The following is a 1,056,486-nucleotide window of genomic DNA, read 5'->3' as shown; positions in this document are numbered from 1 at the left end:
ACTGGGATTCCCATACTTTAAAAGGACTAGATGGGATAGAGTTTGTCAAATGTGTTTAGGAAAATGTCCTTAATCGACACATAGAAATCCCAACGAGAGAGCAGGCGATGTTTGACCTGCTTTTAGTAAGTAAGATAGGGCAGGTGACATAAGTATGTGTATTGTAGGAGAACACTTTGCATCTAGTGATCATAATACCATTCATTTCAAAGTAAATATGGAAAAGGATAGGTCTCATCAGCAGGTTGAGATTCTAAATTTGAGAAAGACCTATTTTGATGGCATCAGAAAGGAGCTGGCAAGTGTGGATTGGGACTGGTTGTTTTCTGGCAACGATGAACTTGGTAAGTGGAAGTCCTTCAAAAGAGAAATTTTAAGAGTACAAAGCTTGTATGTGTCTGTCAGAGTAAAAGATGAAGATAACAGGATTAGGCAGTCTTGTTTTCCAAGAGATATTGAGGCTCTGGTTAAGAAATAAAGGAAGTGTATAGCAGATATGAGTAGGTAGGAATAAATGAGGTACTTATGGAGTATAAGGAATGCAAGAGAACATTTAAGAAAGAAATCAGAAGGTATAGAAGAAGGCATGAGGTTGCTCCAGCAGACAAGGTGAAGGAGACTCCTAAGGTATTCTACAGATATGTTAAGAGCAAAAGGGTTGCAAGGGACAAAATTGTTCCTCTGAAAAATCAGAATGATTATCTATTTGTGGAGCCAAAAGAGATGGGGGAGATCTTAAGTGAGTTTTTTGCATCTGTATTTAATTCAGGAGATGGACACAGAATCTACAGAAGTAAGGCAAAGCAGCAGTGAGGTTCTAGACCCCATACAGATCATGGAGGAGGAGGTGTTTGCTGTCCTGAGGAAAATTAGAGTGGATAAATCCCCAGGGTCTGACAAGGTGTTCCCCTGGACCCTGTGGGAGGCAAGTGCAGAAATTGCAAGGTCCCTAGCAAAGATATTTAGATCATCTCTAACAACAGGTGAGGTACCAGAAAATTGGAGGATGGCTACTGTTGTTCTGCTGTTTAAGAAAGGCTCTAAAAATAAACCAGGAAATAATAGACTGGGGGGCCTGACATCAGTAGTGGAAAGTTATTGGAAGGTATTCCAACAGACTGGAAAATATGAGTATTTGGACAGACATGGACAGATTAGGGATAGTCAGCATAGCATTGTGTGTGGTAGATCATGTTCAACCAATCTTATAGATTTTATTGAAGAACTTTCAGGAAAGTTGATGAAGACAAGGCAGTGGATGTTCCCTACATGGACTTCAGCAAGGCATTTGACAAGGTCCCGCATGGGAGGTTGGTCAGGAAGGTTCAGTCGCTTAGCATTCAAGATAAGGTAGTAGATTGGATTAGGCATTGGCTTTGTGGGAGAAGCCAGAGAGAGGTAATTGATGGCTGTCTCTCTGACTGGATGCCCGTGACTAGTGGAGTGCCACAGGGATTGGTGCTGGGTCTGTTGTTGTTTGTCATCCGTATCAATGATCTGGATGTGGTTAACTGGATCAGCAAATTTGCAGAAGACACTGAGATTGGGGGTGTAGTGGACAGCGAGGAAGACTATCAGAGATTGCTGAAAAATGCCAGATGAAATTTAATGCAGACAAGATTGAGGTGTTGCACTTCAGTAGGACCAATGAGAGTTGCTCTTAAATAGTGAATGGTAGGGCTCTGTGGAGTGTGGTAGAAGAAAGGGGTCTGGGAATGCAGGACCATAATTCAATGAAAGAGGTGTCACAGGTAGATAGAGTTGTAAAGAAAGCTTTTGGCACATTGGCCTTCACAAATCAATGTATTGAATACGGGAGATGGGATGTTATGTTGAAGTTTCATAAGATGTTGATGTGGCCTAATTTGGAGTATTGTGTGCTGTTTGGTCACCTACCTACAAGAAAGATATAAATAAGGTTGAAAAGTGCAGAGAAAATTTACAAGGATGTTACCGGGTCTGGAGGACCTGAATTATAAGGAAAGATTGAATAGGTTAAGATGTTATTCCTTGGAATGTAGAAGATTGAAGGGAGATTTGATAGAGGCATACAAAATTATGAAAGGTATAGATAGGGTAAATGCAAGCAGGCTTTTTCCACTGAGGTTGGGTGGTACTACAACTAGAGGTCATGGGTCAAGGGTAAAAGGTGAAAAGTTTAAGGGGGACATGAAGGGGAACTTCGTCACTCAGAGAGTTGTGAGTGTGGAATGAGCTACCAGGTTTAGTGGTACACACAAGCTTGATTTCAACGTTTAAGAGAAGTTTGGATAGGTACATGGATGGTAGGGGTATGGCTGCTATGGTCCTAGTGCAGGTCAATGGGAGGTAGCTAGTTTAAATGGTTCTCACTGAACTAGATAGGTCGAAGGGCCTGTTTCTGTGCTGTACTTTTCTAAGACTCTATGACTCTAAACATGGGAGGAGTTTATAGTGTCTTTATACTGATCCTTAAACATCATAAAAGCCATTGCATCCTGCATAAATTTTGTAAACTCCAAAAGGAGTTCCACTATATGCACTTGTCTATAACAAAGTGTCCTATCACCATTACCATGGCATCCTGTTATCAATTTGTTGGTACCTAGTCACTAACTGAACACTATTCCATGATATCCTAGCATCAATCCCACAGTATACTGTTATCAATTTAACGGTATCCTTTTGCAGTTACATACAATCTTGTTCAGTTCTATGGTCGCCATTAGTAAGAATAAGGAGATTTTGGTCCAGTTTTATAGGGCATTGGTGAGTTCACTCTGCAAATACTGTACTATTAAAGGATGTGGGGAGCATTGGAGACAGTGTAAAGGAAGCTTACCAGTCTAATTCCTAGGATGAGGAGACTGACAAATCAAGAGTTGCTAGACAGTTGGCGGCTATATTCCTTGGAATTTACTAGAATAAGTGGCAAATTTCTTCAAACATACGGGATTAATTAAAGGGGCTTGGCAGAGTAGATTTTGATATGTTCTCACTAGTGGAAGAATGGCATTAAAGAGGACATAACTGTTAAATGAGAGGCCAGTCATTTAAAACAAAGGTATATAGAAATGTCTTTTCTCAGAGGGTAGTAAATCTTGGGAATTCTCTGCCCTTTTAGGGATGAGAACAGATCATTCAATATGCTTAAGGTGGAGATAAAAAAAATTCAAAAGATTGAAGAAATGAGGATATGGAGAACTGGCATTGAAAAGGCATTAATGTCAATTTAGATCTGCATGATCATATTGAATAGTGAGACAAACTTAAGTTGGTCTATTCCAGCTTGTATTTTCTTACATTCTTTTTTCCTCCTATATGATATCACCAATCTTGCAGTGTCCTATCATTAATTCTGTGGCATCCCATCACAAAATACATGGTATCTAATCACCCAAACAGCACGTCATCAACCTCATGGCATTTAACCAGTTAGCTCATGGCTTCCATCATAAATTGCAGGAAGTTATTTTTTCATGATTTGTTCAGATTTAAGTTTGTTGTCACCTGAGTGTATATATATACAACCAAATGGAACATCGTTCCTCCAGACCACGGTGAAGCCACAGAACATATATCACACACAGCACATAAAAAAAAATTAACAGAAATATATTAATAAAATATAATTCAAAATGCATGTGAAGTGTGCAACGCTGTTGAACAGTAAACAGTAAATAGCTCACTGTCCTAGGAGCGAAACCTTGGTGGTGGCAGGGTATTCATTAGTGTCACGGCCTGGGGTTAGAAACTGTTACCCTATCTGGCAGTCGTAGTCCTGATGCTCCTGTACCTTCTTCCTGACGGTAGTGGGTCAGAGATTGTGGAATGGGTGGTAGGAATCCTCAACAATGCTTTGGGCCCTTTGATTACAACACTCCCAGTAAGTGGCACAAATAAGGGAGAAGGGAGACCCCGGTGATCCCCTCGGCAGTTTTTACTACAATCTGTCGGGTCCAATGCCTTGCAGCTTTTGTACCATACAATGATGTAGAAAGTTGTTAGAATGGGATCAGGGAACATTGCATGCCTCTTTCTCTTCGAAAAGTGTCAATGCTGCCGCGCCATCAATGATTTGGATGAAAATATAAGTAGGCAGATCAGCAAGTTTGTGGATGACACCAAAATGGGTAAAGTTGTGGACATATAAAGTACAAAGAGCACAGCAGGACATAGATCAGTTATAGGTATGAGCAGGGGAGTGGCAAATGGAGTTTAACCTGGACAGGTGCCAGCTGTTGCATTTTTTGAGGTCCGGTGAAAGGAAAAAGTATGTAGTTAATGTTAGGTCTGTAAAATCATTGAGGTACAGAGGAATGTTGAGGTGTGGGTCCATTGTCCCTTGAAAATGACTCCGCAAACAGATAAGATGGTAAAGAGGGCGTATGGTATGTTTGCTTTCATTGGCTAGAGGTATTTATGTACAAGAGTAAGAAGTCACACTGAAGCTGTATAGACTTTAGTCAGACTACACAATGTTTTTTGTGCATTTCTGATCACCCCATTATAGAAAGGATATGGAGGATGTGGAGAGGGTGAAGAAGAGGTTTACCAGGATGCTGCCTGGATTAGAGGATGTGAACTATAAGGCTGGACAAACTTGGGTTGTTCTCCCTTGAGTATTGGAGGCCGAGGGGAGAAATGATGGAGGTTTTTAAAATATGAGATGCAGAGATAGAGTGAACAGTCAGGATCTTTTCTCCTGGGTAGAAATATCAAACACCAGAGGACATGCTTTAAAGGTTAGAGGGGGAGGTTTAAAGGCAATGTGAGGGGCAAGATTTTGTGCTAAGAGTGGAAGGTGCCTGAAATAGGTTACCAGGGGTAGCAGAATCAGACAGTTTGATGGAGTTTAAGAGGCTTTTACATAGACACATGAATCTGAAGGGAATCAAAGGATATGGATGATACACAGGAGGAGGACACTTAGTATAAAATAACTTCAAGTTTGGTACCACATAGTTGGCCAAATGACCTGTCCAGTGCTGTACTGCTCTATATTGTCTCTCACTCTCACCATTATTTGTTATATTTGCTTGTCAGATGTAGGTGGCAGCAGATTTAGGTAGAAAAAAAAGAACATGGTACAGTGGATAGGTAAATGGTACATGAGATTTATTTGAAAGAAGAATGAAGAAATCTGCATTGACAGGAAGGATAAGAAAAGCAATATAAATGAAATGGTAGAGCTTTAAAGGAATACTGGAACAGGTATCCTCAGGGCACAAAAGACCTTTGAATAAATAAGGAGGAAATGAGAGAGCAGTGGAATAAGGTAGCGAGGAGGAAACTGACAGTTATAAGGCAGTAGACGTAAATGAAAATATGCAAAACAGCAAATTCAGATTTGTAAATAACTAAAAAAAAATCAAAGCTTTATGTTATTTATTTGAATGCACATAGTATCTGCAAAAAGGTAGATACGTTGATAGCACAGACAGCAACATATAAGTATGATGTAATAGCTATTAAGAAATGTGGTTGCTAGGTGACCAGAATTGGTGCTCAATATTCCAGGTTATATGCAGTTTCAAAAGACCAAGACAAAGGGAAAGGCATGTGGGGTGGTGTTATTAATTAAGGAAGGTACACAGCAGTTGTACCTGAGTTGTGATATGAAGGCAGTGGATAGTGATGTGGAAATAGTTTGGATTGAAATCATGCATTGCAGGGGAAGGAAGACATGGGTGGGTGTAGTATATAGATCCCCATAATGTGATGTCTCAAAAAGTCAGAGCATAGCTGAGGAAATATAAGTAGCACATTTGAAGAGGACTGCAATTGCATGGGAGATTTTAATCGATATATTGATTGAACAGACCAAAGTGGGTATATTCATAGTAGAATTTGTTGAACGCATCGGAGATTGCTACTTAGAACGTACCTGGGAGTGGGAAATTTTAGATTCATTCTTGGGTGACATGGACATTAAGGACCATGGGTGACAAAAGACATTAAAGACATCCTGAACGCTAAAAAGGTGTTTAGAGATGGAAATAGGGAGAAGCTGAGGGCAATACAGAGTGACCTGAAAGCCAGGATCAGGGAGGCTAAAGACAGGTACAGGAGGAAGCTTGAGTGGAAACTCCACAGAACAACATGAGAGAGGTCTGGAGGGGGATGAGGACCATCACTGAGTTCCAGCAAACTAGCAACAGAGGAGTGGAAGGCAGTGTGGACAGGGCCAATGAACTTAACCTGTTCTTTAACAGATTTGACAGTGTGGCCCCTGTCCATCCCACACGAGCCATCTGTTGTCGGCCCCCAACCAACACATATTCCACTCTCCCCTTCTACCCCTCCTCACAGTTCCCCACCCTGCTCTCATGACTATACCCCTTCCCCACAAGAAACCACCACGGTGGCTTCACAGCTGAACAGGTGAGAAGCCAGCTGAAACGTCTCAACCCAAGCAAGGCTGCAGGACCGGATGGTGTCAGTACCAGGGTGCTCAAAGCCTGTGCCCCTCAGCTATGTGGAGTACTTCGCCATGTATTCAACCTGAGCCTGGGGCCCCGGAGGGTTCCTGTATTGTGGAAGACATCTTGCCTCGTCCCTGTGCCGAAGATGCCACGCCCCAGCAGCCTCAATGACTACAGACTGGTGGCATTGACCTCCCACATCATGAAGACCCTGGAGTGACTTGTTCTGGAGCTGCTCCAGCCTATGGTCAGGCCACTCTTAGATCCCCTCCAGTTTGCCTACCAGCCCCGACTAGGAGTTGAAGATGCCATCGTCTTCCTGCTGAACCGTGTCTATGCCCACCTGGACAAGCCAGCGAGCACTGTGAGGGTCATGTTTTTTGACTTCTCCAGTGCATTCAACACCATCTGCCCTGCTCTGCTGGGGGTAGAAGCTGACAGCGATGCAGATGGATGCTTCCCTAGTATCATGGATTCTTGATTACCTGACTAGCAGACCACAGTACATGTGCTTGCAACACTGTGTGTCCGACGGAGTGATCAGCAGCACTGGGGCACCACAGGGGACTGTCTTGTCTCCCTTTCTCTTCACCATTTACACCTCGGACTTCAACTACTGCGCAGAGTCTTGTCATCTTCAGAAGTTTTCAGATGACTGCCATAGTTGGATGCATCAGCAAAGGAGATGAGGCTGACTACAGGGCTACGGTAGGAAACTTTGTCACATGGTGTGAGCAGAATTATCTGCAGCTTAATGTGAAAAAGACTAAGGAGCTGGGGTAGACCTGAGGAGAGCTAAGGTACCGGTGACCCCTCTTTCCATCCAGGGGGTCAGTGTGGACATGGTGGAGGATTACAAGTACCTAGGGATACGAATTGACAATAAACTGGACTGGTCAAAGAACACTGAGGCTGTCTACAAGAAGGGTCAGAGCCGTCTCTATTTCCTGAGGAGACTGAGGTCCTTTAACATCTGCTGGATGATGCTGAGGATGTTCTACGAGTCTGTGGTGGCCAGTGCTATCATGTTTGCTGTCGTGTGCTGGGGCAGCAGGCTGAGGGTGGCAGACACCAACAGAATCAACAAACTCATTCGTAAGGCCAGTGATGTTGTGGGGATGGAACTGGACTCTCTCACGGTGGTGTCTGAAAAAAGGATGCTGTCTAAGTTGCATGCCATCTTGGTCAATGTCTCCCATCCACTACATAATGTACTGGGTGGGCACAGGAGTACATTCAGCCAGAGACTCATTCCACCGAGATGCAGCACTGAGCGTCATAGGAAGTCCTTCCTGCCTGTGGCCATCAAACTTTACAATTCCTCCCTTGGAGGGTCAGACACCCAGAGCCAATAGGCTGGTCCTGCACTTATTTCATAATTTACTGGCGCAATTTACATATTACTATTTAACTATTTATGGTTCTATTACTATCTATTATTTATGGAGCAACTGTAACAAAAAACAATTTCCCCCGGGATTAATAAATTATGACTATGACTATGACTATGACTGACTATCGATGAAGGATTAATAAGAAATCTTGTGGTTGAAGATCATCTAATGGGTAGTGACCGCAAAGTGATAGAATTCCAAATGCAGTTTGAGGATGAACACAGGGACAGCAGATGCTGGAATCTGAAGCAACAATCAATCTGCTGCAGCAACTCAGTGAGTCTAGCAGCGTCTGTAGGGAGAAATGAACTGTCGCCACTTTGTGTCCAAACTTTGCATCTGGACTTAGAGTGGAGAGGGGAGATAGTCCCTACAAAGAGGAGATTTGCAAACCTTGGGGGGGGGGGGTAGGGGTCTTACAACTCTTTCCTTCTGCCCACACAGAATTCTGCTCCAGAACCTGTCAATGACTCACTGACCTGGGGGGGTGGGGGGCCCTCGTCCACTTTCTGCCTGTTCAAAACCTGACATCTAACCACGGATACCCGTGTTGCTAGCTTTTGAATGCGGAGCAGAGACTCAGACTCTGGGCTAATTCCCCCATATCCCATAATACCCATCTTGGCTTGTTCAATCAATATGTAGATTAAAATATCTCAAAACAAGAAAGTAATTTCAACAAAAATTGCAATGAATAAATTCTTTACTACAGGTATATAGTATGAAAGATCTCCTTGGGGTTCATTCCGTCCATTCAGTTGCTGTCATATTCTCATAGACTAGTTTCAGAAAGCATGGATTAAATATTAAAAAGAGATCTCAATTCATGAACTCAAGAAACAATGTAACACGTTCAGGCTAAATGTTGAAGGTGATGGTTTGGAGTTTGTCTCCTGGTACACCAACTTCTTTCCACTTAATTCCCAAATCTACATAGCCTTCCGGGTTAAAAGTTCAGCATATTTTTTATTACACTCATTATAAATTTAATCATTAAAAATTGGAACAAGTTTAGTTAACTTGTTTGGTGGATATAGAGAATGTAAAAATAGTCTTTTATAGCAAAATATTGTCTGAGAAGTTTAAAGTTTAATTTTCAGGATATGGGCTTGGCTGGCAAAGTCTCCATTTAGGGCACATGCTTAATTTGCTTTCTAAAGGTGGTCATATGCTGTCTTCTTGAACCACTGCAGACTTTCCAATGTACTCATGAGATGCTGTCTGGAGTTCCAGGATCGAACCAGCGACAATGAAGGACTGGCGATATATTTCCAAATCAAGATGATGTTCAACTTGGAGGTGAACCTGCAAGTGGGGGTGTTCCCATGCACCAACTGACCTTGGTGTTGAGGTCAAAGGTTGGGAGGAATGTGGGTGAGCAACTGCGGTGCATTTTGTAGTTTGAGGCCTGTTGCAGCCACTGTGCAGCAAGTGCATACATAGGGCTGGAGTTAGGATAGCAGTTTGTTTTGGATGGTGTCACGTTCCCTGAGAGCTGCTAGAGCTACAAACACACACACAGACAAATTAAAGTGTTCCATCACACTCCGGACTTGGGCAGGATGGCTGAAAGGCTTTAGGGGTGTCACAAGATGAGTCACTAGCTGTGGGATACCCAGCCACTAAACTGCTCCTGTGGTCACTGTTATTAAAGTGGCTGGTTCAGTTGCGTATCAGGTCAATGGCGATCTCCAGAATGTCGATAGCGGGAGTGCAGTTATGATAATGCCATTGAACACCGAGAGAGGGTGATCAGACAAACAAATATGCTGAACATCTGTTGTCACAAAGAGATTGCAAACTGTTGACTTTCCCCTGAATTGGTAAATTGTCCTGGAAGATCAGAATGGTGCATCTTTCTAAATTATTTACCATTTTACCGGAAGTGTTGGTTTATCATCTCAACTCCTCAGTTTGTATTGCCAATTCAAGTTGAAAATCTAACAGGCAGTGCAAAAAAAGAGAAACAATAATTAGACAACTCTAACAAAAATATTAAGAATTCATGCCTGATGGACATTTAATCATCTAATTACTTAAAAATTAGTAACAGTACACAGATTAAGTTATAGAGCTTATTTACAAATACAGTCAACTCTCTGTTCGGCACAAATGATGAAAAACATTCTCAAACACAATAAAAGTGTCAACCTTATTGTACAGTACATGAAGGAAAGAATAAAGTACATCTTTATGCAATGTCATTTCAGGAAAAATTTCAGCACAGTACGGGGCTCTGGCAAGAAGAGCAGCAGCCTGCCCTGGAGCTCCAGCAGCAAAAAGGGATGGGAAAGCCTGGAGCTCTGGCTGTGATTTGACAGCCCGATTCAAGCAGTAACCAGATGAGAGGTGGCCCAACCCAAACGGGTGGCTCTAGTTGGGTGAGAAGCTTGTGGGGGAAGGAGGATGCAGGTTGGATCGAGGTGTGATGAAAAGTGTTTGGGAGAGGAGGGTGTTAGTGTTGGCATAGCTGCTCACTAAACAGGATAATCCACTGCCAGATAATCAGGGGGATTTTATAGGCAGCAGACTAGGCTCTTATTCAGTTACACAAACCAGGAAATCCACAGTATTTTTCTGAATTGACAGGGACTTTTTTTCATGGTAGGTTACCTCAGCAACCAAGGGAGTAGAAATTCCACTCATGATCACTCTACAAGTTTTCCAAAACATGCCTGCGCAGGTGTGTGTGTGAAAACAGGTTGGAACTGACATGCTGTGCTGATCATTACACATCATCAGGAAGCTCCTTTACTCAAAGTTCAAAGTAAATTTATTATCAAGGTACCTATATATGCTACTTTGAGATTTATTTTCATGCAGGCATTTACAGGAACAATAGCGGAATAAAACAGAATTGATGAAAAGCAAAACATAAACTCAGACTGACAAACAACTGAAGAGCAAAAGAAGACAAATTGTGCAAAGAAGAAATAATACTGAGAATGAGTTGTAAAGAGTGTTTGAAATGGAGTCTGTAGGCCATAGAATCAGTTCAGATTTGTGGTGAGTGAGGTGAAACCTGATGCTTGTGGGGTAATAACTATTCCTGAATCTAGTCTAAGGCTTCTCTACCTCTTGTCTGATGGCCTTAGTAAGAAGAGGACGTGGTGTTGATGGCAGGTGTCTTTGATGATGAATTTTGCCTTCTCGTGGCAATATTTCATGTAGATGTATTCAATTGTGGGAAGAGCTTTGGCTGAGGTGCACTAGGGCTTTCTGTGGTGTTTTTCATTCCTGAGCACTGGTGTTTCCATACCAGGCCACAATGCAGCCGGTTAGGATACACTCCACTGTGCATCAGTAGAGCTTGTCAAAGTGTTTGGTGACATGACAAATCTACTTTCTTAGAAGTAAAGGCTCTATCATGCATTCTTTGTGATAACACTTACATGCTGGTCCCAGGACAGAGTGTCTGATATGATAATGCCAAGGAATTTAAAGCCACTGACGCTCCCCACCTGTGATTCCTCTAATGAAGATTGCTCATGGATCTCCAGTTTCTTCCTCCAGTAGTTGATAATTAGGTCTTTGGCTTTCCTGACTTTGAGTGAGAGTTTGTTATTGTGGCATCACTCAAATGGATTTTTAGCCTCCCTCCTACATGCCTTTGAGCTGGCCAACAATAGCGGTGTCCAAATGCACTCAAAGTTCAAAGAACATTTATTATCAAAGTATGTATACTATATACATACTTGAAATTTGTTGCCTTACAGGCAACCACAAAACAAAGAAACTCAGTAGAACCCATTTAAAAAAGAGGACTGTCAAATACGCGACGTGCAGGAAAGAAAAACAAAGTATGCAAACAATAAAAGTAGCAAATAACATTCAGAACTGAAGTTCATGAAAGTGAGTCCACAGCAATGAAGCCAGTCATCGCTGCAGCCGATTCCGAAGCCCGTTAGTTGCAGACCATGGCCTCAGTTCCACACAGAGACAAGAAAATCTCACCCAGCGACGAGCTGAACCAGCCCGTCCCTTGCCTCCAGCCCCAAAACCCTGACCTTTTCAGTCTGGCCCAGTGCTTAATTCTCCAAATGCCAGGTCATTCCTCACTCTCGGGCCTGGGCCCTGCTGCCTCGGTTCAGCCCATACCCAACCTTTCCAATTCAGCCCAGCATTCAAATCAGTCAAACCTTGGGTCTTTCCCCACTCTTGGGCCGGGGTCCAACACCCGCTGCAACCTTCCTGCACCTTCAAGACGTCAATTCACACTGCAAAAGTGCCAGGTTGTACAGACGGTTCAAAAGCTCATCTCCAAAAGGGAAGTTACTGGCTATTGATCGCCGTGATAGTATCCAAGAAAAAGTGTTATTATACAGTAATTTATAGTTTTGTTTGCTTCCGGACAGTCATCACTGTGCTTCACCAGCACCAACCAGAAGTGTGTGAGTTGGATATTGTTACGATGTTTCCCATGAAATAACACAAGTTGTGGTTAGAAGTATAGTTAGCAAATGGTAAATCTTGTTCCAGGCGATTTATGAGACCAGATACCTCACCAAATGGGGACAGAGAAACATGGTGTCCTTATATATGCTGTACAATTACACATTTAAAATGGGTTTTCTCTTTCAAATGCAAATGAGATTAATGAAGAGGAAGAGGAGCCAGACTGCATGGCAACAGAAAATTCCGTGTTTGCCTAAGAGGGAACTGGGTGGATCATGAACTGGTGTCTCGAGCATGAAAGCATTTACACAGAATTATAGCCTTCTGCCTTGAAGCAAAATAATTTTGACAAGGAATGTAAATTTAACCTGTTATAGTACTTCAAAATTTCCATTGTTATCAGATTGAGATAAGAATTATACTGCTAGGTGTTACTATACAACAGTCAATAAGTAGTTACACTTACGACACAGCCATGAAGCAGGGGGATGGAGGCTGAAACTGAACTACATTTCGATCTATAAATCTTAATCTGGCAGAAACAAGAGAGAATCTGCAGATGCTGGAAATCCAAGCAACACACGCAAAACGCTGGAGGAACTCAGCCGGCCAGGCAGCATCTATGGAAAAGATTATGGTCAATATTTCGGGCCGAGACCCTTCATATGGACTGCAGAAAAAAAAGGATGAGGAGTCAGAGTTAGCCGGTGGGGGCGGCGGGGGGAGGGTGGTGGTGTGAGGAGAGGAAGAAGCACAAGTTGATTGATGAAAGAGATACGGGGCTGGAGAAGGGGGAATCTGACAGGAGAGTCCAGAAGGTCATGGAAGAAAGAAAAGGGGGAGGAGCACCAGAGGGAGGTGATGGGCAGGCAAGGAGATATGATGAGAGAAGGAAAAGGGAATATGGAATGGTGGGGAGCTCATTACCGGAAGTTTGAGAAATTGATGTTCATACCATCAGGTTGGAGGCTACCCAAATGGAATATAAGGTATTATATTCCTCCAACCTGAGTGTGGCCTCATCACGACCGTAGAGGAGACCATAGACTGACATGTTGGAATGAGAATGGGAAATGGAATTAAAATAGGTGGCCACTGTAAGATCCAGCTTTTTCTGACGGACGGAATGTTGGTACTCAGTGAAGCAGTCCCCCAATTTACGTTGGGTCTCAGTGATGTACAGGAGGCCACACTGAGAGCATACAATAGATGACACCAACAGACTCACAGGTGAAGCATAGTCTAAACTGGAAAGACTGCTTGGGGCCTTGAATGGTAGTGAGGAAGGAGATGTAGGGACAGGTGTAGCACTTGTTCCACTTGCAAGGATAAGTGCCCAGAGGGAGGTCAGTGGGGAGGGATGTATGGACAAAGGAGTCACATAGTGAGCGATCCCTGTGGAAAGCAGAAAGTGGAAGGGAGGGGAAGATGTGCTTGGTAGTGAGACCCCGTTGGAGACAGCGGAAGTTATAGAGAATTATGTGCTGGATGCGGAGGCTGGTAGGGTGGAGGTGAGGACAAAAAGTACCCTATCCTTGGTTGGGCAGCAGGACAACGGTAGAGGTCAGATGTACACAAAATGGAGGAAATATGGTTGATGGTAGCATTGATGGTGGAAGAATCAACCATCCTTCCTTTGAAGAAGGATGACACCTCCTTCATTCTGAAATGAAAGGCCTCATCCTGAGAGCGGATGCAGCAGAGAAGGAGTAATAGAGAGAAGGGGATGGCATTTTTACAAGTAACAGTGTGAGAAGAGGTATAGTACAGGTAGCTGTAAAAGTCAGTGGGTTTGTAATAGACCTTAGCAGATAAGCTGTCTCCAGAGACAGAGACAGCGAGATCGAGAAAGGGGAGGGAGGTGTCGAAAATGGATCAAGTAAATTTGAGGGCAGGGTGGAAGTTGGAAGCAAAGTGGAGGAAGTTGACGAATTCAGCATGGGTGCAGGAAGCAGCACCATTGCAGTCGTCGATGTAGCAAGTTGGGGAGTGACACCAGTGTAGGCTTGGTACATAGACTGTTCCACATAGCTGACAAAAACGCAGGGATAGCTGGGACCCTTGCGAGAACCCATGGCTACATCCTTTGTTTGAAGGAAGTGGGAGGATCTAAAGGAGAAATTATCAAGAGTGAGGACCAGTTCTGCTGATGGAGGGGAACTGGTTGATTCTGGTGTCCGTCCAGAAAGAAACGGAGAGCTTTGAGGCCTTCCTGGTGGGGGATGGAGGTGTATAGGGACTGGACATTCATAGTAAAAATAAGATGCTCAGGGCCAGAGAACCTGAAATCATTGAAAAGATGTGAAGGGACACGGATGTATGTAGAAGGGACTGAACCAGCGGGTTAGAACAGAGTCAAAGTATGCAGATATGAGTTCACTGGGGCAGGAACAAGCTGAAACAATGGGTCTACCTGGACAGGCAGGTTTGTGGATCTTGTGTAGGAGGTGCAGGGTGAGGGAACTATGAGGTTGGTGGCAGTGGCTGGGAGATCCCCAGTGCTAATAAGGTTGGTGATGGTGTGGGAGACAATGGCCTGGTTCTCCTTAGTGGGATCCTGTTTGAGGGGTTAGTGAGAGGAGGTGTCTGACAGTTATTGCTGGGCCTCAGCAAGGTAGGGGTCAGTCCGCCAGACTACTACAGCAACCCCTCCCCTTCACTATTCCCCGTTCCCTTTTCCCTCTCTCACCTTATCTCCTTAACTGCCCATCAACCCCCTTTGGTTCTCCTCTCCCTTTTCTTTCTTCCAAGGCATTCCGTCCTCTCCTATCACATCCTCCTTCTCCAGCCTTTACTTCACCCCTCCCCCCACCCCCGCAGTTTTACCTATCACTTTATGCTTCTTCCTCCCCTCCCCCACCTTCTAATGATGACTCCTCATCTTTCTTTTCTCCAGTCCTGAGTCTTGGCCCAAAGTGTCAATTATACTCTTTTCCATGGTTGCTATTACAATCTGGCAGCTTAATTTAAAAACAGTGCTCTGGAAAACAATCGAAGTGTACTGGCATATCTGGACAAAACTGCTCCAATAACTAGTTGTGTGTACTGTTCCCCTTTCAAAAGAGAAGTTATTCTCTTACCACGAAACTGCATATTGATTTCCATACTTCATTATGACATAGAAAGAGGCTATTTCACCTATCAAGTCTATGTCTGGTCTCAAAGCAATCCCATTTCCCTGATAATTACCCTGAAACCTATTCTCCCCACCTTCCCATGATATTTATAGATCGTATACACTCAGTGGTCACTTTATTAGGTATAGCTGTACACCTGCTTATTAATGTACATATCTAATCAGCCAATTATGTAGCAGCAGCTCAGTGCATAAAAGCATGCAGACATGGTCAAGAGGTTCAGTTGTTGTTCAGACCAAACATCAGAAAGGGGAAGAAATGTGACCTCAGTGACTTTGACCATGGAATGGTTGTTAATGTGAAACAGAGTAGTTTGAGTATCTCAGGAACTGCTGACCTCCAGAGATTTTCATGCACAACAGTCTTTAGAGTTTACAGAGAATGGTGTGGAAAACAAAAACATCCAGTAAGCATCAGTTCTATGGGCAATACACCTTGTTAATGAGAGAGATCAGAGGAGAATGGTCTGACTGGTTCAAGCAGACAAGAAAGCGATAGTCACACAAATAACCACGTATTACAACAGTAGTCTGTAAAAGAGCATCTCACAACATGTTGAACCTTGAAGTGGATGGGCTACAGCAGATGAAGACCACAAACTTACCATCAGTGGCAATTTAATTAGGTACAGGAGATACCTAATAAAGTGCCCACTGAGTAGGTATTCAGATATGATACCTGCATTAATTATACAAATGAAATAAATACAGCAAGCAAATATGCAATATCACCACTATTTCCAATAGCAACTCACTGGAAAATTTACATTAGTTCCTTAAAATCTTGCTAAATTTGTTGACATGCAGCATATCCTGATGGGAGAATGTTTTAAGATGGGGATTTTCTTGCTGGAAATTTCAGGGATTGCCACTACCCTTATCATAATTAATTCTGAAAAAACACACTTGCACCACTTTTTGGCAGATTTTGTCTGCCAGTATAATTGCTACTGACAGCTGCTTTTATATCACTGCCTGGTTCTTGAAATGTATGTTATGCACCTTTTACTTCTTTGACATGTCATTTACATATTCTCTCTTTTTCTGCTTCCCATCCATTCCTGTTCTCCCCTTCTCTGTCCTTCATTTTCTCCCTTCAGTCTTTTCATCCCCTCTCTTCTTAGTTCATCCTTTAAACTTAAATATCAACACTTCCCCTCCCAGCTATCACAGTTCTATTCATCTGTCCTGCATTCTGTCATCCCTCCTCACCTCACCCTTTCAAACCTAGTCGTTTCCTGATTCACTTTGCTGCTTGGGCCATTCCATTTCCTTCATCTGCCTCTCTTCACCTTGACCCCTGCTTCTTCCCATTCTCCTCCTACCTCTACCTCCATATCCTTCTCATCTATTTTTGTCTCTCTTCCCCTTCCCTATCTTTCCCTTCTTGTCCTTTCTTCTCTCTCATGCTCTCTCTTCTGTTCTCTCTCCTCCCTCCCATATACCCTTCATCTGCCTTCTCCCATTTTTCTCCTCCAGTTTAGATGTCTTCCCACCCCAAATTCCCCCAATCCCCAACTTTGCAATACCTGTATTCAATCACCTTCACTGCAGCCACTCACTCTTTTACTTCCCTTCCTTCTTCCGTCATCTGTGATGTGCTTCCAAAATTCTGAATGGCATTTACTGTACATTAACAATGGGAGATTTGGTTACCTGATCCACAATGAAAAGTGATTGCTCTCCAGTGTGTAACTATAATCACATGAAGCAAAGAGTGTAGCATACAACAATCCTGTCCCAATCCATAAATGTGAAGGACACATCAAAGTGATGCATGACTTATCCTGGTGCTGCCCATGTGTTGCTCTATATCTGCCACATGAGAGAAGAAGGAGGGCATCTGGCTGAGACCTGACCAATGTTTTATACATGTAACATGCTGTAAGTTTCACTGCTAATGTAATGGTTTCTCTGTACCAGCAATGTTTGGGTTATGACTAGAGATAACGGGGTTTTGGAATGTGGGGGCTATCCAATGAGAGAAATATTGTCCTTCCTTGTGAGTCTGGAAGAAAGATTTTCGCAGTCTTTTGCCGGGGAGAGATGAGGAGAGAAGAGGTGAATGGGGAGAGTTGGTAAACTGCCAGACGGAGTGGACTTGGAGCCCAGGGTCTGAAGGTCAGCGACAATCGGAGGAGGTCGATGGCGGAAGACCAGTTTATCAGTGAGCTCCAACATTTGCGCATTAGATTAGATTAGATTAGATTATGAGGACACGCAGTCCTCTTTTATTGTCATTTAGTAATGCATGCATTAAGAAATGATACAATGTTCTTCCAGAATGATATCACAGAAACACATGACAAACCAAGACTGAAAAACTGACAAAACCCACATAATTATAACATATAGTCACAACAGTGCAAAGCAATACCATAATTTGATAAGAACAGACCATGGGCACAGTAAAGTCTCAAAGTCTCTCGAAAGTCCCATCATCTCACGCAGATGGTAAACCTCCAGCGCCGCAAACCTGCCGGTGCAGCATCCCGGAAGCATCCGACCACAATCCGACTCCGAGTCCGTCCAAAAACTCCGAGTCTCCGACCAGCTCTCCAACATAGAGCACCAAGCACCATCTCTGCTGAGACCCCGGCCCTGGCAACAGGTAATAGGCAAGGCCGAGGGTTTGGAGCCTTCCCCTCCGGAGAATCTCGTTCACACAGTAGCAACGGCAGTGAAGCAGGCATTTCAGAAGTTTCTCCAGATGTTCCTCTGTGCTTCTTCACATCTGTCTCCATCAAAGCAGGATTGTGCACGGCCCCCTACTTCACAGATACGATAACATTCGGAACGGCCACGTGCGCTGCGCCACGCCGTCTTCTCCTCCCTCTTAGACTGTTTCATGAGAATGGGCCCTTTTTCTTTTTTTTTTTGTTTACTAACCGTATAGTCAAATTAAGAATTATAAAGCTCAATTGTTTAATTGCATATTGTGTACTGTTTGTTGTTTCAGGGTACTGATTTGTAACAGGGGACACATCACACAGCATCCACTCAAGCGAGATTTCTTAAGTTTGGCCGGGCCAGGGGCTATCACCCCCTATATTAAACCGCTAGCCCAATCGAGAGTTACATACAGGTCGGGGCCAAGGGCCCATATGATCTATTTCTAGCAACCTTCACAACTTATCTGGTCTTTTCTTCTCCTATCCTTCTCCCTAATTTCATTTCCCAGTTTTCCATTTCATCAGTCCGTCCATGCCTTCTGAAGTCTGCTACAATTCTCCTCACTGTCTACTGCACATCCAAGATTCATGTCATTTGCCAGCTTTAAAAGTAATACAAAACTTCTTACTTCACTGGTTGATAAGTTGATTTTAGTTCAGTGGTTGGTAAGTTGATGGAGAAGATCCTGAGAGGTAGGATTTATGAACATTTGGAGAGGCACAATATGATTAGAAGTAGTCAGCATGGCTTTGTCAAAGGCAGATCATGCCTTATGAGCCTGATGGAATTTTTTGAGGATGTGACTAAACACATTGATGAAGGTAGAGCAGTAGATGTAGTGTATATGGATTTCACCAAGGTATTTGATAAGGTACCCCATGCAATTTTTATTGAGAAAGTAAGGAGGCCTGGGATCCAAGGGGACTTGCTTTGTGGATCCAGAACTGGCTTGGCCACAGAAGGCAAAGTGTGGTTGTAGATGGGTCATAAACTGCATGGAGGTCAGTGACCAGTGGTGTGCCTCAGGTATCTGTTCTGGGACCCCTACTCTTTGTGATTCTTATAAATGACCTGGATGAGGAAGTGGAGGGATGGGTTAGTAAATTTGCTGATGACACAAAGGTTGGAGGTGTTGTGGATAGTGTGGAAGGCTGTCAGAGGTTACAGCGGGACATTGAAAGGATACAAAACTGGGCTGAGAAGTGGCAGATGGAGTTCAACCCAGATAAGTGTGAAGTGGTTCATTTTGGTAGGTCAAATATGATGGCAGAATATAGTATTAATGGTAAGACTCTTGGCAGTGTGGAGGATCAGGGGGATCTTGAGGTCCGAGTCTACAGGACACTCAAAGCTGCTGCGCAGGTTAACTCTGTGGTTAAGGCGGCATAGGATGCATCAGCCTTCATCAATCATGGGATTGAGTTTAGGAACCGAGAGGTAATGGTGCAGCTGTATAGGACCCTGGTCAGACCCCACTTGGAATACTGTGCTCAGTTCTGGTTGCCTCACTGCAGGAAGGATGTGGAAACCATAGAAAGGGCACAGAGGAGATTTCCAAGGATGTTGCCTTAATTGGGGAGCATGCCTTATGAGAATAGGTTGAGTGAACTCGGTCTTTTCTCCTTGGAGCAATGGTGGATGAGAAGTGACCTGATAGAGGTGTATAAGATGATGAGAGGCATTGATCGTGTGGATAGTCAGAGGCTTTTTCCCAGGGCTGAAATGGCTAGCACAATAGGGCACAGTTTTAAGGTGCTGGGGAGCAGGTACAGCGGAGATGTCAGGGATAAGTTTTTTATGCAGGGAGTGGTGAGTGTGTGGAATGGGCTGCCAGCAATGGTGGTGGATGCAGATACGATAGAGTCTTTTAAGAGACTCCTGGATAGGTACATGGAGCTTAGAGAAATAGAGGGCTATGGGTAACCCTAGGTAATTTCTAAGATAAGGACAAGTTCAGCACAGCTTTGTGGGCTGAAAGGCCTGTATTGTATTGTAGGTTTTCTATGTCCTATGTTCTAAAACCTTCTCACTAATATATGTTAAAAAAAAATGTGGTCCTATATTGACATTGGGAGAATGTTGGTGTATCCTCAAGTCATCAAAAAATGCATGAAAAATATCAGCAAATCGGGAAGTACCTGTGAAGGGAGGAATACAGAAGATGTTTGGATTGATAATTATTCATCAGAATATGGAGAAATTAAATGTAACTGGGGCACATAGAGGCAGATAAAGATGTGAGATGGTGGAGAGAACAAAGGGACAGACAGGTGGGATGAATTGAGAAAAATAGGATGGTAAAAAAGAAAGGTGGGAGGTAAAAGAACAAACAGAACAAAAAGATAGGCAAGAAGTAATCTTAATGGGAATAGGGAAGAAAATGCCCACAACTGCTCTCCTTTGGACAGTAGTTATTATTTAGAAGTCAGTATTGAGCCCAGGAGGCTGTAATGTACTCCAATGTTCAACAGAGTTTGTTTCTCGTTTGTGGTGTGAGAGGGCTGTTGAGCATTGTTATCCTAATGAATTGGAAACAGACAAAAAGTCAGAGAAAAAATATCCAGCAAATTGACAGATAAACACAAACTTGAATTTGTGCTTTGTGATTTGAGCTTGAGCTTTGTGGTTTGTACCTTGCTGTTGGGAATGAATAGATCTGATGTATCTGTGTTAAGTCTCTAATTAGTTGGAAGTCAAAACACTCGCAGGTAGTTAACTAATTCATTATGTTGTTAACATGCTTCCAAAATCTGATATCCGTTATAGTTCCTTCATTGGCAAGTGGATCTGTTAGTTGATAATCCTCACCTAGACCATGGAAGAAAGTAGGTGGGGACTGAGTCTGCACAAACTGATATCACCGTGAAGGGCCCATTGGCTGCTGTGGGTTTTAACTGCTGTAGCTGCAAGTCCACGATCAGAATATCAAAAATGGAACACTGAATGCCACCTTGTCCATCTCAGCGTGGGCATCAGAGGAGAACACAATTGGCTGTGATGCTAGAATGACCTGCTGGTGGTTTGTGACTTTGCTGGAAACCTGGTAGTTTCAACAAAGACCAATTTCTGGTAGCGGGAAGATAAAGTGAATGGGAGGGATGGAGTTAGCAGTGTAACATGTGCTTTGATGGATCGTCTTGTAATTTTGTTCATGCTTCTGAATTGATGTGCCACTGTTCATATTGTGGCATCTGACATATACTGTACCATACTGTAGCAAGGAAGCACTGAAATTCAGTGATATTCTTGGGTTTTCCAGCCACAGCAAAGGCCTTGGCTGTTTCCTTGACTGGTTGTGCCTTTGCATCGATTCTCAGGCTAAAATAAACAACTTCATTCTGCACAAGTGCAAGTACTTTGCTGAAAGGGTAAATGAGGTAAAAGCAGTCAAAACTATGAAGGTATTGCAGTACGCGCTATGAAGGGAGAAGGATGAGATCACAGGATAAGATTCTCATGTTGAGATGCCAGAGGTGTTGATACATCAATACTGAGTCTTCAAAGAATCACGAAGCAACACACACATTATGCTGGAGGAGCTCAGCAGGTCAGGCAGCATCTATGGAAAAGAGTAAACAGTCGACATTTCGGGCCAAGACACTTCATCAGGACTGGTTCAAAGTGTCAATATCACAGTTATTTGGATCAAAGAGAAACTGAAATCCATTTACTTTGGTTAACTTTAAATTTGTAGACTTTCCCCATATTACTCTGCAGAAACTGCACCAGAGGCAAGGAACCCACAAGGGCAGCTCATTAAAACATCTTTACCATCAGTCAATCTGTTTCAAGCTCAGTGAGGTAGAGGGCACCATTGTGCTATGCTTTGTCATCCTCGACCTTGAAGGATAGCCTCAGAGAGAAAAGCAGATGGGAAGAGAGTAGGGAATGGAGAGTAGGAAACACACACTCACTTTTTAGTGAGAGGGAATATGAAAGAGGATGGTCATCAGCACTGCCAGCCTAAGCACCACCCTAAATACTGTGATTAGTTTCCATATGCTGTGAGCGATAGCTTCTGACTTTAATGAGGACAGTTTGTAAATTCACCACTAGGTGTCCTATTGAGCCAAGTACATTAGAAACTCATTGATTTTGTCCCAGGTTGCCCTGACTTAAATTATTCTCATTCTCCCTCCTTCCAATTCCACCTTCCACTCTCACTTCTTTCCTTGGTTCTTTTGTTCCCCTCCCATCCTCGTTTTATGTATTTGTTGGATCTGATAAGGGCAATTTTCTTCTTCGAAGGTGTGTCCTTGCAGTGTATGTGGTCAAAGCACTCCCTGCAGTTAACAAGGACTTTGCACGTGCAGACAGAGGTGCTTCATTACCCATTGACTTGTGAATGCTATCAAATACCGTGAAACCATCAGCAAGCATCCTTCACCCGAAGCAGCTCCTTTTAATTGACAGCAAACATCCCGGATTGAGACAATATGTAGAAGGGAAAGTCATTTATTAAATTGCCAGATAGTTGGGATTGATCCTTTATTCTCCCTTCCTCTCACTTTAGCTAAAATATTGACTGTAGGGATATCATTTTTAATCTACCAAGTAATCAGCCTCTCACATTGCAAACATCAGTCCTCTAGGGGTTGTAATTTTAACTTGGGTTTACCAGTCTCTGCCATTTCCAACTGTATTTTTTAATTGACAGTTAATACTAAGTTGTTTCTTTTATATTGCAATTACCTTGTTAACTTCTGTCACTTGTTTGATCATTTTTTGGCATTTTATTTATTTATTTGTTTGTTTGTTGAGATTCACTGTGGAACAGGCCTTTCCGGCACTTCAAGCTGTCGCCCAGCAACCATCGATTTAACTCTACAACCATGGGACAATTATTTTACCAACAGGTACATCTTTGGACTGTGGGAGGAAACCCGAGCACCCGGAGGAAACCCACATTGTCATGGGGAGAACATGCAAACTTCTTACAGACAGTGGCGGGAATTGTTCTGGCATTTTTTACCCACTGAATATTGAAAGGCTGAGATAGAGTGGACGTGGAGAGGATGTTTCCAATAGTGGGAGAGGCTAGCACTAGAGGGTGCAGCCTTGAACATTCCTTTAGAACAGGGATGAGAAGGAATTTCTTTAACCAAAGGGTGGTGAATCTGTGGAATTCATTGGCACAGATGACTGTGAAGATCAAGTCATTTCGTATATTTAAAGCAGAGGTTGATAGGTTCTTGATTGGTAAGGTCATCAAATATCACTTAGAGAAGGCAGGAAGAATGAGACTGAGAGGAAAATATAAAGCAGTCATGATCAAATGGCAAAGCAAACTAGATAGGCCAAATGGGCTAATTCTGCTCCTCACAGAAAGACTTGTTATACAGAGAAAAAAAAAAATCACTATTCAATAGAAATTTAGTTTACAGTGGACTTATTATTCATTCTGGCTCTGTACAGAATGACAATATATGCAAATTCTTGTAGCAGACAAAGCCAGTGTTCAGAGGGAAATTGTAGATTGTTAACTGTGCAGAGGGCTTCACTGGAAAACTAGATGGAAGGATTTACTGCGTAGACAAGCCCACAGTATCTCTGTACAAGGGTTCTTTTTTTGAGATCAGGGCTACATGGTCTTTCTCTATTTGAGTTAAGGTGATACTTATTTTAATCAGTGATTTGTATATTCATGTCACATGTACTGAGGTACAGTGAAAGGCTGTGTTTAGTGAAGGGCAGAGTTCAGAGTAAATTTATTATCCAAGTACATACGTCACTATAAAATACCTTGAGATTCATTTTCTTGTAGGCATACACAGTAGAACAAAATACAATAGAATTAATGAAAAACTACACATTGCCACAATGGGGGTGGTGGCAACAGACCCAAATGCAAGACATAGACACTGAAGTACAAGGAACAGGACTTGACTAGAGTAGGGACATGACAGGATACAGACAAGGAGCAGGGACAAGAACACAGACTTGGGCCAGGACATGGACTAGACAGGGAACCCAGACAAGGAGCTATGAACTAGGAGCCTGAGCTTGGGCTCCAAGCCAGAGACCAGACAAGGACCCAGAACCTGGGTCTTGCCTCAGGCTTGCGCCCCAGAACCAGGCAAGGACATGACAGGATGTGGCTGGGGTCTTGGGATGTAGAGGTTGATAACTCAGAGGCTGGAGCTCAGAGACAGACTGGGAACTGTACATCAACATAGAGCCAGGACTTATCCTTCAAAAAGCTGGGACTCATCTTTAACACAACACTAACATGAGACTGGACAGTACATAGAGATAGAGCCAGGACTTAAGACAAGTTGGGACTCAACCTCACCACACCAAGGTGGGACAGGACCATCCATTGGGTAACAGCAGAACAGCCAAACTTACCCCACAGAGGCAAGGACAAGACAGATCCCCCTGCAGGGCAGCAGGGCAACAGCTGAACAGAGGCAAGGGCAAGGAGAGACAAACACCAAAGAACAGCAGACAGTTCTATCTCTGCATCAGAGTTGCTCCAAGTAGCAGTTACAGCCAGTAACCTTGGCTGGCTACAGAAACAGCTGGATCCCTACCTAGCTCAGAGTGGCTCATAGCCACTCAGCTAGCTCAGGAAACAGCTGAATCCATACCACAAAGACAGCTCCTACTACTGACAGCAAGGCTCCATGAGGGGGTGGTTCCCCAGTCACAACCTAAAGATGACAAGTGGCCACTCCAGCCTTCTACCAGCAGGTTACTCCTAGGATATTTTGACAAAACAAACCAGTAGCACACACTCAACCCCAAGGCCACTTATATTCCAAGCCTCAAGATGGGAATCAGGTGCCTATGATTAACTCAAACAAACAAGGGATAGCTGGAAGACCCGGAGTCCTGATTCCACGGACCGGACTGTGAACTGGAATGCACTCTTCATTGTTCATCTGCAGAAGTTTGTCAAAGTTTTACATGACACACCAAATCTGCACAAACATAGAAAATAGGTGCAGAGGTAGGCCATTCAGCCCTTTGAGCCTGCACCGCAATTCAGTACAATCATGGCTGATCATCCAACTCGGAACTCTGTACCTGCCTTCTCTCCATACCCCCGATTCCTTTAGCCACAAGGGCCATATCTAACTCCCTCTTAAGTATAGCCAATGGACTGGCCTCAACTTTTCCTGTGGCAGAGAATTCCACAGATTCACCACTCTCTGTGTGAAGAAGATTTTCCTCATCTCGGTCCTAAAAGGCTTCCCCTTTATCCTCAAACTGTGACCCCTTGTTCTGGACTTCCCCAACATTGGGAACAATCTTCCTGCATCTAGCCTGTCCAGTCCCTTTAGAATTTTATATGTTTCAATAAGATCCCCCCTCAATCTTCTAAATTCCAGAGAGTATAAGCCTAGTTGATCCAGTCTTTCATCATATGAAAGCCCTGCCATCCCAGGAATCAATCTGGTGAACCTTCTTTGTACTCCCTCTATGGCAAGAATGTCTTTCCTCAGATTAGGGTGCCAAAACTGCACACAATACTCCAGGTGTGGTCTCACCAAGGCCTTGTACAACTGCAGTAGTACCGCCCTGCTCCTGTACTCGAATCCTCTTGCTATGAATGCCAGCATACAATTCGCCTTTTTCACTGCCTGCTGTACCTGCATGCCCACTTTCAATGACTGGTGTACAATGACACCCAGGTCTCGTTGCCCCTCCCCTTTTCCTAATCGGCCCCATTCAGATAATAATCTGATTTCCTGATCTTGCCACCAAAGTGGATAACCTCACATTTATCCACATTAAATTATATCTGCCATGAATTTGCCCACTCACCTAACCTATCCAAGTCACCCTGCATCCTCTTAGTATCCTCCTCACAGTTAACACTGCCGCCCAGCTTCATGTCATCCGCAGACTTGGAGATGCTGCATTTAATTCCCTCATCTAATTCATTAATATATATTGTAAACAACTGGGGTCCCAGCACTGAGCCTTGCGGTACCCCACTAGTCACTGCCTGCCATTCTGAAAAGGTCCCGTTTATTCCCACTCTTTGCTTCCTGTCTGCCAACCAATTCTCTATCCACATCAATACCTTACCCCCAATACCGTGTGCTTTAAGCTTGCATACTAATCTCCTGTGTAATTGCCCCAATGGTAAAATTTTGGGGGCAGTAGAGCAGGATGTGGGGAAAATAGAATGGGTTTGCTATGGAATTATTGCTAATAGTTTCATGATGATGGCACGGCTCGATGGAATGTATGGCCTGATTCCATGTTCTATGTACATTTTGTCATTGAGAAATTTGGTTTGTTGACTGCTAACATTAATACCCTAACATTTAACTTAACCTAAACCGGAATCCCAATTTTAGAGGAAAAATATTCAGGCTGTTCTGAAACCTATCTCTCATCGGTTGTGATCACTCTCCTGAGTGCATAAAATTGCTCAGTCTAGGAAAAGTTTGTAAGCAAACGACATGCAGTGCAACTTGAGACACTTCCTTTGAGAACCAGTTAATGAGTAGAACACATTACATGGAGGCCTGCCCAGGCTCTGGAATGTAAACAATCCAAACTGTTACTTACCCTTGGAAATTGCAACATCGGTATGTAGTTCTGGGGTTATCTAACAATGAATCAATTAATGAGGTACTGCCAGGTTTTGAGATCTATAGCTAATAGAAAGGAACATTTCTGTGACTAGAACAATGCAATCTGTTCACAGCCCTGGTACTATTTTGAGTTTTGGACTTCCCGTCCGTGCAAAGATGTTGTCAGCATTCCCATAAATATATAATTAGCCAACCCAGATGCTCCGATAAGGGGTGGATACCTTCATTCTTTCTGAGCTTCTGGAAAAGATCCTGCAACAGGGAAGGTGCAAGCTCTGCCAGTTTGCTGCTACACACAGAAAAACAGAAGTACACTTGTCATACAGTGATCCTCCTAGCAGGGGCCACATGAAGAACGCTTTCGTGCCGGTGCCTCACCAACCAGGCCTGAACTAGTCACCTCTTAAAGACAGCCTTAACTGTTGTCGTAGGAGGAGATCGACAGCAGCACTGTTCGGAAGTGGAAATCTGTTTTCCTGTGCAATATCAGTACAAGAGCACCTGTATCCTCGAGATTTTCTCTGTGCCTTACCGACAGGGTCTGAGCTCAGCGGTGGACTTAGCGACCCTTGACCAGGAGACGGAGAACGGATATAATAGGCAGGTTTCTGCACGTGGCAGTGAGCACCGGCCACTCAACATTGATCTTAATGTAAATTGAATCATACCTTAGAGCAATCCTCCAAGCAGGAGTTTCTTGGAACCGCTGAGATCACTTACCATTAGCCAGAACAAGTCCCACCCACTGTGTCTTCCCTGCGTCCTGCTGCTTTGAGCTGTGCATTTTGTTACAATACTTACGGTTTCATTCTTCTGAACCTGACGTTAGCTCGCATGGCCAGTGTTTATTATCCTTCCCTAATTCCTTTGGGAAGATGTTGCTGAGCTAATTTCTTGATTTATTGCTGTCCTTCTGGTAAGACGCTCCCTCAGTGCTGAGAGCACAATATGTATCCATCAAGGATATCTAGTTCTGGTCAAGATGGTGCCGAGCTGTGGTTTCAGTGGAGGACATGGCTCAGACTTTGTTGTTTTTTAAGGTCATAGGAACGGTTTTGGGGATAGAGAGGGGAATTAGGGGTCATGTTAGGAGTCTGGAAAGGAATGTGGGGAGTTAGAGGTAACGCCAGAGTCTCAGCCCACACTCCACGTTGGAAGGCCTGCAATATGGATGGCTGAAGAAGGAAATCCAAAGTCTGGGCCTCTGCTCCACGTTTGAAGGCCAGCAATGTGCGTAACTAAAGACGTGCATGGTTGACTGTCAGGCTGGCAGATCAGCAAGTGCTGGTCGAGTTCTGTGAAGGCAAGAGCACAAGCAACAGTGACACCTAAATTACGCAAATCAGTGAAACTGGAATTCTAGGCCGAGTGTTCGTGGTCCTGTCTTTGAAAGGTCTGGAGTTTTGAGTCCTCATTGCTATTGTTGTTTTGTTTGGTTGCTTGTTGTGTTCTGTGTTGTTCTTCTGAACAATGGGGGACACTGGAATGTGTGGCGCCACTTGTAGGATGCCCCCAGCATATCCTTGGGTGTGTTGGTTGTTACGGCAAATGGGGCTTTTCACTTTGTGTTTCAATGTACATATGATAAATAAATGAATCTGAACTTCCATGACTTAGACCCAGCAATCATGAAGGGGCAGAAGTATCCTTTGAAGTCACGTTACAAGTTGGAGGAACACTTTGATGGTGCTGCTTCCAAGCCCCGGCTGCATTTGTTTTTATTGGGTATAAAGTTCACAAGTTTGAGATGTGCTGTCATTTTTTGTCTTGTCATTTTTTTTCTTGAATGTGGTCTAGATTTGAAGTAATGAGTGAGAGAGAGAGAGAGAGAGACAGAGAGATATTGTTGCAAGGCAGAAGCCATTTGAAAAGAACAAGTCTCGCTGTGAGGGAGTTTTACTTGAGCCAATGAAAAGAAGTGAAGTGTAAACAGAATGGCCATTGTTGGAGGGGCCGTGTTAGAGTGGCAGGTTTTGGCTCAAAATGTTTGGGCAAGCACAGGTAGAGGTTCTAAGTAAGTTACTGGAAAGTTTTTTTCTCTCTCTCTTTCTTTGTCTATTAGGACAGGGGTCCCCAACCATTTTTTGCAGCACGGACCGGTTTAACATTGACAATAGTCTTGCCGACCGGCCGACCGGGGAGGGAGTGTTCAAGGGGTTAAACTCACCTCAATGTGTCTTTTACAGTTAGCGTTGCCAACTTCCTCACTCCCAAATATGGGACAAAAGTAGCAGTCAAATCCCAGGACACTTCAACCCAGGAAAGACTACCATGACCATGAAGCCTTGCGCGGGCACCTGTGTGCGCATGCGTGATGTGTGCGTAGACGTGCGCATGCGCGTATGTGCTGATTTTTTTTCCCTACACATCGGTTTTGCCTTCATCTTCCCAACTACACTGTACATACATTATTTCTGCTTTATATAGGCTGTGTACTTATCATATCATTCCTGCTTTCACTATATGTTAGTGTTATTTTCGGTTTTATGTGTTATTTGGTATGATTTGGTAGGTTATTTTCTGGGTCTGGGAACGCTGAAAAATTTTTCCCATATAAATTAATGGTAATTGCTTCTTCACTTCATGCCATTTCGGCACGATAGGTTTCATAGGAACGCTCTACCTTAGCGGGGGAAATACGGGACAAGGGCGGTCCTGTATGGGAGAAACCAATTTAGCCCAATATACAGGATGTCCTGGCAAATATGGGACAGTTGACAACCCTATGTTCAAGTTCAACAGTGCATGACAGGGAATGAGGAAAGGTGCAGCTGACTCATGTTGTTTCCTCGTGGCCCGGTAGCACATGTTCTGCCTGGTACCGGTCCACAGCCCGTTGGTTGAGGACCACTGTATTAGGACATAGCTAGTGTGCTGAGAATGGGTCCAGAGTTAGTGGTATGCCCTTTGTGTGAGATATGACAACGTTGGGAGACTTCGAGTCTCCCTGGTAACTACATCTGCGGGAAGAGCATCAGGCTTGATCTCCTTAGAAACAGTATTAATGAACTGGAGCTACAGCTCAATGACCTTTGGCTCTTACAGAAGAATGAGGAGGTGACAGATAGGAGTTACATGGAGGTAGTCACCTTTCAGTTTCAGGAGGCAGGTACCTGGGTGACTGTCAGGAAAGAGAAAGAGAATAGAGTACCCCAGTGGCTGTTCCCCTCACTGCTGTGGGCATACATCTACTGATGCTTCTGGACACATCTTCAGTGATGTTCCTGGAATCATCGGGTGTTTCGGGTCTTTCAGCATCATACACCCTCCTCCAGGTGACCCAGCCGGGGCTGATCAGACCCCAGCTTGTGTCCAGATAGCTAGCTACTTATGAATCCATGGCTCCCCTCTTTTGAGCCACAGCCATCTTGAGGCCCTCTCTGCCGCATCGGTGGTACTGCGGATGGCTCTCCTCTTCCTCTCTCCCTTGATGCCCAAAATGCTGAAGGCTCTAGCTAAGGAACGGGCTGTGAATCTCCTACAACCAACCTCCACTGGGAACCATTCAGCTGCGATACTGACAATAATTGTTGTCATGGCTTGTAGCTTCCTATCAACCTCTCCCTTCGCCGTTGCTGCCAGAATTTGGTTAACATCTTCATCAAACTGCTTCTACAGTGAAGTCATGTTAGCTGCAGGCCATTTGATCTGCCTCCTGTTAGACTTCATGTTCGAGGGATTAGTTTGCAACACTTGGAGGTTCCGGGCACTATGGGGTGACTCCGGGCCTGGCCCCTCCTTCGCCTCACCAGGTTGGACACCTGCACGTTGTGCTGCTCCTGCTCCCGCCAAACACTTCATCCTCACTTGGTGGGTCTTCAAACCGCGATCGTTCTTGCAGATTTTGCCACATGCACACTGCTTCCTCATCGTCATTTGTTCATTTCCTGGGTCTAATGCCATTATGTCCATCCGACTGGGGTGCTCTTCCTCCCCACCTCTCGGGCACCCCTGGGGGTATCTTTCCCTTAGATTCTTTGTAGCTTTTGTGGGGGTCCTCCTCTCAGAGGACACAGATTGGGTTGCCAGCCCGTTCAGCCCCAGTTGTCGTCTCTCCGGGCTGTCACTGACTCTCCAGTCGTCACCACTCTTTTCACGGTTGTCACCCAGTCTTTCCTGGTTGTCACTGATGAACTCAGGGTGTAAGCTGTGTACATACATCTATTGATGCTTCTGGACACATCTTCAGTGATGTTCCTGGAATCATCGGGTGTTTCGGGTCTTTCAATATCATACACCCTCCTCCAGGTGACCCAGCCCGGGCTGATCAGACCCCAGCTTGTGTCCAGATGGCTAGCTACTTACGACTCCATGGCTCCCCTCTTTTGAGCCACAGCCATCTTGAGGCCCTCTCTGCCGCATCGGTGGTACTGCAGATGGCTCTCTTCTTCCTCTCTCCCTCGATGCCCAAAATGCTGAAGGCTCTAACTAAAGAACAGGCTACGAATCCCCTACAACCAACCTCCACTGGGAACCGTTCAGCTGCGATACTGACAATAATTGTTGTCATTGCTTGCAGCTTCCTATCAACCCCTTCCTTCGCCATTGCTGCCAGAATTTGGTTAACATCTTCATCAAGCTGCTTCTACAGTGAAGTCATGTTAGCTGCAGGCCATTTGATCCGCCTCCTGTTAGACTTCATGTTAGAGGGATTAGTTTGCAACACTTGGAGGTTCCGGGCACTATGGGGTGACTCCGGGCCTGGCCCCTCCTTCATCTCACCAGATTGGACACCTATGCGTTGTGCTGCTCCTGCTCCCGCCAAACACTTCATCCTCGCTTGGTGGATCTAATAAGTACACCACTTTGGAAACTGTTGGTGGGGGGTGAGGGGGAAAGTGATCTACCAGGGGAAGCTGCAGTGACAGGGTCTCTGGCACTGGGTCTCAGAAGGGATGTGAGGAGAAGAGGAGTGCAGTAGTGATAGGGCATTCCATAGTTACAGGGACAAACTGGAGGTTCTGTGGATGTGAAAAAGACACCTGGGTGGAATTTTGCCTCGCCTCACCTCCCCTCCCCCCAGATGCCAGGATCAAATGTCTTGGATCAGGTCCACAACATTCGAAAGGGGGAGAGTGAATAGCCAAAGGCAAAAAAAAAACTGATGGAAGTTATACACAGGCCTCTGAATAGGAAATGGGATATAAATTACATTTAGAGGTAGAAAAGGCATGTAAAAAGGGCAATGTTACAATAGTCATGGTGGATTTCAATATGCAATTAGATTGGGAAAATCATGTTAGTATGCTGGATCCCAAGAGAGGGAATTTGTAGAATGCACTCAAGATGACATTCTAGGGCAGGTTGTGGTAGATCCCTCTAGGTGAAAGGCAATTCTGAATTGGGTGTTCTGTAATAACCCAGATTTCATTAGAGAGCTTAAGGTAAAGGAAACCTTAGGAGAGAGTGATCATATTATCACAAACAAGAGAAAATCTGCAGATGCTGGAAATCCAAGCAACACACACAAACTGCTGGAGGAACTCAGCAGGACGACTGAAGCCCTGCTGAAGGGTCTTGGCCCGAAATGTCGACTGTACTAGTTTCCATGAGTGATCATAATACGATAGAATTCACCCTGTAGTTTGAGAAGGAGAAGATAAAGTCAGATGTATCAGCATTACAGTGGAATGAAATGAATTACAGAGGCTGGCCAAAGTTGATTGGGGGGGGCACTAGCAGGGATGACAGCAGAGTAGCAATGGCTAGAGTTTCAGGAGGCAAATTAAAATGTACAGGAAAGATACATTCCAAAGACGAAGAAATATTCCAAAAGGAAGATCAGGCAACCGTGACTGACAAGGGAAGTCAAAGACAGCATAAAAGCAAAAGAGAGGGCATATAATGTAGCAATAATTAGTGGGAAGTTAGATAGGGAAGCTTTTAAGAACCAACAGAAGGCAACTAAAAAGCCATAAGGAGAGAAAAGATGAAATATGAAGAAATTCTAGCCAAAAATATAAAAGAGAATATCAAAAGCATTTCAGATATATGAAGAGTAAAAGAGAAGTGAAAGTGAATATAGGACTGTTGGAAAATGACACTGGATGTAGTAATGGGGCAAAGAAATGGCGGTCAAACTTAATAAGTATATTGTGTCAGTCTTCACTGTGGATGACTCTAGCAATATGCCAGAAATTCAAGAGTGTCATGGGGAAGAAGTGAATGTCATTGCTATTACTAAGGAGAAGGTGCTTGGGAAGCTGGAAGGTCTGAAGGTAAATAAGTCACCTGGATCAGATGGACACACCCATGGTTCTGAAAGGAATAGCTGAAGGGACTGTGGAGGCATTAGTATTAATCTTTTAAGAATCACTGGATTCTGGAATGGTTCCGGAGGACTGGAAAATTGCAAATGTCACTCCACTCTTCAAGAAGGGAAGGAGGCAGAAGAAATGAAATTATAGGCCAGTTAGCCTGACTTCAGTGGTTGGAAAGATGTTGGAGTCCACTATTAAGGTTGAGATTTCAGGTGATAAAATAGACCAAAGTCTTCTTAAGGGGAAGTTTTCTTAAGGGGAAATCTTGCCTTAAAAAGTCTGTTGGAATTCTTTAAGGAAATAATAGATAGGATAGACAAAGAGAGTCAGTGGATGTTGTTTTCTGGGATTTTCAGAATGTCTTTGACATGGTGCCACATGTGAGGCTGCTTAACAAGTTAAGTGTCCATGGTATTACAAGAAAGGTACTAGCTTTGATTGTTTGACTGGCAATAATGGGGAATAAAGGGGGCCTTTTCTGGTTGGCTGCTGGTGATTGGTGCAGTTCTGCAGATGTCATTGTTGGGACTGCTTCTTTTCACAATATATGTCAATGATTTGGATGAAGGAAATGATGGCTTTGTGGCCAAGTTTGTGAATGATAAAAGATATGTGGAGGGGCAGGTAGTGTTGAGGAAGTAGGAAGTCTGCAGAAGAACTAAACAGATTGGGAGAATGGGCAAAAAGTGGCAGATGGAATAAAGTGTATGGAAGTGCACTTTGGTAAAAGAAATAAAGGCGTAGGTGATTTTATAAATGGGTAAGATATTCAAATATCAGAGGTGTAAAAGGAGTCGTGTGGGAGGTTGAGTTGGTGGTGAGGAACGCAAATGCAATGTTAACATTCATTTTGCAAGGACTAAAATATAAAAGCAAGGATGTGATGCTGAGTCTTTTTAAGGCACTGGTCAGACCACACTTGGAGTATTGTGAACAGTTTTGGGCCCCTTATCTAGAAATGATGTGCTGGCATTGGAGAGGGTCCAGAGGAGGTTCAAGAGAATGATACTGGGAATGAAAAGGTTAACATATGAGGAGCATTTGATGACGCAGCACCTTACTCGCTGGAGCTTAGAAGAATGTGGGGTGATCTCATTGAAACCTATCAAATATTGATAGGCCAAGATAGCGTGGTTGTGGAGAGGATGTTTCCTCTCATGGGTGAGTCTAGGTCCAGGGGGCACAGCCTCTGAATAGCGAGATGTCTCTTTAGAACAGAGATGATGAGGAATTTCTTTAGCCAGTGTGTAGTGAATCTGTGAAATTCATTGCCACAGATGGCTGTGAAGGCCAAGTCATCAAGTATATTTAAAGTGGATGTTGATGAGTTCCTGGTTAGTCAGTGTCAAAGGTTACAGGGAAAATGCAGGAGAATAGGATTGAAAGGGATAATAAATCGGCCATGATGGATTGATTGGCTGAGAAGACTCGATAGGCCGAATGGCCTAATTTGCTCCTGTGTCTTATGGTCTTATAGATCTTACTGTTTGGAGGCATGATCTTCTTCATTTGCTTATGAGATTCAAATGGATTGGAAGTTTGTGTAATCAAAACCAAGCATCTCATTTATGTTCTGAGCATTGATGAAGCTGCTGAAGATATCTGGGTCTGAGGAATTCCTACAATGAAATCCAAGGATGATTGACATCAATAACCACAATCGTCTTTCTTTATGCAATGTGTGACTCTAGCCATTGGAGTGCTTTCCTTTTGATATCATTTTACTAGAGATCCATAATGCCTGGGTCAGTCAAATGCTGCCTTCATGCCACAATTGCCTCACCTCTGGAACTGTGTTCTTTAAAACATGTTTGCATCAAGGCTGTGATGGAGCCTAGTGTTCTCAATCTAGACACTGGTGAGCAGGTTACTGATGCTTTAAGTATCTCTGACTGCAGTTTTGACTTCACCTTCCCGTTGATAATTGAAGGTAGACACTTTGGACAGTGACCATCTATTCAGCTTTTTGTGAACAAGTCAGACCTGTTCCACCTCATAGGGGGACGCCCGTGCTGTAACTATTCTGCCATAGTTTGTCTAGAGGTGAGGGTAATTCTGGAACATGATTCTACCCAAGAAATATTGGCTGATTTAATTGCTTTTGCTCTATCCAGTGTCCCCCTGATGTCATGTAGAATAGAGTTGCACTGATTGGAGAATGGCTATTATTTCAGGAAGAATTCAAGATGTTTCATTCATCTGATACTCTTGGCCAAACACGGTAGCAAAAGCTACAGCCTTTTCTTTAACATTTCTACTCTGGATCCTGAAATCATTGAGGATGGGAATGTTGACAGAGTCTCTTTCTCCTCCTGTTAGCTTCCCACAACTTGATGTGATAAAGAATGCAGAGGTACAATCGGGTCCATTGATTGTAAAATCACCGAACTCTATGTATTGTTGTTTGTTTATGCTTCACTACCAGATGAGGCTCCACCCCTCCCCCTCCTGTCTTCTCCTGTCATTTTGGATCCCCCCCTCCCACTTTCAAACCTCTTACTTGCTCTTTCTTCAGTTAGTCCTGACGAAGGGTCTCGGCCTGAAACGTCGACTGTACCTCTTCCTAGAGATGCTACCTGGCCTGCTGCGTTCACCAGCAACTTTGATATGTGTTAACTGATGAACTTGTTTATTTATTATGATTATTATTATCTTTATTTTTTTCTCTTCTAGATTATGTATTGCATTGAACTGCTGCTGCTAAGTTAACAAATTTCACATCACATGCCGGTGATACTAAACCTGATTCTATTCTGATTGTTGTTCATCTTCACTGGGTTGATGCTCTCTGTCGCTGTCCCTGGCTTGCTTTTGTAATCCTATTGAACTGCGGTTGATTTCTCAGGCTTGATACTTCTGATGAGGTAAGCGATATGCTGGCCATGGGATTACAGATAGTGGTGAACATTACTGCTGCTGCAGGTCATACCCAGTTTTGGACTATCAGCTTCATTCTGTTTATTCTATTTAGCATGATTGTAGAGTCATTCAACAAAATTCAGTGTCCTTAGTGCAAATTCAGGACATTGCCTTCACAATGACAGTAGGTTGGTCCCATCTCCCAATGTTGTTGTCAATGGATGTACCTGTTATAGCTAGATTGGTAAGGATGAAGTCAAGTATACTTTTTGACTTGTGCTTGTTCACTCGCTACCTACTTTTTTTTAATACTTTACTTACAATTTTCAGTTTTACAAAGACAAAATAAATTGAAGACGTTCAAAACAATACAAAGGAAATACAGCTCCAGGTGGAGCACAGCCAAAACAAATCCAGAACAAAAAAACCAAAAAGGCTGCCAATTTACAAGATTACATCAATAAACTTTCAGATAAAGAGTTGACACAATAGTGACATCACGGAAGCAATGTGAAGTAAAATGAATAAAGAAATCCGGTTAGGCACCACACCCACTCACGAGACTAGACCGGTCAAGCTCACTATGTACGTACTCGTGACCTACTTTTGACATAGTCTGGTGACAATGATGTTCAAGATTTGACCAGTTTGCTCTGTGGTGCTGTTAGCCAGACACTTGGTGATGGGCATCAAACATCCCACCCATAATATTGTGTAGTTCTGCATTATTAAAACCTTGTTTTAAAGTTAATTTTGTGGTATTGTCAAGTAATGAAGAGATACAGTGCAGAGACATCCCTTTTCAGCTCAACTCTGCACAGATCATCAATCACACTTTTACACCAATCCTACATGAATCTAGTTATTAAAAATTCTCTTCAGCTCCTCCCATATTCTACCACTCACCTACAACATGGCCAATTGACCTAACAACACTCATATCTTTGGGATAGGGTAGGCAGGAACATCTCTGACTCCATCACACTGAGCACTGGATCCCCACAAGGCTGTGTGCTTAGCCCATTGCTGTTTACACTGCTAACACACATGACTGTGCAGCCAGATTCAAGGAGAACCTGATCATTAAATTTGCAGATGATACCACAGTGGTGGGGTTCATCAGCAAAAATGATGAAACTATGTACAGGGAGGAGGTCAAACACCTAGAGAGCTGGTGCAGGGATAGCAACTTGATGCTTAATGTCACCAAAACCAAGGAGATGATCGTCGATTTCAGACGGTCTCAGCCTGAGCACACACCCCTCAGCATCAGCGGCTCCACAGTGTAGAGAGTGGAAAACATCAAATTCCTTGGGGTGCAGATCTCAGACAATCTCACCTGGTCCAGGAACACCACTGGGATTGTGAAACAGGCCCAGCAGAGATTGTACTTTCTGAGGAAGCTTAAACAAGCATCACTCCCCACTAACATCTTAACTACGTTCTACAGAGGCGTGGTTGAGAGTGTGCTGACCTTTTGCATCACAACCTGGTACTCCAGCTGCAGTGCTGTCGACAAAAAAGCCTTGCAGAGGTTGGTTAGGGGAGCAGAGAAGGTTATTGGGGTCTCCCTACCTTTTGTCCAAGATCTCTTTCAGAGTCGATGCCTCCAGAAGACACAGTACATCATTAAAGACCCCTCACACCCTCTCCATGAACTGTTTGTTCTTCTGCTATCAGGCAAACGTTACAGGAGCATCAAAACTAAAACCACAAGGCTACTAAACAGCTTCCTCCCACAGGCAGTCAGACTGCTAAATAGCTGCTCTACCTGACTCTGCTTTGGACAGTCTTAACTTGCACTGGACACTTATAACTGATTTTAACTGACATGTGGCTGTTGTGTTTTACTATTTATTGTTATGTTTATTACTTAGTGTTGCATTTGTTATGTTATGACTACACTGCCCCTGAGAAACGCTGTCTCATTCTGCCCTGCAGAGCTGATGTATGGTTAGAATGACAATAAAGTTCTTTGAATCTTTGAAAGCGGAAATTCCAGAGGAGATCTACATGGTCATTGGGAGACTACAGAAACTCCATGTTGGCAGCACCCAGGTATCTGGCATTATAGTTGGACATAATTGTGGTTTTAGAAAGTCAGGACTTGGATGTGTCAATAGAAATATACAAAAGTAATGAATTGATATAACAAATTGTCTTCATGCTTATTTTGAAGTTTACTGATAACTCTTCTCTTGACAGCACTATCAAAAATATAAAATATGTCCAACTAAAATACAAAACATTTTTAATTGAATGAGGAAATTTTTTTTGGTATATTGTTACCCCAGTCTTCTATTTACTGCGCCTACAAAAATTATTCACCCCCTCCCTGGAAGTTTTCATGTTTTATTGTTTTTCAACATTGAACCACAGTGGATTTAATTTGGCAATTTTGACACTGATCAACAGAAAAAGACTGTTTTGTGTCAAAGTGAAATCAGATCTCTACAAAGTGATCTAAATTAATTACAAATATAAAACACAAAATAATTGATTGCATAAGTATTCATTCCCATCCCCCTTTTAATATGACACACCAAATCATCACTGGTGCAGCCGATTGGTTTTAGAAGTCATATAATTAGTGAAAGGGAGATCACCATGTGCAGTCAACGTGTTTCAATAGGTTGTAGTCAAAATACACCTGTACCTGGATGGACCAACTGCTGGTGAGTCAGTATCCTGGCAAAGACTACTCCTTGAAGACAAAAGAACACTCCAAACAACTCTGCAAAAAAGTTGTTAAAAAGCACAAGTCAGGAGATGGATATAAGAAAATTTCCAAGTCACTGATTACAGGTGTCCCCCGCTTTTCGAACATTCTCTCTACGAAACCTCACTGTTACGAAAGACCTACATTAGTTCCACGTTTTCGCTAACAGAAGGTGCTTTCACTGTTATGAAGAAAGGCAGCGCGTGCCCCCGGATTCGGAATGGCATTCTCGCCAGCATTGCTTAGACACGTTCCTGTGAGCAGCCATTAGCAAGATCAGTTCTAAAGTATCGGAAAAGCCTAAAAGATCTCGTAAGGGTGTTACACTTAGCGTAAAACTAGACATAATTAAGCGTTTCGATTGTGGTGAATGAAGTAAGGACAAAGTGAGTTTGGCTTGTGGAAGTTGACGAAGATGATGTTGAAGAGGTTTTGGCATCCCATGACCAAGAACTGATAGATGAAGAGCTGATGCAATTGGAAGAGGAAAGGATAACAATCTAAACCGAATGCAGTAGCGAACGGACCGAAAGTGAAGTCGTCCAGGAACTGACTGTGAGGCAACTACGTGAGATTTTCGCTGCAATGATAAAGTACAACTTTAATTTTGAAAGGGTACGTAGCTTTAGGGCATATTTGCAAGGTGGTTTGAGTCCTTACAAAGAACTGTATGATAGAAAAATGTGCAAGGCTAAGCAGTCATGCAAAGCTTCCATATCAGCCACAGCGGACGACGAACCTCCACCTTCGACATCGAGGCGGGCAGTCATAGGATAAGATAACCTGCTTGCCCTGATCGACGATGAGATGACACCCCAGTGTCCCACCACCCCAACCCCCAGGCCGCGGACAGATACCAATTCGCGGAGAATGCAGCAGTAGCTGGGAGGCACACAGCACATCTTTAAGAAAAAAGCTGAAATAAACATGCTAATTAATTAGGTGCCGCCCGGCATGTAAATGTTGGCCCAGATCAGAGGCGATTGCCAATTGCGTCACTTCTGATCTGGGCCAACATTTACGTGCCAGGTGGCACCTAATTAATTAGCTTGTTTATTTCGGCTTTTTTCTTAAAGATGTGCTGCGTGTGTCCTGGCTACCGCTGTACCCCTGCATGCCTCGCGGACTGGTATCGATCGGTGGCCCGGAGGGTGGGAGCCACTGCACCACCCCAACTTCCGACAACTCAGTCTAACACACCATCATCAGTGTGCTCCGCACTGTCTTCCCAATTCCAGTAAGTGATACTACGGTGTACACATATTATTTCTACTTTATATAGGCTGTGTATTTTTATGTTATTTGGTATGATTTGGCAGCTTCATAGCTGAAAGGTTACTGGAGAGAGTGTTTTTGCCAACAGCGCTTGCGTGAGATTTTCGCTACGGAGAACAGTGCCGGCAATGATTATGGAAAAGTATTTCTACTTTATATAGGCTGTGTATTTATCATATAATTCCTGCTTTTACTATATGTTACTGTTATTTTAGGTTTTATGTTATTTGGAATGATTTGGCAGGTTATTTTTGGGTCTGTGAATACTCACAAAATTTTCCCTTATAAATAAATGGTAATTGCTTCTTCGCTTTATGACATTCCGGCTTACGAACCATTTCATAGGAACGCTCTACCTTCGGATGGCAGGGGAAACCTGTATCCCTTGGAGTACAGTTATGTCAATCATTAAGAAATGGAAAGAATATGGCACAGCTGTAATTCTGCCTAGAGCAGGCTGTCCTCAAAAGACTGTGCAAGAAGGTGACTAGTGGGGGAGGCCACCAAGAAACCAATGACAACTCTGGAGAAATTACAAGCCTCAGTGGCTGAGATGGGAGAGACTCTGCATGCAACAACTATTGCCTGGGTGCTTCATCAGTCACAATTTTATGGGAAAGTGGCAAAGAGAAAGCCACTGTTGAAAAAAAGTCACATGAAATCTCAGCTAGAGTTTGCCAGAAGCTTGTGAGAGACTCTGAAGTCAGCTGGAAGAAGGTTCTATGGTCTGATGAAACCAAAATTGGGTGTTTTGGCCATCAGACTAAATGTTATGCACATAATCAAAAACACACCATTCCTAGGGTTAAGCATGGCGCTGGCTGCATCATGCTGTGGGGATGCTTCACTGCAGCAGGCCCTGCAAGGCTTGTAAAGGTAGAGGGTAAAATTAATGCAGCAAAATACAGAGAAATCCTGGAGGAAATCCTAATGCAGTCTGCAAGAGAACTGCAACTTGGGAAAAGATTTGTTTTCTAGCAAGACAATGACCCCAAACATAAAGCCAATGCTACACAGGAATGGCTTAAAAACAACAAAGTTAATGTCCTGCAGTGGCCAAGTCAGAGTCTAGACTTCAATCCAATTGAGAATTTGTGGCTGGATTTGAAAAGGACCGTTCACTCATGATCCCCATGCAATCTTGCAGAACTTGAGCAGTTTTGTAAAGAATAAGGGAGAAAAATTGCAGTGTCCAGATGTGCAAAGCTGATAGAGACCTATCCACACAGACTCAAGGCGGTAATTGCTGGCAAAGGTGCATCTACTAAGTATTGACTTGAAGGAGGTGAGTAACTATGCAATCAATTATTTTGTGTTTTATATTTGTAATGGATTTAGATTACTTTGTAGAAATCTGTTTTCACTTTAACATGAAAGACTTTTTCTGTTGATCAGTGTTAAAAAAGCCAAATTAAATCCACTGTGATTCAGTGTTCTAAAACAATAAAGCATGAAAACTTCCAGTGGGGTGAATACTGTTTTTTAGGCACTGTAGTAAAATGATCTTTGTTTAACTAGTTAAACGTAATAGAAACAGCTCATGCTTCCCATCAGAAATTCATTATCACCATTTGGCCAGGATGGTCACCACATGAATTAGATTTGGAAGGTGGAAAGCCAATCCTCTGACTTTGCAGCAAAACTTTGAACTGGATATCTAACAATGGAATTAATAATACATAAAAAATAAATCTCAGAGAACAGTTCTCTGTTGAAGTATTGCAAGACACAGCAACAAAGAACAGATTTGGTGAAATACAAATATCTGTGGTTTCTTCTCATATTCCTTTTACCAACATGATAGTTTTTCTCTTTATCTCTTTCCACTGATAGTGCCTGGCCTGCCAACCATCTCCAGCATTTTCTCCTTTATTGTCAGATCAGGTGAAACTACTGAAGTGAACCAGAAATCAACTCAATCAGGTGAAACCTAGTCTGCAAATTGCTTAAACAAAGTGCTAGGAATACTCTGTAAATCAGGAAGCATATGTCACAGGAGAAAAAGAGTTTATACATCACGTTAATGACCTTTCTTCAGAAAAGCTTTATCGCAGTGGAAGAGTTATCACTCAGTGCTCCTTTATGGAGGCATTAGTGAGAAAAGTGCAAAAAAAAAGACATTAACTTAAATTAGGGCCAAAAAAAAGGCATTTAAATATGCACATACTACAGAGTTGTGACCAGCTTGTTGAAAGTGAACAAAATGTATAGATTTAGTGGAGATATAACTGATAAACTGTGCAATCAATTGATTAGTATCGTATAATGTGATCCAATGTGTATGGTAACACTGGGAATAGGAAAGCAGAGGAATGTGTTAGAAATAGTAAATACTTGGTCCATAATAATGAGAGACATCTGGGGTTACTGCACAATATATTCCTGAATCCCTAAAAACAGTGGGATTGAATACCACAGTTGGGGAGAGAAATTAGGACCACTCATTCACAGAAAAGCTATGGTCATCCTGGAAAAAGTCATTGATTTTCATAGGCTATTTTTCCAATGTCTGACAGCTTCGACTGTGTATGGTAGCTATTTATCCAAGACCACAGCACACCATAAAACATTTCTAAAGGTCTTCAAGAATGTAAAGAATGTGCCATCAATTCTGTTCCTCTTTCATGATTCAGTCCAGAAACTGGTACAACTTGCTTCTCCTGGTATCAGGTAACTAAGTCAAACATTACAAGAATATTTTATAAAGTGAAACCGTCAGGAACGTATAGTTTTTGTTCAGACAACATCCTGCTTGTACTTCTCTGGAACTACTATTTAAATCAAATGTTTATGAGAGTTCTCCACCAGTGAAATATCTACATTTCACGTATACTACAGTCAACAGTTTGAGGCAAACATACCCTAAAATAAAATAAAATCAAGACTGTGATATATATTTGATGTTCTTCAAAATACTTAAATTTATTTTAATTTTTCACAGTTTTTTACTCTTTTTGCTTTCTTCCTCTAATGTCATTTATCTGTCTTTTCTTAAATGGAATTGAATGAGTTTCTGCCAATGATTTTCTTGACGAAATCTGTTGAGGATGCCCAGAAAATCATAGAGTCATAGAACACTACAGCACTGACACAGGTCCTTCGGCCCATCTAGTCCCTGCCAAACTATTAATCTGCTGAGTTCCATAAACCTGCACCCAGACAATAGCTCTCCATACTCCTCCCATCCATGTACCTATCCAAATTTCTCTTAAATGATGAAATGAAACCAACATCCACCACTTCTGCTCGCAGCTTGTTCAACATCTCACCACCCTCGGAGTGAAGAAGTTCCCCCCTTATGCTCCCCTTAAACATTTCACCTTTCATCCTTAACCCATGACCACAAGTTCTAATCTCACCCAACCTCAGCAGAAAAAGCCTGCTTGCATTTACCCTATCTATACCCCTTATAATTTTGTATATCTCTATCAAATCTCCCCTCATTCTCCGGTAGCTGAGATGTAAGCTTGTTTGGCTTTTACATGGTTCAATTGGTCACTAAATAATGCAGCATGCAGGAGCTTTGGGAACAATGATAAGCTTTTCACTTGTAGAATTTACACCAGGTCCTATTCCGGTCAATAACATCTGTAGTGCATCATTTATGTGTGAAGAGTGAAGATGTCAAATATTCCTTCTGGTGTCCATGCTTTATTCTGGGAGCTTTGTTTTCTCAAGATGACTCTCAAGGTAGGGGAAATATAGCCCTTTCACTTCCTTGTTCCTCACTAATAGTGCGTCATCTTATCCCATATAATTGTTTTAAGTATAAACAAATTAGAGATACAACATGAACATCCCTTTGGCTGTTTCTGATTTTCTACATTACACTGAACATTCATTTCTCTACCAAGTCATTTTTAAAGAACTATATTAACCACTTTCATGAGACAAAGTGCATTTTAATATTTTGATTAGTGGACAATAATTCCTAATCACTGTAATATAAATACTACCATAATCAATACTACTGTAGTATGTGGTCAACTGAGCTCCTGTACTGAAAGAAGGCTACAATCAGCTTATGCTGAATTTGTCAGAGAATCTGCATGTTACAACGGCATAGTCAATTATTTTCTACAAATATGTTTATATTTCTTGAATCAACTACAGTGGTTTCCAGGTTCTATCTTAATGTTTTCGCACTCTTCAGCCTTCCACTTTGTCCCAGGAATTAGCCCTGAGAAGGACACAATTTTACACTTATTGGTAGTTCTCCAGTTTCTTGCTGAAGCATGCCTAATTAGTGGGGGCTACTATTAACACTGTTACAGGCCGAATCATAGGTGGCACATGGGAGGAAGATTGAAAATCTGGTTGAATGCTGCCGCAACAACGATCTCTCACTCAACATCGGCAGAGCTAAAGAGCTGATTATTGACCACAGGAGGGAGAAATAGGGGGTCCATGAGCTGGTCCTCATTAGGGGATCAGAAATGGAGAGGGTCAAAAAACTTTAAATTTCTGAGCATTATCATATCAGAGGATCTGTGCTGAAACCAGCACCCAGGTGCCAGTAGAGGCAATGCCTCTACTTTCTTAGAAGTTTGCACAGATCCAAAATGTCATCTAAAACTTTGACAAACTTCTATAGATGTGCAATGGAGAGTATCCTGACTGGCTGCATCCTGGTCTGGTATGGAAAGTCCCATGCCCAAGAACAGAAAAGCCTACAAAAAGTGATGGATACAGCCCAGTCCATCACGGGAAAAACCTTCCCCACCATTGAGCACACCTATTTATCAAGGACCCCCACCAAAGTTCCCTCTAATTTTCTTCTTACAGCTGTGCAGACCAACCATTGCAGGAAGGTTTTACACTGCTCAAAAACTGTGTGGCACTTTAAATGTCTTTCCTGATGGGGGATGGTAGTATAAAAGAAGCGTAGAGCTTTGAGACCTTCCTGATAAAAGAAGCGTAGAGCTTTGAGACCTTCCTGATAAAATGTTTCTTTTTTTTAATATGCATACTATGAATATTTAGAATGAAAATTGAAAAATCACATGGTTTTGATTTTATTAATTGAAGGGTAAAATGGAATAAAGTACAACAAGGACAATCTTTCACAGTTTGTAAACTTATGCCAGCTGCGTCCAAAGGCCACATGCATGGAAGCAATTCAGTTACTTCACTGCTGGGCACCCACGCAGCATAGAAGAACAGAGATCCCCACTATCCATGCCTTGCTCTCTTCTCTTTACCGCCATCGGGAAGGAGGTACAGGAGCCTTAGGTCCCATAGCAGGAACAGTTATTACCCTTCATCCATCAGGCTCCTGAACCAGCATGGATAACTTCACTCACCTCAATACTGAACTGATTTAAAGACCTATGGTCTCAACTTTCAAGGATTCTACAACTCAAGTTCTCAATGTTATTAATCTATTTATTTTGGTATTTGTAGTTTCATACATATCTCCTTTTATACACTGATTGTCCATCTTTCTTTGTAGTTTTTCCATTGATTCCATTGTGTTTCTTTGTACCTACTGTGAATGCCCGCAAGAAAATGAATCTCGGGGAGGTATATGGTGACATATAAAATATGATAATAAATAAGCTTCGGTAATACATTTCCTTTAAACTGGTAGCGGTGCCTTTGTAGGCAAGCCTATTAACCAGTACCTTTTCTGAGCCACTCTTTCAACTTCTCTCTCGCTCCAGTAAAACGACTCCGAAAACCTGAGATAAATATCTGCCTTCAGGTCTTATTTCGTGTCTCAGATCAGTGCTTTAACGCACGTGAGGAAATGTGGATCGGCTTTTGGCGTTCTAAATAATCTATTTAAATAAACGTTGGACACAAGAATATCTGTACTGAGAGCTCATTTGACTCCCCAAGCCCTGCAGCCCTTTCTTTTTAATCCTGATGGGTTCCCAGCCCCCCAAACAAGCCCATTGCTATTGACAGCACAGCCTCGCCATGCGTTCCTTATTTGCTGTGTAATGCTCCGCTCATTTCCCGACACTCTGGGACCTGAAGCAGGCGGTAAATCGGTTTCAGGTGACACTCACTGTGATTGGTACTCAGACTGGTTTAGACCTGCACCTGTCGCATAGGTTGTGTCTCGCTGACTTCATTTGCTTTTCGTCCCACTGAAAAGAATTGCTGGTTTTTCCTGCTAACATGAAGATTGTTTTATCGCTGTTGGCTGTTTGGGTCCCATGCATCTTATGCGACCGTGAGTTGATTGCTTGTGTTTACACTCAGATTCAAATAACTTTGAAATTGTTTGTGTGTGTTATCCCACCACGTTAGTTTCAGGCTATTTTAGAGAGAGAGAGAAGTCAAAAAGTTGTTGAATTTGTATGTTTTAGCTATGAACTTCAAGCCGGAAATCCCGCTGACTACTTCTTTCCGGGGTCTCCGCACTGCTACCACCGTGACCCTAAGCAAGCCTGTCTGTGTCTTTCTTGGCGGCGATATCGTTGAAGTTTTTGGAGTGCAATCTACCGCGCCCTGTGAGTATTGAGCAAATCATGCTTGGCTAACTGGGCTTCTCTCGCGAATAACTAGTTTCTTTTCGATCTGATGTCAATTCACCAAGAACTTGAAAGTTACTATCATGAGGCTTGGAAACTTCCACAAATGGATGTATAAGAACAAAGAAGCAGTAATTGGTCTATTAGTCCCTTGTAAGCGCGAACTTCCTTCAAGTTTTTTTGCACACTAACCACGTATCCCTTAATGTTTTTTTTAAATATCGATCAATGGAACTACTATAGTTTGATTTAACGGAAACCTGGAACTTATCAACTTGTTTTGAAGAGACATCCTTGATGTAGCGAAACTGTCCCGCTGAAACTCTAGGTCCCAGCCCATGGTAGTCTTAGATCAAATGTCTCAGTTTAGATGGGTATTTGTTCTAATTTCCCGTGTTCTTGCTTTCGGTACAGTTGGGTCTCATTTGTTCAGGTGGTAGCTCAAGTTGAAATTCAGGATTCTAGAATGGGCGTGATGCTTGCAGAGTCATTCTAAGTTCCTTAATATCCCCTGAGTTGGCAGTGAAATAATAGAAGAGGTTCTTAAACTGACAAAGACCCAGTCCGTAGATGGTTGACAAAAATCCCAAGCAGTATTTCTTTTTCTTCGTAAGTTTCACCTTGGTGTCCTGTCCGACAAAACAAACTTTTCTGGTCAATTATTACTTGGTGTCGTGAGAGCTTGATGTGAGCATGGAGATTGCCATGTTCCCTGTATTATGGATATTTGAGCATCAGAGCTGAGGATATCTTCAATGCAATGTGGCAGGTGTAATATAAAGGCAGACGTTTTTATATGATTGCAAGGTGGCACTGACATCTTCAATAGTTTATAGACATTTCAGACAAATTTGTTTTGCTTAACTCTGAGACAAACTTAGTGTCTCAGCTGCTACTGCTGAAAAGATATCAACTAGGACCTATTAAATATTTTGTTTTGGATGCTATTAACAGGTTTGTCACCTGGCCAATCTTGTTCTCTCCAAACTCACTAACCAATGTTTTTGTGCTTCTCAATGGTCACAGTCCAGTAAATTGGACTGTGTCTGCCTCAGCACTTGATGCCCATCTGAGTTTCCCAGAATTTTGGTTTTCACATTTGTTCTCTCTTTTGCATTTCTAATGACAGGTCAACAAAACGTAAAGTTAACTGTGTATCTCTCCCCTGATCCTGCCCTGCTTGTAATTGCTATTCCTGTTATTAGGCCATGAATAAATGCAAATCAACTGTACGTCCAACTACAATTTGTTTATTTTATATGTAGTGATGCACTAAGATCACAATAGACATTGAGATTTTAGCCATCTTAAAGTTCAGACTAATGAAAAGCACGTTTAAATATAACTAAAAATAAATTTCAGTGAGTAATTGCTTAAAGGAAAGTGTTCACTGTTTTTAACTGATAGTTCAGAGTACTTACATACATAACCCTGAGGCACATGGTCTTGTGGGCATACTCAACAAATCTATTGAATAATAACTGTAACAGAATTCAATGAAGGACCAGGTGTACTTTAGTGTTAAACAAGTGTGTAAAAGACTACAGACTAAATACAAAAAGAAATGAGTAATTATTTGAAAAAAAACAATAAATATTGAGAACGTGAAATGAGTCCTTGAAACTGAGTCTATAGGTGAGGGCTAAGATCCCATTTTGGAGCTTGTTATGTGGTGTGGAAATTTGTCTGAGGTTGGAGTGCTGGGAAAATTAGGACCTAATTGGACCTTAGTATTGCCCCTTGTTTTCCAACTGAGATATTAGGGAAGCTTTTTGGGATTACGTTCTGTTGGGTTAACTATAAAAGTCATAACAATTCAGAGTGATAACTAGATTTAACTGGTTTGTACAAATATGCTTCTTGCTTTACAAGGAAGCTTGATAATTAAGAGCCAATGTCATTGCAATTCATCAAATTAAGATTGTTTTCATTTTTTTTGTTTCCTTTGCATTTGCTGTTCTGGTTTGTTTTTATAGCTGAGATTGGATAAGAAGGTATGAATTTTTTTTTTTGGCCTTCTTTCTCTAACATAGCTTGAAATTGCTTTCATCAGAGTAGGTAATTTTCCCCAGGACCCATGGAATGTTGAAATGTAATGCTGCTGGCCCTGATCTACAGCTGCTGAATTGTCTATCACTGATTTTTTTTTTAATCTGCAGTGTGTGCATAAATTAATATAAACTATTCTACTTGAAATTCAGGTTTGCAAGAGTCATTAACCTGAAGCGAGGGAAGGCAATGAACCTCTGAAAGTACTTCTAAATAATTTGCTCCCTTTTGTCATTTAATAAATTATACCCCAAATAATTTATCAGCTTTTAGATACTGTATCTCAATGAACTGAAATAGCTGAACTGATCATTTTAAAAATGTTTACAGCAATTAAAAATAAAATTGGCAATAGCAAAGTCAAATCTTACCAGGAATCCCGAGGTGGTGAACTTGAACCATATCATGCTGGAAGATTTGGAATTCCACTGTGTACATCTCCACCATTCAGGATAAATGCAAATCCTGTGTTGAGCCCAGCAGAAATAGATAGCTATCTCTTCAGAGCTGGAAATGATGTTCAGTGTCTGAAGAAAATTGACAATGGTTCTGGAATCTGCAATGCCCCACTTAATGGAAAAGCATCTTACAGGTAAGCAGATTTACAAAATTAACATAGTTGTCATTATTTTTACCTACATATGTCCGAAATGTGCTGGAAGACTTGATTAGGCATGATGAAACAATTTTTAGAAGTTCAATTTGCACTAAAGGTAGATTTTCATTGGATGTTATGTCTTTTGTGGAGCTTTGGTGGGTATTTGGGAACTGTGCCAAGGAAATCGAAACGGTTGAGGAGCAATAATTCTAGGGCAGATTGTAAGCTGACAATTAAGAGTATGACTTTGCACCAGATGTGCAGAGAGACGGGGTTAGATAGATTTGTTATTTTAAAATTACAAATGTAGTTCAGATATGTGACTTGTCCAGAAACGCACCTGTCTCCCCAAATGCATCTGACCTATTTATTTCAAAAACTTTGAATTGCATTAGTGGTAGTAAACTTTCTGCCTCGTGTGAAAACAACTTGATCATCCCTGAGCTTAGATTCAAAAAGATCAACTTTTTTGATATTAACATTGTCTTAATAATAGTGACTTTAGATTCTTTTACACCTGATGTGGGATAGAATGACCTTCAGAAAGGTATCACCTATGGTCAGGATATGGATTTGGCCCAGATTAATGTTATCTTGGCTGAATGTTTCCGAAGTATTGTAGTGAAAGAAGTTCCATCCATTCACTGGTTTTGGCTATTGCCAATCCTGCAAATATCGACTGGCATCTCCCTAGGGCAAGGAGTTTAGATGGGGTGGAGTTTGTTAGGTGTGTTCAGAAAGGTTTCTTGACATAATATGTAGACAAGTCTAGAAAAGGAGAGACTGTACTTGGTATTGGGAAATGAACCTGGTCAGGTGTCAGGTCTCTCAATCGGAGAGCATTTTGGAGATAGTGATCATAATTCTATCTCCTTTACAATAGCATTGGAGAGAGATAGGAACAGACAAGTTAGAAAAGTGTTTAATTGGAGTAAGGGGAATTATGAGGCCATCAGGTAGGAAATTGGAAGCTTAGATTGGGAACAGATGTTCTCAGGGAAAGGTATGGAAGAAGTGTGGCAAATGTTCAGGGGATATTTGTGTGGAGTTCTGCATAGGTACGTTCCAATGAGACAGGGAAATAATGGTAGGGTACAGGAACTGTGGTGTACAAAGGCTGTAATAAATCTAGTCGAAAAGAAAAGCTTACACAAGGTCAGAGAACACACATCAAAGTTGCTGGTGAATGCAGCAGGCCAGGCAGCATTCCTGGCCTGCTGCGTTCACCAGCAACTTTGATGTGTGTTGCTTGAATTTCCAGCATCTGCAGAATTCCTCGTGAAAAGGTTCTGAGAGTTAGTTAATGTTAGGGATCTAGAAGATTATAAGGCTAACAAGAAGGAGTTTAAAAAGGAAATTAGGAGAGCCAGAAGGGGCCATGAGAAGGCCTTGGCGGGCAGGATTAAGGAAAACCCCAAGGCATTCTACAAATGTGTGAAGAGTAAGAGGATAAGATGTGAAGAATAGAACCTATCAAGTGTGACAATGGGAAAGTGTGTATGGAACTGGAGGAAATAGCAAGGGTACTTAATACTTCACTTCAGTATTCACTATGGAAAATGATCTTGGTGATTGTAGTGCAGACTTGCAGTAGACTGAAAAGCTTGAGCATGTAGATATTAAGAAAGGGGATGTGCTGGAGCTTTTGGAAAGCATCAAGTTGGATAAGTTGCCGGGACCAGATGAGATGTACCCCAGGCTACTGTGGGAGGTGATTGCTGAGCCTTTGGTGATGATCTTTGCATCATCAATGGGAGATTTCAGAGGATTGGAGGCTTGTGGATGTTGTTCCTTTATTCAAGAAAGGGAGTAGAGATAACCCAGGAAATTATAAACCAGTGAGTTGGTAAGTTGATGGAGAAGATCCTGAGAGGCAGGATTTATGAACATTTGGAGAGGCATAATATGATTAGGAATAGTCATCATGGTTTTGTCAAGGGCAGTTTGTGCCTTACGAGCCTGATTGAAGTTTTTGAGGATGTGACTAAACGCATTGAAGGTAGAGCAGTAGATGTAGTGGTGCAATGGCATCAGCACCGGATGCCGGAGTGAAGGCTCCCGAGTTCGAAACCAAGTCAGGCCATACCGCCCCCCCCACCCGGCCAAAGCATGCTTTCCATCCGTGCCAGGTTGAGTGTCGAGCTAGCCACTCGGCTTTGTATTTATTAAAAAAAACTAAGGGGGGGGGGTTGAGTCAGGAACATTCATATCGTGACCCAGTTAATCCAAAAGGAGACCAATCCTGTCTCCACACGCAAGACAGGAATGGCTGACTGTCTGGCACGATATGCTTTTAAACAAAAAAGTAGGTGTGTATATGGATTTCAGCAAGGCATTTGATAAGGTACCCCATGCAAGACTTATTGAGAAAGTAAGGTGGCATGGGATCCAAGGGGACATTGCTTTGTGGATCCAGAACTGGCTTGCCCATAGAAGGCAAAGAGTGGTTGTAGACGGGTCATATTCTGCATGGAGGTCGGTGACCAGTGGTATGCCTCAGGGATCTGTTCTGGAGCTCCTACTCTTTGTAATTTTTATAAATGACCTGGATGAGCAAGTGGAGGGATGGGTTAGTAAATTTGTTGATGACACAAAGATTGGAGGTGTTGTGGATAGTGTGGAGGGCTGTCAGAGGTTACAGCGGGACACTGATAGGATGCAAAATTGGGCTGAGAAGTGGCAGATGGAGTTCAACCCAGGTAAGTGTGAAGTGGTTCATTTTGGTAGGTCAAATATGATGGCAGAATATAGTACTAATGGTAAGACTTTTGGCGGTGTGGAAGATCAGAGGGATCTTGGGGTCCAAGTCCATAGGACGCTCAAAGTAGCTGTGCAGGTTGACTCTGTGGTTAAGAAGGCATACGGTGCATTGGCCTTCATTAATCATGGAATTAATTTTGGGAGCTGAGAGGTAATGTTACAGCTATATAGGACCCTGGTCAGACCCCACTTGGAGTACTGTGCTCAGTTCTGGTCACCTCACTATAGGAAGGACGTGGAAGCCATAGAAAGGGTGCAGAGGACACTTACAAGGTTATTGCCTGGATTGGGGAGGATGCCTTATGAAAACAGGTTGACTGAACTTGGCCTTTTCTCCTTGGAGCGACGGAGGATGAGAGGTGACCTGATAGAGGTGTATAAGATGATGAGAGGCATTGATCATGTGGATAGTCAGAGGCTTTTTCCCAGGGCTGAAATGGTTGCCACAAGAGGACACAGGTTTAAGGTGCTGGGGAGTAGGTACAGAGGAGATGTCAGGGGTAAGTTTTTTACTCAGAGAGTGGTGAGTGCATAGAATGGGCTGCTGGCAACGGTGGTGGAGGCGGATACAATAGGGTCTTTTAAGAGACTTTTGGATAGGTACATGGAGCTTAGATAAATAGAGGGCTATGGGGATGTCTAGTAATTTCTAAGGTAGGGACAAGTTCGGCACAACTTTGTGGGCCAGAGGGCCTGTATTGTGCTGTAGGTTTTCTATGTTTTTAAAGACATTGTGTAAGGTGGCCAGGAAGATGCTGTTCACTCATTGGCTAACTACACAAATCCACAGATTTTACTAGATTCCATTAGAGTAATCTATCAGCAAGTACTGCAATGGTACCATCACCCTGCTCTGTAATCTGAATATTTGTCACTCTCGTTTGCACTTTAGCATACATTGAGGTTAATTTTTCACATTTTAAAGCTGACAACTGCTCATTATGCTGCATTTACTCCAATATTGCTAACTTCAACCATTTTAATTCCTATCCCCATTCCCATTCTGACATGTCGGTCTATAGCCTCTTCTTTTGCCACAATGAGGCCAATCTTGGTGCAGCAGCAACACCCATATTCTGTCTAGGTAGCCTCCACCCTGAGGGCATGAACATCATTTTCTCCTTCCAGTATTTTTTTTGTTCCCCCTAGCAGCCTTCATTTACATGGTCCATTCTTCTTTCCTATCAGCTTCCTTCTCCTCCAGCCTCTTACCTTTCCCACCAGCCTGACTTCACCTATCACCTTCTAGCTAGTCTTCCTTCATCTCCCCCACCTCCTTAATTCTGGTATCTTCCTCTTTCGTTCCAGTCCTGAAGAAGTGTCTGGGCCTGAAATGTCAGCTGTCTGATCATTTCCATAGATGCTGCCTGATCTGAGTTCCTCCAGCATTTTTTGTGCATTGCTCTGGATTTCCAGCATCTACAGAATCTCTCGTGCTTCTAATATTTATGTTTTGTATTATAGGTTTAAGTTTGCTCTACGTAACTCTACCACACATTCAATTGTAAGTGAAACACTCTGGTCAGAACCCATCTCTCTTATACAAGGTGAGTGCACTTGCATCTGAGAATGCATTTAGTAAGCAATATCATGATGTCATTGCAGCTCAATGTTTGCTACTGAAGGTTTTCAGAACTTCGACAGACTTTTTTCTAACCCCTTCCCTCAGCTGTGGTACACTGCAGACTAAGAAGTTTGCTTTAAAATGGGAAAGGATGCAGGCAAGTATCTTACAAGAGAGGATTGTACCAGCCCTACTTAAAAGCTTCATAAAGGAGGAGGGACAAATGCCCTATTGTAAAGGTGCAAGTCATGGTGATATAGGGTGAAGGTAGACCAAGTCTGTGCTGACCATTTAAGCACCTGTTTACATTAGTCCTATTAAGTTCACTTCTCATTTATGGCCTCACTCAATGCACTGCTGTCATTGTCGTGGCTATCCCTTGAGGTAGAGGATGATGGTCTTTAGTGCTCCCGTCGCCCTACCCCTGATTGCTGAAAGACTTGAAGAAGTGGCCCACAGAGCGAAGACACCTGCGCGTGTACTTGTTTAACGTGTACTTGATGTTGCACTCCAAGAAGCACACGATCCTTCACAAATCAACCAACTGATTCCAATGGCATGGAAACCACGACGATTGGAGCTGATGGATTTGTTGCAGCCTTCATCCGCCTTCACAGCTGTGGAATTCGAAGTAACTTCATCTGTCTGTTCCACCATTGAGGTCTTGGTTGGATTGTTCTTTGTCAGGGACTTCACCCTCAACCTTACCGCCATGGGTGACCCTACCAGGAGCATAGCTCCAGACGGCATCGATCTCAGGACCACACAAGCCTCTCCACTGCGACAAGGTGACAATCCCCGAGAAGCGCTGCTGTAGAACCACCTGACTGCAATTATTGTGGGCTGTCGCAAGCCAGTGAAAATGCCTTCCAGGTCTGCCTTAATCCTTGCATCATTTTAACATTTTAATTAAAATCATCCCTTAAATTGTCTGCTTGCATCTTCACCTGCACCGCTCTGTAATGTTCCATTATAAAATAATAATGTACATAGAACAATTTATTCACTGCTGTTGTATACCTGGTTAAATTTGTTATTTAATGATTACATGGAGTGGTGTGGATTCAGGTTCTAATTTTGCTCCTTTGAGTCAAATGGTGCCCTGGAAAATTTCCCTGAAATGCTTTGTTTTCTGGTAGTTCTGACAGCTCACTGCATTTGGAGTGCTGCAATGGAGGTGCATGTTTAAGCCCTTGTTCCTTTGGAAAGAAATAAAAATCTTGATAGCACAACTGAAAAGCAATAGTTATTTCTGACACCCTGGATCGTAGTTGGTCCTAGCTGGTCCTCAGGAATATTAGTTAGATAATTCCTATGTTGTCAGAGCTTGCTATGTGCAAATAGCTTCATATTGCAAGCAAAATCTATATTTCATTGGTTGGAAAAACAACTGAGGATTTGCAGTGCTTTAAAACAAATCTATGTATTTGCTTTACATGGAATAGAACTTTTTCCAGAATATACATGTAAGAAAAGAATAGAAAAGTTTTGCCAGTCATGTTCGGAGAAGTTTCATTTAGTTTTTAGAAATCAATAGACAATTTAGTTTATTTCTTCCTGGCATCTTCCATTATCGCTTTGAATCTGCAGACCACACTCCCAAATTGTCTAATGGTGAAGCAAGAGTCACTCTTGGCCTTGAACACATTTGTACGTGGAGACAAACATGAGAAAATCTGTAGATGCTGGAAATCCAAGGCAACAAACACAAAGTGCTGGAGGAACACAGCAGGCCAGGCAGCATCTATGGAAAAGAGGAAACGACCAAAGTTTTGGGCTGAGACCCCTCATCAGGGCAGTCCTGATGGAGAGTCTCTTGGCCTACGGAGTACCCCTTCCCCGTACACATTCTGTGAAATGAGAATGTCTGCCCTGACTGGGGCAAATATTCTCAGATGATCTACCATATTAACTTTCTCCAGATCTGCAATCACTTTCCTAAAATCTTCCCATGGATTTTGTCCCTTAAAGATGTTGGTAGAAAACTGGGAATGCAGGTATTTGTAAATCACATGTTAACTGATATATGGCTCTAATACACAGGGGAATTGGGCTCTCAATGAAATTTCACCGTCTTTAAACTGGAAAAAATACTAGAAATTATTTGAAATGCATGCATGAAGTACTATCTCTTAATAGCAATACTATTCCTGGCTGTTCCTAATGATAAAATAGCCTAAATCTGCCCCACTGCCAACTTTGCACTACAAATTTTGCAAAGTGTTATAACTGTGTTATCTGCTTCCAGATAGAGAGACTAGGTACAGGTTGAGCACCCCTTGTCTGAAATGCTTGCGACCAGAGGTGTTTCGAATTTGAGATTTTGGAATATTTGCATCTATGTAAGAGAGAGCTTGGGTTTGGGACCCAGGTCTAAACATGAAATCAGTTTACATTACATATACAGCTTATACATATACCCTGAAATTATTTTTACAATAGTTTTGATTCTGTGCATGAAACATGTGTACATTAAACCATCTGAAAAGGTAAGCTAATACTACCTCGGCTGTTCAGGTGGACTGTCAATGGCTGTTTGGCATCACCATCATTCCCAGCTCCGAATCTGTATGCCACTGGTAAGCAGACTTTGTCCTGTACTTGTTCACACATGTATATAACAATAAAAATTATTATATACCATAAATATAATGTGTGGAGGGTAACAAAATCACAGAAGCATCAAGAGAATACCTGAATCAGCTGTTGAACAACAAACAATGGCAGGCTTTCAGTCTCCATCTACAATGCCATGTTTGATTTAAAAAGTTACAGTATACTGTATTTGTATTTTACTTGGGTTTTATGCAAGATAAAACAGATTTAATTATAGGGTAACTGTAATGAAAACTGGTGGGGGGAGGCAACATTTCATTTTTAATACAATAATGACGCTGGTCCTTTTGCACTCAGACAAGATTTTAGGTGTAGATGAAATTCAGATTTCGTGCAGAAACAATGTTTTTAACACCAAAAAAAATTCTTACAAAAGAAAGGTGGCACCAAACACTACAACTACATCTGGTGTGAGAAATTTGAGGGAGAGGATACATTACCATTTTGAGGAGGAACTTCAGAAGCGGTTGAGGGACTTGGAAGCAGATGCTCTCGGGTTCAGGAGGCACTGTGCTGGATGACTTATTAAAATGTTTTTCCAGTGTTGTCTGTCTCTGACAAGGGCTCTTGTTGTAATCTGTTTTATTTTATAAACTGACATGGTTTCTTTTTCTGTTCTAAATACACACAGCTCTAGCCCTTCAATAAGTCCATCACACATTTTCACCATGTTGTCTAAGGACACCTTTTCTACTGTGTTAACAATATCATCTTCACTATTTGTGATCAGCAGGCACTTTATCACCACAAATCTTTAAAATTTTAATCCCATGCCTTAAATTTCTGCAACTAACCCGATGGATATTAAGTTACATTCAATTTTCATTTTGTCGTGATAGATCTTCGCTTGTTTCATGAACAGTGTACTATTAAGTGGCATATCTTCACTTCAACACTGAATCCACTTTTTCAATATGAAATCAAGGTCTTCATTTTTCACTTCACTTCAGTGTTTTTCTATTTTCCATTAACTTCTGTTCATTGCTTTCAGCAAAGAACTTCCTACAGTTTGTTCTTCTGTTTCTTCAGGTCATAGATGGTGGTTGTTCCAATGCCATACTCCTCTGTCAGATGCATCACACTTACACCACTGTCAAGTTTCTCCAACAACTTGACTTTCTATGTTTATAGATAAACATAAATGCTGCTTTTCCTTTTCACTATTACTCACAGGGGCAACTGTTGGCCTTTTTGACATTTTCAACAATATTTCAGAGAATAAAGGCAAATCACATGGTAATCACTGAGTAATGCACAAAGGTCTGGCTTTGACTGCTGAAAACTGGCACAAGCAGAGTATTTGAGGTCACTTCTCAGAGCAGTCTGATACACAAAGACCTGCGCATCACCTGGGAACTGTCCCGGCACCTTGTGGAATTTTCCATTTGTGGCATCATGTCATGGTGAACAAGAATTTTGTGATCTTTCAGATTTTGGATTTTTGTACCTGTAAACGTTGAAGTATTTGCAACATTGGTATTGCACCAACACGAATGAGGACAGGCGAATCATTTATCTAACAGTGAAATAATAATGGAGCAAGCTTGTTTTCATTGCTTTTTAAATGTTACCTTTTGCAAACGAGTTGTTATTTTCGCTTTTCCTGCAGTGCCATAAATTTTGCTGGTTATAGTGCTTGCATCTTCACTCTAGGATCTGTAGGGTTATTTTACATAACTATTCTAGATCCATTTTATCTGCGAATGTTGCCTAATTCAACCTTTGTCTTCAGCTTCTGATTATAGAGTTATCAATACCCAGATAGGCTACAGAACAGGAGGAATGGTGGTGATCACAACTATTCTCGTCATTCTTCTCTTCCTTATCCTGTGTGCCTTTGTCATCTCGCTTGTGATTTCGTGAGTATAGAAAATCTCTGAACTAATACCTTGCAATTTTAAATTCCAAGCCATGTTTCTAGAACGTGAATCGTAAAGCCTGGATTTGACTTTTACGTTTTGGTTTAACTAAATGCTTTTGTTAGGTGCTTTTACTTATTGATATCACAGATTTGTGTTTCTTTGATAAAGCTGCAAATGCATAAGTTTAGTTTTATAACTGTTAATAAATTCATAATACTTATGCAGATTTTCTCTTCTGTTGTGACCTACTCAAGTGTTTCCACTGAGTTGCCCAGTAACAATGTTGACAATGTAGTATATTCCATTGCATGTTTGCTGATGCCCTACAATTGACACACAGTTGGTGTTCCTAACTTGAGGTCTCAGTGTTTCTCTAGGATCGGTACAGCTCTACTCATTTCTCTCCTCGCCCCCCACCCCAAAAAAAAGTGAGAAACTGAATGAATAAAGGCTGATTTTAATTGTGAACAAGCAAAACCTGGCCTTCCAAGTCCAGCAATCTTATTGCTGGTGCTGTTTAGTGGCAGAATTTCAGACTCTCCAAAGTTTTTATTCGTAACTTCTGTCTAAAGCAGAACTTTGGGCACTGTTTCCTTGTGCCCAGCTTTAATATAAAGAGGAACCTGTGTTGTAACCAAGTTTATCCAAGGCCTTGTGACTCCCTGTATTTTGTAGTAATTACTGGAAGATACTTGGCCATGATCACATTTTGCAACCTTGCTCAAATTTGTGGACTATTATCTGCAAAAGGCTCCCTTCTCTTACCTAAAAGAGCAATAATGAACAAACTAAGCTCTCTGGTTGCTTAAGTATTTATAAACTAAATTTAAGGTTTTGAGCTTGCTCTCTAAATGCATTTCATCATGATTACTAGTCCACTGCCACATATCTAGCTGTTCCAGAACCTTCCTAATTATTGGCTAAAGCTAATTATTGTGACTCTCAGGACCATGAAAAAAGTACTGGCATTTGTTTGGAAGTTTCTTCAGGATTCAGGAAAATCCATGTACAGTATAACTAATCAGTGGATTTGACAGAGAGGGGGAGCCAGTATTTCTGAAAACTGGTCACTGGAACAAGTTATTATACCCCCTGGTGTTTGCTTCAATCTCCCATTTAATGAAATTGTATTTAATGTTGGCAATCTGCTGTACCTTCAGTTATATGAATGGAGAGGGTCCTGCAATAGAACAGCAACCGATTCCCAAGACCTACGTTGCACATCACAGAAATGAAGACTACGCCGAAACTCTCCCTACAGTAGGACCCAGATCTACTGCCCAGCTGCCAACTGAGCCGTCACTTTATCAGGTTATTGAGAAATCAGCTTAAGCTCCAGGGAAAGGTTATGAAAACATCTAAGAGGCAAGTGCTTATTGCTTGGGTACTCTTGGGTTGTGTGTTCAGAAGCTTAAGCTTTAATTAATTGGTGATTTCTTTAGGTGGGAGGTGGGGTTCAGCAGGAGAATAGGCCTAATAACTGGCCTAAGAGAACTCTTGGTGTTGGATGCACTTTGAATCTGCTGTATTTCGCTTCTCTAAAATTGCGTTTGCTAGTGAAAGGATCATGTGGACATGAGCAGTTTCATACCATTTAAGGGTGTAAGTTATTGGAGTCTCAGACTGAATCTTCTGTTTGCTAAGATAATTGAGAATCTGAGTTTGAATTTTCTAATTAATCCTTAGACCTCAATCTTAAAGTGGTTGTTTGCTGCTGGAAACCTAACCTTACTGATGAAGTGTGAGATTTGCCAGGGGTGGGGGTGTTCCCCTGGGTCTGCAGGATTCCTCCACCTTCTAAAGGCATGCATGTTGGTGGTTATTTGGAGCTGTAAATTATCTGTTTTACATGGAGGGGATAAGTTGGGGAAATTGGGTTACAAGGAAAATTGAAGGAATGGGATGGTTATGTTCAGTCACCAGACATTGAGGAACTCTTCTACCTGGATCGTTTGGTGCTTCAGATCTTGGTGATTACAGCTGGTGGATTTAGATCAGATTGGTGGAAAATTGGGTAGATTTGAAAGCATTTTTCTCATTTAATGTCCAGTTCCAAATTTTAAAGTGCAGAAAAGGTTCTATGTTAAAGGGAACTTTAATCAAGTTGGTTCTACTTGTTCTAGTCCTTGTTCTTGAGTTTTGTGAAACTAGCTATTGTGGGTGGATAGACATCTGATACTGAATTAGTGGGTGACTTCTATTATGAAACATTTACTGAAACTTCTACAATAACATCTCAGTAAACCCCTACCTTGTCTACCTTCTTCAGGTCTTAAAAGGCATAAAACATAGAAAACATACAGCACAATATAGGCTTTTCAACCCACAAAGCTGTGCTGAACATGTACTTACTTTAGAAATTACCTAGGGTTACCCATAGACCTCTATTTTTCTAAGCTCCATGTACCTATCCAGGAGTCTCTTAAAAGACCCTATCGTATCCGCCTCCACCACCGTCGCTGGCAGCCCATTCCACGCACTCACCACTCTCTGAATTTTAAAAAAAAAAACTTACCCCTGACATCTCCTCTGTGACTATGTCCAGGCACCTTAAAACTGTGCTCTCTCATGTTAGCAATTTCAGCCCTGGGAAAAAGTCTCTGACTATCCACATGATCAATGCCTCTCATCATCTTATACACCTCTATCAGGTCACCTCTCATCCTCCATTGCTCCAAGGAGAAAAGGCCAAGTTCACTCAACCTATCCTCATAAGGCATGCTCCCCAATCCAGGCAACATCCTTGTAGAGATTAAAGAATTTAGAAATGTAACAGATTGCAATCCCTGGGTTCCATTTAACTCAAATTTACTAAGATTGAGGCTCTTTCTGGCTGCAATGCTGCCATTTACAGATTTAGTTGAAACTTGCTGTAGTGCCTGGGGCAGCAGGCTAAAGGTGTTTCAAAATTTGAGATGTACAAAGTTGTGTGACTAGGGCTAATTTATGAATTTTGTGTGTGACGCAGGTGAAGAGGGGAGAGAAAGTCTCACAGGATAAATTTTATGAGAACCTGTTGTAAAACGGGCTTTTATTCCTAATTTCCTTGCCTCTGCAGGTTCGCTATTTTGGGTTGAAGACAAGAATCTGCAGTGAGAAAAACACTGATGTGCAACACGGCTTCCTTGCCTTCCTTCAGGCTAGATTGCTAACCTGTTTGTACATATTCTGTGTAATGCATGGTGACTGTATGGGGGGAATTAAATTCTAATTGTGATTCAGTTCACCTTCTTTGTGTACATTTGAAATAAAGTCCTAGTTGCTTGGGTTAGTGTGTTGGGCCAGGTTTCACTGAGGGGCTTGCCTCTGATTTGTATCTTTGATATATATGTTTCAGCTGCTTCTCAGTTTATTATTTGTTGCTGCTAAAATTAGATCATCTAGTCTCCATACCAAAATGAAAATGTTATTCTCTTCAAAATACAGCAGCCATTTGTGGGCACATGTTCTTTACTCAAGCCTCAGGTAGATGCCTTTTAATGCTCTGCGTTCTCCATCAGTCTGTCCAGATCCCTCTGAATCTCTGGACACATTCTTCCAAAGTATTCTTATTATTGAACCACGCAGTCTTGCAGCAGCACACTCTAGGAATGTGTTATGCATATATTTTAAGGGATGGTTCCTGAGGTCACGTCAGCAAGGCTAACTGCTATGAGAATTTGGGTAAAGTACAAATGATGGCATATACTGAAACTGACTGACATTGTACAGGTGTTTTGGAAAGTTCTTTTAAATAAATAAAATCTCAACCATAAAGTTTCTCATATCAACATGTTTCTCTCATTGGAACTAAAATTTTAAGTATGTATACTATATTGCCAAACTTATTTATCATTTCCATTCACTACTCCTTTACCATGATTGTAGAGAAATAACTACATAATAGTAATAATACCTTATTTACAGAGTATTTTTCATACAAATTATGTAGTTCAAAGTACTTTACAATGGGATAGAGTGCAAACATAAAACAATGATGTTAGTTAAAAGCAAGTTTAAATATATAGGTTTTGAACTGGTGCTTTAAGTGTCAACTTGAGTCTGCAGCCCTTGTAGTTTTAGGTATTGAATTTCACAGTTTCGGAGTGTTGTTTAAAAAAAGATAAACCAATGATCTTTTGAGGGAGAATGTTTAAATTTAAGAAACTGGAAGGAGAGCTGAAAGCTCAAGTGGGATTACAAAACAAAAGTGATTCTATGATGTACTCTGGTCCCAGACCATTCTAAACCTTAAAAACAGAAGAACTTTTAAAAACGATTTTAAAAGGTACAGGAAGCTAATGCAGAGTAGATGGGATGGGAGTGATGTGCTTCCTCATCCTGTTTTAGTTAAGTCTAGTAGCAGCATTCTGAATGAGTTGAAGGTTATCAATAGATTGCTTTTAAAGTTCATTACAATAATCTAGTCTCAACGATTATAAAGATATGAATTAGTTTTTCAGTATCATTTGCATGACAAACAGAAGCATCTTTGCAATATTTCATAAGTGTAGAAATGATGCTCGAGTCGTTCTTTGTAGGCTTTAAAATTCAAATCTGAATCAAGGATAACACCCAGGCTTGTACTTCTGTTTTTACAAGGGGAGCCAAGTTCTCAAGTTTATCAAAAAGTTTACCTTTGCTTTGGGACCACCTAAAAGTTCACCTTCATTTAGTTTTAGAAAATTGCTTGTCCACTTTGAGGTAAAAGTGAAACCAATTAAGAGCGCTACCAGCGAGGCCAACCCAGTTCTCAAGGTGATCTGGGAGAATGTTGTGGTCAATTGCGTCAACAGCAGCGCTTGGATCTAGGAGAGCTGTAACTGACATGCTGCTTGCACCAGTGCTGAGCCTAAGGCCACCTACAATTTTGATATTAGTTGTCTCTGTGCTCTTTTTTTTTCCCCTCTAAAACCTGACTGAAACTTCTCTAGAATATTGTTCTCATTCACATCTAGTACAATGACTTAGTTATTCTGTAAACCTGTGTATTTCATAATGTTTCCTGTCTTACCTGAACATATGAATCTTCAATTTATAGGGAAGATGTAAAACACTTACCAGTTCAGAAACAATTGGCGATTGCCCACTCTTGCATGGAACGTGTGACCTTTCAGGTTTAATTTTGGAGTTGTCCATTTATAGGGGTTTTAGTATGATTAGCCTCTGACACAGGAGCTTTCAGTTCTTCTGAACCTGCTTAAAATCTTTCAATCTCTACCATTTTCCAGTTCTTGTAACGTCATCAACCTGATATTGTTCCTGTGCCTACTGATGAGTTGATTTACTGTCATATTTCCAGAATTTCCTTTCGTCATCCAGATTATTCAGTCTGGTGAACTGCCCCCTCTGCTGGCTGTACCTGGAAGGAACAGGAAGAAGCTGTTCCTTTTTAATTCTTTGCAAAGCAAGGATTGGTGTTGGTGGGGAAGGAGGGATTTAAAAAAGAAAGGAAGCAGGAAAGTAGTGGAAGAGAGAATTGCTGTTCCTAAGAGTTAGGAGAAATATTAGCAATAAAATCTGAAGAATTGTGATGTACTAAAATTAACTGGGGGTTGATTTGGCATAAGTATTTATTACTGAGATATTCCAGAGTGAATTATGTTTGAGAGTATAAAGCTGCAGGTTTTATAGTCACTAAATAGAACTTGTATATTCTGCTTGAATTAATAAGTTAAACAATTACCCAATTGCTGAAAAAAATCTAGTTTTATTTCCCTCAATTATCAGTTCTGGGAGCAGCAGGAAGCTGAAGCAGTTGTTTATTACGTGTTTTTTTTTTGATTAAGAAAAGCTGGGAATTGTCTATGCATGGTAGATTTGTGTGGAATTCTGGGTTTACTCTTGAAACCCTGAAAGCATGATGGTAAACAAGGAAACCTAGCAAACACAGAGCCACACAATGACTTAACCCCCGAGAAAGATGGCAGCTTAACAATTGTAGCTACACTTGATGAAGAGTAGTATAATTAAAAATAACTACTGCTATGAGATTACAACTAATGTAGGCCAAATTCAGTAATTGTGAATTTTCCCACTGACAATTATTTTCTGGTAAGCTACAATTTAAGGCAGTGAATCATGTTTTAAAGTAACCACTTTGGAACTCTGGTTAATTTCATAGAATACACAGTGCCTCCTGTGCTTTCTGTATTGTGCCTTGATCCGCAGTGATGCCCCTGCTCACCGGTCTGGAGTTCCCAACTCTCGTTCGCAGGATGGTGTAACCAGATTGAATTATTGTCTTTAAAGTTCAAAATAGATTTAGTATCAAAGTACATATGTCACCATATACAACCCTGAGATTCATTTTCTTGTGGGGCATTCACAGTAAGTACAAAGAAACAACAGAATAAAACAGTAAGTGATAAATATTAAGAACATGATGTGAAGAGTCCTTGAAAGTGAGTCCATAGGTTGTTGAAGTGAGTGAAGTTATCCTCACTAGTTCAAGACCCTGATAGTTGAGCAGGAATAACTGCTCCTGAATCTGGTGGTGTGGGACTTGAGTCTCCCGTACCAACTTTCTCATGACAGCAATGAGAAGGCAGCATAGCCTGGATGGAGGCGGTCTCTGATGACGGAAGCTGCTTTCCTGCGCTAGTGCTTCTTGTACATGTGCTCAATGGTGGGAAAAACTTTAGCTGTTGTCATCTGAGCTGAATCTACCTACTTCTGTATTACTTTCTGTCCAGAAGTATTGATGTTTCCATACTAGGCCACAATGCAACCATTCAGTATATTCTAATCTACATACTGATAGAAGTTTGACTAAGTTTCAGATGCCATGCCTCAACCTTTGCAAACTTCTAAGAAAGCAGAGCTGCTGCTATGCTTTCATTATAATGACGCATACTGTACCCAGGGAAGATCATCTGTAGCGATAATGCCAACAAATTTAAAGTGGCTGACCCTCTCCTCCTCTGATCTCTGATGAGGACTGGGTTGAGGACCTCTGGTCTCTGGTTAAAACCAAATTGGATTAAATATTCAAAGGGAGTCGGTGGAAGAACATGAGAAAAGAACTAGATACTAGGTATACAACAGGAATTCTGCAGATGCTGGAAATTCAAGCAACACACATCAAGGTTGCTGGTGAATGCAGCAGGCCAGGCAGCATCTCTAGGAAGAGGTACAGTCAATGTTTCAGGCTGAGACCCTTCGTCAGGACTAACTGAAGGAAGAATTAGTAAGAGATTTGAAAGTGGGAGGGGGAGATCCAAAATGATAGGAGAAGATGAGGGGGAGAGATGGAGACAGGAGCTGGACAGGTGATTGGCAAAGGGGTTACGAGAGGATCATGGGACTGGAGACCCAGGGAGAAAGACAAAGTTGGGGGGAACTCAGAGGATGGGCAAGGGGTATAGTCAGAGGGACAGAGGGAGAAAAAGGAGAGAGAGAGAAAGAATGTGTGTATATAAATAAATAACGGATGGGGTACGAGGGGGAGGTGGGGCATTAGCAGAAGTTAGAGAAGTCAATGTTCATGCCATCAGGTTGGAGGTTACCCATTCGGAATATAAGGTGTTGTTACTCCAACCTTAGTATGGCTTCATCTTTACAGTAGAGGAGGCCGTGGATAGACATGTCAGAATGGGAATGGGATGTGGAATTAAAATGTGTGGCCACTGGGAGATCCTGCTTTCTCTGGCGTACAGAGCGTAGGTGTTCAGCAAAGCGGTCTCCCAGTCTGCGTCGGGTCTCGCCAATATATAGAAGGCCACAGCGGGAGCACTGGACGCAGTATATCACCCCAGCCGACTCACAGGTGAAGTGTTGCCTCACCTGGAAGGACTGTCTGGGGCTCTGAATGGTGGTAAGGGAGGAAGTGTAAGGGCATGTATAGCACTTGTTCCGCTTACAAGGATAAGTACCAGGAGGGAGATCAGTGGGGAGGGATGGGGGAGACGAATGGACAAGGGAGTCGCGTAGGGAGCGATTCCTGCGGAAAGCAGGGAGGGGGGGAGGGAAAGATGTGCTTAGTGGTGGGATCCCGTTGGAGGTGACTGAAGTTACAGAGAATAATATGTTGGACCCGGAGGCTGGTGGGGTGGTAGGTGAGGACCAGGGGAACCCTATTCCTCGTGGGGTGACGGGAGGATGGAGTGAGAGCAGATATATGTGAAATGGGGGAGATGCGTTTGAGAGCAGAGTTGATGGTGGAGGAAGGAAAGCCCCTTTCGTTAAAAAAAGAGGACATCTCCCTCATCCTGGAATGAAAAGCTTCATCCTGAGAGCAGATGTGGCGGAGACGGAGGAATTGGGAGAAAGGAATGGCATTTTTGCAAGAGACAGGGTGAGAAGAGGAATAGTCCAGATAGCTGTGAGAGTCAGTAGGCTTATAGTAGAGATCAGTGGATAAGCTGTCTGCAGAGATAGAGACAGAAAAATCTAGAAAGGGGAGGGAGGTGTCGGAAATGGACCAGGTAAACTTAAGGGCAGAGTGGAAGTTGGAGGCAAAGTTAATAAAGTCAACGAGCTCAACATGCGTGCAGGAAGCAGCACCAATGCAGTCATCGATGTAGCGAAGGAAAAGTGGGGGACAGATACCAAAATAGGTACGGAACATAGATTGTTCCACAAAGCCAACAAAAAGGCAGGCTTAGCTAAGACCCATATAGGTGCCCATAGCTACACCTTTAGTTTGGAGAAATTGGGAGGAGCCAAAGGAGAAATTATTAAGAGGAAGGACTAATTCCGCTAGATGGAGCAGAGTGGTGGTAGAGGGGAACTGATTAGGTCTGGAATCCAAAAAGAAGTGGAGAGCTTTGAGACCTTCCTGATGGGGGATGGAAGTATATAGGGACTGGACATCCATGGTGAAAATAAAGTAGTGGGGGCCAGGGAACTTAAAATCATCGAAAAGTTTAAAAGTGTGAGAAGTGTCACGAGCATAGGTAGGAAGGGATTGAACAAGGGGGGATAAAACAGTGTCGAGGTAAATACTAGGCATGACTGCTTTGATGATATATCATGGACATGCCTGGTGGAATAGGCTCTTTGTACTGCATTTTTAATAATATAAGTCATTTCAAGGAAATCAGCGAGCTTTGGGTTCAAATTATCTTTGAGCATCTTTACACACCATACTGTATCTCCAGATCTTGGACCTTCCAACTAGATACAAATGACACACATCAAAGTTGCTGGTGAATGCAGCAGGCCAGGCAGCATCTCTAGGAAGAGGTACAGTCGACGTTTTGGGTCGAGACCCTTCGTCAGGACTAACTGAAGGAAGAGCTAGTAAGAGATTTGAAAGTGGGAGGGGGAGGGGGAGATCCAAAATGATAGGAGAAGACAGGAGGGGGAGGGATGGAGCCAAGAGCTGGACAGGTGATTGGCAAAAGGGATATGAGAGGATCATGGGATAGGAGGCCCAGGGAGAAGGAAAAGGGGGAGGGGGGGAACCCAGAGGATGGGCAAGGGGTATAGTCAGAGGGACAGAGGGAGAAAAAGGAGAGAGAGAGAAAGAATGTGTATATATAAATAAATAACGGATGGGGTACGAGGGGGAGGTGGGGCATTAGCGGAAGTTAGAGAAGTCAATGTTCATGCCATCAGGTTGGAGGCTACCCAGACGGAATATAAGGTGTTGTTCCTCCAACCTGAGTGTAGCTTCATCTTTACAGTAGAGGAGGCTGTGGATAGACATGTCAGAATGGGAATGGGATGTGGAATTAAAATGTGTGGCCACTGGGAGATCCTGCTTTCTCTGGCGGACAGAGCGTAGATGTTCAGCAAAGCGGTCTCCCAGTCTGCGTCGGGTCTCGCCAATATATAAAAGGCCACATCGGGAGCACCGGACACAGTATATCACTCCAGCCGACTCACAGGTGAAGTGTCACCTCACCTGAAAGGACTGTCTGGGGCCCTGAATGGTGGTAAGGGAGGAAGTGTAAGGGCATGTGTAGCACTTGTTCCGCTTACACAGATAAGTGCCAGGAGGGAGATCGGTGGGGGGGGGATGGGGGGGACGAATGGACAAGGGAGTGGTGTAGGGGGCGATCCCTGCCGAAAGCAGATGGGGGGGAGGGAAAGATGTGCTTAGTGGTGGGATCCCGTTGGAGGTGGCGGAAGTTACGGAGAATAATATGTTAGACCCGGAGGCTGGTGGGTTGGTAGGTGAGGACCAGGGGAACCCTATTCCTAGTGGGGTGGCGGGAGGATGGAGTGAGAGCAGATGTGCGTGAAATGGGGGAGATGCGTTTGAGAGCAGAGTTGATGGTGGAGGAAGGAAAGCCCCTTTCTTTGAAAAGGGAGGACATCTCCCTCGTCCTGGAATGAAAAGCCTCATCCTGAGAGCAGATGCAGCGGAGATGGAGGAATTGCGAGAAGGGGATGCACAGCGTGAGAAGATCAATAGTCCAGATAGCTGTGAGAGTCAGTAGGCTTATAGTAGACATCAGGAGATAAGCCGTCTCCAGAGATAGAGACAGAAAAATCTAGAAAGGGGAGGGAGGTGTCGGAAATGGACCAGGTAAACTTGAGGGCAGGGTGAAAGTTGGAGGTAAAGTTAATGAAGTCAATGAGCTCAGCATGCGTGCAGGAAGCTGTGCCAATGCAGTCGTCGATGTAGCGAAGGAAAAGTGGGGGACAGATACCAGAATAGGTTTGGAACATAGATTGTTTCACAAAGCCAACAAAAAGGCAGGCATAGCTAGGACTCATACTGGTGCCCATAGCTACACCTTTAGTTTGGAGGAAGTGGGAAGAGCCAAAGGAGAAATTATTAAGAGTAAGGACTAATTCCGCTAGATGAAGCAGAGTTGGGGTAGAGGGGGACTGATTAGGTCTGGAATCCAAAAAGAAGTGGAGAGCTTTGAGACCTTCCTGATGGGGGATGGAAGTATATAGGGACTGGACATCCATGGTGAAAATAAAGCAGTGGGGGCCAGGGAACTTAAAATCATTGAAAAGTTTAAGAGCGTGAGAAGTGTCACGAACATAGGTAGGAAGGGATTGAACAAGGGGGGATAAAACCGTGTCGAGGTATGCAGAAATGAGTTCAGTGGGGCAGGAACAAGCTGAGACAATAGGTCGGCCAGGACAGGCAGGTTTGTGGATCTTGGGTAGGAAGTAGAAACGGGAAGTGCAAGGTGTGGGAACTATAAGGTTGGTAGCAGTGGATGGGAGATCCCCTGAGCGGATAAAGTCAGTGATGGTGTTGGAGACGATGGCCTGGTGCTCCTTAGTGGGGTCACGATCGCGGAGTAAATAAGAGGAGGTGCATTCACCAGCAAGTTTGATGTGTGTTGCTTGAATTTCCAGCATCTGCAGAATTCCTCGTGTTAGATACAAATAAGATCAGTTTGCCATAATTCAGCATGGAAGCTCTTGAACTTCTGTTAAGTCATCTCCCACCAGCCTCCACCATAGCTTCTTCCTCAACTTGGTCACTTCTGTTTTCTTTGAGGTTGGCTTAGTCGTCTACTTTCAGTTTCAGCCAATATACCACCTACAATTCCATAAATTAAATGATTTCCTGTGAAGAACAGGACTTTCACCCGTCCCCCTGGGTAGGAAGCAGAACTACCCTTATGCAGGCAGTTTGCTCTCAGGCCCATTTTAACAAGAGGGAAAGTGCATTAGAAACCAGCTCCAAGGCAAGCTTTCAATCTTTCCTTGCAATACATGTTAATGAGATTTGTGTCTTTTCTTTGTAATGCTTGAGTGACTGTAAGATTGAAAAACAGAAAAAGGCCACAATTGTGCTACTTGAGGTTCACTTCAAATCAATTTGAGGTTTAATAATTCAGTGAAAAACAGCAAAAGGAGATTGTGAGAGTACGCCTCCATTACGTATTTAATTGCAATCTACAAATTCATTATCTTTAATACTTTCTCTGTTCAAGGTCTATATTCTGACATTTTATTATGAAAGCAACATTTCAGCGTCACTAATAATGTCATAGGATCTAGACTGTGTTCAGGTTGGATAATGACTGAATTACTGGAAAAACAATCCCCTAAGCAATTGTGCTTCAGCCGTTTAATTTGTTCACTTCCTGGAGAGATATAGGATGATCATCTTTAACTACAGTCACATTGTTAAAAGACCATCTGCCCAGCTAAGCTTCATCTATAATTTTCTCCAATTAAAGCCCAATTAATATTGTCAAGCCTGAAGTGGAGATTGTTCTTCTTCGTGGGAAGGGAGAATAGAACAGTACAAATGGACTAACAAGTGCTAACAATATCCCAATAATGAGTATTCTGACTGGTTGCATCACAGCCTGGTGTGGAAATACCGATACACAAGAATGAAAAAGCCCAGATCATCACAGGAAAGCTGCCGCAAGAAAGGACCCCATCCTTGGAAGAAGAGGCCATGCACCCTTCTTGTAGCTGCCATTGGGAAGGAGGTACAGGAGCCTTGGGTCCCACTCCACTAGGTTCAGGAACATTTATTATCCTTCAACCATCAAGTTCCTGAACCGACGTGGATAACTTCTCGCATCCCAAGACTGAATTGATTCCACAGCCCATGGTCTCACTTTCAACGACTTTACAACTAAAGTTCCCAGTACTATTTATTTATCTATTGTTATAATTTTTGTATTTGCACAGTTTGTCTTTTGTACATTGGTTGCTTTGTATCTTCTGTAGTCTTTCATTGATTCTATTGTATTTCTTTGTTCTACACTGAATACCTGCAAGAAAATGTATCTCAGGATAGTATATGGTGACATATATCTATTTTGATGATAAATTTACTTTGAACTTTAACGATGGGCATCTTCAAGCATGTCTTATCACTCCTTGAATTTGCTGACCAACTCCAGCATCCAATAAGTGCATATTCTTTACTGAAAATTAGCTGTGTAGCGCAGAACATATTGACTGGCTGCATCACAGCCTGGTATGAAAACACCAATGCATTTGAATGGAAAATCCTACAAAAAGTAGTGGATACGGCCCAGTCCATCACGGGTAAAGCCCTCCCCATTATTGAGCATATCTACAGGGAGCACTGTTGCAGGAAAGTAGCATCCATCATCAGGGACTCTTCATCTCATGTACTTGATATTTATAGTTCATTTATTTATTTTTATTATTACTTTCTTTTTGTATTTACACAGTTTGTTGTCTTTTGCACACTGATTGAATGTCCAAGTTGGCCCGATTTTTCATTGATTCTATTATGGTTTTTATTCTATCATGGATTTATTGAGTATGCCTGCAAGAAAATGAATTGCAGGGCTGTATATGGTGACCTGTATGTACGTTGATAATAAATGTACTTTGAATTTTGAACCTTTGGCAAGATCTAACATACATAAAACCAACAAGAGGGAACTGTCAGGCAGATTTTAAAAGTTGTCTATTTTTTGATCAAAATGAAGAACTGCTAGAAAACCAATGATCATATTTCACCAAAGGAGCCAATTCAGTATCTTCCCACTTTCTGGTGCGCTGGGAATGTACATGAAGCTGATTTTGTCATCCCTAATTAGCTTAGCAGCAAATTAGCCCTGGAGATGAGAGAAAATCTGCAGATGCTGGAAATCCAAGCAACACACACAAAATGCTGGAGGAACTCAGCAGGCTAGGCAGCATCTATGGAGAAGAGTACAGACAACGTTTTGGGCTGAGGGCCTTCAGCAGTGCCGAAGGGAAAAAGATGAGGAGTCAAGATTTAGAAGGTGAGGGAAGGGAGAAACACAAGGTGATAGGTGAAACCAGGAGGTGGGGGGGGGGGGTGGAGGGTTGAGGGTGAAGTAAAGAGCTGGTGAGAGAGATACAGGGCTGGAGAAGGGAATCTAACAGGAGGGGTCAGAAGGCTGTGGAAGAAAGAATATGTGGAGGAGCACCAGTGGGAGATAAGGTAAGAGAGAGGGAAAAGCGATGGGGAATAGTGAAGGGGGGGGGTCGAGGCATTACTGGAAGTTTGAGAAATCCATGTTCATGTCATTAGGTTGGAGGCTACCCAGATAGAATATAAGGTGTTGCTCTTCCTACCTGAGTGTGACCACATCATGACATTAGAGGAGATCATGGATTGACATGTCAGAATGGGAATGGGGAATGGAATTAAAATGGGTGGCACTGGGAGATCCTGCTTTTTCTAGTGGATGGAGCAGAGGTGCTCGGTGAAGCAGTCTCCCAATCTACATCGGATCTCTCCGATACAGAGGAGGCTGTACCAGAAGCACCGAACACAACAGACTCACAGGTGAAGTATTGCCTCTCCTGGACGGACTGTTTTGGGCCCTGAATGGTAGTGAGGGAGGAGAGGTAGGGGCAGGTGTACTACTTGTTCCACTTGCAAGGATAAGTGCCAGGAGGGAGATCAGTGGGCAGGACTGAATGGACAAGTGAGTTACATAGGGAGTGATCCCTGTAGAAAGCAGAGAGTGGGCAGGAGGGAAAGACGTTCTTGGTGGTGGGATCCCGTTGGAGATGGCAGAGGTTTTGGAGAATTATGTGCTGGACGTGGAGGTGAATAGGATGGTAGGTCTGACAAGAGAAACTCCATCCTTGCTGGGGTGGTGGGAGCATGGGACAAGGGCAGACATGCACGAAATGGAAGAGATGTGGATGTGGGCAGCGTCGATAATGGAGGAAGGGAAGACACTTTCTTTGAAGAAGGAGGACATCTCCGTTCTGGAATGAAAAGTCTCATCCTGAGAGCAGATGCGGTGGAGACGGAGGAATAGACAGAAGGGGATGGCATTTTTACGTGTAACAGGGTGGTAAGGTGGTTCAGGTAGCTGTGAAAGTCAGTGGGTCTATAATAGACATCAGTAGATAAGCTGTCTCCAGAGACAGAGAGATTGAGAAAGGGGAGGGAGGTGTCAGAAATGGACCAGGCAAATTTGAAGGTTGGGTGGAAATTGGAGGCAAAATTAGATTAGATTAGATTAGATTCAACTTTATTGTCATTGTGCCGAGTACAGATACAAAGCCAATGAAATGCAGTTAGCATCTAACCAGAAATGCAAAGAATAGTGTTATTTACAAAATAATGGTGCATAGTTCCCTGAAGGTGGAATCTCATGTGGATAGGGTAGTGAAGAAAGCTTTTGGTATGCTGGCCTTTATAAATCAGAGCATTGAGTTGAAATTGTATTTCAATTATACAAGGCATTGATTGGTGAGGCCAAATTTGGAGTATTGTGTACAGTTTTGGTCACCGAATTATAGGAAAGATGTCAACAAAATAGAGAGAGTACAGAGAAGATTTACTAGAATGTTACCTGGGTTTCATCACCTAAGTTACAGAGAAAGGTGGAATAAGTTGGGTCTTTATTCTTTGGAACGTAGAAGGTTGAGGGGGGACTTGATAGAGGTATTTAAAATTAAGAGGGGGATAGATAGATTTGACGTGAATAGGCTTTTTCCATTGAGAGTGGAGGAGATTCAAACAAGAGGACATGAGTTGAGAATTAAAGGGCAAAAGTTTAGGGGTAATATGAGGGGGAACTTCTTTACTTAGAGAGTGGTAGCTGTGTGGAACGAGCTTCCAGCAGAAGTGGTTGAGGCAGGTTTGATGTTGTTGTTTAAAGTTAAATTGGATAGATATATGGACAGGAAAGGAATGGAGGGTTATGGGCTGAGTGCAGGTCGGTGGGACTAGGTGAGAGTAAGAGTTCAGCACGGACTAGAAGGGCCAAGATGGCCTGTTTCTGTGCTGTAATTGTTATATGGTTATAACTGCGAAGAAAAAGTAAATGCTACAGCACACAAATATGAAAGTACTGAGACAGTACAATATGGGTGCAATACTGCTTAGTGCTGTGATGTGAGGTTCAGCAGGGTCACAGCCTCAGGGAAGAATCTCTTCCTGTGCCTGCTGGTATGGGAGCGGAGGCTCCTGTAGCACCTACCGGATTGGAGGAGAGCAAAATGTCCATGGTTAGGGTAAGATGCATCCTTGATAATGCTTTCCACCCTGCCTAGGCAGCGTTTATGGTAGATGTTCTCAATGATGGGCAAGTGGATGCTGATAATCCACTGGGCAGTTTTCACCACACGCTGGAGTGCTTTGCAGTCTGTTACAGGACAATTGCCATACCACACTGAGATGCATTTGGTGAGTATGATCTCAATGGTACAGTGGTAAAAGTCTGTCAGTATCCTGGGACAGAGGTGAGCCTTCTTGATGCTCCGCAGGAAATAAAGGCGCTGTTGCGTCTTTTTGATCAGGATGAAGGAGTTCAGGGACCAGGTGAGATCCTCGGAAATGTGGACACCAAGGAATTTGAAGCTTGATACACGCCCCACTACAGCTCCGTTGATGTAGGTGGGGATGTTGATAAAGCTGAAAGGCTCTGCATGGGTGCTGGAAGCAGCACCAATGCAGTCGTCATTGTAGCGTAGGAAAAGTTGGAGGAGTGACACCAGTGCAGGCTTGGAACATAGACTATCCCATGTACCTGACAAAAAGGCAGGCATAGCTGGGACCCACATGAATACCCATGGCTACACCTTTTGGTTAAAGGAAGTGGGAGGAGCCAACGGAGAAATGATTGAGAGTGAGGACCAGTTCTGCTAGACAAAGAGAGTGGTGGTGGTGGAGGGGAACTGGTTTGGTCTAGCGTCCAGAAACAGAGAGCTTTGAGGCCTTCCTGGTAGGGGATGGAGGTGTATAGGGACTGGATGTCCATGGTGAACATAAGATGCTCGAGGCTAGGGAACGTGAAATCATTGAAAGGATCAAGGTCTTGTGGAGTATCAAGGATGTAGGTAGGAAGGGACTGTACTGGGGGCTGAAACAATGGGTCTACCTGAACAGGCAGGTTTGTGGATCTTGGGTAGGAAGTAGAAACGGGAGGTGCAGGGTGCGGGAACTATGAGGTTGGTGGTGGTGGATGGGAGATCCCCAGAGCTAATAAAGTCGGTGATGTGGGAGACAATGGCTTGGTGCTCCTTAGTGGGATCCTGTTTGAGGGGTAAGTAAGAGGAGATGTCTGTAAGTTGTTGCTGGGCCTCAGCAAGGTAGAGGTCAGTCCGCCAGACTACTACAGCACCTCCTTATCTGCATGTTTGGTGGTGAGGTTAGGATTAGTGCAGAGGGAGTGGTGAGCAGAGCCTTCGGAAGGAGTGAGGTTGGAATTGGAGAGAGGAGAGTTGAAGTCAAGACCTTTATTGTCCCGTCAGCGGTTGGCAATGATCTAGAGCAAGCAGAGGACCAGAGCGGGGTGTCCAGAAAGAGGAGGAGGGTTGAAGACAGGAGAAGGCGTTATCAGTGCGGGGTGGAGACTCCTTCCCAAAGTAGGCACGGTGACGATGGCGGCCAAAGAAGCGCTCAACATCATGGCGGGCGCGGAGCTCACCGAGGTGTAGACACAGGGCGACAAAGATGAGGCCCTTACTGAGGGAATTTGTAGAATGCCTACGAGCTGGCTTTTTATATAACGATATAACAATTACAGCATGGAAACAGGCCTTCTAGTCCGTGACGAACTCTTACTCTCACCTAGTCCCACTGACCTGCACTCAGCCCATAACCGTCCATTCCCTTCCTGTCCATATATCTATCCAATTTAACTTTAAACGACAACAAGGCCGGAGTCGAAATTGAAGGTTGCACAATCGGCACTTTGAAGGTGTCCAAGGTCGCTGGAACCTGTATTGATGGCGGTGGAGTCCGGGTATTGAATCTGCTTGGAATCGTCAGAGCCTTGGGGTCGACAGTAGGGGTTGCGGTCTGGAGACATCCGTGCCTCTCGGCGTTGGAGACAGCAGGTTCTGCGGTGTAGACGGGCGATCTTCGGATATTTGCAGGAGGTGAGAAAGTCGAAGAACCAGCGATTGAAAGTGTTAATCCGACGGAAGATAAAGTAGCAAACAGATCCATTGCAGGCGGCGGAGGGAGAATCCCGGAGCTGTGGAAGTGACTGGGCCGCCTTGGAGATTCATTTTAAAGCCAAGCAGCTCACAATAGCCAAATTTTCTGATCTGTTTACTTTAAGTGGGTTAATAGGGTGACTGGAAAAAATATAAAATCATGGTCTATTTATTTTGACTTGTTGCAGAGTAACACAGAAAATTCTTCATTCAGAGTTATTTTTTGGGGGAGGGAACTCCTTTGAAAGGCAGCCTAATTGGACAAATGCACTCTGCAAAGTAGTAACCCAGATATTAGTTATTAGAGTAGCATGAAGGGATATTTATCCTCCCATCTGGTTATGAGATGTCTGATCAGGAAATGCTTAATACAGACTGCCCAGAATAGAAGTGCCCTACTTTTCACTGTCTCGATTTTTATAGAATGCAACAAGGGCCAGAAATAATAGAAGAATAAGCACGTGATGGGGAACATTTGGAAAAGGTGAAAAACCATGCTGCAGATAATTGCTGGACCCAGCACTAAATTTCTGGATGAAACAGTAGTTAGGGAGATGGCTTTGTCACTGAGCTGAGCATTACTGGGAATGTTCAGGGATGGTTGTGAATGAGCTAACCTGTTGGGATGTTAATGTGTTTTGGAGGCTTTCTTTACTTTGATCATAAATCTCAAACGTAAAACATTGGCTCCCTGAGAAAGAGTGATACCACATTAAAATTCACAATGAAAGGTGAACATAGCCATGTTTCTCAAGTTATGTGATTATACATTTTAAGACAGACAAGAAAGTCTGAGAGAGAAATGGGAATGTTGGATCAATGTGATTGTGAGCTGGAATGCTGTTTGTAGAATGCAAAGTAAGGCATCTGGAGTTCCTGACCTCCAGTGGATCCATTGGAATTGTGTAAGAGCAGGAATGGGTTGACTATAATCCTCTACGACCCTCACTAATACCAGTCAGTACCCACTGCCGGGGGAAAACCAGGAAGTACAGATACTGTGTTTAACTTCATGAGATTTCAGAGAGTTATAATGGAGGGTCACTGTATGATCATTCTGATACCGTAATCTGTAATCTTGGTAATGGTCTAGATTTGTGGCCGCTGTTTACTGAAATTGGGAGTAATTGGTGAATGATTCAAAAGGTGAAGAAAACCCAAAAATGCTCTGCTGCAAGGAATAAGTACCTTCATCAGTTATTGTGAGATGCATAAGTAGCCCAAAAAATCATTGTGGGTAGATAATCTCAGCAAGTGAATCGTAATCTGAAGGTGCACACAAAGCTGAACAACCACTGTGACGGTAAGTCCCTGTCTACCTGCTGGCCTCCACTTTCTGCCCTAGGGCATTCAGGAGGTGGAAAAATATGTAAAAATATGGACAATGGTTCAAATTCACTTTTGGAAAAAGTGATGATAGTTGAATTGTATTAATAACTAGACAATGGGGTGACCCATTGGGGCACCCTTTGAGAGAAGGGTAGTGCAGTCTGATGTGACCAGAATGAACATCAAATTTTCCTGAATGCTATTGCTATCTCTTTGATTTGGAAATTAAAGAAGAAAAACTCAGCTTATTAAAGAAGAAAGATGCATAGCAAGACAAATATGAGACTAGAATGAACATTAAACATCCATGAAGTAAATTTGAAGGAATCGGGCTTGCTGGTTCGGGTCTGGAATTAAATGTCCGATGTAATGATGGATTTGGCCTTGAATAATCACAGAAGGATTCCATCAATTCCTAGTTGGAATGACTTCTTTGGCACCAAAGGATGTCATTTGGAAGAGGCAATTGTATTGTCTGATGTTCTTCCTGAACTCGTTTGCAACAGGTTCATCACTGCTGCACAAATTGAGGAGTTCATTAGGTAGAGGCTGCAAGTTGCCTATCCTGACCTTTCCCTTCATACAGCAGAAATGTGCGGTTTCTCCAGTGAATAGGAAGGCACGACAGTGAGGGCATACTCTGGTCATCCAACCAACATCAGCAGAAATGTGACGGCATGCGGGTTGTGCATTTTGCCTTGCTCTTTCTCTGTCGAGGTATTGTCGTCGAAAGTGGCCATTGTCGTCTTCAGTAACTCTCGCAATAATTACTTTGTGTCACATATTCTCGAGTGAATCTTTCCTTTTCTCCTCGGTCTCCTCCTCTCTCCTCCTTCTCTGCCTGTTTTTGTCATTCTGGAGACACGCAGCCCTTTCATCCTTAGTCTCTTCATCGCTTCTACCATTTGTTCTTTCTCTCTGATCCTGGACTCATGCGGCCCTGGGCTGATCAGATTCCTGTTCTCTCCCCCGTCTGTGCCTATTGTTATCATTTTGGAGACGTAAATGCCTGTCCTCTGTCTCGTCTTCTCTCATCTTTTTTGTCCTGACTCTTTGATCCTGGAGTCGTGTGGCCCTGGCCTCATCCGATTGCTGTTCTCTCCCTCTCCTTGCTGCTTCCGTACGATGTTTGGCGTCATCTCTTGTCCATAATGTCCCCCTTCTCTTTCCACGCGGCATAATTAGGCTATCCATATATTTTTACCCTAATGCTTGATAGAAGATAGGAAGCAGTAACACCAAAGCCTCCAAGCTGCTGAGGTTGGCTGTGCGCATGTGTTGGGCTGTGGCGTCACGGTCTCCATGAAAGGTGGAAGCAGCTCTGTCAGCATCATGAGGCGCTGCTGAGGCTGGCCGTGCACACGCGTCAGGCTGTGGCATCCCGATTTCCATGATAATGAGCAATTTTATATGAATATATAACCCTGAACTTTGCCTGCATTCTGTAAGTGAGCGCATTTTAATTAGATTTAGCCAAAAAAGAGCCGCTGTAATGCACCGTTTGCGCTAATTGGAGGTCACAGACAGACAGAGCATGAGAGTTTAGTAGTATATAGATAGATACAATCCCTTTACTAAGTAATTATCTACATACAGCGCCTTTACTTCATACTGCTGCCTTTGAGAGATTGCTCCCATGTTTTATTTTCAAAAGTTTCACTTGCAACTTTTCTAGAATTTCCAATAATATGTGTAGCCCCCCTGGCCAGCCTCAGGGTCGCTCGGCTCGCTGTCGTCTTGGGAAACAGCCCTCGGACCTGCCAAACTGGGGAATCAGTTTGTGTAGATGCTGTGTGATGTACCCCACCCCACCAAAAACAACAGACAATACACCAGATACAATTAAATGATTTACAGTTTATAGATATTACTGGAACTATATAACTAATAGAGAATAAAATTTAAAAGGAAAATAAAAGGCACCACACTTATCAAAGTTCAATCTCTTCGTGCACAAACAGTTGGAGCTCAGGACCCAACTTCTCCTTCACCCTGCAACCCCTCGGATCACCTCGACTGGCTGCCTGGGACCACCACCGGTGGTCGACCAGATGCTTCACACGAGTCCGTCTCCGTCTCCTCTCCTCGCTGAATGCCCCGCTCGGGGTCCGACCCCATTAGCAGACTCACAGCACCTGGTCCATCCTCTGTCTCTCTCTCCTGCCTTCTGCCCCAAAACCCCGCGTATACAATATCTTACAGATACACCAAAAACATAACAACTATCGCAATTGTTAATTGTCAATTGTTACCGCAATTGTTATCAGTAACGTGGTTCAAACAAACTGCTAGCGGGAAGGAGTTTCTCAGCAGTTAACATAACAAAGAAGCCCTTTCAATTATAACATAACAAAGAAGCCATTTTAATTAGACTACGCAGTGACATAAAAAAAAGAAGCCCCTTACACTCTCCCCCCATCAAATAAAGTCATGTCCTCATGACTTCTAAATAACTCGCCAACCAGTCCTACAGACACAGAAACCCATCCAGATACACACAGTGACATTGCTCCCCAAACAGTGGACCTTCCGCCCGTCCACGGGCGCTACATAGGCCAACCTATCTGAGAGCTTCCTAGTCCTCCGAGACCTCCGTACCCCCTCACCTAAACCCTAAAGGCTCAGACAATACTAGGGATACCTCGGGCCTGCTTGCTGACTCCTTTCTCACTCAACTCAGAGCCCCCTGTCCCGTGTCCGGGGCCCCGCTTCTTTTCCTTCCTGGTCCTGCCATAACTCAGACTGCCCACAGCTAGCCCTCCCCACTACACCTGACTCAGTGGGAGAAGGGCTAAAGGTCTCTTCCTCAATCACGGGGAAGTTAGCAAAAGGCAGCATGTACCACATGTCCAGCACATCATCCTTTGAATCCGTATTCTTCCTCATTCCCTCAATCGGTAGCTGCTGTATGAGTTTCTCCATGCTGAAACATTTAGCTGGAGCTACCCATTCAGCCTCCTGAAGTCCAGACGTCTGCTTCTTCGGGGACTCCTTCAACTCCCGCCACAGCCTCAGTAGCTCTGACTCAGGGTTCTTGGCCATCTCCATCTGGGACGCAGTTACCCCACCGGCTTCTTCCACCCTGACCTGAAAAGCAGCAGTTAAAGGATGTTCAGCCTCCAGTTTTTTCTTCCTGATGACGTCTTCCAGGTCAACTTTCAGTTTTTCTGCTAAATTTAAACTGTCGATAGTCATCTTCAGGTTCCTTTCAAGCATCTGCCCCCTTTTTCCGAGATCTGTCCTCCATTTCTTCACCTCCTCGGGAGTGTAGTCAAACTCCCCTCCTTGGGCTCTTGGTTTTCTGTTGGCCCTTGATCTTCCCCAACTTGTAAGTCTTACAATCTTTTCTGAATCGACGTCTTGAGTTTCTGCTGATCCCTTCGAAGGTGGGTCATTGTTTCTTCCTGCTGGATTAATTCATCAGTACATGACCGCAGTGTCGGCTCGGAATTCCGTTGCTCCTCCACGTTGACGAGCGTGAATTCCAAGTCTGCAATGATCATCCCACAAGTGCAGCACTCAGTCTCCGGCCAGCATTTCTGAGCACTTAGTTCAGCGGTGCAAATCCCCTCTCTCCCCTGTGTCTCATTCAGATTGACAACCTGGGTTTCCATCCCCAGGTCCACCACCATCTGTTCCAACACCAGGAAGTTCAACTGGTATGTCGGGTCATTTTTCTCACATTGCACCAAACTCCTCCGGCCAAAAACTCCTCCACATGTGACACTTCGCTTCTGTTTCCCGGGCTAAGCCACTCGCCTCGCCTCATAATCCCCCCAGGCGAATCCAAGCTCTAGGCGGTCATCCACATACACCAAAACTCCACACACCTTCACTTCCCCCATGGTCTTCCTCCTGCCCCACGGGAAGGATGCAGGGGCTCCGGATATGCCCTTGGGCATCTTTTCGGATCGGAAGAATCCTAGGGAACTAATAACGGCCGTCTTCCGCTCAACAGCTGCACTCCTCAGGATCTGGCAACATCCACTCTTCAGATCCAGCACATTAAACCACGTCATATAATCCACACACATGCTGCCTTCATCTTCCACGGCGCCAGGGTCCAGTTGCCGCGACTTCTCTCTCACTGAGGTGTCTTCAGCGGTCAACTCCCCTCCCTCGTGGTAGTTCGGAGCGTCTACTAAGAGGGTCTCACCCTCAGCTACTTACCCCAGGCTGTACCACTGCTGGGTCTTGTTTAAATTCGGTACCGGCTCAAGGCTGCTACACACGTCCTCAGAAGCAACTCAACACGCTGGATGCCCAGACAATGACCCCATGAACTCCAGGGTCATTAACCAATCATCGTCTTCTGGATAATTACTGGCACTGGTACCCAAAGTCTCCGGTGCCCTTGTGGTTGTCAAGGGTAAATGCTTTAGACACCGGTTGTAAAACGAACTGTACAACAACTTGACCTGCGCCCCGGGGTCGAGGATGGCTTTAGCATCGCTTCCCTCTATCCATAACGACACCCTGAGGCGTGGTCCCACTAAGCCCTCAGGAATAGGGTCTTCTCCTTTCGGAAGTTCATTGGTACATTGCTGGGAACGTGCTTCCCCAGAGACCCCAAGCCGTTCGCCCACTGGGCCTCCACTAAGTTTCCCAACACCTCTCTGATCAGCTGATCAACTGAAGGAGGGGCTGACCCCCTGAAATGATCCCCCTGGCACTACAAGCAATTTAGCAACCCCCCTAGCCAGAAAAGACACACTGAAAACTTTTCCCCCTCTTTCAAATAACTGACAGCTGTCACTACGGTGTAAGTGAACCTGACAGCTCTAACACCGTCATCAGCCCGCCTACTTAAACTTTCAACCAATCCCTGTCGCTCTCCCTCAACCGAGCACTGCCACTCATCTGACAACTGAGAGATCCGCTCCACCCACGTCTCGCATGCCTCCGCCCCTCTTGGGGTGGACACTATCCCAAACGCCAGGCGGAGCCTGCCAGAGCGAGACTATTTATTCGCAGACTCTACCTCCAAATCAGACCACTCTTTCCTCTCTCTCTCCCAACAGCATGGACAGCCCCTAGTTCCACCTCCAACTCATCAATGCTAGTCTGAACTCGAACAAAGACCTCACCCACCACACATGCAGCAACAACCAGAAAATAACCCACAGAGACACACATAACTGACTTAAACAGGGCAACCACGCAGCATACCAGTACATCCAATCCTGGACGAACCCCCAGTGTAGCCCCCCTGGCCAGTCTCAGGGTCGCTCGGCTCGCTGTTGTCTAGGGAAACAGCCCTCGGCCCCACCAAACTGGGGAATCAGTTTGTGTGGATGCTGTGTGATGTACCCCACCCCGCCCAAATAACAGACAATACACCAGATACGATTAAATGATTTACAGTTTATAGATATTACTGGAACTATATAATTAATAAGAATAAAATTTAAAAGGAAAATAAAAGGCACCACACTTATCAAAGTTTAATCTCTTCGTACACAAACAGTTGGAGTTCAGGACCCAACTTCTCCTTCAACCTGCGACCCCTCGGACCACCTCAACCGGCTGCCTGGGACCACCACCGGTGGTCGACCAGCCGCTCCACACGAGTCCGTCTCCGTCTCCTCTCCTCGCCAAATGCCCCGCTCGGGCTCCAACCCCGATAGTGGACTCACAGCACCTGGTCCATCCTCTGTCTCTCTCTCCTGCCTTCTGCCCCAAAACCCCGTGCATACAATACCTTACAGTTACACCAAAAACATAACAACTATCTCAATTGGTTCATAACATCTCCTTATCAGTAATGTGATTCAAACAAACTGCTAGCGGGAAGGACTTTCTCAGCAGTTAACATAACAAAGAAGCCATTTTAATTAGACTACGCAGTGACATAAAAAAAAGAAACCCCTGACATATGTTTGTAATATTATGATTCCAATGAAAGATCATAACTTGGTTTCTCTCTCTACTGTGCTTGAATGGCCTGCATTATGGTTTTACTTGTATTATGTTCAGTTACTTGGCACTATATTATTGTCCAGTGACTTAACTGTTACCATGACTATGATTTCTTTTTCATTTTGTCATGGATGGCAGTGTAAGCGAATGTTCACTGTTATCATAAACTGCAGGAAGATTACCACAGTTCAATAGTATTCTACAATGTTGAATGATTTGGCTTCAGTAGTACCTCATATGTACACTTGGTGTCTCTCCTGCTACCTATGGTAATGTCTCTAGTTTCAGAAAATTTAGTGTGTCCTTTAATTTCGAGTTTATCGTCACTCAACCATATACATAGTTGAAAGATCAAATCAACGTTCCTCCAGACCAAGGTACACAATACAGTACATGTAACTCACACACACAACACATAAAATAATATTACCACAAATAAATTTGTAAATAATAAAATATTTTCCAGAAGATTGAAATCAGCATAAGGTGCATGTACGGCACAAATTAAAAAGTAAACAGTGTAATACTGCTGGTGCTTAATAAGTGAGGAGACCTGGGTGTGGCAGGGAGTTCAGTCGCCTCGTGGCCTGGGGGAAGAAGCTGCTTCCCATCCTAACCATCCTTGTCCTCATGCTACAGTACCTCCTGCCTGATGGTAGGGGGTCAAAGAAATTGTCGGATGGATGGGAGAGATCATTGACAATACCAAGGGCCCTGAGCATTCGGTGCTCCTGATAAATATCTCTGATGGGTGGAAGAGAGGCTCCAATGATCCTCTCAGGAGTCTTTACAATCCTTTATAGGATCTTGTGGTCAAATGCCTTGTAATTCCCGTACCATTTGGTGATGCAGCTGGTCGGGACACTCTCAATGCTGTTCTTGATTATTATGATTCTAAGGCAAGGGCATGTATTGCATTCTCTGGACAGGTAGACTTGTGCATTACAGACAGCTCACTGCCCAACTAAAATGAAAATAGAATTGTTAATTTTGATTCAGACTAATTATTTTATAACCGGATTATTTACCGTATATCCTGATGCTGTTCATACACACTACCATTGCGAGACTCCAGACTCAACACCCCAATGCGTTCATTGCAGTATTGGGAGACTTCAGCCATGTTTCTCTCTTGACAACCCTACCCATCTTCAATCATTTTGTCAAATATCAAAGAAAAGAAAAGAAAAGACTGGATCTCTTGCATGCAAATATCAAAGATGCATACAGTTCCACAGCTCTCTCCCCACTTGGAATATCAGATCACAGCCTGGTTCACCTCATGCCCTTGTATAAGCCCTAAGTACAGCAACATCTAGCTACCACCAAGACAGGAAAAAAATGGTGTCCAGAGGCCATCGAGGCCTTGAGGGCCTGCTTTGAGGTTACTGACTGGAATGTAGTTTGTGAACCATATGGGGAGGACATCCTGTGCCATGTGCGAGTGAGGCGAGGAACAGAAGGATTATACAGATCAATACATGGCTGAGACGATGGTGCAGGAGGGAGGGCTTCAGGTTTTTAGATAATTGGGCTTTGTTCCAGAGAAGGAGGGATCTGTTCCGACGGGACGGTTTACACCTGAACTGGAGGGGTACTAACATTCTTGCAGGAAAGTTTGCTAGTGCTGCTTGGGGGGGCTTAAACTAAATTTGCAGGGGGCAGGGATCCAGAATGTGAGAGAGGATTGTGAGATGAAGTATAAAGGACAGTTGGGGACTACGCGGTTCTGGAATATTAAGTGTGAAGTAGAGAAAGGTGAGGCAGAACGAGTGGAAAGGAGGCTACATGTGCAGAGGGATGGTCTGACGGAGCATGGAGTTAAAAGTGCAGAAAGAGTAAGTAAATTTAAGAAGGACAACAAAATTCAAGGGGCGTATAGCCTGGTGAGAGTGCGGGGAGCTGGGTTATGCACAATAGGCAGCGATTTAAACAGAGAGTGGAGAAATGGGTTAAAAATTCTATATCTGAATGCACGAAGTGTCAGAAATAAGGCAGATGAGCTTGAAGCTCAGGTGCGAATGGGTAACTATGATGTTGTTGGGATAACGGAGACATGGCTGCAGGGGGATCAGACCTGGGAATTGAATGTACAAGGGTATACGTGCTATCGAAGGGACAGAAAGGTAGGCAGAGGGGGTGGGGTGGCCCTGTTGGTGAGGAATGAGATTCAGTCCCTTGCAAGGGGGGACATAGAATCAAGAGAAGTAGAATCAGTGTGGATAGAAATGAGGAACAGTAAGGGCAAAAAGACCCTTATAGGTGTTATCTACAGGCCCCCAAACAGTAGCATGGATATTGGGTGCAAGTTGAATAGGGAGTTAACAATGGCATGTGGCAAAGGAAATGTCGTAGTAGTTATGGGGGATTTCAACTTGCAGGTGAACTGGGAAAATCAGGTTGGTACTGGACCCCAGGATAGGGAGTTTGTAGAGTGCCTACGGGATGCATTTTTGGAGCAGCTTGTACGAGAGCCGACCAGGGATAAGGCTATTCTGGATTTAGTGTTGTGCAATGAACAGGATTTGATAAGTGATCTTGAAGTAAAGGAGCCATTAGGAGGTAGCGACCATAATATGATAAGTTTTTATCTGCAAGTTGAGAGGGATAAGGGCAGATCAGAAGTGTCAGTATTGCAGTTGAACAAAGGAGACTATGGAGTCATGAGGGAGGAGCTGGCCAAAGTTGACTGGTCGGATATCCTAGCAGAAAAGACAGTGGAACAGCAATGGCAGGCATTCTTGGGAATAATGCACAAGGTGCAAAATCAGTTCATCCCCCAGAGAAGGAAGGATTCAAAGGGAGGAAAGTGGCCACAGTGGTTGACAAAGGAAGTCAGAGATAGCATAGCATTAAAAAAGAAGTATAACAGAGCTAAGGTGAGTGGGAAGATGGATGATTGGGAAATTTTTAAGGAGCAACAGAACTTAACTAAAAAGGCAATACGGGGAGAAAAGATGAGGTATGAACGCAAGCTAGCTAGGAATATAAAGGAGGATAGCAAAAGTTTTTTTAGGTATGTGAAGAGAAGGAAGATAGTTAAGAACAATGTTGGGCCCTTGAAGAAACAGTTGGGAGAAATTGTTATGGGAAACAGAGAAATGGCAGACGAATTTAATAAGTACTTTGGATCTGTCTTCACTAGGGAAGACACAAGCAATCTCCCAGATGTATGGATGGGCCAAGGACATAGGGTAACAGAGGAACTGAAACAGATTGACATTAGGAAGGAAACGGTGATGAGTAGACTGATAGGACTGAAGGCTAACAAATCCCCAGGTCCAGATGGTCTGCATCCTAGGGTACTAAAGGAGGTGGCTCTGGAAGTTGCGGATGCATTGATGATCATTTTCCAATGTTCCTTAGATTCAGGATCAGTTCCTGAGGATTGGCGAATGGCTAATGTTATCCCACTTTTTAAGAAAGGAGGGAGGGAGAAAACAGAGAACTATTGCCCTGTTAGCCTAACATCAGTAGTGGGGAAGATGCTAGAGTCCATTATTAAAGATGAAATAGCGGCATATCTTGATAGCAGTGATAGGATTGGGCCGAGCTAGCATGGATTTACCAAGGGCAAATCATGCTTGACTAATCTATTGGAGTTTTTCGAGGATGTAACCAGGAAGATAGACGCGGGAGATCCAGTGGATGTGGTGTACCTTGACTTTCAGAAGGCATTCGATAAGGTACCACATAGGAGATTGGTGGGTAAAATCAGAGCTCATGGCATTGGGGGGAGGATATAGACATGGATAGAAAACTGGTTGGCAGATAGAAAGCAAAGGGTAGCAGTGAAAGGGTGTTTCTCGGAATGGCAGGTGGTGACTAGTGGGGTGCCACAGGGCTCGGTATTGGGACCACAGCTGTTTACGATTTACGTCAATGATTTAGAGGAAGGCATTGTGAATAACATCAGCAAGTTTGCTGATGATACGAAGCTGGGTGGCAGTGTGACATGTGATGAGGATGATAGAAGAATTCAAGGTGACTTGGATAGGCTGGGTGAGTGGGCAGAAACTTGGCAGATGGCGTTCAATGTGAATAAGTGTGAGGTTATTCACTTTGGGAGCAAGAACAGGAAGGCAGATTATTATCTGAACGGTGTGGAGTTAGGTAAGGGAGAAATACAAAGAGATCTAGGAGTACTTGTTCATCAGTCTCCGAAGGTGAATGAGCAAGTGCAGCAGGCAGTGAAGAAGGCTAATGGAATGTTGGCCTTTATTACAAAGGGAATTGAGTACAAGAGCAAGGAAATCCTTTTGCATTTGTATAGGGCCCTGGTGAGACCACACCTGGAGTATTGTGTGTAGTTTTGTTCTCCAGGGTTAAGGAAGGACATCCTGGCTGTGGAAGAGGTGCAGCGTAGGTTCACTAGGTTAATTCCTGGGATGTCCAGACTGTCTTATGCAGAGAGGTTAGAGAGACTGGGCTTGTACACGCTGGAATTAAGGAGATTGAGGGGGGATCTGATTGAGGCATATAAGATTATTATGGGATTGGACAAGATAGAGGCAGGAAATATGTTCCAGGCACTGGGAGAGTCCAGTACCAGAGGGCATGGTTTAAGAATAAGGGGTAGGTCATTTAGGACAGAGTTGAGGAGGAACTTCTTCTCCCAGAGAGTTGTGGAGGTGTGGAACGCGCTGCCTCAGAAGGCAGTGGAGGCCAATTCTCTGGATGCTTTCAAGAAGGAGCTAGATAGGTATCTTATGGATAGGGGAATCAAGGGTTATGGGAACAAGGCAGGAACCGGGTATTGATAGTAGATGATCAGCCATGATCTCAGAATGGCGGTGCAGACTCAAAGGGCCGAATGGTCTACTTCTGCACCTATTGTCTATAGTCTATTGACATTAACGGACTTACTGATTGCATCATTGGCTACATCAAGTTCCATGTGGACATTGTAATACCATCAAGGACTGTTTGCAGCTTCCCTAACAACAAACCATGGAGCACCAGTGATCTAAAGGCACTTCTCAACCACAAAAAGGGTGCCTTTAGATCAGGAGACAGGGAAGTATTGAAACATGTGCAGAGGGAGCTAAAGGAGAAGTTCAAGGTGGCTAAAGAGGAATACAGGAGAAATCAATTCTTTAATAGATTTGACAATTGCCCTGGTCTCACCCCACTCAGCATACCAGCCCAGGTGCCAAGGCAGCCAATGCTCCCTCAGTATCAAAGCCTCCCCTCCTCCCTTCTCCCCCGTCCAGTTCAAAATGTGATGAATAACGCAGGCTGCCACTGTCCACATCCTCTCCTTGCCTGCACCTACCATCCACACCTTCACATACCAACTACTATCATCCTGATCTTCACCTCCCCTAGCCCCCACCTTCCACCAACTCCCCAGTCATCATGGACTCACCTTCACTACTGAGTAGATGAGAAGGGCCCTGGAGAAACTCAGACACAGCAAAGTATTGGAACTGGATGGTGCGAACCCCAAGGTCCTGAAGGAGTGTGCTGAGCAGCTGTGTGGAGTTCTCCAACACATTTTCAATCCGAGTCTCAGCCTGGAAGGGCTCCCAACTGCGTGGAAAACATCATGTGTGGTTCGAGTACCCAAGAAGGGCCAACTGAAAGTATTGAATGACTACCATCCATTGGCCCCGGCCTCACACATCATGAAGACCCTGGAGAGTTGGTCCTGGCTCACCTCTGACCCCTGGTCAGATCTGCCCTCGATCCCCTGCAGTTTGCCTACCAGGACCACATTGGAGTCAACGATGTTGTCAACTATCGGCCGGACTCCCATTTGGATAAGCAGGGCAGCACTGTGAGGATCATGTTTTTTTGATTTCTCAATTGCCTTCAATACCATACAGCCCTCATTGCTGGGGGGGGGGGGGAGCTCAGTTCAATGTAGGTTGGCACTTCCATTGTATCCTGGATAGTGGACCATCTGACTGGCAGACCTTAGTTTGTGCGGCTTCAGAGCTGTGTGTCAGACATGGCTGTAAGCAGCACTGGGGCCCCACAGGGGACTGTATTAGCTCACTTCCTGTTTACTCCGTATACCTTGGATTTTAGATACAACACTGAGTCATGTCATATGTAGAAATTCTCTGATGACTCGGCAATAGTTGAGTGTATGAAGGGAGGACGGGAGGATGAATACAGGGCGCTTGTGGAGGACTTTGTCAGATGGTGCAAGCTGAATCATCTGCAGCTCAACAACATTAAGAGAAAGGAGATGATGATAGACTTTAGGAAGACTAAGCCTGCACTGATCCCCATTACTATTGATGGTGAGGATGTGGATGTGTTGAGGACCTACCTGTACCTGGGAGTGTACCTGGATGACAGATTTGAGTGGAGCACCAACACAGAGGCTGTGTACAAGAAGGGCCAGAGTCACTTCTACGTCCTGAGGAGATTGAGGTCTTTTGGAGTACGTAGGCCTCTCTTTCACATGTTCTACCAATCTGTTATCGCCAGTACAATCTTCTATGCGATAGTGTGCTGGGGCAATGGCATCAACACAGGTGATGCCAACAGGCTCAATAAACTGATTAGAAAAGCTGGCTCTGTTATAGGAGTCAAACTGGACACACTGGAGGTTGTGGTAGAACAAAGGACCCTCTGGAAAATCCTGGCAATTCAGGACAATGTTTTTCACCTTGGTTGAAAAGAGGAGCACATAGACTACGGTGCTACAGGAGCCTCCGCTCCCACACCAGCAGGCACAGGAAGAGCTTCTTCCCTGAGGCTGTGACCCTGCTGAACCTCTCATCACAGTGCTAAGCAGTATTGCATCTGTATTGTACTGTTTCAGTACTTTTATATTTGTGTGCTTTAGCACTTTTTTATTTGCAGTTATTTTGTAAATAACACTATTCTTTGCATTTCTGGTCAGATGCTAAATGCATTTCATTGGCTTTGTATCTGTACTCGGCACAATGACAATAAAATCGAATCTAATCTAATCTAGATGTTTTTTTGATTTCTCAAGTGCCTTCAATACCATCCAGCCCTCATTGCTGGGGGAGAAGTTCTGTTCAATGCAAGCTGACACTTCCATTGTATCCTAGGTATTGGAATATTTAGTGAAAGACAACTGCACTGTTCCAAAGAGCGCTATATGAGGTCATTCTCACCCTGGCCATTAGGCTCTATAATGAGTCAACCTATAACCAGGGAAGTGGTAGCACCTCCTGTTAGACTGAGGTAACTTTTTTTTATTCTTTCTTACTTCTCTTCTGGTATTTGTATATCTGTGCACTTGTAATACTACTGTGACTCTGTTATTTCCTTTGGGATCCTGTCAGGACACTGGAGCAGGGATCCAATCACAGACCCAGTACTGTGCACACAGTGATATCAATTGAGTAACAAATCCCGAGGTGCAAGCAAAGTCAGTGTCAAAATTCAGGCAGAAATCAAAACAACCAGAGAAATCCAAAACCAGAATCAGGAAACAAGCAGAGTCGCTATTTGGACAGACAGAGTTCAGATACAAATGCTGGAAAGGCTCAGGAAAATTCATTGGCATAATCTGGCAAGGAACAGGTGAAAATACAGGACTGAGATACACTGAGCAATAAACAGAGTGGCAGATGATAGGTGGAGCACAATGAGACACAGGTGGCAGCAATACAGGTAATAATGAGAGACAGATGAGAGACGGAGTACTCGGTAATACAGGGACCAGAGTAGAGCAGGAGTGGGGACAGGAGCACACGGCAATACAAAACCACAGACTTGACAGCTAGAGGGAAACACACAAAAAGACAAGAGTTAACTGGAGGTACTGACAGATCAATAAAGTATCTATCTCTCTCTCTATCTGTGATCACTATTTTAGATGGCTATGAAATACAATCATTGGTCTGTTAAAATTTCCTAGTTGAATTTCTGGATGTATTATGTCATGTTGGACTTCTTTATGTTCAACAGGTGTAGCACCTACCCGGGGTATCACAACAGTGGCTATCTGTCTATGGGACGACTTACTCAAAGCAAAGGGAGCCCAGTATTTTCATAACCCATGCTTTCAATCAGTATGTACATAAAGAACACTTGTGAAACAGCAACACAGAGTGGCTATGTTTACCTGTGTGCTATTTTTAATTGTAGCATTCTTCTGCACCAACCAAGAGGAAATTTGGTTCAGCACATGGCTCACTGCTCCACCTGGTGGTGGCTTTGCTCATTAGGACATCGAGCAGCTTTATTTAGAAAAGTATGTGCTAGGGAAAATTCACTCAAGGTTGCCTCCTGCTAAGCTTTGCAGCATAGTACTGGTCTGGTAGGTATCCCTCTGAACTGAGTAAGGATGTAATAGTAACATTAAATGGATGGACACGATAGTTGTGGAGCTCATCATCAACAACCATGAGATGGCCTACAGATAGGAGGAGGAAGAGCTCGAGGCGCATAACCTCTTCCTCAATGTCAACAAGACAGAGCAGATGGTTATTGACTTTTGGAGAACTCGCTCCACTCACACCCCTCTTTATGTTGGCAGCACGGCAGTGGAAATTGCGAGCAGTTTCAAACTCCTGGGAGTGCACATCTCGCACAAACTCGCATGGTCCCAGAACACATTCTACAAAGCAAGAGAGCTCACCAATGCCTCCACTTTTGGAGGAGGCTGAAGAGAGCTGGACTATGCACATCAATACTCATGTCTCTATACAGATACGCGGTGGGGAGCATCCTAACAAGCTGCATCACTGCATGGTATGGAAACTGCACAGTGGCGGACGAAGGCTCTATAATGGGTAGCCCAAGCAGCTCAACCCACCAGCAGCACCAGCCTACCTGTCGTCAAGGATGTGTGTACAGAAAGGTGCTGGAAAAGGGGCGCATCATGAAGGTTCCTACCCACCCTGCCAATGGACTGTTTGTCCCACTCCCATTAGGGAGACCAGGTAGCATCCACACCAGGACCACTAGACTCAAAAGCAGTTATTTTGCTCAAGCAGGAAGGCTGATCAACACCTCCACCCACTAACCCACCCAACTACCAGTCAGCCACCTTATGTACAGACACTCCTGTACCTAGCATCACCTTATGGACAAACAATTAATCTATGTATATAAGCTACCTTATGCGATAAATATCTATATTTATTGTGTTCTTTATCTTATTGCGTCATTTTTGTGCTGCAATGGATCTGGAGTAACGATTATTTAGTTCTCCTTGACACTTGTGTACTGGAAATGACATGAAACAATCTTGAAGAAGGGTCCTGCTGAAGGGTCTCATCCCGAAGCATCAGCTCATTAACTCTTTTCTACAGATGCTGCCTGACCTGCTGAGTTCCTTCAGCATTTTGTGTGCGTTGCTTGGATTTCCAGCATCTGCACATTCTCTTGTGTTTGTGATTAAACAACCTTGAATTATATTGTTCATAATTGATGTACTTAGTATCTTTAATAGTATCAATAACTATTATAATTTGCCAAAATATGTGTCTAAAGTGCGAAATATTTTGAATTCAGTCACATCTTTTAACATGGAATTGATTATTCAGAGCTGTGGGTCCAGGCTCTGTCTGTCTCCCTGGCATACCCAGAAGATCTCTTCTTTCTCTCCTCCTTCATACGTTCTCCTGGTTCATTAATGATTATATTGATGCTGCTTGCTGCCCTTATACTGAACGCAGAAGTTTCATCACCTTTTGGTGCCATTTTTCACCCTGCTCTTACAGTAAGTAGGTTTATCTCTGACTCATCCCTTTCACTTCTCTATCTATATTTCTAGGGATTTTGTACTGACCAATATCCATTATCAACCCACTAACCTCCAGCGCTTTCCCTCATACATGTCTTCCAACCCTGTTACCTGCAGGACTTAATGCAATTCTATCTGTTTCTCTGGTTCCATTGTATCCATTGTGATGAGATCACTTTCCATGTTGTTTCCAAGATGCTTCCCTTTTTTCCTAACTCTACGCAGAGTTGACAGGGCTATTAAACTCATCGGTTTCACATCCTGCACCTCTGCTCTCACTCCCTCTCATCACATCCAGAGAAAAGGATTCCCAGGTTGTCATGCCCTGCCCTCCACTCTCCACTCCCCCTGTGAAATGTCCAGCAGAGTCTGGGATTGTGCTGGGGGCAGCCTATAAGTGTTGCCATGTTTCTGACATCGACATAGCATGCCCACAACTTACTGACCGTAACTAGTATATCGTTGGAACGTGCGAGGAAACCGAAGCACCTGGTCAAGCCCAGCAGTGACACCTACCTGACAATCCGGAGAATTGTCTGGGTTGACCTGTCCACTAAAAGTAGCCAGAATCAAGTTCAGCCAGTAACTACCTCATCAGTCATAATTCTCAACAAAATAATGAGGTGGGAAGATGGCGGCGCGACGCAGCTCGCAGCGGCCACTCCGGTGGTGATGTCTGTTATTTGTCAAGTAGAGTGCCGTGCACAATCCTGATTTGATGGAGACGGACATGAGAGCACAGAGAAACATCTGGTGAAACTTCTGAAATGCCTGCTTTGCTGCCGCTGCTACTGTGTGGTCCAGAATCTCCGGAGAAGAAGGCCCTGAGTCCTCAGCTTTGCTTGTTGCTCGGCGGCGGGGGCAGGGTTGAAGCGCTCGGCAGAGGATGGTGCTCGGAGAGGCTGTGTCGGAGGGGCTGGTCAGAGGCTCCAGGTATTCGGACGGACTCAGAGTCCACTGTGGTTGGATGCTTCCAATGGTGCTGCATCAACAAGTTGGTGGCGCTTGGAGGTTCATGGCAAGGAGAGTTCCTCCCTTCTGCCGCCTGCATGGGATGATGAGTCTATCGGGACTTTGAGACTTTTTTTTACCGTGCCCATGGTCTGCTCTTTATCAAATTATGGTATTGCTTTGCACTGTTGTAACTATATGTTATAATTATGTGGTTTTGTCAGTTTTAGTCTTGGTTTGTCCTGTGTTTTCTTATGATATCATTCTGGAGGAACGTTGTACCATTTCTTAAAGTAAGCATTTCTAAATGACAATAAACGGAAACTGAACTGATAATGGAAGCTGTGCAGCCATGTAGAGCTTAATCACCATTAATGTGTTTGGGTTTAACCAAAATCACCCAGCTGCAGACTTCATTACAACCATTGCTGTGTGGGAGGAGGAACTGAATTCCACAGAGTGAGATGAAATAATTGCTCTTGGTATGAAGACAACATATGACAAGCATGGCATTAAGGAACTCTGGTAGGAATCAGACATAAAAGCCTCCACTAGTTGGAATGAAACCTTGTTCACTGAAGATGTAGTGGGTGTAGGTGATAAGTTATTTCAGGCACAGGAAACTGATGCATCACTCCAAGGGCAATGTCTAATGTTTAATCATCTACAACTACTTCATCAACAACCTTCCCACCGTTGTAAGGCCAGAAGTAGATATACTCTATTCATTGATAATTAATTATGTTCAGTCCTGTCCGTGCTTCCTAGGATAATAGGGGCAATTTTCTGTTGCCCTAAGATCGCTTACTACCTGCCCCTAGAACCATGCTGGTTTTGCAGATTACTTTGCCTCCCAGGGCATTGGGAGGCTGCATTAATGTCGTTGAAAGTTGGGAGGGGTTTCGATCCCAGACATGGATGTCAAAGTCTCAGTGTTACTTAATGTTGTCAATGTTGCACCTAGCAGCACTCAGAACAGGTCAAATTTAAAAAGAACAATTTAAATAATTACATTTAAGTCACAAAATATATTTGGACACTGAAAAGCAATTAAGAACACCAAAATTAACTGAAGTGAATAATAAAAAATTTCTCAATGTATTTGGTTTTTTTTCCTGTGAACTCTTTTCCCCTATACAATTGAACGGGGATGCTATGCTTGTTGGGAGGGTCACTGGGAAGGCTTTCTCTGAGAAGATCGGCTCAGTGCACTCCACGAAGAATTTACTGAGCAGTTGTTGCCAGTGATGTAAGTGTGGAGGATGTGGCCGCTACCTTAGGCCAGATCCGGAACTGCTCACTGGGACCTCATGGTTCCAGTATATGTCCTGCCACCGGGGCAAAAAAATCTGCCTCTTTGGAACAATGTGTGCCCGCATATAACTTAACCTGGGCAACATTGAGGTTTGTACTGCCAAGTGTATGGAACCCCCTTACACAGTGTCAGACTACCATCAATAGAATGAAATTTAAGTTATCTCTTATTAACATTAAATGGCATTGCCATCTTCAACTTGAGCACTTTCAATATCCTGGCATGAAGACTCACCAGGATTCCCAAAAGGAATTGCCATGGATACAGTGGCTTCAAGAAATAGCCAGAGACTTAAGTATTCTACAATGAATGACTGACCTGTTGAATCTTCAAACCTTCTCCACCATTTGTGATTCACAGCATGGAGGTGTGATGGTAAATAACTTGTAACCAAATCCAAAATATTCATCACTATCCAGAACTAAACAGACCACACCTGGCAGTTAGTTGGGCCACTAGTGTGCCATTGTGGCAGTGTGCAACTGCAGCAACTTACCAAGACACCTATTGCACCATGACCTCTACCTCCAGGAGGAACAAGTTAACAACCAGCTCATGGCTGCTCTCCAAGTCACAAAGCATTCTCATTTGAAATAGATCACTCTTTCTCCATTGTCACTGAGCCAAGTTCCTGGAATTCCCTTTGATTGGAAATACCTTCACCACACGGAGCACAGTGGTTCATGAAGCAAAGTGTTGACATCTTTCTCAGTGACAATCAGGGATGAACGCTGGCCTTGGAAGAGACATCCAATTCTCATGAATAAATACAAAATAACGTGATATTTGTTGAATCTTTAACATTCCGGTGCAGAGAAATCTTACAGATTGGCTTCTGGGCTGATCAGTGCATTGCCTGTTAATTACTGGCCTTAAAAAGTTTATTGCTGTTGTGAAGTCAGTCAATTGCTTGAATTTTGTTATCATTGTACTGATGCTGTATGAGAGAAAGAGGAGACCTTCCCACTTTCAAATCTCTTACTAGCTCTTCTTTCTGTTAGTCCTGATTTTATACTTATACTTTATACTTTATACGTTTGTACTTTATTGTCGCCAAACAATTGGTACTAGAACATGCAATCATCACAGCGATATTTGATTCTGCGCTTCATGCTCCCTGGATTACAAACTTAAATACTAAAAATATTAAAAATAGTTAAAATTAGTAAATATTAAAATTTAAATTATAAATCATAAATAGAAAATAGAAAAATGGGAAGTAAGGTAGTGCAAAAAAAAAACCGAGAGACAGGTCCAGATATTTGGAGGGTACGGCCCAGATCCGGGTCAGGATCCGTTCAGCAGTCTTATCACAGTTGGAAAGAAGCTGTTCCCAAATCTGTCCGTACGAGTCTTCAAGCTCCTGAACCTTCTCCCAGAGGGAAGAGGGACAAAAAGTTTGTTGGCTGGGTGGGTCGTGTCCTTGATTATCCTGGCAGCACTGCTCCGACAGACGAAGGGTCTCGGCCCAAAACGTCAACTGTACCTCTTCCTAGAGATGCTGCCTGGCCTGCTGCGTTCACCAGCAACTTTGATGTGTGTTGCATGCATTTTATCAATAGTTTTATTAATAGTGACCCCAAAATTACCAAGTTATGGGAAAAGCCCATCTCATTCACTAATTAATCCTCCATCCCTGCTTGGTCTTGTCTTTATCTGACTCCATATTCATCAACATGGTTGGCTCTTAATTGTCATTAGAAATAGTATTGTCAGCTCTGTCTGCAATACGTAGCTGGAAACACAAATAAAGTATTCTGCATTAAGAGACTGTCCCATTGCCTCTGCCTACCAGTCCCATTGACTTTGATTCACAAGTTAGAAGTCTGATGGCATCCACTCTATTGTCTGGATGGATACTGCTCCCACAACTATTGAAAATATCATTGCCGCACAAGACAAAACCGTCTGCATCCCAGGAATATTTACACTCTTCATCAGTGGAACACCATTGATGCAATGTGGACCATTTACAACCTACAGTCCAGCAACTAGCCAGGGCTTCTTTAGTGGCACCAAATTCTGGGGGAAATTAGGTGTAATGCAGGGGTTCCCAACTTTTACCAATACCGTTAAGCAAGGGGTTCGTAGACTCCAGGTTACTAACAGTTCTGTTGCTATGGAGCAAGGCAGCTTCTGTAATAATGTAACTCTCACACTCAGTGTAATAGCACTCTGACTACAATTCGATGAGTCTCACATTCAGAAGTGCAATATGCTATTAAAATACTGGGTGCTTCATGGGGCCCAGGATCTGGGTGTGATAATAGCCAGATACAAGCACATTTCTTTTTTTTTCCTGCCAGTAAAATGGGGCTCATTTTTTTCAAAATAATGTGCCTTTTGCAATGCAATTGATAGGGCTCTAGGTGTGATGCAGTTGTGGGCAGCTGTAATGGGTCTTCTTTTACACTGAGTAGTGTGCTTCCAACACCAGATATGACAGGGACCTGGCACCAGGCACGGAAAGAATCCAGAAGTAACAAAATGGAGTTTTGGCTGAGGTGAAATCGGTTTCCTGAGCTAAGCATAATAAGGCTCAAGCATGTACGTTCTTGGACCTGCCAGTGCTAGGTGTAATGGGGACCAGCAATAATTGCATTAAGGGCCCAGAGCTGTTACAAAACATGAATGCCAATGTAATCTGACCTCTATTTCTAGTTACAATAGGGTGTCCAATTCTCCTGCACAATATGTAATAAGGTCTTGTGCCAAGGGCTCTGTCAATATTTGTAAGAAAACTCACACTCTGTTAATAGGTTTCTTGTTCGATGTGCAGTAAAGCTCTGACTTAAGCTATACTGGGACATTGGTGTTGGGTGTTAGGTATGTTTCACACTGGGTATATTGAGCCTTTGGCAACTAGCTAGCTTAAGTAATAGAGTGACAGCAGATGGTGAAGTGCATCTGTGCAATTGTTATAACGAATCTTGTGCATATTACAATGGGACTCTGGCACTTGATGTAATAATTAACAGAGTGTAGTGGGTTTCCTACTCTGGGTATAATTGAGTTTCAGAACAAGGATATATGCAGCACACAGTGTAATGGAGGTCATATGGTTGATGCGATGAACATCAGATACAATGAGGATCTAGCAATCATTGTGATGGTTCACCAGAAACAGGAATAATGCATGCTGATATCAAGATAAACATTATTTATAATTGGGGCTCAGGCATTGACTGTACAGTGAAGAACCTCCTGCAAAGGATGAAATGAATTTGTCACACTGGGTGTTGAGGAGCTCCTTCACAGGGTGCAATGGGCAATAAAGCTGAGGGTAATGAAGTTCGATACTCATGAAATTTGGCTCCAGGGCTATATGAAATGGGAGCCTGTAATGAGGGGCCAGCAACCAATGGAATGGTTAATGCACCAGATGTAATGGGGCTGTGTCAGAGAGTGTAATGAATCACTTGCACTGGCTGTAATGAGGCTCTTGCTCTCTTGGTCCACCACTCATTTGTAGAGATTGTTCCTCACAACGTACAATTGATGAGTTGCCCTGGATGTAATAATATTCCAGTATCAGATGTAACTGATCTACCACACTTGGTATAACAGGTCTGTCACACTAGGATAAAGTGTCTCTGGCATGACTGCAATAGGACTCCAGAAGCTGAGATATTGGAGCTCGAGCTCATTGCATGACAGAGTCTGGCAATGGAAGTAATGGAATTCCGGGGTAGGTTTAACGGGTTTCTCATGCTGAGTGGATATGGGCTCCAAGCTAGTTACAGAGGATTTTGGTACTAGGTATAATCAGCACCAGACTATCTGTATAGGACAGGGACCACAGAGATTAGAATGCTGCTAATTTTATGGATGCTGAGTGATATGTGGCTGGTCAAGAGTCCTGGGAGAAGTCACATCCTAGAGTGATAAAGACATGAATTTTGGCTGCAGATGATCTGAGTTGATCAATGGTATATAGTGGACTTCCAGATGGGAGCAGGTGCTGTTTCCACTTGTTCAACGTGAAAGACTGCGTAGAGTTCAGTCCCTTTATCTAAAAAGAGAACACGCTTGCCTTATAGGGAGTGCAACAATGATTTGCCAGAATGGTTCCTGGGCTGGCAGTTTTACTGAACAGGTAGAAACTGAGCCTAGCAAACTAGAAGAATGAAGGGTGATTTTATTGAAAATTACAACACTTATATAGGGCTTGACTGGGCGAATGGTATAGAGAATATTTCCCTTGGCCGAGGAGCCTTGAACCAGGGTCTCAGTCACAGAATAAGTGCCATATACCACAAAAATGAGGAGAAACGTTTTCATAGAGCTATAAAGTCAATCAGATGATAAATCTGTCCCCAAGAGGGCTGCAGAGGTTCACTTGTTGAATTCATTCAAAATAGAAATGGACAGATTTGGCAGATATTAAAGAAATGAAGGGACGTTGAGTCAAAAAATGGAGGTGGAAGATAGCATTATCTTGGAAGAATAGCAGAGCAAAATAGTCTCCCCTTGCACACTTCGTCCTAACCTTTTCTCAGGTTTAAACTCTCAGAGTCTAACTAACTCTAACAAGCGTTTGTAGGGAAGGAGAGTAAAGTTATTGGACAGGGAACAGCATATGTGGGAAACCATCCCAGATTTTCGGTCAAGAGTTTTTCTGTTCACCCACGACCGGTTAATGAACGAGCATCGTTCAAATGAGATGGCGTGCTGGGGTCATAGGAGCGGTAGTACAAGGAAGGAGCTGGCTGTTGTCAGCACACGCCTAGAACTTGTTGCATGTTTCCAGACGGCGTTGCTGAGATGGTAGGTGACTGCGACAATGGAGGGGGATGGTATTAGATCCTTGGTGGACACGAGGCCATTGCCGAAGAATGAATGGAGAGGAGGGATGGAATGCTTTACCAGCCGGCAGAGGGTGGAAGGGAGAAACGGGAAGAGGGTGTTGGCCAAGAAGGATGAAGAAGGGCGGTGTGCCATTATCGCATAGCTGACCATTTGTGGGTTTGATAGGAAATTATGACTCTTTCCCGCCTTTGCCACTGAACATGGAAATGGATGCCTGGCCCATCTCTGGGATTGAACTTCCATCCTGCGACAGTGACAGTCTCTATCTAATTTAATTGGTTTACACCGGGATTGCGGAGGATTATTGCTCGGGATGATGGGATTACCCAGGCAGAGCAAACACCAGGCGCACCAGTTATTGGATTATTAAGTGTCGTTGGTTCTGGGGGATGATCCCAGCTGCGGTGGGGGATTCTGGAACTGAGTTGCTCCAAGGACCGTGAATTCAGGCGGGGACGTGAGCAGCGATGCTGAGGTGGGCGTCAGCGGCTTGGGGGTGATCTGCCTGTGCTGGGACGTTACCAGGGATGCTCAGGCTGCCTTGGCAATGGGTTTATTCCGCCGCCGTTGACGTCATGAGGCAGAGGGAGGTTCAGGCACTGCCTCAGCCGAGATGGCGGCTTGCTTCAGTCCGAGGAAGGTGCAGTCGTGCTGAACGGATCCACCGATAGAGGAGGCCGGCCAGATGATGCTGTGGGGTGGAATTTTGCCGATGCAGAGGCCGTGAATCATCTGCTCGCCGTCATTCCCCCTCGGAGTGCGTGTTCGCGGCTGCAGCGAGCCGAGCCGGGCACGGCAGGTGGATCATCGCCCCGCACCCTTGCACCCGCTCGGGACCATGGCCGCAGAAGGTGAGCTGCTCAAGTCGCAGAGCGTGGAGCAGTACAAGGCTGAGATCGAGAGGCTGGCCAAAGAGCTGTCCGAAACGACCCACGAGAAGATCCAGGCTGCAGAGTACGGGCTGGTGGTGCTGGAGGAGAAGCAGTCGCTGAAACAGCAATACGACGAGCTGGAAAGCGCCTACGAGACCGTCAGACACGAGCTGGAGCAGCTGAAAGAGGTAGGTGGGGAGGGACGCCCAGCCCCGGGCAGGCAGAGCGGAGCCGCCTGATGCTACCCTCCCCTCACCGTCTCCGCGGCTCCGGTCTGTGCCCGCTCCCCCTACACGGGACCGATGCGTTGGTGTTTTGTCTCATACCCTTTCAGGAGCTGGGTTCACGGTCTGCGGCAGAGCGGAGTTCACCTCAGTGATAGAGCTACGTGGATTGAGACCCTAAGATTGTACGGGCCCTGCCTCTACTCTCTCTCTCCGCTGCATCGCCGTCCGTGGAATTATCAGATACTATCCGCACTATAGGATATTAGATCCCGTCCTGTCTGTTTCTGCATGAACGGTGGGGTCGAGCTGATATTTAAAAGAAATATAGTGACTGTGGGATAGGATTGCAAAACCCAAAGGCGTTCTCTTGACATTAGTCATCAAAGTAGACCCGCTGCTGTCTGCTTCACGTTGATTTCACACAAGATTTGCCGTCACCGATCCTGCAGAGAGGCTGGGGTTAGAGAGCAATGTTTGCCAGCCCCGGACTCACCAGCGCGGAATGGGTTTCTTCGTTAATAAGAAAATGATAGGCCACGTTTACCGAGCGGTAGCCGTTGAAGGCGATGCTTAAAGGCGGGAAGCTCTCTTTCTAAAGGTGTGCCGATGATATGTTGAAATACACAAAAAAAATCAACAACTCAGTGTTAGTGCGGTCAGTATCCGGGTAAGCTGCCATCTATCCCATCGCTTCTCTTAGTGCAGGAGGTCAGATGGAACACACAGAGAGACCATGAAACCCCTAATGGTCCTGGCTGGAGAGCAATAATGATTTACAGTTCGCCCCTCCCTTAAACTGTGCTCGCAGAGATAACGGAGAAAACAAACGGCAGGGAGCGAGTCATTTCTGTCAGATATCTGCCAAACGAGCCTCCTGAATCTTCCTCAGCTGTTGACTTAATCCCAGTGTTGGCCGGAGAATCTGTGATAAGGATGGTTTTCCACACAGAATAATTGGGATCTGGCGATGGTGGACGGCGGTAATTTAATCACAGGGTTTTACATGACGAAAGTGAAATCAGAGTGAGTCCTGGCGATCACCTGAACCCTGAAATTGATTACACTCTTGAAATCCTCCAGCTATTTATAATCACACCTTGTTACCACCTTTCTGCTGTGACATTTCATCGCCTCCATCGGTTTTTACTGCACTGTGACCTTGATGCCATATGTTAATATTGATAAATAATGATTTTCAACTGTTTAGCAAAGCTTTCGGCAGTTACATTCTCTTGTATTTAGCGTTGGATGCACAAGTCACACTAGTGAAATGATTTGCACTGACACTTTCATTGTCACGTATGGAAGCAGTGAAACAATTAATACTTCTGTGCGTTTGGGGGTTGTGGGTTTCGTTTGGCAGCCCATCCCATTTTGCCTCTGAACTGTGGTCGTTTACTCCTTTCAAAGGTATTGGTGGATCAGCGCGTTGTTGTGGGTTTGGGGGTCACAGGTAATGATGGAGGTTTACTTTCTGGACTGAAACAAATAGGCTTTTTACGTCAGTTTGATAGTTTCATAGACAATGATACCAGTGACTTGTTACATATTCATTTTATTGCTTGGATACTTGGATTTGATTCATCAGTTGAACTTCTGTCTCCAATACACCAGGCTTCTGGAAACCAGTCCAGTAACATTACAATTGTGCTGGTTATGGGTGCTGGTGTTTCCATGTGTTTGAATAAATGATAGATGGGGGTGGGCTCTATCATTATTTGTAGGCCTTTTCTATACAGTAATGTGCTCAGAAATATACCTGTATTGGAAATAATTCAGAAGATGTGAAGCTTGGGTACATGCATATGCCTGCTTGTACTGAACAGTTACTTGCACTCATTCCTGTTATGAGAGAGGGGAAAAAGATGAAGTCATTTACTGACAGAAAATAACAGCGTAAGCAACTTGTGACTGCAGAACTTGTGTCTTTTATGTTCAGTGCATCTGTAAGGCAGCATTGCCCATCCTTAGCACACAGTGACTGGTGCAGTGTCATAATGAGGCTTTGTTCCTTCCCCTGCCCAGTTGCTAGATGAGCTCAGTGTGCCAATGTAATATGCTGTCTGGACTGGCAAAAGGAAAATAAACACCAAGAGTTGTGAGGCCCCAGTAACCATAAACTTACCTGCAGCGTCTTTCTCTCGAAGAGATGTTGGTAGTAGCACATGGAATGTTGGTACACTGGGATTGGGTGAGGATCATAAGATAGAAATAAAATCTGTGGCCAATTTATTGCAAGTTTACAAGGAGGTGCAGGAAGAAAGAGACTGGGATGATTGTGTTCAAAAACATTTGACTGTGGGAGGGTAGGTTGAAAAAAATTAAAATGTAGAGGGTATTGAGGATCTAAAGGACAAGAGCAAGGAGGCTATCTTGAAACTTTGTAAAACACAGATGACACCACACTTTAGGAAGGATATGGAGAATGAACAAACAATTCAATGGAATGGTTTTGTGGAAGAGGAATCCCAGCTACAAGGTTAGACTGAGGAAGTGTCTTTGTTGGAACATAGGAGACGAGGAGAATTTGATAGAGGTGTATAAAATCATTCCTGGTTTTGACTGGGAAAACAGAGAAATAGCCCTGATTAGCAGAGTGCTTGAGAGTATACAAAATTAAAAGTGAGTTGGGCAAAAATATAACATGCAAGCCTTTTTCATCTAGCAAGAAGTTATAAACTGAAAAAAAAAATTTACCTGTTAATATGGTGAGTGCATTCAAATTGGAATTGGAGAGATAAAAGTAAAAAGCAAATTATAGGGCAATGGAGAAAGAGAGGGAATGGGATTCATAGGAATGATGTACAGGGACTGGCAAAGATTTGATTGTCTGAATGGTTTCTTTGTATGTTGTAACAAGTCTCTTCTCTGATTCAATATGAAAAGTTACTGTCTTGGCAATGGGAATAAGAGATGACTAAAAACTGAAGTGCTGAAATTAATTTAGTACTCTAAGCTAAAGAGTGAGGGAAAGTCAGTCAGAGTACCTGGTCATTACACATTGTAAATCTTCTTACAAGTGCATGGATGTTAGGCAAGGTTGGCCACAGCGATGGCAACAGGCTTCGCCACAGTGCTTTGGGTACCTTATGATTGTATTTCAGGAATTAGTTTGAGTGAGAGATTAGTGTAGAGGTATAACATGGAATGGAGGGATACTAGAATTTGAGGGACAAACCATTTATTTATTCAAGGACCCTGCTAATGAACATGAATGTAAAAGTAAATCACTAAGTTCAGATACTGAACAAAAACAAATGTTATATTTGCAGTATGTAAATTATACATTGACATTGTTTGAAGTTCTTCCCATTTCACCTTTGTACTTTACATCCCAATCCACGTGCAACAATGTGACATCACTGGAAGGACTACACTCAGGTCTCCTGATGGTGAAGCTACATCCAATTGTTGTTTTGTGGTTTTGTAAGTAATAGAATTTCATTCTGCAGAAATCTTTTCTCATTTTAACAATAATGGGAAAAGGAGTTGGATGTCCCACTCCTCCAATGAATGAATCTCTACATCCTTCAGGGTAGAGAATTCCAAAGATTCATCCCCTTCTGAGTGAAGAAATTATTCCTACTACTTATTCTCAAATTATTCTTCCTGGTCCCAGACTCCACAATCAGGAGAAACGTCTTTGCTCCATCTAACTAGTCAAATCTTTCAAGAATTTCAATGTGACTCTTATTCTTCTCAATTCTAGAATCTCTCCTTATATGGCAAACCCTCTACTTCTGGAACCAGTCCAATGAAATCTTTGCTGGACTCCCACTATACCAAATAAATCTTTCTTAGGTGAGGAGAACAACATTGCACACAAATATTGAGGTGGGGGCTCACCAAGGTCCTTACTCAACTAACCAAGCCCTCCCATTACAATGGTTAACACCCCATTTAGCCTGCCAATTGCTTGCTGTATCATCACATTCACTTTCAATGGTATGTGCACATGCATACTCAGGTATCTTCCATCAGCATGATCCAATCACTTACCACTTAACAATAATCTGCTGTTAGTTCACCAATATGAATGACCCCATATTTTTCATCATTATACTTCATTGGGTACGTTTTTGGCCACTCAGTCAACTTGTTCATATCCCCATGAAGCTTCTTTATTAACTCTTTATACCGACAATTTCACCTAATTTAGTATCATCAGCAGGCTTGGAAATATGACATGTGGCCCACTCAACCAGATTACTGATATAATTTGTAGATACCAGTACCCTATCACTCGCAAACTGCCAGTCCTTTGTACCCTCATTGTGCTTTCTGTCTGGTAGCCATCTTTCGATCCTTATCAGTATATTGATCCTGATCTTGTTAATTAAACTTTGTAAACTTTATCAAATGCCTTCTGAAAATCCAAATCCCGTGGTTCTTCCTTAACCATTGTATGAGTCACATCCTCAAAGAATTGCACTCCAATAGTTTTTTGTTAAAATATCCATATTTTAATTTTCCTTATGACATAGAAGAGGCTATGCAGCCTCTGTGTAGTTACTATTAAATTATTGGCTCAACAAAATACTGGGAAAATGTCTTGCCTCATCAGCATCATCATTAAGAAAGAACATAACTTGGATTTAAATCCTGTTAAACTCATTTAAACTTATCCTAATCAGACCATGTTGACCATACACTACTCCCTTTAAAGATTGCATCATCTATCAACATAATTACATATTCATAAACATAGATGGGCAGTAATTGAAAGTTTTGATGCAAATATTATGTAGTCACTCTGGAACAGCTGACAAAATGCTTAATTTTCTGACGATGAACTGTGTCATCTAAAAGAATGTCTGCAATTGAATATTTACTGCATTTACTTTCACAACTTCTCAGTAGGTGAAGTGACCCTTGCCGGGATTAGCAGGTTTGAATAACGTTCAGGCATGCACAGATAAGTGGCAAGTAACATCAGCATAAGGCCTTAGTCATCACCAATAAGACAAGTAATATCAATACTTTTTGTTTAATTGTATTGCCATTATCTGATCTGCTACCAATTTCCTGGATGTTTCCTTGATCAGGAGTCTCAATATTGCATAAATATCAAGGCTATAAGAGCAGTCTGGAGACTGAGTAAGCAGTACTAAATGATAACGCTTCCTGTTCCACCAAATTCTTTACACTATCTATAAGCCATAAATCAGGAGTGTGATCAAACACATCAAATACTCTCCACTTTCCTGGAATAATGCCACTCTGTCAACTTTCAACACCATCCAGGACCAAACAGTTAACTTGACTGGCACCTCATTTACTCACTCCATCACTAATACACTGTGTCTGAGTTGTTTATACCACCTTCAAATTTATTGTAGTTACTTACTAAGGCTTTGTTGACAACCAAGTTGCACAGTATCCTATTCTGAAAATATCACACCTGGTAGTAGGCAGAGGGCAGAAGGTTGCTTTCAGAACTGGAAGACTGTGGCTAGTAGTGTTCACCAATGCTTGGTGCTTGGCCTATTGCTATTTATCATCTATGTTAATGACTTGGATGAAAATGTGCAAGGCATAGTTAGTAAATTTGCAGATGACACTACAATAGGTGATGTTATTGAAAATGATCTGTGCTGCTGAGTAAGGAATAGCATACGGAGTTTAATTTTGATAAGTGCGAGGTTTTGCACTTTGGGAAGACAAATCAGAGTAGGACGTTCACAGTGGACGGTAAGGCCCTGGGGAGTGTTGCTGAGCAGTGAGACGGAAGAGTACCGGTATGTGGTTCTCTGGTGTCACAGGCAGACAGGGTGATGGAGGCTTGTTGCATTCTGTCCTTCACCAGTCAGGGCACTGAGCATAGAAACTGGGACATTATGTTGCAGTTGTATTGGTGAGGCTGTGTTTGAAATACTGCTTCAATTTTGGTCACTCTGCTGTAGGAAATATGGTATTCAACTGGAAAGGGTGCCGAGGAGATTTACAAGGATGTTTCTAGGACTCAAAGGACTGAGTTATGGAGAGAGTTGAACAGGTTTGGACTTTACTCATTAGAACATGAGGGGTGCATAAATGCTACTTTTAGGAACAATGTACTTGTGCTCTTGGGTTCCTCTGTTCCACAACACTCCCCATTCGCTGTGAGAGTCTTGAAGACAAATATACCTCACACTTATCCAATTTAAACTCCATTTATCATTCCTTGGCTCACTTACACAGCTGATTAACTCACGTTCACTGTCTGTAGAGATCTATAAAATCATGATGGGCACAGATTGCCAACGTGCGCAATCCTTTTCCCAGGGCTGGGGAATCAAGAACCAGATGATATAGGTTTAGGGTGAGACGAGAGAGATTTGATAGGAATCTGAAGGGCAACTTAATCACCTTAAGGGCGGTCAGTACATGGAATGAGCAGCCAGAGGTAGGTGCATTAACAACATTTAAAAGACACTTGGACAGGTACATGGATAGGAAAGGTTTAGAGAAATATGGACCTAACGTGGACAAATTGGTCTAGCAATGATGGGAATATGATTGATATGGACCACTGGGGTCAAAGGGCCTGTTTCTATGCTGCCGTATGACCTTATGTTGGGCATAGTATATCAAATATTTATGCCACATTTTTCAGGATGTTTGCTTTTGTAAATAATGACATAGTAGGCAGGGCTTACGATCAGTAAGTGATGTGCTGATTGAAAGTAAGACTCCTTAACTTTGCTGCTGATCAGGACAAGCCGAGCCACTGCCTTCTCCTTTGGTGATGGGTTCCTCTTTTTTCTGAGGCCACCTCCATTATCTTATTACTTGTTTTTATAACTAGGCCAGCTGAGTGGCCCATCTGCCTTGCAGATCCAGCGACTCGCGTTCAACGTGGACATCAGTGCTGTCTGTGTGGAGCTTGCATGTTCATCCTGTGCCTCATCCAGAACTTGCATGTGGCCTCTGTAAACTGGCTCCAGTGTTTGGATGGGGGGGGCAGAAGGTGGGGGAAATAGATGAGAATGTGGAGAAAATAAAATGATGGGGTAGGATTCGTGTAAAATTGGATGCTTGATTCAAGGCCAGTTTTCTGTACTCTGTCCATGATTCCTTAACTCTGCCTTCAGTTGATTCTTAGCTATTGTTTTTTTTCCAAAAAAATGTTCATGTGAATGTGGAAGTTGCCGTGAATGTTAGCTTCTGCTGTCTCTCACTCGTTGCCCCATGAACAGAAATGTTGGCTGGTCACTTCAGAGCCCTGTTAAGAACCTGCCACAGATTTCCTTCCCTGAGGAGATGAGAGGACTGGATGGCTTTTTATGACATTCTTGTAGTCTCAGTGTCACTGTAATGGTAGTAGCTTTTTGTTTCAGATTTGCTTAGATTTAAAAAAGCCACAGCTGCTATAACATGAATCAAACTCACACCTCTGGATCAATAGGCCAGGCTTCTTGCTACTTGCCCAGTAACTTCCCCTATCTGTGATGGAAGCTTTAATTTCCTGAGGTAGTGTGAGATGACTGGAGGGATTTAGGATGATGATTGTGTATCTGTGTTTCAATGTGGGTTATATAAACTGGGGAAAAGAAAAAAGGGATGATAAAGCATATTTGCTGGAAGTGCAGCCAGTTGCTAAGAAAGTGATGGAGTTTGATTATATTTCTCCTACAAGAGTACAATACCCAAAGCTACAATTTCCAAGCTTGGCTCCGTAAAAATGGCCACTTTAGTATAACTGCTATTGTTGTTTAGTCTAACTGCATTAGGATGCAGTATGTTGCATTATAATATTGGATTCAGTGAAACACTAACTCAAGTTCAATTTAATGGATGTCTTAATGCTTGAGTGTGTATTTCAAAGGAGTACTGATAAAGTGGTTGGAATTTTTCTTTTGCATTTAGGTAATCATATTCAATTAAATGACTCACGGTGCATCAGGTTGAATCATTAACACACAACCTTCCAATGCACTAGCAAAACATAGTCCATTCTCCCTTCAAATTTTGTGCCAAATACTTAATAATGAAGGCTGCATCTTTAAGTTTGAGGGTTATCTTTCCTCTATAAACCTTCAACAATAAATCAATACCGATTCGGAGGAAATCGCAGAGGGATTAGATGATTTGGTGATTCTGTGCAAAAGGCAACTTTCAGAATCTTGTTAAAAAGCACCTACAATAATTGGAGTCCTTGGTCTGTTTTTTCCATATGTAAGATCATGTATACCCCCATTCCCTTGTGCTAGCCAATCCATCCTGTACTCATTGATAGCAAGTAATGGTGTGTTCCTTTCTTTCCTACAAGTCCCAAGCCGGTATTTCTGTGTACCAGTCACAAAGCTGATCTGCAATGATCCCTGCTGTACTTTTATGTTTCCTTGACAACCATTATGCTGTCCAGTAAAATGGCTGTACGCTCAGACGGAGCGACCTCTCTGGGTCCAACCAAGGTGTGATTGATTGCCCCTTACCCTTTTTTATGATCGTAATATTAAGAATATTAAGTACTGTAGGTCTACCCCATCAGCAAGTTGCTTGATAGCAGTGGAGCTGGACTTACTGCATATGGTATTACCTATTACAGCCAGTCAAGGAGGAATGGGTCAAAGGGGGTGCGTGGAGGTAGTGTATTGTGGTCCAACAATTGGAGCAAATGATTGTCTTGGGCGTTTTCCTTGTGATTGCAGGATCCTGTTGGATATTGATAATGTAGAATACTTCAAGTCTGGTTCACTGAGCTGCGTGGCCTTGATTGTTGTGCGGACCAGGTCTCATGCTGTGGAGTCGCCTGTTGCAGCCACCCAGAGGAGGAGATGCTGGAGGCGGTGTGGCATTGCAGGCGACCATGCCGGGTTGGGGGGGGCGGGAGGCTAACCCTCTTGTCAATGCTACCTTCCAGTGTTCAGTCAGATTGCATCCATCTGCGGTTGCATTAGGTCGTGATGAGAAACTGTCGTGTATTTGTTATTGTAGAAACATGGCTCCAGGACAAATTCCCGTGCACCATCAATCTATAGGGCATGATACCTTGGCACCTGGGGCTATATTATTTATATTTTTGTGGCTGTATGTGGTACTGCTACCGTAATTATGTGCTATGTGTGGCCTGTATTGTGTGTGACTGTTACTGTGTTTTGCACCTTGACTCTGTTTCATTTGGCTGTAATCATGTGTTTGGTGGAATGACAATTAAACTTGAACTTAACTTGACCAGAAAAACTGGGTATCCTGCAGTCGTTATTCTGCAATGTGAGACAGTCCTTTGGAATTGCTCCCAAACTGAGGATCTCCCTTCACTGGGCAAGAACATCTAGTTCAACAATGGAAAGAAAATGTTTTGTTGTAGGAGGAACATGTTGTTTGCTGCATTGCTCTGGTTGCAGGGAATTGGGGGTTCATTGGTTGCTGAGCACTGTTCTCTCTCAGCTATGCGAGTGCGTAGCTGCGCATTAACTGAAATGCTCCTGTGCACATACCCTTGGTTGCTGCACAGCTGGAATGATCTTTTATATAATGTTTTCAAGCCGTGTAAAAAAATTTTCAGCTCAGAGCAAGGGTTGATTGGTGCAGCTGTAAAATAATATTCGAGGGAACATTGTTGCTGAGTCTCAGTTTCAGCTGCAAACAGTTGTCTGTAACATGTTTTTAACATTGGATCTTGCATTTTCTAATTGTTTTTCTCAGAGTTAGAGCAATAGTATCTTATAGAATGGAAGCAGGAACTCTGGTCCAGCTCGTCCTTGTCAAGTGTGTTGCCCAGAGAGCTAGTCCCATCTGCCAGTGTTTGGTCCATTGCCCTCTAAATCTCTCCTATCCATGTGCTTATCTAGATGGCTTTTCAATGATGCTAATGTCATGGCTGAAAGAAGGTCATAGTTGGGAGCCTAATATCAAAGGATATACTTTGTATTGAAAAGATTGAAAAGACAGGCAGGAAGACAAAGATGGTGGTGTGGCAATGTTGATAAGGAATGGAATTACATCTTTAGAAAGAGGTGATATAGGGTCAGAGAATGCCAAATCTTTGTGGGTGGAGTTAAGAAACTGCAAGGGAGAAAAAAAAACCGTTATGGGAATCATATATAGCCCTCCAAATAGTAGCCAAGATGTGGGGTTGAGATTGCAAAAGGAGCTGGAAAGGGCATGTAATTAGGGTAATGTCACAATTGTAATGAGGGACTTCAATATGCATGGGGTTGGGAAAATCAGATTGGTGTCAGATCACAAGAGAGGGAACTTGTAGAATGCCCCTGAGATGGCATTTTAGAGCAGCTTGTGCTTGAGCCTACTAGGGGAAAGACTATCTTAGATTGGGTGTTGTGTGATAATCCAGATTTTATTAGGGAGCTTAAGGTAAAAGAACCCATACTGTGATTTGAGAGGTAGAAGCATAAATCAGATGATTCAGAATCACAACAGAATAAAGTGAATTACAGAGGCATGAGAGAGGATCTTACGCAGGTGGATTGGAGGGGGATACTGGCAAAGATGACTGCAGAGCAGAGGTGGCTGAAGTTTCTGGGAATAGTTCACAAGGTGCAGGATAGATATGTCCTACAGATGAAGTTCTTAAATGGCAGGGGTAGGCAACTGTGGCTGACAATGGATGTTAAGGACTGCATAAAGGCCAAGGCAAGGGCATATAAGGTAGCAAAAGTGATTGGGAAGTTGGATGATTGGGAAGTTTTTAAAATCCAACAAAAGACAACAAAAAAAAGCCACAAGAAAGGAAAAAGTGAAATATGAGGGCAAACTAGCCAATAATATAAAGCAAGATACTAAAAGATTTTTAAAATTATTTAAAGAGTAAAAGGGAGGTGAAAGTTGATATTGGACCACTGGAAAATGACGCTGGTGAGGTAGTAATGGGGGACAAAGAAATGGCAGATGGACTAAATAAGTACTTTGCATCTGTCTTCAGTGGAAGGCACGAGCAGTGTGCTAGAGGTCCGTGAGTGTCAGGGGTCAAGAATGTCTGCCATTGCTATTACAGAGGGAAATGTGCTAGGCAACCTGAAAGGTCTTAAGGTGGATAAGTCATCGTGACTAGATGGAATACATCCCAGAGTACTGAAAGAGGTTGCTGAAAAGATAGCAGATGCATTGGTCGTGAGCTTTCGCAAATCACTTGATTCTGGCATGGTTCCAGAGGACTAGAAAACTGCAAATGTCACTCCACTCTTTAAGAAAGGAGGAAGGCAAAAGAAAGAAAATTATAGGCCAGTTAGCCTAACCTCAGTGATTGGGTAAGTTTTGGAGTCTATTATTAAGGATGAGGTTTCAGGGTACTTGGAGACTAATGATAAAATAAATCAAAGTCAGCATGGTTTCTGTGAAGGGAGGTCTTGTCTAACAAATCTGTTAGAGTTCTTTGAGGACATAATGAGCAGGGTGGAAAAAGATGCAGTGGATGTCATTTACTTGGATTTTCAGAAGGCATTTGATAAGGTGCCACACATGAGGTTGCTTAACAAGATAAAACCCAATGGCATTACAGGAGAGATACTGGCATGGGTAGAGGAATGGCTGACAGGAGGCAGCAAGTGGGAATAAAGGAGGCCTTTTCTGGTTGGCTGCTAGTGACTAGTGGTGTTCCTCAGGGGTCAGTATTGGGACCCCTACTTTTTACATTGTTTGTCAATTATTTAGGTAATGGAATTGATGGCTTTGTAGCAAAGTTTGTAGATGATATGAAGATAGGTGGAGGAGTAGGTAGTACTGAGGAAGCAATGCAATTGCAGAAGAACTTAGACAAATTTGGAAGAATGAGCAAAAAAAGTGGCAGATGGAATACAGTGTTGGGAAATGTATGATAATGCATTTTGGTAAAAGAAACAATAGTGCAGACTATTATCTAAATGGGGAGAAAATTCAAACATCAGAGGTGCAAAGGGACTTAGGAGTCCTCATGCAAGACTCCCAGAAGGTTAATTTACAGGTTGAGTCTGTGCTAAAGAAGGCAAATGCAATGTTGGCATTCATTTCAAGGGGAATAGAATATAAAAACAAGGTGATAATGCTGAGCCTTTATAAAACACTAGTCAGGCTGCACTTGGAGTATTGTCAACAGTTTTGGGCCCCATATCTCAGAAAGGATGTGTTGTCATTGGAGAGAGTCCTGAGGGGGTTCATGAGGATGATTCTGGGAATGAAGGGGTTAACATATGAAGAGCATTTGGCAGCTTTGGGCCTGTACTCACTGGAATATAGAAGAGTGCAGGGGGATCTCATTGAAACCTGGTGAATGTTGAAAGGACTAGATAAGGCGGATATGGAGAGGATGTTTCCCATGGTGGGTGGGTCCAGAACTGGAGGGCATAGCCTCAAAATTGAGGGGTGACCTTTTAGAACAGAGGGAAGTAGGGAACTTTTTAGCCACAGGGTAGTGAATCTGTGGAATGCTCTGCCACAGACTGCAGTGGTGGCCCAGTCTGTGGATATATTTAAAGTGAAAGTTGATAGTTTCCTGATTGGTCAGGATATCAAAGGATATGGTGAGAAGGAAGGTGTATATGGGGTTGAGTGGGATCTGGGATCAGCCATGCTGGAATGGCAGAGCAGACTCAATGGGCTGAGTGGCCTAATTCAGCTCCTATGTCTTATGGTCTTATGGATTTTGCTTCACCTTTCCTGCCAGGTCCTCCTCCTATCCTCTTTTAGCCCTCTGAAATTCTGTCTTAGTTAACAGGTTTAATTAAAGGACATTGCACCAAATCTAGTCGTCTCTCAGGTTCATTAATCATGATGGACCAGTGATTAGCAACAGGAGTGGAAAATTGTCCATATTTATTTTTCTTTTACCAACTTTCTTCTTGTAGCAGTGTTGCAGTTAATGCTACGTCAGCTGAGAGAAACTAAGTCAGTACTTGAGCCGTGTGGGTCTGAAATTGAGTGACTTATTATAGACCTCAGATGAAATCTTGGAACTTATTGTCAGGTGTAATTACCTATTTAGTCGCAGTGGGACTGCCAGTGGCTTCAAGAAAATAATGGGCTGTTCTCTCAAGATAATGGGCTTTGTTGTTCTTGGTTTTCCAGAGATTCAAGTTAATTTCTCCTCCTACACTCTATTAAGTTGATTTTCCTTTGTATGCCACACCTCCTCAGCTTTGCCTCATAACAACTGTTCCATCCTGGTGAACAGCTTCCTCTCCCCAGCACAGCCATTTCAGCAGTTGTTCAAGATAACACCTTTGATTTGTGTGTGTGTGTGTGTGTGTGTGTGTGTGTTTGTGTTTTGTTCCACTTTCCAACAAAATACAATGAATGCTCTTGTCACTGTTTTCACTTTTAAGTGCATTGTCATGTTTTCTGATTGCTTGCATGACAATCTGGAGCAAGGCAGGTCCAGGAATGAGCAAAGCCTTCCTGGGCTAACCCAGCTTCAGGAATTTTTTCATCCGCTGCTGCTGCAGCTTCTCCTGCTTTGGTTCATCAGACAACACACATCAAAGTTGCTGGTGAACGCAGCAGGCCAGGCATCAAAGTCTGCAGTGGTTTATCATCGAGACCTCTGCATTTATTGTTGTCATGTTATCTGATTCCCCTCCACCCTGTGGTTCCCAGTTGCCACATCTCTAATGCATACCTTCCTTATCTCCTGCCTTGATTTTACCAGCCTCCCAATCTCTGCCACGTGGAACATCAACTCTTTGAAGACAACTCCTTGCTGCCAGTAACCTAGCTTTGACAAGCATTGCATTTCCAATGACTTACTGCTGGCATTGGCTCCACATCCCCAGTGTACTGAATCCTTAGTCCTCTTTACTGTTGATAAGTTCTCCTATGGCTTCCCCCTCCTAGCTGTGTAACTCATGTAACTCTACTGGATGGCTTTTATAGTTCATGTTTCTGACACCAGCCCCTTGTAAGTGTTGTCAAATGATTGCTTCAATCACAAGAAGAGCCTGGTCTTCACATGTCCAATGTACAAGCAGTTGCACTTTACTGATGGGGCCATTACACAGTGAACAGGTCCTCCAGCCCTAGCTTGGTGGTTCCTCACAAGAGTCCAGGGTGCTGGGACCTATTCTACAGATGAGATTGCCTCAATTTATCTTCAGATGATTAAGCTCTGACAACATGTTCAATTGAAATATTTAATTTTCATATCTGTAGACTCAGTAAGGATAATGTTGCATTTAGTTTGTTAGTAATTCTGTGCTTCTCAATATTTAGTGTTCTAATTCCCTAAATGGTGTATTACAGAAAGGCCTGGTAACCAAAGGTGTCAAATGAGACGTGTAGTTGATCAGTAACTTGGCTTGAAAGGGCTGATATTTGGCTAGCCTCCAGGTTGGGTGATTGTTGTGCTGGGTTTGTTGTTAGACAATGATAAAGATGTCATCACAATGATATAAAGTGCTTTGTTCCAACTGTATGCAGAGCAACAAAGTTTCTCTGATTTGCATTGTTCTTGACGAGCAATATTTGCATTTCTCCAAAAAAGAAAATATGTAAAGGAAGGTGATACTTGATATTTTTACAGATGATGTTTTTATTTTTCTTTGTTTCTTTCCTTCCTTGCTTTTTGCTAGGGTATGGTTATAAAAATATCAGCCATCTTGGTACATGGCCTCAGCAGACAATGATCTTCTGAGGCTTGCTGGTGAAGATTCTGAAAACTATTAAACCATGGAGATGAGATTCCTGCAAACCCGCTCCTGCCTTCCCTCAGTGTGATTCCAGGGTGGCAAGCTGGATCCCTGGTTTATTTTATTTTTCCCTAAATCAAGGGTCCTAGGTGCATTGTAGTAGTCCAGTCTACAGCTTACCTTAAGTTCCCTCTAACCAAGCACCATTTTAAGTGGGTTTTTATCAATTTTTGGTGAGTTTGTATATACACAACCAGACATCTTTGAGGAGTATCATTTCCCCAAGTTGGGAAGCCATACTGGAGAAGAGAAAGGAAAGCAAAAAGTTTAAAATTGGTTAAATTTCCTTAAGCGTAAGGCTCTGAGATAAAAATATATACATAACCAACTCTCTTTCATGCAGTTGTTTTTCAAAAAATAAATTCAATGCTTATGTTACCGATGGTATAAATCTGTTCTACAAATTGGAACATGATTTGGCTTTTAATGGATCTTGCATATTAATATCAGTAATATTTATTGGAATTAGTCATGAAAGTGATATGATGAGTCATTTCCAAATTCCCACTTAAGCTGCAATTTTACTGGAAGTTTGAATGTGTAGAGTACTTCCTATCAGTGGTTATTCCTTCAGTCTGCCCTTCATCATGACTTGTAAATAATGGTAAATTACTGTTTGTCTCTCTAATGCCTTTTATTTAACTCTGCCATTGTTGTTTCGGTGATATTCTCGTGATTACTTTAATTACTTACTGTGGAAGAGCCAAATGTTTAAATTTACCCCAATAGGTACATATCCACTAGTTTGCATTTGATTTAATTTCATTTGACTAATCCAGTTGGTTTTGATGTTTTGAATTATGCAGGAGCATTTAACACACTGAAATAAATTGCTTCGTACTATTTATCATTGGCCCCTACAAAGAAACACTTGAACGCAAAGCTTGAAAGCGTAGATTCCTACCTTCAAGAGAATAATTAATAATGATTCATCAATAAGTCATGGATATGCAATTAGTAGGATAGCTGGAGATATTTCTGAACATAAATATTAAATGCTAAGCATTATAAAGTAATTTTCAGTATTCACCGCAAAGGCTTGCTCCCACCCAAAGTATTATAGATAGATACTTTATTGATTCCAAAGGAAATTACAGAGTCACAGTAGCATTACAAGTGCACAGATATACAAATATTAGAAGAGAAGTAAGAAAGAATAAAAAAAAGTTACCTCAAACAATCTAGTAGGAGGGGAGTCATCACTTCCCTGGCTATAGTTTGACTCATTATAGAGCCTAATGGCCGAGGGTAAAAATGACTTCATGTAGTGCTCTTTGGAGCAGCTGAATGGTCTTAGTCTATTACTAAATGTGCTCCTCTGTTCAGCCAAGATGGAATGCAGAGGATGAGAAACATTGTCCAGAATTGCCAGGATTTTCTGCAATGGAATGGATTGTGGTGAGAAAAGTTGGAGGGAGAAGCCATTGAGTGTTTTGGCATAGTTAACAGAGCACAGTACAGGCCTTTTGGCCCACAATGTTGTGCCAACCTTTCTAACATAAATCTAACCCTCTCTCCTACATAGAGCTCCATTTTGGGGAACTATGTAGGATGGATGTTCATCCATCTGATATTCATTTAAGAAACAGGTTTATCTCAAAATATTTAGGCCTTATGTACTTGTAACTTGGTAACCTTTCAAGAATGAGAAGTAATATTCCTAAGATAATGTAATGTGTTTACTTTCTTTATGTTGAATTGATGATGGGACAGCTATGTGAGAAGGATGTTATCGTTGTAGGAGCTTCTGAGTAATATGGATCCCATGTAATGTAAGTGGAGACTGTTTATTGGTGGCTGTGGCTATATTGTTAGAGTGAAGTGGTAGTATTGCATTATTAGAAACAGGTTATAACAGGGAAATGGAGCAGCATTTTCTGTTTGATTCTTTACGGTGATCTTCAGAATCAGATTTATTATCTTTGACTTATGTACATGATGTGAAATTTGTTATTTTGTGGCAGCAGCATGATGCAAAGACATAAAAATACTGTTAAGTTACCAAAATAAGCGGTGCAGAAAAAAATGGAATAATGAGGAAGTGTTCATGGACTGTTTGGAAATTTGATGATGGAGGTGAAGAAGCTGTTCTTGCATTGTTGAGTGTGGATCTTCACATTCCTGTACCTCCTCCACAATTACAGCAATGAGAAGAGGGCATGTCTCAGATGCCCACCTCTTGGGGCACTGCCTCTTGAAGAAGTCCTCAATGGTGGGGGTGGTTGTGCCCTTGATGGAGTTAGTTGAATCTCCAACATCTTGCAGCCACGTATACATTGAAGCTTCCAAACAACACCTGTGATGCAACCAGTCAGAATGTTCTCCATCATTCATCTATAGAAATTTGTAAGAGTCTTTCATGGCAAACAGTACTCCTTAAGCTCCTAACAAAGTTAGAGTGCCTTCTTAATGTGTTGGGGCCAAGATAGATCCTCCAAGATATTGAAACTGAGGAACTTGAAGCTGTTCACCTTTTCCACCACTGATCCCTCATTAGTTTCTTTGTGGACTAAGGTTTTGTTGTTCAGCTCAGTTTGCGGCTGTGCTTTATCATTTGAATGAAATTGTTTCTCTGTCAGTACCTTACATGCTAGCTCTGCTGAAACCCTTAACTGAAGCACGGTTAGATGATTAGATTGCTAGTTGGTTTACTAATGTCATACGTACTGAGATACTGTGAAAAGCTTTGTTTTTATACCCTCCAGACAGATCATACATTGGTACATTGAGGTTGTAAAAAAGAAAACAAATGCAGAATACAGAATATAGCATTATAGTTACAGAGAAGGTGCAGTTCAGGTAAACAAATAGAATGTAATGACTATGGCAAGGTAGACGCAGAGATCAATAGTTCATCTTTAGTGTATAAGAGGTCCATTCAAGGGTCTTGTAATAGCGGGATGAATACTGTGTTTGAGCCTGGAGCCTACTCAGGTTTTTATATCTTTGCTTGGGGTGGGGTGGTGTGGGGAGGAGAGACAATGACTGGCATGGGAGGGGTCCTGGAGCCCTTGATTATTTTTTAAATTTCCCATACCACAGTGAAAAGTGAGCATTAGAGGACTGGCAGTTCATTCTGAACACTCCCTGATTTTCCTTGGCATTGGAGAACAGACCAGCAATTATCTAAGAGCCACTTCGGACTTCCAGTTAGTGAGTGTGAACCATGTCCAACTTTGGATCCATTACTTCTGGAAGGATATCAAGGCCTCAGAGAAGGTGAAGAACTATTCAATAGGAGAACACCAAACATGAGGGGATTTAGTGATTTAAAAAAAAAGTTGAGAATATTGAGAGGAGATCCAAAATAATGACTTAATGTTGAACGGCCGTTCAATTGTTAGAGATAAACTCTGAAATGAATCCTCAGCAAGAAGCTGCAGATTCAAACTCAGCACCAAAACAATTGAGGGATAGAAGGACATAATAAAATGCAGGGGAAAAGCATTCACACAATTGTATCTATGCCAGCCGAAAAACAGTTTCTGTTTCCCTTCTCAGCCCTGGTGTATCAAACACAGCACAGGAACAGGCCTTTTGTCCCATCATGTCTGTGCTTAACACAATGTCAGTCCAAACTAATTTCATGTGCCTGCACATTGCTTATATTTCTCCATTCCCTGTTCATATGTATGTGTAAGTTCCTCTCAAACATTCTTATCATATATGTTTCACCCACTTCCCTGTCAGCAAGTTCCAGGCACCTACCACTCTACACTACAAAACTTGCTTCATAAATCTCCTTCAAACTTACTCCTCTCACCTTAAAGCCACACCCTCTAGTATTTGATAAGACTCCATGGAGTCATAAGCTCAAAAACATCCCGGGCCAGTTGTGATTATCTTAAGAATTGATAGGGCTGGTTCTATTTGCCTTCATTAATTATCTAAAAATAACAAAAGAGGGATAGTCGATCTTTGATAATGTTTGTTTATTTGAGGCTGTGAATACCCCTGAGGCTTTGCCAGTAGTGGGTGCTGTGTCTGCAGTGCATCGGGAGCACAGATTTATCAGCAGTTAGTCACTGAAATAGACACATTGCTAGTGCAGACCTTGCTGTAGAGGATTGGGTAGGAGACATGAGAATAACACCAGAGTTCTCTAACCGTGCTTCTGGCAGCCACTTGCTGTCCTTGTAATCACTGCTGGGAAATACTAGACCGTCCATTAACCTGCTTTGATTCGCCAACATAATTGTAAATGTTCTTTGTTGCATGTTTCCCACCTTCTCATTGCCAAATAGGGACCTCTTCTTTGGTATCTTTTACTATCTGTCTTCAGAATGTTTTATTCTTTCTCTCTGTAAAAATACCAGATGGCTGTTGTACTGTAAAGAAATAATCCTGGTGGAGGCAGTTGAGACTGTAGGTGCTGGGATCTGGAGCATAAAAAGTACTGGAGAAACTCAGACTCTGTAGAGGGATCTGGGCAGTCGATGTTTTGGGTCGTCTAGACTATCATATCTAAATAGTTATAAATCATGTGATCTTCATATGTAACTGCAAAAGTTTAATTTTGATCAAGTATTGCATACATCTCCAAAGGTGGCTTTGCTGAGCTTTTGTTTTTGGAACATTTTTACATCTCAGTCAGTGAGGATTGGTAGCAACAGTTCTTCCTTGCTGACCATCAACACAAGTGCTCCTCAAAGCCCTCTGCTCTACTCTGTATGCACATGCGACTGTGTGACTAAGTGCAGGTCCAATGTAATCTTCAAACTCACTGATAATGCTACCGTCGTTGGATGAATCACACGTGGCAATGAGTCAGCTGACTGGAGTGAGATATGTCACCTGGTTGAGTGGTGCCTCTCGCTCACCATCAGCAAGACTAAAGAGCTGATTGTTGACATCAGGAAGGAGGAGGAGGGAAAACATGCACCAGTCTACAATGGAGAAATCAGCATTGGAGAGAGTCAGCAGCTTGAAATGCCTGGCTGCTAACATATCCGATGACCTGTTCTGGGTCCAGCACATTGATGCAATCATAAGGAAAGTGCACTGACATCTTTCCTTTCTTAAGAGATTCTAAAGTTTGGCTTATCAACAATAAACTCCACTTTGACTTTTAACTTTGGTATTCTCTTAAACTCCAGACCTGTAGCTTGTACGTGGATTGAAGTGCTTGGGGAGATTTCCAATTGTCTCTTCAGTTTCACAATCTCTAAGGGTGCCATCATTAGTGGGTTTTCCAGTAGATAGCTTTGGAAAAACATAAACTTGCATGCAGCTTCAGGCAGAAGGCTGAGAAGTTGATCCATCTTGGCTTCCTTAGTATTCCAAATGCTGTCTTATCAAAGTAAATTTATTATAGAAGTAAGTATATCATATACAACCTTGAGATTCATCTTCTTGCAGGCAGCTACAAAATAAGGAAATGGCATAGAATCCACACAACAAACACCAACAAGCACCCAGTGTGCAAAAAAACCAACAAATTGTGCAAATAATAAAAAAGCAAACAAATAACACACAGAACATGAACTGCAGAGTCCCCGGAAGTGAGTCCACAGCCACGGAGACAGTTCAGTGCTGAGGCAAGTCAAGTCAAGTCAAGTCGCTTTTTATTGTCTTTTCGACCATAAATTGCTGGTACAGTACACAGTAAAAATGAAACAACGTTCCTCCAAGACCATGGTGCTACATGAAACAATACAAAACTACACTAGACTAAGTGAGACAACACAAGGCTACACTAGATTATGTAAGACAACACAAAAGCTACACTAGACTACAGACCTACACAGGACTACATAAAGTGCACAAAACAGTGCAGGGCAGTACAATAAATAATAAGACAATAGGCACAATAGAGGACAAATTACAATGTAATAATAAATGATGTAGATGTCAGTCTAGTCTCTGGGTATTAAGGAGTCTGCTGGCTTGGGGGAAGAAACTGTTGCACAGTCTGGTCATGAGAGCCCGACTGCTTCAGTACCTTTTGCCCGATGGCAGGAGAGAGAAGAGTTTGTATGAGGGGTGCATGGGGCCCTTCACAATACTGTTAGCTTTGCAGATGCAGCGTGTAGTGTAAATGTCTGTAATGGCGGGAAGAGAGACCCCGATGATCTTCTGAGCTGACCTCATTATCCACTGCAGGGTCTTCTGATCCGAGACGGTGCAATTCCAGAACCAGGCAGTGATGCAGCTGCTCAGGATGCTCTCGATACAATCTCTGTAGAATGTGGTGAGGATGAGGGGTGGGAGATGGACTTTTCTCAGTCTTTGCAGAAAGTAAGAGACGTGGCTGTGCTTTCTTGCCTATGGAGCTGGTGTTGAGGGACCAGGTGAGATTCTCCACCAGGTGAACACCAAGAGCACCCAGGAGCCCGACGGCTGCAGGCCACAGCTGTGGAGTCAGTGCAGCACTGAGGTGAGGGAAGCCAGGGGCCCAACGGCCGCAGGACAACAGCTACTCCCGAACCTGGCAGTGTGGGCCCAAGACTCCTGCACCAGCCACCCGACATTAGCACTGAGAAGAAAGGGAGACAGGTCAAACCCAGGCAGACAGGATGGGCACAAGTGGAGGATCTTGGCTGACACGGAGGAGTGAGCTGGGAACAGTTCATCCTCCGCCCTCGGTCTTGACACCTCAATCTTTTTAATCAGGGCCTTATGTAATTGCAAAGATATTGATGATAAAGGCCAACACACCACTTTCTCCCTAATTGCTTTCTGTACCTTGACATTAATTTTCAATGAGTCACATATCAAGTCTTCCTGAACACTAACACTTCAATCTCACCATTTAAAAGCTACTCTGCCTTTCTACTTTTATTCTACCAGAGTCAGCAGCACTGCCAGCCGTGCTGGGGGATGGGAGGGTGGGAAGCAGTTGTCCTGGTGCTGGTTGAGGGAACTAGGCAGAATAATAGTTCAGCACAGTCTAGATGGGCTGAAGGGCGTGTTTCTATTCTTTCGTACTCTATGCTCCAGCTTCAGGCTGATACAATGGAGAAGAGTAAAGCTGGTGGCTAGGGAAGTTATCAGTAGTTCGAGACGATAAGAGTCTCCCTCCTGTGTTTTGACTGGGTGCCATGGTAGTGTAGAAGTTAGCCCGATACTATTACAGCTCTGAGCATTGGAGTTTGGAGTTCAGTTCCAAAACTGTTCTCCCCATGAATGCGTGGGCTTCCTCCGGGTACTCTGGTTTCCTCCCACGTTCCAAAGACATACTGGTTAGCAAGTTAGTGGGTCATTGTAAACTGTCCTGTGATCAGGTTAGGGTTAAATTGGCAGGTTGCTGGGTGGTGTGGCTCATTGGACTTTAGGACCTGTTCTGCTCTGCATCTCTAACTATTCCTTCCAGCTCACTTGTGGGCAATCTGTGTTAACGATTCCAGACAGCCATCAAATAAACTGGAAGTGTTCTGGTCGAAAGTAATGTGTTAAAATGGAATGTGCTGAAGGAGGTTCATTACCACTTCTTGAGAGTTATGTCATGATTTGAGCTGGAATGAATAAACTTGTAAGTTGGCAAATTCAGTTATTCTTCTAAACCCTGCATTACACTGGGAAGTGATTCTGTCTCATGATCGCTGTTGGATGAGGATGACAGGGCTGTGTTGTAGTGGATAACACTTTCACTCATGAACCAGAAGAATATGGTTGAAAGTACCTCCACACCAGCAGCGGTAATTAAACATGTATGTTGTCACTGCATTCAGGATGCTCAGGATGTGCTTCCTAAGAACATCAGAGAACAAGACTGCAAAGATAATGAGTGGTCTACCAAGGGTCTGTGTGCAGATCGTAAGAGGCCCATCTGAAACTCTGTGTTGCAGTATGTGTGATGTGGCCAGCCCTTTGGTACTGAGGATTTCCCCAGTTCCCTGGTTGATATTTCCCCAAACAATGTCACTACACCGTATTAACATACTGGTGTTTGTGGGAGCTTGCCATATGTAATGTTTCCTACAGTAATATTCAAGATCACTTAAATGACTCTGATGCACTTTAGAGTGAGTTATTGAAAGGTGCCTTTGTGTGTGGGCATATTGTAAATGTATTTATATAATGTGCAAGCTGGAGAAGGAGGAGTGACATCAGATTGTAGCAAGTAAGAGCCAACCAAACTAAGCTTACACATCGAAATGCGCTTTCATATCATTCCTAGGAGCTGTATCTAAGGTGACAGCTTTCAGATCTGGTTGTTGGTGTCCCATGTTATATGGCATTCCATTGCTGTTTGTACATAGTTTGTATGTCCTCCCCATGACTGTGTGGGTTTCCTCTGGGTACTCTGCTTTCCTCCCACATGGGGGTTAATTGGTCACATGGGCATAATTGGGTGGTGCAGGCTGATTGGGCTGGAAGGGCCTGAAACTGAGCTGTAATGTGGATAACGATCATAATCCTCGACAAAGCCCAACCATAGCAAATTAATGGAGTTTGGCTAAATTTATTGGCACAAAATTGATAACCTATTAATAACAACATAAAATTGATAATCTTTGTTCTTCCAGAGGTGGATATTAATGTCAATCCTTATCACAGGAATTTAAAATGGGAGGAAGAGAAGATGGCGGCGCGATGCAGCGCGTGCAGCCACTCCAGTGGTGATATCTGTTATTTGTCAAGTAGGGGACCGTGCATAATTCTGATTTGATGGAGACAGACATGAGAGTACAGAGGAACATCTGGAGAAACTTCTGAAATGCCCGCTTCACTGCCGACTGTGTGGTCTGGAATCTCCAGAGGAGAAGGCCCTGAATCCTCGGCTTTGCTTGTTTCGGCAGCCGGGGCAAGGTCGAAGGCGCTCGGCAGAGGATGGCGCTCGGGAGGCTGTATCGGAGGGGCTGGTCGGAAGCTCGAAGTTTTCAGACGGATGGACTCAGTGTTGGCTGTCGTCGGGTGCTTCCAAAGCATCGGCAGTTGCCAGTGCCTGGAGGTTTATGGCAGGGAGTTTCTCCCTTTTGCCACCTGCTATCGGGGACTCGGGAGTTGATCAACTCGGGACTTTGAGACTTTTTTGTTACCGTGCCCATGGTCTGTTCTTTATCAAATTATGGTATTGCTTTGCACTGCTGTAACTATATGTTATAATTATGTGGTTTTGTTAGTGTTAGTCTTTGGTTTGTCCTGTTTTTTTTGTGATATCACTCTGGAGGAACATTGTATCATTTCTTAATGCATGCATGCATTTCTAAATGACAATAAACGAGGACTGAGTTTTCTCATAATCTAAAAGAGTTTTCTTCTCTGTATAAAAGCAGGAGAACACCATATGTCCACAAGGCCTGAAGGATGTTTCTGTGCCTGTTATATAGGTACCTCTTCAATCACTTCCGTCTGACTAAAAATGGAAGAAATGAGACTACACTTAGGTTATCATCCTGCCTCTTTTAATGCTGGTGAACTACAGTTCAACTGTTAAGTTTCAATTCATTCTTCTTAATCAATACAACTTTGTGGAATAATATAAAATAATGGGCAAACTTTGCTTTCCTACCACCATGAGTCACTTTATCTGGCTTAAACTGAATAATAACCCATCTAGCGAGTCCATCTCCAATTTTCCCTGTTTCAAAGTCATTAACTGTCCTTATGATGTTCCTGCAATAAAGCTTTAGCCCAGTTTTAAACATCTTCACATACTATGGAGATGAAAGAGTGTGTGGTGAGATGTTTCATCATATGCTTAGAAAATCTAATGAATACCTTATTTTTTATTCTCTAAGGAGGATTTTCACCAGAGCTGTTCAATAAAGATTGTGCACCAGCTGACGTACAAAGACTCATTTTAACTACATTGATTAATGTTAGGTGAAAACCAGTTAGCACGCAGTGGAAGTAAATATATCTTACATATTATAACCCATCATTAATTAACAATCAAAAAGTTATCACTCATATTCACACTGTCTTCTTTATCTGACCATCTTGACATCAAATTCATAAAAAGCTGAAAGTTTCCTGCACTGCATTTGCAATTAGTGGTGTTATATGTATGTAGTCGAACTGTGAGTTTTTAGTTTATTGAAGTTAGTTACATCCTAATTCCCATTTTGCCCTGTAACAGATGTATCATACCTATATATGGACCTCTAAACTTTTATTTGAGAGCTTTTTTTCCCCTTTTTAATTTGCTAATACACTGTACCTTAAAATAACAAATATTTCCTGCAGGTTAAGGTCAAAATGTTGTCGGGAAATAATTAAATCCTGATCTCGCACCCAGATTACCAATCAGTTAGTAAATTGAAAACAAACCAGCAGTGAAACAGTATCAAAGCAATAAATAGCAGGAGAATCGAAAGGGCTGCAGTAAAAGCTGGTGTTCCGCTGGGCGATTTCATTGGTGAAATGGGGCCTATTGTTGGAACTGATGACACGTGGCCTACAGTGCTGCAGGTGTGTTTGATTGGTGGTGCTGACCCTGCAGTTGCCATTTGATTAGCTCCACTGGGACTGGAAAGAGAGATGCAACAGAAGGGCAGACCAGGGGGTTGCAAAGGAAACAATCCCTTGAAAGAGGGAGAGGAATATGTGTCTGTTGCCGGATTCTTCCTGGAAGAGGCTGGTGGATGGAAGGTAAGAATCTGGGGAACTCTGCCTTGCTCTGGCCAGTGATTGTGACTTGATTAATGGTAATGGAACTGCAGCTGAAAGTTGATTGGGTGGCATTTGGTACTTGATCAGTGATACTGGGAACACACCTCGTCTTTGATCAGCTTGCTGCTGGAATTTGATAAATGTCACTGGGACTGCTTGGCCTTTGCTATTTGATCCTGTGGGTTGAATGTGGTGTTTGATTGATCCGGCTTACTTTGGTTGGTGATGTTGTGCAAGAGCCACAGGTTGTTCAGACTTCAATCCACGGAATGTGAGTGGCTTTGACCAAAGCGGTAAGATCCCTGTTTCACTGCAGTTTCTGCTGATGGGGCATCACAAACAACAAAACTCTCTCTTTGGGAATATTGAAACAAAAGGTAATATGTATAGAGGCCCATATTGTCAGCACACTTTTATTCAGAAGAAAGCTGTACGTAACTCTTTCAATAGGATCTAGATTTTCCACTGACTACTTGCTCATCACTTTTGGTTTGTGCACTCTTGCACTTTAGTCTCTTGTTTTCACAGCAGTCTTTATTCTATTCTATCTTATCAGCTGAGTGTACTTACAAATATCCATTGGTAGTTAATTGGATTTGTTTTTTACGTAAGCATATTTTTTTATTGCGCAGCTAATTGATGAAATCAATCCCCTGGTCTTAGTGTACCGATGACACAATATTTCTTCAGACTTCTAGCTAAACAGCCACGGTAACTTTAGAGATCCCAGGGCTGTAGTTACAATGACATATATCTGTGTTACATAGAACACTTCATAGTACACATTCATTAACAACAAAGAGCAGTAAAAAATATATCTTAGGATGGTTGTTAGTATGCACACTTGTTCATTTCAAATGAGTGAGGATGTGGCAGCATTTGTCAGCAAAACGATAGTCTTGTCTTCAGCGGGTGAGGGTCAAACCTTCTAAAGAGTAAATTTTTATTTCTTACTACTTCATTTAGAATACCTGGAGCTGAAATCGCCAGTACCCATGCACTGATATCTCGCAGCAATGGCTACAGATGCTTGCGATGTTTGATGCAGCACCAACTGATCTGACAATGATGGCTGCAGTTTGGGCTTTAGTCAAGCACAGTCATGTGAAATTTGAATTAAGTTACTGGAATTTGTAGAAGTTAGCTCCTGAAAATCCTTGAACTTGAACAGTGAAGTTTCATTGTGTGCATATTTCAATTAATCACAGATTGTCCAGTGGATCTTGGTCACTTTAGAACCACATTGGATTTACTTTGTGTAGTGGTAATCTTTGTGATGTGGCTTCCTTCTTCCAAGGATTTGCACTATAAATATACAAGAATACAGAAACAAAATGCTGGAGGAACTCGGTGAGGCAGTCAACATCTGTGGAGGGAAATGGACAGAGGATATTTTGGGCCAAGATCATTGGTGCTATAATTTTAGTTTTGTTTAAGGAAGAGACTAATGCAACACACGCTTACTCTCTTATAGAAAACCTATAGTACAATACAGGCCCTTCGGCCCACAAAGCTGTGCCGAACATGTCCTTACCTTGGAACTACCTAGGGTTACCCATAGCCTTCTAATTTTCTAAGCTCCATGTACCTATCCAGGAGTCTCTTATAAAATCCTATCGTTTCTGCCTCTACCACCCCATTCCACGAACTCACCACTCACTGTATAAACAATTTACCCCTGACATCTCCTCTGTACCTACTTCCAAGCACCTTAAAACTACTGTATGCCCTCTCGTGCTAGCCATTTCAGCCCTGGGAAGAAGCCTCTGACTATCCACATGATCAATGACTCTCATCATCTTATGCACCTCTATCAGGTCACCTCTCATCCTCCGCCGCTCCAAGGAGAAAAGGCCGTGTTCACTCAACCTATTCTCATAAGGCATTCTCATAAGAGATTTTGGATCTCCCCCTCCCCCTCCAACTTTCAAATCCCTTACTCACTCTTCCTTCAGTTAGTCCTGACGAAGGGTCTCGGCCTGAAACGTCGACTGCACCTCTTCCTACAGATGCTGCCTGGCCTGCTGCGTTCACCAGCAACTTTGATGTGTGTTGCTTGAATTTCCAGCATCTGCAGAATTCCTGTTGTTTGCTCATAAGGCATGCTTCCTAATCCAGGCAACATCCTTGTTCTGAAATTTAACTCTTGTATCTCAGTGCTGCCTTTTACTGTGGTGCTGATTCATTGTAAGAAATGAGGCAGGAGTATCGATACCATTATAATGACTCATGTACTGGAAAATGGGATTAGTATAGATGGCTACATGATGGGCAGGCCAGACATGGTGGGATGAAGGGCCTTTTTCAATGGTGATTATCTCAATAATTAGCAAGTGCTACCTCTTTGTCTGTGGCGCAGTAAACGATGGCAGAGGGAGTGACATGCACCACAGATGATGCGGAGGCTTTTCTCTTCGCGCCACGCTTGTCGGCAAGCGTTCCATTCACGTTTCTTGGGTAGAGCTCTGCTCATACTTCTCTGCAGAGTTTAGAAGTCCTAAACCCTTTGCTCGGGTGCTGTTGGGGAAAATGAAATCGTAGTTTGTTTAAAGGCTTGGCTGCCTGTCATTTTATTCAGGATGATTGAGCTAGAGACTGAAAATGGAGAAGATGTTGAATTACAAAGGGGTTTGTTTCTGTGCTGGAGATGGAATCTGCAGTGGAGGTAGTGGGATTTTAGGACAGATGGATGTGCCTGGACAGAAGTTTCCGTAGCATTGGTGTTAACGTAGCAGACAAACATCTTACCTGTGTTATTATTTGGTAAAATGATGTGCATGTCAATCAGCTACAGAATGCTCCTTGAAATTCTGGCTGCCCAATAAAATATTGTAGAATGTGCTTTCTTTGGACCATGTTGATGCATCACATTCTGATCATACAGCAGTATAGGTTGTGGTCTGGAAGCGTGAAGCCAAATTAAAACTAAACAACAGAAGGGTGGATCCTGCAGAGGACAGAGAATGGGACAGGATTTAGTATGGAAATTACATGTATCGTGTACAATTCCTTAGGGAAATTGAACTGCATTGCACATTCTGCATCTCATTAAAATGCCCTTATTTCACAGTATTGTGAAATGTATTGTGAAATATGCTGTAATAAGACCATCAGACCATAAGACATAGGAGCAAAATTCGGCCATTTGGCCCATTGACTCTGCTCTGAATCATCATGGTTGATTTGATTATCCCTCTCAATCCCATTCTCCTGCCTTCTGCCTGTAACCATTTGTGCCTGAATAATCAAGAACCTATCAACATCTGACATAAATATGGCCTCCACTCCTGTCTGTGGCAAAGAATTCCACAGATTCACTACCCTACTGGCTAAAGAAGTTCCTCCACATCTCTCTTCTAAATGGACGTCCCTCAATTCTGTGCTGTGTCCCCTTGTCCTGGACATACTCACTATAGGAAACATCCACCCTATCTATGCTCAATTTTTGATAGGTTTTAATGAGAATCTGCCCCCCACCCCCGCATTCTTCTAAATGCCGGCAAGTTTTTTTTCCTATGGTTTCTATATGTGCAGGTCAGTGGGACTATGCAGAAAATAGTTCGGCACAGCTAAGAAGGGCCAAAAGGCCTGTTTTTGTACTGTAGTTTTTCTGTGGTTTCTATGGTTTCTAAGTACAGTCCCAGAGCCATCAAACATTCCTTGTATGTTAACCCTTTCATTCCTGAACCTCCTTTGAACCTCTCCAATGCCAGCACACCTTTTCTTCGAAAAGGGGCCCAAAACTGCTCATAGTACTCCAAGTGTGGTCTAACCAATGCCTTATAAAGTTTCGGCCTTGCATCCTTGCTCTTATATTTTAGTTGTCATGAAATGAATGCTAACATTGCATTTGCCTTCCTTACCACTGACTCAACTGGCAAGTTAACCTTTAGGGAATCCTGTACAAGGACTCCCAAGTTGCTTTCCACTTATGATTTTTGAATTTTCTCCACATTTAGGAAATATCTACGCCTCTATTCCTTCTACCAAAGTGTATTAACATGCACCATATTCCATCAGCCGCTTCTTTGCCCTTCCACCCAATCTGTCCAAGTCCTCTGCAGACTCCTACTTCCTCAATGCTACCTGCCCATCAACCTGTCTTCGTATTGTCTGCAAACTTGGCCACAAAGCCATCAATTCCTCCATCCAAATGATTGATATGCAAAGTGAAAAGAAGCAGTCCCAACACCAATCCACGCAGAACATCACTCGTAGCCAGCAGCCTATCAGAAAAGTTCCGCTTTATTTTCCCACTCTTTGCCTCCTGCCAGTCAACCAATCTTTTATCCGTATTATAGTACCTTTGCTATAATACCCTGGACTCTTATCTTGTTAAGCAGCCTCATGTGTGGCACCTTTCCAAAGGCTGCCTGAAAATCCAAGATAAACACCATCCACTGATTCTCCTTTGTCTATCCTGTCTTTTATTTCCTCAAAGTATTCCAATAGATTTGTCAGGTGATATTTTACCTTAAGAAAACTATGTTGAGTTTGGCCTATTTCCTTCAGGTACTCATCCTTAATAATGGGCTCCAACATCTTCCCAATCACTGAAGTTTGGCTAACTGGTCTATAATTTCCTTTCTTCTGCCTCCCTCCCTTCTTAAAGAATGGAGTGAAATCTTCAATATTGCAGTCCTCCAGAAACATTCCAGAATCTAGAGATTCTTGGAAGATCATGATTAAACCCACCTCAATCTCTTCAGCTAGGTCTTGCAAAACCCTGGTGTGTAGTCCACCTGGTCCAGGTGACTTACCTGCCTTCAGACCTTTCAGCTTCCCAAGCACCTTCTCCTTAGTAATCACACTACACTTCTGGTGCCCAACACTCATGTTTCTGGCATTCTGCTCGGGTCTTCCACAGTGAAGACTGATGCAAAATACTTATTTCTTTGCCCCCATTACTAGCTCTCCAGTGTTATTTTTCAGTGGTCTGATATCCATACTCTAGCCTCTCTTTTACTTGTTGTATATCTAAAAGAAACTTTTTGTATCCTCTTTTATATTATTGGCTAGCTTACCTCCATATTATATTTTTTCTCTTTTTATGGCTTTTTTAGTTTCCGTCTTCTGGTTTTTAAAAGCTTCGCGCTGAGTTTTTGTATATTATATGCCCTCTCTTTTCTTTTTATGCGGTCTTTGACTTCCATTGTCAGACATGGCTGCCTCATTTTCCCTTTAGAATACTTCTTCATCTTTGGGATGTACCTATCCTGTGCCATCTGAGTTGCCCCCAGAAACTCCAGCCTTTCCCATTCTGCTGTTATTCCTGCTCGATTCCCCTTTCAAACAACTTTGGCCAACTTCTGTCTCTGATACTGATGAATGCTGATACTCCTGACTTTGCAGAAAGCGGGGTGAAATCTATCACATTATGACCTCTTCCCCCTAAGGGTTCATTTACCTTCAACTCCTGATCAAATCTGGTTCATTCACAATACCGAATCCAGACTTGCCTTTCCTCTAGTGGGCTCATACACAAGCTGCTCTACAAAACCATTCTACAAATTCCCTCTCTTGGGATCCAGCACCAGCTTGATTTTCCCAATCTACCTGCATATTGATACCCTCCATGACTATCGTAATACTGACCTTTTTATTTGACTTTTCTAACTCCAGCTGAAATTTGTATCCTTGCTACTATTCAGAGGCCTGTATATAACTCTCACAGTTTTTTTACTCTTGCAGTTTCTTAACTCTACCCACAAGTATTCTACACCTTCTGATACTATGTCACCTCTTTCCAAGGATTTGATTTTACTTTTTACCAGCAGAGCCACCCCACCCCTCTGCCTACCTGCCTGTGTATCCTTGGATATTAACCTACCAACTATAATCCCCCTTCATCCATGACTCAGTGATGCCCACGACATTGTACTTGTCAATCTCTCACTGCGCTACAGGATCACCTACCTTATTCCGTATTCTGCATGCAGTCAAATATAACACCTTCCGTCATCTGTTCACCACCCTTTGTGATTTTGCCCCCATGTTACACTTCACCTCATCCACTGACTGTAATTTTGTCCTTTCATCCGCCTGTCCTTCCTCACTGTCTCACTACAGACTACATCCGATTCTATACCAACTGCCACATCCTGAGCCCTATCTCTCCCGTTCCCAACCCCTTGCTGAATTAGTGTAGTCCCTTCCCAACAGCTCTAACAATCCTGTCTGCAAGGATATTGGTCCCCCTCGGATTCAAGTGCAACCCATCCCTTTTGTACAAGTCATACCTTCCCCAGATGAAAAAAACATTGATTTAGGAATCTGAAATCCTGCCCCCTGTGCAAATTGCTCTGCCAAATCATCTGATTCTTACCCTCAATGGTGCTTTGCACAGGCAACAATCCAGAGGTTTCCACCCTGGAGGTCCTGCTTTTCAGCTTTCTACATAACTCCCTGTATTCTCTCTTCAGGGCCTCATCCCTGTTTCTACCTATGTTGTTGGTACCAATACGTACCACGACTTCTGGCTGTTCACACCCCCCCCCCCTTTAGAACGCTCTGGACCCGATCAAAGACACTCTTGACCCTGGCACTTGTGAGACCAAAATACAAATTGGGTTTCTTTTTCATGTCCACTCAATCCCCTGTTTGCTCCTCTTAACTATGGAATCCCCTATCACTACTGCACTTCCCTTTTCCCTCCTTCCCTCCTGAGCCACAGAGCCAGACTCTGCGCCAGAGACTCATTCGCAGCAGCTTCCCCCGGTGGGTCGATCCCCATCCTAGCGGTATACTTATTATTGGTGATATTGTTAACCTTTCGTCGCCATGAACTTTTCTCTCCCTGATGATTGTTGGAAAGCTTTATGATTTTAGTTTCATGTTTACTCTACTTGATCTATTCTACTCTATTGAAAATCACCTGAGTATCTCCACATCTATCACCGTCATTCATTTCTTTTGTCCTTCCACCATTTTTCCCGTTTTTCTGTTCAATCCATGTTGCAGTCAGCAGGTAGAGAAATAGAAATATATTTCTAGAAAAGCTAGACATAGGCCTGTTTTTTCATTGACATAGACCGAAAGTGACAAAGTTGTTTGTATTGTCCAGGACGATTTTTCATCTAATGGTATTTCAGTGACGGAACTTGAGCTCCCAACTGATACATTTTGTGTCAGTCTCTGTGTAGTGATTAAACCGAGGATCGCTTAGACATATTCCTACTGTTCATTAAACGTTGCCTTTGTTTGAGTTGCCTTGTGAAGATAATAAAAACAAAAGGTTGTATGGTCTTACCTTAATGGTCATAAGGATTGGTACTAAAGTTTTGTTGGTGACATTCTGTCTGTCAAAGTAGACGATTTGTAAATGTTTGAGGGAATGAGAAAATTGAACACAGATATAAGGTTATTTATTTGGACCAGGAATAAGAGAAACATTCTTTCTGTTTGGTTTATAAATGCTGTTACGTACCCCGTAACTGGGTTGCCAAACCAGCAGAAATAGATCACTCAGTTGGAGTCTGGATTACTAGAACTAAGAAAGTTTTATTAAAGAAACAAGCAACACAGTACTCTAATCAAAAGGATAGTAAATGCAACAGTTCAGCAATGATAAACACACATGTACACAGAATTAGGATAACAGGATCAATCAAGCTCTATCGTCGTCTAGGGGTAAATGACCAGTTTCAAAGTGACGCAAAGTTCAGTTCAATTTAGTTCAGTTCAGTTCACAGTAATCACTGCCATGGGAGATGGACAGTGGGGGGAAGGAGAGAGAGAGCAAAACGAATGAATATTCGAACGGCTTCCACACAGACCTTCGATATTCTTCGCAGTCAGGTTTCGGGCAAGCTCTTTGTGATGTCTTCTGAGGTCACCGACCGTGACCCCTCTGTTTCCAGATACGATCATTTCTCTGTGGTGAACCTGGCACCCAGGCAAGGGCGGACACACACCAGGTTCCTGCTGATCGTGCCTTTCCACCCTGTGCGTCTATGGCTTGGTCCCGCGACCAGCCCATTCCAAAACTTCCCACCGACTTGTGGGAGACGCACCGCTTCCAGGGTCTCGTTACCTCGGGGTGTCGTGTGTGTCTTGCCTTAGCGAACCTGTCCCTTTTTATCCCCCTGCTGGAGTATCGCCTGTCCATCACTTCAAACAGTTCAGGGTTCAAAGGGGGAGCCGACCTTGACAGCTCTCCTTCCGTTAAACTCTCCCGTCCCTTCATTAACATCTCCAAATGCTGCTCCATTGTTTTCCTTATCTCTCTTTCTCCTGAGGACAGGTGGCAGACCAACTGCTGATCCCACTGGTGCCAGCACAGGACAGCTAACATCTTAATCTATGTGTATTCTCGTCACAATGCCTAAATGGAGCTTGTGATGGAAGCTGACACGTAGCAGTGGACAAGGTAGGTCATTAACGTAAAGGGATATATGATCAGTAAAGTTCTGTGGAATTTGGACTGGTGCCGCTTTTGGAGCAGAAACATTTTTTGTTGGCTTCTGTTTCCATTCTGTGATTTCCATGTAATTTGCCTTCATTTAACCTTGACTATATGGATAATAGGACGATTTTTGGGAAATGGTAATCATGTACTGTGCCATCCGTTTAGTTGACAGAGTACTGTAATGGGATTCCAACATGACTAAATATCGAATAACAAACGTGATTATCATCTATCAGGCATGTACACAAACAGTATTGGAAAGAAATACTCAATTCATGGGTTTAATATTCCATGTCATGTGACTCTGATATTTTATTATTCATATGGAAATTTTCCAAGAAAAATTACTTCCACAACCAAAAACTGGTGAGATGAGATGAGAATAATTTAATGCATCTTTTTATTCCTTAACTTTCTTTGGAACATACTAAATACTTCTACTGAAAATTATCACTTTGAAAGAAATGAATTTCTGTCTATAAAAAAAATCATTAAATATCTTGCATGATTTCATGTTAGATTCTTCTTAATTCAGATTATTCACATAATGCTTACTCATTACTCCCAATTGTATACTCCAAAATAAACAAAATATACTCCAATATAAACAAAATATTACAGGTAATTGGATTTATCAGAATTGGTGAGTGAGCCCCATTTTCTATCTGGCTGTTATTTAATTGCAATCTTTTGCAGGACAATGCTGTTACTACAGCCCCCAAACAGGAAAACACAAGGGTAGTGCATCTGAAGCACAGCACGAGCCTCCTCTCCGTTACATGTGCTACCAGCTCCTACTCCACCTAGACACAATATTAGCACATTTGGAAGATAAAAATAGGGAAGTTCTATACTGGGAAACAAAATCCCATATAAAATAACACCTGCCATATTTCCAATGTTCCACAAATTGCCTAGCACTCCACATTTCCCCAACATTCTACACTCCTTGTGTCCCCAACACCTGCTGGAAACCCCAATACTCCCCATATCCCCAGTGGTCTATAAAACACCACACTCTTTATATCCTCACACTATTTGAAATGTCAACATTCTTATTTTGCCCAACATTCAACAAAGGCCCCACGCATTAGGTATTTCCCAACATTTTGCAAATCTCGTGGCACTGCTCACATTCCTCTGCAGTCTCTGTATCACAAATATCCTGTTTATCTCCCAACATTCCGGAAAACCCCATCTCCAGGTACCTGCCAACCCATGATACTTCCCCTAACGATTCCTGCATTCTGATCATGCCCCCAATTCCTTACACCCAGTATTATCCCCCAACTCTCCTTGTATTCCCTGACTCACTAGCACTCCTGACATCTGTGAATATATAAAACAATGCAAAATTTAATGTGCAGGACTAGAGTTATACTGTGTTTAACACAATGAATGAATACGATTGACTTGACTCTGCGCGCTCATTATCCAACCAGGCTGTGTATTTCTAAACTGAAATGGTTGCCAATGCAATCTAAGTCACTACTGGGCCAGTCAACGGCTTACTGAGTGTGGGCTCCAATTATAGAGGATTATTCTTTTACTAGATTCTTGAAATTCCAGTGCAAGTTCAAAATTTTTGTGTTGTATTTGCAATCACTTTGCTGGTTTTATTTCATTCTGGTGTCTCGCAGCCATTTGACAAAAGCAGCAGCTTCAGCAGAATCTCACAGAGCAAGCACGTAATAGATTCCTCACAGTTTATGTGTAGGAATGGATGGATCTGGTCCAGTCTGTACTGGGTTTGCTGAGTCAGAGAGAAGATGGACCAGAACAGTGTACCCTTAGCACCACTCATTGCTGAGATCACACCCATTGTTTACATGAAAATGAAGAGTTTACATAATGTATAACTTGACTGGGGTTAGCATATTGTGATTTGGCTTGTAAATCAGCAAAATGCCTCACATTCCACATTAAAACAATCATCCTTTTTAGTGATCTAGATCATAATCATTCTTGATGTGCGAATATTCCTTGTGTGACTTTCTGAAAATCAGTCTAATTTTTCCAGTGTGAGAGGCATACTGATAAATGATGCTTTGGAAGAGGGAATCTAGTCTTTCAGCATGTTGCACCCTTTGTCCTTCAGAAGGTTAATTGAATTTTCCAGATGCCTCATAAAACATGGATTATTTTTTAAAAAGGACACGCTGGGCTTGAAATCTTGTCGATAAAATACGATGTCTGTGCCTAAAGGCTGCAGTGTGTTTAACCCTGCTCTCCCAGCAATGTCTACTTCACAGCAAATATTCAGTGGCTGCACACACGTACTGTCTGTCTCCCAGGCTCCATTATATAAGCAGTCAAGAGTGACCGGCAGCTCAGCCTTCTGATGAGTTAGTTGCAGAGAGCTCAAGGAAAAGCATTGAATGAATATGTTTACGATCTTTCTCATTCTTCCAGCTACTATTATGCCACTATTCTCCTTCCTTCATTCAAGGTCTTTGAATATGCTGTCATCTCCCTGCTTCATACTTTCCCCTTCTGCTCATCCCTTTCCCATGCTGTTGGCAGGATCAAAACAAGCCTAAGAATGCACTGGGCAAGGTCACCAGCAATCACTGTTCCCTCTAAGCTGTGTGGGCGCGTGGCGGCGCAGTAACTAAAATGCTGCCATGCACATAGCCTTTGTTGTCGTGCAGCTGGAATTTTCTATTGTAGAATGTTTTATTAAAGTGGCGCACAGTTTTCAGGCCGTGCAAAAATTTCCTGCTCAGTCTGCCCGGTGGTGTAAGAATAAATACATTGGAGGGAATATTTTCAGCAACGTCCTCATTGATTGTGACCTCAGAACCTCAACCTCTGTGAGCATTTCTCTGATGTTTGATGTGGTAATCAGTGCCAATCCTTCCTCCATCTCTTCTTGGTCTATATGAGAACGGCTCCACACTGCCGATGATCCTGCTCCAATGAAGTGCCCAACTCCTGGTTGGCCACCTGGAGTTCTTAACCGTCCACTGTTGAGCCATTGTTATCCTGTATGCTTATGCTGTCTCTCTAGAACATCTGGTGATGGGACCAACACCAACACGCACCCCTTACCTCAACCCACTGGCTCAAACTCTATTCTTCTTGTCCCACGATCAGTTTTCTGCCCTGAATTCCCTTGAGAATTTCCATATTCTAAATCTGCCCTGTTGACTTGATGCAATTTTGTTGCTTCGTATTAGTGTGGGATTTGCACAAACTACCCCCATCTTTGCTCAACTGTGCTACAAATTTTGCAGCACAGAAGAGTTTCAATCCTGCTGTATCTCCATTATGAATATGTAATTGTTACAACAGAAGTATATAATGTTTAGTCCAATTGTTGAGTATCAGCCACAAGAGTCTGTTCCTAGATAATCAATTTTGTGCTGGAGCTGAGGAAATAATAGATTTGAGTTCCTACCTCTCCCCTAAGTACAGAACCACTGATGTAATGGTCCACGTTGCCAAAATTAAATGGGAACATTTGGAAGGGGGCAGCTTTTTTGTAGGATCTATTGAGGCAAGATTGTGACCTGCTCTAAAATTACCCCATTGTAATCCAATCTGACTCACAGTGAGGGGCCAGAGACTCTTGGAAATTCATGGCCAACATGATTAACGTAACACATAAAGTGAATGAGTGAATAATCAAAACTTCATCCACAAGATTAAAACACAAATCATCTATCTAAAGGCATCCATTTCAAGTTTCAATTTTTATTTTAGGATTCTAGGGCTTATGCTACACCTATTGTGAAGGTAGTTCCATGGATCGGTTGCAATGTGTAAGAAGAATGATCAATCAGAACTTGTCTTCACCCTGACATTCATTTTCATGAGTGGGAAATTTAACTTCACCATTTCTTAACTCTGTCTGTTTGTAAGATTTCCTGTTGGATTTTCTTTCCAAGTTGTGCAGCCCAAATTTATCAGTATTTTCCTCAAAATTCCGACCTCTGACCCTGGTAGTTGTGTGGCTTTTGACAATGCCTGGGTAGGTAATATTAAAGATGGCGCTGATGGTGCCCAGTTTACATCTCTCTCGTGAAGTGAAACCACAGGGTAGAGGTGGAAAGGCAGGTTCTTTTCATTAACGGTGAATGAAGAGAAGGAGGATGATAGAGATTTGATAGATTTCAATTCAGCGGAATTCTATAGGGCATTTGGACCGTTGGAAGGCATTTTAGAATTGTTTATACGAAGTATATAGTGGAAGAGAGAAACTTTTCTTTCAATTTCCAAAGGAACAATGCAATATTGTTTGTTGTTAACATCATATTAAATATGGAATACCATTCACCAAGTGGTAACCCTTCTTTTGGTTTACAGTAACCCTATATTTATGAAGTGGCCAGAAGAAAGAAGGATACTTCTGATGAATGTATCACCAAGCAAGACTATAAACAGGTTTCAATAGGATTTTGTTCCTGTGAACTGTTCATAATCCAAGCAGTTCATAAATTGAAAATGCAGTGACAAACCAAATTCTAACACAGCAGAAGATGCCTGCAGACCTGTAGCAGCCAACAATTCCTTCCCATTGATCTCCTGAACAGTTAACTCAAATATAAGGATCTTTGTACACTGGGGAAGGCCTTTTATAAGAAATCAAATTTGTGATGTTGTTAATTATAGTCAGCTGATGAAATCGCTCCTCTTGAAGTTAGTTAAATGAAGTAAGGCATTTATTTTTCCGTACCTTTGCTTTAAAATGTGAGATATGTTTGTGAATTTTTCAAAGCATGGTTTCAATGGTAATAGCTCAGGGGTACTCTTCATGCAAGTCTGTGAACGTCTTCACTGAATTTGGTAGGAGGTATTTCAAGCAGCAGCAGTACCAGTGATTGAGTGACTAGGCACCTCAAAGGGACTGGAGTACTTCTGGGGAAAGATGAGAAGACATCTGCTGAATAGGAATAAAGAAAACTGTTCAGTGAAAGAGTCACCATGGCAGGGCAGGGATAGACACTGTTAGCAGCCAGTATTTACATTCTCCAGAGCAGCACCAGGTCTTAGGAGGCACTGTATGGAGAAATTTCCCAAAAAATGGTGTTGATCACTTGAAAGAATTTCCTTCAGGCTTAATAGTTAAAAGAATGTATCTAGTCCATAGCTTTGTAATGTGATCTTATTTAAAACTTAGCCAGAAAACAGAAAAGAATTTAATTAATATTGTTGAATTAATAAGATTATTTCAAGGGAACAATTGATTCATTATTACTGAATGCAGCTTGGTACAGCTTGGAAGAGGAGGAGAAGATGGCGACGCGACGCAGCGCGCGTGGTCTCTCCGGTGATGAATATCTGTAACCTGTCAAGTAGGAGGCTGTGCACAATTCTGATTTGATGGAGGCAGACATGAGAGCACGGAGGAACATCTGGTGAAACTTCTGAAATGCCTGCTTCGCTGCTGCTGCTACTCTGTGATCCAAAATCTCCGGAGGGGAAGGCCCCGAGTCCTCGGCTTTGCTTGTTGCTTGGCGGCTGAGGCTGGGATCGATGTGCTCGGCAGAGATGGTGCTTGGTGCTCAGTGTCAGAGAGCTGGTCGGAGGCTCGAAGTTTTCGGACGGACTCAGAGTCGGACTGTGGTCAGGTGCTTCCAGGATGCTGCATTGGCAAGTTTGCGGTACTAGAAACTCATGGCAGGGAGAGTTTCTTCCTTCTACCGTCTGTGTGAGATGATGGGCTATCGGGACTTTGAGACTTTTTTTTTACCGTGCCCATGGTCTGCTCTTATCAAATTACAGTATTGCTTTGCACGGTTGTAACTATATGTTATAATTTTGTAGTTTTTGTCAGTTTTAGTCTTGGTCTGTCTTGTGTTTCTATGATATCATACCAGAGGAACATTGTGTCATTTTTTAATGCATGCATTTCTAAATGATAATAAACGAGGACTGAGTGTCCTCATAATCTAATTTAATCTACATGATCTTCACAGGCCTCTAATGAATGATTGTGAAATAAGCCTCCCTCTTTCTTTTTATTCTTCAGGAACATTTTTATACCTTTAGACTTAAGGCCCATTTTAACCATCTACAATGCTATCTTAATTTACCAGTGAAAGAAAAGAAAAAACTTGTTTTTATGAGGTCCTCTTCACATATCATCTTTTGTGCTCTCCAGCCAACCCAGTTCAGTAGCAGCTCAATTTTCAAATCTTTGTTATCTTCAGGACCTTTGGTCCTCCCTACCCACGTAAACTTCTCCCTTCTCATGAGAGTCCTGAAAACCATTTGGTAGCTGCTTCAGTTGTTGATTCAAAGTTCAAGACTTTCCTCCCTCAACCTTTCTTTTGTTTTATCTTGCCTCAATCAGAATGCTTCTTAAAGCCTATCTCTTAATTGTTGCCCTAATATTTGGCTTGGTATCAATGCTTTGTTTGAGAATTCCACATTTTGCTTTCTTCCTTCTCCATCCTTAATTGGAGGCTGACTTTGGGCACTATCAGGACACAAGAAGCAGGAGCACGAGGGAGCCATTTGCCACTTGTACCAGCTCAATAGGATCATGTTTGCTCTTTTACCTCAGGGAACTACCCATATGAATACTAGAAATCTATTGGTCTCTGTCTTGATGATTATCAGAAATTGTGCCTTGACAAGCTTCATGGGAGAGAATTCTGGGTGAAGAAATTCCCATCTCATTTATCTCCTGAATGTCTGACCTCTTATTTTGCAACTGTGAGTGAATACTGGCACTGTTGTGTAAGTTCACACCCACCACTGGAGCCCAGTCTGGGCCACTGTCACAGAGATCAGCCCATGTTAGAGCAGCAACCCTACACTTGTTGAACCTCAGATAGAACAATTCCAGCAGGAAAGCACTTGGCTGACAGTATTTCCCAACAATGTTTGACACAGTGTTTTGTGCATGATCATTTAATATCTGGTTTAATAATCTCCGTGTAACTTCTCTGGTTTTGCAACTTCTGTTCACCGTAGCTAATCGAGTAACTCGAATGCTTCCATTGGTGAATAGAAGGAAAAAAGTCTAATGTCAAGTTTATTGTTGTGTGTACAAGTACATCTGTGCATAGGTGCAATGAAAATCATCACAGACTCTTCATTAAATTTGTTTTCAAATAAGAAATATAAATTATGTGTAAACTGTACACTTTTTTTACAAGAAGGAGCACAATTAGAACAAAAAAAGTTCATTTTAGTGCAAAGTGATCAAAATGGTCATGGTGCTGATTAGGGTTTTGTTGGTTGGTTCAAGAACTAAATAATTGAAGGGAAGCCGCTATTCTTGAACCTGTTGGTGTAGGGCTTCAGGCTTTTGTATCTTCTGTTTGGTAAGACATGTCTCCATTGTGCTGAGTCTGGTCCACGGCTGATACTTATTCCCTGCGCCATTTCTGAGGCAGCATCTGCCTTCCAAGATTCTGCAGCACCAGTCACACTCCGGGCCCCTCTGTCACAGTGATCCCAGAAGGTGGAGTGAACCGTCAGCTGTAAGCAAGCTGCATGTGGCAGAACTTGAGACTCAGTCTCTGAAATGCCCTGTGGGCCTTTGACAATATGCTGTGGTCAAGGACTTCTGAAGTAGTTCAAATGAATTTAAAGAAGTTTTGAAAAATTTAAAAGATATATTTAATCTAAACTTCTTAAGGTACTAGATATTAATAAAACACAAAGATGTAGTAAAATATATAAAAATGAATAAATCACACAACTGCAAATATTTTCAGTTACAGTTGATAAACACAGTCTAATAAGTGGAGCTACTTGACAGATGCCAGCCAGCCCTTGTTTAAACCCTTGTTCAAGAATGGCTAACACAAGGAGGCATAGTATTAAGGTGTTTGGAAATAGATACCGAGAGAATGTCAGGGGTAAGTTTTTCACCCAGAGAGTGGTGGGTGCGTAGAATGCACTGCCGGTGGTGGAAGTGGATACAATAGGGTCTTTTAAGAGCCTCTTGGACAAGTACATGGGGCTTAGAAAAATAGAGGGCTATATGCTAGGGAAATTCTAGGCAGTCTCTAGAGTAGGTTACATGGTCGGCACAACATTGTGGGCCGAAGGGCCTGTAATGTGCTGTAGGTTTCTGTTCTATGACACCCCTGAGGCAGTATCTGCTGGCCCTAGACTCTCCCACCATGGAAGCATCCTCTCCACATTCACTCTATCAAGGCCTTTCACCATTCGATAGGTTTCAATGAGGTCATCCCTCATTCTTCTGAATTCTAGTGAATACAGGCATAGAGCTATCAAATGCTCTTCATATGACAAGTCATTCAATCCTGGAATCATTTTCTTGAACCTCCTTTGAACCCTCCCCAATTTCAGAATATCCTTTCTAAGTTAAGGGGCCCAAAACTGCTCACAATACTCCAAGTGAGGCCTCACCAGTTCTTCATAAAGTTCAACATTACATCTTTGCTTTTATATCCTGGTCCTCTTGAAATGAATGCTAACATTACACTTTCCTTCCTCACCACAAGCTCAACTGGCAAACTAACCTTTGTGCCTCAGTTTTCTTGTATTCTCTCTCCATTTAGAAAATAGTCTACCTTTTAATTTCTTCTACCAAAGTGCATGACCATATACTTCCTGGCACTGTTTTCCATCTGCTACTTCTTTGCCCATTCCCCTAATCTGTCCTTCTGTAGCCTCGTTACTTCTTCAAAACTACCTGCCCCTTCACCTATCTTCATATTGTCTGCAAACTTTGCAACAAAACCATCAATTCCATCATCCAAGTCATTGACATATAATGTAAAAGGAATCGGTCCCAGCACAGACCCCTATTGAACATTGCTGGTCACTGGCAGCCAGCCAGAAAAGGCTCCCTTTATTTCCATTGTTTGCACCCTGCCAATCAGCCACTGCTTTATCCATGTTAGAATCTTTCCTGTAATACTATGGGCTTGTAACTTGATAAGCAGCCTCATGTGTGGCACCATCTCAAAGGCCTTCTGAAAATCCAAGTACACAACATCAACTGATTCTCTCTTGTCTATTCTGTTCGTTATTTCTTCAAAGAATTTCAACAGATTTGTCAGGCAAGATTTTCCCTTGAGGAAACCATTCTGACTATAGCCTATTTTATCATTTGCTTCCAAGAACCCTGAAACCATATCCTTAATAATCAACATCTTTAAATATATGGCTGTTTTGTGAATATAAAACAAATATAAGCTTAGACTAATAAGAAGGAACATCAGGCAAGGGTGATTTTTAACCACGGCATAACTAGTGATATTTTTGTGATGAGAACCACACTGGAAGGATTGTGATACAGCAAATGAAAATCTCACTAAACAGAATAGGAACTGAATTTCTCAATGGACAGTTATAGCACTATGTTACTTTATTGAATTAAATTCACTTTAGTTCTTACATCCTTCACATACATGAGGAGTAAAGATCTTTACGTTACGTCTCCGTCCAAATGTGCAATGTGCAATCATAGTAATTTATAATAATTTTTAATAAATAGAGCAGACAATGTAATATAGAATACACTCAAATCAGCGTAAGTTAATTAACCTGATGGCCTGGTGGAAGAAGCTGTCCCGGAGCCTGTTGGTCCTGGCTTTTATGCTGTGGTACCATTTCTCGGATGGTAACAGCTAGAATAGATTGTGGTTGGGGTGACTCAGGTCCCCAATGATTTTTCACACCTGTCTTTGTAAATGTCCTGAATCATGGGAAGTTCACAGCTATAGATGCGCTGGGCTGTCCGCACCACTCTCTGCAGAGTCCTGCGATTAAGGGAGGTACAGTTCCCATACCAGGCAATGATGCAGCCAGTCAGGATGCTCTCAGTTATGCCCCTGTAGAAAGTCCCTAGGATTTGGGGGCCCATACCAAACTTCCTCAACCGTCTGAAGTGAAAGAGGTGCTGTTTACTCCATTTACTCCTAGTTTTAGCTGTACTACAAAGTGTTTTTTTTTAAATTTCCTAAACTAAGTGAAGAAAATTTTAAAAAAATGGAAGTCTTTGGGGTTCTCAATGCTCTTTGATTAGTGAAATGCATAAATAATATTATAAGCCAAAAAGGGCTTTCAATTTAAAGACAAAGGAATGAAAAATACCCCAATTTAGAAAGAGCTCGGCAATGGTATGTAAGAATCTTATCTCTAACAAAATGTCACCACCATGGGAGTAAGTGTATCTTCCCTCAGTATTCCTTATCTGGAGGACTGCCTTAATATTTATCAGGATTACTGGGATTTTAATGCAATGGAAGAGGCAGACCCAGCCTATCAAGTAAATTAATCAAGGAATTATAACTCTTTAGTTGTTGAATACGATAATGCAGGTGGAAACATTTGGCAATGTTCCTGGAAGGAGCTATATAATAGAGAATGTAAAGTGATTATAGACATTAATTGAGCACCTTTAACAAAAAAAATCCCCCAATTTTGCTTCTATGAGAGCCATTACTATTAATGAAATTTCCAGATATTTTAGATAGCTTTTCAGTTTAGAAGTGGCAAACTTGGGCAAAGGCAGGATATTTTGAAATAATGATAATCAATTGGAAAGATCTCTGCCTATCAGTAGCTTGACAAATAAATCTAAGTGGCAATAGTGAGGAGCGTAACCTAATCCAATATAATACATAATTGATTTTGAGGACTGTAAATGAAATCCTATTCTGCAATGCTTCCACATCTTTTGCAAAGTCATTCCTTAAAAATTCATATTTGTGCATGGGTTCATCAATTCAGCCACATCCTTAAACGCACTTGATCAGTGATATCAGGCCATCCCTCAGACACTTTCAATAAGTCATGTCCATCTCCTCTAGCTCACTGATATGGGTTGCTCCACTGAAAAGGTGTTTTAAAAAAAAATAGAACACGGAGTATTGAGGGTGATATACCATTGGTGATGAAGAATTGGATAATGGGAAAAACCCACACATTTCATTTCTGGGTCGGCACTTTCCATTCAGGGGGATTCATGCTAGTCTCTATATAATAAAATCAGTAATTTGAATCAGGGCATCTATTGTAATAGTACATCAATGTTTCTTGATACAACTGACGTGACAATGTGGAGAAGCTTCTACTACTACGTCGACCTAGGCGTAGGGGGCCGGCGTCGGGCACGATGATGCACTCTCTACTTCTCCCTCTCCCTCATCAGTGTGTTCAGTTCATCTACATTAGCCACGCCGCTGTCTTCTAGGAGCATGTTGACCATAGTCTTGGGAGGGCGCCCAGGGTTCATCCTCCCGTGCTTGGGCTCCCATATGATGACTAGGCTGGCAGGTAGCTCGGGTGGCATAGACAATGCCCCACCAGTTGCAGTCTTCTAACAGATGGAATGTGATATAGAAAAGTGTGAGATTATCTATTTTGGTGGAGAAAATAGAACAGCATAGTTTTTTAATGGTGAGAGATTGAAGGGTGTTGATTTTCACTTTTACATGAACCAATAAATGTTAACCTGCACATTTAGCAAACAATTAGGAAGGTGAGTGGTATGTTAGCATTTATTGCAAGTCTGGAGAAGAAAAACTCTGATTTTAAACCTTCGCTGCCTTGCGACCATACCCACCTATGGGAAAGGCTTCGGGAGTAAACCCCGAGGAAGAAATCTGGAACCGGCGGTCCCTAAGGGAGTTTAATGTTGTTTACAGCTTCACTCTGGCAACCTCTGCGACGACACCTGTGCCAAGCTGTATCGGCGCTTGCCCTTCCCTTGGGCTACATCAGTGACGTGGAGAGGGAGAACCCACTGCATGGGCAACAGCCAGTTCTTCAAATCTTCCCACCCAGGCTTGTGCTCTGGAGAGGACACAGTCCACCACAGGCGCAAACCCATGATCCCCTGGGATCAACGGCTACCTACTTTGCAAGCAGACCTAAGCATAATAGTACAGAGATTAAGGACCAGCATCTGGGCCCTGGTTTATCATATTTGGGAATAGTTCACCAGTGTTCACCATTGTCAGTATATTCAGATTTTTATACATGTGCTGATAATTTTATAAAGCCCTACAGTGTTCTCCATACTTAAGGAAGGATATACTTGAGGAAATGCAGCAATGATTCACCAGGTTTGCTCTGTGGGCGTGCTTGTCATACAAGGAAAGAATAAGCAGGCTGGGGCTGCGCTTTAGTGCAATCAGAGGTGAACTCTCTGAAACGTGCAGAAGTTTTTATGAGGCTTGACAAGGCCGATGCAGATTGGATTTTTCCATTGTCTGGAGGGTCCAGAACAGTAGTCATAGAATCAAAAGGTCTGGAATTTTAGGACAGTTATGGGAAGATTTTTTTTTACTCAGCATAGTGAATCTTTGGAATTATCTGCATGTTAGGAAAGTGGAGCTTCTGTCACTGCAGATAATAAAGCTACAAATTGGTTTTTAAACTTAAAGAATCAAGGGATATAGTGTTAGCAGAGGAAAATGAATCTAAAATAAAAGATCAGCAATGATCATACTGAATGGCAGAACAATGGCTCCCTCCTGCTTCTTGCATTTACCAGAAAGTTGTTTGTGGGGCTTTTGCGAGAGCAAATCGATCCTCGGTTTATTGTCTCAGGTGAAGCAATGTGCATTCTTTTTGAACAGTAGTAGTAAAGATTAGAAAGGAATGGTATTTAAGTAATGAACATGGAACTAGCTATGGCATCTTCACAAAGGTCAATCAATTAGAAAAAGAAGGATTATGGCATTAGCAGCAAGATGAAAATGACCCAGGCAGATTCGAAATGTGGGTGTAAGTTATTTAATATTCTTAAACATAATAAGCCAAGGCTAATCCCTTCTTTACTAGACATTTTAAAAAGATTGCGAATAGCAAAGCTTGCATTTTAAAGTCAACATTGTAGAAGTTATCAATTACACTGTAGATACGCTGTGCATTATGGAGCCTAACTGACATTTAAAGACAATTGAGAATTGTTTTTTATGTTAGCGGTGATACATTCTTTTACCCTGCAAAGGCCAAATAACCCATGGGGTGATCACAAAGTCTATTGTCTGTGTGTTCACATATTTATACGTGAGCTGATAATTTCACAAAGCGTGGCAGGGGACCTTTGCAGGTCTGTGCAGTCTCAGTGAAAAATCGTTGTTGGAAATTGTTCTTGTTAAAACAAGATCCTAACAGTGGCAGGTCAGTCCTGTTGAGAACTCGCTCACTAATACTTTATGCCCAGGCTGGGAAAGTAAGAAGGGATGGAATTATTCACAACTCTGTTCTATATCAAAGTACTTTTGACTTAAAAAGTAAAAGTGCTTGTGCAGTGAATTCCAAGCCGAAACAGGAGAGTTCAACAGTGCGTTCCTTGCCATCTCTTGAACTCCACAGTGCAAAGACAAGCATTCACCACAGTGTATTCTTTGAGCTTTAATCTTCTGATTTATAATCGTGGTTCAGTTTAGAGATATTCCTTCCATATTCAATAGTGCTTAGCAAAATTGAATATCTTTGGAAATTAAGAGATACACTTGCGAAGTGCAGCCATGTCAACATTAGTTATAATAATAATAATTGCATCCTTTTACTATTCTGGTCTTTTTCAAAATATTCATGCCAGTGAGAGTGTATTCCATTGACATTTGTGTTTGGATAGTGATCAGCATGAGTATTTTATAAGCTATGTGCAAAATTCTCAAAGCAATGTAAATAAAAATGCAACGTCTGCATCACTGATCTTTATTGCTGACACAGACTTTTACTGATGGAAATAAAAATGGGAAGTTATTTGCCAGGTAGGCACCTGGGGATGCTTTCTCTCAAAGCTGAAACTCCTAGACACTGTATTTTCAATGAAAATTTCTTAGAATGGGTGAAATAAAACTCTCTAATATATTAAAAAATGAAAAATGTTGCCCTGGCCATACTTATATTCTTGTTTAATGGCGAAACAAGCTATTGCTCTTAAAACTGCAACTTGTTTATCAGCATGTGCAAAGTGACGCTGGGTGAATAAATGAGTTAGTGACTTTTGTATTTGAGGAGAAAAGTGCTGAGAATTTTGAAATGTAGAACAGAAACTGGCTAATCTGCCCACTAGTAGTGGACACCACCCAGTCCATCACGAGTAAAGCCCACATCATTGAGCACATCTACTTGAAACACTATAGCAGGAAAGCAGCATCCCTCATCAGGGACCCCCACCATCCAGAACTGCAGCCATCAGGAAGAAGGTACAGGAGCCTCAAGACTCTCACCACCAGATTCAGGAACAGTTACCACCCCTCAACCATCAGGCTCTTGAACCAAAGTGGATAACTCCACTCAACTTCACTTGCCCCATCATTGAAATGTTCCCACAACCAATGGACCCACTTTCAAGGACTCTTCATCTCAAGTTCTCAATATTTATTTGCTATTATTATTTCTTTCTTTTTTGGATTTGTACAGTTTGTTGTTTTCTGCACACTGGTTGGAATGCCCAAGTTGGTTCAGTCTTTCGTTGATTTTGTTATGGTTATTATTCTGGTCTGTGGCTCGGAAGGGAAGAGGAAGAAGAGGAGTGCAGTAGTGATCGGGGATTCCATAGTTAGAGGAGTAAACAGGAGATCCTGTGGATGTGAAAAAGACACCAGAATAGTGTGGTCCCAAGGTCAGGGATGTCTCAGATCAGATCTACAGCATCCTGAAGAGGGAGTGTGAACAGCTGGAAGTCATGGTGTTTATTGGTATCACTGACATAGCTTGGAAAAGTGATGAGATCCTGAAGAGAAACTATACTGAATTAGGTAGACAGCTGAAAAGCAGGGCCTCTAGGATGGTAACCTCTGGAGCACTGCCTGTGTCACACACTAGTGAGGGAAAGAATAGGAGGATTTGGCAGATGCATGCATGGTTGAGGAATCTCTGCAGGGAACAAGGTTTCATTGGGATCAAGGTTTCAATGGATCATTGGGATCTTTTATGGGGAAGATGTGACCTGTACAAAAAAGGATGGATTATACCTAAACCCAGTATCTTTACAGTCAGATCTGCTTTAGCTGTTAGGGAAATTTTTTTCCAATTTGGGGATGGAACTGGAGTGATAGGGCTGAGGATGGAGAAGTTAGTATACAAGTAGATGCAGTGTGTAGTGAGACTGTGAGTAATGACAGGTAGATGAAAGAGCAAAGTTGCAGTCAGTAGGATGAGTTTTGTAACATTGGGGGATAATCGAAAAAGGTGAAAACAGGACTGAAGGTTTTGTATTTGATTGCATGCAGTATACGGAATAAGATAGATGATCTTGTAGTGCATTTAGAGATTGGCAGATATATCGTTGTGGACATCACTGAGTCACGGCTGGAAGAAGGTCATTGTTGGGAACTTAACATCCATGGATACACATTCTATTGAAACAACAGGCAGGTAGGCAGATGGTGGCCCTGTTGGTAAAAAATGAACTCTCATCCTTAGAATGATGTGACATAGGATCAGAAGATGTAGTATCCTTGTGGGTAGAGTTAAGAAACTGCTAGGATATAAAGACTCTGCTGGGAGTTACATGCAGACGTCCGAACAGTAGCCAGGATATGGGCTGCAAATTACAATGGAAGATAGAAAAGGCGTGTAAAAAAGAGCAATGTTATGATAGCCATGGAGGATTTCAGTATGCAGGTAGATTGGGAAAGTCAGGTTTATACTGGATCCCAATTGAGGGAATTTGTAGAATGCCTACGAGCTGGCTTTTTAAGGCTGCTTGTGGTTGAGCCCACTAATGAAAAGGCAATTGTCAATTGGGTGTTGTGTAATGAAACAGATCTGATTCATGAGTTTAAGGTAAAAGAACCCTTAGGAGGCAGTGATCATAATATAGAATTCACTCTGCAGTTTGAGAGGGAGAAGCTAACGTCAGATGTATCAGTACAGTATCACAGTGGAATAAAGGGAAATACAGAGGTATGAGAGAGGAGCTAGCCAATGTCGATTGGAAGGAAACACTAACAGGGATGACGTAAGAACAGTAATGGCTGGAGTTTCTGGGGGCAATTCATAAGGCGCAGGAAAAATACGTCCCAAAGATGAAGTATCCAAAGGGAGGATGAAGTGACCATGACTGACAAAGGAAGTCAAAGACAGCATTAAAGTAAAAGAGAGGGCATATAACACCACAAAAATTAGTGAGAAGTTGTAGGATAGGGAAACTTCTAAAACCCAACAGAAGGCAACTATAAAGCCATAAGGAGAGAAAAGATGAACTATGAATGAAATCTAGCCAATAACATAAAAGAGAATACCAAAAATTTTTCAGATATATAAAGAGTAAAAGAGATGGGAGTGGATATCAGACCATTGGAAAATGAGAGGTAGCAATGGGGGACAAAGAAATGGAGAATGAACTTAAGCATTTTGTGCCAGTCTTCATTGTTAAAAACGCAAGCAGTATGCCAGTAATATGAATGTGACAGGGAGCGTAAGTAAGTGTAGCTGCGATTACTAAGGAGAAGGTGCTTGGGAAGCTGAAAGGTTTGAAGGTAAATAAGTCTCCTGGACCAGATGGACTAACCCCAAGTTCTTAAATAGGTGGCTGAAGAGATTGTGGAAGGATTATTAGTGAGCTTGCAAGAATCACTAGATTCTGGAATAGTCCAGAGCACGGGAAAACTGTAAATGTCACTGCACTTTTTATGAAGGGAGATTCAACATTCAAAGTAAATTTTATTATCAAAGTACCATATACAACCTTGGGATTCATTATCCTATGGGCATACTCAGCAAATACAGTTAATATGAATATAGAATATTACATAAAATAGTAACTATAACAGGGTCAATGAAAGATCAACCTGAATGCAGAAGACAACAAACTGTGCAAATGCAAATATAAATGATTAGCAATAAATGAGAACATGAGATAAAGAATCTTTAAAGTGAGATAATTGTAGTAGGAACATATCAATGATGGGGCAAGTGAATGTAGTTATCCCCTTTTATTCCAGAGCCTGATGGATGAAGGGTAGTAACTGTCCTTGAAACCTGTGGTGCGAGTCATCAGGCTCTTGTACCTTCCACCTGGTGGTAGCAGTGAGAAGAGAGCATGAAATGGGTGGTGGGGATGTCTGACGGATGCTGCTGTCCTACAACAGCGTTTCATGTAGATATGCTCAATGGTTGGGAGGGCTTCACCTGTGATGTACTGGGCTGAATCCACAATCTCTTGTAGGATTTTCTGTTCACAGCCATTGATGTTTCCATACCAGGCCATGATGCAGTCAGTCAATGCATTCTGGATCCAGGACAGGACCTCTGAAGTAGTAACACCAGGAGTTTAAAGTTGCTAACTGTCTCCACCTCTGATCCGCCGATGGGGACTGGCTCATGGACATCCGGTTTCTCTGTGCGGAAGTCCATAATCAGTTCCTTGGTCTTGCTGACATTGAGTGAGAGGTTGTAGTTATGACACCATTCAGACAAATTTTCAATCTCCCTTCTGTATGCTGGTTAATTACCACCCGATTCGGCCACAATAATGGTGTCACCAGCAAACTTGAATATAGCATTGGAACTGTGCTTGGCCACAGAGTCATAGGTATAACGTGAGCGGAGCAGGGAGCTAAGCACACAGCCCTACAGTGCATCTGTGTTGATTGAGATCGAGGAAGAGATGTTGTTGCAATCTGAACTGACTGATGTCTACAGGTAAGGAAATCCAGGATCCAATTGCACAAGGAGGTATTGAGGCCAAGGTCTTGGAGCGTATTGGTTAGTTTTGAGGGGATGATGGTACTGAATGCTGAGCTGTAGTCAATGAAGAGCCTCCTGCTGTATGCACCTTTGTTGTCCAGATGTTCCAGCGTTGAGTGAAGAGCCAATGAGATGGCATCTGCTGTGGACCTGTTGCTGCAGTAGGGAAATTACCACAGAAACCATAGAAAAACTACAGCACAGAAACAGGCCTTTTGGCCCTTCTTGGCTGTACCAAACCATTTTCTGCCTAGTCCCACTGACCTATAGAAACGATAGAAAAACATAGAAAATTGGAGTGGATCCAAGTCGCCTCTCAGACACGAGCTGTTATGTTTCATCACCATCCTCTCAAAAGACTTCATCACTGTAGATGTAAGTACAAATGGGTTATAGTAATTGAAGCTGGTCACCACAGTTTTCTAAGGCAGAAGAGATTATAGGCCACTTAGCCTGCACTCAGTGTTGGGAAGATGTTGGAGACCATCACTAAGGTTTCGGGGTACTCGGTGGCACATTATAAAATAGGCCAACGTCAGCATGGTTTCCTTAAAGGGAAATCTTGCCTGACATATCTGTTGGAATTCTTTGAGGAAATAACTGGTAGGATAGACAAAGGAGAGTCAGTGGATACTATTTATTTGGATTTTCAGAAAGCCTTTCCCAAGCAGCTGCACATGAGGCTGCTTAACAAGTTAAGAGCCCATGGTATTACAGGAACGATGCTAGGTTGGATAGAAGATTGGCTGAATGGCAGGAGGTAAAGAGTGGGAATAAAGGGAGCCTATTCTGGTTGGAGGCCGGTGATTAGCGGTGTTCCGCAAGGTTATGGTTAGAACTGCTTTGTTTCACATTATATGTCAATGATTTTGATGACAGAATTGACGGCTTTGTGGCCAAGTTTGTGGATGATTCAAGGATAGGTGGAGAACGAGGTAGTGTTGAGGAGGTGGTGGCTGCAGAGGGACTTGGATAGTTTGGGTGAATGGGGAAGGAAGTGGCAGGTGGAACATAATGCAGAAAAGTGTATGGTCATGTGCTTGGCAGACGGAATAAAGACAGACTATTTTCTATACGGGAAGAAAATTCAAAAATCAGAGGTGCAAAGGGATTTGAGAGTCCACATGCAGGATTTCCTAAAGGTTAACTTACAGGTTGAGTCAGTGGTGAGGAAGGCAAATGCAGTGTTAACATTAATTTCAAGAGGACTAGAATATAAGAGCAAGGATGTAATGCTGAGACATTATAAGGAGTTGGTCAGGCAAGACTTGCAGTATTGTGAGCAGTTTTCAGCTCCTTATCTTAGAAAAGATGTGCTGCCATTTGAGAGGGAACTGAGGAGGTTCTCGAGAATGATTCTGGGAATGAAAAAGTTAACATATGAGGAACATTTAATGGCTCTGGGGCTGTACGCGCTGGGGTTTAGAAGAATGAGGTTAGATCTCATTGAAACTTAGTGAACATTGAAATACCTGGATATAGTGGATGTGGAGAGGATGTTTCATACAGCAGGTGGGTCCAGGACTAGAGGGTACAGCCTCAGAATAGAGGGACATCCATTTAGAACAGAGATGAGGAGGATTTTTTTTTAGTCTGAGTGTGGTGAGTCTGTGGAATTCTTTGTTATGGTTGGCTGTGGAGACCAAGCCATTGAGTACATTTAAAGTGGAGCTTGATAGGTTCTTGTCAAGGTGTCAAAGGTTATGGGGAGAAACCAGGAAAATAGGGTTGAGAGGGATGATATATCAGCCATGATGGAATGGCAGCACAACCTCAATGGGCCGAATACTGTAATTGTGCTTTGATGTCTTATGGTCTAATTTGCAAATCAGGGACAATTAATTTACTGTGGCCAATTAATCTACAACGTGCTTGTTTTTGAAATGTGAAGTGAAATCGAAGCTCCCTGACAGGAGCAGGTCAGGACTGAACCTAGGCCACTGGATCTGTGTGAAGGCAGCAGCATTACCTCTTCTGGCCACTGTACTCATCTAATTTAACTAAAAATGCTTTTAAGAGGTTTGCACTTCACATGAAGTAGTAATGTATGACAGAACAAAAGAGGAATCTTAACTGACACTACAGATCTTATTGAATGGCAGAGCAGGCTTGATGAACCAGATGGCCTACTCCTGCTCCTATTTCTTATGTTCTTATGTTCTTATTTGAATTTTCTCAGTTGCTAGGTTGGAGTAACACCAAGAACTTCTACTTATTAATGCCCAATGTAACAGATTTATCCCAGATTTCCAACAGCACCATATCAGATGAAATTTGACTCCAAAACTTCAAGAATTAATAGGGTGAATTACCTGAAGCTTGGTCAAAGAAGTAGGCATTATGGTGCCTTGAAATGAGGACACAGTTCACTTATTACAATGGAGAAATTGTCTTGTTTCATTCTCATGGCAAGATGTATTAAGGGATTGGCAATTGGAATTGCCATCTGCACAGGCAGAAAATGATGCTTGGAGCCGACAAAAATCCCTCAATTCAGTTCTTCAGCTGAATGAATTTTTGGTAAAGTTGTTATAAGCTATCACAGCAAATTCCCACAGGCTTCACTTAAAGGCTAAGCCAAGCACTAAGTAGCAAGCAATGCCATTCGAGGTTATACCTCATTGCAAATTGCTTCGGTTCATTTCTGCATCCAATTGCTGGTTGGTGGAAGACTTAATAGAGCATATGCTTTCTTCCTCTGGTCCCTGGTGGAGGAAGTAACACAGAAGTTAATCATCCCAAAGTGAATCACTTTACAATATTTTCTAAGGGAAAGGAAGCAGCTGATTTGTCCCCCATATCTGTTGGACAATCAAGGGGAGTAGTCATTTGGTTGATTAGGACGAAACTGAACAAACGTTAAAGGACTCGGACCCACCCAGTGATATTAATAATCAAGTCAATAGTCCGTAGGTGTCAGTAGTGCTATCAAGCTGCATTCAGTAACCAATAACCTGCTCATGTGTTAAGTTTAGGTTTCACCAGGACTATTTGATTCCAGGCCTCATCATCCCTTGATCCAATTGTGGAAGAAAGAGCTGGATTCTAGGGGAAGGTGAAAGTGATCTCAAGGCAGTGTTTAACTGAATGTGACATTAAGGATCCTGTTAAAACTAACGTCAGTGGGCATCAAGGAGAAATCATGCTGACATCTGAAATCATGCTGACATCTGAAATCATACCTGTCTTGAGGGAAGATAGTTGTGGTTATTGAAGGCCAATTATTCAGTCCCAGGATATTCCTCTGGGCCACATGCCAGGTCCCTGAACCATATTCAGCTGCTTTGTCAGTGACCTCCCTTCCATCACATGATCAGAAATGTGGATGTTCACTGATATTTGCAAAATTCCATTTATACCTACGCAGAAAATGAAGCAGTCCGAGCACACATGCAACATGTTTATGTGTTCAGTGTGGGCTGCGAAGTGGATAAGTGGCAAGTGACACTGATTAACCAAAAGTCACACTATGATCATTTCTAAGTGGAGAAAATCTGTCTCTGACATTCAATGATACCACCCTACTCCCCCATCAACATCTTGCAGGTCAAAATTCACATTATCTCAAGTAGCCACACAAACACTGCCTGCAGGAGCGGATGGTTATGGTTATTGGACGTCCTGCCTCGAATGGCTCATATCCTGACTCTCTGAAATGTTCCCAGCCTCCTCACAGCACAAGTGTGGAGCATGACTGAATACTCTCCATTTGCCATGATGAATGCAGCTCCAACAGCTCTCTAGAAACTCCACGCTTTTCAGAACAAAGCAGCCCACTTCATTGGCACTCCATTCATCACCCTAAATGTTCATGCCTTCCACCATTGACAAGTGGCTACCATGTGTACAGTCATCAGAATGCACATCAGTCACTTAGCTCATTTAGTCTGATGAGCCTCCCGCACCTCTGACCTCTACCATCAAGAAGGATGGGAACACCACCACTTCCAGATACCCCTCCGTGCTGCACACGATCTCAGCTTGGACATTTATCCCTCGACCTTCAGTTTTACAGAGTCTGAATGCTGGACCTCTCTCCCCACAGAGCTGTGGGAGCACCTGCACCTGAGCCAAAGTAGGAATTCATTTATGGATGGGCAATAAATGCATGAATTCCTAGAGATGTTTAATTAGACCAGGGGTTGCAAATCTTTTTTAGAGCATGTGCTCAAATTGGTGATAATCTTCTGAAATATTTTCTTGTGTGCATTGATAATTTTGAGCAGGGCTCATAATTGATTAATGAATTAGTAACAATAATTATGGTCTTTTCAAAGGAAAAAGGACGAGTCCTTATGTGTATTCCTCATTTTAAAACTTATAACAGAAGCAGATTGAGTGAATCATTTTAGAAATTTGTTAAAATATTTAATATTAATCTTTTAAAAAGGCAATTCAGAAATAACATCATTTCTAAATAGTATTGTTATTGTAACTGTTTACTATCTATCTGCGAGGATTTCAAAATGTATCATCCAATGTCACGTGCTTTCATAACCGTCTAGCTGGTGCCAAGCTAATGTGAGACGTTTCCTGCGAAAACTGTTCACTGTTCTCAGGTTGTAAAAAAAAACATTCATTGCTTCATTTGGTAGTAAAGACTACCTGGGTATCTTTTCATATTGGTGGGGTTTAAAGAATCAAGGGGCAGCACCGTATGTCGCCTGCCAAACAAATTTTTGCACGTGCCATCCTGGGCACAGGTTTGCCACCCCTGAATTAGACTAGCCACTAGTATAATGTTATAATTTCATTGGGCTAAGTCTTAAAGACATAACATCCTGCTCTATAGTCCAGAGGAAGATGTTATTGGCCCTCCACTGCCTGGAGTGTATTCATCATCATCATTATGTGCCGTGTTATATTTCATAGGCAATTATGTTCTCATGACCGTGATTGTTCTTGGCAAATTCGTATACAGAAGTGATTTGTCATTGCCTCCTTCTGGATGGTGTCTCAGTCCTAGCAACAGTGAAATAAGCCGATGGAGTGATGCGGCCCAACCTTTGACAGCTGGCAAAGTTAACTAATAGCAAAATTCATTGTACTTATTCAAGTATTTGACCACATATAATCTGCATTTAAGAATATGAATGTGAAATTAAATACCTCAAAATATATAGCAATATATAAAAAATTAAAGTTAGCTAACAGTCACCAAAATTAATCCCAGTTTAATCAAGTAGTGATCAGATACAGATAACGTAGAAAATCCTCATTAGTTCTGCCCATTAGACAGGGGTTAAGTTGTTAACTAATGAGAAGATCTCAAGTGATCCCATTCATTTTGCTTAATTCAGGCTGTATCAAGGCTTTTTGTACCCTAGAAACCACTCCCAATAAATAAAATATCTACTGAGTGCTGAATGGGTGGTGAGGAGGAGATGCGTCTCTATCAAAGATGGTGTAAGGCGCTCCTTCCCTCCACTAGCCTGCAGCTCACCCTTGGGCAAGGTGTAGCACCTATATTTAGCCCCTCCCCCCGCCTGAATCAGGGTCACAGGAAACCATGGGAGCAGTGGTGGATGGTCGTATGAGCAGCTGTTGCATATCACAAGTCCTGGTTATGCGACCACCAACACCAGGCCATCTCTGAAGAGTACTGATAATGGTTGGGTCACCTGTCTTGTAAAGAGCATAATCACCCATGTCAAACAACATGGCACATAACGAATGAACTAAATGCTGAAAAGTGGAATCTAGTTAATTCCCTAATATAGATCAGCACTGTATTCTCAAGCTGCCAGAAAGTGAATACTTATATAATCTCAAATTTGTTTTTCTAACATCTGTGTGCGAATGTTTTAAATACATTCCTTTTATGGTGCTTTAAAATTATTTTTAAGCTTATATGAGAACTAAGAACTGCATTGTTATTTTTTGTATTTTTTTTATTAGACAGTAGATGAGGGGAGGATGCTTTCTATAATGGGAGTATCTAGGGTCAGAGGGTGCATCCTCATATTAGAGGATGTCCCTTTAGAACAGAGATGAATAGGAATTTCTTTAGCCAGAGGATGGTGAATCTGTGGAATTCGTGGCCACAGACCACTGTGAAGCTCAAGTCACTGAATATATTTAAAGTGGAGGTTAATAATTTTTTGATTAGTAAGGATATAGAAGGTTATGGAGAGAGGGCAGGAGAATGGGGTTGCAAAAGGTAATAAATCAGGTATGATGAAATAGCAGAGCTGGCCCATTAGGTCAAATAGCCTAACTCTGGTGGGGTTAGGTTTTATGGTCCAGGTTCAGCTTAATGTCTTTAGCCCAAACCTTGTGTTCTGTCAGTGCTGCCTGATGCAGATCTGAAAAGTTCTGGAGCTCGTGGTGAAGTGCTCATTTTCATTCTGAATCACAGGTTCTTTATCAGCCTCATTTGACAGTCCTATATCAGACATTAAAGGCTATTCTCACAAGAAGCATAGGGTTTCCCAAGGAAGCTTAATTTTGTTCAGAGCATTGCAGGAAGGACTATACCTCACAAGTTGTTTAAATCCCATGACAATTAAACTTATTTTTAAAAAAATTAGAAAAAAGTGAAAGAAAAAAAAATTAGTGAAAGTCATCCCAATTACTCAAGCATCTGATCAAACACAAGCTTGCTTCTCATCAATGCCAACTGCCTGGTGACAGGGGCTGGTTGTTAACTGTAAAAGAAGTTCCACCATGTGGTTATGATATCATGACTCAAGGAAGTTATCCAAATCGCGTGTATTGTCAATGTGAAATGTACTACTTTGCATTTGGAGTGCTCAGCACCAAATCTGTATGGATGCACCTTGCTGTAATCCTTCTCATGTGGAAAGAGGTACATTGACTAATCCATTAGCTGTTAGGAGAACCATTTACTGTTTACTTTCAGGTGAGAACCTGGAAGTAGGTTAAGCTCATTTCATTGGGGAAGGCAAAAGAGATTTTTATATACCTCTTTTTACTCACTTGTAGCATCTAGGTTAACTGATTATTGTGCAAAGTGATCAACAATTGAGCAAGATTACGGGACTCCAGTAAACTTGATTTGTTTAGCTCAGTGTCTGCTCATCACTTTCTGGAAGTTTCTACAAAGATCCTTACCATCCAAGACCATCTGAAATTTTATTTGAAGAGGGAACAACCTTAAAGTATGACTTCAAACAACAGAAATTCTGCAGATGTTGGAAATTCAAGCAACACACATCAAAGTTGCTGGTGAATGCAGCAGGCCAAGCAGCATCTGTAGGAAGAGGTGCAGTTGACGTTTCAGGCTGAGACCCTTCGTCAGGATTAACTGAAGGAAGAGTGAGTAAGGGATTTGAAAGTTGGAGGGGGAGGGGGAGATCCGAAATGATAGGAGAAGACAGGAGGGTGAGGGATAGAGCCAAGAGCTGGACAGGTGATAGGCAAAAGGGGATACGAGAGGATCATGGGACAGGAGGTCCGGGAAGAAAGACAAGGCGGGGGGGACCCAGAGGATGGGCAAGAGGTATATTCAAAGGGACAGAGGGAGAAAAAGGAGAGTGAGAGAAAGAATGTGTGCATAAAAATAAGTAACAGATGGGGTACGAGAGGGAGGTGGGGCCTTAGCGGAAGTTAGAGAAGTCGATGTTCATGCCATCAGGTTGGAGGCTACCCAGACGGAATATAAGGTGTTGTTCCTCCAACCTGAGTGTGGCTTCATCTTTACAGTAGAGGAGGCGATCCCACCACTAAGCACATCTTTCCTTCCCCCCCCCCCCCCGCATTCCGCAGGGATCGCTCCCTACACAACTCCCTTGTCCATTCGTCCCCCCCATCCCTCCCCACTGATCTCCCTCCTGGCACTTATCCGTGTAAGCGGAACAAGTGCTACACATGCCCTTACACTTCCTCCCTTACCACCATTCAGGGCCCCAAACAGTCCTTCCAGGTGAGGCAACACTTCACCTGTGAGTCGACAGGGGTGATATACTGCGTCCGGTGCTCCCGATGTGGCCTTTTATATATTGGTGAGACCCGACGCAGACTGGGAGACCGCTTTGCTGAACATCTACGCTTTGTCCGCCAGCGAAAGCAGGATCTCCCAGTGGCCACACATTTTAATTCCACATCCCATTCCCATTCTGACATGTCTATCCACGGCCTCCTCTACTGTAAAGATGAAGCCACACTCAGGTTGGAGGAAGAACACCTTATATTCCGTCTGGGTAGCCTCCAACCTGATGGCATGAACATCGACTTCTCTAACTTCCGCTAAGGCCCCACCTCCCCCTCGTACCCCATCTGTTACTTATTTTTATGCACACATTCTTTCTCTCACTCTCCTTTTTCTCCCTCTGTCCCTCTGAATATACCTCTGCCCATCCTCTGGGTCCCCCCCCTTGTCTTTCTTCCGGGACCTCCTGTCCCATGATCCTCTTGTATCCCCTTTTGCCTATCACCTGTCCAGCTCTTGGCTCTATCCCTCCCCCTCCTGTCTTCTCCTATCATTTTGGATCTCCCCCTCCCTCTCCAACTTTCAAATCCCTTACTCACTCTTCCTTCAGTTAATCCTGACGAAGGGTCTCAGCCTGAAACGTCGACTGCACCTCTTCCTACAGATGCTGCTTGGCCTGCTGCGTTCACCAGCAACTTTGATGTGTGTTGCTTAAAGTATGACTTATTCTTTTTATAAACAATACTAATAATACACTGTTTCCTTTTGACATAAAAGAAAAGAATATTTGCCTAAATTCATGTACAGTTACAAATTCGCTGATTCTCTGGGACCTTCTCAGCAATATGGATGTAATTCTTTAGCATTCACTTTGGATGCTGACTGATTATCCACTTTAGGTTTCACAATGTCTCCTGGCTCTCAATCTGGACACCACCTACAACTTCTTTGTGTTCCACTGAAGGTACATAAAACAAACTGTTGGAAGAACTTAATGGGTCAGGCAGCATCTGTGGAGACAAGGGGGATGGCTGATGTTTCTCAGTCAAACCCCTGCGGCAGGACTGGTAACTGTAAGATCTCCTTCTGTACACTTGCTGATTTGTGACTTTAAAGAAATAACAGATTTATGTGAACCTTCCTGAGTTTTCCACTAACTTTCAGTCAGTAACTGTTGGTTTCATAGACCTCATGATTTCTCCCATATCCCACAAAGATATCTGACCAAGTCTAAAGGCTTGCAACTTCTCATCCACTTCAAACTTTTTCTTCCTTGGCTGGAAATGTCTCTTTGCATGCCATTTCACCTCTTCCACTCTTCACTAAGTTCAACTAGGCCAGGCTTCACCTTGTTCTAGGTCAGCGGTTCATTATCAGCTGAGCCAGGGTTATTCAGTGATGGGAAGGGTTTTGTCCTAAATACCCTCAGGACGATTGCCTTCTCTGCCACGTGGACCTGTCCACCTGCAACAGTTCTTTCTTTGGAGACTCTTTCCCAGACTCTATCGGTGTTTCTGCTCAGCATTCTCCGGTTCATTGTTTGCTAATAGTTCTTCTGGCAGTCTAGCTGTAATGAATGAAGAGCAAAGTCTGGATAATGTGTGGTTTGGAGAGGAACTTGCAGATGCTGTTGTTCTAATGCACTTACAGCCCTTGCCTGTCTTGGGGAGAGATATTGTGGGTTTGGGAGTGTTGTTGGAATAGGTTGGGGTGGTAGCCATTGTGTCTTTTGTATGTTATGCACATTTCAGGTTTTGTATAGTGTGTCTGTGCTGGAGGGAGTTAATATTTGAAGTGGTGGATGGGATACTAAGCTATTGGGCTAAATGGTCTGTCTGTTCACTGCATCAGAATCTTGTCCAAACCAGATGTACTGCACTGGGAGAACATGTTTGTGGCCAGTTGAGCTTGAGTGCCTTCAGTCAATCACTGACCATCTTTGTTGGTCCATGGGTGGAAACTGCTACAATCACTGGCAGTTTCTTCATCTTGTGTAGAACAGTGCACTACACCATTCTGTCCCAGTATCTTCAGTACTTCATCTAAATTTTGTATGCACCTAACAACATATTTCTACTACAAATGTAATCCTGCTGAATTTCAGATTGTATTTGTTCACCCATAACTCAGCAATCTGCAGGTGTATCCAAATAATCCCAAGATTTTGACCATTTAATGTGATAGTGGTCTTGAAAGTTCGATTGGCAACAACTCCTCCACAATCACCAACAGCACAGGTGCACCACAAGACTGTATACTTAGCCCCCTGTTATACTTACTTTATACTTATGACTGTGTGGTTAAGCACAGCTTCAATGCCATATTTAAGTTTGCTGACGACATCACTGCCATTGCCTGAATCAAAGGCGGTGGTGAATCAGCATACAGGAGGGAGATTGAAAATCTGGCTGAGTGGTGCCACAACAACGGCCTCTCACTCAATGTCAGCAAGACCAAGGAGCTGATTACTGACTACAGGAGGAGGAAACCAGAGGTCCATGAGGCCGGCCTCATCACGGGATCAGAGGTGCAGAGGGTCAGAGCTTTAAATTCCCCATTGTTATCATTTCAATGGACCTGTCCTGGATCCAGCATGTAAATGCCATTGCAATGAAAGCACAGTAGTGCCTCTGCTTTCTTAGAAATTTGCAAAGATTCAGCATGTCATTTAAAACTTTGACAAACTTCTGTAGATGTGCAGTCGAGAGTATATTGACTGGTTGCATCACAGCCTGGTATAGAAACACCAATGCCCTTGTACCAAAAAGCCTACAAAAAGTAAGGGATACAGCCCAGTCCATCACAGATGAAGCCCTCTCCAGCAATGAACACATCTAAAAGTAGTGATGTTGCAGGAAAACTGCTTCCACCCAGCCAGGCCATGCTGTCTGATCATCGCTGCCATCAGGAAGGAAGTACAGGAGCCTCAGGACCCATACAACTAAGATCAGGAGCAGCTATTACCCGTCAACCATCAGACTCTAAAACCAGAGTGGATAACTTTCCTCACCCAAACACTGAAAGTTCCTACAACTTATGGAAAAGTTTCTCAGTATTTATTGCTTATTTATTACTATTCTGTTTTCATGTATTTGCACAGTTTGTTACCTTTTGCACATTGGTTGTCTCATGTGCAGTTTTCATTGATGCTATGCAGTTTCTTTGTAATTACTGTGAATACCTGCAAGAAAATGAATCCATAAGACAATGAGACATAGATACAGGATCAGCCTATTGGCTCATCGAGTCTGCACCACTATTCCATCATGGCTGATTTATTATCCCTTTCAAACCAAATCCTCCTTCCCATAACTTTTGATGTCCTGATTAATCAAGAACATACCAGTCTCCACCTTAAATATACCCAATAACCTGGCCTGTACAGCCATTGTCGCAATGAATTCAACAGATTCACTACCCTCTCACTAAAGAAATACTTCCTCATCTCTGTTCCAAATGGATATACTTCTATTCTGAGGCTGTGCCTTCTGGTCCTAAATTTCCCACTATAGGAAACATCCTTTCCACACCCACTGTATCCAGACCTTTCAATATTCGATAGGTTTCAATGAGGTCCCTCCTCAGTCTTATAAACTCCAGTGAGTTCTGGCCCAGACCCATAAAACACATTCCTGGGCTCATTCTCATGAACCTCCTCTGGACTCTCTCCCAAACCAGCACATCTTGTCCTAGATAAAGGAAAGGTACATTGCATCTGGAGTTTCTCCGGTTAGCGGACGATTTCACTCCACGCCTCTCTGACGTAGTGGGGAACCGCGTACGAGGCAAGTTACAGCCTCTGCCAGCAGTGGTTTGCCATTGCCTTCTGCCGGGTGAGTTTCCAAAGAGATTACCAGCTCGTAACCCAGCACAGATGGAAAGCGTGCAAGGGAGCCGGCTGGATTCGAACTGGATAAGGAGCCCAAAACTGCTCACAATAGTCCACGTGTCTCACCAATGCCTTGTAGAGCCTCGGCAATACATCCTTTCTTTTGTATTCTAGTTCTCTCGAAATGAATGCTAACTTTGTATTTACCTTCATTGCCACTAACTCAACCTGCAAGTTATCATTCAGGGAACCCTGCAAGAGGACTCCTAAATTCCTTTGCACCTCTCATGTTTGAATTTTCACCCCATTTAGGAAATAGTCCAACACCTTTATTACCACTCTTTGCCTCCTGCTAGTCAGTCAATCTTCTATCCATGCTGGCATCTTTTTTGTAATCCGACGGGCTCTTATTTTATTGAGCAGCCTTGTGAGGCACATTGACAAAGGTCTTATGAAAATCCAAATAAATAACATCCACTGATTCTCCTTTATCTATCCTGCCTGTTATTTCCTCAAAGGTGCTAACTGATTTGTCAGGCAAGATTTCCCCTTTAGAAGACTTTTGCCCATTTTGTTATGTGCCTCCAAGTTCTCTGAAACCTCTTCCTTAATAAGAGGTTTCAGAACATCTTCCCGACTACCGAAGGCAGGCTAACTGGCCTGTCATTTCCTTTTCTCTGACTTCCTCGCTTCTTAACGAACGGAGTGACATTTACAATTTTCCAGTCCTCAAGAACCATTCCAGATTCTAGTGATTCTTGAAAGATTATTACTAATGCATCCGCAATCTCTTCAGCTACCTCTTTCAGAGTCCTGGGGTCTAGTCCAGCAGGGCCAGGTGACTAGCCTATCTTAAACACCTTCTCCTTAATAATAGCAATAACACTCACTTTTGCACCCTGACACTTGCATTTCTGCTAGAGTCTTCCACAGTGAAGACCGACTTATTCAGTTCTTCTGCCATTTCTTTGTCCCCCCATTACTACCTCTGCAGTATAATTTTCCACAGTCAAATATCCACTCTCATGCAACACACATCAAAGCTGCTGGTGAACACAGCAGGCCAGGCAGCATCTCTAGGAAGAGGTACAGTCGACGTTTCAGGCCGAGACCCTTCGTCAGGACTAACTGAAAGAAGAGCTAGTAAGAGATTTGAGAGGGGGAGGGGAGATCCAAAATGATAGGAGAAGACAGGAGGGGGAGGGATGGAACCAAGAGCTGGACAGGTGATTGGCAAAAGGGATATGAGGGGATCATGAGACAGGAGGCCGAGGGAGAAAGAAAAGGGAGATGGGTATAGTGAGAGGGACAGAGGGAGAAAAAGGAGAGAGAGAAAAAGAATGTGTTTATGTAAATAAATAACGGATATGGTATGGGGGGAGGTGGGGCATTAGCGGAAGTTAGAGAAGTCAATGTTCGTGCCATCAGGTTGGAGGCTACCCAGACGGAATATAAGGTGTTCTTCCTCCAACCTGAGTGTGGCTTCATCCTGACAGTAGAGGAGGCCGTGGATAGACATATCAGAATGGGAATGGGACGTGGAATTAAAATGTGTGGCCACTGGGAGATCCAGCTTTCTCTGGCGGACAGAGCGTCGGTGTTCAGTAAAGCGGTCTCCCAGTCTGCATCGGGTCTTGCCAATATATAGAAGGCCACATCGGGAGCACCGGACGCAGTATATCACCCCAGCCGACTCACAGTTGAAGTGTCGCCTCACCTGGAAGGACTGTCTGGGGCCCTGAATGGTGGTGAGGGAGGAAGTGTAAGGGCATGCATAGCATTTGTTCCGTTCACAAGGATAAGTGCCAGGAGGGAGATCAGTGGGGAGGAATGGGAGGGACAAATGGACAAGGGAGTTGCGTAGGGAGTGATCCCTGTAGAAAGCAGAAGGGGGGGGAGGGAAAGATGTGCTTAGTGGTGGGATCCCGTTGGTGGTGGCGAAAGTTACGGAGAATTATATGTTGGACCCGGAGGCTGGTGGGGTGGTAGGTGAGGACCAGGGGAACCCTATTCCTAGTGGGGTGGCGGGAGGATGGAGTGAGGGCAGATGTGCGTGAAATGGGGGAGATGCGTTTGAGAGCAGAGTGGATGGGGGAGGAAGGGAAGCCCCTTTCTTTAAAAAAGGAGGACATCTCCCTCGTCCTGGAATGAAAAGCCTCATCCTGAGAGCAGATGCGGCGGAGACAGAAAATTGTGAGAAGGGGATGGCATTTTTGCAAGAGACATGGTGAGAAGAGGAATAGTCCAGATAGCTGTGAGAGTCAGTAGGCTTATAGTAGACATCAGTAGATAAGCTGTCTCCAGAGATAGAGACAGAAAGATCTAGAAAGGGGAGGGAGGTGTCAGGAATGGACCAGGTAAACTTGAGGGCAGGGTGAAAGTTGGAGGCAAAGTTAATGAAGTCAACGAGCTCAGCATGCGTGCAGGAAGCAGCGCCAATGCAGTCATCGATGTAGCGAAGGAAAAGTGGGGGACAGATACCAGAATAGATTTGGAACATAGATTGTTCCACAAAGCCAACAAGAAGGCAGACACAGCTAGGACCCATATGGGTGCTCATAGCTAAACCTTTAGTTTGGAGGAAGTGGGAGGAGCCAAAGGAGAAATTATTAAGAGTAAGGACTAATTCCGCTAGACAGAGCAGAGTGGTGGTAGAGGGAACTGGTTAGGTCAAAAAGAAGCAGAAAGCTTTGAGACCTTCCTGATGGGGGAATGAAAGTATATAGGGACTGGACATCCATGGTGAAAATAAAGCGGTGGGGGCCAGGGAACTTAAAATCATCGAAAAGTTTCAGAGCGTGAGAAGTGTCATGAACATAGGAAGGAAGGGATTGAACAAGGGGGAATAAAACCGTGTCGAGGTATGCAGAAATGAGTTCGGTGGGGCAGGAGCAAGCTGAGACAATAGGTCAACCAGGACAAGCAGGTTTGTGGATCTTGGGTAGGAGGTAGAAACCGGAAGTGCAGGGTGTGGGAACTTTAAGGTTGGTGAAACGGGAAGTGCGCGGTGTGGGAACTATAAGGTTGGTATCCACTCTCATCTCCCTTTAACTCTTTATTTATCGGAAATAAATTTTTGTATCCACTTTTAGTATATTATTGGTTAACTTACCTTCCTATTTAATCTTTTCTCTCTTTATGGTCTTTTAGTTGCCTTCTGTTGGTTTTTAAAGGCCTCCCAATCCTTTGCCTTCCCACTAATTTTTGCTGTATTATTTTCCTTATCTTTTCCTTTTTTGCTATCTTTGACTTCCCTTGTAAGCCATGGTTGTCTCATCCTTCCTTTAAAATATTTCTTTATTTTAGGGATGTGTCTTTCCTACACCTTCTGAATTTTTGCCAGAAACAACCAGCCATTACTGTTCTTGCATCATCCCAGCGAGTATCCCCTTGCAATCAACATTGGCCGGCTCCTCTCCCATGCCTCTGTATTTCCCTTTATTCCACCGTAATGCTGATGCAGTTAATTTTAGCTTCTCCTTCTCAAACTGTAGGGTAAATTTTCCCACATTATGATCGCTGCCTTTGAAGGATCCTTTACCTTAAGCTCCCTAATCAAATCTGGGTCATTACAAAACACCCAATCCAGAATTGCCATTCTCCTCAGGGGCTCAACCACAAGCTGCCCTAAAATGCTATCTCATAGGCATTTTATAAATTCCCTCTCTTGTAATCCAAAACCAAGCCTATCTACCTGCAAACAACAGGAATTCTGCAGATGCTGGAAATTCAAGCAACACACATAAAAGTTGCTGGTGAACACAGCAGGCCAGGCAGCATCTCTAGGAAGAGGTGCAGTCGACATTTCAGGCCGAGACCCTTCGTCAGGACTAGTCACCTCTTCGTCAACTGCACCTCTTCCTAGAGATGCTGCCTGGCCTGCTGCGTTCACCAATCTACCTGCAAATTGAAATCCCCTATGATTATCACAACATTGCCTTTTTTCATGCTGTTTCTATCCCCCATTGTGATTTGTAATCCACATCCTGGCTACTGTTCAGAGACCTCTGTATAACTCCCATCAGGATCTTTTTACCCTTGCAGTTTCTTAACTCTACCCACAAGGACTCTACATCTTCTGATTCTGTGCCACCTCTTTCTAATGATTTGATTTAATTTTTTCTTACCAACAGTGCCAGCCTAACCCCTCTGCCTACCTGCCTGTCTTTTCAATACAATGTGTATCCTTAGATGTAAAGCTCCCAATTATGATCTTTCAGCCATGACTCCGATTCCCACAGCACCATATCTGCCAATCTAATCGTGCAACAAGATCATCTATCTTATTCCGTATACTGCATGTGGTCAAATATAACACCTTCAGTCCTGTATTCATCACCCTTTTTGATTTTGACCCCTTGCTGCACTGTAACTCATCCCACTGACTGCAATTCTGCTCTAACATCTACCTGTCCTTCCTCACAGTCTCACTACACGTGGCATCAACTTGTATACCAACTGCCCCATCCTTACCTCTATTACTCCAGTTCCCATACCCCTGCCAAATACCCTCCCCAACAGCTCTAGCAAAGCTGACAGTAAGGACATTCGTCCCCTTGGGTTCAATTGTAACTATCCTCTTGTACAGGTCATACCTTCCCCAGAAGAGAACCCAATGATCCAAATATCTGAAACTCTATCCCTTGCATCAATTCGTCAGCCACACGTTCATCTGCCAAATCACCCCATTCTTTCCCTCACTGGCATGTGGCACAGGCAACAAACTAATGATTACTATCCTGGAGGACCTGCTGTTTAGCTTTCTGTTTCACTCCCTAAATTCCCTCTTTTGGACCTCCTCCCTTTTCCTATCTCTACTGTTGGTACCAATATGTACCATGACTTCTGGTTGTTCACCCTTCCCCTTTAGAATGCCATGGAACCGATTCGAGACACCCCTGACCCTTGGCACCTAGGAGGCTACATACCATCCAGGTATCTCTTTCACGTCCCCAGAATCTGCTTCATGCTCCTATAATTATGACATCCCTCATCTCTATTACATTCCTTTTCTCCCTCCCCCTCCCCATCTGAGCCACAGAGCCAGACTCAGTGCCAGAGACCCTGCCACTGCAGCTTCCCCTGGTAATTCATCCACTGCCTGACAGTATCCAAAGTGGTCCACACTGGCTGCCTATCCCGATATCCCCTCTCCTGGCAGTCACCCAGGTACCTGCCTCCTGCAACTTATGTGCAACAGGAAGGTAGTCTCCTAAATCTATCCCCTGTCTTTTTTTTTCATATAAACTGGAGGTCATCGAGGTGCAGCTCCATTTTATAAACACAGTCACTAATGAGCTTCAGCTCGATTAACTCCATGCAGATGTAGTTATCAGAAAGATGGAGGTCTCCCAGAGTTCCCACATCTCACATAAAGAACACTACACCCGGACCCGTTCCCAGCACATCAGCTTACTTAGAACCTTCCCCTATGCTCACCCAAGCGGTACTTGTCGAAATCTGTTGGGCCTAAACCGGACCACTCTAACATTGCCCCACTCCAACAATGGCCACTCTGCTCACACCTCCTTTCTTTTTATTGGATCAGTGCCAATTGCAGCCCACCAAGAAAAGAGCCAAAAAGCACCCAAGCAACTTTTAACTCTTGTGCTGCATCATCACCGAACAACCCCTCACACTGTTTGCACCCCACTGAATCTCAGCATTGTATATGATGATATATATGTACTTTGATAATTTATTGGCACATTGAACTTTGAAATAATGTTTATTTTGTTGCTACCAGTCGTGTAAATACTATTTACTCTCTATTCCTCATTATCTTCATTCAGTTCAGTATTTGGCAGAGTCCCTATATTGTGATTACTTTATTGGTGTATGGACAGTGATGTAACCTGACAATCAGCAAAGTAATAAATAAGTTTAGTAGAAGCTTTAAGGAAGTGTAAGATCAGACCGGAGGACCTGGAGGACGTTGCTGCTGACCGTACCACGTGGCGACAGCTGTGTATGGACGAGGGAGATGGAAAGAACAACCAGAAGACAGCAGAAGAGAGACAGGAGAAATGCAGCCATGGTTGCCACCACTACCACATATACATGTCCCACCTGCAATAGAGCTTGTGGGTCCAGGAAAGGACTGTATAGTCATCAAAGATCTCACCGTTAAAGGAGTGGACGTCGTCATCAAATTTCGATGGACAACCGAAGAGAGAGTAGAAATGTATTACTGTCTGAAGTTGCTTTCTTTGGTTATAGGCTTTACAAAACAGTGATGGCTTTAACTGACAATTTAATTTTACCTTTAAATTGGGAGTATGCTTCTACCACAATCTATCAGTGAAACTTTGTCACTAAAATGTCAGACCAATACAACAAACTGGCTGTTGGTAGCTGATTCATATCTAAGGCCAGGGACATAATTGTAAGCTGTTGTGTAATTAATGGCATTTAGCTCATTGAATATATTTAAGCTTGTATCCTTTGAGTCTATTACTTGTGAGATTTTGCCTGTAATGGCAATTTAATTCTACAAGGTAGACCATTCCCATGAATGGGGCATTTCTTCACTCTATGGAACCAATGTAACTGAAACAATTCACTTGTTATTGTTGCCAAAATCTCACAATATATCTTCATAATATTTGGCTCATGGTTCCTTCTGAAGTCTCTTCATTTTAACTCATGGTTTGAACATTGAGGCTGAAATAATCTGAATGGTTATCCCTATTTTAAATTATGTTCTTGTTTTCTATTCTTCCATCCCTCTATCCTACCAATCATTCATCCATCTGTTCATCCTTCCTTCCTCCTTCCCTCTCGTTCAAGCTATGCCACCCAGTAATCACCAATTTAATCCTAGCCTAATCATGGGATAAATTACAATGGGCGATTAACTTACCAACCAGTACGTCTTTGGACTGTGGGAGAAAACTGGTGCTTCTGGAGGAAACCCACGTGGTCAAGGGGAGAATGTACAAATTCCTTACATGTTAGAATTCAAGAGGGAGTAAGTTGTAATGTTATTTTTGTATTTCTTGAAGACCCAGCTTGCTTTCATTAGAACTATGAGTTTTTTTTAAAGAAGCATTATATACTGCTTCAATGATACATTGACAAAAAAAGAGAACTGGTCATATACAAAGCAAAATAACATCAGATCATGAAACCCTATTGCTTCTGTTCCCTCTTGCAGAACTTGAAAGCTTGGACATTCCCCCTGTTAAAAATTGCTGAGTTTGGAATATTGGAAAAGACTGTTTCCTGTCTGATTAACAGAGTGGAGGCCTTGATTGCTGGATTCAGCTTACTTAATACATGGGCTGAACAGGCTGAATCAAAGGAGTACTTTGTAAAGAATTGCAGGCTAAGATAGATGGATATTATGGATGTTGGAGATTTATTAATAGTGTGTAAGACTCCTTGAAATTAAATGTGCTGATGCTACAACATGAATAGTGAAGAATAAAACCTGATGAGTCATGTTTGGCAACACCCTTAAAAGTATTTTGATGAATTCAGAAGGACCTTTTAGAAAATCATAAAATTGGACAATTTGATAAAGAAATTAGAATTATCTTAATTTAAGAAGAGTTGTTATCATTTTGCAAATTAAAATAATTCTTGAGAAATCAATGTTTAAGATCCATTATCCAATCTTTTAAAAATAAAGGCCAACAGGCTGCCAGACCTATTGTAAGATATACAAAAGGCATGTTTGCACAAGTATTTAATAGGCCTCCCCTTAGAATCTATTTATAATCAGTTCTTATTGTCCATTATCAGATTCAATAGTAATAATTAGTACTTGTGAAAATGGAAATGAGGCAACAACTGTGGGGAATCTAGAACTAAAAGGTCACAGTTTTAAAATAGGGAGTTTGCAACATTACCTCATTTTAAAATTTTGTTTTCTCTCTTGGAGGGTCGTCAGTCTCTGGAAATCTCTTTCTTAAGCGTCTTAGATGAAAATAAAGGCTTGGAATATACTTAAGGCAGAGTTGGAGAAAGATATGATAAACAAGAGGGTGAAAGATTACTGTAGGCATATGAGATTATAGAATTAAAATTACAGTCTGATCAGCCATGATTTTATTAAGTGATGGAGTATATTTGAGGGGCTGGGTGGTTTGCTGGAGTTTCTAATTAATATGTTCCATATGTACACGAGCGTGGACAGAAGAGAGCATTTCTCCAGAAGTAGTTGGTTTTGTGGAAAATGATCTGTGAAGACCAGGTCAATAATCTCATCTCATTAGCAATCTGTTCACACAATAACTGTCTGGCAACAACAAGGCAGACATAAACTCCAGGGATTTTAAGGTTCTCCAATAAAAGACTTTACAGGTGAATTTGTGATGTGATGAGGCAAGATGCAGTTCATTTTCAGTGAATGCCTTTTAATTTTCTTTATTCTTTTGAAAACAAACATCAAAACAGTCTTCCTGCTGTTCTGTGGGCATGAATCAGTCAAAACCATACGCTGCCAGGAACTATCCTTCTGAGTAGCCTCAGTTGTATGCGCAGCCTGCTGTGTAAATTGCATCATAATGTCACCATGATAACCATCACACAGAGTGTATACGGCAGCTGTTTTTTAAATCTTAGAGCCCCCTGGAATGGACAACTGAGGCAAATGTAGCTCCTATTATTCTATCTGTATAAACCAGAAACTGAGCCCTGGTCTCTAGATATTTTTTAATCGCAGTGACTTTACTCCATTAATTATGCTGCTTCCCTCCTGCAGTAATTGACCAGGCAGTAAATCTCATTGAAATGAAATTGTGTCAATCAGCAGCTACAAGGGGAGAGAATTAACTCAAAATGCCAATTATTTGAGCACTTCGGTATCTGTCCTTTATATGACTGTCAAACATCAGCAGGACCATCTCCACATTGTGGGATTTAGCAGTGGAAAAGTGAACAGACTGGGGCCATAGGGATTCACATGGTAACCCAGAGGGCCATGTAGTTTTATGCTAAAGTACCGTGTATTAGCCGTCTCAGCTTTGATCAATGACCAGAGCACCAACACTTGCTGGGATGAATTCAGCAGCTTCTTATGAGAAGATGTACAAAGGTGTAATTGGATTGCCTTTACAAGTTGACTGCCTTTGGTAAGAAACATGTTACTGCAATTATCACTCATTTGCTGCTTCTGGATTTTGGCTAATCTGATGGTGTATGTTCAGCATTCCCAGTCAATTCTTGTTCAGTGTCCAAGAGATTCCTGCCCCCATTCTTCTCCTCCACCAACATTACTTGCCATGTAATGGATGTATTAACCAGAGAGCTGCCTGTACTCATCAAGCACAATGGACAAGATTTTCCAGGTGGCAGCCCTCTGTATCTCAAAAGGATTCATTCCCATTTAGCCAATGAGACAGGTGTCAGTGCTGGGTAGAAAATCAGTTGCCTTGCTCTCTTGCCCTGTCATGTAATTTAACAGTAACAGCCCACTGATACTGTGGACGTTCATAGTATCTCTGTCCTGCTCTAAAAGCCAGAATCATTCCCAACTGTGGTATAATTTGTTACACATCATTTCTCACACTAACTATGCTGTGGCCTTTTATAGTGAAACTGGCAAATTAGGCTCAATTACTGCAAACAGTGGCTTTCTCCTGTGGAATAACATTGCCTAGGAACTAAGCTGATAGAAGTGGAGTCCAAAATACCATGAGCAAAAAACGGTGTACCTTATACCTATTTGTTTAATAGCCATTCACAATATTAATATTCCTTCAAACTAATATTTTAGCTATAAAAAAAAACTACTTGATTCTTGTCAGGAAAATAAAATCTGGAGAGGCAGAAAAAAACAATGTTTTACATTTCCCAAGTTCAAGATATCTTCTGAAAATCCTTCTGAAACTGTATTGTTTCTAAAAATTAAGTTAAATCAGATAATCTGGTTTCCAATGCATTTAGAGTTTCAAGGATTATTACTAAATATGGATCAGCAAAATGCTGCTTATTCCTTGATACATGTATATGTTCAAAAATAATCTTTTGGGGAGAAATATTTCCCTTAAATGTTAATTTCTGTGTCATCATTTTGTTGTGGCAACTCGCAGTTGAACTGAAAATGTTTGATGTTTCCTCTGAGATTATAACAATGGCAACCTGTTTTCCTTTGATATGGCCCCGGAAATGTTTAGAACCACATGCAAAGTAGATAAAAGAGGAGTCAACAAACAAAGATGCAAAATCTCCATTTGTGCTGTGATCCTATAGATTTCTGGTTCTTCCTCAGAGTTATGCAGCAAGCCAGCTTTTCTAAGTATTGACATTTACCACAAGCTTCAAAACAGGAAATATTTGCAACTCACTGGGATGGTGGGAGCCGTGGAAACAGAGAAATGGCTGATTTCCTTCAAGTGCAGGAAATTTTGCAAATACTTTCAAAATGTTGCTGTTTCTGAAAGTGAAGCTGAACCATTGACGTAGAGAGCAATACCGAATAAAGCAATCGGGTGCCCGACACCTGGGAGTCTGAGCTGGGGACTGGAGATTGGAGGCCCAATGTCTGCTAGTCTGAGAATCTGGGGCCAAGAACAGGGGGTGGCCTTTCCTGAGATTGGAGACCTTGTGAATGGGAGGGAAAGGGGCATGTGACAAATAAATAAATCTGTATCTGGAAATATTTGCAATGTACTGGGATGGTGGGAACTGGGAAGGAAGAGAAATTGTTGATTTCCTTCGAGTGCAGGATATCTGCAAATTTGTTGCTGCTTCCAAAGATGAAGTTGGACCATTAACCTGGAAAGCCATATTGAATTAAAAAAACAGCAGCGACAGAGCAGGAACACGTCAGCGAACTTTGGGCTGCAATTAATCACTATATTTACAGGTAACATGGATGAAAATACAGGACAGCACATGTCAAAGATCAATGATAAAGGGATAGTTGGTGGTATAAGCTGTTTCTGGAAACAATAATTTACAGGGATATGTTTACAGATGAATTAGATGGGAAATACTGCAGCAACTGGATTTCTATCCATACTCTGAGACCCCACGCATTGCACCTAGAAAGTTTAGAACAATGTAGTTTTTAAATGCTGAAAAGCCCTAGAGGTCCAATGCTGAGGGATCCAGGACTCCAGATCACTGGAGTATAATGAGTAGATGTGAAAGATAATCACAAAGACTAAAGGACTTCTCATCTCCACACTACATGAACAGAAATGCAAGGGAAGGGAGATGGTGCAAGTTCAAAACAAATCCCTGGCAGGACCACACTGGACTACCTGTGGGAAGTTCCATGTATCACACTTTCTGAGGGTGTTAGCCATGTATGAACTTTAAAGATTGCTGTACTTTTATTAAGTTACAAATGGAAATTATACAAATTGCCAATGAATGAGAAGGTTAAATGGTGATTTGTTTTCGGGATATTCAGGGGAAACTGGTTGAGTGAATAGAGAGAAATTGATTCTGCTGCTTGGGCCATAAACTACAACTAAAGCCCAGCCATTCAGGAATGAAGATGGAACACACTTCCACACTCAGAGTGGTGGAAATTTGGAACTGTCTTCTTCGATAGATATTTGATAGAATATGAACTGTAGGCTTTGAATCTGAGGCTGACTAGTCTTCAGTACTAAGGAATATAAGGAAAAAGCAGAAATATGAAGAGGCCACAGTCCAGACAAGGTCTTGGGGTCTTGTGGCCTCTTACCATCCCTAAGTTCCAATGGGTTGAAAGAGAGAGTATGGCCTGTGAACAGTCTTGATTCATTCCCCAAAGAGGCGAAAGAGGGCATTCTATGCTGGAGGTCCATGGATGATAAAGATAATGCAGTTCCTGCCCAAGTATCCCCTTGAATAGAGCAAAATAATGCTATTGACATGCCTATCTCTGAGTAAGTCTGCTTGTTCATCATGTTTCCCTCTTATCACTTCTAGTTAATCCAGGCATCCAACATCCAGCAGGTAAAGGCTAAAACTTGTGAAGTGATCTGAGACATTTTAATCCCTAACCATTGCTACTAATTACAAATTCTTGTCTTTGATTACACAGGTTTAATTTACAGTATCTACAGGAAGGTGTGATAAATTACAATGTTTTATTATGTACCACAGCTTAGAGAGAACCCAATAGATCCCAGAGCTATTATGCAACTGCTGCAGTTTTATGCTGATGCTAGCTTGGGTTGTTTTTTTGTGTCAAGAGATAACACTACATACAATTTACTTAAGCTTGAACAATTATTTAAAAAAACATTAACATTATTAAACTTGTCCCAAAATTTAAGAATGCTGCAGTATGGCTGTAGTCATTTCAGTGCCATCTCAGTATAGCTGATGGCTTGGGAAAGGAGGAAATGAGAGAGTTTTATAAACATGGGATGGTATACATCTCCAACTGAAAGACCCCAAATTTAGAGCGTATATTTATCAGTACACTGGTCACGACCTTGCCTATTGAGACACTAGCTCCCTAACCGAGTTGAAGGGGAAATTCGCTTTTTAAGATCTGGAGATGACACTTAGATACATACAAAAGAATCATTTTAAGTTATGACAAATCTTTATTTCCAATTTCCTTTTGTCCCTCCATTGAATGATTTCTTGAATTATTTTAGCCTGTGGTAGTGTGCTTGATTCTGACATGTCTTTGCAAATATTCTATTTTGTAATATTCACTTTCAATAACTCGTGACTCCATGTATTTTCTCTTACCTAAGTTAGATATTGAGCATTTTCTATTTAACAAGTTGAATTAGTTTAATTGGATAGTATAACTCAAATTCAAATATAAATATGAGGTTAGGGTACTGGTGCCAGTGGCTTTCTGAATCAGAACACAAATGTTTGTTTTCACTCATGCAGTGGTTTCCACTTAATTCGGACACATTGGGACCAGTACATTTGGTCCAATTAAGCAGCCAAAGTTTCATGGAAATAGTTAAAAAGGTGTTAAAAAAAAGATAAAATGACTGTTCAACTGAGTAACAAATTATGTATTTAAATGAAATACAGAACAAACGAGAACACTACCAACACTAGTACAGTACTATAATCCTAATAGTTCCTAATTGTTATTGTCGGAGGAATTCATCTCATGTACGCTGTCGTATTCTTTATATTGATTTAAAACAAATTATAAAACAGAACGATCAAAAAATCACTATTTTTTGAATCAGTGCCCTTGGCCCAAATGGAAAACATAACACAAGCACATGCATCTGACACTATTTAAAAACAGATTGCGCTAAGCACAGTGCAATGTCTAATGGCCACACTGACACCCAGTTAACTGTTCATCACGTCTCCTGTCCCAATTAAGTGGTATAGTGTCCCAAATAAACAAAGGGAATCCTGTCTATTTTCTCACTTAGTTTTTGTTCTTCGTGTCTTGTCCCAAATAAGTGGCCACCCCAATTAACCGGAATCCACAGTTAATGAGGGACTCTATTATAACTAATTTTCATCTCTCAATCTGCTATTACCACTAACAGCACAGCCTTATTTTCTCTCCTTCTTTGGAGAAACTAAACAAGCAAGGATTTCTGGCCCTGTTTTCCTGCATCCTTTCCCACAGTGAGGATTTTATATTCAAGGCTGACAGCTATACCAGATTGCACACAGGACACCCTTAATGAAATTAGTCATAACTAAAATAGAAACAGAAAGTGTAAGAAACGTTCAGATTTCCAGGCAGCATATAAAGATGAAACTGAGTGTTTGAAGCTGATGGCCTTTCACTGGGCTAACTTTACAACAGTAGTCACACGTCAGAGGTACTTCATTGGTTGTGAGGCATCTGGAATGTCCTGAAAGCAGCCAGATAAATTATACACAGTGTCAGCCAACCATTCTGAAATCCAGTCATTGGCATTTAGCAGACTGTTCATTTATGCAGTCTTAAAAGTGAGTCATTTCACTAAAATAGGCCAATTCTGCCAACTATAAACAATTACATTTGAACTTACTTTACTTGGGAGTGTTTTTCATTTGTTCACAGAATGTAAACATGATGGGCAATTTTTTTCTCTTATTGTCCATCTCTAATTGTCTCAGAACTAAGGGGCAAGCTAACAGTCAGTCATATTGGTAGGTTTGGAGTCAGGTACTGCCAGACCAGGTGAGAATGATAGATTTCCTTCACTGAAGGCCATGAGTGAGCCAGATAGTTGTTATAACAATCTGTTGCTACAGATGCTAGCTTCTTATTTACACTGAATTGAAAAGACATCTTCTATAGGTAGCCACTCCTTGTGGATGCATTCATCACACAGATTTCACCAGTTTGTGAAGGCAGAGCATTACCACCTCCTCAAGTACAGGGGTGGGAGTGGAAATTAACCATAAATATTGGTCTTGCCACTGAAGGCCAAAACCTATTAATTAATTTAATGAGAAACAAATATTACCATAGAACTGTAGCATAGTAAAATGTGAAAGCTGAGGACCAACATGCTTTGTATCTCTCTCTCTCCCCTCCTGCACCATTGGCATAGAAAAAAGGATAAGCCATGATTGAATGGTGGAACAAACTCGATGGGCTAGATGGCCTAATTCTGCTCCTATGTTTTATGGTCTTATGGCATTGTTGAATCATGGCCTGGAATTGCCACTGTATTGTATATATTTTAAATTGGGATCAATAGGCAGTTTTGTCTGATTGTGTTGACTGAAAATATGTAAGTGCTTTGCCATTTGTGAAGTAGCTATTCCTCTTCTAAGGCTGTACTCATCCAACGACTAGTGCCACTCCCTTTGAAAGTACAAGGCTGCATTCTCAATCAGGCATTGTGCTGAAGCATTGGTGTGTCATGATAGATCCATGCAGTTAATTGATGTTGGTTTCCTCAAACTATTCACTCTGAGGTTTGAGACAGGACTGTGAGGTCACTGTTTTCTGTCAATTTCATTGCAGTTATACTTATAACCTGATGATATTAATTTTTCCTCATCCTGGTCAATACACTTCTGAGATTTCATTGGACTACTGTATTCCAAGTTGGCATGGAGCATCTCTCTAAATTGATATTTTCAAAACTTTCTGTCCATTTCTCTGTAAAACAGGGGGAAAAGTTACGCTTCAAAACACTGGATTCTTCTAAAAGATTATTTCACTGCATCTTGAGACAACTTGGCTCCACAACAAAATTAAAAAAAATCCATTTACCTAGACGTGGTTTGTCTTGTTGGAGACAGGGTTGGTTTGTCTGGACCATTGAATGGAAACATCCACTCTGCTGCTGCTACAGCATTTAGCTTTGACCTACGAGTACCTTGTGTGAAAGATTGGCTTGGAACGGAATGTTTACTCTTCAGTGATGGTGAAGGACTGGAGAAAGTTTGAGTGTTAACAATGTTATGAACCATAAGTCTCCCACTTCTAATGGTGCTGAAGGCAGCTAATGGAACAACTATTTCAGAGCAGCATCACAGAAGCGCTGACACAACATCAACATAAATCATGATTTATTTAACCTTCTAGCAGAGTGATTTAAAATATATCAACTGGTTAAGCATATTCAGGCTTTGTCTCCCACCTGTCCATATCAATGGTGTCCATCTCTTGTTCAGCATTAAAATTTGAATGGCTTGTTTTAATGAAGATGTAAGGCTGCATTTGCAACTAGGCTTCATATTTACATAAAATGGTTCCTGTGTGGTATAAATTAAAGAATTGGCTTGTTCTGATGCATGAGGAGATCTATACTGACTGCAGAGCACCGAAGCCATGAACAGCATATAAGACAAATCTTTGTTTCTGTATTACTGCAGAAAGAAAATAAGTTAACAAATTTCACATTACATGCCGGTGATAATAAACCTGATTCTGATTCTGAATCTGTGGTGAGAATGTAAAGGCAGCCTGGCACTGTATTTATAATGTAATTGTGTAATATTTAAAGAATGAAGTAATTCACTTTTGTAGAAAAAAAATCAGAAGCCAAGTGCCCCAGTATGTACTTAATATTCTTGTTAAACCAGATTGTCTGGTCTCTGCAATCTTTGCATTGAATAGACTATTACCCACAGACAGATCTGTCAGCTGTATAAGCCTATATGCATAAAATTCCACATTATTTTTAAGCAGTCTGGCAATCTTGATGTATTAATGGAAGCACCTGTGTTTCAAATAGAAAATCCACATGAAATATAAAAGCTGACTTTATTCTACACTCCCTGGTGGCACTGTGATCGGTGTGTGGTCTCACTTATTCCCAGCCCAATTTGGTACAATGTGCTATTTAAAAAAAACTATCATTTTCTTCCGTCTGATACTCAGTATTCGTGCCTACTTCCACATGCACATTACACTGGGTAAAAGTTGACAATTAATCTTGCCTGGCACAGACGTCTGTCAATTCTTTGCCAAGAAATTCACTCAACATTCTGCTCCTTTGAAGGAACATGTAACATGAACATGGCAGAATATAGTATTAATGGTAAGACTCTTGGCAGTGTGGAGGATCAGAGGGATCTTGGGGTCCGAGTCCATAGGATGCTCAAAGCAGCTGTGCAGGTTGACTCTGTGGTTAAGAAGACGTACGGTGTATTGGCCTTCAATCGTGGAATTGAATTTAGGAGCCGAGAGGTAATGTTGCAGCTATATAGGACCCTGGTCAGACCACACTTGGAGTACTGTGCTCAGTTCTGGTAGCCTCACTACAGGAAGGATGTGGAAGCCATAGAAAGGGTGCAGAGGAGATTTACAAGGATGTTGCCTGGATTGGGGAGCATGCCTTATGAGAATAGGTTGAGTGAACTCGGCCTTTTCTCCTTGGAGCGACGGAGGATGAGAGGTGACCTGATAGAGGTGTATAAGATATAGATGAGAGGCATTGATCGTGTGGATAGTCAGAGGCTTTTTCCCAGGGCTGAAATGGTTGCCACAAGAGGGCACAGGTTTAAGGTGCTGGGGAGTAGGTACAGAGGAGATGTCAGGGGTAAGTTTTTTACTCAGAGTGGTGAGTGCGTGGAATGGGCTGCTGGCAACGGTGGTGGAGGCGGATATGATAGGGTCTTTTAAGAGACTTTTGGATAGGTATATGGAGCTTAGAAAAATGGAAGGATGTAGGTAAGCCCAGTAATTTGTAAGGTAGGGACATGTTAAGCACAACTTTGTGGGCCGAAGGGCCTGTATAGTGCTGTAGGTTTTCTATGTTTCTATGTTTCTAAGTTCACTGATAACGCAAGTGCTCAAATGGGTTTAACAATAAAATACCAGATGCATAGTGGTCTGCAAATTGCCATTGAAAGTGACGAGAGCATCCATTGCTTTTAGATTAGATTATGAGGACACGCAGTCCTCTTTTATTGTCATTTAGTAATGCATGCATTAAGAAATGATACAATATTCCTCCGGTGTGATATCACAGAAACACAGGACAGACCAAGACTGAAAAACTAACAAAAACCACATAATTATAACATATCGTTACAACAGTGCAACAATACCATAACTTAAACATAGAAAACAGGTGCAGGAGTAGGCCATTCAGCCCTTCGAGCCTGCACTGCCATTCAGTATAATCATGGCTGATCATCCAACTCAGAACCCTATACCTGTCTTCTCTCCATATCCCCTGATCCCTTTAGCCACAAGGGCCTTATCTAACTCCCTCTTAAATATAGCCAATGAACTGGCGTCAACTATTTCCTGTGGCAGGGAATGCCATAGATTCACCACTCTCTGTGTGAAGTAGTTTTTCCTCATCTCGGTCCTAAAAGGCTTCCCCTTTATCCTCAAGCTGTGACCCCTCCTTTTGGACTTCCCCAACATCGGGAACAATCTTCCTGCATCTAGCCTGTCCAATCCCTTTAGAATTTTATACATTTCAATAAGATCCCCCCTCAATCTTCTAAATTCCAGAGAGTATAAGCCTAGTCGATCCAGTCTTTCATCAGATGAAAGTCCTGCCATCCCAGGAATCAATCTGGTGAACCTTCTTTGTACCCCCTCTATGGCAAGAATGCTTTTCTCAGATTAGGGGACCAAAACTGCACACAATACTCCAGGTGTGGTCTCACCAAGGCTTTGTACAACTGCAGTAGTACCTCCCTGCTCCTGTACTCGAACCCTCTTGCTATGAATGCCAGCATACCATTCGCCTTTTTCACCACCTGCTGTACCTGCATGCCCACTTTCAATGACTGGTGTACAATGACATCCAGGTCTCGTTGCACCTCCCCTTTTCCTAATCGGCCACCATTCAGATAATAATCTGTTTTCCTGTTTTTGCCACCAAGGTGGATAACCTCACATTTATCCATATTAAATTGCATCTGCCATGAATTTGCCCACTCACCTAACCTATCCAAGTCACCCTGCATCCTCTTAGCATCCCCCTCACAGCTAACACTGCCACCCAGCTTCGTGTCATCCGCAAACTTGGAGATGCTGCATTTAATTCCCTCGTCTAAGTCATTAATATATATTGTAAACAACTGGGGTCCCAGCACTGAGCCTTGCGGTACCCCACTAGTCACTGCCTGCCATTCTGAAAAGGTCCCGTTTATTCCCACTCTTTGCTTCCTGTCTGCCAACCAATTCTCTATCCACATCAATACCATACCCCCAATACTGTGTGCTTTAAGTTTGCATACTAATCTCCTGTGTGGGACCTTGTCAAAAGCCTTTTGAAAATCCAAATACACCACATCCACTGGTTCTCCCCTATCCACTCTACTAGTTACATCCTCAAAAAATTCTATGAGATTCGTCAGACATGATTTTCCTTTCACAAATCCATGCTGAATTTGTCCGATGATTTCACCGCTTTCCAAATGTGCTGTTATCACATCTTTGATAACAGACTAGCATTTTCCCCACCACCGATGTCAGGCTTACTGGTCTATAATTCCCTGGTTTCTCTTTCCCTCCTCTTTTAAAACTTGATGAAGAACAGGCCATGGCACAGTAAAAACATTCAAAGTCTCTCGAAAGTCCCACATCTCACGCAGATGGGAGAAGTCTCCCTGCCATGCCCGACCACAGTCCGACTCCTGAGTTGTCCGAAAACTTCAAGCTCCGATCAGCCCTCTGACACCAAGTACTGAGCACCATCTCTGCTGAACGCTTCGACCTCAGCCTCGGTCGCCAGCAGCAGACAAAGCCGGGGATTTTGGGGCCTTCCCTCTGGAGATTCTCAATCGCACAGTAGCTGCGGCAGCGAACCGGGCATTCGGAAATTTCTCCAGATGTTCCTCTGCTTCTCACATCTGTCCCCATCAAATCAGAATTGTGCACGGCATCCTACTTACAAATACGATATCATTTCAGCGGAGAGCTGTGCGCATTGCGTTGCACCGCCATCTTCTCCTCCCTCCCGAGCTGCTGTTATTTGCATCAGCACTGCGTAATCCTTCAGCATTATTCTATCTTCATGTGGCCTGAAAGGCATGTCTGCAATAAGCAAAATACATATTTTAGTAGCTCAAGTGATCCTCTGAAGGGTGATTCTAGAAGATCCTATGGTATGATACAAGTGGTAGTGGAATTCAGCCAGGAGTTAGACCCCTTTTACCAAAATGCAATAATATAATCAGATGGTCTGATCTTTCATCAAACAGTTAGATAGTTCCAGTACTTGACATTTCAGAAGTGCTTTGTTGTAGAGAGATTGCTCAAGGTGTTTATAAATGCAAATTATATTTCATTCTTATTTGCTAGTAAAAGATATATTAGTTGGACTACAGTGTGCACGTTTAGGAATTCAAGCCAAATTTTCTGTTCACCATATGGTGCTTTGCAGGGAAACAATAGTAACAGGAAGACACTTGTGATATCAGAGCTACTTAAAATAAATGTGAAGATGAAGCTCAAATGAGAAATTTTAAGTTTCTGGAATCATTTGATGGAGTGGTGGTTGTGATTTTTCCCCAGTTACGGGATGATGTGCATAAAGTTATTACCAAGAAGAGGAAGCCAGGATAGGAGCTTTTGGTTGATTTTACGCTGAGGATTGCTGTAGATACTTTGCCACAAACTGTGGTTGGGGTAGAAATTATTGCATAGTTCAACATAGATGAAGCCACATTACAGAATACCACAGATTGAGAATTGGAATAAAAATAGCAACTTTGGAAATACTCAAAAGGTCAGGCAGCAACTGTGGTGACAGAAACTGAGAAAAACTTAAATCCTGTTTTTGTCTCTACAGACAATTTTTATGTTTGTTGAAGAAAAATCCATTCCAATATGGTGATGCTTTTGACGAACAGTCCTGTACTCCCTCTCATACCCTGTATCTTTAAATCACTAATTTTTAAGAGAAAAATTGGTAAGATATGAAGAAATTACAGTTACAATCTACATAGAAACTTAGAAAACCTACAGCACAATACAGGCCCTTCGGCCCACAGCGTTGTGCCAAACATGTCCCAACCTTAGAAATTACTCGGCTTACCCATAGCCCTCTGTTTTTCTAAGCTCCATGTACCAATCTGTTGGAAAAGAATAAAGGTTTTACTTTAGATTGCTTTAACAAAAAGCTGGCACAGATTTGATGGTCCGTAGTCTCGTTCTATATCATAAACACAAAATAATCTGCAGATGCTGGGATCAAAGCAACACTCACAGCACGCTGGAGGAACTCAGCAGGTCGGGCAGCATCAATGGAAACGATGAGTCGACGGTTCGGGCCAGAACCCTTCGTCAGGACTCAGCAAAGAAAGAGGGGGAAGGATTTGAGGAATGCTTGTGGGTTCAGTTGAAAGACCAGTAATTTGAAATTCAAAGGGGTGGGGAGGGGAAGCACGGTCATCATAGGCAGGAAAACAATGGGTAGTAGAAGAAGGAGGCAGAACCATGAGGGAGGTGATAGGCAGCTGGGGGAGGGGGCAGAGTGAAATAGGGATGGGAAAAGGGAGGGGGAGGGAATTACTGGAAGTTGGAGAATTCTATGTTCATACCAAGGGGCTGGAGACTACCTAGACGGTATATGAGGTGTTGCTCCTCCAACTTGAGCTTAGCCTTATCATGGCAGTAGAGGAAACCATGTATGGACATATCTGAATGGGAATGGGAAGCAGAGTTGAAGTGGGTGGCTACCAGGAGATCCTGTCTGTTGTGGCGGACGGAGTGGAGGTGCTCGACAAAGTGGTCCCCCAATCTGCGTCGGGTTTCACCGATGTAGAGGAGGCCGCACCGGGAGCACCAGATGCAATAGATGACCCCAACAGACTCACAAGTGAAGTGTTGCCTCACCTGGAAGGACTGTTTGGGGCCCTGAATGGTGGCAAGAGAGGAGGTGTAGGGACAGGTGTAGCACTTACGCTTACAGGGATAAGTGCCGGGTGGGAGATTCTTGGGGATGGATGTGCGGATAAGGGAGTTGCGGAGGGACCGATCCCTGCGGAAAGCGGAGTGGGGTGGAGAGGGAAAGATGTGCTTAGTGGTGGGGTCCTGTTGAAGGCGGTGGAAGTTGCAGAGGATAATATGCTGGATCCGGAGGCTGGTGGGGTGGTAGGTAAGGATAAGGGGAACTCTGTCTCTGTTGTGGTTGCGGGAGGATGGGGTGAGAGCCGAAGTGCGGGAAATGGAGGAGATGCGGGTGAGGGCATCATTGATGATGGTAGAAGGGAAACCACGATCCTTAAAGAAAGAGGACATTTGAGATGTCCTGGAATGGAAAACCTCATCCTCGGAGCAGATGCGGCGGAGATGGAGGTACTGGGAATAGGGAATGGCATTTTTGCATGTGCCGGGGTGGGAAGAGGTATAGTCGAGATAGTTATGAGAGTCAGTGGGCTTGTATGTTGAGGTAGTTATGAGAATCAGTGGGTTTGTATGTGGAGGTAGTTATGGTAGTTATTATAGTTCTATATCATATGGTTAACCCAGGGTATTCTTTCAATTCATTGGAAATTCGAAGAATTCAGAAGTAATATTTTGCCCTTATGTATGTGTTCTGTGAAAAATTTTATATATTCAGTACTCTCCCTCTAGACTTAATAGAAACATAGGAAACCTACAGCTCAATACAGGTCCTTTGGACCAAGATGCTGTGCTGAACATGTCTTTACTTTAGAAATTACCAAGCGTTACCCATAGCCCTCTTATTTTTTTAAACTCCATGTACCCATCAAGGAGTCTCTTAAAAGACCCTATTGTATCCGCCTCCACCACCGTTGCTGGCAGCCCATTCCACACACTCACCACCCTCTGCGTAAAAACCTACCCCTGGCACCTCCTCTGTACCTACTTCCAAGCACCTTAAACCTGTGCCCTCTTGTGTTAGTCATTTCAGCCCTGGGAAAAAGCCTCTGACTATCCACAGGATCAATGCCTCTCATCACCTTGTACACCTCCATCAAGTCACCTCTTATCCTCCGTCGCTCCAAGAAGAAAAGGCCAAGATCACCCAACCTATTCTCATAAGGCATGCTCCTCAATCCAGGCAACATCCTTGTAAGTCTCCTCCACACCCTTTCTATAGTTTCCACATCCTTTCTGTAGTGAGATGACCAGAACTGAGCACATTACTCTAAGTGGGGTCTGATCAGGGTTCTATAAAGCTGTAACATTACCTCTCGGCTCTTAAACTCAATCCCACAGTTGATGAAGGCCAATACACCGTATGCCTTCTTAACCACACAGTCAAACTGTGCAGCAGCTTTGAGCGTCCTATGGACTCTGACCCGAAGATCCCTCTGATCCTCCACACTGCCAAGAGTTTTACCATTAATACTATATCCTGCCATCATATTTGACCTACCAGTATGAACCACCTCACATTTATCTGGGTTGAACTCCGTCTGCCACTTCTCAGCCCAGTTTTGCATCCTATCAATGTCCCGCTGTAACCTCTGACAGCCCTCCACACTATCCACAACACCCCAACCTTTGTGTCATCAGCAAATTTACGAACCCATCCCTGTTCCTAACTTCCACCCACATAGACTCAGTAGACAATCCCTCCATGACTTCCTCCTTTTCTGCAGCTGTGACACTATCTGTGATCAGCAGTGCCACGGCCCCACCTCTTTTGCCTCCCTCCCTGTCCTTTCTGAAACATCTAAAGCCCAGCACTTGAAGTAACCATTCCTGCCCTTGAGCCATCCAAGTCTCTGTAATGACCACAACATCATAGCTCCAAGTACTGATCCACGCTCTAAGCTCATCCACTTTGTTCATGATCTTCTTGCATTAAAATAGACACATCTCAAGCCATCAGTCTGAGGTCATCCCTTCTTTATCACCTGCCTATCCTCCTCTCACACTGCCTACAAGCTTTCTCTATTTGTGAGCGAACCACCCCTTCCTCTGTCTCTTCAGTTCGTTTCTCACCCCCCAGCAATTCTAGATAAAACTCTCCCCAATAGCCTTAGCAAGCCTCCTTGCTGGGATATTGGTCCGCCTCGGATTCAAGTGCAACCCGTCCTTTTTGTACAGGTCATGCCTGTCCCAAAAGAGGTCCCAATGATCCAGAACTTCGAATCCCTACCCCTGCTCCAATCCCTCAGCCACACATTTATCCTCCACCTCACTCTATTCCTATACTCACTGTCGTGTGGCACAGGCAATAATCCCGAGATTACTACCTTTGAGATTGTGCTTCTCAACTTCCTTCCTAACTCCCTGTAGTCTGTTTTCAAGACCTCCCTTTTCCTACCTATGCCGTCGGTACCAATATATATACCACGACCTCTGGCTATTCAACATCCCTCTTCAGGATATTGTGGATGCGATCAGAAACATCCCACACCCTGGCACCTGGGAGGCAAACTACCATATGTGTTTTTTTCCTGCATCCACAGAATCACCTGTCTGACCCCCTATCACTGCTGCCATCCTCTTCTTTTCCCTACCCTTCTGAGCCACAGGGCCAGACTCTGTGCCAGCAGCACGGCTACTGTTGCTTCCCCCAGGTAGGTCGTTCCCCCCCCCATCAGTACTTAAACAGGAGTACTTATTGTTAAGAGGAACAGCCTCAGGGGTACTCTCTAGTATCTGACTCTTGCCCTTCCCTCTTCTGACTGTTACCCACTCTCAAGGCCCCGGTGTGACTACTTGCCTATAGCTCCTCTCTATAACCTCCTCACTTTCGCTGACCAGACAAAGGTCATTGAGCTGCATCTCCAGTTCCCTAAGGAGCTACAGCTCGACGCACCTGGCTCAGATGTGGCTGTCCGGGAGCTTGGGAGGCTTCTGGACATCCCACATCTGACACCCAGTACAGAACACCGGCGTCTCAGACATATTTCCTATTCCTCACAAGTAGCTTACCTTGGGTCGACCTGTTAACACCGAAGCCCCGTTGAACCAAAGCCCTGCTCTGTCGCCTGCTCCTCCAGCACCCACTTTATAAAGCTGCCTTCTTTTAAATCCTTCCCGCCAGTCTAACTGGCCGACGTCCGCACACTTGCGCAGTCATGCCTCGATCACACCACTGAGGAAAAAACTATCTTCTTTTAAATCCTTCCCACCGGACTAACTTAATGTTGAATGCTTTTAACTTTTCTCCTAACTCTTTCCCTTTATCCTTATTTATGATGATTTTTTTCTGTGATTGCAAATGGTTACGCATTGTATTTTTACTGCAGTTTTGCCATCTAACAACTTCAAAGGGCTACATCCCATAGATCCCATGTTTTATTATTGAGTATGAGATAGCCAGAAACTGCATAATGAAAGATCCTGAATTCCTCCAGAGGTAACCTGCTTCTGATGTGCCCAGCATGGCTCTTGAGCTAAATATAACCATACAAATGACTGGCAGTACGTCATTAATACTTAATAATCTTGACCAGTGATATTCAAAGCTGCATTTCAGTGATCTGCAATATGGCTTAAGGCATTTATACTGCATTGATTTTATAATAGTGATTGGGATCTATGAGAGCTGTTCGTAGAGTTAGTAAATCCCAGTTGACCTTCAGAACACCTTGGATTTAACAATCATTTCTAGAAAAATGGTTTGCTAGTGATTGTGTTTGGATCTGCTGATTCCTAATTCAGGATGGATCAGCAACTGCTGGGCGGCATGAAAAGAAGTGAGAAAACTTTTTAAATTTTTTATATCTCTCAAAATAGTAAAAATCTTAACTTCTCAATTTTCTGAACTAGAGGTTGTTTAGAAAGAAAGTTTTTTGAAAAATCCCAAAGTGATTCAGAACCAGTGAATTATTTGTGAAGTGTCTCAGCCGTATTGTACACAGCAGGCATTCATACAGAAAGCAGCAACTAATAATGACTAATCAATCTGTTTGAAAATATATTAATACAGTGATAAATATTTGTGAGAGAGCAACAGATAACTTCCACACTTTAATTTAGTACTGTGGGACCTTCCCAATGTTGGCACTTCTGATAACGTAGCACTCTCTCTACAGTGTGTGGAGCAGCTACCTAGGTTTCAGCACATACATCTCTGCAGTTGGACTTGAACTTGAAACTTTTTGACTGATCAATTGTGCTCTTCAGTAAACCACATGTGCAATGCCATTAAAACTTTACTTGGACAAGCCACAACATTTTTGATCAAGTTTCGTCAGAAAAGGCAACGACGTTGTGGATGTCCAGGTGTTTCAGTGTTGAGTCCTTAGCAATGAATGAATGGCACTTCTCCTGAGAATTAGACAAACCCACGACACCAGCTTTCAAAACTACATGTTTAGATATATCTTTGTGGCTGTAGGAAGCTGCTGTCTACCCTTTGCGCCATTAACGTTAACTGCCTCAGTTATTTTTAATCAAAAGTCAGAGCCAGAATTTATATCAATTTGTTTTTTGCGCAACCAAGGTTAGACCCTTTCATAACTGCCAACTGTTTTCATGGTAGTAAAAATAACTATTTCACATTCCATTTTGGATTTGTTTCTACAGGCTTTGGGGTGTTTATACTTTGTGTAACATTGATTCGTTTTATGCCATGTAATTCCCAGGCACGTGTCAATCAACTGTCTGTTCCTCTCCATAGATGGTGCCTGATCTGCCGAGCTCTGCCACCATTTTATATGTGTTACTCTGGTTTTCCAGCATCTCTTGTGAAGGTTTAACTTCACCCACGTTAATCAGTTGCAGTAATGCTGAATAACTCAGTGTGTACACAATCAAAAAGGATTAAATGTTTCAATGTCTTTATTTTTCAGGCATTTGGACAGGCGTATTCCAACCATCGCAAAGTCGCAGAGGATGGCGAGACCCGTGAGGAGACTCTTCTGCAAGAGTCTGCTTCGAAGGAAGCGTATTACCTGAGTAAGATTCTGGAGCTGCAGACAGACTTGAAGCAAGCCAGGACCGTTGTGGCAAACGTGCAGTCTGAAAATGAACGGCTCAGTGCTGTTTCATTGGATCTGAAGGAGGTAATGATGTTGTCTTTGATGCTCCCGGAGCAAACAGCGTGACACCACATGTAGGTGAAGTCCAGGGGATCAGGATAGGCCAAGATAACAACAGTCACAGAGCCAAGAGTGCACTGTACGCTGCTCTCTTGTTTTCCTCTGAGATGACATGTAGGCCCTTTAGGGATTGAGTTCTGTTCCAAAGTGTTCTTTCGTTTCTGTCTAATGAGTGCTGGGCTGTAGTTACACAGGTGTTCACAGACCTACAGTATTTTGAGCAAGTGGTCATTTTTCGCTAATAGCTTCACTTAATGGTTTAGGCGACCATCTGATTACAGGATGGAAGCATAATTGAATCTGTTTCCGCTGGCTGCTTCCCAGCTCAGGTCTTTTCCTAGTGCAGGACCTAAAGCCAAACATAGCTTCCCTACCTCCACCAGAATGTGAACATTATATATTATTTAATATATATCACAATGGATACACCCACCATTGTAACATGGAATACCTTTTAAAGCAACAAAATAGTCAATGTCGTGATGAATTGTTTGCGATATCTATACATAATAAATCATTGGATCAAGAATATGACCTATATATTTGTCGTTTTAAATACAGATAAACCTCTGTAAATACATACCCACTACCTGTGTCCATGGGCACTAGTTACCTTGGCGAATATATTCAAGTTTCTGAGTCATTTTATTTTGGAGTCTATCCTTTCTAGGAAATGTACAAATGAGTCTAAGTGATAAGCTTATTAACTCTTGAGTGCAGGGATTAATTAGGGAAGCATGTTACCAAAAAGATTCAAACATTTTTATTTATTAATCATTATTTGAAGCTTCATTCTTTACAGAAAATGGTATGATAAGAAAATCAGTGGTTTGTATTTATGTATCTTTACTGTTATTTCTCCCCTAAATTGTCATTGCTTTCAGTAACTTTCACTGAACTATTCACAAGTGCGTCTGAGAATGCGTTCTGAGGCATACAGTATCTGACAAAGCATTCCTTTGGCAAATGAACTCAAATTCCTCCAACCTTTCCTTTTAGGGAATCAAAGCCTAATGTTTGTAAAATCTTTTGGTAATCCAGTCTCAGACCACATCAGCATTCTGTACAATGTCATCTTAAGGTTTATTTCCCAGAAATGTTCTCAGGGTCAAACCAGGGCATATTATAACAGCAGCAAAAATATGAGCCAGCTAGTTTTTGGGATAGATATTATTATGGTTATCCTTGATTATGCTGCTACCTTTCAGTAGTCTATGCAGATGGACATTCAATTATATTGTCCAAATCATTAATAAATAAAGTGAATATTTGAGATTCTATTTGCAGAACACTGGTAGTCACTTCCTTCCATTTGGAGTATAAATATACTGCATACTGCCTGCTGTTTATTTTTGTCTTTCAAATTCATCTCTAAATCAGATCAATAATTTCCTTTAGTCTTCTAAATTCATCTCCAAATTGGATTAATAATTTCTTTCTGGCTCTATGGGCTTTAATCTAAGAAAATTGTCTTTTATATGAAATGATTTCTGAAAGATCATCTAAACTACTACCACAGACATTCCTGTTTGCTGCTTTAGGTACTTCAAAAATACTTGTTAGGTACGACTTACACATTACCAGCCATGTTTTCTCTCATTAGCCCAGATTCTGCAAGTCTTCAGCTGCTTTTCCCTAAAGTGTGAATTCCAATAATGATAAAAGGTGCTGATCGACCGAAGTTCCCACTTGGAGTATTGCAGTTTACCTTGTTTACATATTCTGGCCTTTATGTGAATGCAGACCCACAAAGTGATGAACTCACAGCTGCCTGCTCAGTTCAAAGGAAGCTAGTCTGCCAGCATTGCCGCTGACATCCACAATATGTGAACAATTAAATGAAAAAAAAGTCACAGCGTAAAGGACAAAATACCGATCAGAAAGAGCTTTGGAAGATTACATCTAAAGCCTCTGCCATTTCCCAGTCAATTATACCAACCAGGCTTCACTCTTTAAAAGTCAGGGTGAAGCCTGATTGGTCACTTAAGGTCACTATTTTTCAAACTGTTTTCTTGTTTATGTTAACTTTAGTGAATTTCAGTTTTTAATTCATCATCAGCTTTCTTCCAATGTTTGTTGCACTGATGGCCTTGCAACATGATACCTGACAAAAGCAGCCATCATCTCTGTAACTGGTGCAGCTCCCTGCAGAAACTCACTTAAAAGCACATGGAAGTTGAAGAACTGGACCACGTATGGGATGGCTCAAGTGTTGCCATCTTTATGATACTGAATTTGTTTTCCCATTTATTTGTAGAATCAGCTTTGAAAACCTTTTAATATTACTTCAGTACCTTGAAATTTTCTGAATAGACACCACGTCTCCCCTCCTCTCCCCCTCACCAGAGGATGACAGACATGTTTGGAAAAAAATCAATGTTTGCTCATTCACAGGAGCTAAGGTATTTCAGACCACAAGAACTGAGCTCTGCCGGTGGTTGAGAATGCCAAAGGGTATTCATCTAGCGCTGCTTATTTTGGAATCTGATTCTCCACAACACTGGCAACGTAACTTCTGCTTGCCTGCTGCTGCCTGATTTTGGCTGCAAGTACACAATTAGCTAGTTAACTTAGACAACATTACATGAATTTTAAATCTATCTTTTTGAAAAAGGTGTTAACCATCACAGTTGTTGCACCAGCAAAGGAACAAGTGGAAAGCCTTCAAGAAATTCCTTGGAAAACAAAGGCGAGATCATGGACTGTGTCTTCCTAATGAAAATAGTGAAATTCAAAGGTGGAATTTTAATTTCATAAAATTAATTTCATTTTGATATTTTTCCTACATTCTTTTTGGATTAAGCAACTTGGAGAACAAAGCTATAGTTTTGCTTCTTGGTAGTCTATCTTGGGAATGTTTAGTAAATATGAAATGTTCAGTAAATAGAGTCACTTCCAAACTTTGCTTTCCCTCGTGGCAGCCAAAATCCACAAGAACATTTATCCGTCAAAGCCTACTTCGGCTTTCCAATATTTCTTATCTGTCCCCAGATATTACAATGTATTCACTTCCCTCTTAGTGTAAATCTCATTTTTCCATCAACCTTGTCCAACATTTGCTCCAAGCTTTTCCTGATCTGCACGAGCTTGATATGAGTTTGGAAGTCCTCCGTTCTGGGGATATTTAATATGATACTGATGCTCCTATGACTTGGAAGAGCTTGATGTGATCTCGAGGGCTTCCTGCACCTGATCTGCAAGGGTGTAATACTGATGGGAAAATTTAGTGTAGTACTGAGTTTGTCTGACTTGGGAAAGATATGACATTGACTTCCCTCAATAACTGACTTGGAAGCTGGTGTGGTATTGTGGACACACTTAGCCTGACTAGGAAGATTTGATCCTGATGTGGAGAGCTTCTAATATGTGATCTGTGGTAGCTTGTTACGATATTGATGCTGCTCAATGTCACTATGTTCAGATATGGCTCAAGTGCGGCGCAAGAGACACTGAAGCAAGTCGATAGTTCAGGGACTTTAATGTGGACGGAGCTAGAAGGAAAGGAAAACAATAAACACTAGGCCGAACAGGGCTGTTAACTAAAACTCTCAAATGGAAAATGGAGCCAACACTGCGGCTAAAAGGAATAACTAAATATAAAATGAATACCGCTAGTCTTCAGAGTCAGTTGACTCGACAATCCAATTTCTCAGGCAAGGCTGAGTGCAAGCAGGCAGTGAAATGTTGCTGTGCTTTGCTCAAGTCTTGGCAAGCACTATGACGAAAAGAATGGAGTTAAGTACCATCACAATGAAATAATAATTAGCTGACACGTGCACATTCAGGAGCGCAATTGCCATATCTGCTGCGATGCCGAATCTGTGGTTGTGACACCCGATACCTGACCTGGAGGTGTTGTTGCTAACATTGTGCACTTCCTGACCTGGCTTTCTGGCCTAGCAGAGCTTAGTGCATAGCAGGAGTTCCCTACATCTGACTTATGCAAGGTGCCCTATGTATGGTGTTATTCTATTTTGCCCCAGCTACAATAAACACAACATTCACAAACGTATGATTACCATCCAAAGGATAAAGTTAGAAAATGGAAGCTTTCTATTAAGCATGGAATTATATTGACTTCATGACCCTGTATTTCCACAGAGCAGTGTAATTCATGTAATCCATGCCAGTCAGCAGTTAGCAGCAGGTCAACAGTTCAAACGCAGGTCACAACATTGCCACTTCAATTATCTGACTGAAAACCAGTACTGAGTGACTTAAATAGTGTACTATTGCTGCCACATGCTGGAGAGTGTGAAGTGTTGAGCTAATTATGTCATTATACCTCGATGAGCAAGATTTTGAGGGAGAACTAATAAAGAAGTTCTCGCTTGTGCCTTTATTAGCACATAAAGCAAATCTAAACTTCCAGCATCCCCACCTGGGTGGTTAGTTGTATGAATTTATACTCCTCCGGAAAATGAACAAATTGAAATCTCACTGAGAGATTCGGCATTGAACTACAGTGGCTGTGCAGGCTTTAATTAAAAGTAGTCACTAAACAACCAGCAAAAAAGTAGGGCTGGTGCATTTAGATGTATTTGAATTTTTTTAACAATGCACTTAGTTACTGACAAACTGAACATTAGCTTTAAAATTATGGAGATTTAAAAAGCAAGTTCATTACATTGCCTCTCTATTTCTCTTATTTCTCATTCTTAATTTTCTTACCCCCTCGGTTTCTTTGTCAGAAATGTTTCTGCACAGTCTGATATCCTGATTTAGGTACTGCCTATCTAAATGAGGACACTTTCACCCAGTAAAGAAGACATGACATTGTATCACGTAGGTTCCAGGTCCCTTGTTCAGAGAGTTATGCTGTTTTGATTCTCTAGTAATCACAGTCCAGTACAAAAGCCCATAGTGTGATGAAGAGCTGGTGCTGTTCATTTCCTACTGCCTCAAAATCCAGACATTGAATAACTGCTGATTTATTGCTCTTAAGCTTGCAGTACATGTGCTGCAATCATCACTATTTCTACATAGATGTCATTGGTAGGGCAAACAATTTATTGCAACACTGCCTTGTGTGACCTTGTAAAGAATTCTGCAATTTTGCATTAAAATATCTGAAGTAATTAAAAAAATCATCATGCCTCTGCTTGATGACATGATTTGGTTTCCAACTGAGCAATGCACTAGTTTTTAAAATTTCATCATGGCTTTCAATTCTCTCACTTGCCTTCTAGCCTCTCCCACACCCCTCAGCCCGCTATTCCTTCTGAATCTCTGCAACTGCTTGGAGTTGTTCAAGCACCACCTCACCGTTGCTGCCCTTCCTCTCCCCCACAAGCTAGCTCCCCTCCTCAGTTCTGTTCTTTTGATTATCCTTTGTTCAATTTGTTCCTCTTTCTCTAGCTGCTGAAGTCCAGGCCTCGGGAATTTGCCACCTTAGTTGTGGCCTCTTTTTTTCCCTTCAGTCTTTTTATATGTTCCCTGAAAACTACCCTTTGGACCAATCTTTTGTTCATTGCTTTAATATCACATGGCTCAGTGTCAAATTTTAATTGGAAACACTTTTGTGAAGTGTTTGGAATTTTTTAAATGTATAAATGCAAGTTGTTGCTTGAGTAAATCTTTGTCATTGTTTGTGTCGATCTGGGGTGTACTTAAAATGAGGCTCCAGATCTTGGTTTGAATAGAGAATCTGGAAGTTAATTTTCCTTGGAGAGTTTCCCAATCTTCTGCCATGATTTTGGCACTCTATCTATTGGAAACTGAGAGATGCGGCAAGACCAGCCATTTATCCAGATTTTCCCTGAAATTACAACAGAATATCAGGAAAATTCTACCGTTCACTTTAATGGTCTTAAACTGGAACCAGTGAGCCACACTGCCCAGCAACCCACCTATTCAAACCTAGCTTAATCACAAAACGATTTACAATGACCAATTAACCTGCTAACCTTCTCCCATGTTATTCAAACACACAGAACTGCATAATAATTTGTTGAATAGTCAATCTCTTCAACGAAGAGAATCTAGAAATGCTGAGGACATCTGAATGCTTATTTTGAATTTATTTCTGGTGTTCTCTCCTTCCTGATAAAGTTGCAGTTGCCTTTTAGAGGCCAACTTTCCAGAGGTCCATGTGTTCTGTAGTCCCTCAATCAAGTCATCATCAGTCAATTATAAACAGTGCAGGATCTCATCCATATCCACAAACTTGGAAAAGACAGAACCAGCAACTGTGGCTGATATCTCTCTCCCTGACACAGGTGGATTGACATCATATATTGTCCTTACTTGTGCCTGGTCAAAGACCAGCTAATGACAACACACTGAAAAATGAACCTAAGGATCTTTCTGAATTGGTTGGGTTTGCCATTCATTGTCAAAACATATTGAGTCATTGAATCTTTCTTCATTTTGAATCTGATGGAAAATATTGGGATAGGTGACTGAAGAATTGTCAAATTGAGGGAGTGATAAGTGGTATGAGGACAGCCCTGACTCGCTATGGAGAGAGATAGTAGTCCACAAATTAAAGTCTTAGCAAGGCTCATTTTGAAGATGTTAGAGAAGAACTTGCAAAAGTTGATTTGGAGAGGCTCTTCGCAAGGAACATCTGTCAAGTGGGAGGCTTGTAAAAGTACAATAGGGAGAGTTCTGGGCCAGCATGTTCCTGTAAGAGTGAAGGGCAAGACTGATGGGATTAACAAACCCTGTGTACAGGGGATTTGGAGAGTCTGGTCAGAAAATAGAAAGCATACAGGCAGCAGGGATGAAGTGAATCCCTTAAGTAGTGTAAAGGTTGCAGGAGTATACTAAAGAACATCAGGTGGACGAAAAAGGGGACTTGAGATACTCTTGGTAGACAAAGTACAGGAGATTCCTAAGACACTATAGGAATATTAAGAACAAATGGGTAACAAGGGAGAGAACAGGTCCCCTTAAGGATCAATGGATTTATGTGTGGAGCCACAGGAGATGGATGAAGTCTTAAATGAATACTTTTCTGAATTTTCAGTGGAGAAGGTCATGGAAGCCAGTGAATTCATGAAAAAGAGCAGGGATGTGCTGAAACATATTGATATTGTGAACAAGGTGCTATTGATGGTCTTGAGGCACATAAAGATGTTTAAATCTCCAACATGTAACCAAGTGTACTCAAGGACAGTTTGGAAAAAAACTGCTGGGTCTCTGACAGAGATTTTTGTATCTTACTTAGCCACAAATGGAGAACTGGGAGATTTGATGTGCTAATGTTGTGTCTTTGTTTAATACAGGCTACAAGGACAGGTCAGGGAATCCAGGTAAGTGAGCTAAATATCAGTGATGGAAAGTTACTGGAGGAGTTTGTGAGAGATAGGATATATCTGCATTTGGAAAGATGAGGAGTGGCTTTAAGTATGGTCAATTGTATTTCACACACTTAATCAAGCTTTTTGAAGAAGTGACCAAGAGTATTGATGAGGGCAGAGAGGTGGACATAACCTATATGGACTTCAACAAGGTTCTTGACAAAGTCCTGCATCAGATGCTGGTCCAGAAGGCTAGATCAAATGGGACCCAGGGTGAGCTAGCCCACTGAATCCAAAATTGACACTGGAAGGAGACAGAGGTTGGTAGCAGAGGTTTTTTGTCAGATTAGAGGCCTGTGACCTGTGGTTTAATGATTTGAATAAAGATGTCAGTGGACTGGCTAGTAAATCTGTGGATGACACCAGATTGATGATAAAGTGAACAATGAAGTAGGTTGCCTAAGGATGAAAAAATAAGCAAAGGAATGGCAGATGAAATTTAACTCAGACAAGTGTGAAGTGCTGGATTTGGATTAAGCTAAAACAGGGCAGGGAAGGACACCATAAACGACACAGCCATAGAGAGTGTTGTCGAACAGAGAGGTCTAGAGTACAAGTACAAAGTACCCTACAGGTAGTCAAGGAGGTAAATATGACATGTGACATAAGGCATATGACATGTTTGCCCTCATCGGATGAGACAACAAGGACAAGAATTGGGGTGTCTTTCTACAGCTGTGTAGCGTGAAAGTGAGATGCACCTGGAATATTGTGTACAGTTGTGGTAGCCATACAATGGAAACAACATGATTAAGCTAGAGAGGATGTAGGAAGGGTTCATAAGGATGTCACTAGAACTGGTGGGTAAGGAGAGACTTGAGAGACTGGACTCTATTGCCTATAGGGACAGATGCTGAAGGATGACCTGATAGAGGCTTTTAAAATCATGAGGGGCATAGAAAAAGTGGATTTTTGCAGGAGAGGGTAGTCTAACATTAGAGGGCATAGGCTTAAGTGAACAGGCCAACATTTAAAGGGAACACAAGGACCAAGTTTTTCCACTGAGGTGGTGGTGGATTCATGGAATATACTGCCAGAAGAAGTGGTAAAGGTTTATAAAAGACAGGTACTTGGGTAAGAAGTCATTAGAGGGATATGAGCCAAACACAGACAAATCGATCCAGCTCAGGAAGGCACCTTGGTCAGCATGGAAGAGTTGAACCAAAAGACCTGTTACTGTGTGTATAACACTATATCTAGAGCAGAAAAATAGCAGGCAAACTAGTATCGTCTAACTGTGGCACACCAATGGTCACAGACCTCCAATCTGGGGAGAAAAAAGCCCTCCATTATCACTCTCTGATTGTACTAGTGCAGGTAAGGTACACAGTAACATGGCTTTGCCAAGCTACTAACAGAATAACAACAGAATGTCATTCTCTTCAAGCTTAAATTGATATTCTTGGCACAGAGTAGCTTGTCGCAGGCTCTTTGTTGTACATTATACTAGGAATTTAAGATAAAAGAAAGAATGGCAGGAGCCCTGTTGGATATCACTTGGGAATAAATACTTCAGTATATCTTGTCAAAGCAGATAATCTGCAAGTACAACTGATCATTGAAGGTGAGTTCCTGGCTGTTTTATGTATTAAAGGTGCTCTGAAAATGGCCCTTGAGTTATGAAATGTACCGACAGTTGTCTTCAGCTCTTTTTAAGTAAGTAGAGCTGGGAATGAAGAACATGTCTGAGGGGTTGAAGGCTTTGAGAAACCAAGGTGATATCTCTGTTTCCACCCCAGTCCTCCACTTTTCTACAGCTAATTTCAAAACCGAAGATGCACCAGAACGCTGAAGTGTAGAACAGATGCCAGTAAGACTTACAGAGCTAAGATAGGTTACAAAGATGGCAAAGTGGATGGGGAAGGATCAGAGGATGTAATGTCACTGAACTTTTGACAAGGTCCCATCTCGGAGATTAGTGCACAAAATTAAAGCACATGGGATCGGGGGAAATGTACTGACACAATGATAGAACATTTTGACAGATAGGAAATAAGGAAGAAAAATAAACAGGTGTCTTTTGGCTGACAGCCAGTGACAGGTTGGGTAATGCAGGGTTTAGTGTTGGGACCCCAGTCATTCACAATATCTGTTAACTAATCAGATGGAGGGATTAAGTGTCATATCTCCAGGTTTTTAGATGACACAAACATGAAGGGTAAAGGGGTTGCAGATAAGCCCTGATGTGATTTGTACAGATTGAAGATGTGGGCATATAATGTGAGTAAATGTGAGGCAATCTGCTTTGTGGCAAAAACAAGAAGGCAATTATTATCTGAATGGCGTGAGATTAGGAAAGGAGGTACAACAGGATCTGTACACCACTCGATGAAAGAAAGCTTGCAGACATGGCAGGCACTTAAGAAGTTAAATGATATATTGGCCTTCATAGTGAGAAGATCTAAGGAAGGGAGCAGGGATGTCTTACTGCAATTGTGCAGGAGTTTGTTGAGAACCCACTATGAATATTGGGTGCAGATTTTGTCCCTTTATCGAAGGAAAAATGTTCTTGGTATGAAGGGAGCGTGGTGAATTTTCACTGCACTGATTCCTGGAGGGGCAGGACTAATGTACAAAGAGAAGTGGGGCTATCAAGATTATATTCAACAGCATTTAGAAGAATGAGAGGGGTCTTCATTAAAACTTATCAAATCCTGTCTGAACTGGAAGGGTTAGATGTGGGAGGTTAGCCCATGATGGCAGGGGAGTCCAGGGAAAACACGAGTCACAGTGTGGGATATGCCATTGAGAACTGAGATGAGGAGAAAGAGTATTGAACTATGAAATTGTCTACTACAGAATGCAGTTGAGGCAAAATGATCTACATTTTTAAAAAGTTAGAACAAGAGTTAGCTATAGTTCTGCTGGCTAAAGAGTTCAAGAGATATGCGGGAAAAAAAGCTGGAACTGGGCACAGTGGTTTCCAAAGTGGACGACATTACCTCCTGAGGGCAGTGGGAGTTTCTAAGGGGGCGATAAAGATGAAGGGGGTTGGTTGGTAGCAAGTGGTGCAGCTGATGGATTACTGGCTTAATTTAAGAAATTAATGAGTTATTTGATCCTCAGTGCCTCATAATTGATTACAATGATCACATAATCGCCTCATCCCTGGCTATTCCATTATTCGCATAGATTTTGCTTGAAGTATGTTGTCATTGTTGAAAAGCAATGTGATACTTTGGTAACACACATCAAAGTTGCTGGTGAACACAGCAGGCCAGGCAGCATCTCTAGGAAGAGGTACAGTCAACGTTTCAGGCCGAGACCCTTTGTCAGGACTAACTGAAGGAAGAGTTAGTAAGAGATTTGAAAGTGGAAGGGGGAGGGGGAGATCTAAAATGATAGGAGAAGACAGGAGGGGGAGGGATGTTGTTTGCGTGATACTTTGGTGTTTGGCATATCATAAGAAATCTGGACTGAAGAAATTGTGTAATTTCTGGGCCCGGCCTCTGCATTACTGCTGTTTATTACTGTGGTACAGTGTTAGCTCGTAAAATTCCCATACTCTAATCACACAGTGACACAATTCCTGTGAAGAATGGCATTCAATGGGTTAAAGTTCAGAACCTGCTCTTTTGAATGGTCTTGACTGCATTTCTCTAACCCATGGGCCAACTGAGATATCGCTGCTCCATTTAATGTACCTTCGGGCAGAGAGTCAGGTTTTGCCTGAGCTATGATGATGTCATAACTTTCCCCTTTATTGATCGCAGCACTTGACATTGGACAAACAGTAGGCGATTACTCACGTCATTAATCCATAAAGAAAATGGCAGAAGCAGACCAAATGAAAAAGAATTTTAGACAGTATAGTGTGTAGTATCTGAAATATGGATTTATACCAGCACCAAGCAACCAACAACAGCCAATGCGTCTGCTGTGTGAAAAAGTTCTTTTTAAATGAGGCATTTAAATTGTCCAGGCTCCTTGAACATTTGATGGGGATAAACTATGACAAAGCATACAAGATCTTGACTTATTTTCAGTCACATTGTGCAAATCTTCAGAAACTGCAAACATTTCAAAACATGCTTGCCAACACTTCACAACAAAGTAGTGATGATCTGCTTGCTTCATACAACATTTCAATACTCAATACTAAATTTGGAATGCCCCATAAAATTGGAGAAGAACCTATTCTACCAGCAGGAAGGGAGGTTCTGAGTATAGTTTTGCATAAGTCACTAGACCAAATAATTAAAGTGATTCTCCTCAGTGGCAACTCTGTTCAAAGGTCAATACATGAACTATCTGAGAATGTGGAAGACATGTTGTATAGCATACTTCGATAAGTTAACTTTGCCAGGTAATGAGCCTTTGGTTCTTGGTTGTGCACACTTTATAAAAGATGAGAGCATGGTTCAACAGTTGTTACTTGCAAGGGAATTAGAGAAATGAAGGGGGCGTCAAGATTTCAGGTTGTTGAGCACTTTTTCAAAGAGAAGTCACACACCAGCATTCTTGCTTGTGCAACAGTTGGGGTTTCATCAATATCAGAATGTCACCCTGGGGTTACTACTTTCTAGAAAAAAGATAACCTAATATATTTACCATTCACTGTGTAATTCACAGACAATATCTTGTCACAAAAAAAACCTATTTTGTCTCAGGACCAAAAAACAGTTCTAAGTTCAGTTTTTATCAAAGTATGTATACTAAATACAAACTTGAGATGCTGCTTCTTGCAGGCAACCACAAAATGAAGGCACACAATGGAATTCATTGTGCAAAAAAGAAGGAACAAATCATGCAAACAATAAAAAACAAACAATCCACAGAAAGTGAACTGCAGAGTCCCCAAATGTAAGACCGCAGTTCAGAACTGTAGCCGGTTCAGGAAGCTGATGGCTGAAGCCCACAGTGCATTGCCAGGTTTAGTGCTGACTACAGGCTGCAGCAGCAGAGTCAGTTTAGCACTGAGGTGAGTAAAGTCTCAGAGTAAAGATCCAAATCCTGGTTTGTCCTCTGCCCTCGGCCTTGACACCTTAATCTTTTTAATCTGGCTTGGTGCTTAAATCGGCCAAACATCGGTTCGTTATCTGCTCACAGGCCCGGGCACTGCCACTTTAGTCTGGCCCGAAGTTTTTAGTCTGGCCTCAAATCTGCTCCAGCTTTACCTGTATTCTCGAGAACTCAGTCCGTTGAATATTTCTGAATACCTCAAAAACACTAGGTCATGCAGACTGTTCAAAAGCACACCTCCCAGAGGAAATTTCAAGCTGCGGATTACAGTGATCATAGTTCCTGGAAAGTATGATTTAGTATTAGAATTGTTTGCCAGAACCATATTCCTTAAAATCGTGCTTTTCTGATAGGAGGCAGGTCCTCCCATCTTGGGCTCCAACAATCAATGCTTAGATAAGCATTGCTTCTTCGAATTTGCTTGAGGGGAATATCTTTGTACTTGTGTGTCTGCAGGGCTAAGGTCAGCCTGATGATGAAATCATCTACGTTCTTGTCACGGATCTGCCTTAGTTGTTTAAAGCTTCATATATGTCTGTCAGTTCAGATGTGTTCTATAGGTGTGGAGCATCAAAGTATTTCTGCTCAGTGAACAACTTGAAGTTTTTTTGCTTCCTCCAGCTTTGCTACTGGTGCTGAAATTGGTAGGAGTTTGATGTAGTCTAGGAAGGTTGTCTTCCATTGCAGCCAGATTCCAGCAATCAGTTTTGCCATAGCTGTGGCCCAAAGTGGATTGGTGCTTGTGGTAGAGCAGCCATTGTTGTTTTGATCCTTGTCACCAACATGTTACGTATTGGGCGGAGCAAGCACTACAACAGAATGGTATGATTTAAAGTTGTTACTGAGTTATGTTAATAACATTACACACTGGACAACTTACAGTGTGGGAGCTATGAACTGAGCCTACTGAGATGAAAGTCATGTGCACTCAAAATCCTGTGCTCAAAGGGGAATGCTTCCTGCATGTAGGAGCCCTAATCAGTTCACCACAAGATAAAACATCTGCATGTGCATTCGCCACTCTTTCACAATCTATCTGATGCGGCACAGACACAAAAGTTGTTGCTTCATTAGAAGGCAATAGAAGCTTTTTTTTCCAAGAATATTCCCATCAGACTTAGTAACTTGCTACAAGAAGAGGTTTGTCTAGAATTATTCTGTTCATTGTTTCCTGATTTCCTTGTCTTCACAGCATAGCCCAATTCTGCTCTAGTTTTCTCACCTCCAGCTTTGAATTCTGCAGTTTTCCTTGCAAAACTCCCATGTTCTACACTCCAGTAATTTCTGAACCTACATTCTGGCCTGCTCATTGCAAAGAACACACGGAGCTGAGTAGCTCAGTAGATTCTACTTTGGAGAGTTTGGGATTTGTGATCTGTAGGACTGACAGAGGTTCAAGTCTTGGTCCCTATAGGTAACAATGTGAAGGCAAGCACAGCATACTGATCTGACAGTGCACTCTGCGAACGTACTAATTGGAATCAGAAAGCGGATGCAGCGCTACATACCACGGCTGTTGTAATATGTCTTCATGCATATGACTGACCAAGAAACTATGCAAGTATTGATAAAGATGGTCAGACTGCTGATAATGATCAATCCAAATGACTGCTGTCCCCGTACCTCCTTCCCCACCTCCAAGCCACAGAAAGCAAATGCAGCACTTTACCATATTTTCTGGGAGTAGATGTCAGGACAACTTCTTTGAGTCTCATGCCTGGGAATAGGGAAACATCTACCTGCGTAATTTAAGCTGGAGCGATGTGAGATGTTGTCACTGCTTCCAAAATCAAACCACTTGTTTTCCTTTGTGAAAAGGTGGCTTGTCACCATGCCGAAATGAAGACAGTGCAGAGGTCGTTTTGCTTCTGCAGTACATTGTGACATTTATTGCAGTAGGAGGAATAATCTTCTCCACAGAATCAGACTGAAATTGAATTTACAGAAACTGTTTAGCTATTCATGATGCCAATATATAGGATATTGACTTGACTTAGCTTTAAGGAATATTAGATTCATGGTAATAGTCATACTTGTTTTCTCATATTTCTTTAAGAATTTGCTGAAACCTGTCAATAATTCATTAATTCTTGTACTCATGTATTGCTGGAGGGTTGTTGATTCAGATAAATGTCAGAACCCTTTGCATTGATGTGATGGGATTGAACTGCTGCTTGTAACTTCACTATGAAATGGTCTGATTAAAAAGCTGAGAGATCAGTCAGGGCAGTACATCTCTGCAGTCATTACAAACACTAAATGTGACTTTTTAAAGGGGCTTTTAGAATAAGATATTATTAGTGGTGCTAGTTCCATGTACAGAGCTTCAATACCATAGATAAATTGGGTGCATCTTGAATGCTACTGGCAATGGGGACCTAATTTGGTTTCTCGCAGTCTAGGTCCACTTCTCAGGATCAAACAGCCCTGGCTTTCAAAGATTCAAAGATTCAAAAAATGTTACTGTCATTCTAACCATACGTCAGCTCTGCAGGGCAGAATGAGACAGCGTTTCTCAGGAGCAGTGCAATCATAACAACAAACGCAACACTAAATGATAAACATAACAATAAGTAGTAAAACACAACAGCCACATGTCAGTTAAAATCAAGTTATAAGTGTCCAGTGCAAGTTAAAAGTGTCCAAAGCAGAGTCAGGTAGAGCAGCTATTTAGCAGTCTGATTGCCTGTGGGAGGAAGCTGTTTAGTAGCCTTGTGGTTGTTTCACCACCCTGCAGCAAGTCAGTCTCATCATCCAGCTTTGCCTCTGAGATATGAGACTCCCCGTTGCATATTGATTTTTAATTTGCCGTTTCTTGCTGACCTCTTTAATCTGGAAGAGTAAAGTAGTTAATGAATATAAGCTAATACTGCACTTATTAACCACAACATGCTAGCCAGCATTGCAATGGACTTGACAGTTGATAACACAAGAGATGAGTCTCCTACAATACACTAAGAAAGAATTGCAGGCATGGCCTGTGTTTGGTAGAATGAAAAAGAGAAACTGCTGGAAATACTCAGCAGGACAAGCAGCATATATGGGGAAAGAATGAGTTATTATTTCAGAATAGTGAAAAGTTAGAAAGCAGGCATGGTTTTAGTTGCAGAGAAAGGGGAAGGGTGAAGGAAACAAAGGCAAGATCTGTGAGAGAGTGGAAACAGTAGTACCGCAGTGGTGGGTAGCTTGTAGTCAGAAGCACATGAAACAGCAGAGAGCAGGAGTGCTGCCCGTGACTGCATGGGTTTATAGACAATAGGTGCAGGAGTAGGCCATTCAGCCCTTCGAGCCAGCACTGCCATTCACTGCAGTCATGGCTGATCATCCACAATCAGTACCCTGTTCCTGCCTTCTCCCCATATCCCTTGACTCTGCTATCTTTAAGAGCTCTATCTAACTCTTTCTTGAAAGAATCCAGAGAATTGGCCTCCACTGCCTTCTGAGGCAGAGCGTTCCACAGATCCACAACCCTCTGTGTGAAAAAGTTTTTCCGCAACTCTGTTCTAAATGGTCTACCCCTTATTCTTAAACTGTGGCCTCTAGTTCTGGACTCCCCAACATTGGGAACATATTTCCTGCCTCTAGCGTGTCCAATCCCTTAATAATCTTATATATTTCAATCAGATCCCCTCTCATCCTTCTAAATTCCAGTGTATACAAGCCCAGTCGCTCCAATCTTTCAACATATGACAGTCCCGCCATCCCAGGAATTAACCCAGTGAACCTACACTGCATTCCCTCAATAGCTAGAATGTCCTTCCTCAAATTTGGAGACCAAAACTGCACACAATACTCCAGGTGTGGTCTCACCTGGACCCTGTACAGCTGCAGAGGACCTCTTTGCTCCTATACTCAACTCCCCTTGTTATGAAGGCCAACATGCCATTAGTTTCCTCTGGGTGCTCCGGCCCCTCCCACATGCTACAGAAATGCCAGCTGGCTACATTGTCCTCTGTCTAAGTACGTGGCAGGAGAATGGGAGGAACCGGTGAGCCTGCTCGATTAAAAAGCAGGATGAGAGAAAACAGACTCCTAGTGGTCGGCACAGAAATTGTGGGCTAGAGGACTCGCTGCTTTGTGTGTGTCTCGTGGTCATCAATAGGGCTCTGTCTGTACTTCTGTGTACCTTTCTAAAGATGAGCAACCCCTCACCTTGTCCTTGAGTTTGTTTGCTTTCTTTTCGAATTAGTTTTCTTCCTTTGCAGTCCCTTCTTTATTCTAGCAGTAGACATCCTTCAATGCCTATACATCCGAGCTAATCTTGGATCTGTTTCCAGGATTTTTAAGGATCCCCACGTCTATTATTATTTCCTTCTTTGATTCAAGCAGTATGCGTAACTGCTTTCACAGGCTAGAATTTTATCATCGTCTTTTTATTCAGAACTGCTGTTAAAATAATCTCACGTCCGTGAAGCTGTAGTAGTACGTTCATGCATTGTTGGGCTTATGATGCTCCAGGCCACTGTATAATCCATCTGCCAATTGATGAGTGGAGTGGATATTCCTTTTGATGTCATTGCTCTGATAACCATGAATGTCAAGATGAGACTGTTAAATAAATATTCTCTCTACTATGCTGAGCTGTGGATTGGCAGCATTCTGGTCCTAGAAAGAACGTACAGTTCAGCATGTTCAGCGACATTCTGAAACATTAACTATTTCTTTCTCCACAGATGCCTCCCAGACTTGCTGAGTATTTTGAGTATTATTTTTTGTTTCCATTCCAAGTACATTTAGTGGGCTACATAGTTGAAAGAATTGTTGATCAGTTCTCGTGATCTGGCAGACTACACATGCCTGTACAGGAACAATGAACCAGTTCATATCCTGACAAAGGAACCGTGTGAATCAGAAAAGGCACAAAGGTAGCTGGTGTGGGAAACAGAAACATCCCATAGATTCAGCAGGGAGAGCTGTTCAGAAGTTGCATAAACAACATATTGATGGCAAGGAGATCAGTCAATATCTGATCCAAACTTAATTTAACATGACATGTAGAAAGCAGATGATGTTGCTGCCCATGCAAAAGAGTGTATAAACCATGTCAACTTCAGTAAAAGCCCATTTACCAAATTGATTTTGGATAAATTCTACATCCCAGGTCACAACCAGGGACTCTGCTATGGAGTCTGGGTGCTTTCATAGGCGGGCAGTTGAAAGGGATTGACAGTCATGCTCATAAGCATGCACATTCCAGCTAATTAGGGTTTATTTGTGGTTGTACTTAACTCTTTTCCTTTTGCTTCAGTTTTGTTCAATCTTGACCAAAGCCCAGTGAAAGTAACACTAGATGTGAATAGCAAATTAATGAAAATGGAATTGGACACCAGCTTGGCTATTTCAGTTATTCCACAAAATGAATTTGAATGGCATTTCAAAGATACTAAACTGAAGCCTGCAGATATCCAACTAGGAACTTATACTGTACTGGAGAAAAGATAATTCTCTTGGGAATGACATTTGTAACAGTGAAATACAATAACCATTAAGCCACATTGGGCTTGTATGTGGTAAAAGCAGAAGGACCAGTGTTGTGCAGATGTGATTGACTGAGATGACTACCCCAACTTGATTGGAGATCCATTCACCACTTGCATGCCATATCCCCTGCAATAGAGTCAACTGGAAGTGAATAAAGAAAGATACTGGATGATACTACATCTGTACGCCATGAACCATTGCCCCACAAAGGGCAAACAGGCATTGGTGCCAACTTCTATGCCTCTAGTTGAAAAACAAATTGGACCAAGGAAGGACCATGCTGCTCAGAGGAAGTGTGAAAGTGACTAAAGTACTAATCCAAATACCAACAGTTTTTGTAGGCAGCATATCTGAGAAAGCTTCTGATATATTAATCAGGCAGTTACCTTGTGAAATGTGGCTTGGGTTTAAGCTGCAAGAGAGTTCAAGGAGCTTCATTAAAGTTGCAAGCATTCAGCTTTTGTGAGTATAAAGAACCAGAATCTACTCTAGATGCATTAATGTAGAGTAATGTGGAGGAGGAGAAGATGGTGGCGCAACGCAGCTTGCGCGGCCACGCCAGTGAATGATATCTGTAATCTGTCAAGTAGGGTGCCGTGCACAATCCTGATTTGATGGAGACAGATGTGAGAGAACGGAGGAACATCTGGAGAAACTTCTGAAATGCCTTTTTCGCTGCTGCTGTTACTGTGTGATCCAGAATCTCCGGAGGGGAAGGCCCCGAGTCCTTGGCTTTGCTTGTTGCTCGGCAGCCGGGACGAGGTCAAAACGCTCGGCAGAGATGGTGCTCGGTGCTCAGTGTCAAAGGGCTGGTCGGAGGCTCGAAGTTTTCGGATGGACTCAGGGTCGGCTGTGGTCGGGTGCTTCCATGCATTGACAGTTGTTGGTGCCTGGTGGTTTATGGCAGAGAGAGTTTCTCCCTTCTGCCGCCTGCTATCGGGGACTATCGGGAGTCAATCGGAACTTTGAGACTTCTTTTACCGTTCCCATGGTCTGTTCTTTATCAAATTATGGTATTGCTTTGCACTGCTGCGACTGTATGTTATAATTATGTGGTCTTGTCAGTGTTAGTCTTTGGTTTGTCTTGTTTTTTTGTGATATCACTCTGGAGGAACATTGCATCATTTCTTAATGCATGCATGCATTTCTAAATGACAATAAACGAGGACTGAGTGTCCTCATAATCTAATGGTATTGCATTAATTTCAAGTGGGAGACAAAATGCTGCTTGCAAAAGTAGCTGCAAAAACCAAAGCCCAGCTGGATGAATGGAAGGCCAAAAAGGAAGGAGTCAATGGAGATATGAAAACAGAGAATTTATCAGATGGTGCTGTGGATGAGGAAACCAAGAGGAGAAATCAGATCATAAGGGGAGCAATAGAAGGATGAATAAGAGAATACTCCAGTGAACGGAATGCACCTTCTCAAGATCAAAGAGCACAAACCGGAGGAAGAAAAAGGAAGAAGAAGAAAGGTAGCTGCCACTGTCAGAAACACTTCCTGCAGTCTCAGAATCATCTCCTACAGCCACTAAGGGTGAAGGCTCAGATCCTGAAATTGTTTCACAGCTGTAAGTCTCACCTGCCAAGCACAGTGATCCCCTCTGTCAGGAAAGACGTTGTCCCACAACAGTACGAAATCCTCTACAGTGATTAAATCTTTAGGCCTGAATGGGATAATTTAAAATTTACTATGTTGTAGATGTCTGAAAATAGTAGCTGTATTACATTTGAGATGCATTCTCTATTGAGTTGAAGTTTATAGCTAATCGGGGAGGAGTGTTGTGCATTTAATATTTCAGTGACATTTGAGTGATCTTGTGTGTGTATAGATATAGATATATATATATGTATATATAGTTTCATTAACCAATCTTGTTAATTTAAATAAATAATTACAGGTTATATGTAAAAACAAGTGAATTACATACATCATGATGCTACCACGTGATACGTGCGCACCGCGCTTAAAGTAAACATGAAGCTGGACCTGTATTCTGGACTCACGTATCTTCCTTTGAATTAGTTTAATATTACAAAGCTTAACAAATTTTATTTAGCAGCCCTATTGGCCTAGCGTTTGTTCTTATTAAAATTCAGTAAACTGTTCATTCTGCTTGAGAGTCTTTCTCTCTGCACTTGGGCTGTCCCTGCACTCCTTGTCACCCCACCTCACATTGTGCTCTCTGATCTGAACTGTACTGTCACATTTGGGTTATGTTGTGGTTTCTCCTGTTCTTGCGTTGGCACTGTGGGCCTCTTCTTGATAAATAGTCAGTGTCTTAGCCGAAGAGATGACAGAACATCAAATAGACAAGCTGTTTTGGAGTGAATTACAGGAGGTGATTGCTTCAAAATCAGATTTATTATCACTGATTTATATGAAGTGAAATGTGTCTTGCAGCAGCAGTACTGTGAAAAGACATAAAAATCTCTAAACTCCAGAAATAAATGAATAGTGCAAAAAGGGGAAATAACGAGGTGGTATTCATGGATTCATGGACCATTCATAAAATCTGATGCTGGAGGGAAGAAATTATTCCTAAATTGCTGAGTGAGGCTCATCAGGCTTCTGTACTTCCTCAATGATGGCAGTAAAGAGAAGGCTTGTCCTGGATGTTAAGGGTTCTTCATGATGGATGCTGCCTTTGTGAGAGACCGCCTACTGAAGATTTCCCCAATGGTAGGAGGGTCCTGCTCTTGGTTGAGTCTGTAACCCACTGCATCCCCTTGTAGTCATGTACACTGGACGCTCTGTCCTGCAACCAGTCAGAATGCTCGCCAATGTACTTCTGTAGAAATTTGCTAGAGTCTTTGATTATATGGCAAATCTCCTCAGACCCCTAATGAAGTAGAGCCACTGGAGTGCCCATTTCATGCTTGCATCAATGTGTTGAGCCCAGGACTGATTGTTTGGGATGTTGACACCCAGAAACTTGAAGCTGCTTATCCTTTCCACCACTGATCCCCCCCCCCAATGAAGACTGGAGTGTATTCTTTCGAATTCTCCTTCCTGCAGTCCACAGTTAGTTTCTTGGTCTTGCTGGTATTGAGTGTGAGGTTGTTGTTGTAACCACACCCAACATCAGCGGTGTCATCGACAAATTTATAGATGACATTTGAGATTGGTTGAAATCATCTTTTGCTTTATACCTCATATTTTAAATAGTATCTGGAAAATATAGTCCAGTTACTTTAGGAACATTTTTACACATACTGAAAGAAATGCAGACTCAATAGGTTCATTATACAGTAAATTACTAGACAGAAAGCTATTCTTGTTGAAGTGAATTGATGAATTAATGAAGTGGCTTTCAAGAGCTGCCCCTTAGATTTGCCAATGCTAATCACTGAATTGGCCCATTCTGTACTCACATTAATTATGGTAGTTATACACAGGAATAACTCTGTAAATTAGTATAGCTGGAAGTAATTAAGGTTCTGATTGGGATATTTTTCAGAACATTTGACATGGTGGGATGGAGGGGACAGTGCTGACGTTACATGCTGTAATGGAAGAAAGGAGGAGAGGTTAAATAGTGGACGTATCTCACTGCAAATAAGACACTGGTATTAAAAGGGACAAAGTTCTCATCAGTGGCGACAACAACCACATTATTGGCACAAAATCTGCATTAAGTTTGTTAATCTGCTGTTAAACAGCTGTGCAAAGTATCAATTTGGGAGAGAGCAGCACACATCAAAGTTGCTGGTGAACGCAGCAGGCCAGGCAGCATCTCTAGGAAAGAGGTACAGTCAACATTTTGGGCCGAGACCCTTCATCAGGACTAACTGAAGAAAGAGCTAGTAAGAGATTTAAAAGTGGGAAGGGGAGGGGGAGATCCAAAATGATAGCAGAAGACAGGAGGGGGAGGGATGGAACCAAGAGCTGGACAGGTGATTGGCAAAAGGAATATGAGAGGATCATGGGACAGGAGGCCCAGGGAGAAGGAAAAGGGGGAGGGGAGGGGGGAAACCCAAAGGATGGGCAAGGGGTATAGTCAGAGGGACAGAGGGAGAAAAAGGATAGAGAGAGAAAGAATGTGTGTTTATAAATAACAGATGGGGTACGAGGGGGAGGTGGGGCATTAGCGGAAGTTAGAGAACTGGATGTTCATGCCATCAGGTTGGAGCCTGCCCAGACGGAATCTAAGGTGTTGCTCCTCCAGCCTGAGTGTGGCTTCATCTTTACAGTAGAGGAGGCCGTGGATAGACATGTGAGAATGAGAATGGGATGTGGAATTAAAATGTGTCGTCACTGGGAGATCCTGCTTTCTCTGGCAGACAGAGCGTAGGTGTTCAGCAAAGCGGTCTCCCAGTCTGTGTCGGGTCTCGCCAATATATAGAAGGCCACATCGGGAGCACTGGACGCAGTATATCACCCCAGCTGACTCATAGATGAAGTGATGCCTCACCTGGAGGGACTGTCTAGGGCCCTGAATGGTGGTAAGGGAGGAAGTGTAAGGGCATGTGTAGCACTTGTTCCGCTTACAAGGATAAGTGCCAGGAGGGAAATCAGTGGGGAGGGATGGGAGGGACGAATGGACAAGGGAGTCGCGTAGGGAGCAATTCCTGCGGAAAGCAGAGAGCGGGGGGAGGGAAAGATGTGCTTAGTGGTGGGATCCCGTTGGAGGTGGCAGAAGTTACGGAGAATAATATGTTGGACCCAGAGGCTGGTGGGGTGGTAGATGAGGACCAGGGGAGCCCTATTCCTAGTGGGGTGGCGGGAGGATGGAGTGAGAGCAGATGTGCGTGAAATGGGGGAGATGCGTTTGAGAGCAGAGTTGATAGTGGAGGAAGGGAAGCCCCTTTCTTTAAAAAAGGAGGACATCTCCCTCGTCCTGGAATGAAAAGCCTCATCCTGAGAGCAGATGCGGCAGAGACAGAGGAATTGCGAGAAGGGAATGGCATTTTTGCAAGAGACAGGATGAGAAGAGGAATAGTCCAGATAGCTGTGAGAGTCAGTAGACTTATAGTAGACATCAGTAGATAAGCTGTCTCCAGAGATAGAGACAGAAAGATCTAGAAAGAGGAGGGAGGTATCGGAAATGGACCAGGTAAACTTGAGGGCAGGGTGAAAGTTGGAGGCAAAGTTAATAAAGTCAACGAGCTCAGCATGCGTGCAGGAAGCAGCGCCAATGCAGTCGTCGATGTAGCGAAGGAAAAGTGGGGGACAAATACCAGAATAGGCACGGAACATAGATTGTTCCACAAAGCCAACAAAAAGGCAGGCATAGCTAGAACCCATACGGGTGCCCATAGCTACACCTTTAGTTTGGAGGAAGTGGGAGGAGCCAAAGGAGAAATTATTAAGAGTAAGGACTAATTTCACTAGACGGAGCAGAGTGGTGGTAGAGGGGAACTGATTAGGTCTGGAATCCAAAAAGAAGCAGAGAGCTTTGAGACCTTCCTGATGGGGGATGGAAGTATATAGGGACTGGACATCCATGGTGAAAATAAAGCGGTGGGGGCCAGGGAACTTAAAATCATTGAAAAGTTTAAGAGCGTGAGAAGTGTCACGAACATAGGTAGGAAAGGATTGAACAAGGGGTGATAAAACAGTGTCGAGGTATGCAGAAATGAGTTCGGTGGAGCAGGAGCAAGCTGAGACAATAGGTCTGCCAGGATAGGCAGGTTTGTGGATCTTGGGTAGGAGGTAGAAACGGGAAGTGCGAGGTGTGGGAACTATAAGGTTGGTAGCAGTGGATGGGAGATCCCCTGAGCGGATAAAGTCGGTGATGGTGTGGGAGACAATGGCCTGGTGCTCCTTAGTGGGGTCACGATCAAGGGGTAAATAAGAGGGGGTATCCGCGAGTTGTCACTGTGCCTCGGCAAGGTAGAGGTCAGTACACCAGACTACAACAGCACCCCCCTTTTCAGCGGGTTTAATAGTAAGGTTAGGATTAGTGCGGAGGGAGTGGAGAGCAGAGCGTTCGGAAGGAGTGAGGTTGGAATTGGAACAACGTGTGGTGAGGTCGAGATGGTTGATGTCCCATCGGCAGTTAGCAATAAAGAGATCCAGAGCAGGCAGAAGACCAGAGCGGGGTATCCATGAAGAGGAGGACGGTTGAAGACGGGAGAAGGGGTCATCGGTGGGGGTGGAAGAGTCCTTGCTGAAGAAGTAGGCTCGGAGAAAGAGACGGCGGAAGAACAGTTCCACGTCATGGCGAACGCGGAACTCGCTGAGGTGTGGGCGAAGGGGGCAGAGGTGAGGCCCTTACTGAGGACAGAGCGTTCTGCCTCAGACAGTTGAAGGTCGGAGGGGATGGTAAAGACCCGGCACGGTTGAGAGCTGCGATCAGAGGGGGGAGGGGGGAGGCTGGGGGTGTCAGTGGAGATGGGAGGGTTGGGGTGAGAGGAAGATGAGCCTCTGAGGGCGCAGGAGCTGACGGTGGGATCTGAGGGAGACGGGGTTGCAGAGTGGTGGTGGGGGAAGGGGAGACGGGAGTCATAACAGCAGCACATAAAGACCCAGCCTGGAGTTCAAGGCTGAAGTCGCAGTTGGTTGCGGAATTGCTTTGAAGGTGTCCATGGTCAATTTGGGAGAGATGTGGTTTTGGAGGTGTGGAAATCAAACACCAAAGGCTAAGTGCAGAACCTGGCCCTGAGCTGAACTGAATACTTGATTTATAATTTAACCTTTTCAGTGCAAGTGAAAGGTAAAAAGTTCTCAGTCTCTTACCAAACTCAAAGATAACATTGGAAATACTCGGTAGGTCAGAAATCCAAGCAACACACACAAAATGCTGGAGGAACTCAGCAGGCCAGGCAGCATCTTTGGAAAAAAGTAAACAGTCAAAGTTTCGGGCTGAGACCCTTCATTAGGATGAAAAAAAAGGTGAGAAGTCAGAGTAAGAAGGTGGGAGGCGAGGAGGAAGAAATACAGGGTGGTAGGTGATAGGTGAAACGGGGAGGAGGGAGGGGTGAAGTAAAGAGCTGAGAAGTTGATTGGTGAAAGAGATAAAGGGCTGAAGAAGGGGGAATCTGATAAAAATGTAGAAGACTCTGGAAGAAAGGGAAGGAGGAGGAACACCAGAGGGAGGTGATGGACAGGGAAGGAGTTAAGGTGAGAGAGGGAAACAGGAATGGTGAATGGTGAAAGGGGGGCAATTACCAGAAGTTTGAGAAATCAATGCTCATGCCATCAGGTTTAAGCCTACCCAAATGGAATACAGGGTGTTGTTCCTCCAACCTGAATGTGCCCTCATCACAGCAGTAGAGTAGGCCATGGATTGACATGTTGTAATGGAGATGGGAAGTAGAATTGAAATGTGTGGCCACCGGAAGATCCCGCTTTTTCAGGTGGACGGAGCATAGGTGGTCGGCAAAGTGGTCTCCCAATCTGTAGTGGGTCTCACCGATGTACAAGAAGCCACACTGGGAGCACCAGATACAGTAGATATACCCAACAGACTTACAGGTGAAGTGTCACCTCACCTGGAAGAATTGTTTGGGACCTTGAATGGTAGTGAGGGAGAGGGTGTAGGGACAGGTGTGGCACTTGTTCCGCTTGCAAGAATAAGGGAAATCAGTGCGGAGGGATGAATGGCGAGGGGAGGGCAAGCTGTCTGTGTGATCAGTAGCATTGATCAGCAATGAAATAAGGTCTAAAATAATTCTACGGTATAGATGAACATTAAGGTGTAGACTGTTAGTGTTTCATGTATACATAATGTATATAGTGATTTCAATTCCATAGCATTGTGTGCAGCATGGTGTGGACTATCAATGCCTTCTGTAATATGGATGAGCACTGCAGTCCACATTGTTAATAGATTACGTAGCAAGGCTGAGCAGTGATAATCCGGTCTGCTACCGCATTCTGTAGCATTTCTGAGCAGTGAATTTTAGTGAATGAATTTTGTTGTACTGAAGATCAGTGTGGTACACACTGTCAAGGTGCTCAGTGGGGAGCTGAATGCCAATTCATTCTTTTGTATTAATGAGCTGTAAGTTTCAGATTGTCATGTTGGTAATAATTGATCCAAAATATAAAAACAATTGGTGCAGTGGTTGGTGAGGCACGGATGCTTCCATAGCTCTGATGATCAGTGAGATGCGTCAATGTCTTCTGTAACCTTGACGGACGGATTTGTGGACTGTAAAACCATTGTGTGTTGTAGATGATGAGTGAGTGGCAGACATTCAGTTTCTCCTGAGGACTGATGACAGGCAAGCTGCATACTGCCAAATCACCCTGTAGCATTGGTGATACATCAGGCTGGGCTGCCAATACATTCTGTAACCCTGACAAATTATGCTAAATCCCAGCGTGAGGTGTAACATTGGTGAGCAGTGGGACATGGGCTGCTGGTGTGTCCTGTAGCACTGAACATGAATGAAGTGTGAGCTGTTAAGTTGTTCTGGATCAATGAGAAGTCAGTGAGAAGATTAGACTTTAAATACAATTTGTACCATTGATAAGGACACACATGTGGATCCTCAGTGTGGCGCGGAATATCAATGTGTTTTGTAGTATTCAAGAGCGGTGAGTTCTGGATGGCAAATGCACGTGTAATATATTTTTATTCATGGAGAATAGACTGTCACTGTGTTGTCAACATTGATAAGCGGGGAGATGTGAATTGGCAAAATCTTCAAACGCGCTTGATTGATAATATGCAAAGTACAACTGCAGCATTAATGAGAGATGAGGTACAAATTGTTAATGTGTTCTGAAGGATTAAATTGTTGCCTGTTCAGGTATTTATCAATATTGAGATTAATAGGTAAGGTACAAGCTGTCAAACTATCCTGTAGCAATGATAACATATTTAGTGTACTTCCAATCAAGATGGCGCCAGTGGATAACACTGCCTTGGCCACATCTTCCAGGTAACTCACAAAAATGTCTTTTATACTTCTTTTACATCTGGGAATGTTGGAACATGCAATTTACAGTTTGGAGATTGGTTAAATGATAAATGTCGGTGATATCGTAGGATGGTATCGTGGTTCTGCATTTATGGACTGGACTATTGCACTTATGGACCACGGACTTTTTCAGACTGATGGCTTTTATATTCCGTGTTTTTTTATCACCCATTCCTTTTCCATTTTGTTGTGCGAGCGGAGGGGGGTTTCGGGGTTGATGTTCTGTTTGTGCCTGTTAGTTTCTTTGTGCGGGGAGGGCTTATTTTTGGGGGGACGATATTCCTGTTCCTCTCTGAACAACTTTCACGCTCTTTCTTTGTTTCATGGCTATTTGGAGAAGATGAATTTCAGAGTTGTGTACGCATACATGCTTTGATAATAAATGAACCTTTGAAATGTAGTGTGAACTATTGATACATTCTATGGCACTGGCAAGCAGTAAAATAAGATTAAGATCTTAAGATCAGCTTTATTTGTTGCATTTACATCAAAACATAGGGTGAAATGCTTAGTTTTGCTTCTGAGGTGTGCTAGGGCAGCCCACAGGTGTCAGCTCACTTCGAGTGGCATCATGGCATATCCACAACTCATTAACTCTAACCCGTGCGTCTTTGAAGTGTGGGAGGAAAGTAAAGCATTCAGAAGAAACCTACATGGTCATAGGGAGAACGTACAAACACCTTACGGACAGCAGCCAGAATTAAACCCCAGTCTTACTGCAGGCGCGTTGTAAAGTGTTGCACTAACACGGAATTGAAATGTATTGCAGCATCGCTGGTCATAATGTGTGCGAAGCCAACATACTTTGCAACCTTTATTGAATATCCTCCTCACCAGTCAATGCATGGATTGTATTGTATTTTTGATCAGTATTACTGAACATCTTGACAATCTGCAATTTATAGCTCGTCAATCCAACAGAATGTTTCGATAGTCAGCACCACACTGATTTGTAACATCACCAAACACATTGACAATGTGTACCCCACTGATCTTCATTGCAGACTGTCAATGCCTCTTGTAACATTGACCTATTGTAGTATTGACAATCAATTTGTTTTGTAGTATTGATGTGCAGCAGATCACCAGGGCACTCAAGCATTTTACTCATACACTGAATTTGTATGATTGACTGTCAACAGTTCTGTGGCATTGATGAGTAATTGATTCAGGAGTTGATTTTCAATACATTCTGTATAATGCTGCTTTAATGAGCACTAAGGTGTAGATCATCATATTGAAGATTTTTCACCTGTTTATTCGCCTCCATCGATGCTGCCTGACTTTCTCCAGGATTTTGTGTGTATTGCTCAAGATTTCCAACACCTGCAGAGTCACTTACATTTCTGTGTAGATTATCAATATGTTTTATTGCATTTACACACAGTGAAGTGTGGACTATCAAATCACACGCAGCACAAACAAACAAAAGTTGTCTGTCATTGACGATTTAGAGAGCAGACTGGGTCAGTGTGTTGGTGCAGTACTGATGAGGAGTGTATTGCAGACTGTCAATGTGTTCTACAACACTGAATGAGCAGTGTGCTAATGAAGGTCAATACATCCTTTAGTATTGATGAATATTTACATAACACAAGGAAGCCACTCAGCCCAGCTCCTCATGTCTATATTGTTTCTTGGCAGAACAACCCTTTCTGTCCCATGGTTGAAACCAAAATATCTGGCAGAAATACATGTGGTCACAGGGAGAATATATAACATTCACCCAGACAGCACCTGAGGTCAGGATTAACCCTGCTCCATGGAGCTGCCTCGCAGTTAACTGCTGGGCTATCCAGCCACATCGAGATGCTCGTTGTAAATGCACTTTGCAGCTTTCCTGAGTGGTGAGAGGGACTGATAAGAAGTGATTAATGCATTTTGGATTTTGTATCACCGTAGCCTTGAAAAGCAGTGGGGCGCAATATCAATTCAATCTGTCCCAAGGATGAATGGTAAGGCATGGATTGTAATTTGTGCAAGGACTAAAAGATGAAATGTGAACTTTGAATGTGATCTGTTCCATTGCTAAGAATTCAGGTGTGGCTTATGATTGGATTTGTAACAAAGACAAGCATTTTGATATGGTCAGTTAGTGACATGGAGAAGCAGTGAGGTGCAGATGGTAGATGCCTTCTTGTAGAACTGAGAAGTAATAGGGTTCGACTGTCAATATGTTCAGTGGCATTGATCAGAAATGAGGTGTGCACTATCAATACATTCTGTAGCATGGATCAATGAAGTAATAACTGTCAATGTGATCCATACCACTGAGAAGAGGTCTATGGGCAGTCAATACACACCGTAGCACTGATGATCTTGCACCAAATGTTTTTGCTTTCTATACCATTAATGGACACTGGGAAACAACCTGTAAGTGTACTCTGATTAATGGAGTGCAGATTGGTAGTTTGCAGCACTATCAGTATGTTTTTGTGGTACTGGTGCAGAGTGAGCTGTGGACTATCAATGTTTAGTAGCATTAAACTGCAATGCTGTACATGGGTCAGAGTTTAAGCATTGATCAATAATGCCTTATATAATGCTGTGCATTGTGCTTGCATTGGAGAGGGTCCAGAGGAGTTCCACAAGTATGATTCTGGGAATGAAAGGGTTAATGTATGAGCAATGTTTGATGGCTCTGGGCCTGTACTCGCTGGAGTTTGGAGAGAATGAAGGGGGAACTCATCGAAACCTAGCAAATATTGAAAGACATTGGATATATTTAAACAACACACATAAAAGTTGCTGGTGAACGCAGCAGGCCAGGCAGCATCTCTAGGAAGAGGTGCAGTCGACATTGCGGATATATTAAAGCAGAGGTTGATAGGTTCTTGGTTAGTTAGGGCATTAAAGATTATGAGGAGAAAGCAGAAGGATGGCATTGATCTGCCATGTTGGAATAGTGGAACAGACTTGATGGGCTGAATGGCCTAATTCTGCTCCTGTGTCTTATGGTCTTATAATATTGCTGATCTGTTATATAAATATAGCCAATATGTTCTAAAACACTGATGAGCAGTGAAGCCCAGCTTATTAAGCCACTCCGGGCACTGCAGTTCTGCAGCATCAATGAACAGTGAGATGCAGACGGCCGGTCTGTTTTGTACCATTGATGAGCACTGAGATATGAATTAGTAATGTGTTATGTAGTACGTCTGCACGAGTGGTGTGGCCTGTCAATGCAGACAGTGACTGCTGATACTTACACACTTGTTAGCAGTTATGATTTGTAAGTTGCAAAATGGTTCTGCAATATTGATGAGCTGTGAAGTGTGAACAATAAATTTGCTTTGTAGCGAGAGGAGCAATAAATTTTCTTGCATTGATAACTTGTGAACTGCATGTAGTCAACGACGGCTTTAGGATCAGTGTGAGACAGTCAGTTTATTCTGTAGCACTGCGGAGCCGTGAGGAGACCACTATCAATGAATTCTTTCAATTTATGAGCAGATTGTCAATGCGTTCTGTACCTTTGATGTGTTGATTGTCAATGTGTTCTTCAACAATGTTGAGCAGTGTGCATGAATGGCCAATACATTTGTTAGTACCGATGAGTGGTGAGATGTGGACCATTCTGTTGTATAGCATGACCAGACAATGAGATTAAGATAAGATTAGCTTTAGTTATTACATGGACAATGAAACATACAGTGAAATGTGCTTGCAACACACATCAAAGTTGCTGGTGAACGCAGCAGGCCAGGCAGCATCTCTAGGAAGAGGTACGGTCGACGTTTCAGGCCGAGACTCTTCTGACGAAGACCTCTTCCTAGAGATGCTGCCTGGCCTGCTGCGTTCACCAGCAACTTTGATGTGTGTTGCTTGAATTTCCAGCATCTGCAGAATTCCTGTTGTTTGCAGTGAAATGTGCTTTTTGCAATCCATCAAATCAGCGAGGACTGTGCTGGGCGGCCTGTAAGTGTTGGGCAAAGATGCTTCCAGAGCATACCCACAATTCGCTAACCCTAAAAGGGCTCAATATAGTGGATGAGGAGAGGACGTTTCCCGTGGTGCGGGAGTCCAAGACCAGAAGACACAGCCTCAGAGCAGAAGGATGTCCATTTAGAAGGAAGATGAGGAGGAATTTCTTTAGCCGGAGAGTGGTGAATATGTGGAATTCATTGCCACATATGGCTGAGGAGGAAAGTCATTGGGTGTGTTTAAGGAAGAGGTTGATAGGTTCCTGATTAGTCAGGTCATGGAGGGTCATGGAGGGTTATGGAGAGAAGGCAGGAGAATGAGGCTGAGAGGGAAGTGGATAAGACATGATGAATTGGTGGAGCAGACTCGGGCCAAATGGCCTAATTCTGTACCTATACCGTATGGTCTTATGGTCAAATGAGCTAGGGAAGGTGGGAGGAAACGAGAGCACCCTGAGGAAACCCATGTGATCATGGGGAGAATGTACAAACTCCTTGAAGTTCAAGTTTAATTTTCATTCAACCATACCTGAATACCCATTCATCAAGCCAAATGATACAATCCACCAGGGCCAAGGTGTGAAACAGTGTACCAACAGTCACACACAATACAAGGCGCATATAAGATACGATATAAGATATCTTTAAAATATAGTCACGCAAAAAATATAGTCTACGACCCTGAGTCCAGGAACATTGCAGAAATCTGCAGTCGACCACAATACAGCTGGTTTTCTGCCAAGTGAATACTGGAGGGGTGGGGGTGGGGTGCAACAACAACGCCAGCATGGATGCTGTGTCACACCACCACACCGCCTCCAGAGCAACGCACGGACTCTGACGCCTATCCCCGGGCGGCTCTGAACAGGCAACGCTGCAGCTTGAGGTCTAGTCCTCTCTGTGACCGAGGCCATCTGCTCCTCCATCCACCAATAAATCAGTGCGTTGGACTTGCAGCATTCCACATGAACAATGTCCAGCAGGGTCTTGTGATCACAAGAAAACTGAATAAGACCATCACTCGGTGTTAGAGTGCGTACCTACTTCGCACACTGACTCCTCGCATGCCTCTCTGCCGTGGGCAGCAGTGGTATCCGCACCAAGCCCAGCTCCTTCAGGTTCTCCGCCAATGAGCAACTCGCTGATGGGGTAGACCGGCAGGACTTTTAAGTTCTTAATGTTCAGCAGGGTCTAGCAATTGTGGAAAAATACATTTAAAAAAGACAATAACACCTTTGGTTGACCCCGTAGAAGCTACATGATTGAACGTGTCGCCATCTTACTGGAAGACAGTGGCAGGAGTTGAACTCTAATGCGACAGCTGGTACTGTAAAGCATTACACCAACCGCTACGCTGTCATGCTACCATGGTGGTGAATGCGACGATGTCCCTATTGTCAATGCATTTATAGCACTACTGATCTGTGAAGACAAATAAACACCTTAGAAAGTGTTGATATGTAGCGAAGCACATTATTAATGCTTCCGGTAGCACTGACAGGCAGCGAGTGCAGGCACTAAATGCATTCTCTAACTGTGGGGATTTGTAATGGGAAACGCTTAGTGTCTTCTGCGACATCAATCAGCAATGGGAAGGAACACACATAAAAGTTGCTGGTGAACTCAGCAGGCCAGGCAGCATTTCTAGGAAGAGGTGCAGTCAACGTTTCAGGCCGAGACCCTTCGTCAGGACTAACTGAAGGAAGAGTGAGTAAGGGATTTGAAAGTTGGAGGGGGAAGGGGAGATCCAAAATGATAGGAGAAGACAGGAGGGGGAGGGATGGAGCCAAGAGCTGGACAGGTGATAGGCAAAAGGGATATGAGAGGATCATGGGACAGGAGGTCACCCTGCCCTCAAGTTTACCTGGTCCATTTCCGACGCCTCCCTCCCCTTTCTAGATCTTTCTGTCTCTGTCTCTGGAGACAGCTTATCCACTGATGTCTACTATAAGCCTACTGACTGTCACAGCTATCTGGACTATTCCTTTTCTCACCCTGTCTCTTGCAAAAATGCCATCCCCTTCTCGCAATTCCTCCGTCTCCGCCGCATCTGTTCTCAGGATGAGGCTTTTCATTCTAGGACGAGGGAGATGCCTTCCTTTTTTAAAGAAAGGGGCTTCCCTTCCTCCACTATCAACTCTGCTCTTAAACGCATCTCCCCCATTTCACGTACATCTGCTCTCACTCCATCCTCCCGCCACCCCACTAGGAATAGGGTTCCCCTGGTCCTCACCTACCACCCCACCAGCCTCTGGGTCCAACATATTATTCTCCGTAACTTCTGCCACCTCTAACGGGATCCCACCACTAAGCACATCTTTCCCTCCCCCCCCCCACTGCATTCTGCAGGGATCGCTCCCTACGCGACTCCCTTGTCCATTCGTCTCCCCCATCCCTCCCCACTGATCTCCCTCCTGGCACTTATCCGTGTAAGCGGAACAAGTGCTACACATGCCCTTACACTTCCTCCCTTACCACCATTCAGGGCCCCAAACAGTCCTTCCAGGTGAGGCAACACTTCACCTGTGAGTCGGCTGGGGTGATATACTGCGTCCGGTGCTCCCGATGTGGCCTTTTATATATTGGCGAGACCCGACGCAGACTGGGAGACCGCTTTGCTGAACACCTACGCTCTGTCCGCCAGAGAAAGCAGGATCTCCCAGTGACCACACATTTTAATTCCACATCCCATTCCCATTCTGACATGTCTATCCACAGCCTCCTCTACTGTAAAGATGAAGCCACACTCAGGTTGGAGGAACAACACCTTGTATTCCGTCTGGGTAGCCTCCAACCTGATGGCATGAACATCGACTTCTCTAACTTCCGCTAAGGCCCCACCTCCCCCTCGTACCCCATCTGTTACTTATTTTTATACACACATTCTTTCTCTCACTCTCCTTTTTCTCCCTCTGTCCCTCTGAATATACCCCTTGCCCATCCTCTGGGTTCCCTCCCCCCTTGTCTTTCTTTCCGGACCTCCTGTCCTGTGATCCTCTCATATCCCTTTTGCCAATCACCTGTCCAGCTCTTGGCTCCATCCCTCCCCCTCCTGTCTTCTCCTATCATTTTGGATCTCCCCCTCCCTCTCCAACTTTCAAATCCCTTACTCACTCTTCCTTCAGTTAGTCCTGACGAAGGGTCAGGGCCTGAAACGTCGACTGCACCTCTTCCTAGAGATGCTGCCTGGCCTGCTGCGTTCACCAGCAACTTTTATGTGTGTTGCTTGAATTTCCAGCATCTGCAGAATTCCTGTTGTTAGCAATGGGAAGGGACTGTTGATGAAGTGTGGGACATCAGAGCATGTTGTGGCATAGCTGTGAAGTGTGCCGTGGACTGTAAAGGTACTTTTTTAGCATGCATGTGCAGTGACTTGTAAAAGTGCATTCTGAAACTTTGAATAGTGAGCTATTCATCAAAGCATTTTGTACCATTGTTAAACATTGAGGTGTGACCAGGGACCAACAAGCAAGCTTGGGAACATTGGCAAGCAATGAGGTAAGGTTAGATGGTTTGTACTGTTGGTGAACAGGGAGATGTGGACTTCCAATATGCTCTCAAGCAGCAATGATCAACACATTTATAAGACGATCAATGCATTCTGTAGAACTGCTGACATAGTGTAAGGTTGCCATAGTTACCTACTGTCGCTGCATTCTCTACTACTGAATAGTGAAGGTCAGACTGAAATGAGCTCTGTAGCGGTGATGATCAGTGAAAAGTTCACAGAAACTGTGTTTTGTTGTTTGGTCAAATGATAGCACTGGCAACAGTGAGCGTCGACTGTCAGTACACAATGCTGTACAATGACATATTGTGGGCCCAGGTATCCATGGAGTAGGAACGGCAGTGTACACAGGTCAATGGGGCATGTCCAATAACAGTAGGCCTCTCAGGGACTTCAGGCTAATGTGGACAATGATAACCATATTTTAACTTGAAACTGTAAAAAGTGTGTTATATTGAAGAATAGTATCTTACTGTAATGTTGTAATTATTTGAATAAACCTTTGTGTATATATCTAAAAATTAGGTATAATATGGTACAGAGGAATGAATTATAATGTTGTTATGTTTATAGATGAAGTGTGAGCAGAGAAGAGAAAGTGGTTATTGAGTCAATGTGGTTCCTGTTCTCTAACTCAGCTTGAAACTGGCTATTTGTATTTGCCAGAGACCAGGATGGGTGTCATCTATGTCTTAGCCAGAAAGTAAAATAATGGAATCTAAGTATTAGAGATGACAGATAATATCTGAAAATAATCCTGTAATGAGGCAATGCTGAAATGGCTGTTTAACCTAATGTGCTTCTGCTAGCTTTTTGATTAAGCTACCAATTGACACCACTTTTCTATTCATTCTCAAAATTCTGTATTTATTTTCACCAAGAAATAATCCAATTCCTTTTTGAAAATGATATTTAAATCTGCTTCTACTCATTATAGCTATCAAACTCAGTATGTCATTAAAATGTTTCTTCTCAACCTGTATTATTTTATCAGTCAACTTAGCTCTATAGTTACTGGTCCTTTGGCCTTTGAAGAACACGTTTTCTTAATAATTCAAACTAAATCCTTCAAACTTTAAAATACATGTTTGTTATCAAATCTCCTTTCAACTTTCTCTGCATTGAAGTGAGCAGCACCATTTCTCTCATCTCCATGGAAGCGGACAACTACACTTCGAGTATATTTGGATAAATCCCTCTCTATCATCTGTAAGGTCTTAAAATCCATTATAAATCCTACTGCCCAGAATTCTCCATAATATTCTAGAAGGGCACAATTCGTGGTTTATAAAGCTTTAGCATTGTTTATCACTAAATAATATATTTCATAATGAAGATGCTGGAAATCTGAAACAAAAACAAATGTTACAGTTTAAAAGCAATCTGTTTCTCTTTCCTGTTTGATTTGCTGAATATTTCCAGCATTTATGCATTTATTATAATAAATTTACATTTGGGTCTAACTATTTTTCCCTGTACTTGACGTCAACGGAGTTTTGTACTTCCAAACTTCACTATTTAGTGTAAGTGACTGGGATGAATTTCTACCCCTGTACTGACATTAGTAGATCTGAGAATTCCTTGTGTTTTTCTTTTTACCAGCCTCTCAAATTTTCCTGTACCCACATCTGAGTCCATTTGTATTCCTTTACAGCATTTAAAATTGTGCACCTCCTTTAAAATTCTATTATTATTCTTCGAACCAGTAAGTATAATTTCAAAGTTCCCAACATTAGACTTCACCTGCAAAGCATTTACCACATGCCATGGCTTCCTGAAGTTTACTATTCTCTGCGGATTGCCTAGTTTTGTGCAATCAATCCTGAATCTGTAAGTCTATATTCTTAATTAACATTGTAAAAGAGCAATGGTCTGAATCCTGACCTTTAGAAATACCACAGTATTTTCTGCTTTCTGCCCTTTATACCAATTTTATTCAGAATATCCTTTTAATTTCAAAGCCATTAATTTATTTGGTACTTTCTCAAATGAATTTTAAGAGATTATGTACACAAGATCAAGTGCATCAGCTGAATCAATCTTTAATGATAGCTGAAAAGAATGATCCTCAAAATATATTTGACAGAGAACCACTGCAGCATAATGTGTAATATATCACATCACGCGAAGATATAAGTAGCAATGTTTTACGACTGCGTTTGGTATTGAGTTTCATTACATCATGGTCCTTTATTTATTCTGATCATTGATTTGTGATGCAGTCATTATTTTTAATAGTTAATAGTTTTCATCACATGCAGTCTGTCCTGGAAAACAATTTATAATCCTCTGGCAGGTGGTAGGATCAGGCAAGTAGATGACTGCAGTCCCCCATTGATAACAATTCTGTGTCTGCTGAAAAGAACTGCAACCCCTTTGTACAGTCCAGGCAAAGCCTGTCATCTTTGAAAAAAAGCGGACAGAAGCAAAAGCAAGAGCTGAAAAAAGCAGAAGTACTGGTAAATCCCATATCATGCCAAGAGAAGATGTGCATGAAACCATTGCTCCAAAAGTCTGTGATATAGTTTATAGGCTACGCCAACACTACAGGTGAGACAACAATAAAAATAACATTTTATATCTGACCTATTGAAACGTTGAGCAACACACTCAAAGTGTTGGAGAAACTCAGCAAGTCAGACGGCATCTATGGAGGGGGATAGACAGTCAACATTTTGGGCTAAAACCATTCATTAGGATTCTGCCCAAAATGTCGACTGTCTACCCCCTCCAAAGATGCTGCCTAGTGTGCTGAGTTTCTCCAGCAGTTTGTGTGTGGTGCTCAAGAATTTTAACATCTGCAGAATCTCTTATGTTTTTTTAATTGAACTTTTGGTTCTATTTGTTAAAGAAAGCCAAGCAAGCTGCATTTCAGCTTCATTAACATCAAGATTATTTATTCTTTTTCAGAAAGAAGAATGATAGAAGGTATTGAATAATACAAGTTCATATTTAAGATTCAACAGTATACAGGGAATTCAGAGGTTTTGCAATGAGGATGAACTGGATTTCAGAATATTTTAAGATTTCAAATCCTCAGAGCAAATCAAAGCAAGTGGAAAATCTTGAGTGGAAACTTTCTCAGAGGAATTATTTAGGAACAAAAGGTTTCAGGTTTAAAAGATATGAAAGATTAGAGATGTTTAACAGATAATTTTGTATTCAAGTCTCATTTGAAGTTTATTCACTCAAATTAGGCTCTATGTATTAATTAATAATTGATGAAATATTTGCAATTTGATATTACTCTATTGACTTCTGGTTATAAACTAGAAATTTGGGTTTGCATGCAATATTTCTGAAGACCTTGAGTAGAACACATTGAGTAATAATGAATTTTTAAGCAATCATCTTCAAAAGCAATACTGATAGTACTAAATCACAATCTGCATAACTGAGGCAACAGGATAGGAGACAAATGATGGTCCGGTCAGCAAGGTGGCTCATTTCAGATCTCCATATCCAATAAAATGGAATTAAAATTTGAATTGATAGTGTGAATTAAATAACTGAATTCTATTGATAATCCAGGGAATTTGAATATAGGCAGGATCTTTTACTTCTCCCTCTGCACTGAGAACTCAATGAGTCCAACCTATTAGTAAAACCTAATGAGTCAGATTTTTTCTAGAGTGATGTCTGAACAATGTATAGCATTATTAATAAAACACAGACATAAATGTGAAACATGAATAGCAAAAAGATCATATATGAATTTTGCCAATATCACTGTATGCTCTTGCCAACCCTATCTTCTCCTTGGCTGGTTGATTGGGTGAAGCAAATAATTCACAGCATCGGTGTCCTGATCAACCTTTCATTGAAATTTAAAACTCATAATCTGCCATCAGTGTAGTGTATATAATATCTCAATAATATTGTTAACTATATTGTTTGAGTAAGCATTCTTTGTTTACATAATTCATTATGGGTTATATGTAAAAAGTACATGAATGGAATATGTCATTACATCACCATGTCATATGTGAGTGCCTCACTGAAAAAGGAAAAGAAAACCTAAATAGATGAAACTCATCCTGGCTCCTGTGTTTTTCTTTTGATTAGTTTCTTGAGTTGCAAAACTTAACAGTTGCCATGAGAAAGTTTTAAAATGAACCCGTAATTACTTCCTATTTGTTGAAGCACGGCATGTTTTTCTTCGAAAGGCAAAAGTTTGAGTTAAAAATAAAAGGCAGAAAACTGCTGAAATTAACAAGCAACAAGTATGGCCAAGGGTTCATAAACAGTGAGAACCAACTGATGATAATAATAATAAATAAATAAATAGAAAAGCAGAAGTAGCTAGCTACATCGCAAAGATAGACACGTTGGATTACACAAAAGATAACCGGATAATGTAGACTGAACAAATTAAACTGCACTTTGAAGCAAAGTGACTGCCAGTGTTGCTGAGTGAAATGGGTGGAAAAACATAGGTTACTTAGAAGTTTAACTGCTCCAACCAAACCAGCTGAAGTGAGTTTTACTGATATCGTGAACATAATGCAGGAAGATTTAGATCCAAAACCATTGTTATTTGCAGAACACTTTAGGTTTCATAAGCAGAATCAAAAGGAAGGGGAGTCCATTTCAGCTTACATGGCTGAATTCCAGAAATTGTCACAGCATTGTTAGTTCAGTAATGGGCTGAATGATTCATTGAGAGATTGTTTAGTTTGTGGATCTTACAAGAAAGCATTCAAAGATGGCTCCTAACTGAAGCACAACTCACATTTAAAAGAACAATTGAACTCATTGTATCAATGGAAACAGCAGCTAGAGATGCTATTGGTTTGCAGTCAGGAATGAAAGTGAGTGTGAACAAAATGGCAACATCTAAACAGAAACCTGCCTGGCCAAACAAATTGTATTACCAGTGGGGCTCCCATACTCCAGACCAACTCAGGTTTAAAGGCGAAACTTGTAGAAAATGCAACAAAGTAGGACACATACCTAGATGATGTCAGACAGAAAAAAAAATAAGTGGACTTCACAAGGAAGAGAAAAAGATTAAAAGTTAACTGTCTTTTTCAAAAAGAGCACAAATCTGCATGCTGCTGATGAGAAAAACTGATAATGATGAGATTGATACAGACCAGCTAGCCTTGAGATTTGCATTGTTAAAAGAGGTAAGCAATATGGCTTACACCGGAAGTGAATGGCAAAGTAATTAAAACAGCCACTGGCTTGCCTGCTTCAGTTATTCCACTAAATGAGTTTGAACAGCATTTCAAAGATACTGAACTGAAGCCAACAGATATCCAACAAAGAACTTATACTGGAGCAATGATAACTCTGGTGGGAATGAGAATTGTAACAGTGAAATACAACAACCAACAAGCCACATTGGGCTTGTATGTGGTAAAAACAGGAAGGCCAGCGTTGTGGGGCAGTGATTGGCTGAGAGAACTACAACTTGAATGGACATCCGTCCACCGTTTGCATGCTACATCACTTGCAATAGAGTCAACTGAAAGTGAATTAAGAAAGGTACTGGGTGACGCCACAGTAGTGTTTAAGAATAGCATTGGAAACTCAAACATATCAAGAGTAAAATAGTGTTAAATGAAAAGGCCATACCCAAGTTGTACAAAGCTTGTCTGGTTCCTTATACCATCTCTGATAAATGAACCAGTGAGCTAGATGGTATAGAGGCTGTAGAACTCCTTTCCACGTTTGAGTGGAGCCCCTGGGCAATGCCAGTAGTCCCAATAGCCAAGAAGGATGAGTCTGTCGGGATCTGCAGTGATTTTAAATTCTCCATTAACCCAGTACTGAAAGTAGATCAATACCTCTTCCCGGGATGGAGGATATCCTTGCAAACCTTTCTGGAGGGAAACACTTCATCAAAATGGACTTAGCTGAGACTTACCTACAGATGGAGATGGAAGAAGAGTCCAAAGTGTTTCTCACCGGAAGCATTCACAAAGGGCATTATCACTATAGTAGGCTTATATTTAGAATAGCAACTGCACCTGCACTCTGGCAGAAAGCTATGGACCAGGTGCTGTAAGGTTGTCCAGGTACTCAGTGTTACCTTGATGACATCATTGTTACTGGTGAGGATGACAAGAAACACCTCCTAAATCTCAGGACAGTGTTATAAAGTTTAGAAGATTATGGTGTCTAAGCATGATGCAACAAGTGTAGATTCTTCAAACCAAGTATCATTTATGGTGGTCACAGCATTGACGCACAAGAATTATTTAAGAGTCCTGAGAAAATCCAAGGTCAAAGGACATGGTACAGATGTGGTCCTTCTTAGGTTTTGTCAATTACTGTAACAGGTTCCTGCCAAACCTGGCTACTGTGCTCTATCCCTGGAACTCATTATTGCAGAATAGGAAGAAGTGGCAGTGGTCAAAGCAGTATGAGGTGGCTTTCCAAAAGGTAAAGGAAATGGTGACATCAGACACTACACGCACATTATGATCCACATCACCCAGTGAAGCTTGACTTGGTCGCTTTGGTCGTATAGGTGAAGTCAGGTCGCATATGAGTGATGGAAGTGAACTCCCCATAGCCTTTACATTACGTGCCCTTACCACTGCAGAGGAGGATTACACACAGATTGACAGAGGGGATTTGAGTCTGATTTGAGGTGTAAATTATTTCAACCAGTACTTGTATGGGAGAGAGTTTGCCCTCATTACTGGTCATCAACCACTAGTGTCTATTTTCAATCCACAGTGGTGTTCCGCCTACAGCAGCAGCACAGATCAGTTCTGTTTCTTGGTGGACACAGTTACAAGGCTGAATTCAAGAGGACAATTAATCATGAAAATGCTAATGGATTGCCCAGTTTACCCTTGAAAAAGGAAATATCTGAAAAATTTACAGAAAAGAAGACTCCTATTCATGTGTTCTCCCTAATGCAGATCAAAAGTCTCCTTATTATGGCAGAGATGATCCAAAGGGAAACTGGAAAAGACCCCACACTGTCTCAGGTCTACATGGCAACCCAAAATAGCCGGAATGTGCAGCAGAAATTCCCGGTCCCCTGTTTTTACCTGTGCTGGGATGAACTTCCCCTTGATAAGGGGTTTGTCTTATGTGGGGATTGAGAGTTGTACCACCCAAGCTGAGAGCTAAGCTGTTAGATGAGCCACATGCCAGTCATCTAAGTGTGGTCAAAATGAAAGCATTATTTCAGAGCTTTGTCTGGTGGTCTGGGATAGATCAGCAGATCGAGCAGCATGCACTGTTTGGGCTGCGAACACATCCAGAAGATGCCAAGGGCAGCACCTTCCCATTCCTGGGAAAGGCCAGCATTGCCTTGGCAGAGGATTCATGTGGATTTTGCTGGCCCATTCATGGGCCCAAATTTCTTGGTAGCAGTGGATGCAGCTACAAAGTAGCCAGAACTGTTCCCAATAGCTTCCACTGCAGCCTTGCACACTGTTGATGTGTTAAGAAGCCTCTTCTCAAGGACTGGTGTTCCAGAACACAGGGTCAGTGACAACGGACCACAGTTCATTGTGTAACAGTATCAGTCATTCCTGAAAATAAATGGAATAGGACATAGGACATGGCCTATCAGTGGTTCCAACAGAGCTTTACCAAGAGGGATTTCTCGCAGGCTGACGTCAGTTATTTAAAAAGGGAGCTTTGAGAGCATTTGTCCATTGTACGTGGCCTATCAACGGCGTCAACAGAACCACTGTTGGGGCGGCCATTATCAGGAGGAGGCTCAAACCAGGCTTCGGCTCGGAGGAGGCGTCGGCTCTGTTTAAAGCTTCTGTTAAGGTTTCCTTTCTGGGTTTTTTTTCCCCTCATACTGTATCATTTAAATGGCTGTGGTGTGCTCTTCATGCCAGATGTTGGAGAACTGCGAGACCCAGAGTCTCCTGGGAAACTACATCTGCGTGAAGTGCATCTGGCTGCAGCTCCTTGAAGACCGTGTTGGGGATCTGGAGTAACAACTGGATGACCTTTGGCTTGTACGGGAGAGTGAGGAGATAATTGATCAAAGTTACAGGGAAATAGTTACCCTGAAGTTGCAGGAGATGAGTAGCTGGGTGACTGGCAAGAGAAATGGAAATAAGCAGTTAGAGCAGAGCACCCCTGTGACCATTCCCCTCAAAAACAAGTATACCACTTTGGATACTTTTGTGGGGGATGACCTCCCGGGAGAGTGCTATGGCGACCGGGTTACAGGCACTGAGCATGGGTCTGTGGTGCAGAAGGGAGAGTGAAGAAGGGAGCAGTAGTGATAGGGGACTCAATAGTGAGGGGAACAGACAGGAGATTCTGTGCACGAGAACGGGACACCGGGATGGTATGTTGCCTCCTAGGTGCCAGGGTCAGGGATGTCTCAGATCACGTCCACAACATTTTGGAGAGGGAGGGGGAGCAGCCAGATGTCTTGATACATATTGGCACCAATGACGTAGGAAGGAAAAGAAATAAGGACCTGAAAAGAGAATTTAGAGAGCTCTGTAGAAAGCTGAGAAGCAGGACTTCCTGGATAGTAATTTCTGGATTGCTGCCTCTGCCACGTGCCTGTGAGGGTAGAAACAGGATGATTTGGCAGATAAATGCATGGCTGAGATGCTGGTGCAAGGGACAGGGTTCTTGGATAATTGGGATCTCTTCTGGGGGAGGTATGACCTGTTCAAAAGTGATGGGTTGCACCTGAACCCAAGGAGGAACTAATATTCTCGTGGGCAGGTTTGTTAGAGCTGTTGGGCAGGGTTTAAACTAATTTGGCAGGGTGGTGGGAACCGGAGTGAAGGAACTCAGGAAAGGACAGATGGTAAAAAGTAAAGATAGCATGCAGTCAGACTGTCAGGAGGGGCAGGCAGGTGATGAGACTTAGTTGCAGCCAACCGGCTGAGTACCAAATCATTAGGGATGCAGAGTCAGAAAGGATTGCAAATACAGTACTCAAGACGTTGTATCTAAATGCAGGTAGTATAAGAAATAAGGTGGATGATTTTGTTGCAATATTGCCAGGTATGATATTGTGGCCATCACTGAATTGTGGCTGAAGGATGGTTGTAGTTGGGAGCTGAATGTCCAAGGTAACTCGTTATATTGGAGGGATAGGTAAGTAGGCAGAGGGGGTGGTGCAGCTCTACTGGTAAAGAATGGCATCAAATCAGTAGAAAGATGTGACATAGGATCGGAAGATGTTGAATCCCTGTGGGTTGAGTTAAGAAACTGCAAGGATAAAAGGACATTGATGGCAGTTATATACAGGCCTCCCAACAGTGTCTGGGAGGTGGACCACAGGTGACAACAGGAAATAGAAAAGGCGAGTCAAAAGGGCGATGTTATGGTAGTCATGGGAGATTTTAACTTTCAGGTCGATTGGGAAAATCAAGAGCGTGAGTTTGTTGAATGCCTAAGAGATAGCTTTTTAGAGCAGTTTGTCATTGAGCCTACTAGGGGATCTGCTATACTGGATTGGGTGTTATGTAATGAACTGGAAGCAATTAGGGAGCTTAAGTTAAAAGAACCCTTAGGAACCAGTGATCATAATATGATTGTATTCAACTTGAAATTTGATAGGGAGAAAGTAAAGTCTGATGTAACAGTATTTCAGTGGAGTAACGGAAATTACAGTGGTATGTCATAGTTGGATACATCAGCAAGGGAGATGAGGCTGAGTACAGGGCTACGGTAGGAAACTTTGTCACATGGTGTGAGCAGAATTATCTGCAGCTTAATGTGAAAAAGACTAAGGAGCTGGTGGTAGACCTGAGGAGAGCTAAGGTACCAGTGACCCCTGTTTCCATCCAGGGGGTCAGTGTGGACTTGGTGGAGGATTACAAATACCTGGGGATACGAATTGACAATAAACTGGACTGGTCAAAGAACACTGAGGTTGTCTACAAGAAGGGTCAGAGCCGTCTCTATTTCCTGAGGAGACTGAGGTCCTTTAACTTCTGCCGGACGATGCTGAGGATGTTCTACGAGTCTGTGGTGGCCACTGCTATCATGTTTGCTGTTGTGTGCTGGGCAGCAGGCTGAGGGTAGCAGACACCAACAGAATCAACATAGAAAAAAAAACATAGAAAACTCATTCATAAGGCCAGTGATGTTGTGGGGATGGAACTGGACTCTCTCACGGTGGTATCTGAAAGAGGATGCTGCCTAAGTTGCATGCCATCTTGGACAATGTCTCCCATCCACTACATAATGTACTGGGTGGGCACAGGAGTACATTCAGCCAGAGACTCATTCCACCGAGATGCAACACAGAGCGTCATAGGAAGTCATTCCTGGCCTGTGGCCATCAAACTTTACAACTTCTCCCTTGGAGGGTCAGACACTGTGAGCCAATAGGCTGGTCCTGGACTTATTTCATAATTTACTGGCATAATCTATATATTACTATTTGACTATTTATGGTTTTATTACTATTTATTATTTATGGAGCAACTGTAACGAAAACCAATTTCCCCCGGGATCAATAAAGTATGACTATGACTATGTATGAGAGAGGAGTTGGCCAAAGTATATTGGAAGCAGCTGCTGGCAGGGATGTTAGCAGAGCAGCAATGGCATGCATTTCTGGGAAAAATGAAGAAGGTGCAGGACATATGTATTCCAAAAATGAAGAAATACTCAAATGGTAAAATAGTACAACCATGGCTGACAAGGGAAGTCAAAGCTATTGTAAAAGCAAAAGAAAGGGCATACAACAAAGCAAAAATTAGTGGGAAGATAGAGGATTGGGAAGTTTTTAAAAACCTACAGAGAGCAACTAAAAATCATTAGAAAGGATGAAATATGGAAGCGAGCTAACAAATAATATCAAAGTGGTTAGTAAAAGTTTTTTCAGGTATGTTAAAAATAAAAGAGAAATGAGAGTGGTATAGGACCGCTAGAAAATGAAGCAGGGGAAATAATAACGAGGGACAAGAAGATGAATTGAATTGACTTTATTTCTTACATCCTTCACACACATGAGTAAAAATCTTTACATTACATCTCCATCTAAATGTGCAATGTGCAATCATAGTGATTTATAATAAATAGAACAGTCAATGTAACATAGAATACACTCAAATCAGCGTGAGTTAATCAGTCTGATGGCCTGGTGGAAGAAGCTGTCCTGGAGCCTGTTGGTAATGGCTTTTATGCTGCGGTACCATTTCCTGGAAGATAGCAGCTGGTATAGATTGTGATTGGGTGACTCGGGTCCCCAATGATCCTACGGGCCCTTTTTACATACCTGTCCTTGTAAGTGTCCTGAATCGTGGGAAGTTCACAACTACAGATGCGCTGGGCTGTTAACACCACTCTCTGCAGAGTCCCACGAATACGGGAGGTACAGTTCCCATACCAGGCAGTGATGCAGCTAATCAGGATGCTCTCAGTTGTGCCCCTATAGAAAGTTCTTAGAATTTGGGGGCCCATACCAAACTTCCTCTATCGTCTGAGGTGAAAGGCGCTGTTGTACCTTTTTCTCCACACAGCTGGTGTGTACAGACCATGTGAAGTCCTCGGTGATGTGGATGCCGAGGGACATAAAGCTGTTTACGCTCTCAACGCCAGATCCATTGATGTCAATAGGGGTTAGCCCATCTCCAATCCCCCTGTAATCCACAACCAGCTCCTTTGTTTTTGTGACATTGAGGAAGAGGTTGTTTTCTTGACACCACTGTATCTGAGAGATGACTTCTTCCCTGTAGTTCACCTCGTTATTGTTTGAGATAAGGGCAATCAATGTAGTGTCATCGGCAAATTTAATTAGCAGAATAGAGCGTTGGGTAGCAACACAGTCATGGGTATACAGGGAGTGAAGGATGGGACTTAGTACACGGCCCTGATGGGCTCCTGTGTTGAGAGACAGAGGGGTGGAGGTGAGAGAGCCCACTCTTATTACATGCCGGCGATCTGACAGGAAGTGTCAAGGTGGCTGCTGAACTAAATGAGTATTTTGCCTCAGTTTTCACTGTGGAAGGCACTAGCAGTATGCCTGATTTTGTAGTGTGTGAAGGAAGAGAAGGGGGTGCAGTTACTTTTACGAGAGAGAAGGTGCTCAAAAAGCTGAAAGACCTAAAGGTATATAAGTCAACTGGACCAGATGAACTGCACCCTGGGGTTCTGAAAGAGACTGTGGTGGTGTTAGAAATGATCTTTCAAAAATCATTGGACTCTGGCATGGTGCCAGAGGATTGGAAAACTGCAAATGTTACTCCACTCTTTAAGAAGGGAAAAAGGCAGCAGAGAAGAAATTATAGACCAGTTAGCCTGACCTCAGTGATTGGGAAGATGAATCAATTATTAAGGATGAGGTGATGGAGTACTTGGTGACACAGGACAAGATAGTACAAAGTCAGCATGGTTTTCTTCAGGGAAAATCCTGCCTGACAAACCTGTTGGAATCCTTTGAGGAGATTACAGGCAGGATAAATAAAGGGGATGCAGTGGATGTTGCATCTTTGACAAGGTGCCACACATGAGGCTGCTTACAAAGTTAAGAGCCCATGGTATTACAGGAAAGTTACTAACTTGGTTAGAGCATTGGCTGATTAGTAGGAGGCAGTGAGTGGGAATAGTAGGATCCTTTTCTGGTTGGCTGCCAGTGACTAGTGGTGTTCTGCAGGGGTCAGTGTTGGGACCAATTCTTTCCATGCATATAAATGATTTTAGATGATGGAATAGTTGGCTTTGTTGCCAAATTTGCAGATGATATGAAGATTGGTAGAGGGGCAGGTAGTCTTGAGGAAACAGGTAGGATGCAGAAGGACTTAGACAGATTAGGAGAATGGGCAAGAAAGTGGCAGATGAAATACAATGTTGGAAAATGCATGGTCATGCACTTTGGCAGTAGAAATAAACGTGCGGACTGTTTTCTAAACAGGGAGAAAATCCAGGAATCTGAGATGCAGAGGGAATTGGGAGTCCTTGTGCAGAATATCCTGAAGGTTAACTTGCAAGTTGAGTCAGTGGTGAGGAAGGCAAATGCTGTGTTAGCATTCATTTCAGGAGGTCTAGAATACAAGAGCAAGGATGTGATGCTGAGGCTTTATAAGGCACTGGTGAGGCCTCACCTTGAGTATTGTGAACAGTTTTGAGCCCCTCATCTTAGAAAAGATGTGCTAGTATTGGAGAGGGTCCAGAGGAGGTTCACAAGGATGATTTCAGGAATGAAAGGGTTATCATTTGAGGAACGTTTGATGGCTCCGGGTCTGTACTCGCTGGAATTCAGAAGGATGGGGGGGGGGGGCGGGATCTCATTGAAACCTTTTGAATGTTGAAAGACCTAGACAGAGTAGATGTGAAAAGGATGTTTCCCATGGTGGGAGAGTCTAGGACAAGAGGGCACAGCCTTAGGATAGAAGGGCGCCCTTTCAAAACAGAGATGCGGGGAAATTTCTTTAGCCAAAGGGTGATGAATTTGTGGAATTTGTTGCCACATGCAGCTGTGGAGGCCAGGTCGTTGGGTGTATTTAAGACAGAAATTTTTAGATTCTTGATTGGACATGGTATCAGAGGTTACAGGGAAGAGGCCAGGAACTGGGGTTGTGGAGGAGATAGAAAAAAGGATCAGCCATGATTGAATGGCAGAGCAGACTCAATGGGCCAGATGGACTAATTCTGCTCCTATATCTTATGGTCTTATATTACATTTGCACTATACCACCCGGCTACAAATGGTCTGACAGAAAGATTTGTCCAGTGTCTAAAGAACACACTGCGAGCAATGTCAGCAGAACACAGTGACTCAGAAGCCTGCCAATTTCCTCTTTGCATATCACAATGCAGCACACTTCACAACCAGCAACTCACCAGTTCTGCTGTTCCTCTGTCATCCCCTGCACTTACGCTTGAATCTCCTCAAACCCAATCTCAGAAGGAATATGCAGGACAAACTGAGGCTCCTCGTACAAGGAGGTTTAGTGTTTCACTCCTGGACAAGCAGTCCTGGTGAGGGACTACAGAGATGATCAAAAGTGGGTACTTGGAAAGATTAAGGACAGAACTGGACCACTGTCCTATACAATGGAGATTGTGTCTGATGCCATCTGGAGTCGACACATCATTCTCCTTCCAGTTTTCCTTATCCATCATCAACATGATCCTAAAGCAAAATACTACAATTGTTGAACATCTGTAACAGAAGTCAAAAGTATTCAGTAGATCTGGTGGCATCTTTGTGAATTGGAGAGAATGTTAGACAGATAGAGGGAGTGCCTCTGTGAGCTGGGGAGATCGTCATGGTGACAGATTGTCTCTGCCGACTGTAGAGATGGTCAAAGAGAAGGACCATCTCCATAAACTCGGGATATGGTTAGAAAGAGGTTGGGTTGTTGTTCTGCTGGTCACACAAATGGTCCAAGAAGTTGACTGCCCAGTGCATAATAATCATTTTACCATCCAATTGAGAATGTGCTTCCCATTAGGTTGTACAAACCCACAGGGAAAAGGCCAGGACAGATTTCATGAACAACCAGAATAATTGTTCCAGAGTTCTCTTGTGTCTACAGACAACTAAAAGAGTAAGATGAATGAGGATCTCAAAAAATTACTATCAGTAAAATATTAGTAATGCAGAGGTTAATGGGGCTGAAAGGCAGTAAGTACCTGATTACCTGCATCTGGAGCTTAAATGGATGGATGTCATGGACATTGAATCCCAAAATTTCTCTCAGTTGGAAGGTACCAATGTAGCCTCACTCTTTGAGAAAGGAGGGAAAGAGGAAACAGGACTTATATGTAGATTAGTTTGTTTAGCATCAGATTAGTATGAAAAATTGCTAAAATCAAGTGTTAAGGAAGGAGTAACATGGCACTTAGAAATAATGGCTAATAATAATTAGTTAATGGCTTGTAAATAATAAGAGTAAATAGGTAAGTTTTGATTTGGGTGGGTGTGATATGGGATATCAAAGATATTGATAATTTTGAAGAAGAAATCAATTATAATGTATCCATGTTTATTAATGATACAAAGTTATTTGGCAGTGTAAGCTACAAAAAGGATAGAAAAGAGGTGTGGGGGAGGGGCTGGAAATTGACAAGTTCTATGAATGGCAGGACATACAGATGAAATGTAATGTGGAAAACTGGGAAATCGACAACTTTGGTCGAAAGAAGGAATTTTGTTTAGATGGTGAAACATCAAAAGGGGTGGGTGTTCAGAGTAAATGGTCTTTGTACACGAATCTCTGAAAGTTAACAAGCAAGCACAATGGACAGTTAGGAAGGCAAATATTATATTGGCTGTTTTTTGCAACATCTTACTGTATCCTGATGAGTCTACTTCTGGAATATGGTCCACAGTTCCAGATTCACTATCTAATCATTGACAAAGTGCAGCCAAGGCTCACAAAATTGTTTCTTGGAATGGTGGATTGTCACATGAGAGGGCATCTATCCCCTTTGTTTCTGAAATTATTTTTGAATATCTCCTTACAATGTTGGTCGACCCAAGCTGACCTCAATAAAATGAGGTCCTTGGTACACAGTCCCAAATGGAATTAAATGAAATTAAAGACAGTATCTGACTCAAGAGCAAGAATGCAGTTTACTTTTTATCACTGGTTGATAAACATACAGTCCAACAAAGTGCTGACCTGTTCGAATGCCATATTCACTGAATGACAAAACTTGGCTTGTGGGGTAGCCAATAAATCTATGGCACAATTCAAACCGTAGTGAAGTCTTTTAAAGTGTACGTGAGGAATGGCAACTTTTAGAGCACCAGGATCTTGAAGTTATTTGTTTTGCAGCATAAATACAATAGAGAATATCATCACTATTTGCAAATGAGATATAAGGACCTGGTTCCTCTACCTATTCGTATGTACGATCCAGCTCAGAAAGAAGCCTAATGAATTCCACATTTCTGCTGAGTTAAAACATCTCAGATGGAGTAATGATAGACATCCAATAGTCACCCTTTATACTGTTGAACTAAGGGCAAGAAAGATCACCAGACATACTTTATAGTAATGACCTATTAGTGAGTGCAAATGTATGGACCGTAGTCCTGGACATGTCTTTGGCGAATGTAAAGAAATGTAATATGGAAGCTGCAATACTGATTCACGAAGTTACTCTTCAGGGGATAATGTTGGGGATAAAACATTATTTTAAGAAAATTATTTTTCTTCTTTTAGTTCTCAATTATGACATCACACAAGGGAAGTCTCTGTTGGAAAAGAAAATTAATTGAATGTTGAACGTGTTTTGGAAATTCAAGCCAATGGCAGCCTCTATTAAATGTTAAATAGCAATCATTCTTATTTCTTTCTAACTGGCACCAAGTTTGAGAGAAATTATTTTACAAACCTTATCCATATTTATTAATACAGACTAAGGGTAATTGAATCATGTTTTGCAGTAGTTTGTGTGTCACTCAAAATGGTGTATGGTTCTTCAGATAATTTCACTCCTCCTAGAGTGAAAAGGAAGCCCATCAAATATATTGCCTCAGGGACATGGTAGTTCAGCAACTAGAATGAATCAGCTTATCTTTGTCTTTCTTATTTCCTACTAAGAATAATGAAATGTTGGAGCTGCAGCGAATACGAATGAAAGATGAGATTCGAGAATACAAGTTTCGTGAAACGCGACTACTGCAGGACTACACTGAGTTAGAAGAGGAGAACATCACTCTACAGAAGCTTGTCTCAACCCTCAAGCAAAATCAGGTATGTGGCACTGGTACGGATCTATTAGATGCTGTCAACAACTTGTACAATAAAAACTAAAATGTGTTTATAATTGTTAGACTTGGAACAGCTGCACTTCAGTTTCTCTTGAGAACTTTTCTGATTTTCTTTTGCATGTGTTGGTCAAGTATTAGCTATGGTACATCTGTATGTAAATTTACTTTTTGCCTGCTTGTTACTACTCATGCAGAGTCAGCAGGTTAAAGGTGCAGAACACTTACAAAGACACTGTATGGACCCCAGTGGTATAGATTCCGTGAGCTATTGAACTAGAGGTACTACTTTATAAAGGAGTTAAATTTGTTAATCCTTAGAGTATTATGCATAACATTTTTTCTGCTCATTCAACAGGATAAGGGTTTAATAAACAAGAATAATCCACATGTAAATTTATATAAATTTCCTGAAGTTTTTACAAGATGATTTATCCACTTTGAGGTGCAGAAAACTATGCAGCTTCAATATTGAATCTGACGTCTGGATATACACTTCAGGTTACAGATAGGCAGAAAAATATTGCTGATCTCCCTCAGTCTATATTCATTTAGTATATATGCTTCTAGTTTATTCTTTTAATATGTGATTTGCAGTTCAATAGATGCCATATATCTGAGCAAAATGAAGCAGAGTCCATTTCTTCATCCAAAGCATTCTTAACTGTAACAAAACTGCAGGAATATCTGAAAAGGGCTTTAGTTGCTTGTCAGATTAAGTATCCAATGGCAGTATGCATAAACTTCATGAGTTAGTTGGGGGTACTTATTAAATTAAGGTAACCAACATTTTAATTTTCATCTCTGGGTGCCTGTTGAATATTCAGAAGACAAAGTGAATTTGCTTGTTAGAAATTTTAAGGTGGGTTTTAGAAACAGTCCTAAGGATATCCTGATATTTATTTTTTGATGCAACAATATTCTCACAGCAGTTCAATGCAAATACACCATGACAAATACTGAGCTTTATGCACCAGTAAAGTGGAGAGGGGGGGAATTCAAAAAACAAAAGAAACTAGATTGAGTTAGATGCCTTGTGCAAGGTTTTGATATGCAAGTTATGGCTAGTGATTGTCTTCATATTTATACAGCAGAAAAGCAATGCTAATTAATACTGATCAAATGTTGGGCAATGGCAAGACAAATATTCCTAAATTGATGCCTTCTACAACAGTATCAACTTAACCCTTACCCTGTTGATTGAACAGAAATGTTTGCACAAATGACATGATAAATGACAACGATATAACATACTGATATTCTCAAGCCTTAAAGTGTCAATATCTGTTTCAGCTAGGAATCTAGATACTTTTGATGCTTATGGGACAAAATGTTGGCCACATGTAGAAACCACAAATTTTAAATCAACTTTAATACCCTGTCATTTTAAGGGACAATTACAGTACTTTATATCACCCAGAATTTGACCCCAACATCGGCAGAGGAAGAGGCAGCAAACCTTTGCCTCTCTATATGTCCCGCGATCAATTACTGGGCTCCACTGCCAGAAGGTGGTAAAGAGGTTCATTCCCCTTCCACCTCTGTGCTACAAGGGGAGGCCTGGCTATATGCAGTCTGCAGGGAAGAAAAATGGGAGAGAAACCAAATAATTTTTCAAATGCAAACAAAACTGAGAAAATAAAAGTGAAGTCAAAAAGGCTTTTTTTTTAGAAGGAAGTTTTGGAATCCTTGCTCCCGTTGCCACTGATTTCCCATTTTTAAATTAATGTGCAGTGATGGCTAAGTGAGTTTTGTCACGTGGACAGACAATAGACAATAAAACCAATGAGCGTGATGTGGTAAGCAGTGTTTCAGTGAATGGAAGGTGGGACACAAAACTGGCAGTGTTAATTGGATAATGGGGCTCAAAGTCTCTAATTAATGGACAACTTGCATAATTCATTGCCCTGGATTTTGTAGTCAGCAGTGAAGGAACAGCACTTGCTGGTCATAAGGTTCTCTTGAACAGCATCCTGCTATCAATTTGGGCTTCTCATTCATTGCGGCGCTCACACAGAATATCTATGACTTGAATGAGTAGTGAACTGTAGAAATGAAGGCTTTAAACTGGGACATATAGGAGATACAGTTTGAAAGTGAAAGCAAAGGGGCTAAGTGTGATGCGATAAGGAGAAAGAAAAAGTGCAGCTTTTTAAACTTATTAATCAAAGTCTTAAGATGATTTTTTTCCTGATATTATTAATGTTGCTTGACAATTAAAAAAACAGTTAATCCCGAATATCTCAGCTCTAACTTCCTCTGGAATAAATTAAGGTTATCTAGTGAGTAAATTTTGCAAATTTATGTCTCAAGGATTTCTGAGTTTTTAATAGGGAACTTGTTCAACTTATGGAGCGGCAGGACCTCTGAATTTAACCTCACTTAACAGAATCTAGAAGGAGCGGTCTAATAACAATGGTTGCTGTTAGCTTCATAATGCATCACCTTGGGATATATCTTTTCCAAGAGTTGCCTTTATACCTAAGGTCAACCTATTGCTGCCCATTGCTGGAATTTAAAGCCCTGTATTTCTGGATATAAATTGAATTGTAGCTTATGTGAAATTGGTTAAAATCAAAAGTCAAGAGGAACTGACCGAAGAAGTCCCTTTTCTGTAATCCTATTTAAAAGCGACAGTGAATATGTGGGTAGTGAACAGACAGACAATATGATTTGTCCTACATATGATTAATCTAAAGAGGCTTTCTTTTAAAATTAATGGATGTGTGCCTTATGGACTTCTGATTTTGCAGTCCCTCATTCCAACTTTTTGTAATTTGGTGAAAAGTAATTGAGGTGCTGAAATAATCCCTACTTCAATAGGTAATATGTTGCTCTTCATGTTCTTCTAGCTGTCAAGAGGATTGTGAACTCCTTGTCCCATTGCATGGTATCATGCCTCCATCTTTGTCACCCATGTTAGTTATTCAATAACCCTCACAATCCTACGCATAATCCTCCCTTCTTGAGAACTCCACTCTCTTAGAAGCATTCACAGTATACAACATGAGCAATCTCTCTTCCCAGAGGTCACCCTGTTTAGTAAGCCTTGCTTTCAGTCAGATGGTAATCATTCTCAAGGAGAAAAAACAGAATAAAGTGACTCTGATACCTGATCCCAGAGTGGGATGGGATTGGGGAAGGGTGTGGTTGGTGGTTCGTAGAGGGGGCTAGTGAGTGGTCTATTAAAATGCTCAGATAGGCGCACTCCAACTGTTAATGGTCCAGAGCCAGTTATATGCTTACTGAGTTTCTCCTCAAAGCCGTTCTGATATAGCCAGTGATGGATTTTCCGAAGCCTGAAACATATGATCATCAATGTTAATGTGCAGTATCTGAAGGTTATAGCCTCACTGGCAATCTTAATATGACATCCTACTCTAGAGATTGTGTTAACTACCTTCCCCTATTCCGCATTCGTAAAACACATGGCAGTAAAGTTCCAATAATACACTGTCTGGCCATTTGTAAATCCCATTGGTTCAATATCTGTCTCACCAAATTCTATTTCTCGAGGACTTCCTTTCTACTGACTGGAGCTCAAGCTCTCATTCTCCCTTACTCAGTTCACTGCAAAATTTATTCCAACTTTTATTCTCTTTATTATGATATCTCCCCCTTTCCATTTCAGTCCTGAAGAATGACATCGGACCGAAATGTCAACTGTTTACTTATTTCCATAGATGCTGCCTGACCTGTTGAGTTCCTCCAGCATTTTGTGTGTGTTGCTTTGGATTTCCAGCATCTGTGGACGTTCTTGTGTTAAAATTAATTCTAATACTGCTAACATCTAAAAAAAAGCAAATTAAAAGTCTATGGGATATTAATAGAAATAGCATCTGGTTGACCAGAAAATTTGCTTGTCCGGCACCAGTGAAGTCCTGACCTGCTGGATTATTGGAATTTTACTGTTGGAGTAGACTTTCAGACATACTTTCTTTCCCCTTCACACATAAACAAATACAATTGCATGGTAAAATGCCCACCTGATATCTATAATATAAAAAGGTAATCTTTGAATCTTTTAACCTCTCACTTTGTGTAGTGCACAGTGTGATGGTGGAATAGGCTGTGGAATAGGCTGTAAATCAGAAATATAAAATGATAGTGCACACTGTCAATATTTTTTAATTCTTCTTCGTTTAAAATTATACTAAAATACTGGAGAATGAGGAAGAGATAAAGCCTAAACACCCCCGGAGGATTAGCAGGCAGCCTTTGTCACTGCCCAGTTTTCATTTCCATTCATGTCAATTAGGTAAAGCAAATTCCCACTTCACTGTTGTTCACATTGCATCATTGCACCCTAGAGTCTCAATGTCAATGCATTTCTCCCATTTGATTTACAGCATATTATCCTAATCTCAGCCTGACTTCCAGGCTGTGACAATCAGTAACTGTATGTTCCAAGTGGCAGGAATAAAATGCTAACTGAGTCAATGAGGATGATTTTGCCCTGATTCTAGCACTCAGCGATGAAATGAGTTCTGGCTCAAATTGGGGGCCGAGGACAGCGAAGGAAAAACTGTGGCCTATATTTTTTTTGATTGTCATTTGTGGACAGCATCAGAGAAAAGTGCATAGGTGAAGGAACAAAACTCAAATGGGGGCAGGAACCAGAAGATACAAGGAAAGGATTTTTGTTTTTTGTTGTTTTTTTTACCAGGAGCTTTGACATTATACAGTGTATATCTATTACATTGTTAATTGTCAACCACGAACTCTAGTGAACTTAAAGTATCACCAAAGCGAATGGTGATAGGAATTGGAGGAAGACTTTAGAGCAGTGGACATTTTATTGAACTAGTACCATTTGCAAATACACATATGCGAGTCTTACCTGTTTTGAATATGCAGTTACTCAATTTACATTAAATTAATTCCACAGATTTTTAATGAGCCACACTAAAACTAATGGATAAAATAGAGAAGTCATTATATTCCCACATTACATCTAACTTGCTTTGGCATAATATTGATTTAATTCTAGGGCATGGATCAGACTTCGATCTAATCGCTTGCAAATTTATTCAGTTCATGTGGATGATTAATTAACATTTTGTATATTTAGGCAGACATATTAGTCATTCATTTTAAACAATTGCTTTAATTAACATTTAGTCCTGGGAAGAGTCTAAGACCTTGATGACCCTGGTTAAATTGTTTCCCAGCAGTTAACTGAGCAAAGGAGAAGTCTTTAGCCAAAAATCAATCTCTTATATATTGTGAACTGTAAACACTGATCATAAATTGTATGTGAAGAGAGAATACATTTCTGTGAGATGTGCTGTCACCTCTTTAACTGTGTTTATGGTCTTGTTTCCATTTTTATATTGTGTGTGAAATGTGCATCTTCTCTTTTGTAAATTCCTAATTACATCTCTTCTGATGCAGGTCATTGCACTCTATCTCTCCATTGGAAAAAGTGTGAGTGATATCACCAGAGCAGAAGGCTGTTGTTAGATTACGCACTGTGCTTCTCTTATGCTGCTGTGGGAGGGGCTTGTCCTTCACTTCAGGCTGAATACTTGTAGGACTTAGTTTGGTGAAAGGACATGTGTAGATCCGGAAGTGGAACATTCACCAAAAGATCACAAGCTGAAGTGACTTCTCTAAATTATTAAAATTTGGCCTGCAATATTTTTAAACATGCAATGGAAGGTTACATGTTTATTCATAAAATTCTAAATTCTATTAAACTTTTTCAAGGATTTCCTACATGTACTCAGGGAACTGGGGAAAGTTTAATGAGTGATACTGTTACAGACACTATTTCACAGCCACCTGCAAAACATTTCTCTTGAATTGCCTAAACATTGACTTCAGTGGAAATGAAAACCAGGTAATCATTCTGCATTCCCCCCCCCCCCCCCCACCACCACCTTCAATCAAAATGATCCCGAGCTTCTCTAACGAGGCTTATTTAATTTCCTCTTACAGTAGCTGTGCCTTCAGCCTTCACCTGTTAGAGTGGACAGTTTATTTGTTCCCAGGTAGTTACAACAATAATTACATTAGAATAGCATTGATTAATTGACCCACTGTTTCCCCCATGCTGCCTTTGTTGAGTGTTACCACTTATCCTGAAAATATTGTGCACAAAATAATCTCACCACTCTGCTGTATAGTTCAATAAAGTATCTGTTTGTCTCTTAGAAGGAACAGCTTAAGATTTGGTCTGATACAATAATGCAAGTGATTTGCACCATCACTATTGTTCCCAGTAACAACATGGTGAGAGCAAGTAATTAACTTCACTTTTAAAAAGGTTGTACATATGTAAATGAACTATACAATTCACTTTTAATACTGTAATTTTATAATATTGAAATAGTTTTGCTTTTTTTTTAAAATGCTTGGGTAATGAAGAGTGAAGTAAGTGCAAGGTCTAAAATGTGTCCTGTACTTTCTGCTGAGATCCTGACAATTTTCCAAACACTTCTCTCTAGTTGGGAAATGTTCCAATGGTTTAGAAAACTGTTCTGATCACTGGTATTTAAAAAAGAGCAAAAGATGGAAAGCAAGAAATCAGTAATCCCAATAATTATGGAAGCAAAATGAAGACATAACATTTTCAAACTTATTATTGAACAGGGATGAAATTGTAAAGCTTAGGTCATGCTCAACAAACTTGATTAAATAGTTCAAGAGTGGATTAAAGAGGTCAATAGGGAACTACCTTGTGATGTCATTTAAACAGATTACCATAAGCTATATGATGAAACTCACAAAACAGGCTGTTAGCAAAATTTGAAGATGTGTAGGAAATTGGTAGTGGGATATGATTAGTAACTGATGGTAACAGATAGTTAGTGGTGATCTGTAAGAATCTGTATTGAGCCTTAGCTATGCATCTGATTCATAAGCAATGTGGACAATTAGCCAAAGTTGCCAGTGACATAGAAGGGAACACTGTAAGACGTGGAGATGTGATCAAATTGAAGATATTAGTCAACTGAGCAAAATACAAAGGATGGAAAGCAAATATGAAGTCATTCACTTTTGACCAAAAATGATGGACTATTTTGTGAAGGATGAAAAGCTGGCAGACAAGAAATTCCATATGCTAAAGATGTGCAGCTTAATTGGCGATGGTAAAATGCCCGAAGTGTATCGGTGATTAGTAGAATCTGGCGGAATCTCTGGACTCTCCATCTCAGGAGAATCTCACGAATACATTTGTGTGTAGGCCATGCATTAGCTGTTAAAAGTCATGGTTAAAGCACAACAGGTGTGCCGTCTGTAGTTCTGAGCACTGGTTTCAAGATATTGAGGGATAGCCTACCAAATGGGTAGATAAATAAAAATTCTTTCTGCTTGTTTGTGAGTCTCAGACTGGTGTCTGGCTTTGAATTAGAGCCAGGTCTTTTATTAAAATTTGAAAGAACTTGACATGCAAAGAGCGAGAAAAGTTTGGAACTCCCTCCGTCAAACTGAAATTAATTCTTGATTAGCTGGTATTGTTATATGTGTTCAATAGACATAGTGCGATTTTATGGGCTGCGATATCAGATCAGTGACAATCTTTTTGAATGGGGTTGAGAGACTAAATGGCTTCTTTTCAATCTTGTATTCCCAAGCTCAGGCATCGCTGGTATGCTTGTAAATATAGCAATTGTAGGTCTGAAATGCCTGATTATAGTTGAGCTAAGATCTAGGACACACAAAACAGGAAACATTAATGCAATTCTTGTCTTAAAAGAATACTTGTTGAGTGCCCACTTCAATCTCAATAATCCATATTTCACTCTAAAAGCAATCAAATCCAGATGGCAAGATCTGCTTTTCTCTGCCCCTTTATTCCAACTTCACCATTTGTTACTTGCTAAAAAATACAAAACATTTTGTTATTCACTATTTGCAAACGTTTATATAATTCTTATTAACGTTGATGTAAAATTCAATTGTTCTGGTGATTGTTCAGAATGTCACATCACTAACACGGCTTTGCTAGTTTACATACACTGCTGGATTCTAAAGTCTTGCTTCCCTTTGCATTGAGCTGACAGTTTGTGACTTCACCTTCTGCCAATATTCCTAATTCCTTGGATGAGTGCCCCTCCTTCCTTTTTCCTCTCAGCATTCTTCCTTCTCTTTTGCCCCCTTTGGTGGTGAATAGAGAGGGAAATCTTTGTCAGAAAATGTACCCCATTATTAAAAGTTTGCTCCTGTTACTACAGATTTTATCAAATGTGTTCCATTGAGGAATGCTCTGCTTCATTTGTGGAAAATGTCCTTGCAAAGAAAATCATTTAAAAAATCAGATATTTGCTCTAAAGGTCATTGTATTGAGAGTCACTCCCATTTTTCTCACCCTTGGAAAAATAACGAACTTTCTCTTAAGAAGTGAAAGAGATTCGGGTCCACGTAAGCACAGAGCAGATGTTGGAAAAAGTTGACGCCCCTGAGGTAACCCTAAACATCAATTAGTCTGCTAATCATCTGCTTTAGCTGTCTTTGTGTGCTGCACTGTAAAGATAACCGATCTTTCTCCTTGGGGGTAAAAGAAAACTTCATGATTTTTGAATCTTATTCATGCAATCATTTCTCAAGTTATGTTTTATTTTAAAATTAATGAATTAATATTTTTGTTTATTGGCTGATGTTCATGTGCACAGAAGCAGCAGCTTATCAGATGTCTGGAAATGATCATTTATTGTGACCACAAAGCAGGCTTCATGATTTTGTGTTCTGCATGATTATTTTAGGTGAGTTAACTTTAAGACAAGAGGTACTGCTGGTGAGATTGTAAGTACAGCACAACTGGAGGGTCAGTGTCCTTCAGGCAGAGGTTGGGCCGTGCACACAACGAGGTTCCCAGCTTGCAGTCCAATGATGTGTGATGTACATGCCAGTCTATTATTTTCATTAACTTCACCAAAACTGTCAAAATAAAACAACAGATGACATCAAGTTAACATTTTAAAAAATGTAGCCAGAAGATTAAACATTACACATGCTATGGAAAAGAAAATAAAACTTTGAGCAATTTTTCAACAAGAGCAAAACTAATGTATTAAGCTGCTTCTGAATTTTTTTCTGCCTGTCTACTATAGTCCGAGTTCCTTATGTACCGAGGAGACATTGACAAAGGAATTTGCCTTCTTCTAAAATAGGAGTGGAATATAATGGAACATGAAGCAGAGCTATTAGCATCAATAAAAGGGAAATGGTCATTTCTATCTCAAATTGAACAATGAAGAATTGTTCTCTGGTCAAAAAAAGTTCTACTTAGGTCAGGTTTTCTAGCATAGCCTTGTTATTAAAATCAGGGGTGTGAATAGGTCAGTTACTCTTAAAATAACCAAAGTATATGTTTTATAGAATTTGTATTCACAACGTTAGAGGAACACAGACACACAGTAACTCACAAAATGCTGGAGGAACTTAACAGCTCAGGCAGCATCCATGGAGGTAAATGAATAATTGAAATAAATTGCTGAGACCATTCATCAGGACTGAAAAGGAAGGGGGCAAAAGCCAGAATAAAAAGGTAGGGGGAGCACAAGCTGGCAGGTGAGTGCAGTTGAGGGGGAAGGTGAGGTTATTAAAGGAACACAGATTTTCATTGGTGCAGCTTTATCTAGCTGTACAGCAAATTCACTAATGTTTCAATGTAACATAACAATTTGGAAGGATAGTTGAATATTACTCAGTAAGTTGAATGTTGGTGGTATAGTAATTGTAGTGAACAGTTTTAAAAAATATTAGCAAGTTAAACTTGTTAGATTTCTTTTAAAGTTAGGAAAGAAAGTACAGGGAGAGATAGAGAGAGAAATTCCATCTTTTTACTGACCATTTATTTGGAGGAGAAGGAACAAATTCATTAAGTGATATCAAGGTTTGGAAACAAGACTTAAAAATTAATTGTAGCAAATCCACAAAACCGTACACTCATTGCAACTGAGAAAAAGTATTAAGCTAATTGGGTGTAAATCAACACTCGGGTCTCTCTTTCATTTGCGCCAGAATATTTGATACAGTAATCCATTCTCCTTCCAAACTTATGTTGTCTTCTACACAACTGTCCTCTGAGAATGTAAAACCTGGTGGCAGCATTGTCAGTATAAAACAATCCTCTGAGCATAACACCTTTACTACTTTCTATAACTGTTATGACCACTCAGCAAATGTATCAGGTATAGTTGGGATATGCTCTGTTAATTTAGTCGTACACTGACAATGGATTTGCTGGAAATGAGACTTTCTGAAAATCGATGCTTATTTGGAGTATCATCTTCTTGCACAATTTTTTGCTGAGACAAAAATCAGTATAGGAAGCTTCCAGCAAATTCATTGGTTCCACCACTGGTTCCTATGCCATTAACACAATAATAATCTGCATGGACGTCTAGCACATAAGGACTAAAGCTCCAGGAACCAACATCAGCACCTGCCTCTGGCGTACCAGACCAGTTTAACATGATCATCTAGCTGATGAGCTCACCAGTATTTTGACAGTTGGGTGCATGCTAACACCCCTGTTATACTGATGATCTTGGTATGGGAGCCAGCTTCGCCTCTGCCTGCTTGGTGACACTCCAGCTATTAGGCTTCATGCTTTGTGTGTTGTGGAAGCCTAAGTAGGTTCACCAACATCAATACTTCAGTGCCTCCTAAGTATTTAAAGTATAAGTTGCTCCTTAAGATCTGTGTGGATTAATGAATAAATCAGGTGACAATTGCAAAAGGCTAAATGTTTGTATTCTGTCCAATCAGGTAGAATATGAAGGGCTCAAACACGAGATTAAACGTCTGGAAGAGGAGACAGTGCTGCTCAATAGTCAGCTGGAAGATGCCATACGGTTAAAGGAAATTGCTGAACATCAGTTGGAGGAAGCACTGGAGACTTTAAAGAATGAACGTGAGCAGAAGAATAATTTACGCAAGGAGCTCTCGCAGTATATCAACATGAGCGACAGCATGTACAACAACCACATAAACATTGCTGTCGATGGACTAAAATTCTCTGAGGATGGTAATGAGCCCAATAACGATGATAAAGTAAATGGACACATACATGGCTCATTGGTAAAACTCAATGGCGATTACCGAACATCTACAACCAGAAAAACTGACAACCCAGCTCTGGTCTCTGATCTGTTCAGTGAGCTCAACATTTCAGAAATGCAAAAACTAAAGCAGCAACTTATACAGGTATTCACCGCTGTTCTTCTGCCCATTCTCATTCATTTTATCCTCCAACTACTTTTTCTTGAGTTCTCTGCTATTTTTCCCCCATCTTCCTTTCTAATCATTTTCCCCTTCACTCTTTTATCTTCTTTTCTACTATGCTAATTTCATCTCTCCTTCTCCACCTTTCAGAAGTCTCATATTAGTCTTCTGTAACCTGCCACAACTTTCTCAGCAGCTCTTGTTACAGTCAACAGCTCTTGTTCTGTAAGGAGCGCCAAACAAATCCTCTGCAAAGGAACTCCCTGTGCTGCCAACATAACCTTCTGTTGATTTGACAAATAAAAGCATTTGTTGATGTACTTAAGTTTTTGACCCAGTGACTGTTGAAATGAACAAAGATTTTATGTTGAATTTTCTCTACTAAATTATAAAGAAACTCCAATCTAGTAATCTGCTGTAAATCTGCAGAGTTTCATCCTGAGTTCTGCAGTCCCTCTACATGATGGCACATTAGAACATCATTGAGGCATTAAAAGTGAGAGTTTGCATACAAGATCTGTTTCATAGTTAACCTGGGCTCACCGTTTTCCACGGAACATAATCAAGAGGCAGGTAACAAACATCAGCCTTTTTGATTAGTACGGATTTGGGAAATTTCGATGTAACTTACAATCTGCAACTTAAGAACCTGTAAATGAGCAGAGAGTATAATTTTACAATTCACTTCCCCCTGCGATAGTCTAACAGCTACTTGATATGCCACAGTTTGCACCTACTGAGCAAAATCAATATAAATTTCAGTACATTGGTTTCTTATTTGTAGTGATCCAAAGTTCAGACTCAAGTTAGTGGACAGCAATAAATATTCATAAGAAACCAAAGTTTCCAGGATGGTACTCAGCACTGATTCTCTGTAGCATGATTATTATAATGGACAATGCAGAAGATACAGAGATGTTGTATTTGAATGTCACATTGCGGAACCAAGAGGGCTTTTATATTCATTCTTGTCTGACTTTGCCAATGATATATTGTCAGTCAAACCAATGATAAAACAGTTTGTTGCACCCAAGGTATTGACAGCTCATGCCACAAACTCATGACTACAAGTTTACCTTTCCCATTCTTCAGCAAAAGATAGCAGGAGCATGTGAAGTTACACCACATATTCTCAAAATCCTCAGCAACTTTCATTTCACTGGTTCTGATCACCTCATTTTCACCATGGATATCCTGCCCCTATATACTTCTATCCTACAAAAAGAAGGCCTTAAAGCTTTCCACTTCTTTCTCGACAACAGTCCCAACCAGTTCCCCTCTACCACAGCCCTACTCCCATCTGCTGGAACTGGTCCTCACACTCAACAATTTCTCTTCTAGCATCTCACACTTTCTGCCAACTCAAGGTGTAGCATGGGCATCCATATAGGCCCCAGCTCTGCCTACCTTTTTGTAGGCTACGTGGAACTGCCCATGTTCCAAGCCTTTCCTTGGAAATGCTCCTCAACCCTTTCTGCATGTTGACAACTCCATTGGTGCTGCTTCATGCAACCATGCTGAGCTCATGAATTTAATCAATTCTGCCTCCAACTTCCACCCTGTCCTTAATTTCCATTTCTGACACATCTCTCCCCTTTTTCAATCTCTCTCTCCATCCCTTGAGACAAACTGCCTACCAATATCTTTTATAAATCTACTGACTCTCACAGGTATCTTGACCATACCTCTTCCCACCCTGTGCCCTGCAAAAATGCCACCATTAGTTCTGCCCTCACCTGCATCTCCTCCATTTCCACCCTCACCCCATCTTCCCACTGCCTTAACACTTTGTCATGCACGTTCATTCCATCCACAAATAGCGAGATTTCCCGGTGGCCAGTCATCTTAATTCCAACTCCCATTCCCATTCCAGCATGTCGGCCCATGGCCTTTACTACTGCCATGATGAGGCGGCTCTCAGGTTCGAGGAGCAATGCCTCATATTCCATCTCGGTAGCCTTCAACCTGATGGCATGAACATCCATTTCTCTAACTCCTGGTAATTTTTCCCTCTCCTCCTTCCCTCTACATCATTTCATCCCCCTGGCTTCCCTTTTTCCTTTTCTTTTTCCCTCACCTGCCTATCACTTCCATCTGGTGCCCCTCCTCCTTCCCTTTCTCCCGTGGTTTCCTCTCCTCTCCTATCAGATTCCTCCTTCTCCAACACTTTACCTTCTCCACCTATTAACTCCCTGATTCATATGTCATCCTCATCCCCACTCTCCTGGTTTCACCTATCACCTTCAATCTTGTACTCCCTTCCTTCCACCTGCCTTCTAACTCTGATTCTTCCTCCTTCCTTTCCAGGCCTGATGAAGGGTCTTGGCCTAACATATCTACTGTTTATTCATTTCCACAGATGCTGCCTGACTTGCTGAGCTCCTCCAGCATGTGTGTGTTATGATGGAGATTCAGCTTCCGCAGCATCCCAGACAGTTCATTATATATAAAGACCCCTGTAACCAGTAGCCTATTTAAGCATAGTTGTAAAAGCTGGAAAGAGACCACTCGTTGGTATAAGTACTGCAAAGTGCTGCTCTGGAATTTGGAGAACTCTCCTCAAAGGCAATTTATTCTCAGAGGATACCATACGTTTTTTCAGGTATATAAACAATAAAAGACAAGTGAGAGTGGATATTGGTCCACTGGAAAATGCTGCTGGAGAGATAGTCATGGGGGACAAAGAAATGCGGACAAGCTTAGTAAGTATTGTCCATCAGCCTTCACTGTGAAAAACACCAGCAGTATGCCAGAAATATGAGTATCAATAGGCAGATGTGAGTGCCGCTGCTATAACTAAGGAGAAGATTCTCAGAAAGCTAAAATGTCTGAAGGTAGTTAAGTCACCTGGAGAGATGGACTACATCCCAGGGTTCAGAAAGAGGTAGCTGAAGAGATTGTGGGAATTTCAAGAATCACTAGATTCTGGAATGGTTCTGGAGGAATGGAAAACTGCAAATTTCACTCCACTCTTTAAGAAGGGAGGGAGGTAGAAGAAAGGAAATTATAGGTCAGTTTGTCTGACTTCAGTGTTTGGCAAGATGTTTGAGACCATTATTAAGGATGAGGTTTGGGGGTACTTGGAGGTGCACAATAAAGTAGGCCAAAGTCATCATGGTTTCCTTAAGGGGAAATCTTGCCTGACAGATCTGTTGGAATTCTTTGAGGAAATAACAAGCAGGATAGACAAAAGAGAGTCCTTGGAAGTTGCTTATTTAGATTTTCAGAAGGTCTTGGCAAGGTGTCACACTTGAGGCTGCTAAACAAGTTAAGAGCACATGGTATTATTGGAAAAATACCAGAATGGATAGAAGATTGGCTGACAGGCAGGAGGAAAAAGTGGGAAAGAAGGGAGTCTATTCTGGTTGGCTGTTGGTGACAAGTGGTGTTCTGCAGTGATCAGTATTGGGATTGCTTCTTTTCACGTTATGGGTCAGTGATTTAGATGACTGAACTGATGGCTTTGTGGCCAAGTTTGCAGACAATACAAATTTAGGTGGAGGGGCAGGTAGTGTTGAGGAGGCAGGGAGTCTGCAGAAGGACTTAGATTGGCTGAATGGGCAAGGAAGTGGCAGATAGAATATAGTGTAGGGAAGTGTATGGTCATGCACTTTGGCAGAAGGAATAAAGGTGTAGACTATTTTCTAAGCAGTGCAAAGTGACTTGGGAGCCCTCGTGCAGGAAGCCTGAAAAGTCAACTTGCAGGTTGAGTTGGTGATAAGGAAGGCAAATACAATATTAGCATTAATTTCAAGAAGACTAGAAGACAAGGGTGTAATGCTGAGCCTTTATAAGGCATTGGTCAGACTGCGAAATACTGTGATTGGAATACTGTGAGCAGTTTTGGGCCTCTCATCTAAGAAAAGATGTGCTGGCAGTGGAGAGGGTCTGGATGATGTTCATGAGAATGGTTACAGGAATGAAAGGTTTACATATGAGGAGCGTTTGACGGCTCTGGGCCTGTACTCACTGGTGTTTAGAAGAATGAGAAGGGATCTCACTGAAACCTGTCACATATTGAAAGGCCAGGACAGAGTAGATATAGAGAGGATGTTCTGTATAGTAGCTGAGCATGGGCACAGCCTCAGAATTGAGGGACATCCATTTAGAACAGAGATCAGGAAAAATTTCTTTCGCTGGGAACTGGTGAATCTGTGGAATTCATTGCCACAGACAGCTATGCAGGCCAAGTCATTGGGTATATTTAAGGCAGAGGTTGATAGGTTCTTGATTAATCAAGGTGTCAAAGGTTATGGGGGGGTGAAGAATGGGGTTGAGAGGGATAATAAATGTGATATGCTGGAGCAGACTCAATGGGCCAAATGGCCTAATTCTGGTCCTGTCTTATGGTTTTAGGAATCCTGGTAGAATTCGGGTGAAAGTGTTCAGGAAATGAAATAGTAAAAACTCCATTTCACTAACGATAAATAACACTGCTATCAATGGCACCACATGAAAAAGATAGTTATAAGGTATGAACAAAACAAAGGGAGAAAAGATACTTAAATAATTATAAATTTAATTTATATAGCATCTTTAACACCCTAAGTGCTTCATAGCAGTATTATCAAGCAAAACAAAAAGACAGTGAGTTGCATCAGGATGTATTAGGCAAGATGATCAAAGGCTTGATCAGGGTTATAATCATCTTAAAGAATTAAAGATTACTAATGTGTTCAGTGAGGGAATTCCAGAGTTCAGCACCATTACAGCTCAAGGCATAGCAAACCATTTCATATTTGCTAGGGAACGTGACGAAGTCTGTGTCTACTGAATGAAGTTTCTGACAGGTTCTGAAGATATGCTTCAACCATCATCTTATTTACTTGGAGGAAGTTTCTGGTCATCCAGTGAAGATCACTAACTATCCAACAACTTGGTGTCAATGAGATCAAAATAGATTTGCGAAGCAGTAAATTCCAGTGCTAACAGCATGCATGAAGAAACTGAGCTTGCCTTTCCAGTTGATTTTGCCCAGAGGCAGCACGTGGGAGAGAAAGAGAATGAGGCCAAACACAAGGAATTCTGCAGATGCTGGAAACTCAAGCAACACACATCAAAGTTGCTGGTGAAATGCAGCAGGCCAGGCAGCATCTCTAGGAAGAGGTACAGTTGACATTTTGGGCCGAGACCCTTCGTCAGGACTAACTGAAGGAAGAGCTAGTAAGAGATTTCTTACTAGCTCTTCCTTCAGTTAGTCCTGATGAAGGGTCTCGGCCCGAAATGTCGACTGTATCTCTTCCTAGGAATGAGGCCAAAGACAGATCTTTGGGGGTGAAGGGGAGCATCAAAGATAACGGGTAGGAATTGAAGCCATTGCTGGTTCCTTTGTGAGTAAGACCAAATGGATATTGGAACCACCCATTTGATGGAGAATCACTGGAGGGGAGCACAGTCAACTGTGTCAAAGACCACAGAGAAGTCAAGAAAGGCAAGCAGCAAAAGATCACCTTGGATACAATCCTTTGAATGATATTGAACAGTTTTACTTCACTTCTGTGATTTCACCGAGATAGATTGATTTAAATAAGGAAGGAGGGTTAGATATGTGGGGAGAGGGGGTTCACTTTTTCTTTGTGGAAAAAGATGCACAGTGCAGAGAAAGTTCACAAATGAGTCAATTGTGATGGTTTTTCCATACATTCTTCCTCCCTTTCACCAAAACAGGCAGCCAGTTGGCCCTCACTTAAATGCTTAAATGCATTAAAATCAAAAATCAACTTGTCTCATTACCTACTTTTCCTGTTGCCTAACCATTTTGTGAAGTAGTAGACACCTGAACTGGAGATGCCTGTGTTTGGAAGTGTGTGCCATGTTATAACTTCTCCAAATGGCTTATGTTAATGCAGGTGGAGCGGGAAAAAGCCATACTCCTGGTCAATCTTCAGGAATCTCAGACACAACTGGAGCACACCAAGGGTGCACTGACAGAGCAGCATGAACGAGTCCACAGTCTGACGGAGCACGTGAATGCCATGAGGAGGCTCCAGGTCAACAAGGACTTAAAGACTGACCTGGAAAATGAGAAAGGGCGCGAGTCTGGGGAAGAAACTCATGACTATGAAGTGGACATTAATGGACTGGAAATTCTGGAGTGCAAGTACAAAGTTGCAATCACGGAGGTAATAGACCTCAAAGCAGAACTTAAAAGTTTGAAGGAAAAATACAACAAGTGTGTGGAGACATACACCGAAGAAAAGACCAAATACGAAAACCGCATGCAAGAGTTGGACAAGCAAGTGAGCTGTCTGGAGAAGATGAACAAGGAATACGACGACAAGATCATACACTTTGAAACAGAAATCAAGTCGTTGACAGTCATGGCAAACGAGGGACATAACACACTCAACGCAGCGCAGGATGAGCTGGTGACCTTCAGCGAGGAGCTAGCACAGCTTTACCACCACGTCTGCTTGTGCAATAATGAGACCCCGAACAGGGTGATGCTGGACTACTACCGGCAGAGCAGGGTGACCCGCAGCGGGAGCCTGAAGGGACCAGACGACCCTCGGGCTATCTTGTCTCCACGGCTCGCCCGCAGAGGCCTAGCTTCGCCGGTTGACTCCAGAAACTCACCAGAACATTCACCGAAGGAGTCCGGGAAAGACAATACACAGCAGAGCCCAACCAAGCCGGTGAGCACCGTGGGCTCACCAGCAGTAACGGCGCCTCCCTCCTCGCCCGTCTCCGACCCGAGCGACATCAGGAAAGAGCCCATGAACATCTACAACCTGAATGCCATCATATGGGACCAGATAAAGCATCTGCAGAAGGCAGTGGACCGGTCCCTGCAGCTGTCCCGGCAGCGGGCAGCCGCCCGGGAGCTGGCCCCCATGATTGACAAGGACAAAGAAGTTCTGATGGAGGAGATCCTGAAGCTGAAGTCGCTGCTGAGCACCAAACGCGAGCAGATAGCGACCTTACGGACAGTCCTGAAGGCAAACAAGCAGGTAACTGGGATTGACTGCGCTTGCTTGGTTGTGTATGTGTGTGTGGTTTTGTGACGTATCTGTGAATGACCATTGGAGACTGTGCTGCAAACCTAATAGGATGACAGAACAATGCAAGAATCAGTGAGTGTGATCTCAGTGCCGAGAACCTCCCTTGGTCTGTTGGGGCAGTGCGGGTAGATGCCAACTGCACGAGTCGGGAAAATCTTGTGAGAGTAAAAAGATAACATTTAATTCATAGATCTTTCATCTCCAGTAACTGGTAGATGGATTAGGACATAGGACAGTACAGAGAGAACCAGGTCCTTTGGCCCATGATGTCTGTGATAAACATGCCAGTTTCAACCAATCCCAACTGTCTGGACACGTTCAATATCCCTCCATCCCCTGCCTGTCCATGTGCCTGCCTAAATGTTGTTTAAATATTATTATCATTACCTGTTTCCAACTCTTCCTCCGGCAGTGCATTCCAGGCAACTGTGTGAAACAAACGTCATAGATCTTTAAACTTTTCCCCCCTCGCCTTAAAGCTATGTCCTCTAGAATTGACAACTGGGGTGAAGATTAATGGAGGAGGGTGGTAAAAACTGCACCCGATGTGTTAGAGGGAATCTGGAAATCTCTGCCTGGAAGAACGATAGAGGCAGAAGCCCTTATCACACTTATTCCATGACTAAAGGCCAAGTGCTGAGAATTGCGAGAAGGGGCTGGAGAGCTTATTGTTAACGACTATAGATATGACTGATGGAATGGCTTCTCTCATTTTCAAGTCCTGTCGTTCTGTAGTTTCTAAGCTGAAATTACCTGTCTGGGAACTATATTCATTGTTGTAATGGGGTCTAATCATGTGCCGTAGGGAAATGGCTAGAAAGCTAAAGTTGAAAGCCAGAGGAACATGGTGTGGCTCACTGACCTGTTCTAGGCCCCTATTTTTTTTAAACTACATATAGCTAATCTTTTTGAAACTGAATTACATAAATTAGGTTTGATGGCAATGCTAAGGTAGGAAGCAGATTGTGGAAGTTAGTAAAGGAAGTTATACAAAGACATATATATAGGCATCCGTCGGTCTCATGAGACCATGGATTTGGGCCTTGCAAGGTTTCCAAGGCGCAGGCCTGGGCAAGGTTGTATGGAAGACCAACAGTTGCCCATGCTGTAAGTCTCCCCTCTCCACGCCACTGATGTTGTCCAAGAGATGGGCATTAGGACCCATACAACTTGGCACTGGTGTTGTTGCAGAGCAATGTGTGGTTAAGTGCTTTGCTCAAGGACACACACGCTGCTTCAGTCAAGACTTGAACTAGCGACCTTCAAATCACTGGACAAATGCCTTAACCACTTGGCCACGTGCCAACAGGGACATAGATGAAGTCAATACAACTATTGCAGATATTGTTTGATGTAACTACATGTAAAGCAGGAAGTTTATTTGTATTTATATTTCTACCAAGGCCAACGTTTGCTATCCATTTCTAAATGCCACATCCCATTAGTCCCTGTGAAGGTCAGCTCATGGTGCTCTAGGGTCTGACGTTCTAGTGTGATGAAGAATGCCTTTATTAAAGTCAAGAAGCTCTGTATGACTAAAGGGAAATTTTCAGGTGGCGGTGAACCCATAGTTCTGTTGGCCTTCACCTTCTAGATCATGGGCTTGAGAAGTGGTGTCAAAGAATCCTTGGTAAGATGTCACAGTTTATTTTGTACAATGTGTGTATCTTAGATGGGCGCACAGTGGGGAAGCAGCCTGTGGCAGAGGGATTGAATGGTAAATGAAACTGTAATAAAGTGTCTAAGTGTAATAAAGTTTAAAAGGAAATTAAGAAGTGTTTTGCAAACAGAAAAAAATTGATAGAGGTAGCTAATTGGCCACATCACCACGTGTAGAATTATGGAGAGAAACTGCTTCTGAACTCATGGATATATCTCCGCCCATATTCCGTGGCCTGGAATTTACTGAAAAATGCCAGAAATTCCATCAAGTCGCAACAGGTTGAGTGATTTGCTAACTGTTGCCTAATGTTAGACTCCTTGCGGTGTGCAGTAACAGAGAGTGAACCTGCCTTAATTTGCCCGCACTTCCACTAGTAAACCTACTGAACAAATCCCTGCCATTTGAATATCATTCATTTTAATGGAGAGAACAGATGTGCTGGACAAGAATAAACACAAGGCAATTTATTTGTTACTTAATTGAGTTTGTTTAGAAGTGTTTGCTCTTAAATGATTAATTTTTATTTTAGTAAACATAGAAAACCTATAGCACCATACAGGCTCTTTGGCCCACAAAGCTGTGCCAAACATGCTGTTACCTTAGAAATTACCTAGGGTTACCCATTGCCCTTTATTTTTCTGAGCTCCATGTCCAGGAGTCTCTTAAAAGACACTATCGTATCTGCCTCCATCACTGCCACCAGCAGTCCATTCCACGCACTCACCACTCTGCGTAAAAAACTTACCCCTGGCATCTCCTTTGTACCTACTTCCACACACCTTAAAACAGTGCCCTCTTGTGCTAGCCATTTCAGCCCTGGGAAAAAGCCTCTGACTATCCACACGATCAATGCCTCTCATCATCTTATACACCTCTATCAGGACATCTCTCATCCTCTGTCGCTCCAAGGAGAAAAGGCCGAGTTCACTCAACCTATTCTCATAAGGCATGCTCCCCAATTAAGGCAACATCCTTGTAAATTTCCTTTGCACCCTTTCTATGGTTTCCACATCCTTCCTGTAGTGAGGGACCAGAACTGAGCACAGTACTCCAAGTGGAGTCTGACCAGGGTCCTATATAGCTGCAACATTACCTCTTGGCTACTAAACTCAATCCCACAACTGATGAAGGCCAAAGCACCATATGCTTTCTTAGCCACAGAGTCAACCTGCGTAGCAGCTTTGAGTGTCCTATGGACTCAGACCCCAAGATCCCTCTGATCCTCCACACTGCCAAGAGTCTTGCCATTAATGCTATATTCTGCCATCATATTTGAGCTACCAAAATGAACCACCTCACACTTATCTGGGATGAACTCCATCTGCCACTTCCCAGCCCAGTTTTGCATCCTATCAATGTCCCATTGTAACCTCTGACAGCCCTCCACACTATCCACAACACCCCCAACCTTTGTGTCATCAGCAAATTTACTAACCCATCCCTCCACTTCTTCATCCAGATCATTTATAAAAATCATGAAGAGTAGGAGTCCCAGAACAGATCCCTGAGGCACACCACTGGTCACTGACCTTCATGCAGAATATGACCCGTCTACAACCACTCTTTTCCTTCTGTGGGCAAGTCAGTTCTGGATCCACAAAGAAATGTCCCCTTGGATCCCATGCCTCCTTACTTTCTCAATAAGCCTTGCATGGGGTAGCTTATCAAATGTCTTGCTGAAATCCATATACACTACATCTACTGCTCTACCTTCATCAATGTGTTTACTCACATCCTCAAAAAATTCAATCAGGCTTGTAAGGCATGATCTGCCTTTCACAAAGCTATGCTGACTATTCCTAATCATATTATGCCTCTCCAAATGTTCATAAATCCTGCCTCTCAGAATTTTCTCCATCAATTTACCAACCACTAAAGTAAGACTCACTGGTCTATACTTTCTTGGGCTATCTCTACTCCCTTTCTTGCATAATGTAACAACATCCTCAACCCTCCAGTCCTCCGGAACCTCTCTCGTCCCCATTGATGATACAAAGATCATCGCCAGAGGCTCAGCAATCTCCTCCCTCGCCTCTGACAGTAGCCTGGGGTGACAGTAGCCAGGTCCCGGTGACTTATCCAACTTGATGCTTTCCAAAAGCTCCAGCACGTCCTCTTTCTTAGTATCTACATTCTCAAGCTTTTCAGTCTGCTGTAAGTCATCCCTCCAATTGCCAAGATCCTTTTCTTTAGTGAATACTGAAGCAAAGTACACATTAAGTACCTTTGCTATCTCCTCCACTTCCATACACACTTTTCCACTGTCACACTTGATTGGCCCTCTTCTCTTACATCTTATCCTCTTGCTCTTCACAAACTTGCAGAATGCCTTGGGGTTTTCCTTAATCCTGTCTGCCGAGGCCTTCTCATGGCCCCTTCTGGCTTTCCTAAATTTATCTCTTAAGCACCTTCCTGCTAGCCTTATAATATTCTAGATCTCTATCATTATCTATCATTATTTAGTTTTTTGACCCTTCTATAAGCTCTTCTATTCTTCTTGACTAGATTTACACACAGCCTTTGCACACCATGGTTCCTGTACCCTACCATCCTTTCCCTGTCTCATTGGAACGTACCTATGCAGAACTCCACGCAAATATCCCCTGAATATTTGCCACATTTCTTCTGCACATTTCCCTGAGAACATGTGTTCTCAATTTATGCTTCCATATTCCTGCCTGATAGCCTCATATTTCCCCTTACTCCAATTAAATGCTTTCCTAACTTATCTGTTCTTATCCTCTCCAATGTTATGGTAAAGGAGATAGCATTGTGGTCACTATCTCCAAAATGCTCTCCCACTGAGAGAACTGATACCTGACCAGGTTCACTTCCCAATACCAAATCAAGTACAGCCTCTCCTCTTGTAGGCTTATCTACATATTGTGTCAAGAAACCTTCCTGAACACACCTAATAAACTCCACCCCATCTAAACCCCTCACTCTAGGGACATGCCAGTCGATACTTGGTAAATTAAAATCTTTCACCACGACAACCCTGTTGTTATTACAACTTTCCAGAATCTGTCTCCCTATCTGCTCCTTGGTATCCCTGTTACTATTGGGTGGTCTATAAAAAACACCCAGTAGAGTTATTGACCCCTTCCCATTCCTAACTTCCACCCACAGAGACTCCGTAGACAATTCCTCCATGTCTTCCTCCTTTTCCGCAGCCATGACACTATCTCTGATTAATTACTTTAAAAAAAATGTTTAATTTTAATAAATTTCTATTACTCCTGAATGTCAAGGACACTATGGACAGCTAACAAAGCCTGAACCCTGGCTTAATCAGCTGCCATAGTCTTTTCAGTACCTCCCCAGCTCCTCAGCCCTGTTATAGCTTTACATAATGCAGAACTTCCACGTTTTTGAATCAGGATAGCACTGGACACCATTAGATTAGATTAGATTAGATTATGAGGACACTCAGTCCTCGTTCATTGTCATTTAGAAATGCATGCATTAAAAAATGATACAATGTTCCTCCAGAATGATATCACAAGAAACACAGGACAAACCAAGACTAAAGCTGACAAAACCACATAATTATAACATACAGTTACAACAGTGCAGAGCAATACCGTAATTTGATAAAGAGCAGACCATGGGCACGGTAAAAAATAGTCTCGAAGTCCCGATAGCCCCATCATCTCACACAAACGGTAGAAGGGAGAAACTCTCCCTGCCATGAACCTCCAAGCGCCGCAAGCTTGCCGATGCAGCACCATTGGAAGCACCCGACCGCAGCGGACTCTGAGTCCGAAAACTTCAAGCCTCCGACCAGCCCTTTGGCACAGCCTCTCCGAGCACCATCCTTTGCCGAGTGCTTCGACCCCGCCCCGGCCACCGAACAACAAGCAAAGCTGAGGACTCGGGGCCTTCCCCTCCGGAGATTCTGGATCACACAGTAGCAGCAGCAGCGAAGCAGGCATTTCAGAAGTTTCACCAGATGTTCCTCCGTGCTCTCACGTCTGTCTCCATCAAATCAGGATTGTGCACGACACCCTACTTGACCAATAACAGACATCACCACTGGAGTGGCTGCTGCAAGCTGCGTCGCGCCGCCATCTTCTCCTCTCCTCTCCATTAGATGGAGACAAATTAAGTACTTGCTTGGTATGTGTGTCTGCAGCAAGTGTGGGTGGCTCACTGCTTGCATCAGGCTCAGCATGAAGCTGTAATCACAACATGAGGTCAGGTCTGTGGATAACAAAAAGAGGAAATATTGCAATAGCACCGAAAGACCTGGTCTGACCTCGCTTACTCCATGTTCCTTGTTTATTTTTAAGGGAAAAGGGTAGTGTGGACTTGGAAGAAGCATTTAAGAAGATGATTTGTGGTGAAGGAGCAAGTGTGAACTTACCCAGTTCTGTGCTGTGCAAACAATCAGATTTAATGCTGGATTATATATTCCCAGAGGGAAAATTTATAGTGATAATTCAAATGATGGTCAACGTATTTCAGGGACTGTATTTCAGGGCAATAGATAAGAAGTGTGGCACAGCACACTGAGCAGTTGGTTTTGATCCAATTTATATTTCATTCGAGGGTATACTACCAAAATTGCAGAGGGAACTGGATAAGTTTAGAACAGTGTCAGATATAGAGGGAGAGAGGTTCACGGTTTGGGGGAGGAGAGATAACCTGTATAATGGTCAAGGCCATTAATGGATGGGTCAGAGCTGGAACTGGGAGAGTGGTCAGGCCCGGTGTTTGGCAGAGCGATCGGGATGAAGTTTGGTAGGGGTTGGACAAAGAATGATGGATGTTAGTAGACGGTTTTGGGGAGTGGGGCTTTGGTCTCTACAGTTTAGAAGAAACTTTCAAAACTTGTTGAAAGGCTTGACAATCTAGATGCAGGGAGGGTGTCAAAGAGGCCAGGAGAAATATTGAAAATAAAGGGCAGGCAGTTGAGGAAATGAGATGAGGAGAATTCATTCGGAAGGTGGAATTCCCTGTCCTGAAGGTTGTGGAGGCTCAGTCACCAATTCATTCAGAACCATGATTGACAGATTTCTGAATATTAAGGAGAGAGTGCTGGAGAGTGGCATTAATGTAGAAAAATTAGCTGTGCTCTGGATAAGTGGTGCAGCAGAAGGTTAGCATGGCCCAATTCTATTCCTTTTTCTTGTTCTTGTTTTCTTAAATGTCTCTTTGAGGGTATGATCAATAGGAGCAAATTAGCTTTTACCGCTACCTTGGTTTATGTTCACCTGGGGATTTCTTTGCATATCTGGTTTCTTTTGGGTTTCATGACTGCAGCTGTTTACATCAAACTGCACCGTCAAGTATTAGCTGAAGAAGCTGTCAGTGCAGCTCTGCATCGTCAATCCAACTGCTTTTTATCTGCTTTCTATTGAAGAGCAAAGATAGGGAAATTTCTTTTCCTAGTAATCTACATGACTCACAGCATGCTGGAGGAACTCAGCAGGTCAGGCAGCATCAGTGGAAACGATGAGTCGGCATTTCGGGCCGGAACCCTTCGTCAGGTCTGAAGAAATAAGGAGGGGGAAGCATTTGAAGAATGCTTGTAGTTTCAGTTGAAAAACCAGTAATTTGAAAGACAAAGGGGTGGGGGAGGGGAAGCAGGGACGTCATAGGCAGGAAAACAATGGGTAGTAGAAGAAGGAGGCGGAACCGTGAGGGAGGTGATAGGCAGCTGGGGAAGGGGGCAGAGTGAAATAGGGATAGAGGAAGTATGAACATAGAATTCTCCGACTTCCGGTAATTCCATCCCCCTCCCTTCCTCCCTCCCTAATATATATCGTATATATGATGAAGGGTTCCGGTCTGAAACGTCCACTCATCGTTTCCACTGATGCTGCCTGACCTGCTGAGTTCCTCCAGCGTGCTGTGAGTGTTGCTGTGATCCCAGCATCTGCTGATTATTTTGTATCTACAATGACTATTGTCTATGCTTTACACAATCTAGACATAGAAATAATTGTTGAATGGAATCACTGGGATAGAAGCTTGCCTTGGTCAATAAGCATCAGATAGATTGTTAATTTTCTTTTACGAAAGATAGGCTGCTTGAGGTATCACCTAAGAAAAAGACAAAGAGGCATAGTTGAGTCATTAGCATGGGACGTAGTGCCAAAATATTGATGTACTGTTGTTGGAAAGTTCTTTACCAGCTTACAGAAATCTGCATATTCTCAAAATATTACATTTTATCATGAAGTCACTCAAAATATATTTTGACAACACCATAAAATTAAGCAATTTTTTCAGCTGCCTTACTTTGCCAACTTTTAAGAGACCAGCTTACCTAGGTGGACCTGGCCTAACCTGTTCCCATGACCGATCCACAAATTTCATTGAACTTCGTTTACTCTCAAGCTACTTATTGGAATGCATTCACTCCCTGATCTGAAATGAGCTGTCCTTAAGTAGATAACTTTGTAATCAGGACTGTAAAACAAAATAGAGACAACATGAGAAACTAAACGCTGTTTCTCATGCTCTGTTTTACTGAAATTGAACTTGCATAGTTTGATGGAAGGAGGCAGCGGCATTGCAGGTGTGAAAGAGGCATAACCTTCAATAGGAGTTGTGCCTCATTTGGACTGGTCACCAGAGAGTTAGTGCTTTCTGTTACCTATAAGACTATGCTTACTGTAGTTTCTGAGATCCAATACTGTACTATTCACAAGGAACAATAAATTGCCAAGGTGCATCACGCTGCAGATTCCAGTTTGGCAATTTGACAAATTCATCCAAGTGCTTACTTGTTGGAAAATTAACAGACCACCACTCAAAAGCCACAATGGCAAAAATATAACCAGTGTTTGCTATTGATTTTTAAATAGCCTTGCTTCCTTTACTATCCATTTTAAATGTTATCTCACTGCACTTGTATTTCTCAAAATGGTGCCACGATTGCTGTTTATTTATAAAATTAGAGAATCAATACCTTAATCTAGCCAGTATTCTTCCATTTCTGGGAAAAATTGATGGGGCGTGTTATGAGGGATTCGTTGTGTATGACCAGCAGAAAAGTTTTCGAGGTGTAAAGGAGATTTAAATGAATCACAATCAGATTCAGGTTTAGTATCACCGGCATATCTCATGAAATTTGATAACTTTGCAGTGGCAGTACAATGAAATACATGATAAATATAGGAAATAAACTGAATTACTGTAAATGTATATTAAATAGTAGTGCAAAAACAGAAATTTAAAAAAAACACAGTGAGGTAGTGCTCCATGGATTCAATGTCCATTTAGAAATTGGATGGCAGAAGGAAAGAAGCTGTTCCTGAATCGCTGAGTATGTGCCTTCGGGCTTCTGTACCTCCTCCCTGATGGTAACAATGAGAAGAGGGCATGCCCTGGGTGGTGGGAGTCCTTGATGATGGACGCTGCTTTTCTGAGGCACGACTCCTTGAAGATCTGCATCCTGCAGATGCTGGAATCTGTAGCTAAAAACATGATTTTCCAGAAGTTAAGACTTGTGCTATTACTCGTTCTGTTATTTGTTCTAATATTTTCTGTGTTCAAACATTGCTAATACATTGTTGTTGTGAGTCAGTAATTTCATGAAATGATTACAAGGTCGGTCTGGAAGAATTATTTCTCTCGAAGAGTAGAGGGTCGAACGTTAGGAGAAACTGAACCAAGTTAACCCTGGTTGATTTAGGCCTTGGCCTTGGTAGGCGGACAAACACAAATAAATAGAGAAGAAAATAATTTAACGAAATGCAGAAAAATGGAAAGCAGTGTTGGGGGAATTGGTACCGGGCAAGATGCAATGCACTTGAGCAGAGATAGCACAGATATGGTAGGCTGAATGGCCCCAACTTAAAAGTTGGGGTTCCCAACTTTTTTTTATGCCATGGACCCCTGCCACCAACCTAGGGGTCCGTGGCTGGGAACCCCTGCCCCCTATACAGTAAGCTTTATGAGATTTTTTTGAAACAGCATTTCATCACTGGCATTCTAGTAGTAATTTTCTAATTACAAAACCGATGAGTGATATTAGCTGAAAGATGGTGAGGCTTTTCAAATTACAGCAGCTCCCCACCGAGCTTTGCCACGGACCTGTGGGCTGCTCTGCATCTTCTGTGGCGAGGCTGTGGCTGGGCCTTCTGCTTAGCAGCGCACGGGCTGCAGGATTTTGGCACTACTCGTTGGCCCCTCGTGGAGTCTAACACAACTTTTGCAGATGTTCCCAGGTGTCAGGCTGGGCGATCTGCCCACTGAACCAGTGCCAGGTTAACCTGATAGAAATACAAGTCCACTGAACGCAGGGGAGTAATTGCCAGCAGGAGAAATGTAAGGGAAAGTTCATCTTTTATTGCCTTCATTAATTTTAACTATTTTAAATGTTTTAGGTGTGTGCATTTTAACCCTTTGGTTAAGTAATTTTATTAATGCTATTTCAAATTTCTGACAGGTCAGGAGAGACTGGGCTACTCTGTGCTGAGAACAAGACCTCAGTGGAAGACTCTGTCCTGGACCATGCTGTAAGAACCAATATGGTCCAGGACGTGCAAGGGGTTGCAGAATCTCTACCCGGGGGTCACATCTTGGGCTGCCAGTTTGGAACTAATAAGAATCCAATTTCCATTTCATTTCTGATTCATGTTGCTGGGTGAATATTGATAGCTGATAGCACTTGGCAAGAAGATGCAAACAGGGATGGAAGAGGCAATCAATAAAATAATTTGCTTCTCATAAAGGTACAAACATGTGAATCAGGAGCAGGACCAGAGCCCTCAGCCTAATAGCTGATCTGATTGTAACCCAGGCTCCGTATTCACCTGCTAACCTTTCACCCCCTTTAACTGAAGTGTCGCGGGAGATTGAAGCATTGAGACAGCAGGTGTCAAGAGAAGGCCCTTGAGTTAGAGGAATTTGAACAGGAAACGCTGCAGATTGTAATGATGAAATGCCGAGCTATTGGTCTCCCTCTCATCTGTTGCAGGAGTGATATCTCTCTCTCACTAGTGAGAGAGAGAGCTTGTTTGAGATGTTGAAGTGTGGGATGGACAGCAGTTTTTGAGGGACTCTAGTTCATGGTCTGTTGGGGGGCTCTGCTAGTGCTTGCGTGGTGGGGGCTGGGGTTGATTCTTTTTCTGGAGCAAGTGGGGGAGGGTTGATGCTTTTGCTACTGTTGTGCATGGGAGAGGGAGGGGAGAGGTGCTTTGGGGTTCTAAAGTTTTCTGTCATTCATTCTTTGGGATTTTTCTGTTTTGTGGATGCCTGTGAAGAGTAAGCATTTCAAGTTGTATTCTGTATACATTCTCTGATATTGAATTGAACTATTGAACTGAGCCACTTCTGGATGCAGCAGGGATTGGTTTCAATTATAGTTCTCGTATACTGGAATGGCCTCATTGTGAAGACAGACTGACAGGGCAAGAGCTAACTGTGCTTAAGGAGAAAAGTGAACCAATGTGTCACTCCGTTTTGGAAATTCTGCTCAATTTATGAAAAACCAATTCTGTTTGTGGAAACCAAAAAAGCACAAGAAAATTCGTGCCTTTCATAAGCGCTGTATAAAAGCATGATTGGTAAAGCCAGATGGAGGTTGTGCTGTGGCTGACAAGATCTATGTTCAAATTCCAAACAGTCTATTTGGATTCACCTCAGGAATGTCCAAGTTTGCTGGAAGGGTCTGTTATACAGATTCCAGAGTGCACAGATCAGGAACATATACATGAGGATAATTCACACTATTCTCTGAAACAGTGATTTACCAGGTCACAATCCATGAAAACCACCACCAGCACTAATCTGCCCCTGATCCCATCACCGTTCAATTATTGCTCTCTCGCAGATTTCTTCTCTCCTCACAATCACCACTTATCAGCTAGTCTCTGGCTTACACTCCAAATAGCTGGGTCTGCTGGTCCCACTTCTGCCACAGCACCCTATAAATTGGACCTGAATTTCAAACTATTAGAAAGAAATGAGCTGGAGAGGTTGCTGTGCATTGGGCCTAGAACTTGGATACACTGGGTTTGTGTTGATATTGCATCTTTTACAGACATTTCCATTAAGTCGTCTTTGCAATTGAAGAAGAAAGCAGAAATAGAAACTATGTGGAAAGATTTCAAATTTTTCGAGAAGGTTAAGTTTCAGGTTATTTATACTTTTCCTACCCTTGCTCATTATTAAAGAGATAAATTGTTCTTTGGTGATGTTTATAGGTAACTAGGAAAATCACTGTACAGTAAAGATATATTTAGAATTGTTAGTATATCCTAAAAATGCAAGAGTGCCAGCACCTGTTTCTCTTGCTGCACTCCTGGTGGTTTTGGCTTTGTAAGTGTGCTACCAGCCCTCCTTTCGGAGACCATCTTCATGTGGTGAGGTGGCGGGAATTGAGCCCAGCAGTCCCTGCAGTTTGGAGGGCATGTCAGAAAATGTAGAGGAGACTTGGCCCAAAAGCAGAACACTGCAGGTGATCCAGGGATGAACAATAGCTTTATCAATAAACTGTGAGAATAACAAGCCATGAGGGGCCACAAAACAAGAGAGGACACAACACATTAACTGAAGAATCACAAACATCAGAAATTCTGCTGATATTGGAAATCTAAGAGAACACACACAAAATGCTGGAGATACTCATCAGGTCAGGCAGCATCTATAGAAAGCAATAAACAGTCAACATTTCTGGCCAAGACCCTTCATCAGCACTGAAGGCGAGGAGCAACTGGTTGAGGCTGGCTGGTTTAATAGGTGAACAATGACTGTGGAGGAGAGCTGGGTTGAAATAGGCTGCACGTAATGAGTTGGAAACAAGTGGCAGGTAGCTCCTGTTAACTACGTGGAGACTGGGAGGTGCCTGCCTGTGCAGGTCTGACAGGGTGAAACAGAGATCAGCTGATTGTGGGGAAGAGAAGAAATCTGGGACAAGGGAATGCTTGAATGGAACTGGCAGATCAGAAGGAGATTAGGACTTGCAGGTTGCTCAGTGGTTGGTTTGCGGTTTTTACGGGCTGCAACTTGGTAATTCCTATTTAGAGCTGTTGTGGAGGAAAATCAGGAACTGCACGTCAGTGTATCATTCAGTAATGGAGGTTGATCAGGATGGAAGGACACCAACAGTTTGGACAATGATTCACTGTGGTTGGGGATGGAAATGTGCTTGGGATTCAGGTGATTATGAGGTCCAGGAAATGGACAGGTGGGGGGAAGACCCAAAGGATGAAGGTAAGTAATTCATTTAACTATGGGTATCAACTATCGTTGGAGAGTCTAGCTGTCCTTGGAAAGACTAGCAGTGATTGTTCCCAGGATAACATCCAGGATCTCCTCTGCACATGAATAACATCACCCCAGTGCACCCCAACATGGAAAATGCATCAGGGTTGCAAGGTTGACCATGTTTAAAATACCCAGTCAGATTTGCACAGCGGTGCTGAACAACTTGAGGAAAGTCATTGTTGCATTGCACTCCAGGGGGGGAAATAAGTTTTTTGGTTGCTAAAAAACAGCATTGTGCATTTGTTTGGCTATTACATTTCTTGTTGAACTCCAAGAATCAGGAAATTCAAATTCTACGCATTTATCTCACAATTTATTTGCTCCAAATGACTCCTGAAGTGCTTAACTTAGGACAGATTATTTTTGAGTTGGATTATTCAGATGGAAAGTACAAGAAAGGACTGATCATCTTTTCACAGGGGCTGACAGAATAAATCCCATAAAACCAAATGCAGCTTTTGATCCTTCGTGATAGATATAGATGCTTTTAACCAGATTATAGTGTGAACAGTGTGGGATATTAAGTGTGTTTGGTTATAACTCCCAACCAAAATTTCATACCTGACGATTATCCAGTATTGAAAGCATTAGTATATTAGTAAAGGTTGAGTACCCCTTATCCAAAATTACAAAATCCGAAAACCCCAAAATCTGGTTTTATTTTCAAGTGCTGATATGATATCATAAATGAAAAATTCCACAAGGTGATGGGAAGGTTTCTAGGCGATGCACAGGTCTGTGCGCACCGCTGTTCTGATAAGTGACCTTGTATATGTATTGAACAGAAGTGAATCAGAAATAGAAAATGTTGCATAAAGCAAAAACTGAAGATCTCAATTGTATATTTAAAGAGTGGATTTGTCAGCACCGGAGTGAACATATGCTGCTTAATGGTATGATGATCACAAAACAGGCAAAGATCTATCACGACAAACAGAAAATTAAATGCAATATTGAATATTCAAAAGGCTGACTGCAGAAATTTAAGGAAAGGCACGATGTTAAATTTTTAAAGATTTTAAAAAATTTAAAGATAAGGCATCTGCTGATTAGGAAGCAGCAGAGAAAATCATGGATGAGTTTGTGAAGATTGTCGCTGATGAAAATCTAGAACACCGGAACAAGTCTAAAATGCTAATTTATTTTATACCTTACGTAAACCTAAAAAAAAGTAAAATACAAATGCAGCGTACTGTAACTTTTTAATCAAACATGGCATCGTAGGTGAGACTGAAAGCCTGCTGTTGTTAGTTGTTGTTCAATCCCTGATTCAGGTATTCTGCTGTGCACACATTATATTTTCATTATATTAATAGCATGTAATAATTTTTACTGTTAAGTGCATACGTGTGATGAACAAGTGTAAGACAAAGACTACTTACCAGTAGCACATAAATTCAGAGTTGGAAATGATGGCGATCCAAAGCTATCTTATTATATATTCCAAAACAAAAAACACCTGAAATCCAAAACACTTCTGGCCCAAGCATTTCGGATAAGGGGTACTCATCTGTAGTAGTATTTCAAGGCCAGAAGTAGGTTTGAAAAGTAAAGTTGGAATGTTATGAGCCATGTGCGCGAATAAAACAATCCATGTTTAGTAAAAGAATGACCAATGGATTTGTTTTTTGCCACAAGGGTGGTCCTTATTCTAATCTTTTGCATTAATCCTTGCAGACAGCAGAGATCGCCCTGGCAAACCTGAAGAGTAAATATGAAAATGAGAAAACCATGGTGACCGAGACGATGATGAAACTGCGAAACGAACTCAAGGCCCTGAAGGAGGATGCAGCGACCTTCTCGTCCTTACGTGCCATGTTTGCCACCAGGTGTGAAGAGTTGAATTTCCTGGCTGTTGGAATTTATATACTTTAATAATTTTTCTGGAGGGGAATGTATTCCAACATTTGTATTAAAGGGGTCGTATTACTCTTTGTTATTAGGTAGTTGGATTCGCATTTTACTCTGGCAAATAAAAAAAAATTAACTGCAGAGACTGAACATCTAAAATAAAATAATACTGGAAATCCTCTGTAGGTCATGGCACATCTGTGGGAAGAGAAATAGAGTTAATATTTCAGCTTGAAGACCTTTCATCAGAATTGCAAAAGCCTATTAGAGACTCTCCCACCCCATCCTTCCTGTGGCTTAAAGAGCTTCTTTTCTCTCTACCCAGTTCTGATAAGGGCCTTCAACTTGAAATGTTGACTCCTTTTCTCATCCCACAGATGTAGCCTGACTTATACAGGCTGGTCTTTCTTAAAGGTTATTTTACATAGAACAGAACAATAAAGATATAATGAGATGGTGGTGCTTATATTCAAACATCTGTCAGGCGAAGATAATGCAAAGGATAATAATTAATGGAAAATAATTTGGATAGCTTCTCTATAGTTTGTCTCCTGCTCAAGCACCAAGATATATACATAAGTTCCATTGCACTTTGCTGACTGGCAGATTAGCTTTAAATCTGCCTGGTGTGTATCCTGATTAACAAATTCAGTGATTAATAATGACAATTAAAAATTACACTGCTTTTCCTCGGAGGCTATAATAATGCTAAATTCAGCTCCTCTTTCTGTAATGCATATTAAGTGCCTTTGCCATTTTTTCATTTTATTAATTTAAGTGTATATTAAGTGCATAAAATTAACATGATAAAATCTCTTAGTTTCTATAGCCAAGACTTAACTTTCTTTGTTGGGCCAGATTACCAACACATAAGGGAATGTAGAAATCCACATGGGTTCCTCTTTAGGTGCTCACTTTAAATAAACATTTTCTTGTGAATCGTCCAATGAGGCTTAAGTAAAACATCAGTCCTGGGTGGGTCAGAATAGTGCAGGGGATCCACGGATCCCTTGGATCATGGTAGGTGTCCATGGCATAAAAAAGGTTGGGAACCCCTGGAATAGTGGGATGGGTGGGGTGGAGTGGTTAGTGATGGGAATGACAGTGGATGGGATCCTGTTTTTATCATTTGTCTCAGTCTGTTGAGAATCAGGAGGAGCGTGTTCCCCAGGTTTCTCGTTCTGAGTCACCATCCAAAAAACCCGCCACTGTGAGCATGTGTTGTTGTGAAGAGAGGGTAAAAGCATCATCCTACTCTGAAACCAACCCTGTAATCAAACTGTTTGCTATCAAGGTTAAAGCAGAAAGGGGCAAAGTTCCAGTGGAAGTGTACTCCAGCAAGGAATCATTGGATTCCAGAACACGGAAGATGTAGGAAAGAAGAAACTCTTTGACAAGGAAAAGAAGCCCATTCAGGAAATGCTGGAAATATATTTGTTAAACATGGTAACACCATGGTACTGGGATATGCCTAACTAAGTAGAAAGACATGTATTTGTTCCTTTTTGAATCATGTGTTGTTTCTAGTGTCATCGTTTGGAAGTGAGTTAAATGTCAAGTGGGTAATTGCCATAAAGAGATGAGGGAAGGGCTCGTTCAGGGATGGTTAACCTCTGGCACGCATGCAAGATGACACACACAAATTTTTTTTTGGCATACGGCACACAGTGCCACCCCTTGATTCTTTAAACCCTACTCACAATCAAAAAGGATACATAATGATTATCTTTACTGCCAAATGAAGCAGCAAACGATTATTACAATCACAGAGAGCAATGAGAACAGTTTGACACCAGCTAGATGTTTGTGAGAACCTGTGACATTGGATTATATGTTTTGAAATCCCCGCAGACCTAGTGTGCACACCATTATTCAGATTGTAAATGGTTGGGTCAGTTGGCATTGGCTTTGCTCTGTTTATATTTTTTTCTTCTGTCATTTGTGAGTGAACATTGGCTATCCAGTGATAATAGTGGTAGATAGCATATGTAGTTTAGCACCTCCATGAACACTTATGAGAATTATTGTTTTCAGTGATGAACTGGGTCAAGCATAGTTATAGGATGTACGTACATAGCTCTCAAAACAAATAAATACAAACGGCATATAAAATAATTGTCATCGTTCGTGCAGCAGCACAACTCTTACTGAGAGTAAGGTGTGTTCAATTTCCTTTCCTTGATCTTTTACAAATATGCACCAAATCTCATAATTTAATGTCCACATTAAATTATGTTATGCACTGAGTGGCCACTTTATTAGTTATCTCCTGGACGTAATAAAGAGGTCACTGAATGTATATTTGTGGTCTTCTGCTGCTGAAGCACAACCTCTTCAAGGTTCAATGTGTTATGTGTTCAAAGGTGTTCTTCTGCACACCACTGTTGTCATGTGTAGCTATTTGAGTTACTTTTGCCTTCCTGTTAGCTTGAACCAAACTGGCCACTTTCCTCTGACCTCTCATTTACAAGGGATTTTCGCCCACAAAACTGTTGCTCACTGGATGCTTTTTGTTTTTCACACCATTCTTTGTAAACTCTGGACACTGTTGTCTAGAAACTGCTGATGTTTCTGAGATATTCAAATCACCCCATCTGGCACCACAGTCAAAGTCACTTAGATCAGATTTCTTCCTCATTCTGATGTTTGGTCTGAACAACAACTGTAGCTTTTGACCATGTCTGCATGCTTTTATGCATTGAGTTACTGACCCATGATTGTCAGATTGGATAGTAGCATTTAAGAGCAAGTGTACCTTATAAAGTGTATGTGAGGTGCAGTAACAATACTATTTAGAAATAATGTTATTCTTCAATTGTCTTTTTAAAAGACTAATATTAATAATTTTGGAACAGGTTTTCTAAAATGCTTCATTTATTTCAATCTGTTTCAGTTATACTTTTATTAATAGTAAAACAATGAAAACATGCAAATAAGCAACAGGATTCACCCTTGTTCCTTAAAAAATTCCTTAATTATTGTTACTAACTTGTTAATAACTGATAACTCTGCTCAACATTACCATGGCAGGCAAAAGAATTTTTTTTAGAAGATTATCACCAATTTGGGCCCACACTCTCAAAAAGGTTCACTACCCTGAGCACAACCATCAATGGCCGTGTATGTTCCAGCCAGCAGCTCATGAGCAGTTGGACAGAGTGGTGGAGTGCAGAACTCACTCATTTATCCAATCAGTGACGTGTGCCTGATGCCACATAGAGAAGGCAAGATGAGCCTTATGGCATGCTGCACCGATGAGGCACACTGAAACATATTGTCATTGTGTGCATGTATGTATTTGTTCTGTAAAAATAAATTTGAAAAACAATTCCTACTCTTTGCACTAACTGGTGTTTGAAATCTTATCCCTCGAGCATGAGTAAAATTATAGGGACACAGTCTTCATAAAAGTGGTGGTTTTGCAAACTTTTCTTTTCAAAACAAGTTGTCTGAAACATAAATGGCCATTTGTCCCGACCAGTTTGCCCTGCTCTTTATGTGTTTCACATGACAGAAATGGGACAGCAACAAGGTGCTGCATAATTTTATTTACGATGTCGAGTATATGCGACACAGTGATTCATTGGTATATTTGTGAACTGAGGAAAAGGTTTGCCAAACACTCACTCATGAAGATGATAACTCATGGCAGGTGAAAGGTCAACGAGAAGAGACTTCACTACCTGCTTTGATGCTTGAAAATTACTTTCCCAACATTCTCAGAGAAGGCAGCTGGTGGGCAGAGCTTCTGAGGAACAGGGCAGGTAGACGGATTGCCTCAGGAAGCCACTCCACTGAATGCTTTCCCCTCATTTTAATCCCAACTCAAGTGCTCAGTGTAACTTTTTATCTGAGGTAAGATTTTCAAGGACTTTATCTTTGCACCTCCCTCCTTTTGTACTTAAACAAACACCCCCTTCCTCCTCACTCCCTTTGCACATTCACGTTGACAATATTTTCAGCATAACAAAATTAATTCCCAATCACCTTTCAGTCTCTTACACCTTCCTCCAACTTTTCAAACATTTCACCTTAAACTTCAGGTGGAGCCAGAGTACTCATCAGTGAGTATAACGATGCTTGACAGAGTGAAATGAGGTATTAGCTGGGAAAAACAAAAGCCACAGTTATATGATCTCTTAGAGATTGAATGCAATGGATGATTGAACACTGCTTATAATGACCTGTGGCAAAATATATTCAACTTTTAGGACAAGGAACTTAGAAAGGGGTCGGATCATTCAGGAACATTTAAAATATTGAAAACTTAAACTGTATAAATAATTAAATGAAAAATTAAAATGATTAAAGCTTTAAGGAACAACTGATACTAATAGAATACATTTAAATCAAAATCAGAAATAAAGAGAATCACTTTGTACCTGAACTTCTGTCCATAGCCATTTATTCCATGAATGGGCTCAGTGGACCTGCTTCATGTTAACGGTACAGAATGTGCAGTTAGATTACACAGCCTAAGGACTGGGGAATCTCTGGCAATCTGCCCTCCCCCACAGGAGCCCATGAGGGGAAAAATCCCAGAAATCCCATCATTTTGTAGGAGACGATATTTGGAACACTCTGCATAATTTTAGTATGCACACGTTAGGAAGAATGTACCAGTCTGTGCAGAGCAGAGTCACAGGGCTGATTCCTAGGATAAGGCTTTGGTCATTTGAAACGCAATTTAGGAATTTAGTAGACTGAGAAGGAATTTCATTAAGCATGGAAGATTGAGAAGGATTGACAGAGTACAGGCTGGATGGTTGTTTCTATATGGAGAGGTTTCTAGAAATACGGGACATCGTATTGGTATGAGGGATTGGCCATTTAGGCTGAGATGACGGCAGTTTTCTTTACAGAGCCAATTGTTGCCGATCTTCTCTGCTTTGTCACTGAGTACATTTTAAAACCTTGGTCAATAGATTTTTGGACATTAGAGAGATCTGGTGATATGGCAACAAGGCAAAAATGAAACAGCTATGATCTGACAAGAAGTAAAAAAAACGAGTGTTTATTTTAAGGGATCTATGCCACACTCCTATGTTTTATGTTCTCAGCACTGTTAGTTTAGTGGAGTATTACAAAAAGTTTCAAAGAATGTTGTTAAAAGAAGGCTGACACCAAGGCCCATAAAGCTATAATGAGAAAGAACTTGTTCAAAGAGGTAGGGCGGGCACAGAAGCAGGGAGATTAGAGACGCCGTGGCATCACTAGCATGGCTATCGAGGTGGCATTTTGGTGCAGGTGGCAGAACTGCTGCCAGAAACTGGGTTTGATTCTGAGCAGAGATACTTATCTGTTTGGAGTTCTCCCTGTGATGCCGATCCCTCCAGGTGCTCTGGTTTCCTCCTGCGCCCAAAAATGTGTGCTGGTGGCTAGGGTAACTGGCCGCTATTAATTGTCCCCAGTGTGTAGGAGTAGAATCTTGGAGCGGGGAGAGAGGGAGTTAATTTGTTGACATACAGTACAGCGCAGAGTAGGCCTTCCTGCCCTTTGAGCCACACCACCCAGCAATCCCCCAACTTAATCCTAGCCTAATTATGGGGCAATTTACAATGATCAGATAACCTAGCAACCGGTACATCTTTAGAATGCGGGAGGAAACCAGGGGACCCAGAGGAAACCCATGTGGTCAGAGGAGAATGTACAAACTCCTTACAGGCAGTGGCGGGAATTGAACCCAGGTCGCTGGTGCTCTGAAGGACTGTGGTAACCACTATGCTACTGTGCCACCCCAGTGGGCATGTGAGAAGAATACAAAATGGAATTAGAATAGAATTAGTGTAAATGGCTGTCTGATGATTAGTGTGGTCTCAGTAGACTGGAGAGCCTGTTTCTGTGGTGGATATCTCTATGAGTCAATAATTCTGTCGATGCTTGGTTAAGCTCTGGGACATGGAGGAGACCAAATCAGTTGGACACTGACAACTCAGAGGAAGTTACAGAAGTAATTCAGCATGAGGCCATGAAGGGATTTGAAAATATGGAGGACAGTTTTAAAGACAAGTCCTGGGCAATGGAGGTCAGCAGGCATGGTGGGAAAGGAGGAAGGGGTTTTTCTGCTGGTCAGACTACGGCTAGTAGACGCTGTAATAAGTTTAGGTAGGCTTGATGATTCAAGTCAGGAGATCTTTGAGTTTTCAAGATATCAAGCAGTTTATAAACTTGCAGAGTGGACTTCAGTGGAATATTATGAAACAAAATGTTACATACAATGCAGAATGAGTTATTTGAAAGAAACAGAGGAGCAGAGGGTCTGGAAGTACACTTACATGACCTAGCCTACCCTTTACTAAGGCCATCTTTCACATCCCAGGCAGGATGAAAGGACAGCTTGCCCAATGATCAGCTCTTTCACTTTCTGTATGTAGCCTCCTTATCGCCCCAATGAACTCCTGTAGTCTTTCGATACTTGCTTGGTGATTCCTTTTCCATGTTCTACTCTGTGCTTTCTTATCCCTTTTCTTTATAACCATGGATCATTGCCGACTGTTCGGACTTAGAGTTCTAGAAGTGTCACCAGCTTTGAGAAAAGGCTGATGACGGTCAAAGGGTAAAACATAAGAATACAGGAAATAAAAGCAAGAGTAGGCCTTTAGGCCTTTTGGCCCACATTTCCATTCAATCATATCTGTGCTGATCTTTTCCCTTAGTCTGCCTTCCTCCACAAGTGCATTTCCAATACTCTTAATACCTAAGAACGATGCTTGAGTGTGTTTGTGTCTGTATGTTGTGTGTATGTTTGTGCTGGCTGGAGGAAGACATTGAGGCTGTTGTAAAGAAAAGATAGATTTAAGCAAGGATAGTGCAAACTAAATTTCTTAGAAAAACTAGGGATCATGAGTGATTGCTGAGAAATATTTAGATTTTAAATTCATTAGCACGAATGACAGCTTTCAATTATATACTGATACCTTTATACAGAAACACTTCTCAGGAAATGCAATCAGAAATAAATTATACCGATCTAATCAAGCTGGTAATGAGAGGAGGGAGCAAAAGCTGTGCAAGGGTTGAGATGTGAAGAGCTCCACCCAAGGAATCCCAGAATTCAGTGCTGTTATTGTCAAAGGCATGGCAATCAACGAGAGGGCCAAAGTGGGGAGGGAGGTGGTTGGTGCAGGCTAGGGTATCAGACATTTGAATGAGCTAAGGTTGGGAGAAGGTGAAGGAAACAAAAAGTCATGGGTGAAGAGGTTTGCATGTAACTCCACAGCATCTTCACCCTTTTTTTGCCTCTAATTTCTCATTGACCTTAAAGCTACAGACCATTCCTCATTTCTGCCAGAAATCTGTCATCCCATTGTACAGATCCGTTTGTTAATTTCAGCATCTTCCACTGAAATATTTTATCCTCTTTTCTTTCTCTACTCAGTGCATATGCACTACTGGCTTTTCAGGAAAATTCCATGTAACCCTGACTTTGTCTTTCATTGCTTATCTATTATTTATCATAAATTAATCAATATCTGTCAGCAGGTGAGTGACTTCATCAAATTTCCATAGTTTACATTCCAGCTCAAGGGAATTTGTTTCCAAAGCTTTCTATGCCTTGTGGTTTATGGTACTCAGCTAAAAGTTCATTGCAAATTCCTCCAATTGATTAGCATGTCGTACAGTTATACAAAACATGGAGCTACATGGCCTATTAGCTATATCAAGCCCAATCCGGTGTTGGTCAGTGCTGAGACGGTTAATCACAAGCAGGAACACTGTAATTATTTTGAATGCATTTGGTTAAAGAATGTGAAAAGCCCACTCTTGATGACTGTCTAGTGAACAGTCAGCTGGAAAGCATGGATGTGGAAGCATATCAGGTATCGCAGTGAGGAGCTGTAGTATCCTGCCATAAAACCATAAGCCATAGGAGCAGGCTATTCAGCCCATCAAGTCTGTTCCACCATTCAGTCATGGCTGATATATTTTACCTCTCAACTCCATTCTTCTGCTCCTTCCCGTAATCTTTGATGCCCTTACTCATCACGAACCTATTAACCTCCATTTTAAATATACCCAATGACTTGGCCTTCATAAACGTGTATAGCAATGAATTCCGCAGCTTTGCCACCCTCTGGCTAAAGAAATTCCTCCTGTAAAGAGATGTCCTTCTATTCTGAGGCTGTGCACTTTGGTCCTTGACTCCCCCAGCACAAGAAATATCCTCTCCATATCCACTCTATCTAGACATTTCAATATTTGGTAGGTTTCAATAAGATCTCCCCTTAATCTTCTAAACTCCTGTGAATACAGGCCCAGAGTCATCAATCACTCCCCATGCATTAACCCTTTAATTCCTGGGATCATCTGCATAAGCTTCCTCTGGACCCTTTCCAATGCCAGCACATCCTTTTTTAGATATTGGGCCCAACACTGCTCTCAATACTCCAAATGTGGTCTGACCAATGCCTTATAAAGCCTTACTATTGCATCCTTGCTTTTATATTCAAGTGCTCTCGAAATTAATGCAAACATTGCATTTGTTTTCCTTACTATTGACTCAACCTGTAAGTTAACCTTTGAGGAATCCCTCACCAGGACTCCCAAATTCCTTTGCACCTCTAATTTTTGAATTAACTCCCCATTTAGAAAATACACTATGCTTCTTTTCCTTCTATCAAGGACCATGACCCTACACTTTCCTACACGGTATTCCAACTGCCACTTCTTTGCCCATTCTCCTAATCTGTCCAAACCTTCCTGCAGACTCTCTGCTTCCTCAACTTTACCTACCTCTTCATCTATCATATAATCCACAAACATGGCCTCGAAGCCATCAATTTTGTCATCGAGACCATTGATATATGAAGTGTAAAAAAGCGATCCTAACACTAACCCCTGCAGCCAACAAGAAAAGACCTCCTTTATTCCCACTCTTTGCCTTTGCTTCCTGCCAGCCAGTCAATCTTCTGTCCATGCTAGTATCTTTCCTGGAATACCATGGGGTCCTATCTTGTTTAGCAGCCTCATGTGCAACACTTTTAAAAGCCCTTCTGAGAATCCAAGTAAACAATATCTTCTGACTATTTTGTCCAACCTGTCTGTCATTTCCTCATTAAGGAAAATATGCTGGCTTTGACCTATTTTATCATGTGCTTCCAAGTATCCCAAAACTTCATCCTTCATAATGGACTTCAACATCTTGAAGTCCAGCTAAATAGCCTATAATTTCCTCCCATTTGTCTCCCTCCCTTCATAAAGAGTGGAGTGATATTTACAATTTTCCAGTCCTCTGGAATCACTACAGAATCTAATGATTCTTGAAAGATCACCACCCTATACCTCCACAAACTCTTCAACTACCTCTTTCATAACTCTGGTGTAGTCCATTTGTTCCATCTGACTTAACTACCTTCAGACCTTTCAACTTTCCAAGCACCTTCTCCTTAATAATAGCAACCACACTCATTTCTGCCCCCGAAATCCTCAGAGTTTCTGGCATGCTGCTGGTGTCTTCCACAGTAAGGACTAACACAAAATTCTTTAACAGTCTGTCCACCACTTTTTCATTCCCCATTACTACTTCCACATATGTTGTCTAAACTTGCACAAAATGAATGAAGTTATGGCAGGCTAAACAAGGGGAAAGGATATTTTGAGACAGCTGGCTCACTTCCTAACATCCTAAAATCTTTCAGCAGCCACAAAACCCAGAGTGTGTTGGAATATTCTTCACATGCATGGATGAATGCAGTTCCTGCATCAGTCAGGAAGATGAACACCATCAAGAGCAAAACATACCATTTATTTGCATCCTATTAGGTATTCAGTCACTTCACCATGTTGCATTGAGGTTGGACTTTGTACTATCTACAAGATGCACTGTAGAATCTTGCCCAGGCCTCTTCAATCCAAACTCATCACCCCCCCTGCTTAGACTTTAATAGCAGACACAAGGAAACATCTTGTTCCTTCATTGTTACTTTGTTTAAAACCCTTGAAAGTGCTTATCCAACAGCAACATAAAGTTTTACTGACTTAAGAAGTTCAGGGAAATACTTCATCCCAGGGGCAACAAAAATGCTTAAGTATGCACTACTAGGAGAGGAAGAACAAAAGGTAAAAATTAGGGCAACAGTGGTATTACTACTTTTCGAAAATGGCACTTTAAAGGAGTACAAGTTTCATCAAAAGTCTCTGCTAAAGCTTCTTCAACTTCTTTTACAGGCACTTGAAGCAATGACATAAATTTCATTCCTGCATCACTTGTGCATGGCACCATCATGGCAAATTATCATTAACGCCTTCTTACGTGTTTTTTCCTGCTCAGGAACTCTTTTGTCAGGTCGATAAGTGTGACCAGTAATGACTTACCTGAATTGCAATGGTGAAATAAAAAGAAGCAGCAGCAAGTCTGACCTGGGTTCCAACAAGCAATACGAATTCACTATTCCCAATACTTATCTCTGGAGGTCCTTCTCTGTGATTCGTGATAAAGATTAATGATCTTCCTCTTTGAGCCTTTTTAAAGAAGAAATTAGATTTGCAAAGCTTACAGACAAGTATAAATGATTGACAACAAAACGTGTTCTGGTGTCTGACCGCTTGGTGTCCTCAAACCCTTAGGTGTGACGAATACGTGACGCAGCTGGATGACATGCAGCGGCAGCTGGCAGCGGCCGAGGATGAGAAGAAGACGCTGAACTCCCTGCTGCGTATGGCGATCCAGCAGAAGCTGGCCCTTACGCAGCGGCTCGAGGACCTGGAGTTCGATCACGAGCAGTCTCGGCGCAGCAAGAGCAAACTGGGGAAAAGCAAAGTTGGCAGTCCTAAAGTAAGTGTGGAAGCAGAGGCAGGCAGCCTCCCTTTCCCAGCTGCCGTTGACATTCTGACTCTGATTGCTCAAAGGTCAGAGCAATAAGCATGCGTCAGGCAGTCAACAGTGGTGCTTTAAGGATGGGACCTTGCAGTGGCATTGGTAGGACTAAAAGCCAGTGTAAAAGAGAGTTGATCACGTGCGTCAAAGAGGAAATCTGCAGCAACATTCCTCGTTGAGAGGGAATAATTGTTCCTATTTTTAATTTTTCATAACCTGACATTTGTGCTTTTTTTATATTAGTATGTGATTTTAATTGAGCTTTCAGGAGAGTGGCTTTTTTCCTAACCCTGATAGCCCTTGCAGTTTTCAAGTATTTATATTAAACACTGGCAGAGAGTAACTGTGTAGTTGCAATGTATGATACGATGCCTGTCTCTGGAGACCCCTACACTTTCAAACTAACCTCACCCAAAGGAAGAGCTTTACTCTCACATGCACTGCTCAGATGTATCAGAATCAGATTTATTATCACTGTCTTATATAACTTGAATACTTTTTAATGGTGAACGGAAAGCATTAGTAGATATCTGCTGGCTTTAACAAGGCCCCAGTTCTGACCCCTTCCCGTTCTAAGAGTGAGGATGTGGGTAAAAAGGGATCTGTTGTTGCCTCTGTACCAAAATACCATTAACACTCATCTATAATGTTGCTTTTTATCCAGCCCTTGAAATATATTCGTCCATGACTAATCCAATTAATTGGGAAGGAAACATGGTCTAGGCTGTAGATTTCGCTGTGGCTGCTGTGCATGATGAGGTATGAAAAGTAGTCCTGGTTAAGATTCCAGTTAATAATGTTAGCCAGTCTGAATAGATAAAATCAACGTTCGGAGAACAGCCTTGCCCTGGTTTGAAAATGATCAACTTTTAAGTATTAAGTATCTTTTAGGATCCATCAGGTCGTAAAGTATGATTTATGAAGTGTGGCTGTAGGTTGAGGTGTAAGACTATAAATTCCACGAGAGAGCTCTGAAAATACCAAAAGCCATTAGTGGTCCCAGAGTGGGTTATCAATCTCTCATTAGCAAGTGAAGAAACTGTAGCCCTCAATATGGTACGTAGTACATCTGGTTTTATGTGAAACATTTATTGTACGTAACCTTAACATTTTAAGTTTATTTGTATTTGGAATCAGTCTTTTTATGCTGAAACAGTTTTTGCTATCAACAAGATGATTGATAGGAATACAATCATCATGGTAATTTTAGGTGGAGTTACATCAGGAAATTACTGGTGCTCAAAACAAGGGTAGTACAGTAATGAACGTGATTTTTCTGTATTGAATCCAATATACAGTAATAGAACATAGAACATTACAACACAGTATAGCCCTTTGGCCCCAATGTTGTGCTGATCTTTTAGCCTACTCTAAGATCAACCCTTTCCTCCTCTATAACCCTTCATTTTCCTATCAACCATGTGCCTGTCTATCAAATCCTTATATGTCTCTAATATTGGAGGAACACTACATACAGAACACTCAAGATAGTTTGCTAGATGCCCATGTACAGAAATTAACTCGGTAAGACTCAGTATTGTGCAATGAGTCAGGACTAATTAATTACTTTGCAATAGAAGAGGATCTGGAGTCATAGGCTCAAAATAAGGGATCAGCCATTCAGAAACAGAGCTAAGATTTTGTTTTGCTCAAAGAGTAATGAATCTTTACAACCCCCTGCCCCAAGGACTATTGATTTTTAAATGCTGAATATTAAAGACAAACTTGATTGATTTTGTATGTGAAGAGGGTCAAGGGATATCGAGGTGATGTAGTTAGTTAGAACAGAATAGAAAGGAAGTCATGATCATCATGTAAGGCAGAACAAGTTTGAAGCACTAAATGGCCCACATTGCTGACTTCATTTAACAAAAACAGCTAGAAAATTTGTCTGATATCTATTTCTTATGATATTTTAAATTTATTCTGAAATAAAGTATTTATTATTTTGTGAATAATATAAGAAACAGGAGGAAGAGCAGGCTATCTATCAATATCTAACAATTTTTCACCTCAGCTCCATGCAAAACATCCTCACAGCATCTACCCTGGCATGACTCCTTAGAATGTTACATATTTTAATGAGGTCATTCTCATTCATCGATCCTATAATAAGTACTGGTCCATTCTGCCCTTACCTTTCTTCATATATCAATGCATTCATGCCATCAATTTAGCTGATGAACCTCTGTCACATTACCTTGAAAGCAAAAATACCGCATTAAGTAAGAGATCAAAACTGAACATGGCTCTCTACAGATGCAGCAAGACTTCCTTTATTTTGTATTCATTTACCTTTCTTTTTACCTGTTCTACCTGGGTGTTGACTGGTCTCCTTGAACATTATGATGTCACACCCTTTAAATATTAGTTTTCTTCTCTATTCTTCCTGCTAATTTTCCCCATAAAACCCCATCCATTGACCAATCACCCAATTTATCTCTGTCCCCCTGCAGCCCCTTACAGTGTTTGCTTGTTCTAAATTATAGCATCCAAACCGTTCTTCCCCAACCATCCTTTTGTAATGCTCATAAACAGCAGACACTAGAGGGCACTTCAAGCACTTTAACAGCATCATGAATGTGGATGTCAAGGTTGTACAATACTTCATTTCTTCACTCACTGAATCTTTGTTTCAAAACTTCATTCAAACAGTAGTTTAGAATTAAATCTTTCATAAAATATCTTTAAAAGATCATGACTGTTTTAGAGTCATTTACTTCCAGATACTGAGATCACAAGAGAGAAGTAATCTTTTGCGAGACTAATCTTTGAGAAATAATTTATTTTAAAGCCATGTTTCAGAAACTAGCCATGCCAACAGTCAGTGGGACAGGACCGCTGAATATTCCAATATTTACCAATCTGGTAAATAGCCTTTCACAGACTTAGTTTGCAGCATTATTTGTTTTATGATTGTGGATTATAGTTCTATGGTGCATGGAATAATAATTTCAGAATTAACAAATTGGAATATCCATTTAATTATATTAAAATACAGTTGAGCCCTAATTCATGCAGGCATATGTTCTAGAAAAACAGCATGAAAATTGAAACAGCATAACTTGAAGCATTAATTCCCCTGAAAATATGACCAAGGATCTGATACTAAAACTTAATAACTTTATGTCATACTAAAAGGATTCAAAGACAAATAATGGAATAAATATCATTAAACTTCACTTGCCAACAACAATGAAATTATATATTAATTTCATATGAAGGGATAGACTGCAGCTTGAAGTATAGGTCTGAATTCTTGGTCAATTTCTTGTGGGAGTCCTTATAACACAAACGGTCTGATCTGTGCCCCTTTTAAAACTGAAGCTATTTTCCATGATGTGGCCTGCTCCTCAACCTTTGCTTGAGTGCTGAGTCTACAGCAGTGATTGTTGGTTAGCAGATCCTGAATGCAGCAGGCTACTCATTTTCCTCAATTGGCGGGAATAGATCAGTTAGACCATCTCCACATCCGAAATGTCTTCAAGTGCCTCTTCTTCCAGCTGTCTTACTGGCCTGACAATTTGTTTGATGGGAAACCTCCAAAGTATACCAAAGATTAAAGAGTTCTGAGGAATTCTAGTCATCAACCCTTTCAAACTCATGAGAGTTGCCACATTTACATTTACATTTACATTAAATGAGTAATTTTTGCTCACTTTTAATGACACACACATCTTTTAATGGTACACACAGTCAGATTCATTTAAATTGTATTAGTGAAAAGTTCAATATTGCACTATTGCCTTGTACTTTGTCAGGGATTTCTAATTTCTGGGCCAGGGTAATAGAGTTCGAGCACTTTTGGCACAACATGACAAACACTTTCAATGCTATTTTCACAAGCATGGAATGTGAAGCTGAAAGACAACTGACTGGGATTCTGCTGAACTGTGTACAGTATAAACATGAAGCAACAAATCAGTTTCAAACATTATTCAGAATGTTTATATCTGAATTTTCTGTTACTCAGAACCATTTAACTAGGGTCCAGCTCAACTTGTTTCACACTTACATTGGTTGACCTTACCTTTTCGATATCTCATAAACAAAATGGATGTAAATGAGGTTTTTTTAAATCCTATTTCATACGAAATATTTAATCACTATTGTTGACAGATTTTAATGCGTAAATATTTAACTCTTGACAAAATAATTTTTAAAAGATCTGTTCCCATATTTAAAGAATTGTTTCACTAACTTTTTGTCAGTTTAAAATCAAGGTGCTCAATGAATATATGTGATATGTGGCCTTCAGTTGGTGTACCATCTTCATTTCATATTTTCATAAACATTTTAGTGAGAGCTGGTATGGTGAGCATTACTGCTTCTGTAAATTAATTACTAAAATAGTTTATTGTATGCATAAGACTATCTGTGAACAAGAGAGTATTTAGGGAATAGAAGAATCAGGAAGTAAATTAAATACCCAATCTTTGTAATGATTGGCTTTGTTTATTTGCAATAGAAATGTTCTCCTAGCTGTGTAATTCTGGATACTCAGAGTTTGCTGAATTATATCCAATGAGTTACAGTTTCGTTGTAGGAAAATGCATGTGATAGAGATCTCGTGGCATGTTGGTCTAGAGATATAGGAGATAGCTATCTGAGGTTCCTACACCACTATGTAACTTTTTGCGTTATTATCATTGATGCAGTTTTCCCAAATGTAACTTTGAAGTTTCAAAAAGACACTGATTACATGCGTGTCATGCCAATGTTGGTCTTTCTCTGTGGGCACCATTTATTGGGGTAGATCTTAGGATTGTATGAATGTGAGGAGATAGCTGATTTTACATTCCTCTTCAATTTGTAATTGAAGTCAATGGAAATAAAACTCAGGGGGTATGAAAACAGATTTATATATTGCACGTTTTATGCAAGTCAAGATCTACCCCATTACCCTGAAGAGTAAATGTTTGAGCATTGAATACACCTAAGTGGTGAAGATAATATGGGATTTGGGATGGTTGAGATGAAAAGGGCTGTCAGGGTCAAAGGATGTGGATGGTGTTATATTAGCAGTGATACTCCACCCACCCACAGGACACTACACTGTCTTTCCAACACTACAGAGTTAAGAGTTTCAGGTTGAGGGGAATTGATGCATCTAATGGACCGTACCATCAAATGTTTAGGTTTTATATTGATGGAAGCCTTTAGTAAAACTATTCAGTATATACTGTGGGCTTCATTAAAGTGTATATATATTTCATTAAAGTGTGTGCTTTTTCAACATAATATGTGGAAATCAAACTTCATAGCATTCTTTTTATATAGCAAGAACTATTTTCATTTTTATGAGCAGTATTAGCCAAGTAAGTCACATTAAGATTGCATTGTAGTTCAAAGAGAATCAGGTAAATTTATGCAGTGAAACATTAATATAATTTAAACTTTTACTTTAATTATTTCAGAATTCCTTCTCATGCCCATGCAGCCGAATAGCCATCCATTAAATTAAGTTCAAGGTGGTCCGAGGTGAATATAATTACAGACTGTACCAGACTAACAGTGGGCATGGAGGAATTCCATGCCTTTCTTTTTGCCACAGTTACATTCCTTATAGAAATATGGGGATACAGAGATACTTTGAAGAATGGTTTTGAAGTAGAAGATCTGGCATGATTTAGCTGAATGGGAAGCAACCTCAAAGGGTTAACTGGCTATTCCTGCTGATGCTTCTTGCATTCAAAATGTTTGTTTCCCTCATTCTCAAAGAGAATATTTTACTCCTTCATAGGAAGATTACCTTGTGTATATAAACCTACAAAAGTTTTTAGAGTTGAATCTATTGATTACCAGTATGGTGATCTCATCCCTTAGATTATGAGCTGCCTTCCAGTACTTCTTCGTAAGAAACTCTTGATTATTTTCCATTTTCTTAAAGAAATCCTGTTTTATTAAAGTGTGTGCTTTTTCAAGATAAAAGGGGTTGGTTCAAAGATCCTCCACTGATAAATAGGTGTCCTTAAAGTATTTTATCTAATTCACTACATAAACCATGCAAAGCTTCATACATTATTTTTAATACGGCTTAATTGGGATACATAGTTCACAACCATTCAATCGCCCAAGGATAAATACTCCATATGTTTTCAAAACTGTTTAAACTGTTGAAATTTGGAATTGAAAATGGTTGAGAATTCCTGAGACCATGGGCATCAGATATATTCAAGATCAAGTACAGCCCTTTTCCTCAGTCCAGTAAATAGAAACATAAACGTAGATACAAGGAGAAATAAATATGTGGAATGATTAAGTACTACATAATGATATAGCAATTCATACTGCTGTCCTGTTATGCTTAAACAAAACTGATCCAGCACTTGTATGCTGTTATGTCCAGCTTCACTGAGATGCAATATTTTGTTGAACCCCTTTTCACCGGTATTCCATGATGTATTAAACCTTTGTGTTGAATGCTCTTGAAATAAATCAAATCAGCAGTTTTATTTTGGTTTTGTTTCATTATTTTTGCTGTATCCAACTTTCTTCTGCTTTGTTTTTTTTTTGTGCTCATTTTACTTCTGAGGGTTTTGATGACTGACACTTCCACCATGTTGCTCCTCAATTGGTACTTGCATGAAACAGGTTGCTCATCTCTGCCAGCTGAATCAAATATAGCCTTACTTTTGTAGCAACTTGAGCAGATAATACATTTCATCTTTGATCCTTCTATAAGTATATGACAAATATATATATACACACACACACACACACACAATTTTAAAGAGAGATCTAGATAAGATTCAGGACCAGATTTAATATCACCGGCATATATCATGAAATTTGTTAACTTTGTGGCAACAGTACAATGAAATACATGATAAATAAATATAGGGAAACATGAGTAACATATATATAAAATAGCTTTAGGCTTCTGTACCACCTTCCTGATGGTAACAATGACAAGAGAGCATGTCTTGGGTGGTGGGGATCCTTAATGATGGATGCTGCTTTCCTAAGGCACCACTCCTTGAAGATGTCTTGGATACTACAGAGGCTGATACGCATGACAGAGCTGACTAATTTCACAAGTTTCTGCAACTTATTTCAATCTTGTGCAGTATCCGCCCCCCACCACCATTACCAGATAGTGATGCAGCCAGTCAGAATGCTCTGCATTGTACATTTGCAGAAGTTTTTGAGTGTTCTAGTCGACAAGCCAAATCTCCTCAAACTCCTAATTAAATATAGCCACTGACTTGCCTTCTTTATAGCTGCATCAATACGTTGCATCCAGGATAGGTTCTCAGAGATAATGACACAAAGGAACCTGAAATTGCTCACTCTCCACTTCTGATCCCTCTGAGGATTGGTTTGTGTTCCCTCATCTTACCTTTCGTGAAGTCCACAATCAGCTCTTTCATCTTACTGACATTGAGTACAAGGTTGGTGCTGCGACACCACTCCACTAACTGGTTTATCTTGCTCCTGTACGAGATCAAAATCTTCTGTAATTATTTACACTGCAGGCGATTGTGCGGTTGATGCTGGCCACATCGCTTGTTTTTAGCATCACCCATCATCCATTTTAAACCCAGAAGGTCACCTTCAGAGAGGGAATCAAAGCAAATTTCCTCTTCCAATCTGATTCAAATGTCTCAAAACATTGATATTTAAATATATTTTCCAAATACTCTGTATAGGATATTTAAATATTCTTTATATATGTTGGTCCACAATCAATTTGGGAGAAGGATGCATTGAAATAAAATAAAATGTAATTGTGCCAAAATAAAATCATAAGTGCTAGATACCCTCAGTCACCAGGTCAGATAGCATCTGTGGGAATGTTAATGTTTCATGTTCAGAAACTCTACGAAGTCCTGGATTGAAATTGTTAACTTTCACTTTCCACACCTGCTGCCTGATCTGCGTGTTTCAGTATTTTGTTATTGTTTCAGAATTCCAGCATTTAGAGTTTTTTTCAATTTATTATATTTTATTATGTTTAGGAAAAATCTTAAAGGCTTGCCTCTAAAACCCTGTGAAAACTGCTATCATTTTGACGCTTTACTGCAATGTGCTGTACATTTGCAAGCCAGTTTAAACCATGGATTACAGCAGTGCACCTAATCATGTTACACACATCAAAGTTGCTGGTGAATGCAGCAGGCCAGGCAGCATCTCTAGGAAGAGGTACAGTTGACGTTTCGGGCCAAGAACCTTGTCAGGACTAACTGAAGGAAGAGCTAGTTCAAACTTAGTCCAAACCAGCAACTTTGATGTGTGTTGCTTGAATTTCCAGCATCTGCAGAATTCCTCGTGTTTACACCTAATCATGTTAACAGCTTTCTAAAATTGCTCTTTGCATGGTGCAAGTGAGTAGGATTGATGAAAAGGGTGTGGGTAGAATGGTGTATGTGTTCATGATGTGTGTGTGTGTGTGTGTGTGTGTGTGTGTGTGTGTGCAGCAGAGCCTGGTCACCATTCATCTTGGCTCTCCTTGCCATTGGGCTAGGACCTTTCTCTGCCAAGTTCTTGTGAGAGTTCTTGCAAAAGCCACTGCAAGTGAAATGTCCTGATGCAGCCTGCGCTGGTCAGAACTGCCCAACTTTGATCCTGAGGGACTGCCTAAGGAGTAATTCTCAATTCACCCTTAAGCAAATTTGTGAGGATTTTTTAAAACATATATCGGCAGTGAAAAAACGTTGGCTTTCTGTGACATGAATACTTCAATAAATGCTCCTTCAATACTTTAGTTCTGAGAGTAAGATTAAGATAGCAAATTTACAATCTGCTTTTTCTCACAGATATTCTTTAATTAGTGAAATGTATTCAACAATTCAGGTGATATTGTCTGGTGTGAATTTCTTCACAACAGGGGCACTGCACGCATTTTTAAACCCTAGTGTGAAGTGATTGCTGTTTTGTGGGTAAAACTGCATTTCTGCTAATGCAGGCCTTGAATTGTTATCAAGGTAGAAATGTGTGCCACCATGTACCAGGTAACACTGATGGTTTGTCTTAAAGCACCACTGTCTGATCTTCAAACATAGTTATCTTGTTATACAGTGCTGGCTTTCATCCAAAAGAACTTTATGGACTGTTAAATCACTCCATACATGAGCATTGTAAGCTTTATAGACACAATTCCCGAAAGCAAGAAATATCGAAACAGCTCTATTTATTGGCTAAGATTTGTATGCAGAGTTCTGGGAAAAAGTATAAATGTTGATGAATAATAGTCTGGTTAATCTGACGGCATTCTCCTAGCTGACTGAAATTTTACTCAAGTTGTCCAAAAATGAAGCCTTTCAGAATATTTTATTAACACGACTAAAATTCATGATAATAACATGAAATCACTCTAATAAATCTCTAGATTAAAAACCTCACACCTTAAATAACATTTGACTGACAGCTACAAAGAGTTCTATTTCTAATAGCAGTGTTGCCCATGTGGTAGCATTCATTGGCTTAACAAGAACTGATGATGATTCTTACCAATTAAAGTGCATTTGAAGGACAGAATCCTTTTTATTATGTTGCGGATACAGTCTCTGGAGTACGTTAAGTAACGTTTCTGTCAGCTACACATATCTCAGCCTCAACTCTTCAGCTGATGTACTATGCATACAAATCAGTGACATTCAGTACAGTGCTTCTTTGGTGCAAATTAACAAGATGCCTTTGAACTGTTGTATATCCCTTTTGTAAAATAAACTGAAAATAGCAGGTGTTTAAACATATATGTTAAATGTTGTTCTGTGTACTGTGTTAATGAAATTAACAATATATCATTAGACACCAATGTTTGGTGTTTTTTTTGTTAACCTTTAGCTAATTACTAACGTCATTTGTCAAACATTTCCAGAGAGATTTAGTGAGGATTAACTTTTCTTAAATGTATTAATGATTATTAAATACGAAGATCTATTAAATACTAAGGTTAAAGATCCTTTGTATCAAAGGTTTGTGCCAATTTATACAGAGCTGTGTGAAACCTAGGATTTGACACAGTGCTGCCAGATCCAGACCTACTATAAATCACTTGCCAGTTAGGCCATCCTCATTCTTGTGATGCCTGATTAATTCAGAAAACTTTCTTTTGACTTGTATTTATCTGAAAGTTGAACACCTGGTTCCTGGTAAGTTTACATATATCGCTGGGACTTGGTGTTATACTTTCAAGATTTGCACTGTAAATTGTGAATTCAGTTACGTAATTGTTAAAACGAGCACCCTGCCTCAGTTTTTTCCATTCACTGACTATTATTTGACAGTGCAAGTGATACATAATGGTTACTTCTTTTTTGATAGTGGGAGACAGCGCTCAGTAAGCCGATGTAACTCCAGTTGCAGTTCAAGACTTATTAGTATTGAATCAAACCAGACTAAATATATTCGACTGAGAGTTTTGAAACTTTGTCCATGATCTTCACAAGCTGATGATTTGTCAATATTACATTATAGAATGATGCATTGACAGAAATTATAAGCAAAAAATCTTATTGACTTTTACAGTAAATTGCTGTTGATCTATTGATTCAGTATTGATTAACAGTCATATGTCACTTTACCCCTTTCAGGTATTTCTTCAAGATATAGTTTGGAAAAGAGTTTGACAGGTCTTGCTTTTCAACAATTTCAATTCTGTTGTATGATTTACAGCTTCTCAAGCTTCCAGTAGAGTTAAAAGGTTGAAATTTAATTCAAAGTACTGCAAAAAAAAATTGAACTGACCAAAATGGATATCAGCATGGCTGTCATGACACAAATCCACAGGTAACAGAATGTTATAAAAGGAGCTATTTTATAACATTCATTTAAAGAATAGCAAGAACTTTAAAAGAGTTATCCAGTTGATCCATATGCTCCTTCGAGATATATCAGTTTGCTTGTATTTATGGACAGCCACACATTTTTCAAACCATTGCTTATAAATGCCCTAAATCAACTTTACCCTATCTACAGAACTTTTCCCACCAGCTGACAAACTCTGGGCTTCCTCTTACCTTTGCTGACTACAGATGCAGCCCAGTAATTCTCCAAAACCAGAATTTACAACAAGTTTTCTGAGCCACTCATGGGCCATAATTTCTGATTCTAATTTTCCCCCCCAATGTTTTTTTCTTATTTTCCTTTTACTCCTAGACTTTTTCCTGTCTTGTAGTCTACTTTAATCTCTTCCCTCCTGATAACTCTCACTTCAGCTCTTTAACAGTCATAACATTCTCGTCTCCTGCTGCCATCCCCCACATGACTCAGTCTTAGATAACTGGGCCTCGAGACAATTCTTTCCTCTTCTGTGGCTGCCACCTACACTTACTGCTTCTCATTGCCTCAGAGCATTTCTCTTCTTTCTACTGTGAATCTCATTGAATTTCGAACACAGAATCCTCTAGAGTGGGCACTCCTGTGCAGTGATTTGCTGCAAATGAATCCTACTTGGATAACTTGCCAGAAATGGGAGGCAGTAGAGAAGAGAAAGGAACAGGCCTAGAAATGCCTTTTTGCAAGTCACTCTCGACCTCCCAGCCTCAGGAACTTTCTGCTGCTGCTGATCTCTGCCATATCTCACACTTCAGTGCTCACTGCCACAGCTGCAACTTACCCAGGCACCATACTCAGGGAGAAAGGACCTCATCTTCATTTCTTTTAGTGGAGAGAAACTGGCTGAAAACAAGAATTTGCTGGAATTTTTGCCTTTTCCAAAGTGCGGACATTTGTGTAATTTCACTCACGTGAGGCTTTACTGTTTACAGAAACTTCCTGGTAAGCTCCTGCTTGGAGTGACTGACTGTAGTTGTGGAGAATCTCTATGTAAAAAGCACATGGAATCAGCAGGCACTGCCCTTCCACAACCTGCCCCAGTTTCATTGATTCACCCCGCCCCCCCCCCCCCAGAACACTTGCTTGACCCCTCCTATCAGTTCAACGTCCACGTGTGGGGTAGAAACACCCCAGTGTAGATGAAGAAATGCTGCCTACATTGCAGCATGTCCCATGAGAAATACTGGCAGCAGACATCATGGCCATGAAGCCAAATGCTGGCATTTGCACAGTTTGCAGTAGATGAGTGGAATGGACTGCATTGTAACTGACACAGTCAACCAGTCAGTGTTTCACGTGAACCTCTTGTCTCTGTCCTGTTCTGTAACAGTGTTCAAAGATTGCAAAGCAATATCTAGGCTCCCATTTCTTTGAAAGGGTGTAGGTTAGTGGAGAAGATTAGCTTTATTTGTCACATATATGTCAAAACATTGAAACATACCGTGAAATGCATCATTTGCATCAAATCAAATTAGCAAGGATTGTGCTGGGCAGTTCAGGCGTGCCGTCACGCCTCTCACACCAACACAGTTTACTAATCCTAACACGGGCGACTTGGAAGGTGGGAGGAGACAGGAGCACCCGGAGGAAACTCACAGGAGAATGTGCGGTCTCCTTGTAGGCAGTGGTGGGAATTGAACCCCAACTGGTGGTTGCTGGTGCTGTGAAGTAATGCACTAACAGCCATGCAGATAGCAAGAGGATAGGGGAGGGAAACTTTTAGTAAGTGGCAATTCATTGTGATCTGGCCTACACTGCAGTAATAATTTCCAAAAGAGATTGGTTTTGCAGCTGAAATGAAAAGAATTGTAGAATTATAGAAAATGGATGAGGACAAATGTGTAGCCCATACTTAATGATATTAGCAACAGATCTCTTCTAATAAATTTCATTAAAGGCAAGTACCTGGCCCTGCTAGCAAAAGTGCACATCTTACTGGCTTTGTATGGCATCCAACTTGGAGATGTCCCATGACATCTGCTTACCTCTTACCAATGGTGCTGGATCTCTTGTCACCCCTGTATACTTATATGTCTCAATCTCTATCTTTTTCCATCTGCCTTCTTTGTAAATTTCTCTCTGCCTATGTATTTTTTCCTAAATGTGCCCTACAGATACATCAGCCTGGGAATTTATGCATGAAGAGCAACAGGGGATTGCTCTCTGCCTCCAAAATTCATTCCATTAACTTCAATTGAACACATTTCTTAGATAGAGTAAAACACACTGAAGGAGGGTGAATTTCTGATTAAAGATGGTCAAAGTATTCTGTCATTGCGAATGTCAATCATTTCATTGACAATCTCCTTGAGTGGAACTAGGAGATAGAACATAGAACTGTACAGCATAGTACAGGCACTTTAGATTTAGATTATGAAGACACGTAGTCCTTTTATATTGTCATTTAGTAATGAATGCATTAAGAAATGATACATTATTTCCTCCGGTGTGATATCACAAAACACAGGACAGACCCCAAGACTGAAAAAACTGACAAAACCACATAATTATAACATATAGTTACAACAGTGCAACAATACCATAACTTGATGAAGAAGTCCATGAGCACAGTAAAGTTCAAAGTTTCTCAAATGTCCCACATCTCATGCAGACGGGAGAAGGAAGAAAAACTCTCCCTGCCATGCCGACCACAATCCGACTCTGAGTCATCTGAAAATTTCGAGCTCTGATCAGCTCTCTGACACCGAGTACTGAGCGCCATCTCTGTCTGAACAATTCAACCTCCTTCTCGGTCGCCAAAAGCAGGCAAGGCCGGGGATTTTGAGGCCTACCCTCTGAAAGATTCCCGACCACACAGTAACGACAGCAGCGAACGGGCATTTCAGAAATTTCTCAAGATGTTCCTCTGTGCTTTCACGTCCATTCTCCATCAAATCAGAATTGTCCACGGCCCCTATTTAACAGATACAATATCATTTTTCACCGGAGGGCTGCACACACACAGGCGTGCCATCTTCTCCTCCCGCCTCTTTAGCCACCATATTGTGCCAGTCTTTTAATCTAACCCTTCCTTCCTAGTCCATCTTTTCTCTTTTATCAATCCAGGTTCACCTTTATGATTCAGAATTTAATCCATCAAGCTTGAAATCAACAATTTTGTTCATTCTGCAGCTGAAGTCCCACTTAATCACAAATTTACTGGTAGTCTGAACTTGAATAACTCTTCTGAGTATAATGCAAACTTTTCACAACTGAAGTCCCAAAATACAATGGTTCTCAACATATTTGAGAATCTAATGGTGGGATTTATCTTGTGTAAGCAGACTTCATTTGGGTTAGGAACTGGTGTCAATTTAATAAAGACTGATGAAAAGGTATCCTTGCTGTGGCTGGATAATTAGATTGGGAATAGCACTGCCCTGTGTACTCCATACAAAAACACTGTTGGCATTACCTTCTACATGCACACGCGAGCAATAAACTGTCTTCTGTACAGAACCCCTTTCTCTTGGCCTAAACTTGATTGGTAATCTGATACACATTTTGATCGAGCTGCAGTTTCACAAGCAGGAGTAGGTCACTCAGTCCCTTAAGTCACGTTTGCTAAGCATGACCATAAGACCATAAGATTTGAGCAGAAGTAGCCTATCGAGTCTGCTCTGCCGTTCAGTCATGAGCTGATCCAATTTTTCCAGTCATCCCCACTCCCCTGCCTTCACCCCATACAATTTGATGTCCTGGCTAATCAAGAACCTATCTATCTCTGCCTTAAATACATCCAATGACTTGGACTCCACAGCTGCTCGTGGCAACAAATTCCACAGATTTAACACCATCTGACTAAAGTAATTTCTCCGCATCTCTGTTCTAACTGGACGTCCTTCAATCCTGAAGTCGTGCCCTCTTGTCCTAGACTCTCCTACCATGGGAAACAACTTTGCCATATCTAATCTGCTCAAGCCTTTTAACATTCAGAATGTTTCCATGAGATCCCCTATCATTTTTCTGAACTCCAGGGAATACAGCCCAAGAGCTGCCAGATGTTCCTCATACAGTAACCCTTTCATTCCTGGAATCATTCTCGCGAATCTTCTCTGAACCCTCTCCAATGTCAGTATATCCTTTCTAAAATAAGTAGTCCAAAACTGCACAAAATACTCCGTGTGGTCTCACTAGTGCCTTATAGAGCCTCAACATCACATCCCTGTTCTTATATCCTATACCTCTAGAAATAAATGCCAACATTGCATTCGCCTTCTTCACTACCGACTCAACCTGGAGGTTAACCTTTAGGGTATTCTGCACAAGGACTCCCAAGTCCCTTTGCATCTCTGCATTTTGAATTCTCTCCCCATCTAAATAATAGTCTGCCCATTTATTTCTTCCACCAAAGTGCATGACCATACACTTTCCAACATTGTATTTCATTTGCCACTTCTTTGCCCATTCCCTAAACTATCTAAGTCTCTCTGCAGGCTCTCTGTTTCCTCAATACTACACGCTCCTCCATCTATCTTTGTATCATTGGCAAATTTAGCCACAAATCCATTAATCCCATAGTCCAGATCATTGACATACATCGTAAAAAGCAGAGGTCCTAACACTGATCCCTGTGGAACTCCACTGATAACCGGCAGCCAGCCAGAATAGGATCTCTTTGTTCCCACTCTCTGTTTCCTGCCAATCAGCCAATGCTCCACCCATGCTAGTAACTTCCCTGTAATTCTATGGGCTGTTATCTTGCTAAGCAGCTTCATATGTGGCACCTTGTCAAAGGCCTTCTGAAAATCCAAGTACACCAGATCTACCGCATCTCCTTTGTCTACCCTGCTTGTAATTTCCTCAAAAAATTGCAGTAGGTTTGTCAGGCAGGGTTTTCCTTTCAGGAAACCATGCTGGCTTTAGCCTATCTTGTCATGTGCCTCCAGGTACTCTGTAATGTCATTACTAAAAACAACTGATTCCGACAACTTCCCAACCACTGATGTCAGTCTAACAGGTTCCTTTCTGCTGCCTCTCACTCTTCTTAAATAGCAGAGTAACATTTGCAATTTTCCTGTCATCCGGTACAATGCCAGAATCTATCAGTTGATGACTGATCTGTTTGTAACTTCAACTTGGCATTACAGTTTATGCAGTAACTTTTCATTCACTTACTTATCAGGAATCTACCTACCTCTTTCTTGAAAATGTTCAAAGGCTGTGCTTCCATTATCCTTTCAGAAAATAGGTTTCAAAGATATGAATCTTTGGGACAAAAAGTTGTCTCATTTCTGTCTTATTTTTAAATCCCTAGTTTTAGATTCTCTCACAGAAGGAATTATCCTATCCTCTACGCATCTAACCAATCAATTTATGCAGTCTCAACAGAAGGAATCATTCTTGAGATTAGCTGATGTTTATTAACAATGATAACAGCTGATAATAGGGCCTCAAATCTATCAACTATTATTGCTGAGATATAATTTCCTTTGGATAATATAGTTCCCAAAATGTGATGACAGCTTAAATTTCAATGTGGTATTTACAATGGAATGTTAGATTCAAATTGAGAAAACTTGTGAACATCTTTACATTATTTTCATAGCAATGACAGTGGGAAGCCCATGACCATAAGACAGCAGCAGAATTAGGCTATTCAGTCCATTGAGTCTGCTCCATCATTCGATCATGGTTGATTTATTTTCCCGCTCAACACCATTCTCCTGCCTTCTCCCCATTTTTTGAGTATACCCACTGACTTGGCCTCCCCAGCTGTCTCTGGGAATGAATTCAACAGAATCACCACACTTATTTGTCTGAAGAAATCTAACCTTATTTGTTCTAAAGAGACGTCCACCCTGGTTCTAGACACTTCCACTACTGAAGCATCCTCTCCACGTCCGCTCTGTCTAATAATAATAGGCACCCGTTAGTCTCGTGAGACCATGGATTTGTGCCTTGGAAAGTTTCCAGGGCGCAGGCCTGGGCAGGGTTGTATGGAAGACTGGCAGTTGCCCATGCTGCAAGTCTCCCCTCTCCACGCCACCGATGTTGTCCAAGGGAAGGGCACTAAGGCCGATACAGCTTGGCACCGGTGTCGTCGCAGAGCAATGTGTGGTTAAGTGCCTTGCTCAAGGACACAACACGCTGCCTCAGCTGAGGCTTGAACTAGTGACCTTCAGATCACTAGACCAATGCCTTAACCACCTGGCCACGTGCCAACACTCTACTGTTGCCGCTCTGTCTAGTCCTTTCAATATCCAGTAGATTTCAAAGTGATCCTCCTCATATGTTAATCCTTTCATTTCCAAGATCATTTTTGTATACCTCCCCGGACCCTTTCCAATACCAGCACATCCTTTCTTAGAAATGGAGTCCAATACTACTCAGAAACTCCAAATTTGAGGCATTAATCGTGTGGATAGCCAGAGGCTTTTTACCCAGGCTGAAATGGCTAAAACAAAGGGGTATAGTTTTAAGGTGCTTGGAGGTAGGTACAAGGGGGATGTCAGAGGTAAGTTTATTACACAGAGGGTAGTGGGTGTGTGGAATGCACTGCCAACGATGGTGGTAGAGCTGATACAATAGGGTCTTTTAAGAGACTCTTAGAGAGGTACACAGATCTTAGAATAATAGAGGGCTGTGCGGTAGGTAATTTTAGGCAGTTTCTCGAGTAGCTTACTTGGTCGGCACAATGTTGTGGGCCGAAGGGCCTGTAATGTGCTGTAGATATCAGTGTTCTATGTTCTGTATTCAAATGTGGTATGGCCAATGCCTTATAAAGCCTCAGTCAGAAAGGGGTCACTTTATTCCCAAACTTTGCCTTCTTCCAGTCAGAAAGTCTTCTGTCCGTGCCGCTATCATCCCTGTAACACCCTGGGCTTGTATCCTGTTTAGCAGCCCCTTGTGTGGCACCTTGTCAAAGGCTTTCTGCAAATCCAAGTTTAAGATGACCTTTGGCATCAGGTGAGATCACTGGCAAAGCTAGAGTTTATTGTCCCAGTGATATTTTTTATCCACCTGTATATGCTAGGCCCTGTCTGAATACAGGCATCGATTGATATGAAAATTTCTGAATATATTTCATTCACAGTTGTGATGTGCTCATTTCAGATGGTCTGGTTTCCTTGCCGGATAAATATTGTTTCCATTATTACCTTTGTTAAAGTCTACCATTGTATCACACATACTTCCTCAGTAGCTCAGTAGTAAATGTACCACTGTTTTGCAGGCCAGAAGAGCCTTAGATGATATCTAGCCTGTTTGAGATTTGACCATCATGACTGGGCAAACATATGAATATTACACTTGTAATGGCTTGTACACAGGACCATAGCAGCAAAGTCACACTGGTTGACCACATGATCCACTATTATGGTAATAGTTTTCTTGACAGGAAGGCCAATTTTAAATTCTGGCGATAAATGTTTGGCTGACCTTTGTTCCTCAAAATTACAGTTTGGTTTCCACGTGTTATTATCAGAGTTTAACATGCAAATAAAGTTGTCTCTCTCCTGAAGTAAACATGCACATTCCCTCCCCCCCACCACCACAACAGGCCCTGCAGTACAATTTGAGGCTGTTACCACTCCACTTTTACAGTATGCTGAATCTCTACAGTTAAAATCAGTCTTGGTAATTGTCTTGGCTTGCGTTAAAGAGTGGCTACACTCTGCAAAGCTGTGGAGAACCACTAGAATCTGTGAAAATTGCAACCCACTACCTTTAGCTGGAGAAATCATGAAGGGAAAAGGGAGCCGTGGTTCCAAGGCACATGCAAGAGATGGAGTTCACTGCAAATAATGCATCTGGGTTAAAACATACTGAAAGTGAGCAGGAAGTATTCTGCTTTTTTATTTTTAATGTGTTTTTTTAGTGGCAATGATGTTACATTTAAAAAACAATTGTGATTTTATTTGCTTGTGGAGGGAGAATTTTCACTATATTACCAACATTCCAAGTCGTAGAGTTCTTTGGTTTGTTTTGTATTTTGTCTTATGTATCTGTAATTATTGGAACACAGTTACGTCGATCAACTGAACTCAAGAGTGTAGTTATTAATAAATTAATTAGTAAATAAGGTGAACAAAACTAAAGCTTGGGGAATACATTTGGTTTCAGGTATTTTCACGTAGTCATGTAAATCGATATCATGTGTAACAGATGTTCCAGTGATGTGCACTAAAACCTTGTCTATCCCTAAACATCCATGTTTGTTTTGATACAAGGCAGTTTGAAAGACAATCCAGGAATGTTCCACCAAGCTGTAAAATTTCCGCCTGTGATCAAAGTAAAGTGTTTAGAACACAAGGACACACAAATCTTCTCAGTGATATGCTTTTTAAAGACTAGTTTGGAGACATTGTATTGTTAGCAGTGACTCTGAAATACATCCTTGCCACAAAAAGAAAAGCAACGTAAAACGTTTGGTTTGAAATGAATGCAAGGTCCCATTGTAGTAAATGAAAAACTTATATTGGAGAGTATAAGGTTTTATTTGGTGTTTTCCTATCACAGAATGATTTGATACTAACCTAGATTTTTTGAATGAGCTCAAGCCCAAAAATCCAGATTTTACGTTCAAGGTGTCTAAAGATCTTTCCTTGTGAAAGAGGAATCTCTTCATTATTACAAGTTAATAGTTTCTATCTATTTAGAAAACAAACTGGTAATAGCTTCTGTAATAGACATGCAAGGTCAACAGCAAGGCAAAGGGATCTCAACATTGAGCGTTATGCTCAGAAAACTTCTAGAAGGAGAATGAGTTCTGATTGTACAGGAGAATTTGCAGGGACCGGTACTTGTATTTTCATACAGTTCTTTGCTGCTTAAACATTATTTGGAGAGTATTTTATTGATTAGTTCAACACTTTCAGTAGGATGGCTACCACTACATGGATGTTAACATTTTTTTTGCTGTTAGTACAGCCTCATTAGACCTGCATGAATGAAAGGGTGGAATTTTGTTTCTTGTGAAGGAACTATTCATTCTTGGCATTTGGAAATGCAGATCTAATAACTATGAATTAAATAAACTTTTGACAAATAAGTTTAGAGTTTAATGATAGCTTTGAACCACTGCCGGGGAATTATTAACCCTCTGGACAGTGGAAAAAAGACAAAGTGTTCTCAAAAACAGCTGATCAAACATAATTGTTCCTTAAAGCAGTCACTGCCATAAATGATTTCAATAACTTGTCATTTCCAGACACTAGGCCACACCCCTTTGGCCAAATGCAACTTCCTTCACTGAGAGTTCATGGTAGTCCATCTGAAGCTCAGCCAAAGAAGACCGCCGGTGGTATCCTGGACTGCAATCTAGAGTCTTAACAATTCTTGTTAAAATTGATTTAAACATGACATCCCTTTGCTTCTTAAACACTCTGTCAAATTGTCCTAAGATCACAAATGGTATACAAATTCATTTTGGAATTCTGTAAAAATAATGAAATTAATGTTTGAAATCTGTCTTTCTTTTGTTTATTTGTGCCACAATGTTTATAGCAGAAGAGCAACTCTATTTATCTGGGCTGGGTGGCATTTACTCTGCAGCCAAATTTTTCAAGCTACAGGAGAGAGACCCAGTCCTCTATCTACTACTGCCCCTGTTTCCTGTTCTTCACTAAACCTTTAAAATGGTCTTGTGGTTATAATCCCTCAAAACCAGGCATAATAATGTTAAACCCTTGACCATCTAATGTTCACCTTACTCTTCAGTTTTCTACTGTTGGATAAATAGATACATTCTGGTTTTGGCAAGCCAGTGGCCTTGATGATCCGACATCTTGTATCACCCATCCATCTCTATTTCTTTTCCCTAGGCTTGTCTTTCCCACACCTCCCTCAATCTGGTTCCGTCTGTCCATCATCCCTTTTGTATCTAGTTCCACATCACACACCAGCTTCTGCCACTAAACTCTCCCCTCGCACTCTCCCATTCATCTCCTTCTGTCCATTATCCATCCCTTGATTAGACTTATCACATCCAGCCTCACTCTCTACCTTCTCTGCCCTCCCCAACCCCCAACTGGATCCAGCTGACCGTCATTCATTACCTTACCTGACCCCCCGTATTGTAAATACAAGAGATGCTGCAGATACTGGAAATCTTGGGCAACAGACACAAAGTAAGTAACTCAGCAAGCCAGACAGCACCTATGCAAGGGAATAAACAGTCGATCTTTTGGGTTAAAATCCCTCATCAGGATTGGAAAGGGGGAGGACAGAAGCCAGACTAAGGTGGAGAGAGGGGACAAGTTGCCAGGTGAGGGGAAAGTGCAAGGGAGGAGGGGTATGAAGTAAGAAGCTGGGAAGGGATAGGGGGAAGAGGTAAAGGGCTGAGTAAGAAGGAATCTGATTGGAGAGGATAGTGAACGATGGAAGCAGGAGGGGAACCAACAAGAGGTGAATGGGGACTAGAAGAAGAAAAGGAGGTGGGGGGAAAATTTACCATAAGTTACAGAGATTGATGTTCATGCCCACAGGTTGGAGGCTACCCAGATGGAATATGAGATATTTCTCTGCCAAATTGAGTTTGGCCTCATTATGGCAGTGGAGGAGGCCACAGACATGTCAGAATGGGAATGAGAAATTAAATTGAAAGGGATGGTCACACGGAGACCCTACCTCTTACCTATCAGCTGCCAGCTTCCATCTCACTCCTCCCTCTTACTGGCTGTCTTTCCTCCGCACTTTCAGGCCTAATGCAGGGATTCTAATCAAATCATCAACCACACCTTTGCACCCGTAGATGCTGCTTGAACCATTGAGTTGCTCCAGTCACTTGTTTTTTGATCCCGTCTCTGAGCGTGCCTTCACTTTTTCTACTGAGGATTATAAAGAAAGGCTTGGGGTTTGGTTTGCATTTGGATTTGGGAAGATGGCATTCTGTCCAGCTTGAAGTAAATTTGTTATAACATTATCTCCTTTTGTTGCATTTTCATGTCTTTTAGTAAATGATAAATGCAAAATGAAATGCCATAATATGTGCTAAATTCTAAGTAGAACATGACACATTAAATTATTGTTATCCCAACATGTATAATTTAACAATGTTGATCAGTAATATCGCAGGAGTGCATTTTTTGTGATAAAGAAGGGCTGTCATTTACATAGCAGCATATATCTCCCTTTCAGTTTGTCCCAGAATACCTTAATAGCAATGAAGTACTTCTGAAGTGTGATTGTTGTTGGATTACAGAAAATGCAACAACTCCACAAACAGTAGCATAATAGTAACTTGGTTTATTTTAATGACATTGAGATATGTATTGACCAAGACACAGGGATTAACTCCAGTCCTACTGTGGGATTCTTTTTACATCTACATTACATGAAAAGTTTAATGTTTCATCCAAAAGGCATATGCTGCATACATCTATTTCAGTGAGATTGCAAGGGTCTCAGTCATTTAAAGGTAATCAGATAATATCTACTTAAGTGTTGTGAAATCTCACAATAATGACAAATCGAAAAAAGTGAGCAGACAGGTGCAACAAGCAGTTGAGAAGGCAACTAGCATATTACCTATTTTTTCAAAATGATTGGAGTTTAGAAATCGGGAAATGTTGTTACAAATCTACATGGAATTCTTGAGGCCACACTTGGAGCAGAGGTGATTCCCATGTTGGAGGGTGGGGCGGGGGTGGAGGTGAAGGTTGCACTTCTAGAAACCTGTCGGAATTGGGATTTTCTGTAAAACAAAGGTAGGTGGCTTGCATGTGGATCAAGAAACGCAAGTTGAAAAATGATATTGTGTTTATTTATTTACTACTTTTGTATACATTCTATGACTACATTTTATTCTATATCTTAACTTTTTGGCCAGTGATTTGTGAATTTTGTAAGGCTGAACTTCTGTTACCTGACTGCTATAACATAGGAGTTGCCTGCACAGTGTACAGTTTTGTTCTCCTTCTAGAAGAAGGTATTTAGTAGTGTTGGAGAAAGTCCAAAAGAGAAGCAGCATGCTGATCAGTAGCATGATGGGATTGCCCTCTCATGAGAGGCTTAAGAATTAGAACACACACAGAATGCTGGAAAAACTCAATAGGCCAGGCAGCATCTATAGAAAATGGTAAACAGTCGATGTTTTGGTCCAAAACCCTTCATCAGGACTGAAGTAGTGTCTGTTTTCTTTTCTGTTTAGAAGGGCTGTGTACAATAATATCATAAGGGGGTCTGACAGAATGGCTATTGATAGAAGAGTCTTGAAGAAGTCATAGTTACAAGGTAAGGTGGGGTAGTCATTTAAAGCAGAACTGTGTAGGAATTTCTTCTCCTGGGGGGTAGTACATCTCTGCAATTCTCTGTCCCAGAGGATCATTAGGTGTAATTAATGAGGAAGTCGATTTTTTGGAATGATTGGGAAGTGAGGGCTGTGCATAAGAGAAGCTGAGACCAGGGTGGATAAACCACGATCATATTTACTGATTGGGCAGATGATTGATTGAAGGGCCAGGCTGTTTACTCCTTCTACTATCTTCTTGTGTTCTTGGGATTAACAGCATTGTTTTTACCTAGAAAAGGCTTAGCAAGCCTCATGCTTTACTACTGTAACTTTGACAGAAGCGACAAATTAGAGAAATTTAGAGGAAATTCATGGCTGCTGTTCATATTGAAAATACTTTGCCCTTCATTGCATTATTGAATTGCTTTTTAATCCTTAGACTGATCGACGTTAAGCAAATAAGAATCTTTGAAATGAAAGGGCTGGATTCATTCATCTCAGGTCCACAGAATTATATTTATTTTTTTAAACAGTTTTTTCTGTAAAGTTCTCAACTTTGTAAAGGTAATGTTTTTCAACATACATATGTTCCTGTTTTGATGCATTTTGAGGTTCTTAGTTATTAGGAATCATCCATGGGGATGTAAATTCCGATATATTTGGTATCATGAACATGATTACATCTGTTTACATCCTCATACCCATTGTGCCAGAAAACATGATAGTTATTTCTGTATTTTAGCAGGCCTATGTGAGTCTTACTAAAATCTATGCAGAACCTTAATCAATAACAATGTCTTTTTTTCCTAAAGCAGGGACATGGGCTGTAATGGTAATTAGAGGCATTCTTCAGTGGCTTGTCTCATTTCCATCGTTCTTTATCCATTTGTGAGTAGTAATGCAAAGACCAACAGTTGTTTTTCTGAAAATGTTACGGTCATCGGCTCTCTACTTGCCAAGTGTACAGAAATTATGCTCACAGTGTGCACAGGATTCATTAGGACAATAGCATTTATTAGAATGTAACTCAGCCCTCAAATCCTACAGGAGCCATAATTATTCACCACTCATCATAAACAAGTGCTACTTCAGATCACCAGAACAAAAACTAACAGCCTTATTTATTTATTTATTTATTTATTTATCTGTCTATCTTTTTTATCGATCTGTCTATATACATGTTCATTTGTTTGATTCATTTATTCCAATTCAATTCAAGTTTAATTGTCAATTAATCATATATGAATATTCATGAATACAGCCAAACAAGACAGCGTTAGTACCGGGTCAAGGTGCAAAGACACGTCACCAACAGCCACACACAGTAAGCACGCACAAGATCACAAATAGGTAGTAAGAGTCCTGACACCGCAGCTTGATGTCCAGTTCTCACACGTACAACTCAACAAACCCATATAAAATATCAATAAAATTATTTAGCACAAGTCAGGATTTTCTGGCTCAATGAGCCCTGCCTCCCAGCAGTCCACCTGTTTAACAGCAGCTTAATCGTAGGACAATTTATAATGACCAGTTAACCTAATAAGTGGCACATCTTTGGATGGTGGGAAGAAACCACAGCACCCGGAGGAAACCCATGCAGTCACAGGGAGAGCCTAATCCTTTATGACCAAGAGCCACTCAACGTTTGCTACTTTTGAATAGAAGAGTTCAGATTTTGAAGCTGGGGAATTAAGACAGTTATAACCACGTTAGCCTTTAGTTAATGTTTCTTTTTGATGAGGTGTTGTGGCCCTGGTTCCACACCTGTTTAGAGATGACAACAAGTTGTGCAGTTAGCTTTGGGATCATATTGCTGAACAGCTCCTCTGCAGTAATATTGTATTTGTTGTTTCTGTGTAACATCGTGAGACAGCAACAGAGTTCTATTAAAGGACTCACATAGGAAGTAGTTATTGATAAACTCATAAAGAGCTTCAAAAATAAATTTTCCACCTGCATCCATAGCCAGCATTAATTTCTGATATTAATGACATAGTTCTAGTATTGTAGAACATGGCAGGTGATTTTGCCTGCCTCTTTTCCAAAAGGTCAAAGTTCATCTACAATCTTTTCCAGGGCATTAGTTCTCTAATCCTGGTTTCACACTGTCTCTGCTGGACAAAGGCTCGGCAATATGTACATTTGAATAAAATAAATCGGGCAGCAGAATTGAAAAGTGGAAACTCCTCACTAAATCTCTCAGTTCTGTCTTTTTCTATTTACTAACCCACTTTGATGTGTCATCTCTCTGTATATTTGTCTAATTTGTCAGTTTTTTGCAGATTGTCAGCAGTCTGCTACATCCATACCGCCACACTGCTCACAACTAGACAGAGGATGTGACTCAGAAACTGAAAGGTAAAGTTTTAATTACCTCTGAAATCAGTCCAAAGCATGCATTGTCCATGAAATACATGTCAAAAGTGGCCCATCTTATCTTTGCTGCATTTTGGCAAGCTGTTTTCTTCTCACTTCACTGCATGCTGGGATCCTTTCCTTTGAGGGTTTATTCCTCACAGCTTCAGTTCAGTTTCAGGTCTTTACACTTCCGTCACAATGTACTTTACCATAGTGACTGAACAAATGTTCTTGTAATCACTGTCAACTTGTGTAACTTTGCTTCTTTTGGATCATTCCATACACCCTACATTCTCTCTTTGTTATATCTGTTCTTTTAAATCTTTCAACAAATAAAAAAATAATTTGACATTGTGTCTATGAACTAATTCCCTAGTTGGCCATTTATTCCTTTAAAAGATTGAAAAGTCATTATGTTTTGTCTTTGTAACTATGAATGTCATAGCATGATGCCTCGTTTGTAGTTCAGCATTGGGCAGCTGCAAATTGTACAAACCTTGTGACATTTAACAGTTGTAAGATTAGATCTAAAAATAAGGTATGCAAACTTCTTATTATTAGCATCCTTACTATTAATAGCCAACAGAATATGGCTATATATGTTGTTGTGTTCATCAGTTACAGATATGGTATTTGTTTAGCCAAAGTAATATATATGTATAATTTTTAGGGTAATTTGGAACCACTCGATTATGGTACATTCTTAGTAACTACTGCTCATTTTTGTGATGGAAGTGGAAACCTGTAACATTGACGACAGTTTCTTTGTTATTATGTTATCTTCTTAAAGTCCTAGATACATAACAGCTTAGATGTCAAGATGTGTCATTTTGGAGATGGGTTCCCCATGTTTAGAGGTACAGGATGGATGGGAAAATTGTAAAATGGAGTAGTACCGTGTGAGAAGGATGCAGTTTGGACTGAGGTTGATGATCTCTTTGCTGGTTGTGAGAAATTGCTGCATGTGGGGGCAGGAGAAGCTGGTTTGGAGGGCTGAGGGACTGGACTTCGGGGCTTGTAGCACAGTGCTTGTGGTTCCAGAGATTTGGAGACTACTGGCTTTGGGGAAAAAAAAGGATGGACAATGCCATTGTGCCACTGCCCTAAACAAGTCCTGAAGAATCAAGAGCTCCTCTTCAGAAACATCTTTATGTCAATGTCCCTTGAGCAATCTACTTTAAGTAAGCAATTATGTTCTACCCCCTGTCATATTCCTCTCCTCCATCCTAACCCCATCTCCTCCACATCCCACCATGAAGGTCCAACTTACCAACATATATTACATATCTATGGGTAATAGTGGGGTACTTTCTAAAACAACTTGGGTCTGTGGGGTGAAGGTACTCACTTAGCATTAGGAAACTTCAGGATTTTGATCAAGCAGTTATGACAGTACCAGGATAAACAGTATACCCAAGGCAACGTTATGTGTGACTTAAGAGAGAACCAAAGTTTTGGTGTTTTCCTGTCCATGTTAGCTGGTGGGAGGAGCTATAATAAAATTAAACTAATTACAGTTACTGATTGCCATTGGTAAAAGGAGTCTATGCTGACAGATACATTACTGGTTGAGTAGAATGGTTTTGCTGGATAATAAAACGTTACTTGAATGCTCTCTCTGAGCACAATCCTGACTGATAGTAGGGAGGCTCTGAGGAGTCTGGCATTAAGCTGCACACCTCACGGTAGCAGACCTCTTTTCTGCACTCGTAGTCATATTATTTAAATGTATGTATTTATTTATTTATTGACATACAGTGGGGAGTAGGCCCTTCCGGCCCTTTGAGCCATGCCCCCCAGCAATCCTCCAATTTAATCCTAGCCCAATCACGGGACAATTTACAATGCTGAATTAACCTACCAATCAATGTCTCTTTGGACTGTGGGAAGAAACCGGAGCACCTGGAGGAAACTCACATGGTCATGGGGAGAACGTTCAAACTCCTTGCAGACAGTGACAGGATAGCTGGCCTTTTTAAATGTTTTGCTTTGCTCTGCCTGCTCTCTCTCTCTCCCACTCACCCAGAAAGTTGATGATTATGCTGATGCCAGTAGGTGAGAAGGACTGGTAATTAAAAAGATTGCGTTCTTAAAACTTCTACCATCAGCTCAAGTCAGGGCAATGCTTTTCATAACCAAAGTACTGCCTTTGAAGAGTGGCCACTATTCTATCTCAGAGATATTCTTTTGTAAGTTTACTCTATTTTGTTAGAGAGTGTCATTGTCAGCTACATGTTTAAAATGAATGTTACTTACCATATGTCACTCAAAACTAACATGATATCCTGGACTTGCTGTCAGTATGCACTGATTGATAATCTGCAGAATTTTGAATGAGGATGAATACTTTGGAATTGTCTACTTATCAATATGATAGAGTGGAGAGTACTGATGAATCAAATCAGGGCAGTTAAATCTAGGACATGCCCTTAAAAACTTCTGCAACGATATACTGAAGACCCGAATAATGAATGTCCCAAGTACACCCATCTTCCTGCAATGCACGGCATGACTCCAGCCATTGCAGAATTCTGTCATCAACTCCTGCTGACAAAAGAATAAACTGGTGCCACATCCAACTATTGCTGCCTTGAGCTCAAAGGCAGAGACTCTCACTTAGAATTCAAATGCCACATCTATGCTTGGACCAAGACTGAGGTTCTCACCTCATGGTCCCAGAACACAAACTGAGCGTTGGGGAGCAAGTGCAGCTTGCTACCTTGTTCATTCTTGCCTCTTGATAAGTAAGTCAACAGGACTGTAATTTGGATTTTTGGGAAAATTCCACAGCTTCAGCTGCTGGTCGGTGTTGTAGATATACCTGTTTCAGGAACATTGATATTCAGACAATGGTATTGAAAAGGTTGGCAGACTCTATTATGTCCAATACAGTCATTATTTTTTGGTAGCACACGGAGCCCAGCTGGCTTGCCCAAAGACTGGAATCTGTGATAGTGGGAGTCTCGGGAAGAGGTTGTGAAGGATATTGCTCTCAGTGGTTGTGCTTGAAAATGGATGAGTCTGCTTTAACATTAACTATTGACTCACATGAGTTTTTGAGGAAGGGCCATCATGGCATGTTTGATTTCCATTGGTTGCTTAATTGTCTACCACGATTCCTGGCAGGTTACGACAGGACTGCGGAGCTTGATGTGTAGGTGGTGGAGTTGCTTTGCTCCATCTACAAGCTGCTGCTTCTGCTTAGCATCTCAGTCATCCTATGATGTAGTTACACACCCAAAACTGGTATTGGTGGAGACCTCTGCAACTGGCACAGATCAAGTATTCCTCATGTTCTCTGATCACCTGCCACAAACCCTATCCTTCTGGCTGGGATGAACTGAGGTTTGACAGGATGAGGTCTTGGCATCTGGAGTCCCAGAAATGATCCCTGCTAGTCAGAACCCTGATCTGAAAATGGCCCAACTTTTCTTACTCTATGTTTTCTCTCCATTCATCAGTCAGTAATCCATGCCAGTATATCAACATTTATACCATATTCTCTAATTTTGTTTAAGAACTTTTTGTGTGGCATTTTATCAAAGGCCTTTTAAAAGACCAGCTACATCACAGCCACTGGTTCTACATTATCTTCTGCTACTCGCATCCTGTTAACTGATTTGTGAAACATTGCATCGCATTTATAAATCCATATCAACTCTACCCAATATTAATGTCCCTATTACCACTTTACGAATAATAGAATCTAGAAATAATAGATCTCTTCCTAGCAAGCATTTGAATTTGAACCAGACGGCCAGGAATCTTGGCGAGCTCCAAGATCAGTATTGGGCCAAATGAATTAATATTATTTTGAATGCGATTCTCAATCTCTCTCCCACAGTCCGCCTTTGATCAGCACTAGCCCAAAAGCTGGTGAAGCGCTTGCTCGCACCATTTTTAATCTCTAGAACTGACATTTGACTGCACTTCCGTGTAGAATTCCTCATTCCATGCCTTGAAAATTTGAAACGGTATGATAATTGGCTGCCTATATTCTAACAGCAGGACCGAGACCCATTCATTCTGTACTTACTGACTTACATTTGGTCCCATTAGCACTTATTTAAAATTCTCATTCTTGTCTATAACTGCTCTGCTCCCCCACTCACCCCAACCCAACCCCACCATGGTCTGGCCCTGCCAAACTTGTGTAATCATCTAGTTTTACACATTCACATTCTTTCAATTATGGGCTCCCGGATTTGCCTGAATAATATCAGCCTATCATTGGCAGCTGTACCTGCAGCTGCTAGAGCACTAAGCTCTGAAATTTCCTATCTCAACCTCATAAGTAACTCAGTGTCAATTTCTGGTTGTGCAACTCTCCTATTAAATACTGTATGATGTGCCAACAGAGATACTACATAGGCAAAAGATTTCTCAGGACTGGATGTCTACTTCTGGTGAAGGGTGTCGGCCCGAAACATCGACTGTTTATTCATTTCCATAGATGCTGTCTGACCTGCAGTTGTGTGTGTGTGTGTGTGTGTTGCTCTGGATTTCCAGCATCCACAGAAGCTCTTGTGTTTATGGTAAAAGCACCCGCCGATAAATCCTGCTTGTTAAATTCTCTCCAAAATAAAAATTACACTCAATAGTAAACAACTAGCATCCACTAAGGGTGTGTGACCATTCGGAAGTGTGTAATTATACTGAGTAGATTAATTGATCAATGTAAATTGTCCTGTGGTTAGGCTAGGGATACACAGGGAGGTTGCTGGGCAACGTGGCTGTTTTGGCCTGAAGGGCCTATTCCACACTAGCTCTGAGAAACAAAAATCACCACCATCCAAAATGGCGAGATAAATTCACAGGCAAACAACAAATTTTCCAGTTACTTAATTTCTAAAAAGCTGAACGCATTTATTTTTAGGTATTTAATCCTTTGTAATATTGTTATAAAGATTATTAACACACTTCCATTACTTTCCTTTTTCCTCATTAATTAACCTTGAACCCTTTCAAGATTATTTCATTACCTTGTAAAACATGTTCTGTTACTTACAAGGTCTATGTTTTAAAAATTCTTTTACTGACATTTTTCGTACAAACTTTATGTTGCTGTGTTGGAATGTTCATTTTGAAGGATTATGGATTGTGAAATGTTACACTATGCATGTTGAGAAATAATTTTGCAGTAGGTTGGATGTCACAAGGCTGGCAAACACAATGTTTAAGTTAACTGAGAAGGTCATAGCTTTGAACTTTTCTTTTTTTTTTGGATGAAATAGTAAACCAGCCAAAATGGAAGTAAGGATATTATATCAAAGTTGCTGGTGAACGCAGCAGGCCAGGCAGTATCTCTAGGAAGAGGTACAGTCGACGTTTCAGGCCAAGACCCTTCATCAGGACTAACTGAAGGAAGAGTTAGTAAGAGATTTGAAAGTGGGAGGGGGGAGATCCAAAATGATAGGAGAAGACAGGAGGGGGAGGAATGGAGCCAAGAGCTGGACAGGTGATTGGCAAAGGGGATATGAGAGGATCATGGGACTGGAGGTCTGGGGAGAAAGACAAGGGGGGGGGGAACCAGAGGATGGGCAAGGGGTATAGTCAGAGGGACAGAGGGAGAAAAAGGAGAGAGAGAGAGAAAGAATGTGTGTATATAAATAAATAACGGATGGGGTCCGAGGGGGAGGTGGGGCATCAGCGGAAGTTAGAGAAGTCAATGTTCACGCCATCAGGTTGGAGGCTACCCGGACAGAATATAAGGTGTTGTTCCTCCAACCTGAGTGTGGCTTCATCTTTACAGTAGAGGAGGCCGTGGATAGACATGTCAGAATGGGAATGGGATGTGGAGTTAAAATATGTGGCCACTGGGAGATTCTGCTTTCTCTGGCGGACAGAGTGTAGGTGTTCAGCAAAGCAGTCTCCCAGTCTGCGTTGGGTCTCGCCAATATATAGAAGGCCATATCGGGAGCACCGGACACAGTATCTCACCCCAGCCGACTCACAGGTGAAGTGTCGCCTCACCTGGAAGGACTGTCTAGGGTGATGAGGAAGTGTAAGGGCATGTGTAGCACTTGTTCCGCTTACAAGGATAAGTGCCAGGAGGGAGATCAGTGGGGAGGGATGGGGGGGACGAATGGACAAGGGAGTCGCGTAGGGAGCAATCCCTGCGGGAAGCAGAGAGCGGGGGGAGGGAAAGATGTGCTTAGTGGTGGGATCCCGTGGAGGTGGCCGAAGTTACGGAGAATAATATGTTGGACCCGGAGGCTGGTGGGGTGGTAGGTGAGGACCAGGGGAACCCTATTCCTAGTGGGGTGGCGGGAGGATGGAGTGAGAGCAGATGTGCGTGAAATGGGGGAGATGCGTTTGAGAGCACAGTTGATGGTGGAGGAAGGGAAGCCCCTTTCTTTAAAAAAGGAAGACATCTCCCTCGTCCTGGAATGAAAAGCCTCATCCTGAGAGCAGATGCGGCGAAGACGGAGGAATTGCGAGAAGGGGATGGCATTTTTGCAAGAGACAGGGTGAGAAGAGGAATAGTCCAGATAGCTGTGAGAGTCAGTAGGCTTATAGTAGACATCAGTGGATAAGCTGTCTCCAGAGATAGAGACAGAAAGATCTAGAAAGAGGAGGGAGGTGTTGGAAATGGACCAGGTAAACTTGAGGGCAGGGTGAAAGTTGGAGGCAAAGTTAATAAAGTCAACGAGCTCAGCATGCGTGCAGGAAGCAGTGCCAATGCAGTCGTTGATGTAGCGAAGGAAAAGTGGGGGACAGATACCAGAATAGGCACGGAACATAGATTGTTCCACAAAGCCAACGGAAAGACAGGCATAGCTAGGACCCATGTGGGTGCCCATAGCTACACCTTTAGTTTGGAGAAAGTGGGAGGAGCCAAAGGAGAAATTATTAAGAGTAAGGACTAATTCCGCTAGACGGAGCAGACTCTGTAGGGCCAGTTTGAAGAAATCCAGTGAAGCGCGGGTAACCAGCGGGAGTAACTATGACTCTCTTGTCGAGGTCGTCCAGGAAGCGCAGACCCCAAGTGTCATGGACTGTGTGGGGCACCCGAATCCTTGCACCATATTTTACAATCGTGCTGTGACCCGTCGGGCACAGTGTGCAAGGCATAATCGGGTTGCCCGTCTTCTGGCGAAATCCCTGCAACGTGCTGGTTTGAGGTGCTTGAGGAGCCCAGGATCTCCACTGCACAGACACTTTGCAAGCCCGACCTAATTGTCCATCAGGGTCGGGCAGCGATTGTTATGGACATAGCTGTGCCTATGGAAGACCGTTTTCTGGAGACCTGGGACTTAAAAAGACTCAAATAATGCGAACCCTCTGTGGAAAGGGCCATCTTGGACTATGTTAAGAACTTTGGCTGGGACATTGGGGAGATACGCCATGGACCGGTGGTGATTGGGTGCCACAGTATTATGTTTAAGAGATCTTCATCTGCACTCACTTCATTGGGACTTTCGTATCTGGTGCGGTCGGACACTGCTTTCCTTGTGATACGTGGGTTGCTGGGGTGTTATGATCTGTACATGCAGAGTGTGGGCGGTGGGCACGGGTACTTTCGGGACACGGGTTAAAATGGATGATGTGGGCCCTTTATAGGGTTCCTGAATGATCTGGCTCTTGGGTTGTTGTACATACGTACCACGTTCTTGGATGTACATTCCTTTCTGTATGTTTATCATTTTGAAAGTGATTGTAAAATCTGACATCCAAAAATAAATGTAATAAGGAGGCGGGCCCATGGGCCAACGAGGAGTTTCTGATAAATATCGGCTGGGACATTTTGACGGTGGGGCATGAACCAATTGTTACTGGGGATGAAGGATTTGTCCTCAGCTGGTTGTTTATCGAATTGTCAGGACCGCCGGGATGGTTAACGATTTGCCCGGGCCGGCTTGGTTAACGATTTGCTGGGGCAGGGTTGGTTAACGAATTGTCAGGAGTGGACGCGCTTGGTTCATGAAATTGCCTGTTCCGAGTTTCTAGAGCATCGTCAGGCCCGGCCGGGTGGGTTAGCGGGTTGCCAGGGCCAGTTTGAAGAAATCCAGTGAAGCGCAGGTTACTGGCGGGAGTAACTATGACTCCGTCTAGCGGAATTAGTCCTTACTCTTAATAATTTCTCCTTTGGCTCCTCCCACTTCCTCCAAACTAAAGGTGTAGCTATGGGCACCCGCATGGGTCCTAGCTATGCCTGCCTTTTTGTTGGCTTTGTGGAACAATTTATGTTCCGTGCCTATTCTGGTATCTGTTCCCCACTTTTCCTTCGCTACATCGAGGACTGCATTGGCACTGCTTCCTGCACGCATGCTGAGCTCGTTGACTTTATTAACTTTGCCTCCAACTTTCACCCTGCCCTCAAGTTTACCTGGTCCATTTCCGACACCTCCCTCCCCTTTCTAGATCATCCACTGATGTCTACTATAAGCCTACTGACTCTCACAGCTATCTGGACTATTCCTCTTCTCACCCTGTCTCTTGCAAAAATGCCAACCCCTTCTCGCAATTCCTCTGCCTTCACCGCATCTGCTCTCAGGATGAGGCTTTTCATTCCAGAACGAGGGAGATGTCTTCCTTTTTTAAAGAAAGGGACTTCCCTTCCTCCACCATCAACTCTGCTCTCAAACGTATCTCCCCCATTTCACGCACATCTGCTCTCACTCCATCCTCCCGCCACCCCACTAGGAATAGGGTTCACCTGGTCCTCACCTACCACCCCACCAGCCTCTGGGTCCAACATATTATTCTCCGTAACTTCGGCCACCTCCAACGGGATCCCACCACTAAGCACATCTTTCCCTCCCCCCCCCCGATTCTGCAGGGATCGCTCCCTACGCGACTCCCTTGTCCATTTGTCCCCCCCAATCCCTCCCCACTGATCTCCCTCCTGGCACTTATCCTTGTAAGCGGAACAAGTGCTACACATCCTCCCTTACCACCATTCAGGGCCCCAGACAGTCCTTCCAGGTGAGGCGACACTTCACCTGTGAGTCGGCTGGGGTGATATCCTGCGTCTGGTGCTTCCGATGTGGCCTTCTATATATTGGCGAGACCGACACAGACTGAGAGACCGCTTTGCTGAACACCTACGCTCTGTACGCCAGAGAAAGCAGAATCTCCCAGTGGCCACACATTTTAATTCCACATCCCATTCCCATTCTGACATGTCTATCCACGGCCTCCTCTACTGTAAAGATGAAGCCACACTCAGGTTGGAGGAACAACACCTTATATTCCGCCTGGGTAGCCTCCAACCTGATGGCATGAATATTGACTTCTCTAACTTCCGCTAATGCCCCACCTCCCCCTCGTACCCCATCCGTTATTTATTTATATACACACATTCTTTCTCTCTCTCTCCTTTTTCTCCCTCTGTCCTTCTGACTATACCCCTTGCCTATCCTCTGGGTCCCCCCCCCCCCACCACCTTGTCTTTCTCTCCGGACCTCCAGTCCCATGATCCTCTCATATCCCCTTTGCCAATCACCTGTCCAGCTCTCAGCTCCATCCCTCCCCCTCCTGTCTTCTCATATCATTTCGGATCTCCCCCTCCCCCTCCCACTTTCAAATCTCTTACTAACTCTTCCTTCAGTTAGTCCTGACGAAGGGTCTCGGCCTGAAACGTTGACTGTACCTCTTCCTAGAGATGCAGCCTGGCCTGCTGCATTCACCAGCAACTTTGATGTGTGTTGCTTGAATTTTCAGCATCTGCAGAATTCCTGTTGTAAGGATATTATAATTGTCCTAAGTCTTCCAACTCTACAGGACAGCATTGTTCCAGGGTAAATAATCCTGCTGAAGTTGCATCAGAATTATTGGAATGTTGTCTGTCTTCACTATGGGGCGTGTCACATTCTAACGGCTGGTTAGAACCCTAACTCTTTGTATCTGTGGATAACCACTGTCTTCAGATCTCATCCCTAGACTTACTCAGTGGGGATTGGTTGAGTTCATATTGGGTACTCACCCATTTTATATCTAGCTCGATTATTCTTTTCATTGAAGACAGGGAGCAAGGAGGACAACAAATCTGATCTCTTCACGTTCCTGGTAGTTAAATGAGGTTAGGATTACATCAAGAATCTTCAGTAAAAGAGTGGGAAGATTAAAAATAAGGGACATTTAGAGATACATTAATTTGCAATTAATTACTGGAGAGTTCATTGGCCAGTTTATCTAACATCTGTATTTTTTCCAACAGAGTCATTTTGCTTTGTAAGTGCATATATTTCTTACTGCTTGTTGTTTTTTTTTAACTTTGCAGTCCTAATATAGCTCTCCAGGAAGAGCAACCACATTCCAGATCAAAATGTGTCCCTCTCAGATGTATTTCTAAGGCTCCCCATTCCTAATCATGCCACAGGATGTTATCCATTGGAGAAGAAAGCAAGATTCCACTGGCACTGATGTGTTGCCAGGAAAGCCCAAAAGCTCCTCCTATGTTGCTTCAGTGCTGAGCCCCAAATCCTATTGATGGTGAGAACAAAGAAGAGAATGTTGACCAACGTGAAATGTGAAGCACTGAGCATTTGTATGGAAAAGCTTGTTTGCTGTTATTTTCCCCTTCCTCCATCTCTTATTTTGGAGTATAAAGGCTAACTAACTTTTGTGAAACAGTAGTTCACAGTCACTTGGTTTTTGCCCATGAAACACAAATAGAGATCGGAAAAAAGAGGGCAGAGAAAAGCACTAAAATAATTAATTTGCAGACGATGGACATCAGTCGTTCAGCATCTGAGATTAGAAACAGGAATGGATTTTGATGTGTGTTTCAGTAATTTTGGAAGCATGAGGTGATGCATTTATTTTGTAAGTTTGTCCTAAATGATGTTTCATTAGTTGTGCACTTACATGTTTGTTTGTTTTTACTTATTGGATGATCTTTGGTAGGAAACTATTATTTGGAAATGATGTTGTGATTGTCTAAAAGTAAAAAAGCAGTATTTTGACATGGTTAGCATTCCTAGATTATGCTGTTACTATACCGTGAGTTGGGCATCATAAGGGTCTGTGGCAATGGTCGCAACTGTAAACCAAGCATCAGTTCTTCTTTTCTGATGCTAGAGATCTGCTATTGTATTTTTATTTATTCATTTTTCCTTGTATTTAACTTATAAATGGATGCATTTGATTTATATCTTTTCATAAAACCAGAGTATTAAGATATTTATTTGATGTTTGGACTAAGGTAGCAAACAGAGATTGCTTGATCTGCCATGTGTTTTTTTTTCAAAAGGTTGATACTATTATTGTTGAATAGCTTTTTTTATTGCTTCCAGACATGGTATTATTAACTTGTTGCCACTGTTCAGCAAAAAAGAAAAACAGGATATTCTTGCCAAGATACTATCTTCTAGATAACTGGCTATGTAGGCTACAAACATTTTTCTATTTTGTGTGCCAGGGCTTGAAACATTTATCTGTAAGTATAATGTCTTAAGGGTGACAAGTTTTACTTCTTGTTAGATAAATGTATCCAAGAACCTGCATAGACTGGTGTTGATACTTGAAATGCCAGAATTATCACCATGGATCTGTATTAATAGAGTTTGAAGAGCTCTGAGGCTGAGCAGAGCCTGGGAACATGTGAGCAAGTACGTGAAAGTCATGGATAGTACTGTTATCAGAGTAGTAATGATGGGAATCTTACCGACTATTCCCTTTTTACAAAATGAATATTCCTTTCACTCATACAGTCAAACATATTTCAGCTTCTCATGAAGCCAAGAGTTTTCTGTCAGAGATGTTTACATTTTTGTTTTCACCAAGGTGATGTTGGAAAAAAAAGCTTTATATCTGTTGACTTTCTGTTTTCTGTTTGGCATATTTCACTATTTGCACAATTCACACACAGTTGTGTTATTATAGAATTTAATTGATTTATAATTATAATTTAGTTTACTTAGTTAAACAACTTATTACTGGATGTTGTTTTGATTTGTAACTTTTCATAAAACAAATGATATATATATATATATGAAAATAGCAAATATTATGCGTGTGTATATATAGATACCAATTTGTAATTATTCATTTCTATTAACAAAATTCTGGGAATGTACTGTATCCACACCAGTGGCATAACTGTATTGCACTCATGCCGTGCAAAATATTTGTTGTGCACATCAACCTTTCTGTGGTGTGAAAGCAACTTCAGCCTAATAGTCTTTTTTTTTAATGCAAGACTATTCTCAGCACTGCCATCATAAGGCAATGGAATATATCATATTAAAGAATCACAGTGAAATAAAGGGCAATCAATTAACAAAGGGAAGATAACTATTTGGGAAAAATTAATTTTAAATTCGTGGCAAATAGAAAAATGAAGTACATGAAAGTACTCATGTTATTGGAGCTGGATATCATTGTGCTGAAAATACTACACCGTTCTTCTTGGTCTAAAAATATTTGCCAAATAATTCTTCCTGACGACAGTGCCCTATTATGGATTTATTACTATAAATATTACTATCTTTATACAAGCTAATAGGTTACATATAACAATCTGAGACTAAAGTAAGAAGCAATTAGAATTTTTAAAAAAGTAGTTTCATAACAAATCCATGCCAGTGTAGTGAGCCACAGGAAAAGAACTGTTTAGATTCCTTTTTATGCTCATTTGGAAACTGAGATCTGATCTACAGCCCACTCCTATCCACCACAGCTGCAATGAAGGCAGCAGGGTCATATGGGTTGGGAAGCCCCTGAAGCTGAATTTTGGCAATTAACTGAAATGATTTCCCTCAATTTTGTACATACCCTGAATCAGGATAGTGAATCTGCTTTGGGCTCCTTCAGCTGAACAGAGTAGGTAAATAAATGATGTGGCAGCTGAAAAATTCTGTGAAACTACAGTTTTGAGAAGAACACAGATTATGTTGCAGTCAGTTTGTAAATATTTGTAATTTATACGAAAATCAACAGTTTATGCTAATTATGTGCAGTTATCTACACTGAACATGCAAATTGTGAATAATGATTTAAAAGAATGACATGATCATCATTCCGCATTCCTTGCCTTCCAATTTGTTGATGTGTTGATCACTACAATCATGATTGCTCTCAGCTACTGTCCTGTTTTTTAACAGTCCATTTGTGAACAATGACAAAAAATTCTATTATTACTGACATTGTTAAAGCATTCTGACATAATATCCTTAGTTAGTCTGGACTGTTATCAAATGGTGTTGAAACAAAGTTCACAGTGTGAACAGGATTGTTACTGTAAAGAACAAGCTGAATTCAACTGAACTTAAAATTGCGCACAAAATCTATTTTTTTGTTAAGTTACTTTATGCATATTTTTATATATCCAACAAAATAAATTAGTGAGATATATTTTCCATGGTATCCAGCTGGAATGTCAAATACTTTTGACATAGCAGCTGGATGTCGCAAGGATAAAGTGGTCTAAATTATCCACCCTGTCATATATATTATATAAAGAATTTAACAAATTGCAGTATTAACGTTCTGTCACTTAATGTTACTGGCACATTAAGCAAACAGTATGGGCTACATATTTCTCTCTGGTAAATTGAGCCACAGAGAAAAATGTATTTCAATGTCATATATAAAAAGCACACAAAAGACATTTAAAGACAAAATATTATTACTGCACTGATGTTCTTTCCACCATTAACTCCTGAATCCAGTAACATTGGGCTCATGTAAAATTGGATATTGAAACATGAGAGATTATTGACTTTGGAATCCTGGAGATAATAGTTGTTTGCATGTTGTTAGCTATTTTACAGCAAGGGTTAACTTTAAGAAATTTTTGTCTTCAGTGTTAATGTTTATGTATAAAACTTCATCTGGTGATCTACTACACCCTGTACCTCCACGCCCATTGTCAACCATCCCTTGCGTTTTTTTTTTGTCCTGCCTTAAAACTGAGCACCTAGTTCAAGAGCTCTTACTGAAAAAGGATACATTGAAATTGATAAAGAACTTGATTCTTCCTTCCACTGGAGAATGGTTTCAGTTTAAATGATCAGTTTTCCTGACATTGTAACCTGTTTGCAGCCATTGTACTTAGCCAGAGAAATCTTGAGTTCTCAGGGTTGGCAAGGTCATTCACCGTAGACAAGTTTCTTTTCCAATTTTGCTCTCAACATGTTGTACTAGCACAATCAAAATCAGCAGCTCCAAAAATATTATCTCAGACTTTTCATAACAGATGTAACATTTTAAATGTGTTATTTGATGGGAACTTCCTTGTGGTCCTATCCAAAGATAATGGTGTGTGTGATTTTTTTTTTAAATTACAGTATTTTTGAAGTCCTCCATGACCCTGAGTTCCAAAAACTCCTCTATTCACTTCAGCAAGTTCTTGTAAACCAATAATATTTTCTAGGTATTTGTGTTTTTGCTTTTTGTTGCTATAAATCCAGGAATGAAGAACTGCAAAGTATAATAGGCAACCAGTGGGTTTTATAATGTGTAATAACTACCTTATTAAAGTACAATCACACACACTAACTGCTCAAGGTGTCTCACATGAACACAGGCAAATAAAAGTAACTTATAAAGTTATGATTTATTAAAAGCGTACTGAAAATATGATTGAAAGTTCTTTTTCTGAGTCTATAATGCATACTTTTCATTTCTGGATACTATTTAAAAATTTTTGGGCATTCTATTTGAACATTCAATATTGTAGAGGTTTAAGTACTGTCTTCTAGAACAATGATTAAAACTCTTACAATATAATTATTTAAATTTTTTCAGCCTTAAATTTGAGTTTTTAAGTATAATACACACACACACACACACACACACACACACACACATGAGAAGACAATGAATCCAAACAAATTACTCTCTTTTCTACAGATTAGCTGTTCAATATTCTCTCTATGGTACTATAGCTGTATCCACCAAACCTATACCATTTAACTTTATTTCATATCTGCCTTTGGTACAATAGCAAGTGTCTTTTATAAGAGGCTTGGTACATTTAAAATTTTTCTCCCTTAAAAAAAAGTTTTGTTACACAACAGACTGCTTGCCTGAAGAATGGTTCATATTAAAAAGAACCATTCTTGATATTAATTTCATAGCTAATCAAATGTACAAAGAGCACCAACTCATGAGTTGAAAGTGAAGTTTTATTTAATGATCAGTGTCCACTGTGACCAATCCAAGTGCAGAAATGAGATTGCACTTAATAGCAAGAAGACAGGCACTACTGCTAGAATCTCTGATTTACTAATCATTCAATCCACTTTCTCAGTATAGAAATGTTTTTAAATAGTCTTTTTAATCATTGTTCTGTATGACATAGGCTGTTTTGGGGCTGCTATAGGTCATAATTAATTTAAACATTTATGGTAACAATTGTCTTTAGTAAAAATGTGATGAAACTTCAACAGAAAATCAGAGATGGTTTGGTTGATAGATTATACTTATTATATGCTATGATTCTCAGGTCAGTGGAGATTACTATTTGACAGGTCTCCACGTGTTAAAAGTACTGATGTCATCTTAAGGTAGACCACTTAGCAATCTATCTTCTAATGGCATCATTCAGGCTACAGTGATTTCTATGCTGGAACATAACTTGACCTGATCGAAATCATTTAGTTGTATGGCGACCTTCTTAGCTTTGAACTCTGCTTTGGTCAGTTCTAGCCAAACTCTCAGAAATTTTGCTTTACTCTGTGACAGTCTCAAGGCCAAACTTACATATCATTTATTCCCCTTCCCTTCTCCATTATAGAAGTAAATCTGGAGTCATTTTCTATTCCAGCAGAGAATATCTGGAGTCTGAACTATTATTACAAAATTAATTTGTTTAGAACATTAATTGTTCCATGCCTATTTTGTGCCTTTTTGCAAAGTCAATAAAGTCATAAATTTAAATTTGCATGTGCTAAATACCTGAAAAACAGCTATTTGTTTAACTATCCTTAAAAAAAAGAACATTTTATATAGCATAATGCACATAGCCGAGAAGTGCAGATAAGTTGATGTACTATATGGTATGTACTACCCAGATGGGTTGGTATCATAGAAATTCTTATACTTCCATACTATTCATATTCAGCTTCATAAAGTATTCATCTCCCTTGCTGAAATTTGTAATTTGGGATGTATAGTAACTATTTGGTTGATTCGTAGACTTTAGGAATGGTATTAGTGGATTGATCCTTTGAATTTAATGTGTTTGATTCTGGTCTGTATACAACTATTGAATTTTTTCCCCTTGGATTATAAAATGTAATGGAAGTATTCCTTTGTGCTAAAAAAAGTGAATTCCTATATTACTGTGTATATTGTAAAGCAGACAATCTAAGATTCCCAGCTTTGAAATTGGCTCCCTTTTCGTGTGACCTAATTTGAAATTAATCCTACCAAAGGTTGAAAAGGGAAATCAGCCACGAGGCCTTTGATTGATTTGGAAACGCGAATCTGGAGCGAATCTTTAATTGAGTGGATGTAGACTGACAGCACCATCGTGGTGTGGTTTTAATGCCCAGGCTGCCCATTCCTGCCCTTGAAATGGTGAAAAGGCTAATGAAAAGCTTCAGAGATGAAAATAAAGCAATTTATCTGTTTTTAAATTATTTCTTAAAAAGCAACATAAAACAGTGTAATGTGTAATTGTTTCCAATAAAGAGGAGACAGTTTGTTTCTTGTGATCCTGTCCTTCTGTGCGTCTGATGGCTTATTTAAGAGGTGCTGTGTGAGTTACATTTCTAATCATCACCTGTATTCTTACTAGTAAGAAACACAATATTAAAAATAAAATCAATATAGTGATGTGTCTCATCCACTACTGCAAGGAAGTCACAACTAAGATACTAAAATATCAAACCAATAAATACATGGGATATCTGAATAAGCACAAAGATTGCAGTTATATTCTGCCATTACCAGGTTCAGAATTTTATTTTTACGCTGTCAAAGACTTGTATTTATGTTGCATCTTATTAAATATTTAAGAAATACAAATAACAACTTAAAATTAGTTGTAGTAAGAACAATTTGACATAGCAGAATCTCAATAACAAGGTGTATACTGTTTGAGGCAGAAATACTGACTAAGAAACTCAGAATCTGTTTCAATCATCTCCATTTAGTTCCATGGTATCTTTACCTATTTGTCAACAAGACCACTGCAACAGACTCTTGTTTAACTTCTCAGGTCAAGAAATAAAGCCTCATCGTTCAATAGCCCTTCAACTCTGAAATATAATGCCATATCAGTTTATGACTCAAATCCCTACTACATGATTCACCATTGAATTGAGAGATGAGTTTGCTTTCTACTATCAAACACAGAAAGATGTGGGAGTTTTTATCAGGCTGCATTAGTGAATACCTCTGTTTCCGTTTAATTAACTTTCATTAAGGCTCATTGGCCAGAATACGAACTCTGCAATAGGATCAGGACTGGTGGATTTAAGCACTTAAGAGTTATTTTATACTTGCTGTGACGGAATTCGATATTGAGGAAAGTTGAACATGAAGTGTCAATATTAATTTTATATGGTGGTGAATCACAGCATGACTCTGGATGGGATGGAGATTTTGAAAAGTTTTTTTAAGTATTAGCCATCTGATAATGTTAACTTTAGTATAATATAGTGGAACAGGTGAAGGCTTCAGCGGTTTGGTATTAGAGAAACATTTTTAATGTCCAAACAAAATACAGCAAAATTGCATAATTTTATATATTTTACAATAAAAATCGCTTGTCTATCATAAATATAATGATTCATGCCTTAATCATGGTTAAATCAAGCAACAATACAATTCCTACATGTCACACTGATGACTCCCATAGCCTCTAATTTTCTAACTTCTTTGTCTTTAACTTTCTTATCCATTTGAATACTTCTTTCATGTTTATTAATATAGTAACCCAATTCAAACCACACTTTTTTCTGCTGTTAGATCCTAGTGTTTCCGTGTTACTCTTCTACCTGCCTTTCTAACATTACGTAAGTATTGGCTCAGACAGCTTAGTCCCACATCGTCTGATTTTTTTGTACTCTAAACAGGAATATCCAGCAATTTTACTGCTCATGGGTGATAATCCAGAAATGAAAATCCAAATACAAGTAATAATGCTTGATAGCTGTCATTAAATTATTTATATGTGTATTTTTACTCAGTATAGAGCTGGAAGAAAGACCCAGTCATCACCACATCACAGGTAAGTTCTGTTGTAAGAATTACCTCTTAAAACAACGATTAGTGAGGCACAGAGAGATCTGTATTTACTGACAAGCACCTTTATTGTTTCAGCTAGCAAGTACGTGAATTCATACAGTAAATACCTTGTATGTACACCCACTAAGGTTCCCTGACTTTCCTAAATAGTCAAAGGTATTACCCAGGCAAAGGAGTCTACGCTGGCCAGGCATGCCTCGTTGTCCCAATTCACTCACCACACGTTTCACGCAGGATTGCTCATGTTTGTATCTGCGATGGTTATCCTTCAAAGTTACCACTGCCAGCACACATGAAGCATCCACTTTTATATCTATTCCTTACCAATTCAAATATTGCATTCCAGTGTCATTGGCCACAGGTCATGTGTCTGTCCTTTAATACCTTGTTATTGGCTCTACTCCAAGCCAGCATCCATTTATGGCCCTCTTCCCATCAAGAGACAGTGGATAATTTATAGCTTTTTGTTCTCAATCAGCAATAAGCTCAAATCACTCCAGGCAGGCACCAACCCCAACATTCACAAACCTGCATATTATATCCAACCAAAGAACATCTCTCAAATAACTTCTTATTTGGAAATGATCTCCAGTTAAGCAGATTACCTTAAGAATCATTGTGTCTTCTTTAAAACATTGATCATGCTCACAAAATGGAGAATAGAGTGTCTTCACAAAATGGCGGCCTCCATCCCCAAGCACATAGCAAGAACAAAGACAATTAGTCTGTCTGCTTCCACTGTCCTTGACTCATTTGAATTCACTGATTTGTGGACTGTCATTCTTTCTGGTCTACAGTTCCAAGACTCGTTTTGCATTTCTGACATTGGTTATTTCACACAACCCTGAGAGGATGCAATAACTCACCAAGGTCAATACTGAAATGGAATGGAAGAAAATTGCAACAGTATGTACCACCTATAAATGTGAAACATCTGCCTGACTAACTGGAATAACTGGTGTCAAATGGAGTATCACAAAAAGGAACGAATAGGTAGGTGTTTGATACCCTGGGAAAAGGAACCTAGAGAACAAGTTTTCATGTAAAAGATTTTCAAAATCTTGTTGCTAATACAGTATTTTATTGTTGAGCTTTTGAAACGTACAAAGGCTTGAAGTAAAGTAATCACTTAATTTGATGGTCCATTAGTTCAATGTGACAGTTTGATTGGACGATAGTGCGGGACTTGGGATAGTCACTTCTAGCTTAGTGATTCTAAATATCTCATTAATTTCTAATGATGAAATAAAAGCATCCTGTTGAGTTATCTGAATTATCAGAATGACTAAGATTATTGCAGACATCTACACAATAATATTAACTAAATATTCTGGGCTTCATAAGAAGATAACACCAATTACTGCAATTGGCTTTCTCACCAAATTGCAGTGGTCAGCAGAGAAAAAAAACATTTTTCAATATGCCTGGGAATCCTGTACTGAAACAAGACCTTGCCTGATTGGCAATTTGCATAGGGTGAGCAACAGACTTTTAAATCTCCATGTCACTCCTTGCTCTTTATTGGATAAGATTGTTACACTGAAGTGAAGAGGCAACCTGCTTACTGAGATTAGTCTTCCTTTGATTTTCATTGTTGCTTCTTACTAAAGGAACCGCATCTTGACTCCACATCTTCGAAAAATAGGTCTAGGCCATCAGTCAATGTGTATCCAACCTCTCCAATTCTTTTATCCTTGAAATACCTTTTGGGGAATTACACCATGAGAATGAAATAAACAGAAATCACAATAATACACAGTGAATATCCATTTACGTCTGACAAACATATCTGGACAAACACGAGAGATTCTGTAGATGCTGGAAATCCAGAGCAATACACAAAATGCTGGAAGAACTCAGCAGGTCAGGCAGCGTCTATGGAAATGAACAGTCAACGTTTTGGGCCGAAACCCTTCTTCAGGACTGAAAAGAAATAAAAGGTAGGGGAGAGGAAAAAGAATAGCCAGAAGGAGATAGGTGAACTCAGGTAGGTAGGAAAAGTAAAGGGCTGGAGATTAAGGAATCTGATAGGAGAGGAGAGTGGACCATAGGAAAAAGGGAAGGAGGAGGGGCATTCAGAGAGAGATGATAGGCAGGTGAGAAGGTGTAAGAGGCCAGAATGGGGAATAGAGTCAGAATCAGAATTAAAATCTTGGGACACTGGGAACTTCTGCTTTTGGCGGATGGAACAAAGGTGCTCAACAAAGTGGTCCCCAATTTACAACGGGACTCACCAGTGTAGAGGAGGCCATATCGGGAGCTCCGGATACAATAGCTGACCCCAGCAGATTCGCAGATGAAGTGTTGCCTGACCTGGAAGGACTGTTTGGGGCCCTGAATGGAGGTGAGGGAGGAGGTGAACGGGTAGGTGTAGCACTTTGGCTGCTTGCAGGGATAAGTACTGGGAGGGAGATTAATGGGGAGGGATGAATGGACAAGAGTATCATAGAGAGAGGGATCACTGCAGAAAGTGGAGAATGGGATGAAGGTAAAGATATGTTTAGTGGTAGGATCCCTTAGGAGATGATGGAAGTTGTGGAGAGATGATGTGGAGCTTGATGGGGTGGTAGGTAAGGACAAGAGGTACTCTATCACTGTTAAGGCAACAGAAAGGTGGGGTGCACGCAGCTGTGTGGGAAATGGAGGAGATGCAGTTGGTGGGTGAACAAAATCCTTCCACTTTGAAGGAGAACATTTCTGAGAGAGAAAAATCAAGAAAGGGGAAGGTGGTGTCAGAAATAGACCAAGTGAATTTAGGGTGGAAGTTGGAGGTGAAGTTGAGGAAATTGACAAGCTCAGCAAGGGTGCATGAAGCAGCACCAATGCAGTCATCAAGGTAGCAGAGGAAGAGTTGAGGAACATTACCAGGGAAGGTTTGGAACATACCGAAATGAACACTTACATAGAACCCTGCGGACTAAGAACTGTAAAACGGGATTAGTATAGATGAGTACTTGATGGGCTGTTAGACATGGTGTGCTGAATGGCCTGTTTCCGGGGCTCCATGACTTTATTGTTTGCTGACCTGATTAGATTTTAGTGTTAATTAATATTCTATTGACTCTTGGTATTTGTGTAATCTTAATTATTACTTTTGAATAGATTTATATATCTATCACTAATCCACTCTGTTCATATATAAAACAGTACAGAAAAAAATAAAACTTGAAACAAAAAATACAGAAACACTCAGCAGCTCAGGGAGCATTTGTGTGAAGAGAAAATAATGAATTAATATTTCTGGTTTAACAACCTTCATAATTCAGGGCTCCCAGTCACACAGGGAGAGAGAGAAAGTACTTAGCCAACCAAAGTTACCATGGTTGATGTTTCCAAATGGTTCCTACAGAAACGTTCTCACCACTTTCCCCTTCTCATTCCCTATGTGGAAGTTGAGTATTTCCCCTTTCCTATTGGGATTCTCTAGATACTGCTTTAAAAACGCCTCTTGAATGCACTTAATGCATTCTACCCCATTCAAGCTCCTCATAACAAGGCCATTCTAGTGAATATAGTGAAAGTTAAATTCCCTCCACTACTACAAGCTGACTGTTTTTGCACTCAATTTCAATTTACCTGTGTCTCTGCTCACCTCCTGCTGACTATTGGGAGGCCTATAAATTAATCCCAACAAAGTGATCATCCCTCTCTTATTCATAAATTCTATCAATTACAAGGCTTACTGTCTGATGTATGGACATCGGTACATAAAAAGGAGCTTTTGGGAGACACTGGAGAGGCATGGGGATGGATTTGCCAGTTGCTACAGAATGGGAAATGGGCCTTCTGTACAATGATCATCATCATGCCGTATGATGTGGACGATCATAGTCTTCCATCTGTCTTTAATCTGAGAAATTCTAATAAGCTCTTCCAAAACTTTTGCATGTCCATCCCTTGATGTAACTCATGAATGTCATGTGCTGTCAACCACAACGTTTTCTTCCATCAATTTTTCCTGTCACTGCAAGATTTTTGAGCTTTTCTTTCCTCAGTACATGTCCCAGAAATTCCAGCTGCTGTTTCCTAATTGATGATATCAGCTCTCATATTATTCCGGCTTATCGCAACATTTCCTTATTTGTTACTCTGTCCTTCCACGATATTTTCTTAATTCTTCTCAAAAACCACATTTCTGCAGCATCCAGTCTTCTCATATTTTGCTTTGATATTCTCCAACATTCCTTTCCATGTCAACGTGGAATGAACGTAGCACTGCAACGCTCATTTCATAGCCATAGAAATTATATTATCCTTTAGTATCTTGCTCAAATGTTTGAACATGTATTTAGCAAACCCAATCCTTCTAATTTCAATATTAGCCCTATCATCAGATGTTATCATGCTTCCACAGTAATTGAATTTCCATGTTTGTTTAATTGTTTCATTGTCCATTTTCAGTATTTCTTTCTTCTTTGTGACAACCATACATTTGGTCTTCCTGCAGTTGATGGTCAATCCTGTCTTTGCACTTTTTTCCACAACTTTATCTAGTATTTCTGGGAGCTTCTCTTTAGAAGTAGTTATCAGCACTGTGCCATCTCCATATCATAGGTTGGTCAAATTGTATCCCTCAATTACCATGCCTGGAATACTGCTAATTCCTCTTCAAATCTTCTCACTATAAAGATTGAATAGGTCAGGTGAGAGAACACAATCCTATCTGACTCCTCTCTTAAACTGGACAAAATCACTAAGATTACAACCCTAAAAAGTCGTGCTTTTCCACTTTCCACCTAATTCCATAATTCTCTTTGTAGGACCTCAATTTATAAAGTTTTATACGACTCCTGTTTTTATTATTTCTAGTCAGATTGAGGGAACCACCTCACCAGATTTGGAGTTATAGTTCAGCTCCTTTAAATTAGTTGCTATAGTATTTTAGCTTCCCAAACCTCTTCCAGTCAGGGATTCACTTAAATATGAAGTTGTCGTGGCTATCCCTCAAGGCTGAGGATGATGGTCTTTGTTCTGAAGAAATGGCCCACAGAGTGAAGACGCCTGTGCATGTATTTGTTTAACGTGTACTTGATGTTGCACTCCAAGAAGCACACGATACTTCACAAATCAACCAACTGATTCCAGTGGAATGGAAACCACGACGATTGGAGCTGATGGATTTGTTGCAGCCTTCATCCGCCTTCACAGCCGTTGAGTTCGAAGTAACTTCGTCCGCCTGTTCCACTGTTGAGGTCTTGGTTGGATTGTTCTTTGTCAGGGACCTCACCCTTGACCTTACTGCCATGGGTGACCCTACCAGGAGCATAGCTCCAGACAGCATTGCTCCTGGGATCACAGGACCACACAAGTTTCTCCACCACGACAAGGTGACAATCCACAGAGAGGTATATATGAAGTACATACATTAAGAAATGTTGTAATATATAGTAAACTTGTTCTTCAGAATGCAAAGTATGGTGAGTTGCTGCATGGTTGAAATGTAAGCAGTTTTGCATTCTGCACAACCTCAATTTTAATAATCCTGGATTCAGAAAATAAATGCAACACCTTAGTACCGCTTCCTTGGCAATGACTAACAGGCAAATGAACCATTAAGTCACTCAGGGAGCTCATTCCACTAACATCCCACAATAATTCCTCATATTCCAAACTTGGTTATTTGTGGGTAGGAATTTACAACCAGTGGCCACTTTATTAGGTACAGTTGCTCATTAATGCAAATATGTAATCAGACAATCATGTGGCACCAACTCAATGTAGAAAAAAACATGCAGATATGATCAAGAGGTTCAGTTGCTGTTCAGAGCCAAACAATAGAATGGGGAAGAAATGTGAATCAAGTGAGTTTGACCGTGGAATGATCATCAGTGCCAGATGAGGTGGTTTGAGTATCACAGAAATTGCTGATCTCCTGGGATTTTCCATGGAAACCATAGAAACTACAGCACAGAAACAGGCCTTTTGGCCCTTCTTGGCCGTGCCGAACCATTTTCTGCCTAGTCCCACTGACCGGCACACGGACTATATCCCTCCATACACCTCCCATCCATGTATCTGTCCAATTTATTCTTAAATGTTAAAAAAGAACCTGCATTTACCACCTTGTCTGGCAGCTCATTCCATACTCCCACCACTCTCTGTGTGAAGAAGCCCCCCCTAATGTTCCCTTTAAACTTTTCCCCCCTCACCCTTAACCCATGTCCTCTGGTTTTTTTCTCCCCTAGCCTCAGTGGAAAAAGCCTGCTTGCATTCACTCTATCTATACCCACCATAATTTTATATACCTCTATCAAATCTCCCCTCATTCTTCTACGCTCCAGGGAATAAAGTCCTAACCTATTCAACCTTTCTCTGTAACTGAGTTTCTCAAGTCCCGGCAAAATCCTTGTAAACCTTCTCTGCACTCTTTCAACCTTATTTATATCCTTCCTGTAATTTGGTGACCAAAACTGAACACAATACTCCAGATTCGGAAATTCGGAAATGTACATTTTCATGTACAACAATCTCTAGAGTTGACAGAGAATGGTGCAAAAAACAAAAATCATCCACTGAGTGGCAGTTCTGTGGGCGAAAATGCCTTTTTATGAGCGAGGTTAGAGGAAAATGGACAGATTGGTTCAAGCATACTTGAAGGCACCAGTAACTGAAATAACCATGTGTTACAACAGTGGTGTACAGAAGAACATCTGTGAATGCACATTATATCGAACCTTGAAGTGGATGGGCCTCAGCAGCAGAAGACCACAAACATACACACAGTGACCACACTATTAGGTATAGGAGGTACCTAATAAGGTGGCCACTGAGTGTATGTACAGACAGGACATCCTGTGAATTAAACATTTTCACTAGAGATATGTATTGAAAAAGCTACAATGGTTGGCTTCCCCACTAATGCAATTAGAAAAGAGAACCAGGCTAATAGAGACACAAATCGCGTGTCTTTTTAATTTGTGTTCACTTCCCTTAAGCACAGATGCTTGAAGTCAGAGTTTTGTTCCTCCTTGAAAACAAATATTTAGTCTTTGTCTTGGTCTCAGTGTTCTTGATGGCTTATGACATTACACTGCTTCCTGTTTCGTGCTGATCTCTAACAGGAGACTGGATGAGGCTGTACAAAATAGACTGAGAAACTGGAGGATGGAAACTTGTGTTTGCTTACTTTTCCTAAATAGGAATTATATTATACTGCTTTCCCCATATCGATGTTCAAAGTAAATTTATCTTCAAAGTGCTTGTATATTAACATACAGTATACTGCTTTGAGAGTCACTTTCCGGCAGGCTCTTACAGGGAAAATAGAAATACAATCACATTTACAAAAACCTATGCATAAACAAACTAAGATTGACATACAACCAATGTGCAAAAGAAGACAAACTGTGGAAATAAAAAATAATACTGAGAACATGGGTTGTAAAGAGTCCTTGGAAGTGAGTATGTAGATTGAACAATCAATTCAGAGAAGTGGTGATTGAAGTTCAGGACCATGACTGAAGTTCCCATGCCAGTTCAGGACCATGATAATTGTTATACCTGGTGGTGTGGGACCAGTTTCACTGCTAGAACTACAAGCTTTGGAACTCTAACCATCACCATGGCTGCAGCATGCGCCACCTATAAACGTGCTCATTTTCTGCTCTGTCCTCTCCAGTAGAACTTCCACAACCTAAAACCATCCCCAGGAGAGGGAGAGGAGCAGGTTTTAGGTACACTAGCTAAGTAATATATGGCTTCCCTGTCGCTGGGTCTAGATATTGGAATTAGTTACCTGGTAGTATGTAGGGAGTAGACTCATCAGAAGGACTGCATTTGTTTAAGATGATAGTTCACCATAACATCAAAGGCAGTAAGGCATAAACCATAAATGCTGGGCTTGGCAGTAATTCCCATATCCTGCAAAATAGCTAAGACATCAATTTGCCAGCTATCATTACTATGCTTGAACAATGATCTCTTGTCAGTCTTCTGCATTTTGATAATGTGAATTATCCTCAATCTCACCTGGAAGGTCATGTAAACTAGTGAAATAACTAAAGCCCCGGCTACTCTTTAAGAAAGTTCTCCATGACCAAGCTATTGTATATATACCTAGTTTTTAATAACCACATTTGGTCTTGGGGAAACTTAACACTGCTAGTTATTTCATTTTTTTCCAGAACATAATTGCATAAACATATTATTAGACATGCATCCATGAAAGTAGCAGAAAGATAAGTTACTGAACCAGTATTTACTGCACATCATATATTCCTTCTGATGCAAGTACTCTCATAATACTTTTAGACATGGGGTTCTAGGATTGGCATCCAATGGCAATGAAAAAATTGCCAACATATTTCTAAAACGTGCAAATGCTGACTTCATTTTTTTTTGCAGTTAAAAGCTGATTTGGGTTGTTCTGTCAGGGTTGTCAAGGTAAGGAACATCTTGTAGATAGCACCCACTGCACCCACTCAGCATATAGGAATCGAGTGGTCTTGGCAGAAACCAAATCAGGCTTTGGTGAGTAGATTCATTAGTGAGGAATTGACATCAAATATTTCTAACAATAGTTTTATGATTATTAAGTTCTCAGGGAATACTGAAGCATAAGCAAGGAGATTGATAAATGAATCTCAGGGATAGATTGATCAAATGATTCTGGATCAGGAATTATTTCAAGTTCAAGTTTATTGGCATCTGACTGTACATATATAGAACTAAATGAAACAACACTCCTTTACACTACAGTGCACCCACAAAACATATATCACACACAACACATAAAACAAAATATAACCACAAATAAGTAATAAAATATAAATCAAAGTGCATAAACAGAGCCACATAAGTGAACTGTAAACAGTAGAGCAAACAGCTCACTGGCCTAGTGATGAGACCTCGGTGGTGGCAGGGTATTCAATAGTCTCACAGCCTGAGGGAAGAAACAGTCCTAGTCCTGCTGCTCCTGTTTGATATGGCACTCGTGTAGAAAGTTGTTAGAATGGGGGTGTGGAGCCTTGTATACCTCAATCTCCTCAGAAGGTGTTGGCACTGCTGAGCCTTCTCGACTAATGAGGAGGTGTTGTGGGTCCAGGTTAGATTGTCCGTTATGTACACACCAAGGAACTCACAGCTGAGCCATTGATGTGCAATGCAGAGTGGCTGAACTGTGTCTTCCTGAAGTCCACCATTAGCTCCTTTGTTTTGTCCAAATTGAGACTCAGGTTGTTGTTCTCACACCGTTTGACAAACTTCTCTACCTCTTCTCTGTATGCTGGCTCACCATTGTTGCTGATGAGACCAGCTACTGTTGTATCGTCAGTAAGCTTAATGATACAGTTTGAGCTGGATTGGGCAGTGTGGTTATGAGTCAGCATCAGCAATATGAACAGCAGTCGCTGAGAACACCACCCTGGGGGGCACCAGTGCTCACCACGATAGAGCTTGAGATGTTGTTTCCAACTCGGACTGCATGGAGTCTTTCTATCAAGAAGTCCAAGTCAGTTACAGAGAAAGGTGTTGAGTTCCAGTGAGGACAGTTTATGCTCTGAGGGATGGTTGTGTTAAATACCACACTGAAGTTGCTTATGAGGCATCATTTTCCAGGTGGGGCAGCTCGGAATGGAGAGCCAAGGCGACAACATCACCAATGCACCAGTGTGAACAGTAGGCGAACTGGAAAGTGTCCAAAGTAGCTGGAAGGTGGGATTTTATATGATGCATTACCAGTTTCTCAAAGTAATTCATGCTTATTGAGGTCAGTGCCACTGGTCATTAATCATTTAGTTTGATCTCTTGGGCACTTGACTGATGGTGGCTGCCTTAAAACTTGCAGGAAGAGTGGACTGTTGCAAAGAGATATTAAGGATGTCCATCAAGACCCCTGATAGTTGGGCTACACAGTCCCTCAGCCCATGACCAGGTACATTGTCCACCCCGCTACTTTTATCGACACTTGCTGATAGCAATAATTGATTTAGATAATTGTTTTAAGACTGTGCTTAAAAAGAGAGGTACAGGGTGGAACCAGAGATGGAAGGCAGTACTCCATTGTAAAATCCTTTCAGATTTACTTATGCAGCAGCCATGAATTGCAATTGATTTATTATTGTCACATGTACTGATGAATGGTGAAATGCTAGTCTTGCATACCATTCATACAGGTCAATTCATTATATAGTGCATTGAGGCTGTACAAGTTTCGACAGTAATGGAATGCGGAATGAAGTCTAACAGCTACAGGGAAAGTGCAGTGCAGTTAAATAATAAGGTGCATGATCATTGTGGCTATCTTATCATACTCCGGAGCCATTCAATAGTCTGATAACAAACAGAAGAGATCCTGCAGATACTGGAAATACAGAACAACACATGCACAAAATGCTGGAGGAACTTAGTGAGTCAGGCAGCACCTATGACAAGGGAATAAACAGTCAACATTTTGGGCCAAGACCCTTCATCAGAACCGGAAAGGAAGGGGCAAGAAGATGGGAGGAGGGGAAGGAGTACGAGCTGGCAGGTGAACAGTTAAACAAGGTGAGGGGGGAGGTGGGGTGGGTGGGGGAGGGGAGGATGAAGTGAGAAGCTGGGTGTGATAAGTGGAAGAGGAATCTGATAGGAGAGGACAGTGGACCATGGGAGAAAGGGAAGGGGAAGGGGCTCTAGAGGGAGATTATGGGAGGGTGAGGGGTGAGAGGAGAGCTAGAATGGGGAGTGGAAAAAGGGAGAAGGGGTTTAGTCTTATAACAGTAGGATGGAAGCTGTTCTTGAGCCTCGTGGTACACGATTTCAGGCTTTTGTATCTTCCACCCAGTGGGAGAGGGGAGAAGAAAGCATGGGCAGAGTCAGTGGGGTCTTTGGTTATGCTGGCTGATCTTCTGATGCACAGAGAAGTTTAGAGTTCACTAGGGAATGCAGGTTTCCATGATATGTAGACAATTATCTGTTGTTTCCCATGGTCACAGGCAGAGCAGCTGACATGCCAAGCTGAATGCATCCAGGCAGCATGCTTTCTATGGTGCATCAATAAGATTGGCAAGGGTTAGCAGGAACATTGGTAAAGTTTCTTGGTTTAACAGTCGTAATATCATGAAAAAGCTCTTCTCTGGTTTCCAGCAGATATAGATATCAATTGGTTAAGATCAATACCAGTACCCGGCTGGAGGCCAGAGAAGATTTTATTCATCATACATGTCAGGAAAGCACGAGATCCTTTTTCAGTAGTAATGCCAGTTAACCACCTCTTGGGCAGTGGGATACAAGATTACTTGATATCACTCCAGTGCCAACTCTAAGCTGCCTACTCAATTCAAGAGCAATTAGTGACAGACAGAAATGAATGCACAAAACAGAACGTATAATACCTGAACAACAGGAATTCTGCAGATGCTGGAAATTCAAGCAACACACATTAAAGTTGCTGGTGAACGCACCAGGCCAGGCAGCATCTCTAGGAAGAGGTGCAGTCGACGTTTCAGGCCGAGACCCTTCGTCAAGTAAATGAATACAATTCACAAATACTGTACTTTAAAACCTCCTTCTTGGATAAAAGCAAGGAAATTTTTCTTATTTATCAGGAAGTGCATTTTTTTCATTAAGACTAACAACTATTTTCATTTATTCATAATATATATGGTTTTTTAAACTTCATAAAGCATGAAAATATAAAATGAAAATCCAGGGAACTCGATTGGCCGACGGAGTGGCTGTAAACGATTTGGAGCCGGTCTCAACGCTAGATTAACCTGGTGAGTGGGGAGCGTTGCCTTGGTGATAGGGCGGGTTTCTTTGGACTCGGGAGCGGAATTACCTGAGTGAAAGGGCGGGGTAACTTCAGTGATTGATGGGCGTTAGAGCCATTTCGCGGACTCCCGCTGCGGGCGCTTATGCCGGTACCGCTCGCAGGCGCCGAGTGGGTGTTAGTGCAATGTGAACTATTTGCAGAGTTTGGCTTTACTACGATCGCAACTTTTTAAGTTCTTTTCGTTGGATTTTGCGTTTCCTCTCTCATCGTTGATGCAACAGGTCACTATGCAGCAAGATTTCAGGAGAATTGCGATTAGAAAAAAGGAGACAACCACGCTCCCCAATCAGAAGACGTTGGTTGAAACGGGTAAGACATTAGGCTAGAGGCTGCAGAGCAGAGAGCAAAAGAAGGGAATTTTGTTTGTGCCTTTGAGTTGGTGCCTTCATATCGCTCCGACTCTTAGAGATATGTTCCAGTGTTTATTCGCAGGGCGCCCGTCACTCAAGATCCGCCTTTCCTCTTACATGGCAACACCTCTTTAGTGCTGTAAGCTCTGTGCTTCTTTGGGTTACGTTCGGCTGTTTTCCATGTCTTTATTTTTTAAATAGACTTCAAAAATTAATAGTTACTGTAGACTGGATTGCCATAAACTACAAGTAAGGAAAACCGCGGACTTAAAACCTTGCCGACCAAAAAAAATTTACGGTTTTTCAAGGAGGTTTTGAGAACATCGTTGAGTTGTATTCTCTGCCCAGGAAGGAGGTCGGAACAGAGTTCTGTTTTGCGAGACTGGTGATAGGTGTATGAACAGCTTGGCCTGCCCTTCAGAGCCGATTGAGTTAGTCTTGAAGATGTGGATGTTGGTTCACTGTACATTTGGGGAATTTTGTAGCCACCACTACCCAATGCTTTGAGATGTCCGCCGGAGGTAGTCCATGATTCTACATGGTACAGGTACATATATGGGCGGGGATCGTAGCTGCCTGTTCGCTTAATGAGCTCTGCACTAGATTTGTCTTGATCTATAAACACCATTTTCCTCATGGTTGCAGGCTCTGCCTTGTCGCTTCAGATTTTCCAGGACCTTTTTCTGTGGAGGGCTGTGTTTATACAATGGCTGCAAGTTGGTAGTGGTCCTTTATTTGGTGATGTTGGAGCTCATTTCTATTTTCCTTAAAGAATGAGTTATTTATGATTTGGAGCTTGACCTTGGGAGTTTATTCACAGGAACCACTGTATGTATACAGTAGTTAAATGATTGAAGTTATGTGATCAAGTTACATCTCATAATTAAGTGCCGACTGTTCTACTTACCACGGGAATTCTCCTTCGTGATCCTGACCGCTGTTTACATTTGAGGTCTGACCAGTGACCAAACCGGACATCAGAAGTTTGAGAGGAGGGGATTTCACTCAGGTCCGCTGACAGAGTAGGAAAAAAAAAGCAGCAGTGGATTTAAACTCTGACCAACGACCAATCGGCGTTTAGGATTCATTAGCAAGAGCAAATTAAAGGAAGGCAGGGGAAAGCACAGCGGCCATAGTTGGAGTGGACAGACTTAGAGTGGTGAGGCTTCAGCAAAGAGAGGCCTCGGTCAGCGAGGGCAAGAAAGAAAAGTTACAGATTCAGTTTTCCCCTCCCTTTCTTTATATCTGTACAGTTAGGACAGTAGAGATGCCAGGCAGGATAGTTGAATGCACCTCTTATGGGATGTGGGAATGCAGGGAGACTTCCAGTACCCTGGATGCTTACAGCTGTGAGAAGTGCATCCAGCTGCAGCTTCTAACAATCTGCATTCAGGAGTTGGAGCTGGAAGTGGATGAACTCCGGATCGTTCGGGAGGCTGAGGGGATGATACATAGGACATATAGAGAGGTGGTTACACCTAAGGTGCAGGACACAGGAAACTGGGTGACAGTGTAGAGTACCCCTGTGGCCATCCCCCTCAACAACAGGTATATCACTTTGAATACTGTTGGGGGGATGACCAAACAGAGGAAAGTCACAGCGGTCGGATCTCTGGCACTAAGTATGATTCTGTGACTTAGAAGGGAATGGGGGTGGGGTGGGAGGAGGTACACTGTGGTGACAGGGGATACGATAGGGGAATGGACAGGAAGTTCTGTGGGTGAGAACGAGATTCCAGGATGGTATGTTGCCTCCCAATGCCAGAGTCTGGGACATCTCGGATCGAGTCCTCAGCCCTCTCAAGTGGGAGGGTGAACAGCTAGCGGTCATGGGCCAATGACATGAGTAGGATGAGTGGCGAGGTTCTGGGATTTCAGGGATTTTGGTGCTAAATTAAAGGGCAGGACTCCAGGCTTGTGATCTCAGGATCGCTACCTGTGCCAAGTGTTAGTGAGGACAGAACTAGGAAGAATATACGGTTTAATATGTGGCTGAGGAGTTGATGTAGGGAGGAGGTCATAAGATTTTTGGATCATTGGAATCTCTTCCAGGGAAGGTGGTGTTGTGTACTTGTAATCTATCTTAGTACTTAATTACATAGTGCATATATCATGACTTGACGCTTCATACTCTGAACATGTCTTTATTTCTCATTCTCACTTCCATGCGTGTTGTCCTGTTCCAGACTGATGACATCATCACTATACCTGACATGTGTCAAACTATATTAACTGACCTTACCATTTCAATACATGACATCCCTCCTTTCCTGAGAAATGAAGTTCAATGTCTTCAAACACATTCAACTCACAGGTTTAACTAATTCAACATATTCTCTGATATGCACGACTATAACCAACTAATTTTCTGTTTCAACTTAATGATAACTGGAAATGAAAACTTCATTTTCAACTTACAACTGTTTTCATTGTTTCAAAACCCACAACTTAAAGCTCTACTTCAATACAAAATCGTTAAACTTCTGAGTTTGTTTTCTAACCTTCGAGGTCTCTGTACTGGTTGCTGTTTGCTTTCAATGACTGGTTTTTGTTCAGTGTTGCTTTTGCTCACTGTGAACCTGAGCTTGTCTGTAACTGTCCATCATGTTGTCCTCCTGTCCCAGTATCTCATTGTCAAATCCTTGAAATTCCTCCTGTGTGTCAAAAGTCTCTTTTGTGTTGAACTTTTTTACATGTGTGGTGTTCCTCGCATACTGCACTCCAGTTGGAGACTCAACTGCTATTTGATTTCCCGTTTTCCTCACCACCCCATGTGGTGGTGTATTGAAAAGTGTGGTGAATTTGTTCACTTTTCCTTGCTGAGTAATCATAGTGTCCCCAACTTTTACAGTAGACTCTTGTGCTCCTCTGTGATCATCTGCGTACAGCTAGTACTTTCCTTTTTGTTCCGCGTCCTGATCTCATACTTCCAGTTGTGCTGTGTGTACTTCCTTGAAGTCTGGTAACTTCCCCTCATTTTGTGGTTGTGGAGAAGTTTAGCAGGACTTTTCACTGTAGTGGCATCTGTACACAATCACATACTTTCTCAGTTCACGTTTCCAGTCAAGTCCCTCTGCTTGAGCAACCCTAATCCTTTTCGTCAGTGATGCATTTTGGTGCTCCACTTCACCACTGAGCCCACTTTGGTGTTGTTTCAGGAGTTTGATTCCATTACTCTCATAATATTTCTTAAATGGTTCAGATCTGAATTGAGATCCATTTTCTGATTTGGCAGATACGGCAGTTCGTGTCTGCTGAAAGTATTACCAGACTGTCATTAACTGTTCTGCAGTTGTAGAGGTCAAAATGTCATATCCATAAAACCGGCTGTAGTAATAAACTACTACTAGAATGGAATGGTTTGTTGGTAATGGTCCAAGCAAATGAACAGCTCCCCCCTGCCAAGGACAATCCAGTGATACTGTCAGTTTTAGTGGTTCTGGAGGGTTGGATCTAGATACGGTTTGACAGCTGTGACAAGCTTTGCAGTATTTCTCAGCTGCTCTATCCATACCAAGCCACCAAACCTTGGTCCTGAGATGCTGCTTTGCACCAATTGTTCTCAAATGCCTGTCATGAGCTAGGGCGAGTGCCCAGGTGTGCAGGGCTTTAGGTAACACAATCTGTGTCCCTCTGAGGATAAGATGACCCACCACACACAGCTCATTTGCAATGGGCACTTATGCCTTACAGTTCTCAAAGTGTCTATTCAGAATGGTTTTATGCACCTCCTGCAGCTCTGGATCTGTGGCTGAGGGTCTCTCCACCTCTCGTGTTGTCAGGGCTTTAGGCGTAGCACTCACAGCTATGAATCTGACAGATTCCTCTGAATCATATTTGTGTCTCTCTTTCTGAGCAGTATCTCCCAGTTTCCACAACAGTGGGTCTGCAATGTTCTGTTTTCCTGGCATGTGTATGACTCTGTAGTCATATGGTTGTAGTCTCAAGACCCACCACTCAGTGCATGCACATGGTTTAGACCTTGGGCTGTAAACCATCTCCAAGGGTTTGTGATCTGTGATGAGGTCTGATTTTCTCCCATACAAATAAGGATGAGGTCTTTCACAGGTCCATACGAGTGCTAATTCTTCTGGCTCTGTCTGTGATTATTTTTGTTCACAAGTCTGTGGGACTACAGCTCACAGAGCGGTCAGGTAAAATATCTTCATTTTGTTTTTGTATGAGTACTGCCCCCAGTCTGACTGGGCTGCATCTACTATTACTTCAGTCACCACAACTTCATCAAGATAGGCCACTGTACCTGCTCCTACTAGCTCCTCTTTTAAGGCTTTGAATGCTCGTTTCTAATCGCCAAACTTGAACTGGGTAACCTTCGTGGTCAATCGTCTCGGTGGTTCTGACAAAGTTGCAAACTGTAGTATGAATCTGCTGCTGTAGCCAACAAGACCTGGAAACTCCTCACTCTGTGGTGTTTTGTGGTTCACGAGCCTCCATTACTGCTCACACTCTCTCCTCAGTTGGTCTAACGCCTTTCTGTGACAGGAAAGTTCCCATGAAAACTAGTCTGTCCGTGTTGAGCTGACATTTCCCCATGTTCTGTGTCAGTCCACTCTCTGCAAGTCTCTTTAAGACAGCATGCAGTCTCTCTCTCATCATGTAGTTTTTGGTTATGTGCATGTGCAATCACATCATCTGAGATGTTCAAAACTCCTTTAATTCCTGCTAAAGCATCTGCTATTTCATGCTGGTACTGCCCACTGGCTGATGACACACCAAATGTCAGTCTCTTGTACCTATCTATACACCTCATTATGCACAGCTAATGTGGTTATCACTCTAGATTCTGGAGTTAGTTCTAGCTGGTGATAGCCCCATTTCAATTCCAGTTTGCTAAATACCGCAGCTCCATTCATACCCTGTAGTATCTCATCTACAGCTGGAATGGGATATCCCTCCCTCACAGTTGCTTCATTTGCCCTTCTCACGTCTGGTCACATTCTGATGTCCTTGTTGGGTTTTTGTAAAATTATTACCAGGTTAACCCAAGGAGTTGGGCCTTCAACTTTCTCAAAAATGTCCATTTGCATTAGTTGTTAATTTTTTTTTTCTCTCAACAGCTTCCCTTAAATTGTAAGGTATGCATCTGAGTGGCTGGGCCACAGGCTTTACCTTTGATTCAATGTACAGACCGATCTGCTTTCCGACCCCCTTCAAACACTTACAAGTACAGCAGCTTAAATGACTCTTTAACGTCTATCACTCCTGACACATTTTCTCCAATCTTTAACACACCCAATTCAGTAGCTGTTTCCCTACCTGGGAGTGGTTCGTCATTGCTTTTTATCACGACGAACTCTGCCTAATCTGTTCTGATTCCAATACATATTTCACTTTCAAACATGCCCTCAACCTCCAGTGATGTGCCAGATGAATATGGGAACAGCCTTCTCTTCTGGCACTTTATCTTCTCTGGCTTAAGTTTTTCCCACACATTTTCACCCAGTAAATTACTTCTGGCTCCTGAATCTACTAACACGTACAGATTTATGTTTCCACATCTGTAGTACTTCCTTTCATTTGTATTAGTAGAATTTCTTTTCCCCTCTTGTCTTTTTGCCATGTGCTGTGTCCTCACAACGTGAAACATGGCACACAGTCTCTTGGAGTGACATGGCTGACAATTGTTCCTCTGTTTTTTCACACTGTGTCACTACCTCAGTGTGCGGGTAAACGTTAGACTCTGCATATTCTCCAGTAGTTTTCTCCACACATAGACTGAGTTACATTTTCCCACTATGGCTTCCCTGATTTGGTTGTCTGTATCAATTTGAAAATTGCAATCTTTTGCTGCCTGACGAAGGCAAGTAGAGAACTGTTGAACCATCTCACCTTATTTGTGGGCAAGCTGATGAAAATGCTGCCGTGCAAACATAATGTTGACCTGGGGAACAAAGTAAGCATTCAGCACGTCCGCCACTGCCATGTAGTCTGTGACTTGTCCCATGTTTGGTAGTGTTGAGAATATATCCTGCACATCTGGTCCTGCAAGGGGCAAAAGTAGTGCTCTCCATCTTTGTTTTGTATTATTTCTTGTGTTATCATCCACTATAATTCCTTTACGGTCGGCATAAAGATCAAATGAGTTGAGCCACTGTGTCCATCTCAGACCTAGTGCAGACACCCCACCCTGCAAAAACTCATTTCAGGGAGGTAGCACCATCAATTTGCAGGAGACTTCCGGGAGAGGTGGGATGTCTGCAATAGAGTAGCTCCTTAGCAGCTAGCCAGCTAGCTTAAATAACGTTAGCTATGCTAATGAATGAATGACACCTGTTAAACTCACCTCAACATGTCTTTTACAGTCTTAACCCACCATGGGCAATAGAAAAGTCACTGTTGCAAACAGTGCAGCAAGCAACACTGTCATTATTTTGACCCCTATTAGGCAGGGGTACACTTTAGTGTAGTCTGGGGTGACGTATGTTTTATATATTTTTTGGAACACTCTGCCATGGCGCGCTCTCGCTTGTGCCCTCTCTCTCTCTCTCATGGTCGCTTGCGCGCTCTCAAGCACTCTCGCTTGCTTTCACTCTCGCTCGCACGCTCTTGCTTGCTTTCGATCTCGCTCTCTTGCTTGCTCTCTCACGCACTCTCTCTTGTGGTCGCTCTCGCGCTCTCTCTTGCTTTCTCTCGCTCGCTCTCAAAAAATTGATTTCCGTGATATTGTATATAATTTGCGGGCATCAGGGAGCCACTATTAATATGCGGGAGACTCCCAGAACTTCCAGGAGAGGTGGGATGTCTGCTAGTGTAGCTGGATCCATTGGAAGTATTGGATCCCATATTTCTCCATTCTCATCAACTAACCTTAAACTTGCTTTCAAAGTCCATATCCTCGTAGCCACTGTTGTGTATTTGCAATCTATCTCAGTACTTAGTGCATTTATCAATACTTGACGCTTCATGCTCTGAATGTGTCTTTATTCCCCATTCTCGTTGCCATGCTCCCTCACATCATGTGTTCTTCTGTCCCAGACTGATGACATCATCACTGCGCTTGACAAGTGTCAAACTACATAAACTGACCTTACTTTTCCAATGCATGACAGGTGAGATCATCTACATAAAGGACAATTTGCATCTGAACTGGAGGGGGACGAATATCCAAGCGGGAAGGTTTGTTAATGCTACATAGTGGGGTTTAAATTAGAATTGCAGGGGGATGGGAACCAGAGTGCCAGGACAGTTAGTGGTGAGGTTGTGGATGCAGATGTTGGTAAGACCTTAGACAAAGTCAGGAATCAAAAGGCTGAGCCTGGTGCAGCTGGCGTACATTTTAATGCAAAGAGTATCGGAGGAAAGGCGGATGAGCTCAGGGCATGGATCCGCACATGGAATTATGACATTTTAGCCATTAGTGAGACTCGGTTGCAGGAGGGTCAGGACTGGGAGATCAGTATTCCGGGGTTCTGTGTTATAGACATGGCAGAACAGGAGGGGCATTACCAGTCAAGGAAAATGTCACAGCAGTGCTCTGTCAAGACAGACTGGAGAACTCAAATAGTGAGACGTTATGTGTGGAACTGAGAAATAAGAAATGTATGACCATGTTAATTGGGCTACACTACAGACCACCCTACAGTCCTAGGGATTTAGAGGAACAAATTTGTAAAGAGTGTTCCAAGAAACGCAAGGTTGTTTTTAGTAGGCTTTAACTTTCCACATATTGACAGGGAATCCCATTCTGTAAAAGGACTAGATCGGACAGAGTGTGTCAAGTGTGTTTAGGAAAGTTTCCTTGATCAATATGTAAAAGTCCCAATGAGAGAGTGTGCGATACTGGGTCTGTTAGAGAATGAACTAGGGCAGGGGACAGAAATTTGTGCAGGGGAACACTTTGCATTCAGTGACCACAATGCCATTAGTTTCAAAGTAAATATGTGAAAAGACAGGTCTGGTCTTCAGGTTGAGATTCTAAATTGGAGAAAGGCCAATTTTGATGGTATCAGAAATGATCTGGCAAATGTGGATTGGGACAGGCTGTTTTCTGGCAAGGGGTACTTGGTAAGTGGGAGGCCTTCAAAGACAAAATTTTGAGAGCACAAAACTTATATGTGACTGTCGGAATAAAAGGCAAAGATAACAAGTGTAGAGAACCTTAGTTTTCAAGACATATTGAGGCCCTGGTTAATGGGGAAAAAAGGTGTACAACAGGTATAGGCAAGTAGGAACAAATAAGGTGCTTATGAAGTACAAGAAATGCCACAGGAAACTTAAGAAAGAATCTGGAAGGCTGAAAGAAGGCATGAAGTTGCTCTAGCAGACAAGGTGAAGGAGAATCCTAAGGGATTAAAAGCAGCAGGATTGCAAGGACAAAATTGGTTCTCTGGAAGACCAGAATGGTAATTTATGTGTGAGGCCAAAAGAGATGGGGGAGATTTTAAATTCATTCTTTGCATCTATATTTATTCAGGAGATGAACACAGAGTCTATGGAAATGAGGCAAAGCAGCATCAACTTCATGGACCCTTCAGAAATATTTAAATCATCCTTGGTGACGGGGGAGGTACCAGAGGATTGGAGGATAGCCAGTGTTGTTCCATTGTTTAAAAAAGACTTTAAACAGAAACCAGGAAATTATAAACGCGAGGAAATCTGCAAATGCTGGAACTTCAAGCAACACACATAAAAAATGCTGGTGAACGCAGCAGACAAGTCAGCATCTATAGGAAGAGGTACAGTCGACTTTCAGGCCGAGGCCCTTCGTCAGGTCGAAGGGTCTCGGCCCGAAAGTCAACTGTACTTCTTCCTATAGATGCTGCCTGGCCTGCTGCATTCACCAGCATTTTTTATGTGTGTTCCAGGAAATTATAGGCTGTTGAGTCTGGCATGAGTTGTGAGAAAGTTATTGGAAGGTATTCTAAGGAACCGGATATATAAGTATTAAGGTAAACATGGACTGATTAAGGATAGCCAGCATGGCTTTGTGTATGGTAGGTCATGTCTATCTAATCTTATAGAGTTTTTTAAGGAAGTTACCAGGAAAGTGGATGAAGGTAGTTTTGGTCACCTAACTAGAAGAAAGGAGTACACAAGTTTGGAAGAGTACAGAAAATATTTACAAGAATGTTGCCAGGACTGGAGGACCTGAGTTATAAGGAAAGTTTGAATAGGTTAGGACCGTGTTCTTGAGAACGTAGAAGATTGAGAGGAGACTTGATAGAGGTGTACAAAATTATGAGGGGTATAAATAGGGTAAATGAAAGCAGGCTATTTTCCAATGAGGTTGGATGGGACTACAACCAGAGGTCATGGGTTAAGTGTGAAGGGTGAGAAGTTTAAGGGAAACATGAGAGGAAACGTCTTCACTCAGAGGGTCATGAGAGTGTGGAATGAGCTACCAGCACAAGTGGTGCATGGGAATTCAATTTCAACTTTTAAGAGATATTGGGGTAGATACATGGATAGGAGAGATATCGAGGTCTATGGTCTCAGTGCAGGTCGATGGAAGTAGGCAGTTTTAGTGGTTTTGGCATGGACTCGACAGGCCAAAAGGGCTGTTTCTGTGTTGGACTTCTCTATGACAAACCGCCAAAGTCTGATGTTAAGTAGGCACTCGAGGTATTGAGTACCACCATCTGCAAACAAGAAACGGTCCACACCAGTGCCTTTCAAATCATTGCCGGTGACTTCAATCAGGTTTGTCTGAAGAAATCCCTGCCCAATTCTCATCAGCATATCACTTGCAGCAGCAGGGGTCCTAACACACACAACCATTGTTATACTACAGTAAGGAATGCCTATTGTTCTGTGCTCAGACTGCATTATGGGAAATCTGACCATATAGCTGTCCTCCTCCTATCTGCATACAGGCAGAGGTTGAAGAACAAGGTACCAGAAATAAGAACAGCAAAGAAATCGTTGCAGAAGGCAGAGGAGCAGCAATGGCATTGCTTCAAATCGGTAGACTGGGCCGTCGTCAGAGGATTTGAATGAGTACTCCATGGTTCTCAGGGACTTTATAAAAAACAGTTGTAGATGAGTAGGTCCTCACAAAATAATTCAAAGTCTTCACCAACCAGAAGCCGTGGATGAGCCATGAGGGCCGCAATCTGCTGAGGGCCAGGTCAGTGGCATTCAGGTCTGGCTATCAAGTTAAATACACAAGGTCCAGGTGCTTTCTCCGGAAAGCCATCTCACATGGGAATGGGTAATCCCAGACCAAGCTAGAATCACTGAAGGATGCTTGACAGTTGTGGCAGGGCTTGAATTCTATCACCTCCTACAAAGAGAAACCAAGCGCCATAGGTGACAACAAGGCTTTGCTCCTGGAGGATTTCAATGCCTTTTATGCTCACTGGACCATCAAAACATGGAGGCATCTTCATGAACTCCCACAACCCCCAATGGTCCTGTGATCTCATTCTCTGAGGCAATGTCCTTCAACAGTGTGAATCCAGTCTGGGTACCTGGCTGAGTGCAAAAGACCTGTGCTGAACAACTGCTGGAATATTCCCTGATACCTTTAACATCTGGCTTTGGCAGTCTGAGGTACCCTTTTGCTTCAAGCAGGCTTCAATTATACCGGTGCCTCAGAAGAATGTGGTAACCTGCCTCAATGACTATCACCCCGTAGCACTTACATCCACTGTGATGAAGTGCTTTGAGAGGCTGATGATAGAACATATCAACTAAGCTCCTGCCTGAGAAACAGCTTGGACCCACTCCAAATTGCCTTCCGTCACAACAGGTCAACAGCTGATATAATTTCATTGGTTTTTCACTCAATCCTGAAATGTCTGGAGAGTGAAGATGCATACATATAGGATGTTCTTTGACTACAGCTCAGCATTCAACACTATCCTCCCTCAAAATTACTCAACAAGCATCAAGAACGAAGCTTCAGTACCTCCTTGTGCAAATGGATCTTTGATTCCTCACTTGCAGACCCCAGTCAGTCCAGCAACAATATCTCCTCCACAATCTCCATCAGCACAAATGCACCACAGCACTTTGCACCTTGCTCTGCTGTTTTACTGAGGACTCTGAGGCTAAGCACAGCTCTAATGTCATACAGTACTAAGGTTTGCTGACGACACCACTGTTGTTGGTCAAGTCGGAGGTGGTGATGAATTGAAAATCTGGCTAAGTCATGCCACAACAACCCCACACTCAATGGCAGCAAAACCAAGGAGATGATTATGGACTTCAGGAGGAGGAAACCAGAGATCCATGAGCCAGTCTTCATCAAAGGATCAGAGGTGAGAGGGTAGCAACTTTAAATTCTTCAGTGTTATCATTCCAGAGAATCTGTTCTGGGTCCAGCATGTGAGTGCCATTCTGAAGAGAGCACAGCTGTGCCTCTACTTTATTAGAAATTTATGAAGATTCAGCATGTCATCTAAAACTTTGACAAACTTCTATAGATGAATGGTGGAGAATATATTGACAGGTTGCATCATGTCCTGGTATCGAAACACCAATACTCTTGAATGGAAAATCCTACAAAAAGTAGTAGATACGGCCCAGTCAATCATAGGTAAAGCAGAGTGCATGAAATTGGTAGCCAATATTGCCATAACCATTGAAGAGCCAAGGGGTCATGTTCATACCCCTTTCCTCCTGCAGACCTCCAGTCTCATAAACAATTGTTCATATTCCATTGCGTCTGCCAATTTAATCAGTAAACAGGTTGGTCTGGTTCAACTCTGATCACAGTTTTCTAATTAACAAACAGGATCTGCAGCATCTCCCCAGATAAAACCAAAGGAACAGCAGCATAAGAGTGGTTTACATGTTAATTACATAACTCTCAGCTGTTACCCAAGCTCTGTTATGTATTGTAACTTCAAATCATTAAACTAATTCAAAGGAAGATATGGGAGTCCAGGAATGCAAGTCTAACTTCATTTTTACTTTAACTGAGGCGCACATCATGTGGTAGGGTAATGATATATGCAATTCACATATTTATACATGTACAGTAACTTGTAATGAATTATTTAAACAAACACAAGTGTTTATAGTGCCTATAAAAATATAAAAAGTACTCACCTCCCTTGGAAGTTTTCATGTTTTATTGTTTTATAACAGTGAATCACAGTGGATTTAATTTGGCTTTTTTTTGACACTGTTCGACAGAAAAAGAACCTTTCCTCACAGACTCAATGTTGTAATTGTTGGCAAAGGTGCATCTACTTAAATACTTGAAGGGGGTGAATACTTATGCTATCAATTATTTTATACCTGTAATTAATTTAGATCACTTTGTAGAGACCTGTTTTCACTTTGACACAAATGAGTCTTTTTCTGTTGATCAGTGTCAAAAAAGCCAAATTAAAGCCACTGTGATTGGATGTTGTAAAACAATAAAATACGAACATTTTCAAGAGTGGTGAATACTTTTTATAGGATATATATATATATATACACACACACAAAATTACTCAAATATTACTAATATTAAATACACAATACTCCTCCCTGCTTAGTTACAAACTCCAACTCAACAGAGAATGCATTTCAACTATATACACAGTATATTATACAACTACTATATACAGACATCCACAGCATAGCAAGTTTTACATTGTCCCAATCAGGCCTAAAGATTTACTCGCTAGGGAGGATTTGTTACTCTCGTCTTTTCTGACAAGGGGGATCACTCTGCTTGCCAGGTGAGACTTGTGGCTATGAAAGCAATCTCAGGTTCTGGGACCTCCTCTGTGGAGGTTGTAGACATTGGCTCTAAGACTGCAGGAATTGGTTCTGACAGCTCTGGACTCCTTTCTTTTCCTTTATTTCTACTTTGTGCATCTTGATCTTGGGAAGGTGCATTTATATCACTGGAGTATTCTCTTGTTATTCATTCTATTGGTCCCTTTATGATCTGATCTCTCCTCTTGGTTTCCTCATCCACAATATCTGATGAACCCTCTGGTTCCATATCTCCATTGACTCCTTTCTTTTTGGCCTTCCATTCATCCAGCTGAGCTTAGTCTTTGCATTCACTTTTACAAGCAGCTTTTTGTCTCCTGCTTGAACTTCATGCAATGACTTTAATGCACATTGAATGGATTCTGGTTCCTTATAATCACAAAAACTGAATGCTTGCAACTTTCCTGAAACTCCTTGATCTCTCTTCTGGCTTAAGACCAAGCCACTACAAGTAACTGCCTGAACAACATATCAGAAGCTTACTCGAATTTGTTGCCTACAAAAACTGTTGTAGTCAGGCCACTGTTTTCATCACTTTCACAATTACTCTGAGCAGCATGGTCTTTCCTTGGTCTAATGTGATTTTCAACCAGTGGCACAGAGGTTGGCAGCAACACTTGTTTGTCCTCTGTTAGGCAATGGTTCATGGAGTTTGTTATGGAGACAGTTGTGGCATTATCAGGTACCTTTCTTAATTCACTTTCAGTTGACTGTATTGTAGGGGATGTGACATTGAAATGATGGATGGATCTCCTATCAAGTTGTAGTTGTCTCAGCCAATCACATCCCCACAATGCTGGTCCTCCTATTTCTACCATATAAAAGCTCAATATGGCTTGTTGGTTGTTATATTTCACTGTCACAAACATCATTCCCAACAGGAGTAATCTTTTCTCCAGTATAAGTTCTTCCTTAGATTTCTTCAGACTTCAGTTCAGTATCTTTGAAATGCCATTCAAACTCATGTTGCGGAATGATTGAAACAGCTGAACCATTGTCTAATTCCATTTTAATTAATTTGCCTTTCACCTCTGGTATAAGCCACATTGCTTGTCTTTTGTTAGCTTTTCACATTGCAAATCTTAAGGCTACCAAGTCCTGTATCACTTTCATCATTATCAGATTTTTCATCAACAGCATGCAGATTAGTGCTCTTTTTGAAACTGCAATGAGACTTTTTAGCTCTCTCTCTTCCCTGTGCAGACCATTTATTTGTGCCTGCACAACATGCTCTTTGTATATGTCCTACTCTGTTGCATTTTCTGCAAGTTTCACCTTTACATCTGCATTGATCTGGTGTATATGAGCCCCTGCCACAATGGTATCACAGTTTGTTTGGCCAGGCTGGTGTCGGTTCTGAAATTTTGTTCACACTCACTTTCATTCCTGACTGCAACTCAATTGTGTTTCCATTGAAGCAGTGATTTCAACTGCTCTTTTAAATGTAAGTTGTGCTTCAGCCAGGAGCCATTTGTGAATGCTTTCTTGTAAGATTCCACAAACTAAATGATCTCTTTCTTAGTGTATCATTAAACCCATTACCAAACTGACAATGTTCAGACAATATCTTCAATTCAGCCAGTTACACTGAAACGGACTCCCCTTCTTTTTGATTCTGTATATGAAACCTAAAGTGTTCTGCAATGGCTTCAGTTCTAAATATTTCGTCATCACTTTGACAATATCAGCAAAGTTCCTTTTCTGCTCTTGTGGTTGGAGTAGTTAAGCACTGAAGCAAACTGTGTGCCTTTAAACCCAGTGAATTCAGCAAAATTGGTATTCATTTCTCATTGGCTATCAAGCAGTGGTAAATCAGGACAATTGGACTTGTTGCATTGGCTAGAAGATGCTTCGCCACTCATCTGAGAGGCTTCTTCAGTTCTAATCCATGGTGGGTAGTTTTCCGGCAAGTAGACTCTGAGCTGTTTAAAGATATAGCAATCACATGAGGGTTGTTAACAGTTATAGAAGTAATGAGAGGGTCATTAGTCTTATCTTTGCATGAATGGAACTGTGAACAGTTGTGGAGACACCAGCGTATAAATGTTAGGACTGCTTTGTAAGTAGCTGATAGTTAGTGCCTTACCCCACCTCCTCTGTTCAGTGCTAGGTTTTCCAGTTTGACAAAGATGGCTTCTTTAATCCATCTTTCAAACCACCTGCCCTCCCTGTCCAAAATGTGCACATCGTTATCATCAACGGTGTGTTCCTTTTGGGGTAGATACACAACCGAGTTTTGACCTGAGGTGTTAGTCCTCCTATGTTGGGCCATCCATTTGTGAAGTGGTTGTTTTGTCTCACCGGTATACAGATCTGTGCAGTTCTCATTGCATTGTATAGCATATACAATATTGCCCTGTTTATGTTTGGGTGTAGGCTCCATGGGGTGGACAAGTTTCTGTCTGAGTGTGTTTGTAGGTTTGAAAAACACAGGGATTTGGTGCTTGTTGAAAATCCTTATGAGTTTCTCTGAAACTCCAGCTACATATGGGATGACAATGATTTTCTGTCTGCTTTGCTCCTTACCTCTGTCTGTTGGGCTTTTGTCGTCATGGCTATCCCCCGAGATCGAGGATGATGGTCTTCGTTCTGAAGAAGTGGCCCACAGAGCAAAGACACCTTTGTGTGTATTTGTTTAACGTGTACTTGATGTTGCACTCCAAGAAGCATATGATACTTCACAAATCAACCAACTGATTCCACTGGCATGGAAACCATGACGATTGGAGCTGATGGATTTGTTGCAGCCTTCATCTGCCTTCACAGCCGTTGAGTTCGAAGTAACTTTGTCCACCTGTTCCACCCTTGGGGTCTTGGTTGGATTGTTCTTTGTCAGGGACCTCACCCTCAACCTTACCGCCGTGGGTGACCCCACCAGGAGCATAGCTCCAGACGGCATTGCTCTTGGGATCACAGGATCACACAAGCTTCTCCACCGCGACAAAGTGACAATCCACGGAGAAGTTTTGGGCTTTACAATAACCTGGATGACTGAGAATCATTTTAAACATTCTCATTGGCTATTTCATTTGCTTCAACATACTGTTCAGTATACATATTCCAGTTATGTTTTGTGCAAATAAATGCACCAATCTTTCTGATGTAGCCAGCTATTTCTGCTCCTTTATGATTATTATCACCCGGTACTCACTCTTGATGATCCTGTGAACTCTTCCATTTTCTGACTTTTTTGAAAAAAAACATGTGCTGCTCTGCTTTTTGTAACTTGATTGGCTGTCGCTGAGTTTTGTTTTTAATTTGAACATCTTGCTGCACTTGAATAGTTCGGTAGCCGTCTTGGATTCATCTTAAAATTACTTCATCACCAGTGTTATGTTTTGTAACTTCAAAACATTAAACTAATTCGAAGGAGGATATGGAAGTCTGGGAATACAGGTCTAACTTTGTGTTTACTGTAAGTGAGGCATGCACATATCACATGGTAGCATGATGACATTTGCAACTCGCGTATGTATACATATAACTGGTAATGAATTATTTACATAAACTAAGAATGTTCTGCCAACCTATATACTGTATATACAAGATTTCTCAAATACTACTTAAATATTAAACACACAATACTACCATCAGGCAGAAGGTACCGTAGCGTTAGGAGAAGGACTGTTAAGATGGGGGATGGCTTCATCCCCCAGGCCATGAGACTACTGAAATCCCTGCTACCACCCAGGTCTCACCACTTATGATGTTAACTCATTTACTTTTTAACTTGTAATGTAAATGCACCTTATCATTTGTGAAATTAATTGTGGTACTATTACTTTATAAGACCATAATACAGGTTTCCCCCGCCATCCGAAGGTAGAGCGTTCCTATGCAACGTTTCGTAAGCCGGAATGTTGTAAAGCAAAGAAGCAATTACCATTTATTTATATGGGAAAATTTTGTGAGCATTCACAGACTCAAAAATAACCTACCAAATCATGCCAAATAACACATAAAACCTAAAATAACAGTAACATATAGTAAAAGCAGGAATGATATGATAAATACACAGCCTTTTCCACAATTATTGCCTGAACTGTTCTCCATAGCGAAAATCTCACACAAGCGCTCTCAGCAAAAACACGGCGCAAGTGCTTTTGGCAGAAAATCTCACGCAAGCATTCTCGGCAAAAACTCTCTCCAGTAACCTTTAAGCTATGAAGCTGCCAAATCATACCAAATAACATGTAAAAATACACAGCCTATATAAAGTAGAAATAATGTATGTACAGTGTAGTATCACTTACGGAAATTGGGAAGTCAGGGCCGAGCACACTGATGGTGTGTTAGGCTGAGTCGTCGGAGGTTGGAGTGGTGCAGTGGCCCCCACCCTCCGGGCAGCGAACCGATACTGATCTGCGAAGCATGCAGTGGTCCAGCGGTGGCCGGGACGCACTCAGCACATCTTTAAGAAAAAAGCCGAAATAAACATGCTAATTAATTAGGTGCCGCCTGGCACGTAATTGTCGGCCCAGATCAGAGGCGATTGCTGAGCCTCGCGCATTTTTCTATCATACAGTTCTTTGTAAGGACTCAAACCATCTTGCAGATATGCCCTAACCCGATGTACCCTTTCAAAAATAAAGTCGTACTTTATCATTACTCATTTGGTTTCGATTGTTATCCTTTCCTCTTCCAATTGCATCAGCTCTTCATCTATCAGTTCTTGGTCATGGGATGCTAAAACCTCTTCAACATCATCTTCGTCAACTTCCACAAGCCAAAATCACTTTGTCCTTACTTCGTTCACCACGATCAAAACGCTTAATTATGTCTAGTTTTATGCTAAGTGTAACACCCTTACGAGCTCTTTCAGGCTTTTCGGATACCTTAGAACTCATCTTGCAAACACTGCTCACAGGCACACGTTTAAGCATTGCCGGCTAGAATGCTGTTCTGAATCCGGGGGAGAGTGGCTGCTCGGGGCGTGCGCTGATTTTTTTTTCGCGCGCTGCCTTTTTTCGTAACAGTGAAAACACCTTCTGTTAGAGAAAACAGGGAACTAATGTAGGTCTTTCGTAACAGTGAGGTTTCGTAAAGCGAACATTCGAAAAGTGCGGGACACCTGTACCATAAGACATAAGAGCAGAATTAGGCCATTTGGCCCATCAAGTCTACTCCACCTTTCCATCATGGTTGATACAGTATATCATCCATCTTAAACCATTCTGTTGCTTTCTCTACATAAGCTTTGACACCCAGACTAATCAAGAACCTATCAACCTCTGCTTTAAATGTACTCCATGACAGCCATCTGTGGCAATGAATTCTACAAATTCACCACCCTCTAGCTAAAGAAATTCCTTCTCACCTCTGTTCTAAATGGACATCCCTCTATTCTGAGGCTGTACCCTTGGGTTCTAGACTCACACACTAGAGGAGACATCCTCTCCATATTCACTCTATCTAGGCCTTTAAATATTCAATAGGTTTCAATGAGACCCCTCCCCCATTCTTCTAAACTCCAGCAAGTACAGGCCCAGAGCCATCAAATGCTTTTCATACCTGAACACTTTCATTTCCAAGAATCATTCTCGTGAACATCCTCTGGACCCTTTCCAATGCCAGCATACCTTTTCTTAGAGAAGCGGCCGAAAACTGCTCACAATATTCCAACTGTAGTCTGACCAATGCCTTATAAAGCCTCAGTATTACATCCTTGCTTTTTTATTCTAGTCAACTCAAAATGATTGCTACCACTGCATTTGTCTTCCTCAGCATCAATTGAACCTGCAAGTTAACCTTTCAAGCATCCTGCACAAGGACTCCCAAGTGCCTTTGAACCTCTGATTTTGAATTTTCTCCCCATTTAGAAAATAGTGGATGCCTTTATTCCTTCTACCAAAGTGCATAACCATACACTTCCCTACACCATATTCCATCTGCCATTCTTTGCCCGTTCTCCCAATCTAAGTCCTTCTGCAGACTGTCTGCTTCCTCAACACTATCTGCCCCTCCACCTGTCTTCATAGGTCCACAAACTTTCCCAACAAAGATATCAATTCTGTCATCCAGAATATTGATATATACGTAAAAAGAAAAGGTCCCAACCCTGACCCCTGCAGAAGACCACTAATCACCCTTTTTTCCCACTCTCTACCTCCAGCCAATCAGCCAATCTTCTATCCATGTGAGTATCCATGCCATGGGTCCTTATCTTGTTAAGCAGCCTCTTGTGTGGCACCTTTTCCAAGACCTTCTGAAAATCTGAGTAAACATCCAATGATTCCACTTTGTCTATCCTGCCTGTTATTTCCCTAAAGAATTCAAACAGATTTGTCAGGCAAGATTTCCCCTTCTGGAAACCATGCTGAAATTGGCCTATTTTGTCATTTGCCTCCAAGTATCCCGAAACCTCATCCTTAATAATAGACTACAACAGCTTCCCAACCAGTCAGGCTAACTGACCTATAGTTTTCTTTCTTCTGCCTTTTTTTTTTGGTGTGTGCCTGCTTGCGTGCGTGCGCGCCTGCGTGTGCGTGCGTCTATGATGATGTCTTTTTCATGGCTTTTACAAGGCACGGAGCAAGAGAGAGACTGTGTGGCACGCCACTCCTCACACAGACATTTTCGCAGTATTTTTCCCTTTATCTTACGAGGTCAAGTTACGATCTCGACACTCAACCCGGCACAGATGGAAAGCGTACTCTGGAGCGGACCCGACTGGTTTCGAACCCGGGAACCTCTGCTCCCGGGTCTGGCGCCGATGTCATTGCGCCACCAGCCGACCTCTTCTGCCTTCTTTCTTAAAGAGTGGAACCATTCCAGAATCTTGAGATTCTAGAAAGATCATTGCTAAAGTTCTAAAAAGATGTAAGTTTAAAGTAAGTTTATTAAGGAAGTACGTATATGTCACCATATACAACCCTGAGATTTGATTCCTTGTGGGCATACTCAGTAAAGCCAAGAACCATAATGGAATCAATGAAAAACTGCACCCAACAGGGTGGACAAACAGCTTTGAGCTCCAGCCATCTCTCTACTCTATGGATTGAGCCAAGATTCCCTTCGTCATTGACTGGACGAGTTCTGACCTGGACCAATGCCAGCTGGAACAATAAAGCCACCATTTGCAATGAAAATGAGAAGGTTTCAGAAGGTCTATGTGAGATCTCTGATGCCTGCTCATGAACAGCATTTCAGGTGTTTGATTTGTCGTCGCATGAACAGAGTTCCGATACACAAAAATAAAATTGTCCTCCTTGTGCTATAGAGAAATGTCCTCCTTGTCCGTAGCTTTAATGGACCTTAGATAACCCTTTCAGCTAACCCATTCAGTGCTGGGTGGTGAGGAGCTGACTCGAAACGTCTGAATGCCATTTTTGTTCATGAATAGTCTGAACTCCTCTGATATATATTGCGGTCCGTTGGCACTCACAATTTGACCTGGTAAGCCATTTCTGGTGAAGGTGGGTCCTCAGAGCAGAAACAGTCTTTTCTGAGGTGGTTGCCTTCATTGGTGTGACCTCTAGCCACCTTCGAATGATCAACCACAGCAATCAGAAACATGGAGTCCATGAGTGGGGTCAGCAAAGTCAATATGTACTCTTTGCCATGGTGATGTCAGCCACTCCCATGGGTGTATCAGTGCCTGCGGGGGTGCATTTTGAACTTCTTGGCTTCTGAAACAGCTTTTGGCCAGGTCTTCAATCTGTTCATCTATTCCTAGCCACCACACGGCACACTGGGCAAGACTCTTCATCTTGACTGTACCTGGGTGTCCTTCATTCAGATTTTCAAATACTCTGGTACGTAGTTTAGAGGGAACCGGAACATGAGATCCACACATTAGCGTTCTTTGACATACGGACAGTTGGGTTACTGTGAGCTAGCCATCCTTGCATGATAGCGTCATAGTCTTTTGACAATGTTGGGTCATACCTTATTTCTCTTTGTATTTCCGAATTTGTTACCAGCAACTGGTCCTCCAAAGCTGAGTGAAACACTTCTGCTGGGTCACAGTATGAAGACTTTTCTCTTTCAGTTGCCAACAGTGGAAGGCATGACAAGTTGTCAGTGTAGCCATGTTGTTTGGTACCCTTGAACTCTATGTTATAAGAGTGGGCTCCTAGGAACAGTGCCCAATGTTGTAACTGGGTAGCGGTCATCACTGGAATTCCCTTCCTGGCATTGAAAATGGACACAAGGGGCTGCAGATCTGTCACTAGAGTAAACTTTGGCCATCGAGGTAGTGGCGGAATTTCTTTATTTCCCATACTAGACTAAAGGCATCTCAGTCCATCTGTGCCTAGTTGTGTTCTGCACTCGTCAGTGATCTTGAAGCAAATGCAATTGGATCTTCAGATCCATCTTTCATAATGTGTGACAAAATGGCATCAATCCCATAAGGGGACGCATCACATGCCAGTCTGATGGGCAGAGATGGGTCATAATGAGTGAGCAGTTCATCTGATAATATTAGTCTCTTTGAATGCTCTTTCACATCTTTCTGACCATTCCCACTGTGCTCCTGTCTGTAACAGTGCATTCAATGGATGCAGCACTGTAGCAATATTTAGGAGAAACTGGCGGTAGTAGTTTACAAGGCCCAAGTATGATCTGAGTTGTGACACATTTTCTGGTTTGGGTGCCTGCTTCAATCTTCCCTTGTGATTTATGTAAGCCTTGCTTGTCAATGATGTGTCCACAATTTGAGACTTCATTCTTGAAAAACTGACACTTCTGTCTCTTTGCGCACAGACCATACTCACTCAGCCTGGTAAGCATTTTACCGAGGCTCTGGAGGTGCTTTTCATCATTCTTGCTAATCACAATGATGTCATCAAGATAACATTGTCTTCCTGGGAAATTTTGGTGTATTTGGTCCATTGCTCTTTGCCAACTTGCTGGAGCTGATGGGACACCAAAGCCGAGGCAATTATACAGGGACAGTCCCTTGTGAGTGTTAATTGTGAGGAACTTCCTGCTTGACTCCTTAATTTCCATTTGCAGATAGGCTTGTGACAAGTCAATCTTTGAAAACCTCTCCCCACTTTGCAAGATGCAAGTATGTCTTCAGTTCATGACAGAGGATACTGCACAGTACACAGCACAGAGGTGATGCTCACTTTGAAGCCCCTGAGTATCTGAATGGCACTGGCCTTCCCTTTCCTGATAACTGGGACAATGGGCATGGCCCAGTCACTCCACTCAACCTTAAAGAGAATGCCAGATGTCTCCAAGCTCTGCAGTTCAGCATCCACTTTAGGACGTAGTGTGCAAGGCACTGGATAAGCTTTATGGAATCTTGGTGTTGCTGCTTCATCCAGTTCAGTTCTGGCCTTTGTGCCTTTGAGTTTACCAATCGCTTCTCAAACACTTTTCATTAGCATTAAGCAGCTGAGACAGACTCTGGTTAGTGCTACTGTTTGGGCTGCAGTTGCCTGTTGATGTCTCATTGAGAGCTTTGATTGCATGCCAGTCTAGTTGGATTTTTCTCAACCATTCACGTCTGAAAAGTGCTGACCCTCCACTTCTCAACACCTAAAGCTTTAACTGTTGTTTTTGACCTCTGTACATCACCTCCACTTTCAGTTTGCCTTTGGGAGACACATTTTTGCCTGTGAAGATCTTTTGTATTACTGAGGTCTTCTCTAATGGTATCTTAGAAAACGGTCTGATGTAGTCAACCTGTGAAATTATAGACACAGCCGATCCTGGGTTCAATTCTATTTTCAGTTTTACACGAGAGACACATCTGTTGTCATCCATATGATTTTGTGATCTGCTTTAGTACTGCTGTCCAGTTCTAGGCATGGCAACTCACTTTTGTCAGGCTCTGTGTTGTCTTATTCTTTTTCTCATTTCATCACTTTATTCATTTGTTTAGTTTCGTGCTTGAAACTTTTCACTTGGATTTGCTTTTTGCCTGCCTTGCACACTCTCTCTATGTGACCTTCTCTGTGATACTTTCTGCAAACTTTTTCTTTGAACCAACAGTCATTTGCATCTTGGGAGGATTTGCCACATCAATAATATTTTTGGCTTTTTGCACAATTCAGGGACATTTTGTGCATTTGACATTCTTTGTTGCAGTCTCTAATGATATTGCAATGGTCAATGCCCATTCTAAGGTTAGGTCTCTTTCTGACAGTAGCATCTTCTGAGTGCTTTGATTTTGCATGCCACATACAAGACTGACCATCTCTAAAGTTACAGTATTGGGAAAATTTGTGAAGTTCTGCTTTGTAATCAGAAATGCTTTCTTCCTTTGACTGATTCTTTTTGTAAAAGCTAAAGCTGTCAGCTATTACCAGTGGTTTAGGGCACAAATGATTTTGCAAGATTGTAATGTCCAATGTCTTGCTTGCTGGCTTTTCAGGAGTTACTAGGTTGCATAAGAGCCTGTATGTTTTAGCATCCATTAAGCAAAGAAGTGTGAGGGCTTTCTTTTCCTCATCCACCTTGTTTGTGTTACAATATAGTTCAACCTTCTCGATTTATGACTTCCAGCCTTCATTAGCACTATTGAATACATCAACTTTCCTGACCAAAGTCATCGCCACATTATTTTTACCTTAACTTTGCTAATTGTGTCTTTTGCTGTGTACTATGCGGTTACTCATGCATCCCTTTATTAGTGTCTGTGTTGGCCTTCTCTGTATTGTTTAACCCTTTCCTCTCAGGGTTTGTACATTCAGGTTTGTACTCATCGCCATCTTGTGTCTTTGCAACTACATATCAATTAAATAAAAAGCATGCACATGGAAGATGGCTTTAACTAGTGTATTCACATTGCAGCAAGAGAGAGAATAGTGCACCTGCGTAGACAGCAGTCCACATGTAGTGCTAAAAGAAATAGATCCATACGTTACAATAACCACGGACCCAGAGAAAGTGCATGCCACTGTTGCAAGGCTCCGACTGCACTCCCGAAACAGCACCAGCACTTTTTGGGCTTCTCCAACTTCTACTACAGTTTCCTCTGAAACCAGAGCCAACTCCTGCTCCTCCTACCTCTCTCATCAAGTCACCGGCCATTGGGAGGGATGGGGGTGGTTCTGTCAAGCCTACACAGGCAGGCGCCTCTCATTCTCACCCAGCTAACAGGAATCACCTGCCACTCATTTTCAACTTATCACCTGCAGCCTATTTAAACCCAGCTCTCATCCACAGCCCTTGTTCACTCATCAAGCTAACCAGCCTCAGCCAGTTGTTTCTAGCCTTCAGTAACCTTGTTGTGTTAAGTATCTGTCCTCTCTTGTCTTGTGGCCTCCCGTGGTTTGTTATTTTGTGGTTTATTAATAAAGTATCGTTTACTGCTAAATTGTCTCTGCTGCTCTGGTTATAGGTCTCTGTATTTCCTGACACAGGAGCTGGAGGTGGTCTATTTGACCACTCCAACCTGTTCCAGCTTTTAATAAGATGATGGGGAATCTGATTATAACCTCTCCACTGTGTTCCTGTCTGCCTGTGGTACCTCCTTAACCTCTTTGTTTCTCAATTATTTTTATTTTGACTTTTGATTTTTGGAATATTCTGAGATACACAACAGAAAAACAAAGCTTCATCTCCGTGAACACCTTACTTTTAAACAATAACCCTTAGATTCCACCACAAGGGAAAAATTGCTCCTCCCCATCCATCCCCACCCTCAAAATTTTCCAAATTCCAGCAGGTATAAACAGTCTGCCAGTCCTTCAGAAGGAATGCAAATAGAGATTGTGCTTGAACACTTTGGTTACAAACAAGTTGCAGTTTGGAGTACTGTTTCTTTATTTGGCTTATCAGAAATTTGGATGACACTGCTAGTCTGAGTGCTGCATGGTGCACTACACAGATTATTGTTCTTTTTTGCACTCAAAAATATGTGATTACTAATAACTAATTGATTGGCACAATTATTAAAAATAGAAAGTGCCACACGTTAAATATCTGGATCGCAATATGTGAATGTGAATCACAACACCATGTAACTAGCCAATTCATCTCACTCCTGTACACCACCTCTTCTTCCTTGCCAGCTGAGATTCTGCCATCAACAGTGTGTCATCGGTGAACTCTTAGATGGTGTTTGAGCTGTGCTTAGCCACACAGTCTTGAGTGTAGAGAGAATAGAGCGGCGGGTTATGCGCACGTTCTTAAGATGCACTTTTGTTGATTGTCAGCAAGGAGGAGGAGATACTGTTACTGATCCACACTGACTGTGATCTGCCGATGAGGATGTCAAGGATCCAGTTGTAGTGGGAGACACAGAGACCCAGGTTTTGAAGCTTGTTTGTTAGTGCTGAATGAATGATGGTGTTGAACACTGAGCTGTAATCAATAAACAACAGCCTGTCCTAGGTACTGTACTGCTATTGACCAGGTGGTCCGAGGGCAAGTGGAGAGCCTGTGAGATTGCATCTACAGTAGATCTTTTGTGCTGATAGGTAAAAATAGCTGGTTCAGTTTTTACTTAGCCTGGAGTTAATTCCAGTCATGACCAACCTCTCAAAACATTTGACCTCAGTAGATGTGAGATTATAAAAATTCCAGATTTTCATTCAAAGTCTTGAACAAAATAATTCATTCAAATCCTTGTAGACTACTGAGGATCCTTTTTTGCAGCCAGTATATCTAATTTTATGTAAATAAAATAGGTTATTAATACTTGGTAATCCTATTTGTGGAGACAATGAGCATTAAAATATAGTTAGAATTAATAGTTGAAAATGAATTCATTTTATCAGATACTAAAGTGTCAGTCAGGTGTATCATCACTTACTGTACACGTGTGGAAATTTTGCTGTTTTGTGGCAGCAGTACAGAGCAAGATAGAAAAAATTACTATAAGTTCAATAATAAACACAAATAAATAGCACGAAAGAAGAACAGTGAGGTAGTGTTCATGCGTTCAGAAATCTGCTAGGAAAGAATATCCAAAAGGACGCCATGCTAAGGTAGCAGTTAGCGTGACACTATTACAGCTCGGGGCGTTGAAGTTCAGAGTTCAATTCCAGCATCTTCTGTAATCACGTTTGTACGTTTCTCCCCGTGTGCCATTGGGTTTCCTCTGAGTGCTCTGGTTTCCACCTGCAGTTCAAAGATGTACTGGTCATTGTAAATTGCCCCGTGATTAGGCTGGGGTTGAATCAACACAGCTCAACGGGCTGGAAGAGCCTATTCTGCGTTGTATCGCTAAATAAATAGATAAAGTGAAATATCCCCATCTTTTGAACATGGTTTGTATTAACTGGTTTGGGCCGTCTAATGCATGGTGTATCCAGCAGTAAAGCAACAGCACCAAGATGTCTTCCTCCATTCTTATTAGCCATATTTCAAACCACTGGTTAAAATGCAAGTGGAAATGGAACTGATCTTCATTGGATTATTTGCCATTATTCACTGGTGATTAATTTCACAACATATGCCAGTGATATTAAACCTGATGCTGATTCTACTCTTGTGTCTTTTATGGTCATATTAATCAATTTCAAGACTTACATGTGATGATAGTGTGATGAAGGACAAAACTCTTTAACCACAATCAAAATGAATTCCTTTCTCCACAATATTTTCCTTTATATACAAAAAATCAAAATGTCCTTTGATTTTCTTTTTGATTTCTCCAGATTTTATAAAAATACTAAAACCACAATGCAAGGATTCTTCTAAGCTGAATGACAAGCATATTTACTGCCATTGTAGGAACAGTGTGCAAAACTGCCAATGTTCAGTGAAAGTCTGTGACATTTGGCATTTCAACTTTTTAAGGAAAAAGACGCAGCAAACTAATGGGTATTTGAGCCCGTGTTTGCCAGTTAAAGGTTTTCAGAGGATACTGTTTGTCTGTGGGCATATTTCCCATTCAGTTTTGTTATTATCATTGATCTCCATTTACTGTCTAAGGTTTATCAAACTGCTGCCTTTCTCCATCGTTTTGTTAATTTCAAAACTACAATGAATTTTAAGAAGTTTAAAAGTTCAGAGGTCAAGTAACATAGATTTAAGTATTTATTTCAAAATAGAATGAGATGTGTTTTTGCTTGAAAGTCTCAACTCCCGAACAGCTAGGGATTGATGTAAAATTGTGGCATAATTGGCTTTATACAGAATATTCAGTTTTATCATGTCCATGTCCTGTGCTTTCTGTTTATTCGGATGTTTGGATATCAGTTGGCTGAACAGTGGGCTTCTTGTTTTTAACTTCAAGCTGTCACAGCTCTTTTTTGAGAAAAATATTTATTGAGTTAAAATTATATTCATTTTTTCCATTAAACGTACAGAGTCTGAATATATATACGTATAAAAACAACAGTTTGCAAATTAAAGCTACAAATTACTGAAACATTGGGAAAGTATTTTACAAATTATTTATAGCAGAAAATCAGGTTAATCATTTTAATAAATGTATTCCATTGCTTATACTTGCTTATAAGCTGTCTCCATCCTATTACACCTAACCCCAATCAACATATCCATCTGTACCTCCCTCCCACACATTGACTAGCCTTTCCCGTGAAATCTCTGTAGCAGTGAGTTCCTCATTCTAATATCTGTTTGTTGTCAAAACAAATTTTCTCTTGAATTCCCTATTGCAAAAGCTTAGTGACAATCTAATTCTTAATGACATTATTTTTTTGTCTTTCCTTCCATGAGAAATGTGTTGTCTGTATCTACCTTATCAAACACAACCACAAATTTAAAGACCTGGGTGAGCACACTCCTCAGTCTCTTTTTGTGAAGAAAGATTTGCAATGTGTTATTTTTTTTTCCTGAAGAGTATAACCCCTCAGTTATACTGTCATTATAATAAATGTATTTTGATGCGAGACCATGGATCTGCGCCTGGAAAGTCTTCACTCTTCCAGGGCACAGGCCTGGGCAAGGTTGTATGGAAGACTAGCAGTTGCCCATGCTGCAAGTCTCCCCTCTCCACGACACCAATGTTGTCCAAGGATAGGGCATTGGTAACAGTGTCGTCACAGAGCAACGTGTGATTAAGTGCCTTGCTCAAGGACACAACACGTTGCTTCGGCTGAGGCTCGAACTCATGACCTTCAGGTCGCTAGACCAATGCCTTAACCACTTGGCCTCGTGCCCACTGTACAATGAGGAGCTACCTAATAAGGTGGCCACTGAGTGTATTTCTGCATGTTCATGGCCTTCTGTTGCTGTAGTCTATCCACTTCAAGGTTCAATATGTTGTGCATTCAGAGATGCCCTTATGCACACCACTGTTGTAACAGGTGTTAGTGGAATTCCTGTCACTTTCCTGTCAGCTTGAACCAGTCTGGCCATTCTCCCCTGACCTCCCTCATTAACAAAGCATTTTTTGCCCACTGAACTGCCGCTCACTGGATTTTTGTTTTTTTGTTTTTTGCACCATTCTCCATAAACACTAGAGACTGTTGTGCATGAAATTCTCAGAAGATCAGCAAGCTCTGAGAATCTCAAACCACCCCGTCTGGCATCAACAATCATTCGACAGTCAAAGTCACTTTTGTGTTCTGATGGCTAGTCTGAACAAGAACTAAACCTCTTGACCATAACTGCATGTTTTTATGTAATGTATTGCTGCTACATGATTGGCTGACTAGATATTTACATTAATGAGCAGGTGTATAAGTGGACCTAATAAAGTGGCCACTGAGTATGGAACTTCAAGTATAGTGAATAAAGTGCTACTAAATTTCTGAGAATTGCTGTCTTACCAGGAATTTTATAAATAGTATTGTGTGCTGGAGGAAATAGTAGAGGAACTTAATGAATACTTTACTTCAGTATTCTCTATGGAAAAGGATCTTGGTGATTGTAGTGATGACTTGCAGCAGACTGAAAAGCTTGAGCATGTAGATATTAAGAAAGAGGATGCACTGGAGCTTTTTGAAAAGCATCAAGTTAAATAAGTCGCCAGGGCCAGATGAGGTGTACCCCAGGCTAGTGTGGGAGGTGATTGAGGAGATTGCTGAGCCTCTGGCGTTTATCTTTGCATCATCAATGGGGACGGGGGAGGTTCCGGAGGATTGGAGAGTTGCAGGTGTTGTTCCTTTATTCAAGAAAGGGAATAGAGATAGCCCAGGAAATTATAGACCAGTGAGTCTTACCTCAGTGGTTGGTAAATTGACGGAGAAGATCCTGAGAGGCAGGATTTATGAACGTTTGGAGAGGTATAATATGATTAGGAATAGTCAGCATGGCTTTGTCAAGGGCAGGTTGTGCCTTACGAGCCTGATTGAATTTTTGAGGATGTGACTAAATACATTGATGAAGGAAGAGCAGTAGGATTTCAGCAAGGCATTTGATGAGGTACCCCATGCAAGGTTTATTGAGAAAGTAAGGGGCATGGGATCCAAGGGGACATTGCTTTGTGGATCCAGAACTGGCTTGCCCACAGAAGGCCAGGAGTGGTTGTAGACGGGTCATATTCTGCATGGAGGTCGGTGTCCAGTGGGGTGCCTCAGGGATCTGTCCTGGAACCCTTACTCTTTGTGATTTTTATAAATGAGCTTGATGAGGAAGTGGAGGGGTGGGTTAGTAAGTTTGCTGATGGCACAAAGGTTGGGGGTGTTGTGGATAGTGTGAAGGGCTGTCAGAGGTTACAGCAGGACATTGATGGGATGTAAAACTGGGCTGAGAAGTGGCAGATGGAGTTCAACCCAGATAAGTGTGAAGTGGTTCATTTTGGTAGGTCAAATATGATGGCAGAATATAGTATTAATGGTAAGACACTTGGCAGTGTGGAGGGTCAGAGGGATCTTGGGGTGCAAGTCCATAGGACGCTCAAAGCAGCTGTGCAAGTTGACTCTGTGGTTAAGAAAGCATACCGTGTATTGCTCTTCATGAATCATGGAATTGAATTTAGGAGCCAAGAGGTAATGTTGCAGCTATTTTCAGACCCTACTTGGAGTACTGTGCTCAGTTCTGGTCGCCTCACTACAGGAAGGATGTGGAAACCATAGAAAGGGTACAAAGGAGATTTACAAGGATGTTGCCTGGATTGGGGAGCATGCCTTATGAAAACAGGTTGAGTGAACTCGACCTTTTCTCCTTGGAGCGACGGAGGATGAGAGGTGACATGATAGAGGTGTATAAGATGATGAGAGGCATTTATCGTGTGGATAGTCAGAGGCTCTTTCCCAAGGCTGAAGTGTTCGCCACAAGAGGACACAGGTTTAAGGTGCTGGTGAGTCGGTACAGAGGAGATGTCAGGGGTAAGTGTTTTACTCAGAGAGTGGTGAGTGCGTGGAATGGGCTGCCGGGAACAGTGCTGGAGGCGGATACAATAGGGTCTTTTATGAGACTTTTAGATAGGTACATGGAGCTTAGGAAAATAGAGGGCTATGAGTAAGTCTAGTAATTTCTAAGGTAGGGACATGTTCGGCACAACTTTGTGGGCCGAAGGGCCTGTATTGTGCTGTAGGTTTTCTATGTTTCTATGTATCATTGATTTCAAGACTTATATTTATTGTATCTTCATTGAAATGCATAGCTGCTTGCTACAGCTTGTGTTGTCAGCTAGTCTACAGACAGAACTTAATCATTTACCAAGCCAAGCATAGTTTTTGATTAGGACAGCTACACATCACTCAGACTATTTCAATATCTCTATGTTGTTTTAGCCCAACATAAAACAACTCAAATAGCTAAGATACCTCACTACATTCAGAGTAGTCAGCAACAGAAATGAACTAGAGCTGGACAAGTTCAGGAAATCGTCATTTTTGTGTGATTCCTCTAAACTGAATTTAAAACAAGTAAAGTTATGTCATCCCATACTTAAGTTTATATGATAAACTTGTCATTTGCATACACAATTCAGGAGCTTGCTACTTTTATTTTTTCACCATCTGTCCCATAATAATAGTGAAGACATTTGTGTTACATTATTGTGTTTATTTGGCACAAATCACATATTTATTTCTTTTGCACTTCTCATCATGGGGGGGGGGGTTGCAGAAAGTAGCCATTTAGCCCATCAAGACTCTGCCAGCTCTTGCTACAGCAATACTGTCACTTTCCTCGCAACTCTGTGAATTATTCTTTTACAGTGTATCCATTTCCATTTTGAAAACGTTTATTAATTCTGTTTCCATTGCCCCTACATAACTAACTTTGGATCAGAAACCCCTTCTATGAAAGAGAGATTTTTTCCCCCACATTCTGAATGTATCTTTTGCCCAATATTTCAAATCCGTCCCCTCTGTACGATACCTGAGTCATAGAATCCTACAGCACAACAGCAGATCCTTTGGCGCACCAAGTCTTTTCCCGTGGCTCATGGACACTAAACCTGCATGACCCCCATTTTGTATTGCTCATTCTCAAATCGTCTCCCCAAAACCACTCATTCAATCACAGTAACATGAGAAGCAATTCCGATGGCCAATTAATCCCTATCAGCTGCATTTCTTTGGATTATGGGAGGAAATCCATGCGGATCCACACACACATGGTAGCAGAAGTCAGGATCAAACCCAGACTGGTGGAACTACAAAGCAGCTGCTGCAGGTAATGCTCACGTCTACTGTAGTGAACTGCAATGAGAGGTTGGTGATGGCTAGAATTAACTCCTGCCTGAGTAAGAACTTGGACCTGCTGCAATTTGCCTACCACTGCAACACGATTGCCCCAGATGCAATTTCACTGGCACTCCACTCTGCTTCGTCAATGGCAAAAAAAAAAACATCATCCCCTCAGTACTAATCATCAAGCTTCTAAATGTAGGCCTCTGTACCTCTTTCTGCAACTGGATCCTTGACTTTCTCATTGGGAGACCCTAACTCTATCGCTTCATCTTCAAAAGGCGCCCAATGATTGTCCATATACAGCCTTTTACAGAGTCTTCAAGCCTGGTGGCCAATATTACCATAACCATTGAAGAGACAAGGGGTTATGTTTATGATCTAGCTAGATCATCACTTCATGGTACTTTGGCTGTTATTTACCATTACCTCTCACACAGATTACACACATCCATTCATATCCCATTCCTCTTGCAGACCTCCAGTCTCATTAAACAATTGCTCATATTCCATTGCATCTGCCAATTAAATCTCTAAACAGGTTGGTTTGGCTCATCACTGATCACAATCTTCTAACTAACAAAACAGGATCTGCAGCATCTCCTCAGATCAAACCAAAGGAACAACAGTGTCAGAGTGGTCTGCATATTAACTACACGACTCTATATCTCTCAGCTGTTACCTAAGCTCCCCATCATATTTTATGATTCTTGCAAGTAACTGATCAAGAGCATTTTTGTTTGAAACTACAGTTGAAATAAGAGTACTATTCATTTAATAATTCCCAATTAATTTGTAAAGTAGTATTTGGTAGTTTATTTCCTTTCATAAACTTCCTTTGGCTTCACATTTTCATTTCAAGTTGAAAAATGCAAAACAAGGTTTGCATTGTTCATATAATGCCAGACCTCTGACCTAATCTTTCCACATCGCTGTGGAGTTTTCTCATTCTGTGACTGCTGTAAAGTCTTCAAAATAGCACTGTTGTATGTTGACAGATGATAATAAGCATACAAGAATTTATGATCACTGGCGATTATCTTGGAGGAGGAGGATGTTGAGACGCTAGGAAAGTAGGAAGATATTTAATGGTTTTTGTAAAACAATATACAAGAACTTAATTCATTCATGTAGAATTATATGGGCAATTTATAAAGGACATCATTGTCAATCCATATTTTACAGAGGATAACAGTGCTGAAAATCTGAGATTAAAAATATAAACAAGGTGAGCTACAAATTAAGGCAGAAATGATCAACCATTACCATGTCGTAGAGTCATAGAGAAGTACAGCATAGAAACAGGCCTGTCAGCTCAACTACTCCATGCTGAAACCATATGAACTACCCACTCCTATCAACCTGCACTGGGACCACAGTCCTCTCCATATCCCGTGAATCCACGCACCTATCCAAACTTCTCTTAAACGTTGAAATCAAACTCGCATGCACCACTAGAGCTGGTAGCTTATTCCACACTCTCACAACCCTCTGAGTGAAGAAATTTTCCTTCATGTTCCCCTTAAACTTCTCACCTTTCACCTTTAACCCATGACTTCTGGTTGTAGTCCCCACACAACCTCAGTGGAAAAAGCATGCTTGTGTTTACCCTATCTTTGCCCCTCATAATTTTGTATACCTGTATCAAATCTCCACTCAATCTTCTATGTTCTAAAGAATATTCTCCTAGCCTATTCAATCTTTCCTTATAACTCAGGTCCTTCAGACCCAGCAACATCCTCGTAAATTTTCTCTGCACTATTTCAAACTTGTTTACATCTTTCTTGTAGGTAGGTGACCAAAACTGCACACAATACTTGATATTAGGCCTCATCAACATATTATACAACTTCAACATAACATCCCAACTTCTGTGACAGCACTTTCAATGAATTATGGACCTGTATTCCCATATCCCTTTGTTCTACCACACTCCTCACTGCTTACCGTTCACTATGTAAGACCTACAGTAAGACCTTCTCTGGTTGGTCCTACAGAAGTGTAAACCCCAGATTTTTCTGCATTAAATTCTATCTGCCATTTTTCAGCCCATTTTTCCAGCTGATGCAGATTCCTCTGTAAGCTATGATAGCCTTCCTCACTGTCCATTACACCCCCATTCATGCTGTTATCCATAAATATGCTGATCCAGTTAACCACATCATCCAGGTCATTGATATATATGACAAACAACAAAGGACCCAGCACTGATCCTTGCAGCACTCCACTGGTAACAGGCCTCCAGTCAGAGAGGCAACCATTTACTACCACTCTCTGGCTTCTCCCACAAAGCCAATGTTTCATCCAATTTGCTACCTCAATCTGAATGTCGAGCAACTGAACCAATTTCACCAGCCTCCCATGCGGGACCTTGTCAAATGCCTTACTAAAGTCCATGTAGATAACATCCACTGCCTTGCTTTTATCCACATTCCTGGTAACTTAATAAATTCTATTAGACTGGTTAGACATGACCAACCATGCATGAAGCCATGCTGACTATCCTTAATCAGTCCACGTATACCCAAATACTTATATATCTGATCCCTTAGAATACCTTCCAATAACTTCCCCACAACTGATGTAAGACTCGGCAGCCTATGATCTTCTGGTTTCTGTTTAGAGCTTTTTATAAACAGCAGAACAACATTGGCTGCCCTCCAATCCTCTGGTATCTCTTCTGTTGCTAAGGACGTTTTAAATATTTCTGCTAGGCCCTGACAATTTCTGCACTTGCCTCCCATAGGGTCCAAGGAAACACCTTGTCAGGCCCTGGGGATTTATCCACCCTGATTTGCCTCAGGATAGCAAACACATCCTTTCTGTAAACTGCATAGGGTCCATGAAGTTGATGCTGCTTTGCCTCACTTTTATAGATTCTGCATCCATCTCCTTGAGTAAATACAGATGCAAAGAATGCATTTAAAATCTCCCTCATCTGTTCTGGCTTCAGACTTGGTTACCATTCTGGTCTTCCAGTGGGCCAATTTTGTTCCTTGCATTCCTTTTGTTTTTAACGTATTTGTGGAATCCCTCAGGATCCTCCTTCACCTTGTCTGCTAGAACAACTTCACGCCTTCTTTTAGATAGATAGGTACTTTATTGATCCCAAAGGAAATTACAGTGTCGCAGTAACATTACATGCGCACAGATATACAAATATTAGAAGAGAAGTAAGAAAAATTTTTTTTTAATTACCTCAAACAGTCTAACAGGATTTCCCCGGTTATAGTTTGACTCATTATAGAGCCTAATGGCTGAGGGTGAGAATGACATCATATAGCACTCTTTGAAGTTGTCTTAGTCTATTACTAAAAGTGCTCCTCTGTTCAGTTAAGGTGGCATGCAGAGTGTGAGAAACATAGTCCAGCATTGCCAGGATTATCTGTAGGGTCCTTGTTCTACCACAGCCTCCAGTGTGTCCAGTTTTAGCCTTCCCAATTTCTTTCCTAAGTGTTCTCTTGCATTTCTTGTACTCCATAAGCACCTCATTTCTTCCTACTTGCCTATACCTGTTATGCATCTCCATTTTCTCTTAACTAGGGCTCTATATCTCTTGAAAAGCAAGGTTCCCTGCATTTGTTATCTTTTCCTTTTATTCTGACAGGCACATATAAACTTTGTACTCTCAAAATTTTGTTTTTCAAGGCCTCCCACTTTCCTAGTACACCTTTGCCAGAATACAGTCTGTCGCAATCCACGCTTGCCAGATCTTTTCTGATATCAGCAAAATTGCCCTTTGTCCAATTTGGAATCTCAACCCACGGACCAGACCTATCTTTTTGCATATTTATATTGAAACTAATGTTAATATCTGTCACCTGCTCGGTCTCATTCCTTAATAGCAGATCCAGTGTCGCACACTCTCTCACTGGGATCTCTATGTACTAATGAAGGAAACTTTCCTGAACAAACTCCATCCCATCTAGTCCTTTTAAAGTATGGAATTCCCAGTCAATATGTGGAAAGTTAAAATCACCGACTATAACAACTTTATGTTTCTTGCAACAGTCTGCAATCACTCTACAAATTTGTTCCTCTAAATCCCTAGGACTGTAGGGTGGTCTATAGTATAGCCACATTAAATTGGTCATATCGTTCTTATTTCTCAGTTCCACTCATAACATCTCACTAGTTGAGTTCTTCAGTCTGTCTTGATGGAGCACTGCCGTGACAATTTCCCTGCTCCTTTAATTCCTCCCGCTCTGTCATATTTAAAACAATAGAAGCCCAGAATACTGAGCTGCCAGTCCTGTCCCTACTGCAACCAAGTCTCACTAATGGCTACAACATCATAATTCCAGGTGTTGATCCATGCCCTGAGCTCATCCCCCTTTCCCATGATACATCTTGCATTGAAATATACACAACTCAGTACACTAGTCACATCATGCTCAACCTTTTAAATCCTGACTTTGTTTGAGGTCTTACCAACATCTGCCTCCACAACCTCTCCACTAACAGGGGGTTCCCATCTCCCTGCAACTCTAGTTTAAACCCCACCGTGCAGCGTTAACAAACCTTCCGGCTAGGATATGAGTCCCCTTCAGTTCTGGTGCAAAATATCCCTTCTGTACAGGTCTCGCCTTCCCTGGAAGAGAGCCCAATGAACCAAAAATCTTATGCCCTCCCTCCTACACCAACTCCTTAGCCACGTATTAAACTGTACAATCTTTCTAGTTCAGAACTCAGTAGCACATGGCATGGGTAACAATTGTGAGATCACAACCCTGGCAGTCCTGCCCTATAACTTAGCACCTAATTCCCTGTGCAGAACCTCGTCATTTGTCCTACCCATGTCATTGGTACCTACATGGACCACGACATCTGGCTGTTCCTCCTCCCAGTTAAGAATGCTGAAGATTCGATCCGAGATATCCCTGACCCTAGCACCAGTAGGCAAAATACCATTTGGGAATCTCATTTTTGCCCACAGAGCCTCCTGTCCATCCCCTAACTTGCGAATCTCCTACCACCACAGCATACCTCTTCTCCCACCTTCCCTTCTGAGTCATAGAGCCAGATTCAGTACCAGAGAACCACGGTGACTTCCCTCTGTTAGGTCCACCCCCCAAAGTGATATCCTGTTGTTGAGGGGGATGGCCACCAGGTACTCTGCATTAACCCCTTTCCCCTTCTTCTTTTTCTAGTATACCAAGGATACCAAGAGAATTCATTTAGTCTCTGCATAGGCTAATACCATGACTGACAACATGAACAACAAAGCTGAGCCACTGTGAACATAGGTGGTGATGGTCTGATCTGATTATATACTGCTACTGTGAATTGGGTTTGCAAGCAAACTTAGTTTGATATTTTTTATATCTTAAGGAGGAAGGAAGAGCCATATGCATGATTGCCCCCTCTCTTGCTTTTCTCCAACCAGTTCCCATCATATGAGGTTATTCTAGAGAGGTGATGAGCTCTAAATTTGGTCTTCCTTTGGAGGAGTGAGCAGGTAAGCTGGTGTTCAGGATATTTAGATGAAATGTCTCATTTTTGTTTTATTTGGTGCAATTGCACCATCTTTTCCCCTGTGGCTTAGCAAGGGAGCATTACTATATCAAGAGCTACTTCTCATTCTCCCAATTTCATCTCTTGATCTAGACCAAGATTCTGTCTATTTTAAACAAAGTGATGAAAGAGTCAAAAAGTAAGTGAATAAAAAAATGGAAGCTGATCGGAATTCCAAAGGCAGGATTACTTCTGAGCCACAAAATAAGACTTTGAAAGAAGTAAGAATATTTCTGTTCAGCTTTTTTTTTATTTGTCTGCTGCCATTGTCCAGATATTCAGAAGGTGAATCAGACTAGGCATTGGACGACAGCTGTACTAATTACTTATAAATAATAATTCTTTACTAGGAAGAGAGAGAGCCTGTGGTATGTCGAATTACTGGGTGAATGAGTAGTCCTTGGGGTACTGCAAGTCTGTGTCTTTATTGATGCTTTGCTGCACGCTTGAGTGCTCAGTGGAGGGTGCCGATGCTTTTTTGCTGGTGGGGGAGGGGAGAGTCATTGCCTTGCTGCTGCTTGTGTGTGGGAAGGGGGAACTGACTTTGGGGTTCTAAAATTTAACTGTCATTCATTCTTCGGGGAACTCCTCTGTTTTTATGGATGTTTGCGAAGGAAATGAATTTCAGGATGTATATTGTATACATTTCTCTGACATTAAATGTACCTATTGAAACCTATTAAATTATTTTTCTGTTATTTATGGGCACTGATATGGCTTGTAACAATTGATTTATACTTGTAAGAAAATGACTGATGGTCATTAAGTTCAGATTGTTTGAGCTTGAGTTTGAAACTGGCCCCCAATGAACATTGTTTTTCTAATGGCACTTTCTATCTCTTCCCCATCTTAGCTCGGATTCAGATTCGTATCAGTTTATTGTATACATATTATATACATAGTAAAAATACATACAATACAATACATACAGTATGATTTATAAGCCTTGGGCACATATGAAGAAGAAAGCCCTTAACTCTGAGTGGAGTCATCGGGACACCATCATGACGGGGTTTTTTTTTTTAGCAAGCTTTCTTGTTTTTATGAGGCCGAGTTGCTAACGCAATACGGATGGAAAGCGTGCAAGGGAGCCGGCTGGATTCGAACTCGGGAGCCTTCGCTCTGAAGTCCGGCGCTGATGTCACTACGCCACCAGCCGGCTCATGGGGGTGGGCACATCTGTATACCTAATAATTACAGTGAGACCATATAACAATAGAATCAATGAGAAACAAGGGAATCTGAAGTAGTGTAAATGGTAATGCAAAAGTAATAATAACAAATAACCAAGAGATAGAACTAAGTGTCTGAGAAGGTACTTTGGGAAGGGGATTTGAAAGAGCTGATTGGTTCAGAAGTCTGATAATAGTGGGGAAGAAACTGTTCTTCAGTCTGCCCATTTGGGCTTTCAAGCTCCTATTTTTTCTCTCAGGAGGGAGAAGAGAAAAAAAGGTTTGGGGTTGAGTGGCGAGCATCCTTGACAATAATATTAGCCTTCCTGAAACAAAGCAATGTGAAGGTGGACTAGATGGAAATAAGTGACATACTTGTGAAGGACTAGGCAGTGTTTATCACTCTCTGACGATCCAGAACAGATTAGTTGCTACGTATACCAAGATAAGATGCAACCCATAGGGATACTTTCTATACCACAACTGTGATTTGAGAGAATCCTTGTTGACAAACCGAATTTTCACAGATACATAGGAAAGTACATACGATACTGTGTATAACCCTTGGGCAGATATGTATACCTAGAGTGCCTGGGACTTTTGCACGTATTGTAGTCATTTTATGTATTGCACTATGATGATGAGGCCTCTGTCAGTCAGGGTTGACCATGGATGTTGTATTCTAGATGTCTAGATAGGCAAGCCAGAGCAGTACAATTTGGAGAGTAAGTTGTTGTCCATGTAGTAAGCTCCCCCTCTCCACGCATCTGATGAACCCAAAGGAATGGCAGAAACCATCACAGTTTGACACCAGCAGCATTGCAGGTGTTGCCAGTCGACGTTGAACTCAACATAGGACTGCTGTAGGGACTTCAGCTCTGGATTTTCCCCTCGGCGTATACTTCCGAAGCCCTCTTCATGAGTGGGTATAGCTGCAAGGCAGCGGAGATTTGAGATCAGAATTTTCCTTCTTCTAGATGAGTTGTCAACCACAGCTGATGAGGCCCATCTTCCTGAAGCGACTGGTTTTAAGGCACCAGTAGCCTGCCTTTACCCCTTCTTCCTGTCGGTAGAAATGATTCCGCCAGGCTTAGTAGCTAAGCCAAAGATGAAGGCCAGGAGCTGGATCTTGTTGTCAGAGGCTATCTGAGTCGCACACCATTGGGATCATTTAATAGGTATTGGGAGTTTGTACCACCTCTGGCTATAAAAACCTTAAAGAACCCATATTGCCTGTACTGCTGCTGCAAAAAAAAAATCATAACATAAGTGAGTGATATGATATGGGTCTGATTCTGATACGGGTCTTTATTGTGGACTGAGAGAGGGAAGGGGCAGGGAGAGGGAGAGGGGAGGAAGGAGAAAGCACCAGAGAGGCAGTCTGTAATGATCAATAGACCAATTGTTTGGAATCAACTGGCCTTGCTTGCTGTCTCAAAGCTGGGTGCATCTGCACCCACCCCACCTCTTGCCACTGGCAATCCTTCTCTGCAACCTAGTCCACACCCCTCCCGTGGCACTCTACCCTCATCATTCTCAACAACCTTTGCTCCTGTCAAATTTACAAACTTGTTCTCCACTCCACATTGATAAAGACAGAACTGTGCGAAAGTCTTGGGCACCGTAGCTATGCATATGTGCTTAAGACTTTTGCACAGTACAGCTTATGCATATGCACCATCAGTACGGAGGAACGAGGTGACGGTTACAGCTATGATGTAAATGAGAGAAAAATTTGTAATGGAAGTCTGGGGGTGGTGAATTTTAAAAGCTTGCCTGAAATTTGACTGATATTCTGTTCTTGCTTATTCCTGAAATCCTGATAATCTGTTTTCACTTATTCTTCAGGTTAGAAATTACTGGCCAGCAATTAAACATTTCTCCCACTGTTAAATTATTTGATCTACACAGCACATGCATTATAATTTGTTTGGGATCATTTAAGAAGATTTCTGTCTTAGCAATATGCAGGTTTGGATTGTTAGCAAGTGCAGGTTGCTGTGTGATTTTTATTGCATCACCACTGCACTGCCAAAACTAAATATATGTAAAATCTTTCACATGTAGAAAGGGATTTAATTCACAGTTTTTCAAAAAAGCAAGAAGTACAATGCATATCTTACTGATATTTACTGTGCTTATTTGAAAATTTAATTATTCACTCTCTAAAGTAGAAACTGCAAGGAAATATTAAGTTCAAATAAATGCAAGCCAGTTCTGGTTGTAACGTCTCACAACAGTCTTAGTACCTAATAATTAGATTTGCCCTCTCTCCTTGAGTATGGAGTTAGGTGACCTCCCAGTGACAGCAAACTATGAGTTGTGGTGGAGATCAGCATCAGCAGCCTAGAATGATCCTGAGGTTAGGAAGCTGAGAGGGACCATCACCTTCACCTTAACGGGCAAAGCAGTTCAGGTACATGTTTCTGCTGGTAGTAGGTCTTAGATCTCAGTAGAGCAAAGTTTTTGAATGTTGGCCCTTCAGCCAGATCAGTTTAATGAGATAACAGGAATCTGAATAAGAACTGTCAATTTACTGACTAGTGGGATTTAAAATCTAGCTGCAATGAGAGTTACCCATTACATTCCTGTAGACAGCAACCAGGGGACCTTTACACTGGAATGAAGCAGTAGCATAAATTAAAAGGTAGGAAAATTCAGATTCATGCTAAAATGTACAGAAATGTCTGTAAACTTGTGTGCCAGGTTAAAACAGTTTTTTGAAAGTTGAATGAATGAATACTGTATTTAATTTCCCCAAACTTCTCAAAGCTATTTCTGGAGTGATACAATGAAGACAAATTGTTCCAGGCACAAAATACTTTATGTAGTGTTCTTTTATCACGAGTTAAAACAGAAGAAAAGAATGCAGGGTAATCAAGACAATTTGTTGTGTACTGTTTTTAGTGCAGAATGTTTCAAGTGTGGGAATATGGTGACATTCAGAGGAAAGTCCAAAACAAGTTCTCCTTCCTTTTCATTAGCATGCTCTAACAACTGCAAAGATTAGATGCATTGAACAAACTCTGAATGCTTAAGCTATACCAGTTTATGTTTCTGAAACAGCTGGTCAATAATTGACCACAGTGCCCTTGCATTTGGAGAGAAATGTTCAGATACTTCTGAGCATTGGTGGAGGGAAGAACTAGATTCTTCTGAGACTCTCTTTGGTAAATAGATCGGGTCCACTGTAAAATGGTCAAGTCAAGTCACTTTTATTGTCATTTCGACCATAACTGCTGGTACAGTACACAGTAAAAACAAGACAACGTTTTTCAGGACCATGGTGCTATATGAACGATACAAAAACTACACTGAACTACGTAAAAACCAACACAAGACTACACTAGACTACAGACCTACCCAGGACTGCATAAAGTGCACAAAACAGTGCAGGCATTACAATAAATAATAAACAAGACAATATGCATAGTAGAGGGCAGTAGGTTGGTGTCAGTCCAGGATCTGGGTATTGAGGAGTCTGATGGCTTGGGGGAAGAAACTGTTACATAGTCTGGTCGTGAAAGCCCGAATGCTTTGGTACCTTTTGCCAGATGGCAGGAGGGAGAAGAGTTTGTATGAAGGGTGTGTGGGGTCCTTCATAATACTGTTTGCTTTACAGATGCAGCGTGTGGTGTAAATGTCTCTAATGGCGGGAAGAAAGACCACGATGATCTTCTCAGCTGACCTCACTATCCGCTGCAGGGTCTTGTGATCCGAGATGGTGCAATTTCCGAACCAGGCAGTGATGCAGCTGCTCAGGATGCTCTCAATACAACCTATGTAGAACGTGGTGAGGATGGGGGTGGGAGATGGACTTTTCTCAGCCTTTGCAGAAAGTAGAGACGCTGCTGGGCTTTCTTTGCTATGGAGCTGGTGTTGAGGGACCAGGTGAGATTCTCTGCCAGGTGAACACCAAGAAATTTGGTGCTCTTAACGATCTCTACGGAGGAGTCGTCGATGTTCAGCAGAGAGTGGTCGCTCCGTGTCCTCCTGAAGTCAACAACCGTCTCTTTTGTTTTGTTCACATTCAGAGACCGGTTGTTGGCTCTGCACCAGTCCGTTAGCCGCTGCACCTCCTCTCTGTATGCTGACTCATCATTCTTGCTGATGAGACCCACCACGGTCGTGTCATCGGCGAACTTGATGATGTGGTTTGAGCTGTGTGTTGCAGCACAATCGTGGGTCAGCAGAGTGAACAGCAGTGGACTGAGCACACAGCCCTGGTGGGGCTCCCGTGCTCAGTGTGATGGTGTTGGAGATGCTGCTTCCAATCCGGACTGACTGAGTTCTCCTAGTCAGGAAGTCTAGGATCCAGTTGCAGAGGGAGGTGTTCAGGCCCAGTAGGCTCAGCTTTCCAATCAGTTTCTGAGGAATGATTGTGTTGAATGCTGAACTGAAGTCTATGAACAGCATTCGAACATACGTGTCTTTTTGGTCCAGGTGGAGGGTAATGGCAATGGCATCGTCTGTTGAATGGTTGGAACGGTATGCGAACTGCAGGGGGTCCAGTGAGGGGGGCAGCATAGTCTTGATGTGCCTCATGACGAGCCTCTCGAAACACTTCATGATGATGGATGTTTGTGCGACGGGACGGTAGTCATTGAGGCAGGACACTGAAGACTTCTTTGGCACGGGGACGATGGTGGCGGCCTTGAAGCACGTTGGAACGACAGTGCTGCTCAGGGAGATGTTGAAGATGTCAGTGAGAATCTCAGCTAGCTGGTCTGCATATCCTCTAAGCACTCTGCGAGGAATATTGTCTGGTCCAGCAGCCTTCCGTGAGTTGACCCTGCACAGGGTTCTCCTCACATTGGTCACAGTAAGACACAGAACCTGGTCGTTTGGAGGAGGGGTGGTCTTCCTCACCACCACGTCATTTTTCACCTCAAAATAGGCATAGAAGTTATTCAACACATTTCATGTTATTTTGAAAATAACATTACAAAAGATCACTGATTGTCTTTTTTTTCTCAGAATATCTGGTCTTTTTTTCTAGGGCAACTGCCAGAGCATCAGCAGTCATGTGTAGGAAAGGACCTGATGTGCTTTATCCTGCCTGGTTGCAACAGCCACACAGGAGCCAGTGAGGCGTGGGATCTCACGGCTATCTGAGGAATTTCAGTGCCATTCTTGATAATTTTATTAAGTTTCTTTTGTTATGTCTCTGAGCAGATTACAAAGCATATGAGATGCTGAACCTTGCCAATTATTATCTCCTGATTGAAGCTCTCTGTTATTTTTAGCACCATTGTCATTTTGGCAGGCAGATGACAAATGACCCTAGCAGGGCCTCAAGTCTCATTGCTTGAGGTTCAGGCAATTTAATGTGGACGTGAATTTATATCATGTGTCATTTAAGAATATGATTACAAATAAACCCTGTCACGTGGTATCTGCTGTTTGAAGCATAAGCAGCGGAGAGTTCCTGTGGCCTGCTGAAAGCTTACTCATAGGTCTGTTGCTGCAAGGGTGTTGACTTGCGTCCCATGGAGAGAGGTTGAAGGGTCAGCTGCTCTAGTGTTCTGTCAAGTGATTACTGTTGGCTTCTTCAGAATGGTTTCAGTGAGGGGCAGGAAGTAATCTTGGTGACTAGGCAAAATTAGATTCAGATTCATTTATTTATCACATATACATTGAGACATACAGTGAAATGTGTTGTTTGCATTAACAACCGACACAACCTGAGGGTGTAACTTGGTTTGTTACTGTTACATGTACTGAGGTACTGCAAAAAAAACTTTGCATGCCATCCAGATCATTCCATCATAAGAGTGCACAAGGGAAAACAGTGACAGAGTGCAGAATAAAGTGTTACAGTTACAGAGAAAGTGCAGTGCAGGCAGATAATAAGGTACAAGGCCTCAAGGAGGTAGATTGAGAATGGTAGGAGTATATATCATTTCCCCTGAGATACTGGAGATTCCATCTTCTGAATGAGACATTAAACTGAATACCGTCCCTTGAGGAATAAAATAAAAAATCCCCAGCCACTGCTCCGAAGAATGAATGAGGTGTGACATTGTGTGCAACACTGGAGGCTAATTAAATCTTAAGCATCTAGTCATTATCGGCATTGCCTGTGGAGGGAGGTTATGGGTGGAAACCGGACGCTATGTTTCCATTTCTGCCACAGTGAGCAACACATAGGGTATTTGAAAGGAATACTAAAGACCCAATGCAAATAAAATTCTTTACCTCTTTTCTGGCAGGATGATACCCGCAAGGTATTATTGTTTGGTTTTAATCTTCTGCTTTACCCAGAATAAATTTCATCATTGAACTTCGTGTTCTGTATTAATGTTTATGTTTCTCAAAGCTGTCTCCTTTCTTGGACTTCGTTATTTAGCTGCTATTCATTAAAGTATGTTTTCTGCAGTGCAAGGAACATAAAAACAGTGGGAGACCTTTCTTTCTTCAAAGGACTGAGCAGGAGAAACAAGAATGCAGCAGCTGCACTGCTGGTACATGAGCCGGTGGCATCGCATGGTCTCCCCATCGATGCTGAGGGCTGAGACCCTTCATCGGGACTGGCAAGGAAGGGGAAAGATGCCAAAGTAAAAAAGGTGGGGAGAGGGGGAAAAGGCTTGCTGAAAGGTGATAGGTGAAGCCAGGTGGGTGGGAGAGGTAACGGGCAGGAGAAGAAGGCATCTGATAGGAGAGGAGAGTGGACCACAGGAGAAAGGGAGGGAGGAGAAAGGGGAGGTGATGGACAGGTGAGGAGAAGAGGGAATAGAAGTAGAGAAAAGCGGGAGGGGAAAAGAAAAAAACAAAAATAAATTACCGGAAGGCGAAATCAATGTTCATGCCATCAGGTTGGAGGCTACATGGATAGAATATGAGGTGTTGCTCGTCCACCCCGAACGCGGTCTCATCATGGGAGAAGAGGAGGCCTTCGACCAACATGTCAGAACAGGAATGGGGATAGGCGTTAAAATAGTTGGCCACCGGGAAATTCCGCATTTGGCGGATGGAGCAGAGGTGTTTGACAAAGCGGTCCCCCAATTTATGTCGGACCTCACCAATGTTATCGCTTTCTGGGTCTCTGCTAAGGTTGTGGAACATCCAGTGCTTCATTGACCGAAAATTGGGGCAGGCGATTGTTGTCTTCAAGATTTATAGTCGAAATGAATTTCAGAACACCATTAAAGTGCTCAGCCCATCTCTAAAGAATTTTCTCTTTGTCCATGATCAGTGTGTTCCTATCTGCACTGAGGAGGGGGAATGGTCCTGATGATACGGGACCAAAGATTTATCTATGTGCAGTTTAGATGTTCTTTAAATCGTACCTATCTGGATATGCCTGGCTGCCCTCAGCTTTATTTCTCAGCCAGGAGTCCTGCATCTGGTGCAGTTTGTGTTGTACGGTCCTTCAGATGTTATTGAAGGCTTTCTTCTTTGAGGTGGACGTGGTCACTGGGAGAAGCTTTGTTGCTCATCCAGCAGTTGTTTGATCACAACACAGTTTTCATCAAACCAGTCCTTGTGCTTTTTGCTATCAGGCCCCAGAATCTTTGTAGCAGTATTGTAGATCAGCTGTCAAGCTGTTTCACGTTCTGACTATCCAGAGTGGTGGATCTTAAGCAATCCTCCAGAGTAACAACAAAAGACTGCTTTTCAGGTTGGAGATATTCAGCCATCTTGGGGCTTTCTTTCCTTTGTGGGCGTCTTTTGGGCTGGATATAGATGTTCAGTTTAGAAACAATGAGACAGTAGTCTGTCCAGGAATCAGCATTGCACAGGGATTTGGTCACCTGTACATCCTGCCTGTCTCTCTTCCTGATGATGCTGTAGTCAATTAGATGCCAGTGCTTAGAGGGAGGATGCATCCACAAAGATTTGTAACAGGTGGAAGGCAGAAGACTGTGTTGGTGATCAATAATTCATGTTCAGCACATGTTCGGAGTAGTATAGGACCATTGCTGCTACAGCAGCCAACACCATATTTCCCAATGACACCATCTCAGGAAGTGTTGTCAGAGCCTACTCTTGTGTTGAAGTCGCCTGACATAATAAGCTTGACCACTTGGGAAATAGTGGCAATAACTGAGTGTAATTCTTCATAGAACTTGTCCTTGACATCATCTGCATCAATCATGGTTTGGGCAGAAGCACAGTGCTTCCTGCCTTGCGACTGGGAGTGTTTCATGGTCATTAGCCTGTCATTCATGCCCTTTAGAAGTCCAGCTATCTTGCCAGTGATCTCCATCTTCACTGCAAATCCAACCCCAGCCTCACCTCAGTTTGCACTTCCTCTTCCACTCCAAAAGAATATGTATCCCGCACCCCTTTCACAAAGTTCATTCTCTCCTGCAAGCCGGGTCTCCCTCAGGGCTGTGATATACTGTAGACATTATCTAGGGTTAACTCTTTCCTTATTAGCGCAGTTCTCCTCTCAGGTCTGTCAGCATTGACTCCGTCCAACAGTGTGCACACATTCCACACACTGAGGTCGAGAGGAATAGTCATTAATTTTCTCTTTTTGTCTGCTGTGATAGGCTGTGCCAGCTGTAGTAAACTGGCCAGGGAAAAACTGGAGCAGGCAATGTTACCACAATGAGGCCACAGTCAGGCTAGAGGAGCAACACCTTATATTCTGTCTGGGTCGCCTCCAACTTGATGACATGAACGCCGGTTTCTCAAACTTCTGGTTATTGCCAGCCCCAATCCATTCCCCCATTCCAGTTTCCCTCTTTCACCATATCTCCTTGCCTGCCCATCACCTCCCCCTCTGGTGTTCCACCCCCACTTCCCTTCCTTCCATGGTCTTCTATCCTCTCCTATCAAGATCCTCCCTTCTCCAGCACTTTTTTGCCAATCAACTTTCCAGCTCTTTACTTCAACACTCCCTCTCTCCCGGTTTCACCTATCACCTACCACCTTGAAGCTCTTCCTCCCCTCCCCCCACCTTCTTGCTCTGACTTTTCATCTTTTACTTCCAGTCCTGATGAAGGCCCTCAGCCCGAAACATCGACTCTTTACTCTTTTCCATAGATTCTGCCTGGCCTGCTGAGTTCCTCCTGCATTTTGTGTGTGGTGCTTGGATTTCCAGCATCTGCAGATTTTCTTGTGTTGGAGTTAGTTTGGGATGGGAAGGATGGATGATGAGAGTAACTTGAGCAAAGACTTAGTTTAAAATGAAGAAGAGTTGTGCAGCGTCAGCCTTGGTCACTCATTTGAGACCATCTGCATCCAGTGGCAGGACAGAGTCAAGACGGCTGGAGATGAAGTCAGATGCAGTGGATGAGCATGATGTTCCTAGTGCCCCGTCATGCACTAAGTGCTCCACTGCACCTTGCTGGGTCCGCCTTTCTGGCCGTGGAGCCAAAATGGTCCAGTCTGCCAGGTCCAGTCTTGGATAGACAAGCCCAAGATCACTGAGGTTTTAAGACCTGTCAGTTTCCCTCACTTGGTGTAGCCTGCTTGTTAAAGCAGCCAACCAGAATGAGGCCCCTGTCACTAGCCATCAGCTGCTTGAAGTTGCAGCTGAGTGACAAGTGGAGATCAAGCAACTCCCAAGGGAGTACGATGTGCCCACCCCTTCGGGGTGCTACCCCCTCCCTGATATCCCATACACCCGGCTTCTGCATTACTTGTGTGAAATAAATGATCAATTCCCCATACCAAGGTCACACAGTTACCAGCAGTCACTACCTATCAAGACATCCCAGTATTCACAGGTTGGCCTCAGCCGTATATTTAACAGGTTGTAGATACTTCTAGTGGTGAAACAAAAAAGCCTCATAACCTGAGAAATGCAAAGTGAGAGCGCTTCTCCTTTTGGCAGCAGGTCATAGTTACAGACAGCAGCAATTATTCTGCTTGGAGAGGTGCCCATGACATTACCTGCCTGAAAGAGAACATGTTGACTGGGGAACCATTGCTGAGGTTGTGGCCATTTACAGGGCAGGGAAATGTTATTCACATCGCTTTATTCCTAATGCTCCTTAGCCCTTTTCAGTTGCCCCTGATTTATAAACCTCAGCTGCTGTAAGCATGCACTATGTAACTCCCTACCTATCCCACTCATCACAATAGCCCATCCTGCTATTCTTACCCATTTCAATTTCTCACCAACTCCAACAGATCAGGCAGTGATGAAAAATGCACAAAGGCAGAGAAGACGGGCTCCATGTTACTTGTTGAAAGGCAAGGTCCATATTTCCTGCTAGGAGTCTATTTCACCAGTGCACTGTATATTACAACAAAACTTTCAACCCAGCTAGTTCAAATAGGAACCACACAAATTTTCCATGCAACCTTTCTGCATGAACTCCTGTGATTCTCCCTCCACCACCTATGCACTATGACAATTAGCAGAGAAAACTAGAGCACCTAAGGGATACCCATGTATCAACGGAGAGAACATGCAAACTCCATAGAGAGCTGGGACAGTGGGAGCCGTGAGGCAGCAACACTACTTGAAAATCTCTGCTGCCCTTTGAACCACTCTATTATTGGCGGATGATTACAGAAATAAAGCAAATAGTTGTGGAGCTGAGTCATTCAATTTCCATCCAGTAACATTAATGTCTTATTGGAAATGGTTAATTTTTTCTGGAATTGAGTCCAGGTTCATTTTCTTTGGCTTCCACACCCTGTATGGCCGGTAAAGCTGCACCCAGAACACTGAAAGAGAGAGTGTTGATTGTCCTTGTTGGAAATTCCCGAAATAATGAAACTCCTCTGCAGACTTGAACGTGGCAAATGTAACCCCAGTGCTCAAAAAGTGAAAGAGAGAGAAATGGGGATTTACAGGCTTGTTAGCTTAACATCAGTAGTAGGGAAAATGTTAAAACTATTATTAAAAAAATGTGATAACAGGGCACTTAGAAAATATCGATGTGATTTTACAAGATCAACTAGTATTTATGAAACAGAAATCGAGTTTTACAAACCTCCTTGAATTTCTTGAGGATATAACTTAGAGGAACTCCTGGATATGATGTATTTAGATTTTTGGAAAACTTTTTATCCAAGTTCCTCATAAGGGAAATTATTCCAGTGCCTAAAAAGAATGCGGTGAAATGCTTCAATAACGATGGTCTAGTAGCACTTGCATTCACTGTGACAAAGTTTTTTCAGAGGTTGGTGATGAAATATATCAACACCTGCCTGAGGAACAATTTAGATCCACTCCAATTTGCCTACTATCATAACAGGTCAACAGCAGATGCTGTTTCATTGGCTCTTCACTCAACCGTGGGATAACTGGACAGCGAAGATGCCCTCGTCAGGATGCTCTTCATTGACTGCAGCTCTGCATTCAACACTATCATCCCATCAAAACTAATCAATAAGCTCCAATACCTAGGCCACAATACCTCCTTGTGCAACTGGGTCGTTAATTTCCTCACTTGCAGACCCCATTTAGTTTGGATTGGAAATAACATCTCCTCCACTATCATCATCAGTACAGGTGTACCACAAGGCCGTGTTCTTTGCCCCCTGCTCTACCCATTTTACACTTATGACTGTGAGGCTAAGTGGCAGCTCCAATGCCATATTTAAGTTTGCTGACAACACCACTGTTGTTAGTTAGATCAAAAGTTGTGACAAATCAGCATATAGGAGGGAAATTAAAAATCTGGCTGAATAGTGCCACAGTAACCTCTCACTCATTGTCAGCAAGACCAAGAAGCTGATTATTGACTTCAGGAGGTGCAAACCAGAGGTCCATGAGCCAATTCTCACCGGGAGATTAGAGGTGGAGAGGGTCAGCAACTTTAAATACTTCAGTGTTATCATTTCTGGTATGGAAACACCAAAGCCCTTGAATGGAAAAGCCTGCAAATAGAAGCGGAAATAGTAGCCCAGTCCATCACCGGTAAACCCTCCCCACCATTAAACTCATCTACCACAAGTGCTGCACAAGAAAGCAGCATTCATCATCAAGGAATCCTACCATCCAGGCCGCGTTCTCTTCTCATGCTGCCATCAAGGTGGAGAACAGGAGCCTTAGATCCCACATCACCAGGTTCAGGAACATTTATTACCCCTGAAACATCTGGCTCCTGAACCAGAGTGGATAATTTCACTCACCCCCAACACTAAACTGATTCCACAACCTACGGATCCACTTTCAAGGACTTTGACAACTCACATTCTGAATGATTATAACTTATTTACCTATTATTATTATTATTTGTTTTTTCTTTTTTTTTTGTCTTTTACATATTGGTCGCTTGTCCCTTTCTTGTTTGTGTGCATGTGCGCTGTTTTTCATTGATTCTATTGTGTCGTTGTATTTTCCGTGAATGGCCACAAGAAGGTGAATCTCAGATGACTAGTACATACTTTGAACAAAATCGAAGCACGTGGATTCGGACAAGGATAGAAAATTCATTAGCAGGGCAGAAAATAGGAATTTATGAAATGTTCTTCAGATCGCTGATGGTGACTAGTGAGATAAGATAAGGATCATTGTTTCAGAGAAGGATTTGAATGAGCAAACCAAATATAACTATTCTGCAATATATTTGTCAATATGAAACCAGATGGGATTGCCAGCTCTAAGAAAGAGGCAAAGAAGCTTCAAGGTGAGTTAAATAGGCTGTGTGAGTGAAAAAATATGTCAGAATCAGAATCAGGATTAATATTGTGATATTTGTTGTCTTTGCGGCAGCTGTACAATGCAATAAATAATAATATAGAAAGACTGGGAATTACAGTGTGTATATAGTTAAATAAGTAGTGCAAAAATAGAAATAAAAATAAGTAATGAGGTAGTGTTCATGGGTTCAATGTTCATTCAGAAAACAGAAGGCATAGGGGAAGGATTGCTGAGTGTGAGCCTTCATGTTTCTGTACCTCGTTACAGATGGTAGCAATGAGAAGAGGGCATGTCCTGGGTGGTGGGGGTCCTTTATGATGGATGCACCTTCTTGAGGCACCGCTCCTTGAGGATGTCCTAGATACTGTGGAGGCTCGTGCCCATGATGGAGCTGACTGAGTTTACAAATCCTATTTTAATCCTGTACAGTAGCACCCCCGCCCCCCACCCCCATATCAGATGGTGATGCAGCCAGTTAGAACGCTCTCTACAGTACATCTGTGGAAATTTGTGAGTGCTTTTGGTGACATACTAAATCTCCTGAAACTTCTAATGAAATATAGCCGCTGTCTTGCCTTCTTTGTAGCTACATTGATACGTTGGGTCCAGATTAGATCCTCAGAGGTATTGACACCCAGGAAAATGAATTGCTCAGTCTTTCAACTTCTGATCCTTCTATGAGGACTGGTGTGTGTTCCCTCAACTTGTCCTTTCTGAAGTCTATAATCATTTCTTTGATGTTGAGTGCTGTGACATCACCCAACTAGCTGTTATATGTCGCTCCTCATTATATCCTGTTATATCTGCCCTCTCATCTCCATCTGAAATTCTGACAACAGTGGTAGTATTGTCAGCAAATTTATAGATGGCATTTCAGCTATGTCAAGCCACACAGTCATGGGGTAGAGAGAGTAGAGCAGTGGGCTAAGCACACAGCCCTGAGTGTTGATCGTCAGCAAGGTGGAGATGTTATTTCCGACCTGCACAGATTGTGGTCTGCCAGTTAGGAAGTCAAGGATCCAGTTGCAGAGGGAGGTACAGACGCCCAGGTTCTGGAGCTTTTTGATCAGAACTGTAGGAATGATTGTGTTAAACGCTCCTGACATAGGTACCTGTTTTGTCCGGATGATCCAAGGCCGTGCGAAGAGCTAATGAGATCACGTCTGCCGTAGACCTATTGTGGTGATAGACAAATTGCAGTGGGTCCAGGTCCTTACAGAGACAGGAATTAATTCTAGCCATAGCCAACCTCTTAAAGCACTTCATTGTAGACATGAGTGCTATTGGAAGATAATCATTAAGACAACTCACCCTGCTCTTCTTGGGCACTGGTATAATTGTTGCCCTTTTGAAGCAGGTGGGGACTTCCATCCGTAGCAATGAGAGATTGAAGATGTCTTTGAGCACCCTCACCAGTTGGTTGGCACAGGTTTTCAGAGCCCTACCAGGTACACCATCAGGGCCTCTTGAAAGACAGCCTGATATTGGCCTCTGAGACAGTGTCACCAGGTGCTGCCGGGATCCTCAAAGCTGCAGTTTTATTCTCCCTTTCAAAGCAAGCATAAAAGGCTCGCTTTGAAGACTTGTATGAATGTGAAGTTGTTTACTTCAGTAGAAAGAACAGAAAGATAGAGTCTTGTGTAACTGGTGGCTGTTTGGGAAATGTTTGTAGACACGGGGACCTAGTGTTCTTGTACATGGTCTGCTTTCCAGTGTAAATATTCCTGAGATAATAGACAATAGACAATAGGTGCAGAAGTAGACCATTTGGCCCTTCGAGCCTGCACCGCCATTCTGAGATCATGGCTGATCATCTACTATCAATACCCGGTTCCTGTCTTGTCCCCATAACCCTTGGTTCCCCTATCCATAAGATACCTATCTAGCTCCTTCTTGAAGGCATCCAGAGAATTGGCCTCCACTGCCTTCTGAGGCAGCGCGTTCCACACTTCCACCACTTTCTGGGAGAAGAAGTTCTTCCTCAATTCTGTCCTAAATGACCTACCCCTTATTCTCAAACCATGCCCTCTGGTACTGGACCCTCCCAGCATCTGGAACATATTTCCTGCCTCTATCTTGTCCAATCCCTTAATAATCTTACATGTCTGAATCAGATCCCCCTTCGATCTCCTTAATTCCAGCATGTACAAGCCCAGTCTCTCTAACCTCTCTGCGTAAGACAGTCCGGACATCCCAGGAAATAACCTAGTGAACCTACGCTGCACCTCTTCCACAGCCAGGATGTCCTTCCTTAACCCTGGAGACCAAAACTCCAGGTGTGGAGTCACCAGGGCCCTGTACAAATGCAAAAGGATTTCCTTGCTCTTGTACTCAATTCCCTTTGTAATAAAGGCCAACATTCCATTAGCCTTCTTCACTGCCTGCTGCACTTGCTCATTCACCTTGAGACTGATGAACAAGTACTCCTAGATCTCTTTGTATTTCTCCCTTACCTAACTCCACACCGTTCAGATAATAATCTGCCTTCCTGTTCTTGCCCCCAAAGTGAATAACCTCACACTTATTCACATTGAACGCCATCTGCCAAGTTTCTGCCCACTCACCCAGCCTATCCAAGTCACCTTGAATTCTTCTAACATCCTCATCACATGTCACACTGCCACCCAGCTTAGTATCATCAGCAAACTTGCTGATGTTATTCACAATGCCTTCCTCTAAATCATTGACGTAAATCGTAAACAGCTGTGGTCCCAATACCGCGCCCTGTGGCACCCCACTAGTCACCACCTGCCATTCCGAGAAACACCCATTCACTGCTACCCTTTGCTTTCTATCTGCCAACCAGTTTTCTGTCCATGTCAATATCCTCCCCCCAATGCCATGAGCTCTGATTTTACCCACCAATCTCCTATGTGGTACCTTATCGAATGCCTTCTGAAAGTCAAGGTACACCACATCCACTGGATCTCCCGCGTCTATCTTCCTGGTTACATCCTCAAAAAACTCCAATAGATTAGTCAAGCATGATTTGCCCTTCTTAAATCCATGCTGGCTTGGCCCAATCCTATCACTGCTATCAAGATATGCCGCTATTTCATCTTTAATAATGGACTCTAGCATCTTCCCCACTACTGATGTTAGGCTAACAGGGCAATAGTTCTCTGTTTTCTCCCTCCCTCCTTTCTTAAAAAGTGGGATAATATTAGCCATTCGCCAATCCTCAGGAACTGATCCTGAATCTAAGGAACATTGGAAAATGATCACCAATGCATCCACAATTTCCAGAGCCACCTCCTTTAGTACCCTAGGATGCAAGCCATCTGGACCTGGGGATTTGTTAGCCTTCAGTCCAATCAGTCTACTCATCACTGTTTCCTTCCTAATGTCAATCTGTTTCAGTTCCTCTGTTACCCTATGTCCTTGGCCCATCCATACATCTGGGAGATTGCTTGTGTCTTCCCTAGTGAAGACAGATCCAAAGTATTTATTAAATTCATCTGCTATTTCCTGTTTCCCATAACAATTTCTCCCAATTCATTCTTCAAGGGCCCAACATTGTTCTTAACTATTTTCATTCTCTTCACATACCTAAAAAAAACTTTTGCTATCCTTCTTTATATTCCTAGCTAGCTTGCGTTCATACCTCATTTTTTCTCCCCGTATTGCCTTTTTAGTTAAGTTCTGTTGCTCCTTAAAAATTTCCCAATCATCCGTCTTCCCACTCACCTTAGCTCTGTTATACCTCTTTTTTAATGCTATGCTATCTCTGACTTCCTTTGTCAACCACTGTAGCCACTTTCCCCCCTTTGAATCCTTCCTCCTCTGGGGGATGAACTGATTTTGCACCTTGTGCATTATTCCCAAGAATACCTGCCATTGCTGTTCCACTGTCTTTTCTGCTAGGATATCCGACCAGTCAACTTTGGCTAGCTCCTCCCTCATGACTCCATAGTCTCCTTTGTTCAACTGCAATACTGACACTTCTGATCTGCCCTTATCCCTCTCAACTTGCAGATAAAAACTTATCATATTATGGTCACTACCTCCTAATGGCTCCTTTACTTCAAGATCACTTATCAAATCCTGTTCATTGCACAACACTAAATCCAGAATAGCCTTATCCCTGGTCAGCTCTCGTACAAGCTGCTCCAAAAATGCATCCCGTAGGCACTCTACAAACTCCCTATCCTGGGGTCCAGTACCAACCTGATTTTCCCAGTTCACCTGCATGTTGAAATCCCCTATAACTACTGTGACATTTCCTTTGTCACATGCCATTGTTAACTCCCTATTCAACTTGCACCCAATATCCATGCTACTGTTTGGGGGCCTGTAGATAACACCTATTAGGGTCTTTTTGCCCCTACCGTTCCTCAGTTCTATCCACACTGATTCTACTTCTCCTGATTCTATGTCCCCCCTTGCAAGGGACTGAATCTCATTCCTCACCAACAGGGCCACCCCACCCCCTCTGCCCACCTTTCTGTCCCTTTGATAGCACGTATACCCTTGTACATTCAATTCCCAGGTCTGATCCCCCTGCAGCCATGTCTCCGTTATCCCAACAACATCATAGTTACCCATTCGCACCTAAGCTTCAAGCTCATCTGCCTTATTTCTGACACTTCGTGTATTCAGATATAGAATTTTTAACCCATTTCTCCTCTCTCTGTTTAAATCGCTGCCTATTGTGCATAACCCAGCTTCCTGAACTCTCACTGGATGTTCTTGTAACATGGAGGACCTTTTAAAATCTCCCATTTGAGTGCAAGGGACAAAGTATTAAAGAAAGCTAAATGTGGACTAAATTGCTGGGACTGGATGACCTGCTAAATTCTGAATAGATACCAGAAAACTGGAAAACAGTTACTATGACTCCCTTGTTCAAAAAATGAAGACAGAAGGTGGCAAACTGTAGGCCAGTTAATCTAACTTCTATGGTTGACGAGATGCTAAAGTCAATATCAAAGAGGAGGTAACTAATTATGTAAGAAAGCTCAATGTAATCAAACCTAGTTAGTAGTGTTTTATGAAATTTGATACGTTTGCTCAAGTTCTTTGAGGATAGAGGGGTGTAGTGCATTAAGATTTACAAGTGGCATGGGGTAGGTGCATTAAGAGCCCAGGGGTTTGGAAGAAATATGTTTGCAAGGATTAAAAACTAATCGTCTCATAGAGAACGGAACATTGGAATAAATGGATCTTTACAGATTGCAGAGAACCACTAGCAGAGTACCCCAGAGATTAGCTCTGCGTCCTCATTTATTTACTCTATATAATAATGACCTGGAGGAGGGAATGACGTGTAATGCTTACAAATTTGCCAATGACACAAAAATAGGTGGAAGGGCATGTTATGATTCTGCAATGGGATTTAGGTAGATTGATTGATTGGGTGGAAATGTGGCAAACTGAGTTTAATGTGGATGCACTTGTTAAGGGGAATAGAAAGGCAGATTATCATCTACATGAAGGAACAATATAAATGAGTATATTTCAGAGGGATTTTGGTGTTCTAGTGTATCAATCACAACATGTTAACAGGCAGGTCCAAAGTAATTAATGAGGCAAACAGCTTTAGGTCTTTATATACAGGCATTAGGCATAGGGAGATCTTTTACTGTTGTAGAGGGTGTTACTGAGGTCACATGGTATACTGTGCACAGATTTAGTCCCCTAACCAAAAAAAGGTTATGGTAGCATCAAAAAAATTCCAAAAGTAGATTCACCAAATTAGTTCCTGAGATGAGAGTTTGTATAGACAGTCTGGATCTGCATTTCTTGGAATTTAGAAGAATGGGGGCCAATCTTATTTCAAACATATCATATCATAAGGGTATATGTTAAGATATTTTCATAGTGGCTATCACAAACAAGGGAATGTTATTAAAAACTATGAAAGTGTGTGTGGAAATTCTCTGTTTCAGATGTGAATCTCTAGAATTCTGTGTCACTGAGGATGGAGGAGTCCTGTTCATTAAATATATATAAAATGGCAATGTGTAAGTATTTGAAAACTGATAATCTGAGAGTTATAGGAAATTGAGACAGAAGATGACTTGTTCCAGCATAGATCAGTACGATCATATTGAATGGCAGGGCAGGCTTATGGGGCCTGGTGGTCCACACTTCCTATTTCTTTCTATTCCTCTGACAGGGCCTCCAGAGAAATATCTGAAAATGTGCGGATCTCAGTCTTTCCCAGGTTGAAATATTCTTCAGTATTCACCGGGTCAGAAACATTTCGACCACAAGATAGCTCCACTTTGAGATGCAGTCTGCCTCTAACTAAAGATGGCCAACTTTAACTCTGCTGCCACTGACGGCACTGGCTCTCTGCGATGTATCTGGCTTCTGAACAGTGCTGCCATAGTGGTTGACTTAATGCTTGCTATTTCACATATTGTGATCCCCATCGCCACTTTCAGGACTGTCTAACATTGGCTCTGGTGCTTTTATGTTCTTTCTCATGGGCCAAACAGCTTACTTTCTTCCATTAAAACAAGTACCAGATTTAACTGTATAAGTTATTGTGGTCTTTTAACTTGTGGTTACTTAACTGTTTTATTTCACAATTATTCAAGTTGTGACGCTAGTGCAGAAGTTGACAGATTGTGACATTTTCTCCTGGAAATTTTTACATCTACAAAGGTCATCATCATAGCACAATGAATTCAGGGATTACAGGAGAAACATTTGCACCATGAATTATTTTGTGACTTGGAAAGTATTCCTGGGAATAAAAATAGAACAAAATTTTAAAATTATAATACAATCCCAAACCATTCTTGAGGGCTCCAAACAAAAATCAAAATACCAATTGGAACTTAAATTCTCCACACAAAGCTCAGTGTTTTCATATCATTAATTCCAAATAGTATCAATCCTGATTTTCAAGGGTAGTAGAAGAACAAGAAATTTTAGGACCAAGAGAAGGATATTAATTTCAGACAAACTTGTCCCCGTTTAATAGCTGAGTTTTATCTGTGGTACTAAACATACAAATATATAACAATCAATATTTAAGAGAAATGCAGACCCTATTACTGTGACAATTTATCTTGATCAAATACTATTTTATTTCACAATTGTTTAAATTGTAACATTACAGGCAGAATTTGATGAACTATGATATTTTCTCCTGAATATAGAATATATATGGAAGCTCTTCATGACAATAGAACAAAGACTACATCAGCCCTTTCACTGTAGAAATAGGATTATATCTTGAATTCGTTTGTAAACTGCTTCAATGTAGCCTTTAACTCTATGACCCTTTGGTGGAAAGCTTGGATTCAATTTCCTGGCATTATCTATCAGTTCACCAAATGCCAAAAAAAGGCTGAGTAGATGCATTGTTTATTGAAATGCGATAGCAAATACAATCCCATGATTAAAATACATGGAAAACAAAAAGCATACTTGCTGTCAAGGCAACAAGATGCTTTTATGCTTATATACTGTATGTTCCTGTACAGCCTTTCAAGTGATTGGTTCTTGATAAATTCCAGATTTGGCTGATAGCTATTGAACGCTGGACAAGCAAAACTTTTTTTTTTGAAGTCACATGATGGAATGACTCAGTGTCTTAAGTTACTTACTCCTCTGATTACAAAGAACTATGAATTGCTGAATTTTGTGAATAAGAATGAGAAGCAATATAAACTAAATGATCCTATTGTAAAGAGATTCTTCTGTGGAGAGGCTGTAAACTATGCATACACAAGTTGTGTAGAAGATAATGTTGAATTATCAACATTATTATAAACAGAATCAGAAGAGGGCCAGGAATTCAATCATTTTGCAGAGCTTTGTAAGTGCTGAGCAATAGAAATTAATTTTCAACAACTTTTAAATGATGCCAGAGATGAAGAGTTTTAGATGAACCGAGAGACCAGACAAGCTGCGGAGAAGAGGAGTTTTAATGGAGAAATGGAAAATTGTACATGATTTTGTTGGCGTAATTAGGCAGGCTTTCAATGACAGAACAATAGGGAGCTTTTCAAAGAACTCAAATTAAAGGAAACTGTCAGAAGAATTGAAAGTGGGATGAGAACGTTGCTTACGCTGTGAGTTGTTTGTGTCTTGGAATGCACTTCCTGAAATGGTAGAAGCAGATTTAATGTTGACTTTCAACAAGGAATTTAGATGAATGTGTGGCTGCAGGCAAAGAGAAGGGAACTGTCTAAGTTGATAGTTTTTTCAAAGAACCAAGGCAGATGACAAGGGTTGAATTGCCTCCAAAAAAAAAAGGATCAGCGATGATAGAATGGCAGAGCAGACTCAGTGGGCCGAATGGCCTGCTCCTATGTCATATGGTCTTATAGTCTTTGAATTGAATTTGAAACAGGATTAAATAAAATGTCACAAGCCACAAACATTAGCAACAATCAGATTCACATGGAGAATCGAGGGGTGCCCATGACTGATGGATGGAAACCAATTAATTTGAATTGCAGTTCACTGCTTGTGCATCTGTTAAAATGTGCACACACAAATAATAAAACCTAAATAGATACACAAAAGTGCATGAGTTGACCTTTATGAGCCTTTATTTATGAGCCACTTCCTTCAAGAAATCCTGAGATGCAGAATAAAATATGCCTAGATATTCATGCTTGGTTAGTAACCCTAAACATGTCATATGCATTAGTTCCTTGAACGTGGCCTCTGAAATGCATTCCTTTAAAACTTGTTTGACTCTCGTGCAAGTGCTTTAGATAGCCACAATAAGCATGACAACATTAACACGAGCAGGAGCAGGAAGTTTGGCTCTTTGAGTCTGCTGTGCCATTTATCAAGATCACCACTGATCTTTTATCTAAGCAGGATTTAAGTACAATATCCCCTTATTCCTTGGTTCCCATACTATCCAGAAATCTATTGATTCTATAGCTGAAGCTTCACAGCCAGCCAGGGCAGAAAATGCCAAAGATTCACCACTCTCTGTGTGAAATAATTTCTTCTTATCTTGATCCTCAAAGGGCTACTGCTACTGCTGAGATGGTAACCCCTGGTCTGAGTGCTTGCTGAGACATATACCAAGATCTCCTCCTTGCTTTCTTCTAAGATCTAGAGATGCAGATCTAGACTATTTCTCATATGGCAAACCACAGAATCAGTTTTATAGACCTTTACTGCACTCCCCAGAACATTCATTCATTCAGCCATTGTAGTATTTGTCGACACTTGGACACAGCAATACTTCATTGCCTGTTTCCATTCTGCTTTGCCTGAGAAATTGGACCGTCGAGTCAACTGTCTCTGAAGACCAGTGGTATTCATTTATTCTTAGTTGTTCTTTTCAGCCAGAGTGTAGGCTTTGTTTTCCATTTGAGAGTTTTAGTTAACGGCTCTGTTGACCTAGCACTTTTTTTTCCCTTTAACAATGTTTGCATTAAAGTCTGTGAACTATGGACCATGTCTGCATTGGGTGACGGGCACTAAAGCAAGACCAAAGCAGTGAACAGAGAGGAAATCAGCTATACCCAGTGTCAGGGGGCAATATTAGGCTGATGGCAATTGGCTAATAGAGGACTCATAATAAGAGCTGGGGTTAGATCAAAGGTCAATTGTTGAGTATTGCGGGTTAGTACATATGACAGGTGGGAGGAAGTCATTCATTTGCAGTAGGTGAGTGAAAGTTGGGAACTGGCTGTCCTTGGCACAGAATGGTTGGATGAGGTGTTTTCTGGGTTACAGTTGGTAGGTGATATTGGTACTTAAAGTTCCATCATTCTTCAGGTGGGGGTTAGTATGATTGGCTGTAAAGAACATGGAGTTGGATGTGGGTCAGTGGTCAGGGAGGTTGACAGAAATTGCAGGAATATTGAGTTTGTTTGGGCAGCAGATGAATTGCTGGGGATAGTGTCATGTTAGGGTCGTAAACTGAAATGATTGGTATCATAACCCTGGCAGGGACAGGCTTCTAACTTACTTAAGGTTGACATAGAACATAGAAATTTGCAGCACATTACAGGCCCTTCAGCCCACAATGTTGCGCCAACCATGTAACTTACTCAAGAGACTGCCTAGAATTTCCATAGCACAAAGCCCTCTATTTTTCTAAGCTCCATGTACCTATCTAAGAGGCTCTTAAAAGACCCTATTGTGTCCGCTTCCACTGCTGCAGAGGGCAGTGCATTCCACGCACCCACCACTCTCTGTGTAAAAAAAAAACTTAACCCTGACATCCCCTCGATACCTATTTCCAAAACTATGCCCCCTCATTTTAGCCATTTCAGCCCTGGGGAAAAGCCTCTGGCTATCCACACGATCAATGCCCCTCATCATCTTATACACCTCCATCAGGTTACCTCTCATCCTCCATCGCTCCAAGGAGAAAGGCCAAGTACAGTCAACGTATTCTCACAAGGTACACCCTCCAATCCAGGCAACATCCTTGTAGATCTCCTCTGCACTCTCTCTATAGTATCCACATCCTTCCTGTAGTGAGGTGACCAGGACTGAACACAGTACTCCAAGTGGAGTCTGACCACATTCTTGTTTTGTTTTTGCCGCAAGGTAATGTTACAGCTATATAAGACCCATAATATAGCTATATGTACGTCACAATATAGCTATATAACAGCTATATATGACATTCTTGAGTGAAGTTCACAAGGCCACCTAGGACCTATGGCTGTCCAGTTACCAGTGCTTCTCTCACACATCAGGCCCAGAGCAAAAGCTTCTGATCTGGCACTCCATGTCATTATTCCTTAATATTCTATTTTTCATATAAATTGAATTGTGTAGCACAATTAAATATGCCATACACTTTAAAGGCACATCAACCCATCACTCAACTGTTTCCACAACCAATGGACTCATTTTCAAGGACTCTACAACTCATGTTCTCATTATTTATTATTATTGTTGTTTTGTTTATTTTCTTAATTGTATTTACACAATTTGTTATCTTTTGCAGATTGATTGATTGTCCATCTTTGAGTGTAGTTTTTCCACTGATCCTGTTCTGTTTCTTATTTACCTTGAATACCTGCAAGAAAATAAATCTCAAGGTACTATATGATGATGTGTGTAATTTGATAATACATTTATTTTGAATACTTTGAACACTGCACCCTGCTGCTATGGTAGGATTGAAAAAGAATATCTTTTGCATAATGAGGAGTTGGGTATGGTGTATCTCTGGATCTAGCTACTGTTGTATTCTTCTATGAATTTCGGTAGAGCTGGAGGAATGTGGAGAGAGTCCGTGACCTCTCTCCAGGTTAGAAAACTCTGCTGATCCACACACACAGATCACAGAGAAGATTGTCTCACCAAGTGATATTACTGCTATTGTGGACAATGAGCTGACCGAACCAAAGTTCATAGTAAATGTGTTTTCAAAGTACATTTATGTCACCAAGTGCTACGTGCGATAAAGTTTAAGGGAATGGGGGATTCTCAGATCCCTGTAAACAATGAATTAAGTACTGACTGTGTCTGTGACTGCAGTGTGTTTGAATAATATCTCACAGCTGCTTTCTTTGGAGCAAGATGAGGGTTAAAGTTCGCCCAGATCCACATAAGATATCTCTGGGCTTTTCACACCTTTGGATCTTGACAAAAAGCAGTACCTGATGGAAATTAGACAGAACATGCCTTTCTTAATTACAGCACAAATTTGATGGATGTTCTTATATTTGTCACTAAGTTGTGGCTCCAGCAAACCAGGCAGGACATTCTTTTCTTTAATTAAGGTGGCTGGAGTGTCTAACAAATTGATTGTACTTTTGTATCAATAGTCCATTGACTTGACCAGAATAGTTACAAAACTGATTGTTCTCTATATCAATAGTCCATTGACTTGACCTGAATGGTTATCAGACTGATTGTTCTTTTGTATCGGTGGCCTTAAAACTTCTGACAATTCTGACATCGGGCGGTGAACTTGTAGAACCGCCGGGGAGATGAGAAAGGGTCTCTCCCTGATGTCGGGTCCAAGTTCACTCGCCAGCTGAGCTCGAAGAAATAAACGGGTGAAAGGATAAGTGACGATCTTTTTGTGCTGTTGTTATTTGATCCAGCAAAGTTATGTTTACAGGTGAACTTCATCTTCTTGCAGGCATTCACAATAAAACAAAGAAATACAATAGAATTAGTGAAAAACTACACACAAAAACAAACTCTGTGCATACAAAAAGGAAGAAGTGATAATAATAAATAGTTAAATAAACCTAACTGAAAACATGAGTTGCAGAGTCCTTGAAAGTCAGTCCATAGGTTGTGTTCATTGATCAGATCAGTGTTGTGGTGAATGAAGATGTCCACGATGTTTCAAGCACCTGATAGTTGAAGAGTAATAACTGATCTTGTACCTGGTGGTGTGGGAACTGAGACTCCTGTGACTCCTTCCTGGTGGTAGCGGTGAGAGGGAAGAGTGGTCTGGATGGTGGAGGTCCTTAATATGGATGCTGCTTTCTTGTGGCAGCGCTGTTTGTAGACATGCCCAATCATGGACAGGGCATCTCCTGTGATGGACTGGGCTATGTCCACCACTTTTCGTAGGCTTTTTTTGTTGTTGGGCATTGGTGTCTCCATACCATCCCATGATGCAACCTGTCAGGATACTCTCCACTGTGCATCTATAGAAGTTTGCCAAGTTTTTAGATGAAAGTCAAGTCTGCACAAACTTATAAGAAAATGGAGACACTGCCATGATTTCATTGAAATGGTGTTTAAATGCTGGTCCCAGGACAGATCCAATGATATATTAACACCAAAGAATTTTAGATTACTGATCCTCTCCACCTCCGATCTCTCATGGAGCTCCAATTTCTTCCTCCTGTAGTCAGTAATCAGATCTTTGGTTTTGCTGACATTGAGTGAGAGGTTGTTGTTGTGGCACCACTCAACCGAATTTTCAATCTCTCTCCTTTCTGCCAATCTGTCCCCACCTTTGACTTGACCAACAACAGCCACTTCAACTTTGTGCAACCACATGCTCCTGTAGCCCATCAATCCAAGAGCAAGCTCTCAAAACGTCGCTCATTAGAGAGCCAGGTTTAAGAGATAATTCTCCCTCTTTAATTTAAGTGAAGTCTGCAGTATGACCTTCATCCTGTCCATTGAAAAATAATAAAATGTTCTTCCTTGGCCTCTAAATTTGAATTGCAAATTGGAATAAACAAAACAATGACCGGGTATTATTTTGAAGTTGGATGTGATGACCTGCATAATGTATATTTGATGTTCTCTTTCTTTAGAACACCACTGAAATCCATGCATGTGGTGCTGTTTTTGTCAGGTCTGTTAGGGCTGTTTCTTTCCAGAGTGGAGTCTGTTTACAAACTTCCAGGTTTAATTGTTTTTTTTTTGAAATTTGGTTGGTGCATCCAGTCTTGAACACACTTACGCCAATGTCACCAGATTACATCGTGCATGCAGCTCTCACTCAGAGAGGTTTTGGAGAAATGAATATGATTAGTTCTGAGCAAAGTTTGTCTCTGAGAAGAATGAAGATTTATTCAGCGCTTTTTTTTTACAGCAGCATAATCCAAAAGGGTGACTCCCGGACTTGATAGGGTCGCTTTCACTTACTTAAGCACCAATAGGCCGCATCCTCCCCTATCGTTTTGTCATCCCATCCCATCCCTGAAACTCTTGATGCTCAGCCAATGGATCCTTTCTTCCTTAGGATTACCCACATTTGATGCTGCTGCCAGACTTGCCGACAGTTTAGTTATACCACTCTGCTGTGGACCAGAGTGCAACGGAAAGAGTGTGCAAGACCATTCAGGAGCCTCCACTCCTTGAGCACTGGGCACCACTGAACTTTTAAAGTGCCAAGCTGATGACCAAAATGGTGGTTGTTCTGCCTGTAGAGGACTATCGCTGCAGCTCTCAGGGCATCAGTGAAATCCTCACTGTATTTGTGGGCGGTAGAAAACTAATGGTTTTGAGCATGGATTTTACATTTCACAGTACCATTTCTTAATACATTGTAATTAGGGCTGATTCATAGAAAACTATACAGTAAGAAAAGAATTCAGGCATCTGCAAGAAACCCAGAGGTGGCATGAATGTTAGTAGATAATGATTAAATTGCTAGTGTAATTAAACGTGTTTGCAAAATCCCAAACCCTTGTGCCATTGTGAAAGTGTCATTACCGAAAGGTGGCTGAATCAGTTACTGTTCTTGGCTGTTTTCCTGGAAGCCAACACATAAGTTAGCAGCATTAGATATGAGTGCATATCATGGCTCTTTATTGTATAGAATCTGTTCCCTCAGCAGAGCATCTGCAAAATTTCTTTTGTGAAATTTGCTCAGTACATTACCAAATTTGACAATAGACAGGACAGCAGAAATACTATGGCATTTAGCCAGTGTGACACAATGTATTAAAGCTATAATGTTCAGTTTCTTCATATATTTTCTTTCTAGTAGTTGTTTTTCTTCACTTTTTGTTAATTTTGTGCAAGGACAGGGACTCTGCTGTTCAAAGGTGAATCTATTTAAGGTGGTCAGCAGACCGAAAATCTGTCTAGTTTGTTTAATTTGTCACTGAAAGTTTACCTTGACCAATCATTTCAGTGAGGGAATAGAATGAAAAATGATCTAGAGAATAAAATGTTTATTTTACATTTGCTCTCGAACAGACTTTATGCTTGGCAGTAATAGAGGATTATGAAAATGAATTTGGAACATTACATTTGGTTAAGTACTTAGCAAACTCTTGTTTGTAGGATATTCAGTATCCCTGGACTAAAATATTGGGAGAGATACGATTTATATTTTGTATATATTACATAGAAACATAGAAAACCTACAGCACAATACAGGCCCACAGAGTTGTGCCGAACATGTCCCTAAGAAATTACTAGGCTTACCTATAGCCCTCTATTTTACTAAACTCCATGTACCTATCCAAAAGTCTCTTAAAAGACCCTTATATATTGTCAAACAAGAGGGAAAACTTGTGTTCCATCCACAAGCCTGTGATGAAGTCAGATGGTGCACCAAGACACTTTTGTTGTCAGATTTAATTTATGTTCATTTGGTAATCTGGCATTGGGAAACAATTATGTAAGAATTCAGATCTATGGCTTAGAGGTAAAATATCTGCATGGTGGATAATTTTAGTGTTCCTTCAGTGGCATCTTCTGTCTCACTTCCTTTGTCAATTTCACTGCAGTGGAACTGTAGAGTTCAGTGCCTGGAGAATTTTTCTGTGCAAGGAGATTAACCAGAAACCCATTTAAAACTGAAAATACACGAATGATTGTAATAAAATTTGCTAACAATTTCTACTGATTGCAATGAAGGATACTCAGGAATATTTGTAAGAGCACTCACCCATGTTAGTTGCATGGGAACAGAAGCTATGATAATGATGAAGGTTCTGGGAATCTCAACTACATCATTGCTCTTGCTCTTCTTTCTGACCGTCAGAATTGTGATTTACCTGCAAATCAGAAGGGAGGAACTACCAGCAATAATTCAGCAGTTCACTTTCCAATTTTATTTATGCCTTGCAGGATGTTTTATGGGCAAACTTGCTCTACATCCACTGGGTTACTTTTAGACACTATGCTTGTGTCTGCAGACCATTACAAAACTAGACCTGAAATAACAAGCCTCGGCAATGAGGAAATCAGCCTAAGAAATACTCTCTGTTCCAGGCACTTATTTAGTATTTTAACATTGTAAAGGCAGTGAGAAATTATGTGATGGAATGGGAATTAGAATCAATATCATTTTTTAATTACTGATATATGTGGTGAAGTTTATTTTTTGGGGGCAGCAATTCATTGCAAGGCATGAAGATTACTTGAATGTTTCAATAATTAAATAAATGGTACAAAAATGAATAACAAGTTGGTGTTCACAAGTTCATGGACCAACCAGAAATTTGATAGAGGGGAAGAAGCTGTTCTTAAAAAGTTGAGTATGGCTTTTCAGGCTCCTGTATCCACCCCTCGATGGTAGTGATGAGAAGATTGTACCAGATAGTGATGGGCTTTAATGACGGATGCTGCCTCTTGAAGATAGCCTCGATGGCAGGGAGGTTGTGGCTTTTGCCATTGATGGAGGGAGTTGGGTGTCTAACTCTCTGCAGACTCTCACCATCCTGTGCATTTGATGCTCCAAGTCAGAATGCACCCCGCCATACCTCATCAGAAGTTTGCAAACGTCTTTGGTGACCAACCAAATCTCCTCAGATTCCGAATTAAGTAGAGCCGCTGGCATGCCTCCTTCGTGATGGCATCAATGTGTTGAGTGCAGGATCGATCCGCTGAGATGTTCACACACACGAACTTGAAGCTGCCCACCCTTCCTACCACTGACCCCCTCATTGAGAACTGTTGTGTTCTCCTAACTTCCCTTTCCTGACCTCCACAATTATTTGCTTGGTCTTGCTGACTCTAAGTGTGACATTGTTGCAACACCTCTCGACCAGCCATTCTATTTCACTCCTTTATTCCTCCTCTTCGCCTTCTGAGATTCTGCCAAAATCTGGTGAATTTATCAGCAAATTTCTAAATGGTGTTTGAGCTGAGACACGCAGTTATGAGTGTAGAAAGAGAAGAACAAAGGGCTAAGCATGCATCTTTGAGCTGCACCATTATTGTTGATGCCTTTTTGAAGCAGGTGACTGCAGCAATGAGAACTTGAAGATATCTTTGAACACTCCAGCCAGCTGGTTGGCACAGCTTTTCAGTGCCCTGACAAGTACACCATTGGGACCTGACACCTTGCAAGGGTTCACCTTCTTGAAGGATGCTCTGACATCAGCCTCTGAGGCAGAGAACACAGAGTCGCCAGATGCTGTGTGAATTCACGGAGGAATAATGTTATTATTCCTTTCAAAGAAAACTTAAAAGGCGTTGAGCTCATTACAAAGTCAGGCATCACCATTTTTGCTATTAGGTTTCGACTTGTAGGAAGAAATGGCATGTGAGTCCTGCCACAGCTGTCATGCATTCAATTGTGACTTTAACTTCACATGGAATTGTCTCTTTGCTTTTACAATGGCCTTCCGTAAGTCATATCTACAGTTCTCATAGGATTCTGGATGCCTTTCCTTGAATGCCACAAATCTAACCCCCAGGAAACTGTGAATCTCCTGGTTCTGGTTCTCAGTGCTTCTGGTTTGGAAATGGATGATATAGTCTCAAAGGCATACCTCATCCACGCAGTATACACACAGAGTGTACACAGAGTTCTATAGTATTTCACATTCAACAAGTATCCAAGGGTATCTTATCAAAAGAACCAAATGAATGTATTTTTTGATGGCCATATCATGAGGAATTCTATGAGTAAATCTAAAGACGTTAGATAATGGCATTATAAGCCTTCTCTCTTCCAACATACATGACAAGAACTAAAATGAAAACAAATTGTGAAGGCGACAAACAAGAGAGAATCTGCAGATGCTGGAAATCCAAGCAACGCGCACAAAATGCTGGAGGAACTCAGCAGGTCAGGCAGCACCTATTGGAAAAAAGTACAGTCGATGTTTCGGGCCGAGACGTCGAATGTACTTTTTTCACAGATGCTGTCTGGCCAGCTGAGTTCCTGTAGCAAATTATGAGGTGTACTTTTTTTCAGTACGGGTCAGATTTTGAATCAGATTGAATCAATATGTTATTACCTACTGTTTGACAGATAACAAACTGGTGCAGTAAAGAAGCATATGATCCATATTTTGAGAACTATGCAAATTGTCAGCTAAACTGTTAGAATTAAATATCAACAGCACCAATTATTCTGTGGTAAATGTAACTTCAAGTTTAAGTTTAAAACATCTCAGAAAAGAGTATAAAAATCGGCACATTCCATTTTCTTATATGGAAAATTCAGAGCAAGAAGTATTTATTTTCTTGAAAAAAGAGTGCCTTGCGTCAATTTATAGAATGGAGTACGACTGGTATAAGTAACACTAGGGGGCATCCTCTACTGCTAGGCAAACTGTGAAAATCTGCTAGTTGCCTGCACTTGGACCATGCTTGTTTAAGCAGTGTACAGTCATATATGGGAGGCTAGTTCCCAGTGACTGCAGAGTCCAAGTAGGTCCTGCCTGCATAAGTAGCAGATTCTGCTCCCAGAATGGCTTTCTCTCACGCACACACACGCACACGCGCACACACACACACACACACACACACACACACACACACACACACACACACACACACACACACACACACACACACACACACACACACACACACACATGCAAAACCTGGAAACTCTGAATGTCCAACTGTTACTTGAATTATATGTTTGCAAATAGATACCAGTCACAAACAGTCAAACACACTACAGTATTTCTTTAAAAAATTTTAAAAATCAGATAAAATAAATTATTACAAATATTGGAGGACACTCATATACACTTAAAGTAATTTGATACATTCAAATTAAATCAAGTAGAAAGGAAAATGCCTTCTCCTTCCCATTCTGCGTTTCTGTCCGTTGGTTGAGCTGGCCTTCTGGTCCTGATTCAGGCTCCGCAGAGTGAATGCTAGGAAATTTGCGAAAGGCTGTGGTGCCCCGTTGGGTCCCGTGGGAGCGTAGAACACAAACCAGTACAGCACAGGGACAGGCCCTTCAACCCACAACGTTGTGCCAAACCAATTAAATTAATAATCAAAAGGCCAACTAAAGTAATCCCTTATGCCTACACAATGTCTGTATCCTTCAATTTCCCTCACATTCATGTGCCTATCTAAATGTTTCCCTGATGTAGCTGCCCCTAACCCCACCCCAGTCAGCACATTCCAGGCATCCTCCACTTTCTGTGTAAAATGAAAACCTGCACCTCACACCTTCTTTGAACTTACTCCCTCTACCTGAGGAGCATACCCTCTAGTATTAGAACATTCATCCCTGGGAAAATGATACTGTCTGCCTACACCTCTCATAATCTTATAAACCTCCAGCAGATCTCCCCTTGTGACCTAACTAGAGCTTCATAAAGCTGCAGCATAACTTGCTGACTTTTGAACTTGTGCCTCAACTAATAAAACCAAGCATGACATAACAATCTGTGTAGAAACTTCCAGGGAGCTATGAAGATGAATCCCAAGATCCCTCTGCTCATCAATACTATTAAGGGCAAGACCCTTAACAGTACTGTCTCTTTACATTTGTGTGGGAAGGAAAGTAGGACCAGAAGGCCAACTGAACCAATTGATATAAATACGGAATAGGAGGGAGAAGGCATTTCCTCTGTACTGTCTCTTTACATTTGACCTATTGAGGTGCAGCACTTGACATTTGTCTGGGTTAAACTCCATCTGCCATTTCTCTGCCCATATCTGTAACTAATCTATATCCTGCTTTGCCAGTCTTCAACATTATCCACAACACCACCAATCTTTGTATCATCTGCACCCTTACTAACCCACTCTACATTTTCATCTAGGTCATTTATATACATCACAAACAACAGAGATGCCAGTGCAGATCCTGCAGAACACCACTAATCACAGACCTCTAGCTAGAGTAAGTTCCCTAGACCACTACCCTTAGAGCAAGCCAGTTGTGAATCCAAACAGCCAGTTCGCCATGGAACCCATGCACCCTAATCTACTGGATGAGCCTCCCATGAAGGATCTGTCAAACACCTTACTAAGATCCAGGAAGACAACATCCACAGCTCTACATTCATTACTCACCCTCATAGTTTCTAAAGGAAACTCAACCAAGTTAGTAAGATGTGACTTGCCCTGCACAAAACCTTTCTGACTCTCTCCATTTAGGCCATGGTTTCCCAAATGCTCAGAAATCTTATCCATAAAAATACTCTCCAGTAACTTTCCTACCACTGATGTGAGACTCACCAATCCATAGTTTCCAGGATTATACTTGGCTGCCTTCTTGAATAATGGAACAACATTAGCCACTCACTCTTTGAGAAACCCAACACTATCTCCTCCTTTACCTTGAAATGCACCGATTTCCCTATCCTCTACATCCTTCCCCTAGGTAAATATTGATGTAAAGTATTCATTAAGGACCTCACCCACATCCTCCACATCCTCTACCGCTCCCTAATTATCCTATTGCTCTTGTGTATGTTTGGCATGCCTTGGGATTCTCTTTAATCCTACTTGCCAAGGACTTTTCATGGCCCCTCCTGGCTTCCCTAATTCCCTTCTTGAGTTCTTTATAATCCTCAAGGACTCTGATTCTTGCCTCCTAAGTTTTACATACTTTTCCCTTTTCTCCTTGACTAAAATAAAGAGCTGATTGTGAACTTCAGGACGGGTAAGACAAGGTTACACATACCAATCCACCTAGAGGGATCAGAAGTGGAGAGAGTGAGCAATTTCAAATCTCTGGGTGTCAAGATCTCTGAGGACCTAACCTGGTCCCAACATATTGATGCAGCTATAAAGAAGGCAAGACAGCGGTTATACTTCATTAGCAGTTTGATGAGATTCGGTTTGTCAACTAAAACACTCAAACTTCTATAGACATATCGTGGAGAGCATTCTGACTGGCTGCATCACTGTCTGGTACGGGGGGAAAGCGGTGACTGCACAGGATCGAAAGAAGCTACAGAAAATTGTAAAATTAGTCAGTTCCATCTTGGGTACTAGCCTCTGTAATATCCAAGACATCTTCAAGAAGCGGTGTTTCAGAAAGACGACGTCCATTATTAAGGACCCCCATTATCCAGGGCATGCCCTCTTCTCATTGTTACCATCATGAAGGAGGTACAGAGCCTGAAGGCACACACTCAATAATTCAGAAACAGCTTCTTCCCCTCTGCCATATGATTTCTAAATAGACGTTGAACCCATGAACACTACCACACTTCTTTATTTTTAATATATATTTTTTTTGCACTATTTTATTCTAATAAATATATATTTATTCTAATTGATTTACTTGGTTATTTATTTATATTTTTCTTTCTATATTATCATGTACAACATTGTACTGCTGCAAAGCTAGCAAATTTCACAACACATGCTGCTGATAATAAACCTGATTCTGATTCTGACTCTTACATTGCCATCATCGTCCACTCTCTGACTGGAACATACCTGTGCAGTTGGTCTTTAAACACCCTATAGACTTGCGCAAAAACAGCTCCCTGCCAGGATATTGGTTCCCCTCCAGTTCAGACGCAACCGGACCCTCTTGTATAGGTTACCCCTGCACCAGAAGAGGATCCAATGATCCAAGAGAATGAGAAGATCACTAATGTATGGCACGTGTCTCTGAATCAGCACCTAACTGGGTCACAAACTTCCAGTCTTTCTGCTCTGTAGTGGAGCTTTTGTCCGTTCTGTTACCCCTATTGCATTCTGCCTCAAGAACCTATATTACTAGTGAACATTTACTTCCCAAATCAAGTATTTGAGAAAGTGTGGTTGCGGTGTAAATAGAAAGGGTATGGAGTTTCAAGCCAGTTGAAGGATATTTTTGTGTTGTGAATTTCCTTGAAGCTACTATGTAGAGGCCAAGGTAGAACCTAACCAATACATCCATTATCCAGGGTATTAGCTTGCAACAAACCACCAGTGTCTGGGCACAACAGTGTATCAGTTATACCATGTGAGGCACTCCAGTTCTTAAAGCCACGCCATATATCAATACACCACAGAGATGGTAGTGATTTTGCTGACAAGCTTATAAATCCGTATGTATTAGGAAACAAGAACTGGAAGTGGAAGCAGCTGCTTCCTATTGAGTAGCTTTGCCTGAAAAGGAGCAATTAATTCAGGCCTGTGTCTTATTCTGGTTGCCCCTACTGTTTATTTCAGTGTTGTTCCTTTTTGCGCCTTGTGACGCATTGGGCGGCATTTTTTTTTTCAGTTTCCTTAGCATTTGTCTGTTTTTTTTTTAAAGAGGCCATGTTGCTGGCTCAACACTCAACCCAGTATAGATGGAAGGGGCCCAGCCGGATTCGAACCCGGGACCATTCGCCTTGAAGTCCACTACACCACGGGCTTAATTTCAGTATGAAGAAACAATACTATAATTTTATTCTTTGCTGGAGGACTGATTATGGATAAATTTATTATATTTTAATTGTATTTTAGGCATTACTAATGTTAGTGTGTTTATTGTTACATTGTAGTTTATGCTGGGAACTAGTTTATTGCCTGGCTCTTTTCTAAGTAAGAGATAAAGAATTTCTAAAATTAGCAGGGAGTTATTCAGGCATCCTAGTTTGTATCGCTCACTTACTATTATATACATAACAATAAATCTGATTTTTAGTTTGCTTGCCTTTGTCAACGACAAAGGGAAGCAGACAACAGCATTTACCTCGTGTTGCTTAGACACACCATTCCCTATATAACCCGGAGCCCAGGTAAGTGGAAACCTTCATTTAAAGTACTGTATGTGGATTTGCTTTCAAACTGAATCCAAGCTTGACTTTGCTTCTTTAGATTGTTTTCAGCTGAGATAGGCTTGAATAGAAAGCATGTTATTTCTTGCATGTTACTATTGCACCAAACTGTTGATGCGACTACATAAAAGAAACTAGTGGCAATGGAAGGGTAATTGTATTATTGGTACTTCCTGTCAGCGAAGAGGTAGAGGATCCTGAAGCTCTGGCTGCAAAACAACAAATGTTGCTTTCCATTTTTCTATTTTCTATTTATGATTTATAATTTACATTTTTAATATTTACTAATTTTTACTATTTTTAATATTTTAAATATTTAATATTTGTAATCCAGGGAGCGGGGAGCGCAGAATAAAATATCGCTGTGATGATTATACGTTCTAGTATCAATTGTTTGGTGACAATAAAGTATAAAGTATATGTCACACATTATAAATTGATAGAGAAATGATCTTAAATCTGCCCCTGATTCTTGTACATATTTCTCTATCAATTTTTGAATATTTTAGATTTCTTGGTAATTGGTTTGCTTGTGACATTGATTTTCACAATCTGGACATTGTGAGCAAGGTTTTGAGTCATGACAATTACAGAAGTTATTTTTAGAGGTTTTTATGAGAGAGTTCATTGTCACATGGAGAGGATTGTTCAGAAAGGAAGTACCTTTCTCTGTCTTGTGCTAATCCGTCAGATCTGTTAAAGTTATTTGTGTAAAAGCTCATTCCAGTTTAAATCCTTCTGTTTGGCTTTACTCTAAATGCAAAGATGGCACAAACAGTTTTTGAGTGAGATGTCAAAGGGGAACTGAGCCATACCCAAATACAAACATGCCATTTGAGTTGTTTAGTTAAATATTTTACACCCAGTATTTGCTTTTCACGCTGTCATTTGATTAAAACCCACCCTTTTAGACTGGGGAATATATATGTATGTGAGCTGAATCAAGCTAATTATGACATAATACATCAAGCAGTTTCGAAAATTGGGTTCAGCTTCTGTAATAAGAGAAGAACCACAACTTGGATAAAAGAAAAGCAAATTCAAATTTGATGGAATTTGTTCTTGGCTGTTTTTGAGTCCTTAAAGCACAAAATAAGGCTTGGCACTGAATGGCATACATCATGTCAAAAGCCATTTTGGTAAGGATCTTTGTACATGTATAGTGAATATTAACTAAGTTGGGTGATCGCGTTGTGTATTCAGTCCACTGGAATAACCCTCAGGTTCCAATTGCTTACCACTTTTATTCTCCATCCCACTGCCTTTCTGTTGCCTCCTACCCTGTTACAATGAGAACTAATGCAAGCTTGAGAAACAACTCAACTTGCATCTGGTTATATTACAAGCTTCTGGATTCAATATTGAACTCTCCGACTTAACATAACATACTCTTGTATATGCTAACATAATAGGCATATCCCAATACGCCAGAACCATATCAGCAACAAATTACACAAATGTAGTAGCTCAGTCTTATCCCACCTATCACATGAATTCACTGTAACAAATAATTTGTCTTTGTTTCGTCCATATTTTGCCGCTACCTATATAAAATTATTACTCTCATTCTAATGAAACATTAACAGTTTCCTATTCCACAGCTGCTTTGCAAGCTGCTCAGTTTTTCCAGAATTTCCACTTTCTGTTTTTATATCATGCAGCCTATTGGTATAAGTCCCACATCTTTATCATTCACATCTCATCACAGAAATCAAATTGCTGTGCTGGTAACTACTGCCATTATATCATTTTGATGTCCTTTCGCAAACATCCCTGTTTATTCTGCACATTCTTTTCCTGCACATAGCTTTCTCCTACTGAAAGCTAACATGCACCTTTTTCCCAATGCTGATCAAAGGTCACAGTCCTGAAGTGTTGTGTTTCTCTTTCCACAAATGCTGCCTGAGCTGCTACGTTTATCCAGTTTTTTTTTTTCCTATTTTGCTTCAGAGATACTGAAAGTTAGCCAGACATGACAATGATCAATATATAAAGCCAACTTAACTGCAACACTGTTAGTTTGGAGGTCAGTGTTCCAGCATATTCACTGAAGAGTGCAGCATTGAACACATATTCAGCAGCAGTAAAGTCCCAAACAGCCAGTACAACTTAAGATGATCATCAGCTACTTGCCAGCTTTTTTTCTTGTTGCGGCAAGTATTCCCCTGCTTCCTGTAGCTGTTTCAAGTTGCAAGTCTACAAGAAGTGTATACCAAGAGCTGAAGGAAATCTTGCTGACTTCAAAGCTCCTGCACAAACCATTCCTCCCAGACAAGTTTGTATTTCAGACATTCCCCTTTCAAAATAGCATAACGTGGAACTGAGCAAAGGGCTCTCAGATGAGGGGAGACATCATGAAGGGGAGATCAGAAGGAGGAGCCCTGACCCACCCAACAGCTCCGCCTTCTAAGCCTCACTCAAATCTGTCACCAATGGTAGCCATTAACTCCACTTAGGACCGCAGCAGCAATGACTTTCAAGTTGGAGACGAAAGAGACTAGCTGTTGGAATCTGGAGCAACACATAAGAAGTGTGTGTCTTGAGGAAGGGTCTTGATCTGAAATATTGAGCGTCTGTTTCCCGCTTTAGATGCAGTCTGACCCTTTTTATGTGTGGCTTTCAAGTTGCCGAGTTCCATAAATATTTATCTACCTGTCTCCTTTTAAGCTAGAACTGGAGATATGTCTTGCAGTTTGTCGTGTCTGGTAGTTACTGGAGAGACACCTGATTTGGAACTATTAGAGCAAATGAAAAAGTAAAAACTTGGGGGATTAGGCTAGCTCATATATCCAAAGAACAAGTGGATAAAAGCATGCTTGAAAGCCAGAAAGCCATGCAAAATATGCTAGAGCAGACCAATGGCACAGTGAACCAAAGCTTCTGCTGTTCAAATTATTCTGAAGCATTTTTTTTAGTGCATGACAAATTGTGGGTTGTGGTTCAAAGTCAAGTGTAGCTTACTGCATAACCTTACCATGATGAGGGAACCACCCTAGTTATTAACTCAAGCACAGGAGAGAGAAGTTGAGGAGAAGGAACAGGAAGAAGGATGTAGCCATTTCAACAGCCTTGTTCCGTTTGACTAGAAAATGTAGATGATCCCATTAAGTGAAATGCTAATGGTTATTCGCCAATAGTCCCTTCCAGGGGTATCTTCCTTCTCTAATTGGTCATCTAAGTCTAGTTGGTTCGTGTAGCCATCACAAAATAACTAGTCCAAAACATGTTCTTCATAAATTATACGCATTATTGGTAAAGTTGTGTGGCGCGTGGCCAAGTGGCTAGGGCGTTGGACTAGTGATCTGAAGGTCATGGGTTCAAGCCTCGGCCGAGGCAGCACGTGTGTCCTTGAGCAAGGCACTTAACCACACAATGCTCCAGTCTACCCAGCTGAGAATGGGTACCAGCAAAAATGCTGGGGGTTAACCTCGCGGTAGACTGGCGTACTATCTGGGGAGGAGTCCCGTACTCTCAGTCGCTTCATGCCACAGAAACCGGCATAAGCACTGGCCTGATGGGTCACAAGGCTTGTGTCAGACTTTAATTGGTAAAGTGGCTTCAAGTTGACTAGAATTGTGAAATCAGAATCAGGTTTAACATCATCTGTTATCCACATTGTCAATAAATGAGCCAATGGGTAGAATGTGAAATTCAATTTCAGCTTGTTCACCATCACTGACTTGTTCCTTTCTCATAGCTACACATTTAAGTTGTAGTTCTTGGATATCACAAGTGAAAAATGCACAAAGGCAAAGTTGTAGTTTGGGGACAGTGGGAAGCCAAAAGATCCATGCTGACCCTTTATGTAGCTTGTAAAACAGAAGGATGAGGTTTGAGTTTGAGGTGGGATTTAGATCTGCCTTCCTCCACAGCCTTGGTATTGGGTAACCCAGTGGTGGCCAGCATAAGGACGCATTGCGTACTTGACAGCTCCAGTTAGTTACTGCAGTTCCTAGATGTGAGTGCTGTACGGTGTGGTGGCTGTCATAGCTGAATAGCTGACCACAGCTGCATGATGTGGTATCCGTGGAAGCCATATAAGTAGTGTGTATGTTAAAGTCTGTCCCGAGCCTTGTGGCCCATCAGGCCGGTGCTTATGCCGGTTTCTGTGGCATGAAGTGACTGGAAGTGTGTATATTTGACAATATTTGGGGCTGGTGATGTAGTAGGCAGGATATTCCTCAACGTTAATGGTCATATGAGGTATTGAAGTCTTTGTGACAATGCAGTGAACTTCAGGGCCATCAGTTCGGTGAAATACGACAACCAACAAGCCACCTTCAGCATGTATGTGGTAAAAAACAGGAGGGTCAGCATTATGGGGACATGATTGACTGAGACAACTACAACTTGATTGGAGATAGATCCACCATTGTATCCCATGCAATAGGGTCATCTGGAAGCAAATTAAGAAAATTACTGGATGATGCCACAGCTGTCTCCCTGCTGTACACCATGAACTGTTGCCCAACAGAGGTCAAACAGGCATTGATGCCAACTTCTGTGTCTCTGGTTGGAAAGCGTATTGGACCAAGGAAGGACCATGCTGCTCAGAGGAGTGCGCGTTAAGGTTATTGCATGAGCTTCAAATGGGAGACAAAAAGCTGCTTGTAAGAGCAGATGCAAAGACCAAAGTCCAGCTGGATGAATGGAAAACCAAAAAGAAAAGAGTCAACAGAGATACGAAAACAGAGAATTTGTCAGATGATGTTGTGGATGAAGAAACCAAGAAGAGAGATCAGATCATAAAGGGAGCAATAGAAGGATTATTAAGAGAATACTCCTGTGATCTAAGTGCCCCATCCCAAGATCAAGATGCACATTCTAGAAAGAAGAAATAGGAAAAGAAATAAGAGGATGGTATAAGTGATATGGAAATGGAAAAGGATAAATGAGGCGTAATTTTTTAAGAAATTAGCAACTTCAGAGATACTTTCAAAAAACTAGAAGAAAAAAGTCAATAAATTGTAAGACTATAGTTGAAAAGAAAAGAGATAGAGAGAAAGAATGTGAGCAAGAAAGAGAAAGGCTTGAAAGAGAGATGTAATGCGAGAAAGAAAAAGAGCTGTTGGGGATCGTGAGCGAGACCTTGAAAGGGATTGTGAGAGAAGCAAGTATCAAAGTAAATCCAGAGATGAAAGCTGAGAAAACAAGGAGAAAGGTATCCAGAGCTGTCAGAACCACTTCCTGCAGTCTCAGAGTCAGCTCCTACAAACACCACGGAGGACGCCCCAGAGCCCGAGACTGTTTCACAGCCACAAGTCTCACCTGCCAAGCAGAGAGACCTCCCTCGTCAAGAAAAACATTATCCCACAAAATCCTCCACAGCAATTAAAACTTCAGGCCTGAATGAGACAATTTTAAATGTAGTATGCTGTGGATATCTGTATATAGTAGTTGTGTACATAGTTGAGATGCATTCTACATCGAGTTGTAGCTAAGCAGGAAGGAGTGTCATCTATTTAATATTCAATATTTGAGTGATATTGTTGATTATGCATTTTTGTTTTTTTTAATAATTATGGGTTATCTGTAAAAGTACATGAATTGCATATGTCATGAGGTACATATGCACCTTGCTTAAAGTAAGACTTAATATACACAAGTTATGGGTGATTCTTCAATTAGGGGCACTTTTGACTGCTTGAAATTCTGAAAAATAAAATTCCTTGAAACTTTTTTTATGTTATAACCTTTATTTTAGGCTCTGGAATGAAAACCAGATCCTGGCATTGATCAACCTTTAAGAGAATTTTTAAACTTTAAGGCGTCTTTGCAGAGTTTTCATGGATTAATGTCATTACCATCACACCATGAAAGTACTGAATTTAATTTAAAATGAAATGGCAAACAAAGATTTCAAAGTCAATCTTGCAAATAAAATAATGCCCTTTAATAAACATGTTCTAACTAATTTTTAAGTATATTCAGAATATAATTTTGAGATTTTCTTAAGCGTGTCAATATTTTCCTTGACTAAACAACAAAACAGTTGTTTACTTATTAAACTATTGAAATTTTAACTCTTTTTGACAGAACTGATTTTGACATCAAAGCTCTTGACTTGAGCAAACGATTTCAGACCAGTATTACTGAACAAATCTTTATTTCCCATCAAAATATGCGCTGTGATGGTAATGACAAAATACTTTTGACATTGGCCAACAATGGTTTTAGTTTAACATTAACCCTTACAAACATCTGTCCAACTAGAAAAACCAACACTTATAATTAAAACACTTACAATTAAGTCCTTACAGTCTGCACTATTTATCAAAATTCCTTAAGAGATCACAATTTTTAAGGCAGGCGACTAGAGAAATTTGTTAGACATCCACTTGAAACATGAACACAGGCAGCCCAGCTTAACTAGGCATTGTCTAGTTGTCTAGTCTTGATAAAAAAAAACAATTATGCTTACAGAACATCTGCCTAACCCTCCCCAGCTCTGGAATAAGCAGCAATTCAAATTTCAAACAGATTATAGAGATCATTATTTTTCAACTGTCCATAAGAGAGAATATTTTTTAACACTGACAACACATTTATTCAACCCTCTTCACACTTTTTCTAATCAGTAAGACTCATGAAGCATTCACAGAAACCTGAACAACAATGAAAAAAGCAACACTTGAAATTTAAAGCACCTCCTTACAGTCTCCATTAGTGCATCAGTGAAACCTCAGCGAGATGGAGGTAATTCTGTTCTTGTTGCTGGCCTGTTGGAGATTCTGGTGGGGTATTCTCTGATAACAGGGTCTCGGCCTGAAATGTCGACTGTACCTCTTCCTAGCGATGCTGCCTGGCCTGCTGCATTCACCAGCAACTTTGATGTGTTTTGCCTCTCCTTTCTTATAGCACTTCTTTTGTTTCTCTGATTAACGCTCCACTGTCACCTCTTCAGTCTCTGTTCACACTTGGTAATATGAGTTGATCTTAAGTTTTCCTGCCCCCTTTTTTTTTGTGTGTGTGTCTCTCTCTCTCTCCCCCCCCCCCTTCTCTCTCTCTCTCTTTGTCTCTTTCTTTCCCTTTCAAGGTACAGCTGATATTTATTGATTGGTCTGCTGATGATGTTGGGGGAATCTTGACAACCTCACCACCAGTTGTGCCATAGTATTGGCGTTCTCCTCACTTTTTAAAGAAAAAGTTGGCAAAGCCTCACACTGGCTAACTCGACTGGATAGCTAGCTTGTAAATGTAATTTAAATATACGGAAATGTCTATTATCATGTGATATGTCTATTCTGATATGTCTATCCATGGCCTCCTCTACTGTCAAGATGAAGCCACACTCAGGTTGGAGGAACAACACCTTATATTCCGTCTGGGTAGCCTCCAACCTGATGGCATGAACATTGACTTCTCTAACTTCCGCTAATGCCCCACCTCCCCCTCGTACCCCATCCAGTATTTATTTATTTATAAACACACATTCTTTTTCTCTCTCTCCTTTTTCTCCCTCTGTCCCTCTGGACTTCCCCCTCTCCCCCTTTTCTTTCTCCCTAGGCCTCCTGTCCCATGATCCTCTCATATCCCTTTTGCTTATTAACTGTCCAGCTCTTGGCTCCATCCCTCCCCCTCCTGTCCTCTCCTATCATTTCGGATCTCCCCCTCCCCCTCCCACTTTCAAATCTCTTACTAACTCTTCTTTCAGTTAGTCCTGACGAAGGGTCTCGGCCCGAAACGTTGACTGTACCTCTTCCTAGGGATACTGCCTGGCCTGCTGTGTTCACCAGCAACTTTTATGTGTGTTGCTAGACTGCCTGGCCTGCTGTGTTCACCAGCAACTTTTATGTGTGTTGCTAGAGTTACTATTACCTAACTTTTAAAACTACAGTACTTGTTTTCGTTAGAACTATTTTTTTTCTCTTGAAAATCTACCCCAGGGACAGAAAATTTACCCTAATTACATAATCACCCTTATATCCTGTCTCCCTTGTGTTTCTTTCAATTAGTTTTTACGTTTTGGAGTTACAAAGCATAACATTAAGTACCAGTCAAAAATCAATCTAAAATTATGCTGCAGACAATTAAATGTCAGAATGCTGTTCAATGAGGTGCTCATGTTAACTGTCTCTTCCTTTGGAATGTGCATGTCAAATCTTTTTGATGCAATAGTTGTCTTTTGAAATCATCAAGTTCTTCCCAATACATTTGAATCTGGTGTGTAAAGCGGAAATAAGATGACGTTTGAAATATTTTGGTGTGCTTTATTTACAGTTTTATTCAGGATGTGCACAGGAAATGTACTGTTCAGTCAAGCTGTTTGAGTCCGAAAGCAAGTCACGGGTACAGGTCATAAAAAATGGACTCTGCTTATTTCAAAGTTACTCAGACTGGTAGGTGATAAGTTACGCTTACTGGCAGGTCAGGTTGTTACAAAAATCCTCCTACGTCGGATGTTGAATCAGTAACTCAGTTGAATACTTTAGAAGTAATTGTACTTCAAAATTTTGTAGCAGTTTTAATGAAATAATAATTGTAACAGTGATTAGTTTTATTTTCTCATTGCAACTATCACTTACAAGCAATACTGCAACAGTATAGGAGATTGAAATTTTGTGCTTATACTTATAAAGTGACTAAAATTATAATTTGTGGCTATACATCCAATTGTAATGGGAAACAATGCAATTAGTTTGTGATTCATTTGTATTTATATGAAGAAAAATGCAATTAGCTTATCTGGAATTCTGTATAATAGTGTGCTGTTTACTGCCATGGTGGGAAGAGGAGAGGAAGAAGTACAAGGTAGTAGGTGATAGGTGAAACTGGGGAGAGAGGGGGGGTGAAATAATGAACTGGGAAATTAATTGGTGAAAGAGATACAGGTCTGGAGATGGGGGAATCTGACAGGAGAGGATAGAAGATCATGGAAGAAAGGGAAGGGAGAGGAACACCAGAGGGAGGTGATGGGCAGGGAAGGAGATAAGGTGAGAGAGGATAATGGGAATGGGGACTGGTGAAGGAAGGGGAGTGAGCAATTACCAGAAGTTCAAAAATCAATGTTCATGCCATCAGGTTGGAGGCCACCCAGACGGAATATAAGGTGTTGCTCCTTCAACCTGAGTGTGGTCTCATCGCGGCAGTAGAGGAGGCCATGGACTGACATGTCGGAATGGGAAGTAGAATTGAAATGGGTGGCCACTGGACGATCCCACTTTTTCTGGCAGATGGAGCATAGGTGCTCAGCGAAGCGGTCTCCCAAACTACATCAGGTCTCAGCGATATACAGGAGGCCAAGCCAGGAGCACCCGATACAGTAGATGACCCCAACAGACTCACTGGTGAAGTGTCGCCTCACCTGGAAGGACCCTTTGGGGTCTTCTGAATGATAGTGAGCGAAGAGCTGTAGGGGCAGATGTGGCACTAGTTCCACTTGCAAGGAGAAGTACCAGGAGGGAGATCAGTGGGGAAGGACGAATGGACAAGAGTGTGTAGGGAGGCATTCCTGTGGAAAGTGGGAAGTGGTGGAGAAGGAAGGATGTGCTTGGTGGTGGGATTTGACATAGATCGGGAGACCACTTCGCCGAGCACCTACGCTCCGTCTGCCAGAGAAAGCAGGATTTCCCGGTGACCACCCATTTCAATTCTACTTCCTATTCCATTCCGACATTTCAAAGTGGTCATGGATTAAAATGCACTGCTTGATTTAACAGTATCTCTCAAAAAAGAAACCTAGAAACACTTGAAGGAGGAACTGCTATGGGGATATGAGTGAGATGGACTGGATTGCTATTCATTCAGGCAACAGTTTTTAACAAGGACATGGAAGCTTTGGAGAGCGTCCCTAAGAGATTTAGGTACACTTTGGGCTATGTGTTCCCTCTGAGCTGTACTGTTATGATTACATGAATGTGAGGGGAGTATTTCCAGATATTCCATTTAGGTCAATCATCTTGTAGCAGAAAGCAGTACTCTTCTCCCACTTAGGCATCCACCAAATGGCAATTATGTTCTTGACCATGTTTTCCCTGCTAAATCACAGGCATGAGATACAGCATTACAGAATGTTCTTAGGTGCTACAATGTTGAATTAACAAGATTGGTTTCTGGGAGAGTTAAGTAAGTTAATCAGACGTAAATTGAATTAATATGCAACCTGGCAGACAGTATTTTGTGTTGTCATATTCTATGTGTGTATATTTATCTATTTAGATAGTCACAGATTTCCAGCATCTGCAGACTTTATCTTGTTTGTGATTACTTGTGGCTGTCTTCCTAGTTGTTCTCTGCTAGAGCCAAACTCTCAGGAGTCACAAGATAAGCTCCTCTTCAAAACTAATTGTTGGCACTCTCAGAATTTTGATCTCAAGGTCTGTGCCCTTCTAATACCAAAGCTAAAAATCAAAAAACTACAGATAACCTTAGAAAATTGTATAATTGCCAGGAATTAAAATAGGTTTGGCTGTTCTGAGAATAGTTGTTGTGCAATGCACCTAAGGAAGGAAATTTGTTAAGCAGTTTTAAAGACAGAAGATTAAAGGTTAGCTTTATGTGCCAACATAGTATGCCCAAGACTCGCTGGCTTAAACCTAACCTGTACATCTTTGGAATGTGGGAAGAAACCAAATCACCCAGAGGAAATCTACACAGTCACAGGGGAAAACATACATATTCCTTACAGTCACTGGCAGGTATTGAACACCAATTGGTAATTGCTGGTGTTGTAAAGCATTGTGCTAACTGCTATTCTACCGTGTTGCCCCAGTTTGACAGTTTGTAGTGGATGCTTTTGTGTTCTTCATTCGTATCATGCAAGGCTCATTCAGCGAGTATTGAGGCAAGGGATCTAAAGAGACTTTGCTTTGTAGATCCAGAATTGACTTACCCACAGAAGGCAAAGGGTGGTTGTATATGGTTCGTATTCTGCATGGAGGTCAGTGACCACTGGTGTTCTGCAGGGATCCATTCTGGCACCCCTCCTCTTTATGATTTTTGTAAGGAGCTGGTGGTGGACCTGAGGAGGGCTAAGGCACCAGTGACCCCTGTTTCAATCCAGGGGGTCAGTGTGGACATGGTGGAGGATTACAAATACCTGGGGATACGAATTGACAATAAACTGGACTGGTCAAAGAACACTGAGGTTGTCTACAAGAAGGATCAGAGCCGTCTCTATTTCCTGAGGAGACTTGAGGTCCTTTAACATCTGTCAGACGTTGCTGAGGATGTTCTATGAGTCTGTGGTGGCCAGTGCTCTCATGTGTGCTGTTGTGTGCTGGGGCAGCAGGCTGAGGGTAGCAGACACCAACAAAATCAACAAACTCATTCGTAAGGCCAGTGATGTTGTGGGAATGGAACTGGACTCTCTGACGGTGTTGTCTGAAAAGAAGATGCTGTCCAAGTTGTATGCCATCTTGGACAATGTCTCCCATCCACTACATAATGTGCTGGATGGGCACAGGAGTACATTCAGCCAGAGACTCATTCCACCGAGATGCAGCACAGAGCGTCATAGGAAGTCATTCCTGCCTGTGGCCATCAAACTTTACAACTCCTCCCTTGGAAGGTCAGACACCCTGAGCCAATAGGCTGGTCCTGGACTTATTTCCATCTGGCATAATTTACATATTATTATTTAATTATTTATGGTTTTATATTGCTATATTTATACTCTATTCTTAGTTGGTGCAACTGTAACGAAACCCAATTTCCCTCGGGATCAATAAAGTCTATCTATCTATCTATCTATCTATTTTTATAAATTTCCTGGATGAGGAAGTCGAAGGGTGGGTTAGTAAGTTTGCCGAGGACACAAAAGTTGGGGGTGTTGTGGATAGTCTGGAGGGTTGTCAGAAGTTACAGCGGGACATCAGTAGGATGCAGAACTGGGCTGAGGAGTGGCAGATGGAGTTCAACCCAGATAAGTGTGAAGTGGTTCATTTCGGTAGGTCAAATTTGAAGGCAGATTATAATATTAATGATAAGACTCTCGGCAGTGTGGAGGATCAGCAAGATCTTGGGGCCCATGTCCATAGGACACTCAAAGCTGCTGCACAGGTTGACAGTGTTGATAAGAAGGCGTATGGTGTGTTCCCTTTATCAACTGTGGAATTGAGTTCAAGAGCCGTGAGGTAATGTCACAGCTTTAAAAGACCTTAGGTAGATCCCAAATAGATAGATAGATATATTTTATTGATCCCGAGGGAAATTGGGTTTCGTTACAGCTGCACCAACAAAGAATAGAGCATAAATATAGCAATACCAAAACCACAAACAATCAAAGAACAAAAAGCAAACTCTGCCAGATGGAAAGTAAGTCCAGGACCAGTCTATTGGCTCAGGGTGTCTGACCCTCCACGGGAGGAGCTGCAAGTTCGATGGCCACAGGCAGGAACGACCTCCCGTGCCGCCCAGTGTTGTAGCTTGGTGGAATGTGGCCGAGGTCCAACAGTAAAAAGTTCAATATCTGGTCTACAAACACGTTCCTGGATCGTAATATGACCCGGATTGCACCATCTGTTGTTAACCAGAACAGTAAGCACCCAACTCCTTTAAGCTTACTGCTCTCAATGCACTTCCGGTCAGCCAGAACAGTCTGGAAGCCGTCCATGGAGAAGTTTTGATCGGGTATGTCCTCGTGCAGCCCCGTTCCAGTGAAACACATAACACTGCGCTCCTGAAATGTTCTCTGATGCCTGGCTAGCGCCGTGAACTCGTCCATTTTATTACCCACTGAACTCCTCTTCTCCATAGGTCTCTGTTGTCTCGACCCGGTCCTCTTTCCTCGACTTTGTGATCCCCCTCGGCATCCTCTGTGTGTTTTCCTCCAGATTTCAGCAGGGGTGTCCGCCGCTCTGCTTGCTAAACCAGCCGGCATTAGCGCAAACAGCTGGTCCCTGGAATACACAATGCGACCATGCTTCTGTCCCGCGTGTCGGGATGTAACTATTTCCAGTGCTAAAAACCCAAATAAAACTCTCTCTACCAGCATGTTAGAGAGGGTGCAGCTTCGACGTGTTACCATGAAAAAAAAATACAAAAAATAACGTAAATTAAAAAGTAAGAAGAAGGAAGTAAGGATACTGATCGAAACGGCTGTACCAGGCTGCATGCACGACTAGTGCATGCGCACTTACAATGGAGTACTGTGTTCAGTTCTGGTCACCTCACTACAGGAAGGATGTGGATAATATAGAGTGTGTGCAGAGGAGATTTACAAGGATGTTGCCTGGATTGAGGAGCATGCCTTATGAGAACAGGTTGAGTGAACTCGGCCTTTTCTCCTTGGAGTGATGGAGGATGAGAGGTGACCTGATAGAGGTGTATACGATGATGAGAGGCATTGATTGTGTGGACAGCCAGAAGCTTTTTTCCAAGGCTGAAATAACTAACATGAGGGGAACATATTTTTAAGGTGCTTGGAAGTAGGTACAAGGGGGATGTCAGCGGTAAGTTTTTCACACAGTGAGTGGTGGGTGCATGGAATGCACTGCAGCGATGGTGATAGAAGTGGATACAATAGGGTCTTTTAGGAGCCTCTTAGGTAAGTATATGGAGCTTAGAAAAATAGAGCACTATGCGATAGGGAAATCTTAGGCAGTTTCTAGAGTAGGTTACATGGTCAGCACAACATTGTGGGCCGAAGGGCCTGTAATGTACTGTAGATTTCTATGTTTCTATGTATCATGTAAATATCAAGGTAATGTTCATTTTCCTGCAGATTCTTGTATTGCAGAGCTAATTACTCTTTAAAATTGAGAGTATTCAACAAGATTACACAAGATTAAAAAATGTCATCAGAATACAAATTTTGAAATCTGCTTTTGATGGGATTGTGAAATCAATGCAACAAATTCTTCAGGATTTGATGAATACTATTAGTTGATATACTGAATTTGTAATTGAAGCCCAGTACAAAGGCTGCAATGGTAAGTGGGAAGGGGCAATAGTCCAAAGTGGTCATCTGGGAAGTCCTGAAGTGGTAGCCTTTTAATCCAACTTCTGGATTTCAGACTGATTATACAGCAGTGGATGTGGCTGAGACTATAATCGCCACTCAAATGGTAACTTAAGGTGAAACTTGAAGAGTTTCAACAAGGAAAGGATGAACTTTGAGAACTGTTGTATCCTCATTTTGACGAGTCCTGCACTCCATATACTTCTGGTACCAGTACCTATGTATATGCATGGAGTGTTTCTTTTTTAACCTGACTACAGGAAGATGAAGCTAATAGTCACTGTAGCAAAGTGGCTGGAGATGGTTTAGAGGATTAGTAGATTGAGCACCTTCTTGTTCAGCTGAGCTAAAATTGTATACTTCATCCCAGGAGCCATCAATGAAAAGGCCATTATTAGGAATACCGGAAGTACTCAAAGTGCACACTCCAAAAATGCAAAGAGAATGGATAATTTGTCCATGGGAGTGAGAAAGGTGATAAGGGTCATGGAAGTGTTCCTTCTTTTCATACATGGCCAGAGCCCTTTTCAGCCGGTATTCAATGCACTGCTCCTATCTCAATAGCTGAGAGTGATCCTTTGCAGACGCAGAGACTGGGAGCTGGAGGTTATGGTGCTGGTCAGGCTGAAGGTGAGGCAGCTGACTCCAGACTTCTCCTGTAGATATGGTGATGCCTTATTAGAACATCTGGGCAGGTCCGTATTTGTGAGACAATATCACGAGATTGTTTCTAATACATAAAAAGCATGCTGACCTTTTTCAGTTAGGACATCAAGTTTAGGAGTATGGATATTATGTTACAGTTATTTAAGTCTTTAGTGAGGCTGCACTTGGAGTATTGTTTTGGTGACTAATTAGGAAAGTCATTGTCAAGCTGGAGAGGGTGCAGAAGAGATTTATACGAACGCTGCCTAGACTGGAGGGCCTGAGTTATTGGGAAAGGTTGGCCACACTGATTCTTTATTCCTTGGAACGTATGAGAAATTTATATAATTAGGAGGGGTATGGATCAGGTGGATGGTTATTGTCCTTTCCCCAGTGTTGGGGAATCCAAAATCAGAGGGCACAGATACAAGACAAGAGGAGGGAGATTCAAGAGTGACCTGTGAGGTAACTTTTTTAAGCAGAGGATAGAGAGTACCTGGAATGATTGAAAATTCGAAGTACATTTATTATCAAAGTGTGTAAGTATGTTTACAACCCTGAGATTCATCTTCCCCACAGACAGCCATGGAACAAAGAAAACCATGGAACCCACTCAAAGAGCAAACACCCTTTCCCACCATGTAAAAAAAATCACATAACCAGCAACAAAACAAAAATGAGCAAATAACACAGAATCTAAAACACAAAAACGAAACAGTCCATGCATATTAAGTTCAGCTTAGTGTTCATTATCTGCTGGCCACCTCAATTCAAAATCACCCAAAATAACAGCAAAAAAAAGGAGTGACCAGAAACCAGAAATACATCATAACGTGAATTACAGAGACCAAACAACAAACTGCGTTGATTAAACCTTGCCCAGAACTCCTGCCCCATCCTCCGATGCATCGAGGGAAGAGAGAGACCATTTGAACACAGGGACATTCCTTTGGGAGCAGTGAGTGAGAAAGAGAGAGAGAGACTGTCACTTGCAGAGACTTCTCCAGCAGCAGCAAGAGGGCTGTAGATGGCGCTGAACACCCTCTCACCTTCTGCACTCGCCTCAGTCATTTCCAGATTCCTCGGTGCCTTAACCAGTAGATCAGCAAGAAATGGAGCCGATCATGGGCTGGTGTCCTGTCTCCAGGCTTCTTGGCCTCGAGACCAAGCACTTCGTTTGAAGCTTCCCTGAACATCCTCGGAGACAACAAGGTGCCAGATCGGTCAATTGGCCCGATAACACACCACGAAAATGTAGATCACAGGCTCCAACAGTAGCAGAACAACATTTGAAAGAGAAAGGAGACGTAAATGAAGGAAAAGAAGTAGCTTCGTGAACCGTCTGAGGGACGTCGCCCTTGGTCGTGTTGTTCGCTGCGCCATCTTTTGGATTTGCAAGAGGAAGTGGTCAATTTGGATACAATTGCAGTGGGACAGGTACATCAAGGAGAAGGGCTTGGAAGGTTTTGGGTTGAATGAGGGCAACTGGGACTCGTAGGTAGGATGTTTTGCTTGGCGTGGACCAGTTGAGCTGAAGGGCCTGTTTCTGGGCAGTGTTACTCTGTGATTCTATGATTCTAAACTAGGCTCATTTCAATCTATTTGATGGAAGGGAAATCTTATGGCAATGTATCTTAACATGACAGTATTACTAACACTGTAGATTAGAATATTTAATTGTAGGTCTTTAGATTAGATTCAACTTTATTGTCATTGTGCCGAGTACAGATACAAAGCCAATGAAATGCAGCTAGCATCTAACCAGAAATGCAAAGAATAGTGTTATTTACAAAATAACTGCAAATAAAAAGTAAGTGCTACAGCATACAAGTATAAAAATACTGAGACAGTACAATATGAGTGCAATACTGCTTAGCACTGTGATGAGAGGTTCAGCAGTGTCACAGCCTCAGGGAAGAAGTTCTTCCTGAGCCTGCTGGTGCGGGAGCGGAGGCTCCTGTAGCGCCTACCGGATGGGAGGAGAGTAAAAAGTCCATGGTTAGGGTGAGATGCATCCTTGATAATGCTTTTTGCCCTGCCTAGGCAGTGTTTATGGTAGATGTTCTCAATGGTGGGCAATTGGGTGCTGATAATCTGCTGGGCAGTTTTCACCACACGCTGGAGTACTTTGGGGTCTGATATGAGACAATTGCCATACCACACTGAGATACAGTTGGTGAGTATGCTCTCAATTGTACAGCGGTAAAAGTCTGTCAGTATCCTGGGACAGAGGTGAGCTTTCTTGATGGTCTGCAGGAAATAAAGGCGCTGTTGCACCTTCTTGATCAGGATGGAGGAGTTCAGGGACCAGGTGAGATCCTCGGAAATGTGGACACCAAGGAATTTGAAGCTTGATACATGCTCCACTACAGCTCCATTGATGTTGATGGGGACGTGAGTGTGGCTCCTAGCGTGCCTGAAGTCCGCAATGATCTCCTAGGGTTCTGGGTGCTAAGGGCCAGGTTGTTGTCAGCACACCACGCGGCCAGGTGCTGGACCTCATCCCTGTAGGCCATCTCGTCGTCCCCTCTGATCAGGCCAACTACCATGGTGTCATCTGTGAACTTCATTATGGAGTTAGAACCATGTACACGAACACAGTCATAGGTGAAAAGGGAGTACAGAAGAGGGCTCAGCACACAGCCTTGAGGCACACTGGTGTTCAGGGTGAGAGTGGAGAAGGAGAGGTTGTTTAACTTAACTGATTGGGGTCTGTTAGTCAGAAAGTCCAAGGTCCAATTACAGAGGGATAAGCTGATACCAAGCTGGTGAAGTTTGGCGATCAGCTTGGAGGGGATCACAGTATTGAATGCCGAACTAAAGTCAATGAACAGCATTCTGACGTAAGGGTTAAATCAAGGGTTTGAAAATTTGAAATGCTGTGGGACATTTTAGTTTTGGGAGAAAATTTGTAACTTGTACAACCTAGAGCCAATACCCATATTTTAGTCATTTATATCAGTAAACATTCATTTGCTTTTTTAAGTAGTTGGTTCCACCAATTTTGAACTAGTTTATCAGTAGCCTTTCAAATGTAATATCATCAATAATTTGTAGGGAAACATATTTCTCAGTCCATCAGCTGCTTGGTCATATGAGGAATGCTGCAGGCCCCAAAATAAAGCAAAATATTATTAATTTGTATTCTTAGTCATAGTCATGCTTTATTGATCCTGAGGGAAATTGGTTTTCGTTACAGTTGCACCATAAATAATTAGTAATAAAACCATAAATAATTAAATAGTAATATGTAAATTGTGCCAGGAAATAAGTCCAGGACCAGCCTATTGGCTCAGGGTGTCATTATGTAGTGGATGGGAGACATTGACCAAGATGGCATGCAACTTGGACAGCATCCTCTTTTCAGACACCACCGTCAGAGAGTCCAGTTCCATCCCCACAACATCACTGGCCTTACGAGTGAGTTTGTTGATTCTGTTGGTGTGTGCTACCCTCAGCCTGCTGCCCCAGCACACAACAGCAAACATGATAGTACTGGCCACCACAGACTCGTAGAACATCCTCAGCATCGTCCGGCAGATGTTAAAGGACCTCAGTCTCCTCAGGAAATAGAGATGGCTCTGACCCTTCTTGTAGACAGCCTCAGTGTTCTTTGACCAGTCCAGTTTATTGTCAATACGTATCCCCAGGTATTTGTAATCCTCCACCATGTCCACACTGACCACCTGGCTGGAAACAGGGGTCACCGGTACCTTAGCCCTCCTCAGGTCTACCACCAGCTCCTTAGTCTTTTTCACATTAAGCTGCAGATAATTCTGCTCACACCATGTGACAAAGTTTCCTACCGTAGCCCTGTACTCAGCCTCATCTCCCTTGCTAATGCATCCAGCTATGGCAGAGTCATCAGAAAACTTCTGAAGATGACAAGATTCTGTGCAGTAGTTGAAGTCCGAGGTGTAAATGGTGAAGAGAAAGGGAGACAAGACAGTCCCCTGTGGAGCCCCAGTGCTGCTGTTCACTCTGTCGGACACACAGTGTTGCAAGCACACGTACTGTGGTCTGCCAGTCAGGTAATCAAGAATCCATGATACCAGGAAAGCATCCACCTGCATTGCTGTCAGCTTCTCCCCCAGCAGAGCAGGGCAGATGGTGTTGAACACACTGGAGAAGTCAAAAAACATGACCCTCACAGTGCTCGCTGGCTTTTTCTTCAGTAAATCAATGCAAGTTGCAGCAGTGTTTGTATCTTTACATCCGTTCATTGTTGAATTACTGGAGACCAGTTTTGTCTGATAAATTTACAGTGAAATTGGGGAAAAACTGTTGCTGGGTGGCTGCAGACCTTTGCAGTATTGTGCTCTTACTCTAGAGGGAGCTACGTGAATGCCTTACTTCCACATTTCATAGGTTTTAATTTTATCCAGAGTTAGTGGTGCAAGGAGGAAGATAAAATATCAGCAGGTTTTCTCATCCTTTGTAAAATTGTGTTTTTTTTTCAATTCTTCTCTCCTTACTTTGCTTTCTTTGTGCATCTGCAACTTTTCTGTTACTGCCATGTTCACTCAGTTTCAAATTTCAGCAGACTGACTGTCTCAGCTCCAGCATACATGTACAGGAATTGCTCAGGCGAAATCCCTACACCCAACCATTGCAACTATTCCATCTGACTTTACCACCCCTAAGTCAGAATTAGAGAAGTTTACCAATGACTGCATGTTGGACAGTCATAATTCCAGTTCCACCAATCAGTTCTTTCCTCAGTCCTCACCTGGCAAGGCCTGGCCAAATATGGAAAATTCAAAGGTCACTGATCTGAAATACCGTCATCAAGTTACTGAACTAGTAACCTAGAGGCCTGAACTAACATGACTAATCGGTTGTTTGTAGTATTAGATTTAAGTGAATGATATGGATTTTTTAACTATTCATTCATAATGATTGTCACAGGTTGATGCAAAAACCCACTAAACAAAATTATTCTTCAAGGGAGGAAATCTGCTATCCTAAACCTTATGTGTGACTTCAGACCCGACCAATGGGATTGACCACTGGTTGCTTCGCAAGACATTTATTAGTAACATGACTGCTGTGTTGAAATACAGCTGGTTGAGCCCTTCATCATTGATGTAAGTACTAAATTTGAACATGAACTTCCTCCTGGCCCCAGATGATCTCGCAAAACCCTGCTCTTGAATTTGTGTGGACTAGTGCCCAGTTCTGAGAGCCGTCCCACAGATCTGACACTGTTGTCCTCATTGCAACACTGGCTGCAGGATATACAGTGCCTACAAATAGTATTCATCCCCCTTGGAAGTTTTCATGTTTTATTGTTTTACAACATTGAATCACAGTGGATTTCATTTGGCTTTTTTTGACACTGATCAATTTTCCCCTGGGATCAATAAAGTATGACTATGACTATGACAACAGAAAAAGACACTTTCATGTCAAAGTGAAAACAGATTTCTACAAAGTGATCTAAATTAATTACAAATATAAAACACAAAATAATTGATTTCCTAAGTATTCACCCCCTTTAATGTGACACACCAAATCATCACTGGTGCAGCCAATTGATTTTAGAAGTCAATTGTAGTAAAAATACACCTGTATCTGGAAGGTCCAACTGCTGGTGAGTCAGTATCCTTGCAAAACCTATATCATGAAGACAAAAGAACACTCCAAGCAACTCCGTGAAAAGGTTATTGAAAAGCACGTCAGGAGATGAATACAGGAAAATTTCCAAGTCACTGAGTACCCATTGGAGTACAGTTAAGTCAATCATCAAGAAATGGAAAGAATATGACACAGCTGTAAATCTGCCTAAAGCAGGTCATCCTCAAGAACTGAGTGACTGTGCAAGAAGGGGACTAGTGAGGGAGGCCACCAAGAGACCTATGACAACTCTAGAGGAGTTACAAGCTTCAGTGGCTGAGATGGGAGAGACTGCACATACAACAACTGTTGCCCAGGTGCTTCACCAGCCGCAGCTCTATGGGAGAGTGGCAAAGAGAAAGCCACTGTTGGGGGAAAAAAACTGACATGAAATCTCGGCTAGAGTTTTCCAGAAGGCATGTGGAAGACTCTGAAGTCAGCTGGAAGAAGGTTCAAAAAGAAGCTTTTTGGCCATCAGACTAAGTGCTACATTTGGCACAAGCCAAACACCGCACATCATGAAAAACACACCATCTCTACCGTGATGCACGGTGGTGACTGCATCATGCTTTGGGGATGCTTCACTCTAGCAGGCCCTGGAAGGCTTGTGAAGGTGGAGGGTAAAATGAATGCAGCAAGTACGGGGAAATCCTTAAGGAAAATCTGATGCAGTCTGCAATAGAACTGCGATTAGGAAAATTTGTTTTCCAGTAAAACAATGACCCCAAGCATAAAGCCAAAGCTACACTAGAATGGCTTAAAAACAACAATGTTAATGTCTTGGTGTGGCCAAGTAGAGTCCAGATGTCGATCCAATTGAGAAATTGTGGCTGGACTTGAAAAGGGCTGTTCCCTCATGCAATCTGATGGAGCTTGAGCAGTTTCGTAATGAAGAACGGGGAAAAGTTGCAGTGTCTAGATGTGCAAAGCTGATGGAGACCTATCACAAAACAATAAAACATGAAAATTTCCAAGAGGGGCACTGCACCATCTACAGCATGCACTGCATTTATTTACCTCAGCTACTCAAACAGCACCTCCCAAACCCTTGGTCTCTAACAATAAGAGTATGTGAGCGCCTCTACCCGCATGCACCCCTCCTTCACCCTCCCCAAATAGCAGCCTTAGAAATATTGACTTAGAAATATATTGTTCTTGGGTCTAAAGCTCTGTGAAGCAGCAGTGTCGAAGTACCTTTACCAGAAGGATTACAGCAGCTGAAGGAGACTCTTCAAACTAGCTTTGTGAACTTTGAGGTTGGCTATAATTGGTTGACTAGTCAATTTAGCCAAGATCCTGAAAAAAATAGAAAACCATATCACACTTCAATTTGTTAGGTTTTTCCAGCATTTTTTTGTTTATATTCGGAATTTGAATAAGCAAGTAACAATCAAGCTACGCAGTGCCAGGCCAATGCCCATTTCAAACCGGGGAATCTAACAACAGCTCTCCCCAGGTCTAATACAGCCCTCCCTGGGTCTAATACAGCCCTCCCTGGAATTCAACACCATATACATCATAAAAGTATCCTGAGGTTCACCATTAAGCAGAATCTGAACCAGCCAATGACTTAGAATAAATGTGGTTACCATGCCCACAGTTGGTTATATTGCCACAGGTGTAAGGAAGTGCCATTCAGTGTGTTCCAGTAATTAGAACCATGATGATAGAAGTCTTAATTTGGACTTTTGGGACCTTTTTGGCATTTGCAGGGTGGTACATAGGGTATGTGATGTCTGCTTTTGGGACTAGTCATTGCACTGAGATTAATTCCAGCTCCATTATAAAGCACTGAATCGTCACATTGTCAGGATGATACAAAAAATGGGGTCTTGTGGTTCAATTGTGATACCATATATGGTCTTGTGGTCTTATATATAACTAGCTGCAGCTTTTGTTGCAATTTCTTGTATTCAATGCCCCATATTCTACTTCTATGGACACAAGATACGTTTGTAGAATGAGTTTGCAGTGGACATGAGACATTTAAGTCAGTCAGTAACATTAGTCATGAAATGTGTTGTTTTGAGGCAGAGGTAGAGTGCAGGCATTGCAAATTACTATAGGTTACGATAAATAATAAGGATCGGTGTGTGTGCGTTCTCCAACCTTGCCCTTCCACTGGTCCATAATCAGTTCCTTGGTCTTGCTAACATTGAGTGCAAGGTTATTGTTATGGCACCACTCAACCAATCTATTGATTTTGCTCCTGTGTGTGTCCCTGTTGTCATCTGAGATTTTGCCAACAACAATGGTGTCATTGGCAAATTTTTAAGATGGCATTCGAGCTGTCCCTAGCTACACAGTCATGAGTGTAGAGAGAGAGTAAAGCAGTGGGCTTAGCACATATCCTTGAGCTGTGCTTGTGTTGGTTGTCAGCAAGAAGATATTATCATCAAACTGTTCTGACTGTGGTCTGCCAATGAGGAAAGCAGTAAAAGCAATCATCAAATGGAAATCAAAATTAAGGATTCAAACGATACTTCAGAATTACTCAGATTTCATTATCATAACATTTTGCACATCACTTAAGTTTATACATGGTCGTAATTTTAAATAAATACAGACAAAATGTTTTACGTTTTTAAAGTTGGCTTCTTGAAAGCATTTCTGAGATATTTTATCGTGATGTGTGTGGACTGTGAGGTACTGTTGCTTGAAAGCTGATTCTCTCCAAGTACTACATGCAGTGTTGGTAGTCAAACTCAGAAGCTATTGTAATACACAGACATGGTTGTTTGCGGTTCCTGTGTCCGATGTGAATTTGTTTGATACCTCACATCATAGTCCGATATAAACACCTAAGTAAGGGGACCCCTAATACAATATACAGTGTGATAGTAAGATGCCTTGATAACCGGAAGCAAACTCAGCTGTGTACAAGCACATTTTGTTCATTTCAAAGATTCAGGAGGCCCTGACTTTCTTTCAGTTTGTAAATCAGTTACTTAGACATCACCTAGCACTCCTGAACTATCAACACCTTTCTACCTCCCATATGTTTTGGACTGAATTGCCTTGAAATTAGACTGTGCGGTGCTATCTTTTTGTGAAATGAACCATCTGCTAGGGGAGTTCAAAGGGTCAAACATCATCTCCAAGAGGAAGGGAATGGTTGGCATTTTGGGTCAAAACCTTGCTTCGAGAGATTGTGTTGCTCCAGATTCCAGCGTCTACATTTGCATTGGCATCTTTTTGTTGTGCTTCCTGATCTATTTCTTTAAAAATTGAACTAGTTTGTTTAGAAAGTCTGTGGTCTTCATTCTAGATCCTCTGTGTGCCTGCCACTGCACAAACCTCTGAGATGTGCAATAATCTCTAATGATGACCAGGTAAACGGCCTCGCAGTCAGCTATGGACTTTAGAGTTAGTTGCTCAGACAATTAATATCTCAGCCCCAAGTTCATTGTTGTCCTTGGGCATTTTTTTTTTATTACAACCACCTTCAGCTGTTTTATGGATGACCTTCCTTCATTAGGCCAGAATTGGAGATGCAGTGTCTGTAAAAAGTATTCATCCCCTTGGAAGTTTTCATGTTTTATTGTTTTATAGCATTGAATCATAGTGGATTTAATTTGGCTTTTTTGACACTGTTCAACAGAAAAACTCTTTTGTGTCAAAGTGAAAACAAATTTCTACAAATTTGTCTAAATTTATTACAATTATTAAACACAAAATAATTCATTGCATAATTATTCGCCCCCTTCAAGTCAATATTTATTAGATGCACCTTTGCCAGCAATTACAGCCTTGATTATGTGTGGATAGGTCTCTATCTGCTTTGCACATCTGGACTCTGCAATTTTTCCCCGTTCTTCTTTACAAAACTGCTGAAGGTCTGTCAGATTGCATGGAGATCTTGAGTGAACAGCCCTTTCAAGTCCAGCCACAATTTCTCAACTGGATTGAGGTCAGGATTCTGACTTGGCTACTGCAGGACATTAACTTTGTTGTTTTAAGCCATTCCTGTGTAGCTTTGGCTTTATGCTTGGGGTCATTCATGGAAAACAAATCTTCTCCCAAGTCGCAGTTCTCTCGCAGACTCCATTAGGTTTTCCTCCAGGATTTCCCTGTAATTTTGCTGCATTCATTTTACACTCTACCTTCACAAGCTTTCCAGGGCCTGCTGCAGTGAAGCAGCCCCACAGAACGATGCTGCTACCACCATGCCTCACAGTAGGGATGATGTGTTTTTGATCATCTGTGGTGTTTGGCTTATGCCAAATATAGCATTTAATCTGATGACCAGAAAGCTCACTTTTGGTTTCTTCAAACCATAGAATCTTCTTCCATCTGACTTCAGAGTCTCCCGCATGCCTTCTGGCAAACTCTAGCCAGGATTTTATAAGATTTTTTCAACAGTGGCTTTCTCTTCACCACTCTCCCATAAAGCTGCGACTGGTGAAACACCTGGACAACAGTTGTTGTACGCACAGTCTCTCCCATCTCAGCCACTGAAACTTGTAACTCCTCTAGGGTTGTCATTTGTCTCTTGGTGGCCGCTGTCACTAGTCCCCTTCTTGCACGGTCACTCAGTTTTTGAGGACGACCTGCTCTAGGCAGATTTACAGCTATGCAATATTCTTTCCGTTTCTTGATGATTGACTCCACTGTACTCCAAAGGATATTCAGTGACTTGGACATTTTCTTGTATCCATCTCTTGACTTGTGCTTTTCAATAACCTTTTCGTAGAGTTGCTTGGAGTGTTCTTTTGTCTTCATGGTGTAGTTTTTGCCAGGATACTGACTCACCAGCAGTTGGACCTTCCAGATACAGGTGTATTTTTACTACAATCAATTGAAACACCTTGACTGCACGTGATGATCTCTATTTAACTAATTATGTGACTTCTAAAACTAATTGGCTGCATCAGTCATGAGATGCTGGAAGAACTCAGCAGGTCAGGCAGCATCTATGGAAAAAACTACTGTCGCTGTTTTGGACAGAGATCCTTCGGCAGGACTGGAGAAAAAAAATGAGTAGATTTTAAATGGTGGAGGGAGGGGAGAGAGAAACACAAGGTGATAGGTGAAACCGGGAGCGGGATGAATGAAGTAAATAGCTGGGAAGTTGATTGGTGAAAGAGATACAGGGTTGGAGAAGGGGAGTCTGATAGGTGAAGAGAGAAGGCCATGGAGGAAAGAAAAGGGGGGAGAGCACCAGAGGGAAGCAATCAGCAAGCAAGGAGATAAGGTGAGAGAGGGAAAAGGAGATGGGAAATGGTGAAGGAGGTGGGTGGGAGGGCATTACTGGAAGTTCGAGAAATCGATGTTCATGCCATCAGGCTGAAGGCTACCCAGATGAAATATAAGGTGTTGTTCCTCCACCCTGAGTGTGGCCTCATCACAACAGTAGACCACACCAGGAGCACCAGACACTGTGTGGCTTCCTGTGTATTGCTGAGACCCAACGTAGATTGGGAGACAGTTTCACCGAGTCAGAAGAAGCGGGATTTCCTAGTCACCCATTTTAATTCCACTTCCCATTTCCATTCCAATACATCAATCCATGGCCTCCTCTGCTCAGGTTGGAGGAACAACACCTTATATTCTGTTTGGGTAGCCTCCAGCATGAACATCAATTTCTCAAACATCCGGTAAATGTTACCGTCCCAATCACCTCCCCCCCGCCCCCGCTCCCCACTCTCTCCTTCACCATTCCCTATCCCCTTTTCCCTCTCCCACCTTGTCTCCTTGCCTGCCCATCACCTCCCTCTAGTGCTCCTCCCCCCTCTTTTCTTTCTTCCATGGCCTTCTCTCCTCACCTATCAGACTCCCCTTCTCCGGCCCTGTATCTCTTTCACCAATCAACTTCCCAGCTATTCACTTCATCCCTCCCCCTCCCAGTTTCACCCACCACCTTGTGTTTCTCTCTCCCCTCCCCCACCTTTTAAATCTACTCCTCATCTTTTTTCTCCAGTCCTGCTGAAAGGTCTCAGCCCGAAATGTCAACTATACATTTTTCCATGGATGCTGCCTGGCCTATTGAGTTCCTCCAGCTTTTTGTGTGTGTTGCTCGGATTTCCAGCATCTGCAGATTCTCTCTTGTCTGTGGCTGCATCAGTGACGATTTAGGGTGTCATATTAAGGGGGTGAATACTTAAGCAATCAATTATTTTGTGTCTTAGATTTGTAATTAATTTGGATCGCTTTGAAGAGATCTGTTTTCACTTTGACATGAAAGAATCTTTTTCTGTTGATCGGTGTAAAAAAAAGGCCAAATTACATTCACTGTGATTCAATGTTGTAAAACAATAAAACATGAAAACTTCCAGGGGTGGGGGTGAATACTTTTTATAGGCACTGTACTTGCTGGTTTCTGAGAAAATGAAGCAGTCCCTGCCTGCATACAGGAAAACTAAGAGAACATTCAGCCCTGTGGTGTGAACACTTACATGGGATTTTCCAATCTTGCGTCATCAACATCCCTGGGTTCTCCAGTGATCTGAAACAAACTGTACCAGCTACGTCAATACTGTGGCTGTAAGAGCAGGTATCCTGCAGCAAGTGATTTACCTCTTGATTCGCCAAAGTCTATAAAGCAAAACTTATTTCATTTGTCAGCAACATAATCTTTACACCATCTTAGAGAAAACAACCCACTTGATTGGCACCAGTCCTCTACTTGAGGATTAGGCAGCAGGTATTTGGGAAAACATTGTATTTCCCCACCAAGTTGCCCCATGTATTGGTGAAAAATACTCTGTTTTTCTCATCAATATCCAGCAATCACATGGAAGTACCTTCATCCAACACAGTAGATTGCCACCACCTTCTTTAGAGGCAATTAGGGATTTGCTGGCCCTGCAGCAATGTCCAAGTTCTGAAAATTAACGAAAAAAATGAGGATGGAAAGATTTGTGCAGAGACCCTGTTGATTGAAGACATCACCTTGGAGAGGAAGCAGTGATCAGGGTGTGAGACGAGGTACAGGGCTGGTGAAAAGCAATGAAGGACTCAGGAATGTCTGCAAGGGTTTTGAAACCAGTGTGCTAAGCTTAACGGATAACTTTCAGAATTGAGGCAATTGGCAGGATTCCGAATGGAAGAAGTGTACAGTGTAATTCTAACTGAGTAAGTTTTTTTTTTGTTAAAGTGATCTTTTGGTAGCAACACAATTATAGAATTAAATCTGTCTGCACCATGAACAAAGCAAAGCAAGGTGAATTATGAGCACAGCCTATGCAAATAAATGGAGCAAACTTGTAGACCCACCCATCACACAAAGGAGTTGGCTTATTTTTTAGATAGCAGGGATGCTGACTTTGGATCTTTCACTCATCATTGTCTGGGGAATCACACAGTTTACTTAATTTCAGTGAATTTTGTAAGTGCAGTTTCTATGTTACTGAGGTAATAATCCAGAGGAGATGACTTTGCAAATTTCCATTATGTAGGCAAAAAATCGTTACCTATAAAACCGCCCACGAAAAATGCTGGTGAACGCAGCAGGCCAAGCAGCATCTATAGGAAGAGGTACAGTCGACGTTTCGGGCCAAGACGCTTCGTCAGGACTGATAAAGCTGTCAGATTGTTGAAAAACTCAATCTGATTGACTGGTGCCATTCACAGAAGACATTGCTTATTTTGTGCTATTTATGATTCTGGTCCCTCCCAAAAGTGAATGAATTTGACTAGCTTCTGAAGCAGCCACTACAGACTTCAAGGAACAAATCATCAACAGTTCAGGAAGGAAGTCCATCACCACCAACTCAGAAGTGGAGATGTATGATAACTACTGATCTTATCAGTGAAGGAATGAATTTACATGAATGATTAATGTGGAGCTATTGCACATTGATGGGTGATTATCTTTGCCACTGATGTTTCTTTTTATTCAAAAGTCTTCTTAATCCCCTTTCTCAAAAAAACAAGTCTGGTTTTGATATTTTCAGCTTTTCCACTTAACTCTTGAGTAAAATTAATAAATGGAAGATGCCATTTGATATTAACAATGTGAGTTTACATACTTCTAATGAAATTTTACACTACACATCAGTTTTCTGATCTTCATTTAGATAGTTACCAAAGGGTTATTAGAAATTATGATATCTAAAGGAATGTTCCCTGATGTCACTTGGATTATAATTAACTACTGGGATGTTTGCTTTATGTCTGGTTTCTACAGTAATACAGCAACTTAACTTGAAATAATTTAACACTTGTGCTATAAAAACTTCTATTTGGCTACAAGTTTATTTCTTGCCTGACCAGCCTGGTGAGTGGCCCACAATAATTAAGTCTGTTATGTATTAAATTCAGTGGGCAGAAATCCACTTAATCAAAACTCTCATTTAAAAAAGATATTTTCTGAGGGAAAAATCCATGATGTTACAGTTGTTCCTTCTTTTGCCTTTAAGTGCTATGCTTACTGACAGCAGAATACGGCATTCTTCAATGCATATTTAGTAAAGATTTTCTTCATCAAATTCATTACATTTATCAAAACACTTCTAATATTCCCATCATTTTAGCTGCTTAGGTTTCATAAATGTTGAATATACTGAAGCAGAAAATTAAGGAAGTTTAGTTAACCTTGAAGCTGCAACACAAAGAAATGCTAAGTGGTATTATTCAGAATACCGTATATTTAGATTTATTGAGCTATGTCGTTAGTTCAAGGAAGAAAAACTATCATTGCTTTACAGCTTTAATTTTAGTCATTGTGGTTTTACAGCTCCCTTGTCACGACACATACAGATATACCCATTCGTAGCTGCTGTTCATTGGTTGTTTACGGGCCAAACTTTATGATCGAGTAAACTTGTGCAAAGCTTCCACGTTCTGGATGCAGTAGTGCCCAGGTGGCTTTCTTTACCTCATTTCTTCTCTTTGTATATCCCCACTTGTGCACGAATGCCATAGGGTGCAAGTTTACCCAGTGTTTTTTCACTCTTAGTGGATGAAGAGGCTTAAAGAGGAAATGGAGTTAAATGAAGGTATTCAATTTACTTCCTGGGGGTGGGTAGATTCTCAGGTATGTATCGTCCAACAAACTTTGATTGTTGAACTTTTATACATTGAACTTTGCAGCGTTTCTGAATCTGTGTAGGCAAGTGTGTTTTCATAAGTCTAAATTAGTTCATTATTGTCGCATGTACTGAGGTACAGTGAAAACCTTTGATCATTTCATCACATTTGTAAACAAAGACAGAATAAAGTGTTCTAGTTACAGAGAATATGCAGCACGGGTAAACAGTAAAGTGCAAGGCCATGGCGGAGTAGATTGCCAGGTCACGAGTCCATCTTATCGTTGAACAGTCTTATAAGAATGGGCCGGAAGTGGTCCAAGAGCCTGGTAGTATACAGTTTCAGGGCTTTGAATCTTCTGCCCAGTAAGAGAAGATGTCTGGGATGGGTGGTGTCCTTGTTTAGTTTGGCTGCTTTATTGAGGCAGCAAGAAGTACTACATAGGAGGCATTTGTGGATTTAGTATTGTAGGGTTTGTAGCTTCCTTTTGCATTGCTATAACCTTAAGTAAATACACAGATGTAGACCTTTTAACAGAATACCCTTTATTGATTTCCTTCTTCAAGCTTGCCATTTTTGTCCCTCTGCATCCATACTACTTTGCATCCTGACTCGCTCTCTGACTTAGTGAAGACACTGGAGAATTCCTCCTTCCTTACTCCTGCTGTCACATTTGGGGCCCTCTGACTTTCTTTCTTTGTATTGTTGCCAAAGCGTGATTCTAAATTGTGGAACTTGTGCCCCAAAAGCAGTCATCACCTATCTTTTAAGGCATTTTTTTAAAAAAAATATACTTTCGACATGAGTGTGTCGGCCTGGCCTCGTCCACTCTGATTTGCACTGAACCGGGCAGATAATATTGTTCATAATAAGTGCGAAGTATTAGAATTACTCAGCTAGAATTTGTGGAAGGAGAAGCAGAATTAACACTTCAGCTTAATATCTGAATAAAATGGTAATTGTTCAGCTTGTGTTGCTTCCTCCTGAACCAAGACAACACATGCGATGTCTGCAGACATCATCGATTCGTTCATTAAAGGCTGTGAGGGAATGGGGCCCATACTAGACACTTGCATTTTAAAGGTGCTCTGTTTACCTGCCCCTGATAAGCAACACCACCCTCTGACAATAAAGATCCACAACAAGACTGGGAAACATGTACCACATTCCCATAGATCAGCAACTACCACAATGAGCAAGTTTGCTTCCTCTTGTGCTCCAATGTAGGTGAAAAAAAAATGTTCAACAATTGAGACCTCAAACCCAGTACAAGGCCCATGGTATTCAATGCAGCAGTGATCCCAGCCCTGCTGAATGTGCCTAAGAGACAGACTGGTCCACTGTCTCAACAAAATGATTGGAATCCACCGGTAGGGTAAGTGAACCAAGGCTAGCACCCCTCCCAGCAAAGATTCTCAAGATTGAGGCCTTCTTTGCACTCAGTTAGTTCCAGTGGGAGCCAACTGAATGCAAGGAAGGCCCAGCACCAGACTCCCAAATGGGTTCCATCACGGCAAGATCACCAGGGTAGGGGAGATGTTCTCAAAGGAAGTTTGTAGTATCCCGTCAACTCGGGAATCCCTGGCCCACGATCGATCAAACTGGAGAAGGAGCATTGTCTGTTTTTGTAAGGAGTTCATTCATTGGGTGTGAATAGAAGCCCAGTGTACATGACAGAAGGAGAACTCCACTTTCTAAGTACCCATCTGCTTGCCCCATCAGCCACATGCTGCCCTGCATGGGTTAGAGCTCCAGCACTAGCCTCACCAGCCATCTGAATGGAATTGAGTCATCCTCGAGCCCGAGGGACTGCCTAAGAGTCAATCAACTACTTCTTCAACATGCATTACAATGCTGGTGTCTTAACATTTTCAAGCTTCATTCTGGCAGTAGCAGTAAGTGACTGGTAGAAGAAACAATCCCAATTCAGTTTAATTTTTTAAAATGTCTAGTAGTAAATATGGATTTCAACACTACTTTGTTGGTCCACGTACCAACTAGTCAGTGCTTTCAACGGAAAATTTGAAATTATACAAACTCCTTCAAAATATAGCACATTCAGGAAGCAGTCAATAGTATCTGGGCCAAGCACTGCATCATGTTTTTTAAATTACCATCCTTGTTACTTGTAGCATCGAATTTTAAAAAAACAAGATCTTTCTGCTAAGTTTGAGATCAATTGGTTGGGTTATTAGGCAATTGGCAAGGGCCAATAAAAAGAAAATAGTTTTAAGCGGAGCAACCACTATGTGAGTGGGTAGAGGCAGAGTGGGGAACTGAGGCTTTGGTGAGAAGAGGTGGATGCCAAGGTCCCAGAGGCCATTGTGTGTGTGTGTGTGTGGGGTAATGCAGGAGCCTTGAGGTCTGAGGCTTTGGCTTGAGGTAAGATGGCACATGTGAGTAGCGGGTAAGAATGAGTTTTTTTAATATTTAGCAGTTAACTAAAAAGATACCAAATTACAACGAATTAAATAAACCAATGATGCAGAATCAGATGATGTGTTGTACCGGCATGATGTGGGAGCTGGTGGACTCCATTCTAGTTTCTGGTGACCACGGTGCAGCAAGGATTGGTTGCTCGAGGAACTCAGGCTGAACGGTGATGGTCTGGAATCTGAGCTTCAAACACTATGATGCATCAGGGAGTGGGGAAGTTACCTTGACACTCTGTTTCAGAAGGCAGTCGCTCCTACTAGATTAACTACGTCAATTTGAATCGGTGGTCAGGGACAAGAGGATGTGGCAGTGAGTGAGGAAGGTAGGGAGATTCAGAGGCAGTACTAGATGAGCTTTAGCTGTTGAACTTGTCCAATAGGTCTGAGATTATTGCTCGCTGCGAGGATGTGAGTGGCGGCTATAGAAAGGCTGATCTACTGAACTGTGGTACCATGGTTTAGGGAACCGTTCAAGAGGAGATAGAAAAGAGAACTGTAGTTGTAATTGGTGATAGTATAGTCAGGGAAAGGACACAGTTCTCTTTTGCAAGGATCAAGAGTCCCAAAGGCTATGTTGTCTGCCTGGTGCCTGGGTTCAGGACATCTCATCTGATTTGCAGATGAATTTTGAGTGGGAGGGGAAGGATCTAGTTGTCATGGTCCATGTGTGTATCAAAAGCATAGGAAGAACAAGGGAAGTGGTTCTACTGAGGAAATTTGAACAGCTAGGTACTAAATTAAACTCCAGGTTGATGATCTCTGGATTGTTACCTGAGTCATGTGCAAATTCGCACAGAATCAAAATCAGGTTTATTACCACTAACGTATGTTGGGGAATTTGGTACTTTGTGGCGGCAGTACTATGCAATACATTAAAAAAAAACAAGAAATATATAAAAAATAAATATGTAGTGCAAAAAGAGAACAAAATATAGAGGTAGTGCTCACACATTCGAGGACTATTCAGGAATCTGATGGCGGAGGGAAAGAAGCAGTTCCTAAAACGTTGAGTATTAGATTGGATTAGATTAGATTCAACTTTATTGTCATTGTGCTGAGTACAGATACAAAGCCAATGAAATGCAATTAACATCTGACCAGAAGTGCAAAAGAATAGTATTATTTACAAAATAACTGCGAATAAAAAGTAAGTGCTACAGCACACAAATATAAAAGTACTGAGACAGTCCAATATGAGTGCAATACTGCTTGGCGCTGTGATGTGAGGTTCAGCAGCATCACAGACTCAGGGAAGAAACTCTTCCTGAGCCTGCTGGTGCGGGAGCGGAGGCTCCTGTGGCGCCTACCAGATGGGAGGAGAGTAAAAAGTCCATTGTTAGGGTGAGATGCATCCTTGATAATGCTTTTCACCCTGCCCAGGCAGCGTTTATGGTAGATGTTCTCAATGGTGGGCAATTGGGTGCTGATAATCTGCTGGGCAGTTTTCACCACATGCTGGAGTGCTTTGCGGTCCGATTCGGGACAATTGCCATACTACACTGAGATACAGTTGGTGAGTACGCTCTCAATGGTACAGCAGTAAAAGTCTGTCAGTATCCTGGGACAGAGGTGAGTTTTCTTGATGCACTGCAGGAAATAAAGGCGCTGTTGCGCCTTTTTGATGGGGATGGAGGAGATCAGGGACCAGGTGAGATCATCGGAAATGTGGACACCAAGGAATTTGAAGCTTGATACATGCTCCACTACAGCTCCGTTGATGTAGATGGGGGCATGAGTGTGGCTCCTAGCATGCCTGAAGTCCACAATAATCTCCTTGGTCTTCTGGGTGTTAAGGGCCAGGTTGTTATCGGCACACCACGCAGCCAGGTGCTGGAGTATGTGTACTTGGGCTCTTGTTCTTCCTCCCTGATGGTGGTAGTGAGAAGAGGGCATGTCCTAGATGGTGAGGGCTTCAATGATAGATGCCACCCTCTTGAGGTATTGCCTTTTGAAGGTGTCCTTGATGGTGGATAGACTAGTGCCCATGATGGAACTGGCTGAGTTTATAGCCCTCTGCAGATTTTTTCTGATCCTGTGCATTGGCGCCTCCATTTCAGATGGTGATCAACTGGTCAGAATGCTCTCCATGGAACTCCTGCTGTGTCTTCTTTGTAATTGTATCGATATGTTGGCCCCAGGATAGATCTTCAGAGAAGTCAACAACCAGGAAATTGAAGCTGCCCACCTTTTCCACTGCTGACTCCTTGATGTGTTCTCCCGACTTCTGCTTCCAGAAGTCCACGATCAGTTTCTTGGTTTTACTAATGATGATAGTTGCTGTGACACCACACAGCAGCTGATCTATCTCACTCTTGTACAACGTGATTCTTTGTCCCTTTCTGAGATCCTCTCAGCAACAGATGTGTCATCAGTGAATTTATAGGTGCCATTTGAGCAGTGACCAGCCACAGAGTCTGAGTCTAGAGAGAGTAGAGGAGCAGATTAAACACAGATCCTTGAGGTGTGCCCGTGCTAATTGTCAGCAAGGAGGAGATGTTGTTTCTGATCCACTCTGGCTGTGACATGAATAGCAAGAAAAGGAAGTTAAGGATTCAGTTGCAGAGGGAGATACAGAGGCCCTGATTTTATTTCAATTAATTTTATTTATTTTAGTTAGTGATACTGCTTAGAACAGCCCTTCCAGCCCAATGACCTGCACTGCCCATCAACCTACCTATTTAACAATAGTCTAATCTCAGGACAATTTACACTGACCATTTGCCTACTAACCAGTACATCTTTTGGACTGTGGGAGGAAACTGGAGCTCCCGTAGGAAACCTCTGCAAGCACGGGAAGAATGTGCAAACTCCTTACAGATGGTGCTGGAATTGAATTCTGAACTCTGGAATGCACCAAGCTGTAATAGCATCAGGCGAACCGCGAAGCTAACATTGTGCCAAATTCTTCTTTGAAGCTTGTTGATTGTTGAGGGGAAGATGGTGTTGAACACTGAGCTGTAATCAATAAACAGCAGCTGATTTACACATTGCTGTCATCCAGATGATCCAAGGCCAAGTGCAGATCCAGTGAGATTGCATCCACTGTAGACCTATTGTGGCGATAGGCAAATTACAGCAGGTCCAGGTCCTCGCTGAGGCAGGAGTTAATTCTAGCCATGGCCAGCCTCTTAAGGCACTTCATCACAGTAAATGTGAGTGCTACAGGGCAATAGCTGCTCTTCATGGGCACCGGTATGATTGATGTCTGTGGGAACTTCTGACTGCAGAGTGAGAGACTGGTGATATACTCAAACTTTCCAGCCAGTTGGTTGGCATAGGCTTTCATTGTTCTGTAGGTACACCACTGGGACCTGACACCTTGCGAGGCTCCAGCCTCTTGAAAGATCTCCTGATATCAGCCTCCAAGACGGATAACAGGGTTGCCAGATACTGCAGAAATTCACACAGGTATAGCTTTATCTTCCCTTTCAAAGTATGAATAAGAGGTGTTCAGCTTATCAGGGAGTGAAGAATCACTGCCATTTATGATGTTAGGTTTTGCCTTGTAGGAAGTAAAGGCCTGCTTATGCTGCCAGAGCTGACATGCTAGTTATTTTTGTCTCTAGCTCCACCTAGGATTGCTTTTTTCCTCTTTAAGATACATCTCCACTTTTCTGCTCCATTTTCCTCATGTAAAGTGAAACATCTCCCACCATTTTGACCAAAATTTTGGTCAACTGGCTATATGACCGAGAAATGCTTGTTTGATGATGTTTTTACAAAGTATTTTAGGGCAAATTTTCTAAATTAATTAAGCTTTGCTAATGCAATTAACAGTTGCATTTAGTGTTGCTCAATACAACAATATTTTCAGTTTTTCAAATGCTAGGAATTGCACCACCTTGTTTGTGATAGTTCAATAAAATAATTGCTCAGAGACTATTTGTCTGCCAGTGTTAATCCTCTGGATCATTCAAAGAGGATCAAGTGGCTAGGAATTCCTCGCTGCAACCCTGGGTAATGAGTAGTTCTGGAAACTTTTGATAAGTCAGAGTCAAGCAGCATGGAAAGGGGCCCATTGAGTCTGTGCTGAGTCCTTTCACAATCAGAAATCAAAATCAGGTTTAATGTCGCCAGTGTATGTCATTAAAATTTGTTGTTGTTATGCAGCAGCAGTACATTGCAATATGTAATAATAAAATCTGTGAATTACAGTACAAAACATACCAGTTAAATTAAATAAGCAGTGCAAAAAGAGAAAGAAAAAGTAGTGAGGTAGTGTTCATGGGTTCAATGTCCATTCAGAAATCTGATTGTAGAGGGGAAGAAGTTGTTCCTGAATTGTTGAGTGTGAGCTTTCACCCTCCTGTACCTCCTCTTTAATGGTAGCAATGAGCAGAGAGCATATCCTGGCTGATGGGGTATCACTCCTTAAAGATGTCCTGTGTGCTGGGGAGGCTGGTACCAATGATGGATCTGACTGCAGCTTATTGATAACTTTCTGCAGCTTATTTCAATCCTGTCCAGTGCCCCCCCACCCCATTAACAGATGGTGAGGCAGCCAGTTAGAATGCTCTTCATGATACATCTGTAGAAATTAGCAAGTATCTTTGGTGACCTACCAAATCTCCTCAAACTCCTAGTGAGGTACAGCTGCTGTCGTGCCTCCTTTGTAACTATTGGGCCCAGGAGAGATCCTCAGAGATGCTGACACCCAGCACTTGAACTGCTCATCCTTTCCACCTCTAACCCCTCTGTGAGGACTGATGTATGTTCCCTTACCTTACCCCTTCTGAAGTCCACAACCAATTCTTTGGTCTTACTGACGTTGAGTACAAGATTGTTGCTGTGACACCACTCAACTAGCTGATATATCTCGCTCCTGTATGCCTTCTCGTCACCATCTGAAATTCTGCCAACAATAGTTGTGTTGTCAGAAAATGTACAGATGTCATTTGAGCTGTGCCTAGCCACACAGTCATAGGTGGAGAGAGAGTAGAGCAGTGGGCTAAGCACACGTCCTTCAGGTGTGCCAGCATTGATTGTCAGCGAGGTGGAGATGTTATTTCTGATCCACACAGATTATGGTCTTCTGGCGAGGAAGTCAAGGAACCAGTTGCAATGGGAGGTACAGAGGTCCAGGTTTTGGAGCTTTTTGATTAGACCTGTAGGAATGATTATGTTAAATTCTGAGCTGTAGCCTGACATAAGTATTAATATTTCCCAGGTGATCCAAGGCCGCATGTAGAACCAATGAGATCACGTCTGCTTAGACGTATTGTGGCGATAGGTAAATTGTAGTGGGTCCAGGTCCTTGCTGAGGCAGCAATTGATTCTAGCGATAACCAACATCTCAAAGCAGTTCATCACTATAGATGTGAGTTGTAAAGCCAGCTCACCCTCTCTTTTTGGGCACTGGTATGATTGTTTTGCTTTTGATGCAGGTGAGAACTTCCAACTGTAACAATGAGACTAACCCTACATCACATTTAAGCTTTCGTGCATTTCAATCAAACCTACCAACTCTTCTATGTATCTTAAGGGCAATTTAGAGTGCCATTTAACTATCAACCCCTACATTTTGGGCTGTGAGAGGAAATTGAAGCACATGGAGGAAACCCATGCAGTCAAGGAGAATATGAAATGTCCAAACAGACGGCACTGGAGGTCAGGATTAAAGTTGGGTCACTGGAGCCATGAGGTAGTAGCTCCACCAGATGCACAATTTGTTCCACGAATCTCAGAAGTTTGTGAACCTTTGAAACTTTCTTTCTCAAAGTTTAGTAGAGATAGCATCTTTGAATATTTTAAATGCAAGAATCAACACATACTTGATAAGCAAGGGAGTGACAGGTTCAAAGTTCAAACTTCAAAGAATATTGTATTATCAAAGTATGTATTGTTACGTACCCCGTAACTGGGTTGCCAAACCAGCAGAAATGGATCACTCAGTTGGAGTCTGGATTACTAGAACTAAGAAAGTTTTATTAAAGAAACAAGCAACACAGTACTCTAATCAAAAAGGATAATAAATGCAACAGTTCAGCAATGATAAACACACATGTACACAGAATTAAGATAACAAGATTAATCAAGCTCTATCGTTGTCTAGGGGTAAATGACCAGTTTCAAAGTGACACAAAGTCCAGTTCAATTTAGTTCAGTTTGCAGTAATCGTTGCCATGGCGATGGACAGTAGGTGGGGGAGGAGAGAGAGCAAAACGAATGAATATTCAACACAGCTTCCACACAGACCTTCGCAGTCAGCTTTCGTGCGAGCCCTTTGTGATGTCATCTGAGGTCACCAACCGTGACCCCTCCGTTTCCAGATACGACCGTTTCTCTGCGCTGAACCTGGCACCCAGGCAAGGGTGGACACACACCAGGTTCCCACCGATTGTGCCTTTCCACCCTGAGCGTCTAAGGCTGATCCCGCGATCAGTCGTCCAAGAGCTTCCCACCGACTTGTGAGAGGCGCACCGCTTCCAGGGTCTCATTACCTCGGGTGTCATGTGTGTTCTGCCTTAGCGAACCTGTCCCTTTTTATCCCCCTGCTGGGGTATCGCCTGTCCATCACTTCAAACAGTTCAAGGTTCAGAGGGGGAGCCGCTCTAGACAGCTCTCTCTCTCTCCCGTCCCTTCATTACACATCTCCAAATGCTGCTCCATTGTCTTCCTTATCTCTCTCTCTCCTGAAGACAGGTGGCAGACCAACTGCTGATCACACAGGACAGCTAACATCTATGTGTATTCTTGTCACAGTATACACTATACAACCTTGAGATTTATCTCCTGTTAGGCAGCCACAAAGCAAGGAAACCCCCCAAAAAAAACAAAAAAGACCATCAAACATCCAATGTGCAGAGGAAAAAAAGACAAATCTTGCAAAAAATAAACACAAGCAAATAGCATTCTGAACTGAAGTCCACAGTGTCCATCCACAGACACTTAGTTCAGTGCAGAGCAGATCAGCAAGCTGAACTGGTCCATCCATAATTTCTAGCCCCAACACCCTGACCTTTTCAACCTGGCCCCACGGCTAAATTGTCATCCAAACATCAGTTTTGGTCACTTCAATCTGCTCTGGGGCCTGGACCCTGCCGCCTCGATTCAGCCTGTACCTGACTGTTCTGATTCAGCCTGAGGTCTAAACCATTGTTCAAACGTCAGTTTTGGCCATTTTGACACGCTCTTGGGCCTGGACCCCACCACCTGGATCCGGCGAAAACCCAACCCGTCTGACTCAGCCCAGTGGTTAAATCGTCATCCATACGTCAGGTTCTATCACTTCAAGACTTTCTGGGGCCTGAACCCCACCGTCTCGACTGGGCCTGTGCTCAACCTTTCCAAGTTGTCCTGGTGCTCAAATCGATCTTGACAACGGGCCCGCTGCCTCATCTCATCTCATTTCTACCATCATCGATTTGCCTCCAAGTCCAAAGGGAAGTTACATACTATTGCTTGCGATGATTGTTTGCCAGAAAAAGAGTGATTAACAGAGTATTTAGTTGTTTTCCTTGTTTCATTAGCCACCAGCCAGAAGTCGCTGAGATTCACCTTAAACCGGAAGGTAGCCATGAAAATGAAGGGATGAGGGGTGCAGTCAGATCAGACATAATCTTGTTAAGTGAAGAAATAGGCCCAAGACGGAATGGCCCTGTTGTGCAGACGCATGTGTTTGTTAAAACCGCTTGGAGAGAAAACCACAGTACAGAGAGGGTCGTCAAAGAAACATGAATGTGAGAGTGGGGGCTGTTTGCTGGCAATTACTGATTGCGGGGCCTGTTGTTGTGATCTTAACTAACAAAATGAGAATTTTATCAGTTCAAACAAGCATACATCAAATATGAAATCACTTGATCTGTCCTGAGGATGTGAAAGGCAAGATTGTTCATTTAGCTAGTTAAAGTAAAAAGCAGGAAGCTGCGTCTCTAAAATAAAAACTGAAGTTGCTTGGAAAGCAACTAGTCATAAGCTATTGTGAAGTGAAAACCAAGACCATGACTCAGTCTAGAATTTTCTTCAGGCTCCTGTCCCTGTGGTTTCTTGGTTTATATGAAAAGAAAAATCATCTCAAAATCAATTTGCAGCAGCTTTTCAGCAATAAGTTTGGCTCTACAATGTATTACAAAGCCTGCATTAGAAGGCAGGCTTGCACATGGTGTACAGGGAAATCTTCACTGAATTGGTGGTACTTTTACATTTTTATGCAAGTTCCTAAATAAGTAAATAATTGACTTTATTTTGTGAAGAGATTTGCATTCTCAGTAATCATCAGTATACATGGATTTGGTAATCCTCCTTTGTTACCTAGGAGAATATAAAAAAAACCAGTTAAGTACCTCCCTCATTAGCACGTAGCAGGCTGCTAAAGGATTAATGACCATATTTCACGTCCTAATTGTGTGGCACCCTGAGGTTCTTTTGATGGAATCGTATGTTAGACACAGGAATAATGAAGTGGTCCACCAGTCTATTCAATTCACATGCTAAAAGTTGTATCATTCAACCAGACGTATAGGAAAGAAACAATTAATAATAAAGCCAAAAAACATTCAAATCAAAGGTCTAGAAATTCATAAAACCGTTAAAATGTTATTCCATATCTCCCTATTTTAAAGTTCTTAAAATATTGTGGAATTCACTGGAGCTCTTTGCAACGCGAGTTGCAGCAAGGTATTGAAGACACAGTGAAGAGATAGATGTGTACTGTGCAGAGTATACCGTGGCCGACTGAAGGCAAGTCAAGTGTGACTAGCCCTTTAAAGATATTGCTTCAGCCTTAAATAGCTAGCGTCAGTCTTTGTTTAGACAAAGGTACTTAAAAAATTATGGTGGAAATGAAGTTGTGACATTGCATTTCTGTGAAATCATTTGGACAAGCCAACCACTAGACAGAGTGGAGACACAAGTGACTGCTGAAATCTGGAACACCAAACAATCTGCCAGAGGAACCTGCTAACTGGGATTAAGAAAATCCTGCACCAAAATGATCATTCAATATTGATGACTGTCAGTAACACCTGCAAAGTGTGAAAAGTTGGTTATCAGAATGTTACCATGAAGTTCAATTCCATCACACCTGTTATTTTGGCTTTGCACAGATGAATTTCTCAGGGGAAAATACTTTTATCTAATCTCTTTGCAGTGCCACCACACTTCATGGTCCATAACCCTTACTGTTTAACTTGTTTAAAATAGCTCTATTGGTTTGAGAAGTTGTTATAAATGTCATTGGACAACAAAGTTTTTCAAAGGCGTTACTTCCTCAGAATTTCTTTTTTGTTTATGACAGACCACGTAAAGCTAAACACAAATATAATTTCAGACTACTTTTATCACATAGAAATTTGGAGAAACAAGAAATTAACTTTTATTGAATATAGTGCATTTAATTGCATTATGGTGCTGACACGTTGCAATAGTTCGACTAAGCTAAAAATGTTTTGTTGGTGATTTCAAAGTCTTCTTGCTTAAATGTCCAACAATAGTTAGTCAGCATTTACAGATTCCAGTTGCCCTGATACCATTTCTCCTGTCATTGATAACCCATTTGATTTGTGGACCAACAAAAATGCCATCCTTAATCTTGGTGTCAGTTATTCTGACTTGAATTTTGAATTGAAATATCAAATATCGGTGATTTTTTAAACAAATGTTAAGTGTTAGGGAAATTTCCTGGTGATTTTCATTATCAGCAGCCCAAATCCTTAAGATACATACAAAAGTATTCAGGAAGTAAAATCTTTGTTGTTCAAAATCTATCTGGATCATATCTGGGGCAATTATAAAATTAATTTCAAAGACAACCTTTTATGCAGGGTTATAGGATATGTTGTGGATAATGAAGTAGGTTTTCAAAGTTTGCAGGGAGATTTAGGCCGGTTAGAAGAGTGGGCTGAAAGATGGCAGATGGAGTTTAATGCTGAAAAATTTGAGGTGCTACATTTTGGTAGGACTAACCAAAATAGGACATACATGGTAAATGGTAGGGCATTGAAGAATGTTGTACAACAGAGGGATCTAGGAATAATGGTGCATAGTTCCCTGAAGGTGGAATCTCATGTGGATAGGGTGGTGAAGAAAGCTTTTGGTATGCTGGCCTTTATTAATCAGAGCATTGAGTATAGGAGTTGGGATGTAATGTTGAAATTGTATAAGGCATTGGTAAGGCCAAATTTGGAGTATTGTGTACAGTTCTGGTCACCGAATTATAGGAAAGATGTCAATAAAATTGAGAGAGTACAGAGGAGGTTTACTAAAATGTTGCTTGGGTTTCATCTCCTAAGTTACAGAGAAAGGTTGAACAAGTTAGGTCTTTATTCTTTGGAGCGTAGAAAGTTGAGGGAGGACTTGATAGAGGTATTTAAAATTATGAGGGGGATTGATAGAGTTGATGTGGATAGGCTTTTTCCATTGAGAATGGAGGAGATTCAAACAAGAGGACATGAGTTGAGAGTTAAAGGGCAAAAGTTTAGGGGTAACATGAAGGGGAACTTCTTGACTCAGAGAGTGGTAGCTGTGTGGAACGAGCTTCCAGCAGAAGTGGTTGAGGCAGGATCGATGTTGTCGTTTAAAGTTAAATTGGATAGATATATGGACAGGAAAGGAATGGAGGGTTATGGGCTGAGTGCAGGTTGGTGGGACTAGGTGAGGCTAAGAGTTCGGCATGGACTAGAAGGGTTGAGATGGCCCTGTTTCCGTGCTGTAATTGTTATATGGTTATATGATATCTTATGGCAGCTATTGCCTAAAAAGTTGAGGAAAAGAAGATAATGAAATTAAGGATGCCCATTTGCAATTTGAAATACCTCTCCTGTTATATTCTTTGCAGGAAAGCAGTGGTCAGTAAAACATTGCATGTTTTAGCTACTCTACATAGTCATGTGATAATATCCCCCATTCTTTAAGATGTTCATGCCTAGACTTTGAATTTATGATGTGATTGTAATGTTACTGCCAAAGCTGGAAACGTGCTTCTGCAGTTAATCAGTTGTATCAGTTTATCAAGGTGTATAGTATTGTATATGCTTTATGTGGCATCAAAATATTTGATAAGAAATTTACTGTATCTTTGGTTGTCACTGCTAAATGGATGCTGGATTATTGGTTGTTTGTTGCACTAAATTCTGTACATTCTGTTGAACTGGATTTAAAATTCTTCCCACTTTATACAGAGGGTTCAACTGGATTGAATTTGATGCCAGTACTAATATCCTACAACAGGGAAATTATCCCATAGGAGATTCCTTGGTAACTTATGTACAACAAATGGATGAAAGTTAGTGGACAAGGTAATCAAAGAAAGTAATCAAAAATCAGCTATCAGAACTTCCAGAAAGTGCTAAGGCCTAGAAATTTGTAAGTGTAATGCTTTTATTTAAGTGTGACACCAACAATCAACTTGGAAGAGAACATTTCTTTGACAAATTGTACTACTCTGAAAATCTAACTCTGTCGGAGGATTAGCTTCATGTACCAGACATACCTACAGTGTCACCTTGCCATCTAGCAAAACTATTCTTTCTGTATCAGCTGTTTTTGCCATTTGCAAGGAAAATTAATCCCAGACATTCCCAGGATACCCATTTTTTTCATTGCACATTCCCACTATTTACCAGTCTTTTAGGCCTTTCCTAGATACCACTCCTGAACGACTTCCACCCTACACACACACACACACACACACACACACACACACACACACACACACACACACACACACACACACACACACACAGTGATTGGCTCATCCTGACCTTTCTCAGTTGGTCTGATACCCTGATCAATGGCCCTCCATAAAACATAGAACAGTACAGGCTCTTTGGCCCACAGTGTACTGCTGACCTTTCATCCTACTCCAAGCTGAAACTAACCCTTTATTCCCACATGGCCTCCATTTTTTCTTTCACCCATATTCTTATCTTAAGAGCCCACAATGTATCTGTCTCTACCACCACCCAAGGTAATGCTTTCCATGCACTTACCACTCTGTGTAAAAAAAAAACTACCTTTAACACCCCCCCCCACCTATTTGTTTCCTCAAATGACCTTAAAAGTATTTCCTTTTCATAAAAGCCATTGCCATCCTGGGAAAAAGGTATTGTCTGTCAACTCTATCTATGGCTCTTATCCTGTACACCTCGATCAAGGTTACTCTCACCTTCCTTTGCTCCAAAGAAAAATACCCTAGCACACTTAACCTTTCCTCATTAGACTTTAATCCAAACAACATCCTGGTCAATATCCTCTGTACTCTCTCTAAAACTACCACATTTTTTAATGAACTGACCAGAACAATAATCTAAATGTAGTGTAATCTGAGTTTTATAGAGCTGGCACGTTACCTCTCAGATCGAACTCAGTTCCCCAACTAATGAAGGTGATCACACCATTACTCTATCAATTTGTGTAGCAGCTTTGAGGGATCTATTGATGTGGAGCCCAAGATCCCTCTGTTCCTCCACACTAATAATAATCCTGCCATTAACTTTGTACTTTGACGTCGTTCAACCTTTCTAAGTGCTTCTCTTCACACTCCATCTGCCACTTCTCAGTCCTGTCAATGTCCCGTTGTAACCCAGGATAACCCTTCTACACTATCCACAATGCTACTAACCTTCGTGGCATCAGCAAACTTACAAACCCACCCTTCCACTTCCTCATGCAAGTCATTTATAAAAATAGCAAAGAGCGTGGATCCCAGAATAGATCCCCGCAGAACACCTCTAGTCACAGACCTTCAGGCAGCATATGCTCCATCAATTACCGCACTCTGCTTTCTATGGGAAAGCCAGTTCTGAATCCACACAGCCAAGTTTACCTGGACTCCATGCCTCCTGTCTTTTTGGTTGCGCCTACTATGGGGAACCTTGTTACCTATATCCATGTACAGCATATCCACTGCTTTATCTTCAACTATTTGTTTTGTCCCTTCCTCCAAAAAGTCAACTATGCTCATGCAGTATGACCTGCCTCTCGTAAAGCTACGTTGATTATCCCTTGACAGACTATGCTTCTCCAAATGCTCATAATCCTGTCTCTAAGAATCCTTTTCAATAGTGTATACTGATCTATAATTCCCAGGATTATATCTATTACCTTTCTTGAATAAACAAATAATACTTGCCATCTTCCAGTCTTCTGGTACTACTCCTGTCACCAGCAAGGATGCTAAGATCACATAATCTGGGGTATAACTGGACTGGCTCCAGGGCCTTATCTATCCAAATATTTCAAAAGTTCCAGCACATTCTCTTTCTCTACCTCAACATGTTCTAGCACATTAGCCTGTTCTATGCTGACCTCACATTTATCAAGGTCTCTCTCACTGTTGAGAACCGAAGCAAGTATTAATTAAGGACTTGCCCTACCTCCTCCAACTCCTAGCACATGATTTCTCTTTTATCCCTGACCAGTTCTACTCTCACTCTAATCATCCTTCTGTTCGTCACATATGTGTAGAACATTTTGGGACTTACCCTAATCTACTTGTCAAGGCTTTCTGATGACCCCTTCTAGCTTTCCTAGGTCCCTTCTTAAGCTCATTTCTAGCTATCTTATAACTCCCGAGAGGTCTATAAACCTTAAGTAAGCTTCTTTCTTCCTCTTGACTGGATGCTTCTCCTCTCTTGTCAATCATGGTTCTCTCAATCCACCATCTTTTCCCTGCCTCAGGGGAACAAACCTATCCAGAATCCCATGCAGGTGCTCCATAAACAACCTCCACATTTCCCCGAGAGCATCTGTTCCCATTTTCACCCCTCAATTTCCTGCCTAATAGCGTCATAACTAGACCTCCCCGAGTTAAAAGGTTTCCCATACAGTCTGCTTCTATCCTTGTCCAAGGCTATGTTGAAAGTCAAGGAATTGTGTACACTGTCTCCAAGATGTTTGTCCACTGAGATTTCTGACGCCTACCAGACAACTCCAATCCTCCCTACATCTCCTGTTAACCTAAGTTTTCAATCCCAACGTCAGCAATTGTTGGAATTCTCTGATACCTACAAGCAGTCCAACACACTAATCCCATGATTCTCTGGTTGCTTGATCCCTTGATTGACATGACACCTCAACCAATGATCTTCTAACTCTCCAATTCCCACATCAACCCCACCCATCTTGACTGCATGACTGAGGGCCTGACCTCGCATTAGGTGCTGATATAGCCAGCCAGCCCATACCACAGCTTCCCCAGGTCCCAATCACATAGCCAGCCTCCAGCCACTCCCCCCCCACCCCAAACACCAGACCACGTATGGTGCTGGATGTCATAATTTACGGAGAGCTTGAGGGTAGGTAGGTGTGTGGGGGGGAGTCTGGTGTGGTGACCCGAGATCAGGTTTGTCTTTGGTTTAGTAACCATACAGCACACCTTTGAGGATGCACACCTGTTTCTGGTCCCTTGATGCAGACTAAACCCAGTGATTCTCAAAGTTCTACGAGTTGAAGGACTCCATATGATGGATTGGTGTGGGTGGGGCAACTCCATCTCAAAGCGCTGCACAAGTTGCCACTTAAATGAGTGTAAGACGCAAGACAAGCAAGTGCCCTGTTTTGGTGGTGGTAAATTTTATAAATAGCAAGGCCCAAAGCGCAATTGGGAGCTTGATGTAAATTTGATCTAAATTTAGCCATTGCTGGCCAGTTTCCCAGAGCTCAGGAAAACAGAAGCAAAATGGAGGCAGCAGCTGCTGCCCCTAAAAGGTACGTGTCTTTTATTACAGATTTCAAAACCAAACCAAGGGCCTCCAGTTACCATTAGCTTTCCTGCCTGGCAGGAAACAAAGGGAAAACTTATGACAAGTATAGTCTCCAAATTGTAAATTACCAATTTCCAGTTGCACCCTCTCCACCTCCACAGAAGTATCGAGTACCTTCCGCTGTTTTAAGATTTCAAATATAAAAACATTTTTAATAACCAGGTCCTGATGTTCTGAAAGCAGCAAACCAGCTGAAGTTTATACTGAAGCAACTTGATGAGCATACGGAATGAATAGTGAGAATTTTCTATGAAGTACAGATGATCCCTGTATACTGGGGTTTATGTCCATAATGCAAATTTGTGTTTATTTATATACATTTCCACAAGAGTGAATTTATTTTGTATCTGAAATTTTAGGTAGTAATTTGTGAATTCTGTGAGGACGAATTTCTATCACCCAACCGGCCGTAACATGGGAGTTGTCTGGACAATTCAAGCTTTCTAACAGTTATTTTGTTAATAATATACAGTGTATCTATAACATGAAGAAATCTGCAGATGGTGGAATTTCAAGCAACAAACACAAAAGTTGCTGGTGAACGCAGCAGACCAGGCAGCATCTCTAGGAAGAGGTACAGTCGACGTTTTGGGCCGAGACCCTTCGTCAGGACTAACTGAAAGAAGAGCTAGTAAGAGACTTGAAAGTGGGAGGGGGAGGGGGAGATCCGAAATGATAGGAGAAGACAGGAGGGGGAGGGATGGAGCCAAGAGCTGGACAGGTGATTGGCAAAAGGGATATGAGAGGATCATGGGACGGGAGGCCTAGGGAGAAAGAAAAGGAGGAGGGGGGGAGAAAAAGCCCAGAGGATGGGCAAGGGGTATAGTGAGAGGGACAGAGGGAGGAAAAGGAGAGAGAGAGAAAAAGAATATGTATATAATAATAATAAATAACGGATGGGGTACGAGGGGGAGGAGGGGCATTAACGGAAGTTAGAGAAGTGAGTGTTCATGCCATCAGGTTGGAGGCTACCCAGACGGAATATAAGGTGTTGTTCCTCCAACCTGAGTGTGGGTTCATCTTGACAGTAGAGGAGCCGTGGATAGACTGACTATATATATATATTCTTTTTCTCTCTCTCCTCTCTCTCCTTTTTCTCCCTCTGTCCCTCTCACTATACTCCTTGCCCATCCTCTGGGCTTCACCCCTCCCCCTTTTCTTTCTCCCTAGGTCTCCTGTCCCATGATCCTCTCATATCCCTTTTGCCAATCAACATCCAGCTCTTGGCTCCATCCCTCCCCCTCCTGTCTTTTTCTATCATTTCAGATCTCCCCCTCCCCCTCCCACTTTAAAATCTCTTACTAGCTCTTCTTTCAGTTAGTCCTGGCGAAGGGTCTCGGCCCGAAACGTCGACTGTACCTCTTCCTAGAGATGCTGCCTGGCCTGCTGCGTTCACCAGCAACTTTTGTGTGTGTTGCAGTGTATCTATACTTCAACTTCATTACAACTGAAGATACAACTTTACTTCGGACATGCATCCCTTCAATGTGCGTCACCCCTATCTTGTCCAAAAATTATAGATTGTAACATTGTTTTAACTAATCAGAAATCATTCTTGATCTGTCAAAGAAATTGGCCACAACAATGTTGCCATTTTGCTTGCCCTTATCTAACTTTCCTTTTTCAAGGCTGTAACTGATTCAGAAACACTACCCAGTGGGCAGCGACAATCCTGCTGCAGAACCTCACTCAAACTTACTCTTTCTCTGCCTGATACCATGAAGTCTCCTTTGCCTGCCTTAAAGTAGCTGTGACAGTGCTATTTTCCTTTACTGAACATAACTATTACACAGAAAGCCTTTCTTTAACAAATTAAAAGTCCTGAAGGCTTAACCCAATTAATCTCTCTCCTTGGAGAATCCTCCTGTATCAGAAATCCTATTAATCTTTCTCACATTATCTCGAAGGAAAATATAACTCCATACCCAAGGAGTTTAATCAATTACTGTTGTTACTATTAGAGACATAGAGTCATGGAATACTGCAGCACAGAAACAGGCCCTTCAGCCCATCTAGTCCGTGCCAACCATTATTTGGCCCAATCCCATTGACCTGCACCTGCACCTGCACCTGGACCATAGCCATCCATAACCCTCTCATCCATGTACCTATCCAAATTTCTCTTAAATGTTGAAATCTAACCTGAATCCACCACTTGCACTGGCAGCTTGTTCCACTATCTCAGTACCCTCTGAGTAAAGAAGATACCCCTCATGTTCCCCTTAAACATTTCTCTTTCGCACTTATCCTGTGACCTCTAGTTCTAGTCTCACCCAGCCTAAGCGATCTGGTTGAAACTGTGGTAAACTGGATCAGCAAACCTTCAGATGGCATCAAGATTGGGTTGTAGTGCACAGTGACAGAGGGAGTTAATTGAGCAAGGACATCTGTGTAATGTTGACAGTCACCCCTAATCTTGGTGTCAGTTGAAAATTTGCTGATCCAGTTCAGCACATTTTCAACCAGATTGTTGATATAGATGACAAGTACCGATCCCTGCAGAACACCACCAGTCAGTGAGGAACAATCAACTACCGTCCTTTGGCTCCTCCCCTGAAGCCAATGTCAAATCCGATTTCCTACCTATCTGAAATGCCAAGCAACAGATCCTTCTTGACTAATCTCCTATATGAACCTTGTCAAAGGCCTTGCTAAAGTACGTGGACAACATCCACTGCCTTTTCTTCATCAACTTTCTTGGTGATCTACTTGAAAACCTCTATAAGATTGGCATGACATGACCTCCCACGCACTAAGTCATGTTGACTATCCCTAACCAGTCCCTGTCTATCCAAATACTTATATCTAGTCCCTTAAAATTTCTTCCAATAACTTCCCCTCTGCTGATGTCAGACTCACTAGCTATAATTTCATGGCCTTGTCTTAGAACCCTTCTTAAACAGCAGAACAACGTTAGCTATCCTCCAATCCTCCAGCACCTCATTTGTAGCTAAGGACATTTTTAATACCAGGTCCCCTACAATTTCTGCACTAGCCTTGCACAAGTTCAGATGGAACACTTTGCCAGGCCCTGGAGATTCATCCACCCTAATTTGCCTCAAGACAGCAAATACCTCCACCTCTGCACTATCACTGTAGTTTTTGTATCAGCAAGCCATATATAATTACGGACATCTTTGCAGTAATTTTACACTCCAATCTCTTTGTAGTAAAGGCTAGTATCCCTTTTGCTTTGCTGGTTAGCTACCGAGACTCGTAATTTGTGTCCAGGATAATGCAGGTCAACCTGAACTCTCAGGTTCCTCGGTCTCTGACTTGGAGCTGAGCCTCTGTACACGTACAAACACAGGTATGATTAACTGCGGATCAGTGGATGAAGTTGAGGAGTCTTTGCTGTTCACGTCTGTTGGCATTGAGATCATCCATGAGAATCCTCATGTCCCAGGTCCTGAACTTCACTGGGATAAATGAAAGTTCCAGTGGGTGGGCCATTGCAAACCAGCTTCCACACAATTGGGATAGAATGAGGAGTTACCAGCAGCACAGAGTACTGAAAGGCTAATGATTAGGCTCTACAGCATGAACATTAGAATACAGAGGTAGGTGGACACAAGCTCAGGTGCCTGTTCACATGTACAGGTGTCCTTGCACAATTATTTTCTCTCTCTCTCGCTGTCTGCTCTACACCCCCAATCTTGGCATCATCCGCAAATTTTTTGACCCAGTTTGTCATATTAAATGTAGGTCGCATCTGGATTTTTTCCGGGTAGTGGGCGACTTCCTCCCACGCCGTTCTGATGTAGTTGGAATTCGCGTACGAGGCAAGTTACAGCAGTGGTTTGCCATTGCCTTCTGCCGAGTGAGTTTTTTTTTCAAAGAGATCACCGGCTCTTAACCCCGCACGGATGGAAAGCGTGCCGGGGGGAGCCGGCTGGGTTTGAACTTGGGAACCTCCGCCCCGCAGTCCAGCACTGATACCACTATGCCACCAGCCGGTCATTGTCATATTATCATTCACTAATTAATGGGTTATGAACCAATGATTAATCAATTCATGCAGACAAGTACGAGGTAATGCATTTTGGGAGAACAAACCTGGGTAGAATTTAAACGGTGAGAAGTAGGGCATTAAGGAGTGCGGTAGAACAGAGGGACCTAGGAATATGGATCCATAATTCCTTAAAAGTGGCAACACAAGTAGCTAAAGGTTGTAAAAAAGTCTTTTGGCATATTGGCTTTCATGAAGTACAGGAGCTGGAATGCTGTGTTGAAGGTATGGTCCAAATGCAGGTCGATGGGACTAGGCAGATTGCTAGTTTGGCATGGACTCGACGGACCAAAGGGCCTGTTTCTGTGCTGTAGTGTTCTATGACTGTGACCCTCCCTCGCCCCCATTCACCCATCCACCCCTTTTCGCTATTCAGCCTGGTCATTCGTGTCACTGAAACCTCACCTTCTGATCACTTATTATGCCCCTTTGTACTCTTATCATCAAACTCCTACGTGTCTTTCTCTCTTTCATTTTGTTGTTGTCCTCCCCCGGCCCCCGCACCCTTCATTAATCAGTGTGCACCCTTCCTCCTTTCTTTCCACGGGCCCTCTGCTCAACACACTGTGCAGCTCCTCTGCCCCACACCTCAGGGCTTCCCAAGTTCTCCACGCACCTTTCCTGTCTCCCTCTGAGAACCCCCAGCCTTTGTCCTTGGCAAGGATAGGCCAGGGTGCAATCATGCTGAAATAACATCTTCATCTGTGAGCACACCACATCCGCCCCAATACTGCAGTCTGGGAGTGAGGGGAGACGTGGTGTTGAGAGTGGGGGCAGGTGCTTCACTGGAAGGGGTGTCAGATGTGTGGCTGGCAACAGGGGCAGGTGTGCATTCAAAAACTGGTGGATGTGCTTTGGGAGAGATTTATGGCCAGGGATAGGAGTTGGCCAGCCTCAGTTATAATCATATAAGCTCTAATAACCTGTTGTGATGAATCTTACAGAATGTTTTTTAAACATCCAAATTTACTAAATCCATTGGTGTCTCATTTATCCCATTTCTGACTATCTTTAATAAAACATTTGTTGAACACTATTTCTTTTTCATAAATCCTTATTGACTCTGCATGTAAATTATGAGTTTCTAAGCACCCAATTACATAAATAATAGATTCTAGCATTTTCCTTATTACTGGTGTCAGAGGAGTAGCAGTCTATAATTCCCTGTTGTTCTGCGCTGCCTTACTTTAATAGAATGGTTATGTCTTCATTTCTACCTTCCAATCTGCAGAGACCTTTCCAAATATTGGACCTTCAAAGACACAGCATCCAACATTTTTGTGGACACTTCTTTTAAAAATATGAGATACAGACCATCACCTGGGAGATTTGTTGGATATAGTCCTCTTAGTTATTCCATTGTTTCTTCTTTGCTTTCATCCATTTCCTTTTCTTCTATATTATTGGGCTCTTTATTTACTCCTATGCTCCTACTTAAGGCATTTTGTAAAATGAGGACGGACAATTTTTGTTTAGTGCCCCTATTATTCCCTTAATTCTCATGTAAAAATTCCCCTGCTTCTACCTGTGAGGAATCTTTATTTACTTTAGCTAATGCTTTCCTGTATGCTCAGAAAAGTCCTAGACCCAGCCATCTCCAGCTGCTTATCAATGGCGTTCCTTCATTTGTAAGGTCAGAGATAGGATCACTGCGCAAAATTCAACGCTGTTCATGACTCCTCAGATAATGAAGCAGTCCACGTTCATGTGCAGAAAGACCCGGGCTGATAAGTGGCAAGTAGCATTCGCGTTACGCAACTGACAGGCAATGATGACATCCAACAAGATAAAACCAAGTTATGCCTCCCTGACATTTGATTCCTGCAAACAACGGGGTTACCATTGACCAGAAACTGAACTGGTGTAGCCATTATACAAGAGCAAGTCAAAGGCTAGGAATCCAACAGCAAGTATCTCACCAAAATCCTGTAGCCTGCGCACCATCTACAAGGCTCAACAGGACTGTGATGGAAAACTGTCTACTTGCCTGAATGTCTACTTGTGTGCCTTCAACAACATGAGAGGCTCGTCATCATGCAGAACAGCACTGCCTGTTTGATAAGCCCCCCCATCCACAACCATTCAGTCACTCCACCACCGTAGCACAGTAGCAACAGTTTGTACCATGTACAGAATATACTGCAGCAATTCACCAAGACTGCCAAGAGAGCATCTTCCAAACTCACAACCTCGATCAGCAGCACGAAGGCTGCAAAAGCATGAGAACACCACTACCTGGAAATTGTCCTCCAAGTCACAGACCATGCTGTTTTGAAAATGTATCACCATACCTGCAATGTTGTTGGGTCAAAACCCTAGAACTCCCATCATAACACAGACGGCTTATGCACACCTCAAGGAACCCCATTGAGGGTATACGCACACCTCCAGGATTCCAGCAGTTCAAGAATCACCATTTTCTGAAGGGTAACTAGGGGTGGGCAATTAAATGCTGGCACAGCCTCTGAAGCAAAAATCGCTTGAATGAATAATTAAAAAACCTTTCATACTCTATTTTTTTGCCTTGCTTGCAAATTTGCTTTCATTGTTTATAAACACCTTGGTCATCCTTTATTGAATTTTAAATTCTAAGCAGTTCTCAGGCTTACTACTCATTCTGTCAGCACCATCAGCTCTTCCCTTAATCTAATATTATCGTTTACAAATAATTGAACCACTTTTCCTATGATGTTTTTGATTCTTTAAAGCTATCAGCATTCATTCAGGATTGTGAATGACTACTTTAAGCATTTGTCGTTGTTTAGAAACATAGAAAACCTATGGCACAATACAGGCCCTTCGGCCCACAAAGCTGTGACGAACATGCCCTTACCTTAGAACTACCTAGGCTTACTCGTAGACCTCTATTTTTCCAAGCTCCATGTACTTATCCAGGAATCTGTTAAAAGACCCTATCATTTCCGCCTCCACCACTGCCACCAGCAGCCCATTCCACGCACTCACAACTCTCTGTGTAAAAAAAACTTACCCCTGACATCCCCTCTGTACCTACTTCCAAGCACTTTAAAACCATGCCCTCTCATGCTAGCCATTTCAGCCCTGGGAAAAAGCCTCTGACTATCCACATGATTAATACCTCTCATTATCTTGTACACCTCTAACAGGTCACCTGTCATCCTCCGTCGCTCCAAGGAGAAAAGGCCGAGTTCACTCATCCTATTCTCATAAGGTGTACTCCCCAATGCAGGCAACATCCTTTTAAATCTCCTCTGCACCATTTCTATGGTTGCCATGTCCTTCCTGTAGTGAGGTGACCAGAACTGAGCACAGTACTCCAAGTGGGGTCTGACCAGGGTCCTATATAGCTGTATGAGGGGTGACTGATAAGTTCATAGCCTATGGTAGAAGGAGTCAATTTTAGAAAACCTAGCACATTTATTTTTCAACGTAGTCCCCTCCTACATGTATACACTTAGCCAAGTGGTCGTGGAGGATATGGATCCCTTCTTTGTAGTAGTGGTCCACAGCAGAGGTGATTGATAGGTTCGTAGCCTAAGGTAGAAGGACATGAGTTATTAACTTCAAACTTTTTGCATTATCACTCAAAGAGTTGAACTGCACGTGCATGTAATAAGAGCATCTTGGACCTCCAGGTGGTCCACAGCAAGGGTGACAGTTGCAGTTCAACTCTTCGAGTGAAAATGCAGAAAATTTGAAGTTAATAACTCATCTCCTTCTACCTTAGGCCATGAAATTATCAATCACACCTGCTGTGGACCACTTTCTGGAGGTCCAAGATGCCTACTTCTACAAAGAAGGGATCCGTATGCTCCACGACTGCTAGACTAAGTGAGTAAATGTAGGAAAAATAAACGTGCTAGGTTTTCTAAAATTGACTCCTTAGGCCGTGAACTTATCAATCACCCCTCATAACATTACCTCTAGGCTCTTAAACTCAATCCCACGGTTGATGAAAGCCAATGCACCGTGTGCCTTCTTAACCAGAGTCAACCTGCATAGCAACTCTGAGTGTCTTATGGACTTAGACCCCAAGATCCCTCTGATCTTCCACACTGCCAAGGGTCTTACCATTGATGTTGTATTCTGCCATCATATTTGACCTACCATAATATGGTGACATCCAGTTTCTAAATATATCTCAGACATTAGCTTCATTTTATTTGCCTTGTGGTTTTCCCATAATGAATCTTTATCCTTCTTTCCAGTTCCTTGAAAGACTACTTGATAAGTATGTGTGTCAATGCAAAAATACATAGCTCAGAAAATTACAGATAGGGTTTATATCCATTCCAATAATTTTGATGAGGTAAAGCAATTTGATTTCAAATGCTATAAACATACACATAGATAACTAAATGAAATATGTTATCACAAAATATATTTGTACTGGGAGGACAATTGTAGGATCCATTAAATTCCCTGGAAATATTATCAGTAGTATTTACAATTGTTTTAATCCTCAGGTCCATTTTGGTTATAAGGACAAAGAACCAATAATGAAAATCTTGAGTTTTTCCCCCTTTGGATCTAGTCTCTTAGACTAAAATTAGAATATTGAATTTCAATTACCTTCACTTTCCTATGAGGTTATCAGTTACAACTTTGTTATGATATTATGATATTAAGAATATCATAGACTCATACAAGTTGACAGCACAGTAGGTGGTTCTTTAAAAGAACAATCATGCTTAATTCTCAAATTTAATCTGTAATAGTATGAAAGTGGATAAAGGAAGGGTAGTGGAAGTTGTCTACATGACATTAGCAAGGCCTTTGACAATGTCTTGCATGGGAGAATGATCAAGAAGATTGAATTGCTTGGCATTCAGGATGAGGTAGTAAATTGAATTAGATATTGGCTTCACGGCAGAAGCCAGAGGGTGATTGTAGGTGGCTGCCTTTTGACTAGAGGCCTGTGACTAATGGTGTGCCACAGGGATCAGTGCTGGTCCATTGAAGCTTGTCATCTATATCAATGATCTGGATGATAATATGGTTAACTGGATCTGCAAATTTGCAGATAACACCAAGATTGGGGGTGTAGTGATGGCAAGGAAGGCTATCAAAGCTTGCAGTGAGTTCTGGACTGGCTGGAAAAATGGGCTGAAAAAATGGCAGATGGAATTTAATGCAGACAAGTGTGAGGTGTTGCGCATTGGGAGGGATCTGAGAACACACAGTTCCACAATTCATTGAAAGTGGTGTCCCAGGTAGATAGGGTCATAACGACAGCTTTTGGCACATTTGCCTTCATAAATCAAAGTACTGAGTACAGGAGTTGGGATGTTATGTTGAAGTTGTATAAGATGTTGTTGACACCTAACTTGGAGTACTGTGTGCAGTTCTGATCACTTACCTACAGGAAAAATATCGATATGGAAGCAAGCAGACTTTTTCAACCTAATTTTGCTCTTGCGTTCGCTTTGATCCCTACAGACAGGGACTAATTTAGAAATGTACAGAATGCTTACTTGTATTTGGTCTTATGGAAGACCACGTGACTTGCCTCAGTTTGTTTACAAACCCCCATAAAGATCCTGTCCCAGACTGACCCACTGCAATAGAATATTCTGATGTGGTGAGACCCCACATTCAGGAACAGCTATTCTCCTTTGCTGATGGTTCCCTTTCAGAGATAACTGTAAGCTCTTTTTAATCACATGGATATTTCCTGAATAGGAGACCATTCAGCCCATCAAGTCTGTGGCAGCTGCCAATCTACTCTTTCTCACATGCCCTTAACTCTCCCAAATTCTACTGTACACCTAGACTAGAGATATATAGGTATCAATTAACCAACCTGCAGATCTTTTCTTTTTTTGGGGGGGGGGAATGTGGGAAGGAACTAGAACATCTGGAGTACACCCATGGCTGACAAGTGACCACCAGAGGTCAGGATCAGACCCTGGTTGCTAGGGTTGTGAGGCAGCCTCTCTGCCTGCTATGCCCCTTGCCACGCATATAGAGGAAGTGAATTCCCAAACAAAATCAATGGCGATTTGGCAGAGTCAACCTACGCGGTTTTTTTTCACAGGCGTGTCAGTATTTTTCCGTCTCAGTGTATCAATAAGGGAATATCAACCCGTTACCATGGTTTGCTAAAAGTACATTGTTGCAGTTTGGAAACTGCCTGGATGGTTCAATTTGCCAGGAGGTTACTTGTAAACGAATTCCTTTCCTTTTCATTCCTTTTCAAATTGCGGGGACTCTTCTTAATAGCTGAGATTTTGGAACCCAAAATATCACCTGGTCAAAAGGCGAGAATACCTGCTGAGCATGCTCAGTCGGTACTGCAGCTTTTTCCTTCTCATTGTAGTACAATGCTAGTAATTGTACTGCTGTTAACAGCAGTCACATCCTTCTGCCAGTAGTTTTAATAGATGTAGTTGCCTTGGAAACAACCATCTGCTCAGTCCCTATTGGAATGCAATTGTTCATGCTGTGCAGGGGTCGGAGAGAAGCAGGACATCGCGTGCAAAAGAAATATCAAAGATGCAGTCTGCTAATAAGCGCTATGTGCTTGATTAGTGGAGCAGTTGAATAGGAAATGCTGAAATCCTGCAATGTTGCCGGCCAAGACAGCTAGCTCTGCTTTCGTAAGGTCAGTCCTATCAATAAGTACCATTGGCCATTTATTTTCTGTACTTCTATTCAATATTGTTGTTGTTGTGTGACTCGTTTTTAATTTAAGGAGAATTAAAAACATTTGTGGTAACGGCCAGTCGTTGAAACTTGAGGGATGTTAGCAATATGTTTTTAATGGATGTGCTTGCAGAGGAGGCAGTCATGGAGGATGTGTGGTGTTGAACAATTACTCTGCCCTTATAGCAATAGATTAAAGGTTATGTCAGGTAATGGATCGACCCTTCAAATTTGTATTGAATGGGAGAATCAGTGAGGTTTATGCCTGCCAAAGATCAATGACTTTGATCTTCTGTTGAAATACAGTTTAACTGCCAGGTCTAATCCTAATGGTTAAGATGTGTGCTGATGGTTGGTGTTATAATCTGCTACTAGTGCAGAAATGGTTTTGTGAAGACGTGTTATTTGCTCCTATGCCTGCTTGTTAATTGATCATTACTACCAATAGGTTTTTAATGCTTTTAGCCATCCCCTAACCTCAGATCTGACACTGACTATTTTTGACACAAATACTCAGGTGTGAAAAAGATTTAACTATGATATACTGTATATACATTGCATAGGTTGTTTGACGCTGATGGTATTATTCTCTTTAATTGTACTGTGTCCTGAAATAATAACTGCACTGGGAGTAATTGTTGCTTCATATTTATATGCAAGGTGGAAGGGGAGGAAAGAGGATAGGAAAAACTGAAAAATGACCAGAGAAATACAACTGTATTGCGATTTTTGAAATATAGTATTGAAGGATTTGCTAAAATGTGATCTTTGTGTAAATTGGCTTCTGGGGGGGGTGGAGATCATGCAAATGTGATTTGTTATTTCCCACTTTGGCGTTCAGATCTCCCATGGCATTGATTATGTCCTGGTGTGTTAACTCTACCTCCAGTTGCAGCTGTTCATAGAAGACGTCCTTTTCTTCAATGTCACTATCAGTAGTTGGAGCATAGCACTAGTTCACTTTCAGCCTGACTCTCATCAGCCTGCTGTTGATTGGTTTCCACTCCAGCAAGTACTTCTCAATGCCTTTCATCAAAACGACAGCTACACCATCATGATGCTGACCAGCTTCCCTTCCTGAGAATAAAACTGTTTCACCCGTTGCTGCCTTTAGTCTGCCAGACCCTGTCCACCTGCTTTCACTGACACCCAGTTGTAAAGACGCATTTCTGCAGTCATTTGTCATAGATTGCCAGTGTTGTACATGGTTTACATTCTAAAAATGTTATTTTGGTCTTGATCGTGGGGCTTCCTTCATCGTGCCAGTAACTTCCTCTCGGTTTTCACTACTGTCAGTCATGCAAGTCCTGGGTGGAGACTCAGGAACACCGTGACACGCAGGTATAGGATTCTTCATTCGTGTTTCTGTAACAATTTTTTTTGACCAATCAGGATTGTCAGCCCTGAGCTGAACCCCCAAACCTGGAGGATCAGAGGACCACTCTTAGTCTGGCCTCTACCCTTTGACTTGATTAGCATGGGTAACCCTATCAAGAGTCAAAGTACAAGGCTCTGATTCCAGCCAACATAACTCTCCAGGTCACTGAGACACACAATCCTCCAACCCCTGCAGCAAGGCTGTGAACCTCTCGGTTGAACTTGTGTTGAAATTCAAAATCCCGCAGCTTGCATTCTACTTTTTCTCAGATGAGAAGTCAATATGGTTTTTGTTTTACACTGGCTCATTAGGCTTGATTTGTTACATTTTATATTTGCAGACACATCATAAGTTTTGATATCTTTTCAACACAACTTGCTTCATTCACTGATTGCATTTAAATCTCAAACTAAAACTGAGCAGCAGTTGTTTTATACAAAAACCTTGGGGAAATGTGGAGGATTGAGGATTAGGCATATGCTGTGAATAAGAATGAGAAGACACACTGCTTTGTGATTTCTAGCAGTGACAGTTGAGTGTAGTGATTGAAGACTTGATAACATTTTCATTTCTTCTGCTTCTGTTAGTTGCCTCCACAGATAAATGATCATTAGTACCTCAGGAGCAAATAGTTTTATATGTTATTGTTTTTATTTTATAGTGCAACAATTATGGTGTATAAGATGTAAAAACAAAACTATTGCACACATATTGCTGATAAAGTAAAGTATAAAAGAAATAAACCAAAAATTTGAGAGCAAGAGGCCAGCATTAAAGCAAATTCTAGCTCAGTGCGCCGTGAAATGATTTGATCTGTATGAACAGTATGTAAAACAAGGTTTTCATTGTCCCTTGGTACATGTGACAATAATAAACCAATGCTTCTTTGTCTTTAGTAATTCTTCAAAATCCATTTTTTATTTTCTACTATATCGTTTATATTATGGTTTCTTTGAACGAGATATCCTGTACCGAGGATTCCTATTTAGATAGAAATGTAATGAGTGATTTAAAAAGTACAAGAGACTTTCCCAGTGGTCAGTAATCCAATCAATTTGGTAGCAAATGCCATTGAAAGAATGCATTTTGTCTTTTGAGATTTTCCTTTTTGCAGCCTCAAGTAAACCCATCCTCCCAAATGCATTGAAAGTTCTCTTATTTGCTCATCTGCTTTACAATGTGCAAAGGAATTCCGCTTATTGAAGCTCCTATATCATACAATGTGGTTCCTGTTTTAACATGCATTATGAAAGTATTGTATGACAGGGATTCCGTATGAATCAGCGGCAAACAGATTGGCAGCAAAAACATTCACTGTTGATAATGTTGAATTCCTTTTCTCTTACTCTGGAACTATTTTAGCTGGAAAGTGTATTCAGCTTTAACTGGAAATGTATGATTTATTAGTAAAATACTGTAAATGTGTTACTTCTTTTCTGTGTGGACAGAGAGCCTTCAGATTCTTATTGAGATTATTAGAACGTTAGACATAAATTCTGCAATGATATGCCGCTATGCTTGATGCATTTTACTCTAAGGATGTATTTGCCAGCACTTTGTTGTTCTGAGGATAATGTGCTTTTAAACTGATGTAGTTATACTTCCAGTTTTGGATGAGATCATTGTTTGACATCCTTTAAGTATGGATCAGTGAAATAGCTTACCCTTTCATTTGACCAATTGTCCATCTCCAGTCAAGGGGAGAAATGGCCATTGTGTTCTTTTTCCCCCCTTGATTCAGAAAAGAAGTTGCTTCTGTTCTTTTGTGTTGAAGAAACCCAGTAAAACCCTGGAGAATATTGAATTTAATCTGCATTGATAGATGTGTATGTACATGGAGAATCAGAATCCTTTTTATGATTACTGACAACCAGTATATCATGAAATTTGTTGCCTTGCAGCAGCAGCACAGAGCAAAGGTATAAAATGACAATAAATTACAAAATAAATAAATAGTCCAAGAAAAGGAACAGTGAGATAGTATTCATGGGTTCATGAACTGTTCAAAAATCTGATGGTGGGGAGGAAGAAGCTGTCCCTCGGTATGGGTCTTCAGGCTCCTGTATCTCCTCCTTTCTGTAGTAATGAGAAGAAGGCATATCCTGGATCATGAAGTTCCTTGGTGATGGATACCACTTTGAGGCACCACCTCTGAAAAATGGCCTTCATGGCTGGGAGTATTGTGCCCATTTTAATGTTGGCTAAATCACAACCCTCTGCTGCCTCTTTCAATTCTGTGCATGGGAGTTTCCATACCAGGCAATGGTGCAGCCAGTCAGAATGCTTTCCACCATACACCTGTAGAAAGTTGCTAGAGTTATTGATGACATACCAAATCTCCGATCCCCCAATGAAGTATAGCCACCGACATACCTTCTTTGTGATCGCACCGATCGGCCAGGAATTTGAAACTTCTGACCCTTCAATAAGGACTGGTGAGTTCTCCTGATTTCCTCTTCTCAAAGTCCACGAAGAATTCCTTAGTTTTGCAGTTGTTGAGTGCTAGATTGTTCTTGTGACACCACTCAACCAGCTGATCTGTCTCACTCCTGTATGCTTCCTCATTGCCATTTGAGATGATACCAACCACAGTGGTGTCATTGGAAAATCTACAGATGCGTAAAGAGAATAAAGTTAAGCACGTATTCTTGAGTAATGCCTGTGGGGATTGTCGGTATGCAGGAGATGTTATTACCAATCCACCATGATTGTGGTCTCCTGATAAGGAAATCAAGGATCCAGCTGCAGAGAAAGGTGCAGAGGCCCAGGTTTTGAAGCTTGTTGATTAGTACTGAGGGAATGGTGATGTTGAATACTGAGCTGTAATCAATAAACAACAGCCTTGCATAAGTATTTCTATTGCCTAAGTGCTCCAGAACAGTGGAAAACTAGTGCGATTGTGTCCACTGTGAATGTGTTGTGGTAGTAGGGGAATTGTAGAAAGTCCCGATCCTTGCTGAGGCGGACATTAATTCTAGCCAGAACCAACCTGTCAAAGCATTTCATCGCTGAAGGTGTGTGTGCTACTGGGAGATGGTAACTCATCCTGCTCTTCTTGGCCACTGATATGATTGCTCCCCTTTTAAAGCAGCTGAGAACCCCCAACTACAGCAGTGAGAGGTTGAGGCTGTCATTGAAAACTCCAGCCAGTTGGTTGGCACAGGTTTTCAGTACCCAGCCAGCTATACTGTCGGGCCTGACGTCTTGCAAGGGCTCACCTAATTATAGGATGTTCTGACATATGAGCAGAAGTAATTTTCCCACTATTTTCACTGTGAGTTATGGAAGATTACAATGAATGTAAGTTGATTTATGAATTCCTTAAGTAAATTTATTATAGTGAGGGGAAGTAATGACACTACATTCAGCTTCAGTGCCCTGTGAATTATGAGGTGAAGAAAATGAGTCCTGATTTGATTATTGTCCAATGAATTTAGCTAAGTCATGAAAATATGTGAGTTTTGATGAAGATAAGCAATAATTAAATCTGATATCCTAACAGAGAAAACATTTGTGTTGTGCAGCTGGATTGGAATAAATTGTCTGCTTAACCTAGGCAACAAAGGACCACTAGAAGCATAACACATGGCATGATTCAGCCTCTTTATAAAAAGTAATTTACAATGGACTCTGTAATCCATTGTGACCTGCAGAATCCAGTGAAAGAATATAAAATGTCAAGAGGTCAAAGCCTTCAGGTCGTCATTTTCATTGCTGTTATTTATTCATTGAGCCTATAATTTCTGAATGAGACTTCTAACTGTTTGCAATCTGAATGGATAATTGGACTGTGGGCACTCAAAGCAAGCTTTTTGGCTCGATAAGAGAAGCTTTTTCCTTCATTGCACACATTAGGAGCTTCTTGATTGCAGTTTTTCAGAGTATTTTAAGCTGTTGAAGCTTTTTTATTCGTGTTAAGAGGCCTGGGAAATGTGCTTTGTGTCCATCGCACATTTCTTTCCGCTTGTTTATATTTCAAGCAAGGCCAGAGACCGAACGGTTTACACCTTTGTTGAGTACTCTGCCCTTGACACTGAATAGAGAAGACATTTTAAGGTTGGTAATGTGAGAGCCCTTGGCAAGCCGAGAAGCTGAATCTCCGCCTGTGCCACTTATGGAAAGGATTTTCTCTCTCACATTGGCCTCTTCTGCTATACTACTACTAAGCATTGTTCGATGGACTTCGATGCATCTTTTATTTCCCATCTGTCAACCCTCTTTATTGTATTGCATTACATTCCAAGTTTTGTCTATTTACACCAATTGTGTTTTGGCACTTTCAAAAAGATATGCTTCTCCCAGTTTTTATAACAATTTGTGGCATAGTCATGGAAGAAATGGCAAAATGAGTACAGCCTCTATAATTTGGTAGGTAGTCTGAGGTTTTGTTTGATTACAGCGGATTCCAGTTAAGTTGGCCTTTGGTTAATTGGGACAGCCACTTGTTTGGGACAACTTATAAAGAACAAAAATTAATCGAGAAATTAGCTGGAATATGCTTCATTTATTTGGGACTCTATGCTGCTTAATGGAGACAGGACACTGATGCCAAGCAGTTTCTAATGAGCATCACACATGTGTGCCTGTGTGCCCATTAGACACTATGCTGTGTTTATAGTTTTTAAATAGCACCTGTTGCATATATTTTATGTTCAAAATGCAGTGACCTTCGTCACTGATAGTTGGTGAGAAATAAGCAGTAAGACGATTCAGAACTCTTTTGCTCACTGTGGTTTCAAGCATTCAGGCTTGGAGATGCCAGAAACGGCCAAAAGTGAAAATTAAATGATTTCACTACTTCAACAAGTTAGGAACAATGAGGAATTTGAAGGTATTGACAATCACCTTGAATGTTACAATGAAAATGAAACAATTGAGGATGCAATTGTTGATAGCATTGTATGAAGGCAGTCCATTGTGTCAGTGCTGATTTGTTCATTGCATACACTGGATGAATTTCTCTGTCGATAAGTGTTAGGAACTAAGATACAGTTTTATAGTACTGTAATGCTATTAGTAGTGTTCAAATCTGTTCTGTATATCACTTAAATACATAACTTGTTACTCAGTTTGTCTTCTAATGCCTTTTAAAATATTTCTATGAAAATTTGGCTAATCGGGGTTGAACCAAAATGCACTGGTCCCAATGTGTCACCATTAATTGGAATCCATTCTACTTGGGAAAGAAGGATGAAGAATGTCTTTCCAGGAATTTAGGTGGACTAAGTCCTTGGTAGAATATTAGCGACATATTTATTGACCTACGTGGTATTTTTAAGGTCTTTTCTCTCTTAGAGACCATAATTCCAATTACGATTGCAGTATTCTGGATGACATTTTGAATTCACAGGCACAAACACATGAGATTTTGCAGATGCTGGAAATTCAGAGTAACGTGCACAAAATCCTTGGGGAACTGTTCCTCCCCGTAGATGTTTCCTGACCTGCTTAATTGAATACTCAGGCACAGTTATACTAAGTCAGGAATTTATACCAAGCATACCTTAATGAGAAGTTTGACTATTACATATTTTGAGTTTATTAAAGTCCCTAAATTAGAAGAAAAACAATGATATTATAAACAAATCTGCAACCAGAATTTTTTTTAAAAGATCACTTTCTGGGCGCTAACTGAACTTCACCGGGAACATTCAGTTCCTCCTGCCAGTTTAGTAGTTAAAGGATTGTGCTTATTACAGGCCAGGAAAAGTGTATCGTTGTTCCTCAATTTGTATTCAGTGACTTGGCTAGGAGAAAAGTATGACAGCAATGCTATATAATTCGTTTTGGCAATCCTGGATTTTGGAAAAATTATCATCTGGATTATTAGTGATGAAGTACTCCTGGTGGAAAGTATATTTGTGAGGTGTGGTACGGACAGCTTTACTTTTTCTGGTATTGATCTTATAATGACACTGCTGTCTGCATTAATTGAAAATGATATCTGTAAATTGATTGTATTGGCAGGGCATTAGCAAATTTAGAATGCTATTTCAGTGTAAAGTTGACGTAATTTAAAGTCATTGATTAACTTTGTAATCTCATTGCAACTTTCTATTCATCCAGTTTTTCACATATTCTGTTCCTGTATCCATGAAATGTCACTGTTACAAGTATAAATCATAATGCGTATTTTCATTCATGAGAAGTGGGCAAGTATTTATTACCAAATTGTAAATGGTCATGGATAAACGATAATGCCAAGCTGCATTCTTTATATAATTCATTGTCTAGTGAAGGTAGTTCTACAGACAGGGAGTTTCATGAGTCTAACCCGAAAACCATGAGAGCTTGGCAGTTTATTCCCAAGTTGGAATCCTGCAAGAGTTAGAGATGCACTTGCAGATAACCAATGGCATTCCCTTATATCTACCACTCTTTTGAAGCCGCAGTTTTCGGAAGTAGTGCTGAAGCCGTGATGAGTTGCTGCACTGCATATCTTTGTAGCTGGCATTTCGATTACGGTAAATCATTGGCAATGTGACTGTCCAAAGTGCTAAATGGGGTGCTTTACATGTAAGCAAATTATTAATGGAAATAGGCTTCAGGACGGGAGCTGCCCCACCCCCCACCTTGTGCTGGCTGTCAGTTTGGATCTAGCAAAGCATTCTATGTGACTATCATTATAAAAAAAAAAGTGCATCCAAAATGTATGTCATGTACCATATATAAAAGCTTTTCAAACGCTCAAGAAAGAGCAAATATCCACTTGTGACTAAAGTGCCATCGCTAAAAAAGTACATCTGCACCTCTACTTCCTAAGACCTTTGTGTAGATTGGACATGTCACCAAAAGCTTTGACAAGCTTCTATAGATGCATAGTTGAGTATACCTTGACTGGTTGAATCACAGCATGGTATGGAAACACCAATACCCAGGAATGGAAAAAAACTACAAAAAGGGATGGATGCTACCCGATCCATCGCGGGCAAAGCTTTATCCACCATTGGATACATTTACATGGAGCACAGCCACAAGAAAGCAGCATCCATCATCAGAGACTCCCACCATCCAGGCCATGCTCTCTTCTCGTGTGTTAGATGGTCAGGCTTTGGCTCAGCAGGCTTAGGCAGGCGCTACAGTGCTGAGTCGTTTGGAACCACTTAGTTGATTGTATAATTTAAGATGGAGAAGTTAGAATTAAAGGTATAACAAGTGTAGGCAGGATGGCAGTAAAGGCAGTGGAATGCTCCTCCTTTGAAATGTGGGATTTCAGCATACCTGACAGTTTCCCTGATGACTACAACTGCAGATACTGCACCCAACTTTAGCTCCTGACTGACAAGGTCAAGGAACTGGAGCTGGAGCTGGATGGACACAGGGCCATCCAGAAGGCTGAAAACCTCAGGCGTGACATTTGCTGAGGAGGTTACAACCAGTGTGCAGGCTTCAGATAATAGATGGGTGACGACCAGGCGAAGTAAGGGGAGTAATCAGGGATCCCTTGTGGATATTCCTCTCAGCAACAAATATACCCCTTTGGATACTACTGAGGGGCATGACCTATTAGGTAACTTTAACTTCCCTAATATTGATTCGCACCTGATTAATTCCAACGATTTAGATGGAGCACAGTTTGTTAAGTGTGTCCAGGACGGATTCCTATCACAGTATGTGGACAGGCCGACTAGGGGGAATGCCCTACTAGATCTAGTACTAGGTAATGAACCGGGTCAGGTCACAGATCTCTCAGTGGGTGAGCATCTGGGGGACAGTGACCACCGCTCTCTGGCCTTTAGCATTATCATGGAAAAGGATAGAATCGGAGAGGATAGGAAAATTTTTAATTGGGAAAGGCAAATTATGAGGCTATAAGGCTAGAACTTGCGGGTGTGAATTGGGATGATGTTTTTGCAGGGAAATGTACTATGGACATGTGGTCGATGTTTAGAGATCTCTTGCAGGATGTTAGGGATAAATTTGTCCCGGTGAGGAAGATAAAGAATGGTAGGGTGAAGGAACCATGGGTGACAAGTGAGGTGGAAAATCTAGTCAGGTGGAAGGAGGCAGCATACATGAGGTTTAGGAAGCAAGGATCAGATGGGTCTATTGAGGAATATAGGGAAGCAAGAAAGGAGCTTAAGAAGGGGCTGAGAAGAGCAAGAAGGGGGCATGAGAAGGCCTTGGCGAGTAGGGTAAAGGAAAACCCCAAGGCATTCTTCAATTATGTGAAGAAAAAAAGGATGACAGGAGTGAAGGTAGGACCGATTAGAGATAAAGGTGGGAAGATGTGCCTGGAGGCTGTGGGAAAATGTGCCTGGAGGCTGTGGAAGTGAGCGAGGTCCTCAATGAACACTGTTCGGTATTCACCAATGAGAGGGAACTTGGTGATGGTGAGGACGATATGAGTGAGCTTGATGTTCTGGAACATGTTGATATTAAGGGAGAGGAGGTGTTAGAGTTGTTAAAATACATTAGGACAGATAAGTCACCAGGGCCTGACGGAATATTCCCCAGGCTGCTCCACGAGGCGAGAGAAGAGATTGCTGAGCCTCTGGCTAGGATCTTTATGTCCTCGTTGTCCACGAGAATGGTACTGGAGGATTGGAGGGAGGCAAATGTTGTCCCCTTGTTCAAAAAAGGTAATAGGGATGGTCCAGGTAATTATAGACCAGTGAGCCTTACGTCTGTGGTGGGAAAGCTGTTGGAAAAGATTCTTAGAGATAGGATCTATAGGCATTTAGAGAATCATGGTCTGATCAGGGACAGTCAGTATGGCTTTGTGAAGGGCAGATTGTGTCTAACAAGCCTGATAGAGTTCTTTGAGGAGGTGACCAGGCGTATAGATGAGGGTAGTGTAGTGGATGTGATCTATATGGATTTTAGTAAGGCATTTGACAAGGTTCCACACAGTAGGCTTATTCAGAAAGTTAGAAGGCATGGGATCCAGGGAAGTTTGGCCAGGTGGATACAGAATTGGCTTGCCTGCAGAAGACAGAGGGTGGTGGTGGAGGGAGTACATTCAGATTGGAGGGTTGTGACTAGTGGTGTCCCACAAGGATCTGTTCTGGGACCTCTACTTTTCGTGATTTTTATTAACGACCTGGATGTGGGGGTAGAAGGGTGGGTTGACAAGTTTGCAGACGACACAAAGGTTGGTGGTGTTGTAGATAGTGTAGAGGATTGTCGAAGATTGCAGAGAGACATTGATAGGATGCAGAAGTGGGCTGAGAAGTGGCAGATGGAGTTCAACCCGGAGAAGTGTGAGGTGGTACAGTTTGGTAGGACAAGCTCCAAGGCAGGGTACAAAGTAAATGGCAGGATACTTGGTAGTGTGGAGGAGCAGAGGGATCTGGGGGTGCATGTCCACAGATCCCTGAAAGTTGCCTCACTTGTAGATAGGGTAGTTAAGAAAGCTTATGGGGTGTTAGCTTTCATAAGTCGAGGGATAGAGTTTAAGAGTCGCGATGTAATGATGCAGCTCTATAAAACTCTGGTTAGGCCACACTTGGAGTATTGTGTCCAGTTCTGGTCACCTCACTATAGGAAGGATGTGGAAACATTGGAAAGGGTACAGAGGAGATTTACCAGGATGCTGCCTGGTTTAGAAAGTATGCATTATGATCAGAGATTAAGGGAGCTAGGGCTTTACTCTTTGGAGAGAAGGAGGATGAGAGGAGACATGATAGAGGTGTACAAGATAATAAGAGGAACAGATAGAGTGGATAGCCAGCGCCTCTTTCCCAGGGCACCATTGCTCAATACAAGAGGACATGGTTTTAAGGTAAGGGGTGGGAAGTTCAAGGGGAATATTAGAGAAAGGTTTTTTACTCAGAGAGTGGTTGGTGCATGGAATGCACTGCCTGAGTCAGTGGTGGAGGCAGATACACTGGTGAAGTTTAAGAGACTACTAGACAGGTATATGGAGGAATTTAAGGTGGGGGCTTATATGGGAGGCAGGGTTTGAGGGTCGGCACAACATTGTTCTATGTTCTATGTAACAGCCAGAACTGTGGCCAGCTCCAAAGCTCAGCAAGGAAGGGTAAAGTCAGGTAGAACAGTAACAATAAGAGAATGGATAGGAGATAATGTGGCCGCAAAATAGATACCAGGATGATGTGTTGTCTCCCAGGTGCTAGATGCTGCAGAATATTCTCAACAGGAAGGGTGAGCAGCCAGAGGTCATAGTACACATTGGCATCAATGTTATATTGTAGATGGAAAGAGGGAAGAAGTCCTGCGCAGTAAGTAGAAAGAGGTGACATAGGATCAGAAAATGTAGAATCCTTATGGATAGAGTTAAGAAACTACAAGGGTAAAAAGACCCTGATGGGAGTTATATACAGGCCTCTAAACGATGGCCAGGATACTGGGTACAAATTACAATGAGAGATAGAAAAGGCATGAATTAAAAGCAATGTTATGATAGTCATAGAGGATTTCACCATGCAGGTAGACTGAGAAAATCAGAGTGGTACTGGATGCCAAGAGATGGAATTTGTACAATGCCTATGAGCTGGCTTTTTAGAGCAGTTTGTGGTGAGCCCACTTGGGAAAAGACAAACTTGGATTGAAAACACAATTCTGGAATGAACCAGATTTGATTAGAGCACTTAGGATAAAGGAACCCTTTGCAGGCAGTGTTCATAATATGATAGAATTCATCCTGCAGTTTGAGAGAGGGAAGATAAAGTCAGATGTATCAGTATTACAGTGGAGAAAAAGGAATTACAGTGGCATGGGAGAGGAGCTGACCAAAGTTAATTGGAAGGGGACACTTGCAGGGATGATGGCAGAACAGCAATTGCAGGAGGTTCAGGGCAACTCGGAAGGCACAGGCTAGATACATCCCAAAGATGAAGAAGTATTCAAAAGAGAGGATGAGGCAACTGTGACTTACAAGGGAAAAGTAATATTAGCATTCATTTCCAGAGGACTAGAATATAAGAACAAGGATGGTGGGATAGTGGTGGGTGCTGGCGGCAAAACATCTGTTGCTCATTAAACATCCTACAAAATACTGTTTTAGATTGATTTTGACGCAATTTGGTAGGGTGTCTAACTGCAGACTGAAATGTTTACTTCATTTTGTCTCCCCACTAATAGTGAACTTTTTTGCTTAACCCATTGTTATTTGTCAGCTCTGACAATCCTGTCAAGTTTATCCTATTCCTTGCCTTTTTAGTATGTTGTTTCTGAATCAGTTACATTGTTGAAAACTTCATTGTGCATTGTGTTTCCATGACTCTTTAAAGCTTGAAGTGTTATATGCTATATCACAGTTTTATTCTGGTGTTCCAGATTTTTGTCAAATGCCATTGTTTGAGCTTGAATCCTTGAGCTTATTAACTACAAAAGGTATCTACATTGGTAGCAGTACAGTGCACCCTATCTACCTCCAGGGGTGATCAACATTAATTTAAGAAGCTTGCGTACATGTTAGGGGAGCCTGGATTTTTAGAGTCGCGGTGCACAGATTGATCACAACTAATTAAAACTGGTCAACTTGTTAATTAAAAAGTGCTAGTAAGCCACCTAATGTTTGCCCAACTGGAACCACCTTGTCCACTGGCGTAAGCTCGAGATTCTGTAGATGCTGGAAATCTTAAGTAACACACATCAAATGCTGGAGGAGCTCAGCAGGTCAGGCAGCATCTACGGAGAGGAATAAACCATCCGCTTTACGGATCGAGAGCTTTCAGTGGGACATCACGGGTCTGATGAAGTGTCTCAGCCCGAAACATCGACTGTTTCATTCCTTCCATAGATGTTGCCTGTCTTGTTGAGTTCCTCCAGCATTTTCTGAAGATTCTGAAGTTTATGAATCACAGTTGGTTATTTCATCAACAGCCATTCCTTGGTGTTCTGTTAAACCATCTAAAACAGCTATCAAATTTCAGGCTGTTACAGACATTTTTCCATCATGTGCACGAAGGCACCTCACTCCTAATTTAGTGCTTTCCTTTGCCCTTTAACCCACCTACTGTCAAGCCCTCCTGCATCCAGACTCACCCGCAATGAGGTTGGTCATTAGACAAGTACCAAGGTTCAGGTTTGGCCCAACTCTAAGTGGACAATAGGAACAACTTGGAGATACTTGTGCAGTGGAATTCTCTGAAAGACACATAGAGAATGAGGGTACCTGCCACTTTAGGGAAGCAGCATGGATTTCATGTACTGGAAATGAGGAGCTTTATCAGTAGATTGTTCCTTTATAAATTAATTGTGATAGATGCTGAAACTTGGATAGTTCAGTACATTTCTATAAATGGTGTTGAGTTAGTGAACTGGCTGGAAGGAATTACCAAGTTTTGGTTTCTTTATCACTGTATGATGAGCATCTGTGTACAATGGAAGGTAGATGTGTGTACTGAACTGTACTTTATAATCACCACTTTAATGTCACAACTAACTTAAACAGACAGGCCATGAGGATTTTAATTATGGAGTTTTTTGTGTGTTCTGGCAAAGAACCATGTGGTCAGTATCAACTGTTGTCTGATTATCCTTCCTGGAATATTTTTCTATGTTAGATTTACTGTATAAATGCCAACTGTTGTTGTTGAGTACTCCCAACAATGCTACTTATAGATTTATAGAATTCTGATTTAATGACAATGAAGAAGAAAAGTCACTTGGAGGTGACTTGCTCTGTTAATATTACTGCCTTGCCCTGTCTTGGCGGTTGTCAATTGGCTCCCACGTACTGCTGAAGAAAGTTCAAAGATCTGCTACATCCTATAAACAGCTGCTAGTGAATTCACAGTGCACCGCTGATGGATGAAAATATTGTGGGTGTAGCATAGATTTTGATCAGGTCTGCCTTTCTCAAACATCTTCAAACATGCAGCGGTATGAATTCCATTGGCCTTGTGATAACAGCGGAAATATAGCAGGGCAACTAGAAGTTGCTATGCTCTATTATATACATTCTCTGATATTGAATAGAACCATTTGGACTATGGTCTTGTAGCCTGGAATAAGTTGTGTCCCGCATCTGGTTAAGTTTCTAATAAGGTTGATTGTAGGAGCATTTATGGTTATAGGAACTATAGCCATAACAATAGGAAGTCACAGCATAAAACTTGTGAGGTGTGGTCATCCATTTGTCAGCCCAAGACCTCAGTGTTTCCATGTGTTGTCATGTGCTGCTTCATCAGCAGTCATGGAAAAGAATATTTCACATTTACTGTATTTTGAAGAGTCTCGTTCCTGATCTTGTCTAAATCATTGATTGAATAGAAGAAAATAGTTAAGCCAAGAAACCTGTTGTGCAGCAAGAACTTGTGGCTGTAACGGTTGCCCTACACTGGCCATTATCTTTGCTTCACTGCTACAGTCAGAAGTCCCAATCTGTTTTAAGGGGGTGACAATCATATCAGTGCCCCAGAAGATCAGGGTGAGCTTCATCAACAACCTTCGTCCAGTTGCACTCATACCTATTGTGATGAAGTACTTTGAGAGGTTGGTCATGGCCAGAATCAATTCTTGCAAAGGACCTAGACCTGCTGCAATTTGCCTATTGCCACATTAGATCTACAGCAGATGCAATCTCACTGGCCTTGGATCAGCTAGATAATAGCAATATCTACATCAGGCTGCTGTTTATTGATGCAGCACACACAAAATGCTGGAGGAACTCAGCAGGTCAGGCAGCATCTATGGAAAAAAGTACAATAATATTTTGGGCCAAAACCCTTCGGCAGGACCCCGTGTGTGTTGCTCGGATTTCCAGCATCTGCAGATTTTCCCTTGTTTGCTATTTATTGATTGCATCTCGGCATCCAACACAATCTTACCCTCAGTTTTAATCAACAACCTCCAAAACCGGGGGCGTCACATGATGACGTGGGATTGAGACGTGTAAATCCAGCTCTCCCGTAAAAAATCAGCAAAGTACCATTTAAACAAAGTAAGGTTAATAAATACTTTCCGAAAACTACTTATAAGCTTCGTAAGCCTACTCTATGATATGCCTTGAAAACCGCAACAGAAGAAGTCTGCTGTTGTGAAGTCGCCGTGAGATGGGAAGAAAAAAGGGCCTACTGCAGCGATGGAGCCTCGGATTCAGGTTGGATCTCCTTCGGAGGAGACGTATTTTATCTCTGGCGTAGAAGAACAGGGAGCAATGGCAGCGGTAGCGGTCTCTCGGAAGAAGATGCCAGAATTGCGCATGTGCAAAGAAGAACGCATGCGCAAATCGACACAACTTAAACTACAAGAACTGACGGCCACTGTAACTGAAAGTGACTCAGTGTCAGAATTGGATACCGCAGATAATACAGATGAAGAGGAGGAAGAACTGGAAGAGACTGGAAGTAAAGGAGACGACGGAGACATAAGAGAGGCTTTATTGCAATTAACGACTGAACTAAGAAAATTAAGAACAGAGCTTAGAGACGTGAAGATGTGCTATGATAAAGCTATGAAAAGACAGGATAAAATGGATAAGAAACCAGAAGATGGAAAGAACGATGGAGCGTATTAACGATAGAGTGGAAAAAACAGAAAATGATGTGCTTGTCTGGAATACGGAAAGAAATCGACTCTTGGACGTGCTGGAAAATTTTAGTAGATGTAACAATATTAAAATTGTTGGTCTTAAAGGAGGTATAGAGGGAGATAATCCAATAGAATTTTTTCAAAGATGGATCCTGAAAACCTTGCAAATGAAAGAGGAAGACTGATCAATTGAAATTGAGTGGGTACATAGAGCTCTAAGACCAAAACCACAAGACGACCAATATCCACAATCAATTTTAATAAAATTCTTAAGATTTCAAGACAAAGAAAGGATTCTACAGGCAGCTGCCCAAGCTGCCGAGAAGAGAAAAGGGCCACTGATGATAGAAGGGAAGAAAATTTTTTTTTACCCTAACATAAGTTATGAACTTCTGAAGAGAAGGAAGAAATTTAATCCAGTGAAAAAAGCCCTATGGGATCATGGTTATCAATTTATATTGCGTTATCCTGCAACCTTGAAGATTTTTTTGCCTGGTGGAGAAAAAAGATTTTTTGACGATTACCGGAAAGCAGAGGGGTTTGTATGAGAATCTTTGAATATTCACCAGATACAAGAACAAACCCAGAGGACCGAGATGGATTGAAGATGAAGACTGGATCAAGGATTAGGCCTGTTGGATTTTTAGGCGGATGAATATACAAATATATTATTAATTATATGAGGGAGGGGAAGAAAGGTTAAAATTTGAGAAATATTAGCTGGGATTAATGACATTAATTTTATATACACATACAATTTTTTGTTATGGGGGAGCTGGAAGAAACACTGACCAATCGCTACGTTATTCATGTGTGCAAGCGTGGCAATAGCCACGACCTGCACAATGGAGGGGGGTAGTGTTGTGTATCTTTTCATTCACAACATTAGTGGGGGGGTATTTTGTTTCTTTTTTTGTATCTTATCTATCTTTTTTTTCTTTTTGCCTGGATGATTGGGAGGGAAACGCATAGCAACATGGTGAAGTTCAAAGAGATTCCCCAGGGAACTATGAGAGTTGAGAAGCTAAGTAATGTTTTAGATTTTAAGAGATAAATATGAAACATTTTTGAATATTTGGAGCCCTTATTTACAGCTCCGATGATAAAGATCTTGGTTCCTTGGGGGAAGTAACAAATATATATAAAATTATTTTTAATCCCATGTGCAAACCTTCCATTATTCAGGCAGTTCTTTTTTTTCTTTTTTTCTTTTTTCTTTAGGTAGGAGTATATATCGGGGGGGGGAGGGTTAAGGGGAGGGGGGAGGGTAGATATTATTTTCTCATGTATTTACTTTGAAAGCTCAATAAAAATTATTTAAAAAAAAAACAACCTCCAAAACCTGGGCCTCTGTACCTCCCTCTTCAACTGGATCCTTGACTTCCTCATCAGGAGATCACATCAGTGCAGATCAGAAATAACATCTCCTTCTCACTGGCAACCATCACTAGTCCACTTCAAGGATGCCTGCTTAGCTCGATCCTTTACTCTTTCTGCGCCCATGTCTGTGTGGCTAGGCACAGCTCAAACACCACCTATAAATAAGCCAATGACATAACTATTATTCGCAGAATTTGATAGGGTGATAAGGAGGCGTGAAGGAGTGAGATGGATCAGCTGACTGGGTGGTGTTGTAATAACAACCTTGCATTCAATGTCATTAAGATCAAGGAATTGATTGTGGACTTCGGGAAGAGGAAGTTGAGGGAACACACACTTGTCCTCATTGAGGGGTCAGCAGTGGAAAGGGGATGCAGTTTCAAGTTCCTGGTTGTTAACATCTCTGCAGATCTGTCTTGAGCGCAATATATTGATGCAATTACAAAGAAGGCACGACAGCGGCTACACTTCATCAGGGGTTTGAGGAGACTTGGTATGTCACCAAAGACTCTTGCAAGTTTCTACTGATGTACCAGGGAGATCATTCCAACTGGTTGCATCAGCAACTGGTATGGTGGGACCTCCGCACCATATCGGTAAAAGCTGCAGAAAGATGTCCCAACATCGAAGACATCTTCAAAAGGTGATGCCTCAAAAAGGAGACATCCATCATTTTGATAACACCCATTACCCAAGACATGCTCTTTTTTTCATTGCTATCATCAGGGAGGAGGTACAGGAGCCTGAAGTCACACACTCAGCATTTCAGGAACAGCTCCTTCCTCTCCGCATTCGGATTTCTGAATGGACAGCGAACCCGTGAAACTACCTCTCTACTTTTCTCTTATCTCCCTACTTATTTAATTTTGTGTGTGTGTTTATATTTGTATATAATATAATTGTGTGTACATGTGTGTATATATTTATATTTATATATAATAAAATTGTGTGTATGTATATGTGTGTGTGTATATATATATTTGTAGTTTGTATTACGATGTATTGCAATGTGCTGCTGCCACAAAGTAACACATTTCACGACATATTCCAGTGATATTCAACTAGACTCTGATTTTCCTCTCGAGCATCGAATCACCTGCTAAACATATTCCAAGGTTTCCCAGCTTAGGAGAGGGGTGGAAAAAGTTGGATTCACTGATTCACTCTTTGGACACTGTCTGTAGGCCAGGTGGAGCAGGAATAGTTACCCCACCTTCCCCCAAGCATATCTTTTGTACAGGCTTCTGACCCTCAACTCCTTCACACCTCGCCCTTTAGTGACCTTCCATCCCACCAAGAAGCAAACCTACTGTCCCAGGTGTTTCTGAGTCTCTTGTGATTTCCTGCCATCCTACATCCTACAACAGTTAGTCTGACATCAGTGGTGGGGAAGATGCTGGAATGAATTATAAAAGATGTAATAGCGGCATATTTGGATAGCAGTGGCAGGATAGGTCCGAGTCAGCATGGATTTACAAGGGGGAAATCATGCTTGACTAATCTTCTGGAATTTTTTGAGGATGTAACAATGAAAATGGACATGGGAAAGCCAGTGGATGTAGTGTACCTGGACTTTCAGAAAGTCTTTGATAAGGTCCCACATAGGAGGTTAGTGTGCAAAATTAGAGCAAATGGTATTGGGGGTAGGGTACTGACATGAATAGAAAATTGGTTGGCAGACAGGAAACAGAGTAGGGATTAATGGGTCCTTTTCAGAATGGCAGGCAGTGACTAGTGGGGTACCGCAAGGCTCAGTGCTGGGGCCGCAGCTATTTACAATATACATTAATGATTTAGATGAAGGGATTAAAAATAACATTAGCAAATTTGCAGATGACACAAAGCTGGGTGGCAGTGTGAAATGTGAGGAGGATGTTATGAGAATGCAGGGTGACTTGGACAGCTTGGGTGAGTGGGCAGGTGCAAGGCAGGTGCAGTTTAATGTGGATAAATGTGAGGTTATCCACTTTGGTGGCAACAATAGGAAGGCAGATTACTATCTGAATGGTGTCAAGTTAGGAAAAGGGGAAGTACAACGAGATCTAGGTGTCCTTGTTCATCAGTCACTGAAAGTAAGCATGCAGGTACAGCAGGCAGTGAAGAAAGCTAATGGCATGCTGGCTTTCATAACAAGGAGAGTTGAGTATGGGAGCAAAGAGGTCCTTCTGCAGTTGTACAGCGCCCTGGTGAGACCACACCTGGAATATTGTGTACAGTTTTGGTCTCCAAATTTGAGGAAGGACATTCTAGCTATTGAGGGAGTGCAGCGTAGGTTCATGAGGTTAATTCCCAGGATGGCGGGACTGTCATATGTTGAAAGATTGGAGCAACTGGGGTTGTATACACTGGAATTTAGAAGGATGAGAGGGGACCTTATTGAAACATGTAAGATTATTAGGGGATTGGACAAGCTAGAGGCAGGGAACATGTTCCCGATGTTGGGGGAGTCCAGAACCAGAGGCCACAGTTTAAGAATAAGGGGTAGACCATTTAGAACAGAATTGCGGAAAAACTCTTCACACAGAGGGTTGTGATTCTGTGGAATGCTCTGCTTCAGAAGGCAGTAGAGGCCGATTCTCTGGATTCTTTCAAAAAAGAGTTAGATAGAGCTCTTAAAGATAGCGGAGTAAAGGGATATGGGCAGAAGGCAGGAAAAGGGTGCTGATTGTGGATGATCAGCCATGATCACAGTAAAAGGTGGTGCTGGCTCGAAGGGCTGAATGACCTACTCCTACACCTATTGTCTATTGTCTAACCTGACATTGCCCACCTTACTTGAACTGAAGACATCCATATGAGTAAACCACTGCGCTGTCCTTTTATTCTCTCCTTACTGCTACATGCAAGCTCCCAGCAGCATTCACTGATCTTTTCCAGTTATCAGTGATTGACTCCAGGGGTTCTTTGGTCTTTCATGGGCATTCATACTTCATGGAACATAGAAAACCTACAGCACAATACAGACCCTTTGGCCCACAATTCTGTGCCGAACCTGTACTTACTTTAAAAATTACCTAGGGTTACCCATAGCCCTCTATTTTTCTAAGATCCATGTACCTATCCAAGAGTCTCTTAAAAGACCCTATTGGATCTTGTGCGCCTTCCATCATGGTGTGTGATGCATGTTTATGGTGTTAAATTAAGGAGTGGCTTATTGAATAATATCCACTTTGCATTGGGAAATAAGGAGAAATAGAGAATATAATGGACTGCCCCTCTCTACACCATAAGCGTTCGTTCTTTTCTCATTGTGTGTTGAACTTATCGTAAAGGAAGTGGTGCATTATTGCTAAAAACATTTGATACTTCCTTTAACTCAGCACTTGGAGCTTGAGTGAAAAATACAGCAGTGAATGCTTTATTTTAGACAATATTTGGCAATTAAAGGTATGGTCTTTTAAATATTCAATAAATTTAAGAATGCCTTTTTTTGTCTACCATTATCTGTGCATCATTATAATCGCTCTAATCCAGAAGCACATATTCTTTTTGAAGTTTATTGCTTAATTTGGAAAATGCTGCTTCATATGATTTAAGTTTGCACTTTTTGGTCTGGTCTGGCCATTAATTTTGATAGTTGTTTGTAGTTTGAACTCTTGTAAGTTTTTAAGTGATTTGGGAATGTATATTTATGTTTGTGCTATTTTTAGAGTAACTTGGTCAATACTTATCTCCTGAGGACTGTGCTTATAAGAAAGTTGAATTGCAGCTTTCAGTGTGCAAAATAATCACTTCAAATTTCCTCAAGACCACATGATTTTTACATGGAATGCAGGCAGATGACCACAGTTGCTTCCACCCTACTAGATAAGTCACAAAATAGAAGAGGAATTTCACAGCTTCACATTTCCAAATTTGGCATCCATCAAGTAGCTGGACACCAGGTTACATACAAATAAATAAAAGGCCAAAATTGTGATCTCTGGTTTGGGACCATGGAGTACTGGAGGACCCAGGAAAATACACTTAGCTTTATAAAAAAGAGGCCAGTCAGAAGGGAAAATGGTACCTGTTGCCCATTTCTCTCCCCTACCCTGCAGCCCAACCCCCAAAATGTTTCTTCCCAGCAATTCCCTCCAACCCACAAAGCCCAGGAAAATCAGTGTATCTGATTACTTTAACATTACTCGACCTCTCCTTGTCTTGAACCTCGTGGAGCCAAAGCTGAAATTTATCCAGCAGTGGAAATAGACCAAGTATTTTGGTTCAAATTAAAACGTATCTAAATTATTATGTACTCAGATAAAAATTTGTTTGAGTGGGACTTAGGACCTGATGGAAAATACAAAATCTGAAAAGACTGTAGTATGCACCTGGTTAGTCCAAAAGTTCATGAATTGTTATATTTACCCAGGTCTGAGACATATTTATGCAGGTTCTTCAATATTTCCACAAGCATTCTGATCAGATGTTGATTCCACCCTTTAAGCAGGGAGGAGACATCAGAGCATTATGGAGGATAGATCCCTAGACCCTCACCTAGTGCATTCTTGGTCCTTGTAGAAAGGCAGAGAAGAAGGGGTAGCAGTTAGCGTGATCCTATTACAGCTCAGGGTGTCAGAGTTCAGAGTTTAATTCCAGTGTCCTCTGTAAGAAAGCTTGTACTTTCTTCCCTTGTGAGTGTGTTTCCCCCAGGTGCTTTGGTTTCCTCCTGCAGTCCAAAGGCAAAGAGTTTGCATCCCTTTGCCTTGACTCACTGCTTTAATGATACTCTTGGCATCATGAATAAATATTTTTATCATATGATATTTAAATGTCTTCAGGTATGTTTCTAGCCATGATCATTTGACATGCATGTACGTTTCAATTATAAACTAAGTACTTTTCTCAAACTATAGGTTTGCTGAGTTATATTCATTGGTATTGGACTTGCATGCCAGTCAAAACTTACTGTTATTTTTTCCCAAAATGTTACCTCTTGCTTCAATTACTGCCTTTCTTTTCACCGCTCTTTGGCTGTACCAAGCTGAACTGTGTGTGAAGACAGGAGTGCATTATCACTATGTCAGAGTAAAACCCCTGGTAGAGTGTGGAGTGTTAAACAAAAAGTTAGCTAATTTATGATACACTATAGATCTGTTGTAACCTTAAAATACTTGTTTCTTCAAGGCACATTTTAATAAAGGTACGCATCCCTCTACCTGTCCACTAGAAACAATCAAATATATTATTTATTGTTTGGTACTATTGACATCACGCAGAACTGTGGTGGTTAGATAGTAAAGATCCATGTTAGTTTTTCAACGGTACCTCTTACTGTCATACGAGCACCAGTACATTTTAAATTTGATTAATTTTTGAGTCCTGCTGATAGAAGCAGTGAAATTGTTATTACCCTTTGTCCACATGGATGGATTCATTGGATTGGTTGTAGAACAATTTCAAGATCATAATGGTATCTTGGGTATTATGATTCTACACTGTGGGCAGAACCTTCCCCCAAATATTTTATTATTGTTGTGTTGGCCAAAATTTTGACAACAGCCTTTACATTGAAGATTCCAATGTGTGCAACATAATTTCTTTAAAATGTTTTTCAGGATAATTATTGATGGGCCAATTTAGTGAGTTGAGAATTCAAACATACAAATTCAAATATGCAATAAAGGAAAGATTGTAAAAATTCATCTGGAAATCCATTCTAGGTACAATTGTAGATCTGTTATAGTACCGCATCTTAGTGTGCAACCTCAGTGGCTGTAAATATAATGTACTCAGATATCAAATATCAAAGTAAATTTATAATCAAAGTATGTATGCATATGTTGCCATATACTGCCCTGTGATTTATATTTCTCATCCAAGTATTTAGTGGAAAACAGAAAAACAGTATAATTTTGTTAAAAAAAAAAACTACCCATAGAGGCTGGGTAGACAACCAATGTACAGAAGGCAACCAATGTACAGAAGACACAGTGTGCAAGTAACAATAATACTGAGAACATGAGTTGTAAAGAGTCACTGAAAGTAAGTCTGTACGTCATAGAATCCATTCCGAGTAGTGTTGAAACTATGCTGGTTCAGGAGTCTAATGGTTAGAGAGTAATATCTGTTCCTAAGGACCCTGTACCTCCTACTTGATGGTGGTAGTGAGAAGATGACATGGCAAAGATGGTGGGGATATTTAATAGATGCTGCTTTCTTGTGGCAGTGCTCCATGTGAATGTATTTAATGGTGGGGAAGGCTTTGCCTATGATAGACTAGGCAAAATCCACAACTTTCTATAGCCTTTGCATTCTTGGGTATTGGTGTTCCCAAAGCACGTGCAACCAATTTGGATACTCTCCACAGTGCATCTTTAGAAGTTTGTCAAAGGTTTTGGTGACATGCCAAATCTACGCGAACTTCTAAGAAAGTAGAGGTGCCTTTGCACCTTCTTCGTGAAGACTCTTATGTACTGGTCCCAGGACATTTCATCTCATTTGTTAATGCCAAGGAATTTAAAGCTACTGACCCTCTCCAACTCTGTTTCCCTAATGAACCTCTAGCTTCTTCCTTCTGTAATCAAGAATCAGTTCTTCAGTTTTGCCGACACTGAGTGAGAGGTTGGTGTTGTATTTTATTTGTGGAAGTTGGCCTATTTTCACTTCAACAAAGCATTGTAAATTTAAAATGAACTTCTGGATGTTGTGGTGCAGTTAATTACAAAACTTAACACTGGTATACAGTCTCTGCCCAAGATTCTGCAAAATAATAATTGCAATGAGTAAATCTATCTAAATTAATATATCAGTTAAATAGAGATACAAAGTTTGGGCAATTCTAAGTACAGTATTTAGCAATCTATATACAGAAACCTGATTTGGTTCACTAATTTCCACACTCCACTGGTGAAATAGTATCAGAAGGTGAGACACTTTTCTCAGAAAAAAGAATGAAAATAATCTGATTCTGATGAAGTTCTTCGTTACTGTGTATAGCAGTCTAATATGAACTACTGCTCTCCCACTGCCCAGGGCAGGGACCAGCAGTACATTTCCATCAATTTTCTTCAGTCAGTGGAAACAGGTCATGTACAAAGCACTCGTTGGCCTAGATTTTCATTCATTGATAAAGTTCACAGCTCAGTGAACTTTCTGGTTGCTTTTTGAACTGGAAAATGGTTCTTAGAGGTAAGTTTGAGCACAGTGTGCTCTTCATCAGATTCATTGCATCATGAGCAAGGTTTCTCTTCAATGATATAGCAGACTAAAAAATCCGCTTTAACATTTCCTGTGCATCTAACGTGTATGTAAAAGATATGTGCCACATGTTCCGCAGGGATCTGTTCTGGGACCCCTTCTCTCTGTGATATTTATAAATAACCTGGATGAGGAAGTAGAAGGGTAGGTTAGTAAGTTTGCTGATGACACAAAAGTTGGGGGTGTCATGGACAGTCTGGAGGGCTGTCAGAGATTACAGCAGGACATCGATATGTTGCAGAACTGGGCTGAGAAGTGGCAGTTGGAGATCAACCCAGTTAAGTGTGAAGTGGTTCATTTCAGTAGGTCAAATTTGAAGGCAGATTATAATATTGGTGTATATATGTGTATAATAATACACATTGGCTGTGTGGAGGATCAAAGAGATCTTGGCGTCCGTGTCCCTAGGACACTCAGTTGCTATGCAGGTTGACAGTGTTGTTAAGAAGGTGTATGGCGTGTTGGCCTTCATCAACCATGGGATTGAGTTTGAGAGCCATGAGGTGAAGTTACAGCTATACAAGACCTTGGTCAGACCTCACTTGTAGTACTGTGTTCAGTTCCGGTCACCTCACTACAGGAAGGATGTGGATAATATAGAGGGTTTGCAGAGGAGATTTACAAGGACATTGCCTAGATTGGGGAGCATGCCTTATGACAATAGGTTGAGTAAACTTGGCCTTTTATTCTTGGAGCGACGGAGGATGAGAGGTGACCTGATAGAGGTGTATAAGATGCTAAGAGGCATAGATCATGTGGATAGCCAGAGGCTTTTTCCCAGTGCTGAAATGGCTAGCACAAGGGGGCATAGTTTTAATGTGCTTGGAAGTAGGTATAGGGGGTTTCCACACAGAGAGTGATGGGTTTGTGGAATGCACTGCCAATGGCAGTGGTAGAGGCCGATACAATAGGATCTTCTAAGGTACATGGAGCTTAGAAAGATAGAGGGCTATGTGGTAGGGAAACTCTAGGCAGTTTCTGGTGTAGGTTACATGATCGGCACAACATAGTGGGCTGAAGGGCCTGTAATGTGCTAAAGATCTCTATGTTCATATTCTTCATCCCCATATGTAGTGAATACTTCAGAGAGGTGATAGTGTAGTGGAGCCTGTGGACAGTAAATCCTAATAGGTGGAGATGCCAGTACTTTCCCTTCAGTTTAATCTAGAATGTGGTTTGTGCTGACACTCTTAATATGATTGCTGTCACACTATCTGACGGCGTTGTTGGATGAGTACTTGGCCAGGTATTGAAGACCTGTGTTAATCAACTAGCTGGAGTGTTTACTGATATATTTAACTTCTCCCTTCGGCAGTCGGAGGTACCCACCTGCTTCAAGCAGACTTCAATTATACCAGTGCCCACAAAGAACATGGTGACCCTCCTCAATGATTGCCATCCAGAACAGTACATCCATTGTGAAGAAGTGTTTTGAGAGATCGGTGATGGAACATATCAATTCCTGTCTGAGAAGTGACTTGGATCCATTCTAATTTGCCTAATGTCACAATAGGTCAATAGTGGATGCTATTTCATTGACTCTTCACTCAACCCTTGACCATCTGGGCAGTGAAGATGCATACATCATGATACTCTTTATTGATTATAGCTCTGCATTCAAAACTATCATCCCCTCAGAACTAATCAATAAGCTCCAAGACCTAGGGCTCAATACCTCCTTGTGCAACTTGATCCTCGATTTCTCTACTTGCAGATCCCAGTCAGTTCAGATTGACAACAAAATCTCCTCCACAATCATCATCAGCAGAGGTGCACCACGAGGCAGTGTTCTCTGCTCACTTTATATTTATGACTGTGAGGCCAAGTACAGCTCCATGCCATATTTAAGTTTGCTGATGACACTAATGTTGGCCAAATTAAGGGTGGTGACAAATCAGTATATGGGAGGGAGATTGAAATCTATCTGAGCAACCTCTCACTCAACATCAGCAAAACCAAAGAGCTGATTATTGACTACAGGACGAGGAAACTGGGGGTCCGTGAGCCAATCCTCATCAGAGTATCAGAGTTAGAGAGGGTCAGCAACTTTAAATTTCTCAGCATTTTAATTTCAGAGGCTTTGTCCTGGGTCCAGTACACAAGTGCCATTACAAAGAAGGCATGGCAGCACCTCTACTTTCTTAGAAGTTTGAGAAGATTTGGCATGTCATTTAAAACTGTGACAAATTTTAATAGATACTTATGGCAAGTATACTGACTGGTTTCATCTTAGAACATAGGATAGTACTACACAAGAACAGGCCTTTTGGCCCACAGTGTTGTGCCCAACCAGCTAAAAAACAAATCAAATATACCCAAACACTAAATCCTTCCTACCTACGCACTGTTTCTTCTCATTGTTACCACCAGGAATGAGGTACAGAAGCCTGAAGGCACACACTCAACGTTTCAGGAACAGCTTCTTCCCCTCTGCCATCCAATTGGTAAATGGGCATAGAACCCATGAGCACTAACTCACTACTTTTTTAAAATATTTATTTGTTTTTGCACCACTTACCTCAACTATTTTAGTACACATCTGTATACTTTGTTTCAGTTTTTTTCTATATTTATCATGTTTTTCATTGTACTGCTGCTGCAGAGTTAACAAATTTCTCAACATATAGCAGTGATATTAAACCTGACTCTGATTCTGACATCCCTTCATCTTTCTTGCATCCATATGCTTATCCAAGATCTCTTAAAAGCTTCTGATGTATTTGCTGCTACCACCATACCAGGCAGTGCATTCAGGTAGTCACCACTCTGAGTAAAAAAACTTACCCCTCATATCCTCCTTGAACTTAACCCCCTCTCACCTTCAATGTGTGCCCTCTAGTATTAGACATTTCAACTCTGAGAAACGTATACTCTCTGTCTACTCTAACACTGCTTGGTATGGAAACAACTATGCCTTTGAAATGAAAAGTCTACAAAAAGTAGCGGATACAGCCCAGTCCATCACAGGTAAAGTCCTTCCCACCATTGAGCTCACCTACAAGGAGCGCTGCCACAAGAAGGAAACTTTCATCATCAAGGACCCCCACCATCCAGGCCATACTCACTCCTCGCTGCTGCCATCAGGAAGGAGGTACAGGAGCTTTGGGTCCCACACCATCAGGTTCCTGAACCAAAATGGATGACTTCACTCACTCCAATACTGAACTGTTTCCACAGCTATGGATTCACTTTGAAGGACTCTACAACTCGTGTTCTCAATATTTATTACTTATTTATCATATTTTGTAAATGGTGATGGAACCGGCTGAAATTCAGTGAAGTCTCTTGAATAAAGTAAGTTATGACAGTAAAGGTTGTAAGTGGGCGATGATGAATGAAATTCAGGAAGCTTTTTAACAAACTGAATGTTGAAAACGTGAGCTACAAGAATGGAATAGCTGAATATCTGAAACTGATGAATTTGGCATTACATCCTGAACGCTGTATTCTACCTTCTGAAAGGTGTGAGACTGTTTCTCGACATTTCGTTGACCTTTGTCAGAAAAGTGCAGGAGGTCAGAGACAAAAAAAAGTCAAGGTAGGAGTGTGCAAGGAGAATGAAAGTGATGGGCAACTGGAAGTTCAGAGGGTCACCCTTGTAGACTGAACAAAGGTATTCCAAAAGTGGTCAAGTAATCAGTCTTTGGTTTTCCATTGTGAGCACTGGATTCAGCATACTAATCTGCAGGAAGTACAAGTAAATTGCTGCTTCATATGAAAAGTATTTGTGCCAGTAGATGATGGCACAAGTGGATTTAAAGTACTTCAGCTCCTGCAGTTAGATGCAAAGGTGCCCTATGAAAGGGAATGGTTTTCAGTAAGATGGAAGTATTGACCAGGATGTTGAAATGGTGAAGGGAGATGGCAGGGGGAGATGTACATCATGAAGAATGGTAAGGTAAAATGGGAGAAGGGGGCCCACAGGTGGTAATGGTGGAGGGGGCCACTGTAGGTAATGAAACTGATACTGGTTGGGTTGGGTTGTTCTCTGACCTTGGCAACCCATTTACAAACATTTCGTCACAATACAAGGAGACATCATCATCGTTGTCAGTATGTCTCCTTATTTGGTGACGAAACATTTGTAAATGGATTGCCAAGATCAGAGAACGACTCAGCCCAACCATCAACCACTCGAGCTACACGTTTTCCAAGTTATTTGAAACTGTTGCTGTTGGTAGCCCTGATTTACCCAAATCACAAGCCAAATTACATTTCTCTGTATGGTTTCTCTGCTAAATTTTGAGTTATTTTGTATGTTTGTTACTTATATTGTTTTCCTCATTCACACCAGATTCACATACAGTAATTCTCGCTGAGAAAGTACATGTTAAACAGATGTTTTAAGTTGAACCTCCCCTAATGTAGCCTTTCTCATTAATATGCAACTGCAGCTCCTTCCACCACCAGTGTATCCTCACCAGAAGTACAACACGCTGAATTTAAGATGTTTAGAACAAAGGAGCAGAAGTAAGCCATGTGGCTATTTTGAGACTGAGACAACACTCAGTTTTATGCCCAATTGTGGGCTTTCCTGCCTGGTCATCACGTTTTCCCACCCACCACCTCCAGCAGCCAGCAGTACCCAGACAATGTTGGCTGACTCCAGTCACAGTACATACTGCGCACGCACAAAGCACACTGTCACTGCCAGGCTGCCATTAGAAAGGCCAAGAATACAAATTAATGAACTCGGCTGCTGCCCTGGTGTGCATTGGGCCCATAACTTATTCTCTACAGAATCTCTTTGTAGAGCTTCATTTATGGGTGTTACAAGGGTGCAGAGGAGATTATTTTAAATCAATAGGCATCCTGATAGTGCAATAAAAGACTGCTAAGACTATCAGTCATTTGCAAGTGATCAGGAGATCAGATGCGTTTTCTGCTTCAGACCTTCCATTACCATGTGACAATATTTTAACAAAACGACATTTAAAGAAAGGGAAGTTGCTATACTGCAAAACAAGACTGATAGAATAAGGAACTTGATGCACAGCCATAATTATGTTGCACGTAGCTTCCTAATCCCTTGCCAAATGTCACTGCTGTTAACACCAATAGCTTGCAGTGTTTCCTGAATATGTTGTGTCATTGGGAGAATGAAAAATAGGAAGTTAATCTTGGTGACAACTGATACTTGCATTGTCAGTAGATTATAACTTGGAAGTTGGACTGGATACCATGAATATTCAGTGAAATTCACAAAGTTGGTGCTGATTGTATAAAGGTAAATGTTTTTGATTGCCTTGAGGGATTTATTTTAGACTAACTTTAATACTGGCAGTCTTGGGACTTCAATCATGAGTGTTACATAGTTAAAGTAGTAGACCAAGGACGTTTGAAGGTTTGCGGCAAATCCTCGGCCCTGCCGATGGAGCAGCTTGCAAGCTATAGTGTTGTTGAGGGAGGCTGAGGGTGTTGGGAGGATGTGGGAATAGGTTCACACAATTGTACCTTTCATTCACCCTCCAGCTTTGCCTGGCACATTTAGTCTTTCACATGCTATTTGTGTGATGATTATTGTGATAGATATGGCGATTTGAGCAAGAACTAGGAACTTTGGAATGTGTGTTAAGTGCTCCTTGTGAATGTTAACTGTCTTGTGAAGAGTAATGATGTCCACAGAGTGAGCCTTTGAGCGATATCCTTACGAGGAAGGTAATGCAGTATAAGTTTTAAAGTAACAACAGAAAATGTTGTAAGTACACAAGGGTCAGGTGGAGAATGCCAATGTTTCTGGTTGGAGACCCTTCAACAGAACTCTGTGACCCCGTTGTCAGCTTTTTTGTACAGAGTGTAACAGGTTGATGTGCATTAGGATTGACGTTGTTAGATGTGTGCCTGGTGCTGCAAAAATGTCAGGCTCAGTCATGAGAATCATGACCAGGAGTGCCCAGTCCAATTTTGCAAGTGGTGCATTCTCACCAGTAAGTGATTGCTACCAAGATGTATTCAACGGAAAATTGATAATGGAGACGTATTTCTGAAATAAAAAAAGGGCAGCACAGCAGTATCGAATTTCCAGGCAGGAGAATTTATTGGCACGGATTTGTACTAATAGAAGTCTGAGAAGAGATGATCCATTGAGTTTTCCAGTCACGTAGAGCTTCAGTGAGAAATTGGGATTGTTGATACTCTGTAATTTTGGACTTGGAGCTCCAAAATTACATCCATGGAGTGTGTGCACATTTGTAGGGCGATTGGGGGAAATGTCACCAGGCACACATGAATGAACATATTAGCAGTAAACCTTCGTCAAAGGAAAGCCTTATCATCAACCACTGTGCAGTAGTAATTTGTTCTGGCACTGGAACAGGAGGAATAATTGTAACAAGGCTACATGAAGAATAGGAGTGGGAACTGAATGTAGCCATTCAAAACATAATCAGAAAGGAAGAAGTGAGATACAGGTCCTTCCCAGGTTGTGACAGGATGCAGTTCCTGTGAACTGCTGTGACCTGAACAGTTTGCAAATTGAAAATGTAGCTTCCCATCAACATATTTATATTAAAACATAATATAGTTGTAGTTAAACAGGGGATTAACTCAATGACTTTGATTTCTCTGCTGTGCCCTGAGTTCCCACCAGGCAGAAGGTGCCTGCAGCCCACAGCAGCCTGCAAATCCATCCTGCTGGTCTTCCAAACACTCATCTATATATACAGGTTGTGCATGAGTCAAAGGTTTGTAAGCTGGGGAGGATCTATAAGAAACTTTATGAATTACATGTAACTTAAAAGCAATAGAGAAAATTAACACAATTACATTAAGAAAAACCCAGTAGCTTTGTGAATTAAAATTGAAAGGTTTAATCATTATTTTCTGATTCTGGCGTCATAAGTGAGACCAGCACTTATTGTACATCCTTAACTGTCTTGAACTGAATTGCTCTGCTAGTTCACTTAATTGGTGGGTCTGGAGTCAAATATGGGAAGACAGATTTTCTCCCCTGAACAGTTCTTAAAATAATCTGGTAGTTTTGTGGCAACCATTGTGAATAGCTTTTGATTGAATTTAAATTCCACATTTCCGATTGTGGGATATGAGCTGGCTCCTGTGGAATTTTAAGCGAGTTTCTGCAAAACAGCAGGAACTCAGTCAGGTCTTGTTTAAGTAACAATAGAGTGCTCCATGCTGTCTGTGGTCCACAGGAGTTTTGACCAACATCAAATCAGTGGCAACTGGGGTGCTGTACATGCCATGGGATACCATTTCATATGTCCAGGTTCCTCTCTACTTTAGCACATCAGACATGAGGAGACTCTGAAACAGACTTCAGAAGACTCATATTAAGTCCATGATTAACTTTTGCAAATGATCTTTTAAATTTGTATTGCTTTTCATGTTACAGAAAAGTTTTGTTACCTTGCCCCAGTGTTTCAAGCTGCAAGCCCTAAATATAAAATAGTTGTGGATAAATCTGCTGTGGAATTTGCTGTGTAGAACTTCCACAAAGAGTAGTTAAAACAAAACTGAATTTGAAAAAAAAGGCTGGGTGGAAGAGAATGGAAAATTTGCTTTACTCACGTTGAGAATTTTATTTCCTGCTTCCCTGAAGACAAATTAATTAAGGCAAAGTGCCACTTGAACATCTTTCCCAACATGATAACATTTCTGAAGAACTTTCTAAGTTGTAATGTAGGGACCATGTGCACAGTAATTTCAACACAACAATCTAGTTAATGGTTTGGTAGTGTGTTCTATATATTAGTTGAAGTTTAAGTGGTTTTCTAGGTAACAGGAGATTTTTCCCTGTTCTTTCTCAAGTAGCACCATAGGATTTCATTTTGACGCGAATTTAAAAAGGCATTAGTGGTCCTCATTTTGTTATCTTCTCTGAAAAAAGCAGCTCCAAAGTGCAGCACTTTTGAGTTGGAGATCTGCTTGAGCATAAAATCAAAACCTCCCTGTACCGTCGCCAATGTAAAATTGAATCAGTCTCAAAAATTTTAGCAATATTTTCATGCTGGATTGAGGGCATTTGCAGAAATATAAAAAGAACAAGACTTTCTAGGCTGTTCAGGCAGTTGACAAAGAACAAAGAACAGAGAACATTATTGTAATACTAAGCAAATCTTTCTGCTATAAGTAGGTCAGGATGGAATTATTGACAAAAGTGCTAGAAATTATTTTTCCTCAGGCAATAATTCTTTCTAAGCAATACACACAAAATGTTGGAGGAACTCAGCAAGTCAGGCAGTATCTATTCAAAAGAATGAACAGTCAAGTTCAAATTCAAGTTTAATTGTCATTCAAGCATACATGAATACCCATGAAGTCGGTCAAATGAAACGTTTCTCCGGGGCCTGGGTGCAAAACACACAACACAAGGCACACATTAGATAGCAAGCACATATAAGATTTATAAAATACAGTCACACAAAAAAATATAGTCCAGGACCCTGAGTCCATGAATGTTGCAGAAATCTGAATTTGAACACGATTGTCTTCTTCTGAGCAGCACCAACTCCGGCTTGTACACCGGGACATACCGTGTCCGGCGGACAGGGCCGACTCCAGCCTGCACACCGCGACACACTGTGTCCGGGGTACAGCACCCACTCCGACCTGCACACTGTGACACACCGTGTCCGGCGGACAGGGCCGACTCCAGCCTGCACATCGCGACACACCGTGTCCGGCGTACAGCACCGACTCCGCCTCTCTCCTGGGCGGCTGTAAACCGGCGACACCCCGGCTTGAAGCCTAGTCCTCACTACCACTGAGGCCACATTGCAGTCTGCCAATACAGCAAATCAGTGAATCGATCTTGCAGCGTTCTACATTGACAATGTCCAATAGGGTCTTGCAATCGCAAGAACAGCAACGAAGATGAACACTCGCTGTTAGACTGAACGCAGCCTTTCACGCTGCAGCCCCTCCGATGCCTCTCTGTCACGAGCAGCCCAGTTCCTTCAGTTTCTCTGCCAATGAGTAACTCACTGATGAGTTAGACCTTCTTAATGTCCAGCAGGATAGTGATCGTTAAAAAAATGTGTTTTAAAAAGGACAATAACACCTTCAGTTGACCCAGTAGAAACCACTGCGATCGAACGCACCGCCATCTTCCCAGAAATCGATGTTTCGGCTCAGGAACCTTCTTCAGGATGGAGCCAAAGCTGCTGACTTCCTCCAGTATTTTGTGTGTGTTGCTTTGGATTTCCAGCATCGGCAGCATTTCTTGTGTTGATAATTCTTCCTAGTTTTGTTATTTGCTCCTATCAGTATAGTGGCACTGTATTCACAAGACTTTAATCCCTGAGGGAAGCTTGCCTTGGCAATTCAAGATTAATGTAATAAAGCTCATTGTCTATATTTTTCAAAAGCTTTCTGTGATTTATAACTAACTGTTTTGTAATGATGTGATGGCACTTTGTCCATTGCTGCATCAGGAAATAAGAGGGAACGTAGGAGGTCAGAGACCCAAACAACAAGAATTCTGCAGATGCTGGAAATTCAAGCAACACACATCAAAGTTGCTGGTGAACGCAGCAGGCCAGGCAGCATCTCTAGGAAGAGGTACAGTCGACGTTTCAGGCCGAGACCCTTGTCCTGACGAAGGGTCTCGGCCTGAAACGTCGACTGTACCTCTTCCTAGAGATGGTGCCTGGCCTGCTGCGTTCACCAGCAACTTTGATGTGAGTTCAGAGACCCAATTGTTTCGAAGCTGTCATCAATCCTGCTCTATATTTGACCTGTGAGGGGGAACAAGTGTAGCAGAGGCTCCTACCTCCTCTCTCCCTACAATCTCCCCTCTCCATCTGGAGAGCAGTATCTGACACGAGTAAATGAAATGCACCCTTGCAGGGTGGTACAGGGAACCAGGGCTAAGATAGGGTAAAGTCAGTCCTTTTCTTGTCTAACAGACATGGGTTCTGAAATTAGGCTGGGTAGCTAGTTTCTGAAGTTAGTTGATGAATTACAAATGCCTTTAATTGCAAATTACAGTTGTTCAGTTTTAAAATGGCCGATGCACACAGCTCAATGTACTGGAGACTGTAACAGTGTGTTTGGGAAGCACAATGGTGTAACTATCAGAGACATTGCCTTCATGCTCCAGAAACCGAGGTGCAATTCTGACCTCGGTGCTGACAGTGTGGTGTTTCTCTGTTCCCCCTACAACAACATGGGGTTCCAGTCCCCCCCCAAATAATCCCAGTGATGTGAGGGTCAGAAAGCTAACTGCTCACAGTAAATTGCCTCCCTTGTGGGTGAGTGATAGAATCTGAGAGGAAGCTGATGAAAATATGGAAATAATTCAGAAAGAAATTAATGTAGGATTATTATAAATGGGTTATTGATGGTTGCCATGGATTTAGTGTACTGAAGGATCTCTTTCCATGCTGGATGGTCTCTAATGTGCCAGCTGGTGATAGTGTGTAGTTGTTGATGGTGGTACTCATGGAATGATGATTTGATGCCAGTCTTCCTAAGCGCATCTTACAGTAGTGATAACTTCCCTAAACATCCACGCAGCCGTGCTAACATCCCTAAGCACATCTTACAGCAGCAGTAACTTCCCTAAGCACATCTTGTAGCAACAGTAACTTCCCTAAGCTTGCAGCTGTAGTAACTTGGTGCTTACCTGCTGACACCTCCCCACCTATACAACTTATTGGGATCTTCACTGACATACAGGTGTGTTGAAGAGTGATGGGAAGTGGAGTCTGAAACTCACAAGTTTCTCTGACATGACACGCCTGCACTCTCAGGACACCGAGTTTGCCTCCATGTCTCCAACCATCCCGGAATGGAAATGCATTTACTTTTTCCTCCTCTTGTTCTGTTCAAGATCCTGGAACTCTTTAGCTTAGCAGCACTGTCAGGGAAATGTCACCACAAACCATACAGTTCTGCAAGGTGCCATCCATCTCCCCATTCCCCATCAACTTCTTGGGGTGTCTCGGATGACTGGTGGTGAGTGAGGGAGATGTAATCTAAAGGGTTGTGTGAAGCTGATGATGCCATCTGGGCAAGGTAAAATATGGTGTCTTCATCGATTGTGACTTCTGCAGTATCAGGAGTTTGAGGGGATTTGGGTTGTCACCTAAAACACTCAAAAACCTCTACAGATGTACCATGGAGAGCACTCTGGTTGGATCACCGCCTGGTATGGGGGTGGGTGGGGGTGCTACTGCACAGGATCATAATAAGCTGCAGAGAATTGTAAGATTAGTCAGCTTCTTCATTAGTATTAGCCTCCATAGTATCCAAGACATCTTCAAGGAGTGGTGCCTCAGAAAGGTGTTTCCATCATCAAGGACCCTGCCCCCACCACCACCATCCAGGGCATGCCCGTTTCTCATTGTTACCATCGGGAAGGAGGTACAGAAGCCAGAAGGCACACTCAACTATTCAGGAACAGCTTCTTCCCTCTGCCATCCAATTTCTAAATGGACATTGAATCCAGGAATACTACCACACTGCTTTTTATTTAATTTCTGTTTTTACACTACTTACCTTAATTTAACTATGTAATATACACATATATACCTACTATCATTCACTTTTTTCTATATTTGTCATTTATTACATTGTACTGCTGCCACAAAGTGAACAAATTTCATGGCATAGACCATGATATTAAACCTGATTCTGATTCTTATTCAGATTTTGAAAGTAGAAGTATGATAATCATTTCATTGTTGAGTTTCCTGGACTCCCTGCATGGACAACCTCTCCTTTTCTATCATCGATCACGGTGACCAAAGGCAATAGGAAAATAGTTCCCTGCCCTACCAGCAAGCTTACCAAATATTTGGAATATCTCCCATCAGCACTTGTAAACAACAAGCATCTTCTCACATAGTTACGGGCATGATTTCAGTCAGCATTTTCTGCCTTCAACTGTTGGAAGCCATTTATGAAACCATGTGCTCTGGTTGTGGATTAAGATGCATTGGGTACCAAAGTTTAAAGTAAATTTATTATCAAAGTACTAAGACAAATGCACTGCTCCAAAGAACGCTATATGAGGTCATTCTTACCTTCGACCATTAGGCTCTATAATGAGTCAACCTATAACCGGGGAATTGATCACCCCCTCCTGTTAGACTGTTCGTGGTAACATTTTTTTATTCTTTCAACTTCTCTTCTTATATAGAAACATAGAAAACCTACAGCACAATACAGGCCCTTCGGCCCACAAAGCTGTGCCGAACATGTCCCTACCTTAGAAATTACCTTGGGTTACCTATAGCCCTCTATTTTTCCGAGTTCCATGTACCTGTCCAGGAGTCTCTTAAAAGACCCTATCGTATCCGACTCCACCACCGTCACCAGCAGTCCATTCCACGCACTCACCACTCTCTGCATAAAATAAAAACCTTACCCCTGACATCTCCTCTGTACCTACTTATAAGCACCTTAAAATTGTGCGCTCTCGTTCTAGCCATTTCAGCCCTGGGAAAAAGCCTCTGACTATCCACACAATCAATACTTCTCATCATCTTATATGCCTCTATCAAGTCACCTCTCATCCTCCGTCGCTCCAAGGAGAAAAGGCCGATTTCACTGAACCTATTCTCATAAGGCATGCTCCCCAATCCAGGCAACATCCTTGTAAATCTCCTCTGTGCCCTTTCTATGGTTTCCATATCCTTCCCATAGTGAGGCGACCAGAGCTGAGCACAGTACTCCAAGTGGCGTCTGACCAGGGCCCTATATAGCTGCAACATTAGCTTTTGGCTCCTAAACGATTGATGAAGGCCAATGCACCGTATGCTTTCTTAACCACAGAGTCAACCTACGCAGCAGCTTTGAGCGTCCTATGGACTCAGAACCCAAGATCCCTTTGATCCTCCATACTGCCAAGAGTCTTACCATTAATATTACCTTCTGTCATCATATTTGACCCTCCAAAATGAAACACCTCACACTTATCTGGGTTGAACTCCATCTGCCACTTCTCAGCCCAGTTTTGCATCCTATCAATGACCTGCTGTAACATCTGACAGCCCTCCACACTATCCACAACACCTCCAACCTTTGTGTCATCAGCAAATTTACTAACCCATCCCTCCACTTCCTCATCCAGGTCATTTATAAAAATCACAAAGAGTAAGGGTCCCAGAACAGATCCCTGAGGCACACCACTCCATGCCTCCATGAAGAATATGATCTGTCTACAACCACTCTGCCTTCTGTGGGCAAGCCAGTTCTGGATCCACAAAGCAATGTCCCCTTGGATCCCATGCCTCCTTACTTTCTCAATAAGCCTTGCATGGGGTACTTTATCAAATGCCTTCCTAAAATCCATAAACACTACATCTACAGCTCTACCCTCATCAATGTGTTTAGTCACATCCTCAAAAAATTCAATCAGGCTCGTAAGGCACAACCTGCCTTTGACAAAGCCATGCTGACTATTCGTAGTCATATTATGCCTCTCCAAATGTTCATAAATCCTGCCTCTCAGGATCTTCTCCATCAACTTACCAACCACTGAAGTAAGACTCACTGGTCTATAATTTCCTGGACTATCTCTACTCCCTTTCTTGAATAATGGAACAACATCTGCAACCCTCCAATCCTCTGGAACCTCTCCCGTCCCCACTGATGATACAAAGATCATTGCCAGAGGCTCAGCAATCTCCCCCCTCACCTCCCACAGTAACCCGGGGTTCATCTCGTCCGGTTCTGGTGACTTATCCAACTTGATGCTTTCCAAAAGCTCCAGCACATCCTCTTTCTTAATATCTACATGCTCAAGCTTTTCAGTCCGCTGTAAGTCATCCCTACAATCGCCAAGATCTTTTTCCGTAGTGAATACTGAAGCCATACTCATTAAGTACCTCTGCTATCTCCTCTGGTTCCATACACACTCTTCCATTGTCACACTTGATTGATCCTATTCTCTTACACTCTTCACATACTTGTAGAATGCCTTGGAGTTTTCCTTAATCCTGTCCACCAAGGCCTTCTCATGGCCCTTTCTGGCTCTCCTGATTTCTTTCTTAAGTTCCTTCCTGCTAGCCTTATATACTTCTAGATCTTTATCATTACCTAGTTTTTTCAACCTTTCGTAAGCTCTTCTTTTCTTCTTGACTAGATTTACAACAGCCTTTGTACACAAATAGTATTTGTAGCTGTGCACTGTAATTTCATTTGGGACCAATAAAGTATCTATCTGTCTAATCTGTTTATGTCACCACATACTACCATACTATCCTGAGATTTATTTTCGCGCAGGCATCCACAGTTAGTAGGAAGAAACATGATAGAATCAGTGAAAAACTGCCAACAACAAAGGCAGACAAACCACCAATGTGCAGAAGGTAACAAATTCTGCAAATACATAAAAAGAGAAAAATAAATAAATAAAGGATGCTGCGAACATGAGTTATAGAGCCCTTGAAAGTGAGTTCATAGGTTATGGAGTCAGTTCAGTGTTGGGCTGAGTAAAGTCATCCACTCTGGTTTAAGAGCCTGTTAGTTGAGGGGTAGTAATTGTTCCTGAGCCTGATGGTGTGGGAACACAGGCTCCTATACGTCCTTCCCAATGGCAGGAGCAAGAAGAGAGCATGGCCTGGATAGTGCGGATCCTTGATGATGGATGCTGCCAACAGGTGATGGAAACATGAACTTAATGTGTACTCTGTGCCAGGTATAATGGACATGATCAATTCCAGACTGTAATTGCACTTGATGCTTTCAGGAACAAATCGTTCGTTTTTTATCGCCGACCGTAATTTTTAATTTGGTCACTGGATAGTAATCCTGAGCAAATCTGCTCCAGGCAACTATTTTCCCTGTCCCTTCACAAGGACACTTGACTCATTTGGAATCCATGATATGTCGATCAAAGGTGAGGTCTAACAACCTTGGGGAAAACCAGTCACCAAACACAAAAAAAGTCAGTATGATATTAGGTAATGTATTTACTTATTGCAGGGAAGAGAGCTGTAAAAACAGAGTTATCCGTCAAAGATAGCAGTAGAATTAAGTATTGGTTTGTATACTTCACGACAGAAAGATATTTTTGATGTGGATACGATAAGCATATTCAATCATGATTTGTTTTGTTTCCAAGTTTAACTTGGAATTTCTAAGTAGATTGCGGCACTAAGACTCTAAGCTGATTGCGCTTTCCTCTCTTCAGCTTTGCTGAAACATAAAGAGAACGTAGTCTCATTGATATTCACTTTTAATTCAGAGACTGGAGGTTTTTGTTATGAAAATAAACCTGCTGGAGATTGCATCAGGACAGGATGCACTTTCAGATGAAAAGTGGATATAGTATTTTAGGTTGATAACCTTAGAGTCATAGAAAAGTACAGCACAGAACCAGGTTCTTCAGCCCATCTAGTCCGTGCTGAGCAATTTAACCTGCCTACTCCCATCAACCTGTACCAGCACCGTAGCCCTCCATACCCTTACCATCCACGTACCTATTCAAGCTTCTCTTAAACGTTGAAATCAAGCTCACAAGCATCACTTGTTCCGCACTCTCAGAGCCCTCCAGGTGAAGAAGTTTCCCCTCATATTCCCCTTAAACCTTTCACCCTTAACCCATTTTTGGCTGTCCTTGTGGCAAGGGCAGCCCAATCAACAGCAACACTGGCTAAACTAAAACCAGTTTGGAGAGACACTAACGTCGCTCTCAGATCCAAGCTGACACTCCTGCGTGCACTTGTGCCCTCTGTTGTCTTGTATGCATGCGAGTCATGGACTTTAACAGTGGAACTGCAAAAGAAGATCCAGGCAGTAGAAATAAGATGCGTCAGAAGGCTCATCAGCATCTCCTATAGAGACCATGTCTCAAACAACGAAGTATGAAGAACCATCACCCAACACGAGACACTACGAAGATCTAGTGTCCACAGTAAAGAAGAGGAAACTTGAGACGGTACGGCCACATAACAAGATCAAGTGGACTCTCAAAGACCAATCTTCAGGGAACGGTGCAGGGGAAGAGAAAAAGGGGCAGACAGAGGAAGAAATGGGCAGACGTCATTGCAGAGTGGACTGGAGAGAGCTTTGTCGCAACCCAGGCACCCACCCACAGTGGAGGCAACTGGTGCAGCACTCATCTGTACAGCGCCCCTATGACCCAGGTGGGTTGTGGGATTCGTAACCATAACTGTAACCTTAACCCATGACCTCTAGTTGCAGACCCACCCAACCTCAGTGGAACTGCAATCATACCTGCTGGTTTAGTTGCTAAGTATAACATTTCTAGCATTCAGAATACTCTGCTCTGGATTTTTATTTATTCAAGAACTAACAAAAAGATCAATGAATTACTTCATAATTTTATGCCTGTACTATTTTCTATCGCTAGCACAAAGTCATTTTTAGACTGCAGTTGCTTATATTAGTTCTAGTTTGCACTAGCCAGTCAGTTTTAAACCAAAAGCATGTGCTGGTTGTGGAAGTCCAAAGGAAAAAAAGCAGGTCATGGTGAGAATATCTATCAATCCATCAACCTTCATCTACTGTATGTTGCCTCCACCTACTCTATTATACATTAGCCACATTGCGTGACAATTCAACCTTCAAAGGTTCAATTTACTGTCAGAGAATGTATCCAATATACATCCTGAAATGCTTTTTCTTCACAAACATCCACGAAAACAGAGAAGTGCCCCAAAGAATGTATGATAGTTAAACATGAGAACCCCAAAGTCCCTCCTCAGTTCCCCCCTCCCGCGTGTAAGTGGCAGCAAGCAACAATCCCCTCTCCCCCCACCAGCAAAAACAAATCGCTTGTGCTCGGTAATGGTACTGATGCGTGTGCTAAGCAATAGCAAAGACACAGACCAAAATTACCCCAAAGGCTTCACATTTCATCCGACATTCGACAAACCACAGGTTCTCTCTCTCCCTAATAAGGGGGTGGGGGGTGTCCCCCATTTTCACAGCAAACAGGAGGCATAACAATAACCTGCTGGTTTACGATGTTAAAAGTCCATTTTGTCACTTTTTTCGAGCTCTGTGTCCGAAGATCGCAAAGACCGCGGGTCTTCGGGCCCACAGCGAAAGATTTTCCGGCCTCCCCGACGACACACGAGTCTCCTGCCGTGACACCAACCCTCGATCCACCCATATCCAGAGCCCAGAGATCTTAGGCTTCTGAACATGGTCGAGACTCTCAGGCCAAACCCATGGCATGTCGAATAACAGCCAGTTATAGAACCCTGAGAACGGGTCCCATTCCCACAAAGAACCAAGGCCTGCATGTAACTCCAGGTCAGGGTCTTCAAAAGAGCCCTGAAAGGGAAAAGTAAAGATATTAAAGGTGGAAATAGAGCTGTTTTCGAAGATGCAATCAAAGGAGTTGTGGTTTAGCACCATTATCCCTCCAATTTGACTCCAGATCAAAAACACAAGGCAGGATTTCATTTCCTTTCCATGAAATGTCACAGCTGCATATCATGTTGAAAGCTGGTTTGCTTCTGAGCATGAAATTGTGAAGTAGAAATGTATCACAGATCTTTACCTAATATGTTATTTTCTTGAAGCTGAATGGGAAAATATGTTCAATTAAATGCTTATGTCGTCCCGTTGAATTTTTTAAAAATGGATTAAGATCAAGCTGAAATTATTTAGTCAAAATGGATGCATTGGGCTGGTTTGGACACTAAATCCTTTAAATAAATGAAGGTACAGGAGACTAGGCTAGAAAGATTAAAAACGCTCAGGGCTTAATGTAAAAGGTATTTTAGATATAACAGAGAACAACCAGGTTTCTGATCTAAAACAAAATGCTGGAAATACTGAACTGCTGAATATTTCCATAAATTTCTCTTTATTGCTCACTGCCAACCTCTGTAGTATTTTGCTTTCGATCATTTTATTGATTCAGTTGCATCCACTGGGATTCTGTCTCATTCTGACATCAGCATAAAATTAATTAATTTGTAATTGAAAATGCTCAATTCAAAATTCTACTAGTAAACTATTCAAAGACTGTTCATCTTTATTTAATCTAAAATGGAATTCATTTGAATATGGATCTGAGGATATGAGGAGCTCTATAATATAAATCTGTCATTATAAAATATGTGTACAACCTGGGTCCTGTGGTAATATTGCTACCAGCTGAAATGCATCTCTATTACACTGGCAGCAACACAATAATTAGCATCTATGTAGCAGCTTTAATCAGAAGAACAGATTTAGGAACTTGCCCATTATACTACCCAGCTTTACAGAAAAATGAAAGAAATTGTTTAAGAATCTGGATTCCCATTGAGTGATCAACATTGGTTTTCTGTTCTACACATTGAAGTGGCTTGATTAATTCACATGGTGCAATATTTCAGAGTTGTTTCTCTGATGATCGGTCTCACTTTTTCCTGTTTCATCGAACGTAGAGCATAGAAAAGTACAGCATAAGAACAGGCACTTCAGCCCAAAATGTTATGCCAAAATTAAATGCCTACTAAACTAATCCCTTCAGCCTATGCAAATCCTTTTCCCTCCATTCTATGCCTATCTAAGAGCCTCTTAAAAAACCATTGATGCTTTTGTCTTTACAACCAACTCTGGCAACACATTCCAGGCACCCACCACTTTCTGTATAAAATAAATAATTAAAAGAAATGAAAAATAAATTTGTCCCCCACATCTTCTTTGAATCTGCCCCCTTCCATTGTAAATGCTTTTCCTCTAGTATTAGGCATTTCAACCCTGGGGAAAAAGATACCAGTTCTCAACTCTTAAGTCCCTCATAATATAAACTTCTTTCAGGTCTCCCCTCATCCTCCGCCATTCCAGAGAAATCAACCAAGCTTGTCCAACCTCTTCCTGGTAGCACATGCTCTCCAATCTATGCAGTTTCCTGGCAAACCTCTTCAAACCCTCTACAACTTTCCTCTAATGGGGTGACCAGAACTGAATGCAATACTGCTGATGCGGCCGAACCAGAATTTTATAAAGCTGCAACGTACTGTAACTCCACAAGTCAATTCCTCGACTAATGAAGGCAGTATTCACTGCTGTTATTACCCTACCACCTGTGCAGCCACTTTCAGAAAGTCTTCTCTTGAGTTAGGCTGGGGACATAAGAAAAAGAAGCAAGAGTTAGCCATTCCTACTGCTGCTCTGCTGTTGAATCAGGTTCTGGGGTCATAGAGCCATGCAGCACAGAAATACATCCTTTGCACCACTGAGTCCATTCCACCATCAGGCACCATTGACGCTAATCATGCATTAATTCCACTTTATTCTCCTCACATTCCCATCAATTCTTCCCAAATTCCACCTCTTGCCTGAACATCTACAGTGGCCAGTTAACCAACCAACTACGTGTCTTTTGGGATGCTGGAGGAAACCAGAGCACCCAGAGGAAATCCATGCAGTAAGAACTCTACATAGTGCCAAGGCTGGAATTGAACCTGGATTCATGGAGCTGTAAGGCTGCAGCTCTACTGGCTACACCACTGTGCCCATCTTTTCAAAGAGGCAGATTTTTACCTGAGTGCCACTTTTTTGCACTAACCCCTTATTTCATGAGCAAGTCCCCTTTATCTTTGCTTGCATACTTCAGTAAACTTTAATTTGAAAGCATACTGTATGCAAATTTAATTACAATTCTTCATGCATCATGTATCTGAATACAATATTGTGAGCTACAACAGTCACATGGGATCCTTGTAAAAGTGATTTGCCATTGTTGCTCAATTGCAGTTTACTTTCCCCTCAGCTTGTACTTGCAGTAATTTTAATTTTTGTAGGTAATCACTATGGCAACAAGCCCTGAACTTTCTATGTTGTAGTTTGGATTGGATTGTATTTTATCAGTTTTAAGGATGACTCTGTAATTTATAACAAAGCTACCTTTAATACTTGAATACTCCACTGTCAATATTAATCAGTCCCCTCACAGAGGAGTAAAAGATAGCAATATCTCTGACTCTCACTGGGAAGTGATTAAGGGCTCTTGTACCTAGTCATTCATATGCACCGCTCTCGTTTGTCTGTCAACGGCTGACATATGAATGCTGAGCAGGATTTCCTGTAACAGATTGCTTCACAATTTCAAAAAGTGCAAATATTGCTGAATATGGCAATCATTTCTAACATGGAGAGAAGTCATTGCTGAAACAGCTGAATGTAGTTCGGCCCAAGGTACTGCCTTGAAAAACATCTTCAATGTCGTTCTATGTACTAAACACTATTCCTGCTCTTCTAGTCTTCTCTGTCTGACCTCCATTGACTTCAGTGTAATTGTTGTACATGATCCAAACCAGATGTGTAGTTTCTCTCACACATGCGCCTCCTTGTCTCAGACCTGCCCTCCCCACACCCAAGGAACTTGCTTCTCCATTTTTTTCCAGAGGTAAGCTGGAAAAAAAATACTTGATGCAGTGAGGTAAAATACAAACCACAGAGCTGGTACCAGAGGAGGAAGTACAAAATGACCCAGTGCCTGAAGAGTAGAAGGAGAAAGAATGAGGTTACCAGGTGAAGGGATTGGAGGACTCTGTTCAGTAACCATTGCAAACCAAAGGATCTGTTCCATGTTCAACAGTAATGTAGTATACAAATAAACTTGGAGAATTACCCAGCTAATAATAAAGAATCCTTCAAATGTTGTTTTGGAGGGTCCATCTGCTCTGAATATAAGATGCCTGTAAATGAATCCCTGAACCATTCAGTGAAATAGCTTGCTACCTCTGTCCCCAGTGATCTATACCACACTCTGAAATATTTTCTGTGGCGCAGCCTGATATTTGTGGATAGCTTGTGGTTTTTTGGATTTCATGGGAATTCTCACACCTGGAGGTGGCCATCTCCTGCCATCCATCTCATGCATTGGACCAAGTGAGATTCCTGTATTGCTAGCCCGTAAACCCCCCCCCCCCCCCGGAAATCAGGGCTACCTTCTGGCATTTATTTCTCTCCAATCCCACCCTCTCCAAACCCCACCTCTCTCCAAACCACCCCCCCCCCCACCCATGGCTTTATGTGTTGCTGATATCTGAAGTATTTTGGATGTGGCTTGAAGAGTTTATAGCCTTCTCTGGTTGGTCCACGCCAAACTTTGAAAGTTGCATGCCATCAGGAACCAAGCTGTTTCAGCATGTTTCTTGCAATGTTTCCGCTGTCTTGTTAACTAGTTTCACAAATACATTTTTGTAGGGAGCTGGGTAGGCATTAGTGTTGAAAAGAACAATGGTTTGGAGCACCAGGAAGAAGTGAAACCTGACTTTGCTGCATTTTTGTTCAAAAAATGCAGTGCCATCTTCTCTATCCATCCAGATGAATGAGGTCGAGTTGGGGATCTTTAGTATGGAATCTCATTTCAGTTCTGGAGTGGGATTCAAGTCCTCGGTCTTCTAGCTCATAGATTTTTTAAGCAGCCACCAACCAATATTTATTGGACTATGTTGTATTCCAACACATTCCAATAAATATTGGCTTCTCTGAGTATTTTTTCATAAAACTTCAGATCATACAGTAAGCATAATTGTTTTCCTAAATCTTACCTGCTGCCAAACTGCAAAAAAGACAAATATTTAGTGGAGAAAATAAATGGCACTTTTATGTAGTTCATCTTATTAATAGTTTCAAAAATTTAAAGAGTATTGGCATATTTGTTAGTAACAATACTCATTCCCATCAACAATCACATGAAAGATGGGATTGTAGTGAAAATACCATCTATCGTTAATTGGCTCCACTGCATGCTTGTACTCTGGCAACACGTGTAGCAAAGTCAATGCACAAAAGTAATCAGATTAACACACACAAAATGCTAGCAGAACTCAGCAAGTCAAGCGGGAATAAACAGCCCCCTCCATAGATGCTGCCTGGCTTTCTAAGTTCCACCTGTATGTTGTGTGTGTAACTGCGGATTTTCAGCATCTGCAGAATCTCCTGTGTTTAAGGTCATCAGTATTGCAATATAGGTGACCTCATCATCATGGGGTGTAGGGATTGCATTCCAAGAAGATACACTGTGCAGTGGATTCCAATTAACTGGGACACATTGGGACCAATACATTTTGGCCTAATTAACGCAGCTGTCCCAATTAGCTGAAGTTTTTTGGAAATTGTTAAAAAGATATTAAAAAAAGACTAACTACCATTTAACTGAGCAACAAATTCTGTATTTAAATTAGAACACCTTCAATACTACTAAGTACCATAAAACTGTGTATCAGTTCCTAATAGTTAACGACAGAGGAATTCATCCAGTTTATGCTGCCATGTTCTTTTGATTGAACAAAATCAACGCAGACACCTAGTGCAGATAATGGATTGCTTTCATACAATGCTTTCGATGATTGCATCCTCAAAATCTTCATTTTCATTGTAACATTTGAGATGATTGTCAATACCTTCAAATTCTTCATAGTTCTTAACTCGTTGAATTACTGAGTTCGTTTCATTTTCACTCCCGGCCATTTCTGGCATCTCCAAGCCTGAATGCTTAAAACCTCAGTGGGCAAAACAGTTCGAAATTGTCCTACTGCTTATTTCTCCCCAACTATCAGTGACAAAAATCACTGCTTTTTGAACACAAATGCATGCAATTGATGCTATTTATAAACTCTTCATTCTAAGCTTGGTGTAGTGTGTAATGGACACGCAGAAGTGCACGTGACTGACACTAGTTCAAAACTGTTTGGCAACAGTCTCGCGTTCCAATTAAGCAGTATAATGTCCCAAATAAACAAAGAGAATCCCTATTTTTGATTAGTTTTTGTTCTTTAAGAGTTGTCCCAAATAAGCAGCTTCCCCATTAGCTGGAATCCACTTATCATGATTTTCTATAACACAAATCTGCATCCTCTGCATGTGTCATGGAATGAAATTTGAACAAAAAATAAATTTTGTGCTTATTTATTTATTTTACACAAAAATTTTGGAAGACTGAATTTTGTATTGCGTCCCTGATTTTTTTGGTAATGATTTATAAATTCCTTAAAAGATGAATTTGTTACCCAAACTGCTGTAATGCAGTGTTTCCCTGTATTGAATGAGCTTAGGTCACTAATTTTTCTAAATGCATTAGTTATTTTTACAAACAGAAGTCTGAACTTTGTTTAAGCTGCATTAGTTTATTTCAGGTGCTAACTTGTCATTAATTATGGGCAGACACATTCAGTGTGATATGCTGAACCATATTGGTAAAGGCATCAAAAACCCTGTAACTTATATATAGGCATCCGTTAGTCTCGTGAGACCATGGATTTGCGCCTTGGAAGGTTTCCAGGGCACAGGCCTGGGCAAGGTCGTATGGAAGACCAGCAGTGCCCATGCTGCAAATCTCCCCTCTCCATGCCACCGATGTTGTCCAAGGGAAGGGCATTAGGACCCATACAGCTTGGCACCAGTGTCGTCGCAGAGCAATGTGTGGTAAAGTGCCTTGCTCAAGGACACACACGCTGCCTCAGCCAAGACTCGAACTAGCGACCTTTGAATCACCAGACGAACACCTTGACCACTTGGCCACGCCAACACAGTAGGCCCCATACCACCAACGTTAAGGAGGGCCTAATCCAAACTTGCAGGGAATACTGGAAACGGTCACTAAAAATGTACATTTGGTGTCTATAAATATTAAGCAGAGGTCTGCAAGTGTGCTTCTTGCAGAACCTCTAATGAACAGCATTGGTTGTCCCTTCCCTGGACCCACCCAATAACACTACACTTCTCATGTTTTGTAACTCCAAAACATTAAGCTAGTTCAAAGGAAAACTGGGGAGTCAGAAGATAATTCATGTACTTCATTTTTACTTTTTAAGCGAGGCGCATATGTATGATGATGTATGCAATTCACATATTTTTGCATATAACCTGTAATGAATTATTTAAACAAATAAAGAATGTTTAATCAACAACATAATTACAATATTACTGAGATATTAGTGAAATATTAAATACACAACACTCCTCCTTGCTTCGCTATAAACTAACTCGATACAGAATACACCTCAACTATATACGCAATATACTGAATAAGACAACTACTACATACAGGCATCCACAGCACATTAAATTTTAAATTGTCCCATTTAGCCCTAAAGATTAATCTTCGTGGAAAATTTCTTACTCTGTGGGATAACATCTTTCCTGACAAAGGAGGTCGCTCTGCTTGGCAGGTGAGACTTGTGGCTGTGAAGCAGTCTCAGGTTCTGGGGCCTCCTCCATGGCGGTTGTGGGAGTTGACTTTGAGACTGTTAGAAGCGATTCTGACTGCTCTCGATACCTTTCTTCTCGTTCCTTTTTCTCTAGTTTATGCACCTTGATCTTGGGAAGATTCATTAAGTCCACTGGAGTATTCTCTGATTAATCCTTCTATTGCTCTTTTTACAATCTGATCTCTCTTCTTGGTTTCCTCATCCACAATATCATCTTGATGAATCCTTTGTTTTTGTATCTCCATTTACTCATTTCTTTTTGGCCTTCCATTCATCCAGCTGTGCTTTGGTCTTTGCATCTATTTTTACAAGCAGCATTTCATCTCCCACTTGAAGTTTCATGCAGTAACCTTAATGCACGCAGAGTAGATTCTGGTTCTTTATACTCACAAAAGCTGAACACTTACTGAAGCTCCTTGAAGCCTCTTCTCCTTCTCCTCCATCTTGTTTAACAGTGGGTGGCATCCAGCTTAATGGTGCATTACTGCCACAACCTTGAACTCTCTTCCAACTTAAAACCAAGCCACATTTCTCAAGTAACTGCCTGATTAACATATCAGAGGCTTTCTCAGATATGTTACCTACAAAAACTGTCGTTGTTGGATGACTACTTTCATCAATTCCACACTTCCTCTGAGCAACATGGCCCTTCCTTGGTCCAGTATGCTTTCAGATCAGAGGCACGGAGGTTGGCACCAGCACCTGTTTGCCCTCTGTTGAGCAACAAGTTATGATGTGCAGCATGGAGACAGTTGCGGTATCATGCACTACCTTTCTTAATTCATTTTTAGTTGACTCTTTTGATCTGGCACGCAGGGGGTGGATGGATCTCCAATCAAGTTATAGTTGTGTCAGCCAATCACTTCCCAACAATGCTGGTCCTCCTGTTTCTTCCCCACATACAATCCCAATGTGGCTTTTTGGTTGGTGTATTTCACTGTTACGAATCTCATTCCCTCAGGAGTTTTTTTTTCCTTCAGTATTAGTTCTTAGTTGGATATCTACATGCTTCAGTCATTTGAAATGCTGTTCAAACTCATTTTGCGGATTGACTGAAACAGCTGAGCCAGTGTTCTGTTCCATTTTAATTAATCTGCTGTTCGCTTTTGGCACGTGCCATATTGCTTGTTTTCATATTGTAAAACTCAAAGCTACCCAGTCCTGTCCCATTCTCATTATTATCACGCAAACACGAGGAATTCTGCAGATGCTGGAAATTCAAGCAACACACATCAAAGTTGCTGGTGAACACAGCAGGCCAGGCAGCATCTCTAGGAAGAGGTACAGTCGACGTTTCAGGCCGAGACCCTTTGTCAGGACTAACTGAAAGAAGAGCTAGTGAGAGATTTTTTTTGGGTCTCCCCCTCCCCCTCCCACTTTCAAATCTCTTACTCACTCTTCCTACAGTTAGTCCTGACGAAGGGTCTCGGCCTGAAATGTCGACTGTACCTCTTCCTAGAGATGCTGCCTGGCCTGCTGCGTTCACCAGCAACTTTGATGTGTGTTGCTCATTATTATCAGATTGTTTATCAAAAGCACGCAGATTAGTGCTCCTAAAACACTGCTCAATCTTTTCAGTATACAAAATCCAGTTATCAGTTGTTTTATCAAACGCTTCAATCTTTCCAATGTAGCCAGCCATTTTTATTTTTATTGGTTATTATTAGAGTTTATGAACCCTTAAATTCTTCTGTTTCCTGTCTTTTTTTACTCAGTCGTGCCTTCCCTTCTGAAGAACACGTGCTGCACTTTTTTAAAACTCGAACGTCTCACTGCGCTTCAAGTAGGTAGTCTCAGGTTCGTTTTAAAATACATCACCACTGTTAATGCTCTGTAACTTCAAAACATTAAACTAATTCAAAACAAAACAAGAGTCAGGAGATAAGTCGTATTTTATATTTACTTGTAAAGTGAGGCCCGCATGTATCATGACGGATGCAATTCACGTATTTTTACATATAACCTGTAATTATTTAAATAAAGAATGCCTACTCAAACAATATATTTACAATATTACTCAAATATTACTTAAATATTAAATATTGAAATCCCTTTCACTTGCCTTAAGATACTGTTGTTTAATTCTACATAATGCCAGTGCACAATATGAGCTTCCTGCCTAACCATTGCCATTAGCAATTTGACATTAATAAAAAACAGATTTGCTGCATTGACATGACAAATTACCTTTTCCTACAAATTCGGGAGACCTGGTTCAAATTAGGTGTTGTTTGCTGAAGTTTCCCACTTGGTGAGCTGAAGTTTTGGACCTCGTGTTTGCTGGGTAAGGTACTGGGTGGGCCATGAGGCAGTGTGAGGGTACTACACCCAACATTTCCATCTCCATCTCCATTTAGAGAGGCTGGCTGTCAAATTGTGGGCTATCAGCACCAGAGTGACAGAAAGGACAAAGATTGGGCTCAATATTTGAGGGAGATAAGCAAGGCTTAGGGGAAGGGAGCTTAACGAACATCAGCGAAGAGTGAGAAGGGATGTCAGGACCTGGGGTGGACAGAATCGGTGGTGGCTACTACAATGGCAGGGCTTGGGAAAGCTAGAATCTCAATGAAGTATGTCCGATTCTTGACCTGGCAATGATTGACAACCTTCTCATAGTTCTTGGGGTCTGAAACCCTAGTCAGATCCATAAGTCATGTAGCCATATTTAAATATTGAAATAAACTTGCAACCTCCCCTAAAACTGGACAAAGCAGTTTCAAATTAAATGGAAATTAATAACCTACAACTATTCTAGCCAAGCCTGAACCTAAGACATAATTTCCTCAGTTAGCTATGTTCCTAACTCCACCGATGCTGCATTGGTATTCCCCACAGTCATCGCTCCTGATTGAGATTTTCACTTTAACTTTTAAAATCTTGGTTGTTTGAGAGAGCATTTTTTGCAATGATGAATGCAGCAAATGGGTGGATATACAACATTATCCAACGAGGGTATTTTGTTAATAGTTGTATGTATCTTTTTAAAAAAAACACTCATATCTTACAATTTTAAGTTTGTTGTTTTTTTTAGGTGTTTATTTTAACTAGTCAGTAATTAATTTTGTTAAAGTTCGAGGAGGGTTTATCAAACCACATGAGATCAGTGGGCGCTGCTGTGGACGAGCCAGTGCAGGAATACGTACCAAGGGATGAGATACTTCTTGAATGCAAAGAGGGACCAAGATGTATCAAGTTCTAGTTATCCTGGCCTAAGGCTACTTATTTCTATCACAAATGTACGTGGCAAGGTTTGTTCTCATTAGCAGTGCAAATAACATGTAAAATATGCATTTCATAAAGTGAGGTATTAAAAACGATTACTCAAAAGCAAAGGATAATGGAATTGATATTCAAGGGGAATTACAAAATTGTCTAGAAGATAATTGAAATGAAAAAATGAAAGATTTGAGCAAAGTATAGGAATGAAAATGAAGGGGTGGAAAAGACATGGGAACAAACAATAGAAACTAAAAAAATGTGAGCAGTTGCATTTTGAGAGGGTGTAATTGGAGGACACATACATTAAACTGTAGAATCTAGAAAAGCTTTAGGCCCAGGAATGGTTCACCCTTTTCAGGTTGTCTCTGCACATAGAGAATGACTTACTTCATCTTATATGGGTTCGAAGGTGGCCGATGTGGATTCTGCAGACTCTGCCACTGGGTAGGAGTTGCTTGCTAGGTTGGTGGATAATAATGTGGAAGGTAATGTTCCCTTCTGTATGCTTTTGACAAAAGGATTCAAGGTTCTTGGTGTCCTCTCAATTTTGATGGATCCCAGACCAGGGAATTGCCACATGTCAGTTTGTCAGCTGCCTGGTAATCTTGTGCCATGATAAGGTTCTGAGTAGATGCCTGTGTTGGAAGGCTGGTTTTGACTGAGCAAAGAATGTGGCCCACACATCACAATTAGGATCTTGGGGGGGACATTGCCTTTGGCTGAGTTATTTTCAAATCAAATCAAATTGAGTTTGTTGTCATGTGCACACATTCAGCAAAACATGAAATGCATCGAAAACATGCTTGCAGCAGCATTACAGACAACACACAGCAGCATAGTGGTTAGCACAACGCTTTACCGTACAGACAACCCGGTTTCAATTCCCACCACTGTCTGTAAGGAGTTTGTGCATTTTCCTCGTGACCGTGTGGGTTTCCTCCCACAGTCCAAAGATGTACCAGTTAGTAGATTGATTGGTCATTGTAATTGTCGTGTGATTAGGCTAGGATTAAATTGGGGGTTTGCTGGTTATTGTAGCTCAAAGGGCCGGAAAGGCCTATTTCATGCTGTATGTCAATCAATCAATCAATCAATAGTACCTAAATTATACATTGAAAAGTGTTGTGCAAAAGCAAGATTTTAGTGCAGAAAAAAGAATGAAACAATAAAAGGCAAGTTCATGGAAATACAATCGGTGGTCCATAGTCCTACATTGCTCTTCAATGGTTCTGGCAATATTGGCCACCAGTATTGTGGACTCTGCTTTACCTGTGATAGACTGGGCTGTATCCACTACTCCTTGTAGGTTTTCTGTTCTAGAACATTGGTGTTCCCGTTCCAGGCCGTGATGCAACCGGTCAGTATACTCTACACCGAAGTATAAAATTTTGTCAACGATTTGGATGATATGCCAAATCTGTGCAAAATTCTAAAAAAAAGCAGAGGCGCTGCTCTGCTTTCTTTGTAATGGCACTTGCCTGCTGGGCCCAGGGCAGGTCCTGTGAAACGATAACGCTGAGGAATTTAAAGTTGCAGACTCTCTCCACCTCTGATCCCCTGATGAGGACAATGACCAACACGATCCGAGTGTGTGCGGAGGAGCAGCCTGCAAGTGTCACCGTGGTTTCCCACAACTTCTGACCCTGTCCTTTATGTCTTTGGAGAGTGGGGAGAAGCTGGAGCATCAGAAGGAAACCCATGCGGTCACAGGGAGAACGTACAAGTTCCTTACAATCAAACCTTGATGGCTGTTGCTATAACTGGAAGATTGAAAATCTGGATGAGAGGTGCAACACAACAACCTCTCATTCAACGTCTGGAAAAATAAAGAGCTGATGGAAGAAATTGGGGGTCCATGAGCCAGTGCTGATTAGAGGACTGGAGGTGGAGAGGGTCAGTAACTTTAAATTCCTTGGTGTTATCATGTCAGAAGATTTGTCCTGGGGGCAGCATATAAGTGTAATTTCAAAGAAAGCATGGCAGAGCCTTTCCTTTAGAAGTTTGACATGTCATCTTAAACTCTGACAAACTTTTATGGATGCACATTGGACAGTATCCTGACAAGATGCGCAACGATCTGCTATGGAAGCACCAGTGCCCAAGAGTGGCAAATCAATAAAAAGTGATGGATACAGCCCAGTTCATCACTGGAAAAGCCCACCCCAACCCACCATTGAACGCATCTAACAGGAGTACTACCAAGAGAAAGCGACTGCATAATCAAGGACCCCCACCATCCAGGTTATGCTCCCTTCTTGCTGCTAGCATCCAGGAAGAAGGTACAGCAGCTTTGGGTGCCAAACTGTTAGGTTCAGAAACAGCTATTACCTTTCAACCATCAGGCTCCTGAACCAGCATGGACATCTTCACTCACCACAACACTGAACTAATCATTGAACACAACCTTTGGACTCGCTTTCAAGGACTCTGCAACTCGTGTTCTCAGATTTATTTGTTTGTTTGTTTGTTTATTATTTGTTTCTTTTTGTCCTTGCACGATCTGTCGGTCTTTGGGTATAGCTTTTCTTCTTCTATTCCAAATGCCTGTAAGAAAATGAATTTCAGGGTTGTATTTCATAACATATACATGCTTTGACAGTAAGTTTACTTGGAACTTCGAATATTTGTGCCTGAGAGAGTCACAGTGAATGGATACAGGCCTTGCCACCTTGCCTTTTCGCCGCACTTCTCCAAAATGTTTCTATTCCTCATCACTATTTTCTCATCCATTTTTGTACAAATATTATAATTCAGTCTAGAGTAGGGGTTCCCAATCTGGGGTCCAGGGACCCCTCGGTTAATGGGATGGGTCCATGTCACGATATGCAACCCTGAGATTCATTTTCTTGTGGGCATGCACAGCAAAGACAACAAACTGTGAAAATACAAAGTAAAAGAAAATAATAATAAATAAATAAACAATAAATATCAAGAATATGAGATATAGATTCCTTGAAAGTGAGTCCATAGGTTGTGGGAACAGTTTAGTGGTGGGGGAAGTTAAGCTGAGAGGTTATCCCCTCTGGTTCAGTAGCACAGTGGTTGAGGGGTAGTAACTGTTTTTGAACCTGGTGGTGTGGGTCCTGAGCCTCCTGTCCCTCCTCTATGATGGCAGCAGAGAGGAGAGCATGGCCTGGGGTGGTGGGAGTCCTTGATGATGGATGCTTCATTGAAGAGATTTTTTATTGGCCTGGATAATGGTTCAAACAATGTATTGATTCTTTTAACTTCAATCAAGACTGACCTTACTCCATCACAGTAATGACTGCTAACTATAAAAAAAATTGAGTTATTGACAATATTTTTCTGTCAAAAGCAATTCAAGATGAAGTATTCAGTTAATGTAGTCTTCAGATGTGAGGAAATCAAAAATAAATTGCCAAATTGAAAGTGCTAACCACAGCTAATCTTTATAATGGTTCTTTCTGTTGTTTTATCCACAGCCAACAGTTTCAAACACTTGAAGTTTTCTGCATCAGACCGTAGGTCCAGTCTGCCAAATTCTTCTAAGCCAATTGTAAGAACTTTCAGGAGTACAGCAAGAAATGATGCTCAGGACATAAATGGGAGAAATACCCCAATCACAGTCAAATCACACGCAAGTCCAAAGCCTCAAGGTAAGTGACTGAAATAAATGTTCGTTGATGCTGCAGGTGGCAGTTTTTGTGCTGTGATAGATAAATGTTGTTGCATGGAATTTCCTTTGAAGTCTGCATGCATCTTGGAAGAGGGCCAGAATATGAGGGTGCTTTCTGTGGTAAAGTTTTCAAAGCAATATGTTAGAAAACTAAAATAGAGTTAGAGGACTATATAAAATAGCAATAAGAAGCACAATGCCAGCATTCTGAGAGAAGCAATGGTCACATTCGTCTTGAATCCTGTGCAGAATGCTGTCCTTTAAAAGAAAATGCTCAAGTGCACCTCTGTATGTGAGGAGCCTCAGCATGATGAGGTCTTGCCTGCTGTCCTGGAGTACTGAGAGAGCTTGGATTATTCCCAGAAGCAGCTGATTAGACTGTATGCGTGCTAAAGGTGGATATTATTAAAGGACTTCTGCTGTGTTCAGCAATCTGGAGAGAACTGTAAATCAGAGCTGATCTCCTCCACAGCAAATGCCCAACACACTGCACTGCAGGCCTCAGTAGGAACATGGTTCACAAAGAGCTTAGGAGCAGGAAACATAGACCAAAATGATTCTTTTACATTAGCCATAGAAAGAGACATCCCAGCCAGTGTTCCCTCTAATTTGTAACAACCAGTGTGCACAAAAATCTTGTGCTGTGCAATTTTTTGCCCAGTGACAACAAAATGTGCACACTGAATTTTTAGATGGAAGAAAACCTGAAGCTATTCTAAGGATCGTTAACTATCAAGTCCAGTTTATTGTTTGTTTCAAAAAAGATATATAATAACGGTCAATAAGAACTTTGATCTCCTCTGGGTTTGATCATGTTTACTTGCGTTCATCTGCACTCTTACAAAAATACGTATCAAGCCTATAGCAAGTAATGAAGGGTTCTCTCGCCATCCAATGTGATTTGCTTGCTAAATGATGCTTTTAAAAACTCAAGTTTCCAAATATCACTCCACTTCTTCCCACTTGCAAAATCTCCAGCAACTTTTGCATAGTGACAATACACGCAGGTAATGCCAGTTTCTGTATTGAACATTAATATTTCTCATAGTTGCATGTTCCTGACCTCATGAATTTTTGGTGTAGCAGTTTCTACAGTTTCATTAAGCTATTCTGCTTCAAATGAACTAGCAGTTTCATGCCCTTTGCTTCTTTGGAATTCGATGTAGTGAATCAATAATGTCCTCAATAAAAACAGTGTAAGTAAGCCAGTTCTAAAATCTGCAGACAAATCATCACAAACTCCAACGTTGTCAACACTGTCCGCATCAGAAACTAGAAAAGGAAATGTGATTGTGTATGATCATGAAATATACTTAACCTGCCAATGAGATAGGTGGTGACAAACTTTTGTATGCAGTTTAAGTTCCTTTGTGAGCTAGTAGCAAAAGTTGAGTGTGTGCGCACACATGCACACACACCTTAGAGGGAACATTGGTCCCAGCATCGTTAGAAGGAAAGCAAACTACTCCATGCAGTGATACAGATCTCTATAGCATGGCATCGTCCAAAATAGGTTATGGCTATTGAATTGTAGTTATGGCTGTTCTGCAAGGCAAGTTTGGAACCCGCAAAGACTAGATAAGATAAATATATAATGTATTCTGGTTTGTGGCTTGTAGCATGAAAGATGCCTCGGGCACAAGGAAGATAACCCTGCTCCTCTTCCCCTGAATAATAAATCAGGATTAAAATTCTAATCAAGAAGACCTTTCTGAAATGCCCTATTCATTCCTTACTCCACATTTTAACTAGATTAGTGAGAGTGAGCAGCTTCATGTTCCTGTGTGTCAAGATCACTGAGGATCTAACTTGGTCCCAACATATCGATGTAGTTATAAAGAAGGCAAGACAGCAGCTATACTTTATTAGGAGTCTGAAGAGATTTGGCATGTCAACAAATACACTCAAAAACTTCTATAGTTGTACTGTGGAGAGCATTCTGACAGGCTGCATCACTGTCTGGTATGGAGGGGCTACTGCACAGGACCGAAAGAAGCTGCAGAAGGTTGTAAATCTAGTCAGCTCCATCTTGGGTACTAGCCAACACAAAACACAACCGTACACAGATCAACTGAGAGGCCCTCAGTCTAGTATGGAGAGTAAAAGAGTTCATCCACTATGCCTGCAGACAGAAGTTTACTCTAGTGACAGATCACCAGCCCCTTGTGTCCATTTTCAATGCCAGGAAGGGAATTCCAGTGATGACCGCTACCTAGTTGCAATGTTGGGCACTTTTTCTGGAAGCCCACTCTTATAACATAGAGTTCAAGTTTACCAAGCAACACAGCAATGCAGACAACTTGTCACGTCTTCCACTGTTGGCAACTGAAGAAGAGAAGTCTTCTCAGAGAGGCAGCGTCCATTATTAAGGACCTCCAGCACCCAGGGCATGCCCTTTTCTCACTGTTGCATCAGGTAGGAGGTACAGAAGTCCTGAAGGCACACACTCAGCGATTCAGGAACAGCTTCTTCCCCCTGCCATCGGATTCCTAAATGGACATTGAATATTTGGACATTACCTCACTTTTAATTTAAATATACAGTATTTCTGCTTTTGCACTTTTTTAAAATCTATTCAACATACGTAATTGATTTACTTGTTTATTATTTTTTTTCCCTGCTAGATTATGTATTGCATTGAGCTGCTGCTAAGTTAACAAATTTCACGTCATATGCCAGTGATAATAAACCTGATTCTGATTATGAGATTATGTGCTTAAATCTGTACAGTACTTAAAATAACAACAATGCTTTTAATCAAATTGCCACTTGGAGATGTGCATGTATTTACATGTATTTTGCCATGAAACCCATGTATTTTCTCGATGATCTCACCTGGACTGTACACACCGGCTTGGTGGCAAAAAAAGCAGAGAGTGGTAGGGACAGCCAAGCACATCTGTGGACGGGGACTTCCCTTCATTGAAGACATATACAGCAGCAGGTGCAGAAAGAAGGCCTGGAAGATCATTGGGAACACCAGTCAGCCCAACCGTAATCTGTTTCAGCTGCCTCTGTCTGGGAAATGGTACCACAGCATTAAAGCCAGGACCAACAGGCTACAGGACAGCTACTTTCTACAAGCCATTAGACTTTCAAATTCACATGTCTGTACTTTGCAACGGAGTCATAACGCAAAGATTTTTACTCCCTCATGTTGTGGGATAGATGTAAGATTTAAATTCTAAATTCAGTGTCCAAGTTATACATGCACTCATGCATCATCCATCTTGTGCACTACATCCTCAACTGGATGCTGACCAGAGATTGGAGGTGCCTGGAATTCGCTCCAAGGTTGAGTGGAGCGATTGGGCCACGCCCCTTGTCCCAGTGATCTAGAAAGAGAAGGCTGGAGCCATTCACATATGCGGGGACTTCAAAGTGAGCATCAACCCTGTGCTGTGTACTGTGTCACAAATAGAAGATATTTTTATATCTTTAGCAAGTGAGGAGAGGTTTTCAGAGATTGACTTGCCACAAGCCTATCTGGAAATGGAGATTGAGGAGTCAAGCAGGCAGTTCCTCACAATCAACACTCACAAGGGACTAATCCAGTATAATCGTCTCATCTTTGGCGTCGCATCATCTCCAGCAATTTGGAAAAGAACAATGGACCAAGTGCTCCAAAATGTCCCAGAAACACAATATTACCTTGATGGCATCATTGTGACTGACAAAAATGGTGAAGAGCACCTCTAGAACCTTGGTAGAGTGATTACCAGGCTGAGTGAGTATGGTCTGCGCGCAAAGAGAGAGAGATGTGAGTTTTTCAAGAATGAAATCTCACATTGTGGACATGTCATTGACAAGCAGGGCTTACATAAGTCACAAGAGAAGATTGAGGCAGTGCTACAAGTGCCCAAACCAGAAAATGTGTCACACCTCAGGTCATACTTGAGCTGATAAACTACTACCGCTGGTTTCTCCTAAACATTGCTACAGTGCTGCACACATTGAACACACTGTTCCAGACAGGAGCAAAGTGGGAATGGTCAGCAAGATGTGAAAGAGCACTCAAGGAAACACAGAGATTGATAACATCAGAGGAACTGCTCACCCACTATGACCCATCTCTGCCCATCAAACTGGCGTGTGATGCATCCCCTTGTGGGATTGATGCCATTTTGTCACACATTATGAAAGATGGGTCTGAACATCCAATTGCATTTGCTTCAAGATCACTGACGAGTGCAGAACACAACTAGGCACAGATCGACTCGGAGGCCCTTAGTCTCGTATGGAGAGTACAGTTCCCCCACTACCTCAATGGACAAAAGTTTACTCTAGTGACAGATCAGCAGCCCCTTGTGTCCATTTTTCAATGCCAGGAAGGGAATTCCAGTGATGACCGCTACCCAGTTGCAACATTGGGCACTTTTTCTGGGAGCCCACTCTTATGACATAGAGTTCAAGGGTACCAAACAACACGGCTACACTGACAACTTGTCACGTCTTCCACTGTTGGCAACTCAAGAAGTCTTCGCATACTGTGACCCAGCAGAGGTGTTTCACTCAGTGTCAGAGGACCAGTTGCCGGGAACAAATTTGGAAATAGAAAGAGAAACAAGTAATGACCCAACATTGTCAGAAGTCTATGACATCACTATGCAAGGATGGCCAGCTTATGTTTCCAGAGTTCTCAGAGAGACGAGGCCAACTGCCCATATGTCAAAGAATGTTGATGGGTGGATCACGTGTTGTAGTTCCCTCTAAATTGTGTACCAGAGTGTTAGATAATCTGCATGAAGGATGCCTGGGTACAGTCAAGATGAAGAGGCTTGCCTGGAGCTACGTGTGGTGGCCAGGAATAGACAGACAGATTAAAGACTTGACCAAAAGGTATTCGGGATGCAACAAAGTTCAAAATGCAGCCCCACAGACACTGTTACACAGTAAGAGTGGTCATCTTCACCAAGGCAAAGAGTGTATATTGACTTTGTGGAGCTATTCATGGACCCCGTATTTCTGATTGCTGTGGCTGCTCATTCGGTGGCCGGAGGTGACACTAATGAAGTCAACCATCTCAGAAAAGACTGTTTCCACTCTGAGGACTATCTTCTCCTGCAGTGGCGTACTAGAACAAATTGTGAGTGACAACAGACCTCAATACACGTCAGAAGAGTTCAGGCATTTCAAGTCAGCTCCTCACCACCCAGCAAGGAATGGGTTAGCTGAAAGGTTTTTGCAAACCTTCAAGAAGTTCATTAAAGCCATGGACAAAGAGGACTTTTCTCTACTTTTTGTGTATCGGAACTCCGTTCATGCGATGACAAATCAAACACCTGCAATGCTGCTCATGGACAGGAATCTGAGATCCCGCATAGACCTCCTGAAACCAGATCTACAGAGGGAGCTGCAGAATAAACAGTTCAGCCAGTTGCCAAGTGAATCAGCAAAGAGTTTTGAGGTTAGCTAGGAAGTCCTAGTGCATCATAACCAAGAAGACAAGTGGACACCCAGTAAGATAGTGACAAGAACTGGACAACTGATGTACACAGTGGATTTTTGAGATCATACATGGAGACATGTGGACCAAATACTGGATGCTCAGCTGAAGAACACACCTGAGTCGATTGCATCCAACAAGACGGACACACTACAACCACTGGACTTGCTTCTCAGTGACGGATCTCTTGGATCATTGAGATCTCTTCTGGGGGAGGTATGATTTGTCCAAAAGTGATGGGTTGCACCTGATCCCGAGGGGGACCAATATTCTCGCAGGCAGGTTTGCTAGAGTAGTTAGGGTGGGTTTAAACTAATTTGGCAGGGAGGTGGGAACTGGAGTGAAGGGTCTCAGGATAGGACAGATGGTGAAAAAGCAAAGATAACAGCAGTCAAACTGTCAGGAAGGGCAGGCAAATGATAGGACAAAATTGCAGCCAGCAGGTTGAGTATCAGTGCATTAAAGATACAGAATCAAGAAGGGTAGCAAATACGGTGCTCAAAAGTGTTATATCTCAATGTACAAAGTATAAGAAATAAGGTGAATGATCTTGTTGCACTAATAAATATTGTCAGGTACGATGTTGTGACCATCACTGAATCGTGGCTGAAGGATGGTTGTATTTGAGAGCTGATTGTCCAAGGTTATACGTTAAATCAGAGAGATAGGAAAGTAGGCAGAGGGGGTGGTCTGGTGCTGCTGGTAAAGAGTGACATCAAATTCCTGACTCCTTTTGGGTTGAGTTAAGAAACTGCAATGGGTAAGAGGACCCTGATGGCAGTTATATATAGGCCTCCCAACAGTAGCTGGGATGTGGACCACAGCTTACAATGGGACATAAAAACGGTGTGTCAAAAGGACATGGGAGATTTCAACATTAGGTCAAGTGAGATAATCAGGTTGGAAATGGATCTCAAGAGAGAGAGTTTGTTGAATATCTACAAGATGGCTTTTTAGGGCAGTTTGTCATTGAGCCTACTAGGAGATCTAGGGGATCAGCTATACTGGATTGGTTGTTTTATAATAAACCGGAGATTAGGGAGCTTAATGTAAAAGGACCCTTAGGAGGTAGTGATCACAATATGATTGAGTTCATATGATTAAGATGCAAAGGGACTTGGGAGTCATTGTGCAGAACATCCTAAAGGTTAACTTGCTGGTTGAGTCAGTGGTGAGGAAGGTAAATACAATGTTAGCATTCATTTCAAGAGGTTTAGAATATAAGAGCAGGAATGTGAGGCTGAGGCTTTAAAAGGCACTGGTGAGGCTTCGCCTTGAGTATGTGAACAGTTTTGGGCTCCTTATCTAAGAAAAGATGTGCTGGCATTGGAGAGATTTCAGAGGAGGTTCACAAGATGATTCCAGGAATGGAAGGGTTATCATATGCAGAACGTTTGATAGTTCTGGGATGAAGGGGGGATCTCATTGGAACCTTTTGAATCTTGAAAGACCTAGATATGTACGATGTGGAAAGGATGTTTCCCATGGCGGGAGAGTCTAGGACAAGAGAGCACAGCCTCAGGAGAGAGGGCATCCATTTAACACAGAAATGCGGAGAAATTTCTTTCGACAGGGGATGGTGAATTTGTTAGCACAGGCAGCTGTGGAGGCCAGATTGTTGGGTGTATTTAAGGCAGAAGTTGAGAGGTTCTTGACTGGCCACGACATCAAATGTTACGGGAAAATGGCCGTGGAGTGGGGCTGAGGATCAGCCATGATTGAATGGTGGAGCAAACTCGATTGGCCAAATGGCCTAATTCTACTCCTATGTCTTGTGGTCTTATGATCATGTCCCCAAAAGCAATGGGACACCCGCAACAGAGAAAGTTGTCTTTGGCAAGACACCTGCCAAACCTACTGCCACTCCACAGGTACAAAGGTGCTATACTGAAAGAAACCGAGCACTACCCAAAAGATTGAACCTTCAGTATGGTGAAGTTAGTTATGGACTGTTACTGTGAAAGCATGTTTACTTGAATATAGTTAAAGTGAAATTGCATGTTTTGTTACATATACAGTTTTATGTTACATTCATCTAAAGGGGGTGTAAGTGTAATGTGTGGATCTATTTCTTTTAGCACAATGACTCACCTTAGCACCAACTGTTGACTGATAACATCAGGTTGTTGGGTGCATTTAAGGCAGAGTTTCATAGGTTCTTGATAGGTCACGGCAACAAAGGTTATGGGGAGAAGGCCAGGGAGTGGGACTGAGCATTGGTCTGTTGTTCTCTCTCTGCCAAGTGAATATACCAGTTAACCTCACCTCCATATTTTTAAATTGATATGGCATTGTGCACACACAACAAGACCCAAGCCTCCTGCACCTTCCTCCTGTAGCAATGAGCGAGAGGGAGAGCGGTCAAGCTTAGGCAGACAGTGTTGAATTCCTAGCTCGCTTTCTGCTGTCATCCTGGTTGATTTTGATCTTGCTCAATACTTTAATCAGGTCGGGAATTGGAGTCGATCATTGGTTTGCACTCTGGTGTTAGGCCACACACTCCATTCTCAACCACACTGAATTCCCTCGGAGACAGCAAAAGCTGAGATCTCTCGGTCGGCCCAAAAACACATATGGAAATGTAAATTACAGGCTCTGATTTTACACGGATTAGTAGTAGAGTATATTTAAAAGAAGGAGAAGTAGTTCTGTGAACTGTCTGCAGGTTTCGCTGCTGGCTGCATTGGCCGCTGGCATCATCCTGCAACGTAGATCAAAAAACAAGAATTCCTGGTAAAGCAAATAAGTCAGTTATCAAAATAAATGTGAAGATTATCTGTATGAGAATGACTTGGAAACTGCAGCGAATCAACAAAAAACAATGGTTGACAAAACTTAGCTTTTTTGAGTTTCTTTTTGACTGAGGAAGTCTTTTCACTGTTTCTAAATCAATCAATCAGTCCCTTAACAGGAACAGCCTCCCACTATCTACTCTGTACAGTCACTGCATCACTCTTGCTGTGGTTCCCCATCCTACTGTAACATGGCAACCAGAACTCAATATAATATTCCGGCTGAGATTGGACCAGTATCAGCACATTCCCTTCCCTTAAACTCTACTTCCATTGATAAATCCAAGAATCTTATATGTCTTATCAGTTGTTTTCTCTGCCTGCACTTACGCTTGTATGCTCATTGCTGCAGGTCCCTCTGCTCCTGTGTGGGTGATGCACTGTGAGTTGATTTTGGGCTCCCTATATCTAGTATTTGGATTCAGAAGCTCAATAATTGTATTTGCAGTTTGAGAAGTATGAATTGCATGCATTATGCAAATAGAATTATTGTTTTCTTCTGTAACATAGATCACTGAATAAAATGGCAAAAATTGAAATATGAGTTTAGAAAAGGCAAGGGTGCTATAAGTACCCAATGCCATCACTGAATACTTACACTGATGAGGATGAGATGGTCTGGGTTTTAGTTAATCTGTTCTGACACTGCAGATCAGCTAACAATAGAGAATAGTTAATTCTGAATTTTATGGACAAAACAATGGCAAGACTTTTCAAATTGCTTAATCCTCCTATCTTAAACTCTGTCAAAGTTTCAAAACAGGCAACACACACAAGATGCCAGAGGAACACACTTCAGAACAGATCTGGTTGCAATGATACAGGAAAGATGTGAACACATCAAAGAGGGTCCAGAAAAGAAAGTTACAAGAACCATTCCTGGACTGAGGAACTTCATTTACAAGATTAGAGATTAGAAAGCCGTGATGGTTTTCTTTGGAAAGTCTGAGGGGAGATTGGATGAAAGTGAACTAAATGATGAAGTAACTCTGCAGAGTGGATAGTGGGAGACCGTTCCTTTTAAGGAACTGTGTGATTTGGAAACACGGCAAAATGTGGCCTTTTACCTATGAATGGAAACAATTAAGAAGTGACCATATTGCATAAAATGTTTGCTCTGCAGCTTTCAGATTTCAACTTCAGCAGCATAATGAGATTCAGTTTCAAAATACTGAGGGCACTCTTAGGGCTAAACTCACTACTCTGTAGGGATTGATCGGGGCTACAGCTTTAGCATAGTTGTTCTTCATCTGTATAAGAGCTTAGTTTGAAACTTGCAAGTTACAAATGCAAGTTTAATGTCAAAACGTTTGTCATTAGTAGAATGATCTTTGGGCAGAGTATGCATGGTGAAAGGCTAAAATCATCAAATTGTCAAGGAACCAATCAACTCGGATTCCTTTCAGCTAACTCTCATTAATCATGGAATTTACTGGTGCTTCACGAAAAACGTTAAGATGAAATTTATTTGCCACCTTTTGATGATCTAAGGTGTTTCAACAAAGATATTTGACGCAGCTTTGGGATACCTACCCAGTGCCCAACTTACTCCCAAGCTTGGAATTTGCCTTAAGCCTTACTGATTTGTGATGAAATGTCAAATCTAGGAGTTTTAGAAACATAGAAACCTAGAAAATAGGTACAGGAGTAGGCCATTCTGCCCTTTGAGCCTGTACCGCTAATCAGTATGATCATGGCTGATCATCCAACTCAGAAACCTGTACCTGCCTTCTCTCCATACCCACTGATCTCTTTAGCCACAAGGGCCATATCTAACTCCCTCTTAAATATAGCCAATGAACTGGCCTCAATTGTTTCCTGTGGCAGAGAATTCCACAGATTAACCACTCTCTGTGTGAAGAAGTTTTTCCTCATCTCTGTCCTAAAAGGCTTCCCCTTTATCCTCAAACTGTGACCCCTCGTTCTGGACTTCCCCAACATCGAGAACAATCTTCCTGCATCTATCCTGTCCAATCTCTTTAGGATTTTATACGTTTTAATAGGATCCCCCCTCAATCTTCTAAATTCCAACGAGTATAAGCCTAGTCAATCCAGTCTTTCATCATATGAAAGTCCTGCCATCCCAGGAATCAATCTGGTGAACCTTCTTTGTACTCCCTCTATGGCAAGAATGTCTTTCCTCAGATTAGGGGACCAAAACTGCACACAATACTCCAGGTGTGGTCTCACCAAAGCCTTGTACAACTGCAGTAGTACCTCCCTGCTCCTGTACTTGAATCCTCTTGCTATGAATGCCAGCATACCATTCGCCTTTTTCACCATCTGCTGTACCTGCATGCCCACTTTCAATGACTGGTGTATAATGACACCCAGGTCTCGTTGCACCTCCCCTTTTTCTAATCGGCCATCATTCAGATAATAATCTGTTTTCCTGTTTTTGCCACCAAAGTGGATAACCTCACATTTATCCACATTAAATTGCATCTGCCATGAATTTACCTACTCACCTAACCTATCCAAGTCACCCTGCATCCTCTTAGCATCCTCCTCACAGCTAACACTGCCACCCAGCTTCGTGTCATCCGCAAACTTGCAGATGCTTCATTTAATTCCCTGGTCTAAGTCATTAATATATATTGTAAACAACTGGAGTCCCAGCACTGAGCCTTGCGGTACCCCACTAGTCACTGCCTGCCATTCTGAAAAAGTCCCGTTTATTCCCACACTTTGCTTCCTGTCTGCCAACCAATTCTCTATCCACGTCAATACCATACCCCCAATACCATGTGTTTTAAGTTTGCACACTAATCTCCTGTGTGGGACCTTGTCAAAAGCCTTTTGAAAATCCAAATATACCACATCCACTGGTTCTCCCCTATCCACTCTACTAGTTACATCCTCAAAATTCTATGAGATTCGTCAGACATGATTTTCCTTTCACAAATCCATGTTGACTTTGTCCGATGATTTCACCGCTTTCCAAATGTGCTGTTATCACATCTTTGATAACTGACTCTAGCATTTTCCCCACCACCGATTGCAGGCTAACCGGTCTATAATTCCCCGGTTTCTCTCTCCCTCCTTCTTTAAAAAGCAGGGTTACATTAGCCACCCTCCAATCCTCAGGAACTAGTCCAGAATCTAAAGATTTTTGAAAAATTAACACTAATGCATCCACTATTTCTTGGACTACTTCCTTAAGCACTCTGGGATGCAGACCATCTGGCCCTGGGGATTTATCTGCCTTTAATCCCTTCAATTTACCTAACACCACTTCCCTACTAACATGTATTTCCCTCAGTTCCTCCATCTCACTAGACCATCTGTCCCCTACTATTTCCGGAAGATTATTTATGTCCTCCTTAGTGAAGACAGAACCAAAGTAGTTATTCAATTGGTCTACCATGTCCTTGTTCCCCATGATCAATTCACCTGTTTCTGACTGTAAGGGACCTACATTTGTCTTAACGAATCTTTTTTTTTCACATATCTATAAAAGCTTTTACAGTCGGTTTTTATGTTCCCTGCCAGTTTTCTCTCATAATCTTTTTTCTCTTTCCTCATTAAGCCCTAATTTTAACACCAATTCCTGTGAATCTGTATTCAGCAAATAGTATCATAGAATACTACAGCACAGAACTGCCATTCAGCCCATCTAGTCCAGGCCAAACCATTAATCTGCCTCGTCCCATCGGCCTGCCAGTGTTTTTGTCAGTGCTTTTGAATATATTGTTAGTGTTTTTGAATAATTTCTGATTGTTGCATTATTATTTTTAATTCTATGCTATTATCTCATTAAATGTGTATTTTAAATAATTGTTTCTAACTGTGCCTTAAAAACCTTAACTTGGTTATTTGGTGTAACTCAGTTTATTGATTTTCTTTTAACTCAAAATGCTGACAAGGAAGAGTTTCAGTTTTGCAATGAGTGGCAATATTACATCCTTATTTGAATTGCGAATGAAATATATGCACAGGGAAAAAAATGGGAGAACACATTAATTAAAATGTTTTTAGATGTGTGGATGTCATAATTTCAGTCCATGTGTAAAATCTTATAAACGTAAAAGGTTTATGAAATTCCAGTTTGGCTGACTTTGTTTGAAAGCTATATTCCCTTGGAGCAGAAAAGCTAATATTATTCTGTTACCTAGGAAAGTAATTAAATCTTAATGCTGCCCTAGAATCATTTACATTTGACTTTTCACATGAGCTTCAACACTGCCGTAGAAACAATCCAACAATTTTGGGGATTGAATAAAGCAAGAAAATGCTGCCTCAGGCAGTTTAGTTTTGAGGTCCATCCTCTTTCACTTCTCTCCAAGACCCGTATTAGAAAAAAACAAACTAGAAGTTGAAAGGCAACATCTTCTGCTTGCCCTTTTCACATCTAAATATATGGTGGGTGGAACAGGGTGGTGCAGGAAAATGTGTACTAGAATGGCAGACAGCAGTTAACCTGAGTCTGCTTGACTGCTGCAGAATCCATGCCCCACTTATTATGGTGGGTTCACCATCCAGGCAGCACTTAACTGCTAATCTTTTTAGTGGCTATCTATGAGCTGCAATCTTGTTTCCGTCAGTTGAAACCAAGTTCTATCACAACTATTGTAGCAACAGATTCACCTCATAAAGGAAAAGTTTGCATTGCCCAAAATCATCAGTTAAAAACTCATTCCAGAAAGTCTGGCCAACTGAAGGAACCAATGGCAAAACCTCTTGAAGCGTGAGCTCCTGATTTTCAGATCTAGCTCTGGATGCCTTTCTGAAAAGTGGAGAAGGAGAAAACTTTATCACCTGGGAAGCTCTTTGTGTCCACAGTCAGGTGGCACTGCATTGACAGTAAATGCACTATGTTGCATCCATTGTCAGTACCGACACTAAAGTCTGAAGACAATGCTACACCTAAATTTAAAAACTTCAAATCCTGAAATTCCATTCTTTCCAAAGAATGTTAGCAGCGTTACAGGGAGCTCTGTGCAATTTGTTCAACATCGGTATCTGGATCAATTAGCAATAGTAACATCCTCAGAGAAAACAGCTCTGGGTTCACTGGCTCATCAGGCTGGCACAGGGTTCATTGATAATTAGGTATTGGCCTCCCCTGAATTCTTGGCAGCATTGAGCCTGCTAAGGACTCTCAAGCAGTGAGGCAGTGGCAACTTGGCATCAAGGCAGTGCTGACAAAGATATCCTGTATCTTGATATAATACTCACATGATGAGTTCATAAACTGTGACCTTTAGCACTGTAAAAATTAGCTTAGAGGTGAGTTTAGGTCGGGTGCATTCCCAGAAGTGAACAGCCTGAATCTGGCTGTGGATAAAGAGAAGTGCAGATATCAGCCCAGTGCAGGTGCGAGGATAGCATACTGTTCCAGGAAAATCAGTTTAAACTTTGATGCAGCAACAACTGATGGAATCACGAAATTCTCAGCAGGCTGGGCTGCGTCTGCGGGAAGAGAAACAGAGTTCAGTTTTCGGATGTCTAGCAGCTGCAGGTATTTGATTTCCATTCACAGTTGAAGGCTTCTAGGGATGTGCAGTGAAGTGTTCAGGGGAAGCTACATGGACGTTTGCATACAATATGAAAAAAATTGTTAAGAAGCTTGAAAGGCTTCAGCACTAACCTTGCAAAAGCCCCTTCTTTCCAATGTGGAAGCTTTGTCCAGGAATTCCCACAGAAATATCATCAACTACAGAAAACCATTACAGATTTGCCACCAGGCAGTGATTCGGAAAAATGTAAGTTAGCGTTCCTTGTTCGGCAGAATTGATTCCTTTATTTTATTATTGCCACGCACCAATACTCCTGTAGTTGGCTGTTAGCCCAAACTGCTGAAAGTAATAACAGGAGAATTCCATGTCTTCCCAGCCAAGTGCTCCAGGTTGTTCGTCAGAGTCATCTATAACTTCCCAGGAGAAGGAAATAATTTCCTTTTGCCTCAAGTTGTCTACTCTTACCTCCTTGATGCAGTAGTGATCTGCATAGTGCGAGCTATAACCAACTGACTGCAATGGACCTGAAGCAAATTAGCTGATGGTGCCAATCATATTCACAACCATAGGCCAGCTGATGAAAGGTCGCGGCCTGAAACTTAATCATTTCCACAAATGCTGCCTGACCAAATGAGTTCCATCAGCATTTTGTGTGTGTTCCTCTTGAAGTCCAGCATCTGCAGAATCTCTCGGTTATGATTGTCACCTGTCTTTTGGGTACAGCAGATGGGAAATTTTGTTCATTGCCTCCTTCAAGTCCAGGCGAATATTGCCCCTTGCTGTGATATTCACCTAAGAACCTTTCCCTGCAAATGCTGTTATAATGCCTCCTTCTTCCTGCTCTTGGCAAATCCCTCCGCAACCCAGGACCTCCCTCCTCCTCTCACAGTGGCTACCTGTAGGAACAGCCACTGGTGTATCTGTCCCAAACAGGAAAGGGAAATAGAGAAAAATATAGACTTGGATATCTGACACATGATTCACTGGCTTTCTAACTGGGAGTATGGTTGCTTAGTGAACCCAGAATGATGCTGCCAAACTCCATCAGACTTCAGAAGTTCTTTCTTTGGTCTCATAAGCACTCACGAGGATATTTGACTGGCCCTAATGCATGCTGAAGAAACATATAGAATATTAATGTATATCCTGTGGCTCAGTTGAGCTAGTTCTCTCAGCCTTACATTGTAATCATCAAGGATAGTACCTGTTTTGTAACTGTAGGATAAACTGTTTTTGTAAGTATGTGTAATTTCTCTTGTAATTTCCAGAGATTATGGGTCATTCTTCAGATTACATACCATCAGTAAGAACCTTTGCACACTGACTATGCCAATTAGAATTGGCACAATAAATTTTATTCTCAGTATACAAGCAATTTTCTGAGATACTGTACACAGTTGGTGGGCAAGATTCTCTCCTAGTCAATTTGTATATTCCGTTGCTAACCAATGACTAAATATTTAAATTAACTATAAAATAAAATATTAAACTTGAAGTCTTGTTCCCAGCCAAACCACTCCCAGTCTTCTAGCATAGTCTCCAACTAAGCCACAGGTTCTGTGGTTCCTGGGACCTCACAGCCAGAAACTCTCTCCCACCCAGGGGCACACCTGCACTGGAAGATCTTGGTAGATTTGGGATCACTGGCAAAGGATTTCAGATATGATGCTACCTAAGGCCAAGAGATTGCTCATACCCACTGTCCACACATATAGTAGCCCCTAGCTCAGTATCGTGTATCGTATTTTACAGTTCTACCAGTTTTTTATAAAAGATTGTAGGTTTCGGCCTTGATAAAAATTGCAAGGCTTTATTGGGATGTGGAGTTTTCTGAGGATAATATAAAGATCAGATTTTAGCAGTGTTAAAATCTGATATATTTGAGCAATTTTGAAAGTTTTTCAAGCAGTTGAAATAGCTCTATGTTGACATGAATGCAAGTATATGAGTGTGTACATACACACGTGTACATGGGCGCGTGTGTGTGTGTGTGTGTGTGTTCATTCATTCCAATGCCTGTTTGAATGCTGATAAAAGATGGCTTGGACAATGAAGCAAATCTTCCATGCTTTCTTTACACTCCAGTGTAGATTAAGTGCTCTTGTCTCAAAAAGGGCTTGTGACTTGGTATATCATGGCTTATATAATACAAGCAGCTTGAAGCTTTGGTCTGATCAAGTCAAGTGAAGTTTATTGTCATTTAGCTATATAATATATATAATCATATAATGTATATAGAAGCGAAGCATGTTTCTCTGAACCAGGGTGTATAGTACAGTAGTACACATAACACACGGCAACTTACAAAGGCAAGGATAAAATCTACAGATGAATCACGCATGAAAATCAAACTAATGTGCATTAATATTAAATATTGTAAGGCACTGAAGAGATTAACTCGTGCAGCAGGGAGTTCAGAGGCCTAATAGCCTGGGGGAAGAATCTGTTTCCATCCTGACCGTTCTTGTTTTTATGCTTCGGAGTCTCCTGCCTGATGGCAGAAAGTCAAAGAGGATGCTGGATGGGTGGGTGGGACCCTTAATAATACTAAGGGACCTGCGTATGCAGTGCTCATGATAAACGTCCCCAGTGGTTGGTAGCGAGACCCCTATGATCCTCTGAGCTGTTCTCACTGTAGGAACTACTGGTCTGATGTTCGACTGCTTCCATACCAGATGGAGCTGGAACTTGTCAGGATGCTCTGAATGGTGCTCCTGTAAAACACAGTTAAGATGGGGCACGGGAGAGCCTTGCTTGCCTCAATCTTCTTAGGAAGTGGAGGTGCTGCTGTGCCACCTTATTCAGGGAGGTGATATTAAGGAACCAGATGACGTCATCCCAGGAACCTGGTGCACCAACTCTCTCTACGGAGGAGGGGAATGGTACGTCTGCACCTTCCTAAAGTCCACAGTGACTTCCTTTGTCTTCTCCACATTCAAGCTTAGGTTGTTGCGTTCAGCCTAGGATGGGCTTACAGAGGAGTCAAGTTGAAGGCAACCTAGAGCAGTGACGGAGAAACAAGCTACATTGAAAAAGCAAGCATTGAGGCTGAAGCTGAGGTGATGAGTCATCGATAATGTGAAAGGCTGAGGTTCTTAGTAGAAAGAAAGATTTTTCAGAATTGTAGAAGAAATATATAAATATTGAATGAAATGTGTTGAGAAGCAGTCAGGCGATATTAAAGGAGAGATTCGTGTGGGATGTGAAATCTAGAAGGGGAATTATTTTCTAACCCATTTTCATGTTCCCCTTGTATGTTTACTTGTATGTTAGCAAACAGGGCTACTTACTGGTTTTACTTCTGCAGTTTAATTGCATTGTACTAGTCATGTGACATCGGCAGATTTAACAGAAACAGAATCGGATTTATTATCATCGACATATGTGTTGTTTTGTGGCAGCAGAACAGTGCAACACATAGAAATTACTACCAGTTACAATATATAAAAAAATAGTGCATAAAGAGCGAAATAGTGAGATGGCATTCATGGACAGTTCAGAAATCTGATGGCAGAGGGGCAGAAGCTGTTCCTAAATTTGAGTGTGTACCTCCTCATTGATGGTAGTAATGAGAAGAGGGCATGTCCTGGATAGTTAGCGTCCTTCACGATGAGTACTGCTTGTAATGACGCCTCCTAACCGGTTGTTGATGCAGCCAGTCAGAATGATTTCCACCGTACATCTTCAGAAATTTGCTCGAGTCTTTGGTGACATACCAACTCTCCTCAAACTCCTAATGAAATATAGCCGCTGCGGGTGCCCTCTTTGTAACTGCATCAATATTTTGGGCACGGGATAACTTTTCAGAGATGTTGACACTCAGGAACTTGAAGCTGCTCATCCTTTCAAGTTCCCGGGTGTCAATCTCAGAAACCTCTTCAATAGAAGAATGGAATGTTGTTATTTATTTTTTTTTTAATAACTGGTTTAAGGTCTCAGAGTAGAAATACTTCCAGTTTTAATGAAACAATTGATTTGAAATGAATATAAATAAAACTAAGCAATGTGGTAAGTAGGCATATTTTCTACTATAAATTCTTGAGTTAAGAAGTAATTGAATCCATTTTAGTTTTTTTTCTCTTTTATGCTATTTTGAAGCAACCCTTGAATCATAAATCAATAAATCTTGTTTCCACTCAGTGCCTCGAAAACCTTTACATCTTCAAGGTTCTGCAGTACAACAGGCAAGCCAAAATCCAGTCAACAAGGCACTATACGGTGAGAAAGCAAGGATGGACGCCATACCACCCAGCCCGTGCAAAGAGAAAGTTGGCAAAGTGTCCGATCTCATAAACCGGTTTCAAGGAAGCAGGTAACGGTGCATGCTGAAGAGCAGTCATGTAGAAAGCCGCGCACATTAAGCAAATCCATACCCATTTTAGCCCTTGGCTTCGTGGCCCATGTTCGCCGTTCATTTCCAGATGAACAAATGAATTAATAGAGTTATAGTTCTAGGTGATTTTATCTTTTGAAAGACATTGCCTTATCTGTCAAACAGCTGCTGAAAAACACTGAAGATAAGGCTTTGTATTTTTTTTACCAAGCACTTATCAATCTTTATTTCCTTCACAATGTAGAAGGAGCAGAATGATGTGCCAGTGTGTGTTACTGTATCAGGCATGTGTTCAGTTCTGGCAAAGGGTCCTGGATCTGAAACTTCAGTAGTTTCTCCTTTGAAAGATGCTACCTGACCTGCTGGGGTTTTCCAGTATCTTTCTGATTTTATTCAACACGTCAAAGCTTTATGTGTACCGATTTCACTTTTTTATCAATTTAAAATGATATTTGAAAAAGTTTAATTTCTGTGGGCTTTACATCATGCTGCAGGAGGGCACAGCAGAATCTTGGAGAGAACAGGCTGACAAAAACTACAATTTATTATCGATTAATAACTGAATTATTCTTGTACCATTGCTGAATTTAGTGAATTATGAATTTCTTAAGGAGGTCTTACAATAACAGTAGCATCACTTTGGCAGTGCGTTTCAAAATGGTTGCAAGTAACTAGTACAATTTTGTAAAACGCCTGTTTATTGTACCTTCGTGTAATGAATTGAGTTGTTGGTTAAAGCTGGTAATTAAGGGTATAGATATTCCAACTTGGTGGCAGCTTTTGAGCTTGAGCTGGAGGTCACTTAATCTTTCAATTATCAAAAAGAAATCAAACTCCTTTCTGTATCAAGGGAGCTGATTTTGCATAGTAAAAGATGATGCCTCTTGATTTGGGTAATTTACCTGAATGAACGTTTAGGATGTAGACTAGGATTGTAGGTCAAAATTGCCCATTTTCGGGAAGAAGGCGCCTTCCTTCTGTTGCAATAAGAAGGAGCTTCAAAGTGTTGAAGTTTAGCTCATTGATTTGATTTGAAAGCAAACCAATGCAAATATCTTTAGATATCTCTAAATCCTACTTCTGTCACAGTATCTGTAACCTTCTCTTTATCTCTGATGTGTTTTGGTGGAAAGCTAAATGAAGTAGTTATCAAATCTGAAAGCAGAAACCAGTGAAACAATTTCATAGATCTAAGGACTTTATCAGAAATATTGATGAATTGGCAGAATGTGCAAAAATGATAAATTCTATTTCCTCAATAGATGGTCAGGGCTAGTTTAGTTTATACATGGAAATGAATAGTACATGTTCTAGCAAGCAAGATGCAACATAATGAAAGTGCAAAGGTACAGGTACAAGAGTACAGATAGAACATTAGATGAAGTTTTCTGTTCAAATTATAGAGGTAGAGGGACAGAGATGGCATTACAGATGCAGCAAGAAAGATATAGAGAGATATACTAAAAAGAAGGGGAATGAAACACTCTCCAAAGCTCAAACCAGCATGGCTTAGTGGAAGTAAGTAATGACAATTGCTGGAAGCACTCGGCAAATCGGGCAGCATCTGTGGAAAGAGAAACAGAGTTAACGTTTCAAATCAAGCTCCTTTTCTCAGAACTGGCGAGGGTAGAAAATAAATCGGTCATAGAGTCATACAATATGTAAAAAGTCCCTTCAGCCCAACTAGTCCATGCTGTGCAAGAAACCAGTCCAAGTTATTATTGTATCTGCCTCAACCACTTCCTTTAAGAGCTCATTCCATATAGGCACCACCCTCTGCGTAAAAGCATTGACCCCCAAGTTTCTACTAAATTTCTCCCCCCCACCATCTTAAGCCAATGGCCAATATTTCTTGATACCTCAATCCTAGGGGAAAAACGCTGAGTCTATTCACCCTTCCTATGACTGTCACGATTTTATTCATCTCTGTAAGATTGTTACACTCAGTCTCCTACTCCCCAAGAGGAAAAAGTCATGATCTGTCCAAACTCTCTGCACAATTCACCCCTCAAATCCTGGCAATATCCTTGTAAGTCTATTTTGCTCTCTTTCTAGTTTCATAAAGTTTTTCCTATAGTAGGGTGACCAAAACTGAACACAATATTCCAAATGCATCCTAAGCAATGTCTCATAAAACCACACCATAACCTCCCAACTTCAATACTCAATGACCTGACTGATGAAGCCCAGCATGCCAAAAGCCTTCTACATGTATGGGACTTATTAATAATTTTTAAAATCAAAAGCAGCTTTGACGCAAATTAAAGTAGACAAAGAATTTTTCTCCATGACATTGTCTTCAGTCTGGGACTGTCAGAATTGTTTCCTGTGTGGTACCAGCCCACCATCACCACCACCCATGTACCATGCTAACTGTACTACGGTGTGTCACTGGACTCCAGGGAATGGAACCTATATTCCAACCAGGTCAATGTAGGGGAGTGTTCCTGGGTGAGGGACCTGGTTTGCAAGATCTGACTCTATATATTCGTAGTGGAGGACAAAAGGGAATAACTGCTCTTGGAAGCAAAGGTGCACAGCACAGCGTGTATGACTCAGAAACCTCAAGGCGTGGCATGGGCTGTGTTACTCCAAATGTCTGGAAATTGAATTGTTGCTTCTCTTTGCTAATGGGAGGCAGTGTTGCTGTCTTAACCAGGTTAGTTTAAAAAGAGGGAAGGAAGAACATATATATTTTTTTTAAATTATAGGTTGCTTCTGTTTCATTAATACGCGGAACTATTTCGTGGTAATAAGTAAATTACATATTTTGAAGAAGCACCTTCTTACCACAGTACGGCAGACTGACCTCCATATGCAAGTTCTGTTATATGGTGTGCTTATTTAAGTAGGTTTATTTCTGTTCTTAGAAATAGAGCACTTACCCTCTTGGGAATGTATTTCTGCATCATTTCATACAGCCTGAAAGCAGTAAAAACAACCGGCTTATGTATTTTTTAACCTCCTTTGTAATGCACCAGCACATAGAATAAATGTAGACTTCTTTATCCGATGAGTGTGAATTAATTGTAGCTTTATATTTTGATAGTCCAGCGAGCCCTAATGATTTGAAGGATGTTCAAAGTGGGTCACCTTCTCCTAGAAATCCTGCAAGATCTTTGATTAATTCTCATCAGACGAAACTGCTGTCGGACCACCCTCTTCTTCAACGACAGAGGACAGACACTGTGAAAGGAAACTGTGCTGCAGAATTTGCTTCAAACGCAGGGCTTCAGCCGGCCAATGGACTGGTGACATCACTTCCAGCAGACTGCACTGAAACCAGCAGTCATACAGTGGATTCAGTGATGGCCAGTGAACAACCAAACAGAGAACGGGCTGCTGCCTCGGATCAGTCACCATCTACGGATAGCCGCACGAGAACGGCTGACCAAAATGCTGCCTCAAGTCCACCTGGGAAACAAAGAGAGGCGGTTGAAGTAAAAGTACAGACCATTGAGCAAGCAAAGAGTTGGAATGGAGAAATGCAAACAAGTGAAAATGATTTGAGTGCAGAAAAAAAGGTAAGGAATCCATCAAAATTTACTGTTATATACTCCTATTATACTGTGGGATAATAATATATGGGGGAATTAGCTCCAAGCATCCTGAAGTTAGCAAGCTTAAGGGTTCTGAACTGAAAAGGGGTTAATGGACAATACAGTGGACTATCTTCTATGTGTCGAGAAATAGAATCCATTGAGTCATAGGACACATAGAAGTAGGCCCTTCAGCCCATCTAGTCCATGTCAAAATATTATTTTGCCTCGTCCCATTGACCTGCACCTGGACCATAGCCCTCCCATCCATGTACCTATTCAAAACTCTCATAAATTTTGAAATCGAACTCATATCCACCTTTCCACTAGCAGCTTGTTCCACCCTCTCGCCACCCTTTGAGTGAGGAAGTTCGCCCTCATGTTCCCCTTAAACATTTCACCTTTCACCCTCAACCCAAGGCCTCTGGTTCTAGTCACACCCAACTTCAGTGGAAAAAGCCTACTTGCATTTACCCTATCTATGTCCCTCATAATTATGTATACCTCTATCAAATCTCCCCTCATTTTCCTACATTTTGGGGGTAATAAATTCCTAATCTATTCAACTTTTCCCTATAAATCAGGTCCTCAGGTCCTGATAACACCCTTGTAAATGTTTTCTACATTCTTTCAATCACATTGATATATTTCCTGCAGGTTGGTGTTCAGAAATGCCCACAATACTCCAAGTTAGGTGTTGCCAATCTCTTGTACAACTTCAACATAACACCCCAACACCTGTACTCAGTGTTTTGAATTATGAAGGCCAGTGTACCTCTACTGCCCTTGTAGTGCGTATATATAAACTTATACTGTTGAGTTAAAAATCTTCTCAAAAATCATCTGAGGCAGAAACTTTCTTCAGGGTTTTTAATGAGATCTTACTTGTGAAACTGCAGAAAGTTAAGTAAAATATGTATTAAATTCAATACAGATTTGTCATGCAAGTGAATATACTAATGCAGTTGATTATTCTCAACTGGTGTTAACCAAGGCAATACACACACGCAACACCCCATAACCCTCCATAACAAGAGGAATTTTGTGGCCAACGATATCTTAGTAATGACAAGTGATAAACATAATAGTTCCTTTACAATACATCTACTAAATATTTACCTGTATTATCAAAAACTTAAGACTCACAAATTTTGCTGTTTCAAGGACAAATAAAGAGGAGATGGACATGGATAGCTTTCCATCGTGTATTTCAAAACCAATTCCAAATTAACCCACGCAGGAAATGAACAGCTTACGTACAGGAAGTGATGTTGATGCAAAACGAACTGCAGCTCCTGAGGCAAGAGCATTCCCTGCTTGGCATCCATAGGATGTGCAACTACTTACTATGATCACTTGACTTTTAGTTTCACTACTCTTTGGCATTACTACTCGTTTCATTAACTCTTTGGCAAAAGAAGGATAGTGTCAGAGACTAGTCTTGAAGACAGTCTTACAACACAGTCTTTAACTGTCATCACTTCGAAAATGTCATCTTTGATGACATATTTGCTTGTGGTAATGTCTAATGAGAAGAGAGGTGAGATCTTGTTTGGACGTAAGCTTTGCCTTGCCCAGGAAGAATTCAACTTCACTAGGTCCAGTGGCATCTGTTGCCTTCAGGGACCTCTGTGCTTCAGTCCTGAATTCCTTCCCTCCTAAGATAGCTGTTCTCTTTAGGCCATAGATTACCATAGCTGGTGAGGGGCAGTTACCAAACACATGAACTCTCATGCGGTACTTCGAAATCTCACCATCCAGTTGGTGGTCACGAAACCAGAAGAATCTGAGGTAGCCTCCCTCTCACGAGAAAGCTATGGAACCTTTCTTCAATGTCTGCCATCACAGCGATGGACTCTGTTCTGAAGCGCAAGGGGACCATGAGTGGACTGCTATTGAGGTTTGGACACCACAAGAGCACATTGCTCAGTGACATGCCTTTGGGCTGTGCACTTGAATAAAAGACAGTCTGTATTTGTGCAGCTTTCTGGGGGTGGTAAACACCGAAGCTGGGTAAATACCTGTTTTCGTTGTTGGGATCTGGAGAAGGCTTAACTCAGCCTGATTGTTCCTGAAGAATCTCTCGGTGAACTCCACATAATGGTCTTTCATTTCCAGTTTCCTTCTCAATGTGTCAACTAAGGGCCTGTCCTCTGTTGTTTGGTAGGACTTGTTATGGAGAACAGAAAAGAAGGGGAGCTACCCAACTGTTTAACTCTTCTTTGCTAAACTCTTTGTTCATGATTTGAAGGAAGCCTTATCTTCAATGGAAGGTGCCAGTTTACAGTCATCTTCTGAGTGACAGAAGACAAGTTTGCCTAAATCTAGTAGAGCAGAGGTAAGTATGTCAGAGTGCTTGGTTTTCTTACCTACAGTTTTCTCTTTCATACAGATTCTACCCTTACAGGGTCTGAAATGACTTGGGTGCCTTTTCTCCAGGACATTAGTCTTAAATACGTTGACAGTGGGCTGATGAGCACCATCGAAGCAGACTGCACCCACTATGACCCACCCAGGTCCAAAAGGTGCTTCTTGCCAACCATTGCACTGTTCACGTACTTTATGTGCATGGATGGTGTCTCTGCCGAGCAAAAGGAGATCCTCAGTGGAAGAGTCAAGTGGGGAATCTTGTCTGCTGTATTCTTAAGATATATCTGATATCATACTGCATCAGGAGTTAAGATTTCATCCCTGTCGTTGGGAATATGGTCGCACTCTGTGAGGGTTGGCAAGGTGAAGCAGACCTCCTCTCCTGTTGACTCCATGACAAATCCATTGGCTTTTATCCTGGCAACTTCTGATGTTCCGGAACATGTCCTTAGATTGTATGGGGAAACAGAACCCTGAATCAAAGTTCAAGGTAAACTTATTATAAAAGTACATATATGTCCCCATGTACAATCCTGAGATTAATTTTCTTGCAGGCATACTCAGTAAATCCATAATAGGATAATAATCATAATAGAATTAATGAACGACTGCACCAATTTGAATGTTCAATCAGTGTGCAAAAGACAATGAACTATGCAAATGGAAAAAAAAAGAAAGAAAGAAAGAATAATAAATAAATAAGCAATATATATTGAGAACATGAGATGAAGTGTCCTTAAAAGTGAATCCATAGGTTGTGGGAACATTTCAATGATGGAGCAAGTGAAGTTATCCCCTTTGGTTCAGAAGCCTAACGGTTTAGGGATAATAACTGTTCCTGAACCTGGTGGTATGAGTCCTGAGGCTCCTGTGCCACCTTCCTGATGGCAGCAGCGAGAGAGGATGTTCTGGGTGGTAGGGGTCCTTGATGATGGTTGCTGCTTTCCTGTGACAACACTCCATGTAGATGCACTCATTGGTGGGGAGGGCTTTACTTCTGATGGACTGGTCCATATCCACTACTTTTTATAGGATTTTCCATTGAAGGACATTGGTTTTTCTGTACCGGGCTGTGATGTCAATATACTCTGCACTGCATACCTATAGAAGTTTGCCAAAGTTTTAGATGCCATGCGGAATCTTCGCAAACTGCCAAGGAAGTAGAGGCGCTACTGTGCTTTCTTCGTAATTGTACTTGCGTCCTAGGACAGATCCTCCGAAATGATAACACTCAAGAATTTAAAATCGGTGACCCTCTCCACCTCTGATCCTCTGATGAGGACTGGCTCATGGGCCTGTGGTTTCCATCTGCTGAAGTCAACAATCAATTGTTCTTGCTGTATCCAAGAAACTCAGTCCCAGTAGGTACCCTTTCTTTTTTGCAGTTTGCAGTTCTGACGTCAGATCTGCAAGTTACAGTACCTTCCGTGGTTCTTTGTCTGAGAGCTTGACAAAATTATCAAGTCTGCTGAAGAGGGATTCTTCGATTGCCTCTGGAGAGCCATAGCATTTGTCCAGCCTCTGCCACTGCAGTTGAAATCCTGCAGCTGGATTATTAAAGTGCATAGCCCTAACCCTGCTCGCATGTTGCAGTGACTCCCCATCAAGCCACCGACAGGGAAGGTCTAGCTCTTCGCTGGGTTTGAAACTTGGTCCTTCCAAAGCAGAGCAAAAGCTTAACTTCCAGGACAGACAACTGGCCGACTAGTTTTAGTCGTGCTGTGGTTAGGTCTCAAAGAGCCAGATACCGAGCTGAGTCTAATGCACCTGTGGCCTCTGGATGAGGGCATTGTGGTGACTGGTTTGCCAGATGTGTGTTCTGGGATGGATGGAAGTTCAGCCCATCCATGTCTGTGTAGATAGGACTGGCATCAGTAGCAACACTTGGCTGAAGTCTTTGCCGTGATGAAACTGCTGAAGAGCATATGGTGGTTCTTTGCTGCTGTAGACCTTATCTGTTATAACCTGAAGTATGTGAAAGACATGTGAGGACAGCTTCCCCTTGTAGATCTGAAGCACTGTCTTTTTTTTCATTGCCAGAATGCATTTGGCCATATCCTTTGGGAAGCTGTTTTGGCTGTTGTGGTAGCAAAGCATGACTGGTTCTGCTTGTAGACTCACCATTGTCTCGGTCTGCTGCTGCTTCATACATCTTTGCCTCTGTTGATCCAGCCTCTGCGCACACCTTCTCCATGTCCAGACGCGCTCTCTCCCTGTCTATGTGAGCTTTCCCTCTTTCCATCTCAAACTCGTGTTTAGCATGAGCCGCTCTCCTTCTTGCCACTTCAGTTTTGCCGTGGATTCACGCTGCAGTGGATTTGTTCAAGCGTCACGATGGCGGAATCAATGGGCCACATTCTGACCTCACTTCCAGGTCTCGGCAATCAATAATGCTTGGGTTGGAAGCTGACATTGTCATGTACGGCATTCAGATGCATCTCTGGTCCATGGAAGATGCTTTTGAAGACGAGTTCTCTTTTCACTCTGCTGCCCTTGCAGTTTGGATATGCAAAGCTATGCAGTGAATTAAACACCTTCTCAAAACCACCGGAGACAGAAGCTTTCTTCATGGTTTTTAATGAGTTCTTACTTCTGAAATGATATTGCTGTTTCAAGGGCAAATGACGAGTAGATGGAGATGAATGTCTTTTGATTGTGTGCTTCAAAACAAAATCCAAATTAATTCATGCAAGAAATAATATTTAAAAACAGCTAACATACAGGAAGTGATGTTCATGAAAAACAAACAGCAAACAAAATGAATTGCACCTCACGAGGCCGGAACACTATAAAATCTCTCTTTCCAACCCCATTTAACTGTGATGTCACTTTCAAGGAATTATGGGTGTGTATTCCTAGATCCTCCATTTCTCCTGCACTCCTCGGTGCCCTACCACTCATTGTGTAAGTCCTACCTGGTTTGTCCTCTCAAAGTGCAACACCTCACATTTGTCTGCATTAAACTCCCATCTGCCATTTTTCAGCCTGTTTTTCCAGCTGGTCCAAATCCTGCTGCAAGCTTTGATAGTTTTCCTTGCTGTCTGCTGTGCACCACCCCCCTCCACCCCATCTTGGTGTCATCCACAAATCTGAGGATCCAGTTTAGCACATACTAAATATTTTGCCATGTGTAATTCTTACATGAAGGCAGTTTAGTCCAGGGTTGGTCATGCTAGCAGTCATTCCCAAATGAAATTAAGGGAATCAAAAAAATGTCATTATTGTGAAAATTGCTTTCGGAATCAGACGAGAGCTGTGGTTTTCCTGCAGGGGAGAACATCTACAAGGGGGCAAATGGTCTACTGTGGCATCAGTTATTAATAATCAAGCAGCGGTCAGGCATTTCTGAGCAAACTCACCATAATGCACTTAACATTTACCCAACATGAACTGAGCACCTAATGAAATTTCTTCCTTTATCAACAATTATTCAACATTCACAAATAAACTTAGCACCACAATGGAACATTCAGAACATACTGTCAGCCATTCAAACTCGGTACAAGGTTCACAGAGTGTGTGAAACGTTTTTCTGTCATTAGCAATGTACCCATTCTTCATGTGTTTCACCGTGATGTTATTGATACCACTCCATTATTAACCCACCTAGCTAAGGTGGGGGCAGGTCTGCAATACTGCAACAGCTGCTGCACACGTGTCTGTTGTCTCTGTTTAATGAAGAAATATTTTCATCCTTAAAAAGAACATACTTAAGCTGTGCTAGGGGATTCAGAATCATTTATAACTAATCAAGTCAAACAATACAAATATGGAAATTACATTTTTAGTAAAATAATATCCCCGAGTGCCTTTCCTATCTCATTGCCTTGCAATTCAGTATTTTCTAGTATCCTGGTCCCAACTGGTGCATCTCCAGTATGGATGAACAATCTCTCTCAACTTCCATCCCACATCAAGATCTGTTGTTTCTATGAAGCCTAAAAGTCCAATTAGCTCTCCTCATAAACCATTAAATTCCCTGGCTGTACTTGTTGTGGCATTCAACAATTTATTCACTCACTGTCTCCAGATCAAAGTCCACTCACCTGGGCTCAAGCTACACCAGACATGTTGTGAGCTAAAAGGAACCATTATGCCAACTCTCTCAAGTTTATCTAGTACGCCAGTAATTGTACTGGCCCTGCTTCCGCATTCACGCGGAATTTAAAAATTTCTCCCCTTTTGCTGCCAATTCCCATCCTGCTCTTGCATTCATGTGGTCCTTATCTCTTCCCTTGCTGGATCACTTTGCTGTTGCAAGTTCATTATATTTCACCTAGCCACATCTATCTTGCCTAAACATCCTCTCACCTGCTTCCATACAGACTCCATTCCATTTTCCTGGTTCTTCACAATCTGTTGTAATTGTCCTGATAAGGTGATATTCCAAGCGGGTGTCTCTGATGTGAATTTCCCTCCCTCAAAACTATGGCTTCCTCATTAAAACGGGGGACTGAGACCTTGACAATGGCGAAATAAAAAATATTCAGTCACCTCTTCATTATTGTTCTTTATGAGGCTTAAACTCCATGGAGAGATGTGTGTGTGTGTGTGTGTGTGTGTGTGTAGGGAGAGCTGTGTTAGGGTTAGGATGAGATTGCAGATGGTGTGTACAGTAAAACTGCAATCAAATTTCTGCCTCAGAGCTCAACAACATTCCACATAGACATTTTCCAGTTGATTTGCTAACTCAACACTATTATGTTGGTTAGACCACAAGCAGCACCCATTTCACAATATTGCTAGCCATACCACAAGGTAATATAAACAAGCTTGGGTCCATGTAAATGATGAAAAGCTTCATTTTATCTTGATGCATACAACAGGAATTCTGCAGATGCTGGAAATTCAAGCAACACACATCAAAGTTGCTAGTGAACACAGCAGGCCAGGAAGCATCTCTAGGAAGAGGTACAGTCGACATTTCAGGCCGAGACCCTTCGTCAGGGCGAAGGGTCTCGGCCTGAAACGTCGACTGTACCTCTTCCTAGAGATGCTGCCTGGCCTGCTGCGTTCACCAGCAACTTTGATGTGTGTTATTTTATCTTGATGGTTGAATTGCCTACTATTACTCAGCATTTAATGAGGTGGCTCTTCTTCCCATTTCACATCATCCCATCCATCCAGCATTTTTTTTTGCACTGCCTCAATTCTACCTCATTTCAAAATTAGGTCACCTCCCTCCTCCCTTCAATAACTCTTAGCCTTCAAATGTAACACTATATTTCCTCCCCATTATTAAAAAGCCTTTCCTTCTGTCATCTTTCACACCATGTCTGAGTTTACCCCTACCTGGTATTGAGCTAGGGGATCAGCCATGATCCTATTGCATCGTGGTGCAAACTTGGCGGGATGGCTTAATCCTGTTCCTGTTTACTGGGTTATTAAAGTCATTTTCAGTGTCATCTTGTTGGCCCTGTAAAGTTCAGCCAGCACGAAATTCTTGTCCAATATTTTTCCACGTACAAGCCGTTGTACTAGTAAATATACTTCCATTAACTCTCTGAACATGAGCTTACAGGAACAACCTGTTCCAGTGCACTGAGTTCAACCTGGGTTATCTACATGACTCAGCACCACAATTAGCCCATAGTTTATTGGACATTTTCCATTATGATGTTTCTTTGTATACTGCTCAAAACAAATAGGCAAAAATATTCAGCACTTCATGTAAAGAAAATGGGGAAGATTTCTCTGCTCACTTTTAATAACATTAGAAATTAACACTTTGAAAATGATGTATATTTCCTGGGGGACATATTGTTTATTGAAGATTACAGCAGAAAATATAGATAACTTTTTTTTTGTTCTCCATTTCCGTCTTGTGTCCTTGGATGCTCTTGCTGAGACAGTTGCTGGCTACCCACCAATACCTTCCTATCATGATTTTCTTCATGAGTAACCCAATGTGAAATATTACCAAGCTGTTTGATTATCCAGTCATCACTGGATTTGCTTTTCATGTGTAATGATTCATAATTTGTTGTACAAATCTATTCAACAGTGCCTACTTTCAGTTAGATTATTCCTTTGCCTGTTTAGACTTAACAAAATATTACACTGTAGATTGATGGAAACATATACTGAAAACCTGAATGAAAGAAATAGGCCCGCAAGATCCACATAAAGAGTACTTGCTTAACCAATATGTTGAAGGACTGTGAATGAGAAGAAGTGTAAATAAAAATAGGTGAATAGTCCTGGCGAAGGGTCTCGGCCTGAAACGTCGACTGTATCTCTTCCTAGAGATGCTGCCTGGCCTGCTGCGTTCACCAGCAACTTTGATGTGTGTTGTTAGGTGAATTTATTTGCATGCCAGGTACACTGTAAGAATTACAAAAAGGGTAGCATAACAAAAATGATATTTCACCTTTCTAAAATAAAAAGCAATTATTCCAGAAATATTGAGACTACTTGCTTTGAATATTAAGTTTTGGTACCAGAGAACCCTAGCGGTAATTAGCAGTTAGCAAATATTTCAATATTTCAAATCCTGACAATGATCAAACTGCACTGTATTAAATTGCTTCAAAACTGTCATTCTGTATCAGACAAGTTCTTGATGTCTGTGTAAAACTTTAATTTACATTCACAATGCACTTTATTGATGACCCTAGCAATGATGTGCAATTTTCCTGAGACGTGGTCACATGTCTGCCATCTCCTGATGTGGTAGTGAGTTCTATTGGTTTTCCTATGTTCTTAATGGCAGGCTATGGGCAGTAATTCCAAATTAATACAAACTGTTTTTCTTCACAGGAAACAAATGAAGAAAAGTTGTACAAAATTGCTAATGAGCTGTTGCTGACAGAAAGAGCCTACGTAAACAGACTTCATCTATTAGATCAGGTTAGTGTTTGATTTGTTCAATGTTTCCCTTTCCTTTTCTACAAGCATCCTAACAACTGTTGCTTGTAATGTGCAATTCTGCTGTGTGCAAACTGACTGTTGCATTAATGTCTTTACCACAAACCTCCAATAACATTGAGGTACTCGTGGTAGAAGGTATATAATTTCCAGACATTCCTTTGATTCATCTGTGAGTCAAATACTTGGGATAGATTTCAGAATTTGCATTAAAGGGTTGAACCTGTTTTTGCTGTTTTCTTAATGAATCAAAACTACTGAGGAAGGAACTGTCTTCTTTGACAGATGTTGCCATATAGATTTAGAAGACAAACAAAGCATTTAGAGCAGAGGTTTCAGAACTCTGTAGCTACATAACCATTACTGGAAGAGCAGGAGGATGCAACTTGGCTTTTTGCTTGTATCTGCTGGACTATCAAAGTTGGGTGAAGGTTGAACTGAGTTCATAGTGTCATTTCCTCCCATGTTTGACTAGGCCACTGAAACTGTATGTAGAGTGCTCACCAAAAAATGAAATAAGAGCAAGTCAGACATATCCTCTCCGGCAACAAACAATTTATTCAAAGGAGAAACTTAGTGGAGTTGGGTAGTAGGTAGGGAAAAAGATCAGAGAAAAAGTAGGAAAACTTTGTGTGTGTTGCTCTGAGCACATTAATACCTGTCTTAGAATGTATTGCTAATCTTCTGAAAACAATTTCTCAAATATGACCACCAGATTTTGAGCATTTTGAAATTTACTGAGATATAGAATGTTTTACAACTACAATCCATAAAGGTGGATGAGTTTGACATTACTGACAATGAAGGATACAATTGCTGCATAGATAGATGAAAGAACAAAGAAACAGAGGTAAATCAAGAATAGTGATAACAAGGTAATAATTAACAACTGCTGTCAATCATTAGCTGTCATTGAACATATTGATTAAAGGGCTTGAGAAGAATATTTGATAATCACTAGATTTTCACTGTTCCCTGAATTAACCGACCAGGAAAGGAATGGTGGGGAAGAAAAGACAAATCTTAAATTGTAATCAATGGCTGGTAATAAGCAAACTATATTGGTTTTAATATTTTGTAATCATTGAGAATAGATTAGTAAGATGCAGGGTTAATACTTGAACTGTGGTGAGAGTTGCACAGGTTCATTTATGTGATTTTGCTATACTTTATGTCAATGAGAATTCAGTCCTTTGGAAATTCTCCCACTTGTCACATCAAAGTGCATTAGTGAATTCCAAGCAAAATATCTTCACAATTTTGCTATATCTTAATGGCATAATAACAATGAGTAATGAATGATGCCAGAAATTTCATGCACCTGACAGAGGGGGTTTCAGGATGCTTCAGGAAAGTCATAGAAAGATTGATCACTTAGCCCCTTAGGACTGTTCAACCATTTGGCGGGGTTGCTTCTAAATACCTGACTTTGCTGCATATAACTTTATACTTCAGTTAATGGAAACCTTTCAGTCTCTGAATTAAAACTTACAATTGACCCAGCAAAACCTCCATTTATAACATAAGAAAACAGAAACAACCTTTCAGTTCCTCACTCCTGCTAGGTCATTCAAAATATCTTGGGCACTGGCTTCCACAACATTCCAAGGGGTCAACACTCACCCCCTGGGTGAACAAATTTCTTGTCATCCCAGTCTTGAATGACTAATGCCTTTAAGACAGTAGCTATCAGTTTCGGGCATCCTTGTATCCATTCCATCCATCCAGAGACAGCTTTGAATGCTTCAATGGGATCATTTTTCATTCTTCTGAAAGTTAGACTATAAGCCCAATCTGCTTAATTACTCCTCTTAGTGCAGGTCCCCCATTCAGGAATGACCTGGTTAACCAATGTTGCACTCTCTCTGTTGGGAGTTTGTCTTTACTTGGGTGGGGTAATCAGGCCTATTTACAGTATTCTCAGTATCCTGTGTAGTTTAAGTAAAATGCCTTTAATCTGGTGCAAAGGCCAGAGCATCATCTCTCTTTCAAATTGTTTGGTGTAACTCCACATTAATTTTCAATGTTGTTTGTTTACAAGAACACTGAACCCCTCTGAACATCAACACCTTCAATCTCTCACCGTTTTGTTCATTTGTTTTGTGCCTTGTCTTATGGCGTGGGCAATCATGGTCTTTCCATGACCATGACAGTTTTTGGCAAATTTTTCTACAAAAGTGGTTTGCCGTTGCCCTTTTCTGGGCAGTGTCTTTACAAGACAGGTGAACCCCCCCCCCCGCCATTATCAATACTCTTCGGTGATTGCCTGCCTGTCATCAGTGGTCGCACAACCAGGACTTGTGATATGCACCAGCTGCTCATATAACCATCCACCACCTTCTCCCATGACTTCACGCAACCCTGATCAGGGATGCTAAGCAGGTACTACACCTTGCCCAAAGATGACCTGCAGGTAGAGGAGGGAAGGAGTGCCTTAGATCTTCTTTGGTAGAGATATATCTCCACCCACTTACCATTTGGGGTTGGTGGGGTGGAAGCTCTCTATCTTTCTATGTAACCTGCCAGTGTAAATTACCTCATATTTTTTCCATCTTCTTGCCCATCCACTCAACTTGCCCACATTCTCCTGATATTTCCCTGCATCCTTCTCACAGTTTAAGCTGTTGTCATCCTTTTTTATCATCAGCAGACTTGGGTATGACAAAATTTCAGATGCTGAGAATCTGAAACAAAGTAGGAAAATCTGGAAACATTCAGCAGGTCTTTGGGGAGAAATAATGTTAACATTTGGATCAGGACAGGCAGTATTTGTGAAAAGAGTTAATTTTTCAGTCTGAAGACCTGAAGCATTAGCTCTTCACGGATGCTGCCTGACCTGATGAGTGTTTATTTTACTCTTCAGTGGATTGAATTGGAATTTGGACATTAACAATGATAAGCTCATTTTGTGTACCATTAAATTCTAGTAGACCTCAACTTTCCATTTTATAGGGATTAATTTTTGCATAACTAATTAAGACTAATTCTTCACTTAATTTGCTTTGCAGGTTTTCTGTGCCAAATTGCTGGAGGAAGCCAATAGCAAGGGTTCCTTTCCTGCAGAGGTAGTCACCAAAATCTTCTCCAACATTTCATCCATTTATGCCTTCCACAGTCAATTTCTGCTGCCAGAGCTGGAAACTCGCATGAATCTTTGGTGAGTTTTTTTAAAAAGTGTCTTTTTGTTGTATTTCCTCTCAAAAGTTTACAACTGGAAAAAATGAGTAGTTTACTTTGTGAACGACAAATGTAATTTATTTTCTTGTTAGGCAGAGAAGTGTGCAATGCATGGAGTTTTCCTGCAAGAGGTTTGTAAAGGGTAGGTGTCATAGAGATATGAAAATAGTCACCTTTCAGAAGTGTGTGTGTGTTGTTCACAAGTATCAACCGTACCCTCGTGCTCTGGCACCTGGAACTTACACCTGCATGGCACCAGGTAGTGTAGGCAAGGTGTGTAACAATAACACAGTGATCCCAATAATCTGTCAGTTCTCCTCTAATACTAATCAGCAGCAAGAACCTTGATTGATCTTTCTTATAAAGCTAACAACGCATGTATTGAAAATGCTCAAAATACTCATCAGGTCAGGCAGCAGCTGTTGATAGAGACAGATACAATATTTTGGGTCAATGCCCTTCCATCAGAACTGGGAAAATTTGGACTAAGTTGCAAAGAAGGGAAGGGTGAAGAGAACAAAGAAAATGTCTGTGATGGAATGGGGAACAAGAGAGACTGAGTGACTTGAAAGGGGGTGGTGACAGTTTGTTAGGCTCAGCTGATTCTTGGCTGGAGAAGTTAAAAGTAGAAAGAAAGGAATGTGTGGGGGTGGTGGTGTGGAATAATCCTGGGACAGTGAGATATGAAACACTGAGATGAAAAATAAAGCATGACATACACAGCAGGTTCAGTTCTATTAATGCTACCTGACTTGTTGGACTTGTTTGCATTTCCCTTTGTTTCCAGCAGTCGCAGTGTTTGGTATATTGCAGTTCCAGCAGTGACGTTGTTTCTGTTTCTCCTACCTCTTGGGCATTCACCTTCTCGGTTTACATATGATGCAGTTAACATACCCACACCACCTTCTCTAAGCTGGCACTACCATCTTTTCTGTCATTCTGTTTGTCCTGGTCTCCATCCCTTCCCCATGTTCTCTCCACCTATTCCCTTTCTCTGAAACTTAAAATGTTCAGTTTTCTTATTTTCTCTCATGCTGATGGAAAGCCATTGGTCTGAATTGTCGACTTTACTTCTCTTCCCACTAACCCTGTTGGAATCTTCCCAGTATTTTTTTTCCATAACCCATTTCCCCTCCTTTCACAGAGTAACATAAGGGAGGGCAAGAAGACGATGCGGTTGAAAGGTACATTTTACCGAACAGATTTTCCAATATATGGAGATAAAAGTAATTCAAGATGTGGCCAAAGCTTTGTTGCAAAAATAATTGCTCAAAGTGGATGAAGGAGCATTCTGGGTAGCTATGTGACTCTCAAGCTCAGTATTGGGAGCATACTGAAGGGCAGTGTAAGCAACATGAAGACTGCATCCATCTCACAAGCTCGCCACCCACTGTCCCATCAGTCACCTCCTTCCCCATTTGAGGAAGAGTCACATTGTCCTCACCATTCACCAAAAAATCCAAAAAACCTTGATCTCAAGAGGCTACCAAAGAAGAGGTTTGAAGGCTGTAATTAAGCTACATTGTTTAATGGTTGGATAAATACATTATGATATAGAGAACACATGGTTCCCTTAGTCAAATAGGATGAAATAAAAGCTCATGAGTTTGAGAGTTGATATTATTACTGGTGAAGGATTGGTTACTGGTCAGAAAGTAGCAAATATAAATGGACCACTTTCAGCTGTGTGCTGCTACATTTAGAACAGAGATAAGGAGGAATTTCTTTAGTCAGGGGTTAGGAAATCTGTGAAATTCATTGCCACACATAGCTGTGCAGGCCAAGTCAATGCATATATTTAAATCAGAGGTTGATAGGTTATTGATTAGTTGGGGCATCAAAGGCTACTGGAAGGAGGCAGGAGAATGGGATTGAGAGGGTTAATAAATCGGCCATGGTGCACTGGCAGAGCAGACTTGTATGGGCCAGATGGCCGAATTCTGCTGCTAAGTCTTATAGTCTTGCTGTGTCAATGTGGGTAGAAGTCAGGAATGGGTTGATGTAGAAGATTGTTGTGCTGGGACGTTGATAAGATGCAGAACTGGGCTGAGAATGGCAGGGTGGAGGAACGGAGGGATCTTGGGCACCAAGTCCATAGATCCCTCAAATTTACCCTACAAGTTGATGGGTTCGTTAAGAAGGTGTATGGTGTACTCCCTGTCTTCAGTAGTTGGGTGATTGAGTTCAAGAACCATCAGATAATGTTAGAGATCCATAAAACCCTGGTTAGACCACACTTGTTTTAGGGAGAATGTGGAAGCTTTAGAAAAGGTACAGAGGAGATTTATCAGGATGTTGCCTAGATTAGAGATCATGTTTTATGAGAAAAGGTTGAGCAGAGTAGGAACATTCTCTTTGGAGCAAAGGAGGATGAGGGGTGACTTGATAGAGTTGTACAAGGTGATAAGAGGCATAGAAAAAGTGGACAGCCAGTGACACTTCCCAGGGCAGAAATGTCTAATAAAAGTTCATTTATTTTAAGTTCATTGGAGAAAAGTATAGGGCACATTGTCTTAGATTGGCACATGAATGAAAAAAATGGGGGATGGGGGTGTGTGTGAAGAAGGCATTACATTGATCTTGGAGTAGGTTAAAAAGTCAGCACAAGATCATGATCTGGATGGCCTGTACTATGTTGTACTGTTCTAAGTTTTATGTTCTAAAAAAGACCATAGAGATAAGCCTTATTTGATTTTTCCTGGGGTACTTATTCAGGTTAAGGAGTGTGAAACCTGACTTTTACATGGAACAGTTAAGTTGAATAACGTAATGCATTTAAACAGAAGCTAGCTGAATGGGAAGTGAGAGAAAACATGGACTGAGTCAGCAGCCGTGCTGTGGGGTGCAGGCACTGAGCACTTGGGCAAAATAGCCTGTTATAAATTCTGTGATCACTCATCTCACATGAGAGATATTACTGCTAACTAGCTTCTTTCTGTTCTTTTCAAACCACTTTCTCATATCCACATTCTAACACAGACCAGTGCTGTTGATTTCCCTATACAGTACCCTTTTGAAGAATCAATGCAGAGAAATGTCTTGCTTCTAAGTTCTCTGTTGCAATTTTTCTACCAATCATCTTTATTTTTGCAAAATTATTTTTATTGCTGTAAAATATATTTGTAATTTTGGAGAGAATAATGGAATGAGATTATAACATTGTATTTATTATGATGAGGCATTCTGCCAAAGGATGCTTTTTTTTACACAGTGGCTTTCTTGACAAATTCACTGTTTTGGGAATCATAAACTCCAATTCATGTACTAACATCCTGTCCAACAGCACTATGTACTGTACTGTGCGTTCACTTATTATTCATTTTTTTGTAATAGCTGAATTTATGTCCTGTAGGAATACGACACCACAAATAGGGGACATTTTGCAGAAATTAGCTCCATTTCTGAAGATGTATGGCGAGTATGTAAAAAACTTTGAAAAGGCCATGGCACTCCTGAAAACATGGATGGGCAGATCACTGCAGTTCAAAGCTATTGTTGAAGACATCCAGGTAACAGCAAGGTGCATCATCTCCCATATTACAGATGTGATGAATGACTTAAACTGAAGTTCGTACAATTCAACATGGATTGTATTAAAAATAATCGTGATTTTATATAATTTTAAAGTGTTATTTGCAACATGAGAAGTTGCAGATGAGCCTGATGAAGTAAGGGTTATACAGTTTCATGCACCTTGATAGAGTACAGTGTATGTTTTTAAAAATTATTTTTCCATACTTACTTTGTTGTCCAGACAGATTAGCAAAATCTTACATTGAATATGCTTTGGGTGCTTCAAGTATGAAGTAAATGAACTAAGTCAAGGGTTTTATGTGGAATATTGACTTCCTTCCCCATTGCTCATTATTTCCTTTTGCTTTATTAGCCAAGGATAGAGCAGTGGATCGGAAGGTTCAATGCTCTGTTAATATTAACATTTCCAATATATGGAGCAAAAGTAATATAATCTGAAGGGTAAAGGGTAAATTTCTGGGCCACTCTCTTACTGAGCAGGTGGTAAATGATCGTAGTAACTCTGGAAGCAGAGCAGATGCTAAGTGTTCTAGATATTAAGGCAGCATTTGACCATGTGTGGCATGGGACGTCAAAGAGACAACACTCTAGTGGCTGATTGGGGTCATATGTCACACAAAGGAGTAAAGTTATGTTGTCAAGAGGTCAATCAAGCCGGACCCCAGACACCTGTGCAAGAGTTCCTCAAATCAGTGTTCCAGCTCAATCATCTTCAGCAACTTCATCAGTGACCTTCCTTCCACCATAGGGCTTCATCTTCAGCAAATGAAGCAGTCAATGCCTGGATTCAGCAGGACCAGGACAACTCTTGGGCATAGGCTGATAGAATCAGAATCAGGTTCATTATTACTATTTTTTTGACGTGAGATTTTGTGGCAGCAGAACAGCGAAAAGACATAAAATTACCATCAATGACAAGATAAATAGTACCATCAAAAGGAATATTGAGCTAGTGTTCCTGGGTCCATGCACCGTTCAGAAGTCTCTTGGTAGAGGGCAAGGATTTGTTTCTGAATTGTTGAGTGTGGGTCTTCAGTCTCCTGCGTCATCTCTGCTCATGGTAGTAACAATGGGAGGGCCTTAATGATGGATGCTGCCTTCTTCAGGCACACGTTCTTGACTTTGGTGGTGGGCAGGTTGTACCCATGATGGAGCTGTATGGGTCAACAACCCTCTGCACACTCTTACAATCTTGTGCTTTGGAGGCTCCATATGAGTGAGTGATGCAGCCAGTGAGAATGATCTCCAACATGCATCTGTAAATATTTGCAGGAGTGTTTGGTTTCATACAAAATCTCCTCAGACTCCTGATGAAATAAAGCCACTGTTGTGTCTTATTCACAATAGGATCAGAGTGAAGGTCCATGATAGATCCTGTGAGATGTTGACACCCAGGAACTTGAAGCTGCTTACCCTTTCCACTGCTGATGTCTCAGTGAGGGCTGGCACCTGCTCTCCTAACGTCCTCTTCCTGATGTCCACAGTCAGTGCCTTGCTCTTGTGCTGTTGAGTGTGAGATTGTTATTGTGGTACCACTCAACCAGCCAACCTACTTCACACCTGCATTCCTCCTTGTCACCATCTGAGATTTTACCAACAATATCTGCAAATTTGGAAGTGCCATTTAAACTCTGCCTGGTCACGTTATCGTGAGCATAGAGAGAGTAGATCAGGAGGCTAAACATGCATCCTTGAGGTATACCTTTGTTGATTGTCGGTGAAGAGACATTATTACCAAGGTGCACTGATTGTGGTTTTGTGACATTTGCACCCCTGAAATGCCAGGCAATAACCATCTCTAACAAAAGAAAATCTAATCATCGACCCTTGATATTCAAGATGTTACTATCGCTGAATCCTTCACCATCAAAGTCCTGGGGGGGTCACTATTAATCTGACTCTCAATGGATCAACCATATTAAAACCACAGCTACAAAAAAGGCCAGAGGCTGTGTATCATAATTAAATAACTCACCTTCTGACCACCTAAGGCTTTTCCACCATCTAAAACAGACAAATAAGAGGCATGATGGATTACTCTCCATTGGCCTTTTGTATCAGTAACTCTCAAAAGCTCAGCACCATCCAGAGCAAAGCAGCCACTTGGTTCATATCCTTTCACCACCCTAAATATGTATTTCCTCCACACATGGCTGCTGTGTGCACCATCTACAAAATACACTGTAGGTTACTCTGAATGCAGCTCTCAAATCTGCCACCTTTACAACTGAGAAGGACAAAGGAAGTCAGTGGACGGGAATCCCTCAATCTGCAGGTTCCCCTCCAAGCTGCACACTAGCTCATGACTTGGAAATATATCACCCATCCTTCATTAAACATCAAACTCCCTGTAAATGCAGGGTAGAAGTTGGGGTTTGCTGGAATACTCAGTACTTACCCTATCAAAAGCCACAAAGTCAATGACAACACCATCACCTCAATGTTCCTTTCCAAGCCAGGCAGCTTTCTGACTTCTTTGCATGTTACTGGATCAAAATCATGGAAGGTCTTGTCTTAAGCATGCAGCCACTACAAGAGAGCAGGTAACTAGAGATGGGCAATGTGTGCAATCTCTGCCAGATTTACTCACACTTGGGAAGGATATTTCATACTCCAGTACCTTTGGTGCCCCTGGCCACTAAGTGAATTGAGGTGTCTCAATTGATCCAGCTATGATCACTTAACACAATGCCATAAAAATTGAACTGGAGTGCTATGCGAGTTGACGTATTCATTAAAGGAAAAGGAATCAATTACAATATTCTGATAGCAGGCTTGACTTACTTATGACTGTAATGTTCTGTTTTCCTTAGTTTATGCCGTGTAATTCAAGCTCAGTTATGATGTTCCACTTGACAAGTCTTAAGTATGTTTGACAGAGTGTTTGTTTTTCAGAAACAAGAAGTCTGTGGCTCTCTCACGATACAACATCATATGTTAGAACCTGTGCAACGAATTCCTCGCTATGAGCTGCTCCTCAAGGATTATTTGAAGAAACTACCACAGGACTCCATAGATAGGAAAGATGCTGAGAGTAAGGAAACCTTGAAATTATTTTCAAGCTACATCAAAGCTCTGATTCTTTGTTTGGATTTTAATCAGTCACCCTAGAATTGTGCTTCTGGATACTCAATGAAAGCTACTTAATTTGCAAAATGTTCGACTATTTTTTGTAACTTTTTATTTTCTCTTTTCAAAGCATTGCACTTGCCCTCATGGACAAGACAGAATGCTGATTCTGACTTAGGACGGAACATTATATTCTCTTTTATGAGTAGATAGTAGAGCAGAATAACATTAGTTTGGAAGATTATGCAGATGATGGAACCAAATTTAATACTAACAATAGTGAGCACTGTTAAAACATCTGTTTCAATGTACCTTACAGCCAACATAGCCAAAGCATTAACACAGCCCTCATCTTTCATTAATTCTCTTGTATTTACTCTGCTACTTTTGGTTATGAAGTGATTTATGAGGCTAAATGTAGATTCTTCCACAAATAGGGGAAGAAGAAGTGTCTAAGACAGTGGGCTAGTGGACAGGATTTTTGAGGTAACGCTGTCCTTCCAGCTTTTATTCAGGGTCCTCGCCTGATGTAAAAGTCCTCAAGACCAACTCCAGTGCTTCATCTCCACATTGAGTGGTCGGGGCCATTGACACTGAGGGATTAATTGAAATCTTGCTTTTTTTTTCAGGGAGGTTTGAGGTTTCTTGAATCTACCCCTCTGTCTACTGGCAATCTCTTCCTGTGACAGAGCCGATAATACAGTATCTGGTTTGGAAGTCTGGTGCCAGGCACATGATCAACTCAGCCTGCTCATGGGACTTAGGGCCTCCGTGTAACCTTGATCTCTTTCCCTCACTCACAGCCTTGAAATAGTGTAAATGTGAATAGGGTTGAATTTCTCATTTTGTGCCATTTATGGGAAACTGTACAAGTTGTTCTGATTCTTGCCCTTAAAATCATTACTATTTTTCTTCCTTCTTGCGGAGACTATATATTATTTTCTGACCAGTGAGGACAAAGTATTCTGATACAATAAGTTCTTAAAATAACAGAAATGCAATTCTTCCTCCTGTTATTTCATTTTTTTGTTTATTTCATATCTGCATTGTGCTTAACTATGGATTAATTTGCTGCACTGATTTTAATTCATATCTTTATGGAACGAACCAACCAAACCAAACTAGAATCACAGAAGGATGCTCAACAGGTGGGACAGGGCTTGAATGCTATCAAAGTAAAACCAGACGACATATGTTTCAAGGTTTCACTTTTAGATGAGCTCAATGCCTTTTATGCTCCCTTTAACTAACACTTGGCATGGCCAAGTGGTTAAGGTGTTCGTCTAGTGATCTGAAGGTCGCTAGTTCGAGCCTTGGCTGAAGCAACGTGTTGTGTCCTTGAGCAAGGCACTTAACCACACATTGCTCTGCGACAACGCCGGTGCCAAGCTGTATGGGTCCTAGTGCCCTTCCCTTGGACAACATCGGTGTCATGGAGAGGGGAGACTTGCAGCATGGGCAACTGCTAGTCTTCCATACAACCTTGCCCAGGCCTGCGCCCTGGAAACCTTCCAAGGCGCAAATCCATGGTCTCACAAGACTAACGGATGCCTATGAAACTAACAAATCATGAAGACACCTTCACGAACTCCCACAGGCCCCAACAACCCTGTGATTTCAGTCTCTGAGGGTGAACCCACGGAAAGCATCCAGCCCAGATGAGGTACATGGTGGAGTACTGAAGACCTGTTCTGATCAATTGGCTGAAATGTTCACAAGTATCTTTAATGTTTAAAATATCTTTAATATTTTCATATTGAAGGTCAGCAACTATGAATTCCTCAGTATTATCATTTCAGAGGATCTGTCCTGGGTCCAGTATGTAAGTGCTGTTACAAATGAGACATAGCAGCACCTCTGCTTTCTTTAAAGTTTGCGAAGATTAGGCATGTCATCTGAAACTTTGACAAACTTCTATAGATGCAGTGACTATACAGACTGGTTGCATCCCAGCCTGGTATGGAAACACCAATGCCCTTGAATGGAAAATCCTACAAAAAATAGTAGATACAACCCAGTTATCATGGATAAAGCCCTCCCCAGCATTGAGCATATCTACAGGAAGGGTTGTAGGAAAGCAACATCCATCATCAAAGACCCCCATCATCCAGGCCATGCTCTCTTCTCGCTGCTGCTAACGGGAAGGAGGTACAGGAGCCTCAGGAGCCACACCATCATTTTCGGGAATAGATAATTACCCCTCAACCATTAGGCTTTTGAACCACAGGATACAACTTCACTCACCCCAACACTGAACTGTTCCCACAACCTATGGACTCACTTTCAAGGACTCTTTGTTTCGTGTCCTCAATATTTATTGCTACTTATTTATTATTATTATTTTGTTTTTTCTTTGTATTTTGTATTTGCACAGTGGTTGTTTGCCTGTCTGGTTGTGTAGGAATTTTTCATTGATTCTATCGTATCCCTTTGTATTTACTGTGAAGAAAGTGAATCTCAGGGCAGTATACGATAGCATAGACGGTATGTACCTTGATAATAAATTTACTTTGAACTTTAATCAATATTGTACAAAAATAGGCTATTCCGCCCATTTTACTTTTGAAACAGCCTACTGATTAATCATATTCCCTTGGCTTCTTGGATCCCTGCCAATTTTATCCATTCAAGTTACTTTTTCAATATCATACAACATGGAACCTTACAGCACCGTACAGGCCCTTCAGCTCATGATGTTGTGCTGACCTATGGAAAGTTTAACATTCAATCTGCTTTACTGATGCCTTGCAAGTCACAGCTACTTGGCACGATTTAAAAAACACGTTCTCACCTCTTGTTCCTTTGCCAGTTTCCTACATTGTGATCCTTATGCTATTAAAAATATGTTCTGCTTATTTGTTTCTTCATGATTTTCAACACCTCACCAAATCTTCCGATCATTTCTGATCTTAACAAAGCAGCAATGCTTTGAGTCTCTCCATGCAGCTGAAGATAACCCATCCATGGTACTGCTTGAATCGGCCTCTTCAGCACACCCTGAAACCAGAGCATTCCTCCCCAGAGCTGATCTCTAGACCTTGACAATATGACCTCTGAGACTCAGGCAATATTCTTTTAATGCATTGCATAGTGCTTTTCTCCCTGTGTGTCACTTTAGAAAGCCAAGGAACCCATATAGAGTCTCTTCTCAATTTGTCTTGCCAAGATCTCTTTATTCCTTCAAATCCTTTAATGCTCTACACCTTATTTCATTTTACCTATTCTCACAACTTGTATCAAAGGAACTTCTGATTATAGTTCATTGTCGATATTTCTACCCCATTTAAGCAGACTATTTGTGCCCTGAAATCTTTCAAAAGGTGTTTAAAACGTAGCACATAGTAGACCTGTTAACAAAATTGTAGGAAAGAATAGTATTGTTGCTTTTTCATTCACACATTACAATATTGTTTTGTACATCAAAACCTATTAATATGCCGTATAAAGGACATTTTCCTTGTCACCGGCCTATGTGGGACATCATTCTATACTACCATCATGTCTGGAAAAAGCAACCATTAATCATTCCACTTCTTTATGTATTCATTGGGCAATTTTTAGCCACACTCCCACTGCCCCTGAGTTCCATGGACTTCAATTCTGTTAATAAGCTTATTTGGTCATAAAGTACAGCACAGAAGTCACACCTTTGGCCCACCGTTCATGCAGCAATTGGGCCCACCTACTCTAATGTGTCTGCATTAGGTTGGTATGCCATGACTATTTAAGTGTCTGTCTAAGTATTTCTTAAATGTAATGATTGTATCTGATTCTACCATTTCATCTGACAGTGAGATCCGGATACCAACCACTCTCTGTATAAAATAACTTGCATCTCAAATCTTAAATCCCCCTTTAAAACTCCATCACTTTAAGCTTATCCCCTTTTGTTTGTCATTATCAAGGATCTTTTGAGAGAAAAAAGAATTGATTAACCATTCTTGAGCGATGTGCACTGCCAGCAAGGGTAGTAAATTATTACCTTCTTGTTTAGTATAGTTCTTCAATCTGTTTGTATCACTTTACTGTTTAAAGCTTCCACCTACTCTGCCTATCATTTGCCATTGGTCAGTTTGTACTTATGACATTCTATCCTATCATCCATGTCACATAAATGTGGTAAATTATTGTAGTCCCTTGGGCCACCACAAGCTTACCTCATCAAAACCCATGTAGAACAGTACAAGACATAAGCAGTTTCTTTGACTCATGATGTGCTGAGCTAGTCGAGCTAATGATACAGAGTTATACCAATCCATCTTCCTGCCCATGGTCTGTATCCCTCCATTCTCTGCACATTTATGTGCCTATCTGAGAGTCACTTAAATGCCTTTTTCGTATCAGCCCCCACCAGACTAAAAATAAACTTGTCCTGTACACCTTTGAACACCCCCCTTTCATCTTAAGTGCATGCCCTTTAGTATTAGGTATTTTGTCTCCGAGAAGAGGAACCCAGCATCTCTAGGCTGCATACCCCTCCCATAATTTTATAAACTTCTACTAAGTTTCCCATCAGCCTGTAATTGGGTTGGGAAACCAACCCAAGTTTGTCCAACTTCTCCTTGTAGCATGTTGCACCTTCCCTGTAATCCAGGCAGCTTCCTGGTAAACCTCTCCTGCACCCTCTCCAAAGCTTTCACATCATTCCTGTAATGGGGTGACCAGAATTAAGTGCGTTACTCCAGATTCTAACCAGAATATTTTAAACTGCATCATAATTTCCTGATTCTTGAACTCATTACTTTAATAAGGGCATGCATGCCATATGCCACTTTTATCACCCTATGAACTTGTGCAGCCACTTAGACCCCAAGGTGCCTACGTACATCACTGTGTACTTTTCCTTTACATTTGATCTCCCAAAGTGCCAACCTTATATTTGGCCAGATTAAACTCTTATCTGTATGTCTCCACCCATACCTGCAAATGACCTGTATCTTGTAATATCCTTTGCCCATCTTCTACACTCTCCACAACGTCACTCATCTTTGTGTCATTTGCAGATTTACGAACCCAGCCATCTACATTTTCAAAAACCAGAGGTCCCAGTATGAATCCTTGCAGGACTCCACTAGTCATGGTCCTCAATCAGAGTAAGATCCATCAGTCACCACTCTGAATTCTGAATCCAAACAGCCAAGTCACCATGAATTCCAAGCATCTTAATCTTCTGGATGAGTCTACCAAGAGGGACTTGTCAAGTGTCTTAATGAAAGCATTGTAGACATCACTCAATATTCATCAATCATTTCTGTCACCATCTCGCAAAACTACTACTACTAAAAATTTTAGTTTGGAAACATAGCAAACTTGAGGATGACTCTATCCAAAATTGCATAATAGCATTTTTAAGACCTTTAGACCATAAGACATAGGAGCAGAATTAGGCCATCTGGCCCATCAAGTCTGCTCCGCCATTTTATCATAGCTGATCCAATTTTCCTCTCAGCCCCAACCTCCTGTTATTGTTACTTAACAATTTTACACTAAGGTTCCTTTGCCTATGGTAAAATACTTCCAGACTGATTTTTTTCAGTCAAATTATTTCCTTTATCCTGTGCTCTTTGTTTTCTATTAGTTGTAGGTTTTGAGAATTTAATTTTAAGCATTATAATTAATGACTGCTTTGGTGACATGCGTTCAGATTTATTATGTTTTGAATAATTAAAAAATAATCCTTTAATCTATTTAATATTTGCAGAGTCCCTGGAAATTATCTCCACTGCTGCCACCCACTCAAATGCCGCGATCCGTATGATGGTGAGTGCAAAGAATGAAATCTGCATTAAACAGTTATAGATGTGTCTAAAAATGGGTCCCAGATCAGGGTTACCTGTTTTCAAGTGAAAGGGCAAATAATTATCATTGATAGATATGGTAAATGCTCGAGTTTTTGATGTTCAGGGGAAGAGCTGCTGCAGTAAAATCCAATCAAGTTGGAAATAGTTGACATTAATTTATGTAATAAATATTCATTTTGAAGCTTATGAGCAGTGAGGTTGTCTCACCAGTTTTCTTCATCATGAATATCTCAGCAGTTGCTTCGGTTCAACAAGCAGCTGTCAAACTGGATTTACTGCAGCACAGTTACTTCAATGCACAAGATGTTGAAGAAATGTAAATGATTTTGCCTTGGCACATACCCATTAATGCAAGTCTAATGATTGAACTGTGAGGGTGAACAATAGCAAAAAGCCATATGACCTGTATTTAATAATTCATAATGTTGAGGATTAATTTGTGCTAGAGACATCACACGCTGACCCAATTCCTGTGATCCATTATTCATCTAAAATTGCTACTTTTACTGGTTATTATTATTGCTTTGTGAACTTGGCTGCCAGATTACCAACACAAATTATGAAAGCAATCACAAAATTGAATCGTATGTAGAGAGATTTGGATATTTTTTAATGTATTTATACTGTACGATCTTGTCCTTTATACTAATACATTTTTAAAATATTATGCCTCTGAATTTCTTTGATAAAATCAAAAAAGGGGAAGAATAGCATCTTTTCGTTGATGCCAATAAACTGCATATTTAAAAATAATGTTAAAGAGCCTGGCCTTTTGCTGCAATATTTTCACACCATAGGTGCAAAACCAAAATTATGAGAAGATCTGAGAATAATCTATACAAAAGAGTAAACTTAAAAGAAGGCTTATGAGTTTTTTTAAATTATAAAAAGTTATCAGGAAAGGCCTATTAATGACGGAAGTTAGGATCTAAGGTGTCATTGATTGAAAATAATCATTCAGGGAAGCAGGAGGGAATAAATAACAATTACATGGAGGGATAAAAGCATTGAATATTTTGTCACAGGGAATGGTCGAGGTTTACATCTTTTAATATGAAATCTGACATATGCTTAAAATTGAGAAAGATGCATGACACTAGACATAATAGGAACTGTAAAGTTAATTTGGAAATACTCCTCCAGGGCACTAGCGCATGCGCGCGTACGTATATATATATATATATATATATATATATATATATATATATATACACACACACACACACAGTATTGAGTTGGTACCTTCTATGTTTCTATTGAATGTTGCTCTTTACTGAACTCTAGATTCCATTGTATCCTCGTTTGTACTCTTTGAAAACTTCTTGCAGATGTGCAGTCCATTCAGTCTAGAGACAGTTAGTATTTGTGAGCATTTTCAACATGACAGATTACTCCTAAGCTCTATTTATTAATATTTATAAAATGGCCCACTGCACATATTCAGTTGGGATGTATAAAACTCCCAAGAGTTTTATATAGAGATAATATCTATGATAATCTTTAAAACACTATTTCTATGAATCATAAAAGAATTGCATTTAATCTAATTAAAATCTAAGTGGATTTGTTTGAAATTACATTGAGGCTTGGTCATTACAGGAGTAATTCCAGGAGCGAATTTGAAGAACTAGGTAACTTTAATACAATGCACTTCACAATGACTGCTGCGTTGTGTCAGAACTGCAAGATGCAATATTCTGGTGAACCAGGAAAGAAAATCACTTGAAATAGAAAGGAACGTATTTTCTTACAAATAGTGCACTATTATAAATTTGGATTATAATTTTTTTTGTTCGCATTCAGGAAAACATGAAGAAGTTGATAGACGTTTATGAAATGTTAGGAGGTGAAGAGGAGGATATTGTTAATCCATCAAATGAACTAATAAAAGAGGGACAAATCCTTAAACTGGCTGCTCGCAACACTTCCTCGCAGGAAAGATATCTTTTCTTGGTAAGTACTCATGATGTGAAGGCACAAAGTGGAAACCTGGCAGGTGCCAGTGAGGATTTTATTCATGACTTTATAATTAGGCCTCCTTCCTTCCCAGACTAAGACTAATTTTTTTTTTTCAATTTGACTGATGTGAAGAAAGAAAGTTGGCACCAGGGAAGTTTATGTCACATATACATCCATTTCATTTCCTGAGATAGATGTGCATGTATATGAGAATAAATCATGTGGTTATTCCAAAAAGTAGGAATGGTCACCAGTTACTGCAAGACTGGGGAATGTTCTCACAAGTATTTGTTAGAAAATTTGACAGAAACAAGATTCCAATATCCTAATGTCCTGCCCATTATCCTCAATTTGTATATGCCAGTTCACTATAGAAGCAGTATTTTAAAACATATTTTCAATGTCCATAAGACAGGAGCATAATTAGGTCATTCAACCCATTGAGTCTGCTCCGCCATTCCATCATGGCTGATCCCGGATCCCACACCTGTCTGCACGCCATATCTGTTGACACCCTGACCGATCAGGAAACTATCAACTTCCACTTTAGTTACACCCATGGACTTGGCCTCCTCCTTGCCGTCTGTGGTAGAGCATTCCACAGATTCACGGCTCTCTGGCTAAAAAAATGCCTCCTTACCTCTGATCTAAAAGGTCACCCTTCAACTTTGAGGCCGTGCCCTCTAGTACTGAATACCCCCACCAGAGAAAACATCCTCTCCACATCCAACCTTTCAACATTTGGTAGGCTTCAATGAGTTCCCCACTCATTCTTCTAAATTCCAGGGAGTACAGGCCCAAAGCTGCCAAACACTCCTCATGTTAACCCCTTCGTTCCCAGAATCATCCTCGTGAACCTCCTCTGGACTCTCTCCAATGACAACACATTCTGTCTGAGATATATAGGGCCCAAAACTGTTGACAATACTCTATGTGCAGCCTGGCTAGTGTCTTATAAAGGCTCAGGATTATCTCCTAGGTTTTGTATTCTATTGCCCTTGAAATAAAAGCCAACAAAGCATTTGCCTTCATTACCACAGACTCAATCTGTAAATTAACCTTCTGGGAGTCTTCTAAGTTCTTCTGCACTTCTGATGTTTGAATTTCTGGCCCGTTTAGATAATAGGTAATCTGCACTATTGTTTCTTTTACCAAAATATAATATCATAGATTTCCCAACACTGTATTCCATCTGCTACTTTTTTGCCCATTCTTCCAATTTGTCTAAGTCTTGCTGCAATCGCATTGCTTCCTCAGCACTACCTACCCCTCCACCTATCTTTGTATCATCCACAAAGTTTGCCACAAAACCAGCAATTCCATTATCTAAATCATTGACAAACAATGTGAAAAGTAGCGGTCCCAATACTGACCCCTGAGGAACACCACTAGTCACTGACAGCCAACCAGAAAGGGTTCCCTTTATTCCCACTCACTGCCTCCTGCCTGTCAACTACTCCTCTACCCAGGCTAGTATCTTTCCTGTAAAGCCGTAGGATTTTATCTTGTTAAGCAGCCTCATGTGTGGCACCTTAACAAATGCCTTTTGAAAGTTCAAGTAAATGACATCCACTGCTTCTCCTTTGTCCACCCTACTTGTTATTTCCTCGATGAACTCTAACAGATTTGTCAGACAAGATTTCCCTTCACAGAAACCATGCTGACTTTGACTTATCTTATCATTAGTTTCCAAGTAACCTGAAGCCTCATCCTTAGTAATAGACTCCAACGTTTTCCCAGCCTCGGAGGTTAGGCTAACCGGCCTATAGTTTCCTCCCTTCTTGAAGAGTGGAGTGATACTTGCAATTTTCCAGTTCTCCAGGACCACGTGATTCTTGGAAGATAATGACCAATGCATCCATTATCTCAGGACTCTGGGATGTAGTCCATCTCGTCCAGGTGACGTATCCACCTTAAGACCTTTTGAGTTTGCCTGACACGTTTTCCTTTGTAATAGCAATGGCATTCATTCCTGCTCTCTGACACCCGTGGACCTCTGGCCATTGCTAGTGTTTTCAGTCCAATGTCTGCAATGTTAATTGTGAAATACTTTATCCACTGTTTGGGGTTGCTTGCTTCTTGCAGTGGGTTAGATTACATTGGTTTGTATTTACTCTCAGTATTAGTGAATCAATGCCTTTTGAAGGGCTGATATAAGCTGTCCCCTGATATTGAATGGGTTCTGTTTTTGCAGATGTCTGTCAGTGAATTTTGTCCATAAATCAGAAAAAGTAAAACAGTTTTATGATAAATGGCATCAAAAGCACAGAAGACTAATAAGAAAGAACACTTACTAAAAGCCAAGAGGAAACTAGCTTTCCTGTTTGTAGGGGTGAATGTATGTTAGACATCCAAACTTAATAACATTATTGGAGGTTGCTCATATGTAAATATGTCAGGGTCTCTTAATCTCTGGATAACTGCCAATGAATTTCCTCAAATGTCCCTCTAGATCCAGTACAGCATTCTCTATGGGGACTGGTGAAGAGGATTGGCAGCAAATTTTCAACTAGTCATATTGAAAAAACTTTAGCCTCACTGACCTGCAGAGTCCAAGCCACATTTTAACAATTGACAATTATGTTTAAATTTGTAAAGAGAGTGTAATAATGATTAAAAAGTACTGAGGGGATAAGGAAGAAGGAAATAAAGGATGGACGAAAGTTCTTACCCTCGTTCACTTTGATTGTGAGATGACAGAATTTTGCGCAATAATTGACAATTACTACACATAAAGTCTTGCTTTCTCGTATATGTACTATCAATTTTTCATACAAAGCTTGAGGCAAGAATTTCATTCACAAATTCCATTTATTTTTATGGCAAGGATTGCCAGAAGGCATGTTGCTGGAGGATAGAATTCTCTGCCTCTGCAGTTTGAGCATTTCCACATTTAACCCAAGTTTTGGTCAGGTTTTCTTGATTTGAACAGAGTGCTGTCAGCTTTGTGATAATTCATATCACAAACTTTCGGGCTTCATCATGCTAGTTTTGAAGAACAAAAATTCATCTTCAATCAGTGTACCACATGCAAAATGTGTAATTTCATTTTGCTTTGTGGTTTATCTCAAAATAGTACTATTTCATGCAATAGCAATTCCATTGTTGAGATCCTAGCTGTAACAATTGCTGATATAAAAGTAATACAAACTTTAACTAGTTACTAATTTCACAAGAATACAAGAATAAATATCTTGAAATACAAAAGGTAACTAACTATAACAATTAATTTTGGAAAATCCTTTTCCCAATGGGACTTGTTTAGTCATTAAAGGATACTTATTAATGTTCTCTCTTATAAGGTTGTGCATTTATAGAATTCTTTATGTTCACTCTGCCTACCAGCATTTCCAGTAGGCAAGAAAAAAAATGGACTTTGCACTCTCATTAAGGGGTGTACTCTGACAGAAACACATTACAGGCATTCAGGCACAAATTAAATGGCTTCTACCATTTTAGATGAATAGTTAAAGAATGCAGGTACAGCCTCCTAAACATTGGATAGCCATCCCAATGGAAAACTATGTCCTTGGGGAGAGCTCTGTCTCCTTGAAACCTCCATAATCTTTGCTTCCAGTTTCTATTCAGTATGCATTTCACTGCTGCAGATCTAATGACATACTGGCTGAGAAACTCAATCAAGTAGCAGCGTTTTCCTGAAACACACAGTGGATTATTTTTTTATTATTAGTCCAACTAGTTAATACTTGCAAACTAGTCATTTACTTCCTGAAAATGGATTACACCCATGAATGCATAGAAATTTCTGGGTACATGACATGACTTGAATTAACAAAAAATGCACGATTGGCATTGCTTACGTCAAATTGTAGTGGCCAGAGCCTCTCACATTATAGAAAGTCCTAATCCAGAAGGTTGAGAGCTTTAAAGAGCTGGACCACTGACAAGGAGACCAAGGTATATTTCCACTTCAAGGTGGGAACATTTGTTAAAAATTTTATTGTAGTTGATCACTCCTGTACTTCTCCACCAATAAAGTAAACATCTCTCCAGATTGCCTGTAAGATTGACTTTCCCTTCCCATTATTTAGTTATAATAAGACTGATTTTTTTTTAATCTAGGTATTGCTGATTTATCACCAAAGTTGAACTCTCCCTTTGGTCATTTCTTTTCCCAGTCCAGACTGAGGCACCACCCCCAATCCAGACTGAAACCAATATTTTCTGATTACATTCCTACAACCCTGCCCCAGTTTGGTGTCCAAAGCACTTTCATGAAAATGTTCACAGGTTAGAAAGAAAGGCCTCTGTGCAAATTTCTTCCTGTATGATACCTGGCCTTTGAGTGAATGCCTTCCACAATGCCTTGTTAATAAACATTTCAAAGTGTGTTTCCTTTTCTCAACTTCTTGGTTGGTCTCCAACATTTTAATTCCCTTCTCTTACACACCCTTGTATCTATTTCTCATCTTGCCCCTTATGGACGTAGACATAGACATTGCTGTAAAATGCTCCAAATAAACCTCACATAGTTGTTGACCTTCACCAAGAACATAGAGAACTTGGATTGATAGCTGTGTCCATGCTCTAAATAGGAAAATAATATTGTAATCTGTTAGATATGAAATTATCCAATGGGAAAGGCAACTTTATAACTCAGTGTTAACTTGGTTGCTGTTTTACAAAGAGAGTTCCGCCCATTGAGTGTGTTTTTTAATTAATTTTTTTGAAAACGATGGCAAGACATTTCAGCCAGGATTTTTAAACTTACCCAAGGACAGACATACATTCTGCTACATTTATATTGTATAATAATTAACCAATTATTGAATTGCTTTTTTTAACAGTTAAACAACATGTTGCTGTACTGTGTTCCAAAGTTCAGTTTGGTATTTACAAGATATTCTGTTCGAACAAAAATTGGAATTGAAGGCATGAAGGTTTGTATATTTCTTAGCCAAAGTTATACTTTATTCATAAAATTAGCAAATATATGTTACTGTGCATTCAGAGGCAGTATTCATTATACAGCTATTTGCTTATAAAATTTGTATAATATCATCATATATTCTTTCATTTTCATGTACGTTCCTTGAGCAGTAGGTCTAAGAAAGGTCTTACATAGGTTCCAGCTGCTCATCTGGGTCCTTACCCCATGGAACCTTTGGAGCAGCTACACCTAAACTTCATTTGGTCCTGCACCTTAGAAAGAACAGTCTGCTGCTATTGGTCATGGACAATTCATTCCATTGGAAAGCTAGCTGACCAGTGCATGTCTTTCACTGAGTTGATAATCCTCCAGCAGTGGTTAATGTTTGCCATGGTGTGCTCCCCTCAGAACAGCCCACAGAGCTGTGATAGGCAGCTGTTCTGAATGCAAATCAGCCGAGCCTAACTCCAAATTTAATCAAGAAGCTTCATATTTCCCACCCATTAACTTGAGCTGTGCTGCTAAAGTATAAGCAGAACAGATATATCACATTGTAGATTCCTTCCCTCACCCAGAGATAAATTCTTCTTTAACACTGAATTGCAGATGACTTACCTCTTCTCACGCATGTCACCCAAAACATACTATCTTTGTGCTTAATACTCCAGGTCATTGAGACCCATAACAAAGACTATCCAAACACCTTCCAAGTCTCTGGGAAGGAACGAACATTAGAGTTGCAGGCCAGGTAAGATAATAAAGCTTGCTTTTGTGGTTATTCACTGATGTAAAATGATCCTCCTTCAGCTATGGTGCATTTTAACTGCAAGAAAGAATGAACAGATGTTGATATAAAGCACTTCTTATACACTTATTATTCCAGAGTACTTCACATTGTGGAAAAGATGCATAGGGATGTGAGAAGAAACATTTCTTCACAACTCCTGCAGGCCAAAAGTTCTTGGTCATACCCAAGAATGATCAAGAACTTCCAGCCTGCAGGAGTGGTAGGGGCAGAGTTGGTCAGAGCTTTTAAGAAGGAATTGGATATATATTTGAGGGAAAGATTAGAGGGATGATTGTGATTGGATTCAGTGAATGGAGTGCCTTTTATCTGCCCTTACGCTAGTACAAGTTGTGCATGCTATCCCAGTCAAAGATGAACGATCAGACAATCTTGTTTTATGATGTTGTTTGTGATCAAACGTATGGCAGGTCATTTTGGAGAACTGTGAAATTTCTCTGTTCACCAGCACATGTAACTAGGACCTCTGTTTATCCTGAAGATAGCCTCTTATCATCACGGGGCATTGCAGGGGGATCGGAATAAAGCTGGGCACATGTTCTGGTGTACTGCATTAATTGTTAAACCAGAGACAAGACAGAGTGCACTCCACTCATCAAAACTAATATTGAAAATATTTCATTCAATACACACCTTACTTATTTTTTGAAAGTTAGCATAAACCTATTGTACAGAACTTTACTGAATTTTCCAGTCAATTAGTAGTCTAACCAAGAGCCTTCAGTGTTGGTTGATGTGGGCAGTGAGAACAATTTGCATTTGATACAGCAGATTGACTTTGAGGCATGTTATTGCTTTTGTGGGAGGAAGTAAGACAGGGTTGGCCACCCTTTTACATTCCATGCGTCAATTTTTTCACGCACGAGTTCAGATGTGATTTTTTTTTCACACACGAGTTCTATATTAACATATTTTTACAAGAATTGAATGGGGATACAAGAGTTGTATGGCGCATCTGAACTCGTGTGTGGAAAAAATTGACGCATGGAACGTAAGAGGTTGGCCACCCCTTAAGTGACAGAAGCTGTATATTTAAATGTGTTTAATTGAGCTGGAAATGTGTTTTGCTTCAGAGTATCAGATGGGAACATTCTGCATTTCACTCACAAATAATAAACAATATTTCACGTCGGTTTTTAATCATCTTAAACAGGCTGTTGTCATCTGAGTAAACAAAAATGCAATTTAGTTATACTGTGGTTGAAACATCATCATACTGCATTTATTGTTGTGTTTATTTAATTGTCACTTTGTGAGTACTATAATTTTATTTTCCCAGGCAGAAAAGTGAGGGTGATTTCTAGGAGGATTGAATACATTCCACACAGATGAGGAAGTACATGCCTGGCTAATTCAGCAGTCCTTTGTTTTTGCTGAATTAAGTTACCAAAGTCGAATGAGATAATTATACCCCATTTCTTACTGCACAGCATCCTTCCTCCATTATTCAGATAATCTGAGGGTTATCGGATAACCTAGAATTGTAGGTTTGATGGGTTAGAGCAAGTGGAAATTCTGTGTGTACGCAGTGTCGTGTGACTCAACCTGGCATCCAGCATTGGCTCTATGAAATGGGGTGCTATTAAACAGCAACAGTACATCAGTTATTATCTTCCCCATTTTCCACAAAAAACAAAAATGTTTAACGAATCTAGATGATTAGATAATTTAATATAGAACAATCTAAAAGAAACATTACTCAGTGTAAATTAGGGAATAGAACTTAGTGTAATCATACCTAGGCATCTGACATGTCATTTCCTTAGTGCAATTTTGCTGACTTTCGAGCATTGCCACTTTCAGATGATGCTGACAAAATGCCTTGTAGCTACCATGTCTGCCATACACGGTAGCTAGATGTGAACTCAACGTGACGATCTTGTTTGGAGACAGTAACAACCACGGGTGCTGGGGTGGGGAAAAATCTGAAGCACCTCACTGGGTCAGGCAGTCTCCCTGTGGAGGCATAGGGAGAGTTGACATTTTCCATTGAGTCCCTGCATCAGAGCAGATAAAATTCGCACCATTCAAAATTAAATCAATATTGTTTTTATGATTTTTGTAAAGAATAATGTAGTTACAATGGGATGAAATGCACAATGTCCTCACCCTTTATTAGGTAAATAGGTTTATGTTCAGAAAACTATTTGGAATCAATGCAGCTATAATGGATTAACTATTGCCTTAAGTAATTTATTAAAATTGTACTGTACTGACAGGTACCGAACATGGACTGCACACCTTGGGACAGAACTTCAAATGATTCCCATATGTTTAATGACTCATCCTGATAGGATTGCAATTGGTTGTGCATGAGTTTCAAAAACAATGATCTGCTAGCTCCACCTGCAGGTGTAAAACATATTTATGCTTATTTGGAAAACTTCTCTAAGTAACCTGTAGGACAGTTTTGATAATAATTGAGACCATGGGCTCTGACTCGCATTTAACCTCTCTAGCACTTGTCCACATAGATCTATTTCATCATAAATCAAAATAGAAAATGCTGGAAACTCTCAGCAGGCCAGGCAGTGTCTTTAGAAAGAGAAATAGAGTTGATGTTAAGATCAGGATCAGACCTAATATCACCAGCATATATCATGAAATTTGCTAACTTTACAGCAGCAGTACAATGAAATACATGATGAGTAAATATAGAGGAGAAAATGGAGTTACATTAAGTATATGTATGTCTATTAAGTAGTTAAATTAAAATAGTGCTCCTTCCCAATGGTAACGGTGTGAAGAGGGCGTGTCCTGGGTGGTGGGATCCTTAATGATGGTCGCTGCCTTCCTAAGGCACATCTCCTTGAAAATGTCTTGGATACTACAGAGGTTAGTACCCATGATAGAGCTAACTAATTTTACAAGTTTCTGCAACTTATTTCGATCTTGTGCCTTAACTCCCCCCCCCCCCACCCCATACCAGATGGTGATGCAGGCAGTCAGAATGCTCTCCGTAGTACATCTGTAGAAGTTTTCGAGTGTTTTAGTTGACAAACCAAATCTCCTCAAACTGCTAGTGAAATATAGCTGCTGTCTTGCCTTCTTTATGTTGCATCAATATGTTGCGTCCAGGTTAGGTCCTCAGAGATATTGACACCCAGGAACTTGAAATTTCTCACTCGCTCCACTTTTGATCCCTCTGTAAGGATTGGTTTGTGTTCCCTCATCTTACTCTTTCTGAAGTCCACCATCAGCTCATAGGTCTTACTAATGTTGAGTGCGAGGTTGTTACTGCGACATCACTCAACTGACTGGTACATCTGGCTCCTGTACGCCCTTTTGTCACCATCTGAAGTTCCGCCAGCAGTGGCTGCATCATCAGCAGATTTGTAGATGCTGTTTGAGCTGTGCCTAGCCACACTGTCATGGGTGTAGAGAGAGTAGAGCAGTGTGCTAAGCACACATCCCTGTGGAGCACCAGTGTTAATTGTCAGCAAGGTGGAGATGTTATTTCCAATCCGCACAAATTGTGGTCTTCCCATTTTCCATTTTCAGAAAAACAGAAGTGCTTCCATTTTCAGTTTTTATTTCAGATGTTCAACATCTACAGTTTTTGATTGCATTTTAATTCTATTCTGACTAAACTGTGATTAACATAAAACATAGAACTTAGAAATCTACAGCACATTACAGGACCCTTGGCCCACAATGTTGTGCGATCATGTTACTTACTCTAGAAACTGCCTAGAATTTCCCTAGCACATAGCCCTCGATTTTTCTAAACTCCGTCTACCTGTCTAAGAAGCTCTTAAAAGACCCCATTGTATCTGCTTCCACCACCGCAGCCAGCAGTGCATTCCACACACCCACCACTCTCTGTGTGAAAAGCTTACCCCGAACATCCCCTCGGTATCTATTTCCAAGCACCTTAAAACTATGCCCCCCCATGTTAGTCATTTCAGCCCTGGGAAAAAGCCTCTGGCTATCCACACGATCAATGCCTCTTATCATCTTATACACCTAGATCAGGTCACCTCTCATCCTCCGTCGCTCCAAGAATAAAAGGCCAAGTTCATTCAACCTATTCTCATAAGGTATGCCCTCCAATCCAGCTAACATCCTTATAAATCTCCTCTGCACTCTCTCTATAGTATCCACACCCTTCCTGTAGTGAGGTTACTAAAACTGAACACAGTACTCCAAGTAAGGTCTGACCAAGGTCTTGTATAGCTGGAACATTACCTCAGGGCTCTTGAAATCAATCCCACAGTTGATGAAGGCCAACACACCATACGCCTTCTTAACAACACTGTCAACCTGTGCAGCAGCTTTGAGTGTCCTATGGACACAGACCCCAAGATCTCTCAGATCCTTCACACAGCCAAGAATCTTACCATTAATATTATACTGTGTCTTCAAATTGGACCTACAAAAATGAACCACTTCATACTTATCTGGGTTGAACACCATCTGCCGCTTCTCAGCCCAGTTCTGCATCCTATCGATGTCCCACTGTAACCTCTGACAGCCCTCCACACTATCCACAACACCCCTAACCTTTGTGTCATCATTGTGTGATTGGTTATGTATCCTTATCAGTTCTGTTCAATTTTTCAAGACAGTATTTCCTTTTTACTTAAAAATTTCCCATTGTGTTAACACAGAAGCATTTTAATGTATTTACTACTGGGGGCAAATAAATGTTATTTTATGAAATTTATTTATAAGCATTAACCAAACTCCTTAAAGGGAGCCATGACCTTTCAGTGGAGAATGCTATATTCTGTATCAAATGTAAAATGAAAGTTTATGATGCATGTCAATATTTTGTAGTACAGTATTTAAATTAAAGTGTGGATTAACACGTTTGCAATCCTATTGCAAGGATGGAATGAGTGCAGTGACAACAAAAATTCAATGTAATTGATAACATATTTTCAACAGGTTTAAATTTAAATTGTCTTTAATCCCTATGACAGGGAATGGCACTGAGATAGATATTTGAAGCAAAGCTCGAGGAATGCTGCATTTTTGCTACTTCAGGGCAGATTTTCACCGCCTACGTGAGAGGGAATATGTTCACAGTTCTGTTATGTGTAATGCATTCAGGAAATGTTTGGAAGTATTCTGATCAAGTTTTTGTCTGATTTCAGTTCTGACCAAGACAAGGAAGAATGGATAAAGGTAAAGTCAAACTACATCGCTATTGACATCTTGTATCTTGGCATTTCAATACTAATCTGGAAGCTAGTTTTTCAAATTTTACACGGTAGAATATAATCAGCCAATTGCACTTTGGACCTATAGTTGCTAAGTAGCCTGTCCTGTCACAAGCTCCTCCTGTTCTTCTGGCTGTTATTCACTAGTTAATATAAATGAAGAGATAACTTCTTGTGACTAATTAACAACTCGACTGTATGAAGACAAGAACTGCAGGAAGGGAATGAGATGATGACTCTTCGTCTTTATTCCATACAGCAATTTTACATTCCTAATATTTATTTGGCCGGCTGGTGGCGTAGTGGCATCAGCGCTGGACTTCGGGGCGAGAGGTCCCAAGTTCAAATCCAGCTGGCTCCCAGTAAGAGATGGTGATCTCTTAAAAAAAAACCCACCCAGCAGAAGGCAATGGCAAACCACTGCTGTAACTTGCCTCGTACGTCAGAGCGGCGTGGAAGGAAATCGTCCGCCAACTGGAAATAATTCCGGATATGACATACCCTTCCAATATTTATTTCACTAGTAAGATGCACCGATTGTCAAACATAATTTTTGTGTCTAAGTTAAAAAGACCAGCAGGACTAAATATGAACTGAATGTGTTTCCCTGTATACGTTAATAATTTGGCAATTGTTTGTTTTGAACTCCTGATGCTCTGGCCTCTGGCTCTCTCATAAATCCAGAATTTGAGCCAGGAGTCCAAACTACGAGCAGGTTGTGTAGTCAGAGCTGGGACTGAAGTTTGGCTGGTACTGGGATCTCCACCAGGGGTCAGACAGCTGCTGGAATCTGGAACACAGAGTTCGGAACTTGAGAAGGATTGTGAATAATATCCAAATTTCTGGAATATATGTCAATTTGGTTCTACTGTACTACCATAGTCCCAAGGCTGCTATATTATTGGAGATTTTTTTATATACAGTGTAGTTTACAAGAATGAACATTACAAAATAAAATAATTTGTATCATTTATTAACTATAAGTTAATCTATCAAACTACATTTCAACATGGAATGGAATATTTTCCCACGATAATAACTTCATTAAAAGACGTTTGAGTTGATATGGAGTTAGTGTTTCTGGTCATTACTCTAGTTACCCTTTGACTCCCATGTGAGTCTGGAAGTTCAAAGTGGAACATTTCATGATTTATCTTTGCTCTGAGTCCACATTCATCAAATGGCAGGACATGCTGCATCAAGCTCACCATTTGTAGCCTTTATATTGAATAAAAAGAGGGGCCTCTTTCTTTAATTTAGGGCTGAGAGTAAGATTTGCTCATCTTGACCATTGAGGTGGCAGGGTGCACGGCTGTAAAACTAAACACAAGAGATTCTGCAGATGCTGGAAATCCAGAGCAACTCACACAAAATGCTGGAGGGACTCAGCAGGTCAGGCAGCATCTATGGAGAGGAATAAAGAATTCACATTTTGAGCCAAGACCCTTCTTCAGGACTCGGAAGGAAGGGGAAAGACTTCAGAGTAATAAGTTGGAGGGACAGAGTAAAAAGGAAGGAGGACTAGCTAGAAGGTGATAGGTGAAGCCAGGTGGGTGGGAAAGGTAAAGGGCTGGAGAAGAAGGAATCTGATAGGAGAGGAGAGTGGGCCTTGGGAGAAAGGAAAGAAGAGGGGGATCCAGGGGGAGGTGATGGGCAGATGAGAAAATGTAAGTGGCCAGAGTGGGAATAGAAGAAGAGGGAAGGGGAAGGTAAAACAAAAATTACTGGAAGGAAATTAATGTTCATGCCATCAGGTTGGAGGCTACCTAGATGGAATATGAGGTATTGTCCCTCCACCCTGAGAGTGGCCTCATTGTGGCAGAAGAGAAGAGAAGACATGTCGGTACAGGAATGGGGATAAGAATTAAAATAGTTGTCCACTGGGAAATTGCGCATTTGGCAGATGGAGCAGGGATGCATGACAAAGCAGCCCCCCCCCCCCCAGTTTATGTCAGGTCTCACCTATAATGGAGGTGAGGGAGGAAATGAATGGCCAAGTGTAGCATTTCTGTCACTTGCAGGGATATGTTCCAGGAGGGAGGTTAGTGGGGAGAGGTGAATGTACAAAGGAATCATTGAGGGAATGAACCCTGTGGAAACACTTTCTCTTGTGTTGCAGAGGAGATTTAGACTGCAGTGTTTTCTAGGGTAAAAGGTGCAATTCCAAATTTAATCTGAACATTTAGACTATTATCCTTTTTTTTTAAACTGGCAGTAACCTTTTAAGCTTTATCTTTTTGCGGGTCAATGTACACCTTCATATATAGATAATAGGCTTGAAATCACAGAATCACCCCAGGAAATTGAGCAATTTTCACAGCTGGTATGACGTAGGTGTACTGCACCTGCAGTATACATGTTCCAATAACAACTAGTTTTATTGGGCTATGAAATTTGGTGTACAAAAGTGTGTGAATAGTAACTGATGTACAATTTTCAATTTATTTATGTAATCAGATAATTATGAATTCTCTTCACTAACCTAAAAATCTGCTCAGATGTCCTGTTCAGTACTTTAAAAGTTGTTATACAATTTACACAATGACATTTTAGTTACCAGCCATAATATTGGAATAGACCTTACTTGACAAACTTCAGCAAGATGTCTCATTTATATCATTTGCAAAACTGCTCATTTTCTGGGGGGTTTTTTGCCTCCAGTTGCCATACAACTGTGAATGTGTTGTTCAAGCCTTTGTTCCGTTACCTCATTAGCCCACAAATTTATTTAGAACCATAGAAACTACAGCACAGAAACAGGCCTTTTGGCCCTTCTTGGCTGTACTGAACCATTTTCTGCCTAGTCCCACCGACCTGCACACGGACCATATCCCTCCATACACCTCCCATCCATGTATCTGTCCAATTTATTCTTAAATGTTAAAAAAAGAACCCGCATTTACCAGCTCGTCTGGCAGCTCATTCCATACTCCCACCACTCTCTGTGTGAAGAAGCCCCCCCTAATGTTCCCTTTAAACTTTTCCCCCCCTCACCCTTAACACATGTCCTCTGGTTTTTCTCTCCCCTTGCCTCAGTGGAAAAAGCCTGCTTGCATTCACTCTATCTATACCCATCATAATTTTATATACCTCTATCAAATCTCCCCTCATTCTTCTACACTCCAGGGAATAAAGTCCTAACCTATTCAACCTTTCTTTGTAACTGAGTTTCTCAAGTCCCGGCAACATCCTTGTAAACCTTCTCTGCACTCTTTCAACCTTATTTATGTCCTTCCTGTAACTTGGTGACCAAAACTGAACACAATACTCCAGATTCGGCCTCACCAATGCCTTATACAACCTCATCATAACATTCCAGGTCTTATACTCAATACTTTGATTAATAAAGGCCAATGTACAAAAGCTCTCTTTACGACTCTATCTACCTGTGACGACACTTTTAGGGAATTTTGTATCTGTATTCCCAGATCCCTCTGTTCCACTGCACTCCTCAGTGCCTTACCATTAACCCCGTATGTTCTACCTTGGTTTGTCCCTCCAACGTGCAATACCTCACACTTGTCAGTATTAAACTCCATCTGCCATTTTTCAGCCCATTTTTCCAGCTGGTCCAAGTCCCTCTGCAGGCTCTGAAAACCTTCCTCACTGTCTACTACACCTCCAATCTTTGTATCATCAGCAAACTTGCTGATCCAATTTACCACATTATCATCCAGATCATTGATATAGATGACAAATAACAATGGACCCAGCACTGATCCCTGTGGCACACCACCAGTCACAGGCCTCCACTCAGAGAAGCAATTCTCTACCACCACTCTCTGGCTTCTTCCATCGAGCCAATGTCTAATCCAATTTACCACCTCTCCATGTATACCTAGCAACTGAATTTTCCTAACTAACCTCCCATGCGGGACCTTGTCAAAGACCTTACTGAAGTCCATGTAGACAATATCCACTGCCTTCCCTTCATCCACTTTTCTGGTAACTTCCTCGAAAAGCTCCAACAGATTGGTCAAACATGACCTACCATGCACAAAGCCATGTTGACTCTCCCTAATAAGCCCCTGTCTATCCAAATGCTTGTAGATTCTGTCTCTTAGTACTCCCTCCAATAACTTACCTACTACTGACGTTAAACTCACTGGCCTATAATTTCCCGGATTACTTTTCGATCCTTTTTTAAACAACGGAACAACATGAGCCACTCTCCAATCCTCCGGCACTTCACCCGTAGACAGCGACATTTTAAATATTTCTGCCAGGGCCCCCGCAATTTCAACACTAGTCTCCTTCAAGGTCCGAGGGAACACTCTGTCAGGTCCCGGGGATTTATCCACTTTAATTTTCCTCAAGACAGCAAGCACCTCCTCCTTTTCAATCTGTACCGTTTCCATGGTCTCACTACTTGATTCCCTCAATTCCATAGATTTCATGCCAGCTTCCTTAGTAAATACAGATGCAAAAAACCTATTTAAGATCTCCCCCATTTCCTTTGGTTCCGCACAAAGCCGACCATTCTGATCTTCAAGAGGACCAATTTTATCCCTTACAATCCTTTTGCTCTTAATATACTTGTAAAAGCTCTTTGGATTATCCTTCACTTTGACTGCCAAGGCAACCTCATGTCTTCTTTTAGCCCTCCTGATTTCTTTCTTAAGTGTTTTCTTGCACTTCTTATACTCCTCAAGCACCTGATTTACCCCCTGTTTCCTATACATTTCATACAACTCCCTCTTCTTTATCATAGTTGCAATATCCCTTGAGAACCAAGGTTCCTTATTCCTATTCAATTTGCCTTTAATCCTGACAGGAACAAAATTTTTGCACTCTCAAAATTTCCCCTTTGAAGGCTTCCCACCTACCAATCACATCTTTGCCAGAGAACAACCTGTCCCAATCCACGCTTTTTAGATCCTTTCTCATTTCTTCAAATTTGGCCTTCTTCCAGTTCAGAACCTCAACCCTAGGACCAGATCTATCCTTGTCCATGATCAAATTGAAACTAATGGTGTTATGATCACTGGAACCAAAGTGCTCCCCTACACAGACTTCTGTCACTTGCCCTAATTCGTTACCTAACAGGAGATCCAATATTGCATCCCCTCTAGTTGGTCCCTCTATATATTGATTTAGAAAACTTTCCTGAACACATTTTACAAACTCTAAACCATCTAGACCCCTAATAGTATGGGAGTCCCAATCAATGTATGGAAAATTAAAATCCCCTACCACCACAACTTTATGTTTCCTGCAGTTGCCTGCTATCTCTAAAGGTCTTTGGGCGGTTTATTTCCATACAAGGCAACTTCTGATCCCTTGCTGTAGCTTCTATGAATTCACAGCAACCTCTGTGATTTTAAAAAAAAAACAGCTATCTTCTGGAATGAAATAAAACTTCAGCAAGAATTCAGATAATTTCAAAACTTGTAATTCACAAATTAACAAAATATTGAAGCATCCCTGTTTTATTTTATGGAATCTCTTTAAGGTATCCATGAGTCTTTGTTCAGATATCTATATTTGCTACATTTTAGAATCAGCAATACATTTTCACAGAATCATGTTGCAACATAGTGAATGATGTGATGGGGGTTGATCAGGTATATTGAATACTTAACTGCTTGCAGATTCAAATGTTTACGTTTAAATTTGATCACCAAAGTGTATCAGAAGAGATGCTGGAACGTTTTCAGTTGTTGATTTTCTTTCTAATAGTTCAAGTACTCATTGGAAAAATTATATTACAAAACAAAAAGATGAAATAGACTTCACTCTGCATATAGAAAATAATCATAACTTCATTCTGTCCCTAAGCACTAAAGTACCAGAACAAAGCCCAGTACTCCTTGTGAAGATCACAGCTACGTTAATATTTAATAAATAAGAGCCTGTTACTTCATACTCACCATCACAAGAATAGAAGCTTATAGAGCCAGTCACAATTTTTACAAATGTTGATAGTTGTCATTGCAAAATGTGAGTTAAAAACCTTTTATAGACAGATATTTCAAATACCTGTACTGAGCTCTATTATATCTGTGCTTGGAGAGGTGAATACTAATGTTTCTTGCCATGTAGAATGGTGTGTTTGAGGCAGGAGGTGAATAATCCATGATGCAGGAATGCAGTCAGGTTAGGTGGAGTCGGTGCAGGCTGGTAGAAATCTGCTGGTACTATGAAGCACGGAGAGGGCCACTGGGTATATTCACCCATACTGTTTTTAAATGTATATGTATTGTCTAAATAATGTTCGATGCAAGGAAATTCAGTTTGATAAGTGGGCAGTTTTACAATTTGAATCTCAAAACGCAGATTACAATCATCTTGCAAAGCAGTAATATTTTCTGCATCAACTTTGAGTGACCTGACATATCCGGCTGTGTAGCCACTCACTAATAGACACTGCTTCTCTTTTCTCCCCTCTATGTATAAGTAACATGGATAAATAACACCAGTGATTCATTATTGATACCTGTCAGGTGTGAATATGCAGCTGTTCTTGAGATAAGAGTAGGAACTCAGAAATCTGTGGAAAGTCACTGTACTCTCATATTAGACTGCCCCTAAGCCAGTCTAATTGGGTCCGGGGCACTTCTTGTCTGGTCTATAAATTGTTGGTGTTGTTGGATGTTTATAAAATGGTTGAGACAAGAACTATCTATGTCCTACCTTTTTAGATTTACTCAAGGGCACAGTATAGTGTTCTCAAACTTCTCATGTTGCAATAGCTCCTACACTCACTACCCGAGTCAATTCCATAATGGTCACTTCAAAACATAATGATACCTGTGCTCCAGATTTTGTTGAGTTCATTGAGCAAGGCCAAGAGGTGCCTTAGTTGGGAACACAGTCTCCCTGATCGTATTTGCAGCATGTTACATTCCCAGTCAGGGCAACAGCACCTTTCGTGTAGCTACCGCATACCCAAGTCTAATGGTGGTATATCGGAAGTGCTGATGTAGTGCAAGTATCGATGTGCTTAGCCTGATGCATTTGGCACCCCATGTTGTTCTTGCCAATCATTTAAGAGCACTTTTGTTACAGATGACTGTTTTAAATTCTTCTGTAACTATTCTCTACAGACAAAGGCTCATATCCTAGTGTTACTCCTGGTTACACTGGATTGTCCGCAAAGAGATTTTATTATTGTTTCAGGTCAATCTTGAGTACTTTATATGCTGCAGCTTTGTAGCAAGGATCTTTGTTTGAATGAGCTTAAGCTTCTATTATAAGAGGCTATTGTTTTCATTTCATGAAGGAAGCCAGTTCTATTTTTGAAATGAGCTTGTTGATGGTGGAGAGGGCCAGGCTCACTATGTACGGTAAGTGTATCTTTTCACTGTGTTAGGAAGGTTATCATTGTCTGTAATAAATGTGAAGCTGAGGCTAGCACTGATAATTGTTATGCAGTTGCTTGTATCTGCTTCTATTGGTGAAGAGAATGAAGTATTTATTGGATATTGTATGGATGACAAAGGAAACCATTTCCTCTCTGGGATCATCCAGTTTGTTTTGTACTCTGCTGTTTTCAGTCATATGATATGACCACAGCCTCTGTGCTGCACTTAGCCTCAAAGTCAAAATCTGCATGTTTGGCTTACTATTTGTGTAGTTTGTACCATATTGTGCTATTTTCCTACATTTTCCTTCTTTGTTACAGGCTCTAAACTGTACAATACAAGAGTTTAATCAGAAGAATGAAACTTTCAGATCTGCAATAGCTAAAGAAGGGGAGGAACAGGCTCCTGAAGTTTCAGTAAGTTCCATGATGTTCAGCAAATAGCCTGACATCAGTGTCATTTTAATTTTTACAGTAAATGAGATAAAATACTCAGTGAAAAACACATTTAATGAATCTTTGTTTACTTGTAGGGCATATTCTGACTTTCAGAATGTAATGATGTCTTAATGGTTAAGAGGTATTGGGGATTTCTTTGTAATAGGACTGATTCTTAGTTTTCAAGTTATGTTCTTTTTAATGAGCCTGTCCAGCAGTGTCTTTTATGTTTCATATGATGAGATGTAATTTCAAATGAGAAAATTTTATGAAGTAGACTGCACAGGGATCTCATATTAGAGTAATTTCTCCACAACTAATGAGTAAAATAAAATCATTTAAGATGAGACAACTGCAATTAAACTGAGATGTTATGAAATAAACTTCATAACTCAAGAAAGAACTGTTTTCTTTTAAGAGGGTACAGCATTTTTACTGCCTCTGCAACAGAATTATTTCCACCCTATATCCTTGTATTTCAGTTTTTCCATCCATTCTGCATTCCTGAAAGTTATACCTCTAATGCAAAAAAATGAATAGCATTCTAAAAATTGTTTTTTTACAATTCCTTCATGTACATTATGTTTCCTGATTGACTTAGAACACTAGAAGTCAAAAAGTCAGCTTTGACTGATGTTCACTCTTATTTCTTTTCTCAATTCCCTCAACCGAACCAACAACGAACAGTTTGTCAGATTAAAACACCATGATAGAGTCTTTATAACTTCAATAGATCTCAAGAAGCTTCAGTTGCTTGTAGGAGATCAATGTGTTGATTAAGTAGATCTGTGTTATCAGGTGAATTTGTTTTCGAGAATATTTAGTTTATTCACAACACAGCACGCCCTTTCTTTTTACCATGTGTTTCTTTTTATTTCTTCACCTCTTAAAGACAGCAGAACTGGGAATGAGGGCACCAAGATGGATACGTGACAATGAAGTTACTTTGTGCATGAAATGTAAGGAACCCTTCAATGCACTAACCAGGCGAAGACACCACTGTCGTGCATGTGGATGTGTAAGTGGTAAACTCTTTGAACTTTAGATGTCCATAAGATATAGGAACAGAATTAGGCCATTTGGCCCATCGAATCTGCTCTGCCCTTTCATCATGGCTGATTGAATTTTCCTCTCAGCCCCAATCTCCTGCCTACTCCCTGTATCCTTTCATACCCTGACCAATCAAGAGTCTATCAACTGCTGCCTTAAATAGAATCAGAATCAGGTTTATTATCACCGGCATGTGTCGTGAAATTTGTTAACTTAGCAGCAGCAGTTCAACGCAATACTTAATGTAGAAGAAAAAAAAAGTAAAAAATAAATAAATAAGTAAATCAATTACAGTGTATGTATATTGAATAGATTAAAAATTGTGCAAAAACAGAAATAATATATTAAAAAAGTGAGGTAGTGTTCACAGGTTCAATGTCCATTTAGGAATCGGATGGCAAAGAGGAAGAAGCTGTTCCTGAATCACTGAGTGTGTGCCTTCAGACTTCTGTACCTCCTACCTGATGGTAACAATGAGAAAAGGGCATGCCCTGGGTGCTGGGGGTCCTTTATAATGGACGCTGACTTTCTGAGACACTGCTCCTTGAAGATGTCCTGGGTACTTTGTAGGCTAGTACCCAAGATGGAGCTGAGTAGATTTACAACCCTCTGCAGTTTCTTTCAGTCCTGTGCAGTAGCCCCCCCCCATACCAAACAGTGATGCAGCCTGTCAGAATGCTCTCCACACTACACCTATAGACGTTTTTGAGTGTTCTTGTTGACATACCAAATCTCTTCAAACTCCTTATGACATAATGTACTCTTAAAGACATAAAGGCTTAGCCTCCAATTTTAATTCTGTTTTGTAACCATTGGACCTGTTGATACTAATGGTGTGTAGGAAGGTGTACTATATATAAGGAAATTTTAAAAACTCTTCCATATTCAACTGTTTAATATTCTAAGTGTTCTAATCTTGATATGGTGTTGGATAATTTTATTCCTTTTTCTTATTGCAACATTGTGGTCCACCCTGTGTGATCTCCTATCCCCTTCCCCATGTGAGCTAGCTAGGAATAGGTAGAGAAAGAAGAACCAGAAATAGTCTTCTTAGAAGATGTGAGCTTTATATGCAGGCTCCAATGGGTGGGCTGATAATGTCAATAAAAGCTGAGGCAAAATGAAAATTAGTTTTGGGCCAATTAATTAACAAGATCCATAGAGCATACAAAGGTGACTTTCAAAATTATGTTGAAAATTATACAATTGAAAGTCATCTTCACCATGATGGATGACAAATGGAATATTATGTGAATAATTCCTGTAGCAGCTTTCAGAGTGTCAACAGCATCCAAATATCTTTGAAGCAATTTACTGTAATGTAGTTTATGTTACTATGTAAATTTGTCCATGAAGAGCAAATGACCTGATAGTTTACTTTGTGACTGTGTTAAGGGGTCATATTAAGCAGGATATTGGAATAAATTCCCTGCAACTTAAAACTGTGCTATAGAATTTTTTAACTTCAGAGATTAAATGGGCCTCATATTAAGTCTTATCAGAAAGGCAATACCTCTGACAGTGACAGTTTGCACTCCTGCAATACAGAACTGGAAATGTTAGTCTGGATTACGTGCCTAGGTGTCTGAAGCCAGTGGAATTTTTAGCTGAGAATAACTCATTGAGGACAGTAAAATGTGTCACTTCTTTTTCCAGGTTGTGTGTTGGAAGTGTTCTGATTATAAAGCAAACCTTGCCTATGACAGCAACAAACCCAACAAAGTATGTAAGGACTGTTATGTCATAATAACAGGACAAACTGACAGCGAAGAGAAAGATGATAAAAAAAGGAAAGGAATTCTTGAGGTATGAGCCATAGTTTTCCAAGTTTTTCCAGAAAGTGTGTGTGCATGTACGGTCAAATACTTGATCATACCATCTTGTGGTCAACCGCGTTCTATAATTATATTGCAAATATCTCATGTAATGTGGTAGGTAATATGAGAGGAAGAAAGGTTAATTGCATAACTGGTTTTAATTGTTTTGAGGTTTATAATTTGTCATATTTTTAATGAAAATGATCAGCCCCTTTTCTTTTTATTATATTTCCACAATAACTTCTGCCTTTCAGATTGACGCTGCTGAAGTCTCTGAAAACTGTATCATCTGCAACTTTCTTCAGTATCTGGAGAAACCTGCCAAACCATGGCAGAAAGTGTGGTGTGTGATTCCTAAGAATGAGGGATTGGTTCTGTACATGTATGGAGCACCCCAGGTATGAGTGTTACCTTAATTTATCAAACACTAGTTGTACTGGGGACAGATAAGAACACAGAATGTAGAAAATCTATAGCACAATACAGGCCCTTTGGCCCACAATGCTGTGCTGAACATGTGCTTACTTTAGAAATTACCTCAGGTTACCCATAGCCCACTATTTTTCTAAGCTCCTTGATAAAAACAAACTGAGATTCGTCATGAAAACCAGAGAGTGAGCAAATCTGTGTGTATATATATGCATGTTGCTAGCTTCTTTTAATACCCTTCTTAATATTGGTACTGAGGATTTTTTTTCTTAACACCTGTGAATAAGTCTCACCGTTTATATTAATTAGGTACTGTACCTATCCATACGTGCACATACTTGAGCTCTGTTGGTTAAACTAATGACCTGACTCTCTGAAATCTGACTGTATACAAATTCTCCATGTACAAATTATGCATTTCTCAATATAGTAGTGATAATAAAATGTTTCATGGTGCTCATTAATAACTGGATAAAGTACACATTCCATTAGTTTAATTATGGGTAGTGTTAGGGTGAATATTCAATTAAATGAAAGAATTATACCAAATGTATGTAGAGTGATATGATTGGATAGTGATAGAAAACGTAGAGATAGGTTTACCGACAGCTCTCAGGAACAAAACCCGAGTATAACTTGGAGGCTGCCTGTATATGCAGGAAAATTCCAAGGAAGCTGTAGTAAGTGTCACAGAAATTAGTGAAAATTGCAGTTAATTATTTTAAATTGATGTTTAATAATTTTGTACTATTGATTCAATATAAAGCTAGTTTGTTTCTAAATATTAGTTCTTAGTACATTTTTCCATCATGTGCTTGTATGTTTCACGAGCATTTCTTGGCTGTAGCTGTTAAAATCTTGACCAGATAATCTAATCAATCATCATGAAGTTTAAACTCATGGCAATTTCAGTGTGAAGTAGCAATATATTAAAATAACTCTATTTGTGTAAGACTTCTTTACTTTTTCAGTTGATATATTCAGTTAATGAATTAATTTGATAAACTACCTGAAAGAAATTTGAGGTGAACAAGTTAATGCACTTGCGTAATGTACAAGTAATCTACTTTGTAGTAGCCCACAGTATTATATCAAAGCTACTACTTCAGATTCTAAAATGGTTGACCCAGTTTTCTGTTTGAAAGAATCCAGACGTTATGTTAGTTAGTAAAAGATCTATAGGATATCCTCTTGATAGGAATTAATTCAATTTACCTTCTCTGCAGATATTCCTCTGAATTCAGTGCTAATGTAGAAATCACGAAGAATCAGGAGGACAAACTGAATGGGAAAAAGCCTGGGCTCATGTCATAAACTAGAAGTGAACAGGGAACACGGGTTTAAATTTCTTTCCATTAAAGTATTTGCTACCCAAAAGTTGTCCTGAAAGAAAATGCTGAAAATATTTGGCGGGTCAGGTAATGTCCGTGGATGGAGAGGGAGAGAACTGTGCTCCTTCTTCCCCACAAGTGCTGCTTGATGTGCTGAGTATTTTTTTTTTTTAGCTATTTCAATTTTATGTCAGATTTCCAATACCTGTTACATTTTGTTTCTAAATTAATTCTTGTTCCTAATGTTGTTGCTCAGATTCTAGGATAAGCATAGGTAGCACAGATCTATGTCAAAAGTTTCTACAGTGGGTAAGTTGATCTGAAAGCTGATTATTAATTGGTTAAGCATTGGTAAGAGGCTTGATGCATTGGGTTTAATGGGTCAGGCTTAATAGAGTGAACAGAGGAGAATTCTACAGTCACTGTGATGTGTGATTAAAAGGAGCATTAATGCTTCTGTTCCGTGGTCAAGTTGGTATCTTTTGATTGCATGTTGTTTGAGGGACACTAAGAAGGGGTGGATGCAGTGACTCAGACAACCTGCAAATGTTGGAACAGAGTTATAAATGGGCGTTAGGCATTTATTTTTATGTGCAAAAATTCCTTTCTAAAGGAATTTCTTAGAAATTTCTTAAACATTACCAATGTGAGGTTCACCGTCTTCTAGGCTGAAAGCATGTGCCTGATTCCAACACAATAGCTTTATTAGACTGCCTAAGGCTTGACAAATGGTTTCATTTCCAGGTTATAAACTTAAATGAATGAACCTGAAATCAGCAAACAATGTCCTTTCGTGAATGTTCTTGAAGGTGCTTTTAGGACTCAGTCCCATAGTGTGAGAGCATAATCCATCTTGAAAGGAAAGAAAATGTCTAATTATTGTGTGGGAAAGGCAAATATGTGGTAGCTGATAGATAAATTAATGACAGAACTTGTAAAGACCATAGATGATATTTTTCCATATTGCAAAATTCCATAGTAATATATTAATGTACAAAGTAGGACAAAATGGCCAAAAAATTGGAAAACATAAAGGAGAGGGAAATTAAGAAGGAAATGTTATCATAACCAGAAATGGTAGGTCCAGATAAAGAAAATGTAAATGTTTCAAAAAGGATGAAAGTTCACTTGGAATAATTGGGAACACTGAACAGTAACAGTGACCAGTGAGCATAAAATGGGGAAATTATATGTTTACAACTGTCCAGTTGTATGAACTAATCAATGAACTGCCTAAATGGCACTGTTCTGTTAGAAATTTGGACTAGGCCATAGTATAACAGTTGGTATTAGAACACAGTCAACTGAGGGAATTCATTATCACCAGTGTTATTTAGGAAGGTATAACAATGACAGACAACAGTGAGGAGAAATACAGAGGATTTTTAACAGCCATGTTGTGCCATATGTAATCCTGAATACTTTAAACAGTCTGACATAATGGGAGTCTGGTGAACGACTTCTGAAGAACAGAAATTTTGACATGTAGTGGATTCCAGTTAACTGAGACACATCGGGACCAATATATCTTGGCCCAATTAAGCAACTGCCCTAATTAGCCAAAGTTTCATATAAATAGTTAAAAAGGTATATAAAAAAAGACAAACTAAATAGCAAATTATGTATTTAAATGAAATACAGAACAAATTAGAATACTACTGCAGTATTATAGTGTATTAGTTCTTAACACATATCAGTGGAGGAATTCATCCATGTCACTTTCTTTTGATTGACTGTAAGTGAGCAATATCAACGCAGGCACTTAGTGCAGATAATAAACTGCCTTCATGCTATCAATGTCAATCTTCATTTTCATTGTAACATTAAAGATAGTTAAAGTAGTGAAATCATTTCATTTTCGTTCCTGGTTGTCTCTGGTATCTCCAAGTCTGAATGCTTGAAACTGCAGTGAGCAAAACGGTTCTAAAATGTCCTACTGCATATTTCTCACCAACTATCATTGACAAAAATCGATGCTTTTTGAAGACAAACTCTTTCGTGTCTAAGTGAAAACAAATCTCTAGAAACTAATTAAACTAGTTACAAATATAAAACAAAATAATTAATTGTATTAGTATTCACCCCCCCTTTAATATGCCACCCCAAATCATGACTGGTGCAGCCAATTGGTTTTAGAAGTCACATAATTAGTTAAATAGAGATCTGTTTTTGGAGACTTGTGTGCAGACAGGGTGACTCAATTGATTGTAGTAAAAATACACCTGTATCTGGAAGGTCTTACTGCTGGTGAGTCAGTATCCTGGCAAAAACTACACTATGAAGACAAGAGAACACTCCAAGCAACTCTGCAAAAAGGTTATTGAAAAGCACAAGTCAGGAGATGGATACAAGAAAATATCCAGGTCACTGAATATCCCTCGGAGGACAGTTAAGTCAATCATCAAGAAATGAAAAGAATATGGCACAGTGTAAATCTGCCTAGAGCGGCCCGTCCTCAAAAGCTGAGTGACCGTGCAAGAAGGGGACTAGCAAGAGAGGCCACTAAGAGACCTGTGACAAACCTGGAGGAGTCACAAGCTTCAGTGGCTGAGATGGGAGAGACTGCACATACAACTGTTGCCCAGGTGCTTCAGTAGTTGCTGCTTTATGGGAGAGTGGCGAAGAGAAAGCCAATGTTGAAAAGAAGTCACAAGAAGTCTCAGCTAGTGATTGCCAGAAGGTATGTGGGAAACTCTAAAGTCAGCTGGAAGAAGGTTCTATGGTCCAATGAAACCAAAATTGAGCTTTTTTGACCATCAGACTAAATGCTATGAACATCATCAAAAACGCATGATCCCTACCGTGAAGCATGGTGGTGGCTGCATCATGCTGTGGGGATGCTTCACTCAGCACAGTGGCGGCGCCAGAGATATTTTCTTGCTGGTGCTACGGAGGGGCTGAATGATTCAGTGATGGTGCTGAGGGATACACTGTATGGTAATATGTATTCGCAAGGCCAGACGCGTGGCGTTAAAAAGTCAGTTTCAAGCATTATGTGCCTACTATAAATGCCTCTGTTGATTCACAAGCAACAGAAATTGATAGATCTAATATAGAAGTGAACTGTGACAATGTCAACAGCATGGGAGACAACCTGGGCTACACGGAGCATAAACATAAAAAACAAACAGAGCATCTGATCAACAGCGGACAACGTGAATCACGCACTAATCCCGCAATCAGCGTCAAATGCGTGCTTTTCAACTGAAAAACACAAAACAAACTCACTGCTATTTGCATTACAGAGATAGCAATGCCAAAAGATACACCGTTATTAAAGTCAAATAAGGCAAACAACAGATGCAAGGCTTTACCAGGAGTTGGACAAATCGTATTCTGACCATGCAATACCTCAATTAATTCGGCTATTGAACTTAAAACAAAAATCAACAGAATCACCACCTGGAAGTCTAAGCAAAACCAGTAGGCTTAATAGCAGTAAATGTAATATTTTAGGATTTGCAGGAAACATAAGGACTATGGGGTATCCACCACAAAGTAATAATAATAATCAGCATTAGTCTTGGCCCAAATTTTTAAAAAAATCAACTGCAGTCACCATTAATGTTTTCAGAGAAGCACAATCCGTCTGTTGTTGTGATTGGTGGCGAAAGCATCAATGATTTTCTGGATGTCAAGTGCTTTGGTCCTCTAGCTGTTTATGGCCAACAGAACCAAGTTGCTGTTCCAAGCATCGCCGCTGCTATTCCTTAAGTAGTTTTTGACACGTCTGAGGCAAGAGAAACTCCGTTCGCATGAGGCAGATGTAACAGGCAGAGTCAGTGATATGCAGATTAGTTTGTATAAATCTATAAATGCATCGCGGTAGGGTCTCATTAGAGCTAGAAATTCCACTGTGTCATTCACTGTCTGTCTTTGCTTTTGTTTTGTTTCATTTCCAGCAGACGCCGAACCTGATGTAGCTCTGCAGTCAGGTTCACTTCAGTCACTCCATAGCATTGGGCCATTGGCCAAAGGCAATTCATGTCCAGGAAGAACTTGTGTCTGGGACTCAATGTCGAGTCTCCAGTCAGAACACCCCCAGTCTCAATTGAGAACCGTCTTTTTATTTCAGTCAGAAGTCTGTCTATAACTGGATAGAAACAGTGGTTGCGAAGGTCATCAGAGGAGGTGACAGGTGTGCATTCAGTTTGGGCCTCAACAACAAAATCATGTAGGCGGCGGGATGGTTGGGCCTGTCTCCTTTCATGTGGTCTGCTCTGTATACCGGCCTTGACGCACAGGTCCCTAGCTCTTGTCTGAATTTCACTCCATAATTCCTCTCCCCGTTTTGCTGAGAGTGCATCGATAACAGACTGAGCCAAGTCCACAGCGGATGAAAGCTCCAAACTGGGAGATTGTAGCTGGTCTGACATGAACTTGATGACTCGGAATAAGTCCTCAAACAGAGTGAGAAGTAAAGCAAACTGCTCGTCGATCAGTCCATTTACAGCTCTGGCCTCCGTTTTCCTCCGTGCATTTGGTTGACCCATAATATCCTGTAGTGTAGCTAGAATGGCAGGGAGTGATTTCCTTATAGCGCACAAAGGTCTATACTGCCATGCCCAGCATGTATCTGACAATTTCTTCAACTCCACGGGCTGTGCAGCTGATTCCAGTTCTCTCTGTTTCTTCATGAAAAGATCGTGGGCAACAGAGTTTGAAAAGAAGTTGTAAAGCAGCTGCACAGTTTCAAAAAACTCACCCGCTTGTGGTACATTGCTCACAACATCCACTAAAACAAGGTTAAGTCTGTGAGCATGGCAGTGTATATATAATGCCTACGGGACCTCTTTCCTGAACCTCTCTTGTACCCCGTTATTGCACCCGGACATCACTGCCGCCCTGTCATAACACTGACCTATACACGCGTTCTTATCAATAACACACTGGGCGGGTGTCTGTTCAATGCTTTTAAGAAGCGACTCTGCGTCCAACCCTTCTGTTGGAGTGAAGTGCAAGAATTATTCAAGCATTGTTTCGTTATTCAAGTACCGCACCACCACTGATATTTGCTCCTTTTTACTCAAGTCTTTACTTTCATCCACCATGATGGCAAAATATCCAGCCTCCTTGATTTCTGCACTTATTTGACGTCTGACCATATCTGCCATAATACCCATAATTTCATTTTGGATATCGTGATGGGTGTTTTTTGCATTTCCAGGATTGTCCTCTATTTTTTTAGCTACACTCTTATCAAACTTCCCAATTACCCTGAGCAACTCAACAAAGTTTACCCTATTGCCAGATCCATCATCCTCCGGGTGTCCTCACTGGGCAATGCCTTGGCACGCAGTATAGCATAGAAACTCAACCACTGCTCTCATATACTCACGATTTTCTTGGACAATCTTTGCATGTCCTTTATCAAGCATATTTCCCAATCTTGAACCGTCTTGTTTTCTCAATCTGAATTCGGTCCATGCCTCCATAGCAAACTTATGAGCTGCACCTACATGGTGGGTTTTGAAAGCTGTTGTAGCTTTCCGCCAGTTTCGGTAGCCGGTGACAATAAAGGTAGACTCAGAATGGAACCCATGTCCTCCACACGGGAAGTGCCTGGATGTGAAGCAGAATGTAGCATCTTTTGTGATTGAATATTCCAGCCAGGAGTACAGATCAAACCAGCCACGAATACTCCTTTGCTGATTGCCAAACTGTTGCAAAGGGTACTTTTTCAATGCTGGCCAACGGGGTCCTTCCTCAGGCTGCTGGCTAACATTGCTAACAGTATTTCCACTAGCACTAAGGGCAGCTTCATCCACGTTCTCTTCTGAATCCCGCTCCATTTCTTGTTCCTCTATTTCGCCCTCACGCTCCTTCGATGAACTGCTGTCGTCCTCATCCCCACTTACTTCTTTCTGCATGTCACTTTCAATTAAGACATGCTCAGGCTGAGACACCACTGATTCCTCTGGATGAGGTCGTTTTCTGACAAAAAATCGATCCATTTTTCACGCCAGCCAAAATAATGCACATGCCAGGCCCACGCTCGCTTGTAAAAGCACAAAGTGCACGTGTGACATCCGTTAGTCCTGCAAGACCATGGAACTGTGCCTGGATGTATACTATCAGTCCCTAGCGTGAGTGAGAGTGAGTGACATCACCACCTTAAGTGATCTTAGATCAGCTTAACTGATTTGAGGACAGCAACAGCAAGACATTGACAACGAACGAATAAGCAGAAGTGTAGAGTGGATCTGACAGATTTTATAACTTTTTTGCTGCGTGGGTGCTATGGTAATTGGGGGTGCTGTTTCACTAGATCAACTGGAGAAGCAAGCTGTATTCAAAACTATACAGAGAAAGCAAAGCAGCTGCAGTTAATTTCTTGGTGGTGCTATGGTGGTGCTATTGCAATTTCTGCTGGGGCTATAGCCCCAGCTAGCACCACCTTAGCGCCGCCCCTGCTGCAGCAGGCCCTGGAAGGCTTGTGAAGGTCGAGGGTAAAATAAATGCAGCAAAGTACAGGGAAATCCTGAAGGAAAACCTGATGCAGTCAGCAAGAGAACTGTGATTTAGGAGAAGAATTTTTTTCTAGCAAAACAATGACTCTGAGCATAAAGCCAAAGCTACGCAGGAATGGCTTAAAAACAACAAAGTTAATGTCCTGGCGTGGTCAAGTTTGAGTCCAGACCTCAGTCGAATTAAGAATTTGTGGTTGGACTCGAAAAGGACTGTTCACTCATGATCCTCATGCAATCTGACAAAGCTTGAGCAGTTTTGTAAAGAAGAATGGGGAAAAATTGAAGTGTCCAGATGTGTAAAGCTGATAGAGACCTATCCACACAGACTCAAGGCTGTAATTGCTGGCAAAGGTGCATCTACTAAAGACTGACTTGAAGGGGGTGAATACTTATGCAATCAGTTATTTTGTGTTTTATATTTGTAATTAATTTAGATCGCTTTGTAGAGATCTGTTTTCACTTTGACATGAAAGACTTTGTTCTGTTGATCAGTGTCAAAAATGCCAAATTAAATCCACTGTGATTCAATGTTGCAAAACAATAAAGCATGAAAACTTCCGGGGGGGGCGGGGTGAGTGAATATATTTTATTGGCACTGTACATGAGCTTTGATTTCTTCAACTTCCTGTGATATTTACCCCTCCCTTTTCCCTCATCTCTGTGCTCTTACCTTTACTCCTCATCTATCTGGCACCTCCCCTGGTGCCCCTTCTCCGTCCCTTTTTCCCATGATCCACTCTCCCCTCCTGTCAGATTCCTTCTTTAGCCCTTTGCCTTCTCCAATTATCACCTCACAGTTTCTTACTTCATCTGCTTTGCCCACCCACCTGTCTTCACCTATCTTGTTCTCCATCCCCTGCCCCGATCTCATTCTGGATTCCTCCCTCTAACTTTCCAGCTCTGGTGAATCGTCTCAGCCCGAAACATTGTCTGTTTATTCATTTCCGTAGACGCTGCTGGAAGTGCTGAGTTCCGCCAGCATTTTGTCTCTGTTTCTCTGGATTTCCAGCGTTTGCAGAATCTTTTGTGTTAGTGTTTATACACTGCAAAGTATTTATCACGATTCTATAGCAAACCTTAAGCATAGTTCCAGGAAAAATAATACAGGTAAGCCTTCAATATTTGAGAAGGGACTTAGGTTACCAGTTTCAATAAGCATAATTATTTCCCAAAATTTATCTCTATGGATCAATGATGTTTGTGCAAAAGTTTTTAATCAACATAAGTTTTAAATTATGATTTTAATTACTTTATATTTCTCTTTAATTTTCTAGGATGTGAAGGCACTAGCCACAATTCCTCTTCTTGGCTACACGATAGAAGAAAATCCACGAGGCGTTGATGGGTCTCATGTGTTCAGGCTGAAACAGTCCAGGTTCATCCATACTTTTGCTGCAGACTCTGATGATCAGAAACAAAAATGGCTAAAAGCAATCAGCATGGCTGTAAAAGGGGAAACGCCTGCTGACGATGATGACTTCAGTAGCGATGAGGCCTCTACCTCTTGACTCAGCATTCAGTCTGAGGCGGGTAAAATACCAACAGCTGATGCAGAAAATCCAAAGCCACTTAAAGGATGATTTCTAAAGCATGTGTAGTGTTTTATGTGGGGGAAAAAATTTAAATCTTCTTCAAATGAAATGTCTGTATACACTGTTTCTTGCTCTTTCATCCCTGAATAATCCAACAGGAATCAACATCTACATTTGTTCAGTCACTTTTGTGATTATTCTCACCAGGTCTCTTGAATGTCTAGATTATCCACAAACACAGTCCAGCATGAACTTATAGCATTTAAGAAAACATTGGACAATTAAATAAGCTCTAACTTATGGTGATGTCATACTTCCTGTCTTTTTGGCTGCTCTTTATTCAAGCAGTAAATTTAATGTGGTGCACACAATGCATCTGCAGAATGGGAACTTATGAACTGAGACATTGTGATCCAGAGCTCAAATATCCAGATTGCTTTCTCTACAAAAGAACGAACCTAAGTTTTTTTTTGTTTGTTTAAGATCTTTAATTTCTGTATTTGAAATTGATTTGTCTGATGTGCTTGTGTGTTGAGCAGTGGCAAAGAAATGATATTGTATTATTGTATTTATTAAAGTGGCCGTATCCTTTTATTGCCTCACCTCTGTAGCAGGTGCAGGCTAACTTGGGATACCAGAGGTATATGTGCATATAAAGTGGTTAGTGATTAAGCTTCCTAAACTAATCAAAGTATCCTACAACCATTAAACAGTGATAATTTTGCTGCACTACAAATGATAGAATTCAGCATTGATGAAAGAGTACAGGTTAATCTCTTAACTTGTAAGAGATTTTGGTGGGGACTCAGTGCCCTTGACTGAGCCACCTCAACCAGAGATGAAATTGACAATCAAAAAAGGCAGGAATGTCCTAATCTTTATAATTGTGTTCAGCAGTCCTATTACCTTTGTCCTGGGGGGAGATTATTCTGTCATTCTCTCAGACTATAAACAATATTTGATGACAGAAGAGGGTTACACCATAAATTGAGAGGAAAGAAAATAATCTATAAAAATCAGCAAGGAAAAAAATATGAAATAAATTCATATTGGGCACCAAAATATATATATTTAACAAGATATACACTTTAACCTGGACCAATTAGAGTCAACGGCTCAATAACACACTAAGAGTCAGCATTGAGTATAATCTAAATAAGTCTAACAAAATAACTTAAACCCATTACTGCCTTTAAGTCCTGTTATCTTGTGTGTAAATATGTACAGTATATGGAAAAAACAAGTCATTCTCCTAGCTTGCAAATATTTCTGTAGAATGATGAGATCAATTTGATTTAAATATTCTGATACAAAGTAAAAATGGCCTCTCACAGAATGTGATTGGAAAAAATGAGCAGCTGAAGAGAAAAGATAAATTGCTGATTTTAATTACTTTACAGTGTGAATCTATTTATCTTGACTGTTTAACAGAGTTTGCTACCTATTCATCATTAAGTATAACATGTAATATTAGGTGTCAATGTTTGTCCTGCTTCAGATCATTGGAAAAATTGACTCCTGCGATCCAATCCACTGATCAGAGAAACCTTGTCAAGTACAAGCACCAGTTTTGCAAGCATTGTCATTGCTCACATTTGAAAGTGATCTGAAACAGGAACAGTCTTAACTTTAATTCAAATGAACTGTAACATTTGAAAAATTTTTATTTGTCTGAATATTAAAGGTTCTATTCATTTGTACATGAAAAAATGAAAACCAAACAAGATACTACTATTAATCTTTTTAATAGTATTTGACACCATTCAATGGTATCTTATAGGCAGGTATAATGCATTAAAGGTAACATGCAAAATATTTTTATAAATGAGTTAGATTTTTGCTACACATACCACAAGGCAAAAATCTGTCCCTAAGTCATGTCAAAGAAAAGCTTAGGAATGTGTTATTCTGTTGATAATGATTCATTCAAAAAAATAACCATGGTACCCTTATCCAGAAAGTATTGATAAGTTTTATATGTCTCCTCTTTATTCACATTCTCTCCCCAATCCTACAGAACACCACCTGCTTTCAGCTTCCTCCAAGATCCTCTGGCAACTATTCATCTCTAGTACCACGTCAGGCCCACAGAACCTTCCTTGTATCTTTTCAATGCACTTTTCAATTCATCATCAGCTATGACAATATTTGAGCAAGATTAAAGTGGTTCAAGAGAGGTTTGAAACAAAGTTTCTTAAAGTGTAAATGCATTTTCTGGTAAAAGAAGCAGATGGTATTTATGATAAGTTTGTGAGGGAGTAGGTTTCTCCTGAAGACTCTCACCCCTAAGAAAAGAAATATTTTCTGGTATTACAGAAGATTATCATGTAAGAATTGTTGTTAGTCAGATAGAAAACCAGATAGTATTAAGTCCCAGGGAAATTCATTGAGTTGTGGGTTTTATACACTTCGTTTAAGAAAATTGATTAATTTCATTAGTAAATGGAGCACTTCAGAATTCATTTACTTGATAGCTTACAAGACCATAAGATATAGGAGCAGAATTAGGTCATTTGGCTCATTGAGTTTGCTCCATCATTTCATCACGACTGATCCATTTCCCTCTTAGACCCAATCTCCTGCCTATGTTTTCCACTAATTCAAACATAGATAAGGATTTAAAGGAAGTATATGTGTCATTTTACCTTTTATTTCTACTTTATCAATTCTGAGAATGAGTGCTATGGATCTTTAATTCCATTTAGTCCACGTTGCAGAAGCTGACTCTAAACAGTGTTTGCACATTGGAAGTCTTGTTTTTGCATGTTTGTTTTAAATATTGCTCTGCATTCGCTGTAGTCACCCAGTTTCAAATTTAATTAATTTGTATTAGTACTTCAACATGTTAGCACACACAGACAATATTGTTTGTATCCTAATTCCCAGTATAGTTTAAATTGAAAATGATTGCAGTGTTTTATAATATTGATTGGCTGGCATGAGAATTCATGTATATATAGTCTTTGTTTGTAAACCTCCAATCACTACAGTATTAAAACTGAATCAATAGAAGTATTCTATATTATAGAATTATTTTCAAGTTTCAATCCTTAACAGTCCTTTTCATCACCTTTTTAAAGTTTCTTATCGTAGCGAGGTTGCCTGATCTGATGGGTCACCATCTTAATCAGGTGCAAGTTAGTTTCTCCGTAGTCATGTTTCTCTCTGCTGTTTTAAAAGGAATGCCTCAACAATGATCAAACACACCTAGGTCAACTCCTTCAGTTTGAGTAATGGTTTAAACTGGTTATCTCAATCTTCGGATTCACATGCCTAATGAGTCTGAAAAGATTTTGAGGTGAGCTGAAAAATAGTTTATTTTTGTACACAAGCTATTTGAAGGACATATGCATCCTCAGTAATGACACCACTAGCCTGGAATTGAATCCATTAGTGCCTGATGATCATGCACAAAATACAATTCATTCTGGCTTCTATCACACTGAATTTGAAACTGACCTAAGCATCTATAAGGGCAGTTTACTGGAGAGCGTCCAACATCTTCCCAGTGTTATTCATGAACATAAGTTGCACATTGTGCACTATCTTCCTTATCAATGTAAATTGGAACTCTGGGGTTCAACCTGTGACCTTTGCTGAGAAAAATTGAAGCAGATGGGCTGAGTACTGCAATGATATGTCACAAACTATTTCATTCATGTTTCACCATCTTGCACACATCTGCCAGCCTCAGTTTTCAAAACTTGGGGTATTTGAAACTTGATCAATGGTGCATCACTGGAGTCTGTGATGATACTATAAAACTTCTATATAACTATAAGTACACAACATCACCGCACCACTAGTCCCTTTGTTTTCCCTCTTCCTTTATGCAACTAATCTCCAGCTACTATGTGGAGAGCTCAGCCCAGTGATCAGTCAGAGGTCCAACTGGGAATTAGCATCATGTTTAGCACATTCAACACACCAAAGAGGGTGACGTCCAATTTCTAGGCATAGATGTGGAATATTTCTGTTATAGTGCTGTTTGCAATAAACTCAAACTGAATGCCAAATATTAAATTGATTTCAACCTGTCCTGCTGAGTGATTCTAAAAAGGAAACAAAAATGTTAGAGATTGTTCAATGCTCATGCAATTAGTTGAAATTTTATTTTTACATGGACCAAGCATTTGTTGAAAATATGAGCAATATCTACACTGGTAAAGTTTAAAAGCTAAAACTCTACATCAACTTGAAGGATGTGAATGGTGTCCAGTTAACAAACTAGGTTTTGCATTCAAAAACATTACAAGAAGTGTTTTAACTATTTTGAAAATTAATGCTTCAGTTCTCAAAACAATATCTGGTGTTCACACACACCTCCCAACAATGGCATGTACGTATCAGATAAATAAATTTATAAGACCATAAGACATAGGAGCAGAAGTATGCCATTTGGCCCATCGAGTCTGCTCTGCCATGGCTGATTTATTATCCCTCTCAACCCCCCTTCTCTTGCTTTCTCCCTGTAAATTATAATGCTCTGATTAATCGAGAACCTATCAACATCCACCTTAATACACAATAACCTGGCATGCACAGCTATCTGTGGCAATGAATTCCACCAATTCACCATCCACTGGCTAAAGAAAATCTTCCTCATCTCTGTTCTAAATGGGTGTCCCTCAACTCTGAGGCTGTGCCTTCTTTTGCTAGACTACCCCACTGTACGAAATATCCTTTCCACATCCACTCTATCTAGGCCTTGGAATATTCGATAGGTTTCAATATGATCCCCCCCACATTCAAACTCGAGTACAGGCTAAGAGACATCAAACGCTCCATATATGTTAACCCTTTCATTCCTAGGATCATTCTCATGAATCTCTCTGGACTCTCTCCAATGCTAGCATATCCTTTTGTAGAAAAGGAGCCCAAAACTGCTCACAATACTACAAGTGTGGTCTGACCAATGTGTTATAAAGTCTCAGCACTGGATCTTTGTTTTTGTACTTTAGTCCTCGAAATGAATGCTAAGATTGCATTCGCCTTCCTTACCACCGATTCACCCATGAATGAACCTGTAAGGAATCCTCTACAATGATTCCCAAGACCCTCTGCACCTCTGATTTTTGAATTTAGAAGAAGTCCACATACCACACTTTTATTCCTTCTGCCAAAGTGTCATGACCATGCAATTCCCTACAATATATTCAATCTCCCACTCTTTGACCATTCCCACTTTCTGTCTGTCTGTCCTTCTGCAGCCATCCAGCTTCCTCAACACTATCTGCTCCTCTATCAAGGCCTTTCACTATTCAATGTTTCAATGAGGTTACCACTCATTCTTCTGAATTCTATTGAATACTGGCCCAGAGCCATCAAATGCTTTTCTGATGACAAGCCATTCAATCCTGGAATCATTTTCACGAACCCTCTCCAGTTTCAGCATATCCTTTCTACGGGGCCCAAACCTGCTCACAGTACTCTAAGGGAGGCCTCATCAGTGCTTTATAAAGTTTCCACATTACATCCTTGCTTTTATATTTTAGTCCTCTTGAAATGGATGGCTAACTTTGCATTTGCCTTCCTCATCGCAGGCTCAATTTGTAAATTAACCTTTAGGGAATCCTGCACAAGGACTCTCGAGTCCATTTGCACCTCCTTTTTTTTGTATTTTCTCTCCACTTAGCAAATAGTCAACCCTTTCATTTCTTCTACCAAAGTGCATGACCATACACTTCCCAACACTGTATTCCATCTGCTATTTCTCCTAAACTAAGCCCTTCTATAGCCCCTCTACTTCCTCAAAACTACCTGCCTCTCCTATCTTCACAACATCTACAAACTTTGCAACAAAGCCATCAATTCCATCATCAAAATCATTAACATATAAGGTGAAAAGAATCGATGGGATATATCTTTCCCATGACTTCCAAATTTCCCCTCAAAGCATCAGCCATTGCTGTACTGCCATCATCCCTACTAATGACCTCTTTCAATCAATTTTGGCCAGCTCCTCTCTGTCATGCCTCTGTAATTACCTTTGCTCCAATGTAATACTGATACGTCTGACTTTATTTTCTTCCTCTCAAACTGCAGGGTGAATTCTATCATATTATGATCACTGTCTCCTAAATGTTCTATTACTTTGAGCTCCCTAATCAAATCTAGATCATTACATAACACCAAATCTAGAATTGCCGTTCCACTAGTGAGCTGAATCACAAGCTGCTCTAAAAAACCATTTTGTAGGCATATAACAAATTCCCTCTCTTGGGATCCAGCACCAACCTAATTTTCCCAATGTACCTGCATGTTGAAATCCCCACATGATTATCACAACATTGCCCTCTTTGCATGCTTTTTCTATCTCTGTTGAAATTTATAGCCCGCCATTCAGAGACCTGTATATACCTCCCATCAGGGTCTTTTTACCCTTGCAGTTTCTTAACGCTACCCACAAGGTTTCTACATCTTCCAATCCCATGTCACCTCTTTCTAAGTATGTTATTTTTTACTAATAGAGCAACCCCACTCCCTCTGCTCACCAGTTTGTCCTTATATGTGTATCCTTGGATGTCGAACTCCAAACTATGATCTTCTTTCAGCTATGACTCAGAGATGCCTATAACATCATACCTACCAATCTCTAACTGCGCAAGAAGACTACCGACCTTATTCTGTATACTGTGTGCATTCAAATATAACACCTTCAGTCCTGTATTCATCACCCTTTCTGATCATCTGGCTCTGTGACTCAGAAGGGAGGTGGGGAAGGGGGAAGAAGTGGCACGCTGTGGTGATAGGGGAATGGACAGGAGGTTCTGTGGGCGAGAACGAGATTCCAGAAGATATGTTGCCTCCCAGGTACCAGAGCCCAGGACATCTCGGATTGAGTCTTCAGCATTCTTAATTGGGAGGGCAGACAGCCAGAGGTCATGTTCCATGTAAGTACCAATGACATGGGTAGGATGACTGAAGATTTTCTGAATAGGGAGTTCAGAGAGTCATGTACCAAGTTAAAGGATAGGACATCCAAGTTTGTGATCTCACAATTGTTACCTGTGCCAAGTGCTGGTGAGGCCAGAACTAGGACTATTATACAATTTATTAAGTGGCTAAGGAGTTGGTTCAGGAGGGAGGGCATAAGAGTTTTTGATCATTGGGCTCTCTTCAAAGGAAGGTGAGACCCGTACAGAAAGCATAGCTTGCACCTGAACTGCAGGGGGAATAACATACTACTGGAAGGTTTGTTAATGCTGCACTGAGGGGTTTAAACTAGAGTTGCAGGGGAGTGGGAAGCTGAGTGCCAAAACAGTTAGTGGAGAGGTTGTGGAGGCAAATGTTGGTAAGACATCAACAAAGTCAGGAATCAAATGTTGAGCACAGTGTGACTAATGTCCTGAGCTACATATATTTCAACGCAAGAAGTATCATTGGAAGGGCAGATGAGCTCAGGGCATGGATCAACATCTGGGACATTGCAGCCATTAGTGAGACTTGGTTGCAGGAGGGGTAGGACTGGCAGCTCAGTATTCTGCGTTTCTGCTGTTTTAGACATGACAGAGCAGGGGGGATCAGAGGATGAGGGGTGGAGTTACTAGTTGGAAAACATTGCAGCAGTTTTCTGTCAGGATAGACTGGAGAATTTGACGAGTGAGACATTTTGGGTGGAGCTGAGAAATAAGAAAGGTATGACCATGTTAATGGGGCTATATTACAGATCACCCAATGGTCCTGGGAATCTAGAGGAACATGAGATTGCTCGCTATTGCAAGAAACATAAGGTTGTTCTTGTAGGTAATTTTAACTTTCCACATGTTGACTGGGATTCCCAAACTGTAAAAGGGCTAGATGTTAAATGTGTTCAGGAAAGTTTCCTTCATCAGTGCGTAGAAGTCCCAATGAGAGAGCGTGCAATACTGTATCTGCTATTAGGGAATGGGTCAGGGCAGGGGACAGAAGTTTGTTAGGGAGCACTTTACATCCAGTGACCACAATGCCATTAGGTTCAAGTAAATATGCAAAAAGAAATGTCTGATCTAGGGGTTGAGATTCTAAATTGGAGAAAGGCCAATTCTGATGGTATCAGAAATGATCAGCCGAGTATGGATTGGGACAGGCTGTTTTCTGGCAAAGGTGTACTTGGTAGGTGGGAGGCCTTCAAAAATGAAATTTTGAGAGTACAAAACTTGTATGTGACTGTCAGAATAAAAGGTAAAGATAACAAGTGTAGAGAACCTTGGTTTTCAAGAGATATTGAGGCCCTGGTTAATGGGGAAAAGAAAGCTGCATAGCGGGTATAGGGAAGTAGGAACAAATGAGGTGCTTATGGAGTACAAGAAATGCAAGAGAACACTGAAGAAAGAAACCAGGAAGGCTAAAAGAAGGCATGAAATTGCTTTAGCAGACAATGTGAAGGAGAATCCCAAGGGATTTTACAGCTACGTTCAGAGCAAAAGGATTGTAAGGGACAAAATTGGTCCTCTGGAAGACCAGAATGGTAATTCATGTGTGGAACCAAAACAGATGGGGGAGATTTTAAATGCTTTCTTTGCATCTGTGATTACTCAGGAGACAGACAGAGTCTATACAAGTGAGGCAAAGCGGCATCAACTTCACGGACCCTTTACAGATTACAGAGGAGGAGGTGTTTGCTACCCTGAGGCATATCGGGGTGGATAAATCCCCAGGGCCTGACAAGGTGTTTGCTCAGACCCTACAAGTGCAGAAATTGCCAGGTCTCTAGCAGAGATATTTAAAACATTCTTAGTGACAGGAGAGATACCAGAGGATTGGAGAATAGCCAATGTTGTTCTGCAGCTTAAAAAGGACCAAAACAGAAACCAGGAAATTATAGGCCTGTGATTCTTACATCAGTTATGGGAAAGCTATTGGAAGGTATTCTAAGGGACCGGATATATAAGTATTTGGATAGACATGGACTGATTATTATCCAGTAGCACTCACATCTACAGTGATGAAATGCTTTGAGAAGTTGGTCATGGCTAGACTGAACTCCTGCCTCGGCAAGGACCTGGACCCACTGCAATTTGCCTATCGTCACAATAGGTCTACGACAGATGCAATCTCAGCGGATTTTCATACAGCCTTAGACCACCTGAACAATACAAAAACCTATGTCAGGATGCTGTTCATCGACTATAGCTCAGCATATAACACCATCATTCCCACAATCCTGATCAATAAGCTACTGAACTTGAGCCTCTACCTCCCTCTTCCTAACCGGAGATCACAATCTGTGCAGATTGGTGATAATATCTCCTCCTCACTGACAATCAACACTGGTGCACCTCAGGGGTGTATGCTTAGCCCATTGCTCTACTCTCTCTATGCCCCTGACTGTGTGATAGGCATAGCTCAGACACCAGCTATAAATTTGCTGATGATGCAACCATTGTTGATAGAATCTCATGGTGACAAGAGGGTGTACAGGAGGGAGATACGCCAACTAGTTGAGTGATGTCGCAGCAACAACCTTGTGCTCAACGTCAGTAAGATGAAAGAGCTGATTGTGGACTTCAGGAAGGGTAAGATGAAGGAACACACACCAATCCTCATAGAGGGATCAAAAGTGGAGAGACTAAGTAGTTTCAAGTTCCTGAGTATCAAGATCTCTGAGGATCTAACCTGGTCCCAACATATTGATGCATCCATATAAAGACAAGACAGTGGCTATATTTCATTAACAGTTTGAGGAGATTTGGTTTGTCACCTAAAACACTCAAAAACTTCTATAGATGTAAGTTGGAGAGCATTCTGACAAGCTGGTATGGGGGGGGGGGTTGCTACTGCACAGGACTGAAAGAAGCCACAGAAAGTTGTAAAATGTCAGCTCCATCGTCGGTACTGGCCTCCGTAGTATTCAAGACATCTTCAAGTAGCAGTACCTCAGAAAGATGTCCATTATTAAGGACCCCATCACCCAGGGCATGCCCTCTTCTCCTTGATACTGTTAGGAATGAGGTACAGAAGTCTGAAGGCACACACTCAGTGATTCAGGAACCACTTCTTCCCCTCTGCCATCTGATTCCTAAATGGATATTGAACCTATGAACACTACCTCACTTTCTTAAAATATATATTATAGAAACCATAGAAACTACAGCACAGAAACAGGCCCTTTGGCCCTTCTTGGCTGTGCCGAACCATTTTCTGCCTAGTCCCACTGACCTGCACATGGACCATATCCCTCCATACACCTCCCATCCATGTATCTGTCCAATTTATTCTTAAATGTTAAAAAAGAACCCACATTTACCACCTCGTCTGGCAGCTCATTCCATACTCCCACCACTCTCTGTGTGAAGAAGCCCCCCCTAATGTTCCCTTTAAACTTTTCCCCCTCACCCTTAACCCATGTCCTCTGGTTTTTTTCTCCCCTTGCCTCAGTGGAAAAAGCCTGCTTGCATTCACTCTGTCTATACCCATCATAATTTTATATACCTCTATCAAATCTCCCGTTGTTCTTCTACGCTCCAGGGAATAAAATCCTAACGTATTCAACCTTTCTCTGTAACTGAGTTTCTCAAGTCCTGGCAACATCCTTGTAAACCTTCTCTGCACTCTTTCAACCTTATTTATATCCTTCCTGTAATTTGGTGACCAAAACTGAACACAATACTCCAGATTCGGCCTCAACAATGCCTTCTACAACCTCATCATAACATTCCAGCTCTTATACTCAATACTTTGATTAATAAAGGCCAATGTACCAAAAGCTCTCTTTACGGCCCTATCTACCTGTGACGCTACTTTTAGGGAATTTTGTACCTGTATTCCCAGATCCCTCTGTTCTACTGCACTCCTCAGTGCCTTACCATTAACCCTGTATGTTCTAGTTTGTCCTTCCAACGTGCAATACCTCACACTTGTCTGTATTAAACGCCATCTGCCATTTTTCAGCCCATTTTTCCAGCTGGTCCAAGTCCCTCTGCAGGCTCTGAAAATCTTCCTCACTGTCTACTACACCTCCAATCTTTGTATCATCAGCAAATTTGCTGATCCAATTTACCACATTATCATCCAGATCATTGATATAAATGACAAATAACAATGGACCCAGCACTGATCCCTGTGGCACACCACTAGTCACAGCCCTCCACTCAGAGAAGCAATTCTCTACCACCACTCTTTGGCTTCTACCATTGAGCCAATGTCTAATCCAATTTACCACCTCTCCATGTATACCTAGCAACTGAATTTTCCTAACTAACCTCCCATGCGGAACCTTGTCAAAGGCCTTACTGAAATCCATGTAGACAATATCCACTGCCTTCCCTTCATCCACTTTCCTGGTAACCTCCTCGAAAAACTCCAATAGATTGGTCAAACATGACCTACCATGCACAAAACCATGTTGACTCTCCCTAATAAGTCCCTGTCTATCCAAATGCTTGTAGATTCTGTCTCTTAGTACTCCCTCCAATAACTTACCTACTACCGACGTTAAACTCACCGGCCTATAATTTCCCAGATTACTTTTCGATCCTTTATTAAACAACGGAACAACATGAGCCACTCTCCAATCCTCCGGCACCTCACCCGTAGACAGTGACATTTTAAATATTTCTGCCAGGGCCCCTGCAATTTCAACACTAGTCTCCTTCAAGGTCCGAGGGAACACTCTGTCAGGTCCCGGGGATTTATCCACTTTAATTTTCCTCAAGACAGCAAGCACCTCCTCCTTTTCAATCTGTACAGTTTCCATGATCTCACTATTTGATTCCCTCAATTCCATAGACTTCATGCCAGTTTCCTTAGTAAATACAGACGCAAAAAAACTATTTAAGATCTCCCCCATTTCCTTTGGTTCTGCACGTAGCCGACCACTCTGATCTTCAAGAGGACCAATTTTATCCCTTACAATCCTTTTGCTCTTAATATACCTGTAAAAGCTCTTTGGATTATCCTTCACTTTGACTGCCAAGGCAACCTCATGTCTTCTTTTAGCCCTCCTGATTACTTTCTTAAGTATTTTCTTGCACTTCTTATACTCCTCAAGCACCTGATTTACTCCCTGTTTCCTATACATTTCATACAACTCCCTCTTCTTCTTTATCAGAGTTGCAATATCCCTTGAGAACCAAGGTTCCTTATTCCTATTCAATTTGCCTTTCTGTTTTTGCACTAGTTTTATTCAAGGGATATATATACACAAAATACACTCTCATGTATTGCATTAAACTGCTGCTGCTGCGAAGTTAACAAATTTCACGACATGCCGGTGATAATAAACCTGATTCTGACTAAGGTTAGCCAGCATAGCTTCGTGCCTGGTAGGTCATGTCTAACCAATCTTACAGAGTTTATTGGGGAAGGTACCAGGAAAATGGGGAAGGCAGGGCAAGGATGTTGTCTACATAGACTTCAGTAAGGCATTTGACAAGGTCCCACATGGGAGGCTGATCAAGAAGTTTCAGTTGCTCAGCACTGAGGATGAGGTAGTAAATTGGATTAGATGTTGGCTTTGTGGGAGAAGGCAGAGAGTGGTAGTAGAGGGTTGTGTCTCTAACTGGAGCACTGGAAGATCAGTGCTGCATCTTTTGTTGTTTGTCATCTATATCAACGATCTGGATGATTACATGGTTAACTGGATCAGCAAATTTGTGAACAACACCAAGACTGGAGTGCAGTGGGCAGTGAGAAGAGACATCATGGCTTGCAGAGGGATCTGCATCATCTGGAAAAAATGGCCTGAAAAATGACAGACGGAATTGAATGCAAACAGGTGTGAAGTTTTGCACTTCTGTAGGACTAACCAGAATAGGTCTTACACAGTGAACGGTAGGGCACTGAGGAGTGTGGTAGAACAATTGGATCTGGGAATACAGGTACATAATTAGTTGAAATTAGCATCACAGGTAGATAGGGTGGTAAAGAAAGCTTTTGGCACATTGACCTTCATAGATCAATGTACTGGGTACAGAAGATAGGATGTTATGTTGAAGTATAAGGCATTGGTGAGGTCTAATTTGGAGTATTGTGTGCAGTTTTGGTCACCTACCTACAGGAAAGATGTAAACAATGTTGAAAGAGTAGAGAGAAAATTTACAAGGATATTGCTGGGTCAGGAGGACCTGAGTTATATGGAAAGGTTGAATAGGTTAGGACTTTATTCCTTTAAAGGTAGAAGATCGAGAGGAGATATGATAGAGATATACAAAATTATGAGGGGTATAGATAGGGTAAATGCAAGCAGGCTTTTTCCACTGAGGTTGGGTGGGACTGCAACCAGCAGTCATGGCTTAAGGGTGAAAGGTGAGAAGTTTAAGGGGAACGTGAGGGGAAACTTCTTCACTCAGAGGGTAGTGAGACTGTGGAACGAGCTGCCAGCACAAGTGTCCATGCAAGCTTGATTTCAATGTTTAAGAGAAGTTTAGATAGTAATTGTACAGTAGGACTATGGAGGGCTATGGTTCCGGTGCAGGTAATTGGGAATAGGCAGTTTAAATGGTTTTCGGCATGGACTAGATCGGCCAAAGGGCCTGTTTCTGTGCTGTACTTCATAGAGGGCTCTAAATTTAAAACCCTACTCCCTGCACCAATTCTTCAATCACGCATTCATCTGCCAAATCATCCTATTCTTACTCTCACTGGCATGTGGCACAGGCAGCAATCCAGAGATTACTACCCTGGATGTCCTGCTTTTCAGCTTTCCACCCAATTCCCTTTCTTCAGGACCTCCTCCTTTTTTGTACCTATGTACCACGACTTCCGGCAGTTCACCCTTCCTCTTTAGAATGCCATGAACCCGATCCGAGATATTCCCTGACCCTGACACCTGGGAAGCAACATACCACCTGGGTGTGTCTTTCAAATCCACAGTATCTTCTTTCTGTTCCTCTAATTATGAAATCCCCTATCACAACTGCACTCCCTTTCTCCCCTCCTTTCTTCTGAGCCACAGAGCCAGACTCAGTGCCAGAAACCTGGTCACTGCAGCTTCCCCTAGTAGGTTGTTCCCCCTCCCCCAACAGTATCCAAAGTGGTATACTTATTGGGATATACTTTATTTGGAGTTTGAAGAGATTTTGGCATGTCAACAGATACACTCAGAAACTTCTATAGATGTACCATGGAGAGCATTCTGACAGGCTGCATCACTGTCCGGTATGGGGGGTGGCGGGGGGGGGGGGGCTACTGCACAGGACCAAAAGAAGCTGCAGAGGGTTTTAAATTCAGTCAGCTCCATCTTGGATACGAGCCTACAAAGTACCCAGGACAACTTCAGGGAGCGGTTTTTCAGAAAGGCAGCACCCATTATTAAGGACCTCCAGCACCCAGGGAATGCCCTTTTCTCACTGTTAGCATCAGGTAGGAGGTACAAAAGCCTGAAGGCACACACTCAGTGATTCAGGAACAGCTTCTTCCCCTCTGCCATCCAATTCCAAAATGGACATTGAATCTTTGGACACTACCTCACTTTTTTTTAATATACAGTATTTCTGTTTTTGCACTTTTTAAAAAATCTATTCTATATGTTTAATTGATTTACTTATTTATTATTATTGTTATTATTTTATTTTTTTCTCTCTGCTAGATTATGTATTGCATTGAACTGCTCCCGCTAAGTTAACAAATTTCATGTCACATGCAGGTGATAATAAACCTGATTCTGATTCTGATAATTATTGTTGAGGGGATCGGCCACAGGGGCACTCTGCACTGGCTGCCTGTTCCCTTTCCCACTCCTGTCGTCAAATCTTGCAATTTGGGAGTGACCACCCTCCTGGTGTTCCTATCTACCACCTCCTCATTTTCCCGCACAAGTCAATGGTCAACCGGATGCAGCTCCGGTTCTATAATATGGGCTCTAAGGACTGCATTAGTTAACATTAATCCGTATTCGGGCTCCTGTCAGTTCAGATCCCTCGCCCAAACGACACTTCACTCTTTGATTCTTTCTTAAGATACAGAGCCAGCAATCTACTGCAAAGCAACCTTTCACACCTCTCCACAAAAAGAGTTGTGTAATGTTCACCTGAAAATTCCAGATTGCTGTTTAAAAGTAGGATAATAAATGGTAAAATTAAGTGACAACCATTGAAATACACAACAGGCAGGTTTTCTATTTGTTGCTTTCTGAATGGCAAGAGTTTTTTGGACTTTTTTAGGCTTTTTTTTAGACAAAAGATTAATGGCTTGTAGGTTGTGCATCTTCACATAGATAAAAAGTATTTTTGCAAAGGTTCCAAATTAATTTTGAGATATAATAACTTCTGGTGGGTTATAAAAGGCAAATAAAAACTGAAGTTAATGGAAACCCAACAAAGGTGCACTCAACATGTTTTGTAAGGAAATGAGTGAGGGAAACAAATGTACTTTGGTTGATGATGAGCAAAATGAATGTACAGTCAAGTTTAGAATTTGGTTGTTTGAGATATCATCCCAGAAGACAGAGATGCAACTATTCATCAGGTGATTGTCTTATTTAACATTACACAGCTTGAGAAGTGATGTGGAAATATATAGCAAACATTAGGGATGTGGTTTATGTGGGCAGGGAAAATTGCCCCTGAACTGAATGGTTTGTTAGGCTGTGTCAGAGGAATGGCAACTGTTAACCACATTACTGGAGTCACATAATATGGCCAAGCTGGGATTTCAGACTGCCTGCCCCCTCTGAAGAATAATAGCAAACTAGCCAGGTTTTTACAACAGTCTGGTAGTTTCTTTTATCACTGTGTGCTTTTATTCCAGATGTAATTATGTAAATTTATTTTCCTCTGCATTAAAAATTCAATGCTTAGAAAATGTTTCTATGCACTTTAATTTTACATTTCATCTCTATCATGATCAGGACCCTGTGGCGTGCACTGTGTATAATTGGAATATTATTATCACATGTGTTGAGGTACATTGAAAAGCTGGTCTTACATACTGTTCATGCAGATCACATTGAGGCAGTACAAGAAAAGCTCCTCTCTGTGGAGCATGCATTTGCAGAAGGAATAGCAGTGATATCAATCAATGAGGACGTCAATCAACTGAAACATATGATTGCAAACTGATGAGCGGTACAGGGTCAAAAATAGAAAAAAACACACTCTAACTGAAGGACCTGGCCCTTTTAGAGGGACATAGCTGAATTCTTGATGTGGAATTTGATTGAGTTCCATTGGTGAACCAGAGCTCCAGCCTTTTTTCCGGTTGGATTCTCTCCATTTATTAGTCTGGTATCATTTAGGCCTGATGGAAAAGTGACCCAATTTTTCTCCTTCGTTATTCACCCATCTTCAGTTCTGCAGTGGTGAAGAGGGCTGTGTCTGCTCCTACATCTAATCCTGTCCTCCTCATCCTGACCAACCCCACCCTTTTTCATCCCAATTGAGATATATTACTACAACCATCTGGATTAGTTCCCGATTTTATTCCATTGGTTATGGTCAATGTAGGTAAATGTGCAAAAGAACCATTAAATTGCACTGTCTGAATGGGTAACATTATTTGACAATCGTTCCCATTGTAGCCTCAGTTCGAACTGGGCATAAAACAGCACATGGCACCATTTTAGCAGGTATTTTATTTAACTGGGTTGCCAGTTTCTGTAGTGTTGTTTGAAATTCTATAACAGGATCATTATATCCCATAACAAATTCTCAATTCTAAAACCAAAACATCATAACCAGAGGGTAATCATCCAGAGAATCCTGATGAAGGGTGCCAGCATGAAACATCAACTGTTTACTCTTTTCCATAGATGCTGCCCAGCCTGCTGAGTTCTTCCAGCATTTTGTGTGTATTGCAGTGGATAATTATGTTACTTAAAATTCCTTGAAAAGAACTCAAATGTGATGATGAATTACCAGGCATCCCACCTCTCCTGGAAGTTCCAGGAGTCTCCCACATATTGATAGCAGCTCCCTGACACCTGCAAATTATATACAATATCCCGGAAATCGACTTTTTTGAGAGCGAGTGAGCAAGCGGGGATAGGCGGGGGGGGGGGAGAGGGAGAAAGAAAAGTTGAGATTCAAAGAGCTCTGCCAGTTGATGAAGCTGCTTTTGGTGCTGCCAAATTCTAATTGTGATGTAGAAAAGGCATTCAGCATGGTGCATCACATTAAGACAGAATTCAGAAGTCAGCTATCTCACGAAACACTTGTGATTCTGATGTCGTGCAAAGTTAACAAATTCATTGACACAGACTGCTATGAGGTTGAGACTTCTGGCAAAATGCTCAAATCTGCCAAGCAAGCCACATCACAGTACAAGGAAAGTTTGCAAAAGAAATAGAAAAGCTATTTACTTTAGCATTTAGCTATTAGCATTGAGACTGCCAACAAAATGGCAATGGGAGGGAGGAGAAGATGGCGGTGCGACGCAGCACACACGGCCGTTCCGAATTGATATCGATATGTGTTAACTAGGGGGCCGTGCACAATCCGGATTTGATGGAGACAGCCGTGAGAAGCGCAGAGGAACATCTGGAGTAACTTCTGAAATGCCTGCTTCGCTGCTGCTGCTACTGTGCGATCGAGAATCTCCGGAGACAAAGGCCCCAAATCCTTGGCTTTGCGTATCGCCTGTTGCCGGGGCCAGGGTCGAAGCGCTCGGCAGAGATGGTGCTCGGTGCTCGGTGTTGAAGAGGTGTGTCAGAGGCTCGGAGTTTTTCAGACGGATTCGGAGTCAGACTGTGGTTGGATGCTTCCAGTATGCCGCACAGGCAAGTTGGTGGTGCTGGAGGTTTACCGTCTGCGTGAGTTGATGGGACTTTCGAGAGACTTTGAGACTTTTACCATGCCATGGTCTTTTCTTATGATCTTACGGTATTGCTTTGCACTGTTGTAACTATATGTTACAATTATGTGGTTTTTGTTAGTTCTTAAGTCAGTTTGTCATGTGTTTTTGTGATATCATTCTGGAAAAACATTTTATCATTTCTTCATGCATTACTAAATAACAATAAAAGGGGACTGCGTGTCCTCATAATCATAAATACTCAACAAAGAATATATATATATATGTGTGTGTGTGTGTGTGTGTGTGTGTGTGTGTGTGTGTGTGTGTGTGTGTGTAAATAGTTTCAATATGTGATCAAGTAAATTGTTGTGTTCTTTCATAATCAAATGTCCTGTACACCCTTGGAGGGGGGGGGGTGGGTGGTGGTGGTGCTACCTCCATGAAATGAGTTTTTGCAGGGTGGGATGTCTGAATTACAGAGTGTATAATCGGCATTGTGGAATGAATGACACCCAAAGAATATAGGAGTTGTTTAGAAACTGCTGATAAAATTGAATCCAGGATAAAAATGTGGCAAGAAAATCTTTATAACTGTAGGGTAAGGACTGCAGAAAGAAGAACATCTAAGTTTGAAAACTACTTTCTTCAGAACATGAGCCACTGCTGTTTTCGAAGCTTGAAAATTTTAGTAGAAGAGGATTGCAATAGAAGTCAATAAACAGAAACTGATCTGGTGAATACAGTAAAGAAGGCGAGGTAAGTTCCATGATCTTCTAAAACCTACTTGTTTCATTTTTACAAGTGATTTACAGCAGTTGAATGGACCAAGCTATTGCGAAAAGACTAGTTCTGTTAGTCTACTTGTTAACGTGTTTAAAATTCAGGCCCAACTGAAGTCATGCTTTGCACCTCCCTGCTGCCCTGCAACACCCATTACGCACAGAGCATCATCTGGGCCTCCACGACCTCGCCGACATGGCGGCGCCCGTGGCTCCGCTGCTGGGTTTACTGAGGACACGGAGAGCCTTGTTTACGGCAGCGGGGAGGGCTGATACCCGAGTCTGGAGCCGATGGAAAAGCGGCGGGAGCATTTTGCAGCTTCACCAGCGAGGCCTTTTCAAGGACGTGTTCCCGGCGGCGGGCGGGTTGCAGCAACTGCTGTCCGCCGGCGCGCAGAGCGTGTACTGCGGCTTCGACCCCACAGCTGACAGCCTGCACATCGGCAACCTGCTCGCTCTCGTCGGGCTGCTGCACTTCCAGCGCGCCGGCCACCGCGTCCTACCGCTGTTGGGGGGAGCCACGGCTCGGCTGGGCGACCCCAGCGGCCGCAGCAGCGAGCGAGAGGCGGTGAGCGCGGACACGGTGCGGGAGAACGCCCAGAGCATCCAGGAGGGGATCCTCGGCGTCTTCCGCAACCATCGCGCCTGCTTCTGCACCGATGCCGAGGCCGCATCCTTGGGCCCAGTCAGCGTGGTCAACAACTCGGACTGGTATGAGGGCAAGAAAGTGGTCGATTTCATCGACACCGTAGGGAGGCACTTTCGTATGGGCACCATGCTGAGCAGGCACAGTGTGCAGTCCCGCCTTAAGAGCCCCGAGGGGATGAGCTTAACCGAGTTCACTTACCAAATGTTTCAAGCGTACGACTTCTTTTACTTAAATCAACACCATGGCTGTCGGATTCAGCTGGGAGGGACGGATCAACTTGGCAACATTATGTCCGGATACGAATTCATTAGCAAGTAAAGCGCATCTGTCTTGTTTTCCCTTTTTGCTTTCCATTGCAAGTGTCTAGATGTTTATATGCATTTATTTTCTGCTGGTACTTTTATTGAAAAGAAAACTTGTGAATCCTTAGGGTGACTGGACAGGACGTCTATGGCATCATGGTACCACTTGTAACCAGTGCATCAGGAGACAAACTGGGAAAAACTGCAGGAAATGCGGTATGGTTAAACAGAAACAAGACTTCGCCCTTTGAACTCTATCAGTACTTTGTCAGGCAGCCGGATTCACATGTGGAAAGGTAATTTGTTTCTCTCTGAAATTTTGGGAGGTTTTAAAAATGTATGTATTAAATACAAGACCAGTATGAAGATAAGTGGAGGGACAGGTAGTGTTGAGGGGGTAGGGAGTCTGTAGAAGTACTTAAATAGATTAGGAGAATGGGCAAAGAAGTGGTTGATGAAATACAGTGTAGGGAAGTATATGGTCATGCATTTTGGTAGAAGGAATAAAAGCATAATATTTTTTAAAGGGAAAGTGACTTAAGGAATCGGAGTTCCAAGTGGGCTTAGGAATGCTAGTGCAGAATTCCGTAAAGGTGAGCCAGGAGTAAAGAAAGCAAATGCAAAGTTAACATTCATTTCCAGAGAACAAGAAAATAAAATCAAGTATGTAATGCTGATTTGGTTAGACCACATTTGGAGTATTAGGAGCAGTTTTAGGCTCCATCTCTAAGAAAGTATGTGTTGACATTGAAGAGGGTCCAGAGGAGGTTTATGAGAATAATCCTGGGAATTAAAGGGGTTAATGTATGAGCAGTGTTTAGTGGCTGTGGGTCTGTACATGCTGGAATTTAGAAGAGTGAGGGAGGATCTCATTGAAACCTGCCGGATATTAAAAGACTAGACTAGATGTGGAGAGAAGTGGCAGAGTCTAGGACCAAATGGCACAGTCACAGAATAGAAGGACGTGCCTTTAGAATGGAGATGATGAGGAATTACTTTTAGCCAGAGGGTAGTCAATCTATGGAATTCATTGCCACAGAAGGCTGTGGAGGCCAATTCATTCTATGTATTTAAGGAAGAGTTCATAGGTTCTTGATTTAGCAAGGGAGTCAAAGATTATGGGAGAAGGCAGGAGAATGAGGACGAGAGGGAAAATAATCAGTCATGATGGAATGACAGAGCACACCTGAAGTATCGATGACCTAAATTTGCTCCCTTGACTTATGGTCTTATTAACCAAGAAATTGTAAGAATATGTCTTGCAAGTTGGGTTTAAGAGATTGGTTAGAACACAGTGGTTCCTGTTTTTTTACATTTCCTTTCATATTTTTAAGTAACAGTTTATTAATTAAATGTAACATGCAAAGCCTTTCATTGCACCTGTGCACATGTACTTGTGCAAATGACAACAAACTCGACTTTGATTTTGGTTCCTAATGTTTCAAAACAGCAGTATTCAGTAAAATATAGGACCCCCCTGCCCCCCCACCAACATTGCAAAAAAAAACGAAAAGTCTGATTAGAACAAAATGTCCGTTATGGGCTTCTTCTTAATTTCTTCAAATCCACAGTAATCGCTGTGTTGAAAGAGCCATTTCTTATTTCGAAAGTATTTGCAATTAAAGAATTACTTTGGGGTTCAGTTTCCACTTGGATAGTGGTTATTTCCAGTTTGAAACATGGTACTATTACCTCATTTTTTGTATGTTTTAATAGTTGTTTGGAAACAAAATTACAACTTTTTTTTATCTCTGTCTTGTGTGGTCATTAGCAAATGAAGAACATTAATTTGTGGGGAGGAGAGAGTGAGAGGAATTGATGGCTCATGGCTGATCAGGATGTTTTCCCAGAGCTTCCAAATGTAATTAATGTCCTGATTTTTTTTTTCCCTCTTGTTTCTGGTCTTCAACAGAATCAACAAAAAATCATGACCCTTATCCTTTGCAATTTCCTACCTTAGGTACAGTATGAGACTTGCCTTCATTGGTGTTCTAATGGAAAACATTGCTTTTGGATGAAACAACAAGGTGTAGTTTTATTATGAAGCATAATTCTCTATCTTTTGGTTTGAATGTGTTTTTCTTTAGATATCTGAAACTTTATACCTTTATCCCACTTCCTGAGATTGAAAGCATCATGGTCAATCACAACATAGATGCAGGAAAGCGAATTGCTCAAAAACGACTAGCAGCAGAAGTCACAAAATTGGTCCATGGCAAAGAAGGGTTAGAATCTGCCAAAAGGTGAGTGCTAAAGGTCTGTTGTTCAAACCCCTAGGAAGTGATATTTAGCTGTATTGTTTTATCATTGTCACATACCAAGATACAGTAAAAAAAATCTTTTAAATTAGATTTAAATTTATGTCGTACATAAATACTTCAAGATAGTAGGGAAAAAAAATAAAATGCAGAATATTGTGTTACAGTTGCAGATAAAGTGCAGTGCAGGTAGACAAATAAAGCGCCAGTGCCACGTTGGAGCATGTTGGGAGATCAAGAGCATGAGCAGTCCATTGAAGAGTCTGATAACAGTGGAACAGAAGCTGTCTTTAAGTCTAGTGATAAACGTTCTCAAGCTTCAGTGACTGACAGAAGGACACCTACAGAAGCGGAAAAGCAACAATATTCTGAGCCCTTATAATATTTAATGAACAGAAGCAAAAATCAAGACTGTCTAGAAGCTGATCTGGCCAAGGTGCATGAAGACTGTAAAACTGGAGGCAAGTGGAAAGTCTGTATGAACAGGTATAATGGAGGTGCAGCATGGATTTAGCATAATGCTATCTCAACATCAAGGATTAAATTACCCTGGGAGCTGACACAAACTGGAGCTACATTCCCTGGAGTTTAGAAAATTAAAGGGTGATTGAAGTTTTTAAGGTAGTAGGAATGTTATAGAAAAGGGGGAGAAATTATTTCCATTGGAAAGTTGAGAGCTGAGGTCATAACCTTTAGAAGTAAAGTTAGTTATTACATGATTATGCAGAAATACTGCTGCATATAGTAATTGATATCAAGTCAATTAATGCTTTTTTATTTAAGATTGACAGATTTTTGTTAATCAGCAGTGTTGAGGAATTCAGGGAAAAGTTTAGTTACAGATTAGCCATGATCATAGTGGCCCTATAGATTTATTTATATATATATATAATGCCTCTGCTTCCATATGAAGCTAAATAAATTTGTCATGCCCCCCTAGACTTTTATCGATGCACTATAGAAAACATTCTAACTGGATGCATAATGGCTTGGTATGGCAATTGCTCTGCATGTGACTGAAGAAACTGCAGAGAGTTGTGGACAGAACACAGCACTTCACAGGAGCCAGCCCCCTATAGATTCTGTCTATACTTCTTGCTGCCTCATTAAAGGAGCTGGTACAATCAAAGATCCCACCCCGCCCCGGACATTCTCTCTTCTCCCCTCTCCCATTGGGCAGAAGATAAAAAAAAGCCTGAAAGCATGCACCTCCAGGCTCAAGGACAGCTTCTACCCCACCTTTATCAGACGCTTGAACATTTTCTTGTAAGATAAAATGGACTCTTGATTTCATAATCTACCTCTTTATGATCTCACATGCTATTGTTTACTTGCACTGTATGTTATCTGTAGCTTTTATACTTCATTTTGCATTTCTCTTACTTTAGTTTGTTCTGACTCAGTGCACTGTGTAATTTGACCTGCATGAACAGTATGCAAGAGAAACTTTTCACTATATGTTGGTACATGGGACAGTAATAAACCAATTCCAATACACGCGTTCTTCCCCCAGGAATAATGGTTGACCTCGATACCAACTTGGAATATTTGCAATATAAAATAATTCCCTGATACCTTTTTAATTATGTTGTGTTTTATTGTTAATAGTTGATGTTTTAGGCAATATTTTCAGAAACTTATTTCCAAATGCACCGCCATTCTTGGTGACATTAGGAGGATTGGCCGGAAGTTTTATTATAGGTGGAGATCAAAAGTCTTTCCTGAATGACCTCATTAGCTTCTCCAAGTGTTCTGTATTTTCCATAGAATGCTTAGCAAAATATTTTTACTGTGTTAATTTATAAACTATTCCATTTAATCTTCTGTGGCATAATTTGTCAGCTTTTCACATTTTGTGTATACTGCTGGATAATACATAATTGTATTTCTTTATAGAATTGTCAGCTTGTCTCATGGTAACAATCAGTTTTCAGAATCCAGGGAAAACATGGAAATGTTTTCACTATGGGATGTTGGGCATCGCCTGAGCAAACAGTAACTTGATTTAGGAAGAGGTACAGTCGACGTTCCAGGCCGAGACCCTTCATCAGGACTAACAGGACTAAGTTAGTCCTGACGAAGGGTCTCGGCCTGGAACGTCAACTGTACCTCTTCCTAGCGATGCTGCCTGGCCTGCTGCGTTCACCAGCAACTTTGATGTGTGTTGCTTGAATTTCCAGCATCTGCAGAATTCCTGTTGTTCGAGTAACTTGATTTAACTGTTTGGTAGTTCAGCAGGTTGGGAGAAATTTTGTTTAATAATGTGTGTCTTAAATTTTGTAACTTTTCTCTTCAGCTCAGCTGACCAAATTCTAGTCTGGTATTTTACTGCCAATTGTGTTCAGTTCTATTCTTTTTCCTTTCAGATGTACAGATGTGCTCTATCATAACAGTGTGGATGCACTAGAGACCATGTCAGTTGAAGAACTAAAAGAATTGTTTAAAGAAGCATCATTCTCTGAGAATCTGCTTGAGCCAGGTACAACAGTGCTGGATCTTTGTCGCAAAGCCAACGCTATTCCAGATGGCCCCAGAGGGTATGTCTCCAACCCCAGAACTTTCTACAGATCAGGTGGGAAACACTTGTTGTCAGGAGTTGTTAAGGCAAAGTGGTTCCCAGTCTTTTTTTTTATGTCAAGGACCAAAATCACTAAGCAAGATGTCCATGGACCCCTGGTTGGGAACCCCTTCACTAAGGAAATCAACATAGCATGACTCCATCATTTATTCTTTCCAACCTTGGTAGTGTCATGCAGTTTGACAGTTCAGCTCTGTATTAGCCCATTAGGGATTCTTTCTTTAAAATACTGTATAATCCTATTGTTTCTGTCTTGACTGCACTCTCTTGGATTGTGATTTTATTTTTGACCATTTAGAGTACTGTGCATAAGTCTTAGGCACTTGTATATAGTTAGAGTGCCTAAGACTTTTGCACACTACAGTTGTAATTTGAATTCACTTTACTTCTTGCATCCTTCACATACATGAGGAGTTGCGTCTCCATCTGAATCTGCAATGTGCAAATTTTAGTAATTTGTAATAAGTAGTATGTTCAGCAAGATATACAACAGAACAGTCAATATAGCTTAGAAGTACAATTGCGTCAGCATGAATTAATCAGTCTGATGGCCTGGTGGAAGAAGCTGTCCTGTTGGTATTGGCTTTTATGCTGCAGTACCATTTCCCAGATGGTAGCAGCTGGAACAGTTTGTGGTTGGGATGACTCAGGTCCCCAATGATCCTTTGGGACCTTTATACACATCCTGTTGCTGTAAATGTCCTGAATAGTGGGAAGTTCACGTCTACAGATGCGCTGGGCTGTCCGCATCATTCTCTGCAGAATCCTGTGATTGAGGAAAGCACAGTTCCCATACCAGGCGGTGATGCAGCCAGTCAGGATGCTCTCAGCTGTGCCCCTATAGAAAGGATTTGGGGACCCATACCAAACTTCTTCAACCATCTGAGGTGAAAGAGGTTCTGTTGTGCTTTTTTCACTACACAGCCGGTATGTACAGATCACATGAGATCCTCAATGATGTATATGCAGAGGAACTTAGAAAGCTGTTCACCCTCTCAACCCCAGATTCATTGATGTCAATAGGGGTTAGCCTATCTCCATTTTTCCTGTAGTCCAGTGGTCCCCAACCTCCGGGCCGTGGACTGATACATTGCCGCGAAGCATGCAGGGGTGCAGCAGTACCCGGGATGCACCCAGCACATCTTTAAGAAAAAAGCTGAAATAAACAAGCTAATTAATTAGGTGCCGCCCAGATCAGAGGCGACGCAATGGGCAATTGCCTCTGATCTGGGCTGCCATTTACGTGCTGGGCGGCACCTAATTAATTAGCTTGTTTATTTTGGCTTTTTTCTTAAAGATTTGCTGGGTGCTTTCTGGCTACTGCTGCACTGACCACTGCTGTAGTCCACAACCAGCTCCTTGGGAGGGATGTGGGACAGATTGTCGAGGAGAAGTGTCAGGATTGGGGGGGGGGGGGTGATGGTTGGTGCAGCATGGGTGTAGACCAACCCTGAAACACCTGGCAAGGTCTTTTGCTTCCAAACAATTGGTTTATTGATCATTACAGAATGTCCTTCTGCTGTTTCCTGCTCCCTTGTCCTTTACCCAACCATGATTCCCCTCTCCTGCCCCTTCACACTCTCAGTCCACAATAGAGGCCCATATCAGAATCAGGTTTAACATCACTCACATATGTCATGATTTTTTTTGTGGCAGCAGTGCACTGCAATACATAAAATTACTACAGTAATGTGCAAAAGTATCAGGCACCCAAATGTACGTATGTGCCTAAGACTTTTGTGCAATATTTTATATATTTTAGTAATATTTCATTAAAATGGTAAACTTATTATGGCCCATTCAGAAATTCCCGTTGCCCTCAGTATCTTGTTTTTACTTGTGGCCCCTACAAAATCAAGCATGGCCCACGTTGAGAACCATCCAATTCCTAAATGGACATTGAAGCTTTGGATACTACCTCACTTTTTTTTTTAATTTACAGTATTTCTGTTTTTGCATTTTTAAAAAATCTATTCCATATACGTAGTTGATTTACTTGTTTATTATTATGTTTTATTTAATTTATTATTACTTTTTTCTCTCTGCTAGGTTATGTATTGCGTTGAACTGCTGCTAAGTTAACAAATTTCACATCACATGCCAGTGATAATAAACCTGATTCTGATTCTGATTTATATGACTCACACTCATCAGAAACTTTATGATGAAGGGTCCAACTAGATTCGAAAAAAAACTTAATCTCATAAATTGATCACGTGCTACAGTTCTCTATAAAATGATCAATTTGAATGTGGATGGTTAGCAATGCCAGTGCAATCTTTCTAAATGGGTTAATCTCTGCTCTAGATTTGAGTTTTGATAACAATTAACAGTTCTGTTGTGAACAATAGTTTTAAGTCGAAGTTAGTTGATTGAAGAGCAATCATTTCGAAAATCCAAGCTATATTGAAGTTTTGTTTCTTCCATTCTAGGTACCAGATGATCCTGGATGGTGGGATTTGGATTAATCACTTACGAGTGACTAAACCAGAACAAGTGCTGGTTTTAAAGCAACATATTCTGACAAATGGACTCTCATTGCTTAGAGTTGGAAAGAAAAATTATCATATTGTGAAATGGCTCAGTCTGATAACTTAGTCACCAAAGTTCATGGTTGTTATAGTGTCATTGTTATAAGTGGTAGGCAGAATGAAGCATTTGGTGCTGTGTTTTCCTCACTGAGGTAAATGTGAGTAAGCAACAGAGACCTGAAGATGCAAACTTGATCACAATGTGCTAAATTAGAATAATGCTGGAGTGCTTCTGAGTCAGGATTATACAGTAAAGTTAGATTTGTATATTAGTTACTAATTGACATCTTTAATCAAGTTGTAAAATAAACCTAAAAATTGAATTCTCTGAATGGGTGGTGGCACTGACTTAGAATTGGATAATATACTTTCTCAAACTAAACTATTTGTGAAGTCAGTTCTTGGGCTTACTTACGGCCATGTACTAAATGCATCCACTGTACTATGTACTGACATTTATACTCGCTGAGTGAGGGAGGTAATTAAAATAACTGTTATGATGTCCATCTACATGAAACATTATTTGTATAAAATAATCTCACAGTGTTGAGAAGAATACCTCTGTACAGCAGTTAAATATGAAATGATTAAAAGATACAAGGCATAGTGGTTAATGAGAAATTGTTTTAGACCACTAAAAGAAATGAGCTGAAACCACTGACAGAGAAAATCCCAAACACTATTCAGATGTCCTGCTTCAGAAGGACTAAAGCTATATACTGTAATCGGGAATCGGGTGGCTCTTGGTGAAAAAACCACCTCGGAGTATCCAATGGGCTTGAACACCTTGTAACAACTGTAGCCTGGGAGTCAATAGGTCGTAAGGTACCATTTGAAAAGACCATCATTATTGGGAGTTTTGAGAAGCTCTGGCAACACTTCTGCTAATGCTGATGTTTTGAGATTAATCTGATGGAGATAATGGTGTGGATTAGGTGGCTGGCAGTCCAGTACGTCATCAAAGTTCATAACAGTAGAAATAAGTTAGCATCTTTTAAGAACGTGAGAACATTAGGAGCAGGAGTAGGCCATCTGGCCTGTTGAGCCTGCTCCACCATTCAATGAGCTCATGGCTGATCTAACCATGGACTCATCTCCACCTACCTGCCTTTTCCCCATAACCCTTAATTCCCCTACTATGCAAACCTTGCCTTAAGTATATTTACTGAGGTAGCCTCCACTGCTTCATTGGGCAGAGAATTCCACAGATTCACCACTCTGGGGAAAAAAGTTCCTCCTCATCTCCATCCTAAATGTACTCCTCTGAATCTGGAGGCTATGTTCCCTAGTTCTAGTCTCATCTAGCAGTGAAAACAACTTTCCTGCCTCTCATATCTATCCCTTCCATAATTTTATGTTTCCATAAGATCTCCTCTCACATTGCTGAATTCCAGCAAGTACAGTCCCAAGCAACTCAAACTTTTCTCATAGTCTAACACCCTCATTTCTGAAATCAACCTGGTGAACCACATCTGCACCGCCTCCAAAGCCAGTATATCCTTCCTCAAGTAAGGAAACCAGGACTGCACACAGTACTCCAGGTGTGGCCTCACCAGTACCCTGTACAGTGGCAGCATAACCTCCCTGCTCTTAAATTCAATCCCTTTAGCAATGAAGACCAACATTCCATTTGCCTTCTTGATAGCCTGCTGCACCTGCAAACCAACCTGATGTGATTCATGCACAAGTACTCTCAGGTCCCTCTGCACAGCAGCATGTTGCAATTTTTTACAAATTAAATAATAATCTGATGTTCCATTTTTCCTTTCAAAGTGGATGACCTTGCATTTGCCAGCATTGTACTCCATCTGCCAGACCCTTGCTCACTTACTTAACCTATCTATATCTCTCTGCAGACTCTGTATCCTCTGCATAATTTGCTTTTTCCATTCAACTTAGCAAACTTAGATCTACACTACACTCAAGGCCTCCCTTCCAGATGGTTAACGTATATCATGAACAGTTGCGGGCCCAGCACCGACTCCTGCAACACGCCACTCACCACTGATTGCCAACCAGAGAAACACCCATGTATCTCAACTCTCTGCTTTTTCTTGGTTAACCAATTCTCTATCCGTGCTAATACATCACCCCAACTCAATGCATCCTTATCTTATGGATATGTCTTTTATGTGGCACCTTGTCAAACAACTTCTAGAAATCCAAGTAAATAATATCCATCTGTTCCCCTCTATCCACTGAGCTTGTTATATCCTCAAAGAACTCCAGTAAGTTTGTCAATCAGGACCTGCCTTTGTTGAATCCATGCTGTGTCTTCCTGATGGATCGATTTCTTTCCAGATGTTTTGCTATTTCTTCAGCTTCAAGCATTTTCCCAACTACAGATGTTAAGCTAACCGGACTATAGTTGCCTGCCTTTTGCCTACATCCTTTTTGTGATCTCTTATTTGAACAAGTGACATTGGTGCTAATACTTGGGCCATCTGATCTCATGTTGACCCTTCTGACAAACTAAAGTGTGGGTTAGAAATGAGATCATGCTCCAACCACTTAGCTGGAACAATGAGATTTTTCTGCTCCTCCTTTGCCAATCACACAGTTTGCCAGAGGGTTGTATCTCTTCCCATCCTGGTGTGTCACCCAAGTGGATGTTTTTGTCCCTGTTACCTTCGTTACCTCCTTACATTGTTATAACACAAAAATACATGCAAAATTAAGTTATCTTCACACTTAGTAACCTTTGATACCTTCCTCTAATTCATTGCTATCAATTGTAAAATTTAAGACTTTAGTACTGTCAGGTGTCACAACCCAAGATGCATCATGCCAACCAGAAAATTACCAATATATGTTTACTTTCTGTTTCCTGTTAGTAAGCCAATCTTCCAATCACATCAGTATGTTATCTCCTATGCCAGGAGCTTTATTTTTTATAATAGCCTCCCAGGAGGCACATTATTAACTGTCTTATGGAAATCTAAAGAATAATGCATCCATCAGTTCCCCTTCATCCACACCATATTACTTTTTCAAATGACTCCAACATATTGATCAAATATGATTTCCCTTTCTCATAACTGCATTAACTTTGCTTGTTTATATTGATCTTATTGCACTCTGTTATTTCTTGAAGTTCAAGTTTATTGTTAGTTCAATCGTATACATGTATATCGCCAAAAGAAATAACGTTGCTCCAGCCCAAGGTGCGTAACATAGGCACAGTGGATTCTGGTTAATTGGGCAGTCACTTATTTGGGAAAAATCTTAAAGAACCAAAATTAATCGAGAAAATAGCCAGGACTCCCCTTTGTTTATTTGTGACACAATGCTGCATAATTGGACCAGGAGACGTTGCTGAACAGTTTCTAACGAGCATCAGTCATGTGCGCCTGTGTGACCATTAGACACTACACGGTGTTATAGGGAATAGTTTTTAAATGGCGTCAGTTGTCTGTGTCTGTGTTTGTGTTCAAAAAGCAGTGATTTTTGTCACTGATAGTCTGGAGAGAAATAGGCAGTAGGACAGTTTGGAACCGTTTTGTTCCCTATAGTTTCAAGCACTCAAACTTGGAAATGTCAGGAATGGCTGGTAGTGAAAATGAAACTATCTCATTACTTCAACAAGTTAGGAATTATGAAGAATTTGAAAGTATCAACAATCATGTTAAATGTTACCCTTGGTCCCCACTGGACATTAAGCATTCACCTGGGCTTCAAGAAGACCCATCCCATACACCGCTTTGACGTGTGGGCTAAATCAGGAGAGGGTAGCCGGAGAGTCTCATACCTGCGTTAGATTGAGACATGCCTGTCCTAGCTTGCAAAATCATCTCTGGTGGATATGGCAGATGAGATCTACAGTGAGACCAAGGAACTAATTGTAGACTTCAGGAGAGGGAGACCAGAAGTTCCTGAGCCAGTCCTCATCTGAGGATCAGAGGTGGAGAGGGACAATAACTTTAAATTCCTGGTGTTACTATTTCAAAGGGTCTGTCCTGGACCCAGCACATAAGTGCAAATGCGAAGAAAGCATCACAGCATCTCTGAGGAGATTCAGCATGACATCTAAAACTTTGATTAGATTCTATGGTTGTGTATGGAGAGTGTATTGACTGGCTGCGTCATGGCCTGGTACAGAAACACCAATGCCTTTGAATAGAAAATCCTACAAAAGGTAGTGGAATTGGCTTAGTACATCATGGGTAAAGCCCTCCCTACCATTGAGCACATCCACATGAAACACTGTTGTAGGAAAGCAGCATCCATCATCAGAGATTGCTACTACCCAGTCCATGCTCTTTTCTCACTGTTACAATCAGGTAGAAGGTACAAGAGCCTCAGGACTTGCATCATCAAGTTCAAGGATAGTTGCTACCCCTCAACAATCAGGCTGTTGAACAAAATGAGATAACTACACTCACTTGCCCATCCATTGAGATGTTCTCACAACCAATGATCTAATTTTAAGGACATTTTATCTCATTATCTCATGTCTTATTATTTGCTGCTATTTATTTATATTTGCATTTGCACAGTGTTGTCTGCTTTCTGGTTGATCATTGATTGATCCTGTTATAGTTACTATTTGATAAATTTGATGAGTATGTCTACATTAAAATGAATCTCAGGGTTGTATCTGGTGACATATATGTACTTTGATAATAAAATTTACTTTGAACTTTGAGAACCAATGGCCAGGAAGGCAGTTCTGAAACACTACGTGGTGAACAAGGGGCATTACGAGGCACAGAAGAAGTCACAGTCATCCACTCCAACCTGTGGATGTCTGAAACTTCGGCTGATTTGGACAGCACTGATCCCAATATGTCTCAATCCACTGGAATCCACTGTATATATAACTCACACACAACATAAAGTAATATTACCACAGATAAACTAACAAATAATAAGGTGTATTTACAATGCAAGTTAAAAAGTAAACAGTATTGTGCTCCATATGAGGTAAGACCTGAGCGGTGATAGGAAGTTCAGTCATCTCACAGCCTGGGAGAAGAAGCTGTTTACCATTCTAAAAGTTCTGGTTTGTCCTAGTGCTACGGTACCTTCTGCCTGATGGTAGGGGGTCAAAGGGATTGTTGGATCGATGGGAGGGATCATTAGCCTCCATATTCCTCTTTTGGCATGTATAGGTTTACCGACCATTGGTTTAAAACAAAAAAAAAGCTGGGAAAACTCAGAAGGTCAGGCTGTATTTGTGGGAAGAGAAACAGGGTCAGTGCTTCAGGTTGGAGACCTTTCAATAGGACTGACCTGTTGCGTATTTCCAACATTTTCTGATTTCAGTATCTGCAACTTGCATTGCTTTCACTGGCCTTTGATTCCCTGCATTGTTTCCCTCACATATTCTTTTTTGAATAAAAGAATTACATTTTTCATATCAGTGTAATGGAACATTCCTGAATACTGATGAATTTTGCAAAGTTAAAATCAGCCATCAACCTACAAATTAGCCACATATTTTCAGTGCATCAGGACCCAGGGAACTGTCAGCCTGCAACTCCAATAATTCACTCAGCAATTTCCCGGCTACTGATGTTGGGCCAATGGGTTTGTAGTTCTCTGTTTTCTCTCTCCTTTCTTAAACAAAGCGGGTCACTTTCTTTTGCGATGAGGGGGTCACTTCTGTTACTTTTACCTGTAGAAGCTATTCCTGAATTTTAGAATATCCGCTAGTTCTTTCAAAACTTTAGGATGTTCTAAATGATTAGCCCTTGGAGTTAATCACTTTTAAAACATTAAATTCTCCAGCATTTCTCCAGCATTTCTAAGTGTCAAGGAGGAAGCAAAAAGACTATTTCCTTAGCTCTCCAGTATTGCTGGGAGATTTAATAAATAATAATAATAATAATACTTTATTGATCTTGAGTGGGAAATTCTTTCATTGCAGCAGCGATATTTAAAAACACACTTAGCCGTGTGCGTAATTAATAATAAATACAGAATAATAGTGCAAAACTAGTAATAATACAAAAAGTGTACCAATATGCAATAATAACGTACAAAATAATAAAGCAGAGATAATTGTACTATGACGTGTGTTCTCCTGTTGCACAGAGATGAATTGTTGTATATGCTTATTGCCTTTGGTAGGAAATATTTTCTGTAACAATGCCTGTGACGGTGGAGCTGAATGAGTCTGTTCAAAAAGGGCTCCACTGCTTATTCAGTAGGTCATGGAGAGCATGTGCCAGGTTGTCCATAATGGATAACAGTTTGCTTAGTGACCTCCTTTCCACCATGAACTCAAAAGAGTCCAGGTTGTAGCCAAGGATGGCTCCAGCCTTTTTGATGTGTTTATTTAGTCTTTTAGCATCACCAGCACTGATGCCGCTCCCCTAACATAAAGCAGCAAAAACTGCACTTGCTACAACAGTCTGGTAAAAGATCTCTAACATCCTGTTGCACACATTAAAGGATCTCAGCTTCCTTAGAAAATGGAGTCTGCTCATCCCATTCTTGGTGCTGGTTTTCCAGTCAAGCCTGTTGTCAAGGTGAACACCCAAGTATTTGTCTCTTCCATGAAAACAGACAAATCTTCATCATCCCTGGTGGAGCTTGTCATCAAAACATTGGTTATAATCAATATCTGTACCCAGCTGGAAGCCCAGGAAGAGTTTATTCATCATATATGTTGGAAAAGCACTAGATCATTTTTCAGACAAAACATTTGTTTAAATAACACACATCAAGGGTCTCGGCCTGAAATGTCGACTGTACCTCTTCCTAGAGATGCTGCCTGGCCTGCTGCGTTCACCAGCAACTTTGATGTGTGTTGCTTGAATTTCCAGCATATGCAGAATTCCTGTTATTTGTTTAAATATCTGCTATTTCTTTATTCTCCGTGAAAAATTCTCTCATCTGCCAGGAAGGGATTCACGTATGTTCCTCTTCATTTGCATATACCCAAGGAGTTCAACAGATTGCTATATTTCTTGCTGATTTACTTTTCTATTCTGTTCTTTATTTATCAATTTCTTGGTCATCCTCTTCTGAATTCTAAAAAATTGTTCCCCATTCTTAGACTTTCATTATTTTCCTGGCATTTTTTAAGTGACTTCCTTGGATTTAATGGTGGTGCCCGGCTATGTTACTAGGAGCACACATAAAAGTTGCTGGTGAACGCAGCAGACCCTTCGAAGGGTCTCGGCCTGAAACGTCGACTGCACCTCTTCCTAGAGATGCTGCCTGGCCTGCTGCGTTCACTGGCAACTTTGATGTGTGTTGCTTAAATTTCCAGCATCTGCAGAATTCCTGTTGTTTGCGTTTTTAATGTTACTAGGGAACCGTCGGAATTTGCCAAGAAGGATTATCGGAAGTTATACGTTTCCTTCAGCGGAACCACTCAGAAATCAGGCTTTGTTGACGTTACTTAAGGGCTTGATGGGAGATGTAGTTTATTTATTTATCTGAGAGGGTTTGAAATAAAAGGCCCATCATGCCGTGCGCAATTCGCCTGTCCCGCTTGGTGGATGCGTCCGCGCATGCGTTCTGGTGATGCTGCCCCGACGGCGGCCTGGTGCTTCTCCTTGACTGGTGTTGCCGGAGATGGAGGTGCATTGAAGCCTTGGCAAGTAACGGTTATTCGGCGAGAGTCGTGACAGTCTCGCAAGCAGCAAGGATTTGGTCGGGGCGTTTTGTCTGCCACAGTGATGGAGGCGCTTATTCCAGTCATTAACAAGCTGCAGGAAGTGTTTAACACGGTGGGAGCGGATATCATCCAACTGCCGCAGATCGTGGTGGTGGGGACACAGGTACCAAGTGACGGCCGTCGGGTTCATCACTCACACCGAGACCGGCGACGCCAGCAGAAATCATCCATTCGTCTAACGTGCCCTTTCCCCTGATATATTTTGGGGAATTTTAACATGTACCTCAATTTATTTTGATTTCTGTACAAGTTTCTACATTTATTCATTGCTCTTGCGGCAGCTGTCCTGCATAACCGGGTCTGATAACATACAGAACACTCGAAAGCTCAACGGGGGGCGGGGAATTTAAAAGACCAACCCAATTAAGGAGAAGTTGCAGGAGTGGAGACTAAATTGAACATCGGATTGCAGAGACTGGGCCAGTTACTAGAGATTAGAACATATGGTTAAAGGTTCTTTCTTTTGATAATGTGATGCAAAGGGAAGTCAAAGTTTGAAGATAGGAGTGAATGAAAGAGAAAGTAATAGAGGATAATGGCTGTGCCAGTAGGAAAGCAGTATTGGTTTGTAAAGACAAGATGATTGATAGGGCAGTGTGTGATAAGAAAAAGCTGCAGGATTTTTGGCGTTGATTTTGTGGAATGTTGGTAGTGGAAAACAGCCAGGAGCATTGCAGCAGCAATCACAGTTGTTGTGGACAGATGCAAGTGACAGAATTAAGAGATGGCTTAGAATGTGGTATAGATGGAAGTGGTTCTGAGTTTAATAATTTGGAAGATGTGCACTTCGGAGCACACTTCAAAAAAAAATCAGACACAATAATTCACTTTAAGCAGTCTTAAGAGGGTTTCCCAATGAGAAGGGAGTAATATTTATATTGGGGATCAAAATTCACCAGAAGAAAATTCTCATTTAGAGTATATAGAAAAGTTGAGGTGACGAGAAGTAATGGAAAAATGGCACAAGGCACTGTTTCCTGAGAAGTAAGATATTCCTTACCCATAGATTGCATTAAATGAAGATCCCATTGTTAGAGAAACTGGATTTGAAGAATGGATTATTCTCCAACACTTGTATATAGGCATCTGTTAGTCTCATGAGACCATGGATTTGCGCCTTGGAAAGTTTCCAGGGCGCAGGCCTAGGCAAGGTTGTATGGAAAACCGGCAGTTGCCCATACTGCAAGTCTCCCCTCTCCACGCCATGTTATCCAAGGGAAGGGCAGTAGGGCCGATACAGCTTCGCACCGGTGTCATCGCAGAGCAATGTGTGGTTAATTGCCTTGCTCAAGGACTCAACACACTGCCTCAACTGAGGCTCGAACTAGTGACCTTCAGATCACTAGACCTTAACCACTTGGCCACGCGAACATTGAGAGGAGAAGAATCCTTTGTTTTATAGGTGTGAACAATGGTGTCAAGATTGAAATCGAGATTGGCCATCTCTAATTGCCCAAATTTGGTTTGTACAAGGATTGTTCCTATTCTTAAAGTGATGGTGCTGCCACTGTCAGAATGTTATAAATGAAATTGGGTCTTTTAAACCTTTTAAACTAAATCTTCTAAATTCATGAAAGGACTGGAGGAGAACCTGGAAGTGATATTCCTTCAACAATGTTTTTATTGTTTTTCTAAGTTGTGTGAGGGAGGAAGTTATCCTTGAAGTTAGTTGTTCATTTGCTACAGTTTATGCTATGTATCAGCTTTAACACGTGATAGTACGAAAATTGAAAAGGATTGGCTGGTGGATAGGGATAGTTGGGGTGGATCCAGAAGATTGCTCTGCCCTAGCTACCATTGTGCTTATTTAGCTGTGTGTAGCAGTAAATTGTGATCAGTCTCTAATAATAGTGATTTGAGCTTTGACTGATTTCAGGAGGTTAGTGGATCACTCCAATATAGATTAGTTTATTTTCATATACACCAGAGTGCTATGAATCAATCAGATTTATTGTCACTGAAATATGTCATGAAATTCATTTTGTGGCGACAGTACAATGCAGGACATAAAAAAATTACCAGAAGGTAGAAAAATAAATAAATACTGCAAAGGAGGAATAGTGAGATTGTGCTCATGAACCAGTCAGAATCTGATGACAGGGCAGAAGTTGTTCCTAAAATGTTGATTGTGGGTCTTTGCCTCCTGTACCTCCTCCTTTTTTGGTGGTAACGAGAGAGGGCATGACCTAGATGGTGAGAGTCCTTAATGATAGATTCTGCTTTCTTGAGGCATCACCCTTTGAAGATGCCCTTGCTGGTGTGGAGGGTTGTGTCCGTGATGGAGCTGGCTGTGACTGCAAACCTCTGCACTGCCTCTTGATCCTGCACATTGGTGTATCCATATCAGGCTGTGATGCAACCAGTTAGGATGCCCTCTACCAGACATCTATAGAAATTTGTTAGTCTTTGGTGGCCTATCAAATCTTCTCAGACTCCTAATGAAATAGTCGCTGGTGTGCTGCCTTTGTGATTGCATCAAGATGTTGGGCCCAGGATAGATCCTTTTGAGATGTTGATACCCAGGAACTTGAAGCTGCTCACCCTTTCCACTGATGACCTCTCAGTGAGGATATTCCCCTTCCTGGTTGCAACAATCCGTTCCTTGGTCTCGCTGATGTTGAGTACAAAGTTATTTTTATAAACCAGCTGATATATCTCATTCCTGTGTGCCTGCTCATTACCATTGAGATTTTGCCAACAACAATGTTGTTATTGGTGAATTTACAGATGGTGTTGAGCTGTGCCCAGCTGCACAGTCATGTGTAGAAAGAGTAGAGTAATGGTCCAAGCACACATCCTTGAGATGTGCCCATGTTGACTGTCAGCAAGGAGGAGATGTTATTGTAGATCACACTGACTATGGTCTCCAGTGAGGAAGTGAAGGATCCAGTTGCAGAGGGAGATGGGCCCAGGCTTTGAAGCTTATTGATTAGCACTGAAGGGATGATGGTGTTGAACTCTGAGCTGTAATCTGTAAACAGCAGCCTGGCACGGGTATTGCTGTTGTTTTGGCAGGCAAAGTGCAGTGGGTCCATGTCCCTGCTTAGGCAAGAGTTAATCCTAGCCATGAGTAACCTTTCGAAGCACTTCATAATAGTAGATGTGAGTGCTACTGAGCACTATTCTGGTCTTCCTGGACACGGGTATGAAGCAGGTAGGATCTTCTGGTTGTAGCAGTCAGAATTTGAATATGTCTTTGAACCGTCCAGCCAGTTGGTTGGCACAGTACCTTGCTAAGTGCACCAATGGGGTCTGACACCTTGCAAGGGTTCACCCGCTTGAAGGATGTTCTGATATCTGCCTCCAATCAGAGGGTCACTAGATGTGGTGGTTTGCACAGGTGTAGTTTATTCTCCCCTTCAAAGTGTGAATAAAAGGCATAGAGCTCTTTGCAGTGGGGTTCACTGGCCTTTAAACTGTTAGGTTTCACCTTGTAGGAAGTAACGGCATGCACACCCTGTTAGAGCTGTTGTGCATCCAACTATATCTCTAATTTCACAAGGAATTGCTCTTTCACTCTCATGCTGGCCTTTAGGTCATAGTTGGATCACTGGTCTTGAATACCACAGATCTTGCCCTCAGCAGACTGCAGATCTCCTGGTTCATCCAAGGCTCCTGGTTTGGTATGTTCTTGAAAGCACACACTCATCCAATCAGGTCTTGAGGAAGCTGGTTTAAGACTGACAATTTTATTCAGATCCTAAGGTGAATCCCTGAAAGTGGTCCAGTCCACTGATTCAAAGCAGTCCAGTAAATGCTTCTCCACCTTTCTCGCCCGTACCTTTGCAGTGCTCACTCCCTGTCTATATGCTAGGTGATATCCTTTACTGGTCATTAGGTTTCCATTTGGTGGTAGATTATTTCCTGGAACACCTAAGACATAAATGTTAGCAGCCATTTATTTGTCCAGCTGTAGAAGTTGTTGGCTTCCTTTTGTGGAGAATCATTGTTAAGTAAGAAAGTGGAGTGAAATGTGGAATTTTCAGGAAACAGCCCCAACCCTTAACCTTGGGAAAAGTCATTATCATCACCTTCCAGAAGAACATTTCATTGATTAGTGAGTGAACTTGAATAATAACACTGTATTTCAATTTGTGTTTGGGGAGAAGCTGAGAGATACTAAATACTTAGACTAAATTTGTGCTGTAACAGGAAGTTTACAGGCTCATAAGTATACTGGAACAGCACTGCTCAAAACGTAGGGATCTCTAGTGTGCAGGTCCTTGAGTTTATTGATGGAATGTTAATGGGTAGGAATGGAGTAACTGGTACATGGCCCCGTATCACTGAGCAGTGGAAGTTGAAAATTATTCATTTATGAGGGAAGGCTAAGGTAATGTTATTGATAAAGGATGTAATCTTGGGATGGAGAAGTACTTTCCTGAGTATCAGCTTCAAGTTTGCCTCATTACCATCATCAGGAAGTGGCGAATATGCGCTCTTTGGGAAGTGGGGGTGGAGAGAGGTGTGCATGATTTGGGATGAATAAGGGACATTTTTGCATAATGTTAAGCCTGACTCTTAATGACTTTCTAATTGTAATATTCTTCAAATAATTCTGGGTCACATCAGGCATGGAAACTACTTGGGTTCAGGTGTAGCCCCCCCCCCCCCCGGCCAGTCTCAGGGTCGCTCGGCTCGCTGTCGTCTAGGGAAACAGCCCTCGGCCCTGCCAAACTGGGTAATAGTTTGTGTGGATGCTGTGTGATGTACCCCACCCCGCCCAAATAACAGACAATGCACCAGATACGATTAAATGATTTACAGTTTATAGATATTACTGGAACTATATAATTAATAGAGAATAAAATATAAAAGGAAAATAAAAGGCGCCACACTTATCAAAGTTCAATCTCTTCGTGCACAAACAGTTGGAGCTCAGGACCCTTCTTCTTCACCCTGCGACCCCTTGGACCACCTCGACCAGCTGCCTGGGACCAACAACGGTGGTCGACCAGATGCTCCACACTGAGCACAGAAAACTGGCCTCACACATATACTCTGTCTCTGTCTCCTCTCGTCGCCGATAAGGGACGGAGCCCATTATCGGACTCAGCACCTGGTCCATATTTTCTGTCTCTGTCTCTGTCTCTGTCTCTGTCTCTGTCTCTGTCTCTGTCTCCGTCTCCCTCCTTCCCTCCCCCGCCTTCCGCCCCAAAACCCTGTGCCTACAATATCTTCAGATCCAGCAAAAACATAACTATCCCAATTGGTTCTTAACATCGTCTTACCTCAGTCTAACCCAAAACAACCTGCTAGCACCAGAACTTTCTCAGTGTTTAACACAACAAAGAAGCATTCCCAAGTATAACATAACACAGAAGCCATTTTAATTAGCCTACGCAGTAACATAAAAGACAAAACCCCCTTACACAGGTTAAGTAGGTATTTTCCCTTACTGGATGCCTTAATTTAGGATTCTGCTTTGCCATAATAGCTCTAGAGTCAATAATGACTTCCTCTGTGATTCTGATTAAAAATAACCCTTTTCATTCTTTTTGTTTCGTTTACAACTTCTCATGGTTGCTTACAAACTCCTTTTCCGATGTTGACCTTCTAACCAATAGAGAACAATCAACATTATTGGCCTTTCTTTCCTTGCACTTCTTGCCATCTTCTAATTCTCACCTACATGCAGCTTTGTCTGTCACCACAAATTGTTACCTTAACATCTGTCAGAGACTAAAATGTGAGAAAATATTAGTATAAAGATTTTATAGTAGAACACTTTGGGGGGGGGAGGGGGAGTAGTCAGGATAAGTAAGCGCGTGGAGGTCGGCCAGTGAGAACAGCAGGAAGAGTTTAAAAGGAAGACAGATTTACAGAGCGGGCGTCAGATTAGAGGGAGACAGAGGAGGAAGGCTTTGGCTCAACGAGGCTTCGGTGATAAAGGGTTGAGGCCAGGTAGGTTATCTGTTTAAAATAAAGACAGAGTATATGTGTGAGGTCGGTTTTTTTGTGCTCGGTGTCATATGTAGGAGGTCCTAGAACCTCCCGGACGACCACATCCACACCAGGTGTGTTGAGCTACAGCTCCTTAGAGACCGCTTTAGGGAACTGGAGCTACAGCTCAATGACCTTCGTCTAGTCAGAGAGATTGAAGAGGTGATAGAGAGGAGCTATAGGCAGGTAGTCACCCTGGGACCACAGGAGACAGAGCGGTGGGTAACAGGAGAGGGAAAGGCAAGAAGCAGGTATGAGAGAGTACCCCAGTAGCTGTCGCCCTTAACAATAAGTATTCCTGCTTGAATACTGTTGGGGACGGCCTACCTGGGGGAAGCAACAGTGGTCGCGCCTCTGGCACAGAGTCTGGCCCTGTGGCTCAGCTAGGTAGGGAAAAGAAGAGGATGGCAGCTGTGTTAGAGGACTGTATAGTTAGGGTGTCAGATAGGCGATTCTGTGGACGCAGGAAAGAAACGCGGATGGTAGCTTGCCTTCCAGGTGCCAGGGTCCGGGATGTTTCTGATCGTGTCCAAGATATCTTGAAGTGGGAAGGAGAACAGCCAGAGGTCGTGGTACATATTGTTACCAACGACATGGATAGGAAAAGGGAGGAGGTCCTGAAAAAAGACTACAGGGAGTTTGAAAGAAGTTGAGAAGCAGGACCTCAAAGGTAGTAATCTCAGGATTACTGCCTGTGCCACGTGACAGTGAGTAGAGGAATAGAATGAGGTGGAGGACGAATGCGTGGCTGAGGGATTGGAGCAGGGGCAGGGGTTCAGATTTCTGGATCATTGGGACCTCTTCTGAGACAGGTGTGACATGTACAAAAAGGACAGGTTGCACTTGAATCCAAGGGGGACCAATATCCTGGTGGAAAGGTTTGCTAAGGCTATTGGGGAGAGTTTAAACTAGAATTGCTGGGGGGTGGGAACTGAACTGAAGAGACGGAGGAAAGGGAGGTTGGCTCACAAATAGAGAAAGTTTGGAGAAAGCGCGAAAGAGAGAATAGGCATGTGATAGAGAAGGGTTGCGCTCAGTCCGATGGTTTGAGATGTGTCTATTTTAATGTGAGGAGTATCATGAATAAAGTGGATGAGCTTAGAGCGTGGATCAGCACTTGGAACTATGATGTTGTGGCCATTACAGAGACTTGGATGGTGCAGGGGCAGGAATGGCTATTTCAAGTGCTAGGCTTTAGATGTTTCAGAAAGGATAGGAAGTCAGGCAAAAGAGGTGGGGGTGTGTTGATCAGAGAAGGAGTCACGGCTGCAGAAAAGGAGGAAGTCATGGAGGGGTTGTCTACGGAGTCTCTGTGGGTGGAAGTTAGGAATAGAAAGGGGTCAATAACTCTACTGGATATTTTTTATAGGCTACCCAATAGTAACAGGGACATCGAGGAGCAGATAAGGAGACATATTCTGGAAAGGAGTAATAATACAGGGTTGTTGTGGTGGGAGATTTTAATTTCCCAAATATTGATTGACATCTCCCTAGAGTGAGGGGTTTAGTGGGGTGGAGTTTAAGTGTGGTCAGGAAGGCTTCTTGACGCAATTAGTAGATAAGCCTACAAGAGGAGAGACTGTATTTGATCTGGTATTGGGAAATGAACCGGGTCAGGTGTCAGGTCTCTCAGTGGGAGAGCATTTTGGAGATAGTGATCACAATTCTATCTCCTTTACCATAGCATTGGAGAGGGATAGGATCAGACAAGTTTGGGAAATATTTAATTGGAGTAAGGGGAACTATGAGGCCATCAGGCAGGAACTTGGAAGCATAAATTGGAAACAGATGTTCTCAGGGAAACGTACCGAAGAAATGTGGCAAATGTTCAGGGGATATTTGCGTGGGGTTCTCAGTAGGTACGTTCCAATGAGACATGGAAAGGATGGTAGAGTACAAGATCCGTGGTGCACAAATAGTGTTGTAAATCCAGTCAAGAAGAAAAGGAGCTTACAAAAGGTTCAAAAAACTAGGTAATGATATGAATATAGAAAATTATAAGGCTAGCGGGAAGGAGCTTAAGAATGAAATTAGGAGAGCCAGGAGGGGCCATGAGAAGGCCTTAGCGGACAGGATTAAGGAAAACTCCAAGGCATTCTACAGGTATGTGAAGAGCAAGAGGATAAGGCTGAGAGAATAGGACCAATTAAGTGTGACAATGGAAAAGTGTGTATGGGTCCGGAGAAAATAGCGGAGGTACTTAATGAATACTTTGCTTCAGTATTCACTACGGAAAAGGATCTTGGCGATTGTAGGGATGACTTGGGGTGGACTGAAAATCTTGAGAATGTAGATATTAAGAAAGAGGATGTGCTGGAGCTTTCGGAAAGCATCAAGTTGGATAAGTCACTGGGACCGGATGGGATGTACTCCAGGCTACTGTGGGAAGCGAGAGAGGAGATTGCTGAGCCTCTGGCAATGATCTTTGCATCATCAATGAGGACGGGAGAGGTTCCAGAGGATTGGAGGATTGCGGATGTTGTTCCTTTATTCAAGAAAGGAAGTAGGGATAGCCTAGGAAATTATAAGCCAGTGAGTCTTACTTCAGGGGTTGGTAAGTTGATGGAGAAGATCCTGAGAGGCAGGATTTATGAACATTTGGAGAGACATAATATGATTAGGAATAGTCAGCATGGCTTTGTCAAAGGCAGGTAGTGCCTTACAAGCCTGATTGAATTTTTTGAGGATGTGACTAAGCACATTGATGAATGTAGAGCCGTAGATGTATCTGGATTTTAGCAAGGCGTTTGATAAAGTACCCCATGCAGGACTTGTTGAGAAAGTAAGGAGGCATGGGATCCAAGGGGACATTTCTTTGTGGATCCAGAACTGACTTGCCCACAGAAACAAAAGAGTGGTTGTAGACGGGTCATATTCTGCATGGAGGCCGGTGACCAGTGGTGTGCCTCAAGGATCTGTTCTAGGACCCCTACTCATTGTGATTTTTTTTTTAATAAATGACCTGGATGAGGAAGTGGAGGGATGGGTTAGTAAACTTGCTGATGACACAAAGGTTGGGGGTGTTGTGGATAGTGTGGAGGGCTGTCAGAGGTTACAATGGGACATTGATAGGATGCAAAACTGGACTGAGAAGTGGTAGATGGAGTTCAACCCAGATAAGTGTGAGGTGGTTCATTTTGGTAGGTCAAATATGATGGCAGAATATAGTATTAATGGTAAGACTCAGCAGTGTGGAGAATCGGAGGGATCTTGGGGTCTGAGTCCATAGGACACTGAAAGCTGCTATGCAGGTTAACTCTGTGGTTAAGAAGGCATCTGGTGCATTGGCCTTCATCAATCGTGGGATTGAGTTTAAGAGCCGAGAGGTAACGTTGCAGCTATATAGAACCCTGGTCAGACCCCACTTGGAGTACTGTGTTCAATTCTGGTCGCCTCACTATAGGAAGGATGTGGAAACCATAGAGAGGGTGCAGAGGAGATTTACAAGGATGCTGCCTGGATTGGGGAGTGTGCCTTATGAGAACAGGTTGAGTGAACTTGGCCTTTTCTCCTTGGAGCGACGGAGGATGAGAGGTGACTTGATAGAGGTATACAAGATAATGAGAGGCATTGATCATGTGGATAGTCAGAGGCTTTTCCCCAAGGCTGAAATGACTAGCACGAGAGGGCATAGTTTTAAGGTGCTTTGAAGTAGGTACAGAGGAGATGTCAGGGGTAAGTTTTTAAGGCAGAGAGTGGTGAGTGTGTGGAATGGGCTGCCAGTGGCAGTGGTGGAGGTGAAAACAGTAGGGTCTTTTAATAGACTCCTGGATGGCTACATGGAGCTTAGAAAAATAGAAGGCTATGGGTAAAGCCTTGGTAGTTGTAAGGTAGGGACATGTTTGGCACAGCTTTGTGGGCCAGAGGGCCTGTATTGTGCTGTAGGTTTTCTATGTTTCTACAGTCTGGCACAGGCTAGAAAGCAAGGAAAAATATCAGACCAATTCATTAGAGTTCATTTTTTAGATGAAGTGTACCGGTTGATAGATTCCCAGAAGGGTTTTGAGAATGTGCTGCATCAATTATTGCCAAATAAAAATGATCTAGGAAGTAATGGAGGAATAGAAAATTTTTGTTTAGGACAAAACTGAAATTAGGCGTAAATACTATTATTTTCTGGTTGGCAAGATATCACAGTGGTATGTCACAGGAATTTGATCTGAGCTTCAGTGCCTGGATGAAGACTCAATGTATGGTTAATCATTATGTATTTAGTAAAATGGTTAAGAAAGTAAGTTGTAGAACGGACATAAAGAGACTACAAGGGGATTTCATAAAAAGGCTGGGGTGTCGGTATAGTAAGTAGGAAACCTAACAATGTTATTTGTCCTAGGAGGATTAAGTTTAAATATAGTTGAAGTTATGCTCCATTTCAATTGGGAATTGGCAAAACCATATCTGAAATGTTGTGTACAATATTAGTCCTTTTGTTTATGGAAGACTCTTGATAACTTGAAGCAGTTCAGGGAAGGCTTACTGGATGAATATCTGGAATGGGTGGATTAGATTCTGAGGAAAGGTTGAACTAGCTAGGCTGGTGTCCCTATGACTTTAGAAATGTGACAGTGGTCTTGGTTAGGAAGTATATGGTCCTGTTGAACTTTGCAAGGATGGAATTGGAGATGATGGTTCCTTCTGTGGGAGAATCTGGAACTAGTTACTGCCAGTGTAGGTTGGAGAGTTGCAGGTGTGTGGAATCCTTTACCTCAAAGAGTGATAGGCTTAGTGGTTACTAAGAAATTGAATGAAAGATAGCCGTGAAAGCAAAGTTAAGTTTGTAAGTTAACTTGCATCTCAGTAGGTAGCAAGGTTGAAATGAAGGGCTGACTGGGCAATCTTTTTTTTTTAAAATGTATTCACAAAATACTGGAGGAACTCAGCAGGCCAGGCAAAAGTACAGTCAACGTTCTGGGCCGAAATGCTTCGGCAGGTCTGGAGAAAAAAAGTTGAAGCTTAGATTTTAAATGGTGGAGGGAGGGGAGAGAGAAACACAAGGTGATAGGTGAAACCTGGAGGGGGAGAAGTAAAGAGGGGGATGAAGTAAAGAGCTGGGAAGTTGATTGATGAAAGAGACAGAAGGCTATGGAAGAAAGGAAAAGCTGGGGGGGATGGGAGAGCACCAGAGGGAGGCAATGGGTGGGCAAGGTGATAAGGTCAGAGAGGGGGAAGCAAGGATGGGAAATGGTGAAGGAGGGAGGGTGGAGGCCATTACTAGAAGTTAGAGAAATTGATGTTCATTCCATCAGAATTGGAGGCTACCCAAACACAATATAAGATGTTGTTCCTCCAGCCCAAGTGTGGTCTCATCATGACAGTGGAGGAGGCCATGGATGGACATATTGGAATGGGAAGTGGAATTAAAATGGGTGGCCTCTGTGAAATCTTCTACATCTACTGGAAAGATAAACCCAACATTATCTTCCTTGCCTAACCCAGCGTTGAGGCATAATTAAAAACTATTGTTAAAGAAATTGTGTTGCTATATGATCAAAGGTGTTTTGAGCCAAAATGTTCTAGCTCATTATTTCTTTTTTGGTATCAGGATCACTGAATTAATCATACTGTTTATGATGAGAATGGCATTGTGCTCCTGTGTGATGACTAATTAAATATTTTTGTATGTCTGTATAATTGCCACATTTATATAGCTACATTATTGCCATTTTAATAGCCACACCTAGTCCTGTTTTCAGTTCATAATTGTTATTGCTTGAAATTTTTCAAATTTATATAACAGTTCTGCTAGTCTGAGAATATGATTTCAATAAGTAATCCAGTGCAAGATTTCCCAGTTTGTAATCTCAGTTGTTAATACTTGGGATCACATTTGTGATTTCTGTTTTCCTCTCATGAGGTCTTGTAATTTTGTAATCTTACCATTTTATAATGCTTGTGTGTGACTTTAATAATGGGATCATTTGATTTCAAAATGTTTTGTAATGGTGTAGTGGGTTGCTGATGTCTCATTTTCACATGCTAGTATGATGTAGTGGAGAGGCAGGTCAGACATCCGTCTTGCCATCCTGTTCTCCCCATATTGTCCTAACTTTTAAAAGGATCTTCATCTTGTGTAACGATTTTAGGGTACTGTGGACTCTGCTCCTTGCAATATTTCTGCCATGTGAATATTTGCCAGAAGACCACCTGACTTTTCTAAGTACCATAAATAAGCCTATATTGTCTAGTTAACAGTTCAGTGTTTAATGAAAGTAATTTATCTATGATTAACACTTCCTAATTCTTTTGTTAGATTGCTTCTTTACATTCTTGTATTTATTTACAGGAATAAATTTATTTATTCTCATGTTGTTCTCAGAGCAACATTCTGTAGTATATTGGGCAGTGATTGGGAGGATGTTGGGATCAATTGTTAAGGATGTAGTTTTGGGGTATTTGGAGGCACATGATAAAATAGGCCACAGTCAGCATGATTTCCTCAAGGGAAACTCTTGACTGACAGATCTGTTGGAATTCTTTGAAGAAATAACAGCAGGAAAGACAAAAGAGAATCAGTTGATGTGTACTTAGATTTTAAGAAGGCCTTTGAGATGTTGCCACACATGAGGCTGCTTAACAAGCTACGGGTCCGTGGTATTACAGGAAAGATTCTAGCATGGATAAAGCAGTGGCTGATTAGCAGGAAGCAAAGAGTGGGAATAAAGGGAGCCTTTTCTGATTGACTTGTGGTGTTCCACAGGCATCTCTGTTGGGACCAATTCTTTTTACATTATATGTCAGTGATTTTTGGATGTTGGAATTGACGGCTTTGTTGCAAAGTTTGCAGGTTGTACGAAGATAGGTGGAAGGGCAGATAGTTTGAGGAAATAGGGAGGCTACAGAAGGACTTAGATTAGGAGAATGAGGAAAGAGTGGCAGATGGAATGCAGTGTATGGTCATGCACTTTGAAAGAAGAAATGAAAGGGTAGACTATTTTCCAGATGGAGAGAAAATACAAAAATGTGAGGTGTAAAGGGGCTTGGGAGTCTTTGTGCAGGATTCCCCAAAGCTTAATTTGGGAGTTGAGTCAGTGATGAGGAAGGCAAATGCAATATTATCATTCATTTCAAGAGGACTAGGCTATAAAATCAAGGATGTAATGTTGAGTCTTTATAAAGCACTGGTGAGGCCTCACTTGGAGTACTGTGAGCAGGTTTGGACCCCTTAGAAAGGATGTGCTGAAACTGGAGAGGGTTCAAAGGTTCACAAAAATTAGACTGGGATTAAATGGTTTGTCAAATGAAGGATGTTTGATGGCTCTGGGCCTGTATTCACTGGAATCCTAAAGAATGAGGGGTGACCTCATTGAAACCTATTGTATGGTGAAAAGCCTTGATAGAGTGGATGTGAAGATGATGTTTCCTATAGTGGCAGTGTCACTAGAGGACACAGTCTTCGAATAGAGGGTTGTCCTTTTAGAACAGAGATGAAGAGGAATTTCTTTAGCCAGAGAGTGCTGTATCTGTGGAATGCATTGCCCCAGGCAGCTGTGGAGGCCAAGTCTTTATGTATATTTAAGGCAGACTAATAGATTCTTGAGTGGTCAGGGCATGAAAGGATATAGGGGGCGAGGGGAGGAGGCAGAGGATTGGGGCTGAGAGGAAAATTTGATCATCCATGATGAAATGGCAGAGCAGATTCAATAAGCCAAATGGCCTAATTCTGCTCCTATATCTTACAGTCTTGTATTCTTACCATACTCTTAGTATAATTCAGCTGTAGTGTTCTAACTCTATCTTAAATGGGTGATTAAGTTAAAATCAAAGTAGTATTCAAATATATGAAATTATGTCTTGAAGCAGTTTTCTATATAAAGAGAAGGTCTGAAATGAGCATCTGTCTTCATCTGTTGGAAGCAAATCAGGATATAGCATCTCTTACGGAGATTGTAGCTGATGTGTAATTTATGCAGATAGCCAGTATACTAGAGCGGAAATAGATAGTCTCATCTATCTGTAGATATCTAGTATATGATTCTGGAGTAGTAGCCTTAAGACAAAAAGCCAATGGTTTGCTACTGTGGAGAAAGCTTAGTTAGCTATATGCTGCACAGTAGTGATGTTTATGTGGATTTCCACGGTATTTGAAGTACAACTTTACAAACACTTCTGCCTTTCTTTTTTTTGGATTATCCAATCTTTCTCTGAACTTACTAGTTACATATAAAAGTTATTCTCTTCTCTAGCTGGAGTGAACCAATTGAAAATTAAATTTCTTTGTTCCCTTACTATTGACAGAGCAGTGGAAAAAGCTCTGTGCTGGAGAGTCTGGTAGGAAGGGACTTACTTCCCAGAGGTACTGGCATTGTGACACGAAGACCTTTGGTTCTGCAGCTAGTGAATATTTCTCCCGAGGAACAGCGGAAAGCAAAGGGTGATGATGATGGTATGTTTGGTCTTTCCACTGAGTTTGCATATTCTAGAGAGCAGCACCCCAGTAGTAACTTGATAATGTTTACTATTTTGCCACTTTCTTCTGCCATGTGAGCTCAGCTATATCGTGTGTTGTTGCTGTCTTGTACCTTGCAATTTTTGCTCTGCTCTTTTGTTCTTGCCACTTGATATGCTGTTGAGCATTAACTTTGTTCCATAAGTACAAATGCTCTTGTTCTCTTTTCTTTATCTCACTCCTTACATTCCTAACACTATTTCTCTGTTCTCTATAATTGTTTTGCATGTCCACTGGTGTTGTTTCTGTCTTCTTGCTGCTTATGGCTTTATATCTCTGCCACTTGCTACTGCTTCTCACTGCCTTGCAATCCCATCACTGCTGCTCGGTTTTTGCTCTGTTGCTCTTTGCATCAAGCCATTCCTCTGAAATGGGGAAGTTGAGCTAAATCAGAATTGATACCTAACTCAGTTGTTATCATCTTGGACTCCAGTAGTTCTTTTCTGCCCCTCCCCCTTTATGTTGCAACTGTGAACTTCTGCCTATTGCCTCCCATAGTCGATGCAGGTGAGTTGGAATGAGTGATGGTTCAACACTGAAGAAATATTCAATGATTTTTCTTTGCCTTAGAGTTAATTATTTTGTTGATTGCTTCAAGTTCCAAAATGCTTAAATGGAAGAAGTTGTATTTTTAAAATAAAAATTTTGGCTGCACAAATCTTGTTTATCTACTTTAGGCAATCATCTGAATGCAGTGTCTGTTGTACTGTCTTTCAGCCTGCATGAAGGAAGTGTATTTTGTGAGCTGTATCTTCTAAGCTGAACCACTTAACCCTTCTGCTATTTCTCTAACTACAGAAACAGCCGCATGGAAAAATTACAGCCAGCCTTACAAAGGTTTCCGCTTTTTTGTTTTCCTCTTTGTGTATCATGTCTGTTCTCTGCATGGCTTTGAATTATTGTCTAGTTGTATACCATCAAAGGATAGTTGATGGACTTTTGAATTATAGAAAAGCCTGTCTGTGGGTTACTGTGCTAGACTGAATATTTTAAAAATGGGTGTTGCCAAGAATGAGAGGATGCATTTTGACCTTGGGTGTTGTCAACCAGTCCTCACAGCCAAGTCCTCTGTTTTCACATTCCAAAGACTACTAGGTTAAAAGGCTACGGTAAATTATCTCTACTGTATGTAGGTGGTAAATCTGTGGGATTTGCAGAAATGTATCAGAACTGATAAGTGTTTTGAGACTTGGCATAAACTCAACGAGACTAATAACCTCATTTTATATGAAGTATTGCTATATGTCAACTTTTATATGTAGAAGAAAGAGGTATCAAGTGACCACTAAAATTTTTATCATATCTGCAGCGATAATTCTGATGAAACTCCTGGTGGTGCTGCAAATAGGACATTTTGCTTTTGTCTTGAATGATGTAGTTGGACATGAACTAAGGAAGGCTATTTTTCAGTGACTGGAATATTTTAATGGTTATTCAAGCCAATGTGTACATTTCAACAAAACATTGGAGAAAACAGAAATAAATCAGAATGTAGAGAATTCAACTTTTAAGGAAAGGCCTATAAAGCTTTCAGTCTTGGAAAGATAAGACTGAGAGGTAGCAAGGCCTTTAAAATTTTGAAAGCATTTGAAATTGGATAAGCTTCCAATTATTGTGGAATTCAAACTAAAGGCTGTAAATATAAGATAGTCATTAGTAAATCCAGTTAAGAATGTAGGTCATGTGCAGAGCAGTTGGCATACCAAGCTGTTACGCATCCAGATAGAATGCTTTCAATAAAAATTGGTAAGAAGCAGCAGGGACATTAAAGATTTCCTTCGCCTCCTTAGGAAGCAGAGGCGTTGGGGAGCTTTCTTGCTCATGACTTCAATGTGGTTGGACCAGGCAGACTATTGATGATCACTCCTAGAAACTTGAAGCTCCACCCTTCAACCTCAACACCACTGACAGCAGCATATGCACTGTACTTTCCTGAAGGCAATGACCTGTACTTTTATTGACATTAAAGGAAAGTTTGTATCATGACACAATGTCACTAAGCTCTCTATCTCCTTCCTGTTCTGAGATATAGCCACTATGGTGGTATCGTCTGCAAAATTGTAGATTTAGTTAGGTCATCTGCACACCTTTTCTCTATAAGTAAGTTGACGTAGTTGGTTTAGAAATTTTTGTATTGCACCTGGCTCTTCTCCAAAAGGCATCCAGTCAATTGCAGCATAGTTTCAGCAGCAAGTTGGCCTCACCTAGCAGAAGTTCCATTGCTGGAACACCTGGACACCCTTAATCAGGGAATAAGGCTTGGATCGGAGTATGTGTTCTTTGAGTGTTAACATTTATATTATTAGGCTACTATATTAAAAAAAATACAAAAACATAAGAAATGGTCAGGATATTAAAATTAATAATTATTTTCTTTTTAATTACCAGTTCATGAATCTTCATTTAATTAATGCAGACTTCAGTCTTATGCCAGGTCTGACTGACATGGGATTGGAGAAGCAGATTCACCAGTGTAATACTGCAGTGTATACCATGATCAGGTTCTACAACTGAAATCCAGTGGAGTCCATAGCAAAGTAAAGTGACATATGCTTAACCACAACCAGCACAATTCAGCTTTTAGACATGAAGCTGGTTACAGTTTTACAAAGATAGTTCAATTCCACGTTTAATTTCTTGAATATGATTTTTATAATTGTATCGGTAGGGAAAAAAATTCAATAGATTTTGTATGAGATGCATTTCTTCAATAAGATAAATGGCCAATGGAATGCAGTTGTGCAATATTGGAAGGTAACTTTCTGATTAGTGTAACATAGTTCATATTATTTAAATTGGCCAAAGCATTGAAGAGCTGGCCCCTTCAACTGTTTAGATGATGTTGTATAGTGGTGAAGGACCCAAATGGTAATTAAGGATAGCCATATGACAGATGTTGATTGAATTTTTTATCTCCTAATGTGGATTAGAACTTAACTCATTGTCAGCTAGTTAGATTGTGTAAATTAAGATCTTCTTAGAGGACAGTTATACTACACTTGCCAACAATATTAGTTTTGCTTTCAGGCACAGTTAATGCATGAAAGCTAGTCTTGCTAATATAACTTAACCTTGGTTATTTTTTGTTCCCTTTATAATATACACCTTTTTCTTTTCAGTATTATCTTTGGTTGAATTACTTTGGGTACTTATCTAATATTTACATTTTTAACTAATTTAATTTTGTTTAAAGTAATAGATGCAGAAGAATGGGGAAAATTTCTTCACACAAAAAATAAGGTATTGTTCTGTTTATTACCAATTACATATGTAACACAAAACCCAGGGAAGTCAAGAAATAAGAGTTGTAAATCATTGTTTAATACAGCAACATTAAATTATCAGTTTTTCATCTGGCAGTCAGTTTTTCTCTTATTCCCCTTTTACTGATGTTTTAAATGGCCTGTGTTAATCTATGTGATCCATCCTATATGATGCATCATTCAGCAAAGTGAGAGTGTGGTGTGTGAGGGTGGAACAATTGTGTACAAGTGGAAATTTGTGTGTGTCTGTTTTCCTGTAAAGTCAATTGTATAATAATCACTGAGACCAAGTTGCTATTTTAGTGTTATTTCTTTCTGATTTATGAGTATGAACTAAGAAGCAACCTCATACTTTGCCAGTGTCAAAAAGAATGACTTTATGTTCTTTTCAGATCTACACAGATTTTGATGAAATTAGACAAGAAATAGAAAATGAAACGGAAAGAGTTTCCGGTGGCAATAAGGTAAACTAAGAACATAAAAGATAAAGGATGAAAGGCCTGAGTAATTTGGATATGTACACGGATAGGAGGGGTAAGGAGATCTGAGAGCAGGTTGATGGACTAGGCAGACTAATTGTCCGGCACAGACTGGATGGGCCGAAAGGCGTGTTTCTGTGCTGTAGTGTTCTATGTCTCTGTGACTGTAAGGAGTCATATGGTATGAGTGTTCCATTATTCAATATATTTGCTGACCCTGAACTTCAGCTTCTTTGGCCTGCTTTGTTTTATGATTCCTTTACAAAGCTGTTATCAGTCTCCATCTTGAATATATACGGTGACTGAGCATCCGAAACTTCTGGGGTATTTGGATTCTCTGTCCTAAAGACTGGCAGTTCTTATTTCCATCCTAAGTGGGCCACCACTTTTCTGAGTCTATGCATCTTTGCCCAACACTTGGGAAACAATCTTTGGTGTACTCACAACTCCCACATTTCAGTGAGAACAACTCTCATTCACCTGAATTAAAGGTTAGACCTGCCCTTAATAGGGTAATCTAGGATTCTATCTATTGTACCTGTTTCAACTTCCTCTGAGCCTTGTGTTTTTTTAAATTCCATGTTCTGTAAGGGGGGGGAGGGGCATGAAAATGTACATAAAAGCAAACATCCAGTCCAAGAGAAGCATAATACCTGAATATTGGTGATTCTGAGTAGAGCTTTTAGTATTCAGCTGTTTAGAATGCACTAAAGCTTGGACTTATTCAAATGTTTTGTCAAATTTGTAACTTTGGAACTTGCTAGTGACAGTCTTGCTGAGGAATCCACCTCTCCAATTGAGAATCCAGTATCCCATTGATTTTGATGTGTAACAAATTCCACAGATTCACCAATCTGGCTGAAGGAATTATTCCTCATTTCAGTTTTAAAAGATATCCCTTTGCTCTGAGGTAATGCCCTCAGATCCTGGACTCTCTTCCAATGGAAACATTCTCCCCATGTCCACTCTATCCAGGCCTTTCGTTATTAGATTAGATTATGAGGACACTCAGTCCTCATTTATTGTCATTTAGAAATGCATGCATTAAAAAATGCCACAATGTTCCTCCAGAAAGATATCACAGAAACACAGGACAAACCAAGACTAAAACTGACAAAACCACATAATTATAACATATAGTTACAACAGTGCAAAGCAATACAGTAATTTGATAAAGAGCAGACCATGGGCACTGTTTAAAAAAAAAAAAAAAAAAAAAGTTTCAAGTCTCGATAGCCCCATCATCTCACACAGACAGTAGAAGGGAGAAACACTTCCTGCCATGAACCTCCAAACGCCGCAAACTTGCCAGTGCATTGGAGGCACCTGAGCGCAGTGGGCTCTGAGTCCGTCCGAAAACTTCGAGCCTCCGACCAGCCCTCCTCTGACGAGCGCTTCAACCCCACTCTGGCTGCTGAGCAACAAGCAAAGCTGAGGACTCGGGCCCTTCCCCTCCGGAGATTCTGGATCACACAGTAGCAGCGAAGCAGGCATTTCAGAAGTTTCGCCAGATGTTCCTCCATGCTGTCACATCTGTCTCCATCAAATCGGGATTGTGCACGGCACCCTACTTGACAGATAACAGATATCACCACCAGAGTGGCCACTGCGAGCTGCGTTGCGCTGCCGTCTTCTCTTCCGGCCAAGGGTTTCAATGAAATGCCTCCCTCCTCTTTCTAAATTCCATCAAGTACAGGACCAGAGCCATCAAACATTTCTCATTCATTAAGCTTTTCATTCTTGTGATTCTTGTGGACCTCCTCTAGACCCTCTCCAAAGCCAGCACATCTTTCATAGAAACATAGAAAATAGGTGCAGGAGTAGGCCATTTGGCCCTTCGAGCCTGCACCGCCATTTATTATGATCATGGCTGATCATCCAACTCAGAACCCCACCCCAGCCTTCCCTCCATACCCCCTGATCCCCGTAGCCACAAGGGCCATATCTAACTCCCTCTTAAATATAGCCAGTGAACTGGCCTGAACTGTTTCCTGTGGCAGAGAATTCCACAGGTTTAGCTACAAGGCCTAATATTGCTCGCAATATTTCAAATGCAACCTGACCAGGTCCTTAAAGCCTCTTTAGTATATCCTTGCTTTTATATTGTAATCGTCTTGAAATGAATACTTGCATTGTATTTTCTTTCTTTACTCCAACTCAGCCCTCAGTAACCTTATCGGAATACTGAACTAGGACTCTCAAGTCCCTTTGTCCTCCAATTTCTGAATTCTCTCCGCATTTAGAAAATTGTTTACACATTGATTCTTCCTACCAAAGGACATAACCCACACTTTCCTACATTGTGTCTACTCTGCGTCTGCTGCTACTTCGCCCACTTCAAGTTCTTCTACAGACTTCCTGCCTCTGCAACATTACCTGTCCCTCCAGCTATCTAGATATTATCTGCAAACTTGGCCACAATGCCATCAGTTCCTCCTTCTGTCTTATTAATGGAAAACTATAAATTATGGTCCCAACACTGACCCTTGCAGAACTCCAATAGTCACTGCAAACCACCCTGGAAAGTGGCCCTATATCCCCACTCTCTGCCAGTCAACCAATTTTCTATCCATGCTAATACTTCTAACTCAAGGGACTCCTATTTAGCAGTTCACGTGTGGCAACTTGTCAAAGGCCTTTTGCATTTGCAGTCTTAATTTTTGATTTCAGTGAGATGTATATCTTTTTTATTTTTTGTTTAAAAAAAAAATAATTTCAATTTGATTAATTTTTAATGTCTCTGTCTTTGACTATCGGTGCTGCCAGGTGGCCTGAGAAACAGTGTTCTCACTGCACCCCCAGTGGCACAAACTATTCAAACTGAAATTTGGTTGTTTCTGGGAAAGCAAAATGGGTCTGTTACTGAGATCACTCCTTAGTATTAACGATCAGAGAGGCACAGAGAGAATCTGTGATTACGGACAAGTACCTTTATTGTCTAAACTAACAAGCATGTGGATTCATACTGTATGCACACCCACCAAGTTTTCCTGACTCTCCTGAATAGTTAAAGAATAGAAAAGCTGGTACTTGTGCAAAGGAGTTTACGTTGGCCAGGTGTTCCTTGTAGTTTTGATTCACTCACCACGTGTTCTATGTAGGGTCACTGACACTTGTATCTGTGATGGTTAATCTTCAAAGTTGTTGCTATTTTGCCTTCGAAGCCTCCGCTTTTATGTTCATTCCTTATCAGTTCAAATGTTGCATTTCAGTGTCATTGGCTATGAGTCATCTGACTAACCTATAACATTTTATTGGATCTGGTCCAGGCCAACATCCTTTTATTGCCCTGATTCTGTAGATGACAACTGATAATTTTATGGCTATTTGTTCTAAATAGGCTAGCAAACTAGAAACTAGTTTGAATCACTCAAGGTAGACACAAACCCTCACCATTCATAAGCCTGCATGTTATATCTTACTAAAGAACATCTCACAAATAACTTCTAATTTGGAAATTATCCCTAGTCCAGCAGATTACCTGGAGCATCGTTGTCTATTTTTAAAACACATATTTAGCCAAGCAACTCCGGTTCACAAAATGGAGGGTGCAGAGCTTTTCACAAAGTAACAGCTTCCATTCCTTCAGTCTCATGGCAAGAACAAAGACAATTGGTCTGTCTGCTTCCACTGTCCTTGATTCATTCGAATTCACTGATTTGTGGACTGTGGTTATTTCTGGTTAACAGGACTAATGCAAATAGCCTTCCTCGTACATCCCAGGTGACCATGACCCAGGAAGATGAAGTCAGCATGATTCCAATGCATCTTCCAAAACATACATTTAAAACTTGTGTGACTTCTTTCCAAAACTATTATCTAGTATAATGCATGCTTAACTCAGCTGTATCATTTTTCTTTTACAGGGAATTAGTGATGAGCCAATTCACCTCCGAATCTTCTCACCACATGTTGTTAACCTTACTCTTGTTGACCTTCCTGGAATAACAAAAGTTAGTACATCAATATGTCTGAAAAAATGTTGTTGTTGTTTAGAGCGTTTGGTATTTTTGTTCATATTTAAAAGATATTTATCAGATACATTATATGACAGATATAATAATCACTAAGTATCAGCAGTATCATAACCTTGATACTACCATAACAGTCTCCTTCTATCTTATTCTGAAAGCACTTGATACATGGAATTGGTGTAGAATAGTACAATAATCCTAAGACCTTGTTTATGGACTAAAAACTAGTTTATAATTGAGCCTGGAATTTAAATAATTAATCTTCTGTGTCTAGTGTGTTTTTGATCAACCCTTTTAGAAAAAGAAATCTGTTGTCCAGTGAAATATGATTTCAGATTAAGAGCTATGTGGTTGTTTCAAACAACCTAGAGGTTTAGCATTCCACTAAGAATAAAATTAGATGTATTATTTGGCAAAGAATCAGGCATGATGAAGACACAGTCACCGAAGTGACCTATAAAGTCATATTCACACTATCTTGTGCCAACAATGGGGGAACTGACCCACATACAAGTTAACCAATATCATCTCTTTTCAGCATTTGGCCCAGATTTGTCTGTGGCCATCCCTGTCCTACCCACAGGATTCACCCTTTGGGTAGTGACATGTTGATGTACAGTTGCAAGAAAAAGTTTGTGAACCCTTTTGAATTACCTGGTTTTCTGCATTAATTACTCAAAAAAAAAAGTGTTTTGATCTTCATCTAAGTCACAATAATAGACAAACAGAGCCTAAGCTAATAACACACAGACAATTGTACTTTTCATGTCTTTATTGAACACATTTTTTAATCATTCACAGTACAGACTGGAAAAAGTATGTGAACCCTTGTATTTAATAACTGGTAGAGCCTCCTTTAGCAGCAATAACCACCAGTAGACATTTCCTGTAGCTGCTAATCAGACTTGAACAACAGTTGAGGAGGAATTTTCAACCATTCCTCCATACAAAACTTTCAGTTCATCAACATGTCTGGGATACCTTGCATGAACAGCCCTCTTCAGCTCACGCCACAGCATTTCAATTGAATTGAGGTCTGGACTTTGACATGGCCATTCCAAACCACAAATTTCTTTTTAAACCATTCTGTTGTTGATTTACACTTGTGTTTTGGATCATTGTTTCGTTGCATCATCCGATTTCTGTTAAGCTTCAGGTGACGGACCACTACCCTGACATTCTCCTGTAAAATGTTTTGATACAATTTTGAATTCATTGTTCCCTCAATGATTGCAAGCTGTCAGGCCCTGAGGCAGCAAAGCATCCCCAAACCATGATGCTCCTTCCACGATGCTTCACATTTGTGATGAGGTTTTGGTGTTGGTTGTGCAATGCCCTTTTATCTTCCAAACATAGCAGTGTGCATTTCTGCCAAAAAGTTCAACTTTTGTCTCCTCTGTCCACAGAACATTGTTTTGGAAGTGTTGTGGAACACCCAGGTGGTCTTTTGCAAAACTTGAATGTGCAGCAATGTTCTTTTTATTGGAGAGCAGGGTTTTTCTCTGTGGTGTCCTTCCTTTCTTGTTCAGTGTTTTTCTTGTAGTGGATGCATGAACAGAGAATTTAGTAAGTTCTAGAGATGTCTGCAGTTCTTTTTCTGTTATCCTTGGGTTCTTTTTCACCTCCTTCAATATTGCACTTTGTGCTCTTGGTGTGATCTTTGCAGAATGCCCACTTCTAGGGAGAGTAGAAACAGTACTGAACTTACTCCATTTGTAGACAATTTTTCTTACTATGGCCTGAACACTCAGGTCCTTAGAAATGCTTTTGTAGCTTTTTCCAGCTTCATGCACCTCTACAATTCTTCAAATGTCCTCAGTTGTTTTGATCGAGGCATGGTGCACATAAGCAGATCTTTCTTGAGAAGAATATGCTGTGTCAATAACCAGACTTTGTGCCCTTTTTATAGGGCAGGGGACCACTACAGCCCACACCTCTAATCTCAGCTCATTGACTGGACCACTTGACTCTAAATAGCTTTTGTAGAAGGCATTCACATATTCTTTTGAATCTAGACTGTAATTGTTTAAATGGTGTACTCAGTATTGACAAGGAGAAGTACAATTGTTTGTGTGTTATTAGTTTAGACTGATTGCGTTTGTCTAATATTGTGACTTAGATAAAGGTCAGACATCATGTTACTCATTAATTTTGAATAATTAATGCAGAAAACCAGGTTATTTGCAAAGGGTTTACAAACTTTTTCTTGCAACTTGTATTTGGAAGGCAGTGGAACAGGGTGCCTCAGAAGTAGATCCTGCAATGTCTCAAGGCATTATTCAAGCATGAGGAAGGGAACCTTGTGCTGATTACAGTCTTATCACTTTTCTGCTGTAGATAAGTAGACATCAATATTGAACACCAATGGAGAAGATGCCAGGAACATGCTGTATATGGGCAACCGGTGTCAGTAATAAAAATATCTTCAAAGTACAGTTATTGTCTTAACTGGCCCAGACATGAAGTACATAGCTGAATGATGGGACCTGTGCAAATGATGAGAAAGCTAATAGTGAGATGAGCATTTCTATCCTTCTGTCCACACCCATTTTGATACTAGTGATACCCTTGTGGTAATATAGTCATATTTGCACACGGAGAATATTCTGTGTTGCCAGTGCCAAATGTAAGAGATTCAGAACCGGTCTGGGAGCTCAAAAATTTGGGTTCTTACTGGATCACCTAGCTTCAGATTTCATTACAACTTTGGTAAAATCACAAACAGTTCAGATAGATCCCAAGGATAAGATTAGTTTGTGAGTGGTCTTTGGTGGTGGTGGTGGGGGAGAAAGAGTAGCAACATTTTTTTAAAAAAATTGAATTTGATGGACATTGGGTGAAAATTTATTTTACTTAATGTTACTGACTTAACTCGGTCTATAACAGCAGTGTTCCAGACCTTGTCATCTTAAATGAACCAGTTTGTGTTTGTATCCAAAAAGCTTGAGCAGTACTTTTATAAGGACTGAAAACAGATAAATATTGACCCAATACATGCAATAGGTAATTGAAAGTTTAAAAAAAAAACTATGCTGAGAATCTGAAATAAAAGCTGAATTTGGGAAGTGCCCAACAGAATCTGTGGTGAGAGAAAGTTAATGTTTTGAATCATTTATCTTTCATCCAACAAGGAAAAGTTAGATATCAGACATATTTAAGTTATAGAGAAAGGGGGAGGGTTGATAGAATGATTACTTGGATCTGATCCCAAGATTGAATAATGTATGTAACGCGATAATGCTGGCTGAGAGAGAGCAGAGGCTTGTTAGCCACAGTCCTGCCGAAGGGTCTTGGCCCGAAACGTCAACTGTACTTTTTTTCCATAGATGCTGCCTACCCTGCTGAGTTCCTCCAGCATCTTGTGCATATTGCTTGGATTTCCAGCATCTGCAGATTTTCTCATGTTTGTGGAAAATATAAGTCAAGCTAGAACTGTAAGATTCAACATTCAATCAATTTGAAATAAAACACAGGTTGGGCATGCCGGTGGAGATAGGAAAAGCAATTAATGTTATGGGTTGACAGCTTTTATTCTGAACTTGGAAGTTTTCATATAAACCAAAACGGTGGCTAGTTATTTGCAGTTTTTAAAATCAGTGTTGAAACCTGAAGGCTGAATTCTGCCTACCTGGAAGATGAGATGCTGTTAATATCTGTACTCAACAAGTCAGGAAAGCATCTGATGAAATGTTCTTGACCTGAAAGACGGACTCTCCTTCACCATTGTCTTTTAGGTCCATAACATTTAATCAGATGCAAGATCATTTCCTGACTCATTTGGTACAGATATAAACAGCAGGTGTCTTACCCGATGAATATTTTGTGCATCTTTTGTTTTTACACTATTTTTAGGTGCCCGTGGGTGATCAGCCTCGAGATATTGAACTGCAGATAAAAGATCTCATACTACGGTACATCAGCAACCCAAACTCGATTATTTTATCTGTTACTGCTGCCAATACTGACATGGCAACATCAGAATCACTTAAAATTGCCAGAGAAGCTGATCCAGAAGGTAAGGTGGTGAAAAAGGTTGCATTATTGCGAGATTTATACATCACCACTTGCACCATCTAAGTTTAAATCTGTAGCTTCATTGTCAGTCATTCCTAGGTTTCCATTTATAGGCCAATACTAACAAACGATTGAATTTGGATGAGGCAACAAGGGGTATTGAAGCAGGTCTTGGCCCAAGACCACTTTCGTTAGTATTGGTAAGCAGCTTGAAGGGCAAAGCCATGTTCTTGTTTCATCATGTCTGATGATGTTTCTCTCAAGAATGTTCCAGGAAGCATAGCGCAGGTTTCATAATCCATGTTATTAGATATGAGGGGGCAACCTGGGAGAATGGGGGAAGAAACTGAATTTTTAAAATTTTTATTTACTTTTAGAAGTCTTCTATATTGTCGTCTTTTTGACTTGATTGTTTTAAGTAACACATTTCAACAGGTAGCTGTGTATCTGTTCAACAGGGCGACGGACACTTGCTGTTATCACAAAATTAGATCTTATGGATGCTGGCACTGATGCTATGGATGTGCTTATGGGAAGAGTTATCCCAGTCAAGCTGGGTATCATTGGGATTGTCAACAGGTACGTAGCAATGTTGGTTTAGAAAGGAACGGTTGTGGGCTGTCCTTTTTTTGTGTGAAGTATTGCAGTGTGTGCAGAATAGGTACCCCTTCGTTGCGGTCAGGTAAAGGAATTTGGCCCAGTCACGATGAAGGAATAGCCATATAATTTCAGGTACATAGAAAAGGACTTGCCTTTGACAGTCCTATATCGTGTTTTTTAGCCTTCTAGTTGGTAAATTGGATAAAAGGTGTGTATTTTGAAAATGGCATACACTGTAGGCATGGCAAAGTAATGGTTCAGAATGTTTGATAGGATGTCAGATGAGCAGTCATTTGTCTGCTTGGTATCAGTTTATTGAACTACTCAGCTGCAGACAAAGCTAGGTTTGGAATACAATTCTTGGTGCTGTAGTTGGGATACTTGGCTTTTTCCTGATATCGGATGGAATGAAACAGATTGGCTGAATACTGATTCATACATATCCAGGAGTGATGGCAGAGATCTAGATGTAATCTGGTGATCAAACCTTAGTTAAGTTGTTACTCAGCTAATATATTGGATCCCTTACCCAGTTAAGTCTGATTTAAAAGTCTTCCACATTCTTGCATGTTTAGAATCACATATAGTCCAAACAGATTGAAGAACTTGACCTCTTATTCACCAATCATTATTGTTTTGTGTGTTGATGGAAGGTTAATTTAAAGTATAGCAGTCTAGGGGAAGAGAGGGGAGTAGGCTAAGTGTGAGAGATGGTGTGGCATATAGGATTCTGATATACCACGCTGTGATGAGATTCAGCATCATGCCTGCATCCTCGAGACCACTGAGTCCTCATCTTAGTTGTGTCTCTACACCTTCACAGGGAGGGAACAACAAAGGGAGAATGATCCTGGGCCACTTCATTGTGACTGCTTAAATTGGCCAAAGCCGGGGAGAGGGTTATCTATACATTCTCTCAGCTGGAAAGGTATTTTCTTTACACCATCCCGTTCTTTTTTTTTCATCTTCCCTTCCATTGCTTTGCTGGTTGCATTTTCTTTATTCCTTTTGTGTACCTTCCCACATTCTTGCAAATTTGTTATAATCAGGAACTGAAAAACAATAGTAAATTCAAAACCTGTGACTTAGTGGTAGTGAAACCTGCTTTATGACTAAATCCCTGAGATTCGTTACAGGGGTTTTAACAGGAATTAGGATTGACAGAATTGAAAGGTACATCTCATCTATTAGTGTCTAGGAATGATTAATATACTTTGCTTTTCACAGATCTTGGGTTACAAGTAGAATTTTTCTTTTGGTGCACTATTTGCTCTAATTAAAGGATATCTGTGTATCCTTCAGGAGTCAACTGGATATCAACAATAAGAAATCTGTGGCAGATGCTTTAAAGGATGAATATGCATTTCTACAAAAGAAATATCCCTCACTTGCTAACAGAAATGGAACCAAATATCTAGCTAAAACTTTGAACAGGTAATATGTTGTTAGACTGACAGAACTAAGAAAAGAGCACAGAATGTAAAGTCAATGCCAAAGCTTCCATCCATGTACTGAGCAGCCAAGAGTGCCTTCAAAGCCCTGTCTGATATCTGTTAAAGCTGGCTGAGTAAAGATGTCCTATCATTCACCTTGGTGCACACAAGTGTTTGTAATAGGGCTTTATTTTGTGCACCTTCATTCTGCATTTTTTTTTCCGCAAAGTTAATCTGCTTTTGTTGGAAGAAGTTGTTTTCTGTTCGCATTCACAGACTATTTACAGAGAACTAACATGCATGGTAAATGGTTTATTATGTCCTATACTTTGCCCAATTACCAACTTTTTGCCTAGTGTAGTGTTTTCAATAAGTACTGTTAATTATTCATCATTTTAAGAGAGATATGTGCAGCTGCATTTTTTTCATCTCTTCCCACAACTTCAGATTGCTTTTGCAGGCCAATGTTTGGCCAATTCTCCAAAAAATGTCAGCCCCATGTATACATCAGGTTTTCTTGAAAGACTTGTATTTGCCTATGACACCTAAACTGCACTTCTAAGGATGATGCATTGAGGTGTTTTAGCTGCAAAGTCAATTACAATCACATTAGGTGTTTGGTGAATGAGGTAAACTAGATGTTATTTGTCTGGTTTGTAACATTGTCTAACTCTATTTTCTCTCAATTTCTTTTCCAGAGGAATTATTAATTTTTGTTTCTCTTTTAGATTGCTAATGCATCATATCAGAGATTGCTTGCCAGAGCTGAAAACTAGGATAAACGTATTGGCAGCTCAGTATCAGTCTTTACTGAACAGTTATGGTGAACCAGTCGAGGACAAAAGTGCCACTCTTTTGCAGCTTATTACCAAGTTTGCAGCTGAGTATTGCCAGACAATTGAGGGAACAGCAAAATACATTGAAACTTCAGAACTGTAAGCAGGCTGCTATTTTGTTATCTTGAATATCCACTATAAATGGTAGTGCCTTCTGAGTTATCTTCCACTCTGCTCATTAACATCAACACTTCAAAGTATTTTACATCCTTTTTATCATTTTAGTGATTGATGGAATTGTGTTGGCTAGTAAGGATGACATTTGCTATCCTGTATTTTGGCCCAGTTCCAATGAAGGAATGTTGATCTAGTTCCAGGTTATGGGAGTATGGCTGCAGTGTTCTGGTAGGTGTTAAGCTTCTTGAGTTTTTAAGAATAGAATTCATACGGGGAACTGGAGAGGATTCCAGTACTTCTGGCATGTCTTGTCGAGCAGTGGGGAGTCAGAAAGTAGTCATTTACCACTGAATACTCAGCCTCTGAACTGCTCTTGTAGCCATAGTATGTGCATGCAAGGTCCAGTAATACTTCATGTTATCGGAGTTTTAAAGAAAAGGTAGAAGTGACAACTGACCTAAGACACCCAGATACTTGTGCTGGAAGTTCAAAAGGTGGTAGAAAAAAGGAGGCCTCATGCCAGTTAATTTAATATCTGTCATGGGGAAATTATTGGAGCCGTTATTACAGATGTCAGAATAGGGCACTTTGGATAAGGTCACCATAGCTTTGTGTGAAAGAACTCGTGTTCAATCAAGTAATAGCCTTTTTCTGAAGAGATAACATGCATCAAATAAAGAGGAACCAGTGGATGTACTGGATACTTGGCTGCCACAGTATCACTTCCACTTTCCACTTCACCAGTTGTGTAGCAACACACACAGAATGCTGGTGGAACGCAGCAGGCCAGGCAGCATCTATAAGAAGAAGTAAAGTCAACGTTTTGGGCGGAGACCCTTTGTGAGTCTTGACAAAGGTTCTCGGCCAGAAACGTTGACTGTGCTTCTTCCTATAGATGCTGCCTGGCTTGCTGCATTCCACCGGCATTTTGTGTGTGTTGCTTGAATTTCCAGCATCTGCAGATTTTCTCGTAGTTGTGTAGCATTGTAGTTTTCGATACTGAGCCCTTGCATTGCAGAGGAATGTGAAATTGATTCTTCCTAACAGTTCAAACAAACACTGCAGTCTCCAAATTCTTTTTTCACTCCTCTGAGCAAGAGGGTGAACTTTTTTTTTTTTTTAAAACAGTATGTTCTTTATAAAATAGAAGGTGAAAAGTACCAGATCATTTGGAAGGCTGAGAGGTTGATGGACAGTACATACAGGGAAGTAGTTACACCCAAGATGTAGGACACAGGTAACTGGGTGACCATCAAGAGGGGGATGGGGATAGGCAACCAGTGCAGAATATCTCTGTGGCTGTTCCCCTCACAAAACGGTATATTGCTTTGAATACTGTTGGGAGGGATGATCTAGCAGAGAAAAGCCACAGCAGTTAGGTCCCTGGCACTGAGTTTGGCTTTATGACTCAGTGGAATTGGGGAGGAGAGGGGAGCTGTAGTGATAGGGGATTCATTAGTTAGGGGATCAGAACGAGATTCTCGGATGGTACATTGCCTCCTGGGTGCCAGGGTCAGGGACATCTTAGATCAAGTCCACAACATTCTTGAATGGGAGGATCAACAGCCAGAGTTCTTGGTCCATGTCCGTACCAATGACAAGGGTAGGAGAGGTGATGCGGTCTTGCAAAATGAGTTCAGGGAGTTGAATGCTAAGTTAAAGGACAGGACCTCCAGAGAAAGTGACCTCAGGATGGCTACTCATGCCACTTCGTAGTGAGGCCAGAAATAGAAAGATCATGTAGTTTAACATGTGGCTCAGGAGATGGTGCAGGGAGGAGGACTTCAGATTTTTGGATCATTGGGCTTTCTTCCAGGGAAGGTGGGACCTGTACAAAAAAGGCATTTTCCACCTGAACTGAGGGGGAGGGGTGCTGATGTCCTGGTGGGAAGGTTTGCTAATGTTGCATGGAGGTGGAAATGGGGTTTAAAGTAGAGTTGCAGAGTATGGGGACCAGGGGACCAGAGCACCAGAACAGGTAGAGGAATGGTTGTGGAGAAAGGTGGTGTTGAGCCTATGTACAAAGTCTGGAGTCAAAAGGTTGAACATGGTAGGACCAGTGTTCTGAGCTGTGTATATTTCAATGCAAGGAGTATTGTGGGAAAGGTGGATGAGCTTAGGGCATGGATCAGCAAGTGGCATTATGACATTGTAGCCATCAATGAGACTTGGTTGCCAGAGTGGCAAGACTGGCAGCTCATTGTTCCAGGTTTCCATTGTTTTAGTTGTGATAGGGAGGGATTAAGGTGGGAAGGGTGGCATTATTAGTTAGGTAAAATGTTAATGTTCAGACTGGACAGATTGGAGAGCTTGTCTAGTGAGACTTTATGGGTAGGGTTGAGGAATAAGAAAGATATGGGAGCATTAACGGTATTATGTTAGACCGCCCAACAGCCCATAGAATTTAAAGGAGCAGATTTGTAGAGAGATCGCAGACTGTATCAAGAAACATAAGTTTGTGATAGGAGTTGATTTCTTTTTTAACTTTCCACATATTGACTGGGACTCCCATATGGTAAAAAGGCTAGATGGGAAAGAATTTGTCAAATGTGTTCAAGAAGGCTTCCTTAATCAGTACCTAGAAGTCCCAGCTCGAGAGTGTGATACTAGATCTCCTATTAGGGAATGAGATAGGACAGCGGTGTGGGGAAACACTTTGAATCTAGCGATCATAATGCGATTAGTTTCAAGGTAATTATGGAAAAGAATGAGTCTGGTACTCGGGTTGAGATTCTAAATTGAAGAAAGCCTAAATTTGATGGTATCAGAAGGGCCTGGCAAATGTGCTTTTTTTTTCTGGCAAAGATGTGCTTGGTAAGTGGGAGGCTTCAAAAGTGAAATTTTGTGAGTACAAAGCTTGTATGTGCCTGTCAGAATAAAAGGTAAAGACGACAGGTTTAGGGCACCTCAATTTTCAAGAGATATTGAGGCCCTGGTTGAGAAAAAGGAAGTACGTAGCACGTTGGAACAAATGAAGTACTTGAAATGAAATCAGGAGGGCTAAAAGAAGGAGTGAGGTTGCTCTAGCAGACAAGCTGAAGGAGAATCCTAAGAGCTTCTACAGATATATTAAAGAGCAAAAGGATAGCAAAGGACAAAATTGGTCCTCTGGAAGGTCAGAGTGGTAAGCTATGCCTGGAGCTGAGAGATGGGGAAGATCTTAAATGGACTTTTTACATCTTTATTTACTCGGGAGATGGGCTCAATCTGTAGATGTGAGGCAATGCAGCAGTGAGAACATAGGCATTTGCTTTGCAGGAGAAGTAAGAGTAGTAGTAGTAGATGGTTGCCTCTCTGACTAGAGGCCTGTAACCAGTGCTGTGCCGCAGGGATCAGTGCTGGGTCTGTTTGTTGTTTGTCATCTATATCAATGATCTGAACGGTAATGTGGTAAACTGGATTAGCAAATTTGCAGATGACACCAAGACTGGGGGTGTAGTCTTCCTTGCTGTCTACTATCACACCTTGCAGGATCTGGACCAGCTGGAAAAATGGGCTGAAAAATGGCAAATGGAATTCAATGCAGACACTCGTGAGGTGTTGCACTTTGGGAGGACCATTCAATGCAGATTTTTGCATCTGAGTGGTAGAGCACAGAAGAGTGCGGAAGTACAGAGGGATCCGGAAATACAGATTCATAATTCCTTGAAAGTGGTCTTACAGCCCCATCTACCTGTAAAGAAAGCTTTTGGCATATTGGTCTTCATAAATCAATGTATTGAGTACAGAAGTTGAGATATTTTGTTGAAGTTGTATAAGATATTGGTGAGGATTAATTTGAAATATGTGCAGTTTTGGTCACCTACCTTTAGGAAAGATGTAAATCAGACTGAAAGAATGCAGAGAAAATTTAGAAGGATGTTGCCGGGACTTGAGGACCTGAGTTAGAGGGAAAGTTTGAATAGGCTGTGCTGTTCTATGACTCTATATACAGGAATGCAGCATTAGGTTTACAGTCATGATGTTGTAGAATGATGGAGCTAAAGGAAACAAATGGCCAATTTCAACTTCTGGTTTTGATATACAGAAAGAAATTTGTAAGAAATTGATAGTGTAATTTCTTACAGTAGTTCAGCAGTGAGGAAGCTGCAAAAGATGCAGCAAAAAAGGGTAACCTACTTGAGACACTCTCAGTAAAATCTTACTGTTTGCCTCATGATTTAGACTTGCATATACAGACCACCATTTTCAAGTTATCAGATGCACAAAGCTCAGAAGTGTGATGATGGTAATAGAGTTCTCGGAGATGCTGAGAGGCTAGTGGAATTAGTTTATTGATTAACAGATGAAATTTATTTCTCTGGAATAAGTAAGGATGGTAACCCTAAGGGAACTGTTCTAAAATATGTTTAGTGGGAGAACTAATTAGGAGCAAGAAGACTGTGGGTGAATGGCTAAGGATTTCCAGAGCAAAGGCAGTTTTACTACTCGGTGTAAAAGAGAGGCAAGACTGCTCAGGCACGTGATGTCAGCCAGTAGAGCGAGAAAAGTTTATAAAGAAGACAGCCATATCCAGCGGGCAGTGGAGTGAGAGGCAGCAGAGTGATAGGGCTTTGGCTCAGTGGGCTTAGGTGGTAACAAGGCGAGGTAGGTTCACCTGTGTTAATTGCAGAAAGGAAGTAGTATGTGTGTGAGGCCAGTTTTCTGTGCTCGGTGTCAGATGTGGGAGGTCCTGGAGTTTCCCAGCCTCCCGGACGGCCATATCTGCACCCGGTGTGTCGAGCTGCAGCTCCTAAGGGACCACATTAGGGAACTGGAGATGCGGCTCAATGACCTTCGTCTGGTCAGGGAGAGCGAGGAGGTGAAAGAAAGGAGTTATAGGCAAGTGGTCACACGGGCCATGGGAGACAGACAAGTGTGTCACAGTCAGGAGAGGGAAGGGGAAGAGTCGAGTACTAGAGAGTATCCCTGTGGCTGTACCCCTTGACGATAAGTACTCCTGTTTGAGTACTGTTGGGGGGGGACACAGCCTAGCTGGGAGAGCAACAATGGCCATGCCCCTGGCACAGAGTCTGGCCCTATGGCTCAGAAGGGTAGGGAAAGGAAGAGGATGGCAGTAGTGATAGGGGACTCTATAGTTAGGGGTCAGACAGGTGATTCTGTGGACGCAGGAAAGAAACTCGGATGGTAGTTTGCCTCCCAGGTGCCAGGGTTCGGGATGTTTTGGATCGCGTCCAAGATATCCTGCAGTGGGAGGGAGAACAGCCAGTGGTCACGGTACATATTGGTGTCAACGACATGGGTAGGAAAAGGGAAGAGGTCCTGAAAACAGACTACAGGGAGTTAGGAAGGAAGTTGAGAAGCAGGACCGCAAAGGTAGTAATCTCGGGATTACTGCCTGTGCCACGCGACAGTGAGTATAGGACTAGGATGAGGTGGAGGATAAGTGCGTGGCTGAGGGATTGGAGCAGGGCGCAGGAATTCAGATTTCTGGATTATTGGGACCTCTTTTGGGGCAGGTGTGACTTATACAAAAAGGACCGGTTGCACCTGAATCCCAGGGGGACCAATATCCTGGCGAGGAGTTTTGCAAAGGCTACTGGGGAGAGTTTAAACTAGAATTGTTGGGGGGTGGGAACCGAACTGAAGAGACTGGGGAAGAGGCAATTGGCTCACAAATAGAGAAAACTTGGAGACGGTGAGGGAGGATAGGCAGGTGTTAGAGAAGGGACACGCTCAGGTGGACGGTTTGAGAGGTGTCTATTTTAACGCAAGGAGTATTGTGAACAAAGCGGATGAGCTTAGCGTGTAGATCAGTGCTTGGAGTTATGGTGTGGTGGCCATTACAGAGACTTGGATGACTCAGGGAGAGGAATAGTTACTTTAAGTGCCGGGTTTTAGATGTTTTAGAAAGAACAGGGAAGGAGGCAAAAGAGTTGGGGGCTTGGCACTGTTGATCAGAGATTGTGTCACAGCTGCAGAAAAGGTGGACGTCATGGAGGGATTGTCTATGGAGTCTCTGTGGGTGGAGGTTAGGAACAGGAAGGGGTCAATAACTTTATAGGCCGCCCAATAGTAACAAGGATATCGAGGAGCGGATAGGGAAACAGATCCTGGAAAGGTGTAATAATAACAGCGTTGTCGTGATGGGAGATTTTAATTTCCCAAATATCGATTGGCATCTCCCTGGAGGAAGAGGTTTAGATGGGGTGGAGTTTGTTAGGTGTGTTCAGGGAGGTTTCTTAACACAATATGTAGATAAGCCTACAAGAGGAGAGACAGTACTTGATTTGGTATTGGGAAATGAACCTGGTCAGGTGTCAGATCTCTCAGTGGGAGAGCATTTTGGAGATAGTGATCATAATTCTATCTTCTTTACAATAGCATTGGAGAGAGATAGGAACAGACAAGTTAGAAAAGCATTTAATTGGAGTAAGGGGAATTATGAGGCTATCAGACAGGAATTTGGAAGCTTAAGTTGGGAACAGATGTTCTCAAGGAAAAGTACAGAAGAAATGTGGCAAATGTTCAGGTGATATTTGTGTGTAGTTCTGCATAGGTATGTTCCAATGATACAGGTAAGTTATGGTAGGGTAGAGGAACCGTGGTGTACAAAAGCTGTAATAAATCTAGTCAAGAAGAAAAGAAAAGCTTACAAAAGGTTCAGAGAGCTAGGTAATGTTAGAGATCTAGAAGATTATAAGGCTAACAGGAAGGAGATTAAGAAGGAAATTAGGGGAGCCAGGAGGGGCTGTGAGAAGGCCTTGGCGGGCAGAATTAAGAAAAACCCCAAGGCATTCTACAAGTATGTGAAGAGCAGGACGATAAGACGTGAAAGAATAGGACCTATCAAATGTGACAGTGGGAAAGTACGTTTGGAACTGGAGGAAATAGCAAAGGTACTTAGTGACTACTGCAGTAAAGTATTCATTATGTAAATGATCTTGGTGATTGCAGTGCTGACTTGCAGCAGACTGAAAAGCTTGAGCATGTAGATATTAAGAAAGAGGGTGTGCTGGAGGTTTTGGAAAGCATCAAGTTGGATAAGTTGCCAGGACCGGATGAGATGTACCCCAGGCTACTGTGGGAGGTGAGGGAGGAGATTGCTGAGCCTCTGGCGATGATCTTTGAATCACCAATGGGGACAGGAGAGGTTCCGGAAGATTGGAGGGTTGCAGATGTTGTTCCTTTATTCAAGAAAGGGAGTAGAGATAGCCCAGGAAATTATAGGCCAGTGAAACTGACTTCAGTGGTTAAGTTGATGGAGAAGATCTTGAGAGGCAAGATTTATGAACATTTGGAGAGGTATAATATGATTAGGAATAGTCAGCATGGCTTTGTCAAGGGCAGGTCATGCCTTATGAGCCTGATTGAATTTTTTGAGAACGTGACTAATCACATTGATGAAGGAAGAGCAGTAGATATATATATGGATTTCAGCAAGGCATTTGATAAGGTACCCCATGCAAGGCTTATTGAAAAAGTAAGGAGGCATGGGATCCAAGAGGACATTGCTTTGTGGATCCAGAACTGGCTTGCCCACAGAAGGCAAAGAATGGTTGTAGATGGGTCATATTCTGCATGGAAGTCGGTGACCAGTGGTGTACCTCAGGGATCTGTTCTGGAGCCCTTACTCTTCGTGATTTTAATAAATGACCTGGATGAGGAAGTGAAGGGATGGGTTAGTAAGTTTGCTGATGACAAAGGTTGGAGGTGTTGTGGATAGTGTGGAGGGTTGTCAGAGGTTACAACGGGACATTGATAGGATGCAAAACTGGGCCGAGACGTGGCAGATGGAGTTGAACCCAGATAAGTGTGAAGTGGTTCATTTTGGTAGGTCAAATATGATGGCAGAATATAGTATTAATGGTAAGACTCTTGGCAGTGTGGAGGATCAGAGGAATCTTGGGGTCAGAGTCCATAGGATGCTCAAAGCAGCTGCGCAGGTTGACTCTGTACTTAAGAAGGCATACGGTGTATTGGCCTTCGTTAATTGTGGAATTGAATTTAGGAGCCGAGAGGTAATGTTGCAGTTATATAGGATCCTGGTCAGACCCCACTTCGAGTTCTGTGCTCAGTTCTGGTCGCCTCACTACAGGAAGGATATGGAAGCCATAGAAAGAGTGCAGAGGACATTTACAAGGATGTTGCCTGGATTGGGGAGCATGCCTTATGAAAACAGGTTGAGTGAACTAGGCCTTTTCTCCTTGGAGCGACGGAGGATGAGAGGTGACTTGATAGAAGTGTATAAGATGATGAGAGGCATTGATCATGTGGATAGTCAGAGGCTTTTTCCCGGGGCTGAAATGGTTGCCACAAGAGGCCACAGGTTTAAGGTGCTGGGGAGTAGGTACAGAGATGTCGGGTAAGTTTTTTATGCAGAGAGTGGTGAGTGCATGGTATGGGTTGCCGGCAACGGTGGTGGAGGCGGATACGATAGGGTCTTTTAAGAGACTTTTGGATACGCACATGGAGCTTAGTAAAATAAAGGGCTATGGGTAAGCCTAGTAATTTCTAAGGTAGGGACATGTTCGACACAACTTTGTGGGCTGAAGGGCCTGTATTGTGCTGTAGTTTTTCTATGTTTCTAACTGGGAATGTTTGTATAGCTCCTTGAAAATAGTAGAACAATTGAGAAACTGATTCGAAAAGCATGTCAACTAAGAGCTTTATATAACTGGAGTATTGTGTCCCATTTTGGGTGCCATACTAAAAAAGATTAAAGGCTGTGCAGGGTGTAGAAGAGATTTTCTGAAATCCAATAATGAGTGTGTTTCAGTGTGTTACTAGAATAAAGCAGTTCAGGTTGTTCTCTTAGGAAGAGAGGGCGTTGTAAGATTACCAAAAGTTCTTAAAATCATGAAGGGTATGGGCAGTGTAGGTTGAAAGAAACTGTTCTCTTTTAGAAAGGCCAAGAACTTAGAATAAATAGGTTATTTAAAAACTTGCTGGAATAAAAACAGAAATTATTGGAAACATTTGGGTTGAGCAGCATCTGTGGAAAGAGGTGCAAATGTTTCAGGTCCAGGCCCCCTCGTTAGAACTAGGAAAAATGAGGTCCTAAAAGGAAACAATTTTCAAGGTTAAGAAGACTGGGCAGGAGACTGGAGCTAGCTAATTGCTCTTGCATAAATTAAATGTTTACAGTGCAAAAGGAGGCTATTCTGCTGCTTGTCCTTGACTCAATTTACTGTCACTCATCAGAAGTATATTTTACTTGCACTTTATTACAAATGCAATACAAGGGATTTTTGTGCATTATTGTAAGTGCGTTTACATAGAAATTCGTTTTCAGCTTGAGATTTATCCATGAGGGGATAACTATCTAACCACTTTTTAAATTTTATTTCCAGTTGTGGTGGAGCAAGAATATGCTACATTTTTCATGAAACGTTTGGACGTACTTTGGAATCTGTAGATGCACTGGGTGGACTCAATACTATTGACATTCTCACTGCAATCAGAAATGCTACTGTGAGTAGGCAGAGCCCTCTTTTAAGAGTCAAGGTCTTGAAACAATAAGGATATTTTTATTTGACGTATTCCATTTTGCACAAAGGCTTTGTTATCTGGCATGTGTCAGACTTGATGTGTCTGTTAATAGAAAATGCTGTTTAATTAGATTACGGAAATTCGGCTTTCAATTCTTTACGCATGCTTCAAATTTTCTGGTTCCTGCTGCCTATCTAAAACCCCTTGAAGCTGCTTAGTTGACTGATGTTGAGAAAATCTGTTAGTAGAATATACCTAGAGCTTTAAGTGCTGGATAACAGGGGCTTTTGCTGTTCTTTTTTTCACTTGCCCAGATTTGACTGTATGTTTTGCTTCTTTTCATCTTTCATGATAATGTGCAGTGTTTTGTTTATGACAATGACTTTTTTGAATAGTCTTAATTTATAACCTCTTTATCTCCTCCTGGCAACATTCATCTTGCAAGAATTTGGCTTGGTAAAGCATCTGCTCCTCATATGTGATGTTCTGTTTAGAACCTTTGATATATATTTTAATGTGCTTTTAGTGGGGAGAGAGGTATTAATTTAATCTGTTGTATCTAGGGTCCACGCCCAGCACTTTTTGTTCCTGAAATCTCTTTTGAGTTGTTAGTGAAGCGACAGATTAAACGTCTGGAGGAACCAAGCTTGCGGTGTGTTGAACTGGTCCATGAAGAAATGCAAAGGATTATACAGCACTGCAGCACATACAGCACACAGGTACGTAGGCTTCTCAATTATCCTCTGCTGTCCGCTGTTATTTAAAGAGTGGCTACTTAAATGCCAGTTCAGTGAGTTTTATTGATAATTGGTACTGTATATATTATTGAAAATATAAAGCAATTAAAACAAAATATAGCTGTTAACTTTTCTCACTGAAATTATCTTGGTACTGAAGAATACAAAATGTTCTTGTAGGAGTGTATGTGAATAACTATAATACTCAAAACCACTCAATCATTTAATTAAAATCAAAAGGGCAAACTGCAGGTACTGGAAATTTAAAGTGAAAACAAAATTTTTGAAATACACAGCAAGTCAAGACTCTTCTATAAGATGAAAAACAGAGTTGGTGTTTTGGGTTGAAGAGTTTTATTATCCGAGTACATATGTCATCATATACAAATCTGAGAATTACTTTCTTATGGACCTACTCAACAAATCTATGGAATAGTAACTAACAGAATCAATGAACAACTCCCGAACTAAGTCTTTCAATCAGAGCGCAGAAGACAACAAACTACAAATGCAAAAAGAAGAAATAATATAAATCAATAAGCAAATTATGAGAACATGAGATGAAGAGTAATTGAAAGTCCATTGGTTGTTTGAAAATTTCAATGATGGGGCAGGTGAAGTTATTCTCTTTGTTCAAGAGCCTGATGTTTGAGGGGTAGTAACTGTTCCTAAACTTGCTGGTGCGAGTCCTAAGGCTCTTGGACCTTCTTCCTGATGGCAGCAGTGAGAAGAGAGCATATCCTGGGTGGTGGGGCTCCTTGATGCATAGTATTGCTTTCCTGCAGCAGTGTCAGCAGTGTTTGATGTTGATGTGCTTGATAGTTGGGAGGGCTTTACCCATGATGGACTGGGCTTTATCCACTATTTCTTTTGTAGAGTTTTCTGTTCAAAGGCATTGGTGTTTCCATACCAGGCTGTGTTGCATTCCACAATATACTCTCCACTACACATCTATCAAAGTTTGTCAAAGCTTTAGACGTCATGCGGAATCGCTGCAAATTCCTAAGGAAGTGGAGCCATGCTTTCTTTGTAATTGCACTTGGATGCTGGGCCCAGGACAGGTCCTGTGATATAATAACAACTCAAAATTTTCAGGTTGCTAGCCCTCTCCGCTCTGATCCTCCAATGAGGACTGGCTCATGGACCTCTGGTTTCCTTCTCCTGAAGTCTATAATCAGTTCCTTGGTCTTCATCAATTAGTTATGATTGAACATTGTGATGAAGGGTCAGAAACGCTAATTCTGGTTGTCACAGATGAAATCTGACCTGTCAAGTATTTCCAGCATCTGCTGTTTTGATTTTTGACTAATCCAATTTAACTGAAATTTATCTGAACTAGTTATTTGCTGTTATTCAAAGTGGAGCTGAATTCTTCTATATTCAACTCTGTTAATCTTCTGGTGTATTTTGTCATCTCTTAGGAATTGCTCCGTTTTCCAAAACTCCATGATGCCATTGTAGAAGTTGTGACATCATTGTTGCGCAGGAGATTGCCTGTTACCAATGATATGGTAAGTTGTGAAGACTCAGTACAAGTTCTCCTTGATTCTGATCAACTTTTGATTGCAAGTTCTTTCATGCCTATTTGGGGGAGTGAAGTGTTGACATTTGATCTTTGAAATCATATCCAGTGAATCTTAATTTATAGTAAAATTTTGTATAAAAAAGGAGACTCAATGCAGTGCTATTAGGCAACTAAATATCTGTTTTTTTAAAAAAAAATACCTGGCCCTTGAGTTGTTGGAGTAGCAATGTTTTGGTATAATGGAATGAAATGAGGTAGGTTTCCTCAGAGCCAGAATTGGTCACACAGGTATTTCTGGAAAAGGACAAAGTATAATGCAGTCACTGGAAACTTGTGGTACTAGGTCATTGATGTTTGTTCTTTTGGCGTTCTCTTTTTTTTGTGGATGTCTGTGAAGAGTAAGGATTTTAGGTTGTATACTGTATACATTCTCTGATATTAAAATGAAACCATATGAACCATTTATGTGGCTGAAACTAGAGATGAACCTGTAAAAGTAACTGTCAAGGAGAAAATACTCTGCAAAAAAGGTAAATTTGGATTCAGTGAATTCCAACATACTTCAAAAAGAGATTGCATAGGCATTCTTATGTAAAGTGTTGTGAAATTTCTCTGCTTGTTAGTAATCTTATTTTCATAAGACCATTAGACATAGTAGCAGAACTAGACACCACAAGAACTCCTGTAGTGGGCAAATAGATTTCACCTTTCACAGTCTCTGCAAAGATCTGGTCTTACAGCTATGTTTGGCTGAACCCCATCTCTGAAAAGAGCTGCTGGTAAATATCAGCACTAGTAACTCCAATATAATCATGTTGCGTGTGTGATTGAGGAATTCCTTTCTGTAAACATTTGTAAACTTCTGAATTAATGGGTAAATATATGTTGCAGTTTATGGAGGACACATTGTTAAAGGTCAGTTTAAGCCTGCATCTTTGAGTTTATCACATTTAATGAGCTGGGCTTGGTACAGGTAGCTTTTGCACCTTCATCTTTTGCTGTTTCAAGGATTTTTAATTATTTCTAGGTCCACAATTTAGTAGCCATTGAGCTTGCATACATCAATACAAAGCACCCTGACTTTGCAGATGCCTGTGGGGTTTTGAATAGTAACATAGAGGTAAGTTTTATAAAAATTTCTGATTACCAATAATTATTCATTATTATATTCACAGCTGTGTGCTTATTTACTGCTGATATTTCATAGGTTTTCATTTTTCTATTTTATATTTATGAATTATAATTTAAAATTTTAATATTCACTAATTTTAACTTTTTAATATTTGTAATCCAGGGAGTGTGAAGCGCAGAATCAAATGTCGCTGTGATGATTGTATGTTCTAGTACCAATTGTTTGGCGACAATAAAGTATAAAGTACATATACAGTTCTACAAATTGCTTTTTAAATTTCCAAAACTTGAATGACTTAATGGGTGATTGAGTGGTCAAGTAATGCATGTGGTGAAATCTAGGATATTGTTTACATTGTCTATCTCAGAAGGGATGCTATTTTTTTAAAACGTTGTCTAGAAAAGATACAACCATATAACAATTACAGCACGGAAACAGACCATCTCGGCCCTTCTAGTCCGTGCTGAACTCTTACTCTCATCTAGTCCCACCGACCTGCACTCAGCCCATAGCCCTCCATTCCTTTCCTGTCCATATAGCTATCCAACTTAACTTTAAATGACAACATCAAACCTGCCTCAACCACTTCTGCTGGAAGCTCGTTCCACACAGCTACCTCTCTCTGAGTAAAGAAGTTCCCCCTCACGTTACCCCTAAACATTTGTCCTTTAACTCTCAACTCATGTCCTCTTGTTTGAATCTCCCCCACTCTCAATGGAAAAAGCCTATTCACGTCAAATCTATCTATCCCCCTCGTAATTTTAAATACCTTTATCAAGTCCCCTCTCAACCTTCTACGTTCCAAAGAATAAAGACCCAACTTGTTCAACCTTTCTCTGTAACTTAGGAGATGAAACCCAGGTAACATTCTAGTAAATCTTCTCTGTACTCTCTCAATTTTGGTGACATCTTTACTATAATTTGGTGACCAGAACTGTACACAATACTCCAAATTTGGCCTTACCAATGCCTTGTACAATTTCAACATTACATCCCAACTCCTATACTCAATGCTCTGATTTATAAAGGCCAGCATACCAAAGCTTTCTTCATCACTCTATCCACATGAGATTCCACCTTCAGGGAACACCATTATTCCCAGATCCCTCTGTTCTACTGCATTCTTCAATGCCCTACCATTTACCATGTATGTCCTATTTTGATAAGTCCTACCAGAATGTAGCACCTCACATTTATCAGCATTAAACTCCATCTGCCATCTTTCAGCCCACTCTTCTAACTGGCCTAAATCCCTCTGCAAGCTTTGAAAACCTACTTCATTATCCACAACTCCACCTACCTTAGTATCATCTGCATACTTACTAATCCAATTTACCACCCCATCATCCAGATCATTAATATATATGACAAACAACATTGGACCCAGTACAGATCCCTGAGGCACACCACTAGTCACTGGCCTCCAATCTGACAAACAGTTATCCACCACCACTCTCTGGCATCTCCCATCCAGCCACTGCTGAATCCATTTTACTACTTCAATACTAATACCTAACGATTGAACCTTTCTAACTAACCTTCCTTGTGGAACCTTGTCAAAGGCCTTACTGAAGTCCATATTGACAACATCCACCGCTGTACCCTCGTCAACTTTCCTAGTAACCTCTTCAGAAAAAATTCAATAAGATTTGTTAAACATGACTTTGCATGCACAAATCCGTGTTGACTGTTCCTAATCAGACCCTGTCTATCCAGATAATTATATATACCATCTCTAAGAATACTTTCCATCAATTTACCCACCATTGACGTCAAACTCACAGGCTGATAGGTACTAGGTTTACTCTTAGAACCCTTTTTAAACAATTAGATTAGATTATTAGATTGAGGACACGCAGTCCTCTTTTATTGTCATTTAGTAATGCAAACAATGGAACAACATGAGCAATACGCCAATCCTCTGGCACCGTCCCCGTTTCTAATGACATTTGAAATATTTCTGTCAGAGCCCCTGCTATTTCCGCACTGACTTTCCTCAAGGTCCTAGGGAATATCCTGTCAGGACCCAGAGACTTATCCACTTTTATATTCCCTAAAAGTGCCAGTACTTCCTCTTCTTTAATCATCATAGTTTCCATAACTGCCCTACTTATTTCCCTTACTTTACAGAATTCAGTATCCTTCTCATTTGTGAATACTGTTATAGCCATTCATTATTGAAAATATGCGTGATAAGAGTATATCTTGAATTTTGTCATTTCTATATCAAAATAAGAATCGTTGATTGGATACAAGATAAAACTTGTGTTAATGCAGTGTTCTGTCTCAAAGTTGGTATTCCTTAAACACATAGCACTACAGATTAGATTGCTGACTGCATCCTAATGTGCTCTAATGACATTTTCTGAAATAACTACAACAATGGGAGGCTGCCAAAAGGGCTGATTAACTGATCGTACACTTTCACCCATTATAGCCTCTGTTTCTATGGACATTATTTGACATTGCACCCAAAGAGAGGACATTCTCTCTCTCTCATATTTGAGATTGAAGGATTTCCCTTCCATCTGAAAAATTATCCCTCTATTTAATTTACATAAGAGATTCTACAGATGCTGGAAATCCAGGGTAACATACACAAAATGCTGGAGGAACTCAGCAGGTCAGGCAGCATCTATGGAAATGAATAAAACAGTTGACATTTTAGCTGAGCCCTTTCAGGACTGGAAATGAAGGGGGACAAAGCCTAAAACTTATCTCTTTATCTTGCAGTGTGTTAGTATGAAAACGTTGCAGTGGTTGAGGGAAAGTGCATTTTTGAAGGAGTTGCAGAAACAGTGGATTGCAAAGAGATCAAGCATATGTATGACGTGTTTGCTTTTATTGGGTTACATACTGAGATCAGGAAATTGTATTGTAACTTCATAAAACTCTGGTTAATCCACATATGAAATATTACATACATTTCTGGTCACCCCTTTATTAGGAAGGATGTGGAGGCTTTGGAGATGATACAGAAGAGGTTTACCAGGGTGCAGCTTGAATTGGCAGGCTTCTGGTATGAAGAGCAGTTGGACTAACTTAGTTTGTTTGCTCTTGAGTGCTGGATGCTGATAGAATTTTATAAGTTTGAGAGGAGTAAGAAGGCAGCTGGAATCCTTCTCCCAGAGTTGAACAACTTCTGGATCACTGCACAAGCCCAGCTGGACCTTGCACTCTGTTAAAGAACCAAACTTGTAAGGCGGGGATTTTTTACTCTTTATAGTTGTTGATTTGTTAAAGTAACATCATACAAAAGCTTGAAGTCGAAAAAGGAAGTTCACGCCTGCCTTTCATTGAAATCTTCACGCTAGCTTTAGGCTACACCAATACCAAGTGTTCAGTATAGGAATATGCTGCATATCTGCATCTGAACTCACATGTCAGTTGGTCTGATAGGAAAAGTTATAAATTACTCATATTTTAACAATTACTATTTACATAAATTTCTGTAAATCCCTCCCTTGTCAACTAATTTCAACTTAACTATTTCAATGAATAAGTAACATTCACAGCTAAGTTAGATTATTACAAAAATTGTTAAGAGAAGGAAATGCTTATTAAATGCTCTTATTTAGAGATGACCACTGAATATGTTGCCACACTTTGCTAGGATAAGAGTAAATTCAGGTTCAAATGCGTCTCTCAGTTGTGTTGTACTGTATTAGAGCACCATAGTTCCGATTTCAGGATTGGGGAGTTACATTTGTGACCATAAGCTTTTCTGGTGGGGATAGTGGTAGAGGTAATTCTAGGTTGCTCTCATACACAGACTAGCTGTCACTGTGGTCTGCCTTCACCAATCCTGTCAGAGATCTGGGAATAAGTTGGTTTAATATTGTCTTTGGTAATAGAGGTATTTGCTTGCATCACTGGCATAGGAAGATGTAAGGATGGAAAAAATAGGTTCTAAAATTCTACTTTTTCCTTTTAAATGTCTGACTTTTATACTTACATAAAGAGATTTCTGTTTTCTCAGGAACAAAGACGTAACCGATTAGCAAGGGAACCACCTGCAGCTCTGTCTCGAGAAAAGGTAAGATTTGATGGAAATTCAAGTTAGGGATAAATACAAGTTGATCCTGGTCTCTGCAGGGCAACTTCCTTACCATTTGTGGTAACTAGTGATGGTGAGTAGAGGAGGTGGTGAAATTGAGAAGCGGGAAAAACACAAAAGTTAATAAACCCCTTTGTGAATGTCAGAAAATTGCAGGCAACTGTAGAGTGGGAACTTGGAAGAAAAAGTTTTGAATTATTTTACTTCTGTGGTTTTTAAAGGATTTTTGTTGCCTTGGAATTGTTGAATGTCTTGCCAGCTATTAGGATGCATGGTTGACATGGAAACATTATTGCTATTAAGTAACGATGATTTATTTATTCATGTTGTTTCTGTGAAGGGGCTGTGAGAATGGCAAGGGTGCTTTATGAATTGCGCATGAATGTTTGGTTTCACAAATAAACTTACTCACTTTCGACAGTTTTCCTGATTTTTCTTTCTATGCTGCAGCCTTCTAAAGTTTTAAGTGCTATATCAGCTCCTTCCCAGGAGTCGTCTTCTGCTGAGCTGGAGGGAAAGGTTGGTCACGCATCTGCTGTGTGCTTTATTGTACTCCATGCTGGCCTTTGCTCCAATTTGTCTTAATGTATTGAAAATGCATCTTGCATCCTCTGATAGTTTTATGAAAAGAACTAGCTTGTTACTGGCCTCCCACATGTAAACAAGTAAACACCCCTCCCCATCAATAAATAGGAATATAAAGTAATACTGATGATCGAGGATTATGTATGTTCTTTTCCTTGGTCTTTGACTCGCTTTCTTATGACATGGAATATAGTAGTACAGCACAGGATCATGCCCTTCAGCTTAAACTCTCTGCCAACCAAGATGCCAAATTAAACCAAACCTACCTGCTTGCATGTGATCTGTACCTCTCCAGTGCTCTCTAAACGCCACTATTGGGTCAACTTCAACCATCGCCCCAGTAGCACTTCCAGCACCTACCCTGTGAAATAAAACTTCTCTAATTCTCCTTTAAACAGCCTCTTTCCCACCCACCTTAAAGCTATGCGCTCTAGTCTTTTAAGCTTCTATCCTGGGAGAAAGGCTACCTTATCAATGCCTCTCATACCTTTAGAAACATCTATCGGCCCTTCAGCCTGTACTCCAGAGAAAACTCTCCCAAGTTATCCAAATTCTCCTTGCCACTGCTATTATCTAATCCAAGCGACAGCATCCTGGTGACCTCTTCTGCATTATCTCCAAAGCCTCCATGTCCTTAAGACCCTAATACAGACTTTCTAATCCGTGTTTTATAGTTATAAGTGTGCAGTGTAAACTTGGCTACTTTTAGAAATAGTTTAAGTGGTTGATATTAAAGACTGGATATGTTTAGTACTGTGTTAACTAGTGTTTTCTGCTACTCCATCTCAGCCTTTAAATAAGGAAGTTCAAATACAGAATGGGAATCAGGATGGAGCATCAGCTGGAAACTGGAGAGGGATGTTGAAAGGCTCATCCACATCAAAACCAGATGAAGGATCATCTGAAGAAAAGCCAAAGCAGCCTGCTGCGGGCAGTCCTCACAAGGGACCATCTGTAAATTTCCTTGATGTGGTAGGTTGCAATTAACTTTTCAGTTCTCTCTTCCTTGACTAACAGTGTTGCTGGAAAATGTGAACAGTTACGGCAATAGTCCTGTATGAAAGGTTCAACGTATCTTTTACCTTGTTAACACTGGTGCTTCTCCTTGCCAAATTCCTTTAAAGTTAGTCTGTCATTGTTTGTTGTTGCCTCTTAGCTCTTCACCTTGTACAGTCGGCCCTCCTTACCCACGAGAGATTGGTTCTGAGAACCCCTGCGGTTGCCAAAAAAACACGGATGCTCAAGTCCCTTATTTAACTTGTCTCAGTGTGGGTGGACTTTAGGACCCAAGGCAGCACAGGACCTGCTGCCCTCAGTGTTTCTGTTCCGTTGACTTATAATACCTATTACAATGTAAATGTTATGTAAATAGTTATACTGTATTGTTTAGGGAATAATGACAAGAAAAATTCTGTACATGTTCAGTACAGACACAACCATCGTAGCTCTTCTGGGAATGCTGATGCCGATTCTCCCGTGATCTTTAAGTTTTTGCGGCTGCTGCGCTTTACATAGCCAGCCAGCCAGCCATCCCTAGGACTAACACTTCCACGAATTTCAACTTCTTTCTGCTTTATTGTACAAATGCTCGATTCGTTCTTACTGACCTTACGGCTCACTTCGGAATGCGACATACCACTTTTCAAAAGATCTAATATTTCTAATTTCTCAGCGAGAGAGAGCACTTTACGCTCCCTCTTAGCCTTTGAGGAATTGCTTTGACCACGTAATTGCTTTTTAGGAGCCATTTTTTCACAGAAACAAAGTAACGATGGAATGAGACGCGAGGTGAACAATGCTCGAACTAGTGCTGGAGAGAGAACTTCCGGGTTTTCCTGATTCGCGGTTGGTTGAGTTGGCGCATATGGAACTCGCAGATAAGAAGGGCTGACTGTATTGACCTCTCTCTGTGTGAGAATGAAAAGTTAATTTTGGTACAGTGATTATATGCAGGTACTGATAAATCATCTGTGTGAAAAGGTTTATTTAGGATAGAGGGCAAATGAACAAGAGTGAACATTGCTTATTAATCATGTATTTTTATTGGAAAATCAAGCCAAAAGAGCTCAACTTTCAAAGTTAAAGTACATATGTCACCATATACAGCCCTAAGATTCTTCTTATGCAGGCATACTTATAGAACAGTAGTCAAACAGGATCAATGACCACTGTTCCGTTTTGTTTCCTTTTCCTTAGAGTTAAACCAGTTTCTCCATCAGAGTATTTGCAAACAATGCAAGCAGGTGCTTTTGTGTCTTTGTGTGTTGGCTATGATATGCAGTTATTAAAATGGATGTTATTTTTGTAGCGTGTTCCTGTTTCACGTAAACTTTCAGCACGGGAGCAACGAGATTGTGAAGTGATTGAAAGATTGATTAAATCCTACTTTTTGATTGTGAGAAAAAATATCCAGGACAGGTAAGTTTCTCTAATAACAGATGTTCCTATCTACTGTTCAACACTGGAAGTCTCTGTAATATTGTTTTAAATTCTATTTCAACTACAAATTAGAACACGAGAGTAAAAGGGAATGAAAATATTGAGGCCAAGACTGGATCAGACAGAAATCTGGCCTCCTGCTTATGTTCTTAGTTCATGTAACAAAAGCTGGGAAACGTGGTGGGCAGCAATGAATGCGTGAGTTTGGTTGTTGGTGACGCAGTGCGAGATTTAAAAACAGCTCGGGTGCATTTCGGCTTTTTTCTCAGTGGACAGCAATTGGCATGGGGCCAATAAAAATGAAGGAGGTGAAGCGAGTAGCCATTATTGGAATGGGCATTATTAGAGTGGTCTAGCTTTGGCTCAATAAGCTTGAGCAATGACAGGTGGATGTTCTAAGTAAGTAAAAAGTTACTATTAAGCTTTATTTTTTCAGATAGTACATAGCTAGTGCACTGAGAATGGATCTGGGCATAATTGTACAGATATATTCCTCATGTGAGATGTGGGAAACTTGGGACACCTCCGATCTCCTCCGTAACTATATCTGCATGAAATGCATAAAGTCGCAGCTCCGAAGAGAATGTGTTAAGGATCTGGAGCAGCAGCTTGACCTCTTGCTCATCAGAATGTGATGTGTAGGAACAGGGCCGGCCAGTGGTGTCAGCACTGGGCTTCAAGGCGATGGTTTTGTGTTCAAATCTGGCTAGGACCCTGACCCTGGAACAGCAATGGCTGGGGTTTCTGGGGGAAATTCAGAAGACGCAGAAAAGATTCATCCCAACGATGAATAAGTACCCTACAGAGAGAATGAGGCAACTGTGGCTGACAAGGGAAGTCAAAGTTGGCATCAAAGCAAAAGAAAGGGCTTATATTTTAAAAAAAAACACAAAAATTTGTGTGAAGTTAGAGGATTGGGAAGCTTTTAAAAATTAACAGAAGGCAACTTAAAAAAAAAAGCCGTAAAGAGAAAAAAGTGAAGGTAAGCTAGCCAATAATATAAGAGGATAAAGGTTTTTTCCAGATATACAAGTTGAGTACCACTTATCTGAAATTTTAAAATCCAAAAACCTTTGAAATCCAAATTTACTTTTGAGCACTGAGCTGATGTCATAAATGGAAAATTCCACACATTCCTGGGAAGATTCCCAGGTAATGAGCTGGTCTCTGCTCATCACAGACAGTTCTGAGAAATACCTCCTATATGTATTCAACAGAAGTTAATGAAAAATGAAGATCTCTATCATGGATTGAAAGAATGTATCCATCTGTGTCGGAGTGAACATATACCACTTAATGGTGTGCTAATTATGAAAAAAGCAGAAATCTATCATGACAAACTGAAAATTGAAGCTAATTGAATATTCAACAAGTTGGTTGCAGAAATTTAAGAAAAGACCCAGCATTAAATTTTTGAAGATAAAGCTGTTCACTAAGGATTTGTGAAAATTTAACACAATTGGTTTTATACCTTTCATAAAACTTTAAAAAAGTAAAATACAAATGCAGTGTACTACTACCTTTTAATCAAAACAGGGCATCAAAGGTGGTGACTGAAAGCCTGCTGTTTTTGTTGTTGCTCAATACCTGAGTTCAGGTATTCTTGCAATGCTGCTGTGATGCTTTTGTTATGCTGCACGCATTATATTTTCAATCGTACGTAATAATTTCTACTCAAGTACATGTATGATGAACAAGAGTAAGACAGACTGTTTACTGGTAGCACATAAATTCGGAGTTGGAAATGATGGCAACCCCAAGCTACCTCATTATATATTCCAAAATCTGAAACACTTCCAGCCCCAAGAATTTCGGTAAGGGGTACTTCACCTGTGTAAGAAGTTTTTTTTAAAAAAAAAAAAAAAAGAGAATAGATATCGGACCACTGGAAAATAATTCTGGAGAGGTAATAGGGATGAAGAGATAGCTGGGGAACTTAAGTCTTCAATGTGCAAGACACTAGCAGGGCGCCAGAAATGCAAGCGTGTCCAGGGTAAAAGTAAGTGTCGCTGCGATTACTAAGGAGAAGGTGCTTGTGAAGCAGAAAAGTCTAAAGGTAGATAACTCACCTGGACCATATGAACTACACGCCACGGTTCTGAAAGAAGTAGCTGAAGAGATTGTGGAGACGTTAGTGATTTTTCAAGAATCACTAGATTCTTGAATCGTTCGTGAGGACTGGAAAATTGCAAATGTCACTCCACTCTTTAAGAAGGGAGGGTGGCAGAGAAAGGAAATTAATGGCCAGTTAGCCTGACTTCAGTGATTGAAAAGATGTAGGAGTGTTGAGGAAGCAGGATGTCTGCAGTAGGACTTGAACAGATTGGGGGAATGGGCAAAGAAGAGGCAGATGGAATGTAGTATTAGGGAAGTGTATGGTCATGCAGTTTGATAGGAGGAATAGAGTTGGACTATTTTGTAAATGGGGAGGAAATTCAAAAAATTGGGGGCGCAAGAGGACTTGGGAAGCCTCATGGAAGATTCCCTAGAGTTTAACTTGCATGTTGAATCAGTATGGACTAGAATATAAAATCAAGGATGTAATACTGAGGCTTTAAGGCATTGGTCAGACATCTTGGAGTATCATCAGTAGTTTTGGACCCCTTATCTAAGAAAATGTGTGCTGCAATTGAAAGTCCAGAGGAGGTTCATGAGAATGATTCCAAGAATGAAATGGTTAACATATGAGGAGCATTTGATGCCTCTGGGCCTGTACTCACTGAAGTTTAGAAGAATGAGTGGGGATCTCATGGAGACCTTATCAAATATTGAAAGGTCTGGATAGAGTGGAGAGGATGTTTTCAATTTTGGGGGAAGTCTAGAACCAGAGAGCACAGCCTCAGAATTGAGGGACATCCATTTAGAACAGAGATGAGGGAAAATATCTTTAAGCCAGAGGGTGGTGAATCTGCAAAATTCTTTGCTACAGACAACTGTGCAAGCCAAGTCATTGGGTATATTTAATGCAGAGATTGAAAGGTTCTGGATTAATTAGGGCATTAATGGTTACAGGGAAAAGGCAGGAGAATGAGGTTGAGATTGATAATAAATCAGTCTTGGTGGAGCAGACTTGATGGGATGAATGATCTAATTCTGTACTTGTAAAATATGTATCCTGTGCAGGCCAAGTGAAGTTGGAGGTTGATAGGTTCTTGATTAATCAGTGGGTCAAAGGTTATGAGGAGAAGGCAGGAGAATGGGGTTGAGAGGGATAATATATCAGCCATGATGGAATGTTGGTGCTGACTCAATGAGCTGAATAGCGTAATTCTGCACCTGGGTCTTAGGTCTTACCTCATTCTTGATGAGTGCCAGCAGGTTCTGAGAACTAGATGGCTACTCTGTCCTGTAGTTCTTGAATTCCAAAGCTGTGGGGAAAAAGGCTGTACTCGTACACCCTATCTGTACCCTTCATGATTTCTTCTTCTGTGTAACTATGACTGAAGTCCCAAACTGCTTAGTCTCTCTCCACAACTCAGTCCCAACATTGTCCACCTGAATCCCCTCTGCCTCTTTTGAAGCTTAATGACTTCCTTCCTATATTAGTCTGACAAAAAACAAAGAATATTCCAAATATCCTTGTACAATTGTAACATACAAATTTGTATACACAGTAACCTGGCCTGATAAAGCCAGTGTGTCAAAACCTTCCTTAATCACCCCATCTATCGGTGACGCTACTTCCAGTACTTGGTGCACTTAGGTCCGTCTGTTGTACAACGCATACCACGGTCATACAGTTCACTGTGAAAACTCTACTTTGATTTGTCTTCCCAAAATGCAATACCTCGTAATTATCTAAATTAAACAAATGTCCATGTCTATGACACCACCTATTTTGGTGTCTTCATCCTAAAAGCCTGGGCAGGTTTAGTATATGACCTGATATTCAGGACTGTGCACATTCTCTCTACAAAGCTGCCTGATTTGCTGTGTATTTCCAGCAATTTCTGTTTCTATTTAAGTCTTCATTACACTACTGCTTTTTGAAACCTTTTCAGTTTTCCCTATTACAATGTAATGGGATGGATGGTCTTGGGACTTCTGCCATTCAACAGTTTTATGTCTATTCATAATTAGCTTTATTTTAAACAGATAACGTTATTATATTTAATTTATTGACATTTACTTAGTTACTGAAATGCATCTCATTGACACGAGGCTGTGCCCTTTCACCTTGGGGATTTGAGTTGAAATGCAAACAATCAGGTTAACTGGATCTACTCTGTGCTGAAGTTAGTTTGAGAATGTTTGAAGATGGAATGGAAAATTTTACTTCAGTACTGGCTTGGTTGATCCAAATGAGTAAAGAAAGTTAATGATTTGAATGATCACTTGAATGCATAGAAATTGTAATTAAGGTGTAGAATAAAGTAATACTGTACAAACCCCATTTCCAGAAAAGTTGGGATATTTTCCAAATGGAATAAAAACAAAAATCTGTGATATGTTAATTCACGTGAACCTTTATTTAACTGACAAAAGTACAAAGAAAAGATTTTCAATAGTTTTACTGACCAATTTAATTGTATTTTGTAAACATACACAAATTTAGAATTTGAAGGCTGCAACACACTCAACAAAAGTTGGGACAGAGGCATGTTTACCATTGTGTTACATCTCCTTTTAATAACACTTTTTAATCGTTTTGGAACTGAGGATACTAATTGTAGTGGATTTGCAATTGGAAATTTTGTCCATTCTTGCTTGATATAAGACTTCAGCTGCTCAACAGTCCGTGGTCTCCATTGTCTGATTTTCCTCTTCATGATGCGCCATACATTTTCAATAGGAGATCGATCTGGACTGGCAGCAGGCCAGTCAAGCACACGCACCCTGTGTCTACAAAGCTACGCTGTTGTAGCCTGTGCAGAATGTGGTCTGGCATTGTCCTGTTAAAATAAGCATGGACGTCCCAGGAAGACACGTCGCCTTGATGGCAACATATGTCTCTCTAAAATTCTAATATACGCCTCAGAGTCAATGGTACCTTCACATACGTGCAACTCACCCATGCCGTGGGCACTGATGCACCCCCATACCATCACAGATGCTGGCTTTTGCACCTTTCACTGATAACAATCTGGATGGTCGTTTTCATCTTTGGCACGGAGAACTCGACGCCCGTTTTTTCCGAAAACTAGCTGAAGTGTGGACTCATCTGACCACAGCACACGGTACCACAGTCTTTCAGTCCATCTGAGATGAGCTCGGGCCCAGAGAACTCGCCGGCATTTCTGCATAGAGTCGGTGTATGGCTTCCTCCTTGCGTAATACAGTTTCAAGTTGCATTTCTGGATGCAGCGACAGACTGTGTTGAGTGATAATGGTTTTCCGAAGTACTCCCGAGCCCAGGTGGCTATAATTGTCACAGTAGCATGATGATTTCTTAGGCAGTGCCGCCTGAGGGCTCAAAGATCACACGCATTCAACAGTGGTTTCCGACTTTGCCCTTTACGCACTGAGATGTCTCTGAATTCTCTGAATCTTTTCACAATATTATGTACTATAGATGTTGAAAGACCTAAATTCTCTGCAATCTTGAGTTGAGAAATATTCCTTTTGAACTGACGAACAATTCTCTCACGAATTTTAGCACAAAGGGGTGAGCCACGACCCATCCTTGCCTGTAAAGACTGAGCCTTTGATGGGTGCTACTTTTATACCCAGTCATGATACCTCACCTGCTACCAATTAACCTGCTTAATGTGGAGTCTTCCAAACAGGGGTTACTTGAATATTCTGTGCACTTTTCAATCTTATTTTAACTCTGTCCCAACTTTTGTTGAGTGTGTTGCAGCCATCAAATTCTAAATTTGTGTATATTTACAAAATACAATTAAGTTGGTCAGTAAAACTATTGAAAATCTTTTCTTTGCACTTTTGTCAGTTAAATAAAGGTTCACGTGAATTAACATCACAGATTTTTGTTTTTATTGCATTTTGGAAAATATCCCAACTTTTCTGGAAATGGGGTTTGTATATTAAGCTTAGAATTGATTGAAAATAAGCACATTTCAAATGGACACAATGCAGCTGTGGGGTCAAATTCACAATTAAAACTGCAATCCTCTTCTTCCAGGTAACTAGCTGATTTAATGCTGTTTTCATTTGCCTGTGTAGTTGCTGTGAATATAATGCAATGTAATTTGTCAATAAAAGTAACATTCATATTCTTCTGCACTTTTCAGTGTGCCAAAAGCTGTAATGAATTTCCTAGTTAATTATGTAAAAGACAATCTTCAAAGTGAACTTGTTGGTCAACTGTACAAGTCAATGCTGTTAGAAGACCTTCTTACTGAATCTGAGGACATGGCCCAGCGCCGGAAGGAAGCTGCAGACATGCTGAAGGTATTAACTATTAATCTTCTTAAACCTCAATTTATAGAATTGCATTGCTTATTTGTGAATTATGCCTTGATGAAACTGCTTTGTTGGCCTTCAAAGGTTTTTAAATAAAAGCAAATGTCTGATTTTTTTTTTTCTCATGTTTTTATGGCCTGATTGAATCAAACTTGCTCAAGGGAACCATGTGCATGAGCGTTCTAGAATAACCATTTTCTGTCTATGGCAATTGTTTTATCTTATACAATGCTATTTTCTTGGTGAATTCTTCTGCCTAACCAGTTAAGAGATGTATATAAATACTGACACATAAAACCTGACTGACTGTTCTTCTTCCCACACAGGCCCTGCAACGAGCCAGTCAGGTTATTGCAGAAATACGAGAAACACATCTGTGGTGAGACCTACTGCCACATATTCTAAAGTTTGCCTAAGAGGACACGGCAATTACTTGAATGTTGCTGAATTGAAAAATGCACTGTTTATTTGCTTAACTTGTTTTAAAAAAATATATATTTATGAACTGTTGGTTCTGGTACTGAAGGAACTATAGAAACCCAATGCCATAAATTTTTTTTTGTAGTTGTTCCTGTTGTGTAATATTGGCTCATAGTTTTTGTGGTGATAGAAAACATTGTAAGTTTAACTTGGAAAATAGAAACCTTTGGAATCTTGTGCCTCCAATCCTCTCATGTTTCCTTGTTATGTAGGTAGTGATTTCCTAATAAGTTTTATATCGTCTCAAAAATACTTAAAACAACTACTCATTTGCCCATGAAACACTTAAAAATTTCCACTTTACTTTCAGAATAGTCTGTTTAGAGATTGAAATAATTTTTAACTTTTACCCTGTTGTTGAGAGCAAAGGACCAAATTCCAGCTTTATGAACGTTTCTTCCTGATTTACAAACCTGCAGACCTAGCAAATTCTAACATCTTTCCCACTACGTTCCTGAAGTGGGAGAAATGGATCCTCTGGAATGAGAGCTGATGCTGGGACCAGGTCATAAGCAGCAGACCATCACAGCAAGAGTTGGAGGGAGCAACCAGCAGAAAAGGTTGATTATGAGAAGTCCAGGACAGAGGGAGAAGGCTAGTTGTAAATAAATTAGGAGCTCCCCTTTTGTTATTTATCTTAGTTCGGTTAGATCTGAAGACTGAATCAGGGACAAGTGGAACAGTTATGCCTTAGTAAAAATATTAGAGTAATGAAGTGTTATCAGTGAGAATGCAGTCATGACACTGAGATTATAAACTAAGCCCAAATTTGATCTAATGAGTTTTGCGTAAGCTAATTGTGTGATAATTGTGTAATTGTATGCTGCTCCCCAAATCAAGTGATATGTAACTTATTGACTTTTTTTTTGTAGCTGGTTTACTGTTGTCAAGCTTCCATTATTTTGGGTGATGCAGTGTAAATTTGTTGATACAGAAATACATTAGGTTTCTCACCAATGTCATCACAGTCATAAAAGTCACTTCGCATAATACATCTTACACTAATGTAATTTTTATATTACTTTTGTAACTTAACACACAACATAGATTAATTCAGATCCAATGTACTTTAAGGAAACAATACTTGGAAATCAGGAGAAAGTATTTCATTCAATTCAACTGCTCAAAATGAATAAAATAAATGTTAATACAGATATCAAGAGTCATGAATCAACCAAGGTTGCTTCCAGGCTCCAGAGGTGTCCGATATTTCTTGTTCCTAATGGCTTTTTGATTAGTAGTATCTCAAGAACTTTCGATTGCTTCATTGTTGCCAACACCCAATGCATGATCTTTGCTGCTGTTTTTCTTGGTATTGGAGTAAGACATCCATCAGTAATGCACAGAATAACTATAATACAGTCACTGAAACAGTTTGTAAGAAGCTGATGATGAGAGGCTGAGAAACTGGTGCAAACATCAGTATGAACTAGAATCTATTCAGGATTATTAATGTTGAAGCTATCTAATCTTGGTGCAAGAGACTGAAAGGTAATGCAGTTATGCATGATATTTGTCCTTTGGGGAAAAACTGGAGGAGCTTGACCTAGTTGACTGTTACCATGTAACTTACTCTCAGTTCTTTTTGGGTATGAAAGATTCAAATGTGGAAAAACCAAAATTTAAAAAATCAGAATCAGGTTTATTATCACTGGCATGTGACGTGAAATTTGTTAACTTAGAAGCAGCAGTTCAATGCAATACATAATCTAGCAGAGAGAAAAAAATAATAACTAAATAAAATAAAACAATAAATAAAGTAAATCAATTACTTATATAGAATAGGTTATTTAAAAAATGTACAAAAACAAATACTGTATATTTAAAAAAAAAAGTGAGGTAGTGTCCAAAGCTTCAATGTCCATTTAGGAATCGGATGGCAGAGGGGAAGAAGCTGTTCCTGAGTGTGTGCCTTCAGACTTCTGAACCTCCTACCTAAGGGTAACAGTGAGAAAAGGGCTGGAGGTCTTTAATAATGGATGCTGCCTTTCTGAGACACTGCTCCCTAAAGATGTCCTGGGTACTTTGAAGGCTAGTGCCCAAGATGGAGCTGACTAGATTTACAACCTTCTGCAGCTTCTTTCAGTCCTGTGCAGTAGCCCCTCCATACCAGACAGTGATGCAGCCTGTCAGAATGCTCTCCATGGTACAACTATAGAAGTTTTTGAGTGTATTTGTTGACATGCCAAATCTCTTCAAACTTCTTTTTAAAGAAAAAGTATAGCCGCTGTCTTGCCGCCTTTATGACTACTTCAGTATGTTGGGACCAGGTTAGATCCTCAGTGATCTTGACACCCAGGAACTTGAAGCTGCTCACTCACTCTACTTCTGATCCTCCTGAAGATTGGTATGTGTTCCTTCGTCTTACCCTTCCTGAAGCTCTTTCGTCTTACTGATGTTGAGTACTAGGTTGTTGCTGCAACACAAACACCTATGTCAGGATGCTGTTCATCAATTATAGCTCAGCAGTTAATACCATCATTCCCACAGTGGTTAACTTAAAGTTGCAGTTTCCTGAAAAATGTCTCCATGGGTTTGAAGATCAGTTAAAATTAGTCCTATTAGGTTCTCATTAGAACTAGTGAGTATTACTAAAGTAATGTGATTATTATCATAATAGATGTCAAACAGAAATATCATTTCAGTAGTGACCTGAATTTAAAACTGCAAATAATTAAAATAATAATTGTTGAGAGAATTGTCTTCAGAAGCATTGTTTTCTTTACCTATATATGGGGTAGTCGAATGCTTCTCTCTCTCAGATCAGAATCGGGTTTAATAATACTGTACTGGCATATTTAGTGAAATTTGTTTTTTTAAATTTTTCTATGCATTTCTACAATAGAACTACAGGAAAAAAACATCAACAAAATGGAGATTTATACAGTGCAAAACAAACAAGTCCAATATATAATTCATAACAATAAAAAAACACCCAAAATAAAATCATGTAAGATTAGTATCCACCCCAACCTCCCATGAAATTTGTTAACTTTGCAAATGCATTTACAATGCAATACATGACAAATAGAAATACTTAATGAGTGAGTCATTGTATATGTATATTAATAGTTAAGTTTAAAATAAGTAGTGCAAAAAACAAAGTAATAGCGAGGTAGTGTTCACGGGTTCAACGTCCATTCAGATATCGGGTGGCAGAGGGGAAGAAGCTGAGTGTGCGCCTTCACACTTCTGTACCTGCTTCCTGACGGTGACAATGAGAAGACGGTGATGGGGTCACCTTCCTGAGCCACCACACCTTGAGGCTTGTACCTATGATGGAGCTGGCTAATTTTACAACTTTCTGCAACTTCCTTTCATCTTGTGTAGTTGCCTCCCCCACTCCCCCATACCAGACATGCAGCCAGTCAGAATGCTCTCCATGGTACATCTGTAGAGTTCGAGTGTTTTAGTTGACAAACCAAATCTCTTCAAACTAATGAAATATAGTCACTGTCTTGCTGCCTTTATAGCTGCATCAGTGAGTTGTGACCCAGGTTAGGCCCTCAGAGATATTGATACCAAGGAACTTGAACTTGAAAATCATTTCATTTTACAATTAAGGTATTAGTAACCTAAGGCAGTTTTAGTGTGCTGTCTTTATCATGAAAGCCAGTGAAAACTGAACCCCTTCACTAGTAATGGTGAACAATTGGTATCATAGAAACCAACTGTTCCTGCTGCTCATTGTGTAATTTTAAAGCACTGAGATTGACATTTCATCTGTTCTCCTTTGTACCGAATGTGTAGTAATGCTCAGCTCCTTTGCCTTCAATGTAATTGAGCTAAAGAACAGAAGTAAAATAGTAAATACAGTGCCACCTGGTCAAGGGGTGACTTTTAGCATCCATATTATAAACTAGCCATTGTTAAAGTGAAATTACCATTAATCCAATTGCCTTTTTACCATACATAATAGCAATTTTTATCACAAATTCAGATGTACTGAAGTACATTACCTCAAGGTGGCACCATATATGCAACTGTATCACAAGTGACAAGAAATTTCACACCTGACTGGAAGATACAACTGATTATAGTAGTTCTACAGTTAAAACTTGCTCTTGAAGGGAAAATTGTTTATGTCAAGTGGGGAGGAAAAAAAAAACAAGACTTCAAAGCATACTTTGTTGCAGTAGATATTTATAAAATGAACAATTATAACACAAAAAAAAAACTTCACAACTGATTTTTGACCTGATGTCAACAGAAATATTTTCAGTATGGTTTTCTGGATAATCAGCAGTGCTGGGTGTAACTGGTAACTGAAACCAATTGAATTACCACATTCAAAGAACTGAAACTGGGATCTTCTTATGCTTGTGATTGTATTGAGCAAATTGTATTTAACACAAAGATTGTGGGAATAAGGTAATGCATGTCTATTAAGTGAATACTATTTGTATTAATTTAGTTCTCATTTCTGTTCACTAGATAATTGTGTTCATAGTAGATCACTGTAATAGTCTCATCATCATCTTTGTGACTCTCAAGTCTGCCTTTTAAACTTGTCTGCTTGTAGGGGTTTGGTGGTATATCAAGGAGAATTTCCTGTTGGCTTGCAGCAAGACTTACATGGCTTGAATGTGTTTCATTTCATTAACTTGTATGTAATACTGTAAAGCATTGCAGAAGAATGTTAACAATGAAAAATCTCAACTAACAAATTTTAAATATTGGTGTTGCATATGTTGGGGAGTTTTGTTGTTTTTATTTGTACTTTGGTATATGTACCCCACAACCATGCCATTTAATCAGTAACTTAATTCAAATCCTTGATGTTTTTCATTAAGGCACGTGAACAAAATAAATTTAAATTGCCATAAGTACATACAGGATGTTTTGTACATTAGCTATTTGTCTTGCAATAAATACAATGCATAAAGCAACTGCACAACTGTATGCAATCCTCAGTATAATCAAACCTTTGAAGCTCTGTGAAGCAATTGAATGGAAGCTTCAGCCTAGGTACTGCAGACAGGGTAATGGACTCTGGTGCAGAAAGGTACAAGTACAATGACTCCAGAGTTTTAAGTGACATCATCATTATGCATCACCAATATGTGACATACTAATAGGATGACTCTCAGCTTTACTTTAGTGCCTGGGTTGTTCTCAGTAGGAAGATCAAGGTCATAATAACATCCTAGCCTTGAGATCATGCTAGGCAGCCACTGCTAATCACAGCTATGACAACATTAGATGTCAACCAGAATCCTGTATGCCTAGAGGGATGACTTTGTCTATTTTAATGCTGACAAGGGTAAAGTATTCTTTGCACTGAGATTTACAAACAATGGAAACATCAAAGGTCCGGGCTGCTATTGCCTATACAGCCACCAGCATGCTTGGGGCTCAATGCACAGAACAGTGTTCTGTTCCCTTAATGTACAGGTAGTTCATGACAAGTATTTTCTTACGCCGACTGTCTTGTATCAGCTGCATGGTGACGCAGCCATTGTGACTTGAGTTTAATTGTAGGTTTTTGCTGGTGCCCTGTGATTTTTCCCTCACATCCTAGATATGTCCCCAAAGTTTGAGCATGACAACTAGCAGAGGTTCCCAACCTTTTTAGGTTGTGGATCAATGCATTAAGCAAGGGGTCTGTGGTCTCTACATCAGGAAACCCTAAGAATCAATCATAATAATAGCTCTGGGCAAGATCCAAAGAGAAGGGCATTTATGAGAGAGAATAAGTTTCAGGGTTACAGGAAAGTAAGGAGGGAATGGCACTGAAGGGGACGACTCTGCTAGGAACCAACTTGAACTAACCATTATTCAGTAAGTCATGGAAGAAGATAATTATCTTGGTGCCATGGTCTTAAATCAGATGTGGGCCATTTCCAACAACATGACAAAAACTGATTGGGCACAGGTACTGGAGGTAAAAAGATCATTTAATGAGTGAGATTTAAAAGTGAGATTGAGTTCAGACTGCATGTCCTTCAGGATAGGAGGCAAAGACAGTAAGATTAGCCAAAGGAAGTTGAAGGTTTTCACAGGAGATAGGTGGCACTGGTGATGAACTGATTGTTTCAAAGTTTGAGAGTAATAGGAGAGAAAGTTTGGGGATATAGAATTTGCCTTAATCCTCTGCCAAAGCCATTACAAAACTTTACATATTAGAAGCATGCAGGTAGCCAGGGAAAGAGTCGGGACCAATGGAGAAATGTATGTGTGAAAGCGTTAACGAATGAAGAGTGTATAATTACTTAGGCCTTGTATTTGCTGGAGGTCAGAATGAAGGGAAATCTCATTGAAACCTTTTGACTATTAGAAGACTTCATGAAGTGTTTGTAGAGAGGATGTTTCCAATATTAGATTACTGTATGTTGCAGTGTAGCCACTGCACATGCACCCTGGCTGTTAGATGACTAGTTCCCTTCTCTTCAAATCTACCCTTGATGAATAATGACAAACTTGTGGCTATATTGGGCTATCTTCATATTACCATTACTATTTAGTTGATGTACTCTGGGATGACCAACCCTAAGGCAAGCCAAATGTGTTTGTCATGAGTCTGCGCAGGGAAGTGAACCGTGGTTCTGAACAGATAATGAGTGATTTTGTTGTACACCTAATCTGCTGGGACCTTGACTACACAACCATCATTCCATCCTCCAGAATGGCACCTGACAGACACATAGTCACCCAGAGCCTCCAAAGAAGCTGTCTGTGCAATCACAGTAGGACCCTTGCTGACACTGGATAAGTAAGTGTGCAGAGCACAAATATCTGCTCCTGCAGAATAGGGATAAATTCGTACGTGCTGAGTGGTAGTGTCCCTTTCATTGTGGACAAATATGAACCATTCCTTTGCACCTGGAGAGAACTATAAGCTGCTCCTGGAGACCTTCTTTTGTCAGATGCGAATGGCAGCCTGCTCATTGACAATATCTATTGCTCCTTCCTCGCATGGATACATATTTTACAGGAACAGAATCAGACCATCCCATTAACTCTACCATGACTGGTTTATTATCCCCCTCGACCTCATTCTCCTGCCTTCTCCGTGTAACCATTAATGCCCTAATTAATCAAGAATCTATCAACCTCTGCCTTAAGTGTACCCGATGACTTGGCTTGCACAGCTGTCTGTGACAGAATTCCACAGATTCACCACCCTCAAAAGAAATTTATCTGATCTAAATGGATGTCCCTCAGTTCTGAGGCTATGCCCTCTAATCTCAGATTCCCCCCAATATCAGGAGGGAGGAGAAGATGGCAGTGCGACGCAGCTGGCAGCAGTCACTCTGGTGGTGATATCTGTTATCTGTCAAGTAGGGTGCCATGCACAATCCTGATTTGATGGAGACAGATGTGAGAGCATGGAAGAACATCTGGTGAAACTTCTGAAATGCTTGCTTCACTGCCGCTGCTACTGTGTGATCCAGAATCTCTGGAGGGGAAGGCCCCGAGTTCTCGGCTTTGCTTGTTGTTCGGCTGCCAGGGCGGGGTCAAAGCGCTCGGCAGAGGATGGTGCTCAGTGTGCAGTTGGGTGCTTCCAATGGTGCTGCATCGGCAAGTTTGCAGCGCTTGGAGGTTCATGGAAGGGAGAGTTTCTCCCTTCTACCATCTGCGTGAGATGATGGGACTATCAGGACTTGAGACTTTTTTTTACCCTGCCCATGTTCTGCTCTTTATCAAATTACGGTATTGCTTTGCACTGTTGTAACTATGTTATAATTATGTGGTTTTGTCAGTTTTAGTCTTGGTTTGTCCTGTGTTTCTGTGGTAACATTCTGGAGGAACATTGTATCATTTTTTAATGCATGAATTTCTAAATGACAATAAACGAGGGCTGAGTGTCTTCATAATCTAAAACCTAAATCTAAAATATCGGGGCATCCTCTCCACAACCACTCTATCCAGACCTCTCAATATTCAATAGGTTTCAATGAGATTCCTCATTCTAAACTCCAGTGAGTGCAGGCCTGGAGCCATTAAACATTCCTCATACATTAAGCCTATCATTTCAGAGATCATTCTCATGAACAACCTCTCCAATGCCTTATAAAGCCCCAGCATTACATCCTGCTTTTGTATTCTACTCCTCTCAAATTGAATAACATCTTCCTTACCACCAACTCAACCAGCAAGTTAATCCTGCATGAGGACACCCAAATCCTCGCACCTCTGATTTTTGTATTTTCTCTCATTTACAAAATAGTCTGCCATTATCCCTTCTACCAAAGTGCGCAACCATGCACTTACCTACATTATATTCTATCTGCCACTTCTTTGCCGATTCTCCCAATCTGTCTAAGTCTTTCTGCAGACACCTTGCTTCAACACTACTTGCCCTTCCACTTAGTATCGTCATAACTTTCACAAAACCATCAATTCCTTTATTCAAATCATTAACAAACATTGTGAAAAGCAGTCCCAACACCGAGCCCTGTGGCACACACAGAGTCACTAGCAGACAACCAATTAAGGACCCCCTTGTTCCCACTCTTTACCTCCTGCCAGTCAGCCAGCTGTTACAAGAATTACTCCTTGTAATAATGAGGCACGGAGAGAATCTGTATTTACCAAAAAGCAACTTTTATTGTCTCAACTAAAAAGCATGTGGGTTCACAAACTAACACACACCCACTAGAATTCCCTGACCCTCCATGAACAGTCAATGAAGCAAAATGGTATTACCCAGGAAAGAAGTCTGTGCCGGCCAGGCTTCCCTCGTAGTCCCGGTCTCCACGTGTCCCTGGGGTCTTCCTTATCCGCAATGGTTGGTCTCTAGTTTCTGGAGAGTTATCACCGTTACATATTTGGAGCTCCTGACTCTTTTAGTGTTCCTCATCAGTTCAAGAATAGATCTCCATGCATTGGCTTAAGGTCACCTGATCTACCTCCCTATCATTGTCAAACAAAAGCACCCTGTTCTTTTGTTCTGGCTTTGACTCATTTAAAATTTCTACTATGTAAGTATCAAGTCCATATTTGGATTCCGTAACTTCCATAAAAATGTGACATTTTTACATTCCATTTAAATTCAGTTTTATTGATTTTCAAAAGTGAAGGTACAAACATTTCTTGATTTCAAAGATAAGTTCAGTAAGTTTTACAACACAAGTTTCATTTGTATATACATCAATCTCTTGTGTTCACACACACAAAATTATCAGAGCTCAAAAAGGCATTAATATGCAATTTATATATTGAAGCACTATCCCTTATTTTTAAGTTACAGAACACATCCGTATATAAATGTTATTGTTGGAAAGGATAAATTTCACCATTTCTATCGACTGCTGTGAAACCTAACCTAGGGATCCTCCTACTGGCAATATTCTACATGCATTTTCCATGCTTATATATTTTAAACAGTTGCCAGTATAAACATATATTGATTAATTAATGAATATCGTTCATGATAAAGTGCAAAAATAATATTGTTCTGTCTTGGGTCAGCATACCAGTCCAAGGCTGCTTTTCAGAAGCAACATCCCCCTATATTTACACATCTTCTGCAAGATTTGCTTTAACCTGAGGAAATAAGCAACTTGGACACCTGTGGATGCATTTTTGATACAATATTTTGTAATGTTACTGATAAAAGTTTACAAAAATCATCGGCAATAAAGATTAGAAATTAACCTCTTCTGGCTGTATGAATTCAGGCTTCTGACACTTGAAAATTTTATTGATTAGGATCTCAAACAAACAACTAACTGAAGTCAAGCAAATAGCTGATTTTAAATATCATGACTTTTTTGCATTACTGAGAAAAATAACTAAGTTTCATCATTTTCAAAGTAGATATACCATTGAAAGAAACCAAGCTCACACATTTCTGAGAACATCCATGCTGGAGATTAAATGTATGCAACACATTCAAACATCAAGACATGAAACTCAAGGCTTACATTCAAACAGAACACAATACTCTGTCAGAACTTATGGATTTTCCTTAATCTTAGAGCCACTGCTGAAAAAGATCCTTTTAAAAATGCCACCTTATCCATTATGCATCATGTTGGAATATCTTGGCAGCAATACAAATCTTCCTGTCAAATGATGTTGCAACACTAAGAACATTCATAAAGTCAGTTTCAAATTGTTTCCTGCCTTAAAAACAGTAAATGTAAGGAAATTTCAAAAAAACCAGAAACAAAAAAGTAATCACGGACATAAAAACATTGTCAAGACAACTCTGTACAATCTAAATGTGTTTGTAGGGTTTTATTCAATCTTGAGTGTTCCGACAAAGCTTTAAATTGTACAGATGTTGAACCTGGAATCTGAGAACTATTTTTGTATGAGATTTTGTTGACTATTTCTAACCACTTCTGACTATTTAATGCCACTTATGATTGTAATGTCCATGCGATACATAAAAAGGAGAAAATCAATACAAGTGTAAAATAACCAAGCACATCAAAATTGAGAGGGGATATTGCTGTTTTTGTTAGTTTATAAATCATTAACTTATTGCTGTGTATAGTATAATAAACAATAGTGGTAGAATATTTTAGTACTTGAATATTACCCCTTTCTGCAATGGAAGCACTTTTGATTTATTATTTAAACTTTCATCAATTTTGCAATATCAACAAGCACTAAATTTAAAACAGTTCAGTCCCCTTTAATTAACAATTAAGATATTCCATGAATCAAACAAGCAGAGTTGACAGGGTGAATGGCATAAAAATTGGCACACACATAACAGAAATCTAAATTTGCAAAATAAATGTTGCAATTGAATCCCTAAAACTGAAAATTACTGTAATAAAGTACCATTATTAAGAACTTAAAGGTACACCAAAGGACGCTTGGGCATTAGAAATTAATGATTGCATTGTGTTCGTCACATTTGTATAAAACAGGTACCTGATTTGTGTTTGGTTTAGCTTAATTTAAATGTAACAATTAATGAATTAATCATATTTTCAGAGTTAGGAAATTATACTTTCCTAAACTATTAGTACATCTAAAAAGCTCTTTTCATATTTTGTTGCTGACATTGGTTTGCTTTCTCTTTAAAAGAAATATATTAAAAAATCTGAAAAATGATAATGTACCATTGGCACAATAAAACATAATAAGCAAAAATACAAGAAAGGGCATGAATATTTTGTTGATTTGAATTGGTGCATAAATAACAGCAAAAGGGTAAAAACATTATTTGTTGAAAATTCATATTAAGAAACTGACAGAAGTTTAGTTGGGGAATATAGGTTCTTTAAGCTATGGAAAATTTTACTGAATGAAAACTAAATAGAATGTGAAATTTATCATCCAGTACATTAGGAAAGCATCTGTGTTAAATCTAAATATTAAAACCAAAGGAATAATGGAAAAGAATAGGATATGTATTCAAAACTGGATTCCTGCAGGAATCAAATGAGGTTAAAATTGAAAATGTTTACCAATTTACCTTAGAAATAAAACTGGACTACATAAACAATAAATTAGGAAAATCAATATTGTTGGATTTATATTTTTCTAACATCATATTATTCTAGTTTTTCTCACCAAGGTTATTGATGTTTCACAATCTACATTAATTTTCAGTCTGTTTTCTATAGTTAGGAGTCAAATGGTGAAAGATTGGAATGTCCATATATAAATTCATAAAAGGTACTTAGAAATTGTGTATTTCAAGAAAAGGCAGTTTGTAATGAATGTCATGAAAGTTTCAATAGAAAAGTACTATGCAACAAATGTATAGTTATGGCATACAACAGTTAAAAAAGTGCTCAAGCTCCAAACATGAAGCTGAATTACTATTATTTTGATAAAGCATTTGGCAGTACCATTTGATTTTCTACATGCAAATACACATACTAATTATAGATGTGTTTTTTTTTGTAATAGTTTTAATGGTGGCCAAAGTAAAATTGTGCTTTAGTGTTTCCAAGTATTTACATTTAATCATCAATAAGGGAATCACTGTACAATAGTCAACAATCATGAAGCACTTAGAAAGCCATCTTAGGCATTTCACAACTCCATAATAGTCTTTTTTAAATGTTCAGGGACTCATTTAAAAAATATTATTACTAGTAATAGCTTTTTTAAAATGAGTCCCTGAACAGTGAAAATAATCTGATTTCCAGAATTGTCAGGACCTCAAACTTATATAATTATAATTTAGACTTTCTGTTATTTTTGTGTGCTGATGTTTGAGTTGTAATTCATTTTAATGTCAATGTGAATTATACTGCATAAATATAAAATTAGCTTTAAATTTTATTTTAAAAATTGACTATGTAGTTAAGGATTATTTCACAGACTGATCCTATCTTCAAAAATTTGGCTAAAACATTTTATTTCATTTCCTTTATAAAATAACCTTTAGTTACAGCTTTTCTCCCAAGTGCAAAAATAATTTAACAGTTTGAATCTGATGTTAACCACCGAACTAAAAAATCCTGTACTAAATTTGCAGTTGATGGGTAGAACATAAAAATCATGGGTAGTCACCTTTAATAATTTAACTTTGATGAAGATTTTGTTTGGACACCTCAAGGCAGAGATTACACACTAATCTATTTACCAGAGGCATCCATAACCAACATGCTTTTCTACAAAATGTGATCAGTATTCTTTTGTGCTCTATGGTAATCTTAAATTGATTCTTTAATTAGAACTCAAATTCCTCCCCCCCTCCACTTCCACTAATGACCTGAAAGTTGAGAACTTTACACAATTTTGTAAATCGCTATTGCAAGAGAACACTATTTTCACTATTTCAAAATCAGGATGAACACCATAAATTTACAAAGATTTTGTATTAAGGGATGTACTTTATGGAATGAAATAACCATAAATGCATCACATAAAATGAAGGCATATGGATTTTTTTTAAATGGAGGGGTAGAGGTCTGAAGAACATTGAAATATCACTAGAGTATAGTTTTCAGTTGCAGGTCTGTCTGGAAGATTTTCATTGTTTGGAAATCGGTTTGGTAAAATTGTCAGATTATTAGTATAATAGATATCCTAATGTATGCAGTGTTCAGACATGTAATCCTTTGTAGTGGTTTTCTCCTTTTCTACACAATCAGAATCTGATTTATTATCACTGACTTATATGATGTGAAAATATAGAAGTATACAATGATAAAAATATTTCACCAATTGTTTAAAATTGTGAGTCCTTAAAATTTATTCACAAAGTTTCTGGCTATATAGTTTGAATTATTGAATATAAAAATTAGAAGATGTATATCAAATCTTTGAAAACAAAATGTTGCATGAAATACCAGTACTCTTTCATTCTGCGTTTTAATGAGTGCAGTGATTGATACTTATGGAAAATGATCCATTCAGTTTTGAGTTTCATAGTAAATTATTTGATTTTCATCTTGCTGAAACACAATTGATTAGGTTCAATATTTAGGGTAATGAAAATAGATACTTTAGCATTCTTGATAACTTACAGTCATTAACTATAGATTAGTTTATAACAAATCTTCCTTAATTACAAATATCTCAATTATACACTGGATTTATCAATTTAAAAATATACTGTAATCTTGATCAGATGAAATAAACTACATAGTCTCACAAGGCACACCAGCCAATCATGTTAAGCAAACCTGAGAAAAGCACTGAGTAACAATTCTTGGCTAATAAGTAATCCTTGCACTTATTATTCTTAGTAGTGCTTGAAGATTTATAACTTTGAACACTGGTGACAAGCTACATTATTTCTTAATACATATCCCTGTAAATTTCCTGTAGAAGTGGATGTAGAAAAGTGTCTGTCTCAGTCTTTTTAATCTTCTGGACAAGTTGGGCGTGCTCTGTAACCAGCTGGCGGAGATCAGCCATTTTCTGGAGAAGTTTGGGAAATAAGTAGATAGCATCAGGATGATTGCTGTGTAAATGGAGGCGAAGGGCTTGAACAATGCTCTCCTGCATCTGTTCAATCGGTGATATATTAACCAGACCTGGTCGATCTATCAAAAAAAACATTAAATATTTAATGCTAGACTCCTCATTTTATTTTATAGAGTACAGTATTATAAAACTTCAGCTTCAACTGAAAAGTTAATCTCTCCCCCCAGTCATAAAATGCTATAATAATAATAAATTATTTTTTTAACCTCATAGAAGTTCACAACTTCATACAGCCTAAAAATCCTCTGAGATCCCTGTGCACTTCCAATTTTGGCCTTACAGATGAGCCACTTGGTGACTATACTTTCAATTGCCTAAATACCAAATTCTGGAATTTCATCTATTAACCATTCTACCTCTTTAATTCTCTCCATTACAGCTACTGCCAAAGCAAGCCTTTGGTCATTTGTTTGAACATCTTAATATATGGTTTGATGTCATATTTTGTTTGATAGTGTTCTCACAAAGTGTTGGTGGCATTTTACTGGTTAGTAGAGTTACATAAATGCAAATTGTTGTTTGGTGCCCAAGCTAAGTTCACACCTCTCCCATCTCTGCTCAACTTCTGCTTAAACCATCATCCAAGGATTTTGTCAAATCCAGACTTAACTATTTCAATATTCTAATGTAAAATGTAAAACACAGAGATGTTGGAAATTTGAAATAAAATCTAATGTGCTATTCGCATTTTGTCATCATCCTAATGTTCCATGGGCCTACCTCTCATCTCATTGTAATTTTTATTAGAGATGTCGAAAATTTTACTCTTCATCTCTTGGGGCTGATTTACAACAGAGGATACAGCAAATTATTGATTGATCATTTAAGAGTTGGTATCGGAGAAGATTGTATCAACGACATAAAAGATCTTCTGATATCTTCCAAATGATACTCTCTGAGCATTCAAAGCTTCATTCATAACAAGGAAACATCCATAGGAGACAGTAATTCCCATATCTAACTGCATTGCAGGAAGTTCATTTGACTGGAAAATTCACATTTCAGTTCTCATAGGATGCTTCAATCTATTTTCAAGATCTCACAAGGATACTTCCAGGAGTAAGAATTGGGTATGAAGAGAAACTGGAGATGTTAAAGTTATTTCCCTAGGGATGTAGGAAAGTAACATGACCTGCTGTTAGTTTTCACTTTATAATGTTATTGGGTGGATGGCAGTAAACCCTTTTAATTAGTCAGTGAGACAATAAAGGCACACATAGAATCACTGCAGAATTACAGTACTGTACATATGATTTTTTATAGGACGATAATAGAATATGTAATTTTCATTCATGAATTTTTGTTAAAAATTATACATATGACGATAGTTAATTTTCAACAAAGACATATATTAAAACATCACGGGAAAATATAAAGAATAGATTAAATCAGATCATTCATGCACAGAAGACATGCATGCTTCTCTCATGGCCAACTGCTCTTTTTGCATAGTGATTCTATGATTCTAAATTTCAAGATTGTAAAGGCATTAATCATGAAATATGTAACTTACTATTGAGTGAAATAAAATAATCCTGTAAATATCGATGGTGGTTAAAAGACTAAATGTATATTTAATTGGCAGGAATCCATGGATGAAATTTCTTTTATTAACCAATTTGAGAAAACTTATTTCTATTGTGTTTTTAATCTTAATGAGGTGGTTATTCATGTCGGGGACTAAACTGTAACTTATAGCCAAAATTACACACAACTGTTACACATATTACAGAGACCGACTACCATTTAAATCTCATCATCCCCATCTCGTGTGGTGCATCAGAAAGTAGCATAATCAAGAAATTTTTATGAACAGATAAACCCTTACAAATGCAAATACATTACTTAAATACAACATTAAAAATTAAAATATAAAATTTTAATACCCACGTGACAGTGAGTATAGGAATAGAATGAGGTGGAGCATAAATGCGTGGCTGAGGGATTGGAGCAGGGGGCAGGGATTCAGATTTCTGGATCATTGGAACTCTTCTGGGGCAGGTGTGACCTGTACAAAAAGGACGGGTTGCACTTGAATCTGAGGGGGGCCAATATCCTGGCAGGGAGGTTTGCTAAGGGTATTGGGGAGAGTTTAAACTAGAATTGCGGGGGGGTGGGAACCGAACTGAAGTGACGGAGGAAAGGGAGGTTAGCTCATAAATAGAGAAAGCTTGGAGACAGTGTGAAAGGGAGGATAGGTAGGTGATAGAGAAGGGACGCACTCAGACCGATGGTTGTGATGTGTCTATTTTAAAGCGAAGAGTATTATGAATAAAGCGGATGAGCTTAGAGTGTGGATCAGCACTTGGAGCTATGATGTTGTGGCTATTACAGACACTTGGATGGTGCAGGGGCAGGAATGGCTTTAGATGTTTCAGAAAGGAGAGGGAGGGAGGGAGGCAAAAGAGGTGGGGGTGTGGCACTGTTGATCAGAGATAGTGTCACGGCTGCAGAAAAGTAGGAAGCCATGAAGGGGTTGTCTATGGAGTCTCTGTGGGTGGAAGTTAGGAATAGGAAAGGGTCAATAACTCTACTGGGTATTTTTTATAGACCACCCAATAGTAGCAGGGATATCAAGCAGCAGATAGAGAGACAGGTTCCGGAAAGGAGTAATAATAACAGGGTTATTGTGGTGAGAGATATTAATTTCCCAAATATTGATTAGCATCTCCCTAGAGTGAGTGGTTTAGATGGGGTGGAGTTTGTTAGGTGTGTTCAGGAAGATTCCATGATACAATATGTAGATAAGCCTACAAGAGGAGAGGCTGTACTTGAGCTGGTATTGGGAAATGAACTTGGTCAGGTGTCAGGTCTCTCAGTGGGAGAGCATTTTGGAGATAGTGATCACAATTCTATCTCATTTACGATAGCATTGGAGAGGGATAGGAACAGACAAGTTAGGGAAATATTTAATTGAAGTACGGGAAATATGAGGCTATTCGGCAGGAACTTGGAAGCATACAATGGAAACAGATGTTCTCAGGGAAATGTACGGAAGAAATGTGGCAAATGTTCAGGGGATATTTACTTGGGGTTCTGCGCAGGTACGTTCCAATGAGACAGAGAAAGGATGGTAGGGTACAGGAACCATGGTGTACAAAGGCTGTTGTAAATCTAGTCAAGAAGAAAAGAAGAGCTTATGAAAGATTCAAAAAACTAGGTAATGATAGAGATCTAGAAGATTATAAGGCTAGCAGGAAGGAGCTTAAGAATGAAATTAGGAGAGCCAGAAGGGGCCGTGAGAAGGGTTTCACGGACAGGATTAAGGAAAATCCCAAGGAATTCTACAAGTATGTGAAAAGCAAGAGGATAAGACGTAAGAGAATAGGACCAATCAGGTGTGACAGTGGAAAAGTGTGTATGGAACTGGAGGAGATGGTAGAGGGACTTAAGGAATACTTTGCTTCAGTATTCACTATGGAAAAGGATCTTGGCAATTGTAGGGATGACTTGCAGTGGACTGAAAAGCTTGAGAATGTAGATAATAAGAAAGAGGTTGTGCTGGAGCTTTTGGAAAGCATCAAGTTGGATAAGTCACCGGGACCGGACGGGATGTACCCCAGGCTACTGTGGGAAGCGAGGGAGGAGATTGTTGAGCCTTTGGTGATGATCTTTGCATCAATGACCATGGGAAAGTTTCTGGAGGATTGGAGGGTTGCGGATGTTGTTCCCTTATTCAAGAAAGGGACTAGGGGTAGCCCAGGAAATTATAGACCAGTGAGTCTTACTTCAGTGGTTAGTAAGTTGATGGAGAAGATCCTAGGAGACAGGATTTATGAACATTTGGAGAGGCATAATATGATTAGGAATAGTCAGCATGGTTTTGTGAAAGGCAGGTCGTGCCTTACGAGACTGATTGAATTTATTGAGGATGTGACTAAACACACTGATAAAGGTAGAGCAGTAGGTGTAGTGTATATAGATTTCAGCAAGGCATTTGACAAGGTACCCCATGCAAAGCTTATTGAGAAAGTAAGGAGGCATGGCATCCAAGGGGACATTGCTTTGTGGATCCAGAACTGGATTGCCCACAGAAGGCAAAGAGTGGTTGTAGACTGGTCATATTCTGCATGGAGGCCGGTGACCAGTGGTGTGCCTCAGGGATCTGTTCTGGGACCCCTACTCTTTGTGATTATTATAAATGGATGAAGAAGTGGAGGGATGGATTAGTAAATTTGCTGATGACAAAAAGCTTGGGGGTGTTGTGGATAGTGTGGAGGTAACTTTGAAGGTATGAGACGTGAATTAGCTAAGATAGACTGGCAAATGACACTTAAAGGATTGACGGTGGATATGCAATGGCAAGCATTTAAAGGTTGCATGGATGAACTACAACAATTGTTCATCCCAGTTTGGCAAAAGAATAAATCAAGGAAGGTAGTGCACCCGTGGCTGACAAGAGAAATTAGGGATAGTATCAATTCCAAAGAAGAAGCATACAAATTAGCCAGAGAAAGTGGCTCACCTGAGGACTGGGAGAAATTCAGAGTTCAGCAGAGGAGGATAAAGGGCTTAATTAGGAAGGGGAAAAAAGATTATGAGAGAAAACTGGCAGGAAACATAAAAACGGACTGTAAAAGCTTTTATAGATATGTAAAAAGGAAAAGACTGGTAAAGACAAATGTAGGTCCCCTGCAGACAGAAACAGGTGAATTGATTATGGGGAGCAAGGACATGGCAGACCAATTGAATAATTACTTTGGTTCTGTCTTCACTAAGGAGGACATAAATAATCTTCCAGAAATAGTAGGGGACAGAGGGTCCAGTGAGATGGAGGAACTGAGCGAAATACATGTTAGTAGGGAAGTGGTGTTAGGTAAATTGAAGGGATTGAAGGCAGATAAATCCCCAGGGCCAGATGGTCTGCATCCCAGGGTGCTTAAGGAAGTAGCCCAAGAAATAGTGGATGCATTAGTGATAATTTTTCAAAACTCGTTAGATTCTGGACTAGTTCCTGAGGATTGGAGGGTGGCTAATGTAACTCCACTTTTTAAAAAAGGAGGGAGAGAGAAACCGGGGAATTATAGACCGGTTAGCCTAACGTCAGTGGTGGGGAAACTGCTGAGTCAGTTATCAAGGATGTGATAACAGCACATTTGGAAAGCGGTGAAATGATCGGACAAAGTCAGCATGGATTTGTGAAAGGAAAACCATGTCTGATGAATCTCATAGAATTTTTTGAGGATGTAACTAGTAGAGTGGATAGGGGAGAACCAGTGGATGTGGTATATTTGGATTTTCAGAAGGCTTTTGACAAGGTCCCACACAGGAGATTAGTGTGCAAACTTAAAGCACATGGTATTGGGGGTAAGGTATTGGTGTGGGTGGAGAGTTGGTTAGCAGACAGGAAGCAAAGAGTGGGAATAAACGGGACCTTTTCAGAATGGCAGGCGGTGACTAGTGGGGTACCGCAAGGCTCAGTGCTGGGACCCCAGTTGTTTACAATATATATTAATGACTTGGATGAGGGAATTAAATGCAGCATCTCCAAGTTTGCGGATGACACGAAGCTGGGTGGCAGTGTTAGCTGTGAGGAGGATGCTAAGAGGATGCAGGGTGACTTGGATAGGTTGGGTGAGTGGGCAAATTCATGGCAGATGCAATTTAATGTGGATAAATGTGAAGTTATCCACTTTGGTGGCAAAAATAGGAAAACAGATTATTATCTGAATGGTGGCCGATTAGGAAAAGGGGAGGTGCAACGAGACCTGGGTGTCATTATACACCAGTCATTGAAAGTGGGCATGCAGGTACAGCAGGCGGTGAAAAAGGCGAATGGTATGCTGGCATTTATAGCGAGAGGATTCGAGTACAGGAGCAGGGAGGTACTACTGCAGTTGTACAAGGCCTTGGTGAGACCACACCTGGAGTATTGTGTGCAGTTTTGGTCCCCTAATCTGAGGAAAGACATCCTTGCCATAGAGGGAGTACAAAGAAGGTTCACCAGATTGATTCCTGGGATGGCAGGACTTTCATATGAAGAAAGACTGGATGAACTGGGCTTGTACTCGTTGGAATTTAGAAGATTGAGGGGGGATCTGATTGAAACGTATAAGATCCTAAAGGGATTGGACAGGCTAGATGCAGGAAGATTGTTCCCGATGTTGGGGAAGTCCAGAATGAGGGGTCACAGTTTGAGGATAGAGGGGAAGCCTTTTAGGACCGAGATTAGGAAAAACTTCTTCACATAGAGAGTGGTGAATCTGTGGACTTCTCTGCCACAGGAAACAGTTGAGGCCAGTTCATTGGCTATATTTAAGAGGGAGTTAGATATGGCCCTTGTGGCTACGGGGGTCAGGGGGTATGGAGGGAAGGCTGGGGCGGGGTTCTGAGTTGGATGATCAGCCATGATCATAATAAATGGCGGTGCAGGCTCAAAGGGCCGAATGGCCTACTCCTGCACCTATTTTCTATGTTTCTATGTTTCTATGTCAGAGGTTATAGCGGGACATTGATAGGATGCAAAACTGGGCTGAGAAGTGGCAGATGGAATTCAACCCAGATAAGTGTGAGGTGGTTCATTTTGGTAGGTCAAATATGATGGCAGAATATAGCATTAATGGCAAGACTCTTGGCAGTGTGGAGGATCAGAGGAATCTTGGGGTCTGAGTCCATATTACACTGAAAGCTGCTACGAAGGTTGACTGTATGGTTAAGAAGGCATATGGAGCATTGGCCTTCATTAATCGTGGGATTGTGTTTAAGAGACAAGAGGTGATGTTGCAGCTATATAGGACCCTGGTCAGACCCCACTTGGAGTACTGTGCTCAATTCTGGTCGCCTCACTACAGTAAGGACGTGGAAACCATAGAAAGAGTGCAGTGGAGTTTTACAAGGATGTTGCCTGGATGGGGGAGCATGCCTTATGAGAATAGGTTGAATGAACTCGGCCTTTTCTCCTTGGAGCGACGGAGGACGAGAGGTGACCTGAAAGAGGTGTACAAGATAATGAGATGCATTGATCATGTGGATAGTCAGAGGCTTTTTCCCAAGGCTGAAATGGCTAGCATGAGAGGGCAGAGTTTTAAATTGCTTAGTAGATACATAGGAGATATCAGGGGTAAGTTTTTAAAGCAGAGAGTGGTGAGTGCGTGGAATGGGCTGCCAGTGGCAGTGGTGGAGGCGGAAAATATAGGGTCTTTTAAGCGACTCCTGGATGGACACATGGAGCTTAGAAATATAGAGGGCTATGGGTAAGCCTAGTTAGTTCTAAGGTAAGGACATGTTCGGCATCGCTTTGTGGGCTGAAGGGCCTGTATTGTGCTGTAGGTTTTCTATGTTTCTAAAATCATTCAACTGACTTTCATGCAAATTGTACATGCTATATATTACTCAGGATATGTAATTCCCTGTGATTTTAATGTGGTTTGTTTATTAACATTGAATTATATGAAAAGAAATACACATTTCACTATGGATATATCTTTTGAAAAATGTATTTAAAAAACAATTTGGGCATTTCGCATGCTTTCTGCCTCCTTCGACACAACCAGTTTCAGCCTGGCCTTTCTGATCACAGGCATTACTGATCTCTCCCCCAACAACTGTTAAATCCTATCTACTGATTGTCAAGCTACTGAATTGCCAAGCATTCACCCCTTCTGATTTTCAGGAAATGTCTTACAAGAATAGAAGACAAAGGAGAAGTCCATATTATCACTCAAGTCTGCTTTGTCATAGACTAAGATGGCTGATCTGATCTTGGCCTTAGCTCTACTTTCATTTTGACTTTCCATCATCCTTGTCATCCATGTCATCCTACTGCCTCCATAGCTCCTGAGTAGAGAACTTCAAAGATTCATAACCATCATGAAAACTCCGTCATCTACGTTTTAAAAAGGAATTCCTTATTTTGAAGCTTTGCTCTGCAGTTCTAGGTTTCCCATGAAGAGAAATGTTCCCTCAGAATCTTGAAGTTTTCAGTAACATTACCTTTCATTCTTCTGAACAATTAGTTAAAAATTAAAAAGCAGTCTTTCTTCACTGGACAACCCTTTCATCTCAGAGATGAATCTTCTGAACTTTCTCTGAACTAACTTGATAACTAAGTATACTTACCAGGTGGGGCCTCTTGACTACAATATACTTGGTCCTTCAAAATCATTAACAGAACTGTAAATAGTTGAGGATTTAGCAGTGTCCTGTTTCACAACTCATCATCCTGAAAATGACTATCTTGACTCTGTTTTCTGCTCATTCGCCAGCCCTCTAGCCATACTAACATGCTACCCACAATGCTTATATCTCTGACATTATGCAATGTTCTTCTGTTAGAAACCATAGAAAAACTACAGCACAGAAAGAGGCCTTTTGGCCCTTCCTGGCTGTGCCGAACCATTTTCTGCCTAGTCCCACTGACCTGCACACGGACCATATCCCTCCATACACCTCCCATCCATGTATCTGTCCCATTTATTCTTAAATGTTAAAAAAGAACCCACATTTACCACCTCGTCTGGCAGCTCATTCCACACTCCCACCACTCTCTGTGTGAAGAAGCCCTCCCTAATGTTCCCTTTAAACTTTTCCCCCTTCACTCTTAACCCATGTCCTCTGGTTTTTTTCTCCCCTTGCCTCAGTGGAAAAAGCCTGCTTGCACTCACTCTATCTATACCCATCATAATTTTATATACCTCTATCAAATCTCCCCTCATTCTTCTACGTTCCAGGGAATAAAGTCCTAACCTATTCAACCTTTCTCTGTATCTGAGTTTGTCAAGTCCTGGCAATATCCTTGTAAACCTTCTCTGCACTCTTTCAACCTTATTTATATCCTTCCTGTAATTTGGTGACCAAAACTGAACACAATACTCCAGATTCGGCCTCACCAATGCTTTATACAACCTCATTATAACATTCCAACTCTTCTACTCAATACTTTGATTAATAAAGGCCAATGTACCGAAAGCTCTCTTTACGACCCTATCTACCTGTGACGCCACTTTTAGGGAATTTTGTATCTGTATTCCCAGATCCCTCTGTTCTACTGCACTCCTCAGTGCCTTACCATTTACCCTGTACCTTGGTTTGTCCTTCCAAAGTGCAATACCTCACACTTGTCTGTATTAAACTCCATCTGCCATTTTTCAGCCCATTTTTCCAGCTGGTCCAAATCCCTCTGCAAGCTTTGAAAACCTTCCTCACTGTCCACTACACCTCCAATCTTTCATCATCAAATTTGCTGATCCAGTTTACCACATTATCATCCAGATCATTGATATAGAAGACAAATAACAATGGACCCAGCACTGATCCCTGTGGTACATCACTAGTCACAGGCCTCCACTCTGAGAAGCAATCCTCTACCACCACTCTTTGGCTTCTTCCATTGAGCCAATGTCTAATCCAATTTACCACCTCTCCATGTATACCCAGCGACTGAATTTTCCTAACTAACCTCCCATGCAGGACCTTGTCAAAGGCCTTACTGAAGTCCATGTAGACAACATCCACTGCCTTCCCTTCATCCACTTTGCTGGTAACCTCCTTGAAAAACTCCAATAGATTGGGACGGGTTGTTCTCTGGCAAAGATGTGATTGGTAGGTGGGAAGCCTTCAAAGGGGAAATTTTGAGAGTGCAGAGTTTGTATGTTCCTGTCAGGATCAAAGGCAAATTGAATAGGAATAAGGAACCTTGGTTCTCAAGGGATATTGCAACTCTGATAAAGAAGAAGAGGGAGTTGTATGAAATGTATAGGAAACAGGGGGTAAATCAGATGCTTGAGGAGTATAAGAAGTGCAAGAAAATACTTAAGAAAGAAATCAAGAGGGCAAAAAGAAGACATGAGGTTGCCTTGGCAGTCAAAGTGAAGGATAATCCAAAGAGCTTTTACAAGTATATTAAGAGCAAAAGAATTGTAAGGGATAAAATTGGTCCTCTTGAAGATCAGAGTGGTCGGCTTTGTGCGGAACCAAAGGAAATGGGGGAGATCTTAAATAGGTTTTTTGCGTCTGTATTTGCTAAGGAAGTTGGCATGAAATCTATGGAATTGAGGGAATCAAGTAGTGAGACCATGGTAACTGTACAGATTGAAAAGGAGGAGGTGCTTGCTGTCTTGAGGCAAATTAAAGTGGATAAATCCCCGGGACCTGACAGAGTGTTCCCTCGGACCTTGAAGGAGACTAGTGTTGAAATTGCGGGGGCCCTGGCAGAAATACTTAAAATGTCGCTGTCTACGGGTGAAGTGCCGGAGGATTGGAGAGTGGCTCATGTTGTTCCGTTGTTTAAAAAAGGATCGAAAAGTAATCCGGGAAATCATAGGCCGGTGAGTTTAACGTCAGTAGTAGGTAAGTTATTGGAGGGAGTACTAAGAGACAGAATCTACAAGCATTTGGATAGACAGAGACCTATTAGGGAGAGTCAACATGGCTTTGTGTGTGGTAGGTCATGTTTGACCAATCTGTTGGAGTTTTTCGAGGAGGTTACCAGGAAAGTGGATGAAGTGGATATTGTCTACATGGACTTCAGTAAGGCCTTTGACAAGGTCCCGCATGGGAGGTTAGTTAGGAAAATTCAGTCGCTAGGTATACATGGAGAGGTGGTAAACTGGATTAGACATTGGTTCGATGGAAGAAGCCAGAGAGTGGTGGTAGAGAATTGCTTCTCTGAGTGGAGGCCTGTGACTAGTGGTGTGCCACAGGGATTAGTGCTGGGTCCATTGTTATTTGTCATCTATATCAATGATCTGGATGATAATGTGGTAAATTGGATCAGCAAGTTTGCTGATGATACAAAGATTGGAGGTGTAGTAGACAGTGAGGAAGGTTTTCAGAGCCTGCAGAGGGACTTGGACCAGCTGGAAAAATGGGCTGAAAAATGGCAGATGGAGTTTAATACTGACAAGTGTGAGGTATTGCACGTTGGAAGGACAAACCAAGGTAGAACATACAGGGTTAATGGTAAGGCACTGAGGAGTGCAGTGGAACAGAGGGATCTGGGAATACAGATACAAAATTCCCTAAAAGTGTCGTCATAGGTAGATAGGGTCGTAAAGAGAGCTTTTGGTACATTGGCCTTTATTAATCAAAGTATTGAGTATAAGAGCTGGAATGTTATGATGAGGTTGTATAAGGCATTGGTGAGGCCGAATCTGGAGTATTGTGTTCAGTTTTGGTCACCAAATTACAGGAAGGATATAAATAAGGTTGAAAGAGTGCAGAGAAGGTTTACAAGGATGTTGCCGGGACTTGAGAAACTCAGTTACAGAGAAAGGTTGAATAGGTTAGGACTTTATTCCCTGGAGCGTAGAAGAATGAGGGGAGATTTGATAGAGGTATATAAAATTATGATGGGTATAGATAGAGTGAAGGCAAGCAGGCTTTTTCCACTGAGGCAAGGGGAGAAAAAAACCAGAGGACATGGGTAAAGGGTGAAGGGGGAAAAGTTTAAAGGGAACATTAGGGGGGGCTTCTTCACACAGAGAGTGGTGGGAGTATGGAATGAGCTGCCAGACGAGGTGGTAAATGCGGGTTCTTTTTTAACATTTAGGAATAAATTGGGCAGATACATGGATGGGAGGTGCATGGAGGGATATGGTCCGTGTGCAGGTCAGTGGGACTAGGCAGAAAATAGTTCGGCACAGCCAAGAAGGGCCAAAGGGCCTGTTTCTGTGCTGTAGTTTCTATGGTTCTATGGTTATGGTTCTAGATTGGTCAAACATGACCTACCATGCACAAAGCCATGTTGACTCTCCCTAATAGGTCTCTGTCTATCCAAATGCTTGTAGATTCTGTCTCTTAGTACTCCCTCCAATAACTTACCCACTACCGACGTCAAACTTACCAGCCTATAATTTCCTGGATTACTTTTCGATTCTTTTTTTAACAACGGAACAACATGAGCCATTCTCCAATCCTCTGGGCCTCACCCGTAGACATTGACATCTTAAATATATCTGCGAGGGCCCCTGCGATTTCAACACTAGTCTCTTTCAAGGTCCGAGGGAATACCCTGTCAGGTCCTGGGAATTTATCCACTTTAATTTGCCTCAAGATAGCAAACACCTTCTCCTTTTCAATCTGTACAGTTTCCATGATCTCACTACTTGTTTCCCTTAATTCCATAGACTTCATGCCAGTTTCCTTAGTAAATACAGACGCAAAAAACCCATTTAAGATCTCCCCCATTTCTTTTGGTTCCGCACATAGCCAACCATCTGATCTTCAAGAGGACAATTTTATCCCTTACAATCCTTTTACTCTTAATATCTTATTAACCATGCTTATTAGAATATATAGTTCTAATTCAAAATAATTTTATGATTTTGATTGATTGCATTATGGTTTCCTTTATATACAACTATGATCTTCCCTAATGTATCCATTGATATTTTCCCACCACCGGTGCTTTCCCTTGTCTGCATGTCCATTTTCCTACCGTTAGACCGAGGGGCAAATTAAAAAAATGGATGAGACATTCTTGCTGTCAAAATTGACAGGAATTCTGTTCATGCCCTGAATTCAATTATGCTGGAAACTGAGGTTCAATCCTGCAGCTAGTTGAAACCAAATATTTAAAAAATGTAAGTATACTTCTGAACAAATTGGATAGAGTAATATTGTACGGAAAGATGTATTTGTTATGATCAGCAACTCAGAAAATTAAGGAAAATACAAACAATTATTTTAAACAATGCTACCATCTTTTCAATGCAATTAGATGAATAAAACTGTTAAATTTGTGCTCCCTTCACAGTGCTACCTTTAACTAACAGAGAGATAACTTTGCTTGTGTAGCTGAAGAACATTATTGCAAACTACCGCTATACAATAAGCTCAGGTTTAATGGAAAGCACTTCATTTCCAGATTTCTACTATTCATGTTTGGAATGGTGAAAAATGCTTTACCATCTGCTTTGCATTCTGAGATTGCAATACTGATGCAATGTCTGTGAAGAAACAAATGAGACTCAACATAGATTCTTCTACTGTTAGGATTATTAACATTTTCTTTTCTGTTAAATCCAATATACTGAACACTTTCTACAGGTTAAAGAAGCAGTGTTTGGCAAAATGATACTTCTGTTGGTCATTCTTACCTCCAGACAGAATTATGGCAGCCACAAAGAGAGCCAAGTCACTGTCATCCAATTCTAATGCATTGAACTTCATGGCAAATTCAAACTTGGGCTCCATTATTTCATTAAAAGGTTTTCGCAAGCTTTTCAAAAATTCTCGAGTCATAAAACCATTCCCGTAGGCCACCAGCAGCCCATCTTTGTTCATAACTGATGCCAACATGGCAAACATGGCCTCATAAACTCCGTATTTTAATAAGGTCACTTGATCATTGAGATCAAGGCTTACAAATTCAGGAATACATTTTGCAAATTCCGTCAGTTCTCTTACTGTTTCCACTGAGGTACACTGACAGCGATGAAAGATTCTAACTTCAGCTTCTTTATTCTGGATGCCATTTACTGCTTGCTTTGATACTAAATTCTCTTCAGCAAGGCGTAATGTCTCCATGTCATGAATGACAAAAGGCTGAAAATATATTATTAAAGACTTATTGAACATCACAACCTTCTTCTGTATCAAATTCTCAAAAGAAAATACATTTAAGTACTTTTTAGAGCAAATACAGCTATCTTTGCAGAAGAATCTAGGTAAGTATAAAACAGGTTATATATCAGATATATAGATGTTCTGAGCAGCAGTGCCAGGTGCTGAATAGGATATTTTGATTTTAAACAGAATCACAAACTAACTTGTTTTTTTAAGATAAATTAGTGCATTTACTAATCTTGGACATACTGAAAAAAGAAGGAACAATTCATCAATAATGAATCTATTTGTTCATTCCATAAACACATCTCTTACAGCAGCACTTACAACAAAGAACAGATGAAAAAAAGAAAAGGACCATCAGGTTTATCAATTGCCTCAATATTAATTAAGTAGTTTATGAAAATCAACTAACAAGGAAGAGGAGAATCTGCATGTTCATTTCGGGAAAATAATATCCAGACAATGAAAGCAATTTAAATGTTGTAGACAAATTATACTCAAAGCAAATCAGAATAAATTAAAACTATAGTGGAATGACAAAACGTGTCACTAAAAAGTTGATTTTTTCTGAATTAACATTTTTGAATGTATGTTGAGCTTTTGTACTTAATTCATTTCAAATTGTGATCGGAGGCCAAACATTTGTAATATTTTCCATGCTACTGAACATTCAAGAACAAAACTATAATGAGCTACAGTGGTGTCATTATTTTAACACTGATTAAGAATTGCACTCTACATCTCATTTTCTTCACATTGTAGGCTTAGGATAGCAAGTTGATAGGCAACAACAAAAGAAAGGTAGCTGGGAAGAGTAACAATACAACGTCTTTGGAACATTTAAGATGATGATCATGACAATGAAATTATACCATATACCAAGCTATATTCTTTTCCTTAATCTCACCTCTTCTTCATCTGTCTTCTATATGCTGCGCAGATTTCTAGATTCTCATCTCCATCAATTCCAATTCAGTTGGGTGATTACCATAATTGATATCAGCAACAAAATGCCACAGTTTTAATATCATAGGACAGCAATCCAAAGAATGTCCTCTCAGAATTGTTTAGCATCTCCTGAAAAGGTGGGATGGAAATGCATCCCATAATAAACTAGAAGGGAGTAGACAGGTTCTTGAGGATGACAAACTTAGTGGATAATGGACAAAAAGGATGCAGGAATGAGAAACAAAACTCAAAACCAAAAAGCAAGATATTGCACATTGGAAGAGTAGGTAAAGTCACAGGATAGAAAGTGAGCACCAGAGTTACAGTATATCAATGAGCCAAATCCTTACATGCTATTTCTTGTTAAATTAGAGGAGAACAATCACAATGACTTACCGGAACATTAGCTTTGCCTGTCAAAATAGCTCTGGCTTTGGTCTTATTCATGTTAAAATTCTTTAGGTAAGCCTCATACATATGTTTGGCAAGAGATACAAGATCAGCCATCTGCGAATTCTGTACATCTTGCTCTAGTATTAGGATCTCTGCTTTTAACTTCTCCTTTTCAGATTGTGGCATTCGACCAAAACGAATAGCTGTGCAGGGAGGAGGAAAAAATAACTTCAATTGCCCTTCCCATCATTCATGCAGCAATTATTCTACTTTATTGCCCTCTTCAGCTGATGATGTCAATACCCCACCTCCCTTTAACTTGGTTAATACCATCATTGTTCTCCCTCATTTTTGCTTTTTGTTCATGCTATTATTCTTACCGGCAGCATACCTTCTTCCCTTTCAGTGCATGCTGCCAGATTTTACCCCTTCCACCTCTTTAGTTGATACTGCTGATTTTATGGCCATTTATTTTGCCACACTCCTCTCCTTTACTGAGGTCCATTCCAGATGATTTATCCTTCCTCAAATTCAAATCCACACTCCCAACCCTTCTCCTTCACAGTTCCTTATTTTCCTCTTCTTCTCCATCGAATCTAAGCTCTTGCACCACCCCCATCATCATTTCTTGGCTTCTGGATGAGAACAGCAGCAGCAAATTCCATGGCTGACAGTAATCTACACAGGCAAATGGATAATATCCAGAAAATGGATTATAAATTAGTTCAAGGAAAAGGACAAATTTCTAAGATGTAGGCAATTTAGGTTAAGACTGTATCAAATTGCAATAACATGAAGCACTAAAGACCTTTATTAAAACCTGGATGCTGACTGATATCTTTTACTGCAAGTTAAATAATATGTTGTCTGATTAAGGACTATAGGATTACACTTCTTTGGGGAAAAAGTTAACAGTGAATGTAAACTAGTGTGAAAGTATAGATATAAAGTATAGATATGTAGTGCTTTTGTTTGCTAAATAAGTAGATTCTTCTATAATGCAACTGAAATAAATTTAAGCACTGTCTTGCATAAAAACATCACAAAACTTGTTAAAATTTTATTCATGAATTTCTCAGTGGGCATCTATATGCACTTTTAAATTTGTGTATGTCATATTTAGAGGTGAGAGGCACTGCTTAACCAATAGAAAGGTATGAAACATGGTAAAGGAGTGAAATGATTCGGTTGTACATAGATTGGTGATTGTAAACAGTTAATCAATAATTTCCATAAAGTATACGAGCAGCAGTCTTCAAAAATTTGATGGCAATAAATGCAGAACAAATATGGATATGAAATGTGGGAAGGAAATGAGGTGTTTGGGCAGATATTGAGAAAAGATGAGGGGTAAATGTGGAGGGGGGAAGATTAAAGACGCATTTATAAACAGAAGCCGGATTAAAAAGAAAATAACCAAGAAAATAACACAAGGTATGGCAAGTAAAATAATGGAGAACTGTAATAAAACATAGACCAATACTAAAAAAAAGACATTTATATTAGAGGATCATATTAAAGCCACAGATGGGGTAAAATGAAAGATAGACTTATATTTCTGTTAAGAAGATAGGACTAGGAGATCGATAGAGAAAGAGATAAAACAGAGAAGAAGAGGTTAGATTGAACTATATTGAGAAATACCCTAAAATGAAGTCCAAGTAACTAAATAACTCCTTAGCCTTCTTCCAACAGCCAGAATTGCAAGAAGGTAACTGGCTGATATGATTTCTATTTTTTTCCTTTAAGGGACTCACTCTAACTTGCTGCGTTCACCAGCAACCTTGATGTGTGTTGCAATTAAAAGGTTGGAAATGTCAAATGCTAGATGGGTTGTCAAATATTGAGAGAGGAAAGGTTAAATAAGATTTGTGAATCAAAGTTTTTTTATACAGAGAGTGGTCGATGCTTAGGAAGTGCTGTCAGGGGAGACAGTACAAGCAGATACAACAGCAATGTTTAAAAGACAGTTAGACAGACGTATGAACAAGCAGGGAATAGAGGGATGCACAAAATGTGTAGGTAGATTAGTAAAACTAGAATCATGGTTGGCCAAAGGGCCTGTTCCCTGACCACAACTTTGGGATAAGGGAAACCATTCAAGTTCAGAGAGTAAAATTGAATGCTGTAAGGATAGGGAATATTATAATCAAGAAAATAGATAATGTTCTGCAACCACAAGAATGAGTCATGAAGCCTAAGCAACACACACAAAATTCTGGAAGAGCTCAGCAGGCCAGGCAGCATCTACGGAAAAGAGTACAGTCGACGTTTCAGGCCGAGACCTATCATCAGAACTCTGTTGAAGGGTCTCGGCCTGAAATATCAACCGTACTCTTTTCCATAGATGCTGCCTGGCCTGCTGAGTTCCTCCAGCATTTTGTGTGTGTTGTTTGGATTTCCAGCATCTGCAGATTTTCTCTGGTTTTCTTAAGGCTATGTTTCCTATCTTTTTTTTCTAGGATTAAGAACATCACCTTGTGATTGGAGGTGCTTGCCCTGGGAAGAAACAGATCTGTTGTTTTGGTCCATGTGGGTACCAAAAACATAGGTATAATTAAGAAAGAAATTCTGTTGGGGAAGTATGAACAGCTAGAAATTATTTTTTAAAAGGTAGAGCCAGAAAGGTGATAATCTCCAAATTACTACCACAGCAATCTTCATATTACCTTTAACATCAACAAAATCAGAGAGTTGAATGCATTACTGAACGGTAGATGTGAGAGAATAGGAATTTAATTACCAACATCAGCATTGTGGATGAAGCAAGCTGTTTTGATGAGGCAGACTTTAGCTGAATTGGGCTGGGACTAGTGCCATGAAGAATCAAAAATTGAGCAGTGAAGAGAGAGTTAAACTAAATAGTTGGATGGGGGTAAGGGAGGTCACAGGAATGGTGAACTTCAGAAAGTTAGGAAGTCAGTGAAGTGATAGTCCAGGGTAGTGGTTTGGGTATGACAACTAGAATGTGACAGGAGGAGCGAATTTTACAAAGAGTGGAGTTAAAACAGCAAAATAAGGAAATATTATAAAAAGACAAAATAAAACAAAGGGAACTTTATGTAACCACACATTTATAAGAAGCTCCCTAAATTCGCAAAAACTAACTCCGCACCACTCACACAGATTCTAACTCTGATCTGCATATTAGGGGTAATTTACAGTGACCAATTAGCTTACTAATCCTGCTGAAGGGTCTTGGCCTGAAACATCAACTGTACTTCTTTCCACAGATATTGCCTGGCCTGCTGAGTTCTTCCAGCATTTTGTATGTGTAGCTGAATAACCTATCTGATTTTTGGACGTAGGAGGAAACCAATGCACCTGAAAGAAACACACACAATCATAGGAAGAATGTACAGGTTCTACAGCGTCAAAGGTCCATGCCACTAGAAATGTGAGGCAGTGGATCTATTATCTGTACCTCTGTGCCTGACATAACTTATTAGCATAAATAAAAATAAATAGGTATGATCTGACAGAGATGCAGGGGGAGACATTTGTTCACATGATAAAACAAAAGGTGCTGTGCTGCTTAGTATTATGTTAAGCTGACACTTAGGTTTCTGAGTGCTAAGTACTATAGTACTATATTTTGCCACCATTCAGGGCCCCAAACAGTCCTGCCAGGTGAGGCAACACTTCACTTGTGAGTCTGTTGGTGTCATCTATTGCATCCGGTGCTCCCGGTGCGGCCTCCTTTACATCGGTGAAACCCAACGCAGATTGGGGGACCGCTTCGTCGAGCACCTCCGCAACAGACAGGATCTCCCAGTTGCCACCCACTTCAACTCTGCTTCACATTCCCATTTGGATATGTCCATACATGGCCTCCTCTACTGCCACGATGAGGCTAAACTCAGGTTGAAGGAGCAACACCTCGTAGTCTCCAGCCCCTTGGCATGAACTCCAACTTACGGTAATTCCCTCCCCCTCCCTTCCCCTATCCCAGTTTCACTCTGCCCCCTCCCCCAGCTGCCTATCACCTCCCTCATGGTTCCACCTCCTTCTACTACCCATTGTGCTTTCCTCTATTCTTTCTTCACCTTTCTTGCCTATCCCCTCCCTGCTTCCCCTCCCCCACTCCTTTATCTTACCCCTTACTGGTTTTTCACCTGGCACCTACCAGCCTTCTCCTTCCCACCCTCCCCCTACCTTCTTTATAGGGCCTCTGCCCCTTCCCTCTTCAGTCCTAACGAAGGGTTCCAGCCCGAAACGTTGACTGATCGTTTCCATGGATGCTGCCCGACCTGCTGAGTTCCTCCAGCGTGTTGTGAGAAGTACTATAGGTCTCCTCACTTAGCAATAACCGTAACCTTACTGAGTGCTGGAACAGACTTAAATAGTAACAACTGTAAGATTCCTTATAGCTATCAGAATCAGAATTAGGTTTATCTTCACTGACATAAGTTGTGAAATTTGATGTTTTGTGGCAGCAGTACAGTGCAGGCATAACAAATTATTATAAGTTACAATAATAAATAAATACAATGTTAGGCAAATACAAAGTCAGCATTCATTTCAAGAGGACTAGAATATAAATGCAAGGATGTAATTTTACAGATCTATAAAGCACTGGTGAAGCCTCACTTGGAGTATTGTGAGCAACACACATAAAAGTTGCTGGTGAACACAGCAGGCCACAATACTTGGAGTATTGTGAGCAAGTTTGGGCCCTTTACCTCTGAAAGGATATACTAACACCGGAGAGGCTTAAAAGGAGGTTCATGAAAATTGAATGCCTTCTCATATGAAGAGTGTTTGATGGCTCTGGGTCTGCATTCACTAGAATTGAGAAGAATGGGGGCTGATCTCACTGAAACCTATCGAATGGGGAAAGGCCTTGATGGAGTAGATGTGGAGAGGGGGTTTCCAATGGTGGGAGAGTCTAGGGCCAGAGGACACAGCCTCGGAATACAGGGTCATCCTTTTAGAACAGAGATGAGGAGGAATTTCTTTAACCAGAGATTGGTGAATCTGTGGAATTTTTTGGCACAGGCAACTGTGGAGGCCAAGCCTTTATGTATATTTAAGGCAGAAGCTGATAGGTTCTTGATTGGTCAGGGCATGAAGGGATGCGGGAGAAGGCAGGAGACTGGGGATGAGAGAAAAATTGGATCAGCCACGATGAAATGGCAGAGCAGACACGATGGACCAAATGGCCTAATTCTGCTCCTATATCTTGTGTCTTATGAATAGTGCAAAAGAGGACTAGTGAGGTAATATAAACTGGTTCATAGACTTTTCAGAAATCTGGTGCAAGAGGGAAAGAACCTGTTCCTAAAACATTGAGTTTGGATCTTCTGGCTCCGGAACCTTCTCTCTGATGGTAGTAATGAGAAGAGGGCATGTCCCAGAATGTGAGGATGCTTAATGATTAATGTCGCATTCTTGAGGCACTGCCTTTTGAAGATGTCCTCAGTGGTGGAGAGGCTTGTGTCCATGATGGAGCTGGCTGAGTCCACAGCCCTCTTAAGTCTCTTCACCATTTAAAAACTATCAGTGGTGCTCCGATGTGGCAGTTTTGTCGAACTCATGTTCCCCTGATATTGAACACCTAACGGTCAAATGCCATCCATTCTATTTACTTAGTCCCCAACCTTTTTTGCACCGCGGATCGGTTTAATATTGACGATGTTCTTGTGGACCAGCCGATGGGGGGTGGGTGGGGGAGGGGTGTTCAAGTTCAACAGTGCGTGACAGGGAATGAGGAAAGGTGCAGCTGACTCATATCATTTCATATCGCCAAATCATATCGTTTCCTCGCGGCCTGGTGGTTGGGGACCACTGAACTAGGGGATTCGCCTCCATAATCCAGACTGCAGTTTACATACCACCTGCAGCCAATTATAATCAAGTTCTTGAGATACTGCATGATGCAGTCTTCAAACAAAAAAAGTCCATCTTGACGCATTTCAAATCATAGTCCCGGACTTCAATCTGGCTTGTTCGAAGAAAACCCTGCCCAATTACCATCAGCAATAGAACTTGTTGGGCTGGCTGGTGGTGTAGTGGCATCAGAATTAGACTTCAAGGCAGATGGTCCTGAGTAAACCCAGCTGGGTCCCAACCTGGGCAGCAGCAATACCTGCACAGAAGAAAGACCTGGCAATCTACTTCCATACCTTGCCATGAAAACCCTATGCACTCTATGGTCCATGAGGTCATGAAGAGTCAGACTTGACTAAATGACTGAGCAACGTCACAACCTGAAGCACCAGAGGTCCCAACAGACTAGACCACTATTATACTAAGATAAGGAATACCTACTGTTCTATGCCCAGACTGCATTTTGGTAAATCTGATCACTTGGCTGCTACCTACATACAGGCAGGGGCTAAAGAGCAAAGCTCTTGGGATTAGGACAACAACAAAGCGGTTGCAGGAGGTGGAGGGGTGGTATGGGATTGCTTCAAGTCGATGGACTGAGCCATGTTCAAGGACTCATCTATGGTCTGAATGATTACACCATGGTTGTCACGGACAATACGACTGTAAAACAAATGTAGATGAGTGTGTCTCCATAAAATCATTCGGAGTCTTGCTCAACCAGAAGCCCTGGATGAACCATGAAATCCACAATCTGCTTAGGGCCAGATCAAGCCTGACTATAATTTGGTGACCAAGACAGTTACAAGAGGTCCAGGTACAGTTTCCAAAAAGTCATCTCATGGGTAACTGCAATTCCAGACTAAACTTGAATCAAGAAAGTATTCTTGAATACTACCACCTCATTTAAAGTTAAATCAGCTGACACAGGCAACAACAGGGCTTACTTCCAGATGAGCTCGATGCCTTCTATTCTTGTGTTGATTGTCAAAACCGAAGGAACCAACTCCCACAGCTTCCAATGATCCTGTAATTTCAGTCACTAAGGCTGAAGTGCGAGCAACCTTCAGAAGGGTGAACCCACAAAAAGCATCCAGCCCAGACGCAGTGCTAAAGATCTATGGTCATCAACTGGCTGGAGTGTTCACTGGGATCTTTAACCTCTCACTTCAGCAGTCTGAGGTATCTACCTGCTTCAAGCAGGCATCAATTATACCAGTACCTAAGAAGAACGTGGTAACCTGCCTCAATGACTATTGTCCAGTAGCACTTATATCCACAGTGATAAAGTATTTTGAGAGGTTGGTGATGAACATATTAACTCCTGTCTGAGAAGTGACTTGGATCTGCTCAATTTCCCTACCAGAGCAACAAATCCACAGGAGATGCCATCTCACTGGTTCTTCACTAAACTCTGGAACATCTGGACAGCAAAGATTCATACATCAGGATGCTCTTTATCAACTACAACTCGACTTTCAATATTATCATCCCTTCAAAACCAATCAATAAGCTTCAAGACCTTGGCCTCAATACCTCCTGTGAAATTGGATCCTCGATTTCCTCACTCTCAGACCCCAGTCTCTTCAGACTGGCAACATCTCCTCCACAATCTCCATCAGCACAGGTGCACCACAAGGTTGTGTGCTAAATCCTCTGCTCTATTCACTTTACACTTATGATTGTTTGGCTAAGTGCGACTACAATTCCATATTCAAGTTTGCTGACAACACCAGTGTCATAGGTGGTGACAAATCAGCATATAGGAGGGAGAATGAAAATCTGTCTGAAAGGTGTCACAACAACAACTTCTTACTCAAGGTCAGGAAGACCAAGGTCATCGGAGGATCACAGGCGGAGAGGGTCAGTGACTTCAAATTTCTCGGTTACTATTTCGGAAGACCTGTCCTGAGCTCAGTGCATAAGCACAAATACGAAGAGCACAGCAGCGCTTCGACTTCCTTAAGAGCTCGCAAAGATTTGGCATGACATTTAAAACGTTGACAAACTTCTATAGATATGTAGTGGGAAGTATATAGACTGGCCACATCACAGCCTGGTACAGAAACACCAATACCTTTGAACAGAAAATCCTGCAATAAGGAGTGGATATGGTTCAGTCCATCATGGGTAAAGCCCTCCCCACCATTGAGCACCTCTACATGAAACGGTCTCGCAGGAACGCGGCACCCATCGTCATGGATTCCCAGCACCCAGGATATGCTCTCTTCTCACTGCTGTCATCAGGAAGAAGGTACAGGAGCCTCAGGACTCTCACCACCAGTTGCAGGAACAGTTATTACCCCTCAACCATCAGGCTCTTGAACCAAGGAATTAACCTCACTCGACTTCACTTGCCCCATCATTCAAATGTTGCCACAACCTATGAACTCATTTTGAGGGACTTTTCATCTAATGTTCTCAATATTTATTGCTTACTCATTTATTATTGTTATTTTTTTCTTTTTGTATTTGCAGTTTGTTGTCTTTTGCCCACTGGTTTAACACCCAAGTTGGTGCAGTTCTTTACTTGATTATATTATGGCTATTATTCTATTATGGATTTATTAAGTATGCATGCAAGAAAATGAATCTCAGCATTGCATATGGCAATATATATGTACTTTGATAATAAATTTACTTTGAATTTTGAACTTTGCTGAAGGGTCTAGCACCTGAAACATTAACTCTTCCTCTTTTCACAGATGCTGCCTGACCTACTGAATGTTTCCAGTGTGTTCTGTTTGCATTTCATATTTCCAGCATTTGCAGTTATTTTTGATTTTCATAATCAGGTCAAACCTACTGGACAAAATGATGCAAACTAGAGCAGAATAACAATGTACATTTACATACTGTAATCATTCTAGACTTAAATAAAATTATTGGAAACATATTCACTTGAGAATTGCAGTCCTATACATTAAGAACTGATTTGATATGGATGAGTGACATAGTTATGGTAAATTGTCACATAGTTTTTCTCCCAGTATAGGGTCGCCTAAACCAGAGGACATAGATTTAAGGTGAGTCTCTTCTCCTCACCTGTCCATCACCGCTCTTTGGTTTCCCTCCTTCTTCCATTGTCCACTGTCCTCTCCTATTAGATTTCTTCGTCCTCAGCCTTTTATTTTATCCACTTATCCCCTCCTAGCTTCTCACTTCATCCCTCCCTCCCTCACCTGCTCTCACCTATCACTTGCCAGCAAATGCTGGAAACCTAGAGTAAACCTAAAGCTAACTTTTCAGTTCAATGACCTTTCATCAGAACCAAGAAAAGGAGTTTTAAGAAGTAATTTATCTGGAAGTTGGGCAGAGATGTACCAAATTTCTGTTCTCAATAGAGGAAAGACAGTATCAAACGATAGGAGACGTGAAACAGCTGTTTGTCCCACTTCCATCAGGAAAGTGGGTTTGCAGCATTCTTGCCAGGACCACTAGACTCAAAAAGAGTTACTTCCCTGAAGCCGTCAGGCTGATCATCACCTCCACCCATTAACCCACCCCACTACTACATCCATATGAGCCACTCCTCTCCACAGCCCCTCAGCACCCTTCATCCCCCATGCACTGTCACTTTATGTTTACACTCCACACCTCATACCTACACTGACTGTCCTCGTGTGTTTTCACATGCCTTGCTGCATTCTAGAAGGATTCCTCCTGCCAACAGTCACATTATCAGATTCTTTAAGACTGATGACACTCGTATGACTTAGAATCATAGAACACTACAGCACAGAAACAAACCCTTTGACGACTCAAATAGTCCATGCCAAACAATTAATCTTCCTAGTCCCATCAACTTGCATCTGAACCATAGCTCTCCATAACCCTCCCATCTATGTGCCTATCCAAATTTCTCTGAAATGTCAAAATCAAATCTGCATCAAGCAAAGAGGACATAAAGAGGAAGAAGATCCCCCTCTTGCTCCCCTTAAACATTTCATCTTTCACCCTTAACCCAGAGCCTTTAGTTTCTAATTTCACCAAATTTCAGTGGAAAATGTCTGCTTACATTTACTCTATCTATACCCCTCATAATTTTGATTACTTCTATTCAATCTCCCCTCATTCTCCAATGCTCCAGGGCAGGGGTTCCCAACCTTTTTTATGCCATGATCCAATACCATTAAGATAGGGGTCCGTGGCCCACAGGTTGGGAACCTCTGTTATAGGGAATAAAGTTCTAACTTATTCAACTCAGGTCCTCAGGTCCTGGCAACATCATTGTAAATTTTCTCTGCAATCTTTCAATCTTACTGATATACTTCCTGTAGGTAGGTGACCAAAACTGTACAAAACACTCCAAATTAGGCCTCATCAATGTCATATACAACTTAACATAACATACCAACTCCTAGATTCAATACTTTGATTTATGAAGGCCAATTTGCCAAAAGCTCTCCTTCCACAAACAAGAGAGAATCTGCAGATGCTGGAATTCCAAGCAACATGACTCTACTCTTTTCCACAGACGCTGCCTGGCCTTCTGAGTTCCTCCAGTATTTTGTGTGTATTGGTTAAAAGCTCTTATTATCCTATCTATATGCGACACAATTTTCAAGGAAATATGGATCTGTATTCCCAGATCCCTCTGTACTATGGACTCCTCAGTGCCCTCCTGCTCACTGTACAAGTCCTATACTAGTTTGTTTCCTGAAGTGCAACACTTTTCAGTTGTCTGCATTAAATTCCAACTGTCATTTTTCAGCCCACTTCTCTAGGTGGTTCAGATCCTGGTGCAAGCTTTGATAGTCTTCCTTGCTGTCCACAACTCCCCAATCTTGATGTTATCTGCAAATTTGCTGATCCAGTTTACTACATTATCATCCATATCATTGATATAGATGAAAAACAACAGACTCAGCAACAATCTCTGCTCCTACGAAGCCAATGTCTAATCCAATTTACTCCCTCAACCTGAATACCAAGCGACTGAACATTTTTGACCAATCTCCTGTGTATGACCTTGTCAAAGGCTGGCTAAAGTCCATGCAGACAATATCCACACCCTTGCCTTCATCAACTTCTTTGAAAAATTCTTCAAGACCGATTGCACATGACATACCACACATAGAGCTGTTGACTATCCCTACTCAGTCCTTGTCTACACAAATACATATCAAGCCGGTCCCTTAGAATACCTTCCAATTACATCCATTACTGATGTTAGGTTCACCACCTGTAATTTCTTGGCTTATTCTTAGAGCCTTTCTTAAACGGTGGAGCAACATGAGCTATCCTCTAATCCTCCAGCACCTCACCTGTTGCTAAGGGCATTTTAAATATCTCTGCTTGGGCCCCTACAACTTCTGCACTAACTTCCCACAAGGACCAAGAGAACTGAGTCAGGCTCTGGAGATTTGTTCACCCTAATTTGTCTCAAGACAACAAACACCTCCTCCTCTTTGATTTGTATACTGTCCATGACATCACTGCTGTTTTGCCTCACTTCTATAAAGTCTGCATCCATCTCCTGATCCCGAGTAACTGCAGATACAAAAAATCCATTTGAAATTCCATCATCTCCTTTGGCTCCATGCACAGATGAGCACTCTGATCTTCAAAAGGATGAATTTTGTCCCTTGCTATCATTTTGCTTTTAATATATGTATAGAAGTTCTTGAGGTTCTCCTTCAACTTGTCTGCCAGAGCAAACTCAAGTCTTCTTTTAGCCCTCTTGATTTCCTTCTTAAGTGTTCTTTTGAATTTCTTATACTCAAGTACCTCATTTATTCCTTCCTAGCTTTACCTGCTGTGCACCGCACCTCCTTCTCCTTCTTAACCAGGGCCTCAATATTTCTCAAAAACCAAGGTTCCCTTAACTAGCTATCCTCACCTTTTATTCTGACAGGAACATGCAAACACTATACTCTCAAAATTCGAGTTTTGAAGGCCTCCCAATTACCAAGCACACTTTTGCCAGAAAATAACTGTCTCAATTCACATTTGACAGATACTTTCTGATAACATTAAAATTAGCTTTTCTCCAATTTAGAATCTCAACCCGAGGACCAGACGTATCCTTCTCCATAAACATATTGAAACTAACATCATTATGATCATTAGATGCAAAGTGTTCCCATACATAAACTTCTGTCACCCACCTTGTTTCATTCCCTAACTGGAGATCTAGTATTGCACTCTCTAGTTGGGACCTCTATGTATTGATTAAGAAAACTCTCTTGAACACATTTCTTGAACTCCATCCCATCTAGTCCTTTTTCAGTAATGGAGTCCCGGACAATAAGTGGAAAGTTAAAATCACCTAATGTAATAACCTTATGTTTCTTGAAGCAATATGCAATCTCTCTACAAATTTGTTCCTTTATATCGTACAGACTGTTGGGTGGTGTGGAAATTTGTTTTTTTAAAAAAGTCTGTCACGAGCCTTGTGGCCCAACAGGTCGGTGCTTTTGTCAGTTTCCGTGGCGTGAAGCGACTGAGAGTATGAGACCCCCCCCCCCAAATAGAATGCTAGTCTATCATGAGGTTAACCCCCAGCATTTTTGCCGGTACCCATTCTCAGCTGGGTAGACTGGAGCACTGTGTGGTTAAGTGCCTTGCTCAAGGACACACATGTTGCCTCGGCTGAGGCTCGAACCCACGACCTTCAGATTGCTAGTCCAATGCCCTAACCACTTGGCCATGTGCCACGGTCTGGAAAGTAGCCCCATTAAAATGGTCATATCTTATTTTTACCTCATTTCCACCCATAATACCTCACTAGACAAGTTCTACAGTCTGTCCTGACTGAGCACTGTTGTGACATTTTCTTTGACTAGTAATGCCACCTGTCCTCCTTTAATCCCTCCCACTCTGTCGTGTCTAAAACAATGGAACCCCGGAATACTGAGCTGTCAGTCCTGCACCTCCTGCAACCAAGTCTCACTAATGGCTAACATATCATAATTCCACGTGTTGATAAATGCCCTGATACTCCTTGCATTGAGATTTACAGAACATTAGTCACGCCATGCTCAGTCTTTTGATTCCTAACTTTGTCTGAGGTTTTAACAACATCTGTCTTCATAATCTCCTCACTACCTGCTCTGGCACTCTGGTTCCCAGACCCTCTACAACTCTAGTTTAAACCCTCCCAGTGCAGCACAAGCAAACCTTCCCACTAGGATATTAGTTCCCCTCCAGTTCAGGTGCAGACTATCTCTTCTGTACAGGTCCCACTTTCCTATGGAAGGGAGCCCAATGATCCAAAAATCTGGGGCTCTCCATCCTACACCAACTCCTTAGCCATGTGATAAACTTTACAATCTTCCTACTTCTGGCCTCAATAGCATGTGGCACAGGTAGTGATCCTAAGATCACAACACTGAAAGTCCTGCTCTTTAACTTAGTACCTAGCTCCCTGAACCCACTTTGCAAAACCTCATCACTCTTCCTACCTATGTCATTGGTACCTACATATGTCAATAATTTGGAAGACTGAACTGATGGCTTAGTTACAAAGTATGCAGATGATATGAAGATAGGTGGAGGGGCAAGTAGTTTTTTGGAAGTTGAGAGGCTACAGAAGGACTTTGATAGATTAGGAGAATGGGCAAAGAAGCAGATGGAACACAGAGTCGGGAAGTCTATGGTCATGCACTTTGGTAGAATAAATGAAAGGGTAGACTATTTTCTAAATGAAGAGAAAATACATACTCAGTTCCAGAGATCTGACTAACTTTCCTCTATTAGGTCACTATTAAAAACAAAACATGCCTTTCTTCTCTCTCCTAAGCGTTGTCTCAGCTACTTTTTTCCTCCTCTCCAAAGTGCAGCTCCTAGCAACTGCTGACCAACTGCAGCCACTATTTTTACCCACTATACACTGTCTAGATAATACAACAAAAGTGAGATGTGTTGTATGCAATATGGGTCACAACATGAATATGCCAATGGAAAAGAAAGATGTATTAATCCAGAACCAACAAACTTTGGCACCTCTTAATCAGCATCAAACACTGTTTCGATTTTGTCTCGAAGTTCAGAAAGCCACCTTCACATACCATTATGTGACATTCCAACAGAAAGGCACTTCTGAAAACGACAGCACTGGCACTTGTTCCGGTTCTTTTTTTGAATCTTACAATTGCGCTCACACTGATCATAATCAAGTTTCAATCGTATTGTTCGCCGAAAAAATCCCTGTAAAATTAAAGTCAAAGTGGCAATTATGATGCAGCCTGATTTTAGGTGAATAAATTATCTGAACAGTAGTATTTAGTAACTGCCTATGACCTTCTCAAACAACATTCAGAGAAAAACACTGGTCCCTTGTCTGAAATAGTTCTCTGATCCTTATTATTTTCATTCTATATACATTGTAACCACATATTCTGAAAACAATAGGTATCAGGAACTTTAAACTTGACACTTTATAGCAATGATTTCAATTAGAATTGAAGCCATAATCTAAAATGATTTGGTTAATTGAGTTAATTCAAGAAAATGGTGTTTACTGATACCATGATTAACAATTTTGACAATGCAATAACAGCATTTTTGTACTCATTTTAGCAAAGTACTTCCCGGTAATGAATGGGTTTCATTTTCACCTATGTCTATAACCCTATTTTCTGTGCAAGTTAAAAAAAAAATCACAAAAAATCATTCGAGATAGTAAACAGTTTTCTGCAATATTGTAACAAATGGCATCAAAAGTAACAAAGATTAGTTTACATAGAACAGTATGGCAACGGACGTGCCATTTAGCCCATGATGTTGTGCCAGTCTTGATGCCAATTTATATTAAATGTCCTCTTCCCATGTATCATCCGTTATCTCTCCACTCCCTTCATACTTATGTATCTATCTAAAAGTCTCATCAAATCCACCAAACCGCCTGATTCCACTACAACCCTGATAACCCATTCCAAACACCTACCACCCTCTGCATAAAAACATTCTTCCCTCCAATCTTAAAACCATGCCTTCTGGTGTTTGACATTTCTACCTTGGGGAAAAAGACTTTGACTGTCCACCCTATCTATGCCTTTCATAATTTTAAAATCCTCTATCATATCTCCCCTCAGACTTCAATGCAACTCAAGTTTACCCACCTTTACTTATAGTTCATACACTCTAATTCAGGCAGCATCCTGGCAAATCTCTTGTGCATCCTCTTCACATCCTTCCTATCATGGGGAAACAAGGATTGCACACTATACTTCAAGTGCGGTCTGACTAAAGTTTTATACAGCTGCAGCATGACTTGCTTACTCTTATACTCAGCACCCCTGCCATATGCCTTCCTCTCTCTCCTAAGCATTGCCACATAATTTCCTTGCCACCCTGTCCACTTGCGTAGCTACCTTCAGTGAATTATGATCTCAACCTCAAGGTCCTCCCGTACCTAAATCCTACTGGATCTACCATTAATTGGAATTGGTTTACTATGGTCACATATACCGTGAAAAATTTGTCTTGCATACCATTTGTACATTACACGGTGCATTGAGCTAGAATAAGGTAAAACAATAACAATGCAGAATAAAGTGCAGAAGCTACAGAAAAAGTGAAATTGAGGTAAACGATAAGGTACAAAAATCATAATAAGATAGATTGTGAGGCCAAGAGTCCAACTTATCATGCAAGATGTCCATTCAAGAATCTGCTAATAGTGGGATAGAAGCTATTGTTGAGCCTGATGGTACGTGCTTTTAGGCTTTTATATCTTCTGCCAGATGGGAGAGGGGAGAAAGAATGTCTGGGATGGGTGGGTCTTTGATAATGCTACCTGTAGACAGAGTCCATGGAGGGGAAGCCGGTTAACAGGATGCATACCTGTACACCCGCTCTTTAATGCAAATATCTAATCAGCCAATCATGAGGCAGTAATTCCACATACAAAAGCATGGAGACATGGTCAAGAGGTTAAGTTGTTAGTCAGACCAAACATAAAAATGGGAAGAAATGTGATCTAAGTGACTTTGACTGTGGAATGATCGTTGGTGCCAGATGGGATGGTTTGAATTTGCTGATCTCTCAGGATTTTCATGCACAACAGTTCCTAGAAATTACAAAGAATGGTGTGAGAAACAAAAAACGTCCGGTGAGAAACAGTTCTGTGGGTGAAATCTCCTTGTTAATGAGAGAGCTCAGAGGAGAATGGCCAGACTGATTCAAGCTGACAGTAACACAACTAACAACTTGTTACAACAGTGATGTGCAGAAGACCATTTCTGCATGCACAACACATCAAACCTTGAAGTAGATAGGCTTGATAGTAGATCAAACCTTGTCAAATCTTTTTATTGTTATATTATACAAAAGAAATAACACGAGTACATTGAAGTAACAACACTTACAATGTCTCAAAAAAGACATTATCTTAAAGATTGAAAAAAATTTGTGATAACAAAAAAAACCTATTAAGCAGAAAAAGTGAGAAAAAAAACCCATTAGGTGTACAATCCCAGAGCCATGTGTCATACCAAAAGCTTCTAAAGATAAACATCAAACCACCAGCAAGAAAAGAAAATACACCAAAAATTTACAATTAGATTGTGGAAAAAATCTATCAATTAGCTCAAATGATAATAACGAGAAAATGAGCCCCATCTTTTCTCAAAATCAAATAAAGGTTCAAAGGTTTGACTTCTAATTTTCTCCAAACTAAGACATAGCATCACTTGAGAGAACCATTGTGACAAAGTGGGAGCTGATGTATCCTTCCAACTTCAACAAAATGGCCCTCCTAGGTATTAATGTAACAAATGCAATAACATGTTGGTCAGACACAGAAGTACCATGAATATTTTGAGGAATTATTCCAAAAAGCACAGTTAATTTATTAGGTTGTAGATTAATTTTAAGTGTTTTAGAAATTGTTGAAAAAACTGACTTCCAGAACTGTTCCAATATAGAACAAGACCAAAACATATGTGTCAGTGTAGCTATCTCAGTTTTACATCTATCACAATAACTATCAACATTAGAAAAGATTTTAGAAAGTCTCTCCTTTTCAAATGATAACGATGTACAATTTTAAATTGAATCAATGAATGGCTAGCACAAATTGAAGAAGAGTTAACCAACTTCAAAATCCACATCCAATCCTCCATCATAAAGTCAAATTGAGTTCCTTTTCCCAATCCTGTTTAATCTTAGATAAAGGACGCTTATCCCATTGTAATAATAAATTATAAATTCTTCCAATAGAACCCTTGATCGAAGGATTCATACTCATAATAGTAGATCAAACCTTGAAGTAGATAGGTTCAAACCTTGAAGAAGGTACACTCAGTACCCACTTGATTAGGTACAGGAGGTGCCTAATAAAGTGACCACTGAGTATATGTTACCAGGTCCTGGGGACTTATCCATCATAATGCATTTCAAAGACCCAGTACTACTTCCTCTTCAATCTCAATATGTCCCAGCACTTTAGCATTCCCTATTCTGCTTTCACTATCCTACAAATCCAACACAAAGTACTCTTTTAATACCTCAGCTACTTGTTTGTACTCCAAGCACAAATTCCCCCTTTTATCTTTGAGTGAACATACTCCTTCCTCTTTTTCTTAATAAAATCTTACTTGTCAAGGACATTTCATGGCCTCCTTTAGTCTTCCTAATCAACTGCTTGAGCACTTTTCTGCTATTTTTATATTCCAGAAGGGCCCAGTCTGATTTTAGCTTTCTAATCCTTACATATGCTACTTTTTCCTTCCTAATTAAATTTAGGACCTCTTGTATCATCAAAGGTTCCCTTACCTTATCGTCGCTGACTTTACTGAAACATGGCAATCCTGGTCTTCAACCAACTCCCACATGTCAGGTCCAACAACCTTTGCTCCTAATCAACACCCCTTGATCCTGCCTTAGCGTGTTCTAATTTGTCTTCTCCCCATCTAATATCTTTCATAAGATCTGATTTTATCCTAACCCACAATTAACTTAAAAACTTAATGAGCAGTGGTCATTGTTACCAAAATGTTCACCCCCCTATCAGGCCTGTCACTAAGCGAGACTCATTTCCCAAAGCCAGACCCAAAATGTTTTCTCCTCTACTTGGACTCTCCACATACTGCATCAAGGATCCCTCTTGGATGGTCTGAAGAAATTCTGTCCTATCTAAGCATTATTAATTATTATTAACACAATGTATTAAGGATGTTCCAATCAATACTGGGGAAGTTAAAGTCCCTCACTATGACACAGTTGTTTTCCCTATATCTTTCCATAATCTGTCTACACATCTGTTCCTCCAACTCTGTGGCTATTGCGGGGGGGGGGGGGTCCCTAAAGTATAATCATACCATCATAATTCTACCTTTCTTATTTCAAAGCTCTCCCAAAATGCCTCTGTGGTTGATCTCCCCTGTGCGTTCTCTTTGGGTACCTCTGTAACATTTTCCCTTATCAGTTGTGTAACCCCTCCACCATCTCTAAAACAATGAAACCCAAGAATGTTGAACTGCCATTCCTGTTGCTCAGCCACCAGGTCTCTGTAAAAGCAACAATATCAAAATTCCATGTACTGATCCAGGCTCTAGGTTCATCCTCCTAATTCATAATAGCCATAGTATTGAAATGAACACATTTCAACCCTTCAATCCCAGTATGTTAATTAACTGTGTTCCCATTGCTGTGCTTCCGTTCAGTCTTACTTGGCATAACATACTTCTTGCTTGCAACCCTATCACCTGTTGTCCTGATTCTCTAGTTGCTATCTCCCTTGCACTCTAGTTTAAGCCCTCCCAACTAGCACAAGTAAACCTCCCAGAGAGGTTACTGGTTTCTCTCCAGTTCAGATACAAAACCTTTTGTTTGTACAGATACCTCCTGCCCTGGAAGAGAGTCCCATGATCCATAAATCTGAAGCCTTCCCTCCTACATCAGCTCCTTAGCCACTTGGTATACATTTCTCATCCCATTAGTACATAATACAGGTAGAAATCCTGAGATTAAAACCTGTAAGTCTTGTTTTATAACTTTATGCCTAGCTCTTTAAAATCCCTTTGCAGGACCTCATCCGTGCTCACCCTCCCCTCTCAGAATGACCCATACTTATTGCAAAAATAGTTTTGAAAAAGTGAAAAGACTAATTTGGCCATTCATAGGAACAAACGTATGCACTGTATGTATATTGGACATTTGAATTTGATATTATGAAAGTTCATTATTAGGTAGGGGTGCTATAAATCAGGCATTCACAGCCCAGAGATGGTTTGTATTCATTAATCTGATTTTCATACAGAGTAGTGCTGTTTACAAGATGAACTCAATATACGCACTTTTCCAAACTGAAACCTATGTTTGATCCTTAAAAGACTAAAACGACTCCATCTTAGATTGCCAGTTGGAACTGCTGTTTCTGCCCTGAGCATTATTGTTCCAGCAGCTCAGGTTCTGCTGTGATATTGTCATACATTTCCACCACTGATTGGCAAGAAGCCTCTAAGGAAAATGCCTCTGAATGATATCCCAGGAAAGAACATGTCTCTTGTTTTGTTTGGAATTTAAAAGAGCACAGGTCAGAGGGTGAAATTTGGGGGGGGGCAGGGTGGGATCCTGCTTTTTTCGTATTGACCAGGGAACTGTGGACGTTGAAGCAATTTTAAAGCCAGTTGTAAATTTATTTTTATTTTTTTTTGGGATATGCTTTCTCCCAGGTGATTAACATGGAAACATGAATTTAGTTAGAAGCTCTCAGGCTCAACTATAAACAGTTAGCAGCACTCAATGAAGCTATAAACCACTCAGTTAACAGGGTGACTAACACACCTATGCAGGAAAATATGGGTTTTCAACATCTTATGACAAACAATTTTACTTCCCATCGATCCAGTACTTCAGACAGCAAACATTAACCGCTAACTCATTTTAGTTAATTCTCATTCATGGTGCATAGCCAAGACAGCCTCACGTACCTGAACCGGAGCACTACGCTGGGGATTTGGGGAAGTGCCGGGCCTTCCTTCTTCAGTGCTCCTTGGTGTTTGAACAGCAGTCGTCCACGTACTCCACGGATAAGACAAAGATTGCTTATATCATGGAGTTGTTGCGGAGAAGTGCATTAGCGTGGGCCACAGCTGTTTGGGGTAACGAACTGGGTATCTGCTCTTCCTTCACCACCTTTATCATAGAAATGAGAAAGATCTTTGATCACCCTGTCCGTGGTAAAGACGCCGCCAAGCGTCTACTCACTCTTCGCCAGGGCTCACGCAGTGTTGCTGAATATTTCGTGGAGTTCCGGATGTTAGCGGCCGACTTGGTGTGGAACGATGAGGCACTCCAAGGGGTATTTCAGAATGGTCTCAGCAACATGGTGAAAGAAGAGTTGGCAGCAAGAGACAACATCGACAGCCTGGATTCCTTGATCTCCCTAACCACCAGGTTGGCCAGTCACCTCTGAGAATGCCATAGAGAAGAACTGGTCGTCCACCACCTTTGGCCACTCCTCGGCACTCATTACCACCTCCTGCCAGAACAAGCCTCTCTCCTCCTTCTGCACCCCTAGTAGCTCCTAGCCCTTTCATTTCCACTGCCCCAGGAGAGGAACCCATGCAGCTGGGACGGAACTGCCTCTCTCCTGCTGAACGACTCCAGAGAATGAGAGTGGGTGAGTGCTTATATTGCGGCCAGTCCGGTCACTTTCTTGCCACCTGCCTCCTTCGGCCAAAAAGGAAAGGCTCACCAGTAGCAGGGAGGACCCTGGTGAGTCAGACAACATTCCCTTCCGTACCCCGACCCCGGATGCAGCTTCAAGCCACTTTGTGTTACACCCAACAGTCCCTGCCTCTGTTGGCACTAGTGGACTCCAGCACAGAGGGAAACTTTTTGGATGAAAACTTAGCCTTCCAAGCTGGAGCCATTGAGTACCCCCCTGAAGTCTGGGCACCGGACTACTGGGCCGAGTCACACACTGCACAGAACCCCTGCCTCTCCTTCTCTCTGGAAACCATTGGGAACAGATACGATTCAATGTAGTTTCCTCTCCTCAAGCCCCTATACTTCTTGGTTACCCCTGGTTAAGCCGTCATAACCCCCACATCGACTGGTCCACCGGGAAGATAGTCAGCTGGAATTCATTCTGCCATTCCACTCGTCTACAATCAGCCCTTTCCCCAGTGCGGGTCATCGCGACCTCGTCCGCCTCTGAACCCCTCCAACTTATCCAAGGTTCCAGTAGAGTATCATGATCTGGGAGAAGTGTTCAGCAAGCAACGGGCTCTTTCCCTGCCACCACATTGCCCTTACAACTGCGCAATTGACCTTCTTCCCGGAGCCTCTCTACCCACCAATCAGCTGTACAACCTGTCCTGACCAGAAAGGGAAGCAATGGAGGCTTACCTAAATGACTCTCTTGCGGCTGGCATTATCCAACCCTCATCTCCCCCTGTAGGCACAGGTTTCTTTTTTGTGGGGAAGAAAGATGGCTCACTGCACCCCTGCATTGACTACCGTGGCCTGAACAGCATCACCATTAAGAATAAGTATCCCCTGCACCTCATTAACTCTGCTTTCGATCCCCTTCACAGAGCCACAATTTTCTCTAAGTTGGACCTGCTGAATGCCTATCACCTGGTTAGGATAAGGGAGGGAGATGAATGGAAAGCAGCTTTTAACACCCCTCCTCAGTCATTTCGAATATCTGGTCATGCCATTCGGTCTCACCAATGCCCCCGCCGTCTTCCAAGCCCTGGTAAACGACATCTTTAGGGACCTTATTAACCATTTTGTTTTTGTTTATTTGGACGACATCCTAATCTTCTCCCGTAGTCTTCAGGAACACACCCACCATGTCTGTCAGATTCTTCAGAGGCTTTTGGAGAACAAGCTATTCATTAAAGCAGACAAGTGCAAGTTCCATGTCCGTTCTGTCAGTTTCCTGGGGTACATCATTGAGAGCGGGCAAATGAGGACAGATCCTGAAAAGATCCAGGAGGTGGCGGAGTGGCCAAAACCCATGAGGCTCAAATAACCCCAGCGATTTCTGGGGTTTGCAAACTTCTACCGTCGCTTCATCAGGGACCACAGTTGGGTTGCAGCGCCCCTTACTCAACTCACCTCTCCTGTGACCCCTTTTCACTGGACCCCCGAAGCGGACTCAGCATTCTCAGAGCTGAAGAGGCGTTTCACCTCTGCTCCCATCCTGGTCCAACCTGACCCCTCTCGCCAATTCATTATGGATGTCGACACCTCCGACTCTGGGATGGGAGTGGTCCTCTCCTAACACTCCGCCACAGACCAAAAGCTCCATCCCTGCGCCTTCTTCTCTCACCGTCTATCCCCTGCCAAATGGAACTACGATGTTGGGAACCGTGAGTTGCTGGCCGTCAAACTCACCTTGGAGGAATGGAGGCACTGGCTGGAGGAAGCTGAACATCCATTCATCGTCTGGACGGACCGTAAGAACCTAGCATATATCCAAACCGCAAAATACCTTAATTCCCGCCAAGCCCGTTGGGCATTATTTTTTGGCCATTTCAAATTCACCCTCACTGACCATCCTGGTTCCAAGAACGGGAAGCCAGATGCTCTCTCTGGTCAATACATCTCCAAGGAGGGCCTTCCCAACCCCGATACCATCCTTCCACCATCCTGTGCTGCGGCTGCCCTCACCTGGGAGATCGAATCCATAGTCAAAGAGGCCCAACGGACTCAACCTGACCCAGGCAATAGACCCCCCAGTCGCCTCTTCGTGCCTGACTCTGTTCGGTCTCAGGTTCTCCAGTGGGGGCAAATTTCTCGTTTCGCCTGCTATCCCGGAATCGATCGAACTCTGTCCCTTCTGAAGCAACATTTCTGGTGGCCCACCATTGATGGTGACATTCGCTCCTCCGTCTCTGCCTGTTCTGTGTGTGCCTGCGGAAAAGCCTCCCATTGACCACTTGCTGGGTTGCTTCATCCCCTACCCGTCCAGAGCCACCCTTGGTCCCACATCGCTCTGGATTTCATTACTGGACTGCCCCCTTCACATGGTAACACTGCTGTACTCACCGTGGTGGACCGTTTCTCCAAGGCTGTGCACTTCACAGCTCTTCCCAAACTCTCTACAGCCCGTGAAACAGCCGACCTCCTTGTCCATCACATCTTCCGCCTTCATGGAATTCCCTCCGACATCGTTTCTGACCGGGGCCCCCAATTCATCTCTCAAATCTGGAGATCCTTCTGTCAAGCCCTTGGAGCCTCAGTAAGTCTGTCTTCTGGTTTCCATCCACAGACTAACGGTCAAACTGAATGAGCAAACCAGGATTTGGAAGCAGTACTGTGCTGCATATCCGCCAACAACCCGTCATCCTGGATGGAGTACGCCCACAACTCCGTGGTCAGCACCGCCACCGGAATGTCTCGCTTCGAATACTCCCTCGGTTATCAAGTATTCTAAGTTTTACTTCAGCACCGAGGTTTACCTGTGTAACTCCATCTCTCCATACTAAGAAAAGTTCTGTCTGCCATTTTCCCTTCTACGCTCCGTGTCAAGATTTCTGCCTGCCTCCTGCTTTCCTACACTCCCTCCTGTTTGCTGTTAAACGCTCACGCCCGTGTCTGCATCCTAACTCAATCTCCGTGCCTGTGTCCTGTGCTTGGGTCCGCCTCGTTCGTTGCAACAAACTTAGGCTATGAGACCGTAAGATTTAGGAGCAGAATTAGGCCATCTAGCCCATTGAGTCTGCCCTGCCATTTCATCATGGCTCTTTTTTCCTCTCAGCTCCAATCTCTTGCCTTCCCCCAATATCCCTTCATTCCCTGACCAGTCAAAAATCTATCAACCTTTGCCTTAAATATACATAAAGACATGGCCTCCACAGCTGCCTGTGCCAAAGAATTCCAGATTCACCACTCTCTGGCTAAAGAAATTCCTCCTCATCTCCATTTTAAAAGGATGCCCCTCTATTCTGAGGCTGTGTCCACTCTATCAAGACCTTTCACCATTCGATAGGTTTCAATTAGGTCACCCCTCATTCTTCTGAATTCCAGCACCCAGAGCCATCAAACGTTCTTCATATGACAAGCCTTTCAATACTGGAATCATTTTTGTGAGCCTCCTTTGAACCCTCTCCAGTTTTAGCACATCCTTTCTGAGATAAGGGGTCCAAAATGGTTTACAGCACTCCAAGTGAGGCCTTACCAGTGCTTTATAGAGTCTTAACATTACAAACTTGCTTTTATAGTCTAGTCCATCTGAAATGAATGCTAACATCACATTTGCCTTCCTCACCACAGATTCAACCTGCCATAGTATAATAAAAACCCGTTATAAGCACTCACCATTTGAAAGTCTATCGCAAATCATATATGTTAGAATTTGGGTGCCTAGGTAAAGGAGAATGGTACCATAATGGCACTCAGAGTAGTGCAATATGCTTGCAACTCTTCAGGTTATGGATGCATTGCCATGATATTGGATAGTAAATTGGATTGTGGTTCATCTCAAAAGGTGCCTCCTACTATTGGAATCAAAAAATCATTATGACCAAGGAAGGAGGGATTAGGTAGAGTTATTGTCGACCAGATAGATGGGTGGGAAATTAATACAAGATGGTCATCAGTGGGGATGGTGTCTTGGGGAACAGCTCAGTATCTGATCTTGCAGAATGAAAAGTTAGGACTTCATGATTGGGGTTTGAGGTTTTGCAATTGCAAGCAAGGTGGGGTGTCTTCAGTTATGTATACTGAATGGCACTGCATCGAAAATAACAGTGTTACACCATCTAGACTAAACTAATAATCAAACTAATTATACAGAAATATGCAGACCTCAAAAATACATTCAGACATTTTCTGTAGGAACTGTCAAAATTGTTCAACTTATATTTTCATAATAGATGATGTGTACAAAACAAATAATAAATGTTGCTGTCAGAATTGAGTACAAAGCAATAAAAACCTAGAGAGGCTATTGATGAAAATAAATTCTCACATCACTTTAACAAAATCAATAAAAAGCCTTACAGCTTTTCAATAAATAACACTGAGATAACACACAAACCTTACAACCCTCACAGGCATGGACACCATAATGAAAGCCAGAAGCCTTGTCTCCACACACTCGACATTCTATGCAGAGCCCAGAGGTGGAAGCTTCATCTTGGGTTAATGAGGTAACCAGTAAGGTTACTGATGATGGACTAGAAGCTGGAGAAAGAGAATCTGAGTGCAGATGGAGAAAAAAAGTAAACATTTAGATTTGTTGAAATAAATAACTTAGTTATTTTTACAATCCAACCAGTGGTGCTTGAAATTAAACAGAATGATAGTCCAGGAAATCAAAACCAAATTAAACTAATACAAAATACTATAATCCATATTGTGCTTTTTGATAGTTGACAATCATTCACAATGCATAGCTGAATCAAGTATAATCATATTTAGAATTAGGTTTATTGTCACTGACGTAAGATGCAAAATTTGTTGTTTTGCAGCAGCAGTGCAGTGCAGGCATAGCTAACAGTTACAATAGAAAATAAATAAATATTGTTAAAGAAGAAGAGTGAGGTAGTGACCTTGAGTTCATGGAGCATTTAGAAATCTGGTGACAGAGGGGAAGAATAATGAGATACAATGAAAAAGACAGTAGTTTTCTTTTAGAAGTGATATTAATTTCCACCACATCATCCTCTCTTTTAAAGATTTTGCATTTTGCTTTGCTCAGGGAATCTTAACATGATTCTGCAAACAGTCCAGTTATAAACAGAAAACTTTTCAATATCACTCTCCAATTTTGTTGAGACTGTCAGCCTGTGTATGAAAAGATAAAAAAAACAGAAAACACTATTTCTCTGCATGATTAACTTTCAAATAAATAATAACGAAATGCCAGACATCCAGGGATAGGAGGATGTATATATACATCACTTTTTATGATTTCAGAAATTAACTAAGTTCTTTGTAGTTAATTGAAATTTTGAAAAGGGTTGTATTTTTTTAGAAATATGGCAGCCAATCTGTTCAAGCAAGCTTCTGCAGACAGCAAAATGAAAGTAAACAGAAAATCTGTTTTAATGACATTGGTTACATCAATATTGTTTAAAGCACCAATGAAAACTCCTCTGCTTGTCTTTGAATACTTCCATGCAATCTTTTAATTTCACTTGACAAGGGCTCTTGGTGTGATATCGTATTTAACAAATAGCACCTCCAACAGTGTCCCCTTTCTCAAGTACTGTACTTGAGAAGGGGGACACTGTTGGAGGTGTTATTTGTTAACTACAAGTACTGTATTTATGTACTTTTTATAAGAATTAATTAATGAAGACCTCAGAGGATGCAAACCCACAATCTTCTGAGGCAGGGATAAATACCATTAACAAACCACATCTGGTGGCAACAAAACACCAGTTCAGGTAAGGCAATTGTGATGTAGGTTTATAGTTCTATGGTCAGAACACATTTCAAAAGGAACTCCTTCCTGGTCACCAACAGGCAAAGGAATCTCTATAGTGAGTGAGAGCAAAAAAACTACTGTGACCACCAGAGCTTATGATTTGGATGAATCCAATCGTACAACATGTTTGTACTTAATATGGGAGAAGAGTGGGCATTGTTTCTATTGTTTAGTTTCAGGACATCTAAAAGAACAAGCTGTTTGACAGATCAAGAACCACCAAAATCAATAATCTTCATAGGGAACTACAAACAGAATTCTAAGACATGGAGTATGTATTTTAGTATAATAAAGGTTCTGCATTTTCTTGATTAATTCCCATTGTACAATCTTGCCAAACTTAATTAGATGATAAAGATTGCTTGTTCATGTTGAAAGATCCATAGAGAAGAAAGAGAAGCAAAGGCAGCCTTTCATTGGTAAGGAAGCATCACAAGTCCCAGTGCCAACAGGCACTCTTTCCTTGATAGATTTCAAATGTATAACAGAAAACAGAATTAAATATTCACATCAATTTACTATCACAATATTTACATGATCATTTATTTTCCTTCATCACAACCACAAAAGGACAACTCTGTCTGAGAATATAACCTGCAATTCTATACTTTCCAGTTGGCAGAAAATATCCAGCATACAAAATTTTGTCCATTTCTATGGGCTCTGCTCATTTTAAAGTATAATTTTCAGGAATCAATTCTCCCATAAATACCAATCAATTATATCTCTTTCTGCAAGATTGCTCTGTCATCCTAGGAATACCCTCACTACACACCAATCAAGCCCGCTGTATTCTTTATTAGTAAGGGGACCAAAAGTGTCTATACTGCTCCAGGTATAGTTTCACCTTTGCTCTATATAATTAATTATTCTTATTCTCTAACACCCATACAATAAAGGTTAATGTACCAAATGTGTTAACAATTGTCTGCAGTGCAGGCATTGAAACTTTCGATAGACACCAGATCTAACCAGTTCCCCTCAATTAACACTTTCCTCTGCCTGGCAGAAGTCAACCTGACTCTTTCTACTTTCTCCAAATCAAAGGTGTAGCCTTGCATTGGCCTCAGCTATGCCTGCATTTCTGTTGGCTACATGGAGATTCCATGTTCCCAACCTTTCCAGTACCACTCCCCAACTCTTTCTCCACTATGTTGACAAGTGAATTGTTGGTGTTTGCTGCACCTGTGTGGAACTTCATTAACTTCATCTCAAGAGGTAGACTATCCACTGACATCTACTACAAACCCACTGACTCCCACTGTTACCTAGACTAACTCCTCTCAACCTTTCACTTGCAAGGATGCCATTCCTTTTCTCAATTACTCCATTTCTGCTGCACCTGTTTTCAAGTTCAAGTTCATTGTCATTCAACCCTACACACATATACAGCTAAACGAAACATCATTCCTCCGGGGCCAAGGTGTTAAACAGTAGACATGCTGTAGTCACATACAGCACATATGGGTACAATCCAGCACAAACAGTAACAAAATAATATGAGCACAAATCCCTGAGTGGCATGAGTTTCTAGATGAAGTCTTCCAGTCCACGACATCTGTGTTGTCTTTTTTTTTCCAGAAAATGGAATTTCCTTACCCCCTCTGCCACTGTTATTGATGGTGCGCTCAAGCACTTCTCTATTTCCTGCAATTTTGTCCTTACACCATCTCCCCCTGACAGAACAGGGACTGAGATTCCCTGGTCCTCATCTATAACCCCATCAATTTATGCCTACAGCACATCATTCTTTACAACCTCGGCCTATTGTAACTTGATCCCAACAACAGCCACATTTATCTATTCAGCTTTTCATACCGGCTATCTCCCTCTATCTTTCAGTCCAAATGAAGGTTCTTAACCTAAAACATCCTTCCGAGTCTGACCCAAAGGAGTTCCCAATCTTTTTTTATGCCATGGACCCCTACCATTAACCGAGGGATTGGTGGACCTCTACCATTAATGGGGGTTGTTGGACCCCAAGTTTGGAATCCCTGTTCTAGCATTTTGTTTGTTGTAACTTTCTGTTTCTTGAGCAAGAAAATCTCCAAGTCCTAATGCACGCCAACATTTACCTCTCTATTTGAACAAAATCAATTCTACTTCATCCAGCCATTTAGCCAAGTGCATAATTACATACTTTCCTATTTTATATTCTATGTGCTACTATGGTGTCCAATCTGTTCCAAAGCCTAAATACCTTCTTATATCTTTGTTGCATTTACCTGCTATTTTACCTTCTCTCTGTGCCTTCATTGCCAGCTAACATGAATATGATACCCATCTCTTTTATTTATATGTAGATATATAAATTATAAACATCTGAGGCTCAAACATTAACCACTGTGGTATTTCCCAAGTTACTCAGTAATCTATTTTCTGCTCATTCATCAGTCTTCAATCCATGATATTATTTCTTAAGTCCAAATTTCCAATGATTTATTATAAAATTAAACCCTTTATCATGCAGAAATTTATACTGCCACACCTACTTCACCATTGATATGTTTAGGATCACTCAAATATTTGATCACCACACCACTCTCATCAATCCTCTCTCTAGTATCCTGTTAACATTGCATGCTTCAGAAAATCCAAAAAGACTTCAAGATTACATCTTCAAAGAAGCTGAATAAAATTTAAAACATAGTCTTCTTCTTAAACCATTTTGAATCTGGCTAACAATATGCTGTTAATAATAGACTCTCTCATTTTCCCTATTGCTGCCTTCTGGCTAACCAACCTGAAATTTTACCTTCTTTCACTTTTTCTTGAATTGCAGAACTGCTCTTTTACTTCCAATCCACAAAGACTACTCTAGAATCTAAAGGAATTGTGCCTAGACTTTGATTATTTAGCAAACATTATTTTTGCATTCAGCAGCAACAGTACGTCAAAAATTCTTGTAGACCTGCTATGTGCCTGTCATGCTATTACATAACAACCAAAGGCGATCTGCAAGTAATTTCAAATTTTCATGTGATTCTGAAATCTCTAGCATAAGCATAAGCCACATGATTAATGGGGCTTCAAACAATCAAGCATTTAGTTTAAAGATCTGACCCTGTCTGGGCCATTGCCAGATACCACAGAGTGATAACCCCACCCTACTTAACAGTTTTCTTTCAAATTGTATTATGAGAACTTATAAAGAACCACCAATCATCCAAATTCTCAAACAATGGCCCACTCTTGTAAATCTGGATCATCTCCCAAACACCATCCCTACAAAGTATCATTTCTCTCTGAACCCTATCCTCAGGCCTTGATCCTTCTTATCCTGACATTCCTACCTTTCCACTGTTTATCCAAGTCTGGATCCTGTTTCTGATCCTTAGCACCTACAGTACATCTTGCTCTTGCTTCAACCATCTTCTACAACACTATCAATTTCTCCTAATATCAATCACGCTAATCCCTCCTGTAATTTTTGATCATCTTTCAGGCCTCTTTTCACTATTGACCTATCCCCCAGCCATGTCTCAATCCCCAAATTCTGATTCACTCCTTATCCCTCTAACTCCAGGAACTAACCCACTGTTCAACCCTTCTGCTACCAGTTCTTAATCCATGCACTGTCAGCTCCCTCAGTTAAGTATCCATCCTCTCTTAAATCTCAATCCACTGATCCTCATCATCTTTTAATACCTATTCCTTCTGCCCTCCAAAATCAACATAATCTTCTAGTACCTTCTTCAAGTATCTATCTAGCTACCCCTTTAATGCACTATGTAGAAGTGAACTCAAATTCTCTGATAAAATAGTTGCTTCTGGGATTCTCTACTTTTTCTTTGCAACTGTATTGATGACCTCTAGTTTTGTTCATCTCATAACTGGAAACATTCAGTCTGTCTCTTCTTTTTCAAGAACATCCACTATTTTCACCACTTCCCTTTTAAGTGGTGACCCAGACGATTCATTATTTCTTGAATAATACTAATGTTAAGCTAGCAATTACTCTTTATTGAGTTCCATTGAGCTTCCAGGACAATGGAGGCAATAACATTACCAAAACCATAGTGTTAGACTCTAAACACCAAGGGCAAGATTCAAAAGCCCATGAAAACATTAGTAGGTATTACAATGCGTAACAGTGCAACTGTTCAATATAAAGAGTGGTTCTCTCCACCTGAACTTTGCCAATACTGCATTAGGCTTGTTTGAAAGCAAGAAGCACATGGTTGAAATAGATACTGGCAATCCTATTACAAGTGAATCTGACATGGAAAATGGTGAAGAATGTTACAAAATGGCAGGATAGCTCCCATGTTAATAGACCAAGCACTTGGGAAATTGGTGGAAGAGATAAAAAGCTGGAAAGGTATTTTAAGCCTTCAGATAAGGCAGTGAGAGCTGACAGCCCCATGGTCAATGTCAGAAATTAACCACTGAATAACTGTTGTAACGCCTCAAGAAGTTCATGACTTCACGCAAATGGTCAGTTAGTCAGAGGACCTTCACATACCATATAATTAGATCAAAACCATTAAACACTAAACCACATCCTAAACACTCAAATGACCAAAAATCTCTATCAATCTGTCCAGTTTGCCTCCTCTTTTTGTCCTTCAATTCCTTCAAAAAATCCAACCCTTCCACTACTTAACACTGTATCCACAGTGAGCAAACTGCCAGCTGCCTATCCTTGAACTTGCACATGGTGGCAGTTATTCAAACACGCCAGCCATATCACCAACTCATCATTTCTATCACTCTTCCAGTATGATGGCATACAATAGGAAACAGCAGGTGTTAACCAGACAAGGACAGGTAAATCTATATATCCTAACCATTCCTCAGTTGGAAAAGCATAGGTCATTATTGAGAAGCCTGCTGTTGAGGCATTGTCTTCTTAAAACAAGGCACATTCTTACCTATACCTCCTTCTACTTCCCCCTCAACCCACACTGATATCTGATTTAAAGTTACAGATAGTGCAGTCAAGCTTGGCTCCATGTCTTTCCATAGTAGACGTGTTTATAAAAAAACTTCATGTATCCATAAAGCACAGCCAGACAAGGCAGTACAATTACTGCAAGACAGCAATGATAATGAAGTCATGTATTTTCATTTAATTTCAGGGTCATGGCCATCAGTTCAGATACCACATCACTCAGGGGATAGAAAATAAGTGGCATTATCATACGATGTAACACAAGGCAAAAGCAGCTTATAACACCATATCAAAGGAAGGGAAATCAGAGGAACCATTTACAACTGCATGGATAAGACACGATGAAATTGAGATATTCTCCTTAAGAAAGAAAGATATTTGAGAAACTGCCAAAATCAAGAAAAGCTTGTAATTAAGAGCATGTTTCCAATAGCTGTAACATCAATAACCAGCGAATAGAAATTAAGTTAATAAAAAAAGCTAGAAGCACTTGAAAGTGAACTGCATATTGAGTAGGCAGGAATTGGAATATCAATTCAGCAGTAACTATCAAAAATCTGTATATTGGTAGCAAAGGTACAGTAGACAATCTGCATCCCAACAGGCATAAAATTCCGATTGATGATTTTAGGGTTAATATTCATTTAAAAATTCAAATGCCAGCAGCATTGAATTTGCCTAATTGCAGCTCCCTTATTTTGAACATACAATTTGGTATCACTGACAAATAATGTGGACCAGCTCCCAATTAACTAAAAAATAATAATTGAAGTAAACACCTACCTTGTGGAGTCTCATTTGATCCTGGACCATTTCCTGAAGTTAGATTCTCATCAGCACAGAAGGCCTCTGAACTGTTGTCCTCTGTAGACTGTGAAATGTTCTGCACTTTCTCCATTTCCTGTTCCAATTCTCCAGCCAAGGGACTCCCAGAGTCATTTTCAATTGGTGTTAATGGATTAGAGTGGATCTGTGTGTCGACCATTCCAGTTGACACTGTCTGGCAGTACAACACTCATTAGTCTAAAGAAGAAAACATAGTTCAACATTGTATACTGTTAATTAAATTTTCAATCAAAATGAAAACCAGATGTTGCATTTAATAGAATTATGTAAAACAATATTAGGCAAAGAGAAGATGATGCATTATCCACGATTCCCTAAATATTCCCAATCCATGTCACACAACTTCTAAGTTTAAAAGAAAAAATATTGAAATATATTTTCAAATGTTCCAATTTTCAAAAATTGAAAGTTAAAAAAAAGCTTTAAGAACAACAAGCACATTGTCGTAACAATAACAAACAAGAGAAAATCTGCAGAGCCAGGCAGCACCTATAGAAAAGAATACAGTTGATGTTTTGGACCGTGACGCTTCATCAGGACAATAAAATGCTTTCAGCTTTTTGCAATGATATTCAATACATTACAGACAAAAAATTGATTTCAGACAATGAGAACATTATTTAAAATATTGATCCAAGTAACTTACAACTTCAAATACAACGTTTACTATTCTTGAAATTTTAAGTCAGGCTTGAAGGTGAATTTAACTCACAAAATAGTAGCTAAATTTACTTTTAAAATAAATGAATTTTAGATATTAACTGGTTTATGTTGCTTCTAGAGTGAGGCCACAATTTTGTGCATGATGCATGGAGAATATAGGAAGAATTAGTGGCTGGAAAAATCAACTGCTGCAAAATTACCACTTACGAAAGGAAACAAAGTATAGTAACATAAGCAGACACTTAGCCCCTCAAGCTATCACACCCTCCAATAAGATTATGTTTGATTTCTGATCAGACTCAACATTTATATACCTTTGTCCCATATCTTTTATGATCTTTGATTAACATAAGTCTCTTGACCTCACATCCAAAATTAGCAACATTACCAAATTTCTACCAGTCACTTTTTATGTTTTACCTAATTTCTAACTGGAAAGACTGTTTCTAATTTTTTGAATGAGCCACCAATTCCTAGGCACATCAACAAATCTAAATAGTTTTGCCTTACCTAATATCTCCAATTATCACAAAAGCTTTGATCAAATCTCCATATATTTAACCTATATCCTTGGAATAAATTCAAGGTTGTCTAATCATTCCTCACATTTTAATTCTTGGAAATCCAGTACCATCCTGGTAAATCTACACTTTACTTCACATTCAAGTTTATTGTCATTAAACTGTACACATGTATATAGCTAAACAACGTTGCTCAGGGACCAAGGTGCAAAGCACAGTACAGATATTACATACAGCACATAAAGTAATATTAACACAATAATATTAACAGATTAAAGAAAGTATTTTGTACAGGTACAAATTGATATAAAGTACACATCTGACATATGTTAAATATACAATAGTATACTGCTACTGGCACTGTTACTTAAGTTTAGTTATCATTCATCATACATGAATATAGCCAAACAGAACAGCAGTCCTCCAAGTCCAAGGTGCAAAACAAATTACCAACAGCAACTTGGATGAGAATGGCTTTGGTCTGATAAGTAAGTTTGCTGAATATACGAAGATAGGTGGCGTTGTAGATACCAAAGCCATTGTTTAAGGACCCAGGGAACATGGATCAGTTTGGAAATAAGGGCAGAAAAGTGTCAGATGGAATCTAATCTAGGTAAGTTTAATGGGTTTAATTTGGATGTACAAGGTGTTGCATTTTGGGGCCATGGGGAATGTTGTTAACCAAAGGGACCCAGGAGTACAAATGTATGGTTTCCTGAACATGGCATCACATGTAGATGGGGTGGTGAAGGAGGCTTTTAGTATGCTTTCCTTCAACAGGCAGGAAATAAAATTTGGATGATATGTTGCAGTTATGCAAGATGTTGGTGCGGTCACATTTGGAACATTGTGCTCAGTTTTGGTCATTCTGCTGTAGAAAAGATATGGGCCAAATGTAGGAAAATAGGATTAGTCAAGGACCATCCCACAATCTCTTTGACCTCCTACTGGCAGGCAGAAGGTACCACAGGATAAGAATGAGGACTACTAGGCTGGGAAACAGCTTCTTTCCCCACTCTGTTACCACCCATTATTTACGTCTTCTGGTAAGATGGTGGCGCATTTGGATGCAGCAGCTATCCCAGGTCCAATCAAAGGTGTATTTGTTCATACTGTATGTCATTTTTTTATGATTGTAAGTCACTGCTGGATACTAAGAACATCAAAGTACTACATACTATCCCATCAACAAGTTGCTCGATAGCAATGGCGCTAGACTTATTGCGTACCATTGTTATGTTGTCACCCGGACATGACAAGCACCATTGGACAGTGTGTGGTGCGAGCAAATGTCTTGGTCATTTTCATTGTATTTATTTTAATCCTGCTGGACATTGGTAACGTAGAATACTACAAGTCTGGTTCCCTAGTTCATTGGTGAGACCGACGAGAGAGCTGTCCTGCTTTGGTCTCACCTGTTGTAGCCACCCAGGAGAGAAGATGCCAAGGCAGTGTGGGACAGCTTCTGTGGGGCATGCTAGAATCTGTACTTGGGTTGGGGGCAGGTCCCTCCTATCTGTGCTGCTCTCCAATGTTCACTCAGTGAAAGAACAAGCTGGACTAGACAATTTACTGTCCATTCTACAGTCATGCCACTCAGGGACTTGAGCTGTATTATCTTTTTCCCTTGTGACTGTGGGTTTTTCTGACATTGTAACCATATGTGCTATGTGCAGTATGCAGTTCCAGCCTTGATCCCTGCAGTACACCAATGTTTACAGACTTCCAGTCAGAAAAATAACCCTCCACCAATAACTTCTGCCTCCAATTACCACACCAATTTTGGATCCAATTTGCCAAAACACCTTTGGTGTGCTGCTTTGGATTCCATATACCTAGACTTTCTGAACCACCCTATGGAATCTTGTCTATACCTAGTTTTTAAAAATTAGTGTATGTTACATCTACTACCATGCCTTCATTCATTTTCTCATAATCTCCTCAAGCTTATCTCTAAGCACATTTTCCAACCATTTACGATACCTACTACTGATGTAAAGCTCACTGGCCTGTCCTGGCTTACACTCAACACTTTTCTCAGACACCAGCAGCTAAAGCCCTATTCTCCATCTTAGCTTCCCATAAGACCATGGGATAGATTTCATCAGGCCTTGGGGATTAGTCTACCTTAATGTCTGTCAGTATCTCTAATATTTACTCTTTCCAGACACATGCGTGTTCCATACTTTCAGCATACATCAGCCCGAACTCTCCATTCTCCCCATCCTTCATTCTAGCAAATACTAATGTGAAATATTCATTCAGGACACCACAAGTATACCCTGACTCCAGATAAGGACTTTCCTTTTGGTCCCTATGGAACCTATTCTTTCCCTAGTGACCCTCAGGATTATCTATAAAAAGTTTTGAAATCCTCCTTAATTCTGTTGGTTAGCACCATTTCATGTTCACTCCCCCCCACCCCCCCCATGGCTTTCTTAAGGGGCTCTCCTATATAAATCTCAAAAGGACCCACTTGATAACAATTTCCAATATAGGCAACTCACACGTCATGGGGAGGGGGTTATGTTTCTAGAAAACAGATTGTCTTACAAATTCCCATTAAACATTGCTGTGTCATCTGCATGCATTAAGAAATGTGAGGTAAAACAAATTCTGTATTTATTTAGTACCTTTCTTCAAATTTCATAAAAATGAGTTTCTTGTCCTATCTCAGAGTTTTTGGCAGTGATTTGTGAATTCTTTACAGGGATATCTCCATTCTATTACAATAGTTTCATTTACTAATTCCTCAAGGGTATCCTCGCTGAATACTACAGTAATGCTCTCCCCCTAATATGTATTGCAGCACCTCCTCCCCTTTGCATGAACACCCCCCACACGTGTTCCCGGGAACACTATACCTAGGAACTGTCATTTCTGCCCTTCCCTCAGCCACATTTCCCTGCTTGCCACAATATAAAATTCCATGTGTTGATCAATGTTTTCAAACCATCCATTTCACTGGCAAGGCTGTACAAACTAAAATAATTTTAATTAAGTCTACAGGTCCTCTTGTACTCCGCCATTCATTTCTGACTGTTCTGCCAAATGAACTTACTATATATGATTCTTTCTCCCCTCCTGCTACACTATCATTTTTGTATCACCAGTTTAAATCAACTTATTAGCACTGGCAAACCTCCCCACCAGGAAACTGATATTCCTCTAGTTGAGCTGGAACTCATTCTTTCTTGCAGAAGTCACTCTACCTCTAGATGTTAAAAGTGGGGTTCTGCAGGAATCAGTTTGGGGACACTGTTGTTTCTAATTCACATTAATGATTTGGATAAGCATATAACAAATAAACAAAATTAGGGGGATGGGCTGATAAAATTCAGGCAACAGAATCAATACAGTTAGGTCTAAACAAAATCCAGATGTGGGCAAATAAATGGCAGATGAAATTTAATGTAAGTAAATGTAAAATATTACACATAGCAAGTAGAAATATTAGATATAAATATACAATAGGGGGTCTTGAGTTACAAAGTGCACTGTATGAGAATGATTTGGGTGTTCTGGTAGATCATCACTATCAACATCTAGACAACGCACAGACATGATTAGGAAGGCTAACAGAATGTTGGGCTATGTAATGCGCTCAGAGGAGTTCAAGTCTGGAGACATTCTCCTTAAGCTGTATTATGCACTTGGGCCACACCTTGAGTACTGTGTACAATTTTGGTGTCCATATTTTGTGAGGGATGTGAAGGCACTAGCAAGAGTTCAGAGGAGAGCGACAAGACTTATACCAGCAATACACATAAAAGTTGCTGGTGAACGCAGCAGGCCAGGCAGCATCTCTAGGAAGAGGTGCAGTCGACGTTTCAGGCCGAGACCCTTCGTCAGGCACTCTTCCTTCAGTTAGTCCTGACGAAGGGTCTCGGCTTGAAACGTCGACTGTACCTCTTCCTAGAGATGCTGCCTGGCCTGCTGCGTTCACCAGCAACTTTTATGTATGTTGCTTGAATTTCCAGCATCTGCAGAATTCCTGTTGTTTGCAGACTTATACCAGATCTGCAGGGCATGAGATATGAAGAAAGAGTGAAAGAATTAAATCTTTTTAGCCTAGACAGACATAGAGGGGACATGATAGAAGTGTTCAAAATCATTAAGGGCATAAGCAAGGTGGATGTGAGCTGCAACTTCAAGATTAATCCATCAACAAGAACATGGGGCCATAGGTAAAGAATGGTTACAGGGAGATTTCAGACTAACATCAGGAAGCATTTCTTTACACAGCAAGTTGTGGACACATGGAACAAAGTACCTAGTTGTGTCGTTGAAAGTAGTACATAAGAGACTTTCAAATATTAACTCAATAGTTATTTCAACATACTATGTGAATGGGCCAAATGGCCTGTTCTTGTCAAAAATGTCCTAATGTACTAATGCACCTCAGAGGAAATTCCAATTATCCACATACGCTAAGTCCCGCTCCCAGCGCAGTTCCCTAGCTATGATTTTGGCTGTTCTCTTTTCTTATTTCTAAATCAACCACCTCATAGCACATGGACTAATCTTGACATTAATACCCCAGAGGTCGTGCATTTCAACCTTCTTTTGAACTTCCTAAATTCCCTTAAAGGAAACACCACAGGAATTCCTTACATTAAAATCTTACACAAGGACCATGGGATGAACAGTTCTTGGTTTGAGCCATGAACAGCAGAGTTTAGAATGACTGCAAGTTTAACAAAATATATAGTGGAAGTCTGGACTGTTCCATTCTGAGCATTCCATTGCCAAATATCATTTTGACTGAAAACTTAAATGAGCTAACAAAATAACTACAGTGGCCACAAGAACAGGTGTTAAGTTCTTGTGCCTTTTCACTATGATACTCAAACCAATAAATATCACATTGTCTGGTAGTCTGCAAATGTTGTGTATTTGCAGGTTTGTTTCTTCAATTCATTCAAGGCTGAATCAGCAAATAATGTGTCAAACCTTAATGCAAATCATGAAGCATATAAACATTACAAGGCAACAGGTACAGATAGATTTATTTAATACTGTGGAACTTGATGTTGCATTATAATGCAAAGCAGACAAAACTCCACAAAATATCAACAGGTTGCCTTATGTAAGTAACAAATCACTGATTTTTTCTGCATTGATTGTATCGAATCTGCACACTGTTTCTGCAAATTTTTATTTCCCTGTTTCTTTTTTGTGCAGCATTAAGTTCCAAAAGTTTACCTCTTTTATACCAACTCCACAGCCACAAGAGGGATAACATTTCCAGTTCATTGAATAGTTTATTGATTATTGAGACATGGTTTTTATATACATTTTCGACAGCAAACTCCTTACAGTCTAAATTAATCTATTGTTGTACCTGTTACTATTGATGGTGAGGACATGGCTGAGGACAAGTACCTGCGGGTGCACCTGGATGACAGATGTGTGGAGCTCCAACACAGAGACTGTGTACAAGAACAGCCAGGGTCGCTTCTACTTCCTGAAGAGACTGAGGTCTTTTGGAGTATGCGGGCCTCTCCTTCACACGTTCTACCAGTCTGTTGTTGCCAGTACAATCTTCTATGCCGTGGTGTGCTGAGGCAATGGCATCAACACGAGTGATGCCAGCAGGCTCAATAAACTGATTAGAAAGGTTGGCTCTGTTATAGGAGTCAAACTGGACACACTGGAGGCTGTAATAGAACAAAGGACCCTACAGAAAATCCTGGAAATTCTAGACAATGTTTCTCACCCTCTGCATGCCACCTTGGCTGAACAGAGGGGTACTTTTAGTAATAAACTAAGATACCTAACTATGCTGCTCCAAAGAGTGCTTATTGAGGTCATTCTTACCCTTGGCGATTAGGCTCTATAATAAATCAACCTACAGATGGGGAAGTGATGACTCCCTCCTATTAGACTGTATGTGGTAACTTATTTTTTATTCTTTCTAACTTCTCTTCTAATATTTGCATATCTGTGCATGTGGAATGCTACCGTGACACTGTAATTTCCTTTGGGAACAATAAAGTATCTATCTACCTATCTAAACACCACTTTATTACTTGAATTAATTTATTTGCTTCAAACACATCTAAGTGCGTGGATTTGTCTTTCAAATGCTCAAAATGAAGATAAAGTTATACAAGTGCATTTGTTAAACATAGAACTAAGGCAGTAAACACAATTTAGAAAAAAAAATACTGCTAATTTCACTCATTAGAACATAGAACACAAGACAGGAACAGGTCATTCAGCCAATGATGTTTGCACCAATTAAACTAATTCCCTCTGCCTAAACATGATCTTTATTCCCCTCTTCTTTTCTCTAATACTCAATGTATCTCACAGCCTCTTGAACACCACTACTGTATCTGCTTATACCATTAGCCCAGCTGCATTGCAGACATCTACCACTATCTCTGAAAAAAACTTGACCCATACATCCCCTTTAAGGTTTTTTCCCCTCTCATCTTAAATACATGTCTTCTGGTATTGACGTTTCTACCCCGGGAAAAAAAGATTCTGACTGTCTATCAATCAATGCCTTTTATAAGTTTTATAAAGTTCTCTCAGGTCCCCTCTCAGCCTCAATGTTCCAGAGAAAATAACCCAAGTTTGTGCAACCTCTCCTTATAAACTTATTCCCTCTAATCCAAGCAACACCTGGTAAACCTCTTCTGCCCACTTTCCAAAGCCTCTATATCATTCTTGCAATGAGGTGACTAGGATTTCACACGATACTCTAGGTGCAACAGAATCAAAGTTTTACATAGATGCAACATGACTTCCTTACTCTTATGTTCAATGTCCTGATCAATGAAGGCAAGCATGCCATACACCAGCTTTACCATCCTATCTACTTACACTTCTATTTTCAGGGAGCTATGGACCAGGTCTCCAAATCCCTTTGTATAATATTGCTGATAATGGTTCAGCTATTAACTGCACACATTGCCATTACATTTGACCTCCTATCGTGCAAAAGCTCAAATTTGCTGAAATAAAACTCCATCTGTCATTTCTCCACCCATATCTATAACTGTACAATAGCCTGTTGTATCCTTTGGCAGCCCTCTACACTGTCCACAGTTCCATCAATGTTTGTGTGACCTGCAAACCTACAAACTCACCCATCTAATTTTCATCCAAGTTAGTTATACATCTGTGGCCCCAGCATCATTCCCTGCACAACACCACTGACCCATGGACCTCCAACCTGAATAACACCCTTCCACCATTACCATCAGTCTTCTATATGCAAACCAATTCTGAATCCAAACTACCACGTCAGCATGGATCCCATGCATCTTAACCTTTTGGATCAGCCTACCATAATGGATCTTGTGAAATGCCCTACTGAAGTCCATGTGGACAACATCTACTCCCCTTTTATCAATCACCTTTGTCTTTTTCTTAAAACCTCAATCAAGTTTGCAAGACATGATCTTCCTTGCTCTGCACAAAGCCATGCTGACTGTCCCTAACCAGGCCAAGTTTTTCCAAATGCATGTAAATCCCATCACTAAGATCTCCAATAGCTTCCTTACCACTGATGGGAGGCCAACCAGACTGTAATTTCCTGTATCATCCCTATTTATCTTCTTGAACAAAGAAACAACAGTGGCTGCTCTTCATTCTTCCAGGACCTCATCTATTGCTATTGTGGATACAAAGATCTTCATCAAGGCCCTAGCAATTTCCTCTCTTACCTCCTTCAATAATAAGTTACGCTGCTTCTTGATATTTGTAATTGAATAACATTGTTAGAAGATCTGAATAATCACAACAAATCATGCTGTAATTTCAATAGTGAACTACAGTTTTCATTTAACTTTCACCCATTTTAGTTCAGAATGTGGAATTTGTTTATTTTTATATTAATTTGAAATAAATGCAATACTAACATCTAGGCAAATACTACATATAAATTACATCCAAACACCAGAGGAATTTTCAATAAAACAATACCAATATAACAGAATATAAGAAAATCATAGTATTACAGGCTCTTGATGCTGGCATACTTGTTTGAATTGTAAAAATACATTTAAATAATAGCCAAGTTTTGTAATTTGAGCCTAGCTGGAATTAGGGTTTTTTTAAAAAATACAAAAACATCTTTGTTTTGATTTCCCTTGAGCTGTATTAGGAGTAACAGTATATGAAAACATAAATCCTTGGTCAAAGAAATAATAAGAACATGCAGGATTTCCAAACATTATGTGTGAATGGAATTTTTAATACAAAATATACAAAGTATAATCTATGCCTATTACAAGATAACTTTGGACAATTACTTCTTCAGATTATGGCTAGTAAGAGTATTCCACCAGTGCATACAATATTAATAATTAGAATCACAATATACTACACAGAAACAGGCACTTTGGCCCAACTTGTCCATGCCAACCAGTACTTTCCTTAGCTAGTTCTATTTCCCCACATTCCACTAAGCCTTTTCTATCTACATATAGTAGCTGTCTAAATCTCTTTTAAACATTGTAATTTTACCCACCTCTATGACATCTCATTCCATATACCCACCGTTCTCCATGTGAATAAACCTGCTTCTCAGATCCCCCTTAAATTCTTCTTCTTTTACCTTAAACCTCAGCTCTCTAGTTTTTGTCTCCTCTACCCTGAAGAAGGTTATGACAATCTATGTCCTTCATGACTTTATATACCTTTGTACGTTCACCTCTCTGCCTCCTTTGCACAAGGAAAAACACTTCCACATTACACAGTCTCTCTTTATAATACAAAGCCTCCAGTCCTGACATATTTTCTGCATTTGCTCTACCTTAATCACACCCTTCCTATAGTATGTTGACAGAACCATACACAATATTCCTGTTCTGATCTCACCAGATCTTGTACAGTTGTGAAACATGACATCCCAACTCTTATACTTTTATATTGTCTGATAAAGGCAAATATGACATATGCCTTCTTTATCACCTTGTCTATCTGTATCACCACTTTCAGGGAATACATACCCCTAGATTTCCGTTCTTAACACTCTTCAAGGCCCTGTCATTCACCGTGTATGTCCTGCCCTGCTTTGACATCCCAAAAAGAAAAAATTAACCCTCGACTGAGTTAAATTCCATCTGCCATTCCTTGGTTTACTTTCACAGTTGATCCAGATCCTGCTGTAACCTTAAGATAATATTCTTCACCATCTACCACACTAAGAGCATGGAAATTAACTCACCATTCAAGCACCATGGTACCCATTATTTTTCATCCTTTCATTGATGACGCACATCAAAAAGCTCATGCAAAGATGAAATCATTTGGAATCAAGTTGGGGTCAAACCTTGCACAAACATACATGGTCACCATAGATTATTCCAACTCCAGGATATTGCTGTAAGCGGTACACACAGTCCAATTATCTTCAGATGTTTCACTAAAGGCCTTCATTCCATTTGAAAGACAGAGAAGTGTGGATATTCATTGAATACTGTACAATGAAGTATTCAATTACATTTCAAACACCTTGGGTAAAATAAAGCAGTCACTAACCGGTAGTTAACAGCGTAGTATGTGATGTTAATCACTCATGAACAAAAAACTCAACCACTTTGGTGACTACAAAGGTGAGTCCGAGGTTAACTATCTTACAGCAACTCATCCCTCGAAACTTGATAGTCTTTTCACCATCTAGAATGTTCCAATCAGAAGCGTGATAGAACTGTCATAAATTGCACAGTTGAATGCAGCTCCAATAATAGTCAAGAAGGTCAGTATCACCAAAGACACAACGGTTGCCTGAACATCATCCCATTCTCTTACCTAAACGTTCATTCCCTTTGCCAAGGGTGCACGTAATTGCATTATGTGCCATCTACAAAAAGCACTGGTTAATGACCCAGGCTACTCTGAAAGTACTTATCAAATGGATGACCTCCAACAGAAACAAGGGCAAGGGCAGCAGGCACACAAAAGTATCAACCTCCACAAGGCTCTTCTCCAAGTCATACAACATTCTGACTTTGAAATATAGTACTCTGAAATATCTTTTCCAACCTGACAAAGCACCATCACCAAAAACACTGAAACATTTAAGGCAGTGGACCATTTCTACCACCAATTAAAGAAGAAAAGCCCTTTGCCAATGATGTTCACATCAACAGGATTGTAAAATTGATCTTCAATTCAAAATCAAATGGAATTTATGCATTGAAAAACTGCTTGTAAATTATTTGCTAAAAATATCTAACATGTATAAACTATCAACTACTATAAACAATAAGCTAAGTTGCACTGTGAGACACAAAACATTACTTAAAATAGGCTATTGTCCAGATAATGCCTATTTACTTAGACAACATATTTAAAAGGTGATTCACAGGAGTAACTGCAGACAATGACTTCAGATTTCCCCAAAAGTAAACTGAAATAAATTTCTCGTATGAACACCAGAGAAATAGTCTGAAGATTTAGAGAGAGTGGAAAGATCAGCAAGGTGGGAAACTAAATCAGCACATTTACAGATGACACCAAGATAGGGGTCATAGTGGATAGAAAAGCTTGCAGCGTGATCTGCAGCAGCTGAAAAAATGGGCTGAGAGATGGCAGATGGAATATAATACAGACAAGTGCGAGGTGTTACACTTTGAGAGGTCAAACCAGTATAAGACCTACACAGTGAATGGTAGGGCACTGAGGAGTGTGGTAGAACAAATGGATCTGGGAATACAATTCCATAATTCCTTGAAAGTGTTGTCACAGGTATACATGGTTGTAAAGCGAGCTTTTTGGAACATTGGCCTTCATAAATCAGAGTACTGAGCACAGGAGCTGAGATGTTATGTTGGAAGTTGTATAGGACGCTGCTGAGACCTAATTTGGAATACTGTGTGCAGTTCTGGTCACAAGAAAGTTACCAATAAGATTAAAAGAATACAGAGAAAATTTACAAGGTTGTTGCCAGGACTTAAGGATGTGAGTTATAGGGAGGTTGAATAAGTTAGTACTGTACACTCCGGAATGTAGGAAAACAAGGGAGATTTGATGGAAATAAGGGGTATACAAAATCAGGAAGGGTATAGACAGGGTAAATGCAAGCAGCAGGCTTTTTCCATTCAGGCTAGGTGAGAATAGAACTAGAGGTCATAGGTTAAGGGCAAAAGGTGAACTATTTAAGGGGAACCTGAAGAGGAACTTCTTCCCTCAGAGGGTGGTCCAAGTATGGAACAGCTGCCAGTGGAAGTGGTGGATACAAGTTTGTTTTCAACATTTAAGAGAAGTTTCGATATATACATGGATGCGAGGGGTATAGAGGGCATGGTCCAGGTGCGGGTCAATAGGACTAGACAGAATAACAGACTGACACAGTCTAATAGTTGTAGGGTCTGTTTCTGTGCTATAATGCCGTACACTATGACTAATGATATGGAAGCAGGTACCACCAGTCTACAGGTGGGAACCGCCACTACTGTCAGTGTCAGTTACAGGCAGTGAGTAATTGAGAGTATTGTGGATCTTTCTGGAGTAGTAGGTATACCCACACACAACACACTGTAGGTAACTTTCTGACTATGACTAGATACAAGCATGAAACCAGTTGAGTATGATCTTACCCAACTCAACAAAGTGGGAGACATTGGAGGAGGGCTGGATAGCAAACTATGTCAAAGGCAGCACTAAATTTCATAAGGAAAAGGAGTGAAACCTTCCCTTTGCTATAACCATTTGGAATAGTATTGTTATCTATGATGGAAGTTTTTGACACTCTCATCAAGATGAAGACCTCTGCAGAATGCTTGGCAATGGTTATAACATGGTTAAAAATCTTGGAGAGAAAAGGAACTTAGGAGTGGAGTGATGGTTTAGAACACATCTCTTTTTTTGTATAGAGCAATTACAGCAGCTCATTAAAGAGTTGTTAGCACTGGATCCTTCAAACCATTACAGAACATGTTCAGACATTTTTCTCCACTTGCGCTGACAGCACAATTCAGAATAGAAGCTTACATGTGAAAAATAACCGGGAAGTCAAAGAAATCATGCCTCAATGCATTAGATAAAGTGACAGACCCATTATCTTTCTATCTTTCTTTCACATATTCAGCATTTGAATCTCTGGATCTGAACTGACTGACTGAACATATTCAATGGCTGGAGTAGAAAAGAATTTCATTTATAAATGCTAAAATAAAAATGGCAATTAGAGCTATGAATTAGGATACTTTGGGTAATTTATCAGCTAAATATCCTCAAACTTAAAACTGTTCCTAACGAGGATGTTTTACTGTTGTTTCAAGAGAAAAATCAATTTTCTATTCCTAATGGTTTGGAAAAACTGGCTAGATCAATCAAACCCACACAATAAAACTCTTGTTAATCAATCACTGACCAGCCCTGATAACCATCATGGTGAAGCTTGCAGCCAGTGGGTGGAAAAAGTAGACACGTATCAACCAAATTTCAAGGTCAGTCTCCAGTTTTAATCTGCCAGCACTCTAGTATTTTAAAATGCAAATCGTATACCACAATCCAATTTCTTATTTAAACTTTCAGAAGATTGCTAGGAATCTAGTGCTCAAAATAGTAGTATGCAATGTGTCAGGGTGAATGAGTTTACTTAAATTGATAAGGGTGAACAGGTTCATTTAGACAAACAAGTGGGGGCTGGTAAGAGCCAAGCCAAAAATCAGCAGTGATACTACATGGCAAACAACTGCAACATGGGAACACTACTTTCAGTTCACTGAGGGCAACATTTAATTTAGGAGTTCACTATATACATAATTTATTAATAGTTGACTGGATTAACATGACACCTTCTGAGCTTCTTGCTTCAAATATATCAACAAGGATTACGATTAGAAGAAAGTAACATGGATGGCATACAAGGTTAAGTATTGCTGTAGTCACCTGCTTTCAGACATTAAGAATGCAGGAAGTCTTGGAGTTACAAATGTGATCCATCTTTGAACTCTATATGGAATTAGATGCAGGATCTGGCAGACCACTGATTTTAATCAGGAACTCCAGGCCTGCAGATTGGCAAGCAAAGGAGAAGGCAACCAATCACTCAAAATTATTTAATGTTCATTATTTTTCTCTTATCTGTCTGTCAAGGTAATCAGCGGCATTCAGAACAGAAAGCACAACACTGAAGCATAATCAAAACTGACACTCTGCCACCTTAATGCAAAGGGCAAATCAGATCAGTTCTCTGTATATGGCTCAGGTGAATGAAGGGTAAACATGGACTAAGGGATTGCAGTGTGTGACTGGAAGGTAAAGAAACAAAGCAATAATTACTACCACATGGGACAGAAGGAAAAAGGGCTATTAATCAACTTATTCCTGAAATTTATACTGGTTTGTTTAACCAGATCTGCTACATCTATTCCTAACTAATATATTACTATTATCAGATCTATCAATATTATCTGTTTGCATATTTCATATTTCCTTATGACTTAGGACACTATTTCAGCTCATCAAATTTATGCCAGTCATAGATCAATCCTATTTCCAATATTCTCCCTAAGATTCCTCTGCCCGCGAGGACAATTTATTGTGACATGTCTTTAGGATTGGGACATGTATCCAGTAGGAAAGCTAAGCAGTCACAGGGAGAAGTTGCAAATTCCAAACATGCAGCACTGGAGGTCAAAATTGAACCCGGTAGCTGGAGCTGTGAGGAAGCAGCTCTACTAGCTGTGTTATTATGAAGAGTAAAGGTAAAATTTAAACTGAAACTGACATGTTATTATAAATTGCAAGTATATTTCTGCAATTACTATACAATCTGATTAAGTGTGGTATCGTTACCGTACATATTGTTAAACAAGGCAATCTACTAATATGAAACCACCAATTTCCTTATTGACAGGAAAAGATCTGTCACCAAATGATTTTAGAGATCTCTACAACTGTTCGCCAAAATGTGGCAGGTTTTAATACCCACTGTCATCATGGCATCTCTAGTGCAGGAGGAATGCAAGGCAAATTATCTCAGAGGTTGCGCTTTCACAGCAGAAGATTATATTCAACATCTTCGACTCCTCCATCTTGATATATCATATATAATACATGACAAGGAGGTACAATTTAAAGGAAAAAGTTTTAAGAGGAAAAGCTTTGGAATATAAATGCACTACCTACAGATGCAGTGGAAGCAAGTTCCATTAGAAGCAAAAGGTTAGGTGCTGCCTTAATGGATGATGGATGAAAGTAAGGAAGGATTTTCAAGTGATTTGGGTATGCAGTTAAGGAAATTAATTTGTGGTACTGTGGGAAAATAGCTGGGAAATACAACTTAGATTAGATTAGATTATGAGGACACTCAGTCCTCATTTATTGTCATTTAGAAATGCATGCATTAAAAAATGATACAATGTTCCTGTGGTATGATATCACAGAAACACAAGACAGACCAAGACTAAAACTGACAAAAAACACATAATTATAACATATAGTTACAACAGTGCAAAGCAATACCGTAATTCGATAAGAGCAGACCATGGGCACGGTAAAAAAAAGTCTCAAAGTCCCGACAGCCCATCATCTCACGCAGACGGTAGAAGGAAGAAACTCTCCCTGCCATGAACTTCCACTGCCGCAAACTTGCCGATGCAGCATGCTGGAAGCACCCGACTACAGTCCAACTCTGAGTCCGTCCGAAAACTTCGAGCCTCCGACACCGAACACTGAGCACCATCTCTGCCGAGCACTTCAACCCCGGCCCCGGCCACCAAGCAACAAGCAAAGCCGAGGATTCGGGGCCTTCCCCTCCGGAGATTTCGGATCACACAGTAGCAGTGGCAGCGAAGCAGGCATTTCAGAAGTTTCACCAGATATTCCTCCGCGCTCTCACGTCTGCCTCCATCAAATCAGAATTGTGCACGGCCTCCTACTTGACAGATTACAGATATTCATCACCGGAGAGACAGCACGCGCTGCATCGCACCGCCATCTTCTCCTCCGCCTTACAGGATTTCTTTACATACGGACAGTAAATATTTAATGACTTTCTTCTGTGACATGTTTCAATAACTCACGGACTAGGCATACAATACAGTGACAGCCAGCAATGGCATAAACTTTGTACAAAGTCCTCCTCATGGACTTACGTACATGTTCTTGAAATAGGTGAGATGTCTCACTGGTTGGTGAAGCAATGTCCTGGCATAATTATTAGAAAGTCAAATCTTTCATTTGAAATCTCAAGCTCATTCACAAAATATATACAAACAAAAATGGTATAAAAGGGAAGAGACTTAAGAATAACAATAAGAACTTTTTATGCAAAGAGTGGTTGGAATCTGGCATGCACTGCAGCTGATGTGGTGGAGGGCAGGTTCCATTATATCCGTCAAGAGGCAACTAGATATATACATTCAAAAACATTTGCAAGGCCATGGAGAAATGATCAAGAGGTGGAATGAGAGTGTTGCTGCAGTAGAGAGCTGATGTAGAAATGATAGTGCAAATCACATCCATCTGGCAACAGATGATCCACAACAGCTGATGAAATAATTCTAAATAGTTAAGAGGGAAAAACCCTGGAAAGCTTCAATGATGAACCTGAACTCCATAAACTCTCAGATTATCAGAGCAAATATTGGCAGGGAAATCTATAGATTACCACATAACTGTTGGCAGGGATGAAATGGAATGCCCACAGCAATTGGAAGAAACATAGAAGCAGTGGTATATGTACATATTCAGGACAGTACACTTCAATATTCATCCAGGATGGTTCAGTAGAATCCTTACTGGAATAAGAAAAAATGCACTAATGGGCAAGCTGAGCCAGCCAAGTCCCAGAGAACATAGCTGCAGGACAGGACCTGCAAAAGGTGGTAAAAGAAGCAAAGAGAATAATAAAGCTATTTGATCTGCTGGTTAACAATCCAGCTACTCACAACATCCATTTGTGGCATTGTACAAACCAATTACAGAAAAATAGTGTTTCATGACAAAAAAAAACCCACAATCTTCGTGGAGAAGAATCCTTTGTTATACCAAGGACATTCATTTTTCTGTGGTACTAAAACTCGGCTAAATGAGATTGATTCAGAATAATTCAAGTAGCAGTAGATAATCACTACCTCAATCATTGATAAAGTATCAGTAGGTGTTGTTCTCAGTGCTACAAAACAGCACTTATTCACAATAGTTCAATTACAAATCAAAATCATAAGATTCTGCAGTTGCTCTAGACATGAAGGAACACACACAGAATGCTGGAGGAACTCAACAAGTCAGGCAGCATCTATGGGGGCAATAAGCAGTTGAATTTTTGGGATGAGACCATTCACCAGGACTGGAAAGGAAGAGGGCAGAAGTCAGAAGAAGGTGGTGGGGAAAGGGAAGGGGTAAGCGAGGATGGGGGGAGAAAAAATTGCATAAGTTAGAGGAATTAATCTGGAGGCTTCCCAGACGGAATATCAGCTGTTGCTTCTCCCACCCGAGTTTACTCTCATCATGGCAGCAGAGGCGGGCATGGACACTCATGTCAGAATGTGAATGGGAAGTTGAACTGAAATAAATAGCCACATGGTGGACAGTGTGGAGGTGCTTGATGAAGTGGTTCCCCAATCTGCATTGGGTCTCAAAGATGTCGTGGAGGCCACACTGGGAGCACCAGATAAAATAAATGACCACAACAGACTCGTAGGTGAAGCATTGTCCTGACAGGAAGGACAGTTCGAAGCCCCAAATGGTAATGAGGGAGGTGTAGGTGTAATTACAAATGCTCAGTTTTGTCTCGCAAAGACCAGACAGCCTCAAGACGTTATCAGAGCTACCAGAGACATGCAAAGGAGATATGGTAAAAGAAGATACAAGTGAAGTAAGAGTGGCTGCCATTGATATAAAGGCAGCATTTAACTGCATGGCATCAAGTAAACCCTGGAAAACTGGGTTCACTAGGCACTCCTGGCACTAAAACAGATGGCCATCACTGACGGAGATCAATAATTCCAGACCCAGGACATTGCTGCAAAGCCCCTTGGGCTTAAAATCTTTAGCTGCTTCATCAATGACTTTTCCTCCAACTTACCATCAGAAGGAGTGAAGGAGTGATGTTTCATGATCACATGATGTACAAGTCTGGTTGCAGTTCTTCAAGTAAAAAGCATTGTATATGGAGAAATAGCTGGAAAACTTTTAAGTTTGGGCTGATAGGTGGTACCATCCAAACAAAAGGCAATGATCATTCCAATTATTTCACTAGACATTTAAACAGTATTAATTTTGCTGGCCCTCTAGCATACAGTATTGTGGGAAATATCATTGGTCACATCTTGTCAATGAATAAAATAGTCACTAGAAATTTGTGATTTTCTCTAATGCACTACTGCTTCTTTCAGAAGTACAATGTCTCCAGATATTTAATAGAAGTCAGAAATTGTAGTGTGGCAAAACCAATTAATCCTCCAATTCAACCTATAAAAACCTGCCTGTTCATTGGAATGTTGCAGTGAATAGCACTGCGCTTGTGACACTAACAAGGTTACACAAACTTAGTGCATTGTTCCTCCCAGCCCTCCCAAAGCAAGATTTAATTTGTTTTATTTTAACTATTACCTTAACATAAGTAATAATGTTTCTCTTTAGACCTAATGCCAATAGTTTTTTTTAAAGTTTTGCATATCCTAGCAATCTTCCAGACCTACAATAGATTCTTCCTCAGTTAATGATTAAGAGTTACTTTGTAAATATAAAAACATGTAGCACAGCCTTATGGTCATTCAGCATAAGCATCAGCATTCAGCATTAGACACTAGATCTAGCCCACAGATAAGCATTAAAAATGGAAATTTTATCTTCTGAATCCAATGGAACTTAACTAGTATCTCTGTATTTATTGTGATGATTTGCATCATATGTCAATTATGAAGATATTATTCTATAACAGGGGTTCCCAACATTTTTTATGCCATGGACCAATAGCATTAAGCAAGGAGTCTATGGACTCCAGGTTGGGAACCCCTTTCTATAACAATATTAACTTGTAAAATTGAGAGCTTCCAAACCTCTCTCTGTAACTCGTATCAACATATTCATCCAAGTACTTAAGACTATAATGATACAGGAGGCTGTTCTGATCACTAGGTCAATGACAACCCCAAGGAGAGCAATCCACTTTCCCCTCCTCTTTTCCTGTATCCCATTAAGTTATTCTCTCACACACCTCCATCAGCCCCACATAAATTGTTTTATCGTCAACCTACACCAAGGGGTAATTTATCGTAGCCCATTAACCTACCTGCACGTTATTAAGATGTGGAAAGATATTCGAGCACACAGAGGAAAAACATACCATCACAGAGAGAAATGCAAACTTTACACAGGAAACAACTGATAGCGGGACTAAACCCAAATTGTGAAAAGAGAGGCAGCAGCAAGCTCCATCCTGTGTTCCAAAACGAGTTCCTGTCTGATTTAACTACTCCACCAGTAGTTAACATTGCCAGGATCCTAAACTCTGCAATTTTCTCCAAAAAGCTCTCTGCTTCTTTAACACCCTTTCCCCCTTTAATAGATTCCGGGAAACCTACCACCGGGCAAGTTTTTAGTTGCCTGCCACAAATCTTTTTGCTGTCACTTAGAATCAAACATCTGCTTGATAAGACATCAATGAAGCGCCTTGGAATACCTCTGCCACATTAAAGGTGGCACACAAATGGATGTTCTTGCCATAGTAAGGGTCATTAACTTAGGCATGGAATAAAATCAAACTTCCAGATATTGGATGAGTTCAGAGAGTTTTAAATATTATTGATTTTGCATAATTTATTTACCACCGTATATAATTATTTACAAAATCTCTTGAAAATAGTGGAGATGTCTATAAAGAATCAGTTCAAAGAAATTGAACAATTATTAGTTTAAAGAAAGTAATGGGACTGAAAGGCAATAAATCCTTACAACCTCAGTATCTGTATCCTCGGGCTTTGAAGAAGGCAGCAATGGAGATAGTAAATGCATCAGCTATCATCTTTCAGAATCCCATATTTTCTCAAATGATTCCCACAATTTGGTATGTTAAAAGGAAATGGGTGAAAAGCAGGGACCTGTAGATGAGTTAACCTGCTATCAATAAATAAGGAAGATTCTAAAATGAAGCAGAAAATAATATGTAGATTTGCCAGAGTCAACACTGACTTGTGAAATGGAAATCATTTTTGACAAATCTGTCAAAGCTGTAACTGCAGGAGAAGAATTGATGAAGACAAACCAGCCAACGCCCTTATCAACAAATTTCTTTTAATCATTATTTTCAATCTATACCCTGGTAAGGGATCTAATTTAGACTCCCCCCCCCCCCCCCCCCCGTGAACCAGAAAAGTAAAAAGCTTTTTTAAAGATTGTTGATTTTTTCCACAATGGACTCAGTGCAATCCATTAAACTTCTGCACAATTCAGTCAATACCAAAATAAGACTCTTCGACTTTCCCCTGCCAATAAAGAAAAATCAAAATCCCAATCTAAACAATAATTTGAGATGATCTTGTAGCTTTCCACAATATGAGTTTCAAGAGTCATAGAAAACTTTTTGTTGTATAAGTTCTTTATATCTAGCCTTATGATCTTATTTCTTATAAGTATGGATAAATTTCTGTTTAAAAGGCGCCACAAATGAAGACAATGACAGATGTTAAATAGTCTTCAATGCTCTACAAATGACTAAGAAATTTAGTATCTATTGTAATGTAACAAATATAATACCCAATTTGTATTGAGCAACATTTGTAACAAGATGATAATGATCACCTAACTTACTGCTTATGAAGTTAAGTTGGGTTTAAATATTTGCTATGATCCTGGGGATACTATGCTTCCAAATAATTCCACAGGATCCAAGGGGTTAGAGAAAGTTTAATGTTTCAAATGAAAGACCGCAGTGAGGCGTTTCCTCAATGATGTACTAGAAAGTGGACCTAGACCTCTGTGCCCAAGTCTCTATTTCGAAAATAAGCCTTAAGCTCAAAATAGTTATAATCAAGAAGTAAGAGCATTGCCAAATTAAGTATTCTTAAATAAATTAATTTATCAACTGTCTGCTGTATTTACTGTATTAAATGCTGCTTTTACATGAACACTTTTTACTTGAAGTTGTATTATTCATATATCAGACTATAATTCATAAATTGACAGTTTTTATTATAAGTATACTATTTTAGGTTTATCTGGTTATATTCCTGTGACATCTAAAGGGGTAATCACAAATCTGGACCTTTCATATTAAAAACAGTAAAATTATACTTTGTTGAATAACTACTGCCCAGTTTAAAACAGTTAAATACCAGACAGAGGTGTGAATTGGTAACAGGTATTCAACAAGTTCATTCATCTGCAATTTTTCAAACCCAAAGTTAGTATTAAAGATGTTCTTTTCAGGAATGATCAACAATTTATATCAAAACATGTGGCATTATTCATAAAATCAATTTAATTATGTTTATTTTAATTGAAGCCTTGAATTTGTCTTACTTTTGTTTTTGCAAGAGATTTAATTCATAAAATTATTTGATATATAATCCATTCCTAATTTTCAACAGATGTTTTTCTATAGGTGTCTAGTTTTTGTCCACATTTTGTAAAGCTTTTGTCACCAACTCAACTATTATATTTGGTCTGGACTTTGCGATAAATAAATTTAATTTTCAAGTGGTTAATTTAAAAACAGCTGTCATCTAAACATACAACCACGGTTCTGAAACTTTTAAACAAGGTCTAAGCAATGAAAGTTTGCGCAATTTAACTTTCCGATCGATAGATATTTGGGACGGATTATAAAATAGCCAAGTCCCCTTCCTTAAATATTAACTCTGCAACCTATCCAATTCCTGATCACACTCTAAAATTAAAATAAAGGCAAAAATAATCATTGGTAAAATTTGACCTGGTCTATTATTTTTAGTCATTTGTCCTTTCAAAAGCAGAGAAAGGAATAGACCAACGCCAAGTCGAGGCGCCACTGGCTCCCGCCAGTGTGGAGGGATGAACGCCAGGTTAGTTTGGACCAGTGTTTGGGTCTCGGTGGTGCACCTGCAGCAACAAAACACTCAACCTATGACACCGCAAGCCGGACAAGTACTTGACAGGAAGTCTGGTGAAAGTCCTGCCGCCAGCAGCCTTGCGCATTTTGTGCGAGCTGCTTCTCTCGGGCTCCCACTATCCACGCAGCCAGCCGTTTACAGGAATGGCAGACATCTCAGCGGTCTGCCAATCACCTGCCACCCGCACTCAGTCACATTACCAACGGCCGTGCGGGACTGCAGCTGTTTATTGTCCCTCTCCAACACCCAAGTTTCATATCCCGTCGACTGATCCGAGCAAACGTGTTGCTTCCCGTGCCGAGCCCTCACCTCCGCGGAAGCTGTCGCTCGGCGGCTGGTCGAGCGGTCGCCGGACGCTCGAGGCAGATTCGGGAGCACGGTCCGGCCGCCTCGCGCTGTTTACCAATTTTTTCCTTCCAACAACCACCGGGCTTGGGCTGACAGACGGAAGTGACGCGCCACGGCCCGAGCCGCGGGGAGGAGAGGTTCGCAAGCCAATGGAGGCGTCGTCTGCTGTCCGTGTGTGTGCACGGCGAGGGTTGCCTCACGCCGAGCGAAACGTAGTACATGGCACCGGCTCTGAGGGGAAATGGAAAGGACGATTTCTCGGGCCCCACATCGCGCTTTCGAGTTTATTTTGACTATGTAGATTGACTGGTGCCCATATATACACCATTAACTGGTGTATCAGCCAGCTCTCCAGGTAAAGGAGACCTATTAGCGAGAACAATGTTGTTATAAAACTGCTGTCAGAATGTCATCGAAACATTCATGTTTATCTCTTTTAAGTGTCATTCATGTTGTATCTATTAATGCCAGTGAGCTTGTAATTATTATAATTTTTCTATTATAAAGAACGAATCATGTGCAAAATACTATACGATGGAACCTTTAAAATGAGGTGAGCCAAACATGGTATAAGTGGGCTGCCGAATATGGGTGGCCGGCTCATTTCTTCTGATTGTTAACTTTTTTGAGGATAGATCACCCATTTGCAACCGGCACAGAGTTCTGCAAGTATAGATTCAACAAAGCCACATTAAATTGTAACACGACTTTTTTTTTAGTTTTTTATATCAACCCCACTACAATAAAGGTAAACTTAACACTTTCCTTACAAGTTGTTTGATGTTGGTGCTTCTTGTGTTGACCTAGCAAAATATAGATTTTCAAAAGATAGGCATAGTAGTATTATTTTAATTAATAAATGGAGTAGCAGTATTGACCTTCAGAAAGATTCAAAAGGCCACATTATGAATCTGGCTGCAATGGCCACACATTAACTTGTAATGATTCATGTACATGGAAATACAACTCTCACTGAAGACCAAAATTACTCACTTAGTCACTTTTTAAAAAATAGCTTATGTACATTACCTATAAAAGTTAACAATTACATTTCTCTGTTGGGAATTCAATTAATCTCTTCATATCCCTTTCATGGGCACTCAGAGGGGCTAAAATTGGAGATTATTAGACAACAGGCAAGGTTCAAAACACACAGTTAACTGTGCAATTCTGACCCAACAGTAATTGCATATCAGACATGCTTCCTGGTTATTATCTTGATTTCCATGGTTAACAAGTGATAACTGTGCTGGTGGTTGCATTACAATCATAAAGTTCCATTTCCTGAGTACCTAGTATGGATTTAAGTGAAAGGCAGCCTGCACTTTATAAAAAAGAGGTATTTTGTGCTTGGATCCATTCATGAAAATCATTCCAAAGGTCTTAGTTGCTTGCTAGAAGACACGGCTGATGAAGGGCAAGAATAGGCACATTGTATTTCTCATGAATGTGGGAAGCTTTGGTAGGGGAATGAGGTCCCCTTCCTAGGTGGTTCCAGGAAGCTATCAGGATACTTGTTATTACAGTGCTGTGAGGAGACTCCAGTTGTTCTCTGTGCTGGATCAAGAGTCCGGATTTAGTGATGCATGAATTTTAGTATCTTCATGCATGGTGTATGTTAATGAAAACATATCAGATTCGATACCTTAGCAGCACCACTTGCTTCACAATACACAATAACCCTTACTACAATCCTATTAATCAACTGTCAACAATCACCATCAATAGATTCAAATCTAGTATCTGCATACCCAAATTTGACAACTTTTACCAGTTGCCAGATGCCATCCATGACAACTGCAAAATACTCAGGTTTTCATCTCTTTGGCAGGAATATCTAGAAACACAATTGGTGCCAACAATAACAAACTTGCTGCAATATCTCATCTCTCACTGAAGGAAATACAATACGATAGGGTCTTTTAAGAGACTTCTGGATAGGTACATGGAACTTAGAAAAATAGAGGGCTATAGGTAAACCTAGTAATTTCTGAGGGAGGGACATGTTCGGCACAACTTTGTGGGTCAAAGGGCCTGTATTGTGCTGTAGGTTTTCTATGTTTCTATGTTTTCTATGAAATAGTGCTGGTAACACACTCAAAATGCTGGAGGAACTCAGCAGGCCAGGCAGCATCTATGGAAAAGAGTAAACCATCGACATTTCGGATGTGAAGGGTTTCAGCCAGAAACATTAACAGTTTACTCTCATCCATAGATGCTTCCTGGCCTGCTGAGTTCCTCCAGCATTTTGTGTGTGTTGCTTGGATTTCCAGCATCTGCAGATTTTCTCTTGTTTGAGATAATGCTGGTCATCATAGAGTTGATGGCTTGAAGATATTATTGATGATAGTATATTTAAACATTTTAATCATCACATTCTACCACCATCTAATCTCTCCCTCCCCTTTCAGCTTTGACTTCCCTTAGCAGCGCTCTAGAACTGCACTTCATTTCTAACTGTGTGATTATGCTGTGTCTTTCAAGAAGTCCAAACTGACCAGGCAATGACTCAAAGATCTGAAGGTGGCAGCAACCACTCAGGTAATCATGCTGAACTTTCATAGAGATTGTTTTCGAAACAAGATACATTTGTGGTGTAACACCAGTGACAAATGGCCAGCAGCCATTGTTGGATTCTTGGAGAGAGAGGTCACATAGGAATTAGTCCTACAGAGCACATTAATGAGGACTCCCACCAAGGAGCTAACAGAAGAAATTGATGGGTATGCACAATGAAATGTTTGCTGCACTGGCAGATCCAGCCAGTCTGTATGCAGTGGCAAAGTCAGAGAGGCAAACAATACAGAAACAGGCCCTTTGGCCCATCTGCTCCATGTACCTATCGGAGTGCTTTCTATATGTTGTTGATGAACTGCCTTATCCACTCCTGGCAGCTCATTCCACACACTGACCACCTACTAGGTAAGAAAATGCCCCTCAGGTTCCTACTAAATTTCTTCCATCCCACTTTAAACCTTTGCCCTATAATTCTTGATTCAGAACCCTGGGAAAAAGACTGTTTACATTACCTCTCACGATGTTATATGATCACCTTCTATTCTCCTTCTCTCCAGTGAAATGAAGTCCCAAGCTACTCAACTCTATCTATAACTCAGTCCCTCCAGCCCTATCAACACCCTTGTAAATTTCTGCTGCACCCTTCCAGCTTAATAGTATCTTTCTTAGAGCAGGGTGACCAGAACTAACATGATATTCCAAATGTGACATCACCATCACCCTGCACAGCTGAACATAACATCTCAACTTCTGGACACAATGCCATGACTGATGAATGCTAACATGCAAAAATCCTTCTTCACGTTCCTGTCAACCTGCGATGCCACTTTCAGGGAATCATGTACTTGTACTCCCTATGTTCTACATCACTTCTCAGGCCCTTCTATTTACTGTGAAAGCCCCAATTCATTTTGATTCTCCAAAATACAACACTTCACTGTGCAACTTGGATGTGAGCCTTCATGTAGTGGTCTTCTCCAGCCCCTGCTGCCTTTGCTCTTTGTAGTAAATACAAAATTAGAAAACAGTGGTTGAAATCCAAAATGTAATACCGTACTTTGAACATATCCGAATTAAACTCCACTTATCATTGCTCGACTCACTTATACAGCTAATCACAATCTCTCTGTAAATCCTGATAACCACCTTCACTGTTAATTTTAGTGCCATCTGCAGGAATTTCATTTTCAAGCTAGGGCCTTCTTAACACTTAATGCCCATTCTTTTGAATATGGAAATGATGGCTGGGTCCATTCCAACTCAATCTGCATGCAGTACCTATGTTTAAAGTTTCAGCTTCCACTGTATACAAGTAAAAATCAGCTTGTAATTCATAGTGGGTACTTGGAAATAGATTTAAGGTAAATGTCATGCAAATAAAATAGATTTAAGGTAAACTTCAAGTAAACCATTAAAGTAGATTATGGTGAAAAGTCCCAAAGTGGAAGACAGTCCATTGTAAACAGTCTAAGTTCAGAATATCCTTTAGAGAATCATTTGCATTTTGAAAACAAGGAAGTACTCACAGAGGGAGTTAAGTAAAAGAATCTGTATAGTTCAGCCAGTTCATCGATGTCAGACTGATGACTGTGCCATTTTAAGAATCTACTGATTTGGCTGGGAAGTGAAAAACTCAGCATGGGATGTTGTAGAAAGGCCAATTCATTCAGGTCAGTTTACACCACTGTGTAAGATTAGACTGTGTTTCTTGAGAAAGTGTGGGTTGGTCAAAAGACATGCAGGGCCCTTAGTATTGTCAATGATCCCACCCATCCATTCAACAATCTCTTTGACCTCCTATCATCAGGCAGGAGGTACCATAGCATTAGGACAAGAACTGTTAGGATGGGAAACAGTTTCTTCCCCCAGGCTGAAAGACTATGAAACTCCCTGCCACCACCCATGTGTCATCACATGAAGTACTGGTATCACTATACTGTTTACTTTTTAACTTTTATCGCATTTGCATCTTATTTGTGGTAATATTACTTTACGTGCTACGTGTGTGAGTTATACGTGCTGTGTTGCGAACCTTCATCTGGAGGAACGTTATTTCATTTGACTGTTTGCATGTGTACAGTTGAATGACAATAGACTGAACTTGAACTTGAGTTCCAAGTGGGCCAAACCATGCAGAGTTGGATGCCTTGAAGAAGGATTTTACTGAGATGCTGAAATGATTTGAAATTTTCAAAGATTCCAAGAGTGATGAAATCTTTTGGCACTGGGCATTGTTTTACAGATATCAAGTCAGATCATGTAGCCAACATTTGGCAAAAGAAGATGGAAATGGTTGCAGATGGAGATTAAGCATTAGAAACAATCAAGAGAGGAGGTCAGAAGCAATGACGTTTTCACTTAAACAAGGACAAGTTTCAATAGCTTAAGGGAGTTGAGCTCCAATTAGATTTAGAAAAAAGGCACAAAGATGAGTCTCTCGGAATAAACTTTTATAATATCCATAAGATATAGGACCAGAATTAGGCCATTTGGCCCATCTAGTCTGATCCGCCATTTTATCATGACTGATCCATTTTCCCTCTCTACCCCAATCTCCTGCCTTCTCCCTTTATCCCTTCATGTGCTGACTAATTGAGAAGCTATCAATCTCTGCCTTAAATATACCCAATGACTTGGCCTCCACAACCGCATGTGGCAACAAATTCCACAGATTCACCACTCCCTGGATAAAGAAATCCCTCCTCATCTCTGTTCTAAATGGATGTCCCTCTATTCCAAGGCTGTGTCCTCTGGTCTTAGACTCCTCCACCATAGGAAACATCCTCTCCACATCCACTCTATAGAAGTCTTTCAGGATTCAAAAAATTTCAGTGAGGTCACCCCTCATTCTTCTGAATCCAGTGAGTAGAGGCCCAGAGCCATCAAATACCATATGGCAAGACTTTCAATCCCAGAATCATTTTCGTGAACCTCCTTTGAACCCAAAGTCAGCGCATCCTTTCTTAGATAAGGGGCTCAAAACTGCTCACAATACTACAAGTAAGGCCTAACAAGTGCTTTATAAAATCTCAACATTACACCTTGCTTTTATAACTGAGTAATGTATTAAAATGTGTTGTGGTAATTATGATTATATGTAGTTCAATTAACAACTGTTGTACATGATGTGAAACTGGTTGTGCACAAATCTTATCTTTAAAATAGATTTATGGGAATTATCAGTACCTAGAGAAGATACTGTAAGTATAGTAGACTTATGTTAAATGAATGAAACTGTGTTTATTTACATAGAAACATAGAAAACCTACAGCACAATACAGGCCCCTCGGCCCACAAAACTGTGCCGAACATGACCTTACCTGAGAAATTACCTAGGGTTACCCATAGCCCTCTATTTTTCTAATCTCCAGGTACCTGTCCAGGAGTCTCTTAAAAGGCCCTATCGATCCGCCTCCACCACCGTCGTCGGCAGCCCATTCCACACACTCACCACTCTCTGCGTAAAAAACTTACCCCTGACATCTCCTCTGTACCTTCTTCCAAGCACCTTAAAACTGTGCCCTCTCATGCTAGCCGTTCAAGCCCTGAGAAAAAGCCTCTGACTATCCCCACGATCAATGCCTCTCATCACCTTATACATCTTTATCAGGTCACCTCTCATCCTTCGTCACTCCAAGGAAATAAGGCCGAGTTCATGCAACCTATTCTCATAAGGCATGCTCCCCAATCCAGGGAACATCCTTTTAAATCTCCTCTGCACCCTTTCTATGGTTTCCACATCCTTCCTATAGTGAGGGGACCAGAATTGCGCACCAAGTGGGGTCTGACCAGGGTCCTATATAGTTGCAACATTACCTCTCAGCTCCTAAACTCAATCCCACGATTGATGAAGGTCAATGCACTGTATGCTTTCTTAATCACAGAGTTAACCTGCGCAGCAGCTTTGAGTGTCCTATGGACTTGGACCCCAAGATCTCTCTGATCCTCCATGCTGCCAAGAGTCTTACCATTAATACTATATTCTGCCATCATATTTGACCTACCAAAATGAACCACCTCATACTTATCTGGATTGAACTCCATCTACCACTTCTCAGCCCAGTTCTGCATCCTATCAGTGTCCCACTGTAACCTCTGACAGCCCTCCACACTATCCACAACACCCCCAACCTTTGTGTCATCAGCAAATTTACTAACCCATCCCTCCACTTCTTCATCCAGGTCATTTATAAAAATCACGAAGAGCAAGGGTCCCAGAACAGCAGACATCCCACCTCTCCCAGAAGTTCTGGGAGTCTCCTGCATATTGATAGTGGCTCCCTGATGCCCGCAAATTATATACAATATCCCGGAAATCGAGTTTTTGAGAATGAGCAAGAGCGAGAGAGAGAGATAGGGCGCGCGAGTGTGCGTGCGCCATGGCGACTGTTCCAAAAAAAGAAAATATAAAACGTACTTCACCCTAGACTACACTAAAGTGTACCCCTGCCTAATAGGGGTCAAGAATAATGACAGTGTTGCTCGCTGCACTGTTCGCAACAGTGACTTTTCTATTGCCTATGGTGGGTTAAGACTGTAAAAGACATGTTGAGGTGAGTTTAACAGGTATCATTCGTTCACTAGCATAGCTAACGTTATTTAAACTAGCTGGGTAGCTGCTAAGGAGCTAATCTATTGCAGACATCCCACCTCTCCCGGAAGTTCCAGTAGTCTCCTGCAAATTGATGGTGCTACCTCCCTGAAATGAGTTTTTGCAGGGTGGGATGTCTGGAACAGATCCCTGAGGCACACCACTGGTGACCGACCTCCATGCAGGATACGACCCGTCTACATTCAAAAATGAACATAAAACGTATCTGTAACTAGCTAATTTTTCATATGGAAATAATCTCTGAATCAACTTAATATATATGGTGGCTTTTGATGGGAAGCAGTGTGTAAGGAAAGTGTTAAAAGATTCCTCCTTGGTACATGCCAAAATAACATAGAAGTTTGAAGACAAAATGGTATCAGTTTGAAATGTGGTGATAGTCCGGAGATGTGTGCGAGGGAACATCCCCAAGAGTAGATAATAAATGATGTTTTCCTCCTTACAGACCTGTTTTCTCTGATTTCCTAAATTATGTCACTGGATCTCTAGATCAATAGTTAGATCACTGGATCTTTAAACCTTTCTTATATTCATTTTTAGGATCTGGGCTTTGATTGCAAAGGCCTATGATTATTGTTTACCCAGTTCTTATTGCTCTTGAGAAGTTGGTAGTGAGCCACCACCTTGAATTCCTGCAGACCTTCTTGAGGTGATAGTCATACAATGATAGTTGATCAGCAGTTCCAGGAGTTAGACCCAGCATAAATGAAGGAATAGTAACATATTTCTAAATCAGAATGGTGTGCAACTCGAATGTGAGCCTTCATGTGGTGGTAGATGCTTTGGTGATGATTTACCAAAATACTCCGGACTCTGGGCAGGTCCTGACGGATTGGAAGATGGTGAATGTCATGCCACTGTTCAAAAAAGGATGTGGGCAAAAGGCAGGTAACTATAGGCCAGCTAGTTTAACATCTGTAATTGGGAAAACGCTTGAAGTTATCATTGAAGAAATAGCGAGGCATCTGGAAAGAAATGGATCCATCAGATAGTGCAGCATAGATTCAGCAAAGGCAGGTCCTGTTGGACAAACTTACTGGAGTTCTTTGAGGATATAATGAGCACAGTGGATAGAGGGGAACAGATGGATGTTATTTACTTGGACTTCCAGAAGGCATTTGATAAGGTGCTGCATAAAAGACCTATCCATAAGATAAGAATACATAGAGTTGGGGGCGATGTATTAGCATGGATAGCGGATTGGTTAGCTAATAGAAAGCAGAGAGATGGGATACATGGGTGTTACTCTGGTTGGCAATCAGTGGTGAGTGGTGTGCCATAGGGATTGGTGCTGGGCCTGCAACTTTTTACGATGTACATTAACGATCTGGAAGAGGGGACTGAGTGTAATGTGTCTATGTTCGCTGATGATACTAGATTGAGTGGAAGAGCAAATTATGCAGAAGATACAGAGAGTCTGCCGGAGATATAGATAGGTTAAGTGAATGGGCAAAGATCTGACAGATGTATAATGTTGGTAATTGCGAGGTCATCCACTTTGGAAGAAAAAATGGTAAAAAAAAATTAATGGTAAATTATTATTTAAATGGTAAAAAATTGCAGCATACTGCTGTGCAGAGGGACTTGGGAGTACTTGTGCATGAATCACAAAAGGTTGGTTTGCAGGTGCAGCAGGCCCTCAAGAAGGCAAATGGAAATTTAGCCTTCATTGCTAGAGGGATTGAATTTAAGAGCAGGGAGGTTATGCTGCAACTGTACAGGGTACTGGTGAGGCCACACCTGGAGTATTTTGTGCAGTTCTGGTCTCCTTACTTGAGGAAGGATATACTGGCTTTGGAGGTGGTGCAAAGGAGGTTCACCAGGTTGATTCCTGAGATGAGGGGGTTAGACTATGAGGAGAGATTGAGTTGCCTGGGACTGTACTCACTGGAATTCAAAAGAATGAGACAAGATCTTATATAAACATATAAAATTATTAAAGGGATAGATAAGATTGAGGTGGGAAAGTTGTTTCCACTGGTAGGTGAGACTAGAACTAGGGTACATAGCCTCAAGATTTGGGGGAGTAAATTTAGGACAGAGATGAGAAGGAACTATTTTTCCAGAGAGTGGTGAATCTGTGAAATTCTCTGCCCAATGAGGCAGTGGAGATATTTAAGACAAAGTTGGATAGATTTTTGCTTAGTAGTGGAATTAAGGGTTATGGGGATGAGCCCATGACCAGTTCAGCCATGATCTTATTGAATGGGGGAATAGGCTCAATGGGCCAGATGGCCTACTCTTGCTCCTATTTCTTATTATGAAAGGTAAAGGGCTGGAGATGAAGGAATCTCATAGGAAAGGAGATAGGACCATAGGAGAAAGGGAAGGAGGAAGGGCACCAGGGGGAGATGATAGGCAGGTGAGAAGAGGTAAAAGGCTAGAGTCAGGAATAGAAGAGGTTGGGAGGGGGAGGGAATCTTTTTTTTACCAAAGTATAAATCGATATTCATGCCATAAGGTTAGAGGCCACCCAGATGAAATATAAAGTGTTGCTCCTCCACCCTGAGGGTGGCCTCGTTGTGGCACAAGAGGAGGCAATGGACCAACCTGTTGGAACGGGAAAGGGAATTGGAATTAAACCGTTGGGTAACTGGAAAGTTCCGGTTTATGCAGATGGAGCGGAGGTGCTCAACATAGCAGTCTCCCAATTTATGACAAAGGAGGCCACAATCATACTAGTTTTATATTTGAGCATTCCTGTGTACCTTATATTGATAATTATCCTGAAAATAATTTCTTTTTGGTAGTTGAAATAAATACATCATTGTTTAAATTCCCAATCAGTGGAAAGTTTTCTGGCAAGGAAGGTGAAGCAATATTGGAATTACTGTTGAAAAACTTGTGGAAATATTGACTTATTTCCTGCTGTCTCCCTGAAGACATTGGCAAGTAACATTGCTTAAAAGCTCGGACTGTTTTTCCACTGTAATTTGTTGCAAAGTCAAACAATTACATTCCTTTCATTGGTAAAAGAAAAATAAAAGTATACTGTCGGTTGGATAGTCAGACCCACCAACCACAAGATTAACTGCCAATATTTACCTACTTTTTGGCTCTGTACGCTGATCCTCTACACTTCAAACTTTTCTCTCATTCTGTTCTACCCTTTGCTGCATTATTGACCTCATCTATCAGCAATCCATGCAGTGTTTCAGTTTTCTGAGACACCCAGATTGATGAATGGCTGGGGAACTCATAGAGTCATAGAATCTACAGCTTGTAAACAAGCCCTTCAGCCCAGCTTAACCATGCTGATTGTGTTACCCAGCAAACTAGCCCTATCTGTCCTCATTTGGCCATGTCCCTAAATCTTTCCTATCCATGTAATTATCTAGATGGCTTTTAAATGTTGTTAATGTGCCCACCTCAACCATAATTTCTGGCAGCTGATTCCAGATATGCGTCACATTCTGTGTGAAGAAGCTGTTTCTCATGCCCCCTTGACATCTTTTGCCTCTGATCTTATTTTCAGCATATTACTTCTGTGAAAAAGACTATGTGCTTTCACCCTATTTATGCTCCTCATAGGTCAATCAGGTCACCCCTCAATCTCCTATGTTCCAGAGAATGAAGTCCTTGGCAATACAACTACACCGTGTATATCAGGCCCCCAATCCAGACAACATCCTGGTAAAACTTTTCGCACTCTTTATAGTTTAATAGCATTTTTTTTGATAATAGGGTGATCAAAACTGTACACAAAACTCCAAGTGTGGTCTTACCAACATTTATGTAACTGCAACATAACTTCCAGCTCCTATACTTAATGCCCTGACTGATGAAGGCCAGTGTGCCAATTACTTTCTTCACCACTCTATCTACCTGTGATGCTGCTTTCAGCGAACCCTTTGGAATCCCATGTTCCTCCGTTCCATAGTAGCTCCCCAGGGCTCTACCTAGGTTTGATTTCCCAAAAAAACTTCATATTTATCCAGATTGAAAGTCATTTGCCAATCCTCAGTCCACATACCCTCTAATTTTTCATAACCTTCTACACTGTCTGCAACACCACCTATTTTAGAATGATCTGCAGACTTACTAACCACGTCTTGTATATTCACATACAAATCATTTGTATAAATTGCAAACAGCATGGATACAAAAGCACCAACCCCCCTGGCACACCACTAGACACAGGCCTCCAGTCTGAAAAACAACCCTTGATCGTCACCCTGAGCCAAATATAAATCCCCTATTTTGTTATTTTATTTATTTTACTTAGGAATGCAGCACAGAGTAGGTTCTTCAAGCCATGCCACCCCAGCAGCCCCACAACCCCAATTTTACCCTTGCCTAATCATGGGACAACTTTCAATGACCAATTAACATACCCAGTATGTCTTTGGACTGTGAGATGAAACCTGAACACCTGGGGAAAACCCACGCATTCCACGGGGAGGACGTACAGAGACACCACTGAGGCAAGGGGAAAAAAAAGAGGACATGGGTTTAGGGTGAGGGGGGAAAAGTTTAAAGGGAACATTGGGGGGGCTAATGAGCTGCCAGATGCGATGGTAAATGCAGGTTCTTTTTTAACATTTAAGAATAAATTGGACAGACACATGGATGGGAGGTGTATGGAGGGATATGGTCCGTGTGCAGGTCAGTGGGACTAGGCAGAAAATGGTTCGGCACAGCCAAGGAGGGCCAAAAGGCCTGTTTCTGTGCTGTAGTTTCTATGGTTTCTATGGTAATAGTGCTGGAATTGAATTCCAAACTCTAGAACACCACGAGCAGTAATAGCATTGGCTAACCACTACGCTACCATGGAATTCTATCCGTTCACATACACCTCCATGCACACACACCCAGGTCCCAGGCAATTCATCCCATCAACACAGGCTGTCAATTCTCAGACTCTTTCATCCCATGGACTCCTACACCCAAACTCCTGACATTCACAGCCTGATCCACACAGGCTAGTCAACACCTGCCCTATTTCACCCTGTGTACAATACCATACACTCACATCCTTATTCCAGGCAGTGTACTCCTCAGTGAGACTAGGTAACACACCTATCCTCACCACAGATACATACCCCATGCTACCAACTCACCCACCTATTCTCCTCACCCTAAGGTTCCCCATCCTTGACCCACACAAAACCCTCCAAACCATATCATCAGGAACACCCTACCCTGACACACCCAAACCCAGTGGTTCCAAAAGTGGGTGAAATCATCCCCTGGGGGTGGTGAGAGTTTCTAAGGGGTCGATAAAGATAAAGGGACATTTGGGATGGGCCCTTGGTAGCAAGGGGGCAGATGAGGGATTACAGGCTTAATTTAAAACATGAATTACTTATTATAAGCATTTGATCCTCAGTGCATCATAATTAATTACAATGGTCACAAAATCACCTCATTTCTTGCTAACCTACCGTTCTCTTAGACTTTGCTTGAAGCACGTTATAGTTGTTGAATAACAATGTGATACTTCAGTATTTGGCATATCATGAGAAATCTGGACTGAAAAAATTGTGTTATTTCCGGACCTGGTCCATGCATTATTGCCATTCAGTACTATAGTACAGTGTTAGCTAGAACAATTCCCATACTCTAATCATGCAGTGACACAATTCATGTGAATTAGGGCATGGGGCTTCATGGGGTAAAATTCAGAATCTGTGCTTTCAAATGGTCTTGACTACATTTTCTTGCTCACAGCTCAACTGAGATATTGCTGCCCCACTTTATGTATCTTCAGGCAGTCAGGCTTTGCCCGAACTATGGTGATATCATAACTTCCCCTTTATTGATCTCTGCACTTAAGGCTGGACTTAAACAAAAGGTGATTGACCGTGGTCATTAATCCATAAAGAAAATGGCAGAAGCAGATCAAACAAAAAAAGTGTTGACAGTAAGTGTGGAGTATCTGAAATATGGATTTATGCCAGCACTGTTTAGGGGAGTGGACAGTTATTTTCCACGCTTCTGCCATTATGATTTGCTGATTTGTAAATAAGGCAACCCTCTGACTGGGTAATTCTTCTCATCAATAAGATTATGGACTGTTGCACCAATCATAAGCTCCCCATTGCGTTCCCCCAGAAGGTACCAGATGGACAAATGTATAAGCAGTTGCTGAGACTGTAGAAATGTCTGGATGAGGAAAAGGTGACACCAGTAAAATACATATCTTGCTCAACCTGGGCTGGTCTTCAGTTCCTGGTAGGCCATGTTCAACAAAATAGTGATGGTTTGTGTGCTTCATTGTTCATTGTTAAATCTGGAAAGTCCCATACAATTGGTGAAAATTGAGTCTACCGGCAGTAAGGGAGGTTCGGAGTACAGTTTTGCATAAATCACGATACCAAATAATTAAAGCAATTCCACTCAGTGACAACTCTGTTCAAAGACGAATACTAAATGTCTGAGAATGTGAACAACACTATGCAACACATTAGGACAACAGAATTTATTCTGTATTCGGATAACTCAACTTTGCCAGGTAACCAATCTTTGTTTCTTGGTTATGTTTGCTTCATAAAAGATACAAGGACATGGTTCAAGAGTTATTTGCAAGGGAACTAGAAAGAGATATGGAGGGGGAGTCAATATTTCAGTTTGTTAGGCAATTTTTCAGAGTGAAGAACATTTTGCTCACCAACATTCTTGCTTGTGAAACAGATAGGGCACCATCAATGACAGGATGTCACTCTGGGGTTATTACTTTCTTGAAAAAAGCTGTACCTAACGTATTTACCATTCACAGACAACATCTTGTCACAAAAAAAACTAATCGGCTGCATAAATCATTAAATACTGTTATCATAGTGGTAGATAAAATAAAGTCCCACACTGTCAATTCTCAACTATTTTGAGAGCTTTGTATTGAGAATGATGAACTGTTTGAATGCTTGCTATTGCAGACAGAGGTCAGGTGTCTCTCAAAAGAAAACTGCCTGAGACACTTTTATGCACTTTTTGAAACTGGGATAAAATTATTTGAAGACTCAAATGCCTCATTCAGTAATCAACTGACGTGAGAAGCACAGAGGAACATCTGGAGAAATTTCTGAAATGTCCGGTTCACTGCCGCTGCTACTGTGCAATCCAGAATCTCCGGAGGGTAGGCCCCAAATCCTCAGCTTTGCCTGTTGCTGGCGGCCGGGACTGAGGTTGAAGCGCTCGGCAGAGATGGTGCTCGGTGTCGGAGGCTCGAAGTTTTCGGACGACTCAGAGTCGGACTGTGGTCGGGTGCTTCCAAGAAGCTGCATCTGCAAGTTGCGGCGCTGGAAGCATGGCAAGAAGAGTTTTCTTCCTTCTCCTGCCTGCGTGAGATAATGGGACTTTCAAGAGACTTTGAATTTTTTTACCGTGCCCATGGCCTGTTCTTCATCAAGTTACGGTATTGCTTGCGTGTTTTTTGTCAGTTTTTCAGTCTTGGTCTGTCTTGTGTTCCTGTGATATCACACCAGAGGAGCATTGTATCATTTCTTAATGCATGCATTACTAAATTACAATAAAAGAGGACTGCGTGTCCTCATAATCTAATCTCATCTAATCTAACCTCAAGAATATTAGGCATGACATTGCTTATTTGTCAGAATTATTTGCAAAGTTTAATGAAATCTGTTTTTAATTGCTAGAAAATGATGTGAATCTTATCGAAGCCAAATTGGTCGTCTCCACTTTTTTGTCCAAGTTAACCCATTTGGGGATCTCTTTCACGCTAACGTAATCTGTTTACTGCTCCTCTAGTTATGGAATCCCTCATCAGTACTGCACTCCTTTTCTCCCACTTCCCTTCTGAGTCACAGAGACAGATTCAGTGCCAGATACCTGGTCACTGTGGCTTTCCCCTAGTAGGTCATCACCCCTCCCCCCCCCATCAGTATCCTTATTATGATTGCCTCCTGCAACTTATTTGTGACTACCTTCTGTTGCAGCTATCACTGCCTCATTATCTCAAATGAGCCGAAGGTCATCAAGCTGCAGCTCCAGTTCCTTATAAGAGCTGCAGCTAGAAGCACTTTTTGCAGATGTAGTTATGAGGTGAGACCAAATTTCCCACATCACACACAAGGAACATACCACTACCTCCGGAGCCATCCTCAGCACACTAGCTATTTACTAACAGAGGAAAAAAACAACTTTGTTACTTACCTACCTATAACCCGTGGTAGCACAATTGTGTGGTGACTAGCCCAATGCTTTATAGTACCAGCAACCCTTCTTCAATTCCTGCTGCTGTCCGTAATGAGCTTGCATGTTCTCCCATGACTGTGTGGGTTTCCTCCGGGTGCTCTGTTTTCATCCCAGAGTCCAAAGATGTGCCAGTTGGTGAATTAATTGGTCATTATAAATTGTCCTGTGATTAAGCTAGGGTTAAATCTGGGGTTGCTGGGCGGTATGGCTCGAAGGAAGAGCCTATTCCACGCTGTATCTCGATAAGTAAATATATAAACTTCCACCTGTGCTCATCCAAGCCGGGCCTGTCTAACAATGTCCCACTCACACAATGGCTACTCTGCTTACATCTCCTTCCTTTTATTGGCCCCACGCTGATTGCTGGCCACCAGAAAAAGCTAAAAAAGCACCAAAAGAAATGGCAGTAGTAAGGACGTTTGTGATAACTCACTAACATTCATTGGATGCTAGGCTGGTCCTGGCAGATTGGAAGACAGCACGTCACATCATTTTATGACCTCCTTTACTGCTACATTGAAGCCATCCTCAAGTTGGAGGCGCAACACCTATATTTGGGTAGTCTCCGATCTGATGGCACAAACATCGATTTCTCCAACTTCCACTGGTTTCTCCCCCTTCCCCTTCTGGCTCCCCTCTTACCCCTTCTCTTCTCTTCACCTGCTAGTCAACCTCCCCCCAATGCCCCTCCTCCTCCATTTCTCCCATGGTTCACTCTCCTCTCCTATTCTCAGAATCAGAATCAAGCTTAATATTGTGAAATTTGTTAACTTTACTGCAGCTGTATAACGCAATACATGATGAATATAGGAAAAATCTGAATTACAGTCATTATATATGTAACTTAAATCGCTAACTTAAAATAAGTAATAGAAAATCAAATTTTTAAAAAAAGTATTGAGGTGGTATTGATGGATTCAATGTCCATTTAGAAATCGGATGGCAGAGGGGAAGAAGCTGTTCCTGAATTGTTGAGTGTGTGTCTTCAAGCTCCTGTACCTCCTTCCTGATGGTAATAATAAGAAGAGGGCATGTACTGGGTGGTGGGGGCCCTTAATGATGGTCGCTGCCTTCCTGAAGCACCGCTCCTTGAAGATGTCTTGGATACTATGGAGGCTAGTACCCATGAAGGAGCTGACTAATTTTACAACTTTCTGCAACTTACTTCAATTCTGTACAGTAGCCCCCACCCAATACCAGATGGCGATGCCACCAGTTAGAATGCCCTCCATGGTATATCTGTAGAAAGTTGCAAGAGTTTTAGGTGACATAACAAATCTCCTCAAACTCTTAATGACATATAGCCACTGTCTTACCTTCTTTATATTTGCATGATATGTTGGGACCAGGTTAGGTCCTCAGAGATAGTAATACCCAGGAAATTGAAATTGCTCACTCCATTTCTGATCCCTGTATGAGGATTGGTTTGTGTTCCCTCATCTTACCCTTCCTGAAGTCCACAATCAGTTCTTTGGTCTTGCTGATGTTGAGTGCAAGTTTGTCGCTGCAACACCACTCCACTAACTGGTACATCTTGCTCCTGTACGCCCTTTCGTCACCACCTGAAATTCGGCCAACAATCAGCAAATTTTTAGATGATATTTGAACCTAGCCAACACAGTCATGGGTGTAGACAGAGTAGAGCATTGGCCTAAGCACACATCCCTGTGGTGCACCAGTATTGACTGTCAGCGAGGTAGGGATGTTATTTCCATTCTACACAGATCCTGGTCTTCCGGTTGAGGATCCAGTTGTAGGGGGAGAGGTACAGAGGCTCAGGTTCTGTAGCATTTCAATAAGAACTGTAGGCATTATGGTGTTAAACACTGAGTTATAGTCAATAAACAGCATCCTGACATAGGTGTTTGTATCATCCAGGTGACCCAAGACCACATGGACAGCCATTGAGATTGCGTCAATAGACCTATTGTGGCAATAGGAAAATTACAATGGATTCATTTCTTGCCAAATCTCCAACTACTTATCTCTGTCTCAGCCCAGCAAACCCCAAGGCTCAGGCCCCAACCCCAATCTCCTAAACGCATAAATCTAAGATTCATCAAGGCCTCAACTTCTGACTTTTTGACACCACCATCCAACTACTGATTGGAGCATTCCCTTTTCAGCTCTCCTTGACCATTACAGCAAATATCCTTGCTGCCTTTCTCCCAACCACAGGAGCACAGGACACCAATGCAACTTCCATTCCTCCACCATCCACACCCATCCTAACATGGAGGGTATTTCTAAGTGAATTTATCGCAATAATATTACTTGTGAACTGAAACTGCACTTAGCTGCTGTATTTGGATAATGATGTTTACTGTGTTCTGGCATCTCTCAGTGCCTTGCATCAGTGATATCAGTCCATGAAGGGCCTTGACCTAAAATGTCAACTGTTCATTTCCTCTACAAATGCTGCCTGACATCTTTCATAGCTTTCAGCACCTCAGGTTTTGCTCCAGATTCCAGCATCTGCAATCTCTTTTGTCTCCACCTTACATCAGTGATATCTAAGCCCTGTTGCTACAAAGAGGGATGCCTGTACACCCATTTTCTCTTTTAGATCTCTTATGTAATCACTTAAAATTCTCTTTAAAAGGGAATCTAGAATAAGTTTGAAGATTTAAGATGCTTTGTAATCTACAGAAAATGGAGAGAAATTATCATGTTTTAAATGTATTGTGTACAGTTCAGCAACAACTATCACATGTTCAATATGGAAAAATTTGCTTTGACATATTTAATTACACAAATTGTTAGATATAAACTGTCATTACTTCAATTGATATGAAATTCTTATGGAAGCGATGGAAAGTTCATTGGTGTATTAAAGAAGATGAATTGAAAGGCTGTATAAAGTGTAATTTATTTGGGAAAATGTTAAACGGTTACACCTGAAAACCAGCATGCTACATATTTGACAGTGATTTACCTGCTAGAGTTTTCTTTGCATTTACTCAAATTACGAAATGGCGACTAAACATGGAGACTCAACAAGAATGATTTCAATAAAAAAACTCATGCCTAATTGCTACCTCATTTCATGATTTGATGCGAGCTGTTTTTCCAAATGTCACCCAACACAATCTGAAATACCAATCATTGTATGAAAGAGCAATTTTAAAAACAAAAATTGATGCAGTGCAGGCCAGGAATAAAGATTTTCTTTTGAAGCTTCCCAGACAACAGGTACAAGTCAATTGACTGTGAGACAGATATTGATGAGGCTGTACATTTCCTGTTGAATTTTTTAAACTTTCTGTCACCAAGATTGTGTTTCCTTACATAATCTTGAATTAAAAGTAGTACAGGTACAACTTCAAGCTTATTGTCATTCAACTGTACGATATACACTGTCAAACAAGAAAATGTTCCTCTGGACCAAGGTGCACAACACAGTACATATAACTCACACAAATAACACATAAGGTAATATTACCAGAAATAAATTAATGAATAATATGCCTACACAATAGAAGTTAAAAAGTAAACTGTACAACACTACTGGTTCTTCATATGGGATGAGACCTGGGTGGTGGCGGGGAGTTCAGTAGTCTTATGGCCTGGGGAAAGAAGCTGTTTCCCATCCTAACCGTTCTTGCCCTAATTTTACAGTAGCTCCTGCCCGATAATGGGGAGTCAAAGAGATTTCAGGATGGGTGGGAGGGATTACTTATAATGCTAAGGGCCCTGCATAAGCAAGCTCCTGATAAATATCTTTGATGGGTGGAAGAGAGACCCTGATGATACTCTCAGCAGTCCTTGCAATCCTTCGTAGGGACCTGCGGTCAGATGTCTTGCAATTCCCATACCAGACGGTGATGCAGCCACTCAGGACATTCTCAAAGGTGCTCCTGTTGAACTGATAATTTTGTACCTTTATTTCTGGATACAAATTCCTGGATAGCATCATTGGAGTTATGCGATCATCTGTAACTCCAGTTATGCTATCCCAGAATATGTATCCACAAGTATTATGCAAAGGAACAAAATTATCAGTTCAAAAATTACTGCAACGTGTAGCTGAGGCTACAATTATGATTGGTGGAAAATGTCTTCATTCTTTGGATACAATTATCCCATCTGATCTACCATTTTAATTCACGTGACTGAATTTCCCTGTTAAAGTTAGTTTAGCCATGGACATTAACAAGGTGTGAGAACAATCACTAAATGTTGTTGGCCTTAAACTTGAAACTCAGTGCTTTTCCCATGGTCAGCTACTGTATATGTTGGTTGCTCCAGAGTTGGAGATAAAAATAATCTATACATTTATACAATGGATTCAAAATAAAAATAGCACATTTTGAAGCACTTCAACAGTGAAATCAAGCAAACTTACATGTTGTGCACAAGTACATCAACAGAAGTATACTAAATGTAATTTTATATACTTATTTCTTTCAGTATAAATGTTTTTATTGGCAACTTCAGTTAAACAATATAACGTTAATTCTTGATTCATAGAATAATTGTATATAGTTAGATTTTATTTCATTTACAAGGAGTGTTATAACACCTGATTGCATGGAAATAAATGCAAATAAGGTAATGACCAGCAAAAGTTATGCCAGATATAGCAGCAAAAATGATTATATACATGACATTATCCTCCAGTAATCCGAGTTAAGCCAATTCTACATTGGTTTCTAATAATTTCCAATTGTTTACTTCTGCTTCAGAATAATTTCACATTTACATGTTTCTTGGCTACGGGCATTATGCAATTATTTAACCACTGTGGCACCCACCTTCTAATGTTGTGAAAATGTGGTATTGCTTTCAGATAGACACAAACAAAATAAATCAGCACTTTGTCTCAATAAACTATTCTATGGTGTGTTAAAAAGCAATCTATTATATACTTTAGATATTTTAAACAACACCAGTCATTTTGAATACAGAAACTGTTATTCTTCGTTATTTCTTGCGTCATACTGCTTGACTGATTTTTAAAATCAAATTGCATGCTGTCATATTGCTCTTCAGGGAAGGCAGTAGGTTGTATAGTTATCTTCAGATGGGGCAAAATCACTACCCTGAAACTACACAACCTACTACCTCACCCTGGCAGAACATTGAGATTGTCACAACTGAAACCAAATTCAATGAAATAGAACAAAGTAAGCTGTATTTCACACAATATACAGATATCACATTTATTATAGGAAGATGGCCACAAAATTAGTTCCTATTACTCAGTAGATTTGACAACCAGCCCATCAGGATACGAACCCACTTAACCAACGTAGGAATTAAATATGACAAAGCCTTCCAACTGCCATCCCTTCCCTCAAACAGTATATACTCTGGAGATGTGCACTGTTTATTGTAGGCACTTCAAGGTACTTAGAAAGGTACCACCAACACTTTCTCACAAAATCCTCTAATCGAGCTGCAAGGATAATTGAACGGATGTAAGTGCCATTTCCCAAGCCGACATCCCCATCATTGGAACTCTAATTGTACTCAATCAATTCTGTTGAGCAGGCTTCAAATTTCACATACCCATTGCCAATCTCCTAAAACTATACCAAGCTTAGACACAAGAGAAGATTACCAAGTGGAGGGAGGTAAATATTTAAGATGTCCTCAACACTTCCTTGGGAAAAATACAAGATCCCAACTGACTCCTGAGAATACATGACCTTGACAGCCTTAAGTAGTGAAGAAGCATTTAGAATAGCACAGAATCTTAAGTCCATACATCAGGAGCAAATGGAAGCCCACCATAAATGGTAGAAGGAAAGCACCAATTTACAAATTACCAAATCTGCTTCCCATAAGGCATTTCCTGACACGTCTATGGAAGTGTCTGTGGATACCACAATTTTCCCCCAGGGCTGAAATGTCTAATGCCAGAGGGCATGCATTTAAGGTGAGATGGGGTAAACTCAAAGGAGACGTGCAAGGCAAGTTTTTATTTTACAAAGTAAAAGAACTTGCCTTGAATTCCTGGAAAGTGATGCCCAGGATGGTGGTGGGGACAAATACAATGCAGGCATTCAAGAGACTCATAGTTAGGCACGTGGATGTGCAGAAATGAAAGGATTACTGCATAGGCAGATGGGCTTAGTTTAGCTGCAGGTCTGATTATTAATTATTTCATTAGAGAAACAGCACAGTAACAGGCCCTTATTGCCCAATGAGCCTGTGCCGCCCAATTACACCCAGGTAACCATTCAACCTACTAATCTACTAGAGTGTGGGAGGAAACCAGAGCACACAGAGGAAACCCACAAAATCACAGGGAGAATGTACAAAATCCTTACAGAGAGTGGAAGAGTCGATGACTAATTTTGCTTGGTGCAACACTGTGGGCTGAAGGATCTGTTCCTGTGCAGAACTGTTCTATGTTCTATCAGCCTCCTCAGAGCTAGTCATTCTTCATCGTTATTAGAAGACATGTGACAACCCTAACATTTTGAAATCTGCTGTCCAATGTACAAACACAGCAATGTTCTGAGAAAAATGGAAGTAATTTCATTCATATGGTGCCAGCTAACAAACATACTATTTAGAACGGCCCTTTGGTCCCAATCTGTCAACACCATCAGCTAGTTTTGGGATATTTGTTCTATCCATGGAAGTCACATCATTACCAGAGAAAAGGAAACATTAGCTGAAATAACTTTTCAAAATAAAAATATCTCTTTAATATACAAGATACTTTTATAAAATCACGAGTCCCACATGCAAGACCCTGTAAATTCTCTCTTTCCATCTATATATCTGGCCCTTAACCAACAATTAGCCTAGGGATTCTATGCATCTTCTTCTATTTGCCTTCTCTGTTTGTATGGCAGCTCCCCATCTCTGTGGGAAGATCTGAATCACCCTAACCCTTCATTTACAGCAAACAATCTTACCTCTCATTAATTCATAGTCTTAAAAGTGTTCTGTTATTGGTAGACTGATTTAAAACTAAGCACAAAAACTTAATTAGGTTTCCGGGAGAAAGAAGGAATCGGGTATGTGATTTTGGATGAGCAGCATTTTACACAGATTTTCTTGGCTGCACAGAAAGATACATTTGTAGAACATTGTTTATATTGAGGCTATTAGAAAGAAAGATTTTAAGATACAAACTAATCATATTATTCAGCTTTGTTAGGTGTTAGATCTTAATGTAAACATTAAAATTTCTTAATTGAGTGTCTCACAACCATTAGCAAACTCAGGCTTTAAAACCCTAAATGAATCATTGGCTAAATCATAAACCAGTGTTAAATGAAGATCTTAATTTGTTAGAATCAATAAAATCATTCTTCATTGTCAAAATATATCCAGATGACCAAAATAAAGATTGTCAAATGATCCATTGAAGTTTGACAGCCACCTCAGGAAAGACAGTAGATTGTATAGTTATCTGACTGGAAGGGTGTAACCCTAAAACTATACAACCTACTACCTCACCCCAAAGGACTGTAATATTCTGCAGCAAGAATTTGCAGAAATTTGATGCTCTTTATGTTAATGGACCTGCAGAGAAAGGAATAAAATACACAATTCATATATAAAAGTGCAATCATATTGAAGATTAATACAGCCGTTAATCATAAAAGATAGGTATACTGTACTATACTGTACATAATTATCACAATAAAGAGGAAAATGCAACCATGTTTGTGTTAGTATCTATGCTGCATTAGATTTGCTTAGCCTGCACTTTATCAGAATACTGGTATTTCCAAGAGTTTTGCTGAAGGGAAAACAGTAAATTATACATACATCTTCTTTAATAAATGCTGCAATATATAATATAAAATAAAATTCCATATAGGGATTAAGAAATTTATAAGTATAATCAAGGATAATCATGAACAAGACTAGGCTTAAACCATTACCTTTGAATTATTGATAGTTTTCAATGTTACTGCCTCTTCCATGACTGCAGAAATTTGCAGTGTTACCTTACATAGGAAGGACATTGTTAAAATAAGGGAAATGACACATATCACTCAGATAACTTTGATGGGTTACCAAAAGAAGCATTTTGCAGGTGTTTATGACCTTGCGCTTCTAAATTGCATCACAGAGTAATACAGCATGGATACTCGCCCTTCACCCAATGAGTCCCATCCAGCTGGCCCCAATTACCTGCATTTGGCCTATATACATCTAAGCCCTACCCCTTCAAGTACCCATTTAACTGCATCTTAAAAGATATTGTGCCTCAACCAGAATGTGAAAGGTGATAACTTTGACTTACAAAAGTGATACATTTTCTATCGTAAATAAGTTAAATACAACTACAGATGTTTTGCCTAATTAATTTTCTTTATAATTTTAGCATAAACATTACTCCCTAAAATTTAGTTAACTTGGCATTTCTAACCTACCTTTTACTTTAAAGTTGTATTGCTAAGCAACCTTTTAAATGGATAAACAGGAACTGCTAACTGAATGTCTTTGATATCAAAAATATTATTTAATTTCCTCAGGTTTTCAGATTTAAATATAATAAGATGCTACCACACAAAATACTTTGAAATTTGAATGGAAAAGTGATTATTCAGACAGAGAGAAAGCACAGTAGAGGAAATCTTAATAATCTATATCCCATTGGTCTGAAACTGATGATTCAGTATTTGGCTTAACCGGTTCTGTTTCCTGCATTCTGTTAAAACCCACAGGGACCTGTTGTACTTGCTCCCTTTAAACATATTGGTCATCTTTTCCTGCACTCCTTTTAAATACACACCTTGGGACCCACTCCAACACTCCTTTTAAAGTCACAAGAGCCTGTTCCTACATTCCTTTTAAACTAACCGGGGCCCCATTCCCGTGCTTCCTTTAAACTCACTGGGTTTTGTTTCTAACACTCCATTTAAAATGATCCGGTTCACTGAAAAATTCATCATGCCATTGTGGAAAGATGTGAAATAGAAGTGTGTTGATATATTAATAAGGATAATATCCAATTGCCCAGAAATCTACCAATGTCCAAAGGTCCTTGAAAAGAAGGTAGCCATATCATACTTAATAATTTTGTTACTGGTGTCATAACTGAGACATAATCTTAGGTCTGGATCATCTAATAAAGGAATTGTATTGAGCAAAAAAAAAAGCATTAAGGTTAAAACATATCAAAAATAGATGGAAAGAAATGGAGGTAGAATGTTATTGGGTGGATGCTTACAAGATTTTTGCAGCTACCACCCAACTGCCTCTATTTAACTACAGTCTCTTGAAATCACAGAGTAGTGTTGGTAATAGACTTAAATATATAATTGACTTGGTAGTCATTTATATGGGAGAATGCAGACTATGAGTGACTACACAAAGAAAGAAATGGAATGGTTTTCAAAATGGCCAACCTTTGCTTCTCTGATTTTTTTCTTGTCCTCTTGCTGATAAGAGCACAGTATCCTTTTACCCTACAAACACATGAATAAAATGGTTAACATGTATTTTAATAAAACATTATAGCAGATGTCATAATTTCAAACAATATGAAAGTGCAGAAAATATATATTTTTTAAAAAAATTGCTGAAAATGATAATCTCACCTAAGTATTTAAATATCTACTATAACATAGTTAACGCAGTTAATTCTTAACTCAGTTGTGTCCATATACCTTCAATTACATCTGTGCCGACATCAAAAGTATTTCATCGCTTTTTGGCGTATATTGAGGTAGTCAAAAATGATACGATGAAATTGTCAGAACACTCCAAAACATTGCGGTAGAGATCTTATTCCTCATATTAAACTATTCTATTTTCTTATTTATTGAGGAGAAGCATGCTACACATGCTTAGGCAAACTCTCCCTTATGTCTCCATGATTGCATTCATAATTCTTATGAGAATTATGAGCCTGATTGAATTTTTTGAGGATGTGACTAAACACATTGATGAAAGAAGAGCAGTAGATGTAGTGTATATGGATTTCAGCAAGGCATTTGATAAGGTACCCCATGCAAGGCTCATTGAGAAAGTAAGGAGGCATAGGATCCAAGGGGATATTGCTTTGTGGATCCAGAACCGGCTTGCCCACAGAAGGCAAAGAGTACTTGTAGGCGGGTCATATTCTGCATGGAGGTCGGTCACCAGTGGTGTTCCTCACGGATCTGTTCTGTAACCCTTACTCTTCGTGATTTTTATAAATGACCTGGATGAGGAAGTGGAGGGATGGGTTAGTAAGTTTGCTGATGACACAAAGGTTGGGGGTGTTGTGTACAGTGTGGAGGGCTGTCAGAGGTTACAGTAGGACATTGATAGGATGCAAAACTGGGCTAAGAAATGGCAGATGGAGTTCAACCCAGATAAGTGTGAAGTGGTTCATTTTGGTAGGTCAAGTATGATGGCAGAATATAGTATTAATGGTAAGACTCTTGGCAGTGTGGAGGATCAGAGGGATCTTGGGGTCCAAGACCATAGGACACTCAAAGCAGCTGCGCAGGTTGACTCTGTGGTTAAGAAAACATACAGTGCATTGGCCTTCTTTAATTGTGGAATTGAATTTAGGAGCTGAGAGGTAATGTTGCAGCTATATAGGACCCTGGTCAGACCCCACTTGGAGTACTGTGCTCAGTTCTGGTCACCTCACTACAGGAAGGATGTGGAAGCCATAGAAAGGGTGCAGAGGAGATTTACAAGGACGTTGCCTGGATTGGAGAGTATGCCTTATGAGAATAGGTTGAGTGAACTCGGCCTTTTCTCCTTGGAGCAATGGAGGATGAGAAGTGACCTGATAGAGGTGTATAAGATGATGAGAGGCATTGATCATGTGGATAGTCAGAAGCTTTTTCCCAGGGCTGAAATGGTTGCCACAAGAGGACACAGGTTTAAGGTGCTGAGAAGTAGGTACAGAGGAGATGTCAGGGGTAAGTTTTCTACTCAGAGAGTGGTGAATGCGTGGAATGGGCTGCTGGCAACGGTGGTGGAAGCAGATACGATAGGGTCTTTTAAGCGACTTTTGGATAGGTACACGGAGCTTAGAAGAAGAGGGCTATGGGTAAACCTAGTAATTTCTAAGATAGGGACATTTTCGGCACAACTTTGTGGGCCAAAGGGCCTGTATTGTGCTGTAGGTTTTCTATGTTTCTAGTTCCTCCCCAATCATCAGAAATCATGTCATGTACAAATGCCACAGTGACATGAAAGCCATCAAATGAAACAGAGGATGTATTTCTATTTAATTGCCTGTAACTCAGTAGTTCAGATATTTCTCCTGAGTATTAAAGGAATTACTTTAATTGTTCAGCTCACAAACATTTGCCCACGTATATTCAGTAAACCTTAGATTTTCTCTCTTACAGTGTCTACTGAATCTGAGGCCCTGAACTGAACTGGGGACACAAGAGAATATAGACACTGGAATCTGGAGCAACAGTTCTCTCCTCCACTCGGCCTCACCCTCCCAACAGCTGCTGCTCAACCTGCTGAGTTCCTCCAGCAGATTGTTTATTTTCAAATGATTCATCATCATCATCATCAGGTGCCATGCCCAGTTTGAGCTTTGACTGCCATGGCCCACACACTCCTGTTTCGGGTCAAGTGGATCAATCCATTGGTATTCATTTCCAGTTCTCTGGCTGCTGTCTCCATCATCATTTGTCTTTGTCTTCCTCTTGCTTTCTTCCCTTCAATCTTTCCCATAATTACCATGCATTCCAACTCCTCTTTCCTAATCACATGTCCAATGAAGTTACGTTGCCTTTTCATGATCTCATACATTATTTCTCTTTTTGTGTTTGCTCCGTTCATGACATCCTTGTTAGATATTCGTTTCGTCCATGATATTCTTTTCATCCTCCTCAAAAACCACATCTCTGCTGCTTCAATTCGTTTCCTCATGCTACTAGATATTGTCCAACATTCTGAGACATATAACATAACTGGATAAATATAACATTTCAGTACTCTGAGGTGGGCTGTCATGCCTAGTTTAGTATTGGTCAGTGTACTCTTCATTCTTGTAAAGGTGTCTTTTGCCATCCCTGTTCTTCTTTTGATATCCATGTTGCACCTGCCATCTGATCTGAGGAGACCTGACATAGACCTGAGGAGAGCTAAGGTACCGGTGACCCTTGTTTCCATCCAGGGGGTCAGTGTGGACATGGTGGAGGATTACAAATACCTGGGGATACGAATTGACAATAAGCTGGACTGATCAAAGAACACTGAGGCTGTCTACAAGAAGGGTCAGAGCCGTCTCTATTTCCTGAGGAGACTGAGGTCCTTTAACATCTGCCAGACGATGCTGAGGATGTTCTACGAGTCTGTGGTGGCCAGTGCTATCATGTTTGCTGTTGTGTGCTGGGGCAGCAGACACCAACAGAATCAACAAACTCATTCGTAAGGCCAGTGATGTTGTGGGGATGGAACTGGACTCTCTCACGGTGGTGTCTGAAAAGAGGATGCTGTCTAAGTTGCATGCCATCTTGGACAATGTCTCCCATCCACTACATAATGTACTGGGTGGGCACAGGGGTACATTCAGCCAGAGACTCATTCCACCGAGATGCAACACAGTGCGTCATAGGAAGTCATTCCTGCCTGTGGCCATCAAACTTTACAACTCCTCCCTTGGAGGGTCAGACACCCTGAGCCAATAGGCTGGTCCTGGACTTATTTCATAATTTACATATTACTATTTAATTATTTATGGTTTTATTATTATTTATTATTTATGGTGCAACTGTAATGAAAATCAGTTTCCCCCAGGATCAATAAAGTATGACTATGACTATCTCACCCAGCTTCCTAAGTAGCAAAAGTTCTGTACTTGTTTTATTTCTTCCCCGTTTATTCTCAGTCTGCAGATAGGATTCTCCTTCTTTTTGGATATCATGATACATTGTCTTTTTGCAATTGATAGATAGACCCATTTTTGCACTTTCTTCAACAACTATATCAACTAAGTTTTGTAGTTCTTCCTCCATACTTGCAATTAACACAGTATCATCTGCATATCTGAAATTATTGATGTTTTCACCGCCAACTTTGATTCCCAAGATGTCTCTTATTTTTTGTAATAGTTTCACTGTACACATTAAATAAATCAGGGGAGAAAACACACCCTTGTCTAATGCCTCTCTTGATTTTCATAAATTGACTTACTTCTCCATCTATTACAGCGGCAGTTTGTTCCCAGTACAGATTTCTGATTAGGCGGAGGTCTTTTGAATCTAGATCTAGAGTTTTCTGTAATATTTCAAATAACTTATTGTGCTTCACTTTATCAAATGCTTTTGTGTAGTCAATAAAACAAATCTTTTTGCACTTGAATAGCTCGTTCTGATAGTATCCTTAACATCAATATTGTGTTTCTTGTCCCTTTGTCTTTCACAAAACCACATTGTTCTTTGTCTATTTCAGCTTGTATCTTACTTTTAGCTCTTGTCATCAAAATTCCTAGAAGTATCTTGGTGATATGACTCATTAAACTTATGGTCCTATGTAATTCACATTCTATTGCTCCAGGTTCCTTAGGAAGAGTGATAAATACTGTTTTTTTCATCTCTTCTGGTATTATTCCAGTCTCATAAATGTCATTGATTAACTCAGTAAGTTTTTCAATTCCATAATCTTCAAGGGCAATAATTTGTTTTATTTCTAATTCATCAGGACCTGCTGCCTTTCCTTTCTTCATCTTATTTATTGCATTACGAACTTCAGATTTTAAAATACTTGGACCTTCAATGTTTTTCTTAATTTCTGGTTTTTTGCCTTGATCGTCTTCAAACAAGTCCTGAACATACTCAGTCCATCTGTTCATAATCTCATCTTTTTCCATGATAATGGTACCATCCTTTGCTTTCAAACATCCACCTGAAGAACAGAGGAGCTTTTTACCAGTGATATTCTTGATTTGTTGATGTAACTTTTTTGGATCACTAATAGGGATTCTTTCTATTTGCTCACATTCCTGGTTTAACCATTCTTCTTTGGCTTTTTGACATAACCGTTTAACTTTTTTATCTAAGGACTTATACTCTTTCGGATTTGCTTTCTTCCATCTCCTTTCTTCCATTAGATTTTTGATTTCATCTGTCATCCGTTTATTCTTTGTGCTTTTTCCTTTTTTAGGAATCACTGACTTTGCTGATTCTACCAAGGCATCCTTTAGAGAGTTAAATTTCATTTCTACATGATTGCTATCATCTTCAACAGATTCCATTTCTGGACTTTGAAATCTATTCCTTACTTCAATTGTAAATTTTAGTCTTAAGTTTTCTTCTTTAATTAATTGCAAGTAGTCAAGGGATTGTTCAGGTTTTTGCTTCTTTAGTTTTTGTAAGTTTTACTTTTACATGACATGCTACTGGGTTATGGTCACTATTACAGTCTGCACCTGGATATGTTTTGCATTGAGTCACCGAGTTTCTAAATCTTTGGTTTATAGTAATAAAGTCAATTTGATTTCTAGTGTTATCACCTGGACTTTTCCAGGTCCACAAGCGTCTTGGATAGTTTTTAAAGTAGGTATTCATAATGACCTGATTATTCATCTTGCACCATTCTACCCATTTTTCACCTCTTTCATTTCTTTCTCCTAGTCCAAATTTTCCTATGGTATTTCCATCAGCACATTGTCCTACTTTAGCATTTAGATCTCCCATGACAATAACAATATCTTGAGATTTGCATCCATTCTTTGCTTGCTCAAGCTCTTCACAGAATTTATCTACAAACGTTTGTATATCCTCATTTGTTCCATCTGTTGTTGCCAAATCAAATGGTTGTCCTCTGAATCTAACAAGGAGCACTCTTTCTGATATTGCCCAATGTCCTAAAACACTTTTTGCCATGTTTTCATCCATAAGAATTCCTACTCCATTAGTATGGGATGTTCCACAAGAATAAATTAGTGTTTTATTTCTATTCTGACATGTTCCAGCACCTATCCAATGAACTTCTCTAATTCCCATGATGTTAATCTTTAGTCTTTCCATTTCATTTATCACATTGTCCAATCTTCCTGCTTGATATAGGGTTCTTACATTCCAAGTGGTAATACTTTTCTTTTGTGTTACTTTAATTTTATGAGCAGTAGATTGATGACGGTTGGGGATCCCCTGCTGACCAGAATCAACCCTACCAAGCGAAGTATCTTCAGAATTGCCTTGAAGATCCTCTTGACGCTGTTGTTGTGTGACCCATTTTGTGAGTTTGACCATGGTTTTCTTAGCAAATAGATTCTAGGAAAGCTAGTATCTAGCAACAGTGGTTTGCTATCGCCTATCATTGGACGAACTAAAGAAATCGTCATTTCTCTTCCCAAGCGTACATCACCTATACTATAGCCGTTGAAATTTGAAGTCCTAGCTCATCCGCTTTCTTCTTCATAAGTTCAGTTACTGAACCTGCTGGATCTGCCGTTGGCCTTCGCTCGTATCCTGAGCAGGAACCCTTGCAGGTGCTACTGTTCCGGGTCACAGCGGCCCTGAGAGCAATGAATGACTAACGGGTAACTCCACTTTCCCCAAAGCTCTGAAAGTCCCCAATCAGAGCCTCATCACTGGTTGCAGTTTAGAGTCATACCCAGGACCATTCAAATGATTACATCCTGCAATCAGCACTGAGACTGTTTTTGTAGATAACAAGAAATTGTATTGAAATCTGTGAATGCTAATTGTGACTTAATAAGATCAATCACACTCTTGATACAGTATAAATACATATTAAGATGATAGCTTAAAGGGAATTTGTTAATCTTTGAAAAGGTGGTGTATTAAGAGGCATAAATTACTGGGCAATATCCCCATTCCTGAAAATTTAGATTGATTCATTAAAATCAAAAAAAGTTTGATTTTTCACATTTTTCTCATATGCCTCAATATTCCTTACTCTGCCAACTGATGCCCTGTTGCCACCCAAACCATGCCACTGGACTCTAGGATAGACAGGGCCAATAGAATGGTCAAGGAGATTCTGGGTGGTGCAGTGGCCAGGCAAGATGATCTGATCTGTTGTTTTACAATCAATTTCAAGAACAGGTTATTTCAGAGACAGAGATAAAACTTCAGTAAATCCTCAGACCCCAGTAAAAAAGTTTAATTTTAAAATTGCAAATGGGAAAGAACATTTCCTGCATGCAGGCAACTCAATGAAGTGTTACGCCTGCCATTTGTTCAAAATGATAAGAAAACAGTGCATACTCTTTTTGTAGAGGTTGATAATCTGGATAACTGCTGAAATGTTAACTGGTTTGTTCTCTGTAAATAATGACTGAACTGCTGAGCACTTCTGGAATTCCCTGTTCTACTTTCTCACAGCTTATTCCCTGTTCTCGTGCGACTTAGATGTTGGGAGCTCTCCTAATGTTGATTTCAACTGAGGCATATTCATTTGATACTTCTCCTGTTCTGTAATTATTGTCTTGATTGAATGAATTATAATATCATGCAAATCATTTAACAGCATGAACAATCAGTCTTAAGTTACAGAGATCCATATAAATTCAATGCTGTATCTCTTTCAGCTTCAATATCACAGATTGTATTGATAAAGTGTAGGCAAGAATAGGAAGAAAACTAGTTTGTTTTCTGACCAACTTGTTGGAGTTCTTTGATTTCCAGAAGATATTTGCAAAGATGCCACTTTGCATTCTATTTTGAAAATTAAAGCTTATGGGACAGGTGATAATCTGTCTACACTGGAACCTCAACTATTTTTACAATTTATGAATGAAGGTGCCAATGGTTGATGAAGTTAGGAAGGTAATGAAGAAGTCATGAAGAGGCTGCAAAGTGATTTGGATATATTGTGAGTGGTCAAATGTACAAAGTATAAAACGGGAAAATTTGAAACATGTCACTTTGGCAGAAAAATTAAAAAGAAGCATATGATGTAAATGTAGGGCTTTGAGATCCTAGTGTCATGGTAACATGTTTTATGAAAGACTACTGCAGTAATCAGGACATCAAGTAATCAAGAAAAATAAGAGAATGCCATTGTTTACTGAGAGAGAAACTGATTACAGTAACAAGGAAGTTATAAAACAGGAACAAGCTGGATGATGAATGAATACAGCACCAACAGCTCTCAAAAGTCTGACACCATCCAGGACAAAGCAATCTATTTGAATGACATCTCATGAACTATATTAAAGATTCATTCATTACACCACTGGCATGCAGTGGTTGCTGTGTGTCTATCTACAAAATGCTCTGCAGTTACCCATTAAGCCACTCCAACATCCCTTCCAAACCTGAGACCTCTACTGCCAGAAAAGACTAGGGTAGCAGGCTGATGGAAGTGCCTCACCTGCAGATTCCACTTCAAGACAGCACCATGATATATCAACAGCCTTTCATTATTGCTTGGTTTAAATCCTGTAATTTCCTGTCCCAGAGAATGTGGAATTACCTTCACTAGAAGCACAGAGGCAACTCACCATCACCCTCATATGGGCAGTTAGGGATGAGCACAAATGCAGGCCTTGCCAATGATACCCACAGACTGAAAAAGAACATAAAAGAAAACTAGTGAAAAATCCAATGAAAATTTTGAATGAATCAATGCACATTAATATGAAACAAAGTTATCTGAAATGGCCCATTATAAGCTTTATGTCACAGTCTTTTAAATATTTCACCAACTCAAGAAATACTAGAATTTCAGTAAATAAAAGCAGGTTGGTCACATGTACATTCAATTTATTTTAGATTTCCCTACAGCTGATATGTCAAAAAGCTACAATCTACTGCATGTTATTTGCATATCTGGCAACTCTCTGGATTTGCCAGAAATGTAAATAGCCAGATCATCTGTTAAAATATGGAAATTACTGAAGCTCTGGTGACTTAAGGCTGAACACCATGTTGCTGAGTAGCTCCACTGTGCTAGGAAGGCATTAGCAGCTGCAGTGAGAGGAATTGCCTTTAACTTGATACATGCATCTGCATGAGACAGCAGCTTACAACAATGAAATGTCATTATGACTACTACCTTGCAAACAGCTGATAAGTATTCTCTTAAACAATAGCAAAAAAAAACATTCACTTGTCTCATACATAGCAAAAGCCAAAGGTTTCCAAATATGGTTAGATGGACCAATTCTATGATCCTACGTTAAAATTAACTGAATCTTCTTGAACTGTGTGTGCAGTAACTACCCACCAGAGGGCGATCATTCACTACTTCAAAATGGACCCAAATTTCATGAAATATTTATGAGCCTTGGAGATGAAGAAAGATATGTTTGGGAAGTTGCAACAATTTTCAGCTGTTAAGGCTCTGTCTTTTCTATCTCATTCTAACAATTCGACAGAAGTTGTCAAAGTTTCAATTGGTCATTTGAGCTTTCTATGAGGTACTTACTGCTCATTTCTGTACCCTTTCAATGCTAAGCATTTAACATCTAGATTTCTAATATCATGAGTTGAGAACAACAGCACTTGATGGGAGAACAGAGTTACATTAGCAGCCCCATTATACAGCACTAGCAATTACAACACAGAGTGATGTCATTAATTGGAATGCAGAGATCATCTGACTTCTGTTCTAGTAAAACCATCTGCAAAATCTAATGAAGTGGATCTTTTTTAACTTGGTAAAGATAACGACTTTATCTTAGCAAAGCATAAAATTAAAAGTAGAATTCCAGTAATTATTTATATCTGTTAACAGCTTTTACAATAATTTAGAGATTTTTTTCTTTGTTCTAATATATTTGAGATGTCCCTGATAAACCTGTTTTGTGTTTAAAAAAAAGCTGTAACCACATAACTCATCACTCTGATCTCTACGACTTCTACATCCATATCCAGATTTCTTCTATAAAAGGCAAGAAGCTTTTAACCTCCTGCATTTAATTGCGAGCTAATTCACGGGGAAAAGTAGAAGAGAGTATGTTCTTGAATGCAGCAGGCCAGGCAGCATCTCTAGGCAAAGGGGATCACCTGTCCAGCTCTTGGCTCCATCCCTCCCTCTCTTGTCTTCTCCTATCATTTTGGATCTCCCCCTCCCCCTCCTACTTTCAAATCTCTTAATAACTCTTCCTTCAGTTAGTCCTGACGAAGGGTCTCGGCCTGAAACGTCGACTGTACCCCTTCCTAGAGATGCTGCCTGGCCTGCTGCATTCATCAGCAACTTTGATGTGTGTTGCTTGAATTTCCAGCATCTGCAGAATTCCTGTTGTTAGAGAGAACGTTCTGTATTTTTAACATAATTTTGTCAATTTCACTCATGTAGATAACTATAAGGCACTCATAAATACGGTTTACAAATTATTATTCAGGAAATTTATCTTCCCTTTGATTTTTTAATATAGATTTTACACAAAATAAATCTGTGGTGTTATCTTCACAGAAACAGAATATAAGGCAGACCAAATGAAAATTAATATGTTAATTCCTTGGCCAATGCATGCAGTATTTCCAATGCTCTGTATCAAGATGCAAATACTTAATAATAAATACTCATTTTTAGTTGCGTAATAAAGAGTACACACTTAAAAGTGAGTTACTTCATTTATGAGAATTCATGATTGGGCCATACTCCAGAGTTCTTCCCTCTAATACTGAGGGCCATTACCACCTGGAAGACTGATTTGGAAAATCAACTGAATTAGAGAATACATACTGATGCAATAGATATTGCAATTATGTAATCATAAAGAATTTCCAGAAATGACCAACTACCCAGGTAAGGTGTACCACCTAACTATACAGATTTCCACCACAGATAAAGAGAAAGATAAATTAAACAACATCGCTTCCAGAATCTCAAACAGCTGCTCTGAATAGCTCCAGTTGAAGGTTAGGAAGTGATTTAGGAGAAGCAGAAAAATAAAGACAAAAATCTCATGTATGTTTATATAAGAATAGAAATTATAAAAAAGTTATGTCTATAGAAGCTTTATAAAAGTGCAAAGCAGATAAAAAAAACATGTGCTAGGATGCTAGGCCTTGATCATGTATTGACTATGACTTGTTAAGTAGGGAATGGGTATTGTTGACCCAGCAAATACAAGTACAAGATTGGAGAACAAGCGTGATTCAGGTTTAGGTGCACTGTAGTTCAGAGTGTAGCAAAAATACCTTTTGTATTTGTTTGCAGGTAGAATTAAGAAATGAGTCAAATATATTACTTAATATAAGTATTAATGGATGTGTTTACAAAGAATGAATAATCAGAACGATGAGGTTTCACCCTTAAACTTAAGCAAACACAAGTTATTTAAAGACAAGAAAATCTATTCAACTCAACTGAATTCAGTCATTCAAAATCTGAATAGCGCTGCAGTGTTTTGTGTTTTTAAGGATTCCAGGGACGTTGCCCATCACTACCTAAATGTTGTTCAGTTGCTTCAGAAAAAGAACCTCTAGACTAGATGTCATCCTAATGTTACTGTTGCTGCTTTGAATTGTATTACCTTGTCCTGTTTGTACAATATTCAATAACAATAGTTTGAATTAATCTTTTTCCTATCATCTGCTAATTTGTACAAGATTAACCCTCAGATACCTCCCTTCCACACAGTAAGTGCCAGGAGTCTCCAGTATTTTTAAATAATTCAAAACATCCTTCATGGTCTGTCTACATTAATCTCAGGAGTAAAATGCTGGGTTTATTAATCAGTTTGCTAGCTTTGCTGATTGCTGTTGTATATTGATTGACATATTGAATTCTGAGTTAACTAAGAAATTTAGATCTCTTTCAACATCATTGATGATTGTGTCTTATAGTAAACTTACCTGCATTAAATTTCTAAAAGTTGTTTAGATACTCATATTTCTTGCACTCATCCTGTAATCACGATACCTCATTTTTCAAATTAATCTCTTTGTGTAATATAATCTGAAATTCTGAACACTTTACAATGTATTTAGAACCCAAGTCACTGATAGAAATTAGAAACACTAAGAGCCCCAACAGTGAACCCTGGAGCATTTACATCCTGCTACCCACTGCAAACATCACCAGCTGCCCTTCCCCACTCCAGATGTTTCAACTCAATTTCTTTGAAAATCACCAAAATGACAGCAGAAATATTGCATTGATATTAAATAGATCAGCTCAAGAATACTGGTGTGATATTTATCAGTTTTCACACAGGCCATTGAAACTTTCATCAAAATGATCTGCTGCTATTGGCATGGTTCAATTCCCATGCAATTCCTACATTCCTATATTTACTAAATCTATCCCCAAGTTTATAGCAGGTTTTTGTTGCAATTCTTGAATTATTCTATGTTTACTCCTTACTATAACTAAAACATTTTCAGTATATATTATGGTGTAAAATGAAAATTGAAGATATTATCAATGAGTTAGATGATACAAAATTTGTTGCCTTGTGGCAACTTACTCTAGACACAAACTTATTAAAATTATAAAATAAATCAATCGTACAAAACAATGAATAATGAGGTAATGGGTTCATGGACCATTCCGAAATTTGATAGCAGAGGGGTTGAAAGTGTTTTGAATGGCTGAGTGCTTTAAATTGTTGCTTTAAACATTTTCAAACATGATAAATGTACAATAACTTATTCAAAAAGAGCTTGAAATCCTCATACACCTAGGATTATAATAGATTCTCATCTTCATGTTCACCAAAAGAAAATTATATTCATGAGGGGCCAAATTTTGATTAAAAGCCATTAAACCTTTATAACTTTACTTGGTTGGCAGCTAACAAAATATGGATTGAGGTATAAGAGGAAGAAGAAGAAAGCCCTTAACTCCAAGTGGAGTCATTGGGATGCCGTCATGATGGCATTTTTTAGCAGGTTTTCTTATTTTTACGAGGCCGAGTTGCTAGCTCAACGCTCAACCCAGCATGGATGGAAAGCTTGCAAGGGAGCTGGCTGGATTCGAACCTGGGAGCCTTCGCTCTGAAGTCCGCTGCTGATGCCACTACGCCACCAGCTGGCAATTGATTGAGGTACATAATGTAATTCTTGCAGTGATATGCACTGCATTTATCAAAAATCACATCAGAATCTGACAGATTGTGATTACAGATCAAGGATTTAATAGAGATGCAAAATTCAAAAGCTCATGTACATGGAGTGTCTCACTTTTCTACACCTATCTGAGTCAGGCTTTGAGAAACTATCGCCTGCAAACCGTTCCCCTTGGTTTTCTTATTTTCACAGCAGAATTTTAATTTTTTGATAGCTGTTTAATGCACATCCCTGAAGAACTAGTTTTAGCACTAAATCAGCCACGATGGCCTTCTCAAATCTGAGAGATCACATGCAAAGGTGTGATTTATACATTGTGATTCAATGTACTTCATCAATAAATCATTCCTGTGGGGAAATCACTCAATGGCTGATATGTATTTCAACTGTCAAACAGATGTTCAAACACAAGAAATCTGGGAAACTGACAGCCTTTAGGAAGCCATAAATTGCAGGAAATCAAAACGAAATTGGGAAGCAAAAGATCCTCCCTGCCAATTTAAGTAGCTAACGAATAATCCACGACTCCATTTGGTTTAAGAGGGTTGTGATTTCAAGTAGCTATAGCCAACATTATGATGCCAGAATGTTCTTTTCATGATCATGTAGTTCAATAATTCAATTAATCAAGTTCAATTAATGACTATCAAAAATTAAATCATAATTTCGTTAAAAGAGTGGAACTTCCTTTGCCCAAATCATTCCACCACTTTTGCAACTGTACAGTATAAATGGCACAGCAACGTTTTTAATCTTGCTTTCTGTGCGTAAGATTTTAAATTCTGAGTAACATTGTTCTTATGTTTATATTAGATACCATAATATCAATGTAGACTTCTATAGTTAAGATATAAAGATATTATTACCACTTATTTAACATTTTTATAATACAAAACTTTCGAATTTGTGCTGTCAGAGATAAAAAGGCTCGTGGGTTGCATTTACAAATCACAGAGAAAAGCACATGAAATACCATAGAATCCCAGCAATGCAACCTTACAAATGCTTCTGTTTGAGAACAGGTCTGTCTCAATGCTGTTGGAAACTATTTTTTCATTGTATCCATACCTCACCCTATTTGTTCAAATAACAATAAGCAACTATGACTTTGGCTTCAAAGTTTGAAAAGCAGCCTGAAGGTTAGCTGAACTGGATGGGTAGATATTCATATGCTGAATGTAACAAGCATGTTGGATATGACCATCTACTTTCTAAATACCAAAGAAGTGCTTCTTAGTTGGAAATCAATAAATTGGTGTCTTGCTTATAGCTAATTTTTTCATTAATATGGGTATCTTTCAGTGTCTGCTTAAAAAAGGTGTCAATGAGGATAACTAATGCGTTCTTTGGATATTTTCAGGCCACTTCTCTTCTTACTGATAGTTTTAATTCTCAAGTATGAGCTAGCAGTTTAAGTCTGGCCAAGACTATTTGAGTACAATGCTGTAGACATAAATGGGTACTGGCTCATATGTGTACAGGTTCAAGATATGAGACACCATATCCTAGAGAAATACAGTGATGTCAATGTAGAACAAGTACAAGTGAAAAAAAAATACCACGTTTTAAAATCGAGAAGACAAGAAAATCTGCAGGTGCTGAAAATCCACACAACATACATAAAATGCAGGAGGAACTCAGCAGCCCAGGCAGTATCTATGGAAAAGAGTAAACAATCGACGTTTCGGGCTGAGACCCTTCATTCATGAACTCCCTCAGCCCCCAACGTCCCTTTGATTTCAGACTGGGGGGGCCAATGTGGGAGCATCCTTCAAGGGGATAAACTCATGGAAAGCAAAATGCTAAGTTCAAAGTAAATTTATTGCCCAAGTACATACAGTACATGTCACCATATACAACCCTGGATTTGCTTCATGTGACCCAGAAGGGATACCTGTCTGAGAACTGAATGTCTGTGCTGATTCGCTGGCTGAAGTGTTCCCTTATATCTTTAATCTCTTGCTTCAACAGCCTGATCCTGCACAGATCAGCTGGCAGGGGTACCTGAAGACATTTTAACCTTTTCTTACTTTGATCTGAGTTTACCACCCGCTTTAAGAAGACCACTATCATCCCAGTACAGTATCTAAAAAAACTAAGGCAACATGTCTAAATGATTAATGCCCAGTGGCTCTGATATTCACTATCATTAAGTGCTTTGAGAGGCTGGTCATGGTAACCTCAACCCACTGCTATTTGTCTATTGCTGAAAAAATATCTCACTGGACCTACAACCATCTCTGGAGATTTGAACAAAAGACACCAACATCAGACTATTGTTTATTGACAACAGCTCTGCCTTCAATACTATAATTCCAAGCAAATTCTTCTCCAAACTCCTAGACTTGGGACTCAACATCTCCTTTTGCAACTGGATCCTTGACTTCCTGATCAACACACCACGATCAGTAAAGGTAGATGCCAACAGCTCCGCCATATTAATCTCAACACTGATGTCCCTCTTAGCTGCATCATCATCTCCCCTACTCTGCTCCCTATACACTCATGTCTGTGTGGCCAATTGTGTTCTAATTCCATCTACAAGTTTGCAGATGACACCACCATAGTGGGCCAAATCTCAGAAAAGAATGAGTTAGAGTACAGGAAGGGGATAGCAAACCTAGTATATGGTGTCATGACAAAAACCTTTCCCTCAATGTCAAAAAGACAAAAGATCTGGTCATTGATTTGGGTAAGAAGGTGCACATGCTCGTGTTTCCATCAATGGTGCTGAGGTTGAGAAGGTTTAAAGTTTCAAGTTCCTGGGATTGAGCATTTTCAACAGCCTGTGGTCCAACCACGTAGGCACCACAGCCATGAAAGCACACCTGTGTCTCTACCTCCTCAAGAGGCCAAAGAAATTTGGCAAGGCCCCTCTGCTTCATACCAATTTATATTGATGCTACAGAAAGCATCCTATCTGGATGCATCATGGCTTGTTATGACAATTGCTCTGCCCATGACCGCAAGAAACTGCAGAGAGCTGTGAGCACAGCTTAGCACATTGTAGAAATCAGTCTCCCCTCCATGGACTTTGTCCACACTTCTCACTGTCTCAGTAAAGCTGACAATATTATCACAGACACGCCACCCACCCCAAACATCCTCTCTTCTCTCTTTCCCATCAAGCAGAAGATACAAAACCCTGAAGGCATGTGCCACCAGGTTCAAGGACATCTTCAAAGCCACTGTTATAAGATTATTAAATGCTTCCCTAGCATGATGCGATAGATTGTTGACCTGATTTGTGGACTTGTACCATACTGTCTGCCTGCATTGCACTTTCTTTGCAACTGGAACACTTTATTCTGCATTCTGTTACTGCTCTTCCCCTGTACCACCTCAATACACTTTTGTAATGAAATGATCTGATGGATGGCATGCAAAACAAAGTTACAAGTTTACTTGGCGGCATTCGAAAAATTGCTATTGGACCTTAGTATCTTTGTTTTGGCATAAACTCCTTTCTGTAGCTTAGAGCTCAAAGCACCTAAAGTACTCTAAACTGTGGTATCACGAGGATTTTATAAAGATTTATGCACATAAAATACATGCTGATGTCTGGAGCTTGTGTTTAAAAAGAAGATTTTAGAAAATTTGACATTGTTTACTTTGCACTAAATACGGCCATCTGAATGAGAATATTCAGCTACGTTACATTCATGCTATCTTAATGAAGATACTGCACGTTCCAAAAATTTTCAGCTTACAATTATAAATATGTGGCTCAGATAAATGCACAACACATAGTAATATTTCATTACCTCTTTGTAGCTGACATCATGGTGTAAAATTAATGCCATTATCTATTTTTAAATAAAGGTTTAAACTGTCAAGTGCTTCATTTAAATTTGTGATTGAGTGACAATATTATCAAATATTGTAGATTCATAAAAGTTATTTCACTTGAATAAATAGGGATCTTTTTGAACACTGCAAATCATTACTGAGATATTTGCATGAGTATGAGATGCTGCAGCTCTGTTGCCTTATTCCTGTTGGCTGGTAACTGTTGATGCCAAGCAATATTTTCATTTGGCTGCATCTTTCTCGTGGGAGAAACTGCTGTGCAAGGGAAGGTTCAACTTATTCATCTTTAGAGAAACACACAGGGAGATATTAAAAGAATTGTAAAAACAGCAAATCTGAAGATAATTTTATACAGGATTTGGATTAATGACATTCTGCACATTGTTCGAGATTAATGCACCTCATGCACCTGCCAATGTATTTGTAGTGTTGCAAAAGAACTGTCGATGGCTTCAGCCCGAGGTCAGCTCCTGAAGCACAGGATCTGGGTTCCATCCAGGAACTATTTGGTCCCTATTTGTGTACTAATGCTGTCTCTGTTAGCAGTACCTGGCAGCTTCAGCACAGCCGCAAAATGGCTATGCAGGCAGAACAGCCATTTTGTGAAAATTCTAGCTGACAGTCTGCCTAGGTCATTTCAACCAAATCTACGCTTCTTCAGTTTTTGGGATCATTACTAAAATATACTAAAACAAAATATGAATTGTGGATACAAAAGAGAAAAATAAATATTAACCTAACAGGCAAACAGCTACCATACAGACAACTCAAGTTCAACACTCGGCTTGCCTCAGAGCTACAGTAGGAATACAAGTAATTATGTACTTCCTATATGCAGGTGAAGGAAATGCAAACATATTCTGAGTGCATTCAGCATTTGCACAGGCTTCATATTACTTAGATATGTGTAAAAATGAATGAATATTGGTAGAAACCATAGTGTAATAATTTTTAACACAAAATAATCTGCAGATGCTGGGGTCAAAGCAACACTCACAACATGCTGGAAGAACTCAGCAGGTTGGGCAGCATCCGTGGAAACGTTTCGGGCCGGAACCCTTTGTCAGGACTATTAATTTTTCATGTTTAGCAATGCATTAGATTTTAGGTACAGGAACATTAACTGTCAAATTTTAGCAGCAAGTAAAATCTATAGTCCTGTCACTGATGAATCTGTGTAGAATCCTGCAATTGCATAGCTATTAATAACCCTGAACTCACTTAAGAGCTTCATGTCATTTTTGTATGATGCCCACAGACACTGATATTCTACAGCAAACCTTCATGCATTTAAAGCTGCTCAAAAACCTTTTCGTTTTTGTCTGCTCTAATCACAGAGGTGGGAGATGACAGAGGAAGTGTAGTGGGAAATTCTACCCTCCCCCTTTCAGCTCCATTGGCCCATCATCTCCCTCCTCTTGCCTGCCTGCCCTTGACTCACCCTAGTGGCCAACTGTCCTCTCCACTCTCAGTCCTGAAGCTGGGTCTCAACCCAAAATACAATGCTCAGGCTCACTGCTTTCTGGCATAAGACCAACAACTAATTTCCATTCCCAAGTGTCTAGAAAGAGTAAAAGAGCAAAAGAATCCCGGGAATCTAGAAGTATATGTCAACCCAAGACACGGCCTGCACAGAAGCTGTTTGGCGTATTTCAGCTTCTGCAGACTGTTGTGTCAACATTTTTAAATAGGAAGTTAAGATAAGATCAATTATACCACAGTTTTCCGCTGTGTTTACGGTTGCAATCAACATAAAAATGAAAGGACATGGAGGCAACAGAGAAAGTATAAAACTGGTTCACACGTAATATATGAAAACTTAGGGGTTTAAACATCAAGAAAGGTAGGAAAAGATGGGTACATTGGGCAAGGGATCAAATGTCTTGAAAATTGTTCAGGACTTGATAAAAATAATTCACTAATGTGGTAGCCAAAAGCTAATGGCCATAAAAATAAGATAGCATAGCCCAAACTTGATAAGAGGACAGAAGATGAAGGAATAAAAGGTCATGTAAATAGAATTAGATGACGTAGAGCCAGACACAGCTAATGTGGCATATTAGGACTAACAGGCACCAGCCAGCCCACATGGTTACTTTCTGTGCTGTAAACTCCACAAGAATCAACAAATGATTCGTTCCCAATTTAACACCTATTAATTAACAAAATGATGTAGCATCTGATCTGAGCAATGATTTTCTCACAAAAGATAGTTACAGCTTTTGACATTTTGAAAGTGGAGAACAATTTCTATGGCATTTAGAAAGTTATTGCATGTTTATCCTAAAAGCCAGCAGCCAGGCATCTGTTCAGCAAACAATTTAACTGCAAATACATTTTTTTCTGACAATGCATCAAACTTTTTTGGCTTTAGATAACTTTTCAATTAATTTGAATTGTGCAATAGCTTGCTAATTATTTAAAATATAAATCAATTTTGAAAGAGCAGCAAAATTATTTCATCAAACTGTAATTTAAAAATTGCCATCAATGTTAAGAATTAAAATACTGCAAACCATTCTGAAGGATGAAAATCAGGAATTCCTCTGCATACTTGGCGTAAAAAAAATCCAGTCTGTTCTAAAGATTACAGCACTGTACTTGACTGTGGCAGCAATTCACCAAGAACTGTTTTAGTCTTAGTTCTAGCGTGGCAAAGTTCTGCAGTGCACAAACATTACAAATTTTTGCAACCAAAAATATTCTGCATTGGGGCTAAGAGAGGAGGATTATGGGAGAAACAGAGTTGCAGACCCAATTAATTCCTGAAATCAGGGGCAATACAGGATCAAGAGCAGGAAGGAAGGAGAATGGTGGTTTGTGCTGTGGGTGGAGTGGGGTGGGGGGGGTTGGAGAGGGTGTAGTGTGGATGTAGTGTGGTTGAGGGTTCTACTGAGTGCTTGGGGAACTGAAGACTCAAAGTATGGTTCGGAGTTGGCAGATGGGGGGAGGTGGGAGTTCTTGAGGGGCAGGACATTTTAAAGACCTGGATTAACTGGAGCAGTTGGGTATCTGGGTCTGGCTGATTGGTGGGTTGGTGGACAGACTGTATCAATCAATGTTGTAATGCAATGGCTAAAATAAAAGTTAGTTACTTTAGTAGGGTTGCAGCTTGACAATGAGCATCAAAGGTCCAGTTGCTCTGGGTGTGCCTAACATTGGTTGTTCCAGGCTTAATTTAGATTAATTCCCCTGTGATCTTCCATAAGAAGCACTGCTTAGAAGATCTCAAATAAATCTCATCAGGCAAAGAACTGAGATCCACACCAGGAAGTGGCTGCTTGAATTTCCAAATTGGCATGTAATGAAAGGGAATAATCTCTGCGATAAGTATAATTTCAATCGGGTGACTGATTTCTAGACTGTAGTATCTTCAAGGTTATATGGGATTTTAATCTCAGATGCCTTTCTATTATTTTCTGCTAGAACTGTGTAGTTTACAGCTGGATGAAGAACCTTTAATGCCATGTATTTATTAAATGCTTGTATTGCCGGTGTTCCAACTTACCAAATAGGTCACTGAGAGATAGGGTGGTCCTAATAGGAAGCAATTGTTCTAGGGTCTCTCAATGAGCTTACACATGCCCAGTTCTGTAAAGAATTGGCACTGATGTCATCCTCAATGGTCAGCTTGTCTCTTAAAACAAAACAGCCAGAAATGATACACAAGTGATATACCAGCCATGAGCTATATGCCTCTGTCACTGGAATCATGCTTATTCCAGGGACAGAACACAAGCATCCAACCAAAGAAGGCCTTATGCACTTAACGTCATACACCCTAGTCTAAGAAAACAAATGAATGAGGTTGCTGGCCTTAACTGAGAAAGCAAGTAAGTGTAGGTAGATTGTGCTTTATTTTTATTTTGTTTTAAATTTATGTGCTAACTTAATTCTAGTACTTTGATAAGTTTTGAGTAAACTTCTTTTGTTTTTTTAACATTTTTTTCCCCATTATTTAAATCAACATTTAAAGTAACTCCAGAACTTTTGACAGTAGTGAGCTGATAGCAAGACTTTAGGACTTGCCAAATGAGACCTAGTCACTGCTTACTGTGCTTTACAGGAAGCTGTGGCAAACAGGCCTCAAGCTTGATTGATCCTGCAGAGCTGTACAACCAGGCTGTGGTCCGGATTGAGTACAATCCAAGCCCTCTGTGTCACAACATTGCAACTAATCCAAGTCTTATCCCTGATCCATGACCATTGGGCTGCCCATGTCTGCTTCAGATACTTCAGAACACATCAGGAGTTGGCAGAAGAACTGGAGAAAAAATGGCCCAGATTTTATAGAGAAACGTTTGCACTTCCTCATCCAAATGCCAGTAAGTTACAGAATGCCGAACATGCTGGCAGCTGTTTAGGGTATTTTTCACGCTTCACTCTATTGTGACTTTTCATGATGAAGACATGTGAAGCTGCAGCAATTCCCCAGCTTTCATCCTGCAAAAATCAGATGGATAGGACAGGAATCAACACTCCACTCATTTCAGGGAAAGAAGTGGCTGGAAATGAGAAAGGTTAGGCATCAAATCATTTTACAATTTTTGAATTGTTCTGGTTTATTCAGATGATTTTTTAAATATTTGTTTCTTTAATTTTAATATTTTGCTCTGTAATACTTTTAGGATGTTCAAATGTCAGAGCTTTCGACAGGAGACTTGGCATAGCTTTTTTAACACTATTGTAGATGGGCTGTGATATAGTCTTTCTGTTGCATGGCTGTTTATCAGGCAGCAATGCACAGGAAGATGCTGAAATCTATATTACTTATGCATATTTAGCTCATGTCAACAATATTACAGAATAGGACATTAGCATATTGCTGGATTCATAACAGTAAAAAAGCCAGAGTGGATATGCTATGAAATGGAGGGGTAGGAAAAATAATAGAAGGAGCTAAATAGAGAAAAAAAGAAAGGAACAGAAGGATCCCAGGAGGAAAGGACGTCAGCTTCTGCTGGGTTTTGTTTGCAATCTATTGATGATCTTTAGCACTGGTCAAACGATGCTCTGGAGAGGAATTACATTTGCAGGAAAAGTTGTTACCATTGTACAAGGGAAATAAGAGGCAAAGGACTTTCTGTTTCAATAAATGGGTTAAACAAATAAAGGTTAACTTTTTTTTAAAAAACCTTTGTCAAACAATAACAAAGACCTTTAACTTCTGGTGATTGTAGTGGTCTTCCCACATGAAAAATACATCTTCCTTCTCCAGCCTTGTATCCCTTTTGCCAATCAACTTTCCAGCTCCATCCCTCCCCCTCCTGTCTTCTCCTATCATTTCGGATCTCCTCGTCCTCCTCCCACTTTCAAATCTCTTAATATCTCTTCTTTCAGTTAGTCCTGACGAAGGATCTCGGCCCGAAACATTGACTGTACCTCTTCCTATAGATGCTGCCTGGCCTGCTGTGTTCACCAGCATTTTTTATGTGTGTTGCTTGAAAAATACTTGTGTTGCAAAACCAGTAAAATACTGATACAGCGGTAAGAGCAGGTCTCTCAACTTGGTCTTTTATTGATTGAAAAATCTGCAAATTTAGTGAACAATAAATATTTCCTTCCAAGTTAAACATTGTTTGACGTTTTTGCTTCTATATAATGCTCTCTCTAATTTTTTTTTAACAGCTGTGCAGACGAACTATTGCTCTGAGCGGGTAATTTTTTTTACACAGCTTGAAAACTACACAGCATTTTAATAAAACATTATATATTTTAAAAATTACAGCTGCACGGCAGCAGACGCTATGTGCACGGGAGCATTTCAGTTACTGCATGGCCATGCACCTGCACAGCTTAAGGGGAAGTGTTTCTATATATAGTTATATCTTTATTTTGTAATATCTACTCTCATCATTTGTTCTACCAGGAGAATAGTATGAATATATTTGAATTCCAGCAGTTTTAACATACTGAGGATGGTCTTCAACTCCAACAACAATGTTATTTTAGTAATTACTCGTAAACCACTGTGAATCCAACACATATATGGCTCCTAGCTAGCAGTAGCAAATTTCCCCATTCAGAGGCCAACTACAAAATCACTGGTGGATTTCTCAAGGGGTCCAACTTGCACACAGGCTAAGGAGCCCACCAGCTAAGCATGTGCCAATTTAAGCCTAGCACAGGTATAGTGTCCTATTTAAATTAGAGAGAGAAATCAGCTCCAGTGTGAAAGATATAGGGAGTTTTGTTTATTGTTTAAATTAATTTCATGGCTTTTAACTGTTTTTAAGTGTTTGCATATTTTTGGTATGTTAAATATTTAGTAAATACAATTTAAGTACAGTTTAAGCATTTATTTCAAGAGTTCAAATGTCACCGAATGTTTATGATTGTTAAAACCATTCATAAACATTCAATTGCCCTGAATATGCTGGTCCTCTGACAGCCTCAGAGCCTGCCTGTGGCCTCATTTGTGGAAGCTGCTCTGGGAGTGCAGTAGGCAATCTGTGCGGATACAGTATTCATGTTGAGCAACACTGAAATGCAAGGATCTGACTTCAAGTAGGAGACAGTGCCTGAAACCACACTGCAAAGAACAGTATGGCCTGGGGTGGGACACCAGTGATCTGGGGACAGAAGAACATCCGTTGCACCACATGACTTTCTCACATGGCTGTGACCTCAAGACTGTAAGTTTGTCAAAGCTCATAGATCAGAATTTTCTTCTTCCTTTGGAAGAGCATATGAAATAAAATTAGTTTCATGGCATCATAACACCACCCGCATAATACTTGAACATTTTCTGTAAGCATCTTCCTTCATAGAACCCAACACTTTTTACACTTCTAGATTAACATTTGTAGTAAACCTATTACTGTTCTCTTTTTTTGTAACAGTTTACAAACAGCTGAGTGGAAGAGATTCCAGGATAAAAATTACATTGACTATTATTTGTACCATGCTATTACTTTGTGTACTCTACAACAATCATCGTATTTACAGACAGATTAATTTTATGATAGAAATGTACAAGAGAGCTTTATCGACTGATACAATAAGGCTCTGGCAAGAACTACAAATGCATTTCTCATCTCGGATATGATATCGGGACCAGCACAATAACTTCTATTTTTCTTGAAAATTAGGCATTGGAGTGCAAAGAAAAGTTGAGGATATCCTTACCCAGTCATTCTAGTATATCACTGGTAAGCAATTCTGTTCTTTCTTTTGTTTTTATTTTGGATTTTCTTTGGCTTCCTTGGTTCTAGGAACAAGGCAGCTACCTGGCTTCTCAATAAGGGAAGATGGAAACATAATTGGGGGATAATTGCAGTCATTTTTAAAGGAATCAGTGTAAGGAAAATTGAAAGAAATGCTTCAGACAGCTTTTTTTTTGCAAAGCTAGCTACAAGGTTTTAATCCTAAACTTTTGAAAGTGTACAGTACAGATTTATAGAATGACAGAGGCTGATGCCATTAGCAATCTGGCATCAAGATGGATATGCTATGTCACCACGGAAAAAACTCAAATGTACATTTATCAAGATCATAACAGAAGAGATATTAGGCTTTTATGCCCACACATCTTGTTCTTGAAGCTTGTCAACAGGTCTCAAATTAACATTGTTAACTAAGGGCAAAGCACTGCCACTACACAATGCTTTCTTAATCTCCACTGATACATGGGAGCAAGTGAGCTTTCAAATTTCAAAATAGATTTTCTTGGGCTGTTGATATGGTAACCTCACTGGTAGATATATCCTATATCAGAATGCCAAGATGTTTTACGTTGAACAAAACTTTAATTTTCACATAGTCTTCTATTACCAAGCACTACAGATGACATATTTAAAAGTATGTAAATCTAAGCACCCTTGTAAGGGACATCTAGAATAAATGCAAAGCAATCTTAGATCTTAAGAGATATGTTTTCAATGTTCATTTACCAAGCTAAAAGATGGAACATATAATCTCACCATATATAGTGCACCAAACGCTAGAGAAGTACTACAGTCTTTCTTACCCTCCTTTAAGTAATATCAATTTATACCACATTTGACACTCTCTTACATAAACAAAGGACACTGTAGTTGAAAAAGTAGCTTACAACAGTAGTTTAATGCACTGGGTCTTCTGAAATCAGAAGTATGATCAACATTGGAATATTGAGAGCAGTTTTGGGCCCCTTATCTAAGAAAAGATAAGGACGTCCAAAGGAGGCTCACAGGAATGAAAGGGTTAATGTATCGGGAGCATTTGATGGCTCTGGGCCTGTACTCACAGGAGTTTAGAAGAATGAGGGGGGATCTTATGGAAACCTATCGAATATTGAAAGGCCTAGATAAAGTGGATATGGAAAGGTTGTTTCCTATAGTGGGAGAGTCTAGACCAGACAGCACAACCTCAGAACAGAGGGATGCCCATTTAAAACAGAGATGAGGGGAAATTTCTTTAGACAGAGGTAATGAATCTGTGGAATTCATTGCCACAATGGCTGTGGAGAACAAGTCATTGAGTATATTGAAATGGAGGTTGATAGGTTCTTGATTAGTCAGGCTGTCAATGGTTACAGGGAGAAGACAGGAGAATGGGGTTGAGGTGGATAATAAATCAGCCATGATGGGACGGTGGAGCAGACTCAATGGGACAAATGGCCTAATTCTGCTCCTATGTCTCATGGTCAGTGCTAATGACAATTTACACTATGGATTAGATGCCAATATTGCAGAAGTGTGGAAACATTCTCAGTTCAAAGTGTATTTGGAAAAAATAAAATCCTTTAGATTTGAATTTCAATTTCAGCTGTAAATTTCCGCTGCAGAGTTTAACAGGAAAATAACATTTTAAAACACATACCTTTATATTGCAATAACTAAATTAGTGATAGAATAAAATAAATACTGATCTATACCAAGACCAAGTACAAGAAAGCTAAGTAACATTTTGGCATAGCAATTGCAAATAACAGATAGAACAAAGTCCAACATTGCACTAAGTTCACTGTTAAGAATAGATCGGTTCATTCAGGACACATCAGTTCAACTTTAATTTTGTGCCGCAGGTAAACGACTAGCCATTCTTATAAAGAACAAAGTAGCAGTGGCAGCAGCTATAACTAGTAGTAATCACATTAAGTCTGGCTGTTACTTTTAGAAGTCAATTAACCAAAGTGCATTAAAGAAGTACGTTATCTTGAGAACATGTTGCACACTTTAAGTACTTCTGTAATACTATCTGTGTCTGTTTTCCTATTGATATATTTACACACGGAGAATGAGACTTAAGTAAACAGCAACTGGTTTGAGAGGCCACCTGTTTTTATCAGATACATTTACAGTCCAAATACTTTTCTCGGTGCAAATAAAAAGGCTGCAGCCTCAATTCACAGGTCACATATTAATGCTGACTTAAGCTACCTATATTTAAGTATCACCACTCTTACTGTTATGATGTGTCTTGATTTTTCATAACAGTGATCATACTGTCCTTCATGAACAAGACTGACATCTCTGGCACAATAACTGAGAATATCCCAAATGAATTCCATGTAAAATAAATTTTAATTTTTCACTTAGGTTGATGAATTGAGATCGAGATGGTGAATCTACATCTGCCAATTAAGTGTCCAAATAAAGGAAACAACTCAATGAGAGTAACTTATTTATCTTCAAGATAGTCTTCATAAAAAACTAGTCTTATATGAACTACCTCAACCATCAATCTTTGCTGAATTGTAGTACAATTTCCATCAGTAAATATATCTCTAGATTCAATTACTTGATCAGCTAGAGAAGCTAATGGATATTTGAGTGTTTATACATCCACAATCCCATCAACTGCACTGTACATTTCCCATATTTCCAATATTTGTAAGAAAAATAGGCACAATATTCTGAATCTAAGGAGAAGGTTCAAAACAAATGTGAGGAATTATCGATACATTGTGAAATGTCTACCCACCCACACTGATCTCATTCTTGTTCACAGATATATGAAAGATTGGGTCAATCTGAAGACAAATAATCAGTAACCTAAACCTGCCAATAAAAGGAGTTGTCAAGTATCAGCTGAAAGCTTTATTTAGGAACTTCATCTGAAAATCCTGACAAACTAAATCTTATGCAGATCAATCACAAAAATCGACACGTTTAGAAAAATAAATTATGAAAATGCGAAGTTTTGATGTCATCAAAAACTCAGGTTTAATTTAGTGGGAAATAATATAAGGAGACAATGATTAGTTACTAAGGTTTCAACAGGAATATCTTAACTACAACCGACCAGAAGAATGGCCTACTAAAGATATCAAAGAAAGTTACTAACCTAGTTATTATAGGAGAGTGCATACCAATTAGATTGCAAAGAATTTCCACTCAGTAGGATCAGAGAAATGTCTATAATTTTTCTGTTCAATTTCTTGGAATTTATCTTCGCCCCTTCTTGGTAGGAACTGGTAAGATGCATGCTCTTCGTCATGCAATCTAACCTGGGTGTCTGTTGGACCAAATTCCAGTCTGCTGGTATAATTAACAATGAATTGGCAACAAAATTTAAATATGTACACTGACTTCATTTAGTCACCAGATTATTTATCCAGACCACCAGAGTAGTGAGATCAAAATGAAATGATCATACATCTCTAAAGTTTAAAAAAGTCAACCCATACCACGTTTTTTTTATGAACCACAATGGTCTCCAATCTATGTTTGAGTCGAAATTTAGAAACCCTAACATGTAGTCAACCTCCTTTTTAAATGCTTCAAATGAATCAGCCTCCATAACCCTTTGGCTGCAGAATTCCAGAAATCCTCCACCTTCCTACACACACCTTACTTTTAAAGAAACGCCATCTTTTCTTGTAATTATGAGTCCTTCTTTGAGATGCCACTGTGGTGGAAACATCTCAACTGTGTCCTGCCAGGTTAGCATCTTGTATCTTTTAATAAAATCTCCAATGCTTTGAAAACACAATCTCAACTGTCAACTCCCGATAGGGTCATATTTATTTTCTACAAATGTAAGGAACAAGGCCTATTCCATCTGATCTCTCTTTGTAGGACACTCCTCTCCTCTCTGCAATCAGCCTTGTAAACTTTGTTTGCATTTTCTACTAATGCAAGTATATTCTTAGGTAGACAGTAACTACACCAACTACAGGGGCTTTTTTAAACTTTTATAACTCGGAGCCTGTGATTCGGATACAGGGATACGCAAAACAGTACTTCCCACTCTCTTTCTAAAAATATATTTGCTTTTATCTTTTTCTCAAGGTGGATAACTTCATATTTACCTACATTATATTCCATCCTGTCACTTTCTTGCCAATAGTCTATGCCGAGCTGGGTGATGCTGGGGATGACATTGCTAAAAACTGGTCACCATTTGCAAGCCTGCTCTGCTTATAGCATGGGAAGTCACAAGGTACTGTGGGGTCTGAATACAGTAGCAATTCAGATTGAGCATAATCTAGCACATTTATATCTGAGGCTAACAATTGGTCCCTTGCATTTTCCTATTAACTGGAACTTATAATCAGAAAAATACTTCTTATTTCTACTCAATATGCTACATCCACTATTTTTCCCTTACCTACCATGCTACTCATAAGTACCAAAAGAAAATCGTCAAACAGGATTCCCTTTTCATAAATCTGTAAAATTTTTTCCCAAAGCCAACAGTTATATTTCAAATTACAATTAAGCCTTTTCAAGTTTTTGGATCTACCAGTCTAATGATGTCTAATTAATAGGGAACCAATCTTTTAATGTTTTGGCCTTTTTGTTGTTTCATTAAAGAAACCCAAAAACACGGGGAGGGAATGGGGTCACAAAAACACTATAGCTGAGCTATCTAAGTAAACATTGACCAAAACCTCAGAGGTTTGGTTTTTAATCTGCCAAACCAGTCTTCCAAATACTTGCTTACATAGAACCAAGCAAACAATCTATAGAGGGGTGCAAGCCCTCATTAACAGACCAAGCTGATTGTAAGGTTTTCATTAGGAGCTAAAACTAATTTCAAAGCTTGTTCCTCAAGTAACACTTACATTTAGGTATATGCATTAACAAATACAAGGTCAATAATATAAATTTTCACATGCACTCGCCATATAAATTAGATTTTGGATAAGAACTGCCCTAGTTAACTTCTAACTGACAGGAAGCACCTGGCCACTATTCTCAAGGTCAGTCCAGATGGACAATAGGTGCAGGGCTTTCCATGAATGAATAATAAAAAACCTAGACAATGGGTAGGGAACCAATCTTGTAAATAGACATAGATTATCATACTGTTATGAAGGCATTCTACTTTATCAAAGGGATGCAGACATCACAGTAAACACCTAAAAATTTTATTGTAGTGTACATGTATCACACTTAAAGAGAAGTTACTAGTTCTCTTTAAGTAATAATAATACTAGTAATACTGCAATATTTAATAATAATTCATTTAAAACCAAGGAAACACAGGGATCAGTGCTGGGTCCATTGTTATTTGTCATCTATATCAATGATCTGGATGATAATGTGGTAAATTGGATCAGCAAGTTTGCTGATGGTACAAAGATTGGAGGTGTAGTAGACAGTGAGGAAGGTTTTCAGAGCCTGCAGAGGGACTTGGACCAGCTGGAAAAATGGGCTGAAAAATGGCAGATGGAGTTTAATACTGACAAGTGTGAGGTACTGCACGTTGGAAGGACAAACCAACGTAGAACATACAGGGTTAATGGTAAGGCACTGAGGAGTGCAGTGGAACAGAGGGATCTGGGAATACAGATACAAAATTCCCTAAAAGTGTCATCACAGGTAGATAGGGTCGTAAAGAGAGCTTTTGGTACATTGGCCTTTATTAATTGAAGTATTGAGTATAAGAGCTGGAATGTTATGATGAGGTTGTATAAGACATTGGTGAGGCCGAATCTGGAGTATTGTGTTCAGTTTTGGTCACCAAATTACAGGAAGGATATAAATAAGGTTGAAAGAGTGCAGAGAAGGTTTACAAGGATGTCGCCGGGATTTGAGAACCTCAGTTACAGAGAAAGGTTGAATAGGTTAGGACTTTATTCCCTGGAGCGTAGAAGAATGAGGGGAGATTTGATAGAGGTATATAAAATTATGATGGGTATAGATAGAGTGAATGCAAGCAGGCTTTTTCCACTGAGGCAAGGGGAGAAAAAAACCAGAGGACATGGGTTAAGGGTGAGGGGGGGAAAGTTTAAAGGGAACATTAGGGGGAGCTTCTTCACACAGGGAGTGGTGGGAGTATGGAATGAGCTGCCAGACGAGGTGGTAAATGCGGGTTCTTTTTTAACATTTAAGAATAAGTTGGACAGATACATGGATGGGAGGTGTATGGAGGGATATGGTCCGTGTGCAGGTCAGTGGGACTAGGCAGAAAATGGTTCGGCACAGCCAAGAAGGGCTAAAGGACCTGTTTCTGTGCTGTAGTTTCTATGGTTCTATGGAAATAAATTAAGAACAAATGCAACAAAGATAAGAGACTCCCTGGGGTTTATTACATTGAAGCTAAGAGTAGAGAAACTGCTGAACAGTAAACTACTGGGTAAATTACATGCACAAGCATCCACCAGCTTCTTTGAGCTAGCACATCATTCTCAAAAGAGTTCTTTAGTGAGATTGTCATAAAATCTGTCAAACCAATAAACATTTCTTTGGGGGAAATCGTAACAGGTGGGCTGGAAGTAACAATATCAATGGTCTACTCCTCATTAGTCCACATTCTCATCCCATCTGAAGCTCTCAAACTTCCCATTACAATAGGAAATGAGAACATCAATGTTAACTAGAAATGTTTAATAAAGGTGGTTGGACTTATCCTGATGGCCTTTCAGAGATTAGGTAAATTCTAACAATCTACAACCAAAACAGAAACAATGCAATATCTCAATTGTAGCTTAAACTATTATTTTACAAATTTTCCTAAGCTCCAGTGTGGGAAATAAATAATTTCAAGCAGAATTAGTTGTTTCCGTCTACAGCTAGTCCTTTTCTGTGACTTACAGAAAGACTACAACTTTAAAAGAGCACATTTTGACCATCAGATTCATTCCAGCTTACTGTGAGCAACCAATCATGCATTCTATTTCACAAAATAGAATGCCTGCAGAAATCCAAGCAACATACACAAAATGTGTATTCAGCCGTCCAGGCAGCATCTATGGAAAACTGCATTTGGTGTTCTATGCCTTCTATTTGGTTTTCTATGGCTGATGCATTAATGATAGCAAGATCACAACCACTGATCCTTGTAAAGTTAATTTCATTATGCACCATCCATATAGATTCCATTATGAGTCACCATCCTTCCTTACAGAATGAGAGAATCACTCCGCACAGAAATTAAACTATTTGCCCATTGTGTCTTTGGCAACAATCAATTACCTATCTACATTCAGTGGCCACTTTATTAGGTACCCAGTGGAACCCAGTGATGTCTTCTGCTGCTCTGGTCCATCTACTTCAAGGTTCAATGTGTTGTACATTCTGCACACCACTGTTGTAACCCATAGTTATTCGAGTTACTGCCACCTTTCTGTCAACTTGATCTCTCTCATTAGCAAGGCATTTTGCCCACAGAACTGCCGCTCACTGGGTGTTCTATGTTTCTCACATCTTTCTCTATTAATTCTAGAGACTGTTCTGCATGAAAATCCCAGGAGTTCAGCAGTTTCTGAGGCACCAAAACCATTTCGCCTAGCACCAACAATTATTCCACAGTCAAAGACACTTAGATCACATTTCTTCCCCATTCTGATATTTGGTCTGCACAACAACTGAACCTCTTGACCATGTAGCTTGTTTTTATGAATTAAGTTGCTGCCTCATGATTGGCTGATTAGATATTTGCATTAATGAGCAGGTGTACACATGTACCTAATAAAGTGACCATTGAGTATATACTAAACTATTTATGGACACTTGGTGATTCAAGTGCACATATGAATGCTTCTTAAAAGTTGTGAGAGAACCTGCCTCCACCACCTTCTCAGACAGTACATTTCAGAGTGCAATCACCTTCTGGGTGAACATATCTTCCTCAGGTCCCTTTTAAGCCTTGTACTTTGCAGCTTTAACCAATGCTCTCTTGCCATAGCAATCTCTGCCGTGGGAGAAGTTTTATGTATTGTATTACCCATAGGTGAAGTATTCCATCCCTGGCAATATTCTGGTGAATCTGCTCTGCATTTTCTGCAGTACAATCATGCCCCTCTTACGGTGGGGCTACCAGAACTGATACAATGTTTTGACCATAATGAGATACAAACAAAAAGCGCCAACAGAAAGTAAGTACATTTGATAAAATTATCTGTATTTACATTACAAATGATTCAGCCTGTGATTTCAAGATTCTGTTGACCATAATCCAGTTTGAATGGCTTATACTATATATCTGGTCCCTGATTTAATTAATTAACTTTAATCAATTAAATATAATCATAAACAAGTCCTGAAGAATTGTCTCGGACTAAAGCCTCGACTGTTTATTCATTTCCATAGATGCTGCCTGACCTGCTGAGTTCCTCCAGCACTTTGTGTGTGTTGCTTTGGATTTCCAGCATCTGAGGACTTTCTTGTGTTTAAAACATATTGCTCTCTATATTATGTACAAAGATTTTCTGATAGTTCTTCTTCTTCTTCTTAAGCCTATCACCCCTATGGGGCCATGGGCCGCTGACAGCAGCTCACCGGACTCTGTCCTGGACTGATAGAATGCTGATTAGCCCTAAGGCTTCTGGTTTCACCACACAATTTCCTATGCCTTCTAAGCAAAGATCCTTCCTCTCCCAGGGATGAGGTCTTAGGATGTTTCTGTAGCTCTAGATTTTACAGAATGGGGTTGCTAACCTCTAATGCCCATCCCTCCTCCTTTCACAGCAGGGCCCAGGACTGTCCATAGCAGAGTTTTACTGATTGTTACTTACACATTATCTCCCTGTATTGTTGTGAAACCTCTAGGCACATTCTACGTATTTCTGTGAACAAGACGTTTTGGTAAAGGAACTGCCAAAACTGAATAGCACAAGCTACATTTCAAATGTTGCTACAAGTATTCGCTAAGTAGACAATAACATGAAATGAAAATGTTTCAAAATCTATTTGTGCCATTTGTTGATTAATACAAGAATTACATGACTATGAAATAAAGTTTAAATTAATATTTTTAGAGGTGTTTTATGATCATGAAAGTTGTTCAAAGCTGTTTGCTGTTCTCCATGCTGTTTTAAATACAATTTTTTTCTCCTATTCTAACCCCATTGTTCTGAAGCAATTGATTCTTTTTGGGGTACAACCTAAGCATTTAAAATGCTTAATCTACATGTGCAAAATTGACTGATGATTATATTGATTCTGTAATTTTCATCTAAAGTGTCAATAGAATTCCCACTGTTTTATTCTTCACTTCAGCCTGGAAAACTGAGACAATTTGCTGCAGCAGATTTGTTCAGCGCCACATTAACAGTGTATTTATTAACAGGAGAGGGACTAAAAAGTCTCTTCAACCTTTTTTAAAAATCTCATTGATGCAAGGTAAAAAAATAAATAAAAGGTTTGAATTTTTGTCAGTCTTTTCACAACTTATGAATTTCTCCAAGTGATTAAGAGCTAATGAAGAACTTCAGGTGTAATTGCATTGAGCAAAGCCCGCAACCATAAGATAAATTTCACTGAAGTTGGTTAAAGAATAAACGTTGATGAAAACAGAAGATGAATTTCTCTGCCTTTCTTGAAGTAGTGTTATGCAGTCTTGTAACACAGCTGAGAAAATAGGGTAATATAGGATAAATATTTCAAGCAAAACAAATATAATAGACAACCCGGCACTTTCTTGGCCCAAATTAAATTATGCCCAAAGGCCGAGAGAAGCTCACAAAGTAAGAGTTACTCTGAGAAGAATGGATGCTGCCAAAAATTCAAAGTTGACATCTGTTAATTGAGACATTAATGATTGCTAATGTAATTAATATTCACAGACACCTTAAGCTCAAAACACAAAATATCACCTTGACGTATTCCAACTGCCAAATTTTATCATTTAAAAAATACACTGTGGATTCCAGTTAATTGGGACATATCAGGAACAATACATTTTGGCTCAATTAAGTAGCTGCCCCAATTAGCTGAAGTTTCATGGAAATAGTTAATAACATATAAAAAAAAAGACAAATTCAGTTACAAATTATGTATTTAAATTAAACACAGAACAAACTAGACCACAGTCAATACCAAAACAGAACTATAAAACTGTGTATTAGTGAATAATAGTTATTGACAGAGGAATTCATGCAGTGTACACTGATGTATTCTTTTGATTGACTGTAAATTAACAAACTCAATGCAGATGCCTAGTGCAGATAATGACTGCACGTTCTAAGTTTTCATTTTTATGCTAATATTCATGATAATTTTCAGTACCTTCAAATTCTTCATAGTTCCTAACTTGTTGAAGAAGTGAAATCATTACATTTTCATTCCCAGTCATTTCTTTCATCTCCAAACTTGAATGCTTGAAACCACAGTGAGCAAAATGGTTCTGAATTGTCTTGGTACTTATATCTTGCCAACTATCAGTGACACAAACACACACAACTGACACTACTTAAAAACTGTTCACTCTAAGCATGGCGTAGTGACTAAAGGCCACACAACGCACGCGGCTGATGCTTCTTAGAAACTGTTCAGCAACAGTCTCCTGTCCAACTAAGTGATGAAGTGTCCTGAATAAACATAAGGAATCCCGGCTATTTTCTCAATTAGTTTTTGTTCTTTAAGATTTGTCCCAAGTCAATGACTGCCCTGATTAATTGATGGCCCAATTAACTGGAATCTACTGCATATTTATTACCTTTTTATAGACCTTCTAGTAAAGTCATAATGCAACAATCTTAATATAGATCAGAGGAATCTCTGCTCAGATATAGCAATTTGTAAATGGAGGATCTAAAAAACTAAATGCGACAATAGTCATAATCTGATTTTCATACAAAGCTGAAATTAGGAATATATTTGCCTTAAATTTATCTTTTGTGGTCTCACATTGTCCAAAGATAGCATTCCTTTGATAACACTTTCCAGCTTCTAAGTTATATAATAGGTTTTGTTTTCAAGTGCAAAATTGACCTGCTCTAACATTTCCATGTACAGTAGATTGTGGTTACTACTTTATAGGACCTCTGTGCATCAAGCCATTAAACATTAAACTATATTGGAAGCTAGCAGTTGACAAAATGCAGATCAATTCATGCTTGTGTCACAAAAATATTGCTATGCTTTTTGCGCTGATCATCTACGTCAATAATTTGTGCACACTGGTTACCTTTGCTAACGTCAAACTGACTGACCAATCACTGGGCACTTCATTTCATTAATAATTTACTCAAATTGCTGCACTTCCAGTGTTGGAAGCAACTATTGCGTTCACATAAACCATACTTATTTTTGTTTTATTAAAAAATTAAAAATTGAGAAATTTATTTGACAACTTCAGTAGGTTGAACTCTAATTTTCATTTTCTTGGCATAAATGTTATCACTTTAGATTCCAATTAAATTCATTAGAGTTCCATGGTTAAATACAAGTGCAGATCTCTAAAGATTTTATTAAGATCCTACTAAAGTGCATCATGTCTAAATAACATTTGACATTACCTCTGGGTATCATTGCTCTTCAGCGGGTGTCCAGACTTTCAACAATGCTTTAAGCTTTGAGGCCTTGAATTCACCGAATATTATTTTCTTTGGTCCTTTAAAGAAATAAAAAATATGCTTTAAAATCTCAACGATATGTATTGCCTTATAGGAGGCATCATACAACAAATCTAGCAGTTTGTTTATTTGATGAAAGCCATATTTCTCAAGTTTCTTGCCATCTACAAATTAAAGCAGTATTCGTGTAATCTAGATACATTGCTAACCCTGCATTCTGTTGCTTTGGCTTTGTCAGTCAAAATGTTATGAGACTTGCATGACTATTTCTATGACTCTCCAGGACTGATTATATTTAAAGCCTCCTGAATTCTTTTAGCTCCTTCCTAATTTTGTAATATTAAGAAGCACAAATAGTGACCATATTTTTATGTGCAGTACTTTTCATTTGTTTGGATTGAATTTCAACCATTATCCACCTGCCCACTTGTTCATTAAATTCAATCTGCATTTTCTGAACTGCCTTCTGCAACTTCATTGTCCTTAATTTTGTATCATTTGCAATACTGACCACTTAGTATTTTTGAATCTAGGTTAATTATGCATATTGAGAACTGTAATCCTTTATCAATTGTGATACGTAATAGACATTTCCATCATCCCAGCTAGTGTTGTATCTGTTTCCAGGGCCCAAGATGATTTTTAGTCTTTCACATTCAGCATCCAGCATCCCTCAGAAAGGTGGCATCCATCACTAAGGACCCCAATGCCTTCAGAGCCTTATGGTGCTTTCAGATTTACTGTATGTTGGTACCCTGATAAGTATCCTTCCCTGGAATTTATTTAAGAATGTTTCTAGGACTTCTTGCACAATGTTAAGTAATGGGGCAATTTGTTCAACTTTTTTAGGAAACATTATAAATGATCACTCATCTGGTCACTCTCATTACATATCCCATCCAAATTTCCTCTCTATGGATATACATGCAAAGTAGAATTAGGCAGAGTGAATAACAGATAACCAATTTATTACAATGAGATCTGAGTCCCTGCTAAAATTGATCATTTTGCGTAGTGATTTTACTTTGAATATCTCCAAGGATGGTACATTGTCCACAATTTTCATTGCTAAACTCTTGGAAGAATTATGCATTCAATATCTTACTATTTTGTGCTCATTCTCAATTTCAAGCCTTTTTAATTTTAACAGTTGTCCATTTTCACTTTCCCAGTCAAATCATAACTTCTCAGGCTGCCTAAGACTTTTTCTTACAAATTATGCTTCACCATTTGCTGCTGGCGTTGTTATATATGTCAGTTCACATGTAAGTATCTACATGAAACAGTCTCAAGATGCAAAAAAGGAGAGCTATGATACAGCTGTAGTGTTGCAGAAAGTAATGATGCACCATTTCTGATGCAAGATCTATTTCTGTATAAGCTACTTCTTAACGATTAAATTTGAATAAAAATAAGTATTTGCTCTCTCCACCCATTAAGAAAATTCTGCAAATGTATCAAACACAAATTCCACCTACACAGAGTTTATATTAAAAAACATTCAGGCCAATTGAAAGAACACCAAAGAAGGTCCATTTGAACGGAACATCACATCTTCTTAAATTAGCAGAAGGAACTTAGGAATATGCTGACCACATTTGTTGAATATGTGAATCCACTTTCTTGCATTAATCCTGGTTACATATATCTTGTTGCAGAATTTCTTTGCTATCATCCAGCTAACTAGTTAAACTATTGAGAATAGGGAACAACACTGCTCAAAGTTTCTGTATTTCCTCTGCTCAATCCCACCACATGTACAACATAACATTTCCAATCTATTCAACAATGCTCCAATAACATAATATTCATTGTTTCCATTAGGATGGTCAGGGCTTCTATATAAGTGGGAAGGTTCTTTTGTTCTTGTAATATCAACATTATGCCGATTATAACTACTGGATACTAAAAACAGCAAAGATGTCATCCAGTGGTCATGCTAATTATAGCAAAATATAAAGAACAAAATTTCAATAACTCTTCTTAATTCTCACTGCATATTCTCTGGAAAATAGATATAATCACCCTTCCCTTCTTAGTTAACCATGTATCCATTTCCAACATTGGGAGTACAATGAACTATGAGAGCTTCCTTGGCAAGTTCTTACAAGAATCAATAGTCTCTGAACAGCTTTGAACTAGCTCCATCCTGCCATGTGATTATAGTAAATCTAGCTCTGACTCACTACAAAAGAAATGCTCATAACAGCTGCTATTTTTCAATTCCATATCTGAAAAAGTATAAGAAATGTACTTTTATATTTTGATAGCAATAATGAAATGTTTTAAAGTAACATGCTGCCAAAAGGGCACTTGGAAGTTGACTACTGTTGCTTTAAAGTACTCTTTGGAGGCCATGCAGTAATTATTCAACCAGGTCTACCACTGTCTCTAAATATCCTCTGTGTATAGTACTGCCTCATGAAAAAAAAAGAGTAAGGTTGTTAAAAATGGCAAGCTACACCACTCCTGTGGACATTGTAAATGATATCAATATATTGTACGTTGACCTTCCCTTTCAGGATCATCATATTGTTTGAATCTTGTTTATGGAAATAGCAAGTCTTTGTTTTTTCCCCCACTAATCGAAAAACCAAACTATTGAAGATTTTGGCATGCACAGGAGAAAATTCACAACCTTTAGAGTGGAAATGCAAATCTTCTCTTGAGACTGAGAGTAAATATGCCTGTAGATAGGCCCAGATTAATGCCAAAACAGTGCCGCACTCAACCACAACAGCCAAATAAAAAAAAGCAAAAAAACAAGTAACATTTACATTAAAATCACAATATTAAGTAAACAATCTAAAACTGGTCACAAAATTGAAGAACCTCAATCATACTGTAAGCCACCCAATTCATTTTAAGATGGTCCACACATTCTCTGTCATTCATGTATAAGTTTTAAGTCATTCTATTGGTCAGTATATAATTTCTCCCTCTCATGGCCTAACATCATATTACCTTTCTTCAAGATGATTAAAAAATCCTTCCTGCTACAGCCAATTAAATCACTTACATTAGATGTAACAATAAAGTCAGATTACAAAACGTGATACACGTGTCTGAGATGATAAATTGTACCCCTTTTAGTTGGGAGCCTGATGATTAGGAGCATCACGGAAATACAGTATACCATACACAATAATATAAAGCAAAACAAGCAGCCACTGCTGGAACTCAGCAGGTCAGGCAGCATTCTTAGGGGGAAATGCAGAGTCAACATTTGGTTTGAGACCCTTCCTCTAGACTAGATGAAATTCTTAAACCTGTTGTAGAGAGGAGCCTCCAAAGGAATGATCTCAACTGGAAACACTGACTGTCCATTTCCTTTCATTTATGCTGTCTGAGAACCATTGAATTCCTCTGGCAACTCTTTTTTGCTCCAGATTCCAGCATCCACAAATCTTGTGTCTACTATCATATAAATATGAAGTTAACAACAGTCATTTTGAAATACTCAGACATATGTATATATAGTATATAGATAAATGTAAACTGTAAAACATAAAAATGCTTTAAAACGTAAATAGCACTTCATAATAAAGATCTCCAATGACATAAGTACAATGAGAAATTCTGCATGCAGTTGATATTATAAAACACACTACCGAAATCTGTCCAAAGTTTATATTTCTATCTCAGTATCTTAATTTTATTTGCAATTTAATTGGGAAGGTATGGGAAATACAAGAGGAGGCCAGGAAAATTACACAACAAAACTTCATATTAAAATTTATAATGAAATAGCAAAGCCAGGTCTTGAAGAACTGACAACAAAATACTATTACTAAATTACTGATTGAGCTTCAACAGTACACCAAGCACCCTACATAGAATGAAGTCAAAAATAAAAATTTCTTAACCAAGAAAAACTAAAAACTAGGTCAAATCTAAGGGTTAATAGGAACACAAAGATACACAAAGGGTAAATTTGAACCTGTATTGTACAGTACATTTCATGTAATTCAATGTTATTTTTGATAGGTTTCAATGGGAAGTAAAATTAAGTGGGGTGAATAGAAACAGCTAATTCAAACCTGCTACTTTTAATTTAACTCGGCAGGTTGGACTAAATTAATCTTTACATAAATTAATTAATCCTTACATAATTTTAATTATGCATTGAAATGAACAAAAGGTTTATAGAGTTATTAAAAGTTAAATCTCAATCTGCTAAGAGATGCCAGATGGAAAAATGCAACGTCTTCTGATTTCATAGAAATATACAAATTCTAATGGAGCTTGACAGGGCAGATGCAGGTATGAGTGTTCCTCTGGCTGGGATATCTTGAACTTTTGAGTTGGGGAAGAGGAGGTTTCTGACTCAAAATAAGGAGTTAGCCATCATAACAGAGCTGCTAAGAAATTCCATCAGCCAAAAGATGCAAATTCTTTGAAATTCTCAATTCAGGAGAACTACAGAGGCTCAGTCATTGAGCATATTCAGGTTAGAGAACAAATAAGCTTTAGATATTAAGGGTATCTGGAGATATGACATGCGTCCTGGAGGAATGGGAATGGGCATGCCAGCAGGTTGGAGGCTACCCATTCCCATTCCAATATGTCAATGCATGGTCTCCTCTACTGTCGCGATGAGTCCACACTCAGGTTGGAGGAACCTTTTAAAACCTTTTAGTTTGTCTGGGTAGCCTCCAACCTGATGGTACGAACATCGATTCTTGAACTTCCGGTAATGGACCCTCGCTCTCCTTCACCTTTCCCCATCCCCTTTTTCCTCTCTCACCTTATCTCCTTGCTTGCCCATCGCCTCCCTCTGGTGCTCCTCCCCCTTTTCTTTCTTCCATGCCCTTTTGTTCTCTCCTATCGGACTTCCCCTTCTCCAGCTCTGTATCTCTTTCACCAATCAACTTCCCAGCTCTTTACTTCATCCCTCCACCTCCCAGTTTTACCTATCACCTTGTGTTTCTCTCTCCCCTCCCTCACCTTTTAAATCTACTCCTCATCTTTTTTTCTCCAGTTCTGATGAAGGGTCTTGGCTCGAAATGCCAACTGTACTCTTTTCCATAGATGCTGCCTGGCCTGCTGATTAACCTTTTATAAGGAGCATTGTAACTCATGCAGGTGCTGAGATACATTTTAAAACAACAGGCAATATAGATTAGGACAATCTCTGGAGTTTTTGAACAGTGTATTGGAATCCTTGGCTAGCGGATGAAAAGGAGGAACATCCTAAATCCATAGGATATTAAGAAGTCCTCCAGAAACCTATTTGGAACCCATGGGATCAAAAAATTCAGGATGGCAATGCAGGCCAGAAAGTGATCAAACATTAAGACAGTATGACTGAAAATAATCTAGTGTGTTAGATTTCATACTCACAGGTAGTGATTCAGATATTGACCCAGAGTAATTTAAAGAAGAGGACAGAAATGAGCTCAGTACATGGTGAGACACTGAGCACACTCAGTGATAGTGCACACTCCAGGCCACTAGAGGGCAAGGTCACACCTTGCGACACAGGAACCTGATGAGGATTAATGAGGCAGCCAATAGAAAAACACTGTACAATGATACATTCATCAGAAAACCCGTGTTCAGTATGAAAAGAAACATGGAAGGATCCAGCAACAACAAGGTTCAAAGCTTTGCTTGGAGCTTGAACTATATCATTCCCAACTCTGTTTGCACAATGCTGTACCAAATGGTTGATAATGCAGCCTCCATTGCAGCAAAACCCATCCAGTAAAAATACTGCAGTTAATTTAGACTATTGTCATATAACATTGCCTCTTCTGATGAAAACAGCATTCAGATCCCTGCTACTTCATCGGTAACAATGGCCATGCTGTAGTATGTTAGTTTGCGATAACAGACTGGATGGAGATAACCTTGCAGTGTCGAGCAAGGTTTCAGTGACAAAGACTTTCTACAAATCTACTGAAGCAATTTGTAGTCACCACTGCTAAAAGACATTAAACATCACCAAACATTACTAGAGTAGCATTCCACAGTGGAAAAACTCTGACAAAGGCACATAACAAGGGAATGTTTAAAGCTGATAAGTTAACATATACATTTGGTCTGTTTATTTTGTTTTGCTTTTTAAGTTTGCATTGTGACTAAGTGGCCATTGATATGATCGTTGACAAAGCGAAGCCATGGCCATCTGCAGATCCTGGTTGCAAGTTACTTTAACTCCCCTCTCCATTTTGTTTGTCTTTGGTCTCCCTCACTGCCAGGATGAGGCTAACTGCACACTCACCTGCTACCTGACAGCATGAGCATTGAACTCTTCCATTTCAAGTGATATACTTTCCATCTCTCTCTTTTTCTTTTTTCTCAACCACTCAGGTCCTCAAACACACACACACACACACACACACACACACACACACTCACTCTTCCTTCTAGGCAACCCTCATCACAGCTCCCTCTCACTCTTCTGTTGCTTTCCCCTCCTCCACCTTCTCCATCTATCCATCACATCTACATCTTTCATTGGTTTCCATCTTCACTCCCCATGACCATTTGCTCATTATTTCCATATGCTGCATTTTCCTTTCCTGTCAAATTCTATCATCTGCAGCTCTTCTACCACCTACCACCTCCATCCTCCCATCCTCAGTTACTCCTCACACCTGATTCTATCTGCAGCTCAACCCCTCCTCATCTCAATTGCTGGCTCTTGCCCCTCTCCTCCCCTTCATCTCTTTTTACTGTCTATTTCACCTCCACTCTTTCAGAAGAAGGATCTCAACCCAAAATGCCGACTGCCCATTTCCTGCCAAAGATGCTGCCTGACCCACTGAGTTCCTCCAGCAGTCTGTTTATCACTTCAAAAAGTCTCTCATCACTTCACAAAAAGTCTTTCATCACCTTCCACCTCCACTCCCAATTTACCTCTGCAACATAAAGCAACTCTTAAAATGCTTGCAGCAACAGCCAGATTAATTCAACCTGAAATTAATATGAAAGTGGCTAGTGACCCCTTTAAATAACACTTTCACCGCTGATTGTGTGTTCAACAAAGGGTATAAACTGAATTTAAGAATAGCAGTACTGGCACCAAATTAGGAAGTCACACCAAATCACTATGTATGGCCTTATATGCATACCCAGTGGACATTCATTGCACACCTCGCCCTCACCAATAACGTATTCAGTACTAACCCAAGCCAGAAGCCATTGAAGTCAAAGAAAAGGAAAATTCGACAAGGGATAATAAGGTTAATCTACTACCATAACTGCCTTGCCCAAAGATGAAAGTTTATATTTATCTCATTGTGATCTCCTTCATCTAATTCCCTTAAAAACTGTAAAGGGGCAAAAAAGGGTCGTGCCTGCAGCATCTCACAAAGTTGTATGTCAAAAATTATCCCATTTTCAGAACAAACTAACTGACTACAATAGTAGTTTTTGTTGGTATGATTCTATTTTGACAGCATGAACTCAACAAGTTTAAATTAACAAGAAATAATTTGCAGTTACCTGGAAAAAATGTGACATTCAGAAATTCTAGCTTTTTCTCATTATGCTTATGTTGGTAACATTCCAAGTGTAAATTAACTTTGTTTGTGGCTTCCTGCCCCATTCCAATATTTTAACAAATAATCAGCAAACAATTTGAAGAGAGCTATATTGTCAAAAGTTTCAAATCTTAGTTGAGAGTTTAAAGAGGCCTGCTGTCTGCTTGGATGAGCATTATGAAATCAATACCATGATCCAAGTAACAGCAAGGAGTTCTGTTGCTGTCTTGGACAACATTCATCCCTAAAATCTTACAATATTTACTGTTTATGAGACATTACTATAAATAAATTGGCTGCATCCAATTTAATTACATGTATCAATCCACCTAAAATAAAATTACACTCATCTCAGCATTTTGAGAATATGATGAGGTAATACTGAAGTACAAATTACTTTCTGTTTTAAAATATCTGAATGTACATTTATAATTTGTCCCTTTAACATTCAATGTTCCCAATAAGTAAATCGAGAATATTCTAATTAGTTGGTTACGACAGTAAGTGTAACAAAGTATTCATACACCCAGATACATGAATAATTATTCACATTCAAAGAATTTTTTTCTGGTTCATTATCAAAGTTTCCATACACTCCAAGAAAAAAAAACATTCATATCTGTTGCATATGCCCTGACTGCAGATTCAGATGTTTTCTTTTAACTAGTGGACATTTGATGTATTTGAGCTAGTTCTGAATCAATAACACTGAAAAAGCAGGCTTGCATGCTACCTGATTACTGCCATTATTAAGATGTATATATGAATGCATAGAGCATATTAGCATTATATCACAAGCACTCGTGAAAAATCATGTCGGTTTTCAGTCATATTTCAGCCACTATCAGAAGGGTTTGACCATCATACTATCTAGGAACTAGATTTTATTACAATAACAAATTAGCTACTCACCCCTGCCAATATCAATAACCAACCTCAAAAAAGCAAATTGTATTTTTGTGCTGTATTGAATCTCAGAATTTGAGTAATAATGCATCCTTTAACTGGCTTGTCTATTAATGCTCGTCTGACAGATTGCACTATTTGTATTCTCTTTCTCCTACCCAATCTCTAACCGTGTGCATGACATAATCCCTCTTGGTCAGTTATCCAGCTTTCTTGCCATATGAAGTCACTTTGCTGATTGAGATAGTCCAGTCTCCTCATATCATTTCAAACTGTCAAATTGTCAGTTATTGATTCTTTAGTGACTGATACTAAAAACTTAAAATTGAAAACAAAACCAAGAAAATATTTAGAGAGTAATTGTTTTTACTTTGTACAGTTCACTTTCTTTAAAGGGTTACTAGATCAGTAATTATCATTTAATTTTCATTTGTAGTCACAATTTTCTGATTGAAGCACCATTCTGACAGAGCTGATTTTTACCCCTGTTCTTCATTGAAATGTATTTCTTTATTTTACAAAGCGAATATTGGCAATGATTCAGTGAACCAACAATCCCCCCCAGCCTCCTACTAGAACACTGTACTAATTAAAATAACAGTTTTAAAACCAAACTTCACTAATGCAATCTTTCCACCAAACAGATTCTCCTGCTGATAATCTGTTCATTTCCTTGAAACTTAATCTGCAACACAGTATTGGTTACCACCAGCTAAAGAAGGTGAAGTCTGCATAATAACCTGACAATTATTTACAGGTACAAAACAGGAAATTGAAGCTACTTAACTACATTCATTTCATGAAGAAGCTGATAATTCCACTCCAACCATCTTAGCTCCAGCTTTCAATATTACATTAGAAATTTTACATTTCCTCCATATTAATAGAATGGTGATTTTCCATTATATATTGAGGAAAACAATTCAGCTTTCTTGCCACATGAAGTCACTTTGTCCATTGAAGTATATTTTTTTCTCCTCCATTCCAACATAGAAGGTCTGACTGTACTGGTATGGCTTAGCAACAATTTCTGTTCTACCTATTAAGAATGAAGTGTTAGATTAAGTTCAAACAACATGTCTTATGGGGAAAAGAAATAATCTCATATTTATCCTATAACAATTATCCCTAGAGTCACAAATAACTAAGGTTTCTTTCCTTTTTCAAATCTGTAGTTTGGTTAGGTATAATCAGTGCAAAATGCAGTAGCTGCACAATCAATGCGGGAATTTTACAGCAAAGTTTCTTTGTAAGACTTTTTCTTATTCTAATTTGTTAGATCAGTTTCTTCACTCCTAAAACAGACCTTAAACAACAGGTGCCTGGTCATTTTTACCACCAAATGACATTTTGAAGAATTGCAAGTCAGTACAGATCCCAAAAGTAATTGGCAGAGAAAGATTATTTTTAAAAAGTATATTGCATCATGCAAAACATGCAAAATGCGGATTTTGAGATCAAGCAAAATACAATGAAATAAAACCAGCACTTAAAGGAACAAGATAAGAGACCATTAAAGAAATTGACATTTCTACTCAAATGAGTTACTGTCCATAACTGCAACTAACCAATATGGCTATTTAAGAGAAAAAAAATACAAGAAGAAAAATCTTATTCAGGAAATAAAATATTTGAACATCGGAGTATCAGCATTCATTGACTCAGCACAACACAGCTTTTTGCGGTGTGTCATATATCTGCGCGTTATGAGTCTATTTTGAGTGGATTAGTTCAACTTGCTGACTATCAGGAGCTTTCCATTAGCAGTAATGAATATGTGCTCTTAGTAAGCATGACATCAGGATATAAAGTAATTTTTAGATGTAAACCTACAACGGTTTACTGAATACATTAAATAAACTAATGTTAAAAAACAGGTACAGGAGACGAAGAGAGTGACACACATGTGCACACGTGCGCGTACGCACACACACACACACACACACACATATATATATGTATGTACACGCACATCTATACATGTATGTATAGAGGCACATACAAACACAGGTAGCAGGAACGTTCTTCAAACCTAGCTGATATTGATGCAATTAAGCTGAACTTTAAAAACTGTATACAACCACTCACATTTTATAAAGTAATTTAAAAGAAAATCCAATAGATTTAAAAAATATTTCCTTGTGCTATCTTTCATTCAGCAAATTTTACAAGTTCTACTTGAATATAAATAATAACTGTAATATTCGCTGCTGCATGCCACAAAAGACTGACATCTGAGAATGACAATATCTGCTATAGTTGTAGATAGTCATGGTTAAATAAGCACTAACTCTTAAGTTTTATTCTCACTCTCTTAAATAGAACCTAATAATATTGAAGCCACATGCTGAAATAGCCAACTAATCGAAAATAGTTTTATTTGACTGAATCCATTCAGATCGACAAAAAGCACATAAGAGCAGTCTAGGCAATATAAAGTCAAGTGGAAATGTTCTTCAGGAGAGCATTAAACCATTATAAGCAACAACCAATGCCTGGAAACAATGGATGACTGCGGTGAAGTTAACATGAGGGAACAAAATTCATTGCAAGGCACAAATAATTTGGCCGACTCATTGCATTGATAAATCAGAAGATTAAGATCATTATTTCTGCTTTATAAAAATTATCATTACCATATTTTAAGATGATAAACAATTTATTTAAATTTTATATAATCAGCTAACTTTGAGCACTGGAATGGAATAGACTGACCATGTGTCTCAGGTGACCTCAAGTCACCTCCTAGTCCATCAAGTTATTTTTTAAAATATCTAGAACAAGTTTTGAAACCAACAGGCTTAACTGAATAAACTTAACAAAATTCAAATATATTTTTCAATTTTTAAATATTGTTATTCAATTTCTACTGAAAAAAATTGTTAAATATAAACAGCACCTGGAAATGGAAGCTTCAGGAGTCATACTTCAAGATTTGCTATCAGTAGATTCAAATAGTATGGGGTTAATTAAAATTTTGGAAAAAAGTTGCAAGCAAACCAAGCAAACACAAAGTTGTTTTACTGCTTCAGCACATTCAAGTAATTGTACACTCTTCTTTCAAATAATCGTTCCTAAATATTAGCATTTCCCAAATAATTTCAACAGTAGAAATGCAGAAAGAAAGTAACAAAAAAAAGTTAATAAATAGTTGATTTTCGCTATTGGAAAAAATACAGAAGCCAGAATTACTTTGTAGAGTGCGCGCCAAAATCAGACAACACAACAACAAGCATTTCTGAAAGCTCATTCAATGTAGTCCATCCAAACAAAGCATAGAATTAGACTAACTTTATTACCTAAACAACACCATTTAAAAAACTGCAAGAAAAAGTCAAATGGACAGGACAGGCAGTGATCTACCAAGGGTTACTGGCATATGCCGATGACAAAATTGTGGAAAGGACTACAGTACATGAGGGGACTTAATGAAAAATACTTTTGGGGAAATAAATAGAGCCTATTTCTTTCTTCCCTTTAAGCCCCGAACATTAAATATCCATTCACACTCACAGAAAGATGTTTTATCCATAATCATTAAAAACAATCGCGAAAGCAAACCCAAAAAAACAAATAAGCTCTTATTTTCTCTGCTGCTTCACGCTGTCCCATATTCCTGCGCCAGTAAAGGGTGGTAACCAACAGAGAAACTGCATTATAACCCAAGAAGAAAGACTGGCATTGGTCCTAGAACATGTGCACTCTGAATGAAATAAAAGACTCAGAAAACAAAACCTTCGCTCATCAACGAGCTGAAACTTCACCATATTGAACAACTTCTTTTTTCAAAAAAAAGGGAAAAGGGAAAAATTATTGGGAAATCTATAAAAAAAACGAACAAAATCAAACACGAAGGATAGAAACTACAGCAGGCGCTGCCATCTTCCGAAAGTGAGGCAACAGCAATTTTCATATACAATGTTTGCAAATATAAACTTAGTTGGCTATAGCATTCATATTAGTCTGACAAGCTGAAAATACAGGCATCATTACAGTACTGCATTAATAGAGCAATGGACAAGAGAGAGAGAGTGTGAGAGGGAGAGAGAGAGAGATCGAGGAAGAGAGAGAGAGAGCGAGAGGGAAAGAGAGAGAGAGGGAGGGAGGGAGGGAGAGAGAGAGAGAGAGAGAGAGAGAGAGAACAAGGGAGGGAGATGCTTACCCTCAAAAAGTATAAGAAATCGTCAGGGCTAGATCACGGGAAAGCATTCACCTTGCCTCTTGCCATCCTGTAAAGCAGACAAGAGAACAGTCAGCTCCATTTTTACAAGTACTCACAGGCCTGAGTAATAGAAGGCGGTCCCTACCTAGCAACCACTTCCAGTTTTCATCTGCAGCTTTCCCTGCCATCCGTGCCCCCCCCCACACCGCCCCCCCTCCCCAATCACCTTCAGTTGCCAGGCTGGTGACAATGGGAGGCTGAAGGGTAGCTGTAAACCAGTGTGTTAAACTCGTCTGGTAGTTAACAAGTCTTTGAATGAAGAATGTTAGCAAACAGACAAACAGCATGTCTGATGCATGCTAATAACATTGCTGGTCCAGCCTCACAACCAAGTCTATGAATTATTCAACAGGCAGAAGCGCCCACCACCGCCCCACTACCATCTACCCCATGAACATGCCCCCCCCACACCACCACTTCACAATTCAAATGCCAGCACTGAGGAGAAAGTATGTTCATACATTTTTTCAAAAAACAGCTGTCTATTTTCTCTTCTTACTTCCAAATTGAAAGTGAAACTAACATGGCTTAACTCAAATTATTTATTACTTTCATTCCAGAGTATCATCAATAATCCTTTTCGCACTAATCTGAATATTTTCTTTCACAGCCTATTTTATGTCTTTTGTCTGGAGTTGGCACCTATCCCAAACAGCGCTCTGCTGCACACCCTGTTCCCTTCCCAATCAGAATATGGAAAAAAATGAGGACCCAGAAGGGCAGCTATTTCAACGCAGCTATCGGCAGATCCACATATAACTCTGTCCTTTCACACACAGATGCGTAGAATAATCAGAAGACCAAGCTGCTTTTTTTTTGAGTAGTAGAATACTCTCGTATTTTGAAGCAAGCACCACCATAACCCATGCAGGATTAAGTAGGCACACTGAGCAAAATTCAATACTTAAATCAGAAAAGATTTATTCATTTAAATAACACGTTGCAGCTGCGCTAACCCTCACATTACTTCACAGAAAGCCAAAAAGGAAGGAAAAAGTCATTCAACCAAAAAAAATGTGAACCTCATCTTCTGCCAACCAGTCACAATAGAGAAACAATAAACAAAAATCCAGTTTGTCGTGAGGAGAAATCTTCTGGTCTGGCAAAAGCTGTCTGAGGGGGAGGCCCTTGCAACAGGAACAGAAGCATAGCTCAGTCGCCCTCTCACGAGTGACTGCAACTGTCTATCAAAGCGGACAGAGGAGTATCAAGAGGCTTGAACCAATGATGAAATAGAAGCATGTTTTACCCCCACCTCTAAGCGCAAAGCCCCCACTACCCACACCAGTTCCCCCCCCCCACTTCTTCCACCCTGTGTGTGAGAGTTAGCCACTTTCATCACAAAGCCATGCATCGTGCAACACCTGACACCACTGATCTTCTGGCTGAACTGGACCGCACTGCGCCAGTGCACATTCCTGCCTCCTTGCCACCTCCACCCCTCCTTCCCTCAAACACATGCACTCATTTGAGCCAGGTAATGAATTAAGACATGGAGCATGAGACTGATTTTCTCACCCTTCTAAAGACACGCCACTCTTATTGCATCTTTACTTATTAACCTTTTACCTTCAATAGCTTTATCCGTAATAATTACAAGAGATAACGTGAAATTTTTAAAAAAGTATATAATTTGGAAAAAGAAAGTCTTCCATGATTGTACATCAAAACATGTTACAACAAGGCACCATTATTTAGCCTTGAGAATCAATATAGAAAATAAATCCACACTTAATTGAATAATTTTGTTCCTATGTCCCTGCTCTTAACCAGCTGCTCAACCAAGTTAAAACTGTTCGACCCTTACAACTATCTTGGCATGGAGTCAAAGGCTGATAAGCATTTGGGCGAGACAGCAACTGCTGTGCTGGAAGAAAAACAGCTGCCATGATTGCTGTTAGGTTGAAAATGTACAGAAAGCAAATCTGGCTCTAAAAACTGCACATAAAAAGCTCCTGGATTCAACTGATCAGTATATTTTCAAACCTATTTTTCAGAAAATTTCACCAAAGTTTCTTTTTTTCTGCTGTGTTTTTAAACTTGGCTTGTGTAGTGTGCTTCCCTCCCCGCCCATCCCCTCCCCCCCCCCAAAGTAACCTCAAGCAAACTTAAGGAATCGTGCCAAAAGTCACGTTGCAGATTTAAATGCATTTGTTAGGAGCATCCTAGGATTCGAGCTGAGATTCACAAGCTAACTCAAATTATATTTTTAGCTGGACATCATGAACTGAAAGTGATATTTTTTTAAGTAATATTTTTATGATCAACATATGGCAGATTACTGTAACTCTATTATAAAACAACTTCCTGCCCCTTTTGGCACAGGTTCCAGAAGCCGCTCACATAAGTTCAGAGAACATATTACTACCCCTATCCTCCAAGCATCACCCCACCCAACCTACTCCTGCCGCTGCTGAAAGACCAATACGAACTTTAAAAAAAAATTCCTCTCTTTCTTGCTGCTTTGGTGGATTTAGAAAAAGAAGAACAGTTTACATGGACGGCTCTATTGTCGAGCATGTAGCAACCAAAGGAAGTCAAAAGTTCAACTCGTCGACTTGTGAATCTAAAAAAAGGTGGGGTTTATTTCTGAACACTAGCTCTGATAGCGCAATTACATTTGCTGGCTTTCTCTCCAGCATTCTCGCACTAGAGACCCTGGCACTCACTCACGGCCTACAGAAAGAAAAAGTATCTCAGTCACTTGCTGAATTGCTTATTTTTTAAACTAACCTGCCTTTTTTCTGACCAGAGTGTATTCCATTCAAGGTGGGTCATCAAAGCCCCACTGCTAAAATGGATATGGCTCGTGTTCTCACTAGACTATATACCATAACAAAGCAAAACACAAAAAAGGCCTCCATAAGCTCTCTTAGCAACAACATTTCTCGATACGTCTGCTTTGGCACAGATCTGCGTTTCTATTTGGCCAAGTATCCTATGCGTCACATCTCGCCATTTCTTTTGACCAATAGAAAACTTCCTGATGTAAATTTTAAAAAATAATTTTGCCCCTCCCACTCCAGTTGATACTGATAAGTAAAATAATTCTATGAACCTTACCAAAAAAATAAATTTTTCCAAAAAGAATAATTATACATGGGTTTCACTCATAGAATCTCTGGGTTAAAAACAAAAAAAATGTCTCAGCAGCTTAATCGCTCTGGGAGCCGTACCTGAAGAGGGACACATGTTTGTTCAAATTCTGTATTGAAAGGAACACATTCTTCTCTTACTCTAGCCTGTTAACTTACAGTAATGAAATCACACATCAAAATCGTCTGAAAGCTTTCGAACAGTCAATGCCAAAGTGCAAAGATTGGAATTATTCACGTCATCTCAAAATGCTTGGAAATTTAAATTTCAAATTGTTTATTCTTTCACAGAATGAAGTGTGCAATATCTCAACCCTTATTATATACATGTTATATTAATAGGTTCAAGAGAACCTTTTATATTGCAGAAATATTTTTTAAAAACCATCTGTCTTGTTTTAGCATGCCTTAGCATGTTTGATTTCATACGATATAAATTGTTTTGCTCCTGAATTTAAATTTAAATTTTATTCAGTTGCCACTTGAAGGAAGTTCCCAAATTGGGTGCCTCTTGCATATCAATTTGGAACAGTCCAAATAAGTAATAAGTAGCATGTTTTTAAAAACTGCTTTCAATTTCCTTTAATGTAACTCTTGTGGAATATCCTTCATAATTTTTGAGGTATCAGATTTCTGCATTTGTAAATTACAAACTAATTTTAGGTACTGTATAACCAATTGTCCATTCTGGTACACAGTACATCATAGTTTTTAAAAATTAGATCTGCATAAATTCACGCTCAAAGGTTTACTGCAACTGCCTGGAGAATATCCTAACAATTCACAGAAATAAAAACTACTACCTCTGGTTTAGAAAACTAACGATTATGAGATATGAAAGAAATGTGGCAACTTGTGTGCTTGATAATAAATAATATATTTCCAAAAACTGTATTTATTATTCTGTCACACCAAAATGTTTACAATCTAGTTCCACCCTTAAGTTTTATATCCTCATTCCTAAGTATGAGATATTGTTTCCATTGACGTTGTCCTCCATTTTCAAATTTGTCGTAAAATCGACTCAAAAATGTAAATAGCAGATGGTAGTGTATCCAAAATGTGCAGATATTCTAGAATGAAAATAATTTTAGACACCTCCTTCATAAATGTAATTTCATCCCTGCTATTTTTGGGTGTATTTTAAATGAATAAATTTGAGACTATTTCTAATTTCTGGATAATTTGCCTTTATTTCTCAATTATCAGTTGGCCTTGAATTTGCTTTTGTCATGGAGACACATGTTTATTAACAGAAGCTTGCTTTCTTTCCCAGATCCTTTGGAGAAAAAATCTATTATTAATTTCTGCAATTGTGAATGTTTTGTTTTGAGAAACAATGGTCTTCATTCCTTAACATGAAATTTGCTGCATTTCTACACCACTAATTATAAGGAAAAGTAACAATGCTTAAATAAAAACTCAAAAACTCACAGGCAAAAAATATGTTCTAAAAAAAAATAAATCCCGCATTTCACAAAGTAATCACATGGAAAATTAGCTAGTTAAAAAATCATGATAAAATGTAAAATCATAAATATGTATTAAAAAGAGGCAGATTTTCCTTTTGTTTCAGTGGAGTTTGGTGCAATCTTTAAAAGTAATGCTTCAGTAAAAGCTTCTGTGCTTTATATCAGATTGTACAATTTTATATATATTTCTCTAAAAGCACTGATATCAAAAAGGTGTTTAGATATGACAGCAGTATAACACGAGACAGCAAGTAAGAACAATACAAAAATTAGGCACCCTGCTATTTGCACTATATTTATATTGAAATCTCCAGTATTTAGTGATTCACAAATTGTGATTTTGCATAATAGATCCAATTCTATGGAATACTGTTTGGAAATATTTTTTGTTAAAATGTGAAGTAATTTACCCCTTTAAAATACATCACCAAGTTCTTGATCAGCTACAGCACTTCAAATGAAATTTAATTATCTAACTTTCAACTTGTGTTAATAAACATAGGCCTTATTTCTTCAAAATTTAGTCACGGCATGTTTCTCTATCTATTATTTTTGGACTGGATGATGTGGAATTGCAAAACCTCCCTTCAGTTCTTAGTTACTTTTGGGCAAGTATATGCTCAAGGATTATTAGCATTAGGTACAATCTCAAAGCCAATATAGGAACATATACTTATTTGTAAATAGCCTCTCTTCTATCCTATTTTATGATTAAAGTTTAACTCTTTGTATACTGAAAGATTACTGCAGCTTTCAAAACACATTTTCCCCAATTACTTTTATGCATCATATGGCACATTTTCAATCAACTATAAGCTAGGTTACCAGGAATATATGCTGAATATGTAATGTCTTTTATTTAAGCATATAATTAATAAGGTATTTAACCACATTGTCATAAACCAGAGAAGCAACAATCTCTTCCCAATAAGATTATGATATAACGAGGAAAATAATGCTGAACAAAACATTTGTTTAAAATGAAAATGCATCCATTAAAAACAAAGCAAAGGCAATTGTGCAAAAGCAATTTTTAGTCCAAAATTTAACTGACAAGTTATGAAAGGAAACATCTAATTAAAAATAAAATCCATCTCTGAATGTCCGTGGAGAGTGTTGCCAGACAAAAAATAGAGTATACCAAGAATGTTTTATAACATTTGCATGCAAGTAGTTCAAAATGTCTTACTTTGAGAAAACATTTTGAATTTCAGCTACTATTTTATCAGATGCAATATCACACAATCAATGATCTGGTGACTAATTAGTTAATCTGTTTTTCATTATGTCAGTTGAAGAAAAGATTGCAGCATACTCTACTTTCTAACATTAGGAGAAGTGTATAATTTCTTTAAGTGAGATGCCACTATAGGGTCTAACATCTAGAATTTCTATTATTCTATATCTTACCTATATTAGGGAGAATATTATACATCCTCAATTTACTTAGCAAGTACAAATGTAAATAAAAAGTAGAAAGTAAGCATTCTTTTGGGAATGACAGGAAGAAGACAGATCTTTTTACAGCTTGTTTACAAACAGATAAATGGTGAATTTAATCATATTGAAACAAACTGACAGTTCATTACTAAGTGGCATTATGACAAATATTATACACAATCTGGCTATACTCCTCAAAGCAATTAAGTCTTTCAAGGCATCTTTGTCTTGTAATATGTATCAACACACACTTAACAAAAGCTCAATACAGAAAATATATTACAATGTTACAAACATCTTTTTTCCTGAATCCAACCTCAAGTCATTATCTTTTTTTAAAAAAAAATCAAAATACTGCACGTGCTGAAAATCTGACACATAGCCAGAAAATGCTGGCAACATTCAGCAGGTCAGACAGCATCTGTGGAAATAGAAGTATCAGAACTGGTCAGTCCATCTGTGACACATTCCACTAGCACATCCTTGTGTTCTGCATTTTGAGTTCCCTTGTCTGTGCTTTCACTCTCTAACTCCCCTCATTTCACAGATTTCATGTTCCTTTGGTCAGGTTCTCTCTCTCTCTCATTGCCCTCATTAACTCATTGACCAGATAAACTGGTTTACACATATGCTAATGGTAACCCTCACCAAACCTTTATAGGACCCTGCCCGATCTATATCTCTGTGCAACTTAAAATCAACTTGCTTTTTGTTTTTCCTCCTTTGATGAAGGCTCTTTGACATCAAAATTTTAACACCATTACTCCTTCCACCAACGCTGACTGATATGTTGAGTATTTCCAGCAATTTGTTTTCATTTTCCATCATTCTTGAAAGTTAAATTTAGGACCATGCTTTAGAACAAACTGCATGAAATTAATTCCCAACACTCCCACTGCTGTCCAAACTATGAGTTTGTGAGCCTTCACATCCTGCTTCCAAAAGATAAACAACAAAAGATGCCAACTATGGCATCAATGGCAGAATAGTCACTTTCTACCTATATTGCTTGTGTTCAAAACCAGAAAGAGTCTATTTCCAAGCAATAGAGGCCACAGGACCTAACATCATGCCCACGCCTGAAAACACATACTACCAGGATCAAGAACAGCTTCTATTCCCCTGTTGTCGGACTCTTCAATGGACCTCTTGTACAATAAGATGAAGTCTTGACCTCACATCTACCTTGTTACGATTTTTCACTTCATCGTAAACCTGTACTGTGATTTTTTGGTAACTTTTACACTTTATTCTGCATTGTTATTGTTTTACCTTATTCCAGCTCAATGCACTGTGTAATGATTTGATCTGTATAAATAGTATGGAAGGCAAACTTTTCAATGTATCCTCGTACATGTAACAATAATAAAATAATACCGACACCAGTAATAACTTCTTGAAGTTTCTTGGGTCTCTGGCTTTGTATCATTCCACATTCAAGACATGTCAATTGGCATTCAACACACTATATCTCCAAAACTGGCAGAGTTAAAAGTAACATAAATCTTAAAGTAATATTTAAATATCACCTACAATTCACAAAAAATAGGTGTAATAATTAGACCAGTGATTGAAAAGATAGTCTGGCCTAAAATGAGTCTTTCCTCAAAAATAATTTTTTAAAAATAGTTAAAAAGCTCTAATGATGATTTCTATTTTGAGAAGAGCTGGATTAAAATACTTAACATAGTTTGGAACACTTCAATATTCTCAATGTTTGTAAATCAGGATGACAATGTCAATACTGTGCGTCATATAAAAATAAAACTTTTACAACAAGAAAATATAACTTCAAGTAAAAATGTTCAAGTTCAATCTTTCTCTGAAAACAAGCCATAACTCTGGCTTGAATAATAACATATTATTCAATAAAATAATAACTTGAAGCTCAGGTAAATGATCTCCTGAGAGGTGGTGTGTAACTCCAAACCTCAGAAGTAGAGAGCAGAGAGTCCTTATGTATTGTTATTGTTAGTTGTGCTGAGAAATTCTTAAAAGCATAAAGAGTACCTGTCAGCAATATAATCACCTAAGCTTTTTAGGCATTTTCTTTTATAAATTCTCCCATTTTCTGAACTATTTCTTAGACTCAAAACAGCTATCTCTGTAGATTTTTAAGATGCAATTCAGTGCATTCCCACTGTTTATTTTAGATTGGATTTGAATAGTCCTGTGAGCACAAAATGTTTATGAAATAGATAAAACAAAGAACTGACGATCCAAGAAATCAATCTGTTTTTAGGATTGACTGTAAGCATGCGTGCATGTGCTTGTTTATGTGTGAAAGAAAAGGTGGAGGTGCAGGGAAAGAGGACTATAACAAATAATACAATTACTGATATTTAAAAAATATACAAAGCACTTTTTGTTTTGATATAGATTTCATTTTAAATCTCTGCCAGGATTAATTGTCCATTTTATTTCTTTTTGAATGAGGATGCTGGCACTAGAATTTCAGTAACAGTGTTATAGTGGGCATGTGAAAGTTTAATAAAAGGTCCCCTTGAGCTGTGAAAAGCAATCAGCTATATAGTTATTGATCCTGTCCTTTCTGTTTCAGGTTGTGATCGGAGGGAAATATTGACATTAAAATTAAGAGTAACTGTCATTATGTCACTGTCATCTTAATTATAACACAATTCTGCTTTGGAATTAGTAAATAATTTCTATTAACATGCTCTTTTATGTGTCATGTAACTATTACTCAACTGTTGCCACAATAATTTGTTGCATAAATCAGTTGGCTTATTTTGAACAAAGTTCCTAGCATTTTAATTTCCTTTAGATTGACAAATATTATACGAATACAGTAGAAGGTTAAATGCTAATCTCAAAATTGAGATCACTTAAAAATCCTTTCTCCCCACACCTTAAAAGTAAAGTCATGGCCTCACAGCTTTCAGCCTTTTGCAGTTGTGTCATTTCATTTGTTCTTTCTTTTTCATTACGACAATAGTAACAGCTTTAATACTGATTGGTACTTTACTCGAAGTCTCTTTGCTCCAGGATTAATACCTGAAATTTTGAGTGTAATCTAGCAAACACATTTATTTTATAATCAATATAAATATTCAAAATTATAATAAGCTTATATAATAGAAAGATACACATTTTATATATTTTTATGATTTAAATTTTATTGAGTTCTTTTACAAGTTTTTGCCCGAACCCCTGAGTCAGTGTTGAAATTATGTAAATCATAGCTTACAAAACATAAAATCATCCATAAAACAAACATGGCAGAAATAAATATTAATATAATAACCATGTGTGTCTATTTAAAACTCTAATAACATAAAAGACTGCCATTCAGCAATATGGTTCACCACACATTCACCACTATTCACCCCAGGAAACCTAAATATTTGCCCCATTTTGTGTATAGACGTCCAATTCAGTTTAAGATTCTACACCATTTTTATTGGACTCCAGCAAGGTTACCTAGATTAGTGTTGAAAAATACCCCTGAATGTTGGCACTGAGAGGCGGATAAAGGGGACCTAGTACATGCACTCTGGTCCTGTCCCAGAATTCAAGAATTTTGGATTATGATACATAAGTATATTGGTGAAGTTTCGGGTATTCAGCTCCCTTTCTGCCCCAGACTTTTTGTCTTGGGAGACACACTTGGGTTACTTGGGGATAAACACTCTCAAAATTGGATCCAGACAAGTATAATGGTAGGAAGACAAATTGTACTTAGAGGTTGGAGGAAGTTGGGGGGAACCATCATTTCAGGAGTGGGCCACACATTTTATATTTAACAGTAAAGAAAAAAGTCATTTTATATTAATGTAATTACTGCAAATCTGTATTTTATAATATAAGCTATTTTCTGCGAGGAACTATGTCCTTCCAAGCAGTACATTTTACATAACTTAAGCACTGCAAGAGATTTTATAGTGAAACACACTGTAATTCACATTACTCTCACAAAAAGTACAAGTTGAACATTATGCACATTTCATATTTATAACTATGCCTAACTATAGACCATACCTGCACATAGATATAAATATAATCAAATTGCAACATTAAGCAGACTTATCTGTTAAAATATCAGTACAAAGACATAAACTTAAAAGCATTTTATCCATTGATTATTTACTATATAATATACACAGCTTATGGCAACTATAACATTTCACCACAATATAAAATGATGTGTGAAAACAGTAATGGGTTCAATGTGCTTCCTAACAGAACTCAACAGTCTGGACATTCTCCCGCAGCACATGTCAACATTGCTGCTCCATTTTGTGGTGGTGTTGTGAGGGCACTTCCCATTATACTAGGAACAAAACCAATGGCCCAGAGGTCATAGTGTTATACTGGGAGTGCAGTTTTTCCATTGTCAGGAGCAGCACTGTTTGCTTTGTCTAGGTAAAGAGTTGCTGATACATTAACCAAGGAGGATTAAGTATTATCCATCTCAGGTTGCTACTCCCCATGCATCACAGTACAGATGACTGCAGTCTGCCAAACGTCCTCTGCACGTTTTAAATGCATGCTTGGTGTGAACTGGAAACAAATGCATTCTTCTTCAAACAAAGTCAAAAGATAGCAATTAATTCGCCTTAATAAAACAAAACCAAAAAAAACACCAAAAATGGTGTGTTTAAACCAGGTAAACTTGTTTCATTTGAATTGGAATGTCAGATTTTCTCCAAATACCAAATTCTCCAAACACCAAATGTACTAGATGCTTCCTATTTGATGCTTACTCATTTATGATATCAAGCTTTTATGGACAGCTGAAACAATCTGAATAAAATTTGGCTGCCAACATCCTCTGAGAAGTATCTTTGAGGATGTCAAGGTTCTTGCTACAACAAACAAAGACGGGAATGCTGTTTCACTAACCGCATCCTTCTTCCATCTTCATGATTAAGTTAACGGAGTGGGCAGATAACTTGATGAAATGTTTCTAGTCATGTGAAAGGAAACAGTATTGTGAAGTGTTTGGTTCAATCAGGGGAAGGAAAATGTCCAGTGAATTCACCAGGTGTGACATACAAGGGATGAACACAATTACTTCATTGTGTATCAATTATTAATGCCATGAAATATGTCTACTCTAATGCAGACATTGTTAAAGTGAAGTCTAGTGGCAGCCTGTTAGTATGCACTATACATTTCTTACGTTTTTTTTTAAGCTTGTAAGGATAGTTTTAGAGGCAGACAGGGGGTCAGAGATCAGATTAGAGTTTAAAGACAGGGGCAGGGTCATGGAGGAGTTAGGGGCCAGGCCTCCATTCTGCATTCAGAGTCCAGCAATGTGAATGGGTAATGAAGAACACTCACAGCCTACATCTCTGCTTTGTGTTCAAAGGCCAACGACATGGACAAGGAATGAGAGACATCCGGAGTCTACACCTCCACCCCGTGCTCAAAGGCTAGCTGGGATTAGATTATGTGTGAGTGGGATGCACAAGGAGGCATAAGGGCTGGACAGTTGACTCACCTGGAATTCAACTGGAGTTCAGTGTCCCATCATCGGCTAGCCGAGGGTTCAATACCAAAGATCGGAGCCTGAAGGTCAAGCAGAAGTCCAGAAACTGAATCCTGGTGACTGAGGCCTGGAGGCCTGTCTGCGTGTGAAGGTGGGTGGGAGGGAGAAAACGGGCTTGCTTTTGCTGTTGTATTGCCGTTTGTTGCGTTCTGTGTTTTGTTCTGCCAAGCGTTATGGGCATGCTATGTTGGCACCATGATGTGTTGCGATATCTGTGCACTGCCCCCAGCACGTCCCTGGCTGTGTTGGTTGTTAACGCAAACGACATCTTTCATTGTGTGTTTGATGTACATGTGATAAATAAATCTGACTCTGAATTTGAATCTAATCACATCCTTTCCCAGCACCATGTCTATCATTGCAAACCACAGCTCAACAAAATTTCTAAATAAGACATGCTATCAAAATCCATTCTATATAAAATACTTCAGTGATAACCTGCCATTTTCTCTTTTGCTTTATTTGATGCCGCTTATGCCAATTACTCTGTGTGTAATTTTGCTTTTGTGCTTAAGAGTACATTTCAAAAGTGATGGAAGTTACCCATTCAGTCAAGACGGTGTCAAGTTGCAAAGTTCAAAGTACGTATGCATTGGACGAAGACCAGCAAGGATGAGGTTGGCTGCTTCCAGGTTGACGAGCCCCAGGATCGGAAATCCATGCAGGCAGGAGGCACAAGGACCGGTGATTCCCTGGGTCAGTGAATCTAGAGTTTGAGGCCTGGAGTTTGGGCCCCAACATCGGCGGGTCCTGGGGTCGATACCGTAGACTGAAACCCAAAGGCTGAAAACCGAAGTTGAACGTGGAGCTGGCAGTTAAGGACTGACAGATTGGAGGGCTGTCTGTGTATGGTGGGTGGCTGGGAGGAAGGAAAAGGGCTTGTTTTGCTGCAGTTCTGTTGTTATTTTTTGTGTATGTTGTTCTGCTGAACTTTGTGGGCATGCTATATTGGTGTCAGAATGTGTGGCCACACTTGTTGGCTGCGCCCAGCACATCCTAGGTTGTGCTGTTTGTTAACGCAAATGATGCATTTCACTGTATAGTATGTTTCAATGTACATGTGATAAATAAATGAATCTGAATTAGAGGTTGAGAACAGGGGCACAATTCACAAAACTGAAATTTCCCTCCACCTTATAGCAAAAGGCTTTACAAATGAAAGAACAGCTAAGTAGGAGCACCTGGTAGAATGGGTTATCTTATGGCGATTACTAAATGATACTCTCCGTCCCAACTTACCAGGATTTACAAAACCTTTGTAATTCTTTTAATCTTTACTCTATTAAGTCAGAAACTTATAAAATACATTGACAATACAAATCGACAATAGCTCTAGCTGGATTATCACAGATAATAAACGCCACCTACATTTCTGCTGTTCATTTTAACAAATATTGCCATGTAGAAATTGGCTCCCACATTCATTAGCACAACAAAATTACTGCATTTCAAACGACTTTACTTAATCAGCTATGATATGTTAGAAGGAGAAATGATAAAGTGCTGTAATTCAAGTCTTGTCCTTCTCCAACAGAGAAACAACTCCTGAGTAAAATCCCATGAATTTGTGTTGCAATGACTTGTTATAGATAATGAAAATTTTTATGAAAGAAATCTATACCGATTACTGCTCTTAGAGTTTGATTCATATGTAAAATTACAAAGCTTCTATTAGAAGTGAAAGAAGAAATATATTGTACCTCATGTATTTCTTGCACTTGTTCTCTCACTTTCTCTCCTCCAGGTCATTTCCTTTCACCCCACTATCCATTGAACAGATTATTTCTACTACCTTCAATTAGATTCCACCTTCAGGTAACATCTTCCCTGCACACCTTTCTCCGCTTTCAGAATTATGAACAGATTGTTCCCTTCCTGTGTATTGCAACAGGTCTTCACAAACAGGTCTCTTCTCTGTTGTAGTTGGGATGATTGTTTTGCAGAGAATTTGTGTCTGGGCCACATGAGCAACCCTGAACTTCCTGTGTCCTGTCACTTTGATTCTCACCCCACTCTGATCTATTTGTCAGTGGTCTCCTGCACACAACAAAAGCTTGTGGAAAAAAAATATCATCTTCTGTTTGGGCAAACTGCTGCCATCGGACTTGGTATTAAACTTAATAGCTTCAGGTAACTCACTTCTTCTCTTTGGATGAGAACTGATCAGCTTTGCCATTGGCCATTCACCTGTAACATTGGCTTAGTTTAAGTTCTCTCTGTTAAAAAAGGCCTGACTTGCTTTACATTCCCAACAGTTCTGCAGTTTTCACAATCTGTTTGAGCTTCTTGTGCTCTCAGCACACAGATTTTAAATTTCTCTGTGCACATTCCCATTTTCCTATCAATCCTTCTCCTACCCTTCCTGCAACTTGAAGCTAACTTGTTTTCTGGTTTTCCCTGCTCTGACAAAAGATCTTTGACCTGAAACAATAATCCCATTTCCCGCTCAATGCTGCCCAATCTCTGAATATTTCCATCATTGTCAGTTTTATAAGTTTTCTAGCATTCACAGTTTTTATGTTTACAAAAAAGATTGGTGAAGTACTTCAGAGGTAAAAGCAAAACACATTTCTCCTGAAATTTTTGGTTTTAATCAGGTGTAAAATAAATTGTTGTTAAAGGGCCAGCACAGCAGTGTAGTGGTTAGCACAATGTTTTACAGTGCCAGTGACACGGGTTCAATTCCCGCTGAGTCTGTAAGGAGTCTGTACGTTCTCCCCGTGACCACATAGGTTTCCTCCAGGTGCTCCAGTTTCCTCCCACAGTCCAAAGGTATACCTGGTTGGTAGATTAATTGGTCATTGTAAATTGTTGCATGATTAGGTTAGGGATCAATCGAAGGATTGCTGGGTGGTGCGACTTGAAGGGCCTATATCGCACTACAGGTCAATAAAAATAAATAATTAAGATCAAATTCCAAATCTGCATGAGCCAGCATAAAAAAAAATTAAAAGAGTTTTTCACCATAGCATCAGAACGCTACAACAGACAGGTAGATCTTTTGGCCCTTCAGGCCTCTTAATTTTTTCCATACAAGTCTCAATCTCAATCTTAAAATTAATTTCTGTTGTATTATATTTTTCTAAGAATTCCATCATGCTGTTGATAGAATTTGTGTAGTAACTTCCTCTTGCATTTGGATTCTAATATTATACCCAATGAATTAAGACTACATCCTTCCTTGTGGCATGGATTGTCTTTTGGTTGAAATAACTGCAGTATCATGATGACATCCAGATATATTAGCTTGACAGGGATTCACAAAGAAATATTGGGCGGACCTTCCAAAGCCTTTCTGACAGTTACACCCACAACTGGCAATATTCACCAGTCTTTCTGCTTGATAGGTCATCACTATAGTTAATGCATACTGTATACCCGAGCTGAAAGGCCGACATGATTTAGTGGTGTTTAGATTTCAATGCTGAGTTTTCTAGTACAAACTTCTTCTGCATTGTTCCAAGCCTCATGGCCTTAATCTCAACAATCCCAAACTGATTCATGCTCCAGGGATGAGAACTGTAAATGGACAACTGTCTTGGTCCTGTACCCTATATGAATATTAATCTCTACTTACAAAGTCAAATGGATCCTAAACATCCATTTTCTCAGATTGCTTGCCGCGTTCACCATTTTTACATAGATGGGTGTTTTCACAAGGACACTGCTGAAATGGCAATGATAAAAGGATGTTGAAATGTGAATGTCATTTGAAACAAGTATCAAATCCAAAGGCTGCAATAAAATCAACAGCAGCAATCTTCACAATCACAGCAGGCAGAAAAAATCATCTCCAAATCATATCATGCAGAATGAGCAATGTCACTGATCTGGCAAATTATCCGAGTCTGGATGGCAACTTTTTTTTAAAATTTCTTATGACTACAATTTGTGAGCGAGATTCTTTGGGAAACTGACATCAGATGGTCAAATCCTTGTTAATATTATTTCATGGCTCTTAGTGGGAGACGTAGATGCTACTGCATCAACTTATAATGAGCCTATTTTACCAAGCACATTTTACTATCTCAAAGCACATCTCTCTGTGCATGGTTCCATTCACGTTTCATGTACCCCAAGACAGAATGCAACAATTCTGAACATAGACACTTCGTACTGTTGTAAACTCTCCATCCTCTACCCTTTCAAATTCCTTATTAATGCAATGACAAGAATACTAAACTCTCAATCACAAAACAATTCAATAATCTCAGTTTAATGGAACAATTAGGGTAGAATAGTGGAATTTACAAAGGAAAATCTACTCTTCGAAGATCAATTAAATGTTTGAAACTTTATTTAACACAAGATTATTGGACAGGAGATGTATAGCGCCTGGACATGGATGAGGGTCAAAGGACATCCTCAGAATCACTCAATGGCTCAAATTATCAAGGACTTTCCATCCACATGGCTCACTATAGGAAAATTCCAGTTTTTGTTGAAAATACTTAAATTCATCAGGTTGTTCATTGAAATATTTAAAAAACAGTATCATGCCATTCCACATAGATTCTACTTTAATTATGGTTCATGCTGCTGGCCATTTGATAGCCTATGCACCTGGGATTGGGAGCCTTGCCAGTTCCCAAGGTCTTTTGGGGCTGGACTCCCATTGGAGGATTGAGCTTGGAACCACTCTAAAAGATGCATCATGGTGCTGGGCAGATGACTGGCAAGCTCGGGTGACCCACTGCTCATCAAAAGATGTCCCTCACCACTGCATATCATTGTAATATGATATACTATTTATGTGTTCAAGTAAAATATTTATAAATCTATTTAACACTAAAATTTTATGCTATCTTAACTATAGTTGCACATAAAGGGTATATTTTATGTCTGAAATCCAATCATGAATCAAATACAGTTAATTAATTTGTAGACATGGGCATAACTACAAGGCATTGTTTTTTAAAACAATTGTTATATAAATGCACAGAATTATGGACATTTCAATGTTATGGAGTGCAATCAAATACAGTGCTTAACAATATTGAACATCTGAGTAAGTCACTGGCTTGACAACATGGAGTTAAGCGATACAGTCATACCACAATAATCATCGCTATATCATAAGTGAAAATTATAGTTATTAAACTTTTGTTTAGTATTGACATTTTAATTTAATTGCTCTCAATAAAGTTAGGTAAAGTTGATTATCTCCAGTTCCTTTGACTATCATAACAATATCTAACTGAATTAAATTGCTACAATAATGTAAAGCATATACTTCAACAAATCCTGAAAGATTTAACAGGGTGCTATTTCAGTTGTCAAATCAACAACATGTAACACTGGAATTTATTCAATGAGTGGAAATGAACACGTATTTGGTATTATCACCCAACACCAACATAACTAATGCATTACTAAACATTAAAAGAGTGATGTTAACCACATTAACACCCAACCTAAATGCCTGGGTCAAAGCGATTCTCTCAGTCTACACAACCTACATCAAAATCACTCTATGTCTGGGCTTTTTTTTCCTGGTGATTTGACAGGCACTGTAAATTAGGAAATGTTTCATATCAAGTAACTTCTTACTTAAATTTAGCATGGGTAAAACTGGACATATTTCTCAGCAAATTTAACATGAATTCACTAGCAGGACACATTGCACAAACCTAATATTTATAGCAATTAACAGGTTAAAATACATCATTACTGCATGAAACAAAAATGCTCTATGAACGCCTATAATGGCCTCATCACAAGTATTTTCTTATAAGCTGGTCAACCCACTGGAATAGCACAGTATGAAGTAATTCATTTTCTAGGCATTTCTGACATCTCACTCAAATACCTAGAATGGGGAGGAATGGCAAGCTCATCGTCCCGGAAGGTACGTCTGTAAGAATGGGCATTACCATCCTACAGAGAACAAGCCATATTTTGTGTATGGAAATCTCAAAAATACAACTGCTCTGAAAAGATTTGAGTACCTATTACTGTTTATTGAATCTGATTCAATTCCAGAGACCCAAACTTGGTAAATTTGCACTGTAAGACGTCAGTGAATTTTTTAAAAATACACCTTTGAATGTTAACAATTCTTGGTATCATATCAGTTTACTACAACATACATCATTAGTCTCAAATATTTCTGGACCTCACAAGGATCTGGATAATTAAGAGCTTCAAGCACATTGTTGGTATATTTAGATAAGTCTGACACTTCTTCAATTGTTTGTAAAATAGATTTGTTATGTTGCACCAAAAAGTTGATCACAAATATTTCAACAGTTGGCTATTTACTAATATTTGTGTATGAACGAAAACAGAAATTGCCTTTTAAACTCACGAGACAGCATAGGCCATCAACTATTTTGCTGTTGACGTTCCTGTAGCAGGCAATTTCTTTTTTACGAGGTCGAGTTGCTAGCTCGACGCTCAACCCAGCACGAATGAAGAGCGTGCCTGGGATATTTGTGTATGAGTTCTATAAAAATATGTTTGTGGATAAGATGGTTTCCAAATCTATGAAATCAGCTTTCTATTCTTCTGAGTATACCCTCTTTGGGCATAATGTACTTTTAGTTTCTTCTGATAATGGATTTAAGTATGCAACAATTTCATGTCACTAGTTAACCCTCAAGCTACTTATTTGATTTCAAACTGAATATAAACCATTACTGCAGAAGTTATAACCTTGTTACAGAAATTTCAGAGAGATGCAAGGTTTTCATCTATTGTATTTCTTTGATGTAAGTAAAGACAGTTGTGTTAGATTACAGCTGTTTGTTCAAAAGCCTTATTTTAAAAATTAACTGTTTCAAAGTGAATTTAATAAAATATGCCCAAATGAACAAGACCTTCACATATGAAATTAATGTGCACACAAATATTGCTACTGTTTAGCTAAGGAACTGAAATCTCCTGTGGTGTTGCAAAGGCTATCCAGCTTGATCCCCCTGAAGAGTTTGACACAGTTATCAGCTAAATATCAACACAAACCTCAATTCAAATAATGCAGAACACAGCAACACAGCAAAACAAAACAGTATGCATACGCAACAAAGCCAAGTGAAGAATTCAGATTGAACAATAAACAAAACTTCAAACCCTCTCAAATATACCACACTGCTTTGAAAGAATTTCACTACATCACTAACTTCCTCTTAAAGGTAATATCAAAAGAAAAGTTGACAACAAAAGTAAAATATTAACTAAATCTACTTTAGAAACACATTAATTAAATGCTTTTTTGATGGCTGTTTCTTAGAGCAATAGGTGTTTGGTATTTTTCTGAAACAATTTTGGAGGCAGTACTAATATTTTACAATGTTCATTTACCTAAAAATTGAAATGTGCTTACAAAGTGACCTTCTAAATACTTTTTGTAAGATCTTCATCTTTGAATAATTATCAAGCCAGGCTTTTAAATATATAAACATAATAGCTTTTGACATTTTAAGTAATGTTTCATCCAGAATTTCTTCTCAATATTTATAAACATAATGATATTCAGAATATATAATGCATTTTTTCAGAAGTCACCAAATTTTTCAATTTGAGAAAAATTGCCTTTTTTTAAATAAAGTTTGAATGTTTTAAATTTCCACTTAAATCAAACAAAGCTTCCCATTCTGCAACATTGTCTTTACAATGGTGTTTTTGTTTCTAGTTTGAAGAAGAATTCTTTGTATCAATAATGAATTTGAATTAACTCTTCAATGGAGCCTTTCATTCTGGAAACAATTCCAGAACCTGAACTGGCAACTGTTTCCTAGTTATTTTCAATAATCAAAAGGGAAAGGGAGGAATTATTCCCAAGAATAGAAACACACATATCTCCTCTTTCTCCACTGCATGCTTTATATAGGAAACCATTAAAACGTGCTCATTCTCATGCATGCTCAAAAATAACTATCTGATGTTACGCTGCACAGATAGGGCAGCAGTCACATACTGCAACACTGCAGTCACATAAAAGGAGCTTCAAACTTAACATTCACGTAATCAAAAACAATTAGATGAATAAATATGTTGGATAAAAATGATTAATACCTGCTTGATAGTTACACTAGAAAATGATTGCCAATAGTATTTTTAAATACTACATATTAACAAGTTTTGCAATTACCAATAAATGCAATACACTTTCATGAATCAGAATATCACCATGAAATACAAGTTAATTTATCTAATTAACCTGGGCAAAATAACACTGTGTTGAACTTTCAAAGATCTTTCTGGTCCTGTCAGATTCCACAAATTTTCCTTCAGTTGTATACTCTTGTGAACTTTAATCAGGAAATTTTAACATTGCTTGCCTTGGAAATTTTTAATTGGCTTGGGAACGCAAAAACCAATAAAAATAAATCTGATTTGAAATGATCCATTTCCCCTTTAAATTCTTTGTTAAGTTTATAATCTGGAATTGAATTGTATTGATTTAATTGACATATCAAAATACCTCAGATTTTGTAGGGTTCATCTGTGGCAGGTCAAAGCTGGATCATCTCAGGGAAACATACCGAAATAAGGGACAGTACTTGGATTGGGGGAGATTAATATCGAGATTTTTACATTGCAGAACTGGTTGCAGAAGCATAGCATGTTTCTCTCCTTCTGGCGCTATCCTCACTCGCATTTCTGTAGAGATTTACCACCATCTGATGTTGATTTGAAATGGACCACAAATGACTGCTAATTGAAGAGGACAATGGCACATCTATGCCTGTGCTGTAGGTGGCTCTTTGTAGATGTAGCGATACCTCTGAGTGCTCACTAAACTGTAGGAATAGCATCCAAGATTTGTTATTTTTATTCAAACATCCTATAATTTGCAGAACTGGTTTTTAAAATTATTGATCACAATGTATTGAGAAATTTTCATGATTCATTATTCTACTTCATATTTTTTCTGTTTCTTTAACCTTTGGTGAAGACGAGAAGGAACGCTGGATATTAATTAATTTCTTGTAGGTGAATGTATCAGAACAGACATATACTCTCTCCATTTTATTCCACTGCACAACAAAAAGTCAATAATTCACAACTGAGAGATGGCAGGTTGACAAAGCTTTGTAAAACAATAATGCATAAAATTGAGACTAAAATGGATTCTTGAGGATTTATAAGTTTAACATCTGAAAAAGGGAATAACTTTTAAAAAATCTATAATCATGCAGCAGAGAAAAATCTCACCTTCCATATGCCACAATTTCTAATTGCGTATCTGACAACTATTTTCGTCCAGACTTTGTGCTCCAAACTTCTGCTACACTTCTGTGTTTCAAGCACGTAGCGTGTCCAAACTGGGTCTCACTGCCTGACTGGACCTTTGCCTTGCTCTTTTAAAGAGGAAAGAAAAGCAAACTCCTTTTGCAATGCTAAACATGGCTATGCAGCACCCGGTTCTTTTGACGTTGTCTGGAGAGAAGAACATTAAAATTATTTTTTAATTGTGATGGGATTTCAATGTCTACCTAAATGCACTTAGGAGTACAATGTGCTTAGCACAGGAATGAAAGCTTCTTACAGTGTAGACTATACCAACATTAATCATTAGTGCAGTGTATCTGCTGCATGCCACTGTGGCTTGTGACATTTCACTTCATGCTAGACACAGCTGCCAGTATATTGCTGGCATGAAAACCAAAGCACTCAGAATTCTGCGATAGTTCAAGTATTCTCAGGAGGAAATAGTGCCTTTTCTCCCTCCCCCTTTCTCTTTTCTTGTGGAGGAGACAGCTGAGAACAGCAATTCACAGACCTTTCTTCAACTGTCATTCACCACGCCCTGTCTGGTCCCTCCTACTATCTCTGTCTCATTAAAAACAGTGCCAAACTGGCAGCATGCCACATGCTAAACGCACAATCTTTTTTCTCCAGAAAAGAAATACCAAAAACTGTTTATCACCATTCCTATCTTAATACATAAGGTTACTTTAAATTTTCAAAATAATTTTTATATTTCTGTTGACTGCAGCAGACACATGGTTTCAAAAAAAAACATGCAAGCCATAGGTTTGCTACCACTGTAGCCTCTTTCTTGCTTATTGAGTACGAAACTGGCAGCTGTCCAGACCCACTGTTGCAAAGCTAGAGTCAATCAAGGTCACAAATATCTACCTTTACTATCCACTGAACTAAACATGAAATAACTGTGCTCACAGATTGAGGCTGAATTAGTTCGGGGTTGGGGGGGTGGTGCTTGATCCCCAAACCTTCTAAAATAAACTGTAAACATTGTTGTGATATCTATAAAGTTATAAGCTGCCAAAACAGGCATGTGACGACAGTCTCCAACCAAATCGTGCTTTCCTTGCTCTCTGCCTTTCCCATTCTGTTCACATTTAGATATGCAGTGTCCTTTGTGTGCATAATTTCACACTTATCAGCAAAGAAAGATGCCATACTGCTTTCTGCCAGCTGATGTAGCCCCTCTGAAATGCCACAAGACTGCCTAGAGGCTCATTAATAATTGCAGATGGCTTTCCACTCCCAGACTTTAATTCTCAAGCACTGCATGATTACAAGCAGTTATGAAAGCTGTTCCTTTACCTTCTCTGTGCAACAGCAACTTAAGACATTTACTGATTAATTCAACAAATGCCACTTTAATTCAACAATCAATTCAACAACCTAGTAAAATAGAGGGATGGCTGAACTTGCTTTCTTTTTGTTAAGTGGGGTTTATTAGAATAATCTTTAATATTTAAGGAGATTAAATTTAAATTCTGAAATTGTTAGGTATATTTCCAATTGAAAATTTAGTTTTTTTCCCCCAAATGATTTGTAAATCCAAAGATTGATTGTTTTTCTGTTGCACTTTCACTTAAAAAGATCTGAGCTGCCACAACGCAAATAGCCAATGTTAGTTATTTTAGTGGACACATTCAATTCTAAAACGCAGACCCTTAGTATTGCAAAATTGCAACATTAGTTTGGGCAATATAGTGTCCCGAGTATTTTGAAAAGATCTGGCAACATTACACTCAAGGGCATCCCCTTTAGAATGAAATTATCAAGTTACTGAGTGCAGGACTGCATACTAATCCAAAAGTATAGTTCCTTTCTTTGCCCAAAGCTAACAGCAAGAGGTCAATGCTATGAGAGACAGGTTAATAAGATTACCTGCAAGAAAGGGCATGTTGGATTTTCCATCTCACGCCTTCCACAAAAATCTTCACAAACCTTTTAATCTTCCCTTGTTGTGAGGACTTAATGAGTTCCTCAGTGTTAGAAGAACCACAAGATCATTCCACATTGACTCAGCTTGATTTTCCTTCCCTCTGACCTCTACCCAGTGCTCATCAGTAAAGCCATAACTGAGATTAGAAAGTCAGCTGAAGAGGAAGAGTGAGTGTAGCAAACAATAGAAGTGTTACGACTTTGCCACTTTGATGGCTGTAAAATGCCTCCTTTTAAGAACAGAAAAATAAAGCAAGCCAAGCACAACTAAAAAACAACACTAAATGATCTACAAAGCCAAGAATCAGCAGGTTGAGATTTACAGAATTATCGGCAAGATTCCACTGATCAAGGAGGACTCTCTTGTTTAAAATAGCCAACACAGTTCCTTTGTATTCTATCTTTTAAGTAAATACAACGTTATAGTACCAGATTGAATCATAAACAAAATGTAGAAACAATGCTGATAAATAAGTAAACGTAAACAAAATATTACAAAACTAAACTGCAGATAAATATTGTCAAGTGATATTGAAAAAAAACTACTGTAAGCAAAAATTCCATTTAAGAACTATGTTCCCTGTTGTCCTTGGATACAGCACTTACTGAGATAGTAAAACCCTATTTCAAGCCAATCTCTTGTAATATTGCTACTGTATAGCTCGGCTGTGTGAAAAATCATTCTGGCATGATGTTACATCCTCCATCTTAGCCACAGCTGGCACTCAGCTACATGAATAAAGCAACTGCGGTCATATATTCATTGCTGTGAGAAAACCTGAATGTTTAGGCTCCTAACAACCACATAAAAAGTTCATTGGCACTTTTTTTAGTCAGCCTCCTCTGACCTATAAACCTTTGTGACTGGAACAAATGCAAATAAAGCTGACTTGCTTAGACAAAACACTGAAGGGCATTCAAATCAGCTACTCCTGGCTTGCTAATACTAATTCACTGCATCACATGGCACAAAGCTTTTCAAAAGAAACAGTCGGTATTTTAGGCCCATAAAATCAAAAAAAGGATAATGAAGTTAATATCAAAGCAAAACTGTTTAGTTACCTGAAATATATGCTAGGGTACTATCAGCACTTTCTGTGAATATTTCAATTTAGCAACAGAAATTTGCATTTATATATTTAATTATACACATATAAAACTCAAAACAATAGGAGAAAAACTTGAAGACTGCAGAGATCAAGAAGATCTAGATTGCATGTATGAACAAGGAAGGGTAAAAGCCAAAAAGAACCTCACATTCCATATAGAGTCCATATTATCCTCTGTTTCAGAACACCAATCACCTTGGAAAATCCAAATTGTGTGCTATGTTCACTTTTCTTCACATTAACTTGCAGGACCAATCCAATTTCATCAATTGAATAAAAATCATTAAGCTCCTTTATTTCTATGTTAGGTCTTTCCATTAGATCTGTTCATACCAGCCTAGTTATAAAGGGTTGATATTTATAATTGATTGGGCAAATATTTCACCCTATCTCAAACCTAAATGTCTGAAATATCTTATCCTGTCAACTAGCTTTGTACTTGCTAGTCACTGGAATAACATCACAGTATCTACCTTGTTAATTCCTTTCAGAAACTTATGGTTTTGAATGAGATTACCTCATTCTTCTTAAGTCGAGCAAATATATGTCTATCCCACTCAATCTTTCCTGATAGCACACTCTCTCATTCCAATAATCAACCTCCTAGATAAATATACCATTCCTTTGGTTTGCAGCGCTAAACTTCAGCAGCATTCAATGGGTGGTCTCACCAAGGCAATGTAGAATCATACAAGACTTGTTACTCAGGTGCTTTAGCCCCTTGCAAAAAAAAAAGCAGCCATTTGTTTTCTCAGTTGATCACTGTTCCAGCAAGTTAGCTTTCTGTGCATTATGAATCAACATATCATGATCTTATTTCACACCAACATCTCGTATTTCATCTGAACAAATTAGAAAAAAAATTTTTAAAATTTTATTCATCAATATAAATATCTTTCTATTTGCATTCTGCTAACTGCCATCTTCTTGACCAATTACTTAGTGTACCTAACCCTTTGCAAAAGTCCACATCCTCAATGGTATTTATTTTACAAACAAGTCTTGCACTAAACTTGGACTGGTTACACACCATATTTTCATGAATCCTTGTGGCACCCTCATTTGTAAAAGCCTGCCACCCAAAAAGGACCAGCTTATTCCAATCTGTTCAGTGTCCTTTAAGCAATTCTCTGTCAATGTTAACGTATTAAACTCAGCTCACCAAAACCTTTTGCATTAATGCCAGCATGCCTGTTTGTTAGTTCATTTATTTCTAAAATGTGGGGTAAACTAATTTATTATCCACTGTGAATAAAAAGCTTGATTTACACATTTTAATTGGGGAAAAAAGCAAGAGGAGATAAATCGGGATGCAATCAGGTTAAACCACAATTAGAATACCTTTGCATTAATTTCTTTCCTCCATCAGCATTTCAAACTGTGATTTCAGATGGCACCTTCTGAACTGGCTATTGATGCCAGGCTTGTCTACTGAGATAGCTGCTGAATGCACAAGATTTACTGTACGATTTCTTCACTCTTTGTCTAAAGAGTTCCAACCCTTGTAAGATGCTTACACATCTCTCAGTTGAAGAACAATGCCTTGAAGCTCCTATATGTAAAAGATTATGGATATAAAAAATGTAAAGGCTGAAGTATCATAATAGAACTATTTTAAGGGGATTTTTTTTCTCTGTAGAATTCCTGATTCTCATTGTCAGGTGTAGGGGACTAACGAATTATGCTGCTGTATCCAAAAATTAAAACTGCAGGAATACCAGTGAGGGAGAAAAACACAGTATACTAAGTCAATCATATCAGAATCAAAATCATTTAATTTTATGGATTTCAGTGTTTTGATTATTGGTGTTAAAAGGTTGTTGTTATTTCGAATAGTCCTTTGAGTTATTTGTTGATTTGATTGCTCCAAAATGCTGTCAGAATGTATGTTTTTCTTCAATCATAAGACATTTTCATAATGTGACAAACCGCTGTCACTGATACTGATTAAAGTTCATTTCGATTTCCCAACATTCACTGAAATACTGATATCCAATCCAGTATTCATTTTGAACAACACCGCATTTTCAAAGAAATGCACGACCAAACACGATAGGAAACTTCAAAGAAACAAGTTTTTAGAAAAATTTAAATCAATCTACTTCTTTCCTAATTCCCTCCAATCACTACTTCTTTATTCTTTATGACCAAAATGAGAACTGATCAAAAGGCCATCAATACAATCATCAGCAACTGTTTGGAACTTAATTAATTAAGAAGTTTAGAATCTAAAACTCTAACTATACAAACTGATACATTAAGAAACTACCTATTAATCAAGAAATCAACAAAGATTAAAATGATTATTGTCACATTAATTTTCATTAATGTTTTAGCATTTTTTCCATTGATAATGTTAATAAATATGGCAATCTAGTTTTTGCAGCTGATGGTGAATGACTGATTAGTTACTGTGTGGATTTTTGAGGAGAAATTAGTATGAAACAGCAAGCCACACACAATAATGAGAAACAACTGTCTCTCATTTGGAGAAAGACAAGAAGGAATATGATCATCAACCAGTTAAATTGAATAATCTTCACTAGAGGCATACAAGCCACTAGATTCTAGTGCACCAGAAAGCAGAGCATAGTTCGTCACAAAAACCAGCCACCCTCCACTGACTCTGTCTATATTTTACAGTTCCTCAGGGAAGCAGCCAACATAATCAACGACCACTTCCACTCTGGTCAGTCTCTCCTTTGCTCACTTCCATCAGCTTAAGAACATGAACCACCAAGCTCAAAGGCAGCTTCTGTCCTGCTGTTACATGGTTCTTGAACAGACCTTTAATTCAATAACAATGAACTCTTAATTCTGGATCTACGTTGTCAAGGTCCTTGCACCTTATTTGTCCATCTGCACTGCAGTTTCTCTGTAATGGTAACCACTATATTTTGTTTTTCTTTTGTAATACCTCCATTTACTTATGTATGGACTGATCTATCTGAAGGGCATGTAAATGAAAGTTTTTCACTCTACCAGAGCACATCTGAGAACAATAAATCAATTACCAAGGACACAGACAACATTAGCTGCCACTGAATGAAATGATCCAGAGACTAAGAAGCTGACTTTCACTTCCACAGCAGCTGACATCGAGACTGGTCAATAGTCAGAACTGTGTCTGCATAAAGCAACAGGAGGTATACTCCAGCGACCAGCTATAAGATACCACTTGCACTGCTATCATAATTCACCAAGTAAACTAATCTATTCAGCAATAAAAGGATCCTTGATTTTGGTGGATGATCACAAGAGGAGGAAAAATGCAATAAGTGCCCAACTGCCTTTGACTGTCCAGGAAGAGTTGTACATTCATAGGTGATGCAGTTGTCAATATCTCTCTGCAGATAAATTGGCCCTTCATGAGATGAACATAGGACTGTTGCTCTTCAGGTCAGGTTAGTTTTGCCCGTTCTTTCAGCTTTCTCCAGTAAAGACTCCTCATTTTAAAGCACTTGAGCTCTCATCTCCTGCCCACAGACATGCTGGATGCCCAATAGCATTACAGCTATGCGTAGCACTTTTTGTAAATAAAAGTCAATCTTTAACTCCAAAATACTAAAATACAACTCTTCAAGTCAAATTGTAACAAATAAGTTTTTTCCCTATATAATCCTCAACAAACATCTAAGGGATTGAGGATCCCTTTGAAGGAATGCAGATGTTGTTGGGAGGGTTTATTTTTCTTGCTCAAATAAACATCTCTCAGCTCCTTAACATCCTTTAAAAATGTCTCTTGGTTCATATTGATCACTTCTTTCATGCTACTAAAATCCACCAATCACACATCTGTGTTAAATTTCACATGTCATGCATTTGACTATTTCACCAGCAAACAATGCCTTTTAGAACACTGTTCCTATTCTCATCATAGCATACTGCATTTTTGTGATTGTCTTCATCAACAAACTTTGGAAAGATATTCTATACTACAGCCCAGGTCATTAAATGTGAATCAATACCCCTAAAGGTGGACTAGGAAAGAGCGCTGTGTGCTTTTCTCCAAACAACACAATAGTTCACTGCATCCACTTCATGTACAGTGGATGCACAGTTAATTGGGCAGATGTAACTAGAACATTTTGGCCCAATTAAGCAGCTGCCCCAAATAGCCAAAGTTTCATGGAAATAGTTAAAAAGGGATTAAAAAGACAAACTGAGTAACAAATTATGTATCTTAATGAAATACAGAACAAATTACCAACACTATTCACAACACTCAAAAACTTCTATAGATTACTTTTTTAATATATATTAGTTCTGCTTTTACGCGATTTTAAGCTATTCATTATACATATACAGAACTGTAAAGATTTACTGACGAAGGGTCTCGGCCTGAAATGTCGACTGCACCGCTTCCTACAGATGCTGCCTGGCCTGCTGCGTTCACCAGCAACTTTGATGTGTGTTACTTATATATTTACTTTTTTCTTCTATATTATGTATTGCATTGAACTGCTGCTGCTGAGTTAACAAATTTCACAACATGTGCCAGTGATAATAAACCAGATTCTGAATACGATTACAGTATTATAAATCTGTGAATTAGTTCCTAACAGTCAACAACGGAGGGATTCATCCAGTGTACACTGGCACTCCCTTGATTGACTGTAAATGAACAACATCAGTGCTGACACTTTGTGCAGATAATTGACTACCTACATAGGAATGTTTTCAAAAGTTGCATCCTCCAAATCTTCATTTCCATTGTAACATTCAAGATGATTGTCAATACCTTCAAGTTCTTCATAGTTCCTAACTTGCTGAAGTCATGAAACCGTTTCATTTTCCTAGCTGTATCTCTCATCTCCAATCCTGAATGCTTGAAACCGCAGTGAGCAGAAGAGTTCTGAATTGTCTTACTGCTTATTACTCGCCATCTATCAGACAAAAATCACTGCTTCTTGAACACAAGCACCTGCAACTGAAGCTACTTAAAAACTGTTCGCTCTAAGCACAGTGTAGTGTCCAACAGCCACACAAGTGCATGTGACTGACGCTAGTTAGAAACTGATTGGCAAGTCTCCTGTTACTGCTGCATCTCAACCTATATTCCTTCAATCACATGTCTACTACATGCAATTAATTTATCATTATCCTTCGCTTCAAAGGTCTTACTTCTTTTTCTATCTTTACTGGATTTCATCTTTCACTGACATAGACTTGATGTTGTACTGATCCTCTGCTTGCTTTTCATAGCTTCAGTAGGCTTAAGAGCTACTAAATGATAAAGGGTCTCAGCCCAAAACATCGGCCATTAATTCTTCTTGATAGATGCTTCCTGGTCTGTTGAGCTCCTCCAGTATTTTGAGTGTGTTATTCTGGAATTCCAGCTCCCACAGAATCCCCTGTGTGTATGACACAAATGACAAACTGCCAGGATACTTATGTAAATTTTTTGAAATGATTTTAAAACTGGGAAGCCTGACATCAGTTGCAGGAAAGTTACTGGATGGTATTCTAGGGAAATAGATATATGAATGTTTGGATGTACAGGGACTGATTAGGGATAGACAGCATAGCTTTGTGTGTAGTAGATCGTGTCTAACCAATCTTATAGAGTCATTGAGGAAGTTACCAGGAAAGTTGATGAATGCAAGGCAGTGGATATTGTCTACATGGGCTTTAGCAAAGCATTTGACTAGCTCCCGCATCGTAAGCTGGTCAAGAAGGTTCAGTCGCTTGGCATTCAAGATGAGGTAGTAAATTGGATTAGACATTGACTTTGCGGGAGAAGCCAGAGAGTGGTAGTAGCTGGTTGCCTCTCTGACTGGAGGCCTGTGACTAGTGGAGTGTCACAGGGATCGGTACAGGATCTGTTGCTATTTATCATCTACTGTACATCAGTGATAATGTGGTTGACTGAATCATCAAATTTACGGATGACACTAAGATTGGGGGTGTAGTGGTCAGCAAGTAAGACTATCATAGCTTGCAGCAAGATCTGGACCAGCTGGAAAAATGGGCTGAAAAATGGCAGATAGAATTTAATGCAGGCAAGTGTGAGGTCCACTTTGGGACGGCCAACTAGGGTGGGTCTTATACAGTAAACAGTAGGGCACTGAGGAGTGCGGTTGAACAAACAAAGGAATCTGGGAATACAGGTCCATTATTCATTGAAGGTGGTGTCATAGGTAGATAGGGTCATAAAGGAAGCTTTTGGCACATTGGCCTTCATAGATCAAAGTACTGAGTACAAGAGTTGAGATGTTATGTTCAAGTTGTAGGAGACATTGGTACCTATATGGAGTATTGTGTGCAGTTTCGGTCACCTACCTATAGGAAAGATGTAAATAAGGTTGAAAGAGTTACAAGGATGTTGCCGGGACTGGGGGACCCGAATTCCAAGGGAAGATTGAATAGGTTAGAACTTTATTCCCTTGATTGTGGGGAGATTAGATGGGACTATACAAAGTTATGAGGGGTATAGATAGGGTAAATGCAAACAGGCTTTTTCCACTGAAGTAGGGTGAGACTACAACTAGAAGTCATGGGATAGGGGTGAAAGGTGAAATGTTTAAGGGAACATGAGGGGAAACCTCTTCACTCAGAGGGTCATGAGCGTGTGGAACAAGCTGCCAGCAGAAGAGGTGGGTGTGATTTTGATTTAAATATTTAAGATAGGTACACAGATGGGAGGGGTATGTAGGGCTATGGTCTCGGTACAGGTCAACTGGACCAGGCCTGCATGAGCCTAGCCTAGCTGGCCCTTTTCTGTGCTCGAGTTTTCTATGAGTCTATGACTTACAAAATGTGCAAATTAAGATAACAGATAACTTCAGTATACACAATGAATACCTTAACACGGTATCAATCAAAAATGTGGTAAAAATTATGCCTTTTCCCAAATAAACTTAGAGCACTGAAAGCAGCCCCACAAGTAGACAGGGTAGTGAAGTAGTTTATCATACTGGCCTTCATTGGTTAGAGCACCGAGTTTAGAGTAGGAACATTATCATGCAGTTACATACTATAAGTCGTTAGTGAGACTTCACTTGGAGTATTGTGTATAGTTTTAGTCAGTCTGTTATAGGAGAGACATTGTCAAGCTGAGGAGGGTGCAGAATAAACTCAAAAGGACGTTGCCTGGCCTAAAGGGCCAGAGTTACAGGGAGAGGTTGGCTCACTGGATCGTTATTTCTTGGAGTGCAGGAGAATGAGAGATGACCTCAGAAAAGTTTATAAAATCATGAAGGTGGACCATCATCATCTTTTCCACAGGACTGGGGAATTCAAAACTAGAAGGCATAGATACAAGATAAGTAAGAGGGGAGAGATTTAAAAGAGACCTGTGTGATAACGTGTTTTTTTTTTACACAGAGCATAGTGAATATATGGAATGAGCTGCCAGGGGAAGGGGTTAAAGCAGATACAATTGCAATCTTTAGGAACCATTTGGACAGGTACATGGAGTGGGAGGATTTGGAGAACTATGGGCTGAAAGTGAGCAGCTAGGACCAGCATGGAGTATACTGCTGTGGAGAGTCAGGCTGAAGGACGTGTTGCTGTGCTGTGTGACTCTGTGACTTGATGAGATACGGCGGACGCTTGACGAGCTGGTTTCATATCCTTCTGCCTAACTGCACCTGCAAATGCATCCTTTTAGTTGTATCGCTGAAAGCATGTCAGAGGCGAAAAAGTAAGAATATACCAAACGATATTTCAGCAAATGGGGCTTGAGTTATTGTACTGTACCATTCCTAAATGTTGTAGTGGAAGGACTTGATAATGATCAATAGTCTAAGGAGAGAATGCCAATTTTTCTAAAGAATAGTGAAGATTCCTTCTCTATTCTTTGGTCAGATACATTTGTTTCATGTATGTAAGTGACATGCAGTACTTTTTCCATTCTTTATACTTGCCCTGGATCTGGCTAATGGAGAATGCTATGTCCCTTATTGTTCAAAAATCAGACTGACCTCTTGGGCCTGTATCCACACTTTATTTAACAGCACTCCAGTGGAGAGTTTTCCTGGAATGCTCAGCTGTCAGAGTTCTCAGCATTCGCAATCAGTGCATTCTTTACTTTTGTAAAATATAATGTCTTGAGTCACTTAGACTGAACTCCTGCATAGAGACAATGGAGAAGTACCACTTTCCCACATTTGATTATTCTGGCTAGAATACCATCTCTAGCTTGTTATCTCCAGGGGAACTCAGACCTTCTTAAAGACTACATGTTGGGCTCAGAGTCCAACTCATTCACTCAACCAATTCTTAATATCATCTAGCTCTCTGAGAGTGAGATAATCTTATGCAAAATCTAGTTCAAGACAATGTTCCTGCCAGCATTACAAATGTTTACTTCAGTCTGTAATGATGTTGCTTGACTTGTTCTTTAAATTCACTATTTTTATATCACAGGTTCTGGTGCTCTTTAATATATGTTATCACAAATCTTCCTGTCATTTCCATTTTTCTTGTAACTGTTAAATATCTTTACAAAGATGAAGTTATATTTCGTTCCCACGTTGACTCAGTTTGATGTACAAAATTTCTAGTATGTTAGGACTTCTGAGCTGATTGTGGACTTCAGAAAGGGCAAGATGAGGGATCTCAAACCAATCCTCACAGAGGGATTCAGAAGTGGAGCGAGTGAGAATTTCACATTCCTGGGTGTCAGTATCTCTGGGGATCTAACCTGGTCCCAACATACTGATGCAGCTATAAACAAGGCAAGACAGCCTTATATGTTTGAGGACATTTGGTTTGTCACCTAAAACACTTGAAAACTTCCATAGATGTACCATGGAGAGCGTTCTGACAGGCTGCATCACTGTCTGGTATGGGGGGGGGGGGCCAGGGGCTACTGCACAGGATCAAAAGAAGCTACAGAAAGTTGTAAAATTAGTCAGCTCCATCATGGGTATGATCCTCCAGAGTATCCAAGACATCTTCAAGGAGTGGTGCCTCAGAAAGGTGTTCATTATTAAGGACCCCATCACCCAGGACATGCCTTCTTCTCATTGTTACCTTCAGGAAGGAGGTACAGAAGCCTGAAGGTACACACACACAGTGATTCAAGAACTGTTTCTGCCCCTCTGCCATCCTATTTCTAAATGGACATTGAACCCATGAACACTACCTCACCTTTTTTTATATTATTTTTGTTTTTGCACTTTTTAATGTAACTCTCGCTTTACAGCAGTTACATTCATTTACCTATTTAATATACATGCACATATATATCTACTGTAATTAATTTTATTTATTCATTTTCCTATATTTTATGATGTAGTGTATTGTATTGCTGCCATTAAGTTAACAAATTTCAGACATATGCCGATGATATTAAACCCGATTCTGATTCCGATTTCCAGATACAATTCATCCAAGGAATGTTCTATCTTTTCAAAATGCTGCTTGTCAATCTTTAATGAAGTCAATTAGTCAGAACATTTCAGACTAGTTATTTTTATTCTATTTCCAGAATTTTCTTTCTATAAGAATTAAGTAAATAATTACTGACAAAAGTTAATATTTGTTTCTAGTGTTCTCAATATTAAATTAGACAGAATGAGGATCTGTAATTCTATGTTGCTTGGAACAGACTACTTTTCTCTCCTTTTGAAATGATAGAATTTTTTGCATGGGCAAGGCTTCTCCTGCAAGTTATAATACAGTTTAGGAGTTAAAGTCACTTATCAGCATAGATGCAGGTGATCAATTTTTGCCGTGGTACCTTCTGTGACAGTGCCATCTGTGGATTACAAGATCAATTTAGGCCAAAAGCATTTTATGAAATGCTTTCAGAAGCATTTTACTTAGATTAAAAAACATTTTGAAAGCATTCTTTAACTTGTTTTTAACTTTTCATTTTTCTTAAATTGTGATCCATCACCAAATGGCCAAAGTCATTTTCTGTGTCATTGGACACATTGGTACCTTCCATGAAAAAAAATTAACACAAAGAAATGTATTAGTCTGAAGTTGTATGCAGTTGGAAAACTGGTATACATTCTATGCCAGCTTACAGAATTATTTAAGATGGCATAAATGTTACTGGGCTATAATTGTCCTGACCTTCTCCATGTCAGAATGTGTTAACTTGTTCTCTTAAAGTGCCAGTTGCTGTCAAGTTCCTTACTTTAGCAACAAATTCAGTGAAGCTCCCTATCATGAGAGTGCTTTTTCAAGAATTGTAAAGATCATATGTAAATCCAAGGCACAAAGAACCAACAGTAAAAGTGGCAAGATTTATTCAGCATCTGATTCACTTGGTATTTAGTTCTGAACTGTTTGTCAAGGTTTCTCCAGGCCTGAGACAGCCATTGATCCAGGTCGACCTTGTGGTCAATATCCTATCAATGGGATCTGCTCAGCTCAAGGCCTCCTCCTTCCTTCGAGTTTTACCTCTGTTTATTTGTGTTCTCCTGCCACTGCATAAAATGGATGTGTTGGGTTCAGGAGTTTGGTTCAAGCTCTGCAATTACACTACCTACTCACTGGAGTGATCCTGGAGTTATTGGCACAAAGTTCATGGTCCACTGGGCAACAATGTTGCTTTCCTTCTTGCAGTAAGTTGGTGACTGTTTCAGAGCTGCAATGGGCCATGAGGACACACTCACTGCAGTCTACTTAATGCACAACTGTGCAATATATTACGTTGCCCGCTTTTTTTAAAATGAAAGTTTTCATCCAGATCAGGAAATCAAAAGAATATGAAAGTTTTCATCCAGACCAGGAAATCAAAAGAATTTGATCTATGAAGCAGTCATATATGAATTTCCCAGTCTTGGGGAAATGAACTGGCCACTTTATCCATACCCTTCTTGATTTTATGAACTTCATGAGATCACCTCTTATTCTCCTGAGCTCCAGAGAATAAAAATTCAGTGTGGCCAATCTCCCCCCATAACTCTGGCCCTCTAGTCCAGGCAGGTTCAGTGTAAATCTCTTCGGAATCCACTCCATTTCGACACTGTATTTCCTGTAACAGGGCGACCAAAACTGTACAAAGTACTCCAAGTGCAGTTTCACCAACAACTTATATAAGTGCAACATAACATCTTTGTTCCTAACTCAGTGCCCTGATTAATGAAGGCCAGCATACTACACGCCTTCTTCGAAATCCTGTCTACTTGTATGGCTTCTTTCAGAAAACTGTGTTCTTGTACTCCCAGATCCCTCTGCTTCAGTGCCCTGCCATTTACGGCCCTGGTTTGAATGTCCAAAATACATCACATCATATTTGTCTAAGTTGAAACCCATTTTGCCATTCCTCACTCCTTCTCCCTAAACTGATCATTTGTTGCTCCTTCTCAAGCATCGGGCAGCAGTTTTGTCGTTTCCATACGATTTGACTGTTTTTAAGAGGCCGAGTTGCTAGCCCGATGCTCAACCCAGCATGCAAGGGGCCAGCTGGATTCGCCTTGAAGTCTGGTGCTGATGCCACTACACCACTGGCACCAGCCAAAACTGATCAAGGTAACTTTGTAATTCACTGCAGATTCATTGTAATTTGCTTCACTACAAACAAAACCCTTTCATTTAGTTTTCTGTTCCTGGAATCGCTATGCTAAAGGTCTTGCATTTTAATTTCTTACCTAATGAATTATACTCATTTTGCAGGACTTACTTCCTTGTTCTGTTTGTGGAGTCTGTACAAATGTTTCAACAACCTCTGGCTGTTTATCTTCTTCCTCAAGAATTTCTTGCAGCTGTTGAGAGATCCTCGACTCAACACATCTTACTGATCTCTTCTATGGCTACAGAATCTCCTGCCTGACTCCGTAACTATTGCGTCTCCTATCACTTTTGATCTGCCTGACTTAATGAGCCTAATGAGCCTGGAGCTGGCTGCTGTGCCCTGATAGGGCGTATCTGCAGCAGTATCCAAAAGGATGGTGAGTGGCTATGGGGGAGCCCCATATTGACTTCTTACTTGCCTTACCTCTCCTGGTGGTCAGCGAGGCCTGTACATTGGGTGTGACCACCAGTAAAACTCTCACCTATGGAGCTGTCAGTTTCCTGATGATTCTAGGTATATCCAACTCCAGTTCCAGTTCCTTGACCTGCTTTGTCAGAAGCTGCAACTGGGTCCACTTCCTACAGATGTAATAAATAGGGAGGCCATGAGGTTCCCTCACTCAATATCTTTTAACTTATGGTCAATAAACAAAAACACAGCAGAATATAACTGATAAAACCAGTGTTGAACTTAACACACAGATGTGTATTGCAACAAACAGGAAACAGTTTTTTTTCCATGGATGAGGAATCTTATGAACTTGGTCAACAACCAATAATATCATTGCTGTAAGTGGGTAAAAGCCCCAAAGCAACACAGATTATAACGGATTGTGTATTTGTCAAAACAAGCAGGATAAGACATTAAATTTGAACCTTTAACATTAATGTCTTTGACACAGGTTACCTGAAGTAACCTAAAACTGAAGCTTGTATTAATTTCTCTAGGAAATAATTATTGGCAAATCATTATAGGTTGTGTTTTCTGGGAAGTTTTTCTAACCTAACTCTTAGCCTCTGGTATCAAGAAAAATTCCTGGTCAGATGTGTTGAATCATATTGATTTTTCAAAGAGATCAGATTACTATATACATTTTATCAAGAATAAAGAGGTAGAAATATTTTTATAGAATCCAACATCAGATTCTAATCATTAGTTACAATTAATCAACTGAAGACACGAGACTGCAAATGCTGACATCTGCAGCAAAAATAAACAGCATGGAGGAACTCAGCAGATCAGGCAGCATCTGTGAAAGCAAAGGGATAGTTGGCATTTCAGGTCAAGATGAGGACCCTTCTAATGCAGGGTCTTAATTGAAACATTGACTAGCCCTTTGCCTCCATAAATGCTGCCTGGCATATCGGTCTCCAGCGGTTTATTTCTTATTCTTAACAGAATCATAGATTTACACAGCGTAGAAACAGGCCCTTCTGCACACTTCATCCGTGCCAACCAAAGTGACCAGCTAATTTTGCCTGTGTTTGGCCTGTGTCAATCAGATTTTTCATATCCTAAAAATTAAACTGGATAAATCACAAAGCTTTAAAGACTCAAATAGACAAAAATTGTCAGAGGCAAGGGAACTTTTTGAGCTTACAATCTCTAAGACACTTGGGTGTTGAGTCTATTGGTAGATTTGAAATGGATACTGAATGATACAATTTACATGCAACACATATATGATGTCACAATATTAAGCTTGCACTAAACATCAGCATGACCAAGGAAATGACTGTGGAGTTCAGGAAGGGAAGATCAGGAGAATAGACACTAATCCTCATTGATGGGTCAGTGGTGGAAAGGATGAGCAATTTAAAGTTCTTGGTCATTGTCATCTCAGAGGATGTATCCTGGACCCAGCATATTGATGCAATCATGACAAGGGCATGTCAGTCACTATTCTACATTACAAATTTGAGGAGATTTAGTATGTCACCCAAAACTCTAGCAAATTTCTACAGGTGTACTGTGAAGAGCATTCTAACTGGTATGGAGGCACCAATGCACAGGATTAAAAGAGGCTTCAGAGGGTTGCAGTCTCGGCCAGCTCCATCACAGGCACAGTTGAGAACTTCTTCAAGAAGCGATGCCTCAAGAAGGCAGCATCCATCATCAAGTACCCTTACCAACCTGGACCAGTCTTTTTCCTTTCTACCATCAAGCAGGAGGGACAGGAGCATAAAGATCTCTTCCCCTCTTCCATCAATTTTCTGAAGTGTATGGACCCATGGTTTGCTATTTCTCTTTTGCATATTTATTATTTAATTAGTAATATGCTATGTCTAGACTGTACTGCTGCCACAAAACAACAAATTTCACAAATTATGTCAGTGACAATGAACTTGATTCTGATTATAATTCTCATTATCTTGTGGTTTGAAGTAATAAATGGGATCTCATATTGGTGGACTTGGTCAGCGATATATTTAAGCAGTAAGCTTACACTGACTACTACCTGGTGCTTTTCCAGTCACCTCTCTTCCCTTTCACTGTGAAGACCCCAAGGAGAACAAGAAATGCTGTTGAGGTTAGAAAATATTAGCTTTCCTTATTAACAAAGAGCCAAAAATACCCTAACAAGTCAATTATAATACAAACAAATATTCTGTTCTGCATTGTCTCACTTGGAAATCATTCTGATCACATATGCCTGATGTATTAAATTTTTAATTCTTTTTGAGATATTTAAAAAATCCATGGCCCAGTCTGACCACATTTCTGCAGCATTTTTACTAGCATTTTGCAACACCCTATTATTACATAATGCTTGTCTATCTGCCTGTACTTTACTTGTATCCTCCCCTCACTTTTACCCCACTTGAAGTGGCAAAGCCTCTACACCCTCACTTGTACGCTGGTGTTTTCATCCAAAAGCACTGGAAAGTATTTCGTTAGGACAGTTTCATTTTATCATTTTTATCAAAAATCTAGGTGAATGCAATGGAAGAACAGCCTTCAACTTCAGAGATACATAAAATGGAAAAGTCTTGGGTCTTTACAGAAGAAAAATAAATTGGAAGCAAGTCTATATGCAAAGGTGAGGAGTTTTAAATAAAATACCTTTAAAGTAGAAGATGATATAAGAATCACAACAGTACCAAACTTTAGTGGTCAAAATGGAGAAAAGAGCATAAAACAAAAGAGAAAGTTCAAGGCAAATTAAGTTGCAATTTAAGTCTAGATCTGACAGCCTCCATTCTAGGATCTTAAAAGAACTGGCTAAAGAGATTGTGTTCTCGATGTGTTTTGCTTATTTACTTATAATAATTATTTTTTTTCTTTCTTTTTGTATTTGCACAGCGTATTGTCTTGCACACTGGCTGAACATCTGTTTCTGTTGTGTGCAGTTTTTTATTGATTCTATTACATTTCCTTCTACTTTCTTTAAATGCCCACAAGAAATGAACTTCAGAGTAGTATATAGTGACATATACAGGATGTAATGTACTTTGACAATAAATTTACTTTATTGCGCGTGCGCCGGTCGTGCATGCAGCCTGTTACAGCCGTTCCAGACCAGTATTCTTACTTTTTAACTTACGTTATTTTTTTTTGCACGGTTACACGTTGAAGCTGCACCCTCTCTAACATGTTAGTAGAGAGAGTTTTATTTGGGTTTTTAGCGCTGGAAATAGTTACATTCTGACACGTCTCATTAGCGGGACAGAAGCATGGTAGCATTGTGTATTCCAGGGACCAGCTGATTGAGTTTATGCCGGCTGGTTTAGCGAGCAGAGCAGGGGACGCCCCTGCTGTAATCTGGAGGAAAACACATAGGATTCAGAGGGGGATCACAAAGTCGAGAAACGAGGACCGGGTCGAGACAACAGAGACCTATGGAGAAGAGGAGTTCAGTGGGTAATAAAATGGACGAGTTCACGGCGCTAGCCAGGCGTCAGAGAACATTTCGGGAGTGCAGTGTGATGTGTTTCACTGGAACGGGGCTGCACGAGGACATACCCAATCAAAACTTTTCCATGGATGGCTTCCAGACCATTCGGGCTGACCAGAAGTGCACTGAGAGTGGTAAGCCTAAAGGAGTTGGGTGCTTACTGTTCTGGTTAACAACAGATGGTGCAATCCGGGTCATATTACGATCGAGGAACGTGTTTGTAGACTGGATATTGAACTTTTTGCTGTTGGACTTCGGCCACATTCCACCGAGATACAACACTGGGCGGCACAGGAGGTCGTTCCTGCCTGTGGCCATCGAACTTGCAGCTCTTCTCGTGGAGGGTCAGACACCCTAAGCCAATAGGCTGGTCCTGGACTTATTTTCCATCTGGAATCGTTTGCATTTTGTTGTTTGATTGTTTGTGGTTTTTGTATTGCTATATTTATGCTCTATTCTTGGTTGGTGCCGCTGTAACGAAACCCAATTTCCCTTGGGATCAAAAAAGTATATCTATCCATCTATCTGATCTTTGGAACAAAGATGTTGAATTAGAGATGGATCGGTACATGGAACTATGACATTGTGGCCATTACAGAGACTTTGTTGTCACAATGGCTGCTGGATGTTCCGAGGTTTAGATGTTTCAAAAGGTACATGGAGGGAGATAAAATGGGGGGAGGGGCTAATTAGGGATACTATTACTGCTGCAAAATTGGAAGACATTGTGGAGGGATGGTCCACTGAGTCAGTGTGGGTGGAAGTCAGAAACAGGAAGGGAGCAATCATTCTTTTGAGAGAATCCTATGGACCTCTCCCCCCACCCCCAACCCCCAAAGCAACATGTACAATGAGGATCAGATCAGCAGCAGATTTGGGAAAGGTGAAAAAATAATAGGGTCGTTGTCATGAGTGACTTCAACTTCCCTAACATTCATCGGCACCTCCTGACTGCAAGAGGTTTAGATGGGGCAGAATTTGTTAGAGATGTATCCAGGAAGGATTCTTGACACAATATGTGGATTGACAGACTACAGGAGAGGTCATACTGGATCTGGTTAGGTGACAGATCTTTCACGGGTGAACATTTTGGAGACAGTGACCATAATTCTCCGGTCTTTAGCATATCCTTGGACAAGATAGGAAATGACAATATGGGAGAGTATTTAACTGGGATGCTATTTTAAGCAGTACATTTGGAGCGTAAATTGGAATAGATTTTCTCAGGAAAATCTACAATGGAATATGGAGGCTGTTTAGGAAGCACTTGCATGGGGCTCTGAATAGGTTTGTCCCACTGAGGCAGGGAAAGAATGGTAGAGTGAAAGAACCATGGTTGATAATAGAAGTGGAATATTTAAACAATAGGAAGAAGGAAGCATACTTAAGGCTTAGGAAGTAAATCAGACAGGGCTCTTGACAGTGTCAAGGTAGGTAGGAAGGAGCTTAAGACAGGACTTACTGTAGGAGAGCTAAAAAGGGACAGTGAGAAGGCCATAGTCAGAAGGATTAAGGAAAACCACAAGGCATTCTATACATACATGATAAACAGTAGAATGACTAGAATGAAAGTAAGACCGATCAGGAATAAAAGAGAAAATATGTGGCTAAAGTTGCAGGAGGTAGGGGACGTCTTTAATTCTCTGTAATTTACCAACAGTAGGGTGGATTTTCAACAGACAAACCAGAATGAAAACAAAACAACATTCAAGATAAGTTAGGAAATTGATTATAGGGAAGCACATATCTGGGGAAGTGTACAAGACCATCTCAAAGGCACTGAACATACCTCAGAGCTCAGCGCAGTCCATTGCGAAAAGAAGAAAAATATGAAACCACAGCCACACTGTCTAGGTCAGTCTGTGCCCCTCTAAACTTTGTCACCGATGGCACTTGTAAGTCAGGCCACTGTGACGCCAACAGTAACTCTCAGCAAGCTGCAGAAGTCAATGGCTGCAACTGAAGATGAAGTTTGTGGCACCACATTCTTTAAGGCCTTGCACAAAAAGGATATTTATGGAAGAGTGGCAAGAAAGAAGCCCTGGCTAAAAAAACACATATCCTTGCCCGTAAAGATTTTGTAAAGTGTTACTAAGAAGATACTGTAAAGATATGGAAGAAGGTATTGTGGTCAGATGAGAAAAGTAGAACTTTTTGGCTTCAAAACTAAGCAGTACTTGTGGCATAAACCTAATACTGCGCACCATCCCTACTGTAAAGAATGAAGGAGGTAGCTTCATGTTATAGGGATGCTTTTGCAGGGTCTGGAAATCTGGTCAGGATTGATGTGAAGATGAATGCTGGATAAAAAGCTGCTAGCCTCTGCCAGAAAGCTTAAATTGAAGAGGAAGTTTGTCTTTCAGCAGGATAACAACCCAAAGCACACTGCCAGAGCAACCATACAGTGGCTTCAAATGAAGAAAATTGATGTCCTTGAGTGGTCCAGTCAGAGTCCTAAACTTGACCCAATCGAACATCTCTGGCAAGACCTCAAGATTGCTGTCCATCACTGCTCCCAACCGACCTGGCACCTCGAGCAATTTTGCAAGGAGGAAAGGGCAAATCTTGCTCCATCACATTGTATAAAGCTAATAGAGTCTTATTAAAAAAGATTTCTGGCTGTAATAGCTACAAGAGGTGGTTCAACTAAGTACTGAGCAAAAGGGGATGAATACTTTTGAACTGCTGACATTTCAGTTTTTGAATTTTCATTTTTTTATGCTTTACAATTTTCCACTGCAAAAAAAGGAGCAAGTGACTCGCAAATAAAATTTTTCAGTTAAATTGATCAAAATCTCTGTTGTAATACTCATTAATGTGAACAAAGAGTTGGGCATAAATACTTTTATAAGGCACTGTAAGTGGCAAGGATACAAAGAATCTACAATGGGACGACGTCACAAGTTGGCGGCATGCACGGTTACAATGGCCTCTCTGGCTCCAAACAACTGGAACATGAAATCTACTAACTGAGTTGGCAAAAATATTGTAGATGGATGATATTATGCAGCAGGGGGAATGAAATAGTGTTTAAGTACAGAAAGATGACAAAAAAAAAACAGCAGGACAGAAAAGTTTGCATATCTTTGTATTGCTCATGAAATAGTCAACATGCAAGCCAAAGGGAAGGCCAGTTTCTACTCCAAGATGTAATGAGTAGGGAAGTTTTGTTACAACTGATGATGAGATCACATTTGGAGCATCTTCTACACCTTTGGTTTCTTTATTTAATTGAAAATAGTTCAGAGAAAGTTCACTAAGTTGACTGTTGCGATTAAGTTGTCTAATGAGATAAAATAAGCACCAAAACACAAAATACTCTGCAGATACTGGGGTCAAATCAACACTCACAACACGCTGGAGGAACTCAGCAGGTCGGGCAGCATCCGTGGAAATGATCAGTCAACGTTTCGGGCTGGAACCCTTCGTCAGGACTGTAGAGAGAAGGGGCAGAGGCCCTATAAAGAAGGTGGGGGGAGGGTGGGAAGGAGAAGGCTGGTAGGTTCCAGGTGGAAAAACCAGTAAGTGGAAAGATAAAGGGGTGGGGGAGGGGAAGCAGGGAGGGGATAGGCCACAACAGATAGGATTTCCCAGTTGCCACCCACTTCAACTCTGCTTCACATTCGCATTCGGATATGTCCATACATGGCATCCTCTACTGCCATGATGAGGCTAAACTCAGGTTGGAGGAGCAACACCTCATATACCGTCTAGGTAGTCTCCAGCCCCTTGGTATGAACATTGAATTCTCCAACTTCTGGTAATTCCCTCCCCCTCCTTTCCCCCATCCCAGTTTCACTCTGCCTCCTCCCCCAGCTGCCTATCACCTCCCTCATGGTTCCTCCTCCTTCGACTACCCATTGTGCTTGCTCCTGTCCCTTCTTCACCTTTCCTGCCTATCACCTCCCTGCTTCCCCTCCCCCATCCCATTATCTTTCCCCTTACTGGTTTTTCACCTGGCATCTACCAGCCTTCTCCTTCCCACCCTTCCCCCACCTTCTTTATAGGGCCTCTGCCCCTTCCCTCTTCAGTCCTGATGAAGGGTTCCGGCCCAAAAAGTTGACTGATCATTTCCACGGATGCTGCCTGACCTGCTGAGTTCCTCCAGCGTATTATGAGTGTTGCTAAAATAAGTACCTACGCTCAGTGAAGATCAGAAGAATAAAAAAAAAACTGAGGGGATTAACAGACTAGGTGCTGAGTGGATATTTCTCCTCAGAGGGGACTAGAACCGAGGACATAGTTTCAGATTAGGTGGTCACCCCTTTAAGACAGCAATTATGAGGAATTTCTTTTCTTAGGGAGCTGGGAATTTCTGTGATGCTTTAACCCAGAGATTTATGAAATTTGTCACAAATTATGTACATTCAAGGCCCAAATACATTAGATTGATTTTGAATGATAGGGGAAACCAAGGGATCTACAAACACAGAAAGACAAAGCAGGCTCGTTTACTCTCACAAAGATCTAGTAGAGCAATTCCATTAGTTCCTAACTCCACCTTCTTCCCCAGAATTATTTTTCTTTAGTGCTCAATGAACTCCTCTATATAAATGGATTACACCTGAACCCAAGGGAGAACAATATCCTTGTGGGCAGGTTTGCTAGAGCTGTTGGAGAGGGTTTAAACTAAGTTTGCAGGGGGATGGGAACCGGACTGATAGGACTGAATATGGGGCAGTTGGTATACAAGCTGATGCAGTGTTTAGTGAGACTGTGAGGATGAAGAGGCAGATGATAGGCCAAAATTGCAGTCAGTGGGGAGAAGTGAAGTGTAACAACATGGGGGCAAAATTGTAAAGGGTGATGAATACAGAGCTGGCTATATTTGCATCTATATAGCATACTGAATAAGGTAGATGAGCTTGTAGCGCAGTAAGGCATTGGCAGGTATGACTTTGTGGACATCACTGAAGAGTGGCTGAAAGAAGATCATAGTTAGGAGTTTAACATCCAAGGATACACTTTGTATAAAAAGGACAGGCATGTTGGCAGAGGAAGTGGGGTGGTTTTGTTGGTAAAAAAAAATGAAATCAAGCCCTTAGAAAAAGGTGACATAGGATTGGAAGATGTAGAATCCTTGTGGGTAGAGTTAAGACACTGCAAGGGTAAAAACACCCCAATGGGAGTTATATACAGGCCCCCAAACAGTAGGATGCGGGATATAAATTTCAAAAGAAAATGGAAATGGCATGTAATAAGGGCAATGTAACAAAAATCATTGGGGACTTCAATATGCAGGTAGATTGGGAAAATCAGGTTGGTGCTGGATCTCAAGAGAGAATTTTTAGAATGCCTATGAGATTGCTTTTTAAAGCAGCTTGTGGTTGCATCCACTAGGGGAAAGACAATTGGATTGGGTGTTGTGTAATGAACCTGATTTGATCTGGGAGCTTATGGTGAAGAAACCCTGAGGAAGCAGTGACCATAATATGATAGAATTCACCCTGCAGTTTGAGAGGGAGAAGGTAAAGTCAGATGCATCAGTAATACAGTGGAGTAAAAGGAATTACAGATGCAGAAGAGAGGAGCAAGCCAAAATTGATTGGAAGGGGCACTAGCAGGGATGACGGCAGAACACCAATGGCTGGAACTTCTGGTGGCAATTCAGAAGGCACAGGATAGATACATCCCAAAGATGAAGAAGTATTATAAAGGGAGAATGGAGCAACCGTGGGTAACAAGAGAAGTCAAAGACAACATTTAAATAAACGAGAGGGTATATAATATAGCAAACATTAGTGGGAAGTTAGAGAATTGGGAAGCATTTAAAAAACAACAGAAGGAAACTAAAAAAAAAACAATAAGGAGAGAAAAGTTGAAATATAAAGGTAAGGTAGCCATAAGTTTTTTCAGATTTTGGAGCACTAGAAAATGATGCTGGAGAGGTAGTAAGGGGAACAAAAAAAATGGCAGATTAACTTAATAAGCATTTTGCATTAGTCTTCACTGTGGAAGACACTAGCATTATGTCAAAAATTAGATAGTGTCAGGGGGCAGAATTGAGTGTAGGTACTATTACCAAGGAGAAGGTGCTTGGGAAGCATTTATATACAAACAGCCCCATCCGCAGCCCTATCTGGTTCCCATCCCATGCCAATTTAGTTTAAACCCTCCCCAGCAGCTCTAGCAAACTTGCCCACAGGGATATTGGTTCCCTCAGATTCAGGTGTAACCAGTCCTTTTTATACATGTCATACCTTACCTAGAATGGATCCCAATGATCCAGAAATCTGAAACCCTGCCCCCTGCACCACTTCTTCTGCCACTCATTCATCCAAATATCATCTTATGACTAGCGCGTGCTACTCGGAGTAATCCAAAGATTACCATCTTGTAGATCCTGCTCTTCAGCCTCTTCTCTAACTTCCTATACTCACTAAGCTGGAACTCTTCTTCCTTTCTACCCATGCCAATGTGCACCATGACCTCTGGCTGCTCACCCTCCCTCTTCAGAATTATCTGTAGCTACTCTGAGACATTCTGGATCCTAGCACCCAGGAGGCAACACACCATTCCGGCCTCTATCTGTCTGTCTATTCCCCTAAATACTGAGTCTCAACACTGACTTTACCCTTCCCTGCTGAATAAAAGAAAGAATATAACGTTGAGACAAATAAAAGTTTTTAAGCATTGGGAAGGGTTTTGGGCCCCATATCTAGGAAAGGATCTGCTGGCCTTGGAAAGGGCCCAAAGGAAGTTTACAGAAAGGGTAAACATATGAGTGTTTGATGGCTTTGGGCCTGTACTCACTGAACTTTACAGGAATGAGGGGGGATCTCATTGAAACCTATTCAAATATTGAACGGACACGTATACGCATGTGCACGTCATGTATGCATATGTCATGCATGCGCACACAGGTGCCTGCGTAAGGCTTTATCGTCGTGGTAGTCTTTCTCGGGGTAAACACACGTGTCCCGTATTTGACTGCTACTTTTGTCCCTTATTTGGGAGTGAGAAAGTTGGCAACCCTACTCACATAGTGGAAATACCTTTTTAAACACATGATTTGGAAATACAGATCCATATTTCCTTGAAAGCAGTGTCACAGATACATAGGGTCATGAAGACAGCTTTGGCATACTGGCCTTCATAAAACCAAGTACTGACTACAGGAGTCGGATGTCATGTTGAAGTTGTATAAGACACTGGTGAGGCCTAATCTGTGCAGGTCTGGTCTCCTACCTATAGGAAAGATATCAATAAGATTGAAAGAGTACAAAGAAATTTTGCAGGGTGTTGTCAGAGCTTGAGTATCTCAGTTACTTATTTACTATTTATTTAGTGTTTCAGCATGGAGTAGGCCCTTCCAGCCCTTTGAGCAGCATCGCCCCAGCAACTCACAACAACCCCAATTTAACCCTAACCTAATCATGGGACAATTTACAATGACCAGTTACCCTACTTTGGACTGAGGCAACCAGAGCACCTGAAGAAAACCCATGCTCTCCATGGGGAGGACAGACAGAGGACATTGGGATTGAACTCTGAACTCCAGTGCACAATGTTGTAACAGTGTTGTGCTACCATGGCAACCCAATACCAATATCAGGAAATGTTGAATAGGTTACCAGTTTAACCCTGGAGTATAGGAGAATGAGAATAGATTTGATAGAGGTACACAAAATTATGAGCTGCAGAGATAGGGTAAACACAAGGCAACTTTTTCCATTGAAGTTGGATGAGATTAGAACTAAAGGTCATAGGTTAAAGGTGAAATATTTATGGGGGACCTGAGGGGGATCTTTGTCACTCTAATGTGATGAGAGCATGGAATGAGCTGCCAGTGGAAGTGACGGATTTGGGTGTGATTTAATATTAAAGAGAAATTTGGATAAGTACATGGATGGGAGGGGTACAGAGGGCAATGGTCCAGAGGCAGGTGATGGGACTAAGCAGAATAAAAGTTCAGCATGGACTAGATGGGTCAAAGGCCTGTTTTTGCACTGTAGTGCTCTATGACTTAATGACCGAAATCAGAAACATGTACAAATATTTGACCAAATGGTATGATCTATGGGCAACCTAGTTTCATGCACTGCAACTTCTTGACTTTCCTGCAGAGCATGCTATACATGCAGTAAATTATTTAGACCCAAGAAGGAAGCTAGATTTATCTAATTGCCTTACAACCTATGCATCAGAAAGCCATGTACCTAGGTAGATTGTACTTTCATTCTGTTGAACCTACTTATATTTTGAGAATTAGGAAAGAATATAAGAAGCACATGTTGCAGAAAGCTAAACGGTTTCTCTGCCATTCATTCAAATCAGGACGCAAGTGTACTTCTCAACGATTCAACTTCCACAACTCTTGAGTAGAGAGATCTGAAGATTCATTGTGATCTAAGAGAAGTTTCTCCTCATTTCTACCTTAAGCTCTCTCAGGTAGCGAAGTCTGAAGATTGAGAACCCTATCGTACATGGGTAACACCCTAGCTCGTAGTTCTAAGTAACTCCAGGCAGTACATCCTCGCAGCCACCACCCTGTTAATCTCCCTCAGAATCCTACAAACATGTTTCAGTAAGCTCACCCCTGTTCTTCTGCTCTACGATAAATAAAGGCCCAACCTACTCAATTTTTTTCATGCATGAAGCACTGTCTGGCCAAGGATCAAGTGAAATTCCTGTACTCTCCTTCCAAAGTAAATATAACACTCCCTGAGTCTTGGTATAGACTATACTGTGAATAGTACTTCAGGTATGGCTCACTGGTACTTTTACAATTATGCTAACATTACTCAACTTTTATACTCCATGTGCCTTACAGTAAAGCAGCTTTCCATACCTCTGGGATCCCTCCGGAGAATTTTAGTAGATTCAACCAACATGGTCATTACCTCCACAGCCACTTCCTTTAAGACTCAGTGCCACAGGTTCTACCTTGTGCAGTAACCTTTTGTGTGGTACCTTACTGAATGCTTTTTGGAAAAGTCAAAAATCATTCACCCAGCTCATTGCAATCTCAAAAAATTCAAAGAAATTGTCAAATCTGATTTCCCTTTTGTAAAATCATGTTGACTCTGCTTGATTATATTATGTTCTAAATGCCCTGTGAATACCAACAATAATAGATTCTAGCATTTTCTCAATGATAGATGTCAGACTAGCTGCCCATAGTCTCCTGCTTCTTGTTTCTTTCAGTTCTCAATTACTTGGCTGCATTTATAGTTTTCTTCTCTGCTGGAACCCTTCCAGAATCAAGGGATTTCTGAAGATCACAACTAATGCATTCTCATCTCTTTAGCCATTTTCAAAAGCATCACCCACATTGAACAATGACCTTAACATATTGTAGAAATAACTTCCATAAATAAAAGATTAAGCCAAATCACCACAAAACAATAATCTCTGCATTCCATCATCATAACAGAAATGTTAAATGTCAGCTAATAGTGACCTTTTCCAGCAACAGTGTACTACGTAACTTCTATTTCTGAGTGGACATAGATGTGCACAATTATCTTCCAACGTCACTTAAAGTGGCTGTCACCAGGAGACCCAAAACTTGGCCAACAGAAATAAATTAATAGCAATATCACCGTTTTGAGGTCTCTTGCATATTACCTATCTGAAGTACCACAGTTTTTGATGACCAATGTGAGATTCATAATTGGAACCCTGAAAATGATGCTTATACTCTGGCGTCAGTGGTATAAAACATCATTCTCTCTCCAGCAGGTGCATTGTCACAACTCCTAAGATTATCAATGAACTTAAGAGAACAAATACTTCTCCATCCAAAGAATATGAACTTTGCTTGAAGTTACCCAAGCTATTTTAGGCTCAGATGCTGAACTTTCAACAAAGTGATTTCAAACAAATAAAGCTTGCCAAATCAAACGGAATTCATGCCAGATGTTTGGAAGTCACAAACTAACACCCAAGAAAAGATGTGAAACAGAAAATCTTTACACTGGATTTCCTGCAAAGTTTACGTGCAACTCTATAACACAAGGGCTCAAGCCGTGGCAGACATGGATAGTTGCAGAGAATTTTTAATTTATTATATTACATAAAAACATGATCACCCTAAAAAGAAGAAGAATAGTTTAGGACCAGTTCATTAATATGAAAAAGACATCACAGTAATATGCTACATAATCCATATCTAATTATCTGTCTTAATCACCAAAATGAAAAATTACAATTGTTACCTTAAATCTACATCAGCCAAAAGAAAGTAGAATCCTGCAATACTTCATCGCTGGAGAGAAACTCGAACCCCATTCAAAAGGTTCTTTTGAACAGCAGGTTATGCTTTTCCATGTTAGGTGGAAACAAAGATCTGTGACTTGCACAGTGGGGCCAAACCTTTGCACTCGCCTCTTCAAACTACTAAAAATGAAATTAATAATATTTTAAAATTTTTAAGTAATTCACTAAATAACATTAAAGCAGTATTTACAGAATACAACTTGCATTATATTTATCTTCCTTCCACACAGCCATAAAATCTTCATTGCAATGAATGGGCCTTTAGGTCCTATTGTAGGTTTAACCAGGTGCAGGGTTTCTGAGCACATCCGCCCGTGTTGGCATGGAGCATACTGACAGACTTGCCGGCTGGAATTTGTTAGAAAATTTGAAAATTCTGCATTCAGATATACAAATGCCAAAATCCTGAACCTGAACACGAGTGAAAATGCAATTGCTGTCAATAAAGCATATATATATATATATATATATATATATATACACACACACACACATATATATATAGTGAATTATTTAAAGAAGATATTCATGTTAACTGGTGGAAAGCGCAAAAATCCTTAAACTAAAACTATCATAAATGAAGTTGGTCATACATATTATATACTTCCGTTTACGTGATCCTGCTGTTTGAAAACTGCCTGCTATTTATGCTTAAATTACAGGAGTAACTAAATTTCAAAAGCAGTTCAGTGCCCTTAAAACAATGACCTGCTAAGAATCTACGCAATGATATCCTAAAAGTACAAAAAGTTGCTATATAAATGCAGTTCTTTCTTTTCTCTTTTAGTGGTTATATTTGAATAGTATTTCACAAGCAACCACTTAGTAACACCCCAATCCCTGAATCCTCCAGCACAATGAACCTTCCAAAAAAATACACATCAGGCTCTCAAGTTGATGCCAGGTGCTTCTAATCCCATTGATAAAAGCACTGCTGAACATTCTTGGCATTTACCATCCTGGATATGAATAAATCAAAAAAGCTGGAGGTTGTTGCACTGCAAATACACTTTCTTGTTTCACTGAAGAATGCAAATAGAGTACAGTTACTCATTAATATGGAATCAGAGAGTTATACAGCACAGAGACAGGGCTTTCAGCCCTACCCAAGCTTGTTCCATTTGCTCCCGTTTCCCTATATTTCTCTGAACCTTTCCAATCCGGTTACCTTTCTAAATGTCTTTTAAACATTATAATTGTAATTATATCCATATCTGCTACTTTCTCTTGGAGCTCATTCCACATACCCTTTAGCCCCCTTTAAATCTTTCCATTATTTCCTTAAACCTATTCCCTCTAATGTAAGTCTCCCCTATCTTGGTAAAAAGACTGTGACCATATCAACACCCTTCAAGATCTTATATTTCGATAAGGTCAGCCTGCAGCTTTTTACACTCCAGGGAAAACAGTCCCAGTCTACCCAGTCACTCTTTATAACTCAAGCTCTGCAGTCCCAGTAACATCCTTATGAATCTTTTGGGCATCCTTTCCTGAGAGATAAACTAGGATTCGGGATCTCAACAAGGAATGATCTGACAAAAGTTTAAGTCTGAGACCCAGTAACTGAAAGCTAATTGTGGTTAGGAAGCAGGCTGCTTTCCTTTTGGACAGAAATAATAATCAGAATCAAAAATCAGGCTTATTATCACTGACATAAAGTGATATAAAATTTGTTGGTTTTGCTGCAGCAGTAGAGTGCAAAGACAAAAAAAATCTATAAATTACAAAAACAAAGGAATAACAAGGTCGCTGGTAGGCAAGTTCATGGGTTCAGAGACTGTTCAGCAACCTGATGGCCAAGAATCATTCAGATTCAATGAATCATTGAGTGTGGGTCTTCAGACTCCTGTACCACCTCCTTGGTCATAGTAATGAGAAGAGGGCATGCCCTGGATGGTAAGGGTCCTTAATGGTGGATAGCCTTCTTTAAATATGTCCTCAGTGGTGCCCGTGATGCACTTGGCTGAGTCTTTAACCCTCTGCAGCTTGTTTCAATGTTGCACATTGAAACCTCCATACCAGGCGATGATGCATTCAGTCAAAATGCACTCCACTATACATCTGTAAAATTTTGCAAATGTTTGCTGACAAACCAAATCTCCTCAAACTCTTAATGAAGTATAGCTACTGGCATACTTTTATCATGATTGCAGCAATGTGTTGCGCCCAGGACAGACACTACAAGCTGTTGATGCCCAGGAACTTGAAGCTGCTCACCCTTTCCACCACTGACCCCAGAATGTTATTGTTTATTGCAAGAGGAAATGAAAATCAAAGTAGGGAAGTTATGCTTCAGTTATATAAGGCACCAATACGATCACATGTAAAATATTCTGAAGAGCATTAATCTCTTGCTTTAAAGCAATTTACAGGCATTTACTAGATTAATGCCTGGAAGGGCTGGGTTGCCTTATGAGACATAGCTAGACAGACTGTTGTTTAGAAGAGTGAAAGGAGGCTTAATTAAAAAATACACAACCCATAGAGTTTTAATAATAGATATTAAAAAATTGTCATTACTTATTTAAAAATAAATGGTCACCCATGTAAGATTGAATTGAGGCAAAAAAAACTGACCTTTGAGAGTCATGGGACTTTGGAATTCTCTTCCTTAAAAGGTGGCAGAAAGAGAGTCTATGGATATTTTTAAGACAGGGAGAGACCGATACTTGTTAAGCAAAGAGAAAAATGGGTTACTAGTTCAGGCAGAAATGTGGAATTTTGGTTTTAAGATCAAAACAGCCATGATGAAGTGTCTCAGCCTGAAACATGGACTTTTCATTTCCCCACAGAGATGCTGACTGACCTGCTGTTCCTCCAGAAAGCATGACTTTATATCGTGTCAGAGTAGGCGAAAGGGGCTGAGTGTCCTCCTCCTGCCTGATGGGTTCGTAGTTCATAAAAAGTGCACCCTTTGCAATGAGCATTATATCATACCTGTTGCTGTCATGAATAAAGGCACTTCCCAAGAACACAATTCATTATTCTTCCTAACCAAAATGATTTACTGTAGATACCACGAATACAAGATTCACTGTGGCTATGAGATGGTGTGTGTTTTTTTTCTCTAAACAGTATATGGAAGAACTGTTCTAACTGTGTATAGAATCATACCAATTAAAAGATCAAATGGGAAGGTTCACTCAGCTACTTGATCTAAACTGAAGCACCAGCTACTGAACTCAGCATCTCCACATGCAGGGAAAAGGTCATTAAATGCTTGTAAAATTTCAATAGATTGTGTAATGTTGATTGCATGACAAAATGATGCAAGTTGTAAAGTAATGAATGAGATATTTGTGATTCTTTTCACTCCAAACCTCTCATAAACAAAAATAAAACTTCTGTTTTATATAGCAGTTTATTTTCATTGCCCTACTGAATAAAAAGGTACACCTCAGAGAAATTGTGCGGGGGGGGGGGGGGAGGATGTTGTGAAGGTGCTTACCAAAATCTAAAATTTTACTTGAAATGCAAGTCAAATGTGTCTACTCAAAGTTAGAAGTATATTTTAATCACTACTTATATGATGTTTAGCTCTTAATTTCAATTGTATTTTGTATTTAATGATGCCTTTATCGGCAAACATGCAAATGGTCTCATCCGCAGACACTGTCACATAGAAGGTTCTTGCAGCTTCTGAAACAGATTGTTGGAGGGACTGAAGACAGTATCTGACCAATCGAGCGTAAATTCGCAGCTGTTTCATTCCAAACACTGGCGCCAATCCAACACAGAAAGCTCGGTCCAAAGAACAAGGAATCTCTACTTTTATTTAGAATTAAGGAAAAGTGGAAGGCATAATTAAAAACAGATTACTTGCAAACCTGACTGAATCTCAATCAATTTCTAAGAGAGTGTGTGTCCATAACAAGGTGCCGAAAATCAAGGCCAAAATGACATTATTTTCAATGATTCCACAAGTATTTTTGATATAGAAGATTCAAAGTTTATGGAAGGGGAAAGCTGATCTCACAAAGAGCTTGAATATTACTAATATATCTTTCCCTCACAATGGTGGAAGGGTCCTAGCCAGACACGTTTTCACAAGTCCTTACATGTTTGTTAATCATTGTCAAGTTCGCTCAAGAAGATAAAGAAGCTGAGGGAGTACATGTGGGGCATGAGTTGTGCCCACCACACTGTTGTTAAGACTGAGTGACAAAATGTTCCAGTCCTCCTCCACCAATAAATCTTGATTACTCTAAGGCAGAAGAATGAAATTTATGTTATATTTCAAAATAGGATCCATGTAGATATAAACAGTCACATGCAACTTGGGATGGACAATAAATACTGGTGTCACACAGACATCCACATTTTATCAATTAATAAAATAAAGCGAATTTGATTCTGCATCAAAACTATGATTCCATGAAAGCGGATGGCACTAATTCCCTAATACTCAAGGTAGCAAGTGAAAGATTTGTAAGGTGCCAACAAACAAAAGCAAAAAGCCATTGAACATAAGGAAATCCTGCTAAATTTGAAACAAGCCACAAGGTAAGAAAAAAATCTGGAAAGATCTAAAAGAAAAATAAACTTTACATGACAATGTGAGAAAAATAACAGAAATGACTTGCAACAGAGACTCAGAAGTTAGTTTTAGATCCATTTTCATTTTAAATTTACGAATGATCACATTTCTGCTGTACCAATAAAATTATGAAATCTACAGATCCTTCAAAACTTCACAGAGTTGTAAAATCAGAAAATGCTGGAGACACTGAACAGGTCAAGCAGCACCTGTGGAAAATAAAACTGAGCTAATATTTCAGATTGAAGGTCCCTTACCTTTGACCTGAAACATTATTTCTCTTTCTGCAGATGCTACTTAACTTGCTGAGTGTTCTCCATTTAATTTCAAATTTCCAGTATCCACAATATTTTGATTTTCATTCACAATGTATTCATTTGTGACAACGATGCTTACAGACTTTATGATGGTTGAGAAGATGGTGAAAGTAGATGGAACCACAGCAAATGAAGCTGAATATCAGGACGTGTGAGAAAATATATTTCTAGAGGACCAATATGATATTCTATAAATGTCATAATTATAAAAATATAGATGAGAGGTGAGATCATTTTGCCCATCACTACTAAACGCAGCAGGACAAGTTGGGCTCTCTGCAATTTTCTCAACAAAAGACTAAACCAGTTCCCCTCTACCACCATCCTCTTCCAACTGGAGGAACTGGCCCTTACCTTCAACAATTTCTCCTTCGACTCCTCCCACTTTCTCCAGACTCCAGGGGTAGCTTTGAGCCCTCGTCTGGGCCCCAGCTATGCCTGTCTTTTTGTTGGCTACATGGAACCAAAAAAGTTCCATGTTCTAAGTCTATGTTCCAAACCTTCCCTCGTAATGGTCCCCAATTCTTCGTGTGCTTCATTAATGACTGCATTGCTGCTGCTTCATGCATCCATGCTGAGCTTGTCAATTTCACTAATTTTGCCTCCAACTTCCACTACGCCCTTAAATTCACTTGGTCCATTTCTGACATTTCTCTCCTCTTTCTCCATTTCTGGTGATTTTCCTTTTTCTCAGTTCATTCATCTCCACAGCATCTGTTCCAGGATGAAGCTTTCCTTTCCAGGATATCAAAGACGTCCTCCTTCTTCAAAAAAATGGTGTTTCCCTTCCTCCACCATTGATGCTGCCCTCACCCCGTCTCCTCCATTTCCTGGACATCTGTGTTCACCCCACTTTCCTGCTTCCTTAACAGGGATAGTTCCTCTTGTTCTCACCTACTATCCAATGAGCCTCTGCATCCAACACATCATTCTCCACAACTTCCACCATCTGTAATGGGATCCTACCATCAAACACATCTTTACTTCCCTCCCCCACTCTACGCTTTCCATAGAGATTGCTCCCTCTGTGATTCCCTCTCCACTAATCTCCCTCCTGGCACATACCCCTGCAAGCGACAGAAATGATAGACCTGCCCATTCATCTCCTCCCTCACCCCCACTCAGGGCCCCAAACAGTCCTTCAGGTAAGGCAACACTTCACCTGTGAATCTGCTGTGGTTGTATGTTGTATCTGGTGGTCCTGATGCATCCTCCTCTATATTGGTGAGATGTGACATAAATTAGGGAGCACCTCTGCTCCATCTACTAAAGGGGAAATTTCCTGGTAGCCAATCATTTCAATTCCTATCCCATTCCCGTTCTGACATGTCAGTCCATGGCTGCCTCTTTTGTTATGATGAAGCCATCGTCAGGGTGAAGAAGCAACACCCCAAACCATTTAGGTAGCCTCCAACCTGATTCCATGAATATCGATTTCTCCTTCCATTAATTTTTTTTCACTCACCCTTGTTCCCCTCATTCTTCCTCTGGTCCACTGTCCTCTCCTATCAGATTCCTCTTCTCCAGCCCTGTATCTTTCTCACCCACCTGGCTTTACCCATCACCTTCTAGATAGCCGTTCTTCTCCTTCTCCCTTCCTTTCCAGTCCTGATGAAGGATCTTGTCCCAAAATGACACCTGCTTATTCATTTCCACGGATGCTGCCTAATTTGCTAAGTTCCTCCAGCATCTTGTCTGTGTTGTTCAGGACAAATTGAAAAGATGATTTTAAAAAGCATGCCGTTTACTCAGTATTACAAACAGGACCATAGAACCTGAAGCAAAGGAAAGTCAAGCTAAAAGCAATCAATATTTGACTGTAATGTAATACTTAAAGGAAAACCAGAAAACACTTAATAAAATTCTGGATTTAGCTAAGAAAGTTCAATTTTAAGTAAATATGAAAGGAAAATCAGAGAACTGTAGATCAGTTTGCATAACATCCTTTGTTATGCTAAGGAAATTGAAATGCCAGGACATTGAAATTTTTCAACTGGCCAGAGGTAGCTAGGGTGAATTCTTAAAATAGGTCATGCTTGACAAGCCTGATAAAACTTTTTGAAGAGGTGCCTGAACCATGACAGAGTGGACAGACAGCAAATGCTCCTACTATGGGCTTACAGAAAGCATTTGATGAGGTCCTCAGGGGAGATTGATAGCCAGGGATGAAACTCCTGGAATTGAATGTATATAATTGATTGGCACAGGAAACTAGCTGAGGGTCACAGAACAGATACAAGAGAAAAATTGGCAGAATTTGCAAGTGGAGCCCTATGAGTATTCACCATATTTACAAAAGTCTTAGACAATGGGGCCAGAGGTTTCATATCCATGAACGCCCGTACACAAAGATAAGCAACAGAGTCTCAGCAAAGATGAAAACAATAAATTAGAGAGAACTATTAATGGATAATGCATGACTTGGATCACAAGGGAAGTGGCAAATGGTATTTGTAATGCATATGTGGTTTTGGAGATGGGAAACAAGTTAAGAAAACATTACAAAAATGATGGGATAGTGGAAAATAAAGAGAGTTAGTAGGATCTTGATGTACATGTCCATGGACCTCTGAAACCATTCTACATTGATTTTCTATCAGAAGCTGAATGTTCACTTCAGTTACATCACTTTCAAATTTATTTTTCCAATATTTGAGGTGAATTACCAAAAATTAAGCATCTTAATTTGCACCAATAATAATTTAAATCCTCTCAAGCTATTCTGCACATGACTACAGACAACCTTGGTGTGCAGTGTTTGATATTTGCTTAAAAGCACTCTTGACAATGCACAATTCTACAACTTCTTTAAACAATTGAAAATATCAGATTTAGTGACAAATCCATGCAAGAAGGATTTTAATATTTACAACTTCAAAGCATTTTTATACTGACAAGTTTTGCAAAATCATAATTCTACCTATAACTGAGCCCATTTGCACAGTTTTCTGCTTCAACAGGGAATGTAATGAGTGTCGTGCAAACCTGGTTTTCAGCTTAATCCTGTTAGCATCCTGGCACACAGTTTAGTTAAAATGGCTTTGTCAATATTATGCCTATTATGTTCGCACAAAAGTTCACAGATTACTCAGTGATCCTATGAAAAGGAAATATGAATACAGTACCACTTGAAGCATCCATGAAAGGTGATGAAGTTGAGACATCTTTTCTAAGTCAAACTTTTCTGAACTGACATCCAATCTGTAATGAACGTCCATTTTCCAAAATGTTTATGGTTCCATGATCTCCATAACAGAACTCTGCTGGTAAGAACAGAACAGAGATGGATACAAGTTTATCACTTTTTACAATAAATTTAATTGACTTTATTTCTTACATCCTTCACACACGAGTAAAAATCTTTACGTTACTTCTCTGTCTAAATGTGCAATGTGCAACTTATAGTAATTTATAATAAATAGTATGTACAACAGGACAGTTAATGTAGCACAGAAATACAATTGTATCAGCATGAATTAATCAGTCTGATGGCCTGGTGGAAGAAGCTGTCTTGAAGCCTGTTGATCCTGGCTTTTATGCTGTGGTACCGTTTCCTGGACGGTAGCAGCTGGAACAGTTTGTGGTTGGGGTGACTAGGGTCCCTATTTATCCTTCGGGCCCTTTTTACACACCTGTCTCTGTAAATGCCCTGAACAGTGGGAAGTTCATATCTACGGATGCGCTGGAGTGTCCCAACTGAGGGAAGTACAGTTCCCATACCAGGCAGTGATGCAGCCAGTCAGGATGCTTTAGCATTTATAGTTAACACATTACAAAAGCGACATATCTTACATTAAAAATAGTCTGCCACTTTCATGCCATGCTATCCAAGTCACCTTTATACCTGATCACATAGCATAAAAGAATCAGTTCATTTTTTTTCTTTTAGCTGACACTCCAGATTACTGAATCCAGATTGTAGAACATTTTGAAGTTAGCAGAGTTTCAGCGACCTACTAATGATTGTCATGTCATCTTAGGTGACCCTTAGGAGTCACAGAATGAGACAACATGTCCTCCTGTAAACAATCCCCTCAGTGATAGCTCTTATACTCCTAACAGTCTGAGGGCTAGCTAAATGTGATAACTTGAGCCCCAACAGCTGCAGAAAGGTAACATTTTGCTTTCCTGAAGATTCACACCTTTTCTCTCCCAGATGAAAATCTCAGGCATTAATACTTCTTTCTAATATTGCCTGCTAGAAGACAAGGACATACAATAAGTAGAACATGGCCTTTTGAACCACCTAAGGGGAATTTATGAAACATTCAGGTCTGACATTTTCTATCAGATATTTAAGTGTTCAGGTCACTAAATGGAAATGTTAATTTTAATAAAATTTGTTCCTTGAATGTGCTGTATAGAGAATTTTTGCATAAACTAAGCCCTTTGCAAATCACTGAGGCCACTGGGTGTGTACAAGGCCTCTGTGGCACATAAGATGCAGCTAAGAGTTCTATATTGGTACAGGTTGCTTGTAACCATTATTAGCCGATGGAAATTTCCATCATACAAATGAAGTGGTTAATACGAGAAACATTCTTATAAGTCCACCAATGAACTTGAACAATATCTGCAGATCAACATATAAACACACAGAAATTCATACTTCATCATTAACTCAAAATGCATGTAAGAGTGTCTGCCATCTGTTCCTTTTACCTCTATAACTCTCTCACTGGGCTCGTATGCAAACTTAGCTCGATAGCTAACTTGGCTAACAGCCACATGACACAGCGGTGAGAAGGCCACCTTTATAAACAATATACATCTAGGGTCAGTATGATTTGATGTTCAACCAAACAGGAAAATTGGGATATTCTGATTAACGGGAACCTTGATTTGAGTGAATACTGTATAAATACAGCCATACAAAATTATCGGTCAGCAAGAAATAAAAAATCGTACACTGCATAAACTTATAAAGAAAGTATGCTTGCTAATTTCGGCTTCATCAAACAGTTAATAGGAAAAAAGGAAAGAAAAGGGCCTATCACAGTTAACCAGTTCGATGTGCACATAACCGTTGGAGCTCATGGGGGTTTTCGGAGGAGTTTCTCTTACTCAGGCACTGGACCCATGATCTGTGTGAAAACACCTACAACATTTTCAAACTGCCCACAAAGACCACCTTGTGCAGAATGTGTCAATGTCTGTCTGTCTCTGTCTCTGTGTGTGTCTCTCTCTCTCTCTCTCTCTCTCTCTCGTATTGTCCTTCCTCCTTGGAGCCATTCATCTGCACAAAGCACTTCTTGCAAAGGGACTCTCCTTCCAATGATATTCTGCAGTATATTCCACTCCGTCCCGCTGCACGACTCCCACCAAAAGACCCTAAACCAGACTACTGTCCTTCAGAAAACTCTTCGCCACAGCTCTCTAGAACCTTCTCTCACATCCCACAATCCTGATTGGCTGACTCACATTCCTAAGTTGGACAACATGGCTCCTTATCATAGCTGAAGCCAAAACACTCTTTCCAGCATGGCACATTGCTTTTACAGAAAACTGCTAATATAAACTACCTCACAGCATAGCAGAAGGAATATTAACCAGGGCATTACACCTCTATACATATGTATGTCGGCTGAGGCAGCCAAATATAAACCTGCCTCATGATCTCTAAATCAGTCTTCCAGTTCACCAAATAGCAAATCTACACAAGATGTTGCAAGAAAATCTAACAAAATAAATTTTTTACTGAGATAAATGTGCTGATGCTTTGTGAATATAACAAATGCCTGAAGACCTCCAAATGTTGCTTTGGGTGGTGGGTTGGGACAGGATACGTCTGTCATTCCTCATCAAACCCAGATCACACATTTGCTTTCAAACTTCTGCCAAAATCACTACTTGGTGAAAAGCCCTGATGCAAACAGCTCAAGAAAACAATTGTTTAATCAATACCTTCCAATGAAGTTATACTGCTTCCATAATACCACTTACACCTGATTGTACAAGGAGAATTTTCAACTGTTATAGCTATTTGCCTTCCCTCAATTCAGTTTGTTATAAAGCAAGCAAAACATCAGCTTTGAGGCATTTGAGTCCTCATTATGGTTCTTGGCCTGAAACATTGACTCTTTATTCCCCTTTATAGATTGCTGAGATTGTGTGTTACTCAAGATTTCCAGTATCTGCAGAATCTCTTGCACTTAAGCTTTGAGGCCTGGCCTTGCTTTTTTATAGCATTGCCATCTACTGGAAGCTACATTTTACTACAAACATTTTTCAATATAAGATTCATGAATAAATCACTTCCCGTTGAGGGCATACAACTAAACCTAATTTCTCACCTTCAGAAACAAGTTACATGCACTTCTAGGTCAGTGATCTCAACAAACATAGAGTAGACATGTCCTAGGATTGCAAATTTTTCAGTACAGAAATCAATCTTAAACTCAAAACACCATTTTAATATGTTAACAACTGTTACTACAAAATTAAATAAGTGGAAAAAGCTTCACCACTAATAAGCAGGGAATCATAGTAGTGTATCAAGAATTATCAAATGCAGTGAAAAATAAACAAATTCACTGAAGATAAACTGAAGGCATAATTTGAACTTTGAAGCTTGGAAAATGCATTGAAAGTGTGCTAAACTCTAATCATCCAGAACCACTATGTGAATCCTTATTCCCCACTTTCTTGCACCTGTGTCATTTCCCCTCAAAAGTAAACTATATCCTCACAAATTCTTCCTGCCGGTGCTTGTAATCAGTAGTGTGATTTCTCTTCTCCCTAAAACCCACAGAGAGTACATTCAGCTCAACCCATTTTATCAGGTTATGCTTGAAACCTGTGGTAGTGTGTGGGAAATATACCGATTTTGAGTAGCTTTTGCACTTTAGCATGTTTTCTCTTTTCATTTCTCCTTCAAAATTCAAAAGCTTTCTTCTCTAGTTGTCCTCTTCTAAGCCCTACCTATGCTAAATTTGTTCCTACTTTGGGAAGATGCCCATATTGTCAGCATATTATGTTTTCTACCATGCTAACTTAGCTCTGTAATGTCACAGTAACCAGCTTCATGTCCCAGTTTCATGTTTTTTATGCCCCTTATAGTTGTATCACTTGTCTCTGTGTTCTTTGGCTGTTTTCTTTATTTTTCCACATTTCCCATGTCACTGACCCTTTGAACTAATTTCTTCTAGAACCACTGAAAAGCAGCAAGGAAGGGAGAAGGAACAAGAGACACAGTTCCTATCCACTCTCATATTAAGACTCTCACTCAAAATGTTATCAACAGCTTTCTAGATGTCCATATGAATGCCAAAGTTAGACACTCCTTTATTTACTAAGTTAGTTAAAATCAACTAGGTTTGTTGGGCATGCTTTAATCTTTATAAATCCATGCCTACACTTCTGCTGAGTATCTACCTGACCCCAATATTTAGTCACTTCATCTGTAAGAACTTGGAATCTAACTTGTATAATGGTTTCTAAAAAGGTTGCATTTTGTGAATTACCACCATGCTTTAAGTATCTAATCTGGCAATACATACCACCTCCAAAAGGAAAAATTGGCTTTGTATCAGTTGTTAACTTTTTGAACAGACATCTTATACCCAAGTTCATACCATAAATATTGACGCGCTTAAAGCTATAAACCAATATATAATATAAATGCAATGATGTATAATATTATTTGAGGGATAAAAGATACACTTCAGTATCTGATCTACACAAAGGTTGGAAAATTTCAGTGTATTCATCATCATAGTGTGCCAAGTCGTATGATATGGGGTGTTCAAGGTCTCCATAACCATCATTGTTCTTGCCAAATTTTTTTTTTACAGAAGTTTGCCATTGCCTCCTTCTGGGCAGTGTCTTTACAAGATGAGTGACCCCAGCCATTAACAATTCTCTTCAGAAATTGTCTGCCTGGCATCAGCGCATGATGTAATATGCACCAGCTGCTCATTCAGCCATCCACCGCCTGCTCTCATTGCTTCGCATGACCCTGATCGAGGCTAAGTAGCTTGCTAAGGGCGATCTGCAGGCTAGCAGAGGGAAGGAGCACCCTACACCTCTGCTGGTAGGGACATGTCTCCACCACGACACCCATCAGTGTATACAGAATATATTAATGTATCCAGCTTCAATCTGTGTGAAAATTGATTTAGAATTCAGAATTTATTTAAATCTTACACCCATCCCTTTTATTTGCAGTGAAACTCTGACATTGGTCAATCAACACTTGCACATCTTGCACCTCTGAACTACAGAAAACCCACTTGAAAAATTTTAGCTTCTAATCCAATAATGATGTCTAAATAAAGACAACTGAGAACACAAAAACATGCTTTCATCTGTTTTGTTTATTATGCACTAAAAATATTACATGCTCCTCAACTATTCTATCATTGTAGAATAGATACTAAGACTTACGTAGCAAGTCTTTTCTTCACTACAAAAACTTGACTTGAAAAGTAAATGCAAGCAATGATAATCTGATCATGGGTTGTAGCTTCCACTTTACCAACTCAAGTTTGCACAGATAGCTGAAAAAATGGCATTTCATTTTGTTGCATTGATTGTGGACAGTTATAACAAGGCTGGATTTATCGTTTAAAGTTACCATCTTTGTGGTGGTGACACTCCATGTGATATGTAGGAAATTCAAGCATACAGACTCAACAACAATAAAGAATACATTTCAGATAGACGTTTAAGTTAGGATGGTGTATGACCTGGAGAGGAAGTGAAATTTAGAAAGGTGGTGATTATGTTGCAATGAGTAGCAGGTTTTGTGCTTCTTGTTAACAGACCGCAGTGACAGAATAAGGTTTTAACATATTTTGTTAGCAGTTGCAGAGCATTGTTTGAAATCTCAATACCTGAGCTACAGTGTGGCAGCACTGGAGGGGTAGGTTATCCAGTAGGTCACCAATTGAGGGAATTGGTCTGAAATGAATTATATTGTTTATTCAGTTTTGGCTGTAGCCACTCAGTGGAATGACCCTTGTAAATAGAGAAGAAGCTCTGAGGGGTCAGAAGCTAACTACTCTATCACAGAAAGCTCAGACTCTTCTTGAACTCCAAAGGTCATCAAATTTGATCCAATTCAGCCTATAATCACCCTTCTTTCACTACCACTTGTGAAAGAGTAAAAATGGTTAATAGTTAACCTGCCATCAGGAAGGAGGTACAGGAGCATTATGTCCTCCACCACCAGGTTCAAGAACAGTTATTACCCTTCACCATTAGGCTCCTGAACCAGAGTGGATAACTTCACTGAACTGATTCCACAAACTATGAATTCACCTTCAAGGACTCTACAACTCATGTTCGCAAAACAATTTATTTATTTATTATTATCATTTGCTTTTCTTTTTGTATTTACATAGTTTATTGCCTTTTGCACATTGGTTGTTTGTCTACCTTTGTGTACAGTTTTTCATTGATTCCGTTGTGTTTCTTTGTATCTATTGTGAATGCCTGCAAGAAAATGAATATACATGTACATACTTTGATCATAAATTTACTTTGAACTTTGAAATTCAAGAGGAGATTCTATCAAGGCGAGTCAAGTCAAGTTTATTATTAGCCCATCTGTCGTATCAATGTAGTGCGGTATGCTGTCACTCAACATTTCTAGTTTGAATGTTCTCCAGACGAGTTTCCACAACAGCTTGCTGTTTGCAAAATTGGCTGCTCCATTGCCTACAGTATAAGATTTCCTACATTACTACAATTCAAAAATTAGTTCATTGGCTGTAAAATACCAATGGATGCACCCAAGATGCTAAAAATACACACATTCAGCTCTTTCCCTTTTTTCAGTTGGAGTGAACACTTTCATTAATAGCTCATCACTTTAAAAGGGCATGTTTCAATTAGCTCTTTTCTAAGCATGGCAGGACAGCTTGCTGCAAAGCTACTTACTTTGAAAGATACTCGTCCCCTAAGAATAAATGTCTGTATCAATTTAATGCAATGCTACAGCAACATTTTAAACACATTCAAATACCTAGCAAGGTGCCTGGTCTTTCTTGCTGCTTTTTCCCTTTGAATATCACTACACTCACAACCAACACTCTCAGTCTTTCTCCCTCTCCTCCCTTGCCCCATGACTCTTCTCCATGATTTAACTCCAATCACAAAATGACGAATGGTTGAAATATGTAATGGCTAGGCAGTCAGACAGGAAAAGGAGGCAGGTCTGTCATCAGTGATTATCCCTCAACTGACAGGACAGACAAAAATAGCATCTTCTTCCTGCTTTGTTGCTCTTCTGACTGTGCAACATAGACTTCAACATCCTTCTAACAGAGATTAATGTTATTACAGTAAATGTGCACCACTTCATCTTCAACTAAGCATAACTACAGTATAAGGCTACTTAAATCTCTATCATAACACTTTCAAGTGATTATAGATGAAAGAGCATGCTTTTAATTGGATATTACAGTGTATTTGCAAATATTTGGCAGCATATGCATTGGACCTTCATATTTAAAAATATTAAACGGAAGCAAACTAAACAAAAGGGTCTTACAAAGTTGAGGTCCAGATTATTGTCATGTGCACAAGTACATATACATCCATGCACAGGTACACAGAAACACTTGCAGCGGCATCATAGGCACATAGCATCATATACACAGCATTCACAGGTAAAACATAAACATAAATTCTATTCAATTTTTACAAGAAAGGACACAATTGGAACATTGCAAACTGGTCATAGTGTTGCCAAATCATAATGATTAGGGTTTTGCTGGTTGTTTCAAGAACCGAATAGTTGAAATGAAATAGCTGTTCTTGAACCTGGTGGTATGGGACCTCAGGCTTTGATACCTCCTGCCCGATGGTAGCTGCAAAAAGACATCATGGTCTCATTGGCGGGGACTTTGCCTTCTAAAGGCAGTCCTTCCTTTAGATACAACCAATGGCGGGGTGGGATGTGCCATGATGTACTGGGAAGAGTCCACTACTTTCTGCAATTTCTTCCCTTCCTCGGCATTTGTATTGCTTAACCAGTCTGGATACTTTCAATAGTGTATCTGCAGAGGTTTGTTTAAGTGTCCAATTACAAGCCGGACCTCCATAACTTCCTAAGGAAGTGCAGATCCTGACTCACTTTCCTCATAATTGCATTTATGTGCTGGGCCCAGGATGGGTCATCTAATACTTTAACACCCAGTATTGTATTTCAATACTAAATTCATGATAACTAAATTTCTTGAAGAAAAATTAAGTTAGAGGAGCTGTGTTTGGTCACTATAATGTTTATCACAGGGAAACTATGACTTTGTGTTTCAGCACAATATATGCTTGCAAACTGACATAAAGACTTGGGCAACAATTAACAATTTTGCTTTTAATACTGATCAGCTCTTTATCTTATTGTGATGAAACCTTTTTTGAAGTTATGTTGAATTTCTGATAATATGCAGACTTTGAGTGATCAGTCAAGGGTCATCATGAAGTTCAAAGTAGGTGAGGGATGCACTTTATTAAAGGTTGCTCTGAAAAGGTTTCAAATCCCTCCATTAAGAATATTATCAGACTCAGTATTTTTTTTTCCCTTCGACAGAAGCTAACTTCTGGAGCTCTATTGTGAGGATATATGACCAAAGCCATTATTCTAGAACCTGATTATTTATAAAATGTTCCATGAAAGCTTTTTCCATCATAATTTAAAGTTTTCTTATAGTCTCTGAAGTTATCAACCGTTTAATTTTGCACTATAGTTTTTCTTTCATACATAGGAACATAATCCTCCCCGTGTTAAATAAAATAAATAATATAAAAAGGGACATTTTAACAACTATCATTAAAGGTATCAAAAGACGAACATGCACTGGATTAAAATTTCAGAAAAAGGCATCTAGACTGTCACCTAACTAATGAAAAATGGATACCTTTTTGAGTTATTTACTCTTTTAATAGGTTGAGTGAGAAGAATTATTATTTTCCAGTCACATTATAAGAGAAGTAATGATATGCCAACAGGGAGGGAGGGAGCAGGGTGTCCTGCCACAATGACTACTCTGCAGAAGCACTTATACTCACTAGATACTATCTCACTTGCTCCCCACTTTGATCTGTATCATCTAGACAATGGAAACATATGTCAGGCTGTTATTCATTGACTACAGCTCACCGATCAACACCAACATCCCCTCAAAACTTGCTGTCAACTCCAAGACCTACTCTGTACCTCCCTCTGCTATTAGATCCTCGATTTCCTTAATGGCAAACAATGATTATTACAGATTGGAAGTCTCATTTCTCCTTGCTGACCAGCAGTGCAGATGCATGCTAAACCCACTGCTCTACTTTCTCTGTACTGTACCTAAAACTGCATACTAAGTAATGCTCCTATGCCACCTACAAATTCGCCAATGACCCTTCTGCTGTTGTAGAATCACGAATGACAAGGAGGAGGCATAAAGCTGACCTGAGATAGGGGTGCGCTGATTAAGTGTTGTCATAACAATCTTTCACTCAACATCAGCATAACCAAGGAACGGACTGTGGACCTTAGGAAGGGGAAGTCAGACAAACATGCACCAGTAAACAACAGGAATTCTGCAGATGCTGGAAATTCAAGCAACACACATCAAAGTTGCTGGTGAACGCAGCAGGCCAGGCAGCATCTGTAGGAAGAGGTGCAGTCGACGTTTCAGGCCGAGACCCTTCGTCAGGACTAACTGAAGGAAGAGTGAGTAAGGGATTTGAAAGTTGGAGGGGGAGGGGGAGATCCAAAATGATAGGAGAAGACAGGAGGGGGAGGGATAGAGCCAAGAGCTGGACAGGTGATAGGCAAAAGGGGATACAAGAGGATCATGGGATTTTTTAAAGAAAGGGGCTTCCCTTCCTCCACTATCAACTCTGCTCTTAAACACATCTCCCCCATTTCACGTACATCTGCTCTCACTCCATCCTCCCGCCACCCCACTAGGAATAGGGTTCCCCTGGTCCTCACCTACCACCCCACCAGCCTCTGGGTCCAACATATTATTCTCCGTAACTTCCGCCACCTCCAACTGGATCCCACCACTAAGCACCTTTCCCTCCCCCCCTCTCTCTGCATTCCGCAGGGATCGCTCCCTACACAACTCCCTTGTCCATTCGTCCCCCCCATCCCTCCCCACTGATCTCCCTCCTGGCACTTATCTGTGTAAGCGGAACAAGTGCTACACATGCCCTTCCTCCCTTACGACCATTCAGGGCCCCAAACAGTCCTTCCGGTTGAGGCAACACTTCACCTGTGAGTCGACTGGGGTGATATACTGCGTCCGGTGCTCCCGATGTGGCCTTTTATATATTGGCGAGACCCGACGCAGACTGGGAGACCGCTTTGCTGAACATCTACGCTATGTCTGCCAGCGAAAGCAGGATCTCCCAGTGGCCACACATTTTAATTCCACATCCCATTCCCATTCTGACATATCTATCCACGGCCTCCTCCACTGTAAAGATGAAGCCACACTCAGGTTGGAGGAACAACACCTTATATTCCGTCTGGGTAGCCTCCAACCTGATGGCATGAACATCGACTTCTCTAACTTCCGCTAAGGCCCCACCTCCCCCTCGAACCCCATCTGTTATTTATTTTTATGCACACATTCTTTCTCTCACTCTCCTTTTTCTCTCTCTGAATATACCTCTTGCCCATCCTCTGGGTCCCCCCCGCCTTGTCTTTCTTCCCGGACCTCCTGTCCCATGATCCTCTCGTATCCCCTTTTGCCTATCATCTGTCCAGCTCTTGGCTCTATCCCTCCCCCTCCTGTCTTCTCCTATCATTTTGGATCTCCCCCTCCCCCTCCAACTTTCAAATCCCTTACTCACTCTTCCTTCAGTTAGTCCTGACGAAGGGTCTCGGCCTGAAACGTCGACTGCACCTCTTCCTACAGATGCTGCCTGGCCTGCTGCGTTCACCAGCAACTTTGAAACATGCACCAGTCCTCAGTGAAGGGCCTGTGGTGGAAAGGACAAACAGCTTCAAGTTCCTGGAGGATCTATCCTGGGTCCAGCGCATAATGCAGCCATGAAGAAGGCTTCCCAGAATCTCTACTTTCTTAGAGATTTAAGAAGATTTGACATATCATTGAAGACTGTGACAAACTTCTATATAGTACAGTGACTGGTAGGGAATCTCCAATGTACAGGAATGCAAGAGGCTACAGAGAATGGTGGACTCAGCTAGTTCCATCATGGCTGCAGCTCTCCCCATCATCAAAGACATCCACATATGGTGATAGTTCAGGAAGGTGACATCCATCATCATCATCTGGGCCATGTCTTTTTCTCAACGATGCCATCAAGTAAGAAGTACAGGAGCCTGAAAACCCCCATTTCAAGGTTCAGCAACAACCTCTTCCCCACTGCCACAAGGCTCCTGAACTGCTGTGAAACCCACATACTACCATGGACTATATTTCTTTTCCTATCTCTCTCAATGTGAACCTGTGGTAATGAGGCATAGGAAGTTGACTCCTGTGTCAATTCCTGGAAGGGAACCGTAACCAGCCAGTGCTTCAACACATCCAAATGCTAGTTGTTAATTAGCAATTACAACACAGGCTGATTGGAATTGCTGCAGAATATTCTTTCTCTGGGATGGGTTTTACAAACGAGCGCACTGACGGCAAGAGATTTCTGCATCTGGAATTGGATTGTTTTTAACATTCTTTGTGAGTGAACTCAGATTGCAAGCAGCCGAATGCTAGATTCATGGTTAAGACTCAGATTGCTGTATCAGATTGTTCCAACTTATTTAACCATTTTTAAACAGGATTGAATGTTTGAAACATGCGTAGTTATTTATACCTCACCCTGGCACTACTGACCCATCAATTGCCTATTGATGAAAATAACTGCATTTACTTGTAGTGAGTCAACAGGTAAATTATGGTGTGGCATGCTTCAACATTTACTTCATATATCCCAGATTTACTTAAAATTAAAATGAATTTTTCAAAGCCTTATGTTCTGCAGAAGATGGGAATAGTTGTTATACCTTTACCTCCAAGAATTAGAAATGTCAAATGAAGAAGTAATGAACCAAAATAAAAACGCCAAGTACCAATAATATAAAGTCACAGAACACTACATCACTGAAACAGGCACTTTGGCCCATCTACCAGTGCCGAACTATTAATCTGCCCAGCCCCTTCAACATGCACCCTCTATACACCCCCCATCCATGTTCCTATCCATTTTTATATCTCAAATGTTAAAATTTAACCCGCATCTACCACTTCTGCTGCCAGCTCATTCCATACTCTCACTGCACTCTGAGTGAGGAAGTTCTTCCTCATGTTCCCCTTAAATATTTCACCTTTCACCTTTAACACATTATCTGTAGCTCTCGCCTCATCTAAGCTGCTTGGAAAGGCCTGCTTGCATTTACCTTATCTATACCTCTCATAATTTTGTATAATTTTATCAGATCTTCCCTCGTTCGCATATCCAGCAAATCAGAGAGCAATCTGTAGAGAGGAAACAGTTAATATTTCAAGTCAAGAACCCTTCATGAGACCTGGAGAGAACAAGAGACTTTTAAGTTGCAGAGAAAGAGAGGGATAAGAACAGGGAGGAAATAAAGAGAAGGGTTTCCCAAAGGGAATGGGAAGGAAGGTAATTTGAGAAATAAAAGCAAAAAAGAATATGCTGAAACTGCAAAAGGCAGAACACAGATCTAGCAGGTCCATTTGATTTTCTTATTCCCTCTGTCACTGTCCTCGTTCTGAAAGCATTGAGTCAACGGGACTACCATGATCTCCGTCCTATTTTAAATGTTCCCTTTGACCTTTTCATCCGTCCCCTTCTTTACAATTTAAAACATTCTTTATTTTCTCCCTTAATAAATGTTGGAAACATTCAGCAGGTCAGGCAGCACCCATGGAAAGAGAAACAGATGCTGTCTGACCTGCTAAGTGAGACCTACAGTAAATGGTAAGAAGCACTTAAGTGGCATATTGCCAAAGCTCCAGTTCCTGAAAACACTGACAGAAGGAAAAACATGAGCCAGAGCCTTAGCTCCACTGAAAACCTGAAAGGATTTGTAATAGGCTTTAAGTGTCTCTGATATTCAGAGAATTTAATTAAATATTGATTAAATTATTACATAAAATAATTAAAACACAAAACAGTATGTATTGAAATAAGGGCAAATAAGTAAAATATAAATAAATAACTGAATGTGCCTTTTTCCATCTACTCTACAGGACCACAATCCCCTTTCAGGTCAGTGGAGCCACCATTCCTGTGCTTTGTCAGGCTGGACTTGAGTGGAGATCAGCGATGGAACGAAGTGGCAAATTCACCAGCGTCTCTCACTCAGCAGGTTCAGAGCTAGCGGACTTGCTCAACTCAATGACATACTTAACTTGGAACTCTGAAAGACCAGCTAGCCAGTTTATACTGGTACCATGTATACACTGTACATGTCTTGATCAGACTCATTAGCTTTGGGCACTGAGTCTCAGGAAGGTGCCATTGATTGCAGATTCATGAGGCTCATGGACTTGTAGTAAAACTGACAACTGCATTCCCATTAGTATAGAACCAAAAGGTAATAGAAACATGGTGTGCAAGATCATTTTGATAGCTAGATGCAGAGAAGTAACTTACAGCAATAAGAGAGTACAAATCAAAAGGACATAATCTGAAATCAAGGGCTAGGTCATACAGCTGTTATATGGCCATTTATGTTTCACTTAAATGTTCCTGTACAGACAGCGAAGTTATTTGATTTGCTGCCATTCATTTTCTACTTCCTCTGAATTTCCGATTTTACCATGCTTTTGCCTACCTCCATACACTTACACTTGAATTATTCAAAAAAAGACAAAAACACAATTAGTCAGATTAGATTGGTTTGGCTGAAATTCTGCAAAGTTCTAGGGGCCACCAAACATACTATATGGTACCAAAATTACATCCCTTTGGTACAGCCAGACTGATTGAGGTACACTGTGCTTGTTATGTTGACCTTAGTTCACTAGGAACACTCTTTTTTTAGGTAGGCTGACCATCAATGGTGGACATAGTACAACAAACTAACTTGCTTTACAGTGGATTCAAAGGACTACATCACCAACCATACCCATCTTTTCATGATCAGACTGCATAGCACAACTGAATTGGGGCTTTTATTGTAGGCTTTTACAAATGAAACCATGAAGGCTTTTTTATGTTTCAGAAAAGCAACTCATTTATTGAACACTAAAAACTGAACACAAAGCATGCTAAAAGTCCTTCACGTAATTACCTCATCACGTCAGACCTGCCTCTTAAAGTGAACCTCAAACTAATGTCGGTGGATGTGAATTCTGTGCCTTTCCACCAATTACATTACCCTACATTATCAAATTTTTGTACAGGCACTTAGTTACAATAATTGAGGACATTCAGCTATCAGGTCCACAATCAGCTTCATTCCTCCTCTCCTTAGACCCATCAAACCATGCAGATTTACTCCCGTACCCATATCCTTCAACTTCCCTCTGATCTTTTGTCACTTATTTACGGTAAGTATTAACTGCCATATCTACACATCTTTAAAATACACAAGAAAACCATGGAAATCACATGATTATGAAAAGGACATGCAAACTCCACACAAACACAATCAAAGTCAGTTCAAGCCAAAGATACTGGAATGGTAAGTCAGTGGAGTTGTATGTCACTGAATTGCTATATTTAATCCAGGAAATAAACACACAATCTTTTACTTAAAAAAAATCAAAATAATTGATACCAAACATTATGGACCAGATTTTATAGCCAATGATAATAGTGAGTCTAATGTATATATGTAAATAGAAAGCAACTTCCAGTGACTATGCAGCAACAACAACTTCTGAGATTGGACCTGTCTGATAGACTCATTAATCCAGGAATGCACGTGGAATCTTGCAAATACGCTGTAGTTTACTATTACAGTATATGCACATAAAATATAACAGGAAAGTTTAGGGCCTTTTACTTCAGCAGAAGTGCATTTTCAATGAGAAGTTTTAATACTGTGACTGAGTTGAGGAGCATGCTCAACTATTTTAAAACTTATTCTTCATGAACAATGTTTAGACAGTGAGCGTTCAAAAGATAATCAAGTACAAGAGAAATCTCAATTCAAACAAAATTTCTCTTATTGAACCAAATTCTGCAGATGCTGGAAACCCAAGCAACACACTCAAAATGCTGGAGGAACTCAGCAGGCCAGGCAACATCTATGGAAAAGAGTATAGTCGAAGTTTCAGGCTGAGACCCTTCATCTTCACCTGATGTCCTCACACAGATCTTACCTGTTACTCAAGCCAAAAGCCCAATTCAGTGTTGTTGAAGAACTTGAGAATGTTCTAATTTGTATAATCTGATCTGACTATTTATTCATCAATTTATCATAGAGGACTCTAAAAGTAAAGCAAACTCCAGCTTAAGTTTTGCTGCTCAGGGTTACCGATGTCTAATTTTGTTAGACCATAACATAGAAGTTCTGCAACTGAAATTCTTAGTAAATTCTAGCAAAACTTAAATGGGGATGCACTGGAACAGTCAGAAACTCCATTTGTTTATTTTTTTTCCACTACATGATTAGCTAGACCTTTCTGTACTTTTTCACCAATTCCATTGCCTTTTTTTTATGTATCACTAAACTTGACAACTTTGCCTTGAGTTTATAATGTGATTTACATGATGAGACCAAGGGTATCCAACTCAGCACTTTCCTTATCCCCATGGTAACAAAAGCACTAACAATCTCTCTTTCAATTATTCAAGCAATTCAGACATTCCTGAAGCTTGCCTACATAATCCTGCCTGACATTGAGTGAAATGCCTCTTTTGGCTAAAATGAAAAATGACTTCAGATGGTTGTAAAGAATTCTCAACCAGTTCATTGTTCCAATCAATGGATCGTGTTCTCCCAAGAGGGACCCATCACCCACACTCTTCATTTCCTGAGCTTACCAACTCATTAGGTTGATTACTCTGAAGATAAGTGGCAAAGCCCTTAATGGCAAAAGAGCTTTCAGCAATGTAACAGGGGGGCATAGTCTATCTAGCTAGAGCAAGCCCCACCTACAAAATCTCTAATGGAAAACTTTGAAAGATGGAACACCTCCAGTTTTGAAAAACAACCACGGGTTTGATGGATTACAATAACTCAAAAATATTAAAAAACGAGTAACTGAAGCTTCCTCACAGAGGCAAGCAGTTCCCTTCGAAACTACTATTATTCATCCATTCAGGCAAAGTAAAGTCCCATATTCACATGGACTCAGATTCAGGACTCACTTCTGTCATTCTAGACCACTAAAGGACTCCTCACAGAAGCCACTGATGAAACCTAATATTGTAGGGATTCACAAGCATAAAATTGGGCAATCCTTTCTGACAATACCAGATCAGACCTAAAGCAGGATTAGAAACTGCATGTAATTTCAAAGGAGATTCACAGAAAGTGGAATTGGAACTAATTAAATAGTAAATTTAAAAATCTGTTAGGTGTTTTAATAGAAGAATAAAGTTCAGTAAATATTGTTACACTGTTCAAACTGCTTCACACATTTGAGAAAATAACAAAGCTTCAACCCCAGCTTTGTCTTTTGCCAAAGGTCGTTGAGCCCTTATGGGTCTAGGCTACTCTGCCCAAAATCATCCAAGGTCTATGTGCTCCCTGACTCAAGGATGCAAAGGCAGGGCTAACCAGTGCAGTTGTTGAAAAGAGGGTGGTGAATCCCTGCTAGTTTTGTATTGCCTTTAGACTTCATGCAAAGGCCACCTGCAAAATCATCTAGCCAGGAAATCATGACCAGGACTACTAATAAAGCCGAACAAAATCGGACCTAGAATGTATTTCAAGCATTCTTAGACCTAAAGCAAAAAAAAACTTCTAGAAGAACTCAGCAGGTCAAGCAACATCTGTGGAGGCAAAAGAATGATGGATATTTTGGGTTAAGATCTTGTACAGTCCTGATGCAGGGTCTCCCAAAATGCTAAACTCCCAAACTGGGTTTGCCTTCAAGATGTTGGTTGACCCACTGAGATCTTCCAGAAGTTTATTTTTTGCCCTAGATTCCAGCATTTTCAGTCTCCTGTGTCTCCATCATCAGAATTGAGTCTCTGATCATCTAATTCATTCATGTTTACGGAATCTTCTGCACCTTTGCTATATTTGAATAGTTGTTTGAAAGAAGTGCTGCATTGACTTTCACAGTTGTGAAAGACATTTTGCAATAAAATTTATTCTGAACAGTGTAGCTCAGGGGTTGGATGTGGACAGGAAAGCATGACCTAAGGTCATTACTCTCCACATTAGATTGGATTCCAAAAACAAAGGACACAATACAAGTGAATGCTTACTTAAATGGTAAATTTCCCACAGCTTTTATAATGCTAGAGATGAGAGTTTATTTTAAATAGTGATGAAATGAGGTAATTGGGTAAAGTTCCCCTCATCAGAAAGAGCATCTCAGTTTCATTCATCCTAAGTCAGCACTGCTTTCATCCACCCCCACACCACTATTCCACCCATCTCATCCGCATTTAATTTAAAAAGTCAGTCATTAATCATGTCGAAAACTAACATTTTATTTCTACAAATACCCCCCAAAATGTACGCCTTATTACAAGCTCACCACTGCCACAAGGCTCATAGTAAGATTCACTCCATTATCAATACAATTCAAAGCCCAACATTATTTTGAGCACATTTAGAACAGGACCTGGAGTGAGCATTCTCACTGAACAATGCCAGGATCAACTATTCCAAAGTCCACATGATTTGTTCAGCAAAAGGTTGTTCTAGTAACTATGGTAGCAGACAGGTGACGTCTAGGTCACAGAAAATTTAGGAGTGGAGACAAAACTAGAGAGTATGCTATCAATTTAATAGCCCATGAGCCAACATCAACCAACACCTGCATGAACCAACTAAACAAACACAGGCTTGCAACAACAATAATACTGCATCTGGGTCAGCGCATCTGCATTGGGTCTTTTAACCCTTGGTTCTGAATATACAAATGTGTCAACAAAAGTCGTGAATCAGAGAAAAATATCTTATTCTTTCCTACACAGATAGAACTATTACAACTGAATTACAGGTAGTCTCTTTGACATCATCAAGAGAGTAGCTGTTTTATGAATTTAGTATACTTCTGCTCATTGTATTTGAATATTGTGTTTGGAAATAGGGTTCTGTATTTTCATTTTTCACTGATACATAAAAGCAAGTTGGTATTTTCTTTATTCAGTTGTCATAACTTTCTATATAAATTAAGAATTATTTTAATTAAACTTGAACTGCAAACTTTAAATCTTCAACTGTTAAGCTAGAAAAGATTTGTGGTTCTATTAAGTTATAACTTTGATGGGAGCTTCATTCAGATAATTTCTATATCATTAAATACAAAATGTCACTGATTTCTGTGAAGCAGGATCAATTACCTAGGCACATTTTGCTCTACATTCTTGTACAGAAATTCAAAGCAAACCAAGATGAAGCTATTTTTAAAATGTATGCAATGATACAAACAGAACTTTTGATCTTGTGGGTTTCATGCTTAGCCCATCTAAAGAATGGGGAGGACGCCTATCAAGCAGAATTGAAAATTAGAGTGCTGTTGCATCTCATTGGTCCAAAGGGGAGAAAATTGTACCTTACTCTAGATTTAGAGAATGCATTACAAGAACATTGCAACCTGTCTAAAAATGAAACAATTGACTACTCCCAACTTTTATCTTAAAACCAGGAGCAGTGAAAATCATTTAATATTTACTTTCTTGGCTGTTACCATATAGCAGCAATTTCATTGGAAAAATATTATTTGCAGAATCCAAAGGTCGAGCCTGAGGAATGGTTACTGTTTACTACAGAGTTAACTCTGATAAAATGCACTCAGGTATGCAAAGCTGCCAAGCTATCGAGAAACAAGTTAAAAGTGTTGTATGACAAACAGGAAGAAGTATGGGCACTGAAGCATGACACAAAAAAACCCCAGAACAGGACAAGTATAGCTAAGGTCACTTAGACATTGCATGTATTGTAAAACGCAACATAAGTGACTGAAAAAATACCCACAAATGTAATAAGTGTGCATTAAAGAGACTGGAAAATTCAAACAGTGGACATCAAAACTTCAGTGAATTAATGAAGTGAGCTGTACACAGATAGCATCAGTTGAACCAATTGTACTTGGGGGCCATACAAGGCTAACTCAGTGGCAGTAACACCACAGGATGTATTGTGATGGATATTTACTTCCTTGGGCAGAAGGCCTCTTGCTTATGTTTTGCAGGGCTCGCTTTCTAAGCACAGCAACTGCCACTTGTAAGATCACAAAAAAAGTTGTAAGTAAACTTCAAACTAACATTGCTTTGTTTAGCTTCTAGTCATCGACGGGAGCCAATCTTTAGTTCTTAAGATGTAAATGAAAAGCAGTATTCAGCTTTTAGTTAAAATATGGTTTTGCAAACAAGCTCTGTATATAGCAGGTGCCCTGTCTGTGGCAAGTAAGATGTAGTTCACTGCATCTGGTTTATTTCCGCTCAGGAGTATAGTGTAAGACAATGGGTTTTTTTCTTTCAAACAGACAAAGCTGACTAAGTTACTGAGTTCAAGGAAGCTTGCAGACCAGATGGATAATATTATTTAACATATCAAATAACTGATCAATTAATGTTGGAAGTTTTATGTACTCAAGGAGGTTAGCTTCACGGCATTAATACTGGGAGCTGAGAATTCTGTCTCCAAGATGCTTTTAGACATTTGTGTAAAAAGGCTGTCTGAGGAAATACCATGTACATGTGAAGTCACTCAAGGTGCAAAGAAAAAGGGTACAAATGTAGAGATCAGTTCAGGCTTATTAGGTAAAGAAACATCAAGAAACTTGAAAGAAACATGGGGTGAACTAGAATCCATTCCTCTGAATTTGATTTCTGCGATGATTTGTTCACCTACCTCATTGTTATGTCATTTTAATTTATAGAAATTACACTTATGTTTTAGAAATCCTTTGGGCTCTGTGTTTTGGGAAATACTATGTGTTTTAGGAATAGTTTGTAATTTGGAAATGTTTAAAATAAAAATCCTCTATGAGTTTTATACATATTTTAAGTGTGCTACTTGGATTTAAGTATATATTGCTGAAAATAAATGAACTGTGTTTTAAACTGCTTTGTTCGCTGGAAGTATTTTCTCTTTAGTAGAGAGGGGGACTCACTGCTCTAATAGTGGGTATTGGCAGCTAAACTCGCCATGGAGAATAAACAGGGAAGTGAACTAGTCTTTTAAGATTTGGTAGTTACAGTACAATCTCACTTTAGCAAAAGTACTTTGGCAATTTATTTCCAATGGTGCTTAAGGTCTTCATCTGAGTATAGAATTTTGCATTCAGCAAACCCAGTACCATCACAGTATTTACAAAAGTGTGTCTGAAAGGGAAATAGTGACATTTCAACTTGAAACAACCTGCAATGCCCTGTTTAAACAATCCAAGAAAATTGAATGATGCAATTAAATTCAGTGTGTTTATGTATGCACAAGTTGGCAATTGCACCAATTGGGAGATACTCTCCAACAATGCCAAGCTAAATGAACCCTTGGTCCCTGGAAATTCAAAATTACTGTTGCAGAATTTGGACATTTTTTCAAAGCAGTTAAGATTTCTGATATAGCTTCTTGGCATCAAGTTTGAACTATATTTGTTCCGTGGTATCTAGTGATTCCACTGTAGGCACCTTTGAAGATCTCATTACATTGGCTGAACAGTGTTTCCAAGCCTTATTTTAGAGATCTACCTGCCCAGGATATCTCCTTCCAAGTGGTCTTTTGGTCTTTTCAGTCAGTCCTTGCCTACTAACATCAATTGCTTGGTGTAGTCAGGCACAACATCAAGCAATCCTAAAGACAAGCCCTTGCATCTTTTTTTTTTACATATTTTGTTAGTCTTAATAGTATCTGTTCCTAATTAAATTTGGTCTTGAGTCTGATGGTGGAGATTTTCTTGCAGTAGGCATCCTTAACTGTAGTGGTACAATCATGCATAGTGGCATTATTCATTTCTACTGACTAGGAATAATACTTTCAAAACCTGCTGCATTACAACTTTGCTAGCTTCTTTGGCACAAATTGTGCCTTAAAAGATCATAAAATGTGAAAAATTAATACATCAGTAATAGGAATTGCCACCACCTACGCATACAAGGTGCTGACTTTGCTTCTAGAATAGACATTTCTCTGCTACTTTTTGTTTTTAGGCTATCACCACAATCTGCTTCCTTTCTGTTCTTTGCTATCTGGATCAAATCTTTATATCTAAATGCTTAAATTGTATCTATTTAGCGATTAAGGCACAATTAATCCATCTTGCAACATGTGGCCCAAAAACTCTCCGAACCTGCAGTATCCTGACAGATTTTCCAATCCAACAAAATAATCCTTTTCATTTTCTTCCATTTTTTGATTCTACAATACAGAGAAAATAAAGACTACTTTCTAGCTCATCAAGCTAAGGGTTAATTCTATCATTCCCACGAATAATATATTTATTGGATTGTACACCATTGGGCCACTTATGTGGCCTTCATTTTCTCCTACTTCCTGCCTCAAGTCACCTGTAACTTTTTCAATAGTTAGTGTTTCCCTCCATTTTCAGGTAAGTGCTGCTTATTTGTTTTTTTTAAACTAGCGTGTTAGTGTCTACATAAAATACACCAGCTAACTATACAGACAGGACCTTCACGTTTGCATCATTTCTACCATTTTCCATTATGGAGTTTTTGTGGTTTCATCATGCTTGGTTATGACAATTTTTCTCTCTGCTTTAGTGCCAATTCATATTTGTAGTTGAGACCATCTTTGTTGCCTACCGTACTGCATTTCAAAGTGGTCTGTGAATCAAGATTTTTGATGCTATTAAGTTCTATAATGACTGACAAAGTTAGCTGCAGGTTTAGAACACGGCTGTGAACTTTATTACAGTTTAAAGCAACTCATACAAGTACTTAGATCATAAGTATGGTAACATCATTGCAAAATAGACTTAAATAATTTACTTCCATCTCTGCATGCATAGATTATATTTTCTGTAATACTAGTGAGACATAACTTCTAGCAAAAGCTTGCAAGATTTTTTCCCTCTCATTAGGACAGTTTGGAGTAGGTTAGGCTGTTTGCTTACCACCTTAGGCAAATTAAAACAATGCTTCCATCAAGGTTAAAAACACCAAGAATCAGTCAACTGAGTCCAACAGGATGAGTTCCATTTATTCTTCATATGAATGACAGTGAACAATGAATCTGAATAGGGAAGTGAGTTACCTCACCTTCACTGTTAGTGGGCATTAACATTCTAAAGGAAACAAATTCTTTAGTTGAACCAAACACTCTTTACTGAGAAATACAAGTTAGCTGGCTTGAGACTGATGAACAGTTGTATCCCAGCAAGTAGTGGACAATGGGCTACTTAGGGCTACTAATTAGAGATACTTAATTTAATGGTGTTGAATTAACAACAACCCAATGGACAAGGGACTGGTGTTGTCAGATATCACACAAAATACACTAGTTGGTTCAAATAAATACCGGCACACAGATATTCTTTGGAGAGGTATTCACAGACAGTACAGATGCCTGAAGTTACTAAACAAAGTTATCTCACAAAACAGTGGCTCTATTGAAAAAAAATATGATTGTTGTAATAACATAGGTTCACAGTCAATCAAAATTTGGCATTAAGAGTTAATCCAAACTCTGCTTTCTGCAACAATACTAAGACTTTTGGAAAACATTAATCCAGCATAAAGTCTGTGGTCTTTTGGGCACCTTTGACTCACCCTTCTACGTGCTACAGAGATTACTTAAATACTACAGAACTCACTAGAGAAGTACAAACAATTCTGCCTCTTTAAAATCCTCCAAATCCATCCACGGGATATGTGAACCAGCATCCGCACTCTCATTCCCACTCTCTCAAGACTTCTGGCAAGAGATGTTCAGAAAGACAGAGAATATGCGAAAAAGGAAATTTTCTTTTTGTGATTAAAGATTTCTTTAAAAAATTGTAACATCTTCACAGATTCATGGGAATCTCTAACCCCTGACTGCTCAAAATACATGGGCCTCCACAAAAAAAAAATTCTAAGCATGTCTTTAAGGGAATCTCTTCAATGGAAATATGGAGGCCTCATATGGCTGAGGATGCATTTTAATCACCCACTCAAGCAAACCCTATTCAATCAGGTACTTCCTGCCTCATCTTTGGAAGAGTCTGCAGAGTGGAAGCAAGTTCCCTTTAATCCCAAGGGACTCTCTAAAATGACTTGTGCTCACATGCTAGAAACAAGAATGGTTAATAACTGAATGTAATAGTTGAGGATCAAAATATTTTACATTTTATGTCCTGCAACAATTAGTTTTTGTACTTTACTGCCCTTACGATGACATATGTTTAAGGATTCCAATTTGTTAAATGTATCAATAATGAAATTTAAACTGAAAATATTAAAATGAATGAGGTTAAATGTCCCAACTTGTTAAATATAACAGCTAAAATGTACTCTACCAATGACACTCAACCACACAGAAACATAAACACTACAGACATACAGTACAGAAGAAACAACAAATTATGCCCGTGTGACTTTGCAATTAATTAACTATCCACGAGAATTCTCTCTGCTATGTTTGGAAACCACGCATCAATGATAAGTAGTCAGGCTTCATTCTATGTTTTGCTTAATCATTGACAAAGACTTGATTTAGAGTTAAAAGCTGGTTGCAGTTTACTGAACTGTGCAAACAAGAACGCAAACACAACTTGGGTGATCAGGCTTAGTAGATCAACATTAGCAAGATCCCCAATTCACCTATGAATATACAGTACGTGTCGACCTAGAAAACAAGCAACCGCCAACAACTCAATGATGACCCTGATGATATGCTCTACTAGGAAAAAATAACAGTCACAAGAGCTTTGTAATTTCTACAGAAATGCACAGAATTTCTTAATTTTTATTGGAGAAATAAAAACATGTACAAGAAAGACAGGTGCGTAATCTTCATGTCTGTCAGGTCCATGCAATAAAAGGAAGGATTAAATTAGTCCGCATGGAAAGTACTGATGTTGTATGAAGAGGACATCTACCAATTCCAAGACCAGCAGATTATAGCTTCTAGCTGTACATGAAATGTCCACTTTATCAGCAAGTAGGCAGTTAGACATTTATCAACGGTAATCACATAGAGACTCTATCAACCAACCACAAAGCTATACTGACTATCCCTAATCAGTCCTTTCCTTTCCCTTCCAAATGCAGATAGATCTTGTCTCTCAGAATCCCCTCCAGTAACTTTCCTACTGATGTTAGGCTCACCAGCCTATACTGATCGACTTGTCCTTGCCGCCCTTAAGTAAAGGCACAACATTAGCCAACCTCTAGTCTTGCATTAGCTCACCAATATCTAACAAAGATACAAATATCTTTGTTAGAGCCCCTGTATGTATTTCCTTGTTTCCCACAACATCCTGGGATACACCTGGTCGGGCCACAGACATCTATCCACATTTATATGCGATAAAACCAACATCAATTCTTTAGTAATGTTGATATATTTCACACCATCTGTTTCCTTCCCTGAACTCACTAGTGTCCATAACCTTCTCTCCAGTAAATATAGACAAAAGGTTTTCATTTAAGACTTCATAAACTTCCTGTAGTTTCATATGTAAAGGGCCATACTGATCCTTATGGGACCATGTTCTCTCTCTAGTTACTATTTTGCTTTTAATATACTTACAGAATCTTTAGGATTCTCCTTTACCTTATCTATCAAGGATAGCTCATGCTCAATTTCTACCCTCCTGATTTAGACCATAAAGATCATAAGACATAGGAGCAGAAAAACACAGCTTTTTAAACAAGCTCTGTAGATAGAAGACGTACTACATTGGAGAAGTAAGATGTTGGCTCACTACATCTGCTGTATTGCTACTCATAAATGCAGTACAAGTCAATGTGTTGTTTAACTTGGCTAGTTTCAAACAGACAAGTTGACTCTTAAGCTGCTTAGTTTAAGAAAGCTTGCAGAGCAGATTAATAATATCATTTAGCATATCAATAACTGATTTATTAATAAGTTGGTAGTTTTATGTACTCAAGAAAATTAGCTTTACAGAATTATTTGTGATCTGTGAACATTAATTGTGGTCCATCCCTAAAACACTTTTAGACTGTTTGTGTTAAAAGGATATCTGAAGAAATATCATATCCATGTGAAATCATAGTGGGAGTGGGAGAAAAAGGGTATAAATGTAGAGGACAGTTCAGGATTATTAGGAAAGGGGTAAAGAACATCAAGAAGAAACGTGGAAGAAGCACGGGGTGAATTAGAATTCATTCGTCCAACTTCAGGTTCTGCAACGGATGACTTGTTCATCTGCATCGTGGTATGTCTTTTCAGTTTATAGGAATTGTACCTGTGTTTTGAAAATGCTTTCTCCTTTATTCATTAGAAATGGTTTATGTTTATATTAAGGGAATGCTGTATGTTTTTGAAATGATTTGTATCTTAGAAATTTTTTGTAATTTGGAAATGTTTAAGATAGATATACTCTGCAAGTTTTAAATGTGTTTTAAGAGTTTTATTTGAATGTAAATGTGTATCAATGAAAATAAATAAACTGTGTTTTAAAATACTTTGTTAATTGGAAGTTTCTTCTTGTTAGGGAGAGGGGACCCTCACCCAAATATAAGGTATTGGCAGCTAAGCTCGCCACACAGAATAAACAGGAAAGTGAACTAGTCTTTGAAGATTTGGTAGTTACAGTACAATCTTCCCTTAGTGAAAATACTCATGGCTATTTATACCGATAGGGCTTAATGTCTTCATTTAAGTTAAAAATGCCATGGTCAGCAAACCAAATACCATCACATATGTATTTCAATATATTGACCCTTGCTGAGAATAGAATGGTTCTAACTAGCAACAGAATTCAGATATAACATTGTTGATGGAGAGTATCCTGGGACACCGTCACCTTCATGCAGATCAGATGTCAAAGCACTGAATCCCCAGATGACGATAAAAAGTTTAAGAATATTCTTCAGAGGGAAATCAGGAGGGCAAACAGAAGTTATGAGATGGTCCTGGCATGTAAGATTAATGAAAAACCCAAGAGATTCTATAGCTATATTAAGAATAAAATGGTGGCTAGAAAGAGAGTAGATCCCCTTCGGGATCGGTAGTTTGCTTATGTCTTGAGCCACATGAAACGGGTGGAATTTTACTGAGTATTTATTGAGGGGAAAATTATAGTTGCTCAAGAGATAAGGAAAACAAGTGGAGAAATTTTGGAGGATATTCATATTATAAGAGCTATTTGCAGTCTTACAGCACATTAAGGTAGACCTGACAAAAGACATCCTCAGACTTTGTGGGAGGCTAAAGAGGAAATTGGAGAGGCCTTTGCAGAGATATTTGCTTCATAATTAGTCACTGGTAAACTTCCGAAAGACTGGAAGGTGGATAATGTTCCATTGTTTGAAAAGAGTAGCAAGGACAAGCCAGGGAATTATAGGTCAATCAGCCTGATGTCAGTAATGGGGAAGTTACTGGAAGGAATTCTGAGAGACAGGATCTACCAGCATTTGGACAAAGTATGATTAGGAGTCACATGGCTTTGTGGATGGGAAGTACTGTAGTTCTTGATGAACCTTTAGAGATTTTTGAAGAGGTAACCAAAAGGTAGACAAGGGTATGGCAGTGGATATTATCTATTTGGACTTCAGCAAAGCCTTCGACAAGATCCTACATGGTAGGCTGGTCTGGAAGGTTAGGTCCTATAGAGTCTAGGGAGAACTAGTTAGGTAGGTTCAAAATTGTACTGGAGGTAGGAAGCAGAGAAGGTTGTTTTCTGGAATGGAGGCCAGTTACTAGTGGTGTACCACAGGGGTCACTTATTATTTATAAAAATTATTTGGATGCGCATGTACAAGACTTTATCAGTAGGTCTGCGAATGACACAAAATTATGAGGTGTTGTTGATTGTGAAGAATTCTATTGTACATTACATGGGGATCTTGATCACTTAGGGAAACGGAGTGAGGAGTTGCAAATGAATTTCAACATAGATCAGCCTGAGGTGATGCATTTTGCAAAGTCATTCTGGTGTAGGACTCAGATTATGAACAGTAGGGCTCGAGGGAATGTAATAGAATAGAAGGACCTGGGAGTCCAAGTGCAGTGTTCATTGAAACTGACGTCACAGCTAGACAGGGTGATGAAAAAGCATTTATCACATTGGCCTTCATCAGTCAGGGCACTGAGTATAGGAGTTGGGACATTATGTTGCAGTTTTACAAGTTGTTGGTAAAGCCACTCTTGGAGCACTGTATACAGTCTTGGTCACCCTTTTATAGGAAAAATGCAATGGGGAACAGCACAGAAAAGATATGAGGATATTGCAAGGACTAGAGGGTCTATCTTTTAGAGGTTGGCCATGGTAGGCCTCTACTCCTTGGTGCACTGGAGAATGATGGGAGACCTTATAGAGGTTTATAAAATTATGAGCACCATAGACAAGGGAGATGGTTGCAGCCTCTTCCTCCAGGGTATCAGAATTTAAAACTAGGGGCATAGATTTAGGGTTACCAGGGGAATGATTTAAAAAGGACTTGAGGGGCAACTTTTTCATGCAAAGGGTGGTGAGTATAAGAAATGACCTGGCAGAAGAAATATTTGAAGTAGGTAAGATAGTATCATTAAAGAGGGACTCGGATAGGTACATCTAGGAGTGTGGTTTAGAGGGATATGGGCTGAATGCAGGAAATTCGTGCTAGATGGGTGTACAACATGGTTGGCCAAAGGTGCTGTATTGCTCTATGCCTCTTGAAGACTCCGTGTGTTTGGAGAATGGGACACAATTTAGAATGAAATATAATGAAAGGAATATAATACTTGGTTGTATTGCCACGGAGATATACTTAATCTGGACATTATTAGATATTTCCAGGCCAGGCAGCATCTACAGAAAAGAGTAAACAGCCGACATTTCAGACAGCAGTCCTCCTTCAGGACCCTTTCAGGGCCATGTTGAAGGGTCTCGGCCTGAAACGTACACTGTTTACTCTTTTCCATAGATGCTGCCTGGCCTGCTGAGTTCCTCCAGCATTTTGAGTGTGTTGCTTTGGATTTCCAGCATCTGCAGGTTTTCTCCTGTTTGTAATAGATACTTCACTTTCTTTTCATCGAATTTTCATAGGCCAGTGCACGATTCTAAGGAAGGACACTAAAATTTGCACATATTGTTTGGTGGTAATTAAAGGGCTCTATAATAGTGACAGAACTTACTAAAGGAATGATGTATATTATTGAAGTAGATCGACTCGGGCAAATGTACACAGGCTGTCCTGACATCTGTTTTTACAGGATGTCAATTTTGTTGGCAACTTGGAAAAGACGCAAAATATCACTTCGTAAGATAACAACATCCTCACCATATTGTAATCAATGGCATCAAAAGCACATAAGGCTGATAAGAAAGAACAAATGGGAGAGAGACAGACAGACAGAAAGAATATGAGAGAGAGAGAGAGAGGAAGGATAAGAACTACTGCCATTGAACGCATGTACATAGATTGGACTTATAAATTCAATAATATCAGGGGAGCCTGTTTGTATGTATGAGTGTCCATAAATCAGTTACTTGTAACATGGTGACAGCCTGTATGTGAAGTACATTTACACATACCTAGACATACAGACTTTATTATAATTCAGTAATTGAAAATTAATAATTTGCACCCAAGATCTGCGAGGAGCCACTTCTAAAACAGAATTATAAGCTTTGAAGGCAATTCCCTGTCCACTTCATTGTACAGAACTGTCATAATAAATGCATGTTTTAATTTAAATAAATCAACTGGGATGTTGCAGGTTAAATATTACAGAGCACTGAGTCTCATGAGACATACTACACGTAAACAGCAAGCTGAGCTGTAAATCAACTTAAATACATAATCAGGCAAAATTTATGCACCTGACAAGCAGTTCATTAAACACCAAGGATATCCATGATAGCTGCAAAGACACAAGCGTAGATGGTATCATTTAACGTACCAGTACTGATAAAAGTGGTAATTAGCACGTTAGTAATAGAATTTGCACTTCAATCAATTGCAGTCATTTTCAAATTTTATTTTTATTTTTGTGATATAGCGTGCAGTAGGCCCTTCTGGCTTATGACTCTATTGAGTACATCTCCAATGTAATTTAAATAGAGCGAGTTTACAATATTGCTGGAAAAAAGCTATATTCTCTTATGCATGATTACATTCAAAACCTTGAAATAAAAAGTATCAGAAGAGCATTGTGACATACATTATGCTTTTTCATAACTGAGGGTTTAAATAGAATTACACTTAGTTGTCAGAACACAATCGGCACTGAGTATTTCACAGCAAGCCTTTGTTTTTATTTTGATATAATGATTGAAATGGTGTTAAAACAATAAACTGGCTGACGGGGAAACAAAATGAGGACAATAAATCAGGTAGAAGAGTATGTAAATCACAGAGTGAAACAGGCAGCTGGAACACAAACACTCAACCGTCATGTAAACTTTATAATATAATGTATTCCCTTTTTCCATTATACTCACCCTATAAAAAATAGTTAGGATAGTAAGGCCGAACAGAAAGATCATGCACAATCACATTACTAAGCATAGAAAGACTGTTAGAATATACATAACCCCATACTCAGAGAAACTAATTTCTCAAGGCTAATTCCCACAGTATCATGTAGCTTGCTTCATTGAAAGATTGCCTTACTTATGTAAGCTAATATTTTTCCTCAGTAAAGAATTAAAATGCTTACAAATGTAGCCAGTACTAAGATTATTGGAAATGCTGAGCACACCAATGTTGAATACTGACATAACATTACACAAACTTAGAGACTTATGAATGTCTGGAAGTGATCAAGTTGTGCACACACATTCAATTTTTAAATGTCAATATAAATATCAGGGAGCTTTATATATTGGAATATAAAATCAGTCAACACAATCCCAAAATAAAGCTGCTTGCAGTGTGATGGTAACACTCATAAAAGCTGTGGGAATATATTTCATTCATCACCATTTCAATAGATGTTATAGTGGACAACCAATCCTTGCTGTTGTTAATAAATGATAGCTGCATTAAATACTTATCACTATTCCATGGATCAATAGATAATTGTTCCTCCACTCCCATGCAAATTGGCAATAATACATCAAAGAATTAAATGTGATGCTCAGCAAATAGTGTGGACAAAAAGGGATTTCACTAATGGGTCACTGATACTACTATTGGGGAAACCTCTTTCTTTGAAACAGGCTCCATTGAAAATATCCTGGTATCAGAATGATAGCAAATCAAATGAAAGGAAAGTTATAAATTTAAAGAGAACATCCAGGCCATTGAGCAAGGCTATGATTGTGGTAATGAGAAGCAAAGCATGACAGAATAAGTTTAACAGTAATAACGCACTAATGAACAAAATTAATTTTTAATAATTAGTTAAAATCGTTAAAATTAAAGGAAGAATTTCTCAGTGTACAAAACTTGACAACAAAAAATAAAATCTCCTGGCATAAAAAAGGATTTGATTGAATAGATATTATGGAGACACATTTTGGGAATTAAATATCCCAAGTTACTTAACCTTCAAAAATCCAAACAAATGGAAAATGGGGAAGTAGGGTAGTTCTGATAATAAAGAATGATAACAGGAAGGAAAGAAAATTAATATGGGTAGACTTAAGGGATAAAATGTGAAAGAAACTCATTTAAAGCAATAGCATTGTCGTAAAGAAAATTAACCAAGCATGCATAACAAAGGTAATGCAATAATAACTCGGGGCAATTACAATGTCTTAAACATTTTTAAATATTGTGCAAACGAAATAATTTAGAGGATCACAGAATATACTTGGGATAGTTTTCTGGAACAACATATTATGCTTCCCAACCTCTTCAAACAAAACGTCTTATCTGTCAACAGTCAGTAACCTTTGTGCCCACCCTTAAATGTCTGATAGCTTCATGAGTGAATTATTTAATGACAGTACCCAGCGTTCTGGAGCAACCAGCTTTACCAGTATATTTGTAGTCATTTTTATATTATTCTTGATTAACTAAATTATGGCCTCTTTCTAATCTTTGGTAACATATTCCCCAAAGTAATCAAAGGGGGATGTGCGCCATAGGTTGGAACCAATGAATTTTAAAAATTGCCATTTTAGTTTTTATATTTATTAAAAGTTTAATTAATAGTGGCATAGTAAAATATCCTTTGAGAAAATATGATAAAATGTTACATTTGCTTTTTTTTAAAGGAGTCCTTAAAAGAGAAATTAGATTAAAATAAAAGCTGCAGATACCCACCCATGGGTAAGTAAAATGTTTAGAAATAATATTAAATAAAAGAAGAGGGGTAATGATGTTGCCAAAAATCTAATCCTGAGTACTGAGGGTATTTTAGGAACCAACAATACCTGACCAAAACAAAATGTATACAGTATAAGAGCATAAATTATAATGTAATAAAAACTTGCCAGAGTTAACAAAATTATGTAAAAAAGGAAAGGGATTGCAAAATAAACATGCAAAGCCAAGAGAAATAATAATGAAGGAATAAGGAAATGGCAAGAATATAGGACAAATGCTTTTAATCTGCCTTCACGCTTGAAGTGACAAACGTAGCATAAATAATGGCAGTTAATGGTCAAAAGACAGCAAGGGATTTAAAGCAATTAATATCACCAAAGAGAAAATGCTGAAGTGATAATGGGGATTAATACCATATAAAATACCTAGACTGAACAGCTGGCTACCCTGGATTTTAAAAGAGGCAGCTGCAGTGATAGTGAACTAAAGGTGATCTTCCAAAGTTTTCTTGACTCTGGAACAGTTCCAAGTAAGTGTAACACTGTTACTCAAGAATGGAAGGAGCATAAGCTCAGGGAAATGTACACTGGTTAGCCTTAAAATTGTTATCAACTAAACCCTGGAATTCTTTATAAAGAATCTAGTAACATGGCATTTGGAATATTATAATACTAGGCAATGTTCAAACAATTTTGTGAAAGAAAATTGTGATGACAAACCTAAAGTTTTTGATGATGTAAGTTGCAATGTCTTTAGTCAGGGCATCAAAGGTTATGGGGAGAAGGCAGGAGAGTGGGGTTGAGAGGGATGATACATCAGCCATGATGGAATGGCAGAGCAGTCTTGTTGGGCCAAATAGCCTAATTCTGCTTCTATGTCTTATGGTCTTATAACCTTTAAGGGGCATCCAGAAGATGTGTTGCTTTGATTTTCAAAGAATTTGAAAAGGTACCAAACAAACAATGGCATATGAGATTGGTTTGAATACATGATTAGATAAAATAAAGTATCACAAAGTGGGAATAAACAGATATTTCAAAAGGTTGAAAGGCTGCAGAATTCAGAAATCTTCTCTCAGCTCTTCACAATTTAAGTTATTTTGCTGAAAACAGACGAAAACATATGCAAATTTCCTGATGATCCAAAGTGATCTGAGTAGGAAGTAAATTATTTGCCAAAGGTTATTGGAATGTTAAGTGAGTGGGCAAGAACTTGGCAGATGGAACATAATGTTTGAAAAATGAAGTTATTCAGTTTTGTATTCTGGAATCTTCCTAGTAAAAGATGGCTTTCAAGGGATCATGAAAGGGATCATGTTCATGGAAAGGAAGGGGTTAACACACAAGTGAGAAAAACAACTAGGAAAGCAAAATTTAAGTATTCTTTTATACAAGGATTTGAGAAACAAAAGTAAGATTTTACAGCAGATTGGTGAAACCACACTTGGAAAACTGTGACAGTTTGTTTTCGCCTTCTACTGAAGTACATACTGGCTTCAAAATTACAGCACAGGTTCACTAGATTGATTCCTGGATTGAGGGATTTGTTGAAGAAGAAGAGAATGAACATTACCCTATAATATTCATGAATAACACTGACAGATTAAGGGTATCATGAACACAGGAACAGTTAGGAGAGAGGACTTGAAGGAAAAGATCAGCAATTATTCTTTTGAATGGAAGAAAAGGGTGGAACTGCAATATAGAGAATAGAAGCATAGAGCATGTAAACAAGCTCTTTGAACTAATGAAACAACACAAATAATTGAACGCCCATCTTTATCGCTCCTGCGCTGTTCCAATTTTATTCCCTCATTATTCCCATAAATCCTTCTAAACCCTACCACTCACCTATATATTAGGAAAAATTTATAATAACTAACTAATGTGGAAGGAAATTGGAGCATAATCCACATAATCTCAGGGAATACATGCAAACTCCACACAGAGAGCACCAGAGGTCAGGATTGAACCTGAGTTACTGGAGCTATGAGGCAGCAGCTCTATTTTCCGTGTCACTGTGCCACCCCAAATATGTCCTAACCCATTATTTGTTTTGCAAGTTCTGGACCGCACTTCAATATCATTCCTCCAATATACTCAGTGAATGATGACAGCAAGATTGACAGTCAAAAGGATCTCCCTTGCTATGAAATCGAAAAAACATTGTTTCAAGTTCAGCATAGACCAGTCACACAATTCTCAACAGGAGCTATCAGGGACAAAGTCCATCCAGTGAGAGCAGCAAAAATGGAATCTTTCTATTATCATCTAATTTCAAGGTAGCAATCAGACATAATTTTGCGGCATATAGTGAAGAGCATGTGAAACAGAATAGTTTGCATGGAAGTAAGTAGAAGAGTGGGACTGATGGGAATATTCTGAGGGATGGATTTAGTTGGCTAAAAGTTTCAGGATGGTGTGAAATTTACCCCAGCTGCTATGGGAAAGCAAGGGAAGGTAAGGATTCTGGCTGAGATTTTTATGTTTTCCCTGGACACAAGTGAGGGTAACAGATGACTGGAGGACATTAAATGAGGACCCCACCCACTTCCCTTTCAAGAAAAGCAGCAAGGAAGAACCTGATCACTTTGGACCTGTGAGTGTAACGTTAATGGTGGGAAGTCACGAGAAACAATTCTGCCAGATGATGATCACTTGGAAAGATAAAGACTGATCACAGATAGCCAACTTGTGTAGATCCTGCCTGAATTCTTTGACGCGATAATAAAGTGCATTGATAAGGGCAGGACAGAAGATGAGACTCATGTTGACTTTAGTAAAGCAGTTGATAAGATCTCAAATGGGTGACTGTTTCAAAAGGTTAGGACCCATAATATTCAGGGTAAATTGGCAAGCTAGATCTAAAATTATCCTGGCAATAGGAGGCAGAAACTCCACCACAGACAGTCTCAAGTTTGGCTACAGATGGAGGAGTTTAGGGCATGAGGCCAGCAACCTGCATCCTGTAAAAACTCCGAGCTACAGAAATGCCAAAAGAAGATCCAAAGACCTCATCCCTGGGAGAGGAAAGAGAAGATGGGCTATATCTGACAACTTGAAAGTCAGACCCAAGATAGAGAACTCTGGCGAGCTGCTGTCAACAGCCTATGCCCCAGTCGAGGTGATGGGCTGAAGAAGAAGAATAGGAGGCAGAAGATGATGGTAGAGGGTTAGTTTTGCAATTGGATAGTGGTGTCACATGCTGTTCAATGCTGAGACACCTGCATTTGCAATCTATGTGAATACCTCAAATATGAATGTGGGAGGCATGATCAGTAAGTTTATGGACAAGAAGAAGCTTGGTAGAGATGTCAATAGGTAGTCTCAGGTTGCAGAGAGATATCAATGTGTTGGTGAAATTGGCTGAAAAGTGGCAGATGACAATCCAGGCATGATACATTTTAGAAGTACTAATGAGGCTCAGACATATCCCATGAATGGTCAAGTCTTTTGAAGCACTGAGGAGCGAAGGGACCTTGAAAGAGGTTAATAGGGATGAAATACTTAAAATTATGAGGATTATAGAGAGGGTAGACTGCGAGAAACTTTTCCCCATATCACATAAGATAAAACTAGAGGACATAGATTTAGGATAAGGGGAAGATATTCAGAGGAGGTATGTGGGGGACCTTCTTCACAGAGAGAGTGGTATGTATCTGGAAAGCACAGCCTGAGAGATTGATTGAAGGTGGAATTCTGACAGCATTTAAAAAATATCTAGATAAGCATTTGAATTGCTAAGCATAGAAGGCTATGGCTAAGCAAGGCAAGTGCCTAGGTGTCTAAGTGATGGGTGGGGGGATTGATACAGAAGGGTTTCTGCTGGTTGGATGAATGAGTTGTGCTGAATGGCTGTTTGCATAATGTAAGATTCTCAGACTCTGTCTATAATAAAACAGCTAACCAGGTAGCAAACCAGCTGCTTGAAAATGGCACACTTCCCAAATAAACAGCAGAAAGAGATACTGAGGCAAGAAAGATAGATTTCAACAATCACTTTACAGGGGCTGAAACGTAGACCAGCAATAAAAGAATACTGGTTAGTTTGCAGGCCATAACAAATATACATATTGAACTGATACAGATATTTCAGTCATAACAAGTGAGCTTTGTCATAAGCTCTTTTGTTTATTAAGTTCTGAAGTAAGTAAGCACTGTTACAGTTCTTAAGTCAGGTAAGAATCCTTTGGATCCAAACAGATTTTGGAAAATTTCCTTGCTTTGCCACCTCTACAAACATTGACAGCGTCATCCTGAATCAGTTCTATCAATTCCTTAACAGCAATCAAGCTGGCTTCCAGTCAGATCAGTATACTGAAGATGATTTTGTATCACTTCCATCAAATTTTCAGTGACACACAACACAGTCAATTATTGCTTAGCAACTTATTAAAAACTATACATCACAAGGATGGACCATGAACCACTTAGGGATCTTCTGAACGTGGATGTGAAAAGTTCCCATAGTTTTTGGCTTTATAATATTTGTAATGAGAATAATCAATAAATAACTTTAGTGCTCTTCTTATTGGTTCACTGAGTTCTAAATATTCTGGAAAAGATGCAAAGGAGTTACATTTTTGAAGAAGCCAGGAATCCCTTAGGGAACATTTTGATTACTATATTGAGCTGCACATGTACATACACCAGAAGTTATTGTGTAATTTCTTCCATTATAATGTGAACTTTGTTAGTCTCATGTAACTTCAGGCCAATATTATATTTAAAACAGGTTTCTAGAGGGAAGGATAGTTAGATAAAGCCCATTAACTATATTTTGCTCAAGATCTGTTCCTTGAAATAAAAGCTCAAATGATAAACAACAATATTATTACCTTAGAAACTTATTATCTCTAAAACTGCCACACATTTTGGGCATACATCATGAAATCTGATATGTGAATAGCTGTGTATGCATGTTAAATTATATTCACTATCAATTTCAAGTAACTGATGAGCAAGGATGTACAAATTTAGATGATTACTTGTGCTAATACTCTGAATATTCCAATTAAGTCTCCTAGGAACATCATGGACAGCTTTCATCATTCTTAGAATTGGCTTTTTGTGAGCCAAGTTAATTTTATTGCAATTTTAAAAATAATTATTTCAAGACTAAAGAAATAAAATCCAGAAAAATAGTAATGGATAGCTGAAAATCAGGATTAAAGTATTAGTTGAAATCTTAATAAAAGCAATATACAGCACCAAACTGAATTACTGTTTCAACTACTACAGCAAAGGAGTTGGAGCAGATTTTTAAATATTTGAGAGATGTTTGTATCTATTCATAAACAAACCATAATAATCAGGTGCTATGATACATAGACTGAGAGGGAGCTTTGAAAGGGTTACACAGACAAAGACTAATGCAAAAAGATCTGTGGTGAATCAAATAATTAAGAGAGGAAATAGTTAACTTGAAATCCTGCTTCATTTACAGTGACCCTAAAAGAATGAGGATTTTGGCACAATACAAGGAACTCCAAGTGCAGCCAAGAAAGATGAGTAAAATAAGCTCAATCATGCCAAAACACAGGCTCAGTAAAGCTTAAAAGAATATTTTTTCTGTTTTCTTGTCAACTGTCACCACTCCCTTCCTGAAGGTGTTCAGTCCTGCAGGGTTATACTGAAGTGGATATTGGGTGACCTCCAGGCACTTGCTAAAGTAGTCTTATCCGCGTCCACAGTAGTTCTGCCTATGCAAGCCTAAATCTAAACCTAATCAGAAAACACAACAAGATAGCGCCACAACTCCTGTACAACTCTATAACCAATCACTTAAAAATTATAAAGTGAGCAGCACAAGGAATGAGAAGGATGATCAACTAAAGATTAGGAATTAAAAATGAAAGAATGATTGAAAAAAAAAGATAGAAAAGTACTTCATAAATTCACCAATAACTAACAGAGGAATAACACCTCAAATCTGTAGTATTGCATTTAATTTTCAGTGCCAAGGGTCTTACTCCCGAATGTACATACTGCACAAATGCTGCAATCTTGTGCAATGCATTCCATTAAAAAATACAATACACCAAATCTTTCTGGTTGTATCTGATGGTTCAAACATGATTTGTAGCCTCACTGCATAAGTAACATAAACCTCACCAGTGTTTTCAGATCAAAACTTGGGCTAAATTACATGTTCCAAATTAAAAAGTAGTCACAAAGGAAGCTTTCTGAAAACCAAGTAGGAATATTGAATGAATTGTGGAATTTTAATTTTAATTGTATTACTCATAAATTCTGTTGGTACTGAATTACATCATCCCACTTGAAAATAATGACACAGTTTATCTATTTCTGACAGATGACAGTAAAGGGTTAACATAAAATTGGGAAGACGATAGAGAAAGTTGAGCATTGGGTCATTTGTATAACAGCGAAAGCAAACTGACTTCTGCATTTTCATATGCTACAACAAAAACATTAAAATTGTTGACTGAAAAGTACTTCAGGTCAGATGTGAAATGCAAATTCTATTCTTCTTCTCAACAACCAACCATAAACAAGCCATCAGCATTCCTTCATCCATAATTATACTCTACAGCACAATAAATAAAAACTGTACATATTCTGATCTATCAGATGATTGAGTGTGAATTGTTTCAAGATTTAGATTTGCCACAATTGTGTGTCTATTGCACACCTTTCAAGTGTCTGAACTTCTTTGCTAAATTTGGGGCTGATGGTCTTTGCAGATACACAAAACTGAATAAACTGTAAAACCACTGTTATGACAAAGGCTACCTGAAACAAACTTGCAATCTTGTCCCTTAAACTAGCGTGAAAAACAAGTTCCATCACTAACACAAGATATTCTGCAAATGCTGGAAATCCAGAGCAACACACACAGAATGCTGGAAGAACTCAGCAGGTCAGGCAGCATCTGTGGAAGTGAATAAACAATTGATGTTTTGGACCAAGACTTTTCATCAGGACCGGAAAGGAAGGGGAAAGGTAGAAGAATAAAAAGTTGGGGAGAGGGGAAGCAGGACTAGCTACATGATGACAGGTTAAGCCACCTGGATGGGAAAGGTAAAGGGCTGGAGAAGAATGAATCTGCTAGAAGGGAAGAGTGGACAAGGGGAGAAAGGGAAGAAAGAGAGGCATCGGGGGAGGTGTTAGGCAGGTGAGGGGAAGGTAAAAGGCTAAAGTCTGGAATAGAAGAAGAAAGAAGGGGAGGTTTTTTTTTACAGGAAGGAGAAATCAATGTTCATATCATCAGATTGAAGGCTACCTGGATGGAATATTAGATGTTGATTCTCCACCCTGAGGGTGGCCTCATCATGGCACAAGAGGCGGCTATGGACTGACATATTGGAACAGGAATGGGAATCAGAATTAAAATGGTTGGCCACCAAGAAATTCCGCTTTTGGCGAATAGAGTGGAGGTGCTTGACAAAGCGTTTGCTCAATTTATGTCAGGTCTCACCAATATAGAGGAGTACTCATCAGGAGCACCAGCTACAACAGATGACCTTAACAGATTCACAGGTGAAGCCATCACTGTTCCATTACTGCCTTGTTACAAATAAGATTGATAAAGTTGAGGACTGACAATCTGAGTGAATCTTTTGGAACACATTTTTGTTAACAATTTCCCTTTGAATGCAAAATGGGTAATGACTTTCCTCTGAGAGTCAATTATCTGAATTGACCTTATTCCACTGTGAGAAAGAACAGAAAGGTTCTCACAACTTTGAAAACACATTTGTTTTGATTTTCTGTTATAGTGGTATATGATTGGTATAAATTTTAAGGAACTTCTTATATGTATTAAAACTTCCATTAAAGGTACAATGCAAGGGTGGCCCGCGTGGTTTGGTCTATGTCCAGGTTAGGGTTTAGGGACAGGGATGTAGGGGGATTAGAGGTCTGGCCAGAGTCCAAGCCTCGGCTTCGAGTTTGAAGTCCAGCAACACGGATGTAGAACATCTGTGGTTGGTTTGGAAGTCTGGAAGTTGAGGCCCAATGGCCAGAGCCAAGTCTGTGAATCCGCTGGAGAAGTCAAAGGCTCAGTGTCTGTGAGTCCGAGTCCACGGAAGGCTGAAAACAGCCTGCTCTGGGGTTAGAAGACTGTGTATGTGTGGTGGGAGGAACGGGATTTGTTTTGTTATTGTTTCGTCGCTTGTTGTGTTTTGTTCTACCAAGCACTGTGGGCATGCTATGTTAGCGCTGGAATGCGTGGCGACACTTGGGTGTGTAGGTTGTAAATGCCAACAACACATTTCACTGTATGTTTCAATGTACATGTGATGCAAGTGTGAATCTGAATCTTAAATTTTCCACTTGAAATTACCCTATTTTGAGGGGGACCTATGGGTAGGGGAAGGGTGGGGAAAGAGGTAGGGGGAAATGGAAGGGTGAATGGGGAGGGGGCAAGGAGGAAGGGTTGAGGGATGAGGGAGAGGGGAGGAGGGGATGGATGGAAAGGGAGAGGAGTGGGGAGGTGGGGGAAATTCCCAAAATCTCAAATCCATTGTCCTTCCACCTGTGGCTTTAAAAAAAAGAGGATGAGTTTTGCATTCTAAGGAATTATTTAAATAATAAAACCTGAGTTGTTTCCAAAATTCTACACTTCTTCTAATACAGTACAGTATATCCAAATGAAACACTCATTAATCATTTACAGAGTACTTTATTTGACTCAAGACGAGGAAGTCAATTTTGACTAAAAGTAATCATTAACATTGTTAGGTCAAATGACTGATTAGCTCAGCCTAACATTGAGCGTAAGAATACTAAATTCAGAATTACATTTCAACATATCTTCAAGTTACAATCTAAAATTAAGAATTTCACAGGATTTATCCATGGAATAACAAATACTCACAATTTATTGGTTTAAATAGAATTAGAAAAGTGCAGTGCAGGTTCAAGTTAATATTTGAGTTGAATACATATGTAGCAGTGAACTACCTAGATGAGGAAGTTTCCAGCTTCAAGCTGAGCTAATTAATTTCAGCAAGTTTGGCATTAATGGTGCTACAGGTTTAACATATAGTATAAACTAAGCTTACCATTATCCAATGAACTCCAGTATAAAAGTCACGTGCCTGAATAAAATCAGAATTGCTTCTAATATTCAAGATTGAGTGGCCAACTGACATGTAATATATTATTGCATATGACCGCTTCTGAAACGTGATAGAGAGACTTGTGAATCCAGAGTCACACTATAGATCAAATCAAGGTCCTCATAAGGAATTTGATGATTACTTGGAAATTCTGCAGCATGCTCTTATAATCAATATAAAAGGTAGACTAGTTTTCATATGGAAACTTTAACATTAAAATGTTTCCAAGTGTTTTAAGTTCATGATCACTTATTTGTTGACAGGATTTTGATGCTGATTACCTGGTCATATTTTTCGTCATTCTTAAATGCTCCTGAACTGAACAAATATTAAATGTCAACCATATTGGGAGATCTGCTGTTACATATTGACCACTGTGGCTAAGGGTAGGAGATTTCCTTCCCTTAAGGTGTCAGTATACTTAATGAAGTTTACAAATAGTAGTTTTATGGCCACCATGATCTGATGACTACCTGATACTCCCCAGTGATTTTGTTACTGCATTTATGTTCTCCAACTGCTGTGGTGAGATTTTAACTTGTGTATCTAGATTAAGGTGTGGGCCATAGTTTTTATTAGTCTGATATTATTTTGATCAATAGCATTTGGAGAATGCTTAGGGTGCCAACAGCTCTAAATAAGAGCAGTGATCAGTGAAGAGGTGTGGGCTCAGGTAGTTGCTGTTGCCTTTGCAACAAGGAAGGCTTTAAGATACTACCTCTTCAGATTTATCAGAATGTTGAATATTCATCAGTTTGGTGACTTCAGGATCAGAATCAGGTTTATTATCACCGGCATGTGACGTGAAATTTGTTAACTTAGCAGCAGCAGTTCATGCATTTATGCTATCTGCCATCACCATTAAACACTTCCAGATCAGGAGAAATATAACCAGATGCACAAATAAGATGCTTGTCTTCAATGACATGCCACTCTGCCAAACTCAGGAATACCATCATCAGTTACACCGCAATTATATGTTTTTGAAGTAACAAAGGCTATTCCAAATTATGAACATTAGTTCAAGTGTGTCAACAGTGACTAGGAATGGTATTGAGACCACCTAAGTTAATTTTGCATGGTATTCATTTAAAGGAAAATCAATCTGAATAGGTGTCAAGGATTTGACTCAGATCCAGATGTGAAATATCGTACCTATCATCTCCACTTACAACCACACCCACTAACCTTTCAGACGTTTCATCCAGGGAGTCTTTGTGCGACATTAAGAAACTATTTGCGTAAGTAGTAATCAAGAAAATACACCCAGTGTTCCAAAATGTTTCAATGGATAACAAAACATGAGAGTAAAGCTTTTAATTTAACAATAACATCTGACCTTAACCAAGACTAAGAAAAAGATGAATGTGACAAATACAATATTCATTTGCAACATACACCTCATCAACTCTGGAGAACTCCCTTCCACTGCCACCAAACTCATAGTTCTATTACCCTGTCTGCACGCTTCTATCACCTGGACTGTCCGGGTAGGCCCATTGTCTCTGCCTGCTCCTGCCCCATTGAACTTGTCCTCTTAGCTTGATTCGATTCTATCCCCCTTGGTTCAGTCCCTTCCACCTACATCCGTGACACTTCTCATGCCCGTGCTCTCCTCAGTAACTTTCAATTCCCTGGCCCTGACCACTGCGTTTTCACCATGGATATTCAGCCTCTAAACACTACTATCCCCCATCAAGAAGGCCTCAAAGCTCTCCGATCCAACCAATTCCATTCTACCACTACCCTCCTCCATTTGGCAGACCTGGTCCTCACCCTCAACAATTTTTCCTTCGGCTCCCCACTTTCTCCAAACTCAAGGGTAGCCATGGACAGTCGCATGGGCCCCAGCTATGCCTGCCTCTTTACTGGCTATACAGAGCAGTCCATGTTTGAAGCCTTCCTTGCTAATACTCTCCAACTCTTCCTCCACTACATTGACAACTGCATTGGTGTTGCTTTATGCACCCATGCTGAGCTTGTCAATTTCAACAACTTTGTCTCCAACTTCCACCCTGTCCTTAAATTCACTTGGTCCATCTCTGACACCCCTTTCTCAATCTCTCGGTCTCCATCTCTGGAGACAAACTGTCAACCGACATTTTTTATAAACCTACTGTTTCCCATGGTTATCTTGATTATACCTCCTCCCTCCCTCACTCCTGTAAAATTGTTATTTCCTTTTAGTTCCTTCACCTCCACTGCATCTGTTCCCAGGACATACCTTTCTGTTTCAGAACATCAGAGATGCCCTCCTTCTTCAAAGGATGAGGTTACCCTCCTTCCACTATTGATGCTGCCTTCACCAGCATTCCTCCAGTTCCCGAAGATCCACACCACACTCACCCTATCTTCCCACCACCATAACAGTGCTGGAGCTCCTCGTGTCCTTACCTACTACCTCGTCAGCCTTCACATCCAACACATCATCCTCCACAACTTCCACCATTTCCAAAAGGATCCTACCACTAAACATATCATTATCTCCTCCATCTCCAACCCCTACTTCCACAAGGATCACTCCCTCCACAATTCCCTTGTCCATTTGTCTCTCCCTACTAATTGGCCTCCTGATATTTCTCCCTGCAAGCAGCCTAAATGCTACACCTGCCCATACACCTCCTCCCTCACCTCCATTCAGGGCCTCAAACATCCTTTCAGGTGAGGCAACACTTCACCTGCGAATCTGCTGGGGTTGTCTATTGTGTCTGGTGCTCCAAATGCAGCCTCCTCTACATTGATGAGACCTGTTGTAATTCAGGGACAGCTTTGTTGAGCATCTCCGCTCCATTAGCCACAAGCAGAATTTCCTGGTGGCCAAACATTTTATTTCCGATTCCATTCCAGTTCCCACTTGTTGGTCCATGGCCTCATCTTGTACCAAGGTGAGGCCACTTTCAGGGTGTAACCTTATATTCCATCTGTGTAATGTCCAACTTGATGGCATGAATATTGATTTCTCCTTCTGGTTAAAAAAAATCCCCCCCTTTCCCCTCTTCCCTGCTCTGACCTTTTGCCTCTTCTCGCCTGCCTATCACTTCTCCCTGGGTCCCCTCCTCCTTCCCTTTCTCCTATGGTCCACTCTCCTCTCCTATCAGATTCCTTCTTCTCCAGCTCTTGACCTTCCTAGCCCACCTGGCTTCAACTATTACCTTCTAGTTAGCCTCCTTCCCTCCTCCCCCCCCCCCAACCTCTTTATTCTTTTTTATTCTGGCATTTTCTTCCTTTCTTCTCAGTCCTGAAGAAGGGTCTCGGCCCAAAACATCGACTGTTTATTCATTTCCAAAGAGGTTGCCTGGCCCGCTAAGCTCCCCCGGCATTCTGTGTGTGTTGCTTTATATTCCTGGATTGTTTTTATTAAGCTTTTGGGAAAATTTTTTTTATTTTACAGTCAACAACAGTCATTTTGAAATAGATTCATTGTTTAACTCCAAGTGGAAATCAATGACACTAAATTGGAATTCATTAAATCATGATTAGGATTTTGGCCTGAAACATCAACAATCCCTTTCCTCCCACTGATGCTGTTCAATCTGCTGAGTTCTTCCAGCAGATTGACTGTTACTCCTCTTACATGGTTTCAATTGGTATAAGTAACCATTTAAATCAATGACTGTAGCCCACCAAACAAAACTACAATCAATTGAAGGATAAAAATAAAACTTCAGGTGCTAGAAATCTAAAAACAGAACGTAGTGGGAATGGAGGTTTAACTGCATAAATCAGATGTACTAGGCAGATAAGAATCACAAAATGTAAAGCTACTAATAGCTGCTTACTCTATTTTGAACTGTATTTCACAGACATTTAACAAGCATCGTCTTCTTTGATCAAATAAACTGTGATAGACAACAATTCAAACACCACATAGTAAATTATGGTGAGTTGGACGTTTCAGGCTTCTTCATAAATAACATAAATGTAGTTGGTTTTATGTAAATTATAGACATTAGACCGCTTTGTCCATAAGTTTAAAAAGTACACAAAGATTACTGAATATCGTAATCATACACAGTGTGGTAATGAATAGCATTAAAAGCATACAAGATTGATAAGATTGAATGACTAGGAGTGGAGAGAGGACACTATTTCTGTCATTCATATGAAAAAAGTACATCGGTCTTCTAAATTTAAAAAAAATTATAGGAGCATGATTGTATGCACAAGTGAACTTTATTTAGGCACTTATAACCTGGAGATAGCTTGTATTAAGGATAGCAAAATTATATCATCTATACCAGCAAAATTTTTAAGATAGTAGGACCAAGTAAAACATAGCAAACCAGACTCTGTATATTTTCCCTTTATCGTTCTTAGCCTTTGTTTTACAGCAGAAGGGCTTTAAAAAGAATAAAGATTTGCCTTTTTCTTCACTGGATTCCGAGTTTCACATCACATTTTAGTTGTATATAACAATTTTTTAGTGCAGGACAACCTTCACAAGGCTGAATGGAGATAGAACTTTATAAATAAACATTTCTAACACGAATTACATTTCCTCTTACAGGCTTATTTCAGCCAGTTACTATTATGCAAAATCGTAGCAGCTAGGAATTGCACTTTATGTCACAGAACTATCACCATTCTGCCTTGCAGTCATAGGATTAGTGATCCGTTGTCTAATTAAGCAATTAGAGAACAGCATGAAACTCAGAAGCTATGCTTACAGGATTTCAGGTGGTGATTGGATGCACTAGCCAGAGTGACAGAGGGAAGGGAGCAGAAGCAGCATGCAATGGAGACCACAGGGTCCATACTCTCAGCCATGGTCACTTCCACACACGAGTGTCTGACTTGTTTTGATCTCAAAATGGCAGGCTGATCTCTTGATGCAACCTCTGCTGGCAGAAAATTCTCATCATGTAATGAGAATACTTGGTTCCACTCGATCTGTTTAAAAACTCATTACTAATAGGACTGATATAAAACATTAACAGAATTAAATAATACTTAATAAAGCACAAAGTTTAGAGCCTGGTCAGCCCATAATGCTAAGGTCCCGTGCATCTTCAGGGTTTTGGGTGCTTAAATTTGTATCAACAGGGGCAAATCAAACTTCATCCACCATAGCTACCCCTTGGCGTTTTCTCCTTCAATTTTCTGATTGCATACAATGTCCATGTTGATTTACTGCAACCAGACTGCATGCACTTACTCTCTCCTGCCACAGTCATAATGATGCAAAAACATTCTCACTGTACTTCACAAAATTCATGAAAAGCCTTTCAAACTAAATTATACCAGAAAAAAATAACAAACTTCCCCTTGAACCTGTTTCAACCTGTTTCCCTCACAACCACCAACAAGTCACCATATACATCTACAAAATTATGAAACTGTTGGAAAAGAAATCTCACACAAAACAACTCTGTTATAAAGGTTGGTTTTAAGGAGTATTTGTTTAAAAAAAGGAATTTAGAGATTTAGGTGGAGCTGAAGGCATTATTACCAATGATGAAACCATCAAAATTTGGGATACTCTTGAGTCAAGAACTAGAGGACTGGAGATACCTCATAGGATAATTGGGTGGGAGGAAATAAGAGAGACAAGAGATCAGACAATTTGAAAGCACGAGGCAAAATTGATAATTAAAGTGCTATTTTTTCATTGGAAGCCGGTGTAAATTTGCAAAGACAGAAGTGATGGATAAACAGGACAAGACCAGCATGGATTAGGACAAGACCAGCAGACATTTGATTGGTATCTCGATTACTGAGGATTGAAGATCAGCAATTTCCTGAAGTAGTCATGTTTCAAGAAGCAACCAAAGCATTGCTGAGGGTTTCTGTAGCAAATGGTTTGAAGCAAGGACAACGTCAGGGCATTCCACTGAGATTGAATATGTAGATCAAAGCTCATTCAAGGATCAAATAAGACAACAAGGTTGCAAAGTCTGCCTGACAGAATAAAGGGATGAAATTGATGCCTGGGGAAAGGTGTTTATTTAAAATATATAGTTAGGTCTACCTAATATTTACTTGGAGGAAATTTTATTTATTCAGTATTAAATGTCTGACAAACCATTTTATAGAAAGCAGTTGGAGAAAGTGGGATAAAAAGTGAAGAGTCAAGATATGTCACTGAATGGCTGCAAAACATCCTGAAATAAAAGAGTTAATAGTTAGGCACCATAGTCCATATTTATACAAATATGAAGTGATGCAGGCAGAGTTAAGGGAATGAGGAATGAGATTTTAAAAAGCAGAACCTCAAAAAGCAATCTCAAAGAGTTACTCCCAGTGTCATGTGCTAACAAGTGCAGAAGTAGGAAGAATCAATTAATAATGCAGTGAAGGAAAGTATTGTGAATCAGAGGCAGGGAACTTACTGGGGGGGGGGGGGGGAAGGATTTCTGTGGAACAGGATTAACCTGCACTTGGAAAGGCAGGGATGAATCTGCAATAGTGAGCATGGCTTAGTAGGGGGAGATCCTATGTCACCAATGTGATTACATTTTACAAGGAGGTTACAAAATGTATCGATGGGGACTGTGCTTCCAAGGACGTCAGTAAGGCCATTGCCGAAATCCCACATAGAGGATTAGTCTCAAATGTTTGAACTCAAAGGATCCAGGACAAATAGGAAATCAGATCCAAATCTGGCTTGGTAATAGGAAGGTGTGGTGATGGTTGAGAGTTGATTTTGTGATTGGAAGCCTATGATCATATGGTTTTCCATTGGTATTGGTGCAAGGACTGTTCATTATAAATATTAATTATTTGGATAGGAATGTAGGAAGTATGATTATTATGTTTTGCAGTTGGCAAAATGGGCTGAGCAGTGGTAAATGGAATTTGGTCCAGGTAAGTGTAAGGTGATGCACTTTGGAAGGACAAATAAGGATATGCTCCCTAAGGACAGCTTCAGAGTACGGGGCAAGCCATTTTCAACTAAGATGCAGAGGGCTTTCATCATTCAGAGGCTGATGAATATTTGAAATTCTCTACTTTGGAGAGCTGTGGAAACTCAGTTGATGGGTTGATTCAAAATCGATTGCTGAGCATTAAGGAGACAAATATATGGTTAGTGCTGAAACTGGTGCTGAGGTGGCAAATCAGCCACAATCTTAAGAAATTGGAATTGTAGGGTCAAAGAGCTGGATGAGCAATGTCTATTACTATTATTATATTAACTTGTGTGTCATCAGCATACATTTGGAAATTGACATGTATATTTGTAAGATGGTGTCCAGGGGTAGTAAATAGAGGAGAAAGAAGAGGAAGCCAGGCATAACTTACAGAGAAAAAAGGTGAAAATCCATTGCAATTGACTCTGTGGTTAAATGTGAATAAACAAGGATGGAATCAGGTGAATGCAGTCATAATGCAGACGGTAAGGCCTTATGGATGGCTGAGTTGGTCAAATGTATCAAAATTAAATATCATTCAATAAATAGATCATATCACACCCATGTAGGAGACAGAAAGGGAAAATCAATGGGAAAATTTCCAACAAATGGCTTTGGGGAAAGATGGAAAGGGATTTTGGAGATAACTACATTTCCAAAAGTTTTAAAAGGATAAATTTTGGAATGTAGGAATGAAGGAACAAGTATGTGTTTTTGTTTTGAAGAAAGGAATGATAAGAGAAGATTTCGAGGAGAGGAACAATGCTTGTAAAAAGAGAACTGAACAGAAGTCCCAATATCATACAAGGAAGTGTGTGAAGGGGTTGCTCAGATATTCAATGGGAGTTGATTTGGGAAGCTGCAAGTAGGTCTGGTGGGCAAAATGAGTTTAGGGGGTGCACAAATGTAAATGAGGAAGATAGTAGTTCAGGACAGGGATACTCTTTCTTCTCCCCCCACCCCCACCCCCGGTAGGATGAGAACAAGGAGGAAGTAGCAGAGATTACAGACTAAATGGCGACAATATCAAGCCTCTCATGCTTATCAGATTTGAAGAGAAGAAATCACTTTCAAAACACAAGAAAATCATGAAATTGGTAATGTTTCATTTTTGATGAGTTAACAGTCATTGAAAAGAAGCTCACAAACAATTTGGAATAATCATTTGAAACTGCCTTATGCAGAAGCCATTTTGTACTAAGTATCTCCAAAATAACTAAACACATGCTCAGTTTGTGAAAGCATTACTTATGAAATAATATACTTTATAACTGAAATAGTCTCTTCTACAAAGCAGCTAATATGCTTAAAAGGTACCATTAATTATTTTAGTCATCATTGTATCCTCAGGACTGTGCACCCTGTTGGTGGCAGCTTCCTGTAATACATCCTCTTGAAACGAACAGGTGAAGAGATCATACCCTCTATTAGAACAGTTTGTTTATCAACAAAGAATGCATTCCAATTATATGAATGAGATTTGCCTTGAAAGCTTCCAACTCAATACTGAAATATAGGTAAAACAAGACCAAACAGAGATACGGAAATAAATCTTACCTGGATTTACAGATGCATTTTGGATCAGTAGTTTCAATGGAAATATCAAATAAGAATAACATGCTCGTTTGAGTTCCAACCTGTAGGCAAAAAATATATTACAAAATTGGTTAAATGAATATGTGTATATTTTGATTACAGGAAATGACAAATTGAATTACTTAATAATTTTAATTGATTTTAAAATGAATTTTTAGTTCTTTCAGTTTCAGCACCTGTACTTCTATCCAAAACATTTATTCAGCTCTGTCTCTCTTTTGAAATTTCCTTTTATCTATAGTAAGTTGTATGCTTAAGCCTGCCTGAGGCTATTTTGTTAGTTATTTCAATACAGTACTCACTGTACTTCTGAAAAAGCATTGATAACAAAATGATATATTAAAAAATAAGCAAGTTTTCTTTTTTCGCCATAATCTGTGAAGAGGGGAAAATGTTGTAAAGGTAGAATAACACCAGTCATCTCTCCAAGGATGTTATTTCCCTTTAAGTACAGTGCCTTGTTAAAAGTATTCAGCTCTCAACCCTTAGTTCACGTAAATGTGTATTACACAGGGATTTTGATCTGCTGAACTGAAAACTTCTATTTATAGATCACATGCTCCTTTTTCCCCCAACAGTAGCACCCCTCCCCATAAAAGGGAAAATAGTATAGCATGAAAAACTAAAAATTCAAAAGCTGAAAAATGTCAGCAGTTAAAAAAATATTCATCCCCCTTTGCTCAGTACTAGTTTAAACACCTCTCGCAGCTATTACAATCAGTAGTCTTTTTAGAAAGTACTTATTAGCTTTGCACAATGTCATAGAGCAAGATTTGCCATTCCTCCTTGCAAAATTGCTCAAGCTGTATCAGGTTAGTTAGAGAATGACGGTGAACAGACTTGAGGTCTTGCCAGGGATGTTCATTCAGGTTAAGGTCAGGATTCTGACTGGGCCATTCAAGGACATCAATTTTCTTCATTTGAAGCCACTCCATGGTTGCTCTGGCAGTGTGCTTTTGGTCGCTATCCTGCTGAAAGACAGAATTTGCCCCATCTTGAACTTTCTGGCAGAGGCTGGTAGATTTTTATCCAGGATCTCTTTGTATTTAGCAGCATTCATCTTCACACCAATCCTGACCAGATTTCCATTCCCTGCTGTTGAAAAGCATCCCCGTCCCATAGCATGATGCTACCTTCTCCATACTTTACAGTAAGGATGGTGTTAGCTGGCAGGTATGCAATATTAGATTTACATCACATGTACCTGTTAGTGTTGAGATGACGAAGTTCCACTTTAGTCTCATCCGACCTGCTTCCATTATCTTCTAAGTGATTATTTTCAAAGTCTTTAAGGGCAAGGGTATGCTTTTTTTTTTAGCTAGGGCTTCTTTCTTGCCACTCTTCCATAAATACCCTTTTTGTACAAGGCCTTAGAGATTGTGAAGCAATGAACTTCATCTTCAGTTGCAGCCACTGACTTCTGAAGCTCATTCAGAGTGACTGTTGGTGTCACAATAGCATCTCTTACAAGTACCATTCTTCTTAAGCAACGAAGTTTAGGAGGGTGGCCCGACCAGTGCAGTGTGGCTGTGGTTTCATACTTCTCTTTTGTTTTCCTCAAAGGACTGCACTAAGCTCCGAGGTATGTTCAGTGCCTTTGAGATGGTCTTGTACCCTTCCCCAGATTTGTGCTTCTCCATCATCATTTCCCTGACTTGTCCTGAAAACTCTTTTGTTTTCATTTTGGCTTGGTCTATTGAAAATCTACCATACAGTTGGATCTTTTAGAGAGGGGATAATTTATGCTTATGAATTCATTGAAAACAGGTGATTCTCCACGTCGGTTCCGCAGTTTACAGGACAGACGCCGCAGCTTAATGTCGATGCACAGCCACATCACTCTTACCATCTTTTCGATCGAACCAAAGAAGTTTACAGTTTTAGCATTAACTGTTTCGGAAGTTTCCACATATCTAAGATTGTAATGATTACTTACAAACTGTAAAGAAAAATTCATTTCACGTGCTAATGCATTACACACATTTAGCGCCTTAATTAAATCAAAATCTAAAGCAACGGAATAATTTACAGGATCTGATTAAACTTACCCTGATTTCAGTAACCTCAAACGTTCCCAGCACGTCAACCAGTTCCTTCAAACAATAAATTAACAAACGCACTTTTGGAGAAATTGGGGGTGGGGACGATAAAAAAAAAGCTCAAGGCAATAATTCGGCAATGAAATTAGCTCCGGCCAGCTCTCTGGAAATACTCAGCTCAGTTCCACTCACTTATGTCTCTCAACTGAGATATTTTCATTCACCCCATCGCTAGTAACGATAATCAGGTTTTTCTTGAAATTAAACACGAAGCTCAAACGCAGGATTAAATTAAGCCTCAAGGACAGGACAACAAAATGCATTAACTGGAACGAGACAAAATATGAAAAGTCGCTATTTAGCCAAGGAATTTACCAAGAATAGCCAAATATGCTCTATGTGCAATGGGAGCTCACACTTAATTCAAAATAATTTTTTTGGCAAAAAGTATATCAGGACATGCTCGGGAATCAAAGTATCCACACGTGTCCATCAGCATGGAACACTTGTTTTCGTTATCTCCATATAAAGTTGATTCCAGAGTCCTTCTCATCTTTTGTGACTAATTTACCGGCGCACCTTTGCCTCCTCTCCATATATTAGAGTTTTAAAGGACACCATTGCCATTCTGGGAACTTCACTCCTCTTGCTGATGGCTCTTTTAGTTGCAAAAGGTATTTTTTTCTTTTCCAATCGCCATCCGTTTTATACAGTGGTTTGCACCTGGCCTCTTCATATCTTCACGTAAACCAAGCGAAGAATGGGGACAGTGCGGTACCAGTCCCCATAATTATATCATTCATTGCAAACAAATTATTCCCTAAATAGTGAGAAGTTTTCATTTCCCATCTACAACTTTCGTCGTTGTGGCTCTTTTTCCCGCCTGTTCCGCATGCTAGATCGTATTGCCACAATACTGTTTCCAGGACCTACAAAATTTACAGCACCACCACAAGTTTTCAATTTCAACTTGTCCATCGTTACCGATCCTATTCTGTCAGCACCTTGGCTTAACTCATGATGGATTATATACAGTATCTGGTGTGGTGAAAGATTGCCAATCATTCCACAAAACTCTCAACAAGTAAATGTAAAGTCAAACCGCTGATCGCGGGGTCAAAAATAGATTTTAAAGATAATTTAAAAAAAGAGATGCAGTGGGGTAAGGAAGGGAATTTAACAACTGGGCAGAGGAAAAGCTTAAGCATTGTTCAAAGTATACCAGCCTAAGAAACAGAATTAAATTTCATCCGATTGTAATCAAATTAAGTGTGATAAACGAAGTTTTCTTTATTTGCCCTTCAATAATAATGAATTGTTTGAAACGTGTTCCAGAACATTCCAACGAACCAGTAAAGTGTTACACAGGTGCAAGGGCTATTTTTTAAAACCTGACAACAGAAAATATGGGCCTGTATGATTAAGGGACAAAGAGTAAGTAGATAATGGCCAAACCAGAGGAGAAAAGCTGGGGGGGGGGGGGGAGTTGCTGTGGATAAAGGTATGATGGAAGAAATGATTAATTCAAAACAGAAAATGCTGGAATCAATTAGCAGGTCAGCTAGCATCTGTGGAGGAGAAACAGAATTAATATTACAGATCAAACCCCCACTTAATGGCTGTTTCCAGCACTTTCTGGTTTTATTTCAGATTTCTAACGCTGCCAGTTTTTTTTTTAAATCCGCGGCCTTCTGATAATCTATAGAATAATCAGGAACCTGTTCAATTTACATTGCCTTCAATCCAGAACTAAGGTCAAGCTAACAGTAGTCATCATGTATGGTTACTGTTTACGTACACAATTGGAGAGCACTGCACATTGACCGAGGCAGACGGGAGACTGGACCTTACACTACGTGCGGCAACAAACGTCCTTTATCAGTCCCCGTCCATCGCTCTATACTGCCCTCCAATGAAAAAAGCGAATGACAAAGTCTAGTCAAGGTGGACAGCTTGCCATATTGGTGGTGCTACCTCTTATCGAGAACTCTCGAGAAAAGAGAAAAAATGAAGAAAACTATCTCAAATCCTTCACAAGGCTCGCGATATTGGGAACAGCAGGAATCCCTGCTCTCCTGTATATGTCTATATCAGGGAATAACTAGAACAGGTGCTTGAAAGTAATGGAGAGGTATCACCAATACTGCCGGCACATAGTGAATAAGGCCTCCGTTGGTCAGGATGGACCATGTCTGTGTCGATGGAGTAATGGGCAGCACGATATGGAGAGCGGGCTGTTCATGCAGCAGGCTGCCCCTCTCCACGCGGCTAATGAATCCAAAAGGAATGGCGGAGGCCGATACAGTTTGGCACCAGCAGCGTTGCAAGAGTTGCCAGTCAGCGTTGAATTCGGCGTAGGCACTGCTGATTTTTGCTCGGGGTTACTCCCGAAGTCTTCCCAACAAGTGGGTATAGCCACAACGCTGCGGAGGTCTGAGATAAGTTTTCTTTCTCCAACTACGTCTGTCCAGCCGCATGTTTGAAGCGACTCGCTTAAGGCGCCGCCTTTGCCCCTTCTCCAGTCAGTAGAAATAAATCCTGTTAAAATAAATAAGTTACTAAGCACGCCGGGCTTGTTACTAAGTCACACATTAAGGCCAGGAACTGCATTGGTTGTCAGAGGCTATTTGAGACGCACCCCTTTGGGAATATTAATAGCTAGTGGGAGCTTATCCTTACCCCCCCCCCCCCACACACACACACATGCACATGCTATGGCAGCTTTAGAATCAAAATCCACTAGCAGGATAAGTGAACCTACACCAGCATCGCCCCCAAGCCAACATCCCCTGTATAGTTAGCTCTAATTGGCAGATGACATTGTTTGCACACCTGACACCGGACCGGGAAATCCACGCTCTATTCTCTGCACATGATTACTAGATGAAATTAAATGTCATATTCTCGATGTCTCTTAAGATCTCTGGCTTACGGTTGTTCAAAATAGAGACAGAAAAATCAGAGTGGCATTGAAAACCTTAACAGAAGCGTGCAGGAATCAGGCGTAAATGGACGGAAGAAGAGCGTCACCTCTCGAACTATTCACCCAGCCACACCACCTTGGTTGGTCGTACAAAGTTGATCGTAGAAATCACTGGAACAAAAAATGGGTGTGTAAGGATCACGGAAATCGAATGTTTGAATAATAAGGTAGGAGTACTTGTGGGGTGGTTAAATAAAATTGCAGTGTGACCAGAAATATTTAATTTCACCGTGTAGAATGTGGTGGTTACCTGGTATGATTGGAAACATTAGGTGGAATATCTGATGCTACTGACAGTGGGTCCCTTGAAAAGACGTTGTTATCGATATGAAATCTAAAGTTTCTAGTTCCCAAACAGTATGCCACTATCATTATACCACATAATACTTCCCGCTAGATTGACACCTAAAATCAGAAGAGATGTTCGCTGTGCACTTGACAAATTCACGCAAGTCCATCGGACATTTTTTTAAATTGTTAGTGCATGCGTGGATTTTCTCCCTTACCCTCACAAGCAAACTCTAACCAAGATTCACAATCTCTTGGCCAATCCGATGAACCTGGTCGGAAGTTACACGTATCTGATTAAAACAACCTACCGCAGTGGTCTCAAATTCTTCAATTCTTGTACATTTGGATCCCAGATGGAAACAAATCACTCATATTTATCAACACGTTATGCAAAAACACATCGTATTTATACGAAAATAGCTGGAAATATCTTTTAGCAACTATTAATATAGTGGCGAATCGCTTTTATGTACACTCAGTTGTCACATTAGGTCCACGGATGTACCTAATAAAGTGGCCACAGGAGTGGAACCCGTTGCTATAGCCCGTCCACTTCAAGGTTCGACGTGATGTGCGTTCACAGATGTTCTTCCGTACACCACTGATGTAATGCGTAGTTACTGTCGCCCTCCCGTCAACTTGAACCATTCTGGCCATTCTTCTCTGATCGCTCTCATTAACAAGGCGTTTTCGCCTTCAGAAGTGCCTCTCACAGGATTTTTGTTTTTGTTTTTGTTTTTTTTCCGCAGCATTCTCTGTAAACTCTAGAGAATATTGTCTGTGAAAATCCCGGGAGGTCAGCAGTTTCTGAGATACTCAAACCTCTCCGTCTGGCACAAACAATCATTCCACGGTCAAAGTCACTTAGATCACATTTCATCCCCATTCTAATGCTTGATCTGAACAACTAACTGTACCTCTTGACCACGTCTGCATGCTTTTACGCATTGAATTGAGATTCATTTCTACATTGTGAACTCCAAATTCCCCGCAGGTTGTTGCCCTGTCGATATTGCATAAAGTTACTGCACATTGATTTTGGATGTGACACTGCAAACTTGGTTCTTTCCGCCCTTTGACAACTTTCGCTACACTGTGCTGTCAGCTCCGCGTTTCTTACTGAAGTTTTGTCGTTGAGTTTAGTTTCGCTGAAGATACTCCGTTCAGGGATTAACTACAGTTCCTGCTGTCCTAATTTGATTATAAACATATTGCTGACCCTGGCGTTTTTGTAAACACTAGTAATATCATCAGTTTATTAGAGATGCGATGATGATTGTCGATAATTTTTAAGAAGCGACGCAAAGCGTCTCTGGATACTGTACAGTTACGTTGATAGTTATTTGTTCATTACAGACGCTGGTTTGGTTCGTAATTCATTTAGACTGCTTTACCGTAAAAGTTTTGAAACGATTCTTTCGCAAAATCGCGATTCAATATGCGGTATGTCCCTGCACTTAGCGGATCATAAATAAATAGTAACTGCAAAGAAATTTAAACTTCTCGAGGTGAACCGATTCACGACAACCCATTAACCATTTCTACTTATATACGATTGCATGCAAAGGATATATGGCACAGAAACAGGTCGTTGGGTCCAACCAGCCCATATTGGCTTTTAATTTTAATAGTAGCCCCCTCTGTATTTGCAAACATTAAATCTGTCATCATAATCCGATAATGTCTTTGCCCTCACATGCTCCATACAAATTTCCTGGCCCTGTGAGAGAGATTTCCACATTTTCACCTTTTTCTGGTAGAGGAGTCTCTCCTCATTTTCTTATTTTATTCATTTGTGACTATTTCCCATAACTGGAAAATATTTTCCTTGTATACATTTTAAAATTATTGAAGGCATTCATAAAGACCTTTATTAGTTCACCCTGGACCTTGTGTTCTCAGGAGAAGAGACCCAGTCAGTTGAAGTTCCCCTGGATAGTATATCCATGCAATCCTCATTTTGATTTTTTAATTTTTTTTATCCTTTCTACTGTCTATAGAAGTACCAGAATTGTTCAAGAGTGTCTAAGTATGGTCTAACCAAGGTTTATTATAGATTTAGGATGAATTTACTACTTTTCATTCCATCTCTCAGAAAAATATCTAATGTACAGTTTGCTTTTTATCGATAACTTTGCTAATTTGTGTAACAAAATTTAGTGATTGATGTATTGTGTTCTAAGATCCTTTTGTTCCTCTACCCCATCCAGCCTTGCACGTTCCAAGTAATGTGGCCTCCTTATTTTTCTACCAAACTGTACTATCTCAGATTTACCTATGCTTAATTTTGTTTAGCTATTTTTGCCAGTTCTGTAGACATACTAAAGTAACCATATAATTTGCTGTTGCCCTGCTCAGTGTTGGCTATACAACCCTATTCTATAAATTCTGTGTTATCTGCAATTTTAGTACCTGTTTTGATTCCAGGTTCAGAAGTGGAACAGATTACCCACCTCATTCACAGGGAATAACTTCCCTTTATTCACATTCTCTGCATTCTATTTTATTATGGGCATTAGAAGTTGCTGTATAGTTTAATTCAGTTTGATAGGAATTACTTTCACTTAATGATTAATCATCTTTTTAGACTGTTCTATAATTCAATTTAATCTATTGCCATCAATTGTCCCCCTTACTTTATTCTTTCCAACACCCTCTTGTCCAATTTCTCTATATTTAGGTTGTTTATATTTACTTTAACTCTTTCCGCCTTTCTTAATAGTTTATAGGCTTTGCCACCTCCCTATTTATCTTTTCTGAAGGAAACATTAATTTGACCCTTACTGTTGAAAATCAGCCCTGAGATAAATGGTTTAAAAATCAGAATAAAAATAGAAAAATCGAACAATGACTACAAAAATCTCAGAACCAATCAATTTAAATTAAAAATGTATAAAATTGACTTTGACCGTCTATCACTGTGGGCTGTGGTAAAGATCCTTTAATTTTGTACAAATGGAGTTAAGTAATAATATTTTCAATTTTGCTTGATATTAAACCACTTTAAAATTCAAACCATTAAATTTGCACAAGCATTTATAGTTATTATTATCCACAAGATAATAAACCATCTAAAGAAGCAAGTAACATCATAAAAACAAGGTTGATATCAATACCTGAAAATATAACAATGCCACACTATCATTTCTGTAGATTTGACAAAGACGCATTTGCTTACATTCCCTCCCTGAGGAGATGTTTTCTGAAAAATACGTAATTAACAAAATTCTAAAATCACTCCCTAGTCCTAAAGGTCCAATTATACTGGATTTCCTTGATCACAGCAGCATTTGAGCCAATGCATTTTAGTGAATACTTTATTTTTCTTCGTGTTTACTATTTTAAAAACAATCTGAAAATTCACAAGGATTCTATGAAACTTTTAAAAATATGTAACACACCATAATTCTAAAAAAAACTTTGATGAGCAAGACTCAACTGCCAAAATACATCTCACCAGCATTTCCAAATATTTGTCTCTGCTGTGCTTTTCCAGTAGGATAAAATTGGTTCCAAGACCAAGAACAATCCCAATAATATGTAGTGATAGAATTTTTCACTTTTATTTTTGGTTCAATTTGGCTATGCTTTCCATTTTGCAAAATTGTCTGTTTTCTGGCATTAAAAATAACTAAACTTGATGTTTTCATGTTAATGAAGCAAATCAGGATGCCCTCTCTTAGTTAGCTCTTCAATAAAAATCTTTATTTTATTTCATGCCAATACCTTTTAATTTTTTCTATGTCCCTACCAATGCCTTCACTCTTTTGGCTTTTTAATACAATATTAATATTGTTGAAAACATGATCAAAGTGAGTATCTCAGAAAGCCAGATATTGGAATCTAGAGGCAAGATGATTAAAAATAAATGAAGGACATTTACTGCTGACATGGAGCTTTATTAATGAAAGAATAATCCAGATAGTGTTTTTGGATATCTTTGTTGTTTTTAAGATTAAGACCAAAAGTTTTAAGCACTTATAATATCTTAAGGATACAAAATTAAACCAACATTGCTTCATTAAGGAAAACAAATGCAAAATCAATCTGAGATGGTCATTCTATGTTTCAACAAAAGTTAAGTAAAAGGTTCATGTTCATTTTTGGCAGCAGAGTACTCCATTTGAAAATCTTATTCTGTGAGCTCAATGTAATCCTTATATTATGTGGATTAGTTAACAGTCTCCAGACAGTGACGTACTCAAAGAAAAATGAAGGGACCCCTGAATTTCTGATGACTTTCTGAAGCAATTATTCACCTAAATTCAGTACATTTTGTGCTTTCAGTACACTGAATTTAAGTAAGTAAACCACCTATAGTTATTGAAAACTCTGTATCTTTTGATTTGAATTTTTCATCATTTTTGGTTGCACTTATTTTACTTGGATTCCTAATTATTTTGCTACACCGTGGCATTCTTCATCATAAAGAAAATGAAGTCAAATTTTAAAATTAAGGCAATTTTTATGAATACACAGAGCATAAAAACCAAAATTAATTGTATTCGTGCCAAAAATACAGATAAATGAGTTTGATCTAATGCCTGAACAAAATAATTGTTATGATGACTAAGGCTGACAACTAATATACAATGTAATTAACAAGTCAAAAGTCACATAAAACAGAAAAAGGGAACGGCAGTCTCTGTAAGGAAGAATATCATTAAGGTAGATATATTTTGGTTCTAAAGAACAAAATGTGGCGTCATTATTGACTGAAGCAAGAGATAACAAAAATTAGAAAACAATGGTGGGGTTGCCGAAATGCCCTAGAAGAATAAACTCTTCTCAGACTTCCAGCCAGGTACAGGTATCAATTATAATGGGTGTTTCAATGTCAAACTCTGCCATCTTTTTCATAAGATGGCAGTTTGTCATTGAATGATAGGTTATAATCGAAACCTGTACCCAGCTGGAAGCCCGAGAAGAGTTTATTTGTCATATATGCCAGGAAAGCAGTAGATTTTTTTTTGCCCCTAGAAGGACCTTATTTTTGGAGGTCTATTAATCAAGAATATGAAGAACTTCTAAAAAAATATGTAATAATCAATTTGTCTTTTAAAGCAAATTTTCAAATTGATTTGGAGGATCAATTTATAGCATCCATTTTGCACAATTTTCTACAGCAGGGTACCATGGATCTTGCCAGGTAACACTGTCTTGTACATCTTCCTTTGTCCAATAAGATAGAGTTAATTAGTACATAGTCTAAATATATACTGAGTTTGAGAGTGATGCAAAGCTAATTACAAAGTTAAAATAAAGGCAATAGGGGAAGAGACTGCTAAAATTGATTAGAATATAATTTTAAAAGATAACTTGAAATAGAAAAGCAATGGTATAGCTTTAAATAAATGCATTGCAATTCAGTATAAAGGTACAGTAGATTCCATAGGTAAGTATAAAAGTATCATAGGGGAAGTACCTATTCACTAATGAAAATAAGAGTCAGCATCATCTTCTCAAATGGTGGAAACGGGGTAAGGAACCATTAACAGAACTATGACTTGCTGCTAATCCTACTGTCCTATTGTTATTATGTTTTTTAAATCTCTCAGATGCCTTCTTTTCATTATTTTTAAGAGGTTTTTCATGTTCTTTCCCTTTTCTCCTTCCACAGATAATTAGGGAATACTGTTTATGGATAATAATTATATAAATCCTGCTATTTTCCATAAGGTGACCTCAATGTTCAGTTAATTAAGGTGTAACTTTCAATCACTTCAAATGACTTTCCCATGATTACAAAAAGTGACCAGATTGAATGGTATATTAAATTATAACCAATAATCCACATAAGTTACTCCCATCTGTAGGCATAATAACATGCCTCCTTATTGTACATTTAAGATTATCATTTGTAATACATACTGTTTTTACATTCTACATTGCAACCAGACATCAAAGATCTCATTTTTCTTAAAACAGTGATATAGCTTTCCACTATGTTATCAGTTGGTGTTGGCACGTGGCCAAGTGGTTAAGGCATTCGTCTAGTGATCTGACACTAGTTCTAGTTTGAGCCTTGGCTGAGGCAGCGTGTTGTGTCCTTGAGCAAGGCACTTAACCACACGTTGCTCTACAATGACACCAGTGCCAAGCTGTATGGGTCCTAATGCCCTTCCCTTGGACAACATCAGTGGCGTGGAAAGGGAAGACTTGCAGCATCGGCAACTGCTGGTCTTCCATACAACTTTGCCCAGGCCTGTGCCCTCTAAACCTTCCAAAGTGCAAATCCATGGTCCACAAGACTAACAGATGCCTATGCCTATGATATAATCAGTTATAGATCTTTGATGGATTTTAACATCAGTAAGGTAAAAGTAACATTGAAACTATAAATCATTTCTGTTATTTTTTCCTTGTCCTACCTTCTACCTCATTCATAGATTAGGTAAACATATCTCCCAGTATTATTTTAAATATCATAATTGAACAACCTTTGTTTATATGATTTACAACATACCATAAAATAGAATTATGCTACCACTGTAATAGGTGTCGTGCCAAAGTGCAGAGATATTTTCTTTTAATTTGGCTGAAATACTCATTATCAGTGCTACCACAGTTATTTGTAAATCCAACTAATAGTGATATGGAAGCCAAGTGTTTCTCCTTCCAGGTTGACACTTAAAACATGCATATTTTCCCCTCTTTCCAATTTATCAAAGATTCAGCTCAGTATTTGTTACAAAATTCAACAACAAATCTGCTCTTGGCGTTCAATGTAATTGGCAACTTTGAAAATCATTGACAGATGGAGGAAGTTTTCAGAGACACACTAATAAACGAAAGCTGTTAGAACTTCAAAAAATCCCTGCAGCTAACATTATATCTCAAGTTGAACGATTTAGCTAAGGAAAACTATTAGGTCAATTATGCAATTCCTAGTCAGTTACATCAATGTACCTTAATAATTGTAGGTTTATACACTCCATTAAAAATGCATACAGTATTTGGTTTAATCACACAATAAAACCACGTAAGTAAAACCAGAGAAATATTGCAACAAATTAGTTGGTATTGCAGATTAGAGTACAAAACAAAGTTACAGTCATATTACTGTAACCATAATTAATCATTATGTGAATAAAGATCTGGCCACATTAAACATCTGGACATCTACCCTTTAAAGTGGAGGATAAATACTATCATCATAGATTACGCTGTGGTGGTGAGGAGGACAAGGCCCAGCTGCCCAATTCGCTAGACATTAAAAGCATCAAAAAGCCTCTGGAAGAGGGGAAGATATGCAAATGGACGAGGAGAATCGAATGAAAATTTATTAGGAATTCATTTTGAGATTCGTATGCTCAATATTGTCGATATATAAAATGCATATAAACGCATGACAACATAAATCAAAGGCCATTTACTGTTTTAAATCGCGGTTTTATCTTATGCTAAAACAAGATTGACAGTGTAGCTACATTGCCGAATACAAAAGAGAAAGCCGGCAATCAGGAATAACCACAGAAAATGCGGCAACATTCAGGATGTCAAGAATATTATGTGGTCAGAGTTGATCGATGATCTTTCATCGTTCTGAAAATGAAATATTTCAAGATGAGGGTTGTTCTATAATTGGCCGAATTAAGCTGGTGGAAGGACACTATACCGGAATGGACTTCCCATTGGAATCTGGGTAGAGGATGAAATCATCGGAGGTACTTTACCGAAAGGATTTGCCGAGAAATCTGCATTGGACTGTATTGCAAGGGTGGGGCAAGGAATGGATCCGTTTGACAGAGTAAATTTACTTCGTAGCATCGACTCTTCCTTCACTTCATAATGGAAATGCTCTCGTCAACAGAAGCTTCCTACACCCCTAAACAAAAATACAGCGTTGACTTTGAGGTTTGCGTTTTAACAATTTGCTCCGACATGTTCTGGAACCCGAACATCTCGCTATCGTGTCTGCTTCCTCAGGACTATATCGAAAAATGATGCAACTTCATTGCCTTTTTTTTAAAGAAACAAGCTTTTCATGGCATGTCTAACGTGATGAAGAATGATAGCCTGATACAGCAAGAACCTCAATGAAAACCCCTTTGTCAGTCAAACTGCCCGAGCCTTGCATCACATTTTTTTCCTGTGGACGCTCTTTTTTTTGTTTCTTTAGAGAGTCGATAATTAAACAACGAGCTTCTCAGTTTTCGACGGCGCTGCAGGAGAACTCCTCCCTGTAATATACTCCAATTACTGGCAGTGACCGCAGTCGATGAGGGATTATCCTTTCGCTGAGCCACGGCAAACTCCACGCCATAATCCTCAATTAGTTCAATTCATGGCAGCACACTCGCAGGGCAGCCGCTACCTTTCCCACGATTCACACAGACAGCCTTTATGTCGCACCCATCACTGCACAGATGGTCTTGGTCTTGCTGTCAGAAAGTTCATTGCATTCGTACCCGTCACTTTCACCCAGCCCCTTAAATAATGATCCACCTAAAAGCTGACAGAAAATGTCGAGAAGACTTCATTAGTGTTTTACAGTATCTGCTTGTTCTTGTGGTAAAAGAAGCAACAAGACAGTGCGTTCACTGTGATCACAAACAGGTGGAATGAACGGGGACCCTGCGAAGGAGCATTATGCAAATACCATTATTTGCATCTCAATAATGTCAGTGCAGTACAGTTAACTGGGTTTTCTATCTGGAGTAAATCTGTTGGAAATGTGTAGTTTGCCAAGCTTCTGCCAAGATTTTAAGTACACAGAAATTTCAGGTGAAAATGGAGGAAAGGGCAACTAAAATTAAATAAACTACTTGAAAACATGTTTGTCAGAGGACAGCAAAGTGTAGGTGGCAATACTGGCTATTTTGGTTTACACTGTGTGTTAAACATCTATTTTCTTTAATAAAAATAGTATTAATTTGTATTGATGCCTATTAACAAAGTAGTAGAGATTGGGAAATAGAAAACCCCAGCATTTTAGGGTTTATGATACAATTTGAAATTCTCACTTTTTTCATCTTTTCCCACACATGGAACTGCATCTCTCTTTCAATTGGTTTCATTTTCTCTTCTGTAACCAATAACCAACTTTTAAAAGTAGCTGTTACCTTGACAACTGTGCTCTACACCCTATCACAACCATTTGCTTGTTCACAGTATCCACCCCCTATGAAACTTAAAACCAGCCTATTTTCCACATGTCCAGTTCTAATGAACAGTCCTTGATTTAAAACACCAATTCTGTTTCTCTCCCCACCATTGAGCACTTGTTTTTTTTTCCCCAATATTTAGCTGGAAGAGGTTACTATTCATCCAATACTGGATCTCAAAACAGTAAAACAGTGGATAGATTTCAGTGGGTGGTAGTGTTGAGATGATATTTAATGTCTTCAGGATATCATGTGAAAATCTTTTCAAATAACATTTTTAGGGGCAGAATACTGATGAGAAATATGAAGGAGCAAATATCAATCACATGAATGAGAACCATCATGTAGGAACAGAAAGAAAAAGCCTTTTTAGATGATTTTCTGGCAGACAGAAGAATGGAATAAGGCAATTATGGCCAATCCAGCTGGTGAAAAGGCATATCCAGGAACAGCAGCCAATCATGTGAAAAGAGAGGAGGATGTGATACCTTTGTCAAGGTCAAATATGATGTAATTTTTGATATAAGTAAGAGCTATTTCAGTACAATGGGAAAGTCAGAAACATAAATGGAGAGAACCAAACAAGCAATTCTAGAAGAGATGGATAAAGTTTGGGAGGATATAGTACTTACAAAGATTGGGAGAGTGAAAGAGGGATGGAGCCAAGTTCACAAGGTTAGAGTGGGACAATACCCAAGGCCAGAGAATTGCTGACACAAGTACTCAACAAGCTTTTCAAACTAGTTATTGGAGGCAAGGTTGAAAGGGATAAGGGAAAGATATATGACAATTAAAACAGATGCTGGACTTTATTTTGGTATTCCAGAGTCATCCAGGAATAGCAAATAATTTTGTCAGCTAAAAACGTAATCCTAGAGTGGTTCAATGGGATCAAGCAGTGAATAGCTAACTTAGATGTCCCCATATTCACAAACAAGAGAAAATCTGCAGATGCTGGAAATCTGAGCAACACACACAAAATGCTGCTGGAACTCAGCAGACCAGGCAGCATCTATGGAAAAGAACAGTCCTGCTGAAGAATGTCAGCCCAAAATGTCAACTGTACTCTTTTCCGTGGATGCTGCCTAGCCTGCTGAGTTCCTCCAGCATATTGTGTGCATTACCCATATTCACTCAAGCTAATTTTGCTTAGATCCAAGGAAGCCAGATGAGGGTTGCACCAGTGCTTGGGACTTGCTTGTTTATTCTTCTTTTGGGACAGAACTCTCAAAATACTTTAACACTCTTCTCAAACAAGAGAAAATCTGCAGATGCTGGAAATCCAAGCAACACACACAAAATGCTGGAGGAACTCAGCAGGCCAGGCAGCATCTGTGGAAAAGAGCAGTCCTGCTGAAGGATCTCGGCCCAAATCGCGGACTGTACTCTTTTCTGCTTGTTTTGATGACTTCGATTTGATTTTCATATGTTGCCCTTTTTTGCTTCCAACTGACATCTTTTCATTTTTAACACTTACTTAGTATGTTAGGATCTTCATATTTTATACAAGTTTTGCCATGTGGTCTTGCAGTTGAAATTAAAACATTCAACATTAAGTAGTTTCTTGTAATTTTTTTTTAATTACCCTTGATCGAGGATGTATCCAATAAAGAAGAGGTGTTGATAAAATGTGACAGAACTTTTGTCAGAAAAGGTTAAGTTTCTGACATTTGTGAGTCATTTTATCATTTACTTCATGATAGTTCAACAGTATGCTTTTAATAACCGTGGTGTTTTCTATCGTGTTTAAAAGGTTCTACCATCATCAGTAGGACAAGATCCTGAAATTCCCTATGTAACTGCACTGTGGAAATACCTTCAAAATAAACTGCAGTGGTTCAAGAATGTGGTTCCCAGAAGTAACTAATGATATGAAGTATTTGTAGGCTCTATCAGTAATACCCCATTCTGTGAAAGAATGACAAGACAAGACTGCAATTTACCATACCAGCCAAATTATCGACTGGATTCTTTTTCGTATCTCAACTTTACTTCTCAGTGAAGGAAGTCATCAAAATTCACTAATGTGTCATTAGAACCTTTGGGCATCCGAAGGAAAGAACATTGAAAGATCAACATCTCAAACAAAATACAAATGCATGGAATACCAGCCACAGTAATTCCTGTTCTCCTGTATGCTTTAAAAATATGGACTACCTAGAGAAATTTTTCTTTATTATTTTTATTTTTTTTATTTAGAGGTACAGCGTGGAACAGGCTCTTCCGAACTAATGAGCTGCACTGCCCAGTAGCTCACTTATTTATTCCTAACTTGATCGTAGGCCATTGTACAAAGAACGATTAACGTACTAACCAGTACACCTTTGGAACGTGGGAGGAAACCAGAGCACCCAGAGGAAATCCACATGGTCACGAAAAGTACATACAAACTTCCTATGGATGGCATCAGAATTGAGTTCTGAACTCTGACACTCCAGGCATTGCACTAACCACTACGATACTGTGGTGCCCCCAAATAAAGGACCTCAAAGCATCAGAGTCCTACTATCATCTCTGCAAAATCTATTAGCAGGATGAGCAGGTTGACATCAGCATCCTCTGCTTCACCAATGCAGGAACATCAGGAGCATAAGCAGGCTACTTGGCTCTTGAGTCTGCTCTGCCATTCATTAAGATCATGGCTAAAGTGATTTATTAAGAATCGATTTACATCTGCCTTAAAACATTCAAAGACACAGCTTCCACCATCTTTTGAGGATCTCTTGTACTATAACTTTTTAAGATATTATAGTTCAATCATGACTCCTATCCCTCTTATACTGTCCAACCTCATAGACAATATGTCTTTTCCAGATGATAGTCAAGTAAATCTGAATCAAGCTTAGAAATATCAAAAGCAGGAAACATTAAGTAGGGATTATTTGTATGTCTTCAAATAGTTGTTTTAGTATTGTGCTTAGCATAAATCAGAAAACTAGAGGTGTTTGGATCAAGGTAGTATGGTAGCAATGAGACTTAAACCAAAATATTTACAGGAAAAATCACAACTGTAGTAATGAGGAAGGTAAATTCAAACAATGGGTACAAGATACTTTTCTGGATCATGATGTTGAGGAATCAATGAGAGAAAAAGCTATCATAGGTCTTTGTGCAATGAAAAGGGTGTTAGTCAATTTTTTTTGTAAAATGGGCATTTTAGGGAAGAAAAGTGATAGAATTTTACACTGAGTTTGAAAGTGATGTGCTTGAATGTGAAATGAGGGCCTTAAACTTAAACAAAGGAAATCGAAAGTGTAAAGGAAGAGTTGACTGCTATCGATCAATGTATCAGACTGAAAGATATGGTGTTGAACAGGGAAGCCTTAAAATAAATAAAGCACACGTTGCAAAAATCATCAAGTGATTTGTCTGTGGTTGAAAAGAGAAATTATAAATAGCATTAAAACAAAAGGAGGCCCATAAAGTTGCCAGAAATTATTGTAGGCCTGAAGATTCACAGCAGTTTAGAACCAAGCAAAGAACTACTACAAATCTGTTAAAGAAATTAAGACAGAGTGTAAAAGTTCAGTGGTGAAAACTATGCAAAACATAGGTATGCAAAAAAAAAAGGAAAAATCTTAAGGTGGGCAAATGTGGTGCCTTTATAGAAAGAAACAGGAGTAAAATGGGAATAATGGAAATGGAAGAAGAATTAAATAACTAATTTGTTTTCACAGAAAACTCAAAACCAAACGCTAAACCATGGTAGATACTCTTCTTGTCATTTTGCAAATTTCTACAAATTCGGAGACTGTTCCTGTGGATTAGAGGGTAGAAAATATGACACCATTCTCTAAGATAGAAGGAAATGAGAAAACACTGAACCACTGGCCTGTTAGCCTAACAACAGCAATTGGGAATGTGCTGGAATCTATAATAATAGATGTACTAACACCTTGAAAAGAGTAGTGTGGTTGAGCTGAATCAATACAGGTTTATAAAAAGTAAAAAATGTTTGATCAATTTATTGAAGATCTTTGATAATATTAGTAGAGCATTTAAGAAGGAATATAGTTTATTTGGATTTTCAGAAGGTGTCCATAAAGTTGCATTTAAGGACTACATGGAATTGGGGACATTGCATTGATAGTGATACGGAATTGGTTATAAGTTAGAAGACAAATTGTTGAGAAAATATAAATTTATCTCAGATAGCAGACTGATTAAGTGTGGTAGTACAAGGATGTCTGCTTTTTTCCTTTCTTTTCAAAATCTATACTACTGATTTGGCTATGGGAGGGGGAATAATTATGTTTATTTACTGGTTTTCTTACAATACTAAATAGGTGAAATTCAGAGTATGGAGGAAGATGGAAAGAGACTGTGGGCGATAAGGACAAGCTGACTAAGGTGCTGAGAACATGCCAGGTGAAATATAATATCAAAAAATGTGAGTGAATAATGAGTACTTGTTAAATGGTGAGATTCTACTAGGTTTATGTTCAATGAAGGAGGGTGCCCACCTGATGACCCCGATGACGTACCTACCCTCCCTCCTTGTCACTACTCCAAGCCCACTGCCAACATCGAGAGTGCTGACTTACCATAGGGATTGAAACATTGAGTCCTAGTAGCACTACTACACATGGCCAAAATTTACAATTTCACTTTTTCCCAAATTATACTACATTTATTAGATCTTTGTCCACTCACATTCTATCTATATCCTTTTGTAGTCTCTTTATGTCCTCCTCTGAATTTAATTTCCTATTGATTTTTGTGTCATTTGGTGAATATACCTTTTAACACATTTATATACATTATAATAAGTTGAGGCCCAAGCATCAATACCTGTGGGATAATAGTTGTTCCTTCTTGCCACCTAGATGATTGTTCATTTATACAGTATATACTCACTGTCTTCTGTTAGCTAACCAGTCATTTATCCCTGCTAATATACATTCTTCTACATCTCAAGTTTTGCCTTGCTGCAATAATTTTTGATGCATTATCTTATCAAATATCTTGTAAAAAGCTAAGTATAGCACATCCACTGGTTCTTCTTTGACAACTGTGCAATTTGATTTCTAAAATAACTTGCTACAGGGTGCCTCTCATTACAAAACACTGAGGGTCTAGTTAGATAATGGGTGGGACCCAACATTCATGTGCTTTACTTCTAAAAGAAGCACTCTACTCCAAGTTCTGTCAGGACTGGAGATTACACAGAGAATATAGGAAATATTTAAAGGATATCCTCAAAACCTCCTTGAAAATTCAGCAATTTCATTTTCAATAATTTGTGGAAATCCTTGGCATGTGATTGATCAAGAAGGACAACAAGAAAGAAAACCCGCTGAAGGGTTTGGGCCCAAAATGTTGACTGTACTGTTTTCCATAAATGCTGCCTGGCCTGCTGAGGTCCTCCAGGATTTTGTGTGTGTTGCTAAGAAAGAAAAGCTCAAGCCTCTTTTTGGGAACATGAAGAAATACAGCAAAAACAACAAGGAGTTTACCACCTTCCAAATGACCCACCAACCTGATTAAACACCTTCTGCCCCAACTATGGCAAAGACTGTTGCACCCATAGTGCTACTACAGATCCCAATGAAATAAAATAAAAACAAATACTGTAATCCCCAATCCCAAGTGAATGCCTTACCTTCTAAATATATATTGTCAGGGTCAGGAACTCATTCATCTGCCTTTCAGAAAGTATGCATTACCTATCATAGCCAGAAATCCACTAAACAGAAAATTCTCTCTCTTTGAAAATAAACATCTCCTGATTGTTAACCTACTTCTCTATTTAAGCAACTTGTATCCCCATTACGTGGCCCAACCTAACCAATCTATACGAAATCAAATGCCCTATCAAAACAGAGTAGATACGTATAAATATGCCATCATTTTAAAAATCAAAATCAAACTTCCTTAAAGCTATTATTTCTGTAGCAAAAGTTCCTTGCTATCTTTACGGTAGCTGAAGGACTTTTGGTTATCTATCAAATTAATGACTGTTCACAGAAATCACATAAGAAGCCACCTGGATACAGTGCCCTCAATATTACCTCCCACCTCATCATGTCAGATTCATGTTGTCTTTCTCATCCCTCTCAAGCTCCAGTCTATTATCCTGTTCATCCTATTATCTATTTTCTCCTTTTCAATCAGGCCCCAATTTCATTGTCCTTCTTCTTAGATTTCTTCCCCACTCCAATGAGGATTGATGGCTCACTCTCTTGCTCCACATTTGCAATTTCCTCTCTGCATCAAGGCCCCATCTCTCACTGTTCCCTCCCCAGGCTTCCTTCTACATTCCATTAGCACTCACTTCCAATTGTCACCAATTCTCATCAAGCTCCAAGGCTATATCTTCTTATTCTCAAAGACCAGTCCCAGGTTGAGGCTTTCTGCTGCTTCTTGTAAGGTGGGAGCTAGCATCTGTTTAATTGGATGCTGGTGGAAAACAAAGTAATGAAACACTGCCATTAAACTAACAGCTACCTACATGCTGATGACATTGCAAAGGATTTTCCTGCACACTTTCCTTATAAATACTGGGTTCATTATTCTAAATGAGGGGATACCCAGGTGTATTTTAGGAAGGAAAATTCTTTAAATTTAATTGTCTTGCCACTCTGTTTCTTCTGTAATGTTTGTGAGTCACACATTGTAACACAATTCTTTCTCCCACCCAACAAACAGATTTAGACTTGCTTTCCTAACATAAGATACATTATGTTTGGTATAAGCCCTGCCTACCCACTTTGTATTACTTACTTTTATCAGATTACATTTTTCACATGTACGTTTGCTCTTCATCACATTAGCTCAAATAGGTGCTCGTTTTCTTTATGAGCTTCAGCACTCAGACTCTACAGAACTTGTGAATATATGGGCAGTTTCCCTGGTGTTGGCTGACTGGTGGTGAGTTCGAATCCAGCCAGCTCCCTTGCATGCTTTCCATCCGTGCCGGGTTGAGCATCGAGCTAGCAACTCGGCCTCGCAAAAATAAGAAAGCCTGCTAAAAAAAAAACGCCATCATGACGGAGTCCTGATGACTCCACTCGGAGTTAAGGGCTATAAGTAATTAAGTTCCCTGGTGTCTTTAAGTGGACCAAATGAGCATTATTAGACCTATGTTTATAAAAAAAGCCAACTTTCTTTTTTCTAATTAAATAATGTGCACACTACCTGCCCCACTATTCTTCACCATAAGTGAGTACCCTTCCAATATTCACTTTTTATAATGACTCAATGATTAATACCAGATGACTATCAGTATCTCTACAATTATAGCTTTGCATGTGTCTGCAGGTGTTCAGGGACAAAATGTAAAGGAAGGTTTACAGCAGAAGACGAAATGAATCCAAGTAAATTTACACAGCCAACCGTTTTTGAACTTGTAGTATTTGCTAACACAATGCAGTATTATGGTTGTAATTGGTTCAACACATTTGTGTCTGCTAAATTGAAATGCTTTGTTTAGCCTTGTGTATGCAAATTATTTGGTGTAAAATAATTATCATGAATACTGAGCATGAAGGAAAATAAACACTATTATGCAAAGTACAAAACTGTCTTTGTTCCAATAAATAAAAAATTGATAACCGCAGTGACCTTCATTTTTAGAGGTCACTGTAGGAAATATTCATGCCATAGTCAATAAAAGATAAGATTATTATGCATGAAAGACATTTATGCAAAAATATAATTCAGCTGGCAGTGAACAAATGTACCTTGAACAATATCAAAAAAAGTCAGTTAAGGTTTCTAACCAAAAGAATGCTGAAACATTTCATTGTTAAGTATGAAAATGATTCAAGATGTACAACTGGTAAAGCTGTTTTGTATCAAACACTCGATGGGTTGCTAGAATATTTTCATACAGTGCTGAGGTTCAAAGAAAGTGCAGTTTGTGCACAAGCATCAACTTCACACTAGCGAAAGTGAAATGAATGAAATTATTCTAGACCAGTAATCTGAACAAGACATTGTACAATACATGCTTATTTATGGATGCTATGATTAGATCCTACCTTTGCATTATTTTTCCACCATGCTTAGTCTCTTGCTTAGGTATTGAAAAGCTGTTCAATCATGAAATGGGATTTGAAGAAGATGGCACAATCATTCTACTTTGGCCCTTACATAAAATTCTTATAAAGAGAGAAATTGGCATTTGAGTTAGTGTTTATTGTCGAAATCCTGGGCTGCTAAGGACAGTTTAAATAACTCTTTGTCAGACATGAGCAGATCCAGTGATGGAACCTAAGAGCTACTAAGCAGTCATTTTTATATTGGCCTTGACAGCTGAAACCACAACCAGATGACCATTTGCAGAGCTATGCCGCCACTATTATTCTTACCGCCAGAGTGCAAATCTTCTCCATTCTAATACTGTGTGAACAATTAATACAATTCTTTAAACTGATTTGGGCTCCTTCCAGCTATCATACAGAAATATCATTCATTTTACAATGAATATTTCAATAGCAGCTTCTTGCAGATTGACACCTGTATATGTATTTATTTCGAAATGTTTAAAGCTTTACATGCTGTGTTTAAAACAAGATGATGTTTGAACTTCAATGATAATCTGGAACTGTACAGTTCTCATTGTATAGTGTGAGATCAGTAAGGTTCTATTAAAAATTACTTTGGCATGTAGGAAAGAAGCTAAATGGACAATTTCCTTTACAGTTTGAATTAACTCATTCAAAATACTGAAAATTCATTGGTGGGCAAAAAGAAAACTTTTCCCATAAACAAATAAGACATTTCTTAGAAAATGTTATTACAAAGGTGGCACTGTATTTTGCAGACAGTATGTCAACAATCTAACTTTTTTTAAGGATTTTATGAAAAAGATCTCCACTGTGTTGAGGTATAATTGCCTTTAGGCATGTTGGTCTGCTATCTTAAACTCACAGACACAATCAGTGAAATCCCATCACCCCACCCCCACTACACCTCATCCCTTCCCCAACCACCACTGAGGTGAATAACCTTGCAATAGTCAGGCTGTTGCACTGCATATTGACAGTATTGAGAAGTTGGGGCTGAACTAATCAGCAATTTATTTTTAAAAATGTTCAAGGAGGCCTTTTGCATGAATTGAAATTATGTGATTCTCACACAGGTAGAATGTATTCCCATTTTGATGACTGGCCAGTATATTCTTCATTATGGCCAAAAGTGTAACTCATTTGGGCAACTGTTATTTCATTAGGTTATATTCTCATTAATGACAAATGTTTTAACTCAAGGAATGCTTGCTCCTCAAGGTAGCTGGTTGATAGCATTATTTCTCAGGTAAATATTTGGGGTTTTTATTCTGTGAAACATTGGTCATGCCAGGATTTTTGCAATTCTTTGCAGACTATATCGTTTTGTCATCTTTTATTTAAATAGACCATTTCCTTGGTTCATCCACAAATTGGCAATTTCGTCAAATGTCACAAAGAAAAAGAACACAAGTAATTAGTCAGTAAAATATATATATCAGCAAAATTATGCCGGTCAGTATAATCAAACCAATTATTTTTATTTTATTTGCTACAATCTAAATAACATGCTGTTAATTCTATAAGTAATAGAAGTTAGAAGGATTTTTTTAAACTGCAAATGCTAGAAATCTGAAATAAAAACTGTAATGCTGGAAATATTCAGCAGGTTAGGTAATGGGAAGAGAAACAGAGCTAATATTTCAGCTCAGAGAACCTTTGTCAAAACTCCTCCTGAATATTTGTAGCATTTCAATCTTTATTTTAGCAGGCAAGAGATTTGCTATGGTGTCTGCTCTAGAAACTGATTGAAAGTAGGTTCATATGAACATATGGATGAAGAGAGAAAACAATTTAAATCAGGATTTTTTTTAAATCAGTGAAAATAGTTGCCGAAGTATTTTGAATAGTAGTCTGCAAGACCCTAACCTTATTGCCTGCACAAAGGTAGCCAAGGTTATTTTGCCAATTATCTAGATTTAGTACATTTACACTCTTGCCTAATTTCCAGCTTTTCTCTCAAAGCCCCTGCACAAATGCAATGCACTGGAATATACTCTCCATCAGTCAGGGGCTCAATGGCAAAACAGCAATAATGTCTTCCTGATAAGCCAACCTGTTTCTCACTTTCTTTTACTGAAATATTTTGTTTATTGTTTATTTTTATGTATCCTTATGATTTGATTAATTTTTAATATCCCCCTATTTCATGCAAACTTAGTGTGCATTTTTAAAATCGAGTTGAAAAGTTTTTTAATGCTTCTGATTATAAGTGACCTATCAGGGAGGATTGGGTACATCTTCTGTCTAAGACCTTGTCATTCTTCTCAGCCCATTGAGCATTGGAGGCAGCCACAGCAACCAGATCTTCAGTTTGATTAGAACCATAGAGCCACGAAGGCACACATACCTGCTGAAAAGTATAAGTGTAAAACAGGATTGTCAGAGTTTTGGAAACTTAAATATTTGTAATGTTATCCAACATTCAAGGCTGCTGTGTATACTTGAATGGTTTAAAGTAAAGATATGCCAAAACAATTTAAATACTTCATTCAAATAATCAACACAGTTCTTTGGAAGTAACACATATTGTATGATTAGGAATAAATACAATGAAATGGGAGACTTCAATGTGAGATATCACCACTACTGAATAGAAGCTTAATCAGACCAGCTATATAAATATTGTGACTTTGAGATCAGAAGCTCAGACTTATGCAATGAGTGATGACATCTGACTTGCCAAAATTTTTCTACCATCTATAATGCACAGCAGGGGTGAAAGAATTACTTCCACTTGTCTGGATAAATATAACTCCAACAGCACTCAAGAAGCTGGATAAAACAAGCCATAATTTGCACTCCATTCAATGTCCTTAATTTCTTTTCCCTCCACCAGTGTCACATCATAGCTGCAGTATATACTGTTTTCAAGACACATTATTACAACTTGCCAAGGTTTCTTCAACAGCATCTTCCAAATCTATGACTTCTATCAACTTTGTAAACAAACACGGTAGACACAAGGCAATGCCAACACTGCATCCAACCTTTTTGAACTTTTGACAATGTTCACATCTGTGGGGCTTTACTCCTGCCATTTATTAATTCATCCCATGGTTGCTAACTATTTGACTGTAGGACAGCCTGTATTCATCTCACCTCTCCACAAAGGTCTCATCACTTAGGGCCTTTAGATTTGGGTCAGAAAGTTAAGAGGGCATGTTCTTGCCTGCATTCGATCTGTTCCATCAAGTTGTCAATTATCTACACTTTTTTTTGCCACTGGGTTGTAGATACATATACCTTTTCTTCATGAGATGGCTTCAGTCAGTAGCCACTTACAGAATTGTGTCCTTTGTTTGCTGAAAAGTCAGTTTATAGTACAAAATATATGAGTATCCCATACCAGTTCTCAAAGGCATAGGTTAATTGACAATTACAAGCCCAAAGCCTTCTGTCTATTGCTATACAAATATAGTACCATTGAATAAAGCTAGATGTGGTTTTGAGAAGAGACCAGGGAAAAGTAGAATCAATAGGTGTAAGCATAATTTGGCCCCATCACCTTGCCCTAATTTGAAATTTAAATTGTGATTCAAACCATTAATCCGAAAAGAAAACCTAGGACTACAACTTGAAAAATAGTTCGGAAGATAAACAACAGAAGCCCTGACTGTCTTAGACCCAGGAAAAACTATAACAACAAAATGATATTTATAAATTTAGGCATGTTGGCTCCCTTTCTGTAGGCATGACTGCAGCGAAACAGATGTGGGTGTAATTTCTGACTAATTCATTCCATCCACACATCATGGTAATATCTTTAAAACTCCAGTTTGCCAATTTCATCAGTATTTTTTCATTTTCTTTAATGTCTTATCATAAGACCATAAGATACAGAAGCAAAATTATGTAATTCAACCTATAGAGTCTGCTCTGCCATTTGATCAGAGCTGACTTAATTTCTCTCTTGACCCCGTTGACTAGCCTTCAGTCTTCCCATTGCCTTTGACGCTTTTACTACTCAAGAACCTATCAACCTCCACTTTAAATATATCCAGTGACTTGTCCTCCACAGCCAACCATGACAATGAATTCCTTAGATTCACCTGGATAAAGCAATTCCTTCTCATCTCCGTCCTAAAAGGGCATTCTTTTATTCTGAGGCTGTCATTCCTGGTCCTAGACTCTCCTACTACTGGAAACATCCTTTCCACATCTATTCTATCCAGACCTTTGAATATTTCAATGAGATCCATTCTAATTTCTAGCAAGTACAGACCCAGAGCCATCAAATGTTCCCCATACATTAACCCTTTCATCCTTAGTATATTTCTCATAAACTTCCTCTGGGCCCTCTCCAATGCCACCACATCATTCCTAAGATATAGGACCCAAAACTATTCATAGTACTTCAAATGTGGTTTGATCAAAGCCTTAAAAGCCTCAGCACCACATCCTTGCTTTTATATTCTAGTCCTCCTGAAATGATGTTTACATTGCACTTGCATTTCCTACTACTGACTCAAGCTGAAAGTTAACCTTAAGGAAACCCTTTATTAGGGCTCCCCAGTCCCTTTGCATCTGATTTCTAAAATCTCTCATTTAGAAAATAGTCTACGCCTAATTCCTTCAGGAGCAGCTTCTTCCCGAACACCATCATAATTCTGAATGGACAATGAACACTACCTCACTATTTTTTCATCTCTTTTTGCATTACTTATTTAATTTATTTTTATATGTACTTATTGCAAATTATAATTTTTATTATGTATTGCAATGTACTGCTGCTACAAAACAACACACTTCACAACATATACCAGTGATATTAAATCTGATTCTGATTCAAAATGCTTGATTACACTGTAATCCATCTGCCACATCTTTGCCCCGTCTCCCAACTTTCTGCAGGTCCCCTGCTTCCTCAACACTACCTGCCACCCTCCCCCACTACCACCTATCATTGTACCATCTGTAAGCATGGCCACAAAGCTATCAAATCTGACATCCAGATTATTACCATAAAACATGAAAAGTAGCACACACAACCCTAATCCCTGCAGAATACCTCTCATCACCAGCAACCAACCAGAAAGCAGCATCTATCATCAGATATCCTCACCACTCAGGCCGTGCTCTTTTCTCACTGCTGCCATCAGTTAGAAAGTACAGGAGCCTCAGGACTTGCACCACCAGGTTAAAGAACAGTTACTACCCCTCAAATATCAGGCTCTTGAACAAAAGGGGATAACTACAGTCATTTAAGGACTCTTGTATCTTGTTCTTTCATGCTTGTTGTTTATTGCTATTTATTTATACCTGCATTTGCACTGATTGTTGTCTATTGATCCTGTTTACAATTACGGTTCTACTGATTTCCTAAGTATGCCTTCAGAAGAAGATTCTCAGGGCTGTATGTAGTGACATGTATATACTCCGATAATAAATCTTAATTTGAACTTTGAAGGTGGATGAGAGATCCCTCCTCATTCTTTTAAGATCCAGCAAGTACAGCCCCAGAGCCATCAAATGCTCCTCATACGATAATCCAGGAATTATTTTCATGAACTCCTCTGAACTTCCTGCAATGGCAGCACGTTTTCTTAGAAAACTGCTCACAATACACCAAGTGTGGTCTGACCAGTGCCTTACAAAGCCTCAGCATTACATCCTTGCTTTTATATTCTAGTCCTCTCAAAATGATGCTAACATTGCATTTGCCTTCCTTACCACCAACTCTATTCTATCATAATTGTAATCACTACCTCCCAACGGTTCCTTTACCTTAACCTCCTAATCAAATCTGGTTCATTACACAACACCAAATCCAAAATTCCCTTATCCCTAGTGGGCTCAAGCTGCTCTAAAAAAAATCATCTCATAAGCAATCTACAAATTGCTTCTCTGGCGATCAAGAGCCAATGTGATTTTTCCATACCTGCATATTGAAGTCCCCAAGACCACCGTAACATTGCTTTCTTACTTTGCCTTTTTTTTTAAAATCATTCTGGCTACTATTTGGAGAATTATATACAACTCCCATCAGGATTTTTTCTCTTACAGTTTCTTAACTCTAACCACAAGGATTTACATCTTTTCACCCTATGTCATTTATTGCTAAAAATTTGATTTCATATTTTACTAAGGGAGCCACCCCACCCCTTTGTCTGCTTGTCTGCCTTTTTGATAGGATCTGTAAGCTATGACAGTAATTCCCACAAGTTAACACCTACCAATTTCTAACTGTGCTATAATCACATCTATCTTGTTTTGTATACTGTGTGCAGTCAAATATAACACCTTCAGTCCTGTAGGCAACACCCCTCTTCTGAAATTTGTCTCCATGTTGCTTGAAGTTAAATTCTTAACCTTTTCTAAACTTTCCATTTTTTTAAAATCTAGAGACTTTAGTAGTCTCTCCCTGTGCTCGCCCTCTCCTTTACTTTATATATACTTTACCATATCTGTTGAACCCACCACTACCTCCCCCCAACCCCCACTATTTATGTTAAAGCCGAATTCACAGCCCCAACGATGCAATTTGCCAGGAAATATGGGATCAACAACAAATTTAATTGCATTTATCAGTGATAACAGGCCTGATTCTTATCCTTACCCTGGTCCCAGCAGGATTTAGCTGGGCCCATCACACTGCAACAGTTTCCTCCTTCCCCAATACTACAGCCAATGTCCAACAAATTCAAACCCGCTCCTCCCACATCAATCTTTGAGCCATGCATTTAACTCTATTATTACTGACCTGTGCCAACTTGCATGTTGCTTGGTTAGCAATCCAAATGTTATTACCTTTCTGGTTCTGCTTTTTAATTCAGTCCCTAGCTGCCATATGTCAGGTTGGCAAGTGCTGTAAGCAAAGGAAAGTGTGGACAAGGTCTGGCGACCCCTCCACCAGGGTCAGCGGAGTCATCTCAGGTCAACAGATCTCAGGATCGGGAATCCATGCAGGCAAGTGCCATGAGGACGGATGACCTACTAGGTTGGGAGTTCAGGGCCCAATCATCAGCAAGCCCTGGGGTCAAAATCGAAGATCAAAGCCCAAATGCCAAAGACTGAAGCTGGTGAGTCTGTGTGTGAGTGGGTGGGTGTGTGTGAGTGGGTGACAGGGAGGGAGGAAAGGGTCTAGTTTTGCTGTAGCACACATCAAAGTTGCTGGTGAACGCAGCAGGCCAGGCAGCATCTCTAGGAAGAGGTACAGTCGACGTTTCAGGTCGAGACCCTTCGTCAGGACTAACTGAAGGAAGAGTTAGTGAGAGCTTTGAAAGTGGGAGGGGGAGGGGGAGATCCAAAATGATAGGGGAAGACAGGAGGGGGAGGGTTGGAGCCAGGAGCCGGGAAGGTGATTGGCAAAGGGGATATGAGAGGATCATGGGACAGGAGGCCCGGGGAGAAAGACAAGGTGGGGGGAACCCAGAGGATGGGCAAGGGGTATAGTCAGAGGGACAGAGGGAGAAAAAGGAGAGTGAGGGAAAGAATGTGTGTATAAAAATAAATAATGGATGGGGTACGAGGGGGTGGTGGGGCATTAGCGGAAGTTAGGGAAGTCAATGTTCATGCCATCAGGTTGGAGGCTACCCAGACGGAATATAAGGTGTTGCCACCATCAACTCTGCTCTCAAACGCATCTCCCCCATTTCACACACATATGCTCTCACTCCATCCTCCCGCCACCCCACTAGTAATAGGGTTCCCCTGGTCCTCACCTACCACCCCACCAGCCTCCGGGTTCAACATATTATCCTCCGTAACTTCCGCCACCTCCAACGGGATCCCACCACTAAGCACATCTTTCCCTCCCCCCCCCTCTGCTTTCCGCAGGGATCGCTCCCTACGCGACTCCCTTGTCCACTCGTCCCCCCCAATCCCTCCCCACTGATCTCCTTCCTGGCACTTATCCTTGTAAGCAGAATAAGTGCTACACATGCCCTTACACTTCCTCCCTTACCACCATTCAGGGCCCCAGACAGTCCTTCCAGGTGAGGTGACACTTCACCTGTGAGTCGGCTGGGGTGATATACTGCATCCAGTGCTCCCGATGTGGCTTTCTATATATTGGCGAGACCTGACACAGACTGGAAGACCGCTTTGCTGAACACCAACGCTCTGTCCACCAGAGAAAGCAGGATCTCCCAGTGGCCACACATTTTAATTCCACATCCCATTCCCATTCTGACATGTCTATCCACATCCTCCTCTACTGTAAAGATGAAGCCACACTCAGGTTGGAGGAACAGCACATTATATTCCGTCTGGGTAGCCTCCAACCTGATGGCATGAACATTGACTTCTCTAACTTCCGCTAATGCCCCACCTCCCCCTCGTACCCCATCCGTTATTTATTTATATACACACATTCTTTCTCTCTCTCTCCTTTTTCTCCCTCTGTCCCTCTGACTATACCCCTTGCCCATCCTCTGGGTTCCCACCCCCCTGTCTTTCTCCCCAGACCTCCTGTCCCATGATCCTCTCGTATCCCCTTTGCCAATCACCTGTCCAGCTCTTGGCTCCATCCCTCCCCCTCCTGTCTTCCCCTATCATTTTGGATCTCTCCCTCCCCCTCCCACTTTCAAATCTCTTACTAACTCTTCCTTCAGTTAGTCCTGACGAAGGGTCTCAGCCTGAAACGTCGACTGTACCTCTTCCTAGAGATGCTGCCTGGCCTGCTGCGTTCACCAGCAACTTTGATGTGTGTTGCTTGAATTTCCAGCATCTGCAGAATTCCTGTTGTTCTAGTTTTGCTGTTGTTGGTTTGCTGCAGTGGTTCTGTTGTTGCTTGTGTTATGCTAAATATTGTGGGCATGCTTTGTTGGCACTGGAATGTGTGGCAGTATGTGAGTCTAGCCCCAGCACATCATTAGATTGTGTTGGTTATTAGTGCAACTGACACACTTCACTGAATGGTATTACGTACATGTGATAAATAAATTAATCTGAATCTGAGGTCTAATGAAATGTCCTGAACCCAGGCACCAGGCAAGCAACACAACCTTTGGAACGCTCAATCCTTGCACCAGAGAACTGTATCTATACGCCAGACTATCCAATTACAACTACATTTCTCTTCTCACCCTGCTCTTGAATGGCTCCCTGAACCATAGTACCACAATAAAGCTGCTCATTCTTCCTAGAGCTCCCTCATCATCTACATAGATAGCAATTATCTCAGACCTGTTGTCCAAGCTCAAGGTCTGAGGCTCCTGCAGCACTACCTCTTGAAACCCCCTACCTGTCTCACTCATGGTCACACCCTTGACAACAGACTGAATATGAATTACTTAATCTCAGTGTGTGACTGCCTCCTGAACCACAATGTCCAGCTACACTCATCCTCCCTGATAGTGGCACAGAGATTTACAGCCATTTAAGGTTTCCTTTGTAATCAACAGAAAATAGTAAGATGTTTAGAATCTACTTAACTACACCTCAGAAACTATTTTAATCTTTTTTTTTCAGGTCAGTACTGGATTTCAAGCTTCAATGAAAGACCACTGAAATCTCCTGTGATAACATGAAGCCCAGCATAACACAGTTTATTAAGAATATTCTAGGCAGCAGCAACAAATTCTCCCATTTCCACCACATTCCTATCATTAGGCTTCTGAATCTAGCCATTCTTTACCAGGCCCTCCAGACTGTGGAATTTCTACCTTTCTCGTAAGGTTTCAAATCTTTAGTTTGATGCTACTGCTACCAGATAAATCAGAATTTATTTTCATTCCCTTTGAATGAAAAGGGTATTGGAAATCAGGACCTTTGTTTTATTGCTTTAAAAAAAATTTAATGCTGTCCTATACCAGCCCGAAGGCATTTTGTAGAGTCTAAAGGTAGCTTTTCATACAGGGACAGGCAGCAAGACATACCAGTAACTGTTCAATAACCACAGTACTACCCCATTTTGTAATCTATAGCAAAAAATGGTGACCTGCAGGGGTCTTCTGAGATTATGTGGCTAAGAAAAATTAGTCTGTTATTATAAAGGAGAAATAACAAAAATACCAGTCTTAAACTAATACATAAGTTAAAAAAAGAAAGAGACCCACAAAAAGTGTATGACTTCTCAAGTGCAATTATTTCTCTCATCTGCTTTGAGCAACAATGGTATTTTTGTTAATCATCAATTTTATATATCATAAAGCAATTTCTATATTTGATAACTGTTATAGTAGAAACTATCAAAAATGACAAAAATGTCACATCTTATAAGTATTATTAAAATATATAGAGCATTTCGACAGACGTCAGTGAACAGCAATATACTAAAACTAGCTTTGATTGAATTACAGGCAAAGTGATTACAGGACATGTGCTGGATGCTGGAGGTGAATGTGCTGTGAATTGAAGGTTGGATGGTGTGAATAAGTATCTAAGTAATTCTGTGAATGTATTATCAACTACCATTGAGTCTGTTAGTCACTGGTTGTGAATTTCAGATTACGGCCATACTACCTAGCAGTAAATAATGATGTCAGATGACAATTCCAAATGTTGGTAGTGTTCATGTTCCAAGAATTATCTAAACATTGACTGAATTGAGTGAGCAACTGTTGGCTTCCAATATCCCATATGCATCTAAAAAGGGGCTGGAATACTGCACTTTACAACATGCAACCCTGAAATTTGTAATTTTCCAGAACAACACCTAATTCCTAGTACCTAATATTTATGAACTAATGTATTTCTTCATGGAGAGGATGCTGACAATAAGGAAATTTTTACATTTGCATTTATATGATATCATAAGATGTAATGTACAACATGTAGTTTCAGTGCCCTTGTATTTCAAAATAAGATTCACCCTTGTATTCATTACAGTGATGGGTAAAAGCTTGCATTCATCTGTATATGCTAACTATTATGTTGTTGACTCATTAGCGTGCAATGACATTCATAGTAATGGCTTAAAGACAGAACATATTAGTTAGAAATTCCTGTTTAGGAAGAATTCTGACTCGTATGGCCAGATTTGGAAACAGCTTCTTTCCAACTGTGATAAGACTGCTGAACGGATCCTGACCCGGATCTGGGCCGTACCCTCCAAATATCCGGACCTGCCTCTCGGTTTTTTTTGCACTACCTTACTTTCCATTTTTCTACTTTCTATTTATGATTCATAATTTAAATTTTTAGTATTTACTAATTTTTACTATTTTTAATATTTAATATTTGTAATCCAGGGAGTGGGAAGCGCAGAATCAAATATCGCTGTGATGATTGTACGTTCTAGTATCAATTGTTAGGCAACAATAAAGTATTTTCAAATATATTAAAATATCTGATTATTTTAAAGAAAAGTGTCACCACCACTGATAGTAATGTTTCTGTTCAAGGTGTTTAAAACCCACTGTAAATTTCCAGTGCTTTAACAAACATTAAGGAGGCAGAAGTGAGAACCTATACTAGAAGAAAGCAGCAATTGGATTTGGATTAAAAGAAAAGACAACAACTGGGCTGCAAGATGAAGACAGGAGGGTATGGAACAGTGGGGGTGTATCTGGGACGCCAGGTAGCACCATTGAGCTCTCTGGAGACGTCGTGGGCTTATCAACGAAATGTCAAAGAAGGAGGGTGCCCACCTACCCTTCCTCCTTGTCACCACTCCAAGCCCACCGCAAACATCGAGAGTGCCAACTTACTATAGGGATTGAAACATCAAGTCCTAGTAGCTTGACTCTACAGACAAAATCATTTTCTATTTTTGATAACAGCATCTTTGATCTTAGTTGAAGAAAATAAGATAATGAAACAAGTGATGCTGGAGAGGTAGTAATGGGGACAAAGAAATGGCAGATGAACTGAATAAGTATTTTGCATCACTGTTCACTGTGAAAAACACCATCAGTATGCCAGAAATTCAAGAGTGTCAGCGGCAGAAGTGAGTGTCATTGGTATTACTGAGGAGAAGGTGCTTAGGAAGCTGAAAGGTTAAAGATAGGTAAGTTAGCTGGACCTGAATAGTTACACCCTAAGGTTCTGAAAGAGGTAGCTGAAGAGTTTGGGGAGGCATTAGTAGTGATCTTTCAAGAATCACTAGATTCTGTAATGGTTCTGGAATACTGGAAAATTGCAAATGTCATTGCACTCTTTAATTAGGGAGAGAGGTGAAAGAGAAGAAATTATAGGCCAGTTAGCCTGACATCAGTGGTTGGTAATGTTTTGGAGTCCATTATTAAGAATGAGGTTTCAGAATGCTTGGACGCACATGATCAAATAAGCCAAAGTCAGCATGATTTTAAGGAGAAAACTTCTTTAACAAATCTGTTGGAATTCAATGAGGAAATAACATACAGGACAGACAAAGGAGTATCAGTGGATGTTGTTTATTTGGATTTTCAAAAGGACGTTGAAGTATACTAGCGTGGATAGAAGACTGGCTGACTGGCAGGAGGCAAAGGGTAGGAATAAAGGAGACCTTTTCTGGTTGGCTGCTGATGACTTGCAGTTAATCACCCCACATTTTTCTGCAACAAGAAGAAAAGAGTAAAACTGTACTATGAACTTTGCCACTGGCCATTCTTACCCCACATTTGAAGATTGAAACTGGTTGTGCAAAATCTGAAAACTTCTCTTAGCTCAAACATATTCTTCAGGTTATACCTCAGGGAAATCCTAAAAGGGGAAGCAAAATATTAAAAGTTGTGTAGGGTCTCTAAAATCTTCCTTTTTTCTGTTTCTGTAATTTCTCAATTATATCATGAACCTATGTATGCTTTAGCCTACTTAAGCTATTTTAAGTTCAAGTTAAGCAGGGTCCACTACAATGCAATGACATCACAATTCAGTCTCAACCTATTTTGGGGTTCAAATTTTAATTGATTGTAGACTTCAGGAAGGTGAAATTGGGAGAACGTGGAGTAGTCCTTATTGAGGCATCAATGGTGGGAAGGGTGAGTAGCTTCAATGTCCTGAGATCAATATCTCAGAGGATCTACAGTATCCTGGATCCAACACAAGAACAAGGCATACCAGTGGATCTAGTTCATTAAGCCTTCGAAGAAATTTAGTATGCCACCAAGGATCCTTACATATTTCTGTAGACATATGGTAGAGAGTGTTCTGACTATTGCATCACAGTATGGTTCGGAGCTTCCAATGCACAATATTGCAAGAGGCTGCACTACCTTGTTATTCATCTTTTGCACTATTTATAGTAATTTTATGCCTTACACTCGCTGCTGCCACAAAATAATAAATTTCATGACATATGTCAGTGATAATAAATCTAATTCTCACTCTAATTCTGAGGTACTTATTTGACAGTCCTGAATTTAACAGGATTACTTTCTTTTGGGGTGTCACCCTATGATTCACCCTCATATTATTTATTGTCATTGCTTTAAAAGCCATTACTTCTGTGTTGTCCAATTACATAAATATAATTTCTTTCTTCATTTCTTTGTTCACAGAAACCAAGCATTATGCATAATAAAGAACAAATACTGTAACTAGAGAGTAAAGTAGCACAGAAGATGATTGAAATAAAAGAAGCCTTGTTTTGGTTGCTATGTTGTGGTCAAAAGATTGATTTTTGCTTCTTCCTGCACTATAGTTCATTTGATATTTAAAAGTTAGTATACAAAAAGCATTTGTGCATCATTGCTGAACATTTGGAGAAGGACAAATGATGGCACAAATGTATGCTACTTTAGTCTCATCTGTCATGAATTATTTGTATTCTATTGTATTTTTTTATAATTAATTTTTTTAATAATTTTCATTTTATTCTGAGTGTAGGACCTTAGCAAGGATGCCAACCAAAGGTCAATCACTGCTGATTCCAGGATCAGGATGCTGGCAATGATTATGCAATATGTTATTACAGGCAAAAGAGAGATAGCATGGGGAAAATCTGAGTGACAGACTTCATCCAAAATAAAATTAATATACTATTATCTATACAAATACATTTAATCAACATTATTGGGCACCATTTTCCTATAAAATTGTTAAATGAGTCTTGCAATATATCAGACTAATCAGTCTGAAAACCAGACAATGATTTTGTAGTTTTGACATTTTTCATCCCTAAATCCGAGTTAATGTCAAGTATGAAATACCTATTGTCATCCAAGCTGACTGAACTCAAATCTGATCTGTGCTTCCTATTTTTTTTAAAGTCTGAGTTCAGTATAGCCAAAAACAGTTGTTCAAAAAGATTATTTTAATTTAATGCCTATGATTTTATTGAGCAGTTGTTGACTTTGTTCAGTTGCAATGGGATAGAATGAAGTTTGTTAGAACATAGAACATTATTGCACAGTATAGGCCCTATGGCCCACGATGTTGTGCTGACCTTTAGTTCAGAGGATCCCTTCCCATTCACCCCAACCCTAACCCTAACCCACACTAATGCACTGAGTACTGAGAATGGCATCAATCAGATACCGTACACACAATTATCTGAAGACTGGATAAAAGAAATCACCCAATGGTTGTGCTGACTTACATAGACTCAGAGGCCACTTTAGTAGGAACACCTGTTCATTATTACAAATATCTTATCAACCAATATCTAATATGGCAGCAACTCAATGCATAAAAACAAGCAGACTTGGTCAAAAGGTTCAGACTAAATATCAGAATGGGGAAGAAATATTATCTAAGTGACTTTGACGGTAGAATAATTGTTGGTGCCAGACAGTGTGGTTTGAGTATCTCAGAATCTGCTAATCTCTTGGGATTTTCATGCACAAAATTTTCCGGAGTTTACAGAGAATGGTGAAAAAAACAAAAAGCATCCAGTGAGCGGCAGTTCTGTGGGTGAAAACACCTTGTTAATGGGAGCAGTCAGGGGAGAATGGTCAGACTGGTTCAAGCTGACAGTAAGGTGACAGTAACTCAAATAACCACACTTTACAACAGTAGTTTGCAGAAGAGTATCTCTGAATGCAAAACACTTTGAACCTTGAAGTGGATGGGCTGCAGCAGCAGAAGACCATGAACGTACCCAATACAATGGCCACTGAGTATACCATTGACAGAAACAAATAAGAGTGTAAATAACTTTACTTCTGTAATTCTGTGTATCTCTAAATTCTCCTCCTTCCAACTTTCATATGGTAACCTTTTCTAAGATATAAATCAGTATGAGCTTTAAGATTCAAAGTTTCTAAAATTGCTTGCAAAATAGAAGTTAAAAAAATCAAATACATTCAAATATTTAGTAGAACTGGCCAACAACTAAATCAATTTAAATGATACAGTGATCACTGCCTAGTGACAAAATTAATGTTGTGTATTAATGTCACACATTAACGTTGTTACTAAGCTCTCTCTTCCCCAGTACACAATTTACTTTCTTTTGATACATTATGATTAGCATTTTATAAGATGTACTAATACATGTGTGAACTTCAGTTTTGTGCACTCACTATACCTCTCATCAAGATCAAGTTTCTCGATTCTACTGTATACCACCAAACGAAACGATGTTCCTCTGGAACCAGATACACGTACTTTATTGTGTATCTCACGCACAACACAAAGTAATATGACCACAAATAAATTAACAAATAATAAAATATATTCCAAAAAATTGACAATATAAGGTGCACTTACGACACAAGTCAAAAAGTAAACAGTATAATGCTACTGGTGCTTCGTAACTGATGAGATCCTGGGTGGAGGCAGGGAATTCAGTAGCCTTGGGGCATGAGAAAAAAATTGTTTCCCATCTTAACAGCCATTCCTAATGCTACGGTACCTCCTGCCTGATGGTAGCGTGTCAAAAGAGATTGTCAGATGGATGGGAGGGATCACTGACAATGCTAAGTGCCCTGCGTATGCAGAACTCCTGATAAATGTCTCAGATGGGTGGAAGAGAGACCCTGATGATTTTCTCAGCAGTACTTGCAATACTTGATAGGGTCTTCCCGTCAGACGCCATACAATTCCCGTACCAGATGGTGATGCAGCTGATCAGGGCACTCTCAATGGTACTCTTGTAAAAAACTGGTTAGAATGGGAGCGGGGGTGGGGGGCGACAGACCTCGCTCACCTCAATCTCCTCAGGAAGTATTGACACTGCTGTGCTTCCCTGACTATAGAGCTGATGCTGAGGGACCAGGAGAGACTCCTAGATTCTCCTCGGCAACTTAGTAGTTCATTTATGCCAATGGTAGAGAAGTATTTCTTCATTGATATTTACATACAAAAATGGCTGTCACAAAATAAGCTTTTGAATAAAGGCAGATAGCAGTGGAAGTTCTGTCATATTGCACACAGGTGAACAGTTTGCAGCTTGAAATTACTGAAATGACCTGAAGCAATTATTCAAGCTGTCTGAAAACAGACTCAATGAGACTGAATTTTGTGTTGTTGGTTCATTAATGATGAATGACACACAGATGTTCTGTATTATTGTATATAAAACTCTTCCTTTGTCCCTTTTCCTCAAAACCTAGATTACATCCATATCATATCTATGTTTGCATGCATTTGAAAGTACCAAAAATATATGTTCTGGCGGTGGCTAATTTTGACTGTTCAAACTCTTATCAGCAGTTAGCCAGAATCTTTCTCTAGTAAATACAGGGTTTCCAATACACAGAAGTGTTTAAGGATTTACCTGTAGTCATTTAACATACTGAAATTGACACTAACGCTAGAGTATTTCTAGCTGAGCACTTCTTTTGTTTTAGGAAATGGTGGCCTTCTGGTTATAATGGCTTTTAAATATATAATTAAAGAACCTAATAATTTATAGCCACAGTGCAAGCAATTACAAACAGGTTCATTGTTCTGCAATGGCTTTATTCCAGACAGAGTCGGCTGGATATTTGGACAATTCTACCTCCCAACCTGAACTCACAAAGTAGAAAACTGAAGGAAAGCTTGTATAATTATTTCAAACTTTGTCTGGCCTGGGCTTTAACTTAACATCCTTTGCACAAAACATTCCCCACTGTCCTCAAGCCTTAACTGATGCTTAGGCCTGCAGAAGTTAAACTGTATATAGCCATTTTGGTCTGCAGAAGATCAATAAAAACCCAGTCTGACTTGTTAAATGTTTCTAAAACACAACAGAATACAAAGGATTCCTTGTTTTATGTAAATATCCGCCATTTGTGGCTGAAAACAAAAAAAAACTTCAATTTAAAAATGCACAAACAGCAGTCTCAACCATATGCAAATGAGCCTTATTGTAAGGATTCCAAATGAGTTGAATTTTATTGAATCTTTTCCATTCAGTAAAATCTTAATATATGCCAAATTGTTTCAGGATTGACTGTCAGTTACTTTAAATATTTTTAAAGAATAACATGAAGCATTAACAATGAGTTTATGGGTAAGAACAATTGTACACAAATTAGTTTATTTAAAACATTTCCCATCCACTGCAACTAACCCCCCTCCAAGGTTAATTATATCAAGTCATTCTATTTGGAACAATCATTAAAACGTCCATTTTAAGCATTTATTAGAATAGCAAATGCAATGTAAAAGGTTGCTAGGATGAACAGCTTAATGTGTATATACAACCAATTAACTGTCTGCTGTCTGCTGGCAGAACAACATTTACGATCAAAATATGAAAACAAGAGCACAAAGGAATTTCTACTGTATATCCTCTGTGAAACAATGTTTTGCAAAATTAATTTGCAAGGATTTCCACAGCAATAACTGTTGTCAAAGATGGTAACATCTTTTTACCATCTTTGAGCACTATGTGCAAATGTAAGTGTTAGTTCATCAAAAATAATTTTATTTAAAGTAAACAAGATTCTCTCTGAAAGAAGATGGCACCAGCAAACAACGCTACCACAGACGACATTCCCAGATGGTCCACAGGACCGTTTCTTTTAAATGTGGTTCTGGTACTGTTGGAGCCTGTGACCTACAGTTTGATGGTGTGTTTTCAGGCCAGTTGAGCGATCTGGCACTTTTCTGTCTCCGAGAAGGTTCAGGGAGGCAAGTGATTCGAGGTCAAGAAGCTTAGAGAAAGGGTGTGAGCCCATGGTTGACTCCATTTCTCACTGATCTCGCTGATTAAAGTGTCAAGGAAGATTGAAAACATCTAGACGAGTGCGGAAGACAAGTCTTAGTTCAACGCTGTCTACCAGTCTCCTGCTTATGGCTGTCAGAGGAAGGTGTCTGAGTGTGATGGTGTCTCTCTCCCTCGATGCTGTCACAGGATGGTACTGAAGTTCTGGGTCAGCTGTTTGTAGATTGGACTGTAGTTCCTGGTCGCTTCTTTTTCTGTTGCTATTTCGGGCAACTTTGATTCAGATCAGCCTGCAGATAATGAACACTGAGCGAAACTGAGTATGGACTCTTTCAATTCTGTGTTTTCGCTTGTTCTTTCTTGTTGCTGTTTGCGCGGTTTGTTTTTTCATTGTGGGGGTGATGTTCATGTTGCCATTTGTTTGATTTGTTTTCTGTGGGGGGGGTTGATGTTTTCGGTGCCGTTTGCACAATTTTTTATGTGGGGGTTTGATGTTCTTGTTGCTGTTTACACGATTTGTTTTTTGCACAGGAGGGTTGATATTCTAGTTGCTGTTTGTACAATTTGTTGTGGGGGGGTGATATTTTTTCTTTGAATGGGTTCCGTGGTTTTCTTTGTTACATGGTTGTCTGTGGAGGAGACAAATCTCAAGATTGTATACAACATGCATATTTTGATAATAAATGTACTTTGAATCCTTTGAAGATTTTAAGCGTTTATTTAAGTAGAAAGTAGATATAAAATGTTGCTGTAGTGAACAGTTGACTGTGCAGGTACAACCATATAACTGTCAGCTAACAGGACAACACCAGGATTGAAATATGAAAGCAAGAGTGTAAAAAGTTCATTACTCCCTCTGAAACAATGAAATATTTGAGAAATTAGGTTACAAGTTCTTTCACAGGAATAGCAGTTATCAAAGATGACAACAGGTTTCTGCACTATGTATAAAGGTACTCATTACCACAAGAAACAGTAATTTTAACAAAATGAACAAGACTAAATTATTTCCATGGCAAGGTAATGATGAATGATTAGCTTTGTCACATGTACATTGAAACATTGAAGCATACAGTGAAATGCGTTGTTAGTAAAATGACCAAAACAGTCCTAGGATGTGCTGGGGACAGCTCGCAAGTGTCGCCATGCTTCTGGCGCTGTGTAAAACTCATTTCAGGGAGTTAGCACCATCAATTTGCGGGAGACTCCCGGAACTTCCGGGAGAGGTGGGATGTCTGCAATAGAGTAGCTCCTTAGCAGCTAGCCAGCTAGCTTAAATAACGTTAGCTATACTAATGAACGAATGACACCTATTAAACTCACCTCAACAGGGCTTTTACAGCCTTAACCCACCATGGGCAATAGAAAAGTCACTGTTGCAAACAGTGCAGCAAGCAACTCTGTCATTAATTTTGACCCCTATTAGGCAGGGGTACACTTTAGGGTAGTCTGGGGTGACGTACTTTTTATATTTTCTTTTTTTGGAACACTCTGCCATGGCGCACTCTCTCTCTCGTGGTCACTCGCGCGCTCTCGCTTGCTTTCGCTCGTGGTCGCTCTCATGCTCTCTCTTGCTTTCTCTCTCTCTCACTCTCAAAAAAATTGATTTCCGTGATATTGTATATAATTTGCGGGCATAGGGAGCCACTATTAATATGCGGGAGACTCCCAGAACTTCTGGGAGAGGTGGGATGTCTGGTAATCTAATGTAAATTCAGTTCCTGTCTGTAGTAACTATATTCTGCTGTTATTGTTTTAGTGTCACATTATCAAGCAGAGAAAGCAGGATCTCCCAGTGGCCACACATTTTAATTCCACGTCCCATTCCCATTCTGATATGTCTATCCACGGCTTCCTCTACTGACAAGATGAAGCCACACTCAGGTTGGAGGAACAACACCTTATATTCTGTCTGGGTAGCCTCCAACCAGATGGCATGAACATCGACTTCTCTAACTTCTGTTAATGCCCCACCTCCCCTTCGTACCCCATCCGTTATTTATCTTTTATTATTATATATATTTTTCTCTCTCTCCTTTTTCTCCCTCTGTCCCTCTCACTATACTCCTTGCCCATCCTCTGGGCTTCTCCCCTCCCCCTTTCTTTCTCCCCAGGCCTCCTGTCTGTCCCATGATCCTCTCATACCTGTTTTGCCAATCAACTTTCCAGCTCTTAGCTCCATCCCTCCCCCTCCTGTCTTCTCCTATCATTTCAGATCTCCCCCTCCCCCTCCCACTTTCAAATCTCTTACTATCTCTTCTTTCAGTTAGTCCTGACGAAGGGTCTCGGCCCAAAATGTCGACTGTACTTCTTCCTATAGATGCTGCCTGGCCTGCTGCATTCACCAGAAATTTTTATGTGTGTTGCTTTATAATAATCAATACTTGATATTAAAAGCATTCATCCACATGCTCTCTATCAATGGTCTCAATCATAAATTTCTGGATTCTGATTTACAATAGAAATTACGTTTGTAAACATCTCATACCTTAGTTACACCCAGCCCATCTCCCCATGGATGCAGTACAGTGTAACCAAAACTGGGAAGGAGTTATCACAGCATTACAGTTTTACAATAACGTTTGTAATTTTTCTCATCAATGCAAACAGAAAACTTCATGATGGAAATAAATGTCAAAATATCTGAATTTAAAGCAAAGATTGAACCATATCTGAGAACATGCAGGTTTACTTGTTCCTTCACCTCTAATCTAGTTTGACCTGAAGACTGAAACATTATCTATTTCCCACTATAGGAAAGTAATCATCAGTTAGATAAAATAAATGAGAACAACTGAGGACAAAACAGTTCCATTCCAGAGCAGCATAAAATTTCAAACAACAATCATTGTTCACAAAGTCACCTAAGTTTCACAGTGACACTATATACTACAATAGCATTGCATTTGACCAATGACAAACCGGGGAATGGGGGTATATGTGTTCACTATTGGCCAGAAATTTAACCGGACCAGCCACCTAATCACAACTGCAAGAGGTCAAACACTCACCTCTTTCAGAGCTAAAAGTTGAGTTTCAATGCATGCTTTGAAAGGGAGAATAAAACTATACCTGTGTGAATCAATGCACCATCTAGTGACCATGTGATATATGTCTCAGTGGCCAATGTCTGAATATCTTTCAAGAGGGTGAACCCTCGTAAGACTTCAGGCTGCGAAGGTGTACCTGGCAGAGTACTGAAAACCTGTGCCAAACAACTGGCTGAATGTTCAAGAACATATTTAGTCTCACTGCTGCAGTCAAAGGTTCCCATTGGCTTCTAAAGGACATCATGTTGGTCTCTATGAAGAGCAGAGTGAGTTGCCTCAATAACTATAGTCCAGTAACACTCATATCTACTGTGATGAATTGCTTTGAGAGGTTGGTCAAGGCTACAATTAACTCCTACCCAAGCAAAGATCTGGACTAGCTGCAATTTGCCTTCCGCTAGAACAGGTCTACACTGTGGATGCAATCTCACTAGCTCTTCACTCAGCCTTGGATCATCTGGTTAACAGCAGTACCTAAGACAGGCTACTTCTTTATTGATTATAGCTCAGTGATCAATGCCATCATTCTTTCAGTTCTGATAAATAAGCTTCAAAACCTGGTCCTCTGTACCTCCCTCTGGATTCTTGATTTCTTCATCAGAAGACCACAATCAGTGCAGATTGAAATAACATCTCCTCCTTGCTTAAAGATGCAAAAGACACAGATGCACCTCAAGAATGTGTGCTTAGCCTGAAGCTCTTCTCTCTTTCTAAACTCAGGACTGCGTGGCTAGGCAATCTCTTATGCCATCTATAAATTCACCATTGACACAATTGTTGCTAGCAGATTCTCAGATGGTGATGAGGAGGCATACAGGAGTGAGATAGATCAGGTGGTTGATTGGTGTCGCAATGGCAATCTTGCACTCAGCATCAGTAAGACCAGGAATTGATTATAAACTTCAGGAAGGGAAAGTAGGGAAAACTCACCAGTTCTCAGTGAGGAGTCCACAGAGGAATAGGTGATCAGCTTCAAGTTCCTGGGTGTCAACATTTCTAACGATTTAGCCTGGGTCCAACATATTAATGCAATTATGACGTGGCTCTATTTCATTTGTATTTTGAGGAGATTCATCAAAGATTTTAACAAATTTTTCCAGAGATACAGAGGAGACCACTCTGATTGGTTGCATCACCATCTGGTATGGAGTCTTCCAAGAGAGGAAAACAACTTCACAGCATTTAACCAATCAAGCCTTAAAGAATCTTAGTTGTCTCCATGAGATTCATTCCTCATAGTTCAAAATTTCACTGAGTATAAGTCAGTTCTTCTCAATCTTTTCTCATATGACAACTCCTCACCTCAGAAGCCATCTTGTGAAACAATCTTGGAGACAGCAAAAGCCCTCCTTAAGTAGGGAGACTAAAAGTAAGGATGTGGTCTAATTGAAGCCCTGTATAGGTACTACAAAATTTCCTCAACCTTGTAGTCCTCCACAATTGTCCCCACCCCGCCTTTGCAATAGGGACCAATGTTTTCATTTACTTGTTAAAGATGTGTATTTCTTGTGCAAAGACACTGATTCCCCTTTTTACTATTTAAATAATATTTGCCTTTTTACTCTGTTGCATAGACCTACATTTGCCCTCATGATTCTATATGTAATATTTTTTGCTGACTCTCCAACTGGTCGATATAGCCTTTGCAAAGTTTCTGTGATCTCAGCAAAGATGGATGCTTGATTCTCCTTGTCTTCTTCTGAACTACTGAGTAGCCCAATCATTCGCTTGTTGACAAATTTCTTCATTCTGTAGGTACATATAGTTGGGAAACCTCTCACTTTGCTCATTGAACTTCCCAAAGTGGTTTGGTGGTTATCTTGCCTGATGAATCCTGCTTATCACACCATTATCAGTGTGCACTGAACCATGTGGCTAATCCTCAAGATGTAGTTTTCACTTATTCATTAGACAGTGACAGCTAAGGTGAAAGATTCAATGAAGAATTTATATATACATAAACTTGAGGTGAATTAAGCTAAAGTTGATATCCTTTGAAAGGGAAGGCACTGCTATCTTATTTAAAAGAATTTGGTAAATGGAAGTACGAAGCTGAGGAACGTATATCTGAAATAAACAGATCACGTAAGATTTTCAAAATGAATGACTGCATTTTAAAGACTAACAAAAATAAACAGCATTAACATTTCACAATCTACACTAATAAACTTGCAAAGCAAATTTGATTAAGATACATTTAAAGGCCAGAAAGCTCACAACTGAAATCTTGTAATAAAAAATATTTGCAGAATGTTCTTGCACTATAAATAGATACTGCAACAAAATGAATACAAAAATTAGGGGCCCCACTCTTTCTTTCTCTTCTTTTACTGATCAACCATTGGTTCGATAGTGATAGCAGGTATTTAGCCATGTAAGTTGTACAACAGACTCTTAAACAGCACAGTTCAGAGAGTAGCTCTGGCATATACAATGAAATTTTAAGGCAATTCTTGTTGTTACTCAAACCACAACACAGTGATCTGTTTTAATTTAAGAAGCAATAATCTTTCCTGCAGGAAAGGCTACAGATACCCCCACAGCCTTATCACGATACTCTCAATCCTCTGACTATACACCCACCTACTTTGATTCACAGATTGAGCCAGAGACCCATTCTTTCCTAAAGTCCTACTCATTAAGAGTCTTCCTACCATTGAAGAACCCAGGCATGCTGAAGAAATCCCTTTGCTGCCTGGATGACCAGTGGCAGAGGCAATCCACTGCTGCAAAGGCCAGGAGATTCTAAACTTCCCTGGAGCTCAGCACTGTGGCAAGCGATTGGCATCTGTTGAAATCAATGCTTCAGTGCTAAATGGTTACCCTGTTGAGTCAAAAACACGAGAGATTCTGCAGATGCTGGAAATCCAGAGTAACACAAACAAACTGCTGGAGGAACTCAGCAGGTCAGGAAGCATCTATGGAAAGGAATAAACAGTTGAAGTTTTGGGCCAAGACCCTTCATCAGATAGATGCATCTGATTGCACAACAGATATCTGGATTTTGTATACTGAGCGAATTGAGCAGTATTCTGAAGCAAATGAAATAGTCAATGAAAAAATGATTCATAGATGCAAGAAATTCTGCAGATGCTGAAAATCCAAAGCAAAATACACAAATTGCTGGGGGGATCTTGGGTCAGGCAGCATCCATGGAAATAGCAATAATAAGTTTATTTATATAGCACCTTTCATGCATTAAGATGCAAGCTCAAAGTGCTTTACACAGATTGCAAAAATAAATTAATATTGTCATAAAGATACAAGAGAAAATTAAAAATCATGAGTAAAGACAAACATTAAAGAATAAAATGTAATTGAATATACCAAATTATAAAATATAATGAACTACAAGCATTAAGTAATCCTATAAATAAGCCAAATTAAAAATGTAGCGTTTTTTTAAAGAAGTGTTTTGAAACATTCCACAGTACTAGCCGGCTATCTCAGTTGGTAGAGTATTCTAAATTTTTGCTGCATAAGAGGAAAAGGCCACATCGCCATTTCTTATATACTAAGCTCTGGGAATACTAAGCAAACCAGTATTTGTGGATCTAAGATTACAATTTGGGATGTAAGGGAATTGACACTCCAAGACATATTGAGGAGCTGGATTATTCAGAGCCTTATATGCAATTAAGAGTATTTTAAAATTGATCCTAACTGATACAGGCGGTCAGTATAATGAACAGTCAACAATCCGAGCTGAGATTTTGCAGAGTGTAATAGGTGGAAAAGCATACAGTTTTCTTATAAGTTTAACTGCTCCAACCAAACCAGCTGAAATGAACATTGCTGATATGGTGAAAGTAAGGCAGGAACATTTGGAACCAAAATCATTGTTGATTGCAGAACACTTTAGGTTTCATAAGTGGAACCAAAAGGAAGGGGAGTCCATTTCAGCATACGTGACTGAATTGAAGAGATTGTCTGACCACTGCCAGTTCAGTGATGGGCTTTATAATGCACCAAAAGATCATTTAGTTGTGGAATCTTACAAAAAAAGGTTCAAAACTGGCTCTTAACTGAAGTGCAACTTACATTTAAAACAACAGCTGAAAATAATGTTTCAATGGAAACAGCAGACAGAGGCACAACTGAGCTACAGTCAGGAATGAAAGTGAGTTTGAACAAAATTGCAACATCTGAACAGGAATCTGCCTATCTGAACAAATAGTGTTACCATTGTGGCAGGGACTTGCAAACACCAGATCAATTCAGGATTAAAAGTGAAACTTGCAGAAAATGCAACAAACTAGGACACATATGAAAAGCAGGTTGGGCAGACAAAAATAAATGGACTATTTAGGGAGAAAAAGATAAAAAGTCAAGCTGAAATTTCAAAAAGAGCATTCTGTTGATGAAAATTCTGATGATGAGAGTGACACAGGACTGAATAGCCTTGAGATTTACAAAGTGAAAACTAACAATAGACAACCAATATGGCGTACACCAGAAGTGAATGACAAATAAATTAAAATGGAATTGGACACAGGCTCCAATGACTCAAACAAAATGAGTTTGAGTGGCATTTCAAAGATACTGAACTGAAGCCTGCAGATATCCAACTAAGAACTTATACTGGAGAAAAGCTAGCTCCTGTGGGAATGACATTCGTAACAGTGAAATACAACAACCAACAAGCCACATTGGGCTTGTATGTGGCAGAAACAGGAGGGGCAGCATCGTGGGGCTGTGATTGACTGAGACAACTACCACTTGACTGGCGATCTATCTGTGATAAAGTAGCCTGTGAGCTGGATTGTATGGAGGCTGAAGAAATTCTCTCCAAGGTTGCGTGGAGCACATGGACAATGCCAGTGGTCCTAGTAGCCTAGAAGAATGGGTCTGTCAGGATGTGGTGGATTTAAGGTCACTATCAACCCAGAACTGACAATAGATCAATACCCTCTGCCCAGAATAGAGTTTATCTTTGCAAACCTTTCTGAAGGAAAACACTTCAAGAAAGTGGATGTTGATGAGGCTAACCTACAGAAGGAGATGGAAGAAAAATCCAAAATGTTTCTCACTAGAAACACTCACAAAGGGCTTTATTGCTATAATAGGCTTATTTTTGGAGTAACGTCTGCAACTTCACTCTAGCAGAAAGCTATGGACCGAGTGCTGCAAAGTTGCCCAGGCACTCAGTGTTACCTGGATGACATCATTGTTACTGGTAAGAATGACAAGGAACATCTGAAGATTATGGGCTCAGAGCACGGCACAACGTGTGCATTCTTTAAACTAAGCATCACTTACCTTGGTCATACCATCAACGCACAAGATTGACGCAAGTGTGCTGAGAAAATTCAAGCAGTGATAGGTGCCCCAAGGCCAAAGGGCATGTCACAGTTTTGGTCCTTTTTTGGGATTTATCAGTTACTTTAACAGGTTCCTGCTAAGCCTGGCTACTGAGCTCACTCTTTAAACTCACTAATGCAGATTGGGAAGAAATGGCAATGGACAAAGCAGTGTCAGGTGGCTTTCAAAATGGTAAATGAAATGGTGACATCAGACACTCACACATTATGATCCACACCATCCAGAAAAGCTTGCCTCATGGTATAGGTGCAGTCATGTCACATGTTATGAATGACGGAAGTGAATACTCCATAACCTTTGCATCACGTTCCCTTACTGCTGCAGAGAAAAATTACACACAGACTGACAGAGAGGCAGTGAGTCCGGTTTGTAGTGTAAAACGTTTCAACCAGTACTTGTATGGGAGAGTTTACCCTTGTTACTGATCATCAACCACGAGCGTCCATTTTCAATCCACAGAAGGGTGTTCCACGAACAACAGCAGCACGAATGCAGAGATGGGCTCCATTTCTTGGACAGTATAATTACAAGATCGAATTCAAGAGGACAACTAATCATGGAAATGTCGATGGAGCATCTTGGCAAAAGGAGAAAAAAGGTGTCCAGTGATGTCAGAATTACTTCCTGCAGTCTCAAAGTCAACTCCTTCAACCACCACAGAGGAGGTCCCAGAATCTGAGACTTTCCACAGCCAGAAGTCTCACCTGCCAAGCAGAGTGGCCTGCCTTATCAAGAAAGACATTATCCCACAAGAGTAGGAAAACCTCTTACAGCAATTAGATCTTTGAGCCTGAATGGGACTATTTAATTTATTGTGGGTTACACTGTATGTAAAAGTGCATAAATAGCATAAATCATCACACAACTGCATCATACATACACACCTCACTTAAAGTAAAAACAAAGTTAGACTTGCATTCCTGGCTCCCTTGTTTTCCGTTCAATTAGTTTTAGGGTTTTGGAGTTGCAAAACACAACAAGTGGCATACATCATAGTGCCCCATGTCATAAATGCACACCCCACTTAAAGTAAAACAAAACTAAAGCATGCATTATCTTCTGGCTATGTGGTTTTCTCTCAATTAGTTTTCTGTTTTGGAGTTACAAACCATAACCCTTTTTTCTTCCTCTCTCTCTCTCTCCCTCTTCACAGTTAGGCAATGGAATGCTCATCTTGCAGGAGACCTCCAACGTCCCTGATGACTACACCAGCAAGAAGAGCATCCGGTTGCAGCTTCTCACAGACCATATGAAGGAATTGGAGCTGGAGCTAAATAAACTCTGGATCGTTCGGGAGGCTGATGGGTTGATCAACAGGACATACAGGGGGTAGTTACACCAAAGGTGCAGGAAACAGGCCAATGGGTGATGGTCAGGAAGGGGAAAGTTGATTGACAGCCAGTGCAGAGTACACTGTGGCCTATCCCTGCAAAAAGAGGTATACTCTTTCAGATACTGTTGGGGTGGGGATGACCAAGCAGAGCAAAGCCACAGCAGTCAAGTCTATGGCACTGAGTCTGGCTCGTGGCTCAGAAGGGAAGGGAGAAGAAGTGCAGTAATAGGGAATCCAATGGTTAGGGGAACAGACAGGAAGTTCTGTGGTTGAGAATGAGATTCCCAGATGGCATGTTGCCTTCCGAGTGCCAGGGTCAGGGACATCTCAGATTGCATCCACGGCATTCGTAAGTGGGAGGGTGAGCAGCCAGAGGTCATGATCCATGTCAATGTCAATCACATGGGGAGGAGGGGTGACGAGGTCCTACAAAGTGAATTCAGGGAATTAGTTACAAAGTTAAAGGACAGGATATCCAGGTTGTGATCTCACGTTTGCTACCCATGCCATGTGCTAGTGAGGTCAGAAATAGGAAGATAGTATGGTCTAACTCATGGCTGTACAGGTAGGACAGTTTGCATCCGAACTTGAGGGGGGAGCTAATATCCGTGTGGAAGGTTTGCTAGAGCTGCACGGGGGAGTTTAAACTGAAGTTGTATGGGTTGAGAACCCAAGCAGATAGTCGAGTAGCTGCGGGGAAAGATGTTTAAGCTTGCACACAAAGTCAGGAATCAAAAGGTTGAGCGTGGTGGGACTAATGTTCTCAGTTGCGTATATTTCAATGCAAGGTGTATTGTAGGCATGGAACTATGACATTGTAGACATTAGTGACAATTGGCTGCAGAGGGGCTCAATGAGGGTGGCATTGCTAGTTCGGGAAAATGTCACAGCGAAGTTCAAACAGGACAGGCTGGACAGCTTGTCTATTGAGACTACATGGGTGGAACTGAGGAATAAGAAAGGAACAACCACATTAATGGGATTTAAATAAAGAGCATCCAATAGTCAGCAGGATTTAGAGAAGCAAATTTGTAGAGAAATCTAAAACTGCTTCAAGAAACACAAGGTTGTGATAGTAGGTGATTTTTGACTTTTCTTTCTTTCTTTTTCAATCTTTTTATTAATTTCATAGAATGAAAACATAACAAAACAAAAATACAAGCAGTAGGAGATACATTGTTACATTTAAAATGAGTAACTGTAAATCCAAATAGTAAAAATTGATGAAGCTCCCAATCGTGTAGAATAATAATGAATAGTATAAAGCAAAAAAAAAACTGAAGAAAAATCATGAAAAAGAAAAAAAAGAAAAAAAAACAAACCCCATCCCAAAAAAAAAACTAAACTAAACTAAAAGACTTCGGCAATACTAACAACTTGAAAATGGGAAAGAAGAAAACCTTAGTGTCGACGACTCCATTCCTCTCAACCAACAGTACAGAGAAATAAAACAAGTTTGGAAATGGTCAAATTACATCAAATGAAAATGCTGAATGAATGGCCTCCAAGTTTTTTCAAATCTAATGGAAGGGTCATAAACCGCACTTCTAATTTTTTCCAAATTCAAACATACCATAGTTTGTGAAAACCAATGAAATACCGTAGGGGGGTTAATCTCTTTCCAATTCAGCAAAATGGATCTTCTAGCCATTAGAGTAAGAAATGCAATCATCCTACGTGCTGAAAAGGTTAGATAATTTGAATCTATCATTGGTAATCCAAGGATAGCAGTAATTGGATGAGGTTGTAAGTCTATATTCAAAACCATTGAAATAATGTCAAAAATGTCTTTCCAATATTTTTCCAACAAAGGACATGACCAAAACATGTGAGTTAAAGAAGCTATCTCGCAATGACATCTATCACATATTGGATTAATATAAGAATAATAATAAGATAGTTTATCTTTGGACATATGAGCCCTGTGCACTACTTTAAACTGTATCAACACATGTTTAGCACATATAGAGGATGAATTAACCAATTGAAGAATTTTTTCCCATTTTTCAATCGGTATAATAATGTTAAGTTCACTTTCCCAGTCAGCTTTAATTTTATTGGAAACATCAGGACATAAATTCATAATTATATATAATTGCTACAACGCTTTTCTGAGAGAGATTTAAATCTAAAATTTTTTCCAAAGTGTCCATTGAATATGGGTGTAGAAAATTAGGAGAAACAGTAATTAAAAAATTTCTTATCTGTAGATATCTAAAAAAGTGAGATCTAGGTAAGTTATTTTTATTAGAAAGTTGATCAAAAGACATGAAACAATTATCCAGAAATAAATCACGAAAACGTATTATACCTTTGGTTTTCCAATCAAAGTAAGCTTGATCCATAGTGGAAGGTTGAAAAAGGAAAGTAGATATAATAGGACTTGCTAAAATAAATTGATTTAACCCAAAAAATCTTCAAAATTGAAACCATATGCATAAAGTATGCTTAACTATTGGATTATTCATTTGTTTACACAATTTGGAAGAAGTAAAAGGAAGCGAAGTTCCTAAAACTGAACCCAAGGAAAACCCTTGTAATGAATTACATTCAAGATTTACCCACTGTAGATTTAAAGATACATCCAAATCTCGTAACCAAAATTTTAAATATCGAATATTAATTGCCCAATAATAAAATCTGAAATTCGGGAGGGCAGATTTTGACTTTTCCACATATTGATTGAGACTCCCATACTGTAAATGGGCTGAATAGGATAGAGTTTGTCAAATGTGTTCAGGAAAGTTTTCTTTATCAATAAATAGAGGTCCCAAACAGAGAGAGTGTGATACCAGATCTCCAATTAGGGACTGAGACAGGGCAAGTGACATAAGTTTGTGTAGGGGAATACTTTGCATTTAGTGATCATAATGCCATTAGTTTAAATATAATTATGGAAGGGGATAAGTCTGGTCCTCAGGCTGATTGAAGAAAGGGAAACTTTGATGGTATCAGAAAGGATCTGACAAGTCTGATCTGAAAGGATTTGTACAGGTTGTTTTTAGGATAAGGTGTACCTGAAGTAGGAGGCCTTCAAAAGTGAAATTTTGAGAGTAGAGAGTTTTGTATGTTCCTGTCAGAATAAAATTTTATTTTTATTTTAGCGATATGGCACAGCAACCCCACAACCCCGGTTAACCCTAGCCTGATCATGGGGCAATTTACAATGACCAATTAAACTGTGGGGAGGAACTGGAGCAGCTAGGGAGCAGACCCAAGTAGAGTTGAATATCCGTACAATTAGAAAACTCATTCAGCTCTCTCTCCACATTATTCTCCATAACTTCAACATCCTCCCGCCACCCCACTAGGAATAGGCTTCCCCTTGTCCTCACCTAATACCCCACCAGCCTCCGGGTCCAACATATTATTCTCCGTAACTTCATCTTCTCTTCTCCACATTCGATCATCTTTCCAAAAGTCACCTCTGCCCCCAACCCTTTCCTATCATTTTAAGCTATTGCTACCTTGTGACTGGAATTTCTAAAGCACTTTACCTTCTCACCACTCAAATGAGACCCTTCCAATGCCAGTCCTTTTTCCCTATTCAAAGTTGGGAGTTCCATCACATTTGTCCTCTTCTAGTGTCAGAGAATCAACCTTAATTTGCTTAATCCATCTAATGCTTCCTTCTATCCTCAGGTTTCTTCCTTTATTACTTTTTCAGGCTTCTAGCATCAACCAGCTACTGGATTCTTGCTCCCCATTCACTCTATCACAGTAGTTGATTTCTTTCTCAGCAGAAATAACAAAGGGCAAGAAACTGTGGCACAATGGTACATCTGATAGAGCCACTGCCTCACAGCGCCAGAGACTCAAAGCAACAGTGTGATCTTCTATATTTGGTTCACTTTCATCTAGAGAAACTTCTTTGCTCGATTTTCTTTTGATGAAGTTTTCCCTCAAGACTAACTACATCTGTTAATCTAGCCGAGCTTTCTGATGCGTTAAATCCATTTAAATTTGCATTTTCCGGATTGCGCAGGTTTTCCATCTCGTTTTAGGCAAGGATAACTAGTTTAGAGAACCTTGGCTTTTGAGAGATATTGAGACTCTGGTTAAGAAGAAAGTGGTGATGCAGGGCAGGTATAGGCAGGAAGGAACAAGAAGGTACTTGAGGAGTATGAAAAATGCAAGAAAGCATTTAAAATGGAAATCAGGCTAAAAGAAAGCACGAGGGTGCTCTAACAAATAAGGTGGAAAGGGCTTCTACAGATATACTAAGAATAAAAGAAATGCAAGGGACAAAATTGGTCCTCTTGAAGATCAGAAGAAAACAATGGCAAGCTCTTAAATTGGTTTTTTTTCATCTGTATTTACTCGGGTGACAGACACAGATTCTATAGAAGCTGAAAGAGATGGGGAGATCTTAAATTGATTTTTTTGCGGGAGCCAGGCACAGAGTCTACAGAAGTGTTGCAAAGCAGCAGTGAGATCATGGACCATATATAGATTACAGAGGAGGAGGTGTTTGCTATCTTGAGGCAAACTTGGATGCATAAATCCCTAGGATCAGTCCTTGTGGGAGGCTAGTGCAGAAACTGCAAGGGTCCTAACAAAGGTATTTAAAATGTCTTTAGCAACGGATGGGGTGCCGGACGATTGGAGGATAGCTAATGTTGTTCTGTTATTTAGGAAAAGCTCTAAAAACAAGCTGCAAAATTATAGCTGGTGAGCCTGATATCAGTAGTGGGCAAGTTATTGGAAAGTATTCTAAGGTACTGGATATATAAGTATTTGAATAGATAGGACTGATCAAGGAAATTACCAGGAAAGTTGATGAAGGCAAGGCTGTGGTTGCCGTCTATATTTACTTTAGCAAGGCTTTTTACATGGTGCTGCATGGAGATTAATCAAGAAGGTCCAGTAGCTTAGCATTCAGGATGAGATAGTAAACTGGATTAGACATCGCTTTGCAGGAGAAGCCAGAGATGGTTGCCTCTCTGACTGGAGGCCTGTGACTAGTGGTGTGTCACAGGGATCAGTGCTGGATCTGTTGTTGTTTGTCATCTATAGCAATGATCTGAATGATACTGTCATAAACTGGATCAGCAAATTTGTAGATGACACCAAGACTGGGATGTAGTAGGCAGCGAGGAAGGCTATCAAAACTTGCAACAGTTCTAGACCAGCTGGAAAAATGGCAGATGGAATTTAATGCAGCCAAGTGTAAGTTGTTACTCTTTAGGAGAACAAACTGGGGTTGGGTTTGCAAAGTGAGGGATGGGACACTTAGGAGTGCTGTAGAACAAAGGGATCTGGGATAACAGCTTCATAATTCCCTGAAACTGGTGTCACAAGTAGTAGAGAGAACTTCTGGCATATTGTCCTTCATAGATCAAAGTACTGAATACAGGAGGTGGGATGTTATGTTGAAGTTGTTGGTGAGGCTTAATTTGGAGTATTGTTTGCAGTTTTGGTAACCTACCTACAGGAAATGTATCGATAAGAAAATTTGCAAGGACGTTGCCAAGTCCTAAGGACCTGAAAAAAGGTTGAATAGGTTAGGATTTCACTCCCTAGAGCATAGGAGAATGAGGGGAGATTTGACAAAGGTATACAAAATTAAGAGGATTAAAGAGAGGATAGATGCATGCAGGCTTTTTCCACTGAGGTTGGGTGAAACTGGAACTGGAGGTCATGGGTTAAGGATGAAAGATGAACCATTTAAGGAGAACATGAGGAAGAACTTCTTCACTTAGCGGGCGGTGTCAGTGTGGAACGAGCTGCCAGTGGAACTGGTGGATCTGGGTTTGATTTCAGCATTTAAGAGCAACTGTGTCCACTTTGATGACAGGGAAAGAGAATGAATATGGTTTCCTTTGAAAGTCAGTTCTGTTCCTAAAACAGTTAATTTTTCAGTCATTAGCTGGAAAAATATACTTTCATGTCATTTTATTTGCATACTTAAGTCAAAAAATGTTTTATTTACTATTGCAGCAATTGTTTAAAGCAATTTATAATTTCACTCAGTAGCAGTTACTAATAAACTAAATGAAACAGAAAATATATCAAAGAATTATCAAGTCTATAGAAAGCTGAATCTACATACAATTGAATACAAATCAAAGGATGCATTAATCAACCTGTTTAGTACTCTGGTCATAGAGCACCTTATGTACTATGCCTATTTCTGGTTCAACACACATAAAAAGCAAGAGGAATTCAGCAAGTCAGACAGCATCTATGGAGACCCCTCATTTGGACTGAAAGTAAGGGGTAAGAAGCCAGAATAAGATGAAGGGAGAGGAAGGAGTACACGCTGGCAGTTGATAGGTGAAAGCAGGTGAGGTGGAAGGTGGGTGGCTGGGGGAGGAGGGGAAGAGGCAAGGTTGGAGGTGATAGGTGGAAGAGGTAAAGGCCTGAAGGAGGAGGAATTTGATAGGGGAGGATAGTAGACCATGGGAGAAAGGGAAGAGGAGCATCAGAGGGATGTGATGGGCAGGTGAGAAGAGAAGAGGTGACAGGGAGCCAGAATGATAAAGGAGAAAAGGGGTGGGGAGAAATTACTGGAAGTTAGAGAAATCAATACCATCAGGTTGGAGGCTACCCAGATGGAATTCGAGGTGTTGCTCCTGCAACCTGAAAGTAGCCTTTAGTATGACATCAGAAGAGGCCATGACCAACCTTTCAGAATGGTAATGGGAAGTCAAATTGAAATGGGTGGCCACCAGGAAATCCTGCCTTTTGTAGCAGACGGAGCTCAATGATGCAGTTCCCCAGCCTGCGTCCCCAAGTTCAAGAGGCTTCAGTTTTTCTAAAATGGCATTAAATAGCATTTTTTGATAGCTATGGCCAACAAACACAATATCACCCAAGTTGCAAAGTTAGTTTTGTGCTTTTGGGGATTGGGTGTGAGAAGAAGCCATTCAGGAATGTTATAAATATGTATTTGCACTGGTAACACAAAGATTGCTACATATGTTGAAAGTCCCTTTACCTTATTACAATAAGATCACAAACTTATAAAGTGTGGCTGGAGAACTTAGCATTAGCAGATTTGGATGGTTGCAGGGGCAGCAAATTCCTAAGGATCGCAAGAAAGGCAAATCTGCATGAAAAGTTGGCTAATTGCTTACAATAGCACAGAAAAGATACCTGAAAATTGGCAATCCTTTGATGCTGATGGTCTCATGCATCAGTTGTATCAAAGGAGAAAGTTGAAGTCCTTCCTCAAATTAAAGCACTTTTGCCAACGAATGGAGAAAGGTTGTGTACCAAGTTAATGCAGCTGCTTAGCCCTCATATGCAAGGGGTCAGTGATTTGTGTAATTTTATGAAGAAAAGGGGAAGGTGACTGGGTTTACATACACTTTTTGTTTGGCCTGTTAATAATGTGAAGTCTAGAATGTGAATTTGGACACTAACTGAAAGATTTCATTTCAAGCATTACAACAACCACTGCTGTTTTTACAAGGGGTTGTTTTGCTTGTCCTTATCTTAAACACCAAAGTCAAAGGAAACGGCAAAATTATTGCCACGTAAAAACTTCCTCTGCTATCATAGTTTTTTGTATAACTACAGACATGGATACAAATGACAATACTGGAATCCCAACAACCATCAATGAGCACTTCTGAATATGCATTTCAAGCTTTTTTGTTATCAGATGCAAACTGAACACAATATATTTATTCATATTTTATCATTGTGTGATTTTTCTCACAGGGAACCAAATTATCTGATGATAATACAGAGAGCCTTCAAATTGATTCTGCCCTTTATCAATGAGTTTCTCAAATCTGTTTCAATGATGTGTGAACCTGTCTTCATTGACACTAACACATCTATAAATGTGTGGATATATACTGTATATAGACTGTTCTTGAGTGATAAATATCCAACTTATGCACATCCGTATATAAGAACAAGTTTCTACAATATTATTACATTCAGAATTCTCATGTACAGCAGAACTTGCTTCCTCTCACTCTCCACTTTTAGTATATATTCTTTTGAATCAGTCATTCTATGCTTTGATGTCATCCCTTATAACACTATGGAGATATCGTTACCACATTGAGTGTTGTTATGTATTTTCTGACTTGCAAACAATATCAGTTTAAAAACAGAACCTGTTTGTTATCCATGGACAGTGGAAAATGTCTCAAGACATGATTCAGAATCATCATGTTTGCATTTATTTACTGACGTAGACCCCACACATACACACACACGCACCAGGAAGACTCAAATAGCCATCTTCACATCTTTGCATGATAAAAAAGAAGCCAGCAATAAGCACATGTAAAAATGGCAAAGTATTAACTGGCAAAAAAATTATCAAGAAAAACTAAAGCAAGAAGTTATATAGAAATGGAAAGGCACAAAGTTATTCAATACATGAAATTCCATACCACTATATTTATGAATATAAATCCTCTGATTGTCAGAATCAGAATTAATATTACTGGCATACATTGTGAAATATGTTGTTTTGCAGCAGCAGTACATCGCAATACATAATAAACTACAAATTACAATAGTATATGCTATGTAAAATAAAATAGATAGTGCAAAAAGAGAAAAAAAATGAGGTAGTGAACATAGATTCACTGTCCATTCAAAATTCAGAAGGCAGTGGGGAAGAAGCTGTTCCTAAAATGTTGAATGTGTGTCTTCAGGCTCCTGTACCTCCTCCTTAATGGTAGAAATGAGAAGAAGTCATGTCCTGGGTGATTGGGGGCCCTTAATGACAGATGTCAACTTTTGACTCATTACCTTTTGAAGATTTCCTCAGTGCTGGGGAGGGTAGTATCCATGATAGAGATGGCTGAGCTTGCAACTTTCTGCATTTTTTTCCCAATCCTGTGCAGCGGCTCCTCCATACCAGGTTAAAATGCTCACCATGGTACACCTGTAGAAATTTTTGGGAGTCTTTGGTGACATTCTAAGTCTCCTCAAACTCCTAATGACACCTGCTGTCATGCCTTCTTTGTATTTGTACCAATATGTCGGGGCCAGGATAGACCTTCAGAGATGTTGACACTCAGAAACTCATCCTTTCCTCTGATGAACCCTCGATGAGGACCGTCATGTGTTCTCCCAACTTCCCCTTCCTGAAGTCCATAATCAATTCCTTGGTCTTACTTATGTTGAATGCAAGATTGTTGTGACTCCACTCAACCATCTAATCTATCTCACTCCTATATGCCTCCTCGCCATCATCTCATATTCTGCCAACAGCAAATTTATAGATGGCATTTGAGCTGTGCCTAGCCATACAATTGTGAGTGTAGAGCAAGGGCTCCCAGGAACCATTGCTTAATGGAATTGGTCCATGGCATAAGAAAGGTTGGTAACCCCTGGTGTAGAGAGGGTAGGACAGAGTGGGCCAAGCAAGCAGCCTTGAGGTGTGCCAATGTTGATTGTCAGCGAGGAGCAGATGTTATTTATGCCCTGCACTTACTGTGGTCTCCTGATGAGGAGGTCAAATGCAGAGGGAGGTACAGAGGACCAAGTTTGGAACCTGTTGATTAGTACTGAAGGTATGGTAGTGTTAAATGCTGAGCCATAATCAATAAACAGCAGCTTGATGTAGGTATTGTTATTGTCCAGGTAATCCAAGGCCAGAGGGATTACGTCCACTGTAGACCTATGTAGTAATAGGCAAATTGCAGCGGGTCCAGGTCTTTGCTTAGGCAAGAATTGATTCTGACCATGACCAACCTCCCAGAGGACTTCATTACATTAGAGGAGAGTACAACTGGACGATGGTTATTGAGGCAGCTCACTCTGCTCTTCTTGGACACAGGTATGATTGTTGCCCTTTTCAAGCAGGTGGGAACCTCTGAAGACAGCAGTGAGAGATTAGGGATGTTCTTGAACCCTCCCGCCTGTTGGTTGGCACAGGTTTCCAGTGCTCTACCAGGTACACAATCAGCGCAGAGATCACAGGATCACAAAATGCGGCAGGGATTCACACGGATGTAGTTTTATTCTCCCTTTCAAAACGTACATAAAATACGTTTAGTTCATCTGGGAGTTAGGTTTTACTTTGTGGGAAGTAATGGTCTGTAAACCCTGCCAGACCTGACATGCATCCAGTTCCATCTCTAACTTGAATTGGAATTGTTTTTTGGTATAGTTTTGAATCACCGGTCTTGAATGCCACAGATCTAGCCCTCAGTAGACTATGAATCTCCTGGTTCATCCAGGGCATTTGGCTTGGGTATTCCAGTATGTTCTCAAAGGCACACACTCATCCACACAGGTCTTAGTGAAGTCAGTGATAACTGTGGCATATTTATTCAGATTTGAAGATGAATCCCTGAATATTGTCCAATTAACTGATTCAAAGCAGTGCTGTAAGCACCCTCCACCTTCCTTGACCATACCTTCTTGGTGCTATGATCTCTGCTTATTATGTGGGAGCAAAAGTATAGCCACGTGATCAGACTTTCCAAAGTGTGAGCATGGATGGCACAGTAAGCGTTCTTGATGGTAGAATAACAGTGATCAAATGTGTTGGCTCCTCTGGTTAGTGGTAGTTGTTCAGAGATTTCTTCAGGCTGGCCTGATTGAAATCCCTTGCAGTGATTGGGAAGACATCAGGGTGCGCTGTTTCGTGACTGCCGATCACGGTGCTCAGTGCCTGCTTGATATTGGCCTTAGGCGAATGTATACCACTACCAGGATGATGGTGGAAAACTCCCTTGGCAGATAAAATGGATGACATTATAGTCAATGCTTCACTTGTTTATATCAATAGCATATGGCATCTTTGCACTTCCACATCTGGGTCATAATTTTAATGCTAAAAAGTAACTGTTAAAAACCTGCATTACCTTAAAGTCAATTTACAATAAATATATTGTTCTTGAGATGTTTCCTCTCATAGAAATACCAATTTTACAGGCTTTCTTCATAATTCCAATTTATCAGAATTACATACAAAATATAATATTTTACTGGCTACAGACTACTCAAGTCACCAAACAGCTCTTTAGATACTCAGCTCAGTCCTGATTGATTGAACAAAAAATTCTTCAGAAAACTGTAACTTGATATCACAAAGGAGTTGAAGTTCTGTCAACCAATTTTCAATGAACATGGCACACAGAATGAAACAACTCAAAACCTCAGAGAAGTAAAATTAAGCACAGACAGGGCCCTGATTAATATTTGAAATAGAAATAATTTTGAAGTCATTATTAATGTAGTGAGCAGAGTAGAAATATCTGCTTGTGCTAATAGGGAGAAAAACTTCCAATAATTCAGAGATCCAAAAATGGGAGCATATTCCTCAGTATGAACCTTCCTCTTTCCATTCTTTCCTAAAAATTATTTCTATACATGCACCATTAGCACTAATGAGTTTTTTCACATTCTCATGAGAAGTCACTGATTCGACACAATAAACCAGATTACTTTCAAAGCTTTTTTAATTTTATTAGATGCCTTGATGATTGGAGAATTTGGAAACAGTTGAAATAGATTAAAATGCTTTAATTTGCCTATCGAAGCAACAACAGGTACACAGCAGATGCCTTCTCATTGGCTCTTCACACAACCCTGGAACATCTAGACAGCAAAGATGCATACATCAGGATGCTCTTTATCAATTACAGCTCAGCATTTAATACCAACATCCCCTCAAAATTAATCAGTAAACTCCAAGGCATGGGCCTCAATATCCCCTATATAATTGGATTCTGGATTTCCTGACTTACAGACTCCAGTCAGTTCAGATTGACAATAACATCTTCTCCACAATCTATGTCAGTACAGGTGCACAACAGGGATGTGTGCTTAGCCTCCTGTTCTACTCGCTTTTCACCTATAACTGTGTGGCTAGGTACAGCTCCAACACCACATACAAGTTTGCTGATGACAGCATTGTTGCAGGCCGTATCAAAGGTGGTGATGAAACAGCATACAGGAGCGAGATTGAAAATTTAGCTGAGTAGTGTAACAACAACATTTCACCCAATGTCAGCAAGACCAACAGACTGATTGTAGGCTTCAGGAGAGGGAAACCAGAGGTCCACGAGCCAGTACTCATCAGAGGATCAGAGGTGAGAGGGTCAGTAACTTTAAATTCCTGGGTGTCACTATCTCAGAGGACCTGTCCTGGACACATCATATAAATGTAATTGCAAAGAAATTCTACTTCCTTAGGAGTCTGCAGAAATTCGGCATGTCATCAAAAACCTTGGCAAACCTACACATGTGTAGTGGAAAGTGTGCTGACTGGCTGTGTTGTGGTCTGGTATGGGAACTCCAATGCCCTTGAGTGGAAAATCCTACAAAAGGCAGTAGACTCAGCCTGTATATCATGGGTAAAGCTCTCTCAACCATTGAGCACATCTACATGAAACGTTGTCATAGAAAAGCAGCATCCACCATCAAAGATCCTCACCACTCAGGTCATGCTCTTTTCTCACTGCTGCCAACAGGTAGAAAGTACAGGTGCCTCAGGAGTCACACCATCAGGTTCAGGAACAGTTACTACCCCTCAACCATTAGGGTCTTGAACAAAATATAACTACACTCATTCTATTTCTGGTCTTCCCACAACCAATGATCTCACTTTAAGGACTTGTATCTTGTTATTTCATGCTCTCGTTATTTACTGCTATTTACTTATATTTGTATTTGCACAGTTTACAGTTACTGTTCTATAGATTTGCTGAGTATGCCTGCAGGAAATAGAACCTCAGGGTTGTATGTGGTGACATGTATGTACTCTAATAATAAATTTTATTTTGAACCTTTAAAGATTTAGGAAAAAAACATTAACACATTTAAGAACACTGTAAAATGACAGTGTAGAAAATAATTGCAAACATTAGGATTAAGTGATGAAACAAAACATAAAGATATCTGTACTTTCAATCAATTCAAATGAATGCCCGTACAGCAAAACTGAGCCTAATGGTAGAACTGGGCATCCATTTTCTAATCTTCTATGGAACCTTGGCTAAAAAATCATAACGTTCATGCCTGTTACCAATGTTTCTACCTCTGAAGATACTGCCCAAGTAGTCACAGTATTAACTCCAATCTGTGACTGGTTAATAACTCTACTCATCACAGGAATCAATTTCTACTGAACACATTTTTCATTTTGTTCCAGTTCCTGTACACTTCTCTCTTGTGAAGCAAGCCAAACTTTTCTTTCCTGCCTTTCATGTAACTGCCCCATTATTGGCAACATTCTAAGATAAAAATACACTACCTATTCTAAAAAATAAGCTTTACCATCCTTTCTAAAACACTATGATTGGAATTCAACAAAATTATGTAGCTGAGGCCCAATTAACACTTTACGAAAGGTATAAAACACGCTTATTGATGCTAACCTGATAACTTTATTCAAAAGAAAATGAACTTATTCAAGGAAAGTGCTTAAATATGCTGGAAAGTTTCAAAGCAACTACAGAGCAGAAACAATACTTGGATTGGCTTTCTATAGAATCAACCCAAAAGACAAATTTAGGTGTGTAACTGCAAAAAAAAATCTGCCAAATCACCTGCTACTTGATTTACATATCCCTATTAAAAATCCTGGGTTTCCATGAGATGAACAGTTTCACAGAAATAAAGTACTGGAATGTCTATTCCCAAACGTTTAGGCCTAGCATGCTACAAATGAACACAACGGTAGAATTACAGACTTCTGTAGACTTTTCAAGTCAAGATGCTTGAATATTCAGGAAGGAGATTAGGAAGAAATTGAGGAAAGAAGGGGGTGTGTAGGGAGGGGGTTAAGGAGGAGGAAGGGAGGGGAGAGAGGTGGGGGAGATGAAGGACGGTACAAAGAGGGTGGAATGTATAACGTATGCAAGGCCTGTGCATCCAGTTGATTGCCCAAAACAATCCTTCAAGAATCTTAACAGATTTTTAAAACTGTTTTAAAAATGGTGTTTTAAAAAAAGATAATATATTGAACATCAGGCTCTTCCTGTTTTCTGGACTCACTGTCAGCAGTGGTATGCTTGGAAAAGATATTGCACATTTAGTATAATACTTGTTGTATTCTGCTCTGATCTTTGTTTCCTTTGCTAGCCATCCTGTTCTTACCCTGTCTGGATCTGAAATATACTAGTGCTGAAATAGAACATTTTTCTAATGTATACTTTAAATGCTCAAAACTAATTTCATAGTTCTACCAATAAACAGACTGTGATCATCTTCACTGTATTCATACAAGCTAAATTTAAATCAGACCTAATAGAATGCTTTACTCGATGCAGTGATGCAAATGATGATTGATAGTGAATCACAATGCAGAAAGTCAAACAGATCCAGGCTAATAACCATAAGTGAAGATTAGTTAAATTAGCTTAATTCAGTACTGTTCAGTCCTGGCAAACTTATTCTGGATAACTCAAAAAGTTCAGCTGACTAAATGCACGGGGAAAAACCTTCTGCTTAATATATGAAAGATTACTTCCAGTTTAAATTACTGTGCCAAATATGAGTGTGTTAAAGTTAGTCATTGTTTGACTGAAAGAGTAAACTATGATGGCTGCAACAAGTCTTTATTTCACATCTTTGAAGTGAATTGCCATGTAATGACTTTTCAAACAATAATCATTAAAATTTAGACAGTCCTCAAACCTTCGAGGTAAATTCCAATATTCTTTGACAGACATGGTTAAAAAGAGTTATACAGAGGGGTAGAAGTGTTATACAAAGGGTTATAAAAAGAGGAAATTCTCTGGAGGTCCAAATAGATGCATCATTACACATACAGTTACTGAGCAATTCAGATCCATTACTTTTAGTTTGAACAGAAGACAAGCAAAGAGAAAACTATATTGCAATGTAAGAAATGCCACTACTTAAAACATTTTTATATATGGGTATTCCTTAGAATTGCTCATAAAATGCAGTGGAACACTAGCCTGTGAGAAAACTACTCTGTGAGAAAACCCCTCAGCTATGTGGAGTACTTCGCCATGTATTCAACATGAGCCTGAGGCGCTGGAGGGTTCCTGTACTGTGGAAGACGTCCTACCTCATCCCTGTGCCGAAGACGCCGCGTCCAAGCGGCCTCAATGACTACAGACCGGTGGTATTGACCTCCCACATCATGAAGACCCTGGAGAGACTTGTTCTGGAGCTGCTCCGGCCTATGGTCAGGCCACACTTAGATCCCCTCCAGTTCGCCTACCAGCCCCGACTAGGAGTTGAGGATGCCATCGTCTACCTGCTGAACCGTGTCCACGCCCACCTGGACAAGCCAGCAAGCACTGTGAGGGTCATGTTTTTTGACTTCTCCAGTGCATTCAACACCATCCGCCCTGCTCTGCTGGGGGAGAAGCTGACAGCAATGCAGGTGGATGCTTCCCTGGTATCATGGATTCTTGATTACCTGACTGGCAGACCACAGTATGTGTGCTTGCAACACTGTGTGTCCGACACAGTGATCAGCAGCACTGGGGCTCCACAGGGGACTACCTTGTCTCCCTTTCTCTTCACCATTTACACCTCGGACTTCAACTACTGCACAGAGTCTTGTCATCTTCAGAAGTTTTCGGATGACTCTGCCATAGTTGGATGCATCAGCAAGGGAGATGAGATTGAGTACAGGGCTACGGTAGGAAACTTTGTCACATGGTGTGAGCAGAATTATCTGCAGTTTAATGTGAAAAAGACTAAGGAGCTGGTGGTAGACCTGAGGAGAGCTAAGGTACTGGTGACCCCTGTTTCCATCCAGGGGGTCAGTGTGGACATGGTGAAGGATTACAAATACCTGGGGATATGAATTGACAATAAACTGGACTGGTCTAAGAACACTGAGGCTGTCTACAAGAAGGGTCAGATCCGTCTCTATTTCCTGAGGAGACTGAGGTCCTTTAACATCTGCCAGATGATGCTGAGGATATGCTATGAGTCTGTGGTGGCCAGTGCTATCATGTTTGCTGTTGTGTGCTGGGGCAGCAGGCTGAGGGTAGCAAACACCAACAGAATCAACAAACTCATTCGTAAGGCCAGTGATGTTGTGGGGATGGAACTGGACTCTCTGACGGTGGTGTCTGAAAAGAGGATGCTGTCTAAGTTGCCTGCCATCTTGGTCAATGTCTCCCATCCACTACATAATGTACTGGGTGGGCACAGGAGTACATTCAGCCAGAGACTCATTCCTCCGAGATGCAGCACAGAGCGTCATAGGAAGTCATTCCTGCCTGTGGCCATCAAACTTTACAACTCCTCCCTTAGAGGGTCAGACACCCTGAGCCGATAGGCTAGTCCTGGACTTATTTCATAATTTACTGGCATAATTTACATATTACGATTTAACTATTTATGGTTCTATTACTATTTATTATTTATGGTGCAACTGTAACGAAAACCAATTCCCCCCGGGATCAATAAAGTATGACTATGACTATTAGGGAATATTCCTAGTGAATGAGATAATGTTATTTTGGAGCGATGAGTTGAAAATATCCAAGTCTAAGATAGATAGTGAGTTATGCTGATAGGAATGAATAGTTAAAGGAGAAACCAGTGCCATATAAATTTCATGGGTACTGACAAACAGTTGGCTGGATCAGATTTGTAGGTGTTGTGTTAAGAGTGCAATGGAACAGGGAAAACTTAGGATGCAGGAGAGTGAGCACTGTGGGGTAATGGACTGCACAATGCTTAATAGAGGTACACAGCATAAAGTTAGTGAATAACTTGTGAGGTGCTGGTGGACAGATGAGAAAATAAGTGGGCACTATGATGTGGACTGGGGAAGTAGCCTTCTAGTATTAACAAAACTGAAAACAAGAGAGAAAATGCACTGATGAACTGGCTACAGATATTTTGTTCAAAAATATTTGGTTTATACTGGAGAAATTTAAATAGCTACTATCATCCTGATGACTTGAAAATCTATCAAACTAATACAGAATACAGCTGATGGTAATAAAAGCTTTCTGAGAGTTTACAGTATTCAATGTACAGTATGTGGTTTTTCTACTGTTACAACTTTCAGGTACCAATTTTATGTAGCACAATTTAGGCAATAAACTACAGGCAGCAGTCTAACTAGAGCATGTAAATTGGGGTGCTATGACATCATTGGAACCACAAAGTCATTTAAAAAGTGTTAGACATGGTTTCAGCTGAATACTGCACCCGTCCACTGTTCAGTTTAGATGCAGCTCAAAGCATACAAATAATGCTTTTGATCAGTCTTCACTACTCTTCCTCAAATGACCAAACCTTCATTTTTAATCTGTGTTTTGTGAATTGCTCACTAGGTTTCTCACCTTCCCATGACAATGATCTGTTTTTCAGTATCGGAAGTATGCAAACATCTTCCCTGTAGTGTCCCAACAAGGCCAAATTTCATACAAAGTCAATTATGATGTTAAACATTCTAATCACTATAGATGAATTATGATGAAAAATGTTCTCTCAATCTAGTCAAATTTGTATTCCTCTAAATCAAAAACTTAAGTTGAAACAACATAAATGGACTATTTATGATAGAAGAGAGAAATTGAAAGCTAAACAAGTTATGGTTCTAGATCTAAATATTGACATAATCTTAAGCTTTTGAGGGAAATTGTACAGTTCATGAAAATTTATGTGAATATTATGAGAATGGATTTTTAGTGCCTTTTTAAAAAAAAGCCACAAAACATTGATTGGGCAAAAACAGAGCACAGAAAGTAAATGTTAGGCCAAGGTTCTGCTTTAAAAAAGGTTTTCAGCAGGACATCAAAGAAGCGGAGTAAGTTGATGAAAGAGAGAAAATACAATATGTAAATAAGAAGAGTGCAGGATTCTCTGGGTGAAAGCATAAGCACCAATGACTTATGCACAAGCCAGAATTTTTTAAATGGTGAGTTTTCTGGGGTTGTTGGCTAGAGGAGATTAAAGACACAAAAAGTGCCAGAGCCATGAAGAGCATAAAAACAAGGGAATGGGAGCTAATGCAGAAATTATAAGAGTGGTGGTTCAGTCAGACTTGCTGACATGCAGGAGGTCTGCAAAGTTTTGGAGGAGTTGAGGATTTTTATTGCGGGTGAAAGTTGGGAGACTTGCATAGAGAGCACAAGAATAGTCAAGAATCAAGTTGACAATGACACAAATGATAGATTCCGTATAAAATGGATGTGGCAAAAGCATGACATTGCTGATTCTTTTGGTAGAAAGAACATGAGATTGGGATCAATGACAATGGCTTTTATCAATCTCTTTTAACTAAAGGAAAATGGAGCTCAACTACATCTAGCCATCAGACAAGCAGACATTAGCACTGATACCAAGTCTGGGGACAACACCAGTAGCTATGCAGCAGTGTCAAGGAAAGATCAAACTATTTGGGGGAAAAAGGAAAGGCATCAATAAGAATTTCAGCCAATTTGGAGCACAGATGTAAAGTTGAATATTTGCAGGTTAATGGTAAATTGGGTCAGCAGCTTCGATGAGAATAACACAAAGAAACCATGAGGGTGAGAAACTGGGACTATTAATCGCGAGACATGAATAACGTTCATTCTCAGTGTGGCATTCTGAGAATGTAAATTGTGATTCAGTAAGTGTCTAGTAGTAAATATACCAACAAATTACATTATGAGGAAGCTGTCAATTATCATAAAATTCAACAACTCTTTTTTGTAGAGGTGCAGTCAGGCTATCGAAATATATTTATTTTATTGAATATGCTGTAAAAGTTTGTTATAGTTCTGAAAATGGTAAAGTATTTCAAAAGATAGGAAAATTAACCCTTGCATACTGTTTGGGTCAAATTTGACCCGAACAGTATGTGAGGGTTAATTTGATCAGCCTTTAAAATTTTTGATATGGCAGAATAACTGAAAGTTCAGAAAATAAATAACAATTATGAGCTTCTGAAAAATATAGTGATGTATTTTGTTTCATTCACAAAAGCACACAGAAACATAATGATAACCCAAATTCAATAATGGGATTTGAAAGAAGGAATAGTTCTCTATAACAAAATCTCTGACAATATACTATATATTTATGTTTTGTGGTTGCTTTCAATCCATTCAACCAAATTTAATTTGAACTACAACCTAAGGCATTTTTGAACAGGATTCTGATAAGTAAATCCCTGTAATTACCACTTCCAAGTCAATATACAACAAGTGACAATGGTGAGACTGCAAATACGCAGAATAGCATTGCTTGGATTTTAACAAACATTAGGCCTCCAATTAAATTATGCTTACTCTCAGCTGAGTTCAATAGACATTCAGATTTGAATTGGTAGAACAGTTTTAATGGTTTAGCAAATTTTAGTTCTGCTAGAACTCCCAGTGAATGAACAGTTGATCTAAAGGATGAAGACTTAAAAAGTTAAACATGAATCTCTCCAACCTTTAAAAATAGAAGCATTAAAAGTGCCTGCAGTAAAAATTAGAATTCAAATTATTACACTCATTCAAGCGCAATAGTGGAGGAAAAGGAAGAGGGTGAACAAACCTTCAAAAGATGGAGAAAAGGTTCAAAAAGGAGAGTTTTTTTTATATAAAGAACAAAGTTCAATTAACAGGGGGAATTGGTTGTCAATTTATATCATCTGACCACTATTTTCAAAGTTATAATAGTTTTAAAAATAAACTTGAAACATTACCAAATTTTAAAAGTTCTTTACAGTTTCTCACTTTACAAAACAGGTTGTACATTGTAACTACATGATCACCACAATCTTTAGATCTCGATGGAAATCGCAGATGGCACTAAATTTCAATAATTTTCAAAATAATTGTCAAAATATTCCTCCAGTTGTGTTTGCAGCGTAGTTTACAATTCTGCTTTAAGGTCACTGTAGTTATATTAGGTTCGTATACGAATCAAAATTTAAATAATTATAACCATGCTCATCTCAATATTGCTTAAAGGAAACGAATGACTTCAATTTATACAATTACATGTGGTATTAACAGGTTAATATTACGGATAACTTTTTAAAAAGTAATTTAAAAAAGATAAAGCTATGTACTTATTTTGATGACAAAAAAATGTGGCGATTGATTTTGTGGGAAAAAATAACCCTTGTAAGATACTACGTTCCGTTCTCAAACCACACTTGGATTTCATCACCTTACCGTTTGTAGAAATGAACAATGCAAAATCGAGATTTGATTCTAAAGCAAGTCCTCGCACTCCCTCGGTGCTGTACCATTAGATGACTGTTTATGTTTTGCTTGGGTCACAAATAAAAGGAAAATGCAGACGCACAGCTGACAGCTTCTTGCCACTTCATACTGCGGTTCATCTCCGCTTCCGTCACCGATAGTGTGAATTTAAGATTAATTGTTAAGTATCAACTTTAAAACAAGATTTACGCCTTCTCTTTCCAATAACTTTTCTTTCTTTCGAGTTCAGATATTTTTCACGCATATACCTATGCTTGTGATGAAATGAAAGAGAGATAAACACTCCGGAGTTATTTTGATCGATTCATTTTCGTTGTGATTGCTATAATTATTAACGACATCGGTCCAAAATTCATTTATTAAAATATTGTAGGCGATTGCGGAAGATAAAAGTCGCTGAAAGGTTCTTCAGTATAAGGAATCATTCTTTTCTGTAAGCGTGTTGCAGTATCTGGTATTGAGAACGAAAACCTGCGAGTTTCACTTGGGTTGGTGTGGCAGAATCTACCGGCGATGCACTTGAACTTTAAAAAAAACTTAACTGTTGAAAATGGCGGCGGGAAGGGGAGTGAGGAACAATGGAAAAAGTTTTGAAAAGTCTTGTACGTTCGGTCACAAAAAGACTATTTAATTCTAAATGGAAAATCAAAAAAAAAAGTCTGAAAATCGCCACATTCAGGACAGTTTTCTTCAGAGGTACATGTTACGCAAAAGTAAGTTACTCTCAATTCGTTTGGTAAATTTAATTCATTGTTAAGGGTTTTCTTTCTTATCGGCAGAATCTGACGTCCTTCAATTTCACTTTTATTATAATCCGCGATCAAAATGGCGCGCGAGGAATATGTGCATAAAATATAAAACTTCCGAAAAAAAATTGAATGGCTTGTTTCTCTTTAATTCTCGCTGCAGTAATAAATTTCTCAACCCCCTTCAAGAATGATCTCGTCATTATCGCTTTAAGTTTATTTCTCGCCCTTCATGGGAGAAATATAAAAGGCAGCTATAGGTTATGCTAATTTATTTAAATCTAACGCCGAACTTGAACTTGACTTTCTTGTAACTCTGCGGACTTGGTTTGCGCTAGGAAGGGGAAAGGTGGAAGACGAAAATTAAGGAACAACTCGGGCCGAAACCCTAAAAAAAAGCTTCCTGCTTGTTTAAAACTGCAGCTGGAGCTAGGATTCCCAAAGACGTTGGGGGTGGGGGGGGGGAGCCGGCTGTTATTCTCCGAGAAAGGGTGGGTGGACATGACGCCATTTTGTGCTGCTTCTTTCCACCCTGCTCGCTCACCTGGAAGGAGGAAGCGGAAGGGGGCGGAACACTTCACGCACACCGCCCTCGGCAGCCAATAGAAACGGCAACGTGAGGGAGCGCGCAGGGGTATGCCAGCGAACCAGAACGCGCGTGTCGACTGCGTTGGGCACGAGGTCGGTGTTTGCAGGAATGTGCGTGCACTTTGGAGAGCGTTGTGATTTTTTTCCTCTCTGATTTAAACTGACGCACTTGCAGCCGGATTTCTGAAGCAGAGATGCACATTGGGGAATGTCATTTTTTAAGTAAATAACATTCCTTTAAAAAAATAACTAGCTAGAATCAGAGAAGCAAGCTATGAAATTAGCAGACTGTCATAAAAAGTACCATCTTGTATATTATTGTCTTCAATTAATGAAATCTGCCATCTTAGCCTTTATGTGAATCCAGATCCACCACTGTAGTTGACTCTTAACTACCACTTCATTTCTGGGGATGGGGATAGTCATAGTCATACTTTATTGATCCCGAGGGAAATTGGTTTTTGTTACAGTTGCACCATAATTAAATAGTAATAAAACCAAAAATAATTAAATAGTAATATGTACATTATGCCAGGAAATAAATCCAGTACCAGCCTATTGGCTCAGGATAGACAATAATTGCCAAGACTGCCAGCAATGTCCACATCTCAGGAACAAGCAAAAATAAATCATCAGCATATTACTCTGGTGCACAACAGTTGGTTTGCTAAGCATTCAAAACAAACTTTACCTAAATAGATGCTTTAAAAGATCTGCAAATTTTGTTAACACAAATTGCTATTAGGGAAAGAAAATATGCTGGCAATTTCCCCCGCTAAACAATGCTGATGACTCTTGTGGCATTATGTGCAGCTCTGAACACATCGAAGATAATTTAACTTGTGTTTTCAAGTGCGCTACCGCAAAATATATATTTGAAAGCAATTTGGAAATTAAAATTACAATAAAAATGAATAGGGAAATGTTTCTCTGAAGTCATTTTTATGAAGATGGGATTACAACACCACAGATAAAAATAATGGGGATCTATGACATAGGAGTAATATTGAAACTTCTGCTACAATGGCACTTACAAGCTATATAGCAAGTATAATGAGCATAGGTATACATTTCAACAGGCAAATCTCCAGAAGGAAATAGTCAAGGACTATTTTCTGGTAGAACTATATTCTGTATAAACTTTACAACCTTGAGATTTGTCTGCTGACAAGCAGCCACAAAACAAGAAACACTATAGAACCCAATTTAAAAAAATACCAAAACCCATTGTGTGGAGAGAGAGAAAAAAACACAAATCATACAAGTATTAAAATCAAGCAACAGCACCCAGAACAAAATTGAATCCATAGACCCGAAGCTCAGAGCAGGCCCATGGTCTCAGTCTCAATTCATCACACAGCAGGGCAGATCATCGTGAATGTTGGAGCAGTCAGAGCAGGGCACAGCCTCAGGGCTGAGGAGATCATGGTAAAAGTCGCGGAGCAGAACCAGCCCCGACCCTGGCCCCCTGGCCTAGGTCCCGACACCCTGCCTTTTCAGTCCATCTGGCCCAGCATTTAAAGTGTCCAACCACCGGGTTGTCCCCCATATAACCTGGATTCTGAATTCTACATCTCAGTAAAAATGTTATAGCCTTGCATGCATACGCGAAATGTCCCCCACACTAAATTTTTATATGGCAGACACCGCCTACTTAAACTCGTTATAGACTGCAATTACATTTAGTAGTGCAGTTGGGCCTCAGCCTGCACTTCAAAGGGAGACGGATGTTCTAATTACAATTTCTGTCTGCGGTAGTGATACTGTGATTTCCCTCAGTAGGGAAGTCCAAATGTAGTGTGACAAAATCACAAAGATAATATATTATAATAAATGGAAATTCCTTTTACAGATCAATGTGGCAAGAGGTGTGAGTAGACATAGAAACCTAACAGAGAATGCTGAAATAATCAGTTACAAAGGCCAGCAATGGGGATTAGAGAGTAAAACTTTCCAGTTTACCATTCCTTAATCATTGACTTGAAATATGAGCCGCTTCTCTCGCTATAGATGCTGCCTGATTTGCTGAGGGCCCTCTATACCTTTTGCTTTTATTTCACACTTACAGCATTTGCAGTTTTTTTCATTTTGAATTATGAAAATTAAATGTATTATACTTTGTTGTATTCAGTATGTTTTCATCATTCTCCCAACCGCTTTACCACAGCTGGAACGATTCATAATGAAGAAAGTCACGCCCTTCTGATCTGGAACCATAAGATCTGCAGATCTATTCTGCACGAGATCCAGTTAGCCAAAATCAGCACTTTTTATATAGGAAAATCCATACAACAGTGTAAAACTGTTAAATTCACTTTAATAAGAACAATTTATAGGGAGACCATACTGTCAGCATAAGGGATAAATAACATATTTTACGCTTAAGCAAGTTTATTTGTGCAGCACTTTTCAAACACAAGGCAGTTCAAAGTGCTTTACATAGAACAAGATATAAAAATCAAATGTCAGATTTCAGACTATATAAAGAGAATAAAATCACAAAAAATTAGATATGATAAATAGAAGTACAGTGCAGGAGATTCCAATCAAAAGCTACAACAAAAATAAAAGGTTTAAACCTTGATTTAAAAGCACTTAAAGTTGGGGCAGACTTCAGATCCTCTGGAAGGTTATTCCAGATATGTGGCGCATAGGAACTTCACCATATTTAGTTTTGACCCTGGTTGGTTAAGTTGGTTTTATATCATTTATGTTCATTACAGTGCATGAAACTCCTAGACAATTTACAGTATAGTTCCCCAAGATCTTGGAAGGTTACAAGAAAAGATTGCAGATAGTTTGGTGTCAAAAAGATTATAGACAGCATGGGTTTCTTCTGGATGCTCCAGTTTGTAGGTTAATTGGTCATTGTAAATTGTCCTGTGATTAGGCTCAGATTAAACGGGAGGATTGCTGGGTGGCGTGGGCTCTGGAAAGGCCTATTCCATGCTGTATCTCAATGAGTAAATTAGAAAATAGTATCATGAGGGATATAGGTTTAAGGTGAGAGTGGAAAGATACAAGGGGATATGAGGGACAATATTTTCACGCAGAGGGTTTGCATCATTGAAGAAAAGGGAAAACTACACCTTCAAAAAAAGATAAAACTCGGTTACCAAGACCAGTCAATTTAAACCAGCAGGAGGAGAAGCTTTTAGAAACAATAATCTTAGACAAATATAAGTCACTTAGCATGGATTTGTAAAAAGCAAATAGTGTTTCAATTAATCTGGTAAATTTATTTTTTGTGGTAACAGAGAAGTTTGATGAAGAAACTATAACTGATGTCATTTACAGTATATGGACTTTAATGTTTCCAAGTAATCGGTTTGTCTGAAAGAATGAAGCCCATGGAATAAAAGGGCCAGTGGCATTGTAAAGAAGAAATTGACTTAAGGACAAGAAACATTGATGAGTGAATTATGGTACATAGTAGAAGAATGTATTGATTGTGCTTTCCATAGGTTACTGATGAGATCATTGGTTTATTGGTTTTCCTAATATCGACGACTTGGATTTGGGTGAGCAGTGTAGGTGTAGGAATAGAGACACATATGCATACATTTTTGCAGAAAATGATTAACAAAGAACCCTGGGCTTTATAAATACAGACAGAAAACTCAAATGTTTTCAGACATAGTTGGGTCACACTTAGAGTATTTCATCCTGTTCTGATGACAAAAAAAAAACCTAAAGGTTATAGTGAAAGACAAAATGTTATGCTACAGCAGAGGAAGTTAAGAGGAGATGAAATATAGACATCCATGTTGAATGGTGAGGCAATTAAAGGCCTTCCTAGAGCCACAGGCCTTTGGTAACTCAAAATTATCCTGATCCAGAATGGTAGAACCCTACACAGCTGCACAATAAAATGCCAAAACAAACAACAGCCATGGAATGAATAAGGAAGTTTTTGGCAGCTAGTAAAGCCATAGACCTTTTAAAATTGTATGACAAGCTAAACACTTAAGTTATTTATATTTTTACTTTTTAAACAAATATTTAAAATCAGCTAACATTTAATCAAGTTCATTTCAACAAAAATGTTGAAAACAATCTGTTGACAAACCAATACTTGCCTTTCTCCTCTTGACTAATGCTAATTGGAATGAATGGGTTTGATGTTGCTGCCTAACATTCAGTAGAGTACAATTGCACATCTGCTGGGAAATTGCAATAGGTTCAAAAACTGCAGCTGGATTCTGTGATGAATCCTATTTTAGAGAGTAGTATGAGGGAAAAAAAAACTCCATCAAGTTTATTAGTTCCATTTTGTTTAAGGATCCTGAACTTCCTGGCCTTTGCAGGCGAAATGCGGCCAATTTAGTGTGGCATTGATTGCTTTTCACAGCAAATTTCAGTTCAAAGAGGGATTTGGACACTAATTCCCAGTGATGGAAGCTTGAGAATCAGAGGACACAGATTGAAGGTGATTGGCTAAAAACAGGTAACATCAGGAAAATTATCTTAAGTAACAAGTAGTTGCCATCCAGAATGCATTGCCACATGTAATGGAGGCAGATTCAACAGTTACTTTCAAAAGTAAATTGGATGAATGCTTGGGGGAGAAATTAAAGGCAAAAGCAAAGGGGTAGGGATTGGATCTTACTCTACCATCCCTGCAGAGAGCCAGCACAGTCTGGAAAGCAGCATCCCTCCACCTCTGTTGCTGAGATCCAGTGTTTTCAATTGAATATATCCATACAATGCACATATTTTTATTCAGTTACAGGATAGGGGCATTATTGGCAAGGCCTATATTTATTTCGCAACCCTAAATGATGTTGCAGATGTTGATGAGCTACCTACTTGAACCACCACAGCCCTTTTGGTGAAGGTACTCCAACAGTGCTATGGGTAGGAAGTTCTAGGATTTAGACCTAGCAATAATGAAGGATCTGGTAATATACAGTATTTCAGATGCAAGGTGACATGGAAGGGGACCTGCAGCTGTTAATATTCCCATGTACATGTTGTCCTCATCCTTCCTGATGTGGAGGTCAAAGGGTGAGAGATGCTGCCAGATAAGCCTATGGAAGTACTGTTTGTACATGGCGCAGGCTAGAGCAACTCTGGTGGTGGAGGAGCTAATGAATATTTAAGATAAGCGTTTGGGATGCTTTTAAAAGAAGGGTGTTGAGCTTCTTGATGGTTGGTGGCTCTGGGCTGATCATGTAAATTGTAGATAGACTTTGGGGTATCTGGAGGTGAGTTGCTCACTACAGAATACCTGATCTAATGGTTATAGTGTTTATGTGATTGGTACAGTTGAGTGCCTAGTCAATGGTGTCTCCCTGGATAATGATGATGGTGAATTTCGTATAAGTAATACCATTGAATGTCAGGATTAGGTATTTAGAAACTCTCTTACCTGACACATCTGTGGCATCAATATCAAGTGCCATTTTTCAGCTCGTGCTTATTGTATGTTATTTGAGGAAATTGAGAACCAACACATCTTGATCACAGTGTGATCATGTTCTGGAAATCACACCGTTCCATCAAATATGGCGATGGACCAAGATGAGTAAATCTACATGATGATAGAAGGGGTGTCCAATTTATCTCTGTCATTGCCTTCTCATGTTGCAAAACATTATCATCTCACCCTCTATCTGGACACCTTGCAGGCTTCCGGGTTCAGTATCAAATGCTACAACTTCAGTTAGCTAGACTTCAATGACTGTATCAGAACCAGCAGTTTCTGTTGTGAGTCATTCATCTATAATATTGGCTCAATCTTTCTGTCCCCATTAGCACAGCCTGACCCTACATATGGAAAACTTCTATGTTTCTGTTTGGTGTTCTCACTCTCCGACGGTCCTCAATTTCTACCTTTTGTTTATTTTCTCTCTCTGTCTACCACCCCCCCCCCATTAGCCAATTGACAGAATTTACTCTACAACTTACCAACTCTACACTCACCGGATCAGAAATATTGCCTTTGTCTTATTGATCACTCCCCTGCCCTCTCTATAAATTAAACTAATTAGTTTTCTTTCTTCCCCAGTTTTACAACCAGAAACGCTAAGCACAGGAAGGTTATCAATAAGATTGAAAGTGTGCAGATAAACGTTACAAGGATATTGTTAGGACTTGCGGACCTGATTTATAGGGAAAGTTTGAATAGGTTAGGATTCTGTGGAGCGTGGGAGAATAAGGGGAGATTTGATAGGGGTATACAAAGTATGAGGGGTATAGATAGGGTAACTGCAAGTAGGCTTTTTCCACTGAGGTTGGGTGAAACTAGAACTAGAGGTCGTGGGTTAAGGGTGAAAGGTGAGATGTTCAAGGGGAACATGAGGGTAACTTCTTCATTCAGAGGGTGCTGAGAATTTGGAACGAGCTGCCAGTGGATGTGGGTTCAATTTCAATGTTCCAGAGAAATTTGGATAAGTACATGGGTGGGAAGGGTATGAAGGGCTAAGGTCTAGATGCAGGTCATGGGACTAGTCAGAATAATATTTCATTATGGACTAGATGGACTGAAGGGCCTGTTTCTGTGCTGTAGTGTTCTATGAGTCCATGTTTCTTTTTCCAGCTGAGTGTTTCCAGCATTTTCTAGTTTTCCAGCATCTGCAGTCTTTTTTTTATTTCTATTATTTCCATTCTCCCATTTATTTCCCTGCAGCTTACTTTTTCTCACATCGCTGCCATCCAACTTCATGAGGGATCATTTATGGTCGCCAATTAACATAGCAACCAGCATTTCTTTGGGATGTAGTAAGAAACTGGAGCACCTTGGCAGGAGTAATCAACATGCTCAGAGGAAATACATGCAAACTTAATGCAGACAGAATTTAGGTCAGGACTGAATCCCACCCACTGGAGCCATGAGGCAATGAATTAAAATGAATCTAATTTATGCACACACAATTAAAATGGGGTGCAACAGAATACTTCCTAAATACAGGATTCTCACTTGATTTGTTACTGTTTTAAATCGGAGGATCTGTAGGTTTTAATTAAACAATCTGTTCTGAACTGATCAAAGGCTGATATCATTTGTTGTGTTACTCTCGATTTTCTTATGGTGAGTGATTTACAGACAGGCTGGGAGTGATTATTACTCACTGCGAATAAACTGACCTGTGCCTGTTGACAGCACTGTTTACAGCAGACATTGCTAACAGCTGTCCACTAGCTTTTGACCTGTACATACAGTTGTGATACAGCAACTACAAAGGTGCTGTTTGTCACTAATAAAAATGCCACGGCTGTCAAATCCAATTCGAATTGAAAACAGATTGGTTATTAAAGAAAATGTTTTTTTTGATAAACCCCTACCTTGCAGCTTTATTTTTCAAAATTTTGTTTTCAAGTAAATCTTTGATCAGATCATGAATATTGGCATTTAAAGTTAAAGGTCCCCAGTTGGCCCTAGAAATTGTCCTGTTTTTACTTACTGGTGCTTTTCAAGATGAAGTACACTTACATCACCAACAGAACGGAGTGCAAAAACACTTTAATGTTAAAATCAAATAAAACCTATCACATTTGTGGTGAGGTTACAAATTATATAAAATATATTTGTTATTGATGCCACGATGTTGTGCACTGTCTAATTTGAAGCAACAAAGGTATGGTGTATATTCCTGCATCCATCACCAAGCTCTGGTCAGCTGTTTCCACTAGCTGGTAAATGGAACTTGTTAATATAGAAACATAGAAAACCTACAGCACAATGCAGACCCTTCAGCCCACAAAGTTGTGCCGAACACGTCCCTACCTTAGAAATTACTAGGCTTACCTATAGCCCTCTATTTTTCTAAGCTCCATGTACCTACCCAGAAGTCTCTTAAAAGATCCTATCGTATCCAGCTCCACCACCATTGCCGGCAGCCCATTCCACGCACTCACCACTCTTTGAGTAAAAAACTTGCCCTTGACATCTCCTCTGTACCTACTCCCCAGCACCTTAAACCTGTGTCCTCTTGTGGCAGCCATTTCAGCCGTGGGAAAAAGCCTCTGACTATCCACACGATCAATGCCTCTCATCATCTTATACACCTCTATCAGGTCACCTCTCATCCTCCGTCGCTCCAAGGAGAAAAGGTCGAGTTCACTCAACCTATTCTCATAAGGCATGCCCCCCCAATCCAGGCAACATCCTCGTAAATCTCCTCTGCACCCTTTCTATGGCTTCCACATCCTTCCTGTAGTGAGGCGACCAGAACTGAGCACAGTTCTCCAACCGCAGTCTGACCAGGGTCCTATATAGCTGCAACATTACCTCTCGGCTCCTAAATGCAATTCCACGATTGATGAAGGCCAATACACTGTATGCCTTCTTAACCACAGAGTCAATCTGCGCAGCTGCTTTGAGCGTCCTATGGACTCGGACCCAAAGATCCCTCTGACCCTCCACCACTACCGAAATAAACCATTTCACGCTTATCTGGGTTGAACTCCATCTGCCACTTCTCAGCCCAGTTTTGTATCCTATCAATGTCCCGCTGTAACCTCTGACAGCCCTCCACACTATCCACAACACCTCCAACCTTTGTGTCATCAGCAAACTTACTAACCCATCCCTTCGCTTCCTCATCCAAGTCATTTATAAAAATCACGAAGAGTAAGGGTCCCAGAACGGATCCCTGAGGCACACCACTGGTGACTGACCTCCAAGCAGAATATGACCCGTCTACAACCACTCTTTGCCTTCTATGGGCAAGCCAGTTCTGGATCCACAAAGCAATGTCCCCTTGGATCCCATGCCTTTTTACTTTACATAGAAACATAGAAAATAGGTGCAGGAGTAGGCCATTCGGCCCTTCGAGCCTGCACCACCATTCAGTATGATCATGGCTGATCATCCAACTCAGAACCCTGTACCTGCCTTCTCTCCATTCCCTGTGATCCCTTTAGCCACAAGGGCCATACCTAACTCCCTCTTAAATATAGCCAATGAACTGGCCTCAACTGTTTCCTGTGGCAGAGAATTCCACAGATTCACCACTCTCTGTGTGACGAAGTTTTTCCTCATCTCGGTCCTAAAAGGCTTCCTCTTTATCCTCAAACTGTAACCACTTGTTCTGGACTTCCCCAACGTCGGGAACAATCTTCCTACATCTAGCCTGTCCATTACAGCCTTTCTCAATAAGCCTTGCATGGGGTATCAAATGCCTTGCCGAAATCCATATACACTACATCTACTGCTCTTCCTTCATCAATGCGTTTAGTCACATCCTCAAAAAATTCAATCAGGCTCGTAAGGCACGACCTGCCCTTGACAAAGCCATATTGACTATTCCTAATCATATTATACCTCTCCAAATGTTCATAAATCCTGCCTCTCAAGATCTTCTCCATCAACTTACCAACCACTGAGGTAAGACTCACCGGTCTATAATTTCCTGGGCTATCTCTACTCCCTTTCTTGAATAAAGGAACAACTTCCGCAACCCTCCAATCCTCCAAAACCCCTCCCGTCCCCACTGATGATGCAAAGATCATCGCCAGAGGCTCAGCAATCTCCTCCCTTGCCTCCCACAATAGTCTGGGGTACATCTCATCTGGTCCTGGCGACCAATCCAACTTGATACTTTCCAAAAGCTCCAACACATCCTCTTTCTTAATATCTACATGCTCAAGCTTTTCAGTCTGCTTCAAGTCATCAGTACAATCACCAAAATCTTTTTCCATAGTGAATACTGAAGTAAAGTATTCATTAAGTACCTCTTCTATTTCCTCCGGTTCCATACATACTTTCCCACTGTCACACTTGATAGGTCCTATTCTTTCACGTCTTATCCTCTTGCTCTTCGCATATTTGTAGAATGCCTTGGGGGTTTTCCTTAATCCTGCCCGCCAAGGCTTTCTCACGGCCCCTTCTGGCTCCCCTAATTTCCTTCTTAAACTCCTTCCTATTAGCCTTATAATCTTCTAGATCTCTAACATTACCTAGCTCTCTGAACCTTTTGTAAGCTTTTCTTTTCTTCTTGACTAGATTTATTACAGCCTTTGTACACCACGGTTCCTGTACCCTACCAGAACTTCCCTGTCTCATTGGAATGTACCTATGCAGAACTCCACACAAGTATCCCCTGAACATTTGCCACATTTCTTCCGTACTTTTCTCTGAGAACATCTGTTTCCAATTTAAGCTTCCAATCTCCTGCCTGATAGCCTCATAATTCCCTTTACTCCAATTAAACACTTTTCTAACTTGTCTGTTCCTCTGTCTCTCCAATGCTATTGTAAAGGAGATAGAATTATGATCACTATCTCCAAAATGCTGTCCCACTGAGAGATCTGACACCTGACCAGATTCATTTCCCAATACCAAATCAAGTACAGCCTCTCCTTTTGTAGGCTTATCTTCATACTTTGTCAAGAAACCTTCCTGACCACACCTAACAAACTCCACCCCATCTAAACCCCTTGCCCCAGGGAGATGCCAATTGATATTTGGGAAATTAAAATCTCCCATCATGGCAACTCTGTTATTATTACCTTTCCAGGATCTGTTTCCCTATCTGCCCCTCAATATCCCTGTTACTATTGGGTGGCCTATAAAAACACCCAGTAAAGTTATTGACCCCTTCCTGTTCCTAACCTCCACCCACAGAGACTCCATAGACAATCTCTCCATGGTGTCCAACTTTTCTGCAGCTGTGACACTATCTCTGATCAACAGTGCCACGCCCCACCTCGTTTGCCTTCCTCCCTATCCTTTCTGAAACATCTAAAACCCGGCACGTGAAGTAACCATTCCTGTCCCTGAGCCACCAAGTCTCTGAAATGGCTACCACATCATATCTCCAAGTACTGATCCACGCTCTAAGCTCATCTGCTTTGTTCACAACACTCCTTGCGTTAAAATAGACGCATCTCAAACCTTCGGTCCGAGCGTGTCCCTTCTCTATCACCTGCCTATCCTCCCTCTCACACTGTCTACAAGCTTTCTCCATTTTTGAACCAACCTCCTCTTCCCCAGTCTCTTCAGTTCGGTTCCCACCCCCCAACAATTCTAGTTTAAACTCTCCCCAGTAGCCTTAGCAAACCTCCCTCCCAGGATATTGGTCCTCCTGGGATTCAAGTACAGGTCACACCTGCCCTAAAAAAAGGTCCCAATGATCCAGAAATCTGAATCCCTGCCTCCTGCTCCAATCCCTCAGTCACGCATTTATTCTCCACCTCATTCTATTCCTTTCCTCACTGTCGCGTGGCACAGGCAGTAATCCCGAGGTTACTACCTTTGCGGTCCTGCTTCTCAACTTCCTTCCTAACTCCCTGTAGTCTATTTTCAGGACCTCTTCCCTTTTCCTACCTATGTCATTGGTACTTATATGTACCACGACCTCTGGCTGTTCTCCCTCCCACTGCAGGATATAGAAACATAGAATCATAGAAAATAGGTGCAGGAGTAGGCCATTTGGCCCTTCGAGCCTGCACCGCCATTCAGTATGATCATGGCTGATCATCCAACTCAGAACCCTGTACCAGCCTTCCCTCCATACCCCCTGATCCCTTTAGCCACAAGGGCCATATCTAACTCCCTCTTAAATATAGCCAATGAACTGGCCTCAACTGTTTCCTGTGGCAGAGAATTCCACAGATTCACCACTCTCTGTGTGAAGAAGTTTTTCCTCATCTGGGCCCTAAAAGGCTTCCCCTTTATCCTCAAACTGTAACCACTTGTTCTGGACTTCCCCAACATCGGGAACAATCGTCCTGCATCTGGCCTGTCCAATCCCTTTAGGATTTTATATGTTTCAATCAGATCCTCCCTCAATCTTCTAAATTCCAACGAGTATAAGCCTAGTTCATCCAGTCTTTCATCATATGAAAGTCCTGCCATCCCAGGAATCAATCTGGTGAACCTTCTTTGTACTCCCTCTATGGCAAGGATGTGTTTCCTTAGATTAGGGGACCAAAACTGCACACAATACTCCAGGTGTGGTCTCACCAAGGCCTTGTACAACTGCAGTAGTACCTCCCTGCTCCTGTACTCGAATCCTCTCGCTATAAATGCCAGCATACCATTCGCCTTTTTCACCGCCTGCTGTACCTGCATGCCCACTTTCAATGACTGGTGTATAATGACACCCAGATCTCGTTGCACCTCCCCTTTTCCTAATCGGCCACCATTCAGATAATAATCTGTTTTCCTGTTTTTGCCACCAAAGTGGATAACTTCACATTTATCCACATTAAATTGCATCTGCCATGAATTTGCCCACTCACCTAACCTATCCAAGTCACCCTGCATCCTCTTAGCATCCTCCTCACAGCTAACACTGCCGCCTAGCTTCGTGTCATCCGCAAACTTGGAGATGCTGCATTTAATTCCCTCATCCAAGTCATTAATATATATTGTAAATAACTGGAGTCCCAGCACTGTGCCTTGCGGTACCCCACTAGTCACTGCCTGCCATTCTGAAAAGGTCCCGTTTATTCCCACTCTTTGCTTCCTGTCTGCCAACCAATTCTCTATCCACATCAATACCTTACCCCCAATACCGTGTGCTTTAAGTTTGCACACTGATCTCCTGTGTGGGACCTTGTCAAAAGCCTTTTGAAAATCCAAATATACCACATCCACTGGTTCTCCCCTATACACTCTACTAGTTTCATCCTCAAAAAATTCTATGAGATTCGTCAGACATGATTTTCCTTTCACAAATCCATGCTGACTTTGTCTGATGATTTCACTGCTTTCCAAATGTGCTGTTATCACATCTTTGATAACTGACTCTAGCAGTTTCCCCACCACCGATGTTCGGCTAACCGGTCTATAATTCCCTGGTTTCTCTCTCCCTCCTTTCTTAAAAAGTGGGGTTATATTAGCCACCCTCCAATCCTCGGGAACTAGTCCAGAATCTAAAGAGTTCTGAAAAATTATCACTAATGCATCCACTATTTCTTGGGCTACTTCCTTAAGCACTCTGGGATGCAGACCATTTGGCCCTGGGGATTTATCTGCCTTTAATCCCTTCAATTTACCTAACACCACTTCCCTACTAACATGTATTTCCCCCAGTTCCTCCATCTCACTGAACCCTCTGTCCCCTACTATTTCTGGAAGATTATCTACGTCCTCCTTAGTGAAGACAGAACCAAAGTAATTATTCAATTGGTCTGCCATGTCCTTGCTCCCCATAATCAATTCACCTGTTTCTGTCTGTAGGGGACCTACATTTGTTTTAACCAATCTTTTTCTTTTCACATATCTATAAAAGCTTATACAGTCAGTTTTTATGTTCCCTGCCAGTTTTCTCTCATAATCTTTTTTCCCCTTCCTAATTAAGCCCTTTGTCCTCCTCTGCTGAACTCTGAATTTCTCCCAGTCCTCAGGTGAGCCACTTTTTCTGGCTAATTTGTATGCTTCTTCTTTGGAATTGATACTATCCCTAATTTCCCTTGTCAGCCACGGGTGCACTACCTTCCTTGATTTATTCTTTTGCCAAACTGGGATGAATAATTGTTGTAGTTCATCCATGCGATCTTTAAATGCTTGCCATTGCATATCCACCGTCAACCCTTTAAGTGTCATTTGCCAGTCTATCTTAGCTAATTCACGTCTCATACCTTCAAAGTTACCCTTCTTTAAGTTCAGAACCTTTGGTTCTGAATTAACTATGTCACTCTCCATCTTAATGAAGAATTCCACCATATTATGGTCACTCTTACCCAAGGGACCTCTCACGACAAGATTGCTAATTAACCCTTCCTCATTGCTCAATACCCAGTCTAGAATAGCCTGCTCTCTAGTTGGTTCCTCGACATGTTGGTTCAAAAAACCATCCCTCATACATTCTAAGAAATCCTCTTCCTCAGCACCCTTACCAATTTGGTTCACCCAATCTACATGTAGATTGAAGTCACCCATTATAACTGCTGTTCCTTTATTGCACACATTTCTAATTTCCTGTTTAATACCATCCCCAACCTCACTACTAATGTTAGGTGGCCTGTACACAACTCCCAACAGTGTTTTCTGCCCCTTAGTGTTATGCAGCTCTACCCATATCGATTCCACATCCTCCCAGCTTATGTCCTTCCTTTCTATCGCGTTAATCTCCTATCTAACCAGCAACGCCACCCCACCTCCTTTTCTTTCATTTCTATCCCTCCTGAATATTGAATATCTCTGAATGTTGAGCTCCCATCCTTGGTCACCCTGGAGCCATGTCTCTGTGATCCCAACTATATCATATTCATTAATAACAATCTGCACTTTTAATTCATCCACCTTGTTACGAATGCTCCTTGCATTGACACACAAAGACTTCAGGTGCGCTTTTACAACTCTCTTAGGCCTTATACAGTTATGTTGGAAAGTGGCCCTTTTTGATGCTTGCCCTGGATTTGTCGGCCTGCCACTTTTACTTTTCTCCTTACTACTTTTTGTTTCTACCCTCATTTTACACCCTTCTGTCTCTCTGCACTGGTTCCCATCCCCCTGTTGTGAACTAACCTCCTCTCGCCTAGCCTCTTTAATTTGATTCCCACCCCCCCAACCATTCTAGTTTAAAGTACCCTCAGTAGCCCTCGCTAATCTCCCTGCCAGGATATTGGTCCCCCTAGGATTCAAGTGTAACCCGTCCTTTTTGTACAGGTCACGCCTGCGCCAAAAGAGGTCCCAATGATCCAAAAACTTGAATCCCTGCCCCCTGCTCCAATCCCTCAGCCACGCATTTATCCTCCACCTCATTGCATTCCTACTCTCACTGTCACGTGGCATAGGCAGTAATCCCGAGATTACTACCTTTGCAGTCCTTTTTCTCAACTCCCTTCCCAGCTCCCTATATTCTCCTTTCAGGACCTCTTCCCTTTTCCTACCTATGTCATTGGTACCTATATGTACCACGACCTCTGGCTCCTCACCCTCCCACTTCAGGATATCTTGGACACGATCAGAAATATCCCAGACCCTGGCACCAGGGAGGCAAACTACCATCCGAGTTTCTTTCCTGCGCCCACAGAATCGCCTATCTGATCTCCTCTGCAGAGTATGAAGATCAGATGAAGAATGCTTTAAGGAAGTGCACGATCAGACCCGAGGACCTGGAGGATGTTGCTGCTGACTGTACCACTTGGCAACAGCTGTGTAGGGACGGGGGAGATGGAAAGAACAACCAGAAGACAGCAGAAGAGAGCCAAGAGAAATGCAGCCATGGTTGCCACCACTACCACATATACATGTCCCACCTGCAATAGAGCTTGTGGGTCCAGGATAGGACTGTATAGTCATCAAAGATCTCACCATTAAAAGAGTGGACGTCGTCATCGGAGAGAGAGAGTCCCCTATCACTACTGCCTTCCTCTTCCTTTCCCTACGCTTCTGAGCCAGAGGGCCAGACTTTGTGCCAGAGGCACAGCCACTGTTGCTTCCTCCAGGTAGGCTGTCCGCCCCCCCCCCCCAACAGTACTCAAGCAGGAGCACTTATTGTCAAGGGGTACAGCCACAGGGGTACTCTCTAGTACATGACTCTTCCCTTTCCCCCTCCTGACTGTGACCCACTTGTCTGTCTCCCGTGGCCCCGGTGTGACTACCTGCCTATAACTCCTTTCTATCACCTCCTCGCTCTCCCTGACCAGACAAGATAGATATATGTCCTTTTTTCATTTTGGGTTCTGAAGTAATTTGTGAGATGCTTATTGAATTTCCTGTTATAGGTAGATTACTAACACTTGAACAAGAACAAGTGAAGAGCAACACTTCAAATTAGTGATTAGTGCACTACTGTAAGGGCCCTAATTTTGGGTAGTGTACAAAGTAACTCTAGCATTAAGACTTTAAAACTCACTTTTGCCAAACTGCAACAGATACAAAGCTGTGTACATACATCTACTGATGCCTCTGGACACATCTTCAGTGATGTTCCTGGAATCACTGGGTGTTTCGGGTCTTTCAACATCATACACCCTCCTCCAGGTGACCCAGCCGGGGCTGATCAGACCCCAGCTTGTGTCCAGATGGCTAGCTACTTATGACTCCATGGCTCCCCTCTTTTGAGCCACAGCCATCTTGAGGCCCTCTCTGCTGCATCGGTGGTACTGTGGATGGCTCCCCTCTTTCTCTCTCCCTTAATGCCCAAATTGCTGAAGGCTCTAGCTAAGGAATGGGCTGTGAATCCCCTACAACCAACCTCCACTAGGAGACACCTCACTCTCCATCCAGTCTGCTGACAGTTGCTGACCAGTCCTGTGTACTTGGAGAGCTTCCTTTCAAAGGCCTCTTCCAAGCTATCTTCCCATGGGACTGTCAGCTCCAGCAGCACCACTTGCTTAATAGACTCAGACACTAGACAATGTCTGGTCGCAGGGTGGTGACTGTAATATGGTTGGAGAACTTCAGCTGCCGTTTGAGGTCCACCAACAGCTGCCAGTCCCTTGCAGAGGTCAGAATGCCTGCAGATGTTCTTTTGGTGGGTATTGGCTGCTCCCCAGCTCTGACAAAGGCAATGGCCTGCTTGGAGGGTCAGGACCGCTTCGCCCACTCATCTCCTGTGCTGATGGTTTCAGCGATGGTCTTCAGGACCAGATCATGCCTCCATCGGTACCGTCCCTCACCAAGTGCCCTGGTGCAGCTGCTGAGGATGTGCTCCAGGGTTCCTCGCTTGGAGCACAGTGGGCACACAGATGACTCTGCTTTGCCCCATGTGTGCAGGTTTGATGGGTTTGGAAGACATCGTACACTGCCTGGATGAGAAATTGGATGCGGTGTGGTTCAGCTTTCCAAAACTCAGCCCAGGTCACTTTCCTCTTAACTGCATTCTCCCATCTTGTCCAAGCTCCCTGTTGCTTCATTCCCACCGCCTTGCAGGCTCTCATCTCCTCCACTACTGCTCTCACCTCCTCCTGAACTAGGCGGCACCTTTCCTTCCCTCTGGAGTCCATTTGGGGAGTTGGAAAGGATCCTAGCCCAGCTCGGCCTCATGTGGCTACTCCCAACAACCTCCTGTGACGCAACCTCGCCTCTGCCTCCTGAACAGCTTCCTCTGCCCTCCATTTCCTGCCAGTCCTCACTTGGATCCCTGCTCTAGCCACCTTCGGGTCACTTGAGTCCCTATACTGTACTACTTCTATGGTTCTTGTTACCTTGAATTCCTCCTCCAAGGATTTGAAGGGTGGTTACAGTTTGTTGTGGTGTCTATAGAGTGCGATGCTGCTCAGGCTCTTTGGCAGCCCCAGCCATCTCTTGAGGTGGTTGCTAACCCTCCTCTCTAAGGTTTCGACTGGCGAGATCGGAACTGCATAGACGAGGAGGGGCCACAGGATTCTGGGAAGAATGCCATGCTGATACACCCAGGCTTTAAACTTCCCAGGTAGAACAGAATATTTAACCCACAGTGCTGTTGCTAGCTCCTCAAACGGGCCCGTACTTCCAGAATATCCCTGATTGACACAATTATGATAGTGTTAAACAGTAATTACATTGCTCATCTAATGATAATGCATTGTGAACATCTGATTAACATTGGTGCGTGGCATGTAGTATTACTTCCCATAAGATTAACATATCACAGAATCTGTTTGGGTTTATGATCTGGAGTACTTGGTGAAAAGTGTCACGTTTTAAAGAACTGATAGGGTTGGTTGTTTGTCAAATCAGATTAAAAGTCTGTAAAGTTCATTTAAGATGCAATTATTCTAAAAGTTCATAAATGACTAAGACTGCCACTGAAAAATAAACAAAGAGGTCAGTGGTCATTACCAAGAGAAACTACCTTGACACTTAACATCCTGTAAACCTAGGCTAAGCAAATTCAGCACCATTTAAAGGATTTTTTTCACCATGATCCCAATTTTCAATAGCAACAACTGAAACATTGGTTGCCTGTTTCATTTCTCCATTTTGTCTTTGGAATTAATTTTCTCTAAATAATTCAAATTACATATATTAAGAAACAGTTTATTTCTTCTACACATATTTATCTTACGAAAAATACTTGCAAAATTGATATATCACAAAGAAATAGAATGTTTAAGCTCTGGAATCATCATTGAATTTGATTCTGTGTCATGAGACAAAATTAAAGCTTAGCACAAATATGGGTATGATTTTTAAAAGTAAAATGACCTCGGGACTCAAAAACAACTTCTTCTCTACAGAGAAACAAGGTCTAGATCGGAATTAAATTGTTTGTACAAGTTACAGAACACAGTGAATAAGTAATTAGTATTCCAAGTGATCTGATCACATGTTATTAATGGAACTTGTAGAATACAATGCCCAATAACAGTATCAAATTGCTTCAAACGCCTAGGTTCCTGATGGAAAAATAACTCGATGCACACATGACACCCACTGATACCTAGATAGAAACATGGAAACATAGGAACATGCGAAGGCCATTGTGGCTGTCATGACAATTCTGTCCCTGATTTAGATGAAGAATGTTACTCTTTGCTAGCCTGTTTAGCTGTCATTTTTCCATATCGTTTGACATCCTAAATGAACAAACAAACTTTAGTTCTGAAAAACTGGATTGATCTAGCATTCATAAGCCTGAAAGATGGCTGAATTTGAATTTTGGCAGTGAAATAATAGAACTGGTCTCTGGTGTTATTCAAGATAAAGTTTTTAAATATTTGTTTAAACTTGAACATTTTTTTAAACATTCCTTACTCCCAGCTCAGAAACATACGATATATAGGCCAAGAAAGTTCCAGATGTGGTTTACACTGAGTTAACTGATTCTAGCTTGTGTGGAAGCCTTAATGACCTTGGACTGAAGGAAAATTTTGACTGTGGCATTCACTCTTTATGGAAATTGCAGCTGTGTATTACAGAGGTTGGATGAGGACAGGAGTTAGTTCAGCTACAAACCCCTCATGGTGAATCATCTGTTAAAAGCCATTCTAGGTTAGTTGAGGTAGTAAAAGGCATCAGGCAGCTATGAAAGTGGATCAAACAAATAATGGAAGGTGACAGTATGAAAACTTAATGAAGAAAATTAAAGTAAAAAAAAGTTTTTTGAATTATTTCCAAATGCAGCTCCTCCCCGGGTTATGTATCCAACTTCTGGATGCCCCAGACATAAGAGCAAGCATTTGGGAAACCACTGGCATGGGTGGGGTGGACTTCCCAGTTTCTGTGTGGCTGCAGGTATCTTTTGCAAAGTGGGAACAGGGCCTCCCCACCCCACTTTGAGCTGCAGAAGTCAGGGTGGGGGTAAAGCTGAGTAAGAGCTGGGAGTGTTGAGCGAACTCATTCACTCAGTCCGTGAGCCTGGCCGGGGACTGCTCTTCCCGCACCTGCTTACTCTCCCTGTCACAACTGTTTCTGTTTGCTTCCAACTTACAAACAGTTGCCAGGAATGGAATCCTGTCAGTGAACAACAATCATTATAAGTCCCATTTAATATCACAGTGGAACTGTATTAGGTACACTCATCAGAAAATATTGTGAAATACACAATATTTATAATAGTTCTGTACATGGGAAAACACTGCTACTCTTCTGGACCCATACATGTAATTGACCAACAAAATTTTCATATGCTCACATAATTGTCTAAAATGAGTGGAGAAAATTAAATTACAGCAAAAATCGCTGAAATTGCAACTGAACTCAGATATGTTTAAGTTATAATGGAGGTTTGCAAACAGCAAAGGTTTTGACAATAGTGAAATGACAAATTTAACAAAAACAATTATACGGTGAAATAAAAGCAGCCAAGCTCAACATCCTGAATCGTTTGGAAAGCATAAACAAGGTCGTGGATACTATAAATCTGAAATAAAAATAGAAAATACCGACAGTGTTTGCGGTGGGAGAAACAATGTCAACGTTTCAAGTTGATGATCTTTATAATGAAAGATATTGGTTTGGAATAGGTGTTGGAAAGAGAAGTTGCAGAGATAAGAGAGTGAAGGGTCAGAGGAGATACAGTATTCAGTATTGAGAATGATCAGGGGGAAGTCTGACTATTAGAAGTAGCAGCAACAAGCATGGTCCCTGAACTCATCTCTGTGTCTGAGTGAGGACACGCATGTGGTCAGGTGCCTCTGAAGTGTGTACTGATATGTGCAAATGCCCATGCTGCAGTCTTGCCTGCAGTCACCCAAGAACCCTTGCCACTGGGTCAAGCCCTCACTCTGTCATCCCATATTGTAGGCAATGCTCACTTGCTTCTACATGGTAAACAAAATCATGTACAAGCAACTTTCTTTCCTCGATTTAACGAAGACCTGAAGCTTCAGGGTCTTTCTGCTCAACTTCAACAGCAGCATGCTCTGATATAATATTTGGGGAAACTAAAGATGTTCTGACAGTGACATTGCTGCCCTGAGTGAAGTACAATTGGAAGCAGCTCAAAGTGGTTCTTCTAGAAGGGCAGGCTGGAAGAGGAATGCTGTCTTCATGGGGTGGACTTCACTGTTAAGAATACGCTGGGCTGACATCTCAGTAATTTTCCTTGTAGAATAAATGAAGGTCTCCGGTTCATTCAGTACAAAAACCTAACCCTGGAACTTTAGCCTTAAGGAGACAATGATCAATCTGTACACCTTCAATGCCAAGGTCAGAAAAGATGCAATCCTCTGGAAAGGCCTCATTGGCAAGGTGGGAGTATTCTGTTCCATCAGAGAGACAAGTACAAGATCTAATAGCAAGGCTCCTTATCCAAATTAGTGACCACAACAAAGTCCACAATATCCTCATCATCACAGGTACTAATTGACTTGAACTATCCACTGCATTATGTTATCAAATCAGTCTGGCTCCATTATAACAGGGCCAAAAGAGGTGCTACCTTGAGGAAACACTGAAGGGCCTCTATGCTGTGTTTGGTGTTAGGAGAGTAGGAACTTGGCCCCTTGAGTCCACTTTGTCCTTCAATAGATCAAGACTGATCTCATTGTAACCCAGATAGTGTGTTCCTCCCTTCTGCTGATAACCCTTCAAAACCATTTTCTCTGCATTAAAATTATTCAAAGACTCAACTGCCATCACTCATTGAGGAAGAGCACCAAACAATCAGAACCTTCTAGAAGATAAAAACAAATCAACTCAATTCTCTCTTAAATTGGCTGTCCCTTATTTTTAAACAGTGACTCACTAGTTCTAGATGTTTCCATGAAAGGACATCCTTTGCATATCCACTATTATGATCTGCTAGATCTTGAGCAACCAATGTTGGCGACCTCGTCCATGGCAACAAACCAAGCATTAAGACTCTAATTATACCTAGCCAATTTAGGTGAACAGGCTACAATTCTCATATGCCATTCAACAGAGTCTAAAATTAGCCACTTTATCGCAGCAAGAGAAGCAATCATACAGAGGAACTCATTCAGAAAGTTCTCAAAATTCTTTTTTGAGGAGAAAGCTCGGAAAAGCGTATTTGGAATAATATGGAAAACTGTGAGCCCTTCATCAGGACCATTCATAATCCCAGCAATAACCCGGAAGGAGACACCACCTCCATCACCACCCACCAACCCATGATGACAAGCACTTTCTGTCCCATGTGGGACAGGGTTACTATATTCCACATTCGCTTCATCATCCACCTCAGAATCAACAGGTCTAAAGTGAAAGTTAGTCACAGTTGACCGTTGATTGACTGCCTAGAAAGAGGAAGGTGGCCATGTTTCTATAACCACTTAAATATGAGGAATAATTATAATGTAAAGCTTTGGACAACCATTAGCATTTTGCTTCTTTTAGAAATGCATATATCAGGCAGCATATTCATGCACAGGATACAACCAATTGTTGCTAGCCATATTGGTTAAAAATTCCAAGGCAAGTACCCCCTACCCACTCCTGTATCAAGTACCAGTCTGCTTTTCATGGGTGTAAACTTGGTTAGCCCCCCCCACCCCCCAGGTGATTTGTCTGCCCTGAATGGAGCTTGTGCTGTTCCCTTTAAACATGTTTTCATGTATCCTAACCAGGAGATGTCAAACAGACTCTGGAGGCTGCCACCAAAGAGGTTCTTTGTTAAAAAAAGTATTACCTTCCTGAGCAGTTACGTGAACAGATTTAAACCTCCAGTGCCCTAAGAGAGGGGTACCAGAGCTTATTTGGCACCTACAACTTGTCTCTTTTCGGTTGTTTCTGCCAATCTGTATATTTAACTCACCTAATCATAAAACTGAAGAACAGTGTCTTGATGCCAGATGATTTTTGTGGTATCAGTGGGGCACATTAAGGATGATTCTGAAATTTCTGTGTTCTGATATGCAGTCCCAGTATGCCTGGCATTTCTGGTCTCAATTCTGACTGAGACAAAGATCCATACTAAATATTCTAAATCCATCAGATATTACAGTGATTGGCATGAACATTTCATAACAAGGCATTTTCTGGGGAAAAGTACACAAACGTTTACTATATTAGAAAGTCATTGGGGGTTAATAAATTTTCCTGGTTGGACTCAAAAAGTAAATACTATATTATTTGGGCAGCAACTCTATAGGATTAATATGACTGAAAGTAATGAAGTTATCTAAATCTCTAGCCAAAATGTCTTTTGAAATTATGAGTTAATGTAAAATATGGTATGATATGCATTGTGACCTTATATGGGGATTACTTGATCAAAATAAGTCTTATATTTTGTTTAATATTTCTCACCAAGAGAGATGTAAGTGTGAGATTGTGATTTTTTCAAATGTTCTGTTATCAACATCTATGTTACTTAAAAATCCGTTTTATTTGGTACTTATCCACTTTTTAAAGACTGAAATGAAAATCTTGACAACCTGCAATTTCTAAGAATCAGTTGGATTGGAAATCACATTGGGATTTTGCCTCATCAGTACAGAGGAAAAAATATTTACTCTTTTTTTGGTCCACTGTGTCGTAGAAACAAGAACTCAAGTAAGTAAATTACTTATGAGACTGCAAAACAGTTTACACTTTTAAAATGAAGTTCCTGGCTTCTCTTTCTTTTCTTTCATGGCTTCCAGTTTTTACTGTTATTTTGTACACCAGAATTTTCCTTACAGTATTTGACTACATTGTAGCTAATGCAAAGATAAATCAGAACTTACTTAGAATTTTTACTGATGAGAAACTGTTTAGAAAAGAAAGATTTAAATAAACTTTTTCAATAATATCAAATATTTAATTTAATATTTAATTTATCAATAAAGAAACTGCTAATAAGTCAGATTAATTTTAAATTTATGTAACATTAATTATTTTTCACTTTAACTAGAAAATGTAACATTTGTTTTACTGAATTCCATATTTTCATTCAGAAAATATAACATTAATTTCCTGTAGATTCTCCTGATTTGTTGCAAATGCTTACCATGAAAATATAATACTGATTCTTCCATAAGCACCAATAAATATAACTAAGTTTTCATATTCTTAATGAAAGTATAGCATTAATTCACTTATTTTGAACCAAGCACATAACAATAATATTTTAAAATTTTGTTAAAATAATCCATTTCATTCTCATTTTGAAAATATAATACAACATTTGAGTTTCCATTTCATGCCCAAAAATAGTGAAGTATCTCTATATCCCAAGCTAGAATATATAAAGTTAATCTCACACAAAAAGATATTAATTACTCCCATCCATCTTTCAAAAAGAATCGTTAATTCCACCAACCTCATTCAACATTTTCATTAATTTTCTTTATTCAGCTAAATGTACAACAAATTCCTTTCAATTTTAAAGAAAATATGACAAGAATTTCTTCTCATTTTGTTGCAAAATAACATGATTTTTTCTATTCTCAATTTAAAAATATATCACTTATTCTCATATGAAATATAATTAATATCCAATCTTCATCCAAAATACAGCATATATTTCACTGTTCCCAATTTAACTATTAATTTCACCAATCTTGCAATTACTGTACCCCCAAGTTGGGTGTAAAAAATAATTATTTTGTTCCCAGCTATGGAGGTAACTATCTCTGGTTCTTATCCAACGATTTAACAAAGATTATTTCAATTTTTCTGGAAATTATTATTTTTTTTATCTAGAAGGGTAATATAGATTGAAAAAAGTTTGAGCAAAGTATGCCAATTCTCCTTTTATCAGAAAATATTCATATACATTACCTATTTACTCCCAAATATATCCTCCACCTTCTGTTCTCTTAATTCCCATAAGTCCACCTGGAGAAACTAATCTACCTAAATGTTTCTATTTGAAAATGTTACATTCTGTTATTCTCATTCGTAACAGAAAGCAAGTACTGTAACGTCGTTTTAATCTTATCCAGAAAGTATAGCGTTAATTTCTTTTCACACCAAAACATTAATTTCCTATAATTTTACCAAGATTAACTTTTTTAAACAAACTGCAAAATTTCCTGCGGTAGAAAAAAACTTGTGCCAGCGATTTTGCGAGATAACTTTCACCAGTGCATTAGTGCTTACATATACGAGCAAAGTTTCAAATTTTAAGGTCCGAATCTTAGAAATTAAACAATACTTTATATTAAACAAGTATAATATTTGCACTGTAAAATTTCTTCCTTTTGTTTGACGCACCAGCTTAATGATTAAACTCGTTAAACTCTACTTGCATAAGAGGTGTTATTTTATGAAAAACATTAGATCAACAAAAAATAACAAAATCGGCAGTAAACAACGTTTACATTTACTGCTGCAACGACTTACATGATATTTTATGGTCACCTGAATCTAGTTTAATATACCACTCAATACAAAAATATAGGTAATGCGATTTGGTTGCAGTGCAGTAATCTAAAAACTGTGATTGCACATTTAACTGTAAGATAGAAGAAATATATTGGTTGACAAGTTTTTGAATGAGTACTTTGTGTCAGGCTAGTATAGAACATTTGTTTGCATTCTCCCAACAGCCCAGTGTCGGGCTTTTACTTTAACCCCCTTGAGCTTCTAATTTAAAACATCTGCCAACTTACTTTCGTTTTTAAAATTGTTCTCAGTCATACTACAAAAACATTTTATATATTATTTACTTTTTCCTTTTGAGTGTCGAAGTAGGCAAACGAAATATTGGTAAACAGGAAACGGTCTCCGATTAGATCAAAAAGATGCAATGATTTCTATCCAGGGAAAGATTAAAATAAAGTTATAAAATAAATAGAAAATGTATCTTCTTCAAAATCAAGCCATGAACTTGATATAGTCAAGGTCATTTGGGGATAATTGAGAAATAAAATAGATTAAGTTAGCCTTTGTTTACTGACGGAGATAGTGTCTTTCTGACCATGCTAGGTGGAAAATATAAACAGTAAAAATGAAGCAGCAACCAAATCAGATTTTCCTCACTTCCCGTCCTCCATTCCAGATTATATTTTAATAATGTATCACAACTCTGCACTGCTAGAAATAGATCTCTCGTTTTCCCGTACAAATTAGGAAATGTTACACCATCGTAAAAAGTATCAGTAGCTTTTATAAAAGCATAAAAAGCTTTTATTGGAATGCATTATATCAGCCTGTTTATTTTAACCACAAATTATATGGGGGGGGGGGAGAAAACGGTGAAACATTTATAAGTATTGTATTTTTTAAACCTCTTTAGGAGACGAATATACAGATTGATGTCCTGCTGTGTTTCTGGCTTTGATGTGGTGTTTATTTGTAAACTGTTAATTTCATGAAGTTAAATATTTAAATAGTTACAACAGTTTAAATATTGGAGCTAGTTAAATTTAATACAGATTTTATTTTATATTACAAGATTATCTTGAACAATTAATTTGTATACACATTTAATAAAGTGATAGTTTCCCTTAACAATTTAAGATATGACTGTGGATATTTAATTTGGTGTTTCGGCTGATTAATCTTTATCACTTTCTATTACAGTAGCTTCGCTGTGTTACAGTCCAGCCCGGTTATGGTTCTCGCTTACTAGTTATTATTCGTATTTACTGGAGAGATCTGTGCGGATTCAATAAAAGGTTTTTAAAGTGTCACAATTTCTAATGCCGAACAGTTTAAATATAAACGAAACAACGGGCTTCTCTCGTTTTCCTTATTCTAACGTTGCTATCAACCTAAATATGCCGTGACAAGTACAAAAAAAATCAACAGATACCAGTGATTATCTACTTTATTATAAGTTTTCCTGGTATAACTTATGAAAACGTCTGTTTAATGCTGAGTCTGAGTGTTTGACGTTAAAATCTCCAATGAAAAATAAATCGGAGTCTCCCAGGAATTACTTTAGGTCTGCGAGAGATATAATCATGTGGAGGAGAATAACATGATTTTTTTTTAAATAAATGCCTTCTCTACGTCCTTATTTGGTCACGTAGTTTGCAAAGTACAAATTTTTAAAACGGGACTTCTTCGGGCTCAAAAACTCTGCTGAAGGGGCTGTAACGTGTGTAATATTGCAAGGTTGACCTTAATAGTCTCTCGGCATCTTTGTATCCTTGTATTGGACTTTCGCAGTACGAAATAGTGGATCTGTTTTATTTGGGGTTAATCTGGAAAGTCACTCAATGTAAGACAGCTTCGTATTTTAAAAAGTATTTTCTGGATGCAAGGAGAACTGGGTGTTGAGCCCTACCCTGCCGACAGCGACAGTAAGAAGGACTTGGCTTGAAGGTTTATCACGTTAGTAGTTCGGGTTGTTCTTTCAGTTAATGCTTTTATTGCTTTTCATCCCGCACAATTTTGCTGAAAAACTCATATCCCAGAGTAATATGAAGTTGGTTACCTGCCAACAGCAGATTTGGATTTGTTTTAAAATATCACTGCTGTATGTGTTATAAACACAAACATTAGGTATTATTAGGTATTCCTGCTGTATGTAACGCTGCAGACTTAGCGAACGAGCTGGCTGCTCAGAATCTCAGTTCCTGTTGGCAGTAACAGGCTGTCGCTTTACCCGTGCCAGTCTCTTAGTGGGATTCATTTCTGAATCTTCAGCTCGCACATGCCATGAATTCAGGGCTGTTGCTCACCCCCCCCCCCCACCCCCGAACTTTAAGATACCCTGTTCATTAACTACTAAATTAATTTCAGTCTCGATGAGTTGGGGCAAGAATGGGGCAGGAGGGGTGGGGTTTCCTTTGGCTTAATTTTGCCTTGTACTTTATCAGATTTTTATGTTCAAGTAGTCCAGGAGAAATATTTGAATTGAAAAGTCACCCATGTAATGATATGTATATGAATCATCTCTTTTGCTTCAAAGCCACTTTAAAGATAACGTGTGTTGTATTTTGTTACCGTTAGCTCCGAATTGTATTATCCATTTCCCCTGCGGTTGCTCATTTGGAAATGTGTCAAGTACAGAGACGCCTTACAAGAACGAATGCAAATCTTAAAGTCGTTTAAACCAGTTTAAATCTTGAAACGGTTAGATTAATCTTAATTTGCAATAATGAATAAGCAGAATGTCAGGAAATTACTCCTTAAAGATATATGACGGCGTGTGTTGGGGGGGATTGCGGTATATTTGAACAGTCAATTTACTTAAGGATTTTTCTGTGAACAAACAACCCTTGCATAAATGGATAAATGGACGTGGAGCTGAACCTGTGTGATGTGGCAATAAACAGAGGGAGAGAGATGGGCTGGAACTGACTTGCCTACAATGACCTGAAATGACACAGGAAATATACACTTATGTCATAATTCTTTCAGAAATCAAATCGTTTCCAGTGCGTATTTTGTTTGTCTGAAACGGCTGTTTTATTTCACAGAAAATGAGGGCAAAATGAGTGCTAGGCAAATATTTTTTGCGAATTAATAAAGAACTGCCAACTCCATTTACAAATTAATTTTTTGTCGGTTAGAGAAGTGCACACAATACATCATGTGTTACACAATATCAGTTTATCACATCAGTCAATTAACTACTACTTTGCTGAATAAATTGCCTCCCTGCTATAGATATTTAATGTGATATGTGCAAACTAGCTGAAAAAAATTAAAGTCACTAGTATTCGTGCAATTGGTCATTTAAACATGAAGCATCACAATTTTACATGCTATTATGTTGCTGTTTCCCTTTTTATGGCACTTGCCTAAATGTGTGTGTGGAAATTATTCATTTCCAAATGTCGACTCTCTATCAATTCTGTGTGCAAATATACTCCGCGAAATGTTATAGTGTAAAATGTTTAAAGCTTTTCCTTATTCAGATACGTTTGCACCCTTGATCAATCATGTAGTGTGTGACAAGCAAAGCACAGATACTATTAATAATACAACTGTAGAACGCTTTACCCATACATATTTTAAAATGGTCTGTATTAATTAAAGAACTCTTTTATATTGCACGAATTACCAATTCACTGAAGTAATGCGACCACTTCATTTCTAAAATGTATTGTTAATATTTTAAATTATTTTTCAGCCGACTATTATATTTTTAAAATAAAGCATCGTGTAATTTTATCTTGAATTTGGTTTTCACACAGGTTTAATTACCTGTTACAGAAGTGAAATGAATGGAAGTTAGTTTTGCTTTAATAATTTGTTTTCAGTCTAAACAGAACATTTAAAATATTTCATTTATAACATAAAGCATTTTAAAGACGGGGCCTGAACATGACAGTTCTTAGCTCCAATGCAAATAGTATATGCATAATCATTGGTTGAGATCAGTTTCCAACACCATTTAATTTGTAAATACGTTTGTGCTTTTGTGTGCAGTAAGATTAAAAATGTTCAAATAGTTTATACTTTTTATTTCATTTCTAAAATTGTCGGTAGCTTGGTTTGGGTCAAAACAATTATAATACATTGCATATTTTTGTATTGTGGATAAGAGAAAGCGAAAAGGGAATTTTTTAAAATGCATCAATATCTCACAAATAAAGGTCGATGAAATAAAACTATAGCTGTAAAAAATTATTGCAACTATTATTGTCAAGCTGCTTATCTGTATTTTAAATATAATAAATAAAATCTACCATGCTAGTATTTCGACAGCAACGCTATCGCCATTTGTATTATTCTGAAGCAAAATTTAATTCTGCTATTGAAAACAATTTGGGAATAATATTATGTTTAATGTTACGTTTATTGAAATTCAGCTTTCCCTCGCAAGAAATATCCTTTGCACGGATTGAAAGAACGGTGCAATAACTAAACATGCAAACGGAAGACCGCCACACAGTGAATTTATTTATCGGCTCTCAGCAAAATTAACAACCCTTTCGCTTACCACGGCCCGAGAGAACGCAAAACTCCGATCCTGCCCCTCAGCAAATTAGACGCCAGGAAAGGCGGTCCCGTGATCTCAGAGCACTGGGCGGGCTGCGGCCGGATCACGTGGAGCTGCTCACGTGATCGTTCGTCCGTCTCTCGGCTGCCTC

At 40.5% G+C, this 1,056,486-nt stretch overlaps 6 protein-coding genes and 6 long non-coding RNA genes across 39 annotated transcripts; 8 read left to right on the top strand and 4 right to left on the bottom strand.

The window, feature by feature from the left end:
- The first annotated feature begins 45,608 nt into the window (after positions 1-45,608).
- LOC140203359 (uroplakin-3a-like) lies at positions 45,609-61,346 on the top strand. The gene is made up of 7 exons (XM_072269404.1): positions 45,609-45,848; positions 45,985-46,128; positions 48,529-48,790; positions 53,021-53,103; positions 57,469-57,595; positions 58,759-58,963; positions 60,657-61,346. The coding sequence occupies exons 1-6, from the start codon at positions 45,794-45,796 to the stop codon at positions 58,928-58,930; spliced, it is 843 nt and encodes a 280-aa protein (XP_072125505.1). The 5' UTR covers positions 45,609-45,793; the 3' UTR covers positions 58,931-58,963; positions 60,657-61,346.
- A 38,623-nt stretch (positions 61,347-99,969) lies between these two features.
- bicd1a (bicaudal D homolog 1a) lies at positions 99,970-524,377 on the top strand. 7 transcript variants are annotated; one of them, XM_072267812.1, is made up of 10 exons: positions 99,974-100,432; positions 189,370-189,582; positions 240,130-240,282; positions 251,016-251,453; positions 257,321-258,421; positions 273,036-273,187; positions 283,776-283,983; positions 411,740-411,850; positions 420,468-420,586; positions 524,288-524,377. In XM_072267812.1, the coding sequence occupies exons 1-10, from the start codon at positions 100,211-100,213 to the stop codon at positions 524,328-524,330; spliced, it is 2,760 nt and encodes a 919-aa protein (XP_072123913.1). In that variant the 5' UTR covers positions 99,974-100,210; the 3' UTR covers positions 524,331-524,377. The 7 variants fall into 7 exon arrangements, with proteins under 7 accessions (XP_072123914.1, XP_072123915.1, XP_072123916.1 ...); XM_072267813.1 differs by lacking the exon at positions 420,468-420,586 and having other exon boundaries at positions 99,970-100,432; positions 524,288-524,376; XM_072267814.1 differs by lacking the exons at positions 420,468-420,586; positions 524,288-524,377 and adding an exon at positions 439,806-439,886 and having other exon boundaries at positions 99,970-100,432.
- LOC140202675 (FYVE, RhoGEF and PH domain-containing protein 4-like) lies at positions 339,314-607,070 on the top strand. Of its 5 annotated transcripts, none has more exons than XM_072267819.1 (18): positions 339,314-339,545; positions 524,288-524,461; positions 542,319-542,490; positions 545,561-546,035; positions 555,180-555,269; positions 558,296-558,444; positions 561,817-561,973; positions 564,894-565,032; positions 570,769-570,827; positions 572,672-572,821; positions 577,636-577,728; positions 578,387-578,466; positions 583,623-583,653; positions 591,313-591,408; positions 592,322-592,447; positions 594,136-594,285; positions 594,551-594,694; positions 603,801-607,070. In XM_072267819.1, the coding sequence occupies exons 1-18, from the start codon at positions 339,449-339,451 to the stop codon at positions 604,032-604,034; spliced, it is 2,616 nt and encodes an 871-aa protein (XP_072123920.1). In that variant the 5' UTR covers positions 339,314-339,448; the 3' UTR covers positions 604,035-607,070. The 5 variants fall into 5 exon arrangements, with proteins under 5 accessions (XP_072123920.1, XP_072123925.1, XP_072123924.1 ...); XM_072267824.1 differs by lacking the exon at positions 339,314-339,545 and adding an exon at positions 340,100-340,133; XM_072267823.1 differs by lacking the exon at positions 339,314-339,545 and adding an exon at positions 440,137-440,212.
- On the bottom strand, positions 552,807-580,515 carry LOC140202676 (uncharacterized). The gene is made up of 3 exons (XR_011887160.1): positions 580,262-580,515; positions 578,334-578,541; positions 552,807-552,880 (listed from the first exon to the last, which is right to left on the bottom strand). It is a non-coding gene; the product is annotated as an uncharacterized lncRNA (long non-coding RNA).
- A 15,564-nt stretch (positions 607,071-622,634) lies between the features above and the next one.
- yars2 (tyrosyl-tRNA synthetase 2, mitochondrial) lies at positions 622,635-636,105 on the top strand. Its single transcript, XM_072267811.1, has 5 exons — positions 622,635-623,452; positions 623,569-623,736; positions 625,528-625,683; positions 628,065-628,235; positions 630,709-636,105. The coding sequence occupies exons 1-5, from the start codon at positions 622,686-622,688 to the stop codon at positions 630,872-630,874; spliced, it is 1,428 nt and encodes a 475-aa protein (XP_072123912.1). The 5' UTR covers positions 622,635-622,685; the 3' UTR covers positions 630,875-636,105.
- A 2,160-nt stretch (positions 636,106-638,265) lies between these two features.
- Positions 638,266-699,159, top strand: dnm1l (dynamin 1-like). Of its 5 annotated transcripts, none has more exons than XM_072267806.1 (20): positions 638,267-638,540; positions 652,616-652,763; positions 653,625-653,663; positions 656,026-656,066; positions 656,482-656,553; positions 660,435-660,521; positions 664,395-664,557; positions 665,015-665,135; positions 666,459-666,590; positions 667,318-667,524; positions 676,836-676,956; positions 677,538-677,693; positions 679,133-679,222; positions 680,264-680,356; positions 684,348-684,404; positions 684,876-684,944; positions 685,800-685,982; positions 687,319-687,428; positions 693,641-693,800; positions 694,139-699,159. In XM_072267806.1, the coding sequence occupies exons 1-20, from the start codon at positions 638,439-638,441 to the stop codon at positions 694,193-694,195; spliced, it is 2,208 nt and encodes a 735-aa protein (XP_072123907.1). In that variant the 5' UTR covers positions 638,267-638,438; the 3' UTR covers positions 694,196-699,159. The 5 variants fall into 5 exon arrangements, with proteins under 5 accessions (XP_072123910.1, XP_072123907.1, XP_072123906.1 ...); XM_072267805.1 differs by having other exon boundaries at positions 656,020-656,066; XM_072267809.1 differs by lacking the exon at positions 684,876-684,944 and having other exon boundaries at positions 638,266-638,540; positions 656,020-656,066.
- A 4,122-nt stretch (positions 699,160-703,281) lies between these two features.
- On the bottom strand, positions 703,282-777,551 carry LOC140202665 (peroxisome proliferator-activated receptor alpha-like). Of its 6 annotated transcripts, none has more exons than XM_072267798.1 (8): positions 777,402-777,551; positions 761,473-761,747; positions 754,841-755,080; positions 747,769-747,929; positions 736,835-736,973; positions 722,997-723,196; positions 721,181-721,628; positions 703,282-708,202 (listed from the first exon to the last, which is right to left on the bottom strand). In XM_072267798.1, exons 3-8 carry the CDS (start codon positions 755,040-755,042, stop codon positions 707,955-707,957), a joined length of 1,398 nt encoding a protein of 465 aa, XP_072123899.1. In that variant the 5' UTR covers positions 755,043-755,080; positions 761,473-761,747; positions 777,402-777,551; the 3' UTR covers positions 703,282-707,954. The 6 variants fall into 6 exon arrangements, with proteins under 6 accessions (XP_072123899.1, XP_072123900.1, XP_072123898.1 ...); XM_072267799.1 differs by having other exon boundaries at positions 761,473-761,695; XM_072267797.1 differs by lacking the exon at positions 761,473-761,747.
- On the top strand, positions 777,202-795,739 carry LOC140202668 (uncharacterized). 2 transcript variants are annotated; one of them, XR_011887149.1, is made up of 4 exons: positions 777,202-777,795; positions 779,852-779,981; positions 782,200-782,292; positions 791,445-795,739. It is a non-coding gene; the product is annotated as an uncharacterized lncRNA (long non-coding RNA). The 2 variants fall into 2 exon arrangements; XR_011887148.1 differs by lacking the exon at positions 782,200-782,292.
- On the bottom strand, positions 793,578-852,190 carry LOC140202670 (uncharacterized). Of its 6 annotated transcripts, none has more exons than XR_011887157.1 (6): positions 849,860-849,933; positions 849,634-849,700; positions 837,019-837,113; positions 810,049-810,141; positions 802,047-802,106; positions 793,578-794,285 (listed from the first exon to the last, which is right to left on the bottom strand). It is a non-coding gene; the product is annotated as an uncharacterized lncRNA (long non-coding RNA). The 6 variants fall into 6 exon arrangements; XR_011887158.1 differs by having other exon boundaries at positions 810,077-810,141; XR_011887154.1 differs by lacking the exons at positions 793,578-794,285; positions 849,860-849,933 and adding exons at positions 797,196-800,208; positions 852,126-852,190.
- LOC140202671 (uncharacterized) lies at positions 822,583-828,405 on the top strand. Its single transcript, XR_011887159.1, has 3 exons — positions 822,583-822,925; positions 825,497-825,556; positions 828,339-828,405. It is a non-coding gene; the product is annotated as an uncharacterized lncRNA (long non-coding RNA).
- A 6,662-nt stretch (positions 852,191-858,852) lies between the features above and the next one.
- Positions 858,853-1,027,131, bottom strand: LOC140202669 (uncharacterized). 3 transcript variants are annotated; one of them, XR_011887151.1, is made up of 9 exons: positions 1,025,897-1,027,131; positions 990,741-990,829; positions 955,795-955,874; positions 907,038-907,175; positions 898,998-899,178; positions 885,424-885,520; positions 870,369-870,593; positions 864,790-864,879; positions 858,853-864,091 (listed from the first exon to the last, which is right to left on the bottom strand). It is a non-coding gene; the product is annotated as an uncharacterized lncRNA (long non-coding RNA). The 3 variants fall into 3 exon arrangements; XR_011887150.1 differs by having other exon boundaries at positions 907,038-907,172; XR_011887152.1 differs by lacking the exon at positions 990,741-990,829 and having other exon boundaries at positions 907,038-907,172.
- LOC140202667 (uncharacterized) lies at positions 1,026,323-1,056,082 on the top strand. The gene is made up of 3 exons (XR_011887147.1): positions 1,026,323-1,026,660; positions 1,049,924-1,050,064; positions 1,053,020-1,056,082. It is a non-coding gene; the product is annotated as an uncharacterized lncRNA (long non-coding RNA).
- The last annotated feature ends 404 nt before the right edge of the window (positions 1,056,083-1,056,486 follow it).

Source organism: Mobula birostris, chromosome 9, assembly GCF_030028105.1.
Source record: "Mobula birostris isolate sMobBir1 chromosome 9, sMobBir1.hap1, whole genome shotgun sequence".
Taxonomy (NCBI): Eukaryota; Metazoa; Chordata; class Chondrichthyes; order Myliobatiformes; family Myliobatidae; genus Mobula; species Mobula birostris.
The sequence above is the reverse complement of the archived record's forward strand: the minus strand, read 5'-3'. Positions and strand labels throughout refer to the sequence as shown.

Excerpts from the sequence above, each read along its gene's own strand:
- LOC140203359 (XM_072269404.1), top strand. The coding sequence starts at position 45,794 with ATGAAGATTGTTTTATCGCTGTTGGCTGTTTGGGTCCCATGCATCTTA. Across the intron at positions 53,104-57,468 it reads ACCCATCTCTCTTATACAAG|CTTCTGATTATAGAGTTATC; the intron begins GTGAGTGCACTT and ends CTTTGTCTTCAG. Across the intron at positions 57,596-58,758 it reads GTCATCTCGCTTGTGATTTC|TTATATGAATGGAGAGGGTC; the intron begins GTGAGTATAGAA and ends CTGTACCTTCAG.
- bicd1a (XM_072267812.1), top strand. The coding sequence starts at position 100,211 with ATGGCCGCAGAAGGTGAGCTGCTCAAGTCGCAGAGCGTGGAGCAGTAC. Across the intron at positions 189,583-240,129 it reads TTTCATTGGATCTGAAGGAG|AATAATGAAATGTTGGAGCT; the intron begins GTAATGATGTTG and ends TTTCCTACTAAG. Across the intron at positions 240,283-251,015 it reads CAACCCTCAAGCAAAATCAG|GTAGAATATGAAGGGCTCAA; the intron begins GTATGTGGCACT and ends CTGTCCAATCAG.
- LOC140202675 (XM_072267819.1), top strand. The coding sequence starts at position 339,449 with ATGCAACAGGTCACTATGCAGCAAGATTTCAGGAGAATTGCGATTAGA. Across the intron at positions 524,462-542,318 it reads CGCAAGTCCAAAGCCTCAAG|TGCCTCGAAAACCTTTACAT; the intron begins GTAAGTGACTGA and ends GTTTCCACTCAG. Across the intron at positions 594,695-603,800 it reads ACATGTATGGAGCACCCCAG|GATGTGAAGGCACTAGCCAC; the intron begins GTATGAGTGTTA and ends TTAATTTTCTAG.
- yars2 (XM_072267811.1), top strand. The coding sequence starts at position 622,686 with ATGGCGGCGCCCGTGGCTCCGCTGCTGGGTTTACTGAGGACACGGAGA. Across the intron at positions 623,453-623,568 it reads GGATACGAATTCATTAGCAA|GGTGACTGGACAGGACGTCT; the intron begins GTAAAGCGCATC and ends GTGAATCCTTAG. Across the intron at positions 625,684-628,064 it reads GGGTTAGAATCTGCCAAAAG|ATGTACAGATGTGCTCTATC; the intron begins GTGAGTGCTAAA and ends TTTTCCTTTCAG.
- dnm1l (XM_072267805.1), top strand. The coding sequence starts at position 638,439 with ATGGAGGCGCTTATTCCAGTCATTAACAAGCTGCAGGAAGTGTTTAAC. Across the intron at positions 656,067-656,481 it reads TTCTTCACACAAAAAATAAG|ATCTACACAGATTTTGATGA; the intron begins GTATTGTTCTGT and ends TGTTCTTTTCAG. Across the intron at positions 693,801-694,138 it reads AAGCTGCAGACATGCTGAAG|GCCCTGCAACGAGCCAGTCA; the intron begins GTATTAACTATT and ends CTTCCCACACAG.
- LOC140202665 (XM_072267798.1), bottom strand. The coding sequence starts at position 755,042 with ATGGTCGACACACAGATCCACTCTAATCCATTAACACCAATTGAAAAT. Across the intron at positions 736,974-747,768 it reads ATGCCTGTGAGGGTTGTAAG|GGATTTTTTCGGCGAACAAT; the intron begins GTTTGTGTGTTA and ends TTAATTTTACAG. Across the intron at positions 723,197-736,834 it reads TGTTGGAATGTCACATAATG|CTATTCGTTTTGGTCGAATG; the intron begins GTATGTGAAGGT and ends CTCCCTGCACAG.